Source organism: Phyllostomus discolor, chromosome 3 (assembly GCF_004126475.2).
Source record: "Phyllostomus discolor isolate MPI-MPIP mPhyDis1 chromosome 3, mPhyDis1.pri.v3, whole genome shotgun sequence".
NCBI lineage: Eukaryota > Metazoa > Chordata > Mammalia > Chiroptera > Phyllostomidae > Phyllostomus > Phyllostomus discolor.
Window position 1 is genome coordinate 57413197 of NC_040905.2, and position 1134111 is coordinate 58547307.

At 36.9% G+C, this 1134111-nt stretch overlaps 6 protein-coding genes, 3 long non-coding RNA genes, 1 other non-coding gene and 8 pseudogenes across 21 annotated transcripts in view; 7 read left to right on the forward strand and 11 right to left on the reverse strand.

Annotated features, from left to right (window-relative positions):
- Positions 1-13587, reverse strand: part of LOC118499484 — an 18469-nt gene extending 4882 nt beyond the window's left edge. The window contains exon 1 of the long non-coding RNA XR_004901982.1: positions 13576-13587. This is a non-coding gene — a long non-coding RNA (uncharacterized LOC118499484). The remainder of the gene's footprint in view (positions 1-13575) is intronic.
- A 1239-nt stretch (positions 13588-14826) lies between these two features.
- On the reverse strand, positions 14827-15456 carry LOC114507024 (annotated as a pseudogene).
- A 67580-nt stretch (positions 15457-83036) lies between these two features.
- LOC118499485 lies at positions 83037-84092 on the reverse strand. The gene is made up of 2 exons (XR_004901983.1): positions 83944-84092; positions 83037-83282 (listed from the first exon to the last, which is right to left on the reverse strand). It is a non-coding gene; the product is annotated as an uncharacterized LOC118499485 (long non-coding RNA).
- A 2664-nt stretch (positions 84093-86756) lies between these two features.
- Positions 86757-86856, forward strand: LOC114514000 (annotated as a pseudogene).
- Positions 86857-109846: 22990 nt separating this feature from the next.
- On the reverse strand, positions 109847-128913 carry CETN3 (centrin 3). The gene is made up of 5 exons (XM_028528464.2): positions 128762-128913; positions 126888-127020; positions 124784-124898; positions 116727-116918; positions 109847-110142 (listed from the first exon to the last, which is right to left on the reverse strand). The coding sequence occupies exons 1-5, from the start codon at positions 128776-128778 to the stop codon at positions 110099-110101; spliced, it is 501 nt and encodes a 166-aa protein (XP_028384265.1). The 5' UTR covers positions 128779-128913; the 3' UTR covers positions 109847-110098.
- Positions 128914-174436: 45523 nt separating this feature from the next.
- On the reverse strand, positions 174437-187902 carry MBLAC2 (metallo-beta-lactamase domain containing 2). Its single transcript, XM_028522533.2, has 2 exons — positions 187000-187902; positions 174437-177750 (listed from the first exon to the last, which is right to left on the reverse strand). Exons 1-2 carry the CDS (start codon positions 187451-187453, stop codon positions 177365-177367), a joined length of 840 nt encoding a protein of 279 aa, XP_028378334.1. The 5' UTR covers positions 187454-187902; the 3' UTR covers positions 174437-177364.
- A 92-nt stretch (positions 187903-187994) lies between these two features.
- POLR3G (RNA polymerase III subunit G) lies at positions 187995-221668 on the forward strand. Of its 10 annotated transcripts, none has more exons than XM_036020528.1 (10): positions 188038-188149; positions 193283-193401; positions 193497-193608; positions 193802-193962; positions 196423-196552; positions 204027-204083; positions 206375-206425; positions 210820-210902; positions 217610-217756; positions 220874-221668. In XM_036020528.1, the coding sequence occupies exons 4-10, from the start codon at positions 193846-193848 to the stop codon at positions 220958-220960; spliced, it is 672 nt and encodes a 223-aa protein (XP_035876421.1). In that variant the 5' UTR covers positions 188038-188149; positions 193283-193401; positions 193497-193608; positions 193802-193845; the 3' UTR covers positions 220961-221668. The 10 variants fall into 10 exon arrangements, with proteins under 10 accessions (XP_035876415.1, XP_035876416.1, XP_035876424.1 ...); XM_036020527.1 differs by having other exon boundaries at positions 188040-188198; positions 193497-193613; XM_036020526.1 differs by having other exon boundaries at positions 188040-188198.
- LOC114499387 lies at positions 213345-213906 on the reverse strand (annotated as a pseudogene).
- A 2557-nt stretch (positions 221669-224225) lies between the features above and the next one.
- On the reverse strand, positions 224226-238010 carry LYSMD3 (LysM domain containing 3). Its single transcript, XM_028522159.2, has 3 exons — positions 237863-238010; positions 233496-233755; positions 224226-227948 (listed from the first exon to the last, which is right to left on the reverse strand). The coding sequence occupies exons 2-3, from the start codon at positions 233745-233747 to the stop codon at positions 227283-227285; spliced, it is 918 nt and encodes a 305-aa protein (XP_028377960.1). The 5' UTR covers positions 233748-233755; positions 237863-238010; the 3' UTR covers positions 224226-227282.
- A 1091-nt stretch (positions 238011-239101) lies between these two features.
- Positions 239102-245567, reverse strand: LOC118499486. The gene is made up of 3 exons (XR_004901984.1): positions 245436-245567; positions 242642-242647; positions 239102-239116 (listed from the first exon to the last, which is right to left on the reverse strand). It is a non-coding gene; the product is annotated as an uncharacterized LOC118499486 (long non-coding RNA).
- Positions 245568-273903: 28336 nt separating this feature from the next.
- On the forward strand, positions 273904-781099 carry ADGRV1 (adhesion G protein-coupled receptor V1). Its single transcript, XM_036020532.1, is given in 92 exon segments — positions 273904-274024; positions 320331-320515; positions 322464-322613; positions 324571-324666; positions 327423-327527; positions 329617-329730; positions 331472-332037; positions 332397-332667; positions 333048-333377; positions 341096-341272; positions 343317-343540; positions 348127-348253; positions 348359-348544; positions 349307-349487; positions 350216-350379; positions 351671-351794; positions 352794-353057; positions 357393-357519; positions 357973-358190; positions 358775-359518; positions 361247-361620; positions 371686-371862; positions 374058-374238; positions 375167-375369; positions 377530-377659; positions 380549-380632; positions 382262-382401; positions 389732-390341; positions 393801-394016; positions 395487-395702; positions 396412-396656; positions 397849-398030; positions 398815-399626; positions 402038-402247; positions 408414-408544; positions 409599-409698; positions 410323-410502; positions 411142-411305; positions 415016-415109; positions 417204-417282; positions 417386-417524; positions 418098-418239; positions 421901-422163; positions 424891-425066; positions 425876-426000; positions 427123-427157; positions 427159-427281; positions 427380-427526; positions 428049-428064; positions 428067-428155; positions 431076-431340; positions 432069-432191; positions 439012-439234; positions 439552-439756; positions 444358-444504; positions 445856-446111; positions 447939-448141; positions 449113-449289; positions 449655-449837; positions 452159-452338; positions 455554-455718; positions 458392-458509; positions 460190-460313; positions 461440-461578; positions 461965-462150; positions 462408-462640; positions 464693-464841; positions 465579-465780; positions 466914-467133; positions 469192-469431; positions 470904-471053; positions 472301-472774; positions 478463-478606; positions 481000-481174; positions 481943-482078; positions 483800-484893; positions 486625-486742; positions 488202-488373; positions 493740-493982; positions 498541-498948; positions 505308-505492; positions 509901-510150; positions 510680-510819; positions 513222-513382; positions 522051-522151; positions 618528-618644; positions 633682-633860; positions 699106-699263; positions 722942-723063; positions 771572-771763; positions 774384-774561; positions 780067-781099. Coding segments are annotated over 92 exon segments (18912 nt in total). The 5' UTR covers positions 273904-274002; the 3' UTR covers positions 780186-781099.
- LOC114493453 lies at positions 628214-631041 on the forward strand (annotated as a pseudogene).
- Positions 668624-669413, reverse strand: LOC114501640 (annotated as a pseudogene).
- A 57794-nt stretch (positions 781100-838893) lies between the features above and the next one.
- LOC114514275 lies at positions 838894-839028 on the forward strand. Its single transcript, XR_003686000.1, has one exon. It is a non-coding gene; the product is annotated as a small nucleolar RNA SNORA16B/SNORA16A family (small nucleolar RNA).
- Positions 839029-913896: 74868 nt separating this feature from the next.
- LOC114514264 lies at positions 913897-914043 on the forward strand (annotated as a pseudogene).
- A 23076-nt stretch (positions 914044-937119) lies between these two features.
- ARRDC3 (arrestin domain containing 3) lies at positions 937120-951620 on the reverse strand. Of its 3 annotated transcripts, none has more exons than XR_003685829.2 (8): positions 951095-951608; positions 947242-947323; positions 945068-945215; positions 943978-944080; positions 943151-943407; positions 942637-942799; positions 942208-942400; positions 937120-939805 (listed from the first exon to the last, which is right to left on the reverse strand). XR_003685829.2 is itself a non-coding variant. In XM_028532417.2 (8 exons), the coding sequence occupies exons 1-8, from the start codon at positions 951372-951374 to the stop codon at positions 939749-939751; spliced, it is 1245 nt and encodes a 414-aa protein (XP_028388218.1). In that variant the 5' UTR covers positions 951375-951620; the 3' UTR covers positions 937120-939748. The 3 variants fall into 3 exon arrangements, 2 of the variants coding, with proteins under 2 accessions (XP_028388218.1, XP_028388228.1); XM_028532417.2 differs by having other exon boundaries at positions 942208-942362; positions 951095-951620; XM_028532427.2 differs by lacking the exons at positions 945068-945215; positions 951095-951608 and having other exon boundaries at positions 942208-942362.
- Positions 951621-986342: 34722 nt separating this feature from the next.
- LOC114512573 lies at positions 986343-988689 on the reverse strand (annotated as a pseudogene).
- A 26238-nt stretch (positions 988690-1014927) lies between these two features.
- Positions 1014928-1015907, forward strand: LOC114512812 (annotated as a pseudogene).
- Positions 1015908-1134111: the final 118204 nt, after the last annotated feature.

Here is a 1134111-nt window from a genome sequence, read left to right on the forward strand (position 1 = left end):
AACAGCTTTCAAAGAGACTAATCTTATAAAGTATTGCAAATGAATAAGGACAACAGGAGTAGGTGTTCACCTGCCAGTCTCTGCCGTGCAAGATGAGAGCCTGTCTGTACTCACACATGCGCTGACTTAAAAAAAAATCACATAAAAACATCTTTGCTACAGAGACATTTTTAACAAGTATTACAGAAAGAGCACCAGCTACCAAAAAGAGTTGCCAGGGCCAGAAGGAGCCATCAATCGAAACAGTTTACATTTCAAAGTTTTTCCAAGAAGAGTGAAAACCGTCTCCCTGTCTTGATGGAAACCGGAGGTGCTGCAGTGAAGAGCCTACAGATTTGCAGCCTGCCTCCTCAGGCAAGCTTCTTTCTCCACAGGCGCCCTTTAACCCTTAAGTCCGCACCATGAGGTAGAGCGAAACAGGAGGGCCTATATCCCCTGGGGCTTGCACTCTGAGCAGCTTACTAGGCTGTGGAGTCAGGATAAAAATCCTCTTCCTTTTATGAGTTTCATAAGAAAAGAGCCTTCTTGCTCTTGTGCACTATTTGAGATTAATAGGTTACTTTTACTTCTATACTCCACACCTCTTGGTATCACTTAACAAACAGTACTATCTCTCTGCCTTGAAATGTTTCTCACCCCCTGGAAATAATTCAGGAATTGACTCCTACCTAGCTAGGCTTCTTTTACAACCTTGGAATGAATGCTAATAATGCTCTGTTTTAACCAGGGTATGTATTTGTTTGTCCCTTTTAAAAAATGTTTTTTATTTGAAAGAAAAAGTTTGCATGCATTTTTTGTCCCTGAAGGAAAATTTAAAAAAGAACACTTCCTAAATTCAGTAACAATTTTCAAAAGGTATATAATTTAATGTATACTTTGTTTTTTTAGCTTAATTTTTCCACGACATTTCTAAACTCCAAATCTAATTTCCAGAATCTACAAGAATGAACTCCACATACTTTCATTCTTTGTTCCAAAAGCGGGTCAAATGGAAACACTAGTCTAAGACAAAAATGTTAACTTCAAAATTAAGACTTAGGAACAAAAATAACAGACACTGCTGACTTGCAGGCCATGAAAATGGTTATTTGTGCACCTCCCTCCCCCACATTTGCTCCTTATACCAGCAATCCCCCCACTAGATCCAATAGTTTTATCACATCTCTTTGACCACCAGGCAATTTGCACAAGCATGATGAAGACTCAGATGCCCTGATAACCCAAAAGAACTGCCATGACTATTTCCTTAAATTACAATAGAATGAGTAGAAGAGGAAAACACCAGAAGTACTACACACTGTTTTTTCACACACTTATATAAATGCCGTACATTATGATCACAAAAATTACAGTTGCTTTCTGAGAATGACCTATTGATGTACATTACACAATATCACTGAAAATATTACCAATTTCCATACCAACATCCCTTGTAAATACCACTGGTTCTCAATGAACTCCTTCTGACCTCCTGGTCTGAGGCTGTCACGGTGTAATGTACATAATTCTCTCAACATTGATACATTACTTCTGCTCAGTGTTGGGGGTCAGGCCAATGGTGTAAAGTCAAAGATAATTAGCAGCCCTATCAATAACCCACTAAAGGATTACTGCCTCAGTGACAGGCCAGAAAAGCTCAGAAAAGAGGTAGCAATATAAAGTCGAAGGGAAGTGCCCGTAGATTCTGTGGTTCGAGCAGCTGCTATGGACTATCAGCATCACCAGGAGACCTCATTGCATTAGCATAAATTCAAATGACAAATACACAGTGCTATTCAGAGACTCATTAATTTGCAATGGGTGCAGTGCTCATGACATATTAGTGCAAAATTCAAATGTCTATGTAGCAATGTGAATTTAGTTGTGAGACCCAAGTCACTAAAATGAAAATGTGTGGGTTTTTTAGCAGTTTATTAAATTATGAACTGTGATGACTATATCCATGCATCTTTTTAAGCAGATGAGGTCCAGCGTGCTCCAGCGGCAAATCGTATGGTTTGTGTTGATATTTTCCTGTCAGACAATTTCCAGGCAGCAGATAAGATACGTACTAGACTGGTTAGCTCTGCCGCATGCAGACTGAGAGCTCCCCCTCCTGGACAAATGACACTGCCACGCTAAAAGAAAACCTAACCATTTATTGTCGTCTTTTTACATTTTTTAACAACAGGTTTTGATGCAAAGAATTTCAATGTCCGCCGAAAGCCAAAAGAAGCTAATTTGGTATCATTCATTGTACATGAGAGTGTATGATAATTTTCTACAAAAATGCAGAAGTCACCCTCAATTAAAGTTAGTTACGCAATTTTATATGCAGCTACTGAAAGACCTCATTTACATGTATCATTTAAAAAATAATTTCTTGATTTATATATAAAAAGAATATAAGGAAAAACAATAAAACACTCTCATATTCAAATTGCTTCCATGGAATCATAAACTACAATTCTTAGGTTACAATTACTAGCATTCAATTTTATAAAGAAAAAAAGCATGCATACACATAGACAGAGCATTTTAAACAAAGCAACCAAGTATATATTGTTTCCAACGTGGTTGAATGAGGTTATGAACAGGCGGAGGCAAGGCAAGTCAAATCGCACCTCTGCCACACGTGTCTGGTGGGCTAACTCTTTAACATAAGGAATCCTCTGCCTAATTACTTCAGTTAATCAAGGCAGATTTATCACTGGTGTGCCTTTTAAAAATTGGCACATTTTGTCTATAAATACAAATAATGACTCAGATTAGTTCAATAATGGGATGAGAGAGGTCAACTTTGTCTTTAGCACTGTCATAACCCGAATACACAGGATGTCAACACCCACACTTGCCGGTATCTCTGGTCTTAGAGCAGACCCAGATCTCAATGCTCAATGTTCCATATAAATACTAACGTCTATCTCTAGTACTTTAAAAGACACCCATTTTAGCATTTTTCTGTAGAAGCTATAGCTTTCCAAACCATGTAACATGCCTTACAATAAACTGAAAAGAAGGTTACCATTTGAAAGTTCTTATAAGGAGAATAGAAAATTCACAAGGAAAAGACGCCCTTTGGCCATTTGAACTAACTAATCTCTACTGGGCTACAGAGTATATGTGTTAGCAGATCCTTATGATTAATTACGTTTATCACTTTCTAAACTTTGAGTAAGTTTATATTGAATATAACGTAAAAAAGGCGTTATGCCATGTTATTATTACTTCTAGACTTAATTATGTACTTTCTGAGTGCTCGGTTTATGGTGAATTCGGGGAAACTCATCCCACCAAAAGCTGTGTGCTTTTAAATTCCATTTTATAATGTCATTGATGCTCTGTGTCATCTTCAACAATTAAAAGTAAGATCAATATAATGCATTCTACTTAGTTACAATGGAGTTAGTCTTGAGTTAGTTAGCAGGTTCATTTTATTTTACTGTAACTGCTATAAAAAATACAGAACTAATGAAGATTGAGAAGGATCACTGTACATGAAACATATGGAAGGAGCATGAAACTGAGCAATATATGAGATTTATCTCTGTAGATGGATGTCTAGGCATTGCTTTTCCTTAACATATTCTCTTTCACCAAGTAATTAGAATCCCAGAGTCACAGAATGTTAGAGCTGGAAGGGCTATTGTTGATCATCTTTCATTTTATAGGCATAAGAACCAGAGACTCAAAAAAGTTTAGCAAATTTACCAAGATCTAATGACTACAAAAAGAATATCTAAGAAAAGAAAAAAAACGTGGTCCCTAGACAGTCCTTCTCAAACGTTAGCACACACCAGAATCACCAGGAGGGCTTGTCGAAATGGACTTCTGAGCCCACTCTCAGAGTTTCTGACTCAGTACTGGGGGGTTCATTTTTGTCAAAATCCAGTTAATACTGCTGTTCTTCCCTTACTGGTCCAGGGACTGCACTTGGAGAACTGCTGGTCTCTATACCGATTTTTGTAAACTGCTGTTGTCTTATTCCTATTAACTCTTCACATCATGGTGAGCAAACCAAACTCAAGTTAATACCACATATCTTTCCTGTCATCCCTCTAATACATAGCTGGGGTGGTACCTACAGTGTGAAAAGTCTAGAATGACATGGAAAAAAATTAAAGAAACCAGAACAAAACAAAAGCAGGGTACCCAGAGTCAGATTAAGCATTTAGGGGCACTAAACACTACAAAGATTATGGCCACTGAGGTGAATCTCTATTCTAACCCAATTTATCAGCAATATTAAATCATACCCAGTGTAGAGGAGACAAACAAAGCTTTAAGGTGTATTCATTTCCTCTCTCTCTCCCTCTCCCTTCCTCCCCGCAGCTCCTCCTTCTTCCTCTCCCTCTCTCTCCATCCTCAGAAGCCTCTCTCTCACTTATACCCTAAGCATTCCCTAGTGGATCTATCAAGTCGCACTTGAGACAGCTTCACCTCAGTCATTACCAAGCTGCCCATTTTCATTATCTCTTACCATGACCACCTGCCTATTTTGTGACTGGAAAATAATCTCTGAGCTGCAATTTTCTAAAGTCGTAAAATAATCTAGTTAGCAGCCAAATATAGGGAAGATGACTTTATCATTTGCTGCCTGTCCCCACCAGCTATCAATATTTAGGTCAACACAGAAGTTTATTTTCTTTTCTTTAAAATAAAATAGCATCCACAGACCTAATGAATCAAAATGCACCTCTTCATTGCCTATACAGTATTAGCAAGTTTAGATCACAAGAACTAGAAAGAAAGAGCCCCTGCATACATGAATTTGAAAATACCTGTGCTTGAAGAAGCAGCTCAGAACAGGAGCATACTCAGGAGAACTTCCACCTAAGCATTTGCTGGTTCCTTTGCCTACTGCACAGAATTCAACCAACCAGGCCCTTACGCTGGTCTCACAGCTATAATATCATTGCTTTTTCCCCCTGGTTTAGAGAATGGCTGTGATGAAGGTAATTACCCAAGTAAAATAAAATGGGTTATTTTTATTGTTTCTAAAACAGTGTTGGTTGGAAAATGAAAGTGACTGATGGTGACAAACTATTTTAATCATATATATATAAGCCTTGGTATTTTTGTGTTATTTCTCCCATTTTCACTGGGGTAAAATTATATTTTCTCATAAAATTAATAGATTGTCTTCTATCAGTTTTCTAGAAAAATTTTATTTCATAGAATAAGTTTGATTCCAATTAATACCATAAGTAAAATAGCATTTTCCTGAATATGAGAAGTCCTCCCCCACAAAAAATATAACATTCCTGTCTCTGGGATTCTGTAGTAAGTTATTCACTAAAATCTGCTTTCATATTTTACTTAAACTACTACAAAAAATAACCTTACATTTCAAAATAATTTTCAAATATAAATGGCTTCCAAGCAGCTTTCACTGTGTTTCTGCCTCATATTTACTTTTCTACAATTGTCCCCATTTTTTAGTCAAGCCTGTACATAGGCCTATCATGACCGCAGGCACGTGTAGGGTGTCACCAGGCTTACCACCTGCCTAAGCAAACACTCTATGTTCCCCACCATTTCACCAAGGCCTTCATTAGTGCACCTGTAATTCCAAAGTCTTTCCTGCTCTAGACGCTCTCTTTCTCATTTCTGCTTCAGGTTTAGATAAAATAAACATTCTGCCTATCACAATCCTTGAATACTTTGAAATGTCTGAACTGTAGCAAAAGTTTTATTTTCCCCTGTCTAAATTAAACTGAATTATTTAGTATTTCAATCATCAATATTAAAAAAATAACATCATGAGAGGCCAGAAAAATTTATTCAGAAAGAAAGGCTAGAATAGCCTTTACAAAACAATAGAATGCTTATTTCTTCAAAACATATTTTGCCCTTTAAAAAATTATTAAGTGAGATCAAGTACTGTAACTCAGAGGTCATTTGGCAAAAAGTTCATTCATGTAAATGGCTAATAGCTAGCCTCATGTGAATACTAAGGCAGATAAATAGTAATCTATTAATTCAGGTTATCTGCTCTACAACTGCATTTTTATTTATACCTCTTCATTTTAAAATATAAGCACATATACTATTTTTACCTTCAGTAAAAATAGAGGTAGATATTTTCTGGTGTATTAAGCAAGTCAGTTTTACCTGTTTCTATATCTTTTCTGGCACTTTTAAGGCAGTTACTCTACACAGACTCTAGAAATGAAAAGGCAATAAAAATGAACACATTTGCCTCATGGAGGAGTCTTTATTAATGACTATGTGAACATTCTCTGTACAACTTAATACTCTGAATCCACCCATAAAATTCTACAAAGAAGTATATTTTTGTGTGTGAGCTGATATCAATAGAATAAGTATATCACAAATGAAGAAAGCATAGTTTCCTATCTTTCATTTATAGTAAGATCTTGTATTTCAGAGTTTAATAATGAACCTCCCTGGGTTTTTTTTTAATAAAGCAGGTGCTCTGGTATTGCAGGCAGTTTTGCTTCCTCTATCTCTCTCTTTATTTCCTTCCCCCAAAGGAAAAGAATCTCAGTAAGAATCATGATCCTTGATACAAGGATAAATCTAGTATAGTTTGGGCTACATACCACCTAAGCTGGTCCAGACCTCCAGCCCAACCCACTGTATTACTGAGTTTATGAAGCACAACAGGCCCTCTGAAATTAAGGTTGGGGCACTCTCTCTCTGTCCTTACCCAGAAAAAGTATACAACCAGCTTAGAGTAACTGCACAACATTTCAAATTTAAAGAAATACAAGTTTTGTGGTGGTTAGTGTAGGGGTGGGGGTAGTTCTTAAATGTTCTTTTCTTCTACAGAATACAGAATGACTAAAATATATTCAATCCTGTTAAAGCTTGTCAAATATTTCACAGTTCAGCTTTGTTCAGATGTTTTACTGACTATGAAAAAGCAGTTTGGTGGGATTCAGATTCTAGAGATGGAAAAGCTGTAAGAGACCTTAAATAACCTTATTCTATCAGGTCAATAGGTGAAAAACTGAGTCCCAGGGAAATTGACTTGCCCAAGGTTTTGCCAAGTCCAGGTTAAAACTCCAGGCTGCAGATGCTCACTCAGTGCAGCATCCTCCCCACTACTCATTTTATCTGATTTTTTTCTTCAAGAATTAAACAATTTCAAGAAGCTGTATGATGTGATTTCACAACTAAGATAAAGTGCTCATAGTATATCCAGGATTATGTAGAATTTCATTTGGTATTTAGTCACTACGATCAAATAGTATTATCTTTCAAATACAGACATCAATTTTAGTTCATTAGCAAATACAATGGTTGCAGAAGGGCTGTGTGAAGTCTTCAAAGCTGCCATCTTTAAAATGTCAGAACTGAAATACATTTCATAAAAAAATAAAATGTGACAAAAGTACTTGAGTTTAAACCACATCTCTGTGAGCCTAACAGCCCTGTTATCACAGATCTAATAAAAGTGAGTAATTCAAAGGTTTGAAAAGGAAAATATGTGCCATGGCAAACTAATAATTGCCATTTCCCCTTATTTCTTGCTTTTAGCAGCTTTTCCAAGAAAGATTTGGGTCACAAGACATGGTGACATGAATAAAGCAGTATGGTATAGATTCAAGTTAAGATGACCTAAGATTACCTAAAGCCTACAAAAACAGAAGACAAGATTAATGTTTAAGACTTACAAGAAAATTACTGTAAGTAAAAATATTGATTCAAACAAGATGGCTATCAGGTATGGTGGCAATCGTATCAAGCTTTCTGAACTGAGAGGCTTAATTACTATCCAACCATATCCCAGCAAGCTAAGCAGAGCTGAAGACAACGGGGAAGCAATACTACCAAGTGTAAGCTGGTGCTAATATCCTCTCAATAAACAATATTGGTATGTCTTGGATGAAGTCATTTGCCATACACATACACACATATAACTGTTGCTCCTTTATATGTTCATTTATTGTGAGGTTATATCAGAGTTTCTAAAATAATATGGACATTTCAGTATTAAATAGTTAGAGTGTGTAAACCAAAAAAATGGCCTTTGGTTTGTCAGCATATTTGTAATTCGTACTTTTTTTCTGAAGAAGGAGGTGGTAGTCTGCTCATACTACGATGTAGCCACGTTAATATCATAGCTAGTGATGATCATGGTATAAGTGAGGCTTATAATAAATGGGATTTTTCCTACTGACATGGTCAGAAATTCAAAACAAAAATATTGAAGGTAGTTAAATTGAGTTTTTATACGTAAGTCCTTTTCAACATGAATCAACTCTTCATCTATTTGGTTATACAACTTAATGATCTTATTTTTCTTAGTAATTATTTGTTTCAGGAGACATGATCAATAATCCCTGGAATTCTCAACAGAAATTCAAGATGCTCCTCTTGTTAAACAGTTTGCTAATACAGTAGCAAGAGCTCTGCATGTTCTACCGGACAAAGGGCGGTGGTTGCCAGAGAGCCTGGACAGTAAGTAAAGCAGGCAAGCAAGTATATAGGAATCAAGAGTGTGGTGGGGCTTGTCAGTAAACATAAGGGAAAGCAAGGTACTAGTCAAAGGAGAACAAAAGGAGATATAGCCTAATAAATGAAAGAGCCCTAACAAAGATTGAAGCAAGGTCTGACCTGGAACATAAACTCCTGAGGCAGAAGTTAACACCCTTGTCCAATGGGAGGGAAGAGTGGGAAAGTTAACAGTTGGATCTTCAGTTGGGCAGACACTGAAACAACTCTGGGCCCAGCAGCAGGGCCTCAAAGGAGAAGAGCTGTGTGTGAATAAAAAGGCTGGGCACTGAGAACCCACGGAGGAACACCTAGAGCTATGTGCCTCTAAGGGCCCGGAGTCATCTTCCCTTTAAATACCACATGAGTGAGCCCCAACAAAGTTTGCTGTTGCATGAACTAGCAGGTGGAGGAAGAACAGAGTTCAAGAACAGCAGCCCCAGCTGCTATGGCTCAGTGGACTGAGTGCTGGCCTGTGAACCAAAGTGTTGCTGGTTTGATTCCTAGTCAGGGCACGTGCCTGGGTTGCAGGCCAGGTCCTGCAACCTGGCCTGCACTTGAGAGTCAATCACTCATTGATGTTTCTCTCCCTCTCTTTCTCCCCCCCTCCCCGTCTCTCTAAAAACAAATAAATAAAATCTTTAAAAAAAAGAACAGCAGAACACATCAGTAAAAAGCAGACTGATAACAGTCAAGGGCACAAAGCTGATTCAGAGTTCATCTGTACCTGGGAGTATTGCTGGAGAAGAGCTTCACTTTGGTTGGCATAATCCCTAAAATTCTTGAACTATCCAGGACACTAGTTGCCCCCCCGCAAGTATGCAATACTGTACTTATAGCCAATCTGGCACATAGAACCTTGATTCAGTCTTACTTTAACCTAGTAGGAGAAAAGCTAAGTGACTGCCCTTTCATGAAGAGCCTGGGGATTGGGTTATTCCAGTTCTGTAAGTACTGCATTGTATTTTTGTGTCTTCTATTTTAAAAATACCACTATGGAAGGTGACTACTTGTATATAGCTGGAAGTGAAAAACTTCATTGTACAACTCTTGATATGTTTTGCATTTTTTACCTGCAAACTTAGCCTTTTAGATTATGATATTTACAACTAATGCCTTTATATACACAAAATCTAGCATTGTTCCTACTCTTGCTCTTACACTTTATTCCATAAATAAACCAGGGTTATTATGGATGCTGATGATCAAATTGTCCTGAATGCTGTCATTACTTCTTAGAAATGTTCAGCAACTCCCCGTCGTTTCATGATATGTTGCCCAGCACTCTTCACTTACACTTACTTTTACAAAGAAAACAGAACTAAAAGAAACATTGTGATATACTGTGTTCTCTTAATTTAAGGTAGAGACAAATGAAAAATTCCTGCCCTAGGATTTAGAAAACACTGACATGACCGGGAATGAAATATTCTATCAACAAAATCTTTTGAATGAAAAAATAACAAGCTCTTTTAAGTAACTTAGATATTCTATTGAGGGGCAAGAACCTAGAAAAGATAACTTCTCAAATTCTTTTAATTTTTAATTTTTCAAATGACATACTTATGCATTTGCATTAGATTACAAGCATTACAGAGAACTCCATAGCCCCACATGATCATCACCCCAATTCAAATCAGCTCCCCAGTTAAGTGCTGTTATTGGTTGCAAGGGTATTTTGCTAAGCTATTCTAGGAATATTCAGGGATGTCCAAACTTTTGGCATCTCTGGGCCACAGTGAAAGAAGAGTTGTCTTGGGCCACACATCAAACACACAAAAACTAATGAAAACTGATGAGGAAAAAAAAAGGTTTTAAGTAAATTTACAATTTTGTGTTGGGCCATATTCACAGCCATCATAGCCATGTGGACCGCAGGTTGGACACCTCTGTAATGCATTTATAAAGATGTATAGAATAAGTGCATAACTGCATATAAACATATATATATATATACACATACATATATTTAGTGCATCAGCATATATTATTTGTTTGATTTCTACAGAAACAGAGAAAAGATACCCCTTAATTCTATGATGACATAATTTGATTAATTGTTCTGAGCAAAATAAAACCTTTCTTTGGAATGATCCTGGAAGCTAGCATTAATCCTGCTTTTGAAATAGCATAGTAGCAGGAGCATCCCCTCGCTAAGGAACAAATGTCTGCTTCGGTAGCCCTGGCAGGTCCCTTAGAGCCCTCTGACGATAGCAGGCTTTAGTCTCACCTAAAAACTAGCAATGTGATTCACACCCTGTGTCCATTATAAGACTTGAACCTGATGAACCTCAAAGCAACTTTCTGGATCACATACCATTTTGGTCCAGAAACCCACTTTACTTGTTTTTTATTGTCATCACTTGTTAAATCTGCAACACACTCGTGTAGGCACACACACTCACACACTCATATACACAGCCTTGAGGAAAATTAAACCCTACACTGTTTTTCCCTTAGAGGGGGGAAAGGAAAGAAAAACAGGAAAGTTAATATTAAATATTTGCTGTGATTATTTAAATATATATATGTACACACACACACATACATATATATATTTCCCCTTGAAAGTTTCTCAATAAAGCACAGGTTTACAGAAAGTCTAAATAAGTGGGTCAGCCCCCTTAAGACATACTGAAACTTAGCTATTTCCAACTCTATTATTCAGGAGCTGTTTGATTTGATATAAAAAGGATTAAATAAATGCTTGGAAGGTATACTGAATGGCAGTATTTAGCAATCTTGTTTTCTTTACATAATGTAACACACTAATGGACTACATTTCCTTTGCTTTCTGCTGTTAACTCTGAAAATAAGCAAGTTACTGTCCAAATCAGAGCCAAAAAAAATACACACACACACACCACAGGGTTTCTGGCTGTGAAGGGACACTTCATGCATAAATGTGGGAAAAGAAAAAGTTGATGAACAGCCAGTTGGGAAGTGTGAAGAGATTATTTTTATTTCATGATGTTTTCAGTGTGTAGTATCTAAGATGTTCAAAAATACTCATAATATCACTGTGCCTGAAAGTTTACAGCCCTCATAGTAGATATTATCTAATGCAATAGACATCAAACACTTATAATAGGGATGCTCTCCTTCAATCTCTCCTGCTCTCTTTTGATCAACTCCAAGTCTAATATGGTTAAATGCAGCTTCACAGAAATCAAGCGCAAGCACACTGGAATTTTAATGAATGGGTCCATCACAAGTGGTTCCTAAAAAAGTAAAACAGATGCTGCCCCTCTGCTGCTGTTCTCTCTTCCTGGTTATTTTTATTTCTTTTCCAGTCAAAAGAGGCTGTTTCTTCAGGGTGAGTTGCCTTTGGTAACCATTCTCTTTCCAACGCAAGTATCATGTTCAGACCTCAAAGTTTACAATGATGGTGTTTGAACAAAACTGGAAAAAATCTTGAACAGATTATAATCTGCATTCCATTGTTGATCCTGTCAAATAATAAAGAGATATAAAAACACACAGGCATACACACAGACCCACACACAATACAACTAGCATGGATCTCTAAAATGATAAAAATTAATTATCTGACCAAAGCACTGACCTCCCACAAGGTTTCCAATGTGTGGTACACATTTTCTGTCTATATGAAACATGAGCTACCCTTGCTAATTAGTTCATTCCTCTCATTGCCATTGCCTCTGATCATCTCATTAATTATGCTTTTGAATTTTTATTATTACTTATACACTCGTTTTATAACACAGCAAACATTTAAAATTTAATAAAGCAAAATTATAATTGTCTTATTTAATCAATAAAGCTGTGTTGCTTGGGAGCATAAGTGGAAAGTTAAATTGTTCTGCAAAATAAATGCCACAATAATGGAAAGTCAAAAATATTCTAAATTCTCTTGATAAAGGATAAGGTAGAGAATGTTTTCACCTGATATCTTAGAATAAAGAGGTATAAAAATACGATCAATTGACCCTTGTATAATCATGAGTATAAATAGTTCATATATACCTACCTCCCCCAAATAGCTATTTTAAAAACAAAGAAGTTATTACATATGAGTTCAAAGTATTTACAATTATATAATATCTTTTCTATTAACACACAACAAATATGTTGAGTGAACAACATTCTGAAAGGCAGAGTTGAGCTTCATGAAGCTAGGAAGTGATTCAAAACCACCATCTAATCATAATGGGTGGTGACTGCCTGGGTCTCCTCTAAGCATCCCACCATGTCCACTCATTAGTTGAAAAAAAATGTAAAAACCTAAGGTAAAACCTGTTTCTTGAACCCTCCACCCAAAAGGAACCAAAGTAAATTACAGTATTTCCAATTTAATTTTAAAAGTTAGTCCACCCTCTATTTACACTTCTGCATTAGTATTAGTAAGATAGATTCACAGACTCCTATCTGTTAGCTTTCCAAAGACACGTGATTCTTGTGTGCTTATGTAAAGAAGACATTTATTTCTAGTAAATAAACCATTTCATGGAGAAAAACAAGAAATATTATTTCATAAAGATAAGAATAATACTTCTACAAGAAGGAAAAAAGTAATGTGCTTATTTGCATATTTTAAGATAGTTTCTTTTAATATTAACAATTAATTATCAAAACAAAGAAGTAACCTGTTCATAAGATATTGAAACTTCAGCATTAAAGAATGGTGGTGTTTCTAAAAATACTAAACAAAAATACATATGATATCTCCTTTTTATAAATTTTGAATGTTGGTAAAGTCAAAATAAATTTCAGAAGTAATAGGGACTCTGTATCACTAAGAGAAGTGTACAAACCAGAGAAAATTCTTAATCAAACTTCCTGCAAAATTTCCTACTTGGCTTTATTGAATAAACAAATCCATTGGTACAATAAGGGTTTGGGTATTAGTCTTCCTATTTCCACAGTTTCTCAAAAAGTTTCATATAAAATGACCATATAATCCAGAAATTCCACTCCTGGATATATATTCTCCACTCAAAAAAAAAAGTGGAAACAGGTGTTCAAACAGGAATGTTCATAACAGCACTACTCAAAATAGACAAAAGGTAAATACAACTCAAATGTCCATCAGCAGATGAATGGATAATCAAACTCTGTCAAATCCATACAATGGAGTATTACTCACCCATGAAAATAATTGATACATGCTACCACATGAACGAATCTTTAAACCATTCTGCTAAGTGACAGAAGTCAACTATAGAAGGTCATATATTGTATAATTTTATTTTTATGAAATATCTAGAAAAGGCAAATATAGAGAGACAGACAACAGTTTAGTAGTTGCCAAAGGCAGAAGACAATGGAAAAGGTCTATTGATTCCTTAATGGTTATGAGTCTTCCTTTGAAATGGTGAATTTCATGTTATGTGTTCAATTTAAAGAAAAAATCTAATGCCAGTGCATGTGACCTAGCCCAGAAAGCTTTCGTGGTACCCCAGAAGCCAAGACTCTTCACAGCAATATGGGACGGGCACTGTTTTTAAGTTGGGTAAGTTCCAGAAGTAAGTTCCAGTAAGTTCCTCAATGCCTAAGTTAACTCTCTTAGAATGTGGCAGTTATGGCCCTAACAATAAACACCCTGCTATGTTGACTTTATTAATCATTTTAATAGTGTGCTTTTTCAAGAGTCCTGGATTTTAGCACATTCTTCTTTTCAAGTTCAGGCCTTTCCATATTTTACCCTTTGGCCAGTCAGATAAAAGAAATTTTATGAAGGAAGTGGTGAGTTGACTTTCTTATAAGGCAACCATATATCCAGTTTCCTAGAAGAATCCTAGTTCACATCTATGAGCCTGATGTAATTATTAGTAGTGCCCCTTCCACTCTCAAAAGAGTCCCAATTTGGTTGATAAATTATACGGTCTCCTTACTTCAAGGGGATCACTGTTAACCTTCCCTGACTGATCTGTCCAACAGGAGTCCTTTCTGTGCCAACTTTAATCCAGCTCTCTGGCAAGTTACATATGATTATACATATTCTCTTTGCCAAGGCATACATAGCATGTTTGGACAATGTGGTCTCATTTTATGATATTTTGCTCTTATTTATGCTTCATATCCAATGGTAGAGCTAATCATTTGCAGGAACCAAAATGTTAGAAATGATATCATAGCACATTTTTCTATAGGATATACTTTTAAAAATAGATTAATCCAAAAAGAAGAATGTCTTAATAAACTCAATTTGAGAAGACTCTGTGTTACTGAATGGTAGTGAACTAAATTTGGGTGAAATTTCATTGACATCTATTCGATGAGATCAAGCACTTTAGATAGTTTCATAGTTGTCTCCCTATGCTTACTAACATCCTTCTAAGTCAAGAAATTTCAACCAGTGTCCCATAAGAATTTTTAAAATATGCAATACCTGACTATTTATCAGGAACACTAACCTCTTTTCCTTTAGATTGTCAAATAAAAAAAAATTATAATAGCCAAAGCAACAATAGCCACACAGTGTGAACATATCAAAATTATATCTGTTTGTCAAATGGGCTAAAGATATTTTTTGGTGCGCTGCAGGACTTTTTTTTACACATAAAAGTTTTTAGTTTATTAATCTTCTCATGAAAAAAATCTGGATAATCACCACAGATAAAGTCACTGAAGAATCTTTACTCCATTGTTGTTTAATCTCCAGCTCACTTTTCACCAGCACCAACACTTGCCTTTGCAGTCTCCCTGACTGTCTTCATCATGTCCTCCTGTTCCTTTCTCTGTTGTCTTGAGGTCTTCCTCTCATATAGGCCATGTCATGCAAGTCTATGTTTGGGTTCATTTTTCTTTCCATAATGCAAAGAATCATAAGTCATGCCAAAGCCAGTTATATTATTGCCAGCAAAATGGGTTCTGAATCCAAACACAAAGATGACATCTGGTAGTGCTACACAATTTGGCTAGTTTTGCCTGAATTTCTGTCCTGGGTAATGTTGCCTTTCCAGGGTGAAGAGTGTCAATGACCATTTGTTTCCACTGAAGTATTCTTTTGGTCATGAACTTCCTGGTCTAGATAGTCACTGTGTTGTTCATGAAGGTGGCTGATCTTCAAACAGCTAAGGAACAAAAGCTGCTGCAGGATTCTAGTAATTAGTTTAAGATGGGGGACCCCAAAACAACCGGAATTATCTTCTGGAGGGTGGGCCCCTTGTACTACAGGCTTCCCCTGGTAGGTGCGTGTTCTAGGAACTCATCTGTATCAATGTACCAGCTGGCATTGTGTAAGAGGCTGCATTTAGCTTTAGCGAAACGTTTTTAAGACTCTTTCAACGTGCTTGCCCATTTCATAATGGGTGATTTATTAGCCTGACCACACCACCTGACCACACCACGCTAAGTGTGCAGCAGCTTTTGACCAAAAACAGCATGACTCCAGTGCCTCACCCTCCCTATTCACCTGATCTCAGCCCCAGAGACTTTTTTGTATTTCCCTAGACGAAAAATATCTTCAAAGGGGAACATTTTGCTGTTGTGGGAGAGATGAAACAAAAAATGGCAGAAGCAATAAAAGGCAATCAAAATCGAGGAGTTCAAAAAGTGTTTTAAGCAGTGCAAAAAATGTCTCGATAGGTGTATTGCATCAAATGGAGACTACATTGAAGGTGACTGAAGTTTAAACATGTAAGAATAAATATACATGGTTTTATAAATAAATTCTTATTTATTTAAATGAAGGGGCCTGTTGAGTCCCCCTTCATTTATGTACCATGAGCTGAAAAGGGTTGAAAATCACTGCTCTAAGTAAAAAGTAGTCACTCTTTTTTATTACCTATGCATAGTCTCAGAACCTCTGTTTATGCAAACTTAGATCATAGAAGGAAGTGCACTGAGAATTCAAATGGGTTGAGAGGTTTTCAAATTAGATGGTCATTGAGCATGTCAGATTTAATGCACTCTTCTTAAATAGCACTGTCTGCCTCTTATATCTAAATATTTCTAAATTCTAAAAGTTTAGTGGCATAATTGTCACATACTTCAGTATTTGCTGTCAATATCAACCTAAACAAAAGTTAACCAGGCAGCATTTTATTTTATTTTACTTTATTTTATTTATTTTTGTCCTACATCGGGTAAATTTATTTTTTTAATGTTTTCTTATTTGTGCTATTATAGTTGTCCCATTTTTCCCCTTTTCCACCTCTCTTATAGCTGTCAGTCTGATTCCATGCTTATGGTTCTATTTTGCTCATTAGTTAATTTTGTTCATTAGATTTCCCTTATAAGTGAGATCATATTTGTCTTTCACCAACTGTCTTATTTCACTTAATAATAGTTTCCAGTTCCATCCACACTGCTGCAAAAGGCAGAAATCCTTTTTTTTTCTGCTGCATTGTATTCCATTGTGTAAATGCACCACAGTTTTTTGATCCATTCATTTACCTATGGGCCCTTAGGCTATTTCCAAATCTAAGTTATTATAAATAGCACTGCTATGAACACAGGGGTGCATGAGTTCTTTCAAATTGGGGTTTCAGGATCCTTAGGGTAATTCCCAGCAGTGGAATTGCTAGGTCAAAAGGCAGTTCCGTTTTTAATTTTGGGGGGAAACTTGGTACTGTGTTCCATAGTGGCTGCACCAGTCTGCATTCCCACCAACAGTGCAGTAGGGTTCTTTTTTTTCCATATCTTCACCAGCACTTGTGTTTGTTGATTTATTAACGATGGCCATTCTGACCAGTGTGAGGTGGTATCTCATTGTGTTTTTAATTTGCATGTCTCTGATGGCTAGTGATGTTGAGTATCTATGTTTATGGGCCTTCTGTATGTCCTCCTTGAAGAAGTGTCCATTTAGGTCCTTTGCCCATTTTTTAATTGGATTGTTTGTCTTCCTCTTGTTGAGACCTATGGGTACTTTAACTATTTTGGAGATTAAACGTTTGTCCAATGTATCATTAACAAAAAGTTTGTTCCCTTACAGTTTGTTCCCTTTTCATTTTGATGCTGGTAACCAGGCAATATTTTAGCTGGGCTCCTTTGACTGCAACAGAGGCCCATATAGGCCATCTTTAAAAAAGAGAAGTTTATTGTGAGCTTATCCATAGGATTAAATAACTAATTACTCTCAGCATCAGCCTCCCCTGGGCTAGGTGGTCTTAATTATTGCCTGACTCTGCTTATTCAAAATGTAAGTTTCCTAGAAATTTTGGTAGCTTTATGGCCTGCCATGGTGCCAACTTCATACCACAGCATCCTTTCAGCTTGTACATCTTTCTATTAATTTATTTCAAATAACCAAGAGGGACAGTCTAATTAGTCCAACTCATCTTGTGGTCTTAGGCCATGCCCTAGATCATTGGATCCTCTATGGAACAGCTGCCCAGTTTCAGAGTCGCCACTCCCTTTCCAGCTCCTCAACCAAGATAACCTGTTTTAGCCAGAGAAGAAAGGCTGGGTCAAACAGTATAGTTAAAATCCCCACAACCTCCATGTCAGGAGGGCAAGGGAGTCTCCTTCAGAATGGGAGAACCAGTATGCCCCACTGGGGCAGTTTTTCTTTTTTCTTTTTTTCTCCTTTCAGTCCATCTCCATAAAAAGCTAGCTCCGTGAAAATCTTTAACTCCATTTCTGCTCCACTTACCCAGAACCCCATTTGCATTATTTATTCTTAATTGGTTAGATATCAAATATTATTTCTAACATCAATTGTTAATGACAACTTGATGCTACTCTCAGGAAATTATATTTAAATTAGGGACTGCTCATAGCTAATGGCAACATATTGGGAACCTATCTGTACTGTTACAGCAATGTTTAGAAATGAGAGCTTCTCCCAAACACCCCTTCAGCCCCCAATCATATCAGTTTTCTGTTTATTTATTCAATGAGCCCAGGTTTTCGTTTTCCACTTAATTCAAATTAATATCCAATCAAAACATGCTTTGCTTTATGTTTACCTTTCCATAACACTGTTTCAAAGCACAAAATTTATACATTAAAGTCTGATTTTTGAAAGCATTTTAACAATTATAAACATAAGGTTTTTTGAAAGTCCTTTCTACAGAAAAAAAAAGAAGGCCAGCCAATAGGAGATAAAACATGTTATAAATCTGCAGTCTTCACTGCACAGTCTTCAAAGAGGTTTCTATGAAATTTTAAAAAACTTAATATTTACTAAATGACTAGCATAATATAGTACTATAAAATAATCTATTTCTTTAATAAAAGTTATCTCCCTGACCTCAAAGAGTCTGTATTCAATTAATGGATTCATCAGTATTCCCATCCTTGCTCAGTTTCTCAAATTTTCAAGTGAATAACTCACTGAAAGACTTGGGGAAAATAACTAGTGAATAGACCTGGAAATCTTCACTGGGCAGAAAAAAAAATCCCATGAAGTGAAATGGACAAATTTCTAGGAACATATAGTCTTCAAAAACTGAATCAAGAAGAAGCAGAAAGCCTAAATAGACTGATAACAACTAGTGAAGTTGAAACAGTAATAAAAAAACTCCCAGCATGCAAAGCCCTGGACTGGACAGCTTCACAGGTGAATTTTATCAGACATTTACAGAAGAGCTAACTCCTGTCCTTCTTAAACTATTCCAAAAAATTCAAGAAGAGGGAAAACTCCCAAACTCTTTTTATGAGACTGATATTATCCTAAGTCCAAAACCAGGTAAAGAAACAACAAAGAAAGAAAACTACAGGCCTATATCACTGATGAACATAGATGCTAAAATCCTCAACAAAATATTGGCCAAAACAGATTCAACAATATATTTTTAAAAATTATACACCATGATCAAGTGGGATTCATTTCAGGGATGCAAGGATGGTACAATATTAGCAAATCAATAAATGTAATACACCACATAAATAAAAAGAAAGACAAAAATCACACAATCATATCAATAAATGCTGAAAAAGCATTTGATAAAGTATGTCACCCATTTATGACAAAAACACTCAGCAAAGTGGTGGTAGAGGGAATATACTTTAATAAAGGTCATATATGAGAAACCTACAGTCAACATCATACTCAACAGGCTTTCCTCCTAAGATCAAAAACCAGACAAGCATGTCCACTTTCACCACTTCTACTCAACATAGTATTAGAAGTTCTAGCCACAGTGATGAGACAAGAAAAAGAAATAAGGCATCCAAATTGGAAAGGAGGAAGTAAAACTGTCATTGTTGTAGATGACATAATAGTGTATATAGCAGGGGTGTCAAACTCATTTTCACTGGGGGCCACATCAGCCTCATGGTTACCTTCAAAGGGCTGAATATAATTTTAGGACTGTATAAATGTAACTACTCCTTAACTAGGGGCAAGGAGCTTAGCACTGTCACCAGGTAGAAACAAAGTGCCAGGCCAGATAAAATAAGGTGGAGGGCCAGATTTGGCCTGCAGGCCTTGTGCTTGCCACCTGTGGTATAGAGAAAACCCTGAAGACTCCACCAAAAAACTACTTGACCTAATAAGTAAATTTGGCAAAACAGTGGGATACAAAGTCAATATCTAGAAATCAAAGGCATTTTTGTACACAAGCAATGAAATATCAGAAACAGAAATCAGGGGGAATATCCCATTTGCTATAGCAACAAGAAAAATAAAGTACTTAAGAATAAGCTTAACCATGGAGATAAAAGACCTGTCCTCAGAAAACTACAGAACATTGAAGAATGAAATTAAGGAAGACACAAATAAATAAAAGCGTACACCATGTTCATGGATTAGAAGAATTAACATCATTAGTATGCCTATACTGCTCAAAGGAATCTATAGATTCAACACAATCCCTATTAAAATACCAATGACATATTTCACAGATTTAGAACAAACATTTCAAAAATTTATATGGAACCATAAATGACCCCAAATAGCCACAGCAATTTTGAGAAAGAAGAACAAAGTAGGAGGGATCACAATACCTGATATCAAACTATATTACAAGGCATGGTAATCAAACAGTCGCATCCCAGCCTAAGAAAAGACACATAGATCAATGAAATATAATAGAGAACCAAAATATAAACCTAAGTCTCCATGGTCAATTAATATTCAACAAAGGGGACAGGAGCATAAAATGGAGTAAAAATACCCTCTTCAATAAATGGTAATGGGAAATCGGGACATGCAAAAAAAATGAATCTAGACCACCAACTTACACCATACACCACAATAAACTCAAGATGGATAAAAGACTTTAAATATAAGTCATGACACCATAAAAGTCCTACAAAAACATAGGCAGAAATATTTCAGACATCCCACCCAGCAACATTTTCACTGATCTATCTCCTAGAGAAAAGGATATAAAGAAAAGAATAAAGAAATGGCACTATACCAAAGCAAAAACCTTCTGAACTGCTCAAGAAAACATCAGCAAAATGAAAAGAGAACCAACCATATGAGAAAACATTTTTGTCCATGATACCTTGAACAAGGGTTTGATCTCCAAAATATACAAATAACTCATACAACTCAATACCAGGAAGATAAATAATCCAATTAAAAATGAGCAAAGGACTTGAATAGACACTTCTCCAAGGAGGACATACAGAGGACCCAGAGAAATACGAAAGAATGTTCAGCATTGCTAGCCATCAGAGAGCTGCAAATTAAAACCACATTGAGATGCCACTTCACACCGGTCAGAATGGTCATTGTAAATAAATCAATGAACAAGTGCTGGCAAGATTTTGGAGATAAGAAAACCCTAATACTTTGTTGATGGGAATGCAGACTAGTGCAGCCACTGTGGGAAATAGTATGGAATTTCCTCAAAAAATTAAAAATGGAACTGCCTTTTGACCCAACAATTCCACTGCTGGGATTATATCCTAAGAATCTTGAAACACCAGTTCAAAAGAGCCTATGCACCCCAATGTTCATATCAGCATTATTTACAATAACCAAGTGCTAGAAATAGCCTAAGTGCCCATCAGTAAATGAGTGGATCAAAAAGCTGTGGTGCCTATACATAATGGAAAACTACACAGCAGAAAGAAAGATGGATCTCCTACCATTCGCGGTAACAGGGATGGAACTGGAGAGTATTATCCTAAGTGAAATAAGCCAGGAGGTGAAAGACAAATACATGATCTCACCTATCAATGGAACCTAGTAAATAAAACAAACAAATGAGCAAAACAGAATCAGAGTCATGGAAATAAGGAACAAATGGACAGACACCAGAGAGGAGGGAGAGGGGGATAACAGGGGAAAGAAGGGGAGGGATCTAGTCAAGGAACATGTGTAAAGACCCATGAGCATAGATAACAGGGTAGACATGACTGTGGGAGCAGAGGGGGGAATGGGGAAGAGCAACAGGAAAAAATTGGAACATCTGTAATCGAACAATAATAAAGAAAAAAAGAAATATAATGTGTCAAGAAAATATTATTCTATCTCTCTAGTTCCCTGGGCAAGCCCATCAAAGTCTCCTGCTTATCTGTGTAAGAGACAATCAGGGATCTGCCAGCAGCCAAGGTTCAGGAGAGTGATGTGTTATAAGCAGAGGGAGACATTTGGAGCAAGTGCAGAAGATAAAGGCACACCTATCTGTAAGGGGTCACATACTAGAGCTATTTTTGCTCTTCCTGTGTTGGAAGGTGAGGATGTGAGAAAGAGAAGAGGAAATGAAAGGGAAGGAAAAGAGAAAAGGAGGGGAAGTAGAGTAAATAGCCTGGCATCTCAGAATGTGAGGATTTTCCCTTTCCTGGGAATCAAAAAAAAAGTCTTCTCAAGGGAATTTAATACTTTCATATATATATAATCTATTAACACACCAAAAAAACCATAGGGCTAAAAACTCTGGCTAATTTTGTGCTAAAGTTACTGTTTTCAGGCACAGATCATGCAAACAGTCCTCAAGCTTATAATGAATTACATTCCTGGAAGTAGAGCTATCAACTGAAATGATGTAACTAGACCTAGATTTTTCAATAGAAGTAATGCCAGAGAGGAGTGGAAGGAAGTATCTCCCTGACTAAAGCCTGACATTAAACCTTTTATAGACTAGGGACCAAAAGATATTTAATCACCCCAATAAAATATTTGTTTTAAACTATATTTTTATATTGAAATCCAACAGCACCCAAGTATGAATTCCAGCTCAATCATTTCTAGCTCTGTGACTTCAAGTTATCCTCAAACTCAGTTTCATCATCGATAAAAACTGGGAAATAATGATACCTGTTTTCAGAGGGTGTGAAATTGTGACATAATAAGCAATATACATTTTGATCTGCTTCAAAGTCTCCTTAAAACCCTTGCAATTTCCTAAGTGAATAAAGTAAAAAGATCATCTTTTGTTACAATACTTGGTTTTTGACCCTGGCCCCTGAAATAGCTCAAGAGTGATAAAGGTAAAAGGAGTGTTTTTTCATATTCATAACAAGCTTCTTCTGACTACACCCAAGTTTATGTTCGTGAGGTAACTGTTGGAAAGCCCCTAAGTATGGGAGGGCTTATTGCTAGGGGAACCAACAATTTGATTAGAGGGTTGGAACTTTCAGCCCACCCCCCAACATTGGGGTAGAGGAGAAAAGGATTAAAGTTTAGGTAGTCAATAATGGCCAATGATTTAATTAGTCATACCTACATAATACAGTCTCCATAAGAGCATATCAAAGGAGTTCAGAGCTTCCAGGATGTTGTGGGAACCCCCAAATTATAGCAGGTCAGTCAGAACTACAATTCATATAATCACCTGGCACTTGCTATTGGTGTCTGATGTGGGGACACTCCTGCGGATTGAGCCCTCAAACTAAGAGGACACCAACTATGAGGACACCCAGTTGGTGTCCTCCAAGAAATGAAGAAGTTCTTGGTGTGGAGAAACCTGTACATTTGGTATCAGAAATGCTGTAAGAGTAGAGGAAGCAAGCGGTCTTCTTTGTGCAGAGCATTAAATTAGATAATCTATGTAATGCATGTAGCAATGCCTGTCATATATTATGCATTCGTTGAGGGTTAGTTGTCATTATTATCATGTATATTTATTTTATATTTATTAATAAAGGGGTTCCTCTCTTGCCACTCATCCTGTAAATTCCCCTCATTTATCAAAGCACTTTGCAGCCTATTTGTCCTAGACAAAAACACCAGCCAATCCTGTGATATAGAATCCTCCATACTTATTTCTGAGGTCATTTTGGTTCAGTCACTTCACCTGACTTGAATCACACCCCTGGCTCTCAACAGCCTCACTGTACCCTATTTAGCTCCAGCCCCCATTTTGGCCCTCAGTACTTATCTGGGACCTGGCCAAGCTAGCTATGTTCCCTGCACCAACACCACCATCCCTGTCCTCTGCCCCAGTAAAAGGATTTAGATAACCATAATCAATCATAGAAAATTACTTACTACAATCTAGTGTAAATGTATAAAATGTAATGTCCTCATAATTTTTTCTTTAATTTAATTGAATCTTGATTCTTCCCTTACTCCTATCCTACCAAAAACTGCTTTTTCCTGAGACCTCCTCATCTCAACAATAAGTCCTCCCATACTTTCTCCAAATTCCCCTACATGTTGATTCTTCTCTTTTTCCCCTCCCTATGTTCAATTCATCAGCAAATTCTATCATTCCAACTTTAAACTTTACATTCTGAATCTTTCCCCTTCTGTCTGCATGATTAATGTCTTTGTCCTCTTCAGAGTCCACATCAGCATCACCGGGACATTTGTTAGACAGGTCAGGACCCATCCCACATGTACCATATCAGACACTAGATGGAGGGGTGGGGAGTAGGTGCCATCAATCTGTGTTTCAACAAGCCCTCCAGATGATTCCAGACAAACACTTCAGTTTGAGAACTAATGTCAAATCTACTGTCATCTCTCAGCAGCAGTGTATGGGAATATAGTTTCCCCCTGCTTTTTGAAAGCTTGCTTTATGCCACTTTTACAAGGACCCACACTAGTACCTGATTTCACTAACCAAAATGCATCCAAAGATTTTTCGCTTTTACGAAAGAGGTGAAAACAGCTCTCAGTGTTCGCTTTGCAGGGAGCCGCTGAAGAGGCAGCCCACATTCCCCAGCACCTGAGAGTGGCCCCACCAAACTCCTTTCCAGAGAACTACATTCAGCATCTCAGTGTCAAGACACCACAGCTTTGAACTGTGTCTGTGAGCATCTGTGCTTTATCTTGATTTATTTTGTGCATCTGTTAGCAAGATGTATACTAATGTACTGGAAAAGGCTAAGGGAGCTCAAAAGGGTGTTTCATTTAGCATAAAAATGGACGTGATTAAGCACATTTGATATGATTTGGTAGGTCATTTGGGGGTTCTTCGAATGCTCAAAATTTTGTGCACATAAATTAGTGGTAATTTCTTTTTCACTTTATGTCATTTCAGCTAATGAAAGATTTCATAGGAACACTCTTCTTTCAGATAGCAGGAGAAACCTATATAACAGCCTTCTGACTCACCTCCTGGCTTCTACTCCTACTCCCCTACTCCCCGTTTTCCACACAGCAGCAGAAATATTATTTGAGCAGAAATCTTCCAATGACTTCCTAATCCATTAAATTAAAATTCATTTTCCTTAGTCTCTCTTACAAGTTTATACAAGACTCAGTGACAACCTCCACCAACCACATTTCTCCCTACCCTGTATGCTCCAGCAACACCAGTCTTCTCTTTCCATGACTTGAACATACATGCTGGTTTCTGGCACAGGGCTTTTGGGAAATCTCGCTCCTCTGCCGAAATCATTCTTGACATTTCAGTTTCAGCTTCAATGTTTCTTCCTCAGAGAAGTTTCACATTATGTTATTTAATAAACAGCTTGGGTCCAGTAATTAGTTACTATCAGATAATTAATATTCATTCACTACATAGCACTTACTGTAATCTCATAGCTTTCTTATTTACTACTTTGAGAGGTTATCTTCTTTCTACTAGAATAACCTGTGAGTAAGAACCTCGTCCATTATGTTCACCCTTGTCCATCCTGAAGCCAGAACAGCCAATGACATATGGAAATTGTTTAATATTTATTAAAATAACTAGTTACTTGTAATAAAGTATCAGCAAAAGAAATACTTTCAACAGTGTCAGACAGCTTGGACAGTGAGGAGATTATGTCAAGTGACTCTAAAAAGAGGTGAAGTAGGACAAATGGATCAAAACCAAGCTTGGAGCCAGATCCAGCAGGGCACGAATCCCAGCTCTACTTCTCACCAGGGGCAAGACCTGGAGCGAATGTCTGCCTTTTCTTTGTAGCCTGTTCACCATCTTCCCCCCTGGACTGTCACTGGGAATAACTAAAATGATGTCATAGGGAAGACAGCACATAGTAGATACACAGTAATTATAATTTGGAACTTTAGAGAAGAGTTGGAGTTTCTTGAAAAATAATATGTTGTATATTGTATTTGACAATGCTAATGTAAATCAAAATGAAGTAAAAGAAAAAATTCATCTATAATCTTGTTACCTCAAAAACAATTTCATTTTTTCATTTCCCTTTTATACACATAGAATATGTTTACATAATAAAAATCTTAAAGTAGATTCAATTTTGTAATTTCTTGACTTCTGGAACACCCAGTTCAGAAATGTCTTCTTTTTAAATTTCTCCCAAGCAGACAGAAAGAAGCAATCAAATTGCTAGTCTCCCCTGCCTTTGAAGCTGAAAGTTTTACTATCTTCTTGAACTGCAGTCTCTACATTAACAATTTGATCCTGCACTTTGATATTATGAATACCATGTCTTTAAAATGCACGAACCAACCCTGATTTGTACTAGAAACTTCCAGCCTTTGATGATTTCTCATCCCTTTGTCTCAAAAATAACTGCTCCAGGTTTTGAATGGAATAGTGGTCAACTCAAAGGATGTCATCTCTGTCTGATCATGAATCTACGAAACTAAGAGCCTTTGTTGTTATTGGAGCAATGCTAGTAACAGAGAGAGGAGTGAACAGGCAGATGGAAGTTGGAAGTCACAGTAGTCTGATGATGACTCTTAGACGTTCACTGTTCAGGAGGAACCCTGAGTACCATAAATTGTTGCAGGGCTCCTGGTCACTCTAAGTACTGGGAAGGGATAACAGAGGTGTAGGGAGAGAAGAATGGTAAACTGATGGATTCTCAAAAGTAAACAGGGGGAAGTAAAAGTCTCCAAGTTCACAAATTATCTAAACAATATTAACTGAATGGCTACTATATGCCATGCAGTGTGCTACGTTCTGGGAAGATAATGATGATCGAAGATAAATAAATATAGGAAATTCAAAGCTAGTCATTGTTCCTATTCTCATAAATTTATAAACTAGTATAGGAAATAACAATGAGTCAAACACACATACACAAATTTTTTTAAAGATTTTATTTATTTATTTTTAGAGAGGGAAGGGAGGGAGAGAGAGAGAGAAAAACATCAATGTGCAGTTGCTGGGGGTTGTGGCCTGCAACCCAGGCATGTGCCCTGACTCGGAATCGAACTTGCAATGCTTTTGTAACAGGGTGCAGCCAAGAGGGGAGCCTCAAATAGGGATCTGTAATAAGATCCAGAAGAGCCTGGAGATAATTGGCTCCACAACACAGAGCCACACCTGCCCAGCATCTGGCAGCTGTAGCCAATTGTGAGAGGAACCGGAAATGGGGCTTCAGAGGAAGATTGGCGCCGGGATTTAAACCGAGACGCAGCAGCCATTGGAGGGGGAGAGTCATGCGCAGCCCTGCAAGAGAGAACCCCACAGCTTTGGCAGAGTGAAGACTCCCTTGGCCCTGAGAGGAGAAGGAGAAGCATGTGGACTTGATGGAGTGTAGACCCCTGCAGCCCTGAGGAGAGAACCATGCGGCCTGGCAGAGTGGGGCCCCCACAGCTTTAGAAGGGGGAACCACCACCTGGTTTTAGCAGAGATCCCGGTGACTCAGCCGAGGGTGCCGGGAACCCAGGGAGGTCTCCCAGTCGAGAGGGAGTACTAACTGAGAAGAACCAGAGGACTACCTAAGCCATGGACTTCTATTTCCTCCCCTGAGATACGGTACTCTGGACTGGGCAAAGGGGGAAGGAAGGAAGGACTGTGTGTTTGTGGGTGTTTTAAGGGACTTTGGGATTTTGGTGAAGACATTAGGTCACTACTTGAAGTTTGTATATAGCATTAAATAAACATTTCCTTTCCTTTTCACAAATCTCTGGCATTGAGAGACGTCTTTCCTCTGGCGGCGGACATAACGGACCCGGGGCCTTCTTTCAATAATAGTATATCATCTCAGGCCCCCCGCTTGTTTGTTCTGTAACACTTTGGTTCACAGCCTGCACTCAGTCCACTGAACTATGCCAGCCAGGGCTACATACACAAATTTATAACTGAGATTTTGCTGAAAAGAAGAGTACATAGTGCTATAAGACCATGAAATAATTGGATCTCACCTGGATTTTTTTATCAAGAAAGGCCTCTCTGAGGAGGGAATATTTGAACTGAGACCTAACAGTACCTGTTAACTAGGTAAGAGCTTGTGTTGTGGGTTGTAGGGATGGGTGTGCAGGACATTCTCAACAGAGAGAACAGAATACACAGGCCCTGAGTCAGGAGAAATAAGCATGTTGGTGGAACTGATAGAAAACAAGATGCTGATGAAAATTGACTCAGAAAGTGAGCTGGAGTGTGCTGCAAGTCAAGGTCAAATGTATCTAAATCAGTGATGGGGTTCTAACTCGCAGTCTGTTGTGAGGGTTAAAGAAATTAGAGATGATCTTGGTAAAGCACACAGTACAGTGCCACCTTGCACAAGATAAAGCAGCTTCTAAGTGTTCTCTATTATCACTATCATCATTTGGTATCACCATCTTTACAGCCAATATATTCACTATTTCCTCCTTTTTGCCACCATATCAGGTCAGATCAGGCCACTATTGTCCCTCATATAAGTGATTGCAATAGTGTCCCTCAAATTCACTCTCCATCCTGAAACCTCCCCTTCCCATATGAAAGCATTTAGGGACTCCACCTCTGCTTAGCTGTGTATAAGGTGGGTTTGGGATATGATATATTTTGTGAAGACTTTAAGATTAAAAGTCAGAAATTATTTATAGTGGTGAAAATGTACAGAAAATACAGTGTCACTATTACCTAAGATAGTGGTAGGCAGGGTTTAAATATCATGTTTCAAATACAAGGTGAAATTAAAATATTATCCAGAGTAATCAGTTATAACTTTAACTAAGAGCCAGCTATCAGGTTGGAGTTCCAAAATACCAAAAGCTCAGATAGTGTGGCTGTATCTAGTAGGGAAGACAAAACCATACCTGCCGGGTGGGAGATCTAGAGAGGGCTGGCAACCCCAGCTGGATCTTCTGGCCATTGCAAAGTTAGGCCAGTTTTCAATAAAATCTGTCCAGAGTGAAGGTCCATGAGAGTCGCAGCTCTGCCAACCAAGTTCAGAACCCTAATCCAAGTGTCCCTGTTTCCTTTTGAACCAGGACTCCAACTTCCATTTCAAAAGGGCAAGAAGTGAGGGCTGGAAGAGAAGGAATAAAGTGGCTGCTTAAAGAACACAAACTTCATTCTTCTTTTATTTTCAATTGCTCCTGCCTAGCCTCTAGGTAAATACCTACTATAACAACAAAACCCAAACAGAGAACTCTTCAATACCAAGAGAAGTACATCTATAATTGAGTCACCTTCCCTATCTAAAACCCTATTAAGGATTCACCATGGCCTGAAGATAAATGTGAAGCTTCTCAGCACTCCCTATAGGGCCTTTTAAGATCTATACTCTCCATACCTCTAGCATCACCTCTCATTACAACTCCCACTCACTCAACACTGCAAACTTAACCATAGCCTTTTGAAGTTGCCTGAATGAACAATGCTCCAGTTCACCTGTGGTCTTGGTACATATGTGCTACTTACTCACTTTGCCTAGAATTTGTTCTCACCCTCAACTTGTTCTTCAGAACTCAGATTAGAAATCACCTTCTGCAAGAAGTCTGTCCTAAGTGCCTTCCTTACCCTGCATTTTTCATCTCACCTAAATGTTCCACCGCACCCCTTTCCTATGCTGATCATGCTGTACCCATTGCCTGTTTAATATTTGCCTCCCCAGCTAGATTGTGGCATCCATGAACAAAGATACGATGATCATTTCATTCATTTCTTTTTTTCACTCATACACCAAATTGAGGACTTGATTTGCAGTAGTGAATATATTCCCTGTCCTCCAGAAGCTCAAACACTTCATTTGGCTTGTCTTCCCAGCATGCAGCAGAGAACACTGCACATAGTAAACCCTTAATGAAAGGGTAGAAAGGAGAATTTTGGGGAATTTGTTATTGATTAGGAAATATCTAAGAATAACCTTAGAAACTTTTTTAAAGATATTAGAATGAATCAAGTGAAAATAAGCTAAAAATCCATATGAAAATTTTATTAATATTTTGATGCATTTCCTTATAGTGTGCTTCCAAACATGTGTTTATGTACAGGTGTATATACTTTTTAACAACTTTATTGAGATATAATTCATCTACCATTGAATTCACTCACTTAAAATGTACAATTCATGTTTTCTAGTACATTCAAAGGGTGGTACAACAATCCCCACAATCTAATTTTAGAACATCTTATTCTCCCTAAAAGAAGCATACCCCTTAACATTTAGTTAGCAACCACTCCTGGTTCCCACCAGTGGCCAACTCCCAGCTCCAGGAAACCACTAATCTACTTTCTGTCTCTGGATTTGCCTGTTCTGGGCATTTCATATAAATGGATTCATACATCAGTCCTCCTTTATACATGTTCTTTGTTGACCCTTCCCCTTCTTTCCCCTGTTATCCCCCTGCCACTCCCCTCTGGTGATTGTTAGTTTGTTCTTTATTTCAATTTCTCTGGTTCTATTTTGCTCACGTGTTTGTTTTGTTGACTAAGGTCCACTTATAGGTGAGATCATATGGTATTTGTCTTTCACCACCTGGCTTATTTCACTTAGCACAATGCTCTCCAGTTTCATCCATGCTGTCATGAAGAGTAAGAGTTCCTTCTTTCTTCTGCTATGTAGTATTCCATTGTGTAAATGTACCACAGTTTTTTGATATACTCATTTATCAATGGCCATGTGGAGGTGGGTAGGGTGGAGGAAATTAATTGGGGGGTAGATGGAGACAACTATAATTGAACAACAATAAAAAAATAAAAATAAATTAAAAAAAGAAAAAAATGGATTCACACAATATCTAATTTTGTGATCTGCTTTTCAATATGTTTTCAAAGTTTACCATGTAGCATATGTCAGTCCTTCATACCTTTTTACAGTTGAATAATATTTCATTGTATGGATATGCCATATTATGTATTATATTTATCCATTCATCAGTTGATGGACATTTGGACTATTTTGACTATTAGGAATAATGCTGCTGAGAACATTCACATACAAGGCTAATGTGGATGCATGTTTCCATTTTTCTTCAGTATACATATAGCTGGCTCTTGAACAATGTAGGGGCTTGGGGCACCAACCCCCTACATACACAGTCAAAGGTCCACATATAACCTGACTCCCCCCAAATTTAGTTGTCCTTCAGTATCCATAAGGGATTGGTTCCAGAACCCCCACAGATACCAAAATCCCCCAATGTGAAAGAGCATGTGTCAGTGTATGCAGTCGGCTCTCTGCACCCATGGACTACTGACCACATGTAAAAAGTAGTACAGGTATTTATTGAAAAAATCCACATAGCAGTTCAAATTTGTGTTGTTCAGGGGTCAATGGTATACCAAGGAGTAGGATTGCTGGGTTACATAGAAACTTCATGTTTAACATCTTGACCAACTGCTAAACTGTTTTCATAGTGGCTATGACATTTTATATTTCCACTAGCAACCTATAAGGATACAAATTTCTCCTATATTTTTTAAATTAAGGTGTCAGTGTATATAATTTTGTGTCTGCATTACAAATTACATGAGTGCTTCTTTCTTTAAAAGAGTTACTTTTAGTGGCTGTAGTAGTCTGCTCAGGCTTCCATAGGGTGGCTTAAATAATAGGAATTTATTTCCTCACAATTATGGTGGCTGAAAAGCACAGGGTCAAGGTTTTGACAGGGTTCAATTTCTGGTAAGAACTCTTTTCCTGGTTTGCAAATGGCCACCTTTTCATTATATCCTCATATGACCTTTCCTCAGAGCTCCTGTGAAGAGAGATCTGGTCTCTCTTTGTCTTCTTATAAGTACACAAATACTTCAAGTTAGGGCCTCACCCTTATGACCTCATTTAACCTTTATTACCTCCTTGTATGACCTGTCTCCAAATACAGTCACTGTGGCTTCAACTATGAGGTGAGGGGTGGGGGGTGAGTAACACAATTCAGTCCTTAACAATGGCTAAATAATAGTCAACCGAAAAATTCTATATGAAAATAATGCTCTGGGAGCAAGATACTAAAGTTAAGAAACTTTTTTCCTTAAAATATATTATTTGCAAATTTTCTTTAAAATTCATTTTGTTGTGTTAGCTACATACCCTTCACGTCCAAGTGTGGATAAAAGTGTCTTTCTGAAATTTCTCACCTGCATCTACTTGCAATCTGGAAGAACAGACTTCACACTCTTTCAAAAGATATTTAAATTTTCTGTGTAGCTCAACTGTTGTTGTCTCTAACTCCATTTCTATGCTAGGGAAAATGATGCCATTTACACCATTGAGAGCCGGAATAATCTTGTAAGCTTTCATATGAACTGATGAAGGAAAAGAGGCCATCCTAGAATTAGCCTTATTGGAAGCTTCTAGTAAGCAAGAAAAAAAAATTAGAATTCCAAAGAAAACTAATTGGAACCCTGAAGCAGATGGGAAAGGCAAAAATTTCAGAACACCTCCTTGACCTCATTACAAGCATAATGAAGAAGGCAACGATGGAGTTAATTAGAAAAGAGGCAAAAAAAAAGATTAAATGAGAGTACAAAAACAAAAAATGTAACTCAGAGAAAGGGAGGCATTCAGCAAGAAATAGAATATGCTGATCTCTGCAAAACTATTCAGAACTGAGGGAGATGGGAGCTAGAATCAAACAAAAGGAATATAAACCAGGTGGCCACTGAGGATGAAAAGTCTGTAGAAAACACAAAGAACAGGCACCTGGGAAGGAATTACCAGCTATCTGCATTAAGCAGAAAATATAGGCCTAGTAGGCAGAGGAATTCAGCTGGTTACACAAGAGGAGTCATTCTTAGTTGGGGAGCACTAATTGCATGGGTGATGGCTAAAACTCATGTGTTCATTAATAGTCATAAATAAACCTTAGTCCAAATTTGTCCTTTGCCACTTAAGACCATGTTAAACTATTAACACCTTTAACACTTTCTAACCTAAGGGATATTGTTTTACAATACATGGAGACTGAAAACGACCTCTAAAGATCAGTGATTATTTTCACAAGCAATATTTGTCCTTCAGATAGGCTGTAGATTGTAAATTTTAAAACTTCTTCATAAAATGGCATTTTAGACATGCAGTTTGTCCATTTATCTATGGCTCACACTTGTTTTACTAACAATAAGATAACAGTGTCATAGCACAAAATTTCACTGTAAAAGTTTGTGACAAGCTAAGAGTACCATGCCATCTGAACCAAATACACCAGTAATAATGCTACTTGAGTAGACTAATGTTTTAGATTATGAGGAATAAGAGGAGAAGAGATCAGGAAATAATGACTTAGTTGATACAAGCCAATTTCTAGCAAGTCCATTTTTTATTTCTGAATTATATATATGAGCTAGTTACAATGAGCACACAGACTAGAAATTTTCCACAATTCTCCTTATATTTAAAATAACTCATGTCCAAATGCTGTGGTTGAACTGAATGTGGAATGATATAATATGATTTTCTATGGTTCACCTTAATATCGCAATGATGATAAATTTAGGACTCCAGGTTCTCACTCATGTACTGCTCCAAGGATGTCACTGAGCAGACATCAAATTGGACTGACTAGTAGTTTTTGCAATAGTCATGCAGCTCTCTGTGTATCAAGAACTTAAAATTTCTTCTAGTTCATGATGGTTACATAAATAATGTAAGGGTACATCTCTTACCTGTGTCATATCTTTAAACCTCTCACAGAACCATGTTACATTGTAAACGTAAATGAAAAGTTAATGCTGCAAATTTCTTTTACAGTGTAAAGGAAAAAATGAAAAATTGATATATAAACAGAGAGAAAGGTCAAATTATTTTGAATGTGATTTTTGGAGGGCTGATTCCAAATGAAAGGAAGGTAGTATCTCATTAGAACTTACTTAAGAATTTATAGTATGACAGCCTATATCATTTACCCACCTCATGACAATTATTTCCTAGCAATTAGTCTCCCCTAGAAAGTCAGAACCTCATTTTGTCAAATGTGGTCTTTCTAGTCCACTAATTTCCTTAATTACTCCACCTCACTTTTCCAATCTGCTAGGCCAATTCCAAAGCCTACAATTTTGAGCTGTTCTTTTCTGTTTCTTTTACTCTGAGACTATAGACCATTTCTAAAAGATATCAGCCAGGAAGGCTGGCTTCTCTAAACTCCTACCATATTTTTCTCCCAAGAACAGCCATCAGTAATTAAACAACCGCAGTTGTCCACTGGCCAGCTCTGGGGTCACTCCTGCCCCATTTTTTATAACCCTTCTCACAGCATTCTCGATGATGATCTGTATTTAATCACTTTGACTCTTTATGTAGATTCTGTCTCTTGCCCGCCCACTGGATTTGAACCATGTTTTGAGCTGTAGTTATTCACACTAGGCTTTGCTTTCTGATGTTGCTCACTCAGTGCAAATTACAACCCTATTTACTCTTAGTCACATTTGGTTCCCACACACAAAGATTCAATAGTAGCCACTGAAAGGTATCCTGTTGCCATCACCTACTCAAATGCTATTACCTAACCAGGTGGTTCTACTTCTTAGCTGCTTCTAGGTGAGGATCAATTCTGAACATTTTTTCAACTGGCCTCAACACTGTTTGATAATCCTTTTTCCAATTCCTGGTTTAATTTTATCATGTTTCCTTCTGTGTTCTTTTCAGCTTCTATCACCCTCTAGAAAGCTGCCAAACACTCCACCCTTCATCTGCAATAGACATTCTACTCTATCAGTCCAAAGTCATTCAACAATATTAAGGCTCTTATATTCTTAACATCCCAGGAGCAAGTACCACTCTCTCAGGAACAGAGTTTGGAAATTCCCTGAGTTGGGAATGTCCATCTTTAGCTCTAAAACTTGTGGCCACGTGAATCCTGCAAGTATGGCAGAAACAAGGTGGCCTTCAAACCTAAGCCCCCAACTGCTGACTAAATTGGCTTTATTTTGAAATATAGGGTCTGGCACAAAGAAAGCACCCCCTTTTCCTTTACAAAAATTTTTACTACAAAATTGTAAGCATGTAATTCTGTAATGTAATGATATCACACTCAAGCACACCATATGACATTTTAGGTGAAAAGTTCAAATTACAATGATAAATTATTATGCCCATGTTATTACCCTACCAACCACACTCAAGCAGGCCTTACTTCTGCTGGACCCTGCAGATGGGAAATCTTAATGAAGAAAAGAGTCTGAAATGTCAAAGGCACAAAGGAGGAAAAGAGGTTTCTGATATCAAATTGAGCTCAGGAAGATTCTGGAAAACATTTTAAATACTCATCAAAGAAAATTTGAAAGCTATCATCAGTCACTTGGAAAAGCGTCTAAGTAAACGAGCAGCTGTGAGCAGGACATGCACACCATGATAACCAGGCAAATAGAGCTGAATAGGAGGGGAAACTTGCCTCTCCTTAAACAGAGCTGAGCTGTGGGCAACAGCAAAGCAGTGTGGTGATGAGGATAGAATGGATGAGATTGACAAAGCTGAAAACCAAGTGTGAAGGCCTCTGCTCTCACAGCACAGGGAGGAGAGAAAACAAGACCACTTTATTAAGAAATTGTACTCCTCCTTTAAATAAATCTAGAAATCTTTTGTTATAAATTGGCACATTCTTTTACACAATTTGCTCTTAACCTATCTTAAATCAGAATACATGCATGAAGCAAGTATGTTCCATATTATATAGAAAAATTTCCTGGGCATATGTGACAGCAGGGGGAAGGCATAAGAGTACAGTAATAATATTACCACCATTATATCTATATAGTATTTTATCATAACTCTTTTGACAAAATAAGTATTTATAATAATGAATAACATATAACATATAGTATTTTATTATTATATAATAACAGAAACTATATAATATAAAGTATAACATAGACTAATATAGAGTATAATATAATATAATAATACTATGAAATGGTATGTATCTCCAAGGTTTCCACCAAAGCATCTACCTTCTTCCCTCTGTTTTTGGATAGTCCCTAAGTTGCTCACCATCCTCTTACATGTGATTGTACAATAAGAGTACTTTTCCTTCCACCCAGTGGAGTTCTGGCTCTGTGGCTGCTCCTTGCACTGCAGACGAAAGAAGCCCCCACTATGGCCACTGAGGGTACAGATGTTTTTGCTTCTCTAGCCCCATTAATATTGAATGTTCAGGGACATATTATTCTCTCATTTATCTCATCTTTTCTCAAAGATTTCATAATAGAACCAAAGCTTCTATTGCACAATTTCATGAATGGGACCAAGTTAGCATCAATTCATGTTTCCAAATATCAAAAATTATGCCAAGAACAAGTAAATAGAGAATAGAGACCTAGTCATGCCAGCTCTCCTAGAGAGGCTGCATTGAAAGCAACTTCAATTAAGTGCTTGGGTAGATAGAGCATCATGGAAGGAGATTTTTTTTTTAAGGATTGATGGCAAACAAAGGCCACAGAATAATCTACCCAGGGTAACTTTAGGTTCCATCCCTGTAAAAAACAAGTATGAAGATAGGAGAGGTGGTGAAAGACAAACACGGGCAAAGAGGAGGAAAAGAAAGAAAAATGGTATTCTTATTTTCAAATACACATGATGCTACCTGTATGTGAATCCCCTTTACAAAATAAGTATATTTGGAAGGTGACCACTGTTCAGATAAACCCTAGATCACTGCTTATCTTAATGGAGTATTTAACTCCCACAGCTGTCACTTTCTTCTGAGCCATGGAGATCGAAGCCATCAATTAGTAAGGAGGATAAATTTACCTAGATGTCATGTAAGCTCTTAGACAAGTAGAAATGCTTACAATGTTCTACTTCTCTTTCAAGGATATAGTGCTTAATCAAATCTTAGTTTTCTGAGAAAAACCAGAGTTTAATAACCATTTAAAGATTACAGACTCAATGATCCTTCAGGATGCAAAGTAATACAATTATGGTTTTTTAAATGGCTCTACATTCTTCTTTCTGAGACTACAGAATATAATCTTAGTTCTGTAAGATGTTTAAAATATATGTATGTATATTAACATATATAACTTTTGAAATACATTTGCTTGATATTATAAATTTTCTAATACTAAGCATAGATTAATTTTAAATTGTTATTTTGTTTCAGTGAATTTTTATCTATTTTTAACATATAATGAGCACAATTTAAACTGAAATAAAGCTAGATAACATAGTATCATATAATTGGAAAACACTTGTCTCATATAGATATAGCATCAATGTCTCCAAAGGCATTAATATAACTTCCCAAAATACCAAACCAGGGACTGTGGGAGAGCAGTGAGAAGACTGGTTCAATATAAAATTGATTTGTGGAATCCTTGAGTTCAGAGCAAGAGTTCTCCACTTGGTCTATAGATCCAATCTAGGTATTCCTGGACACCGTATCCGTAGTTCAGGCAGGCCTCACTAGAAATCTAGCAATATAACCTTTGACCAAATTAATCCCAAGATGTTTTAAATATGGGTCCGCAAATAATAGTGCCAATGTGCTCCTGTGAGCCCTTACACCTTCCCATACTATCCATTTTGCTGTGAAATGTTCAGAGAAACCCAGCAGTTAGGTAAATAATGAATGTCTTTATTAAAAGCAAATCAAAGCGAACATTCTGAATCAATTTCTTTCCCTAATATAGCAGCAGAGATTTAAAGCAAATGTTTTAATTGTGCATTTCCTCTGGCCGATCTCATTCTAGCATTAAAACAGTGCCTCCTACAAGTTTGTCACTCCCACCTGCCAGCACTAGTGTTGCAGTTGTGTAGGCATCACCCATGTGCATGTAGGTACAAATTTAAAATATTCTGGAATTCAGTGCTCTTCGATGTGCTTTTCTATACACAAACAGGAAGAAGTTAAGTCTAGGCAAAATCTGTATCTCTTAGGACATTTTGTCTTAAACATTTTCCTCACACTTTTAATCTTCTTCATAAAACTGCTTTATCAAATAATAGCAGTTAAATTCTTTAAAATACCAGAAGATTTGAAGTTAATAAAGAACAGTATAAACAGCTCCTTGCTCCAAATTAATAAATATTGTTATATTCCATCAGTGTAATTACAGCTTAAAAAATATAAATGGAGTGTCCGAAGCAGCCATGTAAATAATAAATACTATCTAAAAACAAAGCACACTTTATTAGCTATTTAAGACTTTCTATTTCTTCAGACTAATAAAGTAAATAATTCAAATATTACATTTTAAGCTGAACCATAAATCAATCAAAGAGCTCATTTTCCCTAAATCCCAACTTCCAGAACATATGGGAAATTGCTTTAAGGTGGAGAAAGTTGTTGCCTTTATCACACTGTGCATCTAAATTCCCAAGATGATTGATTTAACGAGGTTTGCACATTAGAAGACTTTTCCATTGTTATAATAAGAGGAAATCACCAGAAAGATTAATGCCCTCTGCATGGTGCCACCATATTAAAATGTTTTTGAAATGTCTTCACTCCAGGAGCACTTCCTACACATACCAGTGCTTAGTAAAGTTGGTCTCAGTGTAAAGAATTTATTAGTTATGGCTGATGAAGCTGTTGCACTGGAAATAAATACCTGTGATGTGCTTACATCCAAGGAGCCATTTTAAACCCATCAGTTTCCAAACAAAATTTGATTTCATGGCTTGGTTGCAAGAAGAACTCATATCTAAGGTGCTTGCAAACAAGGCCACCCACAGGTATGCCCTGGTATTTGAGATTATGTCAAAATACTGCAGTATTAGCAAATGAGAAGCAAAGCCCAGCAGCCTCCTATCACTTGGAAAGCTTCTCACACTCGGAGCTTTACAGGGGTTTTCTCTCAAGTGACAGAATGTTTTCTTGCCCTCACCTCACCTCTCTTCTTCAAACACATGGGAGAAAAGAAAATATTTCAAACCACTCATAACAAATAACTGGGATGGCGACATATACCTATATCATACCTTTTTATACCACTATGATTATATAAAAGAAGTGACTTCAGAGAATATTTTTTAAACCTAATTGTCTCAAATACAATATGCAATCAATCATCCAACTAACAGCATTAATTTAGCACCAAACCTATGCCTGGCATTGTGCTAAATGCTGGAATATACATATGAGACCATTTATCAACGCCCCCCCCCAAAAAAAAAATATAATTTAAGATTAAGGTTAAGATTTACTCAGTAGATCATGAGACTATGGGACACAGAGGAGAAGCAAAGAATCTGTACACATGAGTCATTATGGAGTCATCTGGGGAGAGAATTTAGTGAGAAAATAAAAAGAAAAGCTATTTGGGCAGCTACTGGTGAGAGAGGAGGGAGTGGACACAAAGACTGGGGTTCCAGTCTTACTCAGCTATTAACCAGCAGAAAGATTTGGGAAAGGTATTTAAACTCTGTAAACTACAGATTTTCTATCTGTAAAATCAGTGTAATAAAACCTAGCACACTGGGTTGCTGGGAGGATTAAGTGAGTTTTTAGCTCATCACCGACTCTAGGTAATTGGAGTAAATATAACTATGCTAAAAGTGAACATGACTTTTCAATGTTACCCAGGTTAAGTTACCTTCACTTTTCACAAACTCAAAACAATAAGCAATAGAAGGAATAAGCAATAAGCAAATATTATAAATGTTTGTAGGTAGACATACTGCTATTAACATACTGTGTATTTTGTATATATAAATTTTGCCTGCAAAATGAGCAGGCAAAAGCAGACTTTGGAATTTTGACTGACAATTATTTAGAAGGGAAAAACAGTGCATTTTATTCCTACTTGAAATATGTTTCCTCTTATAAATTAGTACATAGGTAGGTTTTAAGAACTGAACATTGTCAGAGCGGATCACTACACAAGAGACTTATCCAGCGCGTTGCAGTGCAGAGAGGTGAGGCCAGTGGCGCCTGACAGACATTGCACTTTCACATCTCTTTTCTCTCCATCTTGCACTCCACCCTTCTTTTGGCCATTTCTTCAGGCATTCTTGACCTCTTCCTGCCTAAATCTTACCTTTACCCTTTCTTCTTCTCCTATAGTTTTATGAGTTCCCTTTTATCCATCTTATTGCCTACCTATACAGCTAGCTCCTGAGAACACAGAAATGAAAATAAGAAGAAAAGTATTGGTTCTTTTTCATGTATGTAATAAGAGCCGCATAAAATTGTCATTTTGCAGGCAAAATTTATATATACAAAATACACAGTATGTTAATAGCAGTATGTCTATCTACAAACATTTATAATATTTGCTTATTGCTTATTCCTTCTATTTCTTATTGTTTGAATTTGTGAAAAGAGAAGGTAACTTAACCTGGGTAACATTGAAAAGTCATGTTCAAAGTGTGCTGAAATTTCAATTGCTTTTGAATAGCCTTAAAGCTTCCTTGAACTTGGCTAACATATGACTGCAATTTGTAAGCCAAATACTTTTTCAAAAATGAGTCATAAAACATAAATGAATGTGGGTAGATATGCAGTTACGGATCTTTGGTTGCTAGCAATAGAAGCCAACTCTGGATAATTTAAGCATTAAAAGTAATTAAAGAAAGACAAAGGATAATTCATAGAATTTTTTAAAAATCTGAACACTCTGGCCTTTGGAGAGAAAAAAGGACAACCTTAGAATCTTAAGAGCAAGAAATAATGTTCAGAATCTTTAGGAAGCTTCCAAAGAATGATAAAGCTCAATTTTTTTAAATTAATAGTCTTTATTTGGGGGGAGAATTTTAAGTTTATGGCAAAATTGGGGGAAGATACAGAGATTTATCATATACCCTTGTCCCTACATGTGCATAGCCTCCCGCATTATCAACGTTCCTCATCAGAGTGGTGCATTTGCTAGAATCAATGAACCTACACATACACATCATTATCACTCATAGTCCACAGATTACATTAGGCTTCATTTTTGGTGTTGTACATTCTATAGGTTTTGACAATGTTTAATGGCATGTATCCATCATTATAGTGCCATACAAAGTAGTTTCAGTGCCCTAAAAATCTTGTTTTTTACTTAGCCATCCTTCCTTTCACTAATCCCCAACAATCACCCACCTTTTTGTCTCTAAATTGTGTCTTTTTCAGAAAGTCATATAGTTGGAATCTTTAGTATTTGTCCTAAAACTTATCTAAGCAAAAATGGAAACAATTTTCCTACCTCACAGAGTAATGTATGAGTACATAAGTTAATAATTTATTGAGTGATTAGAACATGGCTTGGGACTTCACAATTCTCAATAAAAAGTAACAGAATATTATTCTCCCAACTCTCCTGGCGTACAACTGTTACTAAGTCTACTGTTATAGTCACCCCTTGTCCTTTCAGCTTGTATTTATACCAGTCTCTCTGCACTATGATCTTGGCTTTCCTCCAAACTGTTTTTTGGTTTATCTCTCAGAAAACCAAAATAGAACACTGCTTTTGGTTGGACCTAATTTTCTTCCTGCCCACATATTATCCCCATAATCAATCTCTTAGTCTTATGTCTTATGACTTCAAAATATATAAAAATACCAATGAAGAAACTTTCCCTAAGTTTTGAAGACCTCACCCTCACGTTGTAAGAAAAAAGATCACAGTACTTAAGAGGCATTGACTTAGTAGTGAAACCACAAGCCTTTGGGACTACAATATAGCTAACTTTGGATAAAACCCAATATAATGGAAATTTGACTCATCTATGCTAAATATTACCCAGAAAGTGTTCTTTTATGTTTAAATTCATTTAGAAGCTTCAAATACTAACAAGGTATCTTGGGCAGCAAGAGTTCTGTGGTACTCAAAATGGTCCCAGGGAATAATAAATCAGGCCGTGGCATCATAAAACAACGGCAGGCTATTGAAGGAGAGGGAAATAACACATTAAGTTAGATTTGCTATTAAAAGTTACAATGGATTTGGTTGAGATGTAAAAATAAAGATTCAAAGGAACAAAAAGGTACTCAGAACACACAGGTAAAAGTTTATTTTAGTAAATTCAGTTAACTTGTTAGTGATCAGAAAACAAAGAGGTGGTGATCACGTGCACATAGGCAGTAATGTTCCACTGGGTGTTGCAGTTGCCTACCCTCTAACAACTTCTCTGCCTTTTCATTGCAAAGAGCACTCAATTCATTTAAATATAAGTTAGTTATGTTCTTCCCAAAAGACTGGGCTTCTACTCAACTCCAAGTTAAGCTTGTTTGGTCTGAGTCATTCATGGTAATTCTATTTCTCTTGAAAATGATTACTTTAGGAACCAACGTGTGTTGCCAAAGTGGCCAGTAAGAAGTAAAGAGAAACATCTGAAGACAGATAGATAGGCAAATTTTATCACTCTTTTAAAAGGCCAGAGAAAAATAAAAAATAAAATAAAATAAAGGAAGTGTCAAGCATTTATTTTCTCTTTCCTATATTTTGAGTAACCAGAGAGTTGATGATGAAAAATTCTTCTTTATTCAAGAATTCTAACTAATAAATGCAACCCTTAAGAGAATAATGAATCTAGACAACAAGCATCAATAAATACCAAAATATTATGCAGAAGTTTATGTGGAACTTCATAAAGAATTTGATCTTATTGACAACTTCTGAATCCACTGATAAATCTTAATATCACTAAAAGTAGAACAACCAGAACATTAACTGTCCTCTGATTTGAACGTTTAAGTACACGGTATCACTTATGAAATATCCTTGCAAAACAAAAGTCAATTTGAATCTATTCAGGTCCCTCTACTTTGAAAGTAGAGAAAGAAGACTGAATTAAATACATCATAAGGAAGCAATCACTCTGACCAGTGTGGCTCAGCTGGTTGAGTCTCAATCCCACAAAGCAAAATGTTGCCATTTTGATTCCCAGTTAGGGCACATGCCTGGTTTGTGGGCCAGTCCTCAGATGGGGCATGTGCAAGAGGCAATCACACATTGATGTTTCTCTCCCTCTCTTTCTCTCTCCCTCCCCCTACCTCTAAAAACAAATAAATAAAATCTTTAAAAAAAAAACAAGGAAGCAATCAGCCAAATCCCGACTGTGGATAGTGTACAGTACAAATGACTGTTTCTTCAACAAAACAAATGGAGAGGAATTCTTATAGATGAAAAGATGCTTATAGAAATATAACAACCAAACGCAGTGTATGGACCTAATACATAATCTTTTTTATTAAATAGTTAGGAAAATTGAATATATATTATTATGCAAATGATTTTAAAGAATTATTATTATTTTTACATGTGATAAAGTATTATGTTTAGGATTACATTACAAAGTCCATGTTTACTATATGCACGTTAAAATATTTATAGTATAAAGTATGTGATTTTTACTTTAACATAGGCATGAAGGAGTAGAGGAAAGGAATAAATGATTGCATATGTTGATAATTCTTGAAGCTGGGTGAAAAGCATATGCTTCCACTTTCCCAAAATTAAAAGATTTCAGATATGTGGGTATAATCTGACATCAGAAGAGATGCAGCCTTCACCATTTCCAGCTTCTGCACATCGCTATGAACCTGACAGTGCAACTCTTCCAATGGCAGAGCAGAGAAAAGGAAAGAAATCCAGTCACTACCGACATCATTGAGCCACTGGAGGAACCAGCCGAGAAACCATTCTTCTCTGATTTATGTCAGGTAACAAATGCTTTATTTTTTTCAGCTAGTTTTAAGATGGGTTTTCTATCACATGCAATCAAAATTATTCTGATACCATGACATGTAAAATTATTTTATTGCTATTTTTAAATTATTTATTTTTAATTAAACAAGTAATTAAGTCCTCATTGAAAAACAACAATAGAAAAGAGTATAGAGCACCAGGCTATTGCCCTTCATGTCACATCTCATACTCCTGATAAGATGCAACAACTATTAACACATTTCAATTTAAATGATATTGGAATCTCTGCACCCACGATTGCCCAGATGACATTGTTTATGAGTACTGCTTTGTGAGTCTGTACACCTATGTATCTATGTGTATCCTCTTGTGGGACTGAATCCCTTTGAGTTAAAGAATTTGTCTTTTCATTCACCTATAATTATCTCCACAAATGACTGATGGAGCACTAAAATTTCACCAGGCACTCACTAAACACTTGTTTGTGGGTGATACTGATGTTAAGAAGAATAGCTAGGCTCAAAAGAATCATTTCCAAACGACACACAATCAGGACTCCAAGCCTGCAAATGCAATATTATACCTTCCCCACCTCCACAGAAAATAACAATAGATCACAACTGAAGACACCAGCAGGTGTGCTACATGCAAATGGCAAGCATGGAAACCGAAGTGACTGACATTCTAAAGACATTTTCCAACAAGATAAATTGTCAAAGCTGAGAACATTTGAACAGCAGGGCACAGCAAAGAGGCATTACATCTTCACATTTCAAGTCATTTGGCTGTGCACAGCAGAGTTACTTATAAAACTTAGTAAAGAGAAATCTACATTAACTATTGAGCCATCCACAGGACTGCATTTGGTAAGTAGAGAGGGCATATGTGCCCATCTGTTCCGGATCTAGCTACCTTCCCAACCTTCCCGCTCATGTCATTTTTAGAATGTAAACATTTTGAATGTAAGGAGGAACTGGGTTCTGTGGTATGTTCTGAACAGTTTCCAGCAATTTGAGCACTTAGAACATTTTTAAGGAATAACAACATTTTGCTTTGGACTGGAGGGAATAGAACTTCCCCTTCATTTGCTAAAATGAGAATATCTTTTATTCACCAAAAGCTGTTCTTTGGCTGACCAATTTAGTAAAAGAATAAAGAACTCTTCCTCTCATGCTTAGAAGAGACCTGTTCTTAAACAATGAAATGGTAATGCAAGGAGACATGTAGCAGCAGACACTCTGAACAAAAAAGACAGTTTCAGAATGTAGACACTCCACTGGACCCAGACAAGGGTTATGTTTTGGGAGGCCCACAATCTTTAGAGGAGGCATAGAACAAAATTCTACAAGATTAGGCCAGACATTTCTAAAATGACAGAAAATTTTTGATTCCATATGCTTAAGTTTCAAAAAGGTGGAGGGCATGGTGTCTACCCATTAGAATCTTTAAGTAGTAATAACCTGTTTCTTAAAAAGAAAATAAAAAATTTGTAAATCCTAATTGGAATTTATCTTACAGATAGCATTGCTCAAGTGTGAACTGTGTGTAAAAGTAAAGTCACTATGTACTGTAATTGTGAAAGACTGGAAACAATATAAATATCCACTAATACGGGACCATTTGTGCCACTTGCACACTAATACAGTAGAATAACAGGTAGCTGTAAAAAAGAGTGAAAAAGTACTCTACATAGTTATGGAAAGATCTAACACATTGCTAAGGTTAAATACAGAATAGTGTATATAATATTATGCCAATTTTATAATAAAAAGACAAATATCTACATTTGTAGGAAGTATATGATGAGGTCTGCCTGGAAAAAGTCCAGCCATTGTTAATATAACAAGATTGGTTTGTGCAACATCAGTGTAACCTGGCAGCCAAGGATAGTGGACTGGAATGTGCATGTTTGAACAATGACAACTTCATTGTACTCATCAGTGGGAGCAGTACATGCCATTGAATGAGCATGTGAACTGTGTGGCTGTGGCTGTCACTTTCAAAATGACTGGATGAGTAGAGCAACAAATCTGCATCAAATTTTGTGTTTGAAGCAGAATGAAGTGTCATTGTCTTATGTACAATGTTTCTTGTATCTTTTTTAATAAATGTCTCTATTTTTCATATTACATTACTGGATACCTTCTGGAGAGAACTTGTATGCATTAACAAAATTCTATAAGGGCACATTTCACTGTAGCCACCTGGCAGGAGTGGGAACTGAGAAGGTGCAAGGTAAGAATTGGAGGAATACTTTTCATTGTGTAGTTTATCACAGTTTCTCCATTTTGAATCTTATGACCCTTAAAATAGTTTAAGTTCCTTTTTAACATGTATCAAAATTTAAAATCAATTCATCAGGCTAACTTTCTTCCTTAGGATGATTTTTAAGAATGCATTCTTCCTTCTTAGTATGATAAGAGGAAGACCATGCTGCCTGCCCTGACTGTCTCAAAAAATAAAAAATAAAAATTGGAGCAGGTAAAAGGATATAAGTGAACAATACACTATTTTCCCCTAGACAGCTGATAACCTGAATATATAAATATTTGAAATGGTGAGTTGCTAATGTAAAATGAAAGATGTAACCTCAGGGGTAGAACTGAATTCACAAGGGAATGACTACAATTTAGAGGAAGAAAAATACATATAGTCAGACTAATGCTAAAACCTCAATTGTGTCCACAGAGACTGTAAACAAGAAGCCTAGGTGAGTGACAAACATTATAAGATCTTCACCAATGAATGCTAGTTTATATGCCCCGCTCTATTTATGTCAATAACAGTTATACTTATGGAATATATATAGATGAACTCACCTAAAGGCCCTATTACCAAAGAAAACAAAACTGTGGGATAAAGAGCAACTCTGCCCATTGCCCCTGGTGAAAATAAATTGTTGAGAATACAATCCAGTCAAAGAATGAGTGCCTAAAGGCTGCTGTTAAAAGTTTTAACCTAATTCATAAGACCTTTTGTTATATATTTATTTTCTGTTATTTCTCAATTGTTTTGAAAATAAGCACCTATATAGTAGGAGAAATAAAAGTTACGTTAAGTTCTCTGTAAAGGCAATATGGGCCCTTTACAGTAATATCATAAAATAGAACCCCACCAAAAAAAAAGTACTATTGTTGCCTTCATTTTGCTTTCTTTCTTTATTAAGAAACTTTTTTAAAAATGGCCACTGATTTTTAATGTTGGTTAAATGAGAAATAAGCCAATATATTACTAAAATATGCAAAGAACATAAATGATAAGCCAGCTAACATCATTATATTTGCTATTTAATTAATGGACACTAATTATAAATGTAGATCAATACAATGTAGGCATAATGTTTTCCTTTAGTGATAATTCCACATTGTGATCCACATAAAAGTCTTTCATTTGAAAATGAGACCACTTTTTTCAAAATCAGGGCAAATATACTTGGGAAGGTTGGAGCCTCTCCAAATAACCCACAGAAGTATAAACTTGAGTTTATAATCTGGGTTACACTCAGATTTCAACTCAATGTTTGTGATGGATCAGATATATGAAAAGCAAAGGTGAAAAACAAGGGGAAAATATGTCTCAACAAATTCGTATTATATGATGTTTCATTTCTACACAAGATTTTTTAGTTTGTTTTACATAAATGGTCATTCCTAAAATTCAAACAAAATATATCATAGATGACATTATTTCATTTGTCTAACATTAAAATTTATATCCAAGTTGCTATCAGGTGTTGCAACTTAATAAATTATGAAAGACCCTGTTTAATAATTGGAGTATGCTGTACTGTGACCAAAACTATAAAAAATAAAAAATCCAAATGCAAAAGTAAAAAAGAAAAACAGCCTCTGAAGGACTGAAAGGTTGTTGGAGGCTTTTAGTAACAGAGCAGACTTCATCTTTGACAATCCTTGGCAGATAATCATTCACACTGAATATTTGGGTGTGTACGCTCAATTCCTTGTTCAATAGTTCTAATTCTTATTGGAAAGGTTTTCCTTGTTCCAAGAACTAGTCCCCACACCTTATATCAATTATTCCAAAGCAAACAACAAAAAAAGTCTCCTTCCTCAACATGGCAGCCTCTCAAATATTCAAACACTGCTGCCATGTACCCAGGTTCTTTTTGGTTCCAAACCAAACATCCCCACGTCATTCAAGTGTTTTCTTATAACATACTTTCCAGACTCTCCACCTTCCACCTTCCCTGTTTCTCTTTGATACTCTCATACATCAATGTCCCTCTTTGAATGTGACATCTAGAACTGAATATAAGTTTGGTCTAACCAGCAGAGGTTGCCCCTGGAAAAGTGTCTTTTAATGTGGATAATGCCACGCTTCAGCTAAAACAACCTGTAACTGTATGCCTTAACAGTCATAGAACATGTTTTATCTCATATTGCAGTTAGGATTAACCATAAGGCTAAGATCATTTCAATATTATAGTTTCTTATTTTTTATATTATGTTAATAATCATAGAACTTTATATTAATATCTGCACAATTTTATATGGTTGATTTTAGTCAATCTTTCCAACGAGTACTGATCCTGTTATCCAATATATTCGCTATACCTCAAAATTTATGTTAATTGTAGTTTCTATAGGCCTGGTTAACATTTTCAAGGCCATAAAAAGAATGATTAATAGGCAGACTAGAGCACTATGAAACAGCACAATAGAAAGTCCTAAAAACTGACATTGGTGCATTAACCAAATTTTTTTTGCATTAGGTGCACAATCATATACAATTTTGGTGACTTGTGCATCACCAATTCTATGTTTTATCACTTGTTCAAAAAGTAGTTGAAGAGAGGTAGTCAAGTGACCATGTCATTCTATGGCACTATATAATGGAATACTGCTGACCCATTAATTTAATAATCCATAAAATAAATGTAAATAGCATTACTTAAGAAGGACTTCTGCTGGTGAGCACATGCTGCCACCCAGAGATTGTATTTTGCATTTCTATGTACCATGTTCCAATTTATTCCCTCACACATACACACATAAAAAGTACTTACACACACATAGAATCACACTATTTGGAATTCAACCATTGTGAAGCTGAAATTTTTAAAAGCTTAAATACTAATGAAATTACTAAGAGTGATCAAGGAAGAAACAGAAATCTGGTATGATTGCTCAGTTCCAGGGGAATCTGGATATATTCTTGAAGAGATTAGTTCTATCGAGTTCTATCTCCAGTATAGTAACACCATAAGATATTCTGGAGAAGACAAGTTTCTTTTAAACATATATCTTATTCATGTTACCCAAAGTTGCATGTGTATTTGTTTTTAAGTGGTTTTTCTTTTTGTCAACATCTGTTAACTTCCTAGCAAGCAGAAGAAGAATATAGCAGCAAAGTACTCCTCCTTAGTTATGGTGGTATCTATGGCAAGCAAATAAATGAACTAATAAATAAAAGAAAGGTGGGGGAGAGGAGAGAGCAGTGAGAATCTTGCCAAACAAGTGGATCTTGTAACTTTCTTTATTAAGGTATACATGCTTGTCTTAGGAGGTTGAAAGTGGGAAGGAGTGGACACAGTGACAGTGGGAATGAAGAATTTGAAATAAGCTATTGGCATAGCTCAGTGGATTGAGCACGGGCTGCAAACCAAAGTGTTGCAGGTTCGATTCCCAGCTAGGGTACATGCCTGGGTTGCAGGCCATAACCCCCAGCAACAGCATATTGATGTTTTTCTCTCCCTCTCTCTATCTCCCTCCCTTCTCTCTCTAAAAATAAATAAATAAGATCTTTAAAAAAAAACATTATCTTTAAAAAAAAAGAATTTGAAATAATACCACTCAAATCTGTCACATAAATTGTGGGATAGACTGCACTAATATATTCCAAAAATAATTTTAAATTTTCAATAGGGAAAAACAAACCAGCCTGTAGACTAACACAGAAACATAACAAGCCATTAAGAGATAGTGGTCCCTCTACATACAATATTTTAGAAGGCCTAATTAAAATAATCTGAGACTCCATGACCTGGTTCACACGAGTTGCCCCACTCTGGCAATTACCTAAGGCCCTGCCCCATCCAACTTACAGGTGCACTTGTCTACAATGAGCCACGCTATGAAAACAGGGACTCAAAGCAGCCCTACCTAATACATAGAAACAAACACAGAGGGGCTGCCAAAATGAGAAGACAAAGAAATAGGGGTCAAATGAAAGAACAGAACTCCAGAAAAAGGACTAAACAAAATGGAGATAAGCAAGCTATCAGAATGCAGAATTAAAACACTGGTTATTAGGATGCTCAAAAAACTCATTGGTTACTTCAACAGTATAAAAAAGACCCAGGCAGAAATGAAGCTTATACTAAGTGAAATAAACAAAAATTTAAAGGGAATCAACAGTGGAGTGGATGAATCTCAGAGTGAAATCAATGATTCAGAAAATAAGGAAGAACAAGACATTCAATCAGAATAGCAAGAAGAAAACATAATTCAAAAAAAAAAAAACCCAAAAAACAAAAAAAAATGAGGATAGGCTATGGAGCTCCTGGGGCAATTTCAAATAGATTAACATCTGCATCATAGGTGTGCTGGAAGGAAAAGGGAAAGAGCAAGAAATTGAAAACTTACTTGAAAAAAAATAATGAAAGAAAAGTTCTTTAATTTGGTGAAAGAAATAGACATACAATTCCAGAAAGCACTGAGAGTCCCAAACAAGTTGGTCCTAAGAGGACCACAGCAGACACATCATAATTAAAATGCCAAAGATTAAAGATAAAGAGAATCCTCAAAGCAGCAAGAGAAAAACAGAAAGTTACCTACAAAGGAGTTCCCATAAGACTGTCAGCTGATTTCTCAAAAGAAATTTTGCAGGCAAGAAGGGACTGGCAAGAAGTGTTCAAAGTGATGAAAAGCAAGGAACTACAACATAGATTACTCTATCCAGCAAAGCTATCATTTAGAATGGAAGGACAGATAAAGTGCTTCTTTGACAAGATGAAGCTAAAGGAGTTCCTCATTATCAATCCATTATTATATGAAATGTTAAAGGGACCTATTTAAGAAAAAGAAAAAGATAAAAACTATGAACATTAAAATGGCAATAAATTCATAACTATCAACAATCAAATCTAAAAAACAAACTAAGAAAACAAATATAACAGAAACAGAATCATAGATATGGAGCTCATTTGGAGGGTTACCCATTAGGAGGGGGAAGGGGTAAAATGAGGGGAAAGGTGCAGGATTAAAAAGTACAAATTAGTAGGTACAGAATAGGTAGAGGGATGTTAAGAACAGTATAGGAAATGGAGTAGCCAAAGAACTTATATGCATGACCCATGAACATGAACTAAGGAGGCAGGGAATTGCTGGAGGGAATGGGGGTTACTGGGTGGAAGGAGGAAAAGGGGGAAAAATTGGGACAACTGTAATAGTATAATCAATAAAATATATTAAAAATAAATAAAATGAAATTGTAACAATATAAATTATTCCTTCAATTATTTAAAAAATATTCTTTTCATAAAAGATTATTCTAATATAAAAGATTTTTTTCCATTGGACAAAATAAACTTGAGATCAATAGATTTCTAGAAACAACTAATTGAGTTGATGTAACCATATAAGAAAACACCACTTATGGCCATACAGAGAGAGATTAACTGGTCTAATGTGTTATTTCTGGTTATAGGACAATCCAAATTTTTAAAAAAATATTCTCAATTTCTTGAGTTGTTTTTCCTATGAGATTTCTTATTAATGTGCACTCTTTTCTTGGATCTTTTCCCTTGACATTAAGAAAGTCATTTGGCCCTGGCTGGCTTAGCTCAGTGGATTGAACGCAGGCTGGGAACCAAAGTGTCCCAGGTTCGATTCCCAGCCAGGGTACATTCCTGGGTTGCAGGCCATAACCCCCAGCAACCGCACATTGATGTTTCTCTCTCTCTCTCTCTCTATCTCTATCTCCCTCCCTTCCCTCCCTAAAAATAAATAAATAAAATCTTTAAAAAAAAAGTCATTTGGTTGTATTTTAACTTACACTGTTCTGCCAATCACAAAGTTGAATGTCAATATATATTTGCTCTTCCTCCCTCTTATTAAAGATTGTGAGCACTAAAAATTTTTATTCCTTTTTGTTGTTGTTGTGGTTGTTGTTATTGTTGTTGTTTTGTGCCACCTTGGGTATAGCTGAGATGTCATCATGTAACAGAGAAGGATGTTTCTTCTTGGTGTAACTCTCCCCCTAACATCATCTAAGCATGACATTTTCTTAGTCCAGGGATGGTTGGAACAAGGGTCAGTGCTGAGGTACCTGGAGCCACAGTGGCTCTAGAGTCTGCATTCTTGAAACTAGAGAAACTGTCATTCAAAACTGTAAGCAACTTTATGTCCTTGAAGATGTGAAAATCATATGCCACTTTTCCTCTTTTCCTTTTCCACTGTGGGAAAATACCACAATGAGTCCCTTGGTTATACCAATATAAAGTAGCAATGTCTGGGAAGCTTTGGCTTGGGGAGATAAACTGTTCACTGAGATCACAGAAAAGGCTGAGTTTGACTTCTTCAGACTCTTTTCTTTAGAAATTTTTTTTCAAATCTGTATTTTTATTGCAGCATAGCTGCAAACTGTTGCTTTCATTGTGGATGAGGAAGTGATAAGCCCAATTATTGCTCACAGAACAGCAGGAGCTAAGACTTAGAACTGCCAAAAAGATATCTGATAGTACACTGGCTTTAAGACTATAAAAATGCACTGGGGTCAGAATATCTGGGGATGGAATCTGCACATCTGTATTTTTATAAAGCTCCATACATGTTTCTGAAGCACAGCCAGGTTTGAGAAGCTTCCTACTACACTATTATAGGAAACTACATCATAGACTAATTTAAGATTAAATAACCCAGATTTGGAAAATAACCTGATGTTGGACTATTATGACTTTATGTAATTTTGGGGGGCAAAGGCACACTAGGAATGCTCTAAGACTAAAGTTTTCCTAGAAAGAAGGAGAAAGGGGAAGATCCAGGGACAAGAGAGGCCAACTGAGATAGCTTGTGTGAGACTAGAGTGGTGAAAATTTCTCTGCTCATGTTGGAATTTATAATTCAGAATAAAAGACCATGGAGCATCAAGGTGTACTAGCAAGTACTTCTGGCTATGGGATAAGCAGAATTTCATTTATGGAAGCAGACCAGGAACTAGACTAAAGCATTCATGAGGATGGCAAGTGGCAATAAGAACATGAACAAGCCACTGACAACTTCACCTCCACTCATATTACATGTGTGTGGAATATGCAAAAAATTGTTGAGTTACCCTTCTATTTCTCGTTTTCTGTGTGTTGGAGTTTGTTAAATCTGGTTCTACACTAAAGTACAAAGATCACTTCATTTAAGATACAAATCTCAGGAGAACTGGACAGCCACGTGCAAAAAAATGAAACTTGAACACCAACTTAACACCATATACAAAAATAAATTCAAGGTGGATAAAAGACTTAAATATAAAATGTGACACCATTAAAGTCCTAGAGGAGAACGTAGGTAGGAAAATCTCAGATATTTCACGCAGAAACTTTTTTACTGACTTGTCTCCTAGGGCAAGGGACATAAAAGAAAGAATAAACAAATGGGACCTCATCAAAATTAAAAGCTTCTGCACAACTAAAGAAAACAGTATCAAAATTAAAAGAGAACCAACTGTATGGGAAAACATATTTGCCAATGATACCTCAGACAAGGGTTTAATCTCCAAAACATATAAAGAACTTACATGACTGCACTCTAAGAAGACAAGGAATCCAATTAAAAAATGGGCAAAGGACTTGAACAGACATTTCTCCAAGGAGGACATACAGAAAATCCAAAGACACATGAAACGATGTTCAATATCGCTAGCTATCAGAGAGATGCAAATTAAAACCACAATGAGATACCACTTCACACCAGTCAGAATGGCCATCATAAACAAAGCAACAAACAACAAGTGTTGGAGAGGTTGTGGAGAAAAGAGGTCCCTAGTGCACTGTTGGTGGGACTGCAGACTGGTACAACCACTATGGAAAGCAGATTGGAACTTCCTCAGAAAACTAAAAATGGATCTGCCTTTTGACCCGGCAATTCCACCACTGGGACTCTACCCTAAAAATACTAAAACACCAATCCAAAAGAACCTATGCACTCTAATGTTCATAGCAGCACAATTTATAATAGCTAGGTGCTGGAAGCAACCTAGATGCCCATCAGTAAATGAATGGATCAAAAAACTATGGTACATTTACACAATGGAATTCTATGCAGCAGAAAGAAGGAAGGAGCTCCTACCCTTTGCAACAGCTTGGATGGAGCTGGAAAACATTATGCTAAGCGAAACAAGCCAGGCAGTGAAAGACAAATACCATATGATCTCACCTTTAACAGGAACCTAAACAACAAAACAAAGAAACAAGCAAAATATAACCAAAGACACTGAAATAGAGGACAGGCTGACAGTGAACAGAGGGGAGAGAAGAGGGAATTTCAGGGACATTGGGAAGGGTTCATGGGAACAAACTTAAAGGACACATGGACAAAAACTAGGGGGAGGGTGGTAATGAGAGGGGAGTGGGGAGGGTTGGGAGGAGGTGCTGGATTGGGAGTAAAAGGGAGAACCTGTACTTGAACAATGATTAAAATAAAAAGAAAAAAAGATACAAATCTTCACTAGTTCAAAATATCCTTTGTCTCTGGTACAAACAAATGGATCAGAAACATTTTATCTTTTGGCATTTGATGCCTTCTCCATCAGCAACTCAACATGAAACCTAAATGCTTGCACAGGCTCCAGGTTCTGATAGAGGCAAATATGTCACAGCAACAATGGCTGCTACCTGTTCAGATTCACAGGGACAATGCAGATTCACATGGACAATGGAGATGGCTTTGCAGGTCACCTAGCATTCAGTGATGAGACTACATTTCATGTAAGTGAAAATGTATCACCATAATATCTGGAATAGGGCATGAAAAACTAACATGTAAAGAAACATATGCAGGAGTTATAGTATTTAATGAAGGATCTTTGGATCCTTTTTTTGCTGATGGAGCACATGACTGAATGTGCTGATATAGTGGATTTTCACATGGCTACATGAAGACTCTAACAATTTGTACAGATTTACACAAAAGATCCCTTTGGGGGGGGGGGGGAGTCACCTTTTATATTGTTACATGTTGCTAAATTCCTTCCAGAGAAGTTGTTTCATTTCCAACTCCTCCCCACAGCAATGTAAGAAAATGCCTATTTTCAAGGTTTACCAACAGAGTACATTCCCAAACTTTTGGGAGTTGATGATCTGATAGATGAGAAACGGACCCTGGTGCCATTTTAACCCACCTTTTACTTGTCATGAGTGAGGCTGAGCATCTTCTCATATGTCTAGGGATTATATATTCCTGTTGTGTCTGTTCATGCTCTTTGTTTACTTTTCTATTGGGTTGCTATTCTTTTTCCTCTCAATTTCTAAGATTGGTATACTCTCAAAATTAACTAACAAATTTAATACAAGTTCAATAAGGATGCCAAGTTTGGAGGGGGGGAACTGAAATAGAAAACAAGTGCTGGATTTTTGGACACTTCTTGCTTGTTTATTTTTTCTATGAACTTGAGAAATACTTGGGTTTGCTTTAAATACAGAGAACAACTTATCAACTTATGCAATTTGCATTTTCTTGTTAAGTTTTATCTAGGTACCATAATTTATCTTTTTTGCTACTGTTGTAAATGGGGTATTGTCTTCAACTATATCTTCTAACTTGTTTTTTGTTTATTAAGGCTATTTATTTGTGATATTAAATTAGTATGCTGTTACCAAGCTTTGTATGTAATTGTTTTTTAATACAATCTCTTGGAATTTTCCAGTCATTCATTCATGGATTGGCTTTTCCTTCACTATCTTAAGTTTTTCCTCTTATCTAATTATGCTAACACTGCCAGTACAATTTTAACTAGTAATGCTGAAGCAAGTGTCATTTTCTTATTCCTGACTTCACTGAGAATACCTTCTATGTTTCTTTATTCTATAAGATGTTGATTTGGGGATGGTGGTACACACAAATATACACATGTATATGCATCTCTGTATATATCTGTACATAAATATATTTCCACTTTGGATGTAGTTATAAATAATTAATCTATCAATTGCCATTTTATTTTTTAATAAATATGAAATGTTGTCAAATGGCTTTTAGCATCTGTAGATGTAATTATCTAATTTTTTATTTAAATCTCTTAGTGTTACCATTGAACCATTTTTACTTTTCTAGGATAAACCCCACTTGGTTAAGAGGTGTTTTTTTTTTTAGTGTACTATTGAATATTGTTTGATCATGGTTTATTTGATATAGTTTCATTAATATTTAGAAGTCATGTTGACCTATAATCTTTTGCCTTGTGCAATTATAGCAATTTTGATATCAGTGTGATACTGCATGAATGAATTTGGACATATTCCTGGGTTTTCTTTATTAGACTGGAATGGCTTAAATAGCAGAGAGAGCATCTATCATGGTGACATTTTTAAGGGATAACATTATGACCAATTTTCCTAGTTTCCATAAACTTTTCTGTCCTCCACCCCTCTTCTCCTCCATCATGCTATTTTAGTCAATAATCATTTTGTCATAGTGCTTATCTGTAGACTCTTTTATATGTTTACACTGCTACTACTTCATTTGTCACCTTAAAATATTAGTTTACTTCTAGTTATTACTAATGAAGCACTAATGAGCTTATTATACTTTGTATCACCTGTCCTCTTGCTCCTCCCATTTTTCCTCAGGTGTTCAATTCTTACATTGTCAGGGCATACAGCATTTAAACACTATTATGTCACCCTTGTCCTTCTATATTTTTGTTTTATTTTTGGTACTACACTTATACATATGTATTGCTTACTACTAACCCTTTTGCCACGGCTTACTGGTTGGAAAAAAAATTTATCTTGAAGTTCTTACTTCTTTTAAACTTTCTACTGAAACTTATACATGTGAAGAGGAGTTTTGATAGATGTATATTCCTGGGCTCATACTTTCGTTCTTAAGTACCAAGCTCTACAATGTCCTATTGGCATTGAATATTGCTTTAGAGAAGTTTCATGCAACTTTATTTTTTCTCTCATAACTGACTTGGACTTCTTGCTTAGTTATCCATAGGATTATTTTTTTCATTCCTTAAAGTCCAATAATTTTATGGGTTTATTTCCTTAAGTCTTAATAGTAACCACTCTGTATTTATTATCTTAGATATATAATATACCCTTTTAATATCTATATTCAAATCTTGCATGATTAGGGATGCTCCCTTGAGTTATCATTTTAAATATTTGTTATATTACATTATTTTGTATTTCATCCTTAAGAAGTATACAGTATTCTCCTTCAACCCATGTAGGATAGGTTCCCCCCAGTGAATGTTTAAAGCCTAAAGCTACAGATAATACCAAACCCTATATATACTATTTTTTATTCACACATGATTCACCTATGATGAAGTTGAATTGGTAAATTAGGCACAGTAAGAGACAACAACAATAACTACTAATAAAATAGAACCATTGTAACAATATACTATAATAAAAAAGAACCTAAACCATTCATAAATTCATTTCTTCTTTTCCAGAGTACAAAATTACACTACACTCATCAACCTCCTTGAGGTTCAGTATGGCCATGTAACTACTGGCCAATAAATGTGAGAAGCAATCAAAAAAACATTATGTGAATGTGGTCTCTCACATTCAATTTCATTGTACTGTACTCATCCTTCTTCTGGTGGTGATGGGATATGATAAAATGCCCCTGTGATAAGATGAAGGGAGGTGAATGAAACATTTTTAAGTGCAATAAGGGTCACTTGAACACAAGCACCAAGATACTGCGACAGTGGTTCTGATAATCAAGGCAGCTGCTACAGGGCAAATAGGTGGGAATGTACACAGCATGAATACGATGGACAAAGGGGTGATTCAACACCCGGGCAAGGTGGCAGGAGATTTTAACTTGCTACTCAGAAAGGTACACAATTTAAAACTTATAAATTGTTTATTTCTAGAATTTTTCATTTAATATTTTCAGACCACAATTGACCACATAAAACTGGAAACTCAGAAAATGAAACCACAAAGAAAGGAGGATTACTGTGATTATATGTTTGTGGACCTCCCTTGTCCTCTGCATCTATCATTTTTATGTCTAGTCTGTCCTTTTTTATGTCTTCTTTTTTCTTATTTTCTTCCCTTTTCCCTTATTGTGTTTTCATATGTAGTTCCTCTTGTTCATTGTGTAATTTAGTCTGCATTTCTTAAATAAATGTATCTTTTTCATTAGTTTCTTTCCTGATCTCTGTCAATCCCCATTTTCATCTTCCTGTGTCTGGCTGTCTTTTCTCTCAGTTCTTTTATTTCTATTTTATGATTTTTTTATACCTGTGGCTAATATATATATATATATATGCAAAATTAGGTTTACAGTTGTTTATATGGAAAAACACATGAAGGTTGTGATTATTACAATGGCTTTATTAACTCAAAAAATGCCACAATTGGAACAGGAAACCAACTTTTCCAGATGATGATGACAGATAGATAGACAGATGGAGAGAGAGAGCTTTCCTTTATAAAAACGTTGTTTGCAATTTTCTTCTGATTGTGGTGGCATTTCTCTGGTGAGTTTTCTTCCTTTGCCAAACTCTGAATAATTTTTGTTTTTTCTTATGACATCTTTGTGTGTGTGTAGCATTTTCACTTTTTTATTTATAATTGAATCAAATTCCTTTTCCTGGCTTAGCTATTATCAAAAGAACTTGGTGGATGAGAGAAGAGAAGTAAGGTTTGCTTTCCCAGTTTCTTAGTTCAAGAAATCTCTCTCTCTTTTTACTGTAACAGGTATTTTCTTTAATATCTTCCATTGTATCTTTCCATAATTGTTCTTGCTGCTTCCCCAAGCCATAATTCCCTGACCTACTTGTTCTCAGTCCTACCCACAATAGTCCTCGCTCAGGAAGGCCCCTCTCCTTTGGGAGGGGAATACTTGGCTGATATTTTTTTAGTTCTTCTACTAGATTATCTCACTCCCAGCTCTTGCCCACAGTACCTGCTGCCCTGAAGCATTATTTAGCATCCCGTGCTGCTCAGTTGCATATGTTCTTCCCCTAACTTATATTTTATTTCAAGTTCGTGGGTTTTTCCTTGCACCCCTAGTTTTATTGAAGGAGTAGGGTTTGGAGAGTTGTACTTTTTGTTCTGAGTTTTCATTGTTTTTTCCTGGAACCCAGATTCCTCTAGTACAAATTTCAAAATTATTATCTCTGTTGTCCTTACCTTGTGTTATCCAAAAACCTTTAGTAAAAGTTGATGAAACTAGTAGCCAGGTCTCTGGCAGATTGTAAAAAACTAAAGAAAAGCATCATGCTCATCTATGGGATCAAAGAGAAGGTGTAGGGGTGCTTTTAGTAGCCTGAGGATGGTCAGCCATCTGAGACTAGAGAAAGCATTCTGACAGGAAGAAGACTAGTCAGAGGTGTGTCTGCAGTGTGGGAACAGCTGAGATAATACATGATGTGTTATTTATGAAACTATTAGTCACACTAAGGCACCCTTTACAAGTGGAGGGAAATAATAATAATGATAATAACAGCTAGCACAGAATACTTTCTAATGTGCCAGGCACTGTTCTGAGTCATACATAGAAACTCATTTATCTCTCATGACAACACCATGATGTGGCTACTGCTTTTATCCCCACTGAACAGATAAGAAAACTAAAGCACAAAAAGTATGAGTAATTTATCAAAGGTCACACAGCTAGTAGTAAAATTTAGAGCTGAATTTAAACCCATTCTGCTCAAACTCCATGCTTTTGAACAGTATATAATCTATATTGGTCAATATTAAAAAAAATAATACATCTTCAAGAAAAACTGATTTATGGTATTCTAAATATAGGACTCCACTTCCATCAGCTTCTTACAGTGCGTGTCCAAAGCCACTATAATCTGAGCAACAATGTTAATGTGACTACCTGTGAACCAAGCCAATACATCAGGTAAAATTTTCTTTGTACATACATAATAAGAGCAAACACTATAGCACTCTGATACTTAGAACCCAATGGGTAAAAATTCAAATCTGGAAAATAGTCATATAAGTGAAAAAGTAAATGGTTTACTTCAAGATGGCAACAATTTAATGCACTTCACATTTTAAATAGAAAATGCAATTCATTTCACTTTAAAATCAAATCAATATAAAAATTAAATCTATATAATAAATTAAAATTAAATATTAAATCTATATAAAATTAAAAATTAAAATCAATATAAAAGTAAACTAAAAACCATACTTGTTCTGTTTGTCAACATGAAAATTTTCATTTGTTTCTATGTAAGGCATAAAATCTTGCTTCCTTGAAAATGATCCCATGACTAAAACAAAGATCATTTTCTAATGACCACCAGCAACCAGTGTGTAACAATGACCACTCGCTGGTGTCTCAATCATCGGAGACTATAGACATCCCATAGACAGTTCATGTTCTCAGTCCCAAATCACAGCCTATCTTTCTGAGAAAAAACTAAGCTATTTTCAGGAATTCTGATTTCCCTGAAATATTTTACTTAAAGATACCTAAAAATGGTTACTCTGGTTCATATAATAAAATGTCCTAAAAATTTTTTGAAGGACAGTCTCAAAATTTAAAATTTTTGCTCATAAAAAGCCACCATTAAGAAAATGAATAAGCAAATGAATGACTGTAAAAAAGTTTTCTCTCTCTCTCTCTCTCTATATATATATATATACATATATATATATATATATAAATATATGAAAAAATGACTCAGGATATATAAAACCTCTTGTAAATCAACATTAAAAATACAAGTAACTTCATAAATGGTCTAAATTTAATTCATAGAAGATAAGCAAATGGCAAATAAAAAAGTTTTATGTGCTCTATATCATTAATTTTCAGGGAAATGCAAATTAAAACCATAATAAGATATCATTCCAAACAACCAAAATAACCAAAGTGAAAATGAATGACAATGCAAAGTGTTAACATGGATGCAGAGCAACTGGAACTCTCCTGCTTTGCCCAATCATATTATCAAGTGGGACAATCATATGGCACAATCATATTAGCAAGTGGGTTGACAGTTTCTTGTGAAGATGAACATATATCTATGCTGTCATCTAGCAATTTTAGTCCTAGAAATTTACTCAAGAGAAATTAAAACATATGTCCTCAAAAAGGCTTATACAGGAATATTCACAGACAAAAACGGAGAAGCAATCAAAATATTCATCAACAGAAGAAAGAATGAACAAATTGTGTTGTATTCATACAGTGGAATTATATCCTACAATAAAAAGGGATGACTTCTGAAACACATACAACATGAGTGACTCTCAAAAATATTATCTTGAGCAAATGAAACAGAATGCATAAGAATATCTCCTTAGTAACTCACTTTGAGAATAGAATCTATTGGTGGCAGGGAGAAGCCAATAGTGAGGTGCAGAATGTGTATGAACCAAGAATCAAGCTCAGAACCATGTGGCCATGATTGCTCAACCACCTGTAACACACGTGCCCTGCAGAACACCTCACCCCTCCTCATCTTACCTCACCTCACTTTGTTAGGCAGTACCTTACAATTTTCAAAGTATATCTCCTACTATTTGAGAAACCTGGTGATATATGTGGGTGTTTGTTATACTCATTTCACAGATTATGAGATGCAGGTTCCAAGAGGGTAAGTGATCATGCAAGGCCATGTGGAAAGTTAAATGGTAAGAAGGGATGAGGATCTAGCACTTCTGTCCCCAGATCTGGGGTCCTCTCCGTGGCACCTCACCACCATGAGCAAGTAAGAGACAAAGACAAGCCATGTGCTTGCACAAATGAAGCAAGGAACAACTTGGCCAGGCTTTCCAGGTCAGGTCTAAGATCAATGAGTCAGATACCTGAGAATGCCACCCTAAATATATATATATATACAGCAGCTCCTCACTTCTGATTTCTTATCCACTTGAGAGATTTGGTTTTCTGTATATTTGTCTTTTGAATTCATCCATCCCTTAATTCAGTCAGTAGTAACTGAATATTAAGAGAAGAAGTATTAAGTTTGTTAATCAAACACATGCCAAAGTTTTCATGAGGACAAATAAGAGACTTCCATGTAAAACGAACTGAATTTCCTTACAGGTGTGTTCTGGTAGATGAAAATCAGTCAGTCTAAACTCATACCAGTGACCCCCAACATGATGTCTGATGTGTAATACTACATTGCATTAATAGTCTATTTTTATAAAAATTATTTTTAAAATGAATAACTTTGACTTTAAGTTAAGGACAAGAACATTGTTCAATTTCCCCCACAAATGTCACTAATTAGGTAATAATGTACTTATTTTGAAAGACAGAATACATTTGGCCAAGAACTTATGAACTCAATAATTCACTTCAGGAAATATAGCTCCATTAGTTTCTTTGTATACAATTAAGATTTTCTAAATTTCTCATTTATTTATTTATTCATTCAAAAACAGTTACTGAGCACCTACTATGAGTCAATCTGAACACTGGGGATCAAACAGTAAATAAAACAAAAAAATCATAAACTGTATAGAATAGCAGATAGTGATAAACGCTAAGAATGAGCAGTAAAGGAGGGAAGCAAGTTAAATAGCGTAAGCAAGGCATCTAGTTTGCCTGGCACTCGCCGGGTTTTAAAACTAAAAGTCCCATGTCCTAGGAATCTTCAGTCCCAGGCAAAACTGGGTACTTGGTCACTCAATATTGAGATTGAGTAGCCAGAGGAGGCCTATTATGAAGATACTATTTGAGTAAAAAGAACATTCCAGGTAGATGAAACAGGAAGTGCAAAGACTGAGTCGGGAACGTGCCTAGCTTATTTGAGCAAGAGCAAGGACAAGTGTGGTTGCAGACAGTGTGAGCAAGATGTAACAGAACTGAAAGATGAAAGTATGAGCCAGACAGTGCTTCAGGGAAATACTCAGTGTCCTCAGCAGGAGGAAGGGGTATCATCCATACTGCTACTCCTCCCCAGGAGGAAACCTGTCCTGGATACTGGCTGTTCCCAGTTCTGATTTCTGGTACCGCTGAGGAAACCAAGGAGCAAAAGGGGACAGAAACAGTAACTGGGGAAGGGAAGAGAAAGAAATGAGCCCAGACCCAAGGAAAGGATCCCTCCCACAAATGCATCTCCCTCTAGGAAGTTTCAGATTAAATTTGGATGTGCCTGAGTATTTATCCCATCTCTCCATTTCTTCTCTAATTCTGTCCAACTAGGCTCCTTCTGTTTGTTGACAATTCAGGGTTTTAAAGTTAGTACAAGCACCAGGCATTCCTGCTAATGGAAGAAGTCCAAATTCTGTTTGGCCACGAATACAATTACACCCACAGAAGTGTATTTTTGCTCCTAGCTTCAGTCTGCTTTTTTGCCAGGTAGATAATTTATACAGAGCTAGAAAAAGATTGCTTGGGGGCAAATGAAACAATACACTTGCGACAGAGAGACACAGCCTCCATTTCTGAAATCAAGACACTAAGCGTCACTTAACTTTTCAACTCCTGTTTCAGCATCCTTTTTAATTTAAATGTAGTTGATATTTCTTTACCAGCTACTAGCACCAGAAGGGTGTCATGAGGACACTTTTAAAATGCTTTCAACTACCTAACATGAAAGATATGTTGTAAGTGTTATGCGATACTGTCACTGAATTTTCATTCTTGCTGGTCCTATTTATGTGCCTCACTTTTTTATTTTCAACAAACATAATCATGTAGAACATCCATTGTCTGCATACTTGGCAAATTTGCTAACAAGGCACGGGTGTGCTCCTTCAGGTGTTTCATCCATATTTATCGGTATTCATCAAATAAGGAGTAGTGGTATAGCCTGTTTGCTGTTTTTTTGCTACTATAGTTGCAGACAAATTAAATTGTCTCTCAGATGTTATCAGCAGCTGTCAAAAAGCATACCTTACTCAAAGATCTATTTTGTATTCAGAAAGCACAAAATAATGCAATACAGTCACTACAGCTGCTGCAAACTCAAAGGTTATCTACAGCTGTTTATTGAGGGCCAACTATGTGTGAATCATCAAATTCTTAAGATTGTAGCTTAAGAATTTCGTTTCGGGGCATTCCCAGAAACGGACAACCACCATATAACACATATGATTTCAAAGACACAAAGCAATGACTTCCCCTTAATGTGTTTTCCTGAATAGATTCCCTCTAAATAATAGGGGAGGGCACATTAATGGCTTCCAGGCCTTGAGTGAAGTCTTCCCAAGTCATATGAGACCCAAACACCCTCATGAGAAGGGTAAGTTTAGGTTTGAGGGAAAGAAATAACAGGAAGATAAAAGTATAAGCATAAGAAACACACTTCAAGGAGTTTAAACTGGATATATGAAACCCATGCCTGAGAGGAAAATGAAGAGCAAGAATAAAAATACTATTTAAAGGGTATTTACAAATATTTTAAGTCATTGTATTTCTTCAAATTCACACTTATGCCTCGCAAGATCTCATAATGCAGCAAATGTATATTCTTCAGAAATTGATTATCATGAGTGTTTAACATAGCAGAGGTTTTTGTTCAACTATTTTTTCTTTGTATTTTGTTTGGTTCTCTTTATATTTTAAGAAAAAAGGGGGGATAAAACATTTTACTAGAAAGTACATGCACAAATGCAAAAGTTTGAGTTCTTTAACCTTGTTCTTCCATTTGAGATTGTAGGTAACCCCTTTAACCTTCATATAGCTTGCTTTCCTAATCTCTAAAACGGTTGTAATGTTACCACCTTTCCCGTATCGCAAGTTTACTCAATCATATGAGATAATGTAGTACAAAATCTGAAAATATGTCATTATGCAAATATTAAGTGGCACTCATTATTTTTCTAGTATTTAAACTATTAATTTTATTCTCCCTTCCATCCATCAAAGGCTGCCCTGAACAAGCTTGCAGAAAGAAGCTTTGTGCATTTGCTCATGTAGTTGCACTCTGCCACTTCCATAGGAGAATATGTTTATCTTCGTCCAGCCTCTGGCAAGCACATCACCATAACCCTGTGTAGCCAGAGGGAAAGAATAGTCCTAAATAAAAAATAAGGGTCGATCATTCAGTTGACATACACCTTGTCTGGTTCAGCCTTCCATTTGTCATGATGAGAAGCCACAAAACTATACTTGCATAGAAAATACCAAAAAAGAAAATAAAGGGGAAAAAGAAAAAAAAAACCTGAGGAATCATCACATATTTATCCTTTGAAGGAACATTCCTCAGTCTGTATTTCAAGAAGGTATTTTTAAGGCTTTTTTTGTAGATTTCTCAATATGTAACCTTATAATGATGTAACCTGCATCTCTATAAATTATATAGCATGTGTCAAAATCAAATGCTCTTAAAATATTATCAAAGGTTGCTAAATATATTTTGCACATTCCTTCCTAACTCTATGTTATATAGTAATTGATACATAGCCCACAAGACATCTAAAAATACTTTTACAGCAAAATAAATGCCTGCAATTTCTTTCTACTCTATGGTAAATGTGGACCACAAAAACCAATGTAGAAATTCAAAAGTACAGTTCAGGAAGCAAAGGAAAGGAAAGATAAAACAGCGGTCTGCACAGCTCAACATTTAGTTCATCTTTCCCTAATTACCAATCCACACATAGTTCAAAGAGTTGGAATCCATTAGAATCATGCACTTTTCCCCCAATGATAAGGAAGTACTTTTTCTCTGGTCAGGAGACTGAATTGGAATTAAACAAATATCAAGAAGCAGCAAACAACTTGTTGGATGCCCCGTTGTTCATCTACCCTACATCCATTCTCCTTTCCTCCTTCCTTAAGTATCCATGCCTCATCTCCATGACTCAGTGGAAGATACCCTGACTCCTTGCCCTCTCTCAGTGTACCTCTCCACTGAGCAGAGTATAGTTGAACTCTCACAACAGCTTTTGATCCAGGATAGGTCATATCCCATCAAACTGAAGGGAACAACCCGATCCCATACTTGAGGGAGAGGATCTCACTCCCACCTGGTGTATGTGAACAAGAAATTATATAACCCTGATGGCGCTGATGGTAACCACAAAGGAGAATTAGGAACAGGATGAAGCTGATACTGTACATGCAAGAGCATAAAGGCAGAAAGAAACTAGATCCTCCATAATTTCACACCAGCAATTGTATGACAAGAACCCTGCCTTACTTCTGATGTGCCAGTTATATAACATAAATTTCATAACTGTTCAACCAACTTAAGTTGGATTTTTTGTTACTTGCAACTAAACACACGACTGTTAATAACTATATTTTTAAATATTTTATTGATTGTGCTATTACAGTTGTTCCAATTTTCCCCACTGCCCCCCATCCTGCACCCCTCACTCCCCTCAGGCAATGCCCTCACCACTGTTCATGCCCATGGATTATGAACTCCATTTCCTATAGTGTACTTTATATCCCCATGGCTATTCTGTGACTACCAATTTTTACTTCTTAATACTTTCACCTCTTCACCCATTCCCCCAATCCTCTCCCATCTGGTAAACATCAAAACACTCTCTATATCCATGATTCTGTCTGTTTTTATTGTTTGCTTAGTTTGCTTTTTAGGTTCAGTTGTTGATAGGTATATGTTTATTGCCATTTTATTGTTCATAGTTTTGACCTTCCTTTTCTTAAATAAGTCTGTTTAACATTTCATGTAATAATGATTTAATGATGATGAACTCCTTCTGGTTTGTTTGTTTTTTTTCTTGTCTGGGAAGCTCTTTATTTGCCTTTCAATTCTAAATGATAGTTTTGCTAGGTAAAGTAATCTTGGCTGTAGGTCTCAGCTTTTTGTGACTTTGAATATTTCTTGCCAATCCCTTCTAGCCTGCAAAGTTTCTTTTGAGAAATCAGCTGACAGTCTTCTGGGAACTCCCATAAGACAGTAGGTAACTATATGCTTTTCTCTTACTGCTTTTAATACTCTCTTTATCTTTAACCTTTGGCATTTTAACTATGATGTGTCTTGGAGTGGGCCTCTTTGTGACCATCTTGTTTGGGACTCTCTGTGCTTCCTGGACTTGCATGTCTATTGCCTTCAACAAATCAGGGAAGTTTTCTTTCATTACTTTTTCAAATAGATTTCCAATTTCTTGCTCTTTCTCTTCTTCTGGCACCCTTGTGATGCAAATTTTGGTATGTTTGTAGTTGTCCTAGAGTCTTCTTACACTATCCTCATTTTTTTGGATTCTGTCTTTTTCTCATTCTGCTTGGTTGTTTTTTTGTTTCCTTATGTTCCATATCATTGATTTGATTCTTGGCCTCATCCATTCTACTGTTGGTTCTCTGTAAATTGTTAATTTCCATTAGTATATCCTTCATTTCTGCCTGGCTCTATTTTGTGCTGTTAGAGTATTCACTGAGTTCCTTGAGCATCCTAATAACCAGTATTTTGAGCTCTGTATCTGATAGATTGTTCATCTCTATTTTGTTTAGCTCTTTTTCTGGAGTTTTGATCTGTTCTTTCATTTGGGGCATGTTTCTTTGTCTCCTCATTTTGGCAGACTCCATGTGTTTGTTTCTGTGTATTAGGTAGAGCTGCTATGACTCTGGTCTTGGTAGGATGGCTTGTAGGGTCCAATGGCATAGCCTCCCCAGTCACCCTAACTGGGTACTTAAGTCATGCCTTCCATGTGGGCTGAGTACACCCTCCTCTTATAGTTGAGTTTTTATTGCTTTTGGCAATCTATGGGAGGTATTTACCTAGGTCAGTCAGCTTCAAAGACTGGCTGTGACCACTGGCCATCACCCTCCACCCCCCATGGAGGGTCAGCTTTGCAGGGGCAGAGTGGTAATGTTGTGACCTGATCTGTAGCTGTCCACTGGATGTGCAGACTCTGAGGTTTCCCAGGAGGTATAGGTCAGGGTCAGCCACCACCTGTGTTATACCAGAGCCACCCAGCATGAGCTATCAAGCAATCTGCAGATGGCTGCTACTTGTGCTGGGCTTGGTGGTTCTCTGGCAGAGCCGAACTGTGATCCAAAGCTGGCTTCTGCTTGTGTCAGGCCTGGAGCCACTTAGCCACAGGTAGGAGGGCTGGGGACAGGCTATATGTTTGGTGGGGTAGAGCCTCAGGTAAATGTGAAAGCAGGGTAAAGGGCATAAGCCAGATTTATAGAATCTCATATATAGCTCCCATCTGCCTGTTCTGTTTCTCTGTTGGGGGAAGACTCAGAAAAGATACAATGGCCTCTGCCTGACTTTCTATCTGGGAAAGAGTTGTCTCCAGCTCTTACCTGATGCCAGAGACTTCAGTTTCTCTCTGTAAGCCACTAGTGTCTTTCAAGCACTTACCCCAATGGTGCTGGAGCTCAGTTCAGTGCAGGCCCTTTAGGAGGAACTGCCAGGGAGTCCAGTAGTTTTTTTTCACAGACTCAAATCCTACTGGTTTTTACAGCCTGAAGTTATGGGGGCTTACCTTTCTGGCACTGGAACCCTGGGCTAGGGGTCCTGGTGTGGGGCTGCAACTCCTTGCTCCTTGAGATATTCCTCTCAAATTTTTATCCACCACATGTGGGTGAGGGAACCCATTTCCACATTTACCCACTCTGCATCTCCTTGACCCTCCCCTTCTAGGTTGATGTGGTTTCTTTAGTTCCTTTGTCATCGGACTTACATTCGACTTCATTTCCAATGGTTCTGAGTTATCATAGATCTGTAATTTAGTTGTAATTTTTATGTGATTGTGTAAGGAGGTGCCCTTTGTTTACCTACACCTCCATTTTGATCAGAAGTCAAATATAGCTATATTTTTCCCATAGGTTCTTTTATTTTGTGTAGCTTATTAATGAGTAGGCCTGTTAGGTAGGTACAAGTAGGCTCATACATGTAGGCTTGCACTCTATTGTATGCAAGTGATTAATCCAACTAGTTGCTCTTACTAGGGGCATAGTCAACAGTCAAAAGTCTTAATGTGTCTCCATATGAAGGTATAAGTTTTAGCACTGACAGGAAGCAGGTACTTTCCCTGCTAGGAGTAGTTTAAAATAATATTCCTATTACCAGAGTGTACAGAATATATTTATGAGAAGAAAACTTAGCTCAAAAGTGTGCATGCTATTTTATCTTCCTCTCTTCCTCTCCACCTGATCTCTGAGTCCTACTCACTCTTCACAGTTCAGCTTCACTGCCTCTTCTCCTGAGAAGTCCCCCTTTGACCCATGAAAACTAGAGTAGACACCCTTCTACTAGAGTAAACAACCTTCTAATATGTCCCGTAGCATTCTTAGTTTACCCCAATCCCAGCTCTCTACTATATGACAATTACCCTTTTGTTTGTTAGTATTCTCCTCTAGCATGAAAGTTCTTCTGGGGCTGGAATGGTATCAAATTCACTACTGCATTCATAGTATTTAGCACAATGCCTGTTAATCATCAGTGCTCAGCAAATATTTGCAGAATGAACACAAGCTCAGAATGCAATGTTTTAAATAGAATAAGACAGAGAATTGCAGTATAAAATAACTACTTCTTTTAGAAAACTAAACAGAAAATATTTTGGAAAAAGCAAAATTTCAAAAAAAAGACTTTCTTTGGAGTGAACTTGGAGCATTTGTAACTGTGCATTTCAAAAATTTTAATAATGGCTCTCATGCAAGAAAAAGCTATATCTTATAGGATACATATGTGTATGTATGTATATGCATATATAAAGCTATAGAGGAAAAAAGAACCGGGGCTTATAGCACAGACAGTGCCTGCAGCCACATTGTCTAGATTTATCACCAGTTACTTAATGAGAAACAACTGAACATGAAGATCAGAATAGTTCTATGTCCTTTATAATTTGTTGCTCTTAAATACAGTGGTACAGGTCAGTTGTTCTCAACAGTTTGGTAGTATTCATAAAGGTCCAGGTTAAAGAAACCTTTCAAGTAGTTTTGATGTAGGTAAATTCTACTTGACTATTTTACCATAAAAATTCTGCGCTCAGAAATGATTTGTCATGTATGAAGCTTTTAATAATTATTATCTTTTAAAATTTTAATCACTAGTCACATTATTCTAGGTACATGTAATTCTTGAGGGCAATTACTACTTAAAATGAACCAGAGACTACCAAAAGTATATTATTACACCATAATTTTTGGAATCAAATGATTATAAAACTCAAGCTTCATTAGAATTTGGAAGTCTCCTCAAAGCACTGTGCTAACATAGGCCTTTGTTAAAAATAGAACTTGTTTTATGCCATTAGAAAATGTCAAAACTTTAATAATATAAATTGTAACAGAAGGCTTTCATTTTGCCTAATTAGAGTGAAGAAATTTGTTTTGTTTTTTTAAAGTAATATTTTTACTCATGAATACCAACACCCCAAAGAGGCCATAAAGGGTGTGAAAATCAGATCTCATGGGAGATAAAACAGAATAATCACATTACATCTCCAGAGTATTTGCATTGGTTTTTATTTGATGCCTATTTTCACTTAGTTCTAGTTTTCAAGTGTTAATGGAGCTTTCCCATTTTGTTTATGTTGGAGGATAATGATCTTAGCTGCATACCTCAAGATGACACCTACTGAAGTTTTTAAAGGCCAATAAAGATGCCCCTAATACAAATTCTCCATGTATAACTTATTAAAAACAACAGACTTAACTAAATTTCTTTTGCAAGTTACCGTTCCTACCCATAAATATTTATAAAAATCTATTGTTGTCATGACTCAGTCCTTGTACGGCTTAAGGGTGGAGGGGGGTGCATCCTAGCACCTGAATCTTGACTTGTGCCAATACAAAAGGAGTGCAAGAGATCTAAGGAGAGGTGTCATAGTTGATGATTAAAGATAGCTAAATAAACTCCAAGACCTCTTTGAGCTTCTTATAACTACCATGAAAATTCTTGGTACGTCTTTTGAAAGCATGTACCCACATACATCCAAGCTTTGGTAATTAAAACAGCCTAATCTGTTATTGTATGATTGGTTGGTTGACTGGCTTTTATAAATGAGGGGGGGAGTAGTTCCCTAGACTCTATTTTCTAGACTACTGCATGTAATACCAGTCTGTTGCTTTATTAGCATTTACTCTTAAATAATGACTGTTCTGGTATATTACCTTAAAATGCTCGCCACAAGATGTATTATATTTGTGTCTCAGTCTCATGCTCTAGCTCTCTGACTCTCCTCTCTCCTCCAATTCTACTGTCCCACAGGCAAGTAACTGAAGAAAAACAAGCATTAAAAATATTAAATATGAAACAATATATCCTATAATTTTATGTGTCTAATTTTAGAGGAATAAAGTCTGTATAGGATAGAAATCTAAAAGCAATCAATGGATTATGCTTACATTACAGAATAGTAATAACAGACATAAGACTATTAAACTGATCAACCTATGATGGAGACTAGGTAAGGTTCCAAAAGTGATGGTATTTGGGGCCTAAATATTTATGAAATTACACTTCACAGTGCACCAAACAGACCAAAAAACTTATATTAAGTGAAAATAATGGAAAGATTATAAAGCTAACATCAGAAAGGGAGAAAGGTGAAAGTTTGCTACAGTCCAGCGATTAAATGGGAGGAAGGTAGCACTGAGAATAATGAAAAGCAATCTGAGGAAATAGAAATTCTGACAAATTCCCATTACAAAAAAATGAATAAAGCAGAATTGAACAGTAGAGTGGGGCCCGAGAAATTTATCTTAGAAAACAAAAAGTCATAAAAAATGGAAAAAGTTAAGTAGATTGGGAGTACAAATTGTAAGAATAATTGATAGAGATTTTGAGTATTTGCATATATATACATATATAAAATATCTATTTAAAAAACTGCAAAACAATGGAAAAAAGGTTCACCTTGGGTTCCCTTTATTTAGTAGAAGTGAGTCTCAGGACCACACCTCCTTATGCTTGCTAAGACATTAATGTCAAAACCTAATATTGATATTAAATAAGTCACTAAATCTTTGCTAAAGTCTGTAATGTGTAAGTAGAAATAATTCCCTAAAGATGTGTGGATAAATGTGAATATTTAGAATAGTGTGCTGTGAGTACTACTATAAGCACTTTTTCCTTTTTTGCTATTTCAATATCCAGCAGTGTGTAATTACATAATGTCAACCTGTTATGTTTGAAAATAATACCCTCACAGGGGTTGGCTTGTATCACAAGATCTTTGAATATGAATGTGGTTACATGAATTTTCCTTTTGATTATACCTATGTTGAGGTAGTTTATTTCTATCAGTTTTGGTAATAATACTTTATATTTATTAGTCCTTTCATCCAAGCACTGGGGGAGATGTTACTAAAAACAGGAAAGCTGAAACTCAATACCTAGAAAACATAAAGTTGTGGTTCTTTCTCTATTTATTGTGGAACATTCTCAAGATAAGATTTTGTGGGACTAATTTTCAATATTTTGGTAAAACAGAGGAAAATTATGCTAATATAAATGTAGAAGAAATTACAAGAAACACACAGTTGCATAATAAACTGGAGTATATATACTGAAGAAAATATATCTAGGGTAAAGGACAGACAAGCAGTTAAAGATTGCTTTGAACTCTAATGGAAACATTCTATGTTTAAAAATAGAATGACACTAGTGAGCCTCTTTTTGAGTTGCTTTCTTGGGAATATAAAAGGACCCATGTTTGCCAAGCAGAAGAATATGTCTAAAATGCTAGGCTATTTCACCACTTGGAACTGAATCTACAAGTAGTTCATAAGTATAATACACCAAGCTAATCTATGATATACAAGGGCAGCCCATTTTCTATACATAGGGTAGATCAAACAGTAGGAAGCCTTTAAAACCAACAGAAGAAGAATATGATCTGATCTATCAAGACACAAAATTTATTGTACAAGTGTTGGTCAGTATATTGATTTGTAATGAAAATGACAACATTAAAGGATCATAACACTTGTTTTAAGGAAAAAATATGTATGATATTTAATATCAATTTGTATGCATCTCAGCCTGAAATTGATAATCTATTTTCTTTTCACCTCAATCTAAAACTTATGTAACCCCATATGGTATTGGTTCTATGTTGGTTGTGGTTTTGTTTTGCTTTAATAATATATTCAAGTGGTAGAAAAGTCAGTGTAGGGGTGGTTCAAAATTGAATTCATGTTTACAATTCCATTACTTATTCATTCAATAAATATTTTAAAAGGCCTTAACACAATCCAGGCACTGAACTAAGGGCTTGGAGAAGGAAGGCACAAGTTGAACGGATACAGACCCTATCTTCATGGACCTGACAGTCCACAATGGAAGACAGATCCACAGGGGAAGTTCACAGGGGAAGACAGTCCACAGAGGAAGACAGATGCTTTTCACAGGAAAAGCACTGTGAATGCCAAAGAAATGCAGGAGCCATGAGAGTATTGAACAGGATGACTGTGTGGAAGAGCTATGTAAAACAAGCCCTAGTGGATAAGTAGGAGGTAGGACTTAGCTAAATTGAAGGGCAAAGGATTAGGGATAGAGATAGTAAAATGGGCCATCCTGAGAGGGGATTAGCATTTATTTAAGGGATCTAAGGCAAGAAATAACATGGCAAATTCAAGATAAGCTAGGAAGCTTCAAATGTACAGTCAACATTATGAGGGCAGGAGCGATAATTATTTTTGGGGTTCACTGCTATATCATCATAGTGCCTAGCCCATAGTAGTCACCCAGTAAATACCTGCTGGATGAATGTGACTAAAAGATAGATAACAAGGAAATTAGTACCAACTGATTCTAAACAGGCAAACGAGAGCCAGACATTCAGAGCCTCATAGGCTTGTTAAGAATGTTGTATTTTATTCTAAGTACAATGGGAAATCCTTGAAGGTTCTACACAGGATAATAGCATAACCAGAAAAAATTATTTTTCCTATTATCATATTTCATCAATGATATGATGCCATTCAATACAAAATGCATCATAATTTTATACATGCCTTGTTAAAAAACCAATGCTACAAATTAACCTATAGATACAAAATCAATTATAAGACATATCCTGATATCAGCCAAATTAAAATGTAAAAAAAAATGTATACTACAGTTAATAAAATATAATATGTGTGGAGAATGGATTAAAAGTGGGAAACACAGTGAGAAAGTCAGAGGCACTGGGTGGATGGTGGCATTATTTACTGAGTTGAAAATATTAGTAAGGAAGCATTATTTACTGAGTTGGAAATATTAGTATGCAAGCTCTGAAGTCCAGGCTAGAGATATAAATGTGATTCATCAGCATATAGATGGTAAATGAAGTCATGAGAGCAAAAGAGATTTCTTTCATCACTAGGGCAACAGTTTTGATCAGGGACAATGACTCCAGCTGCATTGCTAAGATTGAGTTGGAGATGACCATGATGGGAAGGAGTGAAATGAATCAAAAGCTTTGTGAAGTAGTATAAGAAAGAAAAATGAGAACCTTCCAAAGGCACCAGGGTAGACTAGAAAGATCAGGCCCCACAAATATTGTAGCAGTAAAAGTCCAGGAGTTAGTGACTAAATTGGCTGTGGAGGCAGTGCAAGCATGAGAGGTCTGTCCAGATGGTATAGCCAGCCATGTACTATGAAAAACGGAGACATTTATTAAACAAGATACAAAATACAAAAAATATTGAACATACGACAATGATGCCTCTATCTCCTTCAAGATAGGCACCTTGGGACCTCACACAGTTCTCCCAATCAGCTGCCCTGTCATATTTTCCTGAATCTCATTGAGTCTGAAATCTCTTCCTTTTCAAAGGTATTTTAGTTTTGGGAAAAGCCAGAAGTCCCAGGGTACCAAATCTGGGCTGTAGAGGGGCTGAGTCACCTGGGAGATTTGATGTTTCTCCAGCAAACTCTTCATGAGACATGATGCATGAACAGGTTCGTTGTTTTGATGAAGCTGCTAATTACCAGTTGCCCATAGCTGCAGCCTTCTCAATCATCTGAATAGTTTCCATAAAAGAAAGTTCAAGTTTAACTCAAAATTTCATGCAGATTCGCTGATCTACTCATTCAGTCATTTTGAATGTGACAGTCACAATACACATGCCTGTTCAACGCCATCTACCACCCCCACTAACTAGCACAGTGAAGTCGTCATTGTTCATGCATATGCATTCCAGTCCACTCTCCTTGGCTGCCAGGTTACATCGATGTCAGGCAAACTGTTCTCATTATATTAACAATGGTTGGACTTTTTCCAGACAGACCTCAGAATTATTCACAGGTTTTCAGGTAGATCATGTTGCCATTAACTATAATGAAGGGAAATATATATATATGAAGGAAGAGAGGTTTGCAGGGAAGGCAATGAGCTTTGTTTTAGGCCCTTTAATCATTGGCCGTGCCCTTTGGAATATCCAGATAAAGATGTCCACCAGGCAATTTTACAGTGTAAAAAGAAAAAAACAACAACTCTATACCATGTGATAGTGGAAACTAGTTCATCCTAAAAGCAATAGAGAGGACATCCTGACTTTGCTCATTTTGTTCAGGAAGAAGAGGTACCTTCATAGTATCTGAGAGCCTAAGGTCTACAATTAGACACACTGGAATTCCTATCTTGGCTCCAATGGCTATTGGCTGAGAGATCTTGGACTTGATACTTAAAACCTCTCAACCTTGGTTTTATCGTAAACCAAGTAAATTGGTTTACTCATCAGTAAATTGAGGATAATATTCAGCTTCTAAAGGTGTTTTAGAAATTAAATAACACAGAAAAACATTTAGAACAATGTTTAGCATGTGGAAAACAATAGCTAGTTTTTATTATCTGTTTTGGTGTGGGACAATTTCCTCCAATGTTCATAGTTGTATTGATCTTTTTCATTCTCATATTAAATACTTAGTGGACCCAGCCATGTGGGAGATACTGGTAACCATCTGTTTCTATCATATGTCTGCTATACTTCAATTTTTTCTTTGATGCCTCACCCTCCAGTCTGGCCTAAAAGATCAGTGAGTCATCACATGCGTGTAAGCACAGAGTCTTAGAAGCTTTCTTCTTAATAGAACAAATCAAAGGACATGAGGAAGACAGACATGAGGCAAGATATAAAGGACCCAAATTTGAACCAGAAACATATTTCTGCAGAACTCATGTGTTAAAAGAGAAAAGCAATTTCTACATTAGGAAGTCTGTTCCTCCAAATGATTTCAATCTTTTTTCTGCTACATTTGGGGGAAAACTGCATCATTAATTTGTGATTCTCTTTTTCTAACACTTGTAATTGTAATCCTTACTTGTACCTTGCTTCCCTCAGGAATTTATTCCTGTTTGATACCATTTCGTTATCACTAAAAGGTTTTGAAACAAAGTCATTTAGAAACTATTCCCTCATATACTTTTATTTTTCTCCACTTGGTTTTAACATAAGTTTTTAAATTCTTACCCAGAGTCGCCTATTGGAAACTGTCCTTGTAATGGAAGAGGTCATAATGATTCATAATAGATTTAGGTATGTAGTATTTTGTGGTTTCCAGATTTCTTTTTGCTTATTGTTTTGGAAAATTCTTCAATCTGCCTCTACCTTCTAATTGGTCACTTATTCAAGTAGGATTTAACTACTTTATTTTGAAACTGTTCCCTTCAATTTATTTATTTTTTTCTTCCTCTATTCTGTGTATGTCAGTAGGGTATTAGGAAGAATATCCTAAAAGTCAGTATCCAAGTCTAAAAAGGCTCCCTCATCAGAGCTTCCTGTTGTCTCTTGCTCGTGGCAGACCACCTGGGATCTCATTTGGAAATGAAGATCTTTTCATTAGTTCCTTCACTAAAGAACACACGCTACAGAATTAAAACCAAACATATATTTTCTGTATTTAGGGAAATGTTTATTGAGCATATTTTTATGTAATGTCATCACGGCATTTCCCTGTTAACCATACAAGTTTGTAATTTATTTCAGACAGACAGACATAACACCATGGGATGGTTCAGGGATCACCACAAAAATAAATAAATAAATAAATAAATAGCAAATTTGAAGGACAAGTAGATAAACTGAATATACAAATCAAAGTAGACATGAAGGAAGTGAATTTTTCTGATATATTAGGTTAAGTAGAAATATTTAAAGTACATGAAAAATTTTATTAGACATTTAACAAAATAAAGTAATTTTGATTCTTACAAATCAGGTAATAATGTGGAGGTTTCAGAATGCCAAGAAACTTAGTGACTAAGGAAATACTTTGAGGCCCAATTTATTTTCAGTTCAAACAATATTATATAACATCAGATACTTTCACACTGGTTTTAGTTGTCTGATTATGTGGATATTTTTCCTGAAAATATTTGTGCTGATATAACTGCTCTACCTCTTGAAAATAAGGAAGGAAGTAAAGACAAAGAGATTTTGCCTGACAGTAGGTGACAACTTCAAAAGGCAAATATGTTTCTTTATAACTTTTCATGAAACAAAAATGTTAGGAAGTGATGATAATCCATCATAATTCCATTTTCTCATGTAAAATTGCCCCACAGGCAGGCAATTCCTGCATTCCCCCACAGGGCCCCCTGCATTCTTTAGTAGGACCTAAATAGACACGTCTCCAAAAAGGACTTGCAGATGGCCAACAGATATATGAAAAGATGCTTAACATCACTAATCAACAGAGAGATGCAAATTAAAACCACAAAACCACAATGAGACACCATCTCACACCTGTCAGAATGGTTATCATCAAAAAATTAACAAACAACAAGTACTGGTGAGGATGTGGAGAAAAGGGAACCCTTTGCACTGTTGGTGGGAACACAGACTGGTGTACCCATTGTGGAAAGCAGTGTGGAGATACCTCAAAAAATTAAAAATGGATCTGCATTTTGACTCAGCAATCCCACTTCTGGGAATATATCCAAAGGATCCCAAAACACTAATTCGAAAGAACATAAGCACCCCTGTGCTCATTGCAGCATTATTTACAATTGCTAAGATATGGAAGCAATCCAAGTGTCCATCAGCAGATGAGTGGATAAAACAACTATGGGACATTTACACAATGGAATACTACTCAGCCATAAAAAAGAAGAAAGTATTAGCCTTTGCAACAGTATAGATGGACCTGGAGAACATTATGCTAAGTGAAATAAGCCAGTCAGAGAAAGAAAAATACCATATGATTTCACTCATATGTGGAATCTAATATGTGGAATTTGCTTGAACTAACAAGCAAAACAGAGATAGACTCATAGATGGAGAGCAAATGACAGCTAGTGGGGGGAGGTTATGGGGTTGAGGGATTAAGCAAAAAGGACTCATGGACATGGAGAATAGCATGGTGACTGCTGGGAGGGAGGGTGGTATAAGGGGACTAAATGGTAATGGAAAAAAATATAATAAAGATTAAATTTTTAAAAAAGAACTATAAAAGTAAAGCTACTACAATTTTTAGTTGGAGTTTCCTTACAGAAACTTTCCAAATATTATTATGTTCCATTCATTACAAAATGTATATAAACTGCCTTTTGAAAAATATATTTACTGTTTCAAAGAGATCTTATTTCCCAAAAGAAGAAGAAAATCATTAATTGTGTGGTGGAATGTGTGGGACAATTTTTACCAGGGGTATCCAGGGTCAAAGATATGCTGAAAGGAAGCAGACAAAGACTTTGGTGCCTGTGGAAGAGATGTCTCTAACACATAATGACTATGACAGCTAGTCAAAGGTATTAGAATTTCAGGTCTGTTAGAGAATTAGAAATGAAATATTGATATTTATGTGGAAAAGTAAAAAAAAGGGAGCATTTTTTTTATTTTCACAGAAAACGTAAGTTATATCTGAAAGGAAATGACAGTATAATCTATGGTTCACTATGGATGCATAATATTTATATGGTCATACCAATATAAATAGATATTAAAATGATTATATAACTTTACTGGAAGAGTGAGAAAAGAGAAATATTTGTGTTGAATGGATGGGGACATAGGAGAGATAAACAATAATCTCTACAGCAAGAAGTCAGTAAATCATATCGAAAACTAACAAATCAAGAAATAGCAGTGAAAGCTGTTATCTTCTACAGGCCTCTGTTCTCTGCCCTAATCTGCCCTGGCTAATCTTCAATCCATCACATAGCTCTCATTCTGAGATTTTTACCTGTGTGTTAGTTCCACCTGTATGTCTGCTGCCCCACCTGACTCTAATACTTACTTTAATATTTATTAAAATAAACAGCTAATTTAAGTAGTTGCCTCTAGAGAAAATGAGTAAGAGGAGAAATAAAATAGCGGCCAGCTTTATTTATTTATTTTTAAGATTTTTTTAAAAAGATTTTATTTATTTGTCTTTAGAGAAGGAAGGGAGGGAGAAAGAGAGAGAGAGAAACATCAATGTGCGGTTGCTGGGGACCTGGCCCACAACCCAGGCGCGTGCCCTGACTGGGGATCAAACGTGCGATGCTTTGGTTTGCAGCCCACGCTCAATCCAGTGAGCTACGCCAGCCAGGGCCAGTTTTATTTTTTAATGAGTCTCAAAGTATTGTTTGGCTTTTTAAGCATGTGGAAGTATGACTTCAATAAGAAACAATTACATTAAGATAAAAAGATAAAGAACCTAACAAAATGATGGGTGCATGGAAAGTATTCCATAAATATTTATTATACAAATTCTATGACCTCAAGGAATGTGGTGAAAGGTAAGTAATCTTCATTTGTTGAGCTCATAATCCTTTGGAGGAATGAAACTTTGCCTGAAATTGTGCCTTGTGTGTTCCCTGAGTGTGTCTTTCGCCCCTGTTTGCTGAAGCCTCTCCTGACAACTTTTCAACAAGACTGTCCCTCCTCAGAGAAGCTGCCTACAGAAGGCTATATGATAACACTAAATTGCCACACACCTATAGGTAATTTTCCCCAGTGACCTGCCATGGGCCTAGATTTATTAAATACTTCCAAGCTCCCAGCATCTGACTACTAACCCAATGGTGATGTCAATTGGCTTTCTTTGGCTGATTATTAAATCCTAGAGAAAATTCATGCTAAGTCCAGACTGTGGTGGCAGGCAAGAAATCCTCTATGTCATAAACCTGGAATAGTTTATCTCACACCTCCTGCCCCCCCCCCCCAAAAAAAAAACTCATAACACTCACATTTCACCTCTAAGTAACAACCAGGTCTACTTAGGTGATCGTATATCTGAGAAATGACATTTATAGTATGAGTATTTATAGCTTCAAATAGCACAGCAAACCTGAAAAGTATCTAGAAAAACCAAGGAAACACATAGCAGAGGCTCAGCATTTGTTATTGGGATGGATGGATATAAGAATGAGTACTGACTAAGGGGAAAAAATAGAATCATAGCACTCAGCAACTTAATGATAGACATGCAGTACCTCATGTACTCCTTTACTCCAAAATGTTGGGTCCAAATAGGCCTTATCCAGTCACAGATCTTAGAGTTGAAAGAGATATGAAGAGATTTTTCCACTCTCTTTATCTTAATAGATATAGAAACAAAGCTTGAAGAAGTTGTGGTGGGGAAATTCTGGGAGGAGAGTTGTGGCAGTGGGATAGTTTTGTGTAACAGAAAACAATGATGACAGCTAAACCAAAAACCCACAGACCAATATCTGAAACAAAGTAAATGATAAGATACCCCACTGAACTCCCAAATCAAACAGACAGGAATAAAAAAATGTGTGTAGAGTTTGTGTGCAAGAAGGTGGAGGGGTGTGTGACAGACCTGAGCACAGCACAGTCCTTGAAACATTGGAAAGACATATGGCTCATATGAATAAAGAATAAAATGGTAGCTTTAGAAATATATGTTGATTTAGTTGATGTCACAAAAGATCAGTGCTCTAGTCTATTCTTATGCTCTAGTCTACAGATTAGGTTGTAGAAAATGTGGTCTGTTTGTCGGCAGGGGTTTTTTTTTAATTAAGAAAATAGGAAGAAAACTGTACTTGAATAATGATTAAAATAAAATTTTAAAAAATAAAAAAATAAATAGCAGCCTGAAAGACTATTCATATGTGTGTAACCCTATCTATAACCAATCTATCAATATTTTTATATAATCTTTCCTTCAAACTATTAGTTTTGTTCTTTTCAACACTAAAGCAAATGAATCTAAAAAAATCATTTATTTTAATTTTAAAATTGTTTGGAACTATAAAATTGACCTTTAAAAATGTTTGTGTTTCATTTAAATGCTCAAGTATCCTTTTAGCATCAGGAATACTTGTTCTCATCTTGGGGATATCAAAACTGCTATTTTCCCCTCAAAATGCATGAGAAGACCCTCCAGTATACATTGACATGGTGCCCTGAGGACGTCTCTATTTATAATGTGGAGTGGCTCATGAACAATTCTGGTTCTAGATAATAGTGCTCCAAGGCAGAACAGAGTGGTCTGTCCCCAGAGTGTTTCTTAAGTGGCCCCCTATAATGTAAATTGTGCTGCCCTCAAGGCACCCTATAAATTTATTATAAAAATCTAAAATAAGAAAACAAAATAACAAAAAAGTTTACCTTACTAAGATGAAAATTATTTCCCTGAACTGAATGTAACTTTAAAATAGAGCAAAGCTCTATTTACCCTAACAGTTACCCTAAGAAACAATGGAGGCAGCATCTAGCACTCCATACTTTCTTGTACACAGAAAAAAGAATCTGATTTTTAGTTGCTGAAGTAATTATGGTGTCCATGCTTTGCAATCATGAAATTGCTTTGTGGTTGGACAGTGAGCATTAACAATTGTTACAGTTTATGGGTCCAGAATTTGTTTCAATAACCTTCTTATAATTTACTTCCATGTTCCCAGAAATGTATACTAGCAAGAACTTCTGAACAAATGATTAGATGAAAATCTTAAACTACTTTTAAACACCAGTTACTTGAGACATGTTTCTGTCCATGATAGAGTAATGGACAGAACATCTTAAACAATGAAAAACTTGACAAAAGTATAGAAAGAATTGTTTCAGACCTTGAACAATAAGCAGTGCATGAGTGTGGTCCCTAAGAAAAGGGAACAACATGAGCTTTATCGTTGCTCCAGCTGACTGACTACCTGAAGACAGTTTCCAATTCTCAGAGAAGGGAAGCGAACCCAAACTGAGCTTTGGTCTCCCTGAATTGAAAGGACAGAAGTTGAAATGCAGGGAAATAAAGACAAATAGAATTTCTGGGGTAAAGCACCAGAGAGGTAGGAGCTACACAGATAGAGATTTTCAGAGCTCAGCAGAAGATTTACAGGAGATCTTTGGATGAGTACTGATCTGTACATGCAAGAGAAGACAGTACCTCTGACAAATAAAGAAGCAACAGAAAGCAGTAAGCCAGGCAATCCCCACAGCTCTGACAGAATAGAAATGTTCCCACCAGCCAGAGTGGAAGGACATTATAATACACTACACATGAGGAAGAGTCTTCAGAGGGTATTGCATTAACCACAGGTCAAATTAGTCCTAGACTAAAAGCTGTTCTGGATCTGCCTAACAAAACGTAAAGCCCAGTCTCAAAAAAAAAAAAAAAAAAAGCAAAACAAACAAACAAAAAAAACAACAAACCTGATTCCTAACAAAGTAATTGTGTAGCAGAATAAAAATCCAACACTATTTTAAGAAATACCAAGAAATTCAGCACCCAAAAACTAAAATACAATATGCAGTACCCACTCGATATTCACCAAGCAGGAAAAAGGGGCACGTGTGCAAGAGATGATAGAATTAGCGAACATTAGTGTGATAAGGAAAGAAATGGAAGGCATTTTTCATTAGAACTTTTACAGATGAAAAAGTTAGTACTCAAAAAAAAAAATATATATATATATATCCTGGATATGAATAATAGCAGATTAGGCACTGTAAAAAGTAAAAAAAAAAAAAAGTGGATTTGAAGACATCCTGTAGAAACTATCAAAAATGAAACATACAGAGAAAATAAAGGCTGGAAAAGAAAAAGTATAAGTGACCTCTGAGATAATCTAAAATGATCTGATATGTGTATAATCAAATTCCAGAGGAAAGCCAAGAGAGAAAAAGAGAAATATTTGGGGAAAATGGCCAAAAATTACCCAAATTTGGTAAATTCTAATTTTTTTTAAATCACATCTTTGAGAAAATTGCTTTTTTCTGAAAACTGTACTTGAACAATGATTAAAATTAAAAAAAAGAAAATTGCATTTTCCAATGATTGACTCCGACAAATAGCCAAACATTTGACTTGGGCAAACAAATATTCCAAAATTCAAAGCTAGTACTGAGAAATTCAACTATTACCTATTTTACAAGGAAGGAAGAGAGGGAGGGAGGGAAGGAAATAAAAATAAATAACAGTCATAGAAGTACATTAAGTTGAAATTTCATGTGGTATTTTAGCTTTAATTCTGAATTTCCTTGTTCTCATCGATCGAAATCAGGCCCTAGTGATATTTAATGAGGCTACTTGTAATTCTCATAATAGGCAAACAGAAGGGAGGTTAAAATAATTCTGTTACTTCACAATGATGAAACAGATTGAATATTTCAATTATTCTACTTATTATAGTACACATAGAACAATGCTCTGTAATCTGCTTCGATATATATAGGCTCTTTAACCACACTATGGTGAGACTAATACAGTCAATTTGGTTGAGCTTCTCTCGCTGATTCAGTGTTGGAATAAAGTACTTCACAGATTAGCTTAGTCTGCAGCACTTAAAGGTCAGGATTTATTGTAATGTAAATCACAAAGCAATTTTATCTTGACAGAGATTACATACTGTTACAATATTTCTCGCTGAATCTAGTGATGCGTTTGCTTTTTCTTTGCAACTGCTGTGCAAATTGGACCGTAGCCCAGAAAAGAAAAAGAGATGGCAGGCTGCTTTGGCTTTTTAGAAACAGCTTAATTCTCTTCATTTTTCAAAGTTTCACAAGAAAAAAAACTCTGAAAATACACATAAAATCATGCATTAATACTTGTAAACTTTTACAGACACTGAGCTTGAATGCACACAGAATCTGTGAATGACCACCTTTCAATTATTTTGATGGGTTTTAGTAAAGAGTATAATTGCTAATGGCTGACCTCTAGTCATTATTCATCCCCAAGTGTCTTGATACATTATCTAAATTGTCTCCACTTTAAGTAAACAAATAAAAACAATAAGTAGCATTGATGTTTTTTGACAGAAGTCACAAACAAGAAGAAAATGAAATATAAACCAAGTAAAGTGAGGATTAGGAAATCCACTACTGTTGGTGTCTTTGTAGCAAGTATCAAGAGGCAGAAGGATAACATTTTCCCAGTTTTTGTTCCTTTGGCAACCGCACTTGAACTAGAAGAGATTAAGGCCAGATATTAGGAAGAGCTTTTTGATCCCAGGGAATTCAATGAGTTACTCAAAGAGCTTAGGAGTCTTTCTTCCTGAAATTCTCAAGACAAGACCAACTAAGTCTCATCTTAAGTTTCAAAGGATAAATATGAATAAAATATCCCCTCAAAGTTTAAACCAGCGTATGTATTAAATTTTGGCAAGTTTATTCAATTCTTCATGTATCATTTACACTAATAATGTACAAAAATGGTGGTGAGGCTCAGGACTTACCAGGAAATGTGTTCAAGGTTAATAATCTTCAGCGGCAATTATTCCATTTTTATTCCCCTCACCTGAGCCACAATTGGGTATTGATCTTTTCTCTAGCAATTCTTGCAAAGCATTTTTCCTGGAATGAAAGGTGATATATTATAACATTGTTCATTCAAATACGGAGTAGCTTATTCTTTCATTCTACTGGCTGTATCCTACCAAGCATGGCTTCCCAAGTACCAGTTATTCCAAGTCAACCTTCCTGTGTCTGTAATCCAACTGTACCATTGCTTTCTCTATGTCAATTCATAATTTGATCTAAATAAATTTATTTTAAAACAAATTTTATTTCTAAAATTATAATTTGACATTATCATTGTAAAAAATTAACATTTACTGTATACTACCTCACAATGGTCTCATGTGCTACCTGTTGCCAAGGTAACACGTTCTGGGAAATAGCACTGTGTTGGCCAAAAAAGTCTGTGTGGTGTTGTCATAAAATAAAAGACACATTTTTCATTTTCACCAATAACTATTAACTTGGATATTTTTAGTGTGTTGGCTATGTCATAAATGGTGAATGTTGATGGTTCTCAATGTCTGTGTTTGTGCACTAACAACTTCAACTGGTCTGCTTTAACCGTGGAGCATTGTCCAGCGAGAAATCTCCAGCACAAAACTTCACAAACCACTTTTACCCATTCAATCACTCACAGCACCTTCTTCATATACTACACAAATCTTTTTTGTGTGTCTCATTTGTGTTTTTACCTCTCTTGAAATAATAAAACATAATATGACAAATATGTTGTATATTTTCTTCCATCTTCAATATTAAAATGGCTACACAAAAATTCACCAATTTTGATTAAGTTTTTTTTAAATGCACACTGATATGACAGCTGTCACAACACAACACAACAAAATTGTTTCTGATGAAATTAAAGACAACTAAGTGTTACTAGAACCATCTTACAGAAAAAATGACAAAGTTTTTGGCCAACCAGATGTGAGCTGTATGCAGGGCTATGATATGGGCTCAACTTGTATGTGAGCAATACAATGATATCCTTATTCATAAAATGTAGGCATTCCCATCCACAGTAACACATACAAATTAACACAGGTACTCCCTATCTGAAAGTTTCCTCTGTGTAGATTGATCACACATCTTGTTTTGCTTGGACAGTCCCAGTTTGTATTTGTTGTCCTGGAGTTCCCTTTTTTGCTCTCAAAACAGATCTGGTTTGGATCATACCCAAAAGGGTAAAGCAAACCAAGGAAACTGGACAGTCAGAATGATTGTAATTGGCCTTACTGTCTGCTAGACAGCAGCTCAGGTCTCCCATACTTATTATCTTATTTAATCTTCACAACTCTGTGAGTTAGGTATTTTGTATGAATTACAAATGAGGAATTAGGCTCAGGGAGGTTTAATCACTGAGGGTTCACACAGCTATTACAAAATACAACTAGGACTCATATCAGGTCTCTGTTTTATAACAAGAGGTCTTTTCTAGGACACTGGGAGATGTGGGGGTCTTGGAAAGAAACCGTGAAGTGTGAAAGGCAGAACTATTTTGAGAAAAAAGCCACTCCCTTCCACAATGGATTTGGAGAGATTAGAGCAAGAATCAGACATATCTGCAATGTTGCCACATTCACTTTTCTTAAGAACCCGTTTTCCTTCAAAACTATAAGAACTGATTACATGCCAGGATTATATAATCAACAGGACTTGTAGGTTAAATGGGCTTTCGTGTTCTCCCTTGAAAATCTAACCAGTCTCTTAATTACAACTTACATTTTATAACTCAGTTTTCTTTTTTGATGCTGGAGAGAAAAAACTGAGATGGAAGAAAAGGAGGCACTCTGGTGTAGAGACATGAAGGAGAGGGGAGGACACGTAACAAAATAGTCAGCCTGCGTTTTCCTCGCGACCTTCCTTCCCTCCTGGCTCTACTGTGCGCTGCCAAACACATCTATCCTCCCAGCTTACGTGGGGGAGGGCCAAAAGCTTTACATTACACCACTGGTTCACACCCTGAGAAACGTCGTGTTGGCTGCAAAATACACTTTGAAGCAACTTTCTAAAAGGCACATCTATATTTACCAATGTGTTCCACATGATTAAACTGTGAAAGTTGTCTCCAGTTTGGCAATACCTTAGAGAGATGTGAGGTTTAGGGAGAAAATGCCTGTGAAGTGCCTTAAGTTCCCCAGAAGGAAAGCACGACATACATCCAAGGTGCTGTTGCACTCCTTGATGCTATATTGGTGCAACAGCAAGTGAAATAGCGTAAGTTATGATGTCACAATGTTGTCATGCAACATCATCCACAGTGAGAGCAAGAAAAACCTGTTTTTAAAATGCCTCTTTTCCCCGCCTCTTCAGCCTGTTAAAGCATATGGTATCCAAAACTAGTTCACAGTGAACTTCATTTCTGCCACTGCTGTAAATGAAGTTTCTTCTCAGGCAGATGTCAGTGCTAAAAGTTTGGTGCTCATAAATACCAAATTTACATAAAATCTATACAGCTTTTTTCAAAAATCTTTCTTGGTTGATGTAGGCTCATTGGCTGGGATACATAGTTTACTTACTTATTGCTGAAACCATAATACGTTTCCAGATCCAGGAACTTGAAAAACAATAATTATGACTGAGCCACAGTGACATTCCTTGAGGTCTCACTATCTGTAAATATCATGTACCAGGTTGAAAGAAAAAGAAAAAGTTAGAAAGTTAACTGAGATTTTTTGTGGACTGTTAATGTAGTCTGATGGTTCCACACTATTGGTCACCATATATGCAAAAAGCATCATTTGCTGTTCACTTCTGCAGCACATGTACTAAACTTGGAGGGGTACAGAGAGGATTAACATGGCCCCTGCACAAGAATGACATGCAAATTCATGTAGTATTTTTTTAAAGCCTCATTTGTAGGTGGAATAAGAAATTAATCTTATATGTAATTTACTCCCTAAAAACACCAAAACAGCCTTTTGATAAAGCAAACGTGAATTTATTGTTTACAGCAATGAGCGGTGTTACCTCTTGGACAAGAACCTTGGTGGTGTTTCAGAAGAGGAAAGGCAAAGACAGAATGTGTTTAAGGTTTGGGATATGGTTTAAGGTGTATTCATTTGGTATGAGAAAGGAGGCTTGACTGTGATTAGACAAATTTGTGATCTAATAGTTTAGGATTAGTAGACACAGAGAGAGGATGGCTTGAAAAATGGATTTCAATGCAGTTTTTGAAGAGTAAACGGATGTTTGATGCTGCTTTAATTTGAATAATCTAAAATTGATTTAAGTGGATTATCAGGAAATTTCTGAAATTAACAATAAAGTTATTAGCTACTTTATGTTTCTAAGCTAGAATTTTCTGAAACAGTTCAATCAAGTTGATGAAGACAGTGGGATAATAAAATCACCTTAATGAAACATCTGAATAGTAAAGTCAGGATACTGTAAACCATAAACTGCTGTGGGTGAAAATGGTGCCTCTCAACACAGACAGTTACTAGTGTTACTTGACTTCTGCTGGGAAGGCCCAGGCACCAAGAGCAGCCCCTTTTCTGAGAAAAGGACTCATTTTAAGCTACCAAAATAACCAAGGTTTCCTCTCTGATACCACCTCCCTTTACCTTGTTTCACTGCTGACCACATTCACAGTGATCACATTGAGACTGGTCCATTCTTTCTTTAAAAAGCTACGACCTTCTTTAAGATCACTGTTCATTCTTGGCCTCGGGAACAGGATCATTCCTTTCTTTTACATGACTTAACATATTACTATGTAAAAAGCAGAGTTGAACACTTTGAGAATAAACCTCAAGTTCTTTGGAAACACCTGTCACTGAGAGTGCATACATGAACTCTATATGTCAATCACATTAAACTGCTTGCACTTCCAGATTATATTTGGCCCTCTCTTCCCTCAATGGAAGGCCTTGTAAATGCAGTGCTGTGTCTATCTGGAAAGCTCGCCAATATTCCTTCCTTGTGCTTTACACTGATTAATTCCTATTCATGTTAAAGATCCACTCAGATAAAAAAATCACTTCCTCACCCTGACTGGTGTGATTTAGTTGGTCGGGCATCATTCTGCAAAGAGAGAGGTCTATTCATTGTATTGTAATTACCCATTTATTTGCTTACCTTATCTTCCTTATCAGTAGGCAGTTTGAGGACAGGTACCGTGTCTTAGCTTATTTTCTGGGAAATAAAGGTCACTCAAGATATTTTTTAATAGGTAGTGAGTGAATGGATAGATAAAATTTTATGATTGTGGCCAAACATAGAAAGTCATCAAATTCCCCCCCCCCAAAAAAATCATCTGATAGATGCTGAGAAATTGTCAAAGTGTTAATTCTAAATAGTACATTAAATTTTACAATAATTAAGTTAAAAATTGCACAATCCAGAAAAATAAAAATTTAAAAGTATAAAAATGCATTCTGTTGGTGACACTTTGGGTAAGGCAAGAACTTTTATTCATTGCTAGTACAAACATTCTGGAGGGGAACTTGTCAGTACCTAATAAACTACTACGTATGGATGTGAAAGTTGGATGGTGAAGAAGGCTGATGGGCAGAAAATGAATTCATTGGAAATACAGTATTGGAGGAGAGCTCTGCAGATACCCTGGACCACCAGAAAGACAAACAGTGTGTCCTAGAACAAATTAAGCCTGAAGCAACACTGGAGGCAAAAATGACATAACTGGAGCTTTCCTATTTTGGGCATATCATGAGAAAGCAGGGTTCTTTGGAAAAGACAATAATTCTGGGGAAAATAGAAGGTAACAGGAAAAGAGGAAGATGAGATGGACTGACTCTACAAAAGAAGCCACAAGCATGAGTCCATAGGAGCTGAGCAGGGCTGCTGAGGACAGGATGTTGTGGACATCACTCATTCACAAGAGTCATCAGGAGACAGAGCTAACTCAACTGCATGTAACAACAACAAAACTATCGATACATACGTTTTTACTTTTGACCCAACTCTTCCACTTCTATTAATTTACCCTGAAGATACATTTACGTCAGTAGAAAAATACATATGCATAAGGCTATTCATTGCAGCAGTTTATAATTGCAAAATATTAGGAACAACCTAAATGCCCATAAATAGAATGGTGATGAATAAACCACGCTACAGCCACAAAAAGAGTTACGCAGCAATAGAAGAGAATAAGGAAGATCTCTCAGAACTGACATGGAGACGTTTCCAGGATATATGGCTAAGAGAAGAGAGCAAAATGCAAAGGAGTATCATCTTATGGTATCCTGTCATTTGTGTAAGAAAAAGAAAACAAATAAGAAGGTATACATGTATCTCCTCACTTTAACAAACATACATATAGAAAGGATAAACCAGATATTAATGAAATTAGGTACCTACTAGGGGTGGGAACAGAATAGAAGAAATGGAGGAATAAGAACAGAATAGAATGGATGAGGGGGGATATTTCTAAGCCTATCTTCTTATAAAATTTTACTTTCCAGAACAATGACATTACTTCACATACACAAAATATAAATAACTAAAAGAAACCAGGATTTGGAGAAAACCCAAACTAGAATATAAACAATAATAAATCAGCCTACTTGTATTAGGAATAAAATGCCCTAGCTGGTGTAGTTCAGTGGATTGAGCGTGGGCTGCGAACCAAAGTGTCTCAGGTTCAATTCCCAGTAAGGGCACATGCCTGGGTTGCAGGCCATGGCCCCCAGCAACCACACATTGATGTCTCTCTCTCTCTCTTTTTCCCTCCCTTCCCTCTCTAAAAATAAATAAATAAAATCTTTAAAAAAAAAGAAAGGAATAAAATAACCTTGTTTAAGGGAACAAAGAAAAAAATAACCTAAGTAACTTAGGAAAATAACATCTTAATACATATTTTAAGTTTAAAGATGAAAAACTGTACAGAATTAATAAATTATTCTGACACTGTATGTATTCTAGGATTGAACAAATAAATACATTATGGACAATGAAAACCAGGTATCTATCTCATGGTTGGAGAAAGGACTTACAAATAATGAAAGGGGGAATGCTGTGGTATTGGGTTGGATTTGAAGATTCAAACCCAGGAACATGCTCTTGAGTTCTGGATCAAACATATATTCAGAGCTAAATAGGTATATCCATTTATCCATCCATCTGTTTACCCATACATGCATACGTACATATATACATAAGATTAAGAGATATCCTAGTAACTACATTTAAGCAAAATACATTTTTATAAAATAGAAATATTCAAAATATGAGTAATAGAAAATGTTATCAATAATGTTGTACTACTAATATTTTCAAAATATTTTTAAATCACTAAAGGTGAAAGTATAGTAATAATGAATCTGCATTCAAATAATTTGGGGTTACAAAGTTAAATAACTTTCCTACATACCAGAGCTTTTGATACACTAATGTGACATGTGAATTTCCAAGAGGTAAATGTGTTTATATAAAAGTATGGAGCCTTTTGGAGAAGCAGTTTATAAAGCTGACAGTTTAGAAAACACTGCCCTATTATAATCTTATAATTTCTTTACTTTGAATTTGAAATTTTAAGTAAATTGTTTGATTTATAAAATATATCTCTTCTAGCAATACTTAAATCATTTTCCCTATACTTTCTATAAACTGTACTCAGTACCAATTCTCATCCCTATATATTATATATCCAATGATGTTATTACATACAAAGTAATTATTTTCATTACAAACTATATTCAGTTGTTTAAAATGACATGTCTAAAATCACATCAATATTTTACCTTTATATTTTTAATTTAAATAAAAACTACATAGAAGTACCTTTAATAGCTATAACAGCTTAAGTGAACAACTTCATAAACTGACTGTGATAGTCAAATCCTTTGAGAGTATACTAATAATGTATTTAATTATACAGATAATACACTAAGGCAATGATTTCCAACTGTGTTCCAACTTCTAGCTGCAGCATACATATTCTAGGTTGTGAGCTTCCTCTGAGAATAAATTTTCTACCCCATATCAGTCATGGTACCTACATGTTACTCAGTGACCTGGTGCCATAAGCCACAATTAATTGGGCCAGATATGAACATTAAACTAAAGCTTGTCCAATCAGATTCTCTTTCTAGGAAGGTGTACTTAGGATTAAGCAATTCTAGTTTGTCTCTGCTAGTGGTAAAAACTAAGCAACTTTAGGTTGACTATTTATATAAAAAAGAAAAAATCAATCTGCAAAGAAAACCAATAAAACAGATGCACCAAAAAATTTTGTATGATCTTAGAAATGTGCTTCATAATTAACCTATTTTATAAAACATAGCATTTCTTTATAATGGATGTTTTACAGACTTAACAAAGAAAAGTCCCTTCAATTTGTCACAACTTACCTGAAATACAATATGATTATCATAAAGCAGTAAGTAAATTGTGAGTCACAGAATCGTACTGAGAAACTTCTAGTTTAATATAAACAAAAATTTCTTTAAAAGCATTCTTCATTCCCCAAGGTCAAGGTTTCAAAGACCCCTTACCCACTACTAAAGAACAGCCCTGTTTTTGTAGATGGCTTTTGTGGCTGAGCCATGAAAGAAAAGAACTCACAAGCTGTTCTCTGCCTATCCATCAGCAGATTTGATTACATACAATGGGCCCTTTATAAGGAAAAACTTAATTCTGTATGTTTCTCCTTTACTCTCACATACTACCACACTTCTGACACCAGAAGTGTGGGTTTTTTTTCTCACACAAAGCAATTTTCAGCTGGGTGTCCTACCATTCAATTTAATTCTAATACTAACCAGAGTAAGCACCAACTTCACATGTTAAGGGATCATTCCTACAACACTGCCCTCAGCTTCAGATGCCAATTAAAAGTAGTAGATCCCCAGGTTACCCACAACTCTGTCTGGCTTGGCTACAAACTGGAGCCAGAGGCAACATGACCCTTCTGCCTCCTCAGATTCAATCATTTACTAGAATAGGTCATAGAACTTAGAAAAACTCTTACGTCTACTACTTTATAATTCAAGGATATGATAAAAAATACAGATGAACAGTCAGATAAAGAGACACACAGGGCAAGATCTGGAGATGAGAGGTATCACTTTTTGTGTAGCAAAGTGTTGGTCAGCCCTGAATCTCCCTGAACCCCTTAGCTACGGGAATGTTTACTGAGGCTTCATCACATAGGCATGATGGAATATTAAATACATTTCCAGCCCCTCTCCTGTCTCCAGAGAATAAAAGGTGGTGCTGAAAGTTTCAAGCTTCTAATTATGGTTTGGTCTTTCCAGTGGCCAGTGTCCCATCCTGAAGCCCACCTAGAGTCACCTCATTAGAACAAAAGACACTGTCGCCAGGAAATTCCAAAGGATTTTGGAGCTCAGTGTCAGACACTCCTATCACTCAGGAAATTATAAAGGTCTTAGGAGCTCTGTGTCGGGAACTGGGGTTAAAAATGAATACTGGAATAAAAGATTCTTCTAGTAGCACCCCTATTTGCAGGAATTTTGGGAACTCTGTAACAGTAAGGGGTGGAGGGAGAGGGACAGGGACCAGTTTTTTTTTTTTTTTTTTTTTCACAGTCCTGCTGGAACAATTTCCACTGTGTTGTGAACTGCCCGTGACTGATAGGACCCATGGAGAAAGCTAAAATGAAACCTAGAGAAACTACTTGCTTTAGAAAAGTGGACACTAGAATTATAACTTACCTGACGCCTGAGATTTCAACTCTTCCTGACTCATTAGTGTAAGATAACCATTGGAGTAAAAAAAGAAAATCCAACTATTTATTCAAAAGACCAACTATTCAATGAGTGGTCTGTGGATGAAAATCTGTGTTATCTAAATATAATATGTGTTTACTTTTTTTTTATTGCTTCAGTGAGACTGGACTGAGATAACAACCTCCAAAACATAGTAACTTAACACAAGCAGTTTAATTCTTTACATGAAAAATATTAAAGAATGATCAGGGGAGATCTCAATCCTGTCACTAAGTCACTAAGAATGCCAGGCTACGGAAGCTCTATCTTAACACATACAGAAGCTTCATGATCATCACAGAAAAGGAACACCATGCACTGCACACAGGCACACTTACCACTCCCACTTCTTGATATGTTAACATACATCAGTTCTGCTCATATTTCATTAGCCAAAACGTGTAATATAGTCCACCTAACTTTAGAGGACGTGGGGATTCAATCCTTCCATATGTCTAAAAGTATACTTGTGAATACATTGTGACATATTTTGCATTCAAGCACCTGACAATTCACATTTCTTGATAAGAAGTAGAAAAAGACTCGGGCTCCCTCCGCAGTTTCTTCTCAGTTAAAGCTCAAGACTAGCCCACATATTTCTACTCATACCCAGAACCTCAAACACTTCTGAGCTAGCTTTTCATGACATAGATTAATCCACTAAGGGATTCTGGAATAGGCACTAGCAGCCTTTTAGAAATCAGGGGAAGATGATTTGTGTTAAGCAAGGGAAATAGTGAGGCCTTGCTTTTTACAAACATATTCTGTCCCCATTGTCTATTCAGTTTTGTATCTTTAGATTAAAAAGCATTGCTCCTTTATTTTTAAGAAGGAATATATGCTCAGAAACTTCAGAAAGGGCAGAAAAGCATCAGGACAATTAAAGTATTCCTATTCACAAGCCAGAGATACCCATTTCTTATTATGGATCATCAAAACATATGCAAACCTATCTAGGCATTTGATAATGATGCAATAGAAATTCACATATATCAATCTTGAGTATTTACCAAATTAGATTAATTATAATATAGTAAATAAATAAGTGTAGACATTTTTGAAGTGCTTAATTCACATTGCTCACTTATAAAATCTATGAGGTCAGGAACTTTATCTTATTTGCCCCTGGGTCAGCAGAGCCAAAGTGACTGGCACATAGTAGACATTCACTAAGAATGTGCCAAATGAATGAATGTATTGCCCAGGGGCTTTCCAAAATAAACTGCACTTTCAAATATAATTATTCCCACAGAAATTTAAATCTATCACTTGTCACCATCTTGGTCTAATTTATTATTTAGCTAATTTATTTCTTCCTCATATTCACTAAAGGAATAGGTACATTTAATGAGAGCCATTTCCTGGGAAGTAGTAGATGGGGGAAGAATACAAATTTACTTTTCCCTCTAATTCCCCCTAAAATTTCCCTGGAACTTTAGAATTTAACACTTTTTAAAAAAATCCTTACCCGAGGACTTTTTTTTTTTTCATTGCTTTTAGAGACAGAGGGAGGGAAAGAGAGAAACATCAACTGATTGCCTCCAATATACTCCCAGACGGGGGTGGAATCCGCAACCTATGTATGTTGCTCTGGCCTGTAAAAATTGAACCCACAAACTTTCAGTTATGGGACAACACTCCAACCAGTTCAGCCACACCAGCCAGGGGAAGGATTCAACAATTTATTTTATAATCTTGAAGTGAGAAAAGGAAATACATTCAATAGGCTAAGATATTTATATTTTCTTAAAACCTGAGATGGAAATAGATGCTTATAGGTGAATATAGGTAATATAAGTAACTAGTGTATATACCTGTGTGTGTACCTACTAATTGCCACAATAGCAACAATTACATTTTGTCCCAGATTAAAAATTGTTCATATTCCTCAAAGTAATCCACATCCAAAATCCACAGTTTCCCATTTTGATACAGTACCACAATCCCAGAACAGCTTTTGACAAATCCTTTAGTTTGTCTAACTCACTTTTCTCTAATAACACAAAGTATACATGAGGTACTGTAGATTGATATACAGCTTCTGTATCTCAGTTCCTAAGATAAGGCTTTTTACAGAGCTGTTAATAATATAACCCCACACTCCTGGAATTACAGGCAAAGTTAAAAAATCACTCCTCCTTTGCTTTTCAACAAATTTCAGTTATCTGCTCTGTGTGCATGTAAACACTATTAATGTTAATGGAAGCAATGTCCATGCATACAGAGTGAAATATATCTCTAAATCACACTTTAATCTTTAGCTACTCAAACTATGGCACCTGCTCAAATGATACATGTGTTCAAATACCCACTGTATGTCTGTTATTTCCTGTCTGGATATTAAAATTTATTCATGTATTTTTAGAAGTTATTACAATATTTTGGCCAACACTTTTTTTTATTGTTATACATGTGTTGAGTTTTAACTGGGTGCTAGATTCAACTGTAACTTCCCTGGTTTATTATAATGCAATTAGAATGTAAATTCAATTCCTGACCAGGTTATATTTGTTTTCAAAACTGGAAATTTTCCACCTGGTTAAACATATGTAGTAAAGAGAAAACATAATGCAAACAAAATAAATATAAGTAACCTGGCCTCTTGTATCTGTACTGAATTATGGTTACTTTACATAATAAAAAACATTTTTAATTACTGCATTATAAAGATCCCAGTTAAATGATATCATGTTGGGTTTATTTATACTAAAAATATTTTATTAACCATTTGAAGTTTTTAAAGTGGTTAGGTAAATAATTTTACATTATCTTTATATTATCCTAATTGATGTTCTCTACAAGCATGTAAATCTAGCATTAGGCATTTTTCCAGAGGACACTGTACATCTCCAGCTTCACATTTCTTCTTTCCTTTTCCACAGTCTCACAATGTTCCCCCAAAAGGTGAAAAGAGGAAGATAATCCTTTATATGTAAAATATAAAGGCCAAAATTCTTATACTTTGAGGGAAGGAAAAATGGTCATTTTTTTCTGTAACTAATCTTTTACTCTGCAGCCCCATTGTATAAATGAGAAAATTTGCCTATTAAATGTAATTCATTCTATTTGCATTTCAAGCTGTGAATATTTAGTCCATGCAAAGCTCAAAGTTTCTATCAGGACTTTTCCCCCATTCTTCTCCTTTCCCCTCCCTTCTCCTTTCCCCTTCCTACTAAAGAGAATAGAGGCAGAGTGAAGCTTCCATATCCTCAGGCAGTAGCTTAAGGGAGTTCCCAGTAGTGCAGCACATTTTGTAAATTCTTTTGGATGCCTACCAGAAAGTCGTTGTCCTCAACCTCAGTCTCCAGATATAAAATCCACCTTCTGCAGGAACCTCAGATTATATGGAACTCACACACAATACCAGACCTTTCACCTAGCCCCATTCTTCAGCCACGTAATCTCTCACACAGTGACCTACTGGGTGTGGGTTCATACCAATTTCCTAGGCTGTATCTTGAGAAGCCAGGACTAAAGGATCCCTTCAGTAGGGATCAAGGTGCTTCTACCAACCTCACCCTCTGACTACAACACCTTTCCTGAAGTTTAAACCTGTAGGTGGGGAGCTAGGACATTTGTGTCTGACTTTTGCTCCTTCTCTTCCCTCTTGGTGGAAGAATTTTTTACTTTACCTATCTCACAAAACCATCACTAAAATGTATATTCCTTCTTCCCTATTCCATGACATTTTCCCTTTATCATCCTTATTCCTTGCTAACATAATCCTGACTTTATTCAAGTATAAATCAGAGGTGTGTTTCAGAGGAGCCTGAGCTCCTCTCAACTTCAGAGAGTATTATTTGAATTAAGTCAACCTGGGTAATTCCATTATTCTGGCTACTTAGTTTAGGAATGACATGTGATGCAGTTGTGCTAAGATGGTAGGAAAAAGGTGCTGGGGACTTCAGAAAAAATGTTCCTTTCTTAAAGAGAAGCATGAATATGTATGTCCTCTTCTCCCACGTAGCCTTTGGATATTGTTTATGAGGACATAAGGCCTGGAACTGCTGTAGTCAGTTACCTTTTACCTATGAGGAGAGTAGCCAGAATGTTAAGAATGACATCCCAGAATAAAGATAAAAAACCTGGTCCTTAATAATGTCATTGAGCCATTGAGCTAGACACCCTCCCTAGAACTAACCATCTCAAAATTTCTTTTTAGGTGAGATCGTATTACCTTATAGGTAAACAGTTCCAGCTGGATTTCTGTTACTTTCAACCAAAAACACACAAACTGATTATGCTTTCTGTAGGATAAAAATGTCAAAAAGGCCACAGGGAGAGAAAGCAGAGGTCAGACAAAGGAAAATATATGGAACTCCAAAGTTCTTCATCACTCAGATGAAAAAAAGACAAGAGATAACACTGATTTATCAGACTCTGCCTTTCATTTTTTGTTTGTGCTTTTATCAAAGTTATAAATGTACATAGTTTAATAAGTCAAAGAGTACAAATTTTTTATTTTTTATAAAAGTAATCTTTCTTCTCTACCATTATATCCTGCTTCCCAGAGGCAATTACTCTCAGCTGTTCAAACTCAATTTTTTGGTATTCATTTTCAAATCTTTCCATATGATAATGTATGCATTTGATAGGACTACCACAACAAAATACCATAGACTGGGTAACTTAAATAACAGAAATTTTCTCACAGTTCTAGAGGCAAAAATATCTAGGATCAAAGTATCAGCTTTGGTTTCTTCTGAGGCATCTTTTCTTATCTTGAAAATGTCCACCTTCTCTGTACACCATTTGAGAGAAGGGCATGTTATGTCCTGACCATTTTTTCTCGGTTGGTGTGCCCTTTGTGTCTCTTTTTGTAATATTCTTGTTTTTTCTTATAAGAATATGAGTCATATTAAATTGGGGCCTACCCTGTAGTCCTTGTTTTAACTTAATTGCCTCTTTAAAGGCCCTATCTGCAAATACAGTCACATTCTAGAATTGGGGGGTTAGGATTTTAACATATGGATTTGGTAGAGGGACACAATTCAGTCCGTAACAGATAATAGAAAATATTTATATAGTTACTGTAGAGAAGTATGGTAGGGTGCTAAGCTCACGTATATATTATCCTTATAGCCTCCAGGGCTGTGTAGTGTATATTATAATTATTCCCATTTTACATATGAGTACCAATGCTCAACAAGTCAAGTAATTTGCTCAAGGTTAAACTGCTGGAAAGTAACAAAGCGATGATTCAAATATAGGCAGTCTGAACCCAAAGTTCATGTTCATAATACTGAAGTATGCTCCATTCTTATATTGCCACTTCTCTCTATAGAAGATGAGCATTTAGTTCTCTTTCTAGCCCCAGCAAATTCACACATAGCACATTGTGTACACACACATGCTTCATTCATCCTCCCGATATTATTTCATAAATTTTAGTTAGATCAATATTCACCATTTACCTTTTATGACTACATATTTTTTGTTATAATCAAGCAATAAAGAACACTATTTTTTAAAAGATTTTATTTATTTATTTTAGAGAGAGGGGTCGGGAGGAGAAACATCAGTGTGTGGTTGCCTCTCACATGCCCCCCACTGGGAATCTGGCCTGCAGCCCAGGCATATGTCCTGACTAGGAATCGAACCAGTGACCCTTTGGCTGAAAGGCCAGTGCTCAATCCATTGAGCCACACCAGCCAGGGCTAAAGAACATTTTTTTATTTCTCACATAAATTTTCATTTCCCTAGGAGTTAATGTCTGTTTACTTTTGCTTAGTTTTCTGTGTAGTAATCACCAATTTAACCCCAAGATCTAAAAATTGTTAAATCTCTTCTCAATATTTACTCACATTAGGTATTCTAGTGATGTCATCTTCTTGAATAATTTCTGCCAGAGCCTTGGGTCTGCTCCAGTCTGGAGTGGTCATTCTCTAAATCTAGAGCACAGCCAACATCTTGGTATTGCCCTTAACCCACATCAAAGAGATTTTGCTTTGCTTTTGTGTTAGATACTTCCTTCATGAATGCATCTTTAAGTTTCTTATTATATTCCCTCCTTTTAAGGAAGTATATCTTCTAGGAGCTTCCAGAGAAGATAAATGGGTAGGCAATTTTTTGAGACATTATAGGTCTGTAAATATCTCTACTTTTAGCTCACAGCTAATAGTTTAGCTGGGTATAAAGTGTCAGCTTGTTAGTCATTTTTCTTCACCATTTCAAACATCAATGTATAGTCTTCAAGCTTCCAATGGGTTGTGAGTAAGTCATTCTGATTTTCAGTACCTTATATGTGACCTATCCTCACTGGAAAGCTTATGGAATCTTCATTTCCCCACTCTCCTCCAGCTCCCAATATTCTTAAATATTTCTGAGGTTGCCTATATTCATAATTGGGCCAAGCAACCTGTAAACTCATATCCTTAAGTTCTGAGAAATATTATTTTGATGATGATTGCTTTCCCATGATTCTCTCCCATGACACCCAATTTCTCTGTTCTTTCTGAAACTTCTTTTATCCAGATGCCAGATATTTATACTAACCTTCAAAACACCTATTGTTTCCTTTTTGCTTTACTTTCTGAGATTTCCTCAACTTTACTGCCCCTTCTCTACTGTTTTTCATTTCTGCCATCCTGTATTTTTAAATTTCCAGACACCTTTTATAGTCAATGATTCTTCTGTCTTGCTTTTGTAGAATGAATGTAATATTTTCTCTTATTCATCTGGGGTTATTAATCTTTTTCTTCCAACTTTTTTTCTATGTACTTTGTTTTCGATTCTCTAGTAGGAAGGATTTCCTGAGACCAAGACTTAGGGGCAGGTGGTTAATTGAAGAGTACCTTCAGGAACACTTCCTTTAAGGAAGTGAGGGAGGCAGTATTGGGCCAAATGAGAAGCTCAACTGCAGTGCAATTATAACAGCCAACCCCACAGGGAGCTCTGGAGCTGGGACAGCTCTTTAGAGTTGTTGCCAATTTTTGTTCACATTAAGGCAAGTGAACCATGTCTTTATGCCTCCAACTCACACCCTACCTCTCAACCAGACCAGCTGTGCACTGCTCTGGAAATGGATGTAACCCTGGGCAAAGTTATACCGTTTGGCCACTCAGCTGTGAACCCTCAATAGTATTACCAACAGCTGGAGGAAAGAATGCCTCTGTCCTCCAAGGGCAGACCTAACCAATGCAGTATAGCATCCACTACAGTTTTTATTTTTCATGTTAAAAGCTTTCCTCAGTTACTTAGTAATCTTTCGCTTCCCACATTTAGGAGGTACTTCTAAAAGTTGTTTGAAAGTTCAAGTTCATGCTAGGACTTGGCAATTGTAAGCTTTCCTGTAGGGTGTTCTGGCTGGTCATTTCATTGGGTTCCCCAGATGTCTTCTCTCTTGATTGATGAGATTCCATAATGAAGCATCTTCAGCCTAGACTGGATTGTCAACAATCAAGGTGCCAACTGGGAAAACAGAGGTGACAGAGATCTTGATATTTGGTATGCAAATTCTCAGTCACCTTGTTTTCAGCAAGTCACTGCCCCTTTCCCACCTCTTCCTGGTATGTCTGAGAGATTTTTGTAACGGTTTCCCTCCTCCCCTTTTCTCCAGAGACTAAACGTGAAGATTGGGAATGGGAATTTACCTGACTGTGCAATTGGGGATTTTACTGCTTCTTATAGATGCTTTCAACCAATCCTTCTATTTTTAGCCCCAACTTCAATCCCATTTCCAGAGGTACCTAGAAAAGCAAATTCCTGAACCTTTTAAATATTCCACAATGTGAAATTTTCTCAGCTTTTTCAACTGTCAGCAAAACTTTCTAGGTCTGCTGAGTCAGTCATTCATTCATCTGCTTTCCAGCTTCCAAAAATTTGCTTTCTTCCTCTCCCATTCTCTCTGTCCTGTTAGTGTATGCCTTTTTAAAAGTATCCCTTTACTGTCATTTAAGGAAGCAAAGTATATGAAGGTACTTAATCTTACATATTCTTTTCCTTTCTCTTTCTCACACTTACATTTTTAAAATGGGCAACATATTCTCATGGTTCTAAGAAAATAAGTGTCTCTCCTACCCATTCTTCAGCTACCCAGTTGCCTCTTTTTATTACAATCCCATGCAGGTCATCATTTTTATTAGATCACTGTACATCTTTCAAAAGTTTGTGTGTAAAGGGAAATATGAATATGCATTCTTATTCTTCCCTTTTTACTTAAAACATAGCTTAACACTGTTCTGCATCTTAACAGTTTTCATTTAACACTGCTAAAGCTCTTTGCATACCAGTATAATGCTTCTCGTCCTTTTCACAGCCGTATAGTATTCCACTTAATCAACCTATCAAGGGACATTTCTATATTTTGTTATAATGTTAATAGATATTATCAATTCCCCTCTATAGTGGTTATACCAATTATTAATTTCAATAGAATATTTGCCCCACTTTCTAGCATTTAACAGCACGTGTAACAGAAATAAATAAGTAGGTGAAGGTGGTATCTCAGTGTACTTTGCATTTCTCTTATTACAAATAAAAGTTTGCATATGTCTAAGTCACATTTTCATTTCATTTTGCTTGAGTTGCATTCCATTCTTCATAATGCAGAGTTAAAACTTTTCTTTGGGGAGAAAAATTGTGTGTGTGTGTGTGTGTGTGTGTGAAATTAAAAGACATCTTTACAATGTTGCTGAGCCAAATGTATTAGGGTATCTAGAAAAAATCCTGTTACATCTAAAATACCACCTGTTGGTATTTATTAAGTAGAATAAAAGAATATGTCTGGTCAGAAGACACACTAATTTAAATTATGAGTTCACTAGTCTTATTTGAGAAAATATACTTGAACAATGGTTAGTCTTTATCTGGGATATGTTAAAATCAACTTGGTAAGTGGAGAAAATATTGGACTTAAAATAAGAAGGCAGAGTACATTCCATTAGTCATGTAATGCAGTCACTCTCAGCCTCAATTTCCTACTCTGAAAAATGAGGATAGTAATATATTGCCCCACAGAATGTCAGTGCTATTCACCACAGAGAACCATTAATACTTCTAATCAATAAAATCAGAAGAACGTAGTAAAGTGAGTTAGGTAAAAACACCCAGACATAGAAATGAAATTACTTTAACCATAAAACAAAATTAAGAAATATTAACAGATATGAGTATAAACAAACAGGATAGTACCTGATGCTAAGAAAACGTGTAATTTGAAAGCATGAAACAGAATGTCCTCACCTCACAACCAGAAGTAAAGCAAAAACAGATTTACCAAATCTGTGATTATATATAACTTACCCATTTTGATGAAAATATTTCACCAAAACTATAGGCCCTTAAATCCCAGACAATAGAAGAGCAGGGAATAAAATATACTAAATTGGCAAAATTCAGAAGTATGTGGTTTGTGAAAAAATTTTTTCTGCTTTATGTAGACAATCCTATAGTTTAAATAGAAATTATTCTTAAAGACTGAATTTATAATAGTCATTCTATGAAGAAAGTTAACAAATCAAGAGAATCTAATCTTATTTTCTATTTTAATTTTATATGTAACATAAAAATAAAACTATAACATGACATATACCACTATATGAAATACAAAGTCATTTTTAAAATGTGCATACTTTAAAAAATAAAAATATCATGTTAACTGTCATGTGAAATGCATGATGTTCCTCGGAGTCACTTTTTTTGTTGCAGCAATTGGTTCCCTTGGTGAGGTTGAAAATATATTTTGCCTTTTTTCTCTTTCCAAACCACTATTCTAATTTGAGCAGTCAGATCAAGTGCATTCTTCCCTGAAGAAATGCACAGGAAAAGGTTTAAGAGCACTCTCTGCTTAAAGAGGTGGTTAGAAAGCCTGTGGGTTGACTGTCATCTGCTCTACATGTAAATTTGTTCTTAATACATTCATAGTTAAAACCTCTCCCCCTAAAAAGAACATTCTCAAAACGTAAAGATTTAGTTAATAGATTTAGCAAATTGAACGTGCACCATAAATTATAAAAATCTAGGTAATGATTCCTCTCATTGGTCTATATTTACCAATACATACAAGACAAACAATGGGTGTGTCCTTAGACACAGAAGCACAATCATTCATGGAAAACTCTCAAGAATATTACCAAATTGAAGTACCAAGATATACTTTCATTGTAAGGTTACATGGGATGATACCCTAACAAGTGATATATAATGGAAGAAACAGGTGTGCCAACTTCTGTGCATGAATGAAACAGAAGTTCTTGAAGTGAAACCAGAGTCAGGTGTTCCCATTTAATTCCATCAATGGATGCCTATCCACAATTACCTTAAAAAGTATGGAACACAGATTTATTCCATAACCTTCTTAAAACTGAGGCCAGGCAGAGTCAGTTCCAGGGAAAAAATGAAATTTAGGTGCTTTTGTCTTTCCTTAGCTGTTCCCAAAACCCTAGAAGTCCTGGAGATCCCAGGATATCCAGTATCATATTGTAGATCTATAAATCGCTTGAACACAGAGCCAAGTAAGTACTCAGAATTTTTTGTCCATCTGTCTCCATGCAACTAATCATTTCCCTGTAACTCCCGCCAGATTCTCCCACAGAACCTCTAACTCTCTGACTTCTTTAAGGTTTAGGAACCCCTGTGTAGCTACTGCTATAGTTAATATATTCCTCAATGGCTACATTATCAGAGTTCTGAACCATATTTTAAGATACTGGGTCATACATTATAACAATCCTAATTTCCTTTAATTTCATGTTTCTAGACTTTCTGTAGAAAGTCGTAAATGGGATACATCACAGGCAAATGAGTGAGTTAATTTGTACTACAGAAACATCTACATCAATACTGAAGTCATAGTCTAAATCAAACTCTTCTACCTCTCATCCCTCATTCATCTTCTACCTCAGTTTGGACTCCTGGAACAAGTTTCTTGATTATGTAGGAATGGGTTATCAAGTCTGTAGATTAACAGCATGAAGGCGTAGCAGGAGTCTAGCATTTTCCCTCTACAGTGCTAGGAGTTGGAGGTTGTGTGCTAGAAAATGAGAGGCTGCTGTAGGTTCTCACCTCTACTTCTATCAGAGGTGTTTCTCAGTTAACTCAGCATTTCTCTGATCCCAGTGAGACAAGGTGAAGAAGAGAGCAAAAACAGTAAAAAGGCAGCAATTTGTGATGGGGAGAGAAGCTTCTCCCAAGCTTCAGCTGTGTCTTAGCCACAGTTAATTTGAAAACTCTCAAATTAACCCTAAATAACTGAAGTTGACTCTAATTGGCCTCTTCTTCCATCCATTGGTTTGAATCTATTTTTTATAATTTAATAATCTTACTGTGTTTGTGCTGGAGAACTTTGCTATTAACTCTTCTTTAGAAAAAAGATGAGATAAAAATTATCAATAAAATAGGGGAAAGAACTCTTTAAGAAAAAATAAACCTTTTCTTTTTCACATGAATTAATCCTTGAAAAGTGAAGACCCTAATAGCTGCTAAGAATCAAGATTAGCTTTTTAAAGATAATTTAAAAAACCTTTTGACTGTAATAATTTAAGTAAAAATATATTATAATTTTAAGCTTATTTCAGCCAAATGGAAATAGTTAACAGTATTCTTTCAACCAAGTAAAGGCAGTATATAATACACAAATTTTCTATTTTGAGATACCTCAGGTTCCCTATGAATGTATTTCCTTCAAATGGACTGAACACTTAGCTTGCTCACTTGCTTATGAATGCTTCAGAGAAAAAACTAAACTGAGTTTAGAATTTACCCCTAAGCAATATCCTAGTTATCTGGGTCTGGGTACATCCAGCAGTCCACTAGAGGCCTTGGAGATCCCAGAATTTCCAGGATTAGACTGTAGAACTGTACGTTACTTGGGCCCATAAACCAATAATTCCAACTACACGACAAGCCTAATTATAAAAATTAATATTTTAATATAATTTTGTAATTCACAAAACCTTCACAAGCATAATCCAATTAATTTTTCCCAAAATCAAATGATATAATTAGAATATAATTCAAATTTGCAACCTTCAAAACAATTTTTCCCAGTTTTTTCCCTTTTAATATAGGACTGACACCAACCAACTAGATAAGAACAAAATTTTATTATATAAAGAAAATTCTTAGAATCCAAAATCTTGATGCTTTCTTTTTTCCTTTGAGAGAATAATTATTTTGTTTTTATTGCCAATGTTGAACAATCTCCCATCTCTCAAGACTGAAATTAGTAACAATTATCTCCCAGCAACACAGGTTAGAAAGTTTTCTGAAAACTCAGTTTTGGCCAGCTATTTCAGATTTAATTGAAGATTTTCATCTCAATATGAAATGAAAAAGGAAAATGTGGACCTTGCTTAAGTATGGTTAAGTCTACCTGCTTGGCAGAGACTTTAAACACATGAACTTTCAATAGCAGCAAAGTATTTATTTTTTAATGAAAGACTGCTCCTCAGTAGACTAAATCTTTAGCCTCCTGTTAAATTTAAGAGGGTCTTCAGTGGTAGAAAAATGATTTGAAAATATTTTTCTCACCTAGCAATTAGCTGATATAGGTTGAGTGATTTTTTTTTTATTCTAAAGAGCCAACCATCAGGAGGCTTGCATCAGTATACCTCCAGAACATTTATGTTCTATGACTGTACATGTTTCCTAGCTGTCAGGCTTACATGGACTTTTGGAAAGATCCTGTCAATAAATAGTCCATAGTAATGCCACAGAATGAAAAAGATCACTCTTTTTAGAGAACAGTGTGTTTGACAACTGTTACATGCATATTAAAATTAGAAATGTCTGACTTCAAAGATTCTATTAAGCATTTCTTCTATTATGCAATAATGAACTTATTAAAATATTTTAATTAAGTATAAAATCAGAGTAACTGCTTATATTTGATTCTATAAAAGGTCAGTAATATTAAATTATATAATGAAAACATATTTTACATATTTTCAGAATAGCACAAGACATACAGACTTCCAAAGTTCTAAAGAAAAGCATAATTTAAATTTTTAGACAGGTATTAATAATTACACTTAATATTTAGAGTACACAGGAGTAACTAATGTAAGCATGTTCTCAGATAAACTAGAGAATTGGTTTCACTAGTTTTAGATTTAATTTGGCAATCTTCCATAGGATTTTTGAAGTTCCCAATGGATGCTTTAACTACAGGATGACAGATAACTGAACTCAGAATCAAGAAATGTAGATGAATTACCTATTATCAATTGAATGGATGACCCTAGGCTGTTTAACCAAGATCTCTAAAACTCAACTAAGCTATCATCCAGAGGACCTGCTTATTTCATTCCAAGAATTCCTGCTTGCAACCCAAATCCTGCACAATTCACTCTAATATTAAAAAGATCCCCTCTCTATTCAATGCACTTCCACTGAGACCTATCAAGAGATTTGCTTTAGTCCATTAAATCAAAGTCCAAAAACCCTCCTTCTCTTCAGCTTGGGGCCACAAAGATCCCCTCACACATCCTTTTACCAATCATACTCCTAAACCCAAATTTCCTTCCATTTCTCACTAAGAATTTAAGAGTTCTTTCTTCATTCAAGCAATCCCCCCGCCCCCAAATAAAATCTTCTCCACAAAGGTTAATTGGGAAAAAATGTCTTCCTAAATTTTACTCTCAAAATGCAAACATTTTTTATGAGCCTTCACTACTCATAAATACACATTTCTCAATGTTTGCTTAATATTGTATTTGTAATTTATACATTTCTTTCCCAAACATCTACTTTTTCAATGTGTTGTTTCTCTGACTATAAAAACATAAACTATTTGAAATTACTAGCTGCAGAGGTCTGACACCAAACACTAACTTACATGGAATAATACATAATACAATGAATGCCACCATGCTGGATTAAGCATACATGTTTAATAAATGCTTGTGCTGCTAAGCTTCTCAATTCCAGATTCTACCTTTCAGTTTTGTTTTTAAAGGTCTGATCCCTTACACCTTGAAATAGTCTACAAAAGTCATTGTAAGGAGACAGTAAAATCTAGTGCTTATGAGTGGGCTCTAAAGTCAGAAAGCTTAGGATAAAATTCCAGTTCCAATTCCTCTTACCTTGAACTAGTCGTGCTCTCTAAGCTTTGATTTTCTTGAGTATAAAATAGACCGTCTAATTGTATCTACCCCAGGTTATTAAGATTAAAATATATTGTACTCAAATACCTATGTGTGCCTGGAATACAGCACTTAATGTTACTAACCTTTAAAAAGATATTTCCTTTATAAAATTTAGCTGTAGAATGCATATAATATTCATGCCAAAAAATCTTATTTTTATACTTTCATATAAGCACAAAGGAAACAGATTGAAATAATCTTCTATAAAATAACAATGATTACTATTCCCAGAGATCAAGTAACCATATCTCCTAGTTCACCCAGAACAGTTCTGAATTACACATTGCCCCATACAATAGTCTCCCACAATCATCTTCACTCAAATAACCTGGAGTTCAGATGGCAAAATGTGTGGTCAGTTGTGCTGGTTTTTAAGCTATTTTTTTTCCCATAGTTCCAAACCACTATTCTATACTCGACTGTGTAATGCTGGGATTGGGACTGTATAAACTACATTTCTTCTTTGCCAGCTGCATTTTTGTAGGCTCCACTAATAAGACTAGAAGAGTGAAACAGGTTGACAGAAGGTAGAACCTTGCTGTTTTCTGTTTGCTCATTGTTCCTGTCTGAAGCCTGACACTGATACTACTCAGGAAAAAATGGAAATGGGATCAAGGGCTAAAAAGAACAGAACTTTTTCCTTTATAAAATGTCTTTATGTATTGCTTGTGTAATTTAAATTTAATTACAAACTTTAAGTGATTTTTGAAAATACTGTATCTTCTTCACATTGGTTTTCAGAACATTATAAATAATCTTTTTAAAAAACATATCATTAGTAAATCAAGAGAATTTACTTCCACCCTCTAGCACCAGATAGACAGTTGATGGAGTTGAGGCCACAGTCACGCAACTGAAATATAACTCATCATGGTGTTTGCTAACCAAAAGCCTTTAACATTAGCACATCAACAAATATGAAAGTGTCCCATTAGAAGTACTGCATGAAATGTCCTACAGTAAAGGATTAAATAAGCCTAGAACAGAACCTATCACATATTGAGCACATAACAAGTATGTTTTTTATTTCCCCTCCACCACAACTACCTACTCCCAGACACTAATTTAAGAGCTGCTAATAGGGACATAGGTTCTTTAGAAATTAGACTTTGTGAATAACGAAGGTGAATGTAAAGATCTTGGCTGACAAATGCCAAACACTCAAAGCTTACCACAACATCAAACAGCAATGTAGTAGGCAAGTTTAGCAAGAAACAGGTATTTTCTTTTAAAAAGTTATTATTTTTAGAGAGAGGGCAAGGGAGGGAGACAGGGAAAGAAACATCAATGCGCAAAAGAAACATTAATCAGTTGCCTCTCATGCATCCCCAACTAGTGCCCTGACCAGGAATTTAACCAGCAACCTTTTGATTTGCAGGATGATGACCAACCCATTAAGCCACACCAGTCAGGGCAAGAAACAGATATTTTCTTACAGTAGGAAATGCCACTGCATAATAAATACAACTATAATGATAAATATGACTAATACTCACCTCCATGTTATTTTTTAAAGCAAATTCACTCCTTTCTTCTTGCCACACCTACTAAGCAATTTTATCGGCCTTGTAACTCTTCAGTTAATGATCATTAACACTGGAAAAAACCTGAGCATAATTCATGCCTTATTGTAGGAGAAACTGTCCACAAACATAAACTACTCAGGTAAGCACACTTTCCTCAACCCATAGGAACAAACTGCTAGTATCCCAAGAAGTATTAACATTAAGAATAAAGACGTTATCTCTGTAACAAAAAGTAGCTTGGATTATTTGTTCCAATAAAGTGGTAGAAGACTAGCAAGCCTAAATTTATTTTTATTTGTTCTTTATTCTTCACTTTTTTAATTCTTCAACTTCCTGGAAGTCACCATATTTTGTGATCAAGACATAGAAGGCATTTCATCACCAAGGCTGATAAAGTCTTTTAAATTTCTAAGTTTATTTGTTGCCATGGATATTGTACTACTATAAACACTGATTTCATATTCAAAATTAAATTTTAATATGGTGTACAATTAACTTGCTATCTAGATAATTGTTGAAATGTCACGACTGTTATATTACTTCCTACAGACTTTTCTGTTAAATTTCTATTTGATAACTCTTTATGTAACACTCTAAGAGGTTCACAAAATTTAAAGTGCCTCATATTGTTACTCTTCTGTACATTTAACATAAGAAATCTGAGGACAGATAACTGGAATAGACAATTCAACTTTCCTCCTGGAAAGTCCATACCACCAGGAACCAGATTGTTAGTGGAAGATCGGTATAAATATCATTTCCCTATGACCTACCTATTTCCCTCAACCACTTGTCTCCCTCTAACAACCTTTAATGGGAAGAGCCAGCCCACCAACACCTGCAGAGTCTGTCTCTACTATCTCCTCATGAATCACAGAATGTCTCTTTAAACAGGTAAAACATAGCCTTAAATGACTTCTGTGGCTTACAGTTTTCTATTTGCAACACTGTGATGTTTAATAGATTATCTTAACAGACCAAAATTCCAACATTTAAATCTTTCATTTGTCAAGAAGTTAGATGATTCAAACTGTATTCAATTAGTTTAAGAAGGAAATATCCATAAGTAACTCTCATAATTTGTGTTAACACACCAAAACATAATACATAAATAATGCATTAATGTTTTAGTATTGCATTAGTATTAGTATTGCATTTAGTATTGTAAAAAAGTATTATGTTTTCCCCCAAAATGACACACATGACTCTTAAAAAAAATTATGCTTATATTGCATCATCATCTTGTAAGAAAACATAAAATGTGAAACCTGTAGTGGAAAAATATGCTATTCTATTGCTATCTGTATTTCAATTTTGTTTCTGAAACCAGTAATGTAAAGAGAAAAGATTTAAGAAAGATACTATTGAGAGCTAATAGATAAATCTGGAATCAAAATAAAACAGAAAATTTAGGAAACTTTAAAATACTAATAAAATAAACATTTTATTAATGCAAGTATGAAAAAACATGTGCACCAAAACAAAAGTGACTAATGCCGAATAAAAAAAATGCTCAAATAATGTGTACCACATGATTCAATTTTTTAAACTTTACGTATAAAAGCTATATTTAATTACAAAGCTATGAACTATTAGAATGCTAACAATACTTTCCATACAAAGAAACTTAACAGTAGTAAAATAGGAATACATAAGATGCTTATTTTTGGTCCATTTGGAAAAAAGAACTAAGCTGGGGTTTTTTTTTCACATGCCTCCAAGCACAAAAATAGAATATAAGATGAAAACTGCAACATTCTTAGTATTTTTCCTTGTAATTCTTTAAATGTCACCAGTCATAATAGCAATGAACTCCTCTTGATTTACTGTGGTAAGAAAAAAAAATTCAAGTCAGAAATACAGTATTTTTCAGAGAATAATACTAAGTTACTTAAATTTTAAATTTTATATTATATAAAGTCTTAATACCAAATATAGCCTTTCCTTTTACTTCTTTTCTAAGAAGCTGAACATGTTTACTAAATGAAACTTCATGAATGCAAAAACATATAAAATGTGATATACAATATAAATTGGTATTCTATAATATTAACTAGAAAAAGACATATTTTATAAATTATAAAAAAGTCCATCACAATCATATTTGTATACACTAGCAAAGATCATTTTTAAAGCTTGAAATTGTTAATTTTTAATAGTCAAAGCCTATTTTCTTTATTCTACTAGTTCATTTAGCAAAGCCTTGCTTAAGTAAGTTAACTATATCATGCGTGTATATCAGAATTTTAAGATGAAAACATATAAATAGAAAAAAAGACAAATTTTTGTTTTTGAACTTTTATATATTTAAAAGCCTATTTTAAAGAAAACATAATTGAAACCAGGTAAACCATACATCAAAAATATCCAGAGAAATTACAATTTTAAGAGATATAGACTTAATCTTAATGACAATGGAAATACTACAATATATAGATGTAAATGCAGGAAAATAAAAGACTAATTGTTAGTTTACCCAAATTATAAAATAAATTCAGTAAGAACCTCAATTTATAAAGCATAATGTTTAAGAAAGCAACCTAGAAATAGTAGGTGATAATAAGTAATATTAATGTAATAGTATTAAATATAAATTTTAATAACATTTACATATACACAAATTATTAACAGAAATGTGGAGAAAAGAATGCTTCCCCTTTGTAAAACAGGACCCATGGAGTCCCCAGATTTAACACATACTTTTAACAAGGCACAAGTTAGGAATGGTAATTTTGATAATGATAACAAGATCACTACAATGAGAGAAAAGAGACGTTGATTCCAGTCACAGCACTGACACAGAACAGTTCTGCATCTCAATTTCTTCCCCTGAAAATACTGAACTACAGAGATAATCTTTTTAGGTTGTTCCTAAGTCTTAAATGCTGATGGTAATATATGAAAAAACACCACTGAATCAAACATTTTTAAGTGCCTAGGGAATGCCAACACCATACTAGGAGTTATGTACTATATAAAAACAAACACCAGGGTTCCTATATCAGTATATCATAAAACTGATGTGAGGCGGATATTAAGTGATATAAAATTGTTAATTTTCTTAAAACAGTGATGTTGTAGTTAGGAAAGCTAATGTCCTTATTATTAGTAGGTGCATGCTAAAATATTGGGGGGCCAAGTTCATGACATATTTTTCAAGTGATTCAGAAAAAAAAACACACTACAGATAAAGCAAATAAAATATATTGTTAATTCCTGAATCTAGGTAGAAGGTATAAAGGTGTTTGCTGCACTAATTTTAACATTTTTTCCTCTATGTGTAAGAAGATTCATAAGAAAGATTCATAACTAGAAAGATTCATAATTAGAAAGATTTCTAACTAGAAAAGATTAACCAATTAAAAGGTTGAGGAGATAAAATATGTACATCAGGAATAATAAAGTATAATGGTTTCAGAAACCACATAGAAAACCAATTTCAATAATCATGTCAGTCACATTTTATACAGGAAACAGAGAACATAAATTGTCATGCTGTAAAACACAAAGCATGACAATTAAAATAAAAGTACGTATCAGTGTTGAAAAAACCCATCATAATGAGGAAAATCACTACTGATGAGAAAAATTTAGGTACAAATAAATTCTGACTTGGGCTTCAAAATAAAAATATAGGATTTGGTTTGATTGGTGGACAGAAACCTTAGGTAGGAGACCACCTGAAAAATAGTGGAAGATAGAAATAGTACAAAAATAAGATTTAAGGAGTTAAGAATGAGCTCTCTAGAAGCCAAATAAGAACCGTGAATCCATGCATTATTAAACATTTACAAGGCACTATGACAGACAACAGAACATAATACAAAACCTGTAATACTCAAAATACTTTCAATAATCTTTACAAATTGTAGTAGTGATCATTAACCTTTGCAGCTAAATGAATTCATTTCAGTATTTTATGAAAGTTATGATCTCTCTTCCCAGTTAAAAAAATAAGATGAAATATACAAAAACTTTAAACGATTTCATTGTTATGCCCTTTCATTTAAGAATCTCTGATTTAGTCAATCTAGACTGAAGCATGTAGACCAAAACAGGAAATAAGAGGATGTTTTTAAGGAACAATATAATGAAAGCCTTAGAATGATTTGATTATAAATCATTTTAACAGTGTAATACAGCCATGATTAAAATATTCAAAAAGTATTTATGTTTTGTTAAACATCTAGAACTTTTCTCTCAAATGTAAAATCTCAATACTCAAATTTCAAATTCAACTTCATATTATTCTAAAACTAAAATTTTTATATTATGTATAAACACCTTAATGTATTGTAACATTTCAAAAGTATTTTGAATTGTTTCAGCATTTCAGACATCAAAACAAAATATTTAAAAACAAAAATGTGGAAAACTGAAGGGAAGTGGCCAAGGAAATTAAACAATCTCCTTTATTATGAGTAAGCCATTCAGACAATTAAGAGAATCTGTGATACCTATGTACATTTGGTTTTATAACCTTTTCTATGAACAATATCTTCTATCAAGTTCCTATATCTAATAAATATAGCATAATACCTACCTTAAAATAGGCATTTGATAAAATATTTACTGATCAAATGATATCCTTTATTTTCTTCTACAATGCCTTTTAAATGAAATTTTCATAAATCAATCATTTCATAGAGTAAATCATATTATATGTCATTAAAATAAAGAAATTTAGAGAAATTAAGTAGATAAGTAGCTCAGAGACCATCTGGCTTTGGAGGGAAAAAAAATCAAGTTTTAGCATCTGAAGTGCCAACTGAATATTTTACTAATCCATTGCTTCCTATAATAGTATGCAATTTGTAAAACTCCACAAACATAGACATCTAATTAATATTTAACTTTATAGCACAAGAGGCAATACAGTGTTACAATAAAAAACATGTTGTCATTATGGAGATCTGAGTTTGAGTTCTGGCTCTGCCATGTATTACCTTGGTGACAATGTTAGAAAGGTTATTATTAATCTCTCAGAGCTTTAGTTTCCATATCTATACAGGCAACTATCCTACACATGAATAGGTATAACATTGTATTTACTTCACAAAAGATATCATGAAAATTATGTGGCATAATCTACAATGTAACATACTAAACACAGAATAACTATATTTAACTATGTTATTAACTATATGTTAACACTCATCATATTTACAGGATAGTCCACTTTGGCTTTTTAAATGTTGATTCCATTTGTCTACAAAAATATATTGTGTTTTATTTTACATATGTTGGGAGAGATGGTGAAGAAGGGATTCTTTCCATATCATCACCACAGCTTTATTTATATTCCATATTATAGGTTCTTTACCTTTAACTCACTCACATTTATTATCCTAATATATACAATAAAAACATTTTCACTGCTCTTAAAAACTGAACAGTGTGAAAAATTCATACACACAAAGACTTACTAAAGCCTACAAAAAAGGCGGCAAAGTATTATGATCTTTACCAGTCTAACATATACAAAGAAAAAGTATGTTATATCTAAACAAAACTGTTTATACTCAAAGAATACAAATTAAGTAATCAGATTAACAGATTATTATAAAATATGTCTTTCTACTTTTTCAAAAATAGGCAGATTTTCATATAGCTGCAGAGACCAATTTAAATTAAGGCAGTGTTCCAAAACCAGACTAAATGGATTCAAGTTATAGTTCTCATTGTTTCTGCATATAAATGTCTTTCAACAATAATTTTCTGAACTTGCCACATTAACAACTACAGGATGGGGCAAGAGTAGGTTTACAGTTGTGCATACATGAAAAGCAGAGTTTATTTTCATCATTATTTGTTTATTGTGCTGTTTTCCATACAAACTGTAAACCTCCTTTTGCCCTACCCTGAATACTTAGTATGTCTTGTCTGAAAAATAAATGTCAAGTAGCTACTATGAATTCTGTAAAGTATCATTCACAGTAGCATTTACAGATACAAAAAAAATAGTATATGCATATATGTGCACTGTTATTTGTATGCTGTAAGACAATATTTGATGCATACATGAATCTTCAGACCTTATGCAATACCTAAGAAGGCTGCCCCACACCTCAGACTGAAAACTACCAGATAAGACTATTTTAATATAATACTGCCCTCCTCCCCCCAAAACAAAACAAATCTTAATAATAAAAGACTATGCATCATCTGTATTTGATTTGTAATCAAACACTTGGAAAAAAAATTATTTGCCTGTTAAGTCACTTGAATAAACGACAGTAGGATACCCAAGCAACAGTTGTACAGTGACAAAGTGGAATAATGAAAGCAAAGAAGCCTGAAGAAATGTTTTAAGGATGCGCTAAAATAAATCTTCAAGCAAAGAAGTATAGATGTGAACTATGAGATTCAAAAGCAGCAGCCAGAGCAACATAACAAGGGATGAAGAAATGGACACATTTTTCTAAGCAAAGTTTCACTTCAAGCTTTAATTTAAAAGGCAGATTCCTAATTAATATTTTCTTCTAAAGTCAAATGAAGTTAATAACTGAAATCTAATTGCATGTGACTAGTACAGTAAAAATAAAGTTATAACTGATCTTCTGACACATTGTTAAAGATGTATGAAATAGATATATCAAGATTCTCTACATCACTGAAGATAGTACCTTTACAGAACAGAGTTCTTTTAAAGCTAATTTAGGAAACTAGGGAAAACAAACAAAAAAATTTACATATTAAGGCAATAGATTCTAAATCCAAAATATTAGCATGAAAGCTTAAGAAATCATTTAAATTTCCTCAAGTTTTAATCATCTTTGTTTCAAAATACAAGTAACTATATCAACTGCCTTCAAAAAGCTGGTATTAAAAAAACAGAAAAATTTTGTAACACTCAAATATTCATATACATATGAGAAAGCACAATAATGTACAATTCTAAAGGACAATCTACAAACCTGAACTGATAGCTGCTATTGTCTTACCTCCTTATTAAAGCATGCCAGTATTGCCAAGGTAATATATGTATATATTTAGTATATATGTATAGTGGGTATTATATCAATATATGTCTACTAAACATACTCCAACTCAGGGCTTTAAGTCAGCAAATATTAGAACACTCATTATGTTAAAAAATGCAGAATATAAATACTAGTACAGACAAAAAAGAAAGGAAAACAAGTCTATCCTTAACACTAGGCACCATCAACTATCTTCATTCAATACTTACAACAACCCTATACAATATTATCATTCTCATTTTTATAAATGGGAAAACTAAGACTCAAAAAACATTAAAAACTTACATAAAGTTACAAAGCAACTAAGTAAATGGTAGAAATTCCATTCAAATGCAGGTCTGTGTGATTCCAAAGTCTCAGGCCTTTCACACTGTATGATTCCATACTGCTCTTAAGGGGCTTACAACAGAATTGGATGTATACTTGTATAGAATAGAGGGCAGTGCATAAAGTGTCAAAATAGTTTGTTCCTCTAAATGCTATGGGCCCTCAGTGAAAGTCTCATGATTCATACAGAGACCACTGGGAAAGGATTTTCAGAAAAAGATGAAGTTTAAAATGCACCTGAGGGAACAACTAACATTTTAGCAGACAGAAATTAGCAATTAGAATATTCTAGGATTAAAGGATGGAATGATAAAAGGCACAGCATAAAACAGTGTTTTCAAGATAGAATGTATTTTGTCAAAGGGTGTATGTATGGGAGGTGAAGGTTAAAGTAAAAAAGTGGAAGACTACAAGTAGGAAATAATACTAGATACTTAAGGTAAGACAGATCATAAAAGGGCTTTGAACTTTAGGACCAATGAACTAAGGGATCATTGTGTCTGAACAAGGAAATGACATCATCAAACCTGTACTTTGAAGAGCAATTAGGAAGCTACAAAAGACTGCCCAGTCAGTGAGGGCAGAGACCACATCTGCTATTGTGTAGCACCAATCAGCACATACAACACAGTACCCAGCAGGCATACAAGAAAATAATGAGGCTATGATAACATTCCTACAAAGAAATCAGGATCTGAACTAGGACACCAGCAGTAAACAAAGACATAAAATGAATTCAGAACATCTGAAGGACAAAATCAATAGAACTTAGTAAAATTTAGAAGTGCATGTATGTTGAGGAAGAAGGTATTAATGGCTGAAATTTTACTAAGTGGCTGAAATTTTGGTGATGTTTCACCCACAAAGAAAAGCATCTTCTTGAAGTGTGAAATCTCATATTACAATCCATACATTTGCTTCCAAAGGGCTGCTTTGCTTCATTCTAAATCAAAAATGTAAAATATTTATGCAAAAAGCCCATTACAGGATGAACAATTGTACTAGATAGTTTGTAAAAGATCTTGAAAATGATTTGGCTTTAGAAAAACTTACTAGATGTATGTATCACAAATACCTGGAATATGTTTACTCAAACTTACTTTCTCCATCACCATCTTTATCAAATTCTTCTATCATAGCACGAAGTTCTTCATCGCTCATGTTTTCACCCAGTTCTCTGGCAACTCGTCGCAAATTCCTCAAGCTTATTTTACCTGAATCATCATCATCAAATAGTTTAAATGCCTTCAATATTTCTTCATGTGGATCTCTCTCCAATATCCAGTCTGTCACTAGAGTTAAAAAAAATAGAAGGTAAAAAATAAACCTTTGCCTTGGCTGGTATGGCTCAGTGGGTTGAGTGCCATCCTGCAAACCAAATGGTTGTCAGTTCAATCCCCAGTCAGGGCACATGCACGGGTTGTGGGCCAGATCCCAGGCAGGGGGCATGAGAGGCAACCACACAATGATGTTTCTCTCCCTTTCTTTTTCCCTCCCTTCCCCTCTCTCTAAAAATGATAATTTTTTTTAAAAAATCAACCTCTCCATGAAAAAAATAAATTAACCTTTATAACACAAAGGCATTCATTTGTGAAATCAACTAAGTACTACATGAGAAGTAAACCATGAATCTGTCAACATTTAGTTTGGTTAATATAATGCCAAATCAGAGCCCAAAAAGCCAGAGATAAACCTGAAATTAGAAAAATCAAATCCATATTTTACATTTTAACCTTTATAATGTCAGTAATTCCTCCTATTATAAGAGTAAGCAAAACTGTATTGCACAAAGTCAAAATAAAAGGAATTATATACCACATTTGTCTATTGGTCTAGGAGTTCATAACCTAATTGGAGAGATGTTATACCAACAAAAAAATTAAAACTAACTAGATAAAAGATGTTTGCTGGCTAAAGTTAACAGTAACACTAACTGCTCCTCAAATTAACCCAACTAAAAACAAACACTGAAAAATTAATAAAACACACTGCCACCGTCGATACAGACACAATCTCAGAGTGTCCCACTGAAAATGCCACTTGCGCCTTCATAACTAGGAGAATCTGTTGGTTTTCCAAAATATGAGTAGTTATTAAAAGAATTAAATCTAATTGTAGTAAGACAGCAGAGAAAAAAAAGGCCTGGAAAGGAGCTCTCATTTTATTCAGCAAGATAATTTCAGACAAGTAACTAAAATTAAGTGAGTAATTTCACAACTCTATAGCTGAAAGTATCAATGCATTTTAATATACTAAATGTAACAACATATAATTTAGTAAACTCAATACTTTTAATTTTACCATTCTTAATAGCCTCCACAACAAAACTGAAGTAGAACTCCATGGTATATAGATAAAAATCTGAAAATATACCTAAGTAAAATTTCTGAAGTAATCCTGTGAGTCTAACATTACAACAAAAGGTATTTATGACTTTCACTGTGTCGTTAAAAATAATTCAATCCTATTGAGGTTTACAAAATCATTAAAATCTCACAAGTGCTTCTATATGGAAAGTACGGAAATGTTTAATGCACCCAAAAGGAAAAATCAATTCAAACCACCAATATTTTATTATTTTGCTATTTTGTCATATTTGAATAAGCTTTAGAATAAGCACCTATTTATTCAAGATAATGTTAAATCATCTACACATATATTCAATAGTTTTCTTTTATCCATTAGTTTTATCCAAAAAGTCTACCAAGTAACTAATTGAAGTATATTATTATAAGTATGCAAATCATCAAAGCTCATAAATATTCAGTCAAAAAGGAATTGGCATATATACAGCCATAACACCAAAATAAAATACCACACTTAACTCTATGGCTCATACTCAACTTATTTTGAATTTAGTCCCAACAAAAAAGCAGGACAAGGAAAAAAAAGTGTTAAGAAATTTTCTTCACCAATTAAATAATTAACATGACAGGTGAACCAAAAAAGCAGCTTGCTGCAAGTATTAATGTATTTAAAGAAGCAAAAGGGTGATCTGAGGAACAGATGGGGCTTCAAGATATATAAATTCCTTTCCTACCAGTGCTTTAATTGTGTTAGTTACTTCAGACTATGTGTTTGCATAATCTTTTATCAATACTTTGTCTTAGAATGCAACTTTTCTTAGGAACTATAAATACCCATCATTCTGGACAGCTAACATATTAAACTTTATGGTGACTCTCCATGCCTTTGCATTCTATTCCTGTTCTATAGAAAATAATTTAATTATAAGAAATACATTTTCTTTCCATGAAAATAAATCAAATGACATGCAGGCAGTTAAGGTGGGTTCAGTCTGTGGTATTTCACAAATTTCATGTAACTCTTTTCAAACGATTCACACTATCAGAAATGCACTTCCTCAAAATAACAGACCTTACACTTTGTAAAAATCACTTAAAAATACAACAAATTAAAAAACATAACATTAAAAGTTTATGAAAAATCATTAAAGGTAAAGTTAGAAATCTAGCTTCAACTATATATCTCACTTTTCTAGGCAAAAATACCAGTTACTATAAACTCAACATTTTGGAGTCAAAATTCCTTCCACTATCACCAAGACAGCAATGCCCCACCACAAATGGATGAGATCATTGTTAACAGATAGCTTCCCATATTTGAAAAGGCTGGAAATTTTCAATCCTACAAACCTAATTGGTGAGGATGCTACTTACCTTTTTACTCTTAAACTTATTATTCCTTTTTATGCTCACCACACCTTCAGCATAAAATATATATTATTTTCAGTCTGCAGTCTCTCTTCCCTCCAACTCATCTTTAATACTCTCAACAAACTTATCTTTTTAAATAAAACATATCAGTTACTCTTTTTTAAAAATTAACAATGATCCTCTGCTGACTCAAGTCCAAACTCTACATGTTATGCAAGACTTTACCTATCTCACTCCATCTTACCTCTTTAGTCATTTCTCTAAGCTCTAGAACAGTGGTACCTAGTTTCCCAAAGGTACCACTCTTTGTTTTCTCTTCCTGAATGCCTACCTCTACTCCATCCACAATCTCCTCCTTGGGACGATATCCTACTCACATTTCCAAAGGCTTAAACAAAAAATCCCCTCTGCAAAGTCTTCAATTGCTCCAATCAGAAATTAACAAATCATTCCTGTTAAAGGCCAGACAGTAAATATTACAGACATTTTTGGGGGGCTGGGCAGGGGGCACAGTGTCTGTCTAAACTACTCACTCTGCCATGGTGGCACAAAAGCATAAAACAATGGATGTGGCAGTGTGCAGGCAACAGCTGAATTTGGCCTAGGCCTATAGTTTGGCAACTCCTTCCCCAGACAAGATTATAATTTACCAGGTGGCACCATACCTTGTGGTCACCTATATTTAGTAAGCTCCTTGAAAGAAGAATCTCTTAATAACTTTAATTAATTCCCCCCCTCACCCTACCACAGTATCTAATGCCAAAAAATTCAGCAAATATTTGTTAAATAAGCAGAACAAAGCCAGTAATATCCTATCATATATAGCCAGTGAAATAATAAGTAGTATGTGCCAAAAAATAGATGGAATACAAACATCTGACTGATCTTGGTCTCACTTCAAAGCATCAATTCCTAAAACACCTATGATACTCACTAGCCTCAGGCTGTCTATACTCTCAACTTACCTCAAATATATTTTAATACTTTTCCCAAGTATTGGGAAGAATACAGTTAAGTGTCAGACTTCATCCAGAAATATCATACAACAGTATCCTTAAACAGTAATAGATGGTACATAAGCTAAGACTCAAATGTTCTGATCTCGAGTTACTTGTCCCAACATATAACATATATTTATCTGATCAGTTAAAGTGATCAGTTACTTTTCAAAAATAATTAACCAATAGGGAAAATACATAGTTCTTGATTGTTTGATTCCCAATCACTAAAATTTTTATTTGACAGCTAGTATTCTTAACAGGTAGCCTTACGACACAGCTAAGGTGTCGTGCTGAGCCTGTCAAAAGGTCAATCTTTGAAGAGCTGAAATTCAGCCATGGCCTTTTATTCTACAAGGGATCCAGAATTTCTGCTCTACTAAGTAACACAGAAAAGATAGAGGGCATGGAACTCTGGCTTCAACTGCTAATAAAATCACACTTATAAAAATTGTATTCATTTAAGATGAAATAATATTTAATAAAATTATTAATGACAATGATCTACTATGTAAAATAGCTCACAACTATGAAAAAAGTAATCAGAAAAATATAAATATACACAGAATACTTTTTATGTTCCAGTGATGCAATATGGTTATTCCCAGCCATTAAAACAAATAAAACAAAAACTCTTTTTAAAGTAATAATAACAACAAATACTTAATAGCACTTACTATATGCTAGGGCCTTTCCTAAGGACTTTACATATTATTAATGCATTTATTCTTCAAAAGAACCCTATGAGGTAGTACAACCATCTACATTACAGTAGAAAATGAGGCACAAAGTACAATGACCAAAAGTAACGCAGCTAGTAAGTGGCACAATCAAGATCTGAAGTCAGGCAATCTAGTAGTAAATCACCCATGCTAAACCAATGCATTGTACCAAATGTACCTGAATTATAGCTCTTTCCTAATAGTATCATTTCCACTATATCTTAACACCTTGTTTCTATAAATAAGCCCTAAACTAAAATCATCAACTCCAGGAGCACTTTGATATTAAGAGAACAGAGGTGGCTCCCTCCCGCTTCTCAAATGAATAATTCTACAAGTTAGAGAAAAGAAAGAAATATTCTCCTCAAAGGGACAATAAGATAGCTCTCTAACCAGTCATCTGTTAGTTCATAAATTGGGGATCTTCTGTGCTGTGCTTTCTTTCTCTTTTAGATTTATCCTTTAACTTCTCTCTTCTTCACTTTTGGTTTGAATTTCCAGATTTTAAAATATGAATGACATGATATGAATCTATTTTTCCATATATACTAATTTTCATTTCTTTTTGATTCTCATATTGCTTTTTGCTGAATATTTAAAATAAAGGGTTCAAGTGTGAATATAATTGAATTTGTCCCTAAACTTTAAAACTTTCTAAAAATAACTATATGATATGGTTATATTATGATCCATATAAAGTGGCACCATAATGTAGAAAATTAATTTAATAAAAACGAAACCAATTATAGAGGCTTCCAGCCAACACAGAGGCATAGATAGATACGCTTTGCCTCCTTGCATAACCAAAAGGACAAAACCAACTTAAAAACAAAAAACAACCAGAACTGCCAGGATATTGAAGTCTATGGAAGTCCAACAACCAAAGAGTTAAAGAAGAAACATTCATCCAGGCTGATGTACCAAGACAAAAAAATATGGCCCAAATGAAAAAACAGATCAAAACTACAGAAAAAGAACTAATCAACAAGGAGATAGCCAAGCTAATAGATGCTGAGTTCAAAACACTGGTAATCAGGATGCTCACAGAAATGATAGTGTATGGTCACAAAATAAAGGAAGAAGTGAAGGCTATACAAAGTGAAATAAAAAAAAGTACACAGGACCAACAGTGAACGGAGGGAAACCAGGACTCAAATCAACAATTTAGAACAAAAGGAAGAAATCAATATTCAACTGGAACAGAATGAAGAAACAAGAATTCAAAAAAATGAGGAGAGGCTTAGGAACCTCATTTTAACGAGGACAACTTTAAATGTTTCAACATCTGAATCATAGGGGTGCCAGAAGGAGAAGAGGAAGAGCAAGAAATGGAACACTTATTTGAACAAATAATGAAGGAAAACCTCCCCAATCTGGTGAAAGAAATAGATTTCCAAGATATCCAGGAGCCTCAGAGAATCCCAAAGAAATTAGACCCAAGGGGGAATACACCAAGACACATCATAATTAAATTACCCAAGATTAGACATAAGGAGAGAATCTTAAAAGCACCAAGAAAAAAGGAAACAGTTACCTACAAAAGAGTTCCCACAGTATCAGCTGATTCCTCAAAAGAAACCTTGCAGGCAAGAAGGGGCTGGAAAAAAGTATTCAAAGTCATGAAAGGAAAGGACCTACATCCAAGATGACTCTATCCAGCAAAGCTATCATTTAGAATGGAAGGGCAGATAAAGTGCTTCCCAGATAAGGTCAAGTTAAAGGAGTCCCTCATCACCAAGCCTTTATTGTATGAAATGTTAAAGGGACTTATATAAGAAAAAGAAAATCAAAAATATGAACAGTAAACTGACAATAAACTCGCAATTACCAACAACTGAACCTAAAAAATAAAACAAAAACAAACTAAGCGAACAACAAGAACAGGAAAAGAATCACAGAAATGGAGATCACGTAGAGGGTTATCAGCAGGGAGACGGAGTGGGGAGAATGGTGGGAAAAGGTACAGGGAATAAACATAATTGGTAGGCACAAAATAGAAGGGGGAGGTTGAGAAAAGTATAGGAAATGTAGAAGCCAAAGAACTCATATGTACAACCCATGAACATGAACTAAGCCACAGCGAGGGGGATGCTAGAGGGAGGAAGGGTGCAGGGCAGAGGGGGAAAAAGCGGAGAAAGAAGTGGGACCACTGTAATAGCATAATCAATAAAATATACTTAAAAATAAAAATATAAAACAAACCTAAATATGCATAAATTCTATGAGTAAAATCCTAGGCAATGTAAGTTATAATACCAAAGGCTTTGCCTTCCAGAATCCTCTATTCCAAAAAAGACTCAGTTATGTATATAGTAGATTAGAGGATTTAAAAATATAAGAGGTCTATCTGGAAAAAGTCCAGCCATTGTTAATAGAACAGGAACAGTTTGTGCAACATTGATGTAACCTAGCAGCCAAGGACAGCAGACTGGAATGCATGTGGATGAACAGTGATGACTTCATTGTACTAGTCAGTGTGGGCAGTAGAGCCACCGAGCGTGCAAACTGTGCAGCCGTGGCGCTCAAAATGGCTGATTGAGTAGAACAATGAATCTTTATCAAATTTTGCGTTAAGCTTGAACTTTCCTCCACAGAAACTATTTAAATGGTTGAGTCGAGCCCACAGTTACAGGCAACAAGTGATTGGCAGCTTCAGCAAGACAATGTGCCCTCTCATGCATCACATCTCATGCCAAGTTTTTTGGCAAAGTATCAAATCACCCAGGTGACTCAGCCCCCATGCAGTCCAGATTTGGTATCCTGCAACTTCTGGCTTCTCTCAAAACTAAAACCACCTTTGAAAGGGAAGAGATTTCAGAAAGTTGATGAGATTCAGGAAAATACAAACAGAGCAGCTGATTGGCAATTCCAACAAAGGATTTTGCAGAGTGCTTTGAATAGCAGAAGATACTCTGGGAGAACTGTGTGAGGTCCCAAGGTGCCTACTTTGAAGGGGACTGAGGCAGCACTGTCCTATGTACAATGTTTCTTGTACTTTGTGTCTTCTTCAATAAGTGTCTCTATTTTTCATATTACATGGATGGATACCTTCTGGACAGACCATATATATATGCTATAACTCACTCACTAAAATCAACTATACGAAAGTTTAACCATATTAAGCCCTTGCTGACACATTATCTTCAGTTGGTTATTCTAAAAGTTTTCTGCTTCCAATTTGCCAACTGCCTACAATTACTACAATTCTCTCCCCACTGGCAAATTTAAATAGATGATTTTATTCACCAAGATCAAGGTTATCAAGAGTATGTATCCTCTCATAAACTTTGTCAACCTGAACGTATGCACTTTATCTACAGCCAAAGATAGCAACTGGTACAGGTTCCCTCTCTTCCCACATCGCCAGCAAAACTCACATACCAAATGCTCTTGGGAAATATTTTCCAAACAAAAGGATACCAAAATTTTCTGTTTCACTGGGTAAATATTATTTTTGATCACCCTCTTATTTTTGTCATAAACACACATTACTTGGAAAGACATTTTTCTATAAAAAAAAACTACACAACAGTTCCTAAATTACAATCTTACAAAACACAAAATAGTAAACCCTATAGTGAAGCTATAAATCCTTTTTCTTTGAAAATAAACATAAAGAATACACCCAAAACATCCATAAGATCCACTTATACAACAATGTTCATTAACAAAATTCTATAACCCAGAGAATTAAAAAATACTGACATTGACCAGATAATTTCCTAACAACTGCTAGATACAAAGACTATTAAATACACACCAACTTCATTAAAATCTTCAAAGGTGATTTTCCCTGTAGCTTCTCTGTCATAATCTTTAAGAATCTTCAGTACATCAGCTTTTTTTACATCAAACCCCAAGGCTCTCATTGCCACCTTTTGGATTAAAAGGGAAAAGCAAATTATAAAACATTCTTTCAAAAAACTAATTTCAAATTCTTAAATAAATTTTACAATTTAAGAGATGATAATGGCATATTAATAAAACATATAATTTGTTTGCATGTTTTATGCCTCCAAAATAGAAACGAGATAGTTTTTCTTCACTATTGAAATAAATGGCAATTTGTTAAATTTATATACCCATTTTTTATGACAAACTAACCAATGAGTGTTTATGGAATATATTATATGATACACTGACTTAATGCACAGATGTTAATAACAAGTTATTTGTTTTCAAAGGATTAACAATAAAAACGGAAAAAAGGAACAGCATAAACATTACAAAGTAATATAATGTAAGATATTTAAAAAACATTAAAATAAGAACTATCATCAGACTCTACATGATCAGGTAGTACATGAGCCTGACTTTAGAAAAGAAAACCTTGTTACCATAGTATAAAGGAGAGACATGTTATTGGTTAAAGAAATCTTACTTGGAGAGATTCAAGTTGTTCCTTGATATATGGATAAACTGGAATAGAAGAGTATTTGGGAAAGGATGACTAGTATTAAGACACCAAAACAAAGAATAAGTTTGAGAACAGTGAACAGAGCAGTTTATCTTATCTGAATGGGAAGAGCTCAGGTGGAAACAAGCAGTTACAAAATGAGAGAAGTAGATAGTAGGAAAAGTGTGGAAAACAGTCAATAAAACCAAAAAACCTGAAATTTATGCATTACACTGAGAAACTAGTAAAGGTTTACAAGCAATGAACAATATGGGGAGATTTTATAAGATGAATGTACAAGGTGAGAAACCACTTATCCAGGTATGACATAAGATCCCAATCCGAGATCATAAAAATGACAACAAATGAAAGAGACATTATAAAGAAAACACTGATAAAGCCTGGGTAACTGGGGAGAAAAATGGAAAGAGAGAAACAAAGAGCTACAAAATAGCTACTTTTCTCATTGTGTTGAGTGTCAGATTCATGCTATTCTAAACACCGATTTCCCCTTGTATCTTTGTAAATAATTCCAGATCTTAAAGTTGACATTTTCTCCTATTAAGAGTGTCAACATCACTCATCAATGTTGTTTGAACCATAGAAAGTTGAGATTTTGTTTACAAACATGTTCAAATGAAAAAATAAGACTCCACAAATGAAAAAAAGAATGAGTTGCCAAAGAATATAGTAAGAACTGTTGAAATCCTATAGTTTGAAAAATTTTAATTATGTGAATGAAAAATAAGGCCCTTCACAGGAACATATTTTTACATTTAAAAAACTATTCATTTTAGCCCTGGCCAGGTGACTCAGTTGGTTGGAGCAACATCCTATATACCAAAAGCTTGTGGGTTTGATTCCCAGCGAGGGCACACACCAAGGTGGCAGGTTCAATCTCCATTCAGGCCAGATATGGGAGGGCAATGGATCCATGTTTTTCTCTCACATAGATGCTTCTCTCCCTCAAATCAATGAAAATCCTTGAGCCAGAATTAAAAATAAATAAATAAATAATGATAAAACAAAATACTACTTATTTTACCATGTGAAGAGGAGTTTCTAAAAAAGATGTTCAGAGTACTACTCAACTTTATCATCACACTTAACTGTGAATGTCTGAAATGGTTTCATATTTCTAAAACCAGTTTAGTTAAAATAATTATTTAGAAATGTATTTTTTACCAACTGTCAAACATGTAAATCATTTAATCAGAAAAAATATAACATTTTATTTATTTTTAAGATTTTTATTTATTTTTAGAGATGGGAAGGGAGGGAGAGAGGGCAAGAAACACGGGTGTGTGGTTGCCTCTCATGTGCCCCCTACTGGGGACCTGGCCCACAACCCAGGCATGTGCCCTGACTGGGAATCAAACCAGCAACCTTTGGTTTGCAGGCGGACACTCAATCCAGTGAGCCACACCAGCCAGAGCAAAATATATGACATTTTAAAGTATACTATTACCTTTAATTCATGATAATCTATTGCTTCATCTTTGTCAGTGTCAAATAGTTCAAAAGCATCTTTAATTTCTTGTTTCTGTTCTTCAGAAAGTTCTCTTCTTTTTTTCCTCTTTGTTTTGTCTACAATTTCACTTCTATGAAACAAAAAGAAAAAAGTCTATTTAGCCCATTTAAATTCTATTCTCCTATGCCTCTAAATGATTAAGATTTCAAAAATTCAACCATAAACCTTAGTCAGTGAATTTTCTACATTTCTTTAAAAGATGTATTTTTGAGAGAGAATTTTTCCTTACATGCTTTGAAGAAATTTTCCTTATATTGCATAGTTCAAGCTGCTATAAATTTGCACTCCCCCAAACTGGGAAGTGTTATAGGTTATTTAAAAAAAAAATGAGGACCTAATGTTCCTTCCTCCTAGTCTCGTATTTATTCCCATTAATATTGCTGTGGAAGAAGCAAGAATTGTTAAGATAAATTACATTATGTCAGAAGTGTCCCCCCAAAACAAAGTGTCCATACTTACTGTTCACATTGTTCTGCAATATAAAGTGTTTATTTAAAAGTAAAATTCATAATTGACAATCACTATATATTTGGTTTGCTTTTGATAATGTTTTATAATTGACATCAAAATTACTACCAAAAAACATAAATTTACCAAGTTACAAAGAACTTTAGCATTATGGATTAGAAATGTTCTTACTTATTTCCAAAAGTTTGGCACTTTGATCATTTCTTCCAGTGATATTAGCAAATCAGTCAAAATACTGAGTCCATATATATTTTGACTACTAAACATCAAAAAAGTACCCCATATTTGTGCCAAATATATAATATGAGGAGTCAATGGTCTTAAAAATCTCTCCTAACATGAAAATTCATATTTAATTTCTCACAAACTCTGGAAAACCTTGTTTTTTTAAAAAAAAATGTATTCTAAAAGCTAGGAATGTCTTCCCTAAGAGATGGCGATCCAAGTTTTCCAAATTTTCAAATGGGACTGCTGCAACACGTATAATTTTTGAAAGAGAAAATTTTGTAAAACTTTAAACTATAAAATCCAGTTGGTCTTATTATAAGTTGGCTATCTCCAATTGAAGTTTTGTTCTCTGATAATCTACCAAAACCAAACAAAAAACAAAAAAAACATGAGAAGGTCAGAAAAAGGAGGATAAATCTGAGATCTTTCACAAGAGACTTCAGACAAGCATGGACATTCCCGGGGTCAGTTATTTCTCTTTCCACGACTCCGAGTGGCCAAGTCCAAAACCGACCGGCAACTGACCCCATCCTTTTTAAAAGTGGTGCAGCTACGGAGTTCAAGTAAAACATCTAGATCAAGCTGGGGAAAGGGGAAACAGGATTAGAGGTCGAATTGAATGTGAGATAAAGAAACTTAACACATTTTCTTAATCTGGGTCTCTCTGAGTACCGTAAAGCAAGATCCCGGGAGAAGGGCGAGGAGTTTTGTATTATTCCCAAAATTTACAGAAAATATGTCATGAGCAGCGCAGCTGCGATTGTGGCCGTAAAACCAGAGGGAGTAACTGAACCAAGGGATGCTCCATGGCCTGATTCCTTGAAAAATATCGCGATTGTTTGCAGCCTCTTTGCAACCAAAATAGCCCATCTTTTAGTTGCTCCAAGCCCAACGCGTTGATAGGTATGGCTACCTCAGCTGCAAAGCACGGGGTTCATCACTCCTGGTCCCCTAGGATGAAAAGTGCGGCCCGGTAACATGTTGGCCGAGGTTCATTTTACTCGTCTCAAACTGCATCCCCTTCCTCGCCTGGGCCCCAAACTGCCTCCCTTGTACACCCGCCCTGGGACCCGCTGCCGGGGTGTGGAGAGCATTGCTGCCTCCTCATTACCGACCTCAGAGCTAAACTCATTTTCTCTTCGGACAGAGACGTTCCTCTCAAGAACGACTTTAACTCCCTAATGAAGGTTGAACTAGCACAAGCTGCTCAACAGACAACGACGACCTCAGCGGCCTTAAGGACCTCCCACAAGATAGACACTTCTGAACTAGATTGGTTGAAATTGTGAGTGTCTTGCCCATCGTGGCGGAAGCGTCTTTAGTCCTCGTCTCTCATTGGACACATTTCACGTCTATCAAAGAAACCGCTCTACCCTCCTATGCTTTAGATTGGCCCGTGGCGTTTTCCCCGAATCCTTTGCGGAGCGAGGTTTTGAGTCCTTGCGTGGGGGTTCGAAGTGTGGTTGCATCTATCCTCACAAGAGGAGGTCTACTACCCGTGGGCGAAGGTCCAGAGATCCAACGGGTGGCTGCGAGGGAAGAGGAGGCTGGGGGGCGGGGGCTCAGAGGAGAAACGCGCCGCAGGCTATCCTCCGGCAAGGCGAGAGTAGCTGAGGGAGGAGGTCTGTGAAATTTAGTTTCTCTGTATTCTAAGAACTTGGAGGGTCTGAGTATATGCGGGGGTGGGGGGGACATTGTTTAAAAAGCAGATTTAAATGGCCCTTTCCCCAATTTTGATGCCAGTAGGTGTGAATCTGCTTTTTTTCCCTCTTTACAAACTTAGTGATGCTGAGGTAGGTGCTGTGCATTATATGTACATGGATAATCACTGGGTTGGATTATTCGCTTATTTAAGGTGAAGCTGCACCTAGCCCGCACTTTGTTCCTCTTCCATCTTGGAACGGATTTGTTCTCTTTTGATCTTTATTTGCCAGTGCTGTAAGCTGGAAAATACGCATGATGTTATCTCCACCAGCAAACCATGTTTCTTGGAACTCACTTGGTATTTAATATATTTACTTGCTTATCTCTCCTGCTAGCCTGAATTTTTTCAAGGCCCAGAATGCTCTTCCTAGTGCCTAATGCAAGTGGCTGGTGCATAGGTGCTCAAATATTTTCATTGGATGGACTCTTGCTGCAAAAACGCACAAAGTACTGAACTAAATTGCTAATCTCAAACGAATAAAATAGTCTGAAGGTGAGGGTGTAGCAAGAGAAGGAGAAAGATATTGATACAATCCTAAAGTGTTACATATACATATCACTTTAAACATACACCTATATAAATATAAACATATGTACATATAAAGGTTTAGAGAAGAAAGCGAGCAGGTAGAGAAAAGACTTTTGGGAGGCGATTATGTGTTTGATAGGCCTAGAAAGATGAGCTAAATTTGGATGAATAAAAATATGCGATTGAATGTAGCTAAATATTAATAACTAAAGTGTAGACCCTGCAAAGAAAAAGTAGGAGACTACATTTTATAAATCACCTTTATAAATCACCTGTGAATTTAAAAGGAAAGTTAAATTGCAGTTACAGATGATCCTCATCTTATGGAAGGTTTATATCCAGAGAAACCCGTAAGTTGAAAATACCTTGAAGTCAAAAATGCATTAAATAACACTTAACCTACTGAACATCATAGTTTATAGCTTAGGCTACCTTGTGCTCGGAACAGAATATCCAAAAAGCCTGGCAACAAGATACACTGTAGAGTATCAACTGTTGACCCTCATTGTGTGGCTGACTGGGAACTGTGGCTTTCTGACACTGCCCTTCCTCTTGAGAAAGTATGCTTATTGCTAGCCCAGAAAAGGTCAAGACTGAAAGTATAGTTTCCACTGAATGTATATCACTTTTGCACAATCATAAAGTCTGAACCTAAATTGCAACATTTTAGGGACCATCTCTATTCCATAAATGTAATGACAATGAAAAAACTATGTATTAAAAGTGTAAAGCCCTGGCTAGTGTGTCTCACTAGATTGAGTGCCATCCTGCAAATGGAAGTGTTGCTGGTTCCATTCCCAGTCCAGAGACATGCCTGGGTTGTGGGCCAGATCCCCATTAGGGGGCAGGGAGAGACAACCACACATTGATGTTTCTCTCCCTCTCTTCCTCCCCCCACTCTAAAAATAAATAAAGTCTTTTAAAAATAAATAAATACATTAATTATTAATGAAAAACATTGTAAGGCATAGACCAAGCAAAGAAAATTATTAAATAAGAAAAGTAAGCCAAGTGTTTATTTGAAGTAGTTAGAAATGAAGAACAAATAAACTAATTGAAATTAGGAGAAATTACTAAAGATAACAAAAGAATTAGAAAACAAGTTTTAAAAGAAAATTGTTAAAATAATAAATGGGTAAGGTATTCTCATATTAATAATTGGGTTTTGTCAATACCAAAAAATTGACAGTGACAGAAGTATGACAAGAAAGGGAATGTTGCCATTAACAATGTTGATAGTTTAAAAGGGAAGCTTTAAAATTATTAAAGTGCTTTTAAAATTTTTAAAATACTTCCTATAACTAGTAATATCAAAATAGTCACTTTTTAAGAAAAACAAAGAAAAGGACTCAAAAAAACCCAGAAAACTAAATTAGGTCAATAGCTATAGATAGGACTGAAAAAATAATGTCAAAGTTCTGTATCGTGCACACACAGAACCATCCAGCTTATTCAGAGTTTATTAAAATGCAAGGATAATTCAAAATGTAAATTTATTAATCATCATAAGTGTAAGTCAAGGAGACCATCTCAATGTCCAAAAAGGCACTAGAAAGTATTCAACACCCATTCCTAATAAAAATATGTATTACTAAACCAGGTTTAAAAGGTACTTTCAAAACTTGAGCAATATACTTAATAAAATACTAGTGTTTCTCAATCCTGTTCCATGAAATACTAGGACTTTATGAAATATTTATAGTCATTTCATGAAGAATGGATTTTATGGACAAATAATTTGGTAAAATAGATTTTAAATATTAAACTAAAATGTTTTCAATAGGATATACAGCTTGTAAAGGGAATGACAGGGAAGTTACTTGCGTCACTTCTGCTTATAATTTACTAATAAGACTTAGTGACATGTCCACCCCTTGCTATAAGGGAAGCTGGGAAAGAAACCTCTAGCTATAAAACCCAGCACCCTGCTAAAATTTATAGTCATATCATCTACAACTAAAGATAAAACGTGTTTAGCAGCTCTTCCACAGACATAATTAAAGCAGTTATGAACACTATGTTTGAAATTTTTTTTTATTATATTTTAATCATTGTTCAAATACAGTTTTCTCCTTTTTAATCCCAATCCATTCCCCCCTCCCACCCTCCCCACTTCCCTCCCATTACCACCCTCCCCTTAGTTTATGACCATGTGCCCTTTAAGTTTGTTCCTGTGAGCCCTTCCCACTGACCCCTTAAATTCCCTCTTCTCTCCCCTCCGGTCACCGTGAGCCTATCCTCTATTTCAGTGTCTTTGGTTATATTTGCTTGCTTCTTTGTTTTGTTATTTAGGTTCCTGTTAAAGGTGAGATCATATGGTACTTGTCTTTCACTGCCTGGCTTGTTTCGCTAAGCATAATGTTTTCCAGCTCCATCCACACTGTTGCAAAGGGTAGGAGCTCCTTCTTTCTTTCTGCTGCATAGAATTCCATTGTGTAAATGTACCATAGTTTTTTGATCCATTCATTTACTGATGGGCATCTTGGTTGCTTCCAGCATCTAGCTATTGTAAATTGTGCTGCTATGAACATTGGGATGCATAGGTTCTTTTGTATTGGTGTTTTAGTATTCTTAGGATAGAGTCCCAGCAGTGGAATTGCCAGGTCAAAAGGCAGATCCATTTTTAGTTTTCTGAGGAAGTTCCAATCTGCTTTCCATAGTGGTTGTACCAGTCTGCAGTCCCACCAGCAGTGCACTAGGGTCCCTTTTTCTCCACAACCTCTCCAACACTTGTTGTTTGTTACTTTGTTTATGATGGCCATTCTGACTGGTGTGAAGTGGTATCTCATTGTGGTTTTAATTTGCATCTCTCTGATAGCTAGCGATATTGAACATCGTTTCATGTGTCTTTGGATTTTCTGTATGTCCTCCTTGGAGAAATGTCTGTTCAAGTCCTTTGCCCACTTGTTAATTGGATTCCTTGTCTTCTTAGAGTGCAATCTTGTAAGTTCTTTATATATTTTGGAGATTAAACCCTTGTCTGAGGTATCATTGGCAAATATGTTTTCCCATACAGTTGGTTCTCTTTTAATTTTGATACTGTTTTCTTTAGTTGTGCAGAAGCTTTTAATTTTGATGAGGTCCCATTTGTTTATTCTTTCCTTTATGTCCGTTGCTCTAGGGGACACGTCAGTAAAAAAGTTTCTTCATGAAATATCTGAGATTTTCCTACCTACGTTCTCCTCTAGGACTTGAATGGTGTCACGTTTTATATTTAAGTCTTTTATCCACCTTGAATTTATTTTTGTATATGGTGTAAGTTGGTGCTCAAGTTTCATTTTTTTGCACATAGCTGTCCAGTTCTCCCAACACCATTTGTTGAAGAGGCTACTTTTATCCCATTTAATGTTGCTGCCTCCTTTGTCAAATATTAATTGACCATAGAGACTTGGGGTTATTTCTGAGCTCTCTGTTCTGTTCCATTGGTCCATGTGCCTGTTTTTATGCCAGTACCAGGCTGTTTTAATTACAGTAGCCTTGTAGTATAGTTTAGTGTCGGGTATTGTGATCCCTCCTACTTTACTCTTCTTCCTCAAAATTGCAGCAGCTATTCGGGGTCGTTTATAATTCCATATAAATTGTTGAAGTGTTTGTTCTATGTCTGTGAAATATGGCATTGGTACTTTAATAGGAATTGCACTGAATGTGTAAATTGCTTTGGGTAGTATGGACATTTTAATGATATTAATTCTTCCAATCCATGAACACGGTATATGTTTCCATTTGTTTGTGTCTTCCTTGATTTCTTTCTTCAGTGTTGTGTAGTTTTCTGAATACAAGTCTTTTACCTCTTTGGTTAGGTTTATTCCTAGATATTTTATTTTTCTTTTTGCTATTTCGAATGGGATTTTTTCCTTGATCTCTGTTTCTGCTGTTTCATTGTTGGTGTACAGGAATGCCTTTGATTTCTGGATATTGACTTTGTATCCCGCTGTTTTGCCAAATTCATTTATTAGGTCAAGCAGTTTTTTGGTAGAGTCTATAGGATTTTCTGTGTATACTATCATGTCATCTGCAAACAGTGACAGTTTTGTTTCCTCCTTTCTGATTTGAATGCCTTTTATTTCTTTGTCTTGTCTGATTGCTGTGGCTAGAACTTCCAGTACTATATTGAACAGAAGTGGTGAAAGTGGACAGCCTTGCCTTGATCCTGATCTTAGTGGAAAAGATTTTAATTTTTGCCCATTGAGTATGATGTTGGCTGTAGGTCTCTCATATATGGCCTTTATTATGTTGAGGAATGTTCCCTCTATTCCCACTTTGCTGAGTGTTTTTATCATGAATGGGTGCTGTATCTTGTCAAATGCTTTTTCTGCATCAATTGATATGATCATGTGGTTTTTGTCTTTGCTTTTGTTTATGTGATGTATTACATTTACTGACTTGCGAATATTGAACCATCCTTGCATCCCTGGAATGAATCCCACTTGGTCATGGTGTATGATCTTTTTAATGTATTGTTGGATGCGGTTTGCCAGGATTTTGTTGAGGATTCTAGCGTCAATGTTCATCAGTGATATTGGCCTGAAGTTCTCTTTCTTTGTTGTGTCTTTATCTGGTTTTGGAATTAGGATGATGTTGGCCTCGTAAAAAGAGTTTGGGAGATTCCCATCTTTTTGGATTTTTTGGAATAGTCTGTGAAGGATAGGGGTTAGCTCTTCCTTAAATGTTTTGTAGAATTCTCCTGTGAAACCATCTGGTCCAGGGCTTTTGTGTGTTGGGAGTTTTTTGATTACTGCTTCAATTTCTTTTGTTGTTATTGGTCTGTTCAGGCTTTCTGCTTCTTTTTTATTGAGTTTTGGAAGATTATATTTTTCTAGAAAGTTGTCCATTTCACCTAGGTTTTCAAATTTCTTGGCATACAGTTCTTGGTAGTAATTTCTTACAATCCTTTGTATTTCTGTGGTATCTATTGTAATCTCTCCTCTTTCATTTCTGATTGTGTTTATTTGGGTCTTCTCTCTTTTTTTCTTGATGAGTCTGCTTAAAGGCTTGTCGATTTTGTTTATCTTTTCAAAGAACCAGCTCTTGGATTCATTGATCTTTAGAATTGTGCTTTTAGTCTCTATTTCATTTAATTCTGCTCTGATCTTGGTTATTTCCTTCCTACTATGTTTGAAATTATAAAACAAAAAAAAAGAAATATATAAAATTAACATTACATATGTGTGAATGATACCATTTTGAAAAGTCCAAGAGTATCAAACTATTGGAATTGATAAAAACAATTCAGTAAAATAGCTGATTTATCAAAATATTTGCAAAATCAATGAGCATTTACAAAATAATAGCAATGTGAAATTCCTACATATAAATTTAATGGGGAAACTATAGGATCAGTAGGTAGAAAATTTTATGAAATTTTACTCATTAAATTCTAATGAGAATTTAATAAATTGACAAAGAAGCTAGTTGGAAAGATTCAATATTGTAAAAATACTGATTATGTCCTTAACTAATCTATAAATTTAATAAAATCAAAATTAAAATGTGTACATTTTTGCCCTGGCTGGCGTAGCTCAGTGGACTGAGTGCGGGCTGGGAACCAAAGTGTCCCAGGTTCTATTCCCAGCCAGGGTACATGCCTGGGCTGCAGGTCATAACCCCCAGCAACCACACATTGATGTTTCTCTCTCTCTCTCTCTCTCTTTCTCCCTCCCTTCCCTCTCTAAAAATAAGTAAATAAAATCTTTAAAAAAATGTGTACATTTTTCTCTTTAACAAAATTAAAGATTATCTAAAGAATAATTACATAAAAATAACTTACAAAATTTTGAAAGGAATACAAAAATTGATAATACATTACAAAATACAAAAATTGCTGTAAAGGGTATTCAAATGTATTTGTTACTCTGACAATCAAAATATTAAGTTCAGAGCCAGAAGTAAAAGTAGATAAAACTTCTGTTTTAACAGGGTAATAGTAGTAGTATTTATTTACTCTTCCTCCTAAAAACTTCGTGAAACAATAGTTAAGAAATTAATCTCTGGTACTCAAATAGCATGGAGAGGTATCACTAGTAGACAAAGTATTTCAAAAAATACCTGAAAGATCAAAAGAGATACGGAAGTCTGTTGAGAAATGAGACAGATCATCAAGCTGGCATCTCAGAATTTACAGCAAGTGGCTAAAGCTTCAGAGAGAATCGGCCTAGCAGAGTCACAGAGAGACCCTAAGATCTGGTACAATGAGAAGAAATGAGAGGAGGTCAATTTAAAAGCTTTTTAGGTAACATTTGCCCTTTAGTTCCATCAGATTCCCCCTCCATATCTTCACATCTGTCTTGCTCTGCCCATCTATCTAGAATCCCATTCTTCTTTTTTTAGTTTATTTTTATTGTATGTTTTTCCTTTACCATTTAGTCCCCTTTTACTCCTCTTCCCCCAGCAGTCACCATACTGTTTTCCATGTCTGTGAGTCCTTTTTCCTTTTTGCTCAATCCCTCAACTCCCAACTCCCAACCCACCACCCACCTCCTTAGGTGTCATCCTGTTCTGGATGATTCTGTCTCTATTTTGCTTATCAATTTACTTTGTTAATTAGATTCCACATATGAGTGAAACCTTACGATATTCACCTTTCTCTGACTGGCTTATTTCATTTAGCATAATGTTCTCCAGGTCCATCCATACTGTTGGAAAGGGTAAAATTTTATTCTTTTTTTATGGCTGAGTAGTATTCCATTGTATAAGTGTCTTATAGTTGTTTTATCCACTCATCTACTGATGGACACTTGGGTTGCTTCCATATCTTGGCAATTGTGAATAATGCTTCAATGAACTTAAGGGTGCTTATGGTCTTTCAAATTAGTGTTTTGGGTTTCTTTGCATATATTCCCAGAAGTGGTAGCACTGGCTCAAAAGTCAAGTCCATTTTTTTAATTTTCAGAGATCTCTCCATACTGCTTTCCACAGTGGTTGCACCAGTCTGCATTCCCACCAACAGTGCGAAAGGGTTCCCTTTTCTCCACATCCTCACCAGCATTTGTTGTTTGTTGATTTATTGATGATAGCCATTCATACATATGTGAAATGATGTCTCATTGTGGTTTTAATTTGCCTTTCTCTGATAATTAGTGATGTTGAGCATCTTTCCATATGTCTATTGCCATCTGTATGTCCTCTTTGGAGAAGTGTCTATTCAGGTCCTTTGCCCATTTTCTAATTGGATTGTTTGTTTTTTGGGTGTTGAGTTTTGTAAGTTCTCTATGAATTTTGGATATTAACTCCTTATCAGATGTATTGGTGAACATGTTCTCCCATTCTGTGGGTTTTCCTGTTATTTTGTTGATGACTTCCTTTGCTTTGCAAAACCTTTTTAGCTTGATGAATTCTCATTTGTTTATTTTTTCTTTTGTTTCCCTTGCCTGGGGAGACATAGCACATACAATATTGCTACGAGCAGTATCTGAGATTTTACTGCCCATGTTTTCTTCAAGGATTTTATGGTTTCAGGTCTAATATTTAAGTCTTTAATGAGTTTTAAATTTATTTTTGTGTGTGGTATAAAAAGGTGGTCTAGTTTCATTTTGCTGCACATATCTGTCCAATTTTCCCAACACCATTTATTGAATAAACTGTCTTTAACCCATTTATGTGCTTGTTTCCTCTGCCAAATATTAATTGACTATAAAGATGTGGGTTTATTTCTGGTGTCTCTATTCTGTTCCATTGATCTATATGTCTGTTTTTATGCCAGTACCATGTTGCTTTGATTGCTATGGCCTTATAATATCGTTTGATATTAGGTAGCTTTATTCCTCCAGTTTTGTTCTTTTTTCTCAGGATTGCTGTTGCTATGCGGGGCCTATTGTGGTTCCATATAAATTTTTGAAATATGTGTTCTAGTTCCATGAAATACATCATTGGAACCTTGATAAGAATTGTGTTGAATCCAGATTGCTTTGGGTACCATAGACATTTTAATGATGTCAATTCTTCCTGTCCTTGAACACAGTATGTGTTTCCAATTATTTGTATCTTCTTCAATTTCTTTCTTCAGTGTCTTATAAATTTTCAAATACAGGTCTTTGATGTCCTTGGTTAGGTTTATTCCTAGGTATTTTATTCTTTTTGAAGCAATCGTAAGTGGGATTGGTTTTCACTTTCCCTTTCATTACTTCATTATTGTCATATAAAAATGCAATGGATTTCTGGATATTAATTTTGTATCCTGCTTCTTCACTGCTTTATCAGTCCTAGTAGTTTCTTGGTGTATTCTTTAGGGTTCTCTATATACAGCATCATGTCATGCAAATAAAGACAGTCTACATTGAATCTCCTTCCTGTTGCTTTATATCTAGGGCATATGTTATTGCTTTCTTTTCATTGTTGATTATAAGTCCCATATCTAGAATTATGATTTTCTTTCTGGCTTAAAAGTTCCAATCTAGTCTATGACAACACTATATCTAGTCTATTGCTTCTCTCCTAAGAGTTAGATAAGTTATACTGGGACCATTGGGTAGCTGATATGGACCCTGGCCTACAGGGTCTGTGTGTTGTGGACACGACAAACAAATTCACATGAACTACAGAAGTCCTGTGGAGAAAAGGGACAGCATGGCCACTCTCTGAGTGAGAGAGAGGGCCAGAAAGAGAGAGAGAGAGGGCCCTGGCCCCTGTCTGAACAAGCTTTTATTGCTTTTCTGGGCACATTACATTGAGGATGGTCCTCATTTACTACGTATGCACAGGTTTGCTTTAGGTGGTTACCTTTTACAGATAACAAAGGAGAGGAAGTTGCTAATTACTATGAAGAAAAAGGATATTTGCAAATGTAAAGGAAAAAGTGGTTGAACTGGTTAAACTCATCCTTGGGAGGTTTAGCATAGATTTTAGGAAGTTACTTAAAAGATATGCAGTAAACAGCTGCTGCCTCAATTCAGGGTGAGAGAGTTTTAGCAAAAGCAAGCCTTAAAGCAGCCTAGGTACAATGCAGGCCTGATTCCCCATGGGAAAACTTATCCGTGGGTATGGGTCCTGTGTGCCGACCTTGCTCCCCATTGGTTTTGCTAATCAGAGGCTGGGCTACATTCCCCACACCACATGGAATGGTTCCCTATAGGTAGCCATGGGTAAAAAGGTCAAGGTGGGTCCATATACTACATAGTTACCACCAAAATAAATTCCAAAGGGATGAATTATTTAATAATAAAAATAAAGTCCTAAAACTACTACAGAAGAGTTTGAGGAAGTGCTTTTATAATATTACAGTCATGAATTCCTGTGTAAATATAACACAAAAGCCAGAAGCTATATAAGTTATGGACTTAGTTGTTTCTCCTCAAAATTCCTATGTTGAAGCCTTAGCCCCCAATGTGACTTTATTTGGAAACAGGGCCTTTAAAGAGGTAATTGAGTTTAATGAAGCCATAATGGTGGAGCCCTAATCTAAGGGGACTGGTGTATTTTAAAAAAGAGGTAGAAACACTAAAGGATATGCTCACACAGAGTAAAAGCCATGTGAGGACACAATAAGAAAGCAGCCATCCTCAAGCCAAGGAGGGAGGCCTCCAGAGAAACCAACCCGGTTGGAACATTGATTTCAGCTTCCAGCCTCCAGAACTGTGAGTAAATAGATTCCTGTTGTTTAAGCTACCCAGTATGTGGTATTTTATTTTGGCAGCCCTGGAAGGATAATTTAATAGGAAAAGATTGACAGATTTTACTGTATGAAAATGAAACATTTCTGAATTGCAAAGACTCATTAAGCAACATAAATAAGCACACAAAAGCATGGGATTAAAGATAAGTAAACTGCATTTAGAAAATTGTAGGATCTTCAGTTTGTGATGGATAACTGTTATCTTCACATATTTCCAAAATAACACCATGTAAGATGACTTTGTGGTCCCAAGAGAGAAAATGTAATTTTACCAGTATAACTTAGTGGTGTAAGTTAATATTGCCAGTTAGAGTATTACCAGATATTATATGTCTGCTGCTGTAATTCAATGTGAAATACCCAACCTTCTTACCTCATTTAACCAGGAGTGTTTAACTTGAATTTAATTAAACATTAATATTTACTTTCCCAGCTATATGAAACGTAGGGGATAAAGAAACCACTTTCAAAACAAAAGGCAAGCCCTGGCTGGCGTAGCTCAGTGGATTGAGTGCGGGCTGGGAACGAAAGTGTCCCAGGTTCGATTCCCAGCCAGGATACAATCCTGGGTTGCAGGCCATGACCCCCAGCAACCGCACATTGATGTCTGTCTGTCTGTCTGTCTCTCTCTCTCTCCCTCCCCCCTCTCCATCCCTCCCTCCCTTCCCTCTCTAAAAATAAATAAATAAAATCTTAAAAATAAAAGATTTAAAAAAAAACAAACAAAAAAAAACAAAAGGCACCATGAGGGAACAAATCCAAAAATAACACATTCTATAGGAGACAACTGTCATTCTCTTCAATAAATCAGTACATGAAAAAGTGAACTGACCTAGATTAAAGAGGATTTAAAAGACATTATAACCAGATAAATGCCTTGTCCTGGATTAGATACTGATTTAGACAAAGTTGCTGTAAAAGGCATTGTGGAGACAAGTGAGGAAATTTAAATATGCACAGGGAATTAGATGATATAAAGAAATTACCATTAATTTTGTCTTGCACTCTAATAACATTTGTTCATCTATGCAAATGTTCTCTTTTTTAGAGATGCAAAGTATAGTATTTTGAGGTAAAATGTTCAAAATGTCTGTAATTTACTTTAAAATAGAATACAAAAAAATCATTTAAAAATTAAAATGTACAGTAATAAATTCTATGAAGAAAATAAGACAGGAGAATAAGATAGGAGCTGATCAGGAATTGAGTATTACAAAATGGAGAAGGTATCTGAGAACGTGACTTTTGAGCTGAGATATTAAATGATTACCAGCTGTGTCAGATCAGGTCCTCTGAAGTCCAGATGACAAGGTAGGATTGGTTGTGAAAGAGACTAAGAAATGTGCCCATGAGGAATAAAGATGTGGCAAGCAGAAGGCAGGAGAATCTTCAAACCACAATACAGTTCTGACACTTGGGAAAGGAGAGCTGGAAGGAAGGAGGATTGGGTAGGAAAAGCTTCAGAGTGCAATGCAGTTGTGAGAAAATCTTAAACTAAGAAGGATCCCCAGAACAAAAATTGCCATGTAGAGGAGTCCTATGTTACCTGCTACCTGCACCAAAAGTAAGTGTGGCCTTAGCATGAGTGGATTTGAAGGTAAGGCAGCTGGAAGGTGTTAGCTCTGCTCCTCACAGCTGATTCTCTTAAAGGGAGATTTGACAGGTATGCCTCATTGTTGTGCAAGCTTTGCAAAGGTCTGAAGGGAGATTATATCAAAAAGAGGAAGTGGCAAAGGGAAAGGCCCTAAGATAGGAGCAAGGTTGGTATATTTGAAGAAAGGAAAGAATTCAGTAATATAAAATATAAAAAGAGTGGCAAGATGGCACAAGAAGTCAGATTGATAAGCAGAGTCTTAATTATATAGAGCCTAATAGGCCATGATGAGGGGATGAATTTTATTTCAAGTGTAATGGAAATCCGTCATCAGGTTTTAGGCAGTGAATTATGATGATCTGATTTAGGTCTTAGAGACAAACTTCCTGAAACATTAATCTATATTTACAGCATCTATTTCTGCATATTTTTCCTCTCAACCCACAGTAAATCTGACTTACATCCTTACTTCTCTACTGGAAGTGCTTTTACTAAGTCATCAAAGACTTCTTAATTTCTAAGTTCAGTTGCATCTTGGCAATTTCCATCCTAGTTGTCCCCTGGTCACATCTGCATGTTGACCATTCATTTCTTAAAATTGCTCATGGCTGCTTTTTACTATTCCTCCCTAATTTCCTGTGATAGCTTTTCTTGATCCAATTCCTAAATGTTTTGGGGGGTGTTTTTGTTTTTGTTTTCAGAATTGTCCTTAATACTTTCATACTGGCCCTTGGCCCTCTCACCTCCAAAATTTCTGTTTTTTCCCTCTAGCCCTCTACTTTCAGTGTTCAAACCTAAATTTGCTTCTTGATAGAAATTGATATACCAAAACAAAATCATTATCTTCTGAAAGACTTCGTATGCATTCTCTGTCTTGGATAATGTCATCACCAGTCACCCAGTTCATGTAACTCCTTGAAATAACATTTAAATCCTCACTACTGTCAAAGTATAGTTTTCAAATTTAAAGATATGACTTATACAAGTAAAGAATGAATTTGCCTCCAAATCTATTTAACTCTTTAGTGAGGAAGTCAGCAAGATGATAAAGCTGGTTCACAGAAAAATTACAGAAACTGAGTATCCATAGGGAGTCACAAAAGGTGTGCTAAAGTAAATTTGCTAAGTTACAATGTCCTCCAGGTTTATGTTGTACAGGTGAAAATAAATTGTAGCCCTTGGGATTCTCTACCAAGACTAACACTGCATCTGTATAAGGCAAAAATCTACAAGTTAGTATTTTATACAGTCTTAGCCCTAATCAATGCCAAATAACAAATCAAACAAAGGTAAACCTCCAAAAGAATTGAATAATTATTGGATAGATCTATTAAGTGGTGTTCCACAATGACATACATGACACCTTGGCGTAATTTCCAAGTTCTGTATATTTTTTCCTTATACTTTTCCTTGATCCCACATCACCATCAAGTGGTGACAGAGCTATATTTTAAAGACAAATCTGCCTGACTTCAATGCCTATGCTTTTCCCATGAAAAGCGTAAGTGGTTGGCAAATTCAAGTAGTGCACAGAAGATGAACAGCAGTAAGGATTTAGAAAAGGTGTCTGTAAATCAAAATTAGTAAATCACAATAATTAAGAGAGTATGACTTTGGAGACAGGATTAAAAAATATATCAATAGAGTAAACCTACTCATAAAGTCAGTTCACTACAGAGGCACTAAGACAATTCAATGAGAAATAGGAGACCTTATAATAAATGCTGCTGCAGAGACCAGATATTACTCACACAAAAAAAGAATCTGATTTCTACCTCTCACCATATACAAAAATTAACTGCAGATGGATCATGATTTTACATGTTAAAGAAAAAGTTATAAAGTTTTCAAAGAAAACATAAAATAAAATCTCCATAACTTTGAGGCAGATAAGATTTCTGAAACAAGACTTAAGAAGCATTAATCATAAAATTAAAAATGATAAATTATATATCATCAAAGTTTAAAATTTCTACTCATCAAAGACACCATTAGAAAAGCGAAACAGCAAACCACAGACTGAGAGAAAACATTTATAATATAGTTTCTGACAAAGCATTATAATCAATTATAAAAAGACTAGAAACCCAATAAGAACATGCAACAGAAGTTTTGAATAGGCACTTTGCTATCCATCCGGTGTGGATATTTTAAATGGTCCATAGACATATGAAAATGTGTTCAAAATCATTAATTATCAAGAAATGCAAGTTAAAACCACAGTGAATGTTATTCCACATGCACCAAAATGGCTAAAATAAATTTAAATTAAAAAAAATTTTAAAGACTTCATCTTTTTCAACCAGTCCTCACCTTCACCCTCCCCTCTTACAGCTATCAGTCTGTTCCATGTTTCTATGCCTCCAGTTCTATTTTGCTCATTAGTTTATTTTGGTCATTAGATTCTACATATGACTGAAATCATATAGTAAGTTGTCTTTCTCTGACTGGCCTATGTCACTTAGCATAATACTCTCCAGTTCCATCCATGCTGTCATAAAAGGTAAGAATTCCTTGTTTGTTTGGTTTTTTACTGCTATATAGTATTCCATTGTGTAAGTGGACCACAGTTTTTTAATCTACGCATGTACTGTGGGACACTTAGGCTGTTTCCAGATCTTGGCTCTAGTAAATAGCACTGCTGTGAACATAGGGTGCATATATTCTTTTCACTTGTTGTTTCAGGATTCTTAGGTTATATTCCCAGCAGTGGAATTGCTGGGTCAAAAGGTAGTTCCATTTTCAATTATTTGAGAAAATTCCATATTGTTTTCTACGGTGACTTCACAAATCTGTGTTCCCACCAACAATACACTAGGGTCCCCTTTAGTCTACATCTTCACCAGCACAGGGATTAGTCAAAGAACATATATGAAGTCCGTCCAGAAGGTGTCTAGACATATAATATGAAAAATAGAGACATTTATTGAAGAAGATACAAGATACAAGAAACATTGTCCATAGGACAATAATGCCTCAGTCCCTTCAAAGCAGGCACCTTGGGACCTCACACAGTTCTCCCAATCACCATCAGCTGCCCTGTTGTATTTTCCTGAATCTCATTAACTTTCTGAAATCTCTTCCCTTTCAGAGGTGATTTTAGTTTTGGGAAAAGCCAGAAGTTGTAGGGTGCCAAATCTGGGCTGCAGAGGAGCTGAGTCCCTTGGGTGATTTAATGTTTCACAAAAAAAAACTCCTATACCAGACATGATGCATAAGCAGGCATGTTGTTGTGATGAAGCTGCCAATCACCAGTTGCCCATAACTGTGGCCTTCTGAGTCATCTGAATAGTTTTTGCAGAGGAATGTTTAAGACTAATGCAAAAATTGATGCAGATTTGTTGTTCTAATCACTCAGTCATTTTAAATGTAATGGCCACACAGTACACATGGCTCTACTGCCCCCACTGACTAGTACAGTGAAGTCATCATTGTTCAGCCGTGTGCATTCCAGTTCACTCTCCTTGGCTGCCAGGTTACATCAATGTTGCACACACCATTCTTGTTATATTAACAATGGCTGGACTTTTTCTGGGCATACCTTGTATGAATGACCCACAGACACAGACAATGGTGTGGGGATTGACTGTAGGAGTAGGTAGTGGGTTGAGTGGGGGGGCACAAAAGGGGAAAAATTGGGACAACTGTAATAGCATAAACAATAAGATAATTAAATTAAAAATAAAATAAAAGTTAAAACTATCTGAAAATGAAAAAAATTTGAAGACTGACTAGTAAATGGTGGTAAGGATGTAGACAAATTCTCAAACATTGCTGATATTAGTGTAAAATGATATAAACACTTTGTAAAATTGTCTATCTGTACTAATGCTAGCATTCACTTACTTATGACACAGCAATTTCACTCCTACTTACATATATGAGTAGTAGTATGTCCACCCAAAAATAATGAAGTTCAAAGAATATTCAATGCAGTTTTATTCACGATAACCCCAAATTGGAAATAACCCAAATTTTCATTAACAGGTAAAGGGCAAACAAATTGATATATAGTCATACAATGGAATACTACCAGTGATAGAAAAAAACAGAAAGTATTGGTAGAGTAAACAAGATTCATTCTCATGGATATTGTTTGGACTGAAATAAATCAGATACAAAAGAGAATGTGCAAATGAATATGTAGCACATTAGTCCACTTACATAAAGGTCAACAACAGGCAGAACTAATCAATGTTTATATAAATCAGAATAGTGGTTATCTCTGAGCAAGTAGGAATGGAGTACTAATGGTGGTATATACTGAAATATACAAAGAAACCGTAAAGGTTGTTGGAAATGTTCTATATCTTGATCTGAGTGGTGGTTACCAGGGTGTATGCACATACAAAATTCATCTAACAGCACACTTAAGATTAGTGTACATTACTCACTATATTAGATATGTAATCCATAAAAATGTTACTTTCTCAAAGGGCCTTTGTTTGCAATTTTTGTAGAATTAAGAAAAATTGTCTAGATTTAAAAGGTTAAGGAATGATGAAGCAGTGAGAATTAACTCCACTTTGAAGAAATTTGACTGTAAAAGGAGAAAATTGAGGAATTAGTAAAGATATCTGTAAGTCAAAGAAAGTTGTTTTTATAATTTATTTAGAATTAGGAATGCTTTATCAGAGGAGAAGAAGTCACTGGAGAAGTACAAATTGAAGATGCGAGTAAGGGAGAAGAAAATGTGATATGACTAGACATAGATGTCTTAGAGTCAAAAACAGATAATAATCTAAATAAAGAGAAGGAAAGTAGAGCAAAGAAAGAGAGGTAGGGTAAAGAAACTAAGAGAATTAAAAATGGAGAATAATCTAAAGTGAAGGAAGATACAGCAAAGAAAGAGAGGTAGGGTAAAGAAACTAGGAGACTGTGAGGTAGAAAATAATGTTGGACTTTCAGTGTACCCGGTTCCACCTTCTTAATAAAATAGGAAATAAGGATATCCACTAAAATTTAGAAGGTGGGGGAAAGGATCACTAGAGGTAGAGTACAGGGCTTAATGAAGCCAATTAGTTATTTTATTATCTGTGATATCTTGGGTAAATTACTTTTTGCATTTCCTTATCTTTCTGATGGGGCTTCCACGCACTTCACAGAGTTGCCATGAAGATTAAATAAGCTGACATATGTAAAGTATTCATATAAGGCAATCAGTAAATGCTAATTCTCCTCTAAAAGGATTAGAGTTGCTGGGTATTACCCTCTATGAATAATTTAAAAAATAAATTGAATAATCTGCAGTCAGGATAAAAGACCCAGTAGAGGATAAGGAACTTAGTCACCAGGCACGTCCTTCATATTTGTGGGGCTAATACAAATGAGGCTCCATAAACCTTATGTATAAATATTTAAAAGTTATAAGTCAAGCTAGCAAGCTATTAAATAAAATATATTCTGTCCTCCTACTTTGACAATATATGTTTACAATGACCTCAAGTCCAGGTTCCAAGTTAAAATTCTGATTCTTTGATGTTCCACACTGGATCCTGGTAATGTTAAAAAAGCCAAACCAACTGCACCTTTTCTTCCATCTTCCAGCTCTGCCTCACACTATGAGGGGTCTGCACACTCTGTGTGTGGAAATGCCAGCCTGCAGATCCCAGCTCCATTCTCACTCTTGGCAAATAGCAACCACTTGACCACCCTTGAGCTTAGGGTTGTACACTCCCATGGCACTGTTCTTGACATGCAATAGCTTTAGAGGCAGGCTCAGGCCCATTTTGGTAGGGAATACTGGGGTCCCAAGTATCTGGAGCTTGGTACAGAAGGCAGTATGTGGACTTTGGATGTGTAGGGGAGGAAAAATAATTTTCCCTCCACACTTCTGAGTTCTTGCCTAAGAGTCCTATAATAAAAGGCAGATTAACAAGAGAAAATCAAGCAAGTTTATTAACATGTATACCTGATGTACACATGGGAGTAATATAAGGAAAATGAGTAACTCAAAGAGGTGGCTTAGAACTTCCACTTATCTATCCTTTGTAGAGAAATGACAGGACCTTAGAAAGGCATCCTAGGGTGACATAATGTGGGAAGGTGAATATATGGAAGGAAACTAATGAAGTAAGATTTCTTTGCAGATTCCTGGTGCCATCTCTGGGCTAAGAAGAGTTTGTCTGCAGTAGAAGGAAAATTTATATCCTACCTTTAGGGAGAAAAAGGGAAAGGTCTAGAAAGCTTTTCCTACATTTATTGCTTCATAATTGCCTTCATCTCAAAATACTTTTTATGTCAAAGAGGCATGGTTTGAGGTGGCGTATTCTGCTACTCTCCAGGTGGTAATATCTCCTTAGGGCCCTAAGATTTCTCACCTCATACTGAGTGCAGCTATAAAAAGACCACAGTTTCTTCCAAAGCATGGGGTCCAGAGCTAAAGGCAACATATAATGCATCACATATAGGATTATCCACGCTTCCAGCTTCTAGCAGTGAACACAGTAGACTGTAATACTATTGACTGGAAGGAGTGAAGGGTTCAAGACCAAATTATGCTGAGGAATATAATGAAGCAGACATATAAATCCTTACTAAGAAACTGCTTTCCACTTAAAAGTAAGCCATCTAGCCTTTTGAGTTACTTTGATGGATTGACAGTTTCCCTCTGAAGCATTGCATAAAACTGAAAATGATTTATTAAGCTCAGATCTATCCCTCAAATCAGAATATTTAGAAGCCAGCAGTATTCTGGTAGCCAGCTTTTGTGAGCTTTGGCCAAAGAAAAGGAAATTTTATAACCTCTTTATTTGTCTTTATATTTTTAAAAACTAAACAGGTTTTATTAAGATATTCATGTTTATAGATCCATAGCATGTCTTTGAACCCAAATGGAGTCCTTATCAGAATGGTTAAAAACAAAGGATTTTGCTTTCTTAAAAATGAATTCTCATTAGTAATGAGGCACTAAACATGCTACTGAATACATTATAGAGAAGATTAATAGGGTTATTTTTAGCTACCACCTACATACTATAGGCAGACATCAAGAGCATGAGGAAAATAATGGGTTTTTTTAGTTTAATAAATCATAATGTTCCTGAAAATTTCTTATTTTTCCTTGCAAAATTGGGGCATTTAATTACATGAAGTGATTACTGTGGCAACAGCTTAATACAAAGAGAGAAAAAGGAGGGGGCAGGAAGAGAAAAAGGAGGGAGGGAGCGAGGGAGAATTAGGCTATAAACAAAAATAATAATAATTTTAAAAGTATTTTGACTGAAGTGTAAAATGTGGTAACTAGTAACTACAAATGAAGGGAAATAATGAAAAAATATGTTTAGGATTTATGCCAGTTAATATCTGAATATTAAAGTAAACCATGAATGTAGATAAGAGAAGCCAAGGATTACAATAGTAGCTTTCATAGGATAGGGGGAAGAAATATATGCATACTTCCAAATTATATAATAAACCCTGCAAGTAAAATAGAATATTATATAATAAACCCTTCAGGTAAAATAGAATATAAAATACTATGTGAAATATGATAAAAGTTTATATGTGTTAAATGATGTATTACACATTATATAATGTTATAGATACCATAATATAGTTCTATAGTATAACAACTAAAATATATACGGAGACAGCTCACATAAAAAGATTTAAAAATAGCATCAAACATGACTTGTTTGGCTTCTCTGAAAGTAAGGTAAATGCTCAAATAAACTACAATGAGATACAAATCTTTACCTACTGGATTTGAAAAGATCTAAGTTTGGAATTACAATTTACATGGAAATTCAGCAGAAAAAGGCTTTCTTAAACATTGTTGATGGTTGGGTAATTAGAGGTAACCTCTTTGGGAAGACTTGGAGATCATTTGTATCAAAATTTAAAACTCACCCTTTGAACTAGAATATATACTTCCCAGAAATTATCCTGTACATCTACTTGTACTTATGCATAAAGTATGTGTAAAGCTATTCATTATAGCTTATAAAAGAAAAAGATTAGAAAAATACTAAATTCCATGAACAGAAGGCAGGTTAAATATTTAATTTACATTTATAGCATAGAATTATTATGCACCTGTTAAAAAGAACAAGGCAGATCTGTATATACTACTATATAGTATGTTTGAAATAAATTTTTAAGTGAGCCCTGGCTGGCATAGCTCAGGGGATTGAGTGTGGGCTGTGAACCAAAGCATGGGAGGTTCGATTCCCAGTCAGGGCACATTCCTGGGTTGCATGCCATGGCCCCCAGCAACTGCACATTGATGTTTCTCTCTCTCTTTCTCCCTCCCTTCCCTCTCTAAAAATAAATAAATAAAATCTTTAAAAAATAAATTATTAAGTGAAATAAAAGGAAGAACAGAATGGTGTATATAACCTACTATCATTTGAGAAATAATGATAGTAAGAAAGAATATGCCCACTTCACAATGTTAATGCTCTTCAGCCAAAGACTATCAGAAATACCTGTAGTCAGAGAAGTGAAGTTGTTTATTATTATTATTATTATTATTATTATTGCTGCAAACAAAAACTGTAAGGGAACTGTGAGGTATCTCAGAAAGAGAGTGTAAGAAAGGATTTGGCTTTAGCTGAGTGATTTTGAGTGTATCCAAGCAAGCAGGGACAACTAAATGATTGGGAATCCTAACAAATTTTATCTATGGAGAGAACAGCCTATAGGGATAAAGCTATAGTTGGGCGAAGTCCAGGCTCCCAACATGGCCTTTCCTGGCATGGATGGGATGGGGTTATTGCTCCTTCTGTAGTGAATTGGTTATTTTCTAAGTTTTCTGACTTGCTATGCTGCCCTCCTCTTGGTCCTTTGGCTCAAGGGAGTGTAGACATTTGCTGGATCTTTCTGTCAGTGCTCACTGGCATTTCCAGGTTGGCAGTTTCTCCAGGACTCATTCTGGGATATATGCAGCAAAAAGAAAACCCAGGGAACTTACCACCATGTCATCATTCTTTGGATCCTGAAGTCCTTAGCTGGTCTGCTTTTTCTTTACCTACCAGAACCTTCATAAGCCTGTTATGTATATTATGCCCAGAGGTGTTAGTTGTATTTGGAAAAAGTACATCTATTCCATCTTCCTGCAAGTAGAAGTTCCTTGGGTATTCTTTTGCACTGTTTGAATTTTGTGCCATAAGTATGAATCATCCATTCGAATACATTATACAGGCATAGATAAATACCTTGCTTTTTTAGAACTGATAATCTCTATGAAAAAAACAAAGAACAGGATATAGAGTAGCTAAAGTAAGTAAAGCTGCTTGATTAAGGTGGTCAGGAAAGGCCTCTCTATGACACCTGAGCTGGGATCAGAGAAGCCAGTCTAGTGAACAATTGATGAAGAGTAGAGGAAAAGTAAATGCAAAAGTCCTGAAGTAGGAACAAGAATGGGGAGAATTCAAGTATCAGTGGAGTATGAGGGGGGCCCCCAAAAGACCCTGAAATTTATTTATTTAAAATTTGTGTATTTATTCTTACATGTTTAAACTTCATTCACCTTCAAAGTACTCTCCATTTGACACAATACATCTATCAAGATATTTTTTCCAACGTTTAATACAGTTTTTGAACTTGTTGATTTTTATGATGTTTAGTGCTTCTGCCATTTTTTGTTTCAACTCTTTCATATTAGCAATATATTTCCCTTTGAGGAATTTTCTCATCTGGGAAAACCAAAAAAAAAGTCAGTATGGGTGAAACCATGTAAATAGGGAAGGAGAAGCATGGGGTTCATGTGTTTTTGGTAAAAAACTGCTGAACACTCAGCGTGGTGTAAGTACACTTGTAAATCACCCATCATGAAGGGGCAAACATGTTGAAAGAATCTTCAGAAAATTTCACTGAAGCAGAATGCAGCCTCTAACAACAAAGCTAGCTGGGTTCCTAGAACATGCACCTAGCAGGGAAAGCCTGTACTACAGGGGCCTGCCCTCAAGAAGATAATTTCAGTTTGGGGGGATCATGCCTTATACTGGGTCTGGTTAGTGTCATTTTACTTATTGACATAAAAAAAGAATTAGGGAATGTTCATATTGGAACTACACTTGCTTATTATTTGCAACTATAGGTTGGATATGAAAATCAGTGAAAGAATTCTGTAATAATTGATATGATATGGAATTTAAAATCAATAATACTGTCCATTTTATGATTATTTATAAGTCTCTGCAATATATTCTTTATATCAGTAAAATTCATTCTAAAATGTATCTATGTATGTATAAATATGTGTAAGGGTGTGAAGAACTTCAGAGAGAAGTGAAAGCTAGAATAAATTTAAGAATTATCAGTATTTACATAATAGTTAAAAGCCATATAACTAGGTAAAATCAGCTAAAAATAAGTATGTGTATGTTAAAAAAATAATAAAGTTCAAGACCAAATCCTGGGCATGTGAAATGTAATGGTCAATGTAGTAAAGAGAAAATCAGGAGAAAATGTGCTGGAAACCAAATGGGAGGAAGTGGTCAATTCAGTTGGATTTGGCAAAATTGGTCACTTTAACAAGAGTACATTTAGTGGAATGTTGATGTTGGAAGCCAGATTGTTATTAATTTTGAATGGTCATAGCATTTCTATTGTCAATAAAGATTTATGCAAAATGTATTTTGAACTTTTTTTTTATTATGAGCACTACAAAGTGGAAAACTACTTAAACTCATAGGTTCACCTGGTAATTGGAGAAAGAATTTCTTCTCTTAACCAGACTCCATTATGAATCCATCCTTCCTACTTGTCCCTCTCTCTATTTATTATTTTTAGCAAAGATTATAAACTTATGCCCTTTTGACCAGACTTTGCCTAAAGATGTACTTTGTTCAGCTACTGAGTGTTGGCTCATATAGAATTTCTAAAATTTTAAAACTTGAAAAGAATTCCTTTCTCTCAGGGACTTATATTGCTAGCCTGCCCCATCCTGCTTGCCCTTCCTCTCCCCATCATTACTAAAAATCTTTCCACAGAACCATTCTCCTTCTTACACATTTATTAGAACACTGTGTGCATATTGATGTATTTACAAATAAGATGATATGATTCTTTGAAGGCAATTGGCTTCAAAGTAATCTAATATGTGTGTGGTGGGAGAGTATGGGATTTGGTGAGAGTTTGGATGAAACAAAATTTGCCTTATGTTAAAAATTGTTAAGGATGGATGAATACTGAGGGGTTGATGATACTATCCAAATTTGTGCATAATTAAAATTTTCCAGAATAAAAATAATTTTTAAATGGTGAAGGCAGAGGGCAAGGGAACTAAGGTTGTTTTTACCTTTGTGGAACTTCCACACAATTTGAGAAGGTACCATATTCAAGGAGTTTAAAATTAGAGAGTGAGGGGAGAAGAGTGTGCGTTGACAGAGGGAGAGATGGCACATGGGTACTTAGGCATATACTATGTTGATGGAGGAACCAGACTACAGCATGATTCAAGCATAGTAGGAATAAACAGTCATGGAGTTCTTATTTCTGAGTGCTGTCTTATAGGTGTTTTGTTATTTACTGCTTGTACATCCTGTGAAATCTATATCATGGACCAGAAAAAAACCCTAGAGCTTCTAATCAGGATAGAGGCATAGGTAAACACAGCTTGCCTCCTTGCACAACCACAGCAAAAATTACAACTAGACTACAAAACAAATATCACTCAGAATCATCAGAAAATTGAGCTGTATGAAAGTCTAGCAACCAAGGAATTAAGGAAGTCACATTCATCCAGAGGGGTAAGAGAGGCAAAGAGGCATTGAGATACACAGAAGTGGAATGGAAAGTCCCACACCCACCTGTGCTGGATAAAAATTGGAAGGGATAACTTAGGAATGAGGGATTCCAGCACCACACCAGACCACCCAGACCAGGGTTCAGTGCCAGGAACATAAGTCCCCATAACTTCTGGCTATAAAAACCAGTGGGGGTTGAGATGGCAGAAAAAACTACAGGATTCTCAAGCATTTCCTCTTAAAGGACTTGCACCAACTTAAGACTTAGGCAGACTCACTCCCTCTGGGCTCCAGCACTAGGGCAGAAGCTGGAAGGGCACCAGTAGCATATGGGGAGAAACTGAAATGTCTGGTATCAGGACAAATGCCAGGGGACAGCTTCCTCCAGGACAAACTCCAGAAGCTAGGGAGTGGCTTCTGGAGTTTGTCCCCTTCCTGAGCTTTCCCCCAAACAGAGCCACAGAGTGACAACAGCATATCAGAGACTCCATCAATCTGTTTCACATGGGTTGCCCCATCCTGGCAATTACCTAAGGTTCTACCACACCAAATTTACCAATGTGCTTTTCTACAATAGGCCATGCTACTAAGGCAGGGAGTCAAAGCAGCAATATCTAATACACAGAAACAAACACAGGGAAGCTGCCAAAATGAGGAGACAAAGAAATATGCCCCAAATGAAAGAACTGAACAAACTCCAGAAAAAGAACTAAACAAAATGGAGATAAGCAATCTATTAGATGCCGAGTTCAAAACACTGGTTATCAATATACTCAGAGAACTCACTGCTGAAGCATAAAAAAGACCCAGGCAGCAATGAAGGTTACGCTAAGTGAAATAAAGAAAAATCTACAGGGAACCAAGAGTGGAGTGGATGAAACAGAGAATCAAATCAATGATTTGGAACATAAGGAAGAAAAAAAACATTCGATCAGAACAAGAAGAAAAAATATTTTTTTTTTAAAAAAGGATAGTCTCAGGAGCTTCTAGGACAACTTCAGATGTACCAACATTCCAATCATAGGGGTGCTGGAAGGAGAATGGAAAGAGCAAGAAATGGAAATCTTATTTGAAAAAAATAATGAAAGAAAACTTCCTTAATTTGGCAAAGGAAATAGACTTACAGGTCCAGGAAACACAGAGTTTCAAACAAGATGGACACAAAGAGGACCACACCAAGACTCTACATAATGAAAATGTTAAAGCTTAAAGATAAAGAGAGAATATTAAAAGGAGCAAGAGAAAAGCAGAGAGTTACTTACAAAGGAGTTCCTATAAGGCTGTCAGCTGATTTTCTCAAAGGACACTTTGCAGAAGGGACTGGCAAGAAATATTCTTGCAAGGACCTGCAACCCAGATTACTCTATCTAGCAAAGCTATCATTTAGAATGGAAGGGCAGATAAAGTGCTTCCTTGACAAGGTAAAGCTAAAGGGGTTCATCATCACCAAGTCATTATTATAATGAAATGTTAAAGGGACTTATTTAAGAAAAAGAAGATATAAACTATAAACATTAAAATGACAATAAATTCATAACTATCAATAATTGAATCTAAAAAAAAAAAAACAAACTAAAACAGAACAGAAACAGAATCATAGATATGGAGCTCATCTGGAGGATTATCAGTTGGGAGGGGGAAGTGGGAGAATGGGGGGAAAGGTACAGGGGTTAAGAAGTAGAAATTGGTAGGTACGGAATAGACAGGATGATGTTAAGGACAGTATAAGAAGTGGAGAAACCAAAGAACTTGTATGCATGACTCATGGACATGAACTAAGGTGGGGGGGGGGGCAAAAGGGGAAAGTTGAAACAACTGTAATATCATAATCAATAAAATATTTTTTAAAACTGATTCTGGGACAAGTTAAGTTACTTGCCTTGGGTGACAAAACTGGTAACTGGTACCTTTTGGCAGAGTAATCTCACTGAAAAAGCCAGACTATAATGGGCTGAAGAGGTGATCAGAAACCAGAGACCACATACCAGCTAAATAAGACCTACAGAGATATGTTTAAAATGTTTGATTCTGTTGTTAACATTTAAAAATCAGGAACGAAGAATAAAGACTTTCATTTTACAGCTTAAGAACTGACGATGTAGCATTTGGAAAAACTATACCCACTCATAGCCAAGCCACTGCTGCCCCCTTTCTGTGGAACTTGAACTCTCCTTTTTGCCAGAGTTCCCTTCACTCATTACTTTATTGCAAATGTACTGCTTCACTTTGTACATTATGCCCTATATATAAAGTAGTTGAGTTCATTTACATACTAATTATATTCAACCTGGGGTGTTATTACAGACTAGTGTGGGGCTGGTCAATGAGAGAGAAAGGAATAGTCATAGAAACCCAACATGATTTGTCCACCACATATTGAGAACCACAGTCCAAACCACTTCTCCAGCAATTAGTCCCATATTCGATGTCTATTGTGATGTCTCTGGCAGAGTTTTCTTGTGCTATAAATGCTAAGTGACATATGAATGAGTGGTGTGATAATAAATGCTTGAGGATTCAGAGGAGGGCACAGTTATTTCTGCAGTAATTAAGACAAAGCATTTTTAAATTGAGTTGAAATATTATAAAAGATGTGAGTGCATTCCAGATGAGAGGAAAATCGAAGGTAAAAAGCACAAACTTAAGAAAGTGCAAAATATGTGCAAGGAGAGGGAAAGTGAACACATATATTTGAAGCCGAGGCTCCTTTATTCAAATAACTAACTCAGGGCTGAAATAAATCATAGAAATGTTAAAAGTACAAATGAACTTATGGCCTATCTATATTTGAAGCCCTTCTTTCCATAGGTGACAACCAAGATATTGAAAAGTTAGGTGATTTGCTTTATGTCACACAGCTCACTGTTGTAGCAATTGAAATTAGATCTGCTTTCTAATGTTATTCCTTTCAAATGTTTCCCATTAATGTGTGTTATTTACATTACATGCAAGAAAAGAGAAAATATGAGCTGCTGCTGAGTTCTTGATACATTATTTTTAATGACCTCAAATAGCAGTTGCCTTTTCCTTTCACCACTCATTTCCGCATTCTTAACCAGAAGCTAAACCATGAGGGGAATCTGACAAGCAGGGCAATGGGTTAAGAGTAGTTGATGTATCATACCACTTTCTGCTCTTATATCATTACATTTGACCTCATTCAGAAGTGATCTGCTCAGTTTCTAAATTCCACAGGACTGCCATCTCAGTAAAGGGAAAAAACTGCATGATGAGTTTTCAACCTTCTCAAGTGGACATGAATAGAGAAAACATGTTCTGGCATGGAAGTCTCAGGCTCAGCCTTTATAATAATAAAGGATCAGAATCTTAAAATAATTGTCAGTCTCAATGTTGCCTAAGAGAAACTGACAGACTGCCTCTGGCTTTTACTCCACAGTTAGTGATGCTGAAACCAAATGCAGATCCAGGTGCCTGCTGCTTCATAAGCCAATATTTGAGAGGCAGGTGCTGATGTAAAGGAAAGTGGTTCATTCATATGCTGGCCATCTAGAAGATGGGGGACTCACATCTCAAAGCCCATCTCCCTGGGAAGACAGGGAACTCATGTCTCAAAGCCCATCTTCACCTCTCAGTGGAGGCAGAGATTTTTATAAGGACAGAACAGAGGGGAACAGAACAAAAAGGTCAGGGGAGGGGTTCTCTACATGCAGACGAGCACAGTCCATTGCAATAAGGCAAGTGATGGCCTGGTGTGCGTCATCCCGGTTTAGTCATCCTGCGTTCATGTCATCCTGACTTTAGGTCATCCTGGTTCCATGGTTGAAGGTCAAGAAATCTCCCAGAGCTGGGATGCCTGAAGGTCAGAGTCTATATCTTTTAAAGTGAGTTCCCAGTAATCTTATACAAATGTGCTGTTTATCGATAAACTACTCATTAGTCCAGGTCAGCACTTACAGAAACAATGTCAAAAGAATGGTGGGGTGGTTTACAATTCCCCACTATTACAATTCTTGCCTGGTTTTCATCTTAGAATTTTGGACTGGCAATATAGCATCCTGTTGAGATAACAGGCTCTGGATTTGAATCCAGGCTCTGGCATTTGCCATCTAAGTAATATGGACCATTTGTTTAACTTCCACAAGCATCAGTTTCCACATATATAAAATGATAGACAGGAATTGTTCCTACCATCTTCATTGGGTTGTTGTGAGAATTGAGTAACTTGGTTTTGGTTTCCCTCAGAACAAACTCTGAGACATAGATTTGGGTTTAAGTAGTTTATCTGGGAAAAGCCCCCAGAAAATGTGGTGCAGGTGTCATGAGGCAAGACTGAAAAGGGATGCTGCTGGGGATCCTCCATGAAAAGCCAGGAAGCTTGGAAGGGTAGACTTTACCTATCTTTATTCCTCATTGGTTGGGGGTTACTCTGGAGGGACTGACTCTCAGATACTGTAGCTTACCTTGGGCACAGGTCAAGTACATTCCAGGATCAGAGAATTCCCTTACCCAGAAACATTCAGGGCTTGAATTCAGAAGCTTTGGGTTTTCCTAGGAACTGTCCACCAAGACTAACCTCCACCTCCAGAGGGGGCAGGGGGTTAAGGGCAGAGGATTGACAGCCTCTTCTATAGTGAGATAATGTTTGTCATAGTAACATCGGGAACATATCACAAACAAATGATAAAGCTAATTGAAGTAAAAAATACTAAAGACTAAAATGACAAAGGGAAAGTTTTCTCAATTAAAGAGGAAATGCTGTTACCAAGAAGATGAGATAAACGGAGTCCAATAGAAAATTGGAAGTCATCCTTCACATTTTCTTCCTATCTTCTTCCTCCCATCCCATCAATTTTATCACCTTTTTCTATATTTCATCAATTTAATAACATTACCACTTCTCCCTTCTCTCTTCTCCATCTCTTTAAAGCAGGCATTTTACATTTCTTACTTGAATTAACTGACCTCCCTGCCGTTCTCACCTTCTTGCCTCCCCCTGACTCCCACTCAACCCATTCATTCAGTACTATCAGAATGCTTTTTCCAAAACCCAGCTCTGATAGAGTACTCTCTACTTCACAACTTCAAATACTTCAATGATTTACCACTTATTTCTGGGTGAAATTAAAACTCTTTATCCTAGGTTACAAGACTTCCTGCTAACTTCTCCAATACCATTTCCCTCGTGCTTCACTTGCAACTCCTAAATTCCACAACCTTCCTTGGTGCCTCATATATGCCTCACTTTCAATCAGTGCCATCTCCCATGTTCTTCCCACTTTATTTTTTTATCTAGAAAACTGCAGGTTTTATTCAAGAACTTAATTTGATATTACCTTTTATGAAAAACTATCCCTGATATTTACTATTCCTTCATGGTCTGGATCAGTGATCAAATAACATTTCTGTATATCTCTTAAAACTTACCACTTTTATTATAAATGTCTGTTTACTTTCAGTTTTACTAATTAGTTGAGTATTCTTCATAATCAGATACTGAGTGTCTGCGTTCTTAATAAGTACTCAAGGTGATTTTTATTTCCACTGAAGTCTAAGAATCATTTTATAAGGGCTTTCTTTTTTTAATTTTAATTCAATTTTTAATTATATTTTATTGATTATGCTATTACAGTTCTGATTTTCCCCCTTGGCCCCCCTCCACCCAGTGCCCCCCAGTCACTCAAGCAATCCCCCCCAACCATTGTTCATGTCCATGGGTCATGTGTATAAGTTCTTTGGTTACTCCCTTTTCTATTCGGTACTTTACAACCCCATGGCTATTCTGTAACTACCTATTTGTGCTTCCTAATCCCCTCACCTCTTCACCCATTCTCCCCTTCCCTCTCCCATCTGGCAACCTTCCCATAACTAATTCCTTTTCCCTTGGTTTTAATAATCTCTTTATCTTTTACCTTTGAACTTTTAATAATAATGTGTCTTGGAGTGGGCCTCTTTGCATCCATCATAATTGGGACACTCTGCACCTCCTGGACTTGCATGTCTATTTCCTTCACCAAATTAGGGATGTTTTCTTTCATTTTTTTTCAGATAGATTTCCAGTTTCTTGCTCTTTCTTTTCCCCCTCAGGGACTCCTATGAGGCAAATGTTGTACCTCTTAAAGTTTTCCCAGAGTCTCATGTTTTTAGATTCTTTTTTTCTTCTTGTTGCACATAGTTGTTTTATGCTTCCTTGTGTTCCAAATCACTGATTTGATTCTCAGCTTCATCCATTCTACTGTTGTTTCCCTGTAAATTGTTCTTAGTGTCTCCTTCGTTTTTGACTGGGTCTTTTTTATGCAGCTGGGGTCTCATTAAGTTCCTGGAGCATCCTTATAACCAGTGTTTTGAACTCTGCACGTGATAGATTGCTTATCTCCATTTCATTTATCTCTTTTTCTTGAGTTTTGATTTGTTCTTTCATTTGGGACAAGTTTTTTTGTCTCCTCATTTTGGCAGCCTCCCTGTGTTTGTTTCTGTGTATTAAGTAGAGCCCCTTCAACTCCATGTCTTGGTAGTGTGGCCTAGTATAGTATGTGTCCTGTGGCACAGTGGCACAGCCCCCCCATTACCTAAGCTGGATATGCAAGGTGTGCTCTCTGTGTGTGCTGAGTACACCCTCCTCTTGTAGTTGAGACTTGGTTGCTGTTGGCAGATCAATGGGAGGGATTTACCCAGGCCAGTCAGTTGCTAGGACTGGCTGTGACCACTGACCACCAACCTCTGCCCTCCATGGTGCATCGGCTATACATTAGCAGGGTGGTGGTGCTCTGGCAGGGTTTCCCAGGTGGTGCAGGCCAAGCTTAGCCCCTACCTGTGTTTCTTCTAGGACACCCTGCCTGAGCTATAAAGCAATCTGAAATGGCCGCTACCTATGCTACGCTTGGAGATTCCCAGGTGAAGCCAAGCCGTGACTCTAATGTGGCTGCTGATAGGGCTGACTGAAGCCAGCTGTTGGTTGTTTAATAGAATTTAGGAGCAACAACGATCCATTCTTCTGAAAAGCAGCTTGGGTGGGCCTGTATATTGGGTGGGGTAGAGCCTCTGTGGATCTCAAAGGTGGGTCACACACTGTTAGCCAGATTGATGGAATCTAAGATATAGTACCAGCTTTCCACCTCTCTGTGGGGAGGGCTCAGCAAGGGACAGTGGCCTCTGCTCTCCTCAATGCCAGACACTTCAGTCTCTCCCTGTATACCACTGGTGTGCTTCAAGCTGCCACCCTGGTACTGGAGCTCAGAGGGAGTGAGTCTGAGTGAGTCCAGGTGTGGGTTCTCCAAGAGGAACTTAGGCTACTTAGGGTTCCAGCAGCCTCCTCCACTGACAGTCCCTGCTGGTTTTCACATCCAAAAATTGTGAGGGGTTATCTCCCTGGAATCCTGGGCTGGGGATCCTAGTATGGGACTGGGACTCCTCACTCCTGAGATATCCCTTCCGAATTTTTATCCACGTGAGTGTCAGGCCAGCCCGTACTGTGTCTATATCCCTCCTACCAGCCTGGATGGATGTGGTTTCTTCAATTCCATAGTTGTCAGACTTCCATTCAACACAATTTCTGATGTTCCTGTGTGATGGTTGTTTTATATTTTAATTGTAATTTTGATGTGGTTGTGTGAAGAGGTGAGCCATGTCTGCCTGCATCACCATCTTCTATATTCTAAGACCTTTCTAAGGAGGAAAACCTTTTTTTCTCTGTAATTCTAGGACCTAACATAGCACTAGCATGTAGTTGACACTACATAATAACTCTTGAATTAATAAATACAACTGTTTGAGTTTTGAGTATTTTCACTCTTTCATTCTATCAGGTTGCCACCTGTCATAGTAAAACTCATGAAAGAATTATTTCCTGTACCAATGGTATTGTAAAATGGGAATCTCATTGGTGATCTGCCACTTTTCTAGCCAAGTAGCTATTAATTTTGACTTGTTCCACTTTTTCACCCTTGATTGCCTCTAAGACTTTTGAATGAAAATGTTTAGTCTCACTGGTTTTGTTAATGACGTCTAGAAAACTGGTTCTCAAACACATATGTCACAAAAACCTGGAAAGCTTATTAAAAATAATAATAGAGGTTTTCTCCTATTTTCAGGGGACCCTCACTCTGCAGCTCATTACAATATAACTGTATATAATACATACCTATTTATTTTATATAGTTTCCTTCTAAAATTTGATGTGAAATATTAATTTGATTATTAATTTGCTTTTGTTATTTGGTTTAGGTGGTTTAATATCTGACAGTCTCTTTGGTGAAATGTTGTCTTTTGTTAATATCTTCTTCAATTATAAAACTATCTTGCCTGTTCTAAGTCTTATCCTACAGAGCTTAATACTTAGAGAATATAGCCTGAAAAGAAAGAGTGGCAAAATCTGAAACCTTAATTTGAAAAGGTCTATTAAAAATTGTTTTCTAAAAGTGAATTCCTTTTGTGTGGGGGTGGAGGAGGACATAAATACTAAGGGAATCTCATGAGAAAAATTGTTTTACTGAATTTCTTCAATAAAACCACTAGATGGCAATATCTTTGTTTCTTTGTGAATACAAAAGAAAGGCTCTTGAAGAAAACACTTGATTATCGTATTTTTTAAAGCTCTCGCCTCAGCTACCAAATGGCTATTCTATTTTTATATTTTAGAATATTCTATTCTATCCTCAATTATATATTTATTTTTTAACTGAATTTATTGGGGTGACATTGTTTAATAAAATTATATAGGTTTCAGGTATACAATTCTATAATACATTATCTGTACTATGTATTCACCATCCCACATCAAGTCTCCTTCTATCACCATCTATCCTCTTTTACCTCCCTCTATATCCCTCTGGCAATTATCATACTGTTGTCTGTGTCCACAAGTCTTATTCCTCAATTCTAAAGAAATGAAACTACAGAAGAAAAAAATCCAGGCCAGTTGAAGACTACTTTATTGTGTTTGGGTTGTAGTAAACTAAGGTCCTTCTTTAACAACCAAAGAAGTTACTGGGCCACTGAGATGGAAAAAGAAATGGCTTCACTTTATAGTATACAAACATCCAAGATTTTATGGCTGAAAATAGACTCTGTACAGAACGACATAGCTGAAACAGTGCTCTTAAATCTGTCTTTATTTCTTTCTACTAATTTTTTCCTTTCTTACCTTATTTTAATATTGCTGAAATTCCTTTTTCCCCTTTGTGGATTAAAAAAAAATCCAGGGGGTAAGAAGAAAGGGCTTGAGAGCACATTACCTTTGTGGAGGAGATTCTTTTACCACAGAAAAGTTTACATACTACATGTAAAAACTATAGTCACTGTACCTAAAATATTCTTTCTACTTTACTAATTTTTCTGTAATTTAGGTTTACATATTTAGTAAACTTTCTGAGTTCCCTTTCTAATTGGAACTGAACTTCAGGTATTTAACTGCTAAAGTATGATGTTCAAAAAGAAAAAAATATTTTTATGCTCATGTAAATATACAATGAACTTGTGAAAGATTTTCAACTCATTAAAAATGATGGAGTTAGTTTAAAGGAAAATCTCAAAAATATACATACACACATAACAAGGAATGCTGAAAAGAATTTGCTTATAGATACAAAAGTTATTAATCTATAGGACAATACACTTAATGTTTGTGGTAATCTTTTCTACAAGGCAGAAATCAATTTTATATCTACAAGACAAAATTAATTAATTGGCATTGCTATTTAAAAGAATTATTTGCATTAGTACTTGTTTAGTATGAGCTAACTTCTTTAGTATTGAAATGTAAAAGAGCCTCCTCAATACAGTTTATAAAGATAAACAATCTCCAGAGGGCTTGATAAACTCAGTGATCACTTTTGCCCCTTTCTAAGTAGTGGACAATTTTTCCCAACATTACTATATTTTAAAATAATTATGTTGGTAGAACAAGCAATATAATTGCAGAAAGAGCCTTCCTTATTCTATATGCCGCAATATTAGGACAAACCACAAGGAGGCATTTTTTTTTTTTTTTGTACTAGATTTCCCACATAGATGGTGACTAGGACCTGTGATTAAGTTAGGGACACTTACATTTTGGAATAAATTAATCAGACAATAATTTTCTTAGCTCTAGAAGAAGATGTCAGAGGAGGTGAGCACAAAATTATCCTGAAATTTAAAGAAAATGTACATTACTTGTCTCCGACTCGGCTCACTATTTTGGGTGTGATATATGCCACAAGATATTCTCAAATCTGAAGATGTGTCCCAATTTCTACAGATAGTTAGATTTGGAAAAAAATAAGAAAACACAGTATATTTCATGAACTAAGAAAGATCAAGGTTTGCAAAAACAAATGCTTACAAGGGCAAGGCAAATAAGTAGAATGACTAAAGTTGGCTGGGTATGACACAGCACACAGTAGGAGAACTGTGACAAATTTGGAAGCTCATGCCCCATCTAAAGAAGAGACTACTATTCAGATCCAAGAAAACCAAATTGTTATATGACTTCTGTTTGTTTTTTCCTGGATACTGGCAACTTAACCTAATAATAATAATAATAATAATAATAATAATAATAATGTTTTTCCTTCCTCTCCCAAGAAATTTGCCTAAGAGAATTTTCTAGAATCTCTCTCCTATTTGAAGGGACAAGTTATGAGGAGTAAGAGTGTGATTGTAGAAGTAGTGACAATAATTGAGCACCAGAGCTGAACAGGTAAACAATCAGAATTTGTAGACTATATTCCTATGAGCCAATTGATAAACCCCAGAAATGGAGAATTTGGTGGGGAGGATGGACTTCTCATAGCAGAAAGAAACATAAACATCAAAGATCAGTTTTATCACTTATTGTCTTCCTCATCCCTCAACTCATTGTGTTCAGTGCTGAGCATGCTGAAGGGAATCGATGAATATCTGCTCTTTCAGTAGATAACAAGTCAAGTTGAAAGATCAATATAATATCTTTATTCTTTTGTCAGCTGTTTTATAACTCACTGTGCATGTGTGTGTTTGTGTGTGTGTATGTGTGTGTGTTGTCTTAATTCTTAAAATCAGTGGGGGAGAAATGATGTGAATTAATTAACAATAAGATTCCAGAACAGAACTGGAAATATCACTTCAGCCCCCTTTACCTCTTTAAAGATTTCACAAAACTGTAGATGTGTATTTTAACTGGCTATAGATCCTATAAAAAGATATATTAAGGACTCCATTAACACTGTGGTCCACCTGGAGACACCTGACCTAAACACAAATTAGGTTTTTTTGGGGGGGAACTTTTATTTTATTTTTTGTTTTTTTATTTTTGTTCAAGTACAGTTTTCTGGCTTTTCCCACCATGCCTCCCCACCACCCCAGCCCTCCCCACCTCCTTTCCCTGTTTCTACCCACCCTTGTGTCCTTGTGTCCTTTATACTTGTTCCTGCAAACCCTTCACCCTTTTCCCCCATTATCCCTTCCCCTCTCCCCTCTGATCACTGTCAGACTGTTTTCAATTTCAGTGTCTTTGGTTATATTTTGCTTGCTTGTTCATTTTGTTGATTAGGTTCCACTTACAGGTGAGATGATATGGTATTTGTCTTTTACTGCCTGGCTTATTTCACTTAGCATAGTGCTCTCCAGATCCATCCATGCTGTCTCAAAGGATAGGAGCTCCTTCTTTCTTTCTTTCTGCTGCATAGTATTCCACTGTGTAAATGTTCCACAGTGCTTTGATTTACTTATTTACTGATGGGCACTTAGGTTGCCTCCTGCACTTGGCTATTGTAAATTGTGCTGCTATGAACATCGGAGTGCGTAGGTTCTTTTGGATTGGTGTTTCAGGGTTCTTAGGATATAAAATCCTAGCAGTGGAATTGTCTGGTCAAAAGACAGATCCATTTTTAGTTTTCTGAGGAAATTCCATGTTTCCCATAGCGGTTGTACCAGTCTGCAGTCCCACCAACAGTGCACTAGGGTTCCATTTTCTCCACAACCTCTCCAACACTTGTTGTTTGTTGCTTTGTTTATGATGGCCATTCTGACTGGTGTGAAGTGGTATCTTATTGTGGTTTTAATTTGCATCTCTCTGATGGCTAGTGATACTGACCATCTTTTCTTACGTCTCTGGACCCTCTGTGTGTCATCCTTGGAGAAGTGTCTGTCCAAGTCCTTTGCCCATTTTTTAATTGGATTGCTTATCTTCTTAGAGTAGAGTCATGTGAGTTCTTTATATATTTTGGAGATTAAACCCTTATCTGAGCTATCATTGGCAAATGTTTCCCCATACAGTTGGTTCTCTTTTCATTTTAATGCTGTTCTCTTTAACCATGCAGAAGCTTTTTATTTTGATGAAGTCTCATTTGTTTATTCTTTCCTTTGTGTCCCTTGCTCTAGGAGACATATCAGAGAAAATATTGCTGCGTGGAATATCTGAGATTTTTCTGCCTATGTTCTCCTTTAGGACTTTTATGATGTCACATTTTATATTTAAGTCTTTTATCCACCTTGAATTTATTTTTGTGTATGGTGTAAGTTGGTGCTCAAGTTTCATTTTTTGCACGTAGCTGTCCAGCTCTTTCAACACCATTTGTTGAAGAGGCTATTTTTGCTCCATTTTAGGCTGCTGCCCCTTTGCTGAGTATTAATTGACTGTAGAGATTTGGGTTTATTTATGGGCTCTGTGTTCTGTTCCATTGGTCTGTGTGCCTGTTCTTATGCCAGTACTAGGCTGTTTTGATTACAGTGGCCTTGTAATACAGTTTGATATCAGGTATTGTGATCCCTTCTACTTTGATCTTCTTCCTCAAAATTGCTGCAGCTATTCAGGGTCATTTATGGTTCCATATAAATTTTTGAAGTATTTGTTCTATATTTGTGAAATACGCCATTGGCACTTTAATAAGTATTGCGTTGAATATATAAATTGCTTTTGATAGTATGGGTATTTTGATGATGTTAGTTCTTCTGATCCATGAACACAGTATATGTTTCCATTTGTTTGTGTCTTCCTTAATTTCTTTCTTCAGTGTTGTGTAGTTTTCTGAGTATAGGTCTTTTACCTCCTTGGTTAGGTTTATTCCTAGGTACTTTATTTTTTTTGTTGCTAGAGCAAATGGGATTTTTTTCCTGATTTCTGTTTCTGATATTTCATTGTTGGTATACAAAAATGCCTTCAATTCCTGAATATTGACATTGTATCCTGCTGTTTTTCCAGATTCATTTATTAGGTCGGCAGTGTTTTGGTGGAATCTATAGGATATTCTATGTACACTATCATGTCATCTGCAAACAATGACAGGTTTGTTTCCTCTTTCCAATTTGGATGCCTTTTATTTCCTTTTCTTGTCTGATTGCTGTGGCTAGGACTTCCATAGAAGTGGTGAAAGTGGACAACCTGGTCTTGTTCCCGATCTTAATGGGAAAGTTTTTAGTTTTTGCCCATTGAGGATGATGTTGGCTGTAGGTCTCTCATATATGGCCTTTATTATGTTGAGGAATGCTCCCTGTATTCCCACTTTGCCAAGCGCTTTTGTCATAAATGGGTGTTGTACCTTATCAAATGCTTTTTCTGCATCTATTGATATGATCATGTGATTTTTGTCTTTGCTTTTGTTTATGTGATGTATTATGTTTATTGATTTACAAATATTATACCATCCTTGCATTCCTGGGATGAATCCCATTTGGTCATGGTGTATGATCTTTTTAATGTACTGTTGGATGTGGTTTCCAATATTTTGTTGAGGATTTTAGCATTTATGTTCATTAGCAATATTGGCCTGAAGTTTTCTTTTTTTGTTGTGTCTTTATCTGGTTTTGGGATTAGGATGATGCTGGCTTCATAAAAAGGGCTTGGGAGTCTTCTGTCTTCTTTGATTGTTTGGAATAATCTGTGAAGGATACGGGTTAGCTCTTCCATAAATGCTTTGTAGAATTCTCCTGTGAAACCATCTGGTCCAGGGCTTTTGTGTCTTGGGAGTTTTTTGATTACTGCTTCAGTTTTGTCAGCTGTTACTGGTCTCTTTAGGCTTTCTGCTTCTTCATTGAGTTTTGGAAGATTATATTTTTCTAGAAATTTGTTCATTTCACCTAAGTTTTCAATTTTTTTGCCATATAGTTCTTCATAGTAATTTCTTACAATCCTTTATATTTCTGTGGTATCAGTTGTAATCCTCCTCTTTCATTTCTGATTGTGTTTATTTGGTTCCTCTGTCTTTTTTTCTTAATGAGCCTGCTTACAGGTTTGTCGATTTTATCTTTTCAAAGAACCAGTTCCTGGATTCATTAGTCCTTAGAATTGTGTTTTTAGTCTCTATGTTGTTTAATTCTTCTCTCATCATGGTTATTTTCTTCCTTCTACTTGCTCTGGGCTGTCTTTGTTGTTGTTCTTCAAGTTCTTTTAGGTGTAGGATTAGGTTGTTTATTTGAAATGTTTCTATTTTTTTTTTTTAGGTAGGCCTGTGTCACTATGAACTTCTTTCTCAGGACTGCCTTTGCTGTGTCCCATAAGTTTGGGGTTGTTGTGAGTTCATTTTCATTTGTTTCCAGAAACTTTTTGATTTATTCCTTGATCTCATTCTTGACCCATTCATTGTTTGCTAGCATGCTATTCAATCTCCATGAGTTTGAGTGTTTTTTAGTTTTTTCCTTGAGGTTGGTTTCTAGTTTCAGTCCCTTGTGGTCAGAGAAAATGCTTGATATGATTTCAATTTTCTTGAATTTGTTGAGGTTTGTTTTGTGTACTATCATGTGGTCTATCTTTGAAAATATTCCATGTGCATTTGAAAAGAATGTGTATTTTGCTTCTTTGGGATCAAAGGCTCTATATGTTTTAGTTAAGTTCACTTGATCTAGGACATTGTTCAAGCTGCAGTATCTTTGTTGATATTTTGTTTGGAAGATCTACCCATTTTTGACAGTGGGGTGTTGAAATCCCCTATTATAATTGTGTTGCTGTCAATATCATTCTTGAAGTGCTCTAAGATTTTCTTTATCTGGGTACTCCTATGTTGGGTGCATGTATGTTTACAATGTTTATGTCTTCTTGGTGGATCTTCCCTTGAGTATTATGAAGTGACCTTCTGGATCTCTTTTTATGGTTCTTTTTTTGAAGTCTGTTTTGTCTGATATGAGTATTGCTATGCCAGCTTTTTTCCCCCGTCTGTTTGCTTGGAATATTTGTTTTCAGCCCTTCACTTTCAGTCTGTGAAGGTCTTTTGTTCTGAGGTGGGTCTCATGTAGGCAGCATATATGTGGATCATGCTTTCTTATCCATTGAGCTATTCTATGTCTTTTGGTTGGAGCATTTAATCCATTTACATTTAAGGTAATTATTGATAGGTACTTATTGCCATTTTTTCATACCTGTGTTCCTCTCTTTCTTACTCTTTTCCCTCCTTTTCTTAAAGAAGTCCCTTTAGCATCTGTTGCAAAGCTGGTTTGGTGGAGGTGTATTCTTTTAGACTTCTTTTGTCTGGGCAGCTCCTTATTTGGCTTTCCATTTTAATTGAGAGCCTTTCTGGACAAAGGAGCCTTGGTTGCATACCTATGGTTTTCATTACTTGGAATATTTCTTGCCATTCCCTTCTGGCTTGGAGCCTTTCCATTGAGAAGTCAGCTGCTAGCTTTATCAGGGCTCCCTTGTATGTTACTTCCTGTTTCTTCCCTTGCTGCCTTTGAGATTCTTTCTTTGTCTTGGAATTTTGCCATTTTAATTATGATGTGTCTTGAAGTGGGCCTCTATGGGTTCCTCTTGATTGGGACTCTCTGTGTTTCCCGGATTTGTGTGACTTTTTCTCTCATCAAATTAGGGAAGTTTTCCATCATTACTTTTTCAAACAGGTTTTCTATCCCTTGCTCTTCTTCTTTTCCTTCTGGTATCCCTTTTATATAGACGATATTACATTTCATGTTGTCTTGCAGCTCCTTCACCACCTGTTCGTTCTTTCTGAGCTTCTTTTCCTTTTCTTGTTCTATCTGGGTGTTTTTTTTCTACCTTGTCCTCCAGGTCACTGATTCAGTCCTCTGCTTCATCCAGCCTGCTTGTAATTCCTTCTGGTGAGTTTTTTATTTCTAAGATGTTATTGTTCATTTCTTCCTGGTTTTTGCTTATAGTTTCTATTTCCTTTTTCATGCTGATATAGTTCTCACTTAGTTCCTTATAGTTGTCTGTGAGTTCCTTGAGCATCTTTATTAACTTTTATTTTGAATTCTGTATCTGATAATTTGGTTACCTCCATTTCATTTAGCTCTTTTAGTGGGAGTCTTCCATTCCTTTTGCTTGCATGTTCTCTTTTTGTCTCCCCATTTTAGGTGACTCTTTTTGTTTGTTTCTGTGCTTCCTGATGTTTCTCTTTGCCAGGTGTCTTTGTAGGGTGAACTCCTGTGGTAGGAATTCTGTGGGGTTCAGTGGTGTGGTCTCTTTGATCTCCTTGTCTGCACACTCTAGGTTTGCCCTTTCTTCTGTTTGTGTGGGCTCTCTTGTTATACTTGGGTTTTTACCTTCTGGTGGTTCCTTTGTTGGTGGTTTTCCTCCTCCAGCGTGTATACTGATGTTCGAAGTTCCCACCTATTCTTGTATGTGATCAGTGGCAAGGGGTAGGCAAAATGGATTAAAACAGTGGGAGAGTATTTTATGAGATTAAAAGTACCAGCAAGTGGAGAAGAGATAGGAGATTCTTTGGATAAGTATAGCATTAACTGTGATATTTCACCCAACTAGCCACTTTTTATAAAAGATGAAAGAGAGATAAGACTCTTGTTAGAGGGGAGGATGATTGTGAGCTGAATCCAGAAAGCAGAGTGCTTGTGCAAGGTTAGATGATGAGATATAATGAAACTAAAGGATAGAAAGTAGGCATAGTATGAGAGAGAATAGAGTTAACCACAAGAATAATAATGCTCAGGATTAAAATAAAGTGGGCTAAGATTAGGGAGGGTTGCTGTGTAGTATGTACAATTGTATGGAACAACAATGATTTACAATAGTATTGGAACAACAATAATATGACAAGGAATATATGATTTGGATAACCAGAATAGAAAGTACCTGGTCAAGAGCTGTGTGTTATTGGAACATGGGTTAAGTAAAAGGAGGAAAATTAAAATACAATAAAGAAAGGATAAAGAAAACCAGCCAAATGATGCAATTAAAACGAGGAAATAAAACAAGGAAAACTAAACATAAGGAAAAGAAATTTAAAAAATGCTAATAAAATAAAAGTAAAAATAATGAAACAATAATAATAATACACATTAACATTAAAATGCCAGCTCTATGGATTAGCACAGTGACATTTGTCTCAGTTTCTCAGTTTTGGGGGTTATCCTCGTGCTCCCCTTTTTGATCTGTCTCTGGACTCTTCGTAAGTCCACATCTTATTGTTTCACTTAAGGGAAGAAAAAAAAGGAAAAAAGAGAGAGAGGAACAAAAAAGAAAGAAAAAAATAATAAGCCTCCTGTTAACTTTAAACCTGTTCAGCGAGCTCTGCTGGTCTTTCTAGATGCCACAGGGACAGGGGGCTGGGCTTTGCTTTTCTCCCTATGGTTTTGAGAGGATAGGGACCAGGTCTAGGCCACAATATTCAGTGTCCTGGCCTCTGGTCCAGGTCATCCACAAGCTGCCAAGCTCAAATCAGACACAGCCTCTGGGCGCACAGTGCAAAAGAAGCTTGGGCACACAGTTCCACTCAGCCACTCAGTCTCTGGGCTTGTGCAGCTCAAATCACCCTCGGGGCAAGGCGGCTACTGCTCAGGAGTTCCTTACAAAGCAGGTGTTCGCCACTCTTAACAAGCGCATGGCTTTTCACAGAGCCCAACTTTCCAACCAGTCCTGAGACTGTCCAAATCAGGGTCCTACATGGCCCAACTCCTCCCTTTTCCAGGTGTCGCCTGGCACCTCAATTTCTCTGGTGCCGGCATCCACAGTCCCAGTGGATGTGTACTGCCTCTGTGTCTCCCAGTTGGTCTCTATTCCCCTCAGTGACTTCTAGCATCCAAGTCCCTCCTAGTGCTGAGCTGCCTTCGCTGCTCTGGTAGGGGAAGGAGCTGGTGATCTAACTCTCCTCCTGTCATCCTGTAGCAGGCATGGGGTAGGGGCACAGCAGCCCTGGTTCCTGTGCAGATCTCAGGGACCTTACCATCCCAGCACAATCTCCTCACCATCTGTTTTTCAATGTCCTCTGCAATTTTTGGTCTCCAAACTTCATATAAGCTGGGATTCCATTGGCCGTTCGCTCTGTTTCTCAGAAGATCGGCTAGGTGATTCAGCTGGGCACAGGGAGAAGTAGGCTCTGCTCTCACCTACCTCGCCACCCTCTTCACTCTCCAAAGACTACTATAGTTTTTGATGTTAATTTTATATCCTATACTTTTTGAAATTCTCTGACTGCTTTAAGTGGTTTTTCCCATTTATTTACATTTATTTTTTTCATAAGATGCTGCATTTGATATGTATACAGAGTGGGGTAAAAGTAGATTGATGGTTGTCAGTACACAAAATAATTTATTCTTGTATTACTTATTACTTATTTTATTATTTTCCAGATGAACAACTGTAAACCTACTTTTGCCCCACCTTGTATTTAAATTTAAGAATGGAAGATTGTAGAGTCTTGTCTTTTGGGAGTCAAATTTCTAAAAAAAGACTTTTTCAGTCTTTTGCCTGAGGGTATATATAATCCTAGCTGCCAGCATTATTTGAGCTAGGTTGGAGGCATCTGGGTGTATTAACCATTTAGTATGTAGTCTTTCACTGTATGTAAACCTCTGCTTAATCTCTCTTTTTTTAATATAGGACTTAATCTTAACAAGATCTGTTGTTTTTTTTTTTCTGAGTAGAAATACTGTTTTGCCATCCCCACCTAATAATCTTCTAGTCAGGAGCAGATCTCAGTTTTTTGGGGTCTGAAATTTATGCAAATTAGGGGCTTTAAGAGAAAGAATAAAAAGTATCTTTGTTTGCAAATTAAAATGACCATTCAAACACATTTCTTGGGTCCACTCCCAGGGCTTTGGATTGGGCCCCAACAAGTACTGGTGCTACTGGACAAAACTGGGATTTAGTTGCCTGCCATCGAACACAGGCAAACTCTAGAGGCAGAGGTTTGGTGAAAAAGGAAATGAGTCATTTATTCAAAAGCTATGTAATTTTGAAAGAGTGGCAAGCTTCTACCTGCAAGCCCATCTCCTTTAAAACTCACAAAGAAAAATGATCCTGCCATCCTTTGCCAGGCCAGACCAACCCTAGGTTGTACTCAGAGTTCTTTTCCCATTTAAAAATACCAGCCTTTGGGAAATGGCAGACAGCTTAACTGGTTTCCAGTCAGAGTTCAGCTTCAGCCAGCTTTTGGAATAACGCCAGCATCCTATTCATTGCTTACTGCCCTTTATTCCACACGATGCCCATCAACCCAGTGCTTGTGCCTGTCCCTCTGGCCACCATTGGCTTGCCAATCTATATGTGTACCCAGCTGAGCAGGACCACGTATTGCATCACCAGTTGCCTGCACCGCCAATACTTCCCATGCTGGGGCGGGTGCGGGCACCCTGCTAGACCACATGGTCTCCACGGTCTCCAACTGGACAAGCAGAAAGAACCTGAAGCGTAAGTCTCTGTGAGCCCTCCATTTAAGAGTCAGGACCCAAAATTCTATGCACAACAGAAGGGTGCAGCTTCCCAATCAATCCAGGCTAGCATCAGCCACATTTGTCAGCATGTGCTGTGTAGAGACACCCCTCCTCCCACCACTGTGTTACCCTCCTCAGTACTGGTGTATTATGAACTTTTCAGCCCATGCATACTCTGTGCAAGCTTCCTCTGCTGTGTTGTACCACACTGCCTGGGTTGCCAGGGCAACATATGCTGGCACTGGGCTGCTTTGTTTACCTTGTGGGGGGGGGCGCATATGGAAATCTATCACATGGTTTTGGCCCACGGCCTCTGCCGCTTCTCCACCTCTGCTCAGGGGTCACTCCCCTCTGCCCAGCAATCTGGCAAGATCACCCCTGTACCATTAGGCCCTGAAGCTAAAGATTACTTAATTTCATGGTATATCTAATTTAGCCTCCAATCTTGTCTAAAATGGAGGTAGCAAATTGCTTAGTAGTATAGAATTAGGGAGGGTTTTGGGAGTCTAAATCACAAACATAATTTGACTCAAAAAGACTTAGACCCCAACTTTGAGAGGTACCTGGTACTATCAATTTCTAACCCTTTTTAGGGGGAGTTTGTGGTGATAAACTTTCTTCTTAGCTTTCTTCATTCCTGTTTTCAGCATTGTTGGGTTTGCCAAACCAGTTTTCAGTGTTCAAAATGTTGATGCTGTTGTCTCCTTTACCAACCTTGCTATTCTTTTGAGTTGATGCCATTAAAAAAGTGCTTTTCTGTGTTAATGAGTTTCAGAAAGGAGCAGAAGTTAAGGTGTGTGCTCAACTTCCATTCTTAACCTGAGATCAGAATGTGCTAAAATCGCATTCCAAAATTGTCCCCTTGACCCCTAGCAAATGGTTGGGACACTTGACACTGTTAGCAGCATAGCCGAAAAAATATCCACTCACCCTTGCCAACATTCCACATTCTCAAAATTTCCTAATCTGGTTAAATTATCTCATTATTCAAATTTGTATTTCCCTAATTACTACTGAGGTTCATTATGATTGTGTGTTTTTTGGTCCTTTGTGTTTCGTCTTCTATAAATAAACTCTTCATGTAACTCACCCATTTTTCTAATAAACAGTGAAGGGGATTAGAACACACTACCCAAAATATCCCATTTTGGCATATTGATTGAGCTGAAAGCAATTGAGAAAAAGCAAATATAGGAAGAGCTCTCTGACCTCCCTCTTTCTACCTAACACAAGACACATAGACTTTCCCATGACAAGGATGCCCTCCATGGAACAGGAAGAGGAGAACATCCTTATCACTGGAGACAGGAGTTGAAATCGATTAATCTGCATAAATTAACATTATTAAAATAAGCCTCATGTTTAACTAGTTATCCCCATATATTTCCTAGTCAGTTTCCCACAATTTATCAACCCTAGCCCAAAGCCCTTTTTTCTGACATGTCAATCTTCACAATTTATCATTATTCTTTGTTAAAATGGTGTATAACCTCTCAAGTCTATCTGCTTCTTTGGGTTTTTATTTCTTGTGTATGAAGGTCTCCATGTATATATAAAAATATTAATGTCAAAAAAAATCTGTAGCCTTGACTGGTGTGGCTCAGTAGGTTGGTAATTGTTCCACAAAGCAAAATGTCAGATTCAATTCTGTCAGGGCACATACCTAGGTTGCAGGTTGGTCCTGGGCAGAGCATGTACTAGAGACAACTGATCAATGTTTCTCTCCCTCTTTTTCTCCCTATTTCCCCCTCTCTCAAATACATACATACATACATACATACACATACATACTTAAAAGTGTGTTTTGCTCCTGTTAATATCTCATGTAAGTTTGTCAGGCTCAGCCACAGAACCTAAGAGGGTAGAGAAAATATCGTCCCTCCCCTACAGCAGTTTATCTTTTTCTTATTGAATAGTCCATATTTATCCACTGATTTGAAATTCATATTTATTAACTAACTACTGAAGGCTTATTTGGGTGGGTATTTTTTGGTTTCTAGATTCTCTATGTTTTCCCATGGATTTTACATCTTATTTATTATGAGCTTTTCAAAACTGCACTTCATATAGTATATATCCTTGCAAAAAATCAAGTGTGAATTTGTTAGCATCATAAAAAATACCAATCAGAGATTGAAATAAAATGTCCACTTTAATATTTGTCACACAAATGTTTACTTACATTTATCTGAAAATTATGAGAACAACTTGTGCATGTCAAATCCATATTACTATCCATATAAGAACTACACATAATCATTTATTTACCTATATCAGGCTAACATACAAGGTTTGTGTTTGTTTAAGACCTCTCAGTTAAAAGGAAACACTAAATAATAAATTTCTAAGATTCAGTTATTGACAGTAAAAATAATAAAAGTTATTTCTCTATGTCTTACATTTTTACAATTTTGAATTACATTTACATGCTATCATTTCCCAAAAACATAAATTACAACAAGGGTCACTGTCAGGGTGATAATATATTTTTATAGCATTTTTTAAAATATGCTTTAACATCATTTTGTTTATTCTTGGCACATGTGGCATCTTGGAAATTAAAAATACATTTTGCCAATTTTATGTCATTGTGCAGGTATAAGAGAAAGAGCACAATTTAGGAGGCAGACAGACCTGTGTTCAATACCAGCTTTGTCCGAAGTTGTGTTGTGTGAGGCTGGCTGGTCAATTACTTTCTGGAAGTGGGGCCAAGATTCAATTAAATAATGCTCATTTTAAAATTCATAGCATGGTCACCAAGTGAATGCTAGATGCTTTCTCCAATTTATTAATATTAAAGCAACAGTAAAATATCACAGCCTCATGTTTCGATACAATTTAAAAACTGAAAAAATGTAAAAATAATGTTTTGAAAAATTGCACTTTTAAGAAATAAAGAAAGCCTTCATCAGGTTTAAATATTTCTCAATAAAAGTTAGTGCCTACTATACCCTGATTTTTTTTTTTAAAGGTATGATAAAATGGCCAATGGTTAAGGACTTTTGGTTTTCTTTTGTGCTACTAATATAAAAATAATGGCTATATTTAAGGCTCATTGATTGTTTATAGTTGCCCTGAACCAAATTTATATTCTTGATGTTGCACTATCAACTGAAACAGACCTACTACCTTGAATGACTATCATAGAGAAATGCACATGATATTCTACATTTGAACAATCATGGCCTCCTTAACTGATTTTAAGTGAAGGTTCATTTGGTCACATTGGCAGTACAGCTAGACAGTTATTGAGGATGATTCTTACATACACAATCACAAACTCATCTTTCTCATGCTAAATACTTGGCGTTTGGAAGATCTGACATTCCTGAAAATTAAATTTAAACTGTTAAAGGGACTAGCCTACACTAGACAGCAATGCTTCCATCCCTATCTTGTATCTTTTTGTTTCCTACCCTGACCACCTAACAAATCATCCTTCCAAATCTGACTCAAAAACCCATCCTACAGGAACATTTTTCAAACCAAGTTTCACAGCCACCCATTTATGTCCCTGACAGTCATGTGTAATTTGTATCAACCTCAACCTGCATATATTATTCATATTTTGTTTGCCTTCTACTTCCAGCTAGGATGTAGTCTCTTTGATTTTTTAAGCTTCCACAGTGTTTAGACAATGTTGTGTATGTATGTATGTGACTGTGTATATGCATGTGGGTGTGCACGTGTGTGTTGAGTGAATAAAAGACTAAAGAACCTGGGATAGGTGTAGGGTAGGAAAAGCTTCAAAATTTTTCAGAAATCAATTGTCAAACCTTCCTAAAACTAAAACTCTGATTTTCAAAACTCAGTTTGGCCTTGGACGTGTCAATAATACAAAGGCAGTGAAAAAACTTTTAAAAAACCTTTATGAGCTATTCCAAAGGTTTCTTAAATAAATTATTAAGAGCACCAAACCAAAACATTTTACTAAATAGTGGTAAAATATTTACCATAATTTTACAAATGTAGATTTCATTTCATTCAAGACAAGGAATACTGAACAGGAATAGGTGTTGTGAATCAGGATTAAAAAGGCAATTCACTCTAAGTCAATAGCTAATGCACATTTTGCAATTAATTTGATAAGCCTTCTGTGGTCCATAAGTATGTTAAGTAAAAGAATGATGTAGATCAGGATGTTGTAGATCTCTACAGTTGTTTTGATACCATAAAATATGACATATACTGAAGCTGCTGTTTCACAAGTAAAATTCTGTTCATAATAGCTGTTAATATTAAAATAGGATATAATAAAAATTATTCTCAATGTATATATTTTCAGGTTTACCTGACAGTGTCCTTTTGAGAAATCTGACAATTTGTTGTTAGATTACAGACATTTGAATTTCACTTTTATGATTGAAAATAAAACACATACATAATAACAAACAACAATATATAACAGCTTTTTACTGAAGCACTCTGCAATTTACATTTAAAGCTTTGCAATAAAACAAAATTCATTGTACTTTTGTAAGTAAAATTACACAACATAACATAGGTAGTAATTACATTAAGAATAAATAAAATGAAGCACAAAAGTTCTGTATCATAACAATGGATTGTTTTAGCTGTCATTGTAAATGTTAGCTTGTCTGTTTGTATGAAGTTCTAATGTATTTTAAACCCAAAAACCTTTACCTTTAAATAATATAATAAAAATATCAAATTTGGAATATAAACATAATATTCTTTATGCCTTTTTTTCCTAGGTTATTTAGGAAGTAAAATAAGACAAATGGGAGGCATAGACAGTTCTCTTGCTACAAAGTACCTCCTTGCTTCCCCACATACTTTTATGTCACTTCTACAGCAACTATTACAAGATGACAGCTTTGGCAAATTATAATCTTACGGAAGAGGTTTATTATTTGGAAGAAAGAAAAAAATTGAACTGAGAATTTTTTTTGGCTTATTAATTCTCAACCCTTTTTTTTCTAATATACAATAGTAGTATAATAGCACTTTTTGAAATGCTCACCATTAATCATTTTAACCAGAACAAAATGAATTAGATTAAGTTATAGAATTAATCTAAATAGGTTATCAGTATAGGTACTAGGGTGAGGTCCTAGAATTTGTTACACGTAGGGCTATACTAGCAAGAGATCGCATAGCAAAAGTAGAAACTTTGTGACATATTCCAGCTTTTGCAATATAGTTAGAAGCCAATCGAAAAAGCCTTTCGGCACCAAAGGTATTAAAGTGCCCAGGAAGCACCTTCTCTACCAGACCTCTGTCCACTAGTTCTATTAGACGTTCACAGGTTCCAACATAGTCATTTATCCTGCTGTATGGGAGCCAATCAATCAGTGATCCATCATACACAACGTCTCCACTGAAGAGAATCTTTCGGTCTTTGTCATGTAAGCAAATACTGCCCCTGGAGTGACCAGGCATGTGCATAACAGTGAGCTGTCTGTCACCAAGGTTGATTACATCCCCTACAAATGGAAACAAAGTTTACAGATAAGCATGTTGCATATATGACTTCAATTACTTAAAGAATAGAACATTAGATGGTTTCAAAGAGGTCAGGAAGGATGACACTTATTTTATTTTTAAAATACTGCATTCCTTTTCTTTTTTGGGGGGTGAACAATATATTCCTTAATGATGATTTAAAAATAATTTGCCTGTATTTTATTTCTATTACTTGCTAGACCAGTGTTTGCCAAAGTGAGTAATGTGGAACACCATTTCTGCAGATTGTTACGATACATAAAAGAGAAGATTTGGTGGTCAAATAATTTTGGGAACTCTTCAAAAAAATTATGCAGCTTTTTTCCAGCAAGGTTTCTTAGAACTTTTAATATACTAATATACATTGAGGTCTGTCTGAAAAAAGCCCAGCCATTGTTAATGTAACAAGAATGGTTTGCATAACATCAATGTACTGTGACAGCCAAGGAGAATAAATTGGAATGTGCATGCAGGAACAACGACAACTTTGCTGTACTACTCGGTGGGGGTGGTAGACACCTTTGAGTGAGCATGTGTACTGTGTGGCCATTGCATTCAAAATGACTGAGTGGAGCAACAAACCCATATCAAATTTTGCATTAAGCTTGCACATTCCTTTGCAGAAACTATTCAGATGATTCAGAAGGCTGCAGCTATGGGCAACTGGTGATTGGCAGCTTCATCACAACACACCTGTTCATGCATCATGTCTTGTGCAGAGTTTTTTGGTGACACAGCAAGTCACCCAGGTAACTCAGCCCCCTTACAGCCCAGATTTGGCACCCTGTGACTTTTGGCTTTTCCCAAAACTAAAATCAACTTTGAAATGGAAGGGATTTCAGACCATTGATGAGATTCAGGAAAATAGGATGCGGCAGCTGATAGTGATTCCAACAAAGGATTTTGCAGTGTTTTGAACAGTGGATGAGACGCTTGGGAGTACTGTGTGAGGTCCCAAAGTGCCTCCTTTGAAGGGTACTAAGGTGTCATTGTCCTATGTACAATGTTTCTTATATCTTGTATCTTCTTCAATAAATCTGTCTCCTTTTCATAGCCATGGCTGGATACTTTCTGGACAGACCTCATACATGACGGAGATATGGTTGTACACTTTCTCAAACTTATTTGAGCATGTAACTTTTATTTTTCAGAACATCCATACCAGTATTGTGGTGACACAATTCATGAATGCTGCTCATTATATTTTTGCCCCTTGTTTTGTCACCCTGTGGGAAACAAGGCTTGAGGAATTGGTACAAATGATAATGCTCTGAAGGCTGCTATTGCTGTGGGTAATAAGCTGCCCTTAGTGCTTAACGCAGGAAACTCACATCTTCTGTCAGAAAGGCAAAACTGCTGTTTTGCTGGGTTTAAATAAAAGTACTAACCTATGTAAACCATAAATTAAAAATTTCATACTGTTATCTCTGGTGCAAATACACAGAAAAAAAATCAAAGAAATACAGATACAAAGTTAATAAGGAATTAAAGTGTAACAGGATTTGTTAAACATAAAGAAGGAAAAGAGGAATAATCAAGAATAAGACATAGTAAACAATAAAATGGCAGATCTAAATACGACTATATCAATAATTACATTAAATATCAATGGGATTAAACACTCTAATCAAAGGCAGTGATTGTCAAGACTAGATATTAAAAAGCAAGATATATGTCAGTCTATAAAAAAGGAACTAGAAGATCAAAGACAAAACCAGGTTGGAAAAGTTATATATATGAATTGTAAGGAAACTAGAATGGCTCTATTAATATCAGATGAAATAAAGTCTTTTATCAGAGAAAAAAGTACATTATATAAAGATATATATTAGATCAATACATTAAAAAATAAAAATTATAAATGTGTATGTACCAAAAACAGAGACCAAAAGATGTTTTATCTGAACAATGAAAACCGTAACACTATCAAGAGAAATTAAAGAAGACTTAAACAAAAGGAGAGATATTCTATGTCCACTGGCTTAAACACTTAAAATTGTTAAGATGTTAGTTAAATGCAATTTTTCTCTATAGATGCAATGTCTAACAGAACTTTCTGAAATTATCAAAATGTTCTATATCAAAATGGCTTCAATATGGTAGCCACTAGCTACATATAGCTAATGGCACTTGGAAGAAGGCTAGTATAACTAAGGAACTAAAATTTTATTTCTAATCAATCTTAATTAATTTAAATGTGTATTTAGGTGGTCACATGTCACTAGTCAGTTCTGTAATTGTCAGTGTAGATCTATAAATTAAACAGCATTTCAACCAAAATCTTGTTATGCTTTTTTTGCAGAAATTTAAAATCTGACTCTAGGATTTACATAGAAATGCAAATGACCTAGAACAGCCAAACCAATTTTGAAAAAGTGGTATCAAGTTGAAAGATTTATACTACCTAATTTTAAAAATTATAATAAAGTTACAATGATCAAGACAGTGTGGTGCTGGCTACATGATACACACAATTAATGGAAGAGAATGAAGTCCAAAGAAAAGGACACATATATATGGTCAATGGATTTTTGACAAAGGTGTCAACCAAGATAACTCAGTGGGTATAAGGATAGCCTTTTCAACAAATTGGAACAGGGCATGTTTGGATCGACATGCAAACAAAGAAGCAAAACAAAAGCTCTCAACCCTTACTTCACAATATTAACAAAGAGTAATTCAAAATGGATCATAAACCTAAATGTGAGAGCTTCTAGAAGAAAAACTTATGATCCTGGGCTAGACGCAGACCTCCTATGTAAGACACACACACAGGCAAATAACATAAAACATAAGGATAAATGACTAATTGGTCTTCATCCAAGTTATAAAGTTTCTTGCTTTATAACTTGGATGAAATTGGTCTTTATCCAAGTTAGAGAGTTATTAAAAGAATGGAAATACACACTAAGAGAAAATATGAACTGCATATTTGATAAAGAACTTGAATTAACAATATAATTCATTGTATAAAAGAACACTTACACTTGTAATAATAAAAACCAAAAACTTGATTTTTAAAAAAGGAGAAAAGATTTTAACAGATCTGTTTAACAAAGATATTTGACTAATAAATATGTCCATGAAAACATGCTCAACATCATTAGTCATTAGGGAAAGGCAAATTAAACCACAATGAAATACTACTACACACTCACTAGAATGACTAAAATCAAAATGACTAACAAAATCAAGTGTTGACCAAGATGTAGAGAAACTGGAACCCTTATACAATGCAGTCTGGAATATAAAATGGTATAACTACTAAGGAAAAACAGTTCTGCGCTGTCTTAATATTAACATATACTTACTGTAAGACCCAGGAATTCTATTCCTAGGTATCTACCAAGGAAAATGAAAACATGTATCCACACAAAGCCTTATATGCAAATGTTCTTGGCAGTATTATTCATAACAGCCCCAGACTAGAAAGTTTCAAATTTCCACCAATGGTAAATAGATATGTCCACAAATGAATTATTCCTAGACAATGGAAAAGAATGAATTAAAAAACATTTGACTTAGAAAGAAAGAAGAAAATATCAGTTGGTTGTTACACTCACTTATGCATTTGTTAATTGATTCTTGTAGGTGCCCTGACTGGGGACAGAACCCACAACCTTGGCGTATTGGAATAATGCTATAATCAACTGATCTACTCAGCCAAAGCAAGGAATGAATTATTAATAGATACAACAATATGGATGAATTTCCAAAACATTGTGCCAAATAAAAGATGGACACAAAAGGCTATAATTGCCTTTGCAGAGCATTTTCAGAAAAACAAACTGTAGTGACACAAAACAGATCAGTGGGGCCAGTGATGAGAGCAGGGATTGTCCTGTCATGTCTTGAATGCCAGTAATTACATTGAGATGGGATCAGATACTCTCAAATCTCCCAGCATTCCAGTCATAGGAGGCCAGATTCCTTTCCAGGATAATTGTTCCCGATTTAAGATGCCTCTGGGAAATCACAAACTACTGCTACTTACTGTATGATTGGCAGATATGGTAAAGAAATTATAGCTAAGTTGATTTAATAATAGAGTTCTTGAAGACCAATTGTTTTTAAGTGTATAGAAAGGAGGGGAGTGAGGAAAGTTTGATCCTAAAAAAATGCTCTGGAACATTACCAATGTAGAGTCTTATTGATCTTCAGTTATGTCCAGGTGATATTCATAATATTTAGCAACAGAAAAGACATAAGTGTCTGCCTATCGAAATACATACCAACTGTAAGCAATTAATAAGGCAAAAGTGGCTGAGTATCATTAGATCTGCCATTACTCTGTGCCTTTATTACCCTGTTCCATATGCTTATAATGCTTGCATAATTTCAACAAAAGCTTTCTTACACAAACCAGAACTGCCCATGAAATATATCCATACACACACCTACACTATCATTCCAAGCCCTTACCCCAACCCTCTTGTTACCAAATTTCAGCCATTCTAGAGTTTTCTTGGCTTCTCAAATACCCTTTCTTATCTTGGCATCCCCAGCCATTTACTTTTATTTCATTTTAACCAAAGAAGTCTATGTAAATGTATGTATATATTTCAAATAAAGTATTCCAGGAGATCTTAAATGTAAGAAAAAGTTTTGACCCATTCTGTCTCCATATCCAATCCTGCTCCCAAGAGGCAACCACTTTTCAGTTGTTTTCCTAGCAGTTCCCTCTAAATGTAGTTACCTTTAAATAATGTTTATACTCCATATGTTGACTTACCAATTAGACCAACTGTACTGATTTCATTCATTTAGTACTGTTTCTTGGTTTTTAAATTTCTTATACTATCTGTTGACTTCCACTAAAAAATAAAAGGATTTTTAGCTCTCTTTACTCTTCACCTACCACTACCATATATGTATCCATCTCTCATCTTCTCATCTTCCAAAAGAGTAATGATTCAACTGTTACAATCTGGAGCCCTTTATGCCTGGGCTACTATAATTGTCAGACTATATTTGTCATCATTCTGATTTTTCAACTTTCTCTTGCTTTAGATCCCCAGCAACTCATGTCTTCCACTTGGTTTACTCCCTTGTTTTAAAGGGGATAAATAGGACAAAGGTATATCTGTGTACATTCTTAAGTAACAGCATGTAGGAAGTAACTTTTTGTGACTTTGTTAGTGGAATGGATGTAGAAATCTTTTGTTATTCAAGTAAGGCATAGGAATTCTTTTCAAGCTCCAAAACAATTTTGATCCCTATAGATAACCTTTTTTTTAAGTTTCTGGAAGCTTGATTCCCAGCATTCTGAAGTTTTACAATAATGTGCTTTGGGTTGAATGTGCTTTTATCCATTTTTCTGGGAACTCTGTGGGTTCATTTGATCCAGAAATTTACATCCCTTAGCTGTGGGATATTTTCTTGAATTATTTCTACTGTGCTTTATTTCCTTCCACTTTATTCTATCTGAGTTCCTATTGTTCCAATGTTGGATTTTCTAAACTGGTCCTTTATTGTTTCTAGTTTTCATTTTGCCTATCTGCTCTTTTTGTAAGTTTTCTTCTGGATCTTCTACTAAGTTTTTCAGAGATTTAAAATTCCAAGAGCCCTGTGTGCTCTGTGTGTATTGTTTTATCTGTTGCTTATTTTGAAAGCATTGTCTTGTCTCTTGGATATCTTGAATGCAAATACCTTCTGCAGTCCCCTGATGATATCACTAGTCCTATCCTCAGAAGTTACTTTATGCTGTTTTAGTATTTGATCTCATTAGAGGATTTTCCCAGATTTTTCATTATGCTTGGTTGCCTATTTAACCAAGCGTAACCTGTTTAAGAGTAGGGGATGAAAAGTTTGCTTGAAACACATACATGGAGCCTAGTGACCTATAGGCTTCACTGTAGAGAGATCAGCATCTTAGTCTTTCTTCTATGTCTGGGCAGACACCTCAGATAAGATTCTTGAAATTTCCTACAGGGCTGGGGGTGGGGGTAAAAGCCTGGCTCTCATTGTCTGGGAACTTGTAGAGAATACACACATTAATTATTCCTCCTATTTTCCATACTGAGCCTTTGTGCTCAATAGGACTTGGCATCCCTCAATCAAGAAACCCCTGTTTTACTCTCTTCAGAGAACAAACTAACTAGATGGGCATTCTCTTAGGAAGAAGGGTTCTAGAGTTTTAACAGCTACTTAAATGGATTTCAACCAATTCTACTTATTTTAGTATTTTTTCCTTAGCCCCCAGTAAGGTACCAGCTATTCCTAATTCCTTTCAAGGCTCCTACAGTGCAAACTGGATCAGCTCTTGATTCCCCAATGCTGGAATATGATAAAACTGCTAATCAATCATCATGTTTAGTAATAGCCAGCATCTGAAACAGTTCCTCAAGTCAATGTGGATTTGTATTTGAGAAAACCACGGTCTCTTTACAGCAGTCTTAGTGGAGTTTTGGGAGTCAAATTAGATGTTTGTTCCATCTGCTACCCTTCCAGAATCTTTTTCTTTTATAGTCCTCAAATGATTGAAGTTCACCTGAAACAACTGCTCTAATACAACTGTGGGTTCACAGTTGTGAGTATAAAAAAGAGTTTATTCTTATATTATTATTTGTTCTATTATTTTCCACACTAACAACTGTAAACCTATTTTTGGCCCACCCTATACGTTGGTGACTCTGGGCAAATTGTTTAAATATGGGCAATAGGAACCAAAATGACTGCACTTCCTATCATTTGAATATTGTGAAAAATAGGTAAAATGTGTATCCATTCATGAAGAATATGCTATATCAACCTAAGGTTTATCGCTATCTTCTTATAGGAAGATACTATTTCATGAGTAGTAGGATGAGTTGTTTTTCCATCAAAGATGATGCACTGTATGATGATCTCTCCTTGTCTTCCTTATCCCTCATTTACAAATCAGCCTTTGGATTAGTAATACAGTGCACAGATTTACTGTATGTTTTTCCAAGACAGGTAATCATCAATTCACTTAAATAAAATGTAATAAAATAGTGACTTCAGGCTCCTTATGTTCTAACCTAAGCAATGAAGACATTATGCTGTTTAGGTATGTGCTGTTGATATATGTGTGTAACTGTGAATGAATTTTTAGTATAAATATTTTATATCTCCTTCCAGGCATCTGGATTATGATAACAGCAAGTTAGCAGACCACACCATTCAGAAGAGACAGGAAATTAATATTCCCAAGAAAAGAGGAAATTAGATAATACTGGAGAGGGTGAGGCATTCAGCTCCTAATTAAAAAATTTTTTTTTATTTAACACAGTACTATCACCTTCAAAGTGTTGGGTAAATATTAAGCTTTCTTTTCACACCTTCAAAGGCTTAAAGTACCACACAGGTAGCTGCAGGCCACCTGCAGCTCCAAAATGCTTTAATTATCATTTTAAGGCCATAATTCTACTAACAATTGGTATTTAGGAACCCTGGATTCTAGTCCCAGCTCTGGATTCTTTTCCAAAGTGGCTGTGTGATCTCAGGGATGATATGCAGGTCTGCTTGGACTATTAATCTATGAAACAGTTATTCCTATCACTCTCTCACCATTATTTCCTATTGCTGGCAGAGAACAAAAGTAAATAGAAGTTATTTATTCATTTAGACAATTTAAATATATTTTAAATACTAACGTCAACATTCTTTGGTCTGGTCAGCAGAAAATTTAGTCTGAATACCCATCAACTGCATGGAAATCTTACCTCTACAGCTATCCGTTTTACCAAACTATATAGTAATTAAAAGTATATTTAATGTAAATTTGTTAAATTTAATATAAATACACAGTAATGTAAAAGGACATTAAATTTACTTTTCTTTCACCTCAAGTTGTTAGGTAATATGACTCCCATCCAAACCATTTTTTGTTAATCTTTAGATTTAAATTTTTAATGAAATGACTTTTTGGGTGGGGTTTGAGTATTGAATCGTGCTATTGGTTTTTATATCTCAAGTGAACAGGATCTCATCTGTGAGATAAAATGATTTTTGTAAAATATTTCATTATTTGTCATATTGGTCAGTCATAAAGTGAGCCTTATTGTGCTGCAGCAACTAGATTTTTCTATTTGTACTGCAGCCACTAGATTTTTCTACCTCATCGAAGAACATTTTAATAAGTTGTAGTGGTCATCAAAATGGTTTCAAGACTAGAATGGAAAGAAGGGGATTTCACATTCTACTCAGAATTACCATAATATATTCATTGGGTAGTATTTATGTATGATCTGCATGCTTCTGTTGTGTCTTGATTCAAACCCTAGTCTTGCCACTGTCTTGCTCTGTGCATTCTAGGCATGCCATTGAATTGGGGGGTCAGCTGCCAGTCATTTCAAATGTGTTGTGAGAATAAAATGAAGTCAACAAAAATATTCTAAAAAGAATAAAGGAAATTAATATACAAATATCACTGCTGTGTCTAATTAGCTCAATTTTTTAACTGCCTGCATGGGGTTGGGAGGACTGGGTCCCTACTCTTATTTTATTCCATTAGTTTCTCTGTAAACCCCATCCTACCTTTCACAGAGCCAAAGAAGCCCAAGGATACCTATACATTAGTACACGTACTTCACTATCACCAGAAATAACCTCCTTATTAATTTTCTCAGGCCCTGCTTTCAACCAGGCGGGACATCTATCATAGTGCAAGTCTCAAGACATGTTTTACTTTTTGTGTACCCTATCAAGATTTTTCTTTTGTGAGGCAATACGAAGAACAGAAATCTGTCTGGAAGATTAAGGATGCGCGAGTCACTGTTCTCTAATGGCTTTCTTAGCCTACAGGTGGGAATTGCAAATAGCCGATGGTCCCCACAGATGAAGTCAGCAGTTATCATCGAAAGCACAGACCACGACATGCACTCTGTGAGGCGTCATTCTTTGTCATCTCGCGGTAAATCGCCTGGAAATGTCAGACAGGTGTTCAGGAAAAGAATGGGAAATTTCTAGTCACAAGTCCCTGTACCTTACACAGGAAACCGACTGGGGGTGGGGCCGGCTTTCATTCGAGTACTCAGCATTGCTACACTGTGCCAGAGCCGATGTCTTGTAGGGAAGGCTGCAATAGCCTTGGCTCTGGTTGAGTGGGCTTTTTTTACTCAGGGAAGGGAGAAACAAAAGTGGCATTTCTGCGATATGACAAAACAAGCCCGCTACAGTCACGTACATCTGCAACATGCATCCCTCGAGCAGTTTCTTCCCAATCCCCTCCCTTAAAGAGAAAGCGTGCGCCCATGAGGGCCCATTACCATCCTGCAGGATGAGGGTGGGCTGCACCGCTTGCACTCGGAACTGCCTGGCCCTCCAGCCGGGGCTGGGAGCCCGTACCACCTCACTGTCGGACAACCAGGTCACAGTCTCAAAGTTGTCCCCGCGAGCCAGTGCCTCGGCCTCGGCGTGGTGCACCGCCACTCTGTCAAACTGGTAAAGGCCGCCGGAGTGGTCGAAGTGCACGTGGGTGGCCACAGCCATCAGCGGCCGGCACCCTGCATCCTCTTTGGCCCCGCCGTCCTGCAAGAGGCCGGAGGAGTATAGGTACTCTGGAAGGCTGCGCAGTCCCAGGCCTGTGTCGATTACTACGTCCTGCTCCGAGCCGCGCACCAGCCAGATATTTGCGCGGTTACCCGACTCGTAGAAGCGTTCCTGAATCCAGAAGATGCCATCGCCCAGGGACTTGTGGGCGTACCACTCTAGCGCCGACATGCTGGGCAGGGGTGCTGCTGGGTGTAGTGGCTGTGGGCGTGTGTGCCTCCCGCAGGCTATCCAGACTCGAGGCGCTGAGGCGGCGTGGGACGTTCTCCCCGCAGTCTGGGAGGAGGCGCAGAGCAAGGCAGGGGCGCAGAAGTAGGAAGAGGGAGGTGCGGAGACGCCGCCTAGAGCGTCCAGCCGCACTAGGCACTCTCCGGCCGGTCCGCAAAGAACAGAAGCTGCTCTGCCAGCACCCGGGTGCCGGAGCAAAGCCTCGGCAGCCTCAGCACGAGGAAGCGTGAACGCCAGGGATACTTAGGAGGCAACACTTTCCGCAACTCGGGGGTTCTGACTGCAGAGGCAAAGAGCGAGACGTAGGATGCACCAGGTCCGCCCACACACCACGCACCAGGTTGCGCGCTTCCAGCCAGCGCGGTAAGTGCCAGGCCAGGAGAGGTTGGCCCACTACGGCGCCTGCCAAGGGCTAAAAAGCATCTTGCCCAGAGGGCGGAGCCTAGCTGGGGAGTGGGCGGAGCTAACTGATTGGGATCGGAACTCGGCTACATGGCCGCGCTGAGGGCGGAGCGCGCTTCTCCAGCGGTGGAATCAGTCCGGGATTGCCGGAGCCTGGAGTCTGGTTCATTTCTTTCCCTGCCGACGTTTCGGCTGCTGTTTTGCCCAAGCCTCGAAGCCTTGGTTCTTAGTGAACAGGTAACAGAAGAAGCAATTGAGGACTTGGGAGGAGATTGAGAGGATAAAAGTGAGTTAAAAGCGGCACGTGGAGGAGGTGGGGGGGGAAGTCAGGGTGGAGATTCATTAAAGCTCTCTGGATTGAGCGTTGTTGAGAAACAATTTTACCTCTAATCCCTTAAAAATCTTTAAAAGTCTCACCTAGTCTCTTCTTCCGGGGACTGTTTGCAGTGAGTTAGAAAGGAATTTATGCTCTTACTGATGGTAGATTTTCAAATCCGGTGATTATGTGATTGATTCAGGCACGAATCGTTGCCGCAGACTTTTTTCATTGTAGGCACTTTATCCTATACGTTTAGCAGGGTTGTTGATAAGGTTTTTCTTCCCCAAAATTAAATTCTGTATTCTTCCTGTATCCTCTTTTTTTTCTTTTCTTTTTTTTTTTTTTTTGGTTAATTCACTCTTGGAAGAGAGCAAAGTTGGTAGAAAGGCTTGACTAAGGAAAGTGAAGGCAGCCACACTTTATGAGGAGAGAAAAAGTGGGTAATAACTGGGTGTAGCCCTGCCAGCCGCATAAATCACCCTCACTCTTAACATCAGGTCTCTTTCTCCACCCTGCTTGTTCCAGCTATTGAAACATCCATTTAGAGTTCAAAAATTCCCTTGAGAATTTGATTAACCTCCCTACTCAATCAGGGAAAATTAGAGACCCGTGAAGATAGTATTCTGAAAGATAATTATGAAAACTCTTATTGTGGCATGTACTAATAAGTCTACATACAAGGATAGGTGTACTCTCCTTCACTACACTAAAAAAGTTTTTGGTGGGGATGCATCCTTTTTGAATATTTTCCTAACCTAGTTAGAATTTTTCCAGTCACTATGTTCAGGACTATCCTTATATACAAGTCCCGGAGCTAGATGATGTATGAAAAAACTTGTGATGTGGGCTCTCAAGAATATGAGGAAAGACAGTGGGGGATATAAAATGTGTATTGTTAGTACAGTTAATGATACAAACAAACAATCAAAGTGAAACTCCTACCCTTTGGAAAAGACCCATTTTCCAAAAGGGGCATGTCTGTATTCCCGATTAGAGGAGCATAGCCTTACATACCACCTCAAGTTTTAAAAATCCATTTAAAAATCCAGCAGGATCTTTTCAAGAGCAAGATAGGATGCAATGACTGTTGTGGATGTTGGGGGACTTAAACTGGATCTTAAGGTAGAAAGGGTTAAGCCAATCAGGGAGAAAGAGGAAGTAGGTTGCAGAGGAGAAAGAATGGTAGTCAAGACATGATTCCAGAAGTATGAGTCTGGAGGAGAGGTGCAACCATCCTAAAAGGGTTCCAAATACTTAGATAGGGAGTTTGGATTTAATTCTCTAGCCAAGAGGAAAGATGAGAAGAGTAGGATGAGAAGAGTAGCATGATCAGAACTAGGCTTTATAAATATGAATAAGAACTATGAATAATGTGCTATAATAAATAAACAGGAAACCATGAAATTTGCAGTTAAACAATAATGAGGTAGAAAATGGCTTAGTTGGATTATAGTAGAATAAATGGAAATGCAGGAACATTTTGAAGGAAGAATTAGATTGTTGATTTGATAGGAGGGGTGAAACAGAATGAGAAATCAGTACTGACTGACTGCAAATCTTCAAATATTGGTAACTGGGAAAATAACATACCATAAATAGAAGCAGGGATCTTATACATAAAATGCAAGCTAGTTAGTGTAGAGGGAAGACTATCTTAGTATGTTAAGTTTAAGATGCTGTCCAAATAATCTTTTTCCCCCTCACCTGATAATAGATTTTTTAAATTGATTTTAGAGAGAGGAACATCGATAGGTTGCCTTCTATAGGCACCCCAGCCTGATTGAACCTGCAACCAAGGTATGTATGTTCCCTGACTGGGAATCAGACCACATCCCTTTGGTGTATGGGACAGTGCTCCAACCAACCAAACCACATGGCCAGGGCCAAATATTTTTTTTGGTAGTAAGCACATGGGCTGAAACTCAGGACAAAGATTAGTGCTGGAGGTAATAGTATTGGAAAGGTCATCAAACCCCTAGAGTGAGTTCACTTTCTGAATACAAAAGAAAAAAAAAAGCAGAAGACCAAAGATTGAACCTTCAAGAAATTTGTATTTAGGCAATTTATAAAGAGAAGTAGCTCCAAAGAATGGTCAGTGGGATGGAAAAACTGGAGTTTTATTAAAGCCTAGGAAAGAGAGAGTTTCAAAAGAGAAGAAGCAGCAAAGAGCTGTGTGCTTTAGAAGTCCAAGAGCATGAAGAAAGACAAAAAGGTCGGTGGATTTTTCCATTGAGGATCATTTAGTACCTTTGCATTTCAACATATTCATGAGTTTAGTCCCCATCACAAGTAAGATAAAAGCCAAACCCTTTACCACAGCTCTTATAGAGGTCATCAAGATCTGGCCTCAACCAGCCTCTTCTTGCTGCTCATCAACTACATGGGCTCCTTATTCTTCAGACACTCCCAGCTTGTGGTTTCCTCCTCTGTGCTTGCTGTTAGTTTTCTCTGTAATCATCTCTACCCCATCCCTCCGTCTAGTGGCTCACTGGCCTTCCCCAGCACACTGCTCAGATTCTTCCTCCACGAAAAGACCTTCCTTGTATGAAAAGCCACTGCCATACTTCTTTGTTATTCTTTGATTTATTTTTTTAATACCTGATCTTTGTTATACCATGATTTATTTTTTTTTTAGAGCTGAAAAAAAAATATTGATTTCATAGGGCTGCCATAATATATTACCACAAATTGAATAGCTTAAAACAACAGAAATTTCTTCTCTCACAGTTCGGGAGGCCAGATGTCTGGAATTACAGTGTTGTTGGGGTTTGTTGAGGGAGAGTCTGTTCCATACCTCTCTCCTAGCTTCTGGTGTTTCCTGGCCTTCATTGGTGTTCCTGGCTTGCAGCAGTGCCATCTCTGCCTCCACCTTTCATGCTGTTTTCCCTGTGTGTCTCTCTCTTTCTGTCCAGGTTTCCCTCTTATAATGATACCAGTCATTGGAAGAGGGCTCACCCTAGTTCAGTATGACCTCATCTTAATTCAATTACATCTACAAAGAGTTCACTTCCAAAAAAGGAAGGTCACATTCACAATTATTGGCAGTTAGGACTTCAACGGTCTTTTGGAGGGGACACAATTCAACTCAAAACAAGACCAGATAATATTATTTTACATACTTATTTGTTTGTTGTTTGTTCTTTCGTCCACTGAATTTAAGACCTGAGGACAGTGGCCAGTTTTGTTCAAGCAGTCTGGGTCCTGCCACAGTGGCTGGAATGCTCTGTATTGGTTGAATGAATGACTCAATGAAATTGGCCCACATGAAGTAACAGAAGATTTGGAATGAGAAAATGGGGAAACCTAGTTTTATAAACCCTTCAAGAAGTTTGGCAGGTGAAAAAGAAACAAAGCAATTGTCGAATCAACTTAAAGGATCTCAAGGAGTTAACTAGCCCATCAGATAGTTACCAGAGTCAAGGGACTGCCACTCAGCTCTGCAAGAGAAGAAAAAAAATGGATTTAGAAGCTTCCCCAGGTACTGACTCATGATAATCAAGCTGAAGGAGTTGGATTTGTAGGTCAGAATGTCGTGTAATTAATCATTAGGGTGTCTCAAGAACTAGGACTGATTTTTCTGCCAAGGGCAGTATATTCACTAGTGATAGCACTTATACACCCAAAGGTTGCTTGATAAATACAGAAGTTTAGAGACAGTAGGTTTTGCTATTTCTTAAGGGATTGTCCATCAAGCTATGGTAGCCAATTGACACTCTTTCTAGGGTGAGTTTTCTGCTACTTCTCAGGGCCCAGCTCTGAAGATTCAGGTGTAGTAGGTTTAAGGACTCAAGGATCACTTGGGAATCTGTTTAATAAATCTTCCAGGTAATTCTCATGATCTGGGAAGTTTGGGAGACATTACCTAGAATTGTTCTTATTCTTTAATTAGTGGCAAATCTTGGATTGGAATTTTGCCTAGTGGTCTCTACCATATCTACTGGGTTCCCACAATTCATTTCTGTTTAGCAATATTCATATTTGGGAGACCTGCTCTCTGTAAACTCAGCATATCCTTTAATGACTCAGCAATTGAAATGAGGCCATTTGGATATTTTCCTTCTCCTTTAGTGTGGACAGCTGAATGAGCCTGGCTATTAAAATAAATACCTTTCCTATATGAATTGTATTTTGTAGTAACTAAGTAGTGGATGTGGGGAACTTAATACTAGATGAAATAAACTGATAGCACCTGAACCCACTAATCAGAGAACATCACTGGGACAGACACTTCATGTATGTCCTGATGTGATGCAGTAGTGAAAACAAGCATCTCTTTTAAGTATTCCTGCAAAAAATCAAACCCAAAGTTGAGTAAGCCTCTAGTCCGCCTGCTCATAAAAAAAAAAAATTGGGGAATGGGGGAAGGGGGTAGAAGGCGGAAAACTGTACTTGAACAACAATACATTTTTTTAAAAAAAAAGAAAATACGGCAAATAGAAGAATGTGTTAAACCACATCTCATGTATGCAACCATTCAAATCCAAACTGGGGCAGTGTACAACCTTGCTACTCTCTTAAGTGTAGTCTGCAAACCAGCAGCATTGGTATCTCCAGAGAGCAAATTGGAAATGCAAATTCTCAAACTTTACCCAAGGCCAACTGAATCAGAATCTGCATTTTAACAACATATCTGGGTAATTGACATGTGGAAGCATTGTAAAGGACCCCTTTTTTAAAAATAAATAAATGGCAAGGGAAAATGGGAGGAAACTATTAGTGGTAGAGGAGGGCATGTTACTGCTATTTGAGCTTACCGGGTTGAACAATACTCAGTCTTAGTGGGAAAAGATTTTAAAAGTGTGTGTTATAATCTTTACTACAAACAAATGCAGAGTTGTAGTGTTAGAGCCTTAGTGTAGGAAATGTTAATACACTGCTGGCTCAGTTATCACGTTATGGTGCAATCACATTTTAGACAATTCAAACGTTCAGAACAGGACTTGAGTAGGTGAACTGGTTGAAGAGAAATACAGGTTTATCCTCTACCTTTAACAATTTCAATTTCAGATGTTTTTCTCTGAACTTACTTATTTATGTTTTTGCTTGAACAGACCTATTTAGAGTCTTCCTGAGCCTACTCCCATTTCTAAGGGCAGGACACTGGACTTGATCTCTAGGATCTTTTCTAACATTCAAACTCTAGGGGGAAAATATCATTTAAAAATTTAAAGTATGTATGACTGCTGATAGTCTTCAAGTTGAATGTAGAAGCAAAGTGTCCTGTCTTCATCAGCCTGAACTTGTCCACATTTTTACATGTATCAGAGATCTTGTTGCCAAACCACAAAGGAGTGGAGAAAATTGCATCAGCTGGCTGTGCAGTGCTTGGGGAAGTGTCTTGAAGGAAACCCAAGGTTAGCCTCCTCCCCAAGACCTGGTGAGGTAGTTGAGGCCATTGTCATGACTAGGTCGAGGGGTTCAGAAATTAATTTATTGCATGCTTATTTCTCCCAGAAGTGTTTAAATCAGCCATCCTACTTAAGTGTGTTGTTCTTAAGTGGAATGTATTTTGCTTTAAAATGTTGGTTTAATTTTTCATACGATCCAGAATAAATCTTAATCATTAATAGTGTCTTTTCAGAATTTGCCCACTTTTCTGGTACAACTAGTTGCAATGGCTGGGAATAAAGGAAGAGGACGGGCTGCTTATACCTTCAATATTGAGGCAGTTGGATTTAACAGAGGTGAAAAGTTACCTGATGTAGTATTGAAACCACCTCCACTGTTCCCTGTAAGTACATTAACAGCAAATTCTTACAGTGTGTTTTTTTGTGTTTCAGAGAAAATTAAAATTCTATATAGGACTTGAATATATGATATCATTATGATATCCAAAAGTGTAAGAAAGTAAGAGCATGCTTCACTTACCTTTAATTTAAATATTTCCACTGTTCCTCCCTGAACCTTTTCTAATTTTTCACAGTGCTGTCTTAAAATACAGAAAACAAAATTTACATACCTTTCATGAATATAATTCAGTACTGTAGGAATTAAGAAAGAATTTTTTTAAATTCAGGCATCTTACATTACTATTGATATATTATAGTATTAAAATAATATTTTTTGCCCTGGCTGATGTGGTTCAGTGGATTGAGCGCCAGCCTGCAGTCTGAAAGATTGCTGGTTTGATTCCTGGCCAGGACACCTGCGTATGTTGTGGGCCAGGTCCCCGGATAGGGGTGTGTGAGAGGCAACCCATGGGTATTTCTCTCCCTTTTTTTTCTCTCTCCCCCTTTCTCTGAAATGAATAAATAAATAAGTAAAATCTTTCAAAATGATGTTTTTTTAAAGCAAAGGCTTTACAGTGGTCCTCAGTTCGTTCCCATTCTGCCAGTTTTTCACTTATGATTTTTTTCTCATCTTGCATATATAGAATTTAATTTACCTCCCTGTTCTACTTTTGGCCTTTTTTCCCACTGAACGTTTTTTTTCTTATTTGCATATTTTATTAAAGTGAATTTAAATTTCGTTAGTTACTCAAAATATAAGTGCTTCTGCTTCATTTAATTTTGGTTTTAAATTTAATGAATATGCCACAAGCTTAATTGGCATAGTGTTTAATCTGATGCTTTTGTTTTATGTATTATTTAGTTTAAAATGTAAGCTTACATTTCCAGATGTGCATGTGCTGCAGTATAAAAAAAATGAAAAAAATCATAAATAACCAGATACCCCCTCCAGGAATCTTTTCCTGCTTCAAAAGGAAAAGCCCTTTGATGAAAGATTTATGGAACTAGGGGACCTGGACAAATATATCTGGGGAATCTAGATATATTTGTCTAGATGGGGAACTTTCTGCTCTTGATACTTTGCCTTTCTGATATTTACCACACCCAAAAAACAAAGATAAATATCTCAGGTATAGGCATAATGTCACTTTATGTTTATTTCTTTTAAAACAAGCTCTTGTCCATATGTGAGATTATTTCTAAACACTGAGCCTATTAGTACATACTGTTTTATACATGGAATAAAATTGAAATTCCTTACTACTGACTAAGAAGCTCTGCCTGATCTAGCCTTTCTCATGTTTCTCTGACCCTTTTCCTACCACACTGTTCTCTCTCCCTAGCCATTCTGGCCTTCTTGTTCCCTCAGGCATTGTCCTCTGCCGGTTTTCCTGGCTGGACCATCTGTTTCCCAAGTTGTTGCATGGATGGCTTCCTAATTTTTTCCAGCTCTCTGCTTAAACATGATTTTCCCGAGAGGTCACACATGCTTACACTGTGTAGACCCTCCACCTTCAACCTCCACTCTTACCTCTACCTGGCTTCATTTTTTTCAGAGCACTTATTACTATTCAAAATTATATTTTACCTTCTTTGTTTATTTGTTGTATTTGTCTCCCCTAGAATGTAAGTTCCATGAGAGCAGGCACTGTGACTAGTTCATTATGGTATCTCCTGTTGTCTAACCATGCTTGGCTTATAGTAGGCATTTAAATAATTGTAGCATTAATGAATACATTTGGAGTGAAGTTTTAAAAATGTATGCTAGACTTAGCCTCTGAAGACTTAGCCTCTGAGATGTTTTTACTACACACCCGGAGGATCCACTTTTTAATGAATGTATATATTATGCCTATATGCACATATATGCATATATAAATATGTCCGTGCATGTAATTTTTAAAAACTGAAGATGCAGCTTCAAACTCCTGCTTTATATGTTAATTGGGTTATAGATTGTTCACTTCTTCATTTCTTCACTGTAAAACGGTAAATATTGATGATACTTGAAATGAGATTATGGATGTTGAACACTGAGTGCATCTCAGCCATAGTAACCACTTGTTAAATGATAGCTTCTGCTGTTACTTTTTTTATGCTACTGCTCCAAACAGTACTACCACCTCTCATTGAGGTCAGTAGGAGACTAAAGCAGTTACTCTGATTTGGGTGCATTGATTTCTATAATACTGAATCATAGCAGACAAACTATATAGCAAAATGATTATTTTGTAGTCAGAAAAATTAGGGTCAGTGGGAAAATTTACCATCTTTCCTACCCCTAAAATAAGAGTAAATGGGCTAAAAGGTTAAATAGATTACAAAAGCTCAACAGATTTTAAGTTGATTGTAAAACTTAGTTACCCATAAAATGTAGTTTTTCAATAAAACCGACATTGTCCAGAATATAGGCAAAAGGGATATTAAGATATTTTTAAAATATTGTCTCTTAATTTAAATAGGATACAGATTATAAACCAGTGCCACTGAAAACAGGAGAGGGTGAAGATTATATGCTGGCCTTGAAACAGGAGTTGAGAGAAACTGTGAAAAGAATGCCTTATTTTATAGAAACACCTGAAGAAAAAGAAGGTGTGTATTGGACTCTTTGATTTTGTTGTTCATTGTATACAGATGAAACAGTGCTTTGGCACAAGATATGTGGTCATTAAGTACTTGTTGATTTGATTCAGCTGGAAATTGTCAACTACCTTAGTGTATTTCTGTTGGTTTAACAGAAAATATATATTAAATTTTTTGATATTTTTAAAATTACCTTTCACAAAAGAACTTTTGTATATTCAGTGAAAATTAAGAAAAACAAAAATATTTAAAAAGTAAAAATCACTTATAATGTTTGTGTCTAGATTAAAATGCTATTAGTACTGTATTTATTGTATATTCTGAAATTTTTCTTCTATATGTGTATTCTTTTTATAAAATTGGATTCCTATTTGCATCTTCCTTTTTAATCACTAGCATACTATTAACATTTTTACATATTCCTAGTATTCTTGGAAAATATGATTTTTAATGACTACATGGTATTCCATAGTGGATATAATATTAATTGTAATTAATTCCCTGCTATTAGATTTAAGGTTGTTTCTAATTTTTCTTTTCTTGTGTATAATATCCTGATTATTATCATTACACAAATATCTTAATGCAGGTCTGATGATTTCATATTTTGGTTAAAATTTTTAAATGACTTGACTATATTTTGGCTTGTAATTTATATATCAGATATAATAGACTATAAAACACAAATTCTTTGGTTATGCTAAGGACAGAAAGGAGGTTCAGTTGGAGAAGGCTTGCCAGTCTGAGACTGGAAGTGGGAGGGAGTTTTAGAAGAAGGGAACCAATTCCTGCGTGATTATTTAGCACAGCAGAACTATATTGATTTTTAGTTTCTGCCCTTGAATGCTGAAATTAGAGATATCAATATCATTCTTGAGTTCTCAAAACATCATTAAAACATAAGCAACTAATATACTATCTTATTCCGTCAAAAATAAAATGCATTCCGTTTTCCTTCTCTCTGAAAGACAGAATTGGCTAAGAGTCGAAAAAGAAGTTGTATTTAATAATGTTACATGCACTTGTAATTATAAGAAGCCTTTTAACACATGGATAAAAACTAGGAGTGGGTGGAAACAGGAGGGAGGAGGGGAGGGCTGGGTGGGTGGGTTGGGATGGGAGTAAAAGATAGAAAATTGTACTGCAACAACAATTAAAATAAAATTTAAAAAAATATCAAGGTCATATAGTAAAAGTATTAAATGAGTAATATAAACTAAAAGCATAACAAAAAATGATAGGTGGACTAAAAATATAACTTTCATTTTAATAAATGTAAAAAAATTTTAAAAAGCCTTTTAGATACATTCATTTAATTTTTCAAAACATATTGGCTTGAAATTATATGATTTGATAAGAGATAATTTTACCTAAAAAATACTGCATTTTTTTTTTTACCTCAAACACTGAATTGTTTTAACTTTCTTAATTTGGGGGGGTTTTTTTAAAGATTTTATTTGTTTACTTTTAGAGAGAGGGGAAAGGAGGAAGAAAGAGAGGGAGAGAAACATCAATGTGTGAGAGAAACTTCCATCGGTTGCCTCTCATGTGCCCCCAACTGGGGACCTGGCCTATAACCCAGGCATATGCCCTGACTGGGAATGGAAGCAGCAACTTTTCAGTTTGCAGGCCAGCACTCAACCACCTGAGCCACACCAGCCAGGGTGTGTTGTTTTAACTTTCATGATTATGTTCATGCTTTTTTTCCCTTTGGGTTTGAAAATGAAATTAAAGCTCTCGTTTTAGAGACTTTGAAAAGCAAACCTAAATGAACTAACAAATATTCTTATTAGAAAAATAGTAGTGTAGGGTAGGGATGTCAAACTCATTTTCACCAGGGGCCACATCAGCCTCTCAGTTGCCTTCAAAGGGCCAAATGTAATTTCAGGACTGTATAAATGGAACTACTCCTTAACTAGGGGCAGGGAGCTCAGCATTACTGCCAGGTAGAAACAAGGTACCAGGCCGGATAAAACCTGGTGGAGGGCCAGATTCGGCCCACGGGCCTTGTGTTTGCTACCCGTGGTGTAGGGTATATTTTAGTTTTTTTTAAATAGTCTTTTCCGTAGACTGTGTAACAGATTTATTTAACTAAATGTGCTTGTTATTAAAGCATGTGTCTAATTTAAAAGTGTATCATATCATTAAAATATATACCTGAGTCTTTTAGACAGGCACGTTAAGAACATAATTTTGTTGCTGGTTTCTGGGAGTGGTTAGTTTATATCTGGATCAAGAGACTTTATCTTTTATAACAGCACAATAAAATATTTAAAAATGTATGGACTGTTTTGCTTTTTTTTTTTCAGAAGAAAACGCTTGCATAAAATTTTCTAAACTGATACAAGTACATTCTCCTTGAAATCTTCATGTTTACTTCTTTTTCCTGATGTAATCTGTTTTTTAAAAACTATGGTTGAAAATGAAGGGTTTTTAAATGTAATATGTGCATACATATGTGTGTGTCCAGATTACTATAATACCTACTATACATAGGCATATATACACACACAAATATACGTTTATATAATATACACACCATGAATGAAAAAGAATTGGCCAGTCTGAACAGAAGTAAGCAACTGTCAGAGGGAGACATATCCTAGATAGTGTTACATCACAAACCTTCTCCCATCTCACCAACTATGTGCTTTAGGAAGACTAATGTAAACTATGTGCATTATGGACTAATGTAAAGAACTAAATACTAGACTAGGACAAATAGGTAGGAAATGTCAAGAATTCCTGATAAGCAAATGGCTGCCAGTTCAGGGAATTGAGATTTGTCACAAAGAATTGAGGGCACAGAATAAACATTTCATGTTGTGATGTGTTTCAGGTTTGTTTAGAATGTTTCAGGCAGAATTATAGAAGTGAGTGGCATTGTCTTTACAATGAAATTTGCGATTTTTATAATAAAGATAAAATACCAATGAATATTATTTTATTGAATATTAGCTGAAAAAATGCATAGAGATCATCTGATCCAATGGTTCCTAGCTCAGGTTCCTGAATCACTGGAGTCCTCTGAGGTAGAAACAGGAGTGACAGAAGTGATGTTCTATAAGCCATTTCAGAACTTAAAACTTAATGGAAATTATACATTTACCTACAATATGGCCACGAGGTCTTTTATGAAATAAATGGAGTTTGTTTTATTAATTCTTTCTATACCGTTAGGCTCCATGTGACCCTGTTTTAATTTTTGGGTTTGTTTTTTAGCAATTCTTACTACATGCAAGGATTTATATTCATAGTATTTTTTATAGAGATCTTCCAAAGAACAAGGAGAATTTACTTTAAAAAAGAAAAACAAAGACATTTTATCTTAGTGTTACCAAAAGGGTCATTTGGTCCTTTTATTAATCTAAAATATACTTGGGAATCTTAGTGATCTTTTCCTGTGTTGAAACATTTGAGTGTTTCATCATTATAGGTATTATTTCATCGTTCATCCATTACTCGTCCCCATGATGGGAAAAAAAGACTAAAACATGAAAAAATACAAAGAAGGATAAAATTGCATAGAAGGACTATGCAGCATTGAAATAAATCATCAATCACTATTACATCATCCTTTAGTTTTCCTATCATGTTATCCAAAGCATTACATTAATTTTTAAGAAGATAAAGTCAGGAGAGACCCTTGTTGTAGTTGTTTTGTTTTTCTTTTAGCTTTTATAGAATATAATTAAGAACTTAAACTTCTTTATTTTCTGATCATAATGGCAAAGAGAAAAAAACTGAGAGGAAAATGTTTCACAGTAACTATACAAATCAGGAGATGAGTACAAAGAGACAGCAGCTCTCTTGTTGCTTAATGATAATGGCAAAAAATGATTGTACAAGCAAAATCTCAGACCAAGTTTTCAGTTGACAATATCCTAAATGAATTTTCTCGAACTCAGGAATCAACGGTAAACAGTATGTTTCTAATGATGAAAAGGATATATGGTATTCTCATGTAGTTAATCTTTGCAAAGCATGTCATCTTATAATATTTTGTGATAAGAATCTGGAACATCCTGTTTGCTAAAATGACATATGACCATACTTTTTTATGATACTAATATACCAAAATTTATTTGCTGTAGTTTGTAACTGGACAAATGCTGAACGCAAAGACAGAGATGCCTGAAAGGAAGCAGGTTATGTTAAAACAATTCACCTGAAGCAGGTTATGTTGAAGTAAAACAATTTAGTGGATTGATCATGTTAATTGATAATTATAAATTTATTAATGAAACTGTTTTGCAATTATAGACCAAAGAAGATGGCTGGCCCATCCTCTCTTCAACAAAAATATGAGCCATCAAAAAATTTTAAATCATTTCATTTTGATGGTACAAATATGAGAAGTATTGGAAGTAATGATAAGCTAGAAGCTATTAGGAATGTGTTTGTAATTACAGTCATTAAGATGGTGCAAGTGTAAGAAGAAGAAGAACCAGAAATAATAAGTTAGCACTTAATTATAATTAAAGATGTATTTGCAATCTGGAGCCAGGATGTATGAAATGCATGTATTCAGGTCTGTGTGTGACAAACCCAGAATGCACACTGATGCACAGTTAGTTGTACTGAAAGGGTGTTGCCCTTTTTGGCTAAATATACCTTCAAGACCAGGAAAATAATGGAATATAAATTTGAGTTTACTATACTTAATTTCTTCTTAAAATTGCCAATAATTTTCATTCTTTTTAAATAACGGCTTTATTGAGACAAAATTCATTTTTTAGGTATACAATTCAGTGGCTTTTAGTGTAGGCACAGAATTGTACAACCATACTACTATCTACTGTATTTTGCCATGTATAATGTGCTCCCGTGTATAATGCACATCCATGGTTTTGTGTGCAATATACATGAGATTATTATACTCATGATATGTCATCATTATACCCACGTGTAATGCACATCCTTATTTTTCCCTCAAAAATTTGGGCAAAAAGTGCACATTATAAATGGCAAAATATGGTAACTTTTAGAAGACTTTCATTGTCCCGAAAAGAAACATCATACCTAATAGTGTCATACCCCCATTCCCCCCTTCCCCCAGCCCATGGCATCCACTAATCTGCTTTATTTCTAATAATTTGTTCTGGATATTTCATATAAATTGAATCATATGTGTCCTTTTGTGACTGGCTTCTTTCACTTAGGATGTTTTCAGGGTTTATCCATGTTATAGCATATATCAATGCTTTATTTCTTTTTGTGGCTGAATACTAATCTGTTTTATGCATATACCACATTTTGTCTACCCATTCATCAGTTGGCAGGCAGTGGGGTCAATTTCAGTTTGGGGCTATTATGAGTAATGCTGCTATCAACATTCGTGTATACATTTTTGTGTGGACATAAGTCATTTTTATTGGGCATATATCTAGGGTCATATGGTAACACTATATTTAACATTTTGAGAAAATTTCATACTGTTATACAAAGTTTTGCACATTTTTACATTACCAACCATGTATGAGAGTTCCCATTTCTTCACAACATTGCCAACAGTTATTACTGTCTTTTTGATTTTAGCCATCCCAGTAGGTATAAAGTGGTACATTAGTTACTGTGGTATTGATTTGCATTTCTCTAATGACTAATGATGTTCACCATCTTATCATGTGTTTTTTGTCCATGTATCTCTTCACTGGAGAAATATCTATTTAAATTATATGCCTGTTGTTTTTTTTTAAGTTCCTACATTTCATTGTAGTGGTACAATATTTTTTTAATCGTTCTTCAAGTACAGTTGTCAAGATTTTCCAGCCAACACTTTTCCCTGCCCCACCCACCCACACCTCGCACCCTCAATCCTTCACCCCCATTGTCTTTGTCCATCTGTCCTTCATACATGTTCCTTGATGACCCTTACTCTTCTTCCCCTGTTATTCCTCTCCTTCCTCCCCTCTGTTTACTTTATTCAGTTTGTTCTTTATTTCAGTGTTTGTGGTTGTATTTTGCTTACTTGTTTTGTTGATTAGGTTCCACTTACAGGCAAGATCATATGGTATTTGTCTTTCACCGTATATGCCTGTTTTTAATTGGATTCCAGTAGATGAGTTTCAGTACCTCATACTCAGTACATTATTTGAAAATAACTTAAAAATATAAAAACTGGTTCATTAGACCCAGATAATAAATGATAATAACTACTTTCCTTAGTATATTTTGGGTCAATTTTTTTTCAAAATATGGAATCCGTTTTGGAGAAAATTATAAAATGCAAATACTGGGAATCCCTCATTTGTGCTGACTTCTTTACAGATGAAGAACTTGAGAGCAAGATTAAAGTCAAACAGTTAAATACCTAGAAAAGCCTGGTCTGTTGAGTTGCTCTGCTTTGGTTGCCTTTAGTTATCTTTGACACCATGGTCTTAGTATTATTTGGAAGCATTTTTTTCTAAATATTTTATTTTTTTATTTTTAGAGAGAGGGGGAAGGAGGGAGAGAGGATGGGAGACAAATATTGATGTGAGAGAGAAACATCAATCGGTTGCCTCTCCAATGCACCCTGACTGGGGACTGAATTCACAACCTGGGCATGTGCCTGGGGATCGAACCAGTGACCTTTAGTTTTGTGGGAGGACGCCCAACCAACTGAACCATACTGGTGAGGGCTGGAAGTGTTTTCTTAACATGGAAGAAAAATCAGTATATATTTGGGTCTGAATTTTTATATATTCATCTTTGTATTACTTTCCCTTTTTCATGGCTCTACTCCAAAACCATTTTTTCTGATGAACCATGGTTTCATTTTACTGCATTATGGTGGTGCTTGGGCCCTCATCAAAGGAGTTTCTTCTGGTTGTGGGCAAAGCAGATGCAAGAGACAGTTGTGGCTCTTGCATTTTTAGCAAGCTTAGAGGGTCGCAGCAGAGTTCTCAGTGGTTGGTGTGGAAGGCTTGCATGCACCTGCATGGCTCCGTCAAGTCCAACCTCACCTGCTACTACCTTTTTCCCCACTTCTTGCCTCAATGGGTTGTGAAAAGTAGCTTATTAAGAAGCCTAACTGAATGTGTGTATTAAGTGCTAGAGGAGCACAAACAGCCCTCCCTCCCCACTGAGGTACTTAATATTGTACATTCCAGTTACACAAGGTTTAAAGATTGGGAACCGGATTAGCAGAAGAAAACAGAAGATGCTGAGTAGACTCCTTGCCCTTTTATGTCAGTGGCTTTTGGCTCTTTTGTGAGTGCCCTCAGAGATGTCAGGTTGTCCTACTCTAAGAACTGTAATTAGGCTTCAGGTTTCTGCTCACCCCCAACCATTCATATGCAGCTGCTTCTTGCCACTTTTCTTAACCTAACACTCATTGAACTCTTCAGTATGTGTTCAGGAATACATTATGAACAAATAAATGCAGGAAGTTCCCTGAATATGAAGTAAAAGGTATTTGGTATTTGCAATTATTTTAAAGGAATGGCTTAAATTCACGTTTATTCTTGATTTTTCTAATGAACACTTTTTTTCCCCCTAGATATTGAAAGGTATAGTAAAAGATATATGAAGGTGTACAAGGAAGAGTGGATACCAGGTAAATTATAAAGCTAAAAATGTTAGAATGATATTTAAAAACTCTATATTTTTAGGACACATTTTCTATTTCTCTATAGCAAAATAGAGCCTGTTTTTCTGCAGTTAATTAGTAATATATATCATGAAAACTAAGATGAAAAGATGTTTATACTGTAAGAAGGTAGAGTTGAAGTATTTGGGGGGAAGTTCTTAAAATACTTCAAAAAAAATAAACTAGGACTTGCCAGACCCCTTTGGGTTTTCCATTTTCATTTGCCAAAATCACAGTTTCAGTCTGTAGTACCAGTAGTACTCAGTTCTGTTCTTCTGAGTGATTCTATAGCTTTTGAAGAAAAAAACAAATCTAGTGTTAAAGATTTTGAAGTTCATGAATCTTTCTTTCAAGCAGACATAGACTATTTTTAGTTTAGTTGTGAGGATTCCTTTTCAAAAGAACCATACCTAAAAGCTTCCCCGCCTCTGTCCCCCAATATTCACAAATTTGTGTTGGATATCGAGAAAGTGGAAGGGGCTGGAGAGATCTCACCCAGCTCATTTATTTTGCAGAGGGAAAACAAAGTTACGTTGAAATAAAGTGACCTGTCAGGACAGCTTAGATAGTGCTAGTAGAACCTAGGTCTCCTCATTTTAACTACTTTCCTTTAACATCTCTGTCTTTGGTGTTTTATACAAATTGCCTTTATGTAAAAAGCATAAATGACTATAACCCATGAAAGCATAATTGTTGCTTTCATGGGTTATAGTGCTTTTTCTTTTCGGTGTTGATTGATCATTGGTAGTGTTGGGTCCCCTGGAAACACTCTCTTAGATCTCTGATTTTTTCTACTTCATAAATACTCATCTTCTAAATGATTCTTGTTATTCATCACATACTTTTCATGATCATCTATGAGTTGTTCATAAAAACAAATACATTCAAATTTATTAATTCAGATAAAATAGTTTGAGATGTAGATGTTTTCTACAAAATACACTGAGGTAAAATACACTGAGGCATTGTGGTCACCTGTTTTAACTTTTGAAAAAAATTCTTTATTATATAAGAAATATATATCAACTACAGAAAAGTTATACAGAGTAGTCAAATGATAAATAAATAATACTCGAGAAAAATAGCTGTATTCCTAACACCCACAAAATTACTATAATATTTTGTTCCCAGCTTTCACTGCATAAATATATATGTACAGGATGGGACAAAAGTAGGTTTATAGTTGTTTATATGGACAATAAATACCATAATTAATAAATAATAATATAACAATAAACTCTGTTTCATGTACTCAAAACTGTAAACTTACTTTTGTCCCACCATGTATAAATATTTATATGCTAGGTTTATTTCTAAATGGGATTCTATATATATATTATTTGAAATATTTGAAAAACATTTTCTATTCAACAATATATCATGAATAGCTTTTCATGTCCATTAATACTCAAAATGTTTCATGTCGAAAAAATATTTTTCTACATTTTTCTTGTTATGAAAATTTGTTATTCAAATTGACTATATAACTACTGTATTTATAAATAGCTATTAAAAGAATATGCAGAAGTTTTATAGCACTATTTCAAAGCTATTTTACTTAAGTATACTTTATTGATTATGCTACTACAGGTGTCCCATTTTTTTCTCTCCTTTATTCCCCTCCACCTTGCACCACCCCTGCGCCCCCAGCATTCCCCCACCTTAGTCATGTCCATGGTTCTTTGGCTTCTCCATTTCCTATACTATTCTTAACCTCCTCCTGTCTCTTTTGTACCTACTGTTTATACTTATTATTCCCTGTACCGTTTCCCTCATTCTCCCCACTCTTCCTCCCCACTGACAACCCTCTGTGTGATCTTCATTTCTGTGATTCTGTTCCTGTTCTAGATGTTTGCTTTCTTTTTGTTTTTGTTTTTTTTAGGTTCAGTTGTTGGTAGTTGTGAATTTGTTACCATTTTACTGTTCATATTTTTTATCTTCTTTTTCTTAAATAAGTCCCTTTAACATTTCATATAATAGGGGCTTGGTGTTGAGGAACTCCTTTACCTTATCTAGGAAGCACTTTATTTGCCCTTCCACTCTAAAGGATAGCTCAGAGCTATTTTAATGACTACTTTTTCTTGATAGTAGAAAATATTATTTTGTTATATTTTAATTTCCAGGCTAAATCTGTATAATCAGATATTAAAATTTTTATTTTCAGTGCTTGAGCTAGTTATATTTTTAATAGGGTACATCTAGTACCACTAATTTGTAGAAGAAATTACAATTTTATATTTCTTCTTTTGTACATACAGATTGGAGGAGACTCCCACGAGAGATGATGCCAAAGAAAAAGTACAAAAAAGGTATATTGACTAATATAATAATCCAGGTAGGAAAGGGTTATTGCTTAAATTCTATCTAATATGGAAGTATCAACCTGAACCTAGCTTAGTATTATGAATGCTTTTTCTTAAAATATTTTTGGCATTTTGATTATTTTGCTATAGCTCTTTTTTGTTGATTTATTTGTTTTTATTTTTGTGTATTTTCTTTAACTATGGAATTTTGATGTGCTAGGAAAACTTCAATTATATAGAGAATTTTATTTGCATATTTGAAAATTTCAAAATGGTTATATTGCCTGATGTTTAGTTTTTAATTGAAACATTTGGAGCTGGTAAAATTTGGGGACTGGTAGAACAGAAGTTGATATTTTATGTAAAATATTAAAGTGAAAGTTTCTGCTGTATTGCACTTTCATAATTCCACTGAGTAAATAATGGTTGAGCATCTATTATTGCCAGACACTACTAAGAGGAACAGTGAGCAACATAAGAGCAATCCTTGCCCTAATGGAGCTTACAGTCAAAGGTAGTAACAACATTAAATAAAAACTCACTGTTCTCATTGGTAGGTCAGGGAAAAGTTCTTGGAGGAGATGGAATTGGACTCCAGATTAAAGAATGAAATAGGAGTTTACTAAGATGAGGTTAGGGGATGGATTTTGGAGAAATCAGATTTGAGAGGGAAAAATCATAAGTTTAATTCAAAGATGGTATTTAGGATTATAAGTTGTTCTCGATTTTTTTTTTGAGATATACAAATAACAAAGCTGAATATGTCATAGGATACAGGGAGATGAACCTCAAAATGGAGATGGTAGTTAGTCATCAGAATAGATACTGTAATTGAGACTATGAAAAAAAAATGAGATTGTCTAGAGTGAAATTAAAGAACTTGAAGACTTAGTCCTGAGCTTGGGGGAATACCAAAATTTCATGGCTGATAGAGGAAATTGAATCAACAAAGAAAGGTGATGGAAAGAGAGGAGGAGGAAGAGAAACAGAAAATAGTGGAGTTTCAGAAGAGTAATTGAAAAGTGAGAAGTATTTCAGGAGGTGGTCAACAATGTTAAAGGGCATTAAACAATGCTACAAAGAGGTCCCTGAGGTGAAGATGGGAAATATGAATTAGTTTTTGACATGTTGATCATTGCTGGCTTTAGTGAGGGCTTTTTAAAAGATATGTAGAGGGGGAATTCAACAGATTGGAAAGGGTTAAAACACTGGAATGGGAGTTTAAGAAATGGTGACAGCTAGTATAGGTGAGTCTTCAGAGAATTTTGCTGAAAAGAATGAAGAGAGACAAAGGGAAGTAGCCAGAGAAGCTAAGAACAACTGGATTAGTAATTCTGACCATACACCCCTTTTTTTAGGCCTTACTTATATTTTTTAATAGACCTTATTTTTTAGAGCACTTTTAGGTTCACAGGAAAAATAAGAAGAAAATACAGAATACCCACATATTCTCTGCCCCCCCCCCCATACATGCATAGCCTTCCAATTGCCAATGTCTGCCCCTAGAGTGGTACTTTTGTAACAATTGATGAACATACATTGACACATCATTTCACCCAAAGTACATAGTTTAGCATTGTGTTCTTTCTTGGTGTTTTACATGCTGTGGGTTTGGACAAATGTATAATGACATGTATTCACCAATATAGTATCATACGGAGCAGTTTCAATGCCCTAAAGATCCTCTGTGCTTTGTCTGTTCATCCCTTCCTCCTCCTAACTCCTGACAACATGTGATCTTTTTACTGATTCCATAGTTTTGCCTTTTTGAGAATATCATATAGTTGGAAACGTACATTATATAACCTTTCATATTGACTTTCATTTAGTAATATGCAGTTAAGTTTCTTCCATGACTTTTCATGGCTGATAGCTCATTTCCTTATAGTGTTGAGTAATGTTTCATTGTCTAGTTGTACTATAGTTTATTTATCCATTCATCTACTGAAGGGCATCCTGGTTGCTTCCAAGTTTAGGCCATTAGGAACAAAATTCCTAAAAATATCCATTTTGGGGTGGACATAAGTTTTCAACTCCTTGAATAAATACCAAGGAGTATGATTGCTGGATTGCATGGTAAAAGCATGTTTAGTTTTATAAGAAACCTCTGAACTATCTTTCAAAGCAGCTGTACCATTTTACATTCCCACCAACAGTGAATGAGTTTCTGTTGCTCCACATCCTTGCCAGCATTTAGTATGTTCAGTGTTCTAGATTTTAGCTGTTATCTTATTTTAACTTTCATTTCCCTGATGACATATGATGTGGAACATCTTTTTATATGCTTACTTTCCATTTGCATGTTTTGTTTGGCAAGGTGTCTGTTAAGGTCTTTGGCTCATTTTTTAATTGTTTTTTTTTGTGTTTTTATTGTTGAATTTTAAGGGTTCTTGGCATATTTTGGAAAACAATCTGTGAGAAAAACACACTCCTGTTGTGTTTTTCTCCTTTACTGTCATACTACCACCATTCACAATACTTCTGACACCAGGTGTGTGGTATGTTTTTTCCCATACCAATCAATTCTTTGCAACACTAGCTGGAAGCCTTATAATTCAATTAAATTCGGACACTAACTGGTGTTAGCACAGAACCTACAGGTGAAGGGCTCAGTCCCACAAGACCTCTCCCCACTTCAGATGCCAGTTGTGAGTAGTAGCTCCCCAGGTTACCCAAACTTCTGTCTGCCTTCACTACAAATTAGATGTCCCCATGACCTCCTGCTCCTTGAATGTGATTTGCTAGAATAGCATATATTTGGCCAAAGATGGAAAACCAAACCACGTTAATGCTTTGGGGTTAAGCAAATCTTTTAACAAATTTTGGTAACTTGACACTTCTCCCCCAGTTTTGCATATAAGGATTCGGCATTATATAAAACCAGAATGATAATTAGCAAAAGATCCTGAATGGACTTGAGTATACAACTTATTTCTTGGCTAAGATATTAGTAATTTTAATAAGTGTATTTATCTGACCATGTTCTCTAATATCCATTTAACATACTTATGTGTTATGAAATTTAAATAATTTGATAAAAGATCCTTAGAGAAAAAGACTTAATGATGTGAGTAAATTACATTCTTAGCTAATGTTATATGTCATCAGTATTACAATATATCGAGATCTTGTTCATTTATGATACTGTATATTTATGTGCTATGGTTCAAATCAAAGTCTTTGCCCATAAGGAGGACCAAGAAAGTTACTTGTCATTAAATCTAACCATTACTTTTGTTTAAGCAAAACCTCACTAATGTATACATTTGGGAGTTCTGAGCTTGGTGACTCCCCCAGGGGCAATTTAGAATAATGCAGGGGCAGTAAATTATAATTCCATTAGTTAATTGGTCATCCACCATTATCTAAAATTTTTTCTTCTGTAGGATAAATGTTAATCTTTAACAAAATTACATCTTTCTAAGCCCTATTTTCTTCTATTACCAAGTAATTTCTATGTACATAGCTTGATTATGGGAAAGAACTATAGTACTTTTTTATCACAATGACCATTTTGTAGCATATGATAATGCTTTGGTAACTGGCAAGATCTATATGTGAAATAATTTTCTAGTCTCTGCAGTTTCAGAATAACCTAAAATGCAATATTTTTATATGGCTTAAGTAACTATCTCAAAGCTATTAACATGTTTTATTTATATTACTTTGAGTTTTCAGATTCATTCATAGGATTAAAACAGTGAACATATCCATCATCATCCTAAATATAGTGCTATGTTCCACTGAATATAACCTCTTTCTCATCTCTTTAACCATTGACAAATGCATATTTATTCTGCTCTTGTTTTTTATTTTCTAAACTTCATAAAATTGCCATAGTTAAAATAGAGTACACTGATCAGTGAACAGGAAGCCAGTGCAGATGATATATTTGTGAGAGTTTTTCACTAGTCCTGTAGTGATTCTGTGAGAAGTAATGTTTTAGCAATTTTGACCTGAATGACATTAATTGCTAGTACAGATTTTCAATGCTAGTAAAACGATACCTGGTTGCAGTCTTAGAAAGTATCCTATTAAGTGTTTATCATTTACTTATCATGGAATCTTGGTGAGGCATGCTGATTTATTTTGTTTATTCTTTAATGAGGAAGCCAAAGAACTTATATGTACAACCCATGGACACGAACTAGGGTGGGGGAATGCTGGTGCAAGGGGGCGTGCAGGGTGGAGGGGAGTAAAGGAGAGAAAAAAATAGGGCAAGTATAGTACCATAATAAATAAAATAGATTAAAAAAAGAAAATTAATTCAGTCCTCAAATTATGTGACTGCCCGGTATGACATACCACTACGGTAAGCAGCATATGCATATTACAAGGCAAAGAAATATAATATGCCATTACTGTTATGGAAAAATGTGTTAACAATGGTTTTAATTCAGCAGGTTCAAAATCCAAAAAGGTGGATAATACTAGCAAAGACACTTCACTCACTAACACTGCAGATGTATTGAAAAAAATTGAGGTAAGTTTTTCTTCTGACTGGAAGAGTGAACTGAAAAGTTGTCATACCTCCTTTTGCCTTCTTTGGCCTTTCTACCTTCTCTCACTTTGTAATAACATGGGTTTGCCAGATCCAAGCCCAGTGCACAGATAATCGGAAAGGTTTGATCACTGTTGGCTGGGAGATAGGGGGCTCCATCCTGTCCTACTCTACTGCTCCACTGTCAACTTGCCTCACCTTCTGTCACCTGCTTCCTTTTCCACTCTGTCCCTTTTTTCCCCTTGCATTTGAATTGTGCATGGGAAAGAAATGAGTTACATACCTCACAATGGTTTTCTTTTAAAAACCTTTTAGTTGTTCTCCTATTGTTGCATGTATACTTTGTTTAATGCTTTCCTTCTGTTGCGTGTTAAGTGTAGAAGATTCTATTGAGGGAAGACCATAACTTATTTTTATATCTTTTTTTAATATTTCAAAAACAAAAGATGTAAAATTTCAAAAGTTTAATTAACTGAAAATTTATCCTCCCATTCCATTCCCCTCCTGTAGACAACCAACATTACCAATTTCTTATATATCCATCCAGATACGTTTTATTCATAGCAAATAGAAATTTTCTTTTTCATAAAAGGACAAAAGGTACCCTATACACTCTTGCATTTTCAATATATCTCTTAAAATATCTTGGAGATGGTTCCATGTCAGTCTGTGTAGGCTTGCCTCCTTTTTTTTTTCTTTTGGCCACACTAAAGAAATGAACCATAATTTATTTAATCAGTACCCTACTGATGGACATTATGTTCATGTAGTGTTTCATTATTATAAACAATGCTGCAAGAAATTCATGTTGAGTATGTCTTTCACATGTGTAGGGTAGATTTCTAGAAGTGGATTTGTTGGGACTGTTGTTATATATATATTGTATAATATGGATAAATATTAACAGGTCACTCTCCATGAGGGGTATACCAGTTTTATTAATGTGCTTGTATTACTTTGCACTGATGATGATGATAGCAGCTAGCACTTACTGAAAACATTATTTACCAGGATCTTTGATGAACTATTTATACTCCTGAAGACTTCATTCCAACAGAGAGAGATGAATATTATTGTTCTTTACTTACAGATGAGATAGCTATTATTATTCCTTTCTTACTTTAAAACTTTAACTTCTCTAGCCAAGTTGGCCAGCTGCATGGTAACAGAAACTTGTATTTTTGTTATTTTATTTTGATCAGTGCTTCAGCTAGAGATAATTTGTGTGAAAATAAAGCCAAGAGACTTGTTGAAGGAATAGTGTTAACTGTCAGGTTTAACTGTGGTGCAGTAATGGATGAGGTTGTGGACCTAGCCAACTTGTATTGACCGAACACAGATTCTGACTGTTCGTAAAGCTTCCTAGAAAGAAGTTGCTAAGCTGACATGTGCTATAAGGAGGATTGATTTGGACCTTTGAATGTGGTTTCTCGTCAGAACAAATAGTGTTGCCTTATTCCTTGCATTTGAGCACCTTTTTCAGTACAAACATTGTTAGGACTGGAGTTTTGAATCTAGAAATCCCAATGAGTTAGCAGTTTTAATAGAACAAAATTAGCTTGCAGATAACTCTTACTGTTCATTTCTTCAGCAAAGCAGTTGCAAATTTTACTATAATAAAACTCCTGTGGATAGAGGAGTGACATACACTCAGATTTCATAATTAACATGTGAATCACCAGACACCAGTAAACTAGTGTTTGAGCTTCCTATTTCTGCATGACATATAAGGAGAACTATAATAGGGTGGCCATACAGTATTTAAACTAAAAGAAATGTACCCTGTCCAAAATTAACCATTTTAAAAGTGTTTTCTCATTATATAATGTGAATTACAATTCACATTACTCCTCAAACAAATATGTAAAGTAGTAGGGCTAAATAGTTAAATCTCATAGAGGAGAAAATGAAGACTAGTAAGTAGATGAATCGAAACTAGTAGCTTAATGCAAAAAGAAATGAAGTAATAAGACAATGTGTGTAGCTCTTAGATCATTTTTTAAAAATTGTGTAAATCTGCTATTTGTTAACCAGTTCAGATGTTTTATGGGTTTGCTTTAGGGCTATGTAGTAGAAATAATGTTGAGGTTATTTATTTAAAGGTATTTGATGTAACAATAATGGAAATGAAGCATGGAATGAATTTTACATGTTTTTTAAAGGTTTTATTTATTTTTAGAGAGTGAAAGGAGGGAGAAAGAGAGAGAGAGAAATATCAATGTGCGGTTGCTGGGGGTCATGGCCTGCAACCCAGGCATGTACCCTGACTGGGAATCGAACCTGTGACACTTTGGTTCACAGCCCGAGTTCAATCCACTGAGCTATGCCAGCCAGGGCTCAATTTTACATTTTAAAAATATTTTTACAGAACTAGTTTAAACAATTCCATTGCTAATTATGAAATAATAGCTAATAGCATGATTTTCAAATAAAGTGTATATCTTGCACAGTTAAATATAGCACTCCAGTTCCCTTTTAACCACACAAACATAACAGGTTGTAGGCCTTTTTACTGTGGTCATTAAAATAGAAAAGAAAAAAATCCACATATTAATGTCCATTGAGGCATTTTATTTGTATGTATGTCTTACCATAGCTAGAAAAAGAATTCCAGGATTTTTCCTCATGTGTGATTGCGTCTTGCTTCTTCATGATCTGTGATGCCCACTGAGGTTGTCAATACAAGGAAACCAAACTGACGGAACAGAAGCAGCCTCTTCTGCCATTTTCTTGATCTTTGAGTTGCGTGTCAAATCTGGGCCTGATTAGTCTATACTTGTTTAACATGCCTGTGAGGTCCACAACAACTTCCTCAGTTCTGTGGTCATCGGTAATTTCAAAATTGCCAGTGTAAACATGTTTCATTATCACATTAGAAACCAGACAGTGACTTCGGAGCACGGCCTAGTAAGAAACTGATGTTTGCTTCTCTTTTTCGTATTGTTGATTATGTGAGAGCATCAGTCAGCACATTCATGGGCACCATTATGGTGGTGAGGAAAGATGGCGCAAAGAGTTATCTCTGTGTATTTATAGACACTTCAAAAGATCTGTAAATACTATTTTGTTTACTTGCAGTTTTCCAAAGGAATGACATTTGGAAAACTTGTACACATTTCTATTGTAGTAATACATTACATAAGGCAAGGTGGATCGGTATGAAGATGATTATCTTGGTCTTATTTGTTTTTGTTTCAGGTAAAGTGACAGTAGATTTTGAATTTTGATTAGAAACTGAGTTTATCTGATATAGTCTTTCTATTGCCTTTGACTTTGTTAAATTCAAATTTGAATGTAATAAAAAATTTTAAATAAATATCTAAGAACAAATAAAGGAGTAGCCAAATTGTAGTCAGTCCCAAATGTGTAAAATATGTTTTACCTCTCTATGTAATCTATTAAGCAAATAAATACCTTATCATAGGAAAGAGTATTTGGTGGATTTATGAGTTAGTGTTCTGATTTCTCTTTAAGAATATTCACATCTTAGCTAAAGTGATCTTATGCCTTAATTATAAATATAAATATGTGAAATTACTGCTGCACCCACCACCTAGAAAGCTTGTGAAAGCCTATCACTTGTGCAAATTAAGCATAGAATAATTTAATGAATAAATAGTGACAGTAATGAAAACAGATAATTTTTTTGTCAAATAGAAGAAAATTGTTTATAGTTATAAGAAGAAGATGAGGGTATATTAAAGTTAAATTTGTGTGTTAAAGTTATGAGATGGTAGCATAGTGATTTTAACAGGATGGATAAGTAGAACCACCTGGAAATAAAAGCTTTTCTTTCTTTTTCTTCCTTTTTATTGTTGTTCAAGTGCTATTGTCTCCATTTCCCCCCAGTCTCCCACTCTGAATCCTTTCCCCTTTGGCTTTGTCCATGGGTCCATTATACACGTTCTTTGACAACCCTTGCCCTTCCCCCCCCTTATCCCCCTCCCTCTTCCCTCTGGTTACTCTCAGTTTGTTCTTTATTTCACTGTCTCTAGTTATATTTTAATTGCTTGTTTGTTTTGTTGATTAGGTTCCACTTATAGGTGAGATCATATGGTATTTGTCTTTCACCACCTGACTTATTTCACTTAGCATAATGTTCTCCAGTCCCATCCATGCTGTGGGGAAAGGTAGTAGCTTCTTCTTTTTCTCTGTTGCATAGTATTTCATTGTGTAAATGTACCATAGTTTTTTGATCCAGTCATTTACTGATGGGCACTTAGGTTGTTTCCAGTACTTGGCTATTGTAAATAATGCTGATATGACCATTGGGGTACATAGGTTCTTTCAAATTGGTGTTTCAGGATTATTAGGGTATAATCCCAGCAATGGAATTGCCAGGTCAAAAGGCAGTTCCATTTTTAGTTTTCTGAGGAAATTCCATACTGTTTTCCATAGTGGCTGCATCAGTCTGCAATCCCACCAACAGGGCATGAGGGATCCCTTTTCTCCACAACCTTGCCAGTGCTTGTTTGTTGATTTTATTGTAATGGCCATTCTGATACAGGTGAAGTGGTATCTCATTGTGGTTTTCATTTGCATCTCTTTGATGACTACTGATGCTGAGCATCTTTTCATGTGTCTCTGGGCCCTCTGTTATGTCTTCCTTGGAGAAGTGTCTGTTCAGGTCCTTTGCTCATTTTTTATTGGATTGTTTGTCTTCCTGGAGTGGAGTCATGTGAGTTCTTTATATATTTTGGATATCAAACCCTTACTAATGTATCATTAGCAAATGTATTCTCCCATATGGTTGGTTCCCTTTTCATTTTGCTGATGTTTTCTTTAGCTATGCAGAAAGCTTTTTATTTTGATGAAGTCCCATTTGTTTCTTCTTTCTTTCATGTCCCTTGCCCTAGGGGACATATCAAGAAAGATATTGCTGTGTGGAATATCTAGATTTTCTTCTCTTTGTTCTCCTCTAGGCCTGTTATGGTATCATGACTTATACTTAAGTCTTTTATCCATTTTGGGTTTATTTTTGTGTATGGTATAAGTTCATGGTCAAGTTTCTTTGTTTTACACTTAGCTATCTAGCTCTCTGAGCACCATTTGTTGAAAAAGGCTACTTTTACTCCATTTTATGCTTCTGCCCCCTTCGTCAAATATTAATTGACCACACAGACATGGGTAATACCTGGGCTCTCTATTCTGTTTTCATTGATCTATTTGTCTGTTCTTATTCCAGAACCAGATGGTTTTGATTACAGTGACCTTGTAATATAGTTTGATGTCAGGGATTGTGATCCCTCCTACTTTGCTCTTCTTTCTCAAAATTGCTGCCACTATTTGGGATCATTTATGGTTCCATATAAATTTTTGAAATTTTTTTTCTGTATCTGTGAAATATGCCATTGATATTTTAATAGGGATTGTGTTGAATCTATACACTATTTGGGTACTATGAACATTTTGATGATGTTATTTCTTCCAATCCATGAACACAGTATATGCTTCCATTTGTTTGTGTTTTCCTTAATGTCTTACTTCAGTATTGTGTAGTTTTCTGAGTACAGGTCTTTTATCTCCTCAGTTAGGTGTATTCCTAGATACTTTATTTTTTTGTTGCTATAGCAAATGGGATTTTTTTCATGATTTCTGCTTCTGATATGTCATTGTTGGTGTATAAAAATGCCTTTGATTTCTGAATATTGACTTTGTATCCCACTGCTTTGCCAAATTCACTTATTAGGTTGAGTAGTTTCTTTGGTGGAGTCTATAGAGTTTTTGATTTACACTATCATGTCATCTACAGACAATGACAGTTTTACTTCCTCCTTTCCAATTCAGATGCCTTTATTTATTTTTCTTATCTGATTGCTGTGGCTAGGACTTCCATAGGTACATTGAATAGAAGTGGTGAAAGCAAATATCCTTGTCTTGTTCCTGATCTTAGTGGGAAAGTTTTTAGTTTTTTGCCCATTGAGTATGATGTTGGGTCTAGGTTTTTCATATATGGCCTTTACTATGTTGAGGTATGCTCTGTCTATTCCTACTTTGCTGAGTGTTTTTATCATAAATGAGTGCCGTACCTTATCAAATGCTTTTTCTGCATCTATTCAAAGCTTTTCTAACTCTGCACCTCTCTTTTGCCTCCTCTCGAAGAGTTGTTTATAAGCACTAATGTTGACTATGACTTGAGTTTCAGTATTTCTTCTTTCTCAACCTGACTGATATATTAAAAAGCAAAATTTCCTAGAAATGGGAAGTAAGTAATGAAAGAGAAAAGAAATGAAAAGACATGAATAATCTGCAAGTAGGATAACTCACCACAATATATCTTGATATTGATTTAAATAATTTCTGGTATAATTTTGAATTAATACCATTACATTCTTTTTTGTCCTGTTATGTTAGAAGGAAAACAAAATAACATTCTTAAAGTTCTTCTCCATGAACTCAGTCAATTCAGTATATTTGAAGGAAGTATGTTAGAAATAAAAATAAAGCACTATGCATAGAACTGATACCCCGGCATTACCTGGGATCCAGTTATGAAGTAACAAAATAAAATACTAGTGTTATGATAGGACAGTGGGTTCCTGCTTTGTTGCATTAACTCACAATTTCCTATAAGATGTTGGTAAGGGAGGATTAGAAAAAGTGATAGGTAACAGTGTTCTCTTGAGGCTTAACAGGGAGGTCAAAGTCTAGAGGTTTCCAAGTAAGTTAATGAAGCTCATTTATAACAGGAATTGGAAAAGAGAGGCGATGGTGAAAAATCAGATGAGGAAAATGAAGAGAAAGAAGGAAGCAAAGAGAAAAATAAAGAAGGTGATGAAGATGAAGAAGATGATGCTGTGGAACAAGAGGAATATGATGAAGAAGAGCATGAAGAGGTAATAGTCTATTTTGGAAAGGTAACAAAGTAACTAAGGTTAACAGTTACCTACAAAGGAGTCAGGTATATAATATAGACTAAAATGAACAAATGAAAACCAAGTTGATGGTAACCAGGGGCGTACTGTCACTGTCATCAATTCCTTTGTATCTAGAGAAGTATTATAGCATTGAAGTTATAGTGGTGCCAAGTTGAATAAGATGTAAAAGTAATTTTGAGAAACATGGTGCACTTCAAAATAAGCTAGAGTCAACCCAGATATTTTTGAGCAGGGTAACTTTGTTGGTCACTGCCTCATTGGGACTTTGTAGAGACCTCATACAGTAACCCTAGACTGAGTTCCTTCTCCATTTCAGTGGCCTTTGTCTTCATTCCCTTTCAGCTTCTCACACTGCACTCTGAATCTTTCTTCTCCTGAAGCTCCTCTAACTATGAAATCTTACACGGTTTCATTATTTTGCATTATATTTCAGATTCTTTTGAAATTTATATAGGTGTAAAGGGATAGATATGGATCTATTTTTATCTGTTTCCAAATAAGCTGCTAACCTCATTTATTAAATAATTTGCTTTCTTTGTTCATTTGAAATTCTTCTCTATCAATTGTTAGATCCCCCATCTAGTTAGATGTATTTCTAGACTGTGTTCCATTGACCTGTTTCTGAACCATCACGAAGCTGTTGCAGTGACTAGAATCTTCTGATTATTTGTTAATATTTTTAGGGCATGTTACCCTTCTTTTTCAGGATTTACCTGAGTATTCTTTGTTTATTCTCCCAGATAAATTTTAACTAAACATTTAAAATTAATCATATGCATTTGTCTCATTTTCTTTCAAGATCATTCAGTTTATTGCTGTACTCTGCCTTGATTGAAACTACCAAACCCTCTGATTCTTTTTTCTCTACTTTATTGGTTCACTGTCTTCAATTCCTTCCCTAAGGAGCTCTTGCTCACCTTTCAACTTCTTTCTTGCTATTGCTCTTATCCCTTGGTCTCCCAGCAAATACTCTAGACCAAAGCAACTTTTGATCAATTCCATTGCCTCCTTCTTTTCCCCTCCATACCTGTTTATTGAGCTTTTCTAAGGAATCACATAAAGTGATGCCACTTGAAAAAAATCACTCATCCCATTTTGCTGGCTAACACATTTTCTGTCTCTTGCCAAGTCAAATCTCCATAGCAAGTAATTTAGATTATCTGTCTTCATAACCCCTCTCCTTGACTACCTTCTCTTTCACTTTTAGGAGATATAGTGCCTTCCTACAGAAAATAATGCCATCAAGAGGAAACACTCTTTTATTTCATGTCCTCTGCTTTCAAACGAACTGTCTTCCTTTCTCCTCTTTTTTTATCAATGGAAGAATTTTCCTGCATCCTATTGAGGCCAATAGTCCTACCTTTTTGGGGGGCACCATGCTCCTCATGTCATTTATCTTTTCGTATTTTCAAGCACTCAACCATGCCATGCCTCCCCCATACATTGGCCTCAGGATTCAGGCAGTTTCCAGACATTGTTGGATTTCTTGGCACCAAAGAAGCCAAGCCAGCTTGGCTCAGCTGGATACAGAAGCTTACAGTATTTAGGAAAGACAAATTAATGAAAAATATATCTGAATAATACAAGTTACCTTTCTTGCATTATTTTATCTTGCATTATATATCTTATATAAATTTATATATAAAATCCTACCATCCAGATACTAAGTAAGTCGATATCCAGGAGGCTTTCTTTTGGGAATAGTCTCTATTTCTTACTCTGTAATAATTCTTGCCGTAAACAGTAGAGATGTGGAGATTAATTTTTTATTGCAACTGATTTCAATCATGTACAAAAATCTAGTAACTACTAAAATAAACAGCCCAGCTTCAACAATGATCAATATGTAGCCAATCTTTCCATCACTCATTCATCTACCCACTCTGCTCTTGTCCTCCCACTTCAAAACCCATCTGCTTTGGATTATTGTAAAGGAAATCCGAAGCATTGTATCATTTCATCCATAAATATCTCAGTATATACTCAGAAACAAGGGCTTTTTAACAATATCACAGTATCATTATACCTAACACAATGAAATATAATTCCGTATATCATTAAATGTTATATAAGCCAGTGTTCAAATTTTTTCAGTTGTCTCAAGAAATTATTTCAGTGAAAATCCAAATATAGTCCATATACTGCAATTGGTAATGATTTTCTTAAATATCTTTTAATCGATATTTAAAATGGATTTTTGAATTTTTGATAGGAAGCAGAAATATCTTGAGTCATTTACATGGATAATAGTCTTAAAAATTGTAATATTCTCAGTGGCTAATCCCTCTGAATCTACTGGAAATTGAGTTCCCCTGGATGGAATGTAGTATGGTATCCTCAAGTTGTTTGTTTTTAAGATTTTATTTATTTTAGAGAGACAGGAAAGGACGGAGAAGGAGAGGGAGAGAAACATTGATCCATTGCTTCTCATATAACCTCAGCTGGGAACCTGACCCATAACCCAGGCATGTTCCTTGACCAGGAATCAAACCAGCAACCTTTTGGTTTGCAAGACCATGCCCAATCCACTGAGCCATACCAGTCAGAGTGGAATCTTCAAGTTTTGATTTGGTTTCTTGAGGCCTTTTTTTTGATAGAAAGCAAAAATCCCTGCGCTTCTGCTCAGTTGTACATTGTGACTGAAAACCTCCATTCTGATGTGGTATAATGTTAATGTAAATTGGCTTTGTTTCTTGAGTGTCTGTACATTTGCTTGAAATAAGTATTGAGTGGTTTAGCTAACTAAACCATGTATCGTCCCACTAAGGTGTAATGAATTAAATGTGTCATTGTCCTAAAGTGTTCCAGGCACCCCTTCATGTTCTCTTAGCTAGCTGGGGTCTGAGAATAGTAATAGGTAGTATGGCCTTGAAGAAGGCAGCACAGGTAGATGCAAGTGAAAGCTAATGAGATTTCTAAACAGGTGGCATCACTGAGACTTGTTTTAAGCCTGGTATATTTTATTACCTACATTAGGTATTTATAAACTTAAAGGGACAGCCAACATTATGTCCCTTACTAATGTCACTATTCCTCTATCTTAATGTTTACTGAGCAATCTATCATTTCACTTAGGAAAATGACTACATTAATTCCTACTTCGACAATGGAGAAGATTTTGGTGCAGACAGTGATGACAACATGGATGAAGCAACCTATTAGCTATGAAATTTCTCAAAAAATATTTTTATGATACAGCTTCTGAACATTTGGACAGACTCATTTCCTATTTTATTTCTGATGAGGAATGAGTAAGTATTTTATTTCTGTTCCTGTTTTGTTGGACAGTATTTGTTACCAAAACATTCAGAAGCATTTTGAGTTTACATACTAGTTACTTTACCAATAAGTCTCTGACACTCTGACATTCCTTCTTAACACTTCTTTATCCCACTTAAGTATTCAAATGAAAATTTTATTTTTGGTATTATTTGGATTAGAATGTGCATCTTTTAATCTGTTTTTATACTTGAACAAATTATTCTTAACTGCTGACCTCATCATAATAGATTTCTATAACCTGAAAGCTGATTTAATACTGCACATGGAGCACTTTAAAAACAAAGAAACTTGAAAATAATTTTTCTTTTTATCTTTCCATGGTATGTTCTATGCTACTATATTATGACTACATAAACCTACCTAAGCTCTTACAAGTGCATATGAGGTAAGGAGTTTAATGATCAAAAATATATACAAGGAAAAAAGCCAATCAGAGCTGTATAAATTGCACAGCTTAAATCTCAGCCAGTATAAAGACTTTGAATGAATGTTAAAAATACTTGAATTTGGGGTTATCTTCATATCATGCAATATATGAATTAATCATCTCACTGTAATAAGTCTGATATTTTGAATAGTTGGGCTTATGAAAAATTAGACTGAGACATCTTAAATTTGTACTTTACGAAACTGGTAAGTTCTAGTCATATATATCTCACTGTAGAATGCATGTGTGAGAGCTGTGAGATATGATGGCCTCTTATATTTCAAAGGACCCATTGCTATCTAATTGATTTATGTAACAATGCAGAATAAAACTCAGGTCACTTTGGAATTAAGATTAATCTTTTTTTGTTTTAATTAAAAACTAGCTCCCCTGATTTTTTATATTGGGGGTGTGGAGGGGATACCTAAAAACCTTAGCCTTAAAGATTCACAAATGCCAAAGATTTTGAAGGGAATTCATATTATGTATTTCAAAAATGATTTATTAATATTACCTACCAAAGCCGTCTGGGTAGCTCGTCCCTATACATCAAGGTCGTGGTTTTGACCCCTGCTCAGGGTACATACAAGAATTAACCAATGAATGCATGAAGAGGTGGAAAAACAAATTGCTGTTTCTCTCTCTCCCTGTCCCCTTATAAAATCAATCAATAAATAAAAAATATTATCTACCAAAAGAAATAAATTTATTTTTCCCTTTGGGGAATATATCATCCATTACTGTCTAACCTGTGAATAGAGCCCTGGACTCTATTTCTGTCTTTACAATTAATAAACTCAACCTTGAAATTGAGCATGGTTTTCTGTGCCTTAGTTTCTTCACTTGTGAACAATTTTCTATAAAAACTGCTTAAAGACCACCCAAAATTTACCGTATGCATTCATCATCTTAGCATATAGAAATAGTCAATTGTCCATTTAAATTTAGTCTGGCCATCTAAAAAATTATAGCTTATAAAGTGGTTGAAAACACTGTTTTGAGAAACAAACATGTTCCTCACAAAATACATTATAATCTGATTTTCCCATCTTGTATTCTGGTGGAGAAATTTTATATTTGTAACATAGTTTCCTCAGGAAAAAGATCACTTTCAAATGTAATACTTCCTCAGATAATCGAAGATGGGTGTGAGGACATTAGTTCAGTGCTTTTGATCAAATTTGAATTAGTTGTTTGAAGGAGCTTATACAAATTTTTAAAGATTCTAAATGGAAAACGAATAAAATAAGTCTACTTTAAAGCAGCAATCTACTGTACTTAGAGTAAAAAAAATCACATAGTTTCCGTTGTAATGGGCAAATAGTCATTTAGGACTGATAGTTAACATAGGTGTTTTGTTCTCTCAGCTCCTTATTACGTTAGGCTAATATTTAATTTATAACGTCTTACATCTGCAATTTTGTGTACTTTGTTATAAATCTGCTGTTACTGCTTGAACAGGGCAAATACACCAAAGATACTGCATTTTTCCCCTCCCCTAGCTTTTAGTCTGCCTCCAGCATTTTAGTCCTGCAGATGGTAAGACAGCCCTTTGGGCAGTGGTTTGCTTTGTGAAGCCCCAGCCATCTCCCCACTATGTGCATTCTCTTTCCCTTTGGGAAAAATCTGTCTATAAGTTTACAGTAGACTAATTGTGAGAACAGGCCGGAAGTATTTGCAGATTTCTTTGCCAGCATGGATCTTGTTTTTGTGGCTTAAAATCTCAGAGACTGAAGTTATCCTATAGGAAGGTAACTTTTAATGCAGAAATAGAGATTATATATAAAAAAGTATATACTTGTCAGTGAAGTCTTTAAAATTGCTACCCGAAAAGAAATACTGTTGTTACTATAATGCTTGTTTACATATTAAATTTTTATAAAATAAAATTGTGTCCTGTTTTACATTGTTTTACTTTGAATCTACTTAAATATATTTGATAAACTAATTTGTTAATATAGATTTTACCTGATAAAATAATTCTGTTAAGCAAGGATGCCAGTATCTAATACTCTTGAATAAACCACCAACAAAAGAACACTCTAGGTGGTTGAAGTCGTGATAACAAACTAAGAGATTTGGCAGTGTATTAGCTTAATCATTGGCATGACAGACTGGATACAAGAGAGCGGTAACACAGTATATTAACTTTTCCTTCCCCTCTACCTCAAGTGGACAGTATCAGTGGCTTGGCCTTAATACGATATGGTTAAAAGCTCTGGAGTTAGTAAAAACTTTTTTTATTAAAAAACCTAAATATAATTTGAAGATCAAGATGATTGTAAAAATAGGGGGGGAAAAGGAACACATTTTAAAATCCTCCATTAAATAAAAGATCCAAAAAACTTTTTCAGTTTTTGCTACTGTAATTTTAAAAAATTAATAAAGTGGAAAGGTTTTTTGTTTGATAATGAATTTTACATATAAATAGAGCATATCTTTCTGATTGATCCACAACTTTCTAAGAAGTCCTGGACCCTGCCTAAGGAGTCTTGTTCCTTGAGATCTAAGATCCTTCAAGGAGCATTCATCTGAAATTTGTTCTCATTTCATTGCACTTACATCTTGTAAGTAATACAGAGGATTCTGTTTCAGTATAACAAGAGAGAAATTTCAGTGGGTAAATCTTTGGCAATTCGATTGTCTTTATATCAAGTAGTTTGACACAAGAGAAAAGGTATGCTTTACTCAATTAAATTCACCAATTTCCATTTCAGATTGAATAAAATAGAAATTTTATTTTGAAGATCTTTTAAAATATGAAAAATAAGGGGCAAAAAGATTTATAAACCAGTTTTACAAATGTACATGCTAACAATGTTATTACAAGTCTATCTCACATTTATATAAAATATATTACACAAAAGGTTTACAGTGTTTGTATATATAAAAAGAATTAAATATTGCATTCAGTTATTTCTATGGCCTAACAGTGCAATATGCACATACTTAGAAGAAAAATGATGACTTCCTGAGGAGCACTGTTGTAATTCAAAATGATTCTTATCACAAAGCACCATGTAAATACTTAAAAAAACTCCACCTTTACCCTGTAGCATTTTGGACCCTTGCTTCATGGTATTTCTAAAATAAACTCCAACTGTATCCTTCATATTCCAAAGTAGGTAATTTTAGAAGTAGATATCTTTAAAAAGAACTAATTATTAAGTAATGAATCATTACGGTTCCTTTCAATAACAACTCTTCAGGACACTGAATAGCAAATAGAGCCCAGAAAAAGAAAAGCTTTAAACAAAAAGTCCTCTGGATAAATTAATTTAACATTGCAGTCTCTAATTCTTAATGTGGCCAGCAGATTCATAGTCAATTTATTGTAAATGGTATTCATTAGTTCAAAACAAACTTGACCATTTGTACCAGCCAAAAAAAAAATCTGTCCCCCTAAAAATAGCAGATTTTGCTTCACTTGTAACTCCAACTTTTAAGTGAACCAAATGCAATGATTTGCAGTTCTGTTAATTTTATACTTGTATGCATGCATATATATTTTTTAATGTGAAGTCTCAAATTCAGATAAGGGTTTCAACACAATTAAAATTCACAATTTTTCTTACTTTATTAAGTTTTCCAAAGTAATCTGCATTGGCTACAAATTTTGATGTATATTAGTACTTTTTAAGAGCAAAAATTATATGAAATGCTTAGGAATTTTTTCTTTTAAAAATGACACAATTAGAATCTATAATTCTAAATATAACAGAATTATATAATTCAATTAAAAATATATAATTCCAACATACAGAAAAAGGTAACTGCCTCCTTCAAAGAACAGGACATTAAGAAGTACATAGTACACCTCACTACTTTAAAAATAACTTCTCCTGGAAATCAAAGTACCATTAGTAAGAAGGAATCACCAACTTTCAGCAATTTCATCAATTTGATGTAAACAAAATTCTTCACAGGATATTTGGCCTATTCTACCCTAAAATACTCTGTAGTTTCTTCCCTAAAACGTGATTTTTCAGCAGGCATAATAAATACAATGTAAACTGACCAAGTTTATTAACATTGAGCATAAATTAGAAAGACCACTCTCTTCAAGATGCCCAAGGTACATTAAAACAATATTTTAAATTTTAAACTAAGTTTCAAAAACAAAACAAAACAATTTGCTACAATTTCCCTATTTAAACACTTTTTGGTAATTATCCAAGGTCCTCAAATACATGCAAAGGCTTTAATATTTGACTTCTGTCCTGTCTTTTATACTTTGCTACTGAAGGTACATAAAACCTCATTTACCATACTATTTATTCACCCCAGTTTGTATCAAGACTGGAGTTTGAAATATAAAATGATCAAATAGCTGAAACAGTATTAGGAAATAATGCCCAGAAAATGAGGTGGTATTATAGATTGTAAGGTACTTTATTATACACGAAACAGGCCATCCAAGACTCCACCAGAGCTTCTAATGAATCATTTTGGTTACATTTTTAAAAACACATACTTTAAGAAATTAAATGATAGAATCAATATACAATGGCTTACCTAGCAGAGCCATAGCAGACCTTAAAATCTGGCACTATCAAACGCTTTAACCATACAACTTTGGCTTCTGTTACCCAATTTTGTGCTATAGTTAAAAAGTAAAAAAGATCTAAGTTGGACATCTTCTCTGTCCAACTTAGGTGGACAGAGAAACAGGTGAAGGGCTCAATAAATAATGTGTCTGTTGTTGCTAATGTCAAAGGTGTCTTTACTCCTGCTTTTGCTTAATGAACCATTTTCTGCAACAAACTTCAGAAGCAGACAATGACAACTTGCTTTAACCCCATTAATTTGCACTTGATGGTAAAAGTGGAGATGAATTTATATAGTCTGTTATAAATCCCATTGGACTGTCTGAAAAAATGCCTGCTTTTAATTCTAAAAATATTTGCTTACATATTTTATAAGGCATTAAATGTAATTAAGGCATGTTACCACATGTAACACAGCACAGTATGTAGGGAATTATTTTCTAAATAATGCTAACCAGTACATGTATAACAATTTTCATCAAAGAATTACAAAAGTGCTTTCAAATACCAGAGGCAAGTATAATGGCCTAAAAATCAGAAGCTGAGGCAGCATTCTTTAAGAGACAGATTACTTTTGGTTCTTTACCTAATCCAGTGTTCTGGTGACCAACTGGCAACGTCCCAACACTAACACCTTATTTGGGGGGTTAAATATAGTATTTAATCTCTGAGTCTCTATTATACACTACACATTGTTTCCCCACTGCTGTGTCTACTTCATGTCTTTCTTCATAGCATATATGCTAAACTTGTTTTCAGAAAGTTTATAATGGAGTATTAAGTATGTGCTATCTAATTTTAGAATCAAACATTTTTGCAACTAAATATTTTAATGGTTCACATTAGTAAATTTTCTTCAGTTGCACATATCTGGTGGTATTCTGCTTACTAAACATTAATAACCTTAAACCAAAAACTACTTAAAATTTAAACATTAACCAATCTTAAATAAATTATGTTTTCCAAGTTGAGAACTTCCTGGACACATATTTAAATTCATTTCTGCTTAAGCACTGATAAATAAAACAGATATGTAGATTTACTGTTCTCAATTATCAACTAGCAACTGCAGGGATTTTGTACTCAATCCATTTGTAAGTGGCTCAAAAATTGAAAAACAAGCATCTTCAATCTTCCTTAATTCTGCCTTCGAAGTGGTTATTGAATATAACTGATTCACCACATTCCAGAACATGTGATCATAAACATCATCATTATGAGCTAATTGTTATGTTTTATATTGAGCAGCAGGAAACGGAGAATTGTGACTATAGAGTTTATGATCATCCTGTTGGCCAAAGGATGTTCCTTTAGTTGGAGCAATTCCATTTTCCATTTCTCTCTGCTGTGATGGGGGTGTGACTCCTGAATGCAAATGTGAAGAATCTACTGTTGAATGATGACTAACATCCACTTTAGCTAAAATTTCATAATATAGCAAATAAAATACTGGCGTTATTATACCCACTATCAGCATTATCACCACAGCCGTCCACCACCCTATTCCCCAGTCTGCTCCATAATAAGGATCCTTACGTTGAATGTTTTTGTGATCAGGTTCAAAACGTATTTGTTGTGCTGTTAAGGCAGACACCACTTCATTAAGGTTTTCTCGTTTGGTGTCTGTACATTTTACTAATTGTTCTATGTCTCGGTCTACTTCTTTTAAAAAGCTACCAGCTGACTCACTGGAAGAAAGAGAATCATTAAGTGACAAAATTTCCTGTTGTTCTGGAACATATTGGATAGATGAAGGGCGTGAAGATTGTCTTCCTTTTGGAGGATGAAGTGTTTCAGTCAATGAACTAAACTTTTTTACTGGAATTTTGACAGATCTAAGGGCAAAAAAGTCTTGATCGCTGATGAGATTGTTAACCCTCTTGATATCTGCTACCTATAAAAAAAAAAAGAACAATTCTAAATCAAAACAGAGGTAACACTATTCATTCATCCCATTTACTTTTGGAGAAGGAAAAAAGCTGAGCTTAATTACTTGTGGTATTAATTTATCACACCCAGAGAGATTATATTTTACTTGCAGATATCAATTCTGCATCACTTTTGATCTATGAGTCTTAGGAAATCACCAATTAACTTTCTGTATCTCCCATGTCAATAACACTAATGCTAGCTATTGAAGTAGATTCTAGGATCCTATTTCTTTCTATGTATATCATGCACAAATATCATCCTTTTACTGCCTGTAAACAATTTGGAAAGGAAGGATTATAGATGCTTATGTTCTTTCTTCCAGTGTGGCAAGTAGGAATATAAGCAAATATCAACGTACCTAACTAAAACTACCACGGTTTATCAAAACTAAGATCCATCAACCCAAGATGCAACACTATTTTATGTCTCATTAAGGGGGAAAAAAACCACCAAATATTGAAGATGCCACCATTCTAATGTCAAAGGTGTTAAAATGTGTGAAAAAGCATGTCTTAGAATTGATAAAATATATCTTTTCACTTATCTTATGAAGCCATTTTCCCAAACTTACTAGTGTAAATGCATTCTTCAACTACCCCCAAATCAGTCATTTTTATAAGCTTTCCCTATATATTATATAGTCCTCAACCTATCTGTATATCCTGTATACCTGCCATTGTGGTGAGACATAGTAGGGGATGGTACTTCTCAGATTATCCATTACTAGGCCAGGCCTTCTCACTAGCTTTAAAATGTTAGTCCCGTTCATCATTTCCATCAAAGTTGTAACCTAAGCTCTAACCATTTATCATCTGTTGATGTCAAAGAGGTAAAGCGAGTCTAAGATAAAACTTAAGATTTCTGGTTTGGTCAACTCAATTGATAATGATGCTAATTCACTGAGATATGAACACTATGGAGGGAGAAAGAATGAAGGCAACTTTTATACATCTTGCCTTTGAGGTGCCTTAAACATACAAGTGGAAGATGTCCAACAGGTAGTTACAATGTTATGTCTGAAATGCAGATGAATGATCTTAGCTAGAGGTATGTATTTGTGTATTACCAGCAAGAATGGTAACCGAAGTCACAAGAGAAGAGAGATTCACAGGGAGAAAAAAAAACACAAGTAAAAGGTGACATAGGAAAGACCTCTGTGGAATGCAACACTTGAGGTATACATTGAATAAGAGAACTCCACAAAGGAGGTTAAGAGTGACCCAGAAAGCAATATATGATGGTGATTAAAAGCACTGACTGACTATCTGGGTTTGAAACATGGCTCTGGCACTTTCTTTAGGTGTAGGGTTTAAGGCAAGTTGTTTAACCTCTGTTTCCACATATGTAAAATGACAATTATACTACCCATGATATATGGTTGTTGTGAAGATTAATCTAAATGTATTAATATTTAGTATAGTGATATATAGTATTGTTATGCAAATACTAGCTGTTCTTAACACATTAATAGTAGGAACATCAGAAATCTGCAGTATCAAGGTCAAAGAGGGTTTTAGGAGGAAGTGGTGAATTGGATTAATGACAGATTACTGATCTAGTCAAATGAAGACTGAGTTCTTGTTGGAAAAATCAATTCCCTTGAAGTGTGCATGTGGGAGGAGGAGGGACAGAGGATTGAAGAGTAACTAGGACATGAGAGGCAGTAAAGATAAAGGGTCCTTTGTCAGTTTACTGCCTTGAGATTGTTTTTTTCTTAAGGCAAATGAAGGTCCAACATAATTAAAAGGCAGCCAAATGAAGGGGAGAAGATATCTACAAACAGCTGACAAAGGGTTAATATCCAAAATATATAAAGAACTCATACAACTCAACACCAAACCATCCAAATTTAACAAATGGGCAGAGGACCTGAAAAGATACTTCATACAAATGGCCAACAGATGTATGAACAGATGTTCAATTTGACTAGCTATTAGGTAAAGGCAATTCAAAAGTACAATGAGCCCTAGTTGGCGTAGCTCAGTGGAATGAGTGCCTGCCTGTGAACTAAAGGGTCACTGGTTCAATTCCCAGTCAGGGCACATGCCTGGATTGTGGGCCAGGTCCCCAGAAGGCGGGTGTGAGAGGCAACTACACATTGATGTTTCTCTCCCTTTCTTTCTCCCTCACTTCCCCTCTCTAAAAATAAATATATTTTTTTTTTAAAAGTACAGTGAGATATCACTCCATGCCTGTTCAAATGGGTATCAGTAAGACAAGTAATGCAAGTGTTGCAGAGGTTGTGGAGAAAAAGAAACCTTCATTCAATGCTGGTGGGTATGTAAACTGGTAAAGGCACTAAGGAAAACAGTATGGAGACTCCTCAAAAAATTAAGAATAGAACTACTACATGACCAGCAACATCTCTTCCATATCTTCCTGAAATATTTGAAAACATTTATTTGCAAAGATATATGCACCCCTATGTTCAGCACCCCTATGTTCACTGCAGCATTATTCGCAGTGGCCAAAACATGGAAACAACTGGTGTGTCCTTTGATGCATAAATGGATAAAGATGTGGTACATGTATACAATGGAATGGAATGGAATACTACTCAGCCATAAAAATATTTGAAATACTACCATTTGCAACAACATGGATGGATCTTGAGAATATCATAAGTGAAATAAGTCAGAAAAAGTCAAGAACCATATGGTTTCACTCATGTTGGATATAAAACTGAAAGCAACAAGTGAACAAACAAGAAAAACAAAAACTAATAGACACAGACAACAGTATGGTGGTTACCAGAGGAAAAGGGGTTGAGGGGGTGAAATGTATTGTGACAGAAGATTTGACTTTGGGTGGTAGGCACACAATGTAATACACAGATGATGTATCATTAAAATTATATACCTGAAACCTATATAATTTTATTAACCAATGTTACCCCAATAAATTCAATTGCCGCCCCCACCCCCAAATTCACTGACTAACCACAAAGCCTGACCCTATTTTCTTTAAATGTTCTTTTGCTTGGTTATATTCTAATAGCTGCTCTTTCTGAACTAGGCTTCCAGCATTTAGTCCCTACCTAGGTTCTCTCTGAATAGTCCTGTATTTTCTGTTTTGCTGAATTGCTTGAATACATTTAGCATTCCAACCTTAGACTTTTCGTTTTCTTATTACTGTTTTATAACTGACTTATTTTTAATAATTCCTATGACTGAATATAAGTAGAATACAGCACTAACTACTCTATTTTTTAAATAATGAACCTTTTGGTAAAGTTAATTTTTTTGTTTGTTGAGCATTGCTTATCTTAACTCCCTTACTCTGTTGTATTACTTTTCCCACTAGTATGGCCAATGTCCCCTTTCCTCTAATGTTAATTGCCTTTCATCATTCATTTTAAATGAGGAGTCAGCTTATATATCATGTGATTACCCCCAAATACATTTTCTATCAGTTTCTTCTCTATTCTTACTAATGAACATTTTGGCCTAAGCCCTAATCATCTCCATTTGAATTATTCTAATACCCTCTTTCCTGGATCCCCTCCATTTCCCACCACTGGCTCCCCATCATTTTGCACCACTGTTGTTAAAACCATACAGTGGTTCTCTTACTGTAGGGGTCAGACTTTTCCTCAGTTATCTCAAAGTGCTTCACCCCAATCAGTCTGTGAGGCTCATTTTTGAAACACACCTATTAAAATTTCCTGTTGTTCACCTTATTTCCTCTTTGAAATCTCCACATCTTTAGTTTCTCCTTTTCACCAACCTCATTGAAAATATGACCTATTTTTAATCATTCAGCCAGCGTTTCAAATTTCTCTTCTAAAGAAAATTTTCCAGATTTATGAAATGAAAACTAAGGTCTCTGTAATGAAATTAGACCACACTTATCTCTTGGATCTCCACCTTAGCATTTTCAGCCTTGCCCCTAATTTAAAATTTTGATTACTTTCCATCACTGACCTTTTAAGGCACACACTGTAATTTTCAGTGGTCCTATTTCTCTACAAGTCACATATTCATGTGTATTTGCATTTAAAAATAATTATTTAATAACGTTATTATGATACATTAATTGCCAAAAAATATGTCCAAACCCCAGCTCTTCCAACTTCATCAAGAAATGCATTTCAATAAATTTTATTCTTAAATCATAATTTGATTAATCATATATTTTGATTAATTCATATATTGATTAAATCATATATTTTGATTAATTTTAAATGCAACAATTACTCCATTCAGAAAAAAACAATACATGGAATCTCATGGTAAAAGGACATTTTTAAAATTCAATTTAAATTTATATATGTAAGTTTATAAATATATATGTATTTCTATTTCAGATAACTGACAGGTAATCATAAAAGGTTTTTAAATATAAAAATACATTATGAAAGGTTTTAGGGGTGAGGATAAAAATATTCATCAAAAAGGTCATCAAATAATGATACAAATATTCATCAAAAAATCATAAAATTTCATGCTGATAAAAAACTACATATTTTTTAATGCATTATTTCAGGCAGCAAATCCTGAATTAGTGTTTACAAGTCCATACATACACTTAAAGACTATTTTAACAGTCTTATTTTACATATCAATATTGACAACATTATAGAAATTATTTTCTTTGTAACTATTTTAAGTCAGAAGTATTTAAGAAGTTAAAATGTGCAAGCAGGCACATAGTACATACATTTTAAAATTCCATTAGGACTATGAGAACAAACAGTTCCCATACCCATGTGTTTGTGACCATGAAAACAGATTCCATGCTAATAAAGCAAAACAGAAGTGACAGAGATAAAAATGGGTTTAAATAGTTTTATATCTACTGAAATGAGAAACAAACCTTAACTTTTATCTCTCAATACCATTTTTGGGAATCTAATCTATAGAAATAAAGTACCTCTATTTAAAGATAACTGTGGTAATATGCACAGCACAATTAAAAAACATGAGGAAAATCCTGACCATCCTTGAGTATGAAAAAGGTTTAACAATCATGGTACATTTATACTATGGAAAACTATAGAGCTATATAAAATAATGAGTTAGATCTATAAGGCTATGAGGGAATATCCATGTAATGAAAAAGGCAAAGGTGACTTGCAGAGTAACAGGCATGGTACAAACCAATTTTAAAAACAAAAATCACCACCCTTCCAAGTATTTTATGTATGTGCTCTTAAAAGCAAAAAAAAAAAAGTATGAAAAGAAACACAAATGTGTTATCTCAGGAAATTGGCGCAGTAAAACTTCTTTATAGATTTCCATATTCTCTTACAACTTGGATGAGGAGAAAATGATAACACTTTGGATGTTTTTCAACAGTGAAAATAGAATCACAAATTTAGAAAACAAGAAATTCAACTATTTACTTAAAAATGTAAAAAGTTAGTATCCACCAACAAGAAACAGGCTATAGAAAGAAGAGAAAGGGAGGAGGAGGAAAAGACAAGATAAAAAACAGAATTTATTTTAATTTGTGTTATAACAAATAATTTATTTTAGACTGCATTATGCAAAATCAAATTAAAACTTACCGTACAACAGTACTGAAGGGCTATTGCATTTAAAGTATCTCCTTCCTGAATATCTTTTGTTAATACTATAACATCATCAAGTTTATCTCTTGATGTACTTCTTCGGATTTTCTCTTTCCCTCTGGATCGAAGCTCATAAACTTCAGCATCCTCCTCCACCACATCACTGTCTGTACAATTTCCAAATGAATGTGCTTGACCACTCGAAAGAACTCCTGGAAGAGGAAAACGATTCTGATGCCTCCCTGCCATGTCAAAACCTGGGAGGGTAGGGGGGACAAGGCAGAGAAAACTTTGAAATACAGCCGATCCATTTAGCTGATATTACATTAATTTGACATTCAGGATACTTTATGGTTTTTTGTTTTTGTTTTTAAGAATGGTTTCAGTTATTTAAAAATTAGGTTCAAGTTTTATAATTGTTGAAGTACAGTGAATATTTTGCAGCAGATATAAGGGGTTGGGACGAAGATGTAATCCATTCTTATAGACCATATATCTATCACAAAACATGTTAGGGTGATTACATTTTAACAAGGACAAATTGCTATAATCTTTTTTTAAGTAAAAAAATTAAGTTCCCCTTATTTTATGTGAATAATATCAGATAATTTTATATTATCTTAACTAGTGATTATATATACACAATTTATAGTTCTGATGTAATCAATGTTTACAGGCGCACACGCATGCACACACACACACACTTTTATAAATCCAAAACATTTTGGCTTGTTCTCCATTTTAAGTTCATGTGGGGCTAAAATATCTTTTTATTGTTCTTTAAGTACAGTTGTCTCCATTTCCCACCCACCCTTGTTCCTACCTCGTTGGCTTTTGTCCACTGGTCATTTATACATGTTCCTTGATGACCCCTCCCCTTTTCCCCCCATTATCCCCCTTCTCCAGCCCCTCTGGTTACTGTCAGTTTGTTCTTTATTTCAATGTCTCTGCTTGTATTTTGCTTGCTTGTTTTGTTGATTAGGTTCCAATTACAGGTGAGATGATATGGTATTTGCCTTTCACTGCCTGGCTTATTTCACTTAGCATAGTGCCCTCCAGATCCATCCATGCTGTCCCAAAGGATAGGAGCTCCTTCTTTCTTTCTGCTGCATAGTGTTCCATTGTGTAAGCGTACCACAGTTTTTTGATTCACTTATTTACTGAGGGGCACTTAGGTTGCTTCCAGCACCTAGCTATTGTAAATTGTGCTGCTATGAACATTGGGGTGCACAGGTTCTTTTGGATTGGTGTTTCAGGAGGTGAAGTATCTTTTGTGCTAGCTACCTCCCTCTTTGGATCATGCTGACCATAATATTTATATTCACTACAGTAGGTGACTTCTAGATAGGTCATAATTTTGTTCTTTACCAGGGATATTTCTTCTCTTGAGCTTTCACCAAACTTTAACTTATCAAAGTCCTCCTGAAATTCAATCTACAGTCTACAGACACTGTGAACAGATTTTAGGTCACTATGTTCATACTTCATAAAAGACATTGCAAGACTGACTGAGAGATGACTTAAGTTAAAAACATGTATCAATGAATACCTCTTGTTTAATTGCATACTCTCAACTGTCATTCAAGTTGATCTATTCTCATTAAAAATGAACAATATGAGAACTAATTCCAAATTCACAGTTTTAGCTTCATATTGTTCACATAAGAACAGATCACTTTCAGCTCTTGTTGTGAAAGATGGAGAGACGATGGACAGGCAGTAAGAGGCATTTGGACATAAAATCCTTAAGACTTAATAATGTGGCTCTGATATGAACAACAACATAAAGAAGTTAAGGATCATGCCAAGATTTCTGATGTACATCAATGAGTAAAATGGTGGTGCCATTCTCTAAGATATGGAACACTGGAGGAAGAGTTTGGGGGTAGGGGCAGCAACTCTGATTATAAACTCCTCAAAAGACAGCCAAGATGAATGTCAAATAGCCCAGTGGATTATATAGTCAAACTTAAAAATGTCTGGGTTAGAGATATAATTTTCTGACTCATACTGCACACAGGTAGAAACCTGAAACTATGGGTACAGATTAGATTACCTAGAGAGGGTACAGAGTAAGAAAGGGGTTCAAGACTAAGCCCTGAAGAACTGCTACATTTAGTACCTGGATGAAAATAATCAGTATGCAAAGAAGATGGAAAAGCATTGTTCAGAGGAGGAGGAAATCATGTGTCATGGAAGCCAAGGCAAAATGATGTCTCAAAAAAAAATGACTGAGTTCAGTTGTGAATATTGTGAACAAGTACCAAGTGACAAAGAGAAAAAAAACCCCAGCAAAAACAAACTCCAAAAGTCTGTGGAGTTTGTCATACAAACTTTTGGAGTTGGTATGACAATGGATTATACTTTCTATGTAGATACATACTTACAAATTTTTTGGAACAATTTCGTATAATTGAACCCAACCCTTGAAAACCAGTTTCTGACCCTTCTCTAAGGCAACATAATGCTTTAAAAACCTGAGGATTTCCATTCAGATCACACAGATAACCAATACCTCTATATTAAGTAGATTATTTCACCTATTCCTCCAGGTGCTACATTATTTATTACCATGAACCGAAATTCCTAATTTGACAGCCACCATACTAAAGAAAGCTCCTAATGCTTTACATCCAGAAAGCAGTTTTGAAGGTATGATCAAGTCTTTGAAAATCCTAACATATGATATAGTGATTAAACTTGTTTTAATACCATAATAAAGGATGTTTTTAATGTAATTCTAAAGAAAGTTGAAAGAGTATCTCACCTTCACCAAAAATAGATAATAGTTTCATTTCCACACATTTAACCATGTCTTTTCTGCCCTGTGTCTTTAATCTAGAGCAGCAATGTTCAACCTTTTCCATCTCATGGCACACATAAACTGATTACTAAAATTCTGCACACACCAAAAAATATATTTTTGCTGATCTGACAAAAAATAGATATAATTTTGATTTATTCACACTGGATAGCTATTGTTGTGTTGGCTGTGATTTTTTAATTTTATTTTACAATTTAAGGGAAAAGAGGTCAGTGCCCCTACTGAAATAGTCAGGTATTGTATATTTTAAAAATTCTGTGGCAAAATGGTTGAAAATTGCTGACCTAGGGAATGTCTGTGAATCCTGAGGTTCATAGGCACATGTTATACATATGTATATTTTTCTAGGGAAAATATTCATTATACTCTAAAAAGGGGTCCATGACTTTAAAAAGTTAAGAACCACTTAACATACAGCAACTTAAACATGGCTATACTGCCCCAGTTCCGCTGCCCTTTAACTTTTTCTCCTTCCTATTTTGTTTTTAGAACCCCGAAGTAGCTTAGCGCTGCAAAAAGTCAGACCGATGCCCAAAATCCATTTTAGATATTTGTATCAATCTCTGCCCATGACATACAGCTAAACAATATTTGAAGACTTAACTTTTCCTGTCTCACTGTCTCTTAACTCCCCCTTATAATGAAATACACGCGAATACCACAAACTGGTATTCTGTTTCTGAATAATCAAGAATTGGTTGAGTCTGGCAGAAATGGAAAGCTAGACTTTGGCCAAGGCAGGTAATTATCTGAGCCAACTATATAGAGATGAGAAAGTACACAGTCCTCAAGTCCTCTGACTCAATTCTCTTCACTCATCTTAACTATTTTGGGCGACAAAAAAAAAAAAAAAAAGCAAGAATCTCCTCTTCAGAAAACTGAAACGAGCCTGCCTGCTAACGTAAATTACAAGCGGTCACAAAAATTAGCAATGGATTCATCAGCTCAGTCTGAATGTGAAAATGGTTTCCCAAACACCTTCGTTCTGTGCAATAAACGCTGCTGGTGTTTCTCTTCGACATTCCTTAAACCGGGGCAAATAAAAGGGATACAAAGTGGTTCATCACCGGGGCAGTATCACTGGGACCATATTCAGAGCCAATTCAGTTTCTAAAAATTTAACTTCCCTCTCTCACCATTCCACAAGTCTAGTTTTTCCTTTCCCTGTTATCCCTTATGATTGTTAAACTTCAGGTTTTTATGTCACATCATCACACCTGGACGATGTGGAACAGATGCCGTCAGCGAACATTCAATACAAACACCAGGTTGTGGGAGAAATAGTGTTTGGGAGGCAAATGTGTCGCTCCGGTAATCGGGTAAGTAGCAGTCCTTCCTCTGAGCCTCAGCTTACCCAACAATGTATCAATGGGCTTTGGTGGGGCTGGACTCCAAGGTCTCTCTAACTCTGGATCTCCTCCAGTCACCTCCGCCACGACTGCGGCCAATGGCCCCGGGTCTCCTCCAGCCCAAGGGCCGCTGGGCCCCAACCCCGCCGTCTCAAACGGAGCCACTCCCCACCTCTTGCCGCCATGCTTACCTGTCCCGTTAGCAAGTGGGACGCCACGAAGAGACAGCTGCCAAGTCCTCCTCCGCTTCTGCCGTCCCAGGCAAGTTCATTGCCGAAGCCGCCTTTCTGACAGCCACCGTCCTCTTCTTCCTTCTGGGCCGCTGCGGCCGCCTAGGCCAAAGTCCCCGCCTTCCCGGCACTGCGCCGCCGCCACGTCCGCAAACCTGCCCTGCGTCATCGCGTCAGTGGGCGGAGGTGGGAAGGGGCGGGGGTGGAGGCGGCGAGCGGGGCGCGAAGGCGTACCGAGAACTCGGGGCTTTTCTACCGCAAGCCTAAGCCACCCGCTCAGGCTCCGGGACGCCGCCGGGGCAGGGGGCGGGGTCGGAGTTCCAGCACGGCCCCTCCCCCTCCCATTGGCCACGCCCCATCACCCCCAATAGAGGCACTCCTCCGGCCAGGTTTGTAGGCTAACTCGGGGATCCAGGGCTACCTGTCGGCAGTGCCTTTGTCCCAAGTTCACACGCCTCTGACTGTCTAGAAAGCACTGACTGGAGGAGGTACTGAGGATTTGTCGAGGGCTGCTGTGCATTTCTTTTTGCGCTGCATCTAGCGGTTTCTGTAGGGTGAGGATGGACGCTCAAGGGCACAGTGTTCACGTTCACGTTTTAGAAAGTTGTACTAGGTTTATAACTCTTAATGTTGGTCTCTAGACTTCTGCAGAAGAGACAAAACCTGGAGAAAAACCTTGGGCGGCCGAAGACGGTGTTTCAGCCTTTCTGTTTATAGGTAAGGGAAGTGAGCCACCTAGAGTCAAGCTATGGGAAACGTTTGCCCTCCAGCCCTGATTCTCAGGCTTCCAATTCTCATGAACACAAGCTGTCTACAAATTGTAACTTACTTTGCTTTGAAAAATAACTGAAAGTCATTGGTAATTACAGCTGATATATATGAGATGTTAGTTTGTGTTATAACAAACGCATGACTTCATGAATTTCCTCATGGGTATGATAATGTATTTATGTAAATAAGCGTAAAGCAGCAATTTTTGACCAGTGCCTCAAGAATTTTCACAACGTACAACACTTGACTATTTAGTTAGGTGTACTGACCTCTTTTCCCTTAGAATGTTAAATAAAAAATGACAACAGCCAATACAACAATAGCATCAGGTGTGAATGCCATATTGAACCATAAATATATAGGTCATAAAATAGAGTTGCATCTTATTGGTCACATCACATAATAAGGTTGCATCTGATTGGTTAATTCTCAATACCAGAAATCCTTATAGACAAGTACAGGCACCTAATTTTTTAAAAAGTCATCTTGGAGCAAAAAGGATAGGTAATTACTATTATTATTTTTTGTAAATCAATTACTTTTTGTCAAACTAGCAAAAAATATTTTTTTTGTTGTGCTGCTGAATTTTAGTAATTAGTTTAAGTATGCCATCAGATCAGAAAGGTTGAAAAATCACTGGTGTAAAGTGTTTTAATGATGAGGCTAATGTCTCCCAGTATTGAAGGTACAGACTTTACACTTTGATGACCATATTACTATACATTTTGGATCCAAAAGGGTTAGGTGCATGGTGCAGAGCATTTCTTTTCAAAATGTCTGAATAATTTATGCATCCTGAAGACTTTGAAGCTTTGTTTTAAATTATTTTCAAAGAGTATTTTTTGTGTTATGTCAGTAAGGTAAGGAATTTGGTATTGCAATTTTTTTAAGGGTGTAGGTACAATGCTACAAAAAGAACTGCAGGAGAGGAGGACTTAAAAAATTATTTTAAGTTTGTCAGAACTGTTCCATGCACTATTGCCCTTGTGACACCCCTGTCTGTAACCATTTATCATGGTGACATTTTCTCATCAGTAGACAAAGGGTGTATTCCCTACTTAAAGTATAGGGCTTCAGCAACTCAGCCTTCATGAATGTTAATGTGAATACAACCTTCTTTCTGCATATAGGTTACTTTTCTTATTTTAATGTCAATAGGCAATGGAATCCATGTGAGAGCCTGACTGATAGCATTTCAAGCACTTCTACAGGACTGCCACCTGTTTCTTTCATATAAATACTTTCTCAATGGTATCTGCATTCTCTTGAGTTGTTATTTATATTTAACAAAGATGCAGTTATTGAACTTTTTACAAAAAGATTCTATTTTATTATTAAAATAAACAAAGAAGGCAGTTAACTGTGAATTTTGGCCAGGTTCCAAAAAGCTGGTCAATAGGAATGAGTACTTTGTCTTGGAGAAAAAGGATGTCCCCAGTGCTCAGCAAAGCCAAAAGACTTTTCAGTTTTCTGAGATCTCATCTGACACAGCTTTCATTAAAAGTTGTAGATGAAAGAATATATAGTTTCTGGGAATCTGTGTTTCTGTCACTAACCTTTAGATTTTGTGATTTGCTCCAGAATAAACATTATATTGTAATGAGAGTGTAAATTCATGCAACTGGTTAGGAGTATTACTTGGCAATAGTTAAAAATGCAATTGACTGAACTATTGTATTGCTAAATAATTACCTTGGATTCACATACAGAGACATAAGGATATGATTTAAATGATATGTTCAGGAATTTTTACTATAGTATAGCCAAAAATCTGCAAATTTTCTAAATGTTCACCAGTTGGATACTCTGGAACACTTAAATAATGCAATATTATACTTTTGTTCAAAACAATGAAGTTGACCTATATTTTCTGATTTACTCATTCATTTACCTAATGATTTTTAAATATATGTGAAACCTCTGTTCTAGACATTGAGAACACAGTGCTTAAAAAGAGTAAGTTTCCTCACTGATGGAGCTGCAACGAATAGGCACATGGAAAGATCTCCAAAATGTGTTTTGAAGAGAAAAGAGTAAGTTGCCCTATAGTACATATAATGATATTTTTTTAGAAAACAATTTAAATGTACACCCCTACCTCACACACATTTATATATCTGTGCAGGGAGATGCATTTTGTTTTTGTTTCTGGAAAATTATAATAGGAATTTTAATTATAGGTTGAAAGGACTAGATGTGGCAGGGGAATAGTCAGGAGACTTTGCCTTTTCATCTTAGAGCTCTCTATATTGATCAGATTTTTATTACCACATGCTTTTATTATTAAAAAATATTTAGACAATGCATTTTATTGTTGAATAACTGGACTTGTATCCACAGTTAATAAACAGTCAACCATCCATCTCTTAATTGTTCCTGAGTCTGTCTGTACTTTGTATTCAATAAGTGAGTGCCTGGAGAAAGGAACCAGACCAGGTCCCTTGGAAATCAAAAAATAAAAGATTAACAGAACATTGAATAATTTTTATATTTCTTCTTGATTTCCCTCTGCCAGATTTCTTTCATTCCACCCTTTTTACTCTACTTTCCTCCCTATATCCTTTTTATCAACCTTTCTTTCTAATTCTACTTTCTATCAGTGAAACTGGAAGAGACTGTTGTACATTAAGGAAATACTTAAACTCAAATGAATATAAAACTGGATTATGGGGTGAAACCTAAAAAATCTCCCATCATCTCTGATCTTCAAACAATCTATATACCAAGAAATTATTGGAATTCTTCTCTAGAAGTCTTGGAAAAAAACCAACAGACTGCATGATTTAGACATGTTCTGCTAGATATGAAACTAGATGACCTCCCTAGTTGCTATTCACTCTGTGGTTTAAAACATAGTGATTATCATAATCACCACTCTCTGATAATGTGGATAAGAGTCAAGCATACTTTAGGCATCCAGAATTGCTTATAAATGCTAGTAAGTAATTCAAGGATGTTAAATGACTTGACAATGACCATCCAGATGGTTCCGTCCATACAGACATTACTAGGTGAAAACTAGTCTCACAAATATGATCCTTAAATTCTTCAGCTAAGTAGTCAGTGCATATAGAAAGAAATAGTTACATGTTTATAATTAAGTAGACTATAACTTGGAATGCTTTGTTTCCCGTGATCTTTACAATCACTATTGCCACATAAGTAAATTGGTGCAGGTAAATGCCCTCTAGAACCTATAACATGCTGGCTTTTGTGTCTACTCCTCCAAAGACCTGAGACGGTCAGATAGAGTTTAATTAAGTCATTTCACCAAAGGAAAACATGAGAGGTGACCCAGTATATGGAATTGGATGAGGGCAGAAGGTGATTATCCAGAAGTGGAGAGCAAGTCAAAATAGAGTCTAAAGGGCAGACATTGAATTAAATTTCTTAGGTGGTCAGTATTGTGTTCATGGAGTTGGGAAGATTAGGGAGTGGGGAATCATAAAGGGAGAATGCAAGAGGCAACAGCATCTTCTCATTCTATTCTGGGTCTTTCCAGGTAGTTAGAGATTACTTCTGTGACAATTCTCAGCTTAACCAACTGTATCAGAAAAACCAAGCAAGAAGTTCAAAAGCAAAGCTTCCATGCCCACATAAAGAATCACAGAACTGTGAAGTATATATACATAAAGTGAAAGTAGTGCTTATCTGACAAAATATAGACAGAAATTACATCGATTTATTCCACATATATTAATTAAATACTTCAGTGTTTCAGGCCCTGCTTTAAGCACTGGGGACGTGTGCTGAACACAGACCCTTGCTCTCATGGGGCTTATACTCCTGTGGTGGAGGAGGAAAAAAAAAAAACAAAATAAAGAAAGGAAATATTAGTATGTTCCATGGTGATAAATTAATGGAGGAAAAGTAAGTAGAGAAGGAGGTTTGACTGTTTTTGGGCAGGGGGAGTCTGTATTTGTAATAGAATGAGTAAGGAAAGACCTGATTGGAAAGATTTAGATTAACACAGGCCTGAAGAAAGTAAGTGTGTGAGCCATGTTGGTGCCTGGGAGAAATTGCTGGGCAGAAGGAACAACCAAGTGGCAGCCAAGTCCCTGAGAGGAATACTGCCTAGTGTATTGGAGGGCAGCAAGAAGGTTAGTGTGGCTGGACTGGATTACATGAGGAGGCAGAGCAATAGGAAATGAGGTTAGAGGGAACCAAATTGTATAGTTCTTTGTAGGCCATTGCCAGGATCTGGGCTTTTACTTGAAGCAAGATGGGAAACCATGGGAGGGTTTTGAACAGAGGAGGATATTATGTACCTTTTAGAAGGACCACTTAGGAGGGAGATCAGTTAGCAGGCTATTGCAGTAACTCAGTCAAGAGGGAAGTGGGCTTGAGTGGGAGAAAAGATCAAATGTCAGATTGATTGGGATTATAAGTACTTGGTTTAAAATATTTTTTCAAAGCACTCAAATTCGTGCGGTTGCTCAGTTTTGGTTTTAAAGATATTTTTACTGGTTCCTTCTTGCATACTTTGATTAATGAGTCTGATTTCGGGTCCCTTTCCCCCATTAATTCTAAATAAACCATACTTAACCATTGTAGCAATTGTTGGATCTAAATAAAGTTTCCCTTCTTCCTTCTCACCATGTTTGCTTTTATGTGCAGTTAGATTGAGCTGATTCCACACCCCAGGCCCACCTTTTTAAAAAGATTTAATCCCATCTGGTTTCTAAATCCCTTCAGAATTATCTGAAGTAAAGAATGCCTGCTGACTTCAAAGAATATTTCACCTTTGGATTTACTCGGTGCGGGGCGGGGGGGGCGAGGGGGGGGTTGGATACATCAAGAATAGTGGAACTTCCTTCCCATGTAGGATAGTGTTTGGCAATGATATATGCTGGTTAGTGAGCAGTCTGTTAAGAAGAAACACACTGAAATTCATTTCTTTGATTTGTTGTTTTGAAAAGGGCTTATTTTCATTTGGAGTACTTTTCAATTGTAAATCTATTCTGTTATTTTGTAGAATTGATATATATTAATAGAAGCTTGATTAACTTTTCCTTTCATTACCCTGTCTTTAAGGTCATACCACAGATTTGGTAATCCATATCATAACATAATATAAATGAATATTTGGTTTGTAAAGATTTCTACATCTTGCCCTGGTCAGTGCAGTTCTGTTGGTTGGAGCATTGTCCCATAAACTGAAAGGTTGCAGGTTTGCAGGTTTGATGCTAGGTCAGGGTACATACCTAGGTTGCAGGTTTGATCCTCAGTCAGGGTGCTTACCGGAGGCAACCAATCCATGTTTCTCTCTCACATCAATTTTTTTCTCTCTCTCCCTTCCTCTATCTCCAAAAGCAGTGAAAAAATATCCTCCAGTGAGAATTTTTTTAAAAAGGTTTCTACATCTTATTGTTTCAGTCATTTAATTGAAAGATAAATATTTTACTATACCTGTCCTCAATAGAAAATTCCATGTGTGTTATTTCTGTCTTTGTCAAACACAATTTATGTAGACTTTATAATCAATGCCGATGACAAAAGAAGACAGTTTGAGAAAGGATGATTCTTTGCATAAAAATATTATGGTTGCTTATAAGACAAAGCCATAAAACCATTACCTAATCTAGTCTAGTGAGATACGCCAGCTCTTCTACATTATGTGTTTTATATCAACTGCATGGGCTAAAGCTTGGAGGTGAATATCATATGGATACCTAAAAGGGTTTGTAGTAAATGTTCTTCTCTTTCTGCCTTGTCCTATATTCTATGATCCATATTCTCCTTTCTCTAAATATCTGCCCTTTACCCATTAAGACTCTAATTTCATTAGGACTGTAAGTAGGGACTGCTATTGCTTGTTGAGTATGTGTAATGAGAGCACCCAAATGCATTTCTAAAAGACTGGAAAACTTCAACCAGGAGATTATGATAGGAGTGTTTAAGGCAGTCTGTGCAAAACTGACATTCCAATAGCTATGTCAACTGCTGTCAAAGTGTAATCTGCAAACCCTTGCCAATCCCCAAGATCCCTTCATAGAGTCCTCAAGGTCAAAAGTATTTTTGCAATAATTCTAAGAAGTTATTTGCCTTTCATTGTGTTTTCATGTTTACTTATAGTGAATCCTTAGCATGAATCAAGGCAATGTTACCCAACTATATTAGTAGCCATTGTATTATTCACTACTACATATCTGTTCAAAAAATTTTACTAAAGAATGTTCCTTGATTAATTAGTAAAAAGTATTCATTTTATTAAATCTTAACATTGGACTGTGTGATTTTTTAAATTATTCTTTTGGATGAAATGGAAAATATGAATAAAGCTCTTTTATTGTATGTGAAAGTAGAATGGTGGTCTGGAGGAAAAGCTCTCCAGCCCTTGTTTGAGTTGGGAGCTGAACAAGCCGCTTTTATCACAGGACACACTTTTTAATAGAAAGTATGACTGACAGAAAAACTATCGTCAATAAGACTTGGATATTTGGTAGACTTTTTTTTTTGAAAATGAACAAAGTAAGCTAGTTACTTCAAGGAAAACAACACAGTATTTGCTACCAATAATAAGGCTTAAGTGTTATCTCAAGCAAAAATTGGATTTTATAACACTTTCATTGTCCCCAGTAAGCCTGGAGACTTCTCAAAATAGAAAGATTTTGTCATGCAGTTGATGGTGATATTAATAATGTGGCTCTTAAAATATTATATAATGAAGTCAATACCTGAAAGATCTGCGAAACTCAATGAACTGATATTTTCCAAATGTACAATGTTACAAAATCATGCATGAATAAAAGACCCATTCTACATTTCTGTATACCAATAGTGAATCAGCAGAAGCAGAAATCAAGAAAAAAAATCCCATTTGAAATAGCAAAAAGAAAAATAAAATACCTAGGAATAAACCTAACCAAAGAGGTAAAAGACCTGTATTCAGAAAACTACATAACACTGATGAGAGAAATCAAGGAAGGCACAAACAAATGGAAACATATACCGTGTTCATGGATTGGAAGAATTAATATCATTAAAATGTCCATACTACCCAAAGCAATTTACATATTCAATGCAATACCTATTAAAGTACCAATGGCATATTTCACAGACATAGAACAAACACTTCAACAATTTATATGGAACCATAAACGACCCCAAATAGCTGCTGCAATTTTGAGAAAGAAGAGTAAAGTAGGAGGGATCACAATACCTGACACTAAACTATACTACAAGGCCACTGTAATCAAAACAGCCTGGTACTGGCATAAAAACAGGCAAATGGACCAATGGAACAGAACAGAGAGCCTAGAAATAAACCCAAGCCTCTATGGTCAATTAATATTTGACAAAGGAAGCAGCAACATAAAATGGAATAAAAATAGCCTCTTCAACAAATGGTGTTGGGAGAACTGGACAGCTACGTGCAAAAAAATGAAACTCGAGCACCAACTTACACCTTATACAAAAATAGATTCAAGGTGGATAAAAGACTTAAATATAAAATGTGACACCATTAAAGTCCTAGAAGAGAATGTAGGTAGGAAAATCTCAGATATTTCACGCAGAAACTTTTTTACTGACTTGTCTCCTAGAGCAAGGGACATAAAGGAAAGAATAAACAAATGGGATCTCATCAAAATTAAAAGCTTTTGTACAGCTAAAGAAAACAGTATCAAAATAAAAAGAGAACCAACTGTATGGAAAAACATATTTGCCAATGATACCTCAGACAAGGGTTTAATCTCCAAAATATATAAAGAACTTACACGACTCCACTCTAAGAAGACAAGTAACCCAATTAAAAAATGGGCAAAGGATTTGAACAGACACTTCTCCAAGGAGGACATACAGAAAATCCAAAGACACATGAAACGATGCTCAATATCGCTAGCCATCAGAGAGATGCAGATTAAAACCACAATGAGATACCACTTCACACCAGTCAGAATGGCCATCATAAACAAAACAACAAACAACAAGTGTTGGAGAGGCTGTGGAGAAAGGGAGTCCCTAGTGCACTGTTGGTGGGGCTGCAGACTGGTACAACCACTATGGAAAGCAGTTTGGAACTTCCTCAGAAAACGAAAAATGGATCTGCCTTTTGACCCGGCAATTCCACTGCTGGGACTCTATCCTAAGAATACTAAAACACCAATTCAAAAGAACCTATGCATCCCAATGTTCATAGCAGCACAATTTACAATAGCTAGGTGCTGGAAGCAACCTAGATGCCCATCAGTAAATGAATGGATCAAAAAACTATGGTACATTTACACAATGGAATTCTATGCAGCAGAAAGAAAGAAGGAGCTCATACCTTTTGCAACAGCATGGATGGAGCTGGAAAGCATTATGCTAAGCGAAACAAGCCAGGCAGTGAAAGACAAATACCACATGATATCACCTTTAACAGGAATCTAAACAACAAAACAAAAAAACCTAGCAAAATATAACCGAAGACACTGAAATAGGGGATAGTCTGACAATGACCAGAGGGGAGAGAAGAGGGAATTTCAGAGGGGAATGGGTAGGGTTTACAGGAACAAATTTGGAGGACACATGGACAAAAACTAGGGGTGGGGGGTAATGGGGGGGAAGCAGGGAGGGTTGGGTGGGTGGGCTGGAATGGGAGTAGGGGGGAGAAAACTGTACTTGAACAATGATTAAAATTAAAAAATTAAAAAAAAAGACCCATTCTAAATATATGGCCAAGAGTTTTAATGTGACTAATGCTTACTAGCATTAAGTTAAAAAAACCTTTTTGAGCCCTTGCCTGTGTGGCTTAGTGGTTGGAGTGTCTTCCTGTACACTAAAAGGTTGTGGGTTGGATTCCCAGACCGTGCATTTAGGTGGCAACCAATCGATGTTTCTCTCTCTCTCTCCACCTCTCTCTCCCTCCCTCCCTTCATCCCCATTTTACGCTCTCTTTAAAAGCAATGAAAAAGTGTCCTCAGGTGATAATAAAAAAATGTTTATTGATATGATTTCAGATGCCACATTATGACCAACTCTTAAGAAATTATTATTTGTTGAGTCTTTGTATAGTATCAAAGACAAATATCCACAATTATCTGAAAAAAAACTAGTAAAGCCCTTCTCTCCATCTTAACTATCAATATATATTTATGAGAAGCTGAATTCTCTTCATATTTTCTGAATTTTCTCAGCCAAAACAATACATAACAACGGAATGAACATACAGCAATATCATTGGAGTTAATAAAAGCCTTTAGAAAAGTTGAACAATACATGATCAACACAAAAATCACTGGTATTTCTGTACACTAGCAATGAAAATTCTGAAAAGGAAATTCAATTTACAATATCAAGATTTAATAACTTAGAATTTATTTAATCAATAAGATGCAAGAACTGTATGCAGAAAAGTAAAAAAAAATGTCCAAATGAAAGAATATCAATAAATGAAAAGACAATATGTGTTCATGGATTGAAAACTTATTATTATTAAGATGGCAATATGCTCCCAATGAGATCTACAGATGAACTGCAATTTCTATCAAAATCCCAACAGACTTTTTTTGTAGAAATGGAAAAACTGATGCTAAAATTCATATAAAATGGCAAGGGATTCCAATAATCAAAACAATCTTGAAAAAGAGGAGCAAAGTTGGAGGACTCACACTTCCAATTTTAAAACTTACTACAAACCTATACTTATCAAAACAGTTTACTGGCGTTGGGGTAGACATGTAAATCAATGGAATAGAATTGAAAGTTTAGAAATAAACCTATATATGTATGGTCAATTGTTTTTTGACAAAGATACAAAAACTATTCTATTGGGAAAGAGTAATCTCTTCAACAAATAGTGACATGATAACTGGATATCTGTATATAAAAGAATAAAGTTGGGCCCTTCCCTCACACCTTATACAAAAATTAACATTGATGAAATACCTAAATATAAGCAATAAAATTATAAAGATCTTAGGAAAAGATATAGGCATAAACATTCATGATCTTTGAATGATGATCATTAGCTTTGGCAATTTTTTAAAAACAAAAAAGCCATTTAACAAAAGCATAAGCAACAAGAGAAAAGTAGATAAATTGAACTTAATTAAAACTAAAAACTGAGCATCAAGGGCACTATCTAGAGAGTGAAAGGACATGGCATAGAGTGGAAGAAAATATTTGTAAATCATACATCTAGTCTAGGATCCCAAATGTGCAAAGAAGTCATACAACTCAGCAATAAAAAGACAAACACTCAATTAAAAAATGGACTTGTTTAGCTATTTCTCCAAAGAAAATATACAAATAGCCAACAAGCATATGAAAAGATGCTCAATGTCACTAGTCATTAGGGAAATGTCAATTAAAACCATGATATATCACTTCATATCCACTAGATCAGCCATAGTTCTAAAAATGCAAAATAACAAATGTTGGTGAGGATGAAGAGAAATTGGAACCATCAGAAACTGCTAGTGGGAATGTAAAATGGTACAAATGTTGTGGAGAACAGTTTGGCCATTCTTCAAAAAGTGAAAAATAGATTTACCATATGACCCAGCAATTCTACTCCTAAGTACATACTCAAGAGAACTGAAAACAGGCATTCAAACAAAAATGTGTATATGAATATTTATTGTAGCACTATTCATAATAGACAAAAGGTAGAAGCAACCCAAATTTTTCATCAACAGGTCAATGGATAAACAAAATATGATGTACACATGGGAGTACAATTGAATATTATTTGGCAACAGAAAGGTATGAAATACTTCTATCTGCTACCACTTGGACAACCCTTGAAAACATTATGCTCAGTGAAAGAAGCCAGACATAAAAGGCCAGATATTGTATGATCCACTGATATTAATTTCCAGAATAGGGAAATCCACAGAGACAGAAAGCACATGAGCTGTTGCCAGGAGCTAGGGGAAAGGGGGAATAGGACGTGTCTGCTTAAGGGGTACAGGTTTTCCGATTGGGGTGCTGAAAATGTTCTGGAAATAGTGGTAATGGTTATGAATGTACTAAATGCCACTGAACTGTATACTTCACGATGGTTAAAACAGTAAGTTGTATGTTGTGTGTACATTACCACAATTATTAAAGAATACAGTTGTCTTTTATTTTTTATTTATTTTATTTTTAAAAAGATTTTGTTTATTTATTTTTAGAGAGGGATGGAAGGGAGAAAGAGAGAGAGAGAAACATAAATGTGTGGTTGCTGGGGGCTGTGACCTGCAACCCAGGCATGTGACCTGACTGGGAATCGAACCTGCGATGCTTTGGTTTGCAGCCTGTGCTCAATCCACTGAGCTACGCCAGCTAGGGCCAGTTGTCTTTTATTAAGCCAGACATTAAAGAGGTTTATCAAATCATAAATGATGCTACTGAGCTCACTAAATATTTGTGTTTAAAGGCATATATTTTTCATAGAAACATTTATGTTAATATGAAATGGGTTTACTATTAATTGAACTAATACATATTTTAAATTGTTCTGTTTTTATATTATAAATATTGATAGCTATAACAAAGCTTGAGTCCTTAATCTCTAAGAGAATGAAGGAGTCCTGACTCTAAAATGTTTAAGACCCACCAAGCTATACAGTTTAGCTGTAAAGTTATCTAAACCAAGTTTCTGTGTAAATTTGAAGGTACAAAGAGTTTTTACATGTCAGTTATGAATCTAAATGTTAAAGATTAAAGCACATCTAGAAAAAATCTTATGATACTGGCTACCAAAATGAAAATTAGAAAGTTAGAAACGATTTTATGAGTGATTTAAAGGAAGGAGTTAAAGAAAGATTGGTGCTGGGAGTCAGGAGGGGAGATTGGTGGTGAAGAGAGAATTGGGAAACTCGTGATTCAGTACATTAACTCAATTTGACAAACGTGTAATCATTCAAATGTGATTTTTCCTGTTGTCTAAGTATCTGCTAATAATACATAATCTGCACTATTATTATGTGCCAGGTATTGTTCTAAGAGATTTAGTATGTGTTGTGGCACTGTTATTTTTATTTTTAATAAAACATTTTGAGGAACAATTTGAGAGTAAGTTACCATCATCATGACACTTCACCCCTAAATACCTCACAATATGTTTCCTAAAGACAAGGACATTCTTTTACATAACTATTTCTCAAGAAATATAATACTGAAACAATCTTACTTTCTAATATTCAGTTTATAGTTAAATATCCAAGATTATCCTGAATATATCCTTTATCTGGATGTGTGTGTATTTCTATTTAATTAATTAATTTATTTTTTATTTTAAGATTTTATTTATTTTTAGAGATAGGAGAAGGGAGAGAGAAAGAGAGGGAGAGACACATCAATGTGTGGTTGCCTTTCGAGGGCCCCTTACTGGGGACCTGGCTTGCAGTCCAGGCATGTGCCCTGACTGGGAATTGAACCAGCGACCCTTGGCTTCACAGTTTGGTGCTCAATCCATTGAGTCACATCAGCCAGGGCTGTGTATTTATTTTAAAATGAGATCCAGTATTTAATCAAGGTTTATGCATTGCATTTAGTTGTCATGCCTCTTTAGTTTCTTTTAACGAAGAAGAGCCCTCAGCTCCCCTCCTCCATCTAAAATTTTTGGTCTTGCATGACTTGGATATTTTTGAAAAACTATACTAGAGTTGTTTTGTAGAATGTATCTTAACTTGGATTTGTTTGATTATTTCCTCACGATAAGATTCAGGTTAAATATTTCTGGCAAGAATCCCACACTGATGATGTTAGATACTTCCTCAGCACATCATATCAGAAGGCACAAGATGCAGTTTGCTTCATTATTCATGAACAGGCACTCTTCTAAGTACATAATGTATTTAATTTTAAAACAACCTATGCTGTAGTTATTGCTTTTATTTCTCACACTTCAGTGCTTTGTACATAAGGAGATTGCTTTGTACAATCTCTTTGTACACTAAGAGATTAAGTCTTGTAGATAAGGACACTAAAAGATTAAGTTTTTTGGATAGTAAGTCGAGTTCTGAATGCAGATCACTTCTGAATCTGCAAGATTAGATTAGCCACAGACTACATTTTGAACAGACTGATTTTGTTATTCTTAAGTCATCACTTACCTTTATTTCAGAGTTTGTAAGTGGAGGCCAGGAGACTGGTTTTAAAGCCTGTAGTGAGAATTCTTTTGGAGAGAGCTGTCACAGTCCAGTACATTCCACCTTTACCACCCCCAGGCAAACCTGGTGTTGAGTCAGAATCACTTGGAGAACCTGACACAGAGTTTGTGGGACAAAGGGATTAGTACCTGACTCACGGAACAACAGTTGGAAGGTGAGTTTAACCCTACCCTGCAGTCAGAGGAATAGCAAGGGAAAGGTGTGGTGTTCTGAAGGCCAGTGTGGACATGACCAAAGGACTTAAACTGTCTAAAGATACCACAACCAAATGACATGTCTGGAGGAATGAAGTGACCCCTACCAAAAGGATCTGCTATGGACTGCAAGAAGATAGGGGATGGAAAGTTAATTGCAAATGGCCTGGCCAGGAAACCATAGCCCATGTGAGGTAACCCCACCAATGAGAGTTTCTGAAGAACTCAGGAAAGAACCTTTCTTCATCTGAAATTTACCTATTTCCCCACTTTCCAAATCTGAAGGAGGTATAAGAGAGCATAATGAAAAGGACAGGTATAAGAGTTGGGAGGAATCAAGAAAAAGAATGACCACACCCTCCTTCCCTAATGCAGGCTTTACAAGCTGGATCAGGCTCAAGCATGCACAGAACTAATTCTCAAAGCATAAACGGAAGATTAATCTTTTCATTGTATTATCTGAGAATGAGACTCTTAGTTAATACTTGTAAATGAATGTGAAACATGGGCTCCACCCAAGATTTCATCCTGGGGACAGAAAAGAATGATCAACAATGCAGATTTTATTCAGTGAACTGAATTCAGTGAACTGAATATCTAGGTACTGAAGCCCTTTCCAAAAATTTCTCCTCCTATTAGTCTCAGGCTAACCTCTGGAAAAGAACGTTCGCAGTCACTGCCAGACTGCCTCTGACCTTTGCCTCTAATCTATGAGCAGTTGTTTAATGGTTATTCTTCTCCTGGAAAAATGTCCAGAATTGTGAGCTGTGTTGCCTTTGTGTTAACTGCAAACAGAACTCTTCCAGTTGTTGGATGGTACAGATTATCACTGACAACATGAAATTTTTTCAGAATGCCACAGAAATTCCATCCTTACAGTGGGAGCCAGTCCAGACAACTACCATCATCTAAGAACAGTCCAGGCATTTGTTTGCATGCTGTTTCTGCCCTGGCTGCTGAGCTCCAGAATAGGGACAGTGCCCTTCCACCTGCCCATCCCATCCCCACTGCTGCATGTTGAAACTAGGCAGTACAGGCAGCACTCCATGTCAAAGCTTTTTTCCTCTTTCAACTCAGTACCATTCTGCCCCCCTCCTCACCTCCTTTCTCTTCTCTTCTCCTTTCAACACTGTTCTTAAAATGATCCAGCTTTTTTTTTTACTTGTTTTTTATTTTAATCATTGTTCAAGTACAGCTTTCTCCCTAAAATGATCCAGCTTTTAATCCGTGGCTTTACATTTTATTGCTAGTACCATTCTTTCTCTCTAGACCCGAGAGGAGATGTGGCTTTTTTTGATAGGAGGGAGGATGAACATTCACAGTGGGATTTGCCTTTGCCCTCTAGTTCCATTAGTGTCAAGCTTCACCCAGTCCCTCTCCAGCAACCCTAGACCTCACCTTCCAATCCCTCAATGTACCCACAGTACCTGCCTCTGGGTCCCTCAAGGTAGCAAAGAGAGGAAGCCTGGTATTTACATCATCATTTTGTAAAAAGGAGGTAAGAGCAGAGCCATAAGAGGAAGAGTATCCTCCTTCACCTCAAATAGAGGTTTCCTTTCAAGTGCCTCATGATCAGCTGAGAGAAGGCCTAGACAGATTGACGAGTAGGAAATTTTGGTGTATCCCGCTGAAAAGAATATTTCTTAATTAAAAGGGAGAAAAGGAACATTAATTGGTTCATGTTCATATTTATGGAATCATTTCACATAAGAGCTAAAAATGTTAAGTAAATAAACTGCATAAAATTAAATAAATGTCTTTTATTCTATTAAATGGTGATGATAAATAAAGAACTGAACAGACTGTCATTTTAAATTAGAAGAAAAATTATGTGTTAGGTTGAATCACATGAAATTGCTGTTATTCAACCATTTTGCCAATGTCTGACCATTATAACCTGAGAAAATATCAGTTTCATGGGTTCAGCCTAATATTGATGTTTTACAGACATTTCTAATAGTATTTCTCTACTGTAAATGAGTGATAATATGTTAGTCTAAATTTTTCTTTTGTATTATTTTCAATAACTTCATACTGCCAGTAGAGTGCATTGGGTGCCTGGAGATATCAAAGAAAGTTTTTATTAAAAAATGTATGCATAGATGCATCTGGTTGTGATTTGCCATTCCTTTTCCCGAATTGTGTAATTCAAGTTGATGCTGCATAATTCTTTTCCTTTTTATTCCATTCCATATAGTGGCAGAACAACTACCAAAAGATGAATACTTTCAGTACCTTTCATATCAAAGCTGCAGCTTTCACATTCGGTTCTATTGATGCCACATTTTGGCAGGGGATAAAGGGACACTGTTAAAGACTCTGCTCATACTTTGTTTTATTTGGGAAAAATTTTCTTTGAACTAGTGACCACCCATGATTTTATAATTATCAGAAATTAACCAGCTCAGCATTTCTTGTAGGAAATATTCACAATTCACATCCTTGCTTTTAGAAAAAGAAAAGAAAAGAGAAAATGAAGGACTAGCAGAGCACTCCATTTTGTCTGGGAGTATTCCACATGGGATTACTCTGATACAATGCTAAAGCTGTATTTGTCTGGTACCCTTTCAAGTACAATCTTAAAAAAAAAGCATTTTTACTTTCTGAGAATACTACAAAGAAGAAAAAAGAGAATTTTGATTTTTCTGAACAGTGAGACAACTTCAGTGTGAGTTTTCTGATATAATCTGACTTATATACAAGCTACAGACAAAGCATCAAAGCTTTCTGCATAGTACTCTTTTTTCCTTTTCTTTTTTAAACCATTTTCTTGAGACATACTTTGTATGCCATACAATTCACCCATTTAAAATGTGTAACGGTTTTTGATATATAACATTACTGATTTTTAAAAGTGGTAAAATAAACATAACAAAATTTACCATTTTAATTAACCATTTTTAAGTGTACAGTTCAGTGGCAATAATTACATTTACAATGTTGTGCAACCATCACTGTTGTGTACTTCCACAACTTTTTCATCACCTTGAGCAGAAACTACAGAGAGTGCTCTGTATGCCTTCAAGTGTGATTTGAAATTCTTATGTGTTGCGGCTGCCCTGCCTGGTCTCAGGAAGCTGTAACCCCCGCCCCCCTCTCGTGACTTAGGCTGAGTGAAAGACCTCCAGACCAGGAGCCACTGAAGAAGGCAAAACTTATTTCCCTGGCATGAACAGCAGTCAATGATGGGTAACAATTCTCTTGGATAGAGAATGAATCTAAGACAGATGCGTTCATGAAGGTATGACAGGGACAAGACTCACGGGGCTGTGGAAATGAAGGGGTGATCAGACATCAACCCCTGCCCCCTTGGCTTTGTCAAAGCCTGAGTCTTTGCTCTTGGATGTGAGAAATCCAAGTCTCCTGGCTGCCTTTGTCTTCTGAGACCTGCAGGGGCAAAACAGCCCAGACCAGAAATGGCGGCCCCCGAGGGTGATCAGGCCTGGGACATAGAATGTGCAAGATCCTGTGAGATCTGTTTGCTGGAGGATGTTATTATCTTGGAATTTAAAAGCACAGGCAGGAAACTTTTGGAACCTGTACCTCCTTCATATGTTAAAAACCCCAAAACTCGCCTGGAATCGCAGCAAGAGTGCTGTCCCCACCTTTGTAAGTTGTTTACATCTTTTGATCTTTCCAGACTGTGAATCCACAAACTAAGTCCATTTTCTCAATAAAAATCTGCTCGTGTATGGACATGGCGTGCTCCCCACATGAGGAGTGGCCATGGTGCCCTCCAGGAGAGAGGGTGGCCTAGGCGCTCCCCATGTGAGGAGTGGCCATTCTGTCCCAATTCTCCCACAGGACCCGGTTGTCTCTGTGTATGTTTTTAGCATGTTTCGACGAACATCTGCAGCTGAGATGGATACTGCTGGCCAGTATCCTCTTCACCTATGGCTGTTTGAAGTCGTTTAAGTTAAGAAAGCTGGCTGAACATTGGAAAGATAGAGTGCTTCAAACTTAAGTCTAAAGCTGCTGGCACACGTCTGTGTTAAGTGGACCAGGCACCCACATATATATATATATATATGGGTGCCAAAGTATGTATGTATGTGTGTGTGTGTGTGTGTGTGTGTGTATGTGTATAAACTTTGCAAGGCCCTGCATGATCCTCAAATATCCTGTCAGCCAAGTGTGTCTTCACTGGGCTTGATTTACCTTGATTTACCCACCCATGTGGGAAATAAGACAGTGGGAGCTTTGTTTTCAGTGGCTTTGTTTGCTTGCAGCCAATGATTTCTCCTCAGATTGAAGAAGTCCTTGGTAGAACTTTGTAATCCATAACCCATCTTAGAGGACTTCATCGTGTTATCTGGGGTAGACTCACCCCACTGAGGATACCTGCATTGCAGCATCCTGCAGATCTCAGTAGGAGTGGTTAGGCATGGGATGTTAGGTGGGAGACTCCTCAGCTCTGGGAAGTGTGCTGAAAGAGAGATAATGAAGAGAAGCTTGCCCTCTCTCACTATAGCTTGGTCCAATATATCAATGAAGCTTCAAAGACACCTGGCGAGCTTGTCAGGCAGATCTCTACTTATGAATATTTCTCATAATTTCATCTTTGAACAATATCAATGAGCTCTGCACTGAGTTTAGCCCACTGATAACTGAAAATACACACAGTGAGTGAGTGGATTAAGATATTCAACTCATTTTGTGACCCAATCCATTAGAAATGTATATGATTACTTAAAAAGTCTTTGAAAAAATCACAGTATTTTAAAAGGTCAGTTTTATATTTGTTTAAAGGGGCAAGTATTAATAAATGGATCTTATTAAATAGAAAGATTTAGTAGATAACATAACATGCTTATCCTGGTTTTTATTAATTATGCTTCAATATGGGATATTTCAATGGAATTTAAAGAACTTTATACCAAAAACTTAAAGATTTCATATCAAAAGCTTTATATCTCTCCTCCCTGCCCCTCCCCCACATCTCCCAGGAAATTAGCTATTTCAATTCAGCATTTGATGAGTTTCCCACAGATGACAGAATGTTTTCAGAAACTTTAAAATTCTTTGTCATGGTATAAGCAAGTAGACATGTAAATGCAAGCTTATTACAAATATGCAAAGAATGGAAGCCTTATAATCTAGTCTCATAAATAAAGTATAGACAGAAATCAAATCTTGGCCCAAATAGAGTTTGATGTTAGAAATGAAGGGTTTGTTTGCCTCGCCTGCTCCCAAACCTCAAATAATAAATCTTAAAAGCTTCAATATTGATTCAACAAAATGAATGGCTGAGTCATTTCAGAAGAACTCCGACAAGTGGACAGATGCTGTCATGGTGACATTTCGATATGCAGCGTGGTTACTGAGCTTCACTCAGTTCCTCCCCCTGCCATTAAAGCAAAATGACAAGCCATGGGAAGCACCACACACAGCGTGCCTAAACCAGGGGCAACGAGGAGAAAAAAAGATTTAATTAGCTGTTCTTAAAAGATTTAAAGTTCTATGTACATTCTATCTGATTTATGGGTAAATTCTTTTTAAAATGTGAGGAAAATGCTCTGAGACATCTTTCTTGTTAAGAAATAGAAACAACCATTAATCTAAAAATAGTCTCAAATAGCATTTTTCTGTAAACAGATTTCTTGAGGAAAAATATGTTTAACTTTGGAAAATAAAGATTTAAAATATTTTTCACAGGACATTCATTCATTGCTAAATAATGTAATAAAATATTGTATGTGGCCATAATAAAAGCAAAACACAGTATGTGTAATCAAATACTTCTACTGTATATATTAGGTTTATAAAGATAAGAAATTATTTCTTAGAAAACAATATGTACATTTGGCTATTATTTGATCTTAATATTCATATCATGGAGCTATTCAACCATTACATATATACTTTTTATTTATTCATATAAAAATATCCAGATATACTAAAGAGTGGTACTATTACGTCGCGGCAATGAAAATAAATTATTTTAAAATTTCAATGGGGAAACGTTTTTGAATACATAATTATGAATTTGTAAACTTATGTAAAATTAACACTGTAGTGTTTTCAATATTGAGTTGGTTAACTCAGAAGAAAAACTTTCTCCACTGCATCTAAAATAGAGCTACATAGGAATCATTGTTTTGCTTAAATGTTTTTCTGTCAATTGTTGAAATTCTACCATGTACCAGACTTCACTATCTCATTCGATCTGTACATGATCCTGTGTTGTCAGCATGACAAGAATCTCCATTTTTCAAATAAGGAAACTAAAATGTGAAAGATTAATAAGTTTATCTAGGTTTGCTGAATCTGCCTACACCACGCTATCACTTGGCATCATCTGGGCCTAACCATGAGAAATGCTTTTATTTTTGCTCTTCTACACCTCTAGAAATTTGAAACAGTGCTAATGAACTTACACATTCTTAGATAGCATGTTCTGTAAATAGGCTTGTTGAAGAAAAACATTTTTAACTTAGGAAGATATTTGCAGCAGAATATAAATATCATACTTAATTCACCATTTGCTTTTCACTTACAAATTTTAGAAAAATTAAAATTAGATATTAGGAGTATAGAAATTTAGAAAAGGGAGATATAACCAAGTACAAAAAAAGTGAAATTATTAATTTCACATTTAAAACGTCAGAGGGAGAAAGGTTTTTGATGCTAGTGTTTTTCTGTTTGTTTGGCTTTTGTTTTTTCATCATCACCTTTCTGGTTTAAAATTCTAAAATACCACCCATTGTCTGTAATGGTCTGGATTGACTGTTACTTTGTCAAACATCTCAGTCTTAAATTAAGGAGGAACTACTCATTGTACACTTCATCTATGCAGGGACCAAATCTTTTACGGAGAAAGTTGTAACATGCAAGATTAGAGATTTCAAAACAATCATGGTAAATCACAACAGTTGGTCCCCTCTAGACAACCCATAGACAATCTAGATAAGGTCCAGGGTATGGGGCATGGGAAGCTTCTCAGAGCTAACTCTGATTCAGGAAAGTGTGAAGCCATCTCCAGCTGGAGTTCTGTTTGAACCCTTTCTGCCACTCTCCTTGTCCTGGCTCTTCCCTCACACAATTGTACATATGTCAACTGCCCTGGGGCTTTGGTATCAGTTTTGTTTTGTTTTTCCTCTGCAAGTTTGCTTTTGGAAGTCTTGTGTAGGGTAGGAAAGATATGAAAAATGACTCTCAGGAGGCATGGTACTAATAATTTTGTAGTTCTTCCAGGTCTCCAACATTTAAGTTATTTTCTGATGTAAGCCTAGAAGAATGTACTCCTCTCAATTTTCAAAGACCTTCCCCAGCTTTTCTGATGTGGTCCTGCTGGGTGGGAACACCTCCTGGGGGCATCCCACACATAGATGTCCATGTAAAATGGCATTGCCAAAAGTTGCTCCACTCTCTCGGCCCTGGAAAGAATGACACAAACAGGCACAGCCCCAAGCCATAAGAATCCCAAACTCAAAAGAAACACGTTTCTTTCCATTAACTGCCCAAGTGGCATTCATATGACTTTGACTTTAGACTCAGCCAAGCTTTCATCCATCTTTAGAAAAGATTTTCCAAATGTGTATATTGAAGAATATTAATGGAAATCACATAGAAAAAAGTTTTGGTGACCAAATAAATTTATAAAACTGATTTAAACAAATTTAAACTGGTTTATTTATGGTAGTACTCAGGTCTTTCGACATTTTATTGGGCTTACTGATTTTCTAAGAATGTTTTCCACATTTATGATTTGATTACTGAGCCTTTTGTCCTTTTCAGGCTTGTGCAACTTGTACTGAAATCTACAGTACACACTTTCAAAAATGCTAATTTAAGTGGTTTACTGAGGGGTTTTCAATCAGTGTGGTTCAAACATGAACTCCAAACATGGACACAAATCAATATTATTGTCTCAAGTTTCTTCCTTATGTATTCTATGTCAAATCATTCTTTCCCACTGGGTAACAAATATCTTGGGAAGCTTCCATGAATTCAATATATGCCAATCTCACATCATAGTCAAAGCTTTCTCCTCATTACTTGCTATGCCAATTGTTACCATAAAACACTCACTCAGACTGTCAGGGAGTCTCTTGCATTAGCCAAGATGGCAGCAGGGGGAGGTTTTTACACTGAACATGAAAATAGCTAGCAAGGTAATGGATAGAAATGCCCTCCACCCCGAACTAGACTGGGGTGTACCAGGGGAAGGCAGGCACATGGGCCGTAGAAGTCAAAATGGCACAGGGGAGATGCTGGACTAAAGAGGCCTGTCAGTCTAGCCTGAGCAAAATAGGGATTGGCTGGGTGTGGAACCACCCAAAGCATGCACAAGTTTGGAAAGTTGATTGGTCATTTTGAGAAAGCACCCGGTTTGTCCTAAACCTACACTAGATAATCCTAGGGATTATAATATAATCCTGCATTCGTACAGTGTACTCGTCTGTTCCATGACCAAAAGGCCTTAGCCCCATGTCTCCAGAATGGTGCCTCTCTCATTCTCGCTTGCCCACCTGGTGATGCACTGGCCTGTGTGTGCACACACTGTCTTGCTGAGGAACACATGACCATGCAGCCCCAGCAGCTGCATGGCCCATGGTTATATGGGCTCCACATGCAGGCTCCAGGAGGAGCCTGAAATGGAGAGCAGCTGGGAACAAGCTAAACTACCTGGATGGGGACTAAGACCACTTAGCAGCTGCCTTTGGGCTTCAAAAAACTACTTTAAAATGGAACAGGAACTCTGGACACTGGCTTTTGTCTTGGCCTTGCTAAGGGTGGTTGGACTTTTTCCACGGCAGAAAGAGGAGATGGGCTTTGAGACGGGAGTCTGCCATTCTCCCAGATCATGCAGTACCAGAATAAACTCTTTCCTTTTGCATCAGCAGTTGCCTCACAAGTTTGGCTTTTATGGCAACAGGCAGTCAAACCTCTGTTTGTTGTTTGGTTACACAATGGATCCAGGGTACTGAAATGGGGATAAAAGGTGGTTAGTTGTTGAAGTGTGAATTGTGTGCATGTGTGTACAGTGATTTTGATTTTAGAATATATCTCTTTTCTACCTGCTCCATTTCAAGGCCTAATCCTCAAATACTGAGAACTGAGAGAAGAATAGAAGGACAAATATTTCTTTGCTTATCAGTATAGTGTCCTTTATGGTTGTGGCTGCTTCTCTAGATAACACAGACTAGATAGCCTCCTGACTTTCTCAAATGCACGCAGCTAAATTCTGGTGCATTCTCTGAGCCCTCCCCATTGCATGATTCCTTGAAAGGTTTTTCTTTCCTTAATCACTTCCTTCAGCTACTGCCAAGAGTATACAGCCTCTTGTTTTGAGGATCTGCCCACTACATAAGCTGTTTCCCAGGACAGGTGTTGGCAATTTTTGCTAAAGTGCAACTGTCATGGCATCTTAATCTATAGGAGACCTACAAATCCTTGAACAAAGGTGAGAGTGAGTCTCTGCTCCCTTGTGCTTTCTGAAAGGTTTTCTTAGGCTCTGCTGAGGAATAAATGCTAATCACCCACAAAGTTAGGCAATATAAAGCTTTTTATTGGAGTTTGTGTTTCTGGGTGAGGTTTTCTGGTCCAGAGAAGTCGCCCCGAGCAGGAAAAATGGTGGGGTTTTATTTTGGGTTGGCTCTCTGGGGGAGCTGGGGATTGGTCCGTTGTGAACAAAGCAGCAACATATCATTGGTGGTTCCCTTTGTGCCCTGGAGATGTCAGGCATCTCTTCCAGGTTGTAGTTCAGCCGCCATGATTGATTATAGTCCAGCACCCGTTTTGTCCTACCCTGCCTATCTTGACATTCCCACGTCTTTGATAGGATAAAAGGCGCCCTGTTGGATCGTCTACTTCCTGCTGTCAGGGGGTGGAGAGGGGAGGGGCTAGAGGTTGGCCCTTTCTGGTTCATCAGGGTGGGGCAAGTAGGTTTGAGCCTTAATCCAACCTGAAAACGTGTCAACAAAAGTTAAAAGGTAGCGGAATTTTTTGTGGGGAGGTATATGGGTAAAGTCAATTTGCCAGTCCTGGCCAAGGAGATGTCCTTTTACATGGGGAGTTGGAAACCAGGGTTTAAGGTTTCCCTGGGTTGATGTTTTAGAGCAGACTAAGAATTCAGCATGCACCTGCTTGATGGACTGGAGAAGATTTGGGAAGGAGAAGAGGGGATCTAGGAACCTGAACAGAGCCTTGGGGACAATGTGCAGTGACTGGTAGATTTTTGAGAGGAGGGGAACAGCCTGTTGCTGGGGAACAGCAATTTTTCCATTGAGGAAGATTTAACCTCCACTGCCAATGCGGCCACCCCAGGCATACAGGGAAGAGTATTCCTGAGAAGTATAGGAAGGAGGTACGGGGTGGACAGGAAAAGTATGGGGGAGGGAGGAGCCCCAGTGGTCAGTTTTTGTGCTGTGGCATTAGCCCAGGCATTGACCTGGGAGATAGGGTTTCGTGAGGTTTGATGCCCCTTGCAGTGAACAACAGTTACTTCTGCAGGTAATTTTAAAGCTTGGAGGAGTTCAGAGATTAGAGATGCATTAATGATGAGAGAGCCTTTAGATGTGAGAAACCCACGTTCCTTTCAGAGAGTAGAGTGGCTGTGAACAATGTGAAAGGCGTATTTGTAGTCTATGTAGATGGTTATTTGGTTGTTTTTTGCCAGAGAGAGAGCTTGGGTGAGAGCGATGAGTTTGGTTTTTTGTGAGGTGGTGCCCTCAGGCAGTGGTTGTGCTTCTAGGGTGGAAGCAAGGGTGACCACCACATAGGCCGCCCCCAGCCTCCATCAGCCCCCACCACAGAACTGCCATCGATGAACTGAGTGAGGTCAGCATTGGGGGGTGGAATGTCAGACGCCCTGTCTGGGGGCTGCCCAAGAAAGTCAAAAGCTTCGAGACAAGAGTGAGTGGGTTCAGTATCGATGGTAGGCGCTGGTAAGAGGGTGACTGGGTTGAGCCAAGGGGAGAGGCTAAGGGATAAAGTGGTGCTCTCTATACACAGAAGGTGCAGCTCTTGGAGGCGTGAAGGGCTCAGTAGTGAGAGGGCCTGGTGTGAGAGTAGATCAGTGAGGCGGTGGGGCAAGAAAACGATTACCACCTGGCAGAGAATCAGCTTGAGGACCACCTTGCCTAACTCTGCGGCACTACCCAGGGCATGGAGACATGGGTGCCACCCCCGTAAGGTTGGATCCAGCTGCTTGGAGAGGTAAGCAACCGGACAGTAGAAGGGGCCAACAGGAATAATTTAATTTTAATGATTGGACTATATGATTAATTAATTCATAGACGGTATTAGGTGAAGAGTTAACATAAGTGAAAGGCGTTAAGGGGTAAAATAGAAAGCTACTTATCAGACTTAGGAGTAGCCCTGTGGAAGAGGAGCTTGGGGTCCTCTGCCTGTGCACCAGAGCAGGTAGGGTCATCCTGCTGTCTGAGTTGTCTTCTTTCTGAACAGGAACTTGAGGTCTTCTACTGGCTCACAGGTATATGTGGAGTCTGAATTCCTCTGCTGGTCTGAGGAATGATCTGGATCAACAGGAGCTGGCTTTACCCTACAAATATGAACCCAACCATGCCCAGGAAAGAGCAGAGCTGCTGTTTGGTAGCAGGTGGTGTAAGCTCGGCAATTGCTTTTATTCTTTCTGGTGACAGCTGCCTAGATCCTGGAGTTAAGATGTATCCTAAATAGTTTACTCTTTGCTTGGAAGTTTGGGCCTTTTTCTTAGAGACTCAATATCCCCGGCCCCCAAGGAAGTTCAGAGTTAGGATAGTGTTGCCATCTGAGGCTTCCTTCGAGGGGCTACAGATTAAGATATCGTCTACATACTGTAAGACTGCTCTTTCTTGTAGCTGTAAATCTCTTACATCCTTCTCTAAGACTTTGGCAAATAGATGGGGGATGTTTCTAAAACCTGTGGTAGTACTGTCCAGGTATACTGTTGATGGGCCATTGTTTTGGGGTCTGTCCACTCAAATGCAAACAGGTACTGGGAATCTGGGTGGACAGGGATACAAACGAATGCATGTTTTTAAGTCTAAGACTGTATACCATTGAGTATAGTCCGGCACCTGGGTGAGTATAGTATCTGCGCGTTGGCCACAAAGGGGATGAAGGGGACGACAGCCTCATTAATTAATCTTAAGTCTTGGACTAACCGGTACTCCCCTGTGGCACTCCCCTGTGGGGAGGATGGGAGTATTGCAGGGGTATTGACAGGGTACCAGCTGCCCCTGTGTAGTAAACTTCTCTATGATGGGCTGCAGACCCTCTAAAGCCTCCTGCTTGATGGGATATTGTTTCTTGTGGGGATAAACTACCCCAGACTTTAGGCAGATTTGGACTGGTTGGGCAGTACTAGCCCTGCCAGGAACCCCAGAGTTCCAAACTAAGGGATCTATTTCTTGTAAAATCTGCTCTTCGATATTATTTTCTTTCTTGTCTTCACAAGCTAGCATTATTATAAGGACCTTACCTGGGACCTCCTGAAACTTCAAAATAGCTCCTAGTCCAGCCAAGAGGTATCATCCTAGCAATGGTATAGGGCATTATGGAAGAATCAGAAAAGAATGCTTAAAAATTTGGCTTTCATTGACAAGTGATAGGGGGCGTGTAAAAACAAGTCTTAGATTTTCCTTCGACCACCATAATGCTTCTTGAGTTAGAAGAGGGAGGACCAGTGTATGAATTAAGGACAGAGTAAGTGGCCCCAGTATCAACAAGAAAATTAATTTTCTTACCTGCCACATCAAGAGTCACCTGGGGTTCTTCCTTAGAGATCAAGATTCTGGTGTAGGCTGGGGCCTACCTGCTCCCCGGGCACCCTCAGTCCTCAAGTGCTGCCATGGCCATAGGAGATGACCCCTTTCCACTCTGGGAATGGGGGCAGTTGCCCTTCCAGTGCCAGGAATCAAGGTTTGTTCCTTTGCACTTGGGACATGGCCCTGGGGGTGGCTTAGTGCATTCTTTTGCCCAGTGTCCAGGGCATTTGCACTTAAAGCACATTTGATCCTTGTGCCCTCCACATCTTTGTGGCTTTCCCAGGTTACCTTGAGATGGCTGGCTATAGCCAATGTTGCCACTAAAAGCTAATGCAAGTAGCTTGGCCTGTCTCTCCTCTAAGTCTCGATTGATAAAAGCTGAGAAGGCACATCCATCAGCTGTGCCAAAGGGGTTTGGGGCCCCATTTGTAATTTCTGAAGTTTCTTACAAATATCAGGGGCTGACTGGGTTATAAAGTGTTGACCTATTAATACCTGTCTCTCTGGAGATGATGGGTCTATATTAGTGTATTTCTGAAAAGCCTCTACCAGTCTGTTGCAGAAGAGTGCAGGGTTCTCTTCCCTTCCTTGTGTTATTTCCTTAACCTTATCATAATTCACTGGCTTTTTGACACAGGCCCTCATTCCAGCCAATAAACACTGTATCATGATGGATTTACTTCTGTTTCCTCCTGGTGTATTATAGTCCCAGTTGGGCTCATGATCTGGGACAGCCTCGGCTGCAGGCCTTGAATTACTGGGGTCTTCAGTATGCAATTGATTTGCATGTTTGCGGGCCCCTTCCCAAACTAGTTGCTTTTTTTTTTTTTGAGAGCGACACGTAGTTAGAACTATGTAAAGGTCTCTCTAGGCCATATCAAAGGCAAGGGTTAAAATATGGAACTTAGTGATGAATCGCCAGGGATCCTCAGAAAAGTTTCCTAGCCTTTCCTTGCACTGCTGCTGGTCAGCTATTGAGAAAGGCATGTGTACCCAAATGACACCTTCTGCTCCCTCCACTTCCCGGAGGGGGGAAGCAAATACGGGAGTCTAGGGGCTCTAGATTAAGGTGGGAGCGAGTGTGTGAGCTGACCAGAGAAGGTCTTCAGAGGGAGGGGGAGAATCTGGCTGAGAGAGGAGGGCCGGGGCTAGATTGGCTATTGGTGGGAGCGGATAAGGAGGTGGAGAAGGAGGGGAAGCAAGATCTTCAGGAGACTCAGAAAAGGAGGAGGGAGGCTCCGGAGCAGTTGGTTTTGGAGATTGTGCAGGCTCAGAATTTCCCTGGGCCAAGAGGACTTCAGCCGTGGAACACCGGGTGCACAAGTCCAGGTGGGAGCACAAAGCCCAGAAGCCCTGAATGTAGGGGACCTCAGACCATTTGCCAGTCCATCTGCAAAAATTATTTAGGTCAGTAAGGGTAATGAAATCAAAAGTGCCTTCAGGAGGCCAGATTTTGCAATTATTGAGCTGATATAATGGCCAGGCCATAGTGGACAGAAAAATCAGCCAGTTTTGTTTGAGGCCAGGCACCCTAGAGGTGAATTAGGGTCTGGTTTGGACCCCTGCCTCCCCATTCCTGGTCCCAAGGACGGATGATCGGTGACCGCAACTCAAGTCACTGACCAAGTCGGACAGAAATGGAGTTCAAGGCCAGGGGACGTCTCCACCCATTCTTGGATCTCGGAGGGAGAACAGTTTTTCCTGGAAGGGCTACCCCCGACGTATCATTATGATTTTACCCCCGACGTATCATTATGATTTTCAGTAGGAGAGCAGCCTCTCTGGTGGATAGAAACCTGGAGTTGGAGTCCAAGGACCAGGAAGTTGAGGGACGGCGGCACTTACCCTGGTTCAGTGTTCGGACTGGTGGGGTGGCCAAGAGGCCTCCCTGAAGAGTAGGGAGAGGAGTGGTCTTCCATAGACAGCAACTCCTCCCAGGTTTTGGCACCAAATGAAAGGTTTTCTTAGGCTCTGCCGAGGAATAAATACTAATTAGCCACAAAGTGAGGCAGTATAAAGCTTTTTATTGGAGTTTGCGCTTATGGGTGAGGTTCTCTGGTCCAGAGAAAGGGGTCCAGAGAAGTTGCCCTGAGCAGGAAGAATGGCGGCGTTTTATTTTGGGTTGGCTCTCTGTGGGAGCTAGGGATTGGTCCGTTGTGAACAAAGCAGCGACATATCATTGGTGGTTCCCCTCATGCCCTGGTGACGTCAGCCATCTCTTCCGGGTTGTAGTTCAGCCACCATGATTGATTGTAGTCTAGCTGCCATTTTGATTGTAGTCCATCCTCCGTTTTGTCCTACCCCATCCATCCTGACACTTTCTCTCTGTCCTGCTATCTTTCTTTACCAATTCTCTTTCCTCTTAGGGGGAGGGCCAGGGAAGGTCAACAAAGCTATTGTCCTAAACAGACATTCAGCCAGTGGAATGAGTTGCCATTCTTTCCTCTCTACTATGGTCTCCAATCTCTACCATAATTCTGGAGGAGAGAGAAAAGCCAGAACCTTCTCCCTGGGCTAACTATGCATGGCTGATTCTTTTTTCCTCTGGGGTGAGAAAAGAGGCAGGTGATTGTCCTATTTTGTCTTTTCATCTTTCTAAAAATCCCTGGAGGCACAGTCTGGTCTCACTGTTTGGCAGCTTGCTTTAGAAATCAGGTACTTGTTGTCTCTTTGGTCCTGACTTGGGCCAGATAGACAGTTCTCAGGGAGCAGAAAATGGCCCATCAGTACCTTGATGATTTTTAATATTGTACAATGTACATAGCAGGTGGATGAGAAATTCCAGTTGGTGTATATTTTGATAATAGTTGTTAGCTAATTTTTTTTGTTTCTTTTTATTTTTGTTTTCAAAGAGGGCAAGGATGAGGAAACTAGAGGCAAATCTATTAAAGGTCGGAATTTTATATCTCTATAATACACAGAGGGACCTAGTGGAACAGGACAGCAAATTCTGCTACAGAGATCTTCAGGACTCACACCTTATCTTTATTCATTTTTTCAGTGAGCTCTGAACTTTTTGTTGGTCTCATGTCCCACTTCTGCTGCCTTAATGCTTCAGAACTTTGATGTCATTCCCTGACACCACTTTGCCATTCACTATCCTGCCAGTGGTGGTCTTTTGGATGGGTTGCTTGGAGCTGCTGTTGTCCAGGGTGCCACCAAGATTGAAGTCCTCTCCTTCTTCCAGCAGGCAGTAGTAAGTGGCAATCTCAGCCTCCAGCTTGACCTTGATGTTCAGCAGGGTCTCATACTCTTGGGCCTGGCACTGCCCCTCTACCCGAGTCTGGGCCAACTCTAACTCCAGGTGTAGCGGTATCCCATTGATCTGGTCCATCTGCATGGCACAGTGCGTCTCCACCTCCCTCAGGTTGTTCTCCTAGCTGGCCTTTACACTTCTCATGGAGTTCAGGTCCATCTGCAAGGACTGGACTGTCCATCTCAGCTCTGTGAGTATCATTTCAGCACCTGCTATCTCAGTGGTCTGAGAGGTGACCACTGTCATGTACTCCTCAATCTGCTGGGACCAGTGCTTGTGTAGCTCCTCTTGGTTCTTCCAAGCCAACTCCTCATACTGTGCCTAGATGTATGATATGATCTTGCTGATGTCCTGAGATTTGGGGCATCCAACTCCACAGTCAACCCAGAGCAGGCAATCTGGTTTTGTAGACCATTTACTTCCCACCTTGTGGTTCTTCTTCAGGAAGAGCAGCTTCTCCTTTAGAGCCTCAGTCTGTTTCCCCAGCAGCAGCCTAGTGATATCAATGTCATCAGTGACCTTTCAGAGCCCATTGATGTCACTCTCCACAGGCTGGCACATGGCCAGCTCTATCTCATATTTTACCTGAAGTCATCAGCATTAAGACACACATTGTCACTCTGAGGAACAATGTGGGCATTGTCCACAGAACTTGCAAAGACCTTGATGACCTTGAAGTAATGCCACCAACCTAGGGTCCAACCTAAAGTCCTTTCTTCTCCAGATATTTCCAGATTTTGCTCTCAAGTCTCCGATTATGCCTCTCCAGGCTCCTCACCCTCTCCAGGTAAGAGGCTAGGCAGTCATTAAGGCATTGCCTGGTCTCTTTCTCACTCTGGATACTCCCTATGCCAGCTAGACCCCCAGTCATCCCCATGGCCAGGCCACCCCCTCCATCTACCACGAGCTGCCCTAGACACTGGTGGAGTGGGACATGCAGATCCAGGAGCCTAAGCCCCTGGCACCTGCGTAGATGCTGGCTGTGCTGCTGGCTGGCTGGTTGCATGAAGCCAGGATCCAGTAGTTTGCTGCTTTCTTATTCATTTTTACATCTCTGAAGCATCATACATTAGTGACACGCAAATGTTTGTGTAGCGAATTTATCGATTTTGGATACTGATACCAAAAAAAGAACCTCCGCCCTGGCTGGTGTGGCTCAGTGGATTGAGCAGGGGCCTGCAAACCAAAGTATTGCTGGTCTGATTATCAGTCAGGGCACACGCCTGGGTGCAGGCCAGGTCCCCAGTAGGGGGTGCTTGAGAGGCAACCACACATTGATCTTTCTCTCCCTCTCTCCTTCCCTTCCCCTCTCTCTAAAAATAAATAAAATCTTTAAAAAAAGAACCTCAGAACTAAAATAACTTTTGCTTCTGCATAGACCAGGGGTCAGCAAACTATGGCCCCTAGGCCATTTCTGGCCACTGCTTGTTTGTAAATAAGTTTTATTGGAACACAGCCATGCTCACCTGTTTGCATATTGTCTTTGGGTGCTATAACACTACAGTGGTAGAGCTGAATAGTTGTGACAGAGACTGCATGGCCTATAAGTCTAAAATATTACTGTCTGGCCCTTTATAGAAAGTTTTTTGACCCCTGGCATAGAGGTTTAAAACTGCCGTTACACATGTTTTCTGTTGAGTGTGAATCAGTCACAGCATGGCTAGCTAGAGTCCAGAGTAATGCGGAGCACCTGGCTGTTTTGTCAGACAGAATAAGAGCAAGTCCCAGGAACCAAAACAGGATGGGTGTGACAGATCCACCAGGGCCAGGAGGAAAGTCATCTTGGTGCAGTCCCGTAATCTTGTCTCTCTCTTCTCCAACCATCATTGTATCTCTCTGGCAGCACTGATGATACTGTTCTTCTGATTATCATGATTTATGTCTTCTTTCCCCTGCTTGATATGTACTACATGAAGGCAGAGATCGAATTTTATCCGTATTCATATTGAGTGTCTAGTGATGCTTCTGGTTAAGTAGGTACTTATAGAAAATATGTAGTGCAACTAGCAGGATTATGGTACTCTCTGAAGAAGAGGCATCTCAAAAGTAGCAGGATTTGAAATATCAGTAAGATTAGTTAGGCAAATAAAACATCACTTTGGAGTAGCACATCCAAGGAAGTGGTAACACTACGGGATAGCTCTGTGTGAGACTGTTCAGGGAATCTCTCAGATTTTCTGAAGCTTTTTATTTCCCAAAGGACCAAAGACATTTTTCATTTTCTGACTCAGGAATAGAATACCAAGCTTAAAGTATCCTCTGTCATTGAATGCATTCTTTGATTCCTTTGCAGTGGGAAATTATTCCTTTTGGCTCACAGACTCTAATTCTGGGTCTAAGAGTGGGGCCTCCTTGTCACTTATTTGTCCCACCACATCATTCATTCAACAAATGTTCAGTGAGCTCCTACCATGTGTCATGTCCTTTGAGAACTTGGATTTCAGCTCTGTTTTTCCACTATGGAGTGCTAAGATGATAAACAGTAAATTTTACTGAGAACTCTACTACATATAGGTGTGCACGGGTAGAGAGCTGGGTGACTGGTAGCCTAGGTAGGTCTGCTCTGAACTTAGGAGTGGGGAGAGAAGGAGGGGTCCAAGTCTGTGGTAAGCTCCTTACAAGTCTTAGTTTTCTTCCTGTCTCAGACCTAGTCCCAAACAGAAGCCGCTGGCAGATAGATTTGGGCACTCTTGAAGTAAGATCCTTCTAACTTTTTGGAGGGAAGGGAAAGTAGATACTGCTCACGTTTGGTTTTGTACCTTTGATGAAATTCCCATATGCCTAAACTTAGATATCTGAGCTCAGAATGTCAAGTATGAGAAATAGTTTTTTCAAGGAACTACAAATATCTTCGGAGAAGATTTATAAGACTTCCTTAGTATGCAAGACTCAATTGGAGAAGGAACAAAAACTGTATGATGTTTTTCTTACAGTTTAAGAAAACTGTTCCTTACTGTGTGAAATTTAGAGTTATTGAATTGATTTAATGAAGATTACTGTAAGGAAAAGGCTTATAATTCATCAGGGCTGCATTTAGGGAGAATTAAGAATTAGGTCAAATTTGCTTTCAGAACTTCCAACTTTTAATACCCTTCTCTCAGCGGCACCTGCCACCTCCCACCTCCAGATGCTCAGTAATCCTCTTTTTGTTTTCCTTAGCAAGCCTGATTTCAAGAACACATTCCTTCTAAGCTATAAGTGACAGGAAAAGTTTAAACTATCTCTGATTTAGGAGTATTTGTACTATAACATGGGATTATGCCATAATTTCTAAGATTGGATCATGAAGTACATTGACTCTGGGAATCTTTTTGGTAAAATAGCCTTTCAGCCTCCTCACAGAACCCTATTATATAGGTCTCTCCCCACCCTCTGCCACACCTTCCTTCATATGCTTTGAGTTTCTATTATATTCTAGAGCCTACCCTCATGGAGCTTTGATTCTTATGGACTAAAAAATAAGGTATTTATTAGGCATAAATGATATAAAAGAAATAAAAGAGGGTAATGGGTAAGAGTGCCCATGGAAGTTATCAGGGAAGACACCCGTGAGGAAGGGCTAGTTGAGCCACCATTCAAATGAAGGATATGATATATCCTTCAGGCATATGAAAACTTCTGGAAATGGCGTACCAGACAGAGGGAAAACTTGTGCAAAAGTTCTGGGGCAGGAATGATTTGACTGTATATTTGAGTGAAAGCAAGAAGGTCAGTGTGATAAGGATACAACCAAAAGAGGGAGACTTCTAAATGAGGCTGGAGAGAAAAAGAGGGACCAAATCATATGGTTCTTTTGGTTCATGTGAGGAATTTGGATTTAAATGCAATGGGTGTTTGTTGAATATTTGCAGCATTTGATAGCATCTACATTACTTCAAATGCCTGTACTAAAAATATCACCTATACTGCTTGCTGTGCTTTTATTCTTAAAGGCAAAATCAACAACTCCCTGGGGAAGCCTTCACCATTCCATAAAATCACTCCCTCCTGGAGTATCTCTAGCATTCTTCAGGATGCTCATTTTTTTTGCTTGGCATATTCTGCTTTTTGGTTCATTATACTTTCACCCAGAGAAAGTGCAAGTTCAGTGAACTGAGGGTTTAGAAATCATAGTTGTACCTACAGTGCCTTCTAGTGTCACCTTGCTTCCTAAACACTCTGTAATAATTGCTAATGAATGACTTAGGTACTTGAGGTAGCTTTGTGAAAGTACCTGCTGAGTAAGTCCAGTTACGGAGCATGCGCTTAACCACGGACTTGGGGAAATGGTGATTAAAACAGAATAATTTGTTGATAGACACTGATTTTGTCAGGGTCTTAAAAATTAAAAGTAACATTGAGCCACAAATAAGCCTTTAAGCACACTAATAATACCATAAAACTGTGGATTGAACACAGATTTTAGCAAAACATTAAAATAATCTAGAGGCTGTAAATCAACAGGCTAAACTTGTGTTTACAATAAAAAATGTAAGGCATCATTTTTCTAATACTATTTTTTCCACTTTCACATTATCACTACTTGAATAACTGATTCAGTATTTTGACTTGTAAATTGTCTCAAGTTTCAGTTTCTCTACAGCAGGATATAGTAAGTACATCTGTAATTACTCTTTCAATGTGCCCCAGAGATTTACAGCTTCTAGATGGAGTTCCACCTTTGTAGTTGAGCCTCATAGGAAAGCTGTTCAATCTCCTTGATCATTTAGGTTGCTCTTCTCACTACCTGTTTTGACACCTTGAAGTACAGTATTTGAATTCCCAGTTTCTGTAACAAAACCCTTTGGCCTGAATACCTTTTTCTTTGATGCCCATATGTTTGTGACTGTTGCAGCTTAAGATTAGGCATTCAGCAACAGCCCCCCATAATGCTGTATTAGTACACCTGGATGGCTGTTTGCAACTCCAAATAACTATCTAGTTATTCCTAGTCTTAGGAAGTGTGCCACATGCTTTGCATTTGTAATTAGGTGACTCAGGACCAGGACCTGGTCTTGCTTCTACCTTTGACTGAACCAAGCAGTCGCTCGTATTTTCATTTTTACCTACATAGAATCAGAGTTTAGGTATTGTACTGCTATTTGCTAATCTTTAATCTCCCTTCTGGTTTTGAAACTTCTTAAAATGCTGCAAGTGTTTTAAACATCTCTGGTGCAGATAGGAATTTGCACGTTGCAGATGATATGGTGTGACCTTGGAGACTTTACTGTTATGCCCTGGGAATAATTGACAACATTTGTTGAGGATTTACTACGTGACAGGTGTAAAGAGCACTTCATACACATCTCATTCATATATCCTTTTAACAGTCGTATGAGGCAGGAATTAACAACACTATTTTATAAATGAGGAGACATACCTTACCAGATAAGCGTATGTGGGAGTAGATTCCTCATTTCCACGATTTCATCAATTTATGTGCAAATTCTAATGAGGTAAACATTCCAGGGGCGCTTCAACGTTAAAAGAAATGTGCTTAGGAACGAACAAGATTCAGTAAGTGGGTTTTCTCCCCGGAAAGAGAACCAAGAATTGCTTACAGGGTGGAGTTCCCTGATGTCTAAGTGAGCGGATTCCTTGTGCCGAAGAAGGGCGGGATGGGGGGGGGGGGGGGGGGGGGGAACACCAAAAAGTTTAGTCGAAGGAAAGCGCTCAGTGCACGACGCACTTTTCGCCAGGGGTGCGCCAGCAGAGGCTAGACTTGGGCATTCCTACGCGCAAGCAGGTCAGCCTTGGCGCCGGGTTGCTGGAATAGTCCATTAGGGATGGTCAAAGCAGGGTGTTCCCGACGGCGGAGCGCAGACCTGGCTGCCCGCTGAGCAGACGAGGGTGCACTGCCTTGGGCGACCACCCCCGCTCCACTGGTCAGGTGAGCGCAGCCAGGGGAGTCGCTAGTCCTATTGGAGCAGACACAACATGGAGGGGGAGGAGGTTGGAGAAGGGATAAAGGGGTGGATGGAGCCACTATCCTGACCCTTAGCGAGAGAAAGAATAAGTATCCCCTGCGCAGCGTGGGGACACGAGCAAGAGAAAGAGCAAGGGTGTGAAGGGAGAACCACCGGGGACCTCAGAGAGCGCTCGGATGTCGGTATCCCCGGGGCCAGGTAGGCTTTGACGGAGAAGCGTGCTGCCAGCATCCCGATGCCCCAGGAGAGCATTGCAGCTTCAGTAGTGGCGTGGGATCGCTTCACCGCACCTGTTGCTGGAGGTGGGAGAGGGCTTCGGGAGGCAGGCGCGCCCCGGGCGCAGCGGGCTGCGGCTAACGGGGCAGGACTGCCAGAGTCCACTCTTTCCACGGCTGCGGCTGTGCGGAGAGCGTGGCGTTCCAGCCACCCGCCCCTTCCAAGGCTGCTTAATCTCAAAGAAGGCAAGAAGTGAGTGAGCGGAGGAAAAAGTTTCCTTTCTTCTTTTGTTTGGAACCCGAACCCTAGCTCTAATTTTAAAAAGTCTGCTTGGAAAATTGCTAACCCTAAACGGCGCGCCATAGGTAATAATAATGAGAAGGTTGAGATAAACTTGAGTCTTATATCCAACATAACCTCTGCGCCGAAATACTTTGAGTGAAGTTTATTGATCTCAGGGGGTTTGGAATTAATGTCTTAAACTATTTTAAAATTGATTTTCCCCCTTAAAACTAGAACAGCAATTATGGCAGTATTCATCAGGGGAAAGAAAACTCCCTGTAACTTTTGTTTTAAAGTAACTCTTTACATTTCACAGAATTCACAACCTTTGAAAAGTGTGTGTAATGTGTTTATATATAAGCTGCACACTTTTTAAAAGAAATTACTGATATCAGATCTTAAGGGTGCATAGTTACTTACAAGTAGAATAAAGCTAAAAAAATGGCTTAACTAATATATATCGTTATTTAAACATTCTTGCTAAAGAGTTATTACCTTAAATTTACTAAAGTGCTTTTCTCCTCCCCTTTGTGTGTCATTTATCTAAAAGGCTAGAAAGAACAACAACAAAAAAGAAAAGTCATTAAGAGAAGAAGAAATGATGTTCTAGTCAGAATACAAATGAAAACCAGCAATTTTGGGGAGCCACTTTCCTAGGCTACAAGGGATTGCCAAACACACTCTGAAAACATGTTATAATAAAATATACTAAATGCATAGATATGCTATTAACTTACAGTGACTTTGGACACCCATACTCTGGCTTTTAGTTTCCTCATTTATAAAGTGAAGGGACTGGACTAGGTGATTGAAAAAACTTGTTTTGGCTAGAAATGATATGTTCTAAGATTATAACTTTAAAAAAGTAACCAAAATGTATACACTAAAAAAAAATTATGACTGAATCCTATGTCCATGGTATTTTCCTGATAAATGACATCAGCCGTCATCCTGTATTGAATGCCTGCTGTGTAACAGATTCTGAGAAATGCTTTACATAGATTAGTTTATTTAACACAACACCACAGTAAATTAAATAGTATCCCAATTTACACATAATGACTCTGAGGAGTGGAAACTTTATGCTCCTCGTCCTAAATTCCTCGGTTAGTAAGAGTTGGATCGTGGGTTTTTTCCCTGAGTGCACTGAGCATCTACACTATACTGAATGTGATGACTAAAGGCTGAAACCACCTGTAAACACCAGCTGAGAAATAATTGTAGACTAAAATGTAAGTCCATAATGGAGTGGAGGTAAATTATGGAATAACACTGAATCTTGATATCATCAGATATAGAAGTGATCTGTCAACATTTATTATATTTTCATAACAATTATAGTGTTTTAAAAATATGTATTGATTTTTAGAAAGTGATTAAGAGAGGCATCGATTTATTGTTCCACTTACTTGTGCATTTATTGGTTGCTTCTTGTATGTGTCCCGACTGGAGATCAAACCCGCAACTTTGGTGTATCTGGATCATACTCGAACCAACTGAGCTACACAGCCAGGACAACAATTGTAGTTTTAGGCTGTACATATATTGATCAGATACTGAATGCCAATTGCATTCATTGTCAGAAAATTGTAACATGAGATATATTTGGAATACAAATGATTTTATTGTAATACAAAGAATTATAACAAATAATGTGGGAAGGCAGAGGCTAATGTCAAGCAAAAGTATTTCGGATAGCTTTCTGCTTAGAGGTGCCCTTGCCACAGCTACACCCAAAGAAAATGAGGAGTCACAGCAGAATTAGCTGTGACTAAACCCTTTTGTTCATATTCCCATGATAAATGATAATAGCATGCCTCACTTACTGAATGTCCACTCTGCCAGGAATTCTACTGGGCCTTTTAAATAGACTAACTTTATATTTAATCATCAAACACTATTACTGTGATTTGTAGGTAAAGAAACTGGCTGGACCCTCAAAGAAAATAAATTGTGCCTTTGATTAAGTGTGTGATCCTTTATTGTTCAGAAATTCATAGGCTGTGAACACAACATTGAAATCCTTAAGCACTGGAGGAGACTTTGAGCCAAAATTAGACCAACCCCTTTATTTTATATTTGGGAAAACTGAAAGCTAAAAAAATTAAGAGACCTATTTATATTCTATTTTTCCATTCATGATTTTAGTTATGTATGCCGTCCCATAAACTAGTAAGTGACAAGTATATTAGCAGGTTAACTAGGTCATTAAATGTTTGATTTATTGCCACTCACCCAAATGCTGCCTTCTGCCCTTTTTGTATAGCTGTCCTACTTTTATTGAAAATTCTAGAGTTGTCCCAATTAGGATACAAAATCTTTGAGGACAGTGACTGTATTATATATTTCTCTAGTATCTCTAGGATTTAACAAAGTGGTTCATATATTGAATAATGGCTTTGCTACCTGCTTATCTGTGACAAGTCATTATTTTATGCACGGGGTCCAACATCTGCTCAGTGGAAGCACTATGCCATCACCACTTTCACCTCGTGGAGAAAACAATTAGACAGTTTACAATTTATATTGCACTCCTTAGATGATGACTGTTTGATTTGATTATAAATGTAAATGTAATGTGTTGTCATAGAGATGGATGGACATTTCCCTGATTTTGTGGGAAAAGTCACACAGTTAAATATTACACACAGCTGAGTATTTCTCTCTCTCTCTCTCTCTCTCTCTGACTTGGAAATAACTTTTTTTCTGGTTGTAAAAATAACACAAAGTCACGTAGGAAATTCAAATAGTACAGGGAAAAAAAAAGGAAAATCATCAGGAACTTCACTGTCAGGTTTTGGTAAACATCCAACTGGAGAGGTATCTTTCTTCCTTTAACTCTTGCTGAATCGGACTGAGAGCTGAATTATTTATTGAAACCATTTACAGTTTAAAGCTCTATTTAGTTTTAGTACTCTATCACTTCCAGGAGCTCAAACTTCATATAATAAAAACATTTACTAAAAAATGAAAACATACTACTAATAAAGTGGACTCTTTCTCTCAGGCACAATGAAGTGGTATAGAAAGTTGATTTCCCCATGTGTGCATGTCTATTTTTTTTCTTCACAAGGCAGGGCTTGGGGGACAAGGGGCATGCGCTTGTGTATGGGGGATTCCCCAATAAGCCAGGATGTCAGGCCACACAGGAAGCCAGCACCTGTGCTCTGTTGCCCTGATAGAGGTGTGGCAGAGGAGGAGAAGGGTGGAGCTGGGACACAGGAGGTAGTAATAGGACAAAGGCTGTGTTTTCTGATTCCATTGTGACACACTAGACACTTTAAAATGTTCCAGACCAAATCCCTCCCCCAGCCTCTGGGCAGGTGGTCATGGGCTTTTCTGGTGCAGTCAGGCATAAGTCTGCTGTAGCTCAAAATGAGAGCAGGATGCCAATAGGGCATTTCTCATTCATTTATTCAGGATTCTAATAAATCCGAATGGACCTCCTTTCATATCAATGGGGAAATTTGCTGTTGGAATAGTTGTTCATAAATGAGTTTTGAACCAATATAAAATCACTAGGTATAAAGAGGCTGGGGTCTCTTTGAAAAAGGCAATGATAGCTCTTTCATAGGCATTTGAATGTAATTACAGTGAAAATATTCATGTTTTAAAGATTTTATTATAAAGAAATTATTTTAATTTCATAAATTTGTTATTCAAAATTCCTTTTCCCTAGGCACGTTTTCTTAATTTGCACTGTATATTTGGGCATAGAATTCTTTCATGCTTTAACTTTATTAGGGGCTTAACAGGGCTTAAATCCAACCATCTGTTCACATCTTGGCACATCAGCACATTGGAGGTGCTGGTAGGGGCTACATAAATTTCCCACATTTTAAGGGTTAGGGAATGAGCTACCTTTATGAATAGATTTCAAATGATTCTCAGGAAGACAATAGTGCCAAAGTAGAGTGAAAATGCATTGTATTCTTTGAAGCACAAGGTCCCCTGTCTGCCTTTAGTTTTGCTGAAAGGCAATTAGCATTTCAACTAGCCAATTTGGTTACATGCAACGAAGTACTTGGGTTTATAATTTGCAGTTTTCTGTCTGAGGCTGTTGAGCTCTGGCTCTTAGGTAATCCTCTCCAAGTAGGCTTCTCTCCAGCACAGTTATTGTTGCTGGTCTTAAATAACTAATCAACAGAGTTTTCCTTGCCTTCAACTATAGGGTGCCATAGAGCAAGGAAAATGAAATGCCAAGCTAATAAGGAGATGATTGTAATTATTAAATAGTCTTATTGAAATGTGGCACAGGTTGAAAGATACAGAATAGTTTCAAATAAAATGCAGCTTTAAAAAGGCATTGTGTGGCACTCTTAATAGTTTATTTCTGCATGCAGAATACACAATAAACAGAAGGCATATATATATATATATATATTGGAATTAAGCTCACTCAAAATTAACAAGAAGGAGCAATTCTTAATTATTTATATTGACTTTGCTCTCTTTCTGCAAGAAAGAATTCTATGGGGAATACATGTAAAAGAATAATTTCTTTCTTAAGTATTATAACAAATGAACAAGTGCTCTCAGGCATATTGTGGAAGTAATTCAAGGGTTTGTACTTGTGTGCTAATTGAAAATAAGATTTTGTTAGCTTCTTTAGTCATGAATTCTGATAATTAGGTAATATTAATGTACTTCATGTATACACTTAGACACCTCTAAAGGAACCACTGTATGTTATAATCCTTTTGTCAGAATAATTGGAATGACATTATCCTTTAATCCGTGGGGCAGTAATTCAGTTTAGCTCCTCTCTCAAGCAACAATGTTTTTCAAAGTTGTACTTATGCATTTATTTGGAAGTAAAATAATATATTTTTTATTTTTCAAATGTTTAATTGAAAGAAGGAACAATATGGAGAAGTATTTTAGATACAAGTCTTGCGAATGAACAATGTAGTTTTGAGAATATACAGGGTTCAGCAGAAGTAATGCCTGCTTGAGTGTGGTTGGTAGGGTAATAATATGGGTGTAATAATTTATAGCTTTAATTTGAACTTTTCACCTAAAATGTCATATGGTGTACTTGAGTGTGATATTGTTATGTTACAGAATTACATGTTTACGATTTTGTAATGAAAGATGTTGTAATAAAAAAGGGGCATTATTTGTGCTGGACCCTGTATATAAAATAATTGCATTGCCTTCTATACTTTCAATTTGTGATATTAAAAGAAGCCATATCTGCAGCTACAGTTAGAACAATTTGTATATTATTCACCTAAGTTTAATAGCATTGATGAGCATGAATGAAACAAAGAAGGCTTACCTGACCTCTGGCAGACTAGTCAGCTAAGGATGGAAAGTGTTCTTGGAAAAAGTGGTACTTGATCTGGTCTTTGAAGAATGGTGAAGGAGAAGAAGTAGGGAGAGGTAGAGAGAAGGCCCTGGGGAATAGCTAGGATCAAAGGAGCAGAGGTAACAGTCAGCTAGATAAGTTGTCCCAGATATACCTAAGATCAACTTGACTGGAACTGTTGAAAGTAAAGAAAGAGATGGCTGCAAGTATGGGGTGAGTTTTAATTTTTTTTTAAAAATGAGACATAATTCACTTAGCAAAGAAAAGTACCATCTTTGAAAGTGATTTTGAGTGGTATTTAATATATTTACAAAGTTGTGTAAATGTCACCACTTTCTATTCCAGAATATTTTTATCACTGCAAAAAGAAATCACCAATCAGCTTTCACTCCCTATGTCTTCTCCACCTCCCTTTCCCTGGCGACAAATCTGCTTTCTGTCCCTACAGATGTGCATGATCTGGACATTTCATGTAAATGGAATCATATAGTAGATGGCCTTTTGTTTCTACCTTCTTTCACTTACCATAATGTTTTCAAGGTTCGTTAGGTTGTAGCATGTATCACTACTTTATTTTTTATGGTTGAATAATACCTCCTTATATGAATATTTTGTTTACTCATTCATCAGTTTATGAACATTTGGTCTATTTCCACTTTTGGACTATTATATTATGGATATTTTATGCAGGTTTTTGTGTTTTTAGTTCTCTTGGTTCTATATCTAGGAAAGAAATTATAGGATCAATAGGAAGGGTGGATAAAAGAGGGAGGATGCATTTATTTATTTATTTTAATTATATTTTATTGATTATGCTATTATACTTGTCCCAAATTTTCCCCATTTACCCCCCTCTACCCAGCATCCCTTACTCCCTGAGGCAATCCCCCCACCATTGTTCATCTTCATTGGTCATGCGTATAAGTTCTTTGCCTACTCCATTTCCTATACTATACTTTACATCACTGTAGCTATTCTGTGACTACTGATTTGTACTTCTTAATCCCTTCACCTCTTTACCCATTCCCCTACACCGCCCTCCCATCTGGCAACCATCAAAATGCTCTCAGTATCCATGATCTATCTTGTTCTTCTTTTTGCTTAGTTTTAATTTTTAGATTCAGTTTTGATAGACATGTATTTTTTGCCATCTCAGTGTTCATAGTTTTGATCTTCTTTTTCTTAAATAAGTCCCTTTAACATTTCATATAATAATGATTTGGTGATGATGAATTCCTTTAGTTTTTTCTTGTCTGGGAAGCTCTTTATCTGTCATTGGATTCTAAATGATAGCTTTGCTGGGTAGAGTAGTCTTGGCTGTAGGTCCCTGCTTTTCATGACTTTGAACATTTGTTGCCACTCCCTTCTAGCCTGAAAAGTTTCTTTGAGAAGTCAGCTGACAGTCTTATGGGAACTCCACCCTGTGGGTAACTAACTGCCTTTCTCTTGCTGCATTTAAGATTATTTATCTTTAACTTTTGGCATTTTAATTACGATGTGTCTTGGACTGGGCCTCTTTGCAACTATCTTGTTTGGGACTCTCTGTGCTTCCTGGACTTGCATATCTATTTCTTTTACCAAATTAGGTAAGTTTTCTTTTATTATTTTATCAAATAGATTTCCAATTTGTTGCTTGCTCTTTTCTCCTTCTGGAACCTCTCTGATGTGAATGTTAGAACACTTGAAGTTGTCCCAGAGACTGCTTACATTATACTTCTGTTTTTTTTTTAATTCTTTTCTCTTCTTGTTGTTCTGATTCATTGTTTTTTGTTTCCTCATGTTACAAATCATTGATTTGATTCTTGGCTTCATCTGCCCTATTTTTGTTTCCCTGAAAATTGTTCTTCATTTTAATTAGTGTGTACTTTGTTTCTGATAAGATCTTCTTTATGCTTCTGAGGTCCTCACTAAGTTCCTTGAGCATCCTGATAACCAGTGTTTTGAACTCTGCATCTGATATATTGCTTATCTCCATTTCATTTAGCTCTTTTTCTGATGCAGACACCAGCCCGCAGTGTCCATGTCATTATGAATGAAATGAGACATTCACATGAACTACTGAGTCCAGTGGAGGAAAAGAGACAGCCTGGCTTTTCTCTCAAGGGGAGCAAAAGCCTTGGGCCTTGCCGTGACTGGCCTTTATTAGGTTTCCTGGCACATTACATGATGGTCCTCATTTACTATGCACAGGTTCATTTTAGGTGGTTACCTTTTACAGAAAACAAAGGAGCCAGTGCTGCTAATCACATCACAGAAGAGGGATATTTGCAAATGAAAAGGCAAAAGTGGTTGAACTGGTTACACCCATCCTTGGAAGGTTTAGCATGGATTTTAGGGAGTTACTTTGCAGTAAATGTCCTCAATTCAGGGTGAGGGACTTTTTTTAGCAAGAGTAACATTCAAAGTGGCCTAGGCACATTGCAGGCCTGATTCCCCATGGGAGAACCTATCCGTGGGTGTGGGTCCTGTGCATCTCTGAGTGGGAGGTGAGCCCACACCACACAGAACGGTCTCCTACATTTTTCTTGAGTTTTGATCTGTCCTTTCATTTGGGGCACGTTTCTTTGTGTCCTCATTTTGGCAGCCTCCCTGTGTTTGTTTCTATGTATTAGGTAGAGCTGCTGTGACTCACTATCTTGGTAGTGTGGCCTAATGTAGTAGGTGTCTTGAAGGGTCCAGTGCACAGGCTCCCCTATCACCCAAGCTGCATACTCAGGGTGCACTCTTTGTGTGGGCTGAGTATACCCTCCTCTTGTAGTTGAGCCTTGATTGCTATTGGCAGATCAATGGGAGGAAGGGTTTTCTTAGGCCAGTCAGTTGCAAGGACTGGCTGTGACCACTCACCACCAATCTCTGCCATCCCTGGAGGATCAGCTGTGCAGGGGCAGGGTGGTGGTGTTCTGATGTAGTCTGTAGCTGTCCACTGGGTGCACACACTCTGGGATTTCCTGGTTAGTGCAGGTGAAGGTCAGACCTCACCTGTGTTCTGCCTAGGGCCACCCAGCATGAGCTGTAAAGCAATCTGAGATGGCTACTACTTGTGCTGGGCTTGCAGGTTCCCTGGTGAAGCCAATCTGTGAATCTATGCTGGCTGCTGCTAGTACTGGGCCTGGGGCCACTTAGCAAGAGGCACAGGGGCTGGGGACTTACTGAAGCCAACTGTTGCTTGTTTAATGGGATTTAGGAAGTTATAAAGCATGAGCCTAGACTAGCCATTCATATCAAAAAGTCACAGGTAAATCTGTTTCATCCAGTAAGCATTACTTTGAAAAACTTCATTATAATAAAAACATTTCTAAACCTCAGACAGGACTTCACTTTTTAAAAAAAATTTGTTAACCAAAATTATAAATAATTAGAGATAATCTTTGAATAACAGTCTAAAGCTATTTGATAATTGCAAGGCCGTTTTACATAATTTTCAGTACCTTTTTTAGATAAAGTCAGCCAACTTTGGAAATTGTTTTTGTTTTTAGGTGACGAAGTCAGTACTGTGTCTACTACTTGAGACCTTGGAATTGTATAATTAATGTAATTTCCAGAAGCTGTTTTAGCCTGCAGGGGATTTTACATCATCCTCTTTTTATTTCTAATATTTATGGGTGATATTAATTTTGGGGTTGGCCATTTATTCATTGATTGTGTACTGATACATTCTGTCATGGACTTGAAAAGCACACTGAGCTGGTGTCCTTTATGTTCATATTTTATTATAGCTACTGACCTCAACATTTGTTTAGATGGTATAGTGATTTGTAATGATATTTTAAAATCTCAATGATTTCATGGCACCATATGTTTAGAAATCCCTGCCCTACTCTTCCAGGCAGCCAATACCTTTTCCCGCCCTCCCCTGGCTCCCTTCTTTCAACATAGGAGATGAATATGACCATGGATAGGATTAGGCTTCTGTTTTTGTTAAATCATGTCAGCCACAATTAAATCTATACTGACAACAAATTACCTTGCAAATGGAAAATCACTGTGGGTGTGAAATTGTACATATGTCCAATCTCATTACATCATCAAGTATTAGGTATAGGGTTGTTCTACTCACTAGACTATGCTATCCAGTAGCCTGTGTTGCCAGCAAGAGGCTGTTTGATTAAAGAGAAAAGAGAATAAATATGTGTACTTTTCATTTAATAGCATTTTTATGTGATAGAATGTATAGATATAATGACTTTTTAAAATTATTTTGCCTATATGACTATTAGCAAGATTTCTTTGTTAATGGAGAATATTAATATAGTAATGTATTTAGATTTTAAAAACCAATTCAAAAGAATTTATGCACCCCTATGTTCATAGCAGTATTATTTACAATAGCCAAGTGCTGGAAATAGCCTAAGTGCCCATCAGTAAATGAATGGATCAAGAAACTATGGCACATTCATAAAATGAAATACTATGCAGCAGAAAGAAAGAAGGAACTCCTGTCCTTTGTGATAGCATGGATGGAACTGGAGAGCAGTATGCTAAGTGAAATAAGCCAGACAGTGAAAGACAAATACCATATGATCTCACCTATAAGTGGACCATAATCAGCAAAACAAACAAATAAGCAAAATAGGACCAGAGACTTGGAAATAAAGAATAAACGGATGGTGACCAAAAGGGAGGGGAAGGGAGATAATGGGGGAAAGAAGGGGAAAGGTCATGCAAAGGAATATGAATAGAGGACTCTATAGGAGACCATTCTGCATGGCGTGGGCCCAGCTCCCACTCAGAAAGCCCAGTGGAAAGCGAGGTCCAATGCACAGGACCCATACCCATGGATAGGTTCTCCCGTGGGGAATCAGGCCTGCATTGTACCTAGGCTACCTTGAGACTTGCTTTTTGCTAAAACTCCCTCACCCTGAATTGAGGCAGCAAATATTTACTGCATATCTTTAAAGTAACTTTCTAAAATCTATGCTAAGCCTTCCCAGGATGAGTGTAACCAGTTCAACCACTTTTCCCTTTGCATTTGCAAATATCCCTCTTCTGTAATGTGATTAGTGGCATCCTCTCCTTTGTTTTCTGTAAAAGGTAACCACCTAAAGCAAACCTGTGCATAGTAAATAAGGATCATCCTCAATGTAATATGACCAGAAAAGCAATAAAGGTAAGGGTGGGGCACTCTCCCCTTGAGAGAGTGACCGTGCCATCCCATTTCCTCCACAGGACTCAATAGTCTGTGTGAATTTGTCTTGTATCTCATCCACAATGCCTCGGACACTGCTGGCCAGTGACCACATCAGGATTCATGGGCATGGACAATGTGGGCAGGATTGACTGTGGGAGTGGGGTGGGGGCAGGGTAGTGGGTGAGCACTGGGGAAAAAGGCGGGACACTGTAACAACTGTAACCGAACAACAATAAATAAAAAAGTAAAAATTTTTCAATTATAATCGACATTCAATATCATTGTGTATTAGTTTTAGGTGTACAGCACCTAGTGTGCTGTACAGCACCATAGTGTTTAGACCATTATATAATTTATCAAGTGATCATCCTGTTAATTCTAGTATCCACCTGGCACCGTACATAGTTATTACAAAATTATTAACTGTATTTCATATGCTCTATTTTACATTCCCATGACTGTTTTATAACTACCAATTTGTGCTTCTTAAGCCCTTTACCTTTTCACTCAGCCCCCACTATCCCACACCAATGTGGAAATCCTGAGTTTGTTCTCTGTATACATGAGTCTGTTTCTGTTATGCTTGCTACTTTCTTTTGTTCTTTAAATTGCACATATAAGTGAAATCATATGGTAGTTGTCTTTCTTTGACTCATTTCACTTAGCTAATACACTCTAGGTGCATCCATGCTGTTACAAATGCAAGATTTGATTCTCTTTATAGCCAAATAATATTCCATTGTATATATGTACAGCTTTTTTATCCACTTGTCTATTGATGGGTATTTGGGTTGTTTCCAAGTCTTGGCTGTTGCAGACAATGCTGCAATGACCATAGGGGTGCATATATGCTTCTGAATTAGTATTTCAGGATTTTTCAGATATATACCTAGAAGTCAAGTTCCTGGGTTCATAAGGAAGTTTCATTTTTAATTATTTGAGGAATCTTCATACTGCTGTCCATAGTGGCTAAACTAGTCTGCATTCCTACCAACAGTGCATGAGGGTTCCTTTTTATCCACATTCTCACCATCACTTGTTTGTTGATTTATTGATGATGGCCATTCTGACAGGTATAAGGTGGTATCACATTGCGGTGGTAATTTGTGTTTCTTTGATGATTAGTGTCATCGAGCATCTTTTTATATGTCTATTGGCCATCTGTATGTCCTGTTTGGAGAAGTGTCTATTCAGGTCCTTTGCTGATTTTTTAACTGGATTGTTTGCTTTTTTGGTGTTGAATTGTGTTGAGTTGTATGAGTTCTTTATAAATTTTGGATATTAACCCCATATTTGATGTATCATGGGCAGATGTGTTCTCCCATTCAGTAGGTTATCTTTTCATTTGTTGATGGTTTTCTTTGCTGTGTAAAAATTTTTAGTTTGATGTTGTCCTATTTGTTTATTATTTCTTTTGTTTCCCTTGCTTGAGTTGATGTATCAGCCAAATATCAGAGAGTTTATTGCTTATGTTTTCTTCTAGGAGTTTTATGGTTTTGAGTCTTACATTTAATTGTTTAATCCATTTTGAGTTTATTCTTGCATATGGTGTAAGAAAGTGGTCTATTTTCCTTTTTTTCCCATGTACCTGTCCAGTTTTTTCTTAACACCATTTATTGGATAGACTGTCTTAAAGCCATTGTATGTTGTTGCCTCTTTTGTCATAGATTAATTGACCATATAGAGTAGATTTATTTCTGGGCTCTTTATTCTGTGATCTATGTGCCTTTGAACTATGTGTCTGTTTTTATTGCAGCACTATGCTGTTTTAGTTACTGTAGTCTTGCAGATAGTTTGATACCAGGTGGCATGATTCCTCCAACTTTGTTTTTCTTTCTCAAGATTACTATGCCTTTTGGAGGTCTCATCCATATACATTTTTGCATTATTCATTCTAGTTCTGTGAAGAATGATATTGGTACTTTCATAAGGATTGTGTTGAATCTACAGATTGCTTTGGATAGTATGGACATTTCAATGATGTAATTTTTCCTATCCACAAGCATGGTTTGTATATACTTTCATTTATTTTTGTCTTCTTTAGTTTTTTTTCCAATGTCTTTGAATTTTCTGAATACAGGTATTTTACCTCCTTGCTTAAATTTATGCCTAGGTATTTTATTTTATTTTTGATGTAGTTGAAAATGGGACTGTTTTCTTAGTTTCTCTTTCTGATAGTTCATTATTGGTGGATAAAAATGAAACTGAGTTCTGGATATTTATTCTGTATCCTGCTACTTTACTGAATACATTTATCAGTTGAAATAGTTTTATAGTGAAATCCTTTGGGTTCTTTACATGTAGTATTATGTCATCTGTAAACAGTGACGGTTTTATTCCTTTTCAATTTGGATGCCTTTTATTTCTTCTTCTTATCTGATTGCTGTGACTAGGCCTTCTAGTACTATGTTAAATAAGAATGGCAAAATAAGAAGTGGACATCCTTGTCTTGTTCCTGATCTTACGGGAAATTCTTTTTGCTTTTCCCCATTGAATATGATATTAACTATGGGTTTGTCCTATGTGGCCTTTATTATTTTCAAATATGTTCCCTCTATTTCCAGTTGGCTGAGAGTTTTTATCATAAATGGGTGCTGGATTTTGCCAAATGCTTTTGTCTGCATGTATTGATATGATCATATGATTTTTACCCTTTACTCTGTATATGTGATGTATCATGTTAATTGGTATGCACATGTTAATACCAACCTTGCATCCCAGGAATAAATTCCTCTTGATAGTGGTGTATGGTTTTTCTAATGTATTGCTGCATTTGGTTTGCTAATATTTGTTGAGGATTTTTGCACCTTTGTTCATCAGGAATATTGAACTATACTTTTTAAAAAATGTCTTTGGTTTTGGAATCAGGATAATGACTGGTCTTGTAAAATGAGCTTGAGAGTCTTCACTCCTCTCGCATTTTTTAGAATAGTTTGAGAAGGATAAGTGGTAATTCTTCTTTGAATGTTTGGTAAAGTTCATCTGTGAAGCAGTTAAATGCAGGATTTTGTTTGTTGGGACTTTTTGATTACTGATTCTATTTTGTTGGTGTAATTGGTCTGTTCAGATTTTCTGTTTCTTCTTACTTCTGTCTGGGCAGATTGTTTCTAGGCATTTATCCATTTCTTCCAGATTGTCCAATTTTTGACATATGGTTGTAATATTGTTTTTCAATGTTTCATTTTTCAATATATTTTCTTTTTTAAAAATTTTACTTTAATTGTTGTTCAAATACAATTTTCTATCTTTTACTCCCATCCCAGCCCACCCACCCAGTCCTCCCCTGTTTGTAATATTTTAAATAATTATTTGTATTTGTGTGGTGTCAGTTGTTCTCTTTTTTCATTTTTGATTGTCTTTATTTTGGTTCTCTCTCACTTTTCTTTGATGAGTTTGTTTAAAGGTTTATCAACCCTGTTTATCTTTTCAAAGAAGCAGCTCTTGGTTTCATTGATCCTTTGTATTTTTTTAAGACTCTATTTTGTTGATTTTTGCCCTGATCTTTAACATCAATGTGTGGTTGCCCCTCCTGTGCCCCCTACTGGGGACCTGGCTGGAAAACCAGACATATGCCCTTACTGGGAATTGAACCAAAGACCCTGTGGTTTATAGGCCCATACACAATCCACTGAGCTTCACCAGCCAGGGCTAATATCCTTTTTTAACTCACTTTGGTTTTATTTGTTGTTCTTTTTCTAGCTCCTTTAAGTGTAAAGTTAAATTGTTTATTTGAGCTCTTTCTTGTTTCTTGAGGTTGGCCTGTAATGCTATGAATATTCCTGTTAGTACTGCTTTCACTGTGTTCAGTAGATTTTGTGTTTGGTGTTTTCATTCTCATTTGTCTCAAGGTATCTTATAATGTTTTCCTTGAACTCTTTGTTAACCCATTCACTGTTTAGTAACATGTTATTTAGCCTCCATGTGTTTGTGGTCTTGTTTTTTTCTTGTAATTGATTGCTAATTTCATACCATTGTGGTCAGAGAAGATGCTTGATGATTCTTCTTAATCAATCAATATTCTTAAATATACTGAGACTTATTTTGTGGCCTGACATGTGGTCTGTCCTAAAAATGTTCCATGTGCACATGAAAAGAATGTATATTCTGTTGCTTGGTGGCGAAATGCTCAAAAAATATCAATTAAATCTATTCAATGTGATATTTCTTTTAAGACTGCTATTTCCTTGTTGATTTGTCTAGAAGATCTATCCACTGATGTCATTGGGTGTTAAGTCCCCTACTTTGACTGTATTATTGCCAATCTCTCCTTTTATGTCTGTCAATATTTGCTTTGTATATTTAGGTCCTCTGTGTTGGGTGCAAAAATGTTTCTAAGGTTTATATCCTATTGGGTTGATTCTTTTATCATTATAGAATGTCCTTTGTCTCTTATTGTAGCCTTTGTTTTAAAGTCTGTAAATATTGCTATATCAGCCTTTTCATTCCTATTTGCATGAAATATGTTTTTCTATTTTTTTTTTACTTTCAGTCTTTGTGTCTTTTGATTTGAAGTTGGTCTCTTATAGACAGCATATATATGGGTTTTGTTTTCTTATCCATTTAACTACCTTTTGTCTTTTGATTGGAACATTTAAACAGTTTACATTTAATCTAACTGATAGGTATGCAGTTATCACCATTTAATTATTTATGTTTGTTTCTCTTTTTCTGGTTATCCTTCATCTTTAAGAAGTCTCCAACATTTCTTGTAATATTGGTTTGGTGGCGATGAACTCCTGTAGCTTTTTCTTGTCTGTGAACCTCTTGATCTCTCCTTCAATTTTAAATGATACCCTGCTGGGTAAAGTAGTCTTGGTTTTATGTCCTTGTTTTCAACACTTTGAATATTTTCTGCCAATCCCTTCTGACCTGAAAAGTTTCTGTTGCGAAAGTAGGTAACAGTCTCACGGGAGCTCCCTTGCAAATAACTGTCTTTCTCTGGCTGCTTTTAATAGTTTTTTTTTTTAACTTTAACCTTTGCCATTTTAATTATGATGTGTCTCGGTATGCTCCTCTTTGGGTTCCTTTTGTTTGGCTACTGTTGTCTCCATGTGGAGCCACCTTTCCAAGCCAATGGGTACTATCTTTCCTGTGTTAAGCCCTCCCTTGCATGGCCAAATCTGAATCTTCAGCAGCCTGGTGAACATTACTGGTCCTCCCTTCAGGCTTTGCCAGGAAGTCACACAACAGTTTCTCCCTGTTTCTCTCAAGTACCTGTCCCTTTGCTGGAGCGCAGTTCTAGTGTCTGTGATGAGAGTCTGTGCGCTGGGCATTTAACAGGATGCCTTGGTTTCCAGCAGCTTTTTGTCTTGCTCTGACAGACAGAATTCTATGGATTTTCAGAGCTAGATGTTGTGTAGACTCTTGCCAGCACTGGTGTTCTGGGCTAATGAGCCTGGCGTGGGTGGGGCTGAGACCCGTCACTTCTCAGGGCCCCTCGGCAGCTGAGATATCCCTCTGGATTCCAAACTGCCACATGTGATTGTGGGGCCAGCATGTTTCATGTATGAGCTCCTCCTACCAGTCTCAATGCATTTCTTCTTTATTCTCTGTTGTAGGACTTATTTCAGATGGTTATCCAGGTTGATTGTTTTATAATTTAGCTATAATTTTCATGTGGTCATGGGAGGAGGTGAGTGCAGCATCTACCTACTCTTCTATCTTGACTGGAATCCTACTGTATTTAGTTAAAAGCATGGAATCAGGACCTGGAGATCTGGGGCTTGTGTGGGGGCATGCTGGCCCCACAATCACATGTGACAGTTTAGAATCCAGAGGGATATCTGAGCTGCTGAGGGCCCCCAAGAAATGAAGGGTCTCAGCCCCACCCACACCAGGCTCATCAGCCCAGGACACCAGAGCTGGCAAGAGTTTACACAACATCTGGCTCTGAAAATCCACAGAATTCTTGCACTTCCAAGGTATAATCTTGATGAATATATTTAATATCTGTTTCAGGTTCTTTATCTGAAAATGAGCATAATAATAATGCCTATCTTATATTTCGAATGGTTGCCATGAGGTTCAAATGAGTTAACACAGGTAAAGCGATTAGAACTGCATCTAGCACTTAGTAAAGTTAGCTGCTCTTAGCTAACAGCACATGAAGTCCACATGAAATCCAAATTATTGTCACACATGAAATGCAAATAATTGATGAACAATGTGCCTAAAGGATACCTTCTTTCTTAGCTCCTTTTTTCTCCTCTAGATTCTTGAAGAGAATTTAAATTTACATTGAAGCTGCTAGAGCTCAAGCTTTAGGTCTTAACAGGTGGGTTTTTTTTTTTTTTACTTTTGTAGGCTTTTTTTATTGTTAGGACATTAATATTTATTTATTTATTTATTTATTTATTTATTGAGACGGGAAAGGAGGGAAAAAGAGAGGGAGTGAAGCATCAATGTGTGGTTGCCTCTTGCACACCCCCGACTGGGGATCTGGTCCACACCCAGGCATGTGCACTAGACTGGGAACCAGTGACCCTTCGGTTCGCAGGCCAGTACTCTATTCACTGAACTACAACAGCCAGGGAGATCTTTAGTCTTTTTATTTTCCAGTATAATCATATTCTTGAGGAAGCCTTTGCTGACCCTTCAAATAGAGTTTTACATCATTCAGGGTCCTATTTCCATTGTGTTTGGTGCTTTGACCCATGAGTTTTTCTAGGGCTTGTTGTTTAAAATTTCCAAGAGATGCTGCTTTATTTTTGGATTTTGATATTTTTAATTTTTAAATGAATTTTATTTTATTCAGAACACGTGGACCTTATGATATCCATTTTTGGAATTTGTTGTCTGTTTTCAGTTTTTAGAAAGCTTTCCTATGTGCTCAAAAGTACATTGTATTCTCTGATTATTTGGAATATATTCAGTATGCCTGTCAGATCAAGTCTTCCATATCCTTCATGATTTTTGTGTGCTTGATAGATGAGAGAGAACAGGGTAGGGGTGGATATTTAAATTCCTCACTTTTCTTTGGAGTTCTAGCAATTTTTGTTTTACATTTTTTGAAGCTATGTTTAAATGTATTGCCTGGTAAATTTACAATTTTATATATAACCACTGTCTTTATATGTAGTAATATTTTTTGCCCTGAAGTTTGTTTTGTATGTTAGTGATTGATACAGTAACATTTTGGTACTATTTTCCTGTTATCAGCTTGAGAAAGAAGAAAATGATCCCTGAAAGATCTAAGACATAAGCAATGTTGATTAAGTAGAGAGAAAACATTTGGATAAATGAAGAAAATATGAGTCATGGAATTCCATGACCAATTCCAATGTTAAATATTGAAAGTTAAATAAAACAGAATATAGCTTATATCATAAAGATATAGCATAATGATAATGGGATTTATGTGACAGATGGTTTGTATTTAAATATTCTAAGATCCTTGTATTGTTCAACAGTAAGGTAAAGATATTAACTTTAAACTTTTAAAAAGTTTATAGGACAAAAATGGAATCTTAAAGAACAAAGAGATAAATCTGTATGAGCACAGAAAAGGGAAGCAAGAGAAGAAAAAATGAAACTATAAGCATAGTGCAAAAATCACAAAATAGGATGGCAGAAAATCTAAATGTAAGACTAATAATAATAAATGAATAGAAATTGAACTTTTCAGGAAGAATACAGAGATTATTAGAGAAGACCAAAAATATATAACTCAATGAAATGTTCTTTACAAGACTCATAAAACATAAAGACATAGAAAGGTTGAAAGCCAGAAAATGCAAAATAACAATTTTTGTGTTTAATTTTGCACTTTGTTACTTGGAGTGCCAAATTATATATTTTTCAGCCATAACTAACCACTGTAAACCTTAGTGGCTTAAAATAACCACTTATTTTGCTCATGTATCTACAGCATGGGTAGTGTTTGGTAGGGCAGGCATGGTAAGAAGTGAAAGCTGCCAGATTTTAAAATTTGGGCCTGGAAGCTAGTATAGTATTCACTTCCACTGAATTCTATGGTCAGGTGGCCACAGAGCTTATATTTAAGAAGAGGGAACATAGGACTTCTGGTCAAGATGGAAGCATAGTTAAACATGACTTGTTTCTTTGCACAACCATAGCAAAATTACAATTAAACTACAGAACAACTATCACACAGAATCATAAAAAAATCAAGTTGTACAGAAGTCTGACAACCAAGAAATTAAAGAAGTCACATTCATCTAGATTGGTGGGGGCAGGGTGGAGAAGCAGAGATGCGGGACACTGAATGGGCAGTGTCCACCACCATACCCATGTGTGGTGAACAAAAACTGGGAAGGATACCTTGGGAGCAAAGGATCCCAGCCCAACAGATCACCTAGCTCAGGGTTCCAGTGCCAGGAAGATAAGTCCTCATAACTTCTGGCTGTAAAAACCAGTGGGGGTTGAAGTGGCAGAAGAAACTGAAGGATTCTCAGGTATCTTCTCTTAAAGGGCCCACAATGGACTTAGGACTTATGTAGACTCATTCCCTCTGGGTTCCAGCACCAGGGCAGCAGCTAGAAGGGCATCAGTGGCATATGCAGAGGAACTGAAGTGTCTGGCATCAGGGAGAGTGCCTGCGGACAGCTTCCTTCAGGACAAACTCTAGAAGCAAGGCAACAACATTATCCCCTTTCTGAGCCTTTCCCCACACAGAGCCACAGAGTTGTAACACCATATCAGAGACTCCATCAACCTGGTTCACATGTGTTGCTCCATCCTGGAAGTTACCTGAGGCTCCACCCTATCCAACTTACTGGTGCACTTCTCTATGACAGGCATGCTACTAAGACAGGGAGTCAAAGAAGCTCTATCTAATGCATAGACACAAATACAGGGAGACTGGCAAAATGAGGATACAAAGAAATATGGCCCAAATGAAAGAACAGAACAAAATTCCAGAAGAAGAAGTAAATGGAAATAAGCAACCTATCAGATGAAGAGTTCAAAACACTGTTTATCAGGATGCCAAAAAACCTCATTGGGTACATCAACAGCATGAAAAAGACCCAGACAGAAATGAAGGTTACATTAAGTGAAATAAAGAAAAATCTACAGGAACCCAACAGTGGAGGGGATGAAGCTGTGAATCAAATCAATGATTTGGAGCATAAGGAAGAAAAAAAGCATTCAGTCAGAACAAGAAGAATCAAAGTAAAAAAAAAATAAACTATGGTACATTTACACAATGGAATTCTATGCAGCAGAAAGAAAAAAGGAGCTCCTACCCTTTGCAACAGCTTGGATGGAGCTGGAAAGCATTATGCTAAGTGAAGTAAGCCAGGCAGTGAAAGACAAATACCATATGATCTCAACTTTAACAGGAACCTAATCAACAAAACAAAGAAACAAGCAAAATATAACCAAAGACACTGAAATAGAGGACAGGCTGACAGTGACCAGAGGAGAGAGAAAAGGGAATTTCAGGGGAAAATGGGAAGGGTTTCCAGGAACAAATTTAAAGGACACATGGACAAAAACTAGGGGAGGGTGGTAATGGGAAGTGGAGAGGGATGGGTGGGTGGGCTGGAATGGGAGTAAAAGGGAGAAAACTGTACTTGAACAATGATTAAAATTAAAAAATCACAAAAAAATAAAGGAGAGGAAGTTGGGGGGCTCTAACAGTTACCATTGCTTTTTATAAAGTCATATTAAAACTATAAATAAATGATATTAGGGTGACTAATTAAGCATGCAAAAATATATAAATAATGTTCCACAACACAATACATGTAAATCAATCTCCAATTAAAATAACAAAACAAATTGAAAAGCAAAAATAAAAAATAAAAATAAATGAACAAGGATAAGCTAAGCAGTCTCTGGGACACCTTCAATTGTACCAGCATCTGATCATAGGGGTGCCAGAAGGAGAAGGGAAAGAGCAAGAAATTGAAAACTTATTTTAAAAAATAATGAAAGCTTCCCTAATTTGGTGAAAGAAATAGATATACAAGTCCAGGAAGCACAGAGAGTCCCAAACAAGATGGACCCAAAGAGGACCACACCAAGATACATCGTAATTAAAATGCCAAAGGTTAAAGATAGAGAATCGTAAAAACAGCAGGAGACAAGTAGAAAGTTACCTGCAAAGGAGTTCCCATAAAACTGTCAGCTGTGTTCTCAAAAGAAACCTTACAGACTAGAAGGGACTGGCAAGAAGTATTCAAAGCAATGAAAAGCAGGGACCTACAACCTAGATTACTCTGTCCAGCAAAGCTATCTGTTCATTTGTACCCATCTTAAAAGACTTTTTTTGATATTGAGTTATTTGAACAGGTTCTTTATGCATTTTGGATGTTAACTCATTGGATAATGTGATTTACAAATATTTTATCCCATTCTGCAAGTTGCCATTTCATTTTGTTGTTAGTTTTCTTGGCTGTGCAGAAACTTTTTAGTTTGATGTAGTCCCACTTGTTTATTTTTGCCTTTATTGCCTTTGCTTTTGGAGTCAAATCCAAAAAAAATCATTGCCTCCATATGTCAAGTTGCTTACCCTGTGTGTTTTTTTCTTATAAAATTTTATGGTGTCAGGTCTTATATCCAAGTCTGTAGTCCATTTTGAGTCGATTTCTAATTATTTCATCCCATGAATGACCTTTTTAAAAATTATTTTATTGGGAGTTGAAAACAGGTGCTTTTCTAGCTCTGTCACCTTGGCTACATTAGATGGAATTCTTTAAGAAACAACTTTTTCCTTAACAACTAGGCTATTTGGTTCCCTGGAAAAGGAGTTTATCCAGGATGGACAGGATAAATATTTAATTTCTCCCTGTTAAGTGTTAATTTCAGAGGAAGGAGTTGATGCTCTAGTTACTTTCAGTGATGACTAATGAGATTTATTTATTTATCTATTTATTTATTTTAATATTCTTATGAACATCAAGATTTATATATTCACTATGTTTCAAACAGTTGCCATCATTACCCTTTCAGGTGCACAAAAATTTTTGTATTTGACCAGTGAGAACACTTTGATGTTCTTGTGCCCTGTTGACATTGTCCCATTAATCTTTGATAGTCTCTTTGCTGGTACAAGATGTTTTGTTCATTTTACATATTTCCCTCCCTAGATTTCAGTTATTTCTCTAATGTGCCTTGGTTCCTTTTAGTGGGAATGGTGTTTAGAAACAAAAATCTGGGTACTACAGATGCTTACTGTAACTGAGTTGACATTACTTTTAAGCCATTTTAATGGACAGAGTCAGGAAGTATGTATGTTTACAGAGAAAACAGTCATGAGGTGAAACTGATATTTTCAACTTAAATTTAACCTTACAGAGACTTTACATATTTTGACTTTATTGTCATTTCTCTTTTCTCTTATGTAATTACTTATTATTTGCTCTATCCTACAATATGTATAGTCTTAAAATATATATTCTATAACATAAAATATGTTTTCAAATGGATAATCTACAATAAAAATTTAATTGAAACATAATTATACTGATATTACCACTGACAAAAGAATACTAAATGAAGCTTAAGCTTTCTTGGTAGCTGTATTTGTCCCTAGAATTTATTGTAGGTGCAGAAAGTGGAAATATTATGTTTTAAAGTCACTAGAAATAATTATTTTGTCTGTTTGATTATATTATCACTTGATATACAGTTGCAGTATTGGTTTGTTTGCCTATATATAGTTATGTTTGCAAAAGAAACATTGGGGACATCTATCAAGGGCTAGTAAAAATGGTTACTGATAAGGGGAGGAAAGGAATAGGTGGATGTAAGTGAGAATTCTCTAAGTATACCTTGTTGTATAGGTTTAAGCTTACATTCATGTAAATGTTACATATTCTGAAAATAAAAATTAGGTTAAAATTATGTATACCTGAGGATATCAGATAGTTTGTTGGGTATATGAGTCTAGAATTTAGTGGACAAGTGTGGCTGGAGATGTAAATTTGGAAGACTAGGTTGAAGCAGTGAGGTGAATGCGATCACCGTGAGAGGGAGTGTAAATGGAGAAGAAGTTGGGACAGGGAACTGGAATATTTCTGTTATGTAGAGGTCGGGAAGAAGATGGATCTAGCAGAGGAGGCTGAAAGGTGCCTTCACATGAATGTGGCGTCAGGAAGCCACATGAGAAAGTGACCCTAGAAAGAGTGACTGTCACTTGCCTTTTCAGTCACTTTTTGTATTATGTTTCTAGTCTATCCTATGCCATGAGTGAATATTTAAAGAATTATAGGAGGTGGGTGAATTTAGGGAAACGGGAGTGATTTAGAGTGAGAGGGCATATGGTCTGATAATGAAAAGCAAGTCCAAGATAGAAGAGAAATTCAAGTAAGCCAAGTTTTGAAAAACTTTTAGGCTAACTACCTTTTAATAACCTCAACCTTCTCAGTTGATTTTGCAAAACTTGAAAGGAACTCTGTATTTAAATTAGGATCAAGTTAAAATTTAAAGTTCAAAGAATAAGAATGAATAAAACAAAGAATAAACAAAAGTGAATTGTCTTTCATGACTTGTAAAAAATACAAAGAGAAAAATGATACAGATGTCTTTTTTAAAGCTAATTGATTAGCCTAAATTTCATATTGAAAGAAGGGACAATCAACATGATAGACAGTGAGGGCAGAGTGGGTGGTATAACTTCAAAGTATTTTGTACCCTGGACACATTGATCAAAGGCAAAATGGTACAAGAAGCAAGTCTGAGGATGACATTGCCTTCTTAGAAAAAGACTCTTCGTATTTCAATTTATGACACTAGATCTTATCAGGTAAAGTCAGGAGATGAAAGATATAATAGTTGATGCACACAATGAATTCTATTAAAGGCTTCCTTTTCATTTGTGAATTTTCTTCAGAGGTATGTTTTGGGTATAAAGGATTTCATAGGAGGATGTGAAATAACATGTGTGGGGGGCACTGTGTGCTCTAAAGTAATGTGTTGTGGTTGAAAGAAGATGCTGGGGACTGGAGGATAAGGAAGAAAACAGCTTGGGCAAAGTATGAAGATGATGAAAGATTTGTCTGTATTCTTTTTTGATAATTATATTTCTGCCTTTTTGTTTTATAAAAACGCTTGGGTACTAAACATATCCAGAAGCTCCCTATTTTGGTTATGGGTTGGGAATATATTCATATAATTCTAATTATAAGGTTGTAACTTTTTAGTTATGATTAACACCTGGGGGGTTTATATACACAATTCAGGTGTTAGAATGAGGGTGTTAAATAATTTTAGTTTTAGAGCTTAGCTTTGGAGTATTAATTCTTGGTATTTTGCTTTTCAAAAACAGCATCAGAAATAACTGAAGTAAAACATATTCAATGCAGAAAGTATGGAAAAATGTAGAAAAGCACAAATAAAGAGCAGAATCACTTGAAACTTCTCTAAGGTTGACCACCATTCCTATAGTTCTTTTTTTATGTGTCTACTCACATACAGAAATGTATGTGTGTTTAATATTTATTTTTATGTAAAGTATTTTAGATTAACATATTAAATCATAATTCATTTAAAATCTGTGATATTTTATAATGTGATAGTCTTCATTATTTTAAATAGTTATGTCATAAGGATTAATATGACATATTTGAGGAATTAAGGTATATTAAAATGTAGGGATCATGAAGAGAGATGTTCAAATTATTTTTGCTGCATAAATAAACCATACCAAAACTTAGTGGCTGAAATTAATTTATGATGACCTCTTACAGTTCTGGAGTATGCAGGGCTTAGCTGGGTTCTTGCTTGGTATCTATCATTGAATTGCAGCCAGACAGTGGCTGATGATGAAATCACGTGATGTTTAATCAGTCATATATCTGGTGCCTGAGTTGTGATGCCATGTCTGGATATTACACGTGTCTTTCCATAGCTAGCATGGACTTCCTTAAAGCATGGTGGTCTCAAGGTAGTAGAAATCTGTGTCACAATTGGCTGCTAATGGGGCAGTTGTTCCAAGAGGACTGAGTAGAAGCTTCAAAACTTCTTATGATCTAGCTTCAGAAGACCAGAATATCACATATGTTTCTGCTGCATTTTATTGGCCAAGCAAATCAGTAAAGCCCTGGGTTAACAGGAGAGGAATTAGATTGCACCCTCAGGGGAGGAATAGTGAAGAATTTGAGTTATCTGGAATCTTACAAGTGGCCTCATCCACTTTTATAGTAGAATAATGTACTCTAATGCCACATCGCTGTAATAGAAGACATGTACAGCCATGTTATATACTTATTTAGCTACTATTTCTTGAAAAAATGGATACTCATATGTTTACTTTTAATTTTCTAAAAATAAAAAAATTATCAGCATATAATATTGTATTGTCCTTTTTACCCTTAAACATTTTTCATGCCTATAAATATTCTTCATAAGTGACTTTAATGAATTCATATTGCTCCAAAATATTATTTTTTAAGATAGTCTTTACACAAAAGGTATCTACTGATGTTACTATATTAATGACAAAATAATTTCAGTTTCTCACAAGACTTGCACAAAGGTTAAGAAAACCAATATAAAAGGCTAATAGAGTAACTAGAGATCTGCTAAAGGAGAGCATAACTCCTAGTTGCTCATTATTAAGTAGACATTAGGGAATTCTAAATGATTTAAAATGTCAACTAATCAGGGACCAATTTTTTTTTTTTTTTTGTTAAAAGAGAGGGAGAGAAACACCAGTGTGTGGTTGCCTCTTGTGTGCCTGTCCACTGGGGACTTGGCCTGCAACCCAGGCATGTGCCCTGACTGGAAAGCTAACCATCAGCCCTTTGGTTTGCAGGTTTGCGCTCAATCAACTGAATTACCCCAGCCAGGGCCGATCTTATTTTCTAAACATAATTCACAACAGAATTCTTTAGTCTGGTCAAAATGTGGGCAGAGCATTGTGTTAGATATACTTTGGGGAATATTGATTGGAGCTTATGTGAAAATTTAAGAGTTGGAATTAGGAATTTTTTATAGGGACTAGGAAAAGTTTAGATTGCTATGAGGAAAAGTTTGAATTTGATATTGAAGGGAAGGATAGAGTTGAGGTGGAAGCATGAAGAAGAAGCAAGGCTGAGGATAGGGGGTTGTGTGTAGGTAAGGACTGCATTTGGGGGACAGGGAGACTGGGGAGAGGAAAGAAGGGAAGCAGGGAAGAGAATAGGTAGGTAGATTAATAGGAGTAAAGAAAGAAACATGAACGAATGGGGTCAAAAATATAGATGTTGGCTTATTCTTAGAAATATGGGTGTTCCATATTTGGAGATAGTTTGTGGACATGGAGAAAGAGAATTTTGAGGGAATGGAAATAAAATCCTTTAAGTGCTTGAAATATAAAAATTTGAAAGTGGTCAGTTATTATTGATGCATTAAGGAAAGCAAGAAGAATAAATATTACTCTAATTTCAAATATATTCAGATATACAATTCATTTTTAGTAACTGTTCGCATATCAGTGTGGAAGGTATAGTTAGAAGATAAGAGAATTTACCTTTTCTTTACCTAGGAAAAGGAATTTCAAGGTGGAATTCTATTTTAATATCTTGATTTTGGTATGTGTTTTGCTGTGTGCACAGCGCTGAGATGATGCTGGCACATGGTAGAGACTAATTTTTTTTAATGTCGTCAGATGATGAATGGATGTTTGAGCTATAGCACATCACTAGGGTCCACATGCCATGCATGGGGTTCTTTTAAGCTCTTCCAAACTCATGTATATGAATGAAAAGACTGAGCTCATGAAAGGACTTGACAATAAACTCTGTAGCTGGACGGAGCTGGTTAGGGAGTCTTTGAGCTGAAGATAGCCCTAAAGAAGTGGTATAGGCAATAGAGTGACACTCCTCTCTAGGAGGTGGTGCTGACTTGTGCCAGGAGCAGGGGCCAGTGTGGCATGAAGGTCATGGCCTGAAGCAGCACGCCTGGGCAGAGGGAGGGGACCAGGTTCAGACAGGGCTCCAGGTCCTGAGGCTCAGTGGCACCTGGAACACTGTAGACTTGGAGACACCAGACCTTTCAGAATGCATAAGCCACTGGTATTCTTGGAGCATACAAGTAGGGGCCCTCTGAGAGGTAAAAGTGGATTTCCTTACAGCATGGTGCCTGACGTCTTAAATAGGATTTAAGTTAATATGGAGAAATAATAACTCAGTGACATATTTGCACCATGGGTGTTGTGGACTAGTTCATACTTGTTACATACTGAGAATTCCAAGGGTTTTATATTTTTCATTACAATCAGCCATAAGAAATTTTAATCAAATCTAACCCTGTCATCTCCCCACAGTATAGTACTGACACAGAGTTTGGTCTGCGTTTAAAACAATAACAACAAAACAAACACGGTGTCATGTAAGAGAAAGAAAAGAAGAGAAACATTTAAGTTTGGAATACATGTAGGTGGTAAATTATGACCATGAAAGACCAAAAGAGGGGAAATTTAAAGTAAGAAAAGAAAAAAATCGTGTGAGAGTGAATGCTTTGAGAAAAGCACAGATATAGTTATAAAGCATGTTCATGAAAACAAGAAAGAATAAAGTCAATGTGTTATTTGGCATTCACTTCTTTGTAATAAGGAATTAAGCCTTTCAAATCTCATTAAAATTAAAAATAATATCTTGGAAAATGTTATTTATAGCTCAGACCCATCTCAGTGATCTGTTACTGATAAATGCCTAAGGTTTCCCTGAACTGGAAAAGTTTCAAACTTTGACAGAGAATTTAAAAGTATTTTGATAGATGTTATTAACATTTTTATCAGTAAAAAACCAGGCTGAACTGAGTTTCCTCTGGAGTTAGTGGTGCTTCTAGAGGATGCCTAACAGTGTTCAGTGGATTTAGTAAAGAGTATCTTAGTATTTGGAAATTTTAACCTGCTTGATAGAGATACTTTTGTAATCTTACCAAGCATGAAAGGGATTTATAAAAAGTGGATTTTAGGCTTTATCATGATAGTTTTTATTTATAAACCATGCTATGTAAGTGGAGAGCAAGAGAAGCTCATTCTGTGATTTTCCTTAGAGATGCAAGTGGATTCACAAAACATTGTAGCATACTGAGATGACATTAAGTCTGTTTCTTACAAGTTCAATGTGTGTGAGACAGATGGAGGAATAAATTAATATTGTAAGGTCATTGGCTTCAAACCTCCTGGGATGGAAATATTTGTAATCTAGGCTTAAGTTTTGCAATTTTTAAAGTTGTGGAGGATTGTAGAAGCTGGAGGAAGCATAGAGGGTGTACAGACATTTGGGTTTCAAATTAAGTCTTTTATTTTAACATTAGAATTTTATATGGTTTTTGAGGCCTCATGGAAAATTGCTAATTGAAAGGATTGAGTATCTAAAAAAGTATTTTGTTTTGGTTAGGAAAAATTATGGATTGCAAAGCACATAAATACCTTACAAATGGGAAAGAGGAATTAGTTACCTGGACCATAAATGATCTAATACTTTACCTAATTCACTGAACATCGCGTTTTTAGCCAGTGTGCTCACTTTAAAGAAACTTCTTTACCTTAAGAAAATTCAGGCAAGACCAAAAGAACAAAAGGTTTATTTTTTGGTATATCATTGTTAATGCAATTCAGTATTGTGTCAAAGTTAATAAGTAAAATGATCACCAGAAAATTAATATTGTGAACAAAATTAAGACTCCTTTTTATTAAAACAAATAAAAAATAATAAATTGAAAAACAACTCTGTTCTGGGAAGCAAGAGAAAACCCAATTCTAAGTAATTTTTGTATTACAGAGAAACTAGTATCTGCAGTTAGCAAACCCTTTAGAGTATCAATAGCAAGAACCCAGCTTATTAAAACCTGTGAGATACAACCAAAACTATACTTGGAGCAAAACTATAGCTTTTGGGCCTAAACAATAATGAGAACTTAATTAATGTTCAATTTATGAATTAAAAATGCTATAACAAACCAATCTGGGTGGATAAATTTATAAAGATTTAAGAAGAAATAGGTTAATTAGAAACAGATAATTTGCTGACTTGGTAAGTAAGTGTAAGGTGAAAAGAGCCATATAAGGTCTGTAGTCTTAACTTCATTTTATACATAAGGAAGTAAACCCACAAGGTTAAAATGACTGCCTGAGTTGCCCAGCTCGCATGTGGCAGAGTACTCTAAGGGCCCAGCTGGTAGGTCCTTCTGCACTAACCAACCAGTCCATCGGGCCGAATTATGGTGACCAGTTTAGATCCTTAATGCTAGAAAATGGCTTGCCAACTGATATAGCTGGAGGTGTTACAACTACTTCAAGTAACTGGTTGAAGAAATATAATAAAAATCAGCCGTCAGTTGGAGGATGGTCCCACCATGGGAAGGTCTAGGATGCCTAATCTTTTCTCTGGCCTCTTGACCATGTGGACATTGGAGGCCTAGCACCTGGAATCTGGTGTACTGGGATGAATTTCCTCCCCAATGCCTCACAACTCCCCTAATGCTGTAGCTGTTCTTTTTTCCACCCTTCAACAGTTGAGGGAACTTCAGACCCAGGGAAGTGAATTGATTTCTACAAAGTCCCACAGCTGAGAAGGTGGCAGAGACTGCAGTAGAGCCTAAGGTTGACTGCAAGGCCAGTACTTGCCTCCTATTAGAGACGACTGGGAGGCTAACACCCCCAGGGTCACATTACCTGAGGAGCACTGGCAGTGTCCAGCTAGAGGCTTCATAGCATCTGTGGAGGAACCCCAGGTGGGCACTGCCAAGAATGCTTTGCTGTTCTATAAAATCAAATTCCCCTGCTACACTGCAGGGAGGCAGCCCACATGAAGTGTGTGTGTGCATGTGTGTTTATGTGTGGACACACAGTTGTGCCTGTTTTTCCTCCTTTGAATGGCATGAATATAAGAAATATTTTACTTTCCTCTTTGACTGTAACTGAGGAGACATTGGCAGGGTTCAGGAGATCAAATTGTCTGTCTGAATAAGAGCTGCTGCTCAGTTCAGCTAATTGATAAGTTTATGTAAAAATGTGCATTCAGATTTGCCAGGTCTAGTACCTTTTCAAAATAATCTTGAAGTTCATTTTTTAAAATGTAAAATCTTCAATTTTTAAATCATGGCAAAAATTCTTTTAGTATTATTTTGGAAACAGTTTGGACTAAAAAACATGCCTGTAGGCCTCTTCTGCATTGAAGCCTCTGGACTTACTGCGTGCAGCTCATCCCCTGAGTGTTATGAGTGCAAACAATTCATTTACAAAAATGCAGGTGCCTAGATGCTGCAGTAAGAATAGATGATTTTCAATAAGTTTTTAGAATAGGAAGAAAGTGACTGAGAGAACCTAATTTTGTAATTCTGAATATCAGGAAAGAAAGACTAGAACTAAAAATAGAGGTGTTTTCAGTAAGACCTTAGTTTAAAAAAATGGCTTTTGTGACTTTTGTCTTTGAATTCTATGAGGAATTGCAAATTATATTTGCTAAGAGTTACAGGTGGCAGAAATCTATCCTTAAAATTTTTAAAATTATGTTTTATTGATTAAACTATTACGGTTGTCCTGGTTTCTCCCCTTTGCCCCCTCCATCGGCACCCCCGACTCCTTTGGGCAATCCCCCCACTGTTGTTCATGTCCATGGGTCATGGGTATAACTTCTTTGGCTACTCCATTTCCTATACTGTACTTTACATCCCTGTGGCTATTCTGTAACTACCTGTTTGTTCTTCTTGTTTGCTTAGTTCATTTTTAAGATTCAATTGATGATATATATTTTTTGCCATTTTATTGTCCATAGTTTGATCTTCTTTTTCTTAAGTAAGCCCCTTGAACATTTCATATCATAATGGTTTGGTGATGATGAACTCCTTTAGTTTTTTCTTGTCTGGGAAGCTCTTTATCTGCCCTTCGATACTAAATGATAGCTTTGCTGGGTAAAGCAATGCTGGCTGTAGGTCCCTGCTTTTTCATGGCTTTGAATATTTCTTGACAATCCCTTCTAGCCTGTAAAGTTTCTTTGAGAAGTTAGCTGACAGTTTTATGGGAACTCCCTTGGAGGTAACTAGCTGCTTTTCTCTTGCTGAATTTAAGATTATCTTTGGCATTTTAATTACGATGTGTGTTGGTCTGGGCCTCTTTGCATCCACCTTGTTTGGGACTCTCTGTGCTTCTTGGACTTGCATGCCTATTTCCTTTACCAAATTAGGAAAGTTTTCTTTCGTTATTTTATCAAACAGATAAGAAATTTCCAATTTCTTGGAACAGAAATTTCCAATTTCTTGTTCTTTCTCTTCTTCCTCTGACATCCCTCTGATGCAAATATTGGTGTGTTTGAAGTTGTCCCAGAGGCTGCTTATAGTTCCCTCATTTTTTTAATCCTTTTTTTCTCCTTGTTGTTTGGATTGGTTTTTTGCTTCCTGTGTACCATATCATTGATTTGATTCTTGGCTTTATCTACTCCACTTTTTCCCTGTAAATTGTTCTTCATTTCAATCAGTGTGTACTTCGTTTCTGACTCGATCTTTTTTATGCTGTTGAGGTCCTCACTAACTTCTTTGAGCATCCTTATAACCAATGTTTTGAACTCTGCATCTGATAGATTCCTTATCTCCATTTCATTTAGCTGTTTTTTCTGGAGTTTTGATCTGTTCTTTCATTTGGCCCATGTTTCTTTGTCTCCTCATTTTGGCAGCCTCCCTGTGTTTGTTTCTGTGTATTAGGTAGAGCTGCTGTGACTCCATATCTTGGTAGTGTGACCTAATGTAGTAGGTGTCTTGCAGGGTCCAGTGCACAGACTTCCCTATCACCCAAGCTGGGTAGGTACTCGAGGTACGTCCTTTGTGTGTGCTCACTACACCCTCTTCTTGCAGTTGAGCCTTGATTGCTGTTGGCAGGTCAATGGGAGGGATTTTCCCAGGCCAGACATGGGCAAGGATTGGCTGTGACCACTCACCACCAACCTCTGCCCTCCATGGAGGATCAGCTGTGCAGGGGCAGGGTGGCAGTGCTCTGATATGGTCTGTAGCTGTCCACTGGGTGTGCAGGCTCTGGGATTTCCTGGGTGGTGCAGGCCCCACCTGTGTTTTACTCAGGGCCACCTTGCCTGAGCTATAAAGCAATCTGAGATAGCTACTACTTGTGCTGCGCTTGGAGATTCCCAGATGAAACCAAGCTGTGAATCTATGCTGGCTGCTGCTAGTGCTGGATCTGGGGCTCACTGAAGCCAGCTGTTGCTTGTTTGATAGGATTTAGGAAGTCGTGAAGCATGATCCAAGACCAGCCATGCATTCATATGGAAAAGCAGCTTGGGTGAGGCCGAAAGTTGGATGGGTCAGAGTCTCTGGGGCTCTGCCATGAGGGTCAAACAATGTTAGCCAGGTAGGTGTAGTCTCAGATAGGGTACCAGCTTGCTGGCTCTGTAGGGGGAGGGTTTAGAAAAGGGACAATGGTCTCTGTTCACAATGATGCCAGGCACTGAAGTTACTGGTTCCTTTCAAGCTGCTACCCCAGTGCTGAAGCTCAGAGGGAGCGAGTCTGAGTTGGTGAGTCAGTGTGTTGGTTCTTTAAGGGGAACTGTTTGGGGCTCCAGCTGTTTCTTCCACTGACTCAGTCCCCGCTGGTTTTTTCAGCCAGAAGTTGTGTGTATTTATCTTCCTGGCACTAGAGCCCTGGGCTGGGTGTCTGATGTGGGGCTGGGACTGCTTGCTCCCGAGATATCCCTCCAGAATTTTTACCTACCACATGTGGGTGAGGGACTGGCCTGTTTCACATTTGTTTCCCTCCTACAGCTCTGGATAGATCTAGTTTCCTCAGTTCCATAGTTGCCAGACTTTCATTCAACTTGATTTCTGACAGTTGTGAGTGATGGTTGTTCTCTATTTTAGCTGTAATTTTTTTAAAAGATTTTATTTATTTATTTTTAGAGAGGGAAGGGAGGGAGAAAGAGAGAGAGAGAAACATCAATGTGCAGTTGCTGGGGGCCATGGCCTGCAACCCAGGCATGTGCCCTGACTGGGAATCGAACCTGTGACACTTCGATTTGCAGCCTGTGCTCAATCCAGTGAGCTATGCCAGCCAGGGCTTAGCAGTAATTTTGATGTGGTGTGTCACAACCTATGTGTCACCTGTGCCACCATCTTGACCGGAAGTATATCTTTAAATTCTTACAATCTGTTTTCATAACTTAAGAAATTGTTTATCAATTCTGTTAAAGATGGAGGGGTGCTATCTAATGGTGGGCTTGTCTAGACACGTGCTCCGCATACTTCAAGGGAACAAGAGGTGTTTCTTCTCCCTGACAGAGATACCTTTCACACACTCAGATTTAGCAGCTGTGTGAACAAATCTTGACTGAAATGAATTTTTCTCAGAAGATTTAGTGTAGTGACTCTTTCATTTGTGCTTTGCCAAAGTGGGCAGAGAAAGCACACAGTTGAAATCCAGTCTTCTAGATCCCCACGTACCTCTGTGCACTGTTGCCATTTCCTTAGTGGGCATTTGTAATCCAAATATGAGCTACTCAATGGCCTTTATGATCTGTTTACTTGGTGACTCATGGGAATGGAGGACATCATCTGGCGCAAGATGTCATGCTTAAATCTTGGGAAATAAGATTCAAACCAGAAGCCCAGATATGTTACTTAAAAGGTGTTATGTTTTGTATCAAGTATTTACTTTCCTTATTTATGTTAATTGACATGTTACTTTTTCTGGAAGTAGTAGTCCAAACTGTAAGATTGTTTACTGAAAGAAAAAAAAAGTTGTGTTAAAGCACACTTCACGAAGGTTTATAAACATACTCTCATAGAAATACCAAATGAGCACATGCCAAAGATTTTATTCAACCAATTGTTGAGGGAACCAGTAGGGTGTTAATACTGGTTCAAAGAGCTTTTGAGAAGCTAATTATTTTTTAAAAAATAATAAATGAATGTTAAGATAAGATTTCTAGGTTAGTTATAACATTGGTAAATGTCCTGCTGGGCAATAATACTGTGACAAAAATTATTTGCACTTTTACTGGATGAAAATTTCCAAATTTATATGTAACTTTACTAAGTCTGAAACCTTTTATCAATAGTAAGCAATTATTAAGTTGAATGAAGTACATTTTTTTTCTCTTGGATGGGTCTGTGGCCTGTATGGTATTAAAAGTACATACCACCCAATTTTTTTGCCTTTTATCCAAGTTTTTGATACTTTTTCTTAAAAATGATCACTATTGATGAACCTCATGTCTGTCTATATGATGAGAGTCAAAGTCCAATGAAGGCCACTATGTTTGACCCTGACAAAAATAAATATGCTTTTCTTTATGACATTGTATTTTCCTGCCTTCCCATTACTTTAAGAGGATGAGTTTATTTATTCACTCATTTACTTGTTAAATAAACATATATTAAGGGCACATTATATGCAAAGGACTGTACGAGGTTCAGGGAATGCAAAGCTCTCCAAGATGGGCAAGGTCATCGTCCTGAAGGTGTTTTTGTTCTAAGGTAAGAGATGGAATAAATGCTAATTACACTAAGTGCAATGACAGAAACGAAAGGCTGAGAAGATGTCAGAGGACAACCTTCTTTACATACACAGAACAGAAAGGTCACTCTGAGAAAGTGACATTTAAGCAAAAACTTTTGAGAAAGGGTCACATGAAAGGTGGGAAAGAAGAGCCTTAGCCCTTTGGAGCAACCAGCCATGGTGCACATGGAAGAAAGGGCTTGGATCTTTCAAGGGTCTGGAGCACCAGGGTGGTTTAGTGAGTGAGGGCAGAGTGGTATTGATAGAAAAGATAGAATCTCTTTATCCAGGTCTTACAGTTCATAATAAGGAGTTTGCATTTTAAGTGAAATTAGGAGCCTTTAAATATTTTTTTAAAAATAAAAGCTTTCCTATTATGGAAAAATTTAAGCATACACAAAAGCAGAAGGAATAATATGGTAAATATCCATTAACCCATCACCCAGTTTGGGACTTGATTTCAGGTATTTCAATTCCTAACGCATGACTAATACAAAAGTAGGTGAATGAGTTAAAAAGTTAGTTGAAAATATGAAGGCAATGAAAATAAACTGTTGATAACACTTAATGAGAGACTGCAAAATTTTTTGTAGAATTGTGACAGATAGGATTTAAAGTGATCTGGAATATGTAAGAACATTGGGGAGAATATGAACTTTATATATGCACTTTAGTGTAGGGTGTACCTAAACAACCTAAAACTTTATAGTAAAGGGTTTTTCTTTTTTAGTTATCTGTGTAAACCCACAAAATAGCACAGGAGGGGAGACAATAGCAATGTAGTTTTTCAGCCAGAAGGCAGATGGATGAGTAGTAATTGGCTTAGTAGACCCATGGCACCTTAAATCAAAGTTAGCAGACCAAGAAATAGCCAAATTTGCCAAGAACATTCAAAAGGTATAGGAAATGGCAGCACTGGGTACCTCAGTAGCTATGGGTGGTGGGTGAGCAAAAAAATGGGATGAGAGCTGCTCCAGGAGTAGTCGGGTTCCTAGAACCATCATCCATTATTCCATTCCATAGTGTTGCCAGTTCTCTCCACTCCTGCAACTCCACTTTTTACTCTCTGGGAAGGGTAAAGTTGGTTGCTTGCCTGAGGTGAGTTTGAGGGTGAGGATCCTTAGAGAAAACAGGAGATTAGATAACCATGTGATTCCTGACTGCCCAGGCTCCAGACCCTTTCCCACTCTTGGTTCTAGAAGTCTTTGTAGTTATTATATCTGCATTGTCTAGATAACAGAGTGGAAGATGCTTTTTGGGGGGAACTTGATCATCCTGAGAATAAAGTGTTTTCTAAAGGCACCAAAACTGAGGCTTTCTAGTGAAAGGTTTACCCATTTCACCCACTGTTGACAGGCTGCAGTCTCACATGTATTCAGAATTTCAAATTGTCATTTTGGTCTCTTACTCTTAATCATATGCATATATACAGAGCCATATATTTGGAACATTTAATCATCATTTTAGTCTCCTACTTTTTGCAGGTAACTAAGAATTACCAGATATCTGAAGAAATCTTCCTTAAAAAATTTTTTTTATTATTATTTTAAAGATTTTATTTATTTATTTTTAGACAGAGAAGAAGGGAGGAGGAAGAGAGGGAGAGAAACATCAGTGTGTGGTTGCCTCTTACACGCCCCCTACTGGGGACCTGGCCCACAACCCAGGCATGTGCCCTGACTGGGAATTGAACAAGCGACCCTTTGGTTCTTAGACCCCTTGGTTCGCAGGCTGGTACTCAATCCAGCCACACCAGCCACATCAACTAGGGTGAAATCTTCTTATATAGAAAATAAATTCCAGAATAACAAAGCAACTTAGAGGTAACAGAGACTATAAACAGAACAGAAAAATATTTAAAAAGTATTTCCTGAGATATAAAAGGTGGTGTTGGATTAATGGAAAAATAACAGGATACCATTAAATTCTTAGAAAATGAAAACACAATAGTATAAGTAAAAAAATCGGTACAAGAATTAAAATTTAATGATAAATCAAATTCTCAGAAAGGGCAAAAACCAAAGGATTAGAAATTAGAATAAAAGATAAGAAAATGAGTCAGTTCCAGAATATAGATATCAAGTAATAGGAGTGTTAGAATGAAAGAGCAGTGGAAATGGAAGGGACAAAATCATTGTGAAATAATAATAGGTTGGCCAAAAAGTTTGTCTGATTTTTTGTGTAAGTTGACTCTAGTAGCACTTAGTGGCCTTTAACTTCATTTGAAACAATTTTGTTGAATTGTATTGTGACAACTATCATATCGGCGTGCACTTTAAAAAACTTATCACAATTGGTGAATTTTTGTGTAGCCACTTTAATATTGAAGGTGGAAGAAAATACACAACATTTTTGGCATATTATGCTTTATTATTTCAAGAAAGATAACATGTTTTAAATGAAAATGCCACTGAAACACACAAAAAAGGATTTGTGCAGTGTATGGAGAAGGTGCTGTGCCTGATTGAACATGTCAAAAGTGGCTTGCTAGAGATTTCTCCCTGGATGATGCTCCACAGTTGTGTAGACCAGTTGAAGATGATATCGATCAAATTGAGACATTAATTGAGAACAATCGGCCTTATACAATGCAGGAGATAGCTGACATACTCAAAATATCCAAATTAACAAAGTTATTGGTGAAAATTAAAAATGTGTCTTTTATTTTATGGAAAACACTGTAGGCTTTTTGGCCAACCCAATATAAGAAAATTTTCCAGGTCTGAGGCATAAGTTCAGATTGAAGAAGACTGACTGAATGCTCACCAAATGGACAAAAATAAACCCATTCCAAAAAGAAAATCCTGTGAAATTTCATAACACTTGTGGACACAGAGGAGTACTTTCCAGAGTAGGGAACAATGCAAATATGCAAACACATATAGCACTTCAAAATCAAAAGTATTTTGGATTTTCTAACAGCAACAATGGAACAAGGCTTTCAAAAATAATAAAAGAAAATTATTTTCTTCTAAAATTCTATATCCAGTGAAAGTATTAGCTAAGTAGAAGATTAATGTCACAATAATTTCTAACATACAAGATGTAAATGTTTATCTCTACACACCCCTTGTTAGGAAATTACTGGGGGATGTTCTTCATCAGAACAAGGAAATAAACTGTAAACCAAGTAAATCAAGAAAGAGGAAAACAGCCTTGGCTGGGTGTCTCATTTGGCCAGAGCATTGGCCCATATACCAAAAAGTTGCAGGATTGATCCCTGGTCAGGACACATACCTAGGTTTTGGGTTTGATCCCCAGTCTGGGTGTGTACAGGAGGCAACTGATTGATGTTTCTCTGTCTCTCCCTATCTTCTTTTCTCCCTTTCTCTCCCTCTAAAATTAATAATGTATCCTCAGGTGAGGATTAAAAAAAGAAGAAGAAAGCGTAGAATTAACAAAGAGGAGATCATACACAGGAAAGAGTGAAAAGGAATCCCAGAATGACTGTTGTGTTCCAAATATAGAGGTCAAGTAGTCTTAATTAATATATCTTTGACAATGTGAAGTCTAGGAAAGTGCAAGTTGCCCTATTTCATCTAAATTTCCCTAGACGTTGAATCGATAGGTATGGTGAAAGTCAGTGGAGGCCATTATTTTATTGATGAGATCTACAATGATGCTGGTATGTAGTTGAGACAATAAAGGTGTTCCCATCAGGAATGTCTCCAATGAAGTCTAATATCTATCTATCTTTCTTTCTGTCTATCTATCTACCTATCATCTATTGTCATCTTGAAAAAAAGTGTTGATTCCTGTATTCTGTACACAGAAGAAAACAAAATCTGTTGCAGGAATTTAATCCTGTGGAAATGACATATTAATATATCCATAGATTCTCACTTGAGACAGATGAATTTGATAATTGCAATTGACTATGTAGGAGAGGCACATGGCTGGTCGGGGTGGTGTGAGGGGAAGTTATTCTTTATTGTTTACCTTTTTTCCTTGTTAGTACTGTTCCATGTGTATAACACATGTTTTAAAGATGGGTAAAATAAAAATATATTCCTTAAAATTTTAAATAAATAAGGTAATAAATATTTCCATTTAGTTTAAATAACTGTAAGAGACTATCCCCTTTATCATTTAAAAATATTTAGCATTTTCTCTACTGCTAACATTACATTTATTTTGAAAGTTGCATTATTGAAATTCTGTATGGAGGAAGGAAAAGCTCAATTTTTTTGTAGTACTGGCCAAGTACAAATAACACAGATTAAGAATTCTTAGAGGCTGAATAATTGATGATATGAATGATAAAACTTCTCTTGTTCCACAGGAGTAATTCTATAGTTTTAGAATGCCCTTTAGTAAATGTAATAGAATTCAAGTAATTCTAAACTTGAAAACCTTGCTCCATTAGGATCATATTTTCAGTATTAATTACCTGGTGGTCATACCGTGGGAAGATGCTTACCACAGCATTGACCAGGAAACAGCTCAAGCTAAAAGGTCAATACTGCACTAATAATCTGTCTTTTCATTGTCCTGATACTCACAGATGTTGTGCAGTTGTTTATTCTGAAATTTAAAGAGATAGAGTTAACTTTCCAATTGACAACAAGTTTTGAATGAAAGTTGATTACTGCAAAATAAGTGAAGTTAATTGAATTCTCATAGTTTTCCTTACATTGTCATCTGTTGGGTCCTGATTCTTATTTATTTTAATCTGTTCATTATTTCTAAAGACTTATTGAACTTGAAACAGAAGACTGTTTCCATTTACTCAGAATATACTATACTTGCCATCTTTCCTAAGGTACCCATTAATAATAGACAAGATGGGAGGAAAGTAATAACCTAGATAAAAAAAAGACTTAAAATTCATGCTTATTATGATATATTGTGGTGAAGAATGTTGTTTTATAAATGACATTTAATATGTTTATGTGCTAAGTCAGCCAAGTGGGGACTAACATTAGCAAATACTAGTAGGTTTTCAAAAGGGAAGAAAGAGCTAGCATCCCAGAAAAAACAAGAGAAAGGAATTAATGCCAGGTGAATTTAAAGAAGCATGATATTAGGGTTCCTTGTAACAAAAAGAAGGGCATTAACTTTTTCAGAACACTGAGTCAATGTGGTACACTCCTGTCTTGCTTTGTTCTATTGTGAAGACATCTTTTGTTTGCCTTGTATCCTAAGTTTCCCTACTAGTCATTGTCAGTTTTGAGGTGAAGGGGGAAATATTGCAGAAGTCGTAATAATTGCAGGTAAATAGGAAAGATGGCTAGTGTGGTGTCCTTTCACAAATGTTTAGAAAAGATTAAGACTGTTGAATGTCAGAGTTGCGTAGGAGGGATCTTCCTCTTGGTATATCCTAACATGAGTTCACCATGTCACAGATGGGAGATTAGTGGATAAAGATTGATGTGACAGAATGACAGAAAATCCAACACAAGCCGGCTGTAGTAGAAAGTATAATTTATTGCCTTAGCAATTAAAAGGTCAGTCTAAAGCTGCATTCAGCAACCTGAGCTTGATTATCAAGACGTGGCTCCTCTCCACCTCTTAGCTCTGCCTGGCTGTGTTGGCTTTATTTCCAGGCTTTAGAAGAAACTGGCTCGAATCACATCATCCTGAATCCAGTGGTACAGGATTTCACTGAATTCTTAAGTTTAAGTAAAAGTCTCAGAACTGTGTGTCGTTAGCTTTGATTGGCCCATCCCTGTGAATATCTTGGACCCAAGGGCCATATCTATAGGTCCATGTGTCCTCAATCATTAGCACAGTGTGTTGCAAAACATGGACTAGGTGCCAAGTATACAAATGTCATACTAAGCTCTGAGCTGCTCTTCTGCAAACAACCAATTTGCATCGTAGGGCCTACTTTAATATATTCCTGACTTTAATTTCAATTTTGTTCAGTATTAGGTAACTTGTTGAGTAGGCTGATTTCAGAATCCAAGATCCAAAGAATTTGTACCTGCTTGCTCTCAGGACTCTGTCAGAACTTCAGAGTATAATTCAGGAAATAAGAAGAAAGTAACCTAAATCTCATATAGATTGAACACAATAAGAGATCTAGTAAGAGGTAAGAGATCTATTGGCAGGAGCCATTATTTCCTTTGAATCATACTCACTAAGAGGGAGAGGTGTGAGGAGAACATTGATGCTAGTTGGAAATGAGAGGATTAGAATATTGGAATAGCATGCCATCACAGAGCAGGAGGAAAACTCAATAATGCTAAAAGTATTCTTTTACAATTGTGACAGAATATGAATTAAGCACATTATGATATTTCAGTATGTTGCTTGAAATTCATTTTATAGAGGTTTAAAATAGGTGGTCTGATGTGTCATATAAAACTTTTATTAAAACTAATGAGAGAAAAAGTGACCTGAGTAGATATGACTTAAGTGTTATATCAGTTACTATGCCTAGTCTTTTTAATTTAATAAAGAGAGTTCCAAAGACTAGCTTTATACTATGATGGAGAAAAAAGTACCCAGTTACTCTAAAAAAGAGACTGTTGGGCATTCATATAATTATTGCTGTCTTCTAGTGGGAACTTCACTTACAAAGCTGTTTCTTCGTCTTTTGATTTCCTTTGAAAAGGCCAGCTTTGTCTCAACAACTTTTCTTATAAGTTGAAAAGATGAAAGGAGAGGAGATTCAGTTATCAATGATGTCACAGAATTTGAGGCATTTCCAATCATGCTTGTTTGTTTATTTTGCATAATTGATGTACTCCAATTAAAATGAATTTACTGATTAAACCACAAGGTCTTGAAGCTCTCATTGCCTGGGAAACTGCAAGAATACCTGTTCCCATGTATAATGTGCACCCACGTTTTTGGCCCAAACTTTCAAAAACAAAATCTTTTGCTTTCGTTTTTTAATTCAATTTTATTTATTTATATTTAGAAATAAAACTGATTTTCATATTACAAGTATTATCTTGCATACAGATATTGTTATTGCTTCCTAGAGTTACATTTTTAACTCAAAGCATGAATAAAATAATATAACATGTTTATCTAGATAACAGAATTAGTACTCTAATGCTCAAAAATTTATGTAAAAAAGTATACATTATACATGACAAAATACACTAAGTTATTTGGCTTCTCCATTTCTTATACTAATCTTAACATTCCTCTATTTTGTACCTACCAATTATGCTTCTTATTTCTTGTACCTTTTTTCCCATTCTCCCTCTTCCCCCTCCCAGTTCATAATTGTTCAAATGATCTCCATATGTATGATTCTGTTTCTGTTATGTTTTTTTACTTTGTGTTTTTTTTTAGATTCAGTTGTTGATAGTTGTGAATTTATTGCCTTTTTAATGTTGATAGTTTTGATCTTCTCTTTCTTAAATAAGTCCCTTTAACATTTCATATAATAATGGCTCGGTGATAAACTCCTTTAGCTTTACTTTTAAAAGGGAAGCACTTTATCTGCCCTTCCATTCTAAATGATAACTTTGCTGGATAGAGTAATCTAGGTTGTAGGTCCTTGCTTTTCATCACTTTGTATACTTCTTTGTCAGTCGCTTCTTGCCTGCAAAGTTTCTTTTGAGAAATCAGCTGATAATCTTATGGGAACTCCTTTGTAGGTAACTCTTTGCTTTTCTCTTGCTGTTTTTAGGATTCTCTCTTTATCTTTAATCTTTGGCATTTTAATTATGATTTGTCTGGTGTGGTCCTCTTAGGTCCAACTTGTTTGGGACTCTCAGTACTTTCTGGATTTGTATGTCTATTTCCTTCACCAAATTAAGGAAGTTTTCTTTCATTATTTTTTAAAATAAGTTTTCAGTTTCTTGCTCTTCCTCTTCTCCTTCTGCCATCCCTATGATTGGCACATTTGGAGATGTCCCAGAGTCTTCTTATACTGTTCTCTTTTTTTTTGAATTCTTGTTTCTTCTTTCTCTTCTGGTTGAATGCTTACTTCTTCTTTATGTTCCAAATTGTTGATTTGAATTGCTGACTTCCTTCCCTTCCTTCCCTGTAGATTTTTCTTTATTTCACTTAGTGTAACCTTCATTTCTTCCTATGTGTTGTTGCTGTACTCAGTGAGTTCTTTGAGCATCCTGGTCACCAGTGTTTTGAACTCTGCATCTGATAGGTTAGCTATCTCAATTTCATTTAGTTCTTTTTCTGGGGTTTTGTTCTGTTCTTTCATTTGGGCTGTATTTTTTTGTCTTCTCAATTTGGCAGCCTCCCATATTTGTTTCTGTGTATTGGGTAGAGCTGTGTCGACTCCCTGTAAAAGGCACCTGTTAGTTGTGTGGGGTGGAGCCTTAGGCAATCGCCAGGGTTGGGCAACCTGCATCACTGCTTTGTGGCGCTGTGTTGGAGCAAAGTTTGGAGAGGGGACAGTGTAGCTGCCTGGCTTCTGGGGATTTGCCCAAACTTGTCCCATTTCTAGCCACTTCATCTGCTCCCTGGGTGTATGCGACAGCACCCTTCCAGCTATTGCCCTGGTGTTGAATCCTAGAACAGCTGGCTTTGTGTATGTTTTAAGACTGTGCTGGCCCTTTAAGCAGAGTTTCCTGATAATCCAGCAGTTTCTTCTACTGCTCCAACCCCCATTGGGTTTTACAGCTGGAAGTTATGGAGATTTATCTTCCTGGCACTAGAACCCTGGGCTATGCAGTCTGGTCTGGGGCTGGGATTGCTCATTCCCAAGTATCCCTCTCCTGATTTTTATCCACCACATGTGAATGTGGGACCTCTCATGCCCTACCCGCTGCTGCCACTGCCTCTCCATGCCACACCTTGTCTCCTCACCTCTCTGCCCTGTCTCCATGTCTCTGCCCCTCCTACCCGTCTGGATGAATGTGGCTTTTTTAAATCCTTGGTTGTTGGACTTCCATACAGTTCGATTTTCCGACAGTTCTGGATGTTGTTTTGAGATTTAGTTGTAATTCTTTTTGTGGTTGCTTGAGGAGGCAAAGTGTGTCTACCTATTCTTCTATCTTGACTGGAAGTCGTAATTATGCAGTTTTATGGTAGTTTTGATTATTGTGCATGAATTAAAAATTTTGGAATGCTTTGAAATGTTTAGCATAATCAGTGTACCATATGATTAATATGGGAGATGTGTGATTTGTAGGAATAAAATGTAAGAGACAATATTGTGTGGTTATTGAGTATAGAGTCTGGAGTTTGACTACTGGGTTCAAATCCTACCTAGCAACTTAGCTAAATAAGACTGTATACATCAATATGTCTTAGTTTCTTCAGCTATAAAATAGGGTAAATGTCAGTACCTTCATCATAGAGATGTTGTGAAGATTAAGTGTGTTATTGTGTATAAAGTGCCTGTAAAAATACTGTATAAGCATTTGCTGTTCTGATTACTTTCTATAGGTCATTATAGTTTTTCTATGGGATATATGGAATTTTAAAATGTATTGTAGTAATAGTAAAACAAGTATGAACTCTGTATAAAATTCAAGCATACAAGATCTGGCCAGAAGGTATCCAGCCATGTAATATGAAAAATAGAGATATTTACCGAAGGAGATACAAGATACAAGAAACATTGTACATAGGACAGTGATGCCACAGTCCCCTTCAAAGTAGGTAGGCACCTTGGGGCCTCACACAGTTCTCTGAATCACCATCAGCTACCCTGTTGTATTTTTCTTAATGTCATCGATGGTCTGAAATTTCTTCCCTTTCAAAGGTGATTTTAGTTTGGGGGAAAGCCAGAAGTCACAGGGCACCAAATATGGGCTGTATGGGGCTGAGGCACCTGGTTGATTTGATGTTTCTCCAAAACATTCTTCACCAGACATGATGCATGAATGGGTGCTTTGTAGTGATGAAGCTGCCAATCACCTGTTGCCTATAGTTGTCTTCTGAATCATTCAAATAGTTTCTGCGGAGGAATATTCAAGTGTCACGCAAAATTTAATACAATTTCTTGTTCTACTTGCTCAGTCATTTTGAATGCGATGGCCACACCGTACACATACTTGCTCAACAGTGTCTATTGCCTCCCCTGACTAGTACAGTGAAGTTGTCATTGTTCACACATGCGTGTTCCAGTTCATTCTCCTTGGCTGCCAGGTTACATTGATGTGTAGACTGTTCTCATTATATTAACAGTGGTTGAACTTTTTCTGGATAGGCCTATTATTGCTTTGAAAAATTCAGTAATTAAAGCTACTAATGTGGTCTGTTGTATGTTTCCTCCAGGATACGCCCATCACACGCTTCTTCACACTCTGGAACAGCATCAGTTGCATTGGAATCAACCAGGCTGCCTGTTAAATGCAGATTCCTCCCTAAACTCATTGGATCTGAATTTCTGGGTGTGAGAAGAAGAATTTTAACGAAGGTCTGAGTTGATTCTTATGCAGGACAAATTTTGAGAACTTATATTCCTAGCCATTCATGATTCCCCTTTCTTATGCTGTAACTCTCATTATTTCTCACTTAGAATTTTTTCAGGTGTTTTATTATTTCTCAGCTTAAGTTTCTGTCACATCTCAGGTTCAAGGAATTGAGATTTTTCTTTCAAAATCACAGGAGACCAAAGTTGATCCTTTTCTTACACATGCAGGGCTTGGATTACTTATTACTTCCCCACCCCTCTGTTCTGCATTCTCTTTCTCATGCCTGGTTCATTTCTTTACCACTATTTGTCATAAGTGAGGTGTGAAATCATTCTGGCATTAGAATCCCACAACAGATCTTTTTTAGTTGTCTTTGGTCCAGTCTAGAACTGCTCCCAGTTTCCTGCCCCACCAAATTTTGCCTTTTTTCTACTCTCATATTTTTTTTTTAATTTCCTTTTTGTAAATGTTCCTGGTGTAGAAGTCAGGGCAGAGTTTGCAGCTAATAAGGGAGAACTATTTTATTCCCTCCAAGTCCCTTGGTCTCCGGCAGGCTTTCTTAGAGAGAAGGCACAGGTGTGAAAGTGCCCTGGTCCTCCAGAATCTCTGTCCCTGTTGGCGTGTGTCTCTTTCCTGGACTCCATCTAAACTGTGCATTCCTGTCTGTGGATTTTGCTGCTATAAGCATGTGAGACATTAAGTAATCTCAGACTGCATTGTTGAGTATAAGTGACTGAGAAAATTGCATATAAACCCTAAAATAAATCAAGAACTTGGTTCCTAAATATAAAGCTATGTATAGCCATGTGGCAGTATCACACACATGAAAATTACATTACTACTTGACCAAGGTAAAAGATTAATAGGAAACGTTTTTGGCTCATAGAGTTGGTAATGCACCTCTCCTTTAAAACTCATGAACTTGTTATGTTCGTGCGACTGATCACATAATCCATTGGAATCTTAATGATCCGTGAGATAAATTGTTCACATTTTTAGAGGTACATCTACATTACAAAACAGCAAGGCTTTCAAGAGGCCACTGCACTGTTGTGCTTTTGAAAGCACTTGAGTCACACAGTGCTGCAAGTAGGAACAATATTGATGACTCACCAATGTGCACATTGTCGTAAAAAGCAAACAGTAGTAGTCATGGAAATACACACTTGCCAAATTCACTAGCTTTGAAAACAACACGGACATTTTCTAAAAAGTGGCATTAGTATTTTAACTAGTAAAATGGGAAAAAATTAGGTTCTAGAAATTTGCATTCTTTGAAAGGATTAGAATGTCTTTGTATAACTAAAAACTTTTAAAAAGCGTTTTCAAATAAGAGAATTTTAAGGAAAAAGTAGATACAACAAAGAAATCAGTTTATAGAGTTTCAGTTTCAACTGCTTTATATATCACATTCAGGAGTTCTACAATATTTGCACAAATAAATAGATGAGTAAGTTCCATTAAAATTACTAAGCAATTTGATAATTTTTTTAGTTTCTGTCTATATTTTAGTTTCATTTGAGGGGAAGATGAGATTTAATTGTTTCCATGTTGCTACTTAGGTTTTTTTAGAATAAATTGGAGGGTCAAGTTTTATAATAAATTAAATTTAATAAGTTTAAGGCTACTTACAACTATTATCTTGATATATAAGCTAAAGAAACAAAACATAGTTATGAATAGTTAAAGAGAACCATAGAAGGGTCTGTGATATCTAGTTTATCTGTTATCACACATTTGAATTGGATAAGTTAATATTTGCTTTATTTATATTTTAGTTGCTTAGTATCTAAGTTTTTACTGTTTATATCTGTAGACAGCACAGCCTAATGAAAATATATTAGATATGTTTTGTGAACAAAATCTTTTTTTTTCTCCTATAGGGATGCCCTCTGCATTTTTATTAGTAAATCTTCTTTCAGCTTTGTTCATCCCTTTTGTGTTTGGAGAAACAGAAATAAGGTTTGCCGGGCAAACAGAATTTGTAGTTAATGAAACAAGTACAACAGTTATTCGTCTTGTTATCGAGAGGATAGGAGACCCAGCAAATGTCACAGCAATTGTATCGGTAAGAAATGATTGTGGTTTTATACTTACTGAAGTAAATATGAACTTTCCTAGCTTCAGTGACAAGAATTTTTTTTAGCAGCTTGAGATTCTGAGCAGTTCGATCATGATGAATGACTTGCATGCGCACTATCCCATGTATAAAGGTTTGCAGAGCACTGCAAGGTAGCATGTGTGTTTGGCCATAATAGTATTTTAAAGGTATAGGCTGATTATTTTAAAATGTCCATATGTATATTTTAAAACAAACAAAACAAAAATATCAATAATTATTTCTAAGTAAAAAACATTTTATTTGGGGTAATTTGGATTCTAGTTATCTCTGCTTGGATGTATTATCTATTGTCAGGTGGCTTTAAGAAAATACCTGAAATATTTAAAAGTAGAAAAATGGCAATTAAAAAATCCTTAGTTATATTGGATAACTCTTTATTTTTAGGAGAAATTAACTATGTTAACTTACATAGAAATTAGGTAGAACTTGTTAAACTATTGATCTATCTTACACACAGTTTAATTATTGGAAGGATTTAGTGTATATGTTTTTGTATTTATGTTTAACGAGAAAGTGCTGCCATATGACCTCTAAGTATATTACCATATTTGATGCCCAAAATACTTGAAATTTTCATTTACAAAAATAAGTTCTTAAGTAATAGGTTAAATAATCACTTCGCAAAGCATTGTGAAAAGAAACAAAAAATAACTACCTCTGACACAAACCCAATATTGTACTTTTGTGCATTGTTTTTATTTTTTAATTATGTGTATATACAATTTATTGAGTTCATTTCTAGTTCAAGTATATGTTATACTTCATAATCTTGTAAATATGGTTTTGCTTGTATCTTAATTTTTTCAGGTTGGTCTATTATTTTCTCAGCTTCTCTTGATGGTGACATCGTCATTTTCCAATCATTCTTCATCTATTTTTTATTGAGGTTTCAGTTTGAGCTGTTATAAGTGTCACTGTAGTGAAACTATTGACATACACATTGATTTTTGCATATTTTGGATCATTAAATGATCTTTGGGGGTTAGATTACTGTGTTTTTCCCTTTTTAGTGGCTCTTGGTATTTAATACTTTTTAAATGACTGTGCCACTTTTTATAAAATATGTGAACAAGTTTTCCAATACCCTTGAAAACTTTTGGATCAAGTATTTAAAACTTAATTTATTATTATAAACAAAACCTAGAAATTGACTAAAATTTCTCTGTACATGTTCTTCGTTTTTATTTGCACTAGATTATAGTTTTTTCTAGTAACTAAATTATTCATTTTGAGTTCTTTAGCAGAAGAAATCTCATTTAGATTTGCACAAGAAGTTGCTCCTTTATGATTTTATAATTATTGCTCTCTTTCAGAATCTTGTTAGCAATGTTGATATTACAGAATGATGTCTTAAAAAGTTAAGGAAAAGTTTATAATGGCTAATAAATTTGGAATGCTGGTTCTTATTGGAATTATGGGAGAATATAAATAATATTTCATGGTGAAAGTTTTGGAAAGAGCAGTTTCTTTGAAACTGATAGAAAAAAATTAATTTTCCTGATATACTTTGGCAGGCTACTTTCAATCCTACTTTTGGAGAGTTATAGCTACAGTTTGTCTTGTTAGGTTTGCTGTAATCCCCTTCAGATCAATCAAGAGGGAGAGAAAAAATATTTACATCATACTTCCTTTACAATTATTACTTTTCTATGTAGTGATTTTTTACCTTCCAGAGCATAAGCAAATGTTTTTGTGTAGAATCATTTCTTTTTATAATGCTTTTTGAAGGTGATTTTTATTAGTTGTTAAATATTTGCCTACGTATATCTTATCTATAAACATTAATGGCACTTGATGGTTCCTGTCTTTTCTTGTTGATTGCTCCAGTTGACATCCAGTTCGCTTGTCCTAGTAGTGTGTTATATAAGAACTATCTATATTTTGCATTTGATAGCTGTACGGAGAGGATACTGGCGACTTTTTTGACACATATGCTGCAGCTTTCATACCTGCTGGAGAAACAAACAGGACAGTGTATATAGCAGTATGTGATGATGACTTACCAGAGCCTGATGAAACTTTTATTTTTCACTTAACATTACAGGTACATCCTTCTTACCCTCTTAATCTTAAACTGATAAAACTCTTGCCTTGATTAAAAATCTATTTCTCTAGAGATAAGTCAGTTTACATGACTGGTTGTAGTTTTCACAGAAGCCAGACCTTGTTTAGAAGTCAGACAATCTTGTTTAGAATATCCTACAGCTAGTTTTTGGATCCATTCAGCCTGTTTAGAAATTGCCTTGACACATGCTCAAGAAAACCTTGTTTTCCCTTTGGCCCTTTGCTCTTTTATCCTTGCCCTGCTACCAAATGCACAAAGCATGACCATGACTTCTGAGTTCAAAGCAGAAGGATACAAAAAGCAGGCATGGAAGTGGGAGGTCCATATGCCTTAGAATAAATTCAGAGTGTCCCTGGGAAAAGGGCTTGAATAGCCTAAGGTTTCATTGTCCTTTATAGATTCATCTGTTCAGTTGAGGCGACTACTAACAATGCTTTAAATTTTCTCAAGGCCATTGAGAATTTTTTGAATGATTATATTGGTATGATTAAACTTTCATGAAAATGATACTTGAAACAGTCGTATTTTGCTTTTGTACATTTGCTTATATTCCTGTATGCAGCTATTGAATACAAGAAATGTTGCAGACAATTCTCACATTTATAGAAAAATTGCTTTAGTGTTTTATCTTTATTTTGGCTCTATCATTTATGGAATAACTAATTCTTAACTTTCAGTACTTTCTAAAATATAAGAAAAAGTAATTTTCTTATTGAATTTATTGGGGTATCACAGGTTATCAAAATCATACATATTTCAAATACACAATTCTACAGTGCATCTTCTGTACACTATTGTTTTCACCACCTCAAGTAAAGTCTTCTTCCATCACCATTTATCTCCTCTCTGTCCTTTACCTCCTGCCTCCCTTCTCCCCCCGCAGTTACTACTTTATTGTCCATGTCCAGGAGTTTTCTGTCTCTCTCTCTTTTTTGGCCCAATCCTTCCACCCCTACCCTCATCTGCACCCCCCAGCTGTCAGCCTGCTCTCTATGAGTCTGTATCAATTTTGCTTGTTAGTTTAGTTTGTTCGTTAGATTCCACATGTGAGTGAAACCATATGGTAGTTTTTTTCTCTGACTTGCTTATTTCACTTAGCATAATGCTCTCCAGGTCCATCCATGCTGTCACAAAGGGTAAAATTCTCTTTTTTATAGCTAAGTAGTATTCCATTGTATAAATGTACCACACTTGTTTTATGTACTCATTTACTGGTGGACAGTTGGGCTGCTCCCAAATTTTGGCTATTGTAACTAACATTACAATGAACATAGGTGTGCATATATACTTTCAAATTAGTGATTCCGATTTCTTCAGATAAATTCCAAGAAGTGGAATTGGAGGACATAGAAATGGCCAATAGACATGTGAAATGAAGCTCAGTGTCACTAATCCTCAGAGAAATGCAAATTATAACCACAATGAGATATCACCTCACACTTGTCAGAATGGCTATCAATAAATAAACAAACAAAAAGTGATGGTGAGGATGTGGAGAAAGGGGAAACCTCATGCACTGTTGGTGGGAATGCAGATTGGTGCAGCTACTGTGGAAAACAGTATGGAGTTATCTCAAAAAATTAAAAATAGGAGAACCATGTATGAATACATTTTATACTGCTTACTTTATTATCTGTCATAATAGCAATAACATTAGAATAATTATAATAGATATAGTATTACTAGCCAGTGAGTACTTATAATTATAATAATTTATATTTCAATAACTGGTGATTTATTTTGAAAACTTTTGAAGAATTCTTTTGGGACTTCTTTTTTAACCATGTTGACTTAGTTTGAATGTATTTTCTTCATCTGTGCATTAAAAGTATTGTGTTTTTATTCATATTCTTAATTACTTAAAGAAACAAACTGTTAAAATGATTATTTCCTCTTATTTTTAATTTATTAATTTATTTTTGGGATTTTATTTTAGAAACCTTCAGCAAATGTAAGGCTTGGATGGCCAAGGACTGTTACTGTGACAATTTTATCAAATGACAATGCATTTGGAATTATTTCATTTAATATGGTATGCTACAATTTGATTAATCTTGTGGTTGCGAGGTAATAGTTTAATTTTTTGATGATTTGTCATGATGTTACCTAGGATCATTGTCTGTTTGTAAAAAATTTTTTTAAATTTATTGATTTTACAGAGAGGGAAGGAGAGAGAGAGAGAGGAACTTCAATTTGTTGTTCCACTTATTTATGCATTCATTGGTTGATTCTTCTATGTGCCCTTGACCAGGAATAAAATCCATAGCCTTCCCATATTAGGGTGATGCTCTAGCCAACTGAGCTACCCAGCCAGGGCAACTCTTATAATTCTTAAATAAAATTTGCTCTGACTTCATCCATAGTCCACATTCTATAGACCATACTTTTGTTTTGAAAAGTTTCTTTGAATTGATGAGGCCTGTATGATCATGGTCACCTCTTATCCTAATCTTTTTCTGTTAATCATTCCATCTGACTCATTTGTTACCTCCCTTGGTGGTCTCTGACTTAGATGTTATCTTAGTTGGTTCAATCTGTTATAACAAATTACCATTAGCCTGGGGGGCTTAAAAACAACAGAAATTTATTTTTCATAGTTCTGGAGCCTGAGAAGTCCAAACAAGGTATCGGCAGATTCAGTGTCTGGTGAAGGTCCACTTCTTGGTTCATAGACAGCTATGTTTTTGCTTCGTTCTCACATGGCAATGGGGGCCAGGGAGCTTTCTGGAGTCTCTTTTTATAAGGGCACTAATCCCATTCATGAGGGCAAAGAACTCAGGATGTAATCACCTCCCAAGCCCTACCCTCTTAATATCATCACATCACAGGCTAGGGTTTCAACATAGGAATTGGGAGTGGAGGGTGGGGGCAGTGCAAACACATTCAGTCTGTAGCAGATGTGGTAACCCGGTTCCTTTTGCTGGGTTTCTTCAACTGCTACTTAAAGAAAGCTTGATGTGACTCTGAAAGGAGAAAAAATATTGAAAGAATACTGAGAAAACCTATAGTAAATTTAAAGTTGAATAGCAGACATTACAGTGATTAATGTATCTGTGGTCAATCCCTACTCTGAGATTTTCCCATTAATTAATATTTCCTAAAGGTTAAAAGTCCACATCATGCCTCTCAGTTTTGCTCAGCAGTTAATTTTTTTCTCCCTCATCACCAAATTCTTGTGTTCCAGGCCAGTTCTATGTTCTGGGGTTTTATCTTTAGACACAAACAGGTAAGACAGGTCCCAGCTCTTAAAATGCAACAAAATTTATCTTGAATACAATTGGAGTTTGCCATTAAGTTATAGACTACAAAACCTTCCTGATATGGAGACTTTTTGAATCATGTTACTAATTATCATTACTAAAAGATGATGTGGTGCTTTCCAGCTTTTTATTTTTTTTCCAATTTAGATCACTGCTACAGTTGGTGTATTGTTCTTTTCTTAAATTATTTTTGAATAAGGTGGGCAATAGATAAGTGTGATCTTTATAACTGATCTTTACCCATTAAAAGGATATATGGGTAATGCCAATATAATAGACATTTTGTAACATCCATTATATTGTCATTTATGGAAATTAAATTAATCAGTTATTTGAAGACTGTGGAATTATTAGTTAATTATGAAGCAGGCTCACTTACTTGCTTAATTTCCCTCCTTACTGCCTTTCCTCTGCATTCATTTCTAGTTTATTGTCCCTAAACTCATCCTGACTTGTCTGAAGGAACCTTTCTTTTTTAGTTTTGACATTATACATCCTAGCCTCTGGGAATGAACTGTTGTTTCCAGCTTTGGTTCCAGGCCCATGACCGTTGTGGTCTCTGACTGAGCAGCTGCCCTACATAATTAAAGTTGAACTAAGTAACTGTTGAGTTCACGGTAGTTGCTAAATAGACTGACTTTGGCTCCCACCTGGATCATGATCATATTAATGATAAAGAGAACACGGAGGATGATAATAATAATAATCGCCAACATTTACTGAGCCCTCACTAGGTGTCAGGTACTAGGATAAGCACTTGATGTGAATTACCGCTTTGAAACCTCATTGTGATGCTTCGAGACAGGCATTTCTGCTCCCATCTGTGAACACTCCGTCTCAGTATCTGCTGGAGAGATGGGTCCACTGCCCTAGTCAGTGTGTACCTGGTTGTTGCCCTCTTCCTCCTCTTCTGTGCTGAGTTTGAGCCAGCCAAGTCAGCACACTTAACATTTGATGTACTTGCTCTCTCTTTTGCTCACTAATCCTGTCCTGAAAAAGTCAGCAGTTGTCTGCTTTTCAATGGCAAGCTGACCAATGAGGAGGAAACGGTGCGGGGGGTGGGGGGGGGCAAGGCTGAATAGTTGTTTCAATGAGCCATCCTGGTCTGGAGGTGCAACTCATCTCTGGGACCTCCTGGACCCCTGTGAGCATTTAATTTGTCATCTTTCAACTAGATAACTTTTAAAATTCCTCAGCAGAGTGGCTCGTTGATGACAGAACCAGGTTAAGAACCTACATCTTTTGCTTGACTAGTTCTGTCTGTGTTCCTTTTAAAACAAACAAACAAACCTATATCTTTTGCTTGACTAGTTCTGTCTGTGTTCCTTTTAAAACAAACAAACAAACAAGCAAGCAAACAAACAAAAAAACCTTTTAAATGCTTTTATTAGATGTAGTTAATGCTGGGAAACACCACACCCTTAAGAGTTAAACGTGGATTTCTTTGTCTGTGGAAATGTCGTATTTCTGAGGTAATTGTTTGCACCACCTCCTGCCTCTGATTGATTGTCTTTGCTCTTCCCAATAGCCTTTTTCCATCACAGTGAGTGAGCCCAGGGGCAGAAATGAGTCTGTGCCTCTCACTCTCATCAGAGAAAAAGGTACCTATGGAATGGTCACTGTGACTTTTGAGGTACGTTTACTCTGAAGTCATTTCAAATGGTAACACAGAGTTCATACAAGATAGCTACAATTTTAAAAATCAAGGTTCTTTGTATAAGAAATATGACCCTTAATAAATATGAAATAAAAGTAAATACTTTTATTAACTGATAAATGTCATGGTTAATATAAAAATGTTTTCCTTGTTACTTGACTATACTGTGCTTACAGGGAACACAGCATATCATTTTAGATACAGAATAATAATGGACCACAAAATAGAGTAATGATGTTAATCTGCCAAAATTCATAGAACCTTAATGATAAACCTTTTCAAGGCTATACATTTTTAGAATGTCCATGGGTTACTTAGGCTTATGTAGAGGTATTTAGTATGTGGCCTTTCCCATTTGCTCTTCACATTTCTTTAAAATATTCTTAATGGATGGTGTTAAAAGCAGTTACATTCCATCATGAAGGTCCATAGATATTATAGCATTTGACATGAATGAGATAGGCTATGGGTGAGGTGTATTTCTTAGGGTGCTGGCTGTAACCGTTCCCGTTTGATTGCTTACTGACTACATGCTCAGCATTGAGTCATCATATTGCTTTTCTATGAGTTACATATTTAAACCTTCAAGTAATTTTTGTGTTTTATAAGATCCAAAATATGATTGTATGTGATTTTCAAACATTAAAGTATTGTAAAGTCTTGGTACCAGTTTATATCTTAATTATTGATTATAATATGAATAAAATGGATAATTGGATTTATGTAACATAATTCTACTGAAGCATAGAAGAGTTTACTTGTGCTCATGAGGTCCTACATCATATGGTGGTTATAGTAATTAAATAAGAAATAAAATGCCATAAGGCAGTAAAGTATGAAAAATATAGTGAACACTAATTAAATGTGCAATAGTCTTTCAAGTTCAACACAGGAACTTAAGCAGTATTTTAGGTGCTTAGGGATATGCACTTAGATAGTAAATATACTTCTGAATTTTTTTCTGATAATAAATATGGGAAAATTAAAAAAATTGAATGCAGAAAGGATAAGCCATCATCAGTTACAGTGTTTTCAACTTTGCTGTGGGTATCTGAAATTATTTTATCGGATCTTGAGTCTTTTGTTCTGCTGAAATATATCACTTAATATTTCCATATATTGTTCTAGTGCTTTACTCTGATGCTATTTTCACTGCATATAAATAGAAACTCTTCCCAGCACTAAGTCCCTCTCATCCTTCTTAAACTTTACTCCATGATACTTATCTTCATCTGACTTATTTATTTATTATTTGTTCATTTTCATTAAATTTAAGGTCCTGGTGGGTAGGGAGTTTGCCTTGTTCACTGGTATATTCTTATTACCTAAAAGAAGCCTCCGGCACAAAGAACTTAATAGTTTTCAAAAAAATTATTTTACTAAATCCTCACATGTAGCCTGTTATTTTATTATGCTCTTTAAAGATGAGGAAAATACCGCATAAAGTGCTTGTATACCTTGCACAGGCCATGGTGGAACTACTATTTGATCCCATTACTTAGAAAACTTACTAATTTTGAATACTTTCAAGAAAAATATTTATGTTTTTTTCCTCAGGTTTAATACAATGGTTGAGATAAAATGGAAAGCTTTTAGAAACCATGTAGTTTAATGTTATTATAGTCAAGATCTATAATTATAGGCCTTGACTGTAAATTGGAAGGACAAACTTGCATATAGGTTAGTAGAATTCTTGCAAAACATTTTTTAATCCTCTCCTAAGGATATGTTAATTGATTTTTAGAGAAGTGGGGAAGAGACAGAGACAGAGAGACAGAAAGAGAGACAGAGTCAGAGACACAGGCATTGATGTGAGAGAGAAACATCTATCTGTTGCCTCTCATACATGCCCCAGCTGGGAATCAAACCCACAACCTAAGTATGTGCCCTGACCGGGAATCAAATCTGCAGATTTTTTGGTGCATGGGATGATGCTCCAACCAACTGAGCAGCCCAGCCAGTGCTCTTGCAAAGCATTGTTAAGTCAACTTCAGATTTTTGTCAGCTGACATCACCACAATGCTTTTTTATGCTTGTGAAATGTTTTATATGTATTTCTTCGCAGGTAGAGGGTGGCCCAAATCCACCGGAAGAAGATCTGAGTCCAGTTAAAGGAAACATCACCTTTCCCCCTGGCAGAGCGACAGTAGTTTATAACTTGACAGTGCTTGATGATGAGGTGGGATAACGTAAAATGCTTAGATGGGACAAAGATTCTGTCTGTATTACAGACATGTTAGGGAATATTGTGTCAAAGATTAGGTTGTATTCAGTATTTGAAAATGATTTCAGTTTTGAGCAGGTATAGTAATATTTACCCAGTATAAATATTTTACTATAAAAGCAAAGAAATTTTTACTGTGATTGGTACTTTGTTGGCTATTTTAAATGTTCACATTCATAGGAAGGCTTTAGTTATTTTTACATTTCACAGTGAAGGTACCAAGGGTTGAGATATATGACTGCTGAGGAAAGAACGAATTTGAACAATGTGCAAGTATATCCCTCATGAGCTAAACAAGAGAAAACATGACTTTTAATTAAAAAAATATCTTAGTATTGCCAGGGGTAAGAGGAATAGCTGGAAATTTATAATGATTTTTCTACCTTTCTACAAAAAAAATATTGAAACCCAATCACAACAAGTCCCAAGAAAAGGAAAATAAGTTAGAAGACATTATTAGAAAAGAGTGTTTCTCCCAAAACAAATGAAATATTAGGTAGCAGTGATAACTAGTTTGTCTTGTTCTGGAAGCTAACAAAAGCCTTCTGTTTTTAGAACCTAGAACAGTGAAAATGTTATAATTTGGGGCAATGATTAATTATACATTTTACTTATAAATGTAAAAGATCTTCTAAGGACCTAATGTACAACATGGTGATGATAGTTAATAATTATGGTGTCGTGTACTTGAAAGTTGCTGAGAGTAGATCTTAAGAATTCTTACCACACACACACACACACACACACACACACGAGTAAATATGTCAAGTAATGGATGTGTTAATTATCTTGATCTTCGTTATCATTTGACATCACATTGTACACTTGAAATATATTTGTCAGTTATCACTCAATACAGTTGAGGAAAAAAGGATCATCAATCAGATCATATTTTATTCTTTGGGATAGTTTTACCTCTTACACATTGATTGCCGTTGATTGAAGTAAAAAATGTATTTTTTCACTTTTATTCATAAAATGGAATTTATAGTGAAGGAATGCTCAAACAGCACAGTGGAGATTATCTCTAGGATTTCCATGCAGTTTCCAATATATCTATATCATCTATATCTATATCTATCTATATCTATATCTATATCTAATCTATATGTATCTATAATCTATCTATGTATATATTGTAAAATGTCAATATTTTCCCTAGTAGTGACTCTTGTAGCTTGTTCTCCAGAGACACATGATGTGCATTTTGGAAATTATATGATTAGTATTATATGTTTAACTCTTGAATTAGAAACTAGAAAGAAACAAGAATAAATCATGTGGTTAAGCATTGACAATTTGTATATGATACTTAATGCAGTTTTCTAGATTATTGGACCTTGAATGGTGCTTCTGACCTTACCAACCTGATAAAACTAGTAGGAATATATGTTCATTTTACTGTCAAATCTTTTGAGTTATCTAAAGATTAATCAAGGTTGAAAGACATTATACTTATAGTAACTTCATTATCTGTTCATACCATCAGCTTATGAACTTTTCCTTCACTATCTAAAGTTATTTAGCTTTAGAAAATATGTCAGTAAATGACACTAAACAAGCCTTTCTGTAGGCTTCCTTCAGTTATAGACTTTTATTTTTATGTAATTGTATTGAAGCAGACTTTTTGCACTTTGGTTTCTTTGCAGGTATTTTAGCTATTGATGTTTTACCACTGTTTATATTTCTTTGACAGGTACCAGAAAATGATGAAATATTTTTAATTCAACTGAAAAGTGTAGAAGGGGGAGCAGAGATTAATACTTCTAGGAGCTCAGTTGAGATCATCATTAAGAAAAATGATAGCCCTGTGAGATTCATCCAGAGTGTTTATTTGGTACCCGAGGAAGACCACATACTCATAATTCCAGTGGTTCGTGGGAAAGATGACAGTGGAAATCTGATTGGATCTGATGAATATGAAGTTTCAATCAGTTATGTTATTGTAACTGGGAATTCAACAGCACATGCCCAGCAAAATTTAGACTTCATCGATCTTCAGTCAAACACAACTATTGTTTTTCCACCTTTTATTTATGAATCACACCTGAAATTTCAAATAGTTGATGATACCATACCAGAGATTGCTGAATCATTTCATGTTGTGCTACTAAAAGATACCTTAAAGGGAGATGCTGTGCTATTAAGCCCCTCTGTTGTACAAGTCACCATTAAGCCAAATGACAAACCTTATGGAGTCCTCTCATTCAACAGTGCCTTGTTTGAAAGGACAGTTATAATTGATGAAGATACAACATCAAGGTATGGTTTATTTCAAACCTGTTGCTACAATTATTTTATTATAATATTCCAAGATTTAGTGTGTGTGGTATTGGACACAATGCTGAACTCTTGAGAGTATGTGTCATTTCCTCTACCATGGTTCCCCTATTTTCTTTCCTACTTTGGAAGTAATTTAAATATGCAAGTGAATTCCTATTATGGTAGTTTCCTAGGACATATCAACATATCATATCCTTCATATTAAGAAACAATTGTTCTTCATGATACTGGTATTTGTTTTTACCGATGTCTAATGGCCAGCCTGACAGTGGAAAAGTCTGTCTCAGGGAACTGCAGTGTATTATGTGACTGTATATATTTCTTTTTAAAAACTCTAGATTTGAAAATATTACGGTGGTTAGAAATGGTGGCACCCATGGGAATATATCCGTGAACTGGGTACTGACACGGAATAGCAGTGATCCCTCACCGGTAACAGCAGACATCAGCCCAAGTTCTGGAGTTCTTCGTTTTGCACAAGGGCAGATGGTAGCCTCCATTCCACTTACTGTTGTTAATGATGACATTCCAGAAGAGGCGGAAGCTTACCTCCTTCAGATTCTTCCCCACACAATACAAGGAGGTGCAGAAGTGAGTGAACCAGCAGAGGTAGGTCTCTCGTTATGCCTTACTTGATTGAGTATTTCTGTGCAGAAGAGCCCAACAATTTGATCACACAAGTCACATTTATGTGTACTTCAATGTGACAGGAAGAACACTGGTTTTGGAAATGATGATTGCTTTGCTTGCCCAGGTTGTCCTTTTGTTAATAAAAAAGTTCACTCTTGAAAAATCCTACAAACAATAAATTAGGAAGGTTTTCAGAACTGTTTTTGACTCATTTTTTTTACTGTACATATAAGAAGTGATCAGTTTTAGGTACAATATATAAGTAAATATTAAAAATCAGACAAGCCTAGAAAATAAACAGTTTGGTAATCTCAGATGTGAAAATTCTGCATTTTAATATTTTATTTCTTTATCTGCAGCTATTGTTCTACATCCAGGATAGTGATGATGTTTATGGCCTAATAACATTTTTTCCTATTGAAAACCAGAAGATTGAAAGCAGCCCAGGAGAACGATATTTATCCTTGAGTTTTACAAGACTAGGAGGGACTAAAGGAGACGTGAGGATGTTTTATTCTGCACTTTATATTCCTGCTGGAGTTGTGGACCCTTTGAGAGCAAAAGATGGCGTCTTAAATATATCCAGGAGAAATAGCCTCATTTTTCCAGAACAAAAAACTGAAGTCACTTCAAAATTACCAATAAGAAATGATGCATTCCTTCAAAATGGGGCCCACTTCCTAGTACAGGTATTTTAATGATTAAAATAATCTCAACTTTGGTTAATTGTAAGTATACTTATCTATGTGAGAAAGTTAACGAACCATTATTTTGCTCTCATTTATAGTTGGGGTTCTATGGTTGGTTATTATAAGTTACTTAGGGAGTCCAAAGAAAGACTGTTTCTGCTCCTAAGGCATATAAGGAAATAAAACAAGGGTTCTATAAAGTTAAAATTTTGGTCACATGATAATAAAAGCATTATTAGACATGAAATGCAGGTCAGAATATAATGGATGACATAATGAAGCAACTCACAAACTGTTTATTGGGGAGGACCGAGAGAGACAGACTGACATGCACATACACAGAAGCACACACACAGATCTGTTATTCTTTTGAGTGATTTGATAAATTATGACAGGAATGGGATTTGTAGGATAAATGTTTTTCATGATAGATACATTCAGGGAAGGCATTCCAGAAATAAAAAAGCAGTATGAGAAAAATTGTATACTGTGGATACTTTTAAATAATATACTAAAAAGTCTGTTTCTTTGCCTATTTACTGTAGATAGCATCTCTGTATTTTCATCTACTTAACAAGAAATAAGGACCTCAGAGCATATTCTTTTGTGTTATCTCTTATTTCTTAACTTTTATTAATGTTTTTATTATGAAAGTTTAAAATATTTGTGCTCACTTATGATAGTATGGTTATTTTTTTTCCATGCATTTGGTTTTGGTTGGTGCTGAAAATTAGAAAGCAATAAAAAGGTGCTTATCAAACTTTGGTAATGTAAATAAATGTAATACAGATTCAGATAGTGTGAATGATAAAGAGTGTAATCTCATGTCACTGTGGGTTTTTTTTTTTGCCAACTGATATATATCAAATAAAATAGCATGTTTTATCAATTTTTTGAATCAAGTCACATTTAAATTTGTTTCATAATTTTACCTAGACTCTTTTTGTGGTTCACTGCTTTCTTTGGGGTTTTGAATTGCCCCCTTATATGCCATCCTCACCATGTTAGGTCTGTCAGCTGTCTAACATATGTTGAATATTAGTTCATTATGTTGCTTTCTATGCCTTCTTCATACCTGCTCCCTGGGACCTTTTTGACTGAACTTTGAATATTCTTGATCTCTTGCCTTTTCCTTAAGTTGTGTTTTAGTTTTGTTATAGTGTGTCTATCCTCAAATACATGTGCAGAAAATATATGTGCAAAGTAAACTTTTTGAGTGTTTGAGCATTGAAAAATAAATTTTTTTACAGATTGTTTTGATAGAAATTTCTAGGTTAAAGTAATTTGTTCTTCAGATCTTGGGAAGTTTTGTCTTGTATAGTTTCTAATATGAATTCTGAGGGGAAAGAAATAATTTACTTTCTTTGGTAACTCATTCTTTATCAAAGCTTTTTTCTTTCTTTCAAAATATCTTCTTGGTGTTCTAAGTTTCACATGATTGTGTTCCACCTTGCTGAGCACTTAATAGGGTGGGTGGCTCATTTTATTTTGAGACTGTTGCCTCTTTTTTTAAGCTGGGCTGCCAGCCCCATGCTTGTACTGTTCATGCATTTCTTGAGAATTCCTGGCAAAGGGATCTTCTGGGTGATATATATATATATATATTTATTTTGTGGGGGGCACCTTTTTGTAACATGGCTACCCAGAGGGATGCTTTTCCCAGTGTTCTCAAAGGCTTTGTTACTGACAGGACATCCTCCTCTTCATCTTTATTATTATTATTACTGTTGTTATTTTATTGTCTCCTCAAAATGAAGACATTATGATATGATGCGTATTTCTGTGTATGAGGATAATCCACTCTTTAGAGGCCCTCTGAGTTTCTCTTTTTGGAGTGATGGATGAACAGGATATGGTGTTATTTACATTGTGTTTGTTGCCCCTGAGACCTGTGGACCGTTCTTGTGAGACGGCAGCTGGACGGTGGGGGTCCGGGGTTGAGCGAGGGGTCAAGCCCTTGGCCCTGGCAAGAGGTTAGAGCAACTAGCATACTGCCACCAGGACACATTTAAAGATGTGTTCAGAAATTTTTAACAAGAAATTTAAGTTTGGCCCTATGCAAAATATATCATAATTAACTTTTTAAAGGTGGTTTTATTAATATATGGAAATATATACTCATTTCACCATTTTTCCCTGAGAGTAGCATTTCCAGACTTAGGAGTTTTTAAGAATGTTTGGGAGAAAACTTGTCAAGTGGTGTTTCAGAACTGAATGGAGATTTTTGTTTTTTCTTTTTCTTTTTGGTTGCCATGCTCTCTTTTGCCTTCTCTGCTATCTGTGTCCTCAGAGCATTCTCATAAATATACCATATTTGGCATGTATAATGTACACCCACATTTTGGGCCCAAACTTTCAGGAAAAAAATCTTTCGTCTTAACTTTTTAATTCCATTATTTATTTATTTATATTTAGGTACTTGTTTTTGTCTTATAAAGGAATTTTAGCATTTATTTTTGAACTTATTATAGTACAAGAAAGTTTATGTAACAAATAATTACAAAACACAAGAGCAAAAACAAGGTATAAGAAATTTTTTTTTAAAGATTTTATTTATTTTGAGAGAGAGAGAGAGAGAGAGAGAGAGAGAGAGAGAGAGAGAGAGAGAGAGAAACATCAATGTGCGGTTGCTGGGGGTTCTGGCCTGCAACCCAGGAATGTACCCTGGCTGGGAATAGAACCTGGGACACTTTGGTTCCCAGCCCTCGCTCAATCCACTGAGCTACGCCAGCCAGGGTGGTATAAGAAATTTTATGTGCCTATAACAAATTTATGATATTTACACATCATAGAAGGCCAAGAACTCTTCATCACTGTTGATATCAGAAGTTATTCCTTCCTAGAGTTACACTTTTAATGCATAAGCATTAATAAAAGAACTAAAAACATTTATATAGACATAGAATTAGTACTACCCATGTATAATGTACATCCTTAGTTTTCCCTCAAAAAATTTGGGCAAAAATGTATGCATTATACGTGGCAAAATACAATACATTGTTTCAGTCAGTTTGGTTTGCTACAAAGAATACCATAGACTGGGTGGATTAAACAACAGACATTTATTTCTCACAGTCCTTTAGTGTGGGTAATCTGAGATCAGGGTGTCATCATGTGGGGTTCTGGTGAGGGCCCTTTTTCTATGTGCAGACTCATGTCTTCTTGCTGTGTCCTCACATAATGGAGAGGGAGAGGAAACAAGCTCTTTGTTATCTTTCTCTTTCTCTTTTATTGTTATTCATGTACAGTTGTTTCCATTTTCCCACCACCACTTCCATCCCACCCCCAACCTCTGCCTCCCACCCTCACTCCTTTCCCCCTTTGGCTTTGTCCATGGGCCCTTTATACATGTTCCTTGGTGAACCTTTCCCTTCTTTCCCCCGTTATTTCCCTCTCCTCTGGTTACTATCAGTTTGGTCTTTATTTCAGTATCGCTCATTCTATTTTGCTTGCTTGTTTGTTTTGTTGATTAGGTCCTACTTATAGGTGAGCTCATATGGTATTTGTCTTTTACTGCCTGGCTTATTTAACCTAGCATAATGCTCTCCAGTTCCATCCATGCTGTTGCAAAGGGTAGGAGCTCCTTCTTTCTTTCTGCTGTGTAGTATTCCATTGGGTAAATGTACCATAGTTTTTGATCCACTCATTTACTGATGGGCACCTAGGTTGCTTCCAGCACTTGGCTATTGTAAATTGTGCTGCTATGAACATTGGGGTGCATAGGTTCTTTTGAATTGGTGTTTCAGGATTCTTAGGATATAATCCCAGAAGATGTCTCTTTTTATAAGGGCACTAATTTCATCACGAGGCCTCTAGCTCCCAAAGGTCTCATCTGTGAATACCATCACTACTGGGGATTAGGGTCTCAATGTATGCATTCTGAGGGGACATAAATATTCAATTCATAGCATATGTTTAAGGTTTTTTAGTCTCTTTTATCTCAGTATTCAGTTCTCCCTTCTGTATCTTTGCACTTTTACACAGATCACAACTCATATGAGAACCAGCTTATTGAAATAAGTGAAATGAAGCAAAGGTTTCACACAGTTGCTTTTTCTCTCATGGAAGCCAGGGCATTCCTGTAAGCACTGTGGTGATGGGACATGTGTTTGAAAACTGATAATGCAGAAACGTTGATTTTGATTTTTAGAGAATGTTTCCATGTTAACTTTCTGATTTCTTATGCTGCCTCTACTACTTTTTACTGTGGGTGACAATATTAGTAATCTTTATATTAAACTTTTAGTCTTTTAAAAATATTCAATATTTCTATCTAAGTAGCTGCAGAAAATCCCTATGTAAACAAAACCTTATTAGGTGCCTTCTGTGGGTTAGATATTATCCTAGCCATTTTATGTTTCAATGTGCTACGTGAACATGACAGAATTTATTTTTGAGGACACTTGAAAAGTAAGTCAACACTTGAAGAAGCATGTAACATCTGAATTTTTGGTGATCTCTGGTTAGAAATCTGTTTGCACTACTAATTCCAAATTGAATTCTTTATCTATCTGTATATTCAGTAAAAAACAAAACAAAACAAAACAAAAACCCCACAAAGGTCTTACTGTGCAGACAGTTAATTTAATACTATAGGGAAAAAAGGCATTATTAGTCACTGACAGAATTCCTTGAGGTTCAACAAAAGCTGTAGGCTCTGGAAGGCGGGTTGGAATTAGAAGGTTGTGGAGTTTGTATAGTACATAATGGATGAGCAACTCAAGAATGGGAGGCATCAGAGTCTGTGTGGAAAGTTTAATGAAACTAAAGAAAGGAGAATCTGAGACAGGAGCTCCTCATTCTTCCATAACCCTCTCAGCTAAATACATCAGTCTGAGAGACAACTTTTGGCAAGCACGGGGTTACTAATGTGCTGCCTGGTTGCATACTATCTGAAAGCAAAGAACAACTCTTTATGAATGGAGCAGTTTGATTTAGCAGATGCTTAAGGAACCCAGACAAAAAGGCTTAGACACCAGGAAATAAGCTATGTAAAATTTGCATTTTCCTTTTGATCAGTTCACTTCATAGCCTTCTGTACCTTCTTTCTTTATGCAGGGTGGGGAAAAAGTAGGTTTATGGCTATCTATATGGAAAATAATACAATAATTAATAAACAACAGTCCAAGAATAAATGCTGTGTTCACGTGCTCACAACTGTCAACCTACTTCCCCCCACCCTGTATTTTTCAAAACATGATATTTAGAATTAATTTTATAACTTTTGATAAATGAGTATAAGTTATGACTTATTTTCCTCCTTTTTTAAAGCAAGTTTTGAAAAAAAATTATATTGAGTTTTTTCCTCTTGGTGTTTTAAACAATGTTAATCAGTTTTGTGCTTTGTGAATACACAGGAACAAGAATGTTCATTCACAACACGTGCTTAAACATGACAAGTGTACTTTATAAACATTTTTTGCCTCTAAACAATGCACACTTTGTTTATATGCCATTCATATGTACACATTTTATTTTCTTATTCTTTTTGCTATTTTAAAAGGTAAATATATATGTATATGGATATATATATATTCCTATTTTCTAGAAAGAATGGTATTTATACTTATGTGTTTTTAGTTATTTATCTTTATGTTTTATTTACTTTTTTTTTATTAATGGTTTGGGATTTTTTTTTAAGATTTTATTTATTTATTTTTAGGGAGGGAAGGGAGGGGGGGAGAGAGAGAGAGAGAGGAGAGAGAGAGTCATCAATGTGCAGTTGCTGGGGGTTATGGCCTGCAACCCAGGAATGTATCCTGGCTGGGAATCAAACCTGGGACACTTTGGTTCCCAGCCCACGCTTAATCCACTGAGCTACGCCAGCCAGGGCTTTTATTTACTTTATAAAGTAAATTTAAGATACTAAAGAATCACATTTTTTAAAAGATTTTATTTATTTATTTTTAGAGAGAAGGAAAGGGAGGGAGAAAGAGAGAAAGAGAAACATCCATTTGTGGTTGACTCTCAACCACCCCCAACTGGTGACCTGGCCTACAACCCAGGCATGTGCCCTGACTGAGAATTGAACTGGTGACCCTTTGGTTCTCAGGCCAGCACTCAATCCACTGAGCCATACCAGCCAGGGCGAATGACATGTTTTATTTTACTTAGTCTGTATACCAATATTGTCAAAATTTTCCAGTCTAATTTTTTCTTGGACTGAAATAAATTTTTACCAAATACGAAAATTTTAAATATATTTATTTATTTATTAAAAATTTTTAATTTAGTATTTATTTTATTTTTCCATTACCATTTAGCCCCCACATACTGTCTTCCCCCAGCAATCACCACACTGTTGTCCATGTGTCCATTTTCATTTTTGCTCAACCCCTTTATGTTTTTCTATATGATTTTCCAAACAAAGTGTGTGACATTTTAAAAAAGCATTTATTTTTGCCCTTTTAAAATGTGTGTTGTTCATCAAAAATTGTGAGAGTATGGGTGGGATCAGTACCAGTTTAGTCCACTTGTGGAAAACCAACTTAAATCAAAGTCATTTCCACATTACAGAGCCTAACAGAGAGGTCTAGGAGATTCATAATGTTTTAAGTTCAAAATTGCTTTTGAACTTAAAATGGTCATGCATTTTACAGTTCTGTAGTGATTATTCCTACGCTCAAGTATTGGTAAGTTGGGTTTTGAAAAGTTATAATATTAAGATGTTGAAAGTTTGTGATAGATCAGGGTTCCCACAGAGCTCAGTTCATGTTGGAGAGATGAATCAGCAAATATTTATTGTGTAGCTGTTGCATTTCAGGTCTCTACCATATACTGAGGAAAATGCTGAGGCACACATAGACCCACAAGGACACCCATAATAATGATTAAAGCAAGCAATAATGAAATTAGAATGAAGTCTGAGTTTAGTGAGAGTAGCAATAGAAGTTCAGAAAGAAATTGAATCAAATAGGCTGGAGAATCCAAGGAAATCTTCATGGGGGGGAAGTAAATGTAGTTGTTCTTTAAGAGCAGGTACACTTTGGACTTGTGAAATGATGAAGGGAGGCCATTCTGGGTGAGCAGGACACCATGGAAGTTAATTCTGGTGGTTGTGTCCCTGTAGGGACACTACATGTTATACTTGTGTTGCATTTCTTTAAACATAAAAGCATTTTAAGTCATAATTGGAGTTTGAATGGTCATCTGAGTGTGAATATTCTTTGCTAGAGAAGGGGTCTGGATGACTGATTAGAGGTGTGGACCAGTGGAAGAGAGGAAAGAGATGCGGACAACTCTCTGATATTTCATGTCAAGGTAGTTGGCTACAGGTAACAAGGAGGAAAAGCATATGGCAGGGCTGGGGATGGTAGTGGTGAGAAGACATGAAACAGGGAGAGTAGTTTCGATTTTGGATATTTTATCTGCCAAGTTTCTGTCTGATGCTTATGCCATATTTAGTGGCAGTTGGTTATAAAGTTTTTGAAATTTGAAGGACCTACCCAGACATTATTAGGGAGAGGGTATAAATTATAAGATAAAGGTCTTAGATAGAACCCTGGGAAATAATAATAAGTAAGGGGCAGAAGGAGCTCAGGAAACCAGTGCAGGACATTGAAATGGGATGGCGAATGAACAAGGAAGAAAATGAAGTTTCTAAGTTATGGATTGGTGGCCTTTATCCATATTTACTTTGTTGTCCCTTGCAATTAAGACATTTTTTTAAAAAATTATGTTCTTTCCATTTTTTGTTTTGTCCCATTTGTTTATCATAGTTGGAAACAGTGGAGTTGGTGAACATAAATCCCCCAATCCCACCTATCAGTCCTAGATTTGGAGAAATCAGAAATATTTCTTTAGTGGTTACTCCAGACATTGCAAATGGAGAAATTGGCTTTATTAGCAATCTTCCAATCATTTTACATGAACCAGAAGATTCTGCTGCTGAAGTGGTAAGTAGGCTGTTTCTTATCACTGGGGCCTAATGAGTTTGAGATAATGTACAGACACTAATTATTTTTATAGGGTTAGTATATAGAGTTAACAGATAGTGAAAAGCTTCACCATTTACAGCCAGCCTTCAATATGTAATTTAAAATAAGTAATTGATGAATGTGTGATTTTGCATCATCTTTTGCCATATCTGAAAAAATAAAATTAGCATTTTATTTGCTCACAGCAAAAATAGTATATTTTGGTCTGGCTGCTTTCGGGTAATGCTATCACATTTGATAGAGTGATTACCAAAACATAATTTTGGGGGAGGGGCAAATCATACCACAGGACTGGGATACTGTGCTTGGTAGTGGAGGTGATGGTGATAAGGTTGTGGAATGCCTAATCTTAGGAATTCTGTATTGTATGTATATGTGGGGAAATTATTGCATATACCATCACCCCACCCTGACATAAAAGCATGTTCACAAATATAGCACCCTCTTTGCACCCCCTAATTTGGTTGAATTTTCTCACTATCTATCTGGTGACCTTTAATCCCTAATTCCCTGAATCATAGCCTGTCTCTAAGACCCTATCCAAGTCTTTCACACTTGCATACGATTTAAACTGATTTAAGGTTCAGATCAGGAATGAGGAAAGCAGTTTATGACATCAAAGCCTCATGTCAAAATATGGTGACCAAAACTTTCTTTGTTTATACATTTGATTCTGTATATTAGCAGAGAAGCTCCATTTTCAAGATGGTTTGGATTTTTTATATTTTTTAAAAAGTAGGAAAGAAAACTAAAAAGGATTTAGCTTGCTCTTAATGTACACTGTTTTTATTCATCTGTCTTATAAAGTTGTAAATTTACCATTTTATATTTTTCTCTTGAGGAAAATTAGCTTTTGGGGGAAGTTTTGGGCTCCATGACCTTTCATTCTGTAGTGATTATTCTGGGAAACAGCAGAAAAAGTGAGTTTCCCTTTGTTCTCTGTGTCCCATCTACAGCCTGGACCACGCCCACTCCCTCTGGTGATTTAAGGGTGCAGCCCTCTGTTGCACTTTCTGTCTTCTCTAAGAATCTTTGCTCTGTAGCCACCAGCCCTGACCACTGGTAGTCAGATTAGCAGGATTTTTAGCGAGGAAAATGCCTGCCTTTTTTTTTCCCCCAAGATGGGCAGTGTTAAAGGGCAAAAAGCAAGGAGGATACCCTATTTAGGAATTTAAAAAGAATAGAGTATTTACAATTAAGTATTTGTTTATTATATATTAAACTTCTTCATGATCTACAATGTCCTTTTATTATATACACTTAATGTGTGCTACACTTAAATAAACTACCAGATACAATTCATTTCATAATTATTTTAACAGCTTCCATTTATTGAGCTCCTATTGTGGAGAGGTACTCTGATCCTCACTACAAATTTGCCAAATGGGGAACCACTAACTTCATTTTGCATGTGGAAATTGAGGTTGGAAAAGTTAAGTGACTTGCCCAAGTAATCCAGAGCCATGATTTGAAAATCTGATTTTGTTTGTACTGCATTATATTGTGCTGCAATATTATTATATTGGTTAGAAACATTTCATATTGTTATTTATATTATTGTTTTCTTATATTGCCCCTAATCACTTTAGGGTGCATTTTACGTAACATATTTTTCCCATTGTAATGACAAAGATTTATTTTTGTTTAATTGTGACATTACATTAATTTTTTTTTAGAGAACCTCAGATGGAAATTTACTCTTCAGCCAAATTGTTGTATTTTTTTATCACTCTGTTTTTTAAATATTTGTAATTTTGTTTAGCCACCCCTAGTTAGGTATATTTTTTGGTGGGGGCAATTTTGTGAATTTGATTAACAAAAACTAATAAATATAATTCTATCAAATTATTTTTAAGCATAAAGAAAAGCTTGTGCAAATGTTTTTAATGGTTCACTTTTCCATGCAGAATAATACATATATTCACATAATAACATGTGAACACGATCACTAAAAAGCTTATATAATTTGTGACTATGTAAGAAATCGTTTTGTTTTTATAAGGTATACATTCCCTTACATCGGGATGGAACTGATGGCCAGGCTACAGTCTATTGGAGTTTGAAGCCCTCTGGCTTTAATTCAAAAGCAGTGACCCTGGACGATATAGGTCCCTTTAATGGCTCTGTTGTATTTTTATCTGGGCAAAGTGACACAACGATCAACATCACTGTCAAGGCTGATGACGTACCGGAAATGAATGAGACGGTGACACTTTCCCTAGACAGGTAATGACCCATTTAGGTATTGGTTGCTTAGTGATGTTTATATTTTTGAATACTTAGAAATAATTTTGTTTTTTGTTTTAATTCTTCACTCCATATAAAGTAAAAAGAAAAATCTAAGAGAGAATGTTCTGCTGGATCTCTGACTATTCCATTGTTTATTGATGGCCTCTGGTTAGACTGACTGTTTTGACATTGTGAACTTTTACCTTGCTATTCATCGTGAGGAACGATTTCACAGAGAATTTATAGAGAGTTTAAGATAAATCTTACACATAGCTAATATGTTGTTGTATTAAAAAATAGGCAGCAACAAATCTGAAATATTAGGTTAAACGAACAGCCCTGCTGCTTTCGTTTCCAACAGGGGAGAGGATTAGAGCTCTTTTGAGTGAGTTAAAAGAAACTGTTAATCTTCATATAATGAAATTCTTTTTTTTTTCCATGGAATTTAAACCTTAAATAATACTTGTATTCCAGAGAATCAAAAATAATGCAAATTTAGTGGTTATTTTTTCGTAATAATAAGGGTTCACTTAACATTTATCTGTGGGTAGTTTATATTAAGAAAAGATCACAGTTATCATAGAGATATTTTTAATAATTCAGAAAACCTTTCCAAAAATGAAAAAAACTGCGTTTAATTGATGTTAGTTCTTTACATCAATAACTAACAGAAGAAGTCAAAAAGAAGTGTATTTACTACAGTTCTCTTTATATGAAAGTTGTTAACATATTAAAGTTAAAGTGACCTGAGGGCTTTGAAAAATTCATAGTTTTAAAACAGTAAAATTTACAGATAAATTTAATAGGCATTATTTTATATTACATTAATCAAGATTAAAGTAGTAATTATTTTATGTGACCCCTGTTCCTCTCTGTACTTTCCTATCAGCCTCGTAAGGTTTTTCTTTGAGGGTGTTTTGTGTAAACACATTTCATAAACCTGATGAGTATTTATTTTTTTTATGAGAAAGAAAAACACAGAATATAGGGAACAAATTGATTCAATGTCTGCTATTCATTTGGTTTGTTTTCACAACCATATTATGTTTACTTTAAAAAGTGAACTAAAACAACAAGAACAAAACAAACAAACAAAATAATTATAAAATACACTGTCTAAATGACTTGTGGGTTTGACATATTTTACATTAAATCTTAAGCAAAGATATTTCTTATGAAAATATTAGTGAAACGTAAACTGAAAATCATCAATTTTTTTCCTTACGTGCTCTTTTTGTAAGTTGGTTTTGAGTACTTACTAAAGCAATGGACAATCTTTAAAAAAACCTAAAGAAAAATGAACCTCAATTATAAATAAAAACATAGCAATCCATAGAAACTTGTGAATTCAGCTGAGTTTCTGCTCTGGACTAAATGTTTGAAGAATAAATTAAATTTTATCTCTACAAGTTCATAGTGGCTATTCTTTATATTCTTTCAAAATAGTCATTTTTAATCTTATATAAATTTTTAAAATTAATATGATTTTTAAGTTTTTTTCTCTTTTTTTTCTATGGGTAAAAAACAGTTCACGAGGAAATACAAATAGTAGGGTACAGAGTTTCAGAAATCATTGTGCTTCTCTCTTTTGAAATAGAGGACATTTGTTCAATTTATACTAAAATGTTTTAATTCAAATAGTAACTAATGCATACTTGTATTATCTCAATTGTGCATGAATGAGAATGAGCTAATTACATTTGAATGTCCAAGACACATTTGTATTTCATTAAATAAGTGAGAATAAAATATGTGATTTGAAATAATACCCATCTCAGATTTGCAAATTTTAAAAAAGACTAGAATGAATGAATGCTAGTATGTGTGATTACAGTAAGTTACAATATAATGTTATAACAAAAAAAATATAGTTGTATTTACAGTCTATAGTTTTAATGAGAAATTTAAATGGAAATTTTCTGTATTTCAACTATAGATAAAAGTTTTCCTGGTATCAAACAATTTATAATGTTTTTAATGCCATGCCAATTAAAAATATTTTATTGTTTACTTTCCCCAAGTCAATAACCAATTTTATGCCAATTTATCTTTTTAATTTTGATATATGTGCTATATATAACCCCTTATTTATAGTGTCATTTGACTTTAAAAGTGAAGCAGTAGGTCTGTATATTTTGACATGTGTTTTTCAATGCTATTTGAAAATATACTACATTGGGGGTTTGGAAAAGTGTTTAGATTTCCTGATACAAAGTTATATTTAAGTAATATTTGTCATAGTTAAATGATACAGTGATATGGCTTCTTGTAAATGATGAGAGCTATATTTTTCTCTGCTTGTAGAGTTTTTGTTTTTTCTAAGCACAACTGGCTTTAGATCTGAGGATAGAGGTTTTTATTTTTTTTAAACCTCATTAAAGCTGCTAAGCAATTATAAGCTGGGCTGAATGAAATTTGCTCAGCTGCTGCGGTTTGTAAGCATGCACAGTGCTTGGCAGGCCCCACCGCCTTGGAGCAGGCTTGGAAAGGAATGTCTTCAATGGGTCCTGCATGCTGGCTGGCCATGGGGTCATCTTCCCTAAGTGGGAACTGCCAAACCCCTTGCTAGCATTTGTCAATAGCAAAGAACCCAGTGTGCAGAGTTCCCATAAAGTGCACATTACTAGCTCATGTGGGAAAAAGAAGAAAGACTTTCTTTAACTTTATTTTTACCTTGCCTTTCTAAATTTCTAGCAACATTAGTGGGATTTTTGGCAAATGATCTCTGTCTCCTTTTTTTCCTTCCCACCTTCCCACGCTTCTTTATGTGTTGACAGAGTAGAAACTGAAAGGTTTGTCGTGTATTTTGGGTAAGTGTACAAGATAATGCCTGGTTTTTGTGATTTAACATTTTGCTTTGCAAGGCATTGTTATGGAGACAGCTGCTGTTCTGCATGACCACAGGTCTTGAGACATTCTGCTTGTCCACCTGCCTGTGCATGCTTTGTGTGTACTGTCATTTCTCAATGGTCCGGGAGCTTATATAGGAAGTCTTTTTCTCTGACTTTTAGATTATGAATGCATTTAAAATAATCTGATAAAAAGTTTGACAATTAATGTATTTACATATGAGGAATTAAAAATTTTAACTTTCCTTCTAGTTTACATACAGTGTAGGAAAAAGTTAATGTGCTGAGTTTGTGAAATTCTCACTTAACATCTTTATGAATCCTATAGATTGTTTAACAGAGAATTTGTAACTCTCATCAACTCTCAAAACTCTCATCTCCTCCATTGGTTTGCATCCAATCAGTTTCTGCCTACGTTTTCTCAGCTGTATAAAGAACTTTTAAAAAATGCTTTTTACCGAAGACTAGCATATTTTTAAAAAGTTTAAAAAATATTTTGTGTAATGCTCCTAATGGGTGTTTATATTTTGTATTGTGATCCTGTTTTCCTATCTCCTAGCTTATTAATTAATATTAAATAAATTTAATTTAATTACAATTTCTTTAATTAATAAAAGTATTGATGTGAATGAAATATGGGAAAATTTGCTATGAAAATCACATGACTGCATTAACAATATAACACACAACTGTCCTACTATTTGGCTAATCGCGCCTGTGGCCACTAGTATGCTAGATATTGGTTGTCAAGTTTCCAAAAGCGAGGGAAGGATGTGAATTCAGATTCTCTATTACATAGGAAGTGAGCTATGCTTTCTACATATTAATCGTGGCTTCATTGTGATCCTGAGGTCTGTTCAAGAGTACTTTTTGGTTCAATAGAAAGTGACATTTGGAAAGGTTTAGAGCAGCTTGCAGGATTGAGAATTCTCAACGAGCATGCAGGCTTTTAAACTCTCAGAGCCTTGTAGTCTCAGTCCCTTTGATCATTCTAATTATACACTGAACATAAAAACCAGAAATAAAAAACATCTGTTTTAATATGTTCTTTTGAGATATGTATAGGAATTGTTATAACATGTGATGCATTTAAGATCCATTTGATTTCATTTGTATGGACTACATTTAATGCATGAGATTAAAATTGAGGTGAATAGGAACATATAAAAGGTCAAAGAAGATTTCTAAAATATAATCACAAAAAGGGAAAATGTTTTTGATCCTTTTTGATCCATGCATCCACATAATTACCCAACTTTTATTCATTTAGTATAATCTTAGGTGATGAATTTTAAAAGAAATGCAAGTGTATATAAAGTTAAAGCGTATTAACTTTAGCATAACTAAAGCATATTAGTTAAGTATATTTTTAATCTTATAAATGAGTTTTTCTAAAATGGGAAACAATTCTGTAAATTTGGTACTTAATAAGACTACAGTATATTTACAACCTTCGGTTACGGTGTTCTTGGTGTACATATGCAGCATTTGGTTTCAGTCAAATATAAAGGATATAATGAATTCAGAAAGAGAAGTTTCCTCATAAATGTTATGAGTAAAACTGTTTTTCTCTTGTGATTTTAATATGCTTAAGTTCAATTTAAGTTATTTAAACTCCTAATAACCTTTATATTCATTGTCTGAAAAGTGTTATAAATACTACCTTAGAACTCTTTAAAATTCAGAAGTAAGACTATAGGTAGTGGATGTCTTTTTCCCTTCTGACTTCTTCAGGGTCAATGTGGAAAATCAAGTGCTGAAATCTGGATATACCAGCCGTGATCTTATTATTTTGGAAAATGATGATCCTGGGGGAATTTTTGAATTTTCTCCTACTTCCAGAGGACCCTATATTATACAAGTAAGTTGAAAGAAACCTCAATCTATTTTGTACTCAGAACTTCAGAAGAATTGTAACAGACTTGAATTTTTGTGGGTTTGTTTTTGTTTTTGTTTTTGTTTTAAGGAGGGAGAATCTGTAGAGCTGCACATCACTCGGTCCAGGGGAGCTCTCGTTAAGCAGTTTCTGCGCTACTGGGTAGAGCCAAGAGATAGCAATGAATTCTATGGAAACACAGGGGTACTGGAATTTAAACCTGGGGAAAGGGAGATTGTAATCACCTTGCTAACAAGATTGGATGGGATACCAGAGGTACAGGACTTTAATTTTTTCCTTGTCCTTTTGTGGAAAGTTGATAGTATCTAGTATATTATTAAATGTAAATATTTTTAACATTGACAAGAGACACAGGAAAGGAAGTGGGCAAGAATGGATTGAGAAGTACTTGTGGTTGAAAAAAGAAAAAAAATGCTTAAAAAGCAGGGTAAGCAATCCAAGTTTGAATTATGTATGTTTGTTCTACAAAAAAGGAAATACCAAACAATATGAAACTTTGAGTGTGTGAACAGTTTTCATCACCTTTTAGTTCTATGTCTTATTCTATGTCATCTGCACAGACCGCAACTTTTAATGATATGATTTTAAACTGAAGAAGTTTTTCTTAAAATTACTTTTTTAAAAGGAAATAAATTTGTTTTATATTAAGGGTAGCAGGCATAGTTCCATGTGCTTACACGAGTGCTTGCGTAGCTTTTAAATTAATTTTATTTTTTTACTCTCATTTGTTTAAATGACTAGGTCATCAGTGATAAGGTCTAGTCTTCTTACCATTTTGGAGTAGTGTCATTGTTTATCTTTTCCCTTTTGGGTTATGTACCCTTATATCTGGTGTCTCTTCTTAACTGATGGGAGAATGTTAAAACTCTTTTAAGGAATAATATCAACTCTTTTGTCCTTTGAGTGAGTTATGTGTTTCTAAAAAATTAACTGTATTAATATCATTGAATATATATTTTTTGCTTGCTCTGAAAACTTCAGATTTGTATTTTTCCTAATTTGACATGTTCATTTTAGTTGGATGAACACTATTGGGTGGTCCTCAGCAGCCATGGCGAACGGGAAAGCAAGTTGGGAAGTGCTACCATTGTCAATATAACAATTCTGAAAAATGATGATCCTCATGGGATTATAGAATTTGTTTCTGATGATCTAATTGTTACGATAAATGAAAGTAAAGGAGACGATACCTATAGTGGTAATTTATTTTGGTTTTTATATTCTATTACTGTTTACTGAAGAGGAACTTAATAATTTTTAAATTCATTTCTTTAGCAGATAGTTATTTTTACTTGTCTGTCTTAGAAATGACATGAAGTGCAGAAATTGGTATTTTAAAAATCGTATTTAAGATGGCTATTTTTGTTTTGTACATAGCATTGTGATGATACTGATGATTTCAGTTATGTTTTGATTTCAATTAACCATATGTGATGGAATTCAGACACTCAAGAATGAATTGAATCAGATAGAAAAAAATTTAAAACTGAGAGTAACTCCTAGAGAACTATTGCAGTGCTTTGAAATGAGATGTAGTTTATTTTTACAGCAATTTTTTCTGGGTAAGGAAATCACTTTTGAGTGTGCCCCTTCCTCTAGCTGGAAATGTTAGCAAATATCCTTATAGGAATTTGTGATGGGTGTATCTAATTAATCACCATCCTGTTCTGAATGCTGAATGACCTTTGAAATCCCAACTGTGATAGAAATGACTGAGTCCATTTGTTTTATCACCCATATGCCTACAAAATGATGACTAGGTGGAGGCACTTTTACATGTGCCTTGGAGGCTAGGCTAAGCAAATAATTGGCTTTTATAAAAAAAAAAGGCTTATTTTTACTTTTGCTTTTTTTGAGCAGTTTCTTTACTCATCGTTTTAACATTAATATATATTCACATATATTATACACATTTTTATCTTACAGCTGTTTATAGTATAATAAGAAATCGAGGCCATTTTGGTGACGTTAGTGTATCCTGGGTGGTTAGTCCAGACTTTACACAAGATGTATTTCCTGTCCAAGGGACTGTTTTCTTTGGTGATCAGGAATTTTCAAAAAATATCACCATTTACTCCCTTCCCGATGAGGTAAGTGTCACATATACAATTCTCTTGTTGTCACTGCTTAATGACATTTTCTTAACAATTAACTATCTGATAATATATCTTGTTGTGAGTATATTCATAAAGAACTCAGGTATGATAATGTATTAGTATAAGCCAAAAGAGAAATAGTCTTTTTTGTTTTTCTGAAGGCATTCTTAGAACTGATAGTGACCAGTGACACTGTGTAGGTGCCAACTATCAGGGATTCACAGTTGTGGGAAAGGTGATGTACTTCCCTGTGCTAAGGCCCTTTGAAAACAAGGGTGCCGTGGCACCATCTATTAAGTATACTATGGTAGCACCCCCAGAATCAGGATTATGGACCAAACGGATTATGGTGGATTTAGCGTGGTATTCATCTTACAGATGATGAAGAGAAAGAACTCAGTAACAGTGAGAGTGGACCTTTCTGAGGGGAACTGCATTTAGAACAGCTGGGAAAGCCTATCTCCATTACTTCCAATTTGTCCCGTGAGAGACAGAATTCAGCACTTTTATGATGCGAAGAAGTCCAGCTCCAATGGATGAGTTGAAAGAGAAACAGGGTCCACCTGGGGATTCAAATAGGCTCTGCGATGTGGGCAGCCTCATGTTGGTGGAACCTGGGAATGAGGTCTTTATGACACTCTTGGGTGAAACTTGAGTGGTGTTTGTAAGTGGCCTTTGAGAGCTAGTTGAGCTTTCGCTACTATTATGAACTCAGTTCTAAATATGTCCAAAAGTTATTTTTCTGTTCCATTTTTTCCTTGTAAACAACCTATATCCCATTTTTGTAAAAAATAATATGTAATATTTCATTTTAGCTTACATAAGGCAAAATATCTATTTAAATTAAATTTTATAGTGAGTCAAAATAAAGTGACTGGCTGAATGCACATGAAAATTCTGGGGACCGGGCCTAAGTCCTACTTGAATAATTTTGGGTGGTTCTGCCTCAGAAATGGAAATGTAGATTAGCTGTTATCAGTAGAGCTCTGTTTTTAAAAAGGTAAAAATAGTTTAGGAATATACAGGGTCCAGCATAAATAACACCCCTTTTTATTACAAAATCTTTTATTATAAAATCATAAGCATGCAATTCTGTATGCTTGCAAACTCAAGCGCAGCATGTGACATTTTAGGTGAAATGTTTAAATTAAAGCTATACATTATTACACCCATTTTATTACCCTACCAACCATACTCAAGCAGGCGTTATTTCTGCCAGGATCTGTATAATGGAATTATTTGTACAAATCACCTGACTTAAAACATGTGTAACATTTTTCAAAAGATTCCAGAGGAAATGGAAGAATTTACCATTACTCTACTTAATGCCACTGGAGGAGCTAAAATAGGAAATAAGACTACTGCAACTCTGAGGATTAGAAGAAATGATGACCCCATTTATTTTGCAGGTGGTATTGTTATTGTTTTTTAGTGAGTTTGCATCTTTCTTGAACAGTATGTGTATACATTTTAAATTATTTTTTAACTGAACATTTTTGATAAAGCACAATTGATGCTTGTTTAAATATGATTCTATGATTTGTGGGAATGATCATTATTTGACTCTTTTGATGTTTTAACAAATATTTTTAAACATCTTCTGAAGGAAAAAAATAGTACTGTTTTCTTAGCCTTGTTCTCCCCCTACCTTCAAATTCCAAGGTATTTTCTTTCTTTTGCGCAAAAGTGAGTACTCTTTCACATAACCTCTTCAAATCCACAGTGTAGCCAATTCAGGCCCTGGGTATTGTACCTAATGGATGATCATTTACTGTAGTAACTAACATTGACTGGACATATAAATCACAGTTTCTCCTTTTTTTTTCCCACTTTAATGGTTTCTTTAGAACTGTCTTTTGGCACCTAAGACATCTTTTAGCTTTCTTGTGAGATTTAATTGGTGTCAAAATACTCCTTAAGCCTTTTTTGCAGGATGTTCAATTTACAAATGCAGGAATCTTTTAAACCTCTTGCATTTTGCAGATTCATATTCTTAATCTTTGGTTACTATATACTTAATTAATTCATCCTTTGTTCAGCCTTCTGCTAAATGCTGTGGTGAAATTAAAAATAAGATATCTGGGCCTTTTCTCAAGGAATTTACAGTTTAAATTTGGAAATGAGGTATATGAACTAGTAGACAGAGGATTTCAGATTGTATGTAAGTTACTAACAAACTGGGTTTTGAAGACAATGGATTCTGTAGGATTTAGGGCAAGAGGAAGGCTATTGACTAGGAGTATTCAAAGAAGGCCTCACATAGGATTTGGGACTAGAGATAAGTCTTTAAGCAAAGACACACTGGAGGGCATTTATTGTGGGGACAGGAAGAAACATAAAGTGACCAGAAAACATATAGATAGAATATGAAAAGCTCATAATGTTTCTTTTCTTTGTGAATATTTCAGAACCTCGTGTAGTGAGGGTTCAGGAAGGTGAGTCGGCTATCTTTACAGTTCTCAGAAATGGATCTGTTGATGTTGCCTGCACTGTCCAGTATGCTACAATGGATGGGAAGGCTACTGCCAGAGAGGGAGACTTTGTTCCTGTTGAAGGAGAAACCCTTGTTTTCGAGGTCGGAAATAGAGAGCAGAGAATATCTGTATTTATTAAGGAAGATGATATCCCAGAAACAGATGAAGCCTTTTATATAATCCTCTTTAATTCAACAGGTAAATAAACTCTATTTTTATGGCTGATCTGTTGTTTCAGTGCTTTTATTAAGGTGACATTATGTACTCCTGTCTAGTAGCCAAATAGTACTTAACCAGCATCTGTGACTGTTCCAGAGCAAAATTGTTTCATTGCTTTCTTGAGGGATGGGATGAAGAATATGTGTTCAACCTTCATGTATCTGGTATACTCTATGGCATTATTTTTTATCTTTTTTCACAATGTAGCACACATAGAAAATAGTGATATTATATAAGAAATAAAAATCTTGTACTAAAGCTATGATAAGCTTTGTTTAGTCACCCAATGGCTTGTAGCATCAAGGAGTCTGTGATGCCTGCTCTTCTAGCAGGGTGCTGGGCATACTGGTTGGGAAGCTAGATTCTCTAGGTCACTGAGTACAATTGGCTGTTTGATAATTCTTTGAAGCTATTAGCCATAATGAATGACAATTTGCAAGGGGGAAAAGATAGGCTCTTCATTCTTCTTTGTACTGTAAGTGAAGTAGGATGTTTTAACTCCAATATTTGGGCCCTGAGAAGGTTTGGACTCTACCTTTAGTAAGGTGGAGGAGCTGTGGCATATTTTAATATTTATTTTATTATTTTAAGACTACAAAGAGCAATTTTTTCCTGAACCTTTTGAGAGTAAGTCAAAGACATGATTCTTCATCACCCCTGAAAACATTGGTGTTTTCTATACATAAGGACATTCTCCTACATAACCACAGTATGATCATTAAAATCAGGAACTGAATATAATAATTGCCTCAGAGCTCATTCGAATTTCCTCAGTTGCCCCAATTATATTCTTTCTAGCAAAATGGTCATTTCCCGAATCATGTATTGCGTTTGATTGTCATGTCTCTTTAACCTCTCCAGTCATGACTAGTTCCTCAGTCTTTCCTCAACTTCCATCATCTTAAGAATATGGAAGATTATAGACTGGTTATAGAATGTTCCTCATTTTGGGATTTGTTTAATGTTTCATCATTACTAGATCCAGGTTTGCATCCTTGGCAGGAATTCCATGGAAGGTGATTCTGTGCTCTTGTCCTGTCTCCGCAGTTGGCACACAATTTCGTTCTGTCCCTTTACTGCGATGTTCACTTTGACCAAAATGTAGGTGGTGACTGCCTGCTTTTGTCTGCCGTACTTTTTCTTCTTTGTAGTTAGTAAATCTTATGAGGAAGATACTTTAGAATACATAAACATCTTGTTACTCATCATACTTTCAATTATTATATTGATGTATTTGTCACTATGGACTCATGGTTTCTATTTAAGGCATTGGGTTTTGTTTTGCATTGTTATTTCTTTTGATGGTCAATTGTCCTAGATTTGGCCAGTGAGACCCTGTTCAAGATGATTTCTCTGTCTTTTTGAGCTGTCCCTGTGATTATTTGAACATTTTCTTCTTTTTGGCATAGCAAGATGTTCCAAACTCCTCTTGTACTTTTCCTTTCACAACACTGAAGTTGACAGTTTCTCCAGGGAATTCTGGTTCCTTTTAGTGAAGAATGTTATTTGCAAACCAGGACCTGGCACAAGGTGTACTAATTGTCATTATGATTACACTCCTTCTAGGTCCTCATGGTGTACAGAGATAGGGAATGTATGTATGTATGTATGTATGTATGTTTTTATGTATACATATGCACTGTTTACATCTCTAGTTCTGTGTCCAGCTATGCATATTGAAAACTGTTGGTGCACCCCAATATCTCCATTTCTATCCAGTATCACAGGGTTCATTCTAGTTTTCTCCTTCTCCATATTTGTCCCTCCCTTCTGCCATAGAGAGAAAGCAGCTCCCATTATCTTTAATACAATTTGTAATTTGATCAGTTCTCCCTATATGTGACCACTTCCCAATTGCTTCTCCTACTCTCTTTCCACAATGAGATTGTCTTTCTTACCACACTAGGGTTTAAGCTTCCTACTCTAGGCCAACTCCTCTCCCTCCTGTGGGTGCCCTCATACTTCACACACCCCATCATCCAATAGCAGCTTTTCTACCATGGAGGTGCCTTCCTTACCCTGAATAAAGTCTACCACCTTGTGCTGATCACTGTGTTGTCCTGCGCTCCACCTCTATGTGAATGCCTACTGCGTGCTCTGACTTGTGCGTTTTGGACTGAAATATTCAGAGGAAGAGGAAAAGAAAGAGAATACTTAATTTTTGTTTGTGCTGTGTTTCTCTGTATTCTCCCTGTCTGTCTCTCTTCTCCATTTGTATCTCTCTTCCTATTCCCTTTCCTTTCTTTCTCATTTTTCACATGATTTAACTAAGAAAGTTTTTAAAAAGTAGTAAGTAGGAACTGTCATTTGGTAAGAAAAAATTTGACTTCATACAATAATGGCCACAAAAGAAATCTCACAGCTGCACAAAACATAATTAGTGAGACCTTATGTAAACCGAAACCATTTTGGTGAATCCAATCACTATCCTAAAATTTAAATGAAAGAAATTTCTATGGGGGGAAAGATAGAAAACTGTACTTGACCAACAATTAAAAAAAAAGAAATTTCTACAGATAAAATGTTTTTGGTGAAGTAAAAGTAGAAAACAAAGTTTTGCTGTGAGGTACAGAAAGCTGATGGAGAAATGACTTTGTTTTAATAAAGTGAGTTTATTTGTGAGATAAGTTATCAGGGAACTACATTTTTGATTTTGAGAGACTGAGTGAGTGTGCACAAGGTGTGACCGGGCCACTAGCCCGAGGTATGAAGGTATGGTGTACATACTGCTGCTGCATCTGTCCTCAGTGGTTTTCTAGAAATGGTGACAGCTGAGGATCTAATGACGTTAGCCGTGAAGACTTGGACTACAAATATTTGTGTTCTAGAACTTGTGCTTTTTATATCCTTCCTTAGTTCTTTTTCTCTCCTTTTATGATGTCAAAACATTGAGGACCTGAGGGGATTGAGGATGGGAGAGCCGGAGGGGCAGCACCTCTAGCGTGACCTAGTGATAGCAGTGGGTGTTTATGCTTGGTAGTCATTGTTCACAGTATATGCCCTGAGATTGAATTATTGGATCAGAGGATTTGGCCATCTTTAGGGCCCTTGTTAAATATTTCCAGTTCCGTCTGTGGAGAAACACAATGAGATTTTAGCACCACTTCCTCGATGTTGCATGACAAATGAATATGATAGCAGAACCCTGCCAGAATTAGGTTTTATTATTTTTATTTGTTTTTATTAGATTTTATGACATAATATTTTAAGTTATTTTATTACCCTATATTGTCAGTATTTTCTATACAATGATTTGCTATTTTTTATGTTTTTCTCTTTCCATTGGCTAATTATCAAGTAAGTTTTAGTACAGTTATATATTTTTTATAAATTATTTTTAATGTACTGGTTTGCTCTACATATAGTTTCTGTTTTTATAATTTTAGTTGTGGTATCCTCATCTGATTTTGAAAACTTTATCTGTATCAGTTCAGCTAATACTCATAAATAAATTCTGTGTACCAGTTACTGAACATCTACCCTCCTAGGGCATGGAATTGACTAAGCGTTTGTCCAAGGAGCGTACAGTGAAATTGTGTGTGCGTGTGTGTATACTAATGAAATGTAGTAATTGTTATGATAGATTGGCAAAGTGTGAAGCACTGTAGCAACACAATGGAGATGCACTTAGCTTATCTTGGGAATTCAAAGAAAATTCCTGGAAGAGTTGTTGCTTGAGCTAGGTTCTGAGAAGTGATGAGAGTTAGGTGAATAAAGATGGGAAGAACTCTTGCTTGCATGGGAACAGCCAGAATAGAGAGCAATGTAAGTCAGAGAAGTGATGAGAAGATACCTAAAACACTAGCAATAGGTGAAAAAATTGGAGTAGAGAGGAATCGGATTTAACCATAAAGATTGCTTTGTTCTAAGGTCAGATCAAACTCTGCTGCCTGAAGGCAAGAATTAAAGGGAGGCACTCAAGCCAGTGATTCCAATTAATGTGGACAGGACTAATTTTATGTTATCGGTAATCCCTTCATTATTTGTTAGGAAATGAAAAAATGTACCTTAAAAATCTGAAATTTGACACAGCTGTGTTTTTGGTTTCTAATTAAACTATTGAAGTGATATTCTTATTGTGAAGAAAAGTATCTTGTATGTTTTTCAATAAAGTAATTCTTCTGTAATTAGAGATTTCCTCAAAGACAAGTTACATGAAACTTATTTAGGCATCTCTTTTTCCTTAATTTATGACCTTCAGTGAGGAAATCACTGAAATTTGAATTTAATTATAAAGTATTTATTAATTAAAGGACAAATTTAACAGGAAGTGAACTATTTTTTGTTATGTCGACTTTTCCATTTTTACTTTAGGTGACACAGTAGTATATCAATATGGAATGGCTACAGTGATAATTGAAGCTAATGATGACCCAAATGGCATTTTTTCTTTGGAGCCCATAGACAAAGCAGTAGAAGAAGGAAAGACTAATGCATTTTGGTGAGTATATTTGGATAAGAAAAAAATTAAAATTGGGTACAATAAAATAAAGTCTTCTGATACATTAATCTTTCAAAATGAAAAAATTTGTTAAGAATTGAATACTTTCAACATTGGTAACCTGAATGAATTGTAAACTTTTTTTAAATGCTGTTGCCACTTGTAAAATTAAAAAAAAATCCACTAGTTTGGGCTTAAAATTTATCTTTTAGTTTGGACTTTGAAGACATTGACTTTTAAGATTGCTTCTCTTTATTACTTAAAGTTCCTCATTATTCCCTTTCCATGAGATTTTTTCATGGTTGCTCAGTAAAGACTGCCTGGCTGCTTTATATTAAAGTTGGTAAATAGAAAAAGTATGTTTCTGAGAAAATACAGAAAGCCTCCATTAGAATTAGAGTCACTACTTATATATATATTATAAAAATTAATTTTCTTTAATTTATTGTGCAGGATTGTGAGGCACCGAGGACACTTTGGCAACGTTTCTGTGGCTTGGCAGCTGTTTCAGAATGATTCTGCCTTGCAGCCTGGACAAGAGTTCTATGAAACTTCAGGAACTGTTAACTTTATGGATGGAGAAGGAGCCAAACCAATAATTCTCCATGCTTTTCCAGATACAATCCCTGAATTCAATGAGTTTTATATTTTAAAGCTAGTAAATATTTCAGGTGCTGTGTTTTCCCATCTCTTATATTTTACCACTAACATTTAATATTTTATATTTAAATAACCAGACCTGTAGAAAAAAATGCAGTTAATGAAGAAATGTATATCTGAATAATCAAAATACCCTTTTGACAGAAGTGTTGTTTGTAATGTTTATTTTGCGGTCTTAGCTTGGTTAAATTGTACGGATGGAGACTTCCATTCATCCTCAAACTTGTAAATAGAATTTTTACCCACCCAAATACAGTGTTTCCAACGAACCATTAGTGGAAGTTAGGAAGGATGGATTTATTATAGCTTAAAGATTGGTCATTTTTAAAAACAATTTTTCCATCACTTTTGGTTTTAAGCACAGGAATCAAACCTCGCTAGTTAATATTCTCTCTTCAGGCTACCCTGATTTGGAATGAAATTATGCTGAATACCATTGACAGTGTGGTACAAGTTGTATGATAACACTGCTGTTCATTGATGAATGAGTAAATTATTTAACCAAAAGTTGTGGTACAAACCTTTTGCGTTCACTTTAAACTAGAAAGTACTTAAAATTCTGGTTTTTCATTTATCACAAATTTTCTTATTATAGGTGGGTCCCCAGGTCCTGGGGGCCAACTAGCAGAAACCAACCTCCAGGTGACAGTAATGATTCCATTCAATGATGACCCATTTGGAGTTTTTATCTTGGATCCAGAGTGCTTAGAGAGAGAAGTAGCAGAAGATGTTCTCTCAGAAGATGATATGTCTTATATCACCAACTTTACCGTTCTGAGGCAGCAGGGTGTCTTTGGCGATGTACGCGTAGGCTGGGAAATACTGTCCAGTGAGTTCCCTGCTGGTTTGCCTCCAATGATAGATTTTTTGCTGGTTGGAATTTTCCCGAGCACTGTGCCTTTACAACCGCACATGAGACGTCACCATAGTGGAACAGATGCTTTGTACTTCAGTGGAGTAGAGGGTGCATTTGGAACCGTTAATCCAAAATACCATCCTTCCAGGAACAACTCAATTGCCAACTTTACCTTTTCAGCTTGGGTAATGCCCAGTGCCAATACCAATGGATTTGTTATAGCAAAGGATGATGGTAATGGAAGCATCTACTATGGGGTGAAAATTCAAACCAATGAATCCCATGTGACACTTTCCCTTCATTACAAAACTTGGGGTTCTAATGCTACCTATACTGCCAAGACAACAGTCATGAAATATTTAGAGGAGAATATTTGGCTTCATCTTCTAATTATTCTGGATGATGGCATAATTGAATTCTACCTTGATGGAAATGCAATGCCCAGAGGAATCAAGAGTCTGAAAGGAGAAGCCATTACTGATGGTGAGTGTTATCTTCACACCTAGGACACTGAGTCTGGAATTTTTAAAAATTTGATTTCTTAAAAGGCCAATAGGTATTTTAAAATATGTTTGTGTATTGGTTTAATTTCTTTAAATGAAACTATGTGCCTTCACAGACAATAAATTCTGGGCTGAGTATTACAGAAATGAACCAGGCAAAGTGTTTGCCCTTGAGGTACCTGAAATAGGCTCTGAGGGAGAGAGATGTTCGAACAGATTACTTCAATGCATTGTAGGGAGATAGGAAAAAAATACAAAGGAGGAACATTAATTTCTCTTGTGGTAATGTGGGATGGGGCATAGTATTTCAGGTACAGGAAAAAGCAAAGGTGTAGAAATGTGAAACAGAATATTGTATATGGGAATGGCTGCTAACTCAGTATTGCTGAAGCCGTAGGGTGATGGGGTTAAGGTTAAAGAGGAAGCAGAAGAGAAATATTACTTTGAAATCCCTAGCAGTTACAAGGGTTTATAAGGAGTAAATTGGTAAATTCTATGGAGTGTTTTGAAGAGATAATCTTTCTTGTTTTTAAGCTGGAGCCTATACTGTTTTCTTGAGAAATGCATCTGCTCGTTTACACACAATATTGGTAATCTCCATTATAATCACCAATTACCCTTTCAGCCCCTCCATCATATGATTTGATTCTGTTTTTCACTTAGGAAGTAGAGCAGCCCTTATATGGTTATTGTGTAATAGAATATTTTCCTTCTGAACCTTCTGCATTGGGTATCTCACCCGGTTCACCTACTGTTGGCATTTCTAAGAACATAATAGTAACTTTTTAATTTATATAAATGGAATTGAGCAGTGCGTATGTTTGAGTGTCTGGCTTCTTTTGCTTAGTGTTGTTTCCGAGCTTCACTCATACTTTTGCCTGTTGTAGAAATTTCACTGTTGTACCCATATAGTCAGTACAGAACCACTGGAGCAGGCATGGGACAACTGTGGTAATAATGTGCAGGATTCATAACTGCCCTAAAAGAGTTATCTGGGTAGTGACTTAGTAAACTGCCTTGATTGGTGATATTGATAAGAAATATTTTTTGTACTTTTCCCCCAAATCAAAGCTAAACTCTCATCTTACAAAGGTATTCTAGTTGGAGAGGGAATAAGTATAGAAATAAGAATTGGTGAATTCCTGAAAAGGGATGTTACTGATACATAGTAGTATAGTTGGGTTGCATGCTGTTATTACCCAAGAGTTGCTTATACTGTTGTTCCTGGAAAGAAAAGAATACTTCTTTTTCTGCATCCATTGCACTGATTTCATGGATTTTAAGAGTTTTATTTTGTCCACAAAAACTAATTTTTATATATTCTCTATTTTATTTAACTCAGGATGAATTTCTAACAGATGAAGCCTTGAAGTTTCCAAAGTATAGTCATACTGAAGTTTTAAGATTCTGACTGAATTAAATTATTCCCTTCTTAGCAATGTCTATCCAAATATACACACATATATATACATATACACATACACATATACATACAAAATATCCTTTAGTACAAAATATCTTAAATTTCAGTGATTACGGATTTATTTTTTCATAACAGAAATCATGTTAATTTGAATATATTCTAGTTATATAAAAACTTTACTTATAAAACCTTTCAATAAAGTTGCTTCACTGTCTGACTCACACTTATAATTGAGGAGAGGATAGTAGTGCATATTGGAGCTTTTCAACCCATCTCTAATTTCAGGTCCTGGAACACTGAGAATTGGGGCAGGAATGAATGGCGATGACAGATTTACTGGTCTGATGCAGGACGTGAGGTTCTATGAGCGGAAACTGACCCTTGAAGAAATTTATGAACTTCATGCCATGCCAGCAAAGAGCGATTTACACCCCATTTCTGGGTATCTGGAGTTCAGACAGGGAGAAACTAACAAATCCTTCATTGTTTCTGCAAAAGATGACAATGAAGAGGAAGGAGAAGAGTTATTCATCCTTAAACTGGTCTCTGTATATGGAGGAGCTCGCATTTCTGAAGAGAATACTACAGCTAGATTAATAATACAGAAAAGTGACAATGCCAATGGCTTGTTTGGTTTCACAGGGGCTTGTATACCAGAGGTAAGTAGTGAGCTTAGAGAATTTCAGAGTCAACAAATTTGCCATGGGTGGATTTGTTTGGAAGTGAGATTTCTTTCATTTGATAAGATAGCTTGACTATCTACTCTGTGCCCAGAAGTATGATGGAGTCAGTGGATGCAAATGCAAATTATAAGGTCTTTGCTTCTATAAGTTCACAGTTTGAGTCAGAAGCTTAATGAGCTGATAGAAGTATTAACAAGTTAGCAAATGAACCTTTAGCAGTTATCTTTAAACTTAATGCACTTTACAGAATGTATCATTATACTCCACACCTAATTTACTTTTTTAGCTGTTTGATTACCACATAAGCAAATGAAATAACATGTATTGAAAGCATCTATGAATAATTGTAATCAAAACTTTATTGAATGCAATATTTTTAGGAGTTTTTTTTTTCCACATGTGAAATGTACGTAAGTAGTTACAGCATTTTTCCATGTTGGGTATAAATGCTTTTCCTATCAACCTTCTTGGCCAGCTTAATTAATTAGGCTGTTTTACTGTCCTTATCAGTTCTTTCCAAGTTTTAAAGATTCGTAATCATCTTGGTTTCCTGCTCAGTAATGTGAGATCTCATGAAACTGCTTCACAGGTGTCGTGTGTGACAGCAGCAGCTCAAGGCCTGTGAGAGGCTGCCAAGGAACAAGAGAGCCTTTCCCTTTGCAAGTTGATTCCTGTAGTTTTAGAAGGGTGTAGACACAAATTGAAGTGATTAAGAATTATGTGAATGGATAGAGCTTGAAAAAACATATCTAGGTCATAGGACTCATTGTAGCTCAAGTTGGGGTATTCAGTTGGGGTTTGTGGCAGTCATCAAGAGATCTGCACATAGTGGTGATTTTTCTGTATTGGAAATAGAGTCTCCTATAGTAGGGAGGACCAGTGTCATACCGATCTATAACTTAAATATGTTTATTTATAGTGATAATACCTTTTAATAGATAGATATTCAGTCATCAAAGAACTTTATATGTTGTTTTTTTGTATCTTTCTGACAATGTATAATGTAACTATAATAAATATTATTATTCTCTTCACTTTATAGGATTAGCAACTGAGGCTTAGAGACCTGAGCAAATAATTAATCCAGGTTGAATTATTTGAGACAGGATCAAATACCTGGTTCAAAGCTTGGCAGTTACTAGTACTCAATAAATATCAATTTTCCTTTCCTTCTTTTTTTATGTCCTTAGATAAAGTGGGAAGAACTGGAATTTGAACCTTTGTCTTATGACTTCTAACCTGTTATTTTCCTTCTGTATTTTGGCATCATGTCTATTTTTAATAAGACAGGTGGCTCCATCAGGGTGTGAGAACCATAGTGGTGCCAGGTAAAGCCAGCTTTCCCTCCGTTCCCCCATGACTGGTGCCTGCCTATGGCTCTGACTTCTTGTGTAATTCTCCTCTTTGCTCAGTGTGTTTCAGCCAGACTTGCCCTGTTTCAGTGCTTGTCTCAGAGTATCAGCACTTCCTAGCCACTTTATTTGGACACTCTTCTGTCAGATCTTCATAATTAGCCAATCAAGTCTCAGGTCCAAGGATGCCTTCTCAATGAAGACTTTCTTATTTAAAGTAATCCCCCCTTTCTTTCATTTTATCATTCTTCCGTTCTTCACCTAGTTTTACTTTTTTTCCTAGCATGATCACACTCTTAAATTCCCATTGTTATTCAAAGTCTGCTTATTCGTTACTTCTTTTCGCCAAAGATGGAGAGCACTGAGTAAAATGTCTTATTGTTTATTATTATATCTCTAGCACTTACAATTGAAATAGTAGGTACTCAAAAGTCTTTGTTGAACTTATGAATGTATTTTAATATCAAAACATGAAAAGGCTTATAAAATAAGCCTTTATATATAAAATAAAAATACTTTCAGGTTCTGTTAAACTGCATAAATATAGCCAAACTGAAAAAAAAAAACCCCAACACATTTTAGAAACCACCTAAATTTGAGTATTTCTCTGGCTTTTTGGGTCATTGTAGGAAGTTTTTAAAGCTGGTTTGTCTCACAAGTTCTATTTCTAGATTGTGATGGCATTGGTTCAGCTTCCCCTAGGTATGCAACTTTGCCTGTTCCTGGAAATCTCAGAATTTAAATGAGGTCAGTCAAGCCTTTGATTGCAGAAGATTGAACTTCCTTATGGAGGCCTTAGCACCTATACTAGTAGAATTGCTGGAAAGAAAAAGAAAATGTGATTGGTTATTCTCCAAGCCCACATGAGAGAAGTAGAATATATCTGTATTGGAAAAAGTAAAGTTTAGATGGTTGATGGTTGATGGTTGAAAAATGTTGTTGAATCTAAAAGATCAAATATTGGCCATGACCATTGTGGCTCAGTTGGTTGGGTGTCATCCTGCAAAGTGAAAGGACCATCTCTGTCTGGTCAGAGCTCATGCCTGAGTTGTGGTTTGGTCCCCATTTGGGGAGCATTGAGAGGCAGTTGACGTTTTTCTTTCTCCCTTCCTCTCTCTCTACAAAGTTCTACAAAGGTCAAACCTCATTTTATAAAAATGCTAAGATGACTTTTCCATGTTATTGACAATTGCACTATACAAGCAGTGGTTGCCACAAATGCTGTCTCAAAGTTACTTTGTACAAATCAAGGCAGTGACACTAAACTCTATCAGTTGTCCATTCAGGCACATGCCTGTAGTCTAACAAGTGCCAATTTTCACATGAGAATACCTCTGATGAGGCAGCACAAAATATTAATTAGATAAAATCTTGACTTGATTGTAAGTGTTCCATGTCACAATATGAGAGTCACAAATAAAGCAGTTCTGTGTAAACCACACATGATCGCTGCCCTGAAGAAAAGTATCTGCTGGTACAGATACTGGGTTGTGAGTTCACTGAGCTACTCTTTTTACAGAACACCAGTTTTGCTCAAAAACATAGCTGACAGGTTTTGGTTATTTGGATGTGGGTATCTGGCATACATCTTTATGAGAATGAATGAAGTGAGTCAGTAATGATAAGAAAAACACCTGACAGTACTTGTTTCCAATGATAAGAATTTAAGCTTTCAAACAAAAATTAGAATTTTGGAGCACTTGTATCTGCCAGGCTGAGCTTGACTGTTTCTCAGTACTTAAAGACTTTGCGGCTAGCAAGTGAGGTTTATTTATTTTGCATAATATAATATGTCAACACTTGGAAGATCTGTACCTCATTGAACCAATAGTTTCCAAATAATCAATGCACATTATTACAGAATCATGCATGGGTAAATGATTGATTCAAAATGGAAGACAGACCAATGGATTTTAATGTATTAGAGTATGGTCTCACATTGTGACTTACCTCTAAGAAACCACCACTTGTTAAATTTTGGTTGTAGTATCAAGGGAGAATACTCCCAACTATCTAAAAAGACTACTAACTCCTCCTTATTTTTCAGTTACATATTTATATGAGGCTAGGTATTTTTATATACTTCAAACAAAATAACAAAGAGCAGTAGACAAATTGATTGCAAAAGGGAATGTTACAACCTAGTTGTCTTCTATTAAGTTAGACTAAAAAGATTTGTAAAAATATATGGCAGTGCTCCCTTATTACTAACTTTTAAAAAAATATATAGTTATTTCTAATAAAATGTGTTGCTTTTATGTTAGCATGTAATGAGTTTATTATTGATATTTTAAAATGAATTAATATATCAATTTTTTAATTTTCATTTATAAAGTGGTGATATCAACAGATTTCACTAACACAAGCAAAACCTCCTCATTCTCAATAATTTTTATGAGTGTTCAGGGGTCCTGAAACTGAAATATTTGAGAACTGTTATGCCTGGAATTGTTTCCAGAGCTTAAATTTCATTGTTATTTGCTTCATTTCCAGACATAAAAACCATTGTCACTTCTTTGGATTTTTTTCAGTGGCATAAAAGTCAACTTATTCTTCTTTAAAAAAAAAGTCAATTTATTTCTTTAAAAAATGCTGAAAGGAATAGAGATCCTTTAAAGACTTCCAGGTTATATTATACTTTTTACATATTTTATAGATTTATATACCAAAGTAATATTAGGGTTAAAGTGAAAACAACATCACATGTTAAATAGTGAAAATATGCAAAATATGATATATGTTACTCTTTGAAGTTGACAGGATGATAAATATTTTTCGTTTCCTCCTAACCAGGTATGCCATGTCTTGGCAAATAGCAGGTGATTAATAAATTTTAATTACAAGAATGCATAAGCCTGTGTGCAGTTTAGCCCTGATGGTGCCCACCTGATGAGGCCCTCGTTGGATTCCAAGTGTATTGAACAGATGACTGGTTTTTGCTGGTTTTGTTGCCTAGTAATCATACCCTAAATGTTGCCTTACCGTCTTATTATTTTGTGTACTTTTATGTTGTTTTCTCACCACCTTGTTTTAGCCCTACTTTTATGTGTCCTGCAATCTTGTATACCATGTGACTATAAAGTAACGAGATTGCTTTTTGTAATAACTCATAAAACTTGCTAGTCTCATTATTTTACTTTTATGACTAATCTTGAATGTGTTTTATATTTATAAACACATGACTTAAGGATACATTTAGAGACAGTTTGAGATCTTTGTAAAAATGAGAATGTTATTTAACTTGGACTGTGTTTGGTTTTAAGTGCTTGCCATATGTTATGTGGATACAGTCCTTTAGATACAAATGACATTGATATAATCTGATATCACAGATCATCACCCAAGCATGAAACAAAATAAAAAATTAATTGGAAGTGTAATTGTTTAGCTTTAATCTTCTATTTCAATAGAGAAAGCCAATTCATGGCTCAGAATAGTACATTCTTTTTTCTAGGAAAATTATTTCAAGTATGCTTCTCATAGTTAACCTTTGAAATTACTGTTGTGCTGATCTGAAGATCTGGCAGACTCCTGACTTGAAAGAGAAAAGAGCAATGGCTGCTATTGTTTCTTGTGAAAAACGGAGTGATGATGGTTTTGATGATTATTACTTGATCTTATGCTCCTTCGTATATTAGCCTAAACAGTTGCTTTTATCATGAATCTAAAGTTCTGTTGACTGTTTTAGTAGTAGAAAAAAACATTGAATCATTTATTCTTTATGACAATCATATTCTGGTATTAGCAATTTTATTCTCTGGTCTACTGTTTCCCAAATTGGACAACCTTGTTCAGAAGTATTTAATTTATATTCCAGGACAAAATTCCTGATTCATGATCCCATTTCTGAATCAGAATCTCTGACGGGGGGGTGGATGAGAGGCAAAAAGCTGAATTAATTTTTTTTTAAATGACAAGTTTCATATATACATAAAAATAGAGAAAATAGAGTAATGGACCTCAGTGATCCATCATCCAGCTTCAAAATTTATCAGTCTTTTGTCAGTCTTGTTTCATCTTTTTTGGTTGTAATTTTTAAAGCAAATCTCAGATATTATGCATTTCTATGTAAATACATATGAAAGATGGATTTTAGCAAGTGTCCTAGGTAAGTTTTTAATGAACCTTTGACATTTGAAAGTTCTTCCCTAACTGGGAGTTTACTTTATTGTATACATTATTACTTCATTACATTTTCTAAGAAATTTTGATGTATTGCACATATCATCACACAGTTGTATACAGCTAGTTTCATTCTTCTCCCCATTCCCCTCCTCCTCTTTTTACCCAAGGATATGTTTATTGATTTGAGAGAGAGAGAGAGAAAGTAGAAAGGAAAGGGTGGGGGGAGAGAGAGAGAAAGAAAAAGAGAGACATCATTACGGTTATGAGAGAGAAGCACTGATCGGTTGCCTTCTGTACTCGCCCCTACCAGCCCACAATCTAGATTTGTGCCCTGACCCTGGATTGAACCTGCAGCCTTTTGGTGCTCAGGATAACACTCAAGGCAACTGAATCATCTGGCCATGGCTTATTTTTCTCCTTTTTAAAACTAAAAACAGTTAGAAGGTGGTAGATTTTGATGAAGATTTTACTAAATGAAAGTGTGGTCAGATAGCTTTTCCCCATGTGATCCTTTTAAGCAAAAACCTCTTTCTTAGTCCTGGATGCTGTATGATACTGCTTAGTGGCCTAGTAACAAGTTGTAAGGAAACATTACAGATTCCTGAGTGTATCTTTGCATGTATTTAACCTGTGCTTCTTGCTACAAAGAGAGAATTGAATATTCACATGCTGGGATTAATGGTTTATTAATTTAACATTCAAAATATTCTAATTGAAATTTAAGGTGGGAAAATGGAGCAGATTTGTTCTCATTGTGATAGGAATCAAAATACATGAGAATTAATTTGCTTTTTCAATATGTAAATATATATATTTCTTGATAAAATACAGAATGTTTTTTATGGAACTTCTTTTATTGTTGTGTATGTGTGTCTGTATTTTAAAAGGAAGACATACATTTTTAGCATTTACTATATTACTAAGCACTATGTAAGGCACTTGTTTAGTCTCCACCAAAATCCATGAGACATTATAACCTGCAATTTAAGAAGAGCTCCCTGAGACTGAGAAACCTTGGTAAGTGGTAGAGGGGAGAAGTTCAGCAGTGTTTGAGGTTAAAGTCATGCTCTTTCCCCCACACATTTGTCTGTGTACCAATTGGCTATGATGAAAATGCTGATGTACATGCCTAGGGGGAAATTAAGTTAGATGCTCTCTATTGAGCACCTGGGACTCTGCTGCTTTCTCTTATCTTCAGCCTCTTAGGACTGGAGGGCCCCACCCTTCAGAACACTGTGTTCTGCCATAGTATGAAAGGTAGATTCCTGAAATCACTGCACTATGCCAGATTGTGTATTGAAAAACAGAACTTATGGGAAAGATTGGGTAGGACAACACTACTCAGAAACTTGGTTAGTGACCTGTAAAAAGAAAGGGATCCAAGTTTAAAAGTTTTACACACTAAATGTCAATACTTCAGTACTACAATTAATATGGCATGTGCCTTGAAAAATGTTTAAGTTTGCTTGTGGAAGTAGGTGTCAGAGGAATTGTCACTATTATTATAAAGTAATATGAGGAGAGTTATCTGAAATTTGAGGGAAAGTTGTCACATTACATGCAGATAAGTGTGACTGGTAGCACCCGTGTTGAACTGAGGCATTTGGTAGGTGTTTGGGGTGTGTGTGTGCCTGTGTGTAAGCATGTTGTGTATTCCTACATGGCTTATTTCAAGAAGGTACAGTGTTCACCATGTTTCTTGTGGATGAAATCACAAATAAGCAAATGTAGAATCCATGTTGTGTGAAAGTGCGGAACAATTTCATGATTCAAAACTAGTGTTAGGTGTTGTAGCAGAACTGATTGTGCTCTGTCTTCTTCTCTCCATCTATCTACACTTACTTTCTGGGTCATCTCACCCAGTCTTTAAATACCATTTATATAATTCTGTATTTATATACCATTTGCATATGGACTTAAATACCATTTGTATATTGTTGCCTCTCAAATTTATAATGGCAGTCCTGGCTTGTCTCCAAAATTCCATCTGCCTAATTGATACATCTCTTGAATATTTAATAAACACTTCAAACTGGACATATTTAAAAATAAATTTTTTGACTTTTACCCCCAAACCTGTGACTAACTGATGGAAGTGGAAAAATCAAGCCTGCTTCAGGGCCGGCTGCCTGTCTGGCTGACTTGGCCTGTGTGTTGGTGCTTGCTGAAGATGGGCTGCCCACTCTACTGCACCATTCAGCAGTGGCTCTGAAGGGTGATGGCAGAGCTCTGAACAACCCACTCAGCCACTTGTCTTATGTGAAAGGTCTGATGTATGAAGATATATGTATCCCTGAGCTGCTGATGACACAGTGGATTGGTTGGGGGCTTGGTAGACTTAAGACTAGAGACAAGTAAGTTTACTGAGTATGAGGAACATTTAGCAAAGGCTCTCAACAACCAGGAAGTTAGGATGAAGCACCTATTGGCTGTCACCCATACTCTTCCCTCACCACAGTGGCATTCATAGAGTGATGGCACGGATCAAGGCTTGGTAGGGGCCTAACAACAGGACGTTCTTCTTCCTAAGACTGAACTAGCCACTGTTGCTGAGAGAATTTTCAAACAGCATGTGACAAAGACCAAAGCTAAGCACTTTTCAATGAGCTACTTAGTGGTAGATTGATTCCAGTCAGCCCCTTTACTCCAGAGGGGTGCAGCAACTCCTTATTGTTGGCCTGATAAAGACAGCAAAGATGCCAGCGCAGACAACACCTTCTTGGGTTGGAGTGTTGTCCTCCAGTCTCCATTATGTGTATCCAGTGGCCATATTATGGTTCTGTGTCCCAAGTAATTAGACCACATGGGCTCAGGAAGCCAGAGGTGGAAGTAAAACTGGCTCCATCTTCATTCCCCACTACCAGAATTTGTGGTGCCCACTCCTCTGCTTTAGGTTCCACTGGATTAGAAGTTCTGGTTCTGGTTGGGTCTGGGGGTATCTACCAGGAGACAGACATACTGAGGGCTGTCCTGAATAACCATCTGATTGTTCTGAGCTTCTCATGCAGGTAGACCAGCAGGCAGACAAAAGAGTTGTAGCATTGCCCCAGGAGTTCTTGATCTTTTTGCTGTGAGGCACCAGGGTTGCTGCTACACTTTGGAGTAAGAGTATTGATGCTCAGTGAAACTCAGAGGATTTACTGGTACATCTGGTACTTCCATGCTCATCGGTAACTTGACTATTGCCCGTTTGCAGACAGCTTTCAAGTCTGTCCTCGCTAACCCTGATGTCAGTACTGAATGGCTCAATCTAATGCTGATTGGAGGTGCTTTTGATTGATATCAAAAATGACAACATTTTATGTAAATATTTATATTTTGAGCTCTGTTCATTCAGTTGTAGTTTTTTCTTATAAATTATATTTGCTCACTTAAATATAAAATTAAGTCTAGAGACTGAGAATTTAAGAGGATGAAGACCTTATCCTAAAAGATATTATGACTTTGTGCTCCATAAAAAATTTTAAGCATTATCTTAAAGTGTTTAGATAAAAATGTTTTCTACATAAAATAACATATAACACACACACACAAATGTGTATCATACATATACAGTTGTCCCTCCATCCCTGCAGATTCTATATCCTTGGATTCCACCAAATGTAAATTGAAAATATTTGAAAAAAAGTTCTGTTGTTGCTGACATGTACTGTGTAGTGGTACATAGTTGTGGGAGTCCTATGATGGTTGTGTCTGTACTGAACATGTACAAGACTACTTTTTTCTTATTTCCTAAGCAATACTGTATAAAAACTATTTACATAATATTTATATTGAATTTGGTATTACAAGTAACCTAGAGGTGATTAAAGTATGAGGGAAACTTTGTGTAGGTTATATGCAAATACTACATCATTTATATTCAAGGGACTTGAACATCTGCAGATTTGGTATCTGGTGCTGGTGTGGGTGGTCCTGGAGCCAATACCCTGTGGGTACTGAGGGACGAGTATGTATATATCCAAAGTATATAAACATGGCACAAATGTCCTCATTGGCCTGTTGTCTCCCCACCAGACATTTCTCAAGAATCTCCTGACTTGACACTTTATACCGCCCTCAAGATGACTTCATCAGATCTACCTGATTATGTCTTATGTTCAAGGCTGGACTGTTCTCCCTCATGCCATGTTTCACCCCCTACCCTGTAATTTCTGCACTGGTTATTTTAACTTAGCTGAACTCATTATAACATTTGAGTTTTTCTTTTTCTTTACAGTTATCCAGACAAAGAGCTGTGCTTTTATTTAAAAAAAATCTTTTGTAACCATAGCATCTAACACAGTGGCTGGCACACAGGAGGTATCAATGAATGAATTATATGTACAGTTAACTTACTTTCCTTCTTTTTTGCTTTATTTGTCCCTGTAAAAGAATGAGATAAAATGAATGGTTTCAAATGTTATTTTTAGCAGACAGAAATATATCTGGAGAAATGTAGAGGCCTCCTTAGAGTGGTAGAAAGTTACAGAATTAAGGTTATAGTACAGGATTTCATGCAGTTGTAATTTTATCACTGATTTAAATTGGTATATAATTATAATTAATTTATGTTCAATTTCAGGTTGCAGAGGAGGGATCCACCATTTCGTGTGTGGTGGAGCGAACCAGAGGAGCTCTGGACTATGTGCATGTTTTTTACACCATCTCTCAGATCGAATCTGATGGCATTAATTACCTTGTTGATGATTTTGCTAATGCCAGCGGCACTATCACATTCCTCCCTTGGCAGAGATCTGAGGTAAACCCTACCTTCTTTGTTCCTTTGACAGCCTCCTGGAAAGCTTTTTTCTGATCTGTTCTGTAATTTGTTTGCAGCTTCTTGATATTTAAGCAATTTAAAATATTCAGGTGATTAAGTATATGTCATGGTATAACATATTTTTGTATTTATTTGTACAAAAGAAAAACTAAGGATTTTAAATGATGTTTGTTATAGGTTTATCTGTTTTTAATCCCAATGTAATAAAAATCATATGGCTTGGAGGTTTTTTATTGTGGGTTTTCTGTTTTTACTGATAGAATGGAAAACTGCAGAATTCTTAATGGTATTTTTTCAGTCAGGCAATGAAAAATTCTTATAACTGTAATCTCATTTTATTTTTATATTTGGAAAAAATGAGATTTTTTTTTCTTTTTTTGAAAGTACAAGTGGTCTCCAGTTTTACCAAAAACATTTGATGAACTATGACCACATTTCTAAATAGGCGCTCCAGAAATAAATGACTGTTTTTGTAAGGGAAATTGGGATGGGACTTCCTACATCAGAATTTTTTTACATTCTTTTAGTCTGTCATGTTGGACTATTCATCTCAGTATAATTTTTCATTAAAAAAAGGAAATAACTTATAGGTCATCAGGGATAAATAGTAAAATAATTTCAAGCTTGCAGATGTAATCTTTGAGGAATGTCTCAGGGATTTAGAAGGTAGTTAATTGGATGAAAAAGATAAAATTGAGGGAAGATTTTTAAATGTTCCTAAGATTTAAAGAGTTAAAACTAAAGAAGAGTGATGAAATCTCCATAATTTGGGGACAGAAAAGAACACATTAAACGGTTTATAACAAAAGTGTTTTGGAGATAGCATTCAGAGTTAGTTTTCAGGTTGTTTCTATCTTCCTTTCTGGGAGAAACCAGGAAGTCATCCTTTAGACATTCCTATCTTCACTTCGGACACTACCTGAGTCACCAAGGCCCGGATCTTCTAGCTCCAGGACAAATCTCAAACCTGTCTGTCTGTCTTCATCTTCAGTGTCACAGCACTAGTTCAGAATCTTCATTACTTCTCATCAGTCACTTCCTAACTCAACCCCTGCATCATTTCTTGCTGTGTCCACTCATTTATGTTCTGCCACAGTGCTTATTCTAAAATGGAATTCTTTTTTTTCAGTCTCCTGTTTTATGGATTCTTCAATTTCCTCCCTCTCAATATGGAATGAAGTCCATTTTTTTTTTTAAATGATAGCACAAATGGTCTTTGTGAGCTGACCCCTGATTATCCATCCCACCTTATCTTTCTGTACTCCTCAGTGGTCTAATTGCAGTTGCCCATGTGCCACGTTCCTTCATGCCCCTGTGCCTTTGCCAGTGTCACTTCTTCTCTGTGGAATATCTTTTCCCATCGTTATGTACAACTATATAGTATTCATTAAGACTCATTTCAAAGTTGTCTGTTGCAAACCTTTACCAAGTAGAGTTGGTTGTTTCTTTCACAGTTAACTTTGTACGTAATTCTATTATGACATGTTTACATTGCATTTTAAAGGTTTTTCTCTAGATTTCTCTCCTGCAATAGACTGTGTACCTTAGGGACCGGGGCCCTTTCTAATCCTGTCACATTTTAGATGTCAAAACATCCTCTTTCAACTAATAAAGGAAAGATAAAATTATTTTTTCACTTCAAATATTGACTTAAATTTTGTGAAGCATGGCTGAGTTACTGCTACTCCCTTTTATAACTTTTTTGGGGTGTATTGCTTAGGCCAGACTTCTAAGGCCCATTGTGAATCTGTTTTCTAAAATGTGGTGACTAAGTATGTCAGGCTTTCCTTAGGCAGGATCTAGGCATGAGTCTGTTGCCCTTTCTCACTGACTGCCCTACTGCATCCTATCAGATTACATGCAGTTCCTCAGTTAGGAACTCTATACCCTGAGGTTGGCATTACCACTGTCTTTGATACAAAGAATGTATGATATACCAATATATCATATAGTATGATATTAATATATAAAAATGTTACTGCTTAGCACCCATTATTTAAAGAATTAATTTCTCAGATCTCTTTTTCTCTGTGTAAGTTTACATAGAAATAAGTCATGTTAAACAGTAACTTCAATTAAATATAATTTAATTGCTATTTTAGTTTCTTCTAGGAAGTGGTAAATAATTTATATGTGCCTCACTGCTTAATGCCTCTGGCTTTTTATATCCATAGGTTCTGAATATATATGTTCTTGATGATGACATTCCTGAGCTTAATGAGTATTTCCATGTGACATTGGTGTCTGCAGTTCCTGGAGATGGGAAGTTAGGTTCTACTCCCACCAGTGGTGCAAGCATAGATCCTGAGAAGGAAACAACAGATATCACCATCAAAGCCAGTGATCATCCGTATGGTAACCGAGCCCTTTTGCTAGAGTAATCCTCTCTTCTCTGGGTATACTTGGTCTTGAGAAGAATTTCTTAAGGGATTTTTTTTTCTTTTGCAAATGATTAAAGTATAACTGTTTCAGACCCTCTTCTAAGCTGCTGTTTTGAGGGACATTGTTTATGAAGGAAAAATATAAAGGTCAATTTCTGAAGTTTAATATATTTTGAAAAGTGTATGTAGGATTATTTAAAATGAATAAAAGTATTTCTATTTATGTCTATCAAAATTATTTTATTTTGAAAATTATCATAGTGTCATATGTGAAAACTTAAGTACTTTGTAGTTTATATTTTAAGCTTTAGTAAGTGGGGTTATTACTGTATGTTTATATTAATATTTTTCTTATGCTGAAAAGTTATAATATTCTTAATTGGGGAACTATTATAGATGTTTGTCCTAATAAACCCAAACTGTTTTCTGCATTGAAAACTAATAGTTCTTTTATAGGAATTAAGCAAGAACATCTAATACAGTGTCTGTATAGGACAAGTGGGAGGTTTTCAACTCTTGATTTTCATAGTTAAATTTTTTAAAAATTTGTTGCATATTCTAAGTTCAGGGATGAGTCCTAGATAACCAAGTATGAGTAAATGTTTGATAACATGTACTTTAAATCCCCATCACTATTCTTTTTATTGATACTTCTTTTTTTAAGCTTTCTTTGGATAGAGACAAGAAAAATTAACATTTTAATTTTTAATATTCTGAAAACTAAGCGTATTCTGTGTCAAAACCATGTTAATTAAATCTTCTTCAATAAAGTCCTTTCTAAATGAAACCCCACAGAATTTTATCCTGGTTTTCAGAATAATTGTGCAGGACTGTTTCAAATGAATAAGGAATTGTTCCACAGATTGGGGCAAGGATGCCCTGCCTCTCTCTGTATCTGCCAGGCTTGCTGCAGTTCTCCACGGGGCAGCCTCCTCAGCCTGAGGATCCAATGACACTGCCCACCAGCACCGTTCCACAGGTCACTGTGAAGGAGGAAGATGGAGAAGTTAGGTTACTGGTCGTCCGTGCACAAGGACTGCTGGGGAGGGTTACGGTGGAATTTAGAACGGTGTCCCTGACAGCATTCAGTCCTGAGGATTACCAGGTAAATCAGTGAGTCCTTCTGAAGTGGTGTTTGGTCTTGTAAAACATACAGTCCTCTTGGAGGAATGGAAGGGACTCGGGACTGTACCTGGGATGTATTAGAAGGGACTTGGGACTGCACCTGGGATATACTAAACAAGGAAAATAAGCTCTGATGGCCTTTTAAATTTATGTAAATTAAAGTACTTCAATCCCTTGAAGCCTGATACTTAAATAGTTATCATAGGCTTACTTGTGTTTAAATCCTCTTGTCTGTGCCTATCAAACAAAATCAAAGTTGTACCTGGCTGGCGTAGCTCAGTGGATTGAGCTTGGGCTGTGAACCAAAGCATCGCAGGTTCGATTCCCAGTCAGGGCACATGCCTGGGTTGTGGGCCCGGTCCCTAGTGGGGGCCAAGTGGGAGGCAACCACACGTTGATGTTTCTCTCTCTCTCTTTCTCCCTCCCTTCCCCTCTCTAAAAATATGAATAAATAAAATCTTTAAAAAACAAAGTTATAAAGGAATTATATATTCATACCTTTTCAATTTTATTTTTTTTCTCCAAGTGAGAAACAATGTGGTACTGGCAAAACAAAACAAAGAAAAAAAAAGAAAAAAAGCCTAGGATTTTGAATTGGACAGAACTGTGTTTAAACTGGTCTTTTGTCTTTCCTAACCTCACTTTCCTTATCTGTAAGACAGCAATAATGACTGCTGGGCAGGGCAGCATGGTTCTGAGAAGTGACTCTCTGTTTCTGCCAAAGCAGCCTGCTACTGCAGCATTTCATGCTGTGGAGAGGACTGGTTAAGGCACAGATTTTAAGGAAGATCAGAATTAAAAATTCTTACAAAATTATAAGAACATTCAAGATAGATATTAATATTTAAGTCTAGATACCAGAGGTTAGAAATAGAAATTTGGGAGCTAGGAGCATATAAGTGATATTAAAAGCCTAGAGTATGATAGTCTTGTCTAGGGAGAGAATTTAGAGAAACTCTGATAAACAACAGTTTTTAGAGGTCACAGGGGAATGTTAAAATTGGCAAAGAACACTAAAAACAATGAGCCGGAAAAGGTAGGAAAAACAGGAGAGTGTGCTATCATGGAATGCCAGAATAGAACATGTTTTCAGAAGAGGAAGCGGTCAATTGTGTAGGATTTTGCTAAGGACAAGTAAGATGGTTTCCTAAGACAGTCAAATGTTTGTTGCTAAAACTTGTAGAATTACTCCACTGATGACTATATTCCAGGCCAAGTGAATCACTTCCTTCTTAAGCTAACTATGACTTTTATAGCAGTTGTTACTCTATTTGAATTATAGTATTACATACTTACACTTCTTCTGGAATGTTCTTGATGGGGCTAGAGATTTGTCTTGGCTATTTCTGAATCTGAAGCATCAAAAATGGTGTCATGCACATGCTATCTGTTTGATAAATATTGAAAGAAGTTAATAAGTATGTGATTAAGTGATTTGGTACTTGGGTTCCTCATTTTAGCTTGGAGATCATTAATTGCTTGACAAGATGATATATATTTGTACACACAAGCTAACATTAGAAAAATTTAAACAGCTTTAATATTTATGCTAAGTCAAGGGGAAAATGCTTGTGTAAGAAATAACATGACAAACGGGCCTTAGGTCTTTGAATTTAAGTATCTTTTCATTTTTCTTGTGGTATGTGAACTTTTCTGATGGGAGATCTATATTATGAATTGCAATTTCAAGTATAGTCAGGGAAAACTTAATGTCCAATGGGCTGGTATTTACTATTGCATGGAAGAATTCTCAGAATGGAAATGACATTATTATTATGCACTGCATATTTAAATTGCTCGGTGCTATAATTTGAGTAGTTTTAAGTATACTTGTTTCCATGAGATGAATTTCATGCATCTCATTGAATTAATTCTGTAGGAATTTGTAGATGACACCTGTTTACATTTCTCACTTGCCTAGACTACATTTTTGATGAATAGGCAAATAAGAAATAAAAAATTAATCTACTTTATTTAGTTGGGGAATACTTATTTGGAATTTATATTGAACATCATACATATCCACTAAGTATTTACCATTTTATATTTTACTTATTTTCAAGTTATTTAAAATAATTTGGGGCATAGTAAACATTCTCAGAATATAATCTAATGAACAAATCTTTTATTTGCATTTCAGAGTGTTGCTGGTACCTTAGAATTTCAACCAGGAGATAGATATAAATACATTTCCGTCAACATCACTGATAATTCTATTCCTGAATTGGAAAAATCTTTTAAAGTTGAATTGTTAAACTTGGAGGGAGGAGGTAAGACTGGTGACTCAAAAATGTCAAATATTTGCTTGTCCACTCACCATGATTATATATTCTTCTAAGCAAATGTGTTCCTTTGAATTAATATTAACTTGTTTTTTCTTAAATAAGTGAATTACTAACTTTTGTAAAGAACAGCATGAATGTTAATAAATGTTTAATGTATATGGTAGATAATTTCTGGTAGGTGGTCTTTTTCTTGGTAAAAAGAAAATTTCCATCTCCCTACATAAATTTATAATACTAGCTTTAGAAGTTAATATTAAACTCATAGTTTTGTTTACATCTACTTTTGCTGTGAGGTTTGGTAAATTCTGAATTAATATCTCTAATGTTTATTATAAGTATACCATGTACTGTGGTGTTTCATTCTCCTTTTATTACCTACTTGGTCTTTTCCTAAAGTAGATGTGTTTTTGGAATGAAATAGTGTAATTGTACTGACTCATCAAACTGTAGTTGTCGGTCATAGTTGATGCTCCTAAAATCACCTCTCTCCTTTTATCCTTTTTAAAGTTTTCACAATAGGCCATTAGAGCTACCTCTAGGTGTCTTGCAGGTAAAAACTAGTCCTTCTAGGTAATCTATTATGAGGTGATTATCAATAAAACAGGTCAGCAGTACCTTATCTTCTGTTGTGATGTTCAGAAAGCTCTGATTATCAAAGATTTTTGGAGTCAAAATTCATTTTGTGGCAAAACTCATCTATGTCAAAGAGGGGCTAGTATAATCTTTATTTCCCCACTTAGATGAATTATTTATGTGTGTTTCTTTGCAGAAGGATTAATGTGTTTGATCATCAGGTGCTACTGGGTTGTTACAGAATATGGGTGATATGTACCACATAACCTTTGTAAATGCAAGAAATTGAGAGTTGTTATGGTATTCATCAGGACAGTCTCTTCTATATAACCTGGCATTATTATCTCATTATCTTCATATTTGATAAAGAAAGTCATAGTACTGTATAAGTCATCCAAAGGAAGAGATTGGGCAGGACAAATACCGTCTTTTTAGTATGTAGTGAGACTTTGGGTTAGGTATGCAATATTTCCCCACAGTTCCCTTCCCTGTTTTCCCAGAGCCCAGTGAAAGCAAAGGCAGGCAAGCCAGGGAAATGATTAAACAGTGCCACAGTGTGGTCCACTGCGTGAACAGTAAAAATGCCCTGGGTGACCTGTTTGGAAGGTAGCCTGTAATGGTAACAGCTTTGCTCGTCCTCTACAGATGAGTCCTCAGATCTCCAAATCATTGTTTTCATGACAGGACTTCATTAATCAAAGGGCACTATACATTATTTGAAAGTTGTTCTTTGTATTACCTATAGTTAAAAATACTTACGTAATTGAGAATATGTCAGTGATCATTTTCTATTGATTAATAAGGAATATCAAATATTCTTTAGATATAATATTTGTGCTTATAGTAATACTTGTGATTTTATGTAGAAATTTCTTTCCATATCCCTGTGATACCCACTGCTGTGTATGAATTGGGCTTGTATTCTCATTGAAAACCAGTGTTGCCATTTCTTAGTAAGCAAGCAGTAGTGGCAGAGCATCTGATTCCTCCTCCACCCAAGGGAGCTGGGATTGTGGGTAAAGGAATGGAGACACTGGCCTCCACTCTGTGAGTCAGAGCCTGGGGTTGCCTAAGAAGTGGAACAGCTTGTAGAGCTAAATGGTTCTAAGGGTCAGGGAAGTAGGCCTTATTTCATACTGTTTTGTCTGTAAAACTGATTCTACATAAGATAGACACCTGAATTGATGTTTTATGCTAGCCAGAGAACATTGGTGTTGAACTTCACTCTTCTAACAACTTATAGATAATATGGGGGCAAAGCCATGCATTGACTATTCCCTGAAATCCATTTTGCCTCTTCAGTTTCTAAAGTATTTCAGATTTTGGGTGCCAAAATTCTCGTGTCTGGTTTAACCCAGTGCTATTGATGGGGACAGAAGAGCAGGACAGATCTTAAACTAGCATGCCAGTCGAGGATGCCTGTAGAAGTTCATAGATATGGGTATGGCCTTGCTTCTCCTCCTTGTCTTTTTCTCTGCTGCTATCATTGCTGCCCTTCCTGTCTTCATTGCCAGCATTTGGTAAGATAATGGTTGAGGGATAAGGTGTATTGGAAGCAAAGGTAAAGGTACTTTCTCTTAATTATAGTCCTTATATAAGGCCAAGGTACTTTATTTTTTTTTATCTTCACATCAATTCTGTAAAAAGCAGCACCTTTTATTGGTGAGAGAAAAAGAAGGTACCAAGAGGTTTAGTGACTTGCTGAAGGGTGTGCAACTGGTGGTATCTCTCACAGCCAGGGCTGAGGCAGAATTTTAGACTGCTTGCCTACTCTATAGTGTTACCTAACACTGACCAAGTGTTAGTATGGTAGCAGTGACCAAGTCTGAGGATGGTAAATATGGTGGGAATTTGAATATATATGGCTAGAGAAATGTTGGATGCATTTCCCTAATTTTGAATTGGTGGTTGTGAGTGGTAACGTAATTGTCATAAACATATAGGTCTAAGTGTCCACTTATATACACAAACAAATATTTTTTAAATATTTAAAATATTAAAAACAATTTACATTGCTGTAAGTGAAAGTTTAAAATTAAATAGGCAGACATGAGAAATACCAATTACAACCTTTATGGAGTGTTTCCTGAAGCTCTGAATGATATATTTGTAAATTTGTAGCTTTAACTAATTTATACCTTTACCACTTAAAAGAATCTTTTCTTTTGTGGAAGAATGCATATCATTGGGTGAATATTACTGCATTTTCCTCTTTATTGAATATGTTTTAAGAGCTCTCAATTTTCTCATTGTGTCAATGTGTGTTGTGTGGGTTGCGTCTCTGTGTTTCTCCTTGTGAAGTGACTGCTGAACTCTATAGGGTTGAAGGCAGTGGTAGTGGTGATGGGGACATGGAATTCTTCCTTCCAACTATTCACAGACATGGTAAGCAGCTGTTTCAAGGCCCTTTACTGTTCTACATTTTAACTTTTCTTTTTTAGAGAAAGTACTAACCAATTATTGACACTTACTATGTGCAGGTCCTTTATTTATTTTATCTCATTAACCATCATAGCACCTTTATGAGATATTATATGCCCCATGTTATAGTCATCCAGCTAGAAAGTGATCAAGTCTGATAAAGTCTTTACCTGCCTCCAAAGCTCAGACCCTCCTCTCTGTATTAATCTACCACAGTTTCCTGATTCTAATTGTAATGGAAGCTTTGCTTTAATATCACTTACAAGTGATGAGTAAAAAACATTTTACAAAGTTTTGAATACCTAAAGAAGTAAATAGAACATTTATATTTTCACGTTAAATGCATAACTTTTTTATCAAAAAAAAAAAAACCATGCATCTTTATATGTAGCATTTAATCAAATTAAACAGGATGCCCTCTCTGGTGTGGCTCTGTGGATTGAGCAACGGCCTGCAAACCAAAGGGTCACTGGTTCAATTCTCAGCCAGGGCAAATGGCTGGGTTGCAGGCCAGGTCCCCAGTGAGGGAGTGCACAAGAGGGAGCCATACATTGGTGTTTCTCTCCTTCTTTATCTCTCCCTTCCCTTCTTCCTAAAAATAAGAAAATAAAATCTTTAAAAAATAAAAAAACCCTTCAAGTAAAAATTAAAATTAAAAAATGGGTAACAGAATTTGGGAAGAAAATATATGGGGAGAATAAGTTGTGAATTAATGGAAGGAAATAGTGAAAAGATGATACTTTTTGAAGTAGATTTATGTACAAGTATGACTCAGCTTTTTCCCTCAAATATTTTTTTCATATTAGGAGAGAATACATAGAGTACTTCTTCTTAAGGGAGATCTTTTTCCAATCCTCAAATGCTTTCTTTTTTCACAATGTCAGGGATTATATGTTAGTGTCAGAACTCATGTTCCCACCCCTTCTTTCCTATCTTCCCTTAGCACATCATGTACCTTTGTATTTAATTTACTGCTTTTGGGTTTATTTTTTTTGTCTGCATCCATTAATATGACATAAAAGTTGAACATACTTCTCAGGAAAACAATTAAATACTTCTTTAGACTTTGATATCTGCTTAGCTATAGGATTGGACTGTTTGGGGCCAGAAGAGGTAGATCTAGAATATCATAATATGATGAGAAAAATAGGCCTAAACTTAATGCACTTTTGGAAATCAAGAATTGTTTCAGTAGATTGACAGAAATCATAGGGAAATTGCTGTTTCATGAAGGTAAGAGTCATTTGGCTCATTTTCTTTTAAGGTCATTAAAGGTCGTGAGAGACTTTCCTCATATACATTGTGTGGAAGAATGTTTTCTTTCACAGAGAAGAAAAGAAAAACAAGTTTTCCTTATTCATCTGCAAATGCTTAGGCAGCACTTGTATGTTACGTTGGTGCCAAAATAAAGAAAGGTCATAAAAGCATGAATGTGTGTGGCAACCATTTGTGTCTCCCTTTCTTTCTGAAGCAAATTAGAAGTACTCAATGAATGGTACAACTCTTTTCAAAAGGTTGTTGCATGCCTTTTTCTTTGGTTTGTAAATTACTGATTAACATTTTCTTACTATCTGTTGGAACTTATTCATACAGCCAGTCTAGGAGTGGCTTCCCAAATTCTAGTGACAATTGAGGCCTCGGACCACGCTCACGGTGTATTTGAATTTAGCCCTGAGTCGCTCTTTGTCAGTGGAACTGAGCCAGAAGACGGGTACAGCATTGTTACATTCAATGTGAGTACATTTTTGTTCTGCAATCCCAGACATTTTCTTTTCCTTTAAAACTTGTATTGTGTTATGAAGGTGTACTTTGCATTATTTTTTTTCTATGTAAGTGACATGAATGATCCTGGTGGCACAAACAATACAAATTGACAATGAAATAGTGATCTAATATTCGTCTTTGTATTTAGTTTTGCATACAATTTCATCTTAGGATCTGAGGATTCCTGACTCCCTAAGAAATGTAATGGAGCTGTATCACCTAGATTTTTGTGTTAATTCAGATAGACTGTGCTAACAAATTTCTCCAAAATCTCATTAGTTTACCACAACAAAGATCTGCATGCCACTTGTGCTGTGTATTCAACTGAAACTGGCAATCATCGACCACTTAGGGACTGAGGATTAGAGAAATTGTACTTCAAAAAGTGCTTCTGTCTTCAAGAAGGAGGAAATGTGGATGAGAAGAACTACATATTGACTCCCCCAGCTTTTTTCTGGAAGCGATTCATAGCATTTCTACTTCTCCTTGGCTAAAACAAGTCACGTGACCATGCTAATGTTAATGGGTAGAGAAGTAAAATCCTGTTTTTATCTCTCTCCCAGAAGGAAAGAAAATCTGAAATATTTGTGAACAGCAATAATAATTATTTTATATAGTGTGCATGTGTATTTGTGTATGTTTACTCTATGTTGTTTTAGGAGGAATTAAGTACTGTTCTGTTTTTTTAAATACTTCTTTTTTAGTATTATTTAGTTTTAGAGAAAGGGAGAGAGAAAAAGAGGGAGAGAAACATCAATGTGTGGTTGCCTCTTAAGTGCCCCCAACTGGGGACCTGGCCTACAACCTAGACATGTGCCCTAACTGGGAATCAAACCAGAGACCCGTTGGTTTGCAGGCTGGCGCTCAGTCCACTGAGGCACACCAGCCAGAGCAGAATTAAGTACTTTTCTGTTGTTAAATAGCTTAGAGCAGCTAGAAGCTTGTTGAGCTTCTTTAAATTGTATACAAATGAAGAAAAATCACTCAAAACATATCTCTCCTGTACTGGTATGGCATATCTTCAGTAAACTCTTGTGGAGTAAATTGAACAACTTTAGTAAAGATGACTAATTACTTAAGAAAGAAACTAAAAAAGATTATGGGAGAAGATCAAGTTTTATTTAATGTCTGCCTCAAGTTTTATTTTGAGACATTTATATTTTAAGTATACATAAAAATTACTTTTAGTTGTACCTTATTTGGAGCATTTTTAAAGCTTTTTATTCTTCTTAACATATTGACAAAAAGTTGTTTCTTTCTTCTTAGATGTATTTTATATAACCTTGGGTCAAATATATTTTTTGGTGAGTTTTTTGTATTATGAGGAAGATGAAGGAAATATTGTAATTTATTTTTAAAAATGAGCTTTATAGCTGACTTTTCATTTAAAAAATCACTCATCTGTTCTTTACAATGAAATACATCATCTTTGTTGCAGTCAATATAGAAATGTTAATGAATGTGCTTTAATATACAGTTTTAATTACATTTGCTTTATTATGTATGTTTTTTTAAAATTTTATTTTAATCATTGTTCAAATACAGTTTTCTCCTTTTTACTCCCAGTCCAGCCCCCCCTCCCACCCCTCCCCACTTCCCTCCCATTACCACCCTCCCCCTAGTTTTTGACCATGTGTCCTTTAAGTTTGTTCCCGTGAACCCTTCCCAATGTCCCCTGAAATTCCTTTTACTCTCCCCTGTGGTCACTGTCAGCCTGTCCTCTATTTCAGTGTCTTTGGTTATATTTTGCTTGTTTCTTTGTTTTGTTGTTTATGTTCCTGTTAAAGGTGAGATCATATGGTATTTGTCTTTCACTGCCTGGCTTGTTTTGCTTAGCATAATGCTTTCCAGGTCCATCCAAGCTGTTGCAAAGGGTAGGAGCTCCTTCTTTCTTTCTGCTGCATAGAATTCCATTGTGTAAATGTACCATAGTTTTTTGACCCATTCATTTACTCATGGGCATCTTGATTGCTTCCAGCATCTAGCTATTGTAAATTGTGCTGCTATGAACATTGGGATGCATAGGTTCTTTTGGATTGGTGTTTTAGTGTTCTTAGGATAGAGTCCCAGAAGTGGAATTGCAGGGTCAAAAGGCAGATCCATTTTTAGTTTTCTGAGGAAGTTCCATACTGCTTTCCATAGTGGTTGTACTAGTCTGCAGTCCCACCAACAGTGCACTAGGGACCCCTTTTCTCCAACACCTCTCCAACACTTGTTGTTTGTTGCTTTGTTTATGATGGCCATTCTGACTGGTGTGAAATGGTATCTCACTGTGGTTTTAATTTGCATCTCTCTGATAGCTAGCGATATTGAACATCGTTTCATATGTCTTTGGATTTTCTGTATGTCCTCCTTGGAGAAGTGTCTGTTCAAGTCCTTTGCCCACTTTTTAATTGGATTCCTTGTCTTCTTAGAGTGCAGTCTTGTAAGTTCTTTATATATTTTGGAGATTAAACCCTTGTCTGAGGTATCATTGGCAAATATGTTTTCCCATACAGTTGGTTCTCTTTTAATTTTGATACTGTTTTCTTTAGCTGTGCAGAAGCTTTTAATTTCGATGAGGTCCCATTTGTTTATTCTTTCCTTTATGTTCCTTGCTCTAGGGGACACGTCAGTAAAAAAGTTTCTTTGTGAAATATCAGAGATGAATTCTAGATAAATTGTCAATTTTGTTTATCTTTTCAAAGAACCAGCTTTTGGATTCATTGATCCTTAGAATTGTGCTTTTAGTCTCTATGTCATTTAATTCTGCTCTGATCTTGGTTATTTCCTTCCTTCTGCTTGCTCTGGCCTGTCTTTGTTGTTGTTCCTCGAGTTCTTGTAGACGTAGGGTTAGGTTGTTTGTTTGGAATGTTTCTAGCTTTTTAGGTGGGCCTGTATCGCTATGAACTTCCCTCTCAGGACTGCCTTGGCTGTGTCCCATAAGTTTTGGGTTGTTGTGAGTTCGTTTTCATTTGTTTCCAGAAACCTTTTTATTTCTTCCTTAATATCATTCTTGACCCATTCATTGTTTAATAGTATGCTATTTAATCTCCATGATTTGAGTGTTTTGGGTCTTTTTCCTCGGGATTGGTTTTGAGCTTCAGTCCCTTGTGGTCTGAGAAAATGCTTGGTATGATTTCAATTTTCTTGAAATTCTTGAGGCTTGTTTTGTGTCCTATCACGTGGTCTATCTTTGAAAATGTTCCAGGTACATTTGAAAAGAATGTATATTTAGCTTCTTTTGGATGGAGGACTCTGTATATATCAGCAAAGTCCATTTCATCAAGGGTATTGTTCAATGCCACAATATCTTTGTTGATATTTTGTTTAGAAGATCTGTCCATTTTTGATAGTGGGGTGTTAAAATCTCCCACTATAATTGTGTTGCTGTCCATATCTTTCTTGAAGTCCTCTAAGATTTTCTTTATGTATTTGGGTGCTCCTATGTTGGGTGCATATATATTTACAATATTTATGTCTTCTTGGTGGATTCTTCCCTTGAGTATTATGAAGTGACCTTCTGGGTCTCTCTTTATGGACCTTTTTTGGAAGTCTGTTTTGTCTGATATGAGTATTGCTACCCCGGCTTTTTTTTTCCTGTCCATTTGCTTGGAAGATTTGTTTCCAGCCCTTCACTTTCAGCCTGTGTAGGTCTTTTATCCTGAGGTGGGTCTCTTGTAGAGAGCAGATATGTGGGTCATTTTTTCTTATCCATTCAGCTATTCTATGTCTTTTGATTGGAGCATTTAATCCATTTATGTTTAAGGTTATTATTGATAGGTACTTATTCATTGTCTTTTATGTATGTGTGTTCCTCTCTCTCTCTCTCTCTTTTTCTCCCATTCCTTAAAGCAGTCCCTTTAGAATCTCTTGCAGAGCTGGTTTGGTGGAGGTGTATTTTTTTAGACTTCTTTTGTCTGGGAAGCTTCTTATTTGGCCTTCTATCTTGATTGAGAGCCTTGCTGGATATAGTAGCCTTGGTTGCAGACCTCTGGTTCTCATTACCTGGAGTATTTCTTGCCATTCTCTTCTGGCTTGAAGTGTTTCCATTGAGAAGTCAGCTGTTAGCCTTATTGGGGCTCCCTTGTATGTTATTTCCTTTTTCTCCCTTGCTGCCTTTAAGATTCTCTCTTTGTCTTGAAATTTTGCCATTTTAATTATGATGTGTCTTGAGGTAGGCCTCCTTGGGTTCCTCTTGATTGGGATTCTCTGTGTTTCCTGGATTTGTGTGACTTTTTCTCTCATCAAATTAGGGAAGTTCTCCTTCATTACTTTTTCGACTAGGTTTTCGATCCCTTGTTCTTCTTCTTCTCCTTCTGGTATCCCTATTATACGGATATTATTACATTTCATATTGTCTTGCATTTCTCTTAATCCCTCTTCATTCCTTCTGAGCCTCTTTTCCTTTTCTTGCTCTTTCTGGATATTGTTTTCTACTTTGTCCTCTAGCTCGCTAATCCGATCTTCAGCTTCATCGATCCTGCTTTTCATTCCTTCTACTGTGTTCTTCAGTTCAAAAATTGTATTCTTCATTTCCTCTTGGTCTTTGTTGAGAGTTTATATTTCCTTTTTCAAGTTTATATAGTTTGCCGTGAGATTGATGTAGTTTCCCTCTAATTTCTGAAAACTCAATGTGAGTTCATTGAACTTCCTGGTAATCATTGTTTTGAACTCACTGTCTGATAGTTGAGTTGCCTCTATTTCATTTAGCATTTTTCCTGAGGCTTCCTCGTTTCCCTTCAATTGGGTTGTTTCTTTGTTTTCTCATTGTTTGTGGGTTTCTTCTTGTTAGCCTCTGTTTCTTAAATTGATCTGTTCTGGTTCCCTGCAATTATGGTGTGAACTTTTGTGGTAGAATACTTGTGGGATTCAGTGGTGCAATCTCCTTCGTGTATCCTGGTGTTCACAGCTTCCCCCTACTCTTTTTTTGTGATCAGTTGGAGAAGTAAGGCGAAATGGTTTAAGACAGCAAGACAGTGAACTATGATATTTACATTAGCAGCCAGTAGAGAAGAGATGGGTTATCCTTTGGCTCCTTATAGTGTTAACCGTGATTTTCCACCCCACTATCCACGGTTTAGAAAGGATGGAAAGAGGGTAAGACTCTTACTGGGGATGAGAGGATTGATAGTTGGATCTAGAAAGCTGTGAGGCTGTGGGAGGTCAGATTCTAAGGTGGGGTTGGATTAAAGATTAGTATATAGGAGTAGTGTACAAAAGAATAGAGAGAACCCCCAAAATAGTATAGTTCAGGAAATTGCAAAGTGGGCTGAGATCAGGTAGGGGTATTGAGTAGTATTTACAATTGTATGGACTAGGTCTTACTAACAGTAATAGTAAAGTGACAGTCTTGTGACAGAATCGATGAGATCTAGATAACAAGAATAAAGAGTATAGAACATTGAGAGGTGTATTAATGGAACACAGATGAAGGATAGTAAATTATCAACACACTGTGACTGAGATACCAGGGGGAACCTATCAAATGACAGTATAACCAGCCAAGCAAAGAAGATTATACAAAAAGATAAAGAATACCAAAATATTATTAAAATAAAAAATGTCAGAAAGGTGAGAAAAAGATAATACAAATTTACAGTAACTTGCAAGATGAAAAAAAGGAAAGAAAAGAAGAAGATGGAGTGCAGGAGAGATTAATTCGGATTGGAAAGAATATTATTAGGATAAATGGAAGAGAAACATAAGGGATTGCGAGATATAAAAATAGTAAGAATTGAAAAATAAAATGTCACTTAAAACACAAGATAAAATCAATCATCCAACAACAGCCACAAAAACCAAACCAAACCAAACAAAATAAAAAAAAAAAAAACTCTTGTTGGTTTCTAACTAGCTAGACCAGTCTTTCTGATCTTGCTGACTTCAGCTGGCAGAGGGACCTTTGAAATGCTTCTCTCTCTTCCCAGCCAGATCTCAGCAAGTCTCTCAGGAACCCTGGGCACTCCCGAGCACACTCGCTCTCCGGAGCTCACTGCCACGTTCTTCTGGACTCGGGTCCCTGCAGGGTTCCAGCTCTATGATCTCAGGAGGCACCTGTGATGTTTTGGGATTCACTGTGTCCTCCCTGGGAGTCATAAAAGGGTGCGCCCCTCCCCCAAACTTTTGAGATTTGGGCTATAGGAAGGCACTAAGTACCCGTCCCTTCCGGGATCACAGCACTTGAGTCAAGATTCCCGATGGGGTGCACACTTCCCCAGATCAGAACTGCTGGCTCCCCAGACCTGAAAATTCCTGAGCCCTTCCCGGCTCTGGGTTTTCCACCGATCTGCACTTCCACCGGGCTATGGGTGCGGGCGCATTTCCCAGCCGCCCCTGGTCGGGCTGGCTGGAAATTTTTGAGTTTCAGGCTATAGGAAGGCACTAAGTGCCGCGTCCCTTCCGGGATCACAGCACGCTAGTCAAGATTCCCGATGGGGCGTGCACTTTCCCAGATCAGAACTGCTGGCTCCTGAGACCTGAAAGCGCCCAAGTCCTTCCCGGCTCTAGGTTTTCCACCGATCTGCACTCCCACTGGGCTAGGGGTGCGGGCGCTCTTCCAGGCTGCCCCTGGTCATGCCGGCTGGAGGCCCTCACTTCTCCCAGGTCTCTGGGTGGGTGTTCATAGACCCTGGGCGATTTTTTCCCAGTCCAACTGGCCAATCTGTTCCTTCTAGCAACAAGTTCTCCCCTGGAGGTGCTCAACCCCCGTATTCGGGGGAGGGAGCAGCTACTCCCCTCTCCCAGGAGCCCTGAGGCAGACCCCGGAGCACCGGGCCTGGGGACTGCACACCCCTAGTCCCCGCGCTGATCCCTGGGTCCCTTTTGTCCTGAAGCAGTCTCCTTACTGTCTGGTTTTTCAATGATCGCAATAATTTTTGATGTCCTGCTTTCAAAGGTGATTCGGTAGCCTAGTCCACTTGCTCTGTTTCTCCACCGAACCACGAGTTTCCCTCCTCTTCACAGAAGCCGAGAAACATGCTGCCTAGAGTAAAGCTGCCATCTTCCACCAAAATCTATAGCCATTCTCGCTTTATTATGTATGTTTTTTAGTTGCAGAAAAATGCAGCTATAGTTTAGGTACAAGCTAAAAATGCTCAATCAATGCCTTGTTTCATGCAACAATCACTTTTTAAGTGGGACTCTCTGAGCTTTCAAAAATGGGCAGTACATGGCCTCTGCTTTTAAGAATCTTACATTTTTGAGAAAAGCTTATATAAAATAAGAATTTAATATTCTGCTATTATCAGTGTTTATAATCCTCTAAGTCAGTGGTTTTAATACCTCTTTTAACACCTGTTAACATTCAATATTTTATAGATTGTGAGAAGTCATGGAGCTCTGTCTCGGGTGACTTTGCTTTGGAGCATAGACTCTGATCCCGATGGCGATCTCGCCTTCACCTCCGGCAATGTCACATTTGAAATTGGGCAAAAGAATGCCAACATCACCGTGGAAATATTGCCAGATGAAGATCCAGAACTGGATAAGGCATTCTCTGTGTTAATCCTCAGTGTCTCCAGTGGATCTTTGGGAGTTCATACTAACGCCACATTGATAGTTTTGGCTAGTGATGATCCTTATGGGGTCTTCATCTTTTCCGAGAAAAATAGACCTATTGAAGTTGAGGAAGCAACTCAGAACGTCACGTTGTCAATAATAAGGTTAAGGGGACTCATGGGAAAAGTCATAGTCACATATGCAACACTGGATGATATGGAAAAACCACCTTATTTTCCACCTAATTTAGCCAGAGCAACTCAAGGAAGGGACTACATACCAGCTTCTGGATTTGCTCTTTTCAGAGCCAATCAAAGTGAGGCCACAATAACTATTTCAATTTTGGATGATGATGAACCAGAAAGATCAGAGTCTGTGTTTATTGAACTGCTCAACTCTACTTTAATAGAGAAAGTACAGAATCGCCCAAGTAAGTAACTGTTACTGTGTTATTATTATTATTAGAAGTAAAATTCTGTTCAATAAAACAATAAATTAAGAATTTGGTAGAGTAGAAAATTCTACAAAAATAGCTTTAAATTTGAAAGCACCATCTTACAAAAGTTGACCTATAAGGTAAGTGGAAGTGGGACACTTAAAAATACAAAAATCATGATGTGATTAACCAAAGAATGTTTATGCAAGACCCACACTGACAATGATATGGGGATTGACTGAGGGAGGGAAAAGGGTGGGGCTGGGTGGAGGTGGGAAAGCAGAGAAAAAATGGGAACAACTGTGATGGCATAAACCATAAAAAAACTGTTACATTCCACCAGTAAATTTTTGGAAGTGTCTGCGTAATCCAGTATAACTGCTCTCCAGTGCTGCTGTACTATATATTGTAGCTTCCAAAACATTCTGAAATCAACCTGGGGCTTCCAAGGACAGTCCTGGTAGCCAGAGCCTGAGCCTCTCACCTTGATCCACTCTGGGAGATTTCTTAAGCAACAGAGACTCTTTGTATTGGTGGAGAGCTTGTGGACCTGGCAACTGCATGAGGGCAGGGCAATGGGGCTTCTGGAGCAGTAAGAAATCCTGTACATTTGTGGGCCATTCTTAGAGTTGAGAAGAAGATACTGGTTGGGGAAACGAAAGAGGGATGAAGAGTGAGCCACGTTGGGTAGAGGGTCTGGTACAGCAGCTTCTATGAGAAAGTATAAGCCACCCTCCCTGGGGTTGTTGTGGCTCAGTGACTTTGCAGAGAGAGCATGGTGTTATCGGTCCAGGGCTGGGCTTGAGCTGGTGGAGCTGAAAGCAGTTGCTTTGTTATAGCTTGTTCATTAGTCACGCCTTTATAGGTGGTCGTAAACTTTGGAAAGGTGAGAGGAATCTAGATTTCCTGGAATAAAGGAACAAGTGAAGGAAGAAAGATTGATGATATTAATTGAAGATCAATTTAGTATCAGTTGTAGGACAATATTTATATGAGAACAAGAAGAAGTTTTTTATTATTTTTTAAAAGATTTTATTTATTTATTTTTAGAGAGGGAAAGGAGGGAGAAAGAGAGAGAGAGAGAAACATCAACGTGCAGTTGCTGGGGGCCATGTCCTGCAACCCAGGCATGTGCCCTGACTGGGAATCGAACCTGCGATGCTTTGGTTCTCAGCCTGCGCTCAATCCACTGAGCTATGCCAGCCAGGGCAAGAAAAACTTTTTTAAAGAAACTGGAATTATGTAATCCAAAGAGTAAGATAGCCAAGACCTGAATGTTGACCATGTTTGGCCACATAGATTGTTTCTTACACGTAAATTTCTTTACCTTACTGTAACATCTAAACAGATATACTGCACTGTAAGCAACATTCTTGCCCACAATGTCAGTAAGTTTAGTTCAGGATTTATAGAAGGAAATTTACTTTATAGGATAATTGCTAACATTAAGTTTTCAGATAACAATTAAGGTTAAAGTTCTCATACAATACTTCAACCATTTTTTCTCAGCAAAATTTAGAATCAGTTAAAATAGTAAATAAATTGAAATGAAATCCAATAGTTAGCCTTACTAAGTAAAAATTGTATAATATAGCCTGGTTTTCAAGGAACACACAGTTCTTTGAGTGAGAGGGAAATGACATGAGGAGGGATTATTACATACACCAGTGACTAAGAACCATGGGTGCTGGTGTCAGATAACTCATGTTCCAATGTATAGCATTGAATTTGGACATAATTGTTTTTAGTCCTAGTTTCCTTATGTATTATATAGAAATATTATAGGACTTAACTATGATAATATATGTGAAAATTAATATAGTGTCTGGCACATGCATTCAGCACATGTGAACAATTATTATTAATGTGGTAAATGTACAATATCCATGTGCTATGGAATGGGAGAAACAGATGATGTGTATTTTATGCTCAATTTCAGGATAGGCATAAACAATAATGTAAAATAAAGAAGAATTAAGTGCAAATCTGTGTGATATTAATTCAAATTTTAATAGGCAAACTCAGTGGAAGCTGGTAGGATCTGTTACTCTATTCTGAGTGTAATCAACTTTCAGAAGAGGTTTGATGAGGAGCTCTGTGTAAGTGATAGACAAACCCTACAGGATGGCTTTTGACTGTGTCCACCAGGTACTAGGATGATAATGTAGGTGACTTCCTCAACATCTTTGTGGTCCTGATTCCTTAGCTGTAACTTGTGGACCATATTACTGACCACATAGAGATGGCATTGGGATTAAATGACTTGACATAAGAAAAGTTCTTAGAACGATGCCAGGCAAACAGTGCACACTCAAAAAAGTGTCATCTGCTGCTACATTTCTCTGTCACTGCCATTCTTTTCTAATTTAGTTGAATTTAATTATATTATAGTGATTCATAATTGTGACTTTATGATATAATTTAGCATGATCTGGGCCTAGGTTGTTGAAATTAAATGGTGTTATTAATGGCTTTTAGGTTACATTGTCTGAAAAGGGTAACTTTCATTCATGATCACATATTTCCAAATATTACCATTGTTAGATATATTGTAAATATGACCTCTAGAAAGAATACCAAAAAAGGAAAAAAATAAACATGAACTCAAAATTCTTTACTTCTAATAAAAGTTTTTGATGGCTTATTTGTGTTAAAAGCTCATTTTTTTAATGTTTTGGCTTTGGTTGGAATTTAATCTAGAAAATAAATGTGGGAGAGTTTTTGGAAAGTCCTAAATGCCTCCAAAATAAGCTTTGTTCTCTTGCAAATCAGTGGGAAGTAAGAAGGTAACCTTAAGAGTATTACATACTCTTTTATAGCAGGATTTGGGAGCATTGAGGCTCTTTCCAGCTGAGGTAGCTGAGTGACTGCTAACTGAAGGGGCGGGGAGGAACAGGTTTGTGAGGGAGGTCAGCTAAAGCAGAGGCAATAATTTAATTAGAGTATGATGGTTTGCTGCAGCTGGCCTTGGAGGGCAAGGGGCTAAATTACTTTCCAACTCAATTTTGTAACTGAAATGCTGTTTTTAAAGATTTTATGGCATGCTGGTAGCTAATTAGAAGATCATAATTCTGCAGGTTTCATCATTATCCCTTGTAATATTATGCAAAATGATGATTTATTATACTTTAATCATTTCTTGCCTTTTGACAAATTTCCAGTACTTACTAAAATATATTTGTAAGTTAACTATTTCTTTGCTAAGGATTCTGTAATAAAAGTCTCAACAGAATATAAAACTATACGAATAGGGACTTTCTGTTTAGTTGATTTTTGTACTCCAATGTCTAGCTAGATTAGTGCTGGTACATAGTAACCAATAACTTTTTGCTATAAGTGTTAGAGAGAAAATACTAAATGATGAATGCATTTGGCTGATGGAATCTTGGGGAGGCTCAATGACTTTTGTCCAGTACTTAGAATTCTGATACATTGGAATTTCTTCTCTTTTAGTTCCAAATTCTCCTCGCCTTGGGCCTAAGGGAGAAACTATTGCTCATCTAATTATCACTGCCAACGATGATGCCTTTGGAATTCTTCAGCTCTCAGCTCCAATTGTTCGAGTGGCAGAAAATCACGTTGGACCCATTATCAATGTTACTAGGACAGGGGGAGCATTCGCAGATGTTTCTGTGAAATTTAAAACTGTGCCAATAACTGCAATACCTGGTGAGAAAACACCTCTAAGGGACAGTGAAGTGTTTTAGAGGGGAATTTTAGCCTTGATTAACAAAGCTACTCAAAGATGTAGTCAGAAAAATTAGCCAGAAAACAATAATACTCTTGTATCTTTTGAAAGCACAAGTCAAGAGCTTTTATCATGTATTTATGTCAATGATTTTGTAGAATTTGTGCAAACTGTTGGTGAATTGTATATGAATTTAAAAACTATGATGAATGTACAAACCATTGCAAAGTAAGGAAAGCATGGTTAGTCTTTCTCTGTGTGTACCTTTGAGTTTTTTGAAAGGGCCTCCTGTAAATGATACCGAGGCATTCAGGATGTAATGTGCAGCCATGTGATTGCAGTGTTTGGCAGCAGTGTTTTGTTTTGACCCATTTATCTTGCTTGTTTGTTTATTTATGAATAACATGGAAGAAACAATGGTTAGCATTAACTATTTTATGTATAAGCAAAACATTTTCATTGCCACACGCAAACATCAGGAGACTGACTGCCTTCTTTGGTGGTGCAGTTACAGCACCTAGAGGGAGATTTGCGTAAGAGGAATTCAATTAGAATCTTTCTGGTATGTACTGACAGGAACGTGAGTGTGGGTGGGTGGGATAACAGGCTGGATCTTTTGAGGTAAATGATCTGTACTTGAGACTTACTTGAAAAGCTAATAAACCAGGCTCGTTTAGTCCCTAAGTGGTGTGTGTGTGTGTATGTGTCGGTGCACACAACCCTTGACTGCCCCCCACCCGCACACAGTTGGGGTAGTAGCCCAGAGGCATGCCTGACTATTTTTATGGGATCTTACACATTCATGGATGTTGAGAATTTATCAGCATTCTAGGAACTTTGCCCTCGGCTCCATAGGAAGCCTCTCTTCTTTCCCCAGCTATTCTTGAACCAGAAGCAAAGTCACCTTGAGCAGTAGGTAATAGCAGCTGCTAATCTAACTTTGTAGAAAGGTCCATAGTTTCCAGCTATCACATTGATGATGCTGATATGCCTGTCTATGTAACAGTGTAATGTATCTCCCCAATGAGATGAAAATTCTAGTTTTGCTCTTTGTTTTAAAGTGTTGTATACATTTTTGTAGCTAAGGAGCTATCTTGTGACAATGAATGACTCTGTGTGGATACATATATCTGTATCTATATATCATCTATATATGTATATAGCAAATAGAACAAATTATATACATATATACATATGTATCTTTCTAAACATGAGTGAATGAACTCAAACACCCTTAAGAAGTCTTTTTCATTGTTTTGTGATATCAAATCCATTTATTTTTAGGAAGAGTGATAAAGTCTTCTTGTTTAGAATAAATGTACTAAGTATTATCAAAAAAGTCTTTCCAAGTATATCCATAAAATTTGATACATCATGGTGTTTCCCTAGCAATATGCCATATTTATTATATTTTGGAATAAGTCTTAGCATTTTGCTTTTTGTCTCTGTAGGTGAAGATTATAGTATAGCTTCATCGGATGTGGTTTTGCTAGAAGGGGAAACCAGTAAAGCTGTGCCAATATATATCATTGACGACATTTACCCTGAGCTGGAAGAATCTTTTCTTGTACAACTTCTGAACGAAACAACAGGAGGAGCCAAACTAGGGGCATTAACAGAGGCAATCATTATTATTGAGGCCTCTGATGACCCCTATGGATTATTTGGTAACCAGATTAGTTTGTATCTCTCTTTTACTTGTCTGTATGGATCATGCATTTCTTTATTTTTAGAGATGCAGAATTGATTTGATCAGGTTTTCTTTTTAACCTATGATATGCAGTATCTATGTATACTCACTGGCAGTAGTTAGTGGTTATTTAAAAAATTAACCTCCCAGCATAAATATGGAAGTCACAATCTTCTAGGCTTTTAAGTCACTTCTAGCTCCTAAGTGTGTTTTATGAATTGTAGAAAAGTCTTTAAAAATTAATTTACAGAAGTTTACACAAAAGTATGGATCTCTGGGCTTTCTTGTTAAGTAGGAAACTCTGGCAACATCTAGTCCCCTCTCCTGCACCGATTGCATCAGTTATGGGAGCTGAATAGTAACTGTCCCTTTGGACCAGGCTTGCGTTGTGTGGTTAGCCACAGAACTCACTAGACCCACTTCACTCTTGACTGGGGTACGCCTGACCCCTGTGGCCCTCTGGGCTTGTGATTTCTGCTCCCATCAGAATGAAAAAGAACTTGGAAATTTTGGTAAGATTTGGAAAAGTGGGCTTGACCACTTTGTATCATAGCATGTTAGACCGATTTCACAGAGTTATTTGGATTGCTTAAGGGGAAAAAATGGAAGTGACTATAGAATGGCAGTTGGGTAGCTCTAAGTTGACTCAGTTTCATTTTGTATTTGAAATTTGCTCTGTCCTTCAGGTTTTCAGATTACTAAACTTATTGTAGAGGAACCTGAGTTTAACTCAGTGAAGGTAAACCTGCCAATAATTCGAAATTCTGGGACACTCGGCAATGTTACTGTTCAGTGGGTTGCCACCATTAATGGACAGCTTGCTACTGGCGACCTGCGAGTTGTCTCAGGTAATGTGACCTTTGCCCCTGGGGAAACCATTCAAACCTTGTTGTTAGAGGTCCTGGCTGACGACGTTCCGGAGATTGAAGAGGTGAGAGGAATGGCTAGTATAGAATGACACTGTAAATCATGGCTTGTCTTAACAGATATTGTGACATTTATAGAGGATGTCAAATAAATTATGCAAGGATGTTCAAAATGTGGTATTGTGAAAGTAATCCTTCCTTACAGATAACACAAGAATATTCTAAAAACAGGTCTTGTGTACATACCAGTTTACTAGTGTAAGAATTTTTTCATACAGTTGTATTTTTCCACATTTTGGTTAAGTGATTCAATATCTATACATCTATCATATGTTTTGCTACATTGTTTCATATAAGCTCTTAATTTGTTTATATCCATATTCCCTTTGCTCTTGAAGATGGGCCAATCTTAAATTAGATTTTTTTTCACTCAATCATTCATTCATTCTTTAACAGTTTTGAGAATTTACTATGTGACAAATACCATGCTAGATATAGCTGTCTGATATTTATTTTTCATGATAAAGAAGCAAGGTAACAAATAAAGTTGAATCTCAGTGGGAAAGTTGATTTATCAATAACATGTATTGGCTGAAGATCATTTTAATGTGTAAACTTTATTATTAAAGCCTAGAACTCATAAAATTATATTTAATTGTATTTATTCTTTAATAATATCAAATTTTCATAGGGAAGTTCATAAAATTTCATTTGAATGCTAATTATGTCATTATTCACTCCTAAAATATTAAATATTAGTTAATACCTATAAAACATTTCTCTTTTTTTCTCTAAATTTAAGTGGTATTATGACATGATGTTTTTTGTTTTAAATTTTGTCAGAGAATTTCCACTTAAAAGAATGTGGAAAATAAAGCATAATAGATTAACTTCATAAAACAACATGCAATATTCCCCAAATAAGAAAAGGTATAGGATATAAACATTTATCATTGAAGTGCTAAACATAAACAGGATCTCAAAATTGATTTATGAGATCATATAACTGAATATTAAGGAACTTAAATGGCCTATTTTTAAATATATAATATGCTCTAATATTAAAAGTTCATGATGTATTATTCTGTTACAAGTTGGGTTTGTAAATATAATAGGGGAATTTTTATGAGTCTATTTATATTACATTCCATTTTGTTCTTATACTTGTATGGATATGTTTAATTTTTTCCCTTGCATCATTTTCAGTTGCTTTTCAGAACTGGGATTCTGCTAAGGAAGTTTTCACTGTATTTTTAGGTTATCCAAGTGCAACTAACTGATGCCTCTGGTGGAGGTACTATTGGGTTAGATCGAGTGGCAAATATTATTATTCCTGCCAATGATAATCCTTATGGTACAGTAGCCTTTGCTCAGTCGGTTTATCGTGTCCAAGAGCCTCTGGAGAGAAGTTCCTGTGTTAACATAACTGTCAGAAGAAGGTATATGAGTTGGCTACTTTCAGTGGGGGTGATGGGAATTGTGGGTTGGTGGGAAAGGATCTCTTGCACAATTAAATGATTTAGGTTTGAACGTTTTTATATAATGTAAATTATTGTAATCTGTCAAATGATTTATGCCTATTGATATAAAGAGCTCATTATATTTATCATACTTATTATTAGTGAAATGGATTATACATCATTGGATGTTCCAACTCCAGAAATTTGTTGCTTTTGTGACTTGTTGGAGTTAGAAATTAAATACAATTAGTTTGTAAATTAAAGAACATTCATTTGCTGAGGTGGTTAATGTTCAGGTCCTATTTTTTCTGCATTTCTTTTGTGAGGCAGCCTACAGTTCACTGAATTCCTTTAGAAATAGAAAATATGGGCATTGAGAACCTTATGGCAAATAATTATATTTCCTCAAAATGTACTCATGCTATTATCATTGTGACATTGTTTCAGTGAAATCTAGTCATGAAAATTAATTTTCTGTTTCTGTTTGATAATTTTAAAATGGTTATGATTTGCATACCTTGCAAGGTATTTTCATAGCTTGGTAGAAAGAAAAGTATTGTACGATCAAAACCTAGCAAGGTTTCCTTACATGAGAAAAGAAAACATTGAAAGACAAAGGTAATAAGAAACATGGTTGTGTTTATACAAGTATGTTTTATACTTAAAAAGTGAAAACTGCAACTGGTATTTGTCTCCTCTGTGTATAATCCACAGATTGTTTTGAGTGCTTAACCTGTCTTTTAATTGTCCCTACACATTTTAGCGGAGGGCTCTTTGGTCAGCTCTTGTTGTTCTACAGCACTTCCGATATTGATGTAGTGGCTCTTGCAGTTGAGGAAGGTCAAGATTTACTGTTCTACTATGAATCGCCAATTCAGGGGGTGCCTGACCCACTTTGGAGAACTTGGGTGAATGTCTCTGCAGTGGGGGAACCACAGTATACTTGTGCCACTCTGTGCCTCAAAGAACACGCATGCTCAGCATTTTCATTTTTCAGTGCTTCTGAGGGCCCCCAGTGTTTCTGGATGACATCATGGACCAGTCCAGCTGTTAACCACTCAGACTTCTGGACCTACAGGAAAAACATGACCAGAGTAGCATCTCTTTTTAGTGGTCAGGCTGTGGCTGGTAGTGACTATGAGCCTGTGACAAGGCAATGGGCCATAATGCTGGAAGGTGATGAATTTGCAAATCTTACAGTTTCCATTCTTGTGGATGATTTTCCAGAGATGGATGAAAGTTTCCTAATTTCTCTCCTTGAAGTGCACCTCATGAACATCACAGCCAGTTTTGAAAACCAGCCAACCATAGGACAGCCAAATACTTCTACAGTTGTCATAGCATTAAATGGTGATGCCTTTGGAGTGTTTGTGATGTACAGCATTAGTCCCAACACCTCAGAAGATGGCTTATATGTCGAAGTTCAGGAGCAGCCCCAAAGCACAGTGGAGCTGATGATCCACAGGACAGGGGGCAGCTTGGGTCAGGTGATAGTCGAATGGCGTGTTGTTGGTGGAACTGCTACTGAAGGCTTAGATTTTATAGGCACTGGAGACATTCTCACTTTTGCTGAAGGTGAGTGACACTTCTAAAACCATTTTAGTTCATCCTGGTAAAGTCACCATGTTCAATTTTTATGATAATGTTTATAGGAGTTCTTACTTACTGCATGCATTCTTGCTGATATGTGGAAGTGCAGTATGGCTTTGAAAAACAGCAGGTAGTGGGTGATATGACATGTAGGTTGACATGGCCCTTCATATGTATCCTTTTAGTTGATTCAACAAAGAAGGGTTTCAGGGGATGCAGGAATTTTATTCCTTTATATGTGATGGGAAGGCCTTTAAGTAAACAGAATGACAAGTATAAGGAAAGCTCTGGTTTTGTAAGGGAAATTACGAGAATGAGCCATGTATCTACCAAACACATGGCTAAGAAGAATACCCATACATAGCTAAAAATGAATATTAACTGGGTAGCTTTTTAATATGCCTTAGACAAATTAGGATAAATCTTTAAAAAAAGTAACTGTAAGTATAAATAGTATGAAGTTTGGTGACTTTATTTGTAATTAGGCTGAGTAGCCTAATTACAATTTGCTGTTGTTCTTAGACTTGGATGGGAAGTTGTAAGTTTTCACGAACAACACAATTATGGGTAACTTGGCCCATTAAAATTAGGGCCAGATTCACTGACTCTTTTCCAAGGCTGGTTGAATCATGTAATGTTTAAAAATTTGGAAAATTCATATGTTTAAAATAGATTTTTTTTTTTGGCATGGGGAAAAAGTGTTTTTACTGTAATCACTGTTTAAATCCTGATTGGGGCAATTATAGATTACATACAGTTTTTTAATATAGTATTTTTCTGATTTAAAAAGTGATGTGTACTCATTAAAATCTCACCATATACAGAAGAATCAAGGAAATAAACATTAACAATTACATCTCTTAGAACAGTTCATTGCACCTTTTATTATTTAATGTTTTGCATAAAAATTTTGGAAACAGTAATTGGGGATCATGATGCATTTATCATATACTTTTTGAAACACCTAATCAGTGTATATTTTAGAGTAAATTTTAAATAGTGTAAAACATTTCTACAGTGGTTATTTTCTAGTAAATAAATGATTTTGGGAATAATGAAGTATGAATATCCAGTGGAGTTGCGGGCACAGGTTGGTAATGGGTAACTTTTCTCCTTTTTTCAAAGGAGGTAATGAAAATGTAATAAGCAGGGAGTGAAGATGAAAATTTAGTTAGATTAGCCAGTGGCTTTAGTAATTACCAAGTTATCATATAAAGTAGCCCTAGCTGGTGTGACTCAGTGAATTGAGTGCTGGCCTGTGAACCAGTCGGGACACATGTCTAGGTTGCGGGTCAGGTGCCCAGTAGGGGGAGCACAAGAGACAAACACACAGTGATATTTCCCTCTCTTTCTTCCTCCCTTCCCCTCTCTCTAAAAACAAATAAAGTATTTTAAAAAGTAATAACATTATACAAATTAGTATTACTTTGAATTGTAACTTTAGCATCACATAAAATGGACTATATAGTTAACGTAGATTCTTAAATAATCTGTCTTTTGAGGCAGTTTTGATACTGTGAATTGAGGAGATACACCAGAGTCAAGAGAGAGAACATGTATGCATATCACCTTTCTCCTTTTTCCTGCCTTTTCTCTTCTCACCCTTTCATCCTCTTTGCAGAACATGGCAAAGAATTAAATGGGAGGCACCATGGGCCACAGAGCAAAGCATTGTTGGGTTTAGGGATATTCAATGATGGGTGCCCTGTGTACTACTGGGGTCCTAGACCAGATTGCAAAGTAGATTGATTGACCCTTGTCACTGCCACTCATCCTTTGAGTTTGTCTTCTGCCTCCTTCTTTCATTGCCCTACATCCTGGAAGCTGGTATTTGATGCTCTCACCTCATCTAGTTACCCAAAGACTCATCTTTATCAGGCTGGTTTGCTCAGAAGTTGCCATCTCTTTCCCATTTTGACCACCATTCCCTAAGTTTCCTTTCAGTGAGGTATTGTCTTGAGTACCTGATGAATATTATTCACAGTAACACCAGAATGAGAGCGTAAGATTCCATTCTCTGAGAGGGAGCTGTTTCTAAACAGAAGATGCTCTAGAAGCTCTTTCCCTAGCTGGGCCATTGTCCTAGGCTAAAGACCAGGAATGAAACCATGATTCTTTGAAATAATCCTACCCTTTAAATTCCCATGACTCAAAATGTCCTTCTCCACAATCTGTACATACTAACAAAATTTTAGTGTTTTTTCTATATCAAAGGATGTAAGTTAACACAAAATATGTCTTTATAGTGGCACTAATATTGCTCATGATACTGAACTATTATTATAATTCACTTACATAGTTCTACTTTTTAAAATTAAAATAATTTTGAACCTTTGTGAATTCTTCATGATGTTGGTTATTTTTTTTTATTTTGCTATTCCATTATTTTTTTATAGGTGAAACCAAAAAGACAATCATTTTAACCATTTTGGATGATTCCGAGCCAGAGGATGATGAAAGCATCATCATTAGTTTGGTGTACACTGAAGGTGGAAGTAGGATCTTGCCCAGCTCTGACACCGTTAGAGTGAACATTTTGGCCAATGACAATGTGGCGGGAATTGTTAGCTTTCAGACAGCTTCCAGATCTGTCATAGGCCATGAAGGTGGGTTCCTTTTTTTGTTGAGCACATTCATTCTCTTTTCCATGGATGCCATTTTTCATTCAGTCTTTTAAAGTTTCTGATTTTTTCATCCTTTCAATATTTTATAGGGCATTGTATGCTAATATGCATGGAACTTACTTGGGAGAGGGCTATACAGTGAACTGTTTAACTGTTTATGAGCCTTGTGGATTGTATTGTGTTCTAGCTTGCCACCCTACACTGGTGTGATTTTAAGGAAGTTAGGATGTCTGGAAACCTGGATGCTTAGCTTTCTCATCTGTTAAATGACAGCAAACATCGCTTACATCATAGGTTTCTTTGTGAGGCTTAAGTGAGCTAATAAATGTAAAGTGCTCAGCATAGTTCTTGGCAAGTGCATATGCACTCAATGGCAGCTGCTCGTATCAAACAGTGAGACACTGGCTCTCTGCTCAAAGCATGTAGTGGTTCGTGTGCTGTGAGTGCAGTGCCAAACTAGAAAAAATTATTAAAAAGTCCATTTTGTCCTTAAACAATTTTTTAAAATTCTTGCTTAGTATTTTACATTATATTTAAGGTGTTGCATATACAGGGTAGGGAGAAGGTAAGTTTACAGGTGAGAATACCTGAAACACAGAGTTTATTCTTGCTTTATTTTTCATATGAACAACTGTAAACCTACTATTGCCCTGCCCTGTGTGGGCTATTGTATTGTTAAAAAATCTTGCAGTGTTTCTTGTCTTTGAATAAGCCTGTTTGTGATAAAATGGTATTTACAGCCTGTGTGTCACTAGAGTTCATATTTAGAAATAAAAAAACCTGTACCTGAAAAAGATAAGAAATGGAAAGGATATTGGTTACACATTTGGACTTCTATTTTACAGATGAGGAAACTGAGGCACAGAGATTAAAGTGACAAGGTCATACAGCTAATTAGTTGCTGTGTTGGAAACTAAATGCATTTTAGTGTGTGTTACCTTTCCATCTCACTGTGCACCCAACTTGCAAGTTTTGCTTATCAATGCAAATATCCTGCCCATTTCCCAACACTCTTTCCTTTTATTAGTAGTCTAGAATCTCATGTTGTTGGAGAAATAGTGAGTGAAAGTGACTAACAAATAGCCATAACTTCAATCTAAAGACAGATCATCAAAAAATTGTTTGTAACATAATACAAGTGGAAAGTCAATGCAGGAGAAGTTAATCTTAATAGTAACAACTGTAGCAATAACATTTATTGAGTGTTTTCTGTGTGTCAGACATTTCACACCCATTATTTCACTTAATTTTAACAACTGTCCTGTGAAATAGGTCTAAGGTGTACACCAGATTTCACATAAAGAAAGTGAATTTCAGAAAGCTAAGTGGCACCATTATTCATGGTGGAGCTAAGCCCAGTGCTATCTAAATCTAGAGCCATGCTCTAGGGAAGTTTATGAGAAGAGACTTTGTTTTACTGGAACTGAAGTCTGCTGCAGAAATTGAGAATTTTAGAAACTTTGGGTAAATATTTCAAGTGCTTTGAGTTGGAAGAAAAATGAATTTGAGTAAAAGTGTCCATGTGAAAGAAGGAAACTAGTGAGAGAACCCGCCTCTATCTAGGTTACAAATGGAAATAGGATATTTAGAGATAATAGTTGAAATCATAAAAATTAATAAAATCTCTGTGGGTAGAGAAAGAAAAAGCACATTGTCAAGGATAAAGGCGTGAAATACCAGGCTAAGGTGCTAGGAAAGGAAAAAGATCTGAGAGGAGGGAGAGAAGGTTCTGCCAAAGAGGTGCAAAGAGACCAAGATGAGAGTGTGTTCTCATTAGCTGCCGGAAGCAATCAGTATGTCTCACAATAACATGCAGCAAGAATGTTTTATTGCTTACATGAATGCTCTTTAGATTTCTTATATTTTTTAAATAGAAATTGGGAGGAGTTTCTATTTTTTTTTACTTATTTTTCTTTTCCTTTATTCCTACACCTTTTTCTAGAGTCTAAGTTAATTTTCTTTTTCTTTTTTTTTTAAAGATTTTTATTTTATTTATTTTTAGAGTGGGAAGGGAGGGAGAAAGAGAGAGAGAAACATCAATGTGCAGTTGCTGGGGGTCATGGCCTGCAACCCAGGCATGTACCCTGACTGGGAATCGAACCTGTGACACTTTGGTTCGCAGCCCCTGCTCAATCCACTGAGCTATGCCAGCCAGGGCTAATTTTCTTCTTCAAAAACATGCTATGTATTTAAAAACTTAGTATTTTGAGTGTTATTCTTTATATTGTTGTGAAATTGCATAGACAAAAGTGTAACAAGCACAAGTTTGCCAGATTGAATTAATGAAAGCTTTATCAAAAATAACTGATAAGAAATGGGATTTAAAATATGCCATGTGGGAGTTTAACAATGCTAACATTGCTTTTGGCCTATCTTTGGAGTTTCCTTTATATGATTAGATTTAGAACATAGACTATACTGAACTCTGACTCTAGAATGCATTTTTAGTGCATGGGGAGGAATTGGTTTAGTGTTTAACAATGTATTGAATTCTGTAGAATCCTTTTCCAACATTTTTGTCCTAAAGCAATTGAACAAATGTCTGGTGGTAAATATTACTTTCCTTGAAATATAATGGGAAGAATTAGAAATAGGGATAATAGATTTTTTTTACTGTGGTTGCACACTGTGTATTAAAATACTCTTTAAAAGTCTGTGTGAGATAGTTCACTCAGTCACCCAACTTAGAAGCATCATCATCTCATGGCATGTTAATGGATTTAAGGATTTTCCTTTTCTCAGAGACAGCATGAATCCTTTCTGTCAAAGATTTGAACAAGAAATGTGATTCTTAAAAATATAGAACACCTATACAGTTGTCCCTTAGTATCCATGGGGTTTGGTTCTGGGACCCCTGAGGATTCCAAAATCCACAGATGCTTAAGTCTCATATAAAATGGCATAGTATTTGCATATAGTATATGCACATCCACCTGTATCCTTAAATTTATCTTTAGATTACTTATACTTTCTAATACAATATAAATAGTTGTTACATAGTGTTGTTTAGTCAATAAGAACAAGAAAATTGTACATGTGTCAACTTTTTTTTCTTTATGATTCCAAGCCAGCAGAATCATGTAACTTTTTTTCCCCTTGCATTTTTGATCTGGGGTTGGTTGAACTTGTGGATGTAGAACCAATGGATATGGAGGGCCAACTGTACTGAAAACTTTCAACTTTCTTTAACAGTTCGTATTGACAGTTTGTGTTTATTGTTATTCATATCCCTATAGTGTTTTAAATAATTTTCTATTATATAAGGCAATTGCTTTAGATGGTACATGTATACAGTGTGTACATATAGCTATTAAAATGTCAGTATGTTTTCTGTATTTTAGTTTTTATTATTTTTGTATATGTAGCTGCTATTTGTTTACCTTTGTAAAAAGAATCCTTTTGTTTGTTTTGGTAACAAGTGTACAAAATACTCAGTGTACAAGATTACCTTTGTTTGTTTTGGTAACAAGTGTACAAAATACTCAGGGTTGTTAAAAAGTACTTACATTTCTATTCCTTATCACTATTAGGCTAGGCCTAGACTCTATAATACATCTGCTTTAGAGTATCATCAGCTTTTGGTGGACTCAGTAGATTTTATATCAGGATGCTTTTCCAGGAATGTAGTCAGATTCTTTGGTAGATGAGAGCCCCTCTTAGTCCTTCATCCGGGGCAAAATCTGGAAGGCGGTATAGTACTTAGTAAAAATGTATGTTATCAAAAAAATTTACCTTCCCCTCTGACCTACCTTCTGTTCTTCCCCTTCTAGAAGACTAAGCACTTGTTTTTAAGTTGTTTCTTTTCTACAAACTGTTCTTTGACTTTTCATACAGGTAGAAGGTAACATTCTAGTAATATTGCCCAGAAGGCATTTAAAATGGACCTAATACCTTCATTTTGATTATTCAAAAAAATTTTACACTGTCATGCTGTTGACATCGTTTGCAGTAGACTCACGAGATTATGTGTTGGAGGAATGCTTTCTTTGTGTTTTATTCATGTGTGTGTCTGTCATGCTTCAAATGGTATTTCTTGCAATATTTTGTTGCCAGTTTCTTGTATAGTAATTTGATAAATTTTCAAAGGTGATATTAAGTGGTATTAAACTTTGAGTACTTTACATGTTTATGTATTTTACATGTTTACATATTTTACAAGTTTATAGGATTATTTTACCTTTTTCTCTCCCTAGCATTTTATTTTTAATTTTACCTTACAATGGTATGTTTATTTCCAAATTTCTATATATAATCTTGCAACCATAATTTTTAAAATTTATTATCATTATAGGGTCCCCTTCAACATGGGTCTCTACTGACCTACATTTTGTTTCCTTGCCACTTGTATTTCATTGTATTTTTAGCACTGATCAAGCTCCATCATTTTCTTTTTGAAGTACTACTAGGTGTTATCACTAGGTTGTATGGTTTTAAAAAATTTGAAAATCATGACTCTATAAATCTTCCTTTTGTGTCACCAGACAACAATGTAGATGAAAATAGCTTAATGACTCCTTTTATACAGCTCTGTCTAAGCCTTGCAGTAATTAAGCCCTTTTAGTGCTGTGTGTTGAACTATGAGCAATTTTGTATGAATCACAATAGAGAGACTCCAGGGTTTTTTAGTACTACCTGTATTCGTTTGTATGAGCTATATAATTATACAAAATTGAAATAGTATGCTGACAATTATGACCAGTTGTACAGTTTTTCAGTTATATCCTAACCTTTTTATAACCTGACTCCTAACTAGCAGTTCCTAAATGTTTAAAAAAACACAAGATATAGTCTACTAATGGAATGCTAACTAAATTTTTTTATATTGAAACACTTAAAAATTATATATTGAACATTCAAGTGTTTGAGGAAATCTTATTTAGAAGTCTTTCTGATACTTTTGCCTTTTTATATTTCCAACTCTTCCAAGATAATTCATTGTCTTAAAGATAAATGTGCTTAAATTTAGTATGAAAATTTAATTTTTTTTAATAATTGAAATTAAGATAATTTCCAAATTAGTTAATCCACGATATTTTAATTTAAAGAAGACTTTATATTAGTAACATTTGTTTTATCTTCAGAAATGAAAAAAGTGGCAATTTAAATATATGTCAGAGGGGTGTTTGTATTGTTCATTTCTACTTTGCTCAATTAAAAACTATCACGTGCTTATCTGGATAACTAAGTAAAAGTGGTATTTTTAATAAATATGAATGGATTTCAGCTCTATCTCTATGCTATACATTTTGAATAAAGCTATGTTCTTTTAAACCCTTTTAAAAATTATTCCATTTATTTTTTCATAATAATAAGTATTTTTTAGTGCTGTGGTCTGTTGGTATACCTTAACTTGTATTCATCATCATGCAAGTCTTTCGAATTGAGTGTACTTTCAGCCAGCCACATGGCCATCAGCAGCAATCCATAGGAGCTTACATTTCACTTTCAGTAGTTTAAAATAAATGACTACAATGATTTTATTCAGTTTACAATGTATTATATGAGGAGAAAGCCAGAAATAAAAAGTGTGTAACATACCTCAATTACCCAGGAAGGATAACTGTAACTTTGGTGAAGTTACAGGGATTGATGTACAGATTTGACACCTTTCCTTTGTATTTCTTTTTATAAAACATAATCATTGATGGTATATGTAAGTTACAATTTAAAGAAATGTGATTTTCAGGTATTTGCAAGCATTTTTATGCATGCATTGTGTAAAATCACATTGCATATCAGTGTAAGGAATTGTGTCCTTTTGAAAAGTGAAGGAAAGTTTACTTATGCTATTGTTAGTTTTGACCACGAGGATTTTGTTACTCTCTTTAATTTATAGAACATCTATGTTCTGGTGCATGTTTTGGAGTGTATGAAAGTTTGTGTTTCTCATTATAGCATGTGCTTTTGTAACTTTTACATATTGAACTTTTTGAAGTTCTACTAAATAGAAGTATTTAGAAGTGAGATCCCTGTGTTAATAAACAATAAGCATGTATAAAGCTTCTAGAAAATTCAAAACAGAACTGCTTTATAATGGCTCTGGAAAGGTGCTGTAATAGTTGCATGTTTGGGATTTGGGTTTTGCTGAGTTCAGATGTTAAATTCATTTTCCATTAAGCATTTATCAATCTGTACATTTCACTTGCAGGAGAAATTTTGCAATTCCATGTAATAAGAACACCCCCTGGTCGAGGAAATGTTACTGTTAACTGGAAAATTATTGGGCAAAATCTAGAACTCAATTTTGCTAACTTTACTGGCCAGCTCTTCTTTCCTGAGGTAAGACCACTGAGAAGAGCTTTAGCAAACATATGTAGAGAAAACAGTGCATTCTGAGAAAATTGGGAAAACTCTGATTATATAATACAAAGGTTAATGGAGGCTGCTGGGAGGGTTACTTGCTTGCAACCCTAAAGGAAAAACATTACTTGAAGAACGAATTTCTGAGACTTAAAGAATGGATTTGTTTTTCCATATGTGCTTTGTAGATCTCCTTCAAAGAAACAGAAAATGTGAATATTGGTTTTGAGCGGAGCTCTCTTGCTTCTGTCCAGACCTCCCATTATTGTCAACTGGATTGTTCTGAAGATGATGATAGTATTGTCCCTTTTCTCTTACTCCTCTCGGTCTTGGAACTTCAAATGCATGGCAACAGCAAGCATAGCTCTAAAAACAAATGTCTTTTTATGTCCTTATGAGAAAGGATTGCACAAGGATAGTACTCGAAGTATATTTTTGAGGTGCCATTCAGAGATTCTGATAGTTTGAAAAAGGTGATTGTTGAGAAATAACCATAAAATCACTTCTTAGAAATTTCGGCACCACTTTACTGTAACTCTGTCATCTTTCTGTCTTCTCCACATTCACTTGGTGAATTCTTGTTTGAAAATGTGTTCAATACTTTTTATTTCCACTGTCTCAACATTAAGCCAAGTGCCTATAGCCTTGGACCTTGAGTATTGCATTGGACTTCTAATCCCCAGTCTCCCTGAAGCACTGACATTTTCTCTGTTCTAGTTTTCCCCTACTCACCACTGCCACAGAATCTCCCCAACTAAACTGCTTTGTTGGAAATGGTCAATAGCACTGCACTGCTCATTGGATAAGATCTACATGGACCAGCTCAGCATTTGAGATCCTCTACGATTACTGCCTATGTGCCTTAAGCCTGATTTCTCATTAGTGAATGCTTTTTAATTTATTTTTTTAAACCATAGAACAGTTTGTTTACATAAACTTGTGTTCAGATGCATGATTTTTAAGGCCAATAAAAGTAGGAGATATTTTGTGTTTAGGGACAGTGCAGGGATGAATTGCTTTTTGTTTGGCACAGGGGTCACTGGATAAAACAATTCATGTACATTTGTTGGATGATAACATTCCTGAGGAGAAGGAAGTTTACCAAGTCATTCTGTATGATGTCAGGACACAAGGTAATTAAGAATTCAGTTTAAAAGTTTTTGCTGGTATATTAACTCTCTTCAGGAAAAAGTAATAGTTGCTATCTATATATTTAATCATTAGATACACACCAATTAAAATGTGATTTATATATCATCTGTTCCTAAAAATGTTAAATCCAAAAGACATCAGCTCAGAATGGGAATATGTTATCTTTATAAACTCAGAAACAACCTCTAAAAATTTTGCTAAATATTTTCTTATGGAGTAAAATAACATTTCCAAAGGAAGAATTTTTTAAATTAATTTTATGCTAGCAGACCAATTTGGATTTAAACCTATTATATGGATATTTCAAATTCACTCATTTTGAGCAAATTATACGGACACTTTCCTCAGTGTCTATTCAATTTTTCTAATTCAGATGACCAGTATAGTAAATAACAATAGGAAAAAAATTCATAATTTGCTATCTAGAAAAAGGAAATTAAAAGCTAGATCCTATTACTCAACCTTAAGATTTCTGTTAAAAAAAATGAACAAAATAGAACACTTTCTATCTACTTTAATATGTTTCAGAGAGTGCGATTATGCTTTAAGTATTTAGAAGTTAATGCCCAGTCACTTTCAGAGTTCTTTGGTCCTGACGTTTTTAGGAGTTCCGCCAGCAGGAATCGCTCTGCTTGACGCTCAAGGGTACGCAGCTGTCCTGACTGTGGAAGCCAGTGATGAACCACATGGAGTTTTAAATTTTGCTCTTTCATCAAGATTTGTTTTGCTACAAGAGGCTAATGTAACAATTCAGCTTTTCATCAACAGAGAATTCGGATCTTTAGGTTTGTGTTGTTCTGGAATGAATGAGTTTCTAGGCAGATGCTTTTTAAGTATCCTACTTGTGTGGGTGAAAGCCATTGCTGATATAAATCAGGACAGGAAAAGCATTAATGTCTATTAGTTCAGGATAGGAGTTTATAACTTCTTTATTTTTTGAAAGATTAACAAAATTTTATATTGTCACAAAATGCTATGTAACAAATAGTCATAAAATCTTGGCATCGTATAATAATAATGTTGGCTGTGGGTCTGCTAACTTAGTCTGGGCTTGGGGTGCATCTACTCCATACATCTCTTACTCTTCTCCTGGGTCCAGGAGAGATACCAGAAAGCAAGCAAAAGCATGCCAAGCCCCCTGAGGTCTGGGCTCAAAACTAGCACATCATCACTTTTACTTTGTACTATCAGCCAAAACAAGTCATACAATCAAACTCGAGGCCTAGAGGCAGGGCAGTATGCCTGTCCACAGTGGGATGTCGCTGAGCCATTACATGGTAAAGGTCAAGCATATGGGAAGGGGCAAGGTGATGGGGCTAATTATATAAGCTATTGCAGGTGCTTTTAGGAATGCCAGTGATTTCCTGATGAGATTCTATTTTAAATGTTTAATTATAAAATCTTTTTCAATCCAATTCAAATAGGAGCCATTAATGTCACATATACTACAGTTCCTGGAGTGTTGAGTCTAAAGAACCAGACAGAAGGAAACCTAGCTGAGCCAGACATTGACTTTGTCCCAGTAGTTGGCTTTCTGATTTTAGAAGAAGGGGTAACAGCAGCTGCCATCGACATAACTATACTTGAGGTAAAATTCTTATTTTGTATTACTGTTTTAAACCTCAATAACCACATAAAAAGTAGAAACTGATAAAATGTTCTAGTACCTTTATATCAGCTTACCTCTGTGATTTTTAAAAAACTATACAGGCCTTTCTGTTGTTTAAATAGGCTGGTCTGCTGTTGTGTATTTTATTATAGAAACACCTTGTGATAAAGATAATTTCCCTAGGGTATTCCCCATTAGGACAGCATTGGCCTAAGAGATTCTACAGGAGCCTTTTGATCATTCCAAGGGATTAATTCTACCAGCAAATCCATGTAGGTCAGCCCCTTAGTTGTTAAGACTGGTGAAATTAGATGTACTGAATGACTCATGAGAGAGTGAAGACATAAAATGTTGTTATAGTCACATTGAATTAATCATTGGTGACTCAAACTGTGTTTTAAATGATTTTTCATATTGTGAAATCTTGTGGTGTTTTGTGACTGTTTCAGTTACCTAAATACATTTACAAGGGGTTGATGAAAACAGCACACATGAAGAGGGTAGGAGATAGACTGCATGCGGGGGTTGTCGGGGGAGGGAGATAGAGAATGAATATTGACTTAGAAAAAGATTTTTCTATTACTATATATTTGGGGGTTCTATTTTGAAAAGGGTTTGATTTCTCAGAGGCTTTTTACTTTTACAAAATTATAAATAGTGTAAACCATCTACCATCTGAAGTAACTTGTATTTTGTTGATTACTGTGGCACTGTGACCTAATCTGATAGTATGAGAACTCTAAAGCCATAAGATAAAAGGTAATATTATGTCAGTATGTCACATACAATGCAAAATTTTATAAAACTTTAAGGTAAGTCTTCTTTCAAATATAATCTATTAATGTAACTGCATGTAAATCAATGGATCATTCCTCTGCTATGTTAGTTTTTAAAGCAGAAAATATGTAGCCACCCTTCTTTTCTTTAAAGAGTCTAGTTTATGAACACAGGGTTTCCCATTTCTTTCTTTTTTTATCTCCGTAGGTCTTTGAAGCTCTCTCTGTTCCTTGAGTAGCATAAAAGTAAGAGTTTGCAGGCTGTGTGCACAGAAATAAGTTGGGTGGCGGGGGGATGTAGGGAGAGTTGTTGCGTGGGGGCATGTATGGGGCAGTTTCTTCTACGTCACAGACTCATCAGTCCCTATAATACCTAAGATAGTTTAGACACTCATCTTCATTTTCTTATTTCACATGGAAACATATCTTCATTAAATAAAAGGAATAGAGAAGTGTATATTGGTATGTGCATACTGATATTATATATGCATGTATACACGTTAGGTTTCTATGTAAATGTTGTTGCCTGTCTGTAAATGGACTTTGCTAGTCCTCTTGAGCACTTGCCTTATTTTCATTGCTATTATGTGGTTAGTGTTTAATAGTAACAGTGTAACAAATAGCTATCACTTTTTAAAGGTCACTCTTTGTAGGCCTGGTACTCCACGCATTATTTTTAATCATTATGATAATTTCCAAAGTAGTTTTTATCATTATAAAGATGGCAGAATTGAGACCTTAAAGTGTAAGTAACTTAACTAACAATTCAGAACTAGGTCTGCAAAGCCTGTATTTCATAATATTGTAGTCTTCATCCTAATCATTGGATATTCATGTAATTTCAAATCTTTTGCTCCTATTATATTTAAAATAGATTAAGTTTGCATATTTATATACTTGGTTTACATATAATAATATAAGTTTTTAAAATGATATGTTAGCCATTCATGTAGTTCAATCTAATAATTTATCTTACAATCAGGTATAAGTTTAATATTGAGCTAGTCAAAAAGTCTGTATGATTTTTTTCTATAAAACAAAGGACACATTTTTCATTTTCACCAATGACTTTATTGATTTGAATATTTTGAGTATGTCAGTTATCTCTCACGAGGTATTAATTGTTCTCAATTAATGTCTTGATTTGATTGCTTCAACTTCAACTGGTCTACCCAACAGTGGGGCATTGTCCAGCGAGAATTCTCTTAATACGAAACTTTGCAAACAACTTTTGACGTGTTCTATCAGTCATAGCACCTTCTGCATACACTGCACAAATCTTTTGTTGCATTTGAACTGCATTTTTACCTTTCTTGACATAATAATTAATAATATGTTGAAAATGTTGCATATTTTCTTCCATCTTCAATATTAAAATGGCTACACAAAAATTCACCAATTTTGATAAGTTTTTTTTAAATGCTCACTGATATGACAGTTGTCACAATACAAACTAACAACATTATTCCAAATAAAGTTATAGACAACTAAGCACTACTAGGGCCATCTTACAGAAAAAAAAACAAACCAACTTTTTGGCCAACCTAATATCTTTATGGTGTTTTAGAAAATGCAGCTTCATAGAAGTATAATTGACAAGTACTGCATGGTATCACATAAAATTCTAAGGTATTTAAAGTGTATACTGTGATGATTTGATATGCGCATACATTGTGAAGGAGGTCCCCCCATCTATTTAACATATCCTCACGCATTTATCTTTTTGGGTGTGTGACAGCATTTAAAGTTCACTCTCCTACACATTTCCATTACACAGTGTGATGTTATTACCTGTAGTTGCCATAGTTTATATTAGATCCTTCGACTTTATTCATCTTATAGCTGAGTTTGTACTCTTTTACCAATCTTTCCAGCTCCTTGACAACCAGTTTTCTTCTCTTTGTATGAGTTTGACTTTTAAAAAAAATTTGATTCCACATATAAGTATGCATGCAGTATTTGTCTTCCTCTGTCTGGCTTATTTCACTTAACATAATGCTCTAAAGGTCAACCCATGTTATCATAAATGGCAGGATTTAGGTTTTTCTCATGGCTGCATAATATTCTACTTTGTTTGGGTGTGTGTAGTTCATTTTCTTCATCCATGAATCCTTGACAGACACTTGCGTTGTTTTTATATCTTGAGTATTGTGAATAATGCTGCAATGAACAAAGGGTGCATATATCTCTTTGATATCCTGTTTTAATTTCCTTTGGATATACACCCAGGTATGCAATTGATGGATTGTGTTTGTTTGTTTTTTTAATTTTTTTGAGGAACCTCCATATTTTTTTATAATGGCTACATCAATTTATAGTCTCACCAGCAGAGCATAAGTGTTCCCTTTCTCCACATCTTTGCCAAGACTTACCTCATGTCTTTTTGACAATATCAATTCTAATAGATGTAAGGTGATATCTCACTGTGGTTTTCGTTTGCATTTCCATGACGATTAGTGATGTTGAGCACGTTTTCGTGTACCTGTTGACCACTGTGTATCTTCCTTGAAAAAAATGTCTATTCAGTTCCTTTGCACATTTTTGATCAGATTGTTTGATTTTTGGTATTGACTCTGTGAGTTCTTTATATATTTTGAATGTTAACTTCTTATCAAATGTAGGATTTGCAAATTTGTTTTTCTTCTGCTGGTTGCCTTTTCATTTTGTTGATGGTTTCCTTTGCTATGCAGAAGCTTTTTCATTTGATGTAGTCCTTCTCATTTATTTTTGTTGCTTTTGTTTTTGGTGTTCAATTAAAAAATAATTGCTAAGACATGTTAATCTTTTCTGTTATCATTTTTATATTTTCTGTATACTGGTAAAGCATTTATAAGGTCATTTATAAAACAGCTTGTGAGAGGTGATTACTTTGAGAGAATATTATAGGGAATTTAATGGTTATAAATTTTGCAGGATGATATACCAGAACTGGAAGAATATTTCCTTGTGAACTTAACTTATGTTGAACTTATCATGGCTCCTTTAACTTCATTTCCTCCTAGACTAGGTATGTTGGGGTTTTGTTTCTTTTTCCTTACTCACTGCAAACAAAGTAAAGTTACTTTATTTTTTAGTCAGAAGTGATCATTGTGATGTTTGTTAATATCAGCTATGTGTTGGTGTGCTGGTAGGGGGAAGAGGGACAACACTGTGGTGATTGCAGGGGGAGGGGTCATGGAGGAGGGTGTAGGGGATAATGGCAATGGAAGGAGACTTGACTTGGGGAGGTGAGTACACAGTACAGCACACAGATGATGTGTTGTGGAACTGTGCACCTGAAACCTGCATAATTTTGTTAGTCACTCCAATAAATTTAATCAAAAGGAAACAAACATTAGCTATGTGTGAAAATAACTATGCTTTTAGGTTTATTTTAATTTAGAGACTGTTATATCTTGTAGTTTTGACCAAAGAATTATTGTGTGATGCTTTTTACATTGTACAACTGTTTCATAACCAATTTGTAATGTTTAAAATAGAAGTAATTCTTAGGAAGGCATTTTTTTCTGTTAAAATTTAATTTGCTATTTCCATTATGTCTCCAAATCATCAAATGATTTTATTTTCTTTTAGGCTAGGTAGAGCTTTTATTGTGTGTTTGTTGTGTTCTTGTTTCTTTTTTGACTTTTTATCTCTTCCTTTTCATTCTTTAGAAAAGACTCAGTTAATTCATTACAGACTGAAAGGTAAAACTTGAACCTTAGTACAAATTCATGTAGACTATTTATTTTTAAAACACAAACTCTTGTTTGTAGTTTGGACATTTAATATTGGGAGATTTTGTTGGAAACTTGTAGATGTGGTGGCCCTGTAGGGGGCGGTAGTGAGTAGCACTGAGGTTGCCTGGGCAGAGGGGAAACTAATCTGGATTAAAGGAGGAGAAGCATGGCCAAGAGCAGTGGCCCAGGGAACAGGGGTTTCTCATTCACTTCTGAGGCTCAACATGACAGCTTTGAAAATATCAAAAGGAATCCATCAGTTTATAACATACTATTGTTTGAAAAAATTCCAATTCTTTTGCAAAAGAAATAAATGACTCCAATGACTAGATGTTTACATCAAGTGCTTATTAGAAGATAATTATCATTCATACTAAGAAAGCTGATAAAATAGTTCACATTTCTTTCAAACTTATATTAAAGGCAGTTTGAAGAGTTTAACTTTTGTTGAGTGCTTTCTGATGCTCGCATTTAGGGTGGTTTGTATGTTAGTACCCTTATTCTTTATTAGCTTCCCATTCCATTTTATGGACGAGGGAGCTGAGCCTAAGGGAAGCTAAGGAACATGCCCAAAGTCACACAGCTAGGATGGTGGAGCTCATCTTTTGCTTTGCAGCCTCTGGTCTGATGGGCACAGATGCTGATTTTATATGATTTGTTCAACAGTGTGTTTTCTTCACTCAGAGAGAACTATACTTTCCATACCCTTTCCCTACTTAGCTGTCATAAGTACCTCATATTAAGGTAGTGCCTCTGAGATTTAAAAGGTAGAGGATAAAATATTAAAAAAAACAAACAATGGTAATTGGGTTAGTTACTATTTCAAGACTGAATAATGGACATTGGTAACTTACTGAACTGGGTGGACAGAATACAAAATAAAAAGGGTAAGAAAAGTTTACTTCAGTGTTAGTCTGTCTTTATTTCTCCTAAGCATGTCCCCATCTCTCCCACCTGTGTCACCTTCTTTTAGTATCTGTCTCTGTCTCTCTCTTTTTTTCTCTGCAGCACTCCCTTCCTCTCTCTTCCCATTTCTTTCTCTTTTCTCTCTCTTTCTATTATTCCAACTGTCCCCATTCTCCTTTCTTCTTGAAGTGGATTAAAATAATAGAAAGAAAACTAAAGCCCTAGTTGCTTTTTCCTATTCTTCTCAGTTGATTAAATTTCAGTAAGTCAGTAGCTTTTGTTAGCAAAAAGTTTTCTTATTCAAATATCATAAGCATTTATGTCTATTTTCTTAAACATCTTTTGAAGAATATCACCAATCTCTCTAAATTAGGAATTAATATAGTCTCAAAGAGATTATCTTTAAATTCTATATCAAGTAGTGCTTTTTAAATAATTTACATTTATGTTAAATTACATTTCTGTGATTTTTTCAGATTCAGAGGGCTTGACTGCACAAATCATAATTGATGCCAACGATGGTGCTCGAGGCATAATCGAGTGGCAACATAGCAGGTAAACCCAAGGTCACCTGAGAGTGCTTTCTGAGTTCCAGACTCTTTACTGTTTACAGAATAAAAGCTTATAAGGAAAAATGTATGTATTCTTTTCATTATAGGTTTGATATTAATGAAACCCAAGGACGTTTAACATTGGTAGCCCAAAGAAGCCAAGGGGCACTTGGCCACGTTTCCTTGTTTGTGTACGCCCAGAATCTGGAAGCGCAGCTGGGGCTGGATTACAGCTTTACCCCAATGGTGAATTCCTTGAGAATTATAATGATTTAGGTCCTACATAAATAAATTATAAAATAATAAACCATGATATATTCCATAATAAATTAGGGCAGAAGATTTCCACATGGTAGGATAGCTCTCTTCACTATTTTATTAAAATATATGTTTAATTTTTAGTATTATTGTAATAATTATTCTGTATTTTATTAATGTATTGCAATATTTAATACTGGAGAGTTATGTTAAAAATTTATATCATTAGGTGACCTTCTCAGAGTGTTTCTTATGCTTAAAAATGTAACTCTATTATTTCTTTAATTTACTTGAGACACATTTAGTGTTTCAAAATACTTTTTACTTTGTCTCTTCATTTCTTTTATTACTTAACCAAAAGTTTACTCCCTTCTGCCACAAATTTTATTTTCTAAACTTAACATTGTTGATTTAAATTTTAAAAGATCATGCAAAAAATAAGGAAAAACTCCTGTTAAATAGTTTATTTTACTTTTACAACTATGTTGTATTTCTTTCCATTTTGTAAAAACACAGAATGTGTATAAATATAATACTGTCTGCTTTTACTTTCTTGACCAGATTCTTCATTTTGCTGACAGAGAAAGGTATAAAAGTATAGACATCATGATTCTTGATGATGATATTCCAGAAGGAGATGAAAAATTTCAGCTGATTTTAACAAATCCTTCCCCTGGACTAGAGCTGGGGGAAAATACAATAGGTAGGTAACTGATAATTTTTTATACACAGCTTCCTCCACTTTATGCTTTTTTCCTAATATGGAGCCTGATATAAAAGGATTAGAGAGTTTTGATGATTTTGTATGCTTAGAATAAAAAATATTTTAAGTTGTGCGTTTTGGAATTCCTGTGTCAGTGTAACAGTGCTTCTAGCATGTGTGTGCATGCGTAAAACAAAAAAATAGGTTGGTAACAATGATAATGTTAAATCATTTCCACAGTTATTATAGTTTTTATTTAATTTGTAAATGCCTTGCCTTTGAAATTTGAATTCTGCCCTGATTTCCTGTTTAGCAATAGAAAAAATGACAAGGAGGCTGTTTTAGTGTCATCCCGTTGCAGTAGCATTTTCACAGTGAAATGTGTTGATACTGGAAGATTGACAATGGGAGCCACAATTCTTTAGTTGGAGCAGTTTGATATTGTTAGTAAAAGTAATCTTTGTTCACTATTGTTAGCTATCATGCTGACTGCTTAGAGAAGATAAAAAAGAAAATGAGGAAACCTCATGGATATACAGAACTTTAAGATCAGAAGGGCTCTAAAAAGTCACTTCATTCACTTCCTTGTGGTTATAGGTAAGGCAGGTGGATTTAGAAGATTGAGCGTTGACTGACTCTCTAACCTTCTGTTTCAGCCAGTGGCTGAATATTCTTTGGGATGTCCTTAATTTAATTAACCTTGGTATTTTTAAGTTATTGTCCATTATATGAGAAAATGATTTGTAGTTAAAAACATGAAAGAATTTTTGAGTAATTGAAGAACTGGGTTTTGCTTTTATTGCCATGTTAAAATAAATGGATATTTCCAAGTCTCCAGAGCCTTTTTCTTGAGGCTGTAACCATTATTTTAAATTCAAAGAGTATGTATTCGAGGTGAAATTATTTGTTATAGCATAGTAGGTTGTATGAGAAGAGTTGTAAGAATGGACATTATGTGCTGGTTAAGAATCCTCTATGCATAAACAATAGAAAATGCAATTAAAATAGTCCAAAGACCCTTTTGTTTTCCTTTCTTACCTTTGTAGTATTGGCTTTATCCCAAGGCTAATGTTACTTGTTGTAAGACGGTCATCAGCATCATTCTTCTACATTCCATGTAATAGGAAAGAAAGAATATTCAAAGTGAAGCATTTCTAAAAAGTCCTGATACAATTCTGATTGGAATTACATAGGTTACATGCCCACCACTGTGACTAGTAAGAAGGAATATGTTAGTGGGCTCTGTTGTATTTACTTTATGCTTGTAATTTCCTGCTTTTGATTCAACCTTTATTGTATTTTTTTCCATTACCACTTAGTCCACTTATAGCCCCCCCTCCCCCCAGTAATCACCACACCATTGTCCATATCCATGAGTTCTTTTTCATTTTTGCTCAATCCCTCCACCCTCTAACTGACCCTTCCCCACTAGCTGTCAGGCGCTCTACATCTATCAGCCTGTCTCTGTTTTGCTTGTTTAAATATTTTAAAAATTCCTCAGAACACTAAGTGATTTAATAGTGGGTAATTTCTTTAACCATGACCCATTAATTGACCTTTGCAGTTTCCAAACTTTTATAAAGTTTAAATAAATACCTTTGTATATAAATCTATATATGTTAGTAATTAATATTATCTACTGAGTACAGTGGATTTTGAGAAAAAAGATCACCAATTGCCTTCATATTACCCACATTCTACATATAAAATTGTTATTTCTCCACATCCTCACTAGGAATCTCTTTGGTCTTTAATTTTTTTTTTTTACTAATTCTAATAAATGAAAAACATGTGGTTGTATTATTCATTTTTCATTTCTTTGCTCATTAGTGAGTTTGACACTGGTTGTATTCCCTCAAAAACAAACCCAGATACAAAGATTTGGATGGAAGAGAATGTATTTGGGAGGTGATCTTGGAGGCATAGCAAGAAATAAGACAGAGAAAGGAAGCCTGAGCAATGTGCTAATGAAAGGTACAGCCATGGGCAACTGGGGCTCAGTCCTGCTGTGGTCCTTGTTAGACAGGAATGGACCAACGCTCAGGGCTGTCCCACTGAGAAGGAAGGAAGCTGGGGTATTTATTCCCCATTTTCTGCCCCTCAGTATTTGAGGATTTCTTTTTTTTTTTTTAAAGATTTTATTTATTTTTTTTAGAGAGGGAAGGGAGGGAGGGAGATAGAGAGAGAGAGAGAGAGAGAGAGAGAGAAACATCAATGTGCGGTTGCTGGGGGTTATGGCCTGCAACCCAGGCATGTACCCTGGCTGGGAATTGAACCTGGGACACTTTGGTTCCCAGCCTGCGCTCAATCCACTGAGCTATGCCAGCCAGGGCTTGAGGATTTCTTTTGAGTGTGAAGTCTCCAGTAGTTCTGGCCTTATTCCTGTATGAGCTGCTGCTGTTTTCACTTAGAGAGACCAATGGGCAAAAGGAACTGCTGAAGATGACTCAAGAGTGGGCCAGGGGGGAATAGGTGAGCCACTGACAGCATTTGCCACCGTCATGCATTAACATTTTATAATCTTTTCATATAGGTCTTATGTACTTTACTTTGATTCCTAGGTATTGTTGTCATGAACGAAGTCCCTTTTTTCTCTTACATTTTAATATATTATAGCTGATGTATAGGGATATTATAATAATCTTTAAAAGTATTTGCTCTGAAGCAGATGCCCTAACTTTGAGCAGCTGTGCTGACACTTTCTAGCTTGTTGGCTTCTGTAAATTACCTGTGTGTGCTTCAGGCATAGTTGAAATAGGAATAATAATAGTAATAACCATAGGATACTGTGAAAATTAAACAAATTAATACATTTAAGCAATTTGTAAGTTCTCAGTAATATTGGCTGCTGCTTTAGTCGTTATTCTTGATATATCATTATTAGTGGTAGTAAAAAGTAAAAACTCTATTTTTGAAGGCTACTTCGCTAATATCTTGAACTCATGATTGTCCTAATATTTTTTTTCTCTTACATTTTCCAAGAAGGCAATTGTGTTGTCTAGAAAACAGGAAGAGTTCTGACTCTTCCTTTTCATTGTTTTTATTTTTTGTTACTTAAAAAAATGTATTGATTGATTTTTTAGAGAGAGAGAGGAAAGCAAAGAGAGAGAGAGAAGCAAATATTGATCCACCATTCCACTCATTTATGCACTCACTGGTGACTCTTGTATGTGCCTTGAGCGGGGATCAAACCTGCAACCTTGATGTATCAGGACAGTGCTCTAACCAACTGCACTACCTGGCCAGGGCTCCATTGCTTTTATGTCTGTAGCCTGGTTGACAGCTCCAGGACAGTGGTGACAGGCATCATTGTCTTGTTTCTGTATTTAGTGGCAATGCTTTTAATCTTTCAACATTGTTATTTTCTATGGGCTTCTGAGAGATAATCACTTCATCAGGTTGAGCAAGCTGCCTTTCATTCTGAGATTACTGGAGTATTTTTATATCATAAATGAATGTAAATTCTATTAAATGCTTTAAAATTTTCTTTGTTTCTTGACATTTGGGAATGCTTAACATAACAATGTGGGGAAAAGAAATCTTGCTTTTAAGGTGATCTAGAGAAGAGTTGGCCTAGTTTACATTGAAGCATCCACACAGTTCCCAGCACTTATAAGCCATTCTATTTTCATTTATTACTTTAATATTTTTATTTTGACAGCCTTAATTACTGTCCTTGCTAATGATGATGGCCCTGGAGTTCTATCATTTAACAACAGTGAGCACTTTTTTCTGAGCGAGCCAACGGCTCTCTATGTACAAGAGAGTGTTGCAGTATTATACATCACTCGGGAACCTGCACAGGGACTGTTTGGAACTGTGACCGTTCAGTTCATCGTGACTGAAGTGAATTCTTCAGTGGAGTCTAAAGATCTGACTCCTTCCAAAGGCTATGTTGTTTTAGAAGAAGGTGTTCGATTCAAGGTACAGTATGAACCTTCACTGACAATGAATGATTATTTTTTGTATGTACAAAATAATATTATCTTAGAAGAGCATCCTAGGTCCTAGTAAGAAAAAGAATCTTTCCAGCAGAGGTATTAGGTAAAGACATAATTGAATTACTATATGAAAGTGCCACAGTGCTATAAAGTTCATAGAGTGCAACTGGAGAAATTGGCTGTTAATTAAGTAGTGCAATGTGCAAATAATAAAGTATATGTATTGCTATTTTAGATTTTAAGTATATTCAAATGGTTACTTCAGTTTTGTTAATGTATAGACCATAAACTAAAAGAAATCTAAATCATTCTTTGTAGTCATTAAGCCTCAGTACAATCATTCCTTCTTGCCATATTTCCATTAAGCAAAACGTAACTGCTTATTACTTCAGGCTGCTTGTTTCCGAAGCAGGTATCCTGTGTGAATGGGAATAGCTTATTGGAGAAAAAAATGCTGGATTTGGATTAATTATAAATGTGATCTATACTATCAGCAGTTATCTTCAGAAACCTCTTTTCCTATATATTATTAATTTTGTTTCTGTTACTAAACTTTATTTTGAAAATACAATTTTAAGTTTAAAATAGCTAATTGTATTAGTTTAATGCATTTTTAAAGCCAGCCTTATAATAAAGTATAATAATTCTAAAATAATGTGTTGTAAACTATTCCATCTAAAAACAATCCATCCAGTAATTAAATAATTTTATTTATGATCAGTTTGTATAAATTTGAACACATCTTAAAATGTATATTCATTTTCATTTTTAATTTTTTAATGCCTTTATAAATTTAGAAGCTTGATTTTTTCAAGGACACTTACATTTCCATATAGATATTAAAGAAAATAAATTTGAAGTATTTTAAGAATTTGCCATTGCTTTACAGTCACATGCTTTTTAAAAAAATGTTTTAAATTATATTAAAAATTTAAAAGTATTTTAAATTATTTTGATGAGGTGTTTTCTTAAAAGCCTCTTTTACACCATGTGTTTAAAGACTTCTCTGTTCATTAGGCAAATTAAATGTTAAAGAAATTGGAATAAGTACATTTTTCATTCACACACACAATGACTATTTTCTACACATTTTGATTTTAAGATATAAACAATAAAATACACAAATCTTAAGTGTATGGCTTAATGATGTTAAAAATATGTATATATCCATGTAACCGCCACTCAAATTAGGATATTGAACATTATCATCACCAAATAGTTTCTTGCTCTCCCCAGGGGAAACTGCTTTCTAATTTTTATCATTAAAAACTCATTTTACTGCCCTGGCTGGCATAGCTCAGTGGATTGAGTGTGGGCTGCGAACCAAAGCATCGCAGGTTCAATTCCCAGTCAGGGCACATGCCTGGTTTGCAGGCCACAGCCCCCAGCAACCATACATTGGTGTTTCTCTCTCGCTCTCTCTCTCTTTCTCTCTCACCCCTCCTCTCTCCCTTCCCTCTCTAAAAATAAATAAATAAAATCTTTAAAAAGAAAACCCCTCATTTTACTGGTTTCTTTAACTTCATATAAATAGAATCATAGTGTATGTACTCTTTGGTGTGTGGCTTCTTTTGTTCAGTGTAATTTTTGAGATCTGTATGGTTGCACATATTACTAGTTCATTGTTTTTTTAATTGCTAAGGAGCATTTCATGGAATAGACCACTATTTGTTTATCCATTATCTTGTTGAACATTTCTTTTTTTTCTAATTTGGGCCTACAGTGGTTATAACTGTTTTTCAACAGCTAATCCTAGACTAGTATGAGACTAATTGAATTGTGTAGCTAGAGTACAGTAAAGAATTAACAAAAATCAATACATAAATTTAATTTCTAATCTTTTAAAAGTAATTTTATTGTTATTTTTTAAAGATTTTATTTATTTATTTTTAGAGAGGGAAGGGAGGGAGAAAGAGAGAGAGAGAGAGAGAGAAACATCGATGTGCAGTTGCCGGGGGCCGTGGCCTGCAACCCAGGCATGTGCCCAGACTGGGAACCAAACCTGCGACACTTTGGTTCGCAGCCTGAGCTCAATCCACTGAGCTATGCCAGCCAGGGCGAATTTCTAATCTTAATATTTTTAAATGCCATAAATATTTCTTTTGTAAAGTTTTTTAAAGTTGTACTTTCTATTACCATTTATCCCTCTTATACCTCCCTTTCCCTCCCCAGTCACCACACTGCTATGTCCATGAGTCCTTTTTCTTTTTTGCTCCATCCCTCCACCCCCTAATTACTCCTGTGGTTGTCATCATGCTCTCTATCTATGAGTCTGTCTCTGTTTTGCTTGTTAGTTCTGTTCATTAGATTCCACATATGAGTGAAATCATATGGTATTTGTCTTTCTCTGACTGGCTTATTTCACTTAACATAATGTTCTTCAGGTCCATCCATGCTGTCCCAAAAGGTAAAATTTTCTTCTTTTTTATTGGCCGAGTAGTATTCCATTGTGTAAATGTCCCATAGTTGTTTTATCCACTCATATAAGTATATATAGTTTTAGACACTTCAGTGCAATATATTACAGTGTTGGAAGTCTTGAAGGTAGTAGTTGGAAAGAGTTGCAACTATCACATTATGAGGATCTGTATTAGAATTTAAGAATAGGTGATGTTTTCTGAAACATTATATTGTTAAAAATGTTTACTAGATTTCTCTATTTGTTGTAATACTTTATTTTAGTAACTTTGTCTTTTGATTTTGTTTTCAGGCCCTACACATATCTGCCATATTAGACACGGAACCAGAAATGGATGAACATTTTGTTTGTACCTTGTTTAATCCAACTGGAGGTGCTAGACTAGGAACACGTGTTCAAACCCTGATAACAGTTTTGCAAAATCAGGCCCCTCTGGGACTATTCAGTATCTCTGCAGTTGGAAATAGGTATAGTTTATTCATAAGGAAGTTGTCACTTCTGAAGCTAAGTAGGAAATATTTTTTGACATAAAGAAAATGCAGAAGGAGATTGATCTCTGACTTTCTTAAAGGGTCTTTTAAAAAGAGCTCTAGCAGGTAGACCAGAGAGGCCATAGGCCCTCTCAAATCAAGGACGATCAGAAACCTGATCATGTTCTGCGTAGTAATGTTATTAAAATTCTTAGTTTATACTAAGAGTTTTACTTGTAGGTAATGACTCAGAGTTTATACTTGTAGGTAATGGCTTGCACTGTTTTTTTTTTTCAATATAATTAAAAGCGATAAATAATAAAAATTATATTTAGTTATACTAAATGAATGACTTCAAATATGATTATGGTTTAAAATTCCCTCTGGAGGATGAAAATATTTATTTTTTATATCTTAAAATGTTTCAGTAGATCTAGTTTCACTAATATACTAAGAATTCCTGACTTATTTTTTTTCCTGTAAAATGTTTTGGTTTACATGAGAAATTACAGTGTTTCATTTATTTTTTGGAACATGTAGCATGAAGGTACTGAAGTTACTGATTATCAGTGTTTTGTTATGATCCTAACATCAGAGTGTTACATTTATACTTTTAAAAATATCTTCTTAAATGAATATTTTTGAGCTCTAGAGTCTAGTTTTACTGCTGTGTACAACTTGTGGATGGATCTCACCTTGGCTAGTCTAACTTCAAAAATGTATTAAATATATTCTATGTGATATATATTTAATATGTAGAAATTATGCTCTTTTTCTGCTTTCTGTAATCTTTTTGTTTCCTTTAGAGCCACCTCTGTAAGCATTGAAGAAGCCAATAGGACTGTGTACTTAAATGTTTCACGTACCAATGGCATTGATTTAGCTGTGAGTGTGGAGTGGGAGACAGTATCTGAAACAGCCTTTGGCATGAGTATGTTTAATTTCTTATGAGAACAAAATTCTGTAACCAAGAAAGATTGGCATGTATAAGATTGACATATTCCCTGATGAATTCTATGTTATGGATCTGTTGAAAATTGGGAACAGATATCTAATTCTTTTATTGCATCCACAAATATTTATTGAGTGCCTATTATGTGCCAGGCATGGGACTAAACTCACAGAGATTAGAATTTAGGGGGGTGACAGAGATAAAACAAGCAAAAATCAATGTGTAGTTTAAGCTATAATGGATGTTTTAAAAGGGAAGTTCTTGGTGTTGTGAGAACCTAAATGAATGCTCCTCAGGTGTGTCAAAGTCTAAACTAAGGCAAAATGCTGAGTAGGGATTGACTATGCAAAGACCCGGGTTGGAAGAACATGGAAGGAAAAGTGGGAAGTTAATGAGACAAAAGTTGAATCATTAAAATAAAAAGGACATAAATGAAAAACTTCAGAGTGGAATACATTGGGTTAGAAACAAGGGAAGTGTTGAACTTGAAGAGTTAGATAAGACTAGATCATTCAAGAGGTTGAAGAACATGTTATGGACATTTGTCTTAATTGTAGGGTTAATGGAAAGCCTTCAAGGCCTTAGGCATTGGGGAGGGTTACTATGCATAAGTAGCATAAGGTGGTATGATCACATTTGCACTTCAAAGATGTTCTCAGTGCCATATTAAGAATGGGTTTCACCAGGTGGTGAAAGACAAATACCATATGATCTCACCTTTAACAGGACCTGATCAACAAAACAAACAAACAAACAAACAAGCAAAATATAACCAAAGACACTGAAATAGAGAACAGGCTGACAGTGACCAGAGGGGAGGGACTTTCAGGGGAATTTCAGGGGAAAAGGGGAAGGTTTACAGGAACAAGTATAAAGGACACATGGATAAAAACTAGGGAGGGGTGGAAACAAGAGGGAGGTGGGGAGGGCTGGGGGGGGGGTGGGCTGGGATGGGAGTAAAAGTCAGAAAACTGCACTTGAACAACAATTAAAATTTTTTAAAAAGAAAAAAGAATGGGTTTCATTGTTTGACTCATAAATTAGAGTGGATAAACTTTGCAAGGGTTTATACAGTAGTAAATTATGATTTATGTTTTTCAGGGGGAATGGATATTGTATTTTCCATATTTCAGAGTTTTTTTTGATGCATCAGCTTCTGGCTGGTGTTTCTTTACTTTGGAAGATTCAGTATATGGTATAATGTTAAGAAAAACGTCTTCTACTATTTACCGATGGCAAGGGGTTTTTATTCCAGTTGAGGTAAAAGCATTGCTTATTTTACAGTATACAAAATAAGATATACATATAAATGTTGGATGCCTCATGAATTACTGTTATTCTTATTCCTTATTTTCTAGGACTTAAATATAGAAAATCCTAAAACTTGTGAGGCCTTTCATATTGGTCTTTCTCCCTACTTTGTGATCACTCATGAAAAAAGAAATGAACAAAAGCCTTCTGTTAACAGTGTGTATACATTCACATCTGGACTCAAATTATACCTGGTAAAAGAAACAACAAAAACCTTACTTTTTAATAGATTGCTTTATTTAAAAGGATAGTTAGATTTGTAAGCTTGATCTAAGTGGAAGATGATGTATGTTCCATGCAGGTTGTTACACATTTGAGCAAGGTGTTTTTTTTTTTTTTAAGATTTTATTTATTTATTTTTAGAGAGGGAAGGGTGGGGGGGAGAGAGAGAGAGAGAAAGATTCAGTGTGCGGTTGCTGGGGGTTCTGGCCTGCAACCCAGGAATGTACCCTGGCTGGGAATCGAACCTGGGACACTTTGGTTCCCAGCCCGCGCCTCAATCCACTGAGCTACACCCAGCCAGGGCTGAGCAAGGTGTTTTAGTCCAGGGGTATTTTTGTCTTTCTTGAAATGACCCCTAGAGAGGCATATCTAGGGATAGAACAATTTTTCAAGCTTGAGCTTTAAATACTAACTTGTACTATTACTGTGTTCAGATCCTCTTTTAGTTGTGTTCTACTTTAAATTTTTATTCTTACTGTTCTGTCTCCTTGCAGGTACAAACAATAATTATTTCAGAAGTTCTCAAGTAAGATATTTCACTTCAGACAGTCAAGATTATTTAATTGTTGCAAGTCAAAGAAATGATTCTGAATTAACACAGGTTTGATTCTTTTAAAATGAATCTTTTTCTTTTTAATATTAATACTATAATTAAAGGTCATCAAAGATGTAGTCTGTAGATTTGATATAAAATAACACCATAATTTGGATTAAAGAAGTAAACTAGAATATAGATATTGATTAGTTACACTTAATTTTTAAACAAGAGTTATGACTGTTATACTATCTTCAAGAGCCAAAGTAAAGTAAGTGTAATACAAAGCCTTAACATTTGATTAGTATTGGAGTTGGAAAATGTTATGGAGAAAAATCACACAACTGGACACACGGTATCACTAAAAATTCATGACTAACATTGCCAAATGGGCACTTACCATCACCCCCAAAATTCCATTTTTCTTTAGTAAACTTTATTTTATAATCCTAAACATACTTATTTATAATTTTGTCACTTCTCCACACTCCCATACCTACTTCTCATCTCCTCACTTTCGGCTTATGATCTTGTTGAAACCAAAGTTACCAGAGGGGAGGTTACTGATCTTCCCAGCATCAAATTCAGAAACGCTCTTGAAACCCAGTCTCATTCCACCCTCCTGCTACCCGGGAGCGAGTGTTCTTCCTCTGAAAGCCAGGCTCCTCTTGTAGTGCCCCTCTTGCTGTCATAAGGCTTAGTTATCCCTTTTTATCTGCAATCACTACCACCTCTCTCTATAGGATTATTACAATCCGCATAACTTGGACCTCCAAGCTTAAGAAGAGACTCCTCTCCTGGTCTCCTCCCCCTTTTACTTTCTGTTTTGTTTCTTTCTTCTATAGTAAGATACCTTGAAAGAACTACCTACTTGCTTTGTCTTCACTTCTTCATTGTCACTGATGACAAGAGAGTTGCAGATTCAGTGGATGGTTTTCTGTCATTTTCTTATAGTGCTTTCCATCTCCATGTGACAGCTTCCTCAGATTTAAAACATCTCTGTTCTCTTGACTTCTAAAAGAGATCAGGATACCACATAGATTTTCCTTTAGTTTCTCTGTATCCTTCTCAGTTTCCATTGCGAGTCCCTCCTTCCTTTTCTGAACTTGGAGTTTCCTAGGTTCAGTTTTAGCTCACATTTCTTTTTTTCTCTTCATTCTCTCTGGGTTTAAAGATTAGCTACAGGCTTATGTCTTCCAAATTTATTGGTAACTGTGCCTCTGTATTCCAGACTTACGTATCTTACTGTTTATTGGCATCTCCACTTAAATGTATTTAAGGTATCAGAGATTTAACATATCCCCACTGAACTCTGGATTTCCTCTATGAAACTTGTTCAGTGCTTGCTTTCATCTCAGGAAATAGCAACGTCATAAATGTAATTGCTCTGGGACATATTTTTCTTAATTACTCCTTTTTATTCACTAACATCTAATTTATTGTTTTTGATTATCTCTTTCAATAATTGAGTACAGACATTTTTTCCATCTCTGCTTCTTCTCTAATCCAGGCCCGCGTCATTTCTCTCCCATACTGTTAGAGTGGCTTCCAGATGGTTTCTGAACTTCTCCCACCTCCTCAGACCCATCTTCCATCAAGTGGCTAGAGTAATATTTTTTAAAGATTGTATTTACTTATTTTTAGAGGGGAAGAGAGAAAGAAGAGAAGGAAACACTAATGTGTGGTTACCTCATGTGCACCCCATAATGGGGACCTGACCCACAACCCAGGCATGTGCCCTGACTGGGAATCAAACTGGCGACCTTTTGGTTCACAGTCCAACACCGAATCCACTGAGCCACACCAGCCAGGGCTGGAGTAATATTTTAAAACATTAATTAATTAATATTATGTTATCCCTCACTTTAAAACTTGAATGATTTCCAATTATACATAGTGTAAATCTAAGTTATTTAATGTGGAGTATGAGTGGGGTAACCATATTTCCTTATTTGCCCAGTATTGAATTATACCTGTTGTCCTGATATAATTACTACTATTGTCCCTTTTGCTGTCTCAGGGATCCCTGGCGTAAATTATATGGTCACCCTAACAAAAGATGCCTCGTGATCTTACCTCTCCAGCCTTACTGATCTTCATTCCCCCAGCACTAGCAAGTCCCTTCCTGTTGGAACAGTCTTCATTCAGATGATGACAAACTTTTTCTGCCTTGGAGATTTTGTCATTCTCTATGTTTATTTCTCTAGTACACCCATAATTCTCTATCACACCCTTCCAATTATTATCTTTAGCACTTGTATGAATTTTATAATTACACATTTATTTAATTATTGATGTGTTTGTTTACCTTTTACTAATGCTTAATAACTAATACTTGATATCCATAAAGGGAGGTATTACTCTATGCATATCTCCTAGCATAATGCCTGGCTCATATAAAGTTACCAATTTTGAGCGAATAAATAAAATTGTTTTTGAAATTGACCAGGTTGTATAAAAACCAGATAGATTTGGAATTTTCTTTTAATTTTAAATATAAGAACACCCACTCTGAAACCTTGAATTCATTGCTACCTTTGGGACTAAAAATTTTAGGTGTTTCTCTTTATATTCTATTGCTTGAGCAGAAGGTAATGACTGATACTACAGCATCAATAAATTTCTATCTGGTTCTTAATTATTCATATTTAAATTACTTCTATTTTTGGCTTTCCCCTCTCTTGCTATCACTGACCATTGCCCAGATGTCTACCTAAAACTAATTTATTTTCAAATAACTGTGCTTTAAAACTCATTCTACATGTATGTTCTCTCTCTCTCATTTGCTTTCTTGCTCTCCCTCACACACTTACATGCACATAGATAAAAAGAGGGAGAGAGTTTATTTTGCTATTTTTTCATTTCTGAAATTATCCTCCCAACTAAATTAAGGGGTTGAGGAGAATAAACACATGATATTGGTTAAACTCTCACAAATGCTCAATTCCTAGTCATGAAGGATTTTGTATTTGAACATCTCTTGTAGGTCTTCAGATGGGATGGCAGAAGCTTCGTGTTGCATCAGACACTCTCTGTCCAAGGCGTGCTGAGCATGGCCTTGTTCACCAGAGGAGGCTCCGTGTTCTTAGCCATTTCCCAGGCTCATGCCAGGCTCAATTCCCTTTTACTCAGATGGTCTGGCAATGCGTTTATTAACTTTCAAGAAGTGCCTATCAGTGGGACCACACAAGTTGAGGCCTTGATTTCAGGCGATGATATTTACCTACTTTTTGCCAAAACTGTGTCTCTAGGTAAGAAGATTTATTGTTTACAATGCATACATAGTTATTATAAAAATTATCTAGCATTCATATAGTATGTTAATATGAAAATGCTCTTATAATAATTTTTAGCTGATCAATAGAATATTTCTTGATGGGTCAGTATTGACTGTTAGCTACACATAGGTTTTGCAAGAAAAATTTAAGTGGTACCTCCATAATCTTGAAGTGTTCTGAACCACTGTTTTAAGATAGTAAAATAAAACTGGGGATGGGTGGGGAACATGGAAAAATCTCTGAAGAATTCTGTGAAGATCTTGCACCAAAGCATAAATAGGTAACTTTTTATTGGACTATACTGGGGTGCCCTGGGTAATTTATAATAGTAATAAGTGCTTAACAGCTTTTGATAGACTTTTAAAATATTCATTGAATATTAATATCTTTCTTTTGTTTACTGGAACATTCATAAATAAAATACATTCCTGAAAAATAAAACATTTGTTGTTCTTCTTTTTTTGATATCAGATCATGATTAGTGGTGAAGTGTGTATATACTTCATGTAGTAATTGCACAAAGCCTTGAAGTGTTTCCTACTAAGTTGTATTTCTGTTAAACTAAATGAATTTTGAGAAACATCCTATTAAATTGGTTTTTTCTCAATTAAATGTAATGTTTTGATTATAGTTTTACTATGTAGTTGTCATTGTTTTCTGTAACTATTGCCTTCAGTTCAACTTTTTTCTCATTATTGTAGGAGGTCAGAATTCAATTGATATTTTCATCTGGGAGCCAGGACAGTCTTCTTTTAGATATTTTCAGTCTCCAGATTTTGCTGCTGTTAATAGGATTCACTCCTTCACACCAGCCTCAGGAATAGGTAAGGGCTTTTCAGCTGTTGACTAATCCTGAGGGCATTGTGGAAAGCTAGAATGATTTTAATCTCACTGAATTAGAGGTAGTGTTACCTTGCCAGACACTGGGCATTTTAATAAGGATGTAAAATCAAGATCTTGACAATAATATTCCCAGAAATCATAGGATTTCCAAATGACTGAATGATATTGATATTCAGTCATTTCTAAATGATATCCTAAAATGGGGACTATGCTTGGAAAGAATTAGAATGACTAAGATATGGGGAGAAATAATGAAGATTAAGGCAATGTAATACATTACTTTTATCTAGAGGAAAATGAAGAGTGACATTACATATATATATATATATTTAACTAGGAAAGTATTTATAATGGGGGAGCAAGTATGTGCACTGAAGATTTTTTTTAAAAAGTCAGAAGATGGTTCTTTTCAGACCCACTTGCACCGGAGTCTGTGCAAGTGGGCCTGGGAAACCAACCCAGGTTTGAACTGTACTTCAGGTGGTCACTGGTTCCCAGACATTGTGGTTTTAGGAACTTTTTACCCTCTCAAAAATTTGAGCAACTCAAAGAATTTTTGTTTGTGTGTGTATCTACTGATATGTATTGTCTTAGAAATTAAATGGAGAAATTTCAAAGACATTGATTTATTAATTCATTTAAGAATGACAGCAATAAACTCATTACACATGAACATAACATTTTATGTGAAACAAAACTATATATTCCAAAAAAATATTGTAAGGAGAGTGATATTTCTTTATTGTTTTTGCAAATCTCATGTCTCGTTTAATAGACTGTATCTGGCTTTCATGTCTTCTTTGTCTTTAGCCCATTGCAATAATTTTGATCATACGGCTTCTGGAAAATTGCATTGTGTACTTATGAAAGGATGAGAGTGAAGTAGACAAACAGAAGTCTTAGTAGTATTATGAAATAGTTTTGACCTCATAGCTCTCTTTCAGGGTCTCAAGGACTCTTAAGGGTCCTGGACAACATTCTGATGATGATAGAGGTAGAGAAATCCTTGCAGGCATTTGAAAGACAAGTGATAATCAAAAGTATGTTTCACAACTCCACCTACCTTTGGCGCATAGAGTATATTGGATGCTGCAGTTTGTAACTGCCCAGGCCAGAGTTAGTGTAGAAGCCTCTGGGTGGTCAGAGATGTGGAAGTGAAATCAGGAGGAACTCAATTATGGGTTTAGGTTTCGGAGACATTAATGCATGGGGGTGTAATAGAACTCACAAAAGTTACAGTCTACAAAGTAAATAATATTGAAAAGAATATTATTACAAAGTAAATAATACTTAACACAAACTCAGGAGTTTATTCTTGCAGTTTTTCTTTTGGGTGCCTGGCTGTTGTTTCTCTATCAGGCACTATAGCCTCTAGGTTACCTCCAGTCACAGCAACTGTTGACAAGGAATTAGAGGTTATTTACCTGTCAATTTTTGAATTAAATTTATTCAGGTGATGGTGGTTAATTAAATTATGTAGGTTTGAAGCTCACAATTCTATAATACTTCATCTGTATATTGTATTTTGTGCTCACCACCCAAAGTAAAATCTCTTTCCATCACTGTATATTTGACCCCCTTTTACTCTTTGATACTTTTTGTAGATTATCTCATTTTACTTTGTTTTCGTGTGTCCCGCTCCTCCCTCCTCAGCTCTCTGTCTCCAGGTTCTCCTGGACCCTGGCCACCTCCCATCTGGACCGTTACTTTGTGGCCTGGCCTCTGCACCAGGTCTGAGCTGCTGTCAGTGTCCATTGTCCGTCTCTGTTCTGCTCGTCCACTCCTTACATAACTGCTCTTCACACCGTCAGCTTCTGACAGGCCTTCCTAGCTCTGTGACGTTACACTGCGATAAACGACTTGAGTGACATACTCATCGTTCACTCAGCACTGATTCACAGACTCAGTGATGTGTCTTTCATCATGTATTTGTGTAGTTTTTGTCTACTTGTCCTTTAATTTAGCATTATCATTTTTGCTTCAATTTTTCAAGTGGACTAACTTCATCTTCTTGAGTCACTTGTAATTCAAAATAGCTGCCTAATGAGTGTTTTTTAAGGCTGAGGAGTGCTGCCTGAATGGGCTGTTAATTGAAGTTATAGAATTCTCTTTAAAGACTTTTTCAAAGTAGAATAGAGACATTTTCTAAAAGAATTTGTGAAAAAATCTGCCGGAGGCTTGTTAAGTGACACATTGTGAGGTCTCATTATTTCCTTTGTTTCTCTGACTTGAGGTTGTAGGAGTATGAAAAGATTATAGGTAATTATTTAGAATGGCTTATTATAGATCTCTGGAAAGCTGAAAGTATGCATTAAATAATATTCAAAGATTTTCATATTAAATGTATCAAATATTTTATTAAAAGCATTAGACTAGAGCCATTACAGGACAGAGAATATTGGTTGGTGACTGAATTCTTTAAAGGAACAAGAAGAATGAATATGGCAAAGGCTGCAAGGTCATGTAAACAAATCTCCCCTTCTCTCTTCCCTCCTGTATGACTTAATAGATTTTTCTTAGTGCCAGTGTGTGTCAAGCACAGTGGTAGACTCTGAGGAAACACAGCTTAGCATAGTCAGACATCAACTCTGCCTTGAGGAAGTTTAACATATTATAGGGAAGAGAGATATTATGTAAAATCACAGAATAAGTTCCTAGCTACAAACTGATAACTGCTATGAAATAATAAAGTATTGCCATGACCCAGAATGGAGAGGGCTTGTCCTGGGCTATGGGGTATCCAGAAAACGTCCTTTCTTAAGAAACTTTTACTGTTAATGTGTTAATGAGGCCATGAGCATGGGACAGGCTCTAGTTAAGGGAATAGCACGTACAGTGGTCAGATGATAGCAGTGAGCATGAACTTTCAAAGGGCCAGGGGGTCGTGGCTGGATATCTCAGTTGGTTAGAGCATCATCCTGATACACGAAGGTTGTGGGTTCAATCCTTGGTTAGGGCACATACAAGAAGCAACCCATGAATGCGTAAGTGGAACAACAAATCCATGCTTCTTTCTCTCTCTTTCAAATCAATTAATATATTTTTTAAAGGACCAGGGAGAGGTCAATGTGGCAGTGAGTGGAGCATGGTACAAGGTATAATTGAAAATGTAATCAGGCCAGAGAGGGACTTAAAGGATTATTATCTTTATCCTAAAAGTATTGATGTGTTTTTATGAGAGGGTGATGAGGAGACAGAAGGAGAGGGGCAGGAGAGAGAGAAAACAGAGACTATGTGTGTATATATGTGTTAAAAAGGGAACTTTGACTGCCATGGGGAGAAGAGCAGGTAAGAGATGTCTTGAAGACAGGCTGGAGGTTCATGGTACATTGCAGACTAAAGATATTGGATGTTGGAGTTTAGAAAGTGGTAGCTGATGCAGGTAGAAAATCAGAGAAGCACAGAAGTGGATTCACAACCCACAGTAGTTGATGATATGGAGGCATGTGATGGAGGGGATGTCAAGGATGAGCCCAAGTTTCACACACATGGTAGTTCCATAACCATGATGGAGATCACTGAGAGGAAGGGCAGGCTTTTGGAGCAGAGGTAATGAGTTTCATTGGAATAATTTGAGACGACTTTGAGTCATTCGTGTGCAGACATTGAATAAGTGTTACTAGTCAGAGCTTAGAAGAGAGTCCCAGACTGCAGATATGCACAGTGGATGTTCTACCATCAGAGATGGAATTGTTTAGAAAGAGACTATGCAGTGTAAGAAGAGGGGCTCTCAAACCAAGCCTTGCTGAAGTCCACTTTTTATTTATTTATTTTTCTGAATTCTGCTTTTTAAAGGACAGATAAAGGAGAATATATGGATAGAACTTTTGAGAAATATGGAAATCTATAGCGAACACTTACTGAATGTTATGTCCCAGGTCTTAATCTAGCCCTTTATCATATCATGTAATCCTCAGAGTTCTGTGTGCTGCTGGAATGACACTTACCCCCTCCTCCCCAGTCCCCCAATTCTCTCAGCCTCATTAAAAATACTACCTTTGAGAATTATTTGGATCAGCTCATTACCCCCTTCATCCCTGTGTAGTCACCATAAGCAGCACAGGCCCCTGGGATGAGATGCTGGTTCCCATGTGGTCTCCTCATGCTCTAGACCATATGAGGCCCTATTTCCAGTCCAGGTGCTCAGCTCTTACTGCCCCAGTTCCCCATATCCTTCTGTAATGTCCTGTGGAACAGATACACTGTATTCAAACTTTTCTCGGAATGTTCTCATCTCTTTGCTCCGGAACTTGGCTCTTTCCTGAGGACATAGCTTCTCATGAAGCCCTTCCTGGCTGCTCCATCTCTTACTGGTTTCTTCTTATGTTCCCAAGTCTCCGAGTGTTAGGAATGCTTGCTCCTAGTACTTAGTTCTGTAACTTCTTTTTAGTTACACTCACTGCTTAAGTAATCTTATCCATTTGCTTTCATTTGAGAGCCTTTAAAAAATGTTTTTTATAGTTTTTTTAAGTGGAAGAGAATTCTATAATCAGGACTAGTTAAAACCCTCTTCCCAAATCGATTCATAGCATACTGGCATTTGCCAGAGGGGAAGGGAATTGGATGACTGGGTGAAAAGCAGTGAAGGGATTTAGAAGTACAGACTGGTAGTTACAAAACAGTCATGGGGATGTGAAGTACAACATAGGGAATATAGTTAATAATACTGCAATAACTACGTGTGGTGCCAGGTGAGTACTGGAAACACCAGGGGGACCACTATGAGGTACATGCTTGATTAACCACTATGCTGTACAACTGAAACCAATGCAAAGTAAACTATAATTGAGGGAAAAAAGCATTAAAAAGTACTCTTCCTCAAGTATAGATTTGTTTTTTCCCTCTCATACATTTCCTGGTCCAGTTTTATGATCTTAAGTAGTACAAATGCCTATTTTCTGAGAAAATGCTCTCTACATACGTATGTGCAGATTTAAACCCCTCTACCTCCTTTTCTGAATGTCTGATTACCTGTTTGCTGCTGTGTCATACGAGTCAGGGTGTGAGGAAGTGGATAGAGTTTATCTCCAGGGGTTAAGATCCCTAATTAGTGATGTTCAGAGACTTTAGATTATGGTTTTGCTTGAGACTATAGAATCAGTTAAACTTGAGTGGTGCTGAGATCCATCTGAGGAGTTTGCTCTTTACTGAATGTCTCCAGTTTTACAAAGCTTATGAAAAATATTTGACCATTTTGAAAATACAAATTTATTTGTAACTGCTTTGTCTTTACCTTTTATGTAACATTTACTAAATTTCAATAGTAGTTAAACTAATTCCCATAAATAAATATAATCAATATAATCAGTAGTTCTTGATATTTAAGAGTAAGAATATGGGACTCTCCATTTTATCTTATGGGACAAAATTTTGGAAGAGACTGATGGTTTCTGGTTCCATGTGCTATTTTAATAATCAATCTTATTAGATATCTTTGTGTTCTAGTGTGTTTCAGCAGGTGCTGGAATTTATGCTCATTTCTCTGTGACTTCTCACTTTTCTTCCTAGTTTTAAGTCTGAAGATTTTTTAGTATTGTATTCAGTGTAGTACACCTCTCCTCCTAACTTCTGTAAATACAGATATGTGCCATTGTTTTGAATTAGGAAGAGCGTGGTTTCCTAATAACGTTTCAAAAAGCATTGGCAGAACATATTTAAGATCATAAATTATATTCTTTGGCTTCATTAACTACCTTTAAGAATTTATCAGGTGAAACCCTGAATGGTATGTCTCGGTTGGGTGTTGTCCTGCAAAGGAAAAGGTTGCTGATTTGATTTCCAGTCAGGGCACATGCCTGGGTTATGGGTTTGGTCTCCAGTTACAGTGTGTACAAGAGGCAACCTATAGATGTTTCTCACATCGATGTTTCTCTCCCTGTCTTTCTCCTTCCCTTCCTCTCTCTCTAAATATAAAACAAAAAAATAAATAATAAGGCCCTGGCTGGTGTAGCTCAGTGGATTGAGCGTGGGCTGTGAACCAAAGGGTTGCCAGTTCAATTCTCAGTCAGGGCACATGCCTGGGTTGTGGGCCAGGTCCCCAGTGGGGGCCACCTGAGAGGCAACCACACATTGATATTTCTCTTCCTTTGTTTCTCCCCCCTCCTCCTCTCTCTAAAAATAAATAAAATCTCTAAAAATAAATAATAAAAAACTAAAAGGAGAATTTATCAAGTGAAAATAATTAAAATAAGGATTAGTTGTGAAAAACTATATAGAAAACAATATTATGTATATTTTATGGTCAACCCTATAGATTATGCATTAAAATTGTAAATTTGAATGCTATGTAGCTGCATATACAACTATACACAGTATATAGCATACTATACATAGTATACTATAAATATACTATTAAGCATTTTAATTAAGAATTTTTGTATTTAGACTTATTACTATGCAAGTTGTGAATTCATATAGATAGTGTCTGGAAGGAAAATGCAAAAATGAAACATTTAGTGGTAGGATTATGAGTATTTTGTACTTTCAAAAATATCCTAGCATGTTGTACAATAAATAAATATTGAGGTGCATACAAATGAGTCCAAATCCACTTGGCTTTTACCATCCAAGGGTTACTTCTTTAGGTGGATTATGGGTACATTGTCAGGCTGGCTTGATCATTCCACAGCATTTAAAAATCATATTTACATTCAGGTATTTGAGAAGTTGAATCATGTATTACTTCAGAAATCAGAGTGCAACTTCGAGAGTTGGAGAGATTGTGCCGTGGCACGGGTGTAGGGAGCATGTGGGGTGACAAGTTGTATTTCACTCTAGCTGCCTTTTCCTTCCTTCCTGCAGTCCATGTACTTCTTATTGGCCAAGCTGTGTCTGCTCTTTACTGCTGGAATTCAGAGCTGAATCAGTTCTCTTTTATTCTGGAAGCACCTTCTGCTCGCGATGCAGCTTCTGTTACAGTAAAATCCCTTAATTCAAGCAAGAATTTAATTGCCCTAGTGGGAGCCTCCCATTCACACATATATGAGCTGGCCTACGTCTCGAGCCAGTCTGACTTTATTCCTAGGTAAGTTCAACATTTATGCTGTCCTTATACTCACCGTAATTTTATATAGCACTTAAATTCTAAGTATTTTTTTAATGATTGGAAAATGTATATAAGAGCTATTTTTAAACTAGAAATTTTGGTTGTCACCCATTTCTAATGTTTATTCTACCAAGATAGTATTATATAACTACTTCAGATTAAAATTTTATTTATGACATGTGATGTTTTCAAACTTTAAATGTCAATCAATGCTATAATAGTTTTATGAGTAAAGAACTATGTATATGTCTTTCATTGTTGTAGTTGATTTATTTTATACATTCTTCTTATGCCAGTTCCGGTGAACTGATATTTAAACCTGGTGACAGAGAAGCTGTCATTGCAGTAAATATTCTTGATGATACAGTTCCAGAGGAGGAAGAATCCTTCAGAGTTCAGCTTAAAAATCCCAAAGGAGGAGCAGAGATTGGTATTAATAGTTATGTAAAAATAACTATCCTGTCTAATGATGATGCCTATGGAGTTGTTGGATTTGCTCAGGTAATGATACCAAAGATCCCACACTTGGAAGTGAGAATGATTTGTTCACTGTATTTATATATGAGTTATTATCAGTAATCAATGAGTCATGCTTTGTGTATCTTAGGCCTCCCTTCCCTTTCCCTGCTTCACCCCCTGCTGTGCATTCCAAGCTGAATTCTACTGATATCTTGCAATTTACAGTCTTACCCACTGGACCATTGTGTTCAGCTGGTCCTAAACTTTATTTTTTCATACTGATCCCTTTTATAAGATTGAATTTGAAATGTTACCAATTGGCCCTGGCCCAGGAGTTTGAATTTACTGTTAGCTCTGTTTTCAGAGGATAATGATGAAGCAGATTCCAAACACTGTGTCTGGTCATGCACATTATCTGCAAATATTTACTGTCCTATGAAGCCTTTGTTATTTCTGTGGTGGGACGGAGGGGAGGGAGATTGATTGATTGATTTGAAACTGTATGCACATGGTACACACGGAGATACTTTCTGCTCAGGAGAGATAATTATGCTCAACTTCTACGCCCAGGCTTCATATTCCTTTACCAAATAGTAAAAGGACACCCATTCATATTGTATGATTCAGTCCTGTCTGCAAGGTGCATCCTGATTTCTCAGGTAGAGTTGTAGATGCCGCTGTCTTGTGTCTTTCTCTGAAATATTCTGCAAGTAAGGAAAACATAACTCATACTGGCTTAAACATCAAGAGTGTGTCTCCACAGAGAAGGTGGGCTTCAAGGCTGATTGAATACTTTGTCACCTCGGCTCAGGTTCTTTTTTTATATCTCCACTTTCCTAACACAAAGATGATCTTTTGTTTGGTTGTTTGAAAGCTGATGTTATTGTTAGGGCTACTGCTTTCTTGTTCAGGTCCAGCTAGGGAGAGTGAGATGCTTTGTGTGGCTATCAGTGTAAGGGAAAAGTTTCTCAAAAGCCTTTAGAAACTGGTATGTGTCATTCGCCAGACCTGGGTAACAAGCACGTTCCTTCATTGGTTCATTCAGTAATTCATTCATTTACTCTTGCAGTCATTCATTCAGCAGATATTTAACAAACACCTATGTACCAAATACTGTTTCAGATGCTAGAGGTATGTCAGAAAATGAAAAAATAGAAATCTCTATCCTCACAGTCCTTCAGTTGTAGAGACAGGGGTCAGGGGAGAAAGACAAGCAAAGATGTAAGAAACGTCTGTAACTCTGTCTAACGGTAGTAAGTGCCACTGAGGACCTTTAGGCAGGGAAGGCAGATGGAGAGCGTGAGGGAGGGGGTGGAGGTTGTGTGTGGGGCAAAGAGAAAATGGGATGTCACGGAGGGCTGCTCTGAGGAAGTGGCTTGAGGACAAAGGCCTGGAGGAGATGAGGCAGTGAGTCACACACATTTCTGGGGGAAGGGCAGTCGAGGCAGGGAGAAACCATCAGTTAGCAGATCAGCCCTGAAAGGAGTCCTTGCCTATCTGAACTCTGCTAGAGCAGGTGAGGCCCACCAGGTGTATGGCCAGGGCCCTGTGTCAGGGATCCCCACCAGTACCCACAGGTTCAAGGACTTGCAAGGAGGACTCATAGGACTCAGCATGTCATTATTTTGGTGACTGATTTATTACACTGAAAGGCTACAAAACAAAATCAGCTCCGGGAAGAGCTTCATGGGATGAAGTCCAGAGGAAACTAGGTGCCAATTTCCAAGAGTTCCCTCCCAGCAGAGTCACACAGAACACACCCCAGCATTGAGTTCAGTTGTGACAACATGTGAGACGTGTTTCCAACCAGGAAGGCTCAGTGAATTGGGGACTGGTCATGTAGACCCCTCTACCTGGCACATAGCAAAATTCTAGACTCCAGAAAGAAAACAGGGGTTTAGTATAAACCATGTTGTATGTTCCAACAGTTTGGGCAAATGGAGCTTACTATCAGTTCAGGAAATGGTGGGAACCATCCTGAAATTCAAGTTCAGACACCAGCCAGGGGCCGATTTTGTAAGCAGGACTCTTGAAGGATAGCAGTAGGCCTGTTATGTTTTCTCTTCTGCACAAGCCCCTTAGTGTCATAATGAATTTGGCCTCTGAGGGAAATGAGGAGATTTTGAGGGATATGGGGAGCTTTTGGAGGGTCAGAGTAGAAGAGCAACATGATCTGACCTTTCAAAAGGACACTCTTGCCATATAATTGAAACGAGGTTATAAGTGGGCAAGGACAGAAATAGACCAGCTAGGAGACTATTGAAGTAATCCAGCAGCAGTCGATAGAGATGCAGGAAGCAGGAATTTACCTTTCACCAAGATATAGACCACTGTAGGAGGAGCAGGTTTCAGGGATATGATGAATTTTCGACATACTGATGCCCTGAGTCACTTGCTTACAAGGGCACCCGGTTACCCAGCCTGACCCATCACTGAACTCAGTGCAGGTCAGCTTGTATATTATATTATATAGAAATATAACATGAGCCAGATATATAATTTTAAGTTTTCTAGTAGTCACTTAAAAAGGAAAAGGAAACAGGTGAAGTTAGTTTTAATGTGTTTTATTTAATCCAGTATATTTGAAATACTATCATTTTAACAGGTAATCAATACAAAATTACTGATGAAATATTTTTCATTCTTTTTCATACTCAGTCTTTGAATTCAGTGTGCATTTTACACATACAGACTAGTTACATGTGGCCAGTGGCTACTGTGTTAGGACAGTATAGTTCTAAGATGTGAGCTATAGGGGCCAAGGCCAAGTCAGAGGGGTTGGAAAGACAGAAGATGACCCTCGTACATGACTCATTTCCTTACTTTATTCAGGTCTCCACTAAAATGTCACCTTACCAGAAAGGCCTTCTTTGATTGGAAATTTCAACTCCTCATTACCTTTTTATTCCACCTTATTCTTCCTTATGACACTTATAATAGATTCATTTGTCTATTGTCAGTTTCTTTATACTAGAACAGAAGAGTATGAGATCTGGAATACCACTTTGTTCACAGCTTTATCACTGACCAGGAAAGTACCTGGCACACAGTGGGTTCTTAGTGTGAACCTGTTGTTATGCCAGGGGTCAAGGAACACCCACATGCCCTCCCAAGATCTCCTACAAGCCTACAGGGCAGAGCCAGGGCTCCTGGGCCAAGAACATCATTCTCTGCTGCCCAGTTCTGTTCTCACCTTGAAGCCTTGCTGCAGATGGAGGGTGTGTTCTGTTTCTCACCTATCTTAGCATGATGGATTTCTCTTCCTGAGGCTCGCTCCAGAATTGTTCTAGAGACCTCAACGCAGAGTGGTTTAACTCTGTCAATAGATAGTGTCCTGGGTTTCTTCAGCCTGTTCAGTGGGATTCTTCAATACAGATCTTTTTTGGACAACCTCTGTCTAAGATGAGATGTGGTCGATAAAGAGAGTTTCTTGAATATTTTCAGGCTGTATTAAGTCTTCATTTTACTAACCTTGTTAATAGAGGACATGGAGCCAGAGAGAGCTTCTTTTTAAAAAGGCATTGTCTTTTGTGAATTAATTATATGCATATTTTAAATCAAGGCATTTTCTGCAAGAGTGTTTGTTGCCTTGAGCAAGATTTTATTACTATGTAACATCTGCAACATTGTAATAAAATGCTATGTAAAATATTGTTATAAGATCAGGTATCTATTCAAATTAACATTCTAAATAGGAACTTAAAGAAATTAATGGGGGCGTCCCTTTTCAGATTGCCACAGTAAAAAGACAAGACAAACATTACTGGGAAGATTTTTAAAAATCTTGATATACTCCATATTTTTGCTTTATCGCATATAGAGAAATCATGAATATTGTAAAGAGGAGATTCTTTGGAATGTTAATTTTGTGGAAAAAGTTCATTGTCCACAGCTTTGGCAAGAGAGGGGACAGGTGTCAGACAAGGAACGTTATAGGCGCACAGAGTTAAAAATGAGTTTGGAACAAAGGACAGAGGCTAGAAGTAGAGATGAGAGAGAGGAAGGCATTCAGCCGTGAGGGGAAAGGATGCTTCTGGCAGGAACAATGTCACAAAGACCGGGAGCCAGATGAAACGTCAGTGGGAACAGGACAGCCTGTGGGAGCAGTTCAGAGAGTGAAAGTTTAAGGATAAGAAACACTGTGAATGATCAGAAAGAGCCCGATTCTCATGCCATCATTCTTTGGGATAGGCCCTTGGAGATCATGTTGATTAAACACTTACTTTATAAATAGAAAACAAAGACCTAGAAGGATTACCAGAGGTTACAAAGAAAAAGACTTCCTTCTCCTCCTAACTCTAGTGTCCTTTCCATTCTACAAACTTATGTGCTATGTGTAACATTTTCAAAAAAGTGGATTGTGTCTGAGTATAAAAATATGTTCATTGAAGAAAGTTTAAAAAATATAGAAACAGGAATGCAAAAATAAATATGACCCTAAAAATTAATATTTTCATTTATTTTAACTTAGTCTTTTACTTTTTCAAACATGCATGTTTTTTAATGAAAGCACAGTCATCCTGTTTTTTTAATTATTGTTTTTCACTTAATGCATTATGTTGCTTCATACTGTATGGTAGCATGAAATAAAAGCCTACATAGATAATTTCAAATGACCTTTGTGACTTCCTATAATTTTTCAGAATTCACTATATAAGCAAGTAGAAGAAATGGAGCAAGATAGCTTAGTGACTTTGAATGTGGAGCGCTTAAAAGGAACTTACGGTCGTATAACCGTAGTGTGGGAAGCTGACGGAAGTATTAGTGATATATTCCCTACCTCAGGAGTGGTACGTAATTTATAAAATTATAGAAGAGTCACTTAAATTATGGTTATTATTGATGCATGGCACCAAACCCTGCTTTATGGATGAAATTTTTGTGTTTGACCGTATCAACACTGGATTGTAATCACTGTAGAGAGGGATACAATTCCTAGTAATTCCTAGTAATCACCATATAGAGGGATACAATTTAAAGTTAGTTTTATTATTGTTGTTATTGTTCTTTTTTTCTATAATACAAAAATCATCAATAAAAAAGTCATTCCTTTTGATATTCAATACATCAGTTGGCCAAGTTGTGTATGTGTTACATTGTCAGAAAGATAAAACCAACAAACTGGGGATGGAAATGGGGTTTCACAATGTAAGCAGTGAAGAGAGAACAAGTTTTCGTAAAATAGCCTGATGTATAAAAAATCACATCAGAGATGTTGAGATGTTGAGTGATATAGACTGAGTTTCCTGGAGAGATGAGTGCCATGTAATGCTAGTTTGAATAACTGTAGTTTGTAGCCATATTGCTGGAGAATAAGGCGTGAGGTGGGGAACAGTAGTAAATGACATTCAAGAAGCAGAAGGAAGCCCTATTGGAAAGAACTTGATGCCATTTAGCAAATTAGGGTTTGACCCTCCAGACAGCGAAGACATGAAAGGAGGAGAAAGGAGGAGAAAGATGCTCCGAACTGAACTAACAAGTAAAACAGACAGACTCATAGATAGAGCGCAGGATGACAACTAAGTGGGGAGTGGTTAGGGGGTGGAGGGACTGAGCAAAAAGGAAGACGGACTCATGGACATGACAACAGTGTGGTGATTGCTGGGGGAGGGGGGTATAAGAGGACTAAGTGCTAATGGAAGAAATACAATAAAAAATTTAAAAAGAGAGATACGCTGATTTGTATCTCTGCCTGTTCTTTGTTCTCTACCTCTATTTTGCTTGAATCATTGTTAAATGCTACATCTAATCAAAGTTTACCCAAGGGAAATAGCAATTCTGGCAAAATCTTGTCCAGAAAATTGTTTAAACTATATGCCACCTTCTGAGTTTTTACAGTTTTTATATATGGTTTCGAGGACATAGATGCCCAGGGGGAGACTATGTACTCTATATTTTAATAGAATGTAGGCTCAGGATATGGCAATTTGGCTTCATGTTTTATTAGCTTAAATTTGTTCTACTATTTTTCCTAACACTCTTCCACTTTTAATGTGAAAGATGTTTGATTTCTACATATGTTACTTAAATATCTCTGTTATTTAAATTGTGGCCAATAGGAAACAAGTCTAAACTTCTGATATTCTTAGTGTACAGTGACAATGAAAAAATAAGTAAAATCTTTTCTTTTAAAACTTTTAGATTTCCTTTTCTGAAGGCCAGGCACTGTCTACAATCACGCTGACTGTTCTTGCTGATGATGTACCAGAGTTATCTGAGACTGCGATCGTGACACTCATCCACGTTAGCACGGAAGGGGTCTCGGACCCGTCCAAAGGGGCTACCGTGGATCAGAAAAGAAAGAAGTCTGTCATAACCACTCTGCCCAGCGACTCACCCCATGGTGTGGTGGGCTGGCAGGCCGAGTCTCTCTTTGTGAGAGTAGCAGAGCCTAAAGGTAAGTCTTGTTAAACATTTTTCTAGTAAGTGTTATTGGGTAATTTAACTCAAATATTTATGAGAAATGTACATTTCTCTTTTTATGTGATATTTTTTACTTTGGCAGGTCATAATCCTTTTTACTTTTTGTTTATATTTATTGAATTTTGTGATCATGTGAACATTCAGTAATAATGATATAGGAAATACTTTTACTCTTTTGAAACATTTCCATCATTATAGAAATACTCATCTTTTAGTAAATCATTTCAGTAAAATGGATTGGTTTTTATTTTATTTTCTCTTTTTCATATTTCATTTATCTGTTCTGTTTCCTCACTCAGATTTCCTCTCTATAGATTTTTGATAGTTATAGGAAATAAGGAGCAACACAGAGAAATGCATATGGTACTCCAGGTGTTATTGTAACCTGAAGTAGTAATTAAAATATTTTCTCTGAAATAAAGTGACCAGCCCCTATTTGAGTTTAGTGCCAAAATCTTTGTCTAAATAACTATCCATATCAGTATAAAAATGTACTTTTGTAGATAAAGGTCATTTGACTTATTTAATTAAAAGTATCTATGCCCTGGTTGGTGTGGCTCAGTGGATTGAGCACCACCTGAAAACCAAAAGGATGCCAATTTGATTCCCAGTCAGGGCACATGCCCAGATTGCAGGCCAGGTCCTCAGTTGCTGGCACGTGAGAGGCAACTGATGGATGTGTCTCTCGCACATGGATGTTTCTCTCCCTATCTTTCTCCCTCCTTCCCTTCTCCCTAGAAATAAATAAATAAGATATTTTTAAAGAATATATATGTATATATACACACACAGAGGTTGTCAAAAGTATGTTGACAGTTGTTTGTATGGAAATATATAGTACAAATACATAATACAATAATTAATAAATAATAACATAAGAATAAACTCTGTTTTGTGGACTCACAACTGTAAACCTATCTTTATAGGTTTACAGTTGCCCACCTCTTTATATAATATGTATGCATTTAGAATATGCTGTGTAAAGTTTCTAAAATTTTCTGATAGGAGCATGGACATCTTTCAAGGACCTTTCACTTAAATGGTTGATGGAAAAAATGTCATACAATGATGCACTTGGGCCTTTTTATTTCTGTATATATAGGAATAGAAACAATAGAATTAAAATTAACTGATCTGTTCATTTATTTATTTAACAGATAATTTTGAAGCAGCTAGTAAGTACCAGAAATTGTGCTGTTCATTCTGGAAGCAAAGACAGTGTTTGGTTATTAGAAACTCACAGGCCAGTAAGGAAGATCGACAAGCACTTTTTCTTCTTTTAATGGCAAATTAAGTTTTTAAAATCAAGAAATTAAGTAAAAATAGGTGCTATGGAGTATGGTGAGCCTTGTAATAGGCATCTCACTATAAAAACAAAATTGTTCTAATGATTAGTTATTAGGTGATGACTTTGGTGTTTAATTTTTCATTTTTGAAGAATTTTCTTAGCATTTGTAATTAGCACCTCTGCTCAACCTGCATGTGTGCATTCTCCTAAGATTATCAGCAATTTCTGTTAAAGTGCATGACATTGGCAACATAGGAGAGTAAGTTAGTAAACCCCAGAAGTGAGGGTTTAGAACTGGGTTATAGTACTAGCAGTGTATGTTGATTCTCAGCACTTCGGGGCAAGGGTAAGCAAAGTACAAAACACTCCTTGGGAATAAACATCATCTCTGTTTCACCTTTCATTCCTTAACTGTGTAAAAGGGATAGTGCAGAACACTCTACCCGAAGTGCTTGGAATGGCATTGACAGCAGACAGAAAATCTTACTTACTTGAGGCATCTCTGTCCCACAGAGAACATCACCATTCTTCAGTTACAAATTGTTCGAAATAAAGGACTACGTGGAGACGTGGCCATCCACTTGATAGCTAAACCCAATTTCTTACTGCCCATCAATAAACAAGCTACTGAGAATGAAGATTATGTGCTACAAGAAACAATAATAATAATGAAAGAAAACATTAAAAAAACTTATGTCAAAGTTGCCATTTTGCCGGTGAGTCTAGGCTACAATAAATATGATTCTATGCCTGATTTGATTGAATATTTTGTTGTTTGGTTAAATGTTTTAATTTATAAATGAAATCATAAAATGTGCAAATGAATCTGGTTATTTTATTGATGGTTTGATAGGGCGATATTTTAATTTAATGATGTAATTATTTGAATCAAGATTAGCCTTCAGATGGTTTAGATCTGGTTTTAGCACTCTCTCAATGATCCTGAAGAAACGGAAAGTAGTTAATAGTGTTATTAAGAATATCATATAATTAAATGTTGTACTTATGTGTTATAATACTATATATAACATTAGCTATACCATGCCTTGTTAAATGAACATTGTATATAATAATGTTAGTGTTACTAACAGCAGTACCAGTGGTGTTAGAGGATGGTGGCTCCTGGAGAAAACACAGGAAAGACCCTGACGATGGCGCAGAGCAAAAGTTTCCTCTCCTTTTCACTATGTATTCTTTTTATCTTTTGAAATTTTTATTACCTACTCAAAAATAAGGAAACAGTCTTCAAAAAGTTAATTGAAATGTAGGATTGTGTCAAGATTTACAACGCTAGGGTTTTCACTTTTAAGATGTAGCGTTTACATCTTAAGTGTAGAGCAGTTTGTCCTAAATTTCAGGGGTGGGCATTATATATGTAAATCACATTCAATACAGTGTGGTCAAAATTGCAGGACAGAATTCTAAAAAATATTTTACTTTCTAGTAAGTATGATGCTTCTATTAAAACATTACTGAAAAGCTTGAATATCCCCTGAGATTCTGATATTGTCATTAAGAATGTAATAAAATATAGAGAGAAATCTTTATCTCACGTGTGGTTGAGCTTCCCATTCCTGTGGAGACTCATCTGTTCTTTACTAAAAATGTCAAATATCCAAAGCACATAAAATATACTTAAAAAGAATAAAGTGCCATTTCTCTTCCCCTGCCCCCTGCCCACCTCCAGGATGATGCTCCTGAATTGGAGGAAGGATTCATTGTCAACATCACCGAGGTGTACCTGGTGAACTCTGACTTCTCTGCAGGCCAGCCCAGTGTTCGGAGGCCTGGGATGGAAATTGTTGAGATAATCATAGAAGAAAATGATGATCCAAGAGGAATTTTTAAGTTTCATGTTGCCAGAGTGAGATGAACTTTTACATACTTATAGTAATATAGAAGCTTGCACCTGCCAATTTGGCCAGTATCGTATATTTTCTCCAAAACAAGTGGCTTTGCTTGAAGATATTTATAAATATGCCTTAAAATTTGTCTTGCAAACTAATTCTTAGTTCTCTTTGAGATAGACCAAAGGATTAAGTAAATTCATTCATACTACATCTAAATATAAGAGTTCTGAAGACCTATTATGCATACTTATATGCAACTATAGATTTCTACTTTGAAGGGTGAAGTTTAGGAACCACAAGTACAAATAATGAATTTAGAAAGTGATGACTTGTAAGAATTTCTTTTGTATTTCATTAAACTTGTATTCTTCACTTGAAGGATGCTGTTGGAGTTGTTACTGCCTATGAGGTGCCTCCACCCTTGAACATTCTTCGAATTCCTGTAGTCCGACTGGCTGGAAGCTTTGGTGCAGTAAATGTTTATTGGGAAGCAACACCGGACAGTGCTGGCCCGGAAGACTTTAAGCCATCTCATGGGATTCTTGAATTTGCAGATAGACAAGTATGCTAGTTATGGATATATTAGCATGGTTTTCATTATATTTCAAACATTTTATAGGCATCCATTAAATGACCAAGCAATAGTAATTGTTAAATGAATTACACTCTAAATTTCTGTTAAGTCAAACAGAAATAATTGTTAGTTAATGTATAATTAATTGATGGATATAGGAAGAGAAATAAAAAGTCAAGAATCTCACCCTTCTCTGAACTTTACCTGATTCTATTTTTTTTCCCCCTCCTACTGGTCTGGATGAATGTTTCTTCTTCAACTTCTTGGTTCTCTGACTTCCATACAGCCTGATTTTCTGGCAGTTCTGGTTGGTTTTTTTGTTTTTAAATTTGTTATCTTTCTTTTGGTTGTGCGAGGAGGCAAAGTGTATCTACCTATCTACCTGTGCCTCCATTTTTGCCAGAAGTCCTATGTTAAATAGAAGTTATAAAAAAAAAAGAAGATAATAATTGGCTTAGAGGTGTCTAAGAACATATTAAAAACTGCCTGATAAACTAAACTATTCCTATGAATTGTAGGTTCTTTTATTTATTTCTTAATGCTTGTAATACAGATGTCTATTTATGATTTGCACTCAAAGTGTGCACATTTATTACCTAACATCCCAAACTTTTTTTTTTAGATTTTTTATTTATTCACTTTTAGAGAGGGAAGGGAGGGAGACAGAGAGAGAGAGAGAGAAACATCAATGTGCGGTTGCTGGGGGTTATGGCCTGCAACCCAAGCATGTACCCTGGCTGGGAATTGAACCTGCCACACTTTGGTTCACAGCTCGTGCTCAATCCACTGAGCTACGCCAGCCAGGGCCCCCAAACTTCTTTTACTAATATAAAAAGATTGAAATGACAGAAAAGGAACAAAATATTTAAAGCTAGAAGAAACTGAAAGACAATATTCTATATTTATGGCAACCAATCTTAACAATTATAAAATATTTCACAAGAATTATAAGCTTTGCAAACAGGGCATTTTGTAATACGGAAGAATAAAATCTCATAAATTTGTAAATTGGTATGTGGAAAAGCATGTGAACAACTGACTTCGAAGAGCAGTACCTATTTAAACAAAGTCTGAGTCTGCCTGGCCTGATCAGCACAGTGCGCAACAGCTTAGCAGTTGTCCATGGGTGGGCAGGAAATGCAGATAAAAAAATAAGTGTACAGATCAAGATTTTCTTGAACATAAAGGCCTATTATGTTAATATTGGAAATCATGAGTTTTTAACAAATTTAGAAATTAAGACATTTTCTACTAAAAGTAGGAGAAATGCACTTTGTATGTTAAAAGCAGAAACAAATAAGTTGATTTCTCATTGAAGAAGTCTTCTAACTTTAGGTATATTATTAGCACTTGATTCTGTGCATTAGGTCAAAGTTTCCTCACTTAGCAGCATTCTTAACATAATCATTATTATTAAATTTAACATCACATAGAAAAGTATAGATTTGAGGTGCAGATATTTTAATAAGCTTCCATTTTAGCACTTGATTTTGTTTAGGTTTCTTTCTCTGCAAGTGGGACATTGAGATTTCTCACTTTTACCTGTTATTAAATTAAAGGTTTTAGGTAGATTTAAGTAGAAAACTTAATTTTCTAGTAAATGTCTGTGTCAAAGTACTGAGATTTCCCTTTGGGACACAAAAATATTTAATTTTTTAGATACAGCTGGGATATTTATTATTGCCAATAGTGAAATCACCAGCTGGACTAAGTTTTACTTTTTTGTAAGTTCTAAAATCTTTTAAAATTGACTCAGATGAGTTAAGTCTTGGTCACAAACATTTAATAATAACACATTTGGGTTTCCTTCCTTTTTTTCCCTACATTATAAGAACAATATTTGGAACCAAAGCGGTTTATTCTAATTGCAGAACACAATGGTAATCTCTATGATACCATTTTATATCATGTAATGTTAATATTAAGTATACTAAGATTTATGTTTGCGAGATGCTTATTAGAGCCTGCATGGCATTTTAAATATTTTTGTTCAAGAGTAAGGCTTCACTGCTTTTTGTACCCAAAAGCACTATGTATTATTACATATATAGTTTTCTATATCTTGAAAATAATAGGCTATAATTTTCTGACTTTGAAATATAATAAACATATGTGACTTTAAAATGGTATTGTGAGCATAACAGGCAAAAAATCTGGTGTTTTTCTTTTGTACTATGTTTATAAATTTTAACTAAAAAAATAAACTGTATGTGTTCAAAAATTGCTATTATATTATATACTCCCTCCCTCTATCCCTCCCTTCTTCTTTCTCTTTTTCTCCCTTTTCCTTCTTTGCTTTTCTTTTGTAGGTTACTGCCATGATAGAAATCACCATTACTGATGACACTGAATTTGAACTCATGGAGACTTTCAGTATTTCCTTAATCAGGGTGACTGGAGATGGCAGACTTGGGGATGATACTGTGGTAACTGTTGTTATTCCACAAAATGATTCTCCATTTGGAGTATTTGGATTTGAAGAAAAGACCGTAAGTTAAAAATATTGGGGGAGGGGGTGGTTCCTCTAGGCTAAGGTTTTACATGATTTTTAGTAGAAAGTTGTCTTTCATTTTTTTTCAAAACCTCTTCATAACCTTTCAGTTGTGATTCTCTTCTTTAAGGTGTTTTGACTATTGAAGTAGGGACCAATCATCCAGTTGATGAAGTTTGACAGTTATGAGAACTCTTACATCAGGCAATTCTAAAGGGGAATAGATTCCTACTTATTGACTGTAATAGACCCAGATGTACTTTTTCGTCCATACATTTGTTTTCTGTCTGCCCTGCTGCCAAATCGCCATCCTGGTCACAAGGCCAGATTCTGTCATGTATCTGGTGTTACACCCCAAGGGGATTTAGCTGTGGAGGTAGATATGTTAGTGTTACCCTGCCTTCTGGTACTCTTTCTTGACTTTTATTGAACAAAACACCACAATCACCCTGACTCATGTGTCTCTATATTCCTTCTCATTCTTCTCTCTTATTTCTCATTGGTTGTCTACTTCTGAGACCTGGAAAATGGAGCCCAGTTATTATTGGTTCAACCACTGAGAGAGAAAAAAAACCATAACCAGTCATTTGTGCAGCCAGGTTTAGTAACTATTGCTCAACTAGCCATACATCTTAAATGTAAAATAAAGTACTCTAAATTGTATGCTAATTATGTCATAATTATGACTTTACCTTTCAAAGAAAATTCTAAGATTCAATAACCATAAAAATATTTAGATAATTTTGGGATACCCAGTAAGTGTTCTGGCTCCATATATCACTGCTCCCTTATATGCAGTTAGTAAGTCCCCATTGATCATTGTAAATAATAAGAAATTGTTCTAGTGCCCATTGCCATTGCTGTTCCCTGTAAGCACTGCTAGACCTGCTACTTGCCTATCTGTGCTGGGTGTCCCATATATCAGTACCCTAATAATTGTTGAATGATTCGATCACTGAAATTTCAACTTCATAAGAAAACAGAAACCATAAGAGGGACAGAACATACTTCTGCTGCATCCTAGTGAGTGAGACTCCTAGTGAGACTCCTTCTTCCTTGGGAGAGGAACAAGCAGAAGTTAGTGTTTGTAAGGAGCTGTGGATTCACAGGAGAGTGGCTGTGAATGTCCCCAGACAACATGAGTCTGGGGAGAGAGTAAAAGTATCCATAATTTCACTACCCTGAGATAGACATCACCAGTATTTTTGTTGCATTGCCATCTAGGCTTTCTTTCTTTGCACATATGTGAAGAAATATTTTAATACTTATGAATATGTAATTTAATTTTTATAAAATGTCTCTACTAGCTTCTGAAGTTAGATGAAAGGTTCAGGGTTTAGCAATCAAACCTCTAATTGGTAAAATTTTATAATAATGTTTTGCTTTCAACTCTGTCATACTTTTTGGACTTAGATACTGGACAACTTATTTATAAGCTTCTTTCACTGCTGGGGGAAATGAAGAATCATGTCACTATTCATAAATAGTTTTTGTTTGTTCATTTATTTTAAATATTGTAGTGTATAAACTTTACTGCAGTCTTGGTCTGGGATCTCATAGCTTACTGTAATAGCCTCAGACTTCCAGTTTGTTTTACAGTTAAAAGTTGGGTCACCCACCTGCTGTGTTATCCCTCATAACCCTTGCTGTGTGGAGTAAATGAATTGATGTATGTGAAGCACCTATAACTGGGCTTTACACCCAGTAGGTGTCAATTGCTGTTTTTATTGTTGCTGGTATTAGTATTAGCTTGTTACCAGCCCTTCGTGGCTACTCTCCTTGTATCCTATCTTTCTGCCATAGGCTCACAATAACACAGAGTTTATCTCTTAACTTGTATCCAAGATAATGTTGGGCACACAGTGAACATTCTGTTAGCCTTGTTTGATGATACAGATTAGATTTAGCACTGAGGAACTGTGAGAGAAGATCATTAATATAAATCTGTCACAATTAAAAAGCTGCTCACAAGGACAATGTGCTAAGTACAATAAAGCACTGGGAATAGCAGAGGCCCAAGGAAATCTTGTGAAACCTAAGTGGAAATATCATCTAGGAAAACAAAAAGGACTTACATGTGCAGTTTATTTATAATGGAGATTTTCTTCTCCATTTTGTTTCTTTCTGGTTTAATGTCTCCAGCCTATGAGGAGTGGTGTGACTCACACTGGGTGTAGTGTCGGACATTACAACTAGAGTCCGGGCTCCACTTCTCCAAATACGTGTGTGGATAGCTGGCCCTCAGATTCCTTCAATAAGTTTATGTATGTGTAAGAACCGACACATAATAGAAACTCAATAACAGTTTGCTCTAAATCCCTACTCTTGGCATCAAAGTCTCCTGGAAAACCAAAACAAGATTAAATTATGCATTCGATAAGTGTCTGTCTATCTTGAAAACGGAAAGTGTTGTGTTGTGTTCTGTATTTACATAACAGGTGGACATTACAGGCTCAATTTGGACTTGGCTTCACAGAGTCAATTTATGTGATTCAGTTGAACCAGGCCTCTTAATAAGGATATAGTGTAGAAAATAAATAGTACTGGGAAATTAACATACTGAAATTCCTCTCTCTTTATGTCATGATAATAAAGTCTCTTTTAAATTTGGACTGCCTGAACTTGGCCAGCTGCAGATAATTCAGGGGACAGTTTAAGCCTGTACTACATGGGATGACTGACGGTGATTTTAAGAACCCCCAAATCTTACTTCCTTACCAAAGTATTTCTTTTTGTTTTTTTGTTTTTTTTTTTTCATGGAAGTGTCCTACATCAGTGCTCCTAGTTGGAGTCTTCAACAGGCATCTTGGGTACCAGACTCTTTCCATCTCGTGGCTCTGTCCTCTCCCAGGTCCTGGAGGTCCCCTTTAGTCACTGGGCAAATTGGGAAAAAGGGCATATGGAGGATTGTATGAGAAGTGGATGGCCAGACTATTAGTAACATATGTTACTTCTGTTTATAATTTTTTGGTCAGAATTCAGTTGCTTTCTTCACCTATTTGCCAGCATAGCTAAGAAATACCAAGTAGCTGTGTGTCTAGGACAAAAAGGAAATGGGGCTTGGTGAAATATCTTTTCTGCCACTTGATTGTAACATGACACAGATAGAATTCTAAATTCTAAAGTTACAATCACTGCAAATAGAAATAAGATTCAGTTTGTTGTTCCTCCTCTTCTTTTTTTCTTACCTTACTGGATTTCTTTTTCTCTCAGGTAATGGTTGATGAATCCCTCTTGTCTGATGACGCTAATTCGTATGTGACATTGACAGTCGTGCGGTCCCCAGGAGGAAAAGGGGTCATCCGACTTCGGTGGACCGTAGATGAGACGGCTAAGGATGACCTCAGTCCTTTGAATGGGACACTTCATTTTGATGAGGTATAGTGAGCATCAGCACTCCTGCAGTTTCTCTCTAATTTGTCTTTGCTTGATTTTCTTTTCTCTAGTCTTAGGAATTCTTGTAATAGTATTCACTATGTTTGAACTTTCTTTGAAATTCCCTGCACTGTGTGGGAAATCACAAAGATGCACACACACATGTACACAACCCCAGATGTCTGAAGTCAAATTTGGTTCAGACAGTGCCTCCATCTCACCATCAAAACTACTCTTTCTCAACATTTTTTTCCTGATTGAGGGCAAAATCAGTTAGCCAAGCCAGACATCTGGGTGTCAGCCCCATCTTTACCCATTATGTAACTCTTGTGTATATTCGATCACTGAGTTTTGTCAATTTTCCCTTTTAAATATCTTTTCTCACCATTCCTCCTCCTCTGTCATGTCTGTGACAATGCTTGCCCCCATAATCTTCCATTGGACAGAATCTTTTAACTTTAACTCTATTCTAAATCTGTTCCCTTTTCTGTCCATTACTTGTGCCACCGATAGGGTTGTCATTCTGTAAGATATATCATGTTATGCCATCCCCTGCCCAGTGGCTTTCCCTTACCCACAGAAAGCTGAGCTCTGTAGCACAGCATGCAAAGCCTCCCAGAAGGGAATCCTGGCTTCACCTTCCATCTCGCTTTTAGAATCATGTTTGCATATAGCTTTCCTAAATTTGTAAAGATGAAATAAGAAGAAAATTAATTGAAAACCAGAAAAGTAGAATGGATGAATGCTTTTAAAAACCTTACAAAATAAAAATTGACAAAATAAAGAAATAATCATTCAAAGAAAGAAAATATTGAAAATTGTAGGACAGTTCTTTGTGCAAATCTAAGCAAATAAATGTAAAAACTTGCATGAAATTGATTCTGATAGATCTCTAGTAGATATAGAAAGTATAAAAACAGATGAGTTTTCGCAAATGAAATAGGAGTAAAAGTAAAATACTGGAATAGAAGCTCCCAAGGTGGTTTCCTGAAGGAATTCAACCAAGCATTTAAAGATCAGGAAGTCCCACTACTACATGGGTTATGTCTACTTTTTGGGGAATGTATTGACCTTTTTCAGAGCTTTCAACACCAAACAACACTGAAACAAATACTCTTTCAGTTTTCTGATAGGCAATTAAGGAGTTAATCAGCAAGCCCTCTGGCAGTTACTTTGTTTGTCACTTGACATTCTGCCACCACACTTGAGGTGTTGGTATCTAATGGCACTAATGATCTCAAGCCAGATGTTGCAGATGTTGCATCCACTTCGATCTCAGACTCTGAATGATGATGACTCAAGAAACATCTGGGCTGCCTGTCCGAGCCATGATCTGAAAACTTCTCATCTGGAATGACAAAATTTAGAGATTACTTTCAGATTTCTATAAAGATTCTCATCAGTAATAATGAGCAGTAATTTCCAGTGATCAGATTCTAATTGCTTGATCTGCTTTCCAGATGACTAGAAAGGTTTTCTCATTTTGAGCAGGACATCCTTATTAAAATGGCACATAGTCTGATCTTTCCACAATGGACTAAGACCATTCCTTTGTAGAGTACTACCTCAGGAGAGATGGGTTTGTAGATCACTCTGCATTTTACTCTCTCCATCTAGTTCTTCAGTCACCAGCCTGGTGCATTTCACACACAACTGCATAGCAGCTTCACTGCTCTTGCACACCCAGCTCTGACACACACATGCCACCATTCTAAGGACTAATTTTATAGCTAAGCCATACAATCAGATCCCGCAATTCATAGTACACAGTAAATGAAATGGATGGGGGTGATTCACTGCATTCATAAATTATAGATTTTCCGTGAATGTATTTAATAAGTTGTGAGACAGGAAGTATGCATTCTCCTGGAAACTCTTACAAAGATTTTTTAAAATTACAGATATTATAAAATAGATACAAGGAACTATGGAGTACAACATGAATGAAAAATGTTAAAAATCTCTAAAATGCAAATATGGAATTAAGATGTATTTGAGAAGGAATAAGCAGCAGAATTCAAACTGTAGAAAATTAATCAGTGATGCATAGGACAATGGAGTTGTTTTATCAGCATATAGAGGAAAAGGTAGAAAAGATAAAGATAAAAATGATACCTGTCATGGTTGTCTCCAAGTATTAATCTAGTTGTTCTTTTTATATTTGCTTTCCTTTGTTCCTTCTCTTCCAGCCTGCACTGAAAACTTAACAGACATTCAAAAAACTTACTGAGTTCAGTGTAAGGCGAGAGAGGAAAGGAGATCAATGCCTGCAGAGGGACTGAGAAGGTCATGGGAGTGGGTAGGGGGCAGAGTCTAAATGGGTAGTAGAAAGATAACCTTTATAAGTGGTAAACCTTTGATCTTTGTCATTTTACGTCCTGTCATGACCATTTAGCTCTCTTTAATAGATTGGACTTTCAGTGATTGAAAATGTTTAGTAAATTTAGAAGTTGTGTTAAATTTTTTCTCCTTTTTGCTATTATGAACCTGAATAATATTTATAGTCAGAGCTAATTTTTATATAATAATTCTCTTTAGAAGCAACCCCTAATTTTAGGGGACAAAAAGGACATACTTTTAAAAATGCTTATGGACAGAAACCTCATCCCACTAATGAGAACATTCCAAATGTGACTGTAGTCAACCTGGAGAATTAATTTCTGTCATTTGATGTAGACCGAGTCCCAGAAGACCATTATATTGCACACACTCCAAGACACTGTGTTGGAGAAGGACAGGCATTTCACCATTCAACTGGTATCAGCTGACGAGGCAGAAATATCTCCCGTGAAAGGTAAGAGAATTCACATTTTTTGGAAATTGAAAAGTTAGGTTCTCAGAAAAATATAACCAAATAATAAATAGTACTAAAATAGGTAACGTTAGGTTTTATAATAACTAAAATATTTGTTAAAACATAAAGATGTCATTTTTCCACCCACATATTATAGCTAAAGAATTTTTAAAAGTAAAATTGTAGTATCCAATGGTAGGTCATATGTCAAAGCTTTCATACAGCCCAACTGTGTGATTTTTTTAAAAATAAGTATTTCTTTTAACAATACTTAAGAAATAAAATATGGAAGCTTCCTAAATGATCCACTTAACCAGATAGGAGACAGGTTAAATATAACTGAATACTATGTAACTACTCAAAAGAATATGGCATAAAAGGCCATAATTACATTAAAAATTAAGAATACTTAATTACATGGATGATTGGTATGTTAATAAAGCAGGCTTCATAACAACATGTTCAGTGTAATCCCATTTTTCTTGTGTGCATATCCTAAGTATGTTTGGAATGATTTACTTGAATCATAGTGGTTTTTGGTTTACCTATATTTTCTACACACGTTTACACTGATCACATATTGCTTTTGTAACAAAATATTATTTTAAAAGACTGTGTTATTATGTTTATTCCAGCCTATCTATACCTATTTTCATCAGATAGTAATTACATAGATATTTTGACATTTCAGAAACAGGAACCATATTTCTTATTTATTTATGGTCTATGTTAAAGTTTGTCTTGTAGATATGGAGAGAAAGGATTAATGGTTCTGAATGGTTTCATTGTGGTACAAAGAGTAATAAACATAAAAAAATGGCCCAGCAACTTTGATATAAAAGCTTAGTTATATGTCCTTTTTTGCCATTAAGAACTCCCATTCTCTGTAAGGGTCTGTGATCAAAAAAGCAGAATTCCATGGTCAAGGGGATTCTCAAGATTGTCGAGTACCACCCTATGTACCTAGAGTAGCTAAATTACCAGTGGATCAGGTTAAATCATTTATCAATATAAACAAGTTCATAGTGTATTTCTAACTGTGACATATTTGCACATGACAAGCCACTCTTGGTTTTATTAATCTGTTGCCAAAGGAAGTGAGAACTCAGTAATCCAGTCCTTGGTTTCATGAAACCCTGTGTACTTCCACAAACAATTTTCTTCAAGTTACTGCTCAATTATACTATATATGTCAAATTACTTACTATGGTCTTTATTTTTATTTTAGTAGGACTATTTGACACATTTTAAATAAATGCTTATAAGCGATTACTAGTCAGAAAATTAAAAATGAAAGGTAGCTTAAATCTTGTTTTTGCCCCATAGCCAATAGACACAGCCAGAAAGCCACTAGCAATGATCTGCAAAATGATTATTGTAGAAGTGAATGAATGCAAAATGGTAGAGGACTACTTGCTTATCATAGGAGTGATAGTGGAATTATTGCGCACTTTCATTAAATTGAGATCTTGGACAAGTTATTTGCTAAGTCTCTTCAGTGCACTGATGTGCTCAAATGTCTTCATTGGTAAAATGAACATACTCGTACCTAACTTACTGATTACCATGAGGATTAACTCATAAGATTGGTACATGTAAAGCACTTAGAACATTGCAGGTATGTACTAAGTGAATACATGTGTTTGCTGTGTAAGCTGTATATACACATCTTCAACTTAGGTAGTGCATCAATAATCATTCGAGGAGATAAGGGAGCTTCAGGAGAAGTTGGAATAGCGAGATCGTCTAGGCACGTCCTCATTGGGGAGCCCTCAGCAAAATATAATGGGACTGCTATCATCAGGTAAGGATGTCATCATTTTTCTTTGCCTAGGTTGGGATTTTAAAGTTTGATGCAAATAATTAGCATTTTTATACCTTACATACATTGTTCTCAACACATAACATATTCTTCAAGCATTGTTATTTTATGTGTTCGTAACATCCTGTGGAGAGTAGAATACATTTTTTGGTACAAATTGAAGGCATATTCTACTGGTTAGAGCCGGAGTGTCGAACTCATTTTCACTGGGGGCCACATCAGCCTCACAGTTGCCTTCAAAGGGCTGAATGTAACTTTAGGACTGTATAAATGTAACTACTCCTTAACAGTTGAGTGAGAGCTTGGCGCTGCCGCTGGGTAGAAACAAGGTGCTGGGCTAGATAAAACAAGATGGAAGGCTAGATTTGGCCCATGGGTCTTGTGTTTGCCACCTGTGTTCTAACCTATGTTGGAGTTAGATTTTGAAGAGCTTTTTGGCTGTTTCTTGGGTAATTTGCACAACCCATGCTGTGGAAAGCACATCGTGTTGACATCAGATCTGTGCTTTTGGCCCTGTCTGTCACCAGCCATGTATTGTACTTCATCTCTGTAAGCTTGTGTGTCTTAGCTACAAGTCATTCCTTAGGAAATTATCTGAATCAAGCACTGTATGATTCTAAGTGTCCTAAAGTTAGGTCCATCGTATAACTATGTGATGGCATAGGCGACTTTGTTTACAGCAGTTCTTTTCATAGAATGGGATAGCAACTAGCAGTGATGTAGCTGAATTTCAATTAAAATGTTACCTTTTTGGTACTTTTTCCACCAGCATTGCACGTGCAAGTGTTTCCCATTAGAGAACTTGGTGAAGCTATTAACATTTTGTACCTTGTATAGTAAGTGAAATTCTATAAATAACTGTTTTTTATTCTTTTAAACCTTCTACTTTTAGTTCTTGTCAAGGAGATTTGCATCAGTTCAGTATCCTGAGTGTTACTATCTTGGAATATTAAGACTTTCCTTTGGTTTATAGCTGATAGATAAGGTTATTTAAATGCATAATGTTTCTGGAATATGTGAAATTTTTTTACTGTTGAAAGACACAGCAAGTATCTATGAAAAGTTCCTTCAATACAAATGTATTAAATATGCATATGTGTTGTTGTAGCCTCGTTCGTGGTCCATCGATTTGGGGGGAGGTCACAGTGTACTGGAGGATAGTCCCCCCATCCATGGGGGAGTTTGCTGAAACATCAGGAAAACTGACAATGAGAGAAGGACAGTCTGCGGCAATTGTCGTGATCCAGGTATTAACGTTACTGGTTGCTGACAGGGGTGTCCAACCCGCAGCCAGCGGGTCACATGAGGCCCAGAATGGCTATCAATGTGGCCCAACACAAAATTGTAAATTTACTTAAAACATTATCAGATTTTTTGTGATTATGTGTTGCAATGTGTTTAATGTGTGGCCCAAGACAACTTCCTCTTCCAGTGTGGCCCAGAGACTTCAAGAGGTTGGACACCCACCCCTGTATGACCTTTGCTCTTTGTGGGGGTGGGGGTGGTGAGGTGGTGGGTGGGGTGGCGGGAGATGGTTAACATCCCAGATTTGTTGTTTTGTTTGCGTGATAGATGTTTTTCTCTTTAAATGTTGAGGATTCTGCTGCTGATGGCCCGTTTTGTCCTTCTGTAGGCTTTGAATGATGACATTCCTGAGGAGAAGCGTTTCTATGAGTTTCAGCTCACTGGGATCAGTGAGGGGGGAGTGCTGAGTGAAGCCAGCAGCACTGCCAATGTCACTGTGGTGGCCAGTGACCTTCCCTATGGCCGGTTTGCCTTTTCACATGAGCAACTTCGAGTATCAGAAGAAATACAATGGGTAGAGTGTGAATGCTTAAAATCTGAAATGCTATTTTTGATTTTTATATTGTAGCGATCTTTAAAACATGTTTCCTTGTTTTTTCTTATTCCAAAGTTTTCACAAACCAATTTGCTCCTGTTATTTTATCGTTTATATACTTTTAGAAACGTATAATTTCTACAGAGTGCTGGTAAATGGAACTAGAGGCAATAAAAAATAAGTGTTATCTGGTAGATTAAACAGCCAAGTCAAAGACAAACCTCTCCTCCCTGCAGGTGAACATCACAGTCATCCGTTCGGGTGGGTCCTTGCGCCCCGTGAGACTCTGGTATGAGACAGTGAGTGGGAGCGCTGAGGCGGGTGTGGATTTTATCCCTGCACCGGGCACACTTCTCTTTGAAGCACATGAGATGGCGAAAAGTGTGCAAATTGAAATCCTTGATGATGACCTTCCTGAAGGCCCTGAGGAATTTTCTCTGGTACTTACAAAAGTGGAACTCCTTGGAAGGTAAAGTAAAAAAGGAAAGTAGGAAAAGAAAACAGGAAGAGAGAAAGAAAAAGTAAGTGCTAGGTTGTATAGGGATTAATATAGAGCTGTGAAATTGTTCCTTCTCTTCTCTTTCATAGATTTACGTGACTTTAGAACAGTGTGTGGTAGATTATGACAAAGACTGGCACACTATGTATTGTCCTAAAATACACGACTTTCCCCTGAAAGTTGAAAGTGTGTGTTTCTCTTGTGTGCAGTCACTCTGGGCAGCCAGAAAATTGAACGTGGCATGGGCAAGGGTAATTTGGTGAGGACATAGAGTAACTGTTCTCTAGGTTAAAGATCAGCTGGCCTGGGGTGGGGGATTTGTTTCCCTCTATTTCTGCCTCTATACCTGTGAATGGGCTGCAGTGAGAGATTTCTTTTTGCAATCAATGAGGGCTGTATTGTGTTCTCCATTAGTGAATGAGGTAGGTGCTTGCCCAGTAGCAGTTTTGTAAGGGGTTAAAAAAATTTGAGCCAGATGGGGTCATCAGTGTGCACCATGTTCCACTGAAGGTCAAGAATGAACCAGATGAAGGCCTTCTCATTCTCTGATTTAGTGGGAGGGCCTCAGTTAACAAGGGTGGGAAGCACCTTGAGCATGCGGAAGTGCCTGCAGGCAGAGCAGCCCAAGGAGCCCCTCCACGCTGACAGCTTTCACCAGACTTTCCACTAGAGTAATGTTTGCGTTTATATTACTTCTAGAGGAACTTTTCTTGTGCATGAAAGTGGTTTTGCATTTTATATAAATTCTGTGCTCTAAAAGTTTTTTAAACTAAAATATTTCCCTAAGTGACTTAGGTGGAGTATATTATGATCCCACTGTACTTCAGATTTTACATTTCCCAGAGATGACTCTGCGTCTGGCGATGGGAATGAATTTGTACTCATATTAAGTGTGTTAAAATTTGACCTGGTTACTCACTGTTTAAATAGGTAAAATTTGGTAAAATTAGCTCAAGTGTGAGATCATATCAGTGTTATTGACTAAGAAGGACTTGAAGCATTTGCCGTCTCTGTACTACCCTTTAAAAAAAGAGCAATTTTTACATAAGTTTAATTCTGGGGAAACAAGTTTTACCCTACAGATACATTTCTAGTCTTCCTTTGATCTGAAAAGCGTTATAAACCCATTTTGCCTAAATGCTAGAAAATGACTGCTGATCTATAATCCATCTCAGACTACTGATAACAGTTACTCTTATCATGTAATATTTTAATTCCCTTTTTCTAATTTTGCCTTACAGATAATCTTATTAAATCACTTTCGACCTTTTGAAACTAGATGGGGTAAAAATACCAGGTACATAGAATTTGGAAGTTGAAGGAAGGACTAAAATGGCTTAATGCCATTTTTTTTAGCTTTAGGGTTTAAAGTGATATAAAATTCTGGAAGTCAGAACTTTTCTTAAATGGGAATAATATCAATCTAAAAAAAAAACCTCCTTTGTATCAATATGTCATTAGACAAGAAAACTACCATCCCTATTGAAGAACAGAGGCATTGATTGTAATTGTTTTCCACAGATATTAAAATATTATCTTGAATCTCGAAGGTTTAGCTTGAAATTTCTCCTGTGTCATAACACTCAGTGTTTCCCTGAAGTAACCCTCTCAACCTCGCACTGTCATTTTCCAGCCCCGTGGGTCTCCGTCTTCTAGGGCAGCATAGTGTAACAATGTTACTGTTTCGGTCCGTTTCTGTGGTGTGTGTTCAGCGGTGCCTTCCTAGCCCCAGAGTTTCATTTTATAACAACTTCTTCCCAGCTCCCTCATAGTTGTACTATCTCCCCGTTGCCCAAGTTTAATAACTTTATATTAGTTTGGATTGCATGCAGACAGTGATGATTGTGAGCAGCACAGAAATCTGTTTCAAACAGCATTGCAGGGGGGAAAAGGAGTATTTTAGTGTTGGGAATTTTAGAAAGGATTAAAATGCATAATAGGACTAAATTATAGGAGCTAAGAGGGCCATTCAATTCATGCTAGGAAATTATATACTCATTTTATTTTTTATGACTTTGCAAGAGGCTATGATTTTACCATCCAAGAAAATGGACTTCAAGTAGATCAGCCTCCTGAAATAGGAAACATCTCCACTGTCCGAATCATAATAATGAAAAATGATAATGCAGAGGGCATCATTGAATTTGACCCAAGATATACTGCCTTCGAAGGTAGGTTCATTAACCTTATTTTAAATTTACCACCACTTTCTGAATCACAAGGTACCTGAGCTCGACATCATCAGTTTGAATTCTTGTACGTACATTTTCTGTGTTTGGAGTGTGAATATACACACCTGTACACATGTACCTTTATATGCATATGCACATGTATATATGCCCTTCACATGAATTTGTTTATGCCCTGATGTATTTATATATTTATTTAAAAATAAATTTTGAGTTACCTTTGAGCAATCTTGAACCTTCCTTACTTATATGTGCCAAAACTGAATGGTTAGGAGCAAGGCAATTTAGAAAAATCATGTTTAACCTTAGGAGTATTGAAATATTCATATTTTAAACATTTTTATGACTATATCCTTAACTTATACAACACCTGATTGTCTTTATGATTAGAAATCAGTGACTATCCACTTTCTAATAAAGCGTCACTTATTTGCATGTGGCACATGGAGGACAATTGCTTATGCCGATGATTACATAGGCTATTTACATTCTTGATTATACTGTTCGCTGGCCTTTCAATTTGTGACAAATTTTATTCCTCCTAAAAAACAAGTGATGAAATTTTCAACAGTCATACTTTAAAGTAATAAATGAACTACGGACAAATTGAGTACTTGCACTGCACCATTATATTTAATTGCCATGCTTAATTTGACTGAGTCTTATAAAAATGAGTAGCTGTGCCTGGCACCCCAGTTAATCGTAAATGCCTGTTACAGTGGAGGAGGATGTTGGGGTGATCATGATCCCAGTGGTGAGGCTGCATGGAACCCATGGCCGTGTGACAGCTGACTTCATCTCTCAGAGCTCCTCTGCGGTGCCTGGTGGCATCGATTATATCCTGCATGGTGATTCAGTCACGTTTCAGCATGGGCAGAGCTTAAGTTTCATAAATGTCTCCATCATTGATGACAATGAAAGGTAACTACTTAGTGATATCAGAAATACAGTAGCCCCTCCTTACCCACAGGGGATATATTCTAAGCCCCCCAGTGGATGCCTGAAACTGCAGATAGTACTGAACCCTATATATGCTATGTTTTTTCCTATACATACCTATGACAAAGTTTAATTTATAAATTAGGCATAGTAAGAGATTAACAGCAATAACTAATGATAAAGTAGAATAATTATAACAATACACTGTAATAACATATCTTAATTGTATTCTACTTACCCTGTATTCTACTTACTCTTCTTATGATGTGAGATGGCGATGCTGTTGTGATGAGATGAAGTGAGGTGAATACCTTAGGCTCTGTGACATAAGCTCCTGTGAGGGTTACTTGAACAAAACACTGTGGCACTGAGACAGTCAATCTGATAACCCAAATGACTAAGTGACTGAAAGTGGGTAGCTTATTCATGCACAGGACAAAACGGTCATTTGTGTCACAGTTGGGAGGGACCAGGTCAGTGGGAGATTTCATCATGCTACTTAGCATGGTGTAAAATTTAAAACTTACTAGTGCTATTTCTGTAATTTTTCATTTAATGTTTTCATACCTCCCTTGGCTGGAGGTAACTGAAACCGCCAAAAGCGAAACTGCAAACAATGGGAGGCTACTGTAGTATGAGTGTACAGAAAACATGAAGAGTGGATTCCAACCCTTGCCTATGTTTTGCAGCTACAGTAGAATTTTAGATTATATATATAGCCATGAGGAACAGGTGATAAATTGTGGGGAGGGTGCACTGGGGCAAAGAAAGGGACTGGGAGACCATTGTGATTGCATGTTACTTCTTTCAAATACAGGCATGATAATTTTTTTTACTTTAGACTTGAAAAATATAATCAGAATTTAGAAACATTCTGAAATTCACTTCTTTAATGCATTAAGCAATTAAAAAGGGAAGAAGTCTAATGACCAGCCCAGGTCATATAATATTGAAGTTGATCATTTATGCCTTTAGCTGAGCACTCTCTTCTTCTCACTTTGTGTGTGACTACTGTGCCTTGAATATGTATGACCAATTAGGAAAATGAGTAGTTATTTGGATTTTATAGGCATTTTAATGTATTTAGACTCACAGAATTGCTCCTTTCTATGCAGTGAATTTGCAGAGCCCATTGAAATTCTGCTCATTGGAGCTACTGGAGGAGCGGTCCTTGGGCGCCACCTAGTGAGCAGAATCACAATCGCCAAGAGTGACTCTCCCTTTGGCGTTGTAAGATTTCTTAATGAAAGCAGAATATCTCTTCCTAATCCCAATTCCACAATGATTTTATTCTTGGTGCTGGAGCGCACTGGAGGACTTTTAGGAGAGATTCAGGTATAGTTTATTATTCCCGTGGTTTTAAAAATAATTTTTGATATTTCAGTTTGGCATTGGATTTTCTTATTCCTCAAATATATTCATTTATTCACAATCAATAATATTTATTAATTACCTGATAGGTGAAAAGTAACTCCTGAGTTCTGTGAGGCACATAAAAATATATGAGGCACACAGCTTCCTCAGTGTATAGCTATCCTCCGGAAACTCCTGAGAGCACATTAAAAATTAAATGATGGATCCTGGTTGAATGCATTAATTCAGCAAGTATTTGTTGAGTGCTTTCCCTGTTGTGAGCACTGAGAACATACTGGTAAACAAGACAGACCTTGTTTCTGTCCTCATAAAGTTTTTAGAAGAGTATACAAATAAATAAAAGGAAGATGATTGGATAACACTAAGTGCTTTGCTGGAATATAAAATCAAGAGACACAGTCACTAGTGACCTGCTGGCTACTCTGGATTGGATGATGAGGATGTGATATTCATATGGAAAGCTGGATGGTGAGAAACAGGTGGTCATGTCATTGTTCAGTGTTAGAGAGATAAGTGTTTGGGGAGAGGGAAGACCAGCACAGATCCACCAGCCTGGCATGTTTGAGGTCTGGAGAGCTCCATGTTGTGAGTGGCTTGGAGGTACGGGGATCATAGCACAGGACAGATCATGGGCTTTAGTACGTGTTTGATCCTAAAACAGGTTAAAGATTTTATGCTAAGTGCAAATAGGATGCCATTAGAAAGTTTGAAGCAGGGCACTAATGTTGATGTCACTGGGTTGTCATTTTAAACAGCTCCCTCAGGTCAGTTGTGAGGAAAATAGACTGTGAAGAAGCCGGATTAGAAGCAGGATGGGCAGTTAGGAGTCTGTTGTCCTCTAGTGTCCACGGCAAAGCTGTCAATGCAGACAAGGGTGGAGATGGAGATGGCGAGAAGTGAATAGACATTGGGCATGTTTTAGAAGAAAAACTCATTGGGCTAATGGAGGCTGAGGAGGAGAAGAGAAGAATCAAGGATAACTGCTAGAATGTTAGTTTTAGCAACTGGGTGTATCATAGCACTGCTCATGAAAGCGCAGAAGCTTGGGAGAGCATCAAGAGTTCAGTTTGGCTGTGTTCATTTGAGATAGGTACAAGATACCCCATGGGGAGGGGCCAGGTAGTCTGGGGGCTGTGCAAGTTGTGGGGGAGGAGTTAGGGAAGGTCTTGACACAAATGCAGACATTTGAAACTATGAGGCCTGAGGAGTGAAGAAAGAAATGTAAGGGATGCAGACCTGAGCCCCAGACTCGCAGCATTTAGGGATCTGAGGAAGGAGAGCCAAGGAAGAAGATTGAAAAGTAAAGGAAGAGGAAAACTAGGAAAGTATATGTCCTGTAAGTATCATGTAAGTCAAGAGATACAGAACACACTTTTAAGAAAAAAGAGGTGATCAGTTTCTGATGAAATGCTGATGAAAGGAAAAGAAGCAAAGAGAAGTGCCCAATTTTCTTCATGGATATTGAAAAACATACAATTTTAAATTATAGGAACTTTTAAAAATACACTTACTAGACTATAAAAGTTTTGTTTCTTATTACAAGTAATGAAAATTTCTGTTCATTTTACACTAGGAATTTATTGAAATATATTTAGAAGAGGTTTCAGACCCAGCAGACTTTTCACATGATTTTATTATTCAAATAGGTTTTGATTGACAGGACCTATGCACACAGCAGGACAGTGTGTGTTCATGTATTTAATTTCTTCATATTTCTCTAATATATACTTTTAAATATGTACTTTTATATTTTCCTTATCCTGTGGTGGTGAAAAATGACCAGGTATTCATACTTCTCTTTTCTTGTTAGACATTGTCATTCATGAAAACTGATATTCTATAGTTACACAAATATCAGTGTTTAAAAATTTGAGTTGATAGCAAGAATGTTCTGGAAATATTCTAGAAAATATCTCATATATATATATATATATATTTTTTTTTTAAATACTTCATTTCCTGCTATGTAATTCTTGGTTTAAAACTGATCACATCTATTAAAAAAATAACACCCCGCAGGTGAACTGGGAGATAGTGGGACCCGACTCTCAGGAAGCCTTACCTCCCCAGAACAGAGACATCGCCGACCCCGTGAGCGGCTCCTTCTACTTCGGAGAGGGAGAGGGTGGCATGAGAACCATAAGTCTGACAGTCTACCCTCATGAAGAAATTGAAGTTGAAGAGACTTTTGTTATTAAACTTAACCTTGTGAAAGGAGAAGCTAAGTTAGACTCCAGAGCCAAAGATGTGACATTAATAGTAAGTCTGACTTTATTTTCCCACAACATTTTTGATGGAGTCATGAGAAAATGCTTTTGCATTTTTTGAAAGTCTACAGGCTTATGATGGGTTAGAAGTTATAAAACCAAATGAAGTTATAATTCCTATGGTTGTTCTATTTCTTACATAGCCTTATTATTGCTATTATTTCTACGAAGGCTTTAATATAGTGAAAAATACTTACTTTGCACTCTTCATGAAAATTTGGTGTTTTGGGAGTTATTTGCCACTTTTAGGGAGCAGTATTTGTGATATCATCCTGAATATTGGATATCTTTGTCATCAAAGTACACAACAAATATTAACTAGTTACGAGTCAGATTTTGTGAAGGAAAAATGGCACTTGTTCAGTTAGCACAACAATGTGTTAGATTAGACTTGAATTCAGCATATTTGATATGGACTACTCCATCCATCCATCAGTGCAAAAAGTGCTTGGACCAAGGCTACTGAAATCAGTACAGAGAAATGGACATCTTTTAAGTTTGTAAAATACTCTTTTCTGGGGTCTGTATCAGTTACATTTTATCAGAGAAATGGAGAGGGGGGAGGGACAGGCAGAGGAAGAGAGAGAGAGATTGATTGATCGACTTTTACCATGGGGACCAAGAAGCTCTCCAAGCTCTGGGTTTTCTTATACTGAAATTTTGGTGGGGGGTTGGGGGGTGCTGAAGAGTTTGATAATCTTGGCAGAGGATTGTTTCACACTCCCATAAAGGATTCCAAAACAGAATATGGCAGAATCTGAACAAGCTATCCCTTTTCCCAGATTAATTTAGCAGAAAAAGAAATGGCAAGCAGGCAGTCTGGCAGGCAAAAAACCCAGGAAAGGGTTGAAGTTGTGGTCTTGACTTTGAATTTTGTGAGGTAGGCCAGAAGGCTGGAAGCTCAAGCAGGTTTCTAAGTTGAGGTACACACACACACATTATTGAAGGTAATCTCCTTTACTGAAGTCACCTGGTTGTAAATATTAGTCACATCTACAAAATGCCTTTATAGCAACATCTGGACTAGTGTTTGACCAATTTGACACCATAGTCTTTATGTTGACACATAAATCTAAGCATCACGGGGCTTTTTGCTGCTCTCCACATTGTATTATAACCAGTGGAAAGGAGTTAGCCAAAATTAACTGGTTATATAAAAAAAAATGTAAGGCATATAAGCCTAAACTGAGGCATCAAAGTGCTATCCTTTTGAGATTCTACAAATTGTAATTTTCCAGGCACCTATTTCCATTATCCTTGGGAGTAAGAAAGTACTTGTTTTAGGTAACAATCAGTGCTATAAAGAAAGGTTTGAAAAATCATATAGCTAGGTACATCGTATTTAAGTGTTATTTCTATGTTTATTCTATTTCTTCAGCTATCTGTGTATTAATAAGTTAGCTAATGTATTTTCACTCATAGTTGTTAACTATGTAATTCACTCTGCTCTGCTTCTATTTTTAGATACAAAAGTTTGGTGATCCCAATGGCGTGGTCCAGTTTGCTCCTGAATCTTTATCTGTGAAAACCTACTTGGAGCCTTCAGCTCTGGAAGGGCCCCTGATCATTACTTTCTTTGTCAAAAGAGTCAAGGGCATTTTGGGAGAGATTAAGGTACCATATTTCATTTGATTTTTTAACTTAGTTTTAGAGAGGAGATGGGAAGGAGAAAGAGAGAGAAAAACATTAATGTGTGGTTTGAGTGCCCCCTACTGGGTACCTGGCCTGCATCCCAGGCATGTTCCCTGACTGGGAATTGAACCAGAGACCATTTGGTTCAAAGGCCGGCACTCAATCCACTGAGCCACACCAGCCGGCATTCACTTAAATTTTAAGTAGAGTGAACATTTGCTTAACAAACATGGTTGCGAAGGACAGAGAAAACTGCATTGGTCTGGTTAAAGGATTTTACAAACCAAGTGACATGAGTTTTCAGAGAAGCTGAGAAAGTTCATTTAAGAAACTTTGGGATGTCCAGCCCCCCTCAACCTCCAGTGATCTGTCTACATTTTGTTATAATTAGATTAAAGAGGTCTTCATCACATTTACTCATGAAGAGTATGACTAAACTGTTTTGTATTTTGTTTGCCATAAAATGAAGCTTTTTCTATAAATCTCTGAATGATTTTTATAAATTGCTTAATGTATTCTCCAGGGCTTTATTTCTCAGTATAATTTTTTCACTTACAACTGATTTTTAAGGGGTTTCATTTGTGTACTCATTGATATAGAACATTTGAGGGCACCCTTGTAAACCCTAACAGATCTAGTAACCTAGATCAAGATCCTTGTCTCACAGATCTGGGTTACTCATTTTCTCAAAAAATGTATTTTTTGAAATTTCCCTATGAAGTTACCTATTTTCCTGTAACTGGCACTTGTCCAATTGAATCTTTATAGTTTGGAGGCTCAAAATCCTTGGAAAATAACTCTTAATTCTAAGAAATCTAATAGATATTTCTTGTAGTTAAAACACAAACAAAAAAATTCTGATATGAAGCACTAGATTACTCAAATATTGTCTATGGTTTACTATTGAATGTATTTGTGGTCCTGGTATTTTAAAGTTAACTTGCTCCTCTTCTTTTCAAATTGTTATTATTTTAGAAAAAGGTAAGAATAGATTTTGTGATCTTGTCCTGCAAATTGTGTATGATAGCCAGAAAGTGTTACTATGCTTTCATGATACAGATGTCACTCTATAGTTTCTAAACTAACTAAACTGCTTGGAGATTTTAAAATATAATGATGCACAATTAATATTTCCTTTTTGTATATTAGAAAGGAAAATATATTTTGAAAGATTTTGGTTCAATTTACTGAATTATATAACGTTGCTGGATTTTTTCCTTTTATTTTAGGTTTACTGGGAAATAAGTAGTCAGTTCGATATTACTGGAGACTTTCTTTCTACAAAAGGATTTTTCACCATTGCTGATGGAGAAAGTGAAGTGAGCTTCAATGTTCATTTGCTACCAGATGATGTACCTGAGATAGAGGAAGAGTATGTGATCCGGCTTGTTTCTGTAGAGGGAGGAGCAGAACTGGATGCAGAAAAGTGCATCACACAGTTCTCTGTTTCTGCCAGTGATGACCCGCATGGAGTGTTTGCTCTGTATGCAGATCGCCAGTCCATACTTATTGGTCAGAACCTTGGTAGATTCATCCAAATTAATGTAACCAGGCTTGCTGGAGCATTTGGAGATGTGGCTGTTGGATATCGAATATCCTCTGATCATAAGGAGCAGCCGGTTGTTACGGAGAATGTCGAGAGGCAGCTGGTGGTTAGTGATGGTGCCAGATACCAAGTGGACACGGTGCCAATAAAGAGTCAGGTTTGTAGTATTTCTTTAGTGTCCCAATCATTCCAATCAAACTTCGTCAGTCAGAGCCTGGACCTACCTCATGATTAGTTTAAGTCTTAGTCATGTATTTAAATGTAACCATGAAAAATGCTTTGGAAAATGCAGAGTAATTATTGCACAGTACTTAGAAGTCACGTATTTGCAGATTATAAGTGAATAAATATATTCCAATGTGGGGATAAAATACAGGGTCCGACAGAAATAATGCCTCTTTGAGTGTGCTTGATAGGGTAATATATATGGGTGTGATAATTTATAGTTTTAATTTGAACATTTCACCTAAAATGCCACATGGTGTGCTTGAGTGTGATATTGTTATGTTACAGAATTACATGCTTATGATTTTGTAATATAGGATTTTGTAATGAAAATGGGACATTATTTGTGCTGGACCCTATATTTTGTCTAGATAGTAGCAGGCATTAATTTAATACTTACACCATTCCAGAAATTATTTCAGTTGCTGCATGTACACAGTCCAATGTATACATATGCACATACATGTGCACATGCACACAGGGTATTTGTTAAAGGGGAGAAATGTAGGCTTTCTTGTGGGACTGACATGTGCTTGTGCTCCCTGGAGTTTGAAGGGGCTGAGTGAACAGAGACCGCTTTTTTTCTTGCAAACCTGGAACACAGGAAATCACCTCTGACTTTCTGTGATGATAATAGAGGGAGAAGGCAGTAGACTGGTCTGGCAAGCATTTGGGGTGAGAGTGATAAGAGTGGATTTCCTATGAGTCAAGTAGATACCTCCCCAGCCTTTCTCAGTCTAAACCATGGAAAGTAATTTGAGTGACCCTTTTTTTAATCCTCATTTGATATGATACATTTATTGATTTTAGACAGGGGGATGTGGAGAGATTGAGAGAGAGAGACGTGAAAAATATTGATTTGTTGCCTCCCGTAGGCTCCCTGACCGGGGATCGAACCTGTAACCTTTTGGTGTATGGGACAATGCTCCAACCAACTGAGCTTCCCAGCCAAGGCATGAGTGTCTCTGTCTTACCCCTTTTGAGAATGGAACATAACTACTATCATTCTATGTGCATAGGAGAGAAATTAATTTATTTCATACAGGAGATGCATTATGGTACTGGGGATTAATTATCTCATGGTTGAGAAAGGCTGCCCCAGAAGGTAACCAGATTAGAAGAATCTGGAGAAGAATCTGTGGAGTGGATTGTGAAGCTAGGAGAGAATCTCAAAAAGGTCTTCATCCCTGGAGGAATGGTGAGGAGTGGAATTCTGAAGTCTCTGAGGAACACCCACCTCAGGTCCATGAAAGGCTCAGAATTTGAGTGCTTGTCTTCATGGAAGGAGACAGGTTGGCCAGTGTTAGGCAAGAAAGGACTGCAGCAGTGAGGCGATATTTGGTCGTCCTCTCTCACACGGACCCTCTTCTGTCCCAAACCTTGAAAGTGCCTGAGATTGGCGCAAAGGTCTGAGGCAGACAGGAGTATTGAAATATCCTGCCGGGGCCCCATTCCCACTCATATTGGACCATGAGTCAAACAAAAACTGGGATAAATGGGAGATTTAACTGTATGTATGATGGAAGTTTTGATTGATAATCAGTCTGGCCTTTACTTTCCTGAAAATAACCTAAATCCTTGACATTAACCCACAACATTGTCAGTGAATAGTGGAAAGAATCCCCACAAAGCAATAATAGGAGAAAAGTGAAACAGTTTCTTATTTGTATTTTACTAAGTTTAGCCCACTCAGTAATTGATTATCTTAGTTTCATGTAAACTTATGATCAACAGAACATAGACTGCTATTCAGAATAAACAACAAGCATGTTACACTGATCTGTACCTATGATGTAGCCTTTTTTTCTCCTCTCTTGAGGATATGCCTCTTGATTTTAGAGAGAGAGGAGGGAGGGAGAGAGAGAAACATTGATGTGAGAGAGAAATATCTACCCATTGCTTCCCTCACGCCCAGACTTGGGGGACCAAGTAGCAACCTAGGTATGTGTCCTGCCTGGGAGTTGAACCCATGACCTTCAGTTTACGGGATGATGCTCCAGTCAACTGAGCCACACCAGCTAGGTCTTGTGTAGCCTTTGGATCTTTTGTGTTCCTAAATCTTTACTTTTGTTGTTTAAGAAGAAAGCTGGAGGCTTTTCAGTGAGACATGGGTTCCATAATTATTCCTATGTCCCTGTAGTTCTTTGGGAAATTGACTCAATGCCACAACCCTATTGTATCAATTTCTAACCTCAGTTTCCTATATCCAGAAATTCTCAACATTGGAATAGAGTGCAAAGTTGGGGAAATAAGAGGTGGACTAACTTAATCAGAATATCATTTTATAAAGTCTTGTTTACAAATGATCAGAGTTTTTATTTTTTTAATATGGTGTGGTTAAATTACATGATATAATTATAAAATTACACAATAACTTGAAACTCTTAGGCAGACACATCTGTGTAACATCACCTTGTACACACATTCAAGTTATAATCTGCTAGGGAACACAAGGGAACTTTCCTTCAGTTTTTGTAGGAGTAGTTTTGTTTTATATATGTTGTATTTATAGCCAGATTTGACAATAAGACATAGCACATTGAAGATTAGGTCATTCTATTATTTTACTAAGCAATGTGGAAAGTACAAAATTACTCTCAGAATATGAATAGGAAACCCAAAATATGTGATATGTATCACATGGACCAAACCTATTGATCTGCCTAACTCTGGGATTGTCTCTTGTGAGTCCTACCTGGAACATTTTGTTCAGGTAGGATGGTTGTCCTCTTTAGATTTTATTTTAAAAGCTTAATGATGTGGTTTATAAAGTTACTTAGCTTTCTGAATACCTATTTGAATCATCTGTGAGTTTTTCAATATCTTTTTTTGAACATCGTTTATTTTTTCAATTTCTGTTTTCAATAGAGAGTAACAAAAGTTTACTAACTTATGTATTCATGAAAGCTTCTTCTTATTTCCTTTAATGTCATTTATTAATATATTTAAAATTGCATGGGTTTCTTCTTTTTCTCACATTCCAGGATTCTGGTGTAAGCCTGGATGTAGATTGTATTAGGTGTTGTGTGAATTAGCGCTCCGGGATGAGTATTGGGGGCAGGCTACCACATGCACTTAAACTGAGGGTAGGTTTTTCAGTGGTCCCCCTCTTCTTACACATCCTGGATGTAATGCATTGCTCTTTGAAGTTGGGTGATGTGGACACCGGCCTGCAGGGTCCATGTGTTGTGGCTGCGACGAACAAATACACAGGGACTGCAGAAGTCCGGTGGGGAAAAAGGGACAGCATGGCCACTCTCTGAGTGAGAGAGAGGGCCCCCAACCCCTGCCTGGACAAGCTTTTATTGCTTTTCTGGGTACATTGCATGAAGGATGGTCCTCATTTAAATGCACAGGTTTACTGTAGGTGATTACCTTTTACAGATAACAAAAGAAAGAATATTGCTAATTCTTTGAAGAATGTTGCTAATTCTTTGAAGAATGTTACTTCAAAGAAAAGGATGTTTGCAGAGGCAAAGGGAGAGGTGGCCAACCTAGTTACATTCCATATCTGGGAGGTGTAGTGCAGAATTTAGGAAGCCACTTTAAAGATACGCAGTAAACATTTGCTGCCTCAATTCAGGGTGAGGGAGTTTTAGCAAAAAGCAAGCCTCATAGCAGCCTAGATACAGTGCAGGCCTGATTCCCCACAGGAGAACCGATCTGTGGGTTTGGCATCCTGTGTGCCAACTCATGCCTGTTGGTTTTCTGATAGGGCTGGGCTACATTTGCCATGCCATGTGTATGGGTCCCCTATAGTTGGAAAGATGTTAATTACAAGGATTACACACAGTTCTACCTGTTCCACCCTCCCAGTAAAGTTTAGGACCTTGGACTTGTCAGCCACAGACAAGGCAGGGGGTCTTTGAACAGAGGAATTTTCCATTAGGCTCTGAAAATGAGGAGACTCTTGGTGCTGGTTTAGCATCAGGACCCAAAGTGTAAACTGTTCCCTCCCTGGGGAAACCACAGACTTGTTATGTGAGGTACATGCTGATAAGAATCATTGACCCACTAAAGAAACGAGTCTAAGTTCAAAAGCATTTAAGCTAGAATGCAAGAAGAATTTTACATTTGTGGTTAAGTTGCTTATTCAAACATTTATTGAGCTCTCGCCCTGGCCAGCTGTTGTGATGTGATAAGCACCCCAGAAAGAAAGGTGACAGAGACATGGTCCCCATTGTCACATTGCTCCTTGTCTAGTGCAGAAGGCCCATTAACCACCAGTTATAAAACTGGATAAGCAGGGTTTGAGACAGCACAGGATATTACAGGGCTGTGAATTCTGTTTGTGCTCAGATGCGATCAAGCCTCGTGGGAAATATGGAGAACAGTGCTGGTGCTGCAGCCCTGGGTCAGGGGGACGGAGGGGCGCACTGGAGAACATGTGCACGCCTACAGTCCTTCAGGCTCCTCCTCAAAGTTCCACCTGCTTCTCTTCTGTAGGCAAACCAGCTTTTTCTCAAATTGCTGTTACTGCTGTTCAACTTCACTGTTCAGTTACTGTGCCCTGGGGATTTTCTGCGTCACATGAGTGTGTGTGTGTGCTGAGTGGGCTCGTGAACAGAGGATCCAGGTGGGGGTGCACATCCCTGGGAGCCTGGCCCTTCGTTCTTTAGGGAATAGGGACAAAAATCCACGGTTGCCGTTCCAATGAACTGCATGGGGAAAGAGGGGCGCGCACACCCTTGGAGGAGAGGCAGGAGACACGTGGTTGAGGTCAGGGCCCCTTGACTTATTTCTGTTTCCTTAGCACTTGGCCTGTGATTCAGGTTCAGTGAATGTCATTTGACAGAAACGAAGATTGATTAAGTGAATGCGACATCTGTGACCCTCATGTTGCACAGCATTTGAAACCACTGCGGTACATATTTTGCACATTTGGGGGGTGTGATGTATGTTTGAGTACATTAATTATCTTTATAAGAAAACAACTCCACAGAAATGGTTATTTTTACAATCAGTAATGATGTACAGAATTCTTAGTAATCTTCCATGTTGTGGGGTAACTTGGGGGCTTGTCCATTCTCAACAGTGTTTCTATGAGAAAATGTATATTAAAAAATGTAGAAAACCAATTTTAAAATTCAGTATTTCCCTATTTTGTTGGATTCTACAATTTTGAACATTTATGATTTAATACACAGTGTTAGCAATTATTTGTCAAATATTCAAATAATAAGTACACCTAAATTATTCTCTATTTTGAGTAAATTTCAGGGTTATTAGTTACTATCAATGAAGATGGAAGAAATTGAGTTTTTCTGGCTTTAGGGACTGATGCTATTCAGCTGTAAGCTCGTTCCATTCCTGTAGCACATGAATCTATTATTGATAATTACTTCTTGTGAGTCTCATCACTCCTGATGCCACTTAGAAACACATGGAGAATTTGCAAATTTGTGTTTTTTATATTGTATTGCTATCACTCTTTACCCCATGCACGGTCTTTAAAGCAGTGGTTTCTTTTTTTATAACATGGGGCAAGGGCATAGGTTGATGGAACTGATACAAACATATCCTGAGGCAGTGTGCTAGTGCCTTATGCCACATGTTAGTATTTTTCTCTGAAAGTTATTATTTTTACTACTAGAAAGTCATTGATACTGTTTATTTGTAGGTCTTTCTATCACTGGGCTCTAACTTTACTTTGCAACTGGTGACCGTGACGCTCGTTGGTGGGCGTTTCTCCGGCATGCCAACAATTCTCCAGGGAGCGAAGTCGGCTGTGCTCCCTGTCCCCGAGAGAGCGGCCAATTCTCAGGTAACCGGTCCTGGGTGTGGTGTGTCCAGAGAAACAAGAGGGCAGCCTTTATAGGAAGGACTAAGATTCGGACAGAATTTCTTGAGACTTAGTATTTTCTTAAATCTAAGTAATCCTCCCATCTGGCAGTGGGATGGGTAAAAAAAGTTATAAAGGAGTTGAGAATTACAGATTGCCAGTTATTAAAATAATCATGGAGATGTAAAGTACAGTGTAAGGGATATAGTCAGTAATATTGTAATGACTATGCATGGTGTCAGGGTACTAGACTTATTGAGTTGATCACTTGATAAAGTATATAAATGTCTCATCACTATGTTGTATACCTGAAGCAAATATAATGTTGCATGTCAACTGTAATTGAAAAAAATTTAAATTAATTAAAAATAAAATTAAAATCTAAATAATACTATGAATATCAAAATAGACATTATGGATATATTGTTTGAAAATAATTAGTCAATTTTCAACATTAGAATAATATATTTTCTTTTAGGAGTTTTAGAAAGTTTGTCTCTTATAAAATTTGAATGTAAGGTATCGAATTTTTAAAGTAACAATTGCATAGAGTCAGAATTTCCAGGGGTTTTCCTTGACTATTGAGGTATTTTATGCTAAATAATTAAAATTAGAATGAAACATCAGTTAATATTTCACACTTTTTCATTTGCTAACCTTGTGACTGTTTGCCCTTAATTTTCATGGCTGTTTGTCCTGTGGCAAGTTTGTGCTGACATAGGTGTGGTGGTGAGAGCCAGTGGTGCAGTTGCACCAAAGCACTTGAATCTTCTACCTGAGTTCATTGTAGGAAAGATCGTTTTCTTATCACTTCGTGAATTCCATGAAAACAAAAAACAGCTTGAGGCTATGTAGGCTGATTCAGTCAGTACGGGAACAAGACAGGGCTGTTGTCTCAGGCTAGGGTAGCATACATATTTTTGAAACCCTTATGAGGAATCATTACATCCTCCTCCTTAAGCTGGGAGCTCCTTCAGCCTGACTGAGACAGGCCTGGCCCGAGATGCGGACGTGAAGAGTGTGCAGATGAAGAGCAGGCGTATGGGCAGATCCGGTCAGCAGCTTGTGTCACAGGGTCTCTCAGGTCATTCATTCAGTTACTCCCTTGTGAACTGCTTGGTCTCTTAAAGTGGAATCCACCCACACCAAAAATAACTGGGAGGAACAGTTTTCTTTCTACACCTCCTCTGTTCAAGAGGGTATAGAATTTAATAATGCTTTGAGGTTTTGCTGTCTTCTTCTCGCTCACAGGTTGTTAAACAATTCCTTTCCACCTGCATCATTCATTTCACACAGTAACTATTTCCCACTCCTTGTCCATGCACATTGTCACAGCAGTGTATCACCTCAAAGGGCAAGATCAGGGCTAGTCATGGCGCACTCCCATCCGAAGTGTCCTTCAGACTCCTTACCAGTACTTGTATGGTGTGTGTGTCTGTGTGTGTGACACTGTGGCTAGGACATTTTTAAACAGCCTCTAGCCATGTAGCAAGCATGATCTCAGATGTACCTAAGGTTTTGGCAATCTAATCTGGTGTCAAAATGGAGTTTTCTTGTTTGTTTTTTCTTCTTCTCTTTAATCTCCAGAAGCTATCCTGTGGCATCCTCTCACACTTTTCTGCTACTCTCCATTTCAATTTTAAATGGGGGGAATGAGACTTAATTTAGAACTATTAATCATATGGTATCCCAAATTTGTAGATACTGAGACCAAAAGGGATAAACTGATTTGTCCAAATGAAGCCAGGCATCTGGTTTTATTCTTACTCATTGGCCAGCACTTAATTCATCTATAAATCATTTATAACTACCAGGGTGCCCTGGGAAGATTGCCCTTAATAAAAGATCTTACTTGATGTGGATGAAAAAGATGATTATTTTTTTTTAATTCTTTGAATCTTCCTTATTCTTCAAAATAAGATTAAATTGAATCAAAGAGCTGCAAATGACCTTAATAGAAAATCTATTTCATGGTGCTTATTTTTATAAACAAAGAATATATTAATATGTCTTAGAAAGAAGTCGAATTTCAGATCTAGACAAATTGGGTTCTAGACCCATGAATAAGTTGCACTACAATGCCATTTTTAACCTTTTGCTTTCATTTAACCATAATTACATTTGTCTTTATGTATATTGTCAATTCAAAGGATTATATCTTGATTTAAAAAGTTAAAAACTATAATCAGAATTATAAAATAGAATAAATTTTCAAGTCTCAGATGTCATTTCTTAAACATTACCCTTCAACCGAATATATTTTAAAACAGGAAAATAGATTGTTCAAACCAAGAGTCAGTTGACTTTTAATCTGCTCTTCAGAGAACAAGAACCTTTAGAAAGAAATAAAATGTTCTCAGCATGTTTTTCCTCAGGTTGGATTTGAATCTCCCGCTTTCTCACTCACGGACATCACCGCTGGAACGAGCCGAGTGGTGATTTCTAGGAGAGGCACCTATGGCTCCCTCACGGTTGCCTGGGCAGCGGGATATGCTCCTGGGTCAGAAATCCCTGAGTTTGTTGTCGTTGGCAACATGACCCCGAAACTGGGTAAGCTGTAGCTTTTCTAAGATCTCTGTAAATTGTAGAGGTGTGTAGCTGGCCGCTAATTTTCTTGGGTCATCCTTACTCTAGAAAAATGAACTGTTTGTTTTCTAATATAGTGTTCCCACTTTTAAGGGATCAGAATTGCAAAGGCTGCTTGGCGAGGATGAAAATTTATTCAGTCAAAGTAAAAATTTCATGCCTCACCTGGAAATAGTGGTCAGTCATTAAGTGGGCTGTTCATACATTAGGAGTTTGTTAAAAGTAGTTGTAAAAAACTCAATTTGGACCATAGAGTAATAAAAATGGCACACCTTTGTGTCCTTTTACATGCTCACCTGGATATTTGACAGTGGAGCAACTGTTACTCAATCTACTTTGTTTTTAATTATAATTATACCATCAGCTTTATGAGGGCCAGTGAGATGCAAATGTTAGAAGGCTCGACATGTACCAGCTAGAGTGGACAGGGATCGAAGGCAAGGTCTATGGGGTCCAGGGAACTTGCTGTAAGTTTGTTTCCCTCTTCTCCCACTTTTAAAATGTTTTCGTTTTTGTAGACTGTCATAGAATTTTTTAGGCTTATTTATTTACTTACTTACCTGTTTATTTATTTAATTGACTTTATTAGGGTGACATTGGTTAACAAAATTATACAGGTTTTCTAAAATGGAATTTTGGAAAAGGAAATATTTTACTACACGTTTAAGTGTTGAATCCCAATTTAAGAACTCAGAAATGACACCCTGCTTTGCCTTTCATGCTTCCTTTCAGGGAGACTTTCGTTTTCTCACGGAGAACAAAATAAAGGTGTCTTGCTGTGGACGCTTCCCAGGCCTGGTCAGCCGGAGGCCTTTGCTGTCCACCTCTCGGGAGTGCAGAGCAGTGCCCCTGGCGGGGCCGAACTTAGGTAAGATGGCTCTGAGGAGTAATCTGGAATTTATCAGTTGAAACAGGAGGGAAAAACCCCACAAGGATTGCTTTCCCTGCAGCAGACGCGGACACAGTGTTGGAGTGTTGGTGCAGAGTAGCATGTGGCCTGCATGCCTATGATGCCTCAGAGGGAGGCTGACCTTCATAGCCACCACCACTGTTTGCCTTGAAGAGACGTCATCACAACCTCTAATTCAATGTTGGCCTGGGCTGACATATTCAATAAGAAACATAATGGCAAAGCCACCTGTTTTTAAAGGAGCTGTCTTTTGAGAAGTAGCTGGAAAATACTTGCTTCCCCCAAGGGATTCAGAGTAAGAAGAAGCCATCATAGAAGGATAATAATAATATAACTTGTACCAATAACTCTTTCGAGTTTAATTTAAATCAGAATTTTGGAGATAAATGTATGCAAGCTGGAGCAATTTACTTTTCTCATATCTGGGATGTGCTTGACCAGAACAGCAGAAGGCAGACCTTAGAGCCAGACTCAGGGATGTAGTCCTGGCTTTCCCACTTACTTACTGTGTGACTTAGGGAAAGTTGCTTCAACTTTCTGTTCTTCAGTCTACTTATTTGGAAAATGTGGAAAAATGTGTGGGCAAAACTGGTGTGTGTTCAAGTGTGTTTGTATACATGTTTATGTGTGGGAGATACTGGTGGGCAGAATCAATATGGTTTTGGGTTATACATATATCATTTCAAAGGTGTTTGGACACAGAAAGTATTTCAGGCTAACAAATTCAAATGCTTTTTAGCCATAGCAATAATAGCTAAGTTTTATAGTGATTACCCTAGGCCAGGCATTGCTTCAAGAATGATGTATATTTATTCTCTTATTCTTCACAGCAGCCATATTACATAAATGCCATTATTAGTCCCCTTTTATAGATAAGTCACAAATAGGCTATGCAACGTACCTAGTGTCATACTAGTAATAATTGTTAGGCCATGATTTGAATTCAGTGTGTCTGGCCACTCTCTCAGCTCTTAACCATTGTGCTATGTGTTGAGTCATCAGAGCTTTACAATAGAGAGTGGTGGACTCAAGGGTGTCCTCCCTGAAGACATTCAAATTCACATTTAAAAAAAACCCTGTTAGCCAAAGAATATATGTCTGTGGTTTGGATTAAGCTGACAGGCTACCAGTGTTATCTCCGACATAACTATTAACTCACAACAAAATTCCATAGGATAAAGCCAAGGATTAAGAACTCAGTCATGGATCTTTCTCCCAATTCACATAGAAAATGTTAGTATCATTTGTGTGAGAGACTAGTTTCATGATGAGCCACTTGCAAGAAATAAGGATTTTGCATCTAATAGAGCCAACTACATCTATTTGTAGATGAGAAACTTGGCTGACATCCAGAACGTTCCAAGAACTTTCAGTTCTCTGTGTATCAATCATGACAGAGAGCCTGGCGTTTCCGACCCATCAGGGAGCTGCTCTGGGATGACTGGAGAAACAGAGCAGAGACCCATGAGCTCTTGCTTTGCCAACATGTGTCAGGTCCCCGCACCAGTCATAGCAGCCCCTGTTCTTACATTTCTCAGGCTGGGTCTGGTCATCAATAAGTAGTAGGATTGCACGGAACTCGAAAGGGCATATCATTTTTAAGATGCCCTCATGAGCAACATCTTAAATCTCTGCTGTGGTGTTCCTATTTTCATTAATTCTTTCATTTTTTTTTTCAGATCAGGTTTCACTGTGACTGAAATTGAACCAATGGGAGTCTTTCAGTTTTCCCCTAGTTCAAGAAATATCATGGTGTCAGAGGACACAGAGGTGATCAGATTACAGGTGCAAAGGCTCTTTGGTTTCCACGGCAATCTTGTTAAAGTGTCCTATCAGACAACCGCAGGAAGTGCGGAGCCCCTAGAAGATTTTGAGCCTGTTCACAATGGGGAGCTGCTTTTTCAAGAATTCCAAGCTGAGGTTAATTTTGAAATAATCATTATTAATGACCACCTTCCTGAGGTAGAAGAATTTTTTTACATTAACCTAACTTCTGTAGAAATTAGAGGGTTACAAAAGTTTGCACAAAAAAATTGGAGACCACGCCTGAATTTGGATTTCAGTGTGGCCATGGTCACAATATTGGACAACGACGGCCTAGCGGGAATGGATGTTTCTCTTCCTAAGACAACGGCAGCTGTCACAGTTGATACGGCTCTTGTTCCCATAGAAACAGACTCCTCCACCACACACCCTGACATGACCAAAGTAACTGTTGTCCCACAGCTAACCGAAATGGTTGCCACCATTACTGAGGCAGCTGGGATCCCCGACAAACTCGTCGCCCTTCCTGGTGCATCTGACAAACCTGACGTGGCCACGGTAACTGCAGATGTTTTCATTCATGGAACATTCAGTCTTGGGCCGCCCGTTGTTTATGTTGAAGAGGAGATGAGGAATGGAACATTTAACACTGCAGAAGTTCTTATCCGAAGAACCGGAGGGACTACTGGCAACGTCAGTGTAACAGTTAAAACATTTGGAGAAAGGTCTGCTCAGAAGGAGCCAAATGCATTGCCCTTTCATGATATCTCTGGACTTTCCAACCTCACGTGGGCGGTCGAGGAAGAAGACTTTGAAGAACAAACTCTTGTCCTTACTTTTGTAGATGGAGAAAGAGAACGGAAAGTGTCGTTTCAGATTTTGGATGATGATGAGCCTGAGGGGCAGGAATTCTTCTACGTGTTTCTCACAGACCCTCGAGGGGGAGCACGGATTGTGAAGGGAAAGGATGACACTGGGTTTGCAGCTTTTGCCATGGTTGTTATTACAGGTTTGTCTTTGAAATGGTGGATGTAAAAATGAATCACTTTTTTATCAGGATTTTTTATAAGAACATCCTATCTTTAATATAAAGGGTGAATTACTTGAATCACTCATAGTTATTCATTAAAATATCATTTTCCCCAGACTCATAGACACAAGAGAGCAGACTGTAGGTTGCCAGAGGGGAGGAGGGCTAGGGGACTGGGTGAAAGAGGTGAAGGGATTAAGAAGCACAGATTGGTAGTTACAGAATAGTCACAGGGATGTAAAGTGCAGCACAGGGAATATAGTCAACAATATTTTGATAACTATCAGGTGGGTACTGGAAATATGGGAAATGCTTTGTAAAATATGTGATTGTCTAACCACTACACTGTACACCTGACACTAATACAAAATAATATTGAAAGTAAACTGTAATTGAAAAATAAAAAAATTAAAAAACATCATTTTCCTGTGGCATGGACACAAATCATGAATTTATGATGAAAACTTGATGTTCCAAAGTACCAGGCTAGACTCTAACAGACTGTAAATGTCGCTTAGCTCAGAGCTGAAAGTATAAATCCATACTTTCACAATATAGGGAAAACCTTAAACATACTTAAGTCTATGTTCTTCTTCCAGAATATTCTTAATTTAGTCATCCAGTATACAATCGCCTGTAGTGCTTTGAAACTTCAATTTGAGTTTCCCATTTACTTTCCATCCCAAAGTCTAAGATCTCATATCAAGAATTTCTTTGTATCTGTTGGGTAATTGACTGAAACTGTTTTCTTTTGTTCTATTTTTAGACCAAGGCAGTGCATTATATTGCTTTGTACCATTAAATGTATATACTACAATAGCTTAAAAATGCAATTATTTTTTTAAAAGCCCCTCATGTATCTTATAAAATCTTTTGGTGATAATTTGCAGTTTTCCTCTGAAATCATACCCTCTTAAATCATAAGTGGGTTAGCTCGTCACGTCCAGGCCGCACTCTAACGAGTAATGACAAGCCCATCTCGTGGTTCTCACATGCTCTGCTCTTTTATACAGACAGTACAGTTTGAGGCGGCACCATGAGGAGACGGTATACCATTTCAGTGTAGTGTGGACCTCACTTTTTTTCCAGTTTAAGCACAATTTTGTAGTACAAGGGTGTAACCTCAAGTGTCACTCAGAGGAGTATTTTACTCAGAGTTACTCAAGAATTCCTAGGTGTGTTTCTCTAGGGCAAATAAGTGAATGTGTGGCATAAATGGTCTTTTGGTCAACTCTCCTAGAGGAAGGTAAATCAGTTAAATGGAGTTCATTTATTTTAATAGATATTTATTGAACACTTATAATATGCTGGCCACTGTTTTTGGTACTGAGGATACAGCAGAGAATACAACATTGCTGCCCCAGTAGAGCTTCCATTCTGTGCCGATATATGGACTTTAAACAATAAACATATATAAAATGTCAAGGACTATGAGATGTAGAGTCTCATCAGAGAGAGATGAGCAAGTATCTCAGTGTGAGGATATGATGTTTTCTTTTTTCAGGTCTTCTGTTCTCAAAGTGTTAGCAACCTCAATGTTATTCCTTTTGTATTCTAGCCTATTTTTAGTAAAGATCTTTAAAAACTTGGGCTCCCCTCACTTATTTGTGAATAGTTCACTTTTACACTATCTGAGGTGGAAAGATTAGTGAAGCATTGGAGATCTTTTAAAGTCTTAAGTGTACTATTACCTTGCATTTCTCTCTTTAGGAAGTGATCTTCAAAATGGCATTATAGGATTCAGTGAGGAGTCCCAGAAAGGGCTTGAGCTGGGTGAAGGAGCTGATAGGAAAAGACTTCATCTCACTGTCACAAGGCAGCCAAACAGGTATGTTTAAATATACGTGGAAGACAGAACAGCCTGTGTGTCTATATTTTTCATAAAATGGTAGAGCCAGGATCAGATGTAGATAGAAGGTAGTGTGGGATCTGGTATGTCATTGTTTAGATGCTCTAGTTCTTAGTCTGTGATTTCACACACTTGGTTAATGAGCATGACTTAGGACTACCTTGAACATTTTGTACATCTCAAAGTATCACATTTACTATTGTCTGATCACTCTGCATACACAACTATTTACTGTTAGGAATATTTGGAGTACCAAAATTTTGCTTACAATTTAATATTGTATAGTACCTAACTTTTGAATGCTCATCATATACCAGATCTGTCTGGAAAAAGTCGAACCATTGTTAATATAACAAGAATGGTTTTTGTGACATCAGTGTAACCTGGTAACCAAGAAGAGTGAACTAGAATGCACATGTGTGGACAATGACAACTTCACTGTACTAGTCAGTGGGGGCAGTAGATGCAGTTGAGTAAGCATGTGTACTGTGTGGCCATCACATTCAAAATGACTGAGAGAGTGGAGCAATGAATGTGCATCGGATTTTGAGTTAAGCTTGATTATTTCTCCACGGAAAATATTTGGATGATTCAGAAGGTTGCACAGCCATGGGCAGCAGGTGACTGGCAGCTTCATCATGACAATGCTCCTGCATCATGTCTCGTGTAGTTTTTTGGCGAAACATCAAATCTGCCATGTGACTCAGTCACCCTACAGCCCAGATTTGGTGACCTGCAACTGCTGGTTTTTCCCAAGACTAAAATCACCTTTGAAAGGGAAGAGATTCCAGACTGTCAGTGAGATTGAGGAAAATATGACAGGGCAACTGATGGTGACTGGGAGAACTGTGTGAAGTCCCAAGGTGCCTACTTTGAAGGGGACTGAGGGGTCACTGTTCTATGTACAAGGTTTATTGTATCTTGTCTCTTGTTCAATAAATGCCTCTATTTTTCATATTACATGGATGGATACTTTCTGGACAGACCTCACACATGTACTAGGTCTGCACACATGTACATGTGTATATATTACGACTTCCATTTTCGGTCTACATAGTCTCTGAAAATGTAGGTCACCTTTTCCCCTTTATTTTTATAGCAACCATTTTTAGCAATAGTGTTTTTCTTTTAGAGGAATTCTTGTTAAAAGATAAATGAGAACTGTTTACTTGAAGGCAAAAGTTCTCTATTTTATTTTCATATTTCTGGTACATAATAGGCATAGTAGTCAGAAAAATATTTGTTTTTACATTTCTTATATGCAGTAGTTCAATAAATAGTTATTCCATGTTGAACAGAGTGTGGTCGGAGAATGCTGTGTAAAACGCTATGCATTGAATGCAGAGGTGCACTCAGGCACAATGATAACACATTCTGTGTTAGACACGGGGTAACGCACTCTGTTACTGCATTTGCATAGGTTTTGCTTTGTTCCTAGGGCCTTTGAGGACGTCAAGGTCTTTTGGCGAGTCACATTTAACAAAACAGCTGCTGTGCTCCAGAAGGATGGTGTGAACCTGAGGGATGAACTTCTTTCTGTGTCAGGGACTACAACCTGTACAATGGGTCAAACAAAGTGCTTTATCACCATGGAGCTCAAACCGGGGAAGGTAAGAAACCATGAGGTACAGTATTGTCCACTTTACTTCTAATTGTATTTCTTTAGAATCAGTATTTCAAAGCCAGGTTATTGAAACTTACACATTGGTTATGTGAAGATTCTTTGTGTCTTGTGTAGACGTAATGTGGAAATCTCTTTGCTAGGTGACAGACTTCTGACTTAGAATTGGTTTCATTAGAGAATTTTTGTAAATAAGCTCATTATTATACACTTAAAACTGATACATATTTTATGTCAATTATATCTCAGGGTTTTTTTTTTGTTTTTTTTTTTTTCAAAAAAAACTCATCTGTTTTCTTTGTTTCTGTTTCTTCACATTTCTTCCTGGCCCACCTGCTCATTGCCTGCATCATCCCTAGAGTCATTTTCAGCCAATTAGTGACTCTGATTACTCTGAATATTTAGTGTTTTGCTTTTATTACGTCTATAGATTTGATATTATATATCTATATTTCATCATAGGATGCAAGTTCTCTCATTCTCCATTCACATGTAGTTCAGAAAGTTCAGTTTTGATCCACCTAAGAGGCAGAGAGGCCATGCTTGGTGAGCCTTTGGAAAATTTCTGTTGGTTCATGTTGCACACGGCACTTAGGAGACAGGTATCTCCCTCTTTCCAGAGGAATCTGCATTATTCAGATGGTATTGGTCACAGATAACCTAACAGAGATTTAGTCATTTAGTAATGATATGTGGCTTAAAAAAAAAAAGACTATTCTGTGATACTTTAATGCCTAAGGAGCACTCAGTAGTATTTCCTTTTTTGTCTGTGAATTAATTTATTAATCTCAAATATTTAATACAAAAACTACTCATAATATGATGAATGTTCAAAAATATCATAGTTTCTTTGTACATGTCAAACACTTAAAACAACAGAAAAAGCACGCACAAATACAGTTACAGTTGACCCTGAACGATGCTGGGGTTAGGGATACCAGCTGCCTTTGAAGTTGAAATGCACTTCCAACCTCAGTCAGTTCTCTATATCTGTGGATTCCCAACTGCAGATCAAAAATGCAGTTGACTGTTGGTCAACATGGGTTTGAACTATTCAGATCCACTTATATACAATTTTTTAAAGGCTCAAATTCCACTAATTTTAATTACTAAATGATTTTGTTTTTGCTGCTTAAGTAGTCATGCCCTGTCACTGAAAATTCTATTAAAGCTGATCTTTTGTCCTTTCATTTTGCTTTAAAAATATCTGGAAGTTTATTTTTTAAATACGATTAACATATATGCCACAGCCAGCCTGATTTTTCCTGATCTAAGGCATCCAATCAATGACTGTCCAAGAACTTTTTTTATCAGAAAGAATTTTAGAAGTCTAAATCCGTGAACTAGGGATATGTGTGAAAGTTAGTGGTTGGCAAAAGTGCTGCTGTAGACCATCTTGGTAGTGATGAGTTTGAAAAATAAGTTTTTAAAATACTGAATTCCCACCGATTTTTTTCTAATTTAATATATTCTTGTATTTTACTTTTCTTGAATGGGAGTTTCATTAGCTACTAATACTCCCCATCACACTGAAAAGGAGGAACTGAAATGACAATATTCAAAATATCTGATCATCTTATTCTACTTGAAAACATTTAAATCCTGTTCTGTGCATCTGTTCAAATAGGTGTATGCCTTCTTCAACCCCAACAACCCTACATTTACTAACTCTCCCTTCAGAACTGCTTGGAATACCTCTTCCTCCTTGATGCCTTCCCTAATATCTCCAGTTAGAAGTCTTAATTCTCTAAATTGCAAAGACTATCTGTACCTTTCTTCTGAAAGTTATTGGTTTTATGCGTGTTCAAAATTTAATTTTGTCTCGACTGTTGAATCTCAGCTGCATTCCTCCCATCATCCTCCATAAATATGTCTTGCATACATGAGTTATTGAACATTGTGTTGAGCATTTTATTTCAAGTAAGATTTTTGGTGAATTAGACTCCTGAAAAGATTTCACTAGATTCATAACATCTGGAGAATTGCACAATTGCACTTTAAGACTGTTTGAAAGGGTCTCTACCTGCAGGAGGGAGAGAAAAAGGAAGAGAGTCAAACAGGTGGTTTACAGGAGCTGAAAGCAAGGTAAACAGGAAAGTTAGAACGTAGGTGAGAGAAGAGACTGCTGCTTCTGAGCTTGTCCTTCTTGCAGGAGAATACTAAGGAAATTACTAGATACTAAAGATTTTATAATCAAGGTTTAAGAGAATATAGTAGGAAGTACATAGAATGTTAACTGTGTATATATTTTTCCTAGTATGGGAAATGCTACTGAGCCTATATGCAAGTAGTTTCAGTTAGACAAGAGAAAGAATCTGGTCTCACCTCTTATTTCTCCTTCTAATGATTTTTCAAATCATTGAACTGAGTTTTATGCTGCAGCTAATTTTCAAGGCATTGTGTTTTTGTTGTCTTCTCAGCTATTAAAAGGAAAGGTGTAGGCAAGAGTAATACACATTCCAGTTTTAGTAACAGAAAATTCAAAAAGAGGGAAGATTATATTCACAGAAGAATGGAAAATTATGTTTTAAAAAAGTACTGTGAGCTTCTAATATGCATTTTAACAATTACTTTTTTTCACTAGAAGGAAACCGATTGCTCAAGTGGTACAAACTCCTCATTTCTGATAAACTGATCCCTAGACATGTAAATGAAGCTGGTTCTGCAGCCATGTGCCTCTGCAGTGGACTTTTAAGATTATTTGGTGGTCTCACTAGAGCAGCACAGCTAACTATTCTTTGATTTTTGATCTAAGAACCATTTCTTTATATTTTATCAAAGGACGCTGCACTTATTCTGGGAAGTAGTATGGTGTTAAGAGTTTGGGTTCTGATAATAGAAAACCTAGATTCAAATCTCAGCTCTTCCACTGATTAGCCAGATGACGTTAGACAAGTTGCTTAGCCTTCCTGAGTCTCCCAGGTTTGTTGAAATTAGTAATAGGTGCTGTTAGATGAAATTAGATAATGGATGAGAGGTTCTTTACACAGTTCTTGGAAAGGAATTGGCACTTCATAAGAGAAGGCTGGTGTAACTGTTATCCACCAAGGATGGGAATGGAGCCCGAGGCAGTTTAGAGATTAAGTAGTAGGTGCTGTGAACTAGTGGTGGGGGAGTTGAAACATCACAACAAAATGAACAATACATTCATTCAGAGAATTATACCATTGATTAATGGTGGCTTCTCCTAAACTCAATCTAGTCTGCTGACCCTCAACTCTAAGTTTTTCTACTCTATAATATCTCTAATTGTCATCTCTATAGTTATTCAGTACTTTCATTTTCAAATTATGAAGAATTTAAGTAAATTGCCCTACCTAGTGAACTACTCAGCTACAATTAAAACTTCTTTTGAACTTCCCCTTTCTCTGCTGTTTTATCTAATAGTTCTTTATTTGCAAAATGTATAAAGATAATAGTTAATTAACTTAGGAAACACATTATTAACCCGAAAATTCTGTTTAAACAGATTGTTTAGATATCTGCTTCAAATGTTTTCAAAAATATTTAAGTAACTAAGATAGTTTTGTTATTACTTTGATTTACTGCGACTGGGCAAATATGGATCCAGGGAAAACCACTGTGTACTAGTTGGGCAAAAGATTGCCCTGGAGTGCTTCTGACCTCGCTAGGAAAGGGGCCTGCTGGCAGTTCACACGAAATAGGTTCTTGTGGGGTCTCCAGTCATACTTAAGTCTAGAGAAGGTTAGGTATAATCTGTGAGTTTTGGTTTCCCAATATGTTTCCAGAATATTATTTGAATCGTATTTTTCTTTGCAAGGCTGGAAGATTTCTTTTGTCTGTAGTTGAAGTATATGTTGACATCTGTACACAGTTCAATTTTAGATGGTTCCTTACTCAGGTCATAATATGTCCTTTTGACTCTAAGTGGTTATAAGTAATATTCTAATCATCATCACAATAAGAAGAAATATTTTACTGAAAACTAAAGACAGGAGTCTCTGTTGTAATGTAATATGCTGAAAAATAAAATAATATAGTGCTGAAATCTTTGATTAAATGAAGCTATTGCAAATTCAAGCTCACTTGGCCATTAGGGAATGATAGTTCTTGAATAAAATTACCCATACTTTTGTAGTGTTTTAGTTTAACATAGCTGCCAAAGTCATTTCTCAAAAAGTGGGAAGAGTACAGCTATCTTTATGTTTCAGTACTTACTGATGTTGACTTGTGAAGAATGATGTGTGCCGTGGGAAAGCTGTTTATTCATATTGTAAAGGAAAATTAAATTCATTTATGGTGTGACTAAGATACAACTTATTTTGGGTAATACTAAAGAGTTTATTGTATTATTTCGTGACATAAGTAACATTATAAGTCTCATTAAAATTGTCACAGAACAAATGGATGAGGCCCCTGCTGATAAATAAAAATGATGCATTGTATCAGATTAGACAGTGACAGATGCAGTTGGAAGTGCATCAGCGTAGCTTGTTTGAGTTATGACAGGAAGCTAGCAATGTTTAGATTATTGTGTGTAAGAGCAAATGAGTAAAAACAGGTGATTGACAGGATGTGATAAACTTGAATGCTGACTTTAGAAAATGAACTATTTGAGATTGCTGCAAAAGTACTGCAGTGAAACATGAACAAACTATAATTAACATTAAATTTAGACTTATTTGATACTGAATTTTGGAAAATACATAAAATTACCAAATTTACTATTATCAATGTTTTGTCATGTTTATGTTCAACCCTTTACGAATAAAACCTGTCAGACAAAGTTGATGCTCTTTTTTTCCCTCTGCCTAAAAGGACATTCTCCAACCCCAGGCCCTGCCCTGCGCTCCACCTGACCCTGGCACCTGAGCCACCTACTCAGGGCACTTTAATTTTTAAATATGTAAATACGTATGTATCCCTTAAGGTTGTATAGTAAGCTTTATATAATGTTTAGGTTTACATTGTATCATGCTATACATATCATCATGCAATCTGATTTTTTTTGCTCATTAACGTTATCAGATCCATCCATACTGAAAAGTATTGAAATAGTTCACTTCTTTTAACTGTTAAATAGCATTTCACTGTGTGAATATATTTAATTTATCCTTTTGCTTACTGAAGTACACATAGATTGTCTCCTGACATAGATTTTATAGTAAGAAGCTTCCCCAGGGAGAGTAACAGTGTTTCTTACAGAAAGGCCCAAAAGTAAGTTCCATGGCAATCTAACATGAGATTTTAATTCTGTAATTTTAGATACTGTATTTCTAAATATACTTTTCTCTGTAATTATGTATATGAATAGTACTAATTCTTAATATCAGAATTATATAAAAATAGAAATATATTAGTTATCATCTTTTTTCCTTACTTTTTCATCATCAGGTACCACAAGTCGAGGTACATTTTTTTGTGGAGCTGTATGAAGTAACTGCTGGAGCAGCAATAAACAATAGTGCCAGATTTGCACAGATTAAGTTCTTACAGAGCGATGAACCTTGGAGCCTCGTGTATTTTTCTGTGGGTTCTCGGCTGCCAGTGGCTCATAAAAAGGCCACTTTAATCAGTTTGCAGGTAGCCAGAGACTCTGGGACAGGACTAATGGTGTCAGTTAACTTCAGTACCCAGGTAAGTGTGGGAAATATATTGAGATATATTAAGGTTTTCTTCTTTAACTGTAGCATGTGTGATGAAAGGAAGAATAATCAATATATTATTTTGTTATGATTCCATCATAATTCACATTATATTTATTACATTAAGGTTCATCCTTGAAACAGTTCAATTATTTTCACTTGGATCATGTTTTAAAATGATATTCTCTCATATTTGTCTTTCTTTTGAAAATGTGGTTGTGCAGTGCAAACTGTCTTGCATAAATCTGTTCTATATGATTTCTAGAGAGTTAAAATTTCTTCCAAATGTAATTGTATAAAACCAGGAATAAAAAGGGTCTTCGTTATTGTTTGTACCTGAACTAGTTGAAAATCTTTCCCAGAACCTCAAACACTAGCTGATCTTTATGTTTCTTTAAATCCATACGTACATGTTGTCTTCCTGCCACTTTCACATCCGTCCTATTAGGTGACCCCAGGTGAAAGAGAGGGAGCAGGTAGGTGTCAGGGACTCAGGAGAGGGAAACCATGTAACGTGAAGTGACCAGATGCTGGGCTTGGCCCAGGCAATGCCATACACCTTCCCAGCAATGCTTTTTAAACTTCATTTTATCAGCAAAATTCTACCACACTAAAACAAAAGTATTATCTCCTCTGTTTAAAGCATGATTCTGGGGATTGGAGCTTGCCCTGTATTTTGTTCTCCTTGACTCACATAAATAACTCCAAGAAACCCATAATATGAAAACTGCTCTTTTGGACCACCATTTCCCCCGTTTGAAAGATTCCAAACCTGGTGTCTTGTTAGGCCTCAAGGTTTTGTCTTGAAAAGAAACAAAGATTTTGTTTTTGTTTTTTTTTTTTAAAGGTGCTGTTTAATGCATGCTTGGTTGTGTCACTGTTGGGTGGCTCAAACGCGTAGAACATTTTTGCATAGAACACATCCGTGCAGCCAGTTTGCTGTAGCAATCAGTGAGTCAGGGATGGAAGGTGAGGATGGGAGCCCTGGCTAGTGACTTATTGTGGGAGCTTGACAGGCAGAAAAGCTTGTCTTTATGACAGAGTCCACAGCTTGGTGCATGAGAAGATAGAACTCTCTATCATATGAGAATCTAGAAATAAACTCCATTATAAATAGCTATGAACACAATAAGAATGATTCATAGTAGAGACAGATTTTTATATTTTTTTTCTGAGCATTTAAGTTAGGAAGAGAAATGAGAAGAAATATGCACTTCATTCTTCTTCTCCTATGAAACATGTATCACCATAGGCTGAATACTTTGTAGAATGCAGGAAGGGAACTGGAGATGAACAGACGATAAAGAGATGTGAGGCGCACTTTAACCTAGTTTATGCACTCAGGTGAGAAAGGATTGAAGTTGCTGAAATAGGAGTCTGAGTGCCACTATCTCTATCATATTTAATTATATTCTGTCTACATTCATCATAAATGATTCCTTGCAAAACACATGCTGCCACTAGTAGGGAACTCGTAGCATTTTTATAACCCTGTAACAACATGAAGGGTCCCGTGGTGATGGGAGCGTTCTGTATGTCAACTGTGCCAGTTTTGGCATCAGCTGTGATCCAGTACAGCTACACAGAAGGTTACCAACCAGGGCGACCGGGTAAAGGGAGCAGGATATCTCTCCATTATTTCTTATAACTGCATGCAAATCTACAGTTACCTCCAAGTTAAAAGTTTAATTTCAAAGATTAGAAATAAATGTGCCACTTCTTTGGTATTATTTTATTTTCCTGTTGCTTCACTGCCCTTGCATTTTCTCTCTCTGAATGCTAGCATATTACTGGAAGAGAAGGACATATAATTCCATTTTCCAGTAGCTGGCAAGAACGAGAAAATAATTATGGACCAAGTTGCTATTCTGTTACAGTGATATCAATCTTCATCTTACTTTTTTAGAATAGACTTTCAAAATGTAGTTGAAACACTAGCTGCAGTGTATTATACATACCCTTTGGTAGGTCAGCATTCCCAGTACATAAATACTATAGTCTTGGCATTAGTTCTCCATGTCTACATGTTCGAGATAAAAAGTTAAGGGATATAAAGTTCTGAGATAATGAAAATACCTCATCTCAATTATTATTAAAGGCTTAGGCCTATGGCTAAGCCAAACTTGCAAACCAATTTAAAGCCCTTTTATTTATATATGTGTGTGTACCAGCCCACAGCACACAAGCTCACGAAAGAACATGCCTTTCCTTCTTATTCTCACATTGTTTCTTTTTAATTACATAGTGCTTCTCATTTTTATATGTATTTTATAAATACAAGAACATATTGGTTGTTCCATTTTCTTTAAATGTCTGAATTGTGAAATCCTACCAGAAAACAGTAGACAGATGTATATGTGCAGTTTATAGTAACAAAGTCACCACCACCTAGCTTACGAAATTCAGCTTTATCAGGATCACAGAACTAGCTGTTACCAACCCTTCTCTGATGCCAGCCTACATTTTCCTTGCAGGATAACTTCTCCCCATCTTGTAGGTAACCCACATCCTGAATTTCATGTTGAATTATTTCCTTGCTTTTATTTATAGTTTCACCATCTGTCATATGCTGTTTAGGTTTATACGTTTTGGAAATTGAGTTTCTGCCAGTTGTGTTGTTTTGTGGTGCATTTCTTTTGTCAAGAACACATTTCTGAGAAATACATATGTTATGTGTGTCCTTCTTTCACTATCACAGTGACATGGTATTCCAGTGGATACTTACCCAATCTGAAGATGATAGGCTTTTGTGTCATTTCCTTATACAAGTTGTTTTCTTTCATTATTTTGCTGCAGGTGTTCCTAAAAACCTTTTATTTTCATTGATCTTTCATTTTTTATGCACTTTGTCACTTCCTCCTTCTGGAAGCATCCTCTTCTCCTTTGGGCTTCTGGAGCAGCCTCCTTACTTGCCCTCAGCCCTCATCTCACTGGCAGCTCTAGCTCTTTCCTGTTGCCTCGCTGGTCTTCACAACCGATAAATAGTGGGCTGCGCAAAGATAGACCTACTCTCTAGGCTAGACCATCCAGGTCTGTTTTCTTCAAATGTCATCTGTGAAATGGGAACTGCTGGATTTTTATCACCAGCTTCTACCATCCTGATCTGGAGTTGTATATCTGATTGCTTCTACTTGACATCCTCATTTGAATGTCTAAAAAGCATCTGAGGCTTAATATATATATTAAATAACTCTTGAGTTCTCCCTGGACAATATTTCCCCAGTTTTCCACCATTCATTGAAGCAAACATCGTCAATTTTCCTTTTCCTCTCCACCTACTGACTTGGCAAAGGATATTCCCAATCTGAGCTCATATTACTATTTCTACTCATACAACCCTACTTCAAATTACCATTGTTTTTTGCATGAACTAATGCAAAAACCTCCTATCTCTTCTCCCTGCCTCATGCACATCCCCTGGTATAGCCTAACTATGAGAGCCAGATGAGTCATAAAAATGTGAAATAAAATGTGTCAATCTCCTGGGATCCTCCAGTTTCTTACTGTCACACCTGGTAAAATGGACATGTGTGATCTGGCCTCTGCTCCCTCTCTGATGCCAACTTCTTGTGCTTTTGTTGTTTTTCCAACCACATTGCCCTTCTGGCTTATCCTCAGCACCTTTGTAATTGCTATTCCTTCTGTCTAGAATATTTCCCCTCAGATCCTTATGTGTCCTGTTTGTTCCCTTACTTACATCACTGAGGTCTCTGCTCAAATATCATATCAAGAGCTTCCCTGAGCAACCTTATCTAAAATAGTACCTAGCCCTACTCTTCTTCATAGAATTCATCTCTGTTATGTTGTTAATTCTATAACTTTTATACTATCTATGCCCTCTGCTAGGTTCCAGGAGGGCAGGTATTCTGTTGTTCATATCTGTGTCCACAGTGTGTCACCTGGCAGGTATTAGGAGTTTAATATTTGTTGGCTCATTAGTAAATAGCTGCATATTACTTTGGTTCTTTCCTAAGTTCTCATGCTTCAATTTACAAAAAACTTTTAACAATCAAAGTCTGAAGAAATTCAGAGGTATATAGGCCCAAGGTCCCTATTCATTTGGGTATTTTCTTAGCTAAGTAAAAATAACAAGATAACCAATTTCTCCTGTTTCTTCCTTTCATCCCTCTGCTTTCTCTTTACCCATCACCAAATCCCATCTCCCCCACATTTCTAAGTCAAAATGAAAATGTAAATATTACCTCTTTTTCTCCATACTCATAGTTTGCGGCATGTGTTATTTATAGCACAATTTTTAGTGTGTCCACAATTGCAGAAGTTCTGTGAGGCAGTCGTGATGGTTGTCATTCTCTTTCTTGGTCCACTCAAAGGTATCTGTATTTTCTAACTTCATCGCTGTATGGTGTACTCTTTCCCCTCTAACTCATCTTAGGAGATTAGAAAAAGTGTAAAACCCAATGACTTAGTTGTAATGTTCTTATGGCCAGTCATTATGCTTGAGAAACAGGATTTGTTTAAAGAGTAAGAGTTCATTTAAGACAGGAGAGGAGGTGCCGCAGCCTCACGGAAGCATGTGGTTTAATTTCCAGGAGCTGAGGAGTGCTGAAACAATGGGTCGTGCTCTCATATCTCCCGCTATTTCTGGGAAGGATTTTGTGAGAACAGAAGGCACCTTGGTCTTTGAACCTGGCCAGAGAAACACCGTAGTGGATGTCATCTTAACCCCAGAGACAGGATCTTTAAATCCATTTCCTAAACGCTTCCAGATTGTGCTTTTTGACCCAAAAGGTGGTGCCAGAATCGATAAAGTGTATGGGACTGCCAACATCACGCTTGTCTCTGATGCAGATTTGCAGGCTGTTTGGGGGCTTGCAGATCAGCTCCAGCAGCCCCTGGATGGTGATATTCTCAACAGAGTGCTTCACAGCATCAGCATGAAAGTGGCCACAGAGAACACTGATGAACAGCTCAGTGCCGTGATGCACTTAATAGACAAGGTAAGCGCTTGCAAGTGTCAGCAGTCAGTTTGGTAAGATTTCACAAATTTAGAATATAAGAAAACATACAAATCTATAATGTCAGTTATTGTGAAATTATAATAGAGTTAAATTTCTGAACATAGGAGTAGAATTTCTCATATTTAACACTGTACCTTTGTTTGCATGTGGCTTATGCCTTTTTGGAAACCTCAGTCTTAAATGTAGAGAATGATGCGTTGTCTGCTACAGCAGGAGGGACAGCCCGGCATCTGAGAAGGGGCACTGGGTGTCAGAAGCTACAGGCTCTGTCTGATTCTCCAGAAAGTGGACGAGTACCTTTTGAAATTTCATCTCAGTTTTTTGAATCTATAAAAAGAGAACTTGAACTAGAATATCTGCAACGTCCCTCCTGTTTAAATGCCAGAGAACAGGAGCTTTTTCCCTCTGCTGATTCTCTGCTCCTCCAGGGTGCTGAAACTTTCACAAAAAGGAAATCCCAGGAATGACCAAATAGCTAGAGGCATTCAAATTGGTGTGGACTTAGCCCAACCAGGTTTTATTTTCAACCTATTTTTATGTGTATGTCAATACTTACATCTGCTGATCTGAGTAACTGACTTAATAGTTATACATATGATATCTTATATATCATCTAAAGAACACTGAAAAATTCTAGAGTAATATAAAAGACTTGAATAAATAGAAATCTATACCTTATTTGTCAAAAGAAATACTCAGTACTATAGAGATAACAATTTTCCTTAACCTATAATAAAATAGAAACCCTATCAAAATAAGTTACTTTGAATTTTTTTACTTGGAAAAAATGATGCTCCAGTTCACTTGGATGAATATACCTGTTCAAATGGGCAGAAAGTTTTTGAAAAAGAAGAAAAATGAGAGGGCCCTCATCTCACCAAATATGAAAATACATTATGGAGTTACAGTGAGTAAGTCAGGGTAGCTATGGTGCAGGCATAGATATTCAGATCAATGGGATGGAACAAAAAGTACAGAAATAAATGCAAGTGCATATGAATATTTCATATATGATAAAGGTGACATTTTAGATCAGTGGTCAAAAATTACTCTGTAAATGGCATTGTGATAGCTGATTTAACCATTTGAAAGAAAAATAGAACTGAATCTCTATCTTAAACTGTACTCCAAAATAAATAACAGGCATATCAGAGTTTTAATTGTAAAACTGAAATCATGGAAGCAGAAAACATGATGAATCATTTTTTAACTCAAATCATTTTTGTTTTTCAATTACAGTTGACATACAATATTATATTAGTTTTAGGTGTACACCTCAATGATTAGACAATATATAACTTACCAAGTGATCATCTCAATAAATTTGGTACCCATCTGACACCAAATATAGTTATTAGAATATCATTGACTATATTCTCTCCTGCAAAGTTACTGTTGAGAAATCAGCTGACAGTCTATGGGAGCTCCCTTGTAGGTAACTGATTGCTTTTCTCTCACAGATTTTAAGATTCTTTGTTTTTAACTTTTTGCATTTTAATTATGATGATTCTTAGTGTGAGCCTCTTTGGGTTCATCTTGTTTGAAACTATGTGTGCTTCCTGGACTTGTATGTTTATTTTCTTCACCAGGTTAGGGAAGTTTTCTGTCATTATTTTTTCAAATATGTTTTCAATTTCTTGCTCTTTCTCTTCTTCTGGCACCTTCGTGATGCAAATGTTGTTGCACTTGAAGTTGTCCCAGTGGCCCCATACACTGCCTTCATTTTTTTGGATTCTTTTTTTTTATGCTGTTCTGATTGGATATTTTATGCTTCCTTATGTTCCAAATCACTTATTTGATTTTTGGCTTCATATACTGTACTGTTGATTCCCTGTAAATTATTCTTCATTTTAGTTAGTGTACCCTTAATTTTTTACTGTTTCTTCTTTATGGTTTACATGTCTGTTTTAAAACTATTGAAGTTCTCACTAAGTTCATTGAGCATCATTATAACCAATGTGCCTGCTAGATTGCTTATCTCCATCTTGTTTAGTTATTTTTCTGGAGTTTTGTTCTGTTCTTTCATTTGGGCCACATTTCTTTGTCCCCTTATTTTAGCAGCCTCCCTGTGTTTGTGTCTGTGAATTAGGTAGAGCTGATATATCTCCTGGACTTGGTTGTAGTAAGTGTTCTGTAGGGTCCAGTGGCATAGCCTCCCCAATCCCCCAAGTTGGGCCCTCCAAGTGAGCCCCCTTCATGTCTGTGTGCACTCTCTTGTTGTAGTTGAGTCTTGATTGTTGTAAGCACACCAATGGGAAGGATTTATCCCCAAGCCAATTGGCTACAAGAAGTGACTGTGACCACCAGACCACTGTGGAGGATCAGCTGTGCAGGGGCCCACCTTACAGAGCAGGACTTCCTTTGGCATGGCTCTGGTGCCTGCTGAGTTTGCCCCTAGAGTATGTCAGTTGTGGAGGTGATTGGGTGGTGTTTCAATGTGGTCTGAAACTGTCTATGAGGTGTGCTGGCTCTGGGGCCTCCCAGAAAGTGCAGACCAAGGCCAGAAGCTTCTTGTGTTCTACCCAGGACCACCTGACATGAGCTACAAAGCAATCTATAGATAGTTGTTACTTCTGTTGGGCTTGGAGGTACCCAGGTGAGACCAAACTAAAACCAAGTAGGCTGGTACTAGTGCCAAGCCTGAGGCTACTTAGCGAGAGGTAAGTGCATGCTGAGGCTAGATGTGGCTTGTTTGAGAGATTTTAGGAAAATCTGAATTACGAGCCAAGTCAGGCCATTGGTATGGAAAAACCACTGGAAACAGCTTGCATGGGCTCAAAAGCTGGGTGGGACAAAGTCTCAGAGAATCACTGGGCAGGGTGAGTCAGGTGGATGGAGACTCAGAAATGGAGCCTGACTGCCAGCTTTGTTTTTCTGATGTTCCTCAGAAAAGGAACATCAGCCTCTCCCTGTACGTCTGTCTGGCAGAAAGCTTTCCCCTACCCCAGCTCTGGTACTGGTGCTAGGAAATTCAGTCCTCCTCATATGTCCTTGGTGCCTTTGAGGATGCCATCCCAGCATTGGAGCTCCGAGTGAGTAAGCCTGAGTAAGTTGTTGCATGGGCCCTTTAAGAGAAACTACTGGGGCCCCAGAAGCCCCCTGTCTCACTCAGCCATAATCCCCATGGATTTTTACAGCTAGAAGTTTTGGTGACCTCTTTTCCTGGCACTGGACACCTGGGCTGGGGGGCCTGCTGTAGGGCTAGTACCCCTCTCTCAGGGAGGACCTTCATAGCTGAGATTCCTCCCCTGATATTTTTCTACCACACGTGGGTGTAGGACTAACACATTCTGTGCCTCTGTCCACCCTACCAGTCTTGATGTGGCTTCTTGAAATCCCTAGTTGTAGGGCTTGCATTCAGCTAGATTTCAGGCATTTCTGAATGGTGGTGGTTCTGTAGTGTAGTTGTAATTTTGATGTGGTTGTGGGAGGATGCATGTGCCGTGTTTACCTATGTTTCCTTTTTGACTGAAAGTACAAATCATTTTTAATATGTAAGTTTGAAGTGGGGAAGGTCTTCCTAAAGCATAAAACAAAACCCAGAAGTCATAAAGGAAATGATTGATAAATTCGACCATATAAAGTTAAAAAATAATTTTTGCATATATAACAAGTAAAGTCAAAAGGCAAATAATGTTATATCTCAATTATATCTCAATTAAACTGGGGAAACTAGTTAGGGGAAAAAGGACATCCAGTGGTGTGGGGAATATTTGCAAATATATGTGTGATAGGAATGTTTATTTCAGCACAGTTTATGATAACAAAAAGTGGAAAAAATAATCAGTGTTTACAGGGGCTTGGTATATCCATAAAATGCAAAAGGATTTCATGTTTTAAACATATTTATAATAATGAGAATAAGGCAGTAATAAAACAGGTACTGAAAAATGTATATAATCACATATAGTAGGGTTGAAATTTTAGCAAATAAAGTACAAGATGCCCAGTTAACGTTGAATTTTAGATGAACAATGCATCAATGCATTTTTAAGTGTAAGTATATTAAAAATAAAAACATATTTATATTTGCACATACTTATATCAAATAATTATTGGTTGCTTATCTAAAATTCAAATAGGGTCACCTACACTCTATCTGGTAGCTGTTCTTATATTCCATATGTATGTACTATAAACTCTAAGGTAGCCTCAAATTCAGGGGTGGAACTTCCATGGACTCAACAGAACTTCATTTTGTAAGGTCTTGTATTTTAAGTGAAATTATTTCTTATTTGTAAGTCTTATTTTCCCCCAAATTCTAACTTCTTTGGAATAGAATCTGCTCTATACCATATATTTTTTTTTACAGAAAGAGCTCAATAAATATTACATATTATTGTTAGACTCACTAGAAGTGACTACTTATTTATGTTCTGAAGGCACAAATATTGTGCTAAAAAGAGCAAGAACCTTAAATGACTCACTGTATTTTGGATAAAATCTAGCTGTGGGTTTGGGCAAAATTTTGCTCTGACATAATATTCTGTTCTTTGATTTTCCTAAGTATGGTGCGATGAAAATTATTCAAAATGCTGTCTTTGCTTAATAATAATGTCAGTCTTTTAAGACAACTGGATTTGATATGCAAAATTTGATTTTTAAATTTGGTTTTTAAAGCTTGGTAAAACATGAGTCAGGAGGTGTTGCCCCTAATGTTTTGTTCTGGAACACTTGAAAGAACACAGGAATAATATGTTCTGTGAAATCTCCTTTTTTGTTTTCTTTCCTGACAGTTAAAAAAAATATTTCCCATGGTTGACTCAGGCTCTTTACTTTTTTGTAAGCCAATTTTGATAATTTTGGCAGTTCTCTTTCTTGTTTACACAAAATGGCCTTGTAGAGCAAAAATGTTTCTTCTTATCATATATATTTTGTGCTATATATCTTGTATGTTAAGAATTATTTTGCCCACTTGATTTAATTTATAATCACACTAACAGGACTTAGACTCAGCTCCGTACTTTACCACCTGGTGTTATATTTCAAGCTGGCGATAATGTTGCACGACCTGTCTCCAGACTGAGGCCTGTTGTCTTGGGACGGGCCAGTTGTGGGGGTTGTTTTGCATCAGTACAGGTGGCTGTCACGAGTGCCTCCTCTTCACCAGCCCAGTGCACTCAGGCAGGTGAGGTAGTCTCTTTCTGCCTCAGTTTCCTTTTCTGGAAGCAAAACAAAACAGCACTAGTGCCCCTTCACAAGATTGTTGTGATGAAAATTAGAGAAGTTAATATAACCATTGGATAATAGCACCTAGAGAAACCAAGGATTATATAAATGATCTTTGGGTGTGTGTGTGTGTGTGTGTGTGTGTGTGTGTGTGTGTTTTACTAAAAGAAACTTTTCTTTTTGCCCTTGAATGTGAATGAAAGGTGGGGTGGCCCTAGAAGTTTTGGATCCTAGCCTTTAATTCTCAAAACTCCACATGTTGCTCTGGTGGTTTCTGGCTTTTCATTTGCCAGAAAAAGTCTGTCAAACTGAATGTTTGTTTCTCCGTTGGAATAATTTTTTTTCCTGTCTGGTTTTCTGGTAACATTTTTTTAACTCTTGAAATAATATTTAAAAATCACCAGATACATCTGGTATTGTTTCCATTTCTAACTTTCACTGATATAAAGCAAGCTCCGTATTTATAGATAGGGGTATTTCTTTAGCTGTGTAGTTTTTTACTTCTGCCTGCTCCTTCTGTATGCCTGTTGTATCTTATGGATTAGTCCTACTTGTAATATTCTCCCTGAATCCTGGGAGCAGTCCTTGAGCTTATTTTCCATTTAACATAATTCAGTTTGTTTCAGTATCCAGTGGGCAATTCCTTCTCTTCATTGTAATGTTTACTTTGTTAAATTTTATTCTGTACTTTTGATCACCTTTTCCTTATGGATTATTCTCCACTCTTCCTTACTATCTTTGAGATGGCTACTCTTACACTTACATCAGTTCAGCTATCTTCTTGGTACCATATGGATTATAAAAATGTAAAAAAATATGGAGAACATGAGCCACTTACTCAATGAGCTTAACTAGTAAGAGTGACAAACCAATCATTTAAGTGTTGTCATAAGTTCATTAATAAAGGTACATGCAGACTACAAAGAGACTGATCATGTGTGTGATGAGGCAGGTGGGGCACATTTCTTTATAAATGATTGTGCTTTTTAAAGTATAAATGGATATATTTGAAATATAATTTTGATACTCATTTCACTTAATTCCTCAGAAGTTCATCCTTATTTTGTTAATGCCAATAATTGTTAATAAAAAACACATTTTATTATATGATACATATTATTGAAGCACTTTATTTCTGAAGATACATTTTTATACTTGGATTTTTCCAGATAACTGTTGAAGGAAAAAGTCAAGCATTCAGTAATGAAAACCGAAATCTATTCTATGAGATTCTTTGTGCTCTTATTAACCCGAAGCGCAAGGACACCAGGGGATTCAGTCACTTCACCGAAGTGACTGAAAATTTCGCCTTTTCCCTGTCAACTGATGTTACCTGTGGCTCGCTTGGTGAAAAGTAAGTATCTTTTCATATACTAGCTGTACCTGATATGTATTCCTTCACAGTTTACAAAGTAATGCACCATGCACACTGACATTAGGTGATGGAACTAAAGACTATACAGTCAATGCATTATACCTACTGGGCAAATGAAATTAATTATTTGGAAAAAACAGCAGGTACATCAAGAAAAATAAATGTAGCTTGGCAACAATATATTCCTCTTGTTTTGAAGATATAAAATTTTGTAACTATAAAAGTCGTGCTGCTCACTCTTCCTTATGTAATGAACAGAGGATGCATTCTGAGAAGAGGGAGGTGGGCCCTGTCCATTGTGCTGCCCTGGAGCTGCGGTTCGATCCCGTCCATTTGCAGGTGTCTCTCAGAGTATTACTGAGCTCCAGACTAGTTGTTTCATGGCTGCAGTTTCATGGCAGGAAGCAAGCAAGAGGAAAGGGAAAAATAAAATGTGGCTCATGTTTATTATTCACTATAAGTTTAATTTTGTAACTATGTTAATATTCTTCAGAAGTCATGATGTCTTAAATTACATTCATAAGGTAAATCGGGTAAGTGTAGTACAAAGGTCTAAAAATTTTATTTCTATTTGATTTAACATAAAAATGGCTGATAATAGAACATGAGTGGAAATACAGATTTCCTGCCCAGTTCTTTCAGAGTAATGTGTTATTTAAAATGCAGTGATTATTATTTAATGGAACATGTCTGATTAAAAATGTGTATATAAATCTCTGTAAAGTTTATTTTTATTTATTGATTAATGTTGTGGTCACTAGTCATTAAGATATGTTGAAATTCAGAGGTATTTTGAAGACTACATTTTTAAAAATTGGTATAATAATTTAAATCATCTATTTATGGGGCCTTTATGAACTGACATGTTAGTTGAAATAATGATTGGATATGTAAAACATTTTATTTCTTAGATCTTAAGACATGAAATTCAAAGAGCTAGTAAATTCAGATATAAAAGTATTGCAAGATAGATCAAAGAATAAGATAATAATAACAATATTAATTGTACCTCTGATCTAGTCCTCACATTGTATTAGCTTGAACAATATGAAATTGCCTTTTTTAATCTAGGTATAAACAATATATAATGAAAATTTTATGTGGATTGAACGAGTCCTTAGGAAAAGTTGTACATATATAATTGTATCCCTACAAAAGAGCACTTTAAGTAGCTGTTTAAGGATAGGGTTAGGGCTTTTATTATTCCTGTTTACAGATGTAGAAACTGAGACCAGGGCCTTGCACAGCTTGCAGTGGTTACATGATTAGTTCAGGGCCAGTCCCAGGCCTACTGGATGCCACCTCCCCCTGCCGGCCACCATGCCCTGTGGTCAGAAGAGATTGTAAATCACTTGCTTTGTAAAAGATCTTTTACCCGACCCCCTGGCTCCAAAGTGCCCCAAACTTTCATCCCAGGTCAGTGCCAGGGGGTGACTTGAGGTTTAGGTACAGAACCGACACCCCCTGATACTGTATTCTCCTTTTAACCCCAATCACTGCATCTGAGGAACTTGGTTTCCTCAATGAGGAGCATCAGCAAAGTATTTGAGAGGCTCTCCATGTCCTGTCAGGAGGCCCTTCTCCTGTCCTCCCTCTTCCTAAATGTCCATCTGAGACTAATGATTAGCAGTTTGGCTCTTCAATACTATTTATAAATGTCTCTGATGTCTTCAGAAACCTCTGAAATGGATAATTTCTTTACTTCGAGTTAGTTTGCAGAGGCCACAGTGTATGTGTGTATGCACCCATGCATAGTTAAGCAATACCCTCGTACTTTTTTTCCTTTTACACTGTGTTCAACTATGTTGTTCAATGACAGAAGTAGTTCATAGCTTTGCATTCCCTATAGTCCCAATTCTTTCAATTTGTTTTCCTGTATTTCTGAAGATCACCAGGATGTTAAGGTTGTCTTAGATGTGAACCATCTACCCTGCTGTGAATGTTGGTTCCCATATCTGTGCCTTCAAAGGCCCAGGGAGAACTCAAGAGAGTCTAAGATGCACAAAAAAACTGCTCTCTTCTGTTTTATTGCCTAATGTATTCTCAGGACCTAGAAGACTATCTGGTACGTGGTGATTCTCAGTGGTTGTGGTACAATAAGTGAGTAGAATGAGTACATGAATCAATATATTTCCTACCATGTGCTTCCTCTTCATAGACTTACCTTTGCTCCTGAGTTATCCAGGAAGAGGAAACAGCACGTGTAATGGCAGTCAGGCAAGAATAGCATGGTGTGTTTGGGGAGATCATCAAGCTAAAGGTTGAACATAGAATAAGCTAGGTATGGTATGTGTGTGTGTGTGTGGAAGAATCAGACTGAGGATGTTAGGTCTGTCACTACAGGACAGTGGGAAAGGCTAAAGAACGGGGTAAATCAGGAAATAAGAAGACTGCATAGAGGTAATTGTTCCCATAAGAGAAGCTGAGAGTGAAATTGAGGCAGGAACATGGGGACTGTGGTAACCTTGAAAATAATTGGGTTGTAGAATTAACATATAGGTGACAAATTGAACTTAGAAAATAAGGACTAAATAAAGACTAGTTTTTCTTACTCAGAAAACTCCAAAGATGTTGACCATCCTGATATGCATTATTTACATTGCCTTAAGCAGTATTCAAGGGCATCTGCTGAGAGTGAGGGTTTGGGAGTTGAGCAGAGATATTGAGGAGAACGATAGAATCTAGAACAGTCAGTTGGAAGCCAAGTAAAAACAATGTCATGTGGCTGACTGAGGTTGGTCACAGGGGGGTTGTAGTGGCACCAGTGTATATGATAACATGGGCTCCTTCCACTGGGTTTCTCCCCACTCACTTCAGCCTGGGTGTAAAGCAGATTGTCAAAGTGAGTGTAGTAGAAGGGCATGGATATCCAAAGATAAGGTATCAGGGAGAGTGGTTGTCATCAGTAAGGGAGAGGGGCCAGCCATTTGTCACACTTGTGTCAAGGTTGAGCAGAGTCACCATGCATGTGATGTCCTCAATATGCAAAGGTGGTGGAGTCCATTCCACGACGGTGCTGACTGAGCTAAACCTCAGCAGATTCTAGTGAGGTGATAAGGGGTTATGTAGCCATGTGGCTGTGGTTCACTGGTCTCAGCCACATTGCACACAGATGGCAGTGACAGTGGTAGTTGTTAGCTCAGAGTCACCAGTGAAAATGTGGGAGGCCAAATGGGGAGATGCAGAGATGACTTCAGGCTGTTGTGGAGGTGTGTGTGGCCTCCACAGGCTGAGGTGCTTCTCCAGGACTCTTGGGCATAGAGTCTAGAGCCCTGGATTAATGACAGGATTAAAGATAGATATTTGAAGGCATCAAGTCAAAGCTGGGAGGAGGGTGTAATTTTTTTAAAGAAATGACACATAGCTAGAGATAAAGGTTAGCCCTTATCCTTTCCTTTCTTTCTCAAAAATTCCATTGAAAATCTTTGCTCCATTTCTCTCGTTAGCAATTTTGACACGGTATTATTTAGATCCATGATATAATTATATATACTGTACATGTATTGGGACCTATATTACTTATTATCATTTAATGCGTAATTTTTATCCTCATATCCTCTACACTTTTCCCAGCAGGCTTAAGATCTGATTCTTTGTATCTCCTCCTTGTTTACAAACATGATGGGTCCACTGATCTGATGTATCAGATTCACTGGAGGACTGGTTAAAAAATACAGATTCCTAGAACCTCCAGCTCCCTCCCACAGAAAGGGTTCTGACTTAATAAGTCTGGGGTGTTATCTAGAAATCTGCATTTTTAAACAAGCTTTGAACTGATTTCAACACACTGAGGCTTGGAAGCAATTTCACTGAGCACAGAATCTTATGCCTAGGGAGTGTTCAAAACAGAATTGTTAAATGGATAAAGATCACTGTTCAGGGCTGTTTCTCCTACCAGTCACATGGTCAAATTAGCAATTCTCTGGTGGGTTAGAAAGGGGTGAAGTAACTCTTGATGAACACATGGCTGCAGACATACAAGATTTACAACATTCTTAAATAAAGCAGAGTGTTTCACTTTAGTGGTATGCCTTTTCTTCAACCTATCCCACCAAAGCTGATACAAGTAACCGAAAAGTCCATTTTATAGCCACAGATTATACCTGATATCCATGAAACAGCTTTCAAAAACCCATGTTTTAGGTTATAAGGGGGATCAGGCATAGGGAGGGATACAGAAAGTTCTGTGAAAAAATCATGACAGCCATAAAAGAACTGGAAACACATTCTCTCTACTGCTTCTGGGTTGGTGGCGTCATGGTTATATACAAAGAACGGAGCCCCTGTCTAATGCATTTTAACAAATATAAGTGGATATATAGAACAAATACAAAAAATATATATAAAATACATGCCTTTTAGCAGGCCTTTTGCTTTTGTGTTGTAGAGGCAAAACCTTCCTTGACAGCTGCCCATATCTGTCCATACTGGCCCTTCACTGGTATCCTCAACAAATCAATGGGCACAAGTTTGAAGGAAAAGAAGGCGACTATATTCAAATTCCAGAAAGGTTATTGGATGTCCCGGATGCAGAAGTAATGTCTGAGAACAGCCCATGTGAAGTAGTCCAGTTTACAGAGTATAGTAGCCAGCAGTGGTTTATAAGTGGAAACAATCTTCCTGCCCTGAAAAATAAGGTAATCTATCATTATAAAGAATTATGGTTGAAATCTGATTTTTCCATAGCAGCCACACTCCTCAGAATGCATTTGCCTGATCAGATTTGTGGGAAGTGCTATGCATGGTGAGCTAATTATGAAGTGAAACATGTTCCATCTTTGTGAACTATTTGTAAAATATTTTGCCTCAAAAACAGCTGGAAGTATTTCCATCATGTTTTATTGAGTATACTATATGTCAAAGTAGGGAAAGTGAAGACATATAGCTTCCACTAATAGTATATTATATACCCTACTCATGATGAAGTCCAACAATTATAGTCAGAGTGAGTGTTGTCGGCTGAAGACTGTCAGAAACTGGAATGGAGGTGGGATGTTTGCAGTGTAAAACCAGGGAGGTGCCCTGCATTCATAAGCAAGCTACTTGTAAATAGCAGCAATACGTAGTGATCAAAGCAACTAGAACATTGAAGCAAAGTTCAGAATGGAAGATTCAGTCATGACATTAACTTGGAAACATGATTAAATTTTTTTTTACATATTATAGGTATTATCTTTGAGTGTGAAAAGTCAGCGTTCACAGCCCCTGACTGACAGTAATGAGATTCTCTACAGGATTCACGCTGCTGAGCCTAGAATTGTTCCCAAAACCTCTCTGTGTCTCCTTTGGAATCAGGCCACTGCAAGGTACTTACTAATAATTGTTTAAAATCAGAATTTGGTCTTCCTCTATTTCAGTACAGTTGAGCCCAATTTTTCCTACTGAGCAATGATGGACTTTGGACTGGAGAATGACCTTTACAACAAATAAGACAGGGAAGCATGGGAGCTAGCCTAGCATTGTGCAGGTGGCAAATGTAGCAAAACCATTTAAATATGTGTTTAGCACAGTATTTACTTCTTGATTATTAGTGCTTTCATGGGACTTACCATGAGTTCTGCTCATTTCAGATAACTTTCCTATGGATATTTGTTAATTTACTGGACAGGAAAGGAAATTTTTTTCCCTTCCATCTGGGCTTGTGGTTCTGGAGCCGATACTCTATGTTCAGAGGAATTAACAGGGATTTATAATTCTAGTGCATGTATGGCTTAGAGTACCTTTTGGGATTAAAGCCATGCATAGGAATGGGAAGAAGAGAGTGATTCTTTCTCTTGGCCTAAGGTCAAGTTTCTGAGCAGTTCTGTTCCTCAGAGCTCAGCCAATGCTTTAGGGTCAGGCAGTGCTGGTGCAGAGGGTCTAGGGTCCAAATCAGCCACTAGATCAATTCAAATGTAGTAGTCAAAGCTGGGGTGGCAGGTTTTTTTGTTTTGTTTTGTTTTGTTTTGTTTTGTTTTAGAGAGGGCATATAGCTAGAGATAAACCCTTACCTTTTTTTTTTCCTCTCTCAAATCTTCCATTGAAAATGTTTTGCTCCATTTCTCTGGTTAGTGATCTTGAGAAGATATCATTTAGATCCATGATATAATTCTATATACTCTACATGTATTGGGGCCTATAAAACTTTTTAACACTAATGAGTAATTTTTATCCTAATAACCTCTAGACTTTTCCCAGCAGGTTTCAGATCTGACAGGGTCATCTTTGTATCTCCTCATTGTTTGCAAACATGAGGGTCCACTAATAAGATGTATCAAATTCGCTGGAGGACTGGTTAAAAAATACAGATTTTTAGAACCCCCAGCTTTCTCCCCAGGGATTATATGGTTGGGGGTCCTAATAATTTCTTACTCTTAATACCATCTTTCATAAGTATGATATTCTTGCTTAATAGAATCTCCTATGTCCACATAGCTCCAAACCAAATGGAGATATCAAAATTTACTTTAATATTAATAGAAATTTCAGAGACTGATGAAATAACACCAAGGGGTAAAAAGTTATTACTAACTTTCAGCCACATAAACTAAAATCCTAAGTAAGTTTAACAGCTCAGTTGGCTAATCAACCATCTTTTGAACACCAAAATTCTGGTTATCCATAGAAAAAAAAAAACAAATTATCAAATGAAACTCCTAATGCCTGATGGCAGATCTTAAACCTAATACACAGATACTATGTGATCCTCAATATAAAATTAATAATGAATGTTTCAAGGTTGAACCTGTAATTGGAGTTGAGAAATTTTATAACCTTAGACAACTGTACTTGAACAACAATAAAAGTAAAGTGAAAAAATTAATTAATACTTAAAAAAGAAAAAAAGTAAAAAAATCAAGGCATTAAAAGGGAAGGGGCTCAACCAGTAGTCCCTGCGGAGTGCTGCAAAGTCTTGGCATGTGATGTTGTATTTGCCATGATCATGACAATGTTCTTGGGCTAAGTTAGCCAGACTTATAGAAACCCTGCTACACTTCAAAGAACTCTGGCCTGGCCAGGAGGCTCAGTTGGTTGGAACATTGTCCTGTACACCAAAAGGTTGTGGGTTTGGTCCCCAATCAGGGCACATACCTATGTTGCAGGTTCAGTGTCCAGTCAGAGCACGTACAGGAGGCAACTGATTGATGTTTCTCTCTTTTTCTCTCAATTAACTAAAAAATATGTAGATATATCTCCTAGGGTGAGGTTTACAAAAAAAAAAGGGTGGGGGGATCCTGGAAAACATTTAATTGGCTCCAAACTAAAAAAAAATGAGGAAGGCATTTTAGAAAAGCTTGTAAGTAAATTGTGTAGTTCAGATTACTGGGAATTATGAAAAATAAGAAAGGGTGAACACTACACATTGTAATGGCTGTGTCAATCTTTTGAGACTTTTGAAACATAGAAAAAGGTGCCTTCTGTTGAAAACCTTGGGTGTGTTTACTTTAGATTAGGTAGCAAATGGTACTGCTCTGTTGAAAGGACCAGCTTCTCCAATGCTATTGGAGGTCTGGATAGTATTTAGGCTGCTTCCTAATGTCCCCTGTGGGGTCTGTTGTGTCGTGTCATGCTCAAGATGTTCCCTCCAGGGTTTCTTCTGGACACTGTGGTGTACGTGAGTCTGGAGTCAACAACACTTATATTTGTTAAGTTATTTTTTCTTTAAAAATCATCTAGGACCTTACCCATTGATGAAAGCAGATTAGTGACAATTGTCTTTTTGCCCCAGCTGGTTGTCTGACAGTCAGTTTTGCAAACTGGTTGAGGACACTTCAGACTACGTGGAATGTGCCTGTTCTTACATGTCTGTGTACGCTGTCTACGCCCAGACCGACAGCTTGTCTCCGTACAATGAAGCCTTTTTCTCTTCTGGATTTATATGTATCTCAGGTCAGTTGCAATATTTTTGTGCCAATGACTTAGAGTATTTATGAGAATGAAAGTCTGTTTACCATATTCATTTTATATACACAAATGCAAATATACTGTAATTCATCAGCACTGGGAGGAAATAAACTTTCCCATTGACTTATTTATTAATTCATTCAGTGGATGCTTATGGAAGGCCAACTTTGTACTGAGGATATAGGGAAAAACAAGACACACTTCCAGCTCATAAAGAGTATAAAATACAGTGTGAGGTAGAAGCTGGACAATAGGAAAGGATATACATAGTTCATAGTCTAATGCAGAACCTGAGGGCAGGTTCTGCATTAGAGTATCAGGATTGTGTGAGATAATGTATACAAAGCAGTTTGTATTTTTATTTTAAAAAAAACCTACCCCTTTGGCTGATTTGTAGTCTACCAACTAGGAGCTCTAAATATGCTCTGTTTAAAAAAATAAACAGTTGCCTGGCTGGTGTGGCTCAGTGGATTGAGCCCCAGCCTATGAATGGAAAGGTCACCAGTTTGGTCCCTGGTCAGGGCATGCACGTGCCTGGGTTGCAGGCCAGGTCCCTAGTTGGGGGTGTGCGAGAGGCAACCGATCTATGTATCTCTCACACACTGATGTTTCTCTCTCTCTCTTTCTCCCTCCCTTGCCCTCTCTCTAAAAGTAAATACATAAAAGCATTAAAAATAAAAATATGAAAAATAAAAAATAAACTGTCCTTTTTACCTTTCACATCTAGGTTTCATTTCTGGCAGGAGTAGGAACTTGAATTGTGTTAATGTCTGTCCAACCATTCACCTATAACTTAAATTAGAATGACTATATAATTATTCTCATTTCCTGCATTGATTATATGGTTGAGAGTCTTAATAATTTTTTATTCTTAATAACATATTTTATAAGAATGACATTTCTTGCTTGATAGATTCTTCTAGGTCAACATAGTTCCGAAACCAGATGGAGACATCATATTTTACTTTAGTATTAATAGAAATTTCAGAGAATGATGAAATAACACCAAAGGGTAAAAAGCTAAAATAAAAATAGATGTTATTTTATGTATATCAATAGAGAGACAAATCCAAGTGCTGCTGGGACCCACAAAACCCCTCACTTGTTCTAAATATTGAACATCAAAACAAAGACTTTTAAAAACTAAAGTGAAAACACTGTTTTGATTTTTATAAAAGACTAGAAGGATTATATTTCCTGGAAGAATTGTTAACAAATATATATTTTTTGCAGCTTACTTTAGCAAAGGCTACATAGATTTGCTTATATATTTGAGAATAAACACCTAAACATCAGCATCTATTTGTATAATTTTGACTTGAAGTTACATTTGAAATTACAGTTGACCTTTGAACCAAGTGGGGATGGGGGACACTGACCCCCCTGTGAGTCATGAATTTATGTAGAACCTTGACTCTCCAAAACCTAACTATTAATAGCCTACTGTTGACCAGGAGCCTTACGATTATGTAGTCAATTAACATATTTTGTGTCATATGTATTATATACCACATTCTTACAATGAAGTAAGCTAGAGAAAAGAAAATCATAAGGAAGAGAAAATACATTTATACTGCTATACTGTATTTACCCATACCGTAAGCTTATGTCATCTTCGTTTTAGGCTATGTGTTCATCTGCAACTTTCTTCGGTTTGTTGTTTGAACAAAACCTGTGTATAAGTAGATTTGTGCAGTTCAAACCCCTGGTGTTCAAGGGTCAGTTGTAGTGTTTTTGCTTTTCTCTCTGTCTGTGACATATTGCAATGTGTGTCGGATGTTCTGTAGATAAGGAGACATAAAGTCTTGTCTTTGTGTCTCAGTTTCTGTTTCAGGGGAGATTGGATGTCCATCCCTCAGATGGGCCCATGGGAACTAGAGAAGAGAATTTTCTGTATCTTACATATGTATTCATTAATTTAGGGCAGGTTACACTGAAGATCCCTCTGAATTTGAAAGTAATCCGACTAGCTCTTTTCATGAAATGGGTTAACATACAATTAGACAGGAGTTAAGCCTTTTATTTATATCAGGATAGATCACAGTGTATCTGTTCCAAATGTGGTTCACATTTCTGGTTACTATACTAGAATAGAGCAACTAAAATGAGCAGTGTGTGAAATACAGGGTGAAAAGTTTAGAAATGCCCAGCTTAGAAAGATGAAAGGTCAAGGCATATACCTATGTCTTTTAAAATTAAAAACCAGTGTACCAAATTCCAAGAAATTAAACTAAGGTTATCTCATGAAGCTAAAAAAGAGGAAAAAAGTAAAACGTAACTGTGCACATTAGTGTAACATTATGAAATTTGCCCCAAAAGTAAATAACTTCAGATGATAATTCTATAATTTCATAGTATAATTACTTTAAAAGAACCTAAGCATAGTTTGAAGTACACATTACTATTTGTAGAATGTCGAAGAAGCTGACTCTGCTTCCCATAACTCTATTGATGTTGTACTATCAAAGACAGGCTGTTGGATTGGAATCATTCTCATTTTGACTCTGAATACAGTTTCTATGGCTTTGTGATTTTAGTGAGACCCTATTATAATCCATAACCATTTCAAGTTTTACCATCAATATATGACCCGGGCCATGTCTGATGTGCTTGTCGGTGAGTCTGCTCTGTTTGGAATGCTTTAAGCTGAGATTAGAGATGGACACAGATCTCAGGGTTGTTTCTTTCTGTTCGTGTTGTTATTTTGTTCTCTTATGGTGGAGAAGTACATAAACATTAGTTAAGCTAAAACTTTCTTTTTAAACGGCTAATAGTTTTATTTACTTCATAGACTACTAGGTGATAAATGCCAACACAATGTCAGTTTTACAGGAAGTAACAGGAAGTAATTGTGTATAATTGCTAAATAATAAGACTTACAGGATAAGTAAAGAAATACAATCCCAAGTTCTTTGAAACATGTTTATTATTTTGTTCAAGGTTTATTAAACTGCAAGGATATTTTAATTCTGCCTTTTATATTTTATAAGCTGAGATTCTGATAGTTTAAAAAAATTATAACTTTACCAGATGCTATCCACTAATTTCAAATTATTTTTTAAAAATAAGAGAAATTTTCTAAAATTTCATGTCAAATTCTTCCAAAAATACCCAGTTCATATTCACTGTAATCATTGTCCTAGGATAGCAATTACAATTATGAGGAGGTAAATTGAAACAGCTTCATTTTGACTATTAACTGAGGAGTTATTCACAAGAATAGAAAAAATGTGCAAGAATTTTTTAAAAAGCCATTTAAAGGGTAACTACAGTTGATAAATCTAAGAGCTTAGTTTTAATTCTTACATAAATAAAAAATGTTGGATTTCTCTACTGGGTACATACTGGGTCTGTCTGGAAAAAGTCCAGCCATTGTTAATACATGAGAATGGTTTGTGCAACATCAGTGTAACCTGGCAGCCAAGGAAAGTGGACTGACACGTGCATGCATGAAGAATGAAAACTTCACTGTACTAGTCAGTGGGGGTAGTAGATGCCATTGAGTGAGCGAGTGTACTGTGTGTCTGTCACATTCAAAATGACTGAGCGAGTAGAGCAATAAGACTGCATCAAATTTCACATTAAGCTTGATCATTCCTCTGTGGAAACTATTTGATGATTCAGAAGTCTTTCAAGGATGATGCAAGGAGTGCAGCACAAATCAAAGTGTGGCACAAACTGTTCAAAGAAGGTCGATAATCTGTTGAAAGTGACCCACATTCTGGAAGGCCTGTGGCAAGCAGAACACCTGAGAATGTTGAATGTATATGGGCTGCAGTCAACAGAGATTGGTATGAAAGCGGGAGAACTAGAAGCTGAACTAGAAGCTGATTCTAAAAACTACTTTGTCTGAGATTTTGATACAGGATCTTGGCATGACACATGTCTTGGCAAAATTCATTCTGTGGCTTCCTCTACTAGTGTAGAAGGAACATCATGATGCAGTTACTAATGACTTGATTCAGACCACTACCAATTAACCAGATTTCCTCAAAAAGGCCATAACTGGAGATGAATTGTGGGTATGTGGCTATGAGTAAGATCTGGAAACAAAGGCCCGGTTGTCCCAGTGGAAGTCACCTGGTTCTCCACACCAGAAGAAGGCATGGTAAAGACAGCAAGATCAAGACCATGTTAACTGTGTTTTTTGATTGGGAAGGTGTTGTCCATCACAAGTATGCCCCTCTAGGCCAAACAACTAATAAAAAGCACTACCTCAATGTTCTTAATTGGTTGAGAGATGCAATACAATGAAAACAGCCGTAACTATGGGTATCTAGTCATTGTCACCTTCATCACAGCAACATGCCCGCTCACACATCACGTCTCATGCAGAGTTTTTTGGTGAAATATCCAATCATCCAGGTGACTCAGCCCTGCTATAGCCCAGGCTTGGCACCCTGCAACTTCTGGCTTTTCCCAAAACTAAAATCACCTTTGAAAGGGGAGAGATTTCAGACCATCGATTAGATTCAAGAAAATAAGATGAGGTTGCTGATTGTGATTCCAACAGAGGATTTTGCAGAATGCTTTTGAACAGTGGAAAAGAAGCTGGGAAAACTATGTGAGGTCCCAAGGTGCCTACATGGAAGGCACCTGAGGCATCATTGTCCTGTGCACAATGTTTCTTGCATTTTATATTTTCTTCAATAAATTGTCTTTTTCATAGTGTGTGGCTGGATACTTCCTGGATAGATCTTTGTATAGGTGTATTATTTAGGATGAACTTGGCTGTGGGTAATGGAAGATAATTAAAATATCTTAAATAAGCAAAAGGGTGTCATCAGGAGTCCAACCTCTTCTCTCTCTCTCTATTTTGTAGTGCACTCCTCAAAGATTTAATTTTATTTTCTCAGTTTTGCCCCTACATCGTCTTGAGCTGGCTGCAGAAGCAGTAAGCTTCACACAATGTTTAGGCTTGCCAAGGGTAGAGCACTTATATTTGCATCTTGTTTTAAGAGCAATGAAAAGTTTCCTGAAAACCACCCAGAAAGTTTTCCTGCACATCTCCTTTTCCAAAATTGTGTTCTCTGACCTTTCATAAACCAGTCTCCGTCTGGGCGAAGATGCCAATGGAAACACAGAAACAGGCAGTGGGAGTGCTGCAGCTGTCGTTTTGAATATCATGTCTCCATTGCCCGAACCAGCCCTTCACATGTAGTAGTATTTCAGTAGCTATCTGTTAAATCAGTGAGTGAATCGACTATGCTGATCTGTCATCCTCCAATAATAAGATGTACTTGTGGCTCTGTAAATTAAGTTCAGACCTTCATGTCCCACACCATCTCCTCTTAGCCATTCTTAATAAAAATTCTTCTGAAATGTAACATACACTCAGGGCCATTTAACGCTGTCATGGATCTTTCTGCACTGTCCCGTGTGGTAGCCACTGACCTACTCTGGTGATTGAGCCTTGATGTACAGTGGAGGAAGTGAAGTTTTAATTCCATTTAAATATAATTAATTAAAATTTAAAGAGACTAAGTGGCTAGTGGCTATTGTATTGAACACCTCAGGTTTCACCCCATGATTATCTGGGGGCTGTGCACCTGGCAACTTCATCCCTCTGGAAAAAATACTTGCCCCTAACACACAGAACCTATATATGCTAAGGTGTTTAACACTGACTTTTGTTCAACCTGGAAGACTTTTCAGGCTGACAATTTTCTTCTCTTGCCCTTAGATCGGTACAAGTAACCAAGGGACATTGTGCTGAGGGCAGAGAATATGGGAATCTATAGAGATGAGCACAAACAGTAAGAAAAGTGCCAGTTCTTGCTAGCATTATGTGGGAAAATACAAAAAACAAGGCTAATAAACTAATGACTGATTTAATAATGTAATGATCATTTGATTTTATATAGGTTTATCTATGGAGAAGTCAGAGATACATACATATATACACATACATATAAACATACAAAATTCATAAATATTTTACAAAACTTGTCATGGGAAAAAGTATTCATATTTGGCCTGTGGAAGAATAAACTTCAGTAATTTGGAAAGCATATTCCATTCTTAAGTGATACCAGACAATCAAGATGTGTACTGGACACGCATATTGATATACAAACAGAACATATGTTTGCGCACCTGCAAACACTCAGATAGTGTGTAGATAGATAAGAGGATATTTAGTCCAGTTTGATAATAACAAAACAGCCTATCTCTTTAGAGTTTTTCTTATTTACAACAAAAATTATCAATATTATCATTTTGTTAAGGGTAATTTATCTTCCTTTTCACTTTCAAATCATATGGAGAAGTCATTTGTGTCATGAACTAATTAATTGCTCTTTTCCAACTGAGTAAGTACCTACGTAGTACTAGAAAGAAAAGTAAAGGAACATTATTCAGTTAACTGAGGAATTAATTTTTAAAAACTGTTTAGATACACCTTTACAGTAATAACTGGAAATACTGTATGTTATGTCCTTTCTTTTTTTAAAAGCCTAATTATTGTTATAACATTTTTGTATTCTGTGATTTATGTATTTACATTAAGGGAATTTAAATCAAATACTGTTGTAATTTTTTTTAAACCTGGCTGGTAAATATAAGTGATATACGCTAAGTACAGCTATTCAGCATCAGATAAGAAAATAAAAGATAAATGGCTAGCATATAATGCTTTAGAAACTTGGTAGCTGAGGTCTTTATGTCTTTAAATTGAAGGAACTCAATATATTTCCCAAAGCCAGTTGAGGCTGTGGCACAGCCTGCTTGAGCACCAGTGAGCATCTCATATTATAGGTTTAGGTTGCAGAACCAGCCCGTTTTCCTGCCACTGGCTTCTGCCACCAGGTGTCATGCTAGCATTTTAACTGAAGCTTAATGCACTTAATTAAATCTTCCTGAGCGGGTCCATTGTGACTGAACTAATTTATATGAAGTGGGTGTATACTGGAATATTACTGAGTCAAGGGAAGAAGCTATGAGTCAAACAGTTGATGGGTGTGCATTTCTCCTCTGCCCTGCACCAAGTCCCCTTGCCTGGCCTCGTTTCCATCTCCCACAACACACTTAGAGTGAAGCATGTATTTGTGGTCATGTGCTCTAGAATCAAACAAAAATGCTTACAAGGTGCTGATTTTAAGTCAGTATATTACATGCACACACACACACACACACACACACACTCAAAACTAGAGTTTAGGCTAGCTTTGATCACTATGGGACATTTAGTGTACATTAATGGGTTGGTAGCATCAGCTCAACAGCCTGTAGACCATCTGAATCAAGATAGAGAACCAGGCATGCTGCTACAGTTTCTGGATACGTTGTGTACTTGCGCGGGTGGATTTTGGAGGTGGCCCAGCACTCACACACCTGTCCCAGAACACCTCATGGCAGCCTTCCTAAAAACAGATTACTCCAGATATCTTGGCCAACTTTCTAGGCCAAAAGCCTTGACTAATGCAGAGCCTCACTTCTTATATGGAAGTTTGTCTACCTGTCTACCCTATTAAAATATAAACATACTGAAGTCTTTTCACAGAAGGAATTACGAGAAGCATTTCTGTACCCAAAACTAGACCCCTTTGGGACATTTTGCTGATGCCCCGTCCACTTATGCCAACGGGTGTTGTACTTTAAGTTTGTCCCATAGCTTCAGAGAAGATAACGAAAAAAGAAAATAGTACATAAATGCAGTGTCTCCTGTTTGTCAAGGAGGCATTGATAAGTGAGGCAGTGCATACCAAGTACATGGCACAGCAGCATACACATGTTACTCATTCACGTTTGAGTAATTCTTAGACAAAACAACCCTATTGAGGAGGAGAGTGGACTAAAAGGCTTAAGTGAAAAAAATTACTATGTGCTGCACATTTAAATTTAAAAGACAGGAAATGTTTTTAAAATATGTATATATTTGACATTTAAAAACCTGGCATTAAAAGAAAGCTATATGAATTGCAAGACAAAAGATATGTGGGTTAGTGCTGAGGTTCTAGTCTTCTCCATGAAGTAATGTAAATGGGTGAATGCAAATATATTTGAGGAAAATAAGAATAGTTTTCTCGACCACTTAGAAATGTGGAAATGTAAATGTTGTAAGTCATACTAGGGGGGAAGAACACATTTTGTGCCTGGTTTTAGCAACCAGTAGCATAAAGTTGCTTTTAAAATTCATAATCACCACTGTCGTAATTACATAGCTAGTCTTAGTGTATAAAAAGGGGCAATTACCGAACCTGAGTTTTGGGAGTGCCATTCACAATTTTATGCCTGACAAATCCTATTTACCTCCCTAATTATATCTATTTATCCAAGCCACCTGGTCTTATAAAATTAGATTGGAATATGATTCCTAAACAGTAAAACTTGTCTAATGGAAACATAGAACACAAAATGCTAATGAAATTATTAATCTGCTTCATTTGTGATTTCTTTTTAGTAGGGAAAGGAGTATGTAGCTATTTGAAAATTAAAGTTAGCCTTTGGGCTTAATTGATAAGTGTAAAGATTTTTATATGTCATATGAAATGGAGCAAATTAAAATTGCAACATAATTGTTCCCAGAGATACTGTGCTATGCAGCATGCACAGACTTACAGGCCTTATGTGCTTAACTGTGCCGACGCTGTTCCCTGTGCTGCTGTTTGTTCACGGATTATAAAACCACACATGGCCTTTTCTGTTTCTACAGGTCTCTGCCTGGCTGTTCTTTCCCATGTCTTCTGTGCCAGGTATTCCATGTTTGCAGCTAAACTCCTGACTCACATGATGGCGGCCAGTTTAGGTACACAGGTAGGAGAGCTCTGGAATGTCCAACTTTGATGAGATGTTCATGTTTCTTCTTCTGTAATCCTTGTACTGAATGTGTAAGTAAAGAGCTATCCCAAATTAAGTCGAAATAAGCATGTGTAGTTTTGTAGTGGAGGAGGATGTGGGGAGGAGGGTGGTAAACGGAAATGACAGCATCAAGCCTAGAAAGTATATTTGTGAACTTTCTGCAGAAAAGTGCTTTATATAATTGCTTACAAGAAAATAGCTGTGGCTTATCACAGAGCATTGTATTGTCAACTTATATTTGCAACATTTTATTACTAATATGTACACATAGTAAAATTAGCACATTTTATTTAATCTGTTTGAATTAAATTTACTATTACAAATTATTTATATGGAGGACATTAAGATAATATATACTTAAAAGTATCTGGACAGTATATTTTGCTTCATTTAAAATTATAGCATAAAATTTGGTAGAACAGTCTATTTTTGAAAAATTGTTCAGGTGTCCATGGGAAAAGAAATAGTGTGTAAAACATTGAGTCATTCATTAGCATGCAGTTTAAAGCATGCGGTTTAAAGCACAGAAGGCAGGTGGAAAGATTAAATAAGGCCTTTTCTGTCCGTGGGGTACTCACAGTCTAGAAAGTAGATGTACATATAAATAATTGTAGTTCAGTGTGATAGTATAAATATAGACTACTTGCAAATTAGTCTGTGAATGTAGATGAGAACTAAGTCATTTTTCTGCTAAGGCCAAGGAAGTCTTCATAAAGGAGCTGCTGTTTGAGCAGGTTCGTTTGTTAATAAAGGGAAAGATGGGCACAGATGTTTAGAACAGCAAAGGGGAAACGGCATAATAACTTATACTTTAAGGTTGTAATTACAGCACCAGACAGTAAAAATACACTATATTATTCAGAGAACTGTGTACTTTTTTTTTTTAAATAAAATTAAAGTTCTTCTTATCTGGGTGGGTGGGGCACTTCTGGAGTGTAGAAAATCCTGGTGCTTGATTGGATGCTGGTTATATGCATGTGGTCAATTTAGGTAAATTTATTGTGCTGTACACTTATGATTAGCATGCTGTTTTATAATGTATTTTATTGAACTCTAACAGAACTTAAAAAAATACTAGTGGAGGAGCTGAAATATAAAATAGAAAATTATCTGGGACATTGGACTTCCATTTCCTTTTTTTTCTTTTGACCTATGAGTGAGGATGGCATGTATAATTTTCATAACTATTTTGGGGGGAAAAATAAGTGCTGGATTCCAAGCAGAGGATCCAGATTGCTTTCTTAAAGTTACTCATGAACTATGGGCGGTAACAGCTGTTACCAAAGGGGGGCTTACAATGAACTTGACAAGACTATTTATATTGCCTCAGTAACTATCTTAGCTGTCTGATCTTGCCTTTGCTTCTTGTATGTAAGATCTTAGAAAACCTGCCTTCCATAATTAGAGTTTACTTGGCTGTATTCACCACCCACTCTGGTGATTTTTTGGCAGCTGAATTTGCACAAGTCTTAATTATAGAACCATAGAATTATAGGCGACTCTTCAGTGTCCTAGCAGACAAATTTGCTCATGTCTAGGGACATGAAAGAAGGATTCAGGATTTATATGTTAGGACATTGCCTTCTGATTCACATTGTACTTTGAGTTCATTTTGGAGAAGATGATTAGTCAAATTCAAATTTGTTAGTATATTTTTAAAATGGATGAACCAGTGTGGCGTGAAAAGTCCTGTAATTTATGACTTGTGACATGAAATATGTTAAAAATAATCTTTATAATTTATTTTTGGCAGGGAGAGTTGGTGTATTATTGATAGAAAAGTACTGTTTCTTTAAAACAGTGTACCTCTCTACTTTGATTTTTAAAATACCCTCTAAATTAAAAAGAATAGTCATCGCCCTTAAAACTGTTTAGCAAAGGCTTTTTAAAAATTCTTAGGCTTTCCAGAAAAAGAAATGAAGCTGAATGCAGGAACTTGGGCCCACCCTTTCTGAATTTTAAAATTATGTCTTTATCTCCAGTTATAGAATCTTACCAGCAGGGGTATTCCAGTTCTAGCCAAGGATCCCTGAGTTGGGATCCTCCGTCATTGCTATGTTGACATCCGTAGATTTTAAGTTTCCTCTAGAGAGGTCTTCAGAAACATAGCTTTGGCCTCTGATGTTTTTGGCTGAGAGAGTGAAACTTCTCTAGCTGACCAAGAATATTTGAGTTGTGAATTCTCTGCAGACAGGCCTGCCAAGGCCATTTGGTTTCAAATCCTTACTGCTGACATAGGACTAAGTTGAATGGCTTTTGTGGGAAAAGGAAGAATGGAAATGTGATAGTCTCTGACTTTCTTTTAAAGCAGTGAGTGGGCCTCTGGGAGTCAGTGGTGAGGCCATCAGAAGTCAGGAAAATGTGCTCCTCTGGATGTAATTCTCTACTTCTAGAAATGTGTATGTGATATATATATCCATAACAATTTATTATAAAAGGTATTATATATTCATAAATAGAGAAATATAGATAAGAATCTAAAGATTATCGCTGCTTTACAAATCAAAAATTCATCTGAAGTTTGTTATTCTAATATCTTTGAGAATCATTGACTATAAATTGCCAGCAGGTGGCAGTAGAAGATTTTTCTTTTTGCACAAGTGGTTTCAGTCTTGTTAGCAAAGATGGAGTTCAGTAGAAAACGAGATGTTTTCACAATACTTCTTTCACTGGCTAGGGAGTATTCTCCTGCAACATAGTAACTGCACATTTGTGACTTCCTTCCTTTCTCTTTTTATCCCTTTCAGAATTGAACTAATGAATCTATAAGGCACTATGAGAAAGCCTGTACATCACTGGCCTGGGATATACCTCTTACCATTTATCATTTATAGTTAAATTCAGGGCAGAAGATTTATTTTCATTATATTCAGGCTGTTATAAACTTGAAGAAGTGTGTTATAGAAAAGTAGGTTTACCAATTGCCACAGCCAGAAGTTTGAGATAAGCTCTGTATTTTCAGAGTTGTTTAAAAAGTATACATTTTTCTCCAGTGTCAAGTTCATATTCCTCACTTATCTAAGAGAAAATGGTTAAGTGGCAAGAAATTGTGAGACCATTTGCTTCGACTGTGAAGTGAAGAACAGCAAACAAATTTTCATGGCATTGGGAGATGTTTCTCGGAAAACATCTAATTATATCTTCGGAATTTTTATCTTAGAATCACATTGCCAGCCCATGTGTGCCTGATAAGACTGGTAAACAACTGGGACAAAGGACAAGTTTGCAGTTCAGGGTCCTCAGTTCTGGGGGATTCTATTAGGAAAAGCAATTCTCCAAATCTAAAAAAAGAACAGAAGTTTCCTCATAGAAAACATGATGATAAGATAGAACTGTATTTACTCTGATTAATAAACTTAACTAGGGTGGAATGTTTGTTTTGTTTTGTTTTCTCCTCTGTCTGTGGTTGTAGGGCTTAAGCACATTTTCTGAAACTGAAGAGCAAATATGTGTAGACAAATGTGTATTAAAATGATTAAATTTACCAGCCAGCCTACCCATCCCCAGATGACACTGAATATCTGTGAACTTGAAATACTTAAATAAACACACATTTTGGGCAGCTATTGGCTGTGCAGGAGCTCCAGCTGCAGAGGCCCTTCCCTCTGAGAAGGGGTATGGAATTGCCTTAAAGTTCAGAGAGATGTTTTCAGGAATTTAGCACAAGTTGGGCTATTGATATCTTGTCCAGTTTCCTCATTTTGCAATATTTTGGCATGTCGTTGCAACGTCATTTTGTTTCCCAGGTAGGATCCTTCTCAGATACTCCTGCCAGTAGATTCTGATTTAATCTGAAGTTGTGTCATGCTAGCTGAGAATATCTAGCATTTTTGAGACTCTCTGAGAATCACTGATAGCACGTGACTGAAGCCAGAAGCTATGTGTGACCTCCCAAACACTGGCTCTTTCTGGTTTCTTTTCCTGCAGCTTGCACTATCTTGTTGAGACTGCCAACTCCAGAAAATCGTTGTGTGTGGGGGGTTGGAAAACATGTATCTGTCTAATAAACATTTTTGTGGGTTGAAGCAGCGTAAGATGGAAATTGGAAAATGTCCGTTGATCAGAAGATTTGTCATTAGTTGGAAGTTTGGTTAATCACTTTTTAACATGAGTATCCTCTGTTATTTCTGCTTTTGTTACTTTAAAAAAAAAGTATTGTGAAGTACAAGGATCAAAATTGGATCTTGCTTTGAGGATTGGGAACTTGAACAGCCCAAAGGGGTGTTTACTCAGCAGAACACCTGTGAGGATGTGTTAGTGCAGGTGTAAGTGGGTTAGGATCCGGCTGTGCTCTGACTAAGTACATCTCTGGTCATTGCTGCTGCCACTGCTGCCGGTGCTGTTGTTATTATTACTACTAAACCACACGATTGAACTATTTTCCTCCCTATGAAAATTAAGAAATTACATTAATTAAATTTTTGCTTTCATTTAAAGTATCATTGCCTTTGAAATTACTTACAGTTACTTACCTTTCCTTCTTGAAGAGAAGTTCCCCCCACTCTCAGGTTACCAAGAAAAGGAAAGGTCCTCAGGCAAGTGAACTGATGTCGGACTCAGAGTACAGACCAGGCTTTATTCAGCCTTACAGCATTTCACAGTGTTCAGACCTTCTCAGTATTGTTTGGGGCATAAAATAAACCACTAGAAAGTATTATGAGCCACCCCTCCCCCGCAAGTCTTTTTTTCTTATAAAGAGCTATTAAGTGCCAGACCTTAATGGGATTCAGTATGTCAGGCTTTATTTTATTTTTTGTACAAAACATCTGAGGTACATAATTATCTCTTTTCTAAAGATTAACTTGGTGAAAATGAATAAAGAGCCTTCTGTACACACATGTGAATATGCATTTAAGTTGAGCTTATTAAGCTGTTTGACTCTAGGTATGCTCATCGACATAGCCAAAATGTTATCACATTCATGACTCTGAAGGTCCATTCAACCATCCAGTAATGAAACTAAAACAAAAACTGGAGCAAACCCTTCTTCTCCCACATAAGGATCGTCGCTCATCCAAGAACACAGCCACTTTCACCTCATCAACGACGTGTACAACTCGGAGATTGTGCAATGGGAAATACCAAGCCAGATAAGCACCCATGAAGTATGTAAATGACAGTCTAAAACAGCAGCCTCGTGATAAGAACCAGGTGTTCCATGACCAGATGATGACCTCTATTTCTTTTGCACACGGTGTGGCACTACCTAAGCTGTGGATGGGGGCCTCAGCTTGAAAAGGCCTCATGGTATCCGAGCTGGTTGCTGAAGAATGTATAAGATTTGAAAACTTAGAATGTGGCACACTCTGGGCAGGGAAACGTACAAGCATAGAAGCATGGATGGCATAGTGAACCTGGGGAGTTCCACTTAGGTAAGGCCCACACATGTGCATAAACAGGTACACCGGCTCCCCGTGAGGCAGTTGCATACTGTCTGAGAACCTTGAGGAGTCACTGATGGAGTAAACTCAAAAAGGCACAATATGAAAGGAGTGTTTTTAAGGCTTAATCTGGCAGTTAGGGATTAAATGAAAATGGGTTAAAGTAGATGCGAGGCCAGAATTAGGGAGATCAGTTTAGAGAGGCAGGCAAGGCAGCGTTCATCATCACTTGGTTGTCGTGGGCTGCTAGCCTGGACAATGGTGGTGGCGCTGAGGATTCAAAGGAAGGAGTGAGAACTAATAAACCTGTTTTGCTTTATAAAATTTTTGCAGTTTCACTTCTTTCTTGAAAGCAATCAAAAGGCCACATTGCAAATTTTACTTAATAAAGATTAATATAATAATCACTAAGCATTATATGAGGTAGCTTCTAATAATCCTATTTTACAATGAGGAAATCAAGGCACAAAGAGTTTAAGTTACTTGCCCTGGGTCACAGGGTGGAAGTGACAGAACCGGTTTTGGACATAAGCAGTCAGGCTCCGGGCCTTGTCTTTAACCACAATGCTGTATGGCCTCGTAAAGCAAGGAATTGATGAGATTTACTCTGTCACTAAAGAAGGTAGATGATTTTACAGTGACTGTGAAACCTGTGGTTTCATTTGACCTAAATAGAAAAGGCTGAAAGTTTTCATAGATGGAGAGGGAGACGTGCAGTTTTGGGCATCAGGGGTTTAAAGTTTCTGTAGCACATTTAAGCTGGTGATTTAGATGTTAGTCACAAAAACCTAAAGATCCCGACACTGTAAAACAGACCCTTTGAAACAAGTTGTGTAGAGAACCTGTGACATAGAATACTCACAAGTAATATCAGGTGCTTGCTTTATGGCAATGAACTAAGTGATTTATATGCATTGCTTTATTTACTCCTTATAACAACTACAGATGAAGTGGATACTGTTATTGTTCCTATTTTACAGATAGAAAAAAAAAATGAGACTAGGAGACATTCATTTACTTACCCTAATCTTGATAGATAGAATATTGCAGTCAGAAGAAAGATTTGAATCCAAAACCTGCATGTTTAAAGCACTGCCATGTGGAATGAGAAGGATCAGTAGAAGCGAATAATTAAAGAACAGTTCAAAGGTATTCAGACCGAGGAAGAAAAATGATTTCAAATGGAAGGATTCAGTGAGAGATTAGTCCTCCCATTTGGCAAGAACAAGGTCACTGGAAACCTTGGAGAGGGAGGATGAAAATTAGGCATAAAAGGTTCGGGAGGAAATGGCCGAGGCTGCTTTGGACCACAACTGAGGAAACTTTGGCAGTGGGAGAAGGGGCCAGTGAGAGAACAGGCAGAAGGAAAACCACCGGGTCTCCGATCATGAAAAGCTTGCCTGAAGGGAAGCCGAAACCTGGAGCCAAAGGGGCAGGTCTCCTCACTCTTTTTACTGAAAGGGTTTAGGAATTAGCAAATTTCTCTTTGGCCCACATTTTTATTTATGTGCTTTGATAGCTTTCACATTTTTTTGTGCCCAAGGCAAGCGGCTCTCTGCCAGAGTGCCTCACCCTCTCAGTCACGTGCAGGAGAAGACTAGCTCTAGTTTGAGCCCCCTTCTTAAATCCAAATTTCTTTGATGACCATGCATTTTTGGTATTATTATTATTATTATTATTGAATTTCTTATGAACTTATGATCAATGATGAAGTAAATTTGTAGCTAGTGATTATCAAATAATTGGGTAATTACCTCTATGTCCAAAAGTATTATGAGGGACATAAGTATTTGTTTTGAGGAATTAAGGCAAGAATGGTGTTCAAAATGGAATGAAACTTGAATATTGATCCAAATATTGAATTTCAAAAGAAATAATGAATTTTATTTTTGCTTTCTTAAGTATATATTTTCTTTATCATCAATTTTTTTATTCAAATCTTTTAATAAAGTCCAGCTCCTTTTTTTTAAACAAGCTTTCAAAGTTGAGCTCAACATGGACTGTTCTCACTAAATTGAAAGTAAGTGAACACAGAAGATACGAAAATAGTATCATGGTCACACTACTGGGAAATTCAGACTTTCCCAAGTGCTGAAGTAGCAGAGCAACAGAAAGAGTGAGTAATATTCTGAATGAGGCTACAGTGACATTATCATGTTTGCAACATGGCTTTGTTACCAGGAACACTTGTGAGGCAAATCCAGACTTTACCAGAAAATACCAGTTTGGAATCTTTTCTTACAGCCTCAGAAACATAAACCATCCTTGACTTTTTAAAGACCTCTTTGATGTCCCTAAGTAGGGAAAATCAGCATGTGAAAAAAATAGTTTTTATGAATATTTAATGATAGCTCTGAAGAACTTTACACAAGAAATATAGACTACAGGGGGAGAGTCCCGGGTTTTGGAATTAGAAGGACAAATGGGTAATATCCTTGAGCTCCCTGGGAAAAATCATTGGAAAAAAATAATAAGAATGCCTGCCTTGCAGTGTTGCTGAGAGGATAATAGATCACGTCTAAAAAGCTGGAAACACAGGCCTGGTGGAGAGGGGGGTAAAGGAGGAGCGGAAGGATGATTCCTGCTGCCCTGAGACAATGCAGAGGCCCCTTGGGCTCTGTTCTGAGGCAGACGCTTCCTACTGTCTTCTGGAGAGAGCCTGGGTTTTGGTTCTTGAGGTTTTCTTGAATCAACTGCAAGAGAAGAGACAATTTTTCAGCCGCACTCTTGAAATAATATGCCTGGCACCATACCTTTCTCACTTCACTATCCCAGGAAGCTTTAATGTCCGTCTGCATTGTCTGAGACACCATATTAATTTTTCTTTATTTATGTTTTTCAAAGGAGATTTCCCCTCAATCTTAAGTACTTTCTAAGTTTGTGTCTTTATTGCTTTTGTTGAATGTTAGAACTTAATAACCAGAAATAAACATACATATAGAAATTTATACCTATTTATATATAGCTATTTCTATGTATACCTATATTTATATATACAACAGGGTAAGGCAAAAGTAGGCTTACATTTGTGAGTATATGAAATACAGTTTATTATTGTTTTATTTATTATTACATTATTTTCCATATGAACAACTATAAACCTACTTTTGTCCCACACTGTATATACCTATTTTTTTAATTGTAGAAAGAGGGGAAGAGAAAAAGAAAGTGAGTAATATTGATTTGTTTTTCCACTTGCTTATGCATTCATTGGTTGATTTATGTATGTTCCCTGACCAGGGTTCAAGCCCACAACCTTGGCATATTGGGATGACACTCTTTCCAGCTAAGCTACCCAGCCAGGGCTCATACCTATATTTTAAAAAGCTATATGTGTATATGTACATATATATATGTATATATGTGTATATATGGTGTGAGCTTGTGCATGTCTATACATTTGAAATTTGAAATAGGCATACTCATGTATTTTAGAAGCACAGAGACATTTAATGAAACAGCAGTACTGCTAGAGACTACCGTAAGTGCCTGACATGCATAATTTCATGTGACCTTACAACATGCTGAGGAAATTGGTAATCATCATTATTGCCTCTGTATTGCACATGAGAAATCTGAGACCCCAAAGGGTTACGTTACTTGCACACATGTAGTAGTCTGTGAACCCTGAAGCCCTCATCTCCCTTCCCAGCCCTCTGCAAAGTATACCTCATAACCTCCCTATGGCGACTCTTCCCCCCACTTCCATGGATCCTAACTGCAAGGTGTCTGAGAGGCCATTTTTTGAAACCATCTTTGCTGTGATATAATTCACACAGCATGCATTTCACCCATTTAAAATGTACAATTCAATGGCTTTTAGTAAATACACACACAGGGTTGTGTACCCATCACAACAGTTAATTTTATGTATGTATCCTTTCTAGCTTTATTGAAGAATAGTTAACATTTACTACAGTGCAAATCATGTTAGCAGGCCTCTCTCTCTTTTTTAGCTCCCTGACATCTTGCTTCCTTCTGTGAATCTTTTCAGTGAGTGGCTCTTACAAAATTGGATTTTATGTTTCCATATACATCTGTCAGTCCCAAGAAGCTGTGTCTTTGAGTTGTAAATGCTTGCTTTACCAACACAGTGCAACTTAGTGCAACTAAGCACTGAGTGCAACTTAGTTGCCTATTGCCTAGCTCAGCTTCAGTTTCTGAGCAAAGAGACTATTTTTTTTTTTGTATCATATTCTTTGCTAAAGGTATATGAGGGCCAAAATAACAACAGTTAAAGAAGCTAAGCAGCCTTTCTTACACACTGATAGCTGTGTGCAGCCTGGAGCCACCTTCCTGGCAGAGCCCATCTGGAGCCCATCCCCCAGGAACATACACTCTGCGTTCTGCCAGGGGTAGGGAGGAACTTGGTTTCAGGCTCTGTGTTTTGGTGATGAGGCTGAATGTTATTGCCAAACTGAAACATTTGCATGTCACATATCAACAAGCAAGTGCATTCTGTGGCCAAATTTTATCTGCAGAACATGGCATGTAAAGGGATTTTACAGGATTTGACATGGAAACTGGGCAATTCCTTAACAACCCCAGACCTCACCTCCAAGCTCCACCCTTGGGTAAGGGTGGAGCTCCCAACTTACACCTTTGCCCCTCTGGGACACAGAAATCCAAGTTAAAGGAAAGTCAACCTCCGAGTTCCTGGTCTCACTTTTGCATATTTTAAAGCTTTTTAGTATGGATTTCCTTTTAAAATATGCATTGAGTTAACCATATTTGGGAATTAAATGCATTTTAGCTCTCTGTACCCCAGCTGTGTCCCCACAGTAACATTTTTACTGTTACTGTGTTTGGACCATTTGCCTTCTATGGCAGCCTCCAGACTTGTCCCTATGGTTTGACTCTTGCCCCTTTCTTCTTAATCTGTTACCTTTTCAAGCCACTAGAGCAGGCCTTTTACAGACTAAATCAACTGGAGTCATTATCTCACCTAACACCCTTCAGTGACCCCCTTTGGCACAGAAAGAAGAACTTCTGACCTCCCTCCAGCTTATCCTTGAGCATTGTCTTATTCTACTCTGACTTTACCTCCTACCATCTCCCACCTGTTCACCCAACACCAGCCACAGAGGATACTTTTCAGGTCCTTAAACCTGCCTAAGCCTGGAAAGTTCTGCACCAGTGCTTTTTCTCATTTATATATTCATTCATCCTTTATTCACACTCTGCTCACATATTATCCACCTTTGAAGAGCCTCCTGAGTAGCCCCCCTACCCCACAATATCATATCACAGTTATATGAGGGGGGACCAAAATAAAAACCCAGAATTATCTTCTGGAGGGGGGCCCTTATAGTACAGGCTTCCTCTGTAAAGTGAGTGTTCTAGGAACCCATCTGTGTCAGTGTACCAGCTAGGGTTGTTGTGAGAAGCTGCACTCAGCTTCAGCAAAATTTTTTTTTTGAAGACTCAATGCATTTGCCCATTTCATGATGGATGAGGAACAAGTGCACCTGCCCACACTGCACTGAGTGTTCAGCAGTTTTTGACCAAAAAAAGCATGACCCCTGTGCCCCACCTTCCCTCCACTCACCAAATCATGCCCCAAGTGACTTTTTTATTTTGTTTCTCCTGAATGAAAAGAGTTTTGCCAATGGGGAAGAGGTGAAACAAAAAATGTAGAAGCACTAAAAGGCATCAAAATTAACAAGTTCAAAAGCTTTTGAGCAGTAGAAAAAAGTCTTGATAGGTGTATTGTACCAAATATAGAGTACCTTGAAGGTGACTGAAGTTTAAACATGTAAGAATAATGCAATATTTTATAAATAAATTCTATTTTGGGGGTCCTCCCTCATATTTATATCATGTCATATATCAATATCTGAAATCTCTTATTCATTTATTATATTCTGTCCCCTTCTTTACTCCTTACTTTCCACCTCCTAGAATGTAAGCTCAATTAGATCAGGAATTGCTTGTTTTGTTCGTTTCTGTGTTTCTGTCCTTCATAAAAAGCTTTTTGGCATGTACTAGATTTTTAATAAAAACCAGTTAAAATAATGAGAAAAACAGTGAGGTGAAAGAAAATTGTAGGCTTGCTTCTAAAAAATTTTCAGCAGTTTAAAACTAACCTGTCATCACTTTCTCATGAAAATAAGCTCTCCTGTATTTTCAATTCCTTAAAGAAAAGTGAAACTTCAGAAAGATATTCACATCCTTAAAGAATTGTAATGCTGTAGTGGTCTACAACTTATAAACAAATTGCATTAGAAATCTGGGTTTATCATTTAAACATGTTCAATGTAGAATTAGCTTTTCTAGAAAAATGAAGTTACTATTTCAAGCCATCCCCCAAAGTCCATTTAACTCTTAAATTTTTTTTTTAATGTTTATTGAGTTTTAAGAGAGAGGGAGAAATATTGATGTGAGAGAGAACCATCGACTGGTTGCCTCCCATGCACACCCCGACAGGGGACCGAGCCCACAGCTGCCCCACATGCCCTGACTGGAGATTGAGCCCCCAGCCTTTTGGTGCATGGGCCGATGCACTAGCCAGCTGAGACTCACTGGCCAGGGGCTCCATTTAACTCTTAATCAGGTTATTATGGGCCCTAATTGTACTTTGTACTTTTTCTGCATATTAAAACATTCTGATTTCTAATTGGGAGCTTCCAAGAAGATCCTTACTCCTCCCAGAACCTCTATTACATGGTTCTCCTTCCTTCAAAAGTGAAAGGGTGAAAGGATGCTGGCGGTGGGTGGGGAGAGGTGAGGCAGACATCAGAGAGGTGAGAGGCAGACTCTGGAAACCAGCTTTCTGAGTTCCGGTTGATGCTTCTACAAGTGGGTTGGTTAGCAAACTTGAAGGTTTCTGAAACTTATTGACATAGTGTGGGGATAGAGATTTGGCTCTTCAAGCAGCTTTATTAACTTCTTATTGAGAAGCAAAGTTAGAGGTGAGATAATAACCATTCAAGTGTACAGAAAATGTTTTCTTCAGTAAAATCTTCCTACATTCCATAGGAATACCCTTTTGTGTTAGGATAAAGTATAGACACCCAAGATAGATAACTTTTGGTAGCTAATTCTAATAGTTAACTATAAATGTCTATAGTGCCAAAGTGATCTATATGGCCATTAAAATAAAGATATAAATAACAAGGTTGTAATGTTGATAATACGTTGGCATTAGGGTGTGTGTCCACACATAATGAATAATACCTCCATGTTTAGGTCATGTGTATAATTATGATTAAAGCACTGTTAGTTTCTAAGTTTATTATATCTGATATCTTTTAACCTATGAGTAGCTGAAAGCATTCATTACAATGCCTGTTATTTTAAAAGCAAGTGAGTTAATGAGATACAACAATCACAAAACCCTATTTTCTGCCCCCCAACCAGATATTTTAAAATAAAGTCTCTGCATTTAGGGAGTGTATTTTTTTTGTATCTTGGAACTCTTGAGACAAAATATTGTATTTCTTTGCTTCTTTGTGTCTGCCTAGAGAAGTGTTCAATAAGTATTTGTTTTAGATGGGTGATATTAATACTTTAAATTATATAAGTAGAAGTATATAGAGACTGCTTATATAGTTTCTTCACTCCACAGAGGCACTAAGGCTGGAGGAGTCTAAGGATTAACCTAAGGAGGTCAGAGTAGCGGGACTGTCACTGTTATAACTCAACATTGCCCTGAACTCACTGGGTATTTGTGAGACCCTATAAAAATGGCCTTATGTTATACAATCTACACTTAAGCAACCTTCAACTATACAGATTACAAATTGCTCTTTTGAAAATATTTGTCAGGGTTAATTATTGAAGACTCTTGTGTGAATATAGAAAAGTCAGATGAGGACAAGCAAATCTGTCTTCCACCCCTGTTTTCAGTCTTAATCAGAGCAGCAGAAAACTGCATATTCTCTAGGTAACAACAACAACAAAAAGACTTTTTCTGACATCTTGTGGGAGCATAATTTAAATGTATCTCTTCGTATATACAGCAGTCATTCATTGTTCCCATTCTGCAAAGATTTAGTGTCATATGAAATATACCAGGCTCTTTGCTAGGAATTGCAGACATAAGGCTAAATGGGATGACATAGTTTGGACCCTTAAGTAATTTATGGTCTACTAGGAATGGGGTAAACATATAAATAAATGGATACAGTAGAGGTTATAGATATACGATAGCAGTCTGTATAGCACACAATGGCAACAAAAAAAGTGAGCTGTTCACTATATGTAGGGTGAAGGGTGGGGTCAGGAAAACCTTTATAGAGATGAGAATGCTTAAGCTGTCTTGAAACATGAGAAGTCTTTACCAGGTAGAATCTACATGTAATTAAAATACAGACATTAGTAAAGGCAGAGGAATGGACTATGTCTGGTGGAATTAGTGGTAAAAAAGCATTGCTCTGCATTGGATTATATTCTGTTTGTTTTGCAAGACTTCAGGGATGTTTCGGCCAATTAAGGGTTGGTGATGAGAATTATTTCTACTGCAGACCTGAAGAGATCGAGAATAGTCTCCAGATCTGAGCGGAACTGGCATTTGGGGAAGTAATAGAAAAATAGAATTTTTATAAGTTTTTCTGGGATAAGAATTTGGGTGCCACAGATAACATTTTCATATCTTAAGAGGATTTTTCTTAGAAATGTATTAAATAGTCTAATCTGAAGAAGCCATTGTATCCGGTTCTATACTATAGCTCCTAAAAAATCAGAAGCCTTTGTTCTGCAATGTGTCACTAAGGTTCCAGCTATTTTTGTAGGGGGTGGTTACTGATGCCAAGGTAATGCCTCTTACATATGGAGGCATTCATTATGCATTTGTTGAAAAGCTGTTTCATATTTTAAAGAATAATTCCTTAAAATAAACCAAATGAACTATTTGTTATTAGTTCAAGTGAAGAAATAGGAAAAAGCTAATAGAGTATACAGTATATTTTTTAATATGACTTCAAATACAATCTACTGCAGTCATGTGTTAAAGACCCATAAAGGCATAAATCAATATAGCTTTGTATATTTCAATATTTAAACTAATATAAAAATATTAACGCAACACTACATTTTATATGCTCATTACATAAGCCCTAGGGACAAAATTCAGCAAAACTACACTGAAATTATAATATCTTGAGATGTGTAATTAACTGTAGGAAATATACCCTGTATATATTTTCCATGATTTTACTTCATGAATTTTCTATTGAATTCACATTCTTGAGGTAAAGATAGAATTCAGAACATAGAGAAATACAGTGAAAATATTTGTGGTGGTGTTTAAAATTCAGCATGTGCAACTCAGATTTTCTAAGTTATTAATAGGCTTGAGAACAACAATATAAGCAATTTCTCCTACAGAGCAGCAAGTCTGAGAGAATAGACTTCCGTCAGAAGTGGCTGCCGTTAGGAGGAAGGGAAGTTGAATTCAAACAGTTTTGTGAGAAAATTACAAAGAGGAAGCAATTCAGCTTCACAATCGGTCACTGATACTTGATTTACTCCTTTTGGAGTTTACAAGTGGCTGCCAAGTTGCGCACAATGCATATGACCTAATCCTTGGGGGCCTCCCTTCCAGCTGATGTCTGCGTCAGTTGTGGCCGTGAGAGAACAAGCAACTTGAAGAAAAGATTGTTTACCACTTTGGTTTAATGTGGAATTAGAGACCAAGTCAAGTGGTTTAGAACACCATTGGAATGTTGTTTTGTTTAAATTTAGAACACATAGTGATTCCAAGTGTTACTTAGCATCTAGTCTTTTTTTTTTAATTCTAGTTTTTTCTATTACGGTTGTCTCAGTTTTTCCCTCTTGGCCCTCCTCCATCCAGCCCCACACCATTGTCCATGCCCATGGGTCATTCATATATGTTCCTTGACTAGCCCCTTCCCCTCCTTTTCACCGTCAGCCCCTTTCCTCTGGCAGCTGTCAGTCTGTTCCCTGTTTCCATGTCCCTGGTTCTGTTTTGCTCATTAGTTTATTTTGTTCATTAGATTCCTCTTATAAGCAAGATCAGATGGTATTTGTTTTTCTCCACCTGGCTTATTTCAATTAGCATAATAGTTTCCAGTTGCATCCATGCGCTCACAAAGGGTGGGAGCTCCTTCTTTCTGCTGCATGGTATTCCATTGTGTAAATGTACCTCAGTTTCTTAACCCATTCTGTTTCCAACACTTGGCTGTTATAACTAGTGCTACTATGACCACAGCAGCACGTAAGTTCTTTTGATTTCGTGTTTTGGGATTCTTAGGGAATATTCCCAGCAGTAGGATCATTGGGTCAAAAATGTTAATTAGAACCTCATTCTGAAGGGTACCGTTTTACCACTTCTTTGGGGATAACTATGAAAAATCAAAGACATACTTTTAATAAATACCTCTTTTGTTTGCACTCATTTGTAAATTCTCTGTGAGAGTCAGCAAATAATCAAACTGACTAATAAATCTCAAAATAGTCACAATTATGGCCTCAAGAGCATGATAAATCTAAGGAGTGCTGAGGAACTTTATACAGATATGAAACAAGAAAACAAGGGGAGTATGAAGTCGGCGACATAAATGTGTAATTGTCACACATTCTTTGTTGTTGTACATCTCCACTTTTTCCTACTTACAGATTATAATTTTCTTGAGGGTAAAGTTGACTCTAACCACAAGTGTTTGTTAAATCTCCTTCTGTGCGCAGACTGGAAAAAACGGGAAAAGAAACCATTGACCAGCTGCCTGTGAGTAATTCTTTCCCTAGGATAAGCCTGCGTCAGCTCTCAAGTGGAGAGTGGCTTCGGGAAGGTGTTGTGGAAATGAGGTCACAGACTGAGATGTGTTTGGAACTCGGTTCCCGTTCCCATCCTCCCAGTTCGCAGGCAGGAGGAGGGAAGGGAGCAGCCCCTGGCCACAGGGCATGAGGACTCCAGCTCCAATCTCAGGGTATTCCACAGAGGAGCCGAGCCCACACCTCCCCCTTCCCACCATCTTTCTAGAAATCGTTTTGAGATCCACAGGGAAGACAGGCCCCACAAGTGGACCACTTAACGTACACATTGAAAAGTGATCACTGTGCACATTTTGAAAACAGGAGGAGTATCAGTAAACAAGATAAAACTATGAAAAGAAATTTGAAAAGAAAAGGAGAGGCTTTTATTCAGAGAAGCAAATAATGTGTGACCTTGGGGGCATTAAATAGTCAAGGTATTTTATTTAGGCTTTTAAACTTATTTTTTTACTTTTAAAATGTGTGATTTATAGTTATTTGGGCTATGGAATTGCTGATTCCCCTCATCAAAGAAAGAATAGCCTCCCTCCCACCTCCTTCCAAGGTTCAGCCATATTTCTTGAAATTACAGTTTTCTTTTCTCATTGATTTGTTTTGATTTGTTTGATTTTTCCCCTCCATTTTCCCAAATGATAAGCGGCATGTATTTAATTTAAATTTTAAATTCAATCGAAATAACTTCTTTTCAGAAGCCATCCATTTACACTTTATTCTATTTAACCTTTAGAGAAGTAATGGTATTGTTAAAGATATTCTTTCTGAGGTCCTGTTCTAACCCAGAGACTCTAAGTACACTACTTTTATTTTATTCTCACAATACTGGTGTGATTGGGCATTGCCATCTTCATTTTATAGCTGAGTAAACTGAGTTTCACAGAGTGTAATTAAATCAGCCTAAGGAAGCATACCTATGAAGCAGGAGCAAGATCCGAACCCATGTGTGTCTGGTTCTCTTTTATCCACAGTCGTGTGTGTGCACATGCACCACGTGAGCTTGTATTGCATGTAGCAGTACTTTCTCCTTTTCCTGGAAATCAAGGCTTTAGCCAGATGGGTGAAATCTCAATAATCACAGTTAGAGGGTACCTTTCAGTGGGGAGGAGGCATTTTGAGCAAAGAAAAAAGCCTCGGTGGCACCTTAGGTTTGGAAAAGTACAGGACATGTTTTTTCGATCCCTGATCATGACACATACAAGAATCAACCAGTGAATGTATAGATAAATGGAACAACAAATTGATAGTTCTCCCCCCTCCCCCTACTCTCTTTCTCCTTCCCCCTCTCTTTATCCCCTCCTCTCTTCCTTCCTCCCTCTCTCTAAAATAAATTTAAAAAAAACCCTTGGAGTAGGACTTTGTGGCTAACTCAAAGGAGTCCAGAACAAGCTGCTTCAAGATGTGCCTCCAGCGCCCTTTATTCACTATCTAGAGGAATTTGAATAAGGGATCTTGCCCATAAGAAATCATCAGAGATCACTTCTTTTGACCTATAGGGCAGGGCAAACTTCTCTGTACTGAATGTCTGCTCTTCCTGTCACCTTGCAGTGTCCCTTTGAAGCCCCCAGGGCACTTATCTCACCCCTAGTTCAGGCTGTCTTATGTACCTCAGTCCCCCTTTGTGTCTGCACCTGTCATCTGTGTAATGGCCCAGACTCTCTTATGTGTGCAGGGTGTCCATATACATGTATGAAATTTGGTTATTTTCTCTTGCTAATCTGTCTTATGACTATTTGATTATTAGACCAGCCAGAACCTTGAGGGTAGAGGAAGGTTTATTCCTTCCCCACACATACAACATCCTTGAATAAGAGTGTTGGGGGAAACTTTTGGAAAGGCAGATCCAGATTAGCTTATGGGAGGCCTTGAAAGCTTGGTTTAGAATTGAGGCTCTACATTTGAGGCATTAGAAAGTTTCCACTGTGGAAGTGATATCACTGGAAGTTTCATCCTGGAGCCATCTCTCAGTTTAGCCCCCTGAATGTGATGGGATGACAAGGGTGCACAGTTTGTTAATTTGTAACAGTAGCACCTGCCATCCCAATGTGTCACTTTTCTGGAGAGTATAGTTAATGTGTCAGTATGTGGTAGTAATTTTTAATTGCCCATTTCTTTGTAGCCTCTTAACCCTCACAGGTAAACTTGCACTAAAAAGTAGACAGATTGTAGCTACAGCCTTTCTGATCAGTGACTGCTCTATAGAGCCCATGGCCTGTCTGGCAGATTTAGAATTCTCTGGTCCACTACTTTTGCCCTTTGGAAAAACTTAAACTCTGTCTGCACAGCATTGCATCCCTTTCTTCATAGCTAGATAATGTTTAGGCTGCTCTTTAGTAAAGTCAGACCCTGAGAGTAAATACAATGTGAGAAACTTTGTGCATCTCGTCCTTAGTTGATAATTGATGGAATATTTTGTCTTTCTTGGGTCCTAACTCATTACATTGCCAAGAAACTGCTGGGTTCCACCTGTGCAATTTTTGAAAAGAAATTAAATGATGCATTCCAGGAAGGGTTCACATTTGCTCATTATTTCTGGCTTAATGAAATTAAGGGGAAAGAATAAAAAGCAGTTAAGACCAGAGCACCTGTAACCAGTATTGCCGGAAATTATGACCCTGTTAGTTTGATATTTTTTGTGTGTGTGTTTATGTGGCAAAAGGGTCTAATTATTGGGCTGTTAATAATATTACTTAAGTACTCATTAAATGTGCTACCAGTGACAGACTTGTCTGCTCACAAACCTTCATTAAAAGTCTTAGAAAGTTTTTGTTATTAATCTTGTATTTTTCCATAAAATTCATATTACTAGATAACTCAAAATCAGTAGGTGAACTCTGACCTGTGGGTCACACTGAAGGATGAAGATTGGGTGCTGTGTGTGAGGGATGCTCAGAATGTGTCTATTATTGGTGTAGTTGTGTATTTGTATAGTATTTCCTGTCTGTTTCTGTAGGATTGATGCAAATTGTGGAAAACAAATCTGGAAAATGACTAGAGATTGGAAAGAAGAGACACCAAAAATAATATGTGGGGCAATTTCATCTTTAACTTTTGAATATAAACTAATTTTCCCTGAGGATTAAGCCAAAGAAGGAACCTCGAAAATTCATGTATGGGAGAAAATTGCAGATTTTTTATAGGTGTAAAGCAATTACCTTTTCCGTTAATATGTTTGCCTCCAAACAGGAAGCTATTTCTAGATTTTAAAACTGAATTGGGATTTTTTATTTAGTACAATTTAAAAGAAAGATTTCTTCTCATTTCTGAAAGAGTTTACTGCCTATATTTGTTTGTTGGAGTTTTGTGGTTTCAGGTCTTACATTAAAGTCTTTAATCCATTTTGAATTTATTTTTTGTATATGGTGTAAGAAAATGATTTAGTTTTACTTTTTTTGCATGCATCTGCCTGGTTTTCCCAATACCATTTATTGAAAGACTGTGTTTTCCCCACAGAAAACACATTCTTGCTTTATTTGTCATAGATCAGTTGATCATATAAGGGTGGGTTTATTAATCACTTGGTGTTTTTAATCATTGTAGTACTGATTTGCTTAGTCAACTCTTACATAGTCGCCTTTGTGTTCTTTCTTATCTAGCCATTTTCACCTTCTATGCCTGGCTTGTTTTTTGTTAAGTGGTAAAATATTGAGTAACATTTATTGATTTTGGCACACTTTCACCATCTCCTTGTGGTCTTTCTCCTCATTACCTTATCTGACACTCTTTAAACAGTATTTTTAGTATTCTTGCACAACTGACTCTAGTGAAATAGAGAAGCCATAGTTTTTAATCCACCATCTACTATTTTTCCTCATGGTAGAAGCGGTGGTTACATCTGGGGTATCATTAGCAAGTTAAATGCTGAATATCACATCTTGGATTGTGGCCTCTTATGAGTCACTTCGTCTTTTGAACAAGGTGTGTCCCCTGTGGGAACGAAGGTCTACACTGGAGTGCCAACAATACTTTCTAAAGGAGGTGCCGCACCCAAACCTAAAGCATTATTTTCAACAGCTAAGATTAAGAGTAATTAACATTTAATGTACCCTCACTTAGGTGTCCATGGAGTTTCCATGGAAACTAACATTTTAGCCACATGTGTCACTGCTCTCTTTAACTTGTTGATCTTTCAAAGATTTGTCCATATTGTTTTTATTTCCTCACCAGAGATTGTTTTAATATTTACTGCTTTTCCATAAAGAGTAGTCCCACGCTGTGGAGGCTGATGGTCTAGATGAACTGGTATCAACATTGTGGTCTCTTCACAGGCCTCCCTTGTTTATTACTCAGAGAAAGCTCATTTGGTGGGTAAGGAAGAAGAGCTCCATTTTATGTCCTTGCACAGATCATTGTTTTTAGTCCTAGAACCTCCTCTTAAGTATATATTCTTAAAGAGGTTATTATTTTGTTGATAAACTATTTCAGTAGGAGGGAAATTTCTTGGTAGACCTATCTACTGTACAATATATAAGCTTTTAATTTTTATTGTTTCATCATTTAATCACCATTTTGGTCATCTAAAAATAGTTTATTATTATTACTAGTTTTCTGTGAATATTTTTGTGTACAATTTAGTACTTAAAACCCTTTCATGTAATTAAGAACATCATTTCTAATGGACATAAAGTTAAGTCAAAGTTGTTACAGTGTTTGTTAATGTTTGATATGAAGGTAACTGTCATAAGTCAAAAAGATAAATCCTACTCTAAGTGTGTACACCCACATTTGATGAGAAGACTATGGAGAAAAAGGGAGGGATGATGGAAAACATTTTCCTTTCGTGCACGTAAGCAGATTTATTCCCTAATTGGAGAGATTTGGAATGCACGCTCCTCAAACAGCCACAAAACCCTTCGCCACTCCAGCTGCTACCTTCATAATCTTAGGTAATTGATCAATCTTGCAGTTCTCAGAACTGACACCTTACACTTGGTCTTATCAGTCCTTAACTCCAAAGGGAATAAAAGGATCCCTTTAATTTGCCCTTGGTTCTATATTATTATTATTATTGCCCAAGATAGCTTTAGCTATTTCAGCTATTGGAAATAAATCATGAAGATAGGCATCATGTAGTACAAGTGGGTTTGCATCTTGCCTTTTCACTCCATGTTAGGTTTTTCATATGTATACCAGCTGCTCTCTGTCGGTCTGGCTCGTGCCTCCCACAGGCTGTGCTGTTCTGTTCTGTGTGCTTGTTTCTTCCTTTCTTGGTGATCACTTGAATGACTTTCACCCATACAGAGCAGTAGTTAACAGACTCCAGAACTGGAGTGCTTGGGTTTGTGGTTCCACAACAACTAGTGATGTGACTTTGGCATGCCAGAAGCCTGCATACCTCAGTTAAAATGTGTTATGTGTCTGTTAGGTAGGCATGTTATGGGATGATAGAGTGAAACAGAGGAAGGGCTTAGAATGTTGCCTGACGCATAAAAGGCACTGTACAAGTGTTAGCTGTTGCATTTATTAACGTAGTTCTTTTACATGCCTCCTTAGTTTTTTGATGAAATTCCATACTGTTTTCCACAGTGGCTGCACCAGTCTGCATTCCCACCAACAGTGCACTAGGGTTCCCTTTTCTCTCTACACCCTCACCAGCACTTGTTATTTGTTGATTTGTTAATGATGGCCATTCTAACTGGTGTGAGTTGGTATCTCATTGTGGTTTTAATTTGCATCTCTCTGATGGCTGATGATGTTGAGCATCCTTTCATATGTCTCTGGTCCCTCTGTATCTCCTCCTTGGAGAAGAGTCTATTCAGGTCCATTGCCTATTTTTAAATGGATTATTTGTCTTTCAGGTGTTGAGTCATGTGGGTTCTTTATATATTTTGGAGATCAAACCTTTGTCTGAGATATCGTTGAAAAATATGTTTTCCCATAGTGTTAGTTCCCTTTTCATTTCTTCAGGTGTGCAGAAAGTTTTTAATTTCATGTAGTCCCGTTTATTTTTCCTTTATTTCTCTTGCCCTAGAGGATATATTGGCAAAAGTGTTGCTGGGTGGGGTATCCAAAATTTTGCTGCCTATGTTTTCCTGTTTGACTTTTATGGTGTCATGGCTTATGTTTATGTCTTGTATCTATTATGAGTTTATTCTGATGTATGGTGTAAGTTGGTTGTATAGTTTCATTTTTTGCGTGTACCAATCCAGTTCCTCCAACACCATTTGTTGAAGAGGCTGTTTTTACTCCATTTTATGCTCCTGCCCCCTTTATTGAATATTAATTGACCATAGAGATGTGGGTTTATTTCTGGGCTCTCTATTTCTGTTCCATTGGTCTATATGTCTGTTCTTATGCCAGTACCAGACTGTTTTGATTGTAGTGGCCTTGTAATATAGTTTAATGTCAAGTATTGTGATCCCTCCTACTTTGTTCTTCTTAAGATTGCTGAGGCTACTCAGGGTCATCTTTGGTTCCATATAAATTTTTGAAATATTTGTTCTAAATCTGTGAAATATGTCATTGGTATTTTAATAGGGATTGTGTTGAATCCATATATGGCTTTGGGTACTACGGACATTTTAATGATGTTAATTCTTCCAATCCATGAACATGGTATATGCTTCCATTTGTTGTATCTTCCTTAATTTTTCAGTGTTCTGTAGTTTTCTGAGTACAGGTCTTTTACCTCCTTAGTTAAGTTTATTCCTAGGTACTTTATTTTTCTTATTGCTATAGTAAATGGGATTATTTTCTTAGTTTCTGTTTCTGATATCTCATTGGTGTACAAAAATGCCTTTGATTTTTGAATATTGACTTTGTATCCTGCTGTTTTGCTAAATTCATTTATTAGGTCCAGCAGTTTTTTGGTTGAGTCTATGGGATTTTCTATGTACACTATCATGTCATCTGCAAACAATGACAGTTTTGTTTCCTCTGACCCAATTTGGATGCCTTTAAATTCTTCTTCTTGTCTGATTGTAGTGGCTAGAACTTCCAATACTATATTGAATAAAAGTGTTGAAAGCAGATGGCTTTGTCTTGTTCCTGATCTTAGGGTAAAAGCTTTTAGTTTTTGCCTGTTGAGTATGATGTTGGTTGTAGATTTCTTGTATATGGCCTTTATTATATTAAAGTATGCTCCCTTTATTTGCACTTTATTGAGCATTTTTATTAAAAAATGGATGCTGTGCTTTATCAAATGTTTTTTCACCATCTATTGATATGATTATGTGATTTTTGTCTTGTCATTTTGTTTATGTGGTGTATTATGTTTATTTATTTGCAAATATTATACCAACCTTACATCCCTGGAATGAGTACCACTTGATCATGGTGTATGATCTTTTTAATGTATTGCTAGATCCAATTTGCCAATATTTTGTTAAGGATTTAGGCATCTATATTTATCAGCAATATTAGCCTTTAGTTTTCTTTCTTTCTTGTATTTTTAGCTGGTTTTAGAATTAGGAGAATACTGGCTTTATAAAATGAGCTTGGGAGTCTCCCCCCTTCTTGAATTTTTTGGAATATTTTGAAAAGGATGGGGGTTAACTCTTCCCTAAATGATTGGGAAAATTCGCTTACGAAGCTGTACAGTCCAGGGCTTTTGTGCACCAGGATTTTTTTGATTACTGCTTCAATTTCACTAGTAGTTATTGGTCTATTCAGGCTTTCTGCTTCTTCTTGATTCGGTTTGGGAAGATTACATGTTTCTAGAAATTTGTCCATTTCACTGAGGTTTTCAGATTTTTTGGCATATAGTTGTTCATAGTAATTTCTTACAGTCCTTTTTATTTCTATGGCATCATTTGTAACTTCTCTTCTTTCACTTTTGATTTTGTTTATTTGAGTCCTCTCTCTTTTTTTTCTTGATGAGTCTGGTTAAAGGCTTGTCAATTTTGTTTATCTTTTCAAAGAATTAAGATCCTGGATTTATTGATCCTTTGAATAGTTTCTTTTAGTATCTATGTAATTTAATTTTGCTCCTATCTTGATTAATTCCTTTCTTCTACTGTCTCTGGGCTTTGTTTGTTGTTTTTCCTCTAGTTCTTGTAGATGTGGGGTTAGGTTGCTTATTAGAGATTTTTCTGTCTCTTATAGGTAGGTCTGTATTGCTATGAACTTCGCTCTCAGGACTGCCTTCCCTGTGTCCCATAAGTTTTGAAATGTTGTGTGTTCATTTTCATTTGTTTCCAGAAACTTTTTGATTTCTTCCTTGATCTCATTGTTAATCCATTTATTGTTTAATAGCCTGCTATTCGGTCTCCATGAACTTGAATGTTTTTTAGTTTTTTTTATGGAGGTTTGTTTCTAGTTTCAAGCTATTGCAGTCTGAGAAGATGCTTGATATGATTTCAATTTTCTTGAATTTGTTGAAGCTTGTTCTGTCTCCTGCCATCTGAACTATCTGTGAAATGTTCCAAACTTTTGAAAAGAATGTGTATTTTGCTTCTTTGGGGTAAAAAGTTCTGTATATATTAATTAAGTCCATTTGATGTAGAATGTTGTTCAATGCCACAATATCATTGTGGCATTCTTTGCTGGGAAGATCTATCCATTTTTGACAATGAGGTGTTAAAATTCCCCAGTATGAGTGTGTTGCTCTTGATATCTTTCTTAAAGTCCTCCAAGATATTCCTTTTAAATTTGGGTGCTGCTATGTTGGGTAAATATATGTTTACAAGGGCTATATCTTCTTGACGTATTATCCCCTTAAATATTATATAGTGTCCTTCTTTGTCTCTTTTTATGGCATTTTATGGTCTTTTGAAATCTGTTTAGTCTGATATAAGTATTGCTACCCCAGCTTTTTTTTTATGTCCATTTGCTTAGAATATTTTTTTCTATCCCTTAACTTTCAGTCTGTATAAATCTGTTGTTCTTAAATTGGTCTCTTGTAGACAGCATATATGCAGATCAGGTTTTTTTTTAATCCATTCAGCTACCCTGCCTTTTGATTGGATCATTTGATCCATTTACATTTTAGGTTGTTATTGATAGGTGCTCATTCATTGTCATTTTTTCTCTTTGTGCCTATTTTCCCGCCCCCCCCCCTTTTATTTCATCTTCTTAAAACAGGCCCTTTAGCATCTCTTGCAATGCTGGTATGGTGGAGATATATTCTTTTAGCCTTTTTATTTTAAGATTTATTTATTTATTTTTAGAGAGGGGAGGGAGGGAGAAAGAGAGAGTGAGAAAAACATCAGTGTGCAGTTGCTGGGGGTTATGGCCTGCAACCCAGGCATGTGCCCTGGCTGGGAGTCGAACCTGTGATGCTTTGGTTCACAGCCTGCGCTCAATCCACTGAGGTACACCAGCCAGGGCTTCTTTTAGCCTTTTTTTTTTTTTTGGTCTGGGAAACTCCTTATTTCCCCTTTTATTTAAATTAAGAACCTTGCTGGATAAAGTAATCTTGGTTGCAGGCCTTTGCTTTTCATTACTTGGATTATTTCTTGCCATTCCCTACTGGCTTGTAGAGTTTCTGTTGAGTAGTCAGCTGATAGCTTTATTGGAGTTCCCTTGTGTGTTACTAGCTGCTTGTTACTTGCTGCCTTTAAGATTCTCTCTTGGTCTTTAAATTTTGCCCTTTTAATTTGATGTGTCTAGGAGTGAGCCTCTTTATGTTCATCTTGATTGGGACCCTCTGTGCTTCTTGGGCTTGAGTGACTTTTTCTCTCATCAAGTTAGGGAAATTTTCTATCATTACTTTTTCAAACAGATTTTCTATCCCTTAATGCTCTTCTTCTTTTGGTATCCCTATGATATGGATATTATTATGTTTCATGTTATCCTGCAGCTCCCTTAAAACCTCTTTGCTCTTTTTTATTTTTTTGTTTTGTTTTGTTGCTCTGTCTGGGAATGTTTTTCTACCCTATCCTCCAGCTCACTGATTCGATTCTCTGCTTTATCTAGCCTGCTTTTAATTACTTCTACTGTGGTCTTCATTTTAAATATTGTATTCTTCATTTCCTCCTGCCTTTTATTGATAGTCTATATGTCCTTTTTCATGCCGCTGTAGTTTGCAGTAAATTCCTTGTAGTTTTCCTGGAGTTCTTTGTAGTTGTCTGAGCTCACTGAATGTCCTTATAACCACTATTTTTAACTCAATGACTGATCATTTGCTTGCCTCTATTTCAGGTAGCACTCTTTCTGGGGATTCCTTCTTTCCTTTCAATTGTGTTTCTTTGTCTCCCCATTTTAGGTGATGCTTCTTGTTTGTTTCTGCTTCTTAGATTGATCTGTTTTGACTCCCTGTCTTTGTGGTGTAACTTTCTGTGGTGCGAGACCTCTGGGACTTAGTGATGCAGTCTCCTTGATCTCCTGAACTTGACACTCTTGAGATGCCCTTTATGCCATTTATGTATTATTTCTGGTTGTAATTAGGTTTTGGTTGTTCTTGGGTTGTTCTTTGGTGGGTCCTTCCCTCCAGCTGCCTGAGAGTCACTCTGCCCACCACATCTTGTATGCTGTTGTACAGGCTCTGCCAGAACATAACCATACACCCCAGGAAACAAACCCAGACTTGCAAAAATAACCCCACCCACAGTCATACTATCAACCTCCAATAAACCAATATTAATAAAGATGTAAAGAGATTAAGACTATTGTAAGAAAGGAAGAATGAGTATGAGATGACTAAAAGAAAAATGATTTTGAGAGAAGTGGAAGAAGTAATAATAGGAGTAGGGAATAGAAACAAGGTGAAGAAAGAAAGAAAAGAAAATTTACATCATAAATAAGGGAGGGAAGAAGATGGAATGGAGTAAGAGAACTGTATAGTATTAAATTTAAACTGAAATTTTATATATATATATATATATATATATATGGAGAGAGAGAGAGAGAATAGGAACCAAACTGGAGAAAAAGATCCACCACAGCACTTCAACAAGAAATAAGAAAAGACTAATATAAGTTGACTAAGAATAAGAGGAAAAAAAGAAAGAAAGTAAAGCTTAAGAGATGTCTAGAAGAAAGAGAAGTGATTTTTGAGAGGATAGAGGGAGAAGGAATACTAAGAATGAGGAATCAAAACCAGGCTAAGACAGGGAAAAATTTAAATTTAAAATGAAAAATAGAAAGGGCACAAGAAAGGCAAAATGGAGTAGGAGAGGGGAACAGTAAAATTTGATATTTGAAATATAATAACTGTGAAGATCTAGAAATAAAATTAAAGAAATGCAACAATAACTACCCTATCCACAACTGACAAACAAAGATTGATAAAGGTGGAGAGAATGGGAGTATTTTAAGAATGAGAAAAAGAATGTGACTAATGACCAAAAAAAAAAAAAATGGTTTTGAGAGGCTGGAGTAGGTAGAAATTGTAAGAGTATGGAATGGGAACAAGTCATAGCAAGAGAGAAAACAAAATTTAAAATGAAAATAAAAAGAGGAAAAATGGTAAAATGGAGTAAGAGAAGGGAGGAGCAAAATATGAGATTTGAAATAAACTATAATATAAAAACTAGTGCCCTAATAGGCACACACTTGAAGGACAAGAAATGAATGTTAAAAAGCTATGCAGGAGAGAATATAATGCAAAACATGAAGAGGACTGTGGTGGAATTCATCTCAGTAGCATCTTTTATTTAAACTGTTTTCTCTTTCTGGATCTGCCCCTGGTGATGTCCAGTTGGTGTCACAGTCTGGCCTAGGCAGCCTGTTTGAGACTACCAGCAATCCAGTCTGTGGCGTCTCCTTCAATTGTTAATCTATTTAATCTGTAATCAACAGTCAGGCTTAAACACCACAGGGTGGGGCAGAGTAATTCCTGCAGGCAGGACTACTGTTTCCCCTTAGCCTGATGCCACTTGGAAGGGAGTGGTCTGCCTGAGCAAGAGGACTCCTGCAGTATGAGAAATGAATCAGCCTGGTAGCTGCTCCCCTAGTTCTCTCCCCACAGCCACCCGTCTCAGTTCTTCCTCAAGCATCTCTGGTCTACTCTGCCCTCCCTCAGCTGGAGCCCAGGGTAAGTAGCTGCAAATGGAATTGTGTGTGCTGGCCCTTAAAAGGGCTTTCTGAGTCTCCAGCCATCGTTCCCTGGTAGACAGAAACCTCACTGCTTGTCACAGCTGAATGTTATCTATGTTCCTTTCTGGCTCTGGTGCCGTAAGCCAGGGAACCCAGCCTGCATTTTAGACCCCACACCTCTCAGGGGGATCCCCCCAGCAGCTTAAATATCCCTCTAGCACTTTAGCTGCCTGCCGTGGGTGCCTCACCAGGCTGCTTGTGTCTCCACTGCACTCCCTCCCAGTCACGTTGTGCTGAAGCTGTTCTTGTCTTTCCATGGCTATAAGGCTTCTCTCCAGCTATAGTTCAGTTGGTTATTCAAGATGATTTCTCTACAATTTAGTTGTAATTCCAGATTGGTCCTGGGAAGAGGTTAGTATGTAGCTTTCAATCACTCCTCCATCATCTTGGATTTCTCAGATGACTTTTTGATTGGCCATATGTTTGTACCTTTCTCATTTTTATTTTTGGCATTGTTTTTTCTCAGTATTCTAGAGTAGTTAACAACAGATGGGTAAATAGTGGTAGTCAGGCCCTGTCATGTAACACAAACTGAAAGATACTATCTTAAAATAGCCTTTATATAAAATCACCTACTTACAGATAACTGATAAATATGTGATAGCACCTTTAAGTATCATTGATTAAGAAAAATAGTATGCACATGTTACTGAAAGAAAACCAATTACTTACAGTCATTCTTTTAAAAGTAGTAAAATTAACATAATTAAATATATATATATAATAAAAATACTGGTCTTTTAGTTTCCCAAATCCCAAAGAAGCAAAGTCTAATATTTTTCAAACCTGGGAACTTAAAAATCATGGAAATTTGAAAATTAGGTAAATGTGGGTACAATAGTCAGATATTTAAAAACAGCTTTGATGAAGCAGAAGTGAAAGCGATGTCTATGGATTTAAAGTGTACAGATAAGGTGACATGTAAATACACATGTAAAAATCATCAGCACAATTAAAATAGAGAATACACCCATCACTCCCCACCTGCAAAGAGTTTTTCTCTGACTGGTAATCCTTCACCTCTACTCCCCAGTTTCCACTGTTTTCTGTCACAAAAGATGAGTTTGCGTTATCTACCCGGGGTGTCCAGCCTTTGGCCCATAGGCTGCATGCAGCCCAGGATGGCTGTGAGTGCGGCCCAACACAAAATCATGTATTTACTTAAAACACTATGAGATTTTTTTGTGATTACATGTCACAATATATTTAATGTGTGACCCAAGACAACTCTTTTTCTACCAGTATGGCCCTGAGACACCTAAAGGTTGGACAGCCCTGACTGACTTTATGTACATGTATTTGCTTATTATTATTGCACAGGTAAATTCAAGCCCAGGATATGAAAGAGTTAGATACTGAGTCTAAACAATCCTTATGTATGTAGTCATTGATTATGGTCAGCGTTTTTCTGACCATAATCTTCAATCAAAAGTGAACTGATTGACTTTGGCTTCTGTCCAAGTGGGGTAGGATGTATGTATCTGTTGGGAAATAAAAAATTATACCAAAACTTAGCAGCTTAAACAACAAACTTTAATTTTTTTTTTTTTAGAATTTTTTTTTAATTTTTTTTTAAGATTTTTATTTATTTTTATTTTTAGGAAGAGAAGGGAGGGGGAGAGAGAGAGACAGACAGACAGACAGACATCAATGTGCGGTTGCTGGGGGTCATGGCCTGCAACCCAGGAATGTACCCTGGCTGGGAATCGAACCTGAGACACTTTGGTTCCCAGCCCGTGCTCAATCCACTGAGCTATGCCAGCCAGGGGTAAAACTTTAATTTCTGAGGGTCAGGACTCCAGGAGTAGCTTTCCTGGGTGGTTTTGGCCCAGGCCATCTTGTGAGGTTGCAGTCCGGCTACCAGTGAAGTGAGGGCTGTGGTTATCTGAATGCTTGATTTGAACTAGAAATTGTTTCTAGGCTTCCTCGTGTGACCGTTGGCCCAAAGCCCTAGTTTTTCGCTGGCTCTACTTTCAGAAGATATCAGATCCTTATGCTTTGACTTTTTTGTGGGAAGTTCAACATAGGCTTTCCACAAAGTGAATATTACAAGAGTGAGAATAGGCATGACCAAGATGAAAACTGAATTGTTTTGGATGTCACATACCATCTCTTCTTCCATGCTCTCTGGTCACATGGAACAACCCTGATTCACTGTGGGAGGGGCCTACACAAATGTGTAGTAGGAGATGGATCTCAGTTTGAAGGCTGGCTTCCACAATGTGTTTGGGCTTTTTAGTATCAAATACTCAACAAGTTTTAAGACTCTTATGTAATCAGACCATAAAATCCTGCTTGGCAGTATCCATTTGCCTATAATTTATGGGCTGATTACATAACAGTTATACAACTTACTGAATAATAATTTTTAAAAGCACATATTTATTTAACACTTTATTACCAGCAGCTGAAAAAAAAAGTATTGTATTTCCTTTAAATGTCCTCTAGATTTCAAGAACTTTTTGTTAAAACTGGTAGATTTCATCCTTCTGTTCTTTTGTTTTTGTATAGATTTAAGTACTTACCAGACTTTCAGAACAAGAGAGACCATCTGTATTGGTTAGACCTTCAGCCTGTTATAAAGGAACCTGAATTTATTATTCATAGTTTTACATAGAAGGATTAATAATAAACATTAAATTTAAAAAGATTAGCTAATTCAATATTTATTTTTCCCAAGTCCTACTATAGCAGAGAGTTCATTTAAAGATTATTGTATTATTCATATTTTTAATGTATTTCTAATATTTTAGGTGTAGATACATTTAAACATTCTTCATGTTGTTTGAAAATTGATGTAAAGATAAGGATTTGAGTTTAAAAATAAATCCCACTTAGAAATTCAGCATACTTTTAAAAGATCATCTAAAGCAAAATTATAGATTACAGTTAAACTCTAATAAAGACTCAAAACATTAATAGATGTTCTCACATATTAATAGTAATAGAGTATGTGACTCAAAATAAGCCCCCAAATGCAAGCAATGAAAACCAATTTGAGCATATCATCAAAGAATCTGGAAGTAAAACCATTCTGTCTCACCCTACAGCACATGCTGTTCCCAAGGAAGAAGCAGCAAGTTCTAAGACTTAAGTTTAGGTTTTCATTGTTGGAGACCTTCAAACTCCCAAATTCAGTTGCATTAATCTTATTATACCTTATTCCCACCTCCCCATCACCTGCAATGGCTGATTACTGGATAAAACATCAGGAATGCTTGTACAATTTGATGTAATTTTATCTGTACCCTGGAACAAAGCAGCAGATAAAATAAGTAGGTGTAATAGCTTGCCTTTGCTTAGTGATTTAAAGGCTCACTTATTGGAGGATAAGGGTAGGGGGGGAGACTGCATTTGTCAGCTGGCTGACAAAGCTGAGCAGACTGATAAGTTTTGATTCTTTCAGTCCCAAAAGTTTTTTTTATTTCACCAATATTGATATTTCATGACTTTGTTAAAGGTGCAGCAAATCACTGAGTCTGTAGACACTTTGGCTCCCCCAGAATCCAGCAGTTTCCCTGAGTGTAACTGACATAGACAGATTCACCCAGGAATAAACACAGCATGTAACAGAGCAGATGGCACTGGGTATCTATTTCTAAGAATGAATGTGGAACCTAATTCATTCTTTACCTTGAGTTTCTTCAAGGTAAATTTTTATTAAATGAGGGATGTCAATATTAAGGAACAATGGTTGTTTCTTAATTTTGGCCCTTAAATCAAAATGGTCTTATTAGGTCAGTTTTAATCTTTTACTACATTAAGCAATATTTATACAGTTTCTAATAAGGGCCAGACAGCCACTTCACATTGGTGAACAAAAATGGGCATGTTTTCTACTCTGGGCATAAATACCTTAGCATTTGAGGAAGACATATGGGGTAAATAAACCCACTTTAGATAGTGACAAGTGTTACAGTGAAAACCAGTTGGAGGGAAGTGGGACCATATAAGGCATCAATATCTAAGGAAAGAAATTTATCTCTTTATATTTCTTGGATACATAAGTTTAGCCTCTTGGACATACAAGTTTAGCCGGAAGTGATCAAATTTTAAAACAAATCTGATGAACTATTTGTTACCCATTGTGTAAGCATTGGGGTTCATTCTTAAGAGTCGAGTAGGAAACCATTTGGTATTGGAGCGAGTATATCCAACAACTGACACCCTTTCAGTGTATTTGATCCCTCACTGCTATGTTTTATTCTTAGAATTTCAATATACACGTATGAAAAGTGAAACTTGCATAACAAAATAAATAGTGCATGTGAATGAAAACGTAAGCACTATGATCTCTTGAGGAAAAAAAAAATCTGTAAAAAATGACGTTGTCATGAACTTGTTACTGGACTAGCACGAAGCAGAGTTAAATGCATGAGGAGGGGAGCACCAGGGCATTTTCCTCGTGGCAAACTCCCCCTCATGGCGGGAGGGGGAGGGCACCCCTGATGGCAGGGCCTTGTTGGCGAGCTGACCAACACAAGGCACCCACTGTGAAGTCTCAGGAAGCCCTGATCAAATGTATTAGAGGTTATGAAGTTTGAGTCCTTGCTTTTTAAGGAGTGATTTTTTCATATGTATTTGCTTCCAAAATAGCTACTTCTCATTAAGACTGCTTATTGCTTTATTGTTTGTACATGTGTTTTAAAGAGGAAAATATCTCACTTTAGAGAAATAGAATTGAGCCTAGAATGTCACTGAGCTAGCACAAAGTTTAGCACATTTAGTATGTATTTTATATAAATATAAATAATTGTAATGTAAATTAAAAATTCATTTTATAAATTGATTTAGTCCAGACAAATAAAAGTTAACTTATGGAAGGAAAGGCTAGTTATAAACATGATTCATTGTCAGTATAGACATGGAATTTTGGAGATCTGGATTTTATGCACTTATCTGCCACTCGTTAATTTTGTACCTATTTCATCAGCTATAAAATTTGAATAATGTAGTGTTTAGAATAATAAAGTATGGATATAAGCATATATATTATATATATGTGATACACACATATTTTATAGTTAAATGTATTATTTGTTCCCTGAAGCACTGCAAGCTTAGCACAGTGCCTAGCAAACCATCAGCATTCAACTTATTACCTATCATTAATAGCCAGATTTTCTCCACTTTGTGCCCTCAGAAGGTAGTTGGACATTTTGCTTTCTACCATTTTAATACCACATCAGAAATAAATCAACTAGAAAATAAGTTTTTATCTATGTGCAATTAGCAATCAGGAAAAAAAGAGTTTGAGGAAAGAAATACATTTATTTTTTAGAGTATCCCAGATAATGATAACTTAGATGCCTCTACATTTATTGGCTTTGTACATCAGAACCGCTCAGTCTTTCCTTTTTGATGGCTGTTATTTTGCCTCTGAGGCCCCTTTTGGCTTGTGTCTGCTCAGTGAGAAGATAAACTTTTTCCACTTTGCCTTTCCTTTAGAGCACATATAGAAGGGACGGCATGCTCCTGGCAGCCTGTCACTGTAGGAGAGGGAAGCATGGCTTCAGCAGCTCCCCAGAACTTACCTAAGCTCCTAGCAGTGGTGGGTAGATGAGGTAAGAGGTTGTGCTGCCCTGTTCACCCAGCCCCTGCTGACCTGAACATGACTTCTGTGAATTTTATTGCCTGTGCCTTTTTCCACTTCTTCTAGGCCCAGCAGAATCTCAAAAGTAGGATAGAGAATTTAGGGTGAACACTCACACTTTTGTATGTGTGTTTTTACTACTTTTGTAAGCATTTCCAATTTTAGCCTCACCAAGGTACATTTGCATGCATGAATCCCTAAAAACACTATAAACTGTAATGTGAATTTCAATTCGATTCCCTTCTGTCATGTTTGACTGTATTTGGTGCTAAAGATCCTGTGCAGAGACAAAATAATGGATAACAATTTCTGTCCAGAGTCAGAACATAAGACTCTCAGGTGAATTTAATTACTATGCATGAGCCAAGAAGTAGAGGACCTGGCAATTCAGTCACCTTTTGAGGTCCTCAGTGGTCATTTCATTCATTGCCTTAAGCAGTTAACATATTTTAACTTAGCTCCTACATTGCAAATTGGTCATAGAAATTAGTTTTTAAAGTTTGATAAATGACAAGTTCAAGTTCCAGGTTTAATTCCCTTAGTCAGTCTAGCCATTACTCTATTCTCACCTTCATAGCAAATGTCATCATGAGGGTTTGTTTAACCAAAATACTTTCCTTCTGAGTAAAGTTTTACAACTTAACATAGGTTAGCATTTTCAGTGTGTCTTGTTTTTTAGCATGCTTGAGTAAGTTTACATGCTGGTAACTGGTTGAAAAGAAATGACTCAAAGGAACTGGGGTGGTGTTCGTGCTTGTTGGAAATCAGCTATGGTTAAAGATTAGAACCAGCTCTGTGGCTGCCTGTGTTTTTTTGTATAAACATAAAGTCAGAGGGCCCCATGTGACTCAAAAAAATTACTTAGCTTCTGCAATTTTTTTAAAACTCTTTCTTTAGTTTCCTGATTATACCCTGTTTGCAAAGTAAATGAAACAGTGAACTTCCTGGATGCTGGGTTTCAGCAGATATAAATCAGATAGCAAGCCCCGTGGCAGATGAATCATGGCTTTGTTCACCTACAGTGAAGAGGCACTGCTCTGCCCAGGTCAGTCTCAAACCCCTGGGACAGTATTTCCAGCTTCCTGTCTACTTAGGAACAGATCACTCTACATACCTTTTCGTAGTTATGTTCTCTACCCTATCTGGCCCTTAATAGGTAAACATCCCCTACCTGGCCAAAAGCAACAAAGTTGGAAAAACTTGGCTGAATCTGGGAACCTGTTTTTAGTCTGTGTGTTCCTATACCAGAGCCTGCATTCCTGCTTGTTTCCCAGGGTCTGACTTCAGGCCACTGTTCTCCACGGGCCTTGACTTCAGGGCCTGGTGTGTTAACCTACTTACCTTTCAGACTCTCACTTTCCCTTCTTCCCATTCCTTCTCTTTCCTTCCATCATCTCTTCTACCTCCCCTGAACAGTCTGATATCAAGAGTGAGCTGCTTCAGTCTTAGCCTCATCAACAGCCTTAGCCTCATCAACTGCCTTAGCCTCATCAACTGCCTTAGCCTCAGGGGTTTTGGCTAACTAACATAAGCCCACCACCTAATGGGCCTCATCAACCTTGTCTTCTCTCCACCTGGGGTGATGCCTGGTGCCAGGTTTTTTGAGAGAGAGAATTCTTAGTATGGACCTGCCCTGATTGATCCTTCTGGTTGGCTTTCTTTGACTCACGCAGTCGTTGCACTTTTTCTCACCACAAATTTCATGTTGGATACACAAAATAAGAAAAACACCCATCTTTCATTTACTATTTTAGTGAAGTTATACCACGTAGCTCCCATTTTATTTTACTTAAAAAATTTTTTTATCCTTACCCAAGGACATTTTTTCATTGCTTTTAGAGAGAAAGGAAGTGGAGGAAAGAGAAAGAGAGAAGCATCACTGTGAGAGAGAAGCATTGGTTACCCCTCGAACCTGCCCCTACTGGAATTAAAACCGCAACCTAGACATGTTCCCTGACCAGCAACCGAATCCGCAACCTTTCAGTTCACAGAATGATGCTCCAACCAGCTGAGCCACTACGGCCAGGGCCGTAGCTCCCGTTTTCGATGCCGTTCCACTCATCTCGTTTAATCTGTTAGCATATCGTAGAGACTTAATGATAGATAAGATGGACTACTTGTTACTAGCAGAAAGTAAATTTTAGCAATGCCTGCCATTAAATAGGGATGTCTCATTTAGATAGGGATTTAATAGTTCTCTTATAGGCATTGCTTAGATGCCCAGACTCCTGCAATACAGATTCCTATTACCCTTTTCGTTTTTCTAGAGCTGAGCTTCTCAGACTTTAATGTAAATATAGGCTTATGTACAAAACAAGTAAGCATGTACCTCATGCTTTATGGGAAAAATCACCCTTGAAATCCTGAAGTTTTTTGTCCCCTTACAGAGTTATGTTTTTTTCTAATTTAAATTAATCACCAGAATATAAAAATCAGAAAATTTGAACTGACGTTGTCAAGAAAGTTTCAAATCTGGCAATACTATGACCTGCATTTCTTTGCAGCACCTATGTGCTAGTGCTAAAGCATGTGAGTAGGTGATTCTTGTCTTTTTTAAAAATGTTTTATCCTGGCCTGAGGACATTTTTTTTATTGTTTCTAGAGAGAGGAAGGGAGAGAAAGAAACATCGATGCAAGAGGGAAGTATCAATTGTTTGCCTCCCATACACACCCTGACCAGGCATCATACGCCCCCAGACTGGGGATTGAACCTGCAATCTAGTATGTGCCTTGACCAGGAATTAAACCTGTGACCTTTTGGTTACAGAATGACACTCCAACCAACTGAGCCACACGGACCAGGGCTGCGATCCTTGTCTTAAAAGAAGCATGGTTGGAACTAAAGAGACAGAGGCATATAGATTTCTACACAGCAGAACTTTTTTAAATAATTAAAACATTAAAAAATTACAGAGAACAAAATAATAGTCTTTCGTATTAACCCCTCCCAGAATAAGTCATTGCTCATTTTTTTGGAAGTTTACTTTCAAGGTTCCCCCTTGCCATTCATCATCATTTTAATCTAGTAGAATTTTATTACAATATCAGCGTTAATTTCTTCTTTTTAACAGGATTTCCCCCCATTCTCAAAGATGTTAATACCTTTTTCCTCAGTAAAGGTAATAACCTCAGGTTTGCAAAGCTCAGCCACTTTGTGACTAGGGCATTACACATTAGACTTTCTTCAAATCAGGGTCTCTAATGGTTCGTGGTCCAGATTCTCTTTGGCCTGTAGGCCCAAGTAGAAAACATAGTTATTAGTTGATGTCATAGTAGTTTAAATGGGACAAAGGTCCATCTCTAGGTCATCACTAAACAGATTAATTTGTGCGCATTCATAAGTGTGGAACAGGCAGTTGGATTCATTCTAGCTTTGACCTTCTCTGATCAGGGAGGTATATTTTTCACAGATCCTGGTGAGCTTTAGGCCAATGGAATTAAGCAGTGAATACAATCAAGGATTCATTTGGACCAAAGTTGGGAAATTCACCTGCCCTTCTTGTGTGCTGTGATATCACCAGCCCCACCTCCATTGCCTCCAAACCTTTGTACCCCAGAGCCCTCCCCTTGAGAATAAGCGTGACCCCATTTGACTTTTGCTCAGACTACTTACATAATTGAACTCAGATTTGCTGTGCATTTGACATTTCAACCAAATTCGGGTGTTTAGGATGCAAATACTTTCTAAAAATAATAGTATGTAGACTCTTTTTTTGCTCCCCCAAAATAATTTAATCCATAATATCAATTAGTAAATATATATATGAAGGATATAAAATATATAAATAAATATGTGTAAAGGATATAAAATAGTTTTTTTAATGCGGGAAAGTATACAGCTCAACACTTTGGTATTTTACTGGTGTTCAGTTGGTATCAGTTTCTTCCTTACAGAAGATAGTCATTATCCCAGCAATAACATGGATTAGATAGGATTCCGTGGCCTCTTTGGGAATCCTCACACTGTCATAGCATGGTTTTTATGGAGAAGTGCATTCTGTAATACACATTGGAAAAGGATGCAGAGATGCTGGGAATCTGTCTTACTCAGCCACCACCCCTGGGCATGCTGATAAAGTGTCTGTGACAATCACCTGTGTCTGTGGCGATGCGATGCCTGATGACTCAAGACCTTTGTTGTTCACACCTGTGATTCAAACTAGAGCCCTTTGTCCCTCACTCATTCCAGCTCCACAGGGTATGTGTGGTGTTATTTGGCACCTGTAATACATCTCTCTCCTTTTTCCTCTTTTCTTACCTTCTCTCCCCTGTTTGTTCCCACATGTGCAGTGGTGGTGAACCTATCTCATGCTACAGAAGGAACATAGTTACCTACAACCATTGGTCATTTACAAGTCTTTCTGAAAGTGGCAAAAGCCTATTGTTCTTACCTCAAAGATAAATTTGAAAAGGCCTAAATTGTACTGCTGCATTTATTCTGTAATCAGGTAAATCACTGTTGTTAGTCCCAAGTGTAAATTTCCATAATTCAACTCAATAGGAAATTCCCCTAGCCAAAAAAGGGCACCAATTAAACTGTGCCTATATATGGCCAGGTTTTAGTGTTGCATAAAATAGCAGTTAACTGGGATTTTGCTTTGAGAACCAACAGGCAGTCCAGTATGGCTAGACTGGAGAAAACAAGGCAAAGAATGGAGAGGAATGAGTTAAGAGAGAGAAGTAGGGGCCAGACACTGTAAGGCCCAATTGCTTGGGATAAACGGTTTGTGTTTGATTCTGAGTGGGATGAGAAGTCATGACAAAGTTTTGGCTGCTGGGTGGAGGATAGACTGTGGTAGATCATTGACTTGTGGGGAACAGCAAAAGCAAAGAGAAAAATTAAGAAGGTTTGGAGGAATCCCAGTGAAAGATAGTGATGGCTTGAACTAGGTGATTAGCAGTGGGAAGAAGAGGTTTCAGCTCTGCACTCTATTTTTAAAGCCCATAGGATTTGCTGCTGGATTGGATGTTGCTTGTAAGGGAAAAAAGAGAAGTCCAGGAAGAGCCCTGGTATGAGTCACTCAACCTTTACTGATTCCTTTCCTTCCACACCCCAGTTATCCAAGTTATTAGTTCCCTCGAGAACCCAGCTGTGAGCCATAGTCCATTCCTCAGTTGATTCTCATCAATTCTGTCACCACCCACTTCTAAAGTTTATAGATTGTACCTGTTTTGTGAACTTTATAACAGATTTTGAAATCTTTGCTCTTTCACCAAATTCTAGTGATTGACCAAAGGCCAGACTATTTCAACATAGTTTATTCAGTTAGAGTTTCCATAGCTGATCTGTCCTCAGCCCAATTGCATATGTTGCCTCCTTCCTACAGGGCCCCTACCTTTTCTCTGAGAAACTCGAATGCCTCATTTCCTGGCCATATATTTGCTCTGCACATTGAATTCCATGTTTCACCAAATGTGATACCATTTTTGATTTTTCACACCTAGAGGGCAATTTGTGCTGTTATACTTATGCAATTAGGTTCAAAATAAATATTTTTAAATGATGATAACATTTTGATTCCACTGTAGTGACTGCATTTGATAAGAATTCTAGTCACACTTTTACCAGCAATCAGCCCCTTTCCCTCTCGAGGTTTAAAGTGATGATACGCCTGGGTTTTTCAGAAGGCAGCCCTCTGCTTTCAGTGTTGACGGGCCGGCCTATTTACCACACTGACCAAGAGCTCCATTATGTCGGAATCACATGTCTTTGCCATTCTACCACATGTACCACATATTTCCCCACACTGGAAAGCCACTTTTGTGTTAGAAACTGTTTGAAAAGGGATGGAAAAATTCCCAATTTTATGAAAAAAACACATCCCATTTTAGTAACAAATGTAAAATTTCATTGAGTAACTATAATAATATGTTTTTATGAACCATGTTTAGCAAAGTGAGTTAATTTCCTTTGAGTATCACCATGGACTTTTAGAAACCAAGAATGATTTATTTGCTTTGTGTCTAAGATTAACCAGGTTAAGAATGGAAAAATCCTATTAGATCAGAAGAGACTGTTCCCTTCCCCACTGCAGGATTAAGTGCTACAGTATATTTCCTAATCTTTGTTCTTTTTAATAACATTCTTCCTGCATCCATTTGAAAGTCATTACCCCCAAATATTTCCATTAAATTTTAATATTGTGCATGATTTCAGATGGAGATAAATTTCTTATGTTTGTTTTATAATATGTACCAAAGTTTATTTTCTAAAAATTGTTGAGCCATGTTTTTCTCTTTTAAATGGGACAATTATATTAACTCTTTAGAAGTTTAAATAATAGCAGTATTTTCTTTAACTTGAGTAACGTTCACTATTATTTTGGAATAATGATGTTTTGTTTGGAACACACTATTGACAATGAATCATTTGTCAAATATACTTTACAAAGAGATTAGAATGTACTCTAAAGGGAAAAGCAAGCTGATTAAGGTTTATTTTCTTTTTGTTTGTTCATTTTTTAAAATATAAAGTCCCAGAATTGATAGGCTAGTGATTGATTGGGGCATAGGTAATTGGAATAATAAAACAGTAATTAATATTCTTAAATAACGTGGAGCTGCACCTGTGGGACCTCCCAAACCTCTCAGCACGTGGTTTCTGCTGTGGTCCAGGATTTCTGGATGATAATCCAGCTAGGACTTATGTTTTTCAAACTTAAGGTACATTTAGCCCTGGCTGGTGTGGCTCAGTGGATTGAGCGCTGACCTGTGTTCTAACCAAAGGGTCGCCAGTTTGATTCCCAGTCAGGGCACATGCCTGGGTTGTGGGCCAGGTCCCCAGTGAGGGGCACGTGAGAGGCAACTACAAATTGATGTTTCTCTTTCTCTCTTTTTCCCTCCCTTCCCTTCTCTCTAAAAATAAGTAAATAAATAAAATCTTTTAAAAAAGATATATCTAGAAAATATAACTAGGAAATAATCTAAATTAAATTAATCAGCAAGTTATTTATTATGCACATCATTATTAATACAATAAATGGTGCCACTGTAACATTTCTCTTTTAACCTAATGATGTCTGTGTTTTGAATTAGTCTCAAGATAATTTGGAAATCAGCTGGATTTAAAAAAAAAAAAATAACACCAAAAAGCTAACTTGTCAAACAAGAGAATGAGCCTGAATGTTACATATCCCTTTGGTTAAATTCACATATTATCTTAGTAACAGCCTGCAATGAAATAATCACTTAAATTAATAAATATTAAGTTATATCCACCAACCCAGATAAAACCTGCTAATCTATTACTTCAAAACTGGCCGTGACTCATCAGTGCCTCCAAGTTGAAGTCTAAACTCCTTAACACCATATATGCTTCGACCACACGCTGTACTCAGTCTCACCTTCCCTCCATTCTCTTCCTCGCACCTCCCTCCTGCCCCACACCCATACCTCACTGGTCTCCTAGTTTTCCCCTGTGGATTCTGCTGCCACCTTCGATTTCTCCCTTTTCTTTGCCTAGTGAGTTACTACTCATTTTTATGCCCAATTTCAAATGGCTGAGGTTGATTATGGGGAATTAAAATATTTTACATTGTCTGAGTTTTACTAAGACTGAGATGATGCTTATTTATTGCTGTATCCATCTCTTCATCTAGTTTCTAATCCAGTGTCTCTTAGGTATTTGATAGCCGGGATAATGTAGGTGTTTATGGAATTTGTCAACAAGTTAATAAATAAATGCTATGATAATGGATGGAGAGTAATCAGTGCTTTCAAGACAAGTGTCCAGTATGTCCTATTCTGATTCTTCATATTTCATACAAGTGAAGAAATTTGTACTTATTCTATCTCGGCACAGAGCCTTTTTCCCCTTACCTTTGCTTTGGTAGAATTTTATTATAATTATCTCCAGTAAACTACCTGATCTCATACAATTATATACTAAATATTGTGTACATGCCCTTCTATGCATTTGTCTGGATAAAGAGGGATATCACAGCACTCAAGGAACTCTCAGAAACATTTAAGAAGCATTAACTTCTAAAAGTCAAAGTGTAACATGAATTCATAGTTATCCATGTGTTTGGAATCATTTGCAGAAGCTGACACATGAGACAAGAAAAAATATTAAGGCTGGACACAGTTATGTTAAAATCGAGGATAAAATAATTGCTCTAGCACTTCAGAGAGTGGTATGAGGGTATGGTTAAAGGAGGACTAAGCAAGGAAGTAGGATCTGAGTGTGATTTTAAGGACGAGTTGAAGAGGATACCACTCCAGGAGGGTGAGAGTGTCTCAGCAGAGGTGCAGGCAGTGGAGAATATTTCCTTGATCCCTCCTATGTACTCCATCCACCTTTTTCCCCAGACACTTGCCTTTGCCTGATATTCACAGGGTCATACTAGCCAAGTTCTGGGAAAGGATCCAGTAGGAAATGTGTAAGAAACTTCCTGACCATAACTGAAAATTGCTTCAGTATCAAATTGCTTTGTTGCTTGGGCCTCACATCTGTTTCCTTGTCCTTTCACCAACCCCTATGCTAGTTAAAGTGGATCTCCTGATTCCTGACTCCTTGACCTTTTGACCATTCCCAAAGCCTTGCCATTGTGCCTTGTGGTCATCGTGTGCCTGCTGGATTTCTTTTTTACTGTTGATTTCTGAGCCATAGTCTATATGTTCTAATTTCTGTCTGGCTGTTTTCACTCAGACCCTTGGCATGTTAGTGTAGCTGGCTTACTGTCTGCCAGATTGATGGCTTATTATATATCTAGTTGCTGACCTGCATAAACTACATTTTCAACCAGAGAATATTATAGTCTTCATTTCCTGCCCAGATTCTTGTTCTGTCATAACCACCAGCTTTCTTGCCATGAAAAATGCATTTGTGGGAATACTAAAAAACTTTATAGAAATACTGAAAAAAAAAGGACAACGCTGGCTATGAAGAACTTTTCAAGACAGGTTGAAGTTTAAATTCCATTCTGTATGCCAGGGAGAGTGGAGAGTTCACAGCTTAAAAATACATGTGATGGTCCATTGGCATGTAGAAAGAAATTCTTATAATGGTTAGTTCAATGTGTTTTTATCTTAAATTTTTAAAAGGAATACAATTATTTAAAACACAGAAGAAATGAAAAACACAACTATTTAAAATAAAAAATGAATTAAAAATCCAAATGGTATTTAAATTATAGATGAACCCCAGTTGCTCTCTATGGCAGGTGGTTTTGGCAACAGATTTCGGGAGGGAAGAGTCCAGACTCCACAACATGAAAGGCTTGACATTAGGGGCCTTACTTTTTATTTATTTTCAGCATATTTGAGGTATTGTGGTTTATGTGTGCCCAGATTTATGGATTATTCTAGCTTTAACCAAAGTAGCACTCACAGAAGAATTCAGTGCCTCAAGAAGAGTCTTGCTGAGAACCTGTGAGGTAAAGCTATCAGGAATGCAGATATATACAAATATCTTTAGTGAAAAACCTTCCCTTAATGTATATTCTATGTTGAGATTATAAGCACTGTTAGCATGGAATTATCATTTTTAAATAGTGTTTATTTTATTTTTATACTTCATTTATAAAATTTCAACTTTTGCTTATGTTTAATAGGATATGTATTTAACTTTGAGAATAAATTATACATTTCATACATGAATAATGTTCACATTTTGAGTATGGTCCAAAACATTTTTAGCAGACGGGTTGTCCTGTGGCCATGACTGAAAACGTTCGGGGACTACAGGGGCTCCCGGTGCAGGCGGGCGTTCATTCTGGGGGTAGCACAGCGAACTTGGACTTTCCTGAAGTTTATTTTGAAGAAGGTGAATAGGGAACGCCATGTTTTGAATCATTAGGCTCTCATTTGAAATCATAATCTGAAAGAATTTTTTAGTAAAGAATTTCTGTTGGAAAATTAAATTGTGTACCATTTTCTTGAATACTTTAGTATAGGTTTATATGAACTAATTAATTTTTGAGAAAAAAGATACAGTATCTATCTATATACTTATATATTCTTAAATATATACTTTTATAGATATTTATGTATACCTTTGTATGTTTAAATATATATGCCATTGATTTTTGCTCTTAGTTAAGGGAGAGCTTGTATTAAGTATATGAATATCAGCTTCAACATGTGAGTGAATTGTGAGTAGTAGCTTCAGTCTGCAGGTTCTTGGCAGGAATCGTTTAAAGTGTCTGTGTGTTTGTATGCTTTTTGCAATTTTATTTTTATCTTCAATAACAACAAACTGACTACTGACTGAAAATCTAATTTTTTTATGGAAATTTATTTTTTGACTGTGGTGATGATAAGTTTTTTTGATGGTGTTCCTATCTATTCCTATTGTAATTTTGGTCAAAATTTGAACTTTGCAACTCACAAAAGAAGGATAACATTAACTTAGTCTAAATGGTAGACATATCTTATTTAATAATGCAAAATAGAGTCTTAGTTAATGGGTTTTCTGTCTGCCCCACAAATAAATTTAATAAAGGAGTTTTAATAGAGAACCATAACATAAACACATTTGATGAATTTGCCACGGAAAGTAATTATGGCTGTTAAATCACTGTGGTTCTATTTTTAAGTGAATTTCTTCAGGAAAAGGGGGTAGGCAGCATAATGAGAATTCTATTTTTAACTTTGGTTAGTTTTTTCATTTATTGTCAACATGTGACTCTTTCAGACAGACAGCTAGGCATTTAGCTTTTGAACTCTTTTGTATTCTGTAAGAAGCACTAGTTCATCTTTTTATCCAAACATTCCCATCCAGGCCTCCTATGCTGAATCCATGATCAACTACCTTTGTTTATTCAAATTCCATTAAAAGCCCTGGCTGGGCAGCTCAGTTGGTTGGAGTGTCATCCCAATATGCCAGGGTAGGAGTCCACCAACGAATGCCTGGATAGATGAACAACAGACCAATATCCTCTCTCCCCCCCCCCTCTCTCTCCGTCCTCCTCTCCCTCTAAAATAATTAATTAATTAATTTTAAAGCTCCATGAAAAGATGTGATTTCAATTCATTGTCTTAAGATGTGATTTGGGTTCATTTTTTAATATTTCCATAGAAACTAAAAAATTGGTCTACAATATTGTTTTACATACTAGCTTACCTAGAAGGAGAATAAAGTTTATTTTTACTTATAGTAAGTTTTGTTAATATTAAACATATAAAATGAATGACACAAAAGTTGACCTTGTAACTTCTTGTTTTATTAATGGCTTTAATATTACTGCAGCTGAATTTTAAGTAAGAAATATTAAATGTTAAATATATAATGTGTAATATCCCCTTCTTTATTTATGCATTTACTTTGGCCTCTCCCTTCTTAGCTTTCTGTGTCTCCAAAATAGTATAAACTTTGTGGAATCAGAAACAATGTCATAGACTTTTTCCTCCCTTGTCCACTCAGGAAGTTAATTATAATAAGAGCTGTCCCACATCCCACAAAAACTGTCTTCTGTTAGCCCAGGTTGAGGGCATATTAATAATAAGGAAAGAGTTGGAAAGTCACCTTTGGAGTAGCTTTCCATTGGTGAGATTGGTGAGTCTGTCGTGCAACTACCTGGGTTCAGATCCATTTGGGCTCTGCCAGTTCTGAGCTGCATGATGTGGGCAGTTGAATTAATGAGCCAATATAAGGGAGTTATGATAATAAAATACAAAAAATGCATATAAATTCTCAATAAGGTGACTGATATATGGTAAGTACTTCACAAATAAAAGCTGTTATTATTGCCTTTTTCACTCCTAGCCCAATCATAAGGCTAAATTTTTAGACTTCTAGTATAATTTTTCCTGTTATATCGATATTTACCACTTTATTAGTGAGAATTCTTGTTTTCATGATCTGGTACAAATTAGCTAAGCAATTATATCTAATAGAAGCTTTACTTTTAAAAGTGGTAGCATAAAAATAGTTTGGGTATATATATGGTATTGTAAAGTATCTTTTTTCTTTAAAAGATTTTATTTATTTATTTTTAGAGAGGGAAGGGAGGGAGAGAGAGAGAGAGAGAAATATTAATGTGCAGTTGCTGGGGGTCATGGCCTGCAACCCAGGTATGTTCCCTGACTGGGAATCAAACCTGTGACACTTTGGTTCACAGCCTGCGCTCAATCCACTGAGCTACACCAGCCAGGGTGTAAAGTATCTTTAGTGATAAGATTATAATAAAATTTTAAGACATGTCTTCAGTCTTATTTTATTGCAGAAAATTTAAATTTGATAAAGAAATCTAGGTATCCTCCATTCAGATTTTTAAAACTCTGTGCCTTTTAAGCCCCATTTAGCACAGTTTGTGCATCTCCTCCCATTGCAGAGCAGCTGTCTAAATATAATCACAAAGGGTGAGCTTCCTTTCTGCAGAGCCTCATTCTGAAAAGAGTTCCCCAGGGAAAGCCAAGCCAACCAAAAGGCACTTTCAATATGCAAGTGTTCATTTTATTTGAAAACATTTAGAATTAGTTGTTTATAGCTACATACTATTTTTGTCCTGCCTTAGCATCATAAATCTTTGCAGGTTAATATTATGCATAGTGTTTTGTCATCGAGATATGAATTTTAAAGATTTAATGAGACCCTCTTAGCATGGCTGCTTTGACAGTGAACATCTAATCCTGTGTTCAGTGTATGTGCAGAGTGGGTGGGACCATGGTAGTAGATCCAGGTTGAGCTGAATAGTAACACAGCCTTAGTTGAGGCTTGACTCTGTGCCAGCCACTGTGCTAAACCTTTCACAGAGACCAATCCTCACAATAAATTTCTGAGTGAGCTACCTTTGCTGTTCTTATTTGAAAAGGGACAAACCTCAGGCTCAGTTTACTTAGCTTGTCTAAGGTTGCACAGCTTTGATGTGGTGATAAATGGCTTGGTTCTCGATTCCAGACCAAAGAATTTGGATATTATGCCCAGTGAAGCATAACCATCAAAGTGTATTACTAAATATTGCATAAGTAAAATTTTATAAATATGGTTATTTTAGCTAGTAATTAACATTTAATAAAGGAGACATTTCTCCAATTTCTCATTGATTTTTTTTCACTTACCAGCAGCTGCTAGCTCTTTTTCATTAAGTTTATAGGTCAAGTGGTAAATAATCCTTAAACAGACCTTTAAATTTACCAGCTAGGTTTATTTATTAACAACAAAACAGCCTGTTTTTCAAGAAACCTCTTTTAATGAACTATAGTCATATGATTATATTTGAATAACCTTAGTAACCTTCAAGATCTCTTAAGAGACAAATTCTCTAAATAATATTGGAACATTTGTGAAAAAACAGATTTTATATTCTGCCTATTTGTTGTCCTCAAAACTGGATATGTTTGTAATTTTTTTCTTTTAAGCTTGAGAAATTGAAACAAACTTTCTTTTAAATATATATTATTATTAATTTCTGATAATTTTCACCTAAAATACTAACTTATCACAATGGCATTTTTTTAAAGATTTTATTTATTTATTTTTAGAGAGGGAAGGGAGGGAGAAAGAGAGATAGAGAGAGAGAGAGAAACATCAATGTGCGGTTGCTGGGGGCCGTGGCCTGCAGCCCAGGCATGTGCCCTGACTGGGAATCGAACCTGTGACACTTTGGTTCGCAGCCCGTGCTCAATCCACTGAGCTATGCCAGCTAGGGCACAATGGCATTTTTTAAAGTTTAATCTTTATTGTATTTTTTTCCATTACCAGTAAGTCCTCTTATACCCCTCTCTCCCAAGTAATCTAGGAAAGGTAGTATACTCAGTTGTACTGTAGGATAACATATCTTAAATTAGTTGTTATAGATATTATTTACCATTTTAAAACAACAAATACAAATTAAAAATAATTGATATTCCATTTTAAATGAAACTTGATGTTAAAAAATAATTATTTTGAAATTTGTTGAGTGACTGTAGAGTTTGGCTAAGAATTCAGTTGTTTAGTTCCCCCAACTTTAATATTACTCATTAATCTCTGTGGCCTTTGGTCAGAAATCCAAAGAAGAGCCACATGAACCCAGCATGACAAGGTCTATGACCTTGTTTGTTTGTTTTTCCATTGTGTCTGAAGGCTAAACTCTTTTAGGAATGCAAAAGCCCTGCAAAAATGAGCACTGACTGTGAGATTGGTAGAGAAAGGGGCAGGAACAAAGTAAAAAATACATGTGGGGTTCTAAAATTAGCTACTGCTACCAATGCACTGCCCACCACTGGCTGTTGCACTGGCCTGTGGTCGGGCGGACCCTCCCCCTTGTCCCCTGGGATGCCCTGGGGAGAGGAGCCCAGCCTCTGGGTCATGGGCTCCGCCCTTACACAGTGTACTATGTGGGCGTGCATCATTCTAAGAAAAATTACCAAAATTAACTTCAAAAGAGCAGATTGTCTGATTTTATTAATCAATATACACATCACTAATAGTTCAGCATTTTATAATTTATATGTGTAAACAGACATGAGAAGGCTTCTAACCAGTACTTGCCAGCATCATTTATTTGTGTGTACTTTCAGACCTTTGACTGTTTCTGAGCCTGTTCTATTTCGGGCAACAGGTTGTGGTTTAGGTCAGCATGGGCAGAGAATGAATCTGGATCTCTTTGTAGCATTTTCAGGTTTTCTTTGGGCATGGCTGGCACCAGGGCTGGGAAAGTTGGGGAGATGTAGAGGAGATATTTGGATGCGGCATGCCTTTGGCCTCTCACTGAGTATTCAGCGTAGCAACTTTATTATATTGGGATTGTTTCTAGCATCCTATTCCAGTGAGTTGATTGAAAGGTTTATATTTACCAAAGGCAATGGCGTTAAAAAAACCCATAGATTTAACACTTTATTTCATTTGAAGCGACATCATACCAATTATGTGATTTAACAACATTTAAAATATGAAGGTATTTTGAAATTGGTAACATTACACTAAAATCCTAAAGGAAATGTAAATTTTCAACAATCGCACCACCAATAGATCAATTGATTAGGCCTCTTTTGAAGCAGAGTCTAGGCATTTAAATTTTTAGGAAGCGCTGCAGGTGATCGAATGTGCACATCAGGAGAAGAATCAGTATTTTTTATATTGTCAACCACAGTGCACATATTATTTCATATTCTGTCTATGTATTCTGTTTTACTTACTGTTATAGCAAATATTTTCAATGCTCCTTTATAGTCTTCACATTTTTCATCAGAATAATCATATATTTGTGTGTCATAATTTACTAAATTATTCTTATAATGTCAAATAATTCATTTGTAAGTCAGTAGAAAACAATGGTCTCCTACCCTTTGATCTGTGATCACTCCAGAGCAAATCAAGGAGAATGAACAGACCTGGCTGTTCACAGCTGCCACGTTGCTTTCATAAGAGATGTAGCAATCGCGATGCTATCAGCAGTGAGGACTTGTTTCACCACAGCTTCCTGGAATCAGGAATTATCATTTACTACACACCTTTTGAATCTTCATTATTTTCAAGACTTTAAAAATGAGAAGGGGAAAATGCTGTAAATAGCTAATTTATAAATAGAGCCATGGGTAATTCCCTGGAAGTTGGGAATTGAATATTGCTGTGTCTATAATCAGGTAGATACAGGTAGGTTATTCTAATTTAAAAGTGACTTTTGAAATCATTACCAACAAAAAATTTTAAAATGTCAATTCCCTACAGCAACCAAGAATGGGTAAAAATCAGCCCCGTGACTCAGGCCAGCCCAGCCCTGGCAGTTGGAGCACTTCAAATGAGCAAACAAGCCTGTGGGGAACCAAAACAAAATGAGCAGGTGTAACCTGCCTCACGTTCATAAGGTTTATATCAACCTCTGCCTTGGACACACTGCTGAGGAAGGAAGTTTGAAACCTGATTACTCCTCTAATGGAGAAAACAGGCTTCTTTCCTTAAAAAAAAAATAAACTAGCCAGAGAGTTTCATCATATGTTGTTAATTATGGAAAGAAGCTTACTCTCCATAGTCTAGGAAAGTAAGCTTTCTGAGCAGAAAGTAGACTATTAGCTAACAAATACTTAGAAATGCAGGTGTTCAGAAAATACCTCTGAACTTTTGAATTGGACTCCTGTTCATCTCCCTCCCACTTATCCTCTATCATTTTTAGCATATCATTATCATCATCATTTTTATAAAAGGAGTATGTAAAAAGTACTCACTATTCTACTTTCTCTGCCTTATTTTACTTAGCCTTTATCAAAGCTCTTAGGAAGATGTATTTCATTATTCCATTGTCAGACTGGGAAACTGAGTGTGGAGGGAACAAACATCTCATTCAGGGTTGTACAGCCAGTAACACTAGAAACTGGAATTTGACTGAGGTACATTAGATCCATAGTCTGTCCTTGTAACCGCTGGAATTGAACATCTCAGTGGACTTTGTACCTTAGTGGAGCATCTAAGGCTGTTCGGCTCTCACAGATGCGGTGGTTTGAGTGCTGGATCAGCCCAGTCTGATGGCCCTGAAAGGTGCTAATTCTTATAGGAAATAGTTTCAGAGTTTTGGACCAGCTGTTGTTCTAATTATCCTCCAGAATTCTTCCTTGACTTCCAGGAAGCTTGCAACAATTTTATGACAAGCCACATCTACTAGACTGAACAAGGCCCAGATCCAGAGAGAAATGATCTAAACATCTATTTCCCGGAGGCCAGTTCTCTTTTATTAATATCCACATCATAGGGTTTAATCTCCAGGTTATTTTCAGTAATTTTATCTTCTGCATCTTCCATGTCCATAAGTCACCAAGTTTAGTAGGAGAGGTAGGTACAAAGATTAGTGGAAAAACTGTAAATTTTGAATGTGGCTGTATCTAATTTTGGAACCTAGCACCACTACTTACTCTTTTTGTAGCTTTGGACAGCTGTTATTTAATATCTCTGTGCCTTGGTTTTTGTGATCTTTCAGTGTATGTAATGATAACAAGTTTGCATGGTGGTTATGGAGATTAAATAAAATATCTGTATGTAAATATTTTATGTAGTGTCTGGCACATGTATAGGAAAGTGAAATGCTTTACCTCTCTGACTCCATCTTGTTCAAGCCTGCTTTGTTCCCATGGTCTTTAGGTTAATAGCTACTTGACTAGAGACACAGTAATCAGAAGAATTCTGCTTGGGGCTTGAGTTTTGCAAAAACAGCAGTGCCTCTCCCGAGGAGATAAGGGAAATATGTATTGTTCATCAAAGATTTTCAGGGACCTCATGGCCAGGCTCACATCAACTAGGGTCAACACACTAAGCACAATCTTTCTCAGACCCCCACTGGGGCCCAGGTATCAGCAGTTTTCAATCATCTCTTGCCCCTCCCATTTTCCCCTTCCCTTGATTTGAAAGAAACCTGAACTCTGTACTTTCTTAAGATGGATTAGAAAATTAGGTTTCTTTTTTTTTTAATTTTAATTGTTGTTCAAGTGCAGTTTTCTGTCTTTTATTCCCAGCCCACCCGCCCCACCCCCCGCCCCAGCCCTCCCCAGAAGATTAGGTTTCTCATCTTCTTGGTTGACACCTTCTTGATCAATAAACTTTTCCTTACTCTAAACTCTGACATTTTGAATGTTGGCCTTTTTAGGCACTGGGTACACAGACTTTGTACCTATAACACATACAGGCTCTCATCATTGAAAATCCTCTAATTTTTCCCTCTGCAATGATTATTTAAACCATTTTTTAATATTTCTACTTCTAATATTACTACAGCCAAGGCTTCCCTGTCTTCATTTTTTAGTTAGTGATATGCCACCAAGGTCTTCTAAAATGATCCTTTAATTATGTCTTTCCTCAGTTTAGGGATTCAGTGTTCCCTACCCAATGATCTAATCACTCCGCCCCTAGGTCATACCACTGTCCTGCCCTGCTTAGTGCATCTCTTTCTGATAGATATTTTGGGATACATATTTTGTCTATAAGTACTGATCCCATTGGTCAGCCTTAGTAAATAAGGCACAATTCCCAACACAGTCACTGCTCCTTATTATTACGATTTTTCAATCCTCAAACAAGGATATGTTTATTGATTTTAGAGAAAGAGACAGTGAGAGATAGAGGGAGAAACATTGATGTGGGAGAGAAACACTGACTGGTGTTTCTCATAAGCATACCAAGTGGGAATTGAACCCTCAACCTTTCAGTCTATGGATGACACTCCAACCAACTGAGCCACACTGGCCAGGGCATTGCTGCTGCTTATTATTGCATTCCATTAATTTCTATAGATCTTTTTTTTTCCATAGCCACCTTCTTATATTATAATTTAAACTTCTCCAAAGGTTTAAAAGTGTGTGTATCTATACTTTATTTAATTTGATTTCAAAGTGTATATGTATATTTCTTTATTTTAAAGTGGGTCTTTAAGACTTTACAATGCCCTCTTAGTTCTCAATTTCCATGTGTGCTTATCCTATTTATGATCATGTACGCTTGGATCCTATCTCCCGTCTTGAGTCTTAAGGACTGACTTTGTCAGGCAGTCACTGCAGCAGGTTTTCCATTCCCTTCATTATTTTATTTGAGTGATTGCAGACACTATAGACATTGACTTTGTACAGCTTAAGACCTTTTTATTTTGGGGTCGAGTCTAGTGCACAGGTCTTCACTTGGACATTTTGGCTACAGCAGCACAGAGCTTTGAGGAAGCAACCTGCAGGGACTACAAAATTCCACATTGATCTTTTAAAGCTGTCAGAAGGCTCATTGTTTCATATACAGCATTCAGGTTAAGTTTCTCTAAAAGCTATTTTGTTTTAATTTGCCTACTAAAGATTATTCCCTGTTTTTCTGGCCACACACCAAGTATTGTGAACTTCCTAGCCGCTACTCCAAATAACAAATCTAAACCTCTGCTTCTAGTTTTAAAATATTTTCCAGCTACGAATAGCATTCTTCCTGTCACCCATATTTAAACGACAAAATCATAAAGGACCAAAGAAGTTATCTAGTCTAATCAATTGTTTTTTGTGCAAATCTGCACCCTTGTTCCTGTTTCACCTCATATATACTTCTCAGCAGTGTGTCTGTATTACTGAATAATAGGCAGGATGGAAAGTCTTGCCCAATAGTAATAGCAATTTATTCTAATGACTTGAGAGATGATATTTCCATGGGCCTGGAAATTTCAAAATAAAGTTGATAAGAGAAAATAATGTTGGGAAGTACAGTTAGTATGTATAAAATTCTGTTACTACAAATTCAAATTAGTAGTCTGTTTTCTTTTATTGGGATCTTTTAGTGTTTATTATTCTAAATGAGAGGAAAAACAACTGGAGTTTGAAAAATTAAGGTTCTTCCTCAAAGTAATCTTGCTAAAATATACTATAGTTACATAACGTATTTATCTGTGATTCAGGTGAGGTTTAGTTTAAGCTTTCAGTTTACTTCCATTAAAGGAAATACTGGCAATAGATTGAGATCTCATCACTGCTAAAATAAATAGGAAAAAATATTTTGAAAGAGGATTATTTTGCAATACTCCTTTGAAAATAGTTTGTCGGCTTCTTGAATGAAAAAGATATTTTCTCTTCAGAGTTAGTTTTTACTTTCCACTATTCTGATTCCGGCTGCCCCTAGTATTTATGTAATTTTATCCACTATAAGGAGATATTTTAAATATGTTAATGGATGATTAGCATTTTATGGTTTATTTCTATAATGAGCTAAGCTAATCAAGAAGCTTATGTTTTATTAGATGAATTGGAGAGGTTGTAATCTCATTAGTGACTTTCCCTCTAATTATTGCAGAAAACAGAATTTATTTTTTTCTTAGGAAACAATTATACAGTTTTCAATTATATAACATAAATAGCACAACAGATATGGTATAGTTAATGTTTAAAATGTAAAAATGGAATTTTACTCCTTTAATTTAAAAAAATCAATTCCAAGTTTCTCTGTACTTATAAAAGTTGATCTTGTGTCATTAACAGATTGTCCCCTGCCAAATCTAATGGTTGTTTTTCTGTTCTCATATTCCATTGATATTGTTTCCCACATCCTACTTCGTGAAACTTTTTTTAGCATTTTAATTGGTTTCAAAATTTTGTTATGAACCATGTAAACTCTTAAAAATGTGAGCACTCATGTTCCCCCTCCCAGTTTAATAAGTGAAATATTATCAATGGAATTCAAGTTCCCTGTGTGTTTATTCCTCGCTGCCTTATAATTTTCTCCCTGACCAAACAGAAGTATAATATTATTCAAAATTTGATGTTTACTATTCTCACACATGTACATGTGTGCATCCTGTACATGTATGAATTCCTAGACAGTGTCATATGTCGTACTTTATGTGCTTTTCACCTTTGATATCATAATGTGTATGTTCTTCAGCACCTGGGCTTATATTTTTCACTTGACATTGTTTTATGAGATTTGTTGTCTTGTCTTTTTTTTAAAGTTCTGTGACACTGTTTTCTATTTCCTTTCACTACTACTTCTTGTACTCACTTCTCTGCCCATTCCCCACCTCACTTAGCTTCTAAGCGCTTGTATTCTCCTGAGATCTAGGCCTGCTTGTTTAAAAACCTTCTGGATATTTGCAATAGGATGACTGGCAAGTACTTCATACCTCAAAAGTGAGTTCATATCTGCTTCCTAGACCTACAGCTTCATCAGCTTTTCTTTATTTCAATAAGGACACACCATCAATTCTGTGGTCCACCCTGTTGAATTCAGTCATCCAGAAACCCCTAGTGTTTACCCTTCACAACTACTTAAATCACTAAATCCTCCAGTGGTTAAATATAAAAAATAAGCTACTGGAACAGGACACATAATAATACATATACATAATAAGTAAGACTTAATCCAGTGAAGTTTTGTCTTATCTTTTTTGTCATGCCTGTCTGAGGTAAGTGCCAAGGTCACTGGGCGGCTCTACTCCATACAGTGCTTTAGAGAGTCGGACTACGAGAGGCAGCTCTTCCCATCTTTGATGGAGGCCTTCCAAGGCCTCCATTCCAGCCAGTGGGGGAGGGGGCTGTGAAAGACTAGGGTCAAAAATGGACTCTTAAGCAAGGCCTAAGTTGCTCAAATCACTTCTGTTCACATTCTCTGGCTGCATGGGGTCCAAGAAACATGGTCTCCAAGTGGGCGGCCACCCCCGGCCATAACTCTATACCATGAAATTATGGGAGGATATATGTTGGTGGATGGTTCCAGTGTCTTTTCACATGTAGCTTCATAAATGTCTTCCAGGGGCTTCTCTTTCTAACTTCATTTAAATGACATTGCTGTCATCCAAGGTCTCAGCACCACCTGCTTAAACTATTTCAGATAACCCTTCGTCTCGTCATGTTTATTTCTCCTAACCCTGTCTCCATGCTAATGTCAAAATTATCTTTCTAAAATATTGGTGTTCTGTTATTACCCTTCAATAAAATTAAAAAGTCTAATGCACAGCATAATGACTAGAGACAAAAATATTGTACTCCAATCATCAAACTTGCTAGGAGACTAAAGCTTAATTATCCCAACTAGTAAAGGATAATTATGCAATATGATAGGGGTGCTGAATATTGCTATAGTGGCAATTATATTATAACATATAAATGTCTACCAAATTAACACATTGTATACTTTAAATTTATACAATGTTATATGTCAAATATGTTCAATAAAAATAAATCAATAAAGTCCAGTATCCCTCTGAGGTCTGTGCAGTGCTTAAGAGATAAACTTTATGATGAGTGACAGATGTGGAGATCAGTCACGGTCTGGCCTTGGTTACTACTCTGACCTTGTCTCCTAACATGCTTTCTACTTTGAACACTTTTGCTATTCATTGTCACTTAAATACTTAATGTAATTTTATAGTTGTATATCTTAATTTTTGAAGTTTTCTATGACTTGTGTTCTTTTTCCCTTTATCCTGTACAAGTCACCTCTTATCAGTGACTTTCCTAGATATCTTCTGTTGAAGCAGAGTTCATTGCTGCTTTACCTGTGTTGTCAAGTACGTAAACCTTCTCTATTCAGGATGTGGTCTGCAGACCAGCAACACTGGTATCAGTTGTAAACTGATTAGAAATGCAGAATATGGGGCCCAGTCTGACCTACTGAATCAGCACCAGCATTTATAACCAGCTTCCACAGGATCTGATACTGCTGGTGCTCAGGCTTTAGAAATAGTATATGCATATATAAGGTTCTTGATGGATTGCTCTTATAGAGTTTATGTTTCTCAAGCAGGAACTACCTCTTGTTCAGCATGGAGTCCTCAAAATTTGCTACAGAGCATCTACTACACAGTGGCTCTTAGAACCTTTATACTAAGTAACCAAATTTGTGTTTTATCTTATTGTTCCTGAAGATATACAGTCTTATAAGAAATTATGCTTGGCACTTGAGTGTTTTCAGCACTAACCATCCAAATCATTTATCTCTAGAAAAATAGAAGCATGTTTGCCCCTTTTAGACTATATGCTTTTAAACTTATGAGCATTACACACATGTGTCACATAAACTGGATAGAATAAATTATAGTTTATGTTCATAATTTTGTTATGAACATAACAGAACCATTAGTCTGTGAAGGAGCCATTAGCTAAAAGGATATTTTCATGAAAAAATGTTAGAGTAAGATCTTGTATGTAGTTTGTATAGTAGCGTTTTTAGTGACAGAAATTATCTCTAATTTTTAAATGTACTATATAATTCTACAAGTTATTTCCCTAATCAAAAGGCCTTACATTTTTATAAATGACACCATCTATGGAAATGAGGAAATGCTATGGTTTCAAGTCTAATAATAATTTTACCTGGGTTTAAAACATGTGTCTCCAGTGTGAGAACCTATATAGCATAGACTTTTCATCTCAGTAAACACTTGTAGAGTGTTCACTATGGGCTGTGCATGGAGCTGGGAGCTAGGGATGAATAGTGCCTGACTTTCAGAAGGAGAAACCTAAACAGATCATTTCAGTGCTGGGTGTTAATGCTAAGATAAGTCTTGTGAATGTGTGCCATGCAAGCTCAGAGGGGCCACTTTTTTCATCCCAAGGTAACTTGGAATAGATGATATCTGAGCTGAGTACTGGAGGATTTAGTTGACTTTTGGTAGGTGAAGTGGAGGAGGAGGGGAGAAAAGATACTGGATGGAGTGTGTCCAGGTGGAGCAAGTAGCACTGGTAAAAGCATGTAGCCCTAACAGAATATGTTGATGGAGACAGAAGACCAAAAAGCAGTTCAAGATAACTGGAATGCAAAGCAAAATTGGGCAGAACTGGGAGATGAGACTGGACTGATAAACAAGAGATAGTCACCAAGGGCCAGGTGTGAAAGAAGCAAGCTTGCAGTTTGTCATAGGTCGGGGAGAGTGTGCAGATTTAAAGTGGAGTGTTTAAATGGAAGGGATTAATTATCCAAACAGTTAATGGTTTATCCAAGAATGAATCTAGCTCACTTGATTGAGCTTCTATAAAATACTTCTCTTAGTTCACTTCTTGCATTGCTGCCCAAATCAATACATTTCACTAGGCAAAAATGTTTGCTTTTCTAGAAGTATTATAATTGTATTAAAAACTAGAAAAATCTAGCCCTGGCTGGTGTAGCTCAGTGGATTGAGTGTGGGCTGCGAACCAAAGTGTTGCAGGTTCGATTCCCAGTCAGGGTACATGCCTGGGTTGCAGGTCATGACCCCCAGCAACCACACATTGATGTTTCTCTCTCTCTCTCTCTCTCTCTCTAAAAATAAATAAATAAAATCTTTTAAAAAAATTAGAAAAATCTTTTAAAATAAAAAATTATAAAAAACTATTGTCAGTGCTTTTGTGCTAAACTTTATATAACAGATTAAATTGAAGTATGGAAAGTAGCTTATGATGCAACAAACATGCAATTAAATTGAAAATTAATATCTTAAGATAAATATTTTAATAATTGTCCACTCCTATTGCTTTGACTAGTCTATAATTAGGTATGTTTCCTAGCTGATGGCAAGACATGACAAAGCCATCGCTGGCCAGGCATGTGCTCAAAAGTCCTTTGCTATATATTGACTCAGAGAAAAATCATTGACAATTTGTTGATGATTTACATTTGGGCACCTGAAATCTTAAAAGTTAACTGAATATTTAGTGGTCATAACGTAAGTAATTCATAGGAGCATGGAACAGCAAGGAGAACAATGAAGAACTCGAACTTGACTCATTGTATTTTCTTTCCCCATATAAATTGTCATAAAATTTCCACTTTCCAGAAAGGATTTCTCAAACATCGCTAGAGAGTTTAGCTTATTTTCCCCATGGATAAATCTGTATGTAATCATTTTAGCAGGTGAGAGAATTCAAGGAAATGGTGACCTGCTAGGAAATGAGTTTGCAAAGCTGTGAATTTTTTTCCTAAGTGGATGATTTTCCAAAATTCCCACTTCATTTTCATGTAAAAGGTACTTTTCCATCTCATCACTTCTACATATGAGCAAGTCTACCCACTAGGAGGCACTCTTTCCAAACTCTCTATCTCAGAGTGCCCAGCACTTCTCCAACAAACCTTGTGGATATATATCAATCTTTTATGCTTGTTTCTAAGTTAAAGGTTTCTTGCACTCCGTCTCTGTTTGCAGTGTAGATGAATATTTGTTCATCTTTTCTGTTGGTGGTGGTGTTATGAAAAAAGAAAATATTTCCAAATGTTTCAATTGGTACCTAGTTTTTGTAGGTACTCTTTTGTGGAGATATTTATTTGTTAGAAACAATCTATTTGTTATCAAATGTTCACTAAAGTCTAATACTTTTAAAATTGTGACCCCAATATTTTTTCCTCCAGGTAAAAATATATAGATCCCTAAGCATATCTCAGTTAACTTTTGAGGATATTAAGTTTTGATGGAATGAAACATGACAAAAAATGATCTGTGTTAGGCAGGGCTTTCAGATTCAAAAGATCACGTGAGACTGCAGGATAGGTATATGGCCTATACACACATACATATGTACATATAATATGTACACACATAAAAATGACAATGACCAGATTACAGAGAACATTTTCTTTTTTAAAATAAATATTTTATTTACTTATCTTTTAGAGAGAAGGGAGTGGAGACAGAAGGAGAGGGAGAGAAACATCGATGTGAGAGAGAAATACCAACTGAGGACCCAAACCCACAGCCTAGGCATGTGTTCTGACTGGGAATTGAACTGATGACTTTGCACCTTGCAGAATGACACCCAACCAACTGAACCACACTAGTCAGGGCCAGATAACATTTTCTTAGTGGCCTATGAACATCAGTCTCATCACTGCTGGTCACACACTGATGTTGCAGGCCTGTTGTAATAATGACACATATAAAATTAAATGAGTTATTAGTGATGGCAAAAATAATCACTCAGTGTTTTAGAGATAGTAATTAATGTAGCTATCAAATTTTTAGACAGTTTCAAATTCTGTTATCAGAGATTATAACTGAACAATTAAAATGTACTTTGAATTGAAATTGGTTGGTTTACCTACCTAGCATGATTTTTCAAATTTGTTATAACAGAGTTAGAGACCTGGCTCCCCCAAGTCATTTATTTCTTACGTGCATTATTAGATACCAGGCCTTGTTCTCCCAATTTTGTTTAGATAAGTGAATTCACAGACTACATCCCTTTATTTGTAGTGCATATATTTGGGGGGAGGGGCAGCAAGGGTATATACTAGGTTGCAATTAAGTGCGGTGAAGAAGAGTAAAGTAGAAGTGAAAAGTTGAGGGTAGCAGAAGCCAAGCTATTTTATTTCAGGAGGTCAAAGAAAGTCTCTCTGAGAAGGTATCATCTGAGCAGAGTTGTGAAGGAAATAAGAAAACCATGTGTATAACTGAGGGAAAACATTCCAGATAAAAAGGAAAGCAAGTACTGTCCTGAGGTTTATTCTAGAACACTGGTAGGGCCTGGGTCTTGAATGCGGAGTGGTGCAGAGGAAGTCTGAAAGATGTGAAAGGGCCTAGCAGGGTTTGCCTCCAAACAAGTTGGGAAATCATGTGCAGAAGAGTGAGCTGGTCTGATTTAACTTTTCAGAAGGTCACTGTAACTTCTGAGATGAATCTGGCTATATGGGGCTGGGGTGAAATGAAAGTAGGAGGACTAATTTAAGTGGTTTTGCAATTGTTTAGGCAAGAAATTATGGTTCTGCATGAACTTGAGGAAGTCCCTTTGTTGAGACTGTTTTCTCATGTTCACATGGGGAAAATGAGGCCTGTGTACTAGCTTGTTTTGAGGGTTAAGTGATGCAACATGCCGGCTGCATTTGACCAAGGCTTTGTGGGGCTGAATCATCTTTACAGTTTTATACACACATACCCCAAATATATGCACTTTCATTCCTATCAAAATCATCTTCAGTTATTGCAAAAGTCAGCCTACTTATGCTTCTTCCAGTCTCCTGTCTTCTCTAATATTTTCCACATTCATTTTTTTCAGCACAGTTCTGAGTATGTTTCTTTGCCTGCACACCCCACCCCCAATTTGCAAATCTGTGATGCTTCCCTGTACCTATAGCTTAAAGGCAGAACTTGAAAGCCCTCAGTTTTCAGCTTCATTCATCCCCAGTGTAAGCAACACCAGAATGCTTGCTATTTTCTATAAGTGCTCTGCCTTCTAATTTTCTTAGGTTTTATTTGTTTTTTTTTTTAGGTTGGAATGTCCCTTTACTTGTCTAAGATATGAATCTGTGTACACATAGATATCTGAGGAATATAACTTTATTTAGTGATAGCTAAATTGAGCCCCATTCTGTTGGATAGTAGAAACTTAATTTGTCAATTATGGACTCCTATGGCCTTTTCCTCTGGCTGTATTTAGGTTCTTGGAGACTCTTGTAATAGTAAGTCGTCTGGGGGATGGAGGCAGGGCATCCTTAGTTCAGTCCTCTGTGGTCATCCACTGGCAGCTTCATACTGGCTGTAAGACAGGATAGAAAGGAGCTAGAAAAATTCCTTGGCAAATGGAATAGGGAAACTGAGACAGAGAGCTGAACACACTGGGCAAGCAATTTACAGCCATATACAAAAGTTCACCTCCCTAGAGATAACATCTAGGCCTCAGTTGTATTTCAGCTTCAGGCCCAAAAAAGCAGAAAAACCTGGTGGGTGATGCCAGGACCAGCTGCAATGACTAATGACCCCTTTCCCAATCAGTGGAGACCTGGACTCTGAAAGTTCACACCTGGAAAATTGAGGAATATTCTACTGAAACCCTCCCCTGAGAACACCCTAAGATCTCCTCCTGCAAGGGAGAGAGAAAAAAAAACACAATACAGAGGACCTAGCCACTGGCTCATAGTCTCCCTCTGGGGAGCAACCTGAGCCATTCCCATCTCTCTCTTCCCCCACGGGCACACATCCCCTAAACTCTAAGGGACTCCAAAACTTGGAATCAGGGGAGCAATGGAGAGTGACAGCTTGTTCCAGCTTGTTCCGGGCTAATCCCCTGAACCTGTTCCCAAGGTCCCCTTTCCTCTGGCTTTCCAGTGAGCTAAGGCAACCAGCCTAGGCTCTCCTGTTTCTTCTATGCTAAGCCCTTCCTTGTTTTAATGTGTCTAGCTTTAATCAATGTACTGTCACAGTCACCTGGATTCATGTTGTGAAACCTTCCCTACATAAAGTCAAGAACCCACACACCACCAGCCAACCTTAGGCAGACCCACTGAGGGCCAGGCCCTTGTCAGGTAACAGCTGGTACCCTGAGATGTCTGCCATTCAGCTGCTCCAGAGTAGGGGACTGGGGTGTTCCTTTCTTCCTCTGAGTGAGAAATTTTACTCACTACTCCTCAGGAGTGAGTAGCTCTGGGGCTTTTCATCTCTCTGCAATACTCACTTAAGTTTCTGTACCCCCGAGGGCCTGACTGGTAGCAGTGGGCTAAGGGGAATAGCTGTAACCTATTTGAACAAGTTTTGCTCTCTCATAGGGAGGGAAAGCTTGGTTATGCTCCTGAAATTTAGGGAAATTGATAGTTTATGTGTTCAACAGAAAATAATAAGACTGAGAAAAAAGGGCATATGCTTTTTCTAACAATTCTTTTGTTATTGTTTAGTTATTAATTCTGTGGGTACCACAGAATTTATATCTTTATTTACCCCTATACACACGCCTATGGTATGTAGTCTTCATAACTAAGAAGATGTACTGAGCTTTTACAGATAAATGTCTAAAGGTCATTTGTCTTGAAGCAGTGTATCTCAGAATGTGCAGTAAGGACCAATTTTATCAGACTTAACCTGGAATTCTTGTTAAAAATGAAGTTATTCCCAAATTTTAGAATTAAAATCTCCCATGATGGAGCCTGAAAGTCTGCTACTATAATAAGTTTCTAAGGTTGTTCCTGCTAGTCTTCCATTGTAACGAGTTTTCTGAAGTTATTCTTATGTACCCTGGATTTTGTGATTAAATGCTCTATGCAGTGGAGAACTGCAGTGGTCAGGTTCTGCAGTGTTCTTCCAAACAACTGTTTTGATTTTGGGGGGGCCAGGATATTTTGGAGTATGGATCCAATTTAATTAACTGTCACTGGATTATTAAATTTTAAAGTGTTTCTTTCTAGCCTCAGTTGTGTTCTTTCTCACATGCAAGTGCATTCTATCTGTATCAAAACCCCATATCTACATTTATGATTTTTAAATTTGTTAATATGAAATTTAGGGGATCCTTAATTTTTCAAAGTGACATCAATTTTATCTATAAAAACCTTACCTTTTAAATACCCAGTATTATTTATTTGTACCTCTTTTCTTGATCAACCTTCTTAAGCATTGATCTATTTTACTGATATCTTCAAAGAAAAAGGACTGTGGTTTTGTTTATGGTCTCTGTTTTTTTCTAGTAAACATTTTGCCATGTTTTTATTATTTATTTTTTTCTACCTAATTTATGTTTCTACCTTTACTTAGCTTTTAAATTCTTTTTATTTTTAGCTTTGTAAATACAATGAAGTCTATACATTTTCCTTGAAGCATCACTTGCAAGTGCTCTCCAATAAATGTTGGTGCTTGTGTTGTCATTAGGTTCTCAACAATAGTGATTTCTATTTTAATTTCTTTTTTTAAGATATTATTTATTTATTTTTAGAGAGAGGGGAAGGGAGAGAGAAAGAGAAGAAGAGAAACATCAATTTGCTGCCTCTCACAGGCCCCAGCCTGGGACCAGCCCACAACTCAGGCATGAGCCCTGACCAGGAATCAAATGGGCGACCTTTGGTTTACAGGAGGACACCCATCTCACTGGGCCACACCAGTCAGGGCTCCACTTTAATTTCCTGAATTACTTTAGGAGTACATTTTAAAAATCTATCAATGTTTTACTTTTTACTACTTTTTTATTGTTGACTAGAAACTAGTGACATTGGGTTAAACATTGTTTCATCATTTTTTACCCTTGTATTTCTGTGCTGCATTCTGGGTGAGCTCCTCAGCATTCACTACTCACTCCCCAACACTGATGCTACTTTAGAGTTTCCCATACAGGTGGAAGGATCCTGCTGTCCCCACCTCACCTCTCCATGCTGCTCAGCAATAACTTAGTTCCCAAGCGTGCATTCTTGTATGCTTAGTATACTTATTTTAGTATACTTTGTCTTAGTATTTAAGTTTTCCCTTGTCCTTTAAAATGCCAGTGTTGACATTTTTATTCCCATACATAGCTCCTAGTATTTTTGCAGACTAGCAGAACAGCGAAGAAACTGCAATTATTTCAGGGAAGTAATGTAAATAGCCACAGCATCTATCACCCTCCCCTGTCTTTTGAGAACTTGGATATACATCTGGTTCTGTCTTATCCAAAATGAGTTGCTTTTATTTTATGACATATGGGACCATTCTCAGCATTCAACCTATTCCACAGAGGGAAAATACATTATTTGTGTCATATGCTAGTTTTCTCTGAGAGTCCAAGCTAATTCAAAAGGTGAGGCATAGTTGGCATTTACTCTGAATATGAGTCACCTATGATTTTGATGATGTTACTTTCATTCCAAGTTTTTCCTTACTGGCAAAGGGACGATACACAGGTGAGTTAGCTGAGTTTCAGTCTAAGGCTCTGTGAATTGTGAACATAACCACTGGGACAGACAGACTGGGGTATTGTATACACTGCCATGTCTGTGGCCACAGTGAATTTGCTTCCGAGACAAAATTCCTGAAGAAGACAAGAGCCATGCCCTGAGCTTGGAGGTAGGCTTCAGAATGTGATCAGTGGAGGTCAGACTCAGCTTCTGACATGGAATCACAGACTCGTCTCAAAGGCCTTCAGGGCCAGTCACACCATACTTGAGTGAAGACATGGGTAAGGCAATGGGAGGGGGTGGTGACAGTGGGGACAGAACAGTACATGCCCTGCCTAAGGGCATTCACACTCACAGTTGTTAAAAACACTGTACTGGCCAAACAAAATGGAGGTGCAGGCAGAGGTTCACTTTCCAGTGTGCGGGGCCTGTTGTTTGGCCCAGTTCAGTTCTCTGACCAGTTTAGTTTGGTAGATCCCGTCAGGTTTGTCCAGTGTGTGTTAGCACCCAAGGGCATTCTAAAACTGTGCCTGAAAGAGTCGACTAACCTGTCACACTGCCGTCATCTTTTCTGTGTTCCTCTTCTTCCTTCCACAACACACTCACATGCACATGCACACACACTGCCTTGTGTGGGCCTAGAAATCTGGAAGCCTGGGGCCAAAACTTTGCTCAGAATAAGTTGGTGTTTCATCCTCAACTATAGAAGGGAAACTTGGGTTAAGGTGGGGTGGCAGCTGTTTGGTGTGACTAAATGATGTTGATTTTTATCTCATCAGAATATAATATTTCTATCCTTTAAATTGCTTTTGTTTATTTTGAATTTTGGTAATGACATACTTATTCTGCAAACAAAAATTGCTTGGAGATAGTTTTCCTTCCCACAGGTATTGTTACAGAAGGGACATTTTCAGTGCTCAAAAGAATTGATTCTAAAACCAGTGCATTGCTGAACATAACACCATCACACCAGTGGCATTTTCCAGTTTTCTCTTTGTTGGATGACTCTGAATTATTCTGTTTACTCTTTCAGAATGTCCAGTGGAAAAACAGAAAAAGTTAGGGTGTTTGAATGAACTTTCCTTGGAGTCTTTTCAAATTGTTTATACAAATATTTCTGCAGGACTTCATAAAGTGCAAACAGAGCAGTTATACAGAAGACTTATGATTAGCCAAGGGATAAAAGCTAGTAAACTGTCAGAACCAGGAGAATAGGTGAAATACAAAGATGATAATAAATAGTAAGCACGCAGTTATATTTGCTCTAGATTAACATTATCTTCTCAGACAGTTAGGTCATTGATTGGTTAGTGAATGTTATGCCATAATGTCTTTCAGTATGTGGGTCAATTACACAAGCCCTATGGAAGTAAAAAGCCAGGGTCTGTTCTAACTCAAACAAAAGCCTGGGAAGAGAGGAAGGATGCTGCAAAGGCTGGAGCCAGCCAGTTTGAACCGGCACCAGTTAGTAATGACAGGGAGAGAAGAGGAGGCACCAGCAGGGAGGAGAAGCACTCATCCGGAGGGTTAATTCAGCCAGTGCCTCATTTCAAAGGTTCACTGTAAAGGCCATCAAGAGGCTCTCATTTGAACTCTTGGTTATGAGCACAATGCTCTCAGAAACTTCTTGTCCTTCTGTGAAAGAAACACAGAAATAGCTCTTTGTGCTACAGCAGAGCTTTCTGTGGTTTCCCCCTGGGATTTGCCTTTTCCCCCTTGCCTTTAGGGTAGAATATGAATATTGATAAAATAGAATCCTTAGTTTTGAACATTTCCTAAGAAAAAAATAAAAGCAAAATATAAACAAAACATGCTTCTGGGGAATTCTTAATAGGCTAATGCCAAATAAAAGCACTTCTTTTAAATACTATAAGCACATATTATCAAGAGCAAATAAACTTTACTTCAAAATGATTTCTACTTGCAATATTGTAGAATTTGCATTAGGGATGTCCATTTGCTCTAATTCAACAGAAACAGGAAATCTCTTATAAGCCTCATTGAGGATTAAAGTCACAAAAGATTTTCTTAAGGAAATGAAACTGATTGATACTAAATGATCAGCCTCGTGAAAATTTGTAATACAAATATCCATTTCTAAAAATGACAATGACCTTCAGGAATGAGTTAATTTGATTAGGCAAGGGGGTGGATATGGGATTTCTGGTATGTTTCAAACTCATCATTCAGATCAGTTCTGTTTCATTAATTTGGGGTTTTACTACTACCAGGCAGCAATCCAATGCCATTTAAAACCTGCTAGATGATTTTTATTCTAGGAGTCACAGCCAACCCAGTCTCCCACTGATAATATAGGGGTTGGAGACAGATCTGGAAGAACTTTTTAACCTATATTCTCAGCCATGTGGTTATCCTCAGGAATTTAAAGATTCAACTTCTGGGGAGACTGTCATGCAGGACAGGAGTAGTAAATTCAGGTGCATAAGAAATAAGCTAACTTAATATTGCTTAATATTGCTAGCTTAACATTTTATTTAGCAGAAGCCATCCAGAATTTTTTAATAATTTTTTTTTGTTTTTCAATTATAATTGATGTACAGTATTTACTTTCAGGTATACACACAGTGACCAGACATTCACATAATTTATGAAGTGATCACTCTGACAAATCCAGCACCCATCCGACACCATCCATAGCTTATTACATTACTGACTGTATTCCTCATGCTGTACTCCACATCCCCATGACTACTTTTTAACTGCCTATTTGTATTTCTTAATTCCTTCTCTTTTCTCACCCACCTCCCCAACCCCACTCCACTCTGACAACCATCGAAATGTTCTCTGTGTCTATATGAGTTTGTTTGTCTTGTTTATTTTGTTTTTACGTTGCAAATATAAGTGAAATCATATGGTATTTGTCTTTGTCTGACTTATTTCACTTAGCATAATATCCTCTAGGTCCTTCCATGTTGTTGCAAATAGCAAGATTTCATTCTTTTTTTATGGCTGAGTAATACTACATTGTATTTATGTAGCACTTCTTTATCTTTCCATTTATTGGTGGACATTCATGTTGCTTCCATATCTTGGATATTGTAAATAATGCAGTGAACATATGAATGCATTTGTCTTTTCAAATTAGTATTTTGGGTTTCTTTGGTTAAATTCCCAGAAGTGTAATGGCTGGGTCTCTCTTGGTCCCTTCTTATAGCCATTGTTTTTTAGTCTGTTTTGTCTGGTGTAAGTATTGCTACCCCAGCTTTTTTGTTTGTTCCTATTTTCATAAAATATCTTTTCCCATGTGTTTACTTTCAGTCTGTGTATGTCTTTTGATCTGAAGTGAGTCTCTTGTAGGAAGCATATGTAAGTGTCCTGTTTTCTAATACATTCAACCACCCTAGTCTTTCGATTGCCTTATTTAATCCATTTACATTCAAAGTAATTGTTGATATATTTGGATTACCAATAATATTTTATTATTCATATTTTTATCTTTTCTTTGTCTTCTTAAAGACCTTTGCATTTCTTGTAATACTAATTTGGTGAAATAGTGAACTATACCATTCACTGATTTCGTTTTTTTCTTGTCTGGGAATCTCTTTGCTGGGTAGAGTAATCTTGGTTGTAGGTCCTTGATTTTCATCACTTTGAATATTTCATGCCATGTGATCAGTGGAGGTCAGACTCAGGAGACCCTTCTGGTCTGCAAAGTTTCTGCTGAGAAAGCAACTGACAGTCTTATGGCTGTTCCCTTTTAGATAACTGCTTTTCTCTTGCTGCTTTTAAGATTCTCTCTTTGTGTTTAATCTTTGGTGTTTAAATTATTATGTGTCTTGGTGAGGAAATCTTTGGGTTCATCTTGTTTGGGACTCTGTGCTTTCTGGGCTTGTATGTCTATTTTCTTTGTCAGATCCTGGAAGTTTCTGTTATTATTTCTTTAAACAGGTTTTTAATTCCTTGCTATCTTGTCCTTCTGGTACCCCTATAATGTGAATGTTGTTACACTTGATGTTGTCTCAGAGGCTTCTCAAACTGTTTTCATTTTTTTTATTCTTTTTTTTCTTTTTACGATCCTATTGGGTGTTTCTGCTATCTTATCTTTTAAGTCACTAATTTGATCCTCTGCTTCTTCTAATCCAGCATTGATTCCTTCTAATTAATTATTTATTTCAGTTATTGTACTCTTCATTTCTGACTGGTTCTTTTTATGTTTTCTATCTCCATTTTTATTTCTTATCTCTTTGTTGAAGTTTTTCCTATGATCACTGAGCATTCCAATAACCAGTGTTTTGAATTTTGCACCCGGTTGATTGCTTGTCTCCATTTTGTTTAGTTCTTTATCTGGAGTTTTATTCTGTTCTTTCATTGGGGACTTGTTTCTTTGTTTCCTCATCTTGTCAGCTTCCCTGTATTTGTTTCTATATATTAGATAGAGCTGCTTCTTCTCCTGATCTTGGTAGAATGGCCTGGTGTAGTAGGTATTCTGTGGGGCCCAGTGGTATATTCTCCTTGGTGACCTGAACTGGGTGCTCCAGGTATGCCCCTTGTAGCTGAGCCTTGATTGCTATTGACATGTCAGTGGGAGGGATTGCCCTTCAGAGTGATTGGTTCTGAGGACTTCCTATAACTACAGTGTTGGAGCTATTGTATGGGTCTGATTCTATGGGGCAAGATTCACTTTAGCAGGTCTCTGTTGCCTACTGAGTCCACCCTTTGGGTGTGTCATTTGCGAAGGTGGTTGGGTGGTGCTCTGGTGTGGTCTGAAGCTGGTCATTGGATGTGTTTGTTCTGGGACCTTTTGGGAGGGGCTCTGATACAGGACAAGGTCATCTGCTGCCTGTGCCCTGCCCAGGGGCACTTGGTATGAGCTACAAAGTGATCTGTAGTTGGTTGCCACTTGTGCTGGGATTAGAAGTGCCTAGAGAAGCTAAGCTGCAATCTGAGGTCAGCTGCCACTAGTGCCAGGCTTGGGGCTGCTTAGCAAGAGGTATGCACATGCCAAGGCCCAGTGCTGCTTTTTTAGGGTTTGCGAACCTTTGAGAGATTTTACAAATGTCTTCTACATGAGCCAAGATAGACCATTTGTGTGGAAAAGCTACTAAAGGTGTGTGGGTGGGCCCAAAAGTTGAATAGTGGTCTCAGGGAATCCCCAAAGTAGGGAAAATGGTGTTAGGTATGTTGATGGAGACTCAGATATGGCATCCACCTACTGGTGCAGGCTGGGGGCAGGGGGTTGGCTCAACAAAGGGACTATGGCTTCTGCCAGCACTTTGTGCCTAGGAGAAAGCTGCCTCTTCTGCCCTTGCTGTATGTCCTAGTTTCTTTCAAGCTGTTGTCCTAGTATTGGAGATCAGAGCAAGTGAGTCCAAGAAAGTCTGTGCACAGGTCCTTTAAGGGGATTGCCTAGAACTCAGCATCCATGTTACTCAGCCACAGTCCCCCCTGGTTTTAACAGCCAGAAGTTATGGGGGCTTCTCTTCCTGACACTGGAACTCTGACTGAGTTGCCCTGTGTGGGGCTTGGATCCCTGACTTCTCTGGGGGAACCTCCACAGCTGACATATCCCTCCCAATTTTTAACAGCCACAGTGGATGTGGGACCAGCCCTTTTTGTATCTCTGCCCCCTCCTACTAGTCTCGACATGGCTTCTTCTGTGTATCTGTAGGTCTGTTCAGCTAGGTTCCATGAGGTTCTCAGTGATAGTTGCTCTGCAGTTTATCTGTAATTTTGATGTGTTTGTGGGATGAGTTGAGCACCATGTGTACCATTTCTTCCATCTTTCAAACCATTCCAGGATTAACTCATCATGATTTTAGAAAGCAAAATTTGATGATAACAATTGATTTTAAATTTTCCATGGTAATTTTGATCACAGAAATCCTAGGTAATCTAATGTAATAATTAACTGTTGTTGTTATTCTCCTCACAAAGGCTTATATTAGAGCAATTCACAAGAAACTATACCATTCACTATACAATTCACTATAACTGGTAGATACCCACCTAGTGAGGAATTGTCTAGAAATGAGATGGTAAAGCAAAAAACCTAGTTAATATGATCCCAAAGTGAATAATGACAAATATTAACCAGGTAACCTTTCTTTGCTTATGACTCATTGACACTATTCACTCATTAAACACTTTGTAGGTATATGTGCTAAGATGATTGCAAAGAAAGTTATGGTGGTCCTATAATATTTGACTAAGACTGTAGACTTAACAATTAACTCAGAATGCCAGCTTGCATTCAATTAAGAAAACTCTTAAGTAGTAGACATGATAAGGAGTTAGTTTGGAAAAATAATGGGTCACATGTATTTAGGTTGTCTTATGGAAAGAGGGTACAATTGACTAAAGAGAGAAGAGAAGGGTAAATGAATGTGAAATACAGAAGAATGAGGAGTTCTCGGAGTTAACAGTAGGTCCCAAGTTGGAGACTAGTGGGGTTTCAGTGTACAGATAAAGTGGGGTCAGACTGAAAACTATAACGTTAGACCTTACAGATCAAGGCTCCCAAAGCAAATGCCTCAAGGGACCAGAAAAACTATTTGAGTGAGGTTCTAGGGACCTGCAGGAGCAGTGGCAACTGGGAAATGCATGCCCTTTTAAAGTGGAAGCTGTATCCAACTCTGACTAATCATCTCCTGTGACAAGGGCTTCCTTTAAAAAAATGAATATTTGAACTGTTGTGTAAAATATCTGGATTTTTAAAGCACTGAGACGATCAATCAAAACCTATCTGCAGGCTATTTTCAGCCTATGATACTACAGCCAGAATTTGTGTAGGAAAGGTGAGCCTTGCAGCTTTTTCCTCAGGCGAGAGATATGATGAATATTTTAGGAAGGTTGTCACAGCAGTTCCCTGTAGGTGATTCCAGGAAGGCGTTTCTACCCTCTCTCCAAGTAGAAGCTATAAACACTCACCAAGACTTGGAGACTGATTAAGCTGGTCTTCACACATGTCTTTAGGGTGCTCTGGCTAGAGGGGAAGATCCAGAGTAGCTCTTCAACACTTTCCTCCTCCCGTTTCTCATACAAGTGCCCTTTGTTAGCAGTATCTGCAATGCCTGCCTCTAGCCACGGTTCACTTACCAAGAAAATTGAACTGTGAGGGGTGGGTCAGTGGGTTGATTGGCTGATCAGTTAGTTGCTTGTTTTGAGGATCTTCAGAGATCTGGGGCATAGTATGAAAGCTTTAACCCCTGGTCTTTGAATCAGAAGACTTGGAACCAAGTGCCAATTCTGTTACTTCCTGGCCTTATGACCTTGGATGTATCATACAGCTTCTTGAATCTGACAAACTGTTCCCTTTTCTGGAACTGTGACACATCCTGTGTTTCTGTGGCCAATAAAACCTCTCTTCTCACATTTACTTGATTGTCATTTCCTTGTTATTAATATAGTTAAAGTGTCACTTTTTCAGAGACCACCCATGACCTTCCCATTTAAAGTAGAGCCTGTATTCACTTCCCAGGGCTGCTGTAATAAAGTACAACAAACTGAACAGCTTAAAAATTTAGAAATTGCCCTGGCTGGTGTGTCTCTGTGGACTGAGCGCTGGCCTGTAAACCAAAAGGTCACTGGTTTGATTCCCCGTCACAGAACAAGCCTGGGTTGTGGGCCAGGTCCCTGGTTGGGGGCATTCCCAAGGCATGGGAGAGGCAAACGATCCATGTATCTTTCGCACATCGATGTTTCTTTCACTCTCTTTCTCCTTCCCTTCCCCTCTCTTTAAAAATAAACAAATAAAATCTTTCAAAATTTTAGAAATATGTTCTTTCAGAGTTCTAGAGGACAGATGTCTAAAATAAGGTGTCGGCAGGGCCATGTTCCCATTAAAGGCTCTAGGGAAGAAGCTGTCCCTGTCTGTTGTAGTTTTTGGTGGTTGCCAGCAATCCATGGCATTTCTCGGCTTGCTGATGCATCACTCCAACCTTTGCCTCTTCCACCATCACACAGCCTTCTTCCCTGTGTGCATGTCTATGTCTCTTCACATGGCCTTCTTCTAAGGACACCAGTCATTCGATTTAGGACCCATCCTACACCAGTATGACCTCATCTAAACCAATGGCATATGCAAAAGCCCTATTTCCAAATAAAGTTAATGTCTGAGATTCCAAGTGGACATGAGTTCTAGGGTGACAGTATTCAAACTATACAAGCAGCTTGTTGAATTGTTTCTTGCATTGTACTGATTATATTTGTAGTTATATAATGATTTGTAGGTTTATCTTCCTAACATGAAAAGTATATAAGGGCAAGCTTCAAGTCTGCTTTATTTATTCTATGTACTCAATACCTGGGTAATTTTTTGATATCTAGGAGCTAAGCCAACATTATTTATCCAGTGAATTAAATAGTATTTTTTCCTCTGGACTAATTTTCTTCATTGGTAAAATGATAGGGTTGGAATTGCTGGTCATTAAGACATTAATATGCCTTTCTCTAGGTGCTCAGTGACAAGTCGGTCTTTGAATTGGTGCAGCAGTCATTTACACGCACATGATTTTTAAAAAATCATGATTATACTGTATCTTTCATTTAGGTCTCACTTGGAGGAAAAGGGAAAATGAATAAACACATAACACTGAAATAACACTGATATTGAAGAGAGAATTACAAAAGAGACAGCCCCATTGAATGTTCTGATTGTGCTTTAAGTGTAGTAACCATTCATTCTGGGTTATATAGGAAATAACACCAGATAACATGAAAACTGTACCCAAAATCTAAATGTACTTCATGCATTTTTACATTTATAGTCAAAGTGATCAATTACAAGAAGACCTTTTTACTTCAAACAATTTTATTTCATAGGAGTATAACTCATTTCTTTTCAATTTACGAAGGTACAGGACAGTTATTTCTCCTAGAAGATAATTTATCAGTTGGAATTCTTTAACTGGGAAACTATTGGGAATCTGCCATCAATTTTGACATCTTTAACACTAAGATGTTGCTGAAGGGGCCTTTAAATGCTCTCAGGAAAAAATCCATTTAGTTCTGCTACTAAGAAAATGAGCAGCCCTTTTGATTAAAACACAATTTTGTTTATATTAAATAATAGAATGTTTAGTTTTTAAAATGCAATTCCAAAATTTCCAACACTTATAATTAGAAAGGAAAGATGACTCTGATAAAAATGGTAAACAAATGACTCTATTAATATTTTTAGTCTGTTGGTATTGCTAAGTTTAAAAGCTTATTCATAAGCATTTCTGTCTTGCTAGAAATAGTTTATTTATGGTAATAATTAAAAATCAGATGTCTTTAGTTCAATTCAATACATATGTTTTAATCTAGGTCCTGTTTAAATGCCAAGCATATCAAGCAAAACAATATAAGATGCTTCCTGACCAATGAACTGAATTTCTTCCTATTCCAAAGGCAGATTTTCTACTTGTTTTTTTCCTTCAGTATTCTAAATTGACCAATCCAGTAGGAGGAGAAAATTAAGCCCCAATGACTGGGAAGCTGGCAGGGCTGGAGCCAGATGCCAGCCACTCCCATTTATTTCTAATGGGAGGGTATTAGATGAGAAGGGGAACAGTTGGTGATATTTAAATGCCTTCATTCTATGGATACTTTCTGAGAACCTTCTCTGATTCAGACACTGTGCTAGATACTAGATTACAATAAACAAATCTATTTTCAGATTGTAGAAAAGGCCAAGAAAGAAATAAGTAGAATGGTAAATAAAAAGTAATACTAGGACACTGCTTGGGGATACACTCCCTGAGGAGGTGATATTTGAACTGAGACATATAAGAGGGACAAGAGCCAACCCCAAGAAGAATATTCCAGAAAAAAGGAAATAAAATATACAAAGGACCAAAAGCAGGAAAGAGCTTGTTTTGTTCAAGAAACTGAAAAGAATAATGGGCAAAGTGGTATAGACAATGAGTTTGCAGAATGGATAGAGCAAAGATCATATAGGGCATTGAGGACCATGGTGAAGATTTTGTTATATTACGAGTTGCTGCATTTGCATAAAAAGGTAGAGCTTCAGTAGGAGAAAAGATCATGAAAGAGATTATTTTTGTAGCATCTGCGTGGTTGTATTTATTTAGTAGATTGTTAAAAATGTTGACATGGTTGTCAGGAGAGAAGTTGGAGCTGAATAACAGATTTAGGAGGCACTACAGTTTTGGTGGATGACATGGGAATATAAAAGACACATGGAAGGAGGCTTAGAACTTCAATATTTAATAGAGATAGGAGAAAGAGAAGGCAGGTTCTAAATCAGTGGAGAAAGTCACAAGTACAGCTAGTCTGCCAACACATTTTTGACCATTCTTATCAAAGGTATGTTCATCCCCCAGGCAAGGATGAATATGTTTCAGGGTCAATGAGAGCCGACATGTCCCATCATCCTATATCACCAGTCATCAATGTTATTTTATAGCACAACAAAATTAATATGTAGTTTAAGTAAGCATGATGATATCAAGTGACATGTAAAATTCATAAAGTTTTTTAAGACTGAGAATGAAACAAACACAAAAGAAGTCTTTGTCAAGGATATCGCCCCAGACTTCCCAGAAGCAGTCACACACTCATTCTTCTCCTGTAGTGGTACTCAAGTAGAAAAGTTTGAGATATACTAAGTGTGTTATAACTTATTCTAAATAGCTACCCTACAAGATAAGTATAACTAGCTTGATTTTTAAAGATAGACATTGAAGTTCAGAAAGTTAACTAACTTTCCTGGCATCACTATTAATTACTGCTGATATTAGAATTCAAATCCAGGATTCCTTGGTTCCAAAGATTGAAACCTTTATGTAAGAAAGCCAGGAGCAAGTCAAGGTGAAAAAGGAAAACATGTCCAATAGCATGAAATATAGAAGAAATCAAGTTGGATGAGGACTGAAATACTTTTCTTAGCATTTGACCCTTAGTGACCATGGAACCTAGATTAAAGAAGATTGAAAAATGAGTGTCCAGCAGAATGATGTGTAGCTGTTCACCAGCCAAAATGACTAAAGTTAAGAAAAAAAACCCAAGATACCAAATGTTGCCAGTGGGAATTTCTGCTAAATATATAAACACATATCTATCCTATAACCCATCAATTTCATTCTGAAGTGTATACCTAACATAAATTTTCTGTAGAATACTAGTCTATGAAATATTCATTGGAACTTTAGTAACAGTATCCCCAAATCGTAAATAATTCAAATGTCCATCGGAAGTAGAATGGTACATTTTAGTATATTCACTCAATGGAATATACACAGTTTTAAAAGTAGTGAAATGCTATGACATATAACAATATGGATGAATCTCACAGACACCAGTTGAGAGCATTAAACCAGTCATGAAGTAGTATATACATTATGGTTCCATTTATATGAAGCTCAAGAATAAGCAAAACTAACTGGTGCTGAAATAGGTATATATGGTGGTTACTGCAGACTGCAGGATATTGATTGGCAAGGGTAACAAGTGAACCTATAAGGTATTGAAAATGTTCTGTATTTTTATCTTGGTGGTGTTTTATGGGTCTATACAGATATAACATTTTATCTAACTGAAGATTCATGGACCCTACTATATATCTATGGTAGACTTCAATTTAAAAACTTTAACATTTTTCTTACAGGTGTCATAGTGTGGTAGATGGGGAGCAAGAAGATAGTAAGTAAAGAGAATATATGTTTTAAATAAAAAAAGAAGGAATCACGCCAGTAGGTCCAACAAGTAGTAATTTCCAGAATTGAAGAATATGATCCATAAAATTCCTTCAAATGCTTAGCAAACAGTACAAAACAAGGCACATTATCATGATGACATTTTAGAACACTGTGAACAAAATGAAGGTCTCTTGAGTTCCCAAAGGACTTCCCCCTCCACAAAAATGTCACATGTCAGGAATCAGAATGGTGTCAGATTTTAAGAGCAACACTAAACGACAAAAAAAATAAATAACCTCAGAACTCTCACTATAAAATGTTTTGATCCCACAATTATTTTCCTAGCTAACCTAGCATTCATTCGACAGAAAAAGTAAGTTTTCAGTCATACCAGACTTCAGTAGATGATGCCTATGAACTCTGTCTCACATTACTAGAGATGCAGTTCACTAAAAGAAGGGGTAGGGAAATGTGGAATCCAGGAAACATATGGATACAGACAGCGTAGGAAAGACACACACACAAAATCATTAAGATGATGGTAAAGGAAAGTCCCAAGATGATAACTATACAGCAAGTTTTAGAGAACAGCTTGTCTGTAATAAACCTTCTAAGACATTCTGATCTTAAAAGTCATGTACATCTATTCTTTTTAATGAATACAAAATTAAATTTAAAGTGAATGAGACATTATTAAGAAGTATGAAGGAGCATAGTGGTGGAGCTAATAAATGGGAAAGGAGAGTCCCAATACAGGTTACCAGAAGAGTACTTCATTCACGCGCACAGGTGAAGAAAAGAGAGAGGGGATGGGTTTTCTTGTCACAGGGTGAGTCTAGAGGCTCTCTGCATAACAGGCTGGATTTACTTTAGAGTCTGACTCATGTATTCCGAGATGCTTTTGTAGTTTCATAGCATAATGGTCAAAGAAGATGCTAGATATGATTTCAATCTTCTTAAATTTATTGAGACTTGTTTTGTGTCCTAACATGTTGTCTATCCTAGAAAATGTTCCATGTGTACTTGAAAATAATGTATATACTGCTGCTTTGGGATGAAATACTCTGAAGATATCAATTAAATCCATTTGATCTAGTGTGTCATTTAAGGGCACTGTCTCATTGCTGATTTTCTGTCTGGAAGATCTATCCATTGATGTCAATGAGGTTTTAAAATCCCCTTCTATAATTGCATTTCTGTCAGTCTCTCCCTTTATGTCCATCAAGATTTGCTTTATATGTTTATGTGCTCCTATGTTGGGTGCGTAATGTTTACTATGATTATATCCTCTTGTTAGATTGTTCCCTTTATCATTATGCAGTATTCTTCTTTGCCTCTTACTATAGCCTTAGTTTTGAAGTCTATTTTGTCATATATAAATATTGTTACCCCAGCTTTTTTTCTTTTCAATTTGCATAAAATATCTTTTTCTATCCCTTTTCCTTTTAGTCTGTATCTTTCAGAGCTGTCTCTCTTGAAAACAGATTATATATGGGTCTTGTTTTCTTATCCATTCAGCTTCTCTATGTCCTCTGGTTGGAGCATTTAAGCCATCTACATTTAAAGTTATTATCCATAGACATGTATTTATTTCCATTATATTTTTAACTATGTTCTTTGTTTTTTTTCTTTGTTCTCTTCTCATTCTTCCTCCTTCCTCCTTCTTCCTTCTCATTCTTTTTCTGGCAAATCCTTTAACCCTTGTTGTCATACTGGTTTGGTGTTAAACTCCTTTAGCTTTTCTTGTCTGGGAAACTCCTTATTTCTCCTTCAATTTTAAATGATATCCTTGCTGGCTAAGCAGTCTTGGTCATAGGTCCTTGCTTTTCATCACTTTGAATATTTCATGCCTATCTCTTCTGGCCTGAAATGTTTCTGTTGAGAAATCAGATGACAGACTTATGGGAGCTCCCTTGTAGGTAACTAATTGCTTTTCTCTTATGGCTTTTAAGGTTCTTTCCTTGTCTTTAAACTTTGCTATTTTAATTATGATGTGTTTTGGTGTGGGCCTCTTTGGGTCTGTCTTGTTTGGGACTCTTTGTGCTTTGTGGACTCATGTGTCTTTTTCCTACACCAGGTTAGGGAAGTTTTCTTTCATTATTTCTTCGAATAGGTTCTTGATCACTTGCTTTCTCTCTCTTCTCCTCCTGGAAACCCTATGATGTGAATGTTGTTATGCTTCATGTTTCCCAAAGGTCCTTTAAATTATCCTCATTTTTTAAAATTCTTTTTTCTTTTGCTGCTCTGCTTGAGTGGTTTTTCCTACCTTATCCTACAAATCACTGAATCAGTCCTCTGCTTTATCTAACCTACTCTTTATCAGGATGAAAAAAAAGGATTAAAGGCCTTGAGTAAGTGGATAGATGATTGAGCCATTTACTCAGGCACAGAACATTGGGGTACTGGGAGTACTTTCACTGGAGTGGACCAAAATTTCAGTGTGGAACCTTTTAGGGAACAATTATGCCTGAATATGCATCTCTGATTAATTCACATAATCATAAATAATGTTTCTCTGTTATCTATATCTCTCTTCCTATGGATGCTATGGCTGATTGAGTAAAATATTAATGTTGAATATTTCATTTTACTACCACCAACAGAAATAAACCTCTACCTTCTTTTATGTCTTTATTAACTTTGTAGGACAAAAAATAATCACTTTTTAAACTTTGTGCTTAAAACAGAAAAACAATGGGAGAGAAGGAAGCTGGTGTGTGACCCAGTCTTGATATAGCATCAGCTCATGTTTGCTTTGAGATGGTCCATGGTTCCCAAGTAGGGAACATTTCTCTTGCTCCTGAATGTCTCCCCCAGAGCCCACCTCTGTGCTAGATATTGAGAACTAGTTGAACTGGGTTGTAGAGAGGTGAAGAGATTAAATGAGAGACAAAGCAGAATTACAAATTATCCTTACAGTGACACAAAGTTTTGAAGACACCTGTTTCTCTTGCTTTATTGAGGAAAGAATGAATACAATTTCTTTAATTACTGTGGGGTCCTTGAGAATAGACAATATGATTTTAAATATTTCCTTGAAATCTTGTTTGTTTACCATGTAATCATTATTTATCTCAAATAGAGCATAGCAACTCACATTTTATTTTTCTATTTACTCATAATAATTAACATTTCAGTTAAATTAATGCAGTTTCTGTTTTATTAGAAACTAGGACTGTATGTAATGGAAAAATCATTAATATATTTTTAAAAGAGTTCTTTTTCTTTTTAAAGATTTTATTTATTTATTTTTAGAGAGGGGAGGAAATATTTATTTATTTTGAGAGAGAGAGAGAGAGAGAGAGAGAGAGAGAGAGAGAGAGAGAGAGAAACATCAATGTGTGGTTGCTGGGGGTCATGGCCTGCAACCTAGGCATATGCCCTGACTGGGAAAGAACCTGTGACACTGGTTCGCAGCCTGCACTCAATCCACTGAGCTACACCAGCCAGGGCCAAGCCATTAATATTTTTAAAAATAACTTTTTTTTTAAAGATTTTATTCATCCATTTTTTTTAGGGAGGGAGGGGAGTGGAGAGAGAGAGAGAGAGAGAGAGAGAGGAACATCTATGTGCGGTTGCTGGGGGTTATGGCCTACAACCCAGGAATGTACCCTGGCTGGGAATCAAACCTGGGACACTTGAGTTCCCAGCCCGCACTCAATCCACTGAGCTACGCCAGCCAGGGCTTAAAAATAACTTTCAATGGCACAAAGAATTCAATGAATAGGTCTCTAATTCAAATTTAATTTTTAAATTACAGATTTGTAACCATTTCCAAATGAGTTGGTATCCTACATGCAATACATTCAATAAATATTTAAATTAAATAATGAATACTTATTAATTTATTATCTGCACACTTGCAGATAAATTATTTACTAATTAAATAATGAACATTATTTAGATTAAATAATAAATATTCAAAAATATTGATTAATTTCTCAGCAGGTTTTAGCCAGTTTACTAAGTGTTTGGGATACCTCAATGAATGAGACATGAGCCCTGCTCTCAAAGTGCTTAAATCTGAACTGAGAGTGTACTAAATCCAAGTTATTGGAGGTGGAGCTCTTTTTCAGGATATAGATTATACTATATACAAAGCTATATTAATTTTCCAGAAAATGAATAACTTGGTGTAATATTCTCATGCAAATCAATGACAATACTGATACAGCTTGTTTGTCATTATTAATGTGGGAATTTTCTCTTAAAATTGAGGTTTATATTTCTCCACAGACTTAAAATTAATGAAGATTTTAAGATTTTATATAGATATCCAAAACTCCATTATACCAAGATTGATATTTGCCAGTCTACATTGAAGCCTTAAATTGGTCTTTCTCTGTTTTTGGTGCTGGCCATGTCTCCTGTTCACATAGTGCCTCCACTTCTAATCTCTGTGCTCTGCTGCCCCACATCCATCTCCATTCGTCTTTTCTCTGCCTTTCTTTGGGTTTCTGCCTCTTCTCCAGAGAAACTTGACTCTCATTCAAGGCAGCTGGCTGTTTATGGACATCATTAGGCAGCTGCCCACTCTTTTCCTTCTGATGACTGTCGTGAGCCACCGTCTATTATCTCTGAACCCTTTTACTTTCATTGCCACTTTCTGTTCAAGGTTGGTACATTTGTGGTAAGTTACACTTGTGCCTGAAGATGGGGCTGTGGGAAAGACCGGATGTGTGGAAGGGTGGGCTCCTTGGAAGTTTGGAACATTCTGGACACTTGAAGTTGCCAGAAGGCTGATCTGTTATGCCCAACATATGTAATATGATCGAAGTCCAATTCAGCTTCCACACATTCTCATCTTATTCCAAAAAGTATTTTATAACCCTATGGGGAGAATAAATTTTCTCCTTTGGGACATGAACTAAGGTTTGCTGCCTGTGTAGACAATAATAAGAGGGAAGTACCAAACTGTTCCCTCAAATTTCTACCACTTAGATACAGAAGTGAATTTTTATGTAGATCGTAACCTGTTTATGTTGCTTTGCCCTGTTTTCTTGTATATAGCCCTCTGTTATTTTATTTCCTATATGCTGCTGAATTGTCTATAGTGGAAATGCTTTATGTTTAAAACTTTTAAAATAGAGACACTTAGATTTACTGTTGATAATTGTTATCGCCCATTTTATCAGTTCAAGACAATAAAATGTAGCATAGCATAAAATATATTTAAAAGCAGTTTAAGTAAAATTTATTCATTGGGGAAAAATGTTTGAATCACTTGTGAGAGTCACCAGCTTTGACCAAGTAATTGGGAACACTGGTATTAATATAAACACTCTTGAAAGCCACGTGGACACATCTCAATTCTGTCTCTACATTCAAAGAACTAATGGCAGCCCTTGCCTCAATTTCATGAAACATATTATGAAGACATCAGGAAATAGCAAAAAGAGAACTGAGTTAGGGGTCACATAAGCCCAATTCAAGTCTGTTAGCTGTAAGCCCTCTGAATTTCTGTTTCTTTAGCTACCACTCAGGGACAATAATCTTAAAGTACTGTTATAAAAACAGAAACCACAGAAAACCTACCATACCTTAGGAACTCAATAAATGTTGATTACTTCCCTCCCCATTTGTTTGAGTCAAAACATTGTCCAGTATACCCACAATACCCTATATTTTAGGACAGTTCTAGGATTCACATGCTCACTTCTACAATTCTAGGAATACTGGATCTGGTTGGAGGACCGGGTTTACTTTTAGCACAGTCAGTTTTTAGGTTTGGTTTTGGTTTGATTGACCCATTCAGATAATGAAGACTCTTGACAATTCATAAACATACTGATGTTTTCACTTCAACAACAAAATTAAAACAATTCAAAATAATGAAAACCTGAGGAAAATAGGAAGCTGTGATGTCATTTATATCAGTCTTCTATTTCTTTAAAATATGATTTTATTGACTTCTAAGTTATTTACCAGTTGAAAATAAGCATAGTCTTTAATTGTTAGCTGATCATCAACCTGTCCAGTTCATGTAAATAATTGTACCTATTTGAACAAATTACCCATGCCTACTTTATAACAAACACTTAAAATAAAAATGTATACTTATTAATATTTTTTAAACTTTGCAACAACCCTATGAAGTGGATGCTTCCTTTTACCATCTTTAGCTGACCCAAGATGAAAGAGAGGCACAGAGAGGTAATTTTCCAAAGTTCAGGCAACTAATAAGGAACAGAGCCAAGGTTACATTCAGCATTCTGGCTCAGAGCTCATTGATCACTGGACCATACTGTTATTGTTTTTCTCATTAAGTGACTGGGCGTGGTTGAAAAGTTAAGCCTCTCAGAGCTCTTTAATTTCAAACATTAAATATCTTTGGCAGATTCTTATGACAGCACTGAGATAAAGTCTGCATTTGTAGCTTCAGTTTCTTCCACAGGTCTTATGAAGTGGTAAAATGTGCTTGCCTGAACTCCACACTTCTGGACCTTCCCCTCACTTCACCACACTGCGTGCTCTGCTTGCGGTGTCCAAAGCACAGCCTTGTTGGATGAGTGATACAGTGAAGAAATCTACACACATCCACATACTCTCTTGATTTAAATGTCCAATCTCAACTTTATTTTCATCATAGTTTTATGATGTGTGATAAAAGAACTCAGCTTACTCATATTATACTAAGCTTCTCAAGTTCTTTATAGGCCGATGATTAGGTTCTTTAGTTCTTGTGGGCTCACTAATTAGATGATATGAACTGCTATAGTACCTCAGGTAGCCCCACTCTGGATCCTAGGTGCCCAGTTCTTCCAGAAAGTCAGATGCTCTGTATGTAGAGCATCCTTCATGTACTTGTGCTGTCTTTTCTAATTACTACATATCCTTCTCCAGAATTGATTCAATCATGTCGTTTCCCAAATATCCTGCTCTCTCTCTCAACCTTCCCCAGGCATCTGTTTTGCTACCAGTAGAATCTAATGTCTCCTTTGAAATCACAGATAAAGTCAGTGTAACTTGCCCTGCTGTTAAAGAATAACAATTCAAATGAGAAGTTTAAAAGGTTGTATGTAACTTGAAGCAAAAATATGATTTGAAACTAATTAGCCATGAAAATAATGTGTACTACTCCTTTATAATAATTGTTACAGTTTTCTTGTATAGTTCTAAAAGGGGAAATGCAAATAATGTAACATAAGACAGAGTATGGCAATGATGTAGGAAATTTATTGCATTTTTTATTTGTTAAAAATCTAGATAATAGCTTCTTTTTTAAAGGACATAGAAATGTGTTTCATTTTTCTAATTTTGAATAAAATTTTGGCTATGCTAATTTAATTTTAACTATGCCAATGGACTGTTCAAGTAATTATTGATAGTAGTTAAAATACTTTTTATAATAAGTACTGAGGTAACTTTTAAGCTGAGGTTATTTTTAATAATAACAGAATGTATCAGGTATCCATATATCATGTAAAATACAGGTCTTCTTTTCCAAGCTTTTAAAAAACTTTATTAAGTCTCAGTTTCCTCTTCTATAAAATGAAGGCATTAAGGTCTAAATTGCATGGGTTATTTAGGGATAAGATGAATAATGTCTTGTAAGGCAGTTAGCACAATACCTGGCACATAATAGCTGTTCATTAAATGGTTATTATTATTATTACTGCTGACAAAATAAGTTACTACTTCTTTGGCTATGTACCAGATGAAAAAGCCTAGTCTTGTTGTTAATGAATGACTTATAAAATCTGTTTTTCGGAAAGGAAATCACCACTTAAAAATTTTTTTCAGTAAATTCTACTGTTGTCTTTCCAGAACTTTTAAAAATGTCTTTGATCTTTGGGTGTCAGATAGTCCAAGTAGTCTACTTCACCAAAGATGAGCTGGGGTAAAAATTGAGATGTTTATTGACATGAAGTTTGGGTTTTCTTTTTTAATGATAATTGATAACTTTTGCTACCAGTAGAAAGCCTGACTTTTTTGAAGTTACATGCTAAAACAAATAACTTAATCTGACTGTGTACATAGACAATCTAAGTGGACAATCCCAGTCTCCACCTGCTTCTGGCTCTGAGTAATAGCTACGCAGATGGTGGACATGGTAAGATAGCAACATGCTGGATGTTCTGACAGTAACGTGCAGTGTAAGTAGGAGGTCTGGGCCCTGCATCACTTACAGCAGCAGGGACAGGGGTACACCAAACACAGGACATTTACAAAATATGCCATGTGAAAACTGTAAATATATTGATTTTTGTGCTGTAGTTTTACTATGTCAACTATAAAAAAGTAATAATGATAAAAACCTGTTCAGACTGGTTTCTGTTATTCAGTATTTGCCAAAATCTATTGCATTGCCTAAAACACCTCCCTGACACACCTAAGACATTCAGAGGCATATTTAGTTTAGCATTTAGGGGTCTTTGATTCCATAAATTGTATAACAGCCAAAGTAAGTATAAACTGTAGGGATTTGGGAATTTGAGGACAGAAGAGAGAGTGGGAGGGAGAGAAAGAGGAAAGAAGGGAGGGAGTTGGGGGGGAGGAGAGTGAGAGAAATGAGCCTAACAGATTTCACATTCCTTGATACCAAGAACATAGGAGTGTTACCCAAGAATATTTAAATCTTCTAACTAGTGTTGGAAAAAGGAAATAGCTGTCTAAAAGTGGTGAAAATAATTATAATGTTTAGTAAGATATTTTTAATAATAGTTAAAATGAAGATTTGGTGTTGACAGAATATGCCTTACACTTAAACATTCTCTTAAGGGATAGGGTAAAAATACCTGTGAAAAAAGAAAAATGGTAAACACACAATGTGATTACAAAGTCGCTAAGAGAAGATACAATAAATTAAGTATGGCAGTATTCCAAGTGCTGTGATTATAGGAACATGCTGCAGGCAATCTCTAGTGAGCACAGTTAAGTAGAAAAAAATTAATAGATTTTCGTTAGACTTAACTTTTCCATTTTCTGGCTTCTACCCTATTGCATAATGAATTAAAGATTATAACTAAGTTTTATTGATGTTTTATGTTTAGAGCTTTGTTAAAGGTCTTCAGATAGTTTTAAATGTTTCTTCAGGTAATTTTAAAAGTTGCACAGATAATGCTGATAGGGATTAAACAAAAGGAAGTCTCCCCACAGAATGCATTAGTGTGATGGAAATGCCGTTATACTTGTAACTGCCATGATCATTGGCCATGCCAAGGTAGCTTTGTCTGTAGCATCAGGTTAGAGTTATACACTATTTTTTTGCTGAAAGGAATTTTGCAGACATAAATGATTTATAAATAGCAGAGATATTTAGAGCTTAGCATTTTGTGATTTTTTTAATAACGGAAAATAGCTTGCTTTTATCATTGGAAGTAATGTTTAAAAACTTATTAGCTGACTTTGAAAGAAAAGAGTATAAAACTTTTTGTGGTCAATAGAAGCTATAAAAATTTACAAGATAAATATATGGATAATTCAGATTCAAGTGCATTTTAGTTGAGCTCAATATAAAGCACCCAAATAATAGTAAACATTTTAACTAAAGAAAAATATAGATTACTGAAAGCAGGATCCAAAAGACCTTAAATACCTCCCAGATCCTGCTTCAAGCCAAAGTGAAATAATAGGGACCAGATTTACTCTAAATCTGAAATAAACAAAAATGGAAAAAATATATGAAACAACAAATTCAATAGAATTTCAATAGAATAGACGTCAGGCAGTTAAGGACAAGAATCCCAGTGGTGTGGGAAACAAACAAGGTGAGCTTAACAATTGTTCTGGAATACTGCTTCTAAGGCTTTCCAGGTAGTTGCACAAGGAGAAAGAATGCTGGTGGAGCCCAGCAGACTAACAGAATTGAGGAGACAAATGAGAGTCTGAGAAAATCAAGGTGGCTGGAGTCTGCAGGACCGAGGACTGGAGAAGAAAAACCTTCAGATTTCAGTATTCAGCTGAGTACTGATAAGTCCATGTGTGTGAGACAAGTATGCACTGCCAAAGAATCACCCGAAAGGATAAAAGGGTATAATGCTAGTGCTTATGTTGGGCCAATAATTCTGTCCCCACTAGTTAAACCAAAAAAATCTCTAGATTCACACATAATTGGATAGTGTACAGTTGCCTTGGTCCTAGGGAATAATTGGCCTGAGCACTATTGTCCTGCCTAACAAATGTTAACAGCAAGAATTAAAAAGATTAAACTGCTTTCAAGTGCATCCTACTAAAAAGCCCAAATATATTTATATAAACACAAGCATCTAACACCCAAACAAGTAAAATCACAATGGCTGATATTTAATAAAAAATTATAAGACATAGCAAAAAAAATTTGACATAAATGGAAGATTAAATCAATAAATCAACTAATGCTGAACTTTTACAGATGTTAAAATTGGCAAACTAGAACATTAATGTGCTTATTACAGCTGAAGTCCATGTGTTCAGAAAGTTCAGCAGAGACATGGGAACACTAAACCTGACTTTTAGAAACGAAAACTACAATGCGTGAGATGAAAAACACACTGGATGGGATTCATAGAAGATTAGAAATAGCAAAAGAAAAAATAAGAAAATGTGAAAATATAGCAATATAAATGATTTAAAATGAAAATCAAAGAGAAGAGGGAATTTTTTAAAAAGCACCAGTGAGCTGAGTGGAAAAAATTAAGGGTTCCATGTGAATGTAATTGGGGTGCCAGGAAGAGATGTTAAAGAGAGTATGTTAGGAAAAGAGCATTTGAAAAAATAATGATTTAAAAATTGCCAAATTTGTTTAAATAATAAACCTGCAGATTTAAGCTCAATGAACCACAATGAGCCCCAAACAAAAGAAACATGAAGAAACTATACCAAGGTATATCATGGTCAAATTGTTCAAAACCAAAGATCAAGGAAAATGTTAAAAACAACAAATATTAAAACAAAATAATTCTCTATAGAGGTAGAAACATAAGAATTGCAACAGATTTCTTGTCAGAAATTATCCAAATGAGGAAGCAGTGGAGCAACATGTTTAAGTACAGGAGAAAAAACTTATCAATGAAAAGATTTTTCAAAATAAAGGTTAATTGGGTATGTTTTCAAATATGCAAAAGCTGAAATTACCACCAGATAATTTTCACAAGTATGACAAATAAAAATCAAGTAGCAAATGATAAACTCAAATTTCAGCACACAAAATCACATTACATGCAAATGGTCTAAATATACTATGTAAAAGGAGATTTGCAAAATGAATAAAAAAGCAAGGCACAACTGAATGCTGACTACAAGGAACACACTTCAAATATGAAGACACATCTAGGCTGAAGTAAAACGATGGGGAAAAGTTGGATTGGCTATATTAGCACCAAAGCAGATTTCAGAGCAAAAAAATGATACCACAGAAAAAGAAGGTCATCCCATAGTGGGGTCATTTCATTGAGAGATATAATAATGCTAAATATTTATATGCCTAATAACAGATCTTCCAAATATAATATTCAAAACTTGGTAGAACTATAAGAGAAAATTGACAAATTCACAATTATAATTGGTAATTTAAAGACCATCCTTTCAATAACTCATAGGGAAAAAAAACAGAAAATCAGGGAGAATATAGATGTTTTTGAAATGCTATTATCCAACTGGACCTAATTGAGATTTATAGAACATTGCACCCTACAACAGTAGAATACACATAGAAGTTCAAAATGATTACCATCATACAGAGCATATACTCTGCTCACAATGAAATTAAATTAGAAATCAACAACAGAAAGATCTTTGGAATATCATCAAATATTTGAAAACTAATTATTACACTTATAAATAATCCATAGGTCAAAAAATCAGCAGAAAAATCTCAAAGTATTTTGAACTGAATGAAAATACAATATATCAACACTTGAGCAATCCTGCTAAAGTAGTATACTAAGAGGTAATTTATAGAACTAAATGCCTATATTTGAAAAAGAAGTAAAGTCTCTAAAATATGACCACATAAAAACCAATTTTTAAAAATCAAAATACATTGTAAAATTAAATAGTAAAGAGCAAAACACAATCATTGCACTAGAAAGCAGCCAAACAATAGAGAAAATTAGTAAAACCAAGAGTTAGTCCTTTTAGAAGATTAATAAAATTATCAGCCTTGTTTAGAATGATCAGGAAAAATAATAGAGTAAATCCAAATTACCACTATGAAGCAAGAGAAAAGGGGCACCACCAAAGATCTTGATAACAAGGGAATAAATACATAACTTTCTACCAATTTGTCAATTTCAGTGAAATGGACACATTTTTAAAAAGGCACAAATTACTACAACTCATTCAAGAAGAAATAGATGACCTGAGTAGCCCCATATTTATTAAAGAAATTAAATCTATATTTAAGAATCTTCCCAGTAAGAAAACTATAGTCCTAATATGGCTTTACTGGTAAATTTTACCAACATTTAAAGAAAAGAAAATACTAATTCTGCACAAATTCTTCCAGAAAACTGAAAAAGAGGGAAAACTTCCTAACTCACTCTCTGAAACACTGATACAAAAATGGACAAACATACTACAGGTTCAGCTCCCACCAGTGTTCCTCATGAACACTGATGCAGATATTCTTAATTCAGTTTTAGCAAGTCAGATGGCTAATACATTACAAGAAAGTGAGAACTATTTCCAGTAATGCTAGATTGGTTCAATATTCAAAGGCCAATCAATATGATTTACTATATTAACAAACATTGAATAATGTTTTTATAATCTTAATAGAGAAATAGCATTTACCAAAATTCAGTATCCATTTCTGATTTATTTTTTAATTTTTATTGTATTTTTTCCATTACCACTATCCCTCCCATACCTTCTTCTACATCCAGCCACACCCTTTCCATCTGCAATCACCACAGTGTTGCCCCTGGGTCCCTTTCTCTTTTTATTTTTCTGCTCAATCCCTCCATCCCTCTACCTGTACCTCAAAGCTGTCAGCCAGCTCTCTTACCTGTGAGTCTGTCTCTATTTTGCTTGTTTTCCAGCCCTGATTAAAAAACAACAACAAAAAACACCTCCTGACGAAGTAGGCATAGAGGGGATTTTAACTTGATTAGGCCATCAAAAAAACATGTATCTAACCTCAGTTTGTATTAATTTGCCAGGGCTGCCATAATAAAATGCCACAAACTGGATGGCTTATATAACACTTTTATTTTTCTCACAGTTTTGGAGGCTAGAAGTCTGAAATCAAGACATTGGCAGGGTTGATTTCATTGTGAGACCTCGCTCCTTGCTTTGTAGATGTCTGTCTTCTCCCTTTGTTTTCACATGGTCTTTCTTTTGTACACGTGCATAATTTATCCAGAATTTCCTTTTCTTATAAGTACACCCATCATTTTGGATTAGGAGCCATCCTAAAGACCTCATTTTAACCTAGTTACCTCTTTAACGATCTCATTTTTCAAATACAGTTACATTCTGAAGTACTAGAGATTAGGATTTCAACAGGTGAGCTGGGGGGGACACAGTTCAGCCCACAAAAACAACAATATGTTTTTCCCTAATATCGGCAACAAAGCAAGGGTGTTCATTTTCATCACCTCTTTTCAATATTGTGTGTGTGTTATCTACCTCTCTCTATCTACCTACCTATCTATCCCAGGAAGGCAGGAAATTAAAGCCATTTTGATTAGAAAATAAATAAAAATCCCTTTATTCAGAGATAGCATGATCCTTTATGTAGAAAATACAACATTTTCTACAGAAGAGCTACTCATATTAATGTGTATTTTGTAAGTTTGCAAGATACAAGAGCAATATCCAAAAATCAAGCAGATTTCTATATACTTGCAATGAACAGTCAGAAATAAAATTTAATGAAATATCAGTTATAGTAACAGTGAAAATATAAATACTTAGGAATAATTTCATTTAATACATGAAGGACCTGTACATAGATAACTACAAAACACACCTAAGAGAAATAAGAAAACCTAAATAAATGGAAATGCAATGTTCATATTGTTAATGTGCCAATTGTTAGGCTGGGGTTCAACACTGTCCCAGTTAAAACCCCAGCAGCCTTTCTCTTTTCAGTGTAGAAACCAGCAACTTGGTTCTGAAGTTCATATGGAAATTCCAATGACTTGAAATAACCAAAACAACTTTGAAAAAAAATCAAGCCTAACACTACCTGTTTTTGAACATTATAGCTATAATAATCAAGTTGATGTGGTACTGGTATAAACAAATTGATCAGTGGAATGTATTAAAGAGTCCAGAAGCTGACTCCCACATACAAGTATGTAGGCAAATACAAGTAATTCATTAGCAAAAGGATAGTCTTTCTGAAAGAAAAGACTAGAGCAATTGGATATCCACATGCAAAACAAAAAACTTTGGACCATACTTCACATCATATTCAAAATAATTCAAAATCAATCAAAGACCTAATATTAAAACCTGAAACTATAAAATTCCAAGAAAACCATGTTAGAAAAACTTTTGTTAATTTGGGTTAGGCATTCTTTTAGCTATGACACCAAAAGTAAATCTATAAAAGGTCAAAAATGTATAATCCAGTCCAGTTGGGTTTCATCAATGTTAAGAAACCAAAATTCTGAAAAAGTGTTCTTCAAAAGACACTTAAGAGAATTACGAGACAAGCCACTGACTGGGAGAAAATATTTGCAAATCAAATCTGTCGAAAGACTTGTGTGATGATTGTAGAAAGAACTTCAAACTCAATAGTAAGAAAACAACCCAATTTTAAAAGTGGCCAAAAGAGTTAAAAGGACATTTCTTCAAACAAGAGATACAGATTTCAAATAAGCATATGAGAAAACGATCAACATCATTATTGATTAAGTAAATGAAAATTAAGTATACAAGGAAGAATTACTGTGTACATATTAGAAAGCCTAAAATATTTTAATTTTAATTTAATTTTATTCTATTTTTTTAGTTTTTTTGCCCCTCCCCTTCCTATTCACCATTTCCCCCAGCAACTGTCATCTACTCTCCATCTATGAGTCTGTCACTATTTTACCTGTTGCTTCATTTTGTGCATTAGGTTCCACATATGAGTGTAATCAGATGGTACTTGTCTTTCTCTAACTGGCTTATTTCATTTAGCATGTTCTCCAGGTGTATCCATACTGTCCCAAAGGGTAAGATTTCCTTTTTTATGTAGCTGAGTAGTATGCCATTGTGTAAATGTACCATAGCTTTTTTATCCACTCATTTGCCCATGGACACCTGGGCTGCTTCCAAATCTCGACTATCGTAAATAATGCTGCAATGAACATAGGGTGCATATATTTTTTTGAATTAGTGTTTCAGGTTTCTTTGGATAAATTCCTAGAAATGGCATCACTAGGTCATAAGGCAGATCCATTTCTAATTTCTTGAGGAGATTCTATACTGCTTTCCACAGTGGTGGCACCAGTCTGCTTTCCCACCAACAATGTAAAAGGGTTCCCTTTTCTCCACATCTTCTCCAGCATTTGTTGTTTGCTGATTTATTGATGACAGCAATTCTTATAGGTGTGAGGCAATACCTCATTGGGTTTTAATTTGCATCTCTCTGATGATTAGTGATGTTGGGCATCTTTTCATATGTCTGGTGCTCATCTGCATGTCTTCTTTGGAGAAGTGTCTATTCTGGTCCTTTGCCAATTTTTTATTTGGATTGTTTTTCTTGTTGTTGAGTTTTATAAGTTTTTTAGAAATTTTTTAAAGGCTAAAATCTTAAAAACTAACTCATGATGGCTCATTTCTTTTACCTCTGTGACTTTCTAAATAAACTTTTTCTTGGGAAAAAAGCTAACTCACCATAACAAGTTTTAGTGAAAATGTGAAGCAACTGGACATTCACGCATTGCTGGTGAGAATGTAAAATGTTGCCAACACTTTGAAAAACAGTTTATCCATTTTTAAAAATAAATACAGAACATATGACCCAGCCATTCCTCTCCTTGATATTTACTCAAAATAAATGGAAGCATATGTCCATAGAAAGACTTGTACATTCATGACAGCTTTATTTATAAAAATAAAAAACTGGAAACAGCCCAAATATCCATCAACAGGTGAAAGGATGTGTAATTGGAATACTAGTCAACAATAAAGAGAATGAACTAGTGATGTGTTATTTTGGATGACTCTCAAAATGATGCTGAGTGAAATACACTGGAGAAAAAAAGCATACATTTGGTTCCAATTACATAAAGTTCTAGTAAAAGCAAACTTATGTGTAGTGATAGAAAACAGGTTACTTGGGGATGTGAGAAGTAGTGATGCAGGGAAGTACCACAGAGGTCACACGGTAACCTTAAAGGTGCTGTACATGTTAATTATATTGATTGTGATGATGGCTGCAGAGGTGTATATATGTGTCAAGGCTTATTAGAGCATATACTTTATGTCTGTTAATCATACTTCAGTGAAGCTATTTAAATAACACTGTGCTTAAATCCATGAAAGGGTCTGTATGGGATAGTGAATAATTGCTACATTTAAAAAAATGTATCTCAATCTCAAAATAATTATAATAGGGAGTAAGATCAAATTGTTGCCTTTAAGGAGTTGACAGTTTTTCATGCCATTAAGACTGATTTTATCTAAGAATAGGGGAAATTGAGGTATGTGGGAAAACCAATCCTTAGGCTAATAAAATCCTTTTTTAAAAAACAGGAGTAGAGGTTGTTTGTGGTTGAAAGAAATAGCCCTATATTTATGTTAGAGCTGACATTTCAACCATGCCTTGAAAAAATATACGTGATTTCAATAGAGGAAGATGAGAAATTGTAGCCAGAAGGAAGAAGAGAACAAAGGCAGAGTTGAGAGAGGTCATGGAACATGTTTTAGGGAATAGCAATCATGTGGTTAAAGCAATTCTGTTTCCTCTTTGACTCCCACAAACGGGACTAGTCAATCTTGATTCTGCATTTTCTGATATTTTACTCCATACCTGTCACATTTTATTTCATCATGTGTGTCTCTGGCTTTATCCTTAAGCACTCTCCTATTAGAAGGGACAACATTTGGCTCATTCTAAATGTTCAATAGTAAGTGCTATGCAGCTTTAAGAAATAGGAAAGTCTGGGATTCTGTTATAATCAGAGTAGGCAAGTGGAATTTGTATGGGTTCTATAAAAACACAGAAGGTTTTGTATGAGATGGAGAGTACAGAGGAGGGCATTTCATAGACAGAGGACAGTGAACTATGTGGTGGTTGCGGAAGTATCTAGTTCAGAGTACTGAGAATTGAGGCTTACAGGAAAAAGATTTTATTAGTGGTAATTATTTAGCCCAACAAAGCAGAGACACATGCACTATATTTAAAGTGGAAAAAAGAAACAACTAGGTATTCCCTCTAATTTTTCCCTTGGCTATTAAGTAGAGTGCTAATCAACCAGAAGAAGCAAATAATTTTCTTGCCATTTTATTTTATTTTATTTTATTGTATTGTATTGTATTTTATTGTATTGTATTTTATTGTATTTTGTTTTGTTTTATTTTGTTTCATTTTATTTCATTTCATTTCATTTATTTTTGAAGCAAAGAATTATCTAAGTTATTAAAAATATATCAGATATTCTCTTTTGGGAAATATATTTACTTTCTTTTCTCTGTAGTTAAGATGTATATATGTTTTGTCAGTATGGAATTAAGAATAATACCCTGGCTGGTGTAGCTCAGTGGATTGAGTGTGGGCCTGCGAATCAAAGGGTCATGATTTCAATTCCCAGTCAGGGCCCATGCCTGGGTTGCAGGCCAGGTCCCCAGCAAGGGACACATGAGAGGCAACCACACACTGATGTGTCTCTCCCTCTCTTTCTCCTTCCCTTCCCCTCTCTCTAAAAATAAATAAATAAAATATATTTAACAAAAAAAGAATAATATCTTATTGTTATAGGCATTACATTCTATTTCCATTATGAACCTGTATTGGAATAGGGATTAAGCAGGACTGAGGAACAGTGAATTTGAATGTCACCTTTTAGGCAGGACTCATGCTTAATTTAGCTTTATGGTATTCTAGAAAGAACTCTGGTTTTACAATCAGAGCACCAGGATTTGAATCCCACTTTACCTTAAAACTTGTTCAGTGACTTTTAACAACTTAATTCCCCTATCAGATCCTCTTTCATCATTTATTAAATTGGGGTAAAAAATAATGACTTCAGATCATTAATATGTGGATTACACACACACACACAAACATGAGAAAATATGTAGCACATTGCTGGTACAAAGTAGTTATAGCCATCATTTTCTTTATCTTACAGAGATAATATAATGCTATGTAGTTAATAGATATTGAGACACTTGCTGAATGAATCAATACATGATGACTGAGAACCTTTGAAAAACAACATTTTTAAAAAAATATTACAATGTTCAACTTACTGTATCTAGAAACTGATGGTGAAAATCATCTTTATCCTGGTCATCTTTATATGTTTGAGTAAAAGAACAATGGTAAAACTTTACCTTTTCTTAGGTTATATGCCTTAAAGATCTGTAAGCTAACTGTGGGAGGGCTCTGCCAAGATATGATCTGCTTAGGGAGGAAAGGTGGCTGATCTCTCAGAAGAAAAGGGCCATGAGCCTGTTCCTCAATGGACTTTTATTGGGTTCAGTTTGTACAGGAATACAAGTAAAGCTCATTGATCATTGTCAGGCAGTAATGGTCAAACAATAGATAACATTCAAAGAACTATGAGGGCTTATTCTGAGTCAGGGTCAGTTAGCTAAAGGGCCATGAACCTTTGGTAAACAAACTCATTTCATGCTTGGAATGCTTGGACCCTTATCAGAAAATTGAAGGCATTCTTAGCAAAGCAGTTTTCACAGGATTTTATGTGTTCTTTCTTAGGCCTGACTACCCTGGGGAACCGCCTGTTCCTGCCCAGGGCTGCACTGCCCTCTAGCATTGTTTCAGGCTTAAGTCAGGCAGGGGTAGTAAGGCAGCCAAGAGATTAGGAGACTTCTCGCAGACAGAATGAGGACTCACGCTATGTCAAAGCCAAGGGGTGAGGGTTGATCACCCCCTTTTTCTTCTCCCAAGTCCTTCCCTGAGGGCCCCTTTGTGACCATGCCTGTCTTAGATTGTCCCTCCCTTGAGGAATCTTACCCATCATTGGCTAAGTAGTCATCTGCCCAGGGCCAAGAAGGGTAAAGTAAAAGGGGACAGAGGCGGCACCCCTGCCAGGGAGATAAGCTTTGTCTCCTTAGTGGCTTATGGTCCCAAGGTGTCTCACTCAACCTTAGCCATGGGGCATTACAGATTCTGAAACCAGGCAGGGCAGTTCCCAACAGCTAACTATGCTAGTTTTTTTTTTTTACTTTAATTATTTAATTTCCATTTTAATTCAGTTTAATTTTAGATGGGCCTCATTACATGTAAGAGCTGTGTCTCCAAGTCTCTGTAGCCCCTCCCTGTTGTAGCAGTGCACATTGTGACCCCTCTGTCATCTCCAGTGACTGATCTCCATCTAGATAGAAGTATTCTAATAGTTCAGAGAAGGTTCTGGAAGAATATTCATTGTTTACAAAAGTATATTTGTCTTATAATTTAGAACAGGACATTCAAACATAATAAGATATATATTTTTAATATTATTTGTTCTTTCTTGGTTCAAATACTCTTTTTTTAAGATTTTATTTATTTATTTTTAGAGAGGGAAGGGAGGGAGAAAGAGAGAGAGAGAAACATCGATGTGCAGTTGCTGGGGGTCATGGCCTGCAACCCAGGCATGTACCCTGTCTGGGAATTGAACCTGCGACACTTTGGTTCCCAGCCCGCGCTCAATCCGCTGAGCTATGCCAGCCTGGGCTCAAACATAATAAGATATTAAGAAGGCATACCTTAAGAATGGAATTTGGGGTGTTAAAGCTGCATTCTGAAGGTAAATACAATTTTAAAGAGTAACCTATACTAATTTGATTTAAGTAAAAAATACTGAAAAGAATAAGATTTAAATTAGCATAGCATTTATAGTTTTGTAAAATACTTAAAACTAGGGACATTCAGCTACAATTTGAATTATACTATTATTTTACATAGCAAATTGTTCAGATTGATTAGAACAAAACTATCAAGTAAACTTCAACACAATCTGTGTAATAGAATCTGAATTAGATTCAAATTTATTGTAGGTACACTTTTAAAGACTTTATTGAAATATATGCCACTTCACAAAAAGAAAGAGCATAAAATGTCAAACTTATTCCTTTTTTTGGGGTGCTGAGTCTCACAGTTCTGTGCTTCCAAGATCTCTAAGGCCTGGTCTTGATGCTTAGTGTCCACTGTTAGTGTTTCATTGGAGATGTTCCACAAATATCTGTGGAATTTAGGAAGGTTAAAGTTATAACCTATATTATGTTATAATTCAGAAGTTAGAAGCTAATATCTAGGAAAATCTAAGGATGTTTTTAAAATAAGGTCTATTTGTTCAAAAGCTGTTTGTGGTATATTCTGGAGAGGCGAATTTTTTTACTTTTTTTTTCCAGGGAACTCATTTGAACATAATAAATAAGCAAATTATAGAGCATGTTAGATGGTGATAAGTTCGACTTCAAAAAAAGAGAAGTAGGGGTGGGGGGAATCACATGTGTTGGAAGGAGAAAAGGAAAGAGGGTGTAACTTGAAATGGTATGGTCAAGAGAGGCCTCTTTCTGAAGGTTACTTTTGAGTAGTCTTGAGGGCAGTTGAAAAAAAACACTGAGGATTAGAGTAATTGTAGAATTGGAAATTTAATATTTAATTGGTCTATTTTGTTACGTATGTTACTTCTCAGCAAGAGGCTGCAGAGGAGGGTAGAGTCAGCTTTTATTTCTTTCTGTTCTTTCCCATTAGCTTAAACAAGGAATGGTAGTTCTGCTCTATTTTCTCTTTCCTACTTAGCTAAAACATGTGTGTTTCATGGGATTTTTGCCCATCAATAATAAGAATGAGGTTTACTTTGAGAACTTCTTCTTGATAGCCCAAAGCAACATGAAGCATAATTTTATAGAATTCATTGTGTTCTAGAAATATAACAATTCATATATTGCCATGGCTAAGAATCTTTTAGAAGATTCTTATGTCAGTTTGAGCAACAAATCAACTTACTGTCCCTTTGGGTCATTGAATTACAGATTCAGAGAAGAAAACAGTTTATTTTCTTTATATTCTTGATTGATTTTATCCTGATTTAAAAATAAATGTGTTTGTTTCTTACAGATTGTGTTTCTGGCATCTGCCTATGCAAGTCCCCAACTCACTGAGGAGAGCTGTTCAGCCGTGGCTGCAGTCGCGCACTACCTGTATCTTTGCCAGTTTAGCTGGATGCTCATTCAGGTCGGTACCTCATTTCTTTACTCCCACTCCTACCCCTGACCCTTTCAGCTTTCTAATGAATCTGGGTGGGGTGATCTTATTTAATATTCTTTGTACTGAAATGGAAGTAATTCCATCACTGCATTTCCAGCAGATTAATTTGAGAAAAACCTTATAAGCTATAGAGCATTAGAAAGGATACTGAATTTGAGGAAATGAAAAGAACTGTAGTAAGGTTGAATATAAAGGTGTGGTAGGAAATGAGGCTTGTGATGTGGGCGGCTCCATAAAGCACAAGTAGACATTTTAATTTTTTTTGTAGGGGAAGTCATAGAATTATTTTAAGCAAGGATGCGACATGATAAGGTTTAGATTTTAGAAAGATTTCCCTGTTTGTGATGAATTGGGTACAGGAAAGAGCTGACATGAGAGCAAATTAAGTAGCCTTAGATATAGATGTATTGAGGGGAGAATTATTGAGCATATAGATGTATTGGTGAAGTGAACCAGGGAGGTAGCAGAAGTAAAGAGAAGTGGTCACCTTTTGAGGCTTTTTTGTTTTGCTTTGCTTTTTTAAAGTAGAACTATAGGAGGTAGAATTTGGTGATGAAGCCTGATGAAGGTGGAATGAAGGATGTTTCCCAAGTTCCTGGCATGAGTGGATGGGTAGATGACGGTGCTTTAAACTGAAATAATGGTCACTGGAGACGGGGGGAAAGATGATGAGTTCTTTTAAGATCTCCAGTGGGAACTTTGAGAGAAGTGGGATAGACAGGGCTAAATCTCAGAACGAAGGCCCATGCTATACAAATACATTAGCAAATTGTTGACTTAGTGTTGGAAAATGGAGCCATTGTTTTGGAAGTGATCACTTTGGAAGAGAGCATAGAGTGAGACCCTAGGGGCCTTAGCTTACTCTCCTGAGGAACTACTGAATGTTGGGGAGACATTTGAACTCTCCTTTTCTGACTAAAATTCCAAATTCTGTCTATTGAACTATGCTGATTTGCTTCATAAAGGGGCTAATGTAAGAAGTGGGTCCACATTAGTAGGGCTGATGTCACCAATGACTCAACTAAAATGCTGACCTTGATAATGATTTCTCCATAATGGCATTGTTAAATATTTCATGTGATAGAAATAGTTTCATCTGTATTTTTGAGTATGCATGAAATCTGTTTTATGTAAACAGATGTGTTCAGGCACTTGTGTACTTTTTTTCTTGTTGAATAAGAAGGATGTGGGATTTCCACCATAGGGCATTATTAAAACATTTGCATCATATAGGTGCTGGAAGAAAAGAAAGGGCAAGAAATTAAAAAACTTATTTGAAAATATAATGAAAGAAAAATTCCCTAATTTGATGAAAGAAATAGACATACAAGTCCAGGAAGCAAGAGAGTCCCAAACAAGATAGACACAAAGAGGACCACACCAAGGCACATCATAATTAAAATGTCAAAGGTTAAAGATAAAGAGAGAATCTTAAAAGCAGCAAGAAAAAAGCTGATTGTTACCTACAGAGGAGTAACTGTCAGCTGATTTCTCAAAAGAAACTTTGCAGGCTAGAAGGGACTGGCAAGAAATTTTCAAACTCATGAAAATAAAGGACCTACAACCTAGATTACTCTGTCCAGCAAAGCTGTCATTTAGAATGCAAGGGCAGATCAAGTGCTCCCCAGACAAGGTAAAGCTAAAGGAGTTTGTCATCACCAAACCATTATTATATGAAATACAAGGACATATATTATATAAGAAAAAGAAGGTCAAAACTATGAACATTAAAATGGCAAGAAATTCACGACTATCCACAGTTGAATCTTAAAAACAAACTAAGCAAACAAGCAGAACAGAAACAAAATCATAGATATGGAGGTCATTTTGATAGTTATCAGTTGGGAGGGGGAGAATGGGGGAAAAGGTGCAGGGATTAAGAAGTATAAATTGGTAGGTACAGAATAGGCAGGGTGTTTGTTAAGAACAGTATGGGAAATGGAGTAGCCAAAGAAATTACACACATGACTCATGGACATGAACTAAGAAGGGGGATTGCCAGAGGAAATGGGGGGGTACCAAGTAGAGGGAGTAAAGGAGGAAAATTGGGACAACTGTAATAGCATAATCACTAAAATATACTTTTTTAAGAAAGACTTTACTAATGTCTAAACTCAAAAAATAGAAAGAAAGAAGAAAGAAGAGAAATGAAGAGAGGGAGGGAAGGAGGAAGGAAGGAAGGAAGGAAGGAAGGAAGGAAGGAAGGAAGGAAGGAAGGAAGGAAGGAAGGGAAGGGAAGGAAGGAGCAAAGGTGGTATTACTATGAGAGAATAATAGACAAACTCAAGGAAGGGATATTTTCCCAGGTATGATGTAGTTGTGGGTATTGAAGGAGAAGAGAACTGAACTATTTAGTTAATAGAACTAATTGGAGCAATTGGAGCCCTGCATCTGGGTTTGAAGTCTGGCTCAGCCACTATTTTGGCAACCTTAATCAAGTTACTGACTTTCTCTAAGTTTTGGTTCTAAATTTGCATATGGGGATAATGGTTCCTTTCTCATAGAATTTTTATTTTACAACTTTTTGAGCAGCTCTAATTATGGAAAGTTGTAGTGTTCTCTAAATTTCCCTGACAATTAAAAAGTAAAAATACTTCTAAACCATTTAACATAAAACTTAAATATTTGCTGAAATTAAAATACCCTTTGCTAGATTCTGTGTTTGCAAAATTCTTTAGGAGTTTAAAATGAGCTTTTTAATTTGTGTCCTCTGCACATTGTTATTTATCTGCCTGGACTGAGGTGTGCTGAACGTCTTCGTCCAGGTCCCCAACCTATTCAGTTTTTTCATGAGTGATTTGGATGAAAACACAGGAAACTGCCCTATCAGGTTGGTGATGATAAAGAGCCGAAAAGATAGCTGAAAGAGCGAGCTGCCTGTGTTAGGGATACAGGTAAAACCAATATAGAGAAACCGTACTATGACAGATTGAAAACTAGAATGGAAGAGCCATAATCTGATGGGAGTTACTGTAAACAAATTGAAATTTTAATTTAGCACAAAATATCAATCAAATGCATGATTGGATTGCTTAAAACACAGGAACTACAGTTAATAACAAAACAACACAGGTTTACCAAAGTTACATTAGTAACAGTACAGAGGCAGCTCAGGGAGCAGTGGTTGTATTATAGTCTACAATGTTCGGGTTATGTGGGGAGCCTTAATGCTTTCATGAGTCATTTTTCAGCAGGAATAGTAATCCACCAATAAGAAGTCAGAAAACAGTGCTATAAGGAACTTTGAGGCAACTGGAGAGAACTAACCTGGGAAAAACTTAGGGAGATGTGATGGCTGCCTACAAATACCAAATACATTTGGAAGAACCAGAGCAAATGGGGCAAGAATTAGGGAAGCAAATTTGAATCATGTTAAAAGCTTTTATAGCCAATAAAACTGTCAAAGAGGCTGTTTTTAGAAGTAGTGGGCATCCAATCACTGAAATATGTTTAAACAGGGGGAAATGACTAATTTTCAGACATGGATTTAGGTGGATTTCCTGCTTTGGGGGAGAGTTAGAATGGCATATAAAATTTCACCCAACTTAATAGAGATCTGCTATATTCTATATCTCTTCTTCAAGTCTTAAGTAAATATGATTGTGGCTGATGCACATTTAGTAAACTAATTAGGTTTCTGTATACCTAATGGTTTAGGAAAACTATTTAAGTACCAGTGAAGTTCAATGTATTTCAGATGGTACACCACATATTTTTCATGGTTTGTGGTGTGACCACAGGGGAAAATTCACTAACTCCTAAGTCTAGGTAGGTTACTTCTAATGAGTTGCTTTGTGGTTGGAGGTTGTCACTTTACCAGCCTGTTTTCCCATATATAACGAAATCTGCTAAAATCTTTTCTTAAAAATAGAATTCATTCTTAAAACATCATGTAAAAGATTACATTACTGTTAATCCAGATCTGTTAGTCAAAAAGTGTTGAAAAAATTGATGGAATATTAATATCTTATTGATTCTAGTTCTTTTTTCTTAGCAGTATAAGAGAGAACTTGATATATGTATTGATGCATAGCTTATAATGGCAAAAGTTAAACATCAACTTTTAATTATTGGGCTAAGCATATCAGAATTATTGTATATTTTGATCTGTATTGCATATTCAATCTTAGAATAAATGCATTTAAATCCTTTATCATGAATAATTATTTTACTTTTATGTCATATACTTTTAATACAGTATAGTAAAATTGGATTATATTTTATAGTAAAGAAAAATTTTATTAGGCCCTGGCTAGTGTGGCTATGTGGATTGAATGCCAGCCTGTGAACCAAAGGGTTGCAGATTCGATTCCCAGTCAAGGGCACATGCCTGTGTTGTGGGCCAGGTATGAGAGGCAACATTGATGTTTCTCCCCATCTCTTTCTCCCTCCCTTCCACTCTCCCTAAAAATAAATAAATAAAATCTTTTAAAAAATTGTATTGGTAAACAAGTTATATAACTTCTCCTAGCCTAGATTTCCTTATCTGAATAATCAGGGTTTGTAACAACAGTAACTCTTTGAGAATTGTTGAAAGATAAAATAGATTAACACATGGAAAAAGCTTGGAATGTTCCTGGCACAGACTGCACACTCCATACATATTTATCCATATTAGCTAAGCAAATATGTGACTGATAGTTCATAGATTTTGGCACATGCTGAATATCTGCTTTTCCAATATCGTTTACACTTTTCTTTAACAAAATAGAATTAGCTTGTTACAGTGGAAAGAATTAAAGTGAGGCAGACACTAAGTAGGGGCAAAGCCTTAGCAAACTGTATAACCTCTAACCTCTCTACTAAACAAGTGTGTGTGTGGCAGATAGCAGGCTCCACGCCTGGTGACCTGACTGTGTTTCTTTAGGCCTTCCCTTTATTTGACAGGGAAGTCCTACTGTGCATGACGGGAATAGAGTAACTGATGATTTTGCTTATAATTTTTAAAGCAAACTCACAGATTCCCTTTTGGCCATGGAAATTGAGTTATCCTCTTGTTTGCTCTTCATGTAAGATTACTTCATGGAATTACTGAAATAAATTCCCACCTCCTCGCAACAGCAAGGCCATACCTACTTCACAAAAGATTAACCAGTAAAAATTTAAACTGTTGTAATTTTTTACTCTGTTTTCCTAGTTATTGTTTTATTTTCATTTCTCTTTTGTTTTGATTTATTTTTATTTTACTTATTTTTATTTTTTAAAAAGATTTATTTATGTATTTATTTTTAGAGAGGGAAGGGAGGGAGATAGAGAGAGAGAGAAAGAAACATCAGTGTGTGGTTGCTGGGGGCCCATGGCCTGCAACCCAGGCATATGCCCTGACTGGGAATCGAACCTGCGACACTTTGGTTCACAGCCTGTGCTCAATCCACTTAACTACGCCAGCCAGGGGATTTGCTTTTCTTTTAGAAGTAGCATGTACTAAATTACAAAATATAATCAAACACTAGAGAAATATAAAATAAAAAGTTCATCTATTTCTTCGTATTTCACACACTCTCCACCCTCTGCTCTACAAACAAATACATGTGCACATCCTGTGTATATGTATATAGATAGTGTATGTATATATTTATATATGGTCTATATGTATTGTGTGTATACATATAAATTCACCTTATATAGTTATACTTTTTTCCCTATTTTATAATAGTTATTCCATAATTTATCTTTCTAAATCTCCTATTAATGAAATGCTTGTTATTTCCAGTTATTTTTGTGATTACAAACTATGTTTCCTTAAATATCTTTGCACTCTGAATATTTGCTACCTTATGCACTATCCAGAGAATAAATTCCTACAATTTATGCCTTTAGTATGAGCATCTATGGAAAACATGCTACCAGATGGATTGCCAGACCATGAGTTAATCCATTGAAAGAAACAAGCCACAAGTAAATTTTTTGAGATATTATTATATAATATAAGTAAACAGAAATGTAATTCTGTCTGTATACTCACTTCACCAAGTTCCATGAGCATTTCCTGTCACTGAGTTAAAGTGTATAGCAATCTGCTTCAGTTATGAACAATATCCAAACCTTGGATTGTCCTTACAGTCTGCCTACCTCGTGCGTAGGGACACAGCTTACTTAAAAGGATAATGTTTTATTTTGAAACTAAAGCTGACTTGAATGTATTTTCTAAATGGTAGGATAAAGTTAGAAATCATTTTATAATTGTACTTGAGCACTCACATCTTGTGCCTTAGTTTCTCTACATAATGAGTCTATGCAGAAGTCAGTACTTAGTGACAGAGCATACCACAGAAGAGGAATGCGACAATTCACCATGCTTTCCTTTACTATTGATTTAATTTGGGGGGACATCAAAGGTATTGGAGAGAACAGACTGGTAATTACCAAGATAAAAGTGACATATCAGGAAATACAGAGTTCTCTAATCCTCAAAAAACCTTGTAGTTTATGTCAGGTAGAAGTGGTGAGGAGAGAGGGTAACTGGAGGGAGGACATGTGATAACATTTCTTAGTCTGTCCTCTGAAGTGAATCACTAAGAATGTATGCCAATGGTAGGATTAATAGTATCCATGATCTTTGACTAAACTTGATGCTATAAAACCATCCAAGGTTACTGGTGACACAATTAATAACCAAATATTAAATGGCAGGCTAGATACTAATCTTATCTCACATACCATGAAAATTTATGGGGTCCAAGTAGCCTATTTTTAACTTAAGAAAAAGAAAAGGCATTTCTCTTTCATATTTTACAAATATACTAATATGTCTTATGTTATATATTATATGGGTAAACTAATCAATTTGTTTTTATGGAGCCTATTAAAGAACAAGTATGACCAATGATAATCAAACAGATAACAAGGTATGTTTCCTATGTGAGTACTTGGAAACAGTAGTAGTATTCACTGCAAATGTTACTATAAAAATAAATAGACCCTTCCATATAGGAATGCAAGTAAACATGCTTACAGACACAGTCTTTTAGTTTATTCCTATCTATATATGACCTGAATTATATCTGGGTATTTTAATTAGTCGGTTTGTATCTCAGTCAGAATCAGTTTAAATTCTAACAGCCTCACTTAGTAATTCTGGGAAATATACTTCTTCCATTCTCAGTTTACCCCTGTGTTTTTAAAAAATCATAATAAAACTTAAGAGAAAAGTTGTTTTGATTAAATGAGATATAGCTTATTGTGGGGTCTACATTTACTCTCCAATTAGTAAATATTGATTCCATTCTTCCTCTCCTAAAATGTCTCATTTAACATTTTACAGTTTCTATTAGTTAACTTTGACCCTCTTGATTAGGAGTTCAATGAAACCAGTGAAAATTATCAATCCTCCTAAAATTCTTTTTGGAAAATAGTGTATAAATGAATAAATTCAACTCAACCAACTTATGAAATTATTATTAAATTAAAGTCATTAACTCAAATTATATACATGTTTATTTATTTGAAATTTCTCAATAAAGATTATATGAAAAGCATTTTACTTGTCAGTATGAGGTATATAAAAATTAATCTATGACAGCTGACAGTTATGTTTCAGCCATTTATATCTTTATAAACTTTTATAAATTTTCATTTAATGTTAGCAAAAAAAATAACAGAGGGAGATAGAAAGGTTTATTTCCATACTTATACCAGGAAAATGCATCTCCACTGGTATACTCATATAAAGTGAGTAGGGGGAATGCAGACAAAAATAATAAGCTCATGCAAATATTAATATTGTCAATATTTGTATGAATTTCTATAAAAATAAGTCTTAAATGTATTCAGTCTTCAGTGTGCTTTAGATTTATGTTCCACTTCCAGTTTTATAACTAATGAGAATACTTTTTTAAAAACTGCTTTTTTTCACCCCTTCCATTTCCTCATCTCATCTCTCAAACAAAAGAATGGGCAGATGATCTGTGAGATTCTTTATCACTGCTAAAATTCTTAGTCAGTGCATCCATGCCATTAGTGTTTCTACTTAAGGAATCATGATTTCTACAATAATTTAGTCACAAAGTGTAGGGCAGGACATTGGTAGTAACTTACACTTTAACCTCTCCTTTTATCGGAGGAGGAGATTGAGACCTACAAGATTCAAACGTGTGGCCTGTCCATGGAAAACCATGTCAAAAACACAAATCAAGTCACTGTTCACACTGTCTTTTCAAATTTTTATAAGTATTTTCAAAATTCTTATTTATCTGAAAACTTATCTTTTAAGTGTGCATGCCTTTACAAACCTTCCTTTCCTGCACTTCTACGAATTATGTTTGTGATAGAAAAATTCTAAAAATATCATTAGGTAGTTTTCTTAAAATTTAAAATTTATTAAAATGGACTTTTAATTAAGTTTTCTCAAGGTACAGTCACCCAGGTAATCTGGAAGTCCTGGTAATTGTAGTGTGTAAATGCAAATACAGCATTCTTCATGATCAGCAATAACAAAAATAAGAAGGTGATCATTCAAATATACCAATGATTAGAGTTGGCATTGAAGATCTCTATGCTAACATCACTGATTTTTAAACATACTGCAGAAAATTGTATCAGTTTCCTCTTTCCAGATGGCTAATTTGAAGGTTTCCAAAGCTAAAAGTACTTTTTAATCTTTAGACTAACCTTCATGGCCTATATCACATTAATGCTGAGAAACTTTGTATCTGGTTGTATGACTTATAGTCAAGTTGGATTAATATAGTTAGTTATATTTGGGGATAATAACATTTGTCTACATGGCGAATATATCTTTAGACAGTCCATGAGATGGTTTTTATAAAATTTTCAAAACTTAGAGATAGAAATGTAAATAGAGGCCTAGATATTGGAATTTTCAGTTCCATTTAGCCTTTAGCAGGAAGAAAGTGTAAGGTAAACAGTAAGTGGTAAGCTGTGCCCAATACATGTGAAGCGTGTTTGCTGAGTCACACCCTCTCACTTGGAATGAGAATTTTGTTATTTCCAATATTAGATAAACACAAAGACACTAAGACACACAGAGCACATATGCTGTATACCTATCAACATAAAATTATTACACAAACACAATGATCTCTTAATACTCTTACCTTAGTTTTCAAAGAGAAAACCATGATTATAGAGAAAGCAATAGAGTCAAATGTTCCACTGTCTTCTTTTTGTTTACACACTGGTGATATTTGGAACTTTTAATCCAACCTCAGTCAAGGTTGTTTTGTTTTGTTTTGTTTTGTTTTGTTTTGAAAAGAGTGAAGAAAAACTGAGTTAATTTAAGCAAACACTGAAATCATAAAAGGAATAATAAGCATATAGGATAACTCAGTGAACTCCAGAACTGTAGACTCAGTTGGACCTGGTAAGGGACTGTGAACATGAAAGGCTTTGTCCATTCTTCTCTGAAACACACTTTCTGTCTTCACTGTGTGCTGGCTATTCCCCACCACTAACATTAATATGTCCTCTTTTCTCAGTTGACCAGCTTAGACTACCGCCAAATTTCATGGAATTTGATGATAGATAGTTGGCCCAGCCTGGGTCAGGCTTCTCCCTGACCATTCTGGTTGTTTGTTGCTGGAGTTGTCACATTCTACTGCTTATTAGGTCCTGATTCTCTCTTACAAAATATGTTCTTCACAATAAAATACAAACTCAAGCAATTAGGACTTCAAGAATTATTTCCTTAAGGTCATTGCTATGCTGTTTGTGGTAAAGTGAAATGTAAACAACATAGGCCTTTCTTGCTACTTGAAAACTACCAGCCATGGCTAGACATGAAAATTTCTTACAAGGTTGATGCATCTCTCTCAGAGGTTCTTGAATTAGTGTTGGAAAACTTTGTTTTTCCGTGGTACAGGAATGTAACAGATGATGAGTCCTTTGTTGAATTGAGGATTAAAAAAACTACGTTTTTTTGCATCTGTCTTAATTTGGAGGATTCACAAGGTGGATATTCCATCTACTATAACCAAGAAAGTATTAACAATGAAGCATATAGAGGTGATAGTTAAAGCCAGTCAGAAAGTGGAAAATACAGAGTTTTTACAGCAAGCTGCTTTAGAAGAATGTGGTCCAGAGCTTCATGTGGCCTTGAGGAGTTGAAGAGATGAATTACACTATTTAAGGAAACTTACCGAACTACTTTTTCCTTATGTTTTGCCTCCTAAAGCAACAGGCTGCAGATCCCTGACCTTACTTTTAAGAGAGATCCTCTCTGGTTTGGTGTTCCTTCCTTCTTTGGATTTTCTAGCTGATCCAGATACTGTGACTCATTTGATTATCAACTTCATAATCCACAGTCCACCTGAAAAAGCAACTGAACCACCTTCTCCTGTGGTTCCATTCTTGCAAAAATTTGCAGAACCTAGGAATAAAAAGCCATCTGTGCTTAAGTTAGAATTGAAGCAAATCAGAGAGCAGCAAGATCTCTTATTTCGTTTTATGAACTTTCTGAAATAAAAAGGAGCAGTGCTTGTGTTGCAGATTTGTCTGACTATGGAGGAATTCAATGATAGAATTTTGCAACCAGAGTTATCAAATGATAAAATGTTGTCTCTTCATGAGGAGTTGCAGAAGTTTTATAAAACACACTGTTTGGATGGAAGTATTGACAAAATTCTATTTGATCTCTTCATTGTAGAAGAGATTCAAAAAATTGCTGAAGGCCCATATATAGATGTTGTGAAACTTCAAATTATGAGATGTATTTTTGAAGCATATGAACATGTAGTTTCTGTGTTGGAGAATGTGTTTCCTCCTATGTTCTGCCATAGTGATGAGTATTTCAGACAACTTTTAAAAGGTGCAGAATCACCAACACGCAACTCAAAATTCAACAAAGGTAGCCTAAGTTTAGATGATTTTTGGAGCACACAGAAAAAAGCAGAATCATTTGGAATCAGCAGAATAGGTAGCAAAAATTAAGGGAATATTCAAAAGTACCACCATGGAGGGAGCAATGTTGCCCAATTATGGTCTAGCCAAAGGTGAAGATGACTTTATTGAAGAAGGTATTGTTGTAATGGAAGATGATTCTCCAAGTGGACGCTGTGAGCACACCTAATACTCCCTGAAAACTGGCTGCATGGAAAATTAGCATTCCGTATGTAGACTTCTTTGAAGATCCCTCCTCTGAAAGGAGGGAGGAAAAGGAAAGAATACCTGTGTTTTGTATTGATGTTGAAAGGAATGATCGAAGAGCACAGTTGGGCATGAGCTTGAACATTGATCTGTCTATAGAAGATACCTTGAATTCTATGTACTTGAGTCAAAACTAACAGAATTTCATGGCATATTTCCTGATGCCCAACTTCCTTCCAAAGGATCATTGGCCCCCCAAATTATGAATTCTTAAAGTCAAAGAGAGAAGAGTTTCAGGAATATCTATAGAAACTTCTGCAACATCCAGAACTGAGTAATAGTCAACTTCTAGCAGATTTTCTCTCCCCCAGTGGTGGAAAAACACAATGTCTTGATAAGATACTACCAGATGTAAATCTTGGGAAAATTATAAAGTCTGTGCCTGGAAAACTAATGAAAGATAATCAGCATTTGGAACCTTTCGTCATGAATTTCATTAATTCTCATTAGTCCCCAAAGCCTAAACCAAGTGAACCAGAACTGACCATTCTTAGCCCTACTTCCAAAAACAACAAGAAGCTTTTCAATGACCTGTTTAAGAATAATGCAAACTGTGCTGAGAATATAGAAAGAAAGCAAAATCAGGCTTATTTTATGGAGATGATAACTGTAGAAGGAGTTTATGATTACCTGATGTACATAGGATGAGTGGTTTTCCAATTTCCTGACTGACTTCACCATCTCTTAATGGGAACTCGAATCCTCTTTAAAAACACTCTGGAAATGTATACTGACTACTATCTTCACTGTAAACTAAAACAGTTATTTCAGGAGCACCGTTTGGTCTCACTTATAACACTTGTCAGCGATGCTGTGTTCTGTGAAAACACTGAACCTCGCTCTCTCCATGAAAAGCAACAATGAGCAAAACAGACTTTTGAAAAAATGGTAAATTATATTTCAGATCTGATTGTCAAGTGTATTGGTGAAGAAGCTAAGTATGAAAGCATCAGGCTTCTACTTGATGGCTTACAGAAGCCAGTTCTTAACAAGCAGCTGACTTATGTTTTATTGGACATTGTAATACAAGAACTGTTTCCAGAGCTTAATAAGGTATAAAAGGAAGTTACCTCTGTGACGTCCTGGATGTAAACATTTGGATTTGGGATTGAATAACCAGTTGAAACTTCTGCTGTGCTAGCATAGTAGATATGTACTGCTTTCTCCTTTTACTTTTATATATTCTTGTATATATCATGTAGTTTTGTGTCTGAAATTTTGATTTTTTGGTTTTAATAAAGACTAACACAAAGTTAAAAAATAAAAAGCCTGGGTCAGGGTTCTCCCTTGGATCAAAGCAGCTGTGGAAGAGGAGCCAGGGTCACAGACTCACCCTGAATGTGCTGGGTCAAAGGGGCGGTGGGAAACGAGGAAGTAGGGGTAGGGACACAGGGTTCAGAGAAGGAGAGCACATGGCCTGGGCATATCCCAAAATGTACCTACCATACTATATTAAAATATTTTAAAATTCCAGTAAAACTTAGTCAAAACAAATCTTATGCTTGGTCCGTATATTTTCTAGAATAATTAAATGTTCCATTATATAGTTTTTCTATTTTATAGCCAAAAATATAAAAGACATACAATGGGAAATACTGTCCTTAGAGTATACCTCAGTGATTGGAGTAGTTTTACAAAGAAAGGGATTTTTTTAAGTTGACCAAAGCTTATGACTTTTTTAGCTTGTCTTAACTGATTACCTGAGAATTCAGCAACAGTGTGCCTTGCACTCTTTGGAGCTGGAGCATTGCATGTATAAATCTAACACACAATTACACTTGTCTCAATCTCATCTGAGCCTGTGGTAAAGATCAGACAGCTGCTGAAAGGGTCATTGGTTTTAACCGATGGAACTAATGTCCATCTTTGTAAAAGCAGACAATTTTGGAAGTGTCCCAATCTTTATCATGATGAATCAATTTCGAAGACATTGACCAATCTATACTCTCTCTCCTTCCTGATTCTTCCATCAACTGCACCACTAAAATACCGTGTTATCTGGATACACATAAACATCTATTTAAAATAAATAATTAGTAATTTTATTTTGGAGATGGGCCCACCATCCTTATTTTGCTTGAAAAATAGGCAGTATGGATCACCTCGGCATAAGGCAGCTGATACAATTTTACTTATTTCTGTCTTTGTTCCCATGCTAATTATAGAAAAAGTCAGGGGAATCCTGTTGGATCTAATAATTTTTAAAAAGAAGGTAGAATGTAGTTACATAAGCAACAACTCATAACATGCTTCATAATTACAGATATAAGCATCAGATATACATCAAGACAAGGAGTGCTGACAAGAAATAAAATTCAGAGACAAAAATCTCCAAGCAACCAAACATTTTTATCCTTTCTTCGTTTAGCTCAATTAGTACTAATTCCTCAAGGCTCATTTTGTTCAGATGGAATCTTACTTGGAAGCCTCAGCAAAGAACATCTGCAAGTTTTCCAAGCAGCATTAGGCGTGCTCACTTTTCACATAGAGTTTCCATTGTATCTGCTTACTGTTTGTCTTGAACTATTTATCTTTTGCCTTGCATACTATCTGACATCCTAATAGGAGATTTTAAGGGAGGTGGCAGTATTTTTCCCCAGGGTGACTATGTGCCCAGCACTTCATCTGTAATATCTCATTTAATCTTTATAACAACTGTATTGTACACATGAGGAAACTGAGGCTCTGGGAATATTGTTGCTTTTCCAAGGTCATCTTGCTAGTTAGTGTGTGTTGTGTGTGTGTGTGTGTGTGTGTGTGTAAGTCATCTCTACTCACACCCTTTCTACCATAAGAAATTGAGAAGGGGAGTTTATCCAGTGAATGAACATTATTGTGTGAAGTATGTATGACACGACATTCACTGTTATTTTTGTTCTAAATTGAATATATGAGCTCCTCATGGAAGGAGAACACTAGAAATATATAACCTCAATATATATATAATATATATAAGTTCTAGATTTGGCTTAGATAAAAACTAGGTGTAGGATTTAGGGCCAGTAATATTTCTAGGCCTCAGTTTCTTTATTCTATCCATCTAAGGTGCCCCCTCAACCCCCACTCTCGATAAACATGTCCCTTTTATATGTCTGTCTTATATAAGAAATAACGGATACTAAATATGATATAAATACAATATAAAATAGATGTTTCCCTGGTTTTTCCCACTTGTTTGGAAACTAAGATTCAGGAAAGCAAATACCTCCCCCAAATGTTTCACTGCTGTGTCCCTAGTGTCCAGACGGATCCCAGAAATGTAGTAAACAAGTAATGTTTCTCAAGTGAGTGAATGAAAGGAGAGAGTATAAACTGAGAAGGAAAAGGGGCCACAAATCCTCCCCCATCACAGTTCTTTCATCTCTGTGCAGTCATTTTCCATGTACTTGTCCATGCCTCCTGCTGGGGGGGAGGGCATCTGAGACTGGGGTTCTCTTCACAGTCCTCTCCCCTTTCCCTGGCAGAATGCCTGGCCCTAACATTTGATAGGCCCTCAATAAATAAAAACTGTCCAAAAGTATGGGAACGTAGAGCTATTTACTTCATTATCATCATGAAATTGTTCACCTAGGAAGTAGGTTTGAATATCAGTGTATATTTCTTCAAAGACAATCACAGAAGATTATGACTGAGATTAAATCAAAACAAATTAAGAAAAATTAGAAGTACAATATACTAACTGTTTCACAGTGTTTCTAGATCTTTGAGGTCTCCTAAATTTGGGGGGTATATGAAAGAATGAATGTATGCACTAACTAAAAAAATCAACTCAAAACTATAATTAGTAATTAAACCCTAGTCATTTGCTGGCCTGTCACTCGCTGTGCCTATGCCAGGCTGATCTGTGTCCAGTGCCGTTAGACCAGAGCCTGTTCATTTTATGTTCTTTTTCCTTTCTTAGTCTGTAAATTTCTGGTACGTACTGGTGATGAATGACGAACACACAGAGAGGCGATATCTACTGTTTTTCCTTCTGAGTTGGGGACTTCCGGCTTTTGTGGTGATTCTCCTCATAGTGATCTTGAGAGGAATCTATCATCAGAGCATGCCACAAATCTACGGACTCATCCACGGTGACCTGTGAGTACGTCCAGGCAGAACTCATTGCCTCTAGTCTCCGTGTGCCCAGGCAGCTTTATTGGTAGATGGTGGAAGCAGTTGACTCAGAGTATGATAAAAGGAATACCAGGAAGACCAAGCTTCCTGTCACACTGTCTGAAGCTCTACTTCCTCTAATTATCCCTTTGAATAGGAAACTATTGCCTCTCCATTTCCTTTGATAGATTTAATTTTCTTGGGTAAGGGAATATATCAAACAGTTCACAGTAATTTGTACCTTAGCATAATTTAGTTTATTTTGTTGAAACCAACAAAAAATACCTAGTGAAATCAGAGCATTATAAAATTTTTGATAGGGAATACAAGCAGTGAAAAATTTGGAGTGTGGCACATTAAGGAGTCTGATTTGGGAAAGGGGGTAGGGGAAATGGCAGGCACCATCATCTAGAAAAAAGTCCTTTAAAAAAATCAAAAGACTGTGAATGGACTGTGATCAGAGTGAATGGAGAGTGTCTGCAAAAGTCCATGGGAAGTTGACAAGGTCAATTGGGTCCTTCATATATTATGTATCAAGTGAACTAGTGGTTTTGAAATTTACAAATCTTCATACACACATGTATAGACATGCCTTAATCCTGAATCTGGTATCGTACAGCTTTTACAACCACTAGGCTCCTTTTGTGGACTCCACATGCAGGAAAAAAACCCCAAACCTTTGTAATGATACAGCTTAATCAGCTTCCTTGGTGTAATTATAATTAGGGGAAACAGTAACATTTCTAAATAAGAAAGAATGGTGTATTCTCTGTGTGTCTTATTTAGTTTGGGCTGATAGAAGAGAACGCTTGGGTGACTTAAATAATAAACATATACTTCTCACAATTCTGGAAGTTGGGACTCAAATCAGAGTGGCAGCATGGTCTGGTTCTTGGTGAGGGCCCTCTGGCTGATTCTGTACGCTCATAGCCTTGCTTGGTGCATGCACAGAGAGAGTGGGAGTGTGTGTTTCCTCCTACTTTTGTAAAGGAATTCATCCCATCACAAGGTCTGGACCTCATGACCTAATATAACAAAAATCACCTCCCAAAGACCCCACCTCCAAATATATTAGACTGGGGGTTAGGGATAGAATGTAAGAATTTTTTTGATGACATATCAATGTTCAGCCCACAGCAGATATTTTTAAAGTTTAAAATTAATAGGTTAAAAAGAATTAAATTTGAATACAATCTGAAATGAAAGGTTAAATATTTATTTATTTAGTTCCTGGGAGTCATTTTTGGTAAGGCCACCGGTTCTGAAAAATTGTAGTGCTTCAGTTTCATTTATGTTGAAAGATAAACTATATCCTTCTATCTCCAAGAAAACTAAATTTGTTCTAAAATTATTCTCAGAGAGTAGTGTCATATAAATATTTTTATTTATGATGACTTTACTGGTATCAGTAAAAGCTTTTTCCATGTCTTAATGCTTATGATAACAATATTATAATAATATATAAGCAACTTGTAACCTTATCCCAAAGCTATTTAGTATACTTTCTTATCTTTAGTCTATGTATTTTTAACATATGTACACACACATGCTCACATGCACATAGGTACATACTAGAAAAACAGGATACCATATGCACTATTTTGCAATTTATTTATGATTTATTGGACAATTTTCTATGTCAGTATATATCAATCACATTCTGTACTATAATGTTCTATTATATTTATTTAACTAATACTCTATTGGTGGACTTCTGGACTATTTTCATTTTTTCTTTAACATTGTGAAAATTGTTCCTATATAGGTATTTTTACACCTGTATTAAAATGTTCCATAGGATGAATTTCGAGCTGTGGAATGGCTCATTCACAGGACACATAATTTTTTTAGTTAATATATAGTCCCAAAGTATTTTCCAAATGGACTCACCTATTTACACTCAAATGACAAATTATGACAGAGCCTATTATTCCACATTCTTGACAACTCTGGGCATCATAAGGCTTTTTCAGTGTTTAACAGTGTGAGATGGATGCATAGGTAGATACACACACAGACACACACACACACACAGACACACACACACACACATATATAGTTACCTAAATTTTCATTTCTTTACTTGTTAGTTATGATTTAATAGCTTCATTTATTATGTGCCAGACATTATATTAAGTATGCAGTCTCATTTATCCTTATACAACCTTATGAGTTTGAATATCTTTGCAAAGGTTTATTTAGCATTTATCACTTTTCTCTTTTTTTATCCTCACCCAAGGCATTTTTTCATTGCTTTAGAAAGAAAGGGAGACAGTGAGAGTGAGGGGGCGGGGAAGAAACATCATTATGACAGATGATTGGTTGCCTTTTTCGTACATGTCCTGAACAGGGATTGAACCTGCAGCCTGGGTGTGTGCCCTGACCAGGAATTGAACCTACAGCCTTTCTGTTATGGGACAATACTCCAACCAATTGAGCCACACTGGCTAGGGCTTAACATTTTTATTTCTGCTGTGAATCATTTGTTCATTTTTCTGCATTAATTTTTCTGATTATTTTTCTGTATTTTCCATATTCATATTTTCCAGTAATTTAAAGTCTTTTCTTGTTATTTCTTTTTTTGAAGGTGAGGTGGACTGCATTAAGGGAATTAGCTTTTGTCTCCCTTGAATTTTTATTTCTCTATTAACACATCTCTCTCCTATCCATTTTTAAGGAAAATTTACATTTTAATGTATGATATAAGCTTTTGTGTGATATCAGAATATTTCAGAGAATTATTTTAAATATTCTGTGTGCTAATTAAATTTTCCAAGTATGATAATAGTCAGTTAATATGTTGAGAGCCTTTGAAATAATTTACTTAGGGTCAAAATGGTCAAAACATGTATTGCCACAAGAAGCTCAGTCTGTGTTCATCCTAATTTATTAATTATTGGCAGAATCAGAAAGACTAATGATCACTTTTTCCATGCAAAATGATAAGAATTTAGGCATTTGAAATATCAGGCTGAATAAAGCGCTCAGAAAGAGGTCATTAAAACTTTAGGCAGTAGAGTTGTAATGATATAGACGCTTGTAAAATTACATTTCACCTTGCTTATTTTCTTTAAACAGTTTAGAGGTAAAATGAAAAAGTTGGTCAGCTTCTTTTCAGATGCTCGGTATTACAAGGCACTTTGCAATGTTTCAAAACTCTTATTTAGAAAACTGAAAAAACTCATACAACCACAAACACTCAAGTGTGTATTAGTTCAGGAAACAAATCAGTTATTTTTAGAGGAAGTTCTGTTGAAGATGTCTCTAATGAAAAAGGAAATGCCCACAAATATAAACAGTTGGTCAAACAGGATACTTACTAGTACAACTTAAGGAAACCATTCCTGGCTCAAAAGGATTTTCTGACAGTTGATATTGTGGTTCTGTTTTCCACTTTGTAGCTTCCCATGAGCAGAGGATCTGCATATTATTTCTTTTTCTTAAAATAATGTTCTTTTCTTCCATATTTAAAATTAGTCTGTGTTTGTTTTACAAATTATGGAAAACATAAATAACACAATTTTAAAAATAAAAATCAGATCTATTCTTATCATTCAAACATAAGTACTTCTAATCATTGATGTGTTTCCAGTTATATAAGAGTCATACATTTTTATTTTTATAATACAAAATCAGGATCATGCAGTTTTATTTTCTCTGTTCCACTTAATGTTATTTTATTAGAATTTCCAAGCCATTAAGTATACCTCATTTTTTAATAGAGTCATAATATCTGTGTTGTCTTCAACTTTGCATAACATGTTTACCATTCCCCAGAATTAGACATTGAGGTTCTGCCCTGTACCTCTTTTTATTTTTTTTAATTTTTTTTTTATTTTAATTGTTGTTCAAGTACATTCTTTTACTCCCATCCCAGCCCTCCCACCTCCCATTTCCACTCCCCCCTAGTTTTTGTCCATGTGTCTTTTATACTTGTTCCTGTAAATCCTTCTCCTTTTCCCCTGAAATTCCCTCCCCTCTCCTCTCTGGTCACTATCAGCCTGTTCTCTATTTCAGTGTCTTAGGTTATATTTTGCTTGTGTTTGTTTTGTTGTTTAGGTTCCTGTTAAAGGTGAGATCATGTGGTATTTGTCTTTCACCACCTGGCTTATTTCACTTAGCATAATGCTTTCCAGGTCCATCCATGTTGTCATAACGGGTAGGAGCTCCTTCTTTCTTTCTGCTGCAAATGTCCATACTACCCAAAGCAATTTACAGATTCAATGCAATACCTATTAAAGTACCAATGTCATATTTCACAGACATAGAACAAACACTTCAGAAATTTATATGGAACAAACCACCCCGAATAGCTGCTGCAATTTTGAGAAAGAAGAGCAAAGTAGGAGGGATCACAATACCTAATGCCAAACTGTATTACAAGGCCACTGTAATCAAAACAGCCTGGTACTGGCATAAAAACCAGCACATGGACCAATGGAACAGAACAGAGAGCCCAGAAATAAACCCAAGTCTCTATGGTCAATATTTGACAAAGGGGGCAGCAACATAAAATGGAGTAACAATAGCCTGTTCAACAAATGGTGTTGGGAGAACTGGACAGCTACGAGAAAAAAAAAATGAAACTGGAGCACCAGCTTACATCATACAGAAAAATAAACTCAAGGTGGATAAAAGATTTAAATATAAGCTGTGACACCATTAAAGTCCTAGAGGAGAACATAGGCAGGAAAATCTCAGATATTTCACACAGCAACATTTTTAATGGTATGTCCCCTGAAACAAGAGACATAAAGGAAAAAATAGACAAATGGGATCTCATCAAAATAAAAAGCTTCAGCACAGCTACAGAAAACAGTATTAAAATAAAAAGAGAAGCAACTGTATGGGAAAACATATTTGCCAGTGCTAACTCAGACAAGGGTTTAATCTCCAAAATGTATAACTTACACAACTCCACCCTGTACCCTTTTTTAATATTTAAAAAGCCTACATTTAATGTGCTTTGTCACATCTCCATATCACAGATGCCTTGAAATGAAATTATTGGATTAAAGACTTGACAATTTTGGAAATATTGACATTGTCAAACTCCCTCAGAAAGGTTGAAAATTTACAGTCTTACTGATATTGATAGACAGGTTGTCCGGGCCAATGGGAGCGGGATTGAGGGCATGGAGTGCAGCCAGATGATACCTTTGCAGACTGCCCAGGGTGGTGGCAAGGACACTGAGTGTCACAGGGCAGCAGGCAGGGCCATATTGTCTGGTAACCAAGCTCATGACTTACGAATGCTCCACCCCTGGTGCAGGCGTCCTGCTCCTGGCTGTAGATTTCCCCTGCCTTTCCTTCCAGGGCAGTCCTGGGTACTGCCTAAGGGAACATGCAGGGTTTCCAGGGTCCCTTTACTCTATCAGTGGGCTTTGAGTATGAGTAACTCCCTGCATGTGGTAACTAGGGCATCAGACTGACGAAGGGAAGCTGAGTTAACAGAGCACCACAAGAGTCTGCCCCGCCCCTGGGCAAGATAGTAGCAAGAGGAAGTATTACACTGAGCACACACAAGGCTAACAAGATAACTGGACAGGCGGGAAAGTACGGCCTTCTGGTACCTGATTGGGGGTGGCACCAGGAGAAGGTAGGCACATGTGCCATGCTGGTCAGAACTGTGGCAGAGGGAGGTGCTGGAACAAAGAGACCTATCAGTCTAGCCCAGGGAAAAGAAGGTATTGGTCAGGGGGTGGACCCAACCAGAGAAGTGAAGTTTTGGAAGTTAATTGGGCATTATGAGAAGGCACTGGCTCCATCCCACATCACAAACTAAGATAAACCCAGGGGAAGGAAGAGACACTCTTTTGCTCACCTGGCAAATGCACTAGCCAGTGCCTTTGTGGGACCTGGCGACCCTAGAAACAGGCGTGGGCCCCACACGTGAATTTCAGGAAGGAACCTGAAGCCAGATAGCAGCTGGGAACAAGCTAAGCTACCTGTATGACCACTCAACAACCACCTGTGGCTCCCAAATGAAGGTACTTTAAGTAGGAACAGAAACTCTGGACACCACCTCTTGTTTTAGTCTGGCTGAGGGTGGCTGGGCTTTCCCCAGCTTTTCTGAAGGGGATGGGTTTTGAGACAAGAATCTGCCATTCTCACAGAATGGGGGACAGCCAAATCTCTATTTTGGTTCTGTGATGCCAATGATGTTTCTTGAGAGTACCAGTCTCCCAACACCAATGCTAGCGTTGATGGTGACTTTATTAGTACTATGATATTGATAAGTACATGCAGTGTATTAGTCACAGTTCTCCAGAGAAACAGAACCAATAGGACTTCAAAGGTCATGAAGAAGATGATGGATGATACATGGATATAAATTAATTATAAGGAATTCACTCATGACATTATGGAAGGCATCAATTCTTTTTTTAAATTAATTTATTTATTTTAGAGAGGGGGTAAGGGAGAGAGAAAGAGAGAAACATCAATGCATGGTTGCCTCTCGCAGGCCCCCCAAAGGGGCCCTGGCCTACAACCCAGGCATGTGCCCTAACTTGGAATCAAACCAGTGACACTTTGGTTCGCAGGCCCATGCTCAATCCTCTGAGCTACACAAGCCAGGGCATAAGATATCAATTCTTAAGATCTTCAGGTAAAGTCAGGAAGCTGGAGACCCAGGAGGACTAATAGTGTCATTCCAGTCTGAGTCTGGAAGCCTGAGGACCAGTGTTACAGATATCAGGTTTGTGCCAAGTGCTTCAAAGGAAAGGCCAATACTCAATACATTAGAGCTTGGAACAAGGAAAGTTTTATTGATTAGAAAGCCCAGCTCAAGAAAATGGGAGAACTAATCCTCAAATTCATCTTTAAAGAGTCTGGAATTAAGGAGCTTTTTATTGTTAAGGGAAGGTTGAGGCAAGGAGTGGGTGTAGGCCGTACACAGGTGGGCTTAGAAAAGAATCCAAGGAAGAGTAAGAAATTTCTCAGTCCCTTTGGTCCCAGTTGGCTGGTCCATTGACCCCTGATGATCTGAGTCCAGTTTTGGAGACTCCTATAAATCTTTGAAAAACAGTCATCGCTTAATGCATATTTCTATACCTCTTATCTCACAAGGCGCTACTCAAGCCTCAAACAAAATTCCTGTAGTTAGCATATCTATAGCAGGAGCTATTGGCCTTCAGGCTGTCAGAAAGAGGAACTATTTCTTTCTGTTATACTAGGAGGGCTGGTATAGTTCCAGTCCAGAGGCAGCAGGCTTGCAGCCAAGAAGAACCAAGCTTTCTGTTTAAATCCAAATTCAGGGAAAAAGCCAATGTTACCATTCAAAGACCACTAGCAAGAAGAATTTCCTCATTCCCAGGAGAGGGTCAGCTTTTTTGTTCTATTTAAGCTTTCAACTAATTAGATGAGGCTCACCCACGTTGAGGAAAGTAGTCTTCTTTACTTAGTCTACCAACTGAAATGTTGATGTTACCAAAAAAAAATGTTCACAGAAACATCAGAATGATGTTTGATTAAATATCTGGATGCTCCATGGCCCAGTCAAATCAGTACATCTGTAGTGATACATTATTATTTTTGATGATATTTCTTTAACGAGAGTAGGGAGTTTGAATACACTTTTATATCTTTATTGGCCATTTGTACTTCTCTTACAAGTTGTTCATATTCTTTGTTTTTCTGTTTTTGTTATTGATTTGTGAGAGCTTTGTTTTGATTATCATAATCATCTTTTTGATATTTGATGAAATATTTGTCACAGTTTATAATTTACATTTTTAAATTGTTGGTGTAAATCTAATCATTTTTCCTATATTTTACTTGGATATTATTTGTATGCTTAGAAAAGTATTGTGTTCTTTTAGTATTAAGATTTATTTATTGATTTCTTAATTTCAGAAAATTTTTCTTCATTACATCTTTAAATGCCTTTTTCTTTCTTTCCAATTTTAGAGATTCTTTATTTCTTTAACATCAGTTAAGTTATTGGATCTTCTTTATATCTCCCATATATGTAGTATATATACAAGTAATACATATATGTATTATATATAAAGCAAAACAATTTTTCTTTAAACTTGTTGGGTCCATGGTGGGTTCACAGACATAGTGTCTTCCACTCAACTGAGTTTTCCAATCTTATACATTTTACTTGCTATGTTCTCATTATTGTGGAACCATTGATACCAAAGTATTATAAGTACTTATCACTATAATACTTTGCCCTCTATGATTATAATAATCACATTTGTAAAAAGTCATTTTTAATTCTTTTACTTTTTCCCGTGAATCCTGTCACAGCTGTCCAAGCTGGCCCTGTCCGTCAGTCAGGAGTCTGCACCGCTGGTCTGCTCGTTGCTGCTCTCAGTGCGGATTTTCGTTGTTATGTCCTGTTTCCTCATCCCTTTGGCTCCTTTGTTAGCTCCTCAGACAACTGTTGTCTGGACTTTCTTCCACTTGTTGTCCTTAGGCTTTGTCTTCTTGTATCCTATTTAGACTTCTGAGGTTTTCTGTTTTTCTCTGCTCCTGTAATAGTTTTCAAAATCATCATCTTTTTTTTTGTGGATTTTTGGGCTTTCCCTTTTCTTCGCATGTATTCCATGGTTTTGTTGTTGTTGTTTTAATTGACTGACTTATTCTAGAATGAGATCTCCATAAAGTGCTGTGTTGTCCAGTACATGAAGTTATGATTTCTGGCTCTGCTCACTTTGCTCTTAGTTAGAATTCTCTTTTCAGTTATAAAACTTCATTTAAGATATATGTATATAATAATAGCCCTATTACCAGTGATTAATAACATACATACATGGCAGGTATATAGGATGAAAGTGCCATTTTTATCAAAGTACAGAGCCTGCTTGTCTGACACTTGAAACCAATGAAATAAATGGAAAATGTCAGCCCCTAATTGACACTGCTACCAGGACTTTTCCTGTCTTTGTGCATGTACAATAAACTTTCTAGGGACCATAGCTCTCAATGTGCTGTGCCCTAACATGGTCTCCTTTACTCTTACTGCTTCTATGGATCTGTGAACTGCAGCCTAGAAAACAATCAAGAAAGTAATTGATGCTGATTGGAGGCCTGGCCAGCCGGCAGAAGGAAGTAACTCCGGCTATCTCACAAAGAAATCCTGTGAGCTGCCCAGGTTTCTAGTTGATAGAGATCCTGGCCCTTTTAGCTAAGGGAATGCCATATGTCCAGTAGGTAACTTGTTTCTTCATGGGAAATTGAAGTACAAAGTCAGAATAATTTTAGGTAACATAACCAGAATTACACCCTGTGTGTCTGAGTTATCCACCGATCCATAGCTGCTCTTACACACAAACTGAAATTTTCATTCTGCTTAAAAAAGGGTAACTGATGATATTTTATTATAATATTTGACAATTTCTGAGAAGTTAGAAGAAACAGTGAGGCAAATTGACATAATTCTGTTCAATTCTAAATATAGAAACGACAAGGTCTAGCAGAAAACAACCTCAAATGGAGGGAGCTCTTGATTGGCAGTAAATCCTGAACATAATTAGATTATGTGTGTACACTAAAATTTAGGAAGATCAATTTTGAAACACTCAAATAAAAATTGGATAATATTTGGACTTCCAGCCAAGATGGAGGCATAGGTAGACACATTGCACCTCATCGCACAACCAAAAGAAGGACAACAAATTTAAAAACAAAAAACAACCAGAATTGACAGAAAATGGAACTGTATGGAAGTCCAACAACCAATGAGTTAAAGAAGAAATATTCATCCAGACCAGTAGGATGGGCGGACACAGGCAGCCGGGTGGAGAGGACTTGTGGCAAGGCAGTGGCTGGCAGAAGGGGTGGTCCCACATTCGCACACAGATAAACCAGGAGGGACAACTGGGAACTGAGATAGATCAAGCAACCCAGAGTATCAGCAGGAAAATAAAGCCTCAAAGCCTCTGACTGAAAACACCTATGGGGACTGAGACCACAGGGGGAGAAACTCCCAGCCTCATAAGAAAGTTTGTGGGAGAGATAGATCCACAGGGTCCTAGAGCTTACACATACCTTCCCACCTGGGAATCTGTACCAGAAGGACCCAGTTTTGATTGTGCTTAGCAGGGGAAGTGACTGAAAAGCAGCAGAGATTAGAGCAAGCATTGTTCCCTCTGGGACCCCTCCCTTGCAATGCAGCCACATGTGTTGCCCCACCCTGGTGAACACCTAAGGCTCTGCCCCTTATTACATAACAGGTGCGCTGAGATAACAAAAAAAAAAAAAAAAAAGGCCCAAATGAAAGAACAGTTCAAAGCTCCAGAAAAAATATAACTAAGCAACAAAGAGATAGTCAACCTATCAGATGCACACTTCAAAACACTGGTTATCAGGATGCTCCAGGAACTCAATGGGTACTTCAAAAACATAAAAAAAAAAAAAAAAACCCAGGCAGCAATGAAGGTTGCATTATGTGAAATAAAGAAAAATCTACAGGGAACCAACAGTGATGGGAAAGAAACCAGGACTCAAATCCACAGTTTGGAGCAGAAAGAAGAAAGAAACATTCAACCAGAACAGAATTAATTTTAAAAAATGAAGAGACACTTAAGAACCTCTAGGACATCTTTAAATGTTCCAACATCCGGATCATAGGGGTGCCAGAAGGAGAAGAGGAAGAGCAAGAAATTGAAAATGCATTTGAAAAAATAATGAAGAACTTCCCCAATCTGGCAAAGGAAATAATAGACTTTCAGGGAGTCCAGGAAGCTCAGAGTCCCAAAGAAGTTGGACCCAAGGAGGAACACACCTAGGTACATCATAATTACATTAGCCAAGATTAAAGATAAGGAGAGAATCCTAGAAGCAGCAAGAGAAAAGGAGAGAGTTACCTACAAAGGAGTTCCCATCAGACTATCAGCTGATTTCTCAAATCTTGCAGGCTAGAAAGGGCTGGAAAAAAGTATTCCAAGTCATGAAAGGCAAGGACCTACATCCAAGATTACTCTATCCAGCAAAGCTATCATTTATAATGGGAAGGCAGATAAAGTGTCTCCCAGATAAGGTCAAGTTAAAGGAGTTCATCATCACCAAACCCTGATTATATAAAATGTTAAAGAGACTTATCTAAGAAAAAGAAGATAAAAAATATGAACAGTAAAATGACAACAAACTTACAGCTATTAACAACTGAACCTAAAAAAACAAACAAACAAACTAAGCAAACAATTAGAACAGCAACAGAATCACAGAAATGGAGATCACATGGAAGGTTATCAGTGGGGGAGTGGAATGGGGAGAGAGGAGGAAAAGGTACAGAGAATAAGTAGCATAAATGGTAGGTAGAAAATAGAGAGTGGGAGGTTTGAATAGTATAGAAAACATAGAAGCCAAAGAACTTATATGTATGACCTATGGACATGAACTAAAGAGGGGGGATGCAGGTGGGAGGGGGTGTCCAGGGCAGAGGAGAATAAAATGAGACAACTGTAATAGCATAATCAATAAAATATATTTTAAAAAAAAAAGGATAATATTTCATGACCAAAGACTCTGAAAGGAGAGAGAATGCCAGAGGAATGAAAGGTGCTTTTTTTTAATTAAATAGAAGGGTTGAAAATAATTTTCAAGAGAAAAAAAGGGGAAGATAACAATCAGAATCAACATTGGTGTATGTATTCTTTCTCTTGGCACAGATGTAACCAAGACAAGCATAAAGAAGTGAGTAGAAACATGTCATAATAGAAAAAGCATGGCTAATAAAAGAAAAAGGGAAGCTGAAACCTAACATGAAGTGAGAGTTGCTAAAAATGATAAAATAACAACTGGAGGAAAGGAGAGGCCATTTAAAGTTTATGTTCAGACTAAAAGTACATTCAACAGTGGAGAAAAATCCAACTACAGGAAGACATTCAATATGAGAAGAAGAAAATATGATTAAGTCCTATGTTGCTTTAATTTTCTCTCTCAGATAGAATCTTTTCATGGGTGAGAGAAAGACTACAGGCTGAACATTTGCAATCTCAAAAAAAAAAATGAACTGCTTATGAGAGTACATAGGTATTCTAAGTAACTTCACATTTCTCTTCCTGCACAAATGGCAATATTCAAATATGAGAGGATCTAAAGAACTGACAGTAAGGAACGTGGAATACAGGACACTTTGGTCATAGAAAACAAATGGAAAGTAAGCCAATTGTCCCCAGTTTGATAAATTGGATTCTCATTCTTCTTGGAAGTCCTGAAAAAAATTCCCCAAATATCTTATTAAATTGATTCACTAGGAGCACTAGGAAAAAGAAAGTGGTGATTTAATCACAAGGTAACATATACTATTATACCAATTTTCTTTATTAAGGCGTGTACCAATGTAATCAGGAAAATGCTGTAGACGTTATAATTGATAATATATTTTGCCATGATGTCTTGAGGACAAGATGGTGAAATATGGACTGGGTATGGTTGAGTTGTTTATGCTTTGTTAAATAAATATATTAAAAGAGTATTGTTTTAATAGTTTTTTTTTTTTTAATTCTGAAGGTAAAGAGAAATGCTGAAAAACAATCGTATGCCAGGAGGAGACTGGCCATGATGGTTAGTTAGGAGGATGTCAGATGACATCATGTAGAGGGTCATGGAGAGAAGCAGAGCCTTCCCTATGAAAGAGAAATCTCAGGGGACATGAATGGCTTCCTTCAAACTTGAGAAGAACTGGCATCAGAAACAGAGACTGGAAAAGTCAACTGGGAGAGTCAGGCATTGACTGAAATTAAATGGCCTCTGAAGTTCCCCTTTCCTCCATGTTTTTTAGTTTGATTTTCTTTTATAATCCTGAAATGTTGATGTATAGATTTTAAAATTTATTTTTTTATTTTATTTTAATCATTGTTCAAGTACAGTTTTCTGTCCTTTATTACCATCCCAGTCCACCTACCCACCCCTCTCCACCTCCCTCCCATTTCCATCCCCCCTAGTTTTTGTCCATGTGTCCTTTATACTTGTTCCTGTAAACCCTTCTTTTAAGTATAACTGACTACATTCAATCCTAACTAAATATACATACTTTGTATATTTTTTCAAAATTTATTTTAAGCTTTAGAGTTTTGCTCATTAGATAATAAATAATTAAATAAATAAAGTTAACTGACTTACTTTAAGAATCTAGTTGCTGCTGAAATATCACTTAGGGTATAATTGATTATTCAAAAACTGACTTTTCCTAAGGAAAAAAAAAGGCAGCCCAAAATGCTCATATAAAATCAGAAATTTAATAGTATTTTAAAATATATTTTTAAAGAGTATTAAAAAGTTTCAAAACTTTTTTTAGGAGTGAGTTTCTGTTTGTTTGTCATTACAGTTTATGTTGTGAAGATTCTGATTCTTCTGCATTCTCCAGCAGTGTTGTTTCTCTAGGTGTTCAAACTGAAAATTTGGAGGCATCTTTGGCAGCTCCCTCTCGCCCACTTTTCACATCCTGTTAGTCACAGGGCTGTTGATCCTTTTGATAACACTTAAAACCTTTCCCTCTGTCCTGTTCTATTTCACTGGCCTAATTCTGGTCCTCAAGATCTTGAACGAAGTCTACTGCAATAGCCTCAATGTCAGTTATGACATTATTTACTCTCCATTTTTATACTTTCTCTTACCATCACCAAAGTCCATTCTTTATAAAACAAGATCTGACTAAAACCCTTCAATGACTGGGGAAAAAAAAAAATCCAAACTCCTGTATACAGCGGTCAATGCCCTTAATGCATCGGGCCCAGTCTATATTTTTCGTATTTTCCAGCCTTTCGTAGCCACTCATGCTTGCTAAGACCTGGATCTGTAAGTTTCAAACTATGGTACTAAGTGTCCCAGAGTCAGCCAGAAAGCCTCAGGATATAGACACAGCTCATCTTCCTGAAGTTTAATTTTATTTAAATATCTACAGACAAAAAAGTAGTTTACCTGGTAAACTATGAATTTTTAAGTGAAATAGATAAAAATAAAGAAATTCATCTGAGCAGTGAGTCTTTTCAAGCTGCAACTTGAGATCACTAGCATTATCCAGTCATTCTTGGCCATTAATGATTCTAAGTGGAAAAGCCTGAGAAGCACTGCTCTAGACACAGTTAATTATTATCTCTTTCCAGAACATGCCACGGTATGTCAGACTTTACTCTGTTCTTTTTTGGGAGAGCATTTCCCTTCTTCTCTGCCAAATGAATCCCCTCAGTTTTAAAGGTCGAGTCAAAGGTTTTTTATTTTGAGACCTTCTCAGAACACCTCAAGCAAAATTAATTGCATCTCTTTCTTTGCTGTAACACCTTTAACCTCTATTTTATTATTTATAAGATGTCCTAGAGTTGAGAATTTACTTATCTTCCACTTAGGTCATAATTTATGTGAAGTCAAGGTATTATTCTTTTTTGTTATCCTGGAATATACCCAGCCAGTGTTGTGTGGTAAATGTTTAACAACTGGCTCGCTCAGACAGGGAATAGCTGATTCCGAGCATTAGTAAATTTCCATTGTAAAATTCTCCCACTGTGGTCAGTTTCAAGCTACCACTGTGAAATCACTGAACACAGAGGTGGGAAGAAATGCATAATAGCACATCATTGTATGGTCTTTCTACCACACAGGTGCAATAGATACATAGGTAATAATAAAATGTAGTAAAATAATTAGAAAGTGGTATGACTTTCAAATTACCTTTGCTTTTAATATAATTAGTATGCCTATATACTTTTATTTAAAAAATGGCTGTATATAACAACTGGTTCACAAAATTCTAGAAAATTTAGCCATCATTCTTATGAGCTTGTACAAGCCAATGCTAACACAGTACTGTTTGTAAATTTTGACAAATCATAACAATTATATTCAGAGAACTCTAGAAAAAAATGGTATTGGCAGTGGAGTGAAGATAACTTCAACACTGGTGTTCCTACTGAATTATCTTCAGATAATCTGTTGCATTTATATGTGACTTCCTAGTTCTTCATAAAAATCCTCAAAATGTGTAGCCCAAAGGGGCAAATCACAGACAGAGGAACACAAAGACGATTGACTATTTCCTAAGTTTCCTCTAAGTGTGACCTTTTCCCTCATATAGATAAGAGGTGAAAGAAAACAACTATGACCATCCATTCTCAGAATCCCTGCAAAGTGAGGAAATGACAAAGAAAATGGATGTGGTGCCCAGAACTGTTAGTATTTCCTCAGATAAGGCTTTTAGGCTTTTACTGGGCCAGCACTGCAGTCAGGACACAGGACCTTGGCTTGTACTTGCTGGTCCTGTTGGAGCACACTACCATGTTACAGGTGAATCACACAGCTCTGGCGTGCCCCGGCAAGGGCTTCCTCCTTTCCCTTGATGTGAAATAAAATAGTCCTGGGAGATCTAAGAACAGATTTTACTTTTCATTTCAAATGTTCACACCTGTTTGCTCTATCATATCATAAATCTCTCTCTGTGACAGAATTTAGAGCCAAATAATGCAATATAATTAGACATTTTCTTTCATTAGAGCTATGACTTTGGAGTATGATTTTAATTTAAAAATCACATTTAAGTTTTCTTTTTCCATTTTGTAATGACAGATGAGAAACAAATCAGTCACATCATGAAGTAAGTTATGTATTATGTGTTTATTAGGTTGTACTATAGTGCTTATGCCACTAAATTGGGTGGATTTCAAAACACTGTATAATAGCCTTTCAGGAATTTGAAGTCAATGGAAAGAGAGACTAAAAGCATCAGAAAATTAAGGGCATACATTTAAATGTGTTTCAATAAATTAAGGGTAGTTATGTTAATTAAAAGTACATATCCCATGTTACTAAAACACTGCAAGTTGCTTTAATTTCTGAGTTCCATTAAGAAACAAAGAGATGTGGATTAGATCAGGGTCATCCTAGTAATATCATAGCATCTCATCCATAAAAATTTGTCTGTGGTAGCTTACAAACAAAATAGTTTTTAAATGTGAATTACCAAAGACTGGCTGGGTTCGGAAGCAGATGTTAGGAGGGGAACAGAATGAATGGGGATGTATAAAAGCTAAGTGCAACGTGACACACAGACTTCCTAAGTAATGGATAATGATCTCATTCAGCCTTTCTCAGAAGTAGTAGTTTTACCCTGCAGATCCTGGGGTGGATCAAAAGAGTCATGTAACTATGAGTGCACATCTGTCCATCTTCCAAAGAGGGGAAATGCTTGATTGAACACAAAGGCTATTTTAAAACATTGGTCTTGTTTTCAGAAATCAGATGACCTTTGAGTCACTTTTCATTGACTCTTGTTTGCCCTGTATATACACAGTTATGAATCGTTTGTTTTTCCTCTGGGTTCCAAAATATTTGGAAATAGGAAAATTCGTGTTCACTTTGTTGAAATATATTTTTGAGGGGCTAAAAATAAAATGGAAGATTTTAGGTCAAAGATATTTTCAGATATTAAAACCACTGGAAAATGGACACTTTAAGTGATACTCACTTTATAATATAAAGAAACTTTGCCTGGCTTATCTGAAAATGCCTACCTAGCTTTTGTACTACTTGCATTAGAAACATTCTATAAAGCTTCTGTATAAATCAGTCTAGATTAGCATACTGGAAAACACCTTTCATTCAACTGGAGTGTTGAATGTTGTCTTAATTTCTGAAAATTCTCTCAAATTTTAAAAATATTTAATAAACGTGACACAAAACAATGATTCTCATAGCACTAAGGTTTTTATTGTGACAATTGATTTACTTCTTTCTTTTTCACACCAGACCAGAAATCCTTAAAAACAGAATCCAGACATTATTTGACTTTGGAAACTCAGCATAATACACAATTACTCCTGTTTGAGGAATGAATGATTTCTTAGAAAGAGATGGCAACATGTTTTATTAAATTACAAATGTTAATATGCATGAAATTAATCTGTAACAATGTGCAGCAAACAACTACTGTAACAGTAGTTTTCTGTAGAGAATGAGACAGGGAAGGGATATCAGGAAGCCTTTACTTTCTGCTTTGGATTCTCTGATTGTGTTTACCACAAACTTACTTTACTGCTTTCATAATAAAAGTGTTGAAGCTCCCAAAATGTGGCACCTTAAAGCTTTATAGATGAGAAGACTTGGCAAATATTTAATTCTATTATGTTTATGTTGAAGTCTTCACTGAATTATGTTACCACGTAATTTCATTTTCTGAGGAGAAATGTAAGTTGAACAAGTTTTTAGTTAAAACATTATCATCTCTAGTTCTTTTCTGATTTCTTGGATTCTCTTGGTAGTTTTGTATCTGTTTCCCTTTCAATTTTCTCATTTAGTCATCATCACCTTACCATGTGGGGTGGGGTGGGGGAACAGTACTGCCTAGGTCCTGACAGATCTTACTCCACATTTCCCGTCATTCATTTAGAACACTATTATGGTCAGAATATTTACCTTTGTGGACCTTTTGTATTTTTATTAGTATATTGTGTGTGTGTGCATATATATATATATAAATATATATATATGTAAAATACCTCATCCATAAAACTAGAAAATGATGAATTTTAAATTTCTCTATTCTTCCTCTCACTACTACAGTCTTATCATTATCAGTTTATCTGCTTACAATATACATTTCACTCACAAAGGCTTTTTTATTTAGATTTGGTAAGGCAAAAAAAAAGAAGAAATAGGGCTAAGAAACTTGGTTTTATACCTAATAAAGCTGCTTCATTAGCTTTGAATTGCATTCCGTTGATAGTAGTAGCAATTAACTGATTTATCTATTTAAACTAAAACACTTTCGTCCTTGAGAAATGAGCCATATTCTCCTTCAATTCTGAGAATTCTCCCAGGTATCTAAACTTACCTTGACTCCGTTCCCCCACTTTACTCTTCATGTCCAATTAAATCACCATTATTTTTTGTTATTCCTTCACAATACATCTCATATTGGACCTTTTCTATCCATTTCCACTACTACCACTTAAATCTATGATCAGAAATATTGAAATGAAAACAATTTCCAAGGCTCACAGGATCCCCTCAGTTTTTCTTCACTTTGGGATCAGGTTGATCTACTTATCCCTGTTGCCATTCTCCCGGTGATTGGTTTCCTACTTACTCCTAAATAAAATTTGATTTCTCTTAGCTTAACTTTCAGTGTCCCTAGGTACCTTTTCAGCTTGGTCTGTAACTGTTAGGCATTCCATTTGTTCCAGTCTAGTTGGTAGACTTTTTATTATTCCCCTCCAAACAACTTACTTTTTCCTTTCTCTACCCATTTGCTTATACCATTTGTTTTAATAAATTGCCTTCAGTCTTCCTTTCCTGTCTCTCTGGTAAAATCTTTTCTACAGTTTTGGGTTAAATTCCATGACCTTCTAGAATCTTTGCTTCATTTTTATCACAGGCAGGCTCTCTCTCCTATGAATAACTTTCTATTCATTTAAACAGTCTTTTGGAACTTATCACATCATTTATGTAGCCTTTTCTCTCCTTTAATTTGCTCACTTACTGTGTGTCAGGTAGTGTGCTGATGCCGAGGGAAAATAAGAAGCAATTGTTTTCTGTCTGTGTGACTGGGTATATTCATAGTATATTCATAGTTGTTTATGTGACAACTATGTGACATGTGACAAAGTATATTCATAGATGTTTAAAATTGAGATGGCTGCAATATATATCAGTTTGTAATTGTTAAGCAGCCTTTAATAGGCTTATTTGGGCCATGCCTTGCCCATCTGTTTGGTTCCAAGCACAGTGCAGTAGGAAGCTCTTTATAAGCTACCAGACTCTGGAGGAGTCTTATTCTTAACACACTCCAGCCACCACCACAGCTCCCCGCCCCTGCAAGCTTCACACACACAACACGGAGACAAATTCCCACATACATGGATCCACACTTGTGACCCAGTTCTCTTTATTGGACTCTTTCTATCTGTGTTTTCCTAAACTGACTATTGATTAAAGAAGAAAATCCTTAAGGACTTTGAAGGGAGGAGAAATTCTGGGCAGTATTCCAGGAAAACCATTCTCTGTTCTCCAGGACCATCAGCTGAGGAAGCAGACATCAGTCCTTTAAGCCTGCCAAGGGTCAGGTTGATAAATTTTAGGCATCCTGTGGCAGATGGTGAGTAGAGATTGTTCTCACCCACTCCACCTTGAATAGGCAGATGGAAAAAGGTTAATATGGAATGAAAGATAATGTGACTGGAGAAAAGAAAGCCATTTAGTTCACTTACTGATTTATTTGTTCATTCATTCATTCATTTAATCAGTATTTATTAAGAACCTTTTATATACCTAGCACTCTAGTAGGCTTTGGAGGCATGGTAATAAAAATAGTCCCTGACATCAGCCTTTGTGATAGTAAAAAGAGAGATGGTACAGAGATGAAAACAGCAGGTTAAAGAGAGGAAAGAACTGAGAAGAGGACTTTGATATTAATCAGGCTGTCATATGATTATAAAACTAGGGGATCTTACAGGTGTAACTTGAGGAGTTCCAATAGAACCATTTATGAAACTGTTTTCTCATTACATTCAATGGTACATCGCAGTTCATATTTCAAATATGACTTATTGTAAATGTGGCTTTCACAAGGGATATGTGTAACTCAGGAGGAGACTGTTCTTTATGCCCTTGCTAAACTTTCAATTTTTACATGTATAATTTTTTTTCATTAAGACATGTTATTGTTCTTACAGTGTTGATTGTCCAGCTACCAAACTATGTGAACCGCATTTAGACCACAATTTGGCAGAATGTGTTCTAGTGTGAAGTATAATACATCAGGTACTTCCTGTAATTCCATGTTAAAAATTAGAGTAGAAAATAAGCACTCTCCCCCAAATTTTAAGTTTTCAAGTTAAAATGTATCAGTGTCACCCGTGAGGGTCAGTGGGAGGCCTTTGCTTGTCACCTGGAGGAGAGCTGAAGCTGTTTGTTTATATCATGTTGCCATGGGAGCAGGCAGTCAGGAACACTTTATCCTCCTACCGGCAGAGTAACTGGTCAGAGCAATACTACACTCATTTTAACTCTGTGGCTCTCGACAAATAAAATTTTATGACAAAAGTGTCAAGGTGTAGACATTATACCAGTGATGTGAATTACTCTTAATTAGATTTACACAGCACAAATGGACGTACATCCTTGGGTGTGAATCTACCCCAGGATACTGTTTCTCAGTGTGTGGTTATCAAGTGGTTTATATCACCTGAAAATTCTGATTCCTGAGCTCTGCCTGTGGAGATTCTCACTGCTTAAGTCTGGGGTAGGCCCCAGAGTCAGCACTGCAAACAGGTCCTCAGAGGATACTAATGCAAAATGAAGTTTGAAAGCTATGGACCTAGAAGAAAGACTCTCTATCAGTCAATATAACTACAATGTTGATAGAAATAAAGCTATAATTATTAAATGTTCAAAAGTACAGAATATATATAATACACTGAAAGACATTGTAAAACAAATTTGTTGAGAGTATTCATAATCTTCCCTACCCAGTTTTTACTATATGCATGCTGGGTTTTCTGTATTTACTTAGAAAAGGGACATAGAGAGACCTAACAAATAACCTGGTCCTGAATGGGAAAGGAAAATCTTTTCTGCAAGTCTCTGAGAGTCATTGTCTTCTTCTGACCTTGTCTGTTTTGAGAGCCAGATGTCCTTGCAGGAAGTCCCAGGTGGACTTTCGGGAATGCAGTTTCATACTCTGCCAGCTCCCTCTGCCCTTAAGTACCTGCAGTTAATTGAAGCCCTGGTAGCAGGCTGAGCTTCTAGAACAGTTCCGTCTGCTGTCCCAGGACCTGGGCAGAGACTCCACAGGAGATGCCATTAGTAAACTGGATATGGGTGATTCACACAGCAATGTAGTAGGGCCAAGTTCTTGGCAGAGGCTCTTCAGAAAAGGTGTTGAAAGAAAAGTTGAGATTTATGTTACTTAGTGCCTTGGCCTCAAAAAGTTTTTGCTTTAGGTTCTTGGGTGTGAAAGGCAGTTTTTGCCCTTGTAAAAAGTAGCAGACACTCTAAGTCTTGTGCCTTATAGTTGCTTTAAATCAACTAAAAGAGAAAATGCAAGTGTATAGTCATACAAACAAATTAAGAGGTGACTTTTAAATCATTATGTAAAAGTCACATTGAAATTCCTTTCAAAAGAAGTATCCTAAAGCACATTGATATTGATTTAGTAAAAAACCCACAATTTGTGGACCAAAATTACAGAATTGTAATTTAAAATTACAAGAAATGTTTTTTAATAATTACAGAATTAAAAATTACAGAAATGTTTTACAGAATTCATGCTAATGCAAATGACAGAAACCTAATGCAAACTGGTGTGGCATAAGCCCTAAAGATTCTGTAAATTAATTGTTTATGAATGACTGGCTTCAGGCTTTGCTAAATCCAGGCATTCCAGGTATCACAGTACTCAGTCTTTTCAGTCATTTCATCACTGCGCGGTGCTCCCCTCAAGGTGGCAGCATGATGGCTGGTGGCTTCAGACTCTCATCCTTTCAGCCTCCTAATCCAGATGAGAGAGATTTTCTCGTTTCGAGAGTTCCAGCAGAAGTCCTAAACAAGAGTCTCATTTGTGACAAGGAGTCCGTGTCCATCCCTGAGCTTATGGATCAGGGAGCAGATGACATTGATTGTCCAGATCATAAGTCCATTCTTAGGACAAGGACAAGTGAGGTCAGCTATAGCTAAATTACATAGATCTCAAAAGAAATTTTGAAGTTCTGTTACCAGAAGAAGAAGGAATAGTGCTGAGTAGGGAACTAGCATCTATTCTGTTACATAGGTACTTTATATAATAACTACGCAGTGTGTAAAAAATCTATAGGAATGCAGTCTTAGGGATTAGGAAATGTAGAAGGAGCAGTCGGATTTTTGGCATTCACTCTTCTGATTGCTGTCTACTATGATCTGGCATGGGTGGCCATTTTTAGCTGGAATACTTATAATAATCTTTTCTTACCTTAAACCATTTGGACAGTATGTTACACTTCAGCACAAGATGAAAATAACTTTAGGATTGCTCTTCTGTGCCCTTGGATAAAGGTAATAGATATGGTAGCTTTTGGACATCAATATGCCATTCATTTACTTTGGATGTTTCTCTTTTTCTGGGAGAAAATTGCACATGATACCACTAGATCCTCATTTTGTGAAGTCTGATGATTAGGAAACTACTTTATTATTTTTAATTACAAAATTCTTAGGATTCTCAGTGATACATCATCAAAATAAAATGGTTGTTGAAAATACTGTCATCAAAGCATATAGCCTTTAGAAAATTAGTATTTTTAGTTCTTCACATATTAACTCTTCAGATTCACATAACTACTGAAATATATATATGGAGAGAAATCTAATTCTCTCTCAGAAATTTCCTACTCTCTGCTCCTCTCCCAGGTCTCTAAAGCTTTCTCCTTGTATAATTATCATTTGAAAAGCTGGGACTTTAAAATTCTCATTAAACAATTGGGCCTCTCTAAAATTTGCTGAGAGAAATAGGTTATGTTTAAGAAAAATTTAGAGAAAATATGATGATGTTTCTAACTATAGTTTGTTGTGGCTTATAGTTAGGGCAGGGTGGCTATGATTCCTTCCCCATTGATTACATAGGACACTATTATCTGTGTTTTGTTAGCTGGTTTTTGTTATTCCCGGGCAGGTCGCAGTAATCATGCTTGTCAAGCTGCCACGGGTGAGTACTCTTATAAGCCAGCTTTAATCCAAGGAGTGGGACAAGGAATCCAACATGTGTCCAGTTCCATTCTCAGCCCTCTAAGCTATGCGGCTGGCTTAGTACTGACATTTCCACTGCCCTACATTACCCAATCAGCTGATCACAGAATAAAGAATTGCCAGACAGCTTTCATTTGTATATAACTTTCCTTTTAGAAACTGACTTTATGTATATTATCCCTCTTGATTCTCACAATACATGAGAGATCATCTCCTTAAATTTTCAGATAAAGAGTAGGGCTTGAGGACCTTTGGTGACTTGTGCCAAGTTATATAAGAAGGAAATGACCGAGTCAGGACTTTGACTCTGGACTGAGTTTGTGTTCTTTCCATCACGCCATTGCCTGGAATCCATTTTGGCATTTGCAGGCTGTGAGACAGAGCTAAGCATGTGTGAAAGACCCATTGCCACTGTGCCCATCCATCAGGGTGGCTGCAAGGCTGAGAAGAGTGCAGGCATTTCAGTTGGAAGGCATGGGGGCTTGACAGAAATCGAGACACTGGAAAGAGGAGTGAACCAGTAGGGCACATTTTAGAGGACATTGAAATGACTGAATGCAGTTTTCTTGATATCTAAACCTCTGAAATATTATTTAAGAGTTACTAACTTTGGGTACAAAGTTAGTTCTTGTGCTACTTATGTTAGTGGAAGAAAAACGACACCTGTTGTTAGTAACAAGTTAGGCCAGACCTTAATTCAGCAACCTCGGTTTTTGAGTTTGGCTTGAAAGAATTCAGAGCCAAGGAACTCAAATTGTAAGGGAAACTTTATTTAGATACAGAGGTAGTAGAAGGGCCCTTGGAGCTCACTAGAAAGAGGGAGAGAGATCTATGCCTTGACGGAAAGAAGGGGGAGAGGCGTGTACCGAAGACTTTTATCCGAAGGCCTTAGGGCTGAATCTCAATGCAGTTAGAACATCCATCACCTTTCTAGGTGTGCCCCTTCATGGTCTCCACTGATTGGTGGGTGCCAGGATGTCACTGATCAATGCAGCTGGTCCTGATGTAGTCATGATGTCACTCCATCTGATTTTGCTGCTTCTCTGGGCCCGGAGCTGAAACACAGCTGAAGCCTAGATGTCGTCTTCCAGGGGTTAATGCTTAAGGGAGTGGTCTTGCAAAGGCCTATAGTTTTGCCAGAGGTGCCCAGGGCTCTCTGCCCGGGTGACCCTCTGCACCTGGCCTGTGGTGCCTGCTCTGCTTAAGTCTGTCTAACTGCTTATTGCACTGGTAGCACATTTCAAATAAAATAAATATTTTCATTGAATTACATTTCATTTGAAATATGTGATGTTTAACTTTGAATTCTTTCAAGCTTGTTTATCCCTGGTTTACTAGTATGTAAATGAGAATTTACTTTTTCTTTTAAGTCCTTTTTATATATTTTCAAACTTAAATGTAAATTTAAACTAAATTTTCCCATATCAGAAAGAGACAGAAATCAATAGTTTGGATTCCTAAGAACAATTATTTCAAGTTGGTTAATTTATTATTGGGGCTTTGAATGGCAAAAAGAAAATATTTTATCTAATTTTTATTTTAAGAATATCAGTTAAAACTGCCACAACTGATCATTTTGAAGGGCTATAATACCAAATGGCATAAGGTTGTTGGTTTCATTCAACAGTAAGTAAAATATGACTTGAATTCTAACTGAGGCCTATTGTCTTCCCCTTGATAGTATTATACTTCTCTCAATTTCTTCATGATGTTGTATTTACAAAGTTAGATACATAAAATCTTATTTGAGTGGCTGGAAGCAGACCAAATGGCTTAATGAACTCAGCTTTGTCTATATTAGGTGGGGAAATCAAAGCTGAAACTAATAATTTCTGTGCCCAGGAAAGAATCAGAGCCCTAATTAAGCCCACACAGAGCACGGGTAGAGTCTGCTTATTTTCCACATTTCCTGTATGAAATGGTCTTGACTCATGCCGTCAGCTTTCATATGACCCTTTCCCAAGGAAGTACAAAACAGGTGAGTGTAAACCACACTGGCTCCCAAAGTATGGCAGCAGGGACAATACAATGTGTTTTGCCCCTCAGACCATGACATCTTGTATGGCACAGACCCATGGTGACCCTGGTCCTGGCTTTTCAGAAAATACCAAGGCAGCTCTAATTCTATTTTAAAAGAAGAGTCGTGTCTAGGTATAATGCCTAAAGTATCTGCACCTGCAGCAGCAGAAACACATGGAATTCAGATGTAGATGCTTCAGGTGAGCAAACATCCAAGGAAAGGCCAACACCATTATTAGTACACTCATCAGTCATCAGAATTGCCAGTTGGAGTATGAATGTAGTGACAGGTATTTTAAATCATGCAGGCAGTTTGGTATAGCACAAAATTCAAGACTGTTGAAGTTGAAAATAAATACAGTGCAATAGTTGACACAGTAACCACAACCCTCAAAACAATTCCATTTTGGCCTATAGTTATGAGCCACATACTGCCATTTTGGCCAGTGGACCACATATCCAGTGGTGATCCCATAGAATTATAACGGTGCCAAAAATTCCCATTGTTTGGTGATGGCATGCCTCTCGAAATGTCATAGTACAGTGCATTTCTCATGTATGTGGGGATGCAGGTGTAGACAAACTTACTGAGTTGCCAGTCATATAAAAGTATAGCACATACAGTTATGTGCAGTACATAATAATTGATGATAATAAATGACTATATTACTGGTTTAGGTATTTATTACTCTATATCATTAGTTTAGAGTGTACTCTTTTTACTTATCAAAAAACTTTGCTGTAAAACAGTATGCCTATGTGTTACACCAGCAGCAGCCTCATAAATTTTGTGTTTATGTCTCTGGATTGCTTCATTTTCTCTTGCCTGTGATTTGACTCCATGTTGTCTTATAAATGTAACACACTCTAACCATGCAGTGTTCAGAAACTCTGCAGTGGTGCCCCAGGCCTTCACAGCCACTCGCCACTCGCCACTCACTCACTGCACCACCCAGGGCAGCTTTTCCAGTCCCACAAGTTCCGTTCATGGTAAGTGCCCTACACAGTGAACCAGTTTTTAAATAATTTATACCATATGTTTCCTATACCTACACTACATTTAGGTATGTTTAGATACACAAATATCTACCATTGTGTTAGAATTGTCTACATGCTGTACAGGCTTGTAGCCTAGGAACAATAGGCTATTTCAGCAATTTTCAACTGACGTGCCACAAGATTTTTAAAAACATGCAGTACCTAATTATTTATTTAGTCAGGGGGACCAACCTCTTTTCCCTTAGATTGTCAAAAATGACAGCAGCCAAAATAACAATAGCCGTCCAGTGCGAATGAATCAAAATTAAACCTTTTTTTGGTCAGATCGGCAAAAATATGTTTTTGGTGTGCTGCAGAATTTTAGTAATTAGGTTATGTGTGCCATGCAATGAAAAAGGTTGAACACGGCTGGGGTGTACCAGCTAGGTGGTGGAAGTGCACTCTGTGGTGTTTGCATAATGACGATGCCCCCTAATGACACTTCTCAAATGCACCCCTGTCACTCAGGGGAGGTCAAAGCAGTGCAGTCATTCTCTTCCTCCCGGCCTTATCTGCCTGACTCAGTCACTGTTGATGTCAGCCACAGTGTATCTCAGTGCAGTCTAGGCTCTTTGATAACAGATCCTTATGACTAGAAATTATAGCCAAGTAAACATAGTATTTCCGCTAAATTTAGCTAGACTTAACTTAGGTACATCCAGCTGCTGGTAGAGTGCCCGTGGAGCTCCAGTGGGGAGAACCACTACGTGAAAATAGGCAGGAAAAAATTGTGACCGCAAGATTTGATTCAGAGATTCAATACAGAGTATCCCCTGTACTTTAAGATTTATGGAAAGGAAAGCCTCTAAGCAATTTTCTAAATCCTGAATACATTTGGGTTTTTATTTGTATAACCCCTGTAATCAGGGCTAAATACAGACAGCTAAGAGTTAGGCTTGGCCTGTGTTTTTTTTCAAATGGCTAACATCCACTTAAAGGCTCATAAATCCTTCAAGTGTTTCCACTGTGTGGTTATGTGGAACCCCACCCCCACTTACGAGCAACTGGAATTGGGTCACAGATAAGGTAAATTACTTGTGGGGAAAAAATTTGGGGAGATGAATACAGTAATTTTGTTTCCCTTAGTGTGAGGACTGAATTTGTTGCAACAGGTTTACAAGTTATAGTTTTAGCCTGCAGCTTTCCATGTTGCTATTTTAAGACATTACATTTAAAGGAGACCGGAGAGCTAAAAATAACTAAATTTAAGTGTGAAATTTTGGGACCTTTGAAAGGAAATTTGGGACCCTGTGGAAATTTCTATAACGTTCAATAGGAAATTCCCTGTTGTCTCAAGTCTTAACTTCATTTTTGTGTGTGTTAAAAGAGAAATGATTTATTTTTTCCCTATTGAATATCCACAGATAAATTTAAGTACTTAAAGATTTTGAAAGAGTATTGATGCTTAAACAGCAGAAGAACACTTTTTAAGCACTTAAATATCACAATTTTACAGTGAATAAAGCCATGTTTAAATATTGAAAATACTCTTGTGATTAAGAACAATGTGACTTGTGGCTAAACTCTGAGTTTAATCCCAGTGCTGCATACTGTGAGCATGAAGATTAACCTGCAGCAGTTCACAGGCTGAGTCGGGGGTGGGCTGTCAGAGCCCAGGTCCAGAGTGTGATAGTGGAAGGAACAGATAAAGACCGTGGGCAGAGATCAGTGGGAATGGAATGGAAAACAAGGACCTGCTACCAGAAATACAATTGTTGGTGTATTTTGAAAAGGTATGTTTCTTCTCCCTATCTTTTATTGGGTTTTGGAATTAGGGTTAGTTTTCCTGAACCATTTGAGGTTTAATTGATAAATAGTGAGTGAAGGATATTTGAAAATGCTTTCTGGTATGGGGGGTTAGAAATATAAATCCTATTCCCGCTCAGGGTTTCTGTCTCATCATCCCAGCAGGATCCTGGGCCACCTCCAAACTGCTGGGGTGACTCAGTGGGCAGGGGGCAGAGCTGTTTCCTAGAGCCCTGAGGAAGGCTGTGAAGCAATATTTCCTTTTCTGGAAATGCAAGTGTTTATCCTGACAGAGGTAGGATGAAGACCAGAGAATGTTACTAAAATGCTTTCAATATATTTTTATTTAGATTTAGAAGCTGGTGTAATAATATATAGTAATTAATAGTTCCCCATAATAGAACTCTGCAACTTAGGGTTTATCCCTTCTCTTTTTTCATCTTCTAGTCCAACGGTTCTCAGCTTTGACTGCATATTAGAATCACCTGAAAAGCTTTTTAAAACTAGTGCTGATGGATGGGCCCAGCCCTAAACCAATTTCTGCACCTAGGGCCTGGAATCCAAGCACAGTGCCATCTGAGAACTCCACAGCTAGCTGATTCAAATGGGCAGCCAGAGGTGAATTCCTCCTCTGTAGGCACACAGGCCCAGAGCATCTTTGTTTCAGCTGTTTATTCTCTCAGTGGTCTTAGATGTTTCCTCAGCTGTGTTACTGGTCATGTCTAGTGTGTGCTGATTTTGAGATACAGAATAATGGCAATGAAATTGAAGGTTTGGACATTTTCAGGCTAGACAAACAAAGGAAGTTCATTTTGATAATATCCTATCTTAGAAAGGAAATCCCTGAACTATCTTAGTATCTATAGATTAATAAACCCTCTATTAACTATTCTTCTTGCTCTGCCAACATTTAGGGTTTGAAAATATTAAGCCTTTGTTTTACATCCTCTTATCAATCAGGACTGATTTATTTCTCTCCTGGGGTTTAACTACAAGTGATAAGTTACACACACACAAATTTAAAAAACAAAACACAACCCTGAACAACCATAAAAAATGGTTCAAAGATATAAAAGTCCTAATCCCTAGAAAATGCCTCTGAATGTGTGCATATTTCATAATGCGGGCAACTCGGTTCCACTCAAACTTGTCCCTTGATGTTCAAAAAAAAATCCGTTTGTTCTAGGCACGAACTACAGCACGAGCATAATGGGCAAAAGAGGTTAATCTTTCCTTTCAGGAGAGAGCATGGCCTTTAAAATTTTTGTCAGGGTAAGTGACAGATGAGACGATTTACATCCACCAAGATTGCAGTAACTTGTTGCAATAGGCTTGGCAACAAAAGTCTATCCAATAAAAAACATCAAATTGCACAGAATGGTGTCCATGCCAGTGGGTCTCCACATCCACTTCTCTGGGAATCGTGCCAAGATAAAAGGCTTCGAGTTTCCATTACTACTTCTGGGTTATAAACTGCAGCTTTTTGAACTTTTCCTAGACTAGGAAAGTTCATTGCCTATAGCAAGCTTCCCTGACCAACCCTGGCAACCTTGAGACCATTTCTGATCCATCAAAGTATTGTAGAAGATCACCCCTGGCTGGTGTGGCTCAGAGGATTGAGCACTGGCCTATGAACACAGGGGTCTCCAGTTCAATTTCTGGTCGGAGCACACGCCTAGGTTATGGGCCAGATCCCTGGTTAGAGGCATGCAAGAAGCAACCAACTGATGTTTCTGTCACACATTGATGTTTCTCTCCCTCTCTTTCCCCTTCCCTTCCCTTCCCTCTGAAAATAAGTAAATAAAATCTTAAAAAATATATTGTAGAAGACCTTACTACACAATAATTTACCTTGTCACTCCTGTTTTTCATAATGCTCCCTCTCTTCTCTCTAGCATCCCCTTGCTTTTCTGTTTTCCTTCTCCCATTCATGATTCCCACCTCCTTCCCCAGGCAGACCTTAACTAACTTACATAAAAATCATACAATTAGTCAGGGTCAAAGTCAGGAGCTAGCTTATTGCAAAAGCAGTAATGTTGCCTGGAGCAGAAGGGAGATTTTGAAGCTTCACTTTCCCAAGCCTGATAGTTAAGCATTGTTTTAACACTGATGATCAAAATGGATGCATAAATATCTAAAATAGTGTATTTAGTGTAGAAATGAATGATCTTTGTGGACTCACAGTTGGAATAATAGATACATTTACATTTGAATATGCAGGACCTTTTTTCTGTTGTGAGAGATATTAAGGAAAGGCCAGCTCTCTGGCAAGACGGTTTATTTCAGCTGACCCTTCAATGTACTGTCATAGGCAAAAGAAAAGCCAGCAGAGGTCTTTCCCTACCCTTCAGCAAACGTTCAGAATGGCTGCCTGTGAACCAGGACCATCACCGTTTAGCAACGATGAAATGAGACCACACAAACCACAAACATTTGTTTCCACATTGGACCACTCCATTTATTCCAGTTACCTCCATTGGTAGAACAAACAAGGAGCTGAAACAACCTGTTTTAGTTTTATTGTACCACTGGGATTTGTCCAGGAACTCTCGGTATACTGTTTAAATGAAATAAGTCAGAGGACATAGACAACTTGGTGGGTGAGCTCTAAAACAAAACCACCTCAACTCCCAAGAAGGCAGAGGTGACACATTTAAAGGATTGGGCACGTTGTATTGATGAGATAATAACCAAGAAAATGCCAACTAATAAAAACAAAAATAATGACTCTTAAGTGCTTATTACAAAGTGCTGGTATGAAGTGGATACCATTATTAGCTCCATTTTAGAAATGAGAAAACTGAGGCACCAAGCAATTATATAAGCCTTGTACAAGTCACACAGCTAGCAAGTAGCTTAGCTGGGATGTGAACCTGCTCCAAGGTCAGTCTTTAAACTACTAGCCTACAATTCTGTTAACCTTTAGGAAAGTTCAAATAACATTAAAAGTTTGCAAATGCTTGAAAGCAGAATCGGTGTGATGCCAGCAAACTAAATGCAAAATAATTTATTGGAGTAGGACATAAAACAATGCCTATTAAAAAAAAATAAAGCAGTACAAGTTTGTCTGGCCACTTTATTGTTTTGTGAATATTAACCAAAGTACTGTTTAAAAATCCTGCAATTTAATTTTTAAAAATCTTGGTACAATTCCCTTTCCCACAAGTCCTGAAAAATTGAAAATTTTAAGATTGAACCTCTATGCTTGATACTGAGAAGGACATAAATGTGTACTATTAGGTGGGGATGACTTTGGACAGGTGCCTCTTTGGATTTAAGTTAATAGAGGGAACGTGTTCATTGTTGAAGCTCTTAAGGAGGTCTAATAGCACTTTGAACATGAACATTCCTGAACTCACAGGCAACACAGCCATCTGTGCTGAATGGATTTTACAGGCATGCCAAAAGCCCTGGCAGGTGAGGGATGGGAACACTGAGGGCCTCAGTGAAAATGTCAGTTATCCTTAAGAATGAACGTTATTGTAAAGACCGGTTACCCTCAGGTCTCACAGTGCAACGAGCATAGGACCAAAGTCCATGGGACCAGTGGACTCTTTGCCATTAGAGCTGTTTGCAAGAAGAAAGGAACAATATCTGTTCTTCATTTTCCAGTTTATAAAACAATTAAGGGAGTAAATGATGGTTGCTAACCTCTATGATAATCTAATAAAAGCTTAGAACTTGCTCTCTTTCAAGGAATGTGCATATATAAATTCATTGAAGTTCTTGGGCCCCTAAACCTTGTCATAGAACCTAGAGGGAATGTGAATTTCTCACATTCTTTACAATGCCCACTTTGGCAATTCTGTTAATTTGAAATGCTGAGAAGTTATGATACAGAGGGTGCATTTCCTTGTTTGGGAGCAAAGCAAGCCATCCCAGAATATGAAAAGATATGGGAAAAGCATGAGAAAGGGGGTTAAGAAGGATATTAAGCTAAATGTGACAGGCACTCAGGGCAAAGAGCAAGGTCGTGGAAGGAGAAGGCTCTCCTCTGAGCTGGGGACACACTGGAGTGACTTGGCTGTCTGCTTATAGGGAGGGGATGACAGAGATTTTGATTTTGCACTCCTGTGTTAGTATACTGTGCTCCACGCATTGCTCAAGACTGTCTAATCAGGATCTCTTTAAGGGAAACCTTAGCATTGTTTGAGTTCTCTTTCCCACAGTAGAGCTAAAAGTCAACAGCAGCCAAAGATAAACAAGGAACATTGCTTTTTCCTGTGTTGTACAATAGTACATCTAATTTATTGACAATATTGTTGGTGATATAAATACTGATCTTACAATGACCTTTTTAAAAAGCCTGCTGGTGTGTTTTTTTTAAAGCATTATCAAGCCAGCAGACTTTCTTTTGTTGTTCATGAAATTTGTTTTCTAAATCAGGATTTCTTAAATAACAGGCTTTGTGTGCTGGAAGACACAAGAGACCTACTTGCTTCTCAGGTCCTGTTTTGCTTTTTTTCAATTGTTTGTAATTCTCTAAACCAACGAAAGGTTGGATTTCAACTTTTCTCTGTTCTCATTTCTTATAAAAAGAAATAGGAAAATGATTTATGAGTAAAGAATAGAGTTATACTTTACTTCTGCTTCTGAATCTGTTTTGAGACTATCTGGATTACAGTGTAGGGAAAGGTTCCTACCAAAATCTGTGAGGATACGAACAATTCCACTATTCCCCCTCTCACTCGTACCCAACAATCTACATACTCCTACAGGGCCTGACGCCCTAGAACCTAGGGATCCAAAGAGAATCAAGGTTTGGCCTGGATTATAGTCCTGATTGTACAAGAAAGTTATATTTAAAAAGATCAGCTTCCCCAATCCTTCTTGATTGCCTATTTACTTGTGGGTCTATTTCCAAAAGACTTCAAGCTGACTTTGATTCCTTAAAGTCAGTTTTGGTATACTTTTATTTTACTTTTTTTGTGTGTGTCTCACCCAACCCACGTCTTACCCCTAAGCTTATTCTCCCATAACACCCATTGTGTACATATGACTAGATCTATCCTAGTCATTAGCAATGATGCCTTGCTCTGCCCACTGTTAAGTCATCTCTACCATCAAGGACCAGCCTCTTTAAACACAACCCATTTCAGACTTACCACTTACCAAGCATGACAGAGCCAAGGGTCAGGTGAAACATAAGACATTTTTTCTTTAGTTTTTTTTTTTTTTTAAGAAATATACCATAGATCTAGATCAACTCCCCTTTCTCCACTTTCATATTGTAAAAGTTATATCCTTTCTACCCATGTTTTCATGCTCTCAGTGAACTATGTAGAATAATAATTTATATAAATGTTCTTATCTATTCACAATTTGCTTGTTTACTCAATACAATATTTTAAGGGTTATTCCAACATGATATAGATACCTGTAGTTTATTTCTTTAAACTGTTCTTCTCTATGCCAAGATATGAATGTGCAATACTATATGTTTCCAATTTATTAGCTATCCATAGATACACACGTAGGTTTTCCCCACTTTTTTGTTGTTACAAACAGTGGTTTGGTGAACACATTTGCATATGCATCTATACAAAGCTTTGGAACATATATAACTAGAAGTGAAGTTGCTGGACTTTTGGGGGGCACATCTTCAGCTTTAGTAGACACTGACAAACTGCTTTGGAAAATATTTGCAACAGTTCATACCCCTGCAACTATACAGCAGCAGATCCGCTCAGCTTCATCCACACTTGGTGCCTTGTCCATTCACATAATTGCCCATTTTCTAATAAATTGTCTTTTTCTTATTGATTTGTAGGAATTTTTATATAACTGTTTTTCATGATAATAATCATTTCTGAAATATGTGACAAGTATCTGCTTCTGTCCCTTGTCTTTTTGGTGCATATCAGTAAAGTATTTAAGTTGATAGTTGATACTATCAACTTATCAATGATATTAATCGTTATTTTCCTTTAACACTTGTGTTTTTGTACCTTGCTTAAGAAATAATCTATACTAATATCACAATCTCTTATATTGTCTTTTTATTTTTTTTATTTTAATTGTTGTTCAAGTACAGTTTTCTGCCTTTTACTCCCATCCCAACCCACCCCTCCAAACCTCCCCACCTCCCTCCTGTTTCTACCTGCCTCTTGTTTTTGTCCATGTGTCCTTTATACTTGTTCCTGTAAACCCTTCCCCTTTTCCCCTGAAATTCCCTCCCCTCTCCTCTCTGGTCACTGTCAGCCTGTCCTCTATTTCAGTGTCTTTGCTTGTATTTTGCTTGTTTGTTTTGTTGATTAGGTTCCTATTAAAGGTGAGATCGTATGGTATTTGTCTTTCACTGCTTGGCTTATTTTGCTTAGCATATTGCTTTCCAGTTCCATGCATGCTGACCCAAAGGGTAGGAGCTCCTTCTTTCTTTCTGCTGCATAGAATTCCATTGTGTAAATGTACCATAGTTTTTTGATCCATTCATTTACTGATGGACACCAATATTTGAAGTTTTACTTTATACATTTAGACATTTTACTCATCTAGAATGTATTTTGTGAGTGGTATAAAGTAGAGATCTATTTTTTAGATAATAACCAATTGTCTGAGTACCATTTATTCTCCACACATTTGTTTATATATACTAAAATTTTTATTTAAATGTGGGTAGACTTTTTTAAAGATTTTATTTAATATTTAGAGAAAGGGTAAGGGAAAGAGAAAGAAAGGGAGAGAAACATCGATGTGTGGTTGCCTTTTTCACGTCCCCTAATCAGGGAACTACCCTGCAAACCAGGCATGTGCCCTGACTGGGAATCGAACCAATGACCCTTTGGTTCATAGGCATTCAATCCACTGAGCCACAGCAGCCAGGGTGTGGGTAGACTTTTTTTTTCTCTTCCATTTTCTTATTCATGTACAAACACCATATTCTTTTAATTGATATATGATAGTTCTCCCATAATTTTTTAATGATGAGATTATGTTGATAGATATCTTTATGTTAAGCACTCTTTGAAATCTTTGAATAAGTCTTACTTGTTTCATTCCACTCTTGATTCAGATTACTAATATTTTTTGCATGTGTATTCATAGGCAAGAAATTGGATTAAAATGATTCTCATATATTTCTGGTGTTTTGATGGTAGCATCAAAAATTAGGTGAACAGCTTTCTATTTTTTGATACAGTTTGTTTAAGGGGGAGTTATCTTTCCAATAAAGGCTTGCTGAACCCCGCTGTAAAACCTGCAAATGCGGGGTGAGTTTTATCTCCAACTTATTAATTTATGTATGCTGTGTTACCCTTAATTAAGTACAAAGACTATTCCAATCATGTCACTTTGAGCTCACTGTACCCACTGCTGTGTGTGGGTGCTAGTCTCTTGTCTCTCTCCTTGGCAGTGCTGTGGCTGATGCCCTTTCCATGCTGAAGGGAAATCCATGGTTTGTTGCCTTTGCCAGTAACAAAAATATTGGAGAGCTGGACAGCAAAGCCATTGCCTTTGGCATCTGTCACATGAACTGTCTCAAAAGAACTAGGGTATCTCTCTCTGTTGGTAAGCACACCAATTTATCCCAGCGTAGCACCTCTGGTCACCACATGCTGGTTACCAGTGTCAAACGTGATGAAACCAGTAATTTTGCCAGTATCCCAGTCAGTCTGAATGTTGTCATTCACTTTGGTGAGGGGGCCAAGGTAGCTGATGGTCTAAGCATCATGGGTTAGTAGGTGAGGACAAAGATCTTCCTCCCTTTGCACAACTCAAATGTGGTCCCCTCAGGTGTAATAGGATGAATAGCAAATCGACCCTTGGTGTCACAGATCAGATGGAAATTCTCTCCAGTCTTGTCAGGCTGATCTCATCCATAACACCACAGGGGAGTTATATCAGTTCGACCTTGCCATCAATTTTAATAAACTGCATGCAGATCTTTGCTTCATCTCCTGTCAGGGCATACTTCCTTAAGAAAATGATGAGAAGGAGATATTCTCTGAGCTTGTGGGCACTGGAAGATGGCTGAGGAGCAAACACGCGGGTCAGCTTATCAAGCATCCAATTCTTTGGAGCTGCTGCATGATTTAGGTGCTTTTCAGGACCACGAGCCATTGCTGTGCCAGGCACAGAAAATGTCTCCACTGTATTTAAAAGTTCTTGGTATATTCATGTTTTTTGTCTTTTTAATGAATCACTTTAGAATTTTTCCCTAGAAAACTGTTTATTTTATCTAAGTATTCCAATTTGTTGGCATACAATGCTTCATATTAGTTTCTTATATCTAAAGTTTTATCTCCTTTTCATTCTGAATGTTCATTTTATGCCTTCTTTCTTTGTAATGATGGATAATGCCAATGATTGTTAGTATCTTTTCAAAGCAGTAGCTTTGTAAACAATTGTACTTCATTCATGTAATCAGTAAATTATGTGGAGTAACTGCTGTATGTCATGCTCCTGCTGTGTTCTAAGTGATTATGATGAGAAGACAAAATAAAACAAAAAGAACAGTGAAAAATAAATAAATAGATCTTAGATCCCTACTCTGTGGTGCTTATGAGGCAGAGACAAACAACAAGTATAGTTAAGTATATGGGATATTGTTGCTGGTAGCAATAGGATTCTTGGACATAGTCACGGGAAATGCATTTTGGGGACCCATGCCTAGGAAGACTGGAGGCATCATGGTAAGATTTGCTGGGATGAAAACAAACGATTGTCCCCAGGTGCCTATGACTCATTCACAATCAGGTGGCTCAGCTCTGTCCGCCGAAGAAGAAGTCCTGGGCCTGTGAGCACAAGTGCCCACCAGGAGGATCAGGATCCACAACTGTAATGCATCACCCTGGGCTCTAGTAGTCCAGCATGGCCTCTGCTCCCAGCTGTGCTCCAGCCCAGTAGGTGCCACACTTTAGCCCAGGCTCATGCAGCTGTTACAGAGACTGCACATGAATGAAGGAACCTCAGGCCTTTCTTAAGCTTTGTTTATATTATCTTGGGTATGGGAGAGAGCAGGCTTTCTTTCAAACTAACCAGTCTTCTTTTCAATCCTTCCCAAGTTTGTGCTGGACCCTCACCCTATCCAAGCTTTTTCCTGGATCTTCAGGCATTCCATGCCCTTATCTTATCTGATCTTTTCCCCAGACTAGACACCTCCCCTTTATGTCACCATAATGGCTCCTAATATGTATGCCTCAGTGGAGGAATTCCCTGCTCACCAGTGCCCCCTCACTCACTATCCCCCCCCCTCCACTTCTGAGGGAATGGAGCAGTTATTCCCTGGGGAGGGTGGAAAGCCACCTGATCAGGGATTAAGTCCCTTTGGCGGGGAGCACAATTAGCTGCCCCCTGGGATGTCTGTGAAGCTGCACCTTCTTAGTTAATCAGGCTTAATGTCTGATTCCATTTGCTTTCTTCCTTTGTTAATAGCTAACCAGCTACATACCTACTATAATAATATTATGAGAAATGCTATAAAAAGAATTGAGCAAGGTAATCTGTATTGAGAAGTGCTGTAGGGTATAAAGTGCATGTGGGTTGCAATGTTAAAGAAGAGTTGAAAGAAAGGTGTTATTGAGAAGATGAGGTTTGACCAAAGATTTATCTGGGAAGTTAACCATGTCCTTATCTGGGAAGGAATATCCCTGCAGAGGGAACAGCTAGTGCAGAGGCCCTAAGGCATGAACATGCCAGTTATGTCTGGGAATTGCAAAGAGGCCAGTGTGGCCCAAGTAGAGTAAGCGAGAGAGAAAGAAGTTGCAGAAATAAGTATAAGGACGCTGGGTTTACACTGTGGAAGGAATGAGATGATCTGCTTTACAGTTTCAAATATAAATAGAAGCAGGTGGAAAAGTGAGGAGGCTATTGTAATGGAGGCAAGAGATAAGGGTCGCTTGGCCCAAGGTGATGCCAAGGGTCACTTGGCAATGGTGATGCAGAGGTGAAGTTAAAATCATCTCTCCCTACTGTTGTTTATTTGTTTCTATTTCACCAATGTTGGCTTATATTTTATTATTCTCTTCCTTCTACTTTCTTTACTTGAGTAATTAACCCCTTTTCTTATCTATTTTGTTTTATTAAGTATAATATAATAAAATTTATTGTGTTGAAATTCTTAACCTACTTTAGTTTTGTAATAACTTGATTTTATATATGAATATTAGATATGAATACCAAAATTTTAAAATTCTTTAGCTTTTATTTTAAATTTTTAAAAATTTCATTTAAGCCCTGGCTGGCTTAGATCAGTTTATTGAGCGCAGGCTATGAACCAAAGTGTCGCAGGTTCGATTCCCAGTGAGGGTACATGCCTGGGTTGCAGGCCATGACCCCCAGCAACTGCACATTGATGTTTCTCTCTCTCTCTCTCTTTCTCCCTCCCTTCCCTCTCTAAAAATAAATAAATAAAATCTTTAAAAATAATTTCATTTAACTTTTTCATTTAAATTTAAATTTCATTTAATTTTTAAAAATGTCATTCGTTTGGTTGAGTGTTCTAAAAAGCATGGGAACAATAATTGTTTTCTATCCTCTAAATCTCCCAAAATGTACTTGGAAGACCATGGAAGTTACCCAGGCATTTTTCTGAGGCTTTTGAAAACCACTCAAGGTAGTCTGCATACAAAACACATTATATTTCAATACAAGAAAATCTGGATTGCAGAATTTAAGCCTGGTTAAGTCTGAACAATGAAAGTCCTGTGGAAGAATCTGCCTCTACAGATGACACCTCTGACACAAGGTTTTCTGAACATTTCAGGACGATTCAAGAGGGTGACCAGTGTCAGTGGATTATTAACATCAATTACTCTGTTAGCTTTAGAAAAGGATACCTTCTAGAACTTTTATTTATTAAGTACTCTGTTCTCCTGGGTCACCCTTCCACATAATGGTTTTGAGAGTTTGGCCTGATTCCCTATCACAGGTACTCACCAGAGTTTCCACTGGAACTTATGCCTTGGATTCCTTCCTGCCTCCTGTTCCCTCCCTCAACTCTGCATCTACTTCTTCTGTGCGTTTTCTTCTCTCTGTCTCTTATCAACACAGACATGAAAGATAGACTCCTTTTGTTTTTTTGTGTCCTGCCAAATTCTACAAGCACAAGGCAGGGTGAAGAGAAACTGAACAGTGTAACAGACATTTTCCTTAATGTCTTTATTTTTTAATTTAATGTTTATTGTATTTTCCCATTACCATTTAATACCCTTATACCCACCTCCCCCCAGCAATCACCACACTGTTGTCCAGGTCCATGAGTTCTTTTTCCTTTTTCACTCAATCCCTCTACCTCCTAACTTCCCCTCCAGCTGTCATCCTGCTCTCCATCTATGAGTATGTCCCCACTTTCCTTCTTAGTTCAGTTTCTTTATTAGATTCCACATATGACTGAAATCATATGGCATTTCTCTTTCCCTGACTGGCTTATTTGACTCAGCAAACTGTTCTCCAGGTGCATCCATACTGTCTCAAAGGGCAAAACTTTTAAAGCTTCCCCCATCTTCTGCAACATAAAGATTTTCTCAGTGCCTCTTGCTTCTTCCATCCAACCCTTTTCTCTTCCATTGCCAGGCCTGCCATATGTTCTTGTCCTCCTTAAACTCTGCAGTGTTCTTGAGCTGCCCATGGAAAGAAACTATTTTTTCTCACTTTATTTTGAAGAGTGAATCAGAATCTTAAGACTCTGTTTCCCTTAGTTTTACCTTTTCTTTCTTTTGTGACCTATGCATTTAGCTCCCAATGGCCTATTAAGAAGTTTTGCTAAACAAATTATATCCCTAAGAAGAATTCTGTTTATCAGATTTTGAAATAATATATTTTTGCTTTCTCAGTATATGTTGTAGAACCATTTTACAACTTTTTGCTTGACAACAATTTTCTGAAATGCTTTGACTAACTCTGGTTTTGTTAAATAATGAAATATATAAGAATATGATTGATAAGCTATTTTTATTTTGTATGTATTTATATTATTAACTAACCCCATTCAGTTAGATCAAATCAACTACCACAACAATGATGCAGACCCTGGACCATGGGGTCTGTGGGTTGTGGATGCCACGAACAAATTCACAGGGACTACAGAAAACCTGTGGAGAAAAAGGGACGGTAGGCTGCTCTCTGAGTGAGAGAGAGGGCCCTGACCCCTGCCTGGACAGGCTTCTATTGCTTTTCTGGGCATATTATATTGAGGATGGTCCTCATTTACTATGCACAGGTTCCTTGTAGGTGATTACCTTTTACAGATAACAAAGGAAAGAATGTTGCTAATTACTTTAAAGAGAAGGATGTTGCAGATCAAGGGGAAAAATGGTTGAACTGGTTACACTCCATACTTGGGAGGTTTAGCGCAGATTTTAGAAAGTTACTTTAGAGATATACAGTAAGCATTTGCTGCCTCAATTCAGGGTGAGGAAGTTTAGCAAAGGCGAGCCTCATAGCAGCCTAGGTACAATGCAGGCCTGATTCCCCATGGGAGAACCTATCCCTGGACGTGGTTCCTATGTGCTGACCTCCCTCCCCGTCGGTTTTCTGAATCGGGCTGAGCTACATTCCCCATGCCATGTGGAATGGTTCCCTATACAACAAAGCCAATACATAACAGCAAATGGAATCTCAAAAGATTTAAAAATTTAATCAAATTCAAAAGCCAGTATAGCTTAGACATCAAGATCATAGATAAATTCATATATCTGTCTGCCAGATTTCAAGTCTTTCTCTAATACCTACTAGCTGTGTAACCTTGGACAAGTTATTTAACTTCTCTGCTCTTCAGTTACCTCATCTGTAGCATACAATAATAATAATAACAATAATAAGAGTACCTATTTCATGTGGTCATTGTAATAAATGAGTTAATGCATGTAAAGCTCTTGGAAAAAATGTCTGGCACTAGTGTACCATGTACACATATTAGCTGAGATTCCCCTACTCACACCACATACATTAGCTCAAGGACTGGAGAATAAAAATATGAAGGTAAGGAAGGAGGCTGACAGATTAGGGTGTTAGATTAAGTATCACATATCTGACATTTAAAGTATGCTGAATGAAGAAATCACTGTCTTTCAACTTATTCTAATATATACAAACTAAATCTAAAATCCTAAGGAAGTAAGGCATGTGTCCTTAAATGGTTCTTACTATTTCTTTGACCCATTGGAAAATCTGATAAAAGCTGTTTACTAGTTTCAACTACTATGTTAAACAGTGTTTGGGATTTACAATGCCCATGAAACCCATCCATGAACCTCAGGTCAAGAATTCATGGTTTAAGAGTTTCTGGTAGGAAGTCAGATGTAAACATTTTTTGTTAGTTTTTTTAATGTTAAGGATTACAAAGCATAATTGTCCTCCTTGTCAGGAATTCCAGTGGATCTGAAATTGTACCCTCCTGGCTAGCTCACAAATTAACCTGGTGCAGCTTCATAAATAATGGCAGATAATAGAATTCTGGGTCCAAGACAAAGTAACGTTAATACTGGTGACACAGTGAGTCATACAGCTCACGTTCACGTCAGTTCCCCTTGCCCTCCAAGATGCACAGGGACAATGCAGAAGCAGCTTTTTAGTTGACGGAGTCCCACTTGTTGATTTTTGTTTTTGTTGCCTTTGCTTGGTACCAAATTCAGAAAATCATCACCAAGATGTAAGTTGTAGAGCTTACCACCTGTATTTTCTTCTAGAAGTTCTATGATTTGGGGTCTGACATTCAAGTTTTAACCCATTTTTAGTTAATTTTTATGTATGATATAAGACAGTGGTCCAGTTTCGTTCTTTTGCATGTGGCTGTCTAGTTTCCCAGCACCATTTATTGAAGAGGATGTTTTCCCCCCTTGTATATTCTGGACTCTTTTGTTGTAAATTAATTAACCATGCATGTATGGGTTTATCTCTGGGCTTTTTATTCTGTTCTGTTGATCTATGTGTCTGTTTTTATACCATACTACTTTGATTACTATTGTTTTGTAATATACAGGGTCCAGCAGAAGTAACGCCTGCTTGGGTGTGGTTGGTAGGGTAATAATATGGGTGTAATAATTTATAGTTTTAATTTGAATATTTCACCTAAAACGTGAAATATGTGAGACCCATCTCCCAACCCAGGTTCCATCAAGTCAGGGAGGAGAGATATTGTCACATGTTAGCTGGGGAGGGGGAAACAATGTCATTTGTATGGATAGATAGGTAATTAATGATCTCTTCATTTTAATTGGGGGAATAAGAAAGGAACAAGATATATATAGTGACTGCCTTCAGGAGGCTTACAGGCTTTAAACAGATAGCCCTTAAAAATGATTCAAATAATTTGTGTAAATTCCACCAGAGGAAATCAAATAGATTTATGAAATTGTGTGTTGTGGGGACTTGACCTAGTTTGTGATGTCAAAGATGTTCCTGAGGAAGTAACACTTAAAAACAAAGCCTAACATAGTAGTAGCAATTACCAGGTTAAGAGCAGGGAATATAATGTTCTGAGTAGAAGGGTAATCCTACTGGATGAGGGAAGCCTGTATTATTGGAGGAATAAGAATGCCAGTATTACTAGATCAGAATAAGGTAAGCAGGGACCAGACTGAGTTTTGGACTTGAACCTGATGATAATGCACAGTCACTGAAGGGTTAAAAGCAGGTATATGCCCTTGTTATACTTACATTTTAAAAGTAACCCCCGCCCCCCATGCACAGTGTTTTATAAGAAAAGGGTTGTAAGGGAATAAGTGAATGTTGACAGTGGAGTTCATAGCTTATTACCATAAGCCAGGCAAGAGATGATAGTGATCTGGTCTATAGACAGTGGAAGTATAGACAAAGGGAAATGAATGGATTCAAAAAAAATATTCATATAGCTGTCAGGCGTAGGTGATTGATTTGATTTAGAAGGAAAAAAGAAAGTCATGGATGATTCTCAGATTTCTGGCATGGGCAACTGCACAGGCAGAATGCCTAGAAGGAATTAACTAGCCTCTTGGGAATTTACCTCATAAATTCACTTCTATTTCAGTGACAGCAAGCATTTTAGATATATACACATAAGGAATCCGATTCTCTCCAGAGCTCTGAGAACTAACTTTGGTGCAGATGAAAGATGAGCTATAGGGATTGAGATGTCACGCACACCTCTTAATCTCAATGGTAGTTCTTTTTGCTTGAATCCATTGAAGAAAGGGTGTCCTTATGCTATCAGTTGGTTTAAAAAAAAATAACTTCAGATTTTCCTACCAGTGTGATTCCTCCTAAATTGTACAATTTAAATTAAGGTTTAATGCTATCATTAATACTCCCTAAATTCCCAGTGTGTTAATTCTGGGACTTTCCTCATGTTGTCTTACTGTCCACAGACATTCAGAATGTGTAGTAGATACGCAACCATATTGGTCAGATATGTAGTGAACCTGATGTCCACACTGTGTAAGTTATTTAGAATTAAGGAACTCCTAGGAGCATTTTTTTGGAGTACTTAAAATCAATTAACAAAAACCCAAATCAAACTAGAATAAGAAAACACGTAGCTTATGTATATAAAAACTTTAAGAGCATTGTAACATTCAGGCAGCTCTGAATAAAAAAATATCAGTTCTGTCTCAGTACATGACTCACCTCTGGGTGCCTTTGTTATTTTCATGATTGGGCCGGTTTTCTCCATGAAGTGGGAAGAGGCCACTGGCAGCTGTTAGCCTACATGGTCCTTCTGGTTTCCCAGTGGAAAAGTCTGTTGCTTTCCTACCACGAAAACAGGGAAGACTGAATCATTACTCATCTCTGAACCAATCAGTGTGGCCAGAGAATGAAGCCCTGACTGTCCAGTTGGAAAGGATTCAGAAGAGTCCTATGAAGATTAGTAATGGGAAAAAAATAAAATTTTAAAATCAATAAATATGTATGTAGTGCTTTGTCTATGCAAAATAAAGCCTATTAAGAGGATAATAGATGTCAAGTTTGAGTAGAATCATGAACTATTTGGATTAGAGATAGGGAAATTTTTTAAAAGATTTTATTTATATTTATTTTTAGAGAGGGAAGGGAGGGAGAAAGAGAGAGAGAGAGAGAAACATCAATGTGCGGTTGCTGGGGGCCGAGGCCTGTAACCCAGGCATGTACCCTGGCTGGGAATCGAACCTGCGACACTTTGGTTCGTAGCCCGCGCTCAATCCACTGAGCTATGTCAGCCAGGGTGAGATAGGGAAATTTTTAACTGGTAGTTCATAAGTGTTGGAATGAATTAGGGGCCTTCTGCAAAATCTTTTAAAACAGAGTACCTTCTCATATTGGCCTTTTGGGGGCCCTGTGCTGCTCAGACTCAGTGACAAGTTAGATGAATACAGCCTTCCTAGGGGCATGATTCACATGTTATGCAATTTTGCATCTTAGGGCCTGGAGCATAATAGACTCTAAAATATTTGCTGACTGAATGTGTGCTGATGCTAATTTGTATATATACTCAAGTTTTAATTAATCTGTGAATGGAAAGTATATTGCAGACCTACCGAACAAATATATTTATGCTGATGTTATCATCATGCATAGCAAACCCCTAGATTGCCCATCTTTCCAGCTATTCTGTTTTCAGTGCCTAGAAGCCAAGTATGCTGTTAATTGAAGTAAAAGATAAATGATGAGATGATACTGATATAATTTTCAATTATCTGCAGTTTTAGATCACCTGATCCATTGTCTCCGTCTATTATTACTATCAATTAAGAGTTCATTGTAGCAGTAATTATGAAAGATGGAGTTTATTGATATCATAAGTCATACTAGATTAAAAACACATGGTATGACACCTTTATGAATAGACTTAATACTTAATCCAAGACCAAATGGAATTGAGTGATAGAATTTGGGTTCAGCAAAGAAACTAAAGGCCCGTTTTCTACCTAACCTCTCCTTCTATAGTTTTATCTCTTTATTTAAAGAGATAAAGTGATAATGGGATTGAGCCCATACCCAATGTAAAGTAACCTCTTTATGGTACAACCTGGGCTAGAACCTGCATGAAAGAGAAAAATTTCCTGAAGTCGGAGGGAAGATTTCAGAGGCCAGATCTTAATTATTAACTTCAGTTAGTTGATATAATCTCTACCTTAATATAATTATGAAACTACACTGATTTGCAATTTTCTTTAAAAAGTCTTTTTTTTGTCCAATTACAGTTGTCCCCTTTTTCTCCCCAATACTCTCCCCTGCCCTCCACAGCCCCCATATTCTGAAAGCAAACCCAACATATGCAAATAAATACGTGCTTAATTTGTCTGTTTTCCCTTTCCTTTTGTGTAAGGAACACCTTATGAACTTAGGTGATTTGATTAAAATTAGCTCTCCATTGGGAAATAGTTCTAAGGCTGAAGAAATTTGGAAGTTATTTAACTGTTTCACAGAGGTTTTAAGCTTGAGGTGCTTAGTTTTATTGACTCACTTGTGATCTAATTACCTAATTACTCTAATCCATACACTGATGGCACAGGAAGATGTGCTGGTTCAGTTCAAAGATGATCTCACCACGCTTTGCCCAACTGATACCTCTGAAATCAGTTGAGTAGTTAAGGCAGTATGAAAGGATTGTGCTTCGCTACAGTCTTTTTTATTTTAAATAGTAACAATATCCAGAAGTCATACAGTTGGAAGTCGCCATAAATGACAATGAATCAGAAGCATCAGTACAGTTGGTATATAAAAAATAATGCTTTTTTATGGCCATGAAGTAAACTGGTGTATTTAATGCACAGTTGGGCCAGAGCTCTTCATTTGGACATCACAACACATGTCTACTGCCTTGGATGTTAGAACAAATGTTTCATTGCTTAAGCCTGGTACCTTTTAGTTTTTAGCCAACCCCATTGCAGAAAGCCATCTTTAAATATTAAATCAGGATAATTTAATCTGAATGAAACTTAGAATTAGAAAAAAATGCAGTCTTTAAAAAATAATAGCCCACACATTGGCAAACAGTCTCTGTGCTGTTTCCTGCACGCAGTTCCGAAGTGGTGTGTGTCGAGGCTTTAACAAACTTGTGCTTGTGGACACATACATGGGAGGCGCCCTAGAAAGCAGCCTCCATGATGGTCTTACATGTGATTCAGAGTGCTGAAAGGGTTCACTGTTTTTGCTTCAATTCTTTATTGAGATCCTTAAAACCTGATTTCTGCCTCCTTTTTTTTCTTTCACAAGAGAACAAACAAGCTATAGTTTGAGTCAATAGGAACCCCAAGCATTTTTATTAATGTGTACTCACCAACAGCCTGAGCCTTGTATGGTTGTTTTTATCCTCCATTCAGTGTGTATCTGTCATTTTCTGTTCACCATCTGGGATAACCAGAGGTAACACTTAGGAGCAGAACACTCAAGTTCTATCTCTAATTCATTATTTCAGCTGTAACAAAGAAGTAAGCCTATGGTGTGTTCTTGGCTATAATGCACTAGAGTTGTACATAGCCTGGACACAAATTGATCTGTGTTCAATATTTTTTCCAGAGGAATTTCTGTTCCGGATATAGTTTTGTTCAGTATTATATTGACTCAAGCTGATAAATCTTAATTTTTTTAAATCAAAACTAATATCCTTATCTCTTGATGACAATAATTTTTGAAGCTCCAGTGGTTCTTGCTACAACTTTTGTGAGGAGACATTGCTCAGTGCCCAGGGCATGCAGCCCTTTTGTTTAGAGAGACAGTGTGGTTAAGTGGCTAAAGAAGGAGACTTTGGAGCTGGACCAACTGCTTAGGTTCAAATTCTCCTTCTCCCTTTTCCTAGAGTTTGACCTTGAACAAGTTATTTAACCTCTCTGTGCCTTGATTCAAGATTGCTGTGAGGATTAAATGAATTACTGAGTTCATCCTACTCTTCTTCTGCTTAGAAGAGTGTTTGGCACTCAGTAAGTAGCACTTACATGTTAGATATTTTCACAGCTGTTCCTATCTCAAAGTCTTTGTACTTGCTGTACCTTCTATCTGGAATGTTCTTCTTTCAGACATTTGCATGGCACACTGTCTCACTTCAAATGTCTCTCCTCAGAGAGGCCTTTCCTGACTATCTTTTTCACTCTCTATTCCTATTCACTGCTTTATAGTCCTGATCGCCACCCAATATTATATTTATTTCATCTTTCCAATTCTGTTTCTTCAAAAAGAATGTCGTCTCAGTAAGGTCTGTTGTATAGCACTGTATCCCAAAAGTCTAGGACAGTGTCTGATGTATACATAGTAGGTACATGTGCTCAGCAATTATTTGATGACTGAATATATGAAGAAATTATTACAAAAGTATATTTACATTAAAAATTCCTTTGTATAGACACATAAATCTCTATATCAGAACTCTCTAGAGCACAAAATAATCACAGTGACTCCAAAATGAACTAGATCCTGGTTTTAGGTTTTGTTTCCAGTGAATTGAAGAATACTGTGGTCATACCCAACACATATGAGCATCTGTAGTGATTCAGAACATAAGCCTGAACTTTCAGTTCTACTTCTCAAAGTCCATTTTGTTTTTAATATAGATAATGTTTAACATTCACTTGAAATGGAGAAAGAAAATAGTACCAGTCTAAAGATTTGAGATGTTTTTTCATGCACAAAGATGGCAATATTTTCTATCGCAGATAAACTATTAAACCTTTCTCATTTACCATGGAATTAATGTGATACAGCCCTGGTTTATCCCCATAAACCTCAGTAGTGAAGAATAATTAAGTTGTCCTCAACTCGTTTTCTATTTTTAAGCATATGGTGATACTGAAACCTTCCTTACCAAACTGTTAGTGTAACTGGTTATAAAACACTGAAGAATGCAGCTGACAAATTCAGCTGGAACAAATTATAAGCAGATCTGTAAAAGACCTCCAAAGTTTGTTTTCTGTTTTTAATGTTTAAAAAATAACTGAGATGGCACCATAGATAAAGGATACTGTAGTGATTTGCTATGTATTGAAAATTAGTAATAATGGATATGTATAATTAATTTCTATTTATTATTTACATCAGGATAATGTTTTGAGATGCTGATGATATGTCACTTGTAATAACAGTGGAGGTGGAAATTGGATTTTATTGGAAGTGGAGTGCTTAGTATTTTTAACCCATGTACTCTTATATGCTTAGTGTTTCCTGAGTGTGATTCTCAAAATTCACATGTTTGCTATGGATCTGTCTGGCCTACTATCTATTTAAATGCCTTGTTTGGTGATCTAGGAGGTTTCCTCCTTTCAGGGAAATTGTGAAGTATAGGCTGAGTGGACTTTCTACACTTAGGTACACAGCACATTATTAAAACATTTTTTAAAATCTTATTTTTATAATTTTCTTATGATTGTCACTTGGAATAAGGCAACCCATTTGAAATAAATAAATTAAATAAGTAAGTATTGGGTTGGCAAAAAAGTCCATTTAGTTTTTTCCATAAAATAAAAACACATTTTTCATTTTCACCAATAGCTTTATTGATTTGGATATTTTGAGTATGTCAGCTATCTCCCGTATTGGCTTCTAGTGGGTAGAGGCCAGCAGTGATGCTAAACATCTTACAATGCATAAGACAGCCCCAGAACAAAGAATTATTTGGACAGAATATCAATAGTACCAAGAAACTTCACAAACTACTTTTGACATATTTGATCAATCATAGCACCTTCTTCATTCACTGCACAAATCTTTTTTGCATTTCAGTTGCATTTTTATGTTTCTTGAAATAATAAAGCATAAAGAAAATGCATATTCTCTTCCATCTTCAATATTAAAATGACTGCTCAAAATTTCCCTGATTTTGATAAGCTTTTTTAAGTGCATGCTGATATGACAGCTGTCATAATACAATGTAACAAAATTGTTTCAAATAAGGTTAAAGATAGCTAAGCACTACTAGAGCCATAGTACAGAAAAAACTAAATGAACTTTTTGGCCAACCCAATAAATGCATGCACACTACACTAAATGGCCACATGTGGACACTTGTTGCCCTGTATATTAATTCAGGCTCATAACAAAGGGATGATGATAAGCAAATGAAATGGGTTCTAATGAGATAGAAAAAAGGCAAGTTTAAAGTTTGTATCACTGGTGTCTTTTGTTTATTTTTGAAAGAAAAATCTTTTTGGGCAAGAGAAATAAACTGGTTATAAGTGAGAAAATGATACCAGTATATGAGGTCTAGAAATACCTCATAAAAATCTGTTACAAACTTCTTAAATACCCAGTACAACTGTTTTTGCTGACATGAGTCGTGTGCTAACCTGCCAGGAAGAATTCCATATGTTCTCATGAAGATCTTACTGATAAGGAATTAGAAAAAAAATTAACCATACTCATTTGGGTGCATATGGTGACAACTAAGATCTTTATATATTAGAAATAAAATGATAAGACTTTTTTACCTTTATAAGAAATAAAGGTATTGATTGGGTGGTATCTTGCCATGTCAAGATTAGCATTAGTCATGGGAGGACAGAAGCACGTTGATAACAACACTGGAGAACTAATATATTTTCCTGTTGTTCTCAAGGACATGTCTGTGGCCCAGTTTGCTGATTAGGTCATAGAAAATCTCAGGTCTCAGTTTTGCTTTTGGACGTCTTTATACCTCTCTGACCCTCTCAGTAAAATGAGCAGTTCTCAACACTCCGTATGATCTTACCCTGTTTTATCCTCTGCCACAGCCTCATTACCGTCAGATGTAGTATGGCTTTATTTATTAGTACTGTTTCATATTTTATGTGTCTCAGTTTTCTATCTCAGATTTTAGCTGTAGTCTAAGGGAATTTTTATTTTCTAATGTTTTTCTAATGATTTAACTTAGGATCAGGTTAAATTTAGAAGAATTAGGGAAAAACAGTGTCTGCTAGCATGCACCCTCCCTCAGGGCAAGGGCTCTGCACTGTGGCAGCTGCGCCCTGCTCTAACCCTGCCGCCTTGAACAGCCTCTGGAATTTAATGAATGCTCAATAAATATCATTAAATAAAAGAATGAAGATAATAATGCTCGCCTTATGGATTCGTCATGAGGATTAAACTAAAAATTGCATGCAAAAGTACCCAACACACCTACTGTGGGGTATGAAATCCCAAAACCTGAAAGGGCTCATATGGAACCCTGAAATGTCAAACCTGGCTTTTACATATATGACTTTCATGACATAAATTGGGAGATACTTATTAAATGCATGTTTTACATATGTTCGACTTGTAAAAAATATATTCAGTGTCCTAGTTTTTGTAATGAGAGAATTTTTAACAGTGATGAGAACCTCATTATGATTCCACTAGCAGTTGGCCTCACCTTTGGCTAATGGGAGCTTTTCTCATATAAAAGATGGAAAACCATCTTACACATTTTACCTACCTGTAGAGTGAGAACTACCAGTGCTTTTATTTGAGCAGTACTTCAGTGCTGTTTGTTTGATAATGATAACACCTAAACTAGAGAAAGAAATTTCTGGCTTGGCTTGGCTTTTTAAAAACTAATCTCAAAGTAGGCCAGAGATGGTGAGTGCTTCACCTGGAACTCTCAGCAGTGCAGGTATTAATGTCAGGGCCTCTGCAGTGAGTTTTTAAGAGGACTGAAGAAAGGAGTTACAAAGAATAAGACACCTGATTTTTATTTAGCATGGACGATAGCCTGACAGCCTCTATGTTTTCTTAACCTTTCTCCTTAAAAAGATGCTTCTTGGAGTCTAACTATCAAAACTTGCACCATAGTAGCATTTAACGGATGTACTATAGTGTTTTGCACTCCGGTTTTGTTGATAGCGTTGAAACACAGGAGAAGGTATGCTATGTTTTTTATAAATGTCTTCCTACTAATTAGTGGCTGTGCTGCTGTTGGGCTGTCAGTGGGGCCCAGCTCTTGGGCCTAGCATTTTAAATATCTTGTGTCTTGTTAAAGATATCTACGTCAGTCAGAGTCCAGTTATAGTTCAGGAAGAATTTCAATTTAACAATAAAGGACACATTCACATTGAAATGATAGGAGAAAAAGAAGTGCTAGAGGCCTCTTCTAAACATATTGCTTCTTCAGTGTGTTTTGGTTTGCTATTTTCGTTCAATATTAGTGCCCTCTTCAGTTGTTAGGTTTTAATTAGTTTCAGGCTAACCAAGAAAAGTGGAATCTTTTTGAGGAGTGGTGAGTTATTTTAGCTCTACACTACTTCCCAAGCCCCTCCACTCAGCTTTAACTTCATGGATCATATCTTGTGGTCAACATAAGAAACATCCAAACCTGTAAGAATTTTTATGTGTTTACTTGAGTCAAACTGACAACAGTTGCCAGGAACCAAAATCTCGATGAATTGAGAAAATGCTCTGGAAAATGGCAGTTTTACTACTTCTTTTATACATCAGACTCAAAGGGAAAGACTTAAGGGGGTTGCATGAAATCCATTGGTGATCAATTATGGAGGCAGGAGAAAGCAAAGGGAAAGGGGAACCTCTGGGATTCAACAAAAAGTAAAATGAACACACATTGTTCTTTTACATTTGTGGGTATCTGATAGTTAACAATTAACATGATGATAATAACAACGAAGGGGTTTGTGGTCTCTGCTCTAGTGTGGTAGTTGTGCTTTGAGAGGTCCAGAAAAAATGGAAATTACTTTGATACTCTGAAGGTATGTTATCAGGTATGTGAGCATAGATGCAAAAAAAAAAAAAAAGACATCAGACAGGCTCAGTTAAAGTAAAGATTGACCTTTGTTAGGGAAAAATACTGCTCCAAGACATGACTACCCACCATAAACCACTTTTATAGAAAGTTTTAATTTCAGACCACCGTATGTGGTCAGTTTAGGTGTCCGAGTTCATAAGGTGGCCATGTAGGCCTCCCCTGAGCTTGTCAGGTTTAGTATGTGGCCCCTTTTCATTGTCATTTTCATTGGATTGAAGGGTCCAGAGAAGAGAGCATTGATTTGGCGACTGCTTCCTTCCTCCTACAGCTGTGATTCCTGGATTGTCTAAAGCTCTTTTGAAATTCTTGCAGAACAGCTCTCCTGAGTTTTCCTTCATAAGTATCATTCACACAGACTGTACTGGAGGGGCTGTGGAATGATGTGTCCTCTTCCCCATCCCCCAACCTGGGCCTTTTTTCCTAAAGTTAGTCAAATACACAGTTCATGTATCATTAGACCAGTTAAGCCTGTCATGTAATTCTATGTGGCTATTAATTCTTATTCTTACCCCTCAAAATCAAAGTATATATACCAATCTTTGTCCTTGAAATTTTTATAGCCCCAGGGGAAGAACAAAGACTAATCATAATTATGTTACCTTCCTGAAAATCTCACGCCATGCTTCCCCTTTTAAGAACACAGATGATTCCTGAACCAACAGGAAACAAAGCTGAGAAAGTTTTGAACCTTGTCCCCCCCACCCCTTTTTTTGTCATTGTCTGGGAAAGGGAGTACGGCTTTCCCGGATGGTCCAAATCATTTTCCTATCAGGTCACTTAAGTAACAAATGTCGTTCTGGATCCTCATCTTATTTCTTTATTGGCAACAATTATTTCACTGTTCAACTCTCCCACACATAATAGCTCACTCCTTCCTTTGAGTTCTCACCATGCTCCAGGTGGTCAGGCTATCACACTTAACATATCACATTAAGATTTGGCATAAGCCACACTGTCACACTAGACTCTGATATTCTCCAGGTCAGGAGGCATGACTTACTCCTCATGTATGCCCAGAGCATAGCAAGCAGCATGCACATTGTTACTTAATAAATGCATGTTAAACAAATGAACACCAGTCTTATGAAAGTCACTACTGAGTTTTCTGTGGATATAAGATCAAGAACATTGTCTGTTATGTGACACAGTAGCCATGCTGTTCCCGTATTGGCAAGAGTTGTACTTCTCTTGAATGACTATGTAAGAGTGGTGTGTATTTGTTGTTGATGAAAGAATACCCAGCATATAAAAACATTTTGCAAGAGTTTGTTTGAACCAAAATTTTGAAGACATGTCTAAAAGCAAAATCTCAACATATTAAGAAAATGCTCCTGAGAATGGCAGTTTTGCATTTCCTTGAATGCATTTAGAATCAGAAGAGAAAACATAAAGTAGGTTCATGAGATCCACTGGTGGTAGATTAAGGAGGTATAATAAAGCAAAGCAGGAAAATCTCTAGAATTGGAAAAACAGCAAAATGGAGAAACACATAACTTATTTTACATTGTGGGGTACAGGGTAGTTAACATTTAACATTTATAGCACATAGAGATGGTATGCAGGGAACAAAATAATGAGGGATTCTCTGCTCTGGCTCCCGTGGTTTTGCCTTTGAGGGGTCTAGAAAAATATCACTCTGACATTTCAAAGGTGTGTTATCCTGTGCATAAGAACAATGGACAGATGTTACTTAAGGTAAAGTCTGACCTTTGCTGGGGAAGCTCCAGGCCTGGGACGTGACCACCTGCCATGGACTACCCAGTTAGGAATTTCTGATCAGACCATCCTGCCTGGTTAGGTCACTGAGCTTGTCAGGTCTGCTATGTGGCCTGCTGAGCTTGCCAGATTCATTACATAGCCTCTATTTCATTTACTCTGTGTGTGTGTGTGTGTGTGTGTGTGTGTGTGTCTGACACACCTGCTAAGAGAAAGCAAACTAGGATGAAGGTATAGTCATATTTTTTTAAGCAAATTATATTTTGGTACCCCACTCCTGGTTCAGTCTTAGTTTAATTTATTCTATATTATATGGAATATATGCCTTTAACAGCTATTTAGAGAGCTTTAGAGAATATCAGTTCAACTTTAGTATTTTATAGGAATAATTAATAAGCATTTCTTTTTTGGTGATGAGGAAAGTAGGGGGGAACCATCATGAGGCTGTTATTTACTGCTATCCAGATACTAAAGTAACAGACTAGGAGCCCATGACAAAGTGGCCTCAACTGCAAAAGACAGTGTCTTCAGGCTTCCAAGTACAGGAATGCAGCTGTGAAAGTGCAGCTGAGACGTGAGGTGGTGTGCGTTCCCGTGCCCTTCAAAGCAGCAGCCTCCGAGAAACACATTCCTGTGCACTGAGCAGTGAGGTAATCTGCATCCTGACATAGAAACTCACACCTCACAGTGCCTCACACTCCAAGTTAAAATCATCACAGTGATTTTAACTTGGAGATTTAGATTTAAATTTAGGTCACCTTGACAGAACCATATGCAGAGTTAAACACATACATTTAAAAGATTGTATATCTTTCTTGCTTTCAAATGACTGAACAGTGACCCAGAGCCTTACATATAAGTCACTGCTATGGGTGTTCAAGGAAGTGCTTGCTCTTCGGAGAAATGGTGTTAGACATTTGGCTAGAGGTGACGGAGACTTTGTGGATAAGCTTCCTGTTGCAGGAAATCAATGATGTTAACCAAATAGTTGGTATCCTGTTAAATGGAATATGAATACAGTTAAGTGCCATGTATAATTTCTATACCTGACTAAGCACTACAGTGTCTTAGCAAAGTAATTAAACCAATGCATATGGCCCTGGCCCATATGGCTTAGTTGGTTGGGTGTCATCCCATGAAGCAAAAGGTTTCAGGTTTGATTCCTGATTAGGGCACATGCCTGGGTTGTAGGCCTGGTCCTCTGTTGGGGTGCGTGCATGAGGCAACCGATTGATGTTTCTTTCTTGCATCAATGTTTCTCTCCCTGTCTTTCTCCCTACTTTCCCCTCTCTAAATAAACAAATAAAATATTTTTTTAAAAAAACAATGCATATGCTAATGTGAATGATAATGGCTAAGCTTTATTGAGTCCTACGTGCTAGGCACTATGCTAAGCATTTTAATCAAATTAATTTCATTTAATTCTCACAACACATTTATGAAAAAAATAGATTTTATTTGTATTTTGTAGGCACATGTACTGAGGCTCAGAAGTAATTTCACTGGCCCATATTACACAGGCCAGTGTATCACTGCCATACTAAATAGGAGGGCCAGGTTCAAAGCCAGGCCTATCTGATTGAGAGGCCACATCTGTAAGCACTTCTCTTTCTTACTCTCTGTTTTGTGAACTCATCATATTCTTTCTGTCTTTAATTTAGAATGTTCCAGACAGTAGTGGGTTTTGATGCATTTCCACCCATAATCAAACCCAGTTGCATTAGTGTCTGTACTTGGTCATGGCAGGCAGCAGACTCTTTAAGCAAGTGTTTGAGAGGAAGTGATTTCTCCTGACTTCTTTCTCTCCACATACCTGAGCAATAGGCCTCCCATTAGTTATGAAGAATAGTACTGACACTGGGTAAGATTTTGTCATCTGAGAATACACGCTACCTTCCCAGATAATATGAATATCACACTCGTGAGTTTTCAGCATGTTTTGAAAATTATTTCATTTATGGCACATTAAACTTTTTTACTTGAAGTAAGAGAGAACAGGAAACTAGTATACCACAATAAAGGGAAGTGTGTAAAGACAGCCCATCTCTACAATTAAGAAGTTTGGCTAACCCTGGCTGGGTGGGTCATTTGGTTGGAGCATCACCTGTGCTCTAAAAGGTTGCAGGTTCATTCCCCGGTTAGGGCACAGACCTAGATTTTAGGTTTGATCCCCTGTTGGGGCATGTGTATGGGAAATAACCAGTCAAAGTTTCTCTCTCACATCGATGCCTTTCCTGCTCCCTCTCCCTGTCTCCCCTTCCTCTCTCTCTAAAATCAATAAACATATCAAAAAGAAGAGGAAGAAGTTTGGCTACAATTAAGAAACTTAGCCCAGAATCTTTACTGCATGTCATTAGATCATGGTGTTTTTTTTCAGTGAGAAGAAATTAAGAAAGTTCATGGAAAAGATAGCCGTAAGATTTTAAGGCAGGTTTTGGACTATTTGAATTTTTTTTACACATTCATGATTATTCACAGAAGTTACCGTTACTCCGCTGCTCCCATTTTATTTTACTGCCCTGAAATCCTGTTGTTGAAACTATAGGACTTGAAAATAACAGGAACATCCTGTTGTCAAAAATAAATTCCTTATGATAAAATATCGATTCAACTGAAGCCAAATTTTTTTTCAGAGAGGGGAAAGGGCCTCAGTGGGAGGGGGGCTTATGAATGACAGAATGCCATTTTGAATTCCTTGTCCTTTCCGGATTTCTTTGTTACATCTCTAAGTGAATGAAGTTTATTCTTTTGTGTGAATTTTTATGTTTTGTAAAAGTTTTAATGGGATGTCATTAAAAACATTCATGGAGGAATGTGCGGTCTGTGCTGCTGAGATGATTACTATCAAGTATTGTATTCCAAAATATGCATGTTCAGTAGTCCCTGCCCTTGGGGATTCATATGCAAAGTAAGATGAAACACTGGGGACACTTCCTAAAAAGGGGATTTTTAAATTAGCAGAGTATGGCCCCTGAAAATAATCTGAATTATTTTTCTGCTGAGTCTGATTTACATTTCAGAGCCCCATATAGAGCATTGACCTAGGAGTTTAGACAACCAGGCTCTGGGCACACCTGGCATCTTGGGTTTTTTACCCTTAAAATGAGAGGCAGGATGGGATGACCTCTATTATCCCTTCTAGTTCTGAGATCCTATGGAGAAGAAAATGTTTACTGAAAGGAGGAAGTCCAGTTGTCTTTCAGATAGGCCGCGCAGGTCAACGGGGACGTGCACAATGCCTGTCTTCCAACAGTCAGCACTGGGGTCCTCCAGCAGAATGCAGGCTTCTGAGAGGCTAGAAACTCTCCCTCTTCTAGAAAACTGTCAGTAATTGGCCTTTTCCTTCTGATTGCTTTCTTCTAGGAGGCTTTGGGAGTGGGGGGAAGCATGGAGGGGGACAGGAGTGTGGCAGGGAAGAAACTTAGTTCAAATCCCTAAAGGAGCCCCTGAACCAACAACAGCTCAGTGCACTGCTGCTGACGCTTCTGAGCCACACTGGCCCATCAGCCTGCGGTGGTGCCGTCGTGCTGTTGCACTTCCTTGACTGTCAGCTGCCTTTATATGAATGGCTCGTAATTACCTTCACTTTTCAAATTGGAACTAAGTCTCAACAACTAGGTCTTCAGAAACACACATGAGTCATGGGGAAAAGCAGCAAAGGGAAACTTTTCCTTCTTCCCCTCCTGCAGAGCTGCTGTGCACGTAGCACATCGTCTGTGTGCACGGATGAATCACATTAAACATCTGCTGACTGATAAGGAACTCAAGAGAAGAAGCTGGTCTCCCTGCCCACAACTGACAGTGCCAAATCTACTGTTCAGCTCCATCCCCCTCCTTTTTTTTTTTTAGCACAGGTTTAGTCTTGTACATACATAAGAGGATTTAGCACTTAGTAATAGGTGATAATAACAAGCATAGCTATCCCATATTGAGTGTCTACAGCTTATCAAGCTCTGCTCTGAGAGCATTATATGTATTGACTCATTCAGTTCTCACTACACTCCTATGTGGTAGATGCTATTTTTCTCTCCATGTTATTTTTTCAGGAAACTGAGGTTTGAACAAGTTCAATACTGGCCCAAGTCACAGAACCATTCTGGGGTTGACCCAAATAGTATGGTTCCAGAGCACTTGTGCCTAGCAGTACACTTCTTTTCTTAAGGCAGTGTGATCCTAATCCAACTAGAAGCTTCTACCCACTTTGCCCTAGTCCCACACCTGCACCCTCCATAGCAACATCATTTCCTTTTGAGATTCTTTACAGTCACAAAAAGATCCCTTTCTATCCACCTATCCAGTGCCTAGTTTAGGGCTGTCCAAACTAGGCCAGCCCTAAGGCATTTTACAAAGGCATTTTGTAAATGCCTTTGTACATTTAGGCATTTTACAAAGTTGCTTCCCCAACATTCAGGCGTGAGCCAATCCTTAAGATTTCCAAACTTCAAGGAAAGTGAAATATGTTGTTTACCCATCAAAACTGGGGATTTCCCATAGAGTGAATAGAATTTTGGCCTTCATATCCTTTACTCACTTTTACTCCCCTTTTCTGAAAATAATTCATGACCTCTATCTCATTTTTCCTAGGTATTTTGATTTGTGTTTTTAAACCTTTTTAAATTTTTTAGATATCACTCACATGTTAGCAGTGTAGTATGGGGTTTCATAATGTTCTTATATTGTTGCATTGTATTATTCTTGCTCCAAGATCCTTCAGGGAAGGTGTTATGCCTTTATCATTTCTTAAGTCCCCAGCTGTAATTGCAACATTTTAGGGCATATTAAAATTTTCAATAAATACTAATTAATACTACTATTGTTGACCAGCCTTAGCAGCCACTTAGTATGAACATATAAAGGGTGTTTAGATTATCTTAAAACAACCCATCTTTGCTGTGCTAACCCATTACTCAGTGAAGACCAACATCCTGAAATATCTGTTCAATAAAAAATTCAGGATATCAAGGTTGAGGTGGGCTTAGCAACAAAGCTGGCTGTCAGAGCTTAGCAACAAAGCTGGCTGTCAGAGCTGTACATAACTATGTTATGTACAACTTAAGATAATGACCTTAATATTATTGACAATATAACTTCATCTGCTCACATTCTTATTTTCTCAATAGTTAAAAGTTAACCCTATTATTTTCAGGATTTTAAAATTAAAATCTTGCTAATAGGACAAAGAAGTGTATAGTGTATTTTAAACAGTATGACTATGATTAACAATTTCTCTAAGATTTTAAGTCATGCTTATGGACATCAGTTATTACAGTGTGCTGTAAATGTTAGCGTGATGACAAATGATACAAGGTATGCTATGGCTGAATTTGCATTCCTGCAGGGAATGCTCTAGAAGTGTTTTCTTGGAGCATTTGCTACTTTCACACAGAGCCAGACTAACCTGTGGGTCTCGTCTCCAGTACAATGTGATGTGATTACTGTTCAGTAAAAGGTGGTGAATAATTATCAGTGGGACTATCCTGCTACCAAGTGACTTTTGCCTCTTTGAGAAATGATCACTTGCTGTCAGGATTTGTGCCACTTACAATGTCTATATCCTTAGCAGAGTGGCCCACAGTGACTCTTGTCAGCATAAACCCACACTTCTACCTTTCTTATGTTTTTTGTGGGAGATTCAAGTGTGTCACAAGTATTTGGGGAGAGAGTACTTCAAAGCCTACAAAAGCTTTCATCAGGAAAAAGAAATAACAGTTATGCTAATATGACACAGTTTCTTCTTAGCTATTCCTAAGTGCTTTAAATTTATTGAAATAAACACACATTGAAATCACAAATAATAAAAATCGCATCTCCAACATTAACCTAAGACCAGATAGTTCTGCATCCTGCCTGTGTGAGAAGGGGTCGGCCCCACCTGAAGCTGCTTTCTGGCCACTGATCATCCTCTGAGAACCATTGTACCCCATGAAATCATAGTCACAAGCGGGCAGAGAAAGGGTACAAAAGGCAAAATTTGGGGGACAATAGTCTTATATTCTTGTGCCCACATCTGTGAATCTATGTTTTTATACAATTATAAAAACCTGTAATTTTACCATCTTCAGATGCAAAAATGTGGTATGAGTCTTCAAAAAAAACAGCTGACAGACATTCATTCCTCGACTTGGTGAACAAAGAGTAAGAGCAGGACACCTTGGAGTGCTGGAAGGCGACATTGTTCGGTACCAAACAACTTTGTTTTACGAGAGCATAGAGCATTGGTGCATGCATAAAATAACAAGTCAGCCTGACCTCGTTCGTTCTGATGAAATTCTGAAGGGGCTTGATTCACAGGAACCTACCTGGAATGAATTGGTAGACTGATTTCAACAGTATCATCATGTTGTTCAGGGAACTGATTGTTCAGACTTGAGTTTCTTGGATAAAGAAAAAGCCAAAGGAAAGGTCATTTGAGGTATCATGGTTGTCAGACTTTTTTTATCAACTCTCTCTAACCTGTTAATACTATGAGTTTGTTATTCATCTTTGGAACTTATGTGTAAATACATTTTACCTTTTATGAGCCTGGGATGTAGGTAACTGTCTTATTCACCAAGAGCTAATTATTTGCAATACAGGACTGTGTTTCAGAGTATATAGTATATCTGACTACTTTAAAATTTTAGACAGTTTAATGGTTAGTTAATGTTTGTTCACATTTTTCTTTGTTCCATCTTTTCAAGTAATATAAGCATATAGATATATGACAAGTGCTAAAGATGAGCCTACTTCTCATTTTTCAGTCTTTTGGCTTCTTCTGAGGCAGATGTAATGCACAGAGTTAGAGCGCACAGCTAACCACAGCGTGGAGTGAGCCCCTGAAACTGATAGACACAGTTGAGGTACTCTGTCTGCCACCTCTTCAAAACCAGCATTGTTTTAAAGCACAGTTGTGTATTCACTTTCTCTTTGTCACCCATTCACTAGCACTGTTTGAACTGTTGTCATTATAGTTGCATGTAAAAACCCACTAAAGCTACTTCAAGCAAAGAAGGCTTGTGTACCCCACAGGCATTCTCATGAACATTCAAATGCTGAAGTAAGGTATAGTTAGTTGGACCTCACATCAAGGCCACACACTTCATGTCTCAGAGATCACAGGATCTCTTGCTTGTGAGCGTCTGAATGCTTCTCCTAACTGCCACCCTTCTCCCCACTTTGTCCACTTCTTCTGTATACTCATGTATTTACTCTAGGATGGCTGTTTGCTCTAAATTTATATTGGCTCTAATGCCTGCCACTAACTGGAAATCTCTGTAGCAGATTCTCAAAGCTAATTAGCTCAGCCAAACTTGTAGTTCAGAGTAACTAAGGTATAAGGCAAGTCAGAAGAGTGGTCATTTTTGGGTCAGGTGCATATCTCACAGCTAACCGCTGCTGCCTAGGGTGATCTGTGCATGGGGAGTGGGGACAGAGATACATGGTTCATGGGATTGTGTTTTTCAGAAACCTTGAGCAGTGTGGGCAACTGAAAGCATGCTTATTGCACCCACTCACAGAAACCTTCCTTCAAGTGTTGTTTCTGTGCAGCAGGATTGAATATTTACCTCCCACCCATGCCTACCACAGCCCAGCACACCCCTTGTTTCAGTCCACCAGTCTGCAGATCTGTTGTGTCCTCTCTCACTTTATTTGCCAGTTCTCTGCTTTCCTGCAGTCAGTGCTCAGGTTTCTAATCCCAGGCTTCTAAATATGACAGACCTCTGCTTCTCTATCCCTTTTGCTTCCTGCTGCTTTTCCTTCTCTCTCGTTCTTCAGGCTGCTGGTATCGCCATGTGCCATCTGATTCTCCTTCAGGGTACACAGTCCCATGGCATTACTGCTAAAGAGATGTAAAGATGAGTTAATTACATTAATCCACATCACATCCCTTGAGTGTACTAGAAGAACACTTCACAAACTTTCAATGTGCACATGAAACAACTGGGGGTCTTGTTAAGATGTAGTCTCAGAAGCTCTGTCAGAGGATGTGAGATTCTGCATTTTTAACAGGTTCCCAGGTAGTACTGATGATGGTGATGGAAGAGCAACACTTTGTATAGGAGACTAGATCCTGATGCACTGCGTATATATCATAAATATAATCTGCTTGATGTGAGGGGCCCTGCCTTAGGCATCTTTATGTACCTTCCACGTCCAGCACTGTACCTGGTGCGTGATAGATACTGAAATGTTGCTTGGATTTTGATCAAACTGAGCAGACCTGAAATACAGAATTTTCTGTGCCTACTTTTTTTTAAGTAAGTAGTTTTCAAACACTGCTAAAAATCAATTGAATCAATGCACATTTCTTAAGGGTCTTTTTATGCAAAGCACTAGGAGAAATATAAACAAAAACAAATTATAGCCCCTGTCCTCAAGGAGAACACTGACATGCTCACTACTAACTCTAATATATCTTTACTAGAATTGTGGAAATAATTTTAAAAGTGCAGAGGTAGCAGTGAAGGCAAATTAGCCTGTTTATGCTACTAGCAATTTGACCTTATGTAATTTAGGTGTCATTTTTCCATGTGTACAAGGAGGCTGATGGGATTGTTGTGGTATTTATGCATGGTAATGCATGTAAGGATTGAGTTTCATGCCTGGCACATAGTAAATGATCCCCTCTGGGGTTTCTTGTAGCAGTGGTGGTAGTAAGTGTAGTAGTAGCAATATTTACTGTATTCTTCATTATCCAACCAATTTGGTTCAGGAAATACTTTGTTCCTTTCCTTCCTCTCTATATCCATCTATTATCCTAATGTTTAATTTCATTTTGTAGGGCTTATCTGCAATGTAATCTTAATTTTGTTTATGTTTAAAGTTTAAGCTGAAAAGAAAATGTATTTTAGGATATAGTCTGTTTCCGTTGGTGTGGAAACTGCTATGTACACTGTAATAGGACAGAAAGAATGTATTTTCCTACCTTGAGTCTGCTTAAACCCAAACTGTGATTCTTCTCCTCACTCTAGTGACTTTATAAACTTTATTTTCCAGTGGAGAAGACAAATTTGGTTGAGGCAACAAATGTAACTTTTGATGTAGATGCCATCATTAACAAAATGTTAAGGAGACCTACCTGGGGGAGGTTGGCACATGAGTCTGTGAACCATAACTATTATCATCGTCTGATTGAGGAGAAGTACTTAGTTAAAAAGAAGACCTTGGAAATAAACATTTATTATTCTTCTACTACCTGGGTCCTTTTTCATTATCTGTGTAACCCAGATGTCAGCTGCCTGAATGTCTTCAAGTCCTCCAGTCTACTAGGGTCAACTTCTTTAAAATAGAATTCAAATGGACTCAAATCACAGTCACACATACAGAGAGTTCCCAGTGTCTCTCCCAATATTTTCAGCAGTTGTAAGTGGAGGTTCTGTCTCTCCTGGTCTTTGCTTCTGAGCTTCTTCTTATGCTCATTTCATACAGGAATAAAGAAACTGAATTACCCCATGCCATCAACATAACTTTTTTTTTTTACTCAAGTTAGATAATGCAAGTGAAAACACTTCAATAAGGATAAGGCGCTACCTAGGGGAAGTAATAATCTTACCAAATTAGAAAGTGACATAAGGCATTGTAAAGGCTCCAAGCTACCCTTGGAAGAGGAAAAACTGAAGGTAATGAAATAGTATCTGTTTGTTTCATCTGGCTAAAAATAGAGAAATGTTGAAATCCTGACAAGATTTTGAAATAAATTAGGACAGTCTGTGACTTATAATAAGAAAGAAAATTTGTCCATGAAAGTTTAAAAGGGAATGGCAAAAGTTACTCATGTGATTGCAAGAACCCCACAGAACATTCAGCACCAAAACAGAGAGAGGGGTCACTGGAGTGCTTTGAAGCTAGATGAACTGGTAATTACAAGGAACACACGTTCCTCGCCCTTTTTAAGAAGTAGAGCCACATGGTCTTTGTCTCATGTTCTGGTAACTGCCAGCTCTGTGCTGAAGCCGCGGCTGCCGGCCGGTAATGAGCTGCTTCCACAGCCCTTCTGTGTGCGCAGCGTTCAGTCCACTCCTTGCTTGCACTACGTTCAATTTTTCCAAGAATGTGTCCATAACTTTATTTCAGAAACTCTTCCTAACATGATATTCATAGTTTCCCAACTCCCACATCACTTCCCTGTGATCTAATCCTCAAACTACTTGGATGTACATCTTATCCGTTTGGACCGAAGGAAATTCTGATTGATGAGGTCTTTTTATTCCCCTTTTGAGGTTAGTTGCCTGGCACCTTAATCCCTAGGAAAGGTAATGCATAATAAAGCAGGTCGGTTTTGTTGCAGGGAGACTGGGATGGAATCACAGCTGAGCAGGACTAGACGAGGGATAGACCCCACAGTACTGCAGTGCCTGAGCTAGACTGGAGAGCTAGCAGGGATGCTGACAGGAACAAGCATGCTGGGGGCCTAACCCTCCTCCTTAATGATCTACCCAGGTTGAGGGCACAGAGGACAAACTTAGGGCCCTCTCAGCAGCCCAGTACTTATGAGAGGCCATGACTTGTGGGGCTCTGAAGAAACACAGGGGAGGTAGGGAGAAAGGGGTCAGTTCAGGGTTGGATAATTTTCCTGTTCCTTTCTCTGAAAAAATGGGCCAGGGTGGCTAAGCCATCGTGCAAGCAGGAGGAATTGCAAAGGCAATTTTTAAGAGCAACAACACTAAAGGAATTTCCTTTTCTTCCTGCCTGCCAGCCAGTGCAGACATGCCTGGTTAGTGCCAGCCTCCTGGGGGTACACTTGGCCCGTTTTATTGTTTAACCAGGGTGGTACACCATTAGTTGGGGTTCTGCTTTCAAAGATCGTCCTCTGAATCTAAAAAAAGAAAGGTTTTAGAAAGGGACTTCAAACAGAGAAGTGGGAACCAAATGTGGTCAGCCACTGAAAAGTTGTATGTGGTTGGAGTCAAACCTGCACCCTAGTATTCTGTAAAACATGTCTATTACTCCTAGAGTACTCAAAATAGATTCAGTAACTCTCACCAGTTCACATCCTGAAACTAACTGGTGATACTGTGATGACATTTTTCAAGGTAAAAATAGAGCAGTGAAGCTTGTGTTTCTTCTTCAGTGTCTGCGTTTGTCTAAGCACCTCTAGGCCAGTCTATGGCAGTGATGCCATAATTCAGATGAAAACAATAGAAAAAACCATTTAAAGCCAAAATACACAGAAATGACTAGCCAACATGACCACTATTTTTAGTGCAGAAATATATTTAAGATCATTAATATTTGCTTGTTTTATTTAATCATGTGCCTTTTACCTGGAAGATATGGGTGCATACAGATGAGTGCACAGGAAGGACTCAGCTTTGTGCCACCCAAATTAAATTCTAAAAGCCAGGAAATTCATCATTCTGACATATCTTTGCAGATGCAGAATATGAGTTGAAATATCTCTCGAAATGTTTCTCATTTACAAGAGGAATACATTTAGCAAATCATGTTAATTAGAAATAGTACCTGAGTAAGGTCTTTAATAATGTGTCTCTTTTTAAACATAAAATTGAGGGGCTATTTTACCAAGATGCAAGAATGGATGTTTCCCCTGGCTACCTACGTCTTGGATTTTGAGGTTTTCTTTTAAACAGGTTATATTTGTTTTTCCTTGAGTTTTCTTCAGAATCTATTGTTTTCCACTGTGTTGTAATTTAGGTTTACAAGTATTATATATTAAAAATGGAGCAGTTGGGAAAATATATTAAAAGAACACCACCTACTATTAAGATTTCTTGTAATTAGAAGTATAATAGTCTTTTAATTTGTAGAAGGTATGTCCTTTATAAGAATATCTCAAAAGTCCAGTTTTGGATATTGAGAACTTATTTAGTAGACCTCCATTTTGACATTTTTGGTGAAAGATTTTATGGAAAGAACAAGAGAATTTTATAACTCATGAGTAAAAACTTCCAGTTACATCATTAAAACCATTTTTTGTAGAATTTCATTGTTACCAAAATAAATAAATAATGTAAGTTTGCCTTCTATCTCATTGTTCTAAATAACTTCTAATAATATTAGATGTGATTGAGCAGTGTAGCTTCTTAAGTGGAAAGTTGTCATCGTTTCCAAGAGAATTAATGACTCTTCAGGAAATGTGTAGCTTAGGAATGACAAGCCCTAGGGATCCTCAGAGTTGCCATTAAACAACACCTCCCTCGTGCAGTTTCCTAGTGAGACCTTTATCTCACTAGGCCAAGAAGATAGAGCTGGAAATTAAGTGGGCATTTTTCAAATGCATGTGGTCAGACCCTTTTGTGAAGTTTTCTGAGCATCTTAGAATATGTATGTTTCATGGATCCTACTAAGTGAAGCAGTGGGTTAGATTTAATCCTGCAGCATTTGATCAACACAAGCTTCAATTTGACAAGCCAAAGTGTGCTTTTGCCAATACTGAGACAAACAGTTAGCATAAAGCAATGATGTTTGCACCGAAGTTGTCTGGGTGATGTGATCTCTTCTCTTCTCTTGTAGGTGCTTCATCCCAAATATCTATGCAGCTCTGTTCACTGCAGCCCTCGTTCCTTTAACGTGCCTCGTGGTGGTGTTCGTGGTGTTCGTCCATGCCTACCAAGTGAAGCCACAGTGGAAAGCATATGATGATGTCTTCAGAGGAAGAACAAATGCTGCAGGTTTGGAAGAGACCATATTTGTACTTTGGAGATGGGAACTTTTTAATGGTGGGGAAAGTGTCAGTGAAAATTTTTTATCTAAAAAAAGAGTGAAGTTATATTTAGCTTTCAGCTCTGTAAGTGAAGTTCTAGTCTCCAGATACTCCTGCTTCTTGGTGCTTCCTGACCTTTCCTTTTCTTTAGGTCTCCATAGGTTTTATTCCTGGTTCCAGTCACAGCCTTTGGGAGTTTATCCTCAAGGTGTCCTCCAAGTTCAGCAGTAATAACTTATGTTCAACCTGTGAAATTTAGTCGTGTGTTTCAGAATCTGAGAATTCATCACAAGCAAACTTCCACAATGCTCAGGAGTGCTGTGTTTTGCATGTGGAGTTCTGACTGTGCTGACAGATGTTTAAAAACATATGTGATCAGACAGCTTCATAAGTGGCTACACATGTTTCATTATTTAAGAGTGCAAGTCTTTCCAGCTCAAATTGGCTTTCACTGCAGCTCATTTTTTCCCTTTGAATCATACTTAGAACAGGTTTTTATGATCTGATTATTTTTTTGTTGTTAGATTAGAGTCTAAGAAATTTTTTTTTAACTAGGAACAATAACCACACACCTACATAGAGAAAATTCACTCTAAAATGGTATGAGTGACTGCAATATTAGGGGATGGGGGAATCCTTCTTGAGCCATGAGGAAGAGGAGTCTCCTCTTTTCTAAGTTTTGACAAATCTAAAGCCAAATGAATGAGAGGAATTCTTCACATTGTAAATGCTTCTCAATGTTTAAGCAAGATACCATATATGAAGTCCCTAGAATAGTGTCTAATATATTCTTGGGGGGCTCACTAGGTGGTGCCACTTACAGGATAATAAAAGGAGGAACTCTAATGTAAGAAAAGTCTTCTAGCTCCTGAATTGGATCAGGGAAGATAAGAAAAGATTTTCCTCATGGTATAAAGAGAAGGGACTTTTTTTGTATTATTTTGTGGGGCCATAAGATAGCTGTATCTAGCTGCCTCTCCTGTATTCTCTCTCATTTAGCATGGAATCACTGTGGAGGCGGACATGTTGTTTAAGGTTATGATTAATCTTAAATTATTCTAGTGGAAAACAATTTAATATAGAAATCCTACTTTTTCATGGGACATAGGATTTTTCCAGAACTTATGCTTTTATTCAACTTGGGATTTATTTTATTACAATGCATATTCCTAAGGGAAGAACTATTTATGTACCCAAATGGCAAGATTTATTTTGTTTTCTATATAACATGGAAGTGCCAGTGTTTGCATGTTTTCAATAATGATAACATGAGGGCCAAACACAATGAACTAATCCTTTTCATGCCTAAATCACTTCTATGCCTTTTGGATGTGATCCAGCATGGTTGCAATACATAAACAACACTTGATCGAAAAAACATAGCACTCAAGCATTAAACAGAATTCTGAAAATCCCAGCATACTTGTTTGTCAACTAGGGAAACTTCTCTTGCAATGAAATACTAATAGAATCTTTGCTCTATTGTACCTTTTTTAATATAAAAATATTTATGATGTTTCTAACTTCTGTATTCCCATGACAATTCAAACTAATACTTATTACCTCATACTTGGACTCCTACAGTATTTTCCTGATTGGTCACTAGTTTGAATCTTTTACTTCTCCGTTTCATTTTCTCAGATGCCTGCATTTCAAAAACATAATGTGGATTGCTTCTCTCTCCAGCATTATAGCCCATCAAGCTCCTTCTCATTGCCAAAAAGAAAAGTCCAGTCTTTTTTTAGCCTACAGTACAAGAGTCTCCACAGTCCACCTTGGGTCATCTTTCCATCCCCAAGTTAGTTACTATTGATCCTGCACCCTGACCCTGCCAGTCTCTTTACTCTTTCCTAAAACTGCCTGCTGCTGGCATCTTGTCCATGTAAGGAACCCTCAGCTTTGGGCTCCTTGTCATTAATGGACAAAACCTGTGTGTTTAATAAGTGGTATGTATGGGGAATGTGGATGAGAGAGAGGTGCAAAGGGCTTATCACCCATCATTAGTTCCCCAAAGCTGTCCCACATATAAACCCATTATCTAAATAAAAATTGTGTGCTGGATAAACACAAGTTAATTCCCCTAGACCCCACTTCCAACAAGATGTTACTCACTCTTTTATAAAAATCCTGGAAGCTCCCAATATACTACCTCTTCTGTGAAACCTTTGGAATTTTCTCTTTACAGAGCCACACCAATAAGAATTACTCATTCCCTCATCTGTGCCTTAAAGAAAGCACTTTGTCCCTGCGGCCAGTATAGCACTTACCTTGGAGTGGTGACTTGTTTAGGAGTGTGTGGCTGATTTCTTTAATAAACAATGAATCCTTTTAGAGCAAGGACCATTATTATTCATCTCTGTATCTCCAGTGTCTTGCAGAGTGCTCAGAGGATAGCAGCAGCATAATTAATATTTATTAAATAAATGAATAAATTAAAGATCATGAATGCATCATAAAATCATATAATTAAGCTAAATATGGCATAAGAAGAGAAATCTATTATATCATCAAAAGTAGAAATTCAAAGATTTATCTCATTGATCTGTTTGTAGGTATCACCCTTTGAAGGTTATTATTAAGACTATTTTTTCCTTGACATCTGTGATTTCCAAAACTACATGTCCAACTTTGATGTCTGACTAATCTTTTATATTTTATTAGCAACCCATTATAACTCACCTCCACTTGTGTATGCTCCATTTACCTTGAATTCAAAATTTATAGAAAAAAATTACTATTTAGACTACCAAGGAGAATTTGATGTTCTCTTTAAATCTTCTAAAATTGACCTGAAAAATTTCTACTTGAGATGGCACTATAATGCATGTTTTGCCCACTACCCTGCTCCATATATTTAGAAGTTAAAGACAAGCTGTAACAATAGAAAATTTAAAAGGAGATTAACATCTCTGTAGATCAGAAATAATGCAGGAAGGCAAAGTGATAAGCTGGTCTGAAGCCATGGACCCAATATTTTCTGGGTCCACAAGCAAGTGGATGAGGGGGTATCTCAATTGCCATGGTGCAGAACTGGAAACAAAGGTCCCACCCAAAGCAGGTAGAACTGAGTAACAGTACCTGCATGAAAGGATCCTGAAAAAGAACTGTACAGTGCCTTGGGATTATAGAAATCTGGGAGCCCAAGTAGAAAGCAGACAAAGCATCTTATTAAATACCTGGGCCAAGTTCTCTTGAGTTCATAGACTATATCTGTCATATCCATATGTCACCATGGGGTCAAGAGCCCCAAGACATTAAACTAACCCTTGTTGGTCCCAGGGATAATTGAAGGAAACTTCAAAACCATTAGAAAAAAGTAGCCAGAGAGAAAGCTATGTGGAGGGCACAAGCAAAGAAGCAAATGCTTTCTACTCACAATTAGCTGCAATATAAAAATTCCAAACATTGGAGGAAAACTGACAAAAATAGCCCTAGAATCAGCAAAAGGATAGCTTTCATCTAGAAAAATATTTTAAAATAAAATAAACTATAAATAACTTTAAATATGTTAGGATCCTCAATAATATAAAGCAGGAATTATCAGACTACCACCCACTCATCTGTTTTCCCATCTCATTTATTTTTTTTTATAACTTTATTGAGATGTAATTTACATGCCATAAAGTTTATCTGTTTCCATTGTATGGGTCATTGGTCTTTGCTATATTTGTATAGCTGTATAACTATCACCATAATATAATTTTTGAATGTTTTCAATGTTCCCCAAAGAATATGTTAGCAGTCACTCGCATTATTCTCTTTCCTGACCCTAGGTAACCATTAATCAACTTCTTGTCTCTAGATTTATCTATTCTGGACCTTTCATACAGTGGGATCATAGAATATGAGGTCATTTGTGTCTGACTGCTTTCACTTAGCATGTTTTCCATGTTTGCCCATCTTATAGCATGTATCAGGATATAGAGGGGTTTTTTTCTATTTCCAAATTCCACTGTATGGATACACTACATTTTGCTTATCATTCATCAGTTGATATTTGAGTTGTTACCTTTTGGCTTATGAGGAATGCTGCCATTGACACTCATATACAAATTTTTGTATTAGCATATGTTCTCGTTTCTCTTGGATAAATACCTGACATGGAATTGTTGGGTCATATGGTAGGTCTATATTTCACACTGAGAGGACCTGCCAAACTGTTTTCCAAAGTGGCTGCAGTGACCTGATTTTGTAAATGAAGTGTTTCTGAGTACACAGCCACACCCACTTGTTTACACATGTTCTATACCTGCTTTCGCAATCCATACTTGAGGACATGTAGTACTACAGGGACCATGTGCTCCACAAAACCTAACATAGTTAATGCCTGGCCCTTTACAGAAAAATTGTGTGACTGACCCGTAGTATAAAGGAAGACATATCCACTAAAAAAATCACTTAAACTAAAAAAAAAAAACAAATAAATATAAACAAATAAAATTAAAACAGACCAATTGAGGCCCTGCCTGGTATGGCTCGGTGGATTCCCAGCCTGTGAACCAAAGAGTTGCCAGTTTGATTCCCAATCAGAGCACATGCCTGGGTTTGGGGCCAGGTCCCCAGTAGGGGGCACACAAGAGGCAACCACACATGGATGTTTCTCTCCCTGTTTTCCTCCTCTCTCTAAAAATAAATAAATAAAATCTCTAAAAAAAATAAAACAGACAAATTGAAAATAAAATTGTAGCAATGAAAAATATACTAGTTGAAATTTTAAAATATTAATATTCAAGATAAACTCTAGATGAGACACAGAGAAGAGGGAATTAATGAAATAGCATCTGAAGCTAGGATTGAGAAATTCACCAATGAAACATAGAAAAAAGAGAAAATACCAAAGCAAAGCTAAGAGATATGAGAATAGATTGCCAAAGGAAAGAATGCAGGAGATGTAGAGAAGCAAGATTTGAAGAGGTAATGATTGTGAATTTTCCAGAATTAAAAAAAAATAGTTACCTAACTATGCTTAAAGTAGATATCTACATGGAAAAAGAAAGTTGGGAGAGAAAGCTGAAAATTCTAGTGTATTAGCAAAATATAAAGTTCTCATGTCTCTGTTTTTGAAAAACTGGATAGTGAGCAGCTTTTTCTTACCTCCAACAGTCTGTACTGTATGAAAGGTACAGGAGCCCCACTCAGGGGCTCAAACTCCATGGTGCAAGCAGATGCAGAGAAGTTCTCTGCAAACCCAGCCTCTTCGCTTTCTCCTGAGAAACCTGCACTTTTTATCCCTATGTACACTTGATACCTGAGGAGAGCAGTTCTAGTAAGTCTCAAACCGAAACAGCTAAGTCCTCTGCAATTCCAAGCATACTGAAGCAACCTTTTTTCCCTGAGGCAGCTGAGATGGTTTCTAGTGTACTTATATTTGCCCTCCTTTTTTTTAACTGGATGACCATTTTTAGATGTATTAGATAGTATTATGAAAAATAGATTCTCAAGTAATAAATGAAGAGGAGACAATAAGTCCCCCTTTCTTATAGAAACTTAGTTTCTTAGTTTTACAAACACTAAATTTTGAGTATTATTGGTCAAGCATTGTTAAGGGCTTTTTTGTTTGTGTATAAATCAGTTTTAACAATGAGTATGATACATTATGAGAAGGAAAAGTTCAAGTTGTAGTTTACTTAGAGCCAAGCTGTTTTTTTGTTTGTTGGTTTTTGGTAACCATAATGATAATGATTATTTATTTACCTTAGAATTTTAGGTTTGGTAAACAGATGCAATAACACCAGTATCGCCTATCTGAGTAACTGAAGGGCTTGCATAAATCATTTTGTTAGGCTTGGAATGTTTCATATCTATAGAACCATTCTCCAAACTAATCACTGTTGTGCAGGTTAAATGTGCCTGGCCATAGGAGCAATAAAAATCAACACTCGTGTGTTTGTCGTGACTGCTAAGTACCCAGTCCCTTTACAACTGTGTATTTTGAGTTACTTTTTTGTTCCTGGTATCCTTAATTTCAGAGTTCAAATAAACTCAATGAAATCCAAAGGAAAGGAGAGCACAGAGATAGAGCTGCTAGCAAATAAACTGTGCTCTGTCTGTGCTGAAGTCTCCTGACGATGGCCACTGTCAGTCCCTTCCTTTTCTGAGCCGGGCCCAGGACGGCGATGACAGCTCGGCCTCTGTGCCTCTTTTGCTGCCTGACTGCTGTCAGCCACATTTTCAAATATCAGTGGTTCCTCATGACATTCGCTGGCCTGCTCCTCTCCTCACTGGGCTGAATGTGCAGTTGAGAGTGAGTCAGGATAAAGGTATGTTCCCTGAACTAAATTTCAGTGTCTCAAACAGCACTTTAAACAAAGCTTGTAATTTTAGGGTTTGGTTTTGATCTCTGGCAATGATAAGCTTGTCTCTCCTATGAGGCTCATTAGAATTTACTGGCTCCGTTCTGATTTAGCAGCCAGTTCTTACATGAGGAATGATTCACATAAGACCAGGGAAGGAAAATAATTTGAATAAAAAGAGGAATTAGGCAATTACAAATCCCTTTCTTATTAGAAAAAAAGAAACCCATACATATGTTTAGATACAGAAGATCATCCCTTATTCAGAATGTTAAGTGACTTTGTTTCCCCTGACATTTAAAAAAATTTCAAATAAAGTTCAGAAAAACCCAGTGAAATCCAAAGGAAAAAGAGGAAAAGGAAAGAGCTCCTGGTAAGTGCAGTCGCCTCTGTGCTTTGCTCTCCAGAGATGGCCCCCGTCCATCACTTCCCTCCTGTGGCAGGTGTGCTACCTCTCACACAGACCAGTGCAGTCTGTTTCACCTCTCTATAAATCTGGACTAGCTTTGGCCCTGGCCAGTGTGGCTTAGTGTGACAACACCCTGCAAACCGAAAGGTCACAGGTTTGATTCCCAGTCAGGACACATGCCTGGGTTGCAGGTTTGGTCCCGAGTCAAGGCATGTGCGAGAGGCAGCCAATCAATGTTTCTCTCCCTCTCTTTCTCCCTCCCTTCTCCTCTTTCTAGAATCAATAAGAGGAAAAAAAAAGAGTAAAATAAATTTTTTTAAATAATCTTTTAAAAATCTGGACTAACTTTGGACTTGCTTAGACCAATATAATATGATGGAAGGGATGCCATCCCATAATGGCTCTGGCTTTTAAGAGAACTGGTAGTTTCAGTTTCTTTTCTCTCGGAAGCTAGCTGCTATGTAAGAAGTCCAGTTTCCCTGAGACCACCATGAGGTTTGAAATGCCAGGCTCATTGAGTGGAGTGACCGCATGGGGAGACGTGCTAAGCCAGCCTTCAGTGTTTTCAGGCACCTCCGCTCTGATTCCAGACACGAGAGTAAAGAGGCATTCTGATCGTTTCCAGCACAAGTAGATACCACACAAAGCAGAAAAGCTACCCAGCTCAGATTGTAGGACTGTGAGAAATAATAAATTATTTTAAGCCACTAAGTTCTGTGGTGGTTTTATTGCATAGTTATAAATAGCTGAAACACTCTGCTTCTAGTATCCTTATTCTCACATCAGATTACAGTATATCATTTTGGATTTCACTGCTTGCAGGAAAATACATGGTTTATAAATAAAAACAAAAAAAAGAATAGGATTTTTTCCGAAAGCAAAATTGAGGTTTCCATTAAAATGAAGTGGAAGTAATCTTACCTAGTAACAGTATGTGCTTGAATCGGATCCAGAATGACCAATATAACAGGTTTCACGTGTCCTTGGCAGTACACTGCTTGTTTGCAGTCTACTCTCAGTTCCACTTCTCAAAAGAAAATAAAACAATGCCTAGGGACCTTAGGAAAACCCCAGAGCTTCTCACCAGACTATGAACAATCTCTTCCACTTGAGCTTGAAAAATCTTTGTGAACACAGTTCAGTGTTCCCACATTTTGCCAACAGTGGTGGGGAAGATCCAAAATTTTTAAAGAAGCATTGTGGATGCTTGTGCTCTGCTTAGATTCATATCTATGACCTCAATCTTCAAAGATTTAGATCAGAACTCTGAGCCTGAAAGGCGATGTGCAGTCAGTCTTTCGTGTTTGTTTTCTTCACTGCTGTGCTTGAGAGCATTTCGGATTTGATAATGCTTATTTGACAGTAACATTAGGAGTTAGTTTCCTAAAATTTAAAACATCCAGATGAAGGACTTCCGGCAAGATGGAGGCATAGCTGGACACACCGTACCTCCACACACAACCAAGATTGAAACAATAACAATTTAGAGGCAGAATAACACCCAGAACTGACAGAAAATTTATCTGAATGGAAGTCGGACAGCCAAGAAGTTGAAATAGACCCATTCATCCAGACCGGTAGGAGGGGCAGAGACAAGGAGCCAGGTGCAGGTGGGGCGTGGGTCGAGGCATGGAGAACAGGGAGAATTGGGCATATAAGGTAACGGGGAGTTGCGTAAGGCAACTGGGGCACACAAGATCGCAGGGGTGGACCCTGAGTATGAAAGCGGCAGCTGGCAGACCCAGTGAGGCGGTGATTGTGGAACAGGGCAGAGTGCACAACTAAGGATCTCAGGGAAGGGACTGAGGTCCCACGGAGAACAGAGCTACCGCCATTGTTCCCTCTCAACCCCGCCCTCACATACAACGTCACAGTCTAGCGACTAGGGTGCCCAGCCCTGATGAACACCTATGGCTCCGCCCCTCACTGTAACAGGAGCAACCAGACCAAAAAAAAAAAAGAGAGCGAGAGCGAGAGAGAGAAAGAGAGAGAGAGAGAGATGGCTCAAACAAAAGGACAAATCAGTGCCCCAGAACTCATCTTTTTAAGTGACCGAGAGATAGCTAACCTATCAGATGCACAGTTCAAAACACTGGTGATCAGGAAGCTCACAGAATTGGTTGATTTTGGTCACAAATTAGATGAACAAATGCAGGTTAGTGTAAAAGAAATGAAGGAAAATGCACAGGGAACCAATAGTGATGGGAAGGAAACTGGGACTCAAAACAATAGAGTGGACCAGAAGGAAGAAAAAAACAACCAAACAGGAAAGAATGGAGAAATAAGAATTCAAAAAAATGAGGAGAAGCTTAGGAACCTCCAAGACATCTTTAAACGTTCCAACATCTGAATTATAGGGGTACCAGAAGGGGAAGAGGTAGAGCAATAGATTGAAAATGTATTTGAACAAATAATAAAGGAGAACTTCCCCATTCTGGCAAAGGAAATAGACTCCCAGGAAGTCCAGGAAGCTCAGAGAGTCCCAAAGAAGTTGGACCCAAGCAGAAACACACCAAGGCACATCATAATTACATTAGCCAAGGTAAAAATGAAGGAGAGAATCCTAGAAGCAGCAAGAGATAAGGAGACAGTAACCTACAAAAGAGTTTCCATCAGACTGTCAGCTGATTTCTCAAAAGAGATCTTGGAGGCAAGAAGGGGCTGGAAAGAAGTATTCCAAGTCATGAAAGACAAGGACCTTTATCCCAGACTACTCTATCCAGCAAAGCTTTCATTTAGAATAGAAGGGCAGATAAAGTGCTTCTCAGATAAGGTCAAGTTAAAGGAGTTCATCATCACCAAGCCCTTATTTTATGAAATGTTAAAGGGACTTATCTAAGAAAAGAAGATTTAAAAAAAACATATATAGTAAAATGACAGCAAACTCACAGTTATTACCACCACACCTAAAGCAAAACTAAAACAAACTAAGCAAACAACTAGAACAGGAATAGAACCACAGAAATGGAGATCACATGGAGTAACGGTTAGCAACAGGGGAGTGGGAGGAGGAGAGAGGGGGAAGAGGTACAGAGAATAAGTAGCATAGATTGTAAGTAGGAAATAGACAGGGAGAGGGTAGGAATAGTGTGAGAAATGTAGAAGCTGAAGAACTTATGGGTATGACACATGAATATGAACTAAAGGGGGGGAAGAAGAGGGGAGAGGGTATACAGGGTGGAGGGGAGTGAAGGGGGGAAATGGGACAACTGTAATAGCATAATCAATAAAATATATTTTTAAAAATCCAGATGAAAAGTACTATAAAAATAAAATCATAGAATTGAGGGAAAGCTTACATTTTTGTTTAATCTCCTGATTTATACATGTAACCAAAGAAGAAAAGGGACTGATAATTTGTGGCAGGACTAGGTCTTTCTAGAACTAAAATTTTCTGAATATTTTTTTCTCAGCAAACTTCCTTTCACCTAGTCACAGTTAAATATTGATAAGGACAAGGATAGCTCTCTATTTAGTCTATTTCAGTACTGAACTTTTAGGTCCAATTTACATTTGTTTGCCAGGTGGGCAGAGAGCACAGGGCATGGATGCAGTGGAGTTAGAAGAAAGAATAAAGGGCTGCACTGTGTGTAAGTGGCAGGTGTGATTTACCTGAGCCCTGGTGGTCATAATTATATTATCATCACCACTGCCAATTAAGACTCACCATATGTCAGGCCCTGTGTGAAGCAGTTTGTATATACTATCTCTATTTTTACAAGAATCTTATGAAGCAAGTATTATTATTTATATAGCCAGGTAACGAATCAGGATATGAGAGTCACTGAAAAGTGTCCAGGCTTGCAGTTGGCATGAGAGCCCCACGTGACCCTCGAGCTTTCCAGAGCTGCCGCTGCTGCACCAATACCATTTGTTATCAAAACTTTCATCAAGAAAAATGACCTGAAAACACTGAATGAGACCTACAAAAGTCATGTCATAAAAGTGGTGGACTCCTTTCCCCAGAAAGGATTTGAAGTGATCTGGGCTGGCAAATTAATTCTTTGTATTCTGATTTCCAAGAAAGGCAGCCTTTTCTCTTTAAGGTACTGAAACATCCTTAGTTTTCCTTATCATTATCTTATGTAGTACAGGTATAATGGTAACACTTAACTTCACAGAGCTGTTTGAAGGATTAAATGTTAATTCATATCAGAGCTTTAGTGTACACTTTCTGTAATATACTCAGCCCTCAGTATGTATTGGTATTTCTATTAGCACAATTTTGTTTTACTCCTTCAATGACGGTTTAATATACTTTTATTCTAGTTGAGCTTTATAAGGTAAAATGAAACATTGAAAAAATAGTGTTATAGATATAGCATCACATTTAGCATGTGAAGAATAGTCAGATGTGTAACTCCTTTGTCCTATATGCATCCTAAATATCTCCTAAATATGCTTCCCTCTTTCTTTCTTCGTGACTATGACGGGCATATTAATCAGTTCAGGCTGCCATAACAAAGTGCCATAGACTGGGTGGGTTAAACAACTGAAGTTTATTTCTCACAGTTCTGGAGGCTGGGAAGTCCCACAGTCCTGTTCCCAGCCAATTCAGTTCCTGATGAGCCCCCTCTGCCTGGCTTGCAGAAGGCCATCTTCTTGCTGGGTTTTCAGGTGATAAAGAGGGAGTGCAGGTGGTGGGGGATAGAATACTTCTCTCCTGTCTCTTCTTTTAAGGGTAATAAGGATCTACCCTTGTGGCTTAATTACCTTTCAAAGTCCCTGTCTACAAATATCCTCTTTCTTCAGCTATACTTAACTAGTGCTGTTGCCTAAAAATCACATGATTTCTGGTAAGCCCGAACTTAAATAACATAACTGAATCCACTCTCATTTTCTTGGTTTATCAACAAGTTTATGGTCAGGGAGGAGAAGGAATGGAATCAAAGCTCTTTTCGAGCTTGATTGCCATTGTGGAGGGGCTTCAGTGGGGTGTTAGCACAGATGTGATCAGTGTGGTATGCATTTAAAGCCACTAGCAGAGAGCATCACAGCAGCATTGCTGCCCAGGTGCGCTGCACACTTTCTGACCTTCAGTGCAGTTTACATGTGGCATTGATGCATGCATAACATTGCCATGCCTCAATTTGAACCACGGAATCAATGAGACTTTCCTCATTGCTTATAATTTTTGTACATACATCAAGTGAATTTCTGATATATTTCCTTGGCAGTTTTTTCTCCAAATTAATCAAGAAAGTTGCATTTTAATTTTCCTGGCATACTTCACTTTTTAAAAAACTTTCTCCTGCTCAAATCCTTCTTTCTTTATCCTGGAAAAATTACTGATGAGCCATTATTTTTATTTTCCTTTGAAAGCCACATAAAACGATTATTCATGTTTATTTCTTTGAACTAAGAGCACATTTTTTTTTAGTGGATGACTGAAATCTTCTATTTAACTTTTGGCTGATGAAAGTACAATATCTGTTTTTTTTTAATGTATCTTTAAAATGTGCATTCAGACAATTTCTAAAGAAGGTATATAAAATCCAACTAGCAAGTAGGAAACTCAGTTTTTTAGGGCTGTTTTATCTTGGAATATCTGACATTGAAGACACCACAGTCCCCTTCTGACCTAGTCTGTGAGCCACCTTCATTGCTGTTAATGCTCATCCTATAATACACCGAGGCTCCCTCTAATCAGCCAAATCCCAAGCTCTTAGGTGTCAATAACATTCTTTTTTTTTTTAAAGATTTTATTTATTTATTTTTAGGGAGGGAAAGGAGGAAGATAGAGAGAGAGAGAGAGAGAGAGAAACATCAATGTGCGGTTGCTGGGGGTTATGGCCTGCAACCCAGGAATGTACCCTGGCTGGGAATCGAACCTGGGACACTTTGGTTCCCAGCCCGTGCTCAATCCACTGAGCTACGCCAGCCAGGGCTGTCAATAACATTCTTGATCTGCAACATTTTCAAAGTCTTATTTATTGCCATTTTTATTATCTACACATACTTCCAATTTATGATTTAATGCCTACACAGTTACTTTTTTAAATGCAGTCATAGAATAATAGTTGATCACACTTTAATTAATCAACTGGCACAATATTAAAGAGAAGATTCAGAAATAAAGTATGTTTGACTTGCTAGGACTAGGAAAGTAGCAAGTGGGGACAGGTAATCAGGGAAATTAGCAGTCATGTCATAAATTTCTTTACAAATGGGTACTTGGCACAAGTCCTACGATCAGAGTGCCACACTTAATATTTTACATGTAAAACTCAGAAAGCTGAATAAAAGCAAATGACATTTTTGTAAGGAGTTTCCTTTTAGAAGAAAAGTACACCATATCAAAGGTGAAAATCTTTTCACAAGACTTCTCTTTTCACTTGCCTTTTCATAACCGAAATGGTCTGCCTCATAAAAGCTCACTTTCCTTACAACTAGTTGGAAGAGACTACTCCTTCTACCTAACAGGATGTCAAAAATATTTTTCCTCTCCTTAAATCTTTGCTTTTTGGCTTATACTACCTTTTTCCTCTTCATGTTAGTGTGGTTACCATTTCCCGTGACATTCTCCCTTCCTGGGTCACCGTTCTCTCCCCGCATCTCTCGCTGAGCACAACCTCTTTCTGTCCTCCTCTCCCTGCTCCTCACTCCTACTTGCTGTGTATCATCATTGTGGCCTCCCTTCCCTTCACCCTGCGATTGGACATTCCGAGGATATTTTCACTAGCTCCTGGCATTTCCTTGCCAGCTTGGCTTCCTCCCTAAGCATTTTGCCAGTCATCAGCCCTGTCAATGCCTACACATCTGTTTCCCAGCCAATTAGTACTTCTCTGTAACAGATACGCATTTATTCTAAGTGTCCTTAAACTGGGCCATCTCTGCTTCTCAGAAACTCTGGATTACCTTTAATTGATTCTTAATCTTTGAAACAGATTCACTGCCCTTAAGTCTTATACATAATACTGTTTATTCTCACATTCTATACAATTGTGAAACAACATAATGTTACTTTATTCAACTTTCCATATTTTTATATACTCATTTCTTTGTTGTTTCCTTTCCTTGGCACTTTTCTTCCTATTTCAGATGAGGAGGTACATAGTTCGTTATCACCAAAGCCAGGTCTCTCAGTTGTGCCCTTTATCTATTTTTCTTTCTCTTGGAACTTGCTTCATTCAATTCTACACAATTGTCTTATGTCTTAAATCCCCCCCCCTCTCTCTCTCTCTCTCTCTCCCCTCTGTGTCTTTCCCCTTCATCTAAAAACATGTGTCACTTTTCACTGCCTCAGAGAGCTTACTCATCAAGTTACTTCCCTGCCACTCTTCTTCACCAACAAACTTCTTGAAGAGTAGTCCATATGAGCTAGCTGAACTCATTACCTTCTGTTCATTGCTAAATCTTGAGAGTGCCTCGCTCATACTCTTTCATTCATCACCTATGACTTTGGACACCAGATCTACCATTGTCTTAACTCATGTCCTTATTCTTAAACTCTTCTGCACAAATCAGTATCCCTCCTTGAATAATCTGTTTCCCTAGGATTTCATGATACTCTTTTCTTTTTATTGCCCTGCTAAATCCAAGGCCATGAAACATTCTTCTTGTGACTCAACTCTGGAATATATCTGCTTTTCAGTGATTACCTTTGCCTTTTTAAAATCACAGTGGTAATTTTCAAATCTATTGATTTGAGTCCAACTTCTCTCCCCAGCTTCTTTTATGTGCCCCTTCTGAGAATGAGATCTTGTCCTCAGGAAATACAGAGTTGGTCATCGACTTTGCTCCTGTGCCTGTGATCACTATGCTCCTGTGCTCCTGCTCCTGTGCTCTGATCACTATGTTATACTTTCTTCTTCCCCTTAGCCCTTCTCTTATTTTCCTAACCTTGATGCCAGTGTAATTTCTTTTACTCCACAGTTATCAACTTTCAGGTCAGCAGTTTTCAAAAATGATCATTAAGATCACACTTTCAGAAATTACGGTTTGATGAGTCACTCTACAGACTTACTGATTTAGAATCTCCAGCATCAAAGTCCCAATATCTGCATAGTTTCATGGTTTCTTATTGTTTTCTGATTTGGGGGTATTATGGGAGATTCTATTTTGGTAATATTCTATGTCCATCCCCTTCCTTCCATTGTGGGATCCACTTCTCTGCCATTACCTTGGCATCAAACCTTTATCATCACTCACCTTGACCACTGCAGTAGTTATCTAACTGGTGTCCCTGTTTCCAGCATTCTCTCCCCTATTTACTGGCCTACAAGATTAAGTTCTGTTTTGATTAGGCCACCCGTCTGGTCAGACACTTTAAATGGCTTTCCATTTCCTGTAAAAAATTACATATTGCTTACCCTGGCCCTTGGGACCCCTTCATGACCTAGTATTACAAATTCTTCTCACTGTTTACCTTCGTGGACCTTTAACTTCAATCAAAAGGAATAATTTATACTAATTTATGCATTTGCCTTTTTGTCTCTACTTATGGCATTCCTGCTACCTTAAGCTCCACCATGTTGAATCATAGCTCATCCTCAAAGCCCAGCTGAAATTTCTTCCTCACAAAGGTCCCCTTGATGCCATTGACTAGAAATAACTGTTATTTTCCCTCATTTTTATGTAACTTGATTTCTCCTACTGTTTACCTTCTACCTTTTATTATAGTGCATGCCTGTGTATATGTATATACATGATAGTATATATAGTTACATATATATTTGAAAGGAAATCCATATGTAATTTATCCCTTTACCTGTCACATTTTAGCTAATATATTTTTATGCTTGCTGATGAGATATATTTCTTGCACAGCAAGCAGTAGCCAAAGTTTATATAAAACTGTTCTAAATGTTCTGTGTTTCAATCATTAAATCCTCATTGAATCTATAAAACCTTATTGGGAGGTGCTAGTGTTATTCTCGTGGTACGGTTGAGCAAATTGTGTCTTTGAACAGTGAAGTACATCGCCAAGTTCACACAGTTGGTAAGTGGCCTTCAAATAATATTTCAAGTCCATGTCCATAACCACTCTACTGGTCTGCTTTTTTTAATGAATAAATCCTACTCAGTCAACCCCGATGCCTGCTTTAAAAATTTTTTAATTGGCTGGAGGCCCATATTTAAAATAGATATGGTCCTTTTAACTGAATTTGACAAACAAATTGTAAAATTTAATATAAATAACCTTCATGAAAGCAAATGATATGACTTATAATTAGTATGCACCACCTTCAAGAAAGAAGTATAAATTGGGTCATAGGAAAAGACTAAAAGTATTGGAGAGCAATTTAAAGATTCTATTATAGGATTATAAAGAGTGAAAATCAGTGTTCTTGTAAATAAACAAGTTATCAAAATGAACAATATTTGATCCTTATATTTATTTAACTATACAGTTTCTATGAAGTCTGGTGCTTTCCCTCTCTCCATCACCCCTCCCCCAGTGCCAGAGTTTTTGCAAATAAATACTTAATTTATATTTATGGTAAAGGTGGTTTGACAGCATGAAAAAAAAATTTTTTTACAAATGTCTTTCACAAACTTTGTAACAAAATCAGCTTCACTTGGTTAAAAAAGAAAAAAAACAAACAAAATGTAGCAAGATCTGTCTAGCCTATTAAAGATGAAATTGAATAGTAAAAATAGCTCCACTTGGAGGGCTTGGGAAGCAGAGTGACCAAAACACTGTATGGCTGCTCATTCATTAGTCTTACGTACTGTCAAACTTGGGATACCTACAGTTAAATAAAATTCCAGTGGTCTCAGAGAGAGAGAGAGGAAGAGAGAGGGAGGGAGGGAGGAAGGGAGGGAGGGAGGGAGGAAAGGAAAGGAAGGAAGGAAGGAAGGAAGGAAGGAAGGAAGGAAGGAAGGAAGGAGTAGAGTTTTGAGTCTAGGACAAAAATAAACTACAGTATCTACCTTACATTTACTGCTGTTATTTGATACCAGTGAGACAGTCTAACCATTAACAGTTTTAATTCCACATGAAACAGAAGAAAAAGAGTTGGAATTAAAATCTCATAAATGTTAAAGTTTACATATGACACTGACAGATTCAGAAAGAAATTTGTACAGTATATCATTGGGTACAAATCACTTTGATCAAATTACTTTGATCACTAATATACAAATGTTATCAATGTAGGTATTATTATCTTTTTGGACAGACACCTTCTCCCTAGGTCATCCACAAGGCATTCAGTCTGGAGATCACCATTCTTTCTTAACACAATGGTTTCCCTTTCTTTTCCATGTAAGGGCTTGGTCCAAGGTTGTTAGTAAGAATGAGCAGTAAGATATTAGTTTACTCCCATATGCATAAAAACTCCTCTCACACCTGTGGATACTGTCCCATTGTTTAAATAATGATAAGCCTTTAAACAGCAAAGATATCAGACCACTTTATGGTCTATTATTTTTGTATATGCCTAAAAGCAGCACTGTAGATGAGTTTGGTATTAATTTTCTTTATTTAAAAAATGGTTATTTAACAACAGAGACCAAGTATATCTTCAGAGCTTTTGGAAATTATGCATATAACATTTTTAAGATCAAACAATCTGATAGCTGCTGATGTTGCTGGTGATAATGAGTCTCTTCTTGAGATCACAAGGAAGACATTCCAAGGACCCACACACAGGAGACTATGGTGTGGCAAACTTTATTCTAGATGAAATATTCAATGGAAGCTGGCCCCTGGGTTTCCAATACTCCATCTCTTTCTTTTCATCCAAGAAAAAAGTTCAGCCTTGTCCTCAGCAAGGCCAAAGCAAAAACCAGTGTCTGGAGTTTCTGCTTCATGTTAAAGCTTAGTCCTTTTGGAGCCCACAGGCAGCTGCTAAAGAGTCTTAGTCCCTGTCCAGGTGGCTTAGCTTGTTCCCAGTAGCAGAGTCCACCTGGCTGTGTGTCATGTGGCTGCTAAGGCCACATGGCTGTAGAGGGAAAAATGTGAGTGCACGGGACAAGTGTGGGCTTGAGAGAGAGAGAGAGAGAGAGAGAGAGAGAGCGCTTCTTTGTTCCCCTGGGATTATGTTAGCTTGGGTTTGAGATGGAGCAGGTGATTTTTCAAAAGAACTGATCAACTTCCCAAGCTTCCACGCACATTTGATAGGTCCACACCACAGTTAGACTTACAGGCCTCTTTGGTCCAGCTCTGCACCCCCCAACAATCCAGTACTGGCAGAACAGTGCTGTAATCCTCTGGTGTGTGAAACAGTAGCATCCTGGTGAAGCAAACAGGTGCATGCTCCCCAGTTCATTAATTAGCTAAATACCAACAGTAACAATGGGAGAAGAAATGCAAGTAATCCCATTGAGAGAGAAGAACCAAAAGTTTTAACTCAAGTAAATGTTTGAGATAGTAACATGACAAAGGAAATAAAAAAAAATAAAATAAAATTTGTAGTTGGTTGTACAGGTTTGTAATATGATGGCCAGAGAACCAAATTAAAGAAAGAAAGTAAGCATTAGGTCAACTGGCATTCATCCAGATTGAGAATGAGGGCCTTCCAGAAAACAGTTCTAGGAACTGACATATTTAACACACTGTAAATATTTTCTTGCACACATAGAGTTATCTTTAGAGTTAATTAGTCTGAGTCATTGAGTCAGAATTAACTCAAGACTTCATTGTTGAATTTAAAACTAATAAATCTTAATGACTGCAGTGTAATATCCTATCAAATTATCCATAAAATTATAACCGGCTATTCATGGCCAAATACATAGTAACCTAATTTCAAAAAATTATGAGGCTGTCTAGTAAGATGCAAAATATAGATGTAGGCAGATTGAAAGATGCATTGTATGTTTTCATTGTATTATAAAAAAGCTAAGTGTGTTGGAAGCTCCTGTTAGGTGCATGCCTGGGGATGAGTGTCTTGAACTCCTTTATGGCTGAGTAACTAACTGGTAATGTAATTAGAAAACTAGGTTAAACCAGTCTTCCATCATTAGTTGGCTGACTGCCTGTTTGTTTTAGAACTCTGATCTAAAAACTTTTGTTATAACGTCATTTTATGAAACATTTATTAAATGTGTAGAAAATCACTATGTTGGTTGTAAGCCGGTTGGTAATTTTCTTTCTCATAGTTCCAAGACTTTTTTTCCTCACAAAAAGAAAACAGACCATTTAATCTTTTACTTAAAAATCACAGACCTTTTTGACTCCCCCATGCACACCCCATCCCCAGTAGGATAGTATCTGGCAACTTTGAAGTACATGGTTCAAATGAAATTATTCTAATAACAGGTCATGCAAGGTCCATGTGGGTATGTCTCATCTAACTTGATTATTCTCCTTAGAATCAAAATTATAGCCTACAAATTGAAAATTATATATAGCTCTCGCAAGGCAAGACCATAATTCTAGGTTTGTGCCATTTTTTTTCAATCCCAATAAATCACACTCAGAGCAGGCCTGACACCAGACTGTCCTCTAGCATTCAGGGGAGCCCTAAGTCAGGTGTTGAGGAAGTACTGCTATTCAGGCTCTCGGCAGACTTTGAGACTCCTCTGAGAATGTGCTCGCGTTCTTCTTCTTTTCCCCTGGAAATACACTCTAGTCCATCCTGTGTACCTCTGGATCCAATATCTCACCTCTGCAGATCTGTCAAAATTAGGCTTACCTCCTTCATATATCGGTGGGGGTCAGGGTAGATCCATGTAAGAAGATGGTAGGTGTAGGCCCCCATTATAGTTATGTTTACTGTATCTAGCTTATGTCTGAGGTAGTCTACCATATCCTATTTAAATTTCCTTCTAGAGCAGAGGCCTACAAATTGTAGGTCACAACATAATGGTGAGTCTCCTTGCCAGGTTTTTGAAGTGGGATGGGATGGGATGGGATGGGATGGGATGGGATGGGATGGGATGGGATGGTGTAGGATAGGATAGGATAGGATAGGGAAAAGGGAAAGGGGGAAAGGAAAGGAAAGGAAAAGGGAAAGGGAGGGGAATAGAAGACACCGAGAGATCCACTTAAAATAGGTCTGTAAGGAAGTTTTCAGTGATGATATGGATGTGCTAGAGTTTGGAGTCTGTACACGGAAAGCAGCACTCCTCTGAGTGCGATCTTCTGATCACATCAGATAAACAAAAGGTTTCTATAAGCAAATGAGTTTGGGAAATTGAGGTGCAAAAAAAAGTTAAGCGTTAATACCATTACATGGTATTTTGGCACTTCCATTATGCAAGAGGGGGCCCTCTGTAGCCAGGCACTGTTTTCCTAACTTGAGCAAAGTCATGATGGTGATAAGGATGAGGACAGAGCAAGGCAAGGCGCGGTAAGCGTGTGCTTTATTCTAGGCTCTGTGCTGACTGCTTTATGCATGTGGCCCTCCCCCACTCCCACCCAGTTTGGTGCAGCATATGATGGGTAATCAGCTGTGGGATAAGCCTGTGTGGATGGTGGCAGCAGGACTCAGAAAGAAGAGAAAGACTGAGAGGAAGGATACTAAATTGAGCTTTGGATTAACTTAGTTTGAGATGCTTTGGAGAGCATCAGGCCTAGAGATCAGGGCCTCAAGAAAGATGGAAATGAATATTTGGAAATTGTTGGCCCTAAAGTGTTCATTAAAAGAAGTGACTCTTTATGCCTACACCTGAAACTAATATAATATTGAATGTCAACTATAATTGAAAAATTAAAAAGTAAATTTTTAATTGTTTTGAAGGAAGATGATGACTCTAGAGATTATGAATTTAGTAAAGACAGCTAAATTAAATGAAGAACTTGGCACATAATGGAGAGTTGAGGTGTACAAAGTCTGGCCTGCTACAACAAACATTCACAACTGTATCTCCAGACAGGAGCCCCAGGACTTAGAGTGGGTTCCGTTATCCAAATGTTTTTCTTTTTAATTTTTTTTTATCCTCACCTGAAGACATGCTTGTTGATTTCAGAGAGGGGCGAAGAGTGGAAGAGAGAGAGGGAGAGAAACATTGATATGAGAGCGAAACATCAATTAGTTGCTCCTCCCTCTTGCTGACTGGGGACCAAACCTGCATCCTAGGCATATGTCCCGACCAGGAATGGAACCCATGACTCTTCAATTTATGGGAAGATGCTCCAACCAACTGAGCCACACCAGCCAGGGCCCCAATGAGTTCTTAAGAGCTCTCTTGGGAATGTGTGTGAAGTAATGAAGCAAAAAGAAAATTCTAAAATTGGAACCAAATATAAGACTAGTGATCCAAATTTAGGAATGAGGTAAATGGGTTCACAAGTTATGTATGGAGTGTTTCTTTTAACAGTTTGCAGATCTAATCCTTAAGTGTGTTATTTGTTCCACACAGAGTATGCTATGCTGATTTGGCAGTTTTGTGAAATATGTGCCCTGTTGTCTTTTCTCTTTTTTTAAGATTTTATTTATTTACTTTGAGAGAGAGGGAAAGAGAGGAAAAAGAGAAAGAAACATCACTGTGCAAGAGATACATCCATCAGTTGGTTGCCTCTCACATGCCCCCACCTGGGGACCTGTTCCACAACCCAGGCCTGTGCCCTGGCTAGGAATCAAACCATCGACCTTTCATTCCTCAGGCTGGCACTCAATCCACTGAGCCACAACTACCAGGGCCGTGCCCTGTTGTCTTTTCTATTAATTCAGCTTTATTTGCTGTGAACACCGGTGGGTAGAACTATGCATTGTAGAGTTAGTGTTAAGAAAGCTCGAGAGCACAGTATTTTCTCTCAAAGAAACAGATCAGATCAATTAAGTATCTTAATTTAGAGCCATATTTTAAAAATAAGACCTTTCAATACCATTTTTAATTACTTTTTTCTCATTTAAAATAATGCATGCCTGTTGTTGTAAATAGACCCATAACTATCTTAAACCCACACTATTTCACAGGTGTGTTCCTTGCTTTCTGTTGATGAGTTTGTTTTAGTAGCACATCCAAATCGTTTGAATCAGAAGGTCAGTGAGGTAAAATGAAAACAAGTACTTCAGAAGATTGTAAACACAGAATAAATGTCAGCCTCATGTAAATGAGGTGTGATTTCCATAATAAAGCCTTTATTGTTGTCACTGGCGCAGAGCAATAACTGCTAAGGCTGCAATTACAAAGAAAAGAGATAATACAGCACCATACTTTCTTTAAAACTGGCAATTAAATTCATTGAAATTGTATTTTCTACTAAAAAATAAAGAGATTTTTTGTCTCCTCAGTGACATTTCCAAACTCCCCTGAGCAGACTCTCTCAATGATAGTAGTTCTAAATGACACATCCACTTTCTGCTTTTTTTTTTCTTTCCACAAGTAATTTCTTTCACTAAAACCTTTTCAAACTACTTTGTTTTTCACACGCAGTGACTTCTTGCTGAATTACTTTGAGGACTTGATTTGTTTTCCCCGGAAGGAACACCTAATCTTAACACACGTCTGCCTTCTTTGGCATGGTCTTCTGTTTCTTAATTATGGTAAAATACACATAACATTTACCATTTTAACTGTTTCAGATGCACAATCCAGTGCGTTATGTACATTCACAGTGTTGTGCAATCATCACTTCTATCCATTTTCAGAACTTTTTCATCCTCCCAAGCATAAACTCTCTACCCATTAAACAGTAACTCCCTCACCCTAGCACAGCCCCTGCTGACCTCTGTTATACTTGGTGTCGCTATGAATTTGCCTACTCTAGGCACCTCATCTAAGTGGAATCATACAATATTTGTCCTTTTGTGCCACTGTCTGGTCATCTTCAAAAGTGTCAAGAGTCACAAAAGCCAAGGACACACAGGGGAACTTACTGGGATTAAAGGAGGCTGCAGAAACTCGACAGCTGAGTCCTGCTGCTACAGAGAAAACTGCTGGAATAACTGGCAGACATTGAATGGGACCTGAGGGTGGTAGTAACGCATCAGTCTTCATTTCCTGATCTGATGGCTATATTGTGTATGTGTAGGAGAATGTCTTTGTAGAAAATGCACATTAAGGTATGCAGAGGGTGATGATGGGGGATCAGGTTGGCAATTTTCAAACGGTTCAGAAAACAAATTCTGTTGTCATCATGTACTAGCAACTCATCTGTAAGTTTGAAATTGTTTCAAAATAAAATAAAATCTAAAATTTGCTAGAGTTGTATTTCATTGTTCTAACTGCTCCAGCACATGTATGTGGACTTTAGGTGTTAATTGGTGGTGGCTGGTAGATATGTATATGGATTTGCAGCTCTGTCCTGAGAGTTGTCAGTGGTGTGCTCCAGACTGATGTCTTTTAACAACTTGAAAATGCATTTATTTGCAGCTGCTAAGATCTGAATCACCTTCAAATCTTTATATTGCTTGTCATTTAAATATTGAAATCCTTTCTTTAAGGTTGTTATTCTAAAACCCAAATATCAAAACCAAATGGGAGGGGTGATGAAATCCATTGGCCTTGAAGAAACCTGTTCTGAAAATTATTGAAACAAATTGCCCAGGAAAATGTTGGATAGAATAAGCTCAGTGTTGACAGTGGTAAATCCTGTGACTTTATCTTTGCTCTTGACACTAGCCATAGGGTTTGGTATCTTCTTAGAATACAAGAGATGAGTATATATTTTTGCATCAAACACAAGTTTTTATGTCATTTCTGTTTCAAAATGTAGAGTTGGACTAGACTAATTTTGAGAGCACATTGATACCTGCCTGCCATTTTCTAGTGGAGCTATCTTTTAAAATTTACCTGGGATTTAAAAGTGCTTTTATTCTCGCAGTTGTTCATGTAACTTCCAGAACAATCCAGTAGGTGGTAGTCTTGGAGAGGAACAGTTCTCCCTCTTCCCTGTCCGGGGCGACCAGCAAAACAGGAAGAATGTAGAATCAGCAATGTGCCTTCTCTTCTCTGGCATTAGAATGAGATTTCAGGGTTGTTTTTTTCAAAATGGGTAATTAGGCATAGAGAGTATCACAAGAAAGGAGTCAAAAATAATTTTGTGTATATGTGTGACAATGCCATATTCTCAAGCTGAAAATTTCTTTCTTTTTTTATGATTTCTAGAAATTCCCCTGGTTTTGTATCTCTTTGCCCTGATTTCTGTGACATGGCTTTGGGGAGGCCTGCACTTGGCTTACAGACACTTCTGGATGTCGGTCCTCTTTGTCATTTTCAACAGTCTGCAGGTAAGCTTTCCAGTTGAGTATTCACAGCACACACGTATGCTGATGGACACACGGCATGGAGTTTCAGTGTAAAGGGATTCAAGTGTCCACACAGAGGTGAATTTGTACACATAATCACCTCGTGCAGAGTTGTAGGATAAAACAAATGATGGGGCTTAAACCTTGAAAACCTGGAACAGAGCTGGGCTTCTAACTTGCTGGTTATACAGATAAGGAGAACATATTTACGCTCCTTTATTTTGAGAACATCTAGCTAACTACCAAAACATGTTTTTGTTCAGAATTGATGTTTATGAACTTTGCAGTGGCAGCTGTGGAGGACCTTATAATGGGACAATGACAGTGTCTAGAAATTGGATCAGTTGAGGAATGAAATAGGTAGCAATGTTCAGGAAATGCTTAGTGAAATGAGAGTGTCTAATTGACATCCTCTAAGTCTGGAAATGCCCAGCTTAAATTAGTTTTGTGAGCATGCTTAGATAGCATAACTAGAAATTAAAGAACTATAGCAAAAATTAAAGCTGACATTTTTTGTGCTTTTGTCAAATGGGAAAATGTTACAGCCTGAAATTAACAAATGAGTACACTTTCCCAAGTGAAAACTTCTGTTCTAGACTAAAATGATTTCTTGAATTCACCAGAGATATCTCTAAACTGTCTTTATTTTGACCACCGTCTTACAAGGAACTTGTGTAGAAAAACATTAGGATTATGTCGTAGAACTAAAAGATGGCTCAAAGCATATTTCAGTTTGCAAAAAAAGACAAATTCTTTTGTGATGGCCTATTTTATAGCAAGGTGTCTAATCAAAACATAATATTGATTTAGGAAGGGAAAAAATACAAAGTGACTTTAAAGTTTGGAATGAAGTTGGCATGCAGACTCCCCTCTATAGACACAGCTATAATTAAGCCTCCGCTGTTAGCACAGTGAGCTAGTGGTGCCAAGGCAGGATGAGGGTGCTCCTCTAGGATCTGGTGGTTCAAAGGCATAAACACTTAGCGACGAGCATAAACTATGGCAGGTGCCATGTAAACAGAGCGTTATGAGAGCTGAGTGAAGGGCGGGTTTACTCCTGCCTGTACTAGCATTCCTGCTGATACCCAAGAGTGAGCCACTCCAGTCGGTGGCCCTGACTAGTCCCTGGGAAGCCCTAAGGCCGAGTGCAACTAATAGGAAGGTCTGCACGAACAACCCAAAGTTGTATTTTATTTGTTAGACACACAATAGTACACAGACCAGGTTTTAGGTTTTTTAAATATTTGCTGCAAACTTTAAATATTGTGAAAGTCTGAATTCCTGCCACAATACTTGCTTGGCAGCAATTTTCATGTCCTGAGTAGATGCTGCACCTTTTAGATGGGACGCAAGACCTTATCACATCTGGTAGATTCAATTCCTTTGTTTTGCCTGCCCACAAGTTTGTGACATTTTTAATGTTATTAAATAAGTGATGAATGTATGGTTAGAGATGGGTACTTCAGGCAGAGAAAACAATGTTAGCCTAGGCTACAAAAAGAGGAAGTGATACATTTGGCCTAGATTAAGCAAAGGGGTGAGGGGAGCAAGAAAGGCTTTGCAGTGGTAAAGCAGTGGTGGGAGAGGAAATAGGTGGATCAGCTTCTCTGCCGCGTTACTAGATCAGGACAGGACGTTAAACTTCAGCTTTGGGAAGCCGTCAAAGTTGGGGGTTTTGTTTGTTTTGTTCGGATTTGCTTTTTAAATTTTATTAGTTTTTAAATTGTTAAAATGATTGAATGAGAATGACATGCTTCATGTCATTCGCATACCTACTTTTTAGGATAATCTAAGCAGAAAGGAAATACAAGTGATGGTGGGTGGGAAGATGGTCAGGAATGGACTGCTGAGAGGCAGCGGTGGGATTTGGTGGGGGTGGAACCTGAAGTTTGTCATTGAACCCGTCAACAGTAATTAAGTAAATTTAAACCTGAAAGTTAAAACGGTAGCCAGTCTAACCTGTCAAACCATATACATAGGAAAAAGCCAATTGAGCTCTTATGGAGGTTAAGTAATAAAGGAGGACTCGTGAGCATTAAACTATATATTGTAGGGAGATACAAAAGAAATCATTATAGTCTCTTTCTTTTAGGAACTTAATACAAACTAAGTAGAGGTAAAAACTAAAGCTATTTCAAACTCATGTTTAATGAGCTTAATTCCATCTGTGTGGCTCCACGGCAGTGGTGACAGTTTGTGTCACTCTTGCCTGAGTGCTGCCACACTGGTTCATTCCTGGTACCAGTGTGGCACTCAGTCCTGAACACCTACACATATGATTTCTCCAGGGTTTAGTGGGTTCGTTTAATACAGAGACTGCCTTCTGTCTTCAGCTCGGACATTTCTATGGAATATGGCTGTATAGTAGTAAGATCTTCAAAGTAGGCTCCATGAAGACTTAATGCATGTACGTGTTTTACTGGCCTTTGTATTTCTTTTACTGCCTCTATCAACACCTGGGACCACAGAAATGTGTTATGTACATATACGTGGCTACTCTATTTTGCCCAGAGGAGATTACTGCCTCATTTTGTTAATCACATCATTACTGTGCCATAGGTGCTCTGAGACTGATGGATGAAAGGTATATTTGTGTAACATTCTGATTTTTAATAGTTATTATTTGATGCACTTTTGAAAAGGGCATCTTGGTTACTTGAAATATTTTCAGGAATTTCTTGGTCACTTTCTGAAGATTCGAGGTTGAGCCATCAAACTTCTAATACATCTGAGCATTTAAGAAATCATGTCACATACTTTTTAAAGCATGATGGATACAAGTGCAAAAGCAAGATTAAAAAACCGTTCTAAATATGTCTACTGCTATTTTTATTACTTAATAATCTTCTTGAGCATATTGGCCACCAACGGTGTAAGACTTACCTCCTACTAGCTTACCTGCTCCAGCAAGAAAAGAACTTATTCCCCAGTAGAAAATTCTATAAAGCACTTAAATTATCTTCCCCTTGAATCACAGGCTACCCAGAAACCAATCACATGGTGAAAGGTACTCTAGCCAAGCCTCAATGGTGAACCGAATCCAGTGGTAGAAGGAGTTGAGTTTATCTCATAAAACCCACATGGAACAGAATTCCCACCAGAGGAAAAGATTCTTTTACCAAAAAGGCAGCCAGGTTGGCGGGGAATGGCAGCAGTGCCAGCCAGGCCAAAGTAACAGATGTTCACCGCATATATTGTCTCCACTTTCTAGTTTATTGATATAAGTTTGGACAAGGACAGCTGTTGTTGAACCCTAGGAAATTTCATCAGTGTGATATTAGTTTGTTGTGAATATCCTTGGGATCCACTGTTTACCCAAATGTCTCCATATGACCCTCAAAAAATTGATAAGGCACTCTACTATGTTTAATATTTTTTCTTAATTTTCCTGAACCATTAATCCAATAACCTTTATTTTTAAAAAAGGGATTGAGTTTTTCAGTTCTACATAGATTTATGCTAATATTTATAAATCAAAACTGTTTGAAACCTGCATAATCTAAGGTACATCCAAATTTGGGAAACAGTTAATGGGAGTGATCTCCAGGCCTGACACTCAGCTGGTAGGCACTGGTAGAACACTATCTGTTGTTAAAATATTGAAATAGCTATTGTTTAAACCCTGCATGTGCCCCAGCCTTCTAGCCACTTAAGCTAGAAGCATCCCCAGACTTCCAGCAACTAAAAGGCTAATGCTGGGCCAGTCAGGGAAGCTTTAGAACCCTCCTGCAGGCATTCTGATTGGTCAGTGCCTGTGCCACACTCACTAAACATTTTGCATAGCACTCCTAGCTTAATTATCTTATAAAGTATCTTTGCACTTTAAACCCGAACCAGTCAGATTCAAACATATACAATGTTTATTTCAGGTTTTATTCTAGGGCTCTCTCCCATTTACTCTGTCAAAATTTTACTGACTGACAATGGTGACTTACACGTAGGGAATCCCACGTAAGATAACTAGTGCAGTTGGCAGTTTCAGGCATGAGCTTCTTGGAAATGATGGAAAATAAGTTTTTTGGAGACAGCTTCATACACATACAAGAACCTTTCCAAAAGCTGAAATGCATTCTTCTTGGAATGCAAAAGCTGGCAAGATACCCAAACTTAACATAGCATTGGGATACGGCACTTCTCAGTATGTGTGTTGGGAGATCCCATTCTGCAAAGGCCTGTTTGACTCTCTCTCTCTGTAAATGACTTATATATGCTCATTTCTATAAGCATCTGGTCTCGAGATGTGTTCTGGCAGTTTTTGAATCATTCACTAATCTGGAGAAGGGAGTTACAACATGGAATCTGTAGCTAAAAATATATACCCTATATTCAAATTTAAGACCAATTGGCTAAAATCATTTCTATTCCTAACTTCATGTATTAAATGGCTGGGAAGTAAGTGACCCAAAAGTGGGGGCAGTTTCTTCTGCTTTTCAGTTGTTCTTTGGTGGCCACTGGAGTGCCTTGAACATAGAAAGCATTTTTCTTATACAGAAAAACAGTGTTTTGTTCTCGTTTTCCCCCTTCTTTTTTTCTTTTCCACTGTCCTTCCTTTATTCCCTCTCTCTCTCTCTTTTTTCTTCCCTCCTTGCTTTCCTATGTTGTATCTCTTGCTCTCCTATGTTGAATTTGAGCTTTAAAACTAAAGCTATCTTTTACAAAGAGATTGTCCTAAATGAAAGTAGTCTTTGAGGTAGCATAAGAAATGGACCTTGTTCCTTTGCTTATGAAAACATACGGAGTTCATTGCAAATGGGTTAGAGAAGAAAATTAATAATTTTCCTTCAATTTTTGCCTGTGAGAATTTCCATTTAGCACCCAGAGGGGTTTAGTGCAGGTGTCTGCTTAGATACAGTACATACTCAGTCTTGGCTCCTTCCTTTTGAGGATGAACAGCTCTTGGGAAATACATATTGTTAAATAATCAGTTACAGAGAACTAATCGTTTCAAGGCACTCCCTTTGCAAGTGCTTTTCAACAGCCAACAGTAATAAGAAGTGTCACTTTGTTTCCATTGGAGACTCGCACATGAACTATTCAGAAGGAATGGAAAAGCAATCTTCCAGAACACCCTGGAACAAACATGTAGAAGCCAGGGAAAGTTGGGACTCTGTCATTGATTTGTCCTAGAGCCATGTCAACTTCCGTGAAAGAGAAAATCACTACACTTGTTTTGTAGAGTGAGATTCAGAGACTAAGGAATGTCTTGTCTGTTCTTCAAAACATCCGAGATTATTTCTACCACTTTACAATAAATATAGAGAAGCTTAGTCAAGGAGGTGTGTTTAAATTACCTTGATGAGGTCATGTCACTCTTGCCACTCTGTCCGGTGTCAGGTAGCATCTGGATTGGTGAAATATATTTATGTGTCTGTGCAATGAATTTCTTACTCCATTTGACAATGAATGGCAGCGTCTGACTTGGACTCCTCATTAGCCTGTCCATCAGCCAGGCAAGACGCTTCAGACAGACTGCAGGATTTTTACTTTTGTTTGTACTAGGTTCTCTGATCTGCCAGTGAGTGTCTTCCACAAGTGTGCTTTTGGTAACGAAGGAATTGTATAGACAACCTTTTGACACCTGGTTTCATCCTTGCAAAACAGGTGCCTACATTTCTCCAGCCCTAATCCTGTTTTAGTGTTTTATCCTGTGGTTTTTCCATTTCAGAGTTTGTTTGTTTGTTTTCTGTGCCTTCTGTGGCAACATACTGATATTTGCATTTTAAGACCATGTAGTATGTCTTCTTAGACTCTGTGGGCCTTTACCTGTAAAAAGACCTACCACACTCTGATTTTTGAAATAGTAAGTCCACAAAAATTAGAATAAGTAAGACACATACCTCCTCTTTTTAAAACAGTTTCAGGAGAACAAAGGAAAAAATACTGGGGGCCAGCTTTTACCAGCGCATTTAGATTCTTTGCCATAGTGTTAATTTATCATTTTTTCCGTGGTCTCAAATTTTATTGTTATTTCTTATATTACTCAAATATAGTGGTGGGGAGAATGCTTTCTTGTAAATACTTTTATATGCATGTTGTATGGCAAGACTCTTTAATGTGGAGCTAGCTGTCAGGGGCAATAGAATGAGCGTGCTACTGAGTGTCATGCAGTCTCCTTTCTACCAAGTGACTTGACACCTCGGAGCTTTAGTTACCTTCTTTCCAGAGATCCTGATTATTGCCGTAAGCTTTGTCTAAAGGATCTTGTAAAAATATAGTATATATATTTTCTATTATAAATATATTTTTATATTACATAAATTTATAATTATATTATGTAAAATATAATTTGTAAACTAAATAATGGTTTACAAATACAAGTTATTAAAAATGATTAAATGGACAAAAAAAGAAGACAAATGAGAGGCCAAAGAGAGGAGATTATAAGCTTTGTCTTTAAATCCTCCTAAGCCACTGGCCCTCCTCGAATGATCTCATCCATCACAGGTTATTTCCTTCACTGCAGATGCTGTAGCCCCCTGTGTCCATCATCACAGTGCTTAGTTTTCCATATAGATCCATTGTGGTCACGCACTGCTTTTAAATGTGTAGCAGATGCCTTCAGGTTCAAGCAAGTAACTTATGTGGGTGAAATAAGCTTATTGTGAGACTGTAGGGATTAGTGGGGACTGTAGAAGAACTGGAGAGTAGACTCCTCCTAAAAGCATGCAAATGGAGAAAGCAAAGCTGGTGTGGGCCCAACAAAACTTTTTGCAGGGTAAACTCCCATAGCTGACGGTCAGTGTACAACTCCTGGATAAAAATACGTTCAAACTTCCTATAGAGAAGATTTCATTTTCTTTTTGAAAATTAATGGAATATGGTCCATCACTGTGGTCCAGCAGAAAGTAGATTTCGGGTTTTATGATGGTTAATTTATGGTTTCCTCCCTCCCGTGGACAAACTGAAAGATTGTTCAGGGAGGTCCAGTGAAAGCCTATTTCATTATCTGGAACTCCTCCTCTTTGGTGGTCTCTGGACTCCATTTCTCAGCCCCCAGCACTAGGAGACCGCTGAATCCCTTGCTTAGCAGTTTAGCCCCGCAGCTGCTTTCTGCTTAGTTTATTAGCCTTTCATCCCATAGACAGGCAGCTTCAAAAGTGGCAAATGCTTTTACAGTTCCCTTTTCCTTTGGAATCTTGGCCCCTCAAGTCCTGGTCACCTTAGTACATTTGACCCTGTGGACCCCAGAAGAAAGATTCCCTTGATGTGAACCTCAAGAAAGAATTTATCTGCTGATATGGACTTCCCATAGTCAACCAAAGGCCCAAATTTTAAGACTAAGAGTCTAGCTTCTCTATTGCTGTCAGGGATTCCCCACCTAATCTGTATACCTGGAAGAACCTCTAACTGAACTCTCATCTTCTGACATGGTGCCCTGCTTATTTTCACCTTCCGCATCACTACAGGGAATCTCTGGTTTCATCTTTCTGCTAACGAACTGAGACCTGCCCCATCCAGTCAGAGCTACACGCTGTGTCCTCATTTGTACCTATACTGGCCAACCAGAACTACATGGTTTAGACTGCACAATTTGCAAACCTCAGTAGCACAAAATTGGGAATTTGGGTGGAAACTTTCTCTATAAAAAAATGGCGGCCTCCCCTTTGCCTTGGCAGAGCACAATTTAGGTTGCTACTTGAATTGTCTCCCAGGCTGCAACTCCTTTTGCTCAGATAAATGCTATTTTTTTTTCATTATTACAGTCAAAGTAATTTTGTTTTACAAACCCTATTTTTTGTCTCCTCAACCTTGTCAGATGCTGCAAGTTCCACACTACAACTTTTTGAGCAGCCATTAGGTATCTCATTTTGTGTTGCAAACTTCCCTACAGGAAAAATCCAGCAATGAATATAGGGTCTCAAAGGGTTTTGTTCTCTGGGATCTTGGGCCCTCGAGGACTACCTGTTTTGATGCCTTTTATCTGATATTTTGTTATTGTTTTTGTCATTGTTTTGTTATTGTGTATGTGGATCTGAAAGTATTTTCTCCAGCTTGTAGAATTGTACAAGTGAGGGTTACCGGTAATCAGACATAAACTCCATCAGAGCCAGAAGCAAAGGTCTCAATAGATTTATTTCAATAAATACCTAATAAATTTTTAACATAAGCTGAATGCATGATAATATGTGAAGATATTTAGAGCCATTGCAATTCATTAACTACCTAGTGGGTATCTTTGAAGACATATGCACTGTGCTGGTGTGCCTGGGAACACCAATGGCAAAGCCGTGTGTGCAGCTTCTTGAGGTCAGCTGATGAGTCGCACTTTATGTCTCGTATGTCATACGTATATATATATATATATATATATATATATATATATATTGCACACTCAGTAAAATCTTACAATTTGTATCCATCCATTAAAGACTGAGATTCAGAAATGATACTGTGGCTATAGAGTAACCTTATCCCTATTCCATAAAACTGAAATAAACCAATAGGAAAAACAGATAACCAACACAGAACCGCTAAAGATGCTGTTCCAAAAGCTTACTGCTCTAGGAAGCAGGTCTGCCTGCTTAGAATGTGGATTTTAAAAGGCCAACTAAAATCTTACTGAAAAAAAAATTAATGGCATGAAATCAAATATAAGCTGAACTTTAAACAAATATCTTTTATATATGGATCCAGGAAATTCTGTCTTCATCCTTCAGATATCAATTTCACATCCCTGTTTTCCTCTGCAAATATTTTAAATAATATTCCCCTTTAGCCTGAGAAATAGCATAAAATAGTAAGTTAAAAATAGTTTGGAATACAAATACTGTCTTACTAAGTTTTTGCTGTGTGATCTTAAACAAGTTATTTTAATTTTTCTGAAATAAAGATACTACTGTTTACTTTATAAGCATCTATAGAAATCAACCCAAAAAAAAAAAAAAAAAAAGAAACCAAAACAACAAAAAAAAAAAAAAATATTTAAAATTTTCTGGCCCATAATAGGTACATAGTAACATTAACTGTCTCCTGTCCCTAATGGGACTCCATAATTGCACACACATTTAATTTAAAATTGTTTTCACACAAACAAAACTCTGAGTTCCAGATCTTCATAGCATAGCACTGACGTCCATTAGCAGTGAGTTTCTAATTGCTGATTGTTCAGTCTGTCCAGAACCCTGATGATGCCACAGGCCTCCTTCACTGAGCTGCCATCTCAATCATCTCATTTGGCTACAAGACCCCAGTGTATAAATACACACTATATAAGTGATATGTAGACATTATCTATTAGTTCTGTTTTATCCTTTGGTCCTTAATGAGCACTTTGGAACATTTTGGGGCAACACTTCAGATTCTCTGTCAGTCTTGGAAAATCTCATTAGGAAGTGGTGATATTGTAGATTATATACATTTTACCTTATTGTTTGAGCCAGTGTCATAGCGCTGGAAATCTTATAGTCATTCATTCATTCAAAAAACAGTAATCTCTCTAGAATGTATGCATGTATGTATGTGTTAGACCACATATTCCCGTGACTCCTGCTCAATATATGTTATACTAAAAATTATAACAACTAATATTTATTAAGTGCTTATTATGTGGGATTGTACTTATTTCATTTAAACCTTCCAACAGTCCTGCAAGGTAGAAACTGTTATCCTTGACATTTTGCATTTGGAAAAACAAAGGTTTAGAGAAGTTAAATAACTTAGGCAACACCACACACTCAGTAACTCATGAGCTGGGATTCAATAAACTAAGATCAGTTTCCCCACTAGGCTGTGTAATGCTAGAGGACCATAGAACCTCTTATTATTTACTTATTCCATAGTACCTTAGCAGAAGGCTGTGCTTATAGTAGCTGTTCAACAAACGCTTTGTCGAATTAAAAAATTTGCTGAATTAAAATGCATTAAAAGCAAAATGAATTAACAATAAATAAGTATAATTTGCATGGGAATTATTGTTTAGGTATCTTACACCTATAAAAATTAATGCATTACAACAAATGTTCATCTGTTTTAACATTGATGCCCATTATAAAGTTGCATTCCCCCAAAGAACAGTCCCTTTTTGGCTTAGTTGAAGGTCTTTATTGAGGGAGCTGGTGAGTAACAGAATCATACAGCAGGCACCAGATTAGACAGGAAGAGTCTTAACAGAAGTACCTTTGAGCATCTATCTAGTCAAGTTAGAAGTCAGGTTTCTATTGCTTGCTTAGGGCATTGTAAGCACTCAAAAAGCTGAAATAGAAATTTTTTTTAAAAAGTGACTCCTGTCACCATAGGCAGGAGAAGATAACTTGTGTGGTGTATCTCTGGCTCCTTTACAAGCCCCTTGCTTTCTCTTCCTGCCTCACACTATCCCCTCCACTCTCCAAAGCCCATGCTCTTAACTGCTTCTGCAACTGAACTGCCTTCTACCTAGATGAATTGCTAGTCTGTCTTTTAAAATACCACTTAGACCTTACTGTGTAGGGAGAAAAACTTACATGTGAGATACCATTACAGACTAAGATGGGGTTAGAGGATGCTAAGCATTGGATTGAGTGGCCCAGGCTATAAGCATCTGGGAAGCTGGGGGTGGGTGCCTGTTACAGGAGACTCAAAAGCCAAGTGCTCTGAGCTAAACAGGCCGGATGGACTGGGTTTCCCAAACCTTTGGTGACACTCTCCACTATAAACTCCACTGTTTTCTGAAATCCCTAACATGTTTTTTTTTATTATTATCAACTGAGTTTAAACATGGCAAGAAATGCACAATATGGTTAACATTTTTCTAGGAAAACACTAGAAGTCTCTAGCTTTATTTCTCTCCACTTAATTGACCATTGCTGTGTGAGGATGAGGACATAGTAAACTTAGCACTAATTGGAGCGAGAGAGGCCATCTGAAATTGCAAAAAAGGGAATGGAAACTTTGAAGTCACTGGCTGTGTTCAATCCAGGGAGCAATTGTCCTAAACGTACCTGAGTCTCCTAAAATGAACTGAGGAAATTGGTACTTGAGAAGTAATTGTGTCCCTTTCACTTATCTGCCATCTCCCCTCTTGGGAGTGTATATGTGGCCTCTTATTAGTTGATGGAGTTGCAGCATTTGTACTGAAGGGCTGTCATTTTATTGCTGAATGTCCACCTCCACCTCCAGTGCTAGCAAGAGTTGGAGAGTATCGAGCGGAATAGTGCAAAAAAAAAAAAAAACTTACTAGAACTGTGTAACCTGATTGCTAGAAATGTAGTAGTGACCTGATAATCTGCTAAAAGGAAGTTTTCAAAGGAATTTTTTTTTTTTCAATGAAGGTTGATAAGCAAATTAAAATTGAATAAATTTACCCATGATTTTACATCAAAATGCCCTGAAATACTTTTTACCTTAAAAGTTTGGCAAAATAACAGTTCATGGGGTAACCACAGCTATTATAATGAGTTGGAGGGCGTATACTCTTAATAAATGAATTTTATAACACTTGTAAATGGTATTGAATGACAGATGATATGCTTCTGAGTTATCCACTTTTCATGAAGAATCACTATAAAAATAAAAGGAAAGTTGTATAGGTAGGTGTGCCTCCCTTTTCACTGCTCATCTGAAGTGTGAAAAGTTAGAAAGTATTTCTGAGTTAGTGAGGACTCAGCTCATTTGTTATTTTATTTTAATAATACAGTATAATGATAAGATTATTCATAATAATTTTTATATTATTAAAATAATTTACATTTTTCAGGGTTTGTAACAAAATTCATGCTTGAGAAGTTTAAGAGTAGTCATTTCTGTAGAGGTTTTTAATATCATTTATGTTCCTATAAAATACCTTTTCTGTCATAGCCTTTGCTTCTTTTATTCAGATAATCTCATTCATCATATTTTACAGGTTTTCTTTTTTCTTCCTAAAAAGCCACTTAAGTTGCATTATAGAAAAAAATTGCAAAAGATTTTTATACCTACTTGAATTATTTCCATTTACAAATTTGATTACTTTTAAACCAGTCTCAAAATTTTGAGAAATCATCCAAGAAAATTCTATCTATTTCCAAAAACATACTGGCCTAAGATGAAGCATTTAGATAACTCTCATCACTGCCATGTGGCTTTATGTATGTACCGTCTTCATCGAAAATAAAATAATATACTACAAGTAAATAAAGATTGACAATTTCCTGTTGACTATAGTGGTTGACTATAGGTTCCATGCCGAACCCTTCTCAGTTCTGGTCTTTACTCATGATCTCCACTCCAAAATTAGATTATCAGAAAAATGTTGGAGTAATGTAATACAGATGTGATCTGCAAATGCAAGGGGTCTCTCAAAGAATGGGTGCCTCTGAATTATTGCTGCAAATTTTCTAGTCTTGCTGTATTTATCACCAAAATTTGTAGTTTCAGTAAGATGTGCTTGTAAAATCCGCAATTTGTCCTCTTTTTCCATGCTTCAGAATGTTGTTATTTACGTATAAATGATGAAAGCCACAGTGTTTTGCAACTGGTAGGTTTCTCGGTACACTATAATTTAGTACTTTAGTCTTTGGACAGAATTCCCAGTGTTTGTTTTTTATGTCTCTAAACCCTATAAATCAGGCATTTTATTAGGGAAAGTGGAGTCAGAGAAGGAGAAAGGTCATCTCTACCAAAACAAAACCACATTTCACTAGTCATTGATACTTAGTTTCATCATATGCTCTTCTGTTTGAGATGTGGAATGCACATTTTTAATGCAAAAGTGAATAGAAACCAATTACAAAAGCCGGTTGAAATCTGACTTTGAATCACCACATGGATTCATTAATTAGTATGAATTAGCAAATCATTTACATCCTGATCCTGATGCTCACTAACACTGTTCTGTCTCCTGCATCCCTTACGTCCTGAGGGAAAGAAGCTAGTTCTGTCACACTATACTCAAGGTTATGCTCCCTTTGCCTGACATTGTGAATTTTCCCAGAATCCTCCCTGACTGCCACCACTACCCCTCGAATCTATAACTCATTCAAGCCCCATTCTTTCTTTCACACATTCTTGTTCTGAAGATCTCATTCCCTACATCTGGAATTCTGAGAGAGCATGTGCTCTCTCCATTGATATCCATGCTTCTTGTCATTCTCTCTTCCATATACCGCAATCACCAGCCCCTGCCTAAATTTGTTTGTTTTCTTCTTCTCTGAATTATATCTCCCAGGACATATTTTGCCTTTTTTTCCTCCTAAACAACTTGGTTAATTCTTGGCCACCTATGTTTGTCATTTTAGCAGATGCTCAATGACTTAGTGACTTTGAATCAACTACTTCATCTTATGGATGAAGGGACCAAAATAGAGAAGTTAACTTTCTATGTCACTAACTTTCCATTTTTAAAAATCTACTTTTCCTATGTCTTCTCATTTGGGGCTAAAATAGTCTTTGAAGAACACCATTCCAAAAAGAAATCAATTGTAAGTTTATTACTATATAGCCCAAATATAAATAGACATGTATGGACTCGCCTGTGGAGTGAGTTGTTCTTACAGGCCATGATGTCCCACAGCCAAAGCTTTGAACTAAGAATTAAGAAACACAGATGTGTCAGTAACTAATTATGTGAGTTTGACCAAGACATGAGGCTGGAATTTCTTCATCTATAAAATGAGTGGATTCAGATAATATCTTGCCTAACTCTGGAACTTTATGGTGCTGTTTCAAAACTTTATAAAAGTGAATAATGCTCCGAGTGAAGAATAAAAAAAGGTTTGTAGACATCCTTTCGACATTCATTCTTTTTATAACTTTTTCAGGTACACATGTTCTCCGCTGTTTTTTTCTTTTTCCTTCTCCTTTTTTTAATTAGAAAACTGAGACCTGAGAGAGTGCGATGAGCTTGGTCTGGGAACTAAACCTGAATTTCCAGCAAACAACCACTGGTCCCAGATGGCATCCCAGTGGTTTTCTGGGGCATCGCTCTTCTTTCTCCATTGGAAGGTGCTCTCTAAGTTTCTCTTTACTCAACCTCAGATATATCATAAGTCTCCCAGAACCCTAAATACCAATCACAGGATTAGCAGGATTAGCATTTTGTATTTGAAACCGCAATTTTGCTTTTAATGAAAACCCCCTGTCTAAACAATATATTTAAAATATTTAAATAACTGTATAATAAATAACAACCCAAAAGACAAAATGACTACTTCATAATTAGCTAACAAATTAATGATACTGATGAGAATTCTCTATCACGTAGTAGGTACCATTAAGAAGTTTACTTAATTTCTCTAAGTTTCAGTTTCTTTCTTTCTGAAAAATGGGGATGATAATAGTACCTCCCTAGGGTTATTGAGAGGATTGAGTAATATGAATAAAAATATATGTGAAGTATGGTCAGGTGTGTGTAGCTGAAAGAATGTTCATAAAATGTTAGTTTTATTGTGATGGTGGTGGCTGTTATCTAAAGCTATTTATAATTATTTAGCAATAATAAAAATTATTAGATAAGTTCACAAAATGTCTAGAAAAGTTTAAGATGGCTTCATGTAAGATGTGGTCCTACAGCTGGCCTGCAAAGGTTACCAAAGTTGGATGAGTTTGGAGGAGAGAAACGTCTCTTCAGGTTCCTCAGATAACTGTGCTGTCTTCCATCCTATGCCTTTGCCCATCCCTCTCTCCTATTTAGCTGGAATGAAGTTTATGTAGGAGAATAAAAGGAAATAGCATTGAAAATGCCCTGGGGTAGAGGCGGGGGATCGTAACATGAGCAAAGCCTTAGTGCCACATTATTATGGGATTGATTAAAGTAGTTTTAAGAACTTTTTAAAATTATATTTTATTGTTTATGCTATTACAGTTATCCCAATTCCCCCCTTTATCCCTCTCTACCCAGCACCCTCAAGTCCCTCTAGCAATCCCCACACCATTGTCCACGTCGATGGGATGAGCATATATGTTCTTTAACTAATCTCTTCACCTTCTTTCAATCAGTCCCCACCTCCTCCACCCCTCTGATTCTGTTTTGCCATTAGTTTATTTTGTTCATTAGATTCCACATATAAGTGAGATCATGTGTTTGTCTTTCACTGATTGGCTTGTTTCATTTAGCATAATAGTTTCCAGGTCCTTCCATGCTGTTTCAAATTTCTTCTTTTTTACTGCTGCGTAGTATCCCATTGTGTAAATGCACCACGGTTTTTTTTATCCACTCATCTAATGATGGGCACTTTGGGTGTTTCCAGATCTTAGCTATTATAAGTAGTGCTGCTATGAACATAGAGGAGCGTGTGTTCTTTTTATTTTATTTTTATATTTGTTTTTATAAATACCTTAACCACTGCAGATATTTAATTCTGGCCTCTTACATTCCATCCGTAAAGACAAATTCAAAGACAGCCACCAGGGAATTTACATTGCTGGAATAATGGAACCATAATCATGGATGCTCTTGCTCCTCCCACTGCCACAGACTGAAAGAGAGCTTGGAGCAGCATGAAAGGAATTTACCATAAATAAATAACACATAAATGCATAAGAGAAAATTATAATACAGAGTGTAGTTTTCTTGAGATCAGGGCCACGATTTATAAACCTTCTATGTGTCTCAATCATAGCCTGTCCTACTGTGCTGAGAACTTCCGGAGGTGAAATCTGGGGAGCACTTGCTGTTAAGGACGCTGCCATGAGAGAGCCTAGCTCATCCTTAAGGGAAAAGTACACCGAGGGGCCCTCTGAACTTTGCACTGTTTGTATCCATCTAAAATCCCTGGCAGGTTTCTTTTTATTCTCTTCCTATCTCCATCTCTATCAGCTGGAATTTCTTATCATTTCTCTTTCCTTTTCAACATCTGTTTTCTATTGCATCCTGTTGTTCACGTCATTTTTAATGAATCTTGATCACTCCCACATTCTCCAGGTCAGTAATCCTAAAGATAACTTACCCACCAGGAGAGCAAGCCTTCCACATACAAGGACCCATCTTTGCACTGAAAAAAAAACAAAACCAAAAACCCAGCTAAACAGTATGGGGGGGGGACATTTTGTTTTGTTTTGTTTTGTTTTAGCAGATTTGGTAAATTTCCCAATTTAGAAAGGGTGAAAAATCAAAGAACATCCACATTTGTGCCATTTCAGAAAGCCAGTGCACATCCCTAGTAGCAGTTAATAATGGCAGGTGCTGTGAGGAATCAGATAGGCAGCTGGATTCCTGAAGTCAGCCAAGAGTTGATTGCTTATGTTTTTAGAGCTGCGTGAGAGAGGGAAATGTAGCTATACCACTGCTGCGCAGTCCACAGGCATCTTACAGCTGTGGGCCCTGGAGGGCTTTGAAAATCGCCTCTACTTGTCTTTTGCCTCTGTGTTACCAACTTATCACCTAGTCCCATGGTGGTTTTCAAGCTGGGAGTCACCAAAAGCCAACCTCTACTATTTTATAAAAAGAGAGCTGGCAAGTGTCCTGAACCTAGAGTCAAATGAAATCTCCATAGTTTCAGGTTGAAGCAAAGAAAATGTTTTAGAGTTCTTTTTTTATCTTGACTTTGGACATTATCCATTGCATTTATCAACTTTGAAGCTCAATGGTGGACCCATGTTAAAAAATAAAATAAAACCACATGCTTCCACTTCTTTGACTCATAGAACCCTCTTCCAGGGCATGACTCTTTGTCTATTTATTGGCAAGCAGTTGGTTACTGATATGAGTTGCATATCTTCCTCACAAAGTCTTTTCCAGCCACAGCAGCAATTGGATTCATAGAAACAAGGGCATCCAACAGGGTGGCATTTTGGCTTTCTTGGCCTTCTGACCCTTGGAAAAGGAAAATGTTCTGAATAGTAAGTGCTTATGCAGCATCAGAGCAGCTGAGAGGCAAGTAGAGAGGGGATGGAAAAAGTGAGAGAATAACATGAGCCAAACTCTGCCAAATGTCTGCTGACAAGAATCTACTACTTAACACCTGGTTCTCACTTAGGTACTTAACTTACGATGCTTACACCAGAAGTTGCACATTCTCACGTCTACAGGGACTGCAAGCTGACCTGGCTGGGGCCTGTGGTCAAGAGCCAGCCAGCCTTGTCTAAAGGGGCAGCAGCTACTTGGCTCCGGTTAAGTATTTGCTAGACAGGATGCAGATCCAGTGTCAGCCAGATCTTCTGATTTTTCTAGAGAAGCCAGAAACCAGATTTTTATGTGAAAGCCCCTAATTTGTTAATGTTGGCAACTATTTAAAGACAGCCTTTAAATACTCTGCAGGTCAATCAAAGCCTGTTGGCAGACAGTGTTCAAGTTGCCAGTTTTGGACCTCTGGCTTACCTCGTAGGCACTCACTGAAGGTTTCATAATGAACTACCTCATAGTTCATGTGGATCAGGGAAAAGAAACTATTCTGGCTTTGTCTGTCTTTTACAAATTTCTTATACTGATCATTTTTTAAACATCAGAATTATTCTAAGAATTCTTGGACCTCTTTTCTGAACATAGCCTGGAACGCACCCCAGCTCCCAGGGTGGCCTCAGAATGACAATCCCCTCAAGTGACCTCTAGTCTATGACTGGTCCAAAAGGGAGGAGGGTGAAGCTGGCCCTTCTGGGCCTGTGTTTGGTAACTATAAAACCCTGGGTGCAACTTTGTTCAGATCTAACAGTCCCAGAGTAGGCACAAATCTGGTTTTCCTTGAGAGATGGGGAAAGGTGTGTGCTGGGCGTACATTGGGTCAGAACCTCCTCAGCTTGGCAAGCTGCAGTATGCCTATGCAGGAGGGAATGAGATGCTTCAGGAGACAGAAGAGATTAAGGAGGTGTAGAACAGGGGATGTAAGGGAACAGAACCTATTCCTCAACTATAATAAGAACAAGTCACTGAAATCAAAGCAGAGGAGCTGAGTAACCACACCATGGGAAATGCTAAGGGTTCCTCCTAACTTCTTCATTTGAATGTGCTCATTCATCCACCAGGCTATTGGAAATCTTCACCAAAAATAGAAACAGTGCCCGTGACCCAGTGGCTGGGATGAGGACAACAGACCAGTTTTGTTCCAAGTCTAGTAATAGGCCACGTGCTCAGGTGAAAACATGGAGCAAGTCAAACGAAATCAGCCCCTGTCCTCATGCATGTGCTCTCCTTTCCGGTGTGAGCGTTGCACCAGCTGTCTGAATGCCTGAGTCAGGACCTGCAACTTTGCTTTTCTTGAGCTGCAGTTCAAAAGTGCGGCTCAGCATTTGCAAGAAAAACAAGTCCTCCGTGCCTGGTGTCAGCTGTGTCTTGTATTTCCTTCTTTCTTTATTTTCTTTAATGAACTTTTTTCCCAGAGAGGAGAAATGACATCAGCCAAATATGCAATGCAGGCTCATCTAATTAAATTTTGTTTATTTACTTGTGATTTTAAAAGAATATGAAGCATGCTTGTGAAGGCATGCTTTTGGCTGGGCAGCTTGAAAATTGCAACTCTAAGCTGTAGCGTGTGGTGCTTGGTTAAAAATTGCTAAATTATGTTTTCTTTATTTTCCGTGAAATGTCAAATGTCATTCTTTGCTTCTATAAAGGTCATCAGTATGGCTTAAAGAGGAAAAAAACTCAAACTTGGACCATTCACTTGTTATTGAACTTTAAAAGTGCTTTATTTACCAGTGAAATTAAATCTCAAAATGTTTTGGTAGCTCCAAAAAAGAGACAAGATTGTAATAAAGTTAATGACTTTGTGTTACTTTTTCCCTTTTTCCAGACCTTTCAGTGAAAATAAGGAGAAAACTAGTTTGACAGAAAAAGTTATTTATAAGATTACTCTGTTTATACATGTATGTGGAATATATATTATGATGCTGCATGAGTAGTATGTTATAATTTTTTCCCTTATGCTTTCTGGGCTCTGATGTTTTTGAACAGAATGTAGTTGTGGAAATAAAATCACTTTAATGAATGCATTTCATTGGGGCATTTACCAAACAGTAACCAGGGACTTGCTCCTCAAGCAGAGAAGTCATCTCCTTTTCAGAACCTATGATGAACAGCCAACCACACCCGCGTGCTCGCGCACACACACGGCTAGAAAAAGAGAAAGTACTGTTTGTTCTAAGTTATTTATAAATAACCATTGTTTTCATTAGCACTGTTTGATCTGGTCATGATGTACTACTACCTCATACCTCTTTTGGGGAAAAAAGTGAAAATAGTAAAGTAGCTTTATATAACAACAGGAAACCATACTTTTCTATTAAATTGCATCTTCTAATCTTATTGCAGAGGCTGAGAGTAGCCTGGCAAAATGCAGGTGAGGAAATGACTGTTTCTGTCACTGACAGAGCACATACAAGGAACATTTTCAAAACAGAATCTGCAAAAGTTTCTCTGTAATAACTCCTCACTCAGCTTCCTTTGTCTTTTTCCTGCTTTTGCCCCTGCCTGGTTTCCCCTAATTTCTGCTCTTTGTTGAGCGTGGCTCACTATCAGTTACTCCCTTGGACGACCTCACAGTGCTCGTTTCAGGTGTGCCTCTTGCCAGAACACTGGCATTTTGAAGAGGGACTTCCAGACCTCCTTCTGTGTCTCCTACTCCTGGAGAGAAAACAGACATGGTAAGGCCCTATACCTCAGTCATCTGTCTTCCAGGGTGTGCCAATAGCAAGGACAAGCTCTCCACCACACTTCCTGCATTCAGATGCTGGCTGTCACTTGCTAGTTCTGTGATCTTAGATGAGTTACTGAACATCCCTGTGCCTCAGTTTCCTCATTGAAAAGTAAGGGTGATAATGATGTGTATCTCAGTGTAGTTATGAGGATTGTATATGACAGTATGTAGAGCATTTGAGTGACAGTACATAGTCAGCACTCAATAAATTTTAATAATTTTATATTATTTCTATGATTTCCAATGTCACCACTCCTGTTTTACAAATCTCTTTGCTGAGTCGACTTATAATTACGTTTCCATCCCTGAGCTGTGAATTCACTGTAGCTAGTACCAGAAAATGCTTAACTTTAATTAATTAATTAGTTTGTTTACTCATTCCAGGAACTGTTTTATATAATCTGGATAAATCAGTAATGAAACAGAAAAAAATGCAGGCACTTGAGAAACTCACATTCTAGTTGGGGGTGTGGAGCATGGATAAATAATACAGATAAACAGAATAAGGAACTCATTAGCCTGATAGAAGGTGAGAAATGCCAAGTTTAGAAGAGTGAGGAGCTGGCAGCTGAGTTGCGGTTTTAAAAAGGTAGACGGGAAGCTTATTGAGAATGCTAGTGATGACCACATCCAGAAGGAAACAAGGAAGATCTCAGAGGCCATCTTCAGTTGCTTTTACTTCTTTGTCTGATTCATATATTTATTTTTAAAATTTTTTCCTGAATAGAATTTTTGTTTCTATTATTTGAGTAGTCATCAGTGATTTCCATTATATTAGTATTGAAAAATGAATCTCTCTTAGACCAATTTTTTGGTCTATTTTTGGCCTTTATTCTAAAATTTCCTGTTGTATTTATTTTCTGGCATATTTTGAGTTCATCTATGAAGCACACCATAACATTAATTTTTACAAAAGAATGTTTTGTTTTTCTCTCACAATTAAGTGGGGTTAATACCAGATTTTCTTATGCAAGGTTTCATTTTCACTTTAGGTCAACCTAGCATTGTTGCACCAAAAGGAAGTTAAAACACTTCTTCCTTAACATCACTTACCTAAGTAATTGCAATGTGAGCACAACTAGGTCAAACTGGATATTGAAGGGTCCCAGTGTGACTTTAAACACAGCTGTGGAAAAAACTTGAGCCTCTAGTACAGACACCTGAAGTTAACATAATGGAGGGTAGAAAAGTTGACAGATGGGACAAATACAAGCCTCATGGTAAAGTGTAGTTTTCCTCAAAAAAGAAAAAAGAATCTGTTTATAAAATTTGGGGCATTTTTTCTTACAGGGTCAGAAAGAAAATTTTAGATTGACAGGTTTAGTTCATAGAAATTTCATAAAAATATGTCACTTTAAAATTTTCCATAATGATCTCTTATATATATTGGGAGTTTTATCAGTTTGTATAATTAATTTCTAAAGCTGTATTTCGATTATTTAATATTAAAATTAACTACCACTTCAGACATAAGGTTTAAAAGTCTCTAGAGCTGTACTGTCAGACAGTGGAGACGGATAAGAGAGAGAGCCCGGGAAGGTCCCTCTGAGCCTGGGCATCTCAGCAGCCTTGTCAGTGGGCAGGACAGACCTCAGAGTGGCCAGGCTCAATCCAAGATCACCAAGACTTCCTAGTATAAAACCAACAGCATGACAGAGGGGAAGGCACACACCACTCTCCTCTCTGCTTCTTACTTCAGTTATTCTCAATTCTCACACTGCCTCCATTGAACCTGTGGGAGTAAAGAAGCACCACCATTGATGCCCTATAGACCTGTTCCAGACCAACTTTTAAACTATGGGCTACTGACATGATATTAAACATTGGTTTTTAAAGTGCATATCATTCCCTTTGAGTGGATCATGTGATATAATACCAAAAAGTAGGCATTAATATATAGCAGATCCTCAAATAACTTCATTTTGTTCAATATTGTTTCATTATAACGTTGCCGAAATGCCTAGCAACTTAATTCCTGTCTATTAGCATATGATAAAATTGGTTTTGTTCTACATCATTTCACTTAAAATCTCAGAACCTATTGATGACATTGTCTCCAAACTGTACTTCTCCAAAAGGATCAGGAGTGAAGTTAGAACACAGTGAAAGTTGTAATTACATCACAGAGTTATTAGGGGAATAACGACACCCATGAGAAAGCATTGAAAATCCCCACCACTCAGAGGGAACCCAGGCGACACAAGTCTTGGTAGATTACATGCGGAGATAAAAATTCGGTATCAGACAGGCCTAAGTTTGAATTCAGGTATGGTGTCATCCCTAAGTCCCAGTAAACGAAGTAACACACATAAAGGGCTTAGCCCAGTGCTTGGTACATAATCCTCAATAAAGTGTAGTTTTATTAAGAGAGAAGATTTGCACGATCTTAATAATTCATCAAACTTATTTTAAGCAAGTGCATTTTGTGCTGGAGCTTTGTGTGGTAACAGGATCAACAAAGCACAGGAAGCCCATTGCTTGGGCATATTGGCTAGAGTGAACAAATGTAGTGATTATGGTCACATACAACACAGAGGGATTTTATTTCATTCCCATCTCTGTGCCTTCAGCCATGCTGTACATTCATGTGTAATTCTATTTCCCCTTTAAAAAATTTTTCCAAATCTTACTTTTCTTAAGGATCCAGCTTTAAGTGTACCACATCCTTGAAACCTGTGCCTCATGAGTTTACCCTAACATCTTCTGATGCCAGCCTCCACAGTGCATTCCACATTTGCACTAATTTGGCACATCTATCCATCCCTGAGGCTGTTCCCCAACCAGTTCCCTGCAGACCTGCTCTCCCACTCTTTTTGTGCTGCCCGGAAAGCTTAATTACAGGGCTGGCATAAGGTCCTCAGTAAATTCTTTTTGAATTAAATCTCTTATTTGAAATTTCCAATGCCTCCACTCCCCTCCTACAAATCTCCTCAATTTAGAGATGTCTCTTGAAATGATTCACAAGCTTTAGCACCTCATCCTAAACTGACATTTGCAAATGATTTGCATGCTTCATAGTTTTCCAGCATGTAGTACCAAAACAGTGTTTATATTAAAAGAACTCATTTAATTATCAAACATCTGCTCCAGGAATGTTGGTGATAGCCAGCAGCATTGTCCCACTGAATAGCTGAAGTAACTAAAGTTTTCATGCTTTGCCTCAAATAATAAAGTTAGTGGTGGAGTTAGGAACAGAAGAGAGGGTAGTGTCCCATGCCAGTCTGGTGGCCTTAAGCCACCAGGAAGGTGAAGTCGGTGCCTCAGTGAACTTACTCAGTTTACTGGAAGTTCATATTTTCCATTCAGTGCCAAATTCAGTAAGTCATGGAGCAAATGTTTATTTTGCTACGCTTTGAAAAGTTGCTTTGCTTCTTGTAAGTTTTCTCAGTGGAAGAATTCCAAGATATGACTTAATCTGTGTTTGCAGTGTTAAACTGGAAACAAGATTTGTTCTGTGACTTGGCTCTGTCACTTATGGGCCACACTGTCAGGACGGTGTATGGAAGCAACAGAAGAAATGCCTGGTGTTTGAAGGGTTCTGCCTCTCACAGAGCCAACAAGCAACATGTCCATGTTACAAAGTTTTTCATTCCCTAACATCTGTAGGCAGGCATTCAACCTCACAAAATGACCAAGGGTCTATCTTGTAGACTGTAGCACTTGTTTCCAGAATTACGGTAAGCTGATAAGACATGAGGTGACCTCATGGACTTCCTGATAACTTGACAAAGAACACCTTTGTGTGCTCCTATAGGTGCTCTGGTTTAACTCTTTATAAACTCCCTCAGGTCAAAGATGAGCTTGTCATTAGCAGTAGGGCTATGTGTTATTATCTGGTAAATTTAGTCTGCAGGCAGACTAAATGCATTTGAGACTTTGTATTTGTTAAGTTATAATAATAATCTTATTAGAGACTTAAGTTATTCCAAAAGGGACCACTAAAGAGTTTATGTCTTAGAAAAATACCCCTTCAGCTGGACAAATAGTCCATGAGGTTACACAGTAGACAAAGCAAAAGCAAGACCAGCTTAAATCGTGGGTAAGATATCGGGAAGCTAACTTCGTAGGTGACACCATTACTTGACCTGAACCATTTTAAATCTTTTGTTTTCATGATACTAATTTGGGTTGTTTTCAAAACCAACAGATTGTCATCCATTGATTTGCCACTTAACCAACTTTATTAGCCCTTTACTTTTTAAAAAAATTGCTCCGATCCTTGAACTCACTAGAAGCATACTAGCTTTATGGGTCTTTAGAGATCCTCATGCCCCCTCAAAGAACACTCTGCAATGTAGTTTAAAATCTGGTCACACTTCTTAGTATTATAATTTTGAGCAGTCAACAGGATTCATTTGGGGTTTGTAATGTATTCATTGAGAACCATATGGACTGTTTAAGTAAACATCTGTGATTCCCTTGAGTTGTACACTGAAATAAAGCGGTACATGAAGATTTTATTTTCTGATAGCAGACACTTTACTGCTCTTCTGCACTGGTTCTTTAGCATGGACCCGTTGTCTGGTCTTCTTGGGGACCTTCCGCTGCCCTCTCCTCCTTTCTTCTGCCTGCTGCCTGGCTTCCTACTTGTCTTTTTAAAACTCACATAGAAGTCAAGTCTTATAAGGGGTTTTCTCTGCATGGTCCCAACCACTTTTCTATGTATTTCCCATGAACTCCTGCAATGTGATTTTTTTCTTTATGGTGGCATTTGTATGCTATAATGGCATTACTTTTGTTTTTCTGTCACGTACTTGCTAGCCACCTAAAGACAGATATTATGTGTTTATCTTTGTTCCAAAATCTATCACTGCTTGTACTCAGTAAATGTTGAGTGAATGAATAAGTACTTAAATGAATGCTAAGAATAATGAAAAGTTAATTATACCTTACCAACATGTTTACTAATATTGGCGTATCCTAAATTTAAATGACTCTCTGCCATACACCCCCACCACCACCACCACACCACCACCACCACCATACACACATGCTCTGGGGAAAAATCACTGAAGACATGAAGGCCCATTTTGCCATTCTTGCACTAAAATGATAATAGCCACACCATTTCCAGAATGGTTTATCATCCTGTCTTCTCAGCACTTAGCACTTGCATTATCACCATTTATCTTAGGTAAATCTAAAAGGACATGATTCACTGGGAATAAATTTTCTCTTTAAATTCCTAGAATATTGTTATAGAAGCTGTGAGTGAGGCGAGGCAAAAAAAATGTTGAAAAAATAAAATAAGACTTCTGTAGTTAAAACCAAAAGCTATATTATAGATGAGGAAAATGATAATCAACCTAAAATAGGAAAAGCGTGGGTTTAAAATGTTTAATTTTCTCTGAACTAAGAAATTGATGCAGACCGTGCACTTTAAAGTCAAAATTGTTTATACAGATATATGTAGAATGTTTTGGTATTACATTTATGTGTTGGAACTAGCTCTGAAATTCATGTCCTTCATAAACAAATGTGGTTGGAGTTCACTATAGATGCTCTTCCTTCTCTAACATATACATTTGTGATGTATATAGCAAGAAGTTTAAAATTCACTATCAAAGATAGTGATCTATTCCATAATTTCCCCCCACTACCACGAGCCAGATTAAATCAGAGAGCACTTTGGAAAGTGGGTAGAATTTTTCCCTCCCATCATTTGCCATAATTGGATTCATCATTATTTTAATGATGTAGTGGTATTGTTTGCTTGTTTTTTCTTAAGTACCGTATTTTGCCATGTATAATGTGCACCCACGTTGTTGTATCATTAAAATGGGATTATGCCCATTTTTATACCCATGGTATGTGATCATTATACCCATGTATAATATACCAACTTATTTTTCCCTCAAAAATTTGGAAAAAAATTTACACAAAAATTGGCACATTATACACAGTAAAATGCAATATGTTTTAGAGGCTGCCCTTATCTTTGGGGATACCACAGATCAAAGTCTGGTCTTTAACTTCACAGGCTCAAAATCCCAAATTTGGGAAGACTCCAGAAAGCTGATTTACTACTCAAAAAAGTGTTGAAAAAATGATGTATTCATGATGTATTAATTTACAATGATATTTGTGTGTGTTTTGGGGATATGGGCCAGTTGTTTATAGAAAGTAAATTAATAGATTTAACCTTCTTTAAGGTATTTATTAAGTGGGTCACCACATCAAGTTTTGAAGGTACAATGGAAATCCAAACAGAAATGGTCTCAAAGAGAACACAGAAAATCACAAGGCTGCTTCTACCATCAGAGGCAGTTTTTAATAAAACATTGTTTAAAATTGTGTTGTTACACAAGACAGCAGTACAGGGTGCTATGAAAAGTATAAACAGAAGGAAATCATCTAATTTGTGGGGATCCTGAGGAAGTGAGACCAGAAGGCTGAGTCAGTGTCACCAGGCCTAAGAGGGACGATGTGTTCTACAAGTGTCTTCCAGGCCGAGGGAGCAGGGTGTGAGGGAGTGGCACTTGGAACGCCATCTGGCCATCCTACCTGTGTAATACACATTCGTGGAATGATTTTTTAAATGACTATGCAAAGGCCTTGAGGTGAGGGTCTTAAAATTAGACTAGTGTAACTGGATGTGGAAAGTATGGGCAGGTTGGTGGCACTGAACTTGAAAAAGTGCATAGAATACGTCTTGCAGAGGCTTTGTCTAGAATTTGGGCCTTTTCTTAAAGTTAGTGGTAAGCGTTAACGTGTTATGAGCAGTGAAATGGCATCTTCTATTATGGAGAATTATTGGTGGAGAGAAGGGGAAGAGAATAGGGGTAAATTGATACAGAGATTCTTGTCTGGACGAAGGCATGAGATCATGGTAACTGTGACTATCATATTAGCAGTGGAGTTGGACTGAAGTTCAAGGTTTCAAGAGATATTTTGGGGATACTTTTGTTTGGACTTGGGGTGGCAAGGAGGAGAAGGAAGGGGCTATCTTGGGTGTGCCATTCTTCTGACTTTGGTGTGTATAGATGATCCACTGCACACAGCCGTGGATGCTCTCCATCTCCTCTAATGCCTTCTGGTCCCATCCAGGCTTTGCCACTACCCTGAACTATTTCACTTCTCCAGTAGGAGGAAGCCCAAACCCCTGTGCTTCCCACCACTTCACACCCAGATTTCCCAGCCTGATAAAGAGAACTGTGTACTCAAGAAAATTAGTGTGCCTCTCTAAAGGAAGGCTCCCAGGAGGCAGGATGATAATATGTACTTCATACAATTGTTGGAGGGTTTAAACAACAATGTCTGCAAAGCCGTTAATATAGTGTAGGCACATAGACAAGTGCGACAAGATAGAAATTGCTTTTCTTCTTTTGTGTGCTGGTTCTTGTATCTCCTCCTTCTGGAAATCCCACCAGCTCTGTCTGATTTGAATCTACAATAAATATATTTTAACTGCACTTACTTTATCAAGTTTTTGTAGAGGTTGACACAATCACACAACTTATTAAAGATATGTACCTATTGCCAGTTAAGCAGTAACTCCTCTTGTAAAAACAAGAGGGTGCCTCTTTCCTAAAGTGTAGTGACATTTAGAAAAATGCTCAATATATCACTGACTCAGCTTTCATATATTAAAGATTAAGTAAAAAGCAAAAGACTCAATTACTAATATCTCAAGCCTGTTAATTTCACACATATGCATAAAGTAGGCACAGAAAAAGAAACAGACATAAGTGTCCATGGGGCCTTGAGGAAAACATAGGCAAGCACAGATAAATCTTTTACTCTGCATAACATTTCTTAAAAGAACGGCCAGCTCTTTCTCTGTGTCCTGGCTTTGTTGTTACTGACAAATCGTATAAAGGACCACAGTCATCCTTTCGTCATGTGGTAGAATACACAGATCCACTGTTTTTCACCAATAACGTGTAAATAAGTATTACTAAGTAGCTTCTATGTTTTCTTACATTTTTAAAATTATTTTTTCAGAGAATATGGGATTTTGATTTTTTGTCTTAAGAACTCTATATTTTTATTTGTTCTAAAAATTACAATATAGGTTGGAATGATTTTGTAAAACATTCATTTTCTTCTAAAGATGATAAAATGTAAAGTCGAGGTACAAAACCTACATGAAGATTTCTAAAATGGAATAAAGGAAACCAAAATTTGACACTTGGGGCTTCATTTCTTAATTTTAGCAACTATTCTTTTTAGACATAGCTGTTGCCTCATGTACTTAAAATTAAAAAAAAACAATAGTAATATTTGTCATGCTTTTACGTATACTTCCAAGTGTATAACCACACACACACATACACACTCACTCACAGTTAAGCTTTTATTGCCTTTCTTGTAACACGCCTTTCATCCCCTCCCACTATATGAGGTTTTTGTTCCAAATTAGCCTATACAAAGTTGTGAGTACATACCCTCATACTCTTACTGAGTCATGGGAGCAGCCACCAAAGAGATCACCCCAATTTAAGTCTTCCAGAATTTCTGTGAAGATGCAGTAAGGCAATTGCATAGCAGGAACAGCTAAATCCATTTCTTAAGAATGAGCCCTCAAGGTTTTTCGGCCCTTATTCTTCTAAGCCTCAGGTAATACTGGTTTGTTGCAGGGGGTGGGGGGTGGTTGGTTTTTTTTTTTTTTTGCTTGTTTGTTTGTTAGTTTTGGACTTCCTATGACTCATCCACTCAACAAATATTTGTGAAGAACTAGCCATGTGCATAGCACTGTGCTGGATCATGGCAGGGAAGAAACCCAGTTGTCTTGCTTTAGGAAGTTCACAGGCTGTGTGGTTTGATGTAGGAGACCAACTGGAAAACCAACAGCTGGGACAGAGCACAGTGTTGTAAAAGGGGGTACACAGGGTATGGGGGAAAGTGTTGGGGTAAACAGCTCAGTATGGGGCAGTGAGGTAACCAAAGAAGCATCTGAATGTCCTGGAGGAGTCCAGTTCTTACTTAATTAGTAGGGCCAGGCCAGTTTGGGAGGTTGGGCAGGAGCGGAAAGAGCAAGTCCTCAGGGCAAAATTGAGAGAAAGCCCTGCAGACTGAGGAGCTGAAAGTGCCTGGTGGTCAGTGTGCCTGAAGCATGAACTCTGAGGGAGAGTGAGGGAACACATGAGGACCAAACTGCAGAGTCTTTATTAATAAATTACAAATTTGTGTTCTTACTCCAAAGGTATTGGAAATCACTGAAGCGTTAACTTGTCCCCCCTCCCCCTGCCATTTTTGACATGATGTCATACCTTTCTCAGAACACAACCTTGTGGCAGGCCACCTCAGCTAGAAGGAATGTGCTATATACACAGAAAGAAATCAACCAGGATAAGGATAAGACTAACTTTGTACAAATCCTTTTAGCAATACAAATAGTATCACCTTATATTTATAGAGCAGATTCATAGCTTACAAATATATGTCTTACAGAGATTTTATTTGCATCTCATAGTAATCCATTGAAGTAACTGATATTAATATTCCCATTGCACAGATGAAAAAGCTGAGATTCATATAAAGTGTAGCTCCATATAACAGCAGAGCTACTTATATTAATTAGTATAGCATACTTATTCTACTAATACTACTTATTATAGATTCAGCCCCAAGATATCTGACTGTAAATTACATTTTTTACAAGAGTGTGGTTGTAAGCACTGAAGAAAATTAAGTTGAAGAGTAGACTAAAATCTTTATTTAGATTTTTGTTATATTACCAATCACAAGAATTGAGCAATCCAGTTCCTTAAAGAGTAGATGACATTGAAAATGTCCTTGCCCTCCAAATATAAAACAATACAATACCATTTGCTGGATTTTTATATTTTTTGACCTAAGGAAAAAAATTATCTTAAAAATAGGCAACTGATTTACTTGAGGTTGTGATAATTAAAAGAGATGCTACTTAAAAATGTATCTTTTACTACCAGTGTAATATATATAAACATTGTGCTCTGGTCCTGGCCAGGTGGCTGAGTTGGTTGGAGTGTTATTCCATACACCAAAATGTTGTGGGTTCGATTCCCAGTCAGGTCACGTACCTAGGTTGCAGGCTCCATTCCTGGTTGGGGAGCACGTGGGAGGCAACGGATTGTGTTCCTCATACTAATGATTCTTTTTCTCTCTCTCCCCACCACCCACCACCCTTCTCTAAAGTCAATAAAGACATATTTTTGGGTGAGGCTTAAAAAATTATGTTTTGAAAAATTGGCTGTAGAATAAATACATAAAATTAAATCTTTTTTTCTTTTAACTGTCATCATGTGAGGGAGTCCATATTCACATATGAAACATATGTGCTACTGCAAGTTGACATTTTCTGTTGCAAAAGAAATTTGAGAGTGTGGACATACATTATAGCATACATTCTAGGCCACAGGACTTAATTTTATTCATATGCCTTATTTCAACTCCTGTGTAAGCTCTTTGAAGCAGATGCCACATCTCATCTTATGAATCACAGAATTTCCCATACCGTAGACACTCAAAAACTTTTTTTTTGTTTTGTTTGTTTTTAAAATATCCTATTGATTTACTTTTTATTTTATTTTATTTTTTAATATATTTTATTGATTATGCTATTACAGTTGTCCCATTTCCTCTCTCCCTCCACCCTGTACCCCCTCCCACCCACATTTCCCCCTTTAGTTCATGTCCATGTGTCATACTTATGAGTTCTTTAGTTTCTACATTTCCCATACTATTCTTGCCCTCCCCTATCTATTTTCAACCTACATTCTATACTACTTATTCTCTATACCTTTTCTCCTCTCTCCTCCTCCCACCCCCCTGCTGCTAACCTCCATGTGCCCTCCATTTCTGTGGTTCTGTTCCTGTTCTAATTGTTCACTTAGTTTCTTTTGGTTTGCTTTAGGTGTGGTTGTTAATATTTGTGAGTTTGCTGTCCTTTTACTATACATGTCTTTTCTTTATCTTCTTTTCTTAGATAAGTCCCTTTAGCATTTCATAAAATAAGGGCTTGGTGATGATGAACTCCTTTAACTTGACCTTATCTGAGAAGCACTTTATCTGCCCTTCCATTCTAAATGAAAGCTTTGCTGGATAGAGCAATCTGGGTGTAGGTCCTTGTCTTTCATGACTTGGAATATTTCTTTCCAGCCCCTTCTGCCTGTAAGGTCTCTTTGGAGAAATCAGCTGACAGTCTGATGGGAACTCCTTTGTAGGTGACTGTCCCCTTACCTCTTGCTGCTTCTAGGATTCTCTCCTTCTTTTTTACCTTGGCTAATGTAATTATGATGTGCCTTGATGTGTTCCTCTTGGGTCCAACTTCTTTGGGGCTCTCTGAGCTTCTTGGATTTCTTGGAAGACTGTTCCCTTTGCCAGGTTGGGGAAGTTCTCCTTTATTATTTGTTCAAATATGTGCTCAATCTGTTGTTTTTCCCCTTCCAATTCTGGTACCCCTATAATTCGGATATTGGAACGTTTAAAGGTGTCTTGGATGCTCTTAATCTTTTCCTCAATTTTTTGAATTCTTATTTCATCATGCTTTCCTGCTTGGTTGATTCTATCTTCCTTGGTCCACTGTATTGTTTTGAGACTCATATTCCTTCCTTTCACTATTGGCTCTCCTCCGCGTGTCTTCCTGCATGTTTTATGGTATCTGCATTCTTTCATCTAAATTCATCCAAAATCAACCAGTTCCAGTGAGCTTTCTGATCACCAGTGTTTTGAAACTGCGCATCTGAATAGATTGGCTAATTCTTGGTCGCTCAAAAGGATGAGTCCTGGGGACTGATCTGCTCTGTAGAAAACATATTTTTTTTTTTTCCCATCTCTTTTTTTTTTTTTCTGGTCTGGTTGCTCTGGTTACGGTGGGGGGCGGAGACTTAGGTGCTCACCGGGGCTGGGCCCCCAGTCGCTAGATTGTACGTTATATGTGGGGGCGGGGCAGGAGAAACAATGGCGTATTTCCGTTCCCCTGGACCAGGACCCCCGTCTGGGCTTCTGGGCGCGAGTTCTGCCCTGGTCCACAATCGCTACCCCTCTGGGTCCGCCAGCCTCAGCTTACGTACTCAGGGATCACTGCTGCCTTCTTGCGAGCTGGATGGCTTTTGCGCCGATTTCGCGCCAAACCTTCCCCCGACCTCCGCATGCCACCGACCGGAGCCAGCCCCACGCCCGCCGGCTAGTCTTCTCCTACCAGTCCGGATGAACGCGTCTACTTCAACTTCTTGGCTGCCCGACTTCCATTCAGATAAATCCTCTGCCGGATCTGGGTGTTATTCTGATAGTAAATTATTGTTGTAAATTATTGGTTTTCTAATCTTGGTTGTGCGAGGAGGCACGGTGCGTCCACCTATTCCTCCCGACACTCAAAAACTTTTAAAAGATACTACACCACATTATTTTGCTAAGGAGAGAGAAAATACTTGAAAGCATGTCACCAAATATAGGTAAGGCCCATCAGTGGACCCCTTCCACTTTACTGATTTTTCCCTTCAGGCAGTGATCTTGGGTTTGGGAAGCAAAGGAACTCTTGGTGGAACTCAAAGCGTTGAACCACATGAGTTGTCATGAAATACTCTGGGGAAGTGGGCTGAACCTGTCTGTGTATTGCCTGTATGGAACCTAACACTACTTGGTGGATACTAAGCTATTAGGCATGAACTCAATCAGTGAATCAAAACAGTTTGGAGAGAATTTAAATTTCTCTTCAAAGAAATTGGTGAAAAGGTCTGGTTAGGACTTGGGTCTTTATTAGGATACACTTGATACTTCACCTCTTTCCAATAGAATAGCTTCCAGAAGACTAGGCCCTTGTGGTGCCTTATCTAGCCCTACTAAATAAATGGCCATGTAATTCATTGTCACTGATGCTTGAGGGAGTGGGGGTGGTGTGAATAAAAATGCTGAGGCAACGGGCTACCCCCAAAATTCCAAGCAAACCAGGACTATCCCAGGCAAACCAAGACCTGAGGTTACCCAGCTATGGCCCAACTATAATCCAACCTTCAGCTCTTTTCCAAAAAAAATGCTTACATATGAAAATGTGTTCTACATAATTAATGGGTTGGGGAAAATAAACCCTCTCTAGCAAATGTAATTTAAGAAAGTTCATATCCAAGATAGAGTAGTTATTTCTGAGTGTTTGATTAGGTATAAGTTTTGGGGTTCTTTTTTTCTAGCTTCTCTGTATTTTTTTCCTCCTCTGTAATAAATACTAATGTACTTGGGCTACTTTTAAATTTTGCTTTTTAAGATTAAATTATTTTTACATTTTTTTAAAGTTTTGTTAATCAGGTTCCCATAGGCATCCCAGGAGAAAAATTCTAGTGTCTTATTTCGCTAACTAGGAAATTGCAACAAATGATAGTAATGATTTGCCCCCTCTAAATAGTTCATTAATCATCAGAAAAAAAAGAGTACTTGAAAAAATAATAATTATTTTGACTATATATTCTCTTATTATCTGGAATTATTATTGATTTCTGTTTAGATGCTGTATTATCTCAAATCTATAAATGTAAAAAATCCCCAGAAATGTGACACCTCAGTCTGCTGGTGTAAATGTTCCAACACTGGCCAGCTTTTCCAGTCATAATGAGAAACCTCTTTCTATATTCTCAGTGCATGATATATACCTCTGTGTTTCAGAACAGCAGAGCAAAGGATATAGAGTGCCACATTTCTATAAATGCTACAGGGACTATGTCATTATTTTGGAATTGACTCATCCGAGAATGTTTCTAAAACAAGGCCATTAGATCATCTTTTGTGTTTGATTAACCACGTTATGATGAAATGAATCATTTCTTAAAAGTTTACTAGATTTCTTTTCCTTTAAAAGCACTATACAAGATGTAGGAGCCCGATAGTTATGTGTCTGCCTGGCTCTCTGTCTACTTTCAGCAACTTGTAGACGGGAATATGTCAGGAATAGAAGAAGCTGGCATATCTAAAAGGGATCTTGGTGTCAGAGAGAATATGAAATTGACAGGAAGGCACAACCACATTAATCCAGCATTGTAGAAAACATGAAATGTGCAAAGGTCATTCACTAACTTCACATTGGATGCCTGGTTCAGTTTGTACCTTAAAGGAATTAAAACTCTGTGCTATATAGTCTTTTGCTCAGAATAAAAATAAAAACTGTTTGTGATGAGCTTGCAATGCAATATATAGATGATGTAGTATGAAAATTGTACACTTGACCCGGGGCCTGGTGGCTCAGTTGATTGGAGTGTCATTGGTTACACCAAAAGGTTACGAGTTCAGTCCCTGGTCAGGGCACATGCCTGGGCTGTGGTGGGGGTCGAGGGGGGGGCAGTGTTCGATCCTCAGTCAGGGAGCATATAGGAGGCAGCCTATATCTATCTATCTATCTATCTATCTATCCATCCATCCATCCCTCTCTCTCTCTCTATCTTAAAATCAACAAACATATTCTTGGATGAGGATGTTTTAAAAATTGTGCACTTAAAACTTATGTTATTAACCAGTGTTACCCCAATACATTTAATTAGAAAAAAGAATACTAATGAATGAAGAGGGTGGGGTAGAAGGATGCAAACACTCCCATCAAGTGTTGACATACACTTATCCAACGGGCCGATCTCCTGTCGTGAGTCAGATTGTCCTTGACAGCTCTATAGATTGCCTATTTCAGTCTGTTCTCACCATTCTCTCTCTTGTGATTGTGTTTTTTCCAGATCAGTTATATCTGAAATAAACAAATGCCTCTTTCCTTCTTGGTGTCTGTTTTTCACAATGGACACCTCCCCCTTCTTCTGGAACAGAATTTTTTCTTGATTTCTCTGATACAGTTAGTGGGGCTATCCTCTTATCTGAACTGCCGACCAGTCAGTTGTTCCTTGTTTACTGCGCTGGTTTCTCTTCCTGTTCATATTCTCCAGCTGTGTTTAGTCCTCAGCACTCGGCTTTTTTTCTCTACACAGTGTAACCTTAAAAAAATCACACAGCCTTATGACTTTAGCTTTTACCAGTGCACAGCTATTTCCACACATGGGTACCCAACCTTGCTTGCCTTTTCTGCTGATCTCAGTCTCGCACTTAAAATAATCTTACATGTTTTCACTTCAATGTGTATGAAATTTCATATAATTTCCATAGCAAAGTGATTCCTTTTCCTTATTTTTATTGGCACAGGGTCATCTGCTCATTCCTTGTCATCATCATCTGCTATTTTTTTGTCACCTATCACTGTTCAAACAATTAAGCTTAACCCATATTGTAGTTAACAGATGTCCAAACTCTAAGTTTTTAAAGACTTGTTTTCAAAAAGGAAATATAAAGGATGCTGTCAAAACTGTATTTAAAAGTACATATAGAGTTAAAAATGGTTTTTACATTTGTAAATGTTAGGGAAATAAGAAAATAATATTTAGTGACATGTGAAAATGGTAAGAAATTCAAATTCTAGCCCAGTTTCAACAGAGACCATATGTCCCACTAAATCTAAAATATTTACTATGTGGCTTTTTTCAGAAAAACTTTACTGACCCTTGGCTTAAAAGGTTAGTGTTCAATAAATAAAACAACAAATTCAAACCATAGTTTGTTCTTAAGCTTTCACTGGTGTGAAACCACCACCACTAGACTCAAAACACAGAACATTTTCATCACCCCCAAAAGAACATCTCTCCCTCTGCTCCCAGAGCCAGGCAACCACTCATTTGTATCTGCCACTATATGTTAATTTGTATTTTCTAGAATTTTGTATCAATAGACTCATATAGTAAATATTCTTTTGTGTCTGGCTTTTTTAAATCCAGAATACTGATTTATTTTTTATTCATTCATGCTAGTCTGTTTATCATAATTTATCCTTTTTATTGTTATATGGGTTTTTTTCAGGTCTGTTGTGGTGTAAAACTATAAAATATTTAGAGTGCATATCGTGGTGACTTGATATATGTGTACAGATTGGCGGTAGGCTAATTGACCACATGACTGGACACCTTAAAAACATTTTATTTGACTTATGGTCAAGATGGTGGCATATATAAACACAGCTTGCCTCCTCACACAACCACATCAAAATTACAGCTAAACTATAGAACAGCCATCATTCAGAACCATCAGAAATTGAGCTGAATGGAAGTCCTATAATTACAGAATTAAAGAGGAAACCACATCAAGACTGGTAGGAGGGATGGAGATGTGGAATAGGCTGGTCCCACACCCACCTGTGGTGGACAAAAATAGGAAGGATTCTCAGGAATGAAGGGTTCCAACCCCACATCAGGCCCCCCAGCCCAGGTTTCCAGTGCCAGGAAGATAAGTCTCCATAACTTCTGGCTGTAAAAACCAGCAGGGACTGAAGCTGTGGAAGACAGAAACTGCTGGAGTCTCAGACAGTTCCTCTTAAAGGGCTCACACACAGTCTTACTCAGACTCACTTTCTCTGAGCTCCAGGGTGAGGGAGCAGATGAAAGGCATCAGAGACAACAGGGAGGAATTGAATTGTCAGGCCTCAAGGTGAGAGCTGAGGGGACAGCTTTCTTCTAGACAGAAGTGCTGGCAGAGGGCACTGTTCCTTTTCTGACCCCTCCCCCCACAAAACCACAGTGCCAGCAGGCGGATTCCATGTTAGAGACTCCATCAGCCTGGCTCATACTGTTTGCCCCACCCTGGTGATTCTCTGAGGCCCCACCACCCACAGCCTTCAGGCCCACCCAACCTGTTTCCAGTGGCTTTTTCATATGAATGGCTTGTCTAAGCCCATGCTTCAGATTTTCCTAAATTTTCTCAAACAAGCAGCATTGGATGAGCTCTGTATCTCTTACCCCCACTATGTTACCCCAGGCCTGGCACTAGCAGCAGCCAGACCTGGTTCACAGTTTGGCCTTGCCTGGTCACCTCCAAGCCCAGCACAAATGGCAGCCATCTGCAGGTTGCTTTGTAGCTTATACTGTGTGGCTCCAGGTAGACAAAAGGCAGTGGCTGACCTTGGCTGTGCTGAGAGCAATCAAGTCTCAACTACAATAGAAGGGTGTGCACAGGCTACACAGTGTGTGTACCTTGTGTACCCAGCTTGAATAATAGGGTAGTCTGTGCCACTGGATCTTATAGGACAGTTGCTACACTAAGCCACTCTGTCAAGCCTGGGAGACATGTAACGGGGTGCAGAACAGGGGTCCACTGAAAATAGCAAAGGACATTCCCCACAAACCTTGATTGGGGGAAGGGGGAAGTGGGCATAATGGGGTTCAAGATACTTTGCATAACAATGGTAAGTTAATAGCCCTGCCTTTCTTAAAGAAAGAGGTCTGCTGCCCTGGGGTGAAAGGTGTACGTGACTCTGAGAGCATTCAAGGACTCTTGACATAGCCAGGGTAGCTTTATACAGTGCCTGCATGAGAGGTGGCGGGGGGCAAATGCCCACCCTAGAAGTCACTGGGAACACTTGCCCTGACGACAAAAGATGGCAGCTAAAAGAAGGTAAAAGATATAGGAAACTGGCAAAAAAGGCACATCATAGGAGGGGCCAGATATGAGGTCACATAGGAAGTTTTAGGCTGAGCAGTGTAAAAGAGGGTGGGCTGATAACCCTGGCTGGCGTAGCTCAGTGGATTGAGCATGGGCTGTGAACCAAAGCATCACAGGTTCGATTCCCAGTCAGGGTACATGCCTGGGTTGCAGGCCACGGCCCCCAGCAACCGCACATTGATGTTTCTCTCTCTCTCTTTCTCCCTCCCTTCCCTCTCTAAAAATAAATAAATAAAATCTTAAAAAAAAAGAGAGGGTGGGCTGAAAGAGAAGAGGGAGAAGCCACATGATTGAAAGGGTATAGATGAGAGTCAGCTATGAGGTCTGGTATGTAAGGGAGATGCCATGTGGTTTGGAGTAACTATATGCCATGAGGTCTGGAGTAAGAGAGAGAAGACGGCGGCAGAGCTGATAGAGCTGTGTGGGGACCTGCCTAAGCAAACACAGATTTGTGAGAGATGCTTGAAGCTGAATTATGACCAGGAATGCTGGGTTGCAGACTTCTACTTTTCTGAAAGATGGTACATCTGACTGGCATATTCTACAACCATTTGAGTTTAGCAAAGGAAAGCAGAATTATGTGTTTTGGGGTGTTTTAAAAAGAGTGGAGCTTAATGGCAAACATCCACCATTTGTATGACCTTTAAATAAACAACCCCTTTCCTTTTTCACCAAACTCTTGCACTGAGAGTCATGCTTCTTGGTAGTGTGAGATTGAACCCCATAGCTCTTCCAGAACAGCATAGGTGGGGTCTGTACCAGATGTGGTAGCTCTACCTAACACATAAAAACAAACACAGTGAGGCTGCCAAAATGAGGAGACAAAGAAATATGGCCCAAATGAATGAACACAACAAAACTCCAGAAAAAGAAATAAACAAAATGGAGAAAAGCAATCTATCAGATACAGAGTTCAAAACATTGGTTATAAGGATGCTCAAGGAAGTGAGGACCTCAACAGCATAAAAAAGACAGAGTCAGAAACAGAGGCTATACTAATTAAAATGAAGAACAATTTTACAGGGGAACAACAGTAGAGTGGATAAGCTGAGAATCAAATCAATGATTTGGAACATAAGAAAGCAAAAAACAACCAATCAGAACAAGAAGAAAAAAAAATATTTTAATGAGGATGGTGTAAAGAGCCCCTGGGACAACTTCAAGCATACCAGCATTAGCATTGTGCAGGTGCTGGAATGAGAAAAGAGACAGCAAGAAGTTGGAAACCCTATTTGAAAAAATAATGAAAGAAAACTTCCCTAACTTGGTGAAGAAAATAGACATAGAAGTCCAGGAAGGCAAAGAGGAAGACCAAACAAGATGGACTCAAGGAGGCCCACACCAAAACACATAAAATTAAAATGCCAAAGTTAAAGACAAAGGGAGAATCTTAAAAATAGCAAGAGAAAAGAAGTTAGCTACCTGCAAGGAAGCCCCTATAAGACTATCAGCCAAGTTCTCAAAAGAAGCTTTGCAGGCTAGAAGGAATTGGCAACAAATATTCATAGTGATTAAAAAAAAAAAAAACAAGGACCTACAATCAAGATTACTCTACCCAGCAAAGCTATCACTTAGAATTGAAGGACAAAGAGCTTCCCAGACAAGGTAAAGCTAAAGGAGTTTATCATCACCAAATCAGTATTATATGAAATGTTAAAGGGATAAAGAGTCTTCTTTAGGAAGAAGAAGATCAAAAATATGAATAAAATGACAATAAATACCTACAAGTTGGGATCCAATAAAAAAAAAAAAAACAGAATTATCTTCTGGAGGGTGGGCCTATTGTAGTACAGGCTTCTCCCGCTAGGTGAGTTTTCCAGGAACCCATCTGTATCAGTGTAGCAGCTGGTGTTGCTGTTAGGGGCTGTGTTTGGTTCACTGGATTTTTTCAAAGACTCTTTCAACTTGATGGCTCATTTCATAATGGGTGATTACAAGTGCACCTGCCCATAAGGCACAGAGTGTTCAGCAGTTTTTGACCAAAAACAGCATGACCCCCATGCCCCAACCTCCCTATTCACCTGATCTTAGCCCCAACCACTTTTTTGGTTTCCCTGGATAAAAAAAAGTGCTCAGAGGGAAATGTTTTGTCAATGTGGAAGAGGTGAAACAAAAAAATGGCAGAAGCACTAAATGGCATCAAAATCAACAAGTACAAAAACTGTTTTGAGCAGTGGAAAAAAAGCACAATAGTTGAATTGCATAAAATGGAAAGTACTTTGAAGGTGACTGAAGTTTAAACATGAAAGAATAAGTACACAATTTTTTATAAATAAATTCTGTTTTCTGGAGTGCCCCCTTGTATCTATCAACAGTTGAATCTAAAAATAAAATAAACAAATAAGGAGAATAGAAAGAGAATTTTGATGGTTGCCAAATTGGGGGGGGGGGTTCGGAGGGATGGGTGAAAAAGGTTAGGGGTTTAAGAAATACGAATTGGTAGTTACAGAATAGTCGTAGAGGATGTCAAGTATAGCATAGGGAATTGAGTAGCCAAAGAACATATATGCAAGGCCCATGAACATGGACAATAGTGTGGGGTTGTTTGAGGGGGTAGGGGGAACTGAGTAGAGGGGGACAAAGGAGGAAAATCTGGGGCAACTGTAGTGGCATAAACAATGAAATGTAATTTAAAAAAATTTACTGTTAGACAAAACTAAAAGTGAACTTCTGAATAGTCTTTTCTGCATAGAAAAACCACATGAGAGACCATGAAAACAACCCACTTTATTTTCTCATTATCATTGTAGTTATTATTAATTATTTCAATCCACAGACTTGGGCTATTTCCAGTTGCATATTGCAGAGATTTCCTAGAATAAATAAAAAATGACTTCAAGTTATTATTTTAAAAAATGCTATAGATACAATAAGACCTAAATAATCATGGTACACTTGGTACTTTTATAACTTTAATTTATTTGTTTTACATTCAAAGCTTATTGCAACTTGATTCTCTTCTCTACTTATTGTTAAAACCTTAAAAAATTATTCTCAGATTCCCAAACTCTTCCACTTTGTTTAGTTAATCTCAGTTTTCTAATCTAGGAAATCTCAGGGGGGTTGTTGGGTCAAGAATTTGTGTTCTTGTAACTATTAAAAAAAAAACACCTTAATTTTCAGTTTCTTCTGTCTTGTCAGAAATAGTCTTGCTCCTTGTAAGTAGTACCATGACTGCTGAGGTCTCCATGCTTTGAAACTTAGAAGTATGAAGAACCTTGAGAATCCAGGAGATCCAGTGGAGTAGAACAAGGAGAGGCTGAAGAAACAGTGGGCAGGAGATGAGATTGTTGAGGCATAACCTAGTAATTGTCTTTTTATTCCTGAGCATTTATTACAAACAAGGCTGACCAAATGTTTCCTTGTCTGTAAGTGACATGCTGTTAAATTGCAAATAGAAGGCTTGATTATATAAAAGGAAAAATATTTTGTTTATACTCTGAATATTTATGATAAAAACCCTATATAATTGTTTTTTGTAGGGATTACATGATTTAAAGTAGACGTTCTATCTAATCTCAGACCTTGAAAGTGAAGACCCGCTGCCCAGATATTTTAGTCATAGACGTTTCTGAAGCCAGCTGACTAAGCCAACTGAGCTTTTCTTGACTCTACTAGTTCTGAATAGTGTGCCTTAAATTAGTAAGAAATTTTAGAATTGTATATAATCTGTAATGAGAGGTAGGTAATTTCCTACCCATCCAAGTATTTTTTCAAAGCAATGAGTAATAATTGTTCCCAAAGATTTCTAAGTATTTTAATTGTGCTAACCAATTGCCATCAAAATGAACTTGATTCCTTTCTGTGTATATATAAAGCACACTATAAATTTTATTATTTGTATTATAAATAAAAAATTAATGCAAGTAACTTGAAGTGTGAAAAATAAGAATAGTTAAAATGTGAAACAATCAAAATTGAAATTCCTTCTTTTCTCACACCTGAAAAAAAGTATAAATGCAGAAATACTATATTTGCCTTTTCAATTCTGTCATTGGCATGAAATCCGTTGTCTTTGCCACTAAGTCACCGGTGATGCAAAGTAGTGGTAGGTCACCAGCCCAAGAGCAGTGGGAAGCCAGAAGCAGAGATCACAGAGACTGTGCCAAGGGTGTCTGCCAAGGAGGGAGCCAAAGCAGAAAGTTATGACACCCTTTAAGGAGAAGAAGCCACAATAAGGATCAGCAGCAGTATGCAAACCCCACCCCAGCAGAGAAGCAGACAAAGCCTGGAAGTCAGCTAGGGGTTTAGCACCAAGCAAGCCCCTGACCAGAGGGGCACTGACCCAGAAGAGCAGAGACCCAGCCAGGAATGGATGCTTCATTCTCATGAGAGTGGCTTGGCACATATAACATGTGAAACAAAAAGACTAAGCCAAAGCAAAATTTTATTGAGCAACTACTGAATTACCTAACTATACTGAGAGAATTAGTGGACTAAAACCAACACATGCCTCAGACCCATATCTGTCCCTACATCATCCTAGTCTCTCCACAAATGAAAATTTAAAAGTTGTAATCTCTTAACAAGTATTTCTGAAGCTCCTCCTGTGTGCCAGGGACAATGCCATAAAGTGAAAAGTACAACAGTGTACTGGATATAATCTTGTTTTCTAGGAGAGTACAGATTAGTAGAAGGCAGTCCCTCTGTAATCACAAATTTGTAATTTTTGAGCTGAAGAAAATCTAATTTTAATGAAGATTTTATTTCTCTTAAGTTTCTTATGCTGCATTGTTTTGTCACTTTCTCAGGCCATCTAAAAGATGGGTGGTTTTGATTAGGCCACTTGTGTAACTCCACTATCTATTTTTTAACTGTTTTTCATAACAGAATTAACATATACTAGAAGATTTTGAAATTTATGTTTTTCCTGAATCTCCCAAAACATTATTCCTATTATTTTAAAATCTTTATGATTCAAAGTTTAAAAAATATATTAAAGAAGAAGAACAATAATAAATGGTTCATGTGTCCATATTCCCAATATATAGAATTGATCATTACTAATATACTGAAAAATTTGCTTGGAGATTTTTGGTTTTGTTAAATCACTTATTTAGGGGGAAAATGATAAATATTTAATATAAAGAATTGAAATTGGCCCTGGCTGGCATAGCTCAGTGGATTGAGCGCGAGCTGCTAACCAAAGCATCGCAGGTTCTATTCCCAGTCAGAGTACATGCCTGGGTTGCAGGCCATGACCCCCAGCAACCGCACATTGATGTTTCTCTCTCTCTCTCTCTCTCTCTTTCTCCCTCCATTCCCTCTCTGAAAATAAATAAATAAAGTCTTTAAAAAAAAAGAGTTTCTTTGAAAAAAAAAGATTTGAAATAGAATAAAAGTATAAAAATAAAAAATGTTGAAAATCATTTCAAACTTTTTCCTAATATAATCCTCATTAATATTAGGTGCCCATAATAGAAAGTGACAACCAGGAATTTTCCAAATTTGAAAAGCTTAGAGAACCCCAACCAAAAAAAAAAAAAACCACACCTCAGTGTATCATAGCCAGACTCCTGAAAACTCCAAATAGGAAATGGTGAGGGCAGCTTGGGGAAGTGAAGAGAACATTGTATACAAGGAAATAGTGATAACAAATAAACTATTCTCATCAGAAACTCTGGAAACTAGAAGACAATGGAATGTCATCTTTTTAAAAAGATTTTATATATTTATTTAGAGAGAGGGGAAGGTAGGGAGAAAGAGAGGGAGAGAAACATTAATATCAGAGAGAAACACCCATCAGTTGCCTCTCAGGTCCCCGATCAGAGACCAGGCTCGCAACCCAGGTATGTGCCCTGACCAGGAATCAAACTGGCAAACTTTTGTGGGACAATGCCCAACCAACTGAGCCATGCTGGCCAGGGCTGGAATGACATCTTTAAGACCTCAACAAACAAATAAAAAGAACCTGTTAACCTAGAATTCTGTATCCAGTGGAATAATAATGATGATGGTAGAATAAAGACATTTCCATGAGACAAAAACTGAAAGAATTTATTTCCAATAAATCTGAACTACAACAAATGCTAAAAAGAAGTTATTCAGGCTGAAGGAAAAGGGAAAGACATGAGAGAAATCTATTTCTATAGAAAGGAATGAAGAACACCAAAAGGAGCAAATAAGCCATTAAATATAAAGGATCATTTTAAAAATCATCTCTACCTTATGTAACTTAGGTTGCCAAGTCTCTTTAAAGGTCATTAACTGTTTTAAAGTAAAAATAATAACATTAAATAAACATCATTCCAGACACCTTCCTAAGTATACTAAATAATGACTAGATGCCTAAATATAAATAAATTTTAAATATCTGACTATATTATAGTTACTATAATATACCAAACTTAATTTCATTTTACTTAAATTTGTCACACACAAAAAAAAACTAAAATGGAAGACAAGTCATTGTTTAATTTCAAAAATGCTTCTGTATCACAAAAATATTCTAATCAACCAGGAAAGATAAATGGTCTCTCATGAATTAAGATAGGAAATTATAAATGTAAGCCCTGGCTGGTGTAGCTCAGTGGATTGAGCGCGGGCTGTGAACCAGAGTGTTGCAGGTTCGATTCCCAGCACGGTACATGCCTAGGTTGCAGGCCATGACCCCCAGCAACCACACATTGATGTTTCTCTCTCTCTCTCTATCTCCCTCCCTTCCCTGTCTAAAAATAAATAAATAAAATCTTTTAAAAAATTTTTTTAAAAGATTAATTTAAAAAAAAAAGAAAGGAAATTATAAATGCATTCAAGGATTGGAACCATTGGTTTTCATCACCTAGATTTTTCAGTTTTATAGTACAATTCACTATGTGCTAAAAAAGATGTGAGACATCAGTTCTCAGATCTCCTCCCATCTCCAATCTTCCCAACATTAGGACTGTTTTTAATTAATATCATGCTTTTACATTGCCCATGTACTTAACATTTACATTGGACTGTAATACCCATAATGTTTTTCAGTATTGGTTTTATATATAAATGCATGGTCCTTTTACATGATCCTTTTGCCATCTTCATTACTAAATTTATTTTTACCTCTCTATGGGCAACTCATTTCTTTATTGGTTACATTTTATTATCATGTAGTTTGGGGGAGGGGTGCCCCCCAAAAGATCCATGGAAGCATCATTTCTTTTATGTTTGCTAATTTTAAATGCTGTAATGGCTGGGTATAACTTTCTTGGACTGCCTTTTTTTCTCAAAACTTAATGGATATTGCTCTTTATCTTTAAGCACCGAAAGTTGATGTGAAGAAATCTAAATCTGTCTTAAAATTTAGCCCTTATTAAGGGGTTGGGGTATTAACAAATCTGTATCAAAATTTCCATGGTCTGTGGTCTTATACTTCTACTTTCAATCTGCAGATTTAGTTCTTACTATAATTTTCAGGAAACTTTTCTTGTATTAATATTATACCTTTTTTTCATCTTCAGTTGCATTTATTGGATTCCCTGTGTCAAGGAAAGCAATGACCAAACCATGAGTATTTTTGTTACTATTAGCTTCTTTAATTCCCTTAATCTCTCTGTCTTTTTCATCTTAATTCACTGGAATGTTATATTAGCAAAACCTCTTTCTTTATTTTCAGATTCTCTGAGTCATGATATGCCTCTTCCATAGTCGGTTCCAGCTCCTGATAGCACAGTTGTTCATTAACTGTCACGGCATACAGTGAGATATGGTGCCGGCACGACCAAGCCCTATTGCCTATAGATCTCTAGCTGTTAATTCCTCAAATATTTAAGTGCTGGCACCACTATAAAATGTATTATCTATACTTGTGCAATTATTTGTGTGTTATTGGCAGGCTAGGCACTAGCCACATATTTTTTATCGTATATCATTAGTCAAAACTCTTTGCCAGAATCTTAAAATATGTACTAAAGGCAGAGGCCATGTGGAGACAGTATGTCAGGTTACTCAACACGTGTAGTTCAGAACTGCCGAGAGCCCTTGCTCTATGGGTGTGTTAGTGCTCATTGCTGGAGAATGTAGTGGGAGATCTGTCATGCTAGCTCCAGTCGGCTGTGCGGGCAGGCTAGCATTCAGAATAGGGGGTGGAGGGGTGGGGAATCATGAACTAACCTTTCACTTTATTAAGAGACAAAATTAAAGGAGCGGGCCAGACAGCTGTCAAATGGGTTTATTTAATGTACTTGATACGTTCACTACTTTTCTGCAACCTGAAGGAATTATGGGATGGGAGAGGCAGGGACAAAGAAGATTGCTGACTAAGCTTATGTGCGGTTAAGGTTTGAATAGCTGGGTTTTTCCTTGTTCTGAGATTTTTTTTACAAGACCTACAAAGCATAACTGCTCCTAGTTGAGGGCTATATCTTAGTCCTTAGAAGGAACACTGAGGTTTCAGACATATTCTTCAAATCACCATTGCCATTTGACAAATGTGAACCTGAGACTTTTCCTTCAGAGATGTGCAGCTTGATCAACTACCTATTTTACCGCTCCTCATCTGCCGCTACTCCTTGGTCAAATTTGTCAAATGGCAATGGTGATTCTCTCTTACCTCATATAGAACTGATAGAAATTATCATTTTTATTTTTATTTATTTTTAGTGACTTTATTGGGGTGACTGATAGAAATTATTGAGGTAATCAGTCAAAATCTCCTGTACTTGTTTTGCTCCTTGATGATGTTAAAAACATTTATTAACTTGTTGTGCCTCACAAAATATTTGTTAGTAAGTTTAAATTCCTGAATCAAAAGAAATACAAAATTAGCATAGTGGGACTACTCAATCTAGACACATCTAACTAAAGACTTTTGCAAGCATTTTTCATCATTGGAGATCCAACTAAATAACCAAAACAGCAATGCATGGAAAGAATTCCCTTCTCTGTAAGCCTTCACTAGGTAAATAGGAAGAACATGGATTATACAGGGCCTGCTTCTAAAACATTTAACCTATTATTTTGTAGGATATTGCCGTCTTTGTGAGCAACTTGAGATGAGCCCAACATTTTACCCTTGCATCTTGGTGCCTGCAGTGTGCACAGTGGGTGGCCAGCATATTCAAGTGAATAATTGACATTCTGTATTATCTCTTAAAAATTTTTTTACAGATCAGCATACAAGGGAGAACCCGAGATTTAATATGTAGTGTTTGGAATAGGGACTTGTTTTTACTCTGAGGTCAGAAACCTCCACAGCTGAGCACTTCGGATAACGAAGTTTCCTTTTCTACATTTGTCCAGCTGGGGCTGGGCACAGGCAAATGTCATACAGTCTGCATTTAAACACTCTTTTCTTTCCATATTAGTGGTGTTTATGTTTCCTGGGGCACGTCTAAAAGATTCAGAGTATTTGCTGTATGTGTGAATAGGTTTTTAAGAAAACATCAAGGTTTTCACATGCCAGTTATTTTCAGCAGTCAGTTCCTCTCTCGGAGCACAAAAGGCCAGATACGAAAGCCAAGAGAGAGAATGTGCTGTTTAAACAAATGGGCCCTTAGAAATGGGTTTTAAAGCATGGTTTTTTGATTTCTGATCTAACTCTTACCCTATCATTTCATACCACTAGAAATCCTGAAATAAATCAGTTACATTCTCACAATTTTCAAGGCTGACAGTTTAATGTTTTTCCTGTTTTGTCTATGGCTGTGGCCAATGTAATTAGGTCATACTCATGTGAAAAATTACTTGTACAAGAAAAAATTTTGGATGTGTATGTGTGTTTCCAGGAAGATTTGTTTCTGCTAATGTTAGCAACATCATTTGCACGTGAAAATAATTCACTTCTCCATAATTTACAATATTGACATTGTTTCAAAAAAAAACCCTAGTTCAAAAGGAACTAGGTTTGTTACTAATTTCATATCGTTATTAGAGTAATTACATTTAAAAATATTTTAGCAGCTAAACCATTGATTTTAAAACATATTTGTTAATGAAGTAGATTAGATGCCAACCCAAAAAAGGGGTCATTCCAGCAGAAAGGAGAGAAAGGCCTAATTTTTCACAGTATTCCAGAAATGGCAACAGACATCAACTGCTAGCAGCCTACCTTGCAGACTGTCCCCTAATTTCATTTTATTTTAAAAGCTGGCTGTAATTCCTGTCTTATGTATTTTCTAATAGTCTTTTTTCTATTTTTGCCAGCAGATAGAAGGTTCGAACTCACAAATATATTATTTACTTTATTGCTGCTACAGTCCAAGAAATGTTAGGAACCATGGGAGAGGGACAACTCTACATTGTGAGGATACTTATTTGTGCTTTATGGAAAATTGACATTAACTCTTTTTCCTTTTTAATAAGTTGAATGCCTTGCTTTTACTTTTGTGGATTAATTTAAGAATTTTAGTAACTCAGGAGATTCTTATTTACTCCCAAAACTTAAACACCAGGATTAATAGACACAAGAGGCACAATTTAACATGTTTTATCGGCTGAATGTAAAGGTCAAAATTAACAAGCCTTATAGAAGCACCATTAGAAGTATACAGTAGATCCCTTGTAGAAATCATGAAGGAAAGCAGTGTAGGCACTGTTGGGAACACAAATACACAATCTAATTTACTATCTATGTTGGAAGCAGAGCAATTGTTAAGAATTTAACTAGACTGCAAAATAATTTAAAGGGCCAGCAGATCTTTAAGAATACACAAGATAGCTCTATTGTTCTTATGTAGCATTTACTGAGAAGCAAGGCATGCTAAATATTAAGTAATGCACAAAATTCCAGAGTCCCTTCCCAGTGATTCTATTTCCAAATGAGTTAAGTAAGTGAGATATATAAACAAAATGAGAAGGTTAATTAGTGCTGCTTTTTCAGAAGCCTGAGAGGTGGTTGGAGCTAACTTCAGCCATTTTGCTAAGGAAAAAAAAATGAGAATAAGTGAGATATGGGAAAAGACAGTATATTTCTGGAAGGCAAGAAGTTTGCTTTGTAAAACGATGCCTTCCAGATATGTACTGTCTTTTCCCATATCTCACTTATTCTCATTTTTTTCTTTAGCAAAAAAAAAATTACAATTCTGTTTTTTTGTGTGTTAATAGGGCTGCATTTCAGAGTTACTTATGTTTTTGTTTTGGGGTTTTTTGTTTTGTTTTGTCTTGTTTTTTGTAATCCTCACCCAAGGACTACTTGCTGATTTGAGGGGGTGGAAAGAGAGAGAGAGATAGAGAGACAGAGAGACAGAGAAAAACATCAGTTGGTTGCCTCTGGTATACACCCCTACTAGGGTTTGAACCCACAACATTTTGATGTACAGGATGATGCTCCAACCAACTGAGCCACCCAGCCAGTGCCATAGTTACTTACTATTTAACCTAGAGAAAACATGATTTGTTAATGAGAGAGCAGTTTTCCCAGAGACATGGAATAACTGTATTCGTGACATTTAGAAATTTACAGCAGCCTCTTCATAGACTTCTGTCATTGTTCCATAATCCCAGCTTTGGGCAGAGTTTGGAAAACATTTGTAAAAAATCACTGTGCTTACAAACATGTTTATTCTTCAGCTATGGTAGCAGGGCTTCTTTTGATAGGCTAGTTTTCTTTTCTTTTGCAGGGACTTTATGTTTTTGTGGTCTATTTCATCCTGCACAACCAGACTTGTTGCCCCATGAAGGCCAGCTACACAGTGGAAATGAATGGGCACCCAGGACCCAGCACAGCCTTCTTCACGCCCGGGAGTGGGATGCCTCCTGCTGGAGGGGAAATCAGCAAGTCCACCCAGAATCTTATCAGTGCTATGGAGGAGGTGCCTGCCCTTGCCCTTGCCCTTGCTCTCTGCCTCTACCTCTGTCTCTGTCTCTGTCTCTGTCTCTTTCTGTCTGTACATCTCAAAAAGAGCACAAGTCAAATGGTACTATGTGACTTTTAAATCCTTTTCCTACTGGCATTTTCTGATCTATGGTATTTCATATGCTGACTATGGTATCATGGCTGTAATTGAATTCATTTCCTTCCCTGCCCCGTGACCTCTACTAACCAGCAGTCTGTACTAGGAGCTCAGACAAAGCATACTTTGGCATCTGGTTCTTGGTAATCTTCCAAATTTGACATGGCATTGACTGATTCAGCTTCAGAAATTACTTTTAAATACTGTTCTTCCTAAAAATATTTAGGCAGTTCTCTTTCTTCACCCATCCCAACTCACTAATTTAATCCCAACAAACACTCATAAAAATAGGCTGAAACTCTTTTTAATTTAAATACCAGAAAATATTTTAGAACAAAAGCTTCGAAGAGTGTTTTAGCAGCACTACTTAGAAAATCTATCCAGAATGTGCTCTGTAAAGTCTACCTCCCATTACTCTCTGCACCCTGTTCATATCATTTTGGGTTCCTGTATCTAAATCACATTGCCAGGAACCTGTTAGTAATGTCATCACGGCACTAGGACCCTTGCTCAGACTTTAAATCGCACCTGAAGACATTTGTCAAGGAAGAGGTGGTAGGCAGTTCCCTGAAAATTTCTGCAGTGCCCGGGGTGTGCTAGTCCACTGTCCCTTGCCAAGCTCATGCTGCCCTCTGTGTGTTAAAGAGCCACGGTGAACAGTACTTATATTTATTTACACCCTGGAAAATGGCAGAAAACCAAAGTGTATGTGTCTGAAAAGGAAAAAGTTTATAGACAGGTAGGTAGGTAGGTAGGTAGGAAGAGAGAGAGAGAGAAGAAGAAGAAGGAGGAGGAGGAGGGGGAGGAGGAGAAGAAAAGGAAGGAAGGAAAGAGAGGGAGGGAGGGAGGGAAAATCTATCTGCTTGGTGATATTTTTTCTCTTTCATGTTAATATAGAAAGTAATCTTATCCATGTCATGTTAAAATTAAGGTAAATGATCAAAAATCAGGTACAATGTTTAAAATTAGAATATGTCTTTAGTACCATAAATGTTTAGAAATTAGTGCCATATCTATATCCCAAAAGTTCTTAAAACTGAATTATTTTCACATCAAAGTTGATAACAATGGAAATAGATATTTTTAGGATCAGCAATTCATGAATGAATCTTTATTAAGAAATTGTTTGCCCTTTTTATTGGTTACCCTTTCTAGTATTTGCCTACGTCTGAACTGTACAACACAATAATCATTGGCCACATGTGGCTATGTAGATTTAAACTAACTAAAATTAAATAACATTAAAATTTAGTTTATTAAGCCCTGGCTGGTACAGCTCAGTGGATTGAGCACAAGCCTCTGAACCAAAGGGTTGCCAGTTCAATTCCCAGTCAGGACACATGCCTGGGTTTTGGGCCAGGGCCCCAGTTCAGGGTGCACAAGAGTCAACCACACATTGATGTTTCTCTCCCTCTCTTTCTCCTTCCCTTCCCCTCTCTCTAAAAATAAATAAATAAAATCTTTAATAAAACAGATTTTCTTTTAAAAAATTAGTTTATTAATCACCATGTTCAAGTGCTCAATAGCCACATGTTTCTGCTAGCTATCATAAAGGAGAATGCAGATATAAAGCTTTTGTATCATCACAGAAAGTTCTTTTGGAGGCTGCTGGTCTAGATGTTTAACTTCTTAGTGAAATTTTTGAAGATTTTGTTTTTTCTCAAATTTATTTCTGTAGTGCTCGGGTCACTTCTCTGAGTCTACACCATCCCTGCAGTCACTCAGAAAAGCTTATATTGGGAGGCAGCTGCTGTGACAGTTCAGTTCCTGGGCCTGAGCCACTACTTGAGTGTTCATTTGGGGTGTTGCACAGTGGCATACCTTAATGTGTGTTCTAAATTCCTCAGAGGCTTAGAATTGGCCTTGATTCAGCTGTCAATGAGGGACTGTCAGAGATACTCTAGAAAGCCTTCCACAGAAGGGAAAGTATTAGGAAAGAAAGGATTAAGAGGTTTTTACCAGTAACCAAGAAGGAAGTGAGTATGTTTAATTATTTCAGGATAGAACTATCTTTTTATAATTTAATTTTTAAAGGAGTTTCTAATGCTATCAGAGAATTTTTTTCAATTCATTATGTCCTTGTAAATAGCTACTATATTTTAAATTGTATTTTGTATCTTAGACTAAAGATTAAGAGGGTCCCTCACCAGTTCTTACATTTTTAACAGTTTTCTTTACACAATACATTTCTTTAAAAATAAAAGGTGCTAATTGGATTTAAATAGGTAATTTCCTTTCCCCACACATGACTGCATAGAAATCTACAAGTAATCTGATAGAGAAATTATTTAGATCGCAAGATTAGATTGTCTCATGGGGAAACATACGTCTTTAAAAAACAAAGTTACAATTAAAGGTCTTAATTCTAAACAGTCCAACAGCTTTTTCACTTGGTTTGTGTATGGTTTATATGCATTCAGGATAAATATGAATGTATTTATGTTATGGTTTCCTTTTTTCTCCATCCAAACCCAAAAAGGTGCCACCTGACTGGGAGAGAGGATCCTTCCAGCAAGCCAGCCAGGCCAGTCCTGACTTAAAGCCAAGTTCACAAAATGGCGCCACATTCCCTTCCTCTGGAGGATATGGCCAGGGGTCACTGATAGCTGATGAGGAGTCCCAGGAGTTTGATGACTTAATATTTGCATTAAAAACTGGTATGTATGAATCCACAAACTACATTAGAAGTAGGCACTCTTGCTCTGTGGCAATTTATATCTTCTTCACATGAAGTTGCATAAGTATACTCACCCTTAGCGCAGTCTGATTCCCATGACCCATTCCTAACCTCAGCCTAAATCTAGGTTATTTTGTTCTTGACATCAAACATAATACAACCTGAAAATAATGTACAATTTGCTTTTAAGAAAAAAGCATTCTCTAACTAAATATAAATGCCTCTGTCCTGGAATTGTTCTAGAACACCCAAGATACTATTGAGACAAGTTCAGTGTTATAAGACAATCTGGTAGGGATTTCTCTGAGAGTTTTACCTCTGATCTTCCAACGAAATCAATCTTCTTAGGGAGTATCTTTAAAGCAGAAACTTTCAAAGGCAGTATGTAGTTCTACAGTTTTCAAAGTGCCATTACATTACAGTATTTCGTTGGTTGTTCATACAAGTTTAACCCCATTCTACCTGTGACTCAATGGAAAGTTGTTTTCAAATCAAATATGTAGTTATTTTTCCTTCATATGTTTACTCAGAAAAATGTTGAACAGTTAAAAAACTTTCAGTGAAATTTCATTTCTAAATGTGCAACCAAGCAAGAAGATATGTCCACACTTAGATGAAACCATTGAAATAATAATTCGAAAGTGCATTTTACTATATACATCTACATATCCATGTATCCTTATATCCATATATTCATATTAGTGCTTGCCACTTGATAACTCTTTTGTAGATATTGTTGGAGAATGAATGAATATGAAACTTGGAGTTTGCTTGGAGGAATAGATATTGACACAAACATGACATAGGAATAAGTAATAGAAGTAGCAGTGGAAAGAGTTATTAATTATCCAGGAAATCAAGGATTTTTTTTTAAAACCTCTTAATTGATTCTTAAAGAATATGTAGGTTTTAAATAGGAAAAGTGGTGGTTGGAGGGAATAAGATTAGCCAAAACCCAGGGTTTACATGTGCATAGCCTGCTTGGGGAAAACAAGCATTGCAATGTAGCTGGGTTGGAGGGGGGCTCACCCAGGCAGTGGGAGAAAGGCCTGAAAGGTAGTTGACCTGCATTGTTAAAAATTACTGTAGTTCACCCAGCTAGGTTTCAGGGAACTCCTCCTTGAGATATTCATAGTCATCCTCTGGGAGGAATGGGAGGATTCTCTGAGTATATTTGGGAAACTGAAGATTCATAATTCACATTACCATTTTAGCAGCTCTAAAAAGCCCTAGCTTAAAGATAACCACTTCACCCAGTTTATCCTGGTGTTTCCAGAATACATGTAATGATAGATTCACTTGGGGGAACAGAACACTTCCTGGTATTTTGCATAATATTTAAGTGTTGTTCTGATACTGTGCTAAGGAGTAGGATTTTTATAGAACCCACAGAGCCATGGAGGTTTATGAGGAGAGGAATGGTATGTTCCTACTGATTTTTAAGGCAAAATAACTCTTATGAAAGTATGAAGAATAGATTTAGAAGCACAATCAGAAAGGCTGGGAGGCTGTTACAATTGTCCAAAGGAATGAGATTTGGGCCTCAGATTTGGGGAGTAGAAATAAAAAAAAGAAGGTAAATACAGGAGGAATGCTGAGGGAACAGGGAGGACATTCAGCAAAGGCTCATGCCTCTCTCCTGGTGACTAAACAATTGTGTGAGAAGCATCTGTTCATTTGTGTGCAGGGGGAATCTGAGAAGTTCAGATTTGAACCTATTGATCATTAGGCCTGGTGGCTCATAGTCAGATTTGAAGGATCTTGGGCAAGGGTTCAGGGTCAGAGGTATTGATTTGAAATGCATTCATTCAGAGATTATATGTGAAGCGATGGGGATGAGTAAGGTCTGTCTGGTAGAATGGAAGGAAAGAAATGCGAAGAAAAAAAGGTGAGGAAGGGGAGGGTGAGGGAGGAAGGGAAAACAAGGAAAAAGAAGGGAAATAAGAACATCCTAGATAATATCTACATTTGAAGAGTGAATAGAAGAGTCCTGACAAATGTGGCTCATTGGGCATTGTCCCACAAAGCAAAAGGTCACTGGTTTGATTCCTGGTCAGGGCACATGCCTGGGTTGCGGGATCAGTCCCCAGTTGGGGCATGTATGAGAGGCAACCGATAGATGCTTCTCTCTCTCTCTTCCTTCCTTCCCCTGTCTCTAAAAGTAAATAAGTAAAATCTTTAAAAAAAAAAATAAAGAGTGGATCCCAGAGAGGGAACTGTATAGCGTGGTGAGAAAGAGAACTAAAGAGAGAAGAAGTTTCATGAAGAAGGGTATGCACAAATGCATAAAATGCTCATTAGCATTAGGACTACAGGAGGAGCTTTCAGATTACAAATAACTCTCAAGGAAGGTTATGTCCCAAGCACTACACATAAAATGAATTCTTGCAGCATTATTCAATTAGATGTGGGTCCTATATATATAACAAGTATTAAATGCATTCAGTTCAGGAATGCATGGAATGACTTCCTTACCTATAGATAGAGTTTAGTATTCCTGAGAGTTTACTACACTCATTGGAAAATAAATACTTCAAAAGACTAAATTAGAAGTCTCCCACATTGGTTCCCTTTATTTTAGGAAAAGGTTCTATAAAAAATCAAGTACCATTCCCTATACACTTTCCATTGTAGAATGTGGTTAAATCAAAGGAACAGTCCACATGCCATTCTATCTACAGAATTTCCAGTTGACACATGGGCCAGATTTGGCCCCGAGAGGTGTTTTGTTTGATTCTCTTAGCATTTTAGCATTTTTGAGGCAAAAATTTAAACCTTGAGATATCTCATCAAAGTCAAGAATTTCTTTTTTAAGAAATCTAGCAACAGAGTGGTTGGAGTTGAGTAATAGTCCTTAGACAGTGTATCAGCTCTTTGGTTTGTCCAGTGCTCACCAGACCTGTGTTACTGGTTTAGACTAGCTTCACTGTGACATTTTAATTTGCAAATCTTGATCCATCTCAGGTCCACCTTAACTATGGGCCACTCCAAGATAAGTGGGTCTTCTAAGTCTTTTTCATTTGAACCCCCAAATGACTTTGTAAAGTTATGTAACCCCTTGCATGTATTTCAATAAACATCTAAAGATTTTCATCATAAGTTTAAATAATTCCAAATAATGTAAATTTTAGTGTTTTAAAATAAAAACTTTACATTATTCTATTAAACCAATTCAAGTAATTTAAATTCCATAGCAGTTTGATATCTACTCTTACTCATTTCATTTTTAAAATATATGAATAGCTTTGCCCTGACTGGTGTGGCTCAGTGGGTTGGGTGTCATCCTGCAAATCAAAAGTTCACCAGTTTGATTCCTGGTCAGGGCACATGCCCTGGGTTTGTAGGCCATGTCCCCAGCTGGGGGTAAGAGGCAACCAATCAGTGATTCTATCACACATCAATGTTCCTCTCCCTCTCTTTCTCCCTTCCTTCCCCTTCTCTAAAAATAAATTAACAAAAATCTTTAAAAATATACAAACAGCCTTTTATTTTGCAGTTGGAAAATTTATATCATTCTCTTTTCTCATTGAGCTTAGTACACATTTTACATATACATTATATGTAGAGGTACCATATAATTTACCATCCAAACCAGAACAATTTGAGAGAGTAAAGGGGAAGTAACTAATATTTTTTCAGGTATAAACTAGAACATTTGTATCCCCTTACTCCCTGTTTTGAAGGAATGGTGAAAGAAATATTTATGAAAGGGTATGGACATGGATCTTGATGCATGAATAGGAAGACACACAGGCTGGACTTAACATGGCACATCCAAGACCTGTTGAGATACCTGATCGCTTTGAGAAAAGCTCTCCAATGGGCAAAGGTTGAAATGTCTATTCATCAGAATAGAGTGAGATTAGGGAGTATCTTAAAGCCAATGCAGAGAGTTTCAGACTTGATGCAGGTTTCCATAGGGACTAATGTTTGTTCTTGAGAAAGAAAGGGCAGTCGAATGCTGAACAGATTAGAGGAGCAGAATGAACAATAGAGATGGAAGAAGCATTTGCAGGAGCTGGGATGCAAAACATAGTTTACTAACACATACAACAAACATTTGCTCAATGTCCTATGAGCTAGGAATATAAAGATATGAAAGATGTAATCCAATGGGGAAGTCAGAAATTTTGAAAGAGAATCCTCATGTTTCCATGGGTAGTGGAGGTGATACATGAAGAGGAGGCAGCCAAATTAAGGAGTTGGGGAATGGGAAGAGAATATCAGGCAGTGTCAGCATAATAGTGTGGTGTGAAAAGGGTGTGACCAGCAGCTCTAGTGAGTCATTAAGCTAAAAAGCAGGCAGGGGTCAGGTGAATATTGTAGGCCTTGATGCAGTGCTAAACATAGGGCTTCTAGTGGTGAGACAGCAGGAGGAGATGCAAGAGAGAAAGCAGACCTCTGGAGATCACAGAGTGATGTGGGTAAGTACAGTGTCACAGAAGCAAAAGAAGGAAGTGGGGTTTCAGCAGCAGCCTTTACTAGAGAGAGATGGGAAGGGCAGAGACCCAGAAAAGGGAGGGTTTGACTAAAAGAAAGTCATTAATGCCCTCCTGCTTCCATCTCAAATAGGGTAAGGCAGAGCTACCAACTCTGCAGAATAGCCTTTCCTACATCACAGACAGGAAGGGAGGTCTCAGCTCCCCACAACTGCTTTTTCCCTTTCTCATTTAGAATCTGATGTGCAACAAATTCATGGCAGCATCACACCCTGTGACCACATCCCCATTCTGTGTGTGTGTTGGGGGGGGGGGTGAAAAAGACAGCATGAAAGTTTGCAAATTAGAGAAGAAAAGAATAAGGTGTTATTCTAGCATAGTGTAAAATTTTCTGAATTATTCCAAATTGAGAAAACAGTAGTGAATAGAGGAGTTCTCAAAACCGATTCTGGGTGCTATCTCTAAGAGCTAGCTTTGGGGAATTCTCGTGTGGATCTGTTTTGGCACTGTGTCGCATAATTATTTTTATCTCGGGATCAGATCTGAGTCATTCAGAGCCCATGTCTCCAGGCACTGATAGGGCACCAGGTGCTGTCAGTGCATGTCTTTCTTCTTGGGCCACTGCCTGCACTGGCTGAGTCTCAGCTGAGGGGCCTCGTGGATTCAGTCATGTGGGGCTGGAGGTTGTATGTTTTTGAGCAGCAAATCCTACCCCCAGCTGAAAAATTCTTATAGCCTACCTGAATTTTTTTTTAATTTTAATAAGCTCTGAGTCGAGAAATGCTGTTCTTGGGAGAAAGTTATACCTGTCAACCGTTAAGAATCCAAACTTATGTCTTTAGAAATTAATTTTATTTCTAAAAACTACCAAAAGGAATTTAAAGCATAATTTTATAATTGTAAGGTACTGATACTATTTATTCTAAGTGTAAAGCTCACTTTTTACTAATGTAATAGAAATAAACATGTTGACTTAATGGAACTTGACCTTTAGTTCACTGCACTAATAGTTGGGAGTTTTTGTATTTATTCCTTTTCTATTACAGGTGCTGGTATCAGTGTCAGTGATAATGAATCTGGTCAAGGCAGCCAGGAAGGCGGCACCTTGACGGACTCCCAGATTGTAGAACTCAGGAGGATACCCATCGCCGACACCCATCTCTAGCAGCACAATAACCTTTAGAATGAGGATACCTTCCTATTTGCGTTGGCTTTGTGCTAAAACTCTGTATGTACATGAAGCCACATCATAGGAGTCTGTGAATTGTATTGGATTTAACCCAGAAGTGATTGTTGTGTTGGAATATAAATTGCTTATCTTTTCGCAACCTGAAAACTCACTGCTATAATGAAAGACTGGATCTAGTTATATCAGTTGATAGACTGTACATATTCCAAGAATATTAGTTGTTTTTTAATCACCCTATAAGGCTAACATTGTTTAATAAAAGTAATAACAATCAATAAAAGCAGTTGAATCCATGTGGTGTCATCTAGGCTCATTATTTATGAGGAAATGTACCTGAGCAATGACACAAACTCCACGCCCAGATGATCTCACGTACTCTGTTTCTTCTGGCACCGATACAGGTGATCGAGATTCAGGGCTTCATAGTGTCTAGAAGGCTTCCATTCCTAAAAACCATAAAATTTATTTTCTGCTGACGGGGGGTACTGCAGTTTGCATAGTCTTTTATCGAAAGTATGTATTTTTGCTCATTATAAACTTAGGGAACTGAACATTTTCCAAAATGAATGTTCTGTTCCCAGTTAAAAATAACTCCAGCAAGCATTTTAGCACAGCTATGAAGAGGATCATTTAAACAGTACAGTTTGTTTGGGAGAAATTTTTTTTGGTTTGGATTTTGTAGTCTTTCTTTGTCTTGGAATGAAGAATCAGAAAGTCTGTCCCAGAACAAACACTATTGTGTTCGTGATGATTTCATTGACTATGGTTCCAGAAGAACCATGGAACAGAACAAGTTTGTCCTAAGGAAGGCTTTTTGACCTTTTATTTTGGAATCGTTAAGTAATTTTGAGAAAATCAGAATCATCCCAAGAAAAAAGTTAAAATTAAAAAAAAATTAAGAGAAAATTTTGATGTGTCAATTACTTCTCTTAGAGCCACAGTTAAAACAATTAAGTGCTTAAGTATTACTGTTAAGCATGCCTTTATTTTTTATAAAACCTGAGGTGGCAATATTTATCTTGATAAACTGTAAAATGACTCATCTCTTAATTCCTGTTGGTCCATCTGCATTCTCATCTCCTCTCTCATATACAGAGTTTGTTTTTTTTTTTAATCAGTGGATTGTCGTTGTTGGTACAAAATAAAAAATGTATAACAATATCAAACAGCATAAAAACAAAGGCTGTGCCCTGGCTGGTGTGGCTCAGTGGATTGAGTGCCAGCCTGCAAACCGAAGGGTCGCTGGTTCAATTCCCAGTCAGGGCACATGCCTGCATTGTGGGCCAGGTCCCCAGTCAGGGATGCATGAGAGGCAACCACACATTGGTATTTCTGACCCTCTCTTTCTTCCTCCCTTCCCGTCTCTAAAAATAAATAAAATCTTTTTAAAAAGTTGTATCACTTTTTAATATAATCTTTTATAAAATCTTTCATAAAAAAAGATTTGTATATCTTTTTAGCTACTGTAGAAATGGTAATAATATGATTGAATTACCTTAACTGACAAATAAATTAGTTGTCTCTTTCAACCTACAGCATTACATTGAAGTCTTTTCCATGCTAGGGCAGAAACAATTGATGAAATTGGTTATAATATATAAAATTTAATAAGATAATTTTGAAATTGGTAAGCATTCTACAATTTAATAGGATTTAATGAATTTGGGGCTTAGGTAGTGATTACAGAAATGTGAGATTTCATCATGTGGAATCCATGAGTGATAAACACTGTAACATTTTTTGCAGATAACTAGATGTCTAATTTTCTAACAAAGGCAATTGTCAATAGCTATTTTCATTTCCACATGTCAGAATTTGGGAAAATCTGGCCCAAAACACAACCAATCAGGGACACCTTTCTTACTTCAGGTTACTGGATTTCCATTGCTGTCCAAAAGGCCATCCTGATAAGGAAGCAAAAGGACCACCTGCCACTGTTTAGCATGATTCTTTTAAATATTGGAAGGAAAAAAAACAAGATTTCTAGTAGCCACGGTGCTAAAACAAATAAGCTTCATATTCCAACAGCAGCAGTATTTTGCCAGCCTGTTTCCTCCGGATGCAGATTAAAGTGGGACCGTGGCCAGGGAAGTGCCGTTCTGTGGAGGAAGCAGCACATCAAATCAAATTCTTAAAAATGAAAACAGAAAGGCTGGGACTCTCACACTTCAGCTGCGGTCTTTCTCTTTTAGGAGGTTTGATCCTCTTTTTCTCCTTCATATTTTTTAAACAGCTTTATTAAGATATAATTCATATTCTCTATCCACTCATTTAAGTGTGCCATTCAGAAATATTTGGTATATTACATTATTGGGGGTTTTAATTTTGGTAAAATATGTCCCATAAAATTTGCCATTTTAACCATTTTCAGTATAATTTTTATATTCAGTGGCATTAATTACTTTCATAATGTTATATGCAACCATCACTTTTACATCCAAAAGTTTTTTATCACCCCAAACAGAAACTATTCCCCATCTGGGATATTTTCTTTCCTCTGTCAATAGACAATTGACATTTCTTTGGGCAATATTTCTACTTGAATATTTTTGTGATTCATTTAATTTGGGGTTTTTTTTTGGGGGGGGTTGTTTTCTTTTATATTTCTTTCAACTTTTATCTCTTTAAAATGTTAAGAATAAGAATGATCCTAATTTGGATGCAAGTGCAGCAGGTATGCAATTGGAGTATGGGGTAGCAGGAGAACTGGTGAAATTCCTATTAATACATGGGAGACTAGGCAAATGAAAATCTTACTAAGCAAAACACAGACAGAATTTCACTCAGGAACTTCAGCTTTGACCTGGTTTTCAATCTCCTGAGGTACATTAGGGTTTATTCTATTAAATTGTGTTTTATTGATTATGCTATTACCATTGTTCCAATTTCTTTCCCTTTGCCCTCTGCCCAGCATCCCCCACTCCCTCAGGCAGTCCCCACCCCATTGTCCCTGTCCATGGATCACACATATATGTTCTTTGGCTACTATATTTCCTATACTGTACTTCACATTCCCATGACTATCTTGTAACTACCAATTTGTACTTCTTTTTTTTTTCTTTTTTTTAAATATTTTATTGATTATGCTGTTACAGTTGTCCCATTTCCCCCCTTCTCTTCCCTCCTCCCGTACCCCCCTCCCACCCACATTTCCCCCCTTTAGTTCATGTCCATATGTCATACTTATGAGTTCTTTAGTTTCTACATTTCCCGTATTATTCTTGCCTTCCCCCTATCTATTTTCAACCTACATTCTATACTACTTATTCTCTATACCTTTTCTCCCTCTCTCCTCCTCCCACCCCCCTGCTGCTAACCCTCCATGTGCCCTCCATTTCTGTGGTCCTGTTCCTGTTCTAATTGTTAACTTAGTTTCTTTTGGTTTTGCTTTAGGTGTGGTTGTTAATATTTGTGAGTTTGCTGTCCTTTTACTATACATGTCTTTTCTTTATCTTCTTTTCTTAGATAAGTCCCTTTAGCATTTCATAAAATAAGGGCTTGGTGATGATGAACTCCTTTAACTTGACCTTATCTGAGAAGCACTTTATCTGCCCTTCCATTCTAAATGAAAGCTTTGCTGGATAGAGCAATCTGGGTTGTAGGTCCTTGTCTTTCATGACTTGGAATATTTCTTTCCAGCCCCTTCTTGCCTGTAAGGTCTCTTTGGAGAAATCAGCTGACAGTCTGATGGGAACTCCTTTGTAGGTGACTGTCCCCTTACCTCTTGCTGCTTCTAGGATTCTCTCCTTCGTTTTTACCTTGGCTAATGTAATTATGATGTGCCTTGATGTGTTTCTTCTTGGGTCCAACTTCTTTGGGGCTCTCTGAGCTTCTTGGATTTCTTGGAAGACTGTTCCCTTTGCCAGGTTGGGGAAGTTCTCCTTTATTATTTGTTCAAATATGTGCTCAATCTGTTGCTTTTCCCCTTCCGATTCTGGTACCCCTATAATTCGGATATTGGAACGTTTAAAGGTGTCTTGGATGCTCTTAATCTTTTCCTCAATTTTTTGAATTCTTATTTCATCATGCTTTCCTGCTTGGTTGATTCTATCTTCCTTCTGGTCCACTGTATTGTTTTGAGACTCATATTCCTTCCTTTCGCTATTGGCTCTCCTCCGCGTATCTTCCTGCATCTCTTTTATGGTGACCTGCATCCTTTCATCTAATTTGCGCCCAAAGTCAACCAATTCCGTGAGCTTTCTGATCACCAGTGTTTTGAACTGTGCATCTGATAGATTGGCTATTTCTTGGTCGCTCAAAAGGATGAGTCCTGGGGGACTGATCTGCTCTGTTGAAAACATATTTTCCCCCTGTCTGTCCTTTTTTTTTTTTTTTCAGCCTGGTCACTCTTGTTACAGTGGGGGGCGGAGCCTTAGGTGTTCACCGGGGCTGGGCACCCCAATCGCTAGATTGTGATGTTATATGTGGGGGCGGGGTGGGAGCGGGGCAGGAGAAAACAAAGGCGATAGTTCCGTTCTCCTGGACTCAGACCCTTGTCTGGGCTTCCGGGCTGTGAGTTCTGCCCTGGTCCACAATCGCTGCCCCTCTGGGTCTGCCCGCCGCAGCTTGCGTACTCAGGGATCACCGCTGCGTTCTTGCGCCCCAGATGGCTGTCGCCCGATTTCACGCCAAACTTTTCCCGACCTCCGCGTGCCGCCAACCCGAGCCAGCCCCGCGCCCGCCTGGCTCGTTGTCTACCAGTCCCTCCTACCAGTCCGGATGAACGCGTCTACTTCAACTTCTTGGCTGCCCGACTTCCATTCAGATAAATCCTCTGCCAGATCTGGGTGTTATTCTGATTGTAAATTATTGTTGTAAATTATTGTTTTTCTAATCTTGGTTGTACGAGGAGATACGGTGCGTCCACCTATTCCTCCATCTTGCCGGAAGTCCACAATTTGTACTTCTTAACCCCTTCACCTTTTTCGACAAACCCCCTCATGCCCTCCCATCTGGCAACCATCAAAATGTTCTCATATCTATGATTCTGTTTCTGTTCTGTTTATTTATCTTGTTTTTTAGATTCAATTGTTGGTAAATAAGTATTAGTTACCATTTTATTGTTAATATTTTTTTATTTTCTTCTTCAAAAAGACCTTTTAAAATTTCATATGATGCTGGTTTGGTGGTGATGAACTCCTTTAGTTTTTTTCTTGTCTGAGAAGCTCCTTTTCTGTCCTTTGATTCCAAATGATAGCTTTGCTCTGTAGAGTAATCTTGGCTGTAGGTCCCTGCTTTCATCACTTTGAATATTTCTTGCCAATCTTTTCTAGCCTGCAAAGTTTCTTTTGAGAAATTGGCTGACAGTCTTATGAGGGCTCCCTTGTAGGTAAATAGTGCCTTTTCTCTTGCTGCTTTTAAGATTATCTCTTAACCTTTGACATCTTAATTATGATGTGTCTTGGGGTGGGCCTCTTTGCTTTCATCTTGTTTGTGAGTCTCTGTGCTTCCTGGACTTGTACGTCTATTTTCCTCAACAAGTTAAGGTTTTCTTTCATTATTTTTTTCCATTAGGTTTCCAGTTTCTTGCCCTTTGTCTTCTCCTCTGACACCCCCATGATGTGAATGTTGGTATGCTTGAAGTTGTCCAAGAGGCTTCTTATACTATCCTTATTTTTTGGATTATTTTTTCTTCTTGCTGTTCTGATTGGTTGTAGTTTGCTTCCTTATATTCCAAATTGCTAATTTGACTCTCAGCTTTTTCCACTGTACTGGTGAATCCCTGTAAATTGTTCTTCATTTCAGTTAGTGTATCTTTCATTTCTAACTGGTCCTTTTCTTTTTAATGGTTTCTGCATACTTTTTTTATACTGTTGAAGTTCTTTCTGAGTTCATCTGCTCTTCCCTAAGTTTGTTGAGCATTCTTATAACCAGTGTTTTGAACTCTGCATCTAGTTGCTTGCTTGTCTCCATTTTGTTTAGTTCTTTTTATTGAGTGTTGATGTGTCCTTTCATTTGGACCATGTTTCTTTGTCTCCTATTTTGGCAGCCACCCTGTGTTTGTTTCTAATGAATTAGGTAGAGCTGCTATGTCTCCCAAGCTTGGTAGAGTGGCCTAATGTAGTAGGTGTCATGTAGGGCCCAGTAGCCCAGCCTCCCCTATTACCCAAGCTGGGTACTTGAGTTGTGCCCACTGTGTGGGCTGTGTACACACTCCTATTATAGTTAAGCCTTGATTGCTCTTGGCACATCCAAGGTCAGCCACAGCCTCTGCTCTGTCCAGGATCACACAGCATAAGCTATAAAGCAGTCTGCAGGTGGCTGCTACTTATGCGGACTTAGAGGTGCCCAGACAAGGCCAAGCTGTGAACCAAGGCCAGCTGCTGCTAATGCTGACCCTGGGGCAACTTAGAGGATTAGGGCTTGCTGAAGCCAGATGCTGCTTGTTTAAGAAATTTTAGGAAAATCTGAAGTATGGGCCAAGACAAGCCATTCATATGGAAAAGCCACTGGAAACAGGTTGGGTGGGCCTGAGGGTTATGTGTGGCGGGGCCTCAGAGAATCTGCAGTGTGAGCCAGGTTGATGGAGTCTCTGATATGAAGCCTGCCTACCAGCTCTGTGGCTTTGTGTGGGGAGGACTCAGACAAGGAACAGTGCCCTCTGCCAGCACTTCTGTCTGGGAGAAAGCTGCCCCCAGCTGTTGCCCTGATGCCAGCCAATTCAATTTCTGCCTGCTGTCTCTGCTGCCTTTCAATCTGCTGCCCCTGCGCTGGAGTTCTTAGTGAGTGAGTCTGAGTAAGTATGTGCGTTGGTCTTTCAAGAACTTCCAGGGATTCCAGCAGTCTTCCAAAGCCTCAGTCCCGCTGTTTTTTACATCCAAAAGTTATGGAGACTTCTTTTCTTGGCACTGGAGTTCTCAGCTGGGGACCTGTTGTGGGACTGGGACCCTTCACTCCTGAGATATCTCTGCTTGTTTTTACCCACCACGCGTGTGGATGGGACTAGCCTGTTCTGCATCTCTGCCCCTCCTACCTGTCAGTATGCAGTTCATTAATTCTGTAATTGTTGGACTTTCATTCAGTTCCATTTCTGATGGTTCTAAATGATGATTGTTGTATAGTTTAGTTGTAATTTTGATGAGGTTGTGTGAGGAGGTGAGCTGTGTTTACCTATGTCACCATCTTGACCAGAAGTATTGTTTTAGAGTTTAATCCATATTTTTTTTTATGTCTCTCAAATATGGTCAGAGAAGTTTAAACGCATAATGGAGATATCACTCCATTATAAGAAAGTGCAATTCAGGAACACAGCTTTCAAACAATCTCACTTTCCCCCACCCCAGAACTTAAGATCCTCCCTGAGTTTAGCTTTAAATCCTCTGGGTAGATCTCAGGTAAATAAATGGTGCTGGCCTTTGTAAAGCAACTAGTTGCCAGAGTGGATCTCATCTAAGTAGTCTGAGCTGGGCAGGAATAGGGAAGGCACCAAGGGCAGTCCTATCCATCCTATAGCCTCTTCATGGTTAATGGCATGAACCCAATCCATTGCAGGATGGGAGCAAGAGAGTCACGTTGTCCATAAGCAGCATTTAACGAATAGACAAAGTAACTAGGGCTCAGAACTCTTCCATTATCTTCAATCTTTTCTAGTCTTTTGACTGACTAGTGAAGTACAAGTTTAACAAGGAATATAATCAACCCAGATATCCACTAATGTTTTGGTATTAATTTATAATTAATAAACATTTTTTACATAAGTAAATTACATGGTTTCAGGAGAAGAAGCAAATAGAGAAAAACACTGTTTCCCTTCACTTATGACATGGGACGCAGTGATTAAATATTGTGCCATGGTCTTTGTTAGAACTACAGATGCTTCAGAGCAGTTCCCAGCCTGGTTCCTGCTGAGGACTCAGTATCTGTTCTGACAGCTTTGTGCTGAGCACCAAGATTAGAGCTGAAGTCCCTAAAAATGACTCAGTTCAAGGAAATTGTTAGCACTTTCAGTACATGAAATAGTATTTTAACCTTATGAAAAAATGTGAGTAATCACATTCCTAATAAATAAAAGGATTCAAAGTTAAGCAAGGTAAACTATACTTTTTTTTGGCCTGTGATAATCCTTTTGGAGTTTCTGAGAAAAGTCACAGATTTGATTTTCTTAATTCAGGAACATACCAATAAGCATTTGTTTTGTAACACTAATGTAGGAAAGAGGCAATGCAAATCATTTCAATATTACAGATTTGGGATTTGGAGTGTGATTATGTTTATTTTAAAGGTAGGGTATATGTAGGAGAAAAAATTCTAGTGGGAATTCAAAGCAAGAAAATTTTTTTAAATTATGATAATAGCAGTTTCTGTTACAGTTTATAGTAAGTGATTAAAAGATATCTTTAGACGCTGATTCATGAAGTGTATGAAACTGACCATCATGCTATTCCATTGCATAAATATATATAAGAAGACTTTGCCACATTATAGGAGGAAAATACAATCATTTAATAAAAGATGTGAAAAAGTAGGTAGAAATACTAAAACAAATTAGAAAGACACTCAAGAACCATCAGGGGCATTATATCATAAAGGGTGGTTTCCTCTTTCTAAATGTCATCTCTGTCCTCAAGGTTCATCCATGTGGTCACATATTGCATAATTTTCTTCAAGCTGAATAGCATTCCATTGCATTTATACAGCACATTTCCTTCAGGCACTCATCTGTTGATGGGCAGTTGGGTTGTTGTGAATAATGCTGCAATAAATATGGAAGTGCAGATATTATTCTAGCTCCTGATTTTAATTCTTTTAAATAAATACAAAAGTGATATAGCCGAATCATATGGTAGTTCTATTTTTAATATTTTTGAGGAACCTCCATAATGTTTTCCATAGCAGCTGCACTATTTTGCATTTGGACCAACAGTGTACAAGTGTTCCAGTTCCTTCACTTCCTTGCCAACACTTGAGGTATTTGGGGGTTTTTGATAATAGCCATCCTGACAGATGTGAGGTGCTATCTTGTGGTTTCTAGTTGCATTTTCCTGATGACTGCTGACAATGAGCATTTTATATATACCTGTTGCCTTTCATATGTCTTCTTTGGAAAAATGTCAATTCCAGTCCTTAGGCCATTTTTTAAATTGGGTGATTAGGGCTTTTGCTATTGAGAGGTAGCAGTTCCTTATATGTTGGAGATGGACTTCTTATCAGATACATGGTTTGCAAATATTTTTTCTCATTCCATTCCATAGGCAACCTTTTCGCTCTATCGGCAAGTACAGCAAGTCAGTGACAGAAAGGCAAATCCTACATGACTCCACAGTTCTGTGAGATATCTAAAACAGTCAAATTCCTAGAATCAAATAGGGAATGGTGGTTGCTGGGGGCTGAGGGAAGGAAAAAATGGAGAGTTATTCATCAATGGGCATAAGCAAGATGAGTAAACTCTAGAGATTGGCTGTATAAACTCTGTACCCTTAGGCAACAACACTATTACTATTGTACACTTAAGAAAATTTTATTAAGTGTTCTTACCACAATAAAAAAAGTTTTCACTTGCTAATGGGGCTGCTTGACCACTCTTCTTGGCTACAACTGCTGGCATTGCATGCAGAAGGACCCTCTTGCTCCTAAAGCCTGTGAAAAATGTATTTCCTGGGTAAGTATGAGAGAAACTAAAGATTATAACTTTTTGGTTACAAAATATTCATGCATGTGTAATTTTCCACAGCCCTTATGATTAACAGGTCATGGAAAAATAATGAAATGTGTACAGTAAATATCACCTTTTGTTAGCTACCTACTCTCTGTCCAGCCTCCCAAATCGCCCTACAGTCAGTTTGAAATGTGTTCTATAGACTACTGCCAAAACAGAAATAAGCTCTTCATAGGTCTTCAAGGGTTTTTCAAGACTCCTTGGGTAACTAGGAAACTGAATTACATACACAATTTACAAATTATGAAATCTGTTTGGAAACATAGTGATATGGCATCTGATTTATTCAATAATTGTTATCCATTTGGATTTTTAAAAGCAAAACATTTGTAATTAAATCTATAAAAGATCAAGAAAAATTATGCTCTAATTAACCTAATGGGATAAAGATGATTTTTTTTCAGTTCAACAAATATTTATTGGGCATCAGTTTTGTTCCAGCCATTGTGCTAGGAGCTTAGGATGCCAAAACAAATAAGACGTAGTCCTCACTCCTCATAGGCTCACAGTCTACTGTGGGTTCCTCACCTGGGGTTCTGCAGATGTCATTAGAGGTTCTGTGAGAAGTTACCAGGGGTTCCAGAAAAGCTTGAGAAACATTTTTAAAATAATTTGAATTTCCTTCTCCATGCAATGCCAGCACTTGCAAGTGAAGAATAGTGACCAAGCAGCTCTGTTCGCAAATTACTTTCCATCCTTTGCCAGAAAGAAAGTCTACATTCCACAACTCAGACCTTATCTTGAAGAATGGCAAGAAGCCATGATTTTTTGACTCAGTTCTTTGGGTTGTCTTGAGAAATCAGCTTGTGGCTCCATATGGGAAGGTCTTGACTCATGTATAATTAGTTTGTAACAATGTGAAAATGGGGTGTTGCTCAGTTATAAAGATGATAACTTGGACATTAACAATTAATCAGATATTTATTGCTTACCTTTAGAGTTCAATTAGTCTTATTGCCTTGGCTCACTAAGATTAGAAATTACATGTTATCTACATTTGAGTGTTACAATGAAGATGTTATTTCAAGTGTACTTAATACAGACATGATGAATTAACCATGAAATGACAAATACACACTTCTTTGACACTGAGATTGGAATGGCCCCTGAAATAGAGGTGCTATTAGAGTATTCAGTCACACTAAATTATTCATGGAGAGTAAGGGCCTCTGACCTCCAGAGCAGGTTGAGTTTGGACATAAGCAGCAGGAAATGAGAATCTCTCCCCTCTTACCCAACCCCTGCCCCATGCTGGCATCTGCACTTGTATATCAGGTGTTTGGGGGTGTTTGGGGGTATTCAATAATGGGGCAAGTCCCATTTCTGGGTGCTGATCCTGGTCAGAACTTTAGTAAAGAATCAAAGTGATTGACCTGTTCTTCTGACCTCATAGAAGTAGTTTTCATATGCATACCTTCCACCCTGTAGCTGAAAATACCAAATTATTTTTTCCTCACACAATTAATTGCCACCTGTATCCTCCTCATTAAGAGTGGAAATATGGCTTATGTATTCAACACAGATTTTTATCATTTTTAAAATACCAGTTCTGTTCCTTCCTTTAGAGAAGTGAAGAGCAGTTGATATTTTCTGCCTTCTAGAATTTTCACTAACAAAGTAAATATATTTCCAGCATAGATGAGGTACAAAGATACTCAACTGTAAATGTTCTCAGTGCAATTTGTATTTGTGTCAAAGATGGGGGAAAGTTTTTTCCGTAGTGGGTGAATTATTTTTTTATATTATGTAAGCAATATATTCCAAGTTTCAAAGATTTGACAAGTTTTATAGAATCTCTATGCCAGGTAGGAGTGGGTGTCAGTCACTGGTTTGAGGCTGAGTGGACAAACACAACATTTTTCAGCAAATTTGCAATTGGAGAATGCTTTGCAAGGTGAAGCAGGGTGACGGTAAGCGCATTCATTCCCATCTTTACAGGCAGGCTGGTACTTGCAACACTCCAAAAGCTTTTCTGGTTCCTCTGCCACGCTCAGTTCACTCACCGCATTTGCGTCATCGAGCTGACTGCTCATCAACTGCAGCTGCCGTGGGTGGAGGAAACCGCTGAGTCCCCTTGTCTGAAGCTGCAGTTTGGTTTACAGGTTTCATTCCTTAAAAGCACATGTCCTCTTGATCTGACATACATCCTGAGGGGCTGGGAACACCATCCAGCATCATATAAATTTGAGATTTCTAGGATTTTCTGGTGGTATAAGATCTCACATCTGCATAAGGTGTCCTGAAAGTACCCAAAGGGTATCTGCAGTCTTCATCCCCAACTCTTAGTTTGATGCCACTACTGTTTCCTCAGACAGCTTTGTGTTCTTCAGAATAAATGATCTGTCTTCATGTACCATGGATTCCATGTCATAGTAATCTTAACTGATCTGCAGTTTCTGCCATTACTGGGTGGATCTGCAGCCAGGATAACAGTTGTCTCTGTTGAGTTCCTAGACTAGTTTTATGTTACATACCTCCTTTTGTTTCCTCTTCTTTAATTGGAGGACTTATTCTGGAGGTCTTTTTTTGCCCCTGGACCATATCTGCCAGCAATTCTTCTTGAGATGATTGAGTTCTGGGTCCAACTGGAAGTATCTGTTTCTGTTATTAGAACGAAAGAAGGAATTGAACATACCTTAATGACAATAAATAAATTGGAGGGGGGGGATTGCAATACAAATATTTAAGTCAAGGAATAAAGGAAATAAGCACTTTAAAATACTTAACAAATTTGAAACACAGAAGATTTACTAAAAAGTTGGAAATAATACGAGATTAATGTCTATTTTACTTAAAGGTGATTTTACTAAGAAACAGAATTGTTCACTAAACGATTTCTCTGAAAAGCTTTCTTGCTTTCTTTCTTTCTTTTGCAAACACCACACATTTTCTAAAATTCCATGGGATTTAGCATTCCATGATTTTGTGTAAGAAAACACTGATGCTGCTTCATTGCTACAGAGAAAGTAGCTTATATTTTTTATGAACAAAACACATACTACTATAATACTTGGTTTCTTGGTACTGTACTTGAAATTATATGCTCCTATCTCATCCGACCATAAAAGTCAATAGGCAAAGTTCAGTGGATTTTACATTTTGCTCAAATACAATCTTTGGAATAGAAGTTTGTCCATTTAGAATTATGTTTCCCTCATTTTCCACCATTTAAACTATTTTACCAGTTTTGTTCCTCTTAGAGAACAACCATTCTTCACAAGATTTAGATTGTAATAAATAACACTGTGACCACACATTAGAAACTGTAAAGATGACAAGCCTTTTAGTTTCAGTGACTTGTATGTCTGTTTGCATCCATACCTTCTCCTAAGCATGGGTGAATACAGACCTTCAGAGTAGAAAAATGCCAGTTGGAAATATAAATTTCACATATTTCTCCAGATTGATTCTGGTTGTCATGTGGTATAATCTGTACAACCCAAGGCCCTGTGTGGCTTTTGGAATAAACAGTAGTTGCTTTCAGTTTTAGGACTAAACCGTGTAATGTGAAGTGGAGAAAGGAAATGTTCACCCTTTGCTTGCTTCAAGAAAAAGTAAAAATTAAGCTCAGCGTGTCATCATGTGCTTACAAGTGACTTATGAGAGCCTTCTTTATAAATAGATCTTGAGAGTGCCAAGTATCCAATGAAAAAGGAAATCATTAACATGTTATATCATTTTTAATTTTCATTATAGAAAAAACAGAGAGACCACTGATTCCCCTTAGACAATAACTGACCCTTCAAGGACTATAAGAGAATAATAGAAAATGGCCTGAACTTGTTTGTTATCAAATTTGTTATCAAATAGATAGACTTTACTTTTTTCCTTTTTAATGAATTTTGAGGTGACACTGGTTAATAAAATTATACAGGTTTAGGTGCACAATTCCACAACATATCTGCACACTGTGCTGTGTGTTCACTATCACAAGTCAAGTCTCCTTCTATCACCATTTATCCCCCCATACCCACTTTCACCTCCTGACACTCCTCATAATCACCATACTGTTGTCTGTGTGCATGAGTTTTTCCTCTCTCTTTTTTCTTTTTTGCTCAATCCATCACTCCCCCATCCATCCCCCACCACCAAGAGCTGTCAGTCTGCTCTCTATGAGTCTGTCTTTATTTTGCTTGTTAGTTTAGTTTCTTTATTAGATTCCACATATGAGTGAAATCATACGGTATTTGTTCTATGATTAGCTCATTTCACTTAGCAAAATGCTCTCTAGGTTCATCCGTGCTGTCACAAGGGGTAAAATTTCTTTCTTTTTAATGGTTGTGAAGTATTCCATTATGTAAATGTACCACAGCTATTGTAATCACTCATCCGCTGATGGACAGTTGGGCAGCTTCCTATTCTTGGCTATTGTAAAGAATGCTGCCATGAACATATGAGCACGTAATTCTTTGAAATTAGTGTTTCTGGTTCCTTGATGTGTTCAGGAAGTATCCAGCCCTGTACTATGAAAAATAAAGATTTTTGCTGAAGGATATACAAGATACAAGAAACATTGTACATAGGTAAATTACACCTTAGTCCCCTTCAAAGTAGGCATGTTGGGACCTCACACAGTTCTCCCAATTGCCATCAGCTGCCCTGATGTATTTTCCTAAAGCTCATCAATGGTCTGAAATCTCTTCCCTTTCAAAGGTGATTTTAGTTTTGGGAAAAGCAGAAGTCAAAGGGTGCCAAACCTGGGCTGTAGTGAGGCTGAGTCACCTGGATGATTTGACGTTTTGCCCAAAAATTCTGCTAGAGACATGATGCACAAATGGGTGCATTGTAATGATGAAGCTGCCAATTACCAGTTGCCCATAGCTGTGGCTTCCTGAATCATTGGAATAGTTTCCTTGGAGGAATGTTCAAGCTTAACACCAAATTTGATGCACATTCGTTGCTCCACTTGCTCAGTCATTTTTTAATGCAATGACCACACAATACACACACTCACTCAATGGTGTCTACTTCCCCCTCTGGCTAGTACCTGAAGTCGTGATTGTTCATGTATGCACATTCCAGTCCACTCTCTTTGGCTGCTAGGTTACATAGATGTCACGCAAACCTTTCTTCTTATATTAACAACGGCTGGACTTTTTCTGGACAGACCTTGTATATTCCCAGAAGTGGGGTCACTGAGTCATAAGGCATTTCCATTATTATTATTTGAGGTAATTCCATATTGCTTTCTGCAGTGGCTGCACCAATTTGCATTCCCACCATCAGTGCACAAGTGTTCTGTTTTCTCCACATCTTCACCAACACTTGTTAATTTATCAATGATAGCCATTCTGACAGGTGTGAGGTGATATCTCATTGTGATTTTAATTTGCATCTCTTTGATGATTAGTGATGTTGAGTATCTTTTCATACGTCTATTGGCCATCTGTATGTCCTCTCTGGAGAAGTGTCTATTCAGGTCCTTTGCCTATTTTTAGTTGGATTGTTTGGCTTTATGTTGTTGAGTTTTATAAGTTCTTTAAAATGTTTAGATATTAACTCCTTATCAGATGTATCATTAGCAAATATGTTCTTCCATTCAGTGTGCAGTCTTTTCATTTTGTTGATGCTTTCCTTTGCTGTGTAAAAACTTTTTAGTTTGATATAGTCCCATTTTTTATTTTGTATTTTCTTCCCCTTTCCTGAGAAGATATACCAGAAAAAACACTACAGCAAGATATGTTCAAGATTTTACTATGTTTTCTTCTAAAAATTGTATGGTTTTGAGATTAACATTTAAGCCTTTAATTTATTTTGAGTTTATTCTTGCGTATGGTGTAAGAAGGTGCTCTAGTTTCATTTTTTTGCACAAAACTGTCCAATTTTTCTAATACCATTTATTGAACAGACTATTTTGACCCTATTGTATGTTTTTGCCTTTTTTGTTAAATATTAATTGATCATATAGACTGGGTTTGTTTCTAGGATCTCCATACTGTTCCATTGATCTATATGTCTGTTTTTATGCCAGTACCAGGCTGTTTTGATTACTATGGCCTTGTAGTGTAGTTTGACATCAGGTAGCATGATTTCTCCAACTTTGTTTTTCATTCTCAAGATTGCTGTGGTTATTTGGAATCTTTCTGTGGTTTTGTACAAACTTTTAGAATATTTGTAGTTCTGTGAAATACACCACTGGTATCTTGATAGGGATTTTGAATCCCTGGAATAAAACCCACTTGATCCTGGTGTATGATCTTTTCAATGTATTGCTGCATCCGGTTTGCTAATATTTTGTTGAGGTTTTAAGTATCTATGTTCATCAGGGACATTGGCCTAAATTTTCTTTCATTGTAGTGTCTCTATCTGGTTTTGAATTAGGATAATGCTGGCTTTGTTAAATGAGCTTGGGATGCTCTCTCCTCTTGACTTTTTTGGAGGAGTTTGAGAATAATAAGTGCTAGTTCTTTTTTGAATGTTTGGTAAAATTCACCTGTAGAGACATTGGTCCAGTAGGTTTTGGGGAGTTTTTAAATTACTGCTTCAATTTCACTAGTTATAATCTCTCCACTCAAATTCTCTGTTTCTTTTTGATTAAGTTTTGGAGGATTTTGTTCCCAAAAATATCTTTTTTCCAGATTGTTCAGTTTGTTGGAATATAGTTGTTCATAATATTTTCTTACAATGGTCTGTATTTCTTTGATGTCAGTTTTCATTTCTCCTCTTTCATTTCTGATTTTATTTATTTTGGTCTTTGATTTTTTTTCCTTGATGATTCTGGTTAAAAGTTTGTCAATCTTGCTTATCTTTTCAAAGAATCAGCTCTCAGTTTCACTGATCTTTTGCATTGTTGTTTTAGACTCTATTTCATATATTTCTTCTCTGATCTTTATTACTTCTTAACTTCTACTCACTTTGAATTTTGTTTGCTGGGTTTTTTTCAAGTTTCTTTAAGTGTAAAGTTAGATAGTTAATTTGAGCTTTTTTCTTGTTTCTTGAGATAAGCCCATATGCTACAAATTTGCCTGTTAAGATTGCTTTCTCTGTGTTCCACAGATTTTTTGTTGTTGTGTTCTCATTTTCACTTGTTTCAAGATATCTTTTGATTTCATTCTTGATCTCATTGCTAAACCATTCATTGTTTAGTAATTTGTCATTTAGCTTTCATGTCTTTGTGTGGTTTTCAGTTTTTTTCTTGTGACTGATTTCTGGTTTTGTATCATTATGGCCAGAGGAAGTGCTCGATATGATTTGTCTTTTTAAATTTATTGTGACTTGTTTTATAACCTAACATGTTGTCTACCCTAGAAAATTCTCCATGTGCACTTGAAAATAATGTATATTCTCCTCCTTTTGGATGAAATGATCTGAAGATATTAATTAAATCCATTTGATCTAGTATGTCATTTAAGAATACTATTTCCTTGCTGATTTTCTGTCAGGAAGATCTATCCATTGATGACAATGGGGTGTTAAAATCCCCTTATGACTGTATTTGTGTGGACCTCTCCCTTTATATTCATCAAGATGTGCTTTACATATTTAGGTGTTCCTATGTTGGGTGCATAAATGTTTACCAGAGTTATGTCCTCTTGTTGGTTTCTTCTTTTACCACTATGCAGTGTCCTTCTTTGTCTCTTACTATAGCCTTTGTTTTAAAGTCTATTTTGTCAGGATAAGTATTGGTACTCCAGCTTTTTTTTCCTTTTAGTTTGCATGAAATGTCTTTTTTCATCCCTTCACATTTTAGCCTGCATGTATATTTTGTTCTGTGATATGTCTCTTGAAGACAGCATATATATGGGTCTTGTATTCTTGTTCATTCAGCTACCCTATGTCTTTTGATTAGAGCATTTAATCATTTGCATTTAAAGTGATTGTTGATAGGTACATATTTATTCCCATTTTATTGTTTTAACTATGTTCCTCTGTTTTTATTTCTCCTCCATCTCTTCTCCTTCTTTTCCTTCTTCTCCTTTTTCTCCTCCTCCTTCTCCTCCTCTGTCGTCGCTGCCTTCTTCTTCTTCTTCTTCTTCTTCTTCTTCTCCTTCTCCTTCTCCTTCTCCTTCTTCAGGAAAGCCCTTTAACATTTCTTGTAATATTGGTTTGGCAGTAACAAACTACTTTAGCTTTTTATTGTCTGGAAAGCTCTTTATTTCTCCTTCAATTTAAAATGATAGCCTTGCTGAGTAAAGCAGACTTGGTTTTAGGTCCTTGCTTCATCACTTTGAATATCTCATGCTCATCCCTTCTGGCCTGAAATGTTTTTGTTGAGAAATCAGCTGACAGTCTTATGTGTGAGAAATCAGCTGACAGTCTTATGGGAACTGCCCTTGTAACTAACTCTTATTCTCTGAACAGGTTTTAAGATTCTCTCTCTTTTTTTAACCTTTACCATTGTAATTATGATTTGTTTTAGTGTGGGCCTCTCTGAGTTCCACTTGTTTGGGACTCTGTGCACTTCCTGGACTTGTGTGTCTTTTTTCTTCACCATGTTAGGGAAGTTCTTTGCCAGTACTTCTTTAAACAGGTTCTCAATCCCTTGCTTTCTCTCTTTCCCTGCTGGTACCCCTGTAATGCGATGTTGTTATGCTTTGTGTTGTCCCAAAGTCCCTAAAACTATCCTCAGTTTTTAAAATTCTATTTTCTTTTTGCTACTCTGATTGGGGTTTTTTTCTACCTTGTCTTCCAAACTGCTGATTTGATCCTATGCTTCATCTGACCTATTGTTTATTCCTTCTAGTGTCTTCTTCATTTCAGATATTATATTCTTTATTTCTGCCTGTTCCTTTTTTATGATTTTTATGTTCTTTTCATGCTACTGAGCATCCTTATAACCACTACTTTGAACTCTATATATGATAAATTGCTTGTCTACATTTCATTTAGCTTTTTTTCTAGAGATTTTTCTTGTTCTTTCATTTGTGGTCTGATCCTTCATCTCTCAATTTTGACTCCTTCTTTGTGTTTGTTTCTATGTATTGTACAGATTTACTGTGACTCCCAGTCTTCATGTGGTGGCCTTATGTAGTAGGTGTCCTGTGGGGTCCTGTGGTGCAGTCTCCTTGATCACATCAGCTGGGTGTTCCAGGTGGGTTTTATGGGCTGTCCTGTTGTGATTGAACCTTGATTGCTATTGGCTAATTTGTGCTTGAGATTTACCCTTAGGCTGGTTGTGAGGCTTAACCCCAACCACAGCATGCGAGCTATTTGCAGGTGCTGACCACATAATGTAGAATTCGTCTCAGCAGATTTTGGTGCCAGGATCTCCCTTTGAATATGTCACTTGTGCAGTTTAATGAACCCTGCTCTGATGTTGTGTGGAGCTGCTCACTTGGTGTGTTGGTTCTGGGCCTTTTGGGAAGGACTCCAGTTTAGACACTACCTGTTACTGACCATGGGCAACCTGTTTGGAGCTACAAGTGATTCACAGTTTGTGGCTGCCTCTATTGGGCTTGGATATACTCTGGAAGGACCAAGTTGCACACTGAGGCTGGCTTTTACCAACACTGGGCCCAGTGGCAGGTCAGCAAAAGTCCCTAGGCACCCTGAGATCTGCCTCTGCCTACCCCTGCCTGCTGGCTATCTGACAGGCTGAGCCTTTGAAAGAACCATTAGAAGTCAGGTCAGTGAGAGCCAGAGCCCAGAGAGTGGGTGTGCTGGAAACCTGAAGGGTGGTTTTCTCATATTTCCTGGGAGGGAAAAGTGCCAGTGAGGTTCATGGGAAAGTGAGGGGAATGCCCAAAGCCACACAACTCAGTTACTTACAACCCTTAGTCTGCCCAGACCTCTACTTCCTGGCCAAGGCAGCTGATTCCTCAATGTGTGGAGGAAGATCCACACACTGGGGCAAGAGTGAGGCCAGAGAGTGTTTTATACATTTGTATAAAGTAGATATTCCCTTAATTATAGTTATCAAAAATATTTCAGCCTACTTTTATATAAATTGAGGTCCACTTAGAGGTATTCTGCTCCATTCTAAAATTAGGTCAGTAGTACATCCACAAAATGTTCTCTATATTGGGAAGCCATCCATACCCAATGCCATCTGTTTGCTTCTGCTCTTCTTCTCTCCTGCTAGGATATCTTCTGAGTAATATTTTCCTGCTTCTTTATTCTCTTTCTGTGACAACATCAAAAAAACATCAGACCCATAAGAGATATTGTATTAGGATAATTAATACTAGCTACTGAAAACAACAGTTTTCAGTGGTCTAATATAATTGATTTATTTCCTGTTACGAAAAGTCCAATAAACCTTTCCTTCTAGCGATGACTCAAGAATCTTAGTTCCTTCTATCCTGTGGTAGCATCATCTTTTAGATCCTCAGAATCCTTTATTTTTAGCAAGGTGGTCTGACAAAGGAAAAGGGAAAGAGTGGAAGCTTTCATGGAATATGTTGTAATTAGAAGTAGAAGCTCATTGGCCAGAACTCAACCACATGGCCCTATCTAGATTCAAGAAGGGCTAGGAAATGCGTTGAACTGTGTGTGATGGAGGAGCCAATATAAGGTGAACACCAACAACTTCCACCACAGAGAGAGCCTCTCGGTTCTTTCCACAACCACATCATCTCAGATGACCAGCCCTTTTCTGCTGCATATTTTGATGCACACACCTCTCACCATTCTAGTCACACTGCTGCCTTCTCTATCTTACCTGTCTGGCTACATCCTTTTAGCTCACCCAGAATTATTGTTCCCACCATCCCAGTAAATTACTTTCTGCAAACTCTTGCCATTCTACCTCAAGTTCCTGGTAGAAATCAAATGCTTCCAAAGCTAATTACCTTGCCTTGGATTGTGTTTGTCCCTTTGATGTTTGTAAGGAATAAAAAACAAAGGAGAAAGAAGCCAATAGAACCATCACCAGCTATCATAAGAAATCTTCAATATGAAGTATAAGAAACAATAAAATGTCTACAAAGAAAATTCTAGAGAAGACAAAAGCTGAAATAAGAAATTATAATTTTTCATAGAAGACTAACAATATCTTCTGGTAACTGATACAGATCTACAATCCTTCAAAACTCCCTGAGATGAAAAGATGAATCCTTGGCACCAGAGCAGATAGCCTAGGGGTACATTCTAGAGCTATGACACACAGCTGATCCAAAGAACAAGCTGCATGAGAAAACATTTTGTAGTTTTCAGACCTGAGGTCAATGACCCAAACATGAGCTGAAATATTCTGAAAAGCAATCTCTTATACTAGACATCACACTATACCAGATATTTTTCTTCACCAGAAACAAATTAAAAAAAAAAAAAACCATGATGAAAAGACCTTATTCAAACACTATTAGAGAAATAGAGGGAAATATTTTTAGATGGCTCAGTCTATGTTTCTCTCTATCCAATCAATCATATACAGTGAAATAAAAATCACTTAATTTGACTTAATTATAATGATGAATTTTCTTTATAGGCCATGTTGTAATTTTTCAAACTTTTTTTAGGTTTCTTATTGACTTCTTTATATCTCTTCAGTGACTAATGAGAGTATAACAGTTCTTTTGATTTAAATTGACCTAATTCTACTATTGAAACTTTTTAAAATCAAAATCATTCTGAAGTTTTACATGAGGTCAGACTTTTCTTGGCTGGATAGGGTAATAGTTGGCATTTTAATTTAAAGTGAAGAAATAACTTAGACTGGAATAAAATATTTTCCCTGGCTCTTTTACTTACAGGAAATCACAGATTATTTTTTTCCAAAGAGTAAAGAAGAAATTTTGTGTGAGTAATAAGATAAAATCTTACACAAATAACCAATAACATGAGTTAGACAGATGTTGTTTATAAATTCTTTTACTTGTACCACTTCTCCGGAAAGTTATTCAATTTAGGGGAAAATCACTTAAAGTGCAAAAGAATAGATGCTCTGCTATTGGGACCTTATTATAATATGCAACAGAGTTCAAATCATTTTTAGTGTTAATAATTTAAACCGTAAAGTCATGAATAGTGTAATTTTGCATTCTCTTGGTTGCAAAAATATACACCTGTAACCAGCTTCAGGGATAATGGGAAACTGACTATTATAAAATTGCAGGTCATGTTATCTCTCTCTCTCTCCCTCCCTCTCTCTGTCTCTCTGCTTCTCTACCTCTACCTCTACCTCTCTATTTCTTTCTAGACTACATTTCTGTGCTTCCCAGGCTGAAATGGAAGAAAATGTGGCTGACAAAGTACTCTCTCTAAGAGAATACTTCAGCCAAGACCCCATTCTTAATTCCTGCAAATGTATCTCAGCTTGTTCCAGTTTGAATCAGGTTTTGAATCTCTCTTCCAATCAACTTTGGCAGGGGCTGGGTCATTTCATTCAAATGGGGATTAAAATCCCACTGCTGGTATACTTGAAGGAAACTCAATATATGTGTTATACAATGGCAAGAACAATGTTAGCATTAAAACATGGAAAAGTAAACTTGCATAATCAAGTACCTTAACTGGAAATTTATTATTAGTTTGATTAAGTGTCTGCTTTAGTAGCATGGTACATGCAACCTCAATAAGCTACTTAAAGGCCCAAGTTAATGTTCTAGTACCATCGCTGGCTTCCTCAAAAATCTCACAACTATGAGGAAGATTCCCATGGACATAGCTCATCTATCTATCATCTATCTATCTATCTATCTATCTATCCATCCATCTGCCTATTTGTCATCTAATCCACTGTTCTGTACTGCCACACAGGCTCTGAATTGCTTAGCTTCAGGGCATCAGTCTCAAAGACCACAATGTGGATATTACCTTTGCAGTTCTAGTACACAGTAGTCCTCTTCATGTGATGGAACATCTAGAGCCTGTCATGGTTCATTATGTGCACGCGTGTGCTATGATCTACTTCTCCAACTGTATTGCAAACTTGTGGATGCCATGTATTGGATAACTGCATTAGTAATCCATGGCCGTATAACAAATTATACAAAAGATTAGCATCTTAAAACAACACACATTTATTATCTTACACAGTTTCTGAGAGTCAGGAATCTGGGAGAGGCTTTCCTAGGGATTTCTGGCCCAAGAGTTTTTATGAGGCTGCTGTCAAGCTGTCAGTGAGGACTGCAACCTTATGAGAAGTCATCTGAAGCTCAACCAGACTTAGAGCATCTAACTTCCAGGATGGCTTGCTCAGGTGGCTGTTGGCAGAAGGCCTCAGTTCTTCACAATATGCGCTTCACGAGGCTGCCTGAGTGTGTTGGTGATATGTCAGCTGTGTTCCCTAGAGCAAGTGATAAGAGAAAGAGAGACAGCCACGCCCACAGTGTCTTTTTATGATTAAATTTCCAAAGTCACACTCAACTTCTTTATTCCATCGGTTAGAGGATAGAGGAAGTCCTTAAATCCAGCCTACACTCAAGGGGAGGGAAATTAGATTCCACCTTGAGAATATCAAAGAATTGGTGGACTATTTGTAAAACTGCCATTAATGTTTTAATGGCATCTTCAGAATTTACCTCTGAATCACTACTTAAATTTTGTTTGGTTGCATTGTACAATTTACCAGTAAGAAATAGGAGCGAGATTTTGTGATTTATAATAAGTATATATTTGGCCTTCATCCTGTTTCTGGCACAGCTCCTAAAACCCTGAGAATTTCCTAAGTGATGAGAGCCACAAAGGTGTCTTGTTATGTTAATGAGTGACTGTCTGACTCCACCTAAGGATGGGGACTGGTTTCCAGAAGAACCAACCCTGTGATTAGATGTTTGGAACTTTCAGCCCCACCCCTAGATCACCAGAGAAAGGAGAGGGCCTAGGGTTGAATCAATCACCAGTGGACAGTGATTTAATAAGTCATGATGACATGATGAAGCCTGTATAAAAGCCCTAAAGGACTGGGTTCAGAGAGCTTCCAATCAGTGAACAAGAGGAGATTTTAGGAGGGTGGCTTTCCTGGGGAGGGCATGGAAACTACTCTCCCCTTCTCCATACCTTGCCCTATGTTCCTCTTCCATTTGGCTGTTTCTGAGTTACATCCTTGTGTAGTAAGCCTGCAACCCAGTAAGTAAAATGTCTTTCTGACTTCTCTGAGCTGCTCTAGCAAATTGATTGAACCCAAGGAAGGAAGGGATCATGGGAACCACTGCTTTATAGCTGGCCGGTCAGAAGTGCAGGTAACAAGCTGGACTTTTGACTGGCAACTAAAGTCCAAGGAGGAGGTCACTAGAATATCCAGCCTGCAGCTGGTTGCTCAGAAACACAGGTAACAACCTGAAATTACTACTGGCAGCTAAAGGGGGAGAGAGGGCAGTCTTTTGGGACTGAACCCTTAACCTGCAGAATCTGGTGCTGTCTTTGGCTAAAGTGTAAGAATTAAGCTGAATAGTAGAACACTCAGTTGGTGTACACAGAATTGGCGGTGGTATGAGGAACCCCCTCCTCCTACACTGGCCATTGGGTGCTCAGAACACCAAAAAAAAAAGAGCAAATGAAGATCATACCTCAAAATATTTGCATTTTGTTTGCAACTTTCTAGAAAAGTGTTTAACATACATGTTTATCACTTTCAGTGCATTAATTGCATTGGTTAATTAGTCATACATGTATCTTTTCCTTTAATAACCATTATCTGAGCCCAGACCCCATCCCAGAAAAATTAAATCAGAATCTCTTATACAGCAAGGCTTGGTATTGGTAGTTTGTGTAATTCCTCAGGTGATTCTAATATACATCTACTGACAAGAGCTACTAAACTAGATACTTTTGAATGTCTTCTTCGGTTCTAACTTTCTCTGATTTATTCTCTTCCATAATGGTCTTCTGGCATTACAGCAGTTGCCTCATGGAAGACCTACACAAGAATGGATATCTATCTAGTGCCCAAGGAGGTCCAAAAGACAGTTCAGAAAAGATAGTAGGTATTTCTGGATCTCCTGGCACATGATGTCTCTTTAGATATTTGGGTATATAAAAATTATATTCCCAGATGCTAACTCTTTCCTCTGATTGACAGAGAATGCCCTGGATAACACCTGCACTGCTTCTATTATTAATTGTGATAAGATTATAACTAAATGAGGCATAGAATTTCTCTCAGCTAGGGTAGGAACAGGGATTCAAGAGACCAGAGAGGATCCTTCAGAGATTCATCATAAGGGAGGACTCACTTTGCCCTTAGATACATTTTTTGGAGTTTGCTGGCTGAGCTTATAACTAGATGTTGCCTGCTTCATATAAAACTACACCCAAGGGTAAAGGCAGAGGCATCAGCTTCCTTCCCCAGCTTCCTTGTTCCCTATTTTATATGCAAAGCTTTTACAGAGTCATTTCTTTTTGGCTGGCTACAGACTTCTCTCTCCTCTGGGTGGATCTGAGCTCACTCAGAAAACAGGGTAATGTTGAAAACACCACACCTCTAATTGAAAAGAATTTCTTAAGGACTTTTATAATCTTTTTTCTGTTGCCTCTTACACCATCCAAAATCAAACCAGCTGAATCCAGAACCCAGGTGGCAGCTGTTCAGGCTTGGCACCAAACAACCCTTGGGACTCAGGGCGTGGCTGTTCAGTGAGATCAGCCATAACCCGTGAGGCAGCCCTGGATACTTTCTAACTATTTCCATTGCAAAAGGCCCTAAGTTATTTGAATCATGTCATTTTTATTGAAAAGTAAATCAATGATGATAAAAAGTCTATGGCCACACACACACACAAGAATCACAGATTCACAACTGGGGCCCATAGGCAGCAAACCTGTGTGTGTCCACTGCATGCTTGGGTGTGGGGTCCAAGGGTGGGACTCGGAGGCAAGGATAGGGTCACCTCTCCCACACATGTCAGCAAGGATAGGGGGTAGGTCTTTATTTTTAAACCTATCTTTGGTCAAAGAAAGATTAATATAAATGTGACTTTTAAAAACTATTTCTTGTATTCTAAGTCTCTTGTTATAATAACATAATAGTAATAATAATGTTTGATTGCCAGTACTATGCCAGGAACCCTACATATCCTTTGTATACTTTCTCTTATAGAATCCTCCCAACTTTCGTAGAAACTATTTGATTAACCCTCTGTTACAGAAATGGAAAATGACACTCAGGACTTTAGCTCTGAGAACTCAGAAATTAAGATCTTTACCCAAAATAATTTCCATCTCAACATTTTCTTCTTTATTCTCTTACATCTTTTCAAGCTTTCTTTCTGTGCCACCTTCACTTTTCTTTTTTCTTGATTTTCCTTTCCCTCTTTGGACTTCAGGAGCAAGAAGTTTAGAATCTTAGAAGCATACCTAAATGTTGAACTCAACTAAGAAAAGACAGGTATAATGTGAAATTGCTGTGCAAAGAGGGGGAAAAGCCAGGTCAAGAGGACAAGGATTTACACTCCTAATCCAACTCCTCTCCCTTACTGTCTTCAGAAATTGCTTAGCTCACCTGACTGCCAAAACAAGTTTGAGAAGGAGGGAGAAGTGAACACATAAGCCTTGCATCACTCGCCCCACTTCCCACCCACTTACTTGAACAAAATGGTAAACATCGCCTTTGCTGGTCTAGTTCCAATTCAGCTCTCAACACTGTCCAGGGACCAAACACCCCAAGGAATCAGGAAGGTTTCAACATGTGAAATTTTAACCATAATAATACCTTCCACTTGTACAACCTCTTTATAAAGAATGTTCCCACATGTCATCTCACATAATTGCTTATATTATCTTATTCATTAAAGTGTATGTGAAGTTTGAGATAAAGGTGAGGATGGTGTTTCTCTAAATTAGCTTGAGATCTTGATAATACAGAAATCCTGTCTTTCTTGTCCGTGTTCACAGTCTTCTAATGCAGTTACATAAAACACAGAAAGGACTGGTGGTACTAACCAGAGCCATCTTTGGTGACACCTGTCCAAAGAGCAAAGCTGAGACCAAACTGTGTGAGTCAGCAGTGTCGGACTTCCATGTTAGCCTCTCTTGTCTGCCTGCAAGAGCTCTCCTGCTTTTCCAGACAGCTCATGAATGGGAAAGATCTTACGTTATAAAGACTTGGAAAGACATATTTTTATGGGAAATTGGATCAGGAGAATTAACTTAAGGGTTTAATTAATCTCCACAGCTGATTGTGACCTCTGAATATATCGAACCCTAGCATTTGTGAAGGGAATTTGAGGTTAATACACTCCCCCTCATTTCTGTCTCAAGAGACTTGTTTTGGTCTCATGTTCCTGGCCGCCCCATGCTCCTACCTGCTGCCCCAGCCCTTCCCAATAGCCTCATAGAGGTAGTTTATCAAATTCAAAGAACAAAATGGCAATTCCTACCATATACTGGAATTTCCAAATGCACATAGAATTGTTATTACAGGTAAAACAAAGATGGAAAGCCCCCATGCCTAGAAGCAACACCTCTTTGGAAAGGTAAATTGGTTTCCAGCCAAAGCAGATGGTTTCAGTTAGAGCTCTGCTTTTGTATATCAGGCAAATAAACATTTTAATCAGTCAATATATAGGGTCTGGCACAAATGACACCCCTTTTTTATTATAAAATCTTTTATTACAAAAATCATAAGCATGTAATCTGTAATATAACTATATCACAGTCAAACACACCATATGACATTTTAGGTGACATGTTCAAATTGCTGTCCATCTCATGTGAGACATTCACGTACCCTACCAACTGCACTCAATCAAGCCTTACTTCTGCCAGACCCAGTATGTATAAGATGCTGTTCATCTAATTTTACATATATAGGATGAACAAAAAATGTATCCTTTAAACCAAAATATTTTTAACAGCAAAAGGGGACAACATTACTAACAATCACACCAGAATAATAGATATAAACCTCGACTTTCCAGGGCAAAAAAGGACTTGTAGTCTTGAATATTTGAAACAGTTTTTCTGTGTTCCTCATAATGTTTTTGTTACATCTGAGTGTGGTAAGAATATTGTTGACTTTTTTATCCTGCAAAGTAAATTTCTTCCACTTAACTTGAAAAACAATCCTACGTTCTTCATCTCAGCCACTCTATTGGAACCTCATCATATATTTTACTCCAGTGAAGCTGAGATGTAGGTGTTCCATATACCTAAATTTCTGTGAACCCTCCAGAAGACTAGAAATACCTGTAGTCCTTTCCACTATTGCAACATTTATTCAAAGACATTTAGTTTCATTTTGAACTACTGCAAATTTGATTTTGGATAAAAAGTGTCAGTTTTTCATAAAATTCTCCAATTTTTAGTAGAGCTATGGATTTGCCTTTTAGAAGAACTTTGAGTATATGAATATATCAGCTATTTACTTTTGGTTATCAAATGTCATAAACTAAGTTAATCTCCAGCCCCCACCCTGGAATTCAGTTGCCTGCCTAATTTATATATAAGTAGATAGATAGATAGATAGATAGATAGATGCATTTTATTTGGTCTAATTCAAATACACACATGGAAGAAATTGGTTTGAATACTCCAGATTTAAAGAGGGCTCATTTTGCTGTATTTAAATTTTAAATTTTATATAACAAGGTGTTGTGTATTTTTTTTTCTCCAGCTGTACACATTTTTGTAAGCTTTCTCAAATTATCTGGAGCTGGGTGAAGTACACTTAAGTGACCACATACAAGGTTGTGATGGAAGAAGAAACTGGGAGTCTTAGGGCTGGAAATTTAGAGGTTTAAGCAATGGTCAACTGGCAGCAAAGATGACAGCTCCTGCCAGAAATGGAGAGGGCATCTCGCATATGGTCCCTACAGGCTGCGTTCTGAGATGTTTTCCATTTACCTACTCTCCTCCCCTGTGTTAGCATCTAAATATTAGCTTCCCTTTCTGCATTAGTTGACATAGTTGCTAAGGGAAGGGCATTACTCCCAGGAATTCTAGAATCCCTGCACATGTCTCTGCATTTGTGTGCATGTTAGCTTCTCTTTAACACACTGGCTGTGGGATCAGCGGTTTTCTTTCTGTAACTGAGTCTTCACAGGTGAAATTTGCCTTGTTTGGAGACATTTCAATTCTCCCCAAGCAGACATTAATGTAATCTAGTTTAATGGCTGAAAGTTATAAAAATGGTTTAAAGTTATAATTCAACTGCGAAATGAGAGCAATGTGTTCACCTCCTTCTGACAGGTGAGTGTCCATTGGTGCGCAGCGTCTGCGACAAATGGTGACCTGCCCGCTGGGCAAGTGAAGCTTAACAAGGGCTGGTATTGTCCATACAGTTTTTGAGCTCTTATTGGGAGAGTGCTATGGCAGCCATAAAAGGTCAGTCTTTGTTTTATCTGTGTTCAGAATAAGAATCCTTTTTCCTAAACTCAACTTTTATTTTTGAAGAGAGTGTGGGTTAGTAACTACCTATTTTTCAAAACAGGTCAACATGTCTTTCAGACCAGTTTAAATTGTAGCTGATGAGAATTAGTTATTCCCTACAACAGAGGTCCTTAAGTTTTAGCATGCCTCAGAATCATCTAGAGGGGTGGTTCTCAGCCCCAGAGCTTCTGACTTAGTAGGTCTAGGGTGAGGTTCAAGAATGCACATTTCGGTCAAGTTCCCAGATGAAGGGGATTGCCCTAGTCCCACAGCCTGAGCTCTCTCTCCCCAGTGAGACTGACAGCAGTGACATTCAAGGGAAGCTGTGAAAACTTCTTGCAAAAGGGTAATATGTGGTCATTTTAAATTAGATAGGTTTTTTACTTGTTTGTATTCTTATCATTTATTTGTTTGGAAAGGGGGCTGTAATGAAAAAAAAAAGGACGTTTTCTAATATTTATGTCTAGACCAAGTGTTATTTGATTGCATTTCTATCAATGTCTGCTTCCAAATCTAGTACCTCTTCTCACAACCTTTTCCTCCACAAAAAAAAAACAAAACAAAAAACAAACAACAACAACAACAACAAAAACAGAACAAAACAAAGAAAAAAATCTAAATGTTTTGGTCTCTTACCAGCACTTAAAAAGTTAACAACAGCACCACATAGAATTCTCAGGTCAGTGGAAGGTAAAGCCAGCATTTGGAAATGCTGTGAGAACACAAATAGTTTGAACTGTGGAAGAGGCCTGAGGAAATTACAGAGGGAAACTTTCCGTCCAAGGTTCCAGTTGCCAGGGAGTTTGTGTAGGTTGCTGGAGCCCTCACCCCTCCGTGGTTCCTCTGTGACTCACTGCGTCCCTAGGAAGCCTCAGATTCAGCAACCAAGGCAAACTCAGAGTTCTGCCTTTGATCTCACTCAGGTGAAATGCACCAGAGACCTTTGGTTTCTAAAGCCTGGATATTTCTGATCAAATAGACAATAGCAAAGCCCATTCTCTGATTCCTAGAAATCAGCTGGTTCTGGCCCAGGTGCAAAGATTAAGATTAGAGAAAGCTGCATCACGGGTCCCACTGCAGCAGCAGCACCAGCAGCAGCAGTACCAGCAGCAGCAGGACCAGCAGGAACCAGAAGTACTGAGCTAGAATGCACCTGGACCAGATGTCCAGCTGGGTTTGGCACATCGAAGTCATTTGGTTGTGTTCTTAGAATCCAGCTGTGACTCCTTTTTTTTTGGAGTTGGATGACCTCCTACAGGTAGAAACTCCCACATATGAAATAGCTTTCCTCTCTGGATACATTTTATTCTTTGCCATTTTACATTTTGCCTTTGCAATACCAACTGAAGGCAAATATGTTCATTTTCCTTTCCCTGACGTAGAAGAGAGTATAACCTAATTCTGCAGTGGTTATTCAAACTCTTTCTTGGTCCGGATGCCTGCTTCTCACACTTTAGTGTGCATGTAAATTGCCTTGGGATCTCGTTAAAAAGTTAGTCTGGGTTGGTGACTGAGATTCTGCATTTCTAACAAACTCCCAAGTGGCAATGCTGCTGGTCTGAAGAGCCAACTTTGAGTTAGCAAGGGGATTTGTTCTGAACCTGGAGTTCCTTATCGCAGCACCCTGAGAGGCAGTTGGTTTGTTTGCTATACTTTGAAGACCGATACTCTGGTGCCCAGTAATTTTGATTAGATTGGTCTAGAATGGGGCCTAGTATTTTTTTTTAAAGCTTCCTAGTTCAACCAAGATTGAAAAAACAAATTCAAATGTATGTTTTTCAGACTTCAAGTAGCAATCATTAATGGGTCAGAATCAGAAATAACATTACAAATATTGTTTAAATGATGTAGAACTGAGCAGAACACTGTAGAGCACATGATAATACAATAAATATCGTTTTGTGAAACTTTTTAGCTCTGTATCTGTGTGGATGTACAGCTCTTAATGTAAAATTTATTATGGAGGAAAACTAAAAAATCTTTGAAATTCCCTGTTGCAGTTACAGTGTGAAAGTAGACATACACAATAAATAAATAAATGACATGGTGGTATGTAAAAATTGTATGAAATATATGTTTCGTGTCATGAAGGATTTTCTATTGATTGCTTTTCAACCATTTAAATACATAAAATCATTCTTAGCTATGGGCACTGTGTAGCTTTCTAACCAAGTGTGAAATATCTTTTTGTTTTGACACTCAACATGATTAGATAAGTTATAACCAATTGCCTGAGGTTTGGTCCCAAAATAGTCTCCTATTTAAAAAATATTATCCTATTATGATTGGCTACTTCATTCTTTGTATTTTGATTAAAAACACCTGGATTTAGAGGAAAGGCTTTTTGTGGTTGTTAGTAATAATAATCATTGTTTTTGTTAAAACAAAGTAGTATTTTGGATTTTAAAAATGTAGACCAGTGTGACAACATGGATAGATCTAGAGGGCATTATGCTAAGTGAAATCAGTCAGACAGAGAAAGGCAGATACCATATGATTTCATTCCTATGTAGAATCCAAAATAAATAAATAAGTAAACAAACAAAACAAGCAAACTTGTGGTACAGAGAACATATTGACCATCCCCAGATGGGAGGGTTGTGGGATGGATGGGTAAAAAAGGTGAAGGGATTAATAAGTACAAGTTGCCAGTTATGAAAAATAGTCACAGAGATGTAAAGAACAGCATAGGGAATATACACAATAATATTGTAGTAACTATATGTGGCGTCAGATGAGTACAAGATTTACTGGGGTGATCACTTCGTAAGCTATAGGAATTGCTATGTTGTATACCTAAAACTAATATAATATTATACATCACCTGTAATTTTAAAAACTTTTTAAATCTATATCAATGTCCTGTGTTAAATATGGCAAAGTAGTTTTGGCTAAAAATAAACAAATCACTGAACAGAACACTGTTTTCACACTTCTTTGTGTAACAGTATTTAACTTTGATAATGAAATCCGAACACTTCCATTGATAAACTGGCAGTTTATCACCAGGACTAGATTTAAAAGGTATGCTTTGCAAATAAATGATTAGTAAATAATTACCAAATGCAAGTAAGTTTCTTACCAGGACATACAATTCTCTCATACTATTTACAGAAAAATTTTACTCTTAAACAGCAAACTAGACAATTTCAATTTCAACTGTTAAAACATTCCTCCCTTTTCTTAGTTACTTGGCATATTGTACATTTTGAAGAAACCTGCTGGTGCATTTTAATTTAGTCCACTGAAGGGACTAGAGATGAAAACTGATTTTGGTACTTTTGGGGATGAGGGAGAGTATTGCATTCATTTTGCCTATAATAATAAATGTTTATTGAATGCTTACTGTGTAGCTGGTACTTGGCTCAGCTCTTGAATATATGGCAGTTAAAAAATAGACCACAACTTTCAAACTCATGGAGCTTACCATCTAATGGCTAGGCAGCTCTGCAATTAGCTAAATCTATAATTACCAACTCTGATAAGGCCAAATGTTCATGTCTGATTACGTGGTTCTCAGGAGGCATATCTGAGGAGTGAGATTTTAGTTGAGGCCTAAAAGAAGCAGGGGTTACTCAGGTCAAGGATTTTCTCTGAAGAGGGAAAGCAGGCAGCAGTTGGCAGTTTCAAAGAGCCAGGGGCCCATTGTAAGCAGAACCCCGAGATGTGGGAGGAGAGATACACAGGCTGAGAGCAGAGAAGTAAGCAGGCCCAGATTACACAGGGCCTGCTGGCCTGGTAATGATATCAGCTTTTATTCTAAAGGTGGTGAGAACTAATTTTTAAAGATGTTATATAAGGTAGTTACATAAACAGATCTGCATTTTTAATCTGCAGGCAGAGAGGATCAAAATTCATGTTTGGTTTGTTCATCTTCAAGTGTCAACAGAGTAGCACATAGTAGAACCCAACACTCACTCACTATTGCTGTTACAATAAATACCCAGCATCACTCTCGCTAGGGCTTAGAAAATAAATGGGAGGTGTATGCCCAGAATGAAAATGGGAAAACCTGTTGAAAGACGCTGAGCTCCAGGCAAGAGACGGCGTGTTGTTTCAGACAAGGTGACAGAGGTAGAGGCGGAGTGAAGAGGACAGAGTTATGATGTGCTTTAGAGACAGAATAATATGGCTGGTGACTGACTGGATGGAAGGAGGTGAGGAAGGAAGAATTAAAGATAACTCCCAGATTTTGCTTCAACCAGGATGTGAAGGGGAACATGGGAGAAGATGTAAGTTTCATGGGTAGATTAATTAATTTTAAAAACTTTCCATGTGAGATGTTCATGAAATAGTCAAATGATAACATCAAGTAGGCAGCTGGGTGCACAGGCCTAGAAATCAGAAGCAAGAACTAGGATGACAATAGAAATATAAACTGGCATTTGCATAGATTTCATTTATTTTGTAATAAATGCTAACTTAGTACCTACTATACATTAGGCACGGTTCTAGGCACTGAGAATATAAAGTGGAAAAAATGAAGATTTATATATGAAGTCCTTTGAAGTATTCACAGTAACCAGACTATAGAATTAGACAGAATTTGAAAAAGAGGAGTGCTTCAAGAAGTTGACAATACACAAGGCGACAATGAAGACAGGAAACCAGCCATTCAAAGCTCTGGAAAAGTGTGCTCCAGACACAATCACAATTGCGAGGTCCCTGAAAGAGACTTAAGCACGACATGTCTGAGGGGTGGCAGAGACATGGTATGGCAGGAGCCGAGTGATTGAAGAAGGACCCAGAGGTGCAGAAGGTGAAGGGATAAAGAAATCCAAATGGGCAGTTACACAGTAGTCTCAGGGAGGTAAAGTACAGCATGAGGAATGTAGTCAATTATTTATAGTATAATAATTATGTGTGGTATGCCAGGTGGGTACTGAAAATCCTGGAGGGAGTACTTTGTAAAGTATATGATTGTTTGTGCTATACATCTAAAACTAATACAAAATAATATTGAATGTCAACTGTATTTTTCAAAAAATTGTCTTAAGTGATAAATGCAAGAAAGACCTTGCTAATGCATGGTAAATTAATGGGCTGTAAATTAATATTTTACATTAAGCCCAAACTAGCTTTCAGCCATTTGTTCTTCAAATGACTGTTTAGCCAAACGTCATGGACCTGCCCCTATGATAGCAGCTGGGTATGCAAGTAGGACAGTCTGAAAAACGTCTGAAGGCAAACGTCAAGGGGACAGACACCAACTCCTGTGTTTTTCCTTTGTGTGAATATTACCTTTCCCACGATGCTTAGCAGTTATGAAACTCTGCTGGAATACAGTTTGCACCCTGTAGCAAAGAGAGACAGAGATGTAAGTGTGATATGGTATACTGGCCCAGAGAAAGAGAGAACATGTGAGAATTGAAGTGAGTGACAAGGTAGCATGGATAACTTATTTATTCAAGGTTTTTAAACTAGTTGGTTACACTATAATAAGGGCTGAATAATTTGGGTTGAGGCTTAAAGAAAAGAAATTCTAAACTTTAAAAAAAGGAACTAGAAGAAACAAGAGAGATCTGAATCATATGGAACCTTGTAGTCCATGGAGTAATTTTTTTAAGTGTGATGGGAAGCCATTGGGGGATTTTGAACAGGGGAGTGATATTATCTAATTTATAGTTTTCAAGGACATGTCTCTGTTGGGACTAGATTTTAGACTCTAGTGAGGAACAGGAGATCCATCAAAAAAATACTAGTGTACTGTGGTTCATATATTATGCTAGTGCTGTATGATATATCCTATCAAACATGTATATATTGAAGCCCTAACAACCACCAATGCGATGGTATTCAGAGATGCGCCTTTGAGAGGTCATCAGATTTAGATGAAGGCACGAGTGTAGGACCCTTATAAAAATTTAGAATTAAGAGTTGTAGCCTTATAAGAATAGACACCAGGGCTCATTTGCATGCTCTCTCTCTCTCTCTCTCTCTCTCTCTCTCTCTCTCTCTCCCTGCCACTGACACACCCTAAAACAGCCATTTGTAACCCAGAAACCTGGTGTTGCTGATGCCCTGATCTCAGACTCCCAACCTCCAGAACTGTGAGAAAACAAAGTTCTGTTATTTAAACCAACTGATCTATGGTATTTGTCATGGCAGCCACAGCAGACTGATACAGTCGTAAAGCAAAAAGAATAATATGCGCAAGGTGGTAGGGACTGGAAATATTCCCTTGCTGAGCAAGCTAATCTGGATACTGTGCTGAGTTCTAATTTCCAGTGTGAATAAAAGTAGTGTGTTTGCTTGGCAAGGGAAAGAGAATGACTATGATTTTGAATAAGATTCAGCTCCTGAACAGTACAGACAAAAGAACAGTTTCTAAGTTCAGGCAGTTTTCCTTCTGTCAGTTTCCCTGTCATATTCATTTTCTGTCTCTGAAGAAGGCCAAGTCATAAATGTAGAGAGAGCAGATCCACAGGTTGCATGACTAGTCAGTTCTTCGAGGAGACTCAAAACCATCTGTTGCTATTTATTAGCTCACTCCAAGCCATAAAAGTGTATTGATGAGTGGTAGCCAATGACATGCTATTACAACCAAGATAACACAATAGCCATGTCATAAAATGGTTACCCATCATCACGGTCATGTTTCAATTGTTTCTCAATGCACTGAGTGCATTAAAGGCTGCATTTCTACCTGCCAAACAGAATGCTGGGGCTGGAGCTCCTGAGAGACACCTGCTGTGAGTGAAAGGTTATATTGCGATCATTATGACTGCCTGGAGAGCAATCACAGACTTGTGCCAGCTGTCTAGCCCACTGCTGGAGTGCATAACAGAATGGATCTAAACCAAACTGAAAATCAAATCGGTTAATGTTAAATTATTTAAATTTCTTAACAAAGCAAGCTTGCAGGTAGGCTGACTTATCCTATCTAGTGTTGTCACTGTACTTTGGGGAACGGCTGCAGCAAGCCCCTAGAATAGCACAGATACACTGCTATTCTAGATGACTCCTGCAATACCAGTTTCACTGCAGCACATTTAATATCTATTTTTCCTCCTGAGGAGTGCAGAGGACTGAAAAAAAACTCATTTTTTTGTTGGATATTTGAACTTGCCCAGTGTTATTTCTAAAGGAAACACCCTCCCCATGCCATATTAAGTGAATCACAACCAATTTCTAACCACATGCCCCAGGCTGAGTCAAAGTGGCCCATGTGACCTCAAAAATGAGAGGTTATTAAACCTGCAGCCCAGCAACTGATCCTATTGCTAGGATGGCTGAGAAGCTGATGAGTAGCCCAAAGCGTTGATTCTATCCCAGCTTTTGCTTTCCTAGTGCAATCTCCACAAAACCTGGAAAACTCCTAAAATGCAGAGCCCAAGATGTGATCACCATGGTTGTGAACCTGTGACTGTATCTTCATGCCACTGTGTCTCTGTTTTGCTCAGGGAACACACTGGCCGTTGCTGCTCAGTCTTAGAGGAGCTACAGTGGGCAAGTTGATGAAGTTTTTTTCCTTAATTTTAGTTTTTAAAAACAAACAAACTGACTGACAGTAACCAGAGAGGAGGGAGGAGGGGGATTACAGGGGAAAGAAGGGGAAGGGTTAAGTTAAGGAACATACATAAAGGACACATGGACAAAGACAATGGGAGTGGGAGGATTGAATGGGGGACGTGGGGGATGGGTAGGGCAGGGGAGAGTAATGTGGGGAAAATGGGGACAACTGTAACTGAACAATAAAAAAATGAGGTTTGGAATACAGGATCAGAGGGTATAGTGCTCAACAAATATCCCTATGCTTTCTGCTTTCCTTCTCCTCTCTGACAGTGCGATCCAGGCCATGTGACTGGCTCTGCGCATAAGGTGAGGCCAGAGGAACATTGTCACTTTCAGGCCAGTTCCATAAGCCACCCCAACCTGTCAGGTTTCCCTGCCTTCCCCCTCCGAACTGTATTACAATTGTACTACTACAAGATAGGGGAAGTCACCAGAACTGTATCAGACCAGAAAATGAGGGAGAAATATATTTTTTCCTTGTTGTATTGAGCCACAAAGATTTTAGGGGTTTGTGTGGTATATCTACCAGCATTGGTAATCCTGACTAATGCAGACTGTCTTCTGCCTGCTCCTGAATGGGTATTCAAGCACTGTACCTTGTAGTTTGGCCAATCTGATCAAGTAGTAGTAATCTTAAGGCTTTGACTAATGGGCTGGAAAACTCGATAAATGCTCACAGTTACATGCGCTACGTGTTACTAAGTATATGTGCAAATCAGTGAGGTGCAAATTGTGGAAAACAACAAAAAACTATAAGCTACATTCAAGGAGATTATGTGAAAGGCAAGAACAAAACAGTTAATAGGTAAAACAGTTAAATAACAGTGGTTTCTTATAAAGAAGTTCAAAATAGGGGAAGACCAGTATGGGTTGGACCTACCTGAGGAATCTTCAGGTGTAGTCAAGGCATAGCCCCAAATACAACAATGAAAATGAACAGTAAATAGCTAGGTGACTCTAAGAAGGTGTTTCTGCTATTGACTCACACCTGTTGGATGCTAACACTTCCAACACTGATAAACATAGAGCTCACTCTTTTCCCACATGCTCTTCAGGCCTTATAATAGCTTACTGTTCTTTTAAAAATCAAGAGTTTACTCTCAAGTCAAAAATTCTTACTTCATATCACAACTTCTCACAGATTTACCAACAGCACATAGCATATAACCAAGGGGGACCCAAAAAGAGCAAAATACTAACAGTGAATTTTAAAAAAACCTCACAAAAACTATATGAGAGACCCCTTGGAAGAGATAACAAGTAGACCAATTTGGGAAGATAAATATGATTATAATACACACTATGGATTGGAGAAGATGAAGCACACTAATTATTGCTCAAGTAAAAATCCAACAGATATTTTCCTGGGAAACTTGTGCAAGCTTTTGGAATATGTAACCTCTATGTTAAAAAAAAAAGAATAAATATATAAGTGTAGGAAAGCCCAATATTGAGAGTGTGTTTCAGTATGAACTCATTTTAGTTCAAGAATAAATTATCCCTAAACATTTAAACCTGGAGAGATGCCCTGTGTTCTCTTCTAATTTCATATCATAATAATCAGAATCATTATTTAACTGAGTCATAAATGTGAACACTTCTAACATAGCAAGTAAGATTGATCAAAAGATGTTTGTCAAGGCTCTGTAATATATACAGAAGCCACTTAATGCACAGACATTGCCTTGCCCTCAGAGGAAATGAAAACACAGGCTCCACACTGTGGAGTAAGAAACTGATAATAAGTAAATAATAAATAGGTGAGATTAACCACATACACTGCTTAAAGATTAAAGTTTAAATCAACTACAGGGCCACAGGTGTAATAAAGTCAAGTGTTCGGTTTATACGGGAAAAAATAAGAAATATAGGCAATCTGAAAGCTAAATTATTATTTGTGTAAAAATATTTGTATAAAAATATGATAAGCCAAGCCACAAAACTGCTTTCTTTGGATTTGGTAGCCATTTTTTATCTTTATGTTTGAAATCTTCAGTGGTGTCAATGTTTCACTCTGAAGGATAGTGGCTGTTTGTTTGAATCATAATTTCCTTATGTGGATGGGCTCAGATAGCAGCAATTCTCCACAGAGAATTTCAAATGAAGTTTTTCTTGAAACCCACTTAACTTTGCTGATTGATTTTTGCTGTTTACTTAATGAAATACTCACATATATTATCTGTAGAAATCAAGTAATTTAATGTCCATGTAGGGTATTTTCATGTGGCTTCTTTTTAGAACTGTAGAAGTCTAAATTAACATGTGTTTGTATGGGCCTTTTTCACAAATATTACTTTACAGTAGTCCAGAAAGGAAGTTTATTTGTTATTCTTATGATACAAAATAGGGGATCTGTTCACATTTAGTATAAGATAAAGTGAGGACTCAAATTTGAATTCTCTGGCTCTAGATCCCCTGTCTCCTCTATGAAGCATTCAAATAAAAATATTCTTGGTTTAAATGTCAGATAGGTATCTTTTTGTATTTGAATTAAAGAAAACAGAAAAAAAAACATTTATATTTGACCACTAAAACAGTCTTTTCAATATTAATTTCTCCACATTAAGCTCATTTAAGTAGTTGAAATTGTGTTCATTTTCAGATGAGTAGGATCGTATCCAGTAAATTGATGTTTAATGCATATGTTGAATTTACATCTCTTCCGGTTTAGGCTAGTGGTCACATTGGTTCCAAAGATCACAGAATGGTTGGCGCAGTGAGGGCTGTCATTATGTAGCTCCTTCACTATCTAGCTCCTCTTTACTTCTGCAGTCTCCTGCCTCCCTACCTCCCTCAAAGTAAATCAGCATCTACCCATTCACAAACTTCTTTTAATCCTTTGAAATTGTTCTTTTCTGCCTGGGTGCATCTACAACAAGGCAATCCTGTACATGCAATTCTGTCTTGGACCACTCTTTCCCTGCTTAGCTTGCCTGACACTTTCCTAGCCTTCAAACAGTTCAGATGTCACTTTCTCTATCCCTGACTCCCTAGTCCATCCTCTGTACTTGGTTAAGAGTATATTTTACCACTCACAAAGCATTGTACTGTATAGGGGTTTTATATCTGTTTTCCTATTTGACTTCAAATACAGCGCATTAATTAGGGCACTTCTAGCAATTGTAGGAGATAAATTCCTACATCCTACAGTAGTTTAACGCAATAAATGTTTATTTCTTGACTGTAAGTCCAAAACAGATGTTCCTAAGTGTCAGGCTGTACTCCAAGCATGAGTTAGGGTCTCAAGTTTTATCCTGTAGCTCAGCCAGTGTCAGTACATGTTTACTTTGAAAAAGAGGAAGGAAGTGTTATGGGTCAGGCCTGCTAGTGTCACAAATGACTTGTGCCCACAGGCCATTGAGCTCAGTTACACAGCCACACCTCATTAGAAGGGCTGGGGAAAGTAGTCAAGCTGTATACTCCTAGCAGGATACACAAATGACTTGCTGAACAGTCAGTCATCCAGTCTCTGCTAGAGCTAGCCACTACTTTTTCTCTATGACCAATTCCTGTCATAAACCTGACCCATAGTTGAATGAATGAGTAAATGAGTATAATAGTTCTTACAATTCTCAGCGCTGAGCATGAAACCAGAGAAGCCGATGTTCGTGCTGCCTGTCACCTACCAGACCCAATAAGTAGAGACAGGGATTGAATCTTTATGAGCACTTTATTCAGATGGCCAGTGATCTGAGAATATGCGGGTTTGTAGCCTAACAGACTGTCCTACATTTCCTTTCAAGCCAGCCTTTTTATAACAAAGTGTGCTGAGGGGTTTGAAAATCAGGAAAAAAATAGATTAAACAAAACAAAGCAAAACAAAACTGCAGCATTCTGGCCCTGGGTGATTAGCTGTGCCCCAAGCAGTCATCTGTCTCTCCCTGGAACACAATAGCTCAGATACCATCTTGATTGCTTATGGTCTCTTGTGGAGCACAAGGGTCAATCGTTGTGGTCTCCTGGAGGCAGGGCGAGCCGCACCTGCAGTTCCTGAAACAATAGCTTTTCACATGCATTAACTAATAGGCTTATTAACTATTACCTCAAACTAAAATTTTCCAACTTTTGAGTCCCCCATCTAGCAAACTAGTACAATAATCCATAAAATAAAAACCCATAAAGAAGGTAGAGAGATTCAGAGAAGAGCCAGAAGATATTATTAAGGAACTGGAAATTAGGTCTCTTTGGAATAATTAAAAGTTCTGGATTGTTCTTCATGAAGCAAAATAGCCAGAGAAAAATATTTATCACATTTTTAACAGTTATCAAAATCTAATTCAGGTATTCCCAATATTATATTCATTTTACCACCAAACTTTGTTGGTTGTTAAAGGGGTTTTTTTTGTTTGTTTTTGTTGTCATTTTGTTTTGATATAACCAAGATTCCTAACAAGAAATAGTACTTAAGGCATTTTTTTTTTAGTTTGTAGGTTATATGAGATTTGCTAAAAGAGGTCATGACATGTAAATCTTAAGTCACACCTTATCTACAGATCTTTGGAAATACTCAACAGTGAGATAAAGTTTTTTTTTATTTGTAGAAAAGTTAACTTTTCAGATTAAAAAGTAAAAGCTGAATTAAGAATTCACTTTCTTGATACTACCTAATGATCCTTTGTTTCTGTTTCTGTCTACCATGTTCAGTAAAGAGCAGAGAAGTTAGGTATAATGAACTAGGGTAGAATTTCCATGTGATTCTCTTCTCTCCACAGTTGCCTGTCTTATTTGAGATAGTTAAAAAAAGAAATTAAAGCCAGAAAAGACACCAGCCTTCATGCTGGCTGTCACATGCCAAACCCAATAAGCAGAGACAGGGATTAAATCTTTATGGGTGCTTTATTCAGATGGCCAGTGATCTGAGAAAACAGTGGGTTCATATTGCAACAGATTGTCTTAAATTCCATTTTAAAATGGCCCTTTTTATAAGGAGAACAAAGTGTAGGTAAGGGGTTTAGAAGTCAAGGAAAAGTTAATTGGATTAAAAAACAACTTCAACATTCTTGTCCTGGGCGGTGGTCTTTAGTTGTGCCCCAAGCAGTGGTCTTTAGCTGTTCTGGGCTGTGGTCATCTCCCCCTGGAGTACAATGGCTCAGATACCACCTTGAATTGCTTGCAGCCCTCCTGAGGCTTGAAGATGGAACTGCTTCTGATCTCCTGGAGTCAGGGTGGGTCAGATCTGCAGTTCCTAGAATAATAGCTTTTACATGCATTGATTACTAAGTTTATTAGCTATCACCTAAACTGAAATTTTCTAACTCTGGAGTCCCCTATCAAAATGAAGACGTGCTTGATTCCTTGACTGGTCTTGAGTTCTGAGGTTGAAGTCTTAGCCCCAAAAGATGTCTTTTTCTAAGATCATGGTCAGCACCTCTTAAAAAAATTGGCCATATGGTGACAATGTCAATGACAAATATTTAAGAGAAAGATATCAAACTTTAATTCAAATTATTTCTTGAAATTTCAGATATGTATACTATCTTTGAGCATAGAGCCCAGTGGCATTGCTTCAGTTTATGTCACAAGTAAAATGTATGTGGATAAGGTCTATGATTGGAAGTAACATGGTATAGTGGGAAAACATTGGGAAGGGAATCAGGAAATCTGGGTTTCTTTTCCCAGTTCTGGCACAAGCAATGTAATACTAACACATATGAAATTGAATTAATCTAAAAGAATTGTGTATTTGAATACTAGGCAATATAGAAATTTTATATATGAGCACTAAAACAGAGTAAAAAATGGAGCATTGGACTCAGATAAACTTGAGTTTGCTTCCTGACCCTAACATATACTAAATCTGTCAGTTTTTGAAAGTTACTCAATCCCTCTCTAAGTGGGATACAGTAAAATAACCCACTGCCTTACAATGATTGGTTTAAAAGAGTAAGATGGGATAACTGATATAAACCTTTTAGTACTTGATTTGGTGCTTTGTTGGATGCCTCGTGCACTTAAGATTATTATGTGCATTTAAAAAGTCCGCATTCATCTGGTTGCTGGATGCTAATTTGTGGCCAAATTATTTAGCTTGAAACAAATCATCCCCATGAATTCTGAACTTACAAACAATTTCAAGAACATTACATAGCATTGTTTACATTACAGAGATAACTTGATTCTCATTTTCACAAAGATAAAAGGATTACATTGAGAAAATGGGTTATTTATATGCTGCAGAATGTGTTTTGCATTAATAGAATTGTTGAACATGAGAATGGCTTATTTCATTCCAAAGCTAACTTGACACACTCAGAAATTTCTTCTGTTTCTATACAATTGTTTCTTCAATTGTCTCTAATTTTAAAGATCTCAAATTTTATGTCTCAACTAATAAAATAAGAGAACTGTAGGCAACAGAAATCCTTAGGAAATGAGGATAAGCTAAATTAGGGAACTTCTCTTTCTCTCTCTCACTCTCTCACTTGTATACATTCCAGAGGTATACTTTTAATGCAAAAATTAAATATTTCAATTACAACCACACACTTGCTTCATGTATAAGGTAAAATCAATTATATCAATCACAACCACTGGTCAGAGAAAAACATAAATAATTAAACTTACTTATATATTTTAACTGATATCCACTTATAGTAACTTAAAATAAAAGTTTAAAATAATAGGTCCCTTGCAACAATTATCAGTATATGAAGTATATTGCCCTGAATATTTCTTTTACATTGCAGAAGAGTAATAAAAGTTTGTCAGAGAATGTGGAATAAAACTTCTTTGTTATATGCATTATATGATAGGCTGAAAGAAAACATAGGCTAATTTGATGCTACTCTTGAAATATTTACTCTTTTTAAAGAGATTATTACCTTATAATAGAGTAGTGAGTGAATTATCAGGGGTAAGGTGGAGGGAAATCAATAACAATTCTTGCCTCATGTACAAGTGGATTATTCACTCAACATGTTTTTATTACCTGTGGAAGATACCATACTCAGTACAGGAGATATAATAAAGATCAATACAAATATACAATCCCCCCCTTTGTGGTGCTTAAATTTTAGCAGGGGAGACATACATGAAACAACTAAGTCTTTAATTATTTTTTTAATTGGAATAGTGACAAATGCTAGGAAGAAGTACAGAAAACTGATAGGCTATAACCAAGAGAGGCTTCTTGGCTTGAGGAATGGGGATTAGGCAAGGGCTCTAAATGAGTGTCATTGAGCAGAGCTCTGAAAGGTGAGTTGGAATTAGCTAAGAGAAAGCCGAAGCAGGAGGAAGCAGAGTGGGGTGTTCCAAGCAGAGGAATCTCTCTGCTCCTCCGAGCAGAGAAAAACAGTGTATCTGGAATCTGGCTACACTAGAGAGGTAGGCAGGAGGCATGGGTTTTGGTCTAAATTTATCCTAATAACAATGGCAGGTCATAGAGAAGATTTAGGCAGGGAAGTTAATTTATTTTATTTGTATTTTAAATTTTACTTCACTCTATCTGCAACAAGGAGAACAGTTTGGATGGAAGGAAGAGGCAAGAGATTTGGGGGAGACAAACCTTTTGCACTGGTCCAGAGTGAGAGATGGTGGTGAACTGGCAGGGCTTGCAGAGGAGATAGACAACAGCGAATGGATCCATAGGTTCTCTCTGAACCCTGGAAAATTCTCTTATTTCCCTGTGAAGTCAGCTATGCATTTTACAGGACATTTAGTATATTTTAACCCAGCAGGTCCAGTTTTTGTTTGTTAGAACACAGATCACAAATATACTTACAAATCTTTTTAAAAAAACATCTAGTCAGCTAAAAATATGTTTTTAAAGAAAAAATATAAAATAAATCATCAAACAGGCAGATGTGCTACCGTAGCAAAAATTATGAAAGTGTTATTTGAATGACTGACATTTAAAAATTACCCCTGTAGAAAATTAGCAATGATGGTAGTTGTGTGCATTTGCTGACACTGTCATAACAGAGTACCGCACACTGAGTGGACTCAACAAAAGAAATGTACTGTCTCACAGTCTGGAGGTTAGAAGTCTGAGATCAAGAGGGCAGCAGGGGTGGGTCCTTCTGAGTGCCGGAAGGGACAGTCTACGCCAGGCCTCTCCTCTAGCTCTGCTGGTTTGCTAGCAGTCTTGGGCATTCCTTGTTTTCTGCTGCATCCCCCTGATCTCTGCCTTTATCTTCACATAGCGTTCTCCCTATGTGTCTGTCTGTGTTCAGATTTCCTCATTTTATGAGGACACCAGTATGAACATCTTAACCAATTACATGGGCAACCAATGACTCTGTTTCCCAGTAAGGTCACATTTTGAGGTACTGGGGCTTAGAAATTCATCGTACGACTTTTTGAGGGGCACAGTTCAACATATAACAGTAGTGTTGGTGAAGTTCAGATGTCTTAGCCTCCCAATTTGTGCTTACTTTGAGGTAATGCTTAAAAAATCTTGTGCCCCGGCCAGGTGACTCAGTTGGTTGAAACACCATCCTATGCACCCAAAGATTGTGGATTTGATTACCTGACTGGGCACATACCTAGGCTGCAGTTTGATTCTCAGTTGGAGTGTATATGGGAGGAAACTGTTTGATGTTTCTCTGTCACATCAGTGTTTCTTTCTCTTTCTCTCCCGCCCATCCTCCACTCCTTCCCTCTGTCCCTCCTTTGCTCCCACTCTCTAAAAAAACCAATAAACATATCTTTAGGTGAAGATTAAAATAATAAAAAGAATCTCCCGATCTGGACTAGAGTATTTTCAGTTAAAGAGCAGAATTCTGACTCCAACAAACACATATATAAAGTGATATCTAGCAATGAAAACAGCAGCTTCAACACAAATCTGATTTTCCACATCATCCAATCCTTTTAATCATATAGTCACCCAAGAACATTGACAAACACTACATGGAGCCAAGAACATTTTCTCTCTTCTGTAGAGTTATCATTAAAGACCTCATAGAGTTGTAGAATTAATGAGCCCGCAGCAACTGTGGAGATTACGTAGTCTGGGGATTTCCAGGTGTGCTCAGCAAAATCCTGAGAGTTCATGGAAGTCTGAGGGGTGGAGGCAGGCGGGGTGGGGGTTGGGGAGTAGAGTAGTTGGGCAATGGGAAGGGCGCAGGAGGAAAGAGATTCTGGGCCTGTCAGCCCAGCTCCAGTCTGGCTCAACCTGGGCCAGTCTACTTCACTATATATGCAGAGTACATATTGTGGTTTTGTTTGATGAAAGGATTTCACATTTTATGAAAGTGAGAAATTGTGACTTATTCAGACTCTTCTAGCTAAGTAGTAAGCAACAGAGCTGAGGTAGAATCAAAGTTGTCCTTCCGTAGGTTCATTTGAAGCTACATCTTTTCCATTCTCATACAAAAGCAGGGAGGGAAACCTGCCTAAAGTCCTTTTAAGGCAAATGTTCTGTCTGCTTTGATCAGGTGAGTTTACGAGTCAGCAGCCCACAGCCTTATAAAAATAGCCCAAGACAAAATTAGTGCACTTTTAGCTCAGCCCTGCAGCAGAGTGAGGATTTTTGTACTATAAAGCCATGTGTGACCTGTTATATTTTAAGTTAGTACATCTAGACCTTTATTCTTCATCTGTAATTCTTTCTCAGTTCAATGAGGAACATTTACTTTTTAAAGGGTGTTTAGTGCAAATGAAGCTGATTGAACCAGAGAAGTATTTCATCAAGAAAAACACCGTATCAGGTTAAATTTCAAAAAGAGTAATAAGCATTTATATGTGTTACATATAAATATAGCCAAGCCTGCCTGAACTGTTTCTTAAAATTCAGTATACTTAACAAATGAACTGTTTTAAATAAATATACTCCATATACTATATTTTAGGATAAGCAGTCCCATTCTCATCTGTGCCCATGTGGTCTTAGGAATGTCCCTCTGTTCCTACCCTCTCCATCCTGGCCATTTATCTCTATGTAGGGCAGAAATGGTCAAGACTTAGAGAGGATCAAAGGTGGGAAAAGGGAAGGAGGTCCTTTCCCTCTCTGGAAGGGAGGAGAGAAACATGTTAAAGATAGAAAAGGAAGAGTATCAAAGTAGGAAAGGGAGAGGAGAGAATGAAGAGAGATGGGAAGAAGGAGGCAGTAGAGAGAGTAAGATATATTTCATTATGTCTTTCCTTTCAATGTCTTCATTGTCCTCTCACTCAGGAACACATTCAAATTAGCTTAAATGAAAAAAGAAAAATTTATTGGAATGACACAAAAATGTCTTACAGAAAACACAGTCAGACCTCGGGTGGGACTGGCATCAACAGTGGCAAATAGGCAGCCTCCAAGGACAATTCTCCACCTCTGGTTTTCTGGTTTTCTTTCTGCCTTGCTCTCTTTCTCAGACATTGATATGAGAGAGAAACATAGATCTGTCACTTCTCACACGCCCCCAACCAGAGACCTGGCCCACAACCCAGGCATGTGCTCTGACCAGGGATCAAACTGGTGACCTTTTGGTTTGCCAGACAACACCTAACCCATTGAACCACACCAGTTAGGGATTCTTTCATTATTTCTCCCATCCTCTTCTGCTTTAGTTCCTACTTCCCCACCCCCCCATACATGGTTCCTCATCTCTTCTCTCTTTTTCTATGTATACTGGCCCTCTGCTTGTCCATTCCCTTGATGGTACTTGGCTCCCTGCAGTCCCTGGAAGTATCTTCATTCCAAATAACCAGCGAGAGTTATTTTGTGTAATTGTCCCCAGTTGCAGACTCTCAAGTTAGAGTATCTGATTGGTCTACCTTAGATCCATCCATGGTTCTGTCAGTTTTATCTAATTGCCAAAGTAATTGGGTATGTGGAGAAGTACCAGGTAGAAGAAAGGGGAATTGTGGACTGGGCAGCCAATTTAATATATTTCTACAACCTCTTGCAACCTTGCCCTGGGCTCTCAGCCAGTATCCTTAGTGTCCTGTCCTTATCACAAGACTCTTCAACCTCTTTTAATAACAGTGTTTCTCACAGTATCATTCAGATCACTTGCATCAAAGTGTATTTACAAAAAAAAAAATGCAGATACAAAGGCTCTTATCTCTGATCTATTCCAGGTACCTTATATGCTAAATAAACTTTGAAACTGGCATGAGAAACTCACTGCTAATAAGACTTTCTGTTAAAAAACATGTTCTGAGCTTCAAATAACCTATAGAAAAATTAGCTTCTGGAATAAATGCATTCCAGATAATGAATATAAAACACTAGTGATAAAACATAAATAGCACTTTCAAGATTAACTGGGTATTTACTTTAAATTTTTGAGAAAGCTAAAAGAAAGAGTTATAATGCAAAAATTCATATGCAGAACTTATCTCTTTATTTGCCATACTATTTATTTTGTGCATCTGCAATTACAATGGGTCTAAAAGGAACCCAGGAAATCTGAATTATTTGATTACATTCCTACCTTTTCCACATTCACCTTGACAATTCTGTATTTCGAGTTTGTCTTCAACTCCAATGCCAATATTACTGTCTCATTACAACTATGCACTAGAGCTTATCATCCAATGCCGTTGTTCCCCTGTGAAAGTCACTGGGGGAAACTCACCCAATGATTGACCATCAATCTGCGTTCTTCTCTGACTGGACAGATCCTCTCTCACTAATCCTCTGAGCCCGCACTTCTCCAATTTGAATACAAATATTCCTGGACATACAAAATTTTAGATCAGGAGACACAAGAAAAAGGTGATGTTTGTTATAACAACATTTATTTAACCGAAAAGTTAACAACTTCACTAGAAAGCAACTTGAAATGTTATTTTTGTCTTCTATCAAACATGGGTGTTAAAGAGAAGGATACAAAATTCACTTAAATTTTAAGAAAAAAGGTGAGCCTTCAAAAAATTTTTGCTTTGTCCTCCACTTTCCAATCTTGATAATATGCTATTAATTCAGCTGATCTTGGAACACAAGCATTCATCTGTTTAAACTGAAAGTACCAGTTTAAACAATGAGAAAGCTTACAAAAAATGCAGATCAAGCTCAGCTGTCATCTCTGCTCTCTAAATCTAACTAAGCCCCAAGGTCTCTAGGGTTAAGGTGTTAGGTGGGAGCCAAAAGAAAGCAATTTCATTTTCAAGTTAAGAGTATCTTTCAGTAGATCTTCAACAAAGCAAATATCTTCTGGAGCCAGTTTCATAATAGGTTCCTCTTATGAAGACTGGCTCTAACTAGTTCTTGGGAAATGTGCTTACAGACAGGGATTGCCCAACTGATTTCAGCCGACAAGAAAGTACACAGGGCAGCAGAGGTCATGCCCAAGCACGTACACCCTACACACATCTTTACTGACAAATGAGTCCACCAAACAGTGCCACATACTTACTTGTTGTCAGAATTTAGGTAATACCCTCAAAGAGCTTAAGGCATTCTTAATAAAAACTTAAAAGTAAACAATGTTGTTCACTCTTTTCCTGATGGCAGAGTGAAAATTACCTCCATGGGGGTTGACCACGTAGACAGACGTAGATAGCTGCCCAAATTACCATAACTGAGGGGAGCCAGAAGATCCTACCTTTTGGAAAATATTTTTTTCTTTGATTTCTCAGAACATAGCCTTCTCCATATGCCTGGCCTGCATTCCCACCGTTAGTCACCAACAAATTAGACACTAGGTAGAACTGTTAACTCCATAAATCACTGCAGAAATAGACACTTGGCAGCTTGGGTGACAAATAATAGAATTCCTGTGACATGACATAAAATGGTAAGTTTTCAAGGTGAGTTGAAGCATGGGTTCCATGGGCTGTTGCCCAGACACAGAGGACCTAGTTGGAGCCCAGCAGAGGGCGCCCTTGGAAACCCATACAAGGAGACTAGATGCACAATATTGGAGGCAGATTTACCAAACCTAACCTTTTTCTCCCTTGTAATTCTTGCTAAGCGAGCCCTGAGCACCACAGAGCAAACTGGACAACTTCAAAGTTAACTTGTTCTGAGGAGAGTGGCCAGGAAGCAGCACGTTATTTCTGAATTCTATAAAATTCTAAAATAATAACCATCATCATCATTACCCCTAAGACCCATATATGATTTCTGAATTGCCTTGAATAGAGTCAGCTTTTTTTGTTTCTCTAGTTGGCAATATGAAGAAGCTGGCAGCCACAGAAAACGCACACACACAAAAGGTCATCAGAACGGCATGGACAGGAGTTGGAACGGTCGGGGGAGGCAGTGAAACGCAGCTTAAATATCCTCCTCACATTGCTCTGTGATGTGGCCTGCTGAAAAGGCCACCAAGTCCTCTCCTCTCTGAGACTTTTTTTCATATACCTGTAAGGTGTTTATAGAAATTGACAGGTGGAGGCAGATTACTTAGTTTTTAGAGAGCCAGAGGATAACTTATCCACACAACATATTAAATTATTCCTAAGGAAGAGCATGGAGTTCACTTTAGATTCACAAAGATGATCCCAAAATACAATTGAGGACATATTTTCACTATGCCAGGGATTAGAAAATAAAGTTTGAAAAATTTTAAAAACAAAATTACAAATCCAAACCCTTCTTCCAATTATGTAGAGGGAAACCTGAGCATAACTTAATATAGCCAATAATCATTTTCTTGCTATTCCTTCCCAACCGAGAAATTAAAATATATTTTAAACAGTGATCCTAGTTTGTGCCATAAACAAATATGAAAATGTTAACCTTTGATGAGAAAAGAGGCTATAGGAGAGATCAAGACCCTAACTGTCCCTGTCACTGTGCTTATCACACTTTTTGGTGTTCATCTTCCCCCACTCTTCTGTTAACTATGAGTGCAGAGCCAAAGTGCTTGGAGTTGGTAAATGCTCCACAAATAGTGATTTAATGAGTAAATCCAATACATTTTTCTGGAGTTTAGGAAGAATTTCCAGTGATAGCCCAATTGGAGGTACCAAGAGGATTTCTAGTCAAGGCACTGGAACTTGTTGCCCAGTATGTGTACTTAGATGCAACCGGTTTCAGGAATATCCAGAAGGAAATTCTGGAACATGCCAATGGCCAAGAGATCAGAAATCTAGAAGGGGTAGTACACAAATGCATATGTGTACAGAAAAATAAGATCAGGACAGTCTGTGCTTGCAGAATCCCATGTTGAACTGGTGTCAAGAAGAGATTATAATCATTGGGAAGGCATCCATGTGAACACGGTGGAGGCCAAGTGCCAGAGTACAAGGTTATCAAGACAGAACTTTAGATATTTCTAGGAATGGAAGCTTCCAAAACTAGGGTAATGAGAGAGGAGGTTTGGTTTCATTAACAAGGCAAGCAATAGTAGCAGCTCAGCAACAGATGTAATTGGGTCTATTTTACAGATAAGGAAGCTGAGGCTCAGTGGGAACAAGTAACATGTCCAAGGCCACACAGCTAACTTAAGTACCTAATCCAGGTTTAAAAAAACAAAGCCTACCTAAGTCCAAAGCTAATTATCTCTCTGTTTATTTCAGCCTACAACTCTAAAAGATATTAGTTACTGAAACTAGTAAGTATACTAGCTTTATAACTTAATTTTAATTCCTCGAAAGTCTTTGGAGCACTGGGTTAGAACTCCTCAAATCAGCCCTTAAATGACTCCAGAGCTGGGAATGGAGCTGACTCTACATTAGTGGTTCTTGAACTTGTTTGCTTGTTGGAATTATCTGTAGTACTTTAAAAATACCTATGTCTGAGTTCTAGGATGAGAGATGATAATTCCATCCACCTGAGGTGTGGCCTGTGCATCAAGTTTTCTAAAATGCCCTCCAGGTAATTCTAATGGACTGTCAAACTGGAAACTACCATCTTACAAGCAGAAGTCAAGAGGCCTCAGCTGTTTTCAGAGGAGTGCTGTGGTGGCCAAGCTAGTGCACTTCAGTGTAGTAGGAAAAATACTAGGTGACTAATGGGCTTAGATTTTTTTTTTCTTGGACAACTGGACCATAACCTACTCCTTGCTTTTCCAGTTTAACCACTTAGAAAATATGCTAAAAGTAAACAGGTGTACAATTAACCTTGAAAATCAAAATGGTTCCATATTCTTAGATTCAAAGTGACCAAAGTCAGGCTTTTAGAACAGGATCTCCCAAATTGCTCATTACTATTCTACACTTGCTTAAAACTCTTACATCATCCTACAATGGAATGTGACCCAAGTGGAGAAGAAAACAAAAACATTTGCATTGCTTTCATGATTAGTAATGGGATTAGAGAGGGGTTGAGGTGTCTCAAAACAACTTGTACTTTTCCCAACCTATTTGAGACCTGATTCATGTAGAGTTACTAACAATGATGCTCTCAAATGATTAGCTTATGTATAATATCTGAATATGTAAATTCTAGATGTGTAATGTGCTTGGAATAAATCCTATTCCTAAAACTTTTCATTATTCAAGGAGTTACAGGGTAAAATAGGATTCAGCTGCCTACTGCCATACACAAGCATGACACAATAATTGGTGAGGAAGGAAAAAGGTTTTTATTAAGAGGCTACCCAATTTGGGAGAGCTAGGAGCTCCCCTGCTCCAAGCCATTGTCTTCTGTGAAACATAGAATTCCCCTTGTTCCCAAAAAGACTGAAATCCAAATCCATGCCCAGAGACCGTCTTCTATTTTTATCTATAGTCCAAGGCTGCTTGCTATACAGATGGGTCCCCATCTCTCCAGCTCCAGGCTCTCTCTCTTTTTGGAGTGCAAACTTGTGAGGCCAGCATCCCCATTGCCCCACTGCAGCTTCCTCCCTCACCCAGGTCTGGGGCACACCACCAGACCACTGCAACCTGTAGTATGAGGGCCTCAGTCTGCTGGGCCCTGGCATCCAGAGATGCTCGCACCCTCAGGGGCTGGTGAAACCTTCCCGGCGCATGCATCCGTGTGTTGCTCTCAGGGCAACAGAATGGGAGCAATCCAGGACCCAGGCCATGTGGACCCAGCATCCTGTGGACCTGCTGCTGGTGGGGCACGCATCCTGCAGGAGCCTGCTCCATGCCGTGGGAGCAGAGCAATGCACCAACCGTGAGCAGAAGGAATGGAGAGTTTCTGTTCACATTCTGTTTTAAACCTTTTGCCCCCAATCCTACATGCTGTGGGAGGGTCCAAATTCCCAGCCAATTTGAGCTAATATCCACCATGCACATTAGCCCATATAGCGTCTCTGCTCCTCCCACCACCATGATCCAGAAGTGAGTAGGAGGGTTTTCTGGCCATGCAGGGGCGTAGCAGCTCTGCTCAGGGCTGGGCGTCACTTTGTTACACGTGTGTTGTGACCTTTTCCAGCCCCCACAGCCCAAGCAGGTTCTGTGCAAGCAGTGTCACAAGCTGCATTAGTTGTTTACTTTTCCCTAGGGACATAGAAGTCTATCAAGCCCCAGCTCTGGTTTCGATTCCAGGATGCTTCAGCACTTGTCAACCCCTCTCAGAGGTCCCTCTCTTCCCCAGGGAAGGCAGGCTCTTTTGCCAGCTGCTGTTTCAGTCTGCCACCTTGGAGTTTCCTGCAATCCCTCCCCCTTCTTCAGGGAAGGCAGGCTCTCTTGCTGTCTCAGGGTTTCTTCTCCCACCCTGGAGAGTGCAGCCTTTCACACAGATTGGGGTTCCCCTGCTCCACAGTGACCTGGCCAGATGCCTCTATTACAAAGGTACACACTTAATACAGAATATACAACAAAGCCCCTACCTCCACCTTCTATCATCAGAATTCTTGCCTTCAGCTTCCTAATAGAAAAAAATAATAACTATAAAAACAAGTATACATTTGTCTAGGGTTACAATATGTGCTAGTTTGCCTGGAATGGTCCTGTTTTACACCTGTTGTCCAGTATAATTATTAATAGCACCCTCTCTCACTCTCCAAAATGTTTTGGTTCAGGTGATAAATTATCTCATCACCCTACATTTAGCTCACAAAATCTACGTTCCCTCTGCAACTGCAATAACAACAATCCAATGCAGGAAAGATGGTCAAGGGGTCAGTATTCCTTGGGATGAAGGTATAGGTAAACCCTTGGCCAAAGGTAAAAGAAACATGAAATTGATGCAGGAGGCAAGTGAACAACACAAATATGGCACCAAAAATGAGTTGCAGAAATAAGGACTGCAACATCTATCCATATTTACTTTCATATATAGTTATCAGGTTTTTCCATAATTTCCCTCTACTTCTCCTATAATTTATATAGTGTATTTTAGTGGCAGTGAACTTTACATTTTAGTACTTAGTTTACAGAATATTGAGACAAGACTATGGCACAACTCCAAGAGAGTTGGACATCTTCCAGACCTGGATTTCAATCTGAATGATACTTTAGCTCATTCCCTTTATATGGGGAAAAATAGTTACTTTAGGTTAAGTGGGAGCATGTTTTCTGGAACTTCAAGTGTGGGGAAAAGCTTATAAGTTGATATTGGGCTGCCAAAGGCTTGGCTGACAGTGGACATTTGTGATTCATTTTGGCTGCATAGCAACCAAGCCCCTTTCTATATTTGGGGAACTCTCCACTTAGGGGTGTTGGTGTGGGGCAGAGAGAGCCTACTGCTTTAGAGGCCAAGCGTGCTAGATACTTAGCAGCTTCCCTTGAGGATGGAATATTCTCATGAGACTTCAGTTCAGAGTGGGACTTTGACAAAGGAGTTAGTGATAACAAAAGCCAAGAATGGAAGTCTTTTTGCGTATGTGACCATGGCAATGACAGCAATTATTTTCTTATGAAAAATAAGTCTGAACCTTCACTTAGAGTTTTTCTTTTTGATTTTTAACCTGAAATTGGGCTCTCTAAACATCCAGTGCATTTGTAAACTATCCAATATCCTTTTAATAAACTCATTTTCTGCTTAACTTTAGCCAGAGCTGTTAGAAATAAAGAATCTCAATTAAAACAGCATTTGTTGAATCTCTGACATTTCGCCATTGTTATGAACCCCTTTAAAAAATACCTTCCAATAACAATCCCTTTTTCTAAGAAAACTGTTTTTAAAAGTTAGTCATAGACTTCATATTTTAAAATATTTTAATATTAGGCAAAATACATTTATTAAGTCTGTACAACTTTAGCTCAGGTAAAATTACAGTATTTATCAATTTAAAAGTATTGAAAATAACATATATACCTTTACTACTTCTAGGAGCTCTGGGTTGAGGATCACCTCACTGAGATAAAATGCATACTATGCACCCTGGCTGCTGTGGCTCATTTGGTTGGAGCATAGTCCCACAACCAAAAGGTTGCAGGTTTGATTCCCAGAGTGTTCCATTCCCTGGTCTGGGAATGTATGATCCCTGGTCCAGTCTGGGCATGTATGGAAGGCAACCAGTAGATGTTCCTCTCTCACGCTGATGTTTCTCTGTCCCTCTCACCCTTCCTCTCTCTCCAAAAACAATGATATGTCCTTGGGTGAGGATAAAAAAAGTGCACACTATGCAATAAAACCTCATTAATTCAAATAAAATGGGAGGAAGAATGGTCTATGTCAATGTAAAATGCCAGTTTTTAAAGAAGTGAAGTTTTATGACTTCCAAGTACTTATAGCAAGTAACTGCATCTAAATACCAACAAAACATTACTAGAAATGCTAGAACTTACTAGAAATCTGCCAAACTAGATTTATAGACTGCATGGTCATGTAATCAAGTTTTGTTTTGTTGGAAGGAGCCTATCTTATTCAGGGTTTTTTTTCTGTTTCAAATGCTGGAATTAAATTTTTAAAAGTAAATGTGTTGGCACACAGAATGTAAAAATCCATCATTAGTACAGCTTCCAGCATTGCTGGATATGGGGGCTAAAATGTTCCAGGACTTGGTCTCCCTCTCTCCATTACTTGGCTATACTTTCCTCTGCATTGCTTCCATGATCAGGCAAGCCCTCCCTGATGCTAGCAAGATGGCTGCCAGAAGTTCTGGGACTATATCTTATCTTTTCAGCAATCCTGTCAATAAAAGAGTACCTTGCCTTGGCTGGTATGGCTCAGTTGGTTGCAGTGTCCTCCTGTACACAGAAAGACTGGGGGTTCTATTCCTCATTGGGGCACATACCTAGTTTGCAGATTCAATCCCTGCTGGGGAGCCTGTGAAAGACAACTAATCAATGTTCTCTGTCACACATCATTGTTTCTCTCTCTCTCCCTCTCTCTGTCTCAAAAGGGAAAGAGAAAGGAAGGAAGGAAGGAAGGAAGGAAGGAAGGAAGGAAGGAAGGAAGGAAGGAAGGAAGGAAGGGAGGGAGGGAGGGAGGGAGGGAGGGAGGGAGGGAGGGAGGGAGGGAAAGAGCGAGAAGGAAGGAAGGAAGGAAAAGAGAAAGAAAGAAAGAAAGAAAGAAAGAAAGAAAGAAAGAAAGAAAGAAAGAAAGAAAGAAAGAAAGAAAGAAAGAAAGAAAGAAAGAAAGAAAGAGTCGGTCGGTCTTGGGACTGACTCAGATTTGCCTGGCATGACCCATATGCCATTCTTAAGCAAGAAGATGAAAGACAGAATGTGTATATCAGCATCAGATTCTCAGTGCTGGAACCTGATTATGACTTCAGTTCTATCAAACCTCAAAACCACAGAAGTAGAGGAGAGGTGGTTTAACAAAGAACATTGAGATACTTTGTAGCAGGAGAAGGAGGTATACGATTCTGGGTAGGCAGAAATAGCCATTACATTTGAAGACCTTAAATGCCCAGCACCACCTGGAGCATCATAGCTCTTCTATAACACTACTGATTGTTCCTCAGTTTCAACTTGTACATTGCCTTTGTTGATATATTTTCATTCTCTTTTGGGAATGTATTCTGTTGTTAAGTGTCAAAGTTACATTTTAAATATAGTTAACAGGTCATTGGGGGGCTGTCTGGCCTCCTGACAGTATAGAAACTGAAATATCTGAAAAAATAAAGAAAATTATTTACAACAGCATCAGAAACAAAAAATAACTAGGAATAAGTTTAACCAAGAAGGTGAAAGATTTGTACACTGAGTACTATTACACTTTGATGAAAGAAACTGAGGACACCAACAAATGGAAAGATAGTCCATGTTCATGAATTGGAAGAATTAATATTGTTAAAATACTTACTACCCAAAATCATCTATAGATTCAGTACAATCCCTATTAAAATTCCAATAACATATTTCACAGATATGAAAAAAAATCTTAAAATTTGTACAGAAGCTAAATAGCCAAAGCAACTGCTAGAACAAAGCGAGGAACATCATACTTTCTGATTTCAAACTATATTTCAAGGCTATAGAAATCAAATAGCATAGTACTAACATAAAAATAGACACATTGACCAATGAAACAGAATCAAGAGCCTGGATAAACCCCTACATATACAGTCAGCCAATATTTGACAGAGGAGCCAAGAATACTCAGGAAAAGACAGTCTCCTCAATAAATGGTGTTGGGAATACTGGATAATCACATGCAGAATGAAATTGGACCCCATTGGACACCACTCACGAAAATTAAGTCAAAATGAGTCTTAGCATTCAGAATTGTGAGAAACAAAATTTCTATTGTTTAGGTCACCCAATGTATAGTATTTTGTTATGGCAGCCAATCTGACAAATACAACTCCTCACTTTCATATGTAGAATAAAATCCAGAATTCTCGCTACTATCTAAAGGGCCCAAATATGTCCTAATTTGCCAGTGACCAACCTCTTCCACATTCATTTAGCACCAGGCACACTGGACCTCTTGATGTTCTTTAAACATGTCATGCCCAGTTCATTATCTCAAAGGCTCTGCACTTACTTTCCCTCTGCTTGAGTTAGTGTCCACAGTTCTCTCACATCTCAGCCCCTCACTTCATTCTGATCTCTGCATATAATCATCTCTTCCCGAAGGTCTCCTCTGACGACCCTGTCTAAAACAGGAGCTTTCATTACCACTCATGCCCCATCACTCCTCTCACTCTGCATTATTCTTCATACTGCTTATCCCCATCTAAAATGATATATTTACCATTTTGCTTGTTTTACTAAACTATCTTCGCAACTGGAAGATAAACTCTATGACAGCAAGAATCTAGTCTGTCTTATATGCTTCTGTATTCTAGACACATTCCTATGGAAATTCTAGCCTTCTAGATACTGTTTTTTAAAAGCCATTCATGAATATAAGTATGTAAAGCAATACACAAGGTTTTTAAAAACTACATATTATAGAATAATAAAAACCTTCTACAAAGAATCAATAACATTTTAAGTCAAACAGCTATTGTTTTGCCAGAAATATATGGAAAGGGAATGCCCTTACCTTACTATTTATGATAGAAACACCTAAAAATTATTTTTAATAGACTATAAGAAAATAGGTGTTCAAATATAGTTGCCTTAACATTTTTTCTTCCTATGGTTATAACTTGAAAATTTTTAATTGTTGTTCAAGTACAGTTTTCTGCCTTTTATGCCCATCCCAGCCCACCCCACAGTTCTCCCCACCTCCCTCCCATTCCTCCCCCCTTGTTTTTGTCCATGTGTCCTTTATACTTGTTCGTGCAAACCCTTCCCCTTTTCCCCTGAAAGTCCTTCCTCTCTCCCCTCTGGTCACTGTCAGCCTATTCTCTATTTCAGTGTCTTTGCTTGTATTTTGCTTGTTTGTTTGTTTTGTTGATTAGGTTCCTGTTAAAGTTGAGATCATATGGTATTTGTCTTTCACCACCTGGCTTATTTCACTTAGCATAATGCTTTCCAGTTCCTACTCTTTGCAACAGCCTGAATGGAACTGGAACTATGGTTATAGCTTTAACCCTCTAGCCTTATCCCAAGAATTTTGGTTTCTGATAAGAAAGCTACAGTAAAGAAGAACATAAAAAGGTGGAGGAGAGGTGAAGGAGGAGGAGGCAAAGAAAACCCCAGGTGGAGATTTCTGTGCTTTAATAAATTCTTCCTCTTCCACTCTTAGGAATGACCGTACAGCCACTGTGTGCAATGCTGCAGGGCAGTTTGCTCACACACACTGCCAGGCTAAGAATGGGTAGCTTGAAGTAACCTGGAAAAGAGGTTTAAATTGGCAACACCATTTTCCTGATTTGACCTTGTGACTGGACCATCCTGTTTGGGATTTGGTTCAATCAGCAGGTGTTTACCCAATGCTTATTTTGTGTCCAGAACACTGTTAACTGAACAGAATAACTTTTTGCAAAGGCAAAAAGTTAGAGGCAAGGAAAAAAGGCAAAATAACAAAAACTGAGATTAAAAATTTATGCTACACTGAAAGAAATATTAGTACAACTAAAAGCAAGAGATAATTATATGTTCACAGATATATAAAGGATCATCTACAGCTAAAATCTATTGATTTAAACCAAATGTACCTATCAAATAGATGCTAAATACTTTGGATAAATATGTATATTTTTAAATGTTTTAATCAGTATGTCCCAGTATTTAGGGGCAGCGTGGCTGTTTATTTTAACAATAGAAAATTCTGGTGGCCCTTATCGAAGCTGCTGCTGCTTCCACATAGCTGCTGCCATCAAAAAGGAGCCCAGAGTGACAGTTTTCCTTGATGGTTGCCATTCTGTTTGCTGTAAGTGATCTGTAACATTTTGGGAAAAGACAGTTTCAAAGAGAAAAAAAAAAAAGAAAATCCTGTACACCACCCCTCCCTTAAAAGTTCTCACTTCTCTTAAATTAAACTGTTATTTGAAAACATTTAAAAGTTTAAATAATGGTACAGTCAAGCTTGTATCAGATGGTGACTTGAGCTGTTGTGATCCTTAAGTGCGTTCATTCTTAATGACAAAAAGAAGAGTGTGTCAAGGCTGACATTAAAGAGGAGTCAGTCACTATGACTGTCTGTCCCAGCTACTTTCACATCCTTGCCCTTCAAACTTCTTCCTCTGGCCTTGAATCCCTATTTCTGGTCTAGGACAGACTAGAGCCAGCCATGTGCATATATCTGTAGAAATGTCACAACCTTGAATGTTTCATTTTATGTGTAGGATGGTCCTGATAACTGTGAGCCCTTGACATATAAAACCAATATGGTTTTGCAACATCAGATATATCAGTAAAATTAGAGATCAAATAGCTGCTTTTCACATTCTCTGGCCTCTTAGCAGTGACCATATCTCCTACATCACAGGAAAATTGCAGTGAACGGATGTGTAACCAGCCCATGACTCATTCTCTCTTTTCTTTCCATCTCCAAGTTTGCTCCTCCTTAGTATGCTAAAAGTTAACTCTTCTTGATTGAAAAAGCATCCCCTGCTCTCTTAAAATATTTTGTTTCATAAATTGTTCCTTTAAACACTGTATGTCAGTATCACCCTCCTTTAACTTATAAAACAGATTTAGTCTCATTACTATAAAAGAAATATAAATAAAACTTTGTTTCTCAACTCTGCACCCACTACACAGTTGGCTGCCCTATTCCTTTGCTCTTCTCCCAACAGAATGTGCTTCCATCTCAATCTACATTTCTTCATGTACCGATTTCTTCTCACTCTCCACCTGCTTTTCTTATATCTCAGCTTTTCATATTTCACCTACAAAATTCAACAAAGGCTTTCCTATTTCCAAATCCTCTGGTCATTTTAGTTCTCACCTTAACTAAATTATCTACTGTATTACTGGACCACTTCCTTCTTGAAAATCTTGCCTCCCTTATTTGCATAGATAATTTCCCTGACTACTTCTCCTTTCTCTTCTATACTGATACCCACTATTTAAATGTTGGCATTTCTTTTTTATTGCTCTACAGTATTTTCCTAGGAAATTGTATGTTTTGACAACTTCTAGAACTATATATCCTTCCCTCCCTTTAATATATCCATCTCATATTCTCCCCACCCTCCCCGTGTGTCCAGTTGCTTATTCTCTATCTCCACTTGCAGTCCCAGATAAATCAAAGTCAACAGGTCCCAAGCAGAGAACATCTTTCTCTTAAAACTTCATCCTCAGTCTATTTTAACAAATAGCATTGCTATTTCTATGGCAATAGTTTCTTGCCTTCTGTATTTTTACCCAGTCTGTTCACTCTGCTGAGATTATACTTACAATTCTTTGGCTGAGGTGACACTTTTGTCTGCCTAGGAATGTTTACTCATGTCAGGTTTGAGAATCACCTGTCATGACAAATAACTAGTCTGGTCAGGTAAAAGTAGCCACTGATAGCTGCCTTCTAACACCCCTAAAGAGATGTCTAGAATAGTATGTGCAACACTGAATTAGGAAGGATCACATGTTCCAGGGAGAGGGAAGAGCACATGGGAAGTTTGGGGTTTTAAAGGAATCATAAGAGCTCAGTGTGGCAGGAACACTGGGTCAAAGGGACAATGCTATAAGAAACAATTGAAAATGGTGGGGTCTTAATCAAGCAGGGCCATGTATACTATGGTAAAAATGTTTGCATTCTACTCTAACTACAATAAAGAGTCAAGGACTATTCAAAGGCTGGAAGTGACAAGATCCAAATTAGATTTTAAAATTATCTCTCTAGCTGCAGTCTGAATAGATTTCAGGGAAGCAAGATTGTTAAAGAGGCAACTAGTTAGAAAGTCATTATAATAATCCACCTGAAAAACAATGGCTGCTTAGCCTCAGTAGTAAGAATGACAGAGAACAGAGTCAACATTTTTGACAAATTCTCTTACAAGCAAACAAATGAGACTGTGTTGCTCGACTAAACTAATAATCTATTTCAGGAAGTTTCATGGTCATTACTGGCTGTATCCTGTGACCATCTGGAGACAAGAATGACTGGCCAAAACCTGTGTCTTTGCACACACAAAAACAACTTTTACAAAATCTATTTGGCATGCTCGTCAAAATTTGCTGTGTTCTTTGAACTCTCCTGACCTTGGGAAAATGCTTTGCCCACAGAAAACTTTTCAGACAACTAAATTGGACTCTTCTTGAAGTTCTCATGGATTCTTGTATTAAAAATACTATTTTATGCATTTCTATGTTCTTTGTTGGCTTCAGGATCTACATTTCTCCTATAGAACAGACAAAGAATAAAGGGACATAAGTGATGAAAATGGGCTTTAGAGACCAAACTAGTCTAGCTCTCAATTAAAAACTAAAGGCCTAGTTACAACGATACTTCATTATCATTTTGCAATGTTCATTCCACAAATATTTAGTGAGAATTGATTATGGTCTCAGATCCATGCTAGATGCTATGGATGACAAAGCCATTGCCTTCTAGGGAACTCATTATCAGACTGTCAGAGTGAAACCTTTAGTTAATAAACTATTTTCTGATAGATTTTAATACCATATATTATAAATATGGATCATTTGAATTTGTCTAGGTTGTTTTCCCACTATCCAACCCATACCTACTAAGTAGTTGCCAATTTTCATAACCTGTTTCTACAGTGAATCTAAAACAATTCTTTACATTTCCTTTATAAGAACTGTGAAAATAACTAAATATGTTCCAAAACCAGATAATAACACTACAAAGAAAGAAAATTAAAGGCAAGTGTATGTGATGAACTGAGATGCTAAAATTCTCAGCAAAATAGTAGCAAACCATATCCAGCAATACCTTATAAAGATCATACACCATGATCAAGTGGGATTTATTCCAGGGATGCAAGGTTGGTATAATATCTTCAAATCAATAAACATAAATAATGATGAAGCAATAAATGAAACAATAAACATAAATAAACATGATCATATCAATAGATATAGAAAAAACATTTGATAAAATCCAGCACCCAATTATGATCAGAACTCTCAGCAAAATGAGAGTAGAGGGAGCATACCTCAACATAATAAAGGCCATATATGACAAACCCACAGCCAACATCATTCTCCATTGGCAAAAACTACAAGTGTTTCCTTTAAGATGGGGAAGAAGACAGAGATGTCTTCCTTCACTATCAGCAATCAGACAAGAAGAAGAAATAAAAGACATCCAAAATGGAAAGGAAGAAGTAAAACACTCATTTTTTGTAGATGGCCTGGTACTCTATGTAGAGAACCTTAGAGATTCCACCAAAAACTGATAAATGAATTTAGTAAAATATCAGGATACAAAATATATATACAGAAATCAGTTGCATTTCTATACAACGATAATGAGCTGTCAGAAAAAGAAACTAAGAAAACAATCCCATTTGCAATTTCTTAAAGAAAAAAAAACAAACCTAGGAATAAATTTAACTAAAGATGTAAAGGACCTGTACTTAAAAAATTTTAAGACACTGAAGAAAGAAATTGAAGAAGATACAAATTAAGTAGAAGCATATATCCTGTACCTGGATAGGAAGCATTAACATCATTAAAATGTTTATACTACCCAAAGCAATCTGTAAATTCAACATAATTCCTGTCAATATACCAATGGCACATTTCACAGAACTATAATAAACATTCCAAGAATTTATATGCAACCACAAAAGACCCTGAGTAACTGCAACAATCTTGAAACAGAAGAACAAAGTTAGAGAAATCATGCTATCTCATATCAAACCATATTAAAGGCCATAGTAACCAAAACAGTGTGGCAGTGGCATAAAAGCAGACATATAGATCAATGGAACAGTATAGAGACCCCAGAAATAAAACCACATTTATGTGATCAATTAATATTTAACAAAAAAGGCAAAAACATAAAATAAGGTAAAGATAGTCTATTCAATAAACATTGTTGGGAAAGTTCAACAGATACATGCAAAAAAAATGAAACTAGACTACCTTCTTAAACCATATACAAGAATAAATGCTAAATAGATTGAAGATTTAAATATAGACTCAAAACCATAAAAATCCTAGAGTAAAATATAGGCAGTATAACCTCTCATAGCAATATTTTTTCTGATATATCACCTCATGCAAGGGAAACAAAAGAAAAAAATAAACAAATAGGACTACATTAAAGTAAAAAGTTATTGTACAGCAAAGGAAACCATCAACAAAATGAATAGACAACCCACTGAATGGAAGGACATGTTTGCCAATACATCTGATAAGGGCTTAATGTCCAAAATTTATAAAGAACTTATAAACCTCAACACAAAAAAACCAAACAACTAAATTAAAAAGTGGACAAAGGGCCAAAATAGACACTTCTCCAAAGAGGACATACAGATGGCCAAATAGATGTATGAAAAGATGCCCAACATCACTAATCATCAGAGAAATGCAAATTAAAACCACAATGACATACTACCTCACACCTGTCAGAATGGCTATCATCAATAAATCAGCAAAAAACAAGTGTTGATAAGAATGTGAAGGAAAGGAAACTCTCATAGACTATTGGTGTGACTGAAGATTGGTGCAGCCACTGTAGAAAGTAGTGTGGAGTTATCTCTAAAAATAACAATGCAACTGCATTATGTCCCAGTGATCCCACTTATGGGAATATATCCTAAAAAACTCCAAATGCAAATTGAAAGGATATATACACTCCTATGTACATTGCAGCATTATTTACAATAGCCAAGATTAGGAAGCAGCCCAAGTGTCCATCAGAAGATGTGTAGATAAAACAGCTATGGTACATTTACACAATGGAATGCTACCCAGTGTAAAAAAGAAAGAAATCTTACCCTTGGTGACAACATGGATGGACCTGGAGAACATTATGCTAAGTGAAATAAGCCAGTCAGAGAAAAACAAGTAACATATGTTTTCACTCATAGATAGAATCTAATGAACAAAATAAACAAACAAAATAGAAACCTACTCCTAGATCAAGAACAGACTGACAACTGTCAGAGGGGAGGGAGGTTTTGGGGCTTGGTTAAACATGTGAAGGAATTAAGAAAAATTTATAGTCACAGAGGTGTGGCTATAGAGGGTATAGAAGAGGATATTGGGGGGGTGTTAAATGATGATGGATGGAGACTTGACTAGAGATGATGAATACACAATACAATATACAGATGATGTATTATAGAATTGTACATCTGAAACCTTTGTAATTTTATTAATGAATGTCACCCCAATAAATTCAATTTCAAAAGAACAACTAAATATGGAAAATTATTACAAAAGGAAGTATATCCATGTGGGAACATAAATTTTCCTAAGACCACATTTAAATGCTTTTAAAGAAACTCTTAGTAAGATGTACATCTCTAAAATAAGGAAGAAAATCTATCCTATTTCATTTCATTGTCAAAAAATGTCTTACCTTTGGGGCTTTTAGGGATTACTGCATTTTTTCCTTAAAATCATGTTATCCATTGGTAACCTCCTCTGACTCTTTGGAAAGTTACCATTTTTTTAGCTACAATGCTAGCAAGATATTATCTTAATTCTTTCTACTAAGTTGAGGCATGATATCTGGAACAATTTCAGCACTTACTACAATGCTTAGTAAACTAGATGCAAATGATTAACATTTTTAATGCCAGGTTTATCTGTGCATCTTCTCTTACTGATTTTAATGGTTACTATGAAATCTTAATATAGTAGAATTTTGAAAGTTTTCAGTCATTGTAACTTCTCCACCAATCTCAGCGTTAATTTATTCAGCAAACATTTATTATTTTTCACGGGCTAGCTGGTGAAAGGACATAGCAGTGGGGATGAAGAAATGAACAAACAGAAAAGGCCCTAGCCTACATAAGCCTGATCATTCTAGTAGATGGAAATAGACCATGCAAGAACAGTCAGAAAAATATGTAGTATGACATGCGTTTATAACTGTGTAAAGAAAAAAATAATCCAAGGAAGGGATACAAAATATTAATAATAAAATGGTAATTACCAGAATAGGCCCACTTATCACCTGGATATTATAGAAGCTCCACATATTTGAATATATACCCGTTTGTTATTTGTAAATATTTATAATAGCTAGAATGCCCTGTGGGTTCCTAGTACAGTCAAAATAACTAGTTCTATATTTTACATATAATCAATCAAATTACATATTGAAGATAAGCTATACTAACAATAAAAATGAGTTTTTCTTTATAAATTTCTACTGTGGAACTCAACTGGAGTCAAATTATAACATCTCAGAATTTTGTTTCATTGTTCTGAAGTAAAAACTGGCTTTTGTTACCTTTACAAAGTAGAGTATATTAGGTCTGTCTGGAAAAAGTCCAACCATTGTTATATAACAAGAACAATTTGCATGACAGTGATGTAACCTGGCAGCAGAGGAGAGTGGACTGGAATGCACATGCATGAACAATGACAACTTCACTGTACTAGTCAGTGGGGGCAGTGGATGCCATTGAGTGAGCATAAATACTGTGTGGCTGTCACATTCAAAATGACTGAGTGAGTAGAGCAACAAATCTGCATCAAATTTGATGTTAAACTTGAACATTCCTCCAGAAACTATTTGGGTGATTCAGAAGGCCATAGCTGTGTGCAACTGGTGATCGGAAACTTCATTGTGACAATGTGTCCACTCATTCACCATGCTTTGTGTAGAGTTTTTTGGTGAAACATCAAATCACCCATGTGATTCAGCCCCCATACAGCCCAGATTTGGCACCCTATAACTTCTGGCTTTTCCCAAAACTAAAATCACCTTTGAAGAGGAAGGGAGTTCAGACCATCAACGAGATTCAGGAAAATATGATGGGGCAGCTGATGGAGGTTGGGAGAAATGTATGAGGTCCCAAGGTACCTGCTTTGAAGGGGACTGTGGTATCATTATTGTATGTACAATGTTTCTTGTATCTTCTTCAATAAATGTCCCTATTTTTCATATTACATGGCTGGTTACCTTCTGGACAGACCTCATATAATACACTGGTCCAGGCCTATGTGTATGCATTTTACTTTCCAGAGTATACCAGCCTTATATCTGAAGAGTTTTTGGACCTTCACGTTAGGTTTTGTTAATGTTCTAGGAAAGACTATTCTTGTTTCAAGTTAGGATAAACTGGAGCTGACTAGAACCCAGGTACTTGATTAGATACTTATTTGCTTCCATTGCCTATCCCTTTTAAAAATGTATTAGGTTCTGCCCTGGCTGGCATAGCTCAGTGGACTGAGCGCGGGCTGCGAACCAAAGTGTCGCAGGTTTGATTCCCAGTCAGGGCACATGCCTGGGTTGCAGGCCATGGCCCCCAGCAACTGCACATTGGTGTTTCTCTCTCTTTCTCCCTCCCTTCCCTCTCTAAAAAATGGATAAATAAAATCTTAAAAAAATATATTAGGTTCCTCATGACTTCCCATGACTTTAAAATTCTTAGTAGGCCACTTCTAAATTTTTAAAAACTAAATGATCTCACAAAAGGTGAAAATATTTCTTCAAATATATGGTATTGAATATTTCCCAAGGCTAAATAGGACTAGTCACTCTGAACTCCATTTCCAAATTCTGTTGCCCTCCCACATCTAAAACCACATCTGTGTTTCCTTTTTTCTTTCTTCCCCTAAATAGTGGTGTGCTGGTAAATGTCTAACAGTTGGTTCTCAGGGGAAGAATGTTGACCCATTTCTGTGTTATAACTACTCCTGCCATGGCTGATTTCAAATGATCAATATCACGTCACTGAGAGTGGAAGTGGAAAGTTGTGCTCACATTTGGTTCTCATGAGTCCATTTGTGTGAGGTCTAGCACAGTGACATAACAACTTTTTTGCATCTGGCTGAAAGGCACATAGAATTTTACCTGGAAATATCTTCAGTTTAATCATTTCAGGCAGCTTTTTTGGTTGTAGTTGAGAAGGTTAGACATAAGATATTTGGATCTGAAATCTAGTTTATAAATAGGACAACTGCCAAGGTACAGTCATTGTTTTGTGTCAATAATAATGATGATTAGTGATAAATTTATACCCCCAAACAAAGAACTAAGATTTCTTTTAGTGACAAATTCTCTTATTTTTAATCCTCACTGGAGGATATATTTATTGATTTTTCAGAGAGAGAGAGGAGGGGAGAGAGAGAGATACACACACACAGAGACAGAGGGAGAGAAAGAAAAGTAGAGAATGAGAGAGAAACATCAATTGATTGCCTCCTGTACATGCCCTGTCTGGGGATTGAATCTGCACCCTGGGTATGTGCCCTGAAGGGACATCAAACCCATAACCTTTTGTTGTACAGGATGATGTTCCAACCAACTGAGCCACCCAGGTAAATCTCAGTCACAAATTCTTGATATTTAGTTCCTCCCAAATATACTCTTAACTGATAAAAAGTATTATTTTTTCATTGAGAGGTAAAGGGCTTATGAAATTTTGTTCTTGGCATCCCTACACAGAAATACTAGTCAGTTCATTATCAGCTGGCCAGCACATGATTAACCTAAAAATTATTATAAACATAGCAATATTTAATTATAATGACATTGGGTAACTTTTATTGTTGAAGGAGAAAAGTGTATTCTTCTTGAGGATAACTCAAAATGAGCTATTTTGAAAACTTTATACAAAATTTCCAATAATTCATGTTTTGACAATACTAGCAAACTAAGTTTAGAAATAGCAACATTTTAAACTTCCAAAATATTACACAGTACATTAACTTCAATTTCATGCTTGTCAATTATATGTGAAATCACTCAATTATTTTTGCCATTGCACAGATATCCTAAGTGTAGTCCCTGCACATGCCTGCAAGAGAGTAGATAGTTGAAAATAGCTTCTGAATAAGCACCACTGATAATCACATGGAAGCATGAACAATACATACAGAATATTGCATGTGCTGAGTTGGCAAGGAAGAGACTATTCAGAAAAGATTTGCTAATATCATACTTATTAAAAATATGAGGTATTTTTATTTCAACTATAATTACTTGAAGTATGAATTTCAGATAGACCAAAATATAATATTTTTAGTCCTGCATTACTTTTCAAGTAGATATTAATTTATTTAATAATTCCCCTCTATTCATATCCTATAAAAATATCTGAAAATTAAAACTGCCTTTCATTTAATTTTATTGGCCTGTCACCCACCAAAATTTTAAATGATTTTCTCTCAGACTAACCAAAATTTTCCATCAAAGTCACTAGTTTAAAACTCTTGTTGGTCTTATCTCAAAGGAGACTGAGTTTAATAGTATTAATAATAATTAGAATAATTTTTTATTGTAAAGTAGTTTATTCTGGTGACTCTAGAAGTTTTATTTTATTCATGTGAGAAGAAAGAAAGCTTGTGAGCAAAATATAACCAAAGACACTGAAATAGAGGACAGGCTGACAGTGACCAGAGGGGAGAGAAGTGGGAATTTCAGGGGACGTTAGGAAGGGTTCACGGGAACAAACTTAAAGGACACATGGACAAAAACTAGGGGGAGGGTGGTGATGGGAGGGAGGTGGGGAGGGTTGGGGGGGCAGGGTTGGGAGTAAAGGGGAGAAAACTGTATTTGAACAATGATTAAAATAAAATTTAAAAAAAGAAAGAAAGCTTGTGATATGTGACTAGAGATAAAAATGTAGATTTTTTACTGAAATTTTTTTCAAATTATAAGAAAAAGTGTATATACAATAGAAAGTTCCAGAGATAGTAGAAGTGAGTCAGTTGGGCTTTGTAGGCTCAGGAAACAAGTCACAGAAGCAGAAGAAGGGCCCTTGGAGCTTAGGAGAGAGAAAGGCAAAGGTAACGCTCCTGAGGGGAAAAGAAGAGAAAGACGCAGGCCTGTGGCCAAGTGGGAGAACGCACCTAAAGCACTTTATATAGCACTTGGTGGAAAATAGCATATATTTCAGATCCTATTACTAGAGCCTTCCCCCCAGATTTTAAGGATACAATATGGAATTTTGAATACTTTGCTCCATTTACCTTCTCCTTAAATGTTGGTGTTTTGAACATTCCCACATCTTAACATCATATTTTCTCATGTCACATCAATTAGGACTCTTACCTTGTTCTCTATATGTCTTAGTTACACTCAGTCTTTTGCATTTTCATGGAAATTATAGATTCAGCTTATCAAAGTACATACCTACAAGAAGTGGAGTGGGGATAAAAAAGTATGCTGGGGAAAGAGGGTAGGAAGAGTGATTTGGTGACTTTGTGGGGCAGGTGTTAAGTACAGTGCTCGAGAGAGCTACACCTACAAACTTGTGCTGCCCTGCTAAGTTGTATCAATCAAGAGAAATAAAGCAAAAACTAGATGTCCCCTTTTCCTCTAATAAGTACAGCTCCTCTCTAAATAAAAATGTTTTCCTGTAGCAGCTAATTCCACCACTGTGTCTTCAAAGACCATATTGCTGCTCCTTAGCTCGTGGGGTTATTCAAAAAGAGGCTAACATTAGAGTACGGATTTCCTCATTCAGTAAAAAAATACACGCTTATCCTCATGTGCTTTCAAGGCTACATTGTAGAAGAATGAAGTTGAGTAACATTGACTAGAAAAAGAACGAATACGCTTTACTTTTTAATTCTTTCTGATGAGACATTAGACTCATTTATGGCCATATTTCCAGAAATTTCCACTTTAGGGACTGTCAATCAGCAGCAGTATTGAAGAGCTAAATGCGTGCATGTCTGGACTCCAAGGCTGCTAAAAATGTTCCAGCTGCCAAACAGAGGGAGTGCATGTTTCGTCAGCATGCCACTGAGGGGTAAATGAGGACAGCCAGGCTGGGCGCACTGCCGCAGTTGCCTGTGTGTGTTCACATCACGCCATAGGTTTCCCTTTCCCCCAGTCAGCTCCGGTTTCCTCCTTTTATGTTTGATGATAAGTACTCATATATTTAAATTGAAATGTAACTTCTTTGTATGTTGGTATATATATTTAGGTGTATTTTATGTATCTTTTGAGATAATGATTGTTAGCTTAAAGATCATCTCTTCTTTCCTTGTCCCTCAAGTGATCCAGTTCACAACAATGTGAACTGTGGAATAAGGCTGTAATGCAGAGCAAGGAGTTGGTTAATGCCCTCTGCTCTTCGGAGGTAGAAGGGTTGTGGCACATTGTGATCTAATTAACTTTCAGATGTAATGGCTTAATAAAAGTGATAAAAGACAAACTTGAGGACTTATTCAGTATAAAAGTCCTTATTTGAGACCCTCCCCAACAACAACAAAAAATTTGTGCCCCTCATTATAAGAGCTAAGGGGGGAGGAAGGAAAAAGCAAGGAAACTAGCCTACTCTTGGTCTTAACTCTGGATTAGGGTGGGAAGTCTTTTTTGATATTGAACCTCAAACTAGCCTTCAACTTACATTTAGGTTTTTAATTTATTTTGAGTTCATTTTTAAATATAGTGTAAAAAATGGTCTAGTTTCATTTTTTTGCATGTATCCAGTTTTCCCAACACCATTTATTGAAGATACTGTCTTTATGCTATTACACATTCTTGTCTTCTTTGTTATAGATTAATTGCCCATATAAGAGGGAGTTTATTCTGGGCTCTCTTTTCTGGAATAAAGTGTTTCTTGACTGTAAGGCTCAGGATGCTGTTGAGAGCAGAGCTGGCTACCACACTGAAAACAGAGGGATTAAATGAAATGTTTACATACTGACTATTGAGATACCCTCATTCCTCTACCAGCCTCCTGACTCTGAAACATTAGCAGTCAGGATTTATATGCAATGAAGGAAGAAAGGAAGAATCTCCTGTGGGCTCTTCCAGCTGTCATAAAAATACCCATAGGCACAAAAGTCATGGGTTCCCCAATGAGATGGTTTAGCCAAACTACCTTGAAATAAGCTCATTGTCAATAAATCCCACACATGGACATGGAATTCCATCTTTTAATGTCCCATTCTTTTTTTAAATTGATTTTAGAGAGGGAAGAAGGAAGACAGAGAGGGATAAAGAGAGAAATATTGATTTGTTGTTCCACTTATTTATGCATTCATTGGTTGATTCTTGTATGTGCCCTGACTGGGTATCAAACTGACAACCTTGGCATATTGGAATGATGCTCTAACCAGCTGAACTGTCTGGCTGGGGCCTTAATGCCCTATTCTTAGATGAGAACTAGCAGCCAAGGATCACCGTGCAACATTGACAACTATGTGAAAGTTACCAAAACAAAGAAACAGAAAAGAGCATTTTCAAGAAAACAGGCCACACTAAGAAGAAAAAACTGTTTTTTAAAAGCTATTTATATATTCAGAGAGATAAATTAGATAGTACTGCTATAAAAGAATAAGATGCTTTAGTAAAAGAACAAATTAGAAAGAGAAGCTCTTTTAGAAAAATCATCCAATTTCTCCCTCTTGTGTTTTTTTCCTTTTCTACTCACACAGTACACTTCTGATACTTGTAGTCACCAAATGTGCAGAGTTTTTTCGCCACACCAATTTGTGACAACACCAGCTGGATGATCTGTAATTTAACTTGATCTGACACTGTCTACATGAATATAGGGTCAGATCCCACAGGTCACGGCTCAGTCCCACAGAACTATTCCCACCCCACTTCAGATGCCAGTCCCAGCAAGTCCCCAGGTTACCCACCACTCCTGCCCAATTTCACTACAAATCACAGGTTTCCATGTACTTCACCTCGGTTTCCACATACTTCTCCTTGGTTTCCACTAATTCTCTAGAGCAGCTCACAGAGAACTCAGGGGAACACTTACTTACATTTACCAGTTTTTAAAAGGTATAATAAAGGAACAGCCAGATACAGTGGTACATAGGGTGATGTCTGGTAGGGCCCTGAGTGCAAAAGCATTTATTCCTGGGAAGTTGGTGTACATTACTCTCCAGGTAGACATGTTCAGCAACCTGGAAGTTCTCTGAACCCCATACTACTGTGATTTTTACAGAGGCTTGTTCAGGTAGGCACAATTGATCATTAACTCCATTTCCAGCCTCTCTCCCTGCTTTAGAGAAGTGGGGTGAAGCTGACAATTCTAAGCTTCTAATCATGGCTTAGTCTTTCTCGTGATCTGCTGCTATCCAGGAGCCTACTAGAACAAAAGATGTTTCTAGGGATCCTATCACTTAAGAATTTATGAGTTTTAAGGGTTTCATGCAGGGAACCCAGGGCAGAGACCAATGTATATATTTTCTATTACCTCACAGGAGCCACTGGAAATTATAGAAAGAAACTAAAAGGACTTAAATATAGAATTAAGAAATATCCCAGAAAACAGAGCAAAAACACAAATAGATAAAATAAATAAATAACAGATTTAAGCAAACCATGGAAACTCCTATTTGGCTCTTCAACTTTACTGAGCTATTATTAACTTTTATAACAGTTTGCACATTTTTAAGTTGTCTCAGAAAAAGCTCTCCTCTCATTTTCAAAGTCCCCAAAATGAATTGCTCTATACATAATTTTCTTCATATTTTAAATTCCATAAGGTATTGTTTTACTAATGTATGCTAATTTGTTTATTTCAAACATTTGGTACCAGAAAAATGATTAACTTTTTTCCTTCTAAAATAAGCACCAAAAGAAAGCAGTTTGGACCATGTAAGAAATAGAAGAGATGATTGGGCAGAATAGTCAACAAGATTGAGACATTTTATTGTTTATTTTTTTTTAAGATTTTATTTATTTTATTTTTAGGGAGGGAACGGAGCAGGGGAGAGAGAGAGAGAGAGAGACATCAATGTGCGGTTGCTGGGGGTTATGGCCTGCAACCCAGGAATGTACCCTGGCTGGGAATCCAACCTGGGACACTTTGGTTCCCAGCCCACGGAGACATTTTATTTTTAAACAGCTTTCCTAAAATTTGATCACTTGATTTAATTGGGTGGGTCTTTGATGCTTTGGAAATCTGTTTGTAAATGACACTGAAGCCCTCAGAGTGTTCTTGCACACTGTCTCATGTGTTCCTTGCCAGCATCAGGAAGCAAAACCAATATTATTTTTCCTTTTTGAGGGTGAAGGAATTCTCAAAGGTTGCTTGGCTGGTCAGGACTCCTTCCACAATGAGATGTTTCAAACAGGTATATTGAGCCTTCACTCTCTCAAAATAAGGACCTGTTGTAAACATTTTCTGTATTATTTTTTCACTTCATGGTATCATTCAAAGAGTTGTGTGATTCTGACAAAATTTGATTTTCTAAAGAAGGATATTAAGAAATGCAAAGCTTTTATCTACAATCTGAAGGCAAATTGTCAGTAAGAACTAGATAATAAATCCTTTAAGGGCAAAGACCATTTCATTTTACCTCTCATATCTCTTCATCACTCTAGACCACTGATGAACATGAAATAGATCTTCAATGCCCTTTTGGTTGAATAATTGACAGGAGTTTCTAAGTGGGCTTTATCTTTTTCAATTTTACATGGACTTTATTGAAATTTACTACCTGGGTAATGTTAATTTGTTACTGTACTAAGATCTATAATGCACATTTCTGCTGGTTAAAGTTTCCAAAAGTTGTTGAGCAAAATGAACATGGTTCAATCAGTCACAAAAGTCAGAAAAGTCACCAAAAAACTTTAATTTGCTTATTATTTTATTTATCAGTTTATTGATTCTGTCTGTTCTCATATTGCAGAGTTATATGGATCTCAGTTATGCTTGTTTTTTATTATTAAAAAAGCTTGGATAATCATTTCAACTAATAATTTATTCCATTCTCAACTTCCACTAGTATAAAATATGCATTTGGAGTCTCTCCATCAACAAATACATCAAACATCTTTATAAAATAATAGCCCAGAAACACAGATGTTTGGGGCTTACTGACCTGTAAATACAAAATAAATGAATCATGTTCTGCTACTCACTGTACTACTCATGACTTTTTAGCCTGCTGCTCCACATTTAAGTATTTATACCTTTGTCTATAAAATACAAACATAACCTCCTGAATAGTTTTAAGGAATAACCAGTAAAATCAATTTTAATACTAAAATGTGCATGGTTATGTAATGAGTCATAATTGATTTTAAGAAAAGATCAAGCATCAAATTGAATGTGATACATTATTAGGCACTAGAACAAATGTTAAAATTACAGCCATAGAAATGATTTCCGTATAAATCTTCTCAAAATTAGGTTAAAACCTTTTTAATAAAAGTTTTAACTATGTAGTCTTAAATGTTTAATAAAATATGTTTACATCACACCAAGTAAATGATAAGAGTCCTGCTGTCCATTTTAGTTTGGTAACCAAGGCACCCAAAATTACTCAGCACTTTATATAGTTGTCATTAATCCATCCAAATGCACACAACTGTGTGTTTACAAGTGAGAAGTTACCATTATGGCCAAATTACTGTTGCTTATTCTAGACGTATGCAAAATATGTATAATGGAATAAAGAACCCAAACAATGCAATTGCCTTGGTACAGATAAATTCCATAGCTCCCTCTTCTTTTTATTTTTTTATTTAAGGGGAAATACAACTGTCATATCATGTTCAGCATCCAAAAAGTAAAAATTAGTGTTCCCAAACCTGCTTGGTTTAAATGTGTTTGCAAATGTTCTTTCTGACTGAATTTCTAAACTATTGCCCTTAACCCCCAACCCACAAAACACACACACACACACACACACACACACACACATTTGAACAGGTTTGGCTGTTGCAAAATGAATAAAAGGGAAATCTATACAACTGTAGCAGCATTAGATGTTTCAAAATACTACGGTAATTGATATAGGTCACAAAGTTTTCTGTAGAAATTGGTTCTTCCATGTTCACTGTAATTCACTGAGCTATCATTTGGTGCACACCACTAAATCTGCTGACATCATGTAGGACATTCTTATAGTCATGTATTGGTGTTTCAGGATCTATGTCATAGGTATTAAAGTTGTTGATATTTAATATCTTTAATTTACAGTAGGTGGGAAAAGTAGACAGCTCTGAGCAGTAGTGAACAATTGACCAGAGAGTATATCTGCGCTAGAATTAGAGTCAGTAGATTCTGGTCCTATTCTCTGAGTCATTAGATTTGATGCAAAATGGCTATTATGTTTATCTGGGCTTTAAATTTATAACTATGGAATAGTAGGGCTAATATTTATTCACCTCATATTTCAAAGGAATAACTAATAGTTATGCACCTCATATTTCTATGGTTCTTGCTTTACTTCATGATTAGTTATTTTCCAAACCTTGAAGTACTTTTATATGCTCAGAATTCTAAAGCATGCAAAAATTGGCACATGATATGTATATTGTATTTTTCCATAACATTGGGTTTACTTCAGACAGACATGTTGAGTTGAGACACATTTAGATTGAAGATATTTTGAGGGATTAAAACAATTTGAACTTGCCATTGACCTTGAGTTTCAAATTAGTTTTTTATCATTTTTAACCATACAAACTGTATTTCCCTCCCTTTTTCAAACAGATTTTTTTTAATTAGCGGAAGTATGGGTTTGGAACTAGACTAGTTTCAGTTTGACTCCTCTTCACAGGACACTTCCAATCCTCTGAGAATACTGTCATCTCTATCTTCAGAATGTGTCCAGTTTCACCACTTCTCTCTAGCTTCACTGCTACCATACTGGTCCAGTCTTCTACCTGGGCAATCATAATAACTCTGTAACTGATCTACCTATTTCCATCCTTGTCTCCTTATTTCCCACATAAGAGTGATCCCTCTATAATACAAAAAATAAATTATATCCCTTTAATGCTCAAAATCCTCCAATGACTTCTCATTGTATGCATTCTGAAGTTTGTTGGCCTACAAAGAACTACATGAACTGGGCTCCCTATCTTTCTGAACTCATTTCCTATTCACCCCACATGACACTCCATTGTAGCCCCCTTGGCCTCCTTGATATTCCTCAATCACACCAAAAAATACTCTTTTGCACATGCTTTTTGCTTTGTCTCTAAATGAAACCCCCACTATTTTTGTGGCATACTCCTTCACTTCCTCCATGTTTTGACTCAAATATCTCCTTCCTTTTCTGACCATCTTCAGCAAATAGCAATATAACAACTCCTTGCCTCCCCTACTTTTTTTTTTTTACTTTTCTCTGTAGCATTTATTTCCAATGAATACATTGTTTTTTTATTAGTTTATACTGTTATTTTTCACTTTAGAATTTAAGTTCCAAAAGCTAAGGAACACTGATAATTTTGGTAGATGCAGAAAAGGCATTTGACAAAACCCAACAGGCATTTATGGTAAAACTCTCAGAAAATAGGATAGAAAGGAGCATCCTCAATGTAATAAAGAGCACCCATGAAACCTACAGTTAACATCATATTAAACATTGAAATATTGAGTATTTCCACCCATAGACAAAGAACAATGCAAGGATATCTGTTTTCATCACATCTATTCAACATTGTACTGGAATCCTGACCATTGCAATAAGGCAAGAAAAAGAAATAAAAGGTAAGATTGGAAAGGAAGAAGTAAAACTATATTTGCTTGTAAACAACATAATTGTGTACATAGGAAATTATAAGGAATCTACAAATAAAATACTATGAAAATAAGTGAATTTAGCAAAGTTATAGAATACAAGGTCAATATAAAAAATCCTTTGTATTTCTACATGCTAGCTATAATCCACTAGAAATTAAACTAAAGGAACAACTATATTCACAACAGCAGTGAGAAACATAAAATACTTAGGGATAAGTTTAACAAAATATGTGTAATACCTGTACATTAAAAATGCCAAGATGTGCCCTGGCTGGTGTAGCTCAGTGGACTGAGCGTGGGTTGTGAACCAAAGCATCACAGGTTCGATTCCCAGTCAGGGCACATGCCTGGGTTGCAGGCCACGGCCCCCAGCAACCGCACATTGATGTTTCTCTCTCTCTCTCTTTCTCCCTCCCTTCCCTCTCTAAAAATAAATAAATAAAATCTTTTAAAAAAAAATGCCAAGATGCTAATGAGAAAAGTTTTAAAAGACTTAAATAAATAAAGAGATATGTTGGATTCATAGATTGGTAGGGTCAATATTGTTACAATGAAAAGTCTTCCCAAGCTGATTCAGTGCAATCTCAATTAATACCTTAGAAGGCTTTTTGTAGAAATTGACAAGTCAATTCTTAAATTTATGTGAGCTTGTAAGTGACTTAGAAAACACTTTTATAAAATAAGCACAAATTTGGAAAAATTTTACTGACTAATTTCAAGACTTTTTTAAAACTAAAGTATACCATTCTGTTATTGAAATCAGTATCCACATATAGCTCAATATAATCAACAATAAATTTCAAAAATAAATCCAAACATATATTATCAATTGATTTTTAACAGTTTGTGTTCTAGTCAAATGCTATTAGAAATGAACCATAGCACTTATACTGTAAACAAAAGTTTAATTGGATATTGATCAGAGACCTATATAAATATAAGAGCTAAACCATAAAACTTATAGAAAAATCATAAACACTTATGGCAACCTTGGGATAGGTAATGGTTTAGGGCATAAAACACACAAGTCATAAAAGATGGAGTTGACAAATGGGACTCTGAAAATTAAAACCTTTTGGTCTTTGAAAACACCATGAAAAAGTGAAGTGGCAAGAAGATATTTGGAACACATATATCTGATAAAGAAGTAACATTCCAAATATATAAAGAACTTTTACAACCTAGTTAGAAGATAACAATTAAAAACAATATTGGCAAAAGAGTTGAGCATCTTATGAAAAAAAACTATCCAAAGGACCAATAAGCCCATAAAAAATTGTTTGAAGTCAATAGACTCATAAATAGAGAACACACTGACAGCTGTCAGAGGGGAGTGAGTTTGGGGGTTAGGTGAAAAAGGTAAAGGATTAAGAAAAAACAAAATAACAACAAGAAAAAAGCACAACTCAGGGACACAGACAACAGTATAGTGATTATAAGAGGAAAAGGAGGATGAAGGGTGGTAGAAGAAGGTACAGGGAGGATAAATGGTGATGGAAAGAGACTTTAGTTGAGGTGGTGAACACACATTACAATATACAGTGGGTGTATTATAGAATTGTACAACTGAAACCTGTGTAATTTTATTAACCAATGTCAACCCAATAAACTCAATGACAAAGAAAAAAACGTTTGATGTCTAGAGAAAACTGCAAATTAAAATCACAATGATATACCTGCACAATCCCACTAGAATGGCTAAAATTATTTTTAAAATCTGATATTGCTAAGTATTTTTTGAGGATATGGAGCTACTTAAATCTTGTTATATTACTATTGGTAATTGAAAATGATACGATCACTCTGGAAAATAGTTTGTAGTTTACTAAAAGCTTAAATATATACTTACTCATATAACCTGAACATTTGCTCTTTGATATTTGCCTAGAAGAAATGAATACTACATTTTATTAACTTTGTTAAAGACTTAAACACAATATCCATAGCGACTTTACCTATAATAGTCCCTGAATTGATATAATCCAAATGTCTATCAACAAGTAAATGGATAAACAAATTGTGGTATATCCATAAAATAAACTACTATATCCAGGGAGAAAAGAAAGAATGTTACAGATTCATGTAACGACACTGAGAAATCTCAAAAAGCTTATGCTAAATTTAAAATAAAAATAAAATAACAGATTCCCCAAAATACATACCATTTACAGGGAATTCTTGCAAAAAAGAAAAACTAGTCTATCATGACGGAAAGTAGATTTCCCGGACTGGAATGGCTTAGGTGGCTGAGCATCACCCCGCAAAATGAAAGATCATCAGTTCCATTCCCAGTCAGTACACATGCCTGGGTTGCAGGTCTGGTCCTCAGTTGGGGCTCATGTGAGAGGCAACCAATTGATGTTTCTCTCTCACATTCATTTTTCTCTCCCTCTCTTTCTCCCCCCTCTCTAAAAATTACTAAATAAAATCTTTTAAAAGTAAGAATAAATAGGACTTCCAGCCAACATGGAGGCATATACTTTGCCTCCTTCACAGCCAAAAGAAGGACAACAACAAATTTAAAAACAAAATTAACCAGAACTGCCAGAAAACCAAACTGTATGGAAGTCTGACAACCAAGGAGTTAAAGAAGAAATACTCATCCAGACCGGTAGGAGGGGTGGAGACGGGCAGCTGGGGCAGACAAGACTTGACGCAAAGTAGTGGCTGGAGGACCGGGGTGGGCGAGGTGCAGCTGGCAGACTGGGTGGTCCCACATTTGCATGCAGATAAACCAGGAGGAACAACTGGGGAATGAGACAGACCATGCAATCCAGGGCTCCAGTGTGGGGAAATAAAACCTCAAATCCTCTAACTGTAAAAACCTGTGGGGGTTGTAGCAGCAGGAGAAACTCCCAGCCTCACAGGAGAGTTCATTGGAGAGACCCACAGGATCCTAGAACATACACAAACTTACCCACCTGGGAATCAGCACCAGAAGGGCCATATTTGATTGTAAGTAGCGGGGGAAATTACTGAAAGCCAGCCAAGAGTCAAGCAAGTGGCATTGTTCCCTCTCAAACCCCTCCCCCATATATATCACTACAACCCACAGAAGTGTGTTGCCCTGTCCTGGTGAATACCTAAGACTCTACCCCTTACTGCGTAACAGGTGACCTGAGGCAAAAAAGATATGGCCCAAATGAAAGAACAGATGAAAGCTCCAAAAATAGAACTAAGCAATGAAGACACAACCAACCTATCAGATTCAGAGTTCAAAACACTGATAATCATGGTGCTCACAGAATTGGTTGAAAATCATCACAAAGTAGAGGAAACAGTGAAGGTTATGCAAAGTGAAATAAAGGAAAATGTAAAGGGAACCAACAGTGACAGGAAGGAAACTGGGGCTCAAGCCAATGGGTTGGGCCAGAAGAAAGAAATAAACATTCAACTGGAACAGAATGAAGAAACAAGAATTCAAAAATGTGAGGAGAAGCTTAAGAACCTCTGGAACAACTTTAAGTGTTCCAACATCTGAATCATAGGGATGCCAGAAGAAGAAGAGGAAGAGCAAGAAATGAAAAACTTATTTTAAAAAAATAATGAAGGAGAATTTCCCTAATCTGATAAAGGGAATGGACTTCCAGGAAGTCTAGGAAGGTCAGAGAGTCCCAAAGAAGTTGGATCCAAGGATGCACAAACCAAAGCACATCATAATTATGTTACCCAAAATTAAAGATAAGGAAAGAATCCTAAAAGCAACAAGAGAAAAAGAAACAGTTACCTACAAAAGAGTACCCATAAGGCTTTCAGTTGATTTCTCAAAAGAAACCTTGCAGGCAAGAAGGTCCTGGAAACAAATATTCAAAGTCATGAAAGGCAAGGACCTACATCCAAGATTACTCTATTTAGCAAAGCTATCATTTAGAAAGGAAGAGCAGATAAAGTGCTTTCCAGTAAAGGTCAAGTTAAAGGAGTTCATCATCACCAACGCTTATTATATGAAATGTTAAAGGAACTTATCTAAGAAAAAGAAGATCAAAACTATGAAGAATAAAATGACAACAAACTTACAAATATCAATAACTGAACCTAAAAAAACAAACAAAAACAAAAAAAAACTAAGCAAATAACTAGAACAGGAACAGAATCACAGAAATGGAGATTACAAGGAGGGTTATCAGCAGGGAGTGGGGAGAAAGGGGGAAAAGTACAGAGAATAAGAAGCATAAATGGTAGGTACAAAATAGACAGGGGGAGGTTAAGAATAGTATAGGGAATGGAGAAACCAAAGAACATATATGTATGACCCATGGATATGAACTAAGAGGGTGAGATGCTCATGGGAGGGTGGGGTGCAGGGTGGAGGAGAATAAAGAGGAAAAAATTAGACAACTGTAAAAGCACAATCAATAAAATATATTTAAAAAAAGATCTGGTTTGAATGAAACTTTGTAATGAAATCATAATAAAAGATAAAAATTAGCTTTTAACATTAAAAAAATAAATAATATGTTCAGTCTTCCCATTTGAAAATAAAGAATGAATAAGCATCAAAAAAAGAAAGAAAATAGATCAATTGACTGAGGTTAAGAGGAGAGGAAGGGTTGACTTGCAAAGGTTATTAGGGAGGCTCTGGCAAGGGACCAGTGGCATTCCCTGTATCTTGTAGTTTGGTTTACTTGAGTATATATATGTGTCAAGACTGTATAGGTAGAATGGGTGAATTTTATTGTATGTAAGCTATAATTCAACATAGGTTTTACTTTTTATACATGTGGCTTCATAAGAAAAAGAATGTAATTCATGGCTGAAAATAGTATTCTTAATTATAGATCTTAGTAAATGGGGGATCTTAGGGTACATCATTGAAAAGTCTGATATTTTATCTTCAAACTCAACTCCAGTGTGTGTTACAACTTAAAATGGCTGGCAAAGCATCCTGGTTGGCATGAAAAGAAAGATAAAGAAGTTACCATGAAATTAAAACTCTATGATTCTTGTTAAGCCTATCAGCTAGCACAGAAGCTCTAGCCTTTGTGAACATGAAAAGTACTGTCCTGGAGATTCAATCATCACAAAAATAAAACCCAAAGGGCTGGGGAGGCAATGAAAGGGGGTGGTGCTAATACCAACCTGTCTCCTTTGCTGGGACTGTTGTTATCTTGTTCTGCATTTACCCAGTGCTGTATTTAGAAAAGATTAAATCAAAACTGTGAAATTAAAACATGATGAGTGACAGTCGTAAGAGACAACAGCTGTGGCATTAGATTTTCATCATGTCAGGCCTGAGACCTGTATTTCAGGTCACTTTTTTCCATTGGCAGCCATCCTGAAGGACAAGAATTGTCTTTCTATTGGCTATTTTCTAACCCACCTGTTGCCTCCATGGGGTAAAAGATTAATAGGATTTCAATGAGAAGTGGGCCATTTCAGAAGACTGGGTTGAATAGGGTCTCCATAGGGTCCTTACCTTTAGAAATTTAAGCAAAATATTATCTGATGTTACCACCAATAACAATCATGTGTTGTATTCTCATTTTTGACTGAGAAAACTTTTCTAATCACAACACATACTTCAAATGCACAGCCACAATTAAAGATCCACATTTTTTTTAGTTACATGAAGGGTATATTATTTAAAATAGTTATAACTAATATATAGTCAAATTAATCTAAAGTAACTAAAGAAATCAATGCAGAAAGGAAATTTACCTTATCTTCTCCTTTCTTGATAAATATATAATTTTGAGTCATGAAACTATCCCTTTATACAAGATAAAATTATTGATAAATGGTTAAATATCAGTATTTGGATAAACAAACTATGATACATCCATACAATGGAACATTACCAGCAATGAAGAGAAGCAAACTAGTGATACATGCAAGAAAATGAATGAATCTTATAGGCATTGTGCTAAATGAAAGAAGCCAAATTCAAAAGGCTACATACTGCCTGGTAGCATTTTTATGGCATTTGGGAATAAGCAAAACTGTGCACAGGGAAAACAGATCAGTTGTTGCAGGGGCTGCAGGGAGGGTAGGATTTAACTTTGAGTGTGTGGGGATTTTGAGGAGTGATAAACTTGTTCTGTATTTTGATTGTGGTGGTAGTTATGTGACTACCCACTTGTCAAAACTCACAGAACTATTCATTAAGAAGGCTAAAAATTACTGTATATAAATTATACCTTAATTTTTAAATCAATATTTTCATATAATCATTAAAGAAACATCTGTTTTAATGTGAAGGAGCTATTATGATTGTCACAGGTATTACAGATCTAAAACTCCTCATTAGACTCTTAATGTACAAAGTGAGTCATCAGGTTGTTCTATTAATAGAAATTGAATAGTGTACACAGGAATATTTTAGTGAGGATATAAACCTTAGGAAGAGTTGTAGATACTATTGTAGATATTCATTGCATTTGGGTTCAGATGTTATAAATAAGTATAAGAGGTATTGTATGTTTGAATTTTGCTTTTTTACATTTGAGAAATTAAGATACTTGATTGAAAAGAAACTGAATGCTCAATGAATGTTTTAAAATTACCTTCGTAAATTGTCAAAAGTGTATAGATTGTTAACTTGTGCATATAATACGAGTTACCCAGCCTGAAATGTATTAACACATCTAATTATGTATCATTTTATTGTACTCTAAGGTAATTTTTATTAGTAATATTTCTACAAAAGGAGCATTTTAGTATTACTTCATGGGGATGACATTTAGTATAATAGTATCTGGAGAAAAAATCAAGAAGGAAGTAAACCCCTTTCTAATCACTTTCCTATTCATGCTAATGGAATTATCACTGTTGGAGTTCCTCAGGCTTGAAACCTGGTAGGTATTTTTGATTCCTCCCTCTCCTTTTTCTCCATTTTCAGTCATTTGTCAAGTCAGGAGGCTTCTACCTCTGTTTTGTCTTATATATGACTCTTCCCCAAGTCACTGGCAACTTATTGGTGATGACCAAAATTATATGTATGTATGAGCTAGGGAAAGTATTAGAAAAAAAAAGCAAACAAACAGATTATCTAGGTCCACCCCAGAAATGCTGAATCCAAATCCCTAAGTAAAGGAAATCTGTAATTTTTAGAGCTTCCTAGGAAAATGCAGAAGGCTGCCTATTTGCAGTACCCAGAGAGCCTCCCTTCTCAGAAACTAAGAGATATAAGAAAGGGTAATTGTAAGAAGTGAGACAAAAGTGTCCAGGTTCTCTTAGAACCTTCCTAAGAGATGATTAAGCATTTGCTCTAGTCAAAAACAAACAAACAAACAAACAAACAAACAAAACGCTAAAGATTCTCATCTAGAGGCATTGAAAATACTGTCTGGGAACACTATGGCAGCTAGTAGCACACTGGAATAAAATCATTCTGGAATTTGAGAACATAAGTGCTTATGCATCCTAAAGTAATGCCTTTCTGGTGCCTCTTTATTTAAAAACAAACAAAAACACAGTCAAGGATCCCAAGACATTTGAAGAAAATCTACAAAATGAAAAGAAACACATCAATAGCACCCCTGGCATAAAGAAATATAAATAATTTAGGGAACAAAGAACTCTTTTTTAAAAAAGCTGTAAAAATTTATCAGAGATATTCAAGCAAGTAGGATGTAATAAAAGAATAATCAAACATTACATTAAAAAATCCTGGGAAACTAAAAATAGAACTGCAAAAATAAAGATATAAATAGAAGATTAGAAGGTAAAATTAAGGAAAGTCCTCAAAATACAGAGCAAAGAATCAAGAAAACATGAGATAGAAGAAAAGGTATAAGAAATTTAGAGTTGTAGCTTCTGGTCAAGAAGGCAGAGTAGGTAAATGTGGTACTCATATACACAACCACATCAGAATTACAACTAAACTACAGAACAACTATTCAGAACTTCCTGAAATTTAGCTGAACAGGAGTCTTCCACCTAAAGATATAAGGAAGAAATTACATTGAGACTGGTAGGAGGGTTAAAGATATAAAACAGGCTGGATCTATACCTAGCTGTGGTGATTAAAAATCAGGATGCATATCTTGGTTGTGGAGGTCCCCTTAAGGATTCCCAACCCCACATCAAGACCCATAGCCCATGGCCCTAGTGCCAAGAAAATAAGTCCCCATAACTTCTGACTATAAAAAAATGGCAGAGATTGTGGCTGCCATTTAAGTGACAGAGGGCTACTAGAGTCCCAAGCATTGCTCTTAAGAGGCTCACACATGGATTTAATCAGTGACAGACCTACTCACTCTGAGCTCCAGCACTGGGGCAGCAGCTGGAAAGGCACCAGGGACATATGTGGAGAAACTGAATTATCAGGCTCCAGGGCAAGGGCTGGGAAGTAGTGCAGCTTTCTTCCAGGCAGAAATGTTGGCAGAGGCCATTGGTCCTTTGCTGATCCTCCCCAATAGAGCCAAGAGGCGAGCACCACATCTGGGTCTCCATCAGTTTTGCTAACACTGCTTGCCTGGCTCTAGTGATTCCCTGACAATACACCCCATCCAGAATATGGGCCCACCCAACTGTTTCCAGTGGTTTTTCCATACAAATGGCCTGTCTTGGCTCATTCTTTGGATTTTCCTAAAATCTCTCACAGTTTCACAAACCCCAAACATGCAGCATCTGGCCTCAGTGTGCCATGCACCCCTTTCTAAATGGCCCCAATCCTAGCACTAGTGGAAACCAACCTTACTTTGCTGCTTGTACTCTCCTTCTGCTACAAGCCCAGCAGAAGTAGCAGCCATCTGCAGATCCTTCTGTAGCTTATACAAGGTGGTCCTGTGCAGGGTACAGGCAGCAGCTGATCTTGGTCTGCACCTCCTGGGAGGCCCCAGAGCCCAGTGGATAGCTTCATACCATGCTGGGGAAAAACCCAGCCACCTTTATAAGTGACACACTGAAGGGGAAGACTCAGTAGGTACCAGAGCTCTGCTGACCCAAATATTGCTCCATGGGGTTGGCCCTTGCACAACAGATCCACCACAATGGTCATGGTAAGTCCTCACAACCAATTGGCCATTTGTAATTCCCTACCATTAATGTGCCAACATCAATCAAGTTTCAACTATGAGAGGAGGGTGCACATGGGGAAGTGCATCTGAAGCACCTAGATCGAGTGACTGGGTTGGCTGTGCCACTGGACCCTACAGGATACCTACTACATAAGGGCACTCTACCAAGACCAAGAGATACAGCAGCTCTACCTAATAAATAGAAACAAATATAGGTAGGTAGACAAAATGAGGAAACAAAGAAATAAGTCCCCAATGAAAGAACAAAAACTCCAGAAAAAGAACTAAATAAAATGGAGACAAGCAATCTGAAAGATACAAAGTTTAAAATACTCATTATAAAACTGCTCAATGAAGCCCTGGCTGGCGTAGCTCAGTGGATTGAGTGCGGGCTGCGAACCAAAGCATCACAGGTTCGATTCCCAGTCAAGGCACATGCCTGGGTTGCAGGCCACAGCCCCCAGCAACCACACATTGATGTTTCTCTCTCTCTCTCTCTCTCTCTCTCTCTCTTTCTCCCTCCCCTCTCTAAAAATAAATAAATAAAATCTTTAAAAAAACTGCTCAATGAATTCATGGGAAGAATTTAGTAAGAACTTCGACAAAGAGAAAGGGAACATAAAGATGGAGGTGGTGGAAGACATAAGAAAGAACCTATTAGAAATGAAGACTATAATTACTGAAATGTAGAATACATTATAAGGAATCAACAGAGGAAGCAGGGGATGAAATCAGCAATTTGGAAGATAAGAAAGCAGAAAACACCCAATAAGAATGGCAAAAATAAAAAAGAAATGAGGCTAGTTTAAGAAGCCTCTGGGACAACTTCAAGCATACCAACATTTGTATCATGGGGATGCCAGAAGGGAAGAGAAAGAGCAAGGAATTGAAAACCTATTTGAAAAAAAAAATGACAAAGGAATTCTTAACCCAGTGAAGGAAATAGACATACAAGTCTAGAAAGCACAGAGAGTTCTGATCAAGATGAACCCAAAGAAGCCCACATCAAGTCACACTGTAATTAAAATGCTGAAGATTAAATACAACAAGAGAATCTTAAAAGCAGCAAGAGAAAAGCAGTAGTTACCTACATGAGAGCTCCCATAAGACTATCAGATGACTTCTCAACAGAAACTTTGCAGTCCACAAGGGATTGGCACAAAATATTCAAAGTGAGAAGAAGCAAGGACCTATAACAAAGATTACTCTACCCAGGAAAGGTATCATTTAGAATTAAGAATAGATAAAGAGCTTTCCAGACAAGAATAAGTGAAAGGAGTTTATCATCACCAAACCAGTATTACATGAAATGTTAAAAGATCTTCTTTAAGAAGAACAAAAAATTAAAAAATATGAATAATAAAATGGCAATAAATGCACATTTATCAATAATCACTTTAACTGTAAGTAGATTAAATGATTCAATCAAAAGACATACAGTGGTTGAATGGATAAGAAAACAAGACCCTTACATATGCTGCCTATAAAAGACTCACTTTAGATCAAAAGACATATACATACTAAAAGTAAAGGGATAGAAAAATATATTTCATAGAAATGGAAGTGAAAAAAAAAAGAAAAATTGGGGTAGCAATACTTATACCATCAAAATAGACTTTAAAACAAGAGACAATGAAAAACCCAGTAGTTCCACTTCTGAGTATTTATCTGAAGAATCCCACAACACTAAATGGAAAAGACATATGCATCCATATGCTCATTACAGCATTATCTACTATAGCCAAGACATGGAAGCAACCTAAGTGTCCACCAATAGGTGAATAAAGAAAGAAGTGATGCATATTTACAATGAAATATGACTCAGCCATTAAAAAATGAAATCTTGCCATCTGCAACAATATGGATGGACTTAGAGGTTACTGCACTGAGTAAAATAAGTCAAACAGAAAAAGAAAAAGCCCATGTGATTTCACTTATATGTGGAACCTAAAAAAATAAAATAAATGTATAAGCAGATCAGAAACAGACTCATAGATATAGGGAACATTTTGATGATTGCCAGATGGGAGGGGAGTGAGGAAGATGAGTGAAAAAGGTGAAGGAATTCAGAATACACATTGGTTGTTACAGAATAGTCATGGGGATGTAAAGTACAGCATAGGGAATACAGTCAGTAATATTGTAATAAGTATGTATAATGTCAGATAGATACTAGACTTTCAGGGTGATCACTTCATAAGTTATATAAATGTCTAATCACTGCATTGTACATCTGAAAGTAATATAATATTGTACATCAACTGTAATTGAAAAATAAAAATTGTTTTTCAAAAACAGGAACTTAGAGTTCACCTAGAAATTCAAGATCGAAGTAAGAGCAGTTACAGAAAGAGAGGTCAGAGAAAACGGAGATAGAAAATATTCAAAGAGCTAAAGGGAGCCCTGAGTCCTCAAATTGAAATTTTCTGCTAAGTTTAATGCCTACAACTAGAAACAACGCTATAAAATTACAGAAAGCTGAGAATAAAGAGAAGAAAAACAAAGGTTGAAGAGGAGAAAACAAAGGATTGAAATTCAGACTTTCATCTGTTTTCTCATCTGCAAAACTGTTAAAAAACAATGGAACAGTGCTGTCAAAGTATTTGAAGAAAAATGATTTCCATTCAAGAATTCTATATTCAGCTTAAATATCAAATAAATTTAAAGAAAAAATAAAAACATTTTCAGTCATGCAGGAATTAGTGTTTATTTCCCAGGAACCTCTCTTTGAAAGATAATTGAGAGTGGAGGAAATTAATTAAGAAAAAAAGATGTAGGATCTAAGCCCTGGCCAGGAGGTTCAGTTGGTTGCAGCATCATCCTGTACACTACGTTGCAGGTTTGATTCTTGGTGAAGGCACATACCTAGATTTTGGATTCAAATCCCCGGTCGTGATATGTATAGGAGGCAACCAATCAATGTTTCTTACATTGATGTTTCTCTCTCTCTATTTCTTTTTCTCTCTCTAAAATCAATAAATGTGTCATCAGTTGAGGATTTAGAAACAAATAAAAATAAAGTTAAAGACATATGATCTAAAAATTGTGGCTCTAAACTAGTATGCAATGCATAGGAGTCTCAGAGTGAGCTATGCAACAGGCCTAGGGAGCAATCAGTTCAGAGGCTGAAGGAGTACCAGCAGCTGGAGGTCTCCTAGAAAATAAAGTTTCCAGAGACCAGGTAGTATGTTTGACAATTTTGGAAGAAAATATGGGAGATAATGAAGGGAGAGACAGAGAGGACTAGAAACTTTAGGGAAAAACAATAGATTGTATAAGAGAAAATGTAATTGTATTACAGTACTTTCTCTATTATGAAGAATATCCATAAATTCTTAATAATGTAAATGTTGTTAAGAATGTTCATTATCAAACTTGTAGACAAATTCTAGAATAGTTACCTGTGTAAATGCTATCAATCCCCATAAGGTAAAATGAATCATACAGGACAGAATTTGACAGATACAAAGAAAAAAGAGAAGTGAAGAGAAAGATGGGCAGTATATACTCCCTCCCAACAAAGGAAATAGAGTAGTCCTTCCTTATCTGCTGGGAACATGTTCCATAACCCACAGTGAATGCTTGAAACTTCAGATAATACTAAACTCTACATACACTTTCTTTTTTCCTATACATACTTTTCTATCATAAAGTTTAATTTATAAGTCAAGCACAGTAGGGGATTAACAACAATACTAGTAATAAAATAGAACAGTTATAACATATACTATAATAAAAGTTATATGAATATAGTCTCTTTCAAAATATTTTACTGTACTACAGTACTCACCTTTCTTGTGATGATGTGAGATGATAAAGTGACTGTGTGATGAGATGAAGTGGGATGAATAACATAAGCATTGGGACAAAACGCTAGGCTCATGTAAGGGTCAACTCATGCATGGTGACACGGCAATACTCTGTCTGATAACTGAGATGGCTAAGTGACTAAGGAGCAGGTAGCGTATATAGCATGAATACTCCAGACAAAGGGATGAGTCATGTCCCAGGCAAGATTTCATCATGCTATTCAGGAGGGTGCAATTTAAAACTTATGAATTGTTTATTTGTGGAATACTCATTTAATATTTTTGGACCATGGATGATGGTGGGTGACTGAAACTGCAGAGAGCAAATGCAGATATGGTGGGACTTACTGTTTTCATATTGCCTGCTATGGATGAAAAAAGTCTTTTGAGACTTAAATATCTTACTTAACATCATAGATAGTGTAAGTGAGCTAAATCTTTACCTATCATAAACATGAAAAAAGGGGTAATGTAGTTCCAGAATCAGAATACACACTCCATAAATGTCACTTCTTAGTCTTAATTTAAAAATGTTAAAGAATTACAATTAAGTACAAGATCTTTACCATGATATTCATGATTCACTAGAATTTCAAAAACAGCTGTGGAGGTGGGGGCTCACTCTCCCTGTACGTTCCCTACTCCAGCCACACAAAACCACATCCACCATGTAGCCACTGGCATGAGCACAGGAAGGGAAGGAGACTGGTGAGAGGAAAGAGCAAGGATTTTGAGAAGCTGGTATACCTTGATCAAATTAAATTTCATCAGTAGACCTTAAAAGAAATACATTTAGTGTTGGCTAATATGACAGCTTTAAGCTGTTCTTTGCTTGCAGAAGAGTGCTCACATTTAGGCTGGCATAACAGGGACTCTGTTTCAATTAGCCCCCTGGTAAAATAGCTTTACTTAGAAACTTTGGAGAACTTTTCCTTAATCTCCCCAATGTTGCAAATATCATCACAACCAAAATGAGGAATTGGAGGCAACATAGAGATTAGTGGTGCCTATGAGTGTCATAACAAGATCATTCTCTCTTTTACACTTCCTGGCAATTTGGGTGGTTCAGAAAGGAAAAATGACTCAGTTTGAAATACAGAGCAATAATGATAGTTGGTAAAATCAATTAAAACTAACTGAAAATATCTTTGTTATATTTCAAGAGTAGATATCATATGTGTCATGACTAATGTTTCAGGTTCTCTTAGTGGGGTGGCTACAGGCAATGTGTGTTCTCCCCATCAATGTTTTCATAGCAGGTGCATTCCTTTGCTTGTAAGTGATAGAAACCAACTACAGCTGGTCCTTGGCCCCATAAAAATAATCAACAGTAAGTTTTAATAAAATTAAAAATATGAATCAAAAGCATTAAGTTAAAAATAAACACTGAAATTTAAAAAAATAATTAATAATATTGTGGAAAATAATGGGTAACTGGGAACAAAAGGAAGAATTAAACAACTGGAACATGGGGAAACAGCAACTAGGTTTACTCTGGTATTCTGTGTAGTAAAACAAATAAACAAACAAACACCTGCTTAGTGTCTTTGAGCACTACTACCACTGAAATGACTTAGTGCTAACCACTTTCTGCAATTTTGAAACTCATCCAGATTTAGACACACAGAGCAAAAAGCAGAAAGTCCTTTATTTACCCCTTGGAAGGAAGGGGGAAGGGAAACACTGTGGTTTGATGCACTAGACAGGAATGTTGCAGAATATGACAAGAGCATTCTCAAAGGAAAGAGAGAATGAAGCTGGGCAAACAAAAACGGATGTCCACTACAAACTGTTGAGAACTTTAAAAAATATATTACTATCTTAGAGCCACTGCTCTGGTCCTCTTTTTTCCTGTCCTTTCCTGTGGTTATAAGGATTCCCTTCACTTTCATGCCCTGGTCCTAAGATATTTTCAGTTTGCCTTGTCAATGTGTTTATAGTTTTCGCTATAATTTTTTTTTCCTTTATTTTAGGGCTTAACATTTGTGGTCAGACTAATCTTTGTGGTAGAATTGTGTCTTTATCTATACCATAGAGAGATTAAAACAAGTGAGAGTTTGTATATTTGTCCAGTAGTATTTTATAGCTTGATTATCATAATTAATAACTGCTCAGTTCTTACTGTAAACTCAGTATCATCTTATAAGAGCTGCAGAGAAAGTTGGCCTTGAAGAGTTTATTATCTAGCTGAGAGAATACAAGACAAAAGTATGAAATAACAGCTAATAATAGAGAATGATTTATAACTTTTATAAAATGTAATCAGGTTATTTTAAAATAATGCTTATATTTAATTATACTTTTTTTTCACATATTACATGTCCACTTATTGAAAACAGAATCCCTAAATCTCCCTGTTACAGACTGAATTGTGTTTCCCAAAGATATATGTTGAAGTCCTAACTGACGGTACCTGTGAGTATGACCTTATTTAAAAATAGTATTTGTAAGTGTAATCAATTTTGCACGGGTTCATTATCCAATACGATGGGTCTCCTATAAGAAGAGATGTTAAGGACAGAGACACACAGGGAAAGAGAATGCCATGTGGTACCAGAGGCAAAGATTGCAATGATTTGCCTACAAGCCAAAGAAGGCTGAGGATTCATGGCCGCCAATAGAAAAAGCTAGAAAGAAGCAAGGAAGGATTCTCCCCAAAGTCTCAAGGGAAGCAGGGTCCCACTGACATCTTGATTTTGGATTTCTAGTCTCCAGAACTGTGGAATAATACACATTTATTGTTTTACCCAGTGTCTACTTTGTTATGGCTGTTACAGGAAACTAATACACACCCACTTATTTCTTCTTTTTTCCTCCACCAGCCCCATATTGTAACTCTTACTATTACTATAAGACAGTGCTTCCTAAATTTTAATATATACAAAAATCACTTGAGGATTTTGCTGAACTGTTAATTGTGATTCAGTATCCTGGATGGGGACTGAGAGTTTCCATTTCTTAGAAGTCTCCAGGTAATGTTCATGCTGTTGGTCCTAAAGATCAGACTTGGAGAAGCAAGGCTATATGAGGTCAGTCCAGAAAGAATCCAGCCATGTACCATGACAAATAGAGACATTTATTGAAGATACAAGACACAAGAAACATCGTACATAAGACAATGATGCCTCAGTCCTCTTCAAAATAGGCACCTTGGAACCTCATAGAATTTTCCCAGTGTCTGTCTCTTCTACTGTTCAAAACACTGCAAAATCCTTTGTTGGAATCACCATCAGCTACCCTATTGTATTTTCCTGAATTTCATCAATGATCTGAAATCTCTTCCCTTTCAAAGCTGACTTAGTTTTAGGAAAAGCCCAAAGTCATAAGGCACCAAATCTGGGCTGTAAGTGGGCTGAGTCACATAGGTGATTTGATGTTCTGCCAAAAATCTCTGTACAAGTTGTGATGCATGAGCAGGCATGTTGTCGTGATGAAGCTGCCAATCACCAATTGCCCATAGCTATGGATGTTTTCATCATATTGCATCTCTCAACTGACAAAGAACACTGAGGTAGTACTCCTTGTTAATTGTTTGGCCTGGAGGGCTGTACTTGTGATGGACAAGACCTTCCCCAAAACACAGTAAACATGATCTTGATCTTGTTTTAACTTTGCTGTGTCTTCTTCAGGTACAGAGAACTAGATGACTTCCATTGGGATGATGACCTTCATTACCAGATTATAGCTGTAGACCCACAACTCACCTCTGGTTATGATCTTCTTAAGGAAATATGGTTCATTGGTAGTGGTTTGAATCAAGTCATTAGCCACTGCAGCACCATGTTCCTTCTTCTCTGGTAGCAGGAGCTGCGGGATGAATTTCACCACGACATGTTTCAAGCCAAGATCCTGCATCAGAATCTCGGACTCAGTAGTTTTTGGAATTCCCAGATCAGCTTCTAGTTCTCTCACTGTCATTCACAGATCTTTGTTGATTGCAGCCTGTACATGTTCAACATTCTCAGGTGTTCTGCTTGTTCCAGGCCTTCCAGAACATAGATCACTTTCAACAGATTCTTGACCATCCTTGAAGCATTTATGCCACACTTTGTGTTGCATTTATTGCATTATCCCCAAAAGCCTTCTGAATCATCTGAATAGTTTCTGTAGAGGAATGTTCAAGCTTAATGCAAAATTTGACACAGATTTGTTGCTCTACTCGCTCAGTCATTTTGAGAGCAAGGGCCACACAGTACCCCTGCTCACTCAACAGTGTCTACTGCCCCCACTGACCAGTACAGTGAAGTCATCATTGTTTATGTATGCACATTCCAGTCCACTCTCCTTGGCTACCAGGTTACATCAATGTCCCACAAACTGTTCTCACTATATTAACAATGGCTGGACTTTTTCCGGACAGACCTTATACAGTAAAGAAGAGTCAGCAAGGAAATGTTTCTGTCAAGTGTGTGTCAGATCTAGGCTTTCTGCTATAACGTTTACAGAGATGAAGTAGAAAAAACATTCAGTGACATGAAAAGAAAATGAATAAACAAATACAAAACCCAAGGGGAAAAGAATAAGGAAAACTTCAAAATAGACCCTTCTATTATTTTCCAATTACTCCCACTCTCACCTCCCCCAAAACCTTTAGAATACAGTGATTTCAAACTTGCTTTCTAAAAAAGTGAATACATATAACAATTTAATAGTAAGTTGATATTTTATGTGGTCATTTTTAATTTTAATTTTTTTAATGATGATTTCAAAGGAAACAATGCAGACTGAGAAATGAGTAGATACCATAACAGAACAATACAGGGCAGCTACTCTGGAGTTAGTAAAGTTTCTATTGTACTTGGGAATAGTGGTTGTTTGCATTCACCCTCAGAGACATGTTTCTTTAGACCTGGGGTTTGGTCAAGGAGTGTTTTAAGGCTCTGTGGGTAATTGAGATGCCAAGTTAGGTTTAAAAAATACTAGTCTGAAATTTAAAAATATACAGGTACTTCATTTTATTTTACACCCAAATTTTTAATTAAAAAGAAAGAATCTATATTAAAATACAGATAAAGCAAACACAATATTATATGTAACCAATTTTAGAAATATGATTGCCTGATATCAGAACTTCAAAATCATTTTTAAAACAAAGGGTTTCTCCTAGAGTCTTCACAGAATAATGCCTCACACCCTCATCCTCTGGCTAGTAGTTTTCAAACCTATGTGTGCAGGAATTCCTGATGGTCTGCTCAATCAGTTTCCAGGCCCCACCCACCCCGAGATATTCTGAGTCTGTAGTTCCAAGTGGATTTTTACCAAATATGCCCAGCACTCCCCAAGCAGGTGGTCCATGGCTACTGTTGCAGAAATACTGCATTACTGTTATTCTCTGTATGGAACCCTGGAGAGGAAGAAATGAGCATGACAGCTCAAGAATGCAGATTTTAACAATCTAAATCTATTACAGGGCTTTTCAAAGAGTAGTGACAGACTGAAAATGAGCATGACATCTACAAGCAACTGAGACAGCAAATAAGATCATTATGAAGTGTTCCCTGTTTTTTACAGCAAGTCAGTCAAAGCCCACACATGATGCCAAGTTTCAACCTGATTTGCATCACCGCAATAGGAGGTTTGTGCCATGGATGGTTATCAAACATTGAAAAGATAACCTTACAAAATGTGAGACAAAAGTAAGACGTGAGCTTGGTACACGGAAGCAAAATCTGGGTAGAGGTCATCTCCAAGTCATTGTGAAAGGAGATGTTAGGGATTTGTTCCAACAAGCCTTTAATGAAAGAATTGATTAGTGGACTATAAAGCTCTTAAAGTTAAAGAAAACAAAGCCGGTCAGTTCCCTGCTCGGTGGGTATTCAAAAGCTGTAAAATCTGCCCTTCCCTGTTTAAAGCTGTGGGACTGGTCTGGGGTGCAGGAAGGGACTCAGGGAGCAGGGGTCTGCGAGGACAGTTGGAGCCTGAGTCGCTGACCGGGAAAACCTACCAGCAGCGGGCGCAGGCGCAGAAGCAAGCGCAAGGTGAGTCAGCACTGAGTCACACTGCAGCCTACGTGCTGGCCAACTGCTGCGGTGGCCAGGACCCGCAGCAGCTCAGTCAGCCGAGCTCTGGTCTTCCAGTAAGACCCTCCCCCCCGGATGTGGAGAGGACGGCATTCCCTCCACGTCCAGAGCTCCTGCGGTTAGTCACACACTGGCCTGCACGCACAGCCTCCTGGCCCCGGTCTGATGACATCCAGGATTCCACACAGAGAAGAGTCACGTGTGACGGTTACAGAGATCAGGCGGATGCTTCAATCCCATATGTTTCCTTCAAACTGAGATTCCAAGCTGGCTTTTTTCTTGTTTGTTAGCTTGTTCATTTCTTTCTTCCTTTTTTTTCTTCTCCTGGCAGGGGAGTGACATGTTGATCTTTTTATAGTTTCCAATATTTTAAAAAACAATTTCCAATATTTTAAACAAAGAATGGATTGATAAAACATGTTGGAATTATACATCAAATCACCACACTGCTTTGGGACCTAAAATTATAATGTGGCCACAACTGTAGCTTTGAATGCTGGGTAACTGGGGGGAAAGACTTATTAACTGTTCTGATTTACCTTTTGTTAGTACTAAAACAAAAAACAAATCTTGGCTATTTTGTCCAATCACTCTTTCTAATAACTAAGTTATTCTAAAAATTGGAGATGTATTTGATAACAATGTGATTTGGGCTTACCAAGGACCAGGGGAATCACGTCTTTGTATGCCCTATACCTTAATTAATATTCAGCTGTCCTGAGGTACAAATGATACTTTGTTGGTCTTACAAAATGTTAATGGCAATAATTACATCTGTAACTATTGCTAGTCAGTGGGATAGTCCTGGTACAGTGGGGTAATTATTACTTAGAGGCAGTCTGAGGCAGATTTTCAAGAGAGTCTCAGGTCTTTAGAAGTTGTTCTGTCAGCTGCTGCCCATTGTTCTGCTCCTTTGGGAGAATTATATCCGGCCTCAAGCCTGTGTCGGTGTGAGACGATGCACAGCATTAGAGTGGTTCTTGCTTTTCTAACAGAAAAGGAGACTGAAGTAATTAGAGGTTGAACTGACTCACAAAGGTTACAGTGAAGCATGACTACTCAATTTTTTTAAAGGAGGGAAAACCCACCAAACAAACAAAATAAGGAAACATAAAAATGTGCGAGATTATGAGAGCCCAGCAAAGCAAAAGGAGTAGCATGGACCAGAAATGGAATCTAACATACTGAGCTATTCATAACTAGAGCTACACTTATGTTTGCCTTCAAAAAAAAATGTGAAATTATTCTCACATAGAATTATTTTTAAAAATTGTGTATATACATCATTTCATGTTTTAAAAACTGTGCCTGATTCCGACTCATTAGTATTAACTCTTTAAAATCATTATCCATATTGACCTCAGCACTTACAAAGTTAGATAAACTTCATTTTGAAACACAGGTTCACTTTATAACAGTGATAACTTGGGCTACTTAGCTTCATTCAGCTTCCATTTCTTCCTCTGTGAAATATAAATTATAATCACTGTTTCATGTGTTTACAGGCAGAATTAAAAGTGATGGTGCCTATAAAAGATTTTGCACAATGCGGGGCACATTTTAAAAAATCCCTCAGTGAATGAAAGTTTGTATTTTGTTGTCATTATTATAGAACTTGATTAACTATTTTTTTATTTAATAGTTGTTCAAGTACTGTTTTCTGTCTTTTACTCCCATCCCAGCCCACCCCCCTAGCCCTCCCCACCTCCTTCCCATTTCCACCTGCCCTAGTTTTTGTCCATGTTTAACCAAGAACTTGATTAAACTATTGATTAGGTCACAAAGAGGTAGTATTTTGTCCAGCTCATAGAACTAATAACAGCTTTGGCAATATACATCACAAATGTGTTGGTTCAGTGACCTTGAGCAAGATTTTTGGGTAAGATTGTAAAACACCTGGGCGAGTATTTCATGTTCTTTATGAAAAGAGAGCTGAAAGAAAAGGGAAATCCAAATCAAGAGGATGCCTACAATCATTAGTCAGCCAGAAAGCTATTAAAGTGATGCAAAATAGCCAGACGGGAACCCTTTCTTTGGTTCTCAGAGAGAGCAACTTGAGAAAGTAGTATAGCAGTTACTGGGCAGAGAGAATATAACGCTTGCTCTTTAATTAAATCAACTCTCCTGACATGCAGTAATTTGATACTTTGTGGAGATAGGAATTTGTTTCTTTCTGGGTATAAAGCTAATGAGAGATTTACATGGACCAATCTCCTATCAAACTCTCTAAGCAGCTCTGAGCCCAACTCATAAGAGAAAATGGTCATTCTCTTGACATAATAAGATAAATTTACTTCTTTTAGAAATATCCACTAAAAGAAAGTAACTACTATGTAAATGATTGTAGTCATGAATTTACAGAATCAAGATGTGAATGTGCTCACTCAAGCACCTGCATTTTATGAGAATTATTTGCTATTATAGTTCTCCATTTATTTCCTTTCCTAAACATATTCAGTCTCTGCAGTCTTCAGTACTAGATCCTTGAGACTGAATAACAAACAAAATAGGCCTCTGATCATAGAAGTTATGTACTGGTAGAGAAAACACACATTTGAAAAGTTAAGAAACAGCTCCAACTGGGTAGCTCAGTTAGTTAGAGTGTTGTCCTGATATGCTGAGGTTGCAGGTTCAGTCCCTGCTCAGGGAACATACAAGAATCAATCAAGAAATGCATGAATAAGTAAAACAACAACAAATCAATGTTTCTCTCTCTCAAATCAATTTAAAAGTTTTAAAATAAAGAAGTAAATATGAATTTAGTACCATTTTTAAAAAGTTAAGAAATAAATTTAGTATCAGAAATTCTCCAAAAATTGGTAAGTGCTAGAAAGGATATTTCACAGAGCATCACCTTAGAGAATAGCAGAGGGAAACAATTTAGAAGGTCTCTGTGAGGAGATGACATGAGACGAAGCTTGAAGAGTGAGAAGGTTGCACAACGCAGGGAGAAGAATGTCTCAGGCAGAGGGCACACAACAAGTCAAAAACCTTGAATAGAGAAGCACCTTTGCTTGTGCAAAGAACAGCCCATGAAGCTGAGTAACATGACCTGAGGTCTGAGAAGTAAGTAAGCTACATCCTGCAGAGAGCCTGGAAGGCCTTATTGCAAGCAGTTTGGGTTCCATACTCAGCACAATTGGCAGCCATTGAAAGGTTTTCAGCAGGGGGTCTCATGATGTGATTTACATTGTCAGGTTACTGCTGTGTGGAGAGTGCATTGCAGAGGACAAGAATAGAATGGGGGTGCTTGTGGCATACATGCAACAATAGATAATGAAGGTTGATATTGGGGCAGTGGAAATAAAGAAGAGTCGATGAATCCAAGATATATGCTAAAGATAAAAGAGCCTGAATCAACTGATAGACTGGAGAGTCAAGAGCAATAAGAATCAAGAGTAAATAGATGCCAATTACTCTCCTGGCTGTTGAGCATTTGGGGTGTCACAAGGTCTTGGTGCTGTTTCTCTCACCTATATTTAAAGTCAAAAGTTCTGACATACATGTGTATGTATGTACACACATGCACACTTACTTGTAAAAACACCCACTGCTGCTTGTGAAAATAGAAGTTTATGCTGAGAGGGCCTTAAGTGCCTAAGTGAATAGTCCTTATTTAACGAGATCTCTACCTTTGTAATTTTTGTACAGGCTATTGTAAGGTATATGATGCCCTTCCCTCTCCTCTTTATGTATTCAAATTCAGTTCAATCTTATTGCACAGGTAAAGTCCTATTTTCTCTATGAAACCATCACTAACACCCATACCAAATAGACCTTGTAATAATATGCATTCATTGCTCATGTCCAATCCATTTGACATTTTAATTTTGGCCATGTCGTGTGGCTATACCTATGGTTTACATGTCTCATAAATGTCTATGGGTGTCTTTGTAAATTAAACTGTAAACCCTCTTGAGACCAGAAACAGATTCTGATATGTTCATTATAACATCTAATATCTAGCAGCATGCTCTGAACACAGAAGAGTTCAATAAATAGCACTGCAATCACTGGCATTTTTACTTGGTGATCACCTAGTTTAATACTTCATACATTCGGAAACAATAGATTAGGTCACAAAGAGATAGTACTCTCTTTGATCATAGAACTCATAACAGCTTTGGGAATATACATCAACACACATCACATGTACAAACATGTGTTCAGTGATGTTGGGCAAGATCCTTAACTTTGGGGTCTTCATTTCTCATTTTACATATGAAAGGATTTACACCTTGTCATCATACCCAAAATCCATCTAAGAAGTGGCAGAAGTAAGCCTAGACTATAATACCTTATAATATGCCTCAGGTATATATATTTTTATTTTAATTATATTTTATTGATTTTTCTATTAGAGTTGTCCTGATTTTTTCCCCTCTGCGCCCCTTCACCCAACAACCCCCACTCCCTCAGGAAATCCCTCAATCATTGTTCATGACCATGGATCATGAGTGTAAGTTCTTTGCTCCATTTCCTACACTGTACTTTACATCTCATTACTAGTCTGTAACTACCTATTTGTACTTGTTAATCCTCTCACTGCTTCACTCGTTCCCTCACTCCTCCCTCCGATCTGGCAACCATCAGAACACTCTCCATATCTATGATTCTGTCTCTGTTCTTGTTTGCATAGTTTGATTTTTGGATTCAATTGTTGATAAATATGTATTTATTGCCATTTTATTGTTCATAGCTTTGATCATCTTCTTGTTCTTAAATAAGTGCCTCTAACATTTCATGTAATAACGGTTTGGTGATGATGAACTCCTTTAGTTTTTCCTTGTCTAGGAAGGGCTTTATCTGCCCCTCTATTCTAAATGATAACTTTGCTGGATAAAGCAATCTTGGCTGTAGGTTCCTGCTTTTCATGACTTTGAATATGTCTTGGCAAGCCCTTCAAGCCTGCAAACTTTCTTTTGAGAAATCAGCTGACAGTCTTATGGGTCCTGTGCTGTAGGTAATTACCTGTTTTTTCTTGCTGCTTTTAAGATGATCTTTAACTCCTGGCATTTTAATTATGATATTCCTTGATGTGGACTTCTTTGCATCCATCTTGTTTGGGACTTGCATATCTATTTCCATCACCAAATTAGGGAAGTTTTCTTTCATTATTTTTTCAAAGAGATTTCCAATTTCTTGCTCTTTCTCTTCTCCTGGCACCCCTATGAATGTTGGATGGCTTAAAGTTGTCCCAGAGGTTGCTTACACTGTCCTCATTTGGGGGATTATTTTTTCTTCTTCTTGTTCTGATTGGTTGTTTTTTGCTTCTTTATGTTCCAAATCATTGATTTGATTCTGGGCTTCATCCACTCTACTTTTATTTCCCTGTAAATTGTTTCTTCTTTCAATTAGTGTATCCTTCATTTCTGGCTGCATCTTTTTTATGCTGTTGAGGTCCTCACTGAGTTCCTTTAGCATTGTTATAGCCAGTGTTTTGAACTCTGCATCTGATAGATTGCTTATCTCCATTTCATTTAACTCTTTTTCTAGAATTTTGATCTGTTCTTTCATTTGGGTCATGTTTCTTTGTCTCTTCATTTTGGCAGCCTCCCTGTGTTTGTTTCTATGTATTAGGTAGAGCTGCTTTGACTCCATGTCTTGGTAGTATGGCCTAATGTAGTAGGTGTCCTGTAGGGTCCAGTGGCACAGCCTCTCTTATAACCCAAGCTGGGTACTTGAGGTGCACCCTGTGGGTTGAGTATACCCTCCTCTTGTAGTTGAGCCTTGATTTCTTTTGGCAGGTCAATGGGAGGGATTTACCCAGGCCAGCCAGCTACTAGGACTGGCTGGGACCACTGACTACCACTCTCTGTCCTCCATGGAGGGTCAGCTCTGCAGGTGGTGCTCTGACATGGTCTATAGCTGTTCACTAGGTGCACAGGCTCAGGGGTTTCTTGGGTGATTCAGGGCAAGGTCAGGCCACACCTGTGTTTTGCCCTGGGCTACCCTGCCTTTATAATCTGTGATGGTTGCTACTTGTGCTGGGCCTGGGGGTTTCCAGACAAAGCCCAGCTGTGAATCTAGGCTGGCTGCTGCTAGGGCCAGGCCTGGGGCTCAATGAGGCCAGCTGTTGTGTATTTGAGATGATTTAGGAAGTTGTGAAGCATGACCTAAGACCAGCCATTCATATAGAAAAGCAGCTTGGGTTCGCCCTTAAATTGGGTGGGGTGGAGTATCAGGGGATTTCTAAGGTGGGTCAAATAGTGTTAGCCAGGTTGATGGAGTCTCAGATTGGGCACAAGCTTGCCAGGTCTATGGAAAGAGGGTTCAGGAAAGGGACAATAGCCTCTGCTCACCTTGATACCAGCCATTCAGTTCCTCCCTGTATGCCACTGGTACTTTTCAATCTGTTACCACAGTGCTGGAGCTCAGAAAGAGTGAATCTGAGTAGTTGAGCCCATATGTGGGTTCTTTAAGAAGAACTGCTTTAGGCTCCAGCAGTTTCTTCCACTGATTCAATCCCACTAGTTTTTGCAGCCAAAAGTTGTGGGGACTTACCTTCCTGGCACTGAAATCCTGGTCTGGAGGGCCTGGTGTTGGGCTGGGAGTCTTCACTTCCAAGATATCCATCCCAAATATTTATCCACAACGCACAGATATGGGATCAGCCTGTTCTGCACCTGAGGCCCTCCTACCAGTCTGGATGGATTTGGATTCTTTAATTCCGTAGTTGTCAGACTTTTATTCAGCTTGATTTCTGACGGTTCTGAGTAATGATTATTCTATATTTTAGTTGTAATTTTGATTTTTATGTGGTTGTGGGAAGAGGCAAGCCATGTCTGCCTACACTGCCATGTTCCTTAGGTCTCATTTTTATCAAAGAATATTTAGAATGGATTGTTTTAGCCTATTTCAATGAGTATATTGGCATTGAATATAATTCAACAATAAATATAGTTAATTGTGTTTGTTGAGTAAATAAATGAGTTTATCTTTTAGTTTAAAAAGTTTTCCAAAGTTCTTCTGTTTCACAAATTCTAAACAAAAGTCAGTGAAAAGGCAAGTGTCTGATAGATTTCAGTAGTGTAATTGTAAAAACACGTTAGTGAGTGATGGGTAGCAGTCACTATAGAATATGAATCTACCTTTTTTGTAGGCAGTTATTAAGAAAAGTAGGATATAAAATATATTCCCTCTTAATCAGATCAATAAGGAATGATGGCAGTTTATGTCATCTTTCTATGCAAGAAAGAATAAACATGGCTTCCTGCCCTGAGTTCAAATTTGAATCATCTCAGACCCCCTTTTCCTCAGGGAAGGAGAAGCTCTGAGAGTATAGTCCATGGAATACATAAAGGAATAGCCATGGGCCCCCACCTGCTGTGTAATCAACTTTAGAAAACAAAGTTAAGAAAGAAAGGCCAGGGCCTACCAGGACTATCCTTGACTGTGGTCTGTCCCTTGAATAAGCCCCATGAAATAACCTTGCTGGGTTCCCTGGGAAGCCTGGCAGGCCTGGACTCCACCCAGATTTCTTAGGTCTCCTTGTCTCTCAAGTCTGAAGTCAGTGAGGGCTGCATTGTGGTGATGAAGGCCTTCCCTACAGTCCTCTGTGAGAAAGAAGCAATGTTGGTGGGAGGGATCTACACTAGAAGGATGATGATGGTGATGATCTAATCACTTGTCCCAAACCAACATATTCCTAGATTTACTCTGGGATTTTCCATAGTCAGACTGAAGTACAAAGCTGGCATTGATCCCAGGGCATGTTTTAAGTCTCCTCAGGAGTTCCACAGACTCTGAGGAAACTTAAGTAATAGCCAAACAAACAAACAAACAAACAAAACTCACCACCACAGACTCTTTCCCATGGCTTCAAATGTCAGATAGAGATCAGAGGTGCCTTTAGAGTTAAAAATGATAATTTTCAACATTTATGTATTTACTCCACAAGTATACACAACATATATTATTGTAAAATATGAGTGGAGAATGAGATTCACTACCATTTCTAGATGAGTTCTAAAGAATACAGGGATTTCTGGGTTCTCTAGTAACATATACCAAGGAACATTTATCCTTAGAATTATAAAAACAAAACAAAACAAAAACCACCCTCAGTCCTGCTTAGTAAAGTAATTGCCACGTGTTGATCTATACACAACTTTCTTTTCAACAATATCATTGGGAGAAGTAAAAGATCTGTGTATGAGGGCAGGCCGGATTCAGCTGACACCAGGCCACTTGGTATGTCCTCTTTCATCTAGCCAATGCTTTGTCTCAAAACTACAGACTTTGAAAGAGAGAACTTCCTAGCTAATGGAAAGTGTTGGTTTTCTTCAGGATCTAGGATAAAGACTCAGGGGCCCAAATGAACTATTTGTCTTAATAAAATCTAGAGGCCTACAGTGAAAATGCTATTATCTACAATTCACATTACTGTAAGGAATAGCTGTAGTAAACAATAAACAAACTGATTCACCATATGAAAAAAATTAGTTCTGGTTAATGATAATCACATCATTTGCATATTGCTTTGTCCTCCAACAGTGTACCATATAATACCCCCTTGAAACACAATATCATTATCTCCCTTTTAAAGATAAGTTAACTGACTTCAGAAATTAGATGCTTTATTTGAGGTCATCCAGAGATCAAGAAAGGACATCATTATACCTTTTCTGCCAGAATACAACAGAGACTATTAGCCCCTTCTGCTGTGAGAGGGGGATTACTGCAGGCTTTGCACTTTGATAACTGTATGGGTGGAACTATTGCTCACCTTCCCCCTTATATAAGAATGCTTAGGTGTGGTGAGGTATCTTGAATGCTTTGTGTGGGTGAAATCTCTCAGATCTGAAGGAAGCCCTGGAGATATAGCCACCAAAATTAAGAAGAGAAGATAAGGGAGATTACAAGGAAGTGGGAGAAAGCAAGGCAGAGATTGGATTACAAACACGAAAGAGTTTATTCTTGTATTATTATTTATTAATTATTGTATTTTCCATACAGACAACTGTAAACCTGCCACTGCCCCACTCTGCATTAGGGCAATGCATTAATAAAAGCATGACATGACTGAGTCTCCCAGAGGAATCTTCAGGAAGCCACATATAAAGGAGTGCTTTTGAGGAAGTGCTTAGTGAGCTTGGCCAAGAGGAGCTTTTGGGCCACCCACCACACTGTCTCCTAAATCATGGGGGTGGGGCTGGGGAAACAGACCTACCTCATTTACAATTTAGATTTCTGTCTTGGCTCAAGAGGAATTTTGCCTCATTTTTCCAAATCTAGAGGTGCCCATCCCTCCCTGAGAGCAAACTCCCAAAATTCAACAAACTTAGTGGGTGGGAGGAGAGAGGATAGGGCAGGGGAGAGTAATGGGAGGGAAATGGGGACAACTGTAATTGAAAAACAATAAAAACTTTTTTAAAAAAGGAATCTACCAGACAATAAATAAATAAAGTTATTGGTGAAAATAAAAAAATATAAATAAGCATACAAAAGGAAGTGTACCTTAAATACTGTCATTAAAGACCTGTGCATGAATGGCTGTACAACCTCTCAGTGTTTTACAATATTGGTAAATATTGTAGATTTTTATCATTACAATTTAAATGATTGTAAAAAAATGTTGGACATGCTATGTTGTGTGTATACAATAGGTAGTTCAATCCTGCCAATCATTAGTTCAGACTCCCAGTCAAAATGAGCAAACACAATTGTTGATGGAAGAAATGTCCAAACCTGTAGAGAATTTTTATAAAAGTCTATTTGGGCCAAACGGATGACACAGCCAGGGAGCAAGGTAAACACTCCAAAGAATAACAGCTTTGCAGTGTCTTTTATGCATTTGAAAAAAGGACAGAATCTAAAGAAGGTTACATGGAGGTGGGAGAAAGAAAGGCAGGGACAGCATTCCAAAGTAGATAAGATTATGGGCTCTCACACTTTAGAAGGAGGGGTCTGAAAGAGAGTATTTCAAAGGCATGTTAATTTAAAGGAACAGAAACTGTGGACAAGCCTTGCTTAAGGCAAAAGGCAAAGATAAGCCTTTTACTAAAGAAACTACTATATAGGCCTGGGGCATGACTACCCACAATGACCGATGACCGGCCCAGTTAGGAATTTATGATCAGATCACCTTGTGAGATTATTTTCCATAGAACCCCTTCTTTTCTCATTCACACAACGGTTATTATAATGATTGTGGTAGAAATATTTATTAAAGGCTTACTATATACCAGGTTTTAGGATAATCTCTATATCTCATTTACTCATCATAACAAATCTATAAGACATTATTATTCCTAGGTTACAAAAACAGAATCTAGGATCAAGAATTTACCCAGTGTCATCCACCTATTAAGGGAAGAAGACAACATTCAAACTCAGGTCTGTTTGCCTCCAAGGTCTATGATATTATGCAAAAAGGCATAGACACAATTTTTTGTTTAGTCACACATGTAAGTATGCATCTATACATATGGTGTGAAAATTCCAGAAGCAGACTCAGGCATGTTAGTGAAGGGATTTAGAATAGGCCTCCCCAAGATATGCTAGTTTGTCATGTGGGCTATTTGGAACCAAAGGCAATGAGTACCCTCTGGACTCATGAGAATTTTTTACCTCTTCCTTCAAGAATTTAATCTGGGGCCTTGGTCACAGTAAGACTTCTTACTGAAAATAACTTTTTATGGCAGGGCAAACTACTTATTACTGAATATTTGCTTGTCTTTATTGGCCTACAAATGACCTCTCTTTGCTCTGAAGCCCCAAGACCACATCATTAGCTCAGAATGTACTTCCTATATACCTCATTTTATCTCTTCTGTCTCTGACTCTCTTATGTATATGGGGTTCTTATATACATAAGAATGTGTGTGCTCAAAATGTGGTTATTTTCTCGTGTTGATATATGTCATGTATATCTAATTATTAGACCAGCTAGAAGAGTAGAGGAAAATTTGTTCCTCCTCACACTACATATAACATTTTTTCTCTATCGCTGACCTTGACCTTGCTCAAGACCCCTAATTCCACATCCAGTGGAAAACTGTATTTTCCTCATTTGAAACTCATTTACTTTTGAGTAATTTCCACTTAACATAAGATTACTTTGTTTCTGACCTCTCTCATCCCCTTTTCTGGGGGTGAGATGGTGAAGGGAGAAGGAGAGTGGGGCATAAATATTATCTTGATATCAAGTGGGCATGGAGCCCTTGGTCTTCAATTATCCTGTAGCCCTGCTGGCCTCTGCTGTTGATAGCCATGGTCCATACATTGTAGGTGTCAGGCCCGGGCATTCTGTATCCTCCTCATCCTACCCCAGTTCCTTTGGGTCCCCTGGCTACTCTCAGCCAACTTGGTGCTCCTCTTGAGAACTGTGGGATCAATGGGTATTCCCCTGACTTCTGTGGGGTGGGACTCCTTTCATTTAAGCCAACCCAGGTCATCCCTCATCCTCTGTGCTCTGTAGTCTTGCTGGATGTGGCGTTTATATGAAAGGCTTAGAGTCTCCTCTGGCTATCCTCTGAGAATAGGGGCAACACTCACATTCCCCATCATGGGGTCTCTCCTGTCACCTCTCGAGGCCCTGGGCAACAGGTAAACACTCACCAGGTATCTCTTTGAATCACTCCCTTTTTCAAATTGGAGAAACTTTTATCTCCTTTCATAGTGGTGGGAAAACCAGCCATTTTACTCTCTCTATGGTTATGATAAAAACCCTCTGGGACTCCTGCTCCTGTAGGCTCTTCATTTTACAGAGCTCAAAACTCCCTTTCTTCTCTTTTGTTGGCTTTCAGGATGATTCTATCCATGTTAGCCTTCAGAAAAGCTATTGAGTACTCCAATTTACTTCTGTAAGCTGTCCTCCCTCATTCTGAGGCAATATTTTCCCTTAACCTACTGGTTAGTATGTGCAAACAAGATAAAAGCTAGAAGGATAAAAATCAGAGATTAACTCAAAATAGTAACTCATAGTATTTCTGTACAGAGATATGTGTATTGTGTGAACAGTAATTCTCTTTTTTTAAGATTTTATTTATTTATTTTTAGAGAGGGAAGGGAGGGAGAAAGAGAGAGAGAAACATCAATGTGCAGTTGCTGGGGGCCGTGGCCTACAACCCAGGCATGTGCCCTGACTGGGAATTGAATGCGATGCTTTGGTTCACAGCCCACGCTCAATCCACTGAGCTACGCCAGCCAGGGCCAGTAATTCTTTATAATTGTGTTTTATGAGAGCAGTGTCTTAGCCTCAGCTTTCCCACAAAATGTCTTTTAGTCACTTTTCAGCGGTATTTGAGATATATATTACCTGTTAATGAAATGGAACTAACACGTAAGGGGATACTACACTTTTATGATGTGCAGTCGCACATTCCTTAGAGCAGAAAAGCAATTAAGATGTGTGAAAAGCATTATATACATTTGTGTGTGTAAAAATTAATCAGGCTACCATTTTGTACATATGTTCTAATTGCCTTTTGTGGTAAAAGCAGTGCTAACGATGAACCACAAAGTTTAATTTCACTATGTTCAAATCATTGATATTTTCAGGTGAATTGCTTATCACAAATCCATTCACATGCTCCCTACTAGTTGGTTAAAATCAGTCTGATACTGGTCTCTGCTAAGCACTGAAACACAAGTATCTGAGTCTTGGCTCCATGACTTGTATTTGAAAACCAGATGTTCTTTGTGTCAGTGACAACACCTCTGCTGCATGGCTCAGGTCCTAGACACTACATGAGAAAGCTTTCCTCTCTTATGAGATCATAGGAAACCAGTGCACAGGGCAAGCCTGAGAGGGAGAGGAGTATATTTCCATGTGTTTATAAAAAGGTCCAGAAAACCACACTAAAAATGTTACCAGTAATTACCTCTAGAGAGTGAGGGTGCTAAAGGGTGGTGAGGTGGGCTACTTTCCATTTAAATAATTCTATGCTGTTTTGATTTTTCCCCTATAGATATGGTCTATATTCATTTTCTAAAATTATTTTTTATGAAAGAGAACATCAAATGTCAGCATTATGAAGGGACAGGTCACATTAGAAAGGTAGGTTGGGAGGTGTTCCCTTCCTTCTAATGCAATGTCAGCTCTGGGAACACTGTTGTAGAGGAGTTTAGTTATACCAAAGGAGCAAAGAGAGAGAAGAAGCCCTTTACTCATAAAAAAGGTCAAACAAAAGGGTACAGGAGAACCTTCCAGGTATACTGTGGAGGAGGTCCATAGTCTACAGGCGACAGCCTGGCACTTCCCCAATACATGCCTGCCAAAGCTGAGATAATAGACTCGGCACCTAGGTCAGCATCTTGATTCAGTCTCAATAGCGTCTCTGCCCAGTCGCCCACAAATCCAGTGTATCAGTGAAGTGAAGGATGTGTGGCAAGCCCAGCTCTGCAGTTGGGACACAGCCCTGGCATAACTCCTGCTGACATGTGCCACTCCTGGAATGCCGGGGCACTCCACCCTCAAACTAACTTCTGGCTGAACTGGGGGTGTCTTGGCTGCAGCCGAGAAGAGGTTTCGGTCATGGTTTTCACACTTGAACTTTTGGTTCAGGAGCAAAAGCCAAAAAATGCAATCTACCCTGAGCAACAGCCAGGATGTTGTTGCTTCCAGGCAATTTCTGGCTCACTGGACCACCACCTCCTACTTTCTGGACCAGGAGGATACACCAGAGACCAACCTTCTGTGATTCGGGCCTCATTGACAAATCACTGGTCAGGTCAAATTTCTTCCTTTGCTTGAGTTACCACCTGGTAATGGGTTGTACTCTTTTCAAAGTGTGTTCATACTTTTACGCTGTCAAAATGTGGAAATTGTAAACTATCATTAAAAGAAAAACTTTTTTTAAAATGTGGAAAAACTACACTCAGCATTTATTTTCAGATGATGTCTGCAGAAGCTAGAAGACTTTTAGGGTACATGGGATTTTATTTTCAGTACCATATCTGCACTCAAACCTTTATATAATAACTTGCTATTAATGTGATACACCATATCATCATAGCAGTTCTAGTGTGGTGTTCTTTTTCTACAAACTTGTGTTCAATGCATAGGACTTAATGTGCTGTGACAGAGCCACAGCTGTATGGGAAAATATTTCTTTGTCTATATGGAAAAGTTGACAATGACTTGAAGTAAATAAACATGTTTGTGGTAAGTGTGGTAAAGTGATATTATAAAGATGAGAAAAATATAGGAATATTGGAAGAATATGCAGTGAAGTATTCTGCAATTATAATGAAGACTCTTTCAAAGCCTTGCTTATTGGTCTGGCAACAAAATACTTAATTGCATTTTATTGCCATATAGTCTATTTATGCCAAATTATATGTAATTGGAAAATATATTTAAAAATTTTTATTTTAAAATTTATCTTTAAAAATAAATTTTTCTTCATTTTCCTTTAGTCTTATTTTAAAAATCAAGAGTCACAGAAAAGTTAACTAGCTAAAGTTTACCTAATAAACACTCAGTAGAGACAAATTCCACCCATCTCCTGACTGCAAACCAAGTCTCCACTTTATTTGACCAACCTGCCTTCAAGGTTATTAGTTCCAGACAATTATGTTTTATTGCTGCTATTCTTAATGCCATTTTGGAACTTTAATTTTTTTCTTTCCTCCTCACTTAACTATTTTCAGGGAGCCATCTTTACTGTATCAGAAATGCTCGGCAGAGGAAGAAAAAAAAAAACCCAAACCAAAAACCCCCGAGCCTTGGAAAACATGAGTAGGTTAACAGCTAAATACCAGCAGAAATTCTCATAAGTGCTCAGACTGGTAGAACATGAAAGAAAGAATCTGCTTTCTTGTTTACAAGAATGTTGACTTTTTCTGAACAAAGAGAACACAGAGTTTAAACTTTAAATCTGGGACTGTCAGAGGTTAATAGCAATATTTTTACATCTTTCCAATTTCATAGGTTTATATTCTAGCTCTGAAAATTTGCAGCAACTTTGTACTAAATATAAGAGGTTTGCATTCTTCATGAACACACTGGCTACAAGAATGATGAACGCTGTCCAGTAAGGAAAACTGAATTTTGTCTGCTTGTTCTATCTTTGACCTTGGAGAAGACAGAAAGTTTTCTTATTAGGCATTGTTTATAATTTATGGGTTCAGATGAAACAAGCTAGTAAATCTGATAGGAGAAAAAGTATACTTCTCAGGAGATTGAACATTAATGCCAGCCAGCACCCCACAAAGAATATGAATACATCCATGGTATATATCTGGACTCTATGGTTCTGTTTCTAGTATTTTAAGCTTAAGTTCATGAGCTTGTTGACATATGAGAGTCTCCCTTTTTGGAAGTCCAAACAGATTGACAAACAAATTGTGAAATAACATTACACTAAGAAATGTTACATCACTCTACCCTCCACCCCCCTACCACACACAATCTTCTCCCATTTTCTTTCTTGAAAGATTTTCTAATGTCTTAGAGCATCACTAGTGGGAGTAAATTGACATTCTAAAAGCGTAAGAGTTGTTTTTAAAGCCTCCAAGGCATTTACTCTTAAAAGTCACATATGAATGAATTTACCATTTTAAAATCAATCTCAGATATGCCTGTGTTTTATTCCATCTCAGGCACAATAAAAAATAAAACCACTATTGTCTTGTGTTAAAATAATATTAAGATGGCATTTGTTTTATTTTACATATCCCAGTGTTTGAGTGAGTAGGAAACAAAGAAATAAAGTTAGAAGAGCTGGTTCTAGTAATACTAAAAATCAGTGCTTTCTGTTCTGGTTTCCTTTCCAAGAACAGTGAGCATAAGCTGATTCTTATTGATAGATATATCACCAGCAAGGGGCAAACCCAGTAACAGCTTCTTCTGCTAGACCAGAAACTGGAGAATTTCGAAATGACTACCTGTGTTATATAATTAATGGATGAAGTCCCAAAGAATTCACTATTTCACACTGAGTTCTAATATTTTTTTCAAGAAACAATTATTATATATTACTGTATTATTGGTACCTATTATATTAGCTATTATTGCTATTATTATTATCTTCTTTAGTCATTTTTACATTTCCAGTAAAAAGATAACATGTAAAATGCAATCAATCAGCATTTATTAAATGAATGAATGACTCAATCAATGAACCAAGAAATAAGAATTACTACCTAGGAAAAATAATTTTGTCCTTTTTTACTGTGTTAAAATATCCCTTGATAATTAGCTATGTTTAATTTATTTTCTTTCATATCCTCTTTGCTAAAACTTTACTTATCTTCTGTCTCTGCTGTTGAGAGTCAGCAAGGTTAGACACTCAGCTTCAAGTTGATTTTCCTATTTGTGGATGTCATCTGTACAGATGCCTTTTCAGCCAGTGTGATCTTACTGAAAGTTCTTTTTCACTGCAGGGGCTTGAAAGCTCTTTATTGTTGAAGGGATGAGAAGACTAACATTATTGTGTCTCACTTGGTGACTGAAATGTGTGACACTGAACAAGGCCTTTATCCTCTGATTATCCATCTGGAAAATGAAAACAACAACACTCACTAGTCTAGTATAGAGGGGATTGCCAAGGACTTTGTGATCCATGCAAGAGTGGTGATATTTTAGCTGCCACATATGACAGATGTTTCCGTTTGATTAACTGGGTGTTCAGGTACTGGAACACATTCAGAGATATTAAGTAAATAAAAGCAGAGATTGGCTTAGAGACTTTTAATAATATTCACATGCTTCCTTAACTTCTTAACTTTTTATTTGACTAGGGACTACTTAGTCCAGAGCTTTTAAACCAGGATATGCCCATATCCCCCTGTGAAATCTTATTTTTTATGCCTCATATTTTATTTTGTTTTATTATTGTTATTATTATGTATTATTCTTATGATGTTACAGTTGTCCCAATTTCCCCCCCTTTTGCCCCCTCAGCCCAGCTCTCTGCCTACTTCCATAGTCAATCCCACACCATTTTCTATGTCCATGGGTCCTTCATATATGTTCCTGGACTAATCCCTTCACTCTCTTTAAAACAATCCTGATCCTCCTTCTCCCCTCTTACCACTATCAGTCTATTCCATGATTCTATGTCTCTGGTTCTATTTTGCTTATTAGTTAATTTTGTTCATTAGATTCCTCTTATAAGTGAAATCATATGGCATTTGTCTTTCATTTCCTAGCTTATTTCACTTAGCATAATATTATCTAGTTCCATCTATGCCGTCACAAAAGGTAGGAGTTCCCTCCTTTTTTTCTCCTGTGTAATGTTTCATTGTGTAAATGTATCACAGTTTTTTAAACCACTCATCTACTGATGGGCACTTAGGCAGTTTCCAACTCTTGGCTATTGTAAAAAACACTGCTGTGAACATAGGTGTGAATAGGTTCTTTCGAATTGGTATTTCGGGATACTTATATTTCCAGCATGGAACCACTGGGTTAAAATGGAGTTTCATTTTTAATTTTTTGAGGACATTCCATACTGTTTTCCACAGTGCACTAGTCTTCATTCCCACAACAGTGCAATAGGGTTTCCTTTACTCCACATCCTTGCCAGTACTTGTTTGTTGATTTATTAACAATAGCCATTTTGGCAGGTGTGAAGTGATACCCCACTGTGGTTTTAATTTGCATTTCTCTGATGGCTTGTGATGTTGAGCATTTTTTCATATGTCTATGGGCCCTCTGTATGTCCTCCTTGGAGAAGTATCTATTCAGGTCCTTTGCCCATTTATTAATTGTATTATTTGTCTTCCTGGTGTTGAGTCATGTGAGTTATTTATATATTTTGGAGATTAAACCCTTGTTCTATGTATAATTGGCAAATATGTTCTCCCATATGGTGGATTTCCTTTTCATTTTGATGATGGATTTTTTAGCCATGCAGAAGCTTTTTGGTTTGATGTAGACCCATTTGTTTATTTTTTCATATATTTCCCTTGCCCTAGTAGATATACCAGCAAAAATATCACTATGTGAGATATCTGAAATTCTATTGCCTATATTTTCTGCTAGGACTTTTATGGTATTACAACTTATACTTACATCTTTTATCCATTTTGAGTTTATTCTGGTGTATGGTATAGGTTGGTGGTCTAGTTTGATTTTTTACATTATTAGTCCTGTTCTTCCAACACCATTTATTGAAGAGAATATCTTTACTCCATTGTATGCTCATGCCCCCTTTGTCAAATATTTTTTAAGATTTTATTTACTTATTTTTAGAGAGAGGGGAAAGGGAGAAGAAAGAGAGGAAAATAAACATCAATGTGTGATTGCCTCTTGCATAACACAACTGGGGACCTGGCTTGCAACCCAGACATATGCCATGACAGGGAATCGAACCAGTGACCCTTTGGTTCACAGGCCAGCACTCAATCCACTGAGCCATACCAGTGAGATTTTTGTTGAATATTAATTGATCATAGAGACATGGATTTATTTCTGGGTCTCTATTCTGTTCCATTGATCTACGCCTGTTCTTATGCCAGTAACAGGCTGTTTTGATTACAGTGGCCTTATAGCACAGTTTGATATCAGGTATTTTGGTCCCTCCAACTTTGTGTTGTTTCTCAAGATTCCTGAGGCTATTTGGGATCATTTTTAGTCCCACATGAATTTTTGAAGTATTTGTTCTACATCTGTGAAATATACCATTGGTTTTTTAATAGGAATTGCATTATGTCTATAGGTTACTTTGGGTAGTATGGACATTTTAATGATGTTAATTCTTTCAATCCATGAACAGGGTATATGCTTCCATTTATTTGTATCTTCCTCAATTTCTTTCTTCAGTGTTCTATAGTTTTCTGAGTACAAGAAGAAGAAAAACTCCCAAACTCTTTTCACAAGGCCAGTATTACCCTAATTTCAAAACCAGGTAAAGACACAACACAAAAATAAAATTACAGGCCAGTATCTCTGATGAACATAGATGCTAAAATCCTCAACACAAATATTAGCAATCTTGATCCAGTAATACATTAAAAAAATCATACACTATGATCAAGTGAGATTTATTCCAGGGATGAAAAGATGGTTCAATATTCACAAATCAATAAACATAACATATCACATAAACAAAGTGAAGGACAAAAATCACATGATTATATCAACAAATATTGAAAAAGTATTTGATAAAATCTAACACCCATTTATGATAAAAACACTGAGGAAAGTGGGAATAGAGGGAGCATATTGCAACACAATAAAGGCCATATATTAAAAACCTTCTTCCAACATCATACTCAAAAGGCAAAACTAAAAGTGTTTTTCTTAAGATCTAGGATAAGACAAGGGCGTCCACTTTTGCCACTCTTATTGAACATAGTATTGAATGTTCTAGCCACAGCAATCAGACAAGAAGAAATAAAAGGCATCCAAATTGGAAAGGAGGAAGTAAAACTGTCCTTATTTTTAGACATAATAGTGTACATAGAAAGCCCTATAGATTCCACCAAAAAACTGCTCAACCTAGTAAGTGAATTCAGCAAAGTAGCAAGATACAAAGTCAATATTCAGAAATTGGTGGCATTTTGTACACCAACAATGACCTCTCAGAAAGAAAAACTAAGAAAGAAATATCATTCAATATAGCAACAACAACAAAAGTACCTAGGAGTAAATTCAATCCCTCTGCAATCCTTAAATCTACATATGTCCTGGCCCCATCTTATTTACGTCTGGTTAAGATCCAGGAATCTAGACCAATCTTTTTCCTTTTTTATGAATAAGACATTGAGAGCCAGCTGGTAAATGTAACATAAGGACTAAAATCTTCATCTTTCTGACTTTTGTTGGAATCCCATTCCCATAACATATGAAGTCTCTAATCTATTTGTATGTGTTTATATATTTTAAGTTAACTTTCTAGATACAACTTTGTGGTAATCATTAGAAGTTTAACTCTGTGCTGCTTTACAGTTCATATCTATTTTCTCTCTCTTGCGTTTCTTATCTAATTTATAAAGAATTTTGATGTTCATTTTGTTACAAATAAATTCAACCCCTTACAAGTTTTCAAATTGCACTGAACTGTATTGGAGAATTTGGCAATGGGTATGGTCCTGTATTAAAGAACTTAATACAGAACTTTGTCTTTCCCCCTAGATTGTGAACTCTTAGAGAACTCAAAGTGCTCATTATCTTTAAAACAGTAATGGTAAATAAAACCTTAGACAATGTGTCAAACCAGTGGTTCTCAAGCATCAGAATCATCTGAGGGCTTTATAAGTAAGTACAAATTGCTGGCTCCACCCCCAGGGCTTCTGATTAAATGATCTGGGGTGAGGCAGAGAGTTTGCATTTCCAAGTTCCCAAGTGATGCCACTGTTCTGTGGGGTTTCTACTTGAATATTTGCTACTGCTCCAGGAAGTAGATTTCATTATTCCCATTTTCAAAGAAATCATATAGCTAGTAAGTGGGAGAGAGGAGTTTGGAATTTTTCCCCTATTCACCCTCTCCTTATCTTGGAATTCTTTATATATCATTAGCTCTCAAAAAAATGCAAGTAGGAGATAATTAAATTGTTAGAATATAGATACAATTATAATCTTGGGCAAATTACTTAACCTACCTCCTCATGCTTCAATTTTCTCATCTGAAAATTGGGAATTAGCAGAATTTGCCTGCAGTGTCCATTGTATTTGTCTCCCCCAAATTTGATCTATTCCTCTTTCATTGTAGAGTAAATGATATGGTTCAGAGAATTGCCCCAGCTCCATGAGTAAATTCTAATTCATCTAAATTGATCGAGATAATTCTAATGCTCTGGGTTCAGGAAGGTGAATTAATTACACAATAGTATTCCTCCTCTTCTCACCTCTACCCCCAATAGCTAGCTACTGTTTCAGAAATAAGCAGCTGACTAAAATTAGGCTGATCATAACAGGGAGACAGCATTTTTTTTCCACTTTTTTCCTTGTTTGTGAGGGTACTCTCTCACCTTTGCTAGATATAAATAAAGAAGAAGGTTTCCTGCTGATGGCCATCCTACAGAGGAAAATTGGTGTTAAGAAGAATCCAACACTGGATGTCAGGACAGAGAAATTGGGGACCTGGTGACAAGGTGGAGCCACTAGGTTCATCAACTAGCCCTAAAGCTTCCCTTTCTTTAGACTACCAGTTATGTAAATCAACTAATTTCCTTATCATTTTAGTGAGTTGGGCTTTTTTTCCCCTGTAATTTATAGTCAGACACCCTGATACCCTAACACAAAGGAAGACTGTAAGAGTTAAATGATGTGATGCGTAAAAAGGGTTTGTCATGTAACAAGGACTTAACTAAGATGAGCTAAATATCATTATCAGGGAAGCTGCTAGTCTAAATAATAAATATATTATTGGTGGTTAGATCCTGGTCTTCTTTCAAATTATTCTCCTTTTCTACCATGAGCTTAGTGACCTTAAATGTTATTGTCAGCTCCTGACCAAAAGCTCTTGGAGGTGTTCTCACCAGCGGAATTAGAGAAGCCAAAATAACCAGGTGAATATATCTCTGTCAACGATAGAGAACTTGGCTATAACAAGGAAGGACTATTCTGAGATTTATAGAATCATGGAACAACAGATAGAGTTAACTTTAGTAAGGAGATTCCAAAAATAAACAGCAGGTATTGGTATCTCTAGTCATAGCTAAAGAAACTAAGGCTCAGATTAAGTGAATTGTCCCAAGTCTCATGGCACAGATGCGTTTCATCCAAACCTGCTGCTCATGTTACTTCTATAGACGTCTGTTCTTTTGGCTGCCCAGCATGTTACCCTTTCCTTTAGGGCATACTGCCCCTTTGGTATGTATATTAAGCATGGGATTCTTTTGGGGCTGCCAAAAAATATTCCGTTTCTTTTTTACAAAGACTAAAACAAAATGATTATTTCTTCAGTGATTACATTTACAGTCATTGATCCACTCCCAAGCATATGAAATCTGAAATTTTAAAAAGAAGCCAGAAAGAATAAGTAGACAACACATTATCTTTAGTCTAAAGATGGTTTCATTATATCTCTTGGGGTTTGGAATACACTAACCAGTGTATTAGACAAAAAAAAATATATATATATATGAGAATTGGCTAGGGAGAGAGGGGGTAGACACTTGTGAAACTAAACGGTATGATTTTTGAGGGTACTACAGGGTAGAAGCTTGCCTGTCACCAGAACATGCCCTGGATTCTCGTGTGTGTGTGAATGTCTTGGTAGTGATGTTGTGTCATTGCCTCATTCTTGGCACTCAGTCAGGACTCGAGAAAACCAGACCAAAAATTTGGAATCTGTGCTTTAGTGGATTGAAACTGACCTCTAGTCACTAAGGAAAAAAAACAAAACAAAACACACAAGAATTTAGAGAGGACATTTTTCTGCCAAAAAATAACTTTTCCTTGATGTTATTTTTCTTAGTTGGGCCAGTATTCCAATGGAAAAAATAGATGGATTGGTCAAGAGTTCAATATAATTTTCTGTGACTCTTGTTCTACAGTGACATAATAAAAAAAAATTAATGACAGAAAGTTGTATACTTTTCTATAGATGTATGTGTGACTATTTGCCTCACACAAAGAGAAAAAAGTAGGAAATATGATCTAATAGCATTTTGTCATACTTAAAATGTTATCTTTCAAATTGATTTGCATTTATACAATGAATATTTATGCCAGGTACTCCTATAGGTACTGTGGATACATTAGTGAACAAAACAAAAATGGTCACAAAACTGTGCATGGAGATGAAGGTTTAAATTATACTTGGGCTTCTGAGACTCTTTTGTAAACCACTCGATTTGCTTGCTGTAATTACTATAATAATTGCTGGCTAAACAGCTATTATAATTCCCCCTATTTTGAACACTTCAGTGAGGGTCCAACTTCCTGTCTTTTTGTTGAACCCAATGATATATGATAGATGAGGAGAAGCAAGGCAGCTGAGAGGAGGTTAAATTGATCTTTGTGAAAACAGAGGAGTAGATGAGGAAAATTTGTAGAAAATGGGAAGAAAAGTGTCATCCAAGTAAGGAAGAATCTTTATGAAGGAAAACTTGGGATTTCTGTTGAAAGGGGAACTCTGAGGGAAACCGATCAAGGTTTAAACAGGATGATAGTTATCTTTTTGGTAAGAAGTGCATTATCAATGCCTCACTTCAGCAGTGCTTAAGAAAACTTCAGTAAAACCTTCATATCTTCAGTATTTGGGGTGGGTCTGTTTTGTTTTTTGCCCTGTGATTCTCTTCCTATTCTTTTTCTTTCCCTTCTTTCTCTTCTTTTATGTCAAGTATGTGGTAAAGACTAACCATAGGGCAGGGGCAAAATAACCTAAAGTTAAATTAATCAAACCAGGAGGCCATTGGACTAAGGTTCTAATATTTTAGCAGCCTCGTAAGTACACTAAAACCTAAGTCTGTAAATGCCTCAAGGTTAAGACATCAAAACTTAAAGACAATCAATCACAAATGGACAACTAAGCTTTCCAAAATAATGCAACCACTTAAGCTATGGCCAATCAAGTAATTTTCTTGATTTGTTTTCACCTCTTCTCTATAGTACCGCCCCTTGCTCCTGTAGGCAGAGTACTCCTAACTACTTCCGGTTTGGTGCTGCTCCATTAGAATAGGTTTTGATTCACATAAATTCTTAAAATTTTAGCCCTGGCTGGCATAGCTCAGTGGATTGAGCGCGAGCTGGGAACCAAAGCGTCCCAGGTTCTATTCCCAGCCAGGGTACATTCCTGGGTTGCAGGCCATAACCCCCAGCAACCGCACATTGATGTTTCTCTCTCTCTCTCTCTATCTCCCTCCATCCCTCTCTAAAATGAATAAATAAAATCTTAAAAAAAAACACTTTAAAAAAATTCTTAAAATTTTTAATATGCCCCAGTTTATTCTTTTCACTAGTTTTATTTCAGTTACATATATTTAAAAAAAAACATTCAACATTATAATTTTATTTTGGGGTAAAAATATTATCCTCATAAATTAAACAGTATAACCTAGGGAATATCTTCTCAGCAGGGCTTTTGAATTGGAGGTCAATTTAAGATTTTTGTGATTGTCAAAAGAAGAGTATTCATTTAGAAAGTCTGAAACATACTGAGCCATATAGAATTCTTTCATTAAACATAAGGTTATTTCTTGGAAAAATTGCTAAAAGCGTTATCAGGAGTAACCTAAGTAATACTACAGTAGTAGAAGTAGTAATGGTAATGATAGTAAGAGAAGTTGTAGTCATTATGGCTACTACTTACAAGGAGCCTACTATGTTCTAAGTTCCCATCCAGACACTCTTTCATTGAATTCTAACAACTCTTCTGTGAGGTGGGTAAATTACTTGCTCAATGTGAAACAGGTTTGCAGCCATTCCTTGATATATCTGTTGGACATGGATCACCAAAGAAATAACATATTATCATTAGAGATTCTGACCCATTATGGGGATGAGAATAAAAAGCCTTTTACTCTCAGAGGATTCTCAGCACTTCTAGTGTTGACCTGGTTTCAGGATAGTCCTCCTTGGTTCTAGAACTTCCCTGGTTAAGAGCACATGTGTCCTGAGGCACTGTAGCATTTCCAGACCCATGTCATAACAGAAACCTTTAGTTTACTTGGAATTCTCATTACAGAAGAAAACAAATAACTGGATACTTTCATCTTGAAGTTGCAAATACAACAAAAAATGATGATGAGGTCATTTTCTCTCTCTCTCTCTCTCTCTCTCTCTTTCATATATCTATTCAAGAAATAGATATTTGTGATTTAATACAAAATATAAATTATGATTGCCTTCCAGTTTCCTGGCACAGATCTCCTAAAACCCTTGGAATTTCTTGAGTAATAGGCATGACAGAAATATCTTTGTTATTCACAATAAGCTGCTTTGAACCTTATCTGAGTTTATGCTAATGAGGTGACTCTTGGAGGATGGAGGCTGGTTGCCTGAAAATCCAACCATGTGATTAGAGGGTTGGAGTTTTCAGTCCTACCCCCTGACCTACAGGGAGGGGAGAGGTGCTGGAGATGGAGTCACTCAATATAGGCCAGTGATTTAATCAACTATGCCTACATAATGGAGTCTCCTAAACTATGGAGTTCAGAGAGCTTCCAGATCTGTGACCACACTGATGTGCTGGGAAGGTGGTAGAACTGGAAAAGACACGGAAGCCCCATTTTGCACCCCCACTCCCACTGCAAACATTACCTTGTTCATCTCTTCTATCTGGCTGTGAATTGCATCCTTCATACGAAACTGTAAACATAAGTAAAGTGTTATTCTGAGTTTTATGAGCCATTCTGACAATTTATCAAATGCCAGGAGGAGATCATAGGAAAGCTCAGTTAACCAACTGGTTAGAAGTACAGGTGACAACCGGGTCTTATGATTGGCACCTGAAGTGGGAAGCAACCTTGTGGGACTGTGCCCTTAACTGGAGGGATCTGTGCTAACCCTGGGCAATCAGTGCCAGACTTGAGTTAAACTGTGGGATATTCAATCAGCGTTTGCTGAGAATTGAAGAAGTGCTTGGTGTGGAGAAAACCACACATCTGGTATCAAAAGTGTTTTGTGGGTAGAGAGGAAACAACAGTTTTATTATAGTTGATATTCCTTTTAATGATGTATAGAGCATAGCACCTGTCTCTAGAGGGCAAAGAGTGATTTCCATGTAGTATAGAACATATGTACCATGAGGTCAAAGGTCATACAGTCTTCTTTGCAACTGTAGCCTCTACACCTACCGAAGCATAGTACATGGCAACAATCATGTACGCCAAAAATATACTGAATTAATGCATATAAGCTCAGTATTGCTTCACTGATGAAAGGCTACTCTTGAAACCTCAGCTCGTTAATGCTACCCTACAGACTGCCCAAGTTGGCCTCAGGAAAAACAGAACCAGTGTGTGTTCAGATCTTGAGAGTGGTCATCCAAAATATATACCTTATGAAAAAGTAAGGATATTCAGGTTGAGTAATGATACACTGGGTTTGCAAATAACACGTGTTCATTTTCATGTTGCTAAAGACTCCTTGCTAGGAAACGAAACACTTGTAATTTAATATGCAGTGTTCTCAGAGTCCATGGCCAAACCACCTCAAGCTGTGAACGCCTTGGCTCTGAAGAGCCAGTAAGGGTCAGGGCAGGGCAGTACTTGGCCTAATGCCCCTTTAGAATAAACCAAACAGCTACAGGAAGTGGTTTCTGTGATTCAGTAGGTGGCACACTTCCTTCTGAGTCACAACTGAATCATAGCTGTGAGAAGCAAAAAAAGACCTACTTCTTTATCCCACACTTTTTCCTTATTCCCAACAGCAAATTTATCACAGTCAGATAATATATCCTGTTTAGTTTAACTAAAAAGAAAAAAAAATTAGCAAATCAACTATGATGAGACAAGAAAGGTGTGGGAAACATGGCAAATTGAAATGAATCCAAGCATCATAATTTTACCAGAGGGCGATATTCTCTGAGGAGGTTGAAAGAAAAGGAATAGTCATAGTCCAATTTCACCAGGGTCATTAAAGCCCCTGGTTCTCTTGATTCAAATCTGACCCATTTCCAGTGGAAGCAATTAGATCACACTTACATAAACAGTGTTGCTTTAAGTGGCCTGCTCTCCTCTTCACTCACTGACCTGGCATGTCTGCTGCAAGGCTGTTCTTGGTGCTGGCCCAAGCATGGCCCTAGTTCAGCTATGGGTGAAATGATTCTGTTCTGAATGTACTGAATGCTGCTGGCAATGCTGTGAATTGTTTTGAGGCTTAAGGAAAACCCCATAGATATCAACAAGTCATAAAAACAGACGTATTTTCCCCTCATCTTTTTCCCAGTGTGTCTTTTGTTCTTCAATAATAAAAATTCTGGAACTATGAACATACTTATTCATATTTTCATCTGATGAATTAGATTCTAGTATTGTTGCCTCCTTCTATTCCAATTTGTACTTGATTGGTTTGATGTTGCAGAACAAAGATTGAGAAACTTGTGCTGTATGTCCTGTACTTTTATAACTCTTAAAGGCTAATATTAAGACTAGAACCAGAAACCTTACTGTCAAGGTATATTTTTACATCTCCTTCTGTGAACTATTCCTATGGTTTAAAAAATGGAAGATTTAAAGTCATATAGACCTGTGATCAGATTCAAGCTCAACAAAGGGTTGTAGGGCTATGTGTCCTTAGTTAAGTCTCCTAAATTTTCTGAGCCATCATTTCCTCAGTCTATGAAGTGAAATTCTAAAATAAGGACAAGGTTACTGTGAGAACTAGATAAAGTTTTTACATAGTGTCTAGGATAGCTTCTAGCTCATATTTGGTGTTTAAAATAAGCGAGTGCCCTTTTTCTTTATTTACAATACCTTTTCATTGGGAGGAAAGAACAGAATTTGGACATGGCAGCTGCGTGGGCACACTAAGTCATGTTCTTTCCAAAGACGTCAGTCACGTCCAGCTCCTTTAGCACTTTCAACAGCACCTGCAGTACATGTGATACTAAATAGTCTCCTTAATGGAGCAGTAGAGAAGCTCAGCCAGGAAGCAGGCTTTAAAGCCAAAGCTGGCTCTTCTGGACAGGACAGTTGTGGTTGATAGATGACAGCCAAATGTGAAGGGAGTCCTCATCTGACATACCTCACAGCCATGAGGGCCCAGGTCAAACAAGGTGACAGTTGGCAGACAGGTGGAAAATGCTAATGTACTATGACATCTGAAAAACCCTTCTAAAACATCCACCCTCCCATATCCCTGTGATGCCTCCCACATCTCTTCAGTTCCTCCCAGATGGCCATTCACAGAAGGTCCAGAATATCATCCTGTACTTACCTGTCTTAGAGTCACCACTTCATGTATTGTCATTGCCTGGTTACCTGTCTCTTCCACTAGTTTCTGAGCTGCTAAGGGCAAGGATTGTGCCTTCTTTATCTTGAAACCAACCCTTACCTGTAACTCAGTGACTAATCCATAACATGTGTTCAACCAATGTTTGCTGCAATGAAAGAAATACAAAAAGTCAAGGCAGAAAGACCATGAAAAAGTTTGGAACAAGAATTGGTGGCTTCTGGGGCCAAGGTCTCATAGGAAGACTGGCTGGAGAGGCTCATTTTGAGGAAAGGAGCTAGAAGTCAAATCCCTAGTGTGACAATATAGGGAAAAGAGGATGGAAACTGTTTTGAAAATTATACTGGTTGTGGGCCATCCCTACTAGACACATGATTTTAGTCTGGATCGTCAGAGTGCAGTGCTGATGTGTGTCTGCTGGAGGCTTCTGTTTAAATAGCTACTGAGAGTGAGATGACTCAGCAGCCAGATGATGGGATGCTCTTGGGCAACCTCTTTTAAGTGACAACTCACATTTCCCCGGGTGTCTGTGGCTCTGATTGCTCCTTCCCTGCCAGCCCATCAGCCAGGGTGCCAAGTCAACCATCGCTAATCTGGGGACTGACAGATATTGTTTGGTAGGCATGATCTCTAGCCCCAAGCATGGAGATTCTTTTCTAAAATGGACTCTTATCAAAGGGTCCCATTACTGAAATTTAAGGACTCCTGACTATCTTCAGGATAAAGTAAAAGATCAGTATCCTGGCAATTGAGGTCATGCAAAAACTTATCTACATCTATTTTTGCAGCATGATAGACTCTTTGTTTTGATTTTTGTTCTCTCTGAGGGCTGGCTTGCTCCTGTTTGTTTCTTTGTTTTTGTACCTGGTGGATAAACAGTGGCAGGACCAAGCTGTAAGAGAGAGGTCTGGGAGGAAATCCCATCTGGTAGCTATTTCCTGAGAACTGCAGAAGTTACCATTATTAAAATTTAGCAACACAACACTTTCGTATTGGTCATTAAAGAGTAGCATTGTGTGGATTTCTTGTTTAACAAATGCTGGTCAACTTTCCAGTAGGGATCCAAGAATCACTTAGATTCAAGGATCAAAAAGCATATCAGCAAGGGGAACATTTCAGATCTTGCTCCTTGGCATATGTTGTCAGTTCAGCTCAAACAAACTTATAAAAATTAAATATATATATATATATATATATACCTGTAAGAGCTCATAAATTAAATTTGTGAGTTGGACTGCCTGAAAAATGCTATGCCTGAATATAACTAAAAAAATTTTCAAACTTTTAATTTTAAACGCTCTAAGTGTTTATTTCAATGCTTGCAGGTCTGATTCAGCTTTCCCATCACATTTTTGCAAACCCTGGCTCAGATGAAGGGGATAACCCATACCAACCACAGGCCCACTCTTTATCTCTAATACCACCCTTCCCATTCGCCCCAAACAGCTTTCCTGATGAAAATTCCTCAGCTGCATCTGTACAGTAGTTTCTGTGGTTTTAGTTATTGGCAGTCAACCTCAATCTGAAAATATTAAATGGAAAATTTCAGAAATAAACAATTTAAAAATTTTAAATTTCACAACATTATCTGAGCAGCCTGATGAAATTTTGCACCGTCCAGCTCTGTCCACCCTGACAGGAATTGTCTGGTCTCTCCACTCTGTATGCGATAGCCACCAGCTAGTCACTGAGGTTATCAGGCCTTTATCCTGCCACCGTGTTTTTGCTCAAGTAACCCTCATCATCAGAAGGTCAATACTAGCCTATGGCTCTGTCACAATGCCTAAGTTATTCACCTCACTTTATTTCATCATGTAGGTACTATGTCATCTGACATCATCACAAGAAGAATAGTAAGTATAATATCATCAGATATTTTGTGGAAGAGAAAGGAAGCAACCACATTCACATAACCCTTATTACAGTTCATTATTATAACTATTTTGCTTTATTATCAGTTATTGTTGTTAACCTCTTACTGTGCCTAATTTATAAATTAAACTTAAGCATAGGCCTGTATGTGTAGGGAAAACCAAAATATTTATAGGGTTCAGTACTATTTATGGTTCAGCATCCACCGGGGAGCTTGGGATGTATCCCCCTCAGATAAGGCAGGCAACTGTATAGTCACTGGTGGGCTAGGGCATTGTTCACACATTTTGTGTTTCCTCAGAGTTTAGTTCAGTGGGCCCTGGAGATGTACTGGTGCTTGTTACTGTTTATTTGATTTGAATTTGAAAGAGGGCCTGTCCAAGTGCTTCCAACATGTGCAGATTCCACTCAAGAATAATTGTGAATTGTGGCTTTTGTTTAACCCCCAAGGTTTTCATTGTCAACATAATTATTATTTGCAATAATAATTTCTGCTGGCAGATGGTGGTAATTCTACAAATCCCTTTTGGAGCCCAGAGAGAAATGTTCCACTTGAGATAAATGTTGGGTAACAGAATTAAACAGAAAAACGGTTCAGATCTTTTTGTGATGCTAATTTACTTCCAATTTTAACTTTTTCTGCTTTGAGACTTGCTATACTTATGAGTCCTAGGAAATACATTTTGGATACTTATAATAATTTTTAACACTACTGAAAAATGAAATAGAATAAAACATCACCTTGTTTCACGAGTTTATTATAGACATTTCTTAATGTGTCAATAAACACACAGAAGAAACTAAAACATCTCCAATTTCACAACCCAGAAATAACCATGATCAATATTCTAGAATTCCCAAAGTTTTTCCATGCATGAGGAATTATGCTTCTCTATGTAGGAAATGTCCAGACCTGCAGAGAGTTTTTGTAAGAGTTTATTTGAGCCAAACTGATTACAATGGCCAGGGAATGAGAACTGAAATGCTGAGGAATCAGTTTTGCAATTTCTTTTATACATTTGAAGTTACGGAGGGAGTGTAAACAAGATTACAGGAGGGTGGGAGAAAGGAAGGCTAGGATTGGATTACAAACTAAGATTATGTGCTCTCACACTTTAGAAGGAGGGATCTGAGAAGGGGCATTTCTAAGGTGTGTTAATCTAAATACACAGAAACAGTGGACAAGGCTTGTTAAGGCAAAGATAAGACTTTTAGGAAAGAAATTACATGCCTGGGGTGTGACTATTCACCAGGGCCTGTCCAGTTAAGAATTTGTGATTTATTACAGCATCCCTTTTTCATCCACAAACGTTATCATCACAGCGAGGCTTTCCCTATCCACCAAATACAATGAACACCCCATATTTGTTCTAGTCTTTCTCTATTTTCTGTACCCAGTTTTACTTTTCTTTACGTCATTTATTACCACCACATATATGTGTTGCATGTTTAGAAGAGTGGCTGACACAGAGGAAGAACTTTATGTTGACAATGATCATGACAATGAACGTGGACTTACATAACGCTTACTGTTTACTGAGTACCTGTTTTAAGAGCTTTATAGCTATTAACTCATTAATATCATCATATCACTTCGTATTAACCATCTAATGTAGGCACTGTTATCATCTTTACTTACAGATAAAAAAGCTAAGGCACAGAGACATTATGTAATCTGTCCAAGGTCACAGAGCTTGTTGGGGTAGAGCAGAGGTTTAATTGAAAGCTTGATGATCTGCAGTCAAATGTTCTACCCTTGAGCTATACTTCCTCTAAAAGCTTGATGAGATTTATATAGATGAGTAGCAGAACAGAGACTTTGTTTTGTTAATGTTCTATGACCAGTGCTTAGAATAAGTTCTGGTACTTAGTATAAATGCATTAATAAATGAGTGAATGGTATTACCTGCTTCTTAGAGTTTTGAAGGTTAAAAATATTTTTTAATATATTTTATTGATTATGCTATTACAGTTGTCCCATTTCCCCCTTCTCTCCCCTCCACCCTGTACCCCCTCTCCCACCCACATTCCCCCCTTTTAGTTCATGTCCATGTGTCATACTTATGAGTTTTTTAGCTTCTACATTTCCCATACTATTCTTGCCCTCCCCCTATATACCTTTCCCCCCCTCTCTTCCTCCCACCCCCCTGCTGCTAACCCTCCATGTGCCCTCCATTTCTGTGGTTCTGTTCCTGTTCTAGTTGTTTACTTAGTTTCTTTTGGTTTTGCTTTAGGTGTGGTTGTTAATAATTGTGAGTTTGCTGTCCTTTTACTATACATGTCTTTTCTTTATCTTCTTTTCTTAGATAAGTCCCTTTAGCATTTCATAAAATAAGGGCTTGGTGATGATGAACTCCTTTAACTTGACCTTATCTGAGAAGCACTTTATCTGCCCTTCCATTCTAAATGAGAGCTTTGCTGGGTAGAGCAATCTGGGATGTAGGTCCTTGTCTTTCATGACTTGGAATATTTCTTTCCAGCCCCTTCTTGCCTGTAAGGTCTCTTTGGAGAAATCAGCTGACAGTCTGATGGGAACTCCTTTGTAGGTGACTGTCCCCTTATCTCTTGCTGCTTCTAGGATTCTCTCCTTCGTTTTTACCTTGGCTAATGTAATTATGATGTGCCTTGGTGTGTTTCTTCTTGGGTCCAACTTCTTTGGGGCTCTCTGAGCTTCTTGGATTTCTTGGAAGACTGTTCCCTTTGCCAGATTGGGGAAGTTCTCCTTTATTATTTGTTCAAATACATGCTCAATTTGTTGCTTTTCCCCTTCCCATTCTGGTACCCCTATAATTCGGATGTTGGAACGTTTAAAGGTGTCCTGGATGCTCTTAAGCTTTTCCTCATTTTTTTTTGAATTCTTGTTTCATCATGCTTTCCTACTTGGTTGATTCTGTCTTCCTTTTGGTCCACTGTATTGTTTTGAGACTCAGATTCCTTCCTTTCACTATTGGCTCTCCTCCGTATATCTTCCTGCATCTCTTTTATGGTAACCTGCACCCTTTCATGTAATTTGCGCCCAAAATCAACCAATTCCGTGAGCTTTCTGATCACCAGTGCTTTGAACTGTGCATCTGATAGATTGGCTATTTCTTGGTTGCTCAAAAGGATGAGTCCTGGGGGACTGATCTGTTCTGTGGGAAACATATCTTTCCCTGTCTCTCCTTTTTTTTTTCCGGTCTGGTTGCTCTTGTTACGGTGGGGGGGCGGAGCCTTAGGTGTTCACCGGGGCTGGGCACCCCAGTCGCTAGATTGTGATGTTATATGTGGGGGCAGGGGTGGGAGCGGGGATGGGAGGGAACAATGGCGATAGTTCCGTTCTCCTGGGCTCAGACCCTTCTCTGGGATCCTGGGCTGCGAGCTCTGCCCTGGCCCACAATCGCTGTCTCACTGGGCCTGCCAGCAGCAGCTTGCATACTCAGGGATCACCTCTGCATTCTTGCGCCCCGGATGGCTGTCACGCCAATTTCACGCCAAATTTTCCCCGACCTCTGCGCACCGCTGACCCGCGCCAGCCCCGCACCCGCCCGGCTCGTCTTTTCCTACCAGTCTGGATGTATGGGTCTACTTCAACTTCTTGGCTGTCCGACTTCCATTCAGATAAATCCTCTGTCAGTTCTGGGTGTTATTCTGTCTGTAAATTATTGTTCTAATCTTGGTTGTGCGAGGAGGCACGGTGCATCCACCTATTCCTCCATCTTGTCGGAAGTACTGAAGGTTAAAAATATTAATACATGTAAAAGGTTTAAATAAATGCCTGGCAAATAGTTAGAGCTCAATGAAGATTTAAAAAATGAAATAAAAAGGAAGCTATCCATAGCTGCCTTCCAGTTAACCTTGGCCAATATTAATACCCTTTTTCTGTCTTCTGAGAAGCAATTAGTTATTGCAATGGGTTCTCAACTTCAAATTAGAACAGTTTTCAAGCTATGTGCAAATCTATTATTGCTGAAATATAAGCTGGACTAAGGTCTTGAGTGTTAACATCAAATACTGGAATTTTTCTAATTCTGTGAGATATCTCAAAAAAGTGAACAGAATCTTTAAAACTTCAGCGTTTCCTCTCATTAATTATTCTTAAAACATCAGTTTGCAGCTTATTTTCCAGGTATGAAAATGAGTGAACAGTAGCAAATAAATACTAACAGAAAAGATGGAAATAACCTTACTTGAAAACAAAGAAACAGCCTTGTTTTGTTTATAAATATAAGGTCAAGGGAGTGTGATTTCCTCACCAACATTAAATATTGTTGAAAAATGAAATAAATGCATAAATATTCATATGTATATATAGAGAGATAGATATCTGTATCTAGATAAGTCTTCTTACACTAAATCAGAGTTTTTCGGATTGGAATAAATAAATTCATCATGTGACACAGAGTTCCTTGACTTCCAGGATGTTCTGCTTCCTGAACAAATTAGAGAGACATTGAACTTGGAAAACAAGAACAAAGAAAAAGTAAAAACCTGGCAAACCCAGTGTCAGAGATTTCCCACTGGCTCACTCATCACTTAAATGAGGAAACCAGCAAGGACTTTAGCAGAACTGTATTTTCAGTATAACTTTTGGTCTGAAGTTTCTTTTCCATCCACGTGGAACTATTCTAGTGTTGAGAATGCCAAGAAATGCAGTTTACAATGTTGTTCAAACACTATAAAGATAACTCACGACATTGTTTTTGTTTTTATTTTTTAAAATATAACCATCAAGAAAATTATAATTGGTAAAGTTTATCAAAGAAAAACCAAAATACATTCCTTAGAAGTTATTCAGCAGCCTAATATTACCTTGCTCAATTATTTTTGCAAAGTAATTGTCTCAACGCAGGCTCTAGATGGCAAGAAAATGTTTGCAGCTCAAGAGTAAAAATGTGAAAATAACATGTCATTCGAAGGGCCTAATTATGCTTTTGGAAAGGGCACTGAACTGTAGCTATTTTCATTAGAGGGCATTCACTGTGCAAATTCCCACTTCAATCAGGCCTTGCCATCGCCCCAAAACCATGCCGTTTTTGTAAATATTAGTGTGATTTCTACCACAAGCATAAATCATGGGGATATTAACCAGATCTCCTTGAACAGTCCCACTGAGTTCCTCCTGGCAGTAATGAATCTCACCCAGCAGTCAGCTGAACATGTTTATCTTAAAATATTTAAACATTTACTTGGTGTAAAATAAGGGAGCAACAGCAACATGTTTAATGGCACTTTTCTCAGCCAAAAAAAAAAAAAAAGAAAAAGGAGAAATAGACGTATGCATTTACAGTAACTCCTTACCTTACAGACACATTCCAAATCTAAGAAAGAGGAAGATATAAAGCCTCCTCTCAAAAAGTTACAAAGTCATTTCTCAAAAGAACCCAAACCAAACTAAACAAAACCCTCAAAACTTGGAATGTCCCCTCGCCCTAATTTTCCTTTCCTCTTCAGTGTTGACATTCTAGTTTTCTTTCCACTGTGTCTTTCACTTTGGTAAATCCCCTTAGATCTTTACCATATTAAATTAAAAATAGAAGTTTTTCCCAGAGTCAGCATTACTGAAACCATTCTAGTTTTACCAGTACAAACTCGACAACCAGGCCTGTAATTTGTGCCACTGACAGAATAATTCCCTCTCACTCCAAGCCTGAGCCAGGCTCACACAAGCAACAGCAAGACAGTTAGCAGGTCTCTCCATCAATGTGGAACCCTCTCTGTCTTCCCGGACCCGTTTACACATCTAATAAGAAATTTGTATGTAATGTGCTTGAAAACTATTTGCAAATAGATCTGGAATCCTTGCTTAAAATATGGAAAAATAGATAAAATATTGCCAGCCACCTCTCACTGTGAGCCTTTTCTTGTGACGACACCACACAAGCTGCTTCCCTTGGTGCTCAGCCTCATGAAAGATGTGACTCACCTTCTGTTGCATTTTGAACATGTCTGGTCACACTACACAACAAAATAAACAGAAATTTCCATAGCTTTCCTTTGGTTTAGCCTTGTATATCCATGGTTCATACGCCAAATCACCCATCTGTTTCGACTCAGTGTTGCCTAGAATGAAACACAAATGCAAACCTCAATGTATCTGAAGAGCCAGTGCTTAAATTTCATTTTTGCCTACCTCTCCATTCATTAAAAGCTGTGAATATTAAAACAAATGTTATAGAAAAATAACCTGTATGTTTCCATGCAGAATGAAAGAGGACACACAATAACAGTTAGCATTTCCAGATATAAGGCTAGGAACTTTGCTCTTGCAATGTGATTACAAAGCCACTAATGATTGTAGTGAGTTATGAAATTGCATTTGTAGCAGGTAATTGGCATTGACAATAAATGCAGAGATTTACAAAATTCAGTTGCTACACTAATACGTGGACCACATCAGAAGATCTAGAAAACTTTCAATGCAAATTCACATTCTGCAGTTGTGCACCCTGAATCATAAGATATATTGTAAAATACAAAGTCAAGAATAGTCTCTATTTACAAAAACAAAAAACAAAAAACAATTGACTTGGCCAACACTTGTAAATCTACTTCACTTTCAAGTTTAAGGTTGTCTGTTACTACCTTCACTATGTCTAATCTACTTTATTTAATATAGTTTATAAAATTTTTACAGTGAAGAACATGGTATAGTATATATTCTGGCATCCTTATTTTCATCTGGGTAAGTCCCCTTAGTATATCACCTTGGTAAATTATTATCTTAAATTTAAAGGAAAAGTTTCTCTCACAGACAGTGTTATTGGGGAAGAAAATAAGTGTTTAGCACTTATTTATGAGTGAAGGATATCTCTATTTTCCATACCCTTATATCCAGTCCACCATGAAGTCCTATCTACTCTACATTAAACATCTGTCTATTGTCTTTTTGCTGCTCTTCCCAGGCCTGGTTCCCACCCTCTCTCAGCTGCAGTAGTGCAGCAGCCACTTGACTTGTCTTCCCACTTTTACTCTTGCCTTCCCTCCCCCATAATCTATTTTGCACACAACAGTCAAAGACATATTCTTAATATTTTTTACATTTAATTTTAATTTTTATTTTACAGAGAGGAGAATGGAGGGAGAATGAGAGGGTGAGAAACATCAATGTGAGAGAGAAACATTAATTGGTTACCTTCCACGTGCACTCAGGGAACCTTACCTGCAATCCAGGCATATGCTCTGACTGGGAATCAACCTGACAACCTTTTGGTTCATGGGATGATGCCTAACCAAGTGAACCACACTGGCAGGGACATATTTAAAATTTTAAATCAGATTACCTGACTCCCTTTCTTAAAAGCTCATAAAGGCCTCTCCCTGCACTTAGAGTAAAATCCACACCCCTTGGCTTGGCCCACATTGTGCTGTATCCTACAGCTCCTTGTGCCCTACCACGCTGCTTTTCATTCACCATGCTCCAGCCATGTACTGGCCTTTTTCTGATTCCTTTTATGTGCCAACCACTCGCTGCTCCCTTTGCCTGAAACAATTGTCCCTCTGATTTCTGAAATCATACTGAATACTAAATACTAATTGTAGTTTCAAACAGCAAAGTTATTGTTTAGCCATTTTCTTTTCTTTGAGCCACTGGATAGATATTACTGGTTCACCATTATCTGTCTTCTTCTTAGACTTAAATGAGATGATACTTGTAAGCCCATTTATAGTCCCTTATAGCCATATGACCCATCTAGCCAATGAAATGTGAGCATGAGGAAGATGTGTCACTTCTGGGCTGAGAAAATGAGCCTTATGATCTTTGCATGACCAGTTCCCCATCATCATTTAGATTTTGGTCCAAATATCACCAACTCAGGGAGCCCTCTCACCTCCAGTCCAGTCACTCTGTCCATATAACCCTGTTTTGTTTTTTTCACTCCATTACACTACTTACTACTTGAAGTCATTTTTGTTAAGTTTCATAAGACAGTGATCTCTTTTACCTTTTGCACTACATTTTTTTCCTGTGCCTAGTGCAGTGGCTGGCACATAGCAGTGCTCAAGAAATGTATATTAAATATATGAAAAAAGTGGAAATCAGTAACGTTCAACCAAGTTTTACTCTTCAAAAGATCAAATATGGCAAACCTCATTTAGTCAATCATTAATCCATTTATCCACCCATCCATTCACAGATTTATTCAATAACTATCACTGAGCACTTACTATGAGTCAGACACTGTACTAGACAACGCAAAAGTGAGTAAAATGGGGTCCTAGCCATTGTGGCACTCATAAGGCAGTGGGATGGTAAAATGTAAGCATATCATTATTACACCATGGAGTACACTGTAAAATAAAGATTGGTGCAAAGTGCTATGGGAGAAACACAGAGAGAGGAATTAGTTCTTAAATATTTATTGAACCATTCACTAGGAATACTATGTTATGTTTCCTGGTATTTCAATCTAGAAGTGCTAAATTGTGAAGCTTAACTTATGTTATGCTGTGATGCAATGATCCTTGTCCTCAGAAAAGCATTACCAGTCTAATTTAATAAAATGTTAAGCGTAGTTTGGTAAATTCAAATTTAAATGACGTGTCACTTATTTTTCTAGAAGTGCTATTCTGTTTTTATCCACAGAGTAAAATTGTCATTATGCCTGGGTTGCACCACTGGGTGTAGAAGCTTCTGTTTTTACAAATAGAATTTGTGAGTCTGGTTAGTCATTTAATGTCTTTTTGCTTTGGTTTTCCCACTGATATGACATAATGTCAGAAAAATTTCTTCTATTATCTTCAAGCTAATAATGTTTGAATTAAGTTCTTTTTTTTAAAAAAGCCAAACAAACCCATTGCATATCTTGGACAAATATTTAAGTTGTCTTCAAATAAATCTTGAATTTTTGAATCCTGCTTTAATATTTAGGGAGCTATAATCTTGAGAAAAATAATCTCTCTAAATCCCAATCTCTTTAGCTATAAATTTGTGTTGCTCTTTTAAGAACTAAGTTAATGATGAAGGGAGCCAAGTTTGCTAAAGTAATTGTGGTGATAGAAATGCAGTAGCCTCAGAAGCTACTAGGTGGTTCATTCTATCTCGGTACAGTGAACACACACACACAAAAAAGAATTCAGTTAATAAATGTGCTTGACCTAAGATAAGCCCTCAATAAGTAGTAACTATATTTTTATTAGCAGTGTTTTATTTTTAAAATACAATTAATCTGTATTATTTATTTATTCTATTTTTATGAATTTGCCTACTGGCTACAATTTATTTATAACCTAAAAGCAATACTTTGGCACTTCTACAGTCATTTGCACACAAGTTCTTGCACAGAGCTGTGAAAAACCTGAGTTACCTGAAGTAAATGTTTCTACTGAAGTCAAAAAAGATGGCATTATGCCTTTTTTGTCTCAGCTCTCATGGTGTAAACAACTGTCCTTTTCATGGTCTGTTTAGTGCCGTACTTGACTCATTATTGTAATTTTGGTTTGAGATTTAACTGTTTAAAATGGTACTCAAACATAGTACTGAAGTGTTTTCCTAAGAACAAGAAGGCTATGTTGAGTCCTACAGAGAAAATATGTGTTAGATCAGCTTCATTGTGGCACAAATCCTAGGGCTGATGGCCATGACTTTATTATTAAATAAGTAGTTTTGATTTTTTATGTTTTTAAAGATTTTATTTACTTATTTTTAGAAAGAGGAGAAGTGAGAGAGAAAGAAAGGGATAGAAACATCGATGTGTAAAAGGAACTTTGATTGGTTGCCTCTCACATGTCCCCAACTGGGGACTTGGCCCCCTAATCCAGGCATATGCCCTGACCAGGCACTGAGCCAGCAACCTTTTGGTTTGCAGGATGACTCCCAACCCCCTGAACCACACCAGTCAGGGCCAAGTTGTTTTTATACAAAAAACGTGCATAAACAAAATTATACATTGATCAGTTGACAAAAAGGTTTGCAGTAATCTAACCCCAGGGAGCAATTGTTCAATATTTGTTAATTCTGTGTTCATGGTGACTTTATGGAACACAAGTGCCATGAATCATGAGAATCAACTGTGTTTGTGTCAGAGCTTGCTTTAAAAACACTTGCTGTTTAGTGGAATTCTACACAAAGAAGAGTATTGGAATTCTCAGAATAACTTTATTCCTATAAATACCAGAAGTACCTAGTTATATCAATATTGGATAGAACCTAGAAAATATTAAGAATCAAAGCCAAATCTAATTTATGCCACTCTAACTAGAATTCTCTTGGTTTTGTCTAGGTCGACCTGGTAGGTGGTGAAATAAAACAGAAGCATGATTTATAGAAACATAGGTTTTACTTCTGAATACAAGCTGTGCCAAAAGCAGGTATACAGTTGTTTGTATAAAAAATAATACAATAATTAGTAAATCATAATAACAGAATAAACTGTGTTTCACATACCCACAACTATAAACCCACTTTTTCCTTACTCTGTATATGATTGAATGAGAAGACATTTTGGAAAGAAGAAATTTTATTCCTTAGAGAGCAAAGCATATTTCCCCTCATCAAACTCACACACAAAGCCAGGACATTAAAGAGACGAAATGCCTTGAATGAGAGACTGTTGTCACAAATTCTTTTTTCCATGAAACTGCAATTATGCAGAAAGTCTCTGGCATTGGTTACTGGTTTGCATAAAGGTATTGAAAGCAATTATGGAGAGGAGATTGGGACTGAACACATTAAAACATTATCCATAATTATTGCCTAAACATCTCCCAGAGGATAAGCCTTAGCCTTGGCAGAGACTTAGGCTCAAGGAAGGGAGAGGAGGGAAAGGCAAATTTGTATCTGGGACAAAGCTCAGGAAAAGTCTAGACTAAGAAAGTGGTTCTTAAACATTAGTGGGATTTAAGAATCACACCAGAATCAAGGTAAAATGCAAATGTCCAGTCTGACTTCCTGGGTGGGATTATCCCTCAGTAGGAATAGTTACCTGAGTTCCAGGAATTGGCAGTTTTATAAGGAATTCTGATGCAGATTGTCCTGGACCACAGTTTAGGTGCTGATGGGTGGACAGCCAGCTTGGAGGAGCTGTGACAGCTGCTAATAGAGTCCTTCCTTTCCAGTCACCCAAATGCATTCTCATGCATTATTCTGAAGATATAATGAATAAATAGAGTGGTTCTCTGAAAGAAAAAAAAAAAAACCTTACAAGGGTGTGCTGACTAGACTGGAAGAATGAAGGGTTCTGAAAACAAAATTTGTCTATGAATAATTTTCTATAACTTTTTCTGTTATTTTTGGGGTATAGAAAGTGAATGGAAAGAGGGTATGTTGATATAATGCTGAAATGGGACATTTCATGATTAAAGTGATAATATCAGTTACTTCTAAATTTATATTAATTGCTTCTAAATTTAAATTTAAAATTCAGACCCAGCACTGGTGCCAAGTTTGAATCTGTGTCAGTCTGGTGAATACCACTTGCCCCTACCTGGTGACTTAGAACTTAGCTCACACAACTTGAGTACCATAAGAGGCTCCATCAGTAGCTGAGACTAATAGGCAGCTGGCAGGTCAAGGTGGATGTTGGAGTGCCTTGGGCCTTTTGCTGACTTACCCAGCCTGGGTAGTGGTGGAAGTTAACCTTGGTATACAGCTTGGCCCCTCCCATGCCCAGCAGAGAAAACTAACAACCGTGGATAGCTTTGTAGCTCCTAACAGGTAGCCTAGGGCCAGTCATAGTGTCTGACATTGATCTGTACCACAATCTCTCTCAAAAGGCCCCAGAACCAATACATCTAGTTGTTAGCTTCAGACCACATCAGAGCACAGTGCAGTTAGCTCAACAAGTGGCACACTCAAAGGAGTGTTTTGTAGGCACCAGACCCTGCTGGAGCAAATTCCACTTTGTGGGGTCAGTCAATACACAGCAGTTCATATATTGTGGTTGGGCTCAATCCTCACAGTCAACCAACCTGAAAGACAACCCCACCCATGGAGAGGCCCAAAACAATCAAGACTAAACTACAGTAGGAGGGCTCACATAATTGCACAAGTGACATTTCTGGAGCACCTAGTTCAGGCCAGGGAGAATGCACCCCTGAAACCCACAGAACACCTACTGCATAAGACTATGTTACCAAGATGGGAGAAATAACAGATTTACTTAATATGCAGAAACAAATACAGTAAGGCATTCCTGGTCAGGACACATACCTAGGTTGCAGGTTTGATTCCTGGTTGGGGTATATGTGGAAGGCAACTGATTGATGATTCTCTCTCTTCCTCTCATTCTCTCTCTCACTCTAAAATCAATAAACACATCCTCAGTTAGGGATTTTTTTTTTTTAAGGAAAACCTGTGTGGAAGGAGAGGAAGAGCAAGTTGTCAGGTGTGGTTGGGTGGTTCTGTGTGTGGGGGAGAATGGGAGGAGATGAGGTGAGAGTACAGAATCTCCTAGACCATTGTAGCAATTTTGACTTTCATTCTGAGTGAAATAGGGAACCACTGAATGTTTTTGAGAAGATATGTTACTTGATCTGACTTTTGTTTTTAAAAGATCATTCTGACTGTCATGTTGAGAATACCTTGTTAGAGGACAAGGGTGGGAGCAGAGAAAATGGGAGATTATTGCCATGATCAATTGGGAAGGTGACAGTGACTTAGATGATGGTAATAATGAAGATGATCAGAAGTGGTTAACATTTTGGTAGATTTTGGAGACAGCCATCAAAGTTTCCTGACAGTTTTGATGTGGAATGTAAGGGAAAGTCAGAATTCATGGATGTATCCCTGAATTGAGTAAATAAAGGACAGAGGTGGTATTAACTGAGATGTTATCTGTGTTTTACCTGGCACTGCACCATACTCAAAAGCCTACAAGCCTGCTAATAAGTATGAACTGCCTAGGTTCTAATCTTAACTCACCACATACTAACTTTATGACCTTGAGCGAGTTACTTAACCACTCTGTGCCTCAAATTCTTTTTATAGGAAATGGGCATAATGATAGTACCTACTTCATGGAGTTGTTAGCATTAGTGCATTGATATATGAAAGCACTTAAAAACAGAACCTAGCATATAGATGTTATCTAACAGTACTGTTACACACTAAATGTGAAAAAGTTGCAACTCTTTTTTTCCCATATCCCTAAGAGTTGGTTTTTCCCTTTTCTTTCCACAGTGAGTCACTTAGTGACTTTTAGTTAGGAAGTTGTAAACCTTTCTGGGAACTTCAGAATAAAGGCTAAGTGTGATTTCCATTTGCCAGTTTGTCAGATGAATATTTAGGGAACAAAAAAAAAATATTTCAGTCAGACGAAATGTCCACACATTCAAATATTAAAATTAAAAGCAGTTATTCTCAGATTCATGCTTCAGCCTTTGATTATGCTAGAACAAAGTGGGGAAATGTTTGAAAAAGAGACCTTAGATAGCATCTAGTTTAAGCCTTCCTGTAGTAATTTCACATTGTTATATAATTCAGATGCCAGTGCCCAGGTGTCACCTGCTTAGGAGCAGCTAGACTTCTAATATGGACATAAGATTTCAAGCCCTTTTTATAAACATGGAGGAAACTCAGCATCTATCTCAATATCTTCAGTAATCTTTGAGTGACTTATACTTCTCTTCATCCTATTCCAATTTGCTGTTATCTGTTGAGATCTCAGTCTCCACCCTTCTCTGATATCTTTTTTCCATCCCATTCCTAACATTGGACACAACTTGCATTACTCCCATTTCACAAAACACCACTGATATAAGGTCAAGTTTGCAAAGGTTATACTGGAATTTGTATTAACAATAAAGACTTACAGACTTGTCAGTATAGGAAATATCCTCAAAATCACTACCATCATTCCCTTAAAATCTAGCAGTTAGTCCCTGTTATATAGGATTTCTGACTCCAGAATTCATCACTCCCACTTGTATTTTTAAGGACCCAGGTCTTTCCTCTCTCAAGTCACCTCCTATCTTCAAACCTCTAATTTTTATTTCATTAGGCAAAGCAGTTTAATACTTGAGCTAAACTCTTCCAATCTAAAGTATGCCTTTAAATGTTGCTTCCATAACAAGCAGATGCATTAAGGTATGATAAACATAAGAGACCTTTATTTCAACCCCATCATTAATGTTAACTATCCTAGAAGGCAAAAGCTGGGATTCATTCCTTTATTAATTGAGCTACTATATCAGGTACTTTGCTGGGCCTTGGAGAGGGAACAATGAGAAAATTAGGTTAGTGACTCTGAACCCACACACCTGACCATGTGGTCAACTTCATAGATAGATATTATTTTTAAAAAGTTACATAAGTATATAATGCAAATTATGAATAGTATCAAGAAAAAAGTACAGGAGGCTGTGAGAGTTTATAACAGATTGACCTCATCTAGTGAAGATGGATTAAAGAAGGCTTTCTGAAACTGAGATTATTATATCTGAAAATAAGAAGGGATAAAGAGGGGTGGGGCAAAACTGGAAGGACCTGAGGTGCAAGAAGTCACGGCCACTTGAGCAACTAAAAGGCGATTTTGGTTTGAAGTAAGAGAGAGGGAAGGAGGATGAGAACAGGGAGAAGTAGGACCTTCAGGGTCTCTTAGGATATTGACCTTAATATAGTTTACAGAAAGAGAAACCACCCATCATTTAAGCCATTCCGGCTGCTCCAGGAGATAATGGAATGGAGAAAGCAGAAGTAGAAGAGGGAGGTTATTGGAGGTCAAAGCAAGAATTGGTGGTAGGTAGTCCAGGTGTTGACAGTGCACATGACAAAAATGGTCTGCGGTCAATTATTTTCTCTCTGCACTAAATTATGTCCTAAGAGCCCTGTGGCACATGGTGTATTTCAAATAAAGAGAAATCAAGGCTTCTCAGACTCGGCACTATTAACATTTTAGATGGGATAATTCTTTTTAAGGGGGGGTGTGCTGTACATTGTAGGATATTCAGCAGCTTCCCAGATTTCTCCCCACCAGTAGTACCTCCTCCTGTCCCTCAGTGATGACAACCAGAAATATACCCAGACAATAACAAATGTCCCTTGGGGCTTGGCAAAAGTAGAGGAGACAATAAATCACTCCTGATGAGAACCATTGGTCATATGGACACAGATATATTTTTTTAATTCTCTGAAAAAAAATGTTAAGAATTTCCAGAATAGCTTTTCTGAAAATAATTAAGATGAAAATCACACACATACACAAAATGAATGCTTTTGGAGGCATTCTACAATAAAATTTCAATTAGTACAAATAATAAGGAAAAAGGAAGTTGATTTGGAAATTTAAAAGCTTAGGAGATTTTGATCACTCATTTATAGAACTGATCACTGAAGCTAAACAGTGAAATATAATTGTCCATTATCAAATTTTGTTTCATTATGTCAAACTAAGTGATCTACAACCTTTCTATCACCACAGGGGGGAAAAAAACACCAAAAAAACCTTTTCTACTTAAACTTTTAGAGATATTTCTCCAGGTTTCCTTCTTTTAACTCTGACATAATCTCCAGAATGACTGGGACATGCTCCTGATTACTTATATAGCATTTCCTTCAGAGGAAGCAGGCTTATTGCAAACACAGATACAGACAGTCACTTAACAGAATTTTGACAGATGATGATATTTTTCCTCTTCTTGAACATAGGGCCTGGATATTTTGGATTCACATGAAAAATAATTTATGTTTAAGGCAGTAGAGATTCCACTTAACACTTTATAATTTAGGACTAGCAAAAAATTGTGTTGAATAAATTACTATCTAAAAATTTCTAAATTTGACTAGCTATTGAGATTACACTGGGGAAGAAAATCTAGACCTAAATTAGTTCTTTAAATAGTTTATAACTTGCTTTAAAGACAGTAAAATTAAATACCATAGGATTTCAATATCATTGGTCTGATTGAGAGTGGATCTGTTAGTATTTTTATAGTACATGAGGTTTACCCTTGTCCCTGCCCCAACCCCCAAGTTGCTATGACCATGAACTGTCCTTTTGGCAGACTGCCCCGGAAGTCCTCAGGGAAGGGAAAATTCTCTCGGATTTTGTCTTTTCTGTTCCATAGATATGTTTGACTGAATGGTCTGTGATTCAGTTCCAAATCATTATTGGCAGATAACTGGAGTTTAGAAAGATTTATTGTTTTTAATTTTTTTAATTCTCAGAAAACATTTCAGTCTGAATGTAAACTACAAAATATAGTCTTTGATAGGCTTCATTCTTAAACCCAGAGCACTTCAGCACCATCACACAGTCCAAGAGCTCCTATGTTGTTTCCAACTTTTCTCCCAGGACATTTTTTTTCTTTGTTCAAAGAAATGTTTACTTGTGTTCCAATAGAGGCTTGTAAGAATCTGAGCTCACAGACACTGTGGAATCAAACTACACTTTCTTTTAGGCATTTTCAGAATTAATATCTAGGGAGATTTTGATCACTCGTTTATGCAATGGATCCCTGAAGCTAAATACTGAAATATAATCTGGAGACCATCAGAACATTTTGCACTGTGTTTTGCATGTCAGCCTAGCAAAGGGATGTGACTTTCTCTAGGGCCTGATAGGCTATGATGGAATGGCTTGTCATAGCACACAGAGTGCATGTGGACAACGTGATTTCCCTCTGACATACACAATGTGTGTCTCACACAACTGTAGTCCCTGCCTACAATGTGGACAATCAACTTGTTTCCTTATAGTGATTTATACTGACAGAACAGACACTACCTTTGCCATGTCATTTTACAGTTCATATGCACTATGTCTTAGAGAAAATATACATATAACTTTAGATGGGTGGCAAACACTGTCTCCAAATTGAGTCCTTGGATTAGAGGGAGACTTAGGACATTGGTGCATGCCAAGATGCTCACCACAGAGGAGGCAAAATACTGAGGTGCATAGAAAAGACCTGTCTGCTAGACCTGTGGAAACTCTGTGTGTTTAAGTTATTTAGTCTCTCTGATTCTATTTGTGTTCTATTAATAATATATTCATAGACTTCAAGATGTCATTGACTTGATGATGCATCATTATTTTAGTTATTACTAAGAAAAAAATGATGACAAACTATGATACAATTCTTTTTATCACTTAAAATTATTTTTGCTTGTGAAAGAGGAAGGAAAACAGAAACCACATAATTAATTGGGGTATTCCTAAAATTTCTCTGGAGCCCAGCTTTTCCGATTCACCTTTGAATCAGATTTATCAATGCCTGTGTATGCTGATGCAGCATTTTCAAAAAGACTGCTTTACTATTGTTAGTATACAAGTTCCCCTATGCTTCTACACCTACTTACAAATTTTGATGCTGTGGCTTTCTTTAATTTTGTTTTTAAATATTTTATTTATTTATTTTTTTTAGAGAGGGAAGGGAGGGAGAGAGAGAGAAAGAAACATCAATGTGCGGTCGCTGGGGGTCATGGCCTGCAACCCAGGCATGTACCCTGACTGGGAATCGAACCTGCGACACTTTGGTTCTGCGCAGCCCGTGCTCAATCCACTGAGCTACACCAGCCAGGGCCTGGCTTTCTTCATTTTACCAAAAGATGTCAGCAGAAGGTTTTTAGATAACAACTGCAACTCAGGAGGTCCTAAAATGACATGAGATTAGAGTTTCCCAGTCTTTCCACCAGAAATAATTAAGTTTGTATATGTACAGTCAGTTGCAACTGCTTCATGATTCCTGCTTGGCCAACAAACATCGCAAGTTGCTTTCCAACTTCAGAGATGTGAAAATGTGAAATAGAAGTGTGTTTCTTAGAATCAAAATATTAATTTAAAAAACCAGGGGTGCTGGCTGGGCAGAGAGGGGCAAAGGGTGAAATAACTGGAACAACTGTAAAACATTAAAAAAATCCCTAATGTTGTTGATGTGAATTTGTAAAATGACCTAGTAATTTTAAACATCATGCTTATGTAACACTTTTTTTTATTCCGTTGTTCTTCTGTTCACTGGAATAATAGGAGAGGTTGCCATAGGGAATATTATTACTGCTAGATTTTAGAAGAAAGTGTGATACAGCTTTGTAAAGGGTTTAGTTTTAGAGGTCAAAGCGGTTACCTTGCTTCCCAAATATCTCTTATATGCCTGCCAGACTCTCTGAAATTCTAAAATATTTAAATTCTTTTATGGAAGATGCATGTTAAAAACATAGACCTTCTGGAAACAGGGATGTGTTACTCTATTACTAGTTAATAACACCATGGGTTAAGGTTATTTATCAGATTAATTATGGAATTGACAGCTTAGTTAGAATGTAACTAATCCATAGACAGGTAATATGAAAATAATTGCAAAGTAATAAACACATACAAGTGGCTGAGTATGGCACAAAGTAAACATATAAATGCTGTACATGTTAACAATATACAACATATTTACCTTCAACAAATGACCATCTTAACTGACATTAAAGGACTTGAAGTGGACAACTGATTCTGGAAATGTTTTCCATATCTATCAAGTCACATCTTTAGGGCATAAAATACATTTATGTGTTCTTTAAAAATGGGGCTATTGTACTCTTAATGGAAGGTCTTAATAGAGGGTCTTTAAGACGAGTTTCATGAGGTAAGGAATTTATTCATTATGCCTTGAACTTAAACATCCAGTTTATATCAACAGAGCCATACAAAGCAAAGCAAAGCAAGCTTCAAAGGATACAATGTATTTATCAGGACTGATTCCCACAGGAGTCCCGGTGTTAGAGTCAAGTCATGCCTGCCACCTGCGTTACCTGGTTTTCCGGGGAGACTTACTAGCCCCTTTGAGAGCCTGCTGTCATGGAGCTGCAATCTCCAAAACCACACAGAGTGGTCCCCAACAGCACAGTGGATAAAGAATAGGTAACTTCCTGAGTGTGACTTAGAAATTTCCTTTGCCTGTTTTATCATTCATTCTCTACTGGCTTCTCTCTTGGTGGCAGAATGCACACTGCAGTTTCTGGCATCACCTCTGGACAAAACAGCATCAGTTCAAGGAGATAGGCTGTTTCTTCCTTCTGTTTCACTTTAAGGGAGAGGAAACATTTCCAAGGTGCCTTGTGGTTCTTTGGCCAGAATGGATTCACATGTTCTTCCTTAATTCATCACTAGCAAGGGGAGACAGTTTATTGTGATCACTTGAGTCATTTTCAAGGCATGGAAATCCCGAATAAAATAGGAATTTGGCCAACAAAGAAGTAGGTGAGAATGGCTATAAACTGGGCCACCTAACAGTTCTGCTACATTATCCCACAGGATTATTAGAAAGCTAAATGGTACAACTCCTATGAAGTACTTAGTAATTATCGTAACAATGACACTTCTACTTATGGTGTGCAGTGCATTGTCTTGTACATACACAGCTTTGCATATAAGCAATCCTTACAAAAGCCCCATGAGGCATTTGTATTATTGTTTTCTCCATTTTACAGATATGGAAAGTGGGCACAGAGAGATTAAGTAACTTGCCCAAGGTTTCACAGCTTGTAGGTGGCTCTGTTGGGAATAGAATCCTGCAGTTTGGTCCTACAACATATGTGCTTAACATAGTCCTGGAAAATTGGGAGTGCTTAACTCCTATTAACTATAACTATCATCTCTGCTGACCTATATTTTTCAAGCAACATTTACAGATTTTTTTCTTCTTGTTCAGTTCCTTGAAGAGATGGAAAGATACTTTTAAAATACCTATATAATAGAAAAAGTTTGAACAAAAATTTAAAAGGAGTGTTTTAATTCTTTAAACTAATATATCATAATTGATTAGGGGGGTTATAAAATCTATTTAATGAGTCATGACAAGAATTAAAAAAAATATGTTTCAGGGCACATGCCTGGGTTGCAGGGTGGGTTCACCATTGGGGAAGTGCAAAAGGCAACCTTCTCTCACACATCGATGTTTCCCTTCCTCTCTTTCTCGCTTCCTCTCTCTCTAAAAAGTAAATAAATAAAATCTAAAAAAAGAATATAACTTAAAAGAAAGAAATTGTATACAAAATATATACAGGATAGGATAAAGCAGTGGAATCTGATAGACAATATCAAGCCAAACCCCATATAATAAAATAACTTGTCTCTGTTTCATATGTCTATTTTGTATGGAACAACCTGCTTGAAAATCTTGCTTTAACATTGCTAACTCCCATTGTGCTGTTAAGAAAATAGGACCTAGGCTTTTTTCAGTGATCTTACAACTTTTCTTCAATTCTTCTTAGTAGAATTTTGGTCTGCTTAAATATATGCCCTTGCATTGTCTCTTCAGATCTTCATTCTGTTGTCCTAGTTATTTGATCAGAGGATTTAGTTTGTTATTCTGAGAGGAAAAACTAATGTAAGCTGGTTAGTGTACTCAGAGTCAAGTGCCTCAGGCTGTGGCATTGACCGGCTCTCACAGAAGCAGAGTCCTGGAGAGAAGGGACAAATGTCCTTACAAAGCATATGGAGTCAGACTGAGACACAAAGAGTGAATTTTCTCCTATGAATAATAAGTTCCTTGCTGTGATGGGCTTAGCTCTCTTGTCTATAAGAAAGATGTTTCTGGTTGCAGGTAATTGAACTCAGAATCAAATTGGCAGTGAAGGAACTTTACTAGCTCACACAGCCAGAAAGTGCAGGGTGTGGTCAGGCTGCAGGTATAATCAGATCAAGGCTCCACCACTGCCCCTTTCTGCATCTGCTTTATTTTTAGCCTGGTTTCCTACACAGTAAATTAACAGCTGATGTAGTTCCACATACAACAACTTCCTCATACAAATACCCATCCTGACAACTCTTTACTGAGAGAAAGGAAGTTTCCCAGACTTTTCTCACAAAATTCTTCTTATATTACTCTGGTTAGCATTGGGTTATTTGCCCATCCTTGAATGTTTCATATGGCCGTGGTGTCAAAAGTGCACTATGCAGGTCTTACTCTTTATTAGTGCATCCATACCTCATGGTTAAAGGCATGGGGTGGGGAAAACTATTACCATACAGGAGGCATAGAAAATGGGACCGAGACACCTTTTTAAAAAGTTATAGAGCCAAGAAGAACCTTCACTAATTATGATCATTCTTTCAGTTGCTACTTCATATATAGAACAAATATTTTGTATGGCAGCCCTTCTTCTCTTCACAAGGATAAAACATTGATCATAAAAGGAGAAGGAAATCAGTACTAGAAACACTAGTTTCTTCAGTGCCTGTCAGCTCAGGCTGCCATATCACATGATTTTACTTATAAATGTAGAATCTAAAGAACAGTATAAACAAACACAGTGGAAATAGACACATAGATACAGAGAGTAGACTGATGCTTGCCAGAGGGTAGGGAGCTTGGGAAACTGGTTGAAAAAGATGAAGGGATTGAGAAGTACAGATTGGTAATTACAAATTACAAACAGATGCTCTGTTTGAACATTAAGCTTTCAACATATGAATTGGAGCAGGGGTGCATTCAGTATACAGTGGTGCCCAAATGTTAATCATTGCCTAAGTATTTTTTGAGCATCTTAACTATACTCAGGTTGGATCAGGCATTATGATAATTGGGAGTGGAGTGGAGTGAGATGAAATATTGGGGAGACAAGACCAGCAGATCACATACTATATAGAACAAGTGCTGTGAAGTAAAGCAAATGCTGAGGCAACTCCCAGGTGGAGGGAGCAATGAGAGTCGGAGTGGTCCAGAAAACTTTATGGAGGAGTTGAGGCTTAAGCTGGGATTTTGGGTGGAGGAAAGTAAGTGTATGACAGGATAAAAACCTAGATCAGGAGGTTAGCAATGAGAATGGAGGAAAAGGGCCAGAAAGCATAGAGCTCTTAGAGAGAAGGCTGAGTAAACTTTATAACTGATTAATACGGAGAGAACTTAGTAACTGAGGCATAGGGTGAATAGGTAAGAAGAGTTGTTCTTTTCATGGGAATAAGAAATTCCAGAAGGAAAGGTATGAGGCTGGGCTTAGGTACATGGGAAAAAATGAGTTTATTTTAGAAATATTAGTTTTAGAAACAGGTGAATTTATTGAGAAAATATCTGTAATGTCATGAAGAATAAGGGCAAAGAGATGATAAAAAGTAGGATCAGAGGAAATGGATATTTGAATTATTATCATTGGGTTGATAATTGAAGCTAAGGAAATAAAAGATCTTTTTGAGAAAATATGTGGACAGATGTATAGAAAAAGAGCTAATAGCCATTATCATCACCCTGAAAGATCTAGTGATAGCAAATGGCATAATGGTGTAAGACTGCTGAACATTTAATGGATTTAGTCCTTATTTTCTCAGGGTATACATAGTACTTTGTACTATGAAAAATAAACACTTGCTGGTTTGCTTGATGGTTGAATGAATGAATGTTAGAAGTTTCAAATCCAAAATACCTGGTGTGCCTCAGAAATGTTTTGAAGTAAAGTGGCTTTCCCATTTCCATTTAGTTAAGTGTTTTGAGCATTATTTATTACTCATACACTGAAGAAATAATTAGCTAAAATAGTTCTCCTATCACATGAAGGGGTTAATTAGCTCAGTTGTCAGAGGAATCATTGACTGTCCAGCTAGTTCAGGTACACTTGCTGAGGCACTCCCTGGGGGCAAGAAGCCTGGGAGAACATGGTGCTGCCTTGTGAACTAGTTTCTTCCTCAGAATCAGGTCCTCTTTCCTTGTAATTCTGCTCTCCCTGTCTTTTCTCCCTGTACCAGCTACTGCAGCTGAGAGTCAGGTCTTAGTTACTTCTGAAGACTATATCTAGTGATCTGCCTTTAAATTTTTTACTCCTCTCTTAGGAATTTAGGGCAGCTCACAATCACAACCCATATTTTACATTCTCCAATCTCTTCTTGTCTCCTACTAGCAATACTTACCATTCTAGTGTTTAGTTCTTGTGGGGCCTTGTGTGCATCAATGAATTTCATGCCAACTGGGAGCTTTCTGAAGATGAAGCCTTGGTTCAGACAAGGGCTTAATTAACAATGTATGTAGTGTTACAGTAAAATGCCATGGCTTTAAGTCCTGGAGATGAATGACTAGTCTTTAATTTGACTGGTGTGTGATTTGAGACAGTTCTTCAAACTTTCTTAGAAACAGCTTCCCCAACCAAAAAAGAAGATGTAATAATTATCTTTGAAAGTAGCTGTAAGGACAATATACATAAGAGGCCTTGCATACAACCTGGCATATTGTAGGAGCTTCATAGGATGGTATTTATATGATAGGCCAAAGAAAAATACACATGTGCCATTTCTCCACAAATCACTCTGCATGGGCCTAGGAGGAAAAGGATTAAGGCAGGCAGACATAAAATCTTTCCCCTAATTTAGAAATATATACTCCAAGTTCTACTTAGTTAGAGCTTTTTGATTTCTATGATATTATTTGTAAGCTAGTGCTTCAGCATACTGAAGAATAGTACCTTAGAGAACTAAAGGAGTTAATAGATTTTCCTTAAATTGGAGCAATTTTCTTCTCTATTGAATCAAGAAAACTAACTGTCAAAGAGGCATAGAATCGTGTAGATAAAACCTTAAGGTAACAAGACTTTATTATATTGTATTCCATTAGAGTTGAGCCAAGAGTATTTTGGAAGGAAATTTCAGTATGTAATAAGGGGGGATTATGCCCGAAACTTTATATTGTGTTTTTCTCCTGGCTTTTCTACTTTGTATCATAGTAGCAGTGTTCCAAATGGCTGTTCCACTGTTCACTTTTCCTCTTGATAAAATCTAGTTTTAACTAACACTAAATTGGAGATTATTTTTGAAATGAACAATATTAAGGTGAACAGGGAAATATTCAACTTTCTCTCAAAGGAACATTTCACCTTACCTTTTCGCCTTCCTCCCTCCATTTATGTAAGCAGAATCACCGATATCTTTACCATAAATAAGCAGGCAGGTGACTTTACAACTGGTCCTGAGTACTAGTGAGATCTTCAGAAGTTTTACTCTTCTGGCTCTTGTACCAAGTAAAACTCAACTGCTCCTTCAGTGAATTAATGTTTATTGTCATAAGTTTTATAAAAGCAAATATGTAATAGAATTAAAAATACCATAGCTTTGTGTTCAGGCTCTGGTCTTCAAGATTTTATATTATTGTAAAATTGATAATGTCCTTATATTTAAACTAATAATGGAGCTTAAAACTTACACAATTTATTTATACTCTAGGAAATAGTTTGTAGTACTATGTAGTACTATTTCAAAACAGAATAAGATCAAAGATAATAAAAATTTTAAAAAATAAGAAAAAAATCTAAAAAAGGAAATAAAAGAGACCAAAAAATATAGTAAAAGATCACCATGTCCTTTAAGCTAGCTAAACTATCATCCAGTAACCACAGTGCTTTAGCAGACACACTGTAACAGGAATCAAGAATCCTAGATCCCAAATAATAAAATGGCAATAAATACATATCAATCAATAACTAAAAACTAAATCTAAACAGCAAAATAAACAAATAAGTAGAATAGAAAGGGACTCATAGAGATGGAGAACATTTTGATGGTTGCCAGATGGGAGGTGTGTTTGGTGGGATAGGTAAAAATGTGAAGGGATTAAGAAGTACAAATTGATAGTTACAGAATAGTCATGGGGATTTTTGGCCAAGATGGAGGCATAGGTACAAACACTTTGCCTCCTTGCACAACCAAAAGAAGTACAATAACAAATTTAAAAACAAAAAATAACTAGAACTGCCAGAAAATAAAACTGTGTGGAAGTCTGATGACTAAGGACTTAAAGAGGAAATATTCATTCAGACTGGTAGGTAGGGCATAGAGAGGCAGCTGGGGTGGAGAGGACACATGACAAAGTGGTGGCTGGAGGACTGGAACGGGCAAGGTGGCAGTCAGGCAGTGCCACATTTGCATGCAGATAAACAGGGAGGAACAACTGGGGAGTGAGACAGACTGCGCAACCAGGATTCCAGTGAGGGGAAATAAAGCCTCAAAACTAGTAGTAAAAACCTGTAGGGGTTCCAGAAGCAGGAGAAACTCTCAGCTTCATAGGAGAGTTTTTTGGAGAGACCCACAGGTCATAGAATGTACACAAACCTACCCACCTGGGAATCAGCACCAGAAGGGCCCAATTTGATTGTGGATAGCTGGGGAAGTGACTGAAAGCCAGTGGAGAGCCCAAAGCAAGTGGCTTTGTTCTCTCTCAGACCCTATATACAGCTCCACAAGGCAGCAAGGTGGGTTGCCCTGCTCTGGCAAATACTTAAGGCTCCAGCCCTTACAATATAACAACTGAGCTGAGACAAAAAAATATGGTCCTAATGAAAGAACAGATAAAAGCTCCAAAAATAGAACTAAGTGTTGAAGATATAGCCAACTTATCAGACACAGAGTTCAAAACACTGGTAATCAGGATGCTTACAGAAATGGTTGAGTATGGTCACAAAATAGAGGGAAAAGTGAAGGCTATGAAAAGTGAAACAAAGGAAAATGTACAGGGAACCCACAGTGAAGGATAGGAAACTGGGATTTCAACGATTTGGAACAAAAGAAGGAAATAAACATCCAATGGGAACAGAATGAAGAAACAAGAATTCAAAAAAATGAGGAGAGGCTTAAGAACCTTGGAGACAACTTTAAGCATTCCAACATCTGAACCATAAGGGTGCCAGAAGGAGAAGAGGAAAAACAAGAAATGGAAAACTTATTTGAAAACATAATGAAGGAGAACTCCCCAAATGTGGCAAAAGAAATAGATTTCAGAAAGTCCAGGAAGCTCAGAGAGTTCCAGAGAAGTTGGACCTAAGGAAGCACACACCAAGGCACATCATAATTACATTAGCCAAGATTAAAGATAAGGAGAGAATCCTAAAAGCAGCAAGAGAAAAGGAGACAGTTACCTACAAAGGAGTTCCCATTAGACTGTCGGCGGATTTCTCAAAAGAAACCTTGCAGGTAACAAGGGGCTGGAAAGAAGTATTCCAAGTCATGAAAGGCAAGGATTTATATTCTAGATTACTTTTCCATCAAAGCTATCATTTAGGAAGAAAGGGGCAGATAAAGTGTTTCCCAGATAAAGTCAAGTTAAAGGAGCTCATCATCATCAAGCCCTTATTACATAGAATGTTAAAGGGACTAAGAAAAAGAAGATCAAACATATGAACAGTAAAATGACAGCAAACTCACAACTATCAGCAACTGAACCTAAAAAACAAAAACAAACTAAGCAAACAACTACAACAGGAACAGAATCACAGAAATGGAGATCACATGGAGGGTTATTAGTGGAGAGGGGGAGAGGGGAGAATGGGGAAAAAGGTATGGGGAATAAGAAGCATGAATGGTTGGTACAAAATAGGAGGAAGTTAAGAATAGTATAGAAAGTGGAGAAGCCAAAGAACTTATATGTACAACCCATGGATGTTAACTAAGGAGGAGGAATTGTGGGTGGGAGGGCGGGTGTAGGGCAGAGGGGAATAAAAGGGGGAAATGGGACAACTGTAATAGCATAATCAATAAAATATATTTAAAAAAGAATAGTCATGGGGATGTGAAGTACAGCATAGGGATTATAACCAATAATATTCTAATAACTATATAGGGTGTCAGATGGGTACTAGATTTATTGCGATGATCATTTACTAATTATATAATGTCTAATCACTGGGTTGTGCACCTGTAACTAATAATAATGTATGTCAACTGTAATTGAAAAATAAAAAAATTATTTTTAGAAAAAGAAATCCTAGATTACAATCTTTCTCTAGCTAGCTGATCATAATGCATACATTAGTAAACTCCGTGGACCTTGGTTTCTTCTTCATCATTAAAATTGATATTTTCCATGATTTCTGCAATTTCTTGTAGCTGAATATTTACCTTTTATTCAATGGGGATTAAATTAAGGTGGGCCCCTACTTTCAGAATACCACATAATTGAACCATGTAACTTGAATTTAGTTTGGTTATTTAGGGATAAATTTCTTTCATACTTAAGGTAACTAGGCTCTTCCCAATTCTATCCTGAAGATATATGTATTTTTACCTACCATTGAGAAAATTTTAGGGGCGGGGGTTGCAGTAAAACAGGAAACTTTATTCAACGTAAACAGCTCAATAGTGCTACAGTTTTGCTGAAAAAGAGCATGGTAGTAGAAGAGCTCTGGGGCCAGGAGCCTCTCTTGGAAACAGCTCTGGTCTGCTCCTCCATGGTCTGCTCTGCTCTGTTCTGCTCTGTGCTGCTCTGCTTTGCACAGAGGGGGTTTGATCCACTCTGTGATGGCCTACTGCCCTCTGTTCTGGTGAGACTCTGGTGTTTTTGCTCAGCCAGGGGGATGGAATTTTCATTCTCCTGTGGGAAGGGAGAGTGTGCTCTGCATTGAACAATTTTAATATATATTTCTAATGTTAGAATAAAGAATTAAAATGCTTCAGGACATGACTAGAAACTCAGCAATATATAGGGGTGAGCAAAAGGAGGTTTACAGTTGAATGTGAAACACAGAATTAATAAATCTTTTGTAATCATCACAACCTGCCTGTCTTTTCCCACACAAACAACTGTAGACCTACTTTTACCCACCCCTGTATATATATATATTTTTCCCTTTTTCTTAGTCCTTTCACCTTTTTTCACTCAGCCCTTCCAATCTCCCTTCCCTCTGACAGATATGTATGTATGCTTCTGTTTGTTAAATTATTAATTTTTTAGAGGGAAAGAGAACATTCTGGGTTTTAAAAAAAGGTATGTTGAAGCTCTAATTCCAATATCTCAGAATGTGACCATATTTAGACAAGGGTCATTGCAGATGTAATTAGTTAATATCAGGTCATACTGGAGTAGGGTAGGCCTTTAATTCAGTATGACTGTGTCCTTATAAGAAGAGGAGAGACTCCTAGAGAATGTATAGAGACAGGGACAAGATGGCCATTAGATAACAGAGGCAGAGATCCCAGTGATCATCTGCAAGTCCAGAAAAGCTAAAGATTGCCAGCCACCACCAGAAACAAGAGGCAGAGAAAGATTTTCCTCTCCAGTCTTCACAAGAAATATGGCCCTGCCATGATTTTGAACTTCAGGTGCACAGAACTGTTAGAGAGTAGATTTTGGTTGTTTTAAGTCTTCTGTTTGTGGAACTTTGTTGAGGTAGCCATAGGACACTAGTACAGGAGACAGTGGAATGAGAACATTTATTGGGCTTTTCCTGATCAGTCTGCTCAAATATCAAGCCATAAATATGGTTTGGAATTAAAAATGGTGTATTTGTCACTTAAGTACCCTAAATCCTCAGCTCAGTTACAGCTTGGGATTCATGAAAACAAAGTTGCCTACCTGTACTGTTTTCATCTCTTACTTTTGTTTGGTGTTCTGTAAAGCTTCTCAAATTCTATTGTAGTTACAAATCACCTGGGAATCACAGACATAGGTAGGCTGGGTCATGATTCTGGGACAAATACTGACACCCTGCTTTTCTGACTTTTCCCAGGTCATGCCATTACTATTGTTTTGGACCCTTGAAATAGCAAGAATGTTGTGACCTCTTTTCTCCCTTCTTCTGGAAATAGAACATTTTCTATTGGAAACCCATAATATGTCTTATGAAACATGACTCAGATCACTAGCCAGAGACATTGTCCACTGCTTTCTCCTCACAAGGGTTTCCTAGAGTTGGCTGTCCAATTGGGAAGAAGAAGAGAGAAAGAGAGGAAACATTTCTCCTCTGCTTTTGCAACTTTGGAATTAATAATTTGGAGAAGAACACATATACATGATTTTGTTGTTGTAGGTTCTGGGTATGCTTTTATAGGTTGCTAACATACTGTTTGTTTTCATGATGCACAAGCTGTATCTTAGTTTCCTATTATTTTCCTATTATTCTAAACATCTTTACTACTCTTTGGGATTCAGACCTGTCAAGATGTCTGGATTATAAAAATGTGCCTTGCACTAGAAGGTGGAAATGTCTATTTCCTTAAAAAAAAAAGCAAATAAAGCAGAAACTGGCTGCTTATTCTAACATTGTTTTTTTTTTGCATTTCTGTCACTAGTTAAGCTATTAATTCATTTGACAAAAATGGCCAAAACAAATACAAATTCCTCTATGCAATAAGGATCAGATAGTTTTTCCTTTTTATAAAAATTCATGTCATCAAAAGTTGTAGTAGTGTAATACTTTCACTAGTATCATTACTGTTAGACTTCTGAGTTTACAAAATTAACATCATCTTATAAGGTTAAAAATTATGGAAGTATATTTTAATCCTTTATATCCTTCTGTTCACTGGTAAGGCTGTTTGTGTAAATAATATACAAACCTCTAAATTATACAAAGTGATGTTCTAGCTCATTATTTTAACTTTGTTGATGTTCCATGAGACCTACCAGGGTCAGAGATAATAATCATTTTGTTTGGATTGGAAAATGATGTTGAGAGGTTAATAAGTTTTGAATTTAGAAATAGCAAAATTAATTCCCAGTAGAACTAACTATGATGTATCAGTATTTTTAAATATGTCATAAACATGTTTACTTGACTAACATTAGGCTATATACTTTTAACATAAATGCTAGAAACTATTATAAAGCAACTTTATTGCTTTTTACTCTGTATAGCATCTTAACTTCACTTAAGTTGGTATTTGTGAAGCTGGTTTGAAAAAAAATTTTTTTTTGCTTATGTTTGACTTTGTGCCATTCAGTAGTCAAAGACAGTGATACTGGTTCTATTTCCAGTTGGGCATGTGCTTTTGGATTTTTAAACTACTACTTGTTTTGGATTTGAAGTGACCTTTCTATGTTCATGTGTTTACTGTATCTCCTGGTTTATTTAAAAAAATTTTTTTTAAAAGGTTGAAGATTACATTCCTCAAAAGTCAAAATAAATTTCCTTATACAGCAACAGTAAGTCCTCACTTTACATCATTGATGGTTTCTTGGAAATGTGACTTTAAGCAAAATGATGTGTAATGGAACCAATTTTACCACAGGCCAACTGCTATGCATAAGAGTTAAGTTCCCATGGCATATTTCTGGTCACAAATACATCACCAAACATTTAAACAAAGACCCAAAACACTTCTAAAATCAAACAATGAAATAAATGTGAGCTATAAATACATTTAAGAAAAAATGAATAAAAATAAGATCATTCTTTTCCAACCTGCTTATTCCAGTTCAGGGTGGTAGCTGGAAGGAACCTGTTTCTGCAGCTAGGATGCAAGGTGGGTCCCTACCCTGGCCAGGCCTCCCTTCCATTGCAGGGCACACTCACACCCACACCCACTCTTACTCAGACTGGGACAATGTACATATACAAATTCACCTCACATGCATATCTTTGAGATGTGGGAGGAAACCTGGAAACTCAGAGAAAACCCACAGACATGGGGAGGGCAGGAGTCAATTTTTTTTACTCAACATTATAACAAAACATTATTTGAGGACCTGTTGTATCAACAAAATTTTTCTCATGAATCGAAAAATGTATCTCCCTTCTGTATTTCTTTTGAAATCAAGATGTGAAAAGGCACAATATTTAATCATTCAGTCATGGAAGTTTTTGATTGCTCATTGTTAACATAGGAATTCGAATTCCAAAGTCATATATAATTGCCACCATCTCAGTAGTTACAAAGTTTGGTCTCAAAAACATCAAGTCATAAATATGGTTTGGGATTAAAAATGGTGTATTTCTCACCTAAGTACCTCAAGTCCTCAACTCAGTTACAGTTTGGGATTCATGAAAACAAAGTTGCCTACTCTGTAGTGTTTTCATCTTACTTTTGTTTGGTGTTCTGTAAAGTTTCTCAAACTCTACTGTAGTTACAAATCACCTGGGAATCATCTACACAGGTAGGTTGGGTCATGATTCTGGGGCAAATACTGACTTTTTTCACAAGATCTCAGGTCATGCCATTACTATTGTTTTGGACCCTTGAAATACCAAGAATGTGACCTCTTTTCTCCCTTCTTATGGAAATAAAACATTTTCTATTGGGAAACCCATATTATGTGTTATGAAACATGACTCAACATACTGGCCAATCAGAATGTCCCCAAACAAGTGATTTGGGGACTCCAGTAGACATTTCTTCCATGAGCTATGAAAGCTGGGGTCATTTTTCCTGGCCCATCTAACATGAAAGAATAAGGCTAGTAATATGAAAAAGGGTAAATAAACAGATGAGATGAGAGTGTATCCCCAGGGCATTATTTAGATTTCTGGATCTTAATGTGCTTAATAACGTTTATCCCTGAAATCACTAGATTTTACTTAAGCTAGCCAGAGTTTCTTGCTACAGTCAAAAGTCCTAATAAATATATCAAGCTTGGTCATAATGACCAGGGAGTTGGGTAATGGATGACTTAATGCGAAAGCTGCGCCCGGGTAACTGCCAAACTTGAGAGGTATTTAAATCAGTCTTAAGTATTCTAATGCAAATTTAGAAGCAATGTACTTAATTTCCATGTTATAATTGACTTAGAACATTATTTAAAACATATTATAACCTCATACCTCCAGGGATAAAAAGGACTTTAGACTGCTATTTTTCCACTTTGTAGATGAAGAAATCAAAATGCACACATCTCGTTCAAGGAATCTTCTAGCAATATAACACAGGACCCACATCTCTCCTTATTGTATGAAGATGATGCAGATTGCTGGCTTTTAGACAAGAATGACAGTATACTTCCATGGAACTGATTATAAATATCTGTCTAAATGTAAATGTATCTTTGCAACACATTTTTTTTTTGTCAATTACATTTGGGAATATGGGAGAATCTTTTAGTAAGGCACAGATACAACCAGATGGCTCGTCCACATATATGTATAAACACTGAAAGATAAATTCTAATGTTATACATCACTATAAAATCCAGACACTGAGAAACAATTCTCAAAAACTTACTTTTAAGTTAGAAAAATTGTCTTTGTAACATTAGAATATGGTAGCTTTTAAATTTATGTGCTCGCGAAACACTAGAAACTTGGGACATATTCCAGTGAGAGGGATTTGTATTTAAGTTGAACTACCTGCTTAAGTTTGGTTCATACAAGGCAAGTTTTATAAAGAAGTACCCTTAATGATTTATTAAGTAAAATAATTGCTATTCAAAATTCCTTTTAAACCTTCAGTAATTTTCTTTTAGTAGAGTCTAAAAACAATTCTTACCCAGGATGGTTTATGAGTTTAACAGTAATCTTACGTGTTTGCATGCATGATGAGTTATTAATATAATCTAAGATTCAAATAAATCTTCAAACAATTTTACAAAAAAGGAAAAAAAACCAGAACACTTTATTTTCCACAAGAGCAATAGGAAAAATGAAATCATTTCCCACATACTGTTTTCTTAAAACAGAGCCTACAAGGACATATTCAGCACCAAATAAAAAAGGGAAGAGAAATTACAAACAGCCATAGAGTATAACCTATAAAGCAAACACTTAATATTGCACTTTGTTTTATTAACATTTTGGATTTTACTTTTCCTAATTGAAAAATCAGGAATCCATTTTGAATACTGGAATACAACTGTGAACCTCACATCTTATATCAGGAATTGACCAATATTTAGGAAAGATTAAATGCCTCTAAATAAAAGTAAAGAAATACTTTCATAGGGAAAATAAAACTTTATTTTATAAAGTTTTATTTACTTTGAATTTTGTATTTTATTTTGTGACCCAATGCCAATTACCAGACTATTGGTCATTCTTGCTTTCCTGTGTTATTTGTGAATATATGGTGGTAAATATTCCAATGTTATGCATATCAACAATTGTTCCCTAGAAGTTAGACATAAAAAAAGAAAAGGGATTTTTCTGACAACCCCCCCACCCCAAACAAAAAACCACCAAATGCCCTTTACGCCAAATATTCCATTAGCTTTTTTGAGGGGGACATTCACAAAATGACTTAACAATAAAAAAATATTTCACCCCCATTTCCTTATTATCTAGTATTAGTTTGCTACGGGAGCCCAAACCCTTTAACTGAATCACTTAAAACGTGATTCATTTTTACACTGGGCTTTCTTCACCCTGTCAGCATTTTTCAAACATGAATTATCTTCCATGTTTTCTTAAAGGCCACTTATGGAAAAGCCTATTTGTTTTGTATGAAGTTTTAAGACAGTATTTAACCAGGTCAAGCACCACGCCAGAGTTAATTATTTCAGTCACTTTTATTAAATGTGGGGTGTTAAATGGCAGGATAGATGTTAACACCCATTTCACACGTATGTTGTAACATCAGAGATGCTGGTTTTCATTAAAAATATCAGCTGAATTCCTTCTAAAATATGACAATCAGTACACTTGGTACCTTGAAAAACACCGTTCTAAGTGTCATCATGAATGCTGGTGTATTTTTTAAGCCAACTCTAAGTTATCTTTAATATAAACTGTAATTTACTGATACAGTTATTTTTCCTACCTTATCTACATATACTCAAAAGTCAGTGATTTCCCATGTTCAGCAAAATGTTCTTTAGGTAATGGAAAAAATATTCTCATTAAAAAAAATATAAAACATTCTAGCACATTCTACTATTCATAATTTTGAAATTACATACTTTTAGAATAAACTTGGGTTTTCAAGCTCTGTCAAGCTTGAACAGGATAGGAAATGTGTAAATTGAGCTCTCTAATCATAACCGAAACATATACCAGCAAAAATGATTTCCCAACATATGTGTTTGGAGGTAATTAAGTAACTCTGTATAAAAATAAATGCATTTTCTCCTTCTCTCTAGTGACTGGAAAACTTCCCCACTTTTAAGGTAATAAAAATAACAATAATTTTAAAGAGCAACAGCCCTTAACTCTTTGCTGATGCCTGCCATACTGCCTTTCTTTACTCCATTCTTAGCTCTTCTAGTTTCTTCTTATATGTAATGATAAAAAGGGAATGCGGGTGGGTTATCACTTTTGTGTATGTCCCTTTTCCAAATTTCCCTCTCCAAAAAGCCAACCAACCAAACAACAACAACAACAAAAAAATAACAGTGCAACAAAACACAAAATAGCATTCCAACAGTTTGGCAAGTGATGCGTTCACCTGAGATTAAGTGATTTTAGGCAGTCAGTAACAAAATGCTGCTTTGCTGTTATAGTAGAAAGGCAACAAATTCTTAAAAGAAACCAAGAAGGTATACAATCTTGACAAAGTCTCTTATTAGCTTCCTCCTCTTATCTCTTTTCCCACATATCTGTTGCGTATCTACTACAGTAGGCTGCAAAACATACAGCAAGAGGGATTGGCTTGAAGGCATTTGATGTTTGTAAATAAATCCACAATAGGATCCAAGCTGAAGAGGTGATACATGGTCAGCCTAGTAGGACAATTTCTGAGCATGTGCATACGCAGGTAAAGTCCAGGTTATATTAAATTAAAAAAAAATGTCAGTGCGTTTTTTTTTTCATGTTAAAGTTTCTTTCAAAGCTTTCTTTTGTTCCTTGTTGTGCTGACCACAAACAAGTTTTAAAAAGAGTATCAAGAGTCTGGCATAAATGGAAAAAAAGAAGCTGTAGTGACATTGAACTGCACAATGTAAGCATTGAGCATGTGCAAATTTTCAAATCAAAAGAAGGAAATCATCCCTCTTTATAATGTGGTATCTTGACACGTATGACCATAGGCTAAGACTGCTCCTGGTATGTGCCAGTTTTAAAGGAGAAAAGCTTAGATCTTCAAGCATATTGGAGCAGTCCCAGAATGTTGCTGTAGGCTTCTAAAGCATGATCACTGGTTGTTTCATGTATTCGCCACCTTTCTGGGCAAGAGCAATTCCACTTCCTCTGAAAACATGTCTCCAAGATACTTCTCTGTTCTCAGCCAGGAAGAGATATAGTTCGGAATCCACATCAACTTGATTTAACCGCAGTGTTCCTTCAACGAGAGGGGCAGGATGGTCTATCCTCAGCTGACTGATCAGGATTTGGATCAATCTAAAAAGAAGAAAACGAGTAAATTATTTGATAAGGTCTAGAGAAAATGCAGCAAATGACTAAGATTTTGAGTATTAGTTGAGAAACCTAATTAGAAAGAACATACAGAAGCTTGTATGAGGAGAAAACTATTAATATTATCTATAAAATACCTGATATCTAATTACTAAATTAACAATAAAACTTATAAATGTCTGACTGAAAAAGCTAATGATTAAATTTTATCAGTGAATCCAGTTTTACTCAGCACCTGGTAGTCATTACATTCAAATACATAATGTAAAACATCTTTTTAACAATTTTTGTAAAGTATCCCTCTTCAGTAGGCTTTAGGAAGAATGCAGTTGTATAAATAATGTTCTTGGTACTTGGGAGGTAGTAAAACTCACAGGTATAAAACCTCATAAAGGGACCAGGAATAGTGAGTCTCAAGAAACAGCAATGCTGCCCTGGCTGGTGTGGCTCAGTGGACTGAAAGCTGGCCTGCCAACCTAAAGGTTGCTACTGGTTTGATTCCTAGTCAGGGCATGGGTTGAGAGCCAGGTTCCCAGTTTGGGTCAGGTGAGAGGCAACAGACAAATGTATCTCTCATACACTGATGTTTCTCTCCTCCTTTCTCCCTCCCTTACCCTCTCTCTGAAAGTAAATAAATAAAATCTTTAAAAATAAAAGAAATAGCGATCCTGAACCTACCAGAGACAGAGAGGCTTTTCACTTTATCTCTGGAGAGACTTGCACACACACATACATTTATTAAAAGTACACGTATTTTGGTTGCATCTCAGGTTCAAAGAGAAAAAGAATAGGAAGGCAAGCTGTTGGTTTTAATTCATTTCTTTTATTGAAAGATCTATTGGATAACCTACTGTATGTATCCGCATTTACATGTGGGACAATTCAAAGAAATGAATTGTGCCTCAGACACTTTAGGTAAAACACATTTTTGAAGGAAACAAGCTACATAACTTTCTTTTAATGACTATCTTTTAAAGAAGAAAAAAAGTAAAAAATTAATATAGCTTGTTAACCTCTCCTCTATATGGATAGATGTTAATTAAATCACAACCTGAACCAATTTAGGGTTTTAAAAGTTTTAAATTCTCTTAATTTTCTTTAGCTCATTTTTGAAGGGAGGTAGAATTTTATGACAAATTACTTAAAAGTGGATAAACTGCCATTCTTTTAAAATGCCTGGACAGTGGAGAAGCCTCAGAGCCAATGAGAAATGGCTGAATTAATAAGACAAGAGAAATTTCTGAATAAATTTATGGTAACTAAATCTGTTAACAAGTGGGAGAATTATTTTTGGCATCTAATAGAAAATTTTATGAATAAGGAATAGATAGAAAAATTATGTCTAATCAAGAATTTTCAAGAATAGATTGTGAATATCCTATAATCAATGAATAAAGTATATCTCAGATTAGCTACATGCAAAGGAAAACCAACTCTTCCAGCCATGGCATGGTGATGGAGGGAAGAGGGATAAGAAAAATTTGTTGAAATAATTCTTTTATGTCTTATTTGGAAATATTTCAGTGTGAAACAGCTGTCTATAAACTATAGTAACCAAAAGGAAAAGGCTAATTTTAGCAATTCACAAAATCTAGTATTATACTGGTATCAAGCCTCATTTTAAAGCCCCTCAAAATGTGTATTACGTATAGTATAGATGCTTTCTTTCTGAAGTGTTCTGAATTGAAATTGCTGCATGCCCTCCACCGCCCTCCACCATCACTTACCTGCCTTTGCACATGTTCTTTCTGCCTAAACTACCCTAACCTTTTGAGGAGTACTATTTTTCAAGGTTTAGCTTATCACCTTTCTCAGGGAAGCCTGTGTAGTCTTTTCTCATTGTTGTGTAATATTTTGCTTCTAAGTTTGTTTTTCTCACCAGGCTGTGGACTCCTCCCAAGCAAGGGCCACATTTTATTCACGTAAGGGCTTAACTGTCATTAACATGAGATGAATAAAAATAATCTAACAGTGTAAGAATGTTGTTTAAGATGTTATTGCAAATGTCCTTTTTCCCTCATGGCTGAGAAAGTTAAAATATGCAAGAATTACATGGTGAGTAAAATAAATTGGTGAGTAAATTCTATTAGTCAATGCTTGCAAAAAATCCGTTCTATTAATGCTTAAAAAATATAAATTATTCCTTTACTTGGAATTTTGGAAAGCATGAGATGAGATCATTATTCTTTATTTTCCCAATAATAGAACTGAACAGTCATACTTCTGGGTCATACTTAGTAATCTAACCATTAATCTTTGCTTTTAAATTATTTTCCAATAATTAATTTGATAATCAAAAACTAACTTTATTTTTAAAAGGTCTGCAATGATGTTTTTCCCAAGACAGCCAGCCAGCCCATTTTATACTTCAAGGAGTTGGTGCTTACCTCTGAATAAAGAGGCGGAGGCAAGAACCGAAACTCCTGGATATATGCAAACAGTGGTCCTTGAAGTGCTCTCTCAAAGTCATCACAAGCATTCACTGGAGCAAGATTGTTCCGCCTTTGTTCCTCTGTTACCACTTCTGCATAGCTGGGTGGTGCTGAAGGAAAAAGATACACGCAATTCGAACAGCATGTTCTTATGCATGTCAAAATACACAGAATAGTAGGTATTAAAAAGAAATATCAAAGTAAAATAATAATTGTTTGTTTTGTGTTCAAAACTAGGGGGATATATGTTTTAAATCTAACACCGGGGCACATCTACTCTTCAGGTATACACAAATATTTATCTACTTATAAAACAGCAAGAGCAAAATTATGTTCTTGAAAATAACAAGAGATTTAACTTAGATATACATTATGTCAAATTACCTTCAGGTCTTTCAGGTAGGGATAAACCAAGCCAGTTCATATTCATGCTACATTGGCTGCTTACACTTGAGGTTCTGCTACCAAATGGATGTAGAGGAATGGTACCGATGACAAGAGGCAAATTAAGAAATAAATCCATAGCTCCAGGAATATCCACATATACCTAAACAGTAAAAGGAGGTGCTAGGTTTAGAATAGAAGTACATTTCCTTTTTAAAAACTAATAACCCAATATTATCTAATTTAATGTTGTCTGAGGTACTCATTTACTTAGTTTTTTACTTATAAATGTATGATATACAAAAAAGTTTATTCATTGTAATACTGTATACATAGTACATATATACACATGTAAAATTAGTAATTATAATTCAGATTATATAAAGATTTATATTTATTTGTGTATCATATATGGAATATAAAAATCAAATCCTGGATGTAAGACAAAATGATATCCTCATGACTGTAAGACTTTAAAAATGGAAAAAACAAAACACCTTAAATTTATGCATACCATTAGTGAATATTCCACACGGATTATACTACAGTCGAGGATAGATGGAGAAACGGGTGGAATTTTCAGCAACTTGCCATTCCACGTCTCTGTCTTTCCAGATGATAAGGATTCCCCACGCAAGTTAGCCACAAGCTGTTTTACTTCCTTCATTTTCCCTTTGGCATAGAAGGCCTGTGTTTGGTAAATGGCTGCCTTTGGCACCACCATTCGGGAAGAGCAGTTCTCAATCTCAGCAAATATCTGAATTGATTCACCTAGAGAGGAAAACAAATTCTATTGTTAAGAAAACAAAACAAACAAAATTGCCAAAACAAATGCAGATTCCTACCCTAACACTGAAAAGTTCAGCAGAATACATGGATGAAAAGCTGTCCTAAGAGTGGCAAGTAACTTAAGAGTTATAAAAATTAACTAGGCATTTACAGCAGCTCTTTAAAAAAGTAAACTAGAACCCTGATTGGTGTGGCTCAGTGGGCATCAATCCACAAAGTAAGGGGTCACTGATTTGATTTCCTGGTCAGAGCACGTGCCTGGGTTGCAGGTTCAGTCCCCAGTCAGGGTGCATAGAAGAAGCAACCAATCAAAGTTTCTCTCTCTCTTTTTCTCCCCCACTTTTCCTCTCTCTAAAAATAAATCTAAAAAAAAAAAAAGAAAAAGAAAAAAAAGGCTACATTCCAATTTATGAATGCAAAATGGATAAGCTCAATTTGGGTTATTTTATCAAAGAATGCAGTATCCTGTTTGAATTTGCTAGAAATATTATGAATTTAAAAAAAGCTAAGTGAAGAAAGATTGTTTTCTGTGGAAATTCACTTCATACATACCTGGGGTATAGCCCTTCCTTTCAATTTTGGCACTTAAGGATATTGGGCCTGAGGTACAGAACCAGCAACAGAGAGTCTTTTCTTTTGTGCCTGCTTGGGGTGACTGCAAAAAATAAATTTAGAGAAAAAGGTCAATGTTACAAGACAATAAAAAATGTTTTAAAATACAATTCTATTTTAAAATACAATTCTAAGTTCTTGGAGTATATAAAAGTAAAAGCAGTGCTGTTTTATTGTAAGTCATATATGCTTTTTTAAATACTACATTATATAATTTTTGTTTTTATATAAGTTTTCTTTCAATTAAAGAAAAAAGGGTACAGGGCTTAACACCATATTCCATAAACATAGTTTTAGCCCACACTATTTATATATATGTAGTAATTAAAAACCAACCAACCAACCAACCAACCAAAACCCTTTCCACATTCCATTTAAGCTGCCTTAAAAACACAGCTTGGAAAGCAACTTGGTTATAATCACATGTTAACATCCTTCTTTAACAATATGAAAAAATCAGTATGTAAAAAAACCCCAAAAAAACCAAAAACTAATTTTTAAAATTCTTATTTGCTTAAAGATATTATTTGTTAAACCAATTAATGTTTTGAAGTCAAATTTGAATTTTGTGGAATAAAAGAATTTATTTTAAAATGCAATCAAGTTTTTTGACAAAAGTGATAATCTCCCCATTGTCTGACATCCCTGCAATGGAATAATGTAAAGCAATATAAACTTCACATTGTAATTTCAAGTTAAGTGATGTCTTATAATAATATGAACACTACCATTACTCTTCTACTAAAATTATCCAGGAAAAAGATTTTTTGTTACTGGTATCTTCTGAATAAGAGATATTTCATACCACATATTGGTCTTACTTTTAAATTTTATTTAATGTCATTACAGTATCAGGAAATATGACCACATTCTTCATAGTTTGTATGCCTGTTTAACTGCATTTTTAAAATTAGTATTTGTAAAAGTTTAAAATAAAAACACTATTTTAAAATTATAAAATTACACCTTAGGTGATTCTTTGGTATTGATACACCAAAAACAAAAAATGAAGAATTCATTCAATTCTTACCAGTAATGAAGGAGTGTTGATATCTATATGCTCAAAGACTGTAAATTCCTTCTTTAATTTTACTGGTAGAAGCCAAGGCCTGTGCAATTCGGCTTTCACCCAATAGCGCACACTGCCATGTCGGCCTTCGAATGAGGTAGCAAGTGGTCTGTGTAGAATATATAAAGGTCAGTATATTAATGTCATACCTCTTTCTAGTAATTATATAGTAGATCAGCACAGAAGTATTAATATATTGTACTGTTTATATACCAGTGAGGTAGCAAACATGTATTTTTACATGTAAATTTCCAAAGGGATAAGTCATTGGGGGAAATTACTGTTTTCAAATAATAGATATTTGGAAATATGACAAATTTTATTTTTAAAAAGTCAGAAGAATACAATCCCTTTAAACAAAGAAGAAGCTACTTTTAATGTTGATGGCAAAATTATGAAAATGTGGAAATGAACAATTCTTGAAAAGATCAAGAATTTAATTTAAAAATAAAATTGAGAATGGCTTAACTATTTCAACTGAGAAATTATAGACACTGGATAAGCATTCAGACCAAATTACAGTGCTCGACTATTCACTTGCTAGGAATTACTACCTCTAGTTATAGCAACTACTTAGGAAGGTCTAGAAAAGGCTGCAACAGTTGTTATAGTTTCCAAAACTTCATATTTTGATTAAGTCCACTGTAAGGCTAAGGAACTTTTTATATTTCCCGGTTTACCCATGTTCTCTTTTTTTTGGCCATGTTTCTAACTTTATAGGCTGAAAAATGAAAAAGAACCATCTCTGTTGACCTGTATATCAAGGGAATCAGAGTTGTTTTCAACCTTGCTAGGTTTTATTACTTGCAAAAGACTTTTAGTCTTTTTTTCATAATTTCACTAGAAAAATGCCCAATGTTCAATTATGTACAAGCTAGAGCTCTAGCTTAGATTAGTATGGAAAGTAGCAGTGTTTCTGAAGTTTTTTTTTTTTTTAGCATTTAGACTCTTACATTAACTTATATGTCACAGAAAAACAAAATGTAGTATTTTGCTAGGCCCAGTATTAGCCTTATTGTATTCACATCCTTAAAATACTTCTCTCAGAAAGTAAATTAGGGCATTATATTTAAAATGATGTTATATAACACAATAAATAGAATACTGAAAAATACCATTTATAAACTTAATCACAGAAAACTTGGCACTAAATTAACGAATATAAAATCATGTACATACTGCAATTGATAAATTCTTCTGTAAGTTAAGTTTATTCTCCAGAACACTGAGCACAAGTGCCACCTTACGTTGTAATATCTGTCAAAGGCATTCTTTTTTAAAAAGAATTACAATTTTTTTTAAAAGATTTTATTTATTTTTATTTTTAGAGACGGAAGGGAGGGAGAAAGAGACAGAGAGAGAGAAACATCAACGTGCAGTCGCTGGGGGTTGTGGCCTGCAACCCAGGCATGTGCCCTGACTGGGAATCGAACCTGTGATGCTTTGGTTCGCAGCCCATGCTCAATCCACTGAGCTATGCCAGTCAGGGCACGATTTTTTTTGTAACAATCTTGTATTATGTTAAAAATATACCCATTTCCGTCTTTCTTTCCTACTAGATCCCAAGCCTTACACTAACATATCTATAATGGATGTTTCCTTTTAAGTCCAGGTCATAACATCTCTTGTGTGACCTCAACAGTTCTTCGCACAGAAGCTATGGCATTCACATCAAAAGAACATCACTCCTAAAGTTAGAGTATTCCTAATCATGTTTATGTTCTCAGCTTACTGCTGCTGTTGGTTAACAATAGAAGAAAAGCTAGAACACTGAATTTGTATAAATTACTGAAGAGAGATTTAGTAAATGTTTTACCTTTTCTGCTAATGCTAACTGATGGTAAATGAAGCACTCAGTGCTTAACTATTTGAATAACATCTTTCAATTCACTTATGTTAAGTGAAATACTCAAGGTTTATAAACCGCATAAATCTTGAGGTAGGGTACTAAGAATTAAGCTTTGCCTTCCATAGTTTCAAACTTCATTAAAAAATAGCTTTATATATATTGTTTTTCCTCTAAGCAAGATTCAGTAATTTAAAGGTTTTTTAACTAAAAATATTTAAACTTATAATAATTTTAATTTGAAAAGAACGAATGTCTATAAAAAGTGCCAGTTACTTCTAATACTTACGTCTGCGGAAGCTCGAAGCTAAATGCATATTCATGCCTTCCTGAATGAATGGTGTTAAAGCCTTCTTCAGAATTATCATCATCTAAAACACAGAAAAAGCAAACAAAAAACCTGTTATCAAACCTTTACACACTCTTCATGGTGGCATATCTTTAAAGATGCTCATATAATAATTAAGGTGGTAAGTTTTAGAGTCTGAGAGATGCAAGTTCTAACTCAAACTTCACTTCTCTGGGTAAAATAAAAATTCCAGTTGCCTTCAGTTGCCTCATTCAGTGACATGGAGATAATATCTATACCCCCTAAGTATCCTTTACTGGAGAGTGACTTGAATTCTGTATCTAACAGAGTAATAGGCTCAACTAAAGATTCAGATCTCAGGCTAACGTGTTATCTATGTCTATATTTCCTTAAATTTATCATATTAAGACTACACACACAGAGAGACACGGAATGAAAACTGTTCACGTAAACCTTTAAAAATGTCAGTTGATGCACATGACAATGTCACAAATATAAAATCATTAGAAAACTTTGTCAAATAGTTGTTGCAATTTTTAAAAAGTGATTTTAATGTCAGTTTCATGGATAACAATGAGTGTATCCTAGCAACATCCAAGTCTGTGCATATATATATATATATATATCTGAAATTTAAAAGGTGCCTGACAACTGGACAACACTGCCCTATATCCTTGAGAAATGTAGTCTAGGCTGTTTCCAGTTACTTGTAAAAGTTGATTTTACAACCAACTGCTTTTGGTCAGATTATTTTTTAAATGTCCCCAAAATACGTTAACTAAAAAAGGGGGAGGGGGTTCTGAATTTTAAAACATTTCTTTTTAGGGTTCTAATCAGGTAATTGCCTTTTCTATGTAGTTTTCTCGGTACCATAATACCTTTCTCAAAGTGGAATGATCACTTAACATTCCCTCACCAAAGTAGTGAATATATACAAGACTTACGACGCTCCCCTCTTAAAAAAGGGGGGAAAAAGCGCCTATGTACGGATAATTTTATCCCCAAACCTCGATTACTCGTTTTCGCCTCAGTAACATTTTCCTCGTCCCCAGTGAAAAATCCTCTAAACGGATTTCAGCACCAAAAACTGGCTGGTGAGCGGAGTGCCATTTAAATTCGCTTCCCTCGAGAGCGCCCAAAGTTTGCCTCCCTTTCCCTTATTCCCTTCTCGCTCCCTTTTTGTGCCAGCTCAGCAGTCTCATTGAGGCGAGCCACGGCGGCCGCGCCGTGGTAAACAAGTGCCGGGCTGTCAATCAAGAACTAGAACGGAGCAGGAGAGGACCGGCCTAAACCGGCGCCAGCAGATCCCAGCCGGCCCGCCCGCGCGCCGCCGTCGCCCGCGCGCCCCGCTATACATACAGCATACGTCGCTGGCGCTCGCGCAGCCTACCCTGCTGGACCGGGGGCGGGGCGACCGTGCGGCGGCGCTTCCGCTTAACACGCCCCAGACGGTGACCGGTTCTATCTGGCTTGGGCCACTCCAACACCTTTACGGTTGCGGTGAGAGACAGAGGCGAAGGATTGGGGAAGGGCAAACGCCCAGGGAAACAATGAGCAGGGGGAGGGAATACTCGTCAAGGCCTTTGCCCACCTTTAGATTTTAGAGTCACTTTTCTTTTCCTTCCTAGCCAGCCTTTGGGCTCTCAGGTCAAATCAAGGTAGCGGATCTCCTGCCTACGTAGTTCGGGAAATACGCTTTGTTTTAGCCAAGAAAATACAAACGGGTCACAGAAGCTACCTGACATCTTCCACTGGAAAAAATAGGAAAATGGGGTCCTGCGAATCCTGTCCACGCAAGTTCCCACGGGATAGGATTGTCAGAGCTGAAGTTTCGCTGGGGTCCGTTCGGCACCTTAAGACCAGCAGGAGCTTCTCCCATCTACTCTTTTGATTCCTGAAATCACTAATTGCGGGGCCCAAAACAGGCCGAGGTGATGAGGCCACGAACACCTCCAGAAGCAGGGAGACAGAAGCAAGTTAGGGCGGGGGCGACCACTCTGGAGGGACCTTTACCGGCGCACGCCGGTTTCAAGCCTCGCCCCCACGGGCGCGACCCACTCTCCCCACCCGCCGGCGCCCAATCCAATCAGAGCCTGGCATCGCCTTAGCAACAGGCTAACAAACCGAGCTCCGCCTATCGCTGATCGCCCGGGGCGGGGTCTCACCAGGCTAGTTTGAGAGGTCCCGGTTTAAAGTCATTGAAACTGTTCCAGGTTAAGATCTCGTCCGTGCTTTGCAGGGGTTTGAGGGGTTTGTTTTTTTTTTGTGGGGTTACAGGGCACATAGCTTGTTTTCATGGAAAATATACTGCTCCGGAAATCATGGAGCAGCTAATAAAATTGCGTTTGTCCCTGTAAATCGTTATTCTACTTATACCCCATTTCGAGTCTCAACTCATAAAAACCTTTGCTCTCATCATTTTAAAAAGACCTGCAATATCCAGAGAGGTTCAAACTCACTTTTCTGCTTTTGAAGACACACGACGATTGTCATTAGACATTAGCACTTACCAGCATTATTGCTTGGTTGAGATTAACTAGGAGTTACTTCAGGATGTAAATTACTTATGTGTAACTGAAACCTAGTTAAATGACTTAATATTTTTAGAAAGTTCATTAATGCTGTTAACTGACAGCATCCTTCATTTCTACACTTGCCTAAGGCTCAACTGGCATTCCTCAGGCATGTGTATATTTTAATATTAAAAACGAGGGTAAAAATCTATTCTACTCTTTGAAAAATAGTCCACGTTTGAACTAAATATTGCATTAAAAAGGAGAAGTACAATATTACATAACCAGTTTTAACATTATATTCTTCTTGGTCTAGGAATTAAGTCATCGCCACCACCTGACGCGTGCAACCAATCTGCTGAGAGCTGAGCAAGCGCCCCTCCTCACCACCCCCCAGAACTGGTCCGAAACAGGATTGAACCGCTTCTAACAAAGGGTGGAAACTTAGAAAAACAAGCTTAGAGTCGTCTATATTTCCCCAATGTAACGATTTAAACAATAGATTTGAAATCTCGGGACCCCTTCAACGTCTGACAACCCCTTATCTCTCTTTTCAAACCAAAAATCAAATCCAATGTGCCAAATACTTTTCAATTTCATTTGACTGGCATGGGTTTCATTGAATGCATGTTTTAAAGTTAGGCATGATGCTCGAAAAGGAAAATTACTGACCGTGAATAGTTTCTAAAACTGATTTGTAACCTACCACAATGATAGAGAATGTCCTTATAAATTTCTTAAAGAACTGAAAAGAATAGGGAAAAAACACGTGGGGTGTTGATACCATATGTCAAAATAAGGTACAGATACTCTTTATCAAAGAACAATGATCAATTCTTTAAAGTTTTATGCGTGTCAATATTAAAAATGAAATACACCTATGAACTCACTTAAAAAATGTTAATCCATTACTTGACTGAATCTTAGATTTTAAGATCTAAGGTTGTAGAGTACAGACAAAAAAAAAATCTGACATTGGACTACAGCTTTTAGCAATTCAGTTGAAAACAGTAAAATTACTGAAACAGGTTTAAGCCGAATCTGTAAGTAAGGTGCAAATGGATGGCAAGTGCGTATGGCACATACCGAGCCGGCTATAGAGGTAGTTAAGTGCAGTTTGCAGTCACTTTGCAGATGCCTACATGCATTACGACTTAACACACGATGAATGTCAAGGAGAATCAAAATCTTCCAACTTTGCTAATCTTTCCTCAAACTGCTACGTGTATGCTAGGAATAAAATTAATTCAGAAAAAATTAAAAGGTACATTCCCAAAGAAAATAGTTTTTTATCATTTTTGAATGATATAAAAACTTACCTCTTTCATGTCCAATTAAGATGTCTTTATGGTTGAAATACTCTACTTCTTCAGTATAATTCTGCGTGTAGGCAGTATTGGAGCCGGCGTTTCTAGATTCGGTCCAGCGTACTTTTGCATGTCCTCTTGCATGAATTTTAAGAGATTTTACTCTAATTTCCCCAGTAACTTCTAAATTCACCCTTCCTGAGACTGTATCCCCACTAGAATACACAGGGACATTGCTGTCATTAAGACAGTCCAAGCTTATTGTCAAACTCTTCACCTTTCCCAGCACCATGTTTGTAACAAAAATCTATAAAAATAAAATGTAAGACAAGTCAAGACCACATATAAAATGTGATCTTAACACCGATCGATGAACTTGCCGTGCAAAAAGCTTGCGGGCAAGATCAGTGATTCTTTACAAATAGTTCATTGAAATATCTTAAAAAGTCAGGGCAGCAAAGAGGCTGCTGCTCCGCGATCCTGCTAGTCTCAGTGGTCTCCTTACAAAGACGGCGACTGGATCTTGCCAGCTCACTTTAAATGCAGCTTTGTGAAAAACAACCCCACTGCGCATGCGCACGCCGCGGCTGCTGCCCGCCCTCCGGCGCCGGGCTCGCTCCCTAGCTCTCGGGTACAGTAGGTGCACGGCTTGGGGAAGAAGACACTGGGGCTGCCGGGAGCCTGAACGCGACTTCTCTTCATTGTGGGCTCCTATTGGTAGTCAGGCTGCCGTAAATCCTCGACGTGCAGCCTGGAGCCCCTTACCAGCATATTCTATTTAAAGATAATGGCTCAGGGGCCCCTGGGGAGAAGGGTTGGGTAGGGAGCTGTTTGCAAAGCCTAGTAAGGATAAACTGCTGAGTGACTTGCACGAAGCGTCCTTTACTGTCACTGCAGGATTTTGACCAGGGCCTTGCTGGAAAAAGGAAAAAGTGATGTGCGAAGAGAGATGGGGGAAGGGGAATAACCGGTTGGACGAGAGACTGGTTGCTGACCATAAGCTAACGAGTTTTAAAAAGAAACGTAATAAGACTAGACAAGAAATAATGTTTTCTGACAGGAGCTTTGCAGGCAGGGTGAAAACGACCTCAGCTGAGGGCAAAGGAACTTCAAGAGAGAATACTATAAAGAGCAAGGAAGAGAACCAACCATAATTTAATCAGTAGGTTTTGCTTTCTCTTCAACTGCTTTCTTTCTCATCTCTTAATTAGATAGCAACGAAAACAACCAAGTTGTTTGCGTGATGACACTAAAGGGCAAAAGGCTTGACCACTTCCTCGAAGGAAGAAAAAGTCCTTTTTTAAGACACCACCTATATAGCTAGATTCGTAGGGTATGATGTGATTATAATTCCTGTGTCCAGAGGATTAAGAATAGAGTTCAGCCATAAAAAGTACCACCTTATAAAAGGAAGCATGACCTAGTGCTTTAGCTGACATAATGTTTACAAGATAAGAAAATCTTTGTTGGAAATTAGTGAAGAGCTTAACATTTTTTTTAAATACATGATTTGATATATAAATGGGGCTTAATTCTATAAAGCTATAGTTTTTAATTTTCAGTCTTGGACTGTTCAACATAATTTAATATATCTTGGAGGCAGGTACATTTGTGTCTTTATTGTGAAAGTTTTCGTAACATAGCAATACTTGCATAAAACCACACTGAGATGCAAAGCATAACAGCATAAATTTATCTAGGGTTTTTTTTTTTGCCATCAACAAATCTAATAAGAGATACAGAAAGAAAAAATTTGAATCTGGAGATATATATATATATATATATATATCTCCAAGTATACTTTGAAGAGTTTTGACTGTCCATGTCTAAACACTGTAGATTTTTTTTGCCATATATTTAGGTAGGTTGAGCCTATGAGTCACAATAAACTAAACTCATTGGGTCATTGGGCTTACTGTTTTTCTTTTCGGGAAGAAATGAAATTTTATTTAGTTGGATTTTAGTTGACAAGGCAATATCTTGGACTCAATAGTATTATACGATGGTATAAATAAGCAAAATATTTGGACAGTTAATGGGCAGGCCATTTATCTCTGATAGCTTAGATGGTTGTATATAAAAGTATGAATTTGTGTATGTGAGTGGAGAAAATAGTCTCTTTTCCCCTCTTGGTTGACACCTGGTGGAAATTCTGGTTCAGATACTTAAAGATCTTGTACTAGTTTTGGTAACAGATACTACTTGGGTTTTTTTGCCACCTAGTGGTAAACGTGGTGAATTTGCTAAAATGTGAGCTCAGTATTAAAGTCAAATGGTATTAAGCATTCCAATGACACTAGGCAAGGAAGGATTTAACAGTGTAGTACACAATGAGGTCTTTGGTGCTAAATTTGTTTTAAATTATTAAGAGTTAGCAAACTATGGCTAAGTTCTTCAGAATTTTTGGTAAAATTTCTTCAGTTGAAATACAACATTTGTGAAAAAATAAGAATCAGCTGCTTAAATAAACTAGAATTGCATTTAACCAAAAAGAATCCTAAGGGATTTATTTGTAGGTTGGAATAACAAAATTGTTTTAGCACAATTAAATTAAATTTATTTGTAGGTTGGAATAACAAAATTGTTTCAGCACATTAAATCATTCATTCCTGTCATTATCTTACATTCTTTCTGTTTGAAGCTTTTAGGATATCACAAATCATTATCTTTATTATTTATTTTGCTATTTTTCCTTATTGTCTTTTTACTGTGTCTTTCTAAACACTTTTAGTAAATGACAAGTTGCCAAGGATTTTTTTTATCCCCTATCGTGTTTCCTTACAACCCTACTCACTCTAATTATTACCTTTCTTCTCTTTGAATTCAGTTATGCGACTCGACTTTAAATTTATAAACTCGAGTTTATTTCATTTTATTTTCTTCCTTATTCAAATGATGAAAACACCAGTAACAAATAACAAACAACTTTGGTGTTTCTAAAGTCTTTGTTTATGTTTTTATTTCTGAAAGAAAATGATTAAATTTTGAATGTTTTCTCTTGTGAGTTTTATAATCTTCTCTTTAAAGACTCTTATCTATGTTGTCTAAATATCTATCCTTTAGGCAGCTTGACATGCTGTACTGCAGCTGTTTGTTATCTTGGGCTTCTGGACTTGCTTCACTGGGCCCTTACTGTAGTTTGCATTAAATTTAAGCTATTTATCTTTACTACCAAGGATCTTTCCTTCTTCACTCCAGCCTATCTCATATGCCACTTCCTCCTACTCATCTGCTAACTCTTTATACTACTGTCAAGTACATCTTCTGTCCCCTTTGTTAGCTTGTCTCACTGTTGCTAATGTGCAGTTACACGCTGCTTTCTGTGCCCAAAACAACATCTCACTGCTGTGTCATCTCCTTTCCCTTCTTCTAACCCCTCCTCCAGATTCAGATGACGCAACTTATAATTCCAACTGGATGGAATAACAAGTCCTCCTCCTCTTTCTATAGCATTTTCAGACTTTAAAAAAGAAATCTCTTTTTATGGTATTTGGTACCTGGATTTTTAATTCAACGATTGTTCTGCTGCCAAGTCTGGAGTTTGTCACCAGTTATGTCAAAATACTCAATTGTTATTAACAAGAAAAAAGGAAGTCATCTCAACTGCAAAGTGTTGGTGTATAGTTGTAAAAAAACCGTATTAACAGTCAGAACCCGTTTCTTTTCTATTTTTTATTTGTAGTTTTTAAACCTTTACCTGAGGATATGTTTTTATTGATTTTAGAGAGAGAAGGTGAGAGAGACAGAGAAACATCGAAGTGAGAGAGAAACATCTATTTTGGTTGCCTCCTGTACATGCCCTACTGAGCCTGGAACCAGCAATCTAGGTATGTGTTCCGACCGAGAATTGAACCCTCAACCTTTTGCTGTACGGGATGATGCTCCAACCAACTGAGTTACTTGGCTAGAGCCAGAACCTGTTTCTTAAGTAAAAATGTGAAATCCATGACTAATTCTTATTTTAACTAACACCAGATAGGTTTGAGTGCTGTCGAAGTAAAGGAATTTTTTTGTTTTTTTAAGTCTTTGTTCTATATTTCAGGATTTTATAACTCTGACTTGACTCTTTGATTTCATCAGAATGCAACAAATTTGACTTTGGTGTGGAGACTGAAGATAAGACTTGCTATGCTTTTAGCAAAATGAGTAAGACTTGTTTTTTATATTTGATAGTTAATTATATACATTTGTGGCATTCTTCATACTTAATAGACATTTAAACATTTAAATGTGTTGTGGATTTCATGAGAAAATTCAGTACCAAATTTGGTTCTGTTCTTCCTCATTAAAAAATAGTGTGATATGTGTCATTTGAGCATCATTTAATCTTTTATTTAATCTTATATTGGTTTAAATTAAAATCATCTATAATTCTACTATCCATCCAGGGATATACCACTGTCAACATTTTGGTGCATTTCCATCTAGATGTATAACTAAGAAACAAGGGCACTGCCAGTTAAACTATGGCAATGTTTTTTATCATGAGAATTCTTTGACTATAGATTTGATTAGAGCTCCCAAGGGATAGTCTCTTGAATGGATTTGTAATACTTAGGGCCTGTTAACTTAAATGAATTGGTAAAATGTATTCATTCTGGCTCAAGTGGCACTGGGCCTACAAGAATCGGAAATGCTAAATTTCTGTTTGGAACTATTTTATGAATTTTGACCAAGCGCAACTTTATGTAACAAGGGTAAGAGCATTCTAATTATAATAACTAATATCTTTTTGATGGATATCGAATTTGAGTGGCAAAGTGTAGTTGAAAGGAACCAATTATCAGTTTTTTACATCAAATTCATATTTGGTTAACTGGAATTTTATATTCTGTATCTTACTTGGAGAATGTTGTCACTCCACTCATCTGGAGAAAAGTATTATAAATGATTTTAAAAAACCCAAACTTGTTGTTTACTGCTACTATCTTCTCAATACTGTTTAATGAAAGCACTTTTCAAGGGTCTTCCCCCTAAGGTTGTTAGTTTTATTTACTGTTGTTAATTATTATCCTTATGTTATACTAACTTGAAAATTGTGAGAGAGAATTATTACTTCTCACCTATCTGTAATCAGCTCAGTTTTTATATTACTGTCTTTCCTGTTGGGAAATTTTACTTGCTATCACATTGAAGAAGTAGTAATGATGAAGAAATGCTGTAAGGAAGAAGGACAAATTTAAAAGTTTGTTGAGGACTCACTGCCTGCAGAATTTTTAAGTGTTTCAAATGAACTTTTATTTCAGGTTAGGTGGTGACTAAACCTTAAAATCACACATTTAATCTATGGTCCAGTAAATTTACATTTGGATAATTAGCAATTGGTTTTATACTTGTTGTTTAGCATAAACATTTCTTTAGTTTGTGTATAAACTACTTTAGTATATTTTATTGAAAACATGAAGCAATGGAAATTTTCTGCTTCAAACTGATATAACATTTTTGTAGTTACATATGAGTTTCAAATTATTTTGCTGTAGAGAATCTGATAGAAATTCAGTGCTTTAATATTTTGGACTTTGAAACATATGAAGGGTTTTACGGGCATGGTGGTATACATGCCCAAAGCAAAATAACCAAAGTAAGGAACACAATTAAATCATGGAAGATTTACAAATTAAAATAATATAATATGTCTTCATTTTTAGAAAGTGAGAGTAATGCTACAGTAAAGCCAAAATAGTTTTATAGGGTATGACTTCAAAACAAAATTTGGAAGCTATAGTAGATACCATTTTACATAATAATTCTGTTGTCCAAATCATCTTGTACACTCTTAGAAATAAGGAACATTTTATTTTTACCATGGGCCACTTGAATAGGGAAAAGTCTTTTAACTTTAATTTTTCATTTATAATTATTATTTTTGCTATTATTTGAATTCATTCTTGTGAAATTTGGTAAAAGTCCTTAAAAGGTAAATGCATAAGGAGAAACTGAGCTGAGCTCTGCCCTCGTGCTTAGGTTTTTCTGCAAAAGAAGAAGGAGAGAACCTTTTAGGAAGAGTTATTTGATAGAAAAGTGGCTAATGGAGACTGTTGCAGGGAAAGACTGATTATAAAATAGTCGTTCCTAAAGAGGATATTGTGGGAAAGAACAAAAGGCCATACCATTTTCTATTTTTAGCACTAGTCTTTCTCATCTTCACAAACCTCAATGCTTTTGTGTTTCAATCACATTATTTTTTTCTCTCTGTCTCTGCAGTGATGCTCACTTCAAATGAAATGAAATATTGGCCATTGATTGGCTCATGGTGGCCTGTAGTTGGAGGACAAAGCTCATTAAGTGAACTACCTAAAAATCATAAAATAAAGGTAAGAAAGACCCTCAGAGAGTAGTGTGAAGGTGAAGTGCAAGAGATATACCTTCTGGACTGTGTTGGGACAGAGAAAGATGAGAGGAGAGTGATGGTAGAAAGATACAGTTCAGAGATTCCTCAGTGGTCAGGTTCACATTCAAGGAGTAGACATGGTACAGGCAAGTCTACTAATGACAGGAAACCAAGAAGACTTTTTTGGGGATTGGGAAGTCTGCTTGATAAGAAGGTTGAAGGGGAGGGGGTCAGGGTTGGTAGCCTGAAGCAGTGTTTTTCTTATAGATGTATAGGACAGGTATAAATTAGCCAAGAAGTCTGGAAACCACTAGGTTGTACACTGAGTGGTGTGTGTGTGTGTGTGCATGAGAAAGAGATCATTGTAACACCCAGAATACTAGCATATTTTAATATGATTGTTAACTTTATAACCATAATTTTTTTTGCTCCTTATCTTATTTGGCTCTCTAACAGCCCTATGAGGTAAATGCCATTACAGTATATCCATTTTGTAAACAAGGAAACAAACTAAGAATGATAAAGTAGCTTGACCAACCTCAAGCAGCTAGTAACAGGTGGTGCTAGCTGAACCTGTGCTCTTAATCATTACATCATAGCAAGTCAGTAGGCTTATTTATCAAATAAGGTTACAGAAGCCTTCTGTAACCATCCTCTTTTCCCCTAGTTTTGATTAGGTTTCTTGTCTGTGTTCACAGAATGTTTGAAAAATTTTATTTCTAAATGATCTTTTATGTAGTTTTTACATTTGTCTCTTTCATAATATTCCAAGCTCCTCGAGAGCACTCTTCATGTCTTATCTAACACTCAAGTGTTAATCATTTTTATATGTCCAGCACTTCGGATAGTACTTGACACATAATACACACTCATTAAATGTTTATTGAAATATGATAAATTGAAAATGGAATGTTATTTTTAAGCATTTTTTTATTGTAAGGTTGTAGAATCTTATAAGAAGTTTTTCCAGGTAACCATGTTAAACCACATGAAACTGATGAGTTAAACGTATGATTTAAGTTTAGACCATAATTTTGTAAATGTATGCTGGTAGCCAAAAGGTCACCATCATGATGTGTTTTTGTCCAATTCCAGTCAAAGGGAATAAGAATTACAGGTCTTTGCTAAAAATAAAGTTTTGTAGTTAGAAAGTAAGAATCATATTAAAAATACATATATCCCTGTTCAGCCCTCTTCTACTTCTATTAAATTTAGTATATTATTTACTACTGATGAACAAAAGTCTTCCAGCCTGCTTTTGATTGCTTAGGAAAAATGCAATTATGTGCCATAGCAGAGAGCAAAATGACTGACTGTAAGAATTTGGGAAAGTTAAATGAAACTTGAAATATTCTTTATCTGTATTTTTAATGTAATTTTATAGCTGACATTTAATAAAGTATTCTGAACAGCTTTGCAAGCAGGGACCAGAAAGGTTTATTTCAAAAGTCTTGACTATGTAATATTTTATTTGCCAGTATATTGAGATTATGTATAGGTGTTGTCTCTCAGAAATTAAAATCACTAGAAACATTTCTGAAGACAAATGTTTATTTGTTCATAGGTTTGGCAAGTCATCAGTTGGGTATGTGAAACTCTGGTGACTAAAAAGATATTTTATTTTAAAATATTTAATATATTTTTTAAAAATATTTTTATTCTATAAACAATGAAATAAGTAGGTGGAAAATAATTCAATATTTGCAACAGAGAAGCTAATTTGCATCCATTTATGAATGGAAATGGGATGTAATATTCTGGATTCTTGTAAGATATCAGAAAACATGGCTGCAGGGGCTAGGGGTTGGGTAGAGATGGAAGAGGGTATAAGGGAGATAAATGGTCATAAAAATACAAGAAAAATATACTATTAAAAATTAAGAAAAAGACACTGAATTCTGTTGGATAAAATTAGAAACACAAACAGGAAAAATAAATGGAAAAGAAAGAAAATGAGAATGGTGAGTACTGTGGATTGTTTGTTTTTATAAATGTAACTCCTGAAAAGATGAATTAATTTTCCCTTTATGATTAAAAGAAAAATTCTAGGCATGTATTTAGTGTATTATCTTACATGCTATACTAAACAAAGGAGCTCTGTGACAAAATTATATAAGTATATAAAGTAAAACATGATAGTTAGAGAAAGAGTGTGTTCAGTGAGTGGAAATGCACAATCACATAATTTAAAATTTTCACTTTGAGAAGCTGGAATTCTTAGCTTAAATTTTATAAAAGAGACACACTATGAGGTGAACAGATAGAAAATACCTACATATTTTTCTTAAAAATTATGAGACTTAAAAGAACTTTAAATGTACTATACACTGTGTTCAGTCTGTCAGTGTGAGGCCCATTATTAATTAGTTGAATTCTTATTCTTTTTTATAATAGGGCTATTTTCTACTAAAAAATGTTTAGTTATTAATAAACAACTATTTAATTGATAGAAAACATTGTTTTCCATAAATGTATACACTTGGTCCTCATTGCTTTAGAATGTTTAAATATATTTTCTTATAATACACTATGGTTGCTATGCAGTATATATGTACAATTTGCTGTGGGGATTTCATGTATTTACTCACAAGGGCAGAGAGTATAGAAATATTCCTTGCCTGGGCAGTGCTAATAGTTCCTAGTATTACCTCATTTCCCAGAAGATAACTTTCTGTAAGGACGTTTTTTTAAAGCAATAAAATTAAAAAGAGCTCTTATGGTGGGACTTGTTATATATTTGTGTTAAGATGAAGCAAAATTTGACTCTCCCCACTTGATTAATAGGGTACATAAAACAAAATCAGAAGATTAGATGTGGGAAGAAGATAATGTTAAGGAGCTCTAGAGAGAAAAATACATTTGACTTTTTACATAATTTTTAAAACATAAAATGATGAAGATGGTGGGCTAAGCTCTGTACATGTTTTAGATCAATGATGAAATTATCTGAACAATAATGAAATTATCTTCCTTTTGAGATGAGAAAACTGAAGCCTAGAAAGGTTGAGTAACTTGCTCGAGGTTACACCCTAAGTGACAGTTTACCTTTTCAGAATTTATAGTTTAAGAGAGAATGTAAACAAATAGTTCCAATAGAGATTTGTATATAATAGATAAATGTTACCAATTGTATTAGTATAATCTTAGGGAACATCTAGGAAAGTTAATAAATCCTGGTACAGTGCTCAGGCTGAGCCTTTCCAGACAAGTTCACTAGACAGGAAAGGGAAATTGGGGAAATTCTAAATAATTAATCTAGAGCAGTTAATAGAGGCCAGGTTACTGGAACCTTATAGCTAGCCAAAACATACAATTGATTATTGTAGTTGGGACACTTGAGAGTGAAAAAGATGCTAATAATAACCATGTTGGTACAATAGACATAAGCAAAAACTGTCTGGGCAAACTAAGATGTATGGCAAAGTAAGAAGTTTGGACTTTATTCTAGTAGCAATCAAGAATGCCGAAGGGATTTTAAGGGCAATAACATGATCAGATCTGTGCTTTAGAATAACTCAAACTGATGTGTGGAAGATGGTTGGAGGAGAGTTGGAGACTAAAATAGGAGGCTGTTTCAGGCACACAGGATAATGATATAGTGGCCAGAATTGTATTGTATCAGATGAGCTAGAAAGAAATGGGTAAGTTCAAGAGATATTGAGGATGTAGAATCAATAGAGTGTGGTGTGTAATTAGATATGAGTACAGAGGGAGACATTAATTAGATGTATATTGTAGTAGGGGGAAGTGGTGTCAAAGATATTGGATTTCTGACCTAGGCAACCTGATGTGTAAGTGTTGGAGTCACTCATTGAGATGAGGAACATGGGGAAGGAGTGAGGATGATGATAAATTTATATTTGTTCAGCTTTATATTTATTCATTTTTATATATTTGAAACAATAAAAACTTATAGAAAATCTATGGGCACAGTATGCAGCCCTTTTTTCCCTGACCCATTTGAAAATAATTTGCCAGTATGATGCTCTACCACCTTGAATACTTCTTTGCTGCATATTACTTACAGAAAAAGACAGTTGCCTACATAACCATAAAACAACCATGAAAATCAAGTCATTAACATTACATTGCTACCATCTAATCCTTAAATCCCAATCAAGTTTCACCAGTTGTCTCAATAGTGTCCTTAAAGGAAATGAATATAGTTCAGAATCATCTGTTAGTCTCCTTCAACTGGGAGCAACAATACAATCTTTTATGACTTGGACAGTTTGAAGATCACAGACCAGTTATTTAATGGAATGTACCTCTGGGAGTTTTCTAACCAGGATTCTGGAAAAGAATTAAGCCCTAACATCCTTCAGCATTTATTAAATGAAAAAATTAACTTCTTTCAATATCTAAAATGATATTAATTATGTAACATTCTTGAGAGAGTTGAGAAAATAGTCACTGTGTTCTGTTTTTCCATTAAAAAAGACAATTATTGGATTTTGAGAGGAATACCTTGAAAGTAGTCCTGTTTTATTCTCCGTGAATCATGTCATGTGACACACAATTTTAATTTGTCCTATATCATTGGTCATTTGACTAAGGATGTGTCTATCAGGATTCTCAGACATTAAGTTACTTTTTATCCCTTGTTAATTAGTAAATATTTTGTAGGGAAGTTCTTTGAGACTTCTCAAGTATCCCATTCCTCATTAAAGTTTTTATTTTTGAGTTAATTAATTGTACTATTGATTATTATGAACCTTAATTCATTACTATCATTATTTATCTTAATGTTCAAACTGTTTGTATTTTAGCTACTAGAAGCCCCTTCCATGTGGCTTATATGTTTTCTTGGTGTGTCTCCATCACTTTTTTAAAAATTATATTTTATTGATTATGTTATTACAGTTGTCCCAATTTTTCCCCTTTATCCTCCCTCCACCCAGCACCCCACAGTGCTTTAGGCAATCCTATCGCCATTGTTCATGTCCATTGGTCATATGTATAAGTTCTTTGGCTACTCCATTTCCTATACTAGATTTACATCCCCATGGCTATTCTGTGATTTGTACTTTTTAATCCCCTCAAATCTTCACCCATTTCCCCACAGCCCCTTCCATCTGTCAATCATCAAAATGCTCTCTATTTCCATGATTCTGGACCTGTTCTTTTTGCTTAGTTCGTTTTTTTTCAGATTCAAATGTTGATGTGTATTTATTGCCATTTTATTGTTCATAGTTTTGATCTTAGGCTTCTTGTTTTTTTTTTTAATTTTATTTATTTATTTTAGATAGAGGGGAAGAAAGGGAGAAAGAGAGGGAGAGAAACATCAGTGCGCAGTTGCCTCTTGCAAGCCCCACACTGGGCACCTGGCTGGCAACCCAGGCATGTGCTCTAACTGGGAATTGAACTGGCAACCCTTTGGTTTGCAGGCCAGCGCTCAATCCACTGAGCCATACCAGCCAAGGCTGCTTCTTGTTCTTAAATAGGTCCCTTTAACATATCATATAATAATGGTTTGGTGATGATGAACTCCTTTAGTTTTTTCTTGTCTGGGTAGCTTTTCATCTGCCCTTTGATTCTAAATGATAGCTTTGCTGGGTAGAGAAATCTTGGCTGTAGATCCCTGCTTTTTCATGATTTTGAAGATGTCTTACCAATCCCTTCCAGCCTGCAAAGTTTCTTTTGAGAAGTCAGCTGACAGTCTTATGGAAACTCCCCTGTAGGTATCTATCTTCTTTTCTCTGGATACTTTTAAGATTCTCTCTTTATGTTTAACATTTGGCATTTTAAATATGATATGTATTGGAATGGGCCTCTTTGCATCTATCTTTTTTGAGACTCTCTGTGCTTCCTGCACTTGCATGTCTATTTCCTTTACCAAATTAGGGAAGTTTTCTTTCATTATTTTTTCAAACAGATTTCCAATTTCTTGCTCTTTCTCTTCTTCCTCTACCACCTCTATGATGTGAATGTTGGATGGCTTGAAGTTGTTCCAGAGGCCACTTATACTATTCTCATTTTTTTGGATTCTTTTTTTCTTCTTGTTCTGATTGGTTGTTTTTTGCTTCCTTATATGCCAAATCATTGATTTGATTCTTGGCCTCATCCACTCTACTGTTTTTTCCTTATAAATTATTCTCTATTTTAATGAATACCATAGATATTTTCTATGGCATATCCTTCATTTGTTACTGGATTTTTTTATGCTGTTGAGATCCTTGATAAGTTCCTTGAGCATCCTTATAACCAATGTTTTGAACTCTGCATTCTGATAGATTGCTTATCTCCATTTCATTTAGCTCTTTTTCTAGAATTTTATTCTGTTCTTTCACTTGAGCCATGTTTCTTTGTCCTTTAATTTTGAAGCCTCCCTGTTTGTTTCTATGTATTAGGCAGAGCTGCTGTGAGTCCCTCTTTTGGTAGTGTGGCCTAATATAGTAGGTGTCCTGTAGGGTCCAGTGGCACATCCTCTGCTGTCATCCAAGCTGAGTACTTGAGGTGAAGCCTTCCTGTGGGCTGAATATACCCTCTTCTTGTAGTTGAGCTTTGATTGCTGTTGGCAGGTCAATGGGAGGGATTTACCCAGGCCAGTCAGTTGCAAGGACTGGCTGTGACCACTCACCACCAAGTTCTGCCCTCCATGGAAGATCAGCTGTGCAGTGGCAGGGTGGTGCTGCTCTTATGTGGTCTGTAGCAATCCACTGGGTGCACAGCCCTAGGGTTTCCTGGGTGGTGCAGGCCAAGGTCAGCCCCCACATGTGTTCTGCCCAGGGCTACCCTGCATGAGCTATAAAGCAACCTGGGATGGGTGCTACTTGTGTTGGGCTTTGAGATTCCCAGGTGAAGCCAAGCTGTGAATCTAGGCTGGCTGCCTTGAGTGCTGGGCCTGGGGCCACTTAGCAAGTGGTATGGTGTGTGTGTGGGGGGGGCTCATGGTCACTGTGGTTGACTGTTGCTTGTTTGAGAGGATATAGGAAGTTGTGAAGCATGAGCCAAGACCAGCCATTCATATAGAAAGCCACTTTTAACAGCTTGGGTGGGCCTGTAAGTGTGGTGGGATGGATTCTCAGGGGATCTCCAGGGCAGGACAAACAGTGTTAGCCAGATTGATGGAATCTCAGATGTGGCACCTGCCTACTAGCTCTGTGGCTCTGTGGTGGGAAGGTTCAGAAAAGGGACAGTGTTCTCTGCCTGCCTTTCTGTCTGGATGAAAGCTGACTCCCAGCTCTCAACTTGATGCCAGACACTTCAGTTGCTCTCTTTATGCCACTAGTGCCTTTTAAGCTACAGCCAGGTGTTGGAGCTCAGAGGAAGTAAGTCTGAGTAAGTGTGTATAATGGGTTATTTAAGAGGAACTGCTTGGGAGTATAAAAGCTTCTTCTACTGACTCAAATCCCATTGATTTTTGAAGCCAGAGTTATGGGGACTTTTCTTCCTGGCACTGCAACCCTGGGCTCAGGGTCCTGGTGTGGGGCTGGGACTCCTCACTCCTGAAATATCCCTCCTGAATTTTTATCCACCACATGTGAATGTGTGACCAGCCTGTTCTGTGTCTCTGCCCCTCATACCAGTCTGGATGGTTGTGGTTTCATTAATTCTATAGTTGTCTGACTTCCATTCAACTCTATTTCTGACAGTTCTAGGTGATGGTTGGTCTATAGGTTGGTTGTAATTTTGATGTGGTTGTGCGAGGAGGTGAGTGGTGTTTACCTATGCCTTCATCTTAACTGGAAGTCCTCCATCAGTTTTTGACTTTTTTTTCCTGGTACAAGATACCAACAAATTCATCTTATATTTTCCCTGCCTGAGCCCTGGAATCAGCCATTTTACCTCTGAGTATTTGTAGAGGAGAGTAACTTTTAGAATTCAAGATCTGGGCATTAGGTGTACTCTTTGCTTTTGGAGTATAGTGCTTCAAGGATTTCTCAGTGGAGAGAACTAGGATAATATATACACAGATTTCCTCCCTCTCTCCCTACCTCCCTTCCTTCCTCCCTCTCTTTCTTTCTCATCTATATATTTATCTATCGATCTATCATCTACCTAGTCATGAGTGTACACTAATACCATGAGTTCTAGTCCAGCATCTCAGTACCTCAGTGTTCTGATTATCTTCCTTTACATATATGTAACCCTCTTTTTTGACACTGAGAAACCTGGCTCCCATTGGCCTTAATGTATGTAGTTATTTGATCAATCCCTCTGTGTGGAATCAATCTCTCCTCTCTGTTGCTGTCCTTTCTTTTATGTAGATGCAGTTTTCCTCTAAGCAGGCTCTGCTACCCACATCAAACTGTCCTTCTACATGGACGTATTCTCACTTTACTCAGGCTTGGCCTCTCCTGACCTTTGTGAGATGCCTTCTGCACCTGTACCAGGTTGGCTCTGACTCTCATGCTGCTTCTACATCCCCTGCCCCTGCCCCTTTTTCCACAAGTAGAGTAGGTATACAGCTATTTCAATTTAGTTTTGAATGAGGAAAGAAAAGCCAGAAGCTAAAAGGAGACTCATTCAGGAAAGAATTGTTTTTGATAAAGTACCAATCTAGAAGTTGAGGTTAAAGATATGAAAGGGACAGAGGTAATTGATAGAGCTACTTCTTTCAAAGATAGAAAGGATTGGATCTAGAGTGAAATCCTGAGGATTACATTTAAGCACAAAGGTCACATTCCACTTTAATAGAGAGAGGGAGGGAAGAATGGGTTTAATACAGGTTGGTTTGAAAGTTTCCTGGCAGGAAAGTGAATTTCCATCCTATGGATCTTGCTTTCTCTGTGCAGATATTGCTGAGAAAGAGTGATTTAGGTAGAGATTTGAGGAAAGTGGAGAGTTCTGAAATCACTGTAGAGAATGAGAAAGTGAAATGAGAAAGAACCCAGGAAGAATTCTGAGAGATAGGGAAGATCTGAGAATAGAAACTGAAAATCAGTTGAGACACTAACCTAAACAGTTACAATGTTTTCTCCAGCAGCCCCAGTGCTAGGAGTAGAAAAGGCAGTTTTTATCAGGCAAACAGTTAAATATAAAGGCATGGTAAAATAAAGTGAGGATATTGGCTAGGTAGAGATTGAAATGAAGGAATGAATGAATGTTGAATTTGTAAAGTTTGAAGTGAATAGTTCTTTTTTTAAATACAAGAAAATATTTGTACTTGTATAACAAAGACTTGTCCTCCCTGTCCTCCTACTCCTCCTCTAAAAAAATTGTTAAAAATCCTTATCCAAGGATATGTTTTATTGAATTGAGGGGGGGGTGGGTATTGATGGGAGAGAAACAGCAGTTGGTTGCCTCTGTATGTGCTGTGACCAGGGATCAAGCCCGAAACCTAGGTATGTGTCTTGACTGGAAATCAAATCTGCAACTTTTTGGTGTATGGGACAATGCTCCAACCAACTGAGCCACCCACCCAGGGCTCCTCCTTTTCCTTCTTCAACTTTAATTTTAACCTTAGGTTATTTTGGCCTTCTTTTTAATTACTTCATCCTTTTGATGTACCTGTTCTATCTTGCATATTTTAGGACAGGTTGGCAGTGTGGAGTCTTCTATGAATGTGGTGCAATGACCAGTGAGGCAGCAAAGGGGAAAAGTGGTTACAAGGTAATAGATTGATTTGAAAATCATGGTTTGAACATTCTTTGTGGTTCAGATCTGTCATGTAAACCGTGAATATGAAAGTGAATAATGAGAGCTTGTTCTCTTGCCCATAAGTTAAAGTATAAAGCAGAACATTGAAAACTTTAAGGTCTTAAACAAATTCGAGGTTGATTTTACTTAAAATGTGTCATTTTGGAAAAAACATAGGTAAGTATGTGTCTTCAACTTATATAATTAAGTCAAATTGGTATGATTTTTTTTTTATTCCTTTAAAATCTTCTTCCAGAATCCTACATTTAAGAAATTACTTGTTTTTCATTATTGTTATTTTTTTCATTGTCCACTATTTTTAAAAATTTTTATTGACTTTATTGGGGTGACATAGGTTAATAAAATTATATAGGTTTTAAGTGCACAGTTCTATAACACATCATCTGTATATTGTATTGTGTGTTCACCACCCAAAGTCAAGGCTCCTTCTGTCACTATTTCTTCCCCACTTTATCCTTTTCTACCTCTCCGACCCCATTTTCTTCTGGTAATTGCCATACTGTTGTCTGTATCTACAATATGAGGCGTTTTTTTATACTTACTCTCTTTACCTTTTTGTCCACTATTTTTGAGATAATGTGTAACCCCTTCTTCCTGAAAAAAAAAAATCCCGCTCTCAGCCTGCTTTAGAAAGCCAGCATTTTAGTGCAAACAGTTTTATGGAGTGAACTCAGTTTGGTGGACTTTATGTTTTTATTTTTTCCAATGACAGTTCCCAATAGTGCTTTATAGAGTATCCCAAGATAATTTCTTGGGTACATTCCAGAACTTTCTCACCACTTTTCAGTTATTTTTTTTAAAAAAAAGACAAAACCAAACTAATTCCACTCCATTGTGAAAATCCAATCTGAAATATGATTCAGACATATACCTCTCAATTCCTTCTACTAGCACCTAAGTTCTGTGTTGGGGAGGAGAAATATGAGAGATGGCAGGGGTTGCTTTTTGGAGGTGAGGAAGAACTCCTCCCCACAGGACTATACATGATTCTGTTGCTGCTCTGAGGGTCACTAAGGATTTGTTGGTTTCCTCATAACTTTCTGCATTTTCAGGGTTGTTTAGCTTCACCTTGGTCCACCACATGACTGTGAGCACCCACAGGGGGCCCTCATATGTTTCTTTAGTCTGCCTTTGGTCCACATCCCAATCCCCTTCAGAAGCAGCTGTTTGGTACCCCATAGTTCTGGCTTTCTCCTCTCTTTTCTATATCCCTTCCCATTAAGTCAAACATGGAAGTCCTCTTCTGCACCCTCTGATAGATTAGGAAACCTGGAATGGGTTAGAGCTTTCCTTCACCTCCTTCTTAAATTCCCTGGATTATGGTCTCTTTTTGTCCCACTTTCCTTGTTTTAGCCAGCAAGTGCTCCTCCTTCAAAATCTCCAGGAAAGAAACAGGCATGAATCTTGTCACTCAGAAAGCCTCCCAAATATCAAGGGACACAAGTCAAGTTTTCCCCCAGACTCCTTCATGGGGCTCTCTGCCCTTGGAAGGCAGGCTTTGGATTGGTCTTAAGGTCCTTGACTGTGCAAGCATTCAGTGTGGACTGTGAATCTTTTCTCCTTGCCAGCACTCACATTAGTTTTCCATTGAAACTCTGCCTTCACTTGGCATCTGGTGGGTTTAGAGGAAATATTTTCCTGCCCATGCAGGGCTGAGATGTTAGTTGGGAGTAGCAGAAGTGATTCCCCGACCTTTAAAGATGTCCTCAGAAAAGGCTTTTGGCCTAAATGATTGGAGAGGTCTTTAAATGCATGGAATTTTTATGCCTTTTTGTCATCATTTTTTTTAGTCAGAATAATCAATCCAAGACAGGAGAGAAATCTCATTCAACATCTACTATTATAGCCTAAAATGAAAATAAATAATATCCTTCATTCTAATTTGATACTATAATCTACAATGAAAAGAAAAAAAAAACACAACCTTACCCACAGGATATGGCAAATCAAATATTTTTAGTGTCTAAGATTTTAAGTTAGGGAAGTTTAAAGCGTCATTACTTTTTCAAGGTCATTAGAAGTACTTTTAATGAATAATGTCATTCTGTCTGACTTCCTATTCCAGTATGGCAAGTGTAAGTGGCTATTGGAGTGTTGGAGAGGAGATAGGTCTATTGTTAAATCACTGTTCAGTCAAGAATATAGCTCAGTAACAATGTTTAACTTTTTATTAGAAAGGCTTTGAAGGTACTAAGCAGGATTGGCATTGATTTAAAAAAAAATAAACAGACTTCTTTTTAACACCTTTGAAAAACATTAAAAAAATTAGATGTTAAAATGTACTTGTTAATTTTATGTCTCATAGTCCTCCTAACAGAGGATTAAATAAAGAAATATTTTAGGTTCTAGTTTAAATATGAAAGTGGTTTTAAACATTCCCAATGGCTAACGAATATAATGATTATTATTCCCACAGTGAATTCTAATCTGAATTTTTTGTGAGTGACATTTCTGCTATCCATATCCTTCTTGTTAAGAATTCTATAATGGACTAGGTTAATTAGAGACAGGTAATCTTACCTTGTATTAATCATCCTTCTGTCAGAATAAATTAACCTTTTTAGTTCCTATTTTCTGGAATTTCCAACCTCAGTAGACTGTGTTCTCAAGGAATGAGATAGTCTCATAAAATTTTAAGCTCATTTGAATTTGGAAATACCCATTACTGATAATTATTAAATTTAATAATCACAGAAATTTACTCTGGGACCACTGAAGATAAGCTTAATTCAGGCACCTCACAGGCTTGTTTCTTCTTAGCCATGTGATCTGGGGAAATTCAGTTATCATCTGATTCTTCATTTCTTGATTTATAGAATGGAAATAACTATGTGCATCTCAAATTGTGGAAATCAAATGGGACAACACCTACAGTGGATTCTGAAATTCACTGCTGACATGTTCTGGATTTTTAGTATTGTGAGTATTTTGAAATATGATCAAGTTGGGAGACTACTTTTTCTATTGTTGGTGTTAACTATTCCCTAATATTACGGATTCCTCTCCCCTGGCTTTCCTAATATTCATGGCAAGGATAAAAAATAATGGCAAAATGTCGTGTGAGATAGTATTCTGATCAGTTGGAGGTTCCCGTAATTGTTTTTGTGCATGTGTGGCCAGGGAGCAGATATGTCAGTCTATCAAAGGATAGAGCTCATCAGGCCAGCCATGGTGGATATTTATGATATCCTGTGAAAAACAAACTGAAAAACTATTATGCATTGAAATAAATCTATTAACGATGTAAATATAAGTTCATCTACTTTTGAAAGGCAAAATATTGTGGCAAATTTCATCAGAGGTAATTCGAGAAATATTCAAACATTTGGCTTTAATTAGAAAGGTAGGAAAATATATGAGAAGTATATTCAATTTGGGTGGTGTTTGCCCCTCTCATGAGTGTGAGCCAAAAATCCTCAGTTTTGACTAGTTCTGCAGTGATTCTCTAAATTTGGGCAGAGCCTTTGGCCTATTTAGAGATAGATTTAGCTTAATTCAGTGTTAGGTAAGAGAGATGGGAGGGGGCCCATGAGTATCAGTGCCTACCAAAATGAAGAGTGGGAAGGAGACCGTCACTGGCTGGGTAATGCTGGGTTGTGTAGAAAGAGGAACACCACTAGTGAGGGAGTAAATGAGTACTTCAGGAGGTGGAGGAAATCCCACTTATCAGAGTTGCTCTTAGGCAAAGAATGTAGGTATTTGGAAACATACTTCAGTAAAGTGCTTAAGTGAAGTTATCAGATGTCCCCTCAACTCCCTTCCACTAGGTAGAGTTGCCCTCCATGTAAGACCCTTGTTTTGGTGACTTCCCTAAGGAGCTGGTAAGTAGGTTTGGAGGTAGAATTTAGGAGAGGGCCAAGGTCAGGGGTATTCATGAGGAGAATGGAATAAGAGTTCCTGGGGAGTACTAGGAAGGGTAAGGAGCGAGTTTGGCAGACCCTTTAGAGAGGGGGGAGAAGGAATAGCCACTTGGTTAAGGAGTGATTTTAAAACATAAAAATATCAGGGAGGTGGGGAGGGTCGGGGGGGTGGGCTGGGATGGGAGTAAAGGCAGAAAAGTGTACTTGAACAATTAAAATTTTAAAAAATTAAAATAAAAATATTAAATGAAGGATTTTTAAAATTAAGGTTTTGAATAGATGAGAGGGATAATATTTCAACAGATGCATAAAAGCATGGACCATAAAGTTGCCTTAACATCCTGTTATTGTTTTCTTATGTACCCTTTTAGATTTCTTCATGCTCATGTAAGTAATATGAGTATTGATTTTTATTTTGTTCCTCTGTGTTGTTCAAACCAAATTTAACATATTACATACATTGTTCTGTACCTTGTTTTTCATTGTATTTTGAACATCTTTTCTGTCACTATGTTGAGAGCTTTCTATTGAATAATTCTTTTTCATTGCCCCACTGTGTTCCATTTTATTGATGTACCCTAATTAATTCAACCTATTGTGGACATTGGGTTATTTTTGATTGTTTGCATTTACAGCATTATAATGAGTAAACTTATGCAAAGCTTGTTTTGCTTTAGTGCATGCATATTCATAGAATAAATTCTCAGTAGTGGTATTGTTGGGCATGATATATACAGTTGTAAGATTGATAGACATTTCCTATCTGAGGAGTTGTACCCATTTATACTCCCAACACAGAGGGAGAAAGGAAGAGAGGTGAAAGAGGGAGAGAGAATTAGAAAAGAGGAAGGGGGAGAGAGAGAAAGGGAGAGAAGCTCATACACATGTACCAGTGCACCCACACCCATGCCCACACCTACCACAATTCATTGCTTACCTTATTTTTTTTTTCTCTTCTGGTTCATCTGTTGTCTGCAGAGACTATTTTTCATCTGCATGTTCCTCAAATGTTATGCCCTGTTTGAGTTGCTCCTGGTGGGATGAGACGGTGTGGTGCTTTTGGACCCGTATCTGTTTTATCAAGTCCTGCCTCTTTCACTTTTTAGCTGTGAGACTTTGGGCATATGATTTAGCCTTTCTGTGCTCCAGTTTTCTCACTGGTATAATGTAGGTAGATATGATAACTACTTCACATGGTTGTTGTGAAGAATAAGTGAATTAATATAATTAATATTTCTAAGGCATTTAAGTACCTTAAATGGCAAGTTGCTACTTCACTGTCCTGCCTGGGACATGAATCATCCATTTGTCCTGTACCTCCACAGCTATTAGTCACTTAGTAGCTGTCTTGGTTATCAGATACAACTGTCACAATATTGCAGTGCTTGTGTTAAAAGTATCGCTTATTTTACTTAATGACCAAAAAGCACAGGAGTTATGATGCCAGCATCATAACTGGCAATTCTCATATGCCAAAGAGAAGTGCTTTCTCTAAGTGAGGTTGCTAAGATCTGTGAAAGAATGAATCTTCTACCCATGATATTTTGAAGAAGAAAAAATAAATTTGTGCTAGTTTTGCTGTCTCACCTTGAACTACAGGATTGACAGCTACAGTGTGTGATAAGTGCATAGATAGGATGGGAAAGGTATTACCTTTGTGGTGGAAGACATGAACAGAAAACATGTTCTGACTGACCGCAGTGCATTGTGCCAGAAAACACTGAGTCTGTACGATGACTTCAGCAAGTGGTCTGCTGAAACAAGTGACACCCAGACATTCACTACACGTAAGGGATGGTTACACAGATTCAGGAATAGGTTCAGACTGAACAATATAAAAATGACTGGAGGGGCTGCGTCGACCATTGAAGAAGCTGCTGCCACATTACCAGCAGAGGTGAAGCTGATAGTGTTCTGTGCTATCTGAGGTTTCAGGCATCCACTGGGGGTTTTGGAACATATCCTCCATGGTTAGGGGGCACTACTGTAATGCTCTTTCTACAGACCTACACAGGTTCAAGTAACTAATCATTCAGTGCTTAAGTCGTGCTGTTTTCATGTGACTATGTGGAGAACGGGTCACATGAATGTAAAAACATAACTGAGATTAGTGTTACATAAACACAATTAGTTTGCTGTACACTCTGGGGCCAAGTCTACTCTATGAAGGCTTAAGTGATAGCCTTCCACCATGGAGGATGTTGAAATACTTCTTTTTCTCATTGCTGAGTTGTATCTTTGTTTATATAGCATTTTTCAAGTTCTATGGAACAGTTTGATGTGTTAGACATTTAGGAACTTTGTTATACAAATCATTAAAAAAAGAGAAACCTTCTTGGGGTGGGTGTATAGGCTTATTTTTATGGTCTCTTCTTGGTCTTTTTTATACAATGCCTCCTCTTTTTCTGTCTGCTTCCTAATCTAGGTCCTTATATCTTTCTGGGTTAAGGCAGGTCATTTTGGAAGTTCTGTCTTCTAGGCTCCTCCCTCCACCTCCACTACTGAATTCCAACTAGCCCTCTACTTAAAGATATACAGTAATTATTGGTTATCAACCAAATTGAAATTTCTCAGCTTTGTTTTGAATCTTCTGACTTTCTCATTCATCTTAATCTGGACTCTCCATTTCCAGGACAGTTACAAAAGCTGGCTTGTGACCAAGTTTTCACTGGCCCACAGTAAAATGGTGAAAATATGGATAATATGGTAAAAGTCGTATAAAGCTAACAATATTCAAATGTAAAAATTTGAGATTTTTCCCCCTTCTTTCGTGATAAATTTTTTTTTTTCATAAAATGGCAGTGATATTTGATGACAGAAATTTTGAAAGCTTTTCCTTGGTGGAAAAGTATAAGCTGGCAACTTTGATGCTTGCCTTCTCCCCACCTGCCTACGCCCTCCTCCTCCACACACACAGACACACAAACACAAACGTTCTCTGAAAATTTTGCAGGTCAGAGAAAGTTAATGATCTCAGTCATTTTAACATAATTCAGAATCAACAGTTTTGTTTATTCCCACTTCCATATCTTTTCTCATAGTCATTCCCATTGTCTTGAATGCACCGCTACTTCAGTGCAATTCTACATCTCCTGTAACATCCAGATCAAATCTCCAGTCTTTTGGTTAGTCTTCCATATTTACCACTTTGTGCCTCCTTACCCATCCTCATTTGCATTTTAAGAATATTTATCAAAATATTTGATATTGGTTTTATAAGAATTTTATTTTTCAAATATGTCTCTTCTCTCCAACCAGTTTTAATGCCTATAAAAGAAAGAACTTTTGCATTTTTTTTTAATCCAAGATTTTTGCATTTACCAAATCTTAAAGATCTTAAAAATTTGGTTAAGGGCATAAAAGTTTGTATGAAATGTTTTATACAAAATAGTTCTGAATCTCCATTATATTTGGGTAGAGTGATTTAATGTTTATAAATTATAGTGACTCCTTACCATGTATTTCCAAAGCTCTCTGCATTTCAGGTGTCCTAGTATTAGGTGTATCCATGTGACTGCATTTGGGTAATGAGATGTTTGTGCAAGTAAAGTGTTACTTCCAGGTGGAAGCTTTTGAGAAAGTGTAGGTTTACTACCTCTTTTTCCTTGTGCCTCAGAGACAAATGTTTCAGTTGGTAATTAATGCCTGTCTTGGGTCCTATAGTGAGTATGATGTGAAGAGAGTCCCTGGTGTCCTGCAATAGACTTTTTGTGTGAGTAAGACATAAACCTCTGTTTCTTAAACTACTGTGGTTTTGGAGGTTGTAGGTAGTACCAGCAGTAACTTAATCTACTGACTCTGATACAAACTTAAATTAAAAAAATAAAATCTTTAATTTTCTTCATTGATAATTTCTAATTTAATTCATTTAAAAGGTCAAATATCTCTATTTTCACTATATTATATTTCCTATTTTTTAAAATAAAGAATAGAATGTTGAAACTTGAATTGTTTCAATGAGATCAACAATGAAGACTCAAAAGCTCATAGTATCATCCAGCTACATGTAGAACAGATTTTAAAATATACCATGGAACACTGAAAAAGTGGCAAAAACCTTCATAAAATACATATAAAGTTAAACTCCTTTGAGAAAAAGCAGATATGCAGTCCTCAGGTACTGAATTTCCATGTCCCATTAATACATCTAAAATATTTCCGTTTCCTACTAATCTTTATGATTCTGCAAAAGCTGGTTTGAATCAGCTCCTACCATGTTACTTTGGATTTAAAATAACTGAAATTTGAGAGCTGGGAGTGATTTTATTTACAATTTTTTTCTTTACTCATGGCCTAACATTTAACGAACAAATTTTTCACTGAGCTTATATCTTTCTACGGGTTAGACTGAAATATGAACAGCAAAGCAAGAGTCTGGAAGGATTACATAAAGCAGTCTTGACCTGTAGGAAATAATTTCCCATGATTCCTTAAGATGAGTGTTCATATAAGCACAAGAGTCAGTATGCAATAGACTAACTTTCAGCTCTAAGTTAACTTTTTAAATGCATCATTCATTATTTATTTTTAATTGTATTTTTTGTTACCATTTATCCCCCCGTAATTGCTTCCATTTCCCCACCCCTGTGTAATCGCCACAGGTGTCCCCGTCCATGAGTTCCGTGAGTTCTTCCTCTCTCTCTCTTTTTTTTCTTGATCCTTCCATCCCCAAGCTGTCAGCCTGTTCTCAATCTCTGAGTCTGTCTCTATTTTTCTTGTTAGTTCAGTTTGTTACTATATTCACATTTGAATGAAATCATATGGTAATTAATTTCTGAATACTGTTTTCTTTGCCTGGCACAAAGATTTTTGGGAGCTTAGCACCATCTGCTGGTTAAATATATACCAACTTTTCAGATTCCCTCGAGACTTTTTTCAAGAAATATTGTGATTTACTTTACACTTTCTAATAAATACCATTAAGTAAGTAAATAAAAGTATCTCAGATGTCAATGTAAAAAAACTTACACACATAAAACAAAGACTTATTTCTGTACAGTAGAGTTATATGACAGTTGCAATTTTGAGTGAATGTTTGTACTTGTTTTATTTTGGGCAGCGTTACACAAATAAAACTTCCACCTATTCCTTAATACAAAAGAAGATTATTTTCCAAAAGAAGTTAGATTTGTCTATGTTCAATAATGTTTACATTTATTTTTTCACATTTCTTTAGAACTTCTAGATTGAGCTAGATATATGTTTCAGTAGTCTTATTTATTACCCACAACCACCCTTCATATTAGTAAATATTGTCTCAGTTAATGCTCAAGAAATACATTTAAAAGGTTAAGTAAATAAATACTAATGTTTTGGGAGAAAGCCAAGTTTATTTTATTTATTTATTTTAACTTAATTTTTATTGTTGACATTATTATAGATGGCCCTATTCCCCACCCCTCACCTTTGCCTACCTTCACCCAGCTCCCACTCCCTTCCCTCTGGCCATCAGCACTCTGTTGTCTGTGTCTGCGGATTATGCATATATGTTCTTTGGCTAATTCCTTTGTTACTGCATTCAGTCTGGTGCTAGGGAGTCTTTCCCATTGGCCAAAGTGGTGGCAGAGGGAGGTTCTTACACTGAGAGGACCAAAAGTGAGAAAGGTGAATGAATAGTGACCAAGCACATCCCCACCCCAAAAGCTAGAAAGATAATTGGGTAGGGAAAAGAGCGCATCCCTCCTTATCCCTTTAAGAACCTTGAGCTTGAGCAGGAAGATGGAGATGGTCTTTAAGAAAAGAGTCCACCATTCTGCCAGGTAGCCTGGCACCTGAATAAAACCTGTTTCATTTTGCACTATCACCTGCCTCACAAGTTTGGCTTTAGTCACAGCAGACAGCCGAACCTCCATTCCATTTGGTTATGTCTTCACCTTCTTTCATCCAGTCCCCTCCTCCCCACTCCACTCTGACAGCTGTCAGTTTGTTCCATGTGTCCATGCCTTTATTTCTATTTTGTTCATTAGATTCCACATATAAGTGAGATCATATGATATTTTTCTTCCTCTAACTGGATTATTTCACTTAGCATAATAATCTCCAGGTTCATCCCTTCTCAAAAAAGGTAAGATTTCCTTCTTTTTTACTGCTGTGTAGTATTTAATTATATAACTATATCATAGATTTTTAAAAAATTTTTTTATTTTATTTTAATCATTGTTCAAATACAGTTTTCTCCTTTTTACTCCCAATCCAGTCCCCCCTCCCACCCCTCCCCACTTCCCTCCCATTACCACCCTCCCCTTAGTTTATGACCATGTGTCCTTTAAGTTTGTTAAACTGTGAACCCTTCCCACTGTCCCCTTAAATTCCCTCTACTCTCTTCTGTGGGCACTGTCAGCCTGGCCTCTATTTCAGTGTCTTTGGTTATATTTTGCTTGTTTCTTTGTTTTGTTATTTAGGTTCCTGTTAAAGGTAAGATCATATGGTATTTGTCTTTCACTGCCTGGCTTGTTTCACTTAGCATAATGCTTTCCAGCTCCATCCACACTGTTGCAAAGGGTAGGAGCTCCTTCTTTCTTTCTGCTGCATAGAATTCCATTGTGTAAATGTACCACAGTTTTTTGATCCATTCATTTACTGATGGGCATCTAGGTTGCTTCCAGCACCTAGCTATTGTAAATTGTGCTGCTATGAACATTGGGATGCATAGGTTCTTTTGAATTGGTGTTTTAGTATTCTTAGAATAGAGTCCCAGCAGTGGAATTGCAGGGTCAAAAGGCAGATCCATTTTTAGTTTTCTGAGGAAGTTCCAAACTGCTTTCCATAGTGGTTGTACCAGTCTGCAGTCCCACCAGCAGTGCACTAGGGATACCTTTACTCCACAATCTCTCCAACACTTGTTGTTTGTTGCTTTGTTTATAATGGCCATTCTGTCTAGTGTGAAGCGGTATTTCATTGTGGTTTTAATTTGCATCTCTCTGATAGCTAGCGATATTGAACATGGTTTCATGTGTCTTTGGATTTTCTGTATGTCCTCCTTGGAGAAGTGTCTGTTCAAGTCCTTTGTCCACTTTTTAATTGGATTCCTTGTCTTCTTAGAGTGCAGTCTTGTAAGTTCTTTATATATTTTGGAGATTAAACCCTTGTCTGAGGTATCATTGGCAAATATGTTTTCCCATGCAGTTGGTTCTCTTTTAATTTTGATACTGTTTTCTTTAGCTGTGCAGAAGCTTTTAATTTTGATGAGGTCCCATTTGTTTATTCTTTCTTTTATGTCCCTTGCTCTAGGGGACAAGTCAGTAAAAAAGTTTCTTCGTGAAATATCTGAGATTTTCGTATCTACGTTCTCCTCTGGGACTTTAATGGTGTCACATTTTATATTTAAGTCTTTTATCCACCTTGAATTTATTTTTGTATATGGTGTAAGTTGGTGCTCAAGTTTCATTTTTTTGCACGTGGCTGTCCAGTTTTCCCAACACCATTTGTTGAAGAGGCTATTTTTACTCCATTTTATGTTGCTGCCTCCTTTGTCAAATATTAATTGAGCATAGAGACTTGGGCTTACTTCTGGGCTCTCTGTTCTGTTCCATTGGTCTATGTGCCTGTTTTTATGCCAGTACCAGGCTGTTTTGATTACAGTGGCCTTGTAGTACAGTTTAGTGTCAGGTATTGTGATCCCTCCTACTTTACTCTTCTTTCCCAAAATTGCAGCAGCTATTCGGGGTCGTTTATAATTCCATATAAATTTTTGAAGTGTTTGTTCTATGTCTGTGAAATATGCCATTGGTACTTTAATAGGAATTGCATTGAATGTGTAAATTGCTTTGGGTAGTATGGACATTTTGATGATATTAATTCTTCCAATCCGAGAACACGGTATATGTTTTCATTTGTTTGTGTCTTCCTTGATTTCTTTCTTCAGTGTTGTGTAGTTTTCTGAATACAGGTCTTTTACCTCTTTGGTTAGGTTTATTCCTAGATATTTTATTTTTCTTTTTGCTATTTCAAATGGGATTTTTCCCTTGACCTCTGTTTCTGCTGTTTCATTGTTGGTGTACAGAAATGTCTTTGATTTCTGGATATTGACTTTGTATCCCGCTGTTTTGCCAAATTCATTTATTAGGTCAAGCAGTTTTTGGGTGGAGTCTATAGGATTTTCTATGTATACTATCATGTCATCTGCAAACAGTGACAGTTTTGTTTCCTCCTTTCTGATTTGGATACCTTTTATTTCTTTTTCTTGTCTGATTGCTGTGGCTAAAACTTCCAGTATTATATTGAATAGAAGTGGTGAAAGTGGACAGCCTTGTCTTGTTCCTGATCTTAGTGGAAAAGATTTTAATTTTTGCCCATTGAGTATGATGTTGGCTGTAGGTCTCTCATATATGGCCTTTATTATGTTGAGGAATGCTCCCTCTATTCCCACTTTGCCGAGTGTTTTTATCATGAATAGGTGCTGTACCTTATCAAATGCTTTTTTTGCATCAATGGATATGATCATGTAGTTTTTGTCTTTTCTTTTGTTTATGTGATGTATTACATTTACTGACTTGCAAATATTGAACCATCCTTGCATCCCTGGAATGAATCCCACTTGGTCATGGTGTATGATCTTTTTTTTTTTTAAATATATTTTATTGATTATGCTATTACAGTTGTCCCATTTCCCCCTTCACTCCCCTCCACCCTGTGCCCCCTCTCCCACCCACGTTCCCCCCCTTTAGTCCATGTCCATGTGTCATACTTATGAGTTCTTTAGCTTCTACATTTCCCGTACTATTCTTGCCCTCCCCCTATCTATTTTCAACCTACATTCTATGCTACTTATTCTCTATACCTTTTCCCCCTCTCTCCTCCTCCCACCCCTATTGCTAGCCCCCCCATGTGCCCTCCATTTCTGTGGTTCTGTTCCTATTCTAGTTGTTTACTTAGTTTCTTTTGGTTTTGCTTTAGGTGTGGTTGTTAATAATTGTGAGTTTGCTGTCCTTTTACTATACATGTCTTTTCCTTATCTTCTTTTCTTAGATAAGTCCCTTTAGCATTTCATAAAGTAAGGGCTTGGTGACGATGGACTCCTTTAATTTGACCTTATCTGAAAAGCACTTTATCTTCTCTTCCATTCTAAATGAGAGCTTTGCTGGATAGAGCAATCTGGGATGTAGGTCCTTGTCTTTCATGACTTGGAATATTTCTTTCCAGCCCCTTCTTGCCTGCAAGGTCTCTTTTGAGTAATCAGCTGACAGTCTGATGGGAACTCCTTTGTAGGTTACTGTCCCCTTATCTCTTGCTGCTTCTAGGATTCTCTCCTTCGTTTTTACCTTGGCTAATGTAATTATGATGTGCCTTGGTGTGTTTCTTCTTGGATCCAACTTCTTTGGGGCTCTCTGAGCTCCTTGGATTTCTTGGAAGACTGTTCCCTTTGCCAGTTTGGGGAAGTTCTCCTTTATTATTTGTTCAAATAACTTTTCCACTTGTTGGTCCTCCCCTTCTGGTACCCCTATAATTCGGATGTTGGAACGTTTAAAGGTGTCCTCGATGGTCTTAAGCTTTTCTTCGATTTTTTGAATTCTTATTTCATCATGCTTTCCTGCTTGGTTGATTCTATCTTCCTTCTGGTCCACTGTGTTGTTTTGAGACTCAGATTCCTTCCTTTCACAATTGGCTCTCCTCCGTATGTCTTCCTGCATCCCTTTTATGGTAATCTGCATTTTTTCATGTAATTTGCATCCAAAATCAACCAGTTCCGTGAGCTTCCTGATCACCAGTGTTTTGAACTGTGCATCTGATAGATTGGCTATTTCTTGGTCACTCAAAAGGATGAGTCCTGGAGGACTGATCTGTTCTGCTGGAAACATATCTTCTGTCTTTCCCTGTCTCTCCTATTATTTTATTTATTTATTTATTTTTTCTCCGGTCTGGTCGCTCTTGTTACGGTGGGGGGGCGGAGCCTTAGGTGTTCACCGCGGCTGGGCGCCCCAGTCGCTAGATTGTGACGTTATATATGGGGGCAGGGGCGGGAGCGGGGGCAGGAGGGATCAATGGCGACCCTTCCGTTCTCCTGGAGTCAGACACTTCCCTGGGCTTCTGGGCCGTGAGCTCTGCCCTGGTCCACAATCGCTGACCCACTGATTCCCCCAGCCGCTGCTTGCGTACTCAGGGATCACCGCTGCACCGCCGCGCTCCCGCACCCCGGATTGCTGTCGCGCTGATTCTGCGCCAAATTTCCCCCGACCTACGCGCGCCTGCGACCTGCGCCAGCCCCGCACCCGCTCGCTCGGCTCGTCGTCCCCTACCAGTCTGGATGTACGAGTCTACTTCAACTTCTTGGCTGTCCAACTTCCATTTAGATAAATCCTCTGACAGTTCTGATATTATGACTGCAAATCGTTGTTGTAAATTATTGTGGTTCTGTTCTTGGTTGTGCGAGGAGGTACGGTGCGTCCACCTATTCCTCCATCTTGCCGGAAGTCTCAAAATTTTTTCTGAGGCGGCACGCGCGGCCCAATCCGGAGCAGCTGCGCGCGTTCCCCCGCCCTCAGCGTCGCACCCCCAGGTACCGCTCGGGCCGGGCCCCGCTCGGTCGCTGGCGGCCGAGCCCCTGATCTTTTTAATGTATTGTTGGATGCGGTTTGCTAGTATTTTGTTGAGGATTTTAGCGTCAATGTTCATCAGTGATATTGGCCTGAAGTTTTCTTTCTTTGTTGTGTCTTTATTTGGTTTTGGAATTAGGATGATGTTGGCCTCATAAAAAGAGTTTGGGAGACTCCCATCTTTTTGGATTTTTTGGAATAGTCTGTGAAGGATAGGGGTTAGCTCTTCCTTAAATGCTTTGTAGAATTCTCCTGTGAAACCATCTGGTCCAGGGCTTTTGTGTGTTGGGAGTTTTTTGATTACTGCTTCAATTTCTTTTGTTGTTATTGGTCTGTTCAGGCTTTCTGCTTCTTTTTCATTGAGTTTTGGAAGATTATATTTTTCTAGAAATTTTTCCATTTCACCTAGGTTTTCAAATTTCTTGGCATACAGTTCTTTGTAGTAATTTCTTACAATCTTTTGTATTTCTGTGGTATCTGTTGTAGTCTCTCCTCTTTCATTTCTGATTGTGTTTATTTGGGTCTTCTCTCTTTTTTTCTTGATGAATCTGCTTAAAGGCTTGTCGATTTTGTTTATCTTTTCAAAGAACCAGCTCTTGGATTCATTGATCCTTAGAATTGTGCTTTTAGTCTTTATGTTATTTAATTCTGCTCTGATCTTGGTTATTTCCTTCCTTCTGCTTGCTCTGGGCTGCCTTTGTTGTTGTTCCTCCAGTTCTTGTAGATGTAGGGTTAGGTTGTTTGTTTGGAATGTGTCTAACCTTTTAGGTGGGCCTGTATCGCTATGAACTTCCCTCTCAGGACTACCTTGGCTGTGTCCCATAAGTTTTGGGTTGTTGTGAGTTCGTTTTCATTTGTTTCCAGAAGCCTTTTGATTTCTTCCCTAATATCATTCTTGACCCATTCATTGTTTAATAGCACGCTATTTAATCTCCATGATGTTGAGTGTTTTTGTTTTTTTTTCCTTGGGGTTGGTTTCTAGCTTCAGTCCCTTGTGGTCTAAGAAATGCTTGGTATGATTTCAATTTTCTTGAAATTCTTGAGGCTTGTTTTGTGTCCTATCATGTGGTCTATCTTTGAGAATGTTCCGTGTACATTTGAAAAGAATGTATATTTAGCTTCTTTTGGATGGAGGGCTCTGTATATATCAGCAAAGTCCATTTCATCAAGGGTATTGTTCAATGCCACAATATCTTTGTTGATATTTTGTTTAGAAGATCTGTCTATTTTTGATAGTGGGGTGTTAAAATCTCCCACTATAATTGTGTTGCTGTCCATATCTTTCTTGAAGTCCTCTAAGATTTTCTTTATGTATTTCAGTGTTCCTATATTGGGTGCATATATATTTACAATATTTATGTCTTCTTGATGGAGTCTTCCCTTGAGTATTATGAAGTGATCTTCTGGGTCTCTCTTTATGGACCTTTTTTGGAAGTCTATTTTGTCTGATATGAGTATTGCTACCCCATCTTTTTTTTCCTGTCCATTTGCTTGGAAGATTTGTTTCCAGCCCTTCGCTTTCAGCCTGTGTAGGTCTTTTATCCTGAGGTGGGTCTCTTGTAGACAGCAGATATGTGGGTCATTTTTTCTTATCCATTCAGCTATTCTGTGTCTTTTGATTGGAGCATTTAATCCATTTATGTTTAAGGTTATTATTGATAGGTACTTATTCATTGTCTTTTATGTACGTGTGTTCCTCTCTCTCTCTGTCTTTTCCCTCCCTTCCTTAAAGCAGTCCTTTTAGAATCTCTTGCAGAGCTGGTTTGGTGGAGGTGTATTCTTTTAGACTTCTTTTGTCTGGGAAGCTTCTTATTTGGCCTTCTATCTTGATCGAGAGCCTTGCTGGATATAGTAGCCTTGGTTGCAGCCCTCTGGTTCTCATTACCTGGAGTATTTCTTGCCATTCTCTTCTGGCTTGAAGTGTTTCCATTGAGAAGTCAGCTGTTAGCCTTATTGGGGCCCCCTTGTATGTTACTTCCTGTTTCTCCCTTGCTGCCTTTAAGATTCTCTCTTTGTCTTGAAATTTTGCCATTTTAATTATGATGTGTCTTGAGGTGGGCCTCTTTGGGTTCCTCTTGATTGGGACTCTCTGTTTTTCCTGGATTTGTGTGACTTTTTTCTCTCATCAAATTAGGGAAGTTTTCCTTCATTACTTTTTCAACTAGGTTTTCGATCCCTTGCTCTTCTTCTTCTCCTTCTGGTATCCCTATTATATGGATATTATTACGTTTCATATTTTCTTGCATTTCTCTTAATCCCTCTTCATTCTTTCTGAGCCTCTTTTCCTTTTCTTGCTCTTTCTGGATGTTGTTTTCTACTTTGTCCTCCAGCTCGCTAATTCGATCTTCTGCTTCATCAGTCCTGCTTTTCATTCCTTCTACTGTGTTCTTCAGTTCAGAAATTGTATTCTTCATTTCCTCCTGACCTTTGTTGAGAGTTTCTATTTCCTTTTTCATGTTTATATAGTTTGCAGTGAGATAGATGTAGTTGCCCTCTAATTTCTGAAAGCTCATTGTGAGTTCATTGAAATTCCTGGTAATCATTGTTTTGAACTCACTATCTGATAGTTGAGTTGCCTCTATTTCATTTAGCATTTTTCCTGAGGCTTCCTCGTTTCCCTTCAATTGGGGGTTGTTTCTTTGTTTTCTCATCGTTCGTGGGTTTCTTCTTTTTTCTTCTTGTTTGTTAATTTGATCTCTTTTGATTCCCTGTAATTATGGTGTGAACTTCCGTGGGAGAATATTTGTGAGATTCGGTGGTGCAATCTCCTTCGTGTATCCTGGTGTTCACAGCTTCCCCCTACTCTTTTTTGTGATCAGTTGGAGGAGTAAGGCAAAATGGTTTAAAACAGCAAGACAGTATACTATGATATTTACATTAGCAGCCAGTAGAGAAGAGATGGGTTATCCTTTGGCTCCTTATAGTGTTAACCGTGATCCTCCACCCCACTATCCACGTTTTAGAAAGGATGGAAAGAAGGTAAGACTCTTATTGGGGATGAGAGGATTGTTAGTTGGATCTAGAAAGCTGTGAGGCTGTGGGAGGTCAGATTCTAAGGTAGGGTCAGATTAAAGATTTGTATATAGGAGTAGTGTGTAAAAGAATAGAGACAACCCCCAAAATAGTATAGTTCAGAAAATTGCAAAGTGGGCTGAGATCAGGTAGGGGTATTGAGAAGTATTTACAATTGTATAGACTAGGTATTACTAGCAGTAATAGTAAAGTGACAGTCTTGTGGCAGAATTGATGAGGTCTAGAAACAAGAATAAAGAGTATAGAACCTTGAGAGGTGTATTAATGGAACACAGATGAAGGATAGTAACTTATCAACACTTTGTGACTGAGATACCAGGGGGAACCTATCAAATGACAGTATAACCAGCCAAGCAAAGAAGATTATACAGAAAGAAAAAGAATACCAAAATATTATTAAAATAAAAAATGTCGGAAAAGTGAGAAAAAGATAATACAAATTTACAGTAACTTGCAAGATTAAAAAAAAAAAAGGAAAGAAAAGCAGAAGATGTAGTGCAGGAGAGATAAATTTGGAGTGGAAAGAATAATATTAGGATGAATGGAAGAGAAACATAAGGGATTGTGAGATAAAAGTAATAAGAATTGAAAAATAAAATGTCACATAAAACACAAGATAAAATCAATCAACCAACAGCATCCACAAAAACAAAACAAAACCAAACAAACAAAAACAAAACCCAAAAATGAGAACCTAAAAACAAAAGAACAAAAACAAAAAACAAACAAACAAAAAACCTCTTGGTTTCTAACTGTCCAGACCAGTTTTTCTGATCTTACTGGCTTCAGCTGGCTGAGGGACCTTTGAAATGCTTCTCTCTCTCCCAGCCAGATCTCAGCAAGTCTGTCAGGTACCCTGGGTGCTCCCAAACACACTGGCTCTCTGGATCTCACTTCCACATTCTTCCGGATTCCGGGGTCCTGCAGAGTTCCAGCTCTATGATCTCAGGAGGCACCCGCGACGTTTTGGGATTCACTGCGCCCTCCCTGGGAATCGTAAAAGGGCGCGCCCCTCCCCCAAACTTTTGAGATTGGGGTCTAGGATCGCCCTAAGCGCCTCGCCATGACCCTTCCAGGATCACAGCATGCGAGAGTCAGTTTTCCCGATGGTGCAAGAGCCAAGCCCTTTCCAGCTCCGAGTTCCCTGCTGAACCGTACTCCGACCGGGTGTTGGTGCCTTTCCTGGCTCCCCAGTGGGGCTGGCTGGAAATTTCTGAGCCACTACTGTAGGAACGCACCAAGCGCCACGTCCCTCCCGGGATCACGGCGCACAATTCAGGCCTCCCTGTGGGGCGAGAGCCAAGTGTGGCCCGGCTCTGTCCTCTCCACCGATCCATACTCCCACTGGGCTAGGGGTGCAGGCGTTCTTCCAGGCTGCCCCTGGTCCTGTTGGCTAGTGTCCCTCACTTCTCCCAGGTCTCTGGGTGGGTGTTCATAGTCCCTGGGCGAGTTTTTCCCAGTCCAACTGGCCAATCTGTTCCTTCTAGCAACACGTTCTCCCCTGGAGTTGCTCACCCCCCGTATTTGGGGGAGGGAGCAGCTACTCCCTTCTCCCGGGAGCCCTAAGGCAGACCCGGGAGCACTGGGCCTGGGGTCTGCACACCCCTAAACCCTGCGCTGATCCCTGGGCCCCCTTTTTTCCTGAAGCAGTCTCCTTACCATCTGGTTTTTCAGTGAGTGCAATAATTTTTGATGTCCTGCTTTCAAAAGTGATTCGGTAACCTAGTCTACTTGCTCTGTTTCTCCACCAATCCTCGAGTTTCCTCCCCTTTCACAGAAGCCGAGAAAAACGCTGCCTAGAGTAAAGCCGCCATCTTCCCGTATCATAGATTTTTTTTTTATCCATTCATCTACTGATAGGTACTTGGGATGTTTCCAGATCTGAAGCCAAATTTATTTTAATAGAATGATTGAAATTGCCTATTTATTTATTTTTGCCTAAATGTGTTTATTTGAAACGAATAGGTGCACCAAGCAAGTGCTTATTTTTCCCCCTTCCAATTAAAACAAGAGCACAACAGGGGAAAACATCATTTGGCAGGACAGTTCTAATATATGAACGTCCTTCTACTTACTGTGGTTGGGGCAATGACTCAAAAGCAGTCATTCTTACACAAAATATTAACCTCAAAGTATTTAAGTCAACCCAAAGGAAGTGGTCTCAATTTCATGTGTGGGCAGTATGTTCTATAAATGCCAAAATGTGGGAGAAGCACAAACACAACCCACTACTTAAAAAAAACTAAATAGTTCAAAGTAGAATTTTCTATCCCCCCTTTCTCTTATAATCTAGTTCTGGGACTCAGATTTGGTTTTTGTCTTGGCCCATTTACAGAGTCTTCTCCCATATGACTTGCATCATTAAGGTTATAGATAATAGTTAATTCACTTTGAAGAGAGGTTTATCTACTCCTTCCTCCTCTTCTTGCCTTCATGCTCATGTTTCTTGGGGTGGCTTCTATCTGAGGGTCTTTTAGAGCCACTGTACTGTTTGGCTTTTTCCAAAAACTTGCCCAAACCAAAAAGATCTTACTCAAACTGAACTGGTCCTTCTCGACCTCCTTGCCTATGTTCTAAACCAGAAGATTCCATATTGGGAACAAATCTGTTGGTCTTTATTCAGGCTTCTAGGCTTCAGGCTTTATCACCACATATGTCCTTGTCCAGATTTTTACTGGGCTTGTATATATTCTGGGCCATATCTTTACCACTTCTCTGGGCTTGATCATAAACATTGTAAATTTCATCTTTTCCACCTGCAAAACCACTGTCCATACCCTTGCATTGGTTGAACAGCCTTTGATCATATTGACTTCATTGGAAGTCCGAGGATTGGACACACCAAGAGAAATGAGCTCACTATCTCAATTTTCATTTCTCTGCAGTTTTGATATTTTATCAGGAGCTGCTCTGGAAAGATTTCAGTCATGCTGTCTCTCTTTCCACCTGTCATGCTGGATTTCATCCATCTCATGTGCCTGCCTATCCTCTTTTTCCACGTAGGGTTTTGATCCCAGCTCTTCTCTCCCTGGCTTCCTGGACCATTTTTCTAAGTTTCTCTTTTTATTTTTGAGCCATCTTTCTCTCTACTTGAACACACATTTCCACAGCTTCATGAGCCTTCTGATCAGTCTGTAGAGGCTTCAGCCAGTTTGGCAAAATTTTCTATGGGAGTTGTCTGCAATTCTCTTCTGTCAGCAGCCAGATGTTTGTCTAATGGAACTATGTAACCCTTAACATTTTTCCAGGTTGAAATACAAGGGGAAACTTCCAATCTTGTTGTTCTTCACAGTCATCTTTTGGCTAGGAGAATGCATGAGAGGTGCAGGAGGAGAAGGTTGTTCCCGGAGATTTTTCTTATTAATCTTGAATTTTGGAGGCTCCATAGGATCTCCTGCATTTCCACCATCTGAATAACCCTGTGTTTTGCTCCAGAGTTGAAAGTCACTTCTTGTTGAGATGGTGTATATTGGATAAACTGAGCAGGAGCCAGTTTATCAGCTGCTTGAACTGGTGTGGTCACCAAAATCTTCTGTGCTACAGATTTTTCTAACATTACCCTTGTCTTTTCTGTTATCTTTGCTCATCAGGCCTCTGCAGGTCTGGGTCATATGCATTTATGACTTCTTGGGAACCAGGTCAGTGTTCTTTCTATAAATGACCCTGCCTTTTGACTGTCCTTGTCAGGTGATTGTGCCATATTTATTTATTTTTTTCAGCATATGCTTGAATGACCAGTGCATTTGACATTTTTTTTCTTTTGTCCCATATCCAGTGGATACTGGGCCACAAGGATCTCTGGAAAATAACCTTCATCTCCTCTAATAAGCAAGGTATCAAGCCTTTCCAGTACCTGTTTGGGGGAGGTTTTCTTTGGGAGGGGACCAGTAATGTCCATCATGATCTCTGGGGTATGGCCTTTTCTTCAGCCTCAGGCTGATCCTGAGATAGCACAGTAGGTGCAGGTAAAAAGCTGGTGAGCACCATCTTTTGCTGCTTTGCAACTGTTTATTTATTAAGCTATGCCAGACAAACTGAATTAACAGGTTTTTTCAGTTTTTTCTTTGTAGTGACTGATTTTATCATTGTTAATTGTAGTAGGTATATATTTGATTTAATTCTATTTTTAGGATGAAGAAAGGCACAGGGTTTTTTGTTGTTGTTGTTGTTGTTGCTTGTTCCTACTATATTTTTGTTCATTGTTCAATCCTCAGTAACCAAAGGAAGTATTAAATGTGTAGTAGGCACTCAATAGGTTGTTTTTAAAGATTATATTTATTTATTTTTAGAGAGAAGAGAAGGGAAGGAGAAAGAGAGGGAGAGAAACATCAATGTGTGGTTGCCCCTCATATGCCCTCTACTGGGGACCTGGCCCACAACCCAGGCATGTGCCCTGACTGGGAGTTGAACTGGTGATCCTTTGGTTCACAGACCCATGCTCAATCCACTGAGCTACACCAGCCAGGGTCAATAGGTTTTGACAGAAAGGGAGAGAAGGGGAGAGGGAGAGAGGGAGAGAATGGAAGAAAGTCAAGAAGGGAGAGGAAGTAGTATGCTGCTTGGCACATAAAAGATAAAAAGGCTTTGGTAACAGTACAGTAAAAGTTTCACCTATGGAATTGAAGCGTTGTGGAAATGTGATGATGAAAATTTAGTATCTATTGGAATTTGCTCTATTGTATGCACTGTTAGGCACACTGTACCTGTAATTCCATTGGTTCTAAAAATAACTAAATGAGCTAGTTGTTGTTTTCATTTTTACAGGTGAGAAATTGTGCTCAGCATGGTTAAGTAACTTATCCAAGATCATACAGCTTATGAGTGGCACACTCAGTATTTAAATATATATCTGTATGACTTATAAGACACTTTTAATGGGTTGTTCACTCATTTAGCTAACGTTTCTTGAGTGACGATGTGTCACTCTTCTCAGATGATCTTATTTTTTCTCACATCTTACAATATCACATAGAAGATAAATACTCTCTAAAGTTTTTCTTTAGTCAAAACATTTTTCTGAACTTGAGACTCATATACCCAAGTGTCTATTTGATATTCCCACTTGTTGGTCTGTACACACTGCAAGCTAATGTGCACAAATCAAATTCTTGATTTTAGCTCCAAATTTGTATTTTCCTGGGTCTCTGTTTTTTTTCTTTGCAAACCACACAACAATCCATATAGTTAATAGAATCAGAAAACTGGGAGTCATCCTCAACTCATTCTATTTTTTAACTCTCAAGTCCTTACCTCCTGTTTTGTAAGACTTTGTAAGATTTGTCTCCTGCTTTCATCTCTGCCATCATTTCTATCTTGCATTCTATCTGCTAGTCATGCAGACATTCTGACAGTTTTGAGAACAGATCAAGCTCTTTGTTACAAAAGATTTTGCACTTGCTATCATCTTCCTGGAATGCTTCCTCTATCTTTTCTCTCAGGTGTCAGTTTAAATGAAACCTCCTATACTTACCTGGCAGGGGAGTGTTGGGAACCGCCCTGACTAGTATCAGAAGCTGAAACCCCCGCCTAGGCTAAGGCTAAGGGAACGCCCTTGGAACCGTAAGCCAGCAAGGAGACAAGGGCTTGTCTCCCTGGCAGGAATGCTGCTTCTGCTGCTGAACCCCAAAAAGCTTGGTCGGTTAGCCAAAGACGGGTAAGATTCCCCACGGGGGGAATGACCTAAGCCAGGCACGATCACTTTGGGAGGTCCCCCAAAAGAAGGACTTGGGGGGCTGCAGCGTAAGAGGGTGATGGACCCTCGCTCCTCGGCTTTGACATAGCCTGAGTTCTCATTGTCTGGGAGAAAATCTCCTTATTGCCTTAGTTCCCGTGCTAAGCCTGAAACAATGACAGGGTGGTGCAGCTCTGTGCTGAAAAGGGGCGGATTCCCTGGGTGATCAGGCCTAAGAAAGAACATGTAAATTACTGTGAAACCTTCTTTGTTTAAGAATGCTCTCAGTTGAATGAGAGGGGTCCAAGGAGGAAGTTTGTTCCTCAAAGTCTTACAGCTCTTTGACCCCGACTCAATAGACCAGCAGAATTCCTTGTTTTCTATAGTTCCTTACTTCCCCCTGATAAGTACTGTACTTTACCTGGATTATTATGCAAAATGAGCCCAATAAAAGCAAGTGTGGATGGTAAATCAGGGCCCTCCCCACTAGGGGGGGTGGCCATTTCTGTCCCTACTTCCCCACAGGACCTGGTTGTCTCTGTGCATGTTTGTTTGTTTCTCGCGTGTTTTTCGGTGAGCCATCCACAGTGTTCCATGGTCACTGCTGGCCGGTGACCCACGCGCAACAGGGGAGATACCATGATCATAAATGAAACCTCCTCAGAAAAGTTTGATCCTGATACAACATAATTTAAAAAAAATAATAAAAAATTTCTAAGTAGGTCCCTTTTTGTTCTCTTTATCATAGCCCTTTACTCATTTTCTTCCTAGCACTTGGAACTGTCTAGAATTATTTCATTTCTTTAATTGTTAAATGTCTGTCTTAATAGACTATAAGTTCTATTAGTCATTGGATCTGCCTGTCTGGTTCTTTGCTGCAAATCTATGACCTAGCACTGAGCTTGGTACCTAGAAGGTATGTGATAAGTACTGACTGAATCAACAAATAAACATTTTCAGCAGAATCTCTTGAAGCCTATCTGTGCATTCAGAATGCTTGCTCTAAGATGAATAACTATATCTGTTTACAAACAGGAACATTTCTGTGTCTACTAGGATTTTGTCTTTGGCTTCTTCTATTTTCCCACACAGCTCTCCAAGGGTTGGAGGCTCCTAATTCTAACTCTTTAGCCCAGGAATTTCTTTTACTCTTAGGCTAGCACTATGAGTATACTGGGTACAATGCAGAAACAAACATACTTTGTTAAAAGCCAAACTGTTATTTTCTTTCTGAACTTTTTTTTCCTCCTGTATAGTGTATCAAGATTAATGTTAACACAATCCTCACAATCCACCAAGCCAGCACTTTGAGTCCTCACTAACTAACTACAGCTCTGCTCCTTCTGTATCTTGTCAGGGAAGTCCGCCAACTTCAGCCCAGGTGTGTCACTCCGTCTGCTTCCTCACCTCACCCTTGCTGCCTGTGTTTCAGCTCAGGTCATACCTTGTCTCAGAGACCTTTGATCTCTTTATTGTCTGCAGGATAAATTCCAAATTATTTCCCATAGCATGCCATGCTGTGCATATTTGCTAAGAATTAGCTCAAGTATTATTTGTGAAACTTTCTTGGCATTCTCTTTTCTGGGATCCTATACCACATTGTGCACACATTTAATCAAGCACTTATCACTTGAATTATTGTGATTTATCTACTAAATTTTGGATTTTTAGAAGACAGAACCTATTTTCAACATTTAGTAAGGAACTTTTTGCATAGTTATAGTTGGTGTTAAGCAACTGTTTTCAAAATGAATGATGATCAGAGAGGTCAGATGGATAACCCAAGGTTTACAATGGGAAAGTTTGCATTTCAGTTCTCTGATTCTTTTGCCTGCTGTAGTGTTGGCAAAAAGGGGTACTTTGAGGAAGAGGCTTTATACCCTTCCATAATCTACATTTCTTCCCTCTATCCCAGCAGTTCAACCAGTGTGCTGCAAGCTGCACACTAATTGTGCCACAAGAACTTCTAAAATATTGCAAGCACTGACTTCTCTTCCCTTAGATTGTGCAATTAAAAAAAAAAGACAACATTCATCACAACAATAGCTGTCCAGTGTGAATGCCCTGTCTTGAACCATGCATATATAGGTCATATAATAGAGTTGCATCTTATTGGTCACATCACATAATAAGGTTGTGTCTGATTTGTTAATTTTTGGTACCAGAAATCCTTATATACAAGTATAGGCACTTGATTTTTAAAAAACCCACTTTGGATCAAAAAGGTTAGGTAATTACTACTATTATTATTTTTGTAAGTAAATCAAAATTATACCTGTTTTTTTTGTTAGATCAACAAAAATATATTTTTTGATGTGCCACAGAATTTTAGTGATTAGTTTATGTGTGCTATGAGATGAAAAAGGTTGAAAATTGCTGCTTTATCCCATAAGCAAATCCCGAATAAATTTATAATCTAAAGAAAAATAATGTTCCTCTGAGGCAAATATAAACCAGGATGAACCTCACCTTTCAACAGTCCACTTACGTTCCTTCTATATAGTGACATTCTGTACTTCCTTATTTAGATTACATTATGTAGACATAGTTAATTTAAATATACAGATTAGCACAATGCATTTAAGACTGATGAAAAACTGTGATATAATAATTCATAACTATTTGGGGCAGCCATCAGATATAAGATTCCTTTGACTTAAAAAAACAGGTTAATGAAATCTATCAGCTTTTAACAAGATGAAGATAATTTGTATCACTTGCATTTTTATATACATGTTCACTTGATTTAATAATTCATTAGTAACTCTAGCATAGATCAGTAGATTAAAATGGAAATAAACTATTTCAAAACATTAGGGAGTTTTTATGTTAGATTGGTTATTAAATATCATAGGATATTCTTGCAAATTAAACATCATCTCCCATGGGATTTTATGAATGTTTGGTGAATATTTTTGTAGTCTAAAACAGGGTTAGCAAACCATGGCCAGTGGGCCAAATACAGCCTACCACCTATTTTTGTATGGCTGCAAAATAAGAATAGTTTTTTCATTTTTAAGTGGTTGAAAAATCAAAAGAAGGATGACATTTCAGGGATAACACATGAAAATTATGTGAAATTCAAATTTCAGTGCCCATAAATGAAGTTGTATTGAGACACAGCCATGCTCATTTGTATTGTGCATGACTGCTTTTGTACTGCACTGTGCAGTTGAGCAGCCAGAAAGAGACTGTAATGGCCCACGAAGCCTAAAGTATTTCCTTCACCAACCTTTACAGACAATGTGTACCTACACTAGTCTAAAATCTTACAGCAGTTGCCACCCCTGCAGTGGGAAGGTCTTGCCACTATCTCAGGGCTTTCTCTGGTCTGAGCACCCTTGCCTGTTAGAAGTGTCCATGGATCCACACTTTCAGGGAGCAGCCTTTCACCGATGACAGTGGGTAAATACCCTAGCTCCCTCGTTACACATTTGGGCATATTCTACACCATCTGTCAGAGTCCGCCTTCAGTATCAAGTCTGGTTGTTCACAGTGTTAACTGCCTTAATAAAACCCCCTTCACTTACTTCCCACTCCACCCACCACAGTGTTTCCTGAGATCTCCGAAATCAACAACTTGTACTAGAATCTTTGTCACAAAGTATGCTTCGGGGAGAAATCCAAATGAAGATAAATGTGAATTATTCATGTATGTATATTATTTAGGGTGTTATTTTGATGCATAATCTACTCAAGTATGATAAAAAATTTATAAGCAAACATTGAGGTCATTTTTTCTTACTATAAAGAAAGATAGGTTTTATTAATACTTTTATTCTGTATGACACATATCAGCCAAATTTATCCAGAAAAATGCAAGTTGATAATGTTCTCATATTTTTGAACATAAATGTCTATCCCAGGAGAGTAATTCTTGAAATGCTGAATTAATCTTTTATATTGCAAAACCTTTTATCTTTTTATAAAATTTTAATTTTCTTTTATACTAATATTTTTCTGCCACTTCTTCAGAAAACTTATGCTCAAATTTTATTTTGCATCAATAACAGGTGGAAGTTATCTCACTATAAGGGGTACCCAAGGTAATTTTTTTATATATGATAATTAGCTGTTTCCTTTGTAAATTTCTTGTATTTTTTCCCCTAGTAGTTAGTTAAAATTAGTAAATAATGTCAGACCTAAACCTCTGCCATTTATTTTTGTTCAGGATTCTGTAGGTGTCTATACTTTGAATAGATCTTTAATACTATTACTTAAGTTACATCACATTTTTTTTCCATATGCTTTCTCTGAACTGTTACAGGAATAGAACAGATATTTAAGAAATTTAATTGAAAGAAACTGGAGGAATAAAATATTTGATTTGTTTTGACCACATGAATGTTTTATTCTTTATCAAATATATTGCTTCATATTACTTTGAGATTTCTTCAGTTTTAACTGTATGTGTGTCTGTGTATGGGAATTCAGCTTATGGTTTAAAGATTATGGATTCAGATGATTACATAAAAAAGTTGAATTATTATGTTTAAAATACTACTATTTGTGTGAAAAGGACACACATATATTTGTATATACTAAGGATGTATTTAGAACAATACACAGGAAACTAGTAGCAGCGCTTTTATTTGAGCGGGGAGTGGGAGACTAGGATCAGAGGTGAGAAGGAAATGTATTTCTCATGATACACTCTTCTGCACTGTTTGTGTGTGTGTGTGTTTAACCATTTATGTGACTACCTTAAAAGGGAGTTAAAAATAAGAGAAAGAAAGAAAGAAAGGAAGAAGACTGCTGGCATTAGAGGCACCCAGGTTTGGATATCCATGAACATACTTACTATGATTATATTTACATTACTTAATCTCTCTGTTGTCATCCATAAAGTGCAGATTATAGTGCTTATTTTATGATCATAATAAAATAGTTATAATACATGTATAACAGTACATAGCATACTTCCTAGCACATAGTAAACATCCAATAAATGGTTATGTGAGTGTATATAAGTATTAATATTTAAAGTAATCTGTTGCCCTGACTTCTACAGAGGATAGGTTCTTTATTTATACACTCAATTGATGCACATTTTTTGAGCGTTTTATTATTGACAGCCATAATAATTGGCCTTGGAAATCACATTGCATCACTTCTGCCATACTCCCATGGTTAAAGGAGTCACAAGATTCAAGGTGGGGGTGGGGTGGGATGTAGACTCTATCTCTCATTGGAAGGAGTATAAAGATTTTGCGGTGGAGACTTCTGACCAAGATGGAGGCATAGGTACACACACTGTGCCTCCTCACACACCCAAAATAAGGACAACAACAATTTAAAAACAAAAAACAACCAGAACTGACAGAAAATTGAACTGTATGGAGGTCTGAAAATCAAGGAGTTAAAGAAGGCACATTCATCCAGACTGGGAGGAGGGGCAGAGTCAGGCAGCCAGGGCGAAGAGGGCTAATGGCAAAGCAGCAGCTGGTGGACCCAGTGAGGCAGTGTATTGTGGAGTGGGCAGGCCTAGAGCACAAGGTTGCTGGCTGACCAGGTGGTCCCACATTCATGCGCAGATAAGCCAGGCAAAACTGGGGAGTGAGACAGACCGAGCAACCCAGGGTCCCAGTACAGGGAAATAAAGCCTCAAATCATTGATTGAAAACACCTGTGGGGGTTGAGGTGCCAAAAGAAATTCCCAGCCTCACTGGAGAGTTCGTTGGAGAGACCCACAGGGTCCTAGAACCTACACAAACCCACCCACCCAGGAATCAGCACCAGAAGGGCCGAATTTGCTTGTGGGAAGTGGGGAAAGTGACTGAAATCTGGTAGAGAGCAGAGCAAGCACCATTGTTCCCTCTAGGACCCCTCCCCCACATACAGTGTCACAACCCAGCGACTGGGTTGCCCCACCCTGGTGAGCACCTAAGGCTCCACCCCTCACTATGTAACAGGCGCATCAAGATACACACAAGAAATGGCCCAAATGAAAGAACCGGTCAAATCTCCAGAAAAAGTACAACTAGGTGATAAACAGGTAGCCAACCTATCAGATGCACAGTTCAAAACACTGGTAATCAGGATGCTCACAGAATTGGTTGAATTTGGTCACAAATGAGATGAAAAAATGAAGGCTATGTTAAGTGAAATAAAGGAAAATGTACAGGGAACCAATAGTGATGGGAAGGAAAATGGGACTCAGATCAACAGAGTGGACCAGAAGCAAGAAAGAAACATCCAATCAGAAAAGAATGAAGAAATAAAAATTCAAAAAAATGAGGAGAGGCCTAGGGACCTCCAGGACATCTTTAAACGTTCCAACATCTGAATTATAAAGGTACCAGAAGGAGAAGAGGAAGAGCAACAAGTGGAAAAGTTATTTGAACAAATAATAAAGGAGAACTTCCCCAATCTGGCAAAGGAAATAGACTTCCAGGAAGTCCAGGAAACTCAGAGAATCCCAAAGAAGTTGGACCCAAGGAAGAACACATTAAGGCACATCATAATTACATTAACCAAGGTAAAAATGAAGGAGAGAATCTTAGAAGCAGCAAGAGATAAGGAGACAGTAACCTACAAAGGAGTTTCCATCAGACTGTCAGCTGATTTCTCAAAAGAGCCCTTACAGGCAAGAAGGAGCTGGAAAGAAGTATTCCAAGTCATGAAATGCAAGGACCTATATACCATATTGCTCTATTCAGCAAAGCTTTCATTTAGAATGGAAGGGCAGATAAAGTGCTTCTCATATAAGGTCAAGTTAAAGGAGTTCATCATCACCAAGTCCTTCTTATATGAAATGTTAAAGGGATTTATTTAAGAAAAAGAAGATAAAAAACATGTATAGTAAAATGACAGCAAACTCACAATTATTAACAACCATACATAAAACAAAAACAAAAACAAATCACACAAACAGCTAGAATAGGAACAGAACTGTAGAAATGGAGATCACATGGGGGGTTATGAATAGGGGAGTGGGAGGAGGAGAGAGGAGGAAAAGGTACAGAAAATAAGTAGCATAGATGGTAGGTAGAAAATAAACAGGGGGAGGGTAAGAATAGTATGGGAAATATAGAAGCCAAAGAACTTATGACACATGGACATGAACTAAAGGGGAGGGGGGATGTGGGTGGGAGGGTGTGTGCAGGGTGGAGGGGAGTGAAGATGGGAAAATGGGACCACTGTAATGGCATAATCAATAATATATAAAAAATAATAAAATAAGGCAAATGAAAACTTGGAAAAAAAATTTGCAGTCATCTTCAGTCTAACACTGTCTTCCTTCTGGTTGCAGATTATTTACATCCCTCCCACTTGCAAAACATATGCATCCCCTTCCAAGGTCCTACAAAATGTCATTCTACTACAGAAAGCATCAGCTCAGAATCCAGTTCTTCATCTAAATCAGATGAGATGTGACTGAGGCCCCTCATGTCTGGTTGCTTGGGCACAACTCCTTGAGTTTAGATTCAGTTACTCTGAAGACCTCTGCATTAAAGAGATTAGTTATCTGTCCTTTTTCCCACAGCAGTCCTCTCTGATCCACTCCCACACTTACCTTAGTAGGACAGAGATAGGATAATCACAGTAGGTATTCCCATTAAAAAGGACAACAGAAGGCGTAATCACTTAGTGATTATGGTAAGTAGAAAAAACCCCCAAAGATGTCCACTTCCTAATTCCCAGAACCTGTGTACGTGTTAATTTACATGGCAGAAGGGACTTTGTAGATGTGATTAGGTTAAGTACTTGAGATGGAAGATTATTCTGGATTGCCTTGTAGGCCATGTAGTTACCTCAGTTCTTAAAAGTGGGAGAAGGCAGATAGATTAGTGAGTCAGAGTGGTTGCTGCTGGCTTTGAAGATGGAGAAAGAGATTATGAGCCAAGGAAATATGATGACCTCTAGAAGACAGAGACAACCTCCACTTATGTTCAATAAAAAAATGGGGAACTCATTCCTAGAATGTTAAGGTACTGAATTCTGCTAATAACCCACAATAAGGAAACCAATTCTCTCTTAGAGCTTCTAGAAAGCTCTCCCAAACATTGGTTTATTTTGGTGAAGCTGGTTCTGGATTTCTGATCTAGAGAACTGTAAGATCATAAATTTGTTTTGTTTTAATCCACCAAATTTGTGGTAATTTTTAATGACAGCAATAGAAAATGAGTACCCTGACCAATAGCAATTCTGAAATCTAGCTGCTCACAGGTTAACAGTTCCTTGGTTATGTCTGTGCTCTTAGCTCTGCCCTGCAGGATCTTTGAATCTGTCCTTTGTATCGTTTTTCCTTTCCACGGCCCATGTGGTCACTGGGCAGGCTATACCTGCTTTCTATCTACTCTGGAATATTGGTAGCACTATGGTCTCTTATTCTATGTCCCTTTTAGTCTGAGCCAATGGTACTTTTGTTAGTACAATTTTTAAAAACTTTTGTAGGTTTTCTATAAATTTTATTGGTGGTTGCTCCATCAGGTAAAGGTCACACCTACAAATTTCTTCAACACAGATTCTTCTCTAGGTTGGCTGACATCAAAACCCATATTAGTTATAGAAGTCTGTTGGTCTAGTGGACAGAGTCAGGTTTTCTGAAGTCTGAACAAATAGTCTTCATAGCCACATCCTTGCAATAATCTTTACCCTGTAACCTTCTTACTTTAGGACCTCTTGCCATCTGGAGAGTCTGGGAATGACTTCAGTACTTTGTGCAGCTTTTCCCTCTGAATTAAATCAGAGCAAATACTCTTAAATGTATTCTTTTCTGCTCTTCCCACTTATTTGTGAATAAACTGTAAAGCAATAGTTTTCAACTTTTTTTTTTTTTAAAGATTTTATTTATTTATTTTTAGAGAGGGAAGGGAGGGAGAAAGAGAGAGAGAAGGAAACATCAATGTGCGGTTGCAGGGGGTCATGGCCTGCAACCTAGGCATGTGCCCTGGCTGGGAATCAAACCTGCGATGCCTGGTTCACAGCCCACGCTCAATCCACTGAGCTACGCCAGCCAGGGCAGTTTTCAACTTTTAACACATATCAGAATTACTTGGGACTCTTAAATGTACTGATGCCTGGATCTGGCATGCAGAAATTCTAATGAATTTATCTGGAGTGTGGCCTGGACATTAGGAGTTTAAAAGCTCCCCAGATGTTTTTAATATGCGTCTAAGATTGAGAATACCTACCTTTAAGTAAAGTTTTACTATTGCTTATAATCGAAGGGGGTTTTAAAACATGTATTTTGTCTTAAACATAAACTTTTTCCCTATATTTCCTAAAAGACTAAAGTGATAAAGAGGTATTTTTAGGTTTTCATATTTTAGTCAATTATTAAATTCAGAGTAAAAAGCCTATATAGCTTTTTAATATTATAAAATTATTGTGACACAAGTCAGAAATTTCGTAGCCACCCTAAGAAGAGTGTAAATAGATGCTTTCAATGAACTCTGTGGAAATACTGTTTCTGTGTTGTAGTTTTAAAATCTAGATTCTATATTAGGCATTTTGGGAACCATTATCAGTTCTTTAGTAAAATGTTTAGTTTATGGTAGAACATTACATTTTATAAGGATGAAATAATATGAATCATAGGTCATCCCCTTACTGCCTACAGATTAGTACATCCACTGTTGCCTGTATTGTGATGTGTTGCTTTAAATGCAGGATATTCTGGTTCATTACATGCACTCTGTGAACAATGTCTTTTTAAAACTGATTTTGGTTTGCATTAGAAGGAATACTTTTCTTATTTGGCAGCTCAGTATGAATTTACTTATTGAAAATAAGTATGATCTAACGTTTGATTGATTTTTCTGAATAATTTGGTCATCACTGCCATATAAAAAGGCATGGAAGAGAGCCAAATTACAAGAAGCCACAGCTCTGGTGAGGAGAAAATTATTTGCAGATTCCACATGAATTTAACTTCATGTAACATACAATTAAAAGTGGGTGTACACTTGGGCTGCTTCCATATATTGGCTATTGTAAATAATGCTGCAATGATCATAGGGGTGCTTACATTCTTTCAAATTAGTGTCTTGGTTTTTTTCGGATAGATTTTCAGAAGTGGAATCCCTGGGTCATAAGACAGTTTCATGTTTAACTTTTTGAGGTATCTCCATACTGCTTTCCACAGTGGCTGCACCAATCTGCATTCCCACTATCATTGCAAAAGGGTTCCTGTTTCTCCACATCTTCATCAGCACTTGATGTTTGTTGATTTATCGACGGTAGCCATTTTGTCAGGTGTGAGGTGATATCTCATTGTGGTTTTAATTTGCACTTCTCTGATGATTAGTGATGTTGAGCATCTTTTCATATGTCTTTTGGCTATGTGTATGTCCTCTATTCAGGTCCTTTGTCCATTTTTAAATGAGATTGTTTGGTTGTATAAAACAACTATGGTACATTTATACTATGGAATCCTACTTGGCTGTAAAAAAGAAGAAAATTTTACCCTTGCAACAGCATGGGTGGCCCTGGAGAACATTATGCTAACTAAAATAAGCCAGTCAGAGAAAGACAATTACCATATGATTTCACCCATATGTGGAATCTAATGAACAAACTGAACTAACAAGTGAAATAGGGACAGATTCATAGATAGAGGACTGGCTGACAGCTCTGTGGTGGGGAGTTGGGGTAGAGGGATTGAGCAAAAAAGAAAAAAAAAACTCATGGACTCAGACAGCAGTGTGGTGATTGTGAGGGGAGGGTGGGAAGTTGAGGTGGAAGAGGATATAAGGGGGGGATAAATGATAATGGAAAAAATTCAGTAAAAAACAGAAGAGGAAAAATAAACATCTTGAACAGATGCTAAAAAATAAAAGTGGATATAGAATTGGCTAACACTTCAAATGCTTTAGTATCTTGAGATTTGGTTACAGAGAAATGTTATAAAAAGAAAAAGACCTCTGATGTTAATTCTATGTTTAACATGGGGTTCACAACCAAAGCTACTGTCCTTATGTAGGAACTGCTTCCTATAGTGAGAGCTGGATTTGAAGGTGCAAGACCAGGGGCATCTTGTGATATGAACATGTTCTTGGCACTGAAAGTGTGCAGGCAGTGGAGAGAAACAAGATTTGAAATATATTGAACCAGACAGTAGTCATGTATGAAAGAAACTTCAGGAGAGATTTTATCAAATTTGAAAAAAATCTTAAAAAGTTACTTAACATTATGTAGCAGGTGTTGGGAAACTAAAGGAAACTTTTAGAATATATCAGTAATAAAAACCAAAAATCTTCCAATCATGCTAGAAGAAAGGTTGAATTGTTTTTTTCTGCTGTCTCTTCAGAAGAAATGACCTGATTGTCATTTGAAGAGGTGGTCAAAAAGTATGTATGAAGATAAAAAATGTGGAAAACAGTGTTAAAACATCTGTCAGATGTCAGCTTTTAAAAATGAATAATATATTTTTATTTCTTTTCTCATTTTAAATAAATATTAACTTTTGTGACAATTTAAAAAAAAAGTATAACTTTGCATGCCACACAAACATGGATCTGCCCCTGCCATTCTCATTAAGGCAATTTACTTACTGCACAGCCTTTTCCTTAGCCCCATGCAGACCATTCCTTACTTTGCACTATACCATCTCATTCCTTCACTCCTGTCTTTGCACCTGGTGCAAAGTCAGGATTCTAGTGACAACTGGATCACACCAGAACTCCATGTCTGGGTCTCTGCCACTTACTACTGCTTGGGGATTTCATCCTTAGCACACGATCTCTTACCATGTTAATGGCTAGTCATGTGTTCACTTACCATGGAAGCTGTGTGTATTTTAAAGAGAGTTGATCTGGAGAGACCAAACCTTAAACTTCTCTTGCATTTATTAGTGTGGGAGTTTGGGACAGTGTTAGCTGTTATCTAAAGGGGAAAAAGCACCACGGAGGCTTTTGGTATTTTGTAAGTCACAACCACTTTCTTTTTCTGTGTTTGTCTCTATTTGGGGGCTGATTTGATGAACCAGGGTTGATTGGTCCAGAACATTGAAATGGAAACATTCAGCAACTGAAAGGGAGGGAGGGGAGAGTGGGTTGTGGTCTTGGCACTCCGAGTATGTGGGCAGCAGAGAGAAATAGGAGATGGGGGAAAGGTAAGTGGAAGGGAAGGTAGGAAGATAGGGAGGGGAAGAGAAGGAAAGATTTTAATTTGCACATCTGTAGTTGGGCAAAATAAGTAGGTACTAGCTCTGAGGCTAGTATTGGGGACAGCTAGAAACTTCCTTAGGCATAGGATGTGATAATAAAGCTTTACTGATGATTCAATTAGTTAACATTCCTCAGGAGGTGATTTATTCAATATGTCGCTAGAATGTGGAAGGTCTTTCTTAATACTAATTAGGTGCATACCAGTACTGTGAATTATGCCAGTTTCATGAGCAGTTAAATCAGTTTAGATTGTGGCTTATAATGCTTTTGAAAAACTCTTGTATCAGTTCTTTGAGTAAAAAGAAAAACAGAAACCTCAAGTAAAATTCTTCCAGGTATAAAAAAAGTTAGTGAAATTTAATTTCTAATATTAAAGGAGGATAGAAAAGTAAATGACAGCTGTATTCATGTTTTAAAGTTTAAACAGAAAGTGAAATAAGCTGGTCAGAGAAAGACAAATACCATATGATTTCACTTATATGTGGAATCTAATGAACAAAATAAACAAACAAAATAGAAACAGATTCATAGATACAGAAAACAGGCTAACAGATGTTAGAGGGGAGGAGGGTTGGGGGCCTGGGTGAAAAAGGTGAAGGGATTAAACAAAGAAAAAAAATAGACACAGACAGCAGTATTATGGTGACTACCAGAGGGAAGGTGGATGGAGGGAGGGAGAAGGGGGTAAAAGGGGATAAATGGTGATGGCAGGAAGCTTGAATTGGGGTGGAGAAAACATGATATAGTATACAGATGATGTATTATAGAATTGTACATCTAAAACTTATATAATTAGATTAACCAGTGTCACCTCAATAAATGCAATAAAAATTAAAAAGAAATTAAGTAGAAAAAGGTTATGTTAATTCAGAGATTTAATTGTATTATCTGGCTCTAGGCAATTTTTAAATTGTGAATGATATGGTATTAAGAGAATATATTTTCTAAAATAAATGTAATGTCAACAAAATGTGAGTGATGCAAATAATAAATGCAGAATAAGTAATTTTCATTGTGGGAACTCACTGTTTTGGTAAATAGGAAAGAACTTCTTTGCATATCATTTGTATAGGATTATTAGGAAGCACTACTATTGAAAGTGATTTTAAAATTCTTTTATCAAGGCACGATCTTAATTCACATTGACAGTGAGGTAGAGTCTCTCTTTAGAAACCTTCTGGTTTTGGGGTGTGAGAGTAGGGCCAAGTTATTGTTGCAAAACGGCTGCACTCAATCATGTTCCAGCCCCTTGTTATCTGTGTGTCATAGAGCACTGCAGGTACACACTTCAACCTGGTTATTGAGCAAATTCTATACTTCTGCAATTTGAATTTTCCATGTACTGTTTTCTCTTGTCCCAGATTTTCTTAGTAAGTTCTGTTTGATGTGTTGCAAAAGTTTATTTATATGTTAGCATCTGTTCTTTGACCTTTTTCATTTGTGAAATGGTGTTGTCACCTACCTACATTGGATAGGTGTGATGGAACGTTTTGCTATGCAAGGCATTTTCAAACATTTTCTTAATAGGCCCAAGAATATATAATTAACTCATTTATTAAGAGACTATCATGGGAGAGACCGAAGTGTACAAAATAATATGTGTATAACTGAGGTTTCAAGGAACAAAGACTGTCTCTAGTGAACTTATGCTGAAAAAGGGAATGGATTGGTTCAGAAGCCTTGGGAAGGTCAATAGCTGGGGTGTCTCCAGGGATCTTGTGGTGAGAACTCATGGAGAATCTGTTAAGGGCAGTAGACACGAATGCCTTGGCTTCAAATTCCTTCTATCCTGTGTGACTTTACTGAGGTTTCAGGTTTTAAGAGAAACAGAATGGTTGCAAACTTGGGCCAGAAGTCTCCCCTTGGCCAAATGCAGTGGGAAGGAATTTTACAATGTCATAGTCTTGATCGTGTGTTCACCCTTGTTGGTAGACCCATTAGGACTCCATGGAATGAAAGCTTTAGAAATAGCAGGATACTGTTACCAAAATAAAGTGAAAGGGATGGAAGGCAAGATAAATAACAGATATTCGTTACAAGTCCACTGGGGCACAGATAGTAGGGTAAAATAATTTACCTATTATAATAGTTGGCCAGGGCTGCCATAACAAAGCACCACAAACTGGGTGGTTTAAACAACAGAAATTTATTTTCCTCATAATTCTGGAGACTGAGTAAAGCTTCTCTAGAGTCTTGCTTTATAGATGACTCTCTTCCTCTAATGTCTTCATGTGGTCTTTCTTCTGTGTGTGTCTATGTCCAAATCTTTTTATTTATTAGGACACCAGCTGTACTGGATTAGGGCCCACCCATATGACCTCATTTTACCTTAATTACCACTTAAAGACCCTGCCTTCAAATGTAGTAATGTAGAGAGGAACTGGGGTTTAGGATTTCAAAATACGAATTTTTGGGGAAAAAAATTAGGCTATATTACCTACCTAATAAATTTTAGGTTAAATGACAACATATTTAAGTGGCCAGCATAATAATCTTCAATTGGTGGTAGTTAAAATATTGTTCATAGTCCAAAATATTTGAGTTGACAACAAAATGTCAATTTATTGCACTGGGTATTCTGATACAGAGGGGTAAATCATGGTTCTTGCTTTTAGGAAACTCAGTAATAAATACTTTGAGTGAATTCTATTAATAAACACATATGTAACACATATGTGAGCTGTATGTCTACATATAATATGTAGCCCTTGCAGACAACAGTATGGTGATTACCGGAGGGATAGGGGGTAGAAGAGGGTAAAGGGGACATAAATGTTGATGGAAGTAGATGACTTGGGGTGATGAATGCACAATTCAATATACAGATGGTGTATATTACAGAATTGTACACCTGAAATCTGGATAAGCTTATTAACCAATGTCATCCCAATAAATTCAATAAATAAAAGCATAAAAATGTCTAAAAGAACAAAAAATATGTAGCACTTGGTAATACTGACTTCAGAAGACAAACATCAGTTTTGGTTTGTCAAACTGTGCCTTCTCTTTTGTTCTCAGGAAATTCATAATCCTTCATCCATTCTTCCATCACTTGAAACATCTATTGATTAATAGTCTAGTTCTAGGAAAGGCCCAGAATTGATAGCACGCTAAGCAAGCCAAGAGTAAAACTTAATATAAGAATTACTTTGTGTAATACCTTTTATTATCTAATTCTAATGACTTTTGTTCATGGAGTCTCATAGCTCTTATAGATATTTTTTGTGGGAGGGAAGATTTTGTTTTAGATAAGATCATAAATCTGCTTAGGGAAATCTTTTGTGTATGAGATTTGTAATTCCTTAGATCTCAGATATTCAGCAAGGTATTCTTCTGTGTTGAAAACTAGTAAGCCTGATCTTTAAGCATTTACATGTAATATATTAATACATTTCCATTGTAAAAATTAAAACAATATACAGAATTACATAGAGGAAAAAATCAACATCTCTGTTCACATTCTTCTTCTTTAACTCCCTCCACTCCATTTTCTTCTTGAATGACAGGCATAGTTAAAGAGTTTGGTTTTCAGGAAGACGAGCAATTCAATTAAAAAATGGGCAAAGGACCTGAACAGACACTTTTCCAAGGAGGGCATACAGAGGGCCCATAGGCATATGAAAGGATGCACAGCATCACTAGCCATCAGATAGACAAGGTAAAAACCACAATGAGATACCATTTCACACTGCTCAGAATGGTGATCATTAACAAATTAACAAACAACAAGTGCTGGTGAGGTTGTGAAGAAAAGGGACTCCTAAGTGCACTGTTGGTGGGAATGCAGAGTGGTGCAGCCACTGTGGAAAACAGTATGGAATGTCCTCAAAAGACTAAAAATGGAACTGTCTTTTGATCCAGCAATTCTACTGCTGGAATTATACTCTCAGAATCCTGAAATACCAATTCAAAAGAACCTATGCACCCCTGTGTTCATAGCAGCATTATTTACATTAGCCAAGTGCTAGAAACAGCCTAAGTGCCCATCAGTAAATGAGTGGATCAAAAAATGGTGGTACATTTACACAATGGAATACTATGTAACTGAAAGAAAGAGCTTCTGCCTTTCATGACAGCATGGAGTGAACTGGAGAGTATTATGCTAAGTGAAATAAGCCAGGCAGTGAAAGACAAACACCATATGATCTCAACTATAAGTGGAATCTAATCAACAAAACAAACAAATGAACCAAAAAGAACCAGAGACATTGAAATAAAGAACAAACTGACAGTGACCAGAGGGGAGGGGGGAAGGGGATAATGGGGGAAAGAAGGAGAATGTGTACAAAGGACTCGTGGACATGTACAATGGGGAGGGCAGTGTCTTTGGGAGTAGGGATTGGATAGGCAGGGGAGGGCAATGGGGGAAAATGGGAACAACTGTAACTGAACAACAATAAAAAATTCAATAAACATATCCTTGGTGAGGATTAAAAAAGTTTGGTTTGCATTTTTTGTGACCTTTAAAAAATTATTTTCATAATTACAGAAGAATATACACAGGATTTGGGGCATTTTGTTTGGACTGAAACAAAATTACAGATATTGTTCTAAGGCTTTTCTTTCTTCCACTAAAAATACTGTGTTTTGGGTAGAATTTTAATACTAAATCCTACTACTGACCCACCATCTCTCCAGGACTCTTGACTTAAGGAACAACCCAATTGGAGGGTGGGAGGGCAAAGTGTAAGTAATCTAAAATAGGATAGGCAAATGCCCATCTGAGAAGGAAGGTTTTCCTATGAAGTAGCAGTTGTCTACTATTGCTGCTATGAGAAAGAGGCCTAGAAATCTCGCCAGGGCATCCCCAGGGAATCTTGCTCCTGGCTTCCTAAGTCCAGTTAACAAGTCAACCTGTGGATAAGCATGGACGTCCTCCCTTGAGGCCCGGTTCTGCTGTAGAACAAGGTAGGATAAGAACAAGGACAATTGAGAATCCATGCAACCTACTCTTGCCTTTAAGGAATAGTAGCTCTGTCACTGTTCTATTTGAGAATGAGGCTAATGACACCAGCAGTTCTCATAGGAAGCAGAAGAGTAGGTGGGAAGCAGTTGGAGAGATGGCCTGGGACTATGGGTGGGAATATGCCCTCTCTCATGGCCTGATGTCTAAAGATGAGGCTCATGGATAGCAATTGCTTCTCCAGCAACCTTATCATGGAGATCTTACTATTTCTGGACACAGAGATTGAATTCATTTAAAAGTATTATATTATTCTATGTAACTTACATTTACGTAGGATTTTGGAGTTTTAAAACTTTTTTCATAACTTCCACTTCATTTCACTCTCACAGCAACCCTATGTAGGGCTTCAATGATGCAAATGGGGATAAAGCCCTAAGGGGGTCTGTGAATTCAAGATCAGTGGGTTTCTGGTTCAATTCTACTATAACATGCTGCTTCTTGTTAAGTGGTAGTTTATCTCTTATTTAGATTAAATAGTTACCATTAAAGTTATTTATTAACAAGAACCCATTTCTGAAAGGCCTAATTTTGGCTTTCTGCTATCAATCTGATTCAACAAGTATTTACTGAAAACTACCGTTGACATGTTTATTTTGTAATAGTTTTTGATTTCCATCATGTGATCCCATCTCTGTATATTCAGCATATTTTTCCATCTTATTAAGTTGTTGGAGAAATTGTTTACCTATAATTATAAAGCTGAAACAGACAATCATCCAGCCTCCTTTGAAGCTAAGATATAGCCTTGGCCAGTCTTTTGCACCTCCATTAGACTTTAAATTGGTAGCTAGTAAGTAGCCCAAGAAGTAGCGGCAGAAAATCCTCTCTGCTGACAGGTGGTTGGTTGCTATGGAGGTGTCAGTATCCATTCTCTTGGGGCAGTAGGGACAGCAAGGGCACTAAATGCTAATGGCAGTTTTGCATATTCTGTGTTTTGGATGATGACAGTGGTGTGGTCTTCTGTCACTCAGGGTCCAACAGTGGGGGTGCCTTGTCCCCACTGTACTGATTTGGGCTGTGATCTTTGACATTGACTGGCCTTCATGGTTCCTGCTCACTATCTAGGCCTAGCTCTCCAACATTGCAGTGACTTTATGAACTATAAAGTAACCCTTCATTTTAAAACTTGCATACAATAAATTCACTCTTTGTAGAAGACAGTTCTATCGATTTTGACAATATGTGAAGTGATGATAATGAAGAGTTTCATCATGCCTCAGGTTCTCTCATGCTTTTTCTTTGTATTTACCCCCATCTACTCTGGTCTGTTTCCTGTCCCTATAATTTCTCTTTCCCAGAGTCATAGACTATTATCCAATGACCTTTTAATAATAGTTTATTATAATAATATTAATAACCTTTAAAATAAATGCTAATACATTTATTTTCTGCTTAAATAATAGACACAATTTTTTTGGATGTTTAACATTTGCTTTGTTTTTCTCTTACTAAGTTACATGGATAAATTCATTCAGTCCTTCCGATAGTTGTAATAGGCAGATCCCCTTATCATCCCTATTTACAAATGAGAAAGCTGAGATATGCAGATATTATACAGATATTATACAGATATCCAGATATTAATATATAGGTATTAAGGAACCTGTCTGAGGCCATAGGGATGGTAAGTGGTAGAGTCAGGATTTACACACAGGCAGCTTGGTATCAGACAGAGGCTTTTAACTCCTATCTATACTGTCTTGTAAATCAGCCAGAATTGGTTTCTCTTGCTTGCAATTATGAACTTGAATAATAGAATTGGTGAGCAAAGTCTCAAAGTATACACTCTCATGGATGTTACCAATGAACTGGAGAATAGATATAATTGAAAAACACCACCAATGAATGCATAATATCAAATGTAGGTAAGTGAAGTAAAGATCGCTGCCCTTTAGAATTCATTATACACATACCTGATCTAGACTGGAGGTCATGGAAAGTTTCCCTGGGAAAGTGATACTTTAACAGAAGTCAGAGCATGTTACTAGATAGAGATTGTGTGGGTCTGTGGAGCATGCAAGTGGAGCCTTCCAGGGAAAGCTGCAGGTGCCAAGGCCCTGAAGCAGGGGGCAAGATGACCTCTCTAACTGGAACATGAAGAGTCGGGGAAGCCCCACAGCTAGCTAAGGGAGGAGAAGTTGGAGGTAGGCAGGTGGCCAAATTACACAGGATCTTATAGTCCACCTCAAGTACTTGTAAACGCTTGGCCTTTCTCTGGTTCTAGATAACACTGAAGAGTCTTTACTCACTAACAAAAATATAGAAAATAAGACCAGAGGGTGATGTGCATATAGGACTATGCTTTTTTTTTTTTTTTTTTTTTTCATGAAGCAGGACTCATAATGGGAAGGTAATGGGTCCAGGATCTCTTGCATGTTGCCTGGAAGGTACTCCTGGACCACTTTTTTTTTTACCTCAAGAGGTTTTGAAAATAGATTGGGATTTGCTGATGAGCACTGGAGCACTGTGAGGCTAGCTTCTGCTCATCATCAGGTCCAAAACTGTTACAAGAATTTCCTCAGACCTCACATCTGTGAACTGCAGGGTGTATGATACTTTGTACTTGGTGTCCTTGAGTGATTGATAGGTATCTCAATAAACACAACGAAGCTAGCAAATAGACACAGTCTCTTCTCCCTGCAGGCTTCATAGGCCCAGACTTAAATGAACCTTGACAATGTGAGAGTGCAGAATGATTTTATAGAGGTTAGGTTAACTTGACCAGGGCTGCAAAAGTAGTGAATGGAACAGTCAAGGTTAATGCTCATTTTCTGACCTTCAACCTACTTGATGCATATTTTGACACCATATTTCTAAAACAGATTGACAAAAATCATTGTTTAAATGGCTTAATTTGATAACACCAGTAGATATATTTCTCTTTGATAGAAAATAAATGTAGACATCTATCCAAGAAACAAACAGTTGAATTTTTCCTAGATATTATGTGTGCATTTTTGGTAAATTTACTTAAAATCAGTAACAGAAGGCCCATGATAATATTTTTTTTTTTTACTTTTCATAGTTTTACATTTGACTAATCTTTTATAAAATCCAAATGTATGGGCATGAGTTTGTGCTGAGAGGAAAACTTTCATAAATCTATGAACTCAGGGGGATCATAAGGCATTTGGAAAATAAATTAATATTCTGAAGTGTATTAATTAATACTTTTGAATACTATGACCAGTTATGATCCTCAGAGATATATACCCCAATTTTGAATCCAATTAAAATGGTATTCACTAGTAAATTAACCCATGTACATTCAAATCTTGATATAAAATGACATAGTCTCAAGACACCAATTAATTAATCAAATATGCAAAAATATGTCAAGAAAATTATGAATCCATCTATTCTGATGTTATATTTCAAAAGTCTTTAAGCCCTTTACATATTGGAAGTATTATATACTACATCAATTCTTCACTTCATTTAAAAGATAACACCAAAAAAATATTTCACCATATGCTTGTTTTAGATGCAGTGAAAAAATGTTCTTTTCAAAGCATATGGCATTATAATTAGGTGTCTGAATACAGCAAGGTTGGAAAGAGAGCTGTTTGAACTAAATTGAAACAATTTGCTTCTCTGGTGCTTCACCCATTCCCATATCAGTATCTTCTCTGAGTTATCATTGTTTTAACAAAGGAAAAATTTTAAGCATTTGAGAATGAGAGCTATCTGTTGCTGCCTACCTTCCCTATGACAGATAGAATTGCAGGACCGCTTCCCCTTCCCTTTCACTGGGTAAACCAATTTGACTCATATTCCCAGCCTCTCACTTAGGACTTTTGACATCATTGACGTTTGTATCATGTTCTGTAGCTGGAAGTCTGCTTTTACGAATGGCTTTGCTGTGTTCCTGCCACCTCACGGATTATCTTCTGCTAATGGTGAGAGGCCTGGTATTTTTTCTTCAATAACTGTTTTTTCTAACATATTTCTTCCTGTTTTGGTGTACTCAGTCACTGAAGAAAAGAAAAAGTTTGAAAATAGATTTCATATGATTTAATGATAGAACACCGGTTATTTGTTATGAGAAATCTAAATTTTAAAATTCATGTATTGCAATTTGGAAAACAAAACATCATGGTTTCAGATGGTTTTGGGTGTGAACTTTTATACTGTTTTTAATAACTCATTAAAATGCACAGACATTTACCAGTATATTAAGGGTAGCTGGATTTGTTACATTTTAGACAAACTCATGAATATATTTGAATAATGGACCTTTTATTTTAGGACACCAGTGCCTTATATTCCATTGATAACCAGAGTCTGGGTGTTTTTTTTATTTTAATTTTTTCTTTAAAGTGTCTAATTAGAATGAATAATATGTGTTTATCTTAGGCATATGTTGTTTTCCACCAAATTCATTGCTGATATGGTAAGTTTCACTATTTTTAAGTCTATTTTTGTATCATTTATAGTGAGTATTCATGGTTTTGGGTAACAACTAAAACTGTCAGCAAACAAATGTGGATGGTACAGCAATACATATAGAAGATAGATGCTATTGAGAGTGATGCCTCATGATCACTTGGTGGATTGTTCACCTTACATCTTTTGTGATAGTTCCTGTTGTTGAGAATGCCTGTGATTGCTCAGGTGCTCTGGAGATTGGTTTTGTTGAGCTGGACATGGTGTTTTCTAAGGCAGTCTGGGCTGCAGCACAGTGGGTGACATGTCTGGAGCACATGGGGCGGTGCATGGGGACAAGGGCGAGGGGGCACTAATGCTTCTGACTCCTTCACCTTCAGCTGGGAGCCCACATGTAAGCTGCTCTTGCCCAGCCTGAGATGGGGAGATTAGCCCCTTTCTCCCTGTTGGTGACATGAATCGTTTTCTCTAGCCTTCCTAGCACAATTACTTTCTTGCTTTTGTTTTCATTTTGTATAGGGGGAAGAGTACCTCCTGAGGTGAAATGCTGTAATGACCCAAATTCTGTTCCCTAGTGCAATACTTTATAACTTTAGCATATAATCGAATCACTGGGAGGCTTACTAAAGTGCAGATTGCTGGGCCTTGTCCTCCAACTTCTTGATTCAGTTGGTCAGGAGTGGGATCATATTATTTGCATATCAAGTGAGTTCCCAGGTGAAGATGATGCACTGGTCTGGGATCCACATATTGAGAATGACCCTTATAGTGCATCTGAGTGTCTGTGCCTGGCTGTGGTCAGTCATCTCTGTGTCCCAGAGGGACAGTGTGAAGATCTGCTTATTGGGGTAGGCCCCAGGGAGCTCCAAGTTGCCCAAGTTATCCTCTTTTTTTTTCTTTCTTTTTTTTTTTTAACTACAGAGCTTGGCCACTTAAGTTTCTCTCTTTTGGATGCTTCCACTGAGAATTGTATCATTAAGGGTGTTCTTTATCCTCCCATGAAGGCTGGTTGTTAAAAAGAATAACTCTCCTTTTCTTTACTGTGCCTGAAGACAAGCATCCAGGTCCTTTTCTCCTGTGGGTTTTCAGCCAATCACTTTGGAAAAATGAATTTAATGAGATAAATACACTTAAGAAAGTTCCAAAGTTTGCAAATTCTCCTAACAGTGATCTCTGGTTCACTGTCCCAAACTCCCTTTTAAAATGGTAGCTGGAAGCCTCAGTGGAGTTTTCACTTGGTGATTTATTTCCAAGGATGAAGCTCAGCAAGGGTAAAATTTCCTTCTGATCTAGCTTTGTGATCTCTTTCCTTCATGAGAACTTATCAAAGAAGAGCAATAGTACCCACCTCCTCATTCAAGTGAAAGTGTATATCTTTGAGGGCATCTGTGTCTCTGCCTTACTTCAAAATTATCCATCTGGCATTTTCTCTCCAAAAGGTTATCAGCTATTTTGTTCTTTTAAATGGTATAATGGGTGATAAGTATGACTTTGGAGCCAGGAAGATTTGGAATGAATCTTTTGTATCTTACTAGTTATGTGGTCTTGTGTTTGTCAAGTGAACTGGATGAACATAAGTTTTCTCACCTGTAAAGTGGGAATGCTGATACATACCTCATATAGTATTTATATGAGACAACAGTAAGGTATTTAGTATAAAGCGTTAGAAATATTAGTTTTGAATGGTTGGCAGCAATTATTGTTATTAGTAATATTAATAAAAATACTATGTATTTAAATGTTAGGCATACAAAGTGACTTTACTCTGAATGGTTCCTTGGTAAAATTCCAGACTTTGAGATTTGGATGAGACCTTAGAGGAACCTTCTCTCTATCACTGCTTCAGCTATTGTTTTTTGAGCACTTACTGTGTGCTAATCACTCTCTAATCTATAGTCTTTGATAAACCACTCTTGGTCCTCTAAAAAACTCATGTGGGGCAGAACCACTTCTCTAGACTGGTTTTCATTCCATTTCCAGAATACTTTAATGTTTAGATATTTGTGCCACAAGTAGTAAAATATGCATCTCTACTAACTCTGACCCACCCAACCATTCATTATGTGTCAGTCTAGAGAGCAACACAAAGCTCATGTTGTTACTGTGTGATGGTAACTATGAGGTACATCCTTAAGAAGTTTGAAATAAAATTTATTCTTTGAGAGTTAAATGTTAAGAACAATACAAAAAGGACATTTCAGATAGGTACATAGCCACCTTAAATGTGAGTGGTTTTAGGCCTGCAACAGTGAACTCTAGCCAAGGGATTGCAAACTCAAAGCTGCAGAGAGCTAGACAGTTAAAAACAGATCAAGACCACACCAAAAAAACCCGATTAGAACTAATAAATGAATTCTATAAAGTAGCAGGATGTAAAATAAATATACAGAAATTAGGTGCATTTTTATACACTAGTAGGAAGGGAAACTAAGAAAACAGTCCCATTTCAATTGTATCAAAAATATCTAGGAATAAATTTAACTAAGGAGGTAAAAGATCTGTATTTGTAAAATTATAACAGACTGAAGAAAGAAATTGAAGAAGATACAAATAAATGGAAGTATATATTGTGCTCATGGATAGGAAGAATTAGTCTCATTACAATGTCTGTACTATCCAAAGCAACCTATAGATTTAACTCATTTCCTATCAAAATACCAATGGCATTTTTCACAGAACTAGAACAAATCCAAAAATGTATACAGAATCATAAGATTTTCAATAGCCATAGCTATCTTGAGAAAGAAGAGCAAAGTTGGAGGTATCACACTACCTAATATTAAACTATACTATAATGCTATAGTAATCAGAACAGCATGGTACTAGCATAAAAACAGACACATAAATCAGTGGAAGAGAATAGAGAACCCAGAAATAAACCCATGCTAATAAGGTCAATTAATATATGACAAAGGAGGCAAGAATGTACAATGGGGTAAAGGCAGCCTATTCAATAAATTGTGTTGGGAAAATTTAATAGATAGATGCCAAAAATTGAAACTAGACCATATTCTTATACCATATAGAAGGTGAACTCAAAATGGATTAAAGACTTTAAAAAAATTAAAAAAGTACTGTAAGAAAGAAAAAAAATGGATTAAAGACCTAAATGTAAGACTTGAAACCATAAAACACCTAGAAGAAAACATAGGAACTAAGGAGCAGGTGGAGGCCAACACAGGGATGTTACTCAGAATGCCCAGCCTGGCTTTGGGCCTCAGGCCTCCCAGATGGGGGCTCTGCACCTCTGCCTGCCTGGCTACTGCCCATTCTCCCAGTGTGGTTGTGGTCCTGGCTGTAGCATACTACCTAAGTGTTTGGGTGATCCATGGGCAGCTGCAAGGGCCATGATGACAGATTATGGCAGGGAGCAGCACAGTGAGCTGGAGGCCCTGGAGTCCATCTACCCTGTCTCCTTTACAGGCAGATGTCTCTCAGCTGCCCCTCTGTAGACCCAGTCCTGCTCATGTTCTCTCTCACTAGCAGTATAGCTGTCCTCTGAGGATGTTACAGGGATGAGTGAAGAGGGGTTTGAGAGTGTCATTAACTGGCACTATCAGAAAATCTTCCCAGCTTCACCATTACAGTGACAGCTGAGGCTGGAGAAAATGATTAAAATGTCTAGACTATCCTCAAGTTTACATAAGTAATGCCCAGTTGAGGTCCCCACTTGTGAAATATTCTCCTTGAAAATTTAGAAGATATGGTGTCTCAGGCATTTTAAAGTTATCAGCATTACAGGTAGAAGGAAATCTTGATATGGTGATGATTGTTACTTTACTGATAGCTGTGCAAGAAAAACAGTCATATAGTGGATTAAAAAAAAAACTGGAAGAGAAGAAACACAAAGAAAAAGAAGCAGAAGAAACCAAAAAGCAATTATTTCATGGAACTCCTGTTGGAGTTGAGATTTTCTTAAGTTGGAAAGCCAAGTTTGATACAGAACTCTTGGAAATTGAAAATAAATGAATGAGAGAAGAACAAACAGGAAAAAATAAATTAAGTGGGAAACAGTTATTTGAAATGGATCATAGCCTTGACACCTCTGATATCCAGTTCTTGGAGGATACCCTGGGGAGGGAGATGAGTCTTTGATTCAGGAATGGGTCACTTGGAGCTGCAGGATGATGAGGATGATCCAGACTACAATCCTGCTGACCTAGAGAGTGACTTGACTGATTGAAGGACCAACCCCATCTGTACAGAGGCTTGACGGCCACAGCATCTGTGGCTATGCTGAGAGGGTGTTGATTTTCCTTCTTTTTCCCTGAGAAAAAGTAGTTTCCAGGAAAACATTCTTCCAAAAGTTTTCATCAATTAACTTAAAAATTGAACTTAAAATTTCAAATATATTAAAAATATAGGCAGAAAAATCTCCAAAATTTTCCTTAGCAATATTTTTTTCTAATATATCCCCATTAGAAAGGGAAAAAATAAACAGGACTAAAGAAAAAATAAATAAATGGGACTTTATCAAACTAAAATTTTTTGCACAGCAAAGAAAACCATCAACAAAATAGAAAGACAGTCTACAGAGTGGGAGAAGATATTTGTCAATGATTGGTCACTTGATAAGGGATTAATGTTTACAATTTATAAACAACTCATACAACACAACATCAAAAAATCTCCCAAACAATCCAATTAAAAAATGAACAGAGAACCTGAATAGCCACTTCTACAAAGTGGACATACAGAGGACCCATAGACACATGAAAAGATGCTCAACATCATTAATCATTAGAAAAATGCAAATTAAAACCACGAGATGTCACCTTACACCTGTCAGTATAGCTATCATCAATAAAACAACAAATAACAATGTTCCCAAGGATGTGGAGAAAAGGGAACCCTAGTGCACTGTTCGTGGGAATGCAGACTGGTGCTGCTACTATGGAAGACAGTATGGAGGGTCCTCAAAAATTAACAATGAAATGGCCTTATGACTCAGTGAGTCCACTTCTGAGTTTATATTCTAAGAAACCAAAAATAGTAATTCAAAAGAATATATGCACCCCTATGTTCACTGCAGCATTATTTATAATAGACAAGATATGGAAGCAACCCAAGTGCCCATCAATAGATAAATGGATGAAAAAGTGGTGGTGGTTGTGTGTGTGTGTGCATGACATGTAATATATATACAATATACAATATATAACATATACACACAATATATATTATAAATATATATACTTTACTTGGCCATAAAAATGAAATCTTAATATTTGTGACAGCATGCCTGAGTCTTGAGGTTATTATGCTAAGTAAAATAAGTCAGATAAAGACAAATACAATAGATTTCACTAACATGTGGAATCTATTTAACAAAATAAATGAACACACAACATAGAAATAAACTCATAGTTACAGAGAACAGACTGATGGTTGCTGGAGGGGAGGGGGTCTTGGGAGACTAGGTGAAAGAGGTGAGGAAATTAAGGGGTATGAATTGATAGTTACAAAATAGTCCCAGGGATGTAAATTACAACATAGGGAATGTAGTTAGTAATATTGTGATAACCATGTATGGTGCCTGGTGGGTACTGGAAATATCAGTGGCAACATTTTACAAAGTATTTGTTTGTTTAACCACTAAGCTGTATACTTGAAACTAATACAAAATGATATTGAATGAAAACTGTAATTGAAAAATAAAATTTAAATAAAAAACAGTTCAAGGCCTATAAAAAGTAAAATTTTTAGCAACATCAACCAGTGCTATTATTTTGCTGCGTGTTAGATCCAAGTCATATTGACAGCAGGAATGTACTTGGTCATATAAACTAAATTATATTTCTAGGAGGAATATTAATTATTGAGGTAGTTATGAGTTGAATTGTGTCCCTCAAAAGATACTCAAGTTGTTATCCTCAGTATCTGTGAATGTGATCTTACTTGGAGGTAGGATCTTTTCTGATGCAATCAAGTTGAGATGAGGTCATGTTGAAGGTCATATTCATGAGCCCTAATCAGATGACAGGTGTCCTTATACGAAAAGGGAAAGTAAGACAGATAGGCACAGGAGAAAGCCTGTAACTATGGAGGCAGAAATTGGAGTGATTAATCTTACAAGCCAAGGGACTCCAAGCGTTGCAACCACCTTAGAACTTAGAAAGAGGATAAGTCTTCCTCAAGACTTATTCCCTACAACTTTCAGAGAGACAGAGTATGGCCCTGCTGACACCTTAATTTCAGACTTTTAGCCCCCAGATCTATGAGACAATACATTTCTGTTGTTTCAAGCAATCTGAGTTTGTAGTAATTTGTCATGCAAACCCCAGGAAACTAATACAATTGCTGTTGGGGGTGGTATATTTGTCTTAAATAATGAAGGAGGAAATGTGTTGCAACTATTTTTCATAGAAGAGTGATATAGAATTTTGGCATCTATTCTCTTTCTTGTGCTCCTGGGATTAAAGCACCCTTCTCCTTTTCGGGGAAGGCAGAAACTGGAGCAGAGAAAAATGAGCATTAAAATTAGATGGAGACTTGAGGCATCAAAGTTCACTAGACAAAGGAAAGGACAATGTATGGGACTTATCTCATTTGCCCTATCTATACAGCAGTTCACAACAGGGCAGCCTTTTCTGTCCTCACCAAGGACATTTTTGCATTGCTTTTAGAGAGAGAAGGTGGGGTGGTGAGAGAGAGAGAGAGAGAGAGAGAGAGAGAGAGAAACATTGATATGAGAGAGAAACATCAATTGGTTGCCTTCTCATATACACCCTGACCAGGGATCAAACCCACAACTTGGGTATGTGTCCTGACTGAGAATTGAACCAGTGACCTTTTAATCTATGGATGATGCTCCAGTCAACTGAGCCACACCGGCCATTGCACAGCTTGTTTTTTTAAAGCTAGCAAGAGAGAGGAGAGAGTCTCCTAGCAAGATGGACATTGCACTTTTAAGCAAAGAAGTCACATCAGTGTAATTATTCCATTACCATTACCCTATTCTATTGGTTAGGAGCAAGTCACAGATCCTGTCCACACTGAAATGGAAGAGATTATGTAAGGGTGTGAATACCAGGAGAAAGGGAACACAGGGCCATCTTAGAGTCTGTGTGTCTAAACTGAGTATATGTCTACTCACCCAGAGTCTACATTTCCTGGTTTTACTTATAGCTAGGGGTGGTTTTAAGTTTAGACAAATGGGAAAACAACAGAAATAATGGGTGGAAGCTTTAGAATCTGTTTTTATAATAAGGCAGTTTCTCACCATCCACTCTTTCTCTCTCCCCCTTACTGCAAGTGCCAGTATGACTATAGTGCTAGTGAGTGGTGTGGATCCTGAAGATGAAGATTAATTACCCTAGGGGGTGAGAGAAGGACAGCATGAAAAGACTGCATCCCTGGGTAACCTTGTAGAGCAGAGCCACTTTGCCAGTCCTGAAATGCTTGCTTCAGGACTGTTACATGAGAGGGAAATAATATTTGTTTCTCTAACTATATTTTGGAGCCTCTTGTTATAGCAACTTAACTTATAACTAACTGCAGTTCATTCTGTAGACAGACTATTAATATGGTGGGCCAGCCACATGGCACTCCTTGAGTGATGGGAACCTCTCCCAGACCAATCTGAACTGCTGGAGGATAGGATGCACAAAGAGCAACACACATTCACTAAAACAGACTTCACAGCTTTTATATAAATGAAGAAAGACACCACCTTACAAGCAAACTCTTATGTAAGTAAAAGAAATACATTACCTTAAAACATTCTCATAGGGAAAAAATGAGATTCTAATATTAGCTTTATTTTCTTGGCATCTTTAAGGATTAAAAAAAGTGACCTTAATAGGTAACTAACTCTTCCAGTTATTTATTGCTGTATAAGAAATCATTCCACAGCTTAGTGGTTTAAAATAACAGGAATAATTTTATTTTTTTCTCATGATTCTGGGGGTTAACTGGGCTCAGCTAGGTGGTTCTTACTTGGGGTCTCCATTCAGTGGTAGTCAGATAGTATGTGGGGCCGGATCATCTGCAGACTTGTTCCTCACTTGTCCCGAGGTTGATGCTGACTCTTGGCTGCAATATCAGCTGGGCCTGTTGACCAGAACACCTTCATGTAGTTCTGTGTGAGGTCTTTTCTCTTTCTCATGACATAGTGACTGATTCCAAGAGGGAGTGTCAAAAGGGGCCCAGGTGTAAAGTATGTTGCCTTTTATAACAAGTCCTCTGAACTCTCATCACTGTTACTGTAATCATAGGCTTGTCCACATTCAAGAAGGAGGGGACATGTACCCTCTCAGTGGGAGGAGTGACCTCTCAAGGTTATATTGCAAGAATTGCTTCTGGAATGGGAGGGCTTGTTGTGGTCATTTTGGAAAGTACTATCACTTACAATCCACCCTCTGGCCACAGCAATTTAAATTCCTCCAGTGTGCAAAGTACTCTTATCTCTTCCCTTTTCACCATCTCATATAGCATTTTCTCAAAATCTAAAGTCTTGTCATTGAAATCAGGTCCAGGTGTGGGTGATATTTCTTAAATGTGGTTCCTTAGGTACATCTCCTTGAATTCCCTCTCCCCTGGCTTGAAGACCCATGAAAGGAGGCAGACTATTTTTCTCCCACACCCCAACATACAGTTGTGGGATCGTTCCTTGAAGGTAAAGCAAGAAAGAACAGTCACTAATTTACAGCATGTTTCCAGAGCCTCAGTTAGGGCTTTGTACCTGTGTGGCAGGTGTCCATGGCTTTGGCTCTACTCTCTGGGTTCTGGGTTCTGCGCTCAGTAATTTTTTTTTTCCATTAAGAAAACTGGAGTTTGCAACTGAATAGCCTTCTCAGCTTGCTTCCAGCCTGTAACATAGTAGGAGTTCAAAATCTGATTCTTAATTAGTATTTATCTATCCTTTTTAGTCCCAACTGTCTGGTTCCATCAGAACAATTCTTTTAGAAACATTGTGTATTAGTGTGTGTTCGAAGGTATCCCTTTATTATCCTATTTCTTCAAGCTAAGCCTTTCTCTACCTTGGGCTTAGTGTGACACTGCTGTGGGACAATACCCTTAAGATTCTTAAAGGCTCATTATTCAACTGAGAAGATCCATAAGGCATGCCCTGAAGATCCTCAAAAAGCTTTTGGTTTGATTGAGAGGTTCTATGAGGTACCACATTAGATCTTTCTAAAAATCTTTTTTTAAAATATATTTTATTGATTATGCTATTACAGTTGTCCCATTTTCCCTCTTCATTCCCCTCCATCCTGCACACCCTCTCCCACCCACATTCCCCCCCTTTAGTTCATGTCCATGTGTCATAAGTTCTTTAGCTTCTACATTTCCCATACTATTCTTGCCCTCCCCCGGTCTATTTTCTACCTACCACCTATGCTACTTATTCTCTGTACCTTTCCCCTCTCTCTCCTCCTCCCACTCCCCTGTTGCTAACCCTCCATGTGGTCTCCATTTCTGTGGGTCTGTTCCTGTTCTAGTTGTTTGCTTAGTTTGTTTTTGTTTTTGTTGTAGGTGTGGTTGTTAATAATTGTGAGTTTGCTGTCCTTTTACTATACATTTTTTTATCTTCATTTTCTTAGATAAGTCCCTTAAACATTTCATAAAATAAAGGCTTGGCGATGATGAACTGCTTTAACTTGACCTTATCTGAGAAGCACTTTATCTGCCCTTCCATTCTAAATGGGAGCTTTGCTGGACAGAATAATCTTGGATATAGGTCCTTGCCTTTCATGACTTGGAACACTTCTTTCTAGCTCCTTGCCTGTAAGGGCTCTTTTGAGAAATCTGCTGACAGTCTGATGGGAACTCCTTTGTAGGTTACTGTCTCCTTATCTCTTGCTGCTTCTAGGAGTCTCTCCTTCATTTTTACCTTGGCTAATGTAATTATGATGTGCCTACATCATAATTGGGTCCTTCTTGGGTCCAACTTCTTTGGGATTCTCTGAGCTTTCTGGACTTCCCGGAAGTCTATTTCTTTTGCCAGATTGGGGAAGTTCTCCTTTATTATTTGTTCAAATAACTTTTCCACTTGTTGCTCTTCCTCTTCTCCTTCTGGTACCTCTATAATTCAGATGTTGGAATGTTTAAAGATGTCCTGGAGGTTCCTAGGCCTCTCCTCATTTTTTGAATTTTTATTTCTTTATTCTTTTCTGATTGGATGTTTCTTTCTTCCTTCTGGTCCACTCCGTTGGTGTGAGGCCCAGCTTTCATTCAATCACTATTGGTTCCCTGTGCATTTTTCTTCATTTCACTTATTGGAACCTTCATTTGTTCATCTCATTTGTGACTAAAATCAACCAATTCTGTGAGCATCCTGATCACCAGTATTTTGAACTGTGCATCTGATAGGTTGGCTATCTCTTGGTTGCTTAAAATTAGTGATTGTGAGGTTTTCAATTCTGTTTGAGCCATCTTCTCCCCCCACTCCCCACCCTTTGGTCTGGTCATGCCAGTTACGTATGAGGGGCAGAGTGTTAGGTGTTCACCAGGCCAGTGCACCCCAGTTGCTGGGTTGTGACATTGTATGTGGGGGCAGGGCCTAAGAGGGAACAATGGTGCTTGCTCTCCTCTCAGTCAGACTTTGGTCCCTTCCTCTGCTTCCTCTGAGCAAACTGGGCCCCTCTGGTGCCAATTCCCATGTGGGTGGGCTTGTGTACCCCATGGGACTTTCCAGTGATCTCTCCTGTGAGGCTGGGAGTCTCTTCCTGTGCCTCAACCCCCATAGGTGTTTTCAATCAGTTCCCCAAGGCTCTATTTCCCAGTGCTGTGATCCTGGGTTGCACGCAGTGCCTTGCTTCGCAATCGCCACCTCGCTGGGTCTGCCAGTTACCACTCCTTGGTCAGGGTCTGCCAGCTGCCGCTTGCGTGTTCAGGGTCCACCCTCTGTGGTCTTGTGTGCCTTGGATGCCTTATGCGCCCGGTCCCAGTGCTCTCTGTTCTCCTCGCCTTGACCCTAGCCCGGCTGCCTGACTCCGCCCCTCCTACTGGTCTGGAAGAATGTGTCTATTTTAACTTCTTGGTTGTCCAACTTCCATACAGTTCAATTTTCTGTCAATTTTGGTTGTTATTCTGTTTCTAAATTGTTGTTGTTTCTATCTTGGTTGTGCGAGGAGGCACAGTGTCTACTTATGCCTCCACCTTGGCCAGAAGAGATCTTTCTAAAAATCTTAATAAAGAATTTTACCATCATGCCCTCAGTTTCATTTTCAGACCCTGTTTTTCTGCACTGGATTTCATCTCTGCCCAGAAGCTACTTTTAATTTTAGAATTATTTGCTGTCTAGAGAGGCTGGGAATAAAAGTTTTATTTTCCAGAAAGCTTGGTTTCTGTATATTTAACAGTTCATTATTTCCTTAAAAAATTAATTAATTTTTATAAAGAGGGGAAGGGAGAGAGAAAGGCAGAGAGAGAAACACTGATGTGAGAGAAGAGCATCGATCAGTTGCCTCTTGTACATACCTATGTGCCCTGTATGCATGTGCCCTGATGGGGAATCTAACTGATGACTTTTGGCTTTGAGAGATGACACCCAACCAAAATGAGCCACAGTAGTTAGGGCTTAACATTTCATTCTTTAGCTTATCTCTTTCTTTGTGCATTTTATCATAGGCAGTGAGAAGAAGCCATGTGGAAATTTTGTTATTGCCTGAACAAGCTAGACCTTTGACTCCATTAGGTCCATTTCCCCTTTTCACATTACCACAGGTTACAGTGCTGCAAAACTTTGCACCTCTATGTAACAGGAACACTCTTTTTTCCTGCTTCCAGTGACATTCCCCTTAGTTTGCCTGAGCCCTTGCTGACAGCCTCTTTGAGGCCCTCTAGACTTCCATTAAGGTTTTCATAGAGGTTCTTTGGGTTTTCACTCAGTCTCAATATTCTCCTCTCGTGTTCACAACCTGACCTCAAGGATAATACTCATGGCTTAGAATTTTGTCATAAGGTGCCAGAATGTTTCTTAACTATCTAATGTTATGGAAAAATATCCCTCCAAGGCATAGTAGCTTTAAACAAAAATCCATTCATTAGTACCTCTATGGTTCTAGGATAGACTGGGTTCAGTTAGGTAGGTCTTACTTGAGCTCAGTCTTGTGGTAGCAGTCAGATGGTGGCTGGGTCTGGGCCTTTAGCTAAGGCTATTTTTGCAGCCATGTGGCAAAATGCAATCTGACACAATAGCTATATCAGAATAATTTAAATATAAAACCCTATGCAGTAACCCTCAATGGTTCATTACAGCAGAAAAAAGAAAGAGAACTTATTGAAAGTATATTGTGTAAATTAAAGTATGGAATGTAAAGAAGATCACACTCAGAAAATGTGAACAAAACTCAGTAGAAGGGAATAACAGGGTTGCACTGGATGAAGGATAAAAGAAGAGAAGGACATAATCATCTAAAGAATAGAATCTTCCTTGGCTCTTATCCTGAAATATGGAGGTGATGGGAGAATGGCTTACCTTGGGGAGGGCTTGATGTGTATTAGTAACTTCACAATTTCCTGCATTTGATTTTGCTGTTCCTTTTATTTATTTATTTTAAAAACATTTTATTTACTTATTTTTAGACAGAGAGAGAGAGAGAGGGAGTGAAATATCAATGTGTGGTGGCTTCTCACACATCCCCAACTGGCGGCCTGGCCCACAAACCAGGCATGTGCCCTGACTGGGAACTGAGCCAGTGACCCATTGGTTCGCAGGCCAGCACTCAATCCACTGAGCCACACCAGCCAGGGCCGATTTTGCTGTTTCTTTTATAGTAATAACCTCTGCATCACCTTGAACTGTTAAAACCTACTCATCCTTAAAGTGGCAGTTCAAATGCCAATATTCTCTAATGCTTTTCTGTGTTCATCAATTAGAATTGATTTCTCTCTTTTTTAATTCATAGTGCACTGTGTTCTTCTCATGAAACTTACTGCACAATGTTTAGCATGAAAGTTTGTGTTAACTTGCTTTATCAACTAACCAGGTATAAGTTCCTTGAGGGCAAAGGTGTTGGCTTAGTTTTCTTTATATTCCTAAACTATTTCAAAGCCACAGGTGCTCAGACATATCTGCTGAACAGATAAGGCTGAGTGCCAAGTTAGAGATTCTAAAAATAGCTTAGTGTTAAGTTCTATATGAACATTTTCTTTTCATTGCTTGAAAAACCCATATAGATCATTTTCTTGCCTTAATGTGTAATTAATTAAAAGTTTTCAGAAGATCAGACATATGTGGAAGCTTTTTTAAAATTTAAAAATACTTTGGTTTGAGATTAATGATTGATATTACCTCGGAATATTGAATGCGATGAAATAGAAAAAAATCTCTCCAGATAATTAGTGTTCCTGATCTATAACTTTAAATAATGTCTTAAAGTGACTTTTGTTTTTATTATTAGGTAAGTGCATTCAGTGGAATACAAATAGGTTTGCCGTTAGGTCAGATAGATTTTTTCTTTATGTGGATGTGTTTGTAATTTTTAGATTAATTAAATTATTATGGTTGAGAAACTATTTTTACTTTTATGCTGCTATTTTAATGCTCAGTCAAGACAGAAAAATGAACATGTGCAAAATCAGATTTCAACAAAATAAAAGTTTATGTACAAGGGAAGCTTATCAATTTGAAAATAAACTTTATTTAAGAGTATAGTTTCAAGAATCATAAACTTGAAATCTATATAATTTTATTAATCAATGTCATCTCATAAATTTAATAAAAATAATTCAATAAATAAAAAATAAATACACTGTATCAGGTTTGTTTCAGAATTATGGTGTAATAAAAATGTGCAGAACTGGAAAAATAGGGTATGGTAGCCAGCCTTTAAGATGACCCTCACATTTAATATCCAAGACCTTGTTGTGTAGTCCCCTCCCATATTGTGCCAGGTTTTAGTTGAGTGACAAATATTGTATGTAGAAGTGATGGCATGTGACATCCAAGGCTAGGTCTAGAGGTACAATGCCTCTTCTGCATTGCTCTGTTGAACCAATCCATCTGGGGGAAAGCTCCTTAAATGTCCTTATGACATCTAAGCTCCTTATGACACTTAAGGAGCTTTTTAGAAAGTTTCACATTAAAAGGATTGATCCGCCCTGGCTGGTGTGGCTCAGTGGATTGAGCTTGGGCCTGCAAACCAAAATGTCACTGGTTTGATTCCTGGTCAGGGCACATTCCTGGGTTGCGGGCCAGGTCCCCAGTAGGGGGCGTGAGAGAGGCAACCACACATTGGTGTTTCTCTCCATCTCTTTCTCCTTCCCTTTTCCCCTCTCTAAAAATAAATAAATAAAACCTTCAAAAAACAATAAAAGTACTGATCCCTCTTGCCATAATAGTCCATGACAGTAGATGACTATGAGTGCGCCATCTTGGAAGTAGATCCTCCAGTCATAGTCAGACCTTAAGATGACTGCAACTCTAGAACCTCAGTTGTGACCTTGTGTGAGACCCTCAGCCATCGAAACCTCAAGGCAATAAATTATTATTTCTGTTTTATGCTATTAAATTTTGGGGGTAATTTGTTACACAGCAATGAGTCAAAAGAGATGTTTGTTAAACTTATAATGTGAAAATGTAGGGCAAATAACTGAGATGAGACTGAGGACACAGATTCCTTTAATTCGATAACTGTAAAGCTCAAAGCTCATAGTGCAGATATTTTCTAGTAAGTAGTTCTCAAGAACTAAGTAGAAAATGTGTTGGACATAGACTTGGCAAGGAAATTATTGTTTTTTGCTCTATGATGAATTGAAGATGGGGACCATACTGTACATATGTTCAGCTGTGACAGCTGAAGTTGTTTTTCCATTAGAGACTTTTGCAACAGGTTCTACCAATATACATTAAGTACATATATCTCTATTGATAAAAAGAAGTCAATTTATAGATAAAAATATTTCAGTAAAATACCATCTTATTATTTTTGAAAGTTCTGTATCATAGCAAATGATGCATGGGTTTTGTGACATTGCTGGATGAATCTCCATATGGGGAGTTGCCTGCACACACATGGTGATGTATGCATCACCACATACTCACTAATGAAGCAAGGTAAAGAAATGGAAAACTCTTCATTCCCTCAACATGCAGCTGGTGTGTGATGCCAGATGTAAAACTATTGATGTTCTTGCCAAGTTCTCAGGATCATGTCATGATTTATTTAAACTCCAACAATCAAGAATACATTGATTTTAAAAAAATAATCAAGTTTGAGACTGACTAGTAGGTGAATAGAAATATATTTTTAAAAATATACCATTGTCTGAATATTAAATATGAAATTCTTATTTACCTCTCTCCCGATGTCTTTATAGGTTATTGTAGTTTTCCTCTGAAGAAGAGTTAATGACTCTGCATTATAACCCCTCAACTTCTACAGAATTACTTTATAATGAGGCACATAAATTCACTTGAGCTGTAATTGAAAAAAAACTATGTTATTTTGAAACTAATGTTACAGATGCATATCCAAAATGGGTAGTAAATGACATGCCTTCTTTTAATAGTCTCAAGCATTTCCTTTTATACTTTATAATTTATGACATTAGAATTGATTGTGATGGAGACCAGGCTGCAAGCTTTCTTCTAGAGGGTTATCACCATCAGCAGTATCAGAACATGGAAGCATTACAATGTTTGGAGATGTTTTTACCCTCAGAGGAAATTGTTATCTGGCAGTAGGAACTACAGGGTCATTTTGGGTGACTTGTCACTGTCAGGGGCAGCTCTGATCTAGAACTGTTGGAAAAGGGAACTAACTTTTATCAAGCTTTTGCCTTGTGCCAGGCATTCTTGTATCTTACTTGAGTCTCAAAAAAACCTTGTGTTTCAGTAGCACAGCTTCCCTTTTTCTCACCATAGGTCTGTAATAGACATTTTTTTCCCCTCAAATTGTGGCAAAACCTGCATAACATAAAATATATCATTTTAACCATTTTTTAAAAAAAATTTTATTTATTTATTTTTAGAGAGGGAAGGGAGGTGGGGGGGAGAGACAGAGAGAGAGAGAGAGAGAGAGAGAGAGAGAAAGAAAGAAACATCAATGTGTGGTTGCTGGGGGCCATGGCCTGCAACCCAGGCATGTGCCCTGACTAGGAATCGAACCTGCGATACTTTGGTTCGTAGCCCAAGCTCAATCCACTGAGCTATGCCAGCCAGGGCCATTTTAACCATTTTTAAAGGGTGCAGTCCAGTGGCATTAAGTATATTCATGTTGTTGTGCAACCAGCACCATTGTCCATTTCCAGAATGCCAGAGCAGGCATTTACAATCCTATAACAGTTATCCTTTGTATTTTATAGATATGGAATCTTAAGCACACACATGTTAAATAAGGCCAATGGTCACACAGTGGTAGGACTGGGGTTTAGGCTTAGGTTTTCTTATTCAAGAAGCTGCATGTTTAACCCTTGTCCTACACTGCCTTTATTATGTGAATGTGAACATAAGACCTTTATAGAGGTCTTCCTAAATTAATCATTCAAAATAAACTCTTCAAGGGAGGACTGAGGGGATGGTGGGGCAAATGGAGGCTGGGGATGTTACTCTAGTGGGCTCCCTCAATGTGGAAAGGTTTTCTACCAAAACCATCCTTCTAGTTCAAATGGTCTTTTAGGAGGGAAACAGAAAAAATGTAAACTTTCCTCCAGGAAAGTTTCTGTTATAAAATCTTTATGAAGGAAAATTTTTAATTAAAAATACACAAATTTATGATAACTGTGATATGGGGGACATATTTCTGGAGCTGAGCAATGCCTAACTGGCACAGCCATATGTGGCAACTCTGCCTCCTAACATGCTGTTATGGGCTGAATTGTGTACATCCAAAAAACATTTTGAAAGCCCAACTTCCAGCACCTCAGAATATAACTATATTTGGAGATGAGTTTTTTTTTTAAAGATTTTATTTATTTATTTTTAGAGAGGGAATGGAGGGAGAGAGAGAGAGAAAGACAGACAGAGAGAGAGAGAGAGAGAGAGAGAGGGAGAGAGAGAAACATCAATGTGTGGTTGCTGGGGGTTATGGCCTGCAACCCAGGCATGTACCCTGGCTGGGAATTGAACCTGAGACACTTTGGTTCCCAGCCCGCGCTCAATCCACTGAGCTACGCCAGCCAGGGCCTGAGATAAGGTTTTTTAAAGAGCTGATTAAGATAAAATGAAGCCTTTAGAGTGGGCTGTAACACAATGTGACTGGTGCCTTTATAAGTACAGGAAGCAACAGTGCAGGTGGCAGGCACAGAGGGACAACCATGTGAAGAAGTAGCAAGAGGGTCACCTGCTGAAGAGAGTGGTCTCGGAAGAAACCAGCCCTACTGGTACCTCGATCTTGGACTTCCAGCCTCTGGAACTATGAGAAAAAAGAATTCTGTTTGAGCCACTCAGTCTGTGTTATTTTTTTAGGGCAGCCCTCACAAACTAATAGGCACCTGTATCATTTTAAACTTAATAAATTAAAGCAAGGTATGAATGTGCCATGATAGGAATTGAGGAGGGGGGAGCTAGAGACACTTATTTATCATGACAGAGAACTCTCAGCATCTTAAAATCTCGATGCTTCTAATTCTATACCCTCCACTCTTCACCTAGTACCTCTCCTTTGTATAATCAATTACATTACAATTATATATTTATTTTTGCAGTTATCTCAATAACTTTTTTCACTGTACTCTGTGCTACATGAGAAGATACCTTCCTTCTTTCCTCAGTACCCACATAGTGAATGGCATATTATAAGTGATAAATAAATAATTGTTGAGAGAATGAATGAAGGAATGGGTGTATCTCTAAAGTTGTGAGTGTTTTCAATCAGACTGTTACTTGAGTAGCAATGATATATACATTGACAGATCCAAGATGGCAGCAGAATATGTGCAAGCTACATTAACCTCCTCAAAGACCAAACTAGAATTACAACTAAATTATAGAAAAATCAATTTGAATAACCAACTGAACAGTAGCTTGGGAGAAGCTTTATAACCAGGATTTATGGAAGAAAACACATTGCTACAATGAAACTTGTAGGAAGTATGGAGCCATGAGAGGGCTGGCTGGGCTTCCACAAGTAACAGGTGATATTTTGGAGGGGTATTGTAGTGGCTGGGGGTTCCCTTGAGAAGTGGGGAGTCTAAACCCCAACCTGGGTTCCCTAGCCTAGAGCACCAGAACTGGAAAAAGAGCCCAAGTAACATCTGGTTGTGAAAAGCAGCAGGGTTTCTGTCCACAATGGAGAGATGGCTAGAGACATAGAGAGCCTCTTATAGGGCCAACACACAAGTTTATTTGTAGCCACTTACCCTGGGCTCCAGCAGAGGGAGGGAAGAGTGGTCTAGAGCCACATGGGGAGAGTCTGGGGTTGGTGGCTCTGGGGAGGGAGCTGAAAGGACAGTCATCAGGTTCCCTGTGCTGAGTCATTCCCCATATTTCAGAGGCCATTTTTCTTGGGCAGAGCATTTCCCTCCATTGGCCTGAGGGAAAGCAATAGTCCACCCACAGGAATCCCTCTCACCCCACCCTGTGGAGCTTAAGTTGGACTGCTGAGGAATACAGTTGGAGCCTATTTCACTAAGTAAGCCTAATGTAAAGCCTGGAGGCAGAGTCTACTGGGAGCTCTGAGACTTTATCTGACCTTTCCCTGGGCCTGTACTGGTAAATGCAAGCCTTGGTGCACAATTTGTTTTTTTCAGTACATGCCCAGGCCCAGCAAAGGGGGCCACATGCTATGGATTGCTGATTGTTCCACATAGGTTGCCCAGGGCCAGTCCTAGGCAGCATCTGACATCATCCTGAACCAGAGTCTTTGCATATCTAACTAATACATAGAAACAAACACAAGGAGGCAACCAAAATGGGAAGGCAAAGAAACAGGTCCCAATCGAAAGAACAAGAGAATTCTCCAGAGGAACTAAATGAAAGGGAGGCAAGTAATTTATAAGATATAGAGTTTAGAGTGTTGATTATAAGGATACTCAACAGCATGAAAAAAAGACAAAAACCATAAAAAAGGACTAGTCAGAAATAGAGAATGCAATATCTGAAATATCTGGAAGGAATAAGCAATTAGTCAGATGAAGCAGATTGTATCAGTGATATAAAAGACAAGATAGGAAAAAAACACCAAAGCAGAGCAGCAAAGATAAAAAAGGATTAAAATAAAATGAGAATAAAAGAATTAAAATAAAATAAAGAATTAAAATAAAACATTAAAGGGCTTGTTTTTAGAGGAAGAAAAAGAGGAAAATACTTAAATAAAATGGGAAAATATGTATCTATCAATAATCACTTCAAATGTAAATGGCTTAAGTGATCCAATCAAAAGACATAGGGTAGTTGAATGGATAAGAAAACAAGACCCATATATATATTGTTGTCTCCAAGAGACCCTCCTGAGAATGAAAGATACACACAGACTGAAAATAAAAGGATGGAAAAAGATATTTCATGCAAATTGGAAGGAAAAAAAGCTGGAATAGCAATACTTTTATTTGACAAAACAGACTTTGAAACCATTGATGTAGTAAGAGACAAAGAAGGACACTACATAATAAGGGAACAATCCAACAAGAGGATAAACTCTAATAAACATTCACTTAACATAGGAGCACATATATATGTGAAGCAAATCTTGATGGACATAAATGGATAGGTTGACAGAAATACAGTCATAATAGGGGACTTTAACACGCCATTGACAGCATCGATAGATCTTCCATACAGAAAATCAACATGGGGACAGCGACTTTAAAGGACATATCAGATCAAATGGATTTCAGAGATATCTACAGAGCATTTCACCCAAAAGCAGCAGAATATACATTCTTTTCAAGTGCACATGGAACATTTTCTAGGATAGACCATATTAGGACACAAAACAAGTCTCAATAAATTTAAGATTAAAATCATATCAAGCATATTCTCTGACCAAAGTTCTATGAAACTAGAAAGCAATCACAAGAAGAAAACTGAAAAGTACACATGGAAGCTAAATAACATGCTATTGAATGATGAATTGGTCGAAATGAGATCAAGGAAGAAATCAAAAGATACCTTGAAACAAATGAAAATGAGAACACAACAACCCCAAATCTGTTGTACACAGGGAAAAAATCCTAAGAGGGAAATTCATAGCATTACAAACATATCTCAAGAAACAAGAAAAAGCTCAGATTAATAATCTAACTTTACACTTAAAGGAACTTGAAAAAGAACAAACAAAGCCAAAAATGAGTAGAAGGAAAGATATAATAAGATCAGAGCAGAAATAAACAAAATAGAGTAAAAATGATATAAAAGGTAAGTGAATTCAAGAGATAGTTCTTTCAAAAGATAAACAAGATGGATAAACCTTTAACCATACTCATCAAGAGAAAAAGAGAGTGAACCTGAATAAATAAAATCAGGAACTAAAGAGGGCACATACCAACTGATACGAAAGAAATATAAATGACTGTAAGAAAATATTATAAACAACTATGTGCCAACAAATTGGATAACCTGGACAAGTGGAAAAATCCCTAGAAACATATAATCTTCCAAAACTAAATCAGGAAGAATCAGATAATTTGAATTTTCAGATTACACCTAGTGAAATTGAAGCAGTAATCAGAAAACTCCCAACAAACAAAAGCCCTGGACAGGATGGCTTCACAGGTGGATTTTACCAAACATTCTGAGAACTAACACATCTCCTTTAAAAAACTCAAGATGTGGGAAGACTCCTCAGCTCATTTTATGAGTCTAGCATTATCCTGATTCTAAAATCAGACAAAGACACTACAAGAAAAGAAAATTATAAGCCAATAATATTGATGATCATAGATGCTAAAATACTCAACAAAATATTAACAAACAAAATACAGCAACACATCAAAAAGATCATACACCATGATGAAGTTGGATTTATTCTTGGTTGCAAGCTTGGTACAGTACTCATAAATCAATAAATGTGATTCACCACATAAACAAAATGAAGAATGGAAACCACATGATCATATCAATAGATTCAAAACAAGCATTTGATAAAATTCAGCACCAATTTATGATAAAAAACTCTGAGCAAATTGGGAATAGAGGAAACACACTTAAGCATAATAAAGGCCATATATGACAAATCACTGCCAGCATCATACTCAATGGGCAAAAACTGTTAAGTGTTCCTCTTAAGATTGGGAATAAGAGAAAGATGTCCTATTTCACCACTCTTATTCAACATAGTACTGGAAAAACTAGCCATAGCAGTCAGGCAAGAAGAAGAAATAAAAGGAATCCAAATTGGAAAGGAAGAAGTGAACTGTCTTTATTTGCAGATGACATGATACTGCACATACAGAATCCTAAAGATTCCATCAAGAAAATAGTAGAACTGATAGGTGAATTCAGTAAAGTACAGGATACAAAATAAATACCCAGATATCAGTTGCATTTTATGTGCCAATATTGAACTATCACAAAAGGAAATTAGGAAAAAGAATCCCATTCACAATTGCTTCAAAAAAGAATAAAATACCTATGAATAAATCTAATCAAGGATGTAAAATATCTGTACTAAGCAAAATTTAAGACACAGAAAAGGAATTCAAGAAGACACAAACAAGTGGAAGCATATACTGTATTCATGGATAGGAAGAATTAATATTATTAAAATGTCCACACTACCCAAAACATTCTGGATTCAATACAATTCCTATCACGATACCAATGATGTATTTCACAGAACTAGAACAAGTATGCCAAAAATTTACACAGAACCACAAAAGGCCCTGAATAGCAAGGTGATCTTGAGAAAGAACAAAGTCAGAGGAACTGTGCTACCTAATATCAAAGTATAATATAAGACCATAGAAATCAAAACAACATGGTACTGGCATAAAAACAGATACATAGATCAATGGAACAGAATAGAGAGCTCAGGAATAAACACAGGACTTTATGGTCAATTAATATTTGACAGAGGAAGCAAATACATACAATGGGCTAAAGGTTATTCAATAAATGGTGTAGGTAACATTGGACACATAAGTGCAGAAATATGAAACTAGACTACATTCTCATGCCACACACAAGAATAAGGTCAACAAGATGTAAATGTTAGACCTGAAACCATAACAATCCTAGAAGAAAACATAGAGCATAAAATCTTAGATGTTGCTCATAGCATGTTTTCTGATATATCTCCTCAGGCAAAAGAAAAAAAATAGGAATACATTAAAATGAAAAGTTTTTGCACAGCAAAGGAAATAATCAATAAAATAAAAAGACAAACCATTAAATAGAAGAGTATAGTTGCTTAGACATGTGATAAGGGATCAATATCCAAAATGTATAAAGAACTGATAAAACTCAATACCAAAAGAAAATAAACAATCCTACTAAAAAAATGGGCAAAGGACCTGAACAGACACTTCTCCAGAGAGTATACACATGGCAAATAGACATTTGAAAATATGCCAAGATCACTAATCATCAGAGCAATACAAATTAAAACCACAATGAGATATCACCTCATACCTGTCAGAATGGCTATCATCGATCTGTCAAAAAACATCAAGTGCTGGTGAGGATGTGGAGAAAGGGGAACCGTTTTGCTGTTGGTGGGAATGCAGGTTGGTGTAGCCACTGTGGAAAACAGTTTGGAGATACCTCAAAAAATTAAAAATGAAACTGCCAGTGGTTCCACTTCTGGGAATTTATCTGAAGATCCCTGAAACACTAATTTGAAAGAACATAGGCACCCATATGTTCATTGCAATGTTATTTACAATAGCCAAGATATGGAAGCAGCCCAAGTGTCCATCAGTAGATGAGTAAATAAAACAACTATGGTACATTTACACAATGGAATACTACTAGGACATAAAAAAGAAGAAAATTTTAACATTGTGACAGCATGGATGAACCTGGAGAAGATTATGCTAAGTGAAATATGCCAGTTACAGAAAGGCAAATACAATATGATTTCACTCATATGTGGAATCTAGTGAACAAATGGAAATAACAAGCAAAATAGAAATAGACTCTGAGGGCCGGCTGACAGCTCTGGGGGGAGTTTAGGGACTTGAGGGAGTTTGAATGAAAAAGATTAAAGGACTCATGGACATGGACAATGGTGTGGTGATTTCAGGGAGTGGGGGCATAAGGGAGATAAATGGTAATGGAAAAAATACAATAAAAATAGATTAATAAAACTTCTGGCAGAATGGGGGAAAAGGTGAAGGGATTAAGAAGTACAAATTGGTAGTTACAGAATAGGCACAGTGTTGTTAAGAGCAAGTACAGGAAATGGAATTGCCAAAGAATTTATATGCATGACCTAATGGGCCTGAACAAAGGACAGGGTATCACAGAGGGAATGGAGGATACTGAGTGAAGGGAGGCAAAGGGGGAAAAATTGGGATGACTACAATGGCATAATCAATAAAAAATAAAATAAAAATAAATAGCAATTATATATACATATAAGAAAATTGAAAATCTAATAATTAAACAGAGTAACAATGGGTTTTTCTAGTTAAAATGACTAAAGTATATCCAGAAGTAAAACATTACTTGATTAAAATGCTTTCCTTAAAGGATTTATATTTTATTTGGTGACGTGCAAACCTGAGGTCTGGATCATTTTCTGTCATTAGAAGTCCCATGACTTTTTTAACACACCAGATTCAAAATGCCAGCCAAATTTCAGTAATTATATGTTTTCTTGGTAAATTTCCCAAAGAGTGTGGGTTTGGACAATAATTCTTTTCTTTCCCCTGTTGGTCATTATGGCCATTTATTGAAACCATCAGGGTGTAATATAGCTGGTTGAAAATATCAACTTTGGCTACAGCCATAGCTATGTTGTTTGGCTCAACAAACTCCCACAAGTTATTGAGACAAATATTTATTTGGGACACTTTGATCTCAAGGGTAGCCTGGTTTGATGGTTAAAATGATTAAAAATATAAAAATAAAAAAGGGGAAAACTTGAAATTTATAAGTTTTGAAAACTATAGAAATTCTATAATTCTACAGCCTCTTAAGACTGTCTTTTCAAATTCTTATTTACTCATGTTCTGGTGCTAAGAATTTTACATGAATTATATCATTTATTTTAATTTTACCCAAATCAGTAAAGCTAGCACAATTATTGGGTCACTTTTTTAGATGAACTAACTATCTGGCTGAGTGAGCTTAAGCAACTTGCTGAGGTGACTCAGGTAACACTAGAATCCAGAGTTTTCCTTCATTTTGTACTGGTTACAAAAATACTATGTTTATTATAGTATATGAAATGGATAACATTTTAAGATCAAAATAAAAAATCATTAATAACCCTCAAAGCCAGAAATAACCATGATTAACATTTTGGTGAATGTCTTTTCAGGGTTAATTTTCCATGATTTTGTGTATTGTAAAATTGTATATAATATTTTGTAATCTGTTTCTTAAAACATTTTATTGAGTAGGTTTCCTCATCATTACTTTTAATTATATACTATTCTTATTTATTAAGGAATTATAGTATATTTACCCAGTCTTTTACTTTTTGACATTTAGCATTTAGTTAGCTATTAAAAATAATGTGCCTTAATCTTTATATACAATTATTTTACATTCATGATTATTTATTATGGCTATGTTTCTAAAATGAGGGTTAATGCTTTTAAGGTAGACTAATTTTTTAATATTAGTTTAATGAAATGTAAATTGTTATTTATAATTTGATGCATTACATATTGTTTATCTTAAAATTCTCTGGAAAAATTGTTTTTTTTCCATAGGTATCTTAAGGAAAACTTTCCTTTCTCTTTATGATTACTTAGTCTCCTTGTATGGACAGTGTCTCCCTTAAGAATAGTGAGGAGGCTGAAGAAGACTGACTCTGTGGCAGGGGTTCCAAGGTGCTAGTGAACTTGACACAGTTAGAAAATGGTTGTAGAAAAGCAAGATGTGGCCATGTGCAAATAGATGAAGTAAAGGCTTCATTCTGTTATAAATTAGGGAAAATCATTTTTTTTTCTACTATCTACAATAGTACATTCTTAAAGTGCAAGATTTTTGAATTTTTTGGAAACAACAAAATTTCTGTAGCAAATCAAAACACTATCTTTAAGAAAATAGATTGCTTTTGGACATTTTGATAGTGCATTATACTAAATATTTGAGAACTAATTTTTGTTGGAATGCAATATATTTTCAGTAGAAATTACTAACTGAAATATTATCCTGCTTGATTTGATTTGATAAGTGATCCTTAAAATACAAAATTCAACTCCAAATAATGTGTTTATTATTATTGATATCAAATTATTATTATTGTTATTGGACTTTTTTTTTGCTAGGTAGAGGTGTGCAGTCTTTTAAAAGTTTTTTTTTAAATGATAGCTTATTGTGGGATCTGTCACAATATCTCGGAATATGAATTACTTAGGCAAGTAAGTAATTTCCATGAATTACTTACCCATGTAAGGAATGGAGTTTTAGTTTAAAAAGTGTTTAAAATACATATTCTTGGTTCTGAGACTAGATCTTTTGATCAGACTTTCTGAACAAACATCACAGGTGATTCTGTGGCATCCTAAAGCTTGGAAAATAGTTTTGAAAACAGTATATTGGGAACAGTTATTTTGTCTTTGCATTCATTCATGTAAAATAATTCCTGAACAATCAGCCTGTGAGAGGCACCATGCCATGTACTGAGGGTCATAAGAAGGCAAATAAGATATGGTCCTTTCTTACAAAGACAGGGAGTCCATACTTGAGAAAGAAAGGTTCTTGAATAAAAATCACTACAATATGAAGCAAGATGTTCTACTATAAAATGAAGGCAACTGAAGGCTTTATGAGAAAGCAGGAAAAAGTTCTGGTGGGGAATCAGTGGGAAGGTGAGGTGAGACTTAAAGGAGTGGAGGACATTTGAGCTGATGTCAAAACCTGTCTGTGTATGTGGGGTGGGGTTGAAATGTGGGGAGCTGGTGTTACAGGGAGAAAAATGACCAAGTTAGGGCAGTAGGGTGTGTGGGGAGTGGGATTTATAGCCAGTATGGCTGGTGCCCAGGAAGACAGGAGAAGGTAAGACTGAAAGACAATGTGGGGTGCATTTGAAAGTAGCTTGGAATATCTTTGTACAGCAGAAAATAGGCAATCACAGAATATTCCCAATAAGAATAGTGACCCCGTCAAGGCTGAGTTCACATTCAAAGCGGAATCTACCTGCCAAATGGATTGTTTGGAAGAGTTAAGGGGCTATAGTGAGGGAGCTAAATAGGAGGTCAAAACCAAATTAGAAATAAAGCAATGGGAAAAGAAAGCAGCAGAGAGTTGTAAAGTGTTGAAGAAAAAAACAGACTCAATTTGGTGTTTAATTAGATGTGGTGGGGGTGGGTGAGGAATGAGGCAAGATGACTCATGTTTGGAGCCAGAGAGAACAAATGTACCCTTAACAAACAAGGAAGTCAACAGAAAGTGGTTCTTGAGGAAGTTTAATTTTAGAAATTTTAAGTCTGAGGTGCTCCAGACTATCCAAATTTAACCCCTTTATTGCATCTTTTATTGGGGATATCAGGGAAAATCCATTCCATTACCAGACAGTCCTGCTGTTAACCAGTTGCCTACCTCTCTTTCCTCAGTGAGTTCCCTACCCTTACCCCAGGGATTTCCAACTCTTTCTTGCATGGGCCATGCTAGGTTTATTCTGAACATTTTGGGTTCAAGAGACTGGAGAGTCTGAAAGACAAAAAATATTTTTCTTTGTGAATATTGATTACTTCTCACACTAAAATGTCAGTGGGTCACTGTGGCAACTCATAATGGTCCTTTTCACTAGATCTTAGCAAAGATGCCTTCCATACTAGCAGTAAAGCTGTGGAAGAAGGACAGAGTGAATCATGGAGAAAGAAGATCTCATTTTACCACCCAATACAATTATACAGTTATGTAAGTGGAACTAGAATGCTGGGAGAGGTCAGGTTGAGAGAGAGAGATGGTGGATTAATTTGGGAGTTATTTGCATGGGAGTAAGTGGGAAAGCAGTAAAGCATATTTTCTGTATATATGCTTTAATAAGTTCTGTTTTCCAGTTCTCATTTTGTGGGTGGCTGGCTGTGTCTTCTAAGATAGAACTTAGTGTACTAGGGCACAGTGGGTCATTCTCTAAATGACAATAAGCTGTTTTCTTCTTCAGTTCTATGCTGCGTTTGTCTCTAATCAACTTCCTTTTATCTCTAACCATTTTTCCCAGTGTTTCTGTCCAGGCATTTCTCCTGTCTTCACTAAGGTCAGAGAAAAGGGAAATAGTCTGAAATAGCCATCTCATTAACAATGGTTTGTGGAGTAAACTTGTTTGTGCTCCATATCATTCTAGATGCTTCCATCATATCATATGAGTGAATATAATTAAATAAAAAAGCTTTACTTCTATAGGACAATTGTTTAAAGTCAGTTATTAAGAGAGGTCATATATTATAGTCACCATGGAAGAAATGGTTAGGTTGGGTGCTGCCTGGTAATTGATAATGGAACACAAGATCTTATATGTTCTTGATATAATATGAATATTTTTCAATGATATTTCTTGCTGACATAAGGGTCAAGGATTGTTTTTCACATTTTTCCACACTTATAGAAACAGACCCCTTATCATTGAGCTTGTGTCTCTTTTTATGTATGACTACTTTTATGTCTGCCCCATCTTTCACATTGGATTGTATAATATGTTGACAAATGAAAGAGAAAATTCTAGTTTTTCCTTTTAAATATTTTTTCAGTGATTGTGGAAATAAAGTACTATTGTAATCAGTTTTGAACATGTTCTTTAAGTGAGAGTGGTAAATAATTTTCTTTTTACATACACCAAATATCATGCAAATAACATAACATTTATTTGCATGAAATATATAGAGATAATAGTGTCCTAATTCAACATGAGGTATTTTTGTTTTACCTAAGACATTTTCAATTTAGGGAATAGTGGTAGGTCAAGGTTCATGGAGGGTCAGTAAAAAGCTAAAGTGATATAGTTTCTCTTTTTCTGCAGATTTCTATGAATAGACCAGCAGCCTACCTCTACAGGATGTTTGGGTGCAGGTATAATTACACTTCAATTCTAGGTTTGTTCTGAGGATTAAACAAACAAGATCATGCATAATGCCTAGAATATATATTTGAAAAAATAATCAATTCAGTTCAATTTGCCACTAGTATTGTGATGTGCTAAATTCACTGGTAATTTTGAATTTCAAGTTTTGGGAATGACCAAAATAATTTTATAACTCACTATACTAGCAACCGCTTTTTAAGGGTTAACTATGTGTGGAGTTCTGTGTTAAGCACTTAATATTAACTGTTTAATTCTCACTATAGCATCAGCAGGCAAGTTCCATTATCTCTCTTTTATGAAGCTTAAATAGAAAGAAGTAACTTGCTTAGTGGCAGACTGTCAAACTCAGTTTGACACCAAGGTTTGTGCTCCAATAATGCCTTCCTGTGACCATCTTTAAATTCTGTGTCATATTTTGACAGTACAATACACAACCTTGCACACTTTTTCTTCTATGATGATTTTGAGATTGACTGTGAGATGGCAAATGTTGCAGTTGGACTGGAAAAAGATTATAGACTTGGAACTCTATGATGTATATCATGAATTGGGGGTATCTGGATGACAGCTTTGCTTCCTTTCTAGAACATTGGCTAAGGATCTGGGCTCTGTAATCATATTTTATGGGCTTCATCCAAGCTCCTATGACTTAGTAGCTTTGTGATATAGGGCAAGCTTAGCTTCTGAGCCTCAATTTCCTCATCTATGAAATGGAGATTATAGTATCTCACTTTATGAGTTAACATATGGAGATTCCTTAAAATAGTGATTGGCGCTTGGTAAGCACAATGAAATATTATTAGTATTTCTATGTCTTTCACTTTATAGCTCTCTTCTGGCTGTCTCCATACATCCGTAGTTGCACTCTTGCTAAACAATGTATAGATTTACTTAAAGATGTTGTGCTGCCTGTCGCCAGGGTTGTAATCTTCTTTTGCAGATTTTAATAAAGGGAAAAGTTGATTGACTGTTGCTCTTAAATGTCTCCCATCTTCAGAAACAATTATTGCTTAAAATTCATGGGATTAATAATCTTTTAAGTGTTTAATCCTGACTTCAAATATATGAACTTGAAACCTGTTAAAAAAATCAATGTTGACAAAAACCAAATATATTGAGTGACCCAGTTGGTCTTATCTTTAGCCATAATTTCAGATTAGAAGTAAAAGCAAATTTAATATATGCTGTTTTATAGATTTTTTAAATTTTTATGCCTGTGTTGTAAGGTAGATGTAGTTATCTTAGCCTTTTTGCCCAGCTCAAGGAAGAATTAATAAAGTTATGTAAAGTGCATCAAACTCCTCAAGAGAAAAGTGTTATATTAATACCTGCCTCACAGTGATGTTCTCATTTTTAATGATAGAAAGTTTGTAAATTGCCTTGGTGCTCCCAGTAACATCCTGATGATACACCATTTCGCTTTATTGCAAGGAGCTCTAAGTTACACAGAATGCAAGTTAAGGGTGAAATAATACCCCAGACTTTATTCTAAAATCAGAAGTACATAAAATAAAGAAAGCATTTTGTTCTAGTTATGAGTGATAGAGTTTTATATATTTTCTCTTATTTTTGGGAGGGAAAGGATTATAACACACAGTTTAATTAAGCATCCATTGTTAAGTATATAATGGCAGAAACAGCAATGGTGATACAGAGACCTTTAAGGACATTAGTATTCAAATATTTAAAAATTAAGTTCCAGTTTTGAAAGAGTCAAACCCTTTTTTATGTGATTACTATTAAGTTTGGCATTTTTGAGACATGTCTTAAATCGATACCTGTAATACTTACAAACATCAGTAGGGAGAATAGTATTGTAAACACATAGTCTTGCTGTAGGGTACATTTTAAATGTCTAAAGACTAATCGATATAGAGAAATTAAGTATTGACTAAAATGGGTTTATAATAAGTAATTATTGGTTTGCTCTTTTAGAAATTAGACATTTTCACTTTGGGAATAAAGAGTAAATTTACTGTCATGAAATTAAAGTGTTTTTGACCTTTTGTACAACTTTCCTGTCTCTATGAAATGATTAGGTTTAAATATGATTGCACAGCTGTATTATGTTTCAAGCATCAATTTTTAATTATTATAAGGTCAATGTTAGAACAAATGTGATTAGTACAGAATCTCAGTACACTTATTTACTTTCCACTCAAAAACCACTCTGTTTACCAAATCTAGCATGAACCTCTCTCTGCTCATATGACTAATTAGATTTATGCCAGGTCTTTTTGCCCCTTCATTGTTCATCTTATGTATTATTTTGTTGATTCTTTCAGTTTTTAGAAATACAAATTGCTTTATCTCTTCCTTTCACAGTGGGACATTAATTTCCTATATATGTATGTGTCTCTATGTGTAAAATCATAGATTTTAATAACTTTACAATTCTCTTGCCTTTGTATAAACATGATGTCTTAGTCAGCCTGGATGCAGTAACAGAATACCATAAATAGGGTGGTTTAAACAACAATATTTACTTTTTACAGTACTGGAGGCTGGGACATCCAAGATCAAAGTGTTGGCAGATTCAGTGTCCCGTGAGAGCCCTCTTTCTGGTTTGTATATTCTGGTTATGTCCTTACAAGGCCTTTTCTTGGTACGTGTACACGCAAAGAGAGAGGTGGGGGGTGGGGGGTGGAGAGAGAGAGTGTGTGCTCGCGTGCTGTTCCTTTTTTTCTAAAGGCATTAATTCTATCATGGGGATGCTACCCTTATTACCTCAGCTAAACCTAATTACCTCCAAAAGGCCTCACCTCCAAATATCAGGACTAATTTATATGAAGCCCATCAACAAAGAAAAGGAATTTCCCAAGAGTTAGCTGATGTTAAGTGGTTTGTGAGCTACTTATTCTCCTATTCTAGCTCCCCTACTGCCTCTGCCCTTACTACCTGTCTACCTAAATATTTATGAATAATGTACTGCAAATATGGATAGAGAAATTTTTTTTCTTTTAAACAGGACATTGTGAAAGCAAGCATAATATTTGTTATTATACACCAAAATTTTAGAAAGATCATGAATATATGATATAATAAAATGTAGAAGTCTGTAATATCAAGGTCATATCTGCCAATTCCTTTTAGCCATGGAAATTGGTCAAAAGCTTTTTGAACTTGAAAATGTCACTGTTTTTAGAGATAAGACATCTAATATGTAGTATTTATTACTATTTCAGGTTGAGATTAGCATTAAACAGTAATGAAAAACTAAGGGGAGAGAAGGTGATAATGGGATGCCAGAGGTGAATATTTTTAAGTGGCCTGATAAGGCCTCCAGAAGCTTCTGACATGTGATAGAGGCCTGGATGTAGTATGGAACCAGCCATGTAAATATTTGGTGGAAGAACATTCTAGGCAGAGTGAAGATTCCACTAATGCATCTCCCAAGGCCACTCCTAAACCTTCCCCTTATCCAGGGCACTCCTCATATACCCATATACCTTACATTTTTTTTAGGCTTAGGGAAGTTATTCTCTTCTCAAATAGGTCCACTTCCCATCCATCCCTTTGGTATCTCTTCAGATTCTATGGCTTCTCTAAGCAGAAGTGTTTCCAAATGGAGTCTTACTCATTTTACCCTTTGGCCTACAGGAGGCCAAGGTTTGTCTGCTCTCCTGTAGGGGGTAGAGGACAATACCTTTCATTCTATTGGGTCTTCAAAGAAGCAAGAAGAAAACATACATGAATATTGTTAAAGATTATCTTGCCACATTATGTATGGTAAAATGTTTTGCAGTCTGATTGACTACAGTGTCTACTAAAGCCATAGAACCAGTCTTCAAAAAGGCCCTGAGTAGGTTTTCTGTGGTCAGTATCTTTAGGGTAAAGTGTTTTTGTCTTTAGCTGTGGGTGAGAGAGCCCTGGCACAAGCAGTGTCAAACCACTCAGTTTCTGTGAGACTCAGTCTCTCAGAGAGACAGAGTTTCTCTCAGTTTCAGTCTCTAAGGCTATTGGGAAGATTAAATAAACTAATGAGTATGAAGTTACCTTGTAGTTATATAAGGTGTTATTAGATAAGAATAATAATTTGCGGGGGACTTCCGGCAAGATGGAGGAATAGGTGGATGCACCGTATCTCCTCGTACAACCAAGATTAGAAAACCAATAATTTACAACAATAATTTACTATCAGAATAACACCCAGATCCGGCAGAGGATTTATCTGAATGGAAGTCGGGCAGCCAAGAAGTTGAAGTAGACGCGTTCATCCGGGCTGGTAGGAGAAGATGAGCCGGGCAGGCGCGGGGCTGGCTCGGGTTGGCGGCGCGCGGAGGTCGGGGGAAGGTTTGGCGCGAAATCAGCGCAAAAGCCATCCGGGGGTGCAAGAAGGCAGCGGTGATCCCTGAGTACGCAAGCTGCGGCTGGCAGACCCAGAGGGGTAGCGATTGTAGACCAGGGCAGAACTCAGCGGCCCAGAAGCCCAGACAAGGGTCTGAGTCCAGGGGAACGGAACTATCGCCATTGTTTTCTCCTGCCCCGCTTCCGCTCCCGCCCCGCCCCCACTTATAACGTCACAATCTGGCAACTGGGGTGCCCAGCCCCGGTGAGCACCTAAGGCCCCGCCCCCCACCATAACAGGAGCAACCAGACCGGAAAAAAAACAAGGAGAGACAGGGGGGAAAAAAAAAATATGTTTTCAACAGAGCAGATCAGTCCCCCAGGACTCATCCTTTTGAGCGACCAAGAATTAGCCAATCTATCATATGCGCAGTTCAAAACACTGGTGATCAGAAAGCTCACGGAACTGGTTGATTTTGGATGAAATTTAGATGAAAGAATGCAGATTACCATAAAACAGATGCAGGAAGACACGCGGAGGAGAGCCAATAGTGAAAGGAAGGAATATGAGTCTCAAAACAATACAGTGGACCAGAAGGAAGATAGAATCAACCAAGCAGGAAAGCATGATGAAATAAGAATTCAAAAAATTGAGGAAAAGATTAAGAGCATCCAAGACACCTTTAAACGTTCCAATATCCGAATTATAGGGGTACCAGAATCGGACGGGGAAAAGCAACAGATTGAGCACGTATTTGAACAAATAATAAAGGAGAACTTCCCCAATCTGGCAAAGGGAACAGTCTTCCAAGAAATCCAAGAAGCTCAGAGAGCCCCAAAGAAGTTGGACCCAAGAAGAAACACACCAAGGCACATCATAATTACATTAGCCAAGGTAAAAACGAAGGAGAGAATCCTAGAAGCAGCAAGAGGTAAGGGGACAGTCACCTACAAAGGAGTTCCCATCAGACTGTCAGCGGATTTCTCCAAAGAGACCTTACAGGCAAGAAGGGGCTGGAAAGAAATATTCCAAGTCATGAAAGACAAGGACCTACATCCCAGATTGCTCTATCTAGCAAAGCTCTCATTTAGAATGGAAGGGCAGATAAAGTGCTTCTCAGATAAGGTCAAGTTAAAGGAGTTCATCATCACCAAGCCCTTATTTTATGAAATGCTAAAGGGACTTATCTAAGAAAAGAAGATAAAGACAAGACATGTATAGTAAAAGGACAGCAAACTCACAAATATTAACAACCACACCTAAAGCAAAACCAAAAGAAACTAAGTTAACAATTAGAACAGGAACAGAACCACAGAAATGGAGGGCACATGGAGGGTTAGCAGCAGGGGGGTGGGACGAGGAGAGAGGGAGAAAAGGTATAGAGAATAAGTAGCATAGAATGTAGGTTGAAAATAGATAGAGGGAGGGCAAGAATAGTACGGGAAATGTAGAAACTAAAGAACTCATAAGTATGACACATGGACATGAACTAAAGGGGGAAATGTGGGTGGGAGGGGGGTACAGGGTAGAGGGGAGAGAAGGGGGAAATGGGACAAATGTAATAGCATAATCAATAAAATATATTAAAAAAAGAATAATAATTTGCAATTAGAAAAAAGTTAACTTTGAAACTAGTTGTGATTAAGTTTCTTTTCTGAGTCTTCCTCATTTGTAAGCTGAAAATTCATTCAGAATATTTTGGTAGTTTATATAACTGGCCACTGTGCCAGAAAATAATAATAATGATGATAACACTCATAAACTCCAAGCTTTTGTCTTGAGGAATAAATAACTTACCTATAGTATTCAGTATATTATTTGGTGCATAGTGGGTGGAAGTAACTATTATTAGCATGTTATATGAATAATGTTTATGTTTTTAGTTCAGATATTTTTTCTGAACTTCACACTTGTATATCCAACTGCATACTTATCTATACTTGGATATATCATAGATATTTCAAATATAATGTCCAAAAAAACCCAAACCCTCAGTTTTTTCCTTCAGTATTTTCTTGTAACTTCCCTTATCTTAGTAAACAGCAAAAACCACACTTTAATTTGCTTCGGCCTTTGAAATCTCTCAATTACCCTGGACTCCTTGTTTCCTCTCACATGCTGCATCCAATTTAGTGGACACATCACGATGACTTAAATAAGGAAATAGAGGGTTAGAGAGTTTAAGTAATGTGTAAATGATCCCAAGCCTTTCCGTTTTACTATTATACTATTTTAAGGTATAAAATCATGAGTAGGGATCCTTCCTTATCACTTTGGTTAACTAAATGAACTGATACATGTTGGTTTAACAGTCATGTAATAATTATCACCTCTAACAAATACCAGAGGATATAAATGTGGCCAGAAAATTATGTAGTGCTATTCAAATAAAACTGTTTGTTCTGAAAAATCCAATTTTAATGGGAGGACAAATGAAAATTTATATTACCAAATAAATAGAACACTGATGGAAAGCAAATTTGGTATGAACTTACACTGAGATGCTGTCATACAAAGCTGATGATATCTTTCGGAATCTGTTCAAAGCTACAACATAAGCAACAGAGGGAATCGGAAGTCTCTTCAAATATCTACTCTGGTTAGTCATGAGGATATCTCTTGGAGAGTATTCAATATTTAGGAATGGCAATTATTTTTTGTAGGCAAAATAAACACTCTCCTCTGTTGCCAAACATTAATAAGAAACATAGCAGGCAAAGGACGAGGTGAAGAGTAAAAAAAGCAAAAGAGAATTTATTTATGCTAAGTTAAAAAATGCTGAGTATAATAGTTTTAATTGCAGCAAAAAGACACTAATTAGACTTGCATTTGATGTTGAAAGCCACAACCTTCTCTGTGATTTTTGCAAACTCATTTTTAAATGAAAATATAGGAAATTAAGAAAGTAGTTTGATTAAAATTCTTTGCTTTAGACTTTGGTAACTACCACAATGTTTCTTATTTCAGTCTTTTTGAATATTAGTTATCTACTTAATATTATGATGCCTGTCACTGACATACCTAAGTCCTGGAAGTTGATAAGGTAACATACTTATCATTACTGTTTACTGAGGTGTGAATTAAACATATGTATAAAAGATGCTTTTCACAGTCATGGAAATGTTAATTAAATTGATAAGTATAAAAACACTTCTTTTGAGGAACTTTTAATTTAAGCACTTAAAATAAACATATTACACATTAGTAGATTCTGAATTATGCATTTTTGAGTAGGTTCCTTTCTAGGGTTATTAAATAGGTGCCTGCTTTTCTAACTGAGTAATTTAACACAAACTTTAAATGTAATAAGGTAATATTAAAAGATTATTCATAGCCCTGGCTGGTGTGGCTCAGTGGATTGAGTGCCAGCCTGCAAACTGAAAGTCACTGGTTTGACTCCCAGTCAGAGCACATACCTGGGTTGTGAGTCAGGTTGGGGAGCATGCAAGAGGCAAGTGATCTGAATTTCTTTTGCATGTCGATGTTTCTTTCCCTCTCTTTCTCCCTCCCTTCCATCTCTCTAAAAATAAATGAATAAAGTCTTAAAAAAGATTACTGATAGAAAGATAACACATAAGGCCAAAGGATGATGAACCCGCCAAAAGCAAGCAATGGAGGTCATGCTGTTGGGCATCCTGTTGGTGGGAGTACATGGGCTGTTCTCATCATCCAAGAAGGCTGTGGCTTTGAGGGAGGAGAGATAAACCAGCGCTGGGAGAGGATTTGAAACCATGATATTGCAGCCAGTTTTGAAAGTCATGGAGATGTCTAGAGAGACAAAGCCATAGATATATGTATTAGACATCTTTTTTTTTGTCTTGACAATACTGATTTTATTTTCTTTGGATATATTCTCAGAGACAGATCATATGGTAGTTCTATACTAACTTTTTTTTAGGAACCTCCATACTGTTTTCCATAGTGGCAATATTAATTTACATTCACATCAACAGTGCACAAGATTTCTCTTTGCTCCACATCTTTGCCAACATTCTAACAGTTGTGAGGTGATGTGTCATTGTAAGTTTGATTTGTATTTCCCTGATGATTAGTGAGGTTGAATACCTTTACATGTACCTGTTGACCATTTTGTACGACTTCTCTGGAAAAATATTTATTCAGGTCCTCTGCTCATTTTATGTATGTATGTATGTATGTATGTATGTGTGTATTTATTTATTTATTTTTCTATCCCCCCTCATCATTCCCACCCTCCCCAGTCATCCCCACTTCCCACCCTAGATCCTATCACTCTTTAGCTTTGTCCATGTCCTCTTTAATATTTTTTCTGAGAAAAAAGCATTGGTTAGCTGGTGTCCTTCCTCTACTGGTTAGCAAATATTTTGAATTTCATCACAGCTTCTGTCTACTCCATAATATTTTCCTCAAGTGTGTCAAAAGCCATTATAATGAGTGATATTGTTTTAAACAAAGGATACATTTTCAAAAAAAGCCAGTAGGGATTATAAATAATATATATAATATATATTTCTGCATATATATATAATATTTTGAAAATATATACTCTATAAAATACATATTTTGCATATGTTTCAGAAAATATACATATATTTTTATATGTGACTCCTTACATAATTTGACATGAGGAGTCATATATAAAACTTCAGTGGGCTGATGCTGTATTTTCAATTTATTTAAGGGATTTTTGGTGTCCTTTATGGCCTGGCATGCTGAGCAGCTGTCTACATTACCTGCCTCTTAATTCAACTGTGGTTGGATGGCATGTTTATTGGAAAGATATATAATAAAATCAAGTGGAGTTTAAATGTCTGAAGTACATGAATCTTAAGTTCATCCCAACCCTAAAATACCACAATTAATTGGTATTCAGAGATATAAAAAAGCATCTTGGTTGAAATAATTCTTCATATGTGTCTTGAAATTAGGACACAATGGTTATAGCTACAGCTCAATTACCAGAAAGAACAGGCAGTAAATCTACATACTGTTCTCCCTTCTGTTATTTTGTCTATGAAACAATTAGTGTTAGTTTTTGATTATAGAATCTTCCAAATGAGATAATTGCATTTTTGACTTTTCAGAATAATATTTTTAAAAAAATAATATCTGGTGCCTGGCTGGTGTAGCTCAGTGGATTGAGCGCGGGCTGCGAACCACAGTGTCGCAGGTTGGATTCCCAGCCAGGGTACATGCCTGGGTTGCAGGCCATAACTCCCAGCAACCGCACATTGATGTTTCTCTCTCTCTCTATCTCCCTCCCTTTCCCCTCTAAAAATAAATAAATAAATAAAATCTTTTAAAAAATATCTATAGTATACTATCTTAAAATTGAATTTATCGGGGGTGACATTGGTTAGTAAAATTATATAGGTTTCTGGTGTACAGTTCTATAGTGCAACATCTGTATATTGTGTTGTGTGTTCACCACCCCAAGTCAAGTTTACTTCCATCACCATTTATCCTCTCTATATCCTATTTAACTCCCCCCACATCCTTGGTCCCCTCTGGTAGTCATCATAGTCTTGTCCATGAGTGAATTTTTTTTGGTTAATCCTTTACCTTTTTCACCCAGTCTCTCAACACCTCCATCCCCTCTGACAGGTGTCCATCTGTTCTCTATCTATGAGTCTGTTTGTATTGTGTTTGTTACTTTGTAGTTTATTTTGTTCTTTAGATTCCACATATGAATGAAATCACATGGTATTTGTCTTTCTCAGTTTGGCTATTTCACTTAGCATAATACTATCTAGGTCCATCCATGTTGTTGCAAAGGATAAAATTTCCTTCTCTTTTATAGCTGAGCAGTAATTCCATTGTGTACCACAGCTTTTTTATCCACTCATCTGCTGATGGACACTTGGGCTGCTTCCAAATCTTGGCCATTGTAAATAATGCTGCAGTGAGCCTAGGGATGCACTCGTATATCTTTTTGAATTAGTGTTTCAGGTTTCTTTAGATATTTTCCCAGAAGTAGAATCTCTGGGTCATAAGGCAGTTCTATTATGTTTTTGATTTTTGAGGTAACTCCATACTACTTTCCACAGTGGCTGCACCAGTCTGCTTCCTATTAATAGTGCCTGAGGGTTCCCTTTTCTCCACATCCCAATTATTGTTTGTTGATTTATTGATTATAGCCATTCTGACAGGTGTGAGGCGACATCTCATTGGGTGTGTATGTAGTGTGTGTTTTAATCCTCACTTAAGGAGGTCTTCCCCCCCCCCCCCCCACAATTGCTTTTAGAGAGAGAGGAAGGTAGAGAAAGAGAAGCATCAATTGGTTGCCTCCTGTATGTGCCCTGATCAGGGATCCACATCTGGATCAGGGGTCATATGCATCCTGATCTGGTGTGGTGTAACCCCCACCAAGAGCAGGGAATGAACTTGAAAACTAAGTATGCACTCTAAGCAGGACCCAAACCTGCAACTTTTTGGTTACGTGATGACACTGAGCCACACTGGCCAGGGAATCTCACTGTGGTTTTATTTTGCATTTCTCTGATGATTAGTGACATTGAGCATCTTTTCATATGTCTATTGGCTATCCGTATGTCCTCTTTAGGGAAATGCCTTTTCAGGCCCTTTGCCAGTTTTTTAGTTAGATTGTTTGGGTTTTATTGGTGTTGAAATGTATAAGTTCTTTATAAATTTTGGATATCAGATGTCTCAGCGAATATGTTCTCCCATTCAGTGTCTTTTCATTTTGTTTATGTTTTCTTTTGCTGTAGAAAACCATTTTAGTTTGATGTAGTCACATTTATTTATTTTTATTGTTTTAATTGTTAATAGTTCATTTTTATTGTATTTTTTACATTACCATTCCCCCCCATACCCACATCCATCTCTACCCACCCCTTACCCCCTGCAGTTATCACACTGTTGCCCATGAGTTCATTTTATTTTTTGCTTGACCTTCCACACTCAGTCCTACCCTCTGCTGGGACTATCAGCCTGCTATCTATGAGTCTGTCTTTATTTTACTAGTTAGTTCAATTTGTTTATTAGAGTCTACAGATGAGTGAAATCAAATGGTACATGTCTTTCTCTGACTGGCTTATTTCACTTAGCATAATGTCTTTCTGTTCACTCATGCTGTTGCAAAGGGTAATATTTTCTTTTTTTTTTTTTTTTTTTTTTTTTTTTTTTTTTTTTTACAGCTGAGAGGTATTCCATTGTGTAAATATCCCATAACTGTTTTGCTTCTAAATCTTGGCCATTGCAAATGCTGCAGTGAACATAGAGGTTCATATAGTCTGTTGAATTAGTGTTTTGGGTTTCTTTGGATAAATTCACAGAAGTGGAATTGCAGAGTCATAGGGCAGGTCCATTTTTAATTTTTTTGAGGTATCTCCATACTGCTTTCCACAGTGGCTGCACCAGTCTGCATTCCAACCAGCAGTGCAAGAGTTCCCCTTTCTCCACATCTTGCCAGCACTTGATGTTTGTTGGTGTATTGATAATAGCCATTATGACAAGTGTGAGGTGATATCTCATTGTGTTTTTAATTTCCATTTTTCTGCTGATTAGTGATGCTGAGCCTCTTTTCAGATGTCTATTGGCCATCTGTATGTCCTCTTTGGAGAAGTGTCAGTTCAGGTCCTTTGCTCATTTTCTAATTGGATTATTTGTTTTTTGTTTTTTTTGGTGTTGAATTTTATGTCTTTATAAGTTTTGGATATTAAGCCATTATCAGATGTTTTGGTGAATATGTTCTCCCATGCTGTGGTTTGTCTTTATTTTGTTGATGGCTTCCTTCACCGTGCAAAAGCTTTTTAGTTTGATTTAGTCCTGTTTGTTTATTTTTTCTTTTGTTTCCCTTGCCTGATGAGATACATCAGAAAAAATATTGCTATGAGTAATGTCCAATATTTTACTGCCTATGTTTTCTTCTAGGATTTTTACAGTTTTAAGTCTAACATTTAAGTCTTTGATCCATTCTGAATTTATCCTTGCATGTGGCATAAAAAGTTGATCTAGTTTCATTTTTCTGCACATTTCTGTCCAATTTTCCTAACACCATTTATTGACTAGGGAGTCTTTATCCCATTGTATCTTTTTGTCTCCTCTGTCAAATATTAATTTACCATAAATAAATGGGTTTATTTATGGGCTCTCTATTCAGTTCCATTGATCTATATGTCCACTTTTATGCCAGTACCATGCTGTTTGATTACTATGGCCTCGTAGTATAGTTTGATATCAGGTGGTATTGTATCTCCTACTTTGTTCTTCTTTCTCAAGATTGCAGTGGCTATTCAGGGTGTTTTGTAGTTCCATATATATTTTTGAATACTTTTTCTAGTTTTGTGATATATGATATTGGTATCTTGATAGGTATTGCATTAAATCTATGGATTGCTTTGGGTAGTATTAATATTTTAATGATATAATTTTTTTCTACTCATGAGCACAGTATATGCTTCCACTTCTTTATGTTCTCTTCAATTTTTTTTCATTGTCTTTTAATATTCCAAGTATAGGTCTTTTACATTCTTGTTTAAATTTATTCCAAGATATTTTATTGTTTTGAAGAAATTGTGTATGGGATTGTTTTCTTAGTTTCCCTTCTGATAGTTTATTATACAAATGCAACTTAATTCCTGCTACTTTACTGAATTCACCTCTCAGTTTTAGTCATTTTTTGGTGGAGTCTTTAGGGTTCTCTACATACATTATCATGTCATCTGCAAATAATGACAGTTTTACTTCTTCCTTTCCAGTTTGGATTCCTTTAATTTCTTCTTCTTGTCTGATTGCTATGGCTAGGACTTCCAGTACTATTTTGAATGAGTGGTGAAAGTGCACATCCTTGTCTTGTTTTTGATCTTAAGAGAAACAGTTGTGCTTTTTACCCATTGAGCATAATGTTGGCTGTGGACTTGTCATATATAGTCTTTGTTATAGAGATATGATTCCTCTATTCCCATTTTGCTGAGAATTTTTTTTTATCATAAATGGGTGCTAAATTTTACCAAAGGTTTTTCTGTGTCTATTGATATGACTATGTGGTTTTTATCCTTTATTTTGCTTTTCTGGTATATCACATTTATATGATTTGTGGATTTGTACCAATCTTACATCCCTGGAATAAATCCCACTTGATCATGGTGTATGGACTTTTTAATGTATTACTGGGTCTGGATTGCTAATATTTTGTTAAGGATTTTAGCATCTATGTTCATCCAGAGTATTGTCATATAATTTTTTCTTTGTAGTGTCTTTATCTGGTTTTGGAATTAGGATAATTCTGGCCTTGTAAAATGAGTCTTTGAGTCTTCTCTCCTCTTGAAGTTTTTAGAATAGTTTGAGAAGGATAGGTGTTAGTTCTTGGAGTGTTTGATAAAATTCACTATGAAGCCACTTAATGCAGGACTTTTGTTTGTTGGGAGATTTTTTTTTATTACTGCTTCAATTTCACTAATTGTAATTTGTCTGTGCAGATTCTCTGATTCTTCCTGATTGAGTTTTGGAAAGTTGTATTTTTTGTCCAGATTTATTGGCATATAAATTGCCCAATTTATTGGCATATAGTTGTTTGTAATATTTTCTTACAATCCTTTGTATTTCTTTGGTGTTAGTTATTATTTCTCCTCTTTCATTTTTTCCTCTTTCTTTACTGATTTTATTTATTTGGATCCTTTCTGTCTTTTTTGTTGATGAATCTGGTGAAAGGTTTGTCAATCTTGTTTATCTTTTCAAAGAACCAGCTCTTGGCGTCAGTGTTTTTCTAGATTCTATTTTGTTTATTTCTGCTCTGATCTTTATATTTTCCTTTCTAATACTCACATTGGGTTTTGTTTGTTGTTCATATTCCAGTTCCTGTACGTGTAAAGTTAGACTGGTTATTTTAGATCTTCCTTGCTTCCTGATGTAGGCCTATAATGCTGTGAATTTCTCTCTGAGGACTGCTTTCACTGTGTCCCATAGATTTTGGATTGTTGTGTTCTCATTTTCATTTGTTTCAAGGTATTTTTTGACTTTTACTTTGATCTCACTGTTAACGCATTCATTGTTTAGTAACATGTAATTTTGCTTCCATTTCATTGTGTGTTTTGGTCAGACAAGATGTGTGATATGATTTCAATCATCTGAAATTTGGGAATTGTTTAGTGTCCTAACATGTAGTCCATCCTATAAAATGTACTTGAAAAGAATGCATGTTCTGTTTCTTTGGGGTGAAATACTCTGAAGATGTCAATCAAATCCATCTGATCTAGTGTCTCATTTAAGGTCTCCGTTTCCTTGTTGATTTTTTGTCTGGAAGATCTATCCACTGAAGTCAATGGGGTGTTAAAATCCTGTACTGTGACTATTACTGTCAGTCTCTCCCTTTATGTCCATCAAGATTTGCTTTACATATTTAGGTTCTCCTATAGTGGGTGCATAAATGTTTACAAGGATTATATCCTATTATTGGATTGTTCCCTTTATCATTATGTAGTGTCCTTCTTTCTCTTACTATAGTCTTTGTTTTAAAGTCTATTTTGTCAGATATAAAAATTGTTATCCCAGCTTTTTTTAAACCTTTTCATTTGCATGAAATATCTTTTTCTATCCCTTTACTTTTATTCTGTATCTATCTTTTGTTCTGAGGTGGGTCTCTTATACGCTGCATATACATGGGCCTTATTTTCTTATCCTTTCAGCTACCCTATGTCTTTTGATTAGATCACTTAAGTAATTTACAATTAAAATGACTATGGATAGGTGCATATTTATTGCTATTTTATTCTTTTAACTATGTTTCTCTGTTGTTTTTGTTCTTCTTTTTCCTTCCCCTTTCCTACCCTCCTCCTCTCTACCTCTTTCTTCTTTAAGCAGGTCCTTTCACATTTTGGGGGGCAGGGGAAGGTGACTAATATAATATTAGCCTCATAAAAAAGAGTTTGGGAGTCTTCTCTCTTCTTGAATTTTTTGGAATAGTTTGAAAAGGATAGGTGTTCTTTGAATGCTTGAAAATTCTCCTGTGAAGCCATTTGGTCCAGGGCTTTTGTATCTTGGTAGTTTTTGATTACTGCTTCAATTTTGCTATGCAACAGAAAGAAGAAGGAATTCCTACTCTTTATGACAGCATGAGTGGAAGAGGAGATGATTATGGTAAGTGAAATAAGCCAGTTCTTGAAAGACGAATATCATGATCTCACTTGTAAGAGGAATCTAATAAGCAAAATAAACTAACTAGCTAAACAGAACCAGAGACTTGGAAACAGGAAACCGACTGGCAGCTGCCAGGGTAAAGGGGGAGGGGAGAATGGTGGAAAGAAGGGGAAGGTATTAGAACATGCGTGAATGACCTATGGATGTGGACAATAGTGTGGGAATTGTTTGTGGGAGTCGGGGGCGGGCTGGGCAGAGGAGGGCAATGGGGAATAATTGGAACAACTGTAATAGAATAAAGAAGAAGAAAATTAAAAAATCATAATACTGGTTTGGTGGTGACAAACTCCTTTAGCTTTTTTGTCTTGGAAGCCCTTTATTTCTCCTTCAATTTTAGATGATAGCCCTGGTGAGTAAAGTACTCTTGGTTGTAGGTCCTTGCTTTTCACCACTTAAAATATTTCATGCCAATCCCTTCTGGCCTGCAAAGTTTCTGTTGCAAAATGTCAGAAGAAAATTTTAAAAAATTATGAAGCTGATATATAGAGTGGAGATTTAACATTTTCTTTCATTACTAATATTTCTTGTGGCTCTCAGACAGAGTAGTTTTGCTGAGAAGACAATTTGTTTGAATGTAAACAGAGGGTTGTTAGTAAGTTTTCAGATTGTTTTCCTTCCATTGTTTTTAGCCAGCATTTTATTTTAAACCATTTAACCATGAAAGCAATGCACAAATACACACACACACACACACACACACACACACACACACACACAATCAGTTACTCCTTATAAAATGTTTCGATCAAATTCAGGGAATAAATAGTATGCTTATTGTTTTATTTTGTCTAATATTCAACCATGAATTTCCTGTGTTTCATTTGGTGCTTGATGCTGTAACTGGTGTATAACTGGGATTGTCCTATGATTCTGACTTTGTTGATGGATGGATCTCACTCTCTCAGCTCCTTAATATTATTTTGATTAAAAACTTGGTCATAGTGCATGCTAACTATCCAGGAGCTAAATAGTAAGTTTCTGACTTAGGCGTCTTTACTCTTCACTACCACATTCATTAGGAAATTTTTGAAATGTTGGAGAGAAACTTACCAAGAAGAAAATTACATGTATATCAAGAAAACTGTAAAACCTATTGAAGTCCATTAAACAGTCTGAAAGATACTGTGCTCTTGGATGGAAAGACCCAATAACCCAAAATGTCAATAATAGCAAATTAATACATATGTTGAATGCAACTCCAACTAGAATCTCAATATTTTAAAAATATATTGTAAAATGATACTATTTGAATATAAAACAATGGACCACAAAGGGTAGGCAAAATGTTATGAAATTATGAACAGTTAGAATAAATTTTAAAGTATTAACTCATTATTCACGAAGAATATGGTATTGGTATAATGCCAGGTATCAGAAGAATATAATAGAGAGCTGAAGCCAGTATACAAGGGATTTAATATACAAGGGCAATTTGTGTGGGGGAACAAATGTTTTAATTACTAAATAGTATTAATATAATTGGCTATTCATTTTGAAGAAAGTAAAAAGGGCTCTTCATTTCTTTTATCATATATAAAATACAAATTCCAATATGAGTAGGGGTTTATATATTATGAATTTATTGAAATAAGCTATTAACTTTCTACCTTCTACTAGTTCAGTTGGAGAGACTTCTGAAATATAAAGAGAATCCATGCCAACAGGTTCCCTGCCCACTCTCTCAACCTCTGGTGAAAGCCACCAACACTTTAACCCAGGTTTCCAATACTGGTTATCTTGATGAAGATATGTTAGCATAGGAAAGTAAAGGGAAATGAAGGAAAACTAACCCATAAACAAAAAATAAACAAGTGAAAGTTGTGTCAATAAAAAATACCCTGAAAGATGTAGAAGTGTGGGTGCACACATACAGGTAGAGAACCACAGGGCATAGTCACTAAAGTGTTAATGATCAATGTTGTGATGTTGTGGAATCTCTAGTCATTTTTGCTTTCTTCATTATGCTTTTCTGTTTTAATTCAGTTTTATTTACAAAGGACATTTATAATTCTGTAAGCAATACAATAGCTGATGACATTGTTCTGACTGGAGGGCACTCAGACCTGCGGGGTAATAAGAGGGGAAGGGAAAGATTTTACATGTGCAGAAAAGTATACTAGGTATACATAATGAATGCAGCAACTGTTAATAGTTTTGTCTTCCTAAAAAATTATTCACATGTCAAGAAAAATCACAATTTGTTATAGAATATGAAGCTTTTACTTGTTTTCTGTTAATTTTTGCAGTATTTTTATAGAGTCGTAAACTTGTAACAAAGAGAGGAACATAATTTTTGATGCTTCTGTAAATATGACAGTTTTGTATTGTGTCAACAAACCTTGGTCTATGTTCCCCACTGTTCTTTTCCTTATATGGTTCTGGGTTAGAGTTGCCACAGGAGAAATGTGAATGAGACTTGGGGGTAAAATTGAAGCAACAGACAATTACATTCTGCTATATGTATCGAATGAACTTATGAATCTGGGTGAGTAAATTTAGACATTGCCAATAGGTGTTTAATGCCAGCAGTAAAACAAAATAAGAGAGATATGAACTCAAGAAGGAACTATTTTGAGAAGAATTTAGAGTAATTTAAGAAACAGTTTTTAAGAAAAATTAGAGGAAATGTAAAGTTAGGACTTTGTGTTAAAAAAAACGTTTCTCAACTTCATGCTCCTAACAAAAGATTCTCCAAGTCAGTGATGACATTTGGACAAAGACCAGCTCTAGGATGGTAAAAATAAAGATTTCAAGATTTTGCCTGTAAGACCGTTCGTTGTGACCTGAAAAATAATTAAGAATGTGCTTAATAGGACTTCTAAGAATATTCTGCTGTGCACATTCTGTTAAAGTAGAGCTCCTTACTATTCTTGAGAGTGTGACTTCTAGTTATTTTCAACTACACAAAAAGGCTCCTGAGTACGTTAAGGGCATTGTCCCATGAAACTTATTGCTTAGGCTGAATATTTTATTTATTTATTTATTTATTTTAAGACTTTATTTATTTATTTTTAGAGAGGGAAGGGAGGGAGAAAGAGAGAGAGAGAGAAACATCAATGTGCAGTTGCTGGGGATCATGGCCTGCAACCTGGGCATGTACCTGGACTGGGAATCGAACCTGCGACACTTTGGTTCGCAGCCCGAGCTCAATCCACTGAGCTACGCCAGACAATATTTTATTTTGAAAAGGAATTGGAGTGTGACTTATATTGAATGGAGTGGGTTGTGATTAGACACATAGAATGCCCACAAATCTTTTAAAGGAACTATGTAAACTTAAATTAAAAAGGTTAAGATAGTACAAAATGAAAATATGTCTTTGTTCTCCTAACCTGCAGGAGTCAGGCTGAAAAAAAAACCCCAACAACTTAGTTACGAAGATGGCTACTGTCATGGGGAAAGAAGGATGACTCAGAAGTCAAAGATAAGATCTCAGGAAGAACCACAACCTCCAGTGAATCATTCTGAGGAAACATTACTGTGCCATAACAGGGAACAGGTCACACATGCCCAAATGGATTTCAGAGCTGCTGTGTATCTGCTGTGTGCTTCCTGTTTTATTTCTTTGTGAAATTATAAACAGTGAGAATAAATTTTAAAATATTAATCTATTATTAACAAATAATACAGCATTGGTATAGTATCAGGTATTGGCAGAATAAAATAGAGAGCTGAAGCTACTACACAAGGGATTTAATATATGGCAATTTATGTGGAGGGGAACAAATGTTTTAATTATTAAATATTATTAGTATAATTGGCTATTCATTTTGAAGAAAGTAAAACTGAGCTTTTCATTTCTTTATCATATATAAGATACAAATTCCAGCATGATTTGGGGTTTCTGAAGGGGAGTATCTATTTCATTTATCCTATGCTTTCTCACCATTGTGTGGGGTGTGTATGTGGTAGATACTTTGTCTCTTTAATTAGATCTTTAGATTGATAGGAACTACACTTGAAGAACTACACCTGGAGGAAAACAAAGCACATCTGCACCTGGTTTGAACTTAAATAAGATCTTGATTGGGAAGCGTGGGCCTGATGCCATAATGGGATGAGAATGTTGGGAGTCTTGAGAGAGTAAGTGGAAGGGGCATGAATTTTGGTAGGTAAAGGGTAGACTGTGATAGATGGTAAAAGATTACTCTTATGAATTCTGTTCCACTTTATATACAGGGTGAAGCAAAAGTAGGTTTACAGTTATTTCTGTGGAAAATACTACAATAATTAATAATAATAACAAAATAAACTGTTTCGTGTATTCACAACTGTAAACCTACTTTTGCCCCTTCCAGTACACATACTCCTACATGTGTTAAGGGGTGCAGTTTAATGCCCATCCATTTTATTTTATTTTATTTTATTTTATTTTTATTTTATTTTTATTTTATTTTTTATTTTTTCTTTGGAGCTAGGGGGTAAGGGGTACTTCTTTTTTTTTGGTTAATTTTTAAAATTTTAATTGTTGTTGCAGTACAATTTTCTGTCTTTTACTTCCATTCCAATCCAACCACCCAGCCCACCCTTCCTCCCTCCCATTTCTACCCACCCCTAGTTTTTATCCATGTGTCCTTTATACTTGTTCCTGTAAACCCTTCCCCTTTTCCCCTGAAATTCCCCTGAAATTACCTCTCCTCTCCCCTCTGAACACTGTCAGACTGTTCTCTATTTCGGTGTCTTTGATTATATTTTGCTTGTTTGTTTGTTTTGTTGATTAGGTTCCTGTTAAAGGTGAGATCATATGGTATTTATCTTTCACTGCCTGGCTTATTTCGCTTAGCATAATGCTTTCCAGTTGCATCCATGCTGTTGCAAAGGGTAGGAGCTCCTTCTTTCTTTCTGCTGCATAGGATTACATTGTGTAAATGTACCATAGTTTTTTGATCCATTCATTTACTGATGGGCATCTAGGTTGCTTGCAACACTTGGCTATTGTAAATTGTGCTGCTATGAACATTGGGATGCATAGGTTCTTTCAGATTGGTGTTTCAGGGTTCTTAGGATATAATCCTAGCAGTGGAATCGCTGGGTCAAAAGGCAGATCCATTTTTAGTTTTCTGAGAACATTCTGTACTGTTTTCCATAGTGGTTGTACCAGTCTGCAATCCCACCAACAGTGCACTAGGGTCCCCTTTTTTCCACAACCTCTCCAACACTTGTTGTTTGTTGCTTTGTTTATGTAATGCCCATCCCTTTTAATATTGGCTGACCTAGTTACTTGCTTGAATGTGATGAAAGTGATGTTATGAGATTTCTGAGACTAGGTGATAAGAAGCTTTACAGCTTCTGCCTTATCCTGCTGTGATAGTTACTTATGAGACATTTGTCTTAGAAATTAGCTGCTGGCTCTGAGAAGCTCAAGCAACACAGAGAGGCCACGTGTGGGCACTGACATTGAATCTCCAACTGAGCTTTCTCCAAGAGCCAGTATCAGTTGCCATTTTGGATGACCAGCTCAGGTGAGCCTTAGCCACTGTCTTACCGCAATTACCCCAGTAAGTACCACCTAGCAGAACTGAGGGAATCCACAGAACCATGAGAAATTTTAATAAATTGTCTTAAGCCATTAATAAATGGTTTGTACACAGCAATAGATTACCTGAACAATAACCATTTTCACACTTTGTGCAATTCTCTTCACATGGGTACCTTGCTTTGACATTTTTCTAGCATTCTACAAGCAAATCTTTCTTCTGGCCTCTACTTCAAAACTCTAAATATAATCCACTCTATCCCTTCTTAAGTAATTTACTTCTTTCTGACTCTCTCTTCCTCACTTGGGATATAATTTGTCTCATGTTAATTTGCACTTAGTTACACTTTTCAAAGGTTCTTGATTCATTCTGAACTGGTATATCCTCTGCCTTTTTTACTTGGTTGTAGATTTTTCAAGACAGACTCAATTTCTTGTTCCCTCCCTCAACCCAAACACCTTTATGGCCCCCAAGTTTATATTGATCATACAATAATTTTAACAACCTGAACCTCTTTTAGAGTGGTTTTTAGAACTGGAGGGTGAGTTTTTACATTCTCTGTGGTCCTTGCAGACGTATTGAACTTGCTTAGTATCAACTATTAATTACATGAAATTTTCTGTGCATAATAACGGCTTGGAAACCTGGGGACTACTGATTCGTCTTGGGTTGCCATTAGCCTAGTTTTTTACTTTTCCCTAATCCTCTCTTTGCTTGACCTTTCTACTAGTTTTCCTCATGCCCTACTCCTGTGGCTCTGGATTTTTTCCTGTCTTACATGAAGTTTTCTTCTATCTTAAGATCTTGGGTTTCCTTCAACCCAAAGTTCTATGCCTTGGCTTCTTCATACCCTCCTTCTCTTGACTCAAATGTTTTTAGAGACCATTTCTGACCATCCTTTCCAGAGCAGCTTCAAGCTCCACTCTTGTCTCTATCCTTTTATTTGACTTTATTTTCTTCATACATGGGATTATTCTCCTCATTTTTGTTTGTTTATTCTATAGCTCACTTACTTTTGTTTGTCTTCCTTTTTTATGCTAGTATGTGAGGTCTAAGAGAGAAGAATTTTTTTTTTGAGGGGGTGATTGTTACTTCAGTTATTAGTACATTCTCAGGTGGTTTGTTGCATAGTAGAATACTCAATAAATATTTGTTGAGTGAATGAATGAACCCCCATATTTTTCTCCCTATAAGCATAGGGTGGGCCTTGGGGAAATAGCTCAACCTAGAAGTTCTCAAATCTGCCCACTGGTAACTGCAGTGACAGCATCTGGCCTAGTTGTAGGGAACAGTATTGATGGGGAGAAATCTACTTTAACAAATTTGGAAGAATCTCATTCTGTTAAGGTTAAGTTAAAAATATTGAAATCTTAGATTTCTTATTAACACTTTTGTGCTTAAAATTTGTGCTTATGCTTCAACAGCCACAATTAGGATATGAAAATAAAATTTTTTATTTTAAATTATTTTTATTACTTTGCCAGTTGGAATAAGGTTTAAAAAATTTAATGCTATTATTAGCTTAAACTATAGGCAGGTCTTTTGCTTTTCTCTTATTTCAATACATATATAACATAAACAATACATATAAATCAATAATACATAGAATACATATAAATCAATACATACATATACACATCAATAATACATATAAATCAATACATATATAACTTAAATAATGGAATCAATGGTTAATCATAATCATAATTTACCTTAATTATTTAAGTACTTTTCTTAAAAATTGCTTAAGTACTTTTCTCCTTAGGTGTGTAAGATTATAGATTCCAGAGAAAATACATGGTTTTCAAGATTCTACATGGAGAGTTGCCTGTAAGAGATTTGGAAATTTTTATTCTCTAGGAACGTGTAAGCTGAGACTTCTTGAACTCACCCATATTCTATTTTCTCCCAGCCTTTCAGGATAATGGTTTCTCCCAATCTTGCATTGGGGAAGAGCCATGGAACTAGTTCTGGCCAATGAGCTATGAGCACAAGAGACATGTAATTCAGGCATGTAATTGCTGATTGGGGACCTGCAACTCTCTCTTCCCCTTCCACGGTGTCTCAGGAGGCTACATATTCCAGATGGTGCAGCTATAAGATGGTAGAGCCTCCACAGACTGGGTTCCCTTTGTGATTTTTTGTGGTGTGTGTAGCATGGGTCCCTGAGCCACTGAGTCCCTAAATGACTGTCTGTGGACCTGTTTGAGGTACATAGCATGAATGAGAAATTATAGTGTTTGGCCACTGAGATTTTGTGGTTGTTTATTTCTGCACGGTAGCCAGTCTTGAATACACAGTATAGTTGAGAAATGGGAGCTGGGATTGATGTTACTGGCTTACCTCTAGTAGAAATGATTTATAAATATTTAAGGAGTCACTTTAAACTATATTAAAATTTTTTTAAGAATGAAAAAATTTGTACAATGTATGTCTGAATTTGAAAAAGGGGAATACTTTGTGTATTTCTGATTTTTCTTGATAATGTGAAAGAAAAAATAATGTATTGAGGTCCCTGGTTAAATTCATATACATTGATCATCTATGGAGACAGAGGGAAAAGCTGTAGGTCTTCTGTGGTTTTAGTTTGCAAAACTATCTTTTATTTCAACTTAAAAGTAGTTGCAGTTACTATCACTTAAGATACCTTTTTCAGCCTTCATTGTGCCATAGAAATTAGCATTTTAATTACCACAAATTATTCTTGTTTTCTAATTCCAAAGATGTTCAAAAGCAAGAACAGCCTCCCATGCTGTTAGACTTTGGAAGAGAATAGTAAATCAACTGGTAGATAGGACCATATATCACATTAAACACAGGGAATTTACCACAAAATCATTACACTAAAAAGCGACAATTTTGATTGATTAAAATGGTATGGGCTGGATAGTGTTAAATCACTATGAATGATATGACATTATAATTTTACATAGCATATTTCTGCCAAGACAATGAAGGTAAAAGGCATTGTCGTCAGATGATAACAGACAATAAGAAGAATCCTGATGGTTGATTTATCACCTGGTTTAGATTTAGAAAGAAGTAATTCTTGCCCTGTTCCACTTATCAAATGACTGTAAATTCAGTGATGATGTAAAATTCTAAGGCAGAGCCACTTATAGGTTTGACAAAGTACCAGCCATAAAGTATTTATTGTTCTCAGTGGTTCTGCCTTACACGCTTAAATATTTATCAGAAACATAAGCCCCTCTGATAAATGTTTCTGATCTTGTGGCTAGATTTTTTTTTAACATTTAGATTTTTCATCAGAAAGTACATCTTTATTTTTATTATGTTAATAATTTTGAGCTCATAAGTTGAAAAGGCAATATGTGAGTTTTAAAATTTTATTCCTTTTAACTTCTGCTTTTAAGTGTGAAATTTTTGAGCTAGTATTTTTAGTATAGAAATGAAGACTTCCTTATTTTGCCATTGCTAGAGAAATGGCCCAGCCAAATTTTCTGAATTTTATCCTTATGTATATCAATGATGAACTTTAAGTTAATGATAGACTAGGTACAGTTTGAGAAAAAGTATGGTGTCCTAAGTATGTTAGGTGATTGTTTTAATGCTTATCTCTGGAACCTGTTTCTGAAGGACACGGGCACAGGCAGTTCCTGACCTTGGGTGCAGAGGAGTTCTTGCTCAGGAATAGAACTGGCTGGACCAAGGATTATTCTGAGTCAAGGGAAAACAGTACTATATTGGCCAGTGATCTGTGGAGTAGCATATCATGGCATGAGAACTCCAGGAAACAGGATGTTTTATACTGGGGGTAGGAGACTGGACCTGTTAGATCTTTTTTTCTTTCTTTTTAAAAAAGATTTTATTTATTTATTTTTAGAGAGAGGGGAAGGGAGGGAGAAAGAGAGGGAGAGAAACATCAGTGAGTGGTTGCCTGTCACGTACCCCATACTGGGGACCTGGCCCACAACCCAGGCATGTGCCCTGACTGGGAATCAAACTAGTGACCCTTTGGTTCATAGGCTAGCAGTCAATCCACTGAGCCACACCAGCCAGGGCTAGATCTCCTTAAAGCATTCAAATGTAAGGCATTCAAATGACATTCTTAAGGCATTCAAATGGTAAAACAATTAGTGCAGAGACTCACAGAAAGAAATCCATTAGTAGTCTCCCTGAGGTTGCCTGAGCCACCACATGCAAAAGCCAAAAGTTGAAGGAAGAGGAGAAGAGTCACTGAGTAGTAGCAAGTGAAGTAGACATTGTAGAAATGGAAACAGAAAGTAGTGGAGCCATTAGAAAGCTGAAACATGACCTCAAGTAGGAACAAATGTAGGCTAGATGGCTAGAGGAAAGCTGTTGAGATGATTTTCTTCTTTTTCCTCAATTTCCTTGGTATTCATGCAAGAAACTATATTAAAGAGGGCTTCTCACTCTTCCTCTAACTTCAGAAAGTCTAACATATCTAAGAATGTAATGAATTCATATGATCAGAGTTTCAGGTCTGCAAGAGAATTTAGAGACATCTTGCCAAAATGTTTTTCTATTTATTTTTATTATGAAGAATTGCAGTGCCAGAGAGGATGAATAACAAAAACTGTGCTTTCTCTACCAGCTGATCATATAGTGTGATCGATCATAAGCTTTTTAAAGTCACAAACATGTTTTAAGTAGCTGATTCTTCAGGCCCTGCTATAAAGAGGGAGCTCAGTAAATGCTTCTTGAATAGTGAGTAGTAGCAAAAATCCTGTGGTGTTTAATAGTTTAGTTTTGTTTGCTGAAGTGGTCAATTCTAAGTAGTTTAAACATGGGACATAGTAAAAAATGAAAAGATTCTTATTCAATCTGCATCAGTCTATTTTGTTAATGTTTTCTCTTCTGCATGCCACACATACACACATTTATATACACACTTAAAGAGAGGAGTTATTAGTTTTATAAGCTGATTAAGAAGGTTTTATATCTATCAAAATTGTCCTGGAAAATTCATTGCACAAGGCTAGCATTTGGGGTTCAAAATGCATGGGCAATGGGGCACTGACAGCATCCAACTAATTTACAGTTAGTTCTCCACACTTGCTCAGATTCATGGATTGAAAGTGAAAGGTTTTATGTTTGGAACATTTTCTGATTCAAGGATAAGAAAGGTTAGTATGAAGTGAAGTTCTCTGACCCTATGATAATTTACATGGAGCTTTCTGTATCATATCATTTTCTTGAATATCAAAGGCTAAAGATTATTTTGAATAAATCAAATGTTGAAGTGTCTGGGAAATATTGAATGTCTGTTGAGCAGACTCTTTCATAAAAGGAGGATAGTTACTGGACTTTAGGGACATTTCTTCAATATTAGCTTCCTTGGTGAAAAAAGACAACAATAAAAGCTGTCAGAGTTGCATTTGTGACTCAATATTGTTTTAACTTTCAGTTTTATTTTGCGTTGTTAAAAATCCTTCAAAGCCAGAATAAATAATTCTGTACAATAGCACATAGCAAAGAAAGAATTCTATTTATAATATTCATCTGGGTTGTATTTTGGCAGGTATAAAGACAAATCTTTAGTTTTGGACTATGAATTGTGGTCTGTTTTGGAGGGTTGGGTTCCTTTTGCTAAGAAAGTTTCCTCTTTTAAATTTTCTACAAAAGGGCTTCTGAGAGTTGTGACAATATTATGATTATTAGGGGATTGGGCATAGGAAAGGGAAGAATCCAGCAGTTTTTATACTGTTCTACCTTGGAAGAGCGTATGTATTTTAGGTAAAGGCCATGTGCAAGGGCAAATTCTGACCACTCACAAAATAACTTTGCTTAATGTGCCAGATAGGGTTGCTTGGATTCTGTATGTCACAGCAGTGTTTCTCTAAATTCTGAAACAAAATGAATCCTAAAGAAGGCAAAAGAAAAGTTTTGAGTCCTCATTTGTGTGAAATGAAAAAAAAAGGTTCAGTGAAGATCCCATCAATAGGTGAAATTTATATCATGTGCTGAGTACAAAAAATCATTTCAGAGGTTGAGATATGTCTGCCAATGGAGACCTTAAAACTGTGCTCCCAAGGGCAATGGTTCTGACTTGATTCTGATACTTCAGTGCATCGCTGCAGTCTCTTCAAGGTAGGGAGAGCACGTGGCTGCATCACAGCACAGTGATGCAGCCAACAGACTCAGCTCTGTAGTGGCTGCGCTTGCTGCACAAGGTATGTAACGAGAGGCCATAGTGCACTGCAACGATGTTTAGTGTTTTCACTAAATCTATAAGCCTAATTGAAGCATAGGAAAATGAGCTTATGATTCTGTAAGCTAAGTTCATATGCCTTGGATGTCTACTACTTGGGTTCAGCATATATTTTATACCTCACCAAACACATGCTTATCCTTCTCTAAAACTAAAACTCTGATTATAAGTTTGTCAATTTTTCTTAACCATAAAAATTGTCTAATATGTGGCAAAGTTTTAACCATTGCAAATCTAATATCTTTTTTTTAACACAGAGGAAAAAATCCTTTCTAAAACTGGTGCATGCCTATGAAGTATTCACATACTAGAAAATATATGTTTTTCTAATTTTTCATTAAAGAAACATCATGTTAGTCGGGATTTTTGAAATACAAATTTTAACTACCTTACATATGCTTGCTAAAGTTATTTCTATTTTGTTCTCTTTGACATTTTTACCTGTAGGATTATTTTTCACCAAGGCTGTTCTAAAGGACCCTGTGGTTACATTGGACTCACTTGGATAAGCCAGGAGCCTTCCCCTATTGTAAGGCCAGCTGATTAGCACACTTACTCAATCTACAACTTTAATGCTCCTTTGCCATGTAATCAAACATATCCACAGGTTCTGAAATTAGGATGTGTGTGGGAGGGTATTATTCTGTCTACTATGTGTGACTGATTTATCAGTTTCATTTATTTATTAGATATCAGTTCATTTTATGACCCAAGTTATTTGCTGCTCTTTGCTATCTTATTCAAAACTAGGATCTTGCATGGTTCTCACTTGGATATGAAGCTCCATGCGCTCCCTGCCTTGGTAGAACTGTTGAGAGCAGAAACCTCAAACTTGGAGTCTGTCATCCCTGGGGTATCCTCTTCATCTTGGACAAATTGCAAGAGGGGTGCCGGGACGCACAGATTGGTTAGAAGTTAAAGCCCAGGTTTCAGCACCATTTAGCAAGATCAAACCTGTACACTGAAGCCCTCCGGCCTTTTAGGACACTGAGGATGAACTTCATTTGGTTCCTAACTTTTCTTGGGGCTGTTTTTAATGGAAGGTTGTGATGGTTTGTAGCAGTTTTTCAGGTGTCTTGATCACAGGAAATGTGTTATGTTAACATTCTTCCATTAACTCTCTGTGTAGGAGGATTTGCCTTCCTGGAGCTGAAGTTTTTAAGAGTTAGACCAGCCAAAAGAATTCAGGAAAAGGTTTTTATGTGACAATGATAGACTTCCAAGACCCTTTAACAATGAGATTCTGAAATTGCTCAAGATTATTTTAGGCAAATGTGAAAAAAATCCAATTCAAATTACCTTGAACCAAAAGGAAATGTGATGGTTCTTGTAGCTCATATGCCTGAAGAAATTGCTAGAGGGAGCCAGACCTCAGTTGCCAGAAAGGTCTCAGTGCCTCTGGACTTTTCCTATCCAGCTTTTATCTCTGCTGGCCACTGATTTGCTTTGTTCTGCTCACAAGCCCTCTCAAACAATGGTAAAGATGTCTGCTGGTAGCCGTAGAGTTCTACCTTCCAGACTCAGTAATCCCAGAAGAGTGAGAATTGCTTTCTGCCAGCTCAGTTCTGAGGAAGGACTGGGTTTCCTTGGCATCCCAGGAGCAAATGCTCACAAAACAAAAACAAAGCAAAAACCCTGTCATGGCAGAGAGATAGGACCATTATGATTTGACAGTCCTGGCCCACATTTCCTCGAGCCTTTTACTTACTACTTGTTGCTAGAAAGTACCCTGAGAAGATGGTTATGAATCAGAGGGGCTGGGACTGGGGTGAGGAGAGTGAGGTGCTCGCTTCAGATGCAAAATATAAGGAGACATCTAACAATTCAGAAACAAAGATAAATAATGTTTTAATGCAATATTAAAAAAGATTAGCCAACTATGCCTGTGGATTGATAGCCTCTTTTGGTACATAAAGTTTTGTTGCAACCAGGGCTGGATTCGAGTGAGCTGAGGGAGGCAGGGCCAGGTAAGTACAGAGTCAGATCCTGTCATTATTTAAAATTGTGGTAGTTTGTTCAAAAATTTGGGAGCAAGCAGAAAATATATGTTGTAAGAGTCTGAAGCTACTCATTAGGATTTAAAATGACTAATCTGATACTTTTTTCCATCTGAGTTTAGTTGAGAAATCAACACAGGGGTTACGCAGATAGAAATTTGAGAACATAGCTTTTTAATTTTTCTGATAAAGCTTTTGGAGAAGTGGTTTAGTAATGATCCAGTGACACTGCTCCTCTGTACCTGTCCCATCACACTTGGGACAGTTCACCTGAAGGGAAGGAAGTTCAGGTGTTTGGAGGAGTTCCGTTTGCCTGGGTCCCTGGTTTGCACTGGTTCAGGGCCGCAGGAAGGAAAATCCCAGATCTTCATTCCTTATAGATTTTAGTAAACTAACACCATCTTCCAACCAAGTGAGTTAATCCTAATTCATGGAAAAAAATGGGGCAAGCGGTGAGGGGTGCTACCAAAAGGTCACTTTACCTGGAAACCAGGTCCTAGGGAGAAAAGTTTCCACTAATAATGACTTGAAAACCCCTATTCTTTAATTTCAAATATTTGGACACACAATTTTTATCAGGTAAAATCAGTCTGTGGGTTGACTGGAGTGAGGGCTGCCAGTTACAGGCATACCTCAGAGGAACTAAAGGTTTGAGTCCAGGTAACCACCATAAAGTGAGTTGTAATCTTTTGCTGGTGGAGGGTCTCACCTTCAATTTGTAAAAAACGCAACACCTGTAAAGTGCAACAAAGCAAGGTATGCCTGTGTGCTTCTGCTTCAGGAAACACCATACATCTGAACTTTTCCACTTCTCAATGTTTCACAGTTACAAACATCAGGGTTATTGAAAGCTAGTGACTACTAGGTACCTACTATACAAAATTGCTCAGTGTTATACTCGAGTTATGTACTGCCTGGGTCTTGTCCTAACTAAAAGTTTGTGTAAAATCCAGTTGGGGGATCTTAATGAAACAAGGCAAGTTATGTCAAGAACCCCCAGTAACTGCTCTGAAACAGAGAAGAGAAAGCTGGGGGAGAAGAAGTAGTATTAAAAAAAGCTTCATGAAGCTGGATGTACATGGGTCAGGCCTTATTAAAGAAAGGGTATTCCAAGCAAAGAGAATATAATAAGTAAAGTCAAAAATCTTGGAATATTATAGAACTGGTAGGGTGTTTACTGGTTGTGAATCTAGTGGAAGAGTTACCACAGCAGATTATCAAACATGTTAAACAATTTTTATGTATACAACTCTGGTATTTTTCATTTATCATTTATTTTAACCCTCTCAAAAGCCCTTGATGTAGGATCTAGCTTATTTCATCAATGAAGAAGCTAAAACTTATAGAGGTTAAATGATGTTTCAGGACCACGTAGACAATATTTAAGGTATTGGAATAAAATCCAGGTCTATTTGCCTTCAATTTTTTGTGCTCTTAATTTCTAAGGTACAGTGAAGCAGAAGATAAAAACAGTTGCGTAGAGATAGACTAGGGAGTTTGTCCTTAGATTTGTTTAGTTGCTGGAGAAGAGAGAGACAGCACAATGAGATTGCTATTAGGCAGGTTTTGTACATGTGTATTTACAAGATTTGTCCACATGTTGAATACTCATTCTGGATTACCAATGTTGTACATGATAATATAAGTTATGGGTAAAAAACTTAAATAGATAAATAGTAGGCTTGATCTTACATTTTTCTGTCTCAGGCAGGCAAGAGAGACAAACCAGTAATTGGGTGATAAACACAGTTTAAGCCCCCTAAAAATGCAGGGTGGTAAAAACAGAGTGAGGGAAGGTCTTCTCATGCACTTACACAGGAATGATGATAGCCTCTGTTTCAAAGCAGCAATTTTTATTTTTATACTTAATTGGAATAGATTAGCTAGTGTTACCATTTAGTACCACTAGATGTCACTGTAAGACTAAGGTTAAATAACTTTTCTTTGACCCCATTTCCCTGCATTTTTTTCCCCCAAAGTGAAAAAGTGCATTAAGAAGTAGTAAGAACAAATACATTTTAAGGGGCAGAGAGCTTTTTAAAAAATTAATGCCATTATCCTAAATACACCTTTTATTCTACATTCTGTATTTCTGTTTGGATAAGATTGTGTCACTCCCAGAAAAATAAAGTAACTCCCAATAAATACCTATTTAGAGTTAATATTTTAAACTTGTTTTGGTTTGAAAATGTATTCATTCACTCACAAGTATGTACAGCTTTAGACTTAGACTTTGGATTGTCCATTTGTGATGTTTTAAATTGTGATTTTAATAAATGGAAAGTAGATGTAGACCGTGTCCAGTGATTACTCCTACCCACATTTATGAAAGCAGTGTTTCTTCAGAGTGATAAGACATCAGTAAGATGGTCTTTGGATTCTGTAGCTTCAGTAAGTTTAACAGAAAGTAGCTCAGCACCCTTTATGAATGCTGTTTTACTCAAAGATATCTTGCTTTGCTAAAATTCACATAATTTTATTGACTAAATGATATAATGAAGATTTTCCAAAAGGAATAAAAATTCATTTTTATTCCTCCCCTGTTATAGTCCTCCTGCTAATATATCAGTTTTATTAAGGAGTAAATATTCAGAATTTTAAACTTCTGATTTTAACTTTTTAGTGTTTCAGAATGTTAATATTGTTTTATGATCATTTCCTTCATTCTGATGGTTTTTTTCACATTTTATGCTTTTGTCTTGGCCTGTCTGGCTTGCTGGCAGAGCAACTGCATGGAATGGGCCTATCAACTGTATTCCTGGCTCACCTTGCTCACCAGTGTGACTGCTTCCTTTTCCTTATTTTATTTATTCCTCAAATTTACTGTCTTATGTAATCTCTTTCATATCATCTTTTATTAGTTCTTCACCTTTGATAGCAATAAAGAAGATTAAAATAATAGCTTATTTCCCCCAAATTACCTGGGTTACCTGTTGCTAGTTTTTACTACTTCCAAATGGATTGCTATTTATTTATTTCCTCACCTGAAGACTTGCTTATTGATTTTAGAGAGAGGGGAAGGGTGTGGGTAGGGGGAGAGAGAGAGAGAGAAAGAAAGAAACATCAATCTGTTGCCTCTCAAGGAGCCCATACCAGGAAGCAAAGCTATAACCTATGCATTACCAGGAATCGAACCTGTGACCTTTTGGTTTACAGAACAATGCTCTGGCCAGGTGAACCATACCAGTCAGGACTTGGCTTGATATTTTCTCCCAGGGAAAAGACTGGATATTTGGATTCATATGGAATTAGCCTTTGTCTCATCCCATTTCCCACAGTTCCCCAATTTCTCACTTTTCCTACCCAATTTCATCTAGGTATTTCCCACTTACCCTCTGTAGGGGAACTTCTTCCTTGCAGTTGTGAATATTTGGAATTACACACCAGAACAGGGCTTCTCATTAAGTTTATGTTTGTCAATGTTCACTGTTAGTTTTTTTCTACCATGTGAACAAACATGGAAAGATAGCAATATATTGGAGATCTAGGTTAACCCCATTTCCCCTTTTTTCAAAGCTCCACTTTGTGGATGAAGTCCATATTAAAATCCTTTCCTCCATATTGTCTATACAGAAAAGCTCTATGGAGATGAGACATTAAATTATGCAACTTCTCTGTGTTCAGGACATGGTACATGCCTGTTGGCCTTTAGCTGCTGTCAGTAATTTCACTGTAGGGAAATATCTGGCAGGCACAAGAATCAGTACCCAGAGACTTCCTTTCTGCTACATAAGGACACATTCTTTGTTCTTCCTCAGTCCTGGAGATCTCATCTTGCGCTGCATTCAGATTTTCTCAGTGTGGTGAGTGCTGGCTTGCCACTGGGGCCTGCTGCCTGGTGATCTGATTAGTCCGCTCCAAACTGCCTTCTTCCTGTCCGTGTTAGGAGGTGGGGTTTGAATGTTCCATTGATAATCAAACAACCAATGTACATGGCATAAGGAGACCGATAATCAAAAACGAATTATGAAATACTCTGTTGTTCCCATAGAATTCAGCTAGGAACACAAAGCATATGACCAAGAGTTCTCAACCTCTCAAATAATTGGAGTTAACAAAGTTAAGCTCAATATTAAATCTACCTTAGACACCTCAGAACAAAAAAGACCAATTAGAGTTTTTCTTTGAATGAAAATGTCTAGTAGGAGTTCCTATCAATGTGCAGGGGACTCCAGGGCATTACTGCTCACAGTGTGGTCCACGGACCAGCAGCAGAGCATTCTCAAGGACATTTTTTAGAAATATAGAATCTTAGGTCCCATTTCAGACCTACTGAATCAGAAGTTGAAGTTTAGCAAGATATCCAGGTGATTTTCATGCACATTATAGTTTGAGAAACACTGATGTATGATGTCATGGTTAGAATTAAGACCACTTTATCTGCTTTAGTTCAGCTGTGTAAAACATTACATGCTAGAGTCTCTCTTGCTCTTGCTCCTTCTTCTTCTCTTCCTTCCCCTTTTGCATTTATTGTTAAAGAAAGAAATTTCAATTTTTCTTTTGAGAAAATGGGAAAAAGCAGCACTTTAACTTTTTCCAACTCCAAATTGAGATTCAATGAAAGGGAAAATATAAAATATAGCTCCAGTGGTTTGACTAGCAATATATTACTTATCTTTATCCTGTATAAGACTTTGTCCAAGTAGAACAATTATACAAAATTCCCCACTAAATTCTCATTCTTTATTTTTCTTTGGCCTCTCTTGTCTCCACCTGTGAAATGACTTCTTTCTTCAGTGTCTTTCTCCTACACCTCACCATGCTCATGACGCTGTTCCAGCTGGTAACAGTTTATGAAGCAAGTTCCAGTGTTAATACCTTAAGGTAGTTTCAACTGTTGGGTCTTTGAGACATCAACGTTGGGGCTATTTTACTAGGAACCCTTGACTGGTAGGGTGAACCTGGGGGCATGCTGAACTTCTACCTTCTCACACTGCAGTTAGCCTTACAACTGTTGGCACATTGTCCCATGATACAGCACTGTGTCTGGGTAAGTAATAAGTATTCTGCTTCTAGTCAGTAATTAGGAAAATTAAAAATCTTATTTACACTCATTAATGAACTAGACATGGGTTCACTGAGATCCCCTGATATATATGCATATATATATATATATATATATATATATATATATTTAACTTTATTTTTATTGTTGACACTATTACAGAGGTCCCCATTTCCTCCACATTTGCCCACTACCACCCAGTCCTTGCTTCCTCATCCCCTGATATTTTTAAATTTAAATTTAATATGGTCAGGTGTAGAGGTTAAAGAAAGGGTGAGTATTACAACTTTTATTTCTAACAGGTAGCAAATAACATTTTACAATTTATAACAAAGAAAAAAGAAAATTAAAAAAAACCTTTTCTTCAATTTTCTTACCAACATATTGTTTAGAATTTTCTAACTTCATCAGGGTATTTTAGTTTGGAAGTTGGTGTTTTAGATTTTTAAAGTAACATTTTAAGTATTTAAAATTTTTTTCAATGTAGCATACATAATTTATTAAAAGCATTTTTTTTTTGTTCAAGAAATGTGCATCATCCAGATTATTTATGAGGAAAGAGGGTTAAAAATGTATTGATGGTTCAAATCTGATATAATCCATTTTCATTCTAAATGTAGCACACCTATGTTTCTTTTTTCTCCACAAAGGAAAATGGAGTATGAAATGTATTTTTCTTTTTAACACTCTTTTTTGGTTAATTTAAACATGCATTTTGAGTGGATAGTTTTTACTCTTACTTGCAAGGTTAACTATAGGTCAACACTGTTTCTTTAATATTGACTTAACTCTGACTGCTGTTGACATTTTTTAAGGTCTATTTCTTTTAATACTACATAATTTAAGGGGAAAAATCAAGACTAATTAGTTGCTAATGAGAGACGCATATAATGAGAAACAAATGTAACATTAATGTCATGTACAATGTATGTCTGTGTGGTTTAAAAGGTAGGAACACAACCATTATTCAAAATTAGGGAATAAAATCATTGTAATAATTGCTAGCAGATGTGTTGTAACTTGTGTTGCAAGTGAAAATTTCTTTGTCAGAACAGTGTGTTGCAATGTTTAATAGGATGCATTTGATATGATTTTTTAAGGGTTTATGTTTTTCACCAAAGTCTTTTTTAATCCAGCTGTCTGGCATCCTTAGGAGATTGGGAAAGATTTAAGCTAATATTTTTTTTCTCCCTCACAACTTTATTATTCCATCATCAGCACAGATCTATTCCTTGACACATTCTGGTGACAGGTTTGATTGTGGCAGCCCATCACTCTGCCAGGTTGCTGTGTACTAACTGTCAAAGGAGCATCTTGTGTGTCTCCCAGCTTTAAATTCACAAATGATGTACATGTTTGCTACCAGAAACTGTTAAATTCCACATGGTGGCCGGAATGCAATGATCGGAAGACCTCATGGATGGCCGCATACCTGAGGCAGCTGAGGTGGACACACTGCTTCTCAGCCTCCCATGTGCAGGTCTTGTACCTGCTGAGCAGTGTCTTGGGTTTGAGCACTAGTGTTTTTTTACCTCAGGGAACTTGAGGTGGAGGCAACTCTGAAACATTGTCTCTTCTGAATTACAGACTAGAGGGTCTATGTGTGAGGATGAGGGTGAGGAAGGCAAGGAAGGGAAGACAGATGGTGAAACAATCTAAAAAATATCACCAGGTGTGAGATTTTAGCCCTTGAGCTTTTGAGTGCTGTAGACCTAAGTAGTTGTAATAACAGCAGTTTTCAAAGTCCTCCTCATCCATCCCCATCCAACAAATATTTATCAATTGTCCTGTGTGTTGGAGCAGAAGTTACAGCAGTGAATAAAACATAGGAAGTCTCTGCTCTCATGAAACTTATGTTCTGGTGAATACTATTTAAAACCAGCAGTATCTACTAGAGTTACTGTAATCTAAGCACTCTTCTAAGTACTTACATATGATATCTCATTTAATTCTTATAACAATCTTCATAGATTTTTCTAATTGAAAAGGCAATATAACTGTTATGACATCAATACTAAAAATGAAAGTAACACATCCTTAGAGAAATACATAATTGTTAGAAAAATATTTTTGATTATTTCAACCAAATGAATGCTCAAGCTACTGAAATAATGATGTAGATGCCAGTATAAGAAAATGTGCATCTGTGTGTGTATATGTATATATTTATACATATGTTTATTTATTTATTATATCTTATATAAAGGGAGATAAATTTATCTCCAATGTAATATTAAAATTAACTCTGATAAAAACAAACTTGAAGGGAAAGACAAACATTAGAACATCTGTGGGGAAGTTACTTTACACTTATGTTGGAGCCAGTTACTAACTGGCTCCTGATAGAGGACACATTATCCAAAAGTATGGTGCATGGACCACTTGTATCAGAGTCACCTGGGGTGTTCCCCACAGTTTCCAGTGGGGGTGGGGGATGTTTCTCTAGATATACTGTCTATGAATAGCTGGGTGCAGGGCTCAGGATCTGCATTTTACGGCAAATCCCTGTGTGATTCTTGCTCACATTAAAGTTTAAGAACCACTGATGTAGAGTGTTATTTTCATAGTCTAATATCTCAGATGGTCTCTCTCTTTCAAATCCTCAGAGTTATGTTGTCAGCTGGTGAACATCTGTCTAGAATCCTAATATAACCAATAATAGTGTGTGATAACATACACTATCTATTAATGTTGAACAAGCTTGTCTGTTCTCTGGCATTATGAAACCTAGAACATTGCTTTTCTTTCTATGTGTTGTGTATCAGTAGCATAAATCTCAATTTTTGTCCAAGTTTATCTCTGATGGCTGTTACTTCATTTATAATATCCAATGCTTTATTTCCTTTGTTTCTTGCTATTTTATTATGTCCCCAATTTTCGCTCAAGCCAATTTCTTTTTTAAATGTTATTTTGACAAGAATTAACTAGTAGTTAGTTTTCCTTACCTTTATAAAAACAATCTATAATTAGGATCATTAAGTTATTAAATACATGTATGTTTCTTTGCCTTGGTCAGGGTAAAAAAGGTTGAGCTATGGTAACAGGGGATTTTAAAATGGCTCAATGGCTTCGCACACATACTCACAAAATTTATTTCACACTTATGTGCTAGTCTAACATGAGTGCATGTGGCTTTGCTCCTCACAGCCACAAGGGAAGTCAGGCTAAGGGAGACTGCTTCTTGTAGCTGCACTGTTTGAAACCTGTGACCTCTTTGACAAAGTTTGAGAATTGAAGTGTCCCACAAAGACTTTTAAATGCTTTGGTCTTGAAGGTGAACATACAATTTCCTCTCATAGACTATATTTGTAGCTGAACACATGTTTTTTCCTAATAATAAGGGGGCAATAAAATGTGGGAGAACACTTTTATACCCTTATCATATTTTTGGTACCTTTAAATTTCTGTTGCAGTTCCACACTGCTGGCCATGAGCAAAGTAGACGTGGGTTACAGTAATTTATTTAAGCAAGAGGGAGGCAGAAATAAGATACCTCTGTTAAAAGACATTGTTACTTGTATTAGTCAGTTAGAGAAAAGAAATTTTCTTACCCTGTGATTAGGCACTATGAAAACCACAAATAATGTGTAAGACATAGAAAGAAAAAAAATCATGATACAAAAGAGAAACAGAATACTTGACAAAATCACACCCAAATGATAGTTTATAATCCAACAAAAAGTTTTTAAAGTGTGATAGTGTTAATAATAAAGCATATTGGACAGGCACTATAGGAAACTACATAGACATTTTTGGGGTTCAAATTTTTTTTATTATAAGTAATTTATATGGGAATGCACTGGTGGGTGAGCAAAAGTTACAGCAATGAATAACTCAGATGAAGTCCTTGCTGTCCTGGAACTTACATTAAAGAGCATAATAATGGTAGATGTGTATTCAGGCTATTATTAGTACTCTTGGTACTATTTTGCATACATTATCTCATTTAATCCTTATAACAATCTGACATTGTCTCCTGACATTGTAATTTAAGAAGGAATAGTAAGAAGAACTTTGAGGAGATAGGCATCCTCTTTTACTACTTTTGATTTTTATGGGTCAAAAGTGATCAAATATTGGCATTTTCATAAAATTCAACTTAATAGTCAACATTTACTGAAATTTTTATCAGAACAAAATTATGCATCATCATCATCCATCATTATCATTTTAACATTTGTGGAGTACTTCAATGTAGCAGGCATTTTACTGACATTATGCATGTGTTTTCTCATTTAATTTTAGATTAGTTTCTTATGGCTCTTGCAAACAAATTACTGCAAATTTAGTGGCTTTAAAAACCACAAATGTATTATCTTACAATTCTGGAATAAGTCCATATAGATACCCCTGGGATAACATTAAGTTATTGACAGGATTATGTTTCTTTTGGAGGCCCCAGAGGAGAATGTGTCTCCCACCCTTTCCGGCTCCTAGAGGCTGGCTGCAGTCCTTGGCTCCTGGCCTCACCCTCCCTCTTTAAAGACGGCAATCTTAGCACTCTGACTTTTGAGTCACATCTCCCTTTCAACCTCTGAAGAACCCTCGTGATGACGTTGGATGCAGTTGGATAATACAAAATAATCTCCTAACCCCACATCCTTAATCACATCTGCAAAGTCCCTTAGACATATAAGGTAACAGCCACGTGTTCTAGAGATTAGGATGTGGACATTTTGGGGGGGTCATTATTCTGCCTATCACGCATTCTAATATGACTGCATATAGCGGATACTATCAGTATCTGTGTTTTATAGATGAGAGGAAAGTTGAGACTTAGAGAGGTGTGGTAATCTGCCCAAAGCTGCACTGGGCAATGATGGAACTAGTATGGGAGCAGAACTAGATTGTACTCTACTCATTAAACCAAGGTAACAAACATGACCATCCTAGATGTTTGCTTACCAATCCCCTCAAAGAAGTCAGGCCAGCAAGTCAGCGGCAACTCATTCTGGCAAAACAAAAGGATGGTCATTCTACTTATAACTATGTTTTCTGGGTCAGATTTTCTCTCTCTCATGTTTTAGTGTGTGCAGCTCTGGGGTTTCAAACTATCTGGGCATTTAAAGAAATTTAAAACATTTCTTTCATTATTATTTGATTCTTTATGGATACTGTTTAGATTCATCCTTACTGAAGTTTTAATGGCTTTCTGCTCAGCTGAAAGTGTTACAGAACCAGCCAGTGGTGTTCTGGAACAGCTGTAGTGTCAATTGCCAAGAAGTGTGACTCCCAAGGCAAGAGTTTGTTGAAAAAGGAAAGGGTATTTGTATTTAATGGTGATACAGATTTCTGCTTCTAAGTCCATACCCAAAAACAAATAGGCCTGCCTCCCTCTGCCAAGACAAGCCAGACCAGTTTCAGAATATGCCACTCAAAGTGCCATCCTTCAGAAATGCTGAAGTCTGTGGCTCAGCATTCCCAGTCACATTTCAGCTGCAAGCACCACTCACACGCCTGTGTGCTTGGCCAGGCAGGTCTCCACAGCTCCGCCAGCTCTGCTGCTGTCTTGTGGCAGACAGCAGACCTCCAGGAGACCTCCTGACCTTATAGCAGGCTTCCCTGCAGACTTTGGGGAGGACCCCTATTACTAAGCCTGCCCTAATTTTAAATGTTCGCCTCAGAACTTCCTATATGGCCGAACACCTGGCTCTTCCCATGGTGAGTTAGTGTCCGCTGTTTTTGTCAGCTCCTAGTGTCATTGAACTACTTTTGGCTGCCATCTTTAGCCAGGGCAAGAGTTGCCAGCCACACACAGGCCTGCAGGGTGGGCATTTGCCCCCATAGCTCACACAGGCTGTGTATGAGCTTCCTGCTGGCTCTGTCATGAGTCACTCCTCTGGTGCACATTCTCAGAGTAATGTGCATAATATTGCCCCAGGCAGCAGCCTTCTTCCCTTCAGGATGGCAGGGCTGTTAATCTGCCTTGGTTATCTAATGTGCCTTAAACACTGTACTTTCTGCTTTTTGGGCATTCTTTTCCTGCTCCCCATCCTGCTCCCCCTGCAGGATATGGAGGGGGTGATGGGGCTCTCCCATCCTCAGGGGACCGACTCATGTTCTGCACCCTGTTACAAGAGTACAAATCAGGCTCATTAATTTCAGAAACAATATCACCTCTGTCTCTGTTTTCTATCCAACTGGAATATTTTATATCAGATATCTATATATCCTATGTATCCCCATGACACATATCATGTATATCACAGACACAAACACATGTATATACACACACATCAACCTCTAATACTAATTTTTTAGTTTAAATTAAAACAGAATATTTGCCCATTAGACATGAATCTGAGAGCTCTCCTTTCAAATGATTACCATCAAACCCATACAAAAATCATGGGTTCAGTGATTGATAAAAGTTAGGACTGCTTTAATTGTTATTTTATCTGGTTCTTTAATCACTTATTATTAGTTGAACATTAAATAGCAATGCAATGTAGAACCCAGTAAAGCCCTTAACTTTTTTCTTTAATGGAATGGAATTATAAAGACTTCTACACTTCTACATCTTTTGCAAAATTGTATTTTTGGGTGTATTCTTAATGTCATTGGCCATTCTTAATGTAAATGTTTACAGAAAAAATTCTTTATCACCTTTCCTTTTATTCTCATGACTGCCAGGAAGCTCTGAACCTAAATTTGTGCTCACTTGTAGAACAACTTTTCCTTACCTTCTGTATGAATTCATAATTACTTTTCCTTATTAGCCATTACAGGTGCATGTTGCAAGGGCTACAACATGGGCTTGATATATGTTTTAAGGAAACAACAATATCAGATTATTTCTAAGCTACCAATTATAGTTTCTGGTGAGTGCTATTAGACTAATGATTTCTAAAAGTGATGGATTTGTGAAGGGAGGATCATTACAACCGTCTTTTGTAGTAACAACATTATTTGTCCCTCAAAGGTGTCTCTGGGCAGAAAATCAAATTGGCAGCTCAGCTTTAATTCTTCAGGCAGCTGATGATAGGGCACAAGCTAGAATTCCACTTGTTATCCCTGTGATTTGGTCTGCCTGAAGCTGAGATATTGAGGTGTTTAAGTTTAATATAGTCAAAGAGGTAGAACATATAATTAAGGGACTGATTTGCCAAGTTTTAAAGGAGAATTGGTTATTCATGCCTAATCTCTCCCACTCCTCTTTCTCTTGGGGAAGGGCTTGGCTGAGAGCAGCACCAGTTCTGCTCTTCTCTTTGCCAAACAATGAGTGGCAAGGCCCTGTTTGACCTGGGAAAGCCTATGGTTTCCCTTTGCTACCTGGACTTGGGGAGATGGAAGGTATATGTCCAATTCCAGGGTTTAACACTAGAAAGCCCCACAGACCTGGAAATATGAGCTAGCCTCCCATAATAATTTTACTAAAGATGGTATTCTGGACTCTTGCATTACTGTTACCTTATTTCTCAAATATTTTAAGACTGAGTCAGAGAAAGCAATAATTCAACAAGGTTGTGAGATATATAAATTGCATGCATAAGTCAATAGCTTCTCTACACACACACACACACACACACACACACACACACACACTGTCCATAAAGTATCCAGCCACATAGTATGAAAAAATAGAGACATTTTTTGAAGACGATACAAGATATGAGAAACATTGTACATAAGGCAATGATGCCTCAGTTTCCTTTAAAGTAGGCACCTTGGGACATCACACAGTTCTTCCAATGGTCATCAGCTGCCCCATTATATTTTCTTGAATCTCATCAACAGTCTGAAATCTTCCCTTTAAAAGGTGATTTTAGTTTTGGGAAAAGCCTGAAGCTACAGGGTGCCAAATCTGGGCTGTAGGAGGCTGAGTCACCTGGGTGATTTGATATTTCACCAAAAAACTCTTCATGAGACATAATGCATGAGTGAGTGCTTTGTTGTGATGAAGCTGCCAATCACTGGTTGCTCATAGCTGAGGATTTTTGGATCATCCGAATAGTTTCGGTGGAGGAATGCTCAAGCTTAATGCAAAATTTGATACAGATTTGTTGTTCTACCTGCTTAGTCATTTTGAATGTGACAGCCACACAGCATGCATGCTCATCAATGGCAACTATTGCCCCCACTGACTAGTACAGTGAAGTAGTCATTTTTCACACATGTGCATTCCAGTCCACTCTCCCTGGCTGCTGGGTTACATTGATGTCATGCAAACCATTCTTGTTATATTAACAATGGCTGCACTTTTTCTGAACAGACATTGTATACCAGTGTTTTTTTGTGTGTGTGTTTTTAAAATATATTTTATTGACTATACTTTTACAGTTGTCCCAATTTGCCCCCTTTCCCCCCTCCACTCCATGCCACAATTCCCTCCAGCAATCCCTTCTCTGAATTCATGTCCATGGGTCATGCATATAAGTTCTTTGACTTGATCCTTGCACCTTTTTCCCCATTCTCTCACTTCCCCCTCTCAACTGATAACCCTCCAAATGATCTCCATATATCTATGGTTCTATACCTGTTCTGCTTATTTGCTTAGTTTGTTTTTTGGATTCATTTGATGATAGTTGTGAATTTATTGCCATTTTAATATTCATAGTTTTGATGATCATCTTTTTCTTAAATAGGTCCGTTTAGTATTTCATTTAATAATGGCTGAGTGATGATGAACTCTTTTATCTTTACCTTGTCTGGGAAGCACTTTATCCGCCCTTCCTTTCTAAATGATAGCTTTGCTGTATAGAGTAATCTAGGTTGTAGGTCCTTGCTTTCCATCACTTTGGATACTTCTCATCAGTCCCTTCTAGACTACAAAATTTCTTTTGAGAAATCAGTTGATAGTCCTATAGGCACTCCTTTGTAGGTAACCCTTTGCTTTTTTCTTGCTGCTTTTAAGATTCTCTCTTTGTCTTTAACCTTTGGCATTTTAATTATGATGTGTCTTGGTGTGGTCATCTTTGTGTCCACCTTGTTTGGGACTCTCTGTGCTTCCTGTACTTGTATGTCTTTTTCCTTCACCAAATTAGGAAAATTTTCTTTCATTATTTTTTTTCAATAAGTTTTAAATGTCTTGCTCTTTTTCTTCTCCTTCTGGCACCCTTATAATTTGTATGTTGGTACATTTAGAGATGCCTATTTGAAGATCTCCTTAGCCTATCTTTTAAAAAAATTTTTTTAAAAATATATTTTATTGATTATGCTATTACAGTTGTCCCATTTTCCCCTCTTTATTCCTCTCTGCCCTGCATACCCCCTCCACCTACACTCCCTGCCTTTAGTTCATGTCCATGGGTCATACTTATAAGTTCTTTGATTTCTACATTTCCTATACCATTCTTAACCTCCCCCTGTCTATTTTCTACCTACCATCTATGCTACTTATTCTCTGTACCTTTTCCCCCTCTTTCCCCTTCCCACTCCCCCACTGATAACCCTCCATGTGATCTCCATTTCTGTGATTCTGTTCCTATTTTAGTTGTTTGCTTAGTTTGTTTTTGTTTTTCTTTTTAGGTTCAGTTGTTAATAGCTGTGAGTTTGTTGTCATTTTAGTGTTTATATTTTTGATCTTCTTTTTCTTAGATGAGTCCCTTTAACATCTCATATAATAATGGCTTGGTCATGATGAACTTCTTTAACTTGACTTTATCTAGGAAGCACTTCATCTGCCCTTCTATTCTAAATGATAGCTTTGTTGGATAGAGTAGTCTTGGATATAGGTCCTTGACTTTCATGTTTTTGAATACTTCTTTCCAGCCCCTTCTTGCCTGCAAGGTTTCTTTTGAGAAATCAGCTGATAGTCTAATGGAAACTCCTTTGTAGGCAACTGTCTCCTTTTCTTTCACTGCTTTTAAGATTCTCTCCTTATCTTTAATCTTGGCTAAGGTAATTATGATGTGCCTTGGTGTGTGCTTCCTTGGGTCCAACTTCTTTGAGACTCTCTGAGCTTCCTAGACTTCCTGAAAGTCTATTTTCTTTGCCAGATCAAGGAAGTTGTTCATTATTTGTTCAATTCAATTCTCGATTTTTTGGTCTTCCTCTTCTCTTTCTGACACCCCTGTGATTCAGATGTTGGAATATTTAAAGATGTCCTGGAGGTTCCTAAGCCTCTGCTCATTTTTTTGAATTCTTGTTTCTTCATTTTGTTCCAGTTGACTATTTCTTCCTTCTGCTCCAAAACATTGATCTGAGTCTTGGTTTCCTTCCCATCACTATTGGCTCCCTGTAGATTTTTATTTTTTTTCACATAATGTGACCTTCATTGCTATTTGAGTCTCTTTTATGCTGTTGAAGTACCCAGTGGATTCCTGGAGCATCCTGATAACCAAGGGATGGAGCCTTAGGTATTCACCAAGGCAAGGCAACTCACATAGTTGTGTTGTGGTGCTGTATATGGGGGATGGCTTTGAGAGGAAACGGTGCTGCTTGCTTGCTCCACTCTCTGCTGGTTTTCAGTCACTTCTCTGACAACCCACAATCAAATTGGACCCTTCTGTGCTAATTCCCGAGTGGGTGGGCTTGTGTACATTCTAGGACCCTTTGAGTCTCTCCATTGAACTCTTCTGTAAGGCTGGGAGTTTCTCCTGCTGCCACCTCAACCCCCACAAGTGTTTTCAATCAGAGGTTTGAGGCTTTATTTTCCCGAACTGGAACCCTTGGTTCTTATTCCCTAGAGACATGGTCTGTCTCATTCCCTAGTTGTTCCTCCCAGTTAGCTGCAAGCTAATGTAGGACTGCCCAGTCTGCAAGCTACTTCCTCACCCAATCTGCCAGCTGCCACCTTGCTGCAAGTCCTCTCTACCTGGCTGCCCATTTCTGCCCCTCCTACCAGTCTGGATGAATGTTTCTTCTTTAACTCCTTGGTTGTTGAACTTCTATATGGTTCGATTTTCTGTAGGTTCTGGTTGTTTTTTGTTTTTAAATTTGTTGTTGTCCTTGTTTTCGTTGTGGGAGGAAGCACAGTGTGTCTGCCTATGCCTCCATCTTGTTCGGAAGTCCCATTTAAAAATTTTTTTTCTTTTTGCTCTTCTGATTTAATGCTTTTTTCTTGTTTGTGTCCCAAATTGTTGATTTGATTCTTCGCTTCATCACTTGCACTGTTGTTTCCATGGTGATTTTTCTTTATTTTACTTAATGTGACCTTCATTTCTGCCTGGGTCTTTTTTAAGCTGTTGAACTACCCAGTGAGTTTCTTGAGCATCCTGATAACCAGTGTTTGTAACTCTGAATCTGATATATTATTTATCACCATTTTTTAAATTCTTTTTCTGGAGTTTTGTACTGTTCTTTCATTTGGGCCATATTTCTTTGTCTTCTCATTTTGCTAGCCTCCCTGTGTTTGTTTCTGGGTAGAGCTGCTTTGACTTCCTGTCTTAGTATTGTGGCTTATTGTAGAAGAGTGCCCCTGTAAGCTGTATGGAGCAGAGCATTAGTTAATTGCCAGGGTGGGGAAACCTGTGTCACTGCTCTGTGGCTCTGTGTGTGGGAGGTCTGAGAGAGGGCATAGTGCCACTGCCTGGCCTCTGGTGTTTTGCCTGGAAGGAAGGTGTCTCCTGGCACATTCCCTGGCAAGTCACTTCAAATTCTCCCTAATGTCACTAGTGCTATGCCAGCTGTTTTCCTGGTGCTCAGAGGGGACACATCTGTTTAAGTCCTAAGTCCATTGTGGGACTTTTAAGAGGAGTCTCCTGAGAATTCCACAGTTTCTTCTGCAATTCCAACCCCCAGTAGTTTTTACAGCTAGAATTTGTGAGGACTTATCTTCATAGTGCTGGAACCCTGGGCTGGGTGATTTTTTTCTGGGGCTGGGATCTCTGACTTCCAAGATATCCCTCCCAGTTTTTATCTACTACATGTGGATGTGGGATCGCTCATCCTGTGTCTCCATGCCTCTCTGTGCTACTTCTGTTCCACCCCTTTCTGTGTCTCTCCACCTCTCCACACCTCTCCATGCATCTTCATGGCTCTGCCATTCCTACCTGTATGGATGAGTGTGGCTTCTTTAAATCTTTGACTTCTATACAGGTCAATTTTCTGACAGCTATGGATGATACTTATTTTGTAGTATAGTTGTAATTTTTGTTGTAAACAGGCAAGGCATGTTTACTTATGCCTCCATCTTGACTGGAAGTCCTATACCAGTGTTTCATAATGGAAGTCATCCCCTCCTCCATTTTTATGTTCTACCAGGTAACATGTGGCAGTATCTAGAGACCTTTTGAGTTGTCTCCTTGGGGATGTTAGTGCTACTGATATCTAGTGAATAGAGGTCAAAGATCTGCTAAATATCTTATAGTGCATAGGACAGCCCCCAACAACAAAGTGGGCAAATGTCAACAGTACACTGCCGAGGTTGAGAGATCCTTATATACATAAATAATCTGTTAGGAGATGTGATGAGAACTCCACTTATAATAGTACAACAAAAAAGAAAATACTTAGGAATAAATCTAAGAATAAATGTGCCAAATCTACATGAAGTAACAGTGTAACATGTGTGACTTAAATGGAAAGACATTCCTCCCTCTTGGATACCACATCTTAACCTTATCAAAAATGTCAGTTGTGCCCTGACTGGTGTGGTTCAGTGGATTGGCATTGTCCCATAGACTGAAAGGTTGCTGGTTTGATTTCCAGTCAGGGTACATGCCTGGTTTGCAGGCCTGAACCCTGACTGCGGGTATGCGAGAGGCAACTGATCAATGTTTCTCTCACACATTAATGTATCTCTCCTTCTATTACTCCATCCCTTCCCTTCTCTCTAAAAATAAGTAAAGAAAATCTTTAAAAATATGATTTCTCTATAAGTTCATTTATAGATTTAATATGGCCATAATAAATATACCAACAAGCATCCTTTTGTGGAGTTGATAGTGAAATTTATGTTGAAAATAACATACAAGAATAGCTAGGACAACACTGACAACACTTACCATAGGTAAGTAAGGATCAGCTCTACCATACTTTAAAAGAATCTACGAAGCCTTTGCCTGGTGCATGGATAGATAAGTTGGTCAGTGGAATAGATTGAAAAGTCTAGAAGTTGCCCCAAGTATGTATGAAATTTTAGTATATAAATCACTGGCAAAAGAATGGACTATTTAATAAGTGGTGTGGAGACAACTGGATAGTTACTTTGAAAAAGATAAAATCATATCCTTATAACAATAAACAAAAACAAACTTAAAATAGATTTAAAATCTAATAGTAAAGAATGAATCCAGTGACGTCAAAGGAATAGCAGCGTGAGAAATGCCCTTGGTCTCTTCCCTTGAAATTTCAACAGTTGGAACAACTATAATTCGAAGAATTCCCTGCTCAACACACAAACACATCTGAGAGATATGTGCATTGAAACATCGAAAAGTAGGTCAGTGGGTGTGAACTGGGAAGGCAAGAGGGAAGAAAAGCTGAGATAAGCCATGGATGCAACCCTGAAGCTTGGAGCTCACAGTGGGACTCAGCCCAGAGAGGGAAGGACTCTGGTTGTGGCTGGCATTCCTTTCATCCAGGAGGAGCAAAGAGGCTCAGTGAGCATTCCTCCAGGAGTGAGCAGTATGAGCTCTGGTTGAACCCAGGGATCTGGAAGGGATGAATCACCAAGGTGTGGCCTTGGTTATCTGTCATTGGCATTCCAGACAAAAAACAAAGCCATGGAGCCTGACCATCTCCCTTTACCCTTCCAGAGCTCACCTTTTCTCACTCTTCCTGTCAGATTGCTGAGCACATTATCTGCAAACCTGAGAATGGGTACTATAGAGACAGTCTTTTCCTGTGTAAAGGGTGCTCTCTGCAACTAATCCCAGGCAAGGTGGAGACACAAGAGGAACATTGTGTAGCTCCAAAGTCAACATTGCTGGCAGGGCAAAGCAACAAAGAAGGCAGCTGGGTTCCCCTAGCTCACCCTGCCTGTACACATGGAGGCTACTCTGCTGGCAGTGTCTGGTTGTGGGGGACATCACTGAGATTTCATGGATTTAGAGTCCCATCGCCTTCTGAATTTACCTGTGTCATTGGTCCCCTGGGATTGGAGTGACTGGAACACAGGAGGCACTCATATTCTCATGAAACAAAGGCCATTTTTTCTACCACCCTGCAGAGATCTGAAAAGCCAGAGAAATGCAAAAGAGTTAAAAGACAACAACAACAACACAACAACAACAAAACCCCTTGTGATTCAGTGCCCCCTATTGGAAAATAATAGAAAGACTTTATATCAATCTTCTAAAGAAGTTCCACTCATACATAGATGCCTAGACAGAGAAAGAATCCACTAAATACTGTGAGCAACCAAGACAATGAGGCAGCTCAGAAATAAAATGAAAAATCTCCAGAAAATAAACTTAAAGACATGAAAACATGTGGCAGGTACTGGCCAGCAGTATCTATGCTCGTTGAAACACGAGAAAAACATACACATGGACAACTGAGTCCTGTGGAGAAATAGGTATGAAATGGCCACTCTCTCTAGTGGAGAATACCCTGAGTCGCCGCCTGAGTAGGCTTTTATTAAGAATACAGATACAGTCTGTGGATTACAGTCTGGCAGGGAAGACAAAATAAGTAGGTAGTTTTCAAAGGGACTGGCAGAACTCCTGCTGGGATTCTGGGTGGAGATTTTGAGGGTTTATCACTTAAAAACACTACAGGACCTAAAAGGCTAGTTCTGTTTACTGCCCATGCCTTCATATTCTAATTCAAGAGCATCCTTTAGTAAGCAGATCTCGCAGGATCTTGCATATTCTATGTCCTGGGCCTGGTTACCCTGGGGGTTCGCTGACTCTGGTTTGGGCTGCACCACTCCTGTTATTTCCGAAGGCCTGAGTCAGGCAGAGGAGACAAAGGCAGCCAGGAGACTTGGATTTCTCACAGCTAAGAACAAGGACTCAGGTTTTGACAAAGCCAAAGGGGCAGGGGTTGATGTTGATCACCCCTTCATTTCCACAGCCGCCCAAGTCCTTCCTGAGGCCTCCACATGATCATGCCTGTCTTAGGCGATTTCCCCCCTTGGGAAATCTTACCCATCATTGGCTAACTGATCAAGCATTGGGGGCCAGCACAGAACAGGCAGTGTTCATGCCAGGGAAATAAGTTTTGTCTCCTTAGTGTCTCCTGGTTCAGAGGTCTCTTACTCAGCCTTAGCCATGGGGGGTTACAGCTTCCTGAGACCAGGAAGGGCAGACCCCAACAAAAACATATGATTTGAATGACAGAGAATTCAAGATTGTAGTTCTGAAAAAACTCAATGAGATGCAAGAAAACACAGGCAGTTTAATAATCTCAGAAATCAAATCAGCAAACAAAAATGAATATTTTAACAAAGAGATTGAAACTTAAAAAAATAACCAAATAGAAATTCTAGAGATGAAGAATTCAGTACAAGAGATCAAGAATGAACTAATGAGCATAGGAAATAGAGCTGATGAGATGGAGGAAAGGATCAGTGGTACTGAAGATAGAAATCTAGAAATGACACAGAAGGAAGCAGAGACTTGAGCATGAAAAGCAATGACATAACTTCATGAGAACTATATGACTCCACCAGAAAGAATAATATAAGAATAATAGGCATACCAGAAGAAGAAGAGAGGGTGAAAGGAATAGTTGATAAGAACTTCCCAAACTATGGAAAGAGCTAAATCCTTGAATCCAAGAGGCAAACAGAACATCTAATGGCCTCAATCCAAAAAAGCCTTCTCCAAGGCACATTGTATTAAAACTGTCCAAAACTAATGACAAAGAAAGAATTCTCAGAGCAACCAGGGAGGAGAAGAAAATAACTTGTAAAGGAAAGCAAATTAAGCTATCATTGGACTTCTCAGTAGAAACTCTATAAGCTAGAAGAGAGTGTAATCAAATATTCAAACTATCAAAGAGAAAAATTATCAGCCAACAATCATATCCAGTAAAGTTATCCCTTAGATATGAAGGACAAATAAAGACTTTTCAGACATGGAGGAGTTGAGTGAATTTATCACCAGAAGATCTTCATTACAGGAATTTCTGAAGGAAGTTATTCTACTTGAAACAAAGAACAAAAGGCCAGAAAATTATGAATAAGACCACCAACGTACTTATGGTATAAACAGGGATAATTTGTGACAACAAAACCATAAAAGGGGTAGGGGTAAATGTCTGACTTTGCAAAGGAGATATAGATCACATACACTTAAAAGAAAAAAGACTACCATATATATGAAAGTTACTTTTTCATAAATCTAATGGTAACCACACACAAAAAGTCTCCAAATTGAGACACATATCTTAAAAAGGAGAAAACAGAAGAAAAAAATATGGAATACCACCAACAAAAATGATAGACAGAAACACAAATGAAGGGTGTCAAACTCATTTCCACTGGGGGCCACATCAGCCTCGAGGCTGCCTTCAGACAGCCAAATGTAATTTTAGGACTGTATAAATGTAACTACTCCTTAACTAGGGGCAAGGAGTTTGGTGTTGTCACTGGGTAGAAATGAGGTGCCAGGCTGGATAAAACAAGGTGGAAGGCTGGATTTGGCCCATGGGCCTTGTGTTTGCCACCTGTGCATAGAGGCACAGAGCTACCAGAAAGCAACAGATAAAATGTCTATAGAAAATACTCTCACATCAATAATCACCATAAATACAAATAAAATGAAGTCATGTAACAAAAGGCACAGAGTAGAAGATTGGATCAAAAAACCAAATCAAACCATGTAGTGCCTTCAGGAGACACATCTAACCTGTAAAGACAAGGATTGACTCAAAGTAAAGGTTGGAAAATGATTCTCCAAGCAAATAACATCCACAAAAAAGCAGGAGTAGCCATACCTATATCTGATAAAATAGATTCAAAGATAACAAAGGTAATAAAAGACAAAGATGTACATTTTATAATAATAAAGGGAGCACAACATCAGGAAGATATAACACTTCTCAATTTATATGTACACAATTGGGAACCATTGAAATATACATATATTTAAAAAAAAAAAAACCTCACAGAACCAAAGGGAGAAACTGACAAAAACATTATCATGGTAAGGGACTTAAATACTCCATTGACAGCTCTAGATAGATCAGCCAAACAGAAAATCAAAGAAACATCAACCTTAAATGACACATTAAACCAAATGGACATAATTGAGTTTTACATTTATAGAGCCCTTCATCCCAGAACATCAGATTATACATTTGTCTCCAGTGCATACGGAACATTCTTTTTTTAAAAAAATATTTACTTATTTTTAGAGAGAGGGGAAGGGAGGGAAACATTGATTAGTTGGCTCTCCCACTCCCACAACTGGGGACTTGGCCTGAAACCCAGGCTTATGCCCTGACTGGGATTTGAACTGACGACCTTTCAGTTTGTAGGCCGGCACTTATTCCAGTGAGTGACACAGCCAGCACCTCAATAAGTCCAAGTTAAATTTCTCATTCTTCTCATATATACCCTTTCCAAATTTTCTCTTTTGCTCCTGATTTTGATTACTAGTATCTCCACATACTCCATAACCTAGAAACTTTGAGATCATTGTCATTCTTCCTTTTTTCTCACTATCCACATTAAAGGATTCTTACAATAATTCTTTGAACTAGGTATTATTATATCTGTTTTACAGAGGATAAAAATGAGTCCTATATATGTTAAAACATAGCAAAAAACCTTTAGATATCATAAAGCTAATAGTGAGTGAGCATATATTTAAATCCAGGTCTGTTGGATTTCATACCCTATATTTACAGTTAGTATAGTGCCTGCTATATAGTAGACACTTAGTGAATGCTTGTTGAATAAGTAAATCCATGTATAATAACAACAGATGTTTTTATTTTATCAGCAATTTCTTCTGTGATCTCTTGATCAGACATTTGGACTCATAGTTTGCAGAGAAAAGGCCACATTTAACTGCTTATATGCAGTAATAGTAGTGGATTTAAACTGCTTGCTATTGGGCACTTAAAAAAATCATATAACCATCACTAGAACTTTCTCAAAATTACTATTGGGTAGTTGAATTTTTCTGTCTTGCCTAAACATGCTGCTTAATGCAAGACTTTATTGAGAGTACGGATCTTCCTGCATCATTCAGTTTTAAAAAAATTATTGATTCAAGAGAGAGAGAGAGGAAGGTGTTGGGGAGAGAGATGTGGGAGGCTCTGGCCGAAGAACCCCCCTGTCTGTTGTGGATGAGAATAAGTCTACCAAGACATGACCTGCTTGGGGAGGAAAGGTGGCCAACCCTTCAAAGAAGGGCCAGGAGCCTTTTCCTCAATGGGCTTTTATTGGGTTCAATTTGTACAGGAATACAGGTAAAGCTTATCAGTCATTGTCAGGCAGTAATGATCCAACAATAGATAACATTCAAAGAACTATGAGGGCTTATTCTGAATCAGGGTCAGTTAGCTAAAGGGCTATAAAACTCTGGGGAACAAACTCATTTTATGTTTGGACCCTTATGAGAAAACTGAGGACATTCTTAGCAAAACAGGTTTCATAGGATTTTATGTATTCTTTCTTAGGCCTGATTGCCCCGGGGTACCTCCTGTTCTTGCCCAGGGCTACATTGACCTCTGGCATTGTTTCAGGCTTAAGTCAGGTGGGGGAAGTAAGGCAGCCATGAGATTAGGTGACTTCTTGCAGACAGAATGAGGATTGAGGCTATGTCAAAGCTGAGGAGTGAGGGTCCATCATGCCCTTTTTCTATAGCCCCCCAAAGTCCTTCTCTGAGGGCCCCTTCATGACTGTGCCTATCTTAGGTCACCCCTCCCTTGAAGAATCTTACCCATCATTGGCTAAATGGTCATCCACTTGGGGCCAAGCAGGGTGAAGTGAAAGGGGGCAGAGGTGGAGCCCCTCCCTGCCAGGGAGATATGCTTTGTCTCCTTAGTGGCTTTATGGTCCCAAGGTCTCTTTACTCAGCCTTAGCCATGGGGGACTATAACTTCTGAAACCAGGCAGTTCAGTTCCCAATAGAGAGACAGAGAGAGAGAGAGATGGGGAGTGGGGGACAGGAAGAGAGAGAGATTGAGAAACAGCAATTTGTTGTTCCACTTATTTATGCATTCATTGGTTGATTCTTGTATGTGTCCTGACCAGGGATCAAACCCATAACGTTGGTGTATTGGGACAATGCTCTAACCAACTGAGTTACCTGGCCAGGGACCATCCTTCAGTTTTTTTAAAATTAAGATATAATTATATCATTCAATTTTGATAAATCAAAGGTATAGAAATAGTGACATTTATAGCATAGTGTTGGTATTTTTACTCTCTATGTAATCAGATTTATTTAATATGTACATATTGATTTTGGGACTAATACTATACATATTCTTCTCCTCTAAGAGCTTCCATTGTAAAGGAATTCATATTCATCCAGTTATGGAGGATTATCCTGATGGACCATGTGAGTGAGAAAATATTACACAAATATGTATGCATATTATGATGCAAAAGTAAAATTGTGATAAGCTACAACATACTGAGGCATTATAAGAGATGATGTGTTTGAAACTCAAGAATTTTCTACATTTCACATGTATTTTGTCATATGTGAAATTTGGTAGTTTCTGAACTTTGGAAGTATTTCAACTTGGATGCAATTTCTGAATCAGAAATGTTAGACCAAGTCAAATAGGTGTTGAGGCAATCACATGGTAGAATTAATAGAAAAAATGAAATCAGGAACTGAACATTTAGCTAATGTGTGGTGAGAAATAATTGGGAGTGGAAAAAAGTGAAGCATTTTTTATCTGTTCTGTAGAGAACATTTTTTTCTAAAAATTCTGTGGAGAACAGATTATTTTTTTAAAGAGCCTGTGTTGGAATAATTTCCTGGGAGTAAGAGGAAGAGTAAGAGAGGTAGGTTTCATTTAAAATGAGTCAGTGGATTAAAGCAAATTGAAGATGCTGGAACAATAGAATGAATAAAGAGTTAGATATGTTAAATGTTTCTTTTTTTTCTAGACTTCCTTTGGGTGCTTGGATATGATCCCCTTACAGGTGTTTACACATATTTCAAGTTTCCTTAACCCAGGAACCCTTCACCCTTCAAAGCACAGAAGCAGCATTACATTGGCGCTTCCTGTTCCTCTAACTGGTACCTGGCCTGGCATTGCAGGACTGTTCTCTTATTTCAGCTTTCTTTTTTTTTTTCCTTTTTAAAAAAATGTTGTTCAAGTACAGTTGTCTCTACTTTCCCTCCACCACTTCCCCCTGTCCCACTCACCCCCACTTCTCACCCTGAATCCTATCCCCCTTTGGCTTTGTCTATGTGTCCTTTATACATATTCCTTGACGACTTTTCACCTTCTTTCTCCTGTTTTACCTCCTCCCCCACCTCTGGTTATTGTCAGTTTGTTCTTAATTTCAATGTCTCTGTTGCTTGTTTGTTTTGTAGATTAGGTTCCACTTATAGGTGAGATAATATGATATTTGCCTTTCAGCACCTGACTTATTTCACTTAGCATAATGCTCTCCAGTTCCATCCCTGCTGTCATGAAGGATAGTAGCTCCTTCTTTCTTACTGCTGTGTAGTATTCTTTTGTGTAAATGTATCATAGTTTTTTGATCCACTCATTTGTAGATGGGCACAATGATGCCTCAGCTTTCTTCACAGAACTAGAAACAGTATTGTCTCCAAAAGCTTAACACTGACCTAACAGTTCTTTTCATCAACTGAAACCCTATACTTTCTGTGAGAGAGAGTCTTTAGGAGAAAACAGAAAACCTTTTGGAATAAAAGGGAGTGGAAGTGACACTTTAATTCAATTTCTCCAGAAGGTCCTAAAAATTAAATTAAAGTAAGAGATTTTTAGAGGATACAAACACCTTCTGGATTTAGATTGGGTTTATTTTGTTAGTTTAGTTGGCATTTAACTATTTACCTTATTTTCTTTTTAAAGTAGAGATGATTAAAATGACCATGAGAGAACATACAGACTTTAGCATTCATTCAACAAAGTGGGTGGCTAGATATTATGCCTAATGGACATGATTAGTATCTTTTATTATCCTGATAGAAATATATTGTAGTTGTGTATTGAATGCCTATTAATTCAGTCATTTTGGATATTTAACATTGAAAATATTATTTAAATTCATATAAGGTCAAATATTTCCTATATTGAAAGTAATTTTATGTTATAAGTAATGTTATCTATTTTTTTTTTTTTACTTTTTAAAAACATTTTCAAAACAATACCCAATTAGTAACAGATACAAAAATCTAAAGATGTAGGGAGTAAAAAGGAGAAAACTGTATTTGAACAATGATTAAAATAAAAAAAAATCTAAAGATGTCCAGTAGTCCCAGCTTACCTGTTGGTTTGCTTCTGCAGTTTTGGTTATCAGCAGCCAACCATAGCCCAAAAATATTAAGTGGAAAATTACAAAAATAATTCATTGGTTTCAAATTGTGTGCTATTTTGAGTAGCATGATTAAAGCTCTTGCCATCCCATTCTGTGTCCCCTTACTCCAGGACCTGAATTATTCCTCTGTCTAGTGTATCCATATTCTCTATGCTCCCCTCTGGTTAGTCTCTTAATTACCATCTTGGTTATCAGATCAGTCATCAGAGAGAGAGGGGAAGGGGAGGAGAAAAACGGGAGAGAGGTAAGGGTCCACATTTATAAAACTTTTATTAAGTACATTGTTATAATTGTTCTATTTTATTATTAGTTATTGTTAATCTCTTATTGTGGCTAATATATAAGTTAAGCTTTACCATATGTATGTATGTATGTATAGGAGAAAACATAGTATATATAAGGTTCATATTGTCTGTGGTTTGTGGCATCCACTGGGGGTCTATTCATATTTCTTACAGATAAAGGAGGACTACTGTATAAGAGGAAAAGTGAATGATTGTATCATATGTTTGTACTTTCATTTCTCTGAATCAACTACATTAATAGCATAGTGCATGACATTCTCTGTCTTTTTTCATATTGGTACAAAGAAAACAAACATGAATACACATAAACAGATTTTCAAATAAGAATACTATATATGCTGTTCTACTCTTTGTTTTTTAAATAGACTCCCAGAATTAATAGAAAACATTCTTTTTACTGGCTGGTTTATATTGCATAGAGTGGATATACCATAGCATGTTTAATCATCTTCTGGTGAATGACATTCAGGGCTATTTGTCTTAACACAAAGTTCTTGACATATATCCATATATTCTGATGCTTTTATTTCTGATGTTAGGTATACGTCTCAAAATGTGATTTCTTCTTTTTAGAGTAATTGAAATTTCAATATTAGTAAATTTCCAGATAACTTAAATTTTTTTTTTTTTTTGGAATTCATATGCCCTCCACTACAAAGATGCACCAGTTTCTTTACATTCTTGGCACACTAATTTTTATTAACTTTGCCCTTTGATACCTAAAATATTGCCATATCATGTTTGTTTTATTTTCCTGAATATTAGTGAGATCATACACCATGTTATTATTTTTTCCCAGTTTGGACGTGTATTATTTTCTAAGTTTGCCCACTTGTATGCTGGCTTTTTGTCATTTATCCATCTGTAGGAGCACTTTCCACTTTCCCGGGCTAGTAGTGAACAAGTTGACCAACTCCTCTATGACTTACTGGGAAGAATATTCTCTGCTCTGAGACTTTTAAGGTGCAGTGACAGCCCTCTCATTACAGAGACTGGGAGCAATTCATTTTCTCTTCCAGGACAATTGGGTCCAGCAGGATTGTGCTGCTGCTCCAAGAATTCCACGTAGTAGGTGCCCAGGAGAAACTTTTCTTTCAGTGTTGGATAGATCAGTGGGTTCTGTTGACTCTTGCTAGCTATACCACTAAGAAAGCCAAGATTTGACATCTTTGTTTTGGGCTCTTTTTCTTTGTGATTCTTCCCCCTTGGCTCTTATATTTCTTTAGGAGAAGGAAGGTTTAGTCCTGGGCTCCTTGGAGATCCAGGTAGAATTTGGGATTTCAGAGATAGTCCCTAGTCTCTGTCAGTGGGACAAAGGGGGTAACTCTAGTGGGACAATAGAAGACAGATGGGTTGGGAGTATTTGCCAAGACTGCTTAGATTCACTGTCCTCAGACTTTTAATTACCAATTTGCTTGACATATAAGCAGAAGTTTTCAAACTTGTGCTTTTAAAATAGTTTTTTCTGATGAAATGCTTCTCAGTTTGGAATTGTCTATTGCATAGAATTATGTAGTCTGCATAGCATAGCAATTAAGAACCAGGAATTTTGGAAAGAGATAAATTTAAGGTCCTAGTTATTTTACTTGTTAAGTAGGCCTCCATGTCTTTATCTGTAGAACAAGCATTATTATTCTTACATTGCAGTTCCATTTAAAAAAATAGGAATTAAATGAAAAAAGTGCTTAGCAAAGTGTCTAATAAATGAAAACCTTATAGGAATATATAAGATTAAACTTGTCAGTAAGTATTCATATCCTTAAATTAATTTTCTGGTTTTGGCAAAACTAACTACTGTGAATTCCCTCTACTGAGCCATTTTTGCCATTGCTATTCTAGCAGGCATCTGTCCATGTTATTCCTTTATACATATCAAAAGTTTTTCAAGCAGTTTAGTCTTTTCCAAACTCTGTATAATAGGCAGGTTTCTGTCACAGTTTTGGAATTTTTACTTAGAATGCATTAAAAATAAAATGCACATTGCTGTAGGCTCTGTAATAATTAGTATTATACTTGTATGCTTTTTGTTTTATAGGGAGAGAATCTTAATCATCATTTTAAAAACAATCTATTTTTAATGGAATAAGTTTGGTTTATTGTAAATAATGGCAGTGGCGGACAACTCACAGAATGGAATGATCATAAATGTTTCCCCCTTTTTTAGAAAAGGTTTCAGGTAAATCTTAAGTTTAAAGTAAAATCTTAAGTAGCCTCAGGCTCTGCAAATAACAGCACAAGCAACAAATTAAAGGACAGTGTTTATGTTCTTATAGAAGATCATTACCAATTCATATTTTAGCAACACCTATACACAAAAAGCTATATATAATAATTGAAGTAGAATCAGTAAATTTTTAAAAGTGACTGACAATATTATATGATATGATAAACTAATTGAAAGCATTTAGTCTGGAACATATGGAAATGTTGAACTTTATGTATTGGTAAACCTTCATGTTGGGTTTTTTGTCTTCAAAATTTTATTGTTTTTAGTTGTACATTTCATGATGCATTGTGCCTATAATAGCCATTTATGATTCAGGTAAAAAAGACTGTTGATCTTAGAGAAAAAGACTTGTGTATTCATTCATTAAGCGAACACCTATTAAACACTGTTACTTGTAGAAAACTGAGAGGTTACAATGATAGGAGACAGAAATGGTCATGGTCCTAATGGAGTCACAACTTACTGGAGGGAACCAACATTAAACAAATAGTTATGAGAGCATCGGGCTTCCAATCAAGGTGGTAGAGAGGTAAATGCAGTACTCATATCCTCCCACAGCCACATCAAAAATACAACTAAACTACAGAACAATCATTATTCAGAACCACTTGAACTCTAGCTGAATGGAGTCCTATAACTGAGGATATAGAAAAGAAGCCACATGAAGACTGGTAGGAGGGGTGGAGATGCAGTGGGCTTGTCATCCACCTATGTGTAGTAGATGAAAATCAGGAGGAAGATTTCACTGTGGAGGTCCCTCCTGAGGAGTGAGGGGTTCCAGCCTTGCACCAGGCCTCGAAGCTGAGGAGAAGTGCTTGGAAGTGCTTGGAAGAGAAGTCCCTATAACTTCTGGCTGTGAAAACCAGTGGGGATTATGGCTGAGTGAGACAGAGGGCTTTTGGAGTCCTAGGAAGTTCTTACAGGGCCTGCACACAGACTTACTCAGACCTACTCCCTCTGAGTCCCTGTGCTGGGGAAGCAGCTCAAAAGGCACCATGGCCATAAGGGCAGGAGTTTAGTTGTCTGGCATTAGAGCAAGAGCTGGAGGGGCAGCTTTCTCCCAGACAGAAGTGCTGAAAAAGTCCATTGTTCTTTTTCTAAGTCTTTCTCTCCCACAGCCAAAAGGTGGGCACCATATCTGAGTCTCCATCAACCTGGCCCCACCATGGTGATTTCTTAAGACTGTTGCTGGTGGAAATGTGATTTCTTCTACAGAGATTCAAAAAGAGCATTTTGAGGACCCCACACATGGGAGGATGAAGTGTAGTGGTAAGATTTTTTGAAGCTGGAGTAAACCAAAAGACTGTCCCCAAGTCTCCAGTGTCTTGTCCATGCCAAGATTGCTTAGCTCTGTCCCACTGTGGAAGAAGTCCAGCCTTGTATTCACCAAGCCCAGAAGAAGGGCTAGGTAGCTCAGCATTGGCAGGGCATTTGATGTTTTAATTGTTTAGTTTAGTTGATGCCAAACCTTAGTCCAGCTTAGTCTCTGTCTCTGCTCAGCTAGTTTAGTCTCTGTATCTGGCTGTGGTATGGCTGCTGCTGTGCTGCTGCACCCAGGTCTGCACTTTGAGCCCACCGAAGATTGGGTTTCCATGGCTTCTGAGCCCACCATGCACAGCTGCTATGGAGAGAGAATGCGTGAACAAACTGGCATGCACACTAATGAATGCATGCTATTGAGAGGGCTTTGTTAATCTTTGATTATATTATTTTGGGCTTAGAAAAGAGTGGGCTTTCTCTTAAACTAACTAATCTCTTTCCTGGCTCTTCATGGGCTTCTGTTGGGCCTTCCCTTATCTATTTGGACCCTTTTCCAGGCTAGACTCCTCCCCTTTATGGTCACCATCTTAGTTCCTACTGCACATGTCTCGTAGTAAAAAGACCTCCTGAGCCATCTTGTCTTCTGTTGAGCATGTGCTTATTTCTGTGCCATCTTGGCTTCTCCTGGGCATGCACCCAAAAGGAGAATTTCCCTCTGTAATTGCAACTAATGGTAGGTTGTCCCCCAGGGACACTGGAAAGCCAGTCCTGGAGGGATGTTAAGCCCCTTGACAAGGCAATGTGGCTATCCCATAGAGTGTGGGAAGCTGTAGCTTCTGACCTAATTAAGCTTAGCTAGTTTTTCTCCCTTCTCTGTTGTTAATACCTAGCTACCTATGCTAACAAGGCCCCACCCCACCAACTTTCAGGCTGAACCAAGTTGTTTCCAGTGGCTTTTCCGTATGAATATCCTGTCTTGGTTCATACTTCATATTTTCCTAAAACCTCTCAAACAAGCAATGTCTGGCCTTGGCATGCCCCTTACCACTCATTAAGTGGTGTCAGGCCTAGCACTAGCAACAGCTGGCCTTGGTTCATAGCTAGGCCTTTCCTAAGAACCTAAAAGCACAACACAAGTAGCAGCCATCTGTAGTTTGCTTTGTAGATCATGCCAGGTGGCCCTGGGAGGAACACAGGTGGTGGCTGAACTTGGCCTGTACCTCTTGGGATGCCCTAGAGCCAGGTGGGCAGCTTCAGACCATTTGGAGTACCATGCAACCACCTCCACAAGTGACACACTCAAGGGACAGATCCCTGCTGAAGTAAGCTGTGCTCTGTGAGGTGGGCTCCTGCATAGCTGATCCTTTATGGTGGTTGAAGCCAGTCCTTCCAGCTGATCAATCTGAGGTAAGCCCCTTCCATTGACCTGCTAACAGTAATCAAGGCTCAACTACAAATGGAGGGTGTACTCAGCCCACATGAAGGGTGCACGCATCTGGAGTGCCCAGCATGGGTGAATGTGGAGGCTGTGCCACTGGACCCTGCAGGATACCTACTACATTAGGCCACTCTACCAAGCCCAGGAAACATAGCAGCTCTATTTAATACAAAGAAACAAATACAAGGAGGATGCCAAAATAACAAGAAAAAAGAAGCATGTCTCAAATGAAGGAACAGAACTCCAGAAAAAGAACTAAGCAAAACAGACAAGAAATCTACTAGATACAGAGTATAAAATATGGACTGCAAGGATGCTCAATGAACTTAGGGGAAGAGAACTTAGGGAGAACTTCAACAGCATAAAAACATGGAAACCATAAAAGAAAACAGTCTGAAATGAAATGTACACTAATGAAATGGAGAATAATTTGCAGGGAATCAGCAGTAGACTAGATGAAGCCAAGAATCAAATCAAAGATTTGAAATATAAGGAAGCAAAAAACAACCAATTAGAATAGCAAAAAGAAAAAAGAATTTAAAAACATAAAGATACTGAAAGGAACCTCTGGGGCAACTTCAACCTTACCATTTTTACCATAATTTGCATCATGGGGTGCCAGAAGAGGAAGAGAGAGGGCAAGAAACTTAAAATCTATTTAAAAAAATAATGACAAAAAACTTTCCTAACCTGGTGAAGGAAATGGACATACAAGTCCAGGAAGTACAAAGACTTCCAAACAAGATGAACCTAAAGAGGCCCACACCAAGACAATCATAATTAAAATGCCAGTGATGAAGCATGAAGAGAAAATCTTAAAAGCAACAACAGAAAAGTGGTTAGTTACCTATAAGGGAGCTCCCATGACATTGTCAGGTGATTTCTCAACAGAAACATTGCAGGCCAGAAGGGATTGTCACAAAATATTCAAAGTGATGAAATTAAAGAACCCAGAACCAAGATTACACAGCAAAGCTCTATCATTTAGACTTGAAGGACATATAAGAGCTTTCCAGACAAGAAAAAGCAAAAGGAGTTTATCACCACCAAACCAGTATTACACGAAATGTTAAGTGGTCTTCTTTAAAGAGAAGATGAAAATGAAGAAAAGAAAAAAGATAAAAATATGAACAATAAAATGGCAATAAATATATATCTATCAACAATTGAATATAAAAAAACAAAATAAATGAACAAACTGAAAAGAAACTGACCTATACATACAGAGAACATTTTAAGAGCTGCCAATGAGAGAGGGGGTGGGAAGCTGGGTGAAAAGGTGAAGAGATTAAGAAGTACAAATTGGTAGTTACAGAATAGTCATGGAGATGTAAAGTGCAGCATAGGGAATATAGTCAATAATATTTTAATAACTATGTATGGGTCAGATGGGTACAAGTTTTATTGGGATGATCACTTAGTAAGTTATATAATGTCTAATCACTGGGGTGTACACCTGAAACTAAGATAATATTGTATGTCAACTGTAATTAAAAAATAAAATTGATTTTAAAAATAATATTTAATTACAGTTGTGATAAATGTCATAAAGAAAAAGTATAGTTAGAAGGGGAAGTGAAGTGACTGGATCATGTTTGACTTAATATTCAGAGTTTGCATAATAAAAATCATACCAAATATTCCTGAGAAATGATATCTTGGAGTTTTAGATATGATAGTTGTAGCTGGATAAGGGAAAGGTTGTGGGTGTTGAGAAAACTGATGTTTATTGAGCCTTTACAGTGTGTCAAGCACTTTATTTTTATTTATTTTTCTTTGTGTATTTTTTGTTATGCGCTTGAAATGCATTGCTTAGTAATTTCAGTAGTTGAAAAGGTAATTTCAACTACTGATGGGAAATGTTTAATTTTAAGACAGCTCCAAGGTAAATAATTATTCCCATTTGCACATTAAGATACTAGGATACAAAAAAGTAAAGTTACTATACTTCTCCATGCTCACAGTAATGGTTTAGGACTGAGCTCAGACCCTGCTGACCCCATTATACAACTTGCAGCTTCTTTAGCCCTTCTAGTAGATTCTTCATATTAACCAGTAGCCCTCCTTTGCTTTAGACAGATACTCTTCAGGGATACTTCCTTTAAAAATGTTAGAGAATATTATCACACAGGTCAGAGTTCCCTCCCTTCACTTGAGGTTCTCAAAGCCAGTGGAAAATGAGACATAATTTGTGTATCCTAAGTGACTAGAAGAAAGTTAATATCCTTATGACCACTTGAAATAATATTACTTAAAAAAGGCTATGAGATGGTTATGGAAACTAACCTTCTAAAAACAGAGGTAACCCAGGAGTATGGTTTTTTTTGGTATTTATGAGAGAAAATGGCCAATTCAATGAATATTCTTTAAGTCATGTGTTTTTATCAATGCAGAGCTTTTAAGTTAGACTTTATAGTCTGGCTTTTAAGAAAATATTAAATTAAATGAAAAATATTTTAAGGATAATGCAAACATGAGGCTGAACTATTATATATGTATATACATATATGTATAAAATACAAGCTTGTATTCATGTAATATCCTCTATGAATATAGAAATGATTCATGAAATAGAAAAGACTGACACAAATACAGGAAAGGAGAAAAAAACTGCTTTCAGGTACAGAATACTGAATGCATAATTTAACAGTTAAAAAGAATAAATTTATGGCCAGCTGATCAGTTAACATTATTTGTGGCTTCCTGTGGTTAAATGATATAGCTAATTCCATTCTCTTTCATGAGCCACAAACAACATTCATTTGCCAATATGAGAATTAAGCTGACACACTCAGCAAATGGATCTAAAACCAACTAATAAAGGTGCAAGTTTGTGAATATTAGCCTATCAGTGTCAGTTTCAGGCTTTACACAAAACACCAAGCCTACTTCCCAGAAATCTCTATTCCATTGGTATTCATTTGGTATAGGACATTAGTTATTTACTTATAAAATATGTACTCATTACAACGGTCTGTGAGTGCAGTTGCATTAATTATTTACTCTAAGATTCTGGAACATGTTGGAGGATCTGAAAGGTAATTTCAACTACTGATGGGAAATGTTCCACATGAGAGCCCATCAGCACGATTTCAGGAAGTGGGTCATGGATTTGAAAGGTAGCATCCAATCAGGCATGTTTATCATTTCCCTTAAAATTCTCCACCATTTAGAAAAATAGAAGAAATAATTAGGAAATTTGATACTGCCTTTTCCCCTGGAAAAAATAAATCTATTAGAAATCTATCAAAATACATACATTTATATCTTATTTACTTTCTCCTCCTTTTCCACCTCATTCCCTTGAGTGACTATAGGCTAAGAATTGCAATTTCATAAAATTACGGAAATCAGATTTGTTTTACTATTTTCATTGTTATAGTGGAATAAGCATCTACTATACTTTAAATATAGCCTATATCAATGTAGAAATCTAGGCATGAAGATAGAAAAATTAGAAGATTGTTAATTCATTTTAAGAAATATTTCATTTCTGAATGCTTATTAATTTCCATGGTACTTATTTAAGTACTAAGATTTCAATGCCTTACAATGATTTAAAATTTTTTTGGAAATTAAGTTTAATTACTCTAAAATACTAAAAAATATTAGTCATTAATTTTATATATTTATACATACATATAGACATACATGTTATACAAAACACTAATATATATATAATTGTTAAAAACTCAACCTATAGAGAGCTATAGTCAGAAAAATATGGAAAAAGGACTCATGGATATGGACAACAGTGATTGCTGGGGGGGTTGGACGGTGGGTGGAAGTGGAAGAGGATATAATAGGGAGAAAAGGTAATGGAAAAAAAATACAATGAAAAAAGAAAAAAGAAAAATATGAAACATTTTTATTTCTCCCACCTTCATTTACCTCCTGAAAGGTAACATAGTCAACAATTTTATGAGCTGTTTTCTTTCCTTTCTGTTCATTTGTGTACTAATATACATATGTACATGTATATTTATTTCTTTTTTAAAATGGAGTAAAGTACTTAAAAAATAACTTCATGGACAGTGGGGTGGGGATTGATTGTGGGAGTGGGGAGGAGGTAGGGTGGAGCAGGGGAGAGCAATGGGGGAAAATGTGGGACAACTGTAATTGAACAACAATAAAAATACATACATGCATACATATATACATACATAATAAATCTATTAGAGTAATCTTTTACATGAAGGGATGATTATTTTTATAATTATTATTAATTCATTTTGTTTTCTTTTGGTTTCAGCTACCTGGTGCAGATGTTTGTCATTGATGGTAAATCTTGTAATCTTTTGTTCCATGGTATCAAATGGCTTGGAATATATTAATTGTTAGAATTTTTTTAATTAACACAAAGATATATTTGCATTTTCTGATTAGATAATCTGTAAGGGTATAGTCTAAAAGTAGAGATGAGTACATACATGCATAGTATTTTGTTTTTCAATGAGAAGAAAGGAAGATTTATAATAAGAAATCTCTAAATTCCTTGAGAGACTTAGTGAACTGAAAATGAACCCTAGTATTTCAGGAGAGTTATAGCCCTTTTGTTAAAGATACAAAGATGCTACTTTGAATGTAAAGGGAAAATGGAGTGGAAGAAGGAGTAAGTTTTAACAAGTTATTTTTTCAGAAGGTATTAAAAATATCTTATGGTAAAATTTCACTTTTTAAAAAACATCAACTTATTTATACGTATAGATAAAATAATTCAAACAGAACTAAATGGTACTAAATATATAAATTAAAATCTTCTGACTTTGATCTTATATTCATTATCAATCCCACGCCAAGAGGTACTTTTTAAAGTGTTCCTTTATCCCCTCAGTCCTAACTCCAGAAGCTAATTGTTTTTATTTTATTAAGTTCAAATGGATGAAAACTAAGAAAAAGAGATTATTCTCTAACAGTAGGGCCCTGTGATTTAAAGATATTTGAAAGCTCAGTCACAGGTTGTAATTTTTCAATTATCAGAATGTTTCTGGGGTTCTGACGGTCATGGCTGGAATAGAGTGAGTAGAGGGAAGAATAGTAGGATTTCAGGCAAGAGACCAGAAATATTATGACTGGGGAACAAACCAAATGGGATTTAGAGGTCATGGAAAGAACTTCTGAATTATTTGATATGGTGGGAGACAATTGGAGAGTTTTCAAGAGGTGAAATCATTTGCTTTACATTTAAAAGACCTGACTGTAGTGTGTCATTTATGTGCTGTGACTGGAAACCTTGGTATAGAAAGCACTGCATAGATGGTAAAATAGACTTTGGAAATGTAGATAAATATCAGGTTCATGCTGGAATACTCCATATGAAACTCTTCTTTGTAAGTTTTGTTTTCATGCTGAGGATGCTTTTTCTCAACTATGAAAGCTGGTTAAGGAGGAAGAGTGGAAGCTAAAGGCAGGCTGGCAGAGCAGCAAATGCACATCCTAGAAAGCATGCACATCCCCAACACGGCAGGCCCTGAGGCAAGAATTGAAAGGGAGGACCATATACAATATTTCTAAATATTTAAGTTATTAATCAAGCTAAAATGCATCCTGTGTGCACACTTTGATGGTTATCCCTTCAAAATTACCTGAAAGCCAAAGTTTAAATTTAATATTTTTGGATTTCTTAGAGTTCTGTGACTGAGCATGGCACTATATGATTATCTCATCCTTGACACAAGGCCTGTCTTTTTTCTTCTACTACTGTGACTACACTTACATGCATATGTATTTACACTACAGCTTGATGTCCATGCTCAATCCACAGTGAAAGGATCAAATGGTATTTCTTCATGAGTAACACAAAGCCCCCTGTTCTAGAAAATACTATATTGTGACTATATTGTGATAGGAACAGTGTTTTAGAACAACTCTGAGGTGTATTGTATTTTTTCTTCTACTAATGCCAAAAGTTCATTTTTTATTAACTTAAATATAGAAAAAATAATTTTAAAAGTTCTTTCATCTAGATAAAGACTGTATCTAGATACCATTCAATCTAACAAGTCTTTTTAGTCTAGATTAATTTCATATCTTTATCACCTTACATAGTCTGTGCAAGCTTATCAAAATGGACTCTACCTATCATATCCAGGAGATTTTTCAGTGTTTGAGTTTCAAGTGAATTACTTTAACTTTTCCTATTTTATATAATTAAAAAATAATGTAATAGAGCCACAGGCAAGATTGGTTTACCATTAGATAATACATTAACATGTCAACACTTCAAAAGATTAAAGGAGAAAAACTACATGATCACTTCTTTTTATTTTTAATGATTTTTTCACAGTTTTATTGGTGTTCAAGTACAATTGTCTCCATTTTCCCCCATCACTCCCCTCTACCCCAGACATGATCATTTTAATAACATTTTAATTTTAATTTTACATGTTAATAAAATTTAGTTCCCATTTATGATTAAAAAACTCTTAGAAGGAGATTTCTTAACCTGATGAAGAATATGCACAAAGAATCACAACAAATGTAATATTTAATGATGAGCTGTTGAAAGTATTCCCTTTAATACCAGTTACAGATGAAGAAATATGGCTATTTCTATTTGGCACAGTGCTGAGGGCCATATTCAGGGCAATTATCCTAGAGATGAAGGAGAATTTTTAATTGTTGAAGAAAAATTAATTAAAACTGCCATTTCTTGTGTAACATGATTAGCTGTAAAATGCTACATATTATTTAAATAAACAGGTTGATAGATATAGATATATTGACTTTGCACAATAATCACTTATAAAATATAAAGGCCATTTACAATAGTAGAAATATAAAGTATTTAGAAAATATTTCAAAATATGTACAGGCTCTTGGGTGAGAAAATTATAAACTTTATTGACAGAAATGATGACACCTAAATAAATACAGAGATATCTTATAAATTATACATAGAAGATGATTGTGAAGATGTCAGATTTCTTCAAAATAATTTTTAGATTCAATAAGTTGCTACCAGATTCTCATGTTTTTATTTTAGGAACATTTTAAATTTAGTGTAATGTTTTTATAAAAGAGAAAGAGGCTAAGAATAGCAAAAACACACCATGAGTGGTGGGGTGCAGTAGGGGAATGGAGACCCGATTACCAAATTCTAAAAACTTATGCTACATCTATAGAAAATAAAATGTAAAGGCACAGGGATAGACAGTTCGAGCAACAGAACAGAATAGTGAAGACAAAAATACATATGCCTAAGTGGATATTTGATTGATAATAGCATAAGCATTGCCCATTAGTGAGAAAAAATAGCCTCTTTAATAAATGGTGCTCTGACAATTGGTTATCAATATAGAAAAAAAAAACAACCTTTATTCCTTTGTTACTTCATTGACAAAAACCAGTTCCTGGATAGAAAAGAATAAAAATAAAAATGTTAAGCAAACTTAACATAGAATATATATTTAGTAAAAAGAAATAAAAAGAACAAACTGTAAATAAATGGTTTATCATATTCAACTATATTACACAAGATTATTTAGTCATCAAAAGATATACTACAAATTATGAGACGGTATTTTTGAAGCATATATAGCTGAAAAAACTAGTTCTCAGAATATATGAAAATAAAAATAGAAAGATAATGTAATAGAAAAACAGACAAAACACATAAATAGGTCATGGGGCAAAAAGAGAAATGAAACACAAAAATATTAAATATTTTAGAGACAGGACTTCTGGCCAAGATGGAGGCATAGGTAGATACACTGTGTCTCCTCACACAACCAAGATAGGGACAACAATTTGGAAACAGAATAACAACCAGAACTGACAGAAAATTGAACTGTATGGAAGTTGGACAACTAAGGAGTTAAAATAGACACGTTCATCCAGACCAGTAGGAGGGGCGGAGTCAGGCAGCCAGGTGGAGAGGGCTTGCACACGAAGAGTGTTGGGACCAGCAGTGTAAGGCATCCTGGGCATGCAAGACCACAGAGGTCGGACCTTGGGCATGCAAGAGGTGGCTGGCAGACCCAGCAAAGTGGTGATTGTGAAGCAAGGCACTGTGTGCAACCCAGGATCCCAGTGCTGGGAAATAAAGCCTTGGGGCACTGATTGAAAACACCTGTGGGAGTTGAGGTACAGGGAGATACTCCCAGCCTCACAGGAGAGGTCCTCGGAAAGACCCATGGGGTGCACAAGCTCACCCACATGGGAATTAGAACCAGAAAAGCCCAGTTTGCTTGGGGGAAGCGGCTGAAGGGACAGAAATCCAATGAAGAGAGGAGCAAGTGCCATTGTTCCCTCTTGGACCCCATCCCCACATACAGCATTACAATCTCGTGACTGGGTTGCCCTGCTCTGGTGAACACCTAAGGCTCCGTCCCTCATATGTAACAGGTGCAACCAGACCCCCCCCCCCCCCAAAAAAAGATGGCTCAAACAGAAGAACAAATGAAAGCCTCAGAACCAATACTTTTAAGTGACTGAGTGATAGCCAACCTATCAGATGCATAATTTGAAACACTGGTGATCAGGATGCTCACAGAATTGGTTGATTTTGGTTGCAAATTAGATGGAAAAATGAAGGCTACAATAAGTGAAATGAAGAAAAACACACAGGGAACCAATAGTGATGGAAAGAAAGCTGGGTGTTACATCAATGGAGTGGACCAGAAGGAAGAAAAAAAACATACTATCAGAAAAGAATGAAGAAATAAGAATTCAGAAAAATGAGAAGAGGCATAGGAACCTCCAGGACATCTTTAAATGTTCCAACATCTGAATTATAGGGGTACCAGAAGGAGAAGAGGAAGAGCAGCAAGTGAAAATTTATTTGAACAAATAATAAAGGAGAACTTCCCCAATCTGGCTAAGGAAATAGACTTCCAGGAAGCCCAAGATACTCAGAGAATCCCAAAGAAGTTGGACCCAAGGAGGAACACACCAAGGCACATTATGATTTTATTAGCCAAGGTAAAAATGAAGGAGAGAATCCTAGAAGCAGCGAGAGATAAAGAGGCAGTTACCTACAAAGGAGTTCCCATCAGATTGTCAGCTGATTTCTCAAAAGAGCCCTTACAGGCAAGAAGGAGCTAGAAAGAAGTATTCTAAGTCATGAAAGGCAAGGACCTACATCCAAGATTGCTCTATCCAGCAAAGCTCTCATTTAGAATGGAAGGGCAGATAAAGTGCTTCTCAGATAAGGTCAAGTTAAAGGAGTTCATCATCACCAAGCCCTTATTTTATGAAATGTTAAAGGGATTTAATTTATCTAAGAAAAAGAAGATAAAAAACATGTATAGTTAAATGACAGCAAACACAATTATTACTAATCACACCTACAACAAAAACAAAACAAACTAAGCAAACAACTAGAACAGGAACAGACTCACAGAAATGGAGATCACATGGATGGTTAGCAATGGGGGAGTGGGAGGAAGAGAGGGGGAAAAGGTACAGATAACAAGTAGCATAGATAGTAGGTAGAAAATGGACAGGGGGAGGGTGAGAATAGTATGGGAAATGTAGAAACTAAAGACCTTATGACACATGGACATGAACTAAAGGGGAGGAATGTGCAAGGTGGAAGGGAATAAAGGGGGGGAATGGGACAACTGTAATAGCATAATCAATAAAATATATTTAAAAATATTAAATATTTTACAATGTCATGAAAATCAAGGAAATGTAACACTACAGTGAGATACCGCTTTATAACCACTAGAGAAGCAAAACATTAAAATGGGAGATTTTAAATTTTGAAGAGGATATGGAGCACTAAGACTCATATATGCTGAAATATGTATAAATTGATACACTAACTTTAAAAAAGAGCATTATTAGTAAAGGTGAATATGTGCATACCCTGTGACTCAGCAAGTCCACCTGTAGGTATATATCATAGGAGAGCTCCTACATATGAACATCAGTGCACAAGAATATTTAGAGCACTATTGTTCATAATAACAAAAATAGTTGAAGGGGAAACAAAAACAGTACCAATAGTAATGATGACAACAAAAAATTGGACGTAGCCCAAATCTGTACCAACAGTAGATATATAAAATGGAGCATATTCATTCATATCCAGGTTTTGCCTCAAATTTGTCAAAACTCTCTGGTCTACTAATTGTTCCAGTTTCTAATTTTAGCACTTTTCAATTTCTAGTCACTTTTATTCATATTTCTATTATTTCAATGTGATTTTAGGAAGGAGGAGAAGTTAATATGTACAATCTGCCATCTTGAAATGCAAATATTTAAAAATATGTGAAGAATCAAATTATACTCTTCAAGAAATTAAGTTTTTTTTGGTGTGTGGTTTATATATATCTTACATTTAAGATAAGAATAGTTTGATGAATCTGCAGCTAGGTATTATGTTCAGGTTAGGTTCTGATATCACACAGATATTGTAGGTATCTGCATCAATTTTGCAAAAAAAGTTTGGCTTTATTTTTTAAATAATTTTAATTTAGTTTGAGATATCCCAATTGTGCATCTCAAATTTAGAAAAATTTAGAGTTCCCAAGGAACAGATTATGTTTTAATTATTGCATTTCAGAGTCACAAAATATTCAGTCATTTTTACCACTAGAATATGTTCCATAGGGAAATAAAATCTAAACTGAAGTACTGTTCCTTCTGTTGCTAAGAGAAAAATGTTTTTAAAAGCCTTACCTAATAGAGCTGAATTTACAGACTACTTTCCAAGCAGCTCACCTCACAGCCATCATTGACTTTCTTAACTTAATATAAAGAAAAATCTGTTTCTTTATAGATTATGGGTATAAGATTTATTAGTGACTAAAATATGTAATTACCATAAATAAACCAGTTCTGGGTGAGATTCTCCAAGGCCAAAGGGTTCACGTGACATTTTTCATTTGGGTATAGAATGGCCATTTGGGCTTATAGGATCATTGAGCCTACATTTCTAGTAGTTGACACTGATCCATTCAAAGTCTATAAAATATAGGAGATGCCTCAGATGCCTTTAAAGTTTTAAAATAAATAATTCAGACACCTTATAATTTTTGTCTCCAGGCTCTCTGAAACTAAGTGAAGGCAAACTTCATCAATGCTTAAATGGGAAATTCTTGAATAAAGAATAAAGCAAGGGATAGCTAAAGTGCCAGTACTTGTCCCCACTATATTCTTACAGTTTTCATGGAACAATTTTGGTATAGTATTAATATTATTTTGATGTAAATAATATCAATAGTTTTTAAGGTGGTGCTTTTTTGTTCTTAGATCAAAGTAGTAGTACAAAATAAAGCTGACTGGACATAAACTATTAAATCCTTATATTTTGACTAAAATAATGTATATGAAATTAATGGAAACATTTCTAAATTTTAGTAGAATGGTGTTTTTTCCTTAAATAGCATTTCAATATTTTCCCCACTTTTCTCTTTTTCTGTCCATAAGTATCAGATTAGTAAAGAAATGGATTGGTGTATATTCTAAATATTTTAAACATGAAGGTATAGTAAATTATATACTATTTACATATATGTTTTTTACATAGATGCAGGTATTGTTCTTCAACAGTTGGGTAAATTTTCAAATGTTACAGAAATAGTACTTGGGATGCCTCAAGTTATTTTTGAAAGGTGGTGGGATATAAAGAAATAAAACAGTATCTGAGATTTTTATTTAGTTGCTACTCATAGTGGAGAAAATTTTCTGTATGTATGTACTATGTGATTTTAATACATACATACAGATAAAGCAACATCAGCTATTTCCTGTCTTGCCCTTTACATCCTCCATTTGATCATAGATGATAAATGATAGTATTAGATTTTATTTGCTTTTTAAAAATAGTATGTACCCACTTATATTTTCATTTTAATAATCTTATATATAGCCCTGGCTGGCATAGCTCAGTGGATTGAGTGCGGGCTGTGAACCAAAGTGTCGCAGGTTCGATTCCCAGCCAGGGTACATGCCTGGGTTGCAGGCCATAACCCCCAGCAACTGCACATTGATGTTTCTCTCTCTCTCTCTCCCCCTCCCTTCCCCCTCTAAAAATAAATAAATATATTTTTAAAAAATCTTATATATAATTATGTTATAGGAATAATATAATCAAATAAATATTTGGTGCTTTAGAATGGATTAGGTCTAGCATAGTGGTTGAGTTCTCTACTCACTCTCATGGCTTGAATCATACAGTGAAGGTTCTTAGTTGTATCTCCAAACATGACATTTCTCCTGATCTCCAAATTTCTAAGTCTGTATTCACTTGCTTTTAATATATGAGAAGTACGTTAAAAAGCTTGCTTGTTTAGCATCCAGCTAACTTCAAAGGACTTTGTAAAATGTCATCCACTGGTATGTGTAAGCAGAATAGGAGCATGGATTTGTTTAGTTATTGGTTTCACTTTTTTCTTAGTTTCCAAATTAGAAGTCATGGTAAATTGTCAATTGTTTTTACTCTTTCCTCAATTATTCAAAATTTATCATCAAATTCCACTTATTCTATCTTTTTAAAAAAATTATTAATTTTTTTATTGTTTTCCAAGTACAGTTGTCTCCATTTCCCCCCTTCCCCTCCCCCACCCACACCCACCTCCCACCCTCGATCCTTACCCTCTTTGGCTTTGTCCATGGGTCCTTTATACATGTTCCTTGATGACCTTTCCCATTTTTTCCCCCATTGTCCCTCTCCCCCCCTCTGATTACTGTTAATTTCTTCTTTAATCCAATGTCTCTGTTTATATTTTGCTTGCTTGTTTGTTTTGTAGATCGGGTTCCACTTTATAGGTGAGATCATATTGTATTTGTCTTTCACCACCTGGCTTATTTCACTTAGCATTATGCTCTCCAGTTCTGTCCATGCTGGCTTGAAGTCCTTCTTTCTTTCTGCCACATAGTATTTTATTGTGTAAATGTACCATAGTGTTTTGATCCACTCATTTGCTGATGGGCATTTAGGTTGCTTTCAACACTTAGCTATTGTAAATTGTACTGCTGTGAACATAGGGGTGAATAGGTTATTTTGAATTAGTGTTTCAGTATACTTAGGGTATAATCCCAGCAGTGGAAGTGCTGGATCAAAAGGCAGTTCCGTTTTTAGTTTTCTGAGGAAATTTCATACTGTTTTCCATAGTGGTTAGACCAGTCTGCATTCTCACCAACAGTGCACTAGGGTTCCCTTTTCTCCACATCCTCACCAGCACTTGTTGTTTGTTGATTTGGCTATAATGGCCATTCTGACTTTTGTGAAGTAGTATCTGGTCATGGTTTTAATTTGCATCTTTGATGGCTAGTGATGCTGAGCATCCTTTCACCGTATTCTATCTTTTAATTAAGTTTTTCTCTTACTGCTACCTCATTATTTTCTGTGTGGCCACCTTTTCTTACCTACCTACTATTAATCTTGGTCCTCCTTCCACACAGATGGAGCAGTTATATTACTCAAAAATCAAATACAAAGAGGTCATCTTCCCTGATTTTAAGAAAAGATCTCATGACTTACTAGGTGTAAAATTCAAACAAAACTAGTTTGGTATATATTGCTCCTGGCAGTCTAATCTTTATCATCTACAACTCATCTGTCACCTCATGCTTGTGCTCCATTAACACTGAACTCTGTTTATTTACCATATACATTAGGCCCTCCCTGTCTTTATAAATGCTGCTTCTTCTGTCAGCAGTACCCTTTTCCACGTGGACAAATGCCTGCTTGTTCTTATACCTCCTTCAAATGTTGGCAAGGATTCTCTTATGATTCTTTGCAGTCACTATCATGTTTTTACTTATTTGTGAGTAACACTGGTCATGTTATTTGACAGTTTGTGTGTATGTATATTATATCAACATTTAGCACAGTAACTGGTATATTATAGATGCTCAGTAAATGTTTACAAAATTAATAAATCACCTTAAATTGGTACATTGGACATTGTACCATTGGACATTGTACCATTGTACCATTGGACATTGGACATTGGACATTGATGTTAAGTCCTCTCTTAACATCATAGATGGGTTCTTGGATGTGTAATGAAGTGATAAATAGCAAAACCAATTTTACCATAGGCTGACTGATATAAATAAGAGTTAAGTTCCTAGAGTATCCCATCAACATTATAATGAAACAACATTGAACAAAATTATGTTTTTGAGGACATTCTGTATTGCCATGAACTCATCATTGGTAGTTATTGGAGAATTATCCGAAGACTTTAAGACAGTCAGAGGATTAAATAAAGTTTTCATTTTTCAATACTGTTTTATACTCACTTCCCCCATTTCATTTCTCATATATGAATCAACAATATTTAGTGCTAAAGAGTTGAACTGTGACTCACTCGAAATTTATGGTCTTCTAGTGATCATTGAGAAGATCCACAATTGTGCCAGTTGAGGGTCTGCCAGTTACCCTGGCCATGCTGCATTCCCTGTGGTTTAGAGAAGTATCAATCAATGTGGCTTTTAGCCAAATCTTTCTATGGGCCAGAAATAGGAATGCATTAAAAGGAGAGTAGTTTTGAAAATTGGATCAATGACCTCAGGATTGTTTACAATTAGGATTGACTTATTTAGAACACCAGATCTCTTCTCTTTAACATGTGCAGAGTCTTGGCCCTCTTCCTTTTCTTCAAATGTGATCAAAAGGCACTTGGAGACCCCTACTGATACCTCTGAATGGGCATATAAATTGTGTTGGTGATACCTTGCTTTTCAATATTCAACATTCAGCAGCAATTAAAACAAAACAGCAAAGAACATTCTCTTTCTTGGATCCACACTATCCTCTTTCCTACAGTAGTTCTTATTAAACTTCAGACTTCCCAAATTCAGGAACCTGTCTTTCTAGTCCTACCTTCTTTATTTTCTTGACTTCCTGGGACTTTTATTGATGTGATTTATCAAGTTTCTTGCTTATGGGGCTTTATCCCTGGCCTCTTATAACTGTCTTTTCTATTATATAAAATTTTAGGATACCCTTCTCCGATAGACTGTGTTGAAAATAATTTTTAACTTGATTGGATCTAATTAAAAAAAAGGAAGAAAGTATGTGGAATGGGTCAGAAGCCAAGAAATACTCTTGATGATTTTGCCAGCAATACAAGAGTCGCTATATTTCCATTTGGCTTTAGATGATTGGCCAGAACATAAACAGAATAGAGTGCCTGTCCTACCAGATAGGGCAGTTTACTTAAATTATGAAAGGTGGTTTCAACTCCAACCCTTCATGACTACATGGATGGAACTAGAGAGTATTATGCTATGTGAAATAAGCCAGATGGTGAAAGACAAATATTATATGATCTCACCTATAAGTGAGACCTAATCAACAAAACAAACAAGTGAGCAAGCAGAACCAGAGACATGGAAGTAAAGAACAAACTGACAGTGACCAGAGGGTATGGGGGAGAGGGATAATGGGGAAAAGAAGGGGAAGGGTCAAGTCAAGGAACATGTTTAAAAGACCCATGGAAAAGGACAATGGGAGTGGAGGGAGGTTAGAATATGGGAGGGGGTGGAGAGGGCAGAGGAGAGCAATGGGGAAAAATGTGGACAAATGTAGTTGAACAACAATAAAAAATTTAAAAGGAAAAAGTGAATATATAAAATAACTTAGAAATCCACAATGATTATTTATGGAGTGAAAATATGTATTTTTCAGTTCATCATGTCTTTGAGAGGACTACTCAGTCTTTACTCTTGCTCAGTGTAACCCAAATAGACTGAACTCAGCGTGGCTCCAGGGTGGATATATGAATCAAGTCTTGCCAATCAGTATCACACACCCTAGGACAAAACAGATAATTCAAAGGTCAGTATGTTACTCAAGCTGAATCCAAGTCAGTTTTGAAACCTTAACAGAATCTACTGGGAAAGAGAGTTCCTTTTCATTTGGATTACTAAACCAAAGAAAATCCTCTTGGAGCTCTTAGTGTCCATCCCTCCTTGCTGCATGGGTAAGGCATATATGACAATAAAGCTGGCACAGAGAAAGTAATGATGTAGAAACAGAGTTCTAATTTATTGAATCTACTAGATTCAGCACATGACTTAGCCAGGTGAAGTTATTGATCCCTTTTCCCACTTTTTATTGAGTTTATTGGGGTGACACTGGTTAACAAAATTACACAGGATTCAGGTACCCAATTTGACAATACATCATCTGTATAATGTACACAATACATCAATTGTATTGTGATTTCACTACCCCAAGTCAGGTCTCCTTCCATCACCATTTATCCTCCCATACCCTCCTCTACCTCCCCCCATCCCCCTTGCCCTGCATATTCCCACAATCATGTCCATGTCAATGAGATTTTTTTCTCAATCCTTCTGCTACCCTATCACCTCTCCACCCAGCTCTCTAGTTTCTTCTAACCCAGACTGCTCTCAGCCTGCTCTCTGTCTATGGGTCTTTCTCTATTTTGCTTGTTAATTCATTTTGTTCATTAGATTCCTCATGTGAATGAAATCATATGGTACTTGTCCTTCTCTGTGTGGCTTATTTCACTTAGCATAATGCTATCCTGGCCCATCCATACTGTTGCAAAGGGTAAGATTTCCTTTTTTTAAAATGTATTTTATTGATTATGCAATTACAGTTGTCCCATTACTCCCCCCTTTATTCCCCTCTGCCCTGCATTCCCCTTCCACCTGCGTTCCCCAACCCCCTTAGTTCATGTCCATAGGTTGTACATACAAGTTCTTTGGCTTCTCCGTTTCCTATACTATTCTTAACCTCCCCCTGTCTATTTTGTACCTACCATTTATTCTTCTTATTCCCTGTAATTTTCCCCCCATTCTCCCTTTTCTACCTCCCCACTGATAACCCTCCATGTGATTGCCTTTCTGTGATTCTGTTCCTGTTCTAGTTGTTTGCTTAGTTCATTTTTGTTTTTGTTTTGTTCTTTTTAGGTTCAGTTGTTAATAGTTCTGTTTGTTGTCATTTTACTATTCATATTTTTGATCTTCTTCCTTTTCTTAAATAAGTCCCTGTAACATTTCATATAATAATAGCTTGATGATGATGAACTCCTTTAACTTGACCTTATCTGGGAGGCACTTTATCTGCCCTTCTGTTCTAATGATAGCTTTGCTGGTTAGAGCAATTTTGGATGTAGGTCCTTGTCTTTCATGACTTGGAATACTTTTTTCCAGCCCCTTTTTGCCTGCAAGGTTTATTTTGAGAAACCAGCTGATAATTTAATGGGAACGCCTTTGTAGGTAGCTGTCTCCTTTTCTCTTGCTGCTTTTAAGATTCTCTCCTTATCTTTAATCTTGGCTAAGGTAATTATGGTGTGCCTGCATGTGTGCTTCCTTGGGTCCAACTTCTTTGGGACTCTTTGAGCTTCCTTGACTTCCTGGAAGTCTATTTCCTTTGCCAGACTCAGAAAGTTCTCCATCATTATTTTTTCAAACAAGTTTCCAGTTTCTTGCTCTTCCTCTTCTTCTTCTGACACCCCTATGATTTGGATGTTGGAATGTTTAAAGTTGTCCCAGAGGTTCCTAAGCCTTCCCTAATTTTTAAAAAATTTTTGTTTCTTCATTCTGTTCTGGTGGAATGTTTATTTCTTACTTCAGTTTCAATCTGTTGAATTGAGTCCAGGTTTCCTTCCCATCATTGTTGGTTCCCTGTACATTTTCCTTTATTTCATTTTTCATAGCCTTCACTTTTTCTTCTACTTTGTGACCATACTCAACCAATTTTGTGAGCATCCTGATTACCAGTGTTTTGAACTCTGCATCTGAAGAGAGTTTGTCTATCTCTTCACTGCTTAGTTGTATTTTTTTTCTGGAGCTTTTATCTGTACTTTCATTTGGGCCATTTTTTTTTTTTTGTCTCATAGCACCTGTTACGCAGTAAGGGGTGGAGCCTTAGGTATTTTCCAGGGCAGGGCAAATCACGTCACTGCATTGTGGTGTTGTATGTGGGTGAGCAGTCTGAGGGAGAACAATGATGTTTGCTTAGCTCTTGGCTGGCTTTCAGTTACTTCCTCTGCTACCCGCAAGCAAATTGGGTCATTCTGGTGCTGATTGCTGGGTGTGTGAGTTTGTGTATGTTCTGGGACTATATGGGTCTCTCCAGTGAACTCTTCTGTGAGGTTGGGAGTTTCTCTCACCTTTGCAACACCTATAGAATTTTTCAGTAAGAGGTTTTGAGGCTTTATTTCCCTGTGCTGGAACTCTGGGTTGTGCAGTCTGTCTTGCTCCCCAGTTATTCCTCCTGGCTTATCCACATGCAAAAGTGGGACTGCCCACTTTGCCTGCCACTGCCTTGCTGTGAGTCCTCTCCACCCTGGCTACCTGTTTCCACCTCTTCTACTGGTCTGGGTAAATGTTTCTTTTTTAACTCCTAGGTACAGATAGATTTTCTGGCAGTTCTATTGTTCATTATTTTTATATTTGTTGTTGTTCTTTTGGTTGTGCAAGGAGGCACACTGTATCTACCTATGCTATCATCCTGGCTAGAAGTTCCTTTTTTTTTTTAACAGCTGAGTCATATTCCATTATATAAATGTACCACAGCTTTTTTATCCACTCATCTACTGATGGACACATGGTGATGGACACTGGGCTGCTTCTAAATCTTGGCTAGTGTAAATTATGCTGCGATGAACATAGTGATGCATATATTCTTTTGAACTAGTGTTTGGGATTTCTTCAGGTAAATTCCCAGAAGTGGAATCCCTGTGTCATAAGGCAGTTTCACTTAAAATTTCTTAAGGTAACGCCATACTGCTTTTCACAGTGGCTGTGCCATCTGCATTCTCACCAATAATATACAAGGGTTTGCTTTTTTCAAAAGTCTTTCCAATGCCTGTTTGTTGATTTATTGATGATAGCCATTCTGACAGGTGTAAGGTGATATCTCATTGTGGTTTTGATTTGCCTTTCTCTGATGATTAGGGACATTGAACATCTTTTTATATGTCTATGGGCCATCTGTATGTCCTTTTTGGAGAAGTCTCTACTCAGGTTGTCTATTTTTAATTGGTTTGTTTCTTTTTTAGTGTTAAGTTTTGTAAGCTCTTTATAAATTTTGGATATTAACCCCTTTCCAGATGTATCATTGATGAATGTCTTCTCCCATTATGTAGGTTGTCTTTTCATTTTGTTGATGGTTTCCTTTGCTGTACAAAACCTTTTTTAAGTGATACAGTCCCATTTTTTTGGTTTTCCTTTCCTAGGGTAATTCATCAGAAAAAAAATATTGCCACAAGAAATGTCTGAGATTTTACCGCTTATGTTTTCTTGTTAGGTATTTATGGTTTTGAATGTAACATTTAAGTCTTTAATCAATTTTGATTTTATTCTTGTGTATGGTGTAAGAATATGGTCATTTCATGTCTTTTGCATGTATCTGTTTAATTTTCCCAACAACATTTGTTGAATAGACTATCTTTACTCCACTATATGTTTCTGCCTCCTTTATCAAATATTAATTCACTATAAAGGTATGGGTTTGTTTCTGGGCTCTGTTCTGTTCCATTGATGTATATGTCTGTTCTTATGCTAGTACCATTCTGTTTTGAATTCTATGGCCTTACAGTATAGTTTGATGTACCAGGTAACATGATTCCTCCAACTTTGTTGTTTTTTTTTCTCAAGATTGCTGTGGCTATTTATGGTCTTTTCTGGTGCCATATAAAGTTTTGCACTATTCTAGTTTTGTGAAATATGTCTGGTATCTTGATAGAAATTGTTTTGAATCTGTAGGTTGCTTTGTGTAGTATGGAGATTTTAATAATGTTAATTCTTCATATCCATAGTCATAGTATATGCTTCCACTTATTTGTAGCTTCTTCAATTACTTTTCTTCAGTGCTTTATAATTTTTCAAGTATAGGTCTTTTAAACCCTTTGTTAAATTTATTCCTAGATATTTTATTCTTTGTGAAGCAGTAGTGAATGCAATTGTTTACTTAGTTTCCATTTCTGATAGTTCATTATTGGTATATCAATATGCAGCTGATTTCTGGATATTTATGTCATATAGTGCTACTTTACTGAATTTATTGATCATTTCTAGTAGTTTATCTTTGTGGAATGTTTAGGGTTCTCTATGAATGCTATCATGTCATCTGCAAATAAAGACAGTTTTACTTCTTCCTTTCCAATTTGGATGCCTTTTATTTCTTCTTGTCTGATTGCTCTGGCTAGGACTTTCTGTACTATGTTGAATAAGAGTGATGAAAACACACATCCCTCTCTTGTTCCTGACCTTAAGGGGAATGCTTGTAGTTTTTGCCCATTGAGTATGATGTTGGCAGTGGGTTTGTTATATATGGCCTTTATTACATTGAGATATGCTCCCTCTATTCCCACTTTGCTGAGGGTGTTTATTGTAAATGGGTGCTGGATTTTATAAATGCTTTATCTGAATCTATTGATATGGTCATGTGGATTTTATTCTTCATTTTGTTTATGTCATGTATCATGTTCACTGATTTGCATATATTGTCCTAACCTTGCATTCCAGAAATAAATCCCGCTTAACAATGGTGTATGATCTTCTTAATGTGTTACAGGATATGGTTTGCTAATATTTTGTTGAGAATCTTAGCATCTATGTTCATCAGGTATATTGGCCTATAATTTTTTAGTAGTGTTTTTTTTTAAGTTGTTCAAGTACAGTTTTCTGTCTTTTACATCCCAGCCCACCGCTCCAGTCCTTCCTACCTCCTTCCCATTTCCACCACCCTCTAGTTTTTGTCCATGAGTCCTTTAAATTTGTTCCTGTAAACCCTTCCCCTTCTCCCCTGGAAATCCCTCCCCTCTCCCCTCTGGTCACTGTCAGCCTGTTCTCTATTTCAGTGTCTTTGGTTATATTTTGTTTGTTTTGTTGTTTAGGTTCCTGTTGAAGTTTTGAAATTAGGATAATGCTGACCTTGCAAAATGAGCTTTTGAGTCTTTCCTTTTCTTGAATTTTTTGGAATAGTTTGAGAAGTGTAGTTGTTACTACTTCTTTGAATGTAAAATTCACCTTTGAAGCCATATGGTCAAGTATGTTTTCTGTTAGGAATTTTTTGAGTATTTCTTCAAGTTGACTAGCTGTAATCTGTTCAGATTCTCTGATTCCTTCTGAGATCGTTTTGGAAGATTGTATATTTCTAGGAATTTATCCATTTCTTCTAGATTGTCCATTTTGTAGGCATATAGTTATTCATAATTTTTCTTACAAACTTTTCTATTTCTTTGGTGTTAGCTGTTACTTCTCTTTTATTTCTGATTTTATTTTTTGAGGTCCTCTCTTTTTTTAAATTGATGAGTCTGATGAAAAATTTATCAATCTTGTTTATCTTTGCAAAGAATCAGCGGTTGGTTTCACTGATCTTTTGTATTGTTTTCTTTACAAAAATATTTTATTTATTTATTTACTTAACTTTTAAGTGTTTTTTTTTTTAGATTTTATTTATTTATTTTTAGACAGGGGAATGGAGAAAGAAAGATAAAGAGAAACATCTCTTTCTTGTGTGTTGGTGTCTCTTGCATGAGCCATACTGGACACCTGGCCTACAACCCAGGCATGTGCCTTGACAAGGAATTGAACCATGACCCTTTGGTTTGCACACTGGCTTTCAGTCCACTGAGCCACATCAGCCAGGGCTTGTATTGTGTTCTAGAGTCTATTTCATGTATTACTGCTCTGATTTTGAATATTTCCTTCTCATTTTGGGCTTTGTTTGTTGTTCTTTTTCTAGCCCCTTTAAGTGTAAAGTTACATTGTTTATTTGAGCTTTTTTGTTTCTTGAGATAGGCCTGTAATGCTATGAATTTCCCTCTTAGGACTGCTTTCACTGTGTCCCATCCATTTTGGATTGTTGTTTTTTCATTTTTGTTTCAAGGTATATTTTGACTTCTTCTTTGATCTCATTGTTAGTTCAATTATTGTTTAGTAACATTATATTTAGCCTCTAATGTTTATTTTGAATTTCATTTGTAGTTAATTTTTTGTTAGAGAAGTGAGAGTTGAATCTGATGCTTGGTTTGACATTAGAATAGTTTTCCCATTAAGTTTTTTAGTTATTCATTGCAAACCAATGTAAACTCTTTGTTATTCTCACTCTCTCTTTTACTCTCTCTCTATATATTATATACATATATACTTATATTTATATGTTATATCATATATACATATATTATATACATATATTATATATAATAATATATATATAAATAATATATATATATATATATATATATATATATATATATATATATTTAATCTTGCTTTCTTATCCATTCAGCTACCCTATGTCTTTTGACTGGAGCATTTAAACCATCTACATTTAAATTCATTGTTGATATGTATGGATATGTTGCCATTTTATTCTTTTAACTATGTTCCTCTGTTCCTCCTCCCTCTTATCCTTCTTTTACTCCTCCTCCTCCTTCTCCTTCTTCTACAAGTAGTCCTTTTAATATTTTTGTGATATTATTTTGGTTATAGCAAACTCCTTTCATTTTTTCTCTCCTGGGAAGCTCTTTATCTTTCCTTCAATTTTATATGATAGCCTTGCTAGGTAAAGCTGTCTTGGTTGTAGGTCCTTGATTTTTATCGCTTTGAATATTTCATACCTATGTCTTCTGTCCCAAAATATTTCTGTTGAGAAATTATCTGACAGTCTTATGAAAGCTCCCTGTAGGTAACTAATTATTTGTTTTTAACCTTTTCCATTTTAATTGTAATGTGTCTTGGTGTAGTATTCTTTGAGTTGATCTTGTTTGGGACTTGTGTGTGTTTTTCCGTCACCAGATTAGGGAAGTTTTTGGTTATTATATCTTCAAACATGACCTTGATCCCTTGCTCTCTCTTTCTCTCTCTTCTCCTTCTGGTACTCCTATGATGTAGATTTTGTTATGCTTTATGTTGTCTCAAAGGTCCTTAAACTCTCCTCATTTTTTAAAAATTCTTTTTCTGTTCTGAGTGGGTGTTTTTATCTACTTTGTCTTCTAAATATCTGATTGGTCCTCTGCTTCACCCAATCTGCTATTTATTCCTTCCAGTGTAGTCTTCATTTTAGATATTATAGTCTTCATTTCTGACTGGTTCCTTTTTATGGTTTATATGTCCTTTTTCATGCTGTTGTAGTTCTCATTAAGTTTCTTGAGAATTCTTATAACCATTTTTTGGAACTCTATATCTGATAAATTGCATGCCTCTATTTCATCTATCTCTTTTTCTGTAGATTTCTCCTGTTCTTTCATTTGGGGCCTGTTTCTTTGTCTACCAATTTGACTGTCTTTGTGTTTGTTTCTATGTATTAGGTAGATCTTCTTACTCTAAGACTTGGTAGGGTTGTTTTACATAGCAGGTTACATGTGGAGCCCAGTGGCATAATCTTGATCCACCTGAGTTGGGTGCTTCAGGAATGTGTCTTGTATAGGTTATGTGGGCTTTTGGTTATGACTGAATATTGATTACTATTGGCTCATTTGTGTATGGGGTTGACCCTCAGGTTGGCTGAATGTGAGGATCAACCCAAGGCACAATGTACTAGCTATTGTGAAGCTGCTGACTACATAAAGTAGAATTCATCTCAACAGGGTCTGAGATCTCCCTTTGGAGATGGCACTTGTGAAACTAATTGGATCCTGCTCTGATATTATCTGAAGCTGGCCACTGGTTCTGTTGGTTCTGGGCCTTTTGGTAGGCACTCTGGTGCAGGACAATGTCAGATGCTTCCTGTGTCTGGGCCTGAATAACCTGTTTGGAGCTACAAAGTGATCCACAGTTTGTGGTTGCCCCTCCTGGGCCTAAGTGTGCATGAAAAAACCAAGCTGCATGCTAAGGATGGCCTTTACCAGCACCCTGGGCCCAGGGCCAGGTCTGCAAAGGTCTCAGTATGCCCCAAGATTTACCTTTGCCCTGCTTTCACCTGACAGTTGCCCATTAGACTTAGTCACTGAAAGCACCTCTGGCAGTACTCTGCTGCATGAGGGAGGTTCTCAGTGTGTCACCTGAAAGAGGTGAATGGTGTTCACCAGATTAATATGTGTTCAAACTCAGTGCCAGTGCTGAGTCTGAGGCCACTCAGCAAATGTCCCAAGGTATACTAAATCTAGCTGCCACCCACTAGGTGCTTGTGTACCATTATGGTAGGGCAGGGACACAAGGAGTCATCAGAGTGAGACCAGCAGTGTTTATTGGGCCCAAACTGACCAAGATTTGGCCATGTGAAGAGTGGGCACTGTTCTGGTCAGGTGTGTGAGGGAGAAAAAAAGGGCCCCTCTTCTAGAGCCAGACAGTTCATTCTGTCCCAGATTCGTGGGAGAATGTGGAGTTCAGCAGGATGAGGATGCTAGGAGTAGGGATGTGGGATCTAGCCGATCTCTCTTGGAGGGGATGTGGTCAATCTTCAGAGAAGGTGACAGTATGGCCTCCACCCCAGAAACATATACTTGGTCTGTCCTGAACTTTGATCAACTTTGGCAGGGAAGAGCCACTAGGATTCAGGTGGGTGGGGTCTCCAGAGCCAGAGCCAGAGGCAGAGCCCAAAGCTTGGGTTCGCCAGAAGCCTATAGGGTGGCTCTATTGGATCTCTCAGGAGGAGAAGTGCCAGTTAAGTTTATGGGAAAGTACAGGGAATGGCCCCCACTCAAAGCTATACAACTCAGTTACTGATACCCTCTGACTCTGCCCAGACATCTACACCCTGACCCAGGCAGCTGATCCCTTAGCAAGATGTAAGCTCTGCAGGGTAGAGGAGGAGGGAGTCTACAGGGACTGGATATTGCATTCCTTCAGGCTCATGATGCACAGAGTGGAGCACTATACCCACAAAAGATGGTATCTGTGGTATGGGAGAATGACTCAGCATGGGGATGCTGGTGGCTGTTTACTCAGATTCCTCCCCAGAGCCACAAATCCCAGATTCCCCTTATACGACTCTCATCTGCTCCTCTTTCCCTCTGCTGGAGCCCAGGGTGAGTGGCTACAAACAAAATTTTGTGCATTGTCCCTTTAAGAGGATGTCTGTGTCTCCAGTGGACTCCTGTCTCTCTGGCAGGCAGAAACCCTACTGCATTTCATGGCCAGATGCTATGTGGGCAACTCTTCTTCATTCTGTCATTCTGGGCTTCAGAACCTCACTGGGGCTTAGATCTCACACTTCTCAGTGGGAACTCCTTCAGCTGATATAGCCCTCCAGAACCTCAGCCACAGCCCATGGGTACAGGGCCAGCCCTCTTGTGCCTTTGTACTTCCTACCAGTCTCAGGGTCTATGGCTTCCTCTGCAAATCCTTGTGTATAAGACTTCTTTTCAGTTAGCCTTCAGTTGGTTATTCAGGATATTGCTCCACAGTTTAGTTTAGTCCTGGGAGGAGATGAGTATAGCTTCAACCTACTCTGCTGTCATCTTGAAAGTCTCTTTTTAGTTACAAGCTGGTTTGAGTTGGGTTTTTGTCATTTGTAACTGTAAGAAGCGTGGCTAATTAAGTCTGTAATTTGAATATAGCTTTTAGATGAGAAATTTAAGTTTTGTAATTAATATGCTTACTTTTCTTGTTGGAAATCATGCAAGGGTTTAAAACTATTTTTATTTGTTTTGCTTATATAATATGAACTCCCTCGTAGAGACACTAACTTGCTTAGAAGACAGGCAATTACATCTTGTTGAATTTTATAAACATGGTAATTCTCACACAAATTTGAAGGCAAATTATATTGTTTTCTACATGGGCTCTATGAATCATAAGCACCTCTTTTTTCTTTTTTTTAAAAATTAAATTCATTGGGGTTGATACTGGTTAATAAGATCATCTAGGTTTCAAGTGTATATTTCTATGATACATGATCTGTATATTGTATTGTGTGCCCCCCACCCAAAGTCAAATCTTCTGTCACCATATATTTGGCCCCCTTTACCCTTGACTACCAGAACCCTTCTTCTTTCTGGTAACCACCATACTGTTATCTGTGTCTGTGAGTTACAGTTCTATATCTTACATATGAGTGAAGTTATATGGTTCTTAGATTTTTCTGACTGACTTATTTTGCTTAGAATAATATTCTTAAGGCCTGCCATGTTGTTGCAAATGGCAGTATTTCATCTTTTCTTATGGTGGAATAGTATTTCATTGTATATACATGTACCTCATCTTCTTTATCCTACCATCAGTTGAAGGACACATTTGTTTCCATGGCTTGGCCACATCAGTCATGCTGTAGTGAACATAATGATGCATTTATCTTTGCAAATACATGTTTTCAATTTTGGGGGGTAGATACTGAGAAGAGGGATCTCTAGGTCGTATGGTAACTGTATTCTTAATTTTTTGAGAAACCTCCATATTGTTTTCCATAGTGGCTATACCAGTTTACAGTCTCACTAGCAGTGAACAAAGGTTTCTTTTTCTCTCCAACCTTTCCAACACTTGTTATTACTTGTCTTGTTGATAATGGCCAACCTAACAGGTGTTAGGTGGTAATTCATTGTAGTTTTGATTTGCAATTCCCTAATGGCTAGTGAAGTTGAGCCAGTTGTATGTCTTCTTGGGTGAAGTTTCTGTTCAGGTCCTCTGCCAATTTTTTTAATTGGGTTGTTTGTTTGGTGTTGACTTGTATGCATTCTTTATCTCCTTTGGATATTAACCCCTTATTGGAGTTCTTCAAAAATATCATCTCCCATTCAGTTTGTTCCTTTTTTGTTTTGTTGGCACTATCCTTTTCTGTGCAGAACTCTAGTTTGATATAGTCTATTTTTCTATTTTCTATAGTTCATTTATCTATTTTTGCCTTTACTTTTCTTGACTTTGGGGTCAAATTCATAAAATCTCTAAGACCAAGTGTAGAGACAATGGAGTCAGTCAGACTCCCTCACCTGGATGTCTGGGCAACTATGACTCAGCAGTGTTCATACTACCATGATAAGGGCTTGCATGCACAGAATCAAGCTCTGTTATATAACCAATACTGTCAGATATGAGCATCCTGTTGGCTTTGTGTTCACTTAGCATATAAGCGAGTCAGGACTTTCTGCCAGCGTGGATCGCCCCACCCCAGAATCAAAGGCATGTCAGACACCCCAAGGGCTCCATGCATTTTCTTTTGGCTGCCCAAATCCTGCATTAACCTGCCAGTCTCGAATGCTTTCAGGACACATGGCATAGTCAGCAGGATTTGTCACAGTAAGGTACGGAGTCATTGGTACCCCTGGAGGGGGGCTTGTAGGGGTGGCTTTCAACCAGCATATGGTGTTCAGTGGTAGGCCCCTTTGAGGCTTGGGCTCTGCCCCAGTGCTGGCCCAATATTAGCGGTGCTCCTGACATGTAGAGAGGGCTCTATGGGTAGTAGGGGAGACCCTTAAAAAGCCAAGTGCTTGAGAGGGCATGGGGGTCATAGGCTGGGTGTTTCTTATAGCCTTATGAGCTGAGATGAAGACTGCAGTTCGTGAGGTTACGAGAACTCTGAGAGAGAGAGAGGAAGCCTTGGAAGCTCAAATCTGTGCTTTGGAGGAGGACCTCCAGACTGTGGGGTCGTAGCGGTCCCCTCCCTGATCACTGTGGATGATTCAGAGGAGGGGGAAGATATGCCAAGTCCTTGTGGGCTGCCCAGTAGTGATATAGAAGATGACATCAGAGCAGCCTATGGGGCCTGAGAAGGATGCGGCTGCCCCTGCCCAGATGGTTGAGCACACAACCGATGTCTCTATATGAAGGCTGAGCTAGTAGATCTGGGGAAACAGCTCTAGCAGTGGTCCAGGGAGCCCTTGACAGTATGGCTCCTCCACCTTTGAGATTTAGGGGTAGATAGTATTATGCACACTGATAATGAGATGGAAAAGTTAGCATCCATTACAACTCACTCCTCCCTGTGCCAGAGGCTGCAAAATAGCCAGTGAAATGGAAGGGTACAGGCACCTCATTCTCTGTTACAATGGGTCATGGCTGCTATCCATGCAGTCTGAGAGGATGCAAGAAACGTGCTGGACACTGTGAACAAATAGCAGTCCTATGGACTTAGTGCAGAACTTATGGGAGTTGGATATGTGCCAGGTCATGTTTAATCTTAAAACTCATGGCTCTAATGATGAATGCTTTATGGCAGGGATGAGGGATCTAATACTGCAGCACGCCTCCTCTGCCTTTTTTGGATCCCTCATGGCTATTTTGGCCCATATGTCAGTGCCATATTAATAAGGTCACCACAATGGTGTTCATTACCAGTTTTGTGTTCACTTAGTATATAAGGGAGTCAGGACTTCCCACCAGTATGGATTGCCCCACCCTGGAATAAAGGCATGTTAGACAAACTGAAGGCTCCGTGTATTTTCTTCTGGCTGCTTGAATCCCAGGTTAACCTGCCTGGTCTCAAACACTTGCAGGATGCCAAGTCCATAAGTTTAGTACTTATGTTTTCTTCTATGTAATTTATTGTTTCAGATCTGATATTTAGTTTGTTATTCATTTTCAATTTAATTTTGTGCATGGGACAACCCATAATCTAGTTTCATTCTTTTGCATGTGGCTTTCCAATTTTCCTAGCACAATTTATGAAGAGGCTTTCTTTTCTCCATTTTGGCTCCTTTGTCAGTTTTTCCCCCCATATACTTGTGGTTTTGTTTCTGGGCTCTCAGTTCTGTTTCATTGGTCACTATGTCTGTTTTTCTGCCAACATCGTGCTGTTTTGATTATCATAGCTCTACAGTGTAATCTGAAGTCAGGTAGTATGGTACCTCTGGCTTTGTTTTTTTTCCCCCTGTCAGGAATTCTTTGACTATTCAGGGTCTGTGTAGTTCCATACAAATCTAATCATTTTTTGTTCTATTTATTTAAAAAATGACATTGGAATTCTGATGGGGATTGCATTAAATCTGGATATTGCTTTGGATAATATGAACATTTTAACTATGTTGATTCTTCCAGTCCATGAACACAGAATATCTTTCCATTTCATTGTGTCTTTTTCAATCTCTTTTAATAATGCTTTGTGCAGTAGTTTTCAGTATATAGGTCCTTCACATCCTTTGTTAAGTTTATTCCCAGGTATTTTATTCTGGTTTTTTTGCAAGTGCAAAAGGAATTTTTGAAATTTATTTTTCTGAAGTTTCATTGTTAGTATATAGGACTGCAGTGGATTTTGGCACATTGATTGTTTCCTGCAACCTTACTGTGTTTGTTTTTTTGTTTCTAATAGTTTTTTTGGGAGGAGTTTTTAGGGTTTTCTATATATAGAATCATGTCATCTGCAAAAAAGTGACACTTTTACTTCTTCACTCCCAATTTGCATGCCTTTTATTTCTTTCTCTTGCTTAATTGCTCTAGTTAAGACTTTCAGTACTATGTTGAATAAGAGTGGTAAGAGCAGACATCCTTTTATTTTTTAGAAAGGACTTTATTCATATTTTTGGAGAGGGGAAGGAAGGAAGGAAGAGAGAAAGAGAGGGAGAAAAACATTGATATGTGATGGAAATATCAATCAGTTGCCTCTGAAAGGCCACTAATCTGCAATCCAGGCATGGGCCCTTACTGGGAATTGAACTGGTAACCATTTGGTTCACAAGTCAGTGCTCAACCCAGTGAGTCACACCAGTGAGGACTGGATAGCATTTTCTTCTTCTTTATTTTTGACTAAAAGCTTTCACTTTTTCACCATTGAATATACCATTAGCTGAGGAATTGTCATATATGGCCTTTATTAGGATGATGTACTTCCCTCTACACCCATTTTATTGAATGTTTTAATCATAAATGGATATATTTTATCAAATGCTTTTTTACATCTATTGATAAGATCATATGATTTTTACTCTTTGTTTTGTTAACATAGTGTGTTACATCAATCTGTTTGCATATATATATATATTTTATGTAGATTCTATCCTTTTTTAAAAAATTTTATTTTAATCATTGTTCAAATACAGTTTTCTCCCTTTTACTCCCAATCCAGCCCCCCCTCCCAACCCTCTCCACTTCCCTCCCATTACCACCCTCCCCCTAGTTTTTGCCCATGTGTCCTTTAAGTTTGTTCCTGTGAACCCTTCCCAATGTCCCCTGAAATTCCCTCTTGTCTCCCCTGTGGTCACTGTCAGCCTGTCCTCTATTTCAGTGCCTTTGGTTATATTTTGCTTGTTTCTTTGTTTTGTTGTTTAGGTTCCTGTTAAAGGTGAGATCATATGGTATTTGTCTTTCACTGCCTGGCTTATTTCACTTAGCATAATGTTTTCCAGTTCCATCCAAGCTGTTGTGAAGGGTAGGAGCTCCTTCTTTCTTTCTGCTGCATAGAATTCCATTGTGTAAATGTACCATAGTTTTTTGATCTGTTCATTTACTGATGGACATCTTGGTTGCTTCCAGCACCTAGCTATTGTAAATTGTGCTTCTATGAACATTGGGATGCATAGGTTCTTTTGGATTGGTGTTTTAGTATTCTTAGGATAGAGTCCCAGCAGTGGAATTGCAGGGTCAAAAGGCAGATCCATTTTTAGTTTTCTGAGGAAGTTCCACACTGCTTTCCATAGTGGTTGTACCAGTCTGCAGTTCCACCAGCAGTGCACTAGGGACCCCTTTTCTCCACAACCTCTCCAACACTTGTTGTTTGTTGCTTTGTTCATGATGGCCATTCTGACTGGTGTGAAGTGGTATCTCATGTGGTTTTAATTTGCATCTCTCTGATAGCTAGCGATATTGAACATCATTTCATGTGTCTTTGGATTTTCTGTATGTCCTCCTTGGAGAGGTGTTTGTTCAAGTCCTTTGCCCATTTTTTAATTGGATTCCTTGTTTGCATATATTGAACCATCCTTGTGTCCCTGGAATTGAACCCCATTTGATCATGATGTATTATTTCTTTAATGCATTGCCCTACTTGATTTTCTAGTATTTTGTTTAGTATTTTTGCATCTGTATTCATCAGAAATACTGGTCTGTGTTATTCTTATTTTGTGTTATTCTTGCCAGGTTTTGGCATCGGGGTTATTTTGGCCTCGTAAAATGTGTTAGGAAGTATTGCCTCTTCTTCAGTTTTTTGGAAGAGTTTGAGAAGGTTGGATATCAGATCTTTGAATGTTTAGTCAAATTCACTAGTGAAGCTATCTGGTCCTGGACTTTTATTTTTGGGGAGGTTTTTGATGGCTGTTTCAATTACCTCACTGTTTATCAGTCTATTTAGATTTTTGAATTCTTCGATTCATTGGCACCAACTTTTTAAACATGAAGAAACACTTTTTCTCTCTCTTTATTTTTCTGTGATTACACATAAACAGTAATGATCCCTTCAGAATTTATATAAACAGTGGAAAGTTGCTTGAATCAATTTAAGTTTTCCTGGGATTGGGACAGCATGAGCCCTATATTAATTAAAGAACTAGTTCACTGAAGGATTTTCTACCTTCTGTGTCCTGGAATTTTCATTCCACTCTTGGATCCATCACTGAAGTTGAGTTGGCACAGTGGCCATTTCTTAAGTCAGATCTTGTCTCTTCATATTTCTAAGACTGGCTTTTGAATTTCTTTGTTGTCTACTGAATATATGGGTTTGTTTCTGAGTAAATTTCCAGAATGAAGGAGAGCTTGGAAAACACCTCATTAACACAAAACACTTTTTTTATGAGCTGTCTTCCATATGTAAATACCCACTCATTTGAGTTTCTTTTCAATGTTTGGCATTTCAGTTTGTATACATCTACATATTTATATATAAATTATTCCACACACTTTAGAAGAAACTATTATGGGGGTGGGAAACATTATGTTAATAATCATCATTTTTACAACTTGAAATATTTTTTTCCTTTTCTGTTTTAAAAACACAACATTTTGTAGCTTATGTAGTAGTGACATTGAAGGTTCTACAGTTCAGATTCCTGCAAATCAAATAACATATTTTATTCTTGAATAAAATTCATTGTAATTGGTGATTTCTGTAGGAACTAGTGAGCATACTTCCATGGCTTTTCTACCTTATCTGTTCAATTGGTGGGTTACTGTTTCCAAACTTCACTGAGAGAAATGCACCTAACAGCTTGTGATACAGATATGCACATAAAGGATTATATATTTATATAGATAGGCCAGTATTTGTGGTGCTGTTTCTGTATGAAAAAGATGCTTTTGACCCCTGCTTACTATCTGATCATATTATACTGCTCCTTTAAATTATGAAACGAGACTCCTTGGTATGAAAGATAAGTTCTGCATATATGTATGCTGTCATGCTTTACCTCTTGCATTCCCTTATTTCAATTCTACTGCCATGTCCCAGGCTCTCATGTGGCTTCAGAGTGCTGGGCTTTTGCACAGGCTGTCTCTATTTGCAGTGCTCTCTGCCTGTTTTTGTTCCTGGCAGACTCAAATCTCAGTCAAAGTGTAGTGTCTTAGTCAAGGCCTTTCTTTATTGAATACTCTAAGCAATCTTTTCTTCTTTTACCTTAGTGTACTATTTACAGACTGTGCATAATCACAGCAATTAGAGCATTCATATTTGTTGAGATGTAATATTAATATGGTATACTAAAAACTGAGGCAGGCAAACTTTATCCTTTCTTTGCAGACTCTTAAGGCAGGATGGCTTTGTGTAAGGAGTCATTGTTTCTTTCCTCCCAACTGGTAGAAATAGAATACTTTGAATAATAATCATAATCCAAATCTAGAACTTTTCACAGTACTCATTTTAAACAAATGTAATTTTACAGTTTTATTGATTTGGTGTTATTGACTCTTTCATGATTAATTCACATATACTCCAAGAACCTTCTATCAGAGAATGTTCTATTTTATTTCTTGAGATGAAACCACAAGAAAAATGCATTAAATTATCTGTATCTAAGTTCAAGGCCTTGGTTTCAGTGTGAGACAGAAAAATTTGTGGTGAGATGATTGGAGGTAGGCTCCAGAATCAGTCTTTCTGGGCTCTACACCAAAGGATCTGGTCCCTCCAAAGCTAGGAGCTGAGTCAGTGGAGATCCAACACTCAGATGAATCCATTCTCTGCTTGAGTTACAACCATATAAAGCCAATTCCCAGGAATCATGATTGCTGTCCTTTTCATTGATGTAGGTAATGATTGACCATGGGATACAGCCACTGCACACTGCATTGTGCATTATTGTCTGCTATTCCCCAAGGAGGCTTGACCCTGTTTGACTCATGTAGACAGGGAACCCCTCTAATTACTCAGGATACTAGAAAGCCTCAAGAATGGATGGTGGGTCTTGGATGCAGGGTCCATAGCCTGCACAATATTGGAGAATAGTAAAAACCCCAGCTTTTTTTCCCTTTGTGTATCTAGATGGAAGAAAATTATCAAGATAAAGAGCCTTGCAGGCCTTCCTGATTATGTTCCCTTTCACCCTCTTGGCTTTGCATGAGTGGTGTATTGAGAGAATGGTGAAATTGGAAGGAGGAACTAGAGAAGTCATTGCAATTTGAAATTTGGTCTGAAATGTGGCCTTACTCCTAGATATAGGTGATAATAAAATCTCCTAAGATTATGTAGACCAAATGTCTCTGCTTTCCATGTCTTTATCTCTATTATCCTGGCACCCAGAGACCTGACTGTGGGGGAAAATTAGTCCTCATTAGCAATAAAAATATTATATTTGTTATATGTCTTTTAAAATATTTTTCCTACTTTCTGTATCAACATCCTGCAGGACCTACTTAGTCTTTTCATTTCAGTATGCTCAGGTATCCATTACATAAATGAATACTGAATGAATGAATGAATGGTGATTCATTTTTCATCAAAGGGAACCATTTTATGAAACTTTGGTCTGCTTTTGCATAAAACTTATGACCCACATGAGTATGGCACTCTATAAATGTTCCTATATGAATATATCTCTTGCTAACTTTTGTTTTAAAATTCTTTTGAAGTTGTAAACTGACAAGATCAATGCAGAATCCTGTACATGCTATTATTTTCAGCATTCACTCATTTTAGAGGAAAAGGAAACTTCCTTTCCTCACCTCCCACAGCCTGAAGAAAGTTTCCTTTTT

Coding starts and splice junctions, on each gene's coding strand:
- CETN3 (XM_028528464.2), bottom strand. Junction 124,899..126,887: donor TAGATTATCATGAATTAAAG/GTAATAGTATAC, acceptor TTAATCCAAAAG/GTGGCAATGAGAGCCTTGGG. Junction 116,919..124,783: donor TGAAGATTTTAATGAAGTTG/GTGTGTATTTAA, acceptor TTTTAACTCTAG/TGACAGACTGGATATTGGAG.
- LYSMD3 (XM_028522159.2), bottom strand. CDS start 233,747: ATGGCAGGGAGGCATCAGAATCGTTTTCCTCTTCCAGGAGTTCTTTCG. Junction 227,949..233,495: donor CCCTTCAGTACTGTTGTACG/GTAAGTTTTAAT, acceptor TTTTTTTTATAG/GTAGCAGATATCAAGAGGGT.
- POLR3G (XM_036020522.1), top strand. CDS start 188,003: ATGGCCGCGCTGAGGGCGGAGCGCGCTTCTCCAGCGGTGGAATCAGTC. Junction 206,426..210,819: donor AAAGAAAAAGTACAAAAAAG/GTATATTGACTA, acceptor GTTTTAATTCAG/CAGGTTCAAAATCCAAAAAG. Junction 210,903..217,609: donor ATGTATTGAAAAAAATTGAG/GTAAGTTTTTCT, acceptor CATTTATAACAG/GAATTGGAAAAGAGAGGCGA.
- ARRDC3 (XM_028532417.2), bottom strand. CDS start 951,374: ATGGTGCTGGGAAAGGTGAAGAGTTTGACAATAAGCTTGGACTGTCTT. Junction 947,324..951,094: donor CTTAATTGGACATGAAAGAG/GTAAGTTTTTAT, acceptor TCTGTGTTTTAG/ATGATGATAATTCTGAAGAA. Junction 943,408..943,977: donor AAGGAAGGGCTATACCCCAG/GTATGTATGAAG, acceptor TTTCCTCTCTAG/GTGAATCAATTCAGATATTT.
- MBLAC2 (XM_028522533.2), bottom strand. CDS start 187,453: ATGTCGGCGCTAGAGTGGTACGCCCACAAGTCCCTGGGCGATGGCATC. Junction 177,751..186,999: donor CACCCTCATCCTGCAGGATG/GTAATGGGCCCT, acceptor TTCCATTTGTAG/GGGATGTAATCAACCTTGGT.